General features: G+C 45.3%; 1 protein-coding gene, 2 long non-coding RNA genes and 1 pseudogene across 5 annotated transcripts; 1 reads left to right on the top strand and 3 right to left on the bottom strand.

The window, feature by feature from the left end:
• Positions 1-18,932: 18,932 nt before the first annotated feature.
• Positions 18,933-19,603, bottom strand: LOC143984475 (uncharacterized). The gene is made up of 2 exons (XR_013274876.1): positions 19,394-19,603; positions 18,933-19,293 (listed from the first exon to the last, which is right to left on the bottom strand). It is a non-coding gene; the product is annotated as an uncharacterized LOC143984475 (long non-coding RNA).
• Positions 19,604-20,114: 511 nt separating this feature from the next.
• On the top strand, positions 20,115-20,785 carry LOC143984474 (uncharacterized). The gene is made up of 2 exons (XR_013274875.1): positions 20,115-20,324; positions 20,425-20,785. It is a non-coding gene; the product is annotated as an uncharacterized LOC143984474 (long non-coding RNA).
• Positions 20,786-151,468: 130,683 nt separating this feature from the next.
• On the bottom strand, positions 151,469-1,033,274 carry RNF17 (ring finger protein 17). 3 transcript variants are annotated; one of them, XM_077483977.1, is made up of 38 exons: positions 1,033,167-1,033,274; positions 997,478-997,560; positions 964,837-964,910; positions 915,056-915,114; positions 882,399-882,442; positions 862,993-863,070; positions 856,624-856,724; positions 836,702-836,873; positions 805,661-805,734; positions 804,764-804,838; positions 794,658-794,962; positions 760,005-760,097; positions 750,806-750,964; positions 733,830-734,019; positions 696,892-697,060; positions 689,857-690,047; positions 665,483-665,621; positions 661,602-661,764; positions 657,226-657,341; positions 630,968-631,088; positions 623,346-623,457; positions 599,223-599,423; positions 558,246-558,396; positions 518,660-518,778; positions 500,642-500,732; positions 431,462-431,577; positions 411,313-411,575; positions 382,424-382,590; positions 361,307-361,426; positions 345,891-345,971; positions 336,474-336,599; positions 297,041-297,097; positions 254,581-254,697; positions 231,161-231,305; positions 206,151-206,286; positions 165,485-165,674; positions 155,256-155,355; positions 151,469-151,744 (listed from the first exon to the last, which is right to left on the bottom strand). In XM_077483977.1, the coding sequence occupies exons 1-37, from the start codon at positions 1,033,210-1,033,212 to the stop codon at positions 155,260-155,262; spliced, it is 4,740 nt and encodes a 1,579-aa protein (XP_077340103.1). In that variant the 5' UTR covers positions 1,033,213-1,033,274; the 3' UTR covers positions 151,469-151,744; positions 155,256-155,259. The 3 variants fall into 3 exon arrangements, with proteins under 3 accessions (XP_077340103.1, XP_077340104.1, XP_077340105.1); XM_077483978.1 differs by having other exon boundaries at positions 794,658-794,959; XM_077483979.1 differs by lacking the exon at positions 155,256-155,355.
• On the bottom strand, positions 936,259-936,377 carry LOC143986308 (5S ribosomal RNA; annotated as a pseudogene).
• Positions 1,033,275-1,122,606: the final 89,332 nt, after the last annotated feature.

Raw genomic sequence — 1,122,606 nt, 5'->3', positions numbered from 1 at the left:
ATCACTGCAGTGTGTGTGTGTGTGTGTGTGTGTGTGTGTGTGTATTGGACAGCGTAATATAGATTGCTATAGGATAGAAAAGGTTCTGGATTAATTTTCTTTCATAAATAGACATTCCTAATCTTGCATCAGACCTACAGGGACATTCCCCCCCTGCAAGAAATTATATATACACATTGAATTTTGCAAAGGTTGCTTTCATTTTATATATATATAAAAAAAAACTTACATTTTTTTTTTCATTGGCTGATGTAATCGCCAGAAACCTGTTTTTTTTTTTTACTCAATTGCATTTTTAAAAGTTTTCCCAAAGTGTAATATAACAAAAATCCTGGTTAACTAATGAACAACACACTACCTTAAGAGAGCAAAAAAATTTTTTTTAACAAAACAGATTTAGCAACTAAGGGTTTTGGCCTAGAAGAAAGATAAGAAAAAATTAGGGCTGTTACTGATTAAAAATTTTGTGTTCGATTAATCAATTTTTTTTAAAAATCGATAAATCGACTAATTTTGATTAATTGTAAAGCACATACAGAGCCAACTACTTTTAGCTGATCTCCTTGCATTGCAACTCTGCATAAGTCAGTGGTAAATGTGGTATACACTATATACAATCACCCGACACTAGTTAGTTTCCACAATCCATGACTTAACTTCACAGTTCACACAAACGTTTTAAATTCAAATTCAAACTAGCACTGACGTAAGTATTTATTTTTTCCACAGTAGCGTGACAATTCCTCCACCTCCGGTCTAACTAATCACTCTCACCTTATGGCATGGACCCCTGTGCAAACAGGTGGTCATGCATGCGGGTATCAAAAGGGTTAACACGGACCATAAACTTCTCTCACAATCTCATGTCATGGGTAGAAAGAAAAGATCTAAGTGCTCACTGCTTAAGTATAAGATTAAATTTTTGTGTTCAAACACAAACTACTCACATAAAGATTATAAAAACACAGCATGTAAAGCCGACAATCGTGTTGGTTCCATAGGGCAGCAGCAGGTGGCGTCTTGCGTAGCTCCTTCCCCTGTACACGTTATGTTCAATCGGAAACTTCAGCGTCACCGGACTCCTCTCCCCTTCCCTTCGTTAGCAGACCCAGGCACTTGGAGAAGGGGGGAGGAGTTGGTGACGTCACCGAATCTCCGGCGGAACTCCCTGAAGACCCGGGAAGTCAGCGGAGGTGAGTACCAGTCAAAAGAATTTTGATTGATCAAAAAAATTAACGATTAATCGAGGAATTAATCTTTAATTTTCACAGCCCTACTATATAGATATATCTTTTTTTTATTTGTATTCATGCACCATGTGTAGGCCCTTTTTTCTATTTTTCTCATATATGGTTTGATCCATTGATTGGATGTCGTTTTTTTAGACACGTTCCAGCTGAAGATTAATCCAAGGACCAGGCATGTCTGCATATCGGAGTTCCTGGTGTACAACATCCACCTTTCATAGTTTCTGATGTGGCTGCCGGTGTCTATCATCTTATCAAGAAAGTTTCCATTTTAGGACCTGTCTAAAATGCCTGTATGACTCAATGCTATACAGTGTGTGTCTCCACCTCCTGCAGTAAGCGTACCCAATCTCTCTGTTGTATATGCATACCCATGGAGTAGTCTGCTTACTTATGTGTGTCATCATTTGAAGAGTCATCACTCCAAGTTCTTTACAAATAGGACTTTACAGTACTCAATAGAGGAGTTTTTATTTGCGCCGTTGGTTCACCACAGATTTGCTATTGACTTTTCATGTCACAGGCATTTTTTAGTGTTATTGTGCATTATTCAGCTATTTTTCCTTTTCACTTTATATCTATACATATATTGTTATTTGTATGATTTTTTTTTTGTTTCATTACTGAGGAGTCCCCTATTTATCCCTGGGGATTAACCCAGGGATTCTGAAATAAGCACTGCATTTTATACTTTTCTTTTTGTTACACAATTCACTATTGTTAATGCTGGCTGCTGATTTTTTTTATTGTTTTTTTAGATTCACTAGTAGTGCAACTTTTTCCTACACATATATATCGCAATATATGTGAACAAAACACCCTGCTTTTTATGCAAAGTTTGTTAGAATAGGTGTATAGTAGTGTGCAGAGGGTTCATCGAGAATTATTAGAGTTAACATGTGGTCATGCCCATATATATATATATATATATATATATATATATATGTGTAGCACTGACCCCCGAAGGAGCCACTGGCTTTTGTTGGGCTTACCATTACCTCACCTGTCCACTGTATCCGACCCAGCAATACTGTGTGGTAGACAACCCAGGATGCATCCTTCAAATGAGTCTCCAGGCTTCTCCATGAGGCACCAGCCTTATTGCTCGGTCCGCTTAAGAAAAGTCCTTCCCTGGAGCCTCCAGTTGCGTGGATTCTCCCCTCAGGCAAGACAGCACAGGATCATCTCTGGATCAGTAGGACCTAGAACCTCTGAGCCCACTCTTCAGTTGCGAAGCCTCAGGCCAGCCGATCCCCGAGGCATTGATCAAAGCAGCGCACACCCCGGGCCAAGGGGGTCATGAGGTCGGGAAAACAAACCCCAGAAAATTATGTTGGTACCTTAAGTACCCTTACCCAGAATGCACAGCGGTTAGATCACTCCCACCAGGCCGTTTCTGAGTAAAAGGGGTATCCAATGCATTTAGCCTGTTGCATTTTCAACACTTACCGGTGACAGCGACACCCACCGTCAAGTGGAAATTAGCATAACCCAGCCAAACTGGTATAGAAGCCAGAACTTTAGCATAATTAGTCTGAGCCAAACTGCAGCTTCAGACAAACTTCAATTTACAAAAAATGGAATTACGTACCGGTAATGTCCTTTTCCAGGAGTCTTTCAGGACAGCCACCTTAGAGAGACACCGGCTCCTCCCCTCTGAGGAAACACCGCCTTCAATTTCATAATTTAAGCCTCCTCCTCCCTTCGTTCCTCAGTTCTTCCAGAGTACCTCCGGCCAAACTGGGGAGACACAAGAACACGTCAAACAAATAAACTTTTTAAGTCTTACCTGACGATCTCATGCAATGAGTTCCCGATGATCTGCAACAATTTGGGTGGGAACCGGTGCTGTCCTGAAAGACTCCTGGAAAAGGACATTACCGGTACGTAATTCCATTTTTCCCCAATCGTCTTTCAGGACAGCCACCTTAGAGAGGATAAGCGAGTATATTACCTTAGGGTGGGACTACTGCCTGTAGCACCTTTCGACCAAAGGCTTGGTCTTTGGCTGACAGAAGATCCAGTCTATAGTGTCTCACAAACGTAGAGAAACTGGACCACGTTGCAGCTCTACAGATCTGTTCCGGAGACGCACCAGCCCACTCTGCCTGAGAAGTTGCCACGGCCCTGGTTGAGTGTGCTCTAATGCCCGCTGGAGGATCTAATCCCCCTGCCACGTATGCCTGCCCAATGGCTAACCTTAACCATCTAGCTATGGTACGTCTAGAGGCTTTGGAACCCTTCCTGGCCCCTGAAAATAAAACAAAAAGTGAATCTGTCTTTCTGAACTGACTTGTGCAGTCTAAATAATAAAGAACACATCTTCTAACATCTAGTCTGTGAAACATGTGTTCCTGTTCTCTAACTGGATTTGAACAAAATGTAGGTAGCACGATCTCCTGCGTCCTGTGGAAACTAGAAGCTACCTTAGGCAAAAAGGCCGGATCTATCTTCAAAACCAGACGATCCGGAAAAGCCTGAAAAAAGGGAGCCCTGACAGAAAGGGCTTCGAGTTCACTTACTCTTCTTGCTGTAGTGATCGCTACCAAAAACACCGTTTTGAGAGTGATCAGCTTTAATGAGCAAGATTCTAACGGCTCAAAAGGTTCCCCTGTGAGAACCTGTAAAACTAAAGAAAGATCCCAAACCGGGAAGGGGGAGCTTGAAGCTGGTCTTTGCCTACCTAGGGCCCTGAAGAACCTTACGACCCAAGGATCTGACGCTAGATGTTTCTCTAAAAACACGCTCAAAGCGGAAACCTGAGCTTTTAGTGTTCCAAGCGCTAACCCCTTATCCGCCCCTGCCTGTAGGAACTCTAGAACGGCTATAGGGCTATGCACGTTGAAGGAACCCTCTGAACACCAGCTGTTAAACCGTTTCCATACCTTTAAGTAAATGGACTGGGTTTCCTTTTTCCTACAGTTTAGAAGAGTGGCTACCAACCGGTCTGAGAAGCCCTTGGCTTTTAGCAATTCTTCCTCAGAAGCCACGCTGCCAGGTTCCATCGTCCTACCTGAGGGCAGAACACCGGACCTTGAGACAGGAGATCCTCCTGCACTGGGAGAATCCAGGGGGGTTCTACAGACAGGCCCTTCAAGATCGAGAACCACGGCCTCCTGGGCCAGTGAGGTGCAATTAGAATGAGGGTAGTGTTCTCCACTTGAAATTTCCTTAATACTGCTGGAATGAGCACTGGAGGGGGGAAAGCATAGCACCTGGAGAAACCCCAACTCTGTGCTAGTGCGTCCACCGCCAATGCCCCGTCCCCCCTGTTTATGGAGAAGAACGTTGCTACCTTCGCATTTTCCCTTGCGGCAAAGAGATCTATTGCAGGAATCCCCCATCTCCGGGTGATCATTTCGAATATTTCCTGCTTGAGAACCCAATTGCCTTCTCTCAGAGTTCTCCTGCTGAGAAAATCTGCCACCTGATTTTGTTCTCCCTTCAAGTGGACTGCTGAAAGGGACAGGATATTTGCTTCGGCCCATCTGAGGATGGCTTCCGCTAGGGCCCATAAGGACTTGCTCCTGGTGCCCCCCTGTCTGTTGATGTAAGCTACCACCGAGGAGTTGTCCGACCTTACCCTTACGTGATTCCCCCGAAGCTCCTTCTGAAAGGTTCTGAGAGCTAGATCTACTGCCCTCAGCTCCCTCCAATTCGAGGATCTCCTCGAGTCCCTCTTTTCCCAAATACCCTGTATTAATTGGGAGTCTAGGTGTGCCCCCCAACCTGAGCTGCTTGCATCGGTCGTGACCACCCTGGAGGTTGGCATGACCCACTCTAGACCTTGGGACAAATTTGCTCCCTTCCTCCACCACCAGAGGGACCTCTTTACCTGATCTGGAATCGAAACCAGAGAATCCAAAGATTCCTGGCTGTGATCCCAAACCTTCAGCACAAATAATTGTAGAGGGCGGTAATGTAACCCTGCCCACTGAACCGCTGGAAGAGCGGATGTCAGCAACCCTAGCGCTGACATGATCTTCCTTATGGAGTTCTGGTGGTTGCCCTGAAGACACAACAGAGCCCTGTCTATCTTTTGAATTTTTTCCAAAGGAAGAAAGACCCTTTGTACTGTTGAGTCCAACTCGTACCCTAGGAAAGTGACCCTCTGGGAAGGGATTAAGTTGGATTTCTCCAGGTTCAGGAGCCAACCCAGGCTTACTAACAGGTTTCTTGTGACCTGTAAATCCTGAATTAATTGTGCTGGGGAAGGGGCAAACAGAAGGAGATCGTCGAGATATGCGATCACCGAGATTCCCCTGAGACGCAGAAATGCCAGAACTTCTGCCATCACCTTGGTGAAGATTCGGGGGGAAGAGGATAGTCCGAAAGGAAGCGCTCTGAACTGAAGGTGTAGTACTTCCATTGGAGTTCTCACTGCCAGTCTGAGAAAACGCTGGTGGGACTCTGCGATTGGAATATGCAGGTATGCATCTTTCAGATCTATTGATGCCATGAAGCAGTTCGGAGGTAGGAGTGCTTTTACTGAGTAAACCGAATCCATCCGAAACCTTCTGTAGGTAACTGAGACATTCAGGGGCTTCAGGTTCAGGATGAGCCTGAACTTTCCCGAAGGCTTGCGAATCACGAAGACGTGAGAGTAGAAGCCTCTGCTTGTCTCTCCTTCTGGAACCCGTACTACCACCTCCTGTTCTTCCAACTCCTGAAGAGAGGAAAGAAGGGCAGATGATTTTTCTGCGCATTTTGGCAGCTCGGTGACAAGGAACCTCAGAGGAGGGAGTTCCGAAAACTCCAAATGGTAACCTCCTCTGACGATCCCCAAGACAAACTGATTGGAGGAAATCATTTCCCACTGTGGGAGGAAGGCCCCCAATCTTCCTCCCACCGTGACCCTGTCACTGAGATTTTTTGGGCTGTTCAGGAGGGCGAAAAATTGCTCCCCCGGGTCCCTTGCTTTTGAGTCCCCAACTTTTCTTCTGCTGAACCGTACGGGGTGGTACAACCCTTTTCTGGGGACGAGTCTTTCTTTTGGCTTGTTCCCCAATTTTCCTTTTAACAGGAAAGGCCTTTCTTTTGTCTGCTGTGCGATCTAGCACCGCTTCAAGGCCTGGTCCAAACAGTAGATCTCCTGTAAAGGGGATTCCACAAAGTTTAAGTTTGGATGCATTGTCTCCAGGCCAGGTCTTCAACCATAAGGCTCTCCTGGCAGAGTTGGTCAGGGCCAAGGACCTTGCCGACATCCTCACGGATTCCGCCGAAGCGTCCGCTATGTAGGCTATCCCTTTAAGAAGCATGGGAAAGGAGGATAGAATAGTCTCCTTTGCTGTCCCTGCTTCAATGTGTGCGCTAATCTGGGTGAGCCAATACTCCATGTTACGGGCCACCACCGTGGATGCCATGGCTGGCTTAAGATTTCCCTGTGACGAATCCCAGGCCTTCTTAAGAAGGTAATCCATCCTTCGATCCATAGGGTTAGACAGTACCCCCATATCCTCAAAAGATAGATCAGTGTGTCTGGACACCTGGGAAAAAGCAGCGTCTAGTCTGGGAGATTTATTCCAGACGAGAGTCTCTTCCTCCGAAAAAGGAAACCTACGTCTTAATGCCCCAGAAAAGAAAGGTTTCCTTTCGGGATCCCGCCATTCCTTCTTGATGGTATCGATCAAGACGTCATGCACTGGGAACACCCGCTTCTTTTGTTCCCCCATGCCCTTGTACATCCGATCATGGAGTGACAATGTCTTAGTTTCTTCTTGAATACCTAAAGTGGTATGAATCGCTCCCAAGAGCTCATCCACATCCTCCAGGGAAAGCTTATACCGCGAGATTCTGCTGGATTCCCCATCCAGCATCTCTGCGTCAGACTCCCCCTGGGAGTCTGAAACGACACTGTCAATTTCCTCCTCAGCTTCCTCCCTGGGACCCTCTGAATTCTCTCCCCTTGCAGGAGGAACATCCACAGGGCTGGATGGTACACTCTGCTGCGCTGGTGTAGGAGTGCTCGGAGGCTGGGGCCACTGAAAACTGGAAAAAAAGTTTTGGAAGGACTGAAAGGTACCAGAGAGTTCCTTCATAGAAGCTACCAGATCTGCACCCTGCTCTACTGCCTGTTCCTTAAGTAAATCCTCAATACATTGTTTGCAAATAGCTTTAGACCAAGAGTCTCCCATAGACGTTCTACACGAAGGGCACTTCTTCTTAGAACCATGGGGGGACTTGCTCGTGGCTTTCTGAAAGACACAAAATACAGGAAGGGGCAGCATGAGCCTAAAAAACAGCAACACCAGCGCTACATAGAGGACCACCGGGAGTGCCCCCCCTAGGATCAACCATCACCAGGATCCCAGACACACTACCCTTCCCCCCGACCACCAAGGAGGAACACCAGTGGAGCTACTGGATACAAGTAAGGGAACACCTCCCCAGGTTTCCTCTTACCTTCGAGTGGCTGGTGCTATTATCTCCAGGAGTTTTTGAAGCCTCTGCCTCGGACATTCTCCCGTTGAGGAAGCGTGGTACGAATACGCCTCTAACAGCTACCTGTGCAACTGTGAAGAGAGGCCGCACCAGCCGAACGCTAGGTTCCCTTTCACGTGCCGCGTCCGGAACCGGAAGACGCGGATCGAACGAAGGGGTCCGCCCCCACCGGAACTGACGTCGCCCGCCTACCGGTCCGGCTTCCAGCTCCCAGCCGGCTGCGTACACAGGGGGGCCCTGGACGCCTTCGTTCAGCACCCCACTGGGCGAAACGCAAGGATGAACCTCTCCAAAGACTTCCTGCTTTCCCCAAGCGAAGATTGGAGTGCGTGTAAAGGTCAGTCGAGTATTCAGCTTCCCCAGCCGACTGGACTGTTTGTTCCGTTGAAACCCCCGCGGGTGAACGAACGGACGACCCCATAAACTTCCCGCTTTCCCCAAGCGGAGTTTAGGGTATATGGACAGTACGAACACTTCAGCTCCCCGCTGATAGGACTGTCCTGGACCGACCGATGAACGGTCGGATAGCCGAACGGGGCCAGGGCTCCGCTCGGGTGGCTTCAGTTTCACCAACCGAATTTAGCCTAAGGTTCCTTGGCGATGTCTCCCCGCCGGAGGAAACACCATAACTGAGGAACGAAGGGAGGAGGAGGCTTAAATTATGAAATTGAAGGCGGTGTTTCCTCAGAGGGGAGGAGCCGGTGTCTCTCTAAGGTGGCTGTCCTGAAAGACGATTGGGGAAAATACCAGCGCTATATATATATATTTATATATATATGTAAAAGATATTGAGATTTGAGCACAGCCATATCCTATTTCTATTGCAGTGAAGGTCAGTGAGCAGATCTGGACCTGCAGCTCTCCTACAACTAGTGTCTGTCCCATATTGGCATGATATCCACTGGAGCAGTTGCATTTTGCAGAGCAGAGTAGGGACTAGCCAGAGTGAGATTACTTTGACGCAGTTGGCCAGCTTATTCATATATTACAATGTATGTCAAGAGGGTTCATCCAGAATTTTTAGTGTTACATGTGATCACACACCTTTCGCACCTGGCGGGTTATAAACATGTATAAGTTATTGGCATTTTAGCACAGGTATATCCAGGGGCGGACTGGGCACTGCCCAAGGGCCCCGGGCCACTAGGGGGCCCCATTAGGGTTGCCAGCCTCAGTAAAACCAGGCACAGTATGTAAAAATCAGTTGTTTTTTTTTATTTTATTTTTTTACATCTGTTTCTGAAATGTCCCATACCAACATCCTTTTGGTCTAAAAATCCAGAGATTATAGTTGCCCCACCTCTCTGGTACCTTCTCAGCCAAAAGAAACATGTCTGTGTATACTGTATGATTGTATACTGTGTGGCCCCATAATCTCCTTTTGCCCGGGGGCCCCATGAGTTGTCAGTCCACCCCTGGGTTTATCTTACTTCTAGACTGTAAAAAAGTCTCACAGATTTGTTTTAGGATATAAATCTAGGTATGCTGTACATCTGAAATCTCTCATTACTTATTATGAATTTAGTAATTTCGAAAAATGTAATTCTTTAAAAGAGACTCCCCAATCTTTGTGGAACATATCCTGTACTGTTTGCTTTCCAAATGTGGTTATTTTGAGGGTGTTTCTGCTTTCCTGGTGCTCCTGAGCAAAAAGCAATAGGTAGTCAGGAAATTAGAGGTGTAATGTATGCCCCTAGAATGGACTTAGGGCTTCACTTTTTTTTATAGCTAGGCTGTAAAAAAAAAAAAGTCTCATAAATGTGATATCACCATACTCAGGAGGAGTAGTAGAAAGTGTTTGAGGTGCAGTTTTGAATATGCTTATGAGTCTTCTTGTGTGTCCAGGGTCTTATTATTAATGGACAAGAGGAAGAGTCTCCCTTTATGCCGACAATATAATTATTTATTTAGTGGACCCACAGTCATCCCTACATTAATTATAAGCTACTAAATCCAATAATTTGGCCACTTCTCAGGATTCTGAGTAAACTGGGAAAAAAAATCTATAATTTTCCCTCTGGACATGGGAATTTTCATACACATTCAAAGTTCTTGTTCACTACAAGTTTTCAATACTTGGATATTATTGTCTAACAATGCATCCCCCTTATTGCTAAACTTAAGACTAACCTCTGTACGTGTAAGACAAAGACAATTCCATATCTCAACTCACCAACCAGTCTGCTGACCAACCAAATTAACCTGTCTAACCCTCTGTTAAAAAAAAAAAAAAGGGGTTTAGTTAGCACACATTGGTGAGTTGAGCTATGGAATTGTATTTGTCTTACATGTATATGCTCCTCCATGTGCTCCTTACTGTGAAGGCCAGTTATGGGTGTGGGCAGTGGCCAGGTTTTTGTAACCTATGTACGTGGTCTAAATTACCTATAATGGAAACTATAAGTATTTTTAAATTGATTTTTTTGGCAGGCTATCTGTATATCTTTACACACTTTCCAGTCTATGGTTGCCTAGCCTTGATCTAGCCTGCCTAAGGGATATAAAGTGATACTAAAGCCTTGTTTTTTTTTTTTTTTTTTCAGTAAAAAAAAAAAAAAACAGGTCATACTTGCCTACTCTGTGAAGTGGTTTTGCGCAGAGCAGCCCAGATCCTCCTCTTCTTGGGTCCCTCTTCGGCCCTTCTGGCCCCTCTCCCCTGTCGAGTGCCCCCACAGCAAGCAGCTTGCTATGGAGGCACCAAGCCAAACTGCAGCTCTGTGTGTCCATTCAAACACAGAGCCGCGTCCCGCCCTCTTTGCATTGGCTCAGCGACACTGACAGCATTTGTATTTTTGTGTAATTTTTACAATTTGGACTCAGTTTGGAGTCATTAGGGCAGAGGAGAGTATCAGTAGTTTTTTGTTTTTATTATGGGTTTTTCACCATTTTAATTTAGTTTCTATATTTTTTTTTTTTGCACAGTGCTTCAAGGGAAGAGTGTCAGTAGGATAGTGGATGGTGTCAGTTTTTTTAATTAATTATTATTTTTTTTTACAAATTAATTTGTCTATATTTGTTTTTACAATTCATTTTTTTTTACATTTTTTTCACAATGCTTTTTGCAGGCAGAGGGGGTTGGGGCAAGTGATCATGTCGGTGGGACAAGTGATAGTGTCGGTAGGGCAGTAGATGGTGTCACGAGTTTTTTTTTTTTACATTTTATTTTGTTTTTACAATTTCTGCGTCATTCGCGCGGTCATCGACGCTGTACCCAAACTTTCTTTTGGTGGTATTTGATCACAAAAAGCTTCAATTTAAAAAAACGAAAAAAAAATGTTTACTTTTTGCTATAATAAAAAAAATGTAAAAAAAAAGTCTTCATCATTTTTGGCAAATATGTATTCTTCTATATATTTTTGGTAAAAAAAAAAAAAACTCGCAATAACTGTATATTGATTGTTTTGCGCAAAAGTTATAGTGTCTACAAAATAGACGTGTGTGTCTGCTCTTGCTCTTAAAGGAGCCAACGTACAGCTATGGCATTCCGCAGGAAAGAGGCAACCTGCCACAGTATAATGATTGCGGCTGGCTGGCAAGTGGTAAATGAACCTCCTCCTGCCCGCTGTTTAGGGAAATGATGGCGGGCAGGATCTCCTCTAGTTCTGCAAAATCATGACATTGCCCCAGTGTCACCGCTGACGTGACTCTTTACCCATGTGATCAGCCAATCATATGTAAATGCGGAAGTGCCATTTATCTGCTCACACTAACTGTATGAGGAGAGGAGAGCCAATCAGCAGCATTTCCTCGCTAAGGAGACTGTAAAGGTAACCAAGGCACTAATCATCAGTTCCCTGATTACAGTGCAGCCTCAACAGTGCCCAGCAAGTGATACCAATCAGTGCTCATTAGTGACACCAACCAATGCGGCATATTAGTTCCTCCTCATCAGTGCAGCCTTTCAGTGCTGCCTCATCAGCTCACATCAGCGAAGGAGAAAAATTACTTATTTACAACATTTTCTGACAGAAACTATGTTTTTGTCTTTTCTATGGTTCAAAATAGGGATACTTCACCTGCAATTCCAACACCTACCCTTCTGCATATCGAGAGCTCCTAGAAACTGTATGAAGGTGTTGGTGGCAATTTTGGCTCCTCTTCGGGAGAAAGGGATCCATGTTCTACATTATCTGGATGATATTGAATTCTGTCCCAAGACAAGAAAGTTCTGGAGACTCATCTACAGGAGGTCTAGGACACACTGATCAGATACGGATGGCTAATCAATTATGCCAAAAGCTCCCTTGTGGATAGTTGTAAATATGATTTTTTCACATTTGCGCCATTGGCCCTCCTCCATTTGCTGTAAATTGGAGGTTATGTATATGCCATAGGCCTCTACAGCATCGAGGGGGGATTTCAGGGCGTCATTAGCCTCCTTGATGAGGGCCAGTGTTGCCTCCTCTGTTTTAGTCCCCTTCCTGGGCCTTTTGTATGGAAGGACGAGGGGAGGCACCTGAGACTGGGTGTTACTGGGCGCTGACACCTTCTCCGCCTCCTCCTGTGTGCCACTTGCCAGAGCCTCGTCCTGGCTGAGGTCTTCCTGTGTATGAAAAAGGGACATAGTTTTAGTTTTTTGTTCATCAAACACACACAATTTTAAGCTCATGACTGTTGCAAATTTAATGTTACTAAATAGAAAACACTATGATTCTGAGCCCAGCATTTTTTATTCTTACCCCAAGCATTTTTGGCCACTACTGTCTATTGATATGTGAAACACTTTTTGAATGAATGAATGAATGAATGAAATACTTGTATAGCGCACAATGCGAACTGAATCGCCTCTAGGCACTTTTTGTTAAATCATTAATTTCTTATCAATAATAACATCTAGTTAACAATCATCATTTTCACATAAAAAATATGTATTATAATCCTATACCTGGCTCCAACTGGGCTCCTGAATCTCCTCCTGGATGGAAGGCCCAGGTCGGTCCACGGAAGCCTCAGCTGGGGTTGAGGGAAGGCTGGATGGAAGGCTGGAGGGAAGGGGTGCCAGAAGAGTTGAAAGCGATTCCCTGCCCTCAATCTGGTCATCAAGAAAGCGCATCCTGTTATAGTACCACAGACTGGGTACATACACCTGGTCTGCTGCTGCTCCTGACCTCAGGGATTGCTGGACCTTCTGATACTCCTTCCTATAGGTGCTTCTCAAGCTACCATTTTTTTGTTTCCAGAGACCTCCTGTCTGCATTAGGGGCCCGGATCTTTACAAATTCAAGCAGCTTCTCCAGCGTTGCCTTCATAGCTGCTTTGTTGTGATATAAAAGGTTTTTCACCTCCCATAGATTTCTCATATCTCAGTATTTATCCAGGAATTCTTGGTCTTTAAATTGATACATTTTCTCTGCAAGACCAAACAAAAGACAAAAACACTCATCTCAGGATAATCTTAAAAGCCAATATAGGCATCAATTTAGGTTCAGTATAGTCCGCTCATTTCACCAAAGTTAAAATCTTACCTTCATTCTAACGTTTGTCGCTTCCATTCCTCCTTCCTCTGCACACAGAACGTAGTTATGACACACACGTGTTTAAGCTTTATATACACTGCGCATGCGTGAAACTCCGCTCGCGTCGCCCGCCCCTGACGTTCTTTCTAGAATATTCCCCGCCCCGTCTCTTTCGTCACAGTGGGAGAGGAACATGGCAGAGACACACCAGGTGCATAATTCCAGTAATGAGGAGGAGAAAAAGCCCGGAACCAGGAACGTCCCGATCCCGGAGGAGATTTAAGGCCACAAATATGTCCTTTGCTAAGATGTTGGAGATGGTTGACATCTTGAGGAGGAACGACTATGACAGGAATTATGGTCCATACCCAAATCTGAGAAAGGCCAAGATCATGACTAAAGTTGTGAAGAGTCTGTACAGGAATTTTGGGGTACGACGATCCAAGGATCAATTGAGGAAACGCTGGTCAGACCTCAAATTAAGGGAGCACGATCAGTATAGAAAGATCAAGAAAGTTCTTCGAAAAAGTAAGTATTTGTCATGTGTTCCTATTATTATTAATATTGCATGCTGCGCCATGTGTTTTTCTTTATGGTGTTGTTCATATGCACAGTAAGCGGTCGTAGTAAACATTGTTCGTTTATTAATTAAATAAGATGTTTTCCCAGATACCTGATTAAAAACATTTGTTCATGTTATTTTTGAATTTAATAAAAGAGATTTAGGACATTGTTGTCTAGATGTGTTTGAATCTAGAAGAAACAGCAAACTAGATTCAGTGTAATGTATGGAGATGACAGTCAGAAGCTGTTTACACATCTGGACTCAAGAACAAACTTTTTAGGGTGTCAAACACAGGTACTCCATTGGATACTTGGGGGCCCAAAAAAGGTATGTATTCCAGCTTTAGTAAGGGCATAAATCATGTCTTCAGCTTGTAATTCTGCCCAGACAATTGTACCCCACTTCCAAGCAATGTTTATCATTCATATTTGTTGCCTCAAATATCTGTGTGCTAAGTATACCTTTTGTTTCATTCTTATAGGGGAGCAAAGAATCTGGAAATATGAGGTCACCAGGGACCCCTCACCTCCTGAACAAGGGGAACAGAGGTCACAACCAGAGGATGTAGAGGAAGGAGAGGTGCTCGAGACTGAGACCACAACAGGTGAGTGTCTGACACCCCAGCTTCAGGTAAGAAGAGATGTATGCTTGCATATTTCTAATACATGGTGTGTTTTTTTTTATTTTTAGGTGATGTACAGGTTGTGGAAGAACAATCAGATCATTTCACCAGTGACAGCGCCCAAAGGCTAATCCAGGACATCATGTGGTGCAGTCAGGATTTACACATTATCAAACAGAAAACTATGGATATTGAAGTAAAACTTAAGAACGTTGATTGATGAAATTGGCACTATTTAGTGTTTTTTTCCTAATTTTTTACATTTAAAAAAAAGCCTAATTTTGAAGATGCACACAGTATGTCAACATGTGCTATCTGCCATCAGGGGATATCAATGTACGTGTTTTGTGCCTGCAACCCCTTCCTCAAAACTCAAGTAAGTGAGAGGAAGGGGTTGCACCCCCAAAACATGTCCATTTGTCCCCCATAATGGGAGATAGCACATGTTGACATTAGGCATGGGATCAGAATGCAAATCCCCAGTTTGACTCCCAATTTGTCTGCATCTTCAAAATTAGGCTTTTACAGGGATGACTTCACCCCAGCTGTCGAAGATCCACATTATATTTTGGACAATATAATGTGTGATCTTGCCTTTTAAAAGTTTTTCAATGTTGAACTTTGCAAGTTCCAGAGTTGTGTATGTTCTGTTTTGAAACATGGCTGTTTATGTAACCTTAAAACAAAAAACATATGTAGCTAACTCAAAATTTTATATTTTTTTATAAAAAAATGTTTTACAATGCACATGTGAATGTGTACGGCGTAAAAGGATTTTTACTCAACAATGTGTGGCTTCTTCTTTCAATGATCAATACCATTTTTTTTGTGTTTTAATTGGTGTTTACAGTGTCAATGGCTTTAGATAATAATGTACAAACCACTTGGTACTACAAGTGCACTAGGAGACAGAAAAAAAAAAACACAAGCAGGAATTCAAAATCCAGATTTTTGCAGATTAAATGTAAAATTTATTCAACATGTGCTGGCAAAGTAATGGCCCCCCCTCCCCGAAAAATATTGCACATAATCTTGTGGCACTTCACGGGCACTTTGGGGGGGGGGGGGGGGGCAAGCCAGGACGGGTCGCTTCCAGGGACATCATTGTTTGTTGAAGTGCGGCATCAGGCCCAACTGTGACAACATAATTTGGGTTGTTTCTTTTCATAAAGTTATGCAGGATGCAACAAGATAAGATGATGGTGTTAAGTTTGTATTCTACCATATTAATGGCCGTTTGAAACAGGCGGAACTGGCTGGCCAGAATCCCAAATGCGTTCTCCACAACTCTTCTGGCTCTGGCCAGCCGGTAATTGAAAACCCTCTTCTCAGGGGTGAGGGTCCTCTGGGGGAATGGCCTCATGACATGGGTTCCCAGACCGAAAGCCTCATCTGCTACGAAGACAAATGGCATTCCTTTGACGTTCTCCTCCAGGGGTGGCAATCCCAAGTCACCACTCTCGAGACGTCGGTAAAACTCGGTGCTGGTAAATACTCCTCCATCCGACATCTGGCCATTCCTCCCCACGTCCACATATGAAACTCATATGTCGCCGACACCACCGCCATCAACATGATACTATGAAACCCCTTATAGTTAAAATAGTATGATCCCAAATGGGGTGCTGGGACAATGTGGATGTGCTTCCCAACGATTGCCCCTCTCCAGTAAGAAAATCCCATCGCTGGGCAAACTGGGAGGCCGCAGTCTGCCATTCCTGTGGCGTAGAAGAAAACTGTGGAGTCAAACAAAAAAATCTAATTAGTAATTTTGCACAGAAACATTACAAGTGGTTATACACAAACATTGTTGGCCAACATCAGTATAACATTTCTTGTAAAGAGTATTTAAAGGCTAAAATATAAGGTCCACTTATCAGATTCCTCACCCCCCTCTGATGGCCCCTTGTAAATATTTTAGGGAGGTATGTTTTGGACAGGTAACCACCCTCTCCACTATGTAATGGAGTAATAACAAAGTAATGTGTGTTACTTTGGTCAGCCCCTCCTTAATTACACTATTGGCAGCCCACTGGACAGGTAATAAGAAGTGGCATCAAAACAAATTAATAAATGGAAGCATGTATTTGTAGATTCTGCAATTACCTATCAAGATAATAATATGAGAATAAAAATGTAAACAGTAGCATTTGAAAGTATTGAAGCAGGCCCTTGCACTACATGCTTTGGAGAAATTCATCCATAAATCTGACCACAAAAGAGGTAGGTATAGTGTGTATTGTGGTTTGGCAAAGTCAGCAGATATAGGATTGCTATCAGCTGACTTAGCGGTTGGGGGGAGGGGGTTCCAAATGATTTTGGGCCCCCCAAAAAAGCCTCTGGCACTCTGTATGAATTTAAAGTGGTTGTAAACCCTTACAAACCACTTTGACCTACAGGTAAGCCTAGATTAAGGTTTACCTGTAGGTCCTAGAAATATCTCCCAAACCTATATGGTTTAGGAGATATTTGCCCGAAGACGGGCACCGCTGTCTACGGCACATGCGCCGTAGATAGTGGTGCGCAGGCGCACTGAGCGTGGCATCGTCGATGACGAAGATGCCGCACAATGCCGCACGTCTCAGCTCCCGTGCGCATGCGTGGGAGTGACCTCATCGCGGCCTCGCCGAATGACAGCAGCGGAGCTGCGAGACTCCACCAAGAAGATGGATGCGCCAGACTACAGGGGACAGCGGTGACTTCGCTGGCTCCTGTGTCAGGTAAGTGACACATAATGGGCTACTATGCAATGCATAGTAGTCTATTATGCTTTGCCTTTGCAGGGAATGAAAGAGGAAGTAAACTCATCAGGGTTTACTTCCTCTTTAAGGACAACAATAACATTTGTAAATATTTTAGGGGGTCTTTAGGGTAAAGCATTACAATGGAGCTGACAAAATACATTGTTAATTGACTAGACTATAGGAGTATATGGGCCTTGGATAGCATGCTGGGGGGGGTTAGTGAAGGCAAATATGCATGAAGGACAAAAAAGGAACATACCAAAATCCAACATTCATGAGGACAAAGAGGAAATCCCCAGCTTATTACAATTATGTTAATTATAGAATGATGAATGAAATACAATACATTAGCAAACATTAAATACATAGAATGTGATGTTAAAGGAGAATACTTACTGTAGGGAAATTCAGCTTCTAGGACCACCCAGATAGGTTCAGGTAATGCAGGAAGACTTGCGTAGACCCCCAGGCCCGGAGATATCAATAATGTGACACAGGAGACAGGTTTGCAATCCTTCAATTTAAAGATATCTGCTTACACAAAGGCGAAAGTTGCACATATATACAAGTCTAGGGATAACAAGGGAGGAGTTTCTGAAGTTTTACACGTATACAGAAGACATAGCTTCAGTCAATATTTTACTTATTAGCTGGTGCCATAAGACAAAATTCACATCATTTTTACTACAAAATATATGTATTCTTGAACAGATGTCGTTACCTTATCTAAAACAAATGTTAGCCTGAGCTAGGTCAAACTCCACAGTCTTAATATATATGTAAAAATAACCAAGAGAACATTTCTATAGATAACAGTTTAAACATGTGTGAGTTTCAACTTAAACTCATATTTGAATTTAAGAGTTTTCAAGTAAAACATAAAATCTTGAACAAAATGGAGTCTATCTTGCTATCGTTCTTTACAGTTCCCCTCTTTGAGACATTTATATGACTCATTACCTTTCACAGTTATGTAATCTTTCTTCTATCATAATACATACTAAGATAAACTCTATTCGCAGCAGCAGGATCAGGGGTTCGGGATGCCTTAACAATTATGCATATTATAAGCTTATAACAGGCATATAAGAACAACACAAAAAGAATAATCATAGTTATAGTTATGGCAGCACTTTTTAGCCATGTAAGTATTCCTATTCCAGAACCTAGGTTTGCAAAAGGATCCCATGTATTAGCAATGTTTCTAGCTTCATCTTGTAATTTGCTTACTTCTTTCTGGTGTTGTGCAATTATATCATAGTAATCTGGTACCTCAATACTTGTGTTATGAAACCAGGTACAACACTCATAATCTTCTGTGTTTTCACATATCCCTGTTAAAGCAGCACTCATGCTTTCTATGGCTAACTCGTGTAGTTTTAATTGTTTTCTAATTTCCCTAGTTTCTATATTTAATTTAGTAATTTCCTCAGAATTATTTTCCATTACTTCATCAATGATTCCAGTGTAATTATTCAACCTTTTCATTAAGTCTATTCCCCACCCAGTCCATGAGGGGAACCAAGCCCATGCCATATCTTTTTCAAGAAATAACTCCCTTTTATTGCGGTGTTTGAGGGGATACCTAGGATGCATGCTAGCTTCAAGGAGGTGTCTTCCCTTGCTATCTCCTACTACGCCCATGATGGGGACTAGGGCTGCAAGATAACACCATCCTTGGGGTTCAGTGGGGATCCAAGGGTGACAGATTTTTCCACAACAAATATAAATACTGTTTCTTAGAGCTAAGGATCGTTTGTTGAATATTGTCATCATTTCATCAGAAAGACTGGAAAAGGTTGAAGTGGGACTTTAAACGAAGCATGTCAATTGAAAATAACAATGTATGAATACATGTGAATAAAATGATTTAGATTTAATTTATAATCAATAGCCACTAGGGGTTGTCCAAGATCGGAATGCATACAATAGTAGTACAGTAATATAATATAAATATGGATATACACTCAATATATTTTCATAATAGTAATCAGAGAATCTTGAAGTATAGACAAATCAATGGACATACATGGATGCAGTTCATAACAGAAATGCATAAATCAAAAATCATAAAATCACATGAACGAGTGCAAACTCAATAAGACAAAAGTTGATATTATCAAGGATTAAAATAAGCTTAGGTAGGCATCCTTAGTTTGAGAACCCGACGCGTTTCTTGGCTTCTTGCCAGTCATCAGGGGTGGGATGCATGTTTTTACTAAAAAAGCAAATAAATATGACAAATGTTAATATAGGCGGAACCTCAGTTAAATAAAGAAAGTATCAAATTGGTCCACTTGATTGATAAAGTGACTTACAAAGTAGCCCAAAGATTGGGCAGAACTTCCAGCAATGGGAACTGTTAGAGCTGGGATAAAACCGTCTCATCCGGGGTTGAGGCAGGGTTCAGACCATCCCCCAACAATGTCAGGGGGCAGGCCAGGGGGAACCGAAACAGACATCCTCAACACAGGTCCACTAGGTACTAAATGTATATGTGTGTTACCCAAATCTGCGAAAGAGAAAAGTGTGACGAGTCACAAAAAAACAAACAAAAAAAAAAAAAAAAAAAAAAACCAAAAGCAGGACACTGAGTGTTGGATTGAACGTGTTGAATGAATATAGCTGATTGCTGAAAATGTGTGTGAATAAGATATACATGAATGATTGGGAAATAGGAGAAGACTAAATATGTGTTAAATAAGTGGAAATGGATGATGGGGAAATACAAAATCATCCAATTCAAATGTGTAAAGAAAAAAAAAAAAAATATGTGCAGTGCTCTGAATGAAACAATGTATGTGCAAAAAGGAGAGAAAAAAAAAAAAAAAAAAAAAAATCCATCCATCCATTTCCACTTATTTAACACATATTTAGTCTTCTCCTATTTCCCAATCATTCATGTATATCTTATTCACACACATTTTCAGCAATCAGCTATATTCATTCAACACGTTCAATCCAACACTCAGTGTCCTGCTTTTGGTTTTTTTTTTTTTTTTTTTTTTTTTTTTGTTTGTTTTTTTGTGACTCGTCACACTTTTCTCTTTCGCAGATTTGGGTAACACACATATACATTTAGTACCTAGTGGACCTGTGTTGAGGATGTCTGTTTCGGTTCCCCCTGGCCTGCCCCCTGACATTGTTGGGGGATGGTCTGAACCCTGCCTCAACCCCGGATGAGACGGTTTTATCCCAGCTCTAACAGTTCCCATTGCTGGAAGTTCTGCCCAATCTTTGGGCTACTTTGTAAGTCACTTTATCAATCAAGTGGACCAATTTGATACTTTCTTTATTTAACTGAGGTTCCGCCTATATTAACATTTGTCATATTTATTTGCTTTTTTAGTAAAAACATGCATCCCACCCCTGATGACTGGCAAGAAGCCAAGAAACGCGTCGGGTTCTCAAACTAAGGATGCCTACCTAAGCTTATTTTAATCCTTGATAATATCAACTTTTGTCTTATTGAGTTTGCACTCGTTCATGTGATTTTATGATTTTTGATTTATGCATTTCTGTTATGAACTGCATCCATGTATGTCCATTGATTTGTCTATACTTCGAGATTCTCTGATTACTATTATGAAAATATATTGAGTGTATATCCATATTTATATTATATTACTGTACTACTATTGTATGCATTCCGATCTTGGACAACCCCTAGTGGCTATTGATTATAAATTAAATCTAAATCATTTTATTCACATGTATTCATACATTGTTATTTTCAATTGACATGCTTCGTTTAAAGTCCCACTTGTTCCCCTTTTCTTTTTACATAATATACCCGGGATGGAAGCATGCCATTGCTATTTAGTACTGCAGCTAGGTCACTTATCTTTAAACTGGAAAAGGTTGAACTTGACAATAATTTTCCTACTGTGGAACTGGAGCTAAGAAAGTTTATCAGAGTGGAGTTTAGGGCAGGTTCTGAAGTGTGAAAGAAAGGACTTTCAATTGATGTAATTGAAAAGTTAATTTTAGCTTGTTGGCAAACTTCAGCTCCGTTTGTGGAGTTTCCCAACCTAAAACACCAGTCTGGGAAATGACTTCTACCAATAATTTGGAAAGTAAGGGTATTATTTGAAAGCGTTCTTGTGACATTTGTAAGGATGACAGGAGGAGTGCCATTAAGGAGGGGGGTGAAGTTTAGAGGTACTGCCATTAATGAGATCCTAGCAGTGCTAGGATGGAGATTACTACATATCCAACATTTTTCAAATCCAGATTTCTGGGCATAGCTATATTTAAACTTCAATAATAACATTTTATCAGTAAAACTTTCTGAGTATTCATTTCTCTTGTGTCTGTCATGTGTATTATTCATATTATTCTGTTGTAGAGTGTTAGAGGCTCCACAAATACTCTTTATGGGTCCCAAATCTTCAGGATGATAAATACAGTTAGTTATCAGCAAAGTTGGCAGGAACACGATCAGGGCAGCCCAGCATAAGAGGCGCAAGGCCTTCCCAGAAGTCAGTTGTGAAATAAGCGAAGTCATCTTGTTCAGAGTCTTGACTATCTGCTTCACTTGTCTGTGCTTTATCTTTGTCTTTGCCTTGCTTCTTAGGGTCCTGGTTGACCTTCTTTACACGACTTGCATGAATCCAGGCCTGTTGTCCCTCTACCAGAATAGCTGTGCGGGTAACTGCGATCACTGTGGTTGAGGGTCCAAAGGGATACTCCTGTTTCTTGGTGCATTTCAATTGCTGGACCACCACGGTGTCACCCACCTGAAAAGGGTGTGTAGGTTCCTGTGAAGAAGGAGAGGTGCAAGCAACGTTCCTTTCAACTTGATCCAAAGTTTCAATAAGTTTTTTTTTACATATTCTTCCTGAATAAGATCTAGGTCCCCTCTTTCTAACATAAGTGGCTGTTTGGCCCATGGGGTGGGGAATGGCCTACCCATTAAGACTTCAAAAGGAGGGTATCCTGTCTTTTTATAGGCTGTCATTCTTACCTCGGCTAGTACAGCTGGGAGGACCTTCTTCCAATTTGCATACGTACCTCCAGCGGCCTTCCTGATCTTATCTTTAATGGTTCTGTTCATCCTTTCCACTATACCTGAACTCTGGGGGTGGTAAGGAATATGAAACTTCCATTCTATTTTCAGTGTTTTTACCAGGTCTTGACAAACTTTGGCCACAAATGCAGGACCATTGTCAGAGTTGATCTGTAGTGGGCAACCCCACCTTGGAATAATTTCTTGTATCAGAATCCTCACTACTGTTTGTGCATCTTCCTTTGTAGTTACAAACATTTCTATCCATCTTGAGAACACGTCCACTATTACGAGCAAATATTCTTGTCTTTTACCTAGTTTGGGCATGTGTGTAAAATCTATCTGCAGATGAGTAAATGGTGTAGATGGATATATCAGATGTTCATATTTTACTTTGTGAGGGTTCCTTGGGTTATTCCGAATGCATGTGATGCATCTGGAAACATATGCCTTTACAAGAGAGGGAAGACCTGGAATGTAAAAATCCTTATCCAAATGTTCACATGTGACTTTCCACCCTCTGTAAACTATCCCATGGTATTGTGAAATAAAAATGGGTGCGCTGGCTACAGGGATACAGGGTCTCCTCTCTTGGCAGACAAGGTCAGTTTCTGGGCTTGTCTGTACACCTATTGAGTTCCATTGCTGGATGTCTTGGTCTGTGGCATATGCTTGGACATCACGCAATGTTTGATCCAAAAGAGGAATTTCTGGTGAGAGTAATGACATTTGTGTGTTTGCAGGCTGTGTGAATGCTGCTTCTCTTGCTGCTTTGTCAGCTAAGGCGTTGCCTTTGGCTATGTCATCCTGTTGCCCTGTATGTGCCCTACAGTGTAATATAGCTATGGACCTTGGCAATTGTATAGCTTCTAGCAGACTTGTGCCTAGCGTGGAATGTGAGATGAATTTACCATCTGCTGCTATGTAGCCCCGCCTTTTCCATATAACTCCAAAATCGTGTGCAACGCCGTAAGCGTACTTGGAGTCTGTGTAAATGTTTACATCCTGCCCTTCTAAAAGCTGACAAGCTCTAGTAAGAGCTATAAGTTCTGCAGCTTGTGCTGATTGGAATGGGACAGGGTTTGCTTCCAGTATTTTATCAGGCAGCTGAACAACAGCATACCCTGCATGGTATGTGTTATCATTTGGTCTTGAACAAGACCCATCCATAAAGACATTCTGTGCTCCAAGGAGAGCCGTTGAAGACATGTCTGGTCTCGGGGATGTGTCTTGGTGGATGAGGTCCATGCATTCATGTTGAGGCACTACCTCATCCTCTTCCCCTTTCAAGCCTAGCAAGGCATTCAGGATTGGAGCTGGGCCAGAAGTGGGAGAGGCATATTTTATCTCAAGTTTTGGGTTAGAAAGTAAAATGACTTCATAGCCGCTCAGCTTCTGGGCTGACATGTGCTGGGTATGGATATTTTTTAGTAGAATGGATACATTGTGAGTGGTATGCAGTGTGGTGGCATGTCCTAGAGTGAATAATGTAGCCATTTCCACCACCATTGCACAGGATGCAAGAGCTCTGAGACATTCCGGCATGCCCTGTACTGGCATAGGCACAACCTTTGAAAAAAACGCAATAGGGCGGAGTTTGCCCCCATGCTCCTGGGCCAGGACCCCCGCCAAAGTTTTACAATTGTCCCTTGCAAACAAGTGAAACATTTTCCCATATTCAGGTAGTCCAAGTCCAGGAGCTGTGACCATTGCAGTTTTAAGATACACAAAAGCATTGTACATTTCATCATTCCATTTCACACAATCTGGCATGTCAGTACCTGTGGCTTGCCTCAGGAGATTATCATAGTAGGAACAATCAGGTATCCATTGGCGGCAGTAACCAATCATACCAAGAAAGAATAGCATGTCCTTCTTAGTAAGTGGGCGGGGCAGACCCACAAGAGCCTCAGCTCTCTTGTGACTGAATTTCCTTCTCCTTTGGAGAGTACAAAACCAAGGTATTCAACAGTTTCCTGACACCATTGTAGCTTTTTCTTAGAAACCTTGTCTGATAACCAATGTAACAGATCTAAACCATCATTTTTACATGCTTTCTAGCTTGGACTACACAACAACAAATCATCAACATATTGAAGTAGGACGGAACCATGGCGGGGTGCCCAGGACCGCAGGGTTGCTTGGAGGGCCACTGTATATACTACAGGGGAGTCTACATATCCCTGGGGCATTCTACACCACGTCATTTGCCGATTTCTGAAATTGAATGAAAAGATAGGCTGTGTCTCTTCGTCAACAGAAACTGAAAAAAATACATTACAAAGGTCAATGACCGAAAAATACTCTGCATCGGATGGTATGGAGGTTAGGAGTGATGGCACGCCAGGCACTATGGGAGCAATCACTAGGTTGTTTATAGCTCTGAGGTCTTGTACAAACCTGTAAGAGCCATCCGGCTTCTTTACTGGGTTAATGGGGGTGTTGTAGGGTGAGAGTATCTCTTTAAGAATTCCTTGCTGCAGGAACCTTTCTACCATTGGAGCAACTCCTTCCTTTTTTTCTTTTGAAATGGGGTATTGTCTGTGATAAACCGGCTGTGCCCATGATTTTAAAGCTGCCTTGTATGGGGTACAAGAAATAAGACCTACATCCAAGGAGCTTTTAGACCATACCAGATCATCTGGTGGAGGGAGATCACTATCCTCAATGTAATATATTGGTATTACCTTGGAGTGTACGAAGACCCCTCCTCCAGTGGTCATTTTCAGTGTTATACCCAATCTTCCCATCAAATCTCTTCCCAAGAGGTTCACGGGACATTTTCGTATAATCCTGAAACAATTATGCAAGACTGTTGCACCTCCCCCTTCAACATCACTTACTGGTAAAGGTGGTGTTTTGTATGTTTTGGTAAGTATCCCATTAATTCCCATAGAAGGTTCAGCAATTTTGGCCTCACCTCTGTAGTAGTCCTCACTGAGGGTGCTCCGAGTCGCTCCTGAATCGGTTAAAAACTGAACTGGCCTATATTTAACATATAAGGTCACAATTGGTAAGAGTGTGAGATCAAGGGAAATGCTGGGATACTACCTTCTGGGCAGCTTCATTTCAGTTGTTGTTGATTCCACTGTATAGGGAATCGGGGACCCTGTTGTTTTGGGGCAACTTGATTCTGTTGGCTAGATTGGGGTCCCTGTGTATGCATTTGATCTTGAGAATTTGGGTTATTCCATTCATAAGGACATTGATTTCTCCAGTGCCCCTCCTGTCCACAGTTAAAACATGTGCGGGACTGCTGGGGGGGTCTGGAAAAACCATGCCCTTTCCCTCTTATTCTTCCTCTGCCTCTACCTCTATTTCCACTGTCCCATTGTCCACCATTAACTTGGGGAGGCTGGGCTTGCACTCCACCCTGATAATGGGTACTCACTGCTTTCTCTTTTATTACATCGAAAACACCCTGCTGCTTCTTTCTGTATTAAAGTTTCCTGAAATTGGTCAATCGTCTGTGTGGTCCATTCCGATATCATCTGTTTGACCACCAAGGTGAACTGGGGTTTTAGATTATTCATATAAGTTTGAATAAACAAAGCTCCCACATCAGTAGTTGTAGCTAATCCAGCTTCTGTTGTCCAATTTTCATGAAACCTTTTCCAGAACTCAACTACAGTCTCTCCTGACTTTTGTTTGCATGCTATGGCAGTAGGGAGGGAACTTTTATTTTTAAATACTCTCATCATTTCAGTCTCTAATTCCGTCCACATGGTGTTCCTACCTGGTACTGTGTTTAACCCATATGTTCCCGCATTTCTAGTGTCAATAGTGTTTATAGTTGCAACATTTGCCCAGTTCCAGGAACTGGTGTGTCCTATGATGCCATCAATGATGAGACGCATATCTTCCTGTGTGTAATTTCTACCTTTACAGGCCTTTTTTAACCACTTGAGATCCGCGCTATAGTCAAATGACGGCTACAGCGCGGATCTCAATTTCCGGGACGACGTCTATTGACGTCGTCCCCTTTAAGAGCTCCCCGCGCGCTCCCGGGAGCGTGCATCGGGGAAAATCTGTGTTGGCCGTGTCCCCTGGACACAGCCAATCACAGATCGCTGTAAACGGCCAATCACAGCGGCCGTTTACAGCGTGATCGCCGCCTCCAATGGGTGATGATCTCAAATGTAAACAAATGAGATCATCACCCATTGCCGAATGTGTCTCCTCACACAGCGATAGCGTGTGAGGAGACTGATAGAGTGAGTGATTGTTCTCTAATAACGTAAACTTGCCAGTGCGAATATAAACCCTGCCAGTGCCCAGATATACCCTGCCAGTGCCCAGATCTACCCCACCTGTGCCCAGATCTACCCCACCTGTGTCCAGATCTACCCCACCTGTGCCCACCTGTGGCCATCTGTGCCCACCTGTGCACCGCCAGTGCCCACCTGTGCACCGCCAGTGCTCCATCTGTGCACCACCAGTGCCCATCTGTGCACCGCCAGTGCCCATCGGTGCCCATCTGTACCAATCGGTGCCCATCTGTGCCTCAGCAGTGCCCATCTGTGCCACCTCAGCAGTGCCCATCTGTGCCCATCTGCTGCCAATCGGTGCCCATCTGTACCAATCGGTGCCCATCTGTGCCAACTCAGCAGTGCCCATCTGCCGCCTCAGCAGTGCCCATCTGCCGCCTCATCAGTGCACATCCGTGCAATAAATCAGTGCACATCTGTGCCGACCCATCAGTGCCCATCTGCCGCCTCAGCAGTGCCCATCTGTGCCGACTCAGCAGTGCCCATCTGTGCCGCCTCAGCAGTGCCCATCTGTGCCGCCTCAGCAGTGCCCATCTGCCGCCTCAGCAGTGCACATCCGTGCAATAAATCTGCACATCTGTGCAATAAATCAGTGCACATCTGTGCCGACCCATCAGTGCCCATTTGTGCCACCTCAAAAGCGCCCATCTGTGCCACCTCAAAAGTGCCCATCTGTGCCACCTCATCAGTGCTACCATGGCTAAACGTGTCTTTTCCGCTGAGGAGGCGTACCAAATTATTTCCACGGCCGACGAGAGCAACGGGGAGCTCTCTTCAGATTCCTTTTCGGATTCGGATTCTGAAGCCGACGTAAATTATGAGCCAGTCCTCAGCAGTGAAACACTGACTGAATCCGAGGAGGAAGATATCCGGCCCATCAAGCGAAGGCGTTCTAGTGAGGCAGTGCCGTCCACCAGCACCGCAGTGCCATCCACCAGCACCACAGTGCCGTCCACCAGCACCGCAATGCCGTCCACCAGCACCGCAGTGCCCCACCAAAAAAGGCCAAGTACCAGTGGGGTGTCATCTCAGCCCCAAAGGGTTAGGAGCCATGCTGGCCTTCCCTATGCCCTTCAGAACCCCTTGTGGCTTCCTCCTAATTCAGGAGAGGCCAATGTTCCCCCTTTCACCGCCCAGCCAGGAGTCCAGGTGGACACGGAGAATTTTAGCCCTATAGATTTTTTTTATTTAATTTTTACGGAGGACATGTTGGCGTCAATTGTGGCCCAGTGCAACCTGTATGCACAACAATCTATTTTTCAAAATCCGACCTCCTATTATGCCCGTCCCTACGAATGGAGAGACCTAACGGTGGAGGAGTTCAAGCTATTTTTAGGCCTCACATTTAATATGGGACTCAACAAAAAAAATCAATTACGTAACTACTGGTCAACCCACCCCCTCCACCGCTCACCGCTCTTCTCCGCGGTAATGCCCAGAACCAGATATCAGATCATCCTGAGGTTCTTACATTTCAGTGATAATTCCCAGTGCCTTCCACGAAATGATCCAAATTATGACCGGCTTTACAAAATTCGACCAATACTAAATTATTTTTCAGAAATATTCCCCAAATTGTTTACCCCGGACCAACACATATGTGTGGATGAGTCCCTTATTAAATTTAGTGGCAGGCTTAGAATGAAGCAATTTATGCCCAGCAAAAGGGCCCGCTATGGGGTGAAGGTCTACAAATTATGTGACCGAGCCACAGGGTACACATTCATTCAAGGTGTATGAAGGGAAGGACACCCAGCTACAGCCCCCTAATTGTCCAGACTACTTGGGATCCAGCGGAAAAATTGTTTGGGACCTCATTTACCCCCTACTGGATAAAGGCTACCACCTCTATGTAGATAACTTCTACACATCTCTGCCCCTGTTCCACAACCTTCATCGGAAGAAGACGCCAGCATGTGGCACTGTAAAAAAGAATCGGAAGGGCTTTCCTCAAAGTCTGGTGAACAAGAAGCTGTGGAAAGGAGAAACCGCAAGTCTGAGAAACAAGGAGGTTCTGGCAGTGAAGTGGAGGGACAGAAGGGATGTATACATGTTATCTTCTATCCACAACGATACCTTTGTGGAAATCCCCAGAAGGAATGGCCCCGTAAAGAAACCCAAATGCATTTCCGAATATAATTTGTTCATGGGAGGAGTCGACTTCAACGACCAAATGATGGAACCATATCTTGTCACAAGACGGACATACCATTGGTACAAAAAAGTAGCAATTTATTTTTTTCAATTGGCCATTTATAATTCCTATGTCATTTACCGCAACGCCACCCAAAACCCCAAACGTTTCTTTGGCTACCAGGAGGAAGTTTTCACTGCCCTTATTTTCCCAAACGGCCCACCAGAAAATATCAGATCAGACGTGGTTAGTCGACTCTCCTAGCGCCACTTTCCCGATAAAATCCCCCCCAAACCAACAGGCAAAAGACGCCAAAAAAGATGTAAGGTGTGTACCAGAGCAGGAGTCAGAAGAGACACATCTTATTATTGTGCACAATGTCCTTCCCAACCATGCCTCTGTATAGGCGACTGTTTTCGGCGTTACCATACTTCAATACATTTTTTGTGAAGTATGGTAAACATAATCCTCAGTTCCTGCCTTCATACACCTTCACACCCCTTATGCCACTGCCTGCTCTGTAACTGACCCTTGCTTGTTATTTGACCACTCTTATGCCTGCCGATTCTGTACATACCACTGCCTGATCTGGAACTGACCCTGGACTGTTATTCGACCATGCTACTGTCTAACGATTCTGTACATACCTCTGCCTGATCTGGAACTGACCTTGGACTGTTTGACCACGATATTTGCCTGCCTCTTGGACTGATCTTGTATTCTGCAACTGGACTAGTGGGATTCAACACGGGGTCTCACATATGTGAGGGGCTCCAGTATAGTTTTTCTGGAAGAAGAAAACAATTTTCTTTGTTTTCTTATTCCTAGATTAGGGTCTGGAGACTCGGAGGCTTCAAAGAGATTTGGGAGGGAGAAGCCTCTACCCCTATCCCCATTCTGTCCTGAACGAGGCTCTACTTCTGTCTGCTGCCTGTAGGACTTACTGCCATCATGCCGCACTGACCACACCACAAGGACCTGCCTACTACCAGGACCAATATTTTTGGCACTGCTGACATCTCTGCACTGACCCTGGACTGTAATATGGACAGTATCCCTGCCTGCTGCCTAAAAAACTGTGTTCGCTGTTGCTGACCAAGTCCCTGCCTGCTGCCTGGACCAGTGATATCCTCCTGTGGACAACTGCGCTTCTAAAACCACAAGTAATCTTTTCTTTACCCTTTGCTCAGCATAATGTATTTGGGGGTGTAATTCTTGGTATGTGCAGGCTATGTGTCCCTGGAACGCCGACGGTGTTTCTTGCATGTTGCGCCTCTGTATGTGGCCAGGCTGTGTAAACGTCTCACACATGTGGTATTGCCATACTCAGGAGGAGTAGTAGAATGTATTTTGGGGTGTTATTTTTGCTATGTAAATGCTATGCGTTGGAAATATCTTATAAACGGACAACTTTGTGCAAAAAAAAAAAGTGTTTTCATTTTTTTCCACATTTTCCAAAAACTTGTGGAAAAAAATGAACCATTGAAAAGACTCATTATGCCTCATAGATTATACGATGGGGTGTTAGCTTTCCAAAATGAGGTCATTTTCTGGACATTTCCATTGCCCTGGTGTTCCAGGGCCTTCAAAACTGTAATAGGTGGTTGAGAAATGAAATGTGTAATTTATGCTCCTAGAATGCCTGAAGGTGCTACTTCAAAATTAGGCCTCTGTATGTGGTCAGGCTGTGCGAAAGTCTCACACATGTGGTATCGTTATACTCAGGAGGAGTAGGAGAATGTATTTTGGGGTGTTATTTGTGGTATGCACATTCCGTGTGGGAGAAATAAGCTATTACAATGAAAATTTTGTGGGAAAAAAAAAAAATCTTAATTTTGCAAAGAATTGTGGGATAAAATGACAACTTAAAATAACTAACCATGCCTCTTACTAAATACATTGGAATGTCTACTTTCCAAAAAGGGGTAATTTGGGGGGCATTTGTACTTTCCTGGCTTGTTAGGGTCTCAAGAATGGAGATAGGCCTTAGTACATCAGATGTGATCTTTTTTTGCAAATCTTTATGATTTGCACCATAGCTTGTAGACTCTATAACTTTCACACAGATCATATAATATGCAAAAATTTGGGTTATTTTTACCAAAGATGTGTAGTAGTATAAATTGTGGCCAAAATTTATGAAGAAAAATTGCTAATTTGCTAAATTTTGTCACAGAAACGAAGAAAAATTCATTTTTTTTCAAAATTTTCGGTCTTTTTTCATTTATAGCGCAGAAAATAAAAAACCGAGAGGTGATCAAATACCACCAAAAGAAAGCTCTATTGGTATGAAGAAAATGACAAAAAAATCATTTGGTTACAGTGTTGCATGACTGAGTAATTGTCATTCAAAATGTGAGAGCACTGAAAGCTGAAAATTGGTCTGGGACTGAGGGGGGTTTAAGTGCCCAGTAAGCAAGTGGTTAAGTAAGTTAAAGTACCTCCTGCAGAGGCGGTGGGTTTGGGGCAATGTTTTACTATCCTGTCAATGTCCTCAATGTCTATTACCGTATATACTCGAGTATAGGCCGACCCGAATATAAGCCGAGGCCCCCAATTTACCCCCAAAAAAACTGGCAAACTTATTGACTCGTGTATAAGCCGAGGGTGAGACATGCCTGTCCATCCCTGTGTGTGTGTCCGTCCATCCCTGTGTGTCCGTCCATCCCTGTGTGTCCGTCCATCCCTGTGTGTCCGTCCATCCCTGTGTGTCCGTCCATCCATCCCTGTGTGTGTGTGTGTGTCCATCCATCCATCCATCCCTGTGTGTGTGTGTCTCCATCCATCCATCCATCCATCCCTGTGTGTGTGTGTCTCCATCCATCCATCCATCCATCCCTGTGTGTGTGTGTCTCCATCCATCCATCCATCCATCCCTGTGTGTGTCTCCATCCATCCGTGTGTGTGTGTGTGTGTGTGTGTGTGTGTGTGTGTGTGTGTGTGTGTGTGTGTGTGTCCAGCCTACCTTTGTCCCGAGCCTCCGTCCCGTGCCTTGCCTCCTTGCCTCCGTCCCGTGCCGTGCCTTGCCTTGCATCCGTCCCGTGCCGTGCCTTGCCTTGCATCCGTCCCGTGTCGTGCCTTGCCTTGCCCCCGTCCCGTCCCGTCCCGTGCCGTGCCGTGCCGTGCCTTGCCTTGCCTCCGTCCCGTGCCCTCTTCGTCGGCGGCCATTGTAAAATTCAAAAGCTGCGCCGCCGCCTTCGCCTGTGATAGGCGGAACACTGAATTTCCCAGCAGCCTGTGTTCCGCCTATCACAGACGTCGTATCATCCTCGTCCGTAGTACGAGGATGATACGATGTCCGTGATAGGCGGAACACAGGCTGCTGGGAAATTCAGTGTTCCGCCTATCACAGGCGAAGGCGGAGCCGGAGGCGCGGCTTTTGAATAGAATGGCCGCTGTCTGTCTGCTCGACACGCTGATCGAGCGGGCAGACAGCGATGACTCGAGTATAAGCCGAGGGGGGCACTTTCAGCCTCAAAAAAGAGGCTGAAAATCTCGGCTTATACTCGAGTATATACGGTACCTTTTTCAAAATTTCATTTCCAATGGTCATGAAAGGCGCTTGAAGATTAGGGTTACAATATACAGCTCCACTCTTTGTTTTAGGGGGACTGAATATTTCATCCCTATCAGCGTTTTCCTGTTCTTCCTCCTGCTCTTGGCCAGGTGGTGAAACTACCTCTCCTATAGCTCCCTGATCTTCTGGTTCAGCTACCTCGACTTGGGCTCTCGCTTCTCTCCTCTGTGGGTGCTGTCTATCTTGTTGTGGAGCAGGAAAGATCTGCTGTTGTGGTTGTGGAGTGGGAGGGACCTGCCGTTGTCTGGTTGTATAATGTCCAGCCAGAAGATCAATATCTTCCTTTGCTAAACTTGGATAGACATGTACATATGCGGGTGGAGGATGACTGACTATTGGCAGGGATGGGGCTGTTGGGTCAGGGAAAACTCTCTTTTTATCGGCTTCTTCTCTATCTTTCTGGTCATAATCTTCCTTACTTAGACATTTGGTAGGCTTTTTCTGTTTCTTATTTTCCCTCTGAAATCAATATGGGGCGTATTTTAACCAGTTCTCCCCTCCCTTTTCCATATAACCCATATCCCATTGAGGATCCCCAGGGAACCAAGGGAAAGTTCTCTTATCTCCTAAACACAATCCTTTAATCATATCCATATGAAAATTATCGTTGTTACCATTCCGGGAAAAGGGGTCTACACTGTGTATGGTTTCGGTCCATCCCGCTAAATTGGAAAACCCATGGGACTATAAATTCATAATTAGTACCACAAATTCTGGCTACAAAATCTTTACATGTTTCTCCTGGGTTGGGAAGAGGGGCAGGATCTTCTTTACCTTGTTTCTGACCCATATTGACAGTGGGAGCCGACTGTTTTACCACGCAGCCTTCTGATTCACACAACAGATTATCTTATAACTTCTAAGCGACAGAAAGAAAAAGCAAAAGATTTTGGGGTCACCGGAGTCTATTTCCTCATTAACCTCCTCATATTTCTTCCCAAAAGAAATGTATCTATATATGTGTATGCAGTACTGCTTATCTTTGTAAATTTCCCAAAAACCCTCCAATATTAACCCTTTCATGACTAAGCCCATTTTTGGAATTTGGTGTTTACAAGTTAAAATCCATATTTTTTGCTAGAAAATTACTTGGAACCCCCAAACATTATATATATTTTTTTAGCAGAGACTCTAGAGAATAAAACGGCGATTGTTGCAATATTTTATGTCACACGGTATTTGCGCAGCGGTGTTTTAAACGCAACTTTTTGGGAAAAGGGACACTTTCATGAATAATAAAAAAAACAAAACAGTAAAATTAGCCCAATTTTTGCGTAATGTGAAAGATAATGTTACGCTGAGTAAATAGATACCAAACATGTCACACTTTATAATTGCGCGCACTTGTGGATTGACGACAAAGTACGGTACCTCAAAATCTCAATAGGCAACGCTTTAAAAATTTTTTTACGGTTACCAGGTTAGCGTTACGGAGGAGGTCTAGTGCTAGAATCATTGCTCTCACTCTGACGATCGCGGCGATACCTCACATGTGTGATTTGAACACTGTTTACATACGCGGGCGTTTTCTTTGCTTCGCAAGCTCGCGGGGACGGCGGGCGCTTTAAAAATTATTTTTTTATTTATTTATTTTAAAATGACTAAATTGTTTTAAAAAAAATAAAAAAAAATAATTGATCACTTTTATTGCTGTCACAAGGAATCTAAACATCCCTTGTGACAGTAATAGGTGGTGACAGGTACTCTTTATGGAGGGATCGGGGGTCTAAAAGACCCCCCACCCCTCCTTTACACTTCAATGTATTCAGATCGCCAAAAACGGCGATTCTGAATACCGGATATTTTTTTTAAATCGGCGCCATTGGCAGCCGAGTAAACGTCGCTTCCGTGTTTACGATGAGGAGACTGGAACGAAGCCGATTACAGCTTCATTCCAGTCCCTGCCCAGCAGCCGAAGGCAGCAGAATTTGAATCGGTGCTCCCGATCGAGCGGGAGCACCGGTAACAGCGGCGGGAGGCGGCGGGAGGGGGGGACGGCCCCTCCCGCTCCTCCGGCATAACAGCCGAGCGGCTTTTAGCCGCATCGGTTGTTATGCCTGGATAGCCAATTGCCTGCTGAAAAAAACGGTACCGGGATGATGCCTGCAGGTGCGGGCATCATCCCAGTATACCCCCCGGAAGCCGAGTACGCACATCTGCGTACGCTTGGCGGGAAGGGGTTAACCTCTGGCGTGATCCTATCCCCTACTAATTTATGGGTCTAAAAAAGCTTTAAATCAGAGCTGGGGCAAGGAATATTTTGTCAATAAAGACAAATAAAACTTACCCTCAGGTGACTTTTTTTTTTGCTTATTTTTCTTTCCCGGACAGCCCCCAGTTGTAGGGAAATTCAGCTTCTAGGACCACCCAGATAGGTTCAGGTAATGCAGGAAGACTTCCGTAGACCCCAAGGCCCGGAGATATCAATAATGTGACACAGGAGACAGGTTTGCAATCCTTCACTTTAAAGATATCTGCTTACACAAGGTGAAAGTTGCACATATATACAAGTCTAGGGATAACAAGGGAGGAGTTTCTGAAGTTTTACACGTATACAGAAGAAATAGCTTCAGTCAATATTTTACTTATTAGCTGGTGCCATAAGACAAAATTCACATCATTTTTACTACAATATATATGTATTCTTGAACAGATGTCGTTATCTTATCTAAAACAAACGCAAGCCTGAGCTAGGTCAAACTCCACAGTCTTAATATATATGTAAAAATAACCAAGAGAACATTTCTATAGATAACAGTTTAAACATGTGTGAGTTTCAACTTAAACTCATATTTGAATTTAAGAGTTTTCAAGTAAAACATAAAATCTTGAACAAAATGGAGTCTATCTTGCTATCGTTCTTTACATTTACCCTCATATATTCCTTCTGCAGGACCTGGATGATGGCAGAAAAGGTCTCTGGGATAATGATTCCCAGAGCCTGGGGGGAGATGCCTGTCGAGAACTTGAGGTCCTGAAGGCTTCTCCCTGTCGCCAAGTACAGCAACGTGGCAACTAGCCTCTGCTCCAGAGTGATGGCTTGCCGCATGCAGGTATCCTGCCTGCTGATATAAGGGGACAGCAAAGCCAGCAGACGGTGAAAAATGGGGTCCGTCATCCGGAGATAATTCCTGAAATCATAAGGATTATTTTCACGGATCTCACGCACCAAAGGCATATGAGAGAACTGGTCACGCTGGAGCAACCAATTCTTGGTCCATGAACTCCTCCCCATCCTGTTCATGGACCGGGCTTGTGTCAAAGTAAGAACCCCAACACCAAGCCCCCGCACAACACGAACTCTACAACGAATATGTACACGTAACATGGCTTCGAAATGGTCGGCTGGTCAGAACGGACAACAGAAAGCACTGATAAACAGCAAGGCCTGAAAGAACGAAACGCAAATCAGCAACGAGCAGACAATAAGCACTGAAAATCAAAGCGTACTATATACCAAGATATAGTCTGCAATGACAAACAAATGCGAACTGACTACACGCACTGATAGGCAGATACGCACCGACAAGCACAAACTGTAGAGCAGGAACGATCTGAAGCACAAGTCTGAAAAGAGTGAATCGTCTCTAACCAAACTTCTACTAAACACGCGATCAGCAGAAGGAGCCCAAAGGGTGCCGTACGTGGTGCTGAACTTCCTTTTTCTAGTCCCCTAGTATGTGGTGGACGTCACCGCGTTCTAAACTATCAGAATTTGGTGTGACCGTGTGTAGGCAAGACAGCTTGAGCGGAATTCCGTCGGGAAAACCATCAGAGCTTCTTCCAACGAGAATTCCGATCGTGTGTACGTGGAATAAGTCTCCAAGTAGCCTTCTCCTCATGCATCATGATGCTAAAATGGGCCTAGTGGCATCTCCGTGTTTTTCCATAGGGCTCTCTTCCTCCACTGGGATAGAAATCCCTATTTCAGAGGATTCTGATCACCCTAACAATGAAGTCCTGGTGGTGGTGGTTATGGATGAGACCACCCAACCTTCTGAATCAGTTTCCATGGCCCAGTCTCGTGGATCACTCGTACTTCCGATGCAAGTCTGTTAGGTAGGGGCGCCCACTACAAGGACCAATTGATCCAAGGAAAATGGCAGTTCAACAGAGAGGGCATAATCTCCCATAAGAACCCATACATTATGTTCTTCACAAACAGGGAACCTATTCACCAGTTCGTCCCCAAAGCTCCATCTGTCTACCACCTTAATCAGGAATGGGTCATCCCGGCTCTCAAGGAAGACCCAGTAATTTCTAAATTACATGAACTGGATGTAGCAAGAACTCTGCAACAGTACATTGAGCTAATGCAACCTTTTTGCAAAGACCAAGGCCTGTTTGTTACCCCTAATGGTGTTAGAAGGGGTAAGGCAGCATCCAAAAGAACCTTAGTGAGCTGGATTGTACATCTGATACAGAAGGCATACTGGGTTAGTGGTCTTCAAGTGCTGAAGTCAATGGCTCACTCGACTCAGAAAATGGCCTCTTCTTGGACGGCTTTAGTGTGGGTCTCTCCAGAAACGATTTGTTGTGCAAGCAAGTTGGTCTTCCTTTAATACCTTCATGGCTCACAATAGCTTGGATCCAGGCACTCTTCCAAGGATTTTGGGAAAAAAAAAAACTTTACAGTTGTCAGTTTTGTAAATTAAATTATATATATTTTGCAGCAACCCTTGGGAGTTATTTACCATGTGTTCCATGGAGGCACCAGGAAAATGGAAGATTTAATATTTACCTTTCCATTATTTTCATTTGCTGGTGCATATCCAATGGCAGCAGGCTTATTATAATCCTCAGTCTTTGAAGACTAGTTACAAGAATGATGGGGGCGCCTCATCTCTTTCTTTTATAGAGTTAACGTGGTCCTGTGGGTTGGTTAGGGGGTGGAGCAACTAACCATTTGTATGCTGCCATGGATAGGCACCAGGAAAGGAAAATTACGGAATGGTAAATATTACATTTTCCATTATCAAAAAACCCTGGGCTTCCATAACACCTCAGCAGTTCCACAGGCTGATCGCCTCCATGCAAACAACAGAAAAAAATCGATGTGCATATCTATTTACCCCCCTAAAGTCAATACTTTTAAGAGCCACCTTTTGCGGCTATCACAGCTCCAAGTTGCTTTGGATAAGTCTCTATGAGCTTGCCACATCTTACCACTGGGATTTTTAGCCACTCCTCCTTGCAAAACTCCTCCAGCTCCTTCATATTGGATGCCACTGGTGACGGGCAATCTTTAAGTCTGATGACAGATTTTCTATTGGATTAAGTAAGGTCTGGTCTTTGACTAGGCCATTTCAACACTTTTACATATTTCCCCTTAAACCACTCAAGTGTTGCTTTAGCAGTGTGTTTGTCCTGCTGGAAGGTGAACCTTCCTCCTAGCCTCAAATCACACACAGAGTGGTACAGGTTTTGCTCAATAACATCCCTGTATTTAGCACCATCCATCTTTCCATCAACTCTGAGCAGTTTCCCAGTCCCAACTGCTGAAAAAAATCCCCACTGCATGATGCTGCCACTGCCATTTTTCTCTGTGGATGGTGTTCTTTGGGTGGTGCGATGTGTTGGGTTTGTGCCAGACATAGCATTTTCTTTGGGAAAATAAACCGCGCTTAAGTAAAAACAAAACACAAAGTAATCTAAAACAAAGGCCGCAGCTCTAAGTGGGATATACACACTCAAATACACTAGAAAAATTTCAAAATGCTAACTACACAAAATAAAAAATTATAAATAAATGTAAATAGATTATTATAAATCACATTCCATACAAAATAAATAGGTGAAATAACAAATTGTAATTCATCTGCTTAAGAGGAAGGAGCAAACAAAGTTCATAAAAAAGTCCTCTGTTGCAATTCTTTCCAGGACACCACAGTGATTCCACTCAAGAACAGCAAACAAGTGCCCGTCACCAAGAAGTGAGTACGCTTACCAGATGGAAGCTTAATCAAAGCCTTGTATGCAAATCATCTGTGTCCTCCTCCTTATAGCTTGCGCTCATAGATCAGCTAACCCCAATGAATGGCAGCGTTCACATAAACATATCCCTCGTTCAGCGATCCCAAATAGTGCTAACAATGGTTCCAAAGAGAAGAGTAAACTCACATAGTATAACACCGTTTGGATAATTTATTTTAAAACGTGAATATTGCACTTACATTAACATCCATTCGAATACACTTCCCAGACGCGTTTCATCACAAATGATGTTGTCAATGGGGAACGGGCAGCGATGCACCACCTTTTATAGCCAAACCTCATTCTGAGATGCGAGATCCGGCCAAACACCACCATTTTAATTAATGGCAAAAACCCTTAACATTACCCGATTGGATAAGAAACCAGTCAGAAGAAAACCTCCGTACCTCATATACACATGTAGATAATGGTATGCCCCCACAAGTGATGGGGGTCAGAGAGTCAAAGAAAATTTCATTAATTCTAATATATGATGACTACCTCCCTTTTAGTGAAAAAAAGGGGAAAAAAAACAAGAAATATATGTATAGATTTAAATTGAAAAATCCCTATATATGTGAATAAAATAAATTAAATAAATATTTAAATTAAATTAAAATTTTAAATGAATAAATACCTAACACTAAACAGATGCATAACTCATATCCTTACTGGTATTATTATATTATGCACCTAATCAAATATCTATGATTAATAAAGTGAATGTGTTTTTAAATCTAGTGTCGCGCAACAAATACTGAATGTCACCCCGCAATACCTAATACATATTTAATATTATTTAATACTAATTAAATCAATAAAAATCAATAAATAAATAGATTTCCAATGATTAGTGTAAATGTGAAAAAGGGGAGAAAGTCATAAAATTATGTTTTTATCATGTCAGTGCGTAATAATCAGTGGGTAATTTAATCAACAAAAATGACTATAATTGATATCATATAGATCTCCTCCCCAGCAGAAAATTATCTCCATAGTTATCTAATGACACAATTGTCTATGCCCAAAATATACCACAAATAGCCTTATGGGTTAGGTACATAGATGATGTCCTCCTCCTGTGGGATGGCCATGAATATGATCTGAAGGAATTTTTGGAATCCTTGAACAGAAACCAAAGGGGCATACAACTCAATTACGAGATGAGTCAATCAAAAAGAAATTTTTTAGACCTTGTAATCTCTGTGAAGGAAGATCAGTTTGTTAACTCCACGTTCTTTAACCAGTTGCCGACCGCCGCACGCCGATGTACGTCGGTACAATGGCACGGGCAGGCATAAGGACATACATGTACGTCCCTTGCCTCCCGCGGGTCGGGGGCCCGATCGGGCCCCCGCCCGGTGCCTGCGGCGGTCGGTATTCGTTCGGGAGCGATCCCGGACGAGGGGACGGCCATTCATTCATGGCCACCCCCTCGCGATCGCTCCCGACGAATAGAAATCCCCGGTGACATCACTTCCTCTCCTGTAATGTAAACACAGGAGAGGAAGTGATGTATTCTCTCCTCCGTGTCGGTATTTTTCGTTCCGACACGGAGGAGAGCGGATCAGTAAGTTGCACCAACACTCTACACACACAGTAGAACATGCCAGGCACACTCACACCCCCCCTTTACCCCCCGATCACCCCCCCAATTACCCCTGCCCCCCAGTCACAGTGACACCAATGTCATTTTTTTTTTTTTGCATTGGTGTCATTTGTGACTGTAATAACTGTTAGGGCAGTTAGAGTTAGCCCCCTTTAGTTCTAATGTACCCCCCTAACCCCCCCAATAAAGATTTAACCCCGTGATCACCCCCCATCGCCAGTGTCACTAAGGCTGGGTTCACATTGCAGCGGTTTATGAGAACGAATGTGATTCGCACCGCACTGCAGTGCAAATCACATCCGATCTCTGTGCGATTCGAGTTCAGCCATTCACCGCACCCGCCGCACCCGCCACACCCACCGCACCCGCCGCAAATTCGCACGGGACCCTTTTTTTGGCCCGCAGCAGAATCGGATCGCATGGGTGTTCACACCATGCGATCCGAGTTTGCAGATCGCACTGCGATATGCGAACTGATCTGGGGGTGTCAGTAACATTTCACTGACACTCCCAGCAGTTCGCATAGGGCAGTGTGAACTGCCGCCGGGAGGCATGCGATGCGGGAACCCGCCGCGGATTCGCGGCGTTTCCGCATTGCTCCAGTGTGAACCCAGCCTAATAAGCAATCATTTTTCTGATCGCCGTATTAGTGTCACAGGTGACGCTAGTTAGGCAGGTAGGTATTTAGGTTCGCCGCAGCTTTTTATAGCGCCAGGGACCCCCATATACTACCGCATAAAGCCCCCTGATTGCCCCCTAGTTAACCCTTTCACCAGTGATCACCATATAACTGTTACAGGTGACGCTGGTTGGTTAGTTATTTTTTTATAGTTTCAGGGCACCCGCCATTTATTACCTAATAAAGGTTTAACCCCCTGATCACCCGGCGGGTGTCATTTGTGACTAATAACTGTTAGGGCAGTTAGGGTTAGCCCCCTTTAGTTCTAAGGTACCCCCCTAACCCCCCCAATAAAGGTTTAACCCCGTGATCACCCCCCGTCGCCAGTGTCACTAAGGCTGGGTTCACATTGCAGCGGTTTATGAGAACGGATGTGATTCGCACCGCACTGCAGTGCAAATCACATCCGATCTCTGTGCGATTCGAGTTCAGCCATTCGCCGCACCCGCCGCACCCGCCGCAAATTCGCACGGGACCCTTTTTTTGGCCCGCAGCAGAATCGGATCGCATGGGTGTTCACACCATGCGATCCGAGTTTGCAGATCGCACTGCGATATGCGAACTGATCTGGGGGTGTCAGTAACATTTCACTGACACTCCCAGCAGTTCGCATAGGGCAGTGTGAACTGCCGCCGGGAGGCATGCGATGCGGGAACCCGCCGCGCATTCGTGGCGTTCCCGCATCGCTCCAGTGTGAACCCAGCCTAATAAGCGATCGTTTTTCTGATCGCTGTATTAGTGTCACAGGTGACGCTAGTTAGGCAGGTAGGTATTTAGGTTCGCTGCAGCTTTTTATAGCGCCAGGGACCCCCATATACTACCGCATAAAGCCCCCTAATTGCCCCCTAGTTAACCCTTTCACCAGTGATCACCATATAACTGTTACAGGTGACGCTGGTTGGTTAGTTATTTTTTTATAGTTTCAGGGAACCCGCCATTTATTACCTAGTCTCACTAGTGTACCCCTAAATTTAGGGGTGTCTACTTTCCAAAATGGGGTCATTTGGGGGGGGTTTGTGCCATCTTGGCATTTTATGGCCTTCAAAACTGTAACGCCCTTAGAAAGCCTGAAGGCGGTGCTTGGTTTTCGGGGCCCCGTACGCGGCTAGGCTCCCAAAAAGTCCCATATATGTGGTATCCCCATACTCAGGAGAAGCAGCAGAATTTATTTTGGGGTGTCATTTCACATATGCCCATGGCATGCGTGAGCAATATATCATTTAGTGACAACTTTGTGAAAAAAAAAAAAAAAAAAAAAAAGTTTGTAATTTTCCCGCAACTTGTGGCAAAATATAAAATATTCCATGGACTCAACATGCCTCTCAGCAAATAGCTTGGGGTGTCTACTTTCTAAAATGGGGTCATTTGTGGGGGTTTTGTGCCATCTTGGCATTTTATGGCCTTCAAAACTGTAATAGGTAGTGAGAAGTGAACTCAAAAATTTACGCCCTTAGAAAGCCTGAAGGCGGTGCTTGGTTTTCGGGGCCCCGTACGCGGCTAGGCTCCCAAAAAGTCCCACATATGTGGTATCCCCGTACTCAGGAGAAGCAGCAGAATTTATTTTGGGGTGTCATTTCACATATGCCCATGGCATGCATGAGCAATATATCATTTAGTGACAACTTTGTTAAAAAAAAAAAAAAAAAAGTTTGTAATTTTCCCGCAACTTGTGGCAAAATATAAAATATTCCATGGACTCAACATGCCTCTCAGCAAATAGCTTGGGGTGTCTACTTTCTAAAATGGGGTCATTTGTGGGGGTTTTGTGCCATCTTGGCATTTTATGGCCTTCAAAACTGTAATAGGTAGTGAGACGTGAACTCAAAAATTTACGCCCTTAGAAAGCCTGAAGGCGGTGCTTGGTTTTCGGGGCCCCGTACGCGGCTAGGCTCCCAAAAAGTCCCACATATGTGGTATCCCCATACTCAGGAGAAGCAGCAGAATTTATTTTGGGGTGTCATTTCACATACGCCCATAGCATGTGTGAGCAATATATCATTTAGTGACAACTTTGTGTAAAAAAAAAAAAAAAAATTTTTTTTTGTCATTATTCAATCGCTTGAGGCAAAAAAATAAAATATTCAATGGGCTCAACATGCCTCTTATCAATTTCCTTAGGGGGTCTACTTTCCAAAATGGGGTCATTTGGGGGGGTTTTGTACTGCCCTGCCATTTTAGCACCTCAAGAAATGAGATAGGCAGTCGTAAACTAAAAGCTGCGTAAATTCCAGAAAACGTACCTTAGTTTGTAGATGTGACAACTTTTGCGCAAACCAATAAATATACAATTATTGACTTTTTTTTTACCAAAGACATGTGGCTGAATACATTTTGGCCTAAATGTATGACTAAAATTGAGTTTATTGGATTTTTCTAATAACAAAAAGTAGAAAATATCATTTTTTTTCAAAATTTGCGGTCTTTTTACGTTTATATCGCAAAAAATAAAAATCGCAGAGGCAATCAAATACCATCAAAAGAAAGCTCTATTTGTGGGAAGAAAAGGACGCAAATTTTGTTTGGGTACAACATTGCATGACCGCGCAATTACCAGTTAAAGCAGCGCAGTGCCAAAGTGTAAAAAGACCTCTGGTCATTTACCAGCAAAATGGTCCGGTCTGAAAGTGGTTAAGGATACAGATAGGAATTCCTTCATTCCTACTGACAGTTGCCATCATACCCCTTGGCTTAGGTCGATCCCCAAAAGCCAATATATCAGGCTAAGACGCAATTGTTCAGAAGTGGGAGAATTTCTTACACAGGCCGAAGTCCTCACCTCAAGATTTCTCGAGAAAGGGTACCAACAAGATTTTTTGTCTGATACTATCAATGAGGTGACCGATATGGATCGACACGATCTGTTGGTTGAGAAAGGCCCACGGTAAAATGCCATTCAGGGAAGTGTCCCCTTTGTAACCACCTACTCATTCCAGCAGAGGAGTATAAAAAAGTTGATTAACAAACACTGGCACATTGTTAGTAGTGATGCTGCATTGAAGAATGTGGTATCTGAGAGTTTAGGGACGCTCCATCGTTAAGAAATCGATTGGCACCAAATGTTATTGACCCACCCGTGAGCAGCAAAGGTTTTTTTGATCAATTAACCGTTTTTTACAAATGTGGGAGAGGTAGGGTCTGTTCTTTAAATTTATGTTCTCAGAGACATACTACCATGTTTAGTAGCACAGCTACAGGGATGGATTATGCCATTAAGCCATGTCTTACGTGTTCTAAAACAGGGGTGGTCTACATGTTGCAGTGCCCGTGTGGGCTGCAATATGTGGGACTGACTAAACGCCCATTACAGGTACGACTTAATGAGCATATTACAAACATATTGATTGGTTTTCCTAATCATTCCGTGTCCAAACATTATTTGATGTCTCATAATAAGGACCCTTCTAAAACTCTATTTTTAGGAATAGATAAGTTCAAACCCCACTGGCGTGGGAGCTCATTGGTGAGGGAGATTTCAAAGCCTGAAATGGCTTGGATTCATCTTTTAAAATCATATGCTCCACATGGACTCAATATCGACACTGATGTTGCTTTTATAGATAATTCTTGATTTTGTCTTTTTGATATATTTTATTATGTATTTTTTAATTTATATATTTTTTGTATGTTTATTATTGAGGTCCAGGAGACCTGTTTTTTGTCATGCCTTTATTAACCCGTTCTGGAATGCTTGATAGGCCTCTAGTTTGACAATTGTGTCATTAGGTAACTATGGAGATGATTTTCTGCTGGGGAGGAGATCTATATGATATCAGTTATAGTAATTTTTGTTGATTAAATTACCCACTGATTATTACGCATTTTCTCCCCTTTTTCACATTTACACTAATCATGGTGAATCTATTTATTTATTGATTTTTATTGATTTAATTAGTATTAAATAATATTAAATATGTATTAGGTATTGCGGGGTGACATTCAGTATTTGTTGCGCGACACTAGATTTAAAAACACATTCACTTTATTAATCATAGATATTTGATTAGGTGCATAATATAATAATACCAGTAAGGATATGAGTTATGCATCTGTTTAGTGTTAGGTATTTATTCATTTAAAATATTAATTTAATTTAAATATTTATTTATTTAATTTATTTTATTCACATATATAGGGATTTTTCAATTTAAATCTATACATATATTTCTTGTTTTTCTTCCCCTTTTTTTTTTCCCTAAAAGGGAGGTAGTCATTATATATTAGAATTAATGAAATTTTCTTTGACCCTCTGACCCCCCATCACCTGTGGGGACATACCATTATCTACATGTGTATATGAGGTATGGAGGTTTTCTTCTGACTGGTTTCTTATCCAATCAGGTAATGTTAAGGGTTTTTGCCATTAATTAAATTGGCGGTGTTAGGCCGGATCTCACATCTCAGAGCGAGGTTTGGCTATAAAAGGTGGTGCGTCGGTGCGCTGCCCATTCCCCATTGACAACGTCATTTGTGACGAAACGCATCTGGGAAGGCACGTTGTACGAGGGGAGGACGGGCTCCCGAATGCTGGCCGGCTTTCTATTTTCTATGCTGTATTCGAATGGATGTTAATTTAAGTGCAATATTCACATTTTAAAATAAATTATCCAAACGGTGTTATACTATGTGGGTTTCCTCTTCTCTTTGGAGCCATTGTTAGTACTATTTTGGATCGCTGAACGAGGGATATGTTTATGTGAACGCTGCCATTCATTGGGGTTAGCTGATCTATGAGCGCAAGCTATAAGGAGGAGGACACCGATGATTTGTATACAAGACTTTGATTAAGCTTCCATCTGATAAGCGTACTCACTTCTTGGTGACGGGCACTTGTTTGATGTTCTTGAGTGGAATCACTGTGGTGTCCTGGAAAGAATTGCAACAGAGGACTTTTTTATAAACTTTGTTTGCTCCTTCCTCTTAAGCAGATGAATTACAATTTATGTTATTTCACCTATTTATTTTGTATGGAATGTGATTAATAATAATCTATTTACATTTATTTATAATTTCTTATTTTGTGTAGTTAGCATATATGGTCTTTTGGCACAGCTTTTGAAATGTTTCTATAGCATTTTCTTTGATGGTCAAAAAGTTAAATTTTATACTCTTCAGACCAGAGCACCTTCCTCCATACATTTTGGCAGTCTCCCACATACCTTTTCGCAAACTTAAAACAAACCCTTTTGTTTTTTGCTGAAAGTAATGGCTTTCTTCTGGCCACTCTGCCATAAAGCCCAACTCTATGGAGCTTACAATTTATTGTCGTCCTATACTCCAGTCTCTGCTGTGGAACTCTGCAGCTCCTCCGGGGTTACCTTAGGTCTCTGTGCTGCCTCTTTGATTAATGCCCTCCTTGCCCAGTCCGTGAGTTTTGGTGTGCGGCCATCTCTTGACAGGTTTGCTGTTGTGCCATGTTCTTTCCATTTGGTTATGATAGATTTGATGGTGCTCCTATGGATCATCAAAGATTTGGATTTTTTTATAACCTAACCCTGACAGTGTTTGGTTAGTGATGTCTCTTGCTTAGGTGTTTCAGCCTCTGGGACCTTTCAAAAAGGTGTGCATATGTAATGACAGATCGTGTGACACTTAGATTGCACACAGGTGGACATCATTTCACTAATTATGTGACTTCAGAAGGTAATTGGTAGCACCAGAGCTTTTAATGGGCTTCATAACAAAGGGGGTGAATACATACGCACATGCCAATTATCCGCTTTTTATTTCTAAAAATAGTTTTATGTATATATTTTTCTAATTTTACTTCACCAACTTAGACTATTGTGTTCTGATCCATCACATATAGTTCTGAAAAAAACACTGAACTAAAGGCTACAATGTAACAAAATAGGTAAAAAGCCAAGGGGGGGTGAATACTTTTGCAAGGCATTGTATGTAAAAAAAAAAAAAAAAAAAAAAAAAGGATTGTTTGTACTCACCGTAAAATCCTTTTCTCTGTAATTCACCGACACAGCTCCTCTCTGTAACAAAATGGGTTGTCAGCCCTATCACTGGAGATGACTAGGCAAAGTGTAATACAACACTTCAGAACTTTTAGTTCCGCCCTAGGTGGTCCCTAGACTACAACCCCCACAGCCTGCCCTAGCAGACTCAGTACGTCAACAAGCAGTATAAGGTAAAGAGAAAGAGGAGGGGCGGGTGCTGTGTCAGTCGGTGAATTACAGAGAAAAGGATTTTATGGTGAGTATAAAAAATCCTATTTTCTCTTATATTCACCGACCGACACAGCTCCTCTCTGTAACAAAATGGGACGTCCCTAAGCAGTGCCAAACGAGGGGTGGGAAAACAGCATAAAACTTCATCCACCATGGCAAGTGGGAACTAGTGAACTAAACCCACAAAAAAACAGCAGTGTGTAGAAAAAACACCACCATATAACCGGGTATCCTCAAGAGGAGTGACCCCCAATACCGCAACCAATTGCGGAAGTAATGCAACAGTGCATTAACATAACAGTACTGTGTTTTTACCGAAAAACCAGGAAAAAATAAAGGTTGCATATTTAATTGCAACTACACGGCTGCCTGTAAAACTTTGCGGCCAAAACAGGCATCCACCGATGCACTGACGTCTACTTTGTAGAACTTGGTAAGACGACCAGGTCGCCACCATACACACCTGAGCGACCGATGCTTGGTGTCGAAAGGCCCAAGACTTTCTCATTGCCCTTGTAGAGTGGACCGTGACCGGAAAGGGGGGCACCTGCCCCTTCAAGGCGTAGGTTTGTACTACAATCTGTCTGATCCACCTGGAAATGGTGGCCGACGAGACCGCCATGCCCTTCTTTGGACCAGCCACCGAAACAAACAGTGAGTCTGACTTCCGAAAAGGAACCATGGCAGCCAAATACACCTTCAGGGCCCTAACCACGTCCAGAGCGTGAAGGGCCACCTCCTTGGAGTGCTTCGGCTTAGAACACAGTGATGGTAATACAATGTCCTCATTGATATGAAAAGCAGAGACCACCTTCGGTAGAAAAGATGGTTGCGGACGCAACACCACCTTATCCCTGTGGATGACCAGATAGGGCTACTTGCAAGACAAGGCCGCCAATTCCGAAACCCTCCTGGCCGATGTGATGGCCACTAGAAAGACCACTTTCTGGGAAAGAATCAACAGGGGAATCTCCCTGATATTTTCAAATGGCGGTTTTTGAAGCGCCGACAACACCAGGTTCAAATCCCATGGGGGTAACGGTGGGCGCACCAGAGGGACTACATGTCGTACCCCGTGAATGAAGGTACCCACTAAGGAGTGTGAAGCCAGGGGTCATTGAAAAAAAGACAGCCAAGGATAAGATTTGCCCCTTGATGGTGCTCAATGCCAATCCCTGGTCTACTCCTTGCTGGAGAAACAGCAGGATCCTTGCTATGGAAAAGGAGCGCGGATGCCATCCTTTCTCCTCACACATGGAGATGTAGGCCTTCCAGGTACGATGGTATATCTTCAGAGAAGAAGATTTCCGTGCCCTCAACATAGTAGGAATCACCAAGTTCGACAGGCCCCGGTTCCTCAACACCTGGCTCTCAATAGCCATGTCGTTAAAGCCAGCGATGGTAAAGGCCAATCTGGGGCAACCAGAATTACTGGAATCCCCTCGGCTTCCACTCTGCAATGCAGACGTGGCAACAGTTTCAGTGGAGGAAAGGCGTAGATCAGCTGGTACTGATTCCACGGAGCCACCAGCGCGTCTGACGCGTCTGCCCACAGATCTCTTGTCCTGCACACGAATCTTGTCGCCTTCCGATTGAGACAGGAGGCCAGTAGATCCACATCTGGTGAGCCTCACTTCAGGCACAGCAGCCTGAATGTCTCTGGATGCAATGCCCATTCTCCTGGGTCCAGCATCTGTCGACTCAGATAGTCCGCCTGCCAGTTTTCCACTCCTGGGATGTAAATGGCCGACAGGGCCGGTACGTGTCGCTCTGCCCACCAAAGTATGTGAGCGACCTCCCAAGCAGCGGCTGAGCTTCTTGTTCCCCCTTGGTGATTTATGTATGCCAGAGCCGTGGCGTTGTCTGACTGTATCCTGATCAGACGCCCTTGAAGCCTCACCGACCATGTGTGGAGACACAGCCTGATCGCTCTCAATTCGAGCAGATTGATCGGCAACTCGGATTCTTTCGTCGACCAGAGGCCCTGAGCTGACTGAACCACCATCACTCCACCGCAGCGGGATAGACTGGCGTCCATAGTGATCACCGTCCATTTCAGAGGAAGGAACGTTTTTCCGGACTGAATCACCGGGGACCTGACTGGTTGTCTCACCTGGATCTGTCGATCTAGGGACATCTGAGACTTGTCCCATTTTAACAAGATCTCCTTCTGCAGTATTTGGGTGTGGAACTAGGCGTAGGGTACTGCCTCGAAAGGAGGCTACCATGATTCCCTGTACTCGCATGCAAAACCGGAGCGACAACCACTTGCGGTTCATCAGCAGTTTTACCGCGAATCTGAAAGTCTGCAATTTGTCTGAAGGGAGAAAAACTCTCGCTTCCCTGGAGTCCAACAGCAAACCTAGATACTCCAGACGCTGAGTCGGCACCATCACCAACTTCTTTAGGTTCAACAGCCACCCAAATTCTTGCAGGGTCTGCATGGTGATTGCCATATCCTCCTCTAATTCTGAGGCGGAAGATGCTCTCAGGAGGAGATCGTCCATGTAGCCCACGATCGCGATCCCACGTTGTCTCAGCAATGCCAATACTGGAGACAGTACCTTGGTAAAGACTCGGGGGGCTGATGCCAGACCAAAAGGAAGAGCCACAAATTGGTAATGGGCTTCCGACTGCCAAACACAGAAACTTTTGATGGTGAAGGCATATGGGCATGTACAGGTACGCATCCTGGATGTCTAAGGACGCCAGGGAGTCCCCTTGATGGAGTGCAGTGACAACTGAGCGAACTGATTCTATTCTGAACCTCTGCACTTTTACAAAGTGATTGAGGGCTTTCAGGTCCAAGATCAGACGTACCCCTTCCTTCTTGGGAACCACAAACAGATTTGAGTAGAATCCCTGGAAGCATTCCGATTCCGGAACTGGTACAATCACCCCGCGATTCAGCAAGTCCCTTACCGCCCCCAGAAGGGCCTACCGGCGAACCAGGGATATAGGTATGCTGGAGGGGAAGAATCTGGTGGCCAAGAGAGAAACTTTATTTTGTAGCCTGTGGAAATCAGATCGCAGACCCATTGGTCCGATAACCGGGAGGACCACAGGCCTGCAAATTCCCGAAGTCGACCCCCCCACCCGAGACATGGGTGGGGGCAAACCCTCATGCGATAGCACTTTTTTCGCAGGCTTGTTAGGCTTGCGGTTCCTGGGACGTTTTTGACTGTCCGTGGGCATCCTGTCGGGCTGGGGTCCTTTTGTCGAAGCACCTGGTGGACGAAAAAGCCATTTGTGAGCGGAAAAAGAGGGCCCTTCCCTGCAGCGTGGCTCCTTAGCTTTCTTGGCCTGTGGGAGTAGTGTACTCTTACCACCAGTGGCATTTCTAATAATGTCATCTAACAAAGGGTCCAAAGAGCCAGTCACCAAGGAAAGTAAGATCCATCAAGGGTTTTTGGATGCCTGGTCAGTAGACCAGCATTTTAGCCAAATCAAGCACCTCAGCACCACAGCTGACACTGAAGCCCTGGATAACAGAGGGAGAGTATCCAGGGCTGCGTCACAGATCTACTTAAGGCCTTGCACTAGTTGGTCTGCTAGTTCCATGCAGACAGGGGAGGCCTGTTGTTCTCCCAATTCGCAGTGCAAACGTTTTGCCCACTCAGTCAGTGTCTGCGACACAATTGCGGATGCCAGTACAGGTCGCACGGCTGACCCCACAACTGTAAACAAGGAACGAGCCACCGCCTCAGCCTTCCTGTCCATGGGATCCTTAAATGCAGGAGTCCCCTCAACCGGGATCGTGGTTACTTTATTTAACCTAGATACTGGGGGGGTCCACGGCCAGAGGAGCCAACCATTTTTTGAGAAGGCTTTCCTCAAAGGGGTTATGCACCGCCATGTATTTGGGGACCGTAAAGGTCCGTTGCGGGCAATCCCATTCCTTGTAAATGAACTTGTCAAAATAAGTCAGATATGGGAATACCTTACGTGAAAGTGCTGGCTTGCGGGACCCAAAAGGGACCGGTACATCAGCAGAGGGATCCACTGGCTCCTGAATCTTGAGGGTATCATGCACAGCTGTGATAAGTGCTCCAACTAGCGCTTTGTCGCGCACGGACCTGGACGCGGACTCATCCTCACTGTCCGAACGGTCCTGGTCAGCGTCATCTGACAAGACAGAGCAGGGGTCACAAGCCTCAGCAGGACCAGAGTCTGCGTCAGAGCTCTCCCCAGAGGACGGGGGGGGGGGCAGGGGCCACTTTTTAGCACCTTTCTTCCCACGTACTGCCTCTATCTTGGAAACGAACAAATTGAGGACTGCCGTAAGTGTGTCCATAGGGACCACGCAGTCCGCAGGTGACCCGGGTTGCAATTGCCTGGATTTCGAGGGAAGAAACACCAGTTTCTGAAGCTATGCTGACCCTACCCTGTCTGCCACCCGAAGGAGACTTAGGACAGTGACAGTCCCACCCTCCTGCTGCCACTGACTAAGGGGCTCTAACCTGCTGGCCTCACCGCCCTGAGCAGTTCCACGCTGTATTACCGCAGTGCCTGTAGATCCCCAGTGCTCCCAGATGCAGAGGTACCAAAGCTGTGTTGGTGGCAGGCTGTCCGCACGATCAGTGAACGACCAGTGAGTGATCTGAAGCATGTGTCCAGATTCACAGGAAAAGCCTCCCAGCGCTCTGTGATGACAAAACAGGAAGCTGAGGGCACAGGGGCTGCTGCTAGAGCACACAAACGCTGTCTGGCTACAAGAAAATGGCCGCCAGTGTTCTAATAGAGAATCACTAGGAAAATGGCCGCTGGAAGCCCAGAAGCATATCTGACCATTGCCCACACTTAAAATGGCAGTTGGCCAGCGCCATGAGGGGCATAGAGAAAACATGTGGCAGACAAAGTGCCACACCAACACAGGGGCAAACCTCACAGGCATCCATCGGGACTAAGCTGCAGGACCCAGGCACCCCAGTACAGCTAAACCCCAGGTGAGAGCCCAGGGCACACGCACACACCGCTCAGTATCACAGCCCCCCCTCTTGAGGGGGGAAGGAGGGGAGTTAGGGACAGGGGAGAGAAGAGAGGGGGCCCCCCCCCCCCGAATCAACTTCCCAGGGAATGCCCAGCTGTTCCACCCTGCCGAGACAGGGAGAGCTGTACTTACCAGTCCTAAAGAGCTGGGAGACATTACATGGTAGTCAACTCCTGATCAGTACAGGGAAGACTACTGGCCTGGCATACTGTGATGTAGACATCAGTAGGCCAGTCATATGTATGCCCTGGAGCATAAAAGCTCACGACCACCTCTGGAGCTGTGGTATGTCGTGGCCTGCCGAGCCGCAGCTACGACTTGCACATGCTCGATGGCCGGCCTGGGGAGACTACAAGGATAAGTGAACCCAGCCTGTCACCCAGCCGGCTGTTGATAGAAGATCACAGGATCATTCATCTTGCGCAAAAAGCAAAGCTTTCAAAAAACACAGACCTATGGGCCTGCAGGGTTCCTAGGTGCATCTCCTTCACTAGGCAAAATAAAACTGAGTCTGCTAGGGCAGGCTGTGGGGGTTGTAGCCTAGGGGCCGCCCCCTGGGCGGAACTAAAAGTTCTGAAGTGTTGTATTACACTTTGCCTAGTAATCTCCAGTGATAGGGCTGACAACCCATTTTGTTACAGAGAGGAGCTTTGTCGGTTGGTGAATATAAGAGAAATATACCTTACCTGGGAATCATCTTTAGGTAACAGAGTTCAAAGAACAAGTTGCATGCAGATAATTACCTACTGTGGCTTGTGCCTGTCCTCTCCAGGGCTCAAACACTGTTCTGAGGAGCAGTTTACAGACTGTAATCTTAACATTAGATTGCACAGACTCCAAAGCATCACATTGCACAAGCATCAATTCAAAAACGGTTACCTGTAAAACGTGCTGTGAAGCATACACAGACTGCTCTATCTGTGCAATAGTCAGCCAAAAACAGCAGGGCTGGAAAAGTCTGCAGGTGTGGAAGCATGAATGTCCACAATTCAGTGGCGTTCAGTCCATAGAGGGCGCACAGGTGCTGCCCCCTCATCCATGTGTCCGGCCCCCGATCTACATAGCAGGGTGCCGGACTATGGATTCCAATTGGGGGGGGGGGGGGGCATTTTTTTTTTTTTGAAGCATGTAATTAGAGCCAGCTCTAATAGGCTTTGAAAAAGGGTGGGCTCGGAGCGCAGTAATCCCACCCATTTGTGTGACGATAGCGAATTAATTTTCACTACTTTCACATTGAATTTCCTCCCCACTAACAAGGAGGCAGGTCGTTAGACCTGTTTCCTAATCGGCCACAGCATCAGGCGATCCTATTGGGCGTCTAGTGTTCTAAGGAAAAGAAAGTAGAGGCACTAGTGGAAGCTGCTGGATGAGCGGAAACCAGAGCCGTTGCCTGCACCTCGCCACCTGAGGAAGAGAAAGTAGACACACGTGCTGGAGGACACCACAGCCTGCCACCTCAATGGGGTAAGCCATCCCCACCGGGCAACTGTTTCCCCCCCAAAGAAAAACCCACCAGCCGCCACTGGTCCACATGCACGCAAAGCGCTCTACTGGTACCATTTTTACTGATGCTTGCGCACTGTGAAGTGTTGGCTCCTAGGGATGCCTATTTTCTGGGGCAGACCTCTCACAACAGGGACTGGAAACAGAGACAGATGGTAACCTTACTGCATGAGTAGAGTAGACCAGAGCATCACAGGTCTAAGGTGAGACATATAGTAATATTTTATTATTTCCAGGAATGCTAATACCCCTAAAGACCTAAAGAGCCATAACAACTAATTTTATGTTTGTTTGCACTCCAGTAAATTATATGAGATTTGGTTGACTTTTTTTTAAGGTGAGATGAATAGATGTTTACAGGGAATGTTTGAAAATGGTAAATAATTTAGGCAGAATAAAGCTGGCCATACATTATACAATTTTATAGTATAATCTCGTTTAGACTAAGGCCGCGTACACACGCGGGGACTGTTCGCCCAACTTTGTCCGTCAAACAGTTTCGGCAAACAGTCCGCTCAAAATTAGCATGGACGGACATGGCCACACACGATGGACGAACAGTTTGCTGAAACCGTGCGCGATGACGTGAATGGCACGTACGACGGGACGAAAAATACGACGTCCTATACACTGCATTATAACTTTTGGCGTGTAAATCCTTTCTGAGCATGCGCGGAACTTAGTTTGACGAACAAGCCTACACACGAGGGGACTGTTCGCTGAAACAAGGTTTCAGCGGACAGTTTTTCGGAATTTCCGAAAAACCTTGTTCAGCGGACTGTTCGCTGAAACTGTCCGCTGAAAGCCCACACACGAGTGGACTGTTTGCCGAAACACTGTTCAGCGGACAAAGTTGGGCGAACAGTCCCCGCGTGTGTACGCGGCCTTACAGTGCCTTGCGAAAGTATTCGGCCCCCTTGAACTTTTCAATCTTTTGCCACATTTCAGGCTTCAAACATAAAGATATAACATTTTAATTTTTTGTAAAGAATCACCAACAAGTGGGACACAATTGTGAAGTGGAACCAAATCTATTGGATAATTTAAACTTTTTTAACAAATAAAAAACTGAAAAGTAGTGCGTGCAAAATTATTCGGGCCCTTTACTTTCAGTGCAGCAAACTCACTCCAGAAGTTCAGCGAGGATCTCTGAGTGATCCAATGTTGTCCTAAATGACTGATGGTGATAAATAGAATCCACCTGTGTGTAATCAAGTCTCTGTATAAATGCACCTGGCTGGTCCGTAATACTGTTGTGGAGAAGTTTAAAGCCGGATTTGGATACAAAAAGATTTCCCAAGCTTTAAACATCCCAAGGAGCACTGTGCAAGCGATCATTTTGAAATGGAAGGAGTATCAGACCACTGCAAATCTACCAAGACCTGGCCGTCCCTCTAAACTTTCAGATCAGACAAGAAGAAGACTGATCAGAGATGCAGCCAAGAGGCCCATGATCACTCTGGATGAACTGCAGAGAACTACAGCTGAGGTGGGAGAGTCTGTCCATAGGACAACAATCAGTCGTACACTGCACAAATCTGGCCTTTATGGAAGAGTGGCAAGAAGAAAGCCATTTCTCAAAGATATCCATAAAAAGTCTCGTCTAAAGTTTGCCACAAGCCACCTGGGAGACACACCAAACATGTGGAAGAAGGTGCTCTGGTCAAATGAAACCAAAGTCGAACTTTTTGCCCACAATGCAAAACGATATGTTTGGCGTAAAAGCAACACAGCTCATCACCCTGAACACACCATCCCCACTGTCAAACATGGTGGTGGCAGCATCATGGTTTGGGCCTGCTTTTCTTCAGCAGGGACAGGGAAGATGGTTAAAATTGAGGGGAAGATGGATGCAGCCAAATACAGGACCATTCTGGATGAAAACCTGTTGGAGTCTGCAAAAGACCTGAAACTGGGACGGAGATTTATCTTCCAACAAGACAATGATCCCAAACATACAGCAAAATCTACAAAGGAATGGTTCACAAATAAACGTATCCAGGTGTTAGAATAGCCAAGTCAAATTCCAGACCTGAATCCAATCGAGAATCTGTGGAAAAAGCTGAAAACTCACTGAGCTCGAGCTGTTTTGCAAGGAAGAATGGGCAAGAATTTCAGTCTCTCGATGTGCAAAACTGATAGAGACATACCCCAAGCGACTTGCAGCTGTAATCGCAGCAAAAGGTGGCTCTACAAAGTATTAACGCAAGGGGGCCGAATAATTTTTCACGCCCCACTTTTCATTTTTTTATTAGTTAAAAAAGTTTACAAAAATCCAATAGATTTCGTTCCACTTCACAATTGTGTCCCACTTGTTTGTGATTCTTCACAAAAAATAAAAATGTTATATCTTTATGTTTGAAGCCTGAAATGTGGCAAAATGGTATTGCACAGGGTGGCCCCACACTTCCTCTTCTGGGGTCCCCCGCCAGCAGTCTTTGCTCCAAGCCTAAGAAATGTCTCCCAAAATTCCATAAATAATTAACATATAGCTGCACTATCACCTTCCCTAACACTACAGCAAGGAAGTAGGCATGTCTGGAACTTCATGCATATCTGAGTCTTAAGCCTCCCTCGTACACACGATCAGATTTTCCGAAGAAAAAGCCCTGGACTTTTGTCTGAAGGACGTTGGCCCAAAACTTGTCTTGCATGCAAACAGCATACAATTGTTGGCCAACAAACACGAACGTAGTGACATACTATGAGCCGATAAAGCAGAAGTTCAATTGTCATGCGCCACCCTGTGTGTTCCTTCTGCTATTTTCGTGTTAGTAGAACTCTGGTGAGTGTAGATTTGTGCTTTTCAATTCGTGCTTTGAAGTTTGTTTCTGAACAGCAGTTCATCAACCAGCCATGTTGCGGAATCGGAGGAGAATACGTGCCATCATTTGGCATTGAGTTATTGCTTTGACCCAAGTCCAGTCCAAGAACAGGAAGAGGAGGAGTTCTTGGACCAAAAATTGGTTGCTTAAATGTGAACAATTTTGTCATATGCCTTTGTCGTGGGAGCTCCAGGAAAATAATCCAGATGATTTTAGGAATTCTCTCTGGATGACAGACCCCTGCTTTCAACGTCTCTTGGCATTGTTGACCCCTATATTAAGAAGCAGGACACATGCATGCAGCTTGCCATCACTCGCCGAGCAAAGGGTCATAGCCACCTTGTGGTACTTGGCGATGGGGATAAGTCTCCAGGACCTCAAGTTTATGACTGGGATCTCCCCTCAGGCTCTGGGACTCATTATTCCAGAGACCTGTTCTGCCATTATTCAAGTCCTGTAAAAGGACTATATTTGGGTAAGTTTTATGCTCCTTTTTTTTTGTCCTTCATGCATATTTTCCTTCACTAACCTCCCCAGCATGCTATCCTGGGTAGAGATCGACCGATATGGGTTTTTCTCTGGCCGATGCCGATATTTAGAAATCATGGCGGCCGATGGCCGATATATGATGCCGATTTTTTTGGGCCGATATGTTAGGCCGATTTTTATTTTTATTTTTTATTTTTATCCCCCTTCATCTCATCAAACCTAATAGACACCTTTCCCACTGGGGCGTTTTTTAGGCGCTTTTGGGCTAAAAATAGCGCCTGTAAAGTGCCTGCAAAACGGCTCCCCTGCAGTCTGTGTGAAAGAAAGATTGCTTTCACACTGAGGCGATGCAAGCAGCACGTTTGGAGTGGTGTATACCGCTTCTCCACCACTCCTGCCCATTGATATTAATGAGCACCACTGCCCAAGCGCATGCAATGCGATTTGGCAGCGGTGCTTCACGGGTGCATTTAACCTCTTCTTCGGCCGCTAGCTAGGATTATATGTGCCCCACTAGCAGCCGAATAGCACCGCTAAAATGATGGTAAAGCACTGCTAAAACTAGCAACATTTTACCATCAACGTCTGCCCGCTCCAGTGTGCAAGCAGCCTATAAAATAAAAACAAGTACTCAAAACTTTTGGACGAAAAAAAAATAAAAAATGGACTAACTTTACTGTTTTAGTTTTTCTTTTTTAAATCATTTAGTGTATTTTTCCCCCTAAAAAAATGCATTTGAAAGACCTCTGCGCAAATGCCGTGTAACATAAAATGTTGCAACAACCGCTATTTTATTCCCTAGGATCTCTGCTAAAAAAATATATATATTTTTTGGGGGGTCTAAGTGATTTTCTGGCAGAAAATACAGGAGTTTTACTTGTAAGCAACAAGTGTCAGAAAAGATTTAGTCTTTAAATGGTTAAACTGAGAACGCTACACACTGAGATGACTTCATTCATTCAAGTGTAAACATTGTATCTTTCTGTTCTTTTCTTGGCAGGCTGCCCAGAGAGGAGGAAAGACATTTCTATGACGGCTCAGGCAACTTGCACTGACTTCTATTACAGAAGTCATTTCCAAGTCCCGCTGTTCTAAATCTGCCTTTTTATCAGCTCAATCGGCCGATGGCGATTAATTAAAAAACAGCAAATATCGGTCGACCTCTAATCCTGGGCCCATACACACTTAGCCAAGTAATGTATTTTGTCAGTTACATTTTTGTGCTTACCCTAAACACCTCCTAAAATGTGTCCAAATGTTATTGTTGTCCTCAAATTCAGGCAGAGTGCAAGAGGCCATTTTTTGGGGCACAAACTCATTTGGAACCCCCCCAAAATGCCAAGTCATCCGATACAAATACTCAATCTGCTGACTTTGCAAAACACATACACACTATACCTCTTTTGTGGTCATATTTCTGGATGAATTCACCAAAGCATGTGGTGCAAGGGCCTACCTGATTACCTTCAAATTGTAACGTAGAAAGTTTTTGTCTCCTATTATCTTGATAGGTAATTTATGAATGTCAAAATGTGCTTTGATTTGGACAGTGTGTATCCATATTTTTGTATTATGACACCTCCTACCTGTCCACTGGGCTGCCAATAGTGTAAGTAAGGAGGGGCTGGCCAAAGTATCACACACTATTTATGCATTCAGCTCTCATGGAAGTGGAGAGGGTTACCTGTCCAAAACACGTACCCATTACCTCCCCCGCCATAACATTTTTCAAACGGGCCACCAGAGGGGGTGAGAAATCTGATAAGTTGACTGTATAGTTTGGGGGTTGTTTAGCTCAACTGTAGCACCCGCTAGTGAGAACAGTCCACACAGATGATTCCTTTTCAGGGCTTTTTGGCCCACTTTTATTAAAGAAAAACAAAGTCCAAGAAATGAAAACAAAAGTGGTTTCCCTCGCAGAGGGATTTCACTATCAGCTTTAAATAAAAGGATATTCATGCTTCATTGCAAACACAAATACCAAGCCACCTGGCTCTCTTCAGCAGCAGACACACCACTGCTCATGCTGCTACATGGAGCTCTCCCGACTATTGTCAGCAACCTCAGACTCAGGTTTCTGGCTTTCACCATGCAGCCTGCACTCCCTGGCTACTTCAGTGCACACCTGCAATCTATAGGTTCTCCCTTGCAAGCCTGGACTCCTCGGGAGGGTGGAGCCCAGAACCATAGTCCTGATTCTACTATCAGGCCAATACACACCTGAACAATCAGTGTGCCAGTGAGTCTCAAAACCCGGACCCAGGACTAGAGATTTCATCCCACTCGGATCTCTAAGAAATCCCCGGGCTCCAGGTCCCAAAGTGGACCTTACTAAAGAATGAGAAAACTGAAAAGCCAGTTTCCTCTCAAACAAGTAAATACTCTGGAGCACCTCAACCTACCTGGTTGAGAATCCTGGACCAATACACTGGTGGGGTACCCCACTACCACATATCCCCCCCCTTGTTTCGACCCAGAGGGCGGAACACACCAGTACAACCTCCTCACTTTGGCATGACCATGCAAGCTACTAATCAACTGGGCCAGGTGTCTTTCGCCATGTCCCCCTGCTACATCTACTCGGGCTCTACAAAGACACTCTGATGCCTTTTTACGAGTGTGCTTCCAAAAGCGATGTCTTTTTATTTCCCTTGGACCTACACCAGCCACCTTGCCAGTAGGGAGTTTAGTAATCTCTGTACCTTTTTTTAACATGAGTCAGATATCTGAGCTTTAAGGGTCGGATATCATTAAAGTTATAAAGTACTTCCTCAATTTCCACTAGGCCACCCCTTTTCTCTTTACTTAATTTAGAAGGAACCACATTTTAAACACTAGTTTAGTGATAATTGGGGGCTCTGTTATTGGGGTGACACTGGTCCCTCTCTGCACTCTATGTTTGGGCACTCTCTTACTGTCCAAGCTTAGCATCACTTGTTTCCTGTACACTGCATGCTTCCTTTTGTCAGTTTCATCACCAGAATCCTCATATGACTGCAGCTTCATCCTAGTCTCCCTCTGAAGGACATCCTGACTATCTTGCCACTTTGAGGTTTTAAAGTAATGCGACACCTTGCTGAGCTTTGGTCCATTTCCCTTCGACCATTGTTTACCACGATCTTTCTCATACCTTAGAGATTTCTCAAACCTCAGGAAATCTTCCCCAGAACTACCCTTCTGAATCTGTTGGGGGCCTAATTCTTCTGTACCTTTTACCTCTTCTGTGTCAATCATACCATTCCCTATCTCATTACAATTTTCAGGATTTGTTACAACCATATCAACTTGACCAAGATCTTCAGGTCTACCATTATTTTTGTTGTCACCCATGGTAACCAAACCATCAAAAATTGCCAATGCGCTGCATTTTTCATCATGGTCAGAAACACCAATGCATTTGTCCTATTTCATTTCACCCATATTCGACAGGGCAGTGTCTGCAGAGGAACTGTACCCAGAGTAGTGGTTGTCTTTGGCAGCTTCACTATACACCAACTCCACTGGCATGTGATCTTCTGCCAACAACTGTCGTGACCCCTGACCATCATCGCATAAAATAAGATTTGGACCTGTGACTACAACCACTTCATGTATTGCTGTGCCATCTGGCACTTCCACGAACGCCAGCTCATTTGACATGGCATCATCTATTACCACACCATTAGGCCCTTTTTTGATCACAGACATGACCTCTTCTGTGCGCTTGCCCTTACTTGGTGTTTTCATCTCATGAGCAAAATCATCTGCAGTAGCAAATGCACCCTTGCATATAAGTTGCTCTGCAGGTCCTTCATCTGGCACCGCAGAAATCATGTCTGCTCCACTTTTACCAAGAGAGGCCTTTTCCAACAAAGCCAACAGGCTTTTTGCCCACCTGTCCCAGTCTGTTATCTCTGTGCTCCCAGAAGTTTGCACATATCACTTTGGCTAAATAAGATTGTGGCACTACATTTTTAACCATAGCAGACTGCAATACCACACCTTTACCACCTTGCTCTGGTGGCACTTCATTAAAACGCATGAAGGCTTTCATACCCATCATTGCCAGATGGCATTAACCCATAACCAGCATGAGTGCTTTCAAACTTTTCAGTTTTAACATTTAACATCCTGTTATCACCATGTTCAGGTACCCTCTTATCCCTCAAAGTGGCACCATGGCTGTCCCAAGCAACCTCCGGCTTCAAAACGCAGAGCTCCCTGGGGGTTTCTAGGGACACCTCTTTGGCCTTCTTCACAGTTGCTATGGGAGATAGCATATCTTTAACCACATTCACAGAAATGTTTTTATCTCTAGTGAGCTGCACTAGCCCATTAGCAACTGGACCATTCACTTTAGCCAACACAATATTAGCAGTTTTATTCATCACATTGTTACATTTAAGTTTACCACTTTCCTCCCCACTGGACAGGGCACTGTAGCAAGGCAAGTCCTTTTCCACACAGACAGTGTCTCTCCCATTTGGGGTCACTTCCACAGCTTCCATGCTGAGGGCCTCAATTTTGTTTTTGTGGCAGATGAGGCCTTTGCTCTGGGGGAACATCTTATGAAGCCTTTTCCTGTGAGGAACCTCACCCCAGAGCAGAGGATCTTTAATTATAGGCTCTCTCGTGCCAGAAGAGTGGTTGAAAACACATTTGGCATCCTCTCCAGTCGCTTCAGGCTGTTTTCAACAACTATTAACCACTTGCCGACCAGCCACCACAGTTTTACTGTGGCAGAATGGCACGGCTGGGTGAAACAACGTTATGTTACATCACTTCGCCCTGTGGCCACTAGGGGCACGCATGCCAGCTGTTCTCCCCTGGAGCTGGTGTGAGTGTCCGGCGATCACGATCACCACCAGGCTCCTGCAATCACTGCTGACACACAGAGAACCGGGATCTGTGTGTGTGTAAACACACAGTTTCCGGTTCTCTAGGGTAGAAGAAACAGATCGTTGAACAGTGAGTATGAACAGCAATCTGTCATCTCCCTTACACAGTCCTCTCCCCCTTCAGTTAGAACACACACTAGGGAACACAACTCCTTGATTGCCCCCTAGTTTTAACCTCTTCCCTGCCAGTGACATTTTTAAAGTAATCAGTGCAATTTTATAGCACTGATCAATGTATAAATGCCAATGGTCCCAAAAATGTGTCAAAAATGTCTGATTTGTCCACCATAAAGTCGCAGTCACGATAAAAATCGCAGATCACCGCCAATACTAGTAAAATAAATGAAAATGCCATAAAACTATCCCCTATTTTGAAGACGCTATAACTTTTGCACAAACCAATCAATATACACTTATTGCGATTTTATTTTACCAAAAATATGTAGAGGAATACATATTGGCCTAAACTAAGGAAACAATTTTTTTTTTTATATATTTTTGGGGGATATTTATTATAGTAAAAAATATTGAGTTTTTTTTTTCAAAATTGTCGCTCTTTTTGTGTTTATAGCGCAAAAAAAAAAAAAAACAGGAGGTTATCAAATATCACCAAAAGAAAGCTCTATATGTGGGAAAATAATTACGTCAATTTTGTTTGGGTACAACACCGCATGACCGCGCAATTGTCAGTTAAAATTATGCAGTGCCAAATCGCAAAAAACGCTCTGGTCGGGGTAAATTCTTCTGGGGCTGAAGCGGTTAAAAAACTAATTCAGACAAAGATTACAGAAAACATTAACTCAATTTTTCAAGGCCTACTTGGAAAAAGCACATACACAGACAGCTAATTTACACATATACATATTGGTTAGATACAAATATTCCTTACTTTTTTTGATTATGTGATGGATGGACTCCATATGTTCTTGCTCGCGGTGCTTTCGATCAGACCATCGCTTTCGGATTTGGTCCTTCGTTCATTGCACTGAAAATTCTTCCTCCAAAACGGTGATGACCTTCCCCAAAATTAGGTTCTTTTCGGTTGTTGAGCCTTTCGTAGTTGCACAGCTTACAGTCATAGTCGTGCTTCTCGCGCACCATCTCACCCTTGCTCATGGGGAGTGCTTTGTGCCTCCTATAAGCTCCCAAACTGCGGGCCTGCCTAGAATTTGCAGAATCTGCCATGTTGTCACTCCCGATTGTTCCACTGTGTGTGTCGCATGCAGAAGAGAGATGGAGTTTCACACATGCACGGTGTATATAAAGCCATAATGGGCAGTGGATGGAATGGCCGTAGGAAAGATCTGGGAGTGGAGGACAAATGATCATCATCACCAACACACGAAAAGGGGCCTAAAGCGAAGGTACAGGAAGGGAGTAAATTCTTTTGGGGCTGAAGCGGTTAAAAAACAAAATTCAGACATCGGTGGTTAGTGGCCAATACTACTTAGTTTGAGCTATATACACACACAGTAACACTGCGCAGTAGTAAAAGCTCTTACCATATACAGTCCAATACAATGAAAGAGCCATCCTTCTTGGGATCCATACAACCATAGAACGCTGAACCAGTGCCTCAGTATTTGGAATCATAAGCGATTTATGACCCCTTAGATATACGTCTAATCGGGTCATTTCCATCTGGTAAGCCTGCGCTTCTTATGGTGGTGGGATTCACACCGCGGGGAATTTTTATGATCACATCTGGTTTGGATTCCTTTTTTCATCACACTTTGTTGGGACTTATATTTATGCATCCATTATTACAAGATATGGACTCCATTTAATTACCATTTGTGTTTATATTTCACAAAATATTCATGGATATATGAATACACTGTATAGGGTTTCTTATACCCTTCTTAACATATATGTTGGTCACTTTTTTATATTTATGAATTTTCTGTTTTCATTTTTTATTTGATTATTGTGGCATCATATATTTAGCGCTTACACTTTCTACTTAGTTTGAGGCCTGTATTGGGACCAGATTATGAGTTAAGCCTGACATTATGGTTTCTCTTGTGTTCTGTCTTGCAGACATCATGGTGGATAAATTCACTGCATCCGACTTTTTGTCTCAATTTATAGACCAGTACTGGGCTGCCATGTCTCTGGAAGGTGAAGAGTAGGGATTTTTCTAATAAAATAAAGAGAAAGGCAGCGATGAAGAAACTTCTGGAATTGGTGAAGCCTCAGTACCCCAGGGCAGACATCAATTTTGTGAAGAGCAAAATTGGGAACCTTGAGGAGTACATTTAATAGGGAGCACAAGAAGGTCCAGAAATCACAGAGATCAGGAGCATCAACTGATGATATCTATGTCCCCTGGCTGTCCAACCAAACCCAACCCAGGCCATCAGCTCCTGAGGTCCACCCTGGTCCTTCGACACAGGATGAAGATGTGGAGGAGCCTAGCTTGACCCAGATATAGCATTGTTGAACATATTTGTATCCAAAAATATAATGATGATAACTAGACATTATTGTTCAAAAATGTCTGCCTTAACAATGTTGTTTCCATATCAATAGACAGTAGTGGCCAAAAATCATTGGGACTGAAGAATGAAAAATGCTGGGGTCAGAAAGATAGTCTTTTCTATTTCTCCACATTTAATTTGCAACAGTCATGAGCTCAAAATTGTGTGTGATTGACCAAAAAAAAAATACAAATTTTGTCCCATTTTCATACACAGGAAAGTGTCAGTTTGGAGGAGCCAGTGGCCAGCAGCCACACAGAGTCCCGGATCCCTCTCTTACGGCCTCCTGCTAAAAGGGTCAGGAAGAGCAGGAACCTAGATGAGGCCACAGCTGCCTTCCACAGCCGCGCAACAACTGCAATCAGTACGGCCCCAGATGCAGCTGAGGCATTTGGCTGTCTGACAGCTAATACGTTAGGAGATATGGATGTGGAGCAAAGGAGGATGTGTGAGGAACTAATCCTGCAGCTGCTGAACAAGGGGGAGGGGATAAATTTCCTCCAATACCCATATCTCTGATTTGGATGCCCCACCCACCACAGCAGCATGGCGCACATTGGCAATTCCAGCCCCAAGACCCCCAACAAGCCCACTGGGCTAGGGATTTTCAAGCATTAAATTACTAATTTGCTTTTTTTTTGTTTTAAATTATGAGTTTAGTTATACTTTATTTCTTTTTGTATACAAAGAATGTTCTTATTGGTTAACTTATTTAGCTTTGATTTGGATGGCAGATAACATGTCTAATTTATTTTATTTTATTTTTTAAATAATGCGCAAGAAAAAAAATGGCCTCAGCCGATGTGGAAGCGATCATTGACAGCGATTGCCTGGGTTCAGTCTGGTCTGTCAAAAACCGCAGGCTGTTGTAATACCTGTTGTATGCCTGGGGAAATACCAGTCATCTGTTGCTGCTCCTGATCTCTCAGAGTCCAGGACATTCTTGTGCTCCCTATTAAACGTACTCCTCAGGTTCCTAATTTTCACAGCTCTTCACATAATTAAGGTCTGCCCTGTGGTACAAAGGCTTCACCAATTCCAAAAGTTTCTCCATTGCTGCCTCTTGAATTTATAGGACCTTCTTGTGCTCCCGATTTAATAAAAAAAATAAAAAATGTGAAAAATGCTTGGCTGTGTTTTACTTAAAATTAAAGTTTGGGAGTAGGCAGGTCAATTTAAAAACACAATGTAAAATTAAGGGACACCAACATAGTTGCATCTTTGATCTTAAAAACGATGGGATAATGGGGTTGTGGTAGCTAAAAAATAAAACAAAATAAAAAAATATTCTTGATATCACTAGAACAAAAAAAAAAGCCTTTTTAAATATGTTTCGTAGAACTCCATCAGTATCAACAGCAAAGCAGCTTCATTATTATCCCATTATAAAGAAGAGAACATTCACTGCATTTCGAGATTTCATAATTTACCAAGTCACCAATGTGAATTCTCAATTACGAATGCTAGTTTTACAAGACCGGCTGCTTCCAGCTCGTACTTGCTCCTGAGCATGTGTGTTTGTACTTTGGGCCAACGGACTTGTGTACACACACTCAGAAAATCCAACAACAGACCGGTGTCGGCGGAAAGTTTTCAAGCCCACCATCCAACATTTGTCAGTGGAAAATCCGTCAATTGTCCGATGAAGCGTATAAACAGTCGGATTTTATGACAACCTGTCATCACACAATTTCTGTCGGAAAAACCAATAATGTGTACAAGGCTTTAGGCCTCTTGCACACTGCAGCTTGAAAAAGCTCAGCATAGCTTCTTTTTTTTACCAAGCTAAATTACAGCCCATTAATTGCAACGTGAGACAGAGAGATAGAGTAGTGCCGCATTAAGGGTAGTCTAATATATCCTTACTAAACACGGACGTGAAAGTCTATGCTAAACTTATAGCAAACCGGCTGATAACTATTCTTCCCTGTTTAATACACCCTGACCAAACTGGGTTTACGAAGGGGCGTCAGACCTCAGATGCCACGAGGAGATTGACAAATATCATCCATCTGGCTGGCGCTGGACGGGGGCCTTCTCTGCTCCTTGCATTGGACGCGGAGAAGGCCTTCGACAGGGTCCACTGGGGGTATACGAATGCAGTCCTAACCAAATTTGGATTCTCCGGTATGATCCTATCGGCTATAATGGCTTTATACTCAAACCCTTCAGCTAAGGTGTATACTTCGGGTATACTCTCTACTCCCTTCCCAATATCGAATGGGACACGCCAGGGGTGTCCACTCTCCCCACTAATTTTTAATCTAATATTAGAACCCCTGGCGGAATATATACGTTCCCACCCCAATATTGCTGGGTTTAAGACTCAGACATCGGAACACACGATCAGCCTGTTCGCAGATGACATTATTTTGATGCTTACAGATCCTTAAAATTCCTTGGCTTCGGTTCATGACACTCTGAGATTATTTGGTACGCTGTCTTATTATAAAGTTAATGAGAACAAATCTTATATCTTGGGATTGGGTGTGGACGGAGATATGCAGTCGAGAATTAGTGCACGGTTCCCCTATACATGGAGTGAGAAGGGCATAGAATACCTGGGAATCACCTTGACCCCCACCACTGGTGACCTATACACCAACAACTACATTCCCTTTCTTAAATCCCTACCTTCCAAGCTGCAAGCCCTGGACAAAACAGAACTTATCTGGTCCGGTAGGTTAGCAGCGATAAAGATGATAATTTTACCCCAACTACTCTACTTATTCAGGTCCCTTCCTATCCCCATCCCCACTAAATACTTTACTGAGGTACAAGCTGCGATAAACAAATTTTTGTGGAAAGGGAAAAAAGCTAGGTGGGCCTTTAAAAGCTCGCTGACAGCGAGAACGGCCGGGGGAGTGGGAAATGTACTGATCTATGACTATTACATTGCCTCTATACTAGCGCAGCTGAGGACGTGGTTCCCAGATTCGCCCCAAACGAGATGGCAGGAACTTGAAGAATGCCAAATCCCCAACACTAGCTTATACAATTATTTACTGACACACGTAGCCAACGCATCCCGCGTCACAGCCTTGGCCCCCTCTATCGTAGCATCATTACGAGCTTGGAGGATACTCCTTACACAAACTTTTACCACCCCTACTTCCACTTTAAAAATTCCTCTCAGCAGTCTCAGTGGACTCATCCCCAATCTGCAAATATCTCATTGGCAAGAAAAGGGTATCACATTTATTGAGGATCTTATGATAGGACCAGCAATGAAAACATTTCGCACATTACAAATTGAATATGGGCTGACAGACTCTGATAATTATAGATACATCCAAATTAGGCATCTTCTCCAATCACACCGTCTCTCCGACATACAACTCCCCTGGAAGATTGTTTTATATCTTACCAAACCCTCTACTAACCTGAAAGGAATATCTCTATTCTATAATGCCCTCAATGACAAACTGACATTCCGCAAGACATCTAATATTAGTGCTTGGGAGAAGGATTTAGGGGAGACATTCACAGAAGCCCAATGGCAAACAGTGCTGCGAACAGCTTACGCATCCACTAAATGTATCAACCTTTGGGAATTGACGCAAAAAATACTCCGACGCTGGTACATTACTCCATATAGAATCTCCAAATTTGCTCCCAATGCCTCTCCACTTTGTTGGAGGCAATGTAACCACCCCGGCACCCTGTACCATATCCTCTGGGAATGTCCTAAAATACAAACACTTTGGAATAAAGTATTCCACTTATGCTCACAAATAGCGCAGATTCCCATCCCCGCTGACCCGGCACTGGCCATCTTATTTCTAAACGTAGATCAAATACCCAAACCCGCCAGAATGATTGTTTCCCATATTATGTTGAGTACTAAACTGGCCCTAACGCGCCACTGGAAAGATCATAATGCACCAACGTTAGGAGAAGTCATCAGGATTACTGACACACATGCCATGTATGAAACCCTGTTTGCGTCAACCCAGGGCAGGCTTGTTGCGGCCAGGGAAGGTTGGAAAAGGTGGACTGACTGGTTTACTAATACTAAACTGATATGATTACTGCTTTATAATAACCTAGACCTGTGAAAGGACATATAGCAAAATGAGTTGAAACTCCGAATCTCTAGCTTTTCTTTTTCTTTATTTTTATTTTTATCACTTTATTATTTCTTTTGTTCTATTTATCCTTTATCAATTCTATCTTTGTTTTATTCTTTACTCTCTAAAACTCTCTTATGTTAATCATCCATCATTTTCTCTCAATTGCCTACATGACGTATTATTCATATGCTTAGACAGCGCAACTGGCTTCACCAGATTTGATTACCGAACCAGGGGAAGGTGGAGGTTTTCCCTCTCTAGGCACAGTGAGTACCCACTAGGGGTGCCAATGGGAGGGACTCCTCTTCATAATGGAGAACCTACTGGATACACAGGTAATCCATGTTACCCCCTGACTACTGTATTGGAGACTCAGGTGTGATGCGGTTTTGTTCTGTTTGTATCTTTCTTTACTTTTTATATCCCACGTTAGTCATCATATGCTTCTACTCTATACTGTAAACCGGAATGTTGTAATACTATGTATGTAGGTATATCTTTGTTAACTCACAAAAATTTTAATAAAAACCTATTGCAATGAAGGGTAGTCTAATGGAAATTTGTAGGTTCTGTATGTAATTGTATTCTATTTTATATGTATTGCATAATGTCCTCACTGTGCACACGGCACTAATAATGTTTTCAGTACACATTTTGCTTTCTTTCAAGTCCTGATTAGAATTAGCCTGCCTATGTAACGCCCCTTGTTACCATAAACGTACAATTGTAATATTAATGTGATACCTACGTAATCATGTGTATAAAAACCTTCAAATGTGTCATAATAAAGGAGAACGGTTATTGGAAAGATGCTGAGCGTATCTTTTGTGTCTGTTCCCTACTGCAGTAGTTATTATTAATTTGGAACCACTAATCAATATGAGGATAGGAGTTGCCTATCATCAAAATATCCATTTCAGTAATAAATCATTTAAAAACTCTGCTTTAATCATAAAAAAGTTTTTAAATGATTTACTACCCTTAGAGTGGCTCTGCTCTCTCTCTCTCTCTCCTATACTACAGAGTCCCTTCGGCTCTGAGGAGCTGGCAGCCGCTTGCAACATATAATAGAACTTATAGATTTGAACTGACAAAACTGTCTCTAATTTTCACAAAGAAATCCCTTTGTTCCCTATTACTCCAGCTTTATTATGGCCCCAGAACTTTTCACTAGCAGCTCCTACTAGCGCTCCATTCCCCCTTTTTTTTTTAAACTGCATTAATTGCAACGTGCCTATGCACACAGGTATGTAAACAATTGCTGTGCATTCTTCAGTAAAAAAGAAAATAGAAAAACAAATCTGCTTTTTTGGTCAGTAATTTACACCTCATGTGCACAAATTCCAGTATCCGAAGATACGTTTTTGCAGATTTGCGAAAATGCACATAAATACATACAAAAAAAGGTCTAAAGAAATAGATGCTCAAACAGGAGTATAATGTGCAAGAGGCCTTAAAGTGTTACTAAACCCTTGTTTTTTTTTTTTTAATAACAAACATTTCATACTTAAATAGAAAAAAAGGATATTCCTGCGCCAAAATGGGAAAAAATATTATTATTGGTGGAATGGGGTACTGCTGCACTCCCTATATGGTGCGTGGCCTATTTAAGAGTCACTTTGGGGTATTCGCCGTAGGTAGTCTCATGCCGAGTATATAGGATTAAAGCATAAAGGAAGGATGCCCCATAGTGTAGTATTTTAAAAAAGTGCAATATTTATTAAAGAAATAGACTTCAGGTACTCCCAAACATAGGATGTCAAAAAGGCAATGTAAAAACGAGCAGCCAGCTCGACCAGCGTCACTTCCGGTAGCGGTAATTCCCGACGCGTGTTCGTCACGGGTCACGTGACTTCATCAGGGGATAGCTTAAACGCATATGGAGTGACTATATATAGGCACTACCTATGGCGAATACCCCAAAGTGACTCTTAAAGAGGCCACGCACCATATAGGGAGTAGGAGAGGGACGCCAAACAGGAATTGCCATATTAGGATCCATAAAGGGAAAAGACCTCCAGGAACACCTAAAGATATACTCAATATATGCTGTAACCTTACAGCAGTAAGGCAAGGGGACATCCATAAATTGACCACTTAGGATCACACTGAACTCCGTTGGATCACCCTAACCATCACCCATTGTATTGAAGAACACTTAGCACTTTATTTACACCTGTAGTTTACTTTATGCGATTTTTTTGATTCTAAGTTCACTTATGCTTTATGCGACTTATGTTATAGTCGCTACACAACTCATTTGCACCTTATGCGATTTTGTATAGTTAGCACTTTATTTCACTATATGCACCTTTATATGGACATTTGATATAAATAATTTTCCGTCAACTTAGACGATTGTTCAAACTGTGCTTTTTTCACTTGAATTCAGCCCTCAGCACTACTGCACTTTGGCGTTTATTTTTCAACTAATTTTAATATTTTTTACGTATTTTTTATTAACTGTTGCACCTTCTATTATAATATCATCAATTGTTATGAATTATTCTTACCTCTGTGTATTGATGTGTATGCTAAATCACTAATCCAAGGTATTATATGATTATTACATTTTACTGGATATTTTCTCTTTTCTGGATAAAAGACAGGTAAATTTAGAAGAGATTTTCAATACATCTACACCTACTAATAAAAATAGCGATCTGGAGAGCCTAATGAGGAAATTAGGTCATAATATGGAAAAAAAGGTAAGCCTATGGTGGGATATTACCACTTTTGAGCAATACCTGAAAGATGGAATAGTCCCAAGACGACTCAGATGGGATGTAATACCCAATGATGGCCTTACCGATCAAGAATCAATCGATGATTGGTTCAAGTTTTTTAACGGAAAAGGCCTGGAACTCCTAATGTTCCTATTAGAGAGGAAAAGGAAAAGACAAAAGATGGTGGACAAAATTATAACAGGTGTAAAAAAAGAACTTGAAATATATAAAGATACAGCAGAATTTACTGCCCTAACCGTGCAATTGAACAAAGATCTCACAAAAAAGTTCAAGGAGGTACAACAACGGAAAAGTAAGAAGTACATTCGAGACATGAATGACTTCAAAACTGACTGAACATTCAAATGGCAGAGTCAATTGGGGCACGCAGACCCAATCTCAACATACTCCACTCCTGAGAAAACAGTGAGAGTACAGCCGGAATATATCAACACAGACATTAGACAAAACGCCCAAAATAGACCGCAAGATACATACCACGAAAATAGACAAGAGATAACCAGAGGTGAAGGAAGACGAGAATACTGTAATCAATACACACCACATGGGAACGATCGTAGATCAACCCCCTATCGGCACGATAGGAGACCCTATTATCAAAATAGAACACCCCAAAATGGGTGGAAAAAAACATTTTGGAAAAACAATAGGAGAAACAATGGCCACAACAATGGACCAAGACCATACCAAGACAATCGAACATACCAACACCAACAAAGTGAATACAGAGGCCCAAATAATGATAATAGAGGACGTCCCCATGAGTCCCATGTACCTAGGGGCAGAAGTCCTTATAGACAATATGAAAGAAGAGACGCTGAATATCAGACCCCTCCTATTCAAGAGCCCTACCATGCCTATCATAGGAGCCCTATCCCTACGCATAATTATTATGCACCCTTAGGACAAAGACAAGAGGATGATAGATCGGATAGACACAGACAATCAGACATGGACTATGAGGGATCTTTTTTAGAGAGGGGCATGGAAAACGACCCGTCGAGGAGAAACTAAAACCAAAGATATTACAGAAGAACACCAGAAAGAAGAGAGGATGTAGAGGGGGCAAGAGAAAACAAAAGAAAAAGAGAGTAAAAGGCCAAGGCATCTTTAACCTCAGTGGACAACACCTCTCCCACGAGGAAATAGGAGTTTTAGATAAAGGATTAAAATACGCACCTGTAAAAAATCTAGACAAATTCCAAACATACATAGGAATTCAGAAATTTGTCAGAAAACTGAACATCAAGAAATATTTGTTAAGTAACCCTTGCAGACCAAACATGTCTAGTCCTACTGAAGATATCACGCATAGCAATTTAAGGAACAAATCTGTGTTCAACCCTGCAACAAAGGATAATAAACATATCGAGGTGTTCAAAAGAATTGTACTCAATGAACTCAGTGAATTAAAAGTCAAGAAACAGGAAGAGCCTAAGCATATTAAGAGTGGAATTCGGAAACTTACCAAAAGAAAGGACTTAGTCATACGCCCAGCAGACAAAGGAGGAGGCATAGTTATCCTTTCTAAAGAACAATACAATAGAAGCATGAATACCCTCCTACAAGATGTACAAACATACACTTGTCTGTTGGGCAATCCGATGTTTAAGTGTAGAAAAGCACTCAATCAAATTGTCCATCTAGGCCTAAAAAAGGATATTTTGAACAAAAAAAGAGGCCAAATATCTTACTCCAGAATCATGTCGTACCCCAATCATATACACTACCGTTCAAAAGTTTGGGGTCACATTGAAATGTCCTTATTTTTTAAGGAAAAGCACTGTACTTTTCAATTAAGCTAACTTTAAACTAGTCCTAACTTTAAACAAATATACTCTATACATTGCTAATGTGGTAAATTACTATTCTAACTGCAAATGTCTAGTTTTTGGTGCAATATCTACATAGGTGTATAGAGGCCCATTTCCAGCAACTATCACTCCAGTGTTCTAATGGTACAATGTGTTTGCTCATTGGCTCAGAAGGCTAATTGATGATTAGCAAACCCTTGTGCAATCATGTTCACACATCTAAAAACAGTCTAGCTCCTTCCAGAAGCTACAAAACTGACCTTCCTGTGAGCAGATTGAGTTTCTGGAGCATCACATTTGTGGGGTCAATTAAACGCTCAAAATGGCCAGAAAAAGAGAACTTTCATCTGAAACTCGACAGTCTATTCTTGTTCTTAGAAATGAAGGCTATTCCATGCGAGAAATTGCAAAGAAATTGAAGATTTCCTACAACGGTGTGTACTACTCCCTTCAGAGGACAGCACAAACAGGCTCTAACCAGAGTAGAAAAAGAAGTGGGAGGCCGCGTTGCACAACTAAGCAAGAAGATAAGCACATTAGAGTCTCTAGTTTGAGAAACAGACGCCTCACAGGTCCCCAACTGGCATCTTCATTAAATAGTACCCGCAAAACACCAGTGTCAACATCTACAGTGAAGAGGCGGCTGCGGGATTTTGGGCTTCAGGGCAGAGTGGCAAAGAAAAAGCCATATCTGAGACTGGCCAATAAAAGAAAAAGATTAACCACTTGCTTACTGGGCACCTAAACCCCCCTCAGTCCCAGACCAATTTTCAGCTTTCAGCGCTGATGCACTTTGAATGACAATTGCGCGGGCATACAACACTGTACCCAAATGAAATTTCTATCATTTTTTTCCCACAAATAGAGCTTTCTTTTGGTGGTATTTAGTTACAGCTCGGAGTTTTATTTTTTGCTAAACAAACAAAAAAAGATGCAAAAAAAAATAAATAAAAAATCATGTTTTAATAGTTTGTTATAAAATTTTGCAAACGGGTCATTTTTCTCCTTCATTGAAGTGCGCTGATAAGGCGGCACTGATAGGCTGCATTGGTGGGCACTGATGGGCTGCATTGGTGGGCACTGATAGGCTGCATTGGTGGGCACTGATAGGCTGCACTTGTGGGCACTGATAGGCATAGTTAAGGCGGCACTAATAGGCACAGATAAGGCGGCACCGATGGGCACAGATAAGGCGGCACTGATGGGCAAAGATGGGCACAGATAAGATGGCATGGATGGGTGGCACGGATAAGTGGCACGGATGGGTGGCACGGATGGGCACTGATAGGTACCACAGATAGATGGGACTGATGGGCACTGATAGGTGGCACTGCTGGGCACTGATGGGCGGCACTGCTGGGCACTGATGGGCGGCACTGCTGGGCACTGATGGGCGGCACTGCTGGGCACTGATGGGCGGCACTGCTGGGCACTGATGGGCGGCACTGGGGTGCAGCACCTTTGAGGCAGATTGGGTGGCACTGTGGGTGGCACTGTGGGGTGGCACTGTGGGGTGGCACTGTGGGGTGGCACTGTGGGCATTATGGGCACAGACGGGGGGCACTTACTTTTACTTTGTTATATTTCAGGATGGCACTGCGGGAGGCAGGTGGGCACTGGCAGGTGGCATGTGGTGCCTTTCATTGCTGGCCGTGATCGGGACTGATGTCCCGATCACGGCCGCCGGTGATCGGCTTTTTTTTTTCTCCTCGCGCTGTCAGCGCGAGGAGGAATAATAGCCGATTACCGGCTCCGTTCTATCACATGATCAGCTGTCATTGGCTTACAGCTGATCACGTGATAAGGGGTCGGGATCGACCCCTTACACGGATCGGTGATCAGGCGAGTCTCACGGGCTCGCCGATCACAGAGCGCGCCGCGCGCGCCCCTCAGGGGGCGCGCAGGCCGCTCGTAACCAGGACGACGTCAATAGACGTAGTCCTGGAAATCTAGGTCCGCGCTAATGCCGTCATTCGGCAATAGCGCGGTACCCAAGTGGTTAAGATGGGCAAAAAAACACAGACATTGGACAGAGGAAGACTGAAAAAAAGTGTTGTGGACGGATGAATCCAAGTTTGAGGTGTTTGGATCACAAAGAAGAACGTTTGTGAGACGCAGAACAAATGAAAAGATGCTGGAAGAATGCCTAACGCCATCTGTTAAGCATGGTGGAGGTAATGTGATGGTCTGGGGTTGCTTTGGTGCTGGTAAGGTGGGAGCTTTGTACAGGGTAAAAGGGATTCTGAATAAGGAAGGCTATCACTCCATTTTGCAATGCCATACCCAGTGGACAGCGCTTGATTGGAGCCAATTTCATCCTACAACAGGACAATGACCCTAAACACACCTCCAAATTGTGCAAGAACTATTTACAGCAGAAGCAGGCAGCTGGTATTCTATCGGTAATGGAGTGGCCAGCACAGTCACCAGATCTGAACCCCATTGAGCTGTTGTGGGAGCAGCTTGACCGTATGGTACGCCAGAAGTGCCCATCCAACCAATCCAACTTGTGGGAGCTGCTTCTAGAAGCGTGGGGTGCAATTTCTCCAGCTTACCTCAATAAATTAACAGCTAGAATGCCAAAGGTGTGCAATGCTGTAATTGCTGTAAAAGGAGGATTCTTTGACGAAAGCAAAGTTTGATGTAAAAACAATGTTATTTCAAATACAAATCATTATTTCTAACCTTGTCAATGTCTTGACTCTATTTTCTATTCATTTCACAACGTATGGTGGTGAATAAGTGTGACTTTTCATGGAAAACACAAAATTGTTTGGGTGACCCCAAACTTTTGAACGGTAGTGTACATACTTCCGAAAATTCATAAATACAAAGACAACCCACCCCCAAGACCAATCGTAAATGGAATCGACTCATTAACAGCAAGAATGGGACAGTACATCGACTATTATCTCCAACCAGTAGTACAAAAAACAACGACATACTTACGAGATACGAAACATATACTGCAAATATTAGAAGACATCCCACCAAATGATGGACCTTGGTGGTTAGCCAGAGCGGATGTTGCCTCACTATATATGGTAATACCACACTACCTAGCCTGTGAAGCAACCAAATGGGGACTCAAAAAGTATACAAATCTACCTTGCATTCAGAGGAAATATCTAGTGAAATGCATGGACTTCGTTCTAAAAAAAATAGCTATTTCTGGTTCAATCGGCACTATTATTACCAAAAAACAGGAGTGGCCATGGGCGCAAAATTTGCTCCCAGTGTAGCAGGCCTGTTTATGGCACAGTGGGAGGAAGATGAAGTCTTCAGTAATCCACCAAGTGAACTAGCCATCTATAAAAGATATATCGATGATATTATAATAATATGGAAAGGCGAACAAACTAATCTCATACACTTCTTAGAAAAGTTGAATAAAAATAATCGTAACATCAAGTTGACATGGGAAATTAGTGACAAAACCATAACGTTCCTTGACCTCGACATAACACAAGAACAAGGGTCTTTCTCCTCCAAAACTCATTTTAAAAGCGTTGATCGCAATAGCTATCTACCACTGGGAAGCTGCCACCATAGAAACTGGCTGTACAACATTCCCAAAGGCCAATTAATGCACCTAAGACGCAACTGCACCCAAGATATACAGTTTCAAGATCAGGCAAACAGCATGAAAGCAAAATTCATCGAAAAAGGCTACACTGAAGAATTTATCACTAAAAAAATAGCAGAAGTAACCGCTATAAATCGTAAAGATTTACTCAAAGACAAACTCCACACTAAGCCACTACAAGATCTTGTGCCGATTATCCTAGATTACAATATACAACATAAGCAAATCGAACGAATAATTAAACGTAACTGGAATATATTACAAGCAGATACGTCCAAAATTTGTATACCAGAGAGCGCCTACCATTAGGGATAAAATTGTAAAAAATATCCCAGACCCCCCAGGCAGAGGGCTAACATTCTTTACAGGTAAAGGCAAAAGGTGCCACGCTTGCACCAAAACAAAACATCCAAACGAGAAGAAAAAAGAATTTAGGTCAACAAGTACTGGAAATATCTACGAAATTGATGAATTTATTTGTTGTAATACGGTTGGGGCCGTATACGCCCTGGAATGTAGCTGTGGGCTACAGTATATCAGTCGCACTAAGAGGCCAGTCAGAGTCCGAATAAAAGAACATGTACAAAATATAATAAAAGGTTTCGATAAACACAATGTATCTAAGCATTTTGCCCTTCATCACAAGAAAGACCCGTCGCAATTAAAATTTTGGGGGATTGAGCCCTATATAAAACACTGGAGGGGAGGGCATAAAGTAAGGACTATGAGTCAACTGGAGTCAAAATGGATATTCACCTTGGACACGCTTACGCCAAAAGGCCTGAACATTGAATTTGACCTCAACTGTTTTATTAGTGATTTTTAATCCTCCCCCTACCATCACTATATTCTGCACTAATTGATTTTTTGAACCATTCCTTCTTTTCTCATAATAGAGAATTGATGCTATGCCATATAGTTCCTTTATGTAATTTTAAAATAATTTATTTACAACTATTCTTTACATATATCCCGTAAATTTATATATTTTCTCCTTTATCTCTGCCCTATGAAGAGTATTTTAAAAAATCAGCCCCCTGAAACACACACATATAGGCCCCTTATACATTCATCCGAAATCTTGCCTACCTCTATATTCCCGATATTCTAGATACATATCTTTCACTATTTCTTATGATAAGATACATTTATGCTCTCATTTATTTTGTCTCTTCTTTTATTAAGGTTTTATGCAAATATACAGATATTTCCTGTGCTATTATCATGTATTACCTTTAACCCCGTCATTTCCGGACGCATACCTTTCTTTTATATATATATAATTTTTTATATCATTTTTAAATTCAAAAAAGTTTTTAATCTTTCTAAACCCCTTTTTTTATTTTAAATTAATTCCCCCCTTTTTTTATATTTTTTAATATTTTATAATTTTTTTAAATATATTTTTTAATTTTATTTATATATATTTCTAAAATTCATATAATTTTCCCCTTTTTCCGTCAATAATAAGTTCTCCTAATACATTATTTATGTGGACCTTTCGTCCTCCATCCTCCGTTTTTTTGCTGTCAATTCTAAATCATGCTTCTATGATAGAAGTATATGGGTTATGCTTGCTGTAGCCATCCGCATATGTTTTTAAGTTGGTCGCTTGCTCTATTATACAGCGATGCCCACCAACATGATGTCCACCGGCCGCTCTAGCGACACATTTCTACCAAGATGGCCGCCATAGTCTTCCGGCATACAGCAAACCGGATATTTACATCCATGAAACCAACAAAATGGCCGCCGGTCCACTTCCGGCGACCATGTCAAAATGAATATGGCCGCCGCGATACTTCCGGTGCCCGTTTAATAATAAAAATCAGCTGCGTTCGTGGATTTTATTTTCCTGCCTATATATAGTCACTCCATATGCGTTTAAGCTATCCCCTGATGAAGTCACGTGACCCGTGACGAACACGCGTCGGGAATTATCGCTACCGGAAATGACGCTGGTCGAGCTCGCTGCTCGTTTTTACATTGCCTTTTTGTCATCCTATGTTTGTGAGTACCTGAAGTCTATTTCTTTGATAAATATTGCACTTTTTTAAAATACTACACTATGGGGCATCCTTCCTTTATGCTTTAATCCTATATACTCGGCATGAGACTACCTACGGCGAATACCCCAAAGTGACTCTTAAAGAGGCCACACACCATATAAGGAGTAGGAGAGGGACGCCAAACAGGAATTGCCATATTAGGATCCATAAAGGGAAAAGACCTCCAGGAACACCTAAAGATATACTCAATATATGCTGTAACCTTACAGCAGTAAGGTAAGGGGACATCCATAAATTGACCACTTAGGATCACACTGAACTCCGTTGGATCACCCTAACCATCACCCATTGTATTGAAGAACACTTAGCACGTTATTTACACCTGTAGTTTACTTTATGCAATTTTTTTGATTCTAAGTTCACTTATGCTTTATGCGACTTATGTTATAGTCGCTACACAACTCATTTGCACCTTATGCGATTTCGTATAGTTAGCACTTTATTTCACTATATGCACCTTTATATGGACATTTGATATAAATAATTTTCCGTCAATTTAGACGATTGTTCAAACTGTGCTTTTTTCACTTGAATTCAGCCCTCAGCACTACTGCACTTTGGCGTTTATTTTTAATATTTTTTACGTATTTTTTATTAACTGTTGCACCTTCTATTATAATATCATCAATTGTTATGAATTATTCTTACCTCTGTGTATTGATGTGTATGCTAAATCACTGATCCAAGGTATTATATGATTATTACATTTTACTTCTGTCATATATCTGATGTATTACTAGCCGTCATCCACTTACCTGTATATACGCTTTTTATCATTTACTATACCCACCCTCGTTGGTTTTACTTGAATCTTATCTATACAAGTTTACACAATACACAACTATTGTAAATTTACATATCCTCTAGTACAGCGCACCACTATTCCTGTATCAAACATTTCATACTTACCTCCACTGTGAAGTTGGTTAAGCACAGGGGGGTCTCTCAGCAGTGCTAGTAGCTCCTCCTCTTTTCGAGTGCCATGTCGGGACATCCGTGCGCCTATTGACACAGAAAGCAGGACTCGACCCCGCCCCATTGGATTTGATTGACAGCAGTGCGCTTTTATCAATCAGGACATGAGACACCAGCTAGAGCTGGTATGCTCGTCCCTGGGGAGAAAGAGACTGGGCTCAGGTGAGTAAAATGGGGGGGTCTGCAGCATGACAAAAGGGAGGGTTTACAATCCCTTTAATCACTTCAGCCTCAGAAGTATTTGCCCCCTTAATGACCACACCTTTTTTTGTGATACGGCACTGAGTCGCTATAACTGACAATTACATGGTCATTAAAAAGTACCCAAACAAAATTGAGTCCTTTTTTCCCCACAAATAGAGCTTTCTTTTGGTGGTATTTGATCATTTCTGCGGTTTTTATTTTTTGCGCTATAATAGAGCGCCAATTTTGAATAAAAGCAATATTTTTTACTATAATAAATATCCCCCCCCAAAAATATAAAAAAAAACTAATTTCTTTCTCAGCTTAGACCAATATGTATTCTTCTACATATTTTTGGTAAAAAAAAAAATCTGAATTAGCGTATATTGATTTGTTTGTGCAAAAGTTATAGTGTCTACAAAATAGGGGGTAGGTTTTTATTATTTTTATTATTTTGTATTACTATTTTTAGTATTCATTTTTATTTATTTTTTTATATTATTTTATTATCATTTTTATTATTCTTTTTTTTTTCTAGTAATGGTGGCAATCAGCAATTTTTATTTGGACTGCGACATTGCGGACACTTTTTTGCGACCATTGACATTTATGCAGCAATCAGAGCTAAAAACAGCCACTGATTACTGTATAAATGTCACTGGCAGGGAAGAAGTTAACACTAGGGGGTGATAAAAGGGTTAAATGTCCTAGGGAGTGATTCTAACTGTGGGGGGATGGGACTGCCTGAAGGAGAAGACTGATCATTGTTCATACTTAGTATGAACAACAGATCGCTATCCTCACCCCTGACAGAACAGATATCTGTCTGTTTACACTGACAGACCTCCATTCTGTGTCTCTCAGGAGTGATCACTGATACCTGGCGAACATCGTGGCCGCCAGGAACAAGTATCGGTTCTGTTGTCACGGCGCTTGCCCCCTGCTGCAGTATAAGTAACTAGTGGTTAAAGTGGCAAGAGCCCTTTCACACTGACAGCGCGGCTGCATTAGCGGTACAATGCTGCTAGTTTTAGTGGCACTTTACCGTTGTTTTAGAGGCGCTTTTCGGCCAGTAGAAAAAACCAGGGGAGAGTCCCAAAATATATTCTTCAGAGAGGATAAACCGGCTTGAAAACTAGATTTCTTTATTGAATATCTGTCAGGAAAGGTTCCCTCCACTGGTAATATCGATCATTTGGCGTGCAGTACTGGGATCCACCAGCAGATGTCTCCTGGCAGTTTGGAGCTGTCAGAAGAGCTTTTCCCTGCTGGAATTATGTAATCTTTGGTCTGCAGTACTGGCGTCCACCAGCGGAGGGATCCTGGCAGTGTGGAGCAGGTATTGCCTTCTGCAGTCAGGTATCACATGACTGATAGCAGCCATTGTATAAATACCCAGCAAGTGCACACACACCTTGCCCTGGTATTGTCCTTGTGCCCTGACACCGATCCTTGTTTCCTGCATCCTGAACCTGTTACAAATCTGATCCCTTTCTCCTTGTTCCCCCCATCTGCTGACCTCCTATTTATGACCCTGGCCTGGCTTGACTACGATTCTGGTACTCCCTTTTGCTACATATGCTGGTTTGTTCGTTTATCTTCAGTGTTTGGTTTGTTCACTCAGTTTGTATTGGTGGTGTTTTCACCTTTATATGCATTTACTCTAATAAACTTTCTTTCACCTATTTACGTCTGGTTCACTCTGTTGCAGTCACACAGTTCTGGTCACTTCTAGTTCATGACAGAATACCAGGGCCATTCCTGACCAGAAGTGGCTGCACAGGGGAACCATTTTGCTTCAGTTTGGTTGCAAACATGAATGCTGACGAGGTTATTTATTTTTCTCTGCCGGCATCTGAGAGTAGTGATTATTGCCGCCAGGCTTTGAAAGGATGGTCTAGTGACCAGTTGTTTGCAGCTATCCGTTTGGCTCACTCCCTGGTCGATCGGGGTTATATATTGTTTGGGGAGGTGCAGCCTTTAATCAAGATCTGTACTGAGCTGGCCCTGCCCTGTATCCCAGATGGCCATGATGATTTCACTCCTCCTTTTAATATGAATCAGGTTGTATCTTTAGTATGGCTTTTTGAAGATGATCCTGCTGATTTTTGTGAACACTACTCACGCTGCTCCCCACAGGTGATTGCTGAGTGCATTGTGTCTGCTCAGTCTTTTGTTGAACAGGGAGACTTAAAACTACAGTTTATACAACCTATACTTTCAGCATGGTCTGACATGGTGCAATCAGCCCCAGCCAAACAATCCAGCTCTGCCATCAGATATGAGCCTACCCAAATGTATGTTTCCCCATCAGCCATGTCAACCTCAGTTGCAGTCCAGTACACGCTGCTCCCAACCAAATACTCATATCCAGTCTCTGCTCCCTGTACTTATCCTGCATTCAACTCACCTGCCTCTTCTCTGCTGCCTACAAACCCACAACATCTTCCCCCAGCTACTGGTACCTCTTCTCTGCCATATCACAATCCTCCTTTACAGTCTGCTGCACCCCTTACCTACAATCCTGCAGTCACCTACAGAGCTTCAGTGGCTAAGCCAAAGAAAAAACTACCAACTGCCTTCCAGTCTGATGTCCCGGCTTTCCAGCCTGCTGTCTTCCAGTCTGATGTCCCGGCTTTCCAGTCTGATGCCTTCCAGTCTGATGCCTTCCAGTCTGATGTCCCGACTTTCCAGTCTGATGCCTTCCAGTTTGATGTCCCGACTTTCCAGTCTGATGCCTTCCAGTTTGATGTCCCGACTTTCCAGTCTGATGCCTTCCAGTTTGATGTCCCGGCTTTCCAGCCTGCTGTCTTCCAGTCTGATGTCCCGGCTTTCCAGTCTGATGCCTTCCAGTCTGATGTCCCGGCTTTCCAGTCTGATGCCTTCCAGTCTGATGTCCCGGCTTTCCAGTCTGATGCCTTCCAGTCTGATGTCCCGGCTTTCCAGTCTGATGTCCCGGCTTTCCAGTCTGATGCCTTCCAGTCTGATGTCCCGGCCTTCCAGTCCGATGCCTTCCAGTCTGAATGTCCTGGCTTTCCAGTCCGATGCCTTCCAGTCTGAATGTCCCGGTTTTCCAGTCCGGTGCCTTCCAGTCTGATGTCCCGGCTTTCCAGTCCGATGCCTTCCAGTCTGATGTCCCGGCTTTCCAGTCCGATGCCTTCCAGTCTGATGTCCCGGCTTTCCAGTCCGATGCCTTCCAGTCTGATGTCCCGGCTTTCCAGTCCGATGCCTTCCAGTCTGATATCCCGGCCTTCCAGCCTGACGTGCCGCTGCCTGCCGTCCAGCCTGACGTGCCGCTGCCTGCCGTCCAGCCTGACGTGCCAGCTTCCCGGTCCGATGTGCTTCTGTCTGCTGTCCAGCCTGAGGTGTTCCTGTCCACTGCCCAGCTTGATGTGCCCATGCCTGCTGCCCAGCTTGAAGTGTCTGCTTTCCAACCTGATGTGCCCATGCCTGCTGCCCAGCTTGATGTGCCTGCTTTCCAACCTGATGTGCCCGCTGACCAGCTTGATGTGCCCTCTGCCCAGCTTGATATGCCCATGCCCGCTTCCCAGCTTGATGTGCCTGCTGCCCAGCATGATGTGCCTGTTGCCCAGTTCGATGTGCCTGCTACTCAACTTGAGGTTCCTGTGCCTGCTATCCAGCTTGACGCAATGGACTTTTCCCAGCAACCACTAGTTGGAGCGTCCGGAGGTCGCTCCTTCGAGGGGGGGTACTGTCAGGAAAGGTTCCCTCCGCTGGTAATATCGATCATTTGGCATGCAGTACTGGGATCCACCAGCAGGTGTCTCCTGGCAGTTTGGAGCTGTCAGAAGAGCTTTTCCCTGCTGGAATTATGCAATCTTTGGTCCGCAGTACTGGCGTCCACCAGCGGAGGGATCCTGGCAGTGTGGAGCAGGTATTAACTTCTGCAGTCAGGCGTCACATGACTGATAGCAGCCATTGTATAAATACCCGGCAAGTGCACACACACCTTGCCCTGGTATTGTCCTTGTGCCCTGACCTGATACCTGATCCGAATCCTTGTTTCCTGCATCCTGCCTCCTGAACCTGTTACAACCTGATCCCTTTCTCCTTGTCCCCCCATCTGCTGACCTCCTATTTATGACCCTGGCCTGGCTTGACTACGATTCTGGTACTCCCTTTTGCTACATATGCTGGTTTGTTCGTTTATCTTCACTGTTTGGTTGTTTGGTTTGTTCACTCAGTTTGTATTGGTGGTGTGTTCACATTTATATGCATTTACTCTAATAAACTTTCTTTCACCTATTTACGTCTGGTTCACTCTGTTGCAGTCACACAGTTCTGGTCACTTCTTGTTCATGACAATATCAACCATAATTTATACATTTTAGAAAATTATAGAAATTTATAGAAAATGATATACCACCACAATTAATTAAAATTAAGACAAAGAAGGTCTTAATGAGACACCGGTGGCCACCACAACCAGCCATACACAACTTACATCCATCCCATGCACATGAATCTACTCAAAATGTTCTTATATTGTAAACTTCATTTGATCAGAACAACACTGATTCAAAAAAAGGAATTAATATACTAAAAAAAAGTTTAAAACATATATATAATTCATATGTATTGAGAGTTTGTTGGTTCCGTTTAGAAAAAGTGCATGTGCATTACATAGTATTGCCGATTTCCACTTAAAGTTTGAAATAACCAGAGGATAAGAAAGTTCATGCCTTAAAAGCTTTGCAAGGATACATTGATTAGATGATTATCATGCAGGTAGATCTTTGATCGCAAACTAATATCAAAGAAACAAACTGGTTTTAATTCTGGATAAACATCCCCTTCATTTTAGGGGCAGATGCAGCTCACCGTTTGACGTCTTGTTCTGTGTCCTTTATTTCTTTTATTTCAAATCGATATATGTATGGCCCAATCGTCTTAATAATGAAATGTGGGAACAGATTGTTAGTGTGATTTCATCAAGCTTCCTGCTTCACAAAGCACATATTATATTCTCCGGATCGGTTACCTTGTAGCAATATTTCAAAGGTATCCACACACTTATGCAAGCAGTACAGCACTGTCCAATCCAAAATCTTCCCAAACTGGTACTAAGGCTATAGCATGACGGAAAATCGGGATGAGTTGAGTTCACTGTGTGGGTGGACATACCTGTGCTCACACGACAAGAGACATAATGATGTCTTGCTTCTTGCTTACATGTTTCGCTTGGAACCTTAAGTATTCAAGATCTTAATTAGATAATATGTAGCTATCACGGGCACCTCATTTACACTGCGACCTATTCAACATTTATTCTCATATAGTGCAGACATACCTTTCACCCAAGGCGATTCCTCATTGCCAACACTGTACCCCAATATAACATACTAGCTGGAACAGAACTATTTTTAATTTTTTTAATGGATCAGAACAATAAATATTATTCCACATGAAAGAACAGCCACCAATACCTATCCGAAAAACCTAATAGTAGGAAACCAGATACAGGAAACGGGCAACAGGACATCATGAAACCCCAAAAGCAAGAAACAAACACATATAGCTAGCTAGAGACTAAACAGCAGATGGCCAGCCAACCTCATCTTTTAAAGAGATAGTCAATATATCAGAATGCATTAGCAACAGTAACTAGCATTCCAATGAGCCCATCACTGTTCTAAAAATACTGATAGGTTACATTCATTGTTCAACCCATGGGATTGCATACGGTTTCAACTAAAAATCCACATCTTCTCTTTTTGGTACAGTATCTTTTCGAAATTCCCTCTTCTTGGGGGGAGATTAAGTCTGTAAATTCCTTTGCATTTGAGACCCGCCAGTTCACCTCCATGGACCTTCAAGAAGTGCAATGAGAGAGGAATTTCATCGTCCTTCTTAATTATGCTTTGGAAATGTTCACCAACTCGCATCTTCAGCTGTCTTTTAGTCTTGCCTGCGTAGGTCAATCCACATGGGCAAGTTAACATATAGATGACATGATCTGTAGAGCAATTAATAAAGTTATTGATCGTATAATGTTTACTGCCATCAGAGTTGATGTCCGTTTTATCCACATACCTGCAGATATTACATCTGCCACATGGATACATGCCTTTTAATGGTGGAAGGTCAGTGAGCCAATTATGTTTTTTTGGTCTTTGATATTCTGAATGAACCAGACTATCTTTCAAATTAGTGACTCTTCTAGCTGTCAACAGGGGTCTGTCACCAACAATATCACCAAGTATAGGAGCCTCAGCCAGAATATGCCAGTGGTGACTGAGAATGTCTTTAATCTGCTCCCACTGCACTCCCTACATAGTGATTATCCTAATTGGAGTTGGTTTAGCAGTTTCACATGCTCCCCCTTTGTTGTCGGCCAGAAGATCCCTCCTGTCTGTTTGAAAAGCCAGTAGCAGGGGAATGTTAACCCCCATCCCCACTAAAGGTTTAACAGTGCCTGCAAAGTGCTGCCGAGGTGCTTTAGCGGCGCTGCCCATTGATTCTAATGGGCAGGGACGCCCCAAAGATCCTGCTTGCAGGACTTTTTTTTAACGTCCTGTCAGCACAGCGCACCAATGTGAAAGCACTCAGGCTTTCACACTGGGACTGCAGATGAGGCATTTTTTAAGTGCTTTATAGGCGCTATTTTTAGAGCTAAAGTGCCTGAAAAATGCCTCCAATGTGAAAGGGGTCTTAAGATTACTTTTTTCTAAAATAACAAACATGTTACATTTGTAGTATTGCACAGAGTGGCCTTGGACCTCCTTCCTCTGGGTGCTCCCAAAGCCAGCTGCTTGCTATGGGGCACTTGTGCGGGCTTTCTCCCCAGGCTGAGCTGTGTGCATCCATAGACACACATGTGGTAGCGATTGGCCCCGCACTCCACCTCACAGGATTTGACTGACAGCGCCGAGAGCCAATGGCAGAGAATGCATGAAGGTTAAAAAAAGAAAAAAAAAAAACTTTCTGCCTTTAGAACCACTTTAGAAACTGAGGCTGAACTGGGATAGCTTATGGCCAGTGTCCATTCACCTGCAGGTGGCAGCGTAATCCAAGTAGTCATGAATATGAAGTAACCTTTGTCATACGATGTACAATTAAGAAAATAAATGGACTTTCAGGGTCAAGTAAAACCTTGGATTGCAAGCATAATTTGTTCTGCGAACATGCTTGTAATACAAAGCACTCGTATATCAAAGCAAATTTCCCCATAAGAGATAATACAAAAACTCAGATGATGTGTTCCACAACCATGTATTCATAGGTTCTTCAGTTTATAGTCTATATAAAAAGATTATAGAAATGTGATAGGTTGTGTAACCATAAAATGTCCATCCACATATGGCAGCCTCTACAAGGGGATTAGAAGCTAGAGAATATAAAATAAAAGAGAGGCACCTCTAAGTGTAGTTATATGGTTACATTTAATGAAGGTACAACATTTATCAAGTCACATGGTTGATTAGCCACTTAGCACAAATCATCATCATTGTACGTCAGTACTTTTTTTTTTTTTTTTCAGAAACAAATTTTAATGAGTTTTATGCAAAAGTATACAGGGTATTCAAGCATTGCAAGTCGTATCAAGAAGACATAACCCAATAAAAAAAAAAAAAAAAAACACATGTATACATAGAAAAAAAAAATAAACCCACAAAAAATACCAATACTGATGACAATTGTGTTCCATTTATAGTATAAACAAAATTGTGTATATAATTCACACATGCCACATAGGGCCAGGTGCATTCATCTAGAAATGCATAGTGCAGATTCAGGAGACACAGGTTGAAAAGGACTGGAGCCATCTGTCCCAGATTTTATTGTATTTGCCTGGACATCCTCTATTGATGTAGATTATCGTTTTGTATGTAAAGCCGTGTACACGCGTAGCCGTCTGTCTGACGGACTTAGTCTGGCGGACTTCCCGTCAGACTGTCCGTCGGACTTTCCGAACGGGCTACTTGCCCACACACGGCCCTTTTTCAGCGGACTAATACGACGTACTAAGTCCGCCGTACTATCCACCCTACTTTTGAAATGAACGGACACGCCCACACACGCGGAGGAAAGTCCGCTCATTTCGAGCGCGTCTCCAGGTAGGCGGGGCCTGCGAAGGAGACGTCGCTGGCCCCGCCACCTGGTATGGACTTAAAGGGGAACCCCAACGCCAAAAAAAAAATCGGCGTGGGGGTCCCCCCAAGTCCACATCAGACCCTTGTCAGAGCACGCTACCCGGCTGGCCAGGAAAGGGGGGGACGAGCGAGCACCCCTCCTCCTGAGCCGTACCAGGCCGCGTGCCCTCATCACGGGGGGTGCCTTGGGGAAGGGGGGGCGCGCAGCCCCCCCCCACCCCAAAGCACCTTGTCCCCATGTTGATGAGGACAAGGGCCTCTTCCAGACAACCCTGGCCGTTGGTTGTCGGGGTCTGCGGGCGAGGGGCTTATCGGAATCCGGGAGCCCCCTTTAATAAGGGGGCCCCCGGATACCGGCCCCCCACCCTGTGTGAATGAGTATGGGGTACAATGTACCCCTACCCATTCACCTGTAAAATAAAGTACAAAAAAACACAACACACAAGATAAAATAGTTTATTGCACAGCTCCGGGGGTCTTCCGTCTTCGGGGGTCTTCTCGCCGGACTCCACCCATTATGGTGTCACAGTCCCAGAGGATGCTGGGACTGTGACATCATAATAGGCGGGGACATCATCCGGTCGCCACGTGCCCGATCAGAGCCATTGTGAGCGGAGGACTCGACGAGGCAACATCTGAAGAAGAGAAGAACAGAACAGAAGGCGGCGGCGGCGACAGAAGACCGGGCGCGCGGCCCCCCTTCCCCAAGGGAATCCCCATGTTGAGGGCACACGGCCTGGTACGGCTCAGGAGGAGGGGGCGCTCGCTCGTCCCCCCTTTCCTGGCCGGCCGGGTAGCATGCTCGGACAAGGGTCTGATGTGGACTTGGGGGGACCCCCACACCGATTTTTTTCGGCGTTGGGGTTCCCCTTTAAGTCCATACCAGGTGGCGGGGCCAGCGACGTCTGCTTCGCCGGCCCCGCCTACCTGGAGACCCGCTCGAAATGAGTGGACTTTTCTCCGGGCGGGAAAAGTCCACTCATTTCAAAAGTACGGCGGACTGGCACACACACTGCCGGATTGTCCGCCGAAATGCGAGTCCGGCGGGAAGCTTGGAGTGCAAAACTACTTTCTAAGTCCGCCGTACTTTCGGGTAAAAAAAAGTATGCCGGAGGCTACACATGGGGGGATTGTCCGGCGGACTTGAGTTTCCCGGACTTTTCCACCCGCTTGTTTGATCGTGTGTACACGGCATAAGGATATTATTAATTTCAGCAATCCTGGCAGTCATTGTAGGAGCTGTAGCCGGGATCCAATTCCGGGTTATAATCTTTCTAGCTACAAACAAGGTTTCACATAGGAATCTGATGCCACGTACACACGATCGGAATTCTCATCAGAAGAAGCTCTGATGGTTTTCCCGACAGAATTCTGCTCAAGCTGTCTTGCCTACACACGGTCACACCAAATTCCGATTTTAGAACGCGGTGACGTACAACACATACGAAGGAACTAGAAAAAAGAAGTTCAATAGCCAGTAGCTTCTGTCTCGTAGTTGAATCTGAGTATGCGTGATTTTTTGGAGTGTCGGAATTGCATACACGCGATCGGAATTACCGATAGAAAGTTTTTCCGTCTGGAAAATTGAGAACCTGCTATAAATTTTTAGCTGGCGGAAATTCGGACAGCTAAATTTCGATGGAGCATACACACGGTCGCATTTTCCGATGAAAAGCTCTCATCGGTCTTTTTCTGGCCGAAATTCCGACTGTGTGTACGCGTCATGAGAGTGTGTTTGTCTATATCAATGTCAGAAAAAGATTTCCAACAGGCATTGCTTAGGATTGAGGGACACCAGTGAGTCCATCTGATCATGTAGGAACTGGACAATCTGCAACCAGCATCATCGAATACGAGGGCAGTGCCAGAGGAGATGGCCAAAGGTGCCAACTGATATCAAGCATCTGGGCCACATTGAGTAATGCGAGGGACATCATTTTGCTAAGCGGTGTGGAATTAAGTATGCCCTATGTGTTATGTAGACTTGTGTAAGCCTGTCCGACATTTTGGGGGAGACAACTGTACAGGTCTCTAGAGCATCGCCCCAATCCTCATCCAACTCCACAGCATGGTCAAACCCTTTTGGTCTTTGCATTGTAGGCAAGTTTAGTGGCAGCTGGAGTAATGAGCATGTTATTAAAAATGGATATGAGTTGATGTTACTCACTGTTACAGATTATAGCAAGTGCATTCAGGGATGATAGGTTGGGGTAGGCGCTTGTGAACTGGGTATATAGGGCATGGTGCACCTGGAGAAAATGAAAGAACATATGGTTGAGGAGGTTCAATTCTGCCTTTAATTGCTCAAATGTTTTGAGTGTTCCATTTGTGAGACAACAGAAATACTCTCCTGGATATCCATATAGTAGGATCGGGTATCTGAAGGCGTTCTGGGAGAAGTCTGTTGTACCACAAGGGAGTATTAATGTGAAACCCAGTTGTTCCCATCTTGGACATTGACAGAACCCATATCCGCTTGTGCTGGAATATAATGCCCGAGTGGTTTGAGAGCTCAAATGAGCCATGCAGACCACGCAGCAGGTCACAGAATGGATCTGGAGCCCGTGAGTCCACTGAGTGGCATGCCAAGGTAAGTTGTCTACATTTTTCTTATCAATATGATAAAATTTTGAGATCTGTGTCGCCAGGTAGTATGATCCAAAGTCTGAACCTGCCAGCCCCCCTAGAGAAGTTGGGATCTGAAGAACCTTCCAGGATAATTTGTGTCTATGGGGCCCCCATACGAAAGACTGTAGCAAAGTGTCCATAGTATTGATATATAAGTGGAATATAGACCGGAAAGTGCCATAGTACATAAAGAATTTTGGGCAATAGTATTTTGATTAGTCCTACACAGCCCATAACTTCCAGTGGCAATTTGGCCCACAACTGTGTTTTGGCTTTAATCAGCAGGAGAAGAGGTTCTACATTTAGTCAGCTACATCCCTAGAAACCTGAACCCCCACGTGTTTAAAAGTGCTAACTCTCAGCAAGGGCATATTGGCCTGGTCTTCAGGTGGGAGAAACACATCCAAGGGGAGGATCTGGGACTTATCCCAGTTTATTTAAATGCCTGAGAATCTACCAAAATTGTCTATGATCTGTAGTGCAGCTGAAAGGGAGGGGCCAGAGTCAGCCAGGTAAAGGATCATGTCATATGCATATAGTCCCACCCTTTCAACCACAGATCCAGATGTAAACTCTAATATCAGGGTGGTCCCCAAGTGCCACCGTTAAGGGTTCTACAGCCAGTGCATATAGAAGAGGTGAAATGGGGCACCCCTGCCGCATCCCCCGTGAAAGCATTAGATGTTAAGTCATTTGCTACCACCCTAGCCTGCGGTGTATCATAAAGTATGGTGAGCTATTTGACGAAGTTGGGGCCAAAACCATAGCAGTGAAGACACTGCCACGGGTACTGCCATTCAACCAAGTCAAATGCCTTGATCGCATCAAGGGAGAATACTACTGTAGAGGCAATTTGGTTGTGGGAGGCCTGTAGGTTCATGAAGAGGCATCTGGAATAAATTTGAATTTAAACAAACAATGAGAAATATTCCGATACAAAATATTTCTCCCTTGGCGCTTATGCTAAAAATTATAAGGTATTAAAGCTGCTACTATAAAGAGTGTAAAACTGTATCAAAAAATATGTTTAAAAAAACAGTCATTCAAACATTAGTACGCTTAAGAATTCCATATGTAGATATAAAGTTCCACTTGTGTTTTAATTATAAAAAGCAGGGTGTGGAATAGCGGCTGATCCACTCATAAAAAACACTGAACGCCAAATCTTTGCTAATCAAAATCCCAGATAAATCCTTCACCACATTGCTTCTATGCGAATCACCTATAAGTAATTCACTTACCAGAAGGTAATGGGTTAACAGTGTGACTTTCACTGGTTTAATATCAGCAGACTCTGTTTAATTCACTCAAATAGAACTGGATCCATGGATGGATGTTTGGATGGCTGTCAGGGCGCTCTGCATACTTCCATATTTGGCTTTTTGATTGCTTGAGGCAGCTTAACCGGTTCCCGACCAGCGCACGCCGATGTACGTCAGCAGAATGGCATGGGCAGGCATATTGGTGTACAGGTACGTCCAATCTTCAATGCCGCCCTGCCACCGGGAGCGCTCCGCCGGCGGCGTGCTCGCGTGCTGGTTGGGACCCCCGTGAGTCCGGTCACAGGTCCCGCGGACTCGATCGCCGCAGGCATACCCGCGATCGTCTCACGGGACGGCTGAATGGAGGAAATGCCGTGTAAACAGCATTTCTCCATTCTGCCTAGCAACTAGTGACACTGATCTCTGCTCCATGTGATTGGAGCAGAGATCAGTGTTCACTAAATGAAAGCCCAACCCCCCCCCACAGTTAGTAACACACCCCTAGGAACACTTAAACCCCTACACTGCCACCCACTGGTTAACCCCTTCACTGCCAGTGTCATTTACACAGGAATCACTGCATTTATATAGCAGTGATTACTGTAGAAATGACAATGGTCCCAAAAATGTGTCAAAAATGTCCGATGTGTCCGCCATAATGTCACAGTCACAATAAAAATCGCTGATCGCCATTACTAGTAAAAAAAATAATAATAACAAATTATTAATAAAAATGCCATAAAACTATCCCTATTTTTTTAAACGCTATAACTTTTGCGCAAACCGATCAATACTCGCTTATTGCGATTTTTTTTACCAAAAATATGTACAAGAATACGTATCAGCCTAAACTGAGGAAAAAAATGTTTTTTTTTTATATATTTTTGGGGGATATTTATTATAACAAAAAGTAAAAAATAATGCGTTTTTTTCAAAATTGTCGCTCTATTTTTGTTTATAGTGCAAAAAATAAAAACTGCAGAGGTGATCAAATACCACCAAAAGAAAGCTCTGTTTGTGGGAAAAAAAAGGACGTCAATTTTGTTTGGGAGCCACGTCGCACGACCACGCAATTGTCAGTTAAAACGATGCAGTGCCGAATCGCAAAAAGTGGTCTGGTCTTTGACCAGCAAAATGGTCCGGTCTGTAAGTGGTTAATGTATTAGGTGTAACTCAGCTTCTGTCCAACACTGAATCTGCCACCAGATTAAAGTCTCCGCCAATCAGCAGGTGAGGAGGGAGATATCTGTCCAGGACCTCTCCTCCATGTGTTCACCTTTAGACCAAAGAGACATGAAATACATTCGAGATTCACATATTAGAAGGAAGATTACAATGAGTAAGCCAGTGGTCATCAACCCTGTCCTCAGGGCCCACTAACAGGCCAGGTTTGCAAGATAACTGAAATACATCACCGGTGATATCATTTGCTGCTCAGTGATTGCAGTATTCTAGTCTGCATCTCCCCAAGGGAATACATAAAACCTGGCCTGTTAGTGGGCCCTGAGAGCAGGGTTGATGACCACTGGTGTAAGCCACGGAGTTAATACTGCAAAGAATACGGAAAGGCCCAATAAACCGACGTGCAAACTTTAGAGGAGGAACATGAAGTTGGAGGTTGCGAGATGACAGCCGGACCCTGTCCCCAACCTGGTAGGAAGTCACAGGCAGGTGTCTGCGGTCAGCATGGAGTCTGTACTTATCATTAGCATGTCGAAAAGCCTCCTAGACTTGTGGGAGTGGAAGGAAGACCACGGAGATGCTCCTCTAATGCTAGAATATGCTGCGGAACAAACGAGTCAGGCAACATGGAAGGTTGGAAACCATAGTTCGCTATAAATGGGGACAATCGGGAAGAAGAATTCAAGGCACTATTGTGAGCAAACTCGGTCCATGGTAAGAGGTCTGACCAGTTGTTATGGACAGAAATATAGCAACGTAGGAATTGCTCCAATGACTGATTGGTTTGTTCTGCGGCCCCATTAGGCTGCGGATGATACGCAGAGGAGAACGCCAGCTGAATTCCCAACTGTGCACAAAAGGCTTGTCAGAAACGAGACAGAAACTGACTACCCCTGTCCGAGACAATCACCTTGGGTAGCCCATGTAAGCGAAAGATCTCCCGAGCAAAAAATAGTCAGTACAGAGATTCTCTGGGAGAAGGCAGTGGTCACAAGGTTTCTCAGGAGGAGCATGGACCTGAGCAGCAAGAATTTTGTCACCCACAGGAGAAGTGAGACTGGTGTTAACTGTATCCAGAATATGATAAGGAGGAATCACAGGAACCGGAACCGACTCCATCTTGGAAGTGGATGAAAATTGTTGTGACTGTGTCAGCCCTTACATTCTTAGTACTGGGTAAGAATGAGACAATGTAGTTGAAACTAGACAAGAAAACAGCCCATCACACCCTTCTGGGAGAGAGGCGTTTAGCCTCAGACCAGAATGTGAGATTCTTATGGTCAGTAAGAATGTGAACTGGCACAGTGGTACCTTCCAGGAGATGTCTCCATCCTTTCAGGGCAAAAATGATCGCTAACAGCTCTCTGTCACAATCTTGTATTTGCACTCCGCAGATGACAATCTCTTGGAAAAGTATCCACAAGGATGCATAGCGATCTCAGGAGGTAGGACGTTGAGAAAGAATGGCACCAACTTCAGTCTCAGAAGCATCAACCTGAAGGATAAAAGTTAACGTAGGTTCAGGATGTGCCAACACAGGAGCAGAAACAAAGGCAGCCTTGAGACTTTCAAAGGCCTTAATGGACTCCGGAGACCAACTCTGTGGGTTACCGTCTTTTCTGGCCATATCAGTCAGGGGCTTGACCAGAGACAAGATGTTATGAATAAACTTCAGATAATAGTTGGCAAAGCAAAGAAAACACTGCAGAGGACACAAACCCATGGGTTGGGGCCACTGAAGGACTGCTGAAAATTTCTCTGTATCCATCGAAAAAAACAGCAGTGGAACTGACATAACCCAGGAATTTAACTTGTTCACAGTGGAATTTGCACTTCTCCAATTTACAATAGAGATTGCTCTCTCTTAGTTTCTGAAGCACACAACAGACATCTGTGTGGTGGCTCTCCAGGAACTTGGAAAATATGAGGATATCATTGAGATAAACCACCACACAACTGCAACAAATCTGAGGACATTGTTTAATAAATTCCTGGAAAAATGCTGGGGCGTTACAAAGGCCAAAAGGCATTACGAGGTACTCAAAATGGCCTGTTCTGGTACGCAGTTTTCCACTCGTCGCCCTCCTTAATCCTCACGAGATTGTATGCCCCTCTCAAATCAAGCTTTGTGAAAACAGTTGCTCCCTTGAGGCAGTGAAATAACTCCATAATCAATGGAATTGTATAGGCATTCTTAATCGTGAAATGAAGGTCTCAGTTCACCACTCTTCTTCTTCACAAAGAAGAAACCAGCACCAGCAGGAGACGAGGATTTGCGGATGAAATCTCGAGAAAGTGCGTCTGCAACATACTCCTTTATGGCCTTATCCTCCAAGACTGACAAAGGGTAAGCCCGGCCACAAGGGGGTATATCACCAGGTTGAAAGTCAATTGTGTAATTATATGACCAGTGTGGAGGCAAACTACCGGCTTGACCTTTGTCAAAGACATCGCTAAAATTGCAGTACTCCTCCGGCAGGGAGGAAAGTGAAGAGGTGCACAGGACTTTGGAGAGAACCTCAGCAAGGAGCCAATCAAAAGAGGGGTTGTGCCTCTGTAACCAAAGATAACCAATAACCAGAGGAAACTTAGGTGAGGAAATAACTTGGAATTGGATTATCTAATGGTGAAGAGCCCCTATGGCCACGGACAACGGAACAGTCTCATGAGTCACATAGGCAGGCTGTAGAGGTCTCCTGTCCAGAGCCTCAATGGCCAGTGGAGTGTCATGCAGCTGCAGCGGGATCAAGTGCATCGATACAAAGGCAACATCAATTAACAGGCCTGCAGCCCCAGAGTCGATCAGACCTGTATCCTGACAGATGACTCAGCCCAAGAAAGGGGAATCAAAACCAGGGGCTTATTCTTCTGGATAACTGGGAATGAAACAACCTGCCTAAGGTCTGTCAGTGGCATGACCTCAAGGTTCGGGTGTTCCCTGGACAGGTAGGACAAGACTTAAAAAAGTGACCTGCCTGGCCATAATAAAAGGCACAATCTCTCCCTCCTCCTAAGGGTTCTCTCATCCACAGAGATGTGTGAAGCGCATGGGTTCATCTTCACAGACCGACTCGGTACCAGGAGGCATTGGAGGTAAGGGAGGCAAGGGTGGGACTGCAAAATTCTGAAGCAAATGTACAGGAGGCTTCCGCAAGCGCTCCTTAAAAGGAAGTCTCTGAGTCTGGAGTCAATGAGGATGGCAAATGTGTTCAACTTGTCCAGCTCAGTGGGTATCTCTCGGGCGGCTATCTCATCCTTGATGCGATTCAAGAGACCATGAGAAAAAGCAGCCATGAGGCCTCATTGTTCCAAGCAACCTCTGCTGCCAGAGTACATAATTTAATGACGTAGTCCACAACAGTTTTTGTACTCGGTTTGATGGACATGAGGCACTTGGCAGCAGAAGTGAAGCATGCGGGAACATCAAATACCTTTTTAAAAGAAGCCACAATCTCAAGACGACAGGTTTTTGCGTCTCCCATAGAGGGTTTGCCCAGGCCAAGGCTTTCTCAGAAAGCAAAGATATTGCAAAACCTACTTTGCTTCTGTCCATGGGAAATGCCTGGGGCTGCATCTCAAACCTGGTTGAAAAACCCTCTGCATCGGAATGGATTTCCCCCAAATCACTGGGGAAGTGGAGCGGAACCAAACATACCTCTTATAGAGGTAATACTTGAGGCGGGTTCCTGCACAGAGACTGGAGCAGCAGCAGGGACGACCTGCAACACAGGTTGTACTGGAGCAGCCACAGTGGGAGATTCCAGGTGAGCCGTGCGACTCAGGAGCAAAGGAAAATTGATCCATGTGGCGATCCTGCTCATCCAATCTGGAAAAAAATATTACCAACAAGTGGATTGACTGCATCTTCAGAATTCACGGCCTTTGCCTACTGTCAGAAACCATGAATCAGACTGATACAGAAGTAGTCAAATCACACTTGTATAACCACTTGCCACCCAGGCCAATGCTGACATTTCTATCCTATATGTGAAAATCATATTTTTTTTGTTATTAGAAATTACATAGAACCCACAAACATTATATATATATTTTTTTTAGCAAAGACCCTAGAGAATACAATGGTGGATGTTGCAACTTTTATTTTGCACAGCAATTTTTCAAATGCCTTTTTTTGGGAAAAATTTTTTGTGCTTAAAAAAAAATACAAAATTAAGGTTAGCCAATATTTTTGCATAATGTGAAAGATTAAGTTACACTGAGTAAATATATACCTAACATATCATGCTTCAAAATTGCACACGCTTGTGGAAACTTTGGTACATAAAAATCCCCATAGGAGACAATTTAATTTTTTTTACTGGTTACATGTTTTGAGTTACAGAGGAGATCTAGGGCTAGAATTATTTCTCTCGTTCTAACGTTTGCATGTGTGGTTTGAACAACATTTTCATATGTGGGTAGGACTTACGTATGCATTCGCTTCTGTGTATAAGCACAAGGGGACTGGGGTGCTTAAATTTTTATTTTTTTTGTTAACTTTATTTTTTACATAAAAAAATAAAAATAAATCGATCACTTTTATTCCTATTACAAGGAATGTAAACATCCTTTGTAATAGGAATACGGCATGGTCGGTCATCTTTACAGTGAGATATGAGGTCAATAAGACCCCAAATCTCACCTCTAGGCTGGGAAGCCTGAAATAAAAAAAAATAAAAAATAACAATCTTGGCTTCCCAGCCCAGGCAGCACCGTTTGTTTGAATACAGAGGCAGGGCGTGACATCATAACATTGTGCCAGTCTCCAAACGATCATAGAAATCTCTATGGTAAACATTCGGGGCCGACGGATCTTGTCTCCAATTCACCGATGGAAGTGGCAAGTCAGTAGAAGCATTGATCATGTGATCAGGAACAGTTGCTATGATCGTTCTTATGGTGTAGGGAATCGCCGGCTGAAAAAGCCAATACCTGAATGATGCCTGTAGCTGCAGACATCATTCATATATACCCGCTCAAAGTCAAGGATGCCATATGATGGCCGGCGGGTGAGAAGAGGTTTTAATAATAATAGAAAAAAGGTAAACAGAGTAAACGTAGTCAAAACATAGCCAGAGTTCAAGAACTGGAACGGATAGTCAGACAAGCCAAAACATCAGGGAGCCAGAGATGAGCGTAGTGGAACAGCAAACAGGATCTGGAGCCAGAAGGAATGTCAGCCAAGCAAGTCTTTAACAGGAACTCAGGAGAGCGTCTCCTGTGTTTCCTTGAGGGTAGGGACCGATGTGAGTGTGCAATGGATAGGGACAATTGTAGACACTCACTCAAGTTGAACTGGATGGACTGGTGTCTTTATTCAACCTTACTATGTCTCTAGAGATGTGACCAAGGCAAAGGCAGAGATCATCTGCGCTGGATGGCTTAAGTAGGCAGGACTGACAATCAGGATATCATCAACAGGCCACTGTGGAGAGACAGGAGCTGGCAATTAGCAGCTGAGCGGCCAGCTTAGAGAAGGAAGGGCTGAGCCCAGCCCTGACAGAAACTTGGCAATAAAGACACGTGGAGGTGTTCCCGGAGGTGTTTTTTTTGCAGGCATTCAGTGAAATTATTCCACAATGAATGATTGTGAGAAGGCCTCCTTGCCATAGGTGTTGATGAGCAGGTCTTCCAAGAATGTGGCAGTGTTGTTACCCTCTTCTCCTTCTGGGAGGCCTATGAAGCGAAGATTGTTCCGCCTCGATGGATTCCCCAAATCATCCTGTTTCTGCTGGAGCTGGGCAATGTGCCTGATCCGACAATCCGTGCAGGGGTGGGAGGGCATCCTCCACGCGTCACTCCGACTCACCCACTCTCCTCCGCAGGCGTTGCATATCCTGGTGGAGTAGGGGGATGTCCACTTTCACCTCCTCAATCCTTGTAGTGAGGGAGGTCTGACAAGTTGCGATTTGGATTTCTGATTGATCAGCCACACAGGTGGAAGAGGGGGAGGGGAAGCCACCATCTTTGGCCTGCAGGTCTCTGTTCTGTCGGTGGAATCTATTGAGTTTAGCGACCGTGTTAGCCTGTTTGCGAGGTGGCGACATCTCTCCAGGGGTCACTGAGGCACTGCAGGTAAGATACTGGGTGGATGTCTCAAAGAGAAGGACAGGATGGTAGATTCAGGATCACATTGGCGGAGCTCAGGCACGTCTTACCACATGCAGCTTCAGGCCACGCCCCCGTACGTAGCTAGCTGCCATAACCCTGGTATTTTCAACAGTGGCGAGCAGCTGGCTTTCAGATAAAAGTGGTATTCGCTGCAAGATCACGTTTATCGGGGGCGGAAGAGGGCCCTCCTAACACCGCATTTCGGATATCTCTGCAGCTTACCGGACTCGTCCGTAGCGGCGGAGACGACCGCGTCCTTTCTCCTCTGATACTTGGAGCCGAGTGAGAGAAAGATGCCCCCCGCTTGGCTCCATAACAATGAATGATGGAAGCGACATCAAACGTCACTTCTGCCCAATGGTCTTAAAAGGGATTTTTTTTTTTGCAAAAAAAAAAAAAATTAAATTTTTTTTCTTTAATTGCTTTTTTGTAACCATTTACGAAATGCCCGCCGTCGTTTTATATTGCTACGTAAAGAGGAATATTGTCCTCTTCAGTGGGCGGTCCGCTTTCAGATAAAAGTAGTCTCTGTGGCAGATTCTCTGCAAGATCACTTTTATCGGCAGGGGGAAAGGGCCCCCCCTCTTGCCGCGCTTTGGCAGCCTCTGCCACTTACCGGAGCCATCAGTACCAACTGGGTCCTTCTTCCTGTTAGGCATGGAGACAAGCGAGGGGGAAGATGTCCCCCATGTTCGTGCACAGAAGCGAACGCATATGTGAGTAGTGTTGCATATGAAAACAGTATCAAACCACACGTGAAGTATCGCGGCGATTATTAGAACAAGAGCAATAATTCTAGTCTTGGATCTTGTAATGGAAATTTGTAAGTTCTGTATATAATTGTATTCTATTTTGTATGTATTGCACACTGCCCTCACTGTGCACATTACACTAAAAATGTGTTCAGAACAGGTTTTTATTCTTTTGAGTCCTGATTAGAATTAGTCTGCCTATGTAACGCCTCTTGTTGCCATAAACGTACAATTGTAATATTAATGTGATACCGACATGATCATGTGTATAAAAACCTTCAATTGCATTATAATAAAGCAGAACAGTTATTTGGAAAGATGCTGAGCATGTCTTGTGTCAATTGCCTACTGCAAAAATTATTAATTTGGAAGCACTAATCAAAATGAGGATAGGAGTTGCCCATCTATAAAATGTCCAAGTCAAGTGGTGAGCCAGCCAGGAGGAGGATTTTCAGGTGACCCTGAGAATCTGAAACGAGGAGAATGAGATGATCCGGAAATTTCTGATAATCAGCCGGCTGAGGTAAGCTTTTTGCTTACATTTTAGTTATCAGACTTCCTTGATCGGTAAGGCATTTTCGAGACAAGGGGTACCTATTTTACTCCCCTTAATCAAACTGTATTGATTGGTGGTTATATGTTATGTTGTCCATTGGAGTGTTATAGATAAGAAAGGGAAGAATAGGGCTGTTAACAGATATATGTAGTATAGAGGTAAGAGGGTATAGGCACATGTAGAGAAGACTGGCCAGTCATAATGGGCATTAAATTAAGTAAGGGAATGAAGGGTAAGAGACCCTCAAAAATGCCCAGCTCAAGAGAAGCGCTATAAAATATATAACCCAAAGGTGCGGTTCCGCCTAGATTAATGGTCAAAGTGGACAGTCCACAATGGGTAACTGGGTTACCACCAAAGTCCACAGGGACCAATAATCATGCAGAGTAAACAGCTAGAGAAACAGCTATTTATGTGAGCAGGATGGATCAAGGGTAAAAATTAACACTAGACAGAAAGGGACATTTTCATGTTAAGTTGTGGAAAGAATTTGGGGTCAGGCACTACAACTAGTTAAGTTAAAATAGAGAAATTAGAGTCAAAACTGAATATTTTATTAGTTGTCAGAGAGGGAAGATGGGATGAGCACTATGGCTGCCCGTCTGATCATAAAAGCTAGAGTATGTGAGTATGGGATTACAATACATGGGATGCAAAGGATATCAGAATAAATCAGAATTTAAGCAGGGAAATATTAGAGAGTTAAAAGAAAGTGAGAGAACGATATGCATGTGTTGTGTACACATGGGAAAAAATTTAAGTGATTTTAGAGAGATATTTGTGTATGTGTGTGAATGCTGGTACCTTTAGTTTTATCTCTTGTGTGTGTCATGCATGCAGATGTGATCCCCTCCTTTGCACTCTCATGAAAGAATTTAGCTGGGTTGATAGGTCAATGATAATCTGGAAGGACACCATGCCAATTTCTGTTTTTTAGACAAAACATGTATAACAAAACGTGTCGGGTTAATTAAACTAATGATAAACAATGTGATCACAATTATTTTTGAATCTGTTTTGCAAACATGGTAAAATGAAGGTTACATTTAACCGTGTATTACACAAATTTAATATTTAAGGAAATATATTAGAATTAGAGTGAGATATTGAGATTATCACGTGAGTATTAATTTCTGATATGAGTTTAACCATTTTTATTAACCACTTAAGTACTGGGCCTCTTTTTCAGACTCAGCATGAAAGTACTCAAACAGTAAATAATAAATGGTCAAATAAATAATCAAAATTACCAAAATTCATGTGGTAAATATCCGCAAAATAGCTAAAATCGTAAATCATCAGTGTATAAAAGATAAATACATAAAAACCTATTAAGCAGGTGATAGCTACAAGAAATATCACAGTGATCAAAAATATAAATAGTGAAAATCAATCAAATAAAGTGAAGTGAATGAATAGATAAAAATAATAAAAATTAAGATAATCAATCAAACTTAAAAATACATGAATTTGTGTATATCCCAATACACAGTGAATTATCTTAATTTGTATCTATTTTATTATTTTTATCTTTATTATTTACTATTTGAGTACTTTCACGCTGGGAGCGCAACACCATTCTATTTATTCTGTCCATTTACTCATGAGATTTGTTTGACTCGTACGGTGTGTGCAGCACTTTTGAGACCTTTGATTTATTTGCTTGCTTTCCTTAATAGCGCAGGAGCCATACATTTTTATATATTGCCGCCTGAACTGCCCTCCTTCCAAACTCAACAGTCGTGAAAGCTCCTGGGTCAATATGGTAGTGTCTGAGGAAAGTATTATGAGAAGACCAGGTGGTGACCCTGAACACCATCTCCGATGAAACATTAGCCCTTGCTGCCCAGGAAGTTGAGACTGCCCTTGTAGAATTCACTCAGGATTAGGGATGGCCGAACGATTCCCCCAGCGGTCGGTTTGCAGCGAATTTCGGCTGTTCGCGGTCCGCCTGATCGGCAGACTATTGCCGCTGTTCGCCCGGCGGACTTCCGTGTTTACTGTGTAAAAGAACTTTGACCTATGATGACACATCCATCATGGGGTACAGGACAGTCAATTGAGACATTACAGCATATGGACACTTGGACATTCCCCCTAACTTATAAATAGACCCTATCCGGCGGCCATTTTACATTCTTTCGTATGTGACTATAGGGAGAGGTTGCTGTGTGGAGCAGGGAGAGACTGCAGTGACACAAATCGCTAGCTATTAGGTCCACAAAAGTTCTTTTAAGGACTGGTATGGCATAGGTGTTAGGTGTAGTTCAGGATATAGGTTTGAGGCACTGCTATTCACGTCATTGTTGCAGCAGCCTGTCTTGTCAGTGTAGAGAGAGGGACAGGATGCTGTTTGCAGCAGGGACAGTCAGTTTACTCATTAGCTGTTACTATTAGGTCCACAAAAGTCCTTTTCAGGACTGGTATGGTAAAGTAGTACAGGATATAGTTTTGAGTGCTATTCAAGTTATTGTTGCAGCAGTCTCTGTTTTGTCAGTTTAAATAGGGACAGGCAGGAAGCTGTGTGTGAGGCAGTGAGGGACAGTCAGTTTAATCAGTAGCTGTTACTATTAGGTCCACAAAGGTTCTTTTCAGGACTGGTATGGTAATAGGCTTGTACACGTATAATATTCTTTCTTCCAAATATAGAAAGAATATTATACTTGACTGCTGCCCTTCTGCTGCAGTAGTCCTTTATGAGTATAGGGAGGTACAGTCTGCTAATCACAACCTACTAGTTGCACAAAGGTCCTTATAAGGACTGGTAAGGTATAGTGTACTACAGTACATAGGGTTGAGTGAGGTACAGTCTACTAATCCTTAAGGACTGGTATAGGTCCACAATATATAGGGTTGCGGTGCACTACTGCTGACTGCTGCCCAATTTTGCAGCAGTCCTTTATCAGTATAGGGACTGAGGTACAGTCTGCTAATCACAACCTACTAGTTCCACAAAGGTCCTTATAAGGACTGGTAAGGTATAGTGTACTACAGTACATAGGGTTGAGTGAGGTACAGTCTGCTAATCCTTAAGGACTGGTATAGGTCCACAATATATAGGGTTGAGGTGCACTACTGCTGACTGCTGCCCTATTCTGCAGCAGTCCTTTATCAGTATAGGGACTGAGAGTTTTGTCACAGGGTCATTTAAAAAATGACAGGCAGAGGAAGAGGCAGGCCCTTTCGCAGGGGTGGTAGGGGTAGGGCAGGAGCAACAGGCTTGAGCCAAAGTGGGAAATTGCAGAAGGTGCGTGCGATTACGTCAAAGAAAGCACCAGAATTGGTTGACTGGCTCACTCAGCCTTACTCTTCTGCAACCTCCTCATCCTCTCGATCTGGACCCTCTTCTTCACTCTCTGCTATGTGCACCCCCAAAGACACTACCACCAACACCACCACCACCACATACCTTCCGCTTGAGTCACAGGAATTATTTTTCGAACCATATCAAGACATTTCTGATGTGCAGCCACTCTTGGCATTGGATCAGGAAGAGGAGGTAGCAACAACCGCCACTCAGCAGTCTGACGACAGTACCCAGATCAGCCCAAGGAGGAGGTTGGTCCCCAGTGTTGCTGCATACTCCGAGATCTCTACTTATAGCGGTGGGGAAGGTGAAGTTGATGATGACGTGTCTAGTGATGTCACGTGGGTGCCCACAAGAGAGGAAGAGGAGGGGAGTTCAGAGGGAGATATAGACCAGCAGATAGGGAGGAGAAGCAGGAATAACTTACATTGCACAGGAGGGACAGAGCAGACTGCTAATGTATCAGGAGCGAGTCATCGACCATGTGCGGTCACATCTAGAGGCGATTCAGTTCGCATTGTGCGCTATACAAGTATTTCATTAATTCATTCATCTGGCCCTCCCAGGATGCCGGCACATGGCTCCGCAGTGTGAGCTTTTTCAGCGTGTCCGTTGCTGACAATAGTGTTGCCATCTGCAATCTTTGCAGTCAACGGATTAGTCGCGGTAAGCCCAACACTCACCTAGGGACGACCGCCTTAAGAAGGCACATGAGCTGCCATCACCGAGCCCAGTGGGAGCAACGGAACACACAAAGCCACACTCCAAGCTCTCACCGTCCAGCCTCGTCTTCTACTTCTCCTTCTCATCACAATTGTCCTCCACTCCACCTTCCATCACGCCAAGCTCACGTTTTTTCTGCAAAAAGGCAGGCTTCCGTGGGCCTAATGTTCGAGCGTAAAAAAATGATGACGCCGGATAACCCTCTTACCCAACGGTTGATGGCTGGCTTGTCAGAACTGATAGCTAGCCAACTACTGTCATATAAACTGGTGGACTCGGAGGCCTTTCGAAAATTTGTGGCTATTGGACCACCACAATGGAAGGTCCCAGGAAGGAAGTATTTCTCAGAGAAGGGCATCCCAGAGCTATATGGCCATGTTCAGCGGCAAGTGAATGTATCTCTGGCACACAGTGTGGTGCCAAGATACATCTGACCACAGACACGTGGTCTAGCAAACACGGGCAGGGAAGGTATATCACTTTTACTGCCCACTGGGTGAACCTTCTGACGGCTGTCAAGCATGTAACCCGTGGCACCCGTGTAGATTTGGTTTTACCGCCACGGATTGCATGCAAGCCTGGCTCTTCTCCTCCTCCTCCATCCTCCTCCCTCTCCTCTTCTGCTGACTCCTCCTTTTCCGCTGCTAGCGTCTCTTCCGCTGCGCCGCCCAAGCTCCCCAAAACCTATTCGACATGCCAGGTGAGACTTTGCCATGCCTTGCTGTGTCTGTTGTGCCTGGAAGCCAATAGCCACACTGGCCCGGCACTCCTTTCAGCTTTGCGTTCACAGGCAGATCAGTGGCTAACACCGCTCAATTTGACAGTTGGTAAAGTGGTGTGTGACAACGGTGCCAATTTGCTTAGCGCATTGAAACAGGGCAAAATTACGCACGTGCCATGCATGGAACACGTCTTAAACTTGGTCGTGCAGCGATTCGTTGTCAAATACCCTGGGGTCCAGGACATCTTGCGGCAGGCAAGGAAAATCTCGGCCCATTTCAGAAGATCTTACACGGCAATGGCTCGCCTTGCTGACATTCAGCTGCGACACAATCTGCCAGTCAGACGTCTTATTTGCGATTGCCCGACGCGATGGAACTCAACCTTCTATATGCTTGATAGGCTGCTCCAGCAGAAACGTGCAGTTAATGTCTACCTGTATGAACTCTGCGGCAGAACAGGTTTTGGGGAGCTGTTTTTTTTTCCCACCGCGCCAGTGGCTGCTCATGCGCGACGCATGCAGACTTCTGCGGCCATTTGAGGAGATCACCAAACTGGTCAGTCACAGCCATGGCACCATCAGTGACATGGTACCTTATGCCTTCTTTATGTAGCGTGCATTGTGTCGTGTCATTGATCAAGCTGTGGAGGAGCAGGAGCGGGAAGATGAGGAAGTCACAATGCTGGATGAATTCCCAGGGGGGCTACTCTATCTGAGACAGGTGAACAACAGTAGTCTGAAGAGGAGTCAGAGGAGGATGGTGCCGGGCGGATGAGGAGGACCAAGAAGAGCATGCTTTAAACCTTTCCGGGATCCCTGTTGTTGTGCATGGATGGGGAGAGGAGAATGAAGAGGACGACATTATCCTGGATGTGTCAAGAATCTGAATCTGTTTCAGTAAATACTGGTAGTGCCCAAGGTTCCAAAAGGTGGCTTGGAGTAGTGACCTTAGGTGTGAACCCCGGAAGGGAGCAAAGCTAAACTCTATCAGGGAAGAAAGAGATGTGGTCATCACCTATCTCTAAAGAGTGAAGTTCCGAAATTCTTTAGCAGGAAAGCCGTTTTCAGGGTCAGGTTCCATATTGCTACTTGTTCCGCTGGAGCAAATGGATGGTCAGATAGGACTTCAAGGACCAGGGACAGATCCCATTTAGGAAAGGACCGTCTGACAGGTGGGAGAATCTTCAATATTACCCTGAGGAAAGTGACTACTTTCTTTTATTTGTTGTGGCAGAGATTGCTGCTACCTGCACTTTGAGGGAGCTTAGACCAAGCCCCAGATCAAGTCCTGTCTGGAGAAAACCTAGAATATTTGATGTAGAAGGAAGGATTAGATCAAATTCATTTGTGGCAATTCATTTGTGGTAGCAAACGACAAGAACTTCCCATATTCTTGAATATATGGCATTGGTTGTCGGCTTTCTGGCTCTTAGGAGAGATGTTATGACCCCTGGGGAACATCCTAGGCACTCAAACCTTCACCTCTAAACCTCCAGATTCAACTTCTGGGGGTTTGTATGAACTCAACTGCCCTGCGCCAGAAGTTTAGGGAAAGCAGGACTCCTGATTGGAGAGCTCATGCTGCGGCACATGGCTAGAGGAATCCAGGGTCTCTTCGGCCAATATGGAAGTACTGTCAGTACCTGGACTGCCTCTCTGAGGAACTTGAATATTAATGGCCGGGGAGGAAAGGCCTATGCCGTGGTGAACCTCCAGGGGCATGACAGGGCATCCAATTCCTGGGCTTGCGTATGTGGCAGCCGAGAGAAAAATCTGGTCAGATTGCCCTTCTCCAGAGTGGCGAACAGGTCTACCTGAGGGGGATCCCAAAGACTGGCAATTTGATAGAAGACATGGGGATGAAGGGCCCATTTGCTGCTGTCCATGAAGTTCCTTGACAGCGTGTCTGCTTCCGTGTTCAACCTGCCCAGAAGATACATCGCTCTGAGATCTAGGAGGTTTTTCTCTGCCCTGAGCATAATCAGCTCTACCTCTCTGAGGAGTGATCTGCTGTGAGTGCACCCCTGCTTCTGCAGATATGCAACAGCTGCCCTGTTGTCCAGGTGTATAAGTATTTTTTGGCCTCTGATTTGAGATACCAACAAAGTCAATGCCAAGAATGCTGCCTTCATCTCCAGGATGTTGGATACCACTCCCTGGGTGGAACAGGACCATCTTTCCTGTATCCTGGTTCCCCCACAATGGGCTTCCCAGCTTGCCCACTTGCATCGGACGTAATTGTGATCCAGGGGAGGGATCCCAGATGACGAGGTTTGGAGAGGTTTTCTGGAAAGGTCCACCAGTGAAGACTCCCGTGCATGGCTCCTGTCAGCAGGATCGTCTGAGAGAGTCGTCGTTTCTTCCACTGCGCCAAGAAATCCATCTGGAAATATCTCAAGTGCCAATGGGCTCAAGGAATCATCGGTATGCAGGCAAACATTGTGCCAATGAGGCTCAGACATTGTGAAGCCATTAGTTACGGGCTCCGGATGATCTTGATCATTCTCTGGATGACGATCCTCATCTTCAGAGATGGTAATGATACTGTCCCCTCCTGGGTATTGAACATTGCCCCCAGATCATTCGCTATGCAAGTTGACTTTTTTCAGCGTTTATCAGCCACCCTAGCTCCCTTAGAGACTGGAGAAGAATGTCTCGGTGATATACCAACTGATCTGGATTGTTTGCTAGGAGGATGTCGTCTAAATAGAGGTATATTCTCAAGCCCCTCTCCCGCAGGGGAACCAGAGCGGATGAATACCCTGGGGGAGGTGCACAGACCGAAGGGAAGGGCTTGAAACTGTAGGTGGGTCCGTCCTACTGCAAATCTTAGGTACTTTTGAAAAACAGGTAGAATTGAAACTTGTAGGTACGCATCCTGCAGATCGACTGAAATCATCCAATCCGATGGCTGGACTGCCTGAATAATTGTTTGCAGAGATTCCATTTTGAAGCTTTCGGGGTGTATGTACCTGTTGAACCTTTTTAGATCTATGTCAGGCCTCCACGCACCTTTCCTCTTTGGGACCAGAAATAGGGTGGAGTAAAAGCCTGCAAAGCGCTCTGCCAAGGGAACTGGCACAGCCGACCCCTGAAGCTGGAGTGACGTTACAAAGTGTTTTAGGGCTTGAGCCTTCAGCGGAGAGGATGGAATCTCCGTTCTTTTGAAGGAATTCTGATGTGAAGGATAAGAGAAACTCCAAAAGTGCCCCCATTGAATTGTTGACAAGACCCCGGGATCCTGGCATCTGTCGGCCCAGAGTGAAAAAAAAAGAACTTTAGCCTGGCCATGTCCATGCTAACCTGGCGTCAAAAAGACTGCTTCTGCTCCTGTCTTTCTGTTCAAAAAGGATGCCCGAGTTCCTTTCCAGGGTCTTCTGTTGTCTCTGGGCTGCCTTGATTGTCTAAAACCCCTAGGATTTGACTGGCGGAACCTATAAGAAGCCCCTCTGGATCTTCACATCCGTCTGTCTTGGGGAAGCATACCGGACTTTCCTCCTGACAACCTGGAGATAGTTTTATCCATCTTGTCTCCGACTAATGTCTTATCATCGAATGGGATTTTGCACCAATTTTGTTTGGAAGTTAAGTCAGTAGTCCAAGGGTTTCGGTCACAAAGCCCTCTTTGCCATTACTGAGTGCAGCATGGACCATGCTGAGCACTCGTGTCTATGGCCGATACCCGACAAAGTGTGCCGATAAACTCTTCCAAGGCTTTAATTATATACTCCTTGAGGACATCCTGGCACAAAGCCATCTCAATATTATCGGTCCAAGCTCTGATGGCATTAGACACAGAGGTGAGGATGATCGCTGTCTTACCCGCTGCTCCTGCGGCTAAGTAGCTCCTCTTGAGGTCCATGTTGATTCGTCTGTCAAGACGATCCTTGAAGGAAGCGGAATCCTCCATTTGTAGAGTTATATTTTTCGTGAGTCGCACCACCGACGCATCTACCACTGGCATGGAGTTTAGCGACTGCATTCCCGACTCTGGTAAGGGATACAGTTTATAGAAACGGCCCAATGAAAGTTTTTTTTTATCAGTCTTTGACCACTCATTTTGAATGGACTAATTTTGCCCATCGGGAAGAAAATCTGCTTCATTTGAGGAACGGGAAGTAGCTCTTAGATTCCTGGGGAGGTTCTTCTGCGTCCTCCCATGCTATCACAGTTCTGACTGCCTGGATGAACAGTTTCACCAAGGAATGACTGAAGCCAGAAGGATCTGACTCTTCTGAAGAGTCCCCCGAAAGGTCTTCAGGTGGAGAATCTCTAGCCGGTCGGCCTGACGGAGGCAGAGGAGTAATGACTGAAGAAGGAGTGGGAAGATTAGGCTCTGTATCCTGAACCTGAGTCATCTGCGGGACTGACTCAGCAGGAACCAAAGCCACAAGCTCAGAGAAGGAGTCCTTCATTGTTCTTTTGAGCAGATCCACAACTTGTTGACTTTCTAGCTTGCGGCTGGAGGCATAGTCCGCAAAACAGTCCTTACAGACCACTTTGTTTGGCAGCGGAGTAGCCCCGCAGGTCCAGCATTTCTTCTTTGCATAGGTTCTAGGAGAGGGGGACCAATCTCGTCTTCTGGATCTTGATCTGTCGTGAAGAATGGGACCCATCACCTGATGAGCGGGACCGGTGGTGTGAAGAATAAGACCTGTGGCCTGGGCAGTCCTCGTCACAGTGCCTTGAGGATTTTTTGGACCTCATGGAGCAGACAGGGCTATGATTTAAGAGATCCACGTTAGGCCAGTGAGCACACTTTTATTTTTATACTCACGTATAGTTGGTCTCATACCGAATAGAAGTGTGAGGATCTTTGTTTACTCGATGAATTGCTCATTGCGGAGTTGGGCATAAGGATCAGCTGCGGAAATATAGTAAGAAAAGGGAAATGGAAAAGGATTTTTTTTAAAGAACACACACACATAAAAAAAAAATATATATATATATATTTTTTTTTTATGTAAAACTATACCTACCACAGAGCAGCGTCAGAGAAATCTAGCAGGGCACAGGTGAGGAGACTCTTACAGCTAACCCAGATGCTGAACTTAAAGTAATCCCATGAACCACCAGTGAAAGTTAATTTTGGAAGAAAGGGCAAAACTGGCCCTTTTTCCAGAAACAAAAATGGGCGTTGCATCGCCGAGTGACCACGCATGCGCAGTAGAGCTGAATAGCATAGGGAATCGTCAGACGGACCTCTACCTCACCCCGGATCACGCATGTGCAATATGGCGGTAAGGACGCTGGCCATCGCTGTCTTTTCTGCCAGGAAGACAAGGCACCCGCAGTCCCCCCCCCCCCACTGTACAAGGATCAAGGAATGCAATTTTAAGGACACAATAATGGGAGCATGATGGGATAAAGGCACCAAGCAGAGCAGAGAGGTAAAAAAAAAAAAAAAAATTTAAAAAGGAAAGAAAAGGGAGGGAAAATATGGGAAAAAATAACATATGCTTCTAAAAAAAAAAAAAAAAAAAAATGAAAACCACAAGCCTGGGAATAATGAGTGCTGATCCTTTTGCAACTCCTTTGCATTCATCATAGGATATGGTGGCAGACTGCGCTCCTGTGAGGAAACTGCGAGAAGACCTCAACAGATCCACAAGGGGTTCCCAGTCTTATCAGCACTGTGAGCGGCCCAAGAACAGGGACTGCGCACGGGAAAGGCTGAACCCGGCAGATGCTGCCAAAGGCAGAGGTATGGACATACTGCTACTCCTCACCAGCACAAGAGGAAAGAGGAAAAAAAAAAAAGGAGAATGTTGGGGGAGGGACTATGCCTTTAATTTATGTTATTCACTAGTCCTGAGGGAGGAGTCAAGGTGGAGCTCTATCACCAGTATGCTGCCATGGAGGCACCAGGAAAAAGTGTTATCTGAAGTAGTTTGTAAGTACAGAGTGCAGAATCTACAGAGAGTAACAGAGGAAATAATTTTTATAGGAGAGTCCTTACTAGAAGTTTCGAGGTTTTATTTTTACACTCCCTGTCTACAGTGTAGCGGAAAAAAGTAGAGTAAGATGCTAGAAAATTTTTGCCTGAACATTGTTTTCTTATATTTTATCAAGCCCCTAAGGGGGTGTTGGACTCAATCCCTATAGGATTTGGTTTGGGAATGGGTTGCTCACTTGCTTGTATTTTGTCTCAGCAGCTGAAAACCTCCATTCGAATATCAAAGAGAACTTTTAAGGGTTTTGACAAACTCATTTACGTGTTTTCTCCCCAATTCCAGATGCTAAAAGTTTGGAAGGATCTAAAACTAAAGCCATGTGACTTGTGGTTTGTTAAGAGAAATTTATATATAGGGAAATGTTTGGAGATTCAATACAGCATCATGTACAGTTATGCAAAACTTGACGGAAAAGTCACCTGAATGCACACCAGACACTGCAAAAATTACTAAATTAAAGAAATCTCTGTGTTTGATTTGTTTCCCTCTTGTGATCACAGTCTAGGGTATTTTTTGATTCAATTACTTTAATTGTGGGGCGTGGCCTAACAAGGCATGTGAACAAACCTGTTCCATGGAGCGCCCGCTGGTGATCCACATACCGATCCTTCCCTCGCCACCATAGACGCCCAAAACTGTCTGGAACTGGAGCCTGCTGACCCCACTGACACCCCAGGACCAAACAGCAGCTGAAAAAAATGACCCGCGGAAACCGAGAAGCCACGGCTGCGGCCTCACAGGACTTCCAAGATGGTGCCAGGTAGTCTCCGCCTCCAAAGACACCACGAGGCCCAGACAAGAAAATGGAGCAGGGGGGTAAGTTTAACAAAACCCCTAAGTCTAACGAACAGCCCAGGGACATGTTATATTATACACAGAAGCTGACAGCCCCTGTAGAAGCATCACAGGACAAAGCACAGCACTCTGCTCATCACACAGAACAGGCAGACAGGGATAATGCTGCCAGGATGGACCCTGAGCCCATGGAGTCTGTCCCTGATCATATGCCTGATTTGTTTGACATGCAAACGGAGGATAGCTCCCAACCCACGCTAAGTGAAATACTGCAAGCTGTCCACAGATACACAGCATCGGTGGATGATTTAAAGGAGAAATTTGGGGGGCTAAAGGAGACAGTGTCTCTTCTCTGCCAGGACATTCAGAAAATCCGAGAGAGAACTACTGCAGTGGAGGGCAGAGTGAGAGACATTGAAGACCAGTTGCCACACATGAAACGGGAGGTGAGGATAGCTGCCCAGCATGCACATAAAGCTTTTGATAAAACTGACGACATCGAGACCCACCTAAGACGCAATAATGTACGCATAGTGGGGCTCCCTGAGAAGGTTGAGGACAGAGACCCCATAGAATTTGTTGAAGGCTGGCTGCAGGAAATATTTGGGAAGGAGACCCTTTTTCCCTCTATACGCAGTGGAGAGGGCACACAGGGTGCTGCCACGTCCTCTTCCACCAGGCAATCCTCCAAGATCAATGCTAGCCAGGCTCCTGAACTACAAAGACCGGGAGGTTGTGCTGTGACTGTCCAGGGAAAAGGGCGCTATGCAGTACACGGCACCAAAATCTCATTTTACTCAGACTTTTCGGCAGAAGTGCAATGCAGAAGGTCCAAATTTGCAGATGTTAAAAAGAGGCTACAAAAGCTACAGCTAAAATATGCCATGCTGTTTCCAGCTAAATTGAGAATAACAGTCAGAGACCAGAACCCCTTTTTTGAAAATGCACAGGATGCCGCAGGATGGCTGAATCAGAATGAACAAGCTATCTGCCGCCGGGGTCAAGAAAACAGAGAAGGTTGATGCTGCTTTTACCATTCAGGCCGGGCGATGAGGGCACTACAATTTTAAATTTTGTTGTGGCTAAAGGAGGGCCTATACCTGTTATCGTGTATCAGCGAGTACAACTCTGCACACATTCCTTCCTGCATTTCAGTGTATGGGTACAGGTGGAAGCCGAATGGAGCACAATACTTGATGTTTATATGTTGCCATGGTTGAAGTGGCTCAAGTTTCTGTGCCCTGTTGGCACAATGAGAACATACAATGTCATGACCATGCACTTGGCGGAGGGCCCCTACTGTGCTCAGTTGGCAGAAAGCGGGTCTACGGCTGAATGCTACCCTTATACCTGCTACTCTACTGGTTCTGATGCGCAGTTGCACAAGATGCTCTACCTCGGTTATATGAGTCTTTAATGTGCATGTTACTCCATTGGTACCTTATACACGTTACACTACCGGATTTAACGTATTTAATGCATGTCTAGGTGAAGGTAAACTTCCAGACTCTATGGCCAGAGCATATGTGATCCTGTTACTAAAACTGGGGAAAAATCCAGTTGAACCTGGCTCCTACAGGCCTATTTCACTGCTACAAAGTGACATAAAAATCTTGGCCAAGGTCCTGGTGCTTCGGGTCAATGGGAGTGTCATCTATTATCCACCAGGATCAGGCTGGCTTCATGCCACAAAAATCCACAGCCACAAACTTAAGGAGGCTATTTATAAACATGCAGCTACAAGCGGATAACAGGGGACACAGGGCCCTCCTATCCCTAGATGCCAACAAGGTGTTTGACAGTATCAGCTGGAGGTATCTGTGGGCAGTACTAGGTAAATTTGGCTTCGGGGGAACGGTTTATTGCATGGGACAAACTGCTATACGCCTCCCTGCAGGCGACAATCAGTATGTCAGACAGTCGAAGTCACGTGTGTTGTGACGTAATGCGTAGGAGACCAGAGGCAAATCAGACACCGGAATAGACGCCCAGACACGAGCTCGGCGCTCGTTTTTACACCGCTCTGTTTACATAACAAAATGTGAGTTTTTATGATCTTATATAAATAAAACCTATACCCTTTTTCAAAATACTACACCATGGTGGGCCTTTTTCATCTTTTTTAATACATTGAGCACCTTAATGATTTGAGTGATCCAAAACATCTAAACGCCCAGTGGAAAGAGAGGAAAAAAGGAAAGGATCATCCCTCCCTCCCCCCCTGGCTTCACTCCATATAGTGTACAAACGCCTTGGAAAGGATCGATCTGAAGGGACCCCTTCTCCCTATAATATACTGCTACATGCTGTTTACCTTACAGCAGTAAGGTAATCATTCATTATAACCACGGGTGTCAGTGACACTGAAGATCAACCTTTTTTGCACTTAAAGGCACAATATCACCAAATGTCAAGATAGCAGCACACAGTGTTCCTGTGAAACACTTGCACACATGCACTACTGTTGCACATTGGACCAAGAAATAACGTCCAATATTGCACTAAAAACTTGTTACACTTAGTTTGTTAAAAGTATTTTATTTAATTATTCGTTTTTATTTACATTTACTTAATTTTCTCTTTGCCAAAATAAGTCACTTTATGAACCATTCACTCTTAGTGTATGTTGCACAGTTTTAGAATCACTTGTAGTTACACTTTATATTATATTTTATTTTTTATGCAGTATTGCACATGCTTGATATATATTTTATATTTGTTTTTTGCACAGTAGAAAAATATTATGTCTCTTAACATATATGCCATTTAATTCAGGATATTATTTCATCTGCACTTTTGCACTTTATTGATGACCCTGATAAATGTTTGCTAGTTTGAAGCATAGTTAAATATTTTATTAATTCATTATAAGAAAAATATATATATTATTTTGTGAGGAGCGCAACACCACTCCCCCTTTTTTACAGCTATACACAAATTTGGACACGAGTTTGGTCCTTGCGGTGGATGCAGCACCTATCGTTTGAATATACTATAAATTCCTTTTAGCGCAGGAGTACTTACCTTACATGTCAGACAGAATGTCACCGGCTTTTCCTCTGGACAGGGGAACAAGGCAGGGATGCCCGCTATCCCCCCTGCTCTTTGCAATTGTGATAGAACCACTGGTGGCCATGGTCAGGGACAGTCCACAGATCCGCAGGTTCCAATACGGAGTCATACATGAAAAAATTATGTTATATGCAGATGACATGCTGCTTTTCCTGGGGGACCCTGGCCATTCGCTGCCAGGAATAATGTCCATAATTACACAATTTGGCCACTACTCTGGTGTAACCATAAACTGGTCTAAGTCAGCCCTGCTGATGCTAGACGAGGGGCAGGAGGTGGTGCTTCCTGACTCTTGCCCCGTTCCCATGGTCACTAGTTTCAAATACCTGGGGGTACAGGTCTCGCCATAACTCAGGGACTACTGCTCCCTGAACATAAACCCTTTACTATCTTGGTCTCTAGATAAGATAAATACATGGAATAACCAAAATATTTCACTGGCGGGCCAGGCCAATTTAATTAAAATGATTCTAATGCCCCAGCTACTATACTTCCTACACAATTTACCAGTAGTAATTCATCAAAAAAATGTCAGCGTAGTAAACACCTTTTTTCTGCGATTGTTGTGGAACACTAAACGCCCTAGGATCAGGCTTGAACAACTGCAGCAACCTAAAGATGGTGGAAGGTTGGCAGTTCCCAACCCTTGGCTGTACTATATAGCAGCCCAGCTGCAACATCTGGTAGGATCTATGTTTGTGTAGATCATACATTTTTTAACTTGTAAACGCTAAATCTCAGAAAGAGACTTGAGCGGTCCTTAAGTGGTTAAAGGACAGTTTAAAAATGAAAAGTAAAATAAAGAAGAAGAAAAAAATAAAAATAATTGAATGTGCCCCGTCCCACTGAGCTCCGAGATGCGAACCCAAATGTAAGTCGCACCCGCATATGAAAACGGTGTTCAAACCACACGTGAGGTATTGCCGCGATCATTAGAGCAAGAGCAATAATTCTAGACCTCCTCTGTAACTCTAGACATGTAACCTGTAGAAATTTTTAAACGTCACCTATGGAGATTTTTTACGGTTAAAGTTTGTCACCATTCCATGATCGGGTACAATTTTGAAGCATGACGTATTCGGTATCAATTTACTCGTAACATTATCTTTCACAATATAAAGAAATATTGGGCTAACTTTACTGTTGTCTTATTTAAGTTAAAAAAAAAAAAAAAGGATTTTTTGTCATACTTACTTGTAAAATCCTTTTCTTTAAGTACATCATGGGACACAGAGTTAGGCTAATTTTCATTACCTGCTGGGTTATACTCCATCTCCACGTGAACGGACACTGGTAGACCAAAGGTCTTTAGACAGGAAGTCATCCCCTATATAACCCCTTCCATACAGGAAGTACTTCAGTTTCCCCCCCCCCCCAGTGTCTACAAGGTGGATGGCACGGTTGTTTGAGCTCTCTGAGCTCCAGGTCTCTAGTTCCACAAACGGTTTTTAAATGAATCAAGGGATTAACCGATCGGTTCCATTTGACACAGGCTTTATATGCTTAGATAAATGGTACCCGAGCCTCACAAAGATGGCTCAAGATCCTGTGAAGTTTGGCCTGTAATGCGGCCTCCGGGTGCTTGACCCTGCAAAGTGGAATCCTGGACACCCCAGCGCTAAGGCATTCCTGCAGGGTGCTGTACTCCTTTAGGGTGAGAGTTAGGTCTACCATGGGTGTAGGAACCCCCTGGGCTTTTCACCATCAGGTATCTGTGGCTTAGATTTGTAAGGCTGCTACCTGGTCCTCAGTGCATACATTCGCAAAATTTTATCAAGTGGATATTCGAGCAGCCATTCTGATGGCTATTGTTTGGCCGGGTGTCCCCCCTCCCCTCAAGGCTATTGCTCTGGGACATCCCAGCAGGTAATGAATATTAGCCTAACTCTGTGTCCCATGATATATGAAAAAGAAAATAGGATTTTCCTTTTCTTTAAGTACATCATGGGACACAGAATTAGGCTAATATTCATTACCTGCTGGGTTAAACTCCATCTCCAGGTGAATGGACACTGGTACACCAAAGGTCTTTAGACAGGAAGTGATCCCCTATATAACCCCTCCCATACAGGAAGTACTTCAGTTTTGTAGCAAGCACTGAATCCTCAAAAAGAGGGGCGGACCTCTGTGTCCCATGGTGTGCTCAAAGAAAAGGAAAATCCTATTTTATTTTTCATATATCATGGGACACAGAGTTAGGCTAATATTCATTACCTGCTGGGACATCCCAGAGCAATAGCCTTGAGTGGAGGGAGACACCCTGCCAAACATTAGCCATCAGACCTTATACGGGAGCCCACAGTACACTACGGCCAAAAGCCGAATCCTCGGTTGCTCGAATATACACTTGATAAAATGTTGTGAATGTATGCACCGAAGACCAGGTAGTAGCCTTACAAATCTGTGCCACAGATACCCGATGGTGAAAAGCCCAGGAGGAATTTGACCTATATGGTAGGCTGTCGAATTTAAAAATAAATTTCTCAAAGTCAGCGGCGATGGGAATCGCTGTAGCCCCTCAAGTCAGGCAGTCAATGCAAACTCATTTCGGCTTTAAGTGGACATATGTGGCTCTAAAATACCTAGGGACACTTATTCCAATAAACGCTAAGCGCGCATATGAACTGAACTTCCCTCCCATCCTGACCAAAGCCTGCTCCCTCCTAGAAAAATTGAATGGAAGGCTGCATTCCTGTTTTGGTAAATGTAACCTAATAAAAATTTGTATTTTACTCAAATTTCTCTACCTATTTCAAGCTCTTCCTATTCATATACCACACTCATTCTTTAAACAAATGCACGCCCTATTCAACCGATTTATATGGGCCAACAAAAAACTTAAGCTTAAATAGAACCCAAATTTTGCTCCCTAAACAGCAGGGAGGTTAAGCGGTTCTGGATGTTTGACAATACTTCCAGGCTACTCAGCTAGGTCGCGTATTGGACTGGAACATAACAACTAAACTCTGGGTACAGACAGAGCAAGCTCAGACTGACATCCTGATAAAGGGAGTGCTTTGGTGCTACAACTCTCTTCCCCTGAGACTGAAAACACATCCCCTTTTGGGCACTACATTACGCCACAGTAAACAGGCAACCGCTCAGTTGTCCCTTACCTCAAACAACTCTCCCCTATACCCAATTTTAGGACACCCCGACTTTTCACCAGGACTAAAACCACTGAATTTAACAGATTGAGAAGCTCAGGCGTTGATCATACTGCCAAGTTTGTGATGGCGGGACGATGGCCTACCTTATCAGAGCTGACTGCAGTGACAGACATATACCAACTCCCATTTTGGAAGGCGGTGCAGTTGCACCATTTCCTCCACTTGCTACCTAACCCTCAATACTTCTCGCCAGCTGACGACCTTCAAGGAACTGAACAACTAGCGAAAACCCTCTCCAAAATGTACACACTGCTTAACTCACCCTCTACACAACTCTATCTATTATGCTTAGATAGATGGGAGAGGGACGGGAACTGTACATTTTTGGAGACACAAAAGCAGAAAATTATCAGCTGTGCCATTAAAACATCAGTATTCACCAAGGTGCAAGAGACAAAATTACAAAATCTTATTGAGATGGTACCTCACCCCCTCCAGATAACATAAATGTTTCCCCACAACCTCAGACCACTGCTGACGATGTGGGGAGGAGGAGGGTTCGGTGCTTCATATCTTCTGCTCTGGTCCTGCTCTGAATTGCAGAACTTCTGGAGGGAAGTTAGACGCATCCCTCAGAAGTTTACAGAGTATGAGATACCGGATGATGCAGCCGCCTTCCTCCTACATATGTCCAGAATTCCGATTAAAAAATACAAAAAATCATTAATCCGACATCTACTGAATGTAGCGAAGGCATGTATACCGCTTTGCTGGGAGCAACAGTGTCCACCGACTGTTGCGGATTGGTTTGCGGAAAGTAGAGGAAATTAATAAACTAGAGGACCTGGTCCTCACTGCACAGCACAAACGTGAAAAATATGCCACGGTCCTTTAACACCCTGGCTTTAATAGCCATGCCGCCAAATTTAGAGACTGAAAATTGGGGTGGAATATAGGACCTTGAGACAGTAGATTGGGGTGTTGTGGAAGTGTACATGGCCCAGCTATTGTCAGTCTCACAATCTCCAGGAACCAAGCTGGTGGCATCAGAATGACTGGAATCCCCTCTCTCCGAATCCTGCTCAACAAATGTGGAAGGAGAGGGAAAGCATAAACCAGGGAGTACTGGCTCAATGGAACAACCAGAGCATCTGCCTCGATTTCCAGGAAGATCTCTTGTTCGGGACACAAACTGCTGTAGCAGGGGGATCTGTCACACTTATTGCCACCCTACGGGATGGTGGCAATCATGCCGTACGTGAGTAGCGCCCACATATGAAAACGGTAGTCAAACTACACATGTGAGTTATCGCCGCTATCGGTAGAATGAGAGCAATGATTCTAGCCATAGACCCCCTCTATAACGCAAAACATGCAACCTGTAGAATTTTTTAAATGTCGCTTATGGAGATTTTTGAGGGTGAAAGTTTGACCCAATTCCACGAGCGGGCGCAATTTTGAAGCGTGACATGTTGGGTATCAATTTACTCGGCATAACATTATCTTTTACAATATTAAAAAAGAATTAGGCTAATTTTATTGTTGTCTTATTTTTTCATTCAAAAAAGTGATTTCCAAAAAGAGTGCTCTTGTAAGACCGCTGTGCAAATACGGTGTGAAAAAAAAGTATTGAAATGGCCGCCATTTTATTCTCTAGGGTGTTAGAAAAAATATATATATAATGTTTGGGGGTATAGTAATTTTCTAGCAAAAAAAACTGTTTTAAATATGTAAACACAGAGTCTGAAAAAGAGGCCCGGTCCTTAAGTGGTTAAAGGTGCCATATTTTTTTTACATTAAAAATCTCACAAATGATTGCAAATGATGAAAACCATTTAAAAAATATTTTAAATATTTGTAATTATTTGAAATGATTCATAGACCATTTATATACCCTAATGAGCCCTTGATCCAATCCATTACACCACTAGCATTGCTGTTATCCAAAGTATAATTGGAATTTGAGCCATATGTTGTTAGATTTGAACAAGCAACTTGTGGCAGGTGACGTGGCAAGTGGACAATCCACAATTTGTGGCAGGTGACGTGGCAAGTGACAATCCACAACTTGTGGCAGGTGACCCTGCAAGTGGACAATCCACAACTTGTGGCAAGTGACGTGGCAAGTGGACAAACCACAGCTTGTGGCCGGTGACATGACAAGTGGACAATCCACAACTTGTGGCAAGTGATGTGGCAAATGACAATCCTCAACTTGTGGCAGGGGACGTGGCAAGTGGACGATCCCCAAATTGTGGCAGGTGACGTGGAAAGTGACATGCTAAATACATGTACATTGCTGCTCTCGAAGCTGCTGCAAATCACGCTGGTCTCAAAAAATGGCTGAAACAGGCGCATGCGTGGCAGCTCGCAAGATGGCCACTGGCTGTTAGAGCTTGGCTCCACCACAGCCCCAAAGACTGCCGGAGCTAGCAGAGCGTCCCGCGGAGATCGTTACCAGGACCAGCGGGTAGGGGAGACCACCAGGAACCCTCCGATGTAAGCGGTACAGTCGTGGCGGAACCTACTCGCCCAGATGTCCGCGGCAGCCATTCCTGTCAGCTATGCCAAGATGGCGGCAGCACCTCATAGCACACACAGCGTGGAAATCCCGGAGGAGTCCATTGCTGATCAGGACTTAGCCCCACCGTGCTCCCCAGGTACAGACTTTCCTCCTCTCCCCCAGGCAACATCTCTGGCCTCCACAGAGTCCTTGCTGGGCAGAATGCACAGGGATCTCCCCTCAACCCCCATGCTGGATCCTCACACCTGCTCCTCTCAGTATCTGAGACAGATGCAGCAGCTCCCATACCCACTGACTTCCCTTCCATGATGGAGGCTTTCTCACAACTTCTAGCCAAAAGTCTGGCAGTAAACGCTGCACAAATTACTGCATCTATCCATGCTGACCTGCAGCAAATAGGAATGCGAATGGACTCTATTGAAAAGAAAGCAGACTAGGCAGTAGTGAGGATTAATCAGAATTCGGCCAGAATACATGCTCTTCAGGATCTGCTTGAAACCGCCTGCGCAAAAATCAACAATCTCGAAAATAGATCGAGACGTTACAACTTTAGAATTGGGGGCTCCCCGAATCCGAGAAGGATGTCTCTGCTGCAGTGAAGTTGCTGATTAAGGAGCTCATCCCGGATATTGCGGCTCATCGCTTGGAGCTTGATAGGGCACACAGAGCCCTGCAACCCCCCCAATCAGATGGACTCCCTAGAGACATCATTGTTAAACCACACTATTATTCTGTGAAAGAGGAGGTAATAAAAAAAGCTAGGTTCTCGGAGAACCTCAAACTGTTGGGGCACAAAATGCAAATTTTTGCGGACCTGTCTCCATATACGGTACAGAAAAGACGCTCCCTTAAACCATTACTCCAACTCCTGACGGCAAAGCAAATCCCCTACAGATGGTCATTTCCTCTTCGCCTCAACTTCTCGTGTAGGAATAAGAGCCACGGCTTCTCCTCGTTTGTAGATGGTGAGCGCCTTAGGCTCCAGCTGGTACTAATCTCTCAGAAACCATCTTCCACGCAGACCATCAGAGGAACTCCATCTTCCAAGAGGCCGCCTCCAGCCAGTCCTTTTCAACCATCCTGGCTGCAACAGAATTCCAAACGCACCAAAGAAAACCTCCCGCCCTGATGTGGGGCTGTCTCCAAAGGATCGGGGCTCCGATCCGGACTTGTCCACTATTGCATTATTGGCCTACCTTAACCTCCGGGATCCCCCAGTGACCCCCTCTACGATTTTCTCCATTGGTTCCTGACCCATCATCTGAACAATCTTGTACTTAAGTATGGGACTTCTCTCCAAGGGAACTAGAGTTGTTTTTTTTCATATGAATGTTTGGCTTGGGTGGGGGGGATTGCACGGCCTTGGCCCCCTTGGGAGTTCTTTGGGAGGATGGGCTGTGCCAGTTTTGTACCTCTTCTGATACCCTGCAGTGACTTGGACAAACATTTTCACCCTCCCCTGGGGATCACTTCATAGTCCCCCAATTTACATATGTCGATGGTGGATTTCCCAGTACTCAGCTTTCACCCCCCGGTGCGGCTGGCATTATTTTTCGCTGTTGGCTACTCTTGGGGGTGACACTTTGCGGGTGGGGATCCTAGCAGTGTATTTCAGCTGATAATCCCTGACCTCTGCCCAGCTTGGGCTGGCCCGCTCCCCGGGTCTCTGAACTTGAGGGAATGGGGTCCTGGGGTGGTGGGGCTTCTGGGGAGGGTACCCCGGTAATACTATCAGCTATCAATTTAAGGTGTTTTTTTTTTGTTTTGTATTTTTATAGGTTTGTTTTTCTTATGTTGGACGCTCTGCATATGTGTTTTTAATGGCTTTGGTTAGAGCCTCCAAATGTTTTGTTCCTCTGGTAACTGGGGCTGTGGTGGACCCAGTGCACCTCCAACAGGCTTCGATAGTACTACCAGTGCCCTTTTGAGCCTATCCGGTTGCCCTATACTTAGGACAAAACGGACCTCTTAGACTGAGGGGGCGGAATGGCTAATTCATTCTGCCCCGGGGGTGGGAAGGGGTCAGGGGACCCCTGTATTAAAAAGGTATCGTGTTCGGTTGAGTACATATACTGTAGCTCAAGTTTTGTTAACGCCTCTTTTTCATCCCTTTCTCTTTTCACCTATTTCCGCTGGCTCTTCTCTTCCACTCAACCTAGCAGCTCATGGATCCGTAGAAGACAGTGGTCTTCCATCCCAGACCTCAGTGCATTGGCTTCCACTATGCTCATGTTCCCCCAATTGAAACTGACAGACCGCAAAGGTAAGAAAATCCTCCTTCAGACTAGCTTCACCGCACCTATTTTACGGCTAGTTCCCTTAATGCTGCCCCTACCCTCAAACTAATATCACACAACACCCAGGGACACAGCTCCCCCGTCAAACATGGAAAACTGTTCCAATGTTATCAGTCTATGCATGCGGACATTCTTTTGTTACAAGAGACCCACTTCCCATCGTCATACAACCCTACTTTTCTCCACCACTTTCCCCAATTTTTCCTGTCCTCAGCAGCCAACAAAACGAAAGGGGTGGCCATCTATCTGGCCAAGTATATTAATCTCTCTCAACCGGAGACAGTGGCTGACCCTCTAGGACGATACATTTTGGTTTCAGGGAAAGTTGATGGGGAATAGTACTTTTGTCTACTATTATGCCCCGAATAAGGGTCAGAGGGCCTTCTTTGAATCCTTACTATACAAAATAAAACCACACCTCAAGGGTACAGTATTTCTTGGTGGGGACTGGAACATTGCTTTTGATTCCTCACTTGACAAATCAGGCAATGGAATTCAGAAACCCAGACATCCTCCTTGACAAAGCGTTAAGATTGCTCAGATGCTTAATGATGCAGGACTGATAGATATCTGGAGGGAGACAAATCCCCGTACTAAAGATTACACTCACTTTTCAGCCCCTCATAACTCCTTGGCCAGGATAGACCACATCTTTACTCGCCCTGCTTCGATCCCTCTTGTCACCTGTTCCAAGATTGTTGATACCCCCTTATCGGATCACTCGATGGTCACTCTGTACACAAGAAGGTCCATGGGCGTGGGGTCACCTCCTCGCTGGCGTCTACAGGAATCCATTTTGAGGGATCCTGTTCAGTGTACTGTGCTTGAAGGTGTCATTCAAGCATACTTCTGTAACAACACGACGGGTGATGTATCTCCTATGACAACTTGGGTGACTCATAAAGTAGTTGTTAGGGGGGAAATTATCAGGTTAACAGCGAAACTTAGAGCAGAACGTAAAGCAGACACATTAAAGCTGACGGAGGAATTCCGATCACTAGCCAAGGCCCACAAGCGACGCCCTACTTCGGACTTCCTTGCCCAACTAGATAAGGCTCAGACCCTATTGAATTTGCACTTGACGATAGCAGCCAAAAGACACCTTAGGTGGACAGGTGGCAAATTTTACAGCCAACGGGACAAGATTGGCTCCAAACTAGTGGTTAAGCTTAGCCCCAAAAGCCACCTAGCCTTCCCTAAAATTAAACTACCCTCGGGAGAGTTGTTGCAGAATCCAGAGAAAATAATGGAGGCTTTTCTCCAGTTTTACTCTGAACTTTATAAACAGACACCCCGCCCATCGGGCCCCACGTGGACTTCCCCCTTGAAACCACTGGCCCACCTATTTCACAATGCGAACTTCCCTCCGGGTCTAAAGTGGTTGTAAACCCTTACAACCAACTTTGACCTACAGGTAAGCCTAGATTAAGGCTTACCTTTAGGTCCAAGAAATTTAGGTCCCAGATATTTGCCGAAAGACAGGCACTGCTGTCTACAGCGCATGCGCCGTAGACATCGGCGCGCAGGCGCACCGTGGTCAACGGCGATATGCCGCGAGTGGTGGCTCCCGTGCGCATGCGCGGGAGTGACGTCATTGCGGCTTCGCCGAATTACAGCGGTGGAGCAGCGAGACCCACTAAGATGGAGGCTCCGGACTACAGGGGACAGCGGTGACTTTGCTGGCTCCTGTGTCAGGTACGTGACACATAATGGACTACTATGCGATGCATAGTAGTCCATTATGCTTTACCTTTGCAGGGAATGAAAGAAGAAGTAAACCCATAAGGGTTTACTTCCTCTTTAAATATACAGACTTTTAAATGCTGGACTGACAAAGGTCTTTACCGCATAGGCCACTTCCTTTCTCCTACGGGTCCCCTGACCCTTTCCTACTGCAGAAAGAAGCTGGAAATGTCAGATACAGAATTATTTAGATTCTCACAAATCTCATTTTTTTTAAATCCATTTGGTCTGATCAGAAGGTTACACAGATTTATACAGCCCTCTTGACAAATGTGGAAAAGCCGACTTACGCTCGGGCCTGGGAGGAAGACACGGGCAGTACATGGACCACGTCCGAATGGTTTCAGACCTCTACACGTTCCTTCAAAGGTATATGTAATATTTCATTAATAGAAGCCAGTTTAAAAATTGTATTCCCTTGGTACTATGTCCCATCTAGATTGGCACGGATCTATCCAGGTACTTCCTCCCTATGCTTCAGGGGCTGTGAGCTAGAGGGTACAATGATGCATATTTGGTGGACCTGTCCCCACATCCGATCATATTGGCAGAAAATCTTCCGCACTATTAGCATTTTAACCAATACTACAGTCCTTCCCAACCCTAATGTGGCTCTCCTTAACCACTACATCCCCAAAATGACCAAACATCAACAGAAACTAGTTTTCTTTATCCTACTGGGGGCGAAAACCACGATAGCAAAAGCCTGGAACGAGGCCTACTGTCTCGTTCCAGTGCTGCAGGAGAAAGGTTTCCTGGATTATGTCTCAGGAACAATTAGTAGCTAAATTTAATGGCAAGGTAGAGAGTTTTTATGTCACCTGGGAACCCTGGGCAACATATTGCAACTTACCTCTCATACCTACAATGAGGAATTGATCCTGGATCTACACTTCCTACCCTCTCTGGCAATATCCTACTTTGAATCTCTTTCCTTTCACACGTTTCCTTCTTTCTTCTCTTGAGACGATCTCGTCCCTTCCTCCCTAATCTTTCAACAAAACCTGTAGCTGCCCTCACATGTATTATATTGATAGCCGTGGGTCGGAATGTCAGGGGGTTCCAGTTCTGCCTATTGTTTTTGAATTTGTTTTATATTTTTTTTACTTTGCTTTTGGTGCATGGGAACCCTGCTGTTATGACAGGATCTTTCAGCAGGGAGCAACCCCGTTTGGGGGTGGCCCGTGGGAGTTCTGAGCTTGTCCACAGACAGCTCCCAATGGGGTGGGGAGCTTGGGATCTCTCGGGTCACTCGTTGGCCACATATGGGATTACCTTTTTTTTTCTTCTTTTTTGTGCCAAGTTGCTCTACTCAAGAGGTGTTCCTCTTGACAGACCAGACCCCAATGTTGGTGTTTATTTAGGAATGTTTATCCACAGTGCCTCTCGATCACTGTGACCTTTGTGCATAACTACCATTATCTGCTCCTATATGGATGTACATTTGTACCGGTTGACTTTTTGTTATATGATGCATCATTTTATTTGATTCATTGTTATCCTGTATAAGTTCAAAAATACAATAAAATCCTTTAACTTAACCACTTCAATACAGGGCACTTAAACACCTTCCTGCCCAGACTAATTTTGAGCTTTCAGCGCTGTCGCACTTTGAATGACAATTGCGCAGTCATGCTACACTGTACCCAAATGACATTTTTAATCATTTTTTTCCCACAAATAGAGCTTTCTTTTAGTGGTATTTGATCACCTCTACGGTTTTTATTTTTTGCGCTACAAATGAAAAAATACCGAAAATTTTGAAAAAAATAATGTTTTTTTTGTTTCAGTTTCAAAACTTTGTAAATAAGTACGTTTTCTCCTTCACTGATGGGGCTACACTGATGGGCACTGATAAGGCGGCACTGATGGGCACCAATGAAGTGGCACTGATGAGGTGGCATTGATGGACACTGATAGGCGGCACGGATGGGCGACACGGATGGACACTGATAGGTGGCACAAATTGGCACTGATAGCTGGCACAAATTGGCATGGATGAGCGGCAGAGATGGGCATGGATAGGCGGCACAGATGGGCATGGATAGGCGGCACAGATGGGCACTGATAGGCGGCACAGGTGGGCACTGATAGGCGGCACAGGTGGGCACTCATAGGCGGCACAGGTGGGCACTCATAGGCGGCACAGGTGGGCACTCATAGGCGGCACAGGTGGGCACTCATAGGTGGCACAGGTGGGCACTCATAGGCGGCATTGGTGTTATATTGTACTAATGGATGCCAATCAGTGCCAAACAATAATGCATGCCAATCAGTGACGCCCATTGTGGGCACTGATTGGCATCCATTATGGGCACTGATTGGCATCCATTGTGCTGACCATTGGCATCCCTGGTGGTCTAGGGAGGATTACCTTTTCCCTGGTGGTCTTGTGGCGTCCCTGGTGGTCCAGTGTGGGCATCCTCGGGGGGGGGGGGGGGTGTGCTGATAATCGATCAGCACAGCCCCCCCTGTCAGAGGAGCAGCCGATCGGCTCTCCTCTACTCGCGTCTGACAGATCACCGGCTCTTCCCATTTACACTGTGATCAGCTGTGAGTCGGAGACTCTTTACCGAGATCGTAGTTGCCGGGTGTCAGACTGACACCCCGCAACAACGATCGCCGCGATGCGTGCCCCCGGGGGCGCGCAGCGGCTCATAATCCTGAGGATGTCATATGACGTCCAGTCAGGATTATGAAACCACTTTGTCGCCGTCAATTTGTAATAGGGCGGGCGGCAAGTGGTTAATAAACAATAATTTTTTTTTTAAAAAAAAAGGCCGATATAATTAAATAATACTGTTTTTTGAGCTTGGGCAGGGTCTTATTTGAGGTTATCTTATAAACCCTTCTAGACGCAAACACAGTAAAATGCTGCTAAACGTGGCAAAATGGGAGTTTCTAAATGCCGGTTTCAGCTTGCGTTCAGCAGCGTTTTCTACCAGTGTCTCATGTGCATGGGGCCTTAACCACTAGCCTACCACTCCGCCATCATATGACGGCGGGACGGTAAGGCTCTTGTTCTGGGCGGATGTCATATGACATGAGCCCATTTAAACAGGGCATGTGCGCAGCCCTGTACTGAGACACCTTGTCACCTACAGGGGTGAACAGCCACTGGGCGTGGCTGTTTACCATGTGACTTCATCAAGGCCGATCACAGGTGGCACTGCCCCACTTTGCACGGCGCATGATCGGGAGCACGCTGTGTGTGCACGTCAGTGGTGGCATGTTCCCAGGAACACTGCTCGGCACCGATGGTGGTAAACAGCCATTGGCTGGCAGCTGTTTACCACGTGATCAGCTGTGATCCTTTCACAGCCAATCACTAAATGTTAGCAAACCGCGGTAACGAGATTACATCTTCTTACCGCCTACAGTGTACACCAACACACACTGATTGTTCCCTCCCCCCCCAATAAAGAGGACCTGTCACCACCTTTCAAAGTACCTGTCACAGTCCATCAGAGTACCCGAGTACCTGTCACAGTCCATTAGAGTACTTGAGTACCTCTCACAGTCCATCAGAGTACCCGAGTACCTGTCACAGTCCATTAGAGTACCCGTCACAGTCCATCAGAATACCCGAGTACCTGTCACAGTTCATCTGAGTACCAGAGTATCTGTCAGTCCATCTGAGTACCCGAGTACCTGTCACAGTCCATCTGAGTACCCAAGTACCTGTCACAGTCCATCTGAGTACCCGAGTACCTGTCACAGTCCATCTGAGTACCCGAGTACCTGTCACAGTCCATCTGAGTACCCGAGTACCTGTCACAGTCCATCTGAGTACCCGAGTACCTATCACAGCCCATCAGAGTAACCGAGTACCTGTCACAGTCCATATGAGTACTGAGTACCTGTCATCGCCCTTCATAGTACCCGAATACCAGCCCATCAGAGTACCTAGCTGTATCCCATCAGAGTACCTGTCACCAGGCCATCAGAGTACCCGTCACCAGGCCATTAGAGTACCTATCACCAGGCCATTAGATTACCTGTCACCAGGCCATTAGATTACCTGTCACCAGCCCATCAGAGTACCTGTCACCAGCCCATCAGAGTACCTGTCACCAGCCCATCAGAGTAACCGAGTACCAGTCACCAGCCCATCAGAGTAACCGAGTACCTGTCACCAGCCCATCAGAGTACCCGAGTACCTGTCACCAGCCCATCAGAGTACCCGAGTACCTGTCTGCAGTTCATCAAGTTACCCGAGTACCTGTCTCCAGCCCATCAGAGTACCCGAGTATCTATCTGCAGCCCATAGTTACATAGTTAGTAAGGTTGAATAAAGACACCAGTCCATCCAGTTCAACCTGAGTGTCTACAATTGTCCCTATCCCCATACATTGCACACTCACATCGGTCCCTACCCTCAAGGAGCCCACAATCCAAGGTCGCCATTCATATACTAGGGTCAATTTTGGATAGAAGCCAATTAACCTACCTGCATGTCTTTGGAGTGTGGGAGGAAACCAGAGTACCTGGAGGAAACCCATGCAGGCACAGGGAGAACATGCAAACTCCAGGCAGGTAGTGTCGTGGTTGGGATTTTAACCAGCGATGCTTCTTACTGCTAGGCGAAAGTGCTAACCACTACACCACTGTGCTTCATAGAATATACGTTGAGGTGTTTGCTTTCCAAAATGGGGTCATTTTGTGGGTAATTCCACTGGGCTGGTGCTCAAGGATCTTTAAAAGTGTGATGGGTAGGAATAAAAAGAGATGTGTAATTTATGTTCCTAGAACGCCTGAAGGTAATACTTCAATGTTGGTCCTCTGTATGTGGCTAGGCTGTGTAAAAGTCTCACATATGTGGTATCGCCATACTCGGGAAGAGTAGCAGAATGTGTTTTTGTGTGTCATTTTTGCTATATACATGCTATGTGTTGTAATGCTATGTGTTATAAATTGACAACCTTGTGTAAAAAAAAAAAAAGAAATGTGTTTATTTTTTTTTCCGCTTTCCCTAATAACTTCTGGAAAGAAAGGAACCGTTCAAAACACTCATTCTGCCTCAGATTATACGTTGGGGTGTTTGCTTTCAAAAATGGGGTAATTTTGTGGGAAATCCCATTGTCCTGGTGCTCCAGGGCCTTCAAAAGTGTAATAGGTGGTTGAGAAATGAGATGTAATTTATGCTCCTAGAACGCCTGAAAGTGGCAGTTCAATGTTGGGCCTTTGTATGTGGCCAGGCTGTGTAAACGTCTCACACATGTGGTATTGCTATACTCGGGAAGAGTAGCAGAATGTATTTTGGGGTGTCATTTGTTGTATGCATATGTGATAATATGACAATTTAAAAAAAAAATCTTAATTTTGCAAAGGATTGTGGGAAAAAACTACAACTTAAAAAACTCACCATGCTACTTAACCACTGGGCACTTAAAACTCCTTTTATAACCAGATACATTTTCAGCTTTCGGTGCTCTCACATTTTGAATGACAATTACTCAGTCATGCAACACTGTACCTATTGTTTTTCACACAAATAGATCTTTCTTTTGGTGGTATTTAGTCACTGCATTTTTTTTTTTTATTTATTGTGCTATAAAAGAAAAAAAGACTGAAAATTCTGTATAAAAATAAATTTTCTTTGTTTCTGTTATAAAATTTAGCAAATTTTAGGAGTCCACAAGCTATGGTGCCAATATCTGAAAATTGGTCACACCTAGAGTACTGATGGCCTATCTCATTTCTTGAGACCCCAACAAGCCAGGAAAGTATAAATACCCCCCAAATGACCCCTTTGTGGAAAGAAGACATTCCAAGGTATTTAGTAAGAGGCATGATGATTTTTTTGAAGCTGTCATTTTTTCCCACAATTCTTTTCAAAATCAAGATTTTTTTTCCTTTTTTTCACAAAATTGTCATATTAGCAGGTTATTTATCACACACAGCATATGCATACCACAAATTACACCCCGAAACACATTCTGCTATTACCCCAGAGTATGGCAATACCACATGTGAGACTTTTAAACAGTGTGGCCACATACAGAGGCCCAACATGCAGGGAGCACCATCAGTCGTTCTGGAGCACCCAGGCCAATTCTGACATTTCTCTCCTACATGTAAAAACCATCATTTATCTGCTAGAAAATGACATAGAACCCCAAAACATTATATATATATATATATATATATATATATATATATATATATATATATATATATATATTGTTTTAGCAAAGACCCTAGAGAATACAATGGTGGTCGTTGCAACTTTATCTTGCACGGTATTTGTGCAGCAATATTTCTAAAGCGTTATTTTGGGAAAAAAGTTTTGTGCTTAAAAAACAAAACAAGCGACAAAAAAACAGTAAAGTTAGCCCAATGTTTTTGCATTATGTGAAAGATGAAGTTACACCTAGTAAATAGATTCCCAACATGTCACCCTTCAAAATTGCACATGCTCGTGGAATGGCGCCAAACATTGCTACGTAAAAATCCCCATAGGCGACGCTTTAATTTTTTTTTACTGGTTACATGTTTTGAGTTACGTTAGGAGGTCTAGGGCCAAAATGATTGCTCTCGCTCTAACATTTGCAGAAATACCTCATGTGTGTGGTTTGAACACCGTTTTCATATGTGGGCGGGACTAACGCATGCGTTTGCTTCTGCATGCGAGCACACGGGGACAGGGGCGCGTTACATTTTTTTTATTGTTCATTTTACTTTATTTTAGTTTGACACTTCCCCCCCCCCAAAAAATACATTTTTTGATCACTTTAATTCCTATTACAAGGAATGTAAACATCCCTTGTAATAGGAATATGGCATGAGAGGCCCTCTTTACAGTGAGATATAGGGTCCCACATCTCACCTCTAGAAAGCCTGAAATAAAAAAAATGATTCTGGCTTCGATCGTATTGACGAGTCGGAAGAAGCACCGGAGGGCGACGGGAAGGGGGGGATGTCCCCTCTCGCGTCCCGTAAGAATGATCAAGCAGCGGAACAGCCGCTATTGATCGTTCTTATGGTGTAGGGAAACACCGGCTGAAAAAGCTGATATCTGAATGATGCCTGTAGCTGCAGGTAATCATTCAGATATCCCCGCACAAAGTCAAGGATGTCATATGACGGCCGGCGGGTGGGAAGTGGTTAAAATGCTTCTTTTTTTTTTTAAACACAAAGTTGTCCATTTATACAATATTTCTAACACATAGCATGTACACACCAAAAATGACACCCCAAAATAGATTCTCCTACTCCTGAGTACGGCGATACCACACGTGTGAGACTTCCACAGCCTGGCCACATAAAGAGGCCGAGCAGGGCTGGGTATCACCGAGTATGGCTGGATATGGCAGGGTATCACGATCATGGCCGAGTATGGCTGGGTATTGCAGAGTATGGCTGGGTATTGTAGTGTATCACCGGGTATGGCTGGGTATTGCAGGGTATCACCAAGTATGGCTGAGTATTGGCAGGGTATTGCAGAGTATTTCTAGGATTTGCAGAGTATTGGCTGGGTATTGCAGAGCATTGCTGGGTATTGCAGAGTTAATTGTCAATGAGCAGCGCTGTGGGCACTACAGTCAACGATCTCTCCTCTCCACTGTACCGAGCGGTACAGAGAGGGGAGGGAGGAACCGGTGTCATGACGTGACACTGGTTTGTTTACAAGTGATCACTCAGTCATTTGACCGATCAATCACGTGGTAAACGGCCGAGATGAGCGGCCATTTACCCTGATGCTCCGGGTCCTGTGGACCCGGCGGTCACGGATACTCGAGTGTGTGCCCCAGGGGGCGCGCGAGAGCGGAATTCTGGGAGGACGCCATAGTACGTCCTCCCAGAGTAAAGCAACCGCCATGTAGCCGTCATTCGGCTATGGGCCGGTTGTTAAAGAGGAAGTAAACCCTGATGAGTTTACTTCCTCTTTCATTTCCTGCAAAGGTAACGCATAATAGACTACTATGCATCGCATAGTAGTCCATTATGTGTCACTTACCTGACACAGGAGCCAGCGATGTCACCGCTGTCCCCTGTAGTCCGGTACATCCATCTTCTCGGTGGGTCTCGCAATGACGTCACTCCCGCACATGCAAGCCGCCACGCGCGGCATATCACCGTTGACTGGTGCCGCGCTCAGTGCGCCATAGACAGTGGTGCCTGTCTTTCGGAAAATATCTCCTAAACCGTGTAGGTTTAGGAGATATTTCTTGGACCTACAGGCAAGCCTTAATCTAGGCTTACCTGTAGGTCAAAGTGTGTTGTAAGGGTTTACAACCACTTTAAGTGGTCAATGCTTTGGAATGGGGGTTTATTTGTACCTTGTTTCCTGACTTGTTAGTGTCTCAAGAAATGAACTACACCTGATGTACTGAAGGCCCGATAAGATGTGATAAATTTTCAGTGATTGGCACCATAGTTTGTAGACTCTATAACTTTCACAAAGACCAAATAATATACACCAATCTGGGTTATTTTACCAAAGATATGTATCAGTATAAATTTTGGCCAAAATGTATGAAGAAAAATTACAAATTCGCTAAATTTTATGACAGAAACAAAGAAAAAAAGCATTTTTTTTACAAAATTTACGGTCTTTTTTTATTTATAGCGCAAAAAATAAAATAAAAAACCCATTAGTGATTAAATCCCACCAAAAGAAATCTTTATGTAAAAAAAAGGACGCAAGTTTCATATGGGTACAGTGTTGCATGACTGAGTAATTGTCATTCAAACTGTAAGAGCGCTGAAATCTGAAAATTGGTCTAGGCAGAAAGGGGGTGCAAGTGCCCTGTATTGAGGTGGTTAATCAATCATGCGAGTTGCTAAATGTTGTTGATAAGAAATATGCAAAGAATTACAGGTGATATCGATGTTTGCCTTGTTCCTTATATGTACTTTGTGTAGCTAAAAAGGGCGCTGGCTTATTTATGCAAGGCCTGGGGCAATACTTGAGAAACTAGCAGATATTACCAAATATTACTAAAAGTTTGTAAAAGGCCCTCTGGCTTTGGCAATAAAGCTGATAATGCACCATGAGTCACCAGTGTGCCTTAGCCAATGGCAGGTTGCCAAATACTGCTATAAAATGACTGTGTACATATTTCCTGGTATGACTTTGCTGTGGACCTCCTGCTAGAAGGGTCCCTCATCCGTTTGTACTGGTACATCTGTAATAAATCTGTCTTCTAATCAACATGACCGGAGTTGACTGATCAGTAAGAGGAATGGAATTTTACTGACAGTTGTACCTTCATTTAGGCTGCATTCACACCTAAACGATTCAATATTGCGCAATTTTGTACAGGTCACCAATGTAAAAAGCAGAAAAATGCCTGTAATCTGCCCCAAAGAAGCTCATTTTCATTTTTTGAGTTTAAAGCGTTTTACTTCAGGCGACAAAATGCTCACGTGTGAACAGGTGCCATTGAAATAAATGAGCTTTTGCTTGTATGGCGTTTTTTCGGGTGTTTTAGGAGCTGAAAACGTTAAGGTGTGAATGCAGCCTAAGACCCCTTTCACACTTGTACGCCTTGTCTTACGATTTGGGACTGCAAAGTTACATGACAAGTCCTTCCCCATGATTTCCAATGACAACCATTCATATTAGTACGACTTCAAGTCGTGCAGATTTCAAAGTAGTTCCTGCACTACTTTGGTCTGACTGATGTGAATTACACAGGCATTCCCTGAAATTGCGGTAAAATCGCATGACTTTGAAGTTGCGGTAGTATGAAAGGGGCCTAAGTGTAATCATATTGCTACACTTACAGGCACGTCTGTTCTCTTTAATACACAGTTGCGACGTGATGCTACTTGTATATCAAGACATTCCCTCGTTTATCAAGTCAAAATGTATATAAAAAAAAAATTGCTTGTCTTGCAAAACACTCTCAGACCAAGTTACTCTCAATCCAAGGTTTTTCTATATACATTTTAACCACTTAACAACCAGCCCATAGCTGAATGACTGGCTACAGGGCGGTTTCTTAACTCTGGGAGGCCGTCATATGACATCCTCCCAGAATTCCCCGGGCGCGCACTCGAGAGCATCCGTGACCGCCTGGCCCACAGGACCCGGCGCATCACGGAAAACGGACGCTCATCCGGGCCGTTTACCACGTGATTGCTCCGTCAAATGACGGAGCGATCACTTGTAAACAAACCGGCGCTATGTTATGACGCCGGTTACTCCCTCCCCTATCTGTACCGATCGGTACAGTGAGAGGGGAGAGATCAGTGTCAGCAGCCCTGTGGGCTACATCTGCAGTGCCCACAGCACTGCTTACTAACAATTAACCCCGCAATGCCCTGCTAATACTCTGCAATACCCTGCCAATACACTGCAATATTATTATTCAGGATTTATATAGCGCCAACAGTTTGCGCATCGCTTTACAATATGAGGGCAAACAGTACACTTACAATACAAATCAATACAGGAGGGATCAGAGGGCCCTGCTCATTAGAGCTTACAATCTAGAAGGGAGGGTCAAGTTGAAACAAAAGGTAATAACTGTGAGGGGATGAGCTGATGGAGAAAATTAAAATACAGTTAGGTGTGGGTGGGGTAGGCTTCTCTGAAGAGAAGTGTTTTCAGGGATCGTCTAAAAGCTAATAAAGTAGGAGATAGGCGGACAGATTGGGGTAGGGCATTCCATAGGATTGGAGAGGCTTTGGAAAAGTCCTGGAGGCGAGTATGGGAGGAGGTGATGAGGGAGCTAGAGAGCAAGAGGTCTTGAGAGGAACGAAGAGAACGAGTAGGTTGGTATTTAGAGACTAAGCTAGTAATGTAGCTGGGGGCAGAGTTGTGGATGGCTTTGTATGTAGTTGTTAGTATTTTAAATTTAATTCTTTGGCTGAGCAGAAGCCAGTGGAGGGATTGACAGAGAGGAGTAGCAGACACAGAGAGATTAGTAAGGTGGATGAGTCTGGCAGCAGCATTCATGATGGATTGAAGAGGTGATAGACTATGTAGAGGTAAACCAATGGGAAGGGAGTTGCAGTAGTCGAGGCGGGAGATGACCAGCGAGTGAATTAAGAGCTTTGTTGTGTCATTGGTTAGAAAGGGGCGTATTTTGGAGATGTTGCGAAAGGAAGAGGGAGGAGAGGAAGTAGAGTTGTAAGAAACGCTAAAGGTGCGGTTGGATAAGTAGGAAGAGAACCATTGTAGAGTACAGTCACGGAGACCAAAGGTGTGGAGTTTTTTGAGGAGGAGGGGATGGTCAACCGTATCAAAGGCAGCAGAGAGGTCCAGGAGGAGGAGTAAAGAATAATGTAGATTGGTTTTGGCCGTTAGTAGATCGTTTGTTAGTTTTAGGAGAGCAGTTTCTGTGGAGTGTTGAGGACGAAATCCAGACTGAAGGGGATCAAGAAGGCTATTATCAGCGAGGTGGACACTCAGTCGATTGTAGACCAGACGTTTGAGTAGTTTGGATAAGAAGGGGAGCAAGGAGATGGGGCGTAGGTTGTTAGGATTGGATGGGTCCAGTGAGGGTTTTTTTTTTACAGTGCCTTGCGAAAGTATTCGCCCCCCCCCTTGAACTTTTCAACCTTTTGCCACATTTCAGGCTTCAAACATAAAGATATAACATTTTTATTTTTTGTGAAGAATCATCAACAAGTGGGACACAATTGTGAAGTGGAACGAAATCTATTGGATATTTTAAACTTTTTTAGCAAATAAAAAACTGAAAAGTGGTGCGTGCAAAATTATTCGGCCCCTTTACTTTCAGTGCAGCAAACTCACTCCAGAAGTTCAGCGAGGATCTCTGAATGATCCAATGTTGTCCTAAATGACTGATGGTGATAAATAGAATCCACCTGTGTGTAATCAAATCTCTGTATAAATGCACCTGTTCTGTGATAGTCTCAGGGTTCTGTTGAAAGCACAGAGAGCATCATGAAGACCAAGGAACACACCAGGCAGGTCCGTAATACTGTTGTGGAGAAGTTTAAAGCTGGATTTGGATACAAAAAGATTTCCCAAGCTTTAAACATCCCAAGGAGCACTGTGTAAGCGATCATTTTGAAATGGAAGGAGTATCAGACCACTGCAAATCTACCAAGACCTGGCCGTCCCTCTAAACTTTCAGCACGGACAAGGAGAAGACTGATCAGAGATGCAGCCAAGAGACCCATGATCACTCTGGATGAACTGCAGAGAACTACAGCTGAGGTGGGAGAGTCTGTCCATAGGACAACAATCAGTCGTACACTGGACAAATCTGGCCTTTATGGAAGAGTGACAAGAAGAAAGCCATTTCTCAAAGATATCCATAAAAAAGTCTTGTCTAAAGTTTGCCACAAGCCACCTGGGAGACACACCAAACATGTGGAAGAAGGTGCTCTGGTCAGATGAAACCAAAATCGAACTTTTTGCCCACAATGCAAAACGATATGTTTGGCGTAAAAGCAACACAGCTCATCACCCTCAACACACCATCCCCACTGTCAAACATGGTGGTGGCAGCATCATGGTTTGGGCCTGCTTTTCTTCAGCAAGGACAGGAAAGATGGTTAAAATCGAGGGGAAGATGGATGCAGCCAAATACAGGACCATTCTGGATGAAAACCTGTTGGAGTCTGCAAAAGACCTGAAACTGGGACGGAGATTTATCTTCCAACAAGACAATGATCCCAAACATACAGCAAAATCTACAAAGGAATGGTTCACAAACGTATCCAGGTGTTAGAATGGCCAAGTCAAAGTCCAGACCTGAATCCAATCGAGAATCTGTGGAAAGAGCTGAAAACTGCTGTTCACAAACGCTCTCCATCCAACCTCACTGAGCTTGAGCTGTTTTGCAAGGAAGAATGGGCAAGAATTTCAGTCTCTTGATGTGCAAAACTGATAGAGACATACCCCAAGCGACTTGCAGCTGTAATCGCAGCAAAAGGTGGCTCTACAAAGTATTAACGCAAGGGGGCCGAATAATTTTGCACGCCCCACTTTTCATTTTTTTTATTAGTTAAAAAAAGTTTCAAAAATCCAATAGATTTCGTTCCACTTCACAATTGTGTCCCACTTGTTGGTGATTCTTCACAAAAAATTCAAATTTTATATCTTTGTTTGAAGCCTGAAATGTGGCAAAAGGTTGAAAAGTTCAAGGGGGCCGAATACTTTCGCAAGGCACTGTAAGTATGGGTTTGACAAGTGCATGTTTTAGAGAGTTGGGGAAGATGCCAGAAGAGAGGGAGAGATTGAAGATGTGAGTTTAGCTGAGATGTGAGAGTGTAGCATAGAGCCAGAGGGTGAACGTAGCATTTGTGAGGGAATGGGATCCAGAGGGCAGGTGGTAAGGTGGACATTTCCAAGTAGTTTAGCAACTTTGTCTATAGTGGTGGGGTTGAAAGAGGGAAGTAATGATTGTGCCTGTGGGCATGATGTGTAAAGCGTGGAGGGTATCAGAACAGTAGAGATCTCCGCGCAAATTGTATCAATCTTCTCCTGGGCAGTGAGTGTATTGGCAATATCCTGCCAATACACTGCAATACCCTGCCGATGCTCTGCCAATACTCTGCAATACCCTGCCATAAATTGCCATACCCAGCAATACTCGTTGATACCGTGCAATACCCAACCATACTCTGCAATAACCAGCCATACTCGTGATACCCTGCAATACCCAGCCATAATTGGCCATGCTCAGCCATACTCGGTGATATGTGGCCATGCTCGGCTGTACTTGGCCTCTGTATGTGGCCAGGCTGTGGAAGTCTCACACACGTTATCGTCGTACTCAGGAGCAGGAGAATCTATTTTGGGGTGTAATTTTTGGTATGTACATGCTATGTGTTGGAAATATTGTATAAATGGACAACTTTGTGTTAAAAAAACAAAACAAAATGCATTTTAACCACTACCCGCCCGCCGGCCGTCATATGACGTCCTTGACTTTGTGCGAGGATATCTGAATGATGCGTGTAGCTACAGGCATCATTCAGATATCAGCTTTTTCAGCTGGTGATTCCCTACACCATAAGAATGATCATTGGGGCTGTTCTGCTGCTTGAGCGTTCTTACAGGAGGAGAGGGGATGCCCCCCCTCCCTCTGGTGCTTCTACCGACTCGCCAATACAAAGCCAGAATCATTTTTTTTTAATTTCAGGTTTCCCAGCCTAGGTGAGATGTGGGTCTTATTGACCCCATATCTCACTGTAGAGAGGACCTGTCATACCATATTCCTATTACAAGGGATGTTTACATACCTTGTAATAGGAATAAAAGTGATCAAAAAATTTATTTTTTGGGAAAAAAAGTGTCAAACTTTTTTTTTTTTTTTTTAAAGTGCCCCTGTCCCCATGTGCTCGCATGCAGAAGTGAACGCATAGGTAAGTCCCACACACATATGAAAACGGTGTTCAAACCACACATGTGAGGTATCGCTGTGAACGTTAGAGCGAGAGCAATAATTCTGGCCCTAGAAGACCTCTGTAACTCAAAACATGTAACCAGTAAAAAAATGTAAGCCATCGCCTATGGGGATTTTAAAGTAGTGACGTTTGGCGCCATTCCACGAGCGTGTGTAATTTTGAAGGGTGACATATTAGGTATCTATTTACTCTGCGTAACTTCATTTTTCACATCATGCAAAAACATTGGGCTAACTTTACTGTTTTTTTTTTTTTTTAAAGCACAAAACTTTTTTTTCCAAAAAAAAGTGTTTGAAAAATTGCTGTGCAAATACCGTGCGAGATAAATGACCACCATTGTATTCTCTAGGGTTTTTGCTAAAAAAAAAAAAAAAAAAAATATATATATATATATAATGTTTTGGGGTTCTATGTAATTTTCTAGCAAATAAATGATGATTTTAGCATGTAGGAGAGAAATGTCAGAATTGGCCTGGGTGCTTCAGAACGCCTGATGGCGCTCCCTGCATGTTGGGCCTTTGTATGTGGCCATGCTGTGTAAAAGTCTCACATGTGGTATCGCCATACTCGGGAGTAATAGCAGAATGTGTTTCGGGGTGTAATTTGTGGTATGCATATGCTGTATGTGAGAAATAACCTGATACAACAATTTTGTGTGTGTGTGGGGGGGGGGGGGGGGGGGTCTTTCCTAAAAAAAATTGTCATTCAAAATGTGAGAGCACCAAAAGCTGAAAATTGGTCTGGTTATTAAGGGTGTTTAAGTGCCTAGTGGTCAAGTGGTTAAAATAAACAGCTATATGAATTTGCAGGCACAGGGCACAGAAGGACATACAGAGTGGAAAGAATAGTCAATCTATGATCTAAAGAGCAGATAGGTAATGTTTAAGAACAGGCTACCCTGCAGTTAGAATATTGGCAGGTGATAACATTTTAGAACTGGGCGGGCAAGCTGCGGTCGTCCAACTTTTGCGGAACTACAAGTCCCATAATGCCTCTGGGAGTCATGCTTGAAACTATCAGTCTTGCAATGCCTCATGGAGACTGACCACTACAAACATGACTCCAAGAGGAATTACGGGACTTGTAGTTCCACAGCAGCTGGAGGGGCACAGTTTGCCCATCCCTATTTTAGAATATGAAAACTGGAGAACACTTTGCATGATTCCTATCATTCCATGAAACCAGACTGACAGCAGGCAGTTAATTATATAGACAGGAACATTCAGTTCTATAGACCATGTGCATAGACTGTGATACAGAGACAAAGGAAGAGATGCAGGCCCTGGGAGGCCAGAACTAAATGACCCAACTAGGAGAAAATATTGAAGTCATACAAGTTTTTAAAATAAATAAAACAAATTTCATACTTGCCTGCTCAGTGCAATGGTTTTTGCACAGGGCAGCCCAAATCCTTTTTCTGGGGTCTCCTGCCAGTGCTCCTCCTCTTTTACGAGTGCCCCCATAGGAAGTAGCTTCTGCCCCTTTCACAGCATTTGATCAAAAGCAGTGGGAGCCAATTGCCCCTGCTGCTATCAATCTGGCCAGTCAGGAGGGTCAGAGCTGGGGGAGCCTTGGCTCTCATGTACAGCTCTGCATCATGGATGGGCTCTGGTAAGTAAAGGGGGACAGGGGAGGGTGGCTGGGGATTCTATAACACAGAAAGGTTTTTATATTAACACAGAGAGCATATTAAGGTGAAAAAACCTTTAGATCCACTTTAAAAGTAAGAGTTTAAAATTGAGGTCCATACAATCAGCCAACATGCTGAATCAGTTGAAGTAGTAGGAAAGGACAGTAGTCACCTGTTACACTGCACATATCAGCGGGAAGTGTCACCAGATTCCATGTACATGGCATCACCAAGTACCAGTGAAGACGACCAGAGGAGTCAAGACAAGAATGAGGGCTTAACTCCACAGGTCTTATGGGAGACTCATGGCCACCAGCTTGTCAAAATGAATATTCATTTGCTTTGAGTAATTTAGCGGCCTCAGACAAGGTTTCAAAATGGTAGCTTCCCTCGTGCCAGAATATTCAGTTTGGAAAGGAACAGCCCAGTTTATGAGTTTGAATTTTGGAAGGCAGTTCTTTACCCCTGCAATACGTGTTGTACATTTGCCATATAGACAGAAAGATGCATCTTCACACAAACATCTTTTTTTCTCTTTAGCACAACCAGCCTAGGGTTCCTGCAGAGTTTGCTAAAACTGTGTCTGATTTTCCCCCAATTTAATGGTGTCTGCGTAGTTCCAGGATCAGCTAAACTTGGAGAGCTGCATGACACCAGTGATCTTTGTATTGGTCTGTAAGGATGGCAGTCAGACCATCTCTGTAAGGAGTGCATTCCTCCCACTGGCCACTAATGTAAGGGACATTTTCCCACTGACTCCCAAGTGAATTGGTTTTAGCAGTGTTCCCCAACTCCTGAAAATCATTTGAAGGGTTCCTCTGGGACAAACAGGTTGAGAAAGGATGCTGTAGCAAGTCATAGAAGGATCTCACTGTCTGCATTTGAGGGCTCTTGCCAACATTAGTCTAGGCGGACTGCCTGTTGGCAAGGGCCTCATGGGTTCTTTTAATAATATGCCAGTTCCATGTTAGAAATGTAAAAAAAAAACTTGAGATATTTGTATTAATGCAGATTAATTGGGCAAGACTTGCTATCTTCTCGGGTGGGGAGAAAAGCAGATTCAGGAGCACTGTCTTTTGTGTTTAATGTCAATTGTGCCAAAAAGGCATTGAGTTTGTCAGCAGCTCTAAGATTTAGTTTTACATTGTATACAATTGACACTTGTGCATTATCTGGAATTCATGTTGTCCTGTATAATCCCCCACACGTATCTGAGGCTTTGCACCGTGTTGTTGCATTTATACCCGGCTGTAAACACCGCACAGAGGACTGGCTGAAACTCATCCAGAGGAATGTAGCAAACAGGTGTCTTAAAAAGGAGCCACGTTGCATATTATTTTATATATACTGTAATTCTGTACTTGCCAAATATGCCGCAGGAATTTTTTTGCAAATTTGTGTTTATTAACAGTTTTCAACACATGTAATACAAAACATATGACCCACAACCCCCCCCCCCCCCCACCCAAGCCCCCCGTGCAGCCCTCCAATGACACCAAATCACATACCACGTACACCAGCTGTACCCCTCAGAAAGCATATTACCCATCAGTAATGAGTAAGGAGGCAATAAGAGTAAGGCTTATAGCAGTGCCCTGCCCCACAAACCAGCCGGTCAGTTGGGGATCGTCCCCCCACCTAGGAAATTAATTCAAAGTGTCCTTGTTATTCAACCAGCCCTGCCACACTTTCTCAAATTTATTGGGGCATCCCCTACTTAGATATGTAGCCTTGTAGAGCGGTAGCGCTTTATTAATCAAGCTTTTCCAATATGACACTGTAGGCGGTTTGGGCTTTTCCCAACATAACAGAATAGCTTTACGTGCATAAAACAGAGACAAAGATCATAGTTCTATGTGCCCTCCGAGGCACTAACTCCTCCACCAGCCCAAGCAGACATGCCGCGGCTGTAACAGGAATCGGCACCGAGAGTACTGTTTGTATGGTGTGCGTCACTCCCTTCCAGAAGTCCCAGATCTGCTGGCACTGCCAGAATATATGGTCCAAGTCAGCGTGATCAGCTGTACAACGCCAGCATCCCGCCGATCCCATACCATACATCCTAGCTAGTCTTACAGGGGTATAATACACCCTGTGTAGAATTTTAAATTGAATAAGTCTGTCTCTGACTGATACCAGGGTTTGAAATGGGTGATCCCACATGTCATCCCAGTCCTCCCCCCCGTAGGCCGTCACTAGGGCACTCCAAGTGTGTCTGCATTTTTGCACCGGTTTTGGCCTGTCTACAAACAGCTCTTTATAGACTGCGGACAGGGGCTTCAGCAAGTCCTCCGTCTGCAGCAACCTCTCCAGTGGAGACACTCCCAGCTCTAGCACATCAGAACCGAACGGCGAGAGAAAGGCATGCCGCAACTGGAGGTATCGAAATAAGTACCAATTTGGGAGGTTATATTTAACTTTCAGTTGGTCAAACGTAAATAGCTTTGTCCCCCCTACTACATGTTTTAGTTGTTTAATGCCAACTCTGGCCCATATCACTGGGTCGGGAATCTCACTAAAATGTGGCAGTCTAGGATTAAACCAAAGAGGGGTGTCTGGTGACCAACTCTCCACTGTGTGCTTCATCAGGACCTGTGCCTTTTCCCAAGCTCTTACCGTCACTCGCATTGAGGCCGTCAGAGACTGTGAAGCCCGTGGGCCCCAGTATACCAAGTAGGATAGACCCTCGTACGATCCCAGAAGGTCTCTAGGACCGTTGCCGAGTACCCGTCATCCCCTGTTAACCAGCACCTAGTGACCACCATCTGCCCAGCTATGAAGTACTTAAAAAGATCCGGCAATGCCAGGCCGCCTTGACCCCAGGGCTCCTGCAAAACACGGAGACTTATTCTGGGATGTGCAGCGGCCCATAAAAAGGAACTGAACATGCTGTTCACTCTCCGAAAAAAAAGAGCATGGAATCCACATTGGCGAATTTCGTAGAAAATACAGAAAAATCGGCAAGACTTTCATTTTTAGCAAGTTAACTCTGCCAATTAGGGATAGTAGTAAATGTTTCCATGCGTCCAGTTGCACCTTAACCCTGGCCAGCAAGGGAAGGAGATTAAGAGACAGATAATCCCCCACTCTTGGCGACACTCTCACACCCAGATACTTAAATTTCTGTACCCATGCAATGGGAACTCTGGTGGTCGCCAGAGCGCGGGCCTCAGTGTCAATATCCATCGCGTTAGAGACTTCTCCCAATTAAGCCTGGAGAACTCAGCAAATCTGTCAAGCACTCCGAGCACTGCTTCCAAGGATGGCCCTGCGTCTCTCAAGAAAAGAAGCATGTCATCCGCATACAACGCTATGCATTTCCTGAGACCCCCTATCTCCAGTGCTGCAACCTCAGGTGATCTCCGGAGGGCAATAGCCAAGGGTTCTATCGCTAGTGCAAATAAGGATGGAGACAGCGGGTGTCCCCGACGCGTGCCCCTGCCCACTTTAAATTGGGAAGAGATCGAGGTGCCTATTTTTATAACCGCCTGGGGGTTACTATAGAGCAGGGATATCCAGGTTACGAAAATGTCTCCGAAGCCCATGTGCCGCAGAACTGCGAGCATATACTGCCAGTCTACCGAATCAAATGCCTTGGTCATGTCCAGGGATACCACCACTCTAGTTCCCACCCTGTCATGTTTGATCTGTAGATGAGCAAACAACCTGCATAAATTGGTGTCCGTAGATTTTTGTGGGATAAAGCCCGTCAGATCTATGTCCACCAAGGTGGTAATGACTTGAGACAGTCTAGTAGTCAACACTTTTGTTAGGATTTTAAGATCTTGATTCAGCAATGCTATTGGCCTATACAATGAACACGACAGGGGGTCCTTGCCTGGCTTCGGCAGCAAGATCACCTGCGCCTCCAACAGTGAGTCGGGGAGACACTTGTGTTCTAGGCAGTAACTATACAGAGTCCTTAATCTAGGCACCAGATCCTCCAAATGTAGCCTATACCATTCAATGCATAAACTGTCAGGACCAGGAGATTTATGGGGGGGGGGGGGGAAGGACCGAATAGCTCTCTCTATTTCTTTGTCAGTCGCAGACAGCACAGGGACCTTCAAAGACGCCAGTAGCCTATCCAAATCTAGGTGATTATAAGTCGGGATGGGAGCATACAATGCCTTGTAATACTCCACAAAAGGTGTCCAAAATATCCATTGGGTCTGTAAGAATGTCCCCCTGATCATTTTTATTGCAGGGTATGTTGGTCTGTACTCTCTGCTCTGCCACCAGCATAGCCAGCAACTTACCATTCTTATCCCCTTGCTCAAAAAGGGATTCAGCCAGCTTTGTTCTGGATATGTGCGTTAAGTCAGTATAATGTAGTGCCAGTACACGTCTCGCCTCCAGCAATTCACTATAAGTGACATCACACTGATTGCTTGCATGTGCCAAAGCACACACCCTCTCTCTGTCCTGCAATTCGTGTTCTTTCTTATTATGGGACCCGTGGGCCTGTTTGATGGCCGAAATATAATGACCCCGCATGCAGGCCTTAAACGCATCCCATACTATGGTAGAGTCAGCGGACCCCACATTATCTTTCCAATAATTGCTAAAATGTGGCGCAACCTGAGAGGACACCTCTTCCACCTCCAACCACCCTGGGTTCAACCTCCACCCCCCTCCCCCCCAGAAACCGAGGTGTGACCAATATGCACCAACAAAGGCGTATGGTCTGAAATACCACCTGCCAAATACTTGGCTCCAGCCACTATCTACAGCAAACGCCAAGTCAATCCCCAAGGAGGACCTATGCGTTTTGGATAAATGAATAGCCTCTAGTGGTGGGGTTCTTCCAACGCCACAGTTCTGTCAGGGAAGCCGCAGCCGCCCAGGCAGAAAGTCCCCGGCTATAAGGAGAGGAAGGTGCATGTAAGGTGCCAATTTAGCCAACAGGTCATACAAGATCTGAATCTGGAAGGGAGGTGGAATATAAACATTAACTAAAACCATCTTGCATGTGCATATATAGGCAACTACAACCAACAACCAAAAACCTTTCTCCCGGGTCCGAGATCACATGGTGTATGGTGCAGGGCACCGTCTTACTAATTAGAATCGATACCCCCCCTGGAGTAGGTGGAGTATGTTACATGTATCGCCCTCTGAATCCAGGCTCTGCGTAAGGCCAGCACCCTGCTCCCATCCAGATGAGTCTCCTGCAGAAACACCACATGGGGACTAATCGGTTTTAAAAATTGGAACATTAAAGCTCTATGGAATTTGTCATTTAGGCCTCAGACATTCCAGGAGAGCACATTAAACATTGACCCCGCCATCATCTCCCATTAAACCTGTCAGATAGGAGGCAAAATATAACCATAACATAGAGAAATACAGTTGATCTTTCAGGACATACATGTAGCTATACACCTAAAAGATAATAAGACTATTCTGGAGGGCTGCACTTACTAAACACCCCACCCTTTGAACCCCATAAACTCCCTGCTGCCGTGTGGCAAACCAACAAAACAGGCACACGCAGCTTATCCCCAAACCTTGTCCAAAAAGAGTCCTGGAAGGCATGACCGTTGAGGCCAAAAAGGACCTTCAGACACAAAAATTTCCGAACCAAAAAAGTGTAAAAAACAAAACAAAACTAACTGTTGCTGCTAACGACATAGTGTCTGTGTGCCCGGAGCTCCAACTCCGCTTCCGACCCGTCTATCCATGCCGTAGGTAGCCAGTCTGTGCCCCTCCTCGGTCCCCAACTTCTGGTGTGCCCGGTTAAGTATAGGGACATAGGATGCAATAAAAGGAGGTACAGCCCACCACCAGGGTGCCCACAGACATGTAGGTAAGAAGAAGGGGCACCAACTGCCAAACCGTCTCCCCCACCCCCAACCAAAAAGGACCAGGCTCCATCAGCAGGTGAAACTCAGCAGCGGCATAACGGATAGAACTCAGCCCGCAGGAACTAAAACAGCCGAACTCTGGCAAGCAGCCGAAGAGGAGGGCAAAAAAGGAGAGAATAATGACTTCAAACCCGCCCTGGAGCAACCAAGTATGCCATGTCTTGCCTATCATAGCGAACGTAGCCAGGCATCTGCTTCCGCAGGAGAATCAAAGAACTTCACCGAACCCCCGTGTTGCACCCGCAGCCGACTAGGATAAAGCATGGAGTATTTCAGATCCCTTTCTCGGAGCAGTCTTCTGATGTCTGTAAAGGTCTTGCGTTGTCTCTGCAGGTCAGGCGAAAAATCAGGGTAAAGATGCACCACCATATTCTCAAAGGGCAGGGTCTGGTGTTTGCGAGCCTCATGCAGGATACGGTCCCGGTCCCTATAATTCAGGAACCATATGAGAAAAGGCCTGGGAGGACCCCGGCTAGTTGGGACCCGGTGAGCCCTTTCCACCGCGTAGGTTGGTGGGACTTCAGTCAGGCGAAGGAGCGTCTTAAAAAAGCCCTCCGCAAATTCAGCCGGTTGCTCCCCCTCCGGGAGGCCCAGGACCCTGACATTGTTCCTCAGGCGATTTTCTGCGTCATCCGATTTAGCCACCAGATTTTGAACGGTACGTTGCAGAGTGTGGATGGCTTCATCATGGCGGTGAGTATCGTTCTCTGCCGCTGAGATGCACGATTCGGTTTCAGAAAGTCTGCCCCTAAATTTGTCCAAGTCTGCTCTTACGAGATTGCATTCCTCCGCCAAATGATCTATGCGGACCAATAATGAGGTCCTACTTTGCTCAATTGCCACAAGGATAATAGTGGTATCATTTGTTTGGGATGGTCACTGTACTGGCGGTGCAGCCTCCTGTGGTGCCGCCTGTTACATGTCAGCCATCAGTGCCTTAAATTGATTCAAGAAGTCAGTAGGACACTGTACAGGCTGTGGTAATGCCTTCTTAGCTGCAGACTTGCCTTTGGAGGGCATTAGGGATTACAAGAGATATTCTGGCTGTGCGTAAGGTAGTATGCAGGCAGGTATGTGGAATAGTTTCTCTTTTAACAGTTCTCAATCACAGGATGACAGGGTTATCAGTGAGGGTGACTGCAGTCTCAGCTCTAATGTTTTAAAGGCTAGATGTTACCAAAAGGCTTGCAGGAGATAGTAACAGTCAGGCAGTATATAGGGTAAGGAGTAGTCCCCTTTAAGAGTATCCCACCAGGTACAGCGCAGGGAGGCACACAGGGACAGCAAAGTACAGCCTAATTCCTCCACACTCACTCCATCCACCCCCCGAGGTAACCATCCACCGTCCCCTGGGTCAGGACTCAACTCCCCTCACATCAGGGCTTTAGGCCTCCGCAAGCCACACTGTCCCCAGAAAATGGCAGTCCTCGCCGCCGTGCGGTCAGCCGCGGTGGCGCGTTTCCGGTGCGATGGTGGTGACAATAAGGATGGCAGTTGTATTTGGCCTCCGGTGTATCCTCCGCGGGTGTCTCCCGCCATCAGCCCGTTTGTGCAGCTGGTCCGTGGGCGCCGTACTCCACCGCGGCCGTCTCGGAGGCTTCACAGGCCTCAAAGATGGCGGCTAGGCTCAACAGGCCTACCAGGCCGCAAACCGAGCGGAGCCTCCGAAAACACCCCTAACTCCGCAATACCAAGCCCGGCCTGTCCCTTAGATGTCCTGGGGTGTGAGGGGAGGATTTTCAGCGGTTTCGGGTCTTTCATTTTTTCAACTTTTCGTCTTTTAAATCTTCTGCCCTTGTTTTAACTTTGGATAGTAAAACATTTTTTATTGCCAGTAAATACCTTACACAGCCCACTTCCTGTTTCTTGTTTAGTAAAAAGCCTAGGCTTATGACATGCACAGCTCTTTCTCTCACGTTCATGAGAGTTTGCCAGGAAGGAGGGAGGGCTGTGAGTCATACGAAGGCTAGCGTAGAGCTGGAGGTGTGCCTCTGTGTCTGTGCAAATCCAGGAAGTGAACAGTCAGCTTCAGCTGCCCACAGTTAAAATGGCTGCAGCATGGGGGGCGTGTCCGGATATGAGACGGAGAACGTGTGGTGCTGGAGCTCCTGAAATCCTACACAGAATCCTCTGCCATCGATTTAACATGATTGTAAAGGCTCGTTTAAAAAAATAAATAAATAATCCTACTTACCTCCACTGTGCAGCTCGTTTGCAGAGTGGCCCCGATCCTCTACTTCTGGGGTCCCTTGGTGGATCTCGCGCCACCCGCCTTACTTCAGCTAACCCCCTGGGAGAAGCGCTCTCCCTGGGGGGGGGGTCTACCTTGCGAGCACGCTCCCGAGTTTAGAATTAGGCGTCCATAGACAAGAATGCTGGACTCGGCCCTGCCCCCACGTCATTGGATTTAATTGACAGCAGCGGGAGCCAATGGCTGCGCTATCTATCCAATCAAGAGCCGGGACCCCATGCAGAGAGGGACAGTGTGTCTCCGGCAAGGAAATTATGGGGCTCAGGTAAGTAAAACGAGGGGGCTGGCGGCCGGTGACTGCCAGAAGTTTTAGGATGCATTAAGGTAAAACAATTATGAGAGTTTACAACCCCTTTAAGTCAACTTTGTGTTGCGTACTACTATTATGAGGGATTACCTTGCCTCAGTCTGCAAGATTAGAATCAGATCCAGCAGACTTAGAGGCTATGGTCATGTAGGAGACTGAATCTGAGAGGTCAGGCAGCTGACTCTTATGAAGTCTTTGGCCAGTTCCCTGGCAAATTTGAATGGATGAGTTTCCTGAACTGATGTCATCTTGCTTATCAACAGTTGCTGAATCCTCCATGTTTCTCTGAGTTGTTCCAGAAAAGAAGATTAAGAACATATTCAGCTGCAAAACAGGTTAATGGAAGCTGGAGAAATTGGTCGCTGAAAAATTACATGGGAAGCGTTGACACACACGCCTGTTCATATGGGTGGGGGCATCCTAGTGTTCCAGAGCCTCTTAATGATGCAACTTGTACATAATACAAACAGTAAGGCTGGTATGTATAGGCTTAAATGATTTTTCCTAAAGTTGCCTGTAGAAATGAACTGCATTCCCCTTCAAAAGGGCTACACATTTTTATAGCTTTTAAAACCTAAATTAAGTTTAAAGAAAAATTAGACCCAAACACCGAATAGTAAAAACTGAAACGTCCTACTGTATTGTAGGTGTTTAGTTGCTCCTCATGTGCAGCCCCAAATCCAAACAGAAGGCTAAAGAGAACCTCCTCTAGATCAGTACTACCAGTATTCGGAAAAATTTGATCCAGTGTTTGGTTGTCTTCACCATTTACCATCGGTCTGTTTATTTGGAGATGGGACTTTGGTGCAACATCCATGCTTTCTGTCGTTCATCTTCACGCCTTTACCTCACAGGACTATTATATGCCAGCTACCAGGGTGAACAATTTATTTATGTTTTTTCTCTTAAGTAGTTCAGTGCTGATATAGAGGACATTATCTACAACACAATAGCACTTAAGGTTCTACAATACAACCGTAGAGGTGGTCATAATCTGTTAGCAATGAATGTGTGTCATTGTGTGTGTTTTTGTATGTAGTTTTCCATAATTTTTTCATACCATTAAACTTTTTGCCGTGTTAAGATGTATGGTGGACTGAGTTTTTTGTTCGGTCAAGTGAGGAGGCGTTTGAGCTAAATTCAATTTTCATTCTTGAATTACACATATACGATTTTTGCTGAAAGCTCCCACTCCTATCCTTTTTTCCCCTCCTCATCCATTTGATGCGGGTATACAAACTTTTCAAGTTTCATTTCATTTATATTAGCATATATAGGCTTTACTTTGAGGGTTCTTTCTTTTTTGAGTGTTGCTCAAGAGATGTACCCACTGATCTCCCTAGTGATATCACACCTCTCTTGCCGTCTTGACACCAATACAGTCCTGTAATAAGCAACATCTGCTCTTCTAAACTAACAATATTGGTTGCAGATCTGTATTGGTAACAAAGTAAGGGGAGTGCTGGACAATTACAAAGAACAGTTAATTTTCTGTAGCCTGCTGTCTGTTTCATGGATTTTGGCCTGACACTGTGGAGAAGCAAAATTAAGATATTTAAATTTATGCTCTCTGCTGATTGGAAAATGTATTTTTTTTTTTTTTGACCACTTGCCGCCCGCCCTATAGGCCAATGACGGCTGAAAAGTGGTTTCAAAACCCTGACTGGGCGTCATATGACGTCCTCAGGATTTTGAGGCGATGCGCACCCCCCGGGGCACGCATCGTGGCAATCGTTGTTGCGGTGTGTCAGTCTGACCCCCCCACAACTAGGATCTCGGTAAAGAGTCTCCAACGGATGATGCATTCACACACTTTCATAGTAACCATGAGATAAAACAAAGTTCAGGAATATTCCTTTACCCCATTGTTTTTTAAATCTATGTACACTACAAACTATTATTGAATCGGTTCTGATATCGCTGTTTTACTAACCTCACAGCTTATTATTCAAAATTAGGAAACCTTCATTTTGTTTGCAAATATTAAAGATTTCAACTGCCAGCAAGAATAAGTCGTTACATTTAAAGAACACCTGTCATTTCAGATCCGTCCTGTCAGTGCCTGTTAGCGGTCATCCCCTGACCTGCTGCTGCCACGTCCCTCACTTTATTGTTTCACTGCCGCACCACCAACCATCCCATTAAGTTATAAAAATTAAACTTCTGATTTAATGTGGCTTTAAACCAAACCTTTTTACTAGTGATTTCAATTGTGATTTACTGTATTTATCGGCGTATAACATGCACCCCAAGTTTAGGAGGGAATTTAAAAGAAAAAAAACTTTTAGGAGGGAAGTTTAAGGAAAAAAAAATTACATTTAAATGCCCATCAATGCAGTCTTGTCAGTGTCAATTGCAGCCTTGTCAGTCATTTGCAGCCTTCCATTGCAATCTTGCCAGTCATTTGCAGCCTTGTCAGTCATTTGCAGTCTTGCTTGTGTGTTTGCCATTTAAAAATGCTGCCGCTGAGATACAGAGCAGATGTCCTGTGTATCTCGGAGGCGCTTGGTAGTTCTCGGTGGTCTTCAGGTATTTCCGCCCGTTGTCAGCTATTTTCGGCCACAATTGGCGGGTTTCGGAAAGCCGAAAGCTGCCGAGAACGGCCGAAGATAGCCGAAAATACACGGAAGCCGCAGAGAGCGGCAGAAAGGGATGGAAACAGCAGGGGATCGGCGTATAACACACACCCCCAATTTCCCCCTGATTTTTAGGGGGGAAAAAGTGCGTGGTATACGCCGATAAATCAAATCCACCCTGGTGTCAAAAGAGACCATTAATTGCATATGTGAGCTGCCATTGCAGAACAACTCCTGAGACACTGGCTGCATGTTTGTTCTGGGTCAGAGATTCAAAAGTTACTGAAACCAGAGACATCCACAAGTCCCAATATTTCTAAGAAGAGGTCAGCATGGCAGCTAATATACTTCTTTTTCAACAGGTTTTGCTAAAACTATTTCTAAATGACACTATTTGAGGAAAGCACTTCTGTTCATGAGGCAGATGTGGGTGGCGAAGACCTCTCTGTGTGCACAACACCAAATCATAACAAAATTATACAATTTAGAAATCTTAATTCATTAATAACATTTAACATCATTACAAAGTAATGCACAACTTTTTATGCAATATTTTCAGCACACATTTATTTATGTTTTGCACACAAACACTAGAAAATATGAAACAAGACTACATATCTAATGTATAACTGTCCGAACACATCCATAGGTGGATAAAGAAACAGAAGTTGCATAACAGGTAACACAACTGACTACATATCTAATGTATAACTGTTCAAACTGATCCATAGTTGGATAAATAAAATTCCACAGCAGGCAACACAATAAAAGAAGAACTCTTATCTTCAGAGTTATAAAACTTCAGTCAGATAGATCTGTAAAAGAACAGCACATCTTTAATCCATGTTGATCACAACAGCAAATTAAAAACATGTCATATGTCTATTATAACAAGTAAAATCAAGCATTGCATAGACAATTTTGGGCAAAGTGATACCCCCAAAACTCTCAATTTGGCCATGATTCCCCAGCTGCTCCTTCCACCATCCTAGAAGGTACCAGAATCAACAGTGCTTGGGCTCAGCGACTGTTTTCTAGACCCAAGAACTGTCACATAGGAGGTGGTCATATACTTCCCTATACCTAGAAGAATGCTGAGGTAGAGGAAGGGGCAATGGAGGAGTTATGGCAGGACACCCACTGTACACACACACACATTATCACTTTGCCCAGTATGGACAAAATGACTGTGCCTCTTTAACCACTTCCTGCCCAGACTATAGCCCAAAAATAGCAAAGGCATGGGCGTCTTCCTGCATGCCCCCAGGGGTACGCTTTGTGACTGCTGTGTCCTTTTGACACAGCTAAACCCAGATCGCAGGAAAGGGCCAATCACAGTGGCCATTTACCATGTGATTACCTGTGTCCAATTACAGACGATTACATGTAAACAGAATTTTCATTTATTGGCAGTCCTTTCCTCACACAAGGTGTCTGTGTGAGGAAAAGATTACCGATAACCGTCAAGGCTGTCAGTACATTGTTTACACAGATAATCAGGTCACTGTTTACACCGATAATCACTGGCATTACAGATTATCAGTGCCACAACCGCCTCATAAGTGCAGCATCACCAGTGAAGAAGGGAAATTACTTATTTGCAAAATTTTATAACAATCTAAGAAACTTTTTTTTGGCCTTTTGAGCTTGTTAAGCATAAAATAAAATAAAACTGTGTTGATTAAATACCACCAAAAGAGAGCTCTAGCTGTCTCAAAGCAATGATAACAATTTAATATGCGTAGTGTTGCATGAACACGCAATTGTCATTCAAAGTGCGACAGCCCTGAAAGCTGTAAATTGGCCTGGGCAGGAAGGGGGTAAAAGTGCCCAGTATTGAAGTGGTTAAATAATATTTTAATGCACATCCTCTCTCTCTTAGCTGATGCTTGTAATAGGTGGTTTCACTGATCAGTAGTAAGACATGATTCAGAGCAGCCTAAATCCCACAATTACAGGTGGTGGTGACTATATGAATAGTGTCGGGGCTGTTGAGGTTTCCTGGGGGCTCTAAAAGAAATTAGAGCTGGCATACAGCAACTAGCACCCAAGTGACTACATCCTTGCTTAAAGTGGAAGTAAACCCTCTTATAATTTTCAGCCAAGGAAGCTGGCATCTTCTATTTAATCTTCAACTGCCATGATGATGCACAAGTGATCAGTTAACCATTTCCCAACCATCAGAAAAATGGCACGGACAGGCAAATGGGTGTACCTGTACATCCCTTTAAATTTGCCACCGTGTGTCGGATCGGGGGTCCTGTGGACTCTATCGCTGCGGGATACCCGTGATCGTCTCACGGGGAGGAAGCACAGGGAGATGCTAATGTAAACAAGCATCTCCCCGTTCTGCCTAGTGACAGTGTCACTGATCTCTGCTCCCTGTCATTGGGAGCAGAAATCAGTGGCGTGTCACAAACAGCCACGCCCCCCCACACACACAGTTAGAAACATGCCCCAGGACACACTTAACCCCTACACTGCCCCCTAGTGGTTAACCCTTTCACTGCCAGTGTCATTTACACAGGAATCAGTGCATTTGTATAGAACGGATTGCTGTATACATGTCAATGGTCCCAAAAATGTGTCAAAAATGTCCGATGAGCCTGCCATAATGTCACAGTCACGATAAAAATCGCCGCCATTACTAGTTAAAAAAAAGATTAATAAAAATGGCATAAAATTATCCCCTTATTTGTAAACGCTATAACCGCAAACCAATCAATAAACGTTTTTTTTTTTTTTACCAAAAATATGTAGAAGAGTACGTATTGGCCTAAACTGAGGAATTAAATATATTTTTGGGGGATATTTATTATAGCAAAATGTAGAAAATAATGTGTTTTTTTCAAAATCGCTGCTCTTTTTTTGTTTATAGCACAAAAAATAAAAACCGCACGTGATCAAACACCACCAAAAGAAAGGTCTATTTGTGGGGAAAAAAGGACGTCAATTTTGATTGGGAGCCACGTCGCACGACTGCGCAATTGTCAGTTAAAGCGGCGCAGTGCAGAATCGCAAAGTCCTCTGGTCTTCGGCCAGCAAAATGGTCTGGGGCTTAAGTGGTTAAGTGACCAGCCATTGGATGGTTTGACAGTTTGGTTGAGTGCACATTCAATGTGATGGTTACATCCCCAGCATATGCCGGAAATGTAACTGTTTTTGGAACTTATAGCGAAGCTCCAACCAAAAGGGGAGATGCCACTTGTTTGCCTCCCCACCTCCAATGGGCTATCACATTTGGCACCTTTTGAGGGGGAGGGAGGAGCAAGTACCTGGTTTTGACAGGTACCCGCTTCTACTATTGGATGACTTTCCTGCTGCAAACTCAGCCTGAACTTTGGGTCCCCTCTTCTTTCCCCCACCACCGAGCTAATCACAAAGTGCCGTGCACATGAGTAGCGAACCGGCTGTGATCGAGCCAGGCTGCTGTTGCCACACTGATTACCACCATAGGTTCACACGGATGTGCAGAACCAGGCATCACCTCCTTTCTCCCCCTTAAGCCGCAAAGCTTTACTGCTGGTTTCCCTTAGCTAAAATGGCGGCAGCAGCACCCGAGAGCCGACTGAAAAAATGGCTCCAGTGAAGACACCACTGGATTCGTGGACAGGCAAGTGTGCTAAATATTAAAAGTCAGCAGATACAGTATTTTTTCTGGAGCAACCAGCTCAACTTTAAATCTCAGGGTTAATTTCTGCTTTGCGCCCTGGGGTTAACCTGACTCATAGCAGGCAAGGCAAAACAAATGACACATTACATAGCAAAACATGACAAAACTTAAGAAAAGGTGTCACAGTAACAAAGTTTAGAATAAATGAATGTGATCGCTATGTGAAAGTTCTGCTGTTTTTCTCCACTTGGATACAAGTGATAAAAATTGGCTGTTATAGAGTTGTTACAACTACTATTCAGCTAGAGATAGCTACAGTAATGTTACTAAAATGGTGAAACCTACTATTTACATTAGTTTATCAGATCAGATTTTATCTTACCCCTTTTAATTAAAATGCATGGTGCCTTATTTTTCCACCATCGCAAAACATAAAAAAAAAGTCATAACAGTTATATTTAAAGATAATAATAAAATAGTCAAACTTTGTTTGCAGGGTTATATAATAGTTTACCATCTGAGAACCCTCAACTGTGCAAGACCTGTCAATTTCCAGCTGTCTCCAGAGTTATTCAGAGATTCTGGAATATTACAAATCCCTGGATGTTGTGATGTCTAAGGACACAATGCGATACAAAAATATACAGTAGTGGCTTTGAATAAAATGTTGCATGTATGTCTTACAAAACATGCTGATTAAAAGATGTACATACATGATCACTCAGGATCAGCCAGGCCCATATTTAGCAATGGTTTGTGCACCGGTTGCAGCTTTTCATCAAACAAACAAACAGTGTTTTCTGCAGCGCTAGGCTAGAAAAAAGAAAAAAAACAAACATGTGTATAAACATAAAAAAAAAAAAAAGAATGCTTATGTTTTTACTCTCAGACTATCTTGTAAGGTAAACCTCCCATGTATATTTTATGAGTTAAATATCATTTAAACAATAATCCAAAAAAGTAAACCCTTCATGAGAAGGAAATGTAGGCTGTCAATGCTGATCTTTTCAGAAAATGTTAGTCCCTGGCTTGCCCCATCTTCCATCACAGCCTGGGAAAAATGTGATTTTCCCACTTCCTCCTGGCAGTGCTGTGCTTCTGGCCCTGCATCAGCAAGACAGACGCATCAGCATTGTGGGAGGGTAGGGGACTGTTGACATGTGCTGTGCCCAATACTGGAGAGAACCTACTATACAATGCAGGGGATACATATCTCCTATTTCAGCATTGTGTTTACAATCAAATGGATGAGACACAAAACCTCCTGCCAGTATGGAGGCTCGGGCAGAGCTGTTACAACTTTGTCCATCCTCTACCTGTAACAATAGATCACTGCAATAGTGATCTATTTCTGTCTGATTTTATCCAATAATAGATCACTATTAGAATTCATCTGTTGATGCACAGCTGCATGGGGGGGGTCTGGATCAGGTTGTCACTGACCAATCCCGACTACCCCATGAAAGTAGAAAAAAAAAAGTACATTATATACACACACACATATATACATACCTCAGAACAATTATTTCATATGACATATACTATACAAGCTCAAATGCTCACGTACGTAAATGCAATGTCATTCAAATACTTGCGAACTGTACTAATTTGTGCACTGACATTATCATATGAATCGTACACTAAATGTTACACCCCCGGGGTTCGTCACCATTTACAATGGAATGGGAATTAACATCTCCTGAAGTAAAATGCATATGTGTACTCTGAACTTCACCATTTTGCTACACTCTATGAAGATGTGATATCATTTTAACCACTTAAGCCCCGGACCAATTTGCAGCCAAAGGACCAAGCCCCTTTTTGCGATTCGGCACTGCATTGCTTTAACCGACAATTGCGCGACGTGGCTCTCAAACAAAATTGGTGTTTTTGATCACCTCTGTGGTTTTTATTTTTTGCACTATAAACAAAAATAGAGCAACAATTTTGAAAAAAAAACTATTTTTTTTACTTTTTGCTATAATAAATATTCCCCAAAAATATATAAAAAAAAACTTTTTTTTCCCCTCAGTTTAGGCCGATACGTATTCTACATATTTTTAGTAAAAAATAAAATAAAATAAATAAATCGTAATTAGCGATTATTGATTGATTTGTGCAAAAGTTATAGCGTTTACAAAATAGGGGATAGTTTTATAGCATTTTTATTTTTACTGGTAATGGCGGTGATCAGAGATTTTTATTGCGACTGTGACATTATGGCGGACACATCGGACATTTTTAGAACCAGTCATTTATACAGCAATCAGTGCTATTTAAATGCACTGATTCCTGTGTAAATGACACTGGCAGTGAAGGAGTTAACCACTAGGGGCAGTGTAGGTGTTATGTATGACGTTATGTGTTTTTTTGATTGTAGGGGGCATGGACTGGCATGTGATGTCACTGATCGTCCTTCCCTATAAAAGGCCACAGACAATCGGTGACGGTCACACAGGGAAGTACAGGGAGAGGTTTCTTTACACAGACCTCTCCTCGTTCTTCAGCTCTGTGACCTGATCGCGGGACACCAGCAGTGATCGGGTCCGCTGGTCCCACAGCCACGGAGCACAGGACCGGGTCGGGAGCGCGCCGCTGGTGGCGAACTCCCGACCCATGGCTGGGCACTTAAAAAACAATGCAAAGGTACGTGCTTGTGCCCAACTGTGCCACTCTGCCAACGTACATCGGCGTGAGGCGGTCCTTAAGTGGTTAAGCAGTAGACTAATCGTTTTTTTTTCGAATGAACACCAAAACATAAAAGGAGATAAAAAATATATATTAAAAATATAAAAACTGAATTAGGGCTATCCATAACCCCCCCATTATTCTGTTCTCCCCCTTCAAAAAAAAAAAAAAAAAAAAAAAAAAACAACAACAACACATCTTGGCATACAGTACAGGACACTTACTCATACACCCATACACCATGGGTTTTAGGCTCATATCTTCAGGTGACTGGACACTAGCAAGCTTTTACAAACACACCACCCTGGGACGCTTCCCCTATAATCCTACTCCGCTCCTCAAATCCTCAGTTTAGTAGCAAGCAATGCAGAGTAAACAAGGAGAGTTCGAGAGGGTGGTCTGTGTCCTGTACTAGGAATTTTACAGCAAGTCAAAATTACTTTTACCCTAAACATACAGTACAGGATGCAGGCAACTTATTTATACTGGGATGTCCCCAAGCATTGATGACAAATGATGGTCAACAACCAGGCAAACAAAACTGTGCCAACAGGCCCAAAAAAACAGTGGGGGTGAAGTTCAGAGTGCCACTACAAGAATACTGTGGCTTAAAGCTGCAGAAGATTGGATAGCCACCAAGAAAAGCTTTGAAAAATTATGAATACAAGACCAGGTGGCAGCCTTATACAGTTGGGCAACAGAGGCTTGGCGCTTAAAAGCCCAGGAGTCAGCACACAACAGTGCAAGAGGAGGATTTTGTTTTAAGAGTAGACACTTTTGCAATAAAGTTCATGATCTGGCATGCAATGGTGGATTCTGAAGCAGAGTGCTAATTGTGAGGTCCTGACAAAAAAACAATCATGGAATCTGATTGTCTAATAGACGCAATAGCTTTTAGGTACATGCTAATAGCAATGTAGAAAAAATCTCTTTGGATCCTTCAGAGCAGGGCACAAGAATGGCAAGAAAATGTCCTAAAAGGGGATTTTAAATAACAAACATATCATACTTAATTCCACTGTGCAGTTTGTTTTGCACAGTGTGGCCCTGAATTTCATCTTCTGGGGTCGCCCGGCGGTGCTCGCAGCTCCTCCTCGCATTGGTAAACCCCCTGGAAGAAGTGCTCTCCCTAGGGGTTACCTTGCGGGCGGGCTCCCGAGTCCAGCATTTGCGTCCATAGACACAGAATGTCAGACTCCCCCCCCCTCCCGCCATTGGATTTATATGACAGCAGCGTGAGCCAATGGCTGCGCTGCTATCAATCTATCCAATCAAGAGCGAGAACCCCGGGCAGAGAGGTAACAGTGTGTCTCCATTCACCGAGGGAACAAAGGGACTCAGGTGAGTAAAACGGGGGAGTGAAGAAACACGAGGGTTTACAACCCCTTCAATGAGCTGGAACATTAAAACCACCTTTGGTTGGTCTGATACAACACAAACCCACAGTGGATCACTCTAACAGAGGTACCCCTTCTTCGGCCAAGAGACCACCCCAGCGAGCCCGCTGCAACAGGTCTGGATGAAGCAAAGCTCCAAACGCTCCAAAGAAAATCTACCGCCATGAGACTTCGCCTGTTCTCCCTTATTGGGATGGACTTCCTCTTTTTTATCTCCCCTGCTTGTGCCTTAGGTTCCGGGATACAGGGGATTCTGGGGGCTCCCCTTGCTCCCTCTTCCCAATAAAGGGAGGCGAAGGGGAGGAATCCCCCCATCCTGAGCTGCCTACTTGAGCCCCCTCTGGGGGTTTTTCTTTTTTTGATATTGTTCCAGTGGAAGACTGATCGCATCCTGCCAGTTATGTTTGGCACATTGTTCTCCCGGAAGAGGGTTGTTTTTGTACTATTTTTATGCCCTTGCTTTTCCTTTTTGGTACATTTTTTTTACCTTGATCCTGGATTGTTTCACTTGTAATTTGACTGAGGTGTAATACCTTCCTAGCATGTGCACGATCTGTCCGCGATCTGTCTAAATCCGCGGCGGGGCTGACAAATACGTAACAATATTTTTCTATAATAGAATTGGGGAGGTTGCCAGTGGCTGATAGGGCTACTCCAGGGGACACCCTTTCCTCTTAGCGCTGGTTTTCTGGAGTGGCTTATAAGCAGACATGTCCATCCACTGCCTCCCCTATCTTTGGGGGGTGGTAAAGTTTGAGCGAGCCACTGGGGACTGCCCATTTGATACAAGCCTTTATTAGATGTTCCCCTGCTGTTTTAGTTATGGGCGCCTCGTTAGCAGATGGATATGGGCCCCTGTTGGCTCCTTAGTTTACATAGTTAAAAGGTGGCGGGGCTGCGGTGGATTCAGTGCACCCCCCCCTGGTTCAGAGGCTCTTGCAGCACTTCTGGACCACTTACGGGGTACCCTTCTCCAAGGTTGCCCCAATTTTCTAAGGATGAGGGCTGGTTGGCTGGGTTCCGACCGCTCCGGGGGGAGGGAGGGGTCAGGGGACCCCTGTATGTACTTGATTGGCCATATAGTGGTATTGCGTTATGTATTTGCTCATGTTGCTATCCTTTCTCTCTATGACTCTATATCCCTCTTTATGTTCATCTCTTTTCCTCTCATTTCTCCTCATGTATTTTGCAGAAATTTAGACTTCCGCCTCGGCATCCAGTCAGCACTCTCAGACTCATGTGAGGCATCTTGGTGGCTTTTGAATCGTCTACAGCGAGGACCTCTTTATAGGAGCGGTGAGTTTCGGATCAATTGTGTAGATCACCCCCCTCTGGTTCATGCCTGATACACCCGCTAAAGTGCCCACCCTTAAAATTATCTCACACAACACGCAAGGCCTTAACTCCCCACTCAAATGCAGGAAGCTTCTGGAACACTACCGTTCCGTGCATGCGGACGTCCTCCTACTGCAAGAAACGCACTTCCCTTCTGCTTTCAAACCCACCTACTTACACCAACACTATCCTCAGTTCTTTTTAGCGTCCGCAGAGAACAAGACTAGAGGGGTGGCAGTGTGTCTCTCCAAGCATATCAACTTGTCGCAACCCGAGATTGTTACAGACCCTCAGGGTCGCTACATTTTGGTATCAGGACACATAGATGGTGAATGCTACACTTTTGTCTCCTATTATGCGCCTAACAAAGGTCAAAGCTCCTTTTTTGCATCTATGCTGGGGAAGCTGCAGAACCGCCTTCAGGGCACGGTGCTCATGGGGAGAGACTCGAATGTAGCATTTGATTTCTCTCTTGATAAATCTGCAAATGGTGTATCCAAACCCAAGCGTCCGTCGAAGCAGAGTGTTAAAATAGCCCACGCGATCCACACGGTAGGTCTAATTGATACTTGACGGGAAATGAACCCACGTACGAAAGACTACACACATTTTTCGGCGCCACACCACACTTACGCCAGAATAGACCACATCTTTACGAATGCTAAGACGATCCCTTTGATTGTTAACGCTAGAATTTTAGATTCGTCCTTATCGAATTACTCCATGGTGGCTCTAGTGACTAGGAGACCTATGGGGTCTGGGAGTCGCCCATGTTGGCGCCTCTGGGAATCCCTGTTGAGCGACCCTGCACATCGCGCAGCTATGGAGGCATCCATATGAGAATACTTTGAGCTGAATGATACGGGGAAGTATCACCAGTCACTCTATGGGCAGCCCATAAATCTGCAGTAAGAGGGAAATTGATACAGTTGGCCTCAAACCTCAACATCAGGCCGACACGCTTAAACTCACGGAGGAGTGCCGTTCCCTGGCTAAAAAACATAAAAAGCACCCCGCGGCGGATTCACTCGCCAAACTAGATACGGCCAGGGCCAGATTGAACATGTCTGACTACAGCGGCAGCGCAGCATCTTAGTTGGACAGGGGCCAGATTCTTTGCCCAGAAAGACAGAATAGGCTAGCTTCACGGCTAGCGGTAAAACTGACCCCCAAGCCACGCTCACACTCATTCCCCAAAATTAAGGTATTCTCTGGAGATCTTTCTCAGAACCCTACTAATGTAATGGAAACTTTCTTGCGGTTTTATTCAGAATTGTATAAACAGGGGCCCATGCCCCCCGAAAATGTGCGCGAAACACTACTGAACGCCCTCCCATTGCCCACTCTGGCTAAGGAACACAGTGATCTTTTGGAGGACCCGTTCACCCAAGCAGAAGTCCTTGCCACTATTAAATCTCACTTTGGGTTCTGCACCAGGCCCGGACGGCTTCTCCAATGGGTACTATAAAAAGTTGGTCCTTGCCTTACTCCCTATCTGGTGAGACTGTTCAACTCTCTCAGGGATGGAGCCCCCATGCACACGGATATGAACTCGGCACATATTTCAGTTATTCCGAAACCCGGAAAAGACAGCAGTGAGGTAGGCAACTACCGGCCCATTTCGCTTATCAACAATGACATTAAGATCTTGACAAAAATACTGGCGAACAGACTTTTGAGCTTTATCGCTCGATATATTCACAAAGGTCCTGACCAGATCAGGCGAGCGGTTGACATTATCTCATTTCTCAAGACACAATGGGATGGGGGTTCACTACAAAAGGGGTTCCTGTTATCAATTGACCTGTATAAGGCCTTTGATTCCATTGATTGGACATACCTAACAGATATCCTGGGGAGATGGGGTTGTGGATAGAATTTTCTCATCTCTCAATCTCATCTCATAACTCTATTCTAACCCTACTGCTCAGGTACGTCTGATGGGCAGATATTCTAACTCCTTCCACATTGGTAGGGGGACTAGGCAGGGTTGCCCCCTATCACCGCTTCTTTTTGCCCTGGCCATAGAGACCTTAGCCATTGCCTTACGTTCCAACCTTGACATTAGGGGGGTCATGCGAACACAAATGCGCTCTATATGCGGATGACCTCCTCCTCTGTTACTTTGCCCTTAACCTCCATGCCCATAATTAACCGGACTCTGTTGGACTTTAGTAGGATCTCGGGACTTCGGGTTAATATGGATAAATCTTTAGCTCTGAATGTTACGATCCCCACGGACACGCGCTCACAACTTTCGAATAACTTTACTTTCTCGTGGGCACACTCTCAGCTTCCATATCTAGGAATCAAACTCACTTCAGACATACACACACTTTTCCATGCCAACTACCCCAAAATGGTGAACAAATGTAGAATGGATATGGATCGCTGGTCTGGTTGCGGCATTTCCTGGCTGGGTAGGATTAATGCGGTAAAAATGACACTCTTACCACGGTTGTTATATTTATTCCGTTCACTACCAATTCCGGTCCCCAAAAGTTTTCTGCACAAAATGCAATCAGACATTTTGCGGTTTGTGTGGGGGAAAAAAGGTTACAGATACTCCTCAGACACACTTTATCATCTGAGATCGCAAGGTGGGTTGGGCCTACCCAATCTATGGGGATATTATCAAGTGGCGCAACTGGCCCAAATCTCAGTGGCTTTCTCAGGGATGGTGAAACCGGATTGGTTATTAATGGAAAGGCAGTCGATTCCCCAGCATACAATAGATTTCCTGATGGGATGCGAACCCAAACGCAGACCTGCGATAATGGCTCCCACCCTTTCACACTCAATGGCGCTAAGCTCCACCCTTTTTAAACGGAGCTCGCTGATCTCCCCACTTAGGCCTCTAAAACATGTTTTCCATAATAAGGATTTCCCCCCCGGGGGAAAATATAGAAGCCTTTAAATGGTGGACGGACAAGGGGTTATATAGAATTGGACACTTCTTTTCCCACACCGGCTCCCTTTCTTTGACGCATTGCAGGAAGAAAATAGATATGGCCGACTCAGAGCTTTACAGATTTACACAAATTTCTCACTATTTAAATTCCATCTGGACCTCTAAACCACTTCCCCATTTTATAACACAATATGAACAGTGGTGTGTGAATGCAACGGACCAGAGGGGAGGCATCTCATTGATCTATACAGCTCTTATGAAGACCGATATCAAGCCCCCTTACGCCCGAGCTTGGGAAGCCTACTTGGACTGCACTTGGGACTCTACACAATGGTACAGAGCCTCGTTGAGAGCTCATAAAGGTATTCTTAATGTCTCTCTGATCGAGGCTGGCCTCAAGGTTTTATTTAGGTGGTATTATGTTCCTTCCAGGTTGGCTAGAATTTTCCTGGGCTCCTCACCATTATGTTTCAGAGGTTGTGGACTAGAGGGTGACATGTTCCATGTCTGGTGGTCATGTCTTCACATTCGATCTTTTTGGCAGAAAATATTTCGCACGGCTAGTTCCCTGACGGAGGTCATCACTGGGCCACACCCCAGTGCGGCCTTACTCAACCATACCATCCCGGCACTACCCAAATTTTCTCAGAAACTGGCGTTTTTTTATTTTTCTTGGGGCCAAAATTACAATAGCTAAGGCTTGGAAGAAACATACTGTTTCCTTTAAGATGTTTAAAACGAAGGTTTAATGGATTATGGTACAAGAACAAGTGGTGGCAAAATGGAATGACAAAACTAAGATTTCGGGCGGTTTGGGAACCTTGGGCCACGATGTGTAGGATTTCTCTTATACCTGGGGTGCAACCTGGTAGTCTGCCCTTCAGGGGCCATTAATACTGGCGTAACATATTCTTCTCTTCCTCTTCCCCCTTCACACGTTTTCCTTCTTCCCTCCCCTGGCACCTCCCTTGGTGCAATGTGACGATACCCTATTGGGTTATTTAGCGAGACAGCAGCCATGATATGGGCAATTTGATCACTCTAGTTATTTATCAACTTCTCAGGCTGTGTGACCCTAGTAGGATGGAGTGAAGGTTCCCTGGTTGGAGTGGGCGGGTCCAACCCTTGGACAGCAGCGTGATCCCATTTGGGGCGCCAGGGGTCTGGGGGTCCGCGTACTTCAGCCGGACATAACCCGATTATGAGGAATAGACCGGTTGATATGGGCTCATGGCAGTTCGTTTGGTTTACCGAACCTAGTTGTCGTTCATATTAATAATATGCTCTAAGTTGTAATTGTCTAGGTCTATGTTGGCCTTTTCTGCCTATATGTACGGAAAGGTGGATGATCTTTTTTTGTTTAATGGAATGTTTATATTATTTGTTATGACGAAAATCTTCTAATAAAAATGATTGAAATAAAACCACCTTTGGAAGAAAGGAATGTCTTGGGCATAATACAACTTTGTTGTTGTGAATTAATGGGAAAGGCTTTTTACAGAAAGAGGCTGCCAGCTCAGATACACAATTGACAAATGGGATGGCTACCAAAAAAGGCACTTTGCTGGTCTTGGATTGAATTAATATAATTCTGGTATTTCACTTCCTGATTGAGACAGCCACTTAGCCTCAGTTGAAATGAAACACATGAAAGCTTTGTAATCAGAACAATGGCTTGGCTCAGGCCCACCTGCTGTGGTGTGTGTGATTACAGGCTTCAAAGGGAATAAAAGCTAGCTAGACGTCTCAGGACTAATAGAGACGCTGCCCATAGTGGACAATACAGCATGCCTCCTGAAGAATGGGCAGACAGGTGAAGGATTACCTATTGGCAATATCTATTGGATGGAAGGCAAATGGGGGTGGCTACGAGTGGACGTGTATGTTTGAATGAAAGGATCACACACACAGATAACCGTTATTTTTTTATTTTAAGCGTTGCCTATGGAGATTTTTAGGTACCATAGTTTGTCGCCATTCCACGACTGTGTGGGTATCGATTTACTCAGCGTAACATCATATTTCACATTATACAAAGCAATTGGGCTAACTTTACTGTTTTTTTTTTTTTTTATTGTTTGAAAGGCCGCTACGCAAATACAGTGTGACATAAAATTTTGCATTAGTCCCCATTTTATTCTTAAGATTCTTTGATTAAAAAATAAACAACATTTAATATATATATATATATATATATATATATATATATATATATAAATAAATGTTTGGGGGTTCCAGGTAATTTTCTAGCAAAAAATATGGATTTTAACTTGTAAGCAACATATGTCAAAAATAGGCTTAGTCATGAAAGGGTTAAGCATTTAGTCCAATTCAAATTAGTTCTTTACTTTCTAAAAAAGCAGCATGGGGCCCCCCTATCTTCAGCAATGTCTCAAGAAAAGAGATGAATGTGAGCATTACTACTACAGGAAGATTTGGACTTCAAAAGGAGATGGAGCTAAATCCAGCTATAGAGGGGTGTTTTAGGGATAATGGGACCACCAACCAGAAAGTATGGGGAGTTGCATATAAAACACAAAAAATGAATGATGGTTCTAATTTAACATGTGAGCAATATTATGCTATTACCACCAAGCAATTAACTTCTTACCTGAAATTCAGCAAAGAGTGTTCTTCCTTGTACTAACTCCATCATTTCAAACATTGCTCTAAAGCTCCATTGCATTTCATAAGGAAGTCTATGTTGTTCAAAGTCTTCTTTAGGTGGTCTAAATCCAGCCAGTTTCACTTTTATTGCTCTTGCAGGGTACTGAATAAGGCATGGAGGAAGCTGAAACAAACTATAGCACATATTTAGTTACTACAGAAATCAAGGCCAAATTATTAGTCCCATTTAAAACCTAAACCTAACCTAAACGTGGCACATAAGCAATGCATAAAAATGACCTAAACATTTATTAAAGTGATATCCATGTTTTTTGTTACTTTAAAGAGCTTGTTTGGAGCAAGCTGGTCCAAATGAACGGTTTTCTTCAGTAACTGCTCCAATGCCTCTAAACACTGTATGAGCTTCAGCTACATAAAGCACACAGTGCTTGTTTCCAGCTGTAAGACGGGCACTTCCCATCTCACAACCTGAACAAAAAATTGTTGGTTTGGGGGCATACCCTAGCCACTAAGAGAGAAAGCCAATTGATCTCCAGGCACTGTTCTCCTCAGGGGTATAACAGCAACCAGAAGCAGCACAATCCACCAGTTTCCCCTTCTGCATTCAAGCTTTCTCTTGTAGCGTTCACTGGACAATCTCCAGAGAGAAGAATCAGGTTCAGGGGCCGAGTCAACGCTCAGACTTTTTCATGCAACTGTCACTCCGTACAGCCCAAGATGGCGCCAGCCGCAGGACTCGCTCACAAGTCCTGCAAGCAACACAGACCACATCTTCCACCTATTGCCTCTCTCAGACATGGAGGAATCCACCAAGGATGTCCCTTTCACCTCGCATACACTTCAGCAGAGAGGCAAGAGAGCACCACTGTCACCAACACACTCCGAAAATAAACCTACTACTGCCAAAAAGCCAAGCACACACTGAGGAAGATCTGATAGATCTCTGACTGCATTTCCAGCATCTGTCAGCTTCTGAACACACACTGATAGTCATGGCTACAGTCAAGCTTTCATCAGGAGCTGTGGGCATCTATCTTCCACATTCACACAAGACTAGAACATCTGGAGAAATGTACTGACCATTTAGAAAAACAAATGGGGGAGGTAGCGAAGGGAACACAATGAAGTAGTTGATGTCCAAGAAGATCAGGTAGAAGAGCTTCAAAAACTTTGGCTTAAAATCACTGATTTGGAAGATTGCTCTAGGAGGAATATAAAGTTTAGGGGCAACCCAGAGTCGGTTAAGCCCGAATCCTTACATACAACTCGTTGCTAAGCTCCTCCCTGACCTTTCCCTGCAGGAAGCAATCATCAATTGTGCACATAGGTTCCAGAAACCCAAGCACCTCCTACCTGATGCTTCTATTGATGTCCAAGCATAAATATATATTTTTTTAAAGTTAAAGATCAACTTGTAAATGCGGCCAGAGCTACACATATGCTCCCTGACCCGTATACCAATATCTGACTCTACAATGACATCTCAGCAACTGCGGCTTATACACAAAAGGAATTTGTGCCATACACTGTGGTTCTCAGGGAACACAATCTATCATACAAGTGGGTAGAGGTGCACATCTTCACTGGCCTCACGATTTGATTACAATTATCAGGTCAGCGATTAGATTCGATTCCGCGATGCATCACAATTACTGTGCGCGGTTTACTTAAAAAAAAAAAAAAAAAATTCAAGCAGTCAGGACAACTTAATTTTCTTATTTTGTTCTTAAAAAAAAGACAACACTCCGTGCATGCAGCAAAGTCTAATCACAGCAGACAACTTAGAGGAGTTCCAGGCTCCCCCCCCCCAAAAAAAAATATTTACTACAGGAGATGGTCGGAGACTGCAGACATAATACAGGAGATGATCAGAGACTGCAGACATAATACAAGAGATGATCAGAGACTGCAGACATAATACAGGAGATGATCAGAGACTGCAGACATAATACAGGAGGTCATCAGAGACTGCAGACATGATGCGCTGCTGCCATGGAGACAGAGACCAGTGCTATCAAATTTCGGTGCCAGGAAAGCAACCCTGGTTGTTTGCCCACTGGTCCACTGTCGGAGGATTCCCCCATCCACCTGGAATGTGTAGATGGGGGAATTGGATCATATTCTTTTTCCAGTGTAATGACAAAAAAAAAAGCGATCAATGTATGGACTGCATAAGTGGCTTAGGTGAAACTGGATCTTGGAAGAACAGAGTGGGGGAGGGAGACAGATAGAGGAGAGAAAGGGACAGATCAGTTATCAATGTGTAATGAAATTGCAGAGCTTACCGATTCAGGGAGGAGGCTGGAAGTTCTCACAGCTTGGAATGTGTAGCTGCTGCTGTTCATATCTCCCGCGCACACTCCCCTCATCACAGCTGTACATCGGGATAGGAGAGTGGGTGGGCCAGGCAGACACAGGAGAGAGAGGAGGAGGGGCAGCTGTATGCAGTACATTCATTGGTCCGTTGCTGGGAGGAGGGGGGGGAACTTCGCTGGGCTGTGTGAGACACGAGTGTCAGAGACACTCCACTCAGCTGCAGCCACCAGCCTCTAAATGTACACACTGACCATCCTGTCCTACGGACGGGAGAAATCAGTGTGCTTATTTTCTCTGTCACAGGGATAATGGGAGGCTGGAAACAGTGCATTGTCCCTCCAACAATGCAGGATCAGACAGACAGCTACACTGATCTGTCTCACAGCTCTGCGCCCGCCGATGGGGAGATGAGAAGAGTGTCCACAGCTCCAAATCCCGAGGCGGGGGAGAGCCTGGGTGGGGGCAGCATGCCGAGGCCACATCAATGACGGGGAAAGGCTCAGCCAGCCGAGCGGTGGCTTGTCATGACCGGCAAATACACTGTTGTGCGGGGAGGAGCCAAAATGACGTCACACATAATCGATTCTCCTGGCTAACCGCATCGATGCCAAATCGGGAAGGGCAAAATGGCGATGCATCGATAATTTTCAACACCCCTACAAGTGGGGCTTTCCAACAAAATTCCTTGTGACGTATTAAAGTGAATTTGTAACAATCCAAATCCCAAAGGAAGGGTTCAAGCAGCTTCACAACTGGGGTTTTATCTCTACCTCTCCACATCAAAAACTGTCACAAAGAATCTCTGAATATTGGAGTACCATGAGTAACACTCAAGATTTACACCTCAATTTCCTATGAGTGATATCTGACTACATAGGCAGAAATTTCTGTTTAGTCATCTGTCTTCCTCCCCCGAGGAGTGCAGTTACTCTCTTCTACCTCGTACCCTGTAGTTAATGTGTGCCACACAAACACTTCTTTGCTTGTTACTTTTGCGGTTTGTTTTTGCTATGTTCTCTATAAAAGTACTCATTTGCTGAGGAACTCTCCATCTGCAGCTAAATTTGATATTGATGCAATGTTTCGTATGGTCCTTTTTCCAAATTATGCAGACAGCTTTCTCTCCCTCCGAATATGGCTATTATATTACTACTATCAATGCTAAAGGCAGCGGCGGCTCAATTTTGACCCCTGCTTGGCCACTGTCTGACTGGCACTTACCCCATCTTGGTGGCAGGTCAGGCAGCGGTGAGCTGTGTGCTCGGTGTGTCTCTTCCTGCTAGGCGTCCAATAGCAGTGTCTGTTCTTTCAGCCAATCAGGTGAAGGGTATCAGACCCCTGCTACCTGATTGGCGGAGAGGAGGTTCAGTGTTAGAAAAGCAAATATTAATTTGCTTTTCTAACACATTTGGGTGGGCTCCGTGCGCAATGCTCTGTTCTCCGAGTCCACCTTTTTTGAAGCCTATGGCTTAAATTCAGGTGCTTAACCACTTCAATACAGTGCACTTAAACACCTTCCTGCCAAGACCAATTTTCATCTTTCAGCGCTGTCGTACTTTGAATGACAATTGCGCGGCCATGCTACACTGTACCCAAACTAAATTGTTATCATTTTGTTCCCACAAATAGAGCTTTCTTTTGGTGGTATTTGATCACCTCTACAGTTTTTAATTTTTTGCTAAACAAATAAAAAAAGACCGAACATTTTGAAAAAAAAAATGTTTTTCTTTTGCTTCAGTTTTAAAACTTTGTAAATAAGTATGTTTTCTCCTTCACTGATGGGGCTGCACTGACGGGCACCAATGAAGTGGCACTGAGGTGGCATTGATGGGCACAGACAGGTGGCACAGATGGGCACAGACAGGCGGCACGGGCGGGCACTGATAGGCGGCACGGGCGGGCACTGATAGGCGGCACGGTCTTTACCTCTTGGACAACTCTGCTGATAATTATTTCACTCATTTGTCAGAAATCTTACGAGGGGCACCTGGTCGTATTGGCTGGTTTAAGGTGAAATTATGTTCTTTCCACTTCCAGATTATGGCCCCAACCGTGCTCGCTGGAACATTAAGAAGTTTAGAAAGCCTTCTTTGTTGGTTGTGAAGGTTTGTAGAGAGCTCTTTGCTTTTACCCATCATGAGATGTTTCTTGCGTGACACCCTGATAGGCCATCAGTTAAAGAGGGATTCCACCTACAAAAAAAAATATTAAAAGCCAGCAGCTATAAATACTACAGCTGCTGACTTTTAATAAATGGACACTCACCTGTCCCGGGTTCCAGCGATGCCGGCAGCCGAGGCCGATCGATTGCTCGGCTCTCGGCTGCTGCCGCCACCATTCTAGGTGAGGGAATCAGGAAGTGAAGCGAATCGGCTTCACTTCCAGGTTCCCTACTGCGCATGCGCGAGTCGCGCAGCGCAATAGGAATTGTCCGCGCTGTCTCTGGGAACCGTGTATGTCCCAGCAGACAGCGCGGCAGGACAGGAAGAGGCATAGACTCCCACGGGAGTCTATGCCCAGAAGTGGGTGTAAATACCTGTCTTTGACAGGTATCTCCACCCCCCTCCCCCCTGAAAGGTGCCAATTGTGACACCGGAGGGGGGGAGGGTTCCGATCAGCGGAAGTTCCACTTTAGGGTGGAACCCCGCTTTAAGACTGAACCAGCTGATATTAATTTGCACTGACAAGGGGCAGGATTGCTTTCTAATTACTGATAGATTTCAGCTGGTGTCTTGGCTTTCCATGCCTTTTTGCACCTCCCTTTCTTTATGTGTCTAATACTTCCCTGTGTCATTAAATTATATTACTTAATACTTAACTTAATTTCTGAACTTGTTTGTTGTGATTTTTTTGTATGTATGGATTACATGGGTTGTTAACGACATGGTGAAAATTTAATGTCAATAGAACCTTTAGAAATATATGGTGACGTGTTCAATAATTATTTTACCTGCCGTATAAGAAGTATTCTCATTTAGCTCAGTGCCCACAAAAAAAAAAAAAAAAAATACATACATACTCATACTCAACCACATTCGTGTGCTGGAAAATAAGTCCACCCCTAATGATAGAGATATTGCAGAGCTATTTAAACCCAGACAGGAGACTACTGTATCTGCAAAAATAATTTGACTTCTATATTAAATATTTATACCTACCGTAAATCAGTACGCTCTCATTAATGTCACAATTGTTTTTAGCCAGGAAAATCAAATGAAAAATGTATCTTAAAGCGGAGGTCCACCCTAAAGTGGACCTTCCGCTCATCGGAACCCTCCCCCCCTCCGGCGCCACAATTGGCACCTTTCAGGGGGGTGCAGATACCTGTACAGTACAGGTATCTGCACCCACTTCCGGGATAGCTCTCTGCGGAAAGGGGCGTATATTACGCCCCTTTCCGCAAGTGCCCGCCCCTTTCCGCAAGTGCCCCGCTGCCTGCTGGGAAAACACACAGATCCCAGAGGCAGCGGGGACCGTCCTTATTGTGCAGTGCGGCTCGCGCATGCGCAGTAGGGAACTGGGAAATGAAGCCGAAAGGCTCCATTTCCTGATTCCCATACCCAAGATGGTGGCGGCAGCACCCGAGAAACGATCTACAGATCAGCTTTGGGTGCCGACATCGCGGGCGCGCTGGACAGGTAAGTGTCACTATTTTAAAAGTCTTTTTTTTTTTTTTAAAAGCCAGCAGCTACAAATACTGCAGCTGCTGGCTTTAAAAAAAAAAAAAAAAAAAAAAACGCGGAGTCCCGGCGGACTCCCGCTTTAACCACTTGTCGAACAACCGCCGCAGTTATACTGCGTCAACAAGGCTCGGCTGTGTGAATCGCCGTCATGTTACGTCGGTTCCCTTTTTGCCCACTAGGGGCACGTAATGCCCTGCTCGCCCGCAGAGCCGATGCAAGTGCCCAGCGGTCGCAAACGCTCGGGGCACACGGAGAACCGGGATCTGTGTGTGTAAACACAGTTTCCGGGTCTCTGAGGGGAGAATTGACAGATTGTCTGTTCATACAGAGTATGAACAGCAATCTATCTCTTCCCCTACACAGTCCAGTCTTCCCCTTCAGTTAGAACACACACTAGGGAACACATTAACCCCTTCATCGCCCCCAGTGTTAGCCCCTTCTCTGCCAGTGACATTTTTACAGTAATCAATGTAATTTTATAGCACTGATCATTGTATAAATGGCAATGGTCCAAAAAATGTTTCAAAATTGTCCCACATGTCCGCAATAATGTCACAGATCGCCAAAATTACTAGTACATTTTTTTTTATATAAAAATGCCATAAAACTATCCCCTATTTTGTAAACACTATAACATTTGTGCAAACCAATCAATATACGCTTATTGCTTATTTTACCAAAAATATGTAGAAGAATACATATCGGCCTAAACTGAGGAAAAAAATAGTTTTTTTTTTTAAATATATTTTTGGGGGATATTTATTATAGCATAAAGTAAAACAATGCTTTTTTTTTCCCCCCAAATTTTCACTTTTTTTTGTTTATAGTGCAAAAAATAAAAATCACAGAGATGATCAAATACCACCAAAAGAAATCTCTATTTGTGGGGGAAAAAGGACGCCAATTTTGTTTGGGTGCGACATCACATGACTGCGCAATTGTCAGTAAGGCTAGGTTCACATTGCAGCGATGCGGGAACCCGGCGAATCCGCGGCGGGTTCCCGCATCGCATACCTCCCGGCGGCAGTTCACACTGCCCTATGCGAACTGCTGGGAGTGTCAGTGAAACGTTAATGACACCCCCAGATCAGTTCGCATATCGCAGTGCGATCTGCAAACTCGGACAGGAATCGGATCGCATGGTGTGAACACCCAAAAAAAGGGTCCTGTGCGATGCGAATTCAGCCATACTATCTGTATGGCTGAACTCGCATCGCACAGAGATCGGATGTGATTTGCACTGCAGTGCGAATCACATCCGTTCTCATAAACCGCTGCAGTGTGAACCCAGCCTTAAAGCGGAACCGATGCTGAATCACAAAAAGTGCTCTGGTCATGAAGGAGGTAAAATCTTCTGGTTGCTGAAGCGGATAATAGAACACCATATTTCAATGATACTCAAGGTCAATGATTAACCAACCGAAGATATTGCCAATTGTTTTTTTTTACCAATTTCTACCCTAAATTGTATAAACTCAAACCAGTCTCATCAGAACTACTCGAGTCTCAAGTAATACAATTCAGCTCCCATCTCTGACACCTAACCAACTGGTGTAACTACTTCCGCTCATTCTGCAAAACTGAACTTAAAAGAGCAATATCCAACACTGCTCCACAAAGCACCAAAAATGGATGGCTTTTTTAATGAATACTATGAAAGGTTTTCAGACATTCTCACCCTACATTTATGAAATAACTTTAGAATAGTTGTAAAAATTACAGAGCTAAAGTCTAAGTCTAAAAATAGCAGCCAGCACTACAATCCAACAGAAACTGCATTTGTTGCTAGACGGTTTTATACTATGTGGAGGTCTCTTGTATTCTAAAAGTTGGAGTCTATGATTTATCAAGAAGGCTGGCTGGAAAAACTTTGGTGTCTTACCCTTGGATATCATCTTTTTTATCACAATTCTGATAATTATCACAACATGCTCGATTGATGTTGCTTTCTGGTAAGCGTGTTTAGTCTTTCTCCCGGGTGGTGGATGCACATGCCATGGTGACTCCTTAAGCTATTATGGATTGTCCCTTATAACCACTATAGGAATGAACTTTTGCTTTTCACTTATTATCTGGACCATTTTACTACACGGTGGTTATGTTATTTAAATCCTTTTATAATTTTTTTTTTTATATAGAAGGTCCCACTTCTGCATATATTACACAATTTTTGCACAATGCACTTTATTTTGTCTACATTTTAATATCACAATTTATTTGTGTTGATAATTAGCTACACATAGTGCTGCACTTTTCTATACTTTTTTTTGTATAAAATAACTTTAATTGGTTTGTAACCATTCCCAAAGAATTGCTAGAAGCCCTCATTGTTACCATACCAAAACCCAGCAAATCATTTGAAGACCCTGCAAATTATAGACCCATCTCTCTATTAAACACTGATCTAAAACCTCTATATGAAACTCTTAAGCCCTATACACACTATCAGTTTTTCTGCTGAGCTTTTCCTTCAGATTTAACAAAACCATATAATATGAGGTCAAACCTTAGGCATTTCAATTTGTATGCAATAAGGCAGGCCCTTGCACTACACGGTTTTGGTAAATCTGAAGGAAATAGTGTGTATATGGCTTTAGCTAATTGCTTAGCCAAATTTATTCCCAATCTGGTTCACCCAGTCCAGGTTGTGTTTGCACCCAATAGACAAGTCTCAGAGCACTTGGAGGTTTATAGACCTGACTCAGTGGGCAGATCATAGAACACCTTCTCTCCTCCTTTCCTTGTAGCCAGAGGTGGTGTCCGATGGAGGACACTGGAAATATCTTAACCACTTTAAGACTGGGCCTATTTTTCAAACTTGTAGTTTACAAGTTAAAATCTTTTTTTTTTTTTGCTAGAAAACTACTTAGAACTTCCAAACAATATATATATATATATATTATATAAACCACCTAGAGAATAAAATGGCGGTTGTTGCAATACTTCTGGTCAAACTGTATTTGTGCAGTGGCCTTACAACAATAAAGTTAGCCCAATTTTTTTTATATTGTGAAAGATGATGTTACGCTGAGTAAATGGATACCCAACATGTCATGCTTCAAAAGTTGCATCAGCTCGTGGAATGGTGACAAACTTTTATCCTTAAAAACCTCCATATGTGCCATTTAAAAAAAATTCTACAGGTTGCAGGTTTTGAGTTAAAGAGGAGGTCTCGGGCTAGAATTATTGCTCTCGCTCTAACTATTATGACGATATATGGCGATATCTCACATGTGTGGTTTGAACACAGTTTTCATACATGGGCGCTACTCACATACGCGCTTGCTATTGCACGCAAGCTTGTCGGGACGGGGCATGTTAAAAAAAAAATATATATAGGATTTTTGTACTCACCGTAGGGTTATCATGCCACCTTCAGGAGAGGACTAGGCAGAACATGTAAAAACAGCAAGACAGCACAGCTCTGCCCAGGGGGCGGTCCCTCTGGCTAACCACTCAGCCTGCTTCCTGCAGCTCAGTACGTCAACAAGCAGTACAACGTAAAATAGGAGGGGTGGTATCAGGGCTGGCTTAGCCCTTCCTTCTCTGGGCTGGCTGCTCAGCTGTCGGCTAATTGCCACTGATCTCTCTCCACAGTTACCCAGCTGTTCCTGATCCTGCTCGTCTGCCCTGCCTACTTAAAGCTGTCCAGCTCACTTCATCTCTGCCTTCGCCTTGGTCACATCACAAGAAACCATCTCCTGCTTTCCTGTTTAAGGACTGGCTTGCCGACATCCCTTCTGGCTCCTTATCCTGCTTGCTGTTCCTCTACTTGGATCCCTGACTTCTGGCCTGGCTTATTACCTGATTTGGTTACTGAACTCTGGCCTGGCTGACTACTCGATTTGGTTTCTGGACTCTGCTTATGCTTTGACTACACTTACTCTAATTTCCTTTTTATTTTTTTTTATTAACAACAAGTGTGATTTAATTGTACTGTCTCAGTCTGGTTCATGGTTTCTGACAGGTGGGTGCTGTGTCCGTCAATGAACTTCAGAGAAAAGGATTTTACGGTGAGTACACAAATCCCATTTTCTCTTTCTTTCATTGACGGACTCAACTCCTTTAAATCTTGACTGTAGGGAGATCCCCAAGCAGTGTCAAAACGAGGGGTTGAAACAGCAAAACATAACTTCACTCACAACCAGAGGCACGCCTCAAAGGATGAGTTTCCATTTGAAACGGCCACACCAGAACTTGCGGCCAACGTATGCATCAAAAATGCATTTACAACAAAATTGCTACTTTTTAAAAAAAAGAAAAAAAAGTGTAAATTGCAACTTTACATAGCCGCCTGAAAAACTTTGCGGCCAAAGCAAGCATCCGAAGATGCACTTACATCAACTTTGTAGAATTTTGTGAAAGTGTGAACGGATGACCAGGAAGGCAGACGCTTGATGTTGGAAAGCCCAGGAGGTCCCAATTGCCCTGGTGGAATGGGCCGAGAAAGGAAAGGGGGGCACCTGCCCCTTCAAGGCATAAGCCTGGACCACGATCTGTCTGATCCACTCGGAAAATGGTGGTCAACGAGACCGCCAGACCTTTTTTTGGAGCAGTCACCGAAACAAACAGACTCTGACTTGCAGAAGAGAGTCATAGCAGACAGATATACCCTCAGAGCCCGGACCACATCCAGGGAATGTAGGACAACTTCTTTTGGAAGTGTCGGCTTAGGACAAAGGGATGGCAATACAATGTCCTCATTGAGATGGAATGCCAAAACCCCCTTTGGAAGAAAAGAGGGTTGCGGACGTAGCGCCGCCTTATCCTTGTGGATAACCAGATAGGGGGAACTTGCAAGACAAGGCCGCCAACTCAGAAACCCTCCTGGCAGATGTAATAGCCACTAGAAAGACAACTTTCTGGGAAAGGGTCAACAAGGGAATCTCCCTGATGTTCTCAAACGGCGGTTTCTGAAGTGCCAATTGCACCAGGTTCAGATCCCATGGATGTAGGGGTGGTCGAACCGGAGGGACTACATGCTGAATCCCTTGTACATTGGTGCTTACCAATGAGTGAGACGCCAAGGGGCATTGGAAAAAGACAGCCAAGGCTGATATCTGTCCCTTGATGGTGATTAAGGCAAGTTTCTGATCCACTCCTCGCTGTAAAAACAGCAGGATCCTGGAAACTGAATAAGTGTGCGGAAGCCACCCCATCTCCTCACACATGGAGATGTAGGCCTTCCACGTACAATGGTAAATCTTCCGACAAGATGATTTCCGTGCCCTCAGCATAGTGGAAATTACAGAGTCCGACAGACCTTGGTCCTTTTGCACCTGGTTTTCAACAGCCACGCCGTTAAAACCAGCGGCGGTAAAGCAGGATGGGGCAGCAGACCTTGTGATAGGAGGTCAGCTCGCATCAGCAACCGTCAAAGAAATCCGTCACCAGGCATACTAGGTCGGCATACCAGGGACGCCAAGACCAATCCAGGGCAATCAGTATTACTGGAATCCCCTCTGCCTCCACTCTGTGTAGCAGACGTGGTAACAGTTTGAGTGGGGGAAAGGCATAAATCACCCAATACTGCCCCCATGGAGCCAACACGTCTGACACATCCGCCCAGGGGGTCTCGTCCTGGACACAAACCTCTGCACCTTTCAATTGAGCTGAGAGGCCAAGAGATCTACATCTGGGGTGCCCCACCACAGGCCAAGAAGCCTGAATAGCTCTGGATGCAATGACCATTCTCCTGGGTCCAGAATCTGGTGACTTAGGCAGTCCGCCTGCCAGTTGTCTACGCTCGGGATGTATATGGCCGACATGTGTCGTTCTGCCCACTGGAAGATGTGAGCGACCTCCCGTGCTGCAGCTGAGCTCTTTGTTGGTTGACACATGCCACCGCCGTGGCGTTGTCTGACTGGATCCTGATCGGACGCCCTTGTAGCCTCGTTGACCATGTGGAGAGGCATAGCCTGATCGTCCGAAGTTTGCGCACATTGATTGGCAGCTGGGATTCTCCCTGCAACCAAAGGCCCTGGGTCGAATGTACCCCCAGCACTCCACCTCAACTGTTCAGGTTGGCATCTGTTGTGATCACCATCCAATTGAGAGGAAGAAACGATCTCCCGGACCGAAGGGTCGGAGACCTCAGCCACCAGAGAAGGGAATCCCTTACTAACTGGCTCACCCAAATCTGACGATCCAGGGATAACGGAGATTTGACCCATTTGGACAGGATCGCCTTCTGCAGGACTAGACTCGGGTGTGAAATTGGTCATACGGTACCGCCTCAAAGGAGGCTACCATGAGACCCAGAACTCACATGCAGAAGCGCAATGACCACCTGTGGTTCATCAACATCTTCACTGCGGCTTGGAGTCTACAGTTTGTCTGAAGGGAGAAAAACTCTCACATCCTCGGAGTCCAGCATTAAGCCCAGGTACCCCAGTCATTAGGGTGGAGAGTTTATCCACCCTTCCCTTGTTCATCTTATCCATTATTTTAATTTGATTATTCATATATTATTTTCAGTTTCAAGTTTCATTTACAGACCTAGGGGGGCAATTGGTCCTGCAGGCTTTACTGTGTCAATAATTTTACCCAATTTTGCTTTTGGTGAACTCTGGAATTGTATTGTTATTTTATTATGAGCTGCCAATATAATTATTATGTTTAAATTTTTTTTTTACATCAATACTATATTTATGTACCAGAATTCTATGTATGTATTATTGTCATAGCCAATAAATTGTCCACATATTCAATAAATTCTATTGCTACCTTGCTCTTTGTACAAAGTCCCGTTCCCCTTGTTCTCCTCCTTTTCAAACTTCTGTAGAGTTTGCATGGTGGCCGCCACATTCTCCCTTAATTCTGAGGCGGAAGCTGCTCTCAGAAGAGTCTTCTAGGTAACCCACCATTGCGATCCCACGTTGCCTTAACAACGCCAGAATTGGAGCTAACACTTTGGTAAAGACTTGGGGTGCTGACACCAGGCCAAAAGGGAGAGCTATGAATTGGTAGTGCTCTTCCCCCAACTGCAAATCACAGAAACCTCTGATGATCGAGGCATTTGGGTACATGCAAGTACGTGTCCTGGATATCCAGAGACGCCAGGAAGTCCCCCTGATGGAGTGCAGCGACCATGGAGTGAACTGATTCCATCCTGAACCTTTGTACTTTCACAAAGCAGTTGAGGGCTTTTAGGTCCCAGATTGGACATACCCCTTTCCTTTTTAGGGACTACAAGCAGATTGGAGTAGAATCCCTGAAACATTTCCAGCTTCGGAACAGCACTATCACCCTGCGTAAGAGCAGGTCCTTTACTGCTTCCCGCCGCGCCATGAGTAAAGGTATGCTGGAGGGAAAAAAAATCGGGACAAGCTATCTTGTAGCCGATGAAACCAGTTTTCAGACCCATTGGTCGGGCAGCAGTGAGGTCCACTGAGCTGCAAACTCCCGAAGGCGACCCCCCCCCCCCCTCACCCGAGTGTCAGGCGGGGGCAAACCTTCATGCGGTAGAATTTTCTTTTTTTTTTAAAGAAAGTTTTATTAAAGTTTATGCAAGTACAGTAGAACAAACATGAGTACAGATTTATCTCTTCCAAATGTTTTCAATGGGACATAGTTAGAGAAGAACGAAGTAAAAACAAGACAATGTAACAACAGAAAGGAAAAAAAAAAAAACGTTTCCACATAGCCATATTCATCCCAAACTGTTGAGTTTTGCTTAGCCTGGGCCAAGAGCAAATGTAGTTATTAAGAGATAAAGCTCGGTCTAGGGAACTGTAGTGGGGAAAAATTTGGTAGATGGTGTTGACTTAGCAATGTATTGCTGAGTCAATGAGTTTGTATTCAGATATGCTCACAAACAAATGCGAGACACCCCTTGATCCGAACATGGCTTATTGTGAGGGATAAGTTATCTGTAGCTTTCGGAAAAGAATAAAGTGATTCCACCAAGGTTGGTGTGGGCCCGGACCAAGATTACTGTATGTCCTATTTGGAACTCCTGGTTCATATGTACGACAATGACTAGGGGGACTGGTGGACGTAGAGAAACCAGATGTCAAATGCTTGGAAGAGTGCAGTCGACAGAAAAACTACAGAAAAAATAGAAAGAAAAAAAAAAAAAAAAAAGAAAGGAAAAAATGAAAAAGAAAAGTAATGAGGGTGGGAGAGTATGGATAGGGGGGTTAGAGAAGGCGAGAGAGGGGGGAGGACATTTAGGGGAAAGAAAGGAAAGGGAGATAGGTTTGCGGTAGAATTTTTGCTTGCAGATTTGTTTGGCTTGCGAAACCAGGGATGCTTTTGTCCTTCAGCAGATGTCCTGTCAGACTGGGAGCACTTAACTGTCGACCCGGGTGGGTGAAAAAGCAGTTTCTGAGTGGAAAAGGAGGGCCCTTGCCTACGGCGTGGCTCCTTACCCTTCCTGGACTGCAGGAGTAACGTGCTCTTTCCACCTGTAACATTCTTAATGTCATCCAGTGAAGCTCCAAATAACCTCTTACCAAGGAAGGGCAAATCTGCCAGTGCTTTTTTAGATGCTTGGTCCGCAGACCAGCATTTCAGCCAAATCAGGCGTTGTAGCACCACTGCTGATACCGATGCTCTAGCGAGCAGGGGGACTGTATCCAGGGCCGCATCACAGACATACTTAAGGCCATGGACTAACTGATCTGACAATTCTACGCAGACTGGGGAGACAGTTGCTTCTCCAATTCACAGTGCAATAACTTTGCCCACTCAGTGTCTACCAAGGCCATGGCCAATACAGGTGGTAATGCTGACCCCACTACCGTAAACATGGATCGGGCCACTGCCTCGGCTCTGCTGTTGGTAGGGTCCTTGAATGCAGGAGTCCCTTCTACTGGAATCATGGTTACTTTATTTGACCTGGATACCAGGAGGTCAACAACCCAAAAGGGCCCGACACCTCAGCAGAAGATCTTGCTGCATCCTGTATCTTCAGGGTATCCAGCACAACAGTGATAAGTGCTCCTACTGACGCTTTTTTCCTGCGCTGACCCAGACACGGAATCGGCCTCACTGACGGAACGGTCCTGTTCTGCATCCTCTGACACTTTAGAACAGGGGACTTTGTTTTTACCACCCTTGCGCCCCCACCCTGGCAACAAACGTTTCCAGGACCGCCGACAAAGCGCCCATAGGCACTGCATTGTTTGCAGGTGAGCCGGTTGCAATTACAGGGGTGTCTGGGGAAGAAGCGCCATATTATAACGCCATGCTGACCCACCTCGCCTGCCACACTTGGGGACTTATGGCAAGGTACACAATCCTACCCTAGCTGCTCACAGAGTGACGGGCCCTACCACAGGACTCGCCACCCTGACCGAGTGCTGCCACTGACCGCTGTCCAGTCACAGGTGCCCAGAGTGGAAAAAAAAAATGCGCTGTTCTGAGGTAAAACTGTGCTGAGGCAGAAAGAAAATGGCCGGTAGACGTTTTTGTATAAAAACACCAAGAAAATGTCTGACAGCCATGCTCTGCATGAAAACGACAGGAAAATGGCCGTGGGAAAATGGCAGCAGTACATTCTGAGGTAAATTTTACACAGGCACCTCACACGCAGAGAAAAGGGGCAGACAGCAAATGGACCCAAACAGACAGCGCAGCCCCTGCCAAGGTTCAGAGCCCCCCCCCCCCACCTGGAGGACCCCCATCCTGGGATAGGGAGAGAGGAAAGGGAGAGCAAGAGACCCGCTAATCAACCTCCCAGGGAATGCCCAGCTTCTCTATCCTGTCTAGACAGGGAGAGCTGTACTTACCCATCCGGTCGGAATAGCTGGAAGCATTCCATCACAGACCGATCACTCGAGCAGTACGGAGTGGCTGCTGGCCACGGCACACTGACACAGACAGCAGTAGACCCATCATTTATAGCTCACCGGCCGCCCCTGGAGCACAAGGGGCATGTCGTGGCCTAGCTAGAGCCTGATCACGCTCGATGGCCAGGCTGGGGAGACTACAAGGATCTATATTATCCAGCCTCTCACCCAGCCGGCTGTTGATAGTAGATCACAGGATCAAAGTCTTGTGGTAAAAAAAAAAAAAAAAAAATTCCCAGGACTGGGGCGTGGCCGCCATGTGAGAGGAGAAGGACGTGGCCATCCGTTACACACATCCACTGAAATCTGGACTTTTACCACCTACCCTGAAGCACAGGTACCTCTTGGGGGTCTGGGAAGCTCCCCTGGTACCCCCATGCCTGGAAAAAGGCAAAACGCCTAAAAAAATCAGCTCCACAGAGGTCACGGAACGTCCTGCCGAGCACACGAGCAGCAGCCATCTTGCCTGTCAACCCCTGCATATCTGTCTCCTCAGACACAGACAGATCCTTCCATGGTGGCGCCTGTGATCCCGGCCACTGTGGGCTGCCAGTAATCAGGTGGCATACTGTGGGCTGCCAGTAATCCAGTGGATGCTGAGCTCCAGGGTGAGCACTCCACTGCTATGATACTGGCAGCAATAGCAGACAGCAAATCCTCTGTGGAAAACAAGATAGATACCCTGTCCATAGAATGTGACTTGATAAGGCAGGACATGGACAAATTTAGAGGCCGCCTTCATGAGGCTGAGCAATGCCTATCCGAGGTGGAGGACACCTCTGCCACCACTACGCTTATGCGTTAATTGTAGGAGCCTATGACTCTATAGCTGGACACTGATATGAACTTGTTAGCGTTTGAGACCACCCATGGAGTGGATGGACTCTTAGAACGATCCACTGTTTTTTTTGCTACGTTTCTGGGAATTAAGTTTCTCTGTTTTTTTTATGTTCACCTGGAGCAAACAGGGAGTTGGGTACTCATACTGTTGAATTCTTTTTTGAATTTTTGTTTTTTTTCTTTGTTTTATTTTATTTTTGTTAAGCTCTGCCATGAGGAACTCTATTTACAGACTTGTTCTTTGCCTAGTATGGTTTATGCTGCTATTCTGTTGTCCTGTGGTGTGTTGTGGCTCTCTGCATCCGGGTTCTACCCCCCTGACCCCCTCTCACTAGAGCATCCATCCTGTCCGTGTTTTATAAACCTTTACTTAATGATTAATCTCAAAATTCTCTCTTGGAATGTCCGAGGCCTCAACTCTAAAATTTAAGAGATCGTTGGTACTCCAATACCTCAAAGATCAGAATCTGCACATAGTCTTCTTGCAGGAGACACATTTAACTGGGAACAGGGTACTCTACCTAAACAGAATAATACACTCCCCTTATTCTTCATGTGCTAGAGGGGTGCTAGAGGGGTGGCCTATCCTTAGTCCAAAAAAAACGAACCTACTCAGTGGAACATGTGGTCACAGACCCCCAGGGGCGCCATGTCATGGTGGTGGTTCTGGAAGTCGAATCCCAAGTGATGGCGTTCGTCAATGTTTATGTCCCACCCCCTTTTAAAAGTGAGCACTGGTACACGATCCTTGAGAACGTTGCCGCTTTTGGCCCTTTATAATTATTTGTGGCTGGGGACTTCAACAACATTTTAGACTATACTTTGGACACCTCTAACCCAAATCGGCTGCAGAACCTGGAGCTCGGGCATTAGGCAGATTCAGAGACTTTAGAGGAGGTGCGGCTGTGGAAACACCCTGGAGAAAGAGGTTACTCCCATCTTTACCACGTCAGCACCTCTTCCTCTCGCATAGATCTGGCCTTTGCTGCCCTGTTCTGTTGCCCCAGGTCACTGAGGTCTCATACCTGGCTGGGGGAATTTCAGATCATACTCCCCTACAGGTCATATTAACTCTGGCCCCTGGGAGACGCAGTGGGGTGTGGAGGCTACATCCTGGTCGGGTGGCGGAACCCTGAGTCGAGGCTTCGGTCTCACCACAGCTAAAAGACTACTGGGATCATAATGAAGCAACAGTGGATAGGGCTGTGGTATGGGAAGCATTCAAGGCATCTGCCAGGGGGATGTATGTATCGGCCATCAAGGCTGCCAGGGCTGAGAAAAACTCCACCACTGAAAAGCTCCAAGTTCATCAAACACTCTGTGCAAAGACTCATGCTGAAACACTTCCCCCTTCCTCCCTGGCTAAGTTGTAGATGGCCAGAAGAGCACTATTGGTGCACTTCCAAAGTCTCACTCAATGTAACTTCAAATGTAACTTCAAAACTAGAGCCGAAACACTGTTTGAAAAAAGGGACAAAAACAGGAAGCTTTTAGCCTGACTGCTGACACCCGACACACACAGCGATCCCCTGTGTTCACACATCTGAGGGCACATTGGTGAGAGATGGGGAGGGCATCAAGCAGGCATTTGTCTCTTATTACTCTAAATTGTATGCCCCACTCTCATCATATGACCATCAGACCTTGACAGATCTGCTGGTTCCCGGTGTTGCCAGAGGCTGCGACTAGTTTAGATGCACCTTTTACCGAAAAAGAATTGTCAGCGGCTGTTGCCTCCTTTCCCAATATTAAGTCACCGGGCCTGGATGGGATTTCTGCAGAATGGTATAAACAATATATGGAACTCCTATCCCCCAGACTTTTGCAACTCTATAGCGAATGTTTTGAAACTGGTATGCTACCCACCTCCTTTTACGAGGCTCATGTGGTCTTACTGCCCAACCTGACAAAGACCCTTTTTATCCTGCTCACCATATAGGCCCATAGCACTGCTTAATATGGACCTCAAAATTCTTACTAAAATGCTTGCCAATCGGTTAATACAAATAGATCATTTAATATCACCTTATCAGACTGGGTTCATGCCTAAAAAGGCCACAGATATTAATATCCGGAGGGTGTATACCCATACTCAATTGGAGGCTGGAAGTTAGTCGGGGGGAGCACTTGTGTTTTTTGCTCTGGAAAAGGCATTTGACTCCATTGATTGTGGGTACATGAAGCAGGTGTTACACCGCATGGGGTTCGGCCCCACCTTCCTTCTGTGGATATCGCTGCTGTATGATCATCCAGTAGTAGCTCTTCGTCTTAATGGCGGGGTGTCAGATGCCTTTCCGGTGCCCAGGGGCACCAGAAAGGGGTGCCCGCGCTCACCGGGGCTTTTTGAATTGGTCATGGAGCCTCTTGCAATGGCACTGCGCTCTTCCCCACAGATTCAGGGTATTACCGAGGGTACTCTGACTGAAGTCACGGCCCTCTATGCAGACTACCTAGTGTTGTTCATTAAAGATCCTGGACCACCTCTACAGGAAGCACTGTCACTACTAGGCAAATTTTCTGTGGTCTCTGGCTTTAAAGTCAACTGGATCAAGTCCAAAATACTCCCCTTATGGTCCGCAAGCCGATCCCAATAACCCCTTACAATTGGTGAGGGAGATTAAATACCTTGGACTTTTAATTACAAACTCAGTGACAGATTTCATTGACCTTAATGTCTCCTCTCTACTTGGTGTTCTACCTAGAAAATTACACGCCTGGAAAAACCTCCCACTGTCCCTCATCGAGAAAATAAACCTGATTTAGATGAAAATGCTGCCCTTGCTTCTATATATTCTCAGAAATTTGCCAGTGTGGATTCCAAAGTCTCTCTTTAAATCCACACAGTATGCTCGCCTCCTTTTCGAGGCCTGAAGGAGCGTAGCTCCGTAAACGCGCCGCCTACATGTTCGTATTCCCGGAAGTGACTTCATCATCCTGGTTGTCGGCTCGCAGCTTGCGTTCCACTTGCAGGAAGTGCCCGTACACTTTGTATCCAGCCTGCTACACGGGCACCGCTGCCATCCAGTGCATGGAATTAACCACTTGGCGCCCACACTACGTCTATTGACATCATGGGCTGTCAGTGGTTATATCTGAATGATGCCTGAGGCCACAGACATCATTCAGATATTGCCGTTTTCAGCCGGCAATTCCCTGCACCATAAGAACGATCATAGCGGCTTAAGGGACGCCCCCCCTCTCTTCGGTGCTTCTACCGACTCACCGTTTCCATCGGTGAGTCGGTCACAGGATCTGCCGGTCCCAGCAAGTTATCATAGAGATTTCCAGCGGACTAGATCGTCCCTGGAGTCTCTATGATCGTTCGGAGGCCGGGCGCGATGTTATGACGTCACGCCCGGCCTCTGTATTCAAATTAACGGCGCCAATCTGGCTAGGAAGCCAGGATCCGTTTTATTTTATTTTTCCCAGCCTAGAGGTGAGATATGGGGTCTTATTGACCCCATATCTCACTGTAAATATGTCCGATCATGCCATATTCCTATTACAAGGGATGTTTACATTCCTTGTAATAGGAATAAAAGTCATACATTTTTTTAATTTTTTTTTTTTTAAGTGTAAAACTAAAAAAAATAAAAATAAAATTAACAATAAAAAAATAAAAAATGTAAAGCGCCCCTGTCCCCGTGAGCTCGCACACAGAAGCGAACGCATACGCAAGTCCCGCCCACATATGAAAACGGTATTCAAACCACACATGTGAGGTATCGCCGCGAACGTTAGAGCGAGAGCAATAATTCTAGCCCTAGACCTCCTCTGTAACCCAAAATATGTAACCAGTAAAAAAATTTAAAGCGTTGCCTATGGGGATTTTTAAATACCAAATTTTGGCGCCATTCCACGAGTGTGTGCAATTTTGAAGCGTGACATGTTGGGTATCTATTACTCGGTGTAACCTCCTCTTTCACATTATGCAAAAAAAATTGGGCTAACTTTACTGTTTTTTTTAAAGCACGAAACAGTTTTTTTTCTGAAAAAAACGTGTTCGAAAAATTGCAACGAGCGCCATTGTATTCTCTAGGGTCTTTGCTAAAAAAAACATATATAATGTTTGGGGGTTCTATGTAATTTTCTAGCAAAAAAATTAGGAATTTTACATGTAGGAGAGAAATGTCTGTGCAGGACTCCTCGCCTGAAATTGACTATCCTCCAGCAGCCATGGGGGGAGGGGGGCCTTGTGGTGCCTAATTTCCATAAATATTTCCTAGCTGGCCAACTGACGCAAGCCCACCACTGGTTGACTTCTCCCCCAGATGACACCTCGGTGTCACTGGAGGCGGCCTGTGTGGGCTCTTATGAGGCACTCTTGCATTTGGTCTACATAGGTTTAATGTCTCCATACTCCCTGACTCCCTCTATGCGCTCAGTAATTAGGGCATTAGTTAGCACGTTCTACCCTAATTTACCATTATGAGAAATCCCAATCTGGTACATTTTTATGACTACCCGGACCCTGTTGTCTGGACTAAATATGGGGTCAAAACCTTACAACATATTGTACTAAATGGCACCCCAATGTCATTTAATGAACTCAAGGAGCATCTCACCCTTCCCAGCTCACACTTCTTTAGATACATCCAACTGAGACATGCATTTTACTCGCAATTTGGAAGAGAACCACTGAACCTTGACCCTAGTGACTATTGACACGCAGCGACTCCTTGGTTAAACCAGTCTCTAGCATATATAAGGACCTTTTTCAAGAAACAGGCACGTTAATGGAACCTTGTAGACTGGTCTGGGAGGCGGTGGCCCCAGTTTTGGACAGACGATTGGGATGACATGTGGGGGACCATGTTTCAATACAAATGCCTACATAGAATATATCTAACCCCGGCTTGATTAGCGAAAATGTTTTGGAACCAGCAGTTGCTTTGCTGGAGATGCTCCATGCCTATGGCAAACTTCATGCATATATTCTGAGACTGTCCTCATATTAAAACTTACTGGCAAGCTATAGCTCACTGTATCAGATCGGTCACCTCTATTTCAATCCCCCACTCCATTTAAGTGTGCTTGTTGCATTTGGTTGAACCTTTGGCCACTACTAGGGCTATATGAACTCTTCTCCCCCATTTATTGTTTTATGCTAAAAACTAATTGTCCTATCGTGGAGGAGTTGGTCTACTCCAACCTTGAAGACCTGGAAATCTCTGGTCAACAAAGCAGTGCCATTTTATAAAGCCACCTACTTGAGCAGAGGAGCTCTTGCCAAGTTCGATAAGGTTTGGGGAGGGTGGGTGGCTTCTGTGGACATAGTTTCGAATTAACTACATGATCAGCTACACTGACTGATCCTGGGGTTTCTTGCAGAGCTCTGAAGGAATAGTTTTTGGAGTGCAGGGAGAGTGCGGGTTAGCTGGAGACCAATACAAAAATCTTTCCTATAGAGGGCCTTTTCATATACCTAGAGGGTACTTTTTCTTTTGGTGGGGGAATGGGGAGGGAAGGACCACATGAGTAGACAGTCTCCTCTTTGATTGAACGGAGAGTCACTACATGGAATCACTATAAATCATACCTCAGGCTGGTGGATAATGTAGTAGGCATATCTGTCTAGGCAAGACTGCACCAGGGCTGGGTTATCACCCTTCTGTATTTGTTGTGGGGATTATTCCCCCCCCCATTTTTGGAGGGGGGGTGGTCCCCTCTATTGCCTAAACTGGAATGTTTTTTTATGCTGTGACCAGTGTCTGTTTCCGCTTAGGAAGGTTACTGTCTGTATGTAAAAAAAAAAAAATAACGCAATAAAAAGCAAAAAAAAAAAAAAAAAAAAAAAAAACATTCCCAGGACCAATGGTCCCCTCAGGCAACCAGGTCCTTCTTCACTAGGCAGAAAAAAACTGAGCTGCAGGAGGCAGGTTGAGGGGTTATAGCCAGAAGGACCACCCCCTGGGTGGACCTATGCAGTCTTGCTGTTTTTACATGTGTTACATATTCTGCCTAGTCATTTCCTCAAGGTGGCGTGATAACCCTTACTGCCTATCTCACTGTTTGACTCTGTACGCTCCTACATACGAACCTCTACAGTGTTATGATAACTTTGATATGATACCTTCACTGGAAAAGTGTTTTATGTATGTCTATATTGCTTCAATAAAATTTTGTGGGGGAAAAAAAAAAAAAAAAGATAACCCTATGGTCAAGATTTAAAGGAGCTGTATCTGTGAATGAACAAAAGAGAAAATAAAAATTCTTATTTATTCTACCTTTTATCTGAAAGCAGACCGCCCACTAAACAATATCCCTCTTAGAGCAGCCACCGTATGATGACAGCAGGTGGTCCCGTAAGTGGTTAAAGCCATTCTTACAAAATTTGGCTTTACAGGTAACATTTTATCAGTAATCTTAGGATTAAACTTTTGTAACTGTTCAACATCACCAATGTCACCCTCTAGGCATGCCCTTTGTTCCCTCTAATTTTTGTCCTTAATATGGAAATTTTAGCACAAACTATTCAGTCCAACCCACAAATCTTGGGTACCTCAGTTGGCAAATGTGCCCATAAAATTGGCCTTTATGTGGACATTATTTCCTTACCTAGCCATTTGCAATCCCTCCCCATTCTCCAACACATGTTCAATCTATCTGGATCTGTATCTCTATATAAACACAGTCACATCAAATCTAGTATGATAGCCATCTGTTTTGACTGAGTTTAAAAGGCAGATATCAGAGTCAATGCTTTTCTCGTGGGCACCAGCCCCCACTTTCACCTATTTAGAAATCCAACTGTGAGGTGGCAAGACAGCAGTTTAAGGCAAAATGGCTTCATTATAAGTATATTAATCTGAGCTTGTTTCTTTACTGTACACATACACTAGCATATGGCAAAAATAATTCTGATGACTACGCAAAACTTATGATCTATGGAACCTGTGGCAAAGCAAGTTCCTGGAAACCCATCCAGACAGTTATATTTTTTGAATGACATCCAAAAGAAATAGACATCCTTCAATGGTGACTTCTTGATGACCCTTGATCACAAGGTGGTTAACTCAATGCTTGCTGTATTCCTATTAATCTTTGGCCAATTTTATACTGACACAACCTACATTACATACGTCAATCTGGGTATTTAGTCTGAAGCGCCAAAAAATTTGGTAGATCAACTGGCTCAAACTTCTTGACTCTGCCTGGTCTCTATGTAGCTATATATTTTAACCTTTTGAATTAGATATCACTAACAGGGGTCAGGTATCTGTACCTGAACTGAAAGATTTCACAACAAACCCTCTCAAGTTTTCCAAATGCATAACTAATTGGGAATCAGTCATGAAAATATTACACAACTGGTACTATACACCCAAACTTGCAAAAATGTACCCCTCCCTGTATCCCGCCTACAGTGGGGACGGAAAGTATTCAGACCCCCTTAAATTTTTCACTCTGTTATATTGCAGCCATTTGCTAAAATTATTTAAGTTCATTTTTTTCCTCATGAATGTACACACAGCACCCCATATTGAGAGAAAACACAGAATTGGTGACATTTTTGCAGATTTATTAAAAGAAAAAATAGGATTTTTGTACTCACCGTAAAATAGTTTTCTCTGAAGTTCACCGACTGACACAGCTCCTTATTCTCGACAATCGGGTTGTTATGCCGCCTTCAGGAGAGGACTAGGCAGAACAGGTTACGCATGTACAAAAAAAAACAGAACTTTCTAGTTCCGCCCAAGGGGCGGTCTCTTCAGTAACCCCCCCCCCCCCCCCCCCCCAGCCTGCTCCCTGCATCTTCAGTATGTCAACAAGCAGTATAACGTAAATAAATAGGGGAGGAGGGTGTGGGTCAGTCAGTGAACTTCAGATTTTACGGTGGGTACAAAAATCCTATTTTCTCTTTGGTTCACTGACACAGCTCCTTATTCTTGACCATCGGGAAGTCGCCAAGCAGTGTCATAACAAGGGGTGGGAAACAGCATAAAAAAAACTTCACCCACAACCATAAGTGCTCCCTAACAGGGGAGTCACCACCTTATCTAGCTGCATCAGAACTTGCAGCCAACAATGCAACAGTGCATTATACTCAACGGTAACTGTATTTTCTTAAAAAAATAAAAAAACAGACAAAAAATAAGTGCAATTGCAACATTACATGACCGCCTGCAAAACTTTGTGGCCAAAACAGGCATCAGCCTGTTACATCAACTTTGTAGAATTTGGTAAAAGTGTGAACAGACGACCAAGTCGCCACCTTGCACGCTTGAGCGACTGACGCTTGATGTCGGAAAGCCCAAGAGGTTCCAATTGCCCTGGTGGAATGGGCCGTGACAGGAAAGGGGGTCACCTGCCCCTTCAAGGCGTAGGCCTGGACCACAATCTGACTGATCCACCTAGAAATGGTGGCCGAAGAGACCGCCATAGCTTTTTACGGACCAGCTACCAAAACGAACAAAGTCTGACTTCCGAAAGGGAGCCGTGGCAGACAAATACACCCTTAGACACCAGACCACATCCAAGGAATGAAGGGCCACCTCCTTAGGTTGTGTTGGTTTAGGACACAGAGATGGTAACACAATGTCTTGATTGATGTGGAACGCCGAAACCACCTTCGGCAGAAAATAAGGTTGCGGACGCAACACCACCTTATTCTTATGGATAACCAGATAAGGTGACTTGGAAGACAAGGTCGCCAGTTCCAAAACCCTCCTGGCCGATGTAATGGCTACTAGAAAGAGTCAACAAGGGAATTTCCCCGATGTTCTCATACGGCGGTTTCTGAAGCGCCGATAACACCAGGTTCAGATCCCTCAGGGGTAACGGTGGATGCGCCAGAAGAAGTAAATTTCGGACCCCCTGAACAAAAGTGCTAACTAGAGAGTGAGATGCCAGGGGGTCGCTGAAAAAATACAGCTAAGGCTGATATTTGTGCTTTAATGGTGCTTAAGGCCAATTTCAGGTCTACTCCTCGCTGCAGAAACAGAAGGATTCTGGAAATGGAATAGGTGTGTGGACGCCATCCTTTCTCCTCACAGAGATGTATGCCTTCCAGGTACCATGATATATCTTCCGAGAAGACTTCCGTGCTCTCAACATAGTTGAAATCACTGAGTTCAATAAGCCACGTTTCTTTCTTAGCATCTGGCTCTCAACACCCATACCGTTAAAACCAGTGATGGTAAAGCAGGATGGAGAACAGTGGCGGCCCGCCCATAGGGGGCGCCGCCCCCCTTCTCCCTAGGTGTAAAAAAAAAAAAAAAGTTAAAAAAAAAAAAAAAAAAAAAACGGGCCCTTTAAGACATTTAAAAAAAAAAAAAAAAAAAAAAAAAAAAAAATGTCATTTAACAATTTAACATAGTGTACTGTGGCGCCGGTCACAGTGCACTATGAGAAGCGCCACATCCATGCAATCACAAGATTGCATCCATGGCGCTTCATTTGCGGGTTAAAAACCCGCCTTGCGGCGCACTGCAGAACGCCGACTAGCTTCCGCCCGTAAAATCACTGTGATTCTACGGGCGGGAGCATTGTCATTCTTAGACAGGCAGTCACTTCCGGCTGCTTCACGAAACCCGGAAGTGACGTAGGCAGCTCCGTTCCTTAGCCCGAGCGGAGCTGCCAGACAGTGAGAGGTGAGTCACCGCATAAAGGCTTTCTAGCCTCTACTTTGTGGAGAATGTTCGTGCATTTAGCTGAATGAATGCAAAAAGCTTTCACAGCCAGAAAGGTTTCCCCAGGCCAGGCGACTTTTGCCGTGGCCAATCAGAGAATGAGCTCTGAAGGGGGAACTCCACGCCAAATTTCTGAAAAAAAATTTGATGTGGGTTCCCCCTCCGAGAGCATACCAGGCCCTTAGGTCTGGTATGGATTCCAAGGGGAACCCCCTACGCCGAAAAAACGGCGTGGGGGTCCCCCCCAGATCCACACCAGACCCTTATCCGAGCACGCTACCCGGCCGGCCAGGAAAGGGGGTGGGGACGAGCGGGCGCCCCCCCCCCCTCCTGAGCCGTACCAGGCCGCGTGCCCTCAACATGGGGGGGTGCCTTGGGGGAGGGGGGGCGTGTGGCCCCCCCACCCCAAAGCACCTTGTCCCCATGTTGATGAGGACAAGGGCCTCTTCCCGACAACCCTGGCCGTTGGTTGTCGGGGTCTGCGGGCTTATCGGAATCCGGGAGCCCCCTTTAATAAGGGGGCCCCGGATACCGGCCCCCCACCCTATGTGAATGAGTATGGGGTACAATGTACCCCTACCCATTCACCTGTGAAAAAAAGTACAAAAAAAAAACACAACACAGGGTTAAAATATTTTATTGCACAGCTCCGGGGGTCTTCTCGCCGGACTCCTCCGCTATCTTCTTGTAGCTCTTTTGCTAGCGGAGGAGTCTGGCTTTCTTCCTCGCCGCCGGCCTCTTCTCCCGACTTCGGGGGTCTTGTCCCCCTCTTCGGTTCTTCTGCCGGGCCACCGCGCCTTCTTATAGCTCTTTTAGAGGCGGTGGCCCGGTCTTCTGCTGCCGCCGCCCGTTCTTCTTCTTCTCCAGGAGATGTTGCCTCGACGATCTCCCTGGCCGGAATGCCAGGGACGCGCTGCGCTGCCACTTTTATAGAACAATGGGGCGGTGTCACATGGGTTGATGTCACATGGGTTGGTCACATGGGTTGATGTCACATGGCGACTGTGACATCAACCCATGTGACCAACCCATGTGACACCGCCCCATTGTTCCTATATAAGTAGCAGCGCAGCGCGTCCCTGGCATTCCGGCCAGGGAGATCGTCGAGGCAACATCTCCTGGAGAAGAAGGAGAAGAAGAAGAAGAACGGGCGGCGGCAGCAGCAGAAGACCGGGCCACCGCCTCTAAAAGAGCTATAAGAAGGCGCGGTGGCCCGGCAGAAGAACCGAAGAGGGGGACAAGACCCCCGAAGTCGGGAGAAGAGGCCGGCGGCGAGGAAGAAAGCCGGACTCCTCCGTTAGCAAAAGAGCTACAAGAAGATAGCGGAGGAGTCCGGCGAGAAGACCCCTGAAGACGGAAGACCCCCGGAGCTGTGCAATAAAATATTTTAACCCTGTGTTGTGTTTTTTTGTTGTACTTTTTTTCACAGGTGAATGGGTAGGGGTACATTGTACCCCATACTCATTCACATAGGGTGGGGGGCCGGTATCCGGGGCCCCCTTATTAAAGGGGGCTCCCGGATTCCGATAAGCCCCCGCCCGCAGACCCCGACAACCAACGGCCAGGGTTGTCGGGAAGAGGCCCTTGTCCTCATCAACATGGGGACAAGGTGCTTTGGGGTGGGGGGGCCGCACGCCCTCCTCCCCCAAGGCACCCCCCCATGTTGAGGGCACGCGGCCTGGTACGGCTCAGGAGGGGGGGGGGGGCGCCCGCTCGTCCCCACCCCCTTTCCTGGCCGGCCAAGTAGCGTGCTCGGATAAGGGTCTGGTGTGGAACTGGGGGGGACCCCCACGCCGTTTTTTCGGCGTAGGGGGTTCCCCCTCCGAGAGCATACCAGAGAACCCACGTCAAATTTTTTTTCAGATTACATAAGGGGCGTGTTTTATGAGAAGTGGGAGGGGCCAAAATGGTGGGCGGGGTCATGATGGGCGGGGTCTGGCGCCCCCCCATCCAAAAACTTCACCAGCCGCCACTGATGGAGAATCGTACCTTGAGACAGGTCTTCTTGCATCGGTAGTCGCCAGGGAGTGTCTGCAACCAGGCGTACCAGGTCAGCGTACCAGGGGCGCCAAGGCCAATCTGGGGCAATCAGAATTACTGAAATCCCCTCGGCCTCCACTCTGCGGAGCAGACGTGGTAGTAGGTTCAACGCAGGAAAGGCGTAGATCAGTCGATACTGACCCCACCGAGGCACCAGCTCATCTGATGCGTCTGTCCAAGGATCTCTTGTCCTGGATACGAATCTCTGCACCTTTCAATTGAGGTGGGAGGCCAGGGGATCCCCATCTGGTGTGCCCCAACACAGGCACAGTAGCCTGAACACCTCCGGATGCAGCGCCCACTCTCCTGGGTCCAGTATCTGGTGACTTAGGTAGTCCACCTGCCAGTTTTCCACTCTCAGGATGTAAATGGCCGATAGTACTGGTCGCTTTGCCCACTGAAGTATGTGAGCGACCTCCCGTGCTGCAGCCAAGCTCCTTGTTCCTCCTTAGTGATTGACATATGCCTCAGCCGTGGCGTTGTCTGACTGGATCCTGATCGGACACCCTCGTAGTCTCATCGACCTTGTGGAGAGGAATGGCCTGATCGCTCGGAGCTCGAGCACACTGATTGGCAACTTGGATTCCTCCCCCGACCAGAGGCCCTGGGTCGACTGTACTGCGAGTACTCCACCCCAGCTGGTCAGTCTGGAATCTGTTGTGATCACTGTCCAATGTAGAGGTAGGAACAACGTCCCAGACCGAAGTGCCGGGGGACCTCAGCCACTAGAGCAGGGAGTCCCTGACTGACTGGCTCACCTGAATCAGCCGATCCAGGGATAACGGAGATTTGTCCCATTTCATCAAGATCCCCTTCTGCAAGACTCTGGTATGAAACTGGGAGTACGGTACTGCCTCGAAGGAGGCCACCATGAGTCCCAGAACTTGCATGCAGAAGTGTAGCGATGACCACCTGCGGTTCATCAATAGTTTTACCAAGGCTCTGAAAGTCTGCAGTTTGTCTGAAGGGAGAAACACTCCTGCTTCTATGGAGTCCAGCAGTAAGCCTAGGTACTCCAAACGCCGAGTCAGTATAACATTCAGACTTCGGAACAGGTACTATCACCCGCGACTCAGCAGGTCCCTTACCGCCCCCATTAGGGCATCCCGTTGAGCCGGGAGTACGGGTATGCTGGAGGGGAAGAATCTGTTTGGTGGCCAAGAGAGGAACTCTATTATCCATTGGTCGGACAGCCAAGAGGCCCACCGGGCTGCCAATTCCCGAAGGCGATCCCCCACCCAAGTTGCGGGCGGGGGCAAACCTTCATGCGGTAGCACTTCTGCTCGCAGGCTTGTGGTTCCAGGGATGCTTTTGTCCCCCAGAGGTCATCCTGTTGGGCTGGGGACATTTAGCTGAAGCCCCGGGCGGACGAAAAAGCCGTTTATGAGGGGTAAATGAGGGTTCTTGCCTATGGTGTGGCTCCTTAGTCTTCCTGGTCTGTGGGAATAAGGTACTCTTCCCACCTGTGGCATTCTTAATGATGTCAACCAACGAGGCTCCAAAGAGCCGCTCGCCAAGGAAGGGTAGATCAGTCAGGGTTCTTTTTTAGATGCCTGGTCCGCAGACCAGCATTTTAGCCAAATCAGGTGCCTCAGTACCACTGCTGACACTGAAACCCTGGATAACAGGGGAGGGTATGCAGGGCCGTGTCACAAACGTACTTAAGGCCTTGCACTAACTGGTCTGCTAGTTCCACACAGACAGGAGAAGCCTGTTGCTCCACCAATTGGTGGTACAAAAGTTTTGCCCATTCAGTAAGTGTCTGAGACACAAGTGCAGAGGCCAGTACTGGTCTCATTGCTGATCCCACAACCATAAACAAGGAACAGGCCACTGCCTTGGACTTCCTGTATGTGGGGTCCTTAAAGGCAGGAGTCCCCTCTACCTGGATCATGGTTACTTTATTTAACCTGGATACTGGGGGGTCCACGAGCAAAGGAGCCGACCATTTTTTAAGAAGGCTCTCCTCAAAGGGGTAACGCACCGCCATACTTTATGGGACCGAAAAGGTCAGTTGCGGTCTTCCCCATTCCTTGTATATGAACTTAGCGAAATAAGTCGGATATGAAGCACCTTAGGTGTACGGGCTGCCTTATGGGACCCAAAAAGGACCGCTACCTCAGCATCTGGGATCTGCTGTATCCTGAATCTTCAGAGTATCACGCACAGCTGTGATAAGTGCTCCAACTAGCGTTGTTGTGCGCGGACCCAGAAGGGGACTCATCCTCACTGTTCGAACGGTCCTGGTCAACATCATCTGAAAGAGAGCAGGGGCCACCAGTCTCAGCTGGGCCAGAGTCTGTGTCAGATCTCTCCCGAGGAGGGGGGGGGGGGGCAGGGGCTGCTTTTTACCCCCTTTGCGTCCACACGCCGCCTTCATCCTGGCAACGAACGTATAAAGGACCGCCGGCTTGTCTGCACTGTTTGCAGACGAGCCGATTGCAGCTGCCGGGAGTCGGGGGAAGACACACCAGTATCTGAAGCCATGATGACCCACCCTGTCTGCCACCTGTTGGGGACTTAGGACAGGTGTATAGTCCCACCCTCCTAGCTGCTGCAGGCTGAGGGGCCCCCACCACAGGACTCACCACCCTGGCCAAACTGAGCTATAGGGGGAGAAGAGCCTTGGCGAGATAGGTAAAGAAGAACCCAAAGATCACTGTGGCTGAGCTCCAGAGATGCAGTTGGGAGAAAGTTGTAGAAAGTAACCATCACTGCAGCACTCCACCAGTCGGGGCTTTATGGCAGAGTGGCCCTATGGAAGCCTCTCCTCAGTGCACGACACATGAAAGCCCACATGGAGTTTGCTAAAAAAAAAAAAAAAACCTCAAGTACTCCAAGATGGTGAGAAATAAGATTTTTTTGGCCTTAATTCTAAGCGGTATGTGTGGAGAAAACCAGGCACTGCTCATCACCTGTCCAATACAGTCCCAACAGTGAATCATGGTGGTGGAAGCATCATGCTGTGGGGGTGTTTTTCAGCTGCAGGGACAGGACGACTGGTTGCAATCAAGGGAAAGATGAATGCAGCCAAGTACAGGGCTATCCTGGACAAAAACCTTCTCCAGAGTGCTCAGGACCTCAGACTGGGCCGAAGGTTTACCTTCCAACAAGGCAATGACCCTAAGCACACAGCTAAAATAAATTCCGTGACTTTTCTTTAATTTCCCAGCCAGAAACCCAATTGAGCATCTCTGGAGAGACCTGAAAATGGCTGTCCACCAATGTTTACCATCCAACCTGACAGAACTGGAGAGGATCTGCAAGGAGGAATGGCAGAGGATCCCCAAATCCAGGTGTAAAAAACTTGTGTGCATCTTCCCCAAAAAGACTCATGGCTGTATTAGATCAAAAGGGTGCTTCTACTAAATACTGAGCAAAGGGTCTGAATACTTAGGACCATGTGATATTTCAGTTTTTCTTTTTTAATAAATCAGCAAAAACGTCAACAATTGTGTTTTTCTGTCAACATGGGGTGCTGTGTGTACATCAATGAGGAAAAAAATAACACTGATGACTAAATAAAATAGCCTTTAAAATGATTTTAGCAAATGGCTGCAATATGAGAGAGAAAAATGTAAGGGGGTCTGAAGACTTTCCGTCTCCACTGTAAATGTTAGAGAATTTGTGGTAAGGATGGAACGAACCCCACTACATATTTGGCTCGGTGGGACTGTCTGGTCTTTACTACAATTTGTAATGAGATTGTATTGTTCACTCTTGGTACTTACTGATATTGCTGTTACAAACAACCCTACTGGGAATAGGGATTTACCCTTGGCCTAAACCACTGCATACGCTGGTAATCCACATTTTCATAACTGTTAGTTTATGTACTGTTGGAATTTGGAAGTGGTCCATTACCCCTTCTTTGCAACAGACAATCAATATTCTCTTGCCAATATAGGTTTACTAAGGCCCACTTAACCACCACTAAATTATATATGCACTGGGACCCTTAAGTATTAACAGCCTTTGCCATCATACTCAAAATTAAGCTCAGGTGCATTCTGTTTCCACTGATCATCCTTGAGATGTTTCTACAGCTTGATTGGAGTCCACTTGTGGTAAATTCAGTTGATTGGACATAATTTGGAAAGGCTCACACCAGTCTATATAAGGCCCCATAGTTAGTGCATGTCAAAGCACAAACCAAGCCATGAAGTCCACGGAATTGTTTGTAGACCTCCGAGACAGGATTATATCAAGGCACAGATCTGGGGATGGGTACAGAAAAACGTCTGCAGCATTGAAGGTCCCAATGAGCACAGTGGCCACCATCATCCGTAAATGGAAGAAGTTTGGAACCACCAGGACTCTCTCTAGAACGACCGCCTGGCCAAACTGAACGGTTGGGGGAGAAGAGCCTTAGTCAGGGAAGGGTTGACCAAGAATCCAATGGTCACTCTGACAGAGCTCCAGCGTTTTTTTGTGGAGAAGAGAACCCTCCAGAAGAACAACCATCTTGGCAGCACTGCAACAATCAGGCCTGCAAGGTAGCCAAGTGGCCAGATGGAAGCCACTCCTTAGAAAAAGGCACATGACAGCCCATCTGGAGTTTGCTAAAAGGCACCTGAATGACTCTCAGACCTTGAGAAACAAAATTCTCTGGTCTGATGAAACAAAGATTAAACTCTTTGGCCTGAATGGCAAGTGTCTAGTCTGGAGGAAACCAGGCACCGCTCATCACCTGGCCAATACCATCCCTACAGTGAAGCACGGTGGTGGAAGCAGCATTCTGCGGGGATGTTTTTCAGTGGCAGGAACTGGGAGACTAGTCAGGAAAGATGAACGCAGCAATGTACAGAGACATCCTTGATGAAAACCAGCTCCACAGTGCTCTGGACCTCAGACTGGGGCAAAGGTTCATCTTCCAACAAAACAACGACCCTAAGCACACAGCCAAGCTAACAAAAGAGGTGGCAACAGGACAACTCAATGTCTTTGAGTGGTGCAGCCAGAGCCTAGACTTAAACTCAATTGAACATCTCCAGAGAGATCATAAAATGGCTGTGCACCGACGCTCCCCATCCAACCCGATGGCGCTTGAAAGGTTCTGCAAAGAATAATGGGAGAAACTGCCCAAAAATACGATTTTTTTGTACTGTAAAATCCTTTTCTCTGTAGTTCACTGACTGACACAGTTCCTTTCTTAGACCATCTGGTTGTTACGCCACCTTCAGGAGAGGACTAGGCAGAACATGTTATAACAAAACCAGAACTTTCTAGTTCCGCCCACGGGGCGGTCCCTTAGGTAAGCCTGCTTCCTGCAGCCTCAGTACGTCAACAAGCAGTATAACATAAAAAAAAAAAAGGGAGGGTGCTGTGTCAGTCGGTGAACTACAGAGAAAAGGATTTTATGGTGAGTACAAAAAATCCTATTTTCTCTCACGTTCACCGACTGACACAGTGCTCCTTTCTTAGACCATTGGAACGTCCCCAAGCAGTGCCAAAACGACGGGTGGGAAACAGCAGAAAAACTTTGCCCACAATGGCATGTGGGAAACCGTATAAAACTTCACCCACAAAACACAGAGTGTGGGAACAGCATAGAACTTTTACCCACAAAAAAAAAAAAGAGTGCTCCTCAAACTGGGAGTCCCTACCTTACAAACCGCCTCAGAAACTTGCGGTAACAAATGCAACAGTGCATTTAAGTGCAATTGCAAATTACATGGCTGCCTGCAAAACTTTGCGGGCAAAACAGGCATCAGCGGATGCACTGACATCTACCTTGTAGAATTTTTTTAAAGGTGTGAACAGGCGACCAAGTTGCCACTTTACACACTTGAGCGCCCTGGTGGAGTGGGTCATGACCGGAAAGGGGGGCACCTGCCCCTTCAAGGCGTAGGCTTGTATTTCAATCTGTCTGATCCACCTGGAAATGGTGCCCGACGAGACCGCCATGCCTTTTTTCAGACCAGCCAACGAAACAAACAAGGAGTCTGACTTCCGAAAGGGAGCCATAGCCGATAAATACACCCTCAGAGCCCGGACCTCCTCCTTAGGATGTGTCTGTTTAGAACACAGAGATGGTAACACAATGTCTTCGGCAGAAAAGAAGGTTGCGGACGCAACACCGCCTTATCCTTGTGGATAACCAGATGGAGGCACCCTCCTGGCTGGTGTAATAGCCACTAGAAAGTCCACTTTCTGGGAAAGGGTCAACAGAGGGATCTCTGATATTTTCAAATGGCAGTTTCTGAAGCGTTGATAACACCAGATTCAGATCCCACGGGGGTAAAGGTGGGTGGACGGGAGGAACTACATGTCGGACACCTTGAACAAAAGTGCTCACTAGAGAGTGAGATGCCAGGGGTCACTGAAAAAAAGACAGCCAAAGCTATTTGTCCTTTAATGCTTAAAGCCAATTTCAGGTCTACTCCTTGCTGTAAAAACAACAGTTTCCTGGATATAGAATAGGACGCCATCCTTTCTCCTCACACATGGAGATGTAGGCCTTCCATTTACGACGATATATCTTCCGAGAAGATTTCCGTGCACTCAACATAGATGGAATCCGAAAGGCCCTGATTCCTCAACACCTGCCTCTCAATAGCCATGCCATTAAAACCAGCGATGGTAAAGCAGGATGGAGAATTGGACCTTGAGACAGCAGGTCTCAACCTCTTACCTCTCGTAACGGCAGTCGTCAGGGGGTGTTCACCACCAGGCGCAATAGTCCTGCATACCAGGGACGCTGGGGCAATTAGAATTACTGGAATCCACTCTGCGGAGCAGATGTGGTAAGAGTTTTTGCGAAGGAAACGCATAGATCAGCTGGTACTGACCCCACGGAGCCACCAGCGCATCTGATGTGCTGCCCAAGGATCTCTTGTCCTAGACCGGAATCTCTGCACCTTCCGATTGAGACGGGAGGCCAGAAGATCCACGTATGGAGTGCCCCATCACAGGCACAGTAGCCTGAACACCTCTGGATGCAACGCCCATTCTCCTGGGTCCAGCATCTGGCGACTTAGTTAGTCCGTCTGCCAGTTCTCCACTCCCAGGATGTAATCGTGTTATCAAATAAAGGGTGGGGTAGGGAGAGGGATGGGTAGAGTGACACAACAAAGACTAGGGATGGGGGGTAAGTACCACGGGTTATTGAGAACCACAGGGTGAATCATATTGTGTATAAATCCTATGTAAGACGTGGTAAATGAGGATTTATAGTTGAGGTGGGAGGGTAGGGTTGTGGGGAGGCTGGGTCAGGAGGGGGGGGGGGGGGGGAGGGTGTGAGGGGGAATACATACCTTGGGTATATACATCACTAGAAGCACTGTGTCTATGAATTTATGTTAGTGTACGGATGGGGAGCTATAAGTCACTGCTTGATATCTGTGAGAGATGGGTAGAATGACACAATAAATCGATCAGGGAGAATGGGTAAGCACTATGGGTCATAGAGTATTAGGATGCCACAGGGCGAATTAAATTGTACATAAATTCTATATTAGCTGTGGTAAATAAGGTTCTATAGCTGAGGTGGGAGGGCCGAAGTTTGAGGGGGGGTGGGGTGAGGAGGGGGAGAGGGGAAATATATATCCCGAGTATATACATCACTACAACCACTGAGTCTACGAAGCCATAGCAGTGTTTTTTTCTTTTTCTGCTTGTTCTGCGTGTAATTGTTTAGAGGGTTTTTTTTTTTTTTGTATACCATGAGAATTTTTTTTGACTTTATTGACTTATGTTATATTTGGTTGGGTGTGACCTGTTGACAATAGGTATTTGGATGGAGGGGAAGATGGGTTTTTAATGATTTCCTTATGACTTTTTGGAATGTAATAAACTGGTGTTTTTGAGGGGTCTCCCCCCTCCCCCCCAACTTTTTTTTTCTCCTTCCCACCACCCCCCTCCCTCCTTTTTATAGAAGGGTATAATTGGTGCTATGAAACAATTATGATCCTTCTTAGAAATTTGTGTTAAATGGGTGCGGTAGGATTATTTGGGGGGGGGGGGGGGGCGCGAGCACGGGTACTCTTGAATGGGGTTTGACTATACTGGCTACAATCGAGATGCCTAGGGGATGCTCTGATGGGCAGGGTTGGGAGGGTGGGGGGAGGAGGGTGAGTCTTCGAACACGTGCTGTGAATATCAGGGCGGTGGTGGGGGCAGGTTGGGATGGGGGGTGGCGCTGGGGGGAGGATGCGGTTTCCATCCCCCTCGCCTTCTCCCTCCCCTGGGCTTACCAACTATTAGAGTCGATGGGTAGGTTGAATATAACCTCATGGAATGTGAGGGGCTTGGGAGACTCTAAGAAAAGGGTTTCTGTGATGTTGGAGACGGAGGGAAGGGGACCCGGGTTGCTTTTTTTACAGGAAACCCACCTAACCCCAACCACAGCCCTCCAGTTACATAATCGGAAATTCCAGGCATACTACCATTCTTTCCATTCATCGTACTCTCGTGGTGTGAGCGTGTTAGTATGGAGGGGTACAGATTTTCTATGCAAAGAGTCCTATATTGATGAGGAGGGGAGGTTTGTCTTTTTACATTGCCTGATTGATGGGCAAGAATATGTCTTAGCTAATATTTATATACCCCCCCCTTTAAGTTAGAGGTTATGTATAAATTCCTTATGTTTAGCTTGGGTAAACTGGGTGTCCCGTGGATAATAGCCGGAGACTTTAATGAAACTATAGATAAGTGCTTGGATAGATTTTCTTGTCCAGCTGGGAATAGAACAGGTCGATTATACGAATTATTATTAGAAGTCGGGATAAATTATATTTGGCGAACGCGACATCCTCAGGATAGGCAGTATTCTTGCTTCTCTAGTACTCATCAGACTCTATCAAGAATAGATATGGTCTTGGGGAACAAAGAGGCACCAGGGTTGGTATCAGACTTAGAATACGGGGTACTTCAGATCATTCCCCGCTAGTTATAACTTTGAACACGGGAGAGAGTGCCCCCCTGGGAGAGTGGAGAATAAACCCTGCCTGGCTGGAACTAATTGACAGCTCTAACCTCCTGGTGGACCGGATTGGGGAATTTCTCCAAATCAATAGAGGGACAGCTGCACCCGGAATAGTTTGGGACTCCTTAAAAGCCTTTATTAGAGGAATACTCATACAGAAAATTGCAATAACAAGAAGGGAAACTCGAGAGCAAGAGAAAGTAATTAGAAACTATGTTATCCAGGCTGAGAGAGCGTATGTGGAGGACCCATCGCCGGGGAAACAAAAGGTCTGGGTGGACAGTCAACAAATATATAAAATGGCACTCTTAAAAAAAGGTAGAGAATCAACGTATTTTCCAACGCCAACACTATTTTGGCGAAGGAGAGAGGGTGGGTCGAGTTCTTTCCCTTCTAGTCCAATCTAACGGTCCCTTTACAGCAATACAGGCAATTAAAACACAGAACGGTGATCTTGTCTCCAGGCCTCCCGAGATTATGAAGGTACTTAGTGACTATTATAGAAATCTATATAAATCAACTACACAGGACCACGAGCGCCTGGCCATTAATTTTTTACATCAAACAGCCATTCCTACGCTATCAAACCAGGATAAATTGAATCTCGACTTACCACTTACCTTGGAAGAATTAAAAAGTGCGATGACCAGCATGCCCAAATATAAATCTCCTGGCCCTGACGGGCTACCAGTAGAAATCTATAAACTATATAGTGAACAGCTGTTGCCGGCACTACTGGAAACGTTAAATCACGCATTAGAAGCGGGAGAGCTTCCCACTTCAATGCTGGAGGCCAATGTCACTTTAATCCTAAAAGAAGGGAAGGATCAACAAGAGGTTTCGTCATACCGGCCGATATCCCTGTTATGTTCAGACGAAAAAAATCCTAGCCAAGGTCCTAGCGACTCGCTTAAACAATTATATCCATAAATTAATACATCCAGACCAGTCCGGGTTTATCCCGGGCAGAACAACTAACACCAATATCAGGAGGGTTTTTTTAAATCTACAAATACCCAGAGATAATGAAGGTCTAGGTGCCATACTAGCTCTAGATGCTACTAAGGCCTTCGATAGCTTGGAATGGGGTTATTTATGGGGCGTATTGGAGCGCTTCGGTTTCGGCCCTTTATTTATTCAATGGGTAAAATTACTTTATAAGGGACCCAGGGCAAAGATTAAAATGGGGACCCTATTTTCCGATATATTTCACTTGGAAAGGGGGACGAGGCAGGGGTGTCCGCTGTCTCCCCTCCTGTTCGTGCTGGCTATGGAACCCCTGGCTGTCCTGGCGAGATCGCGCCCGGACATCCAGGGATTCCGGCGCGGACCGGAGGAGGAGAAAATTGCCCTATTTGCAGACGATGTCTTGTTTTTTATTGGGGACATGGGCTCTACCCTGAATAATGTAGTGCAGATGATGGGGGAATTTGGGCAACAATCAGGTTTGTCATTAACTGGAGTAAATCAGCCCTTATGCCATTGTCGGGGTCTGGACACTTAACATCGTCTATAGTTTCGGGATTAGAAGTGGTGCCCAAGCTAAAGTACTTGGGTGTCTGGATCTCAAGAGATATAAACCAGTATGTTGAGGAGAATCTGGTACCATTACTAGTGAAATTGAAGCAGAAGGTTAACAACTGGTGTCGTCTCCCCCTGTCTGTGGCGGGGCGCTACAATTTAATAAAAATGATTTGGTAGCCACAGATCTTATATATTCTCCATAACTCCCCAATCTGGATTAACCAGAAGTGGTTTAACAGGTTGGAGGTATTGATCCGTGAATTAATATGGAAGAAGAGACAACCTCGGATTCGGCTACAGACATTGCTGCTCCCTGCAGAGAAGGGAGGAGTAGCGATACCACATCCAAGAACATACTTCTTGTCAGCCCAGCTCCAGCCTCTAACTGGGGCTGGACTTGAAGGGGGTGGCTGTCCAAACCACAAATTGATGATTGATAAAGCGTATCATAAATCATTAGTTGAAGTTTTGGAGGCCAACTCATTTGCCTGTAAATGCCCTACTAATGCTTTGGCGAGGAAAGTATGGCAGATAGCCAAGCAACTCTTGGGCTATGAGGGGGTAACTGACCCTGATGGGTTTACTTCCTCTTTGATACCCTGCAAAGGTAAAGCATAATGGACTATTATGCATCGCATAGTAGTCCATTATGTGTCACTTACCTGACACAGGAGCCAGCAAAGTCACTGCTGTCCCCTGTAATTCCGAAGACACCTTCTTGGTGGGTCTCTGTGGGCACGGGAGCCGACACTCACGGCATATCGATGCGATCTGCGGCTTACCCAGTGCGCCTGCGGTGGATGTCTTCAGGTAAATATCTCCTAAACCGTATAGGTTTAGGAGATATTTCTTGGACCTACAAGAAATCTAGGCTTAATCTAGGCTTACCTGTAGGTCAAAGTGGTTTGTAAGGGTTTACAACCACTTTAAACCTAGAAGCTTCACCCTGGGGGTTTTGCTTGGATATCTTACACCACCTCTATTGCACATGATTAATCTATTTCCTAATTTAAATGTAACCATTACCTACTTTTAGCACCTTTTCTTTGTATGCATGTGTAAACACATATGTATTAGGTATTGCGATTTATGGTTAAAAAAATTGTGGCACTCAACCATCCATAGGCTGCTTTTGTATTCTGTGAATGAATACACAACTTTGATTGGTTGAAGCAGAGAGGCAGGCTACTGACATCACAATTCTGTGAACACAAAGATTCCTCTGACTCTGCCAATCAGAGGAAGCGCTGTATTCCTTCACAGAATACAAATCTAGCTATGAATGGCTGAGTGCCACTCTGACCAAACCTATTTTGTTCTGGGTGTGAGATAGGATATCTCTGTCCCACAGCTGGAACCCAGCACTGTATATAGCTGAAGCTACATACAGCTTTGATCCACTGCAGCAGTTAATGAAGGAAATAGTTATTTTGGACCAGCTTGGTCCGCACTATTTAAAGCCCTCCCTCAGTACAGACCCCCCCCCCCCCCATACAGATTCCCCTTCTGCAGTATAGATCCCCCAGTACACATCCCCTCCACTAACTACATAAACCCCCCCCCCCCCACATCCATCTTCATTACAGTAAACTGTACAGACCTCAGAACAGCACAGTGTGTGTTCTTTGGACTCCCTCCTCCTGTGTAGATGTAAACAGAGAGGGGGAGGGGGACACAGCCGGCCAGAAGCAGATCAGTGTGTAGGGATGTGAAATGTGCGGTGTAGCTGTCCACAGTTATCACCCCTCTGGCGGGTGTGGCCCGGACCCCCATATCGATGAAACAGGATATCAGCTTTAATAACTTTGCAATAACTCTTTGAAAATGCACTAAAAAATTCCTAATGTTGGTAAGACAAAAAGACATTTCAATATTTAAAATTTGAATTTCTTACCTGCAGGTTTCAAGCACTGCTGTTGATCCATAGTCAACAAATTCCACAACCAAGGCCACAGGATCATAACTTTTAACAGACACTAACTTTGCTCTGTGTAACATATTGTCAGTGTACATGGCAAGACATGGCATTTCTGTTGAGTAAAAAAAGCACAAACAATGGAAAAAATGAATTAAGTGTCTTCAGGTTATTGTCAGACTGCTACAGTTTTATAGTTTCTGGAAAATAGTTTCTGATTGGACACGGCTGATCATGTGGTAAAGTGTCTCCATCAGAGACTCATTACCTAGATTGGTGTAGCGGGGTGTCCGACTGATACACCGCAACGATCGTCACGATGCGCACCTGGGGGGGGGGGTATCATGAGGACATCATATGATGCCCGAGTCAGGATATTGAAACCACTTTGCTGACATCATTCTGCTATATGGCGGGCGGCAAGTGGTTAAGCAACATGCATCTATGGAAGCCTGCGTTTTTTTGTAAGTATGTGCTTATGCAATTATGCATTTAGTCAAAACATGACAGAAAAGACGCCCTACAGTAGGTGTGACTCTTCGAGCAGTTCAAAAGATATTTAAGAAAACGGAGGTGTCAAGGCATCCAAGTCCTATGATCCCAATTCTGGGCACAACAAGTTTTGAACCAGGTCTGTTAGATCAGGGATTTAGGAACTTAAGGCTAAGAGGAGTTAGTAGGCTTAGAGACTTTGTAAGAGAAAACCATGTGATGACGGGTGAGGAGGTTGAACAAGAATTTTCAGGGGAAATAGACCCTTTTAGGCGAATGAAGCTGAAGGCCTTTCTTCAATCAATAATACCACGAATGACAGTAATACATACATAAATTTGAGCAGATAAGTCTGAAGGAGGAACCTGTGAAACATGCACTCTCAGTTATGCACTCCCTGTTGGTTGAGTTGAAAGCACCACAGGAGCTAGCGTTTATACAAGCATGGGAAAGAGACATGGGGACAACTTTTTCAGAACTACAGAAAACTAAGATCTGCAGCCTTACACACAAGTCATCCATGGCAACTAAATACCAAGAAGGAGGATACAAAATATTGATTGATGGTACATTACACCATCAGTTCTGAATCGGATATATCCACAATTTTGGGTTGGAGAAATAAACAAGGGTAGAAGAAAGTGTTTTTTCTATTTTTCCAGTAGTATACTTAAAGAAATGAGCGAAAGGAAATATAATTATTTATTAATTTGCTGACATATGTGTTAAAGAGGGAAATTGTTAAATAGAAAGATAAGATATATGAATATGTTGCTGTATAATTATAAAACTATTCTTGATAAATGAAAAATAAAGAATTTATAAAAAACATGACAGCATGCATCTCTGTAAACACCCATTTATACAATACGTGCCGAATGGAAACATGCACACATGTATATTTATACAACCATGTATATTTGTGCAAACATGTATAAACATGATCCTTGTGCAACCATGCATCTTTATGCAAACATGTATAACCATCCATCTCCGTGAAGATAGGTATCTTTTTGCAAATCTTTATGCAGACATGTATCTTTAACAACCAGGTATCTTTATGGGAACATGCATAACGTATCTTTAGCAACTGTGAGTTCCAGCAACCATGTGTTTTAGCCAGTTTGCAAGCATGCATTTGCTTAACTGCAGTTGGGCCCCATACTAGTCCTGCAGTATTTAACCAAGCACATATGTATCCAATGCAGCCTATATGCTGTTCCAGAACAGCGAAAAAATAAAAAATAAAGCTTCTGCAGACCAACACATACTACACTGGAGACACAATTCCTTAAAGTGCTCCCATGCCTTTTAAAACATATGTATATTTAAACATGACTAACCACTTGCTGACCACCTCACGACGATATATGTGGCAGAATGGCACGGGCAGGCAAAGTAACGTATGGGTATGTTACATGCCTCCCGAGGCGGTTGGCATCCCGCCAGGAGCGATCCGTGCTGAGGGGGAGGCCACTGATTCATGGCAACCCCCTCGCGATCGCTCCTGGCGAATGAGAAATGTCCTCTACTTCTGTAATGTAAACAGAAGCAGAGGAAGTGATGTCACCGCTTCTCGTGAAGTATTTTAGTTCCGGCTTCCGGGGAGAGAATACATCAAGTATGCACCAACACTACACTAAGAGTAGAACACGCAGGCACACTTTTCACCCCCCAATCACCCCCTGTCACAGTAACACCAATGGCTTTTTATTTTTTTTACTGAATACTGCATTGGTGTCACTTGTGATTGTTATAAGTGATAGGGCAGTTAGTGTTCGGCCCCTTTAGGTCTAGGGTACTCTCCTAACCCCCCCCCCCATAAAGGTTTAACCCCTTGATCACCCCGTTGCCAGTGTCACTAAGTAATCGTTTTTCTGATCGCTGTATTAGTGTCACAGGTGACGCTAGTTAGGCAGATAAGAATTCAGGCTCGCTGTCAGCTTTTTATAGCGTCAGGTACCCCCATATACTACCTAATAAAGATTTTAACCCCCTGATTGCCCCCCTAGTTAACCCTTTCACCAGTAATCACTGTATAACTGTTACGGGTGACGCTGGTTAGTTGGTTTGTTTTTTTCATAGTGTCAGGGCACCCGCCGTTTATTACCTAATATAAAGGTTTAACCCCCTGAACGCCCGGCGGGTGATATAAGTTAGGTTTTAGGGTCAGATAGGGTCTGTGTTGCCCCAGGAAGCGTCAGGTTAGTGCCAGTACCGCTAACACCCACGCATGCAGCATACACCTCCCTTAGTGGTATAGTATCTTAACGGATTGATATCTGATCAGATCAATACTAGCATCCCCAGTAGTTTAGGGTTCCCAAAAACGCAGCGTTAGCAGGATCAGCCCAGATACCTGCTAGCCACCTGCATTTTGCCCCTCCGTCCAGCCCACCCAAGTGAAGTATCGATCAATCACTGTCGCTTACAAAACAGTCAGGCCTGATCTATGCGATCGCCAACAGTTTTTGGTATCGTTTTTATACAGTCGCTAACATTCAAGAGCTTTTTTACCCGTGAGTCTCACTAGTGTAACACTAAATTTAGAGCCCAAAATGGCAAATCGAAGGTACACTAGTGGGGAGGCCTACACGTTTCTGAGCATGACAGATAGTGAAGAGGAAGTCACTCATCTGTCAGATTCAGGCTCAGAATATGCTCCTGTAGACGACAGCGGCTCCATGACAGATAACTCTGATGACGGAGTTGTGGTCCCTGCCAAGGTCAGGCGTACCAGACACTGATCATCTTGTTCTGTCTTTGAGGTGCAAGAACCGCAGGTCCCTCGTATGGAGCAGAGAAGTACTAGTGCCGCTCATCCTTCTGGTAAACTGGCAAGCACAGCGGCCTAGTACACCCTGGTCATAGTCAAACCAGCATTGTAGTATCACGTGGTGACGTGGAGAATCCCATAAGTGCATTTCAAGCTGGTGAGATGGCAAGCACAAGTAGTGTCCCACTGCCACCAAGAAGACAAACACAGGCCCTTTGTGCCCATAGTGCCCTTCCTGCTGCATTTGCTAATCCTAATAGGGAACACACCACTTCTGCATCACCCGTACTTCTCCCATTCACTGGTCAACCCGCCATTCAGGTGGAAACAGTTGATTTTATGTCATTTGATTTTTATTCGCTGTTTTTCACCGAAGATCTCTATAGATCTATTGTGGGCCAAAGTAATTTGTACGCTGGTCAACACATCACCACTATTCCCCAGTCTTCCCTTGCCAGAGATTGGAAACCAATTACGGTTTCCGAATTTAAGCTCTTTCTGGGCCAATCCCTCCTCATAGGCATAACTAAAAAGAGTGAGTTGCGGTCATATTGGTCCACTGACCCAATTCACCATATGCCCGTGTTCTCTGCCTCCATGACCAGGGCACGATACGAGCAGATCTTGCGGTTCATGCATTTCAACAACAATGAACTCTGTCGTCCTCATGGAGACCCTGGATACGATCGGCTCTACAAAATTTGGCCCCGCGTAAACCACTTCAACCAACGTTTTGCAGACTTGTTTATTCCCCATCAAGTTGTCTGCGTTGATGAGTCTCTGATTACATTTCTGGCCGCTTGTCATTCAAACAGTACCTTCCCAGCAAGCGTGCCAGATACGGGGTCAAGATGTATAAGCTCTTTGACAGGGCCACAGGCTATACATGTAGTTTTATGGTTTACGAGGGCATAAATAGTCACGTGGAGCCATCAAACTGCCCTGACTACATAGGAAGCGCTGGCAAGATTGTGTGGGACTTGGTGTCACCCTTATTTGGAAAGGGGTACCACTTGTACGTGGACAATTGTTACACGAGCGTGCCACTTTTTAGTCACATGTTTGATCATCAGATTGGAGCATGTGGCACCGTGTGAACTAATCACCGGGGCTTTCCCCAACGCCTTGTAAATTCCCGTCTTAGGCTGGGGGAGAGAGCCTGCTTGAAGTGTAATAACTTGCTCGTTATGAAGTGGAGGGATAAGAATGTTTTCGTTCTTACCTCCCTTCATGCAGACACGACGGTCCAAATTCCTACGGCGACTGTTGTTGTGGAGAAACCCCTGTGTCCACGAATATAACCTTAACATGGGAGGGGTGGACCTCAACGACCAGTTGTTGGCGCCATACCTAGTTGCCCGTAAGGCCAGCGCTGGTCAAGAAAGTGTCTTTTTTTTCAATTGGCTTTGCTGAACGCTCATGTGCTATACAGAGGTTCAGGACGGACTGGATCCTTCCTTAAATTCCAGGAAGAGATTGTCAGAGCCCTTCTGTTTCCAGACTGTGCTCCACCTCACCATCCACAACCCAATGCAGTAAGCCGGCTGCATGACAGGCATTTTCCTTATGTCCTCTGGAGTACCCTTACCAAATGACCCCCCCCAAAGACGACGTGTCTGCAGCAAGCGTGGATACGTGTGACACCCACTATTATTGTCCCTCCTTCCTGACAATCCTGGGCTTTGCATTGGTGAATGTTTTGAATGCTACCATACACTAGTTGAGTATTAGTGTAGGGAACAGCACTGCACAGACTAGGCACACTTTCACAGGGTCTCCCAAGATGTCATCACATTTTGAGAGACCCGAACCTGGAACCGGTTACAGTTACAAAAAGAAAAAGAAAAAAAAAGTTGTCTTTTTATTGTACTTGGAGTCAATCTGTGGATAGAATGGAAAGGAACAAAGAACATAGACCTGAAGTGTGCCGGGGTCACGTGGTCAGTATGCCTAAAAGGGGGCAAAAATAGCCCAGTAGGATGAAAGCTTACCAACCAGATTACACAGTGAATTACTGTCCAACCTGGGGTGGTGGCAATGAAGTATGTACTTTACTGCAGAAAGGGGAGCACCCGGAAAGGCAGTAGAGAAACATCCCAGGGTTTGACAAATGTAACAACTAACCAAGCTGGCATAAAACAACCCTGAGCACCACACCTTGCCAGGCCCCCAGAACCTGTAAACAGTGCCACCCCCGAATGCTGCGTCTCGAGAACATGCAGATGTTACAGAGAAGGCTGGGGTGCCAACTAGGTGAATGGCTAAAGTAAGCGGGACCCTGGGCCCAAAGCACCACTCCCCTGGCCGAAAGAACCACAAAAGCCAGCTAGCACTGCCTTGAGCCCTAAGCTGGCAACCAATGCAAAAGGAGACCTGAGAGTATGTCAGATACGACACGTAACAAGACCTATAATGGGAAGTCAGCTGAGCACATCGGGGGTCTACTCTTCCGGCACCCTGAGGACGGCTTCAATCTAAAATGCAGAACATAAAAGAACCTGATGGGTCATCCAACATGAATGCTGAGACTCAACTCGATACGCCCTGAAAGAGCTTGTGGGCTGATACGAGCTGGAAGAGGCCCAAAAAACAAACAAAAAGAAAATAAGAACTGGATGTTACCATCAAGACCGAAAGCCTGGAAAATAAGCCAAGCAGTGTCACGAGCCTTCCTAGTATTCAAAACAAAACCTAAAGATGAAGGCTGCTGCGTCAGCCAAATGGAAAACCAATCCACCACGAAACTGGAACTGAAGTGAAAGTGCAACGCTGGTACCTGCTTCCGAGCCTACTGATACCGGCCCGGGCCCCAAGAGGGTCCCGGGATCCATTAAAGCCCCTGAGCCAGTAGAAGCTGCGGAGCTGCAATAAGCAGACTAACAATAGGTCCATACCATTGCGCAACTCCTGGCCGGACGTAGCTAGGAAATAAAAGGTAGTGTGGAATGACACCCAACTGGTCAGGAACCCAACTAACGAGAGAACTGTGAGCAGACAAAGAAACCAGTGACAAGAATGTAAACTGCGAGAAGGAAACGTGACTGAATGAGAAACATGAGAAGCGTGAGCTAACAGTGAGCAGCATAAGAACCGAGGCTGCAAGAAAACACGACCCGCATAAGAAACACAGGTTGCACGAGAACATGACATGATGAAACCATGAGAGAAAACCTGGGGGCAAAAGAGAAACCTGGGGACGCGAGAGAAAACCCCTGGGGACACGAGAGAAAACCCTGGGGACACGAGAGAAAACCCCTGGACACACGAGAGAAAACCCCTGGACACACGAGAGAAAACCCTGGAAAACAAGAGAAAACCTGGAAAACGAGAGAAACGCAACACTGCGTGAGAAAAGCAACACTGCGCGAGAAAAGCAACACTGCGCGAGAAAAGCAACACTGCGCGAGAAAAGCAACACTGCGCGAGAAAAGCAACACTGCGCGAGAAAAGCAACACTGCGCGAGAAAAGCAACATTGCCTTAGAAACGTAACATTGCCTGAGAAACGTAACATTGCCTGAGAAACGTAACATTGCCTGAGAAACGTAAACTGTTTGAGAAATGTAAATTGCATGAAAACTTACCTGCATAAGGACAAACCGTATGAGAAACTAACTGCATGAGAAACATGAGTAAGAAGAAAATGTGAGTGGTGTAATAACAGATGAGAAGACTTGCCACCGACCAAGCCAATTAAAAACTATCACCTCAATCTGTTAAACCCATAGGCGTAATGGGTAACCCACGGTGGAAGAACATGAAAACCCAACTGAAACAACCAGAAAACCTAAAAATAATCCGCTCGTGACAACAAACCCCCTGGTACCCGACAAGTATAAGGACATGGGTGCAAAAATGACAGGACCAACAGCACATGAAAATGAACCCGATGACAACACCACCCTAATGAATGCCGAAATGAGCCAGAGCAACCTGCAGCGCCAAGACAGGAAATTAAAAATGAACACTCAGGGCTAGGGATGAGCTTCGTGTTCGAGTCGAAGTACGTTCGACTCGAACATTGGCTGTTCGGCGAATTCCGAACGTTTGGGCCGTTCGCGTCAAAATTCGAGTGGCGCGCGCGGACCACAATGCACTGCGGTGGCACAGTGCATTGCTGGCTCATGATTGGCCAAGCATGCACTGTGACCCCGCATGCTTGGCCAATCGTAGCGCCAGCAGCGAGGAGAGCCATGATTGGCTGTGTAGTGCACGCCCCACACTATATAAGGCCGCCTTTGAGGCGGCCTCGTGTAGTGTGTTAGCATCTGAAGCAGTGGGTGTTCTGTGTACCTTCAACACAGTACACACCGATCGTTTTTGGCTGATTTGCTATCTTGCTGCTGTGTAGTGGTTGTTGTCTGTGCCCTGACCGCAGTATACACCACTATATTCACCTCACCTATATAGCTAGTGATCTAGCTTTAACCACTTAACAACTGCCCATTGCCGATTAACGGCTTCAGGGCGGTTGTTTAACTCTGAGAGGCCGTTAATTAACGGCCTCCCAGAATTCTGCTCTCGCGCGCCTCCTGGGGCGCGCACTCGAGAGCATCCGTGACCGCCGGGTCCACAGGACTCGGCGCATCACGGTAAATGGCCGCTCGTCGCGGCCGTTTACCACGTGATCGCTCCGTCAAATGACAGAGTGATCACTTGTAAACAAACCGGCGTCATGTTATGACGCCGGTTCCTCCCTCCCCTCTCTGTACCGATCGGTACAGCGGAGGGGAAAGAGATCGGTGTCAGCAGCGATGTGGGCTGCATCTGCAGTGCCCACATCGCTGCTCACCGAATTTAACCCCTCAATTCCCTGCCAATACTCTGCAATACCAGTGCATACTCTGCAGTACCCCGCCATTACTCTGCAGTACCCCGCCATTACTCTGCAGTACCCCGCCATTACTCTGCAGTGCAGTACCCTGCCATTACTCTGCAGTACCCTGCCATTACTCTGCAGTACCCCTCAATACTCTGCAGTACCCCTCAATACTCTGCAGTACCCCTCAATACTCTGCAGTACCCCTCAATAATCTGCAGTACCCCGCCATTACTCTGCAGTACCCCGCCATTACTCTGCAGTACCCCGCCATTACTCTGCAGTACCCCGCCATTACTCTGCAGTACCCCGCCATTACTCTGCAGTGCAGTACCCTGCCATTACTCTGCAGTACCCTGCCATTACTCTGCAGTAACCCCCATTACTCTGCAGTAACCCCCATTACTCTGCAGTACCCTGCCATTACTCTGGAGTACCCCCCAATACTCTGCAGTACCCTGCTATTACTCTGTAGTACCCCGCCAATACTCTGCAATACCCTGCCATAAATTGCCATACCCAGCCATACTCGGAGATACCCAGCCATACTCGGTGATACCCTGAAATACCCAGCCATAGACGCCCCCCACCCCTCACCGCCCTCCGATGCTTCTACCAACTCGCCAGTACGATCAAAGCCAGAATCTTTTTTTTATTTTTTATTTCAGGCTTCCCAGCCTAGAGGTGAGATGTGGGGTCATATTGACCCCCAGATTTCACTGTAAAGAGGACCTGTCACCCCATATTCCTATTACAAGGGATGTTTACATTCCTTGTAATAGGAATAAAAGTGATCAAAAATATATTTTTGGGGAAAAAAATGTCAAACTAAAATAAATAAAGTAAAATGAACAATAATAAAAAAATTTTTTTTTTTAAAGCGCCCATGTCCCCATGTGCTCGCATGCAGAAGCGAACGCATGCGTAAGCCCGCCCACATATGAAAACGGTGTTTAAACCACACATGTGAGGTATCGCCGAGAACGTTAGAGCGAGAGCAATAATTCTAGTCCTAGACCTCCTCTGCAACTCAAAACATGTAACCAGTAAAAAAAAATTTAAAGCGTCGCCTATGGGGATTTTTTAAGTAGCGACGTTTGGCGCCATTCCACGGGCATGTGCAATTTTGAAGAGTGACATGTTTGATATCTATTTACTCAGCATAACTTCATCTTTCACTTTATGCAAACATTGGGCTAACTTTACTGTTTTTTTTGTTTGTTTTTTAAGCACAAAACTGTTTTTTCCCCCAAAAAAACGCGTTTGAAAAATTGCTGTGCAAATACCGTGTGAGATAAAAATTTGCAACGACCACCATTGTATTCTCCAGGGTCTTTGCTAAAAAAAAAAATATATATAATGTTTTGGGGTTCTCTGTAATTTTCTAGCAAATAAATGATGATTTTTACATGTAGGAGAGAAATGTCAGAATTGGCCTGGGTGCTCCAGAACGCCTGATGGCGCTCCCTGCATGTTGGGCCTCTGTATGTGGCCACGCTGTGTAAAAGTCTCACACATGTGGTATCGCCGTACTCGGGAGTAATAGCAGAATGTGTTTTGGGGTGTAATTTGTGGTATGCATATGCTGTGTGTGTGTGAAATAACCTGATAATATGACAATTTTGTGGAGAAAAAAAAAAAAAAAAAAAAAGAAATAGGCCGTCAGTACTTCAGGTGTGATCAATTTTCAGATATTGGCACCATAGCTTGTGGACTCTCTAACTTTCACAAAGACCAAATAATATCCACCAATTTGTACTTATTTTTACCAAAGATATGTAGTAGTATGAATTTTGGCAAAAATTTATGAAGAAAAAATTACTAATCTGCTAAATTTTATAACAGAAACAAAGAAAAATTAATTTTTTTGCAGAATTTTCGGTCTTTTTTCTTTTATAGCACAAAAAATAAAAAACTGAGGTGATTAAATACCACCAAAAGAAAGCTCTATTTGTGTGAAAAAAAGGACAAACATTTCCTATAGGTCCAGTGTTGCATGACTGAGTAATTGTCATTCAAAATGTGAGGGCACCGAAAGCTGAAAATTGGTCTGGTTATTAAGGGTGTTTAAGTGCCCAGTGGTCAAGTGGTTAATAATAGAGCTTGCAGTCAGTAGTGTTAGGAGATAGTGCGTGCTGTCTGCGTGCTCTGTACCCAGTACATACCGCTATAATATAGGGCAGGCCCCTACTTTCAAACATCCAACTTACAAACATCTCCTACTTGCAAACGCAAGGAGACAGCAGCAAGTGAGATGAAAAAAGATGGACGACAAAACAAATTATACAGGGGTGATAACCCTTCCCTATGTTTTCCAAAAATCTTAAAAATAGTTTTTTTGACTGGAGCTACACTTTAAAAATGTACCGGTTGAAAATTACAAACAGATTCAACTTAACACAACAAACCTACACAGTCCCTGTCTTGTTTGCACCGCCTGTATACTGCTGTTCTGAGTATATAGGGCCTGGGGGCCACACGCATTTCCTTTTTTAATATGGGTACGGGGTTCCCCTTAATATGCGTACAAGACCCAAATAGGCTGGTAATGGGCAGGGAGGGCTACCCATGCCATTTTTCTGAATGATTTTCAACCATATTGCAGGAACCAGATATAACATTAAAACCGCAAGCAGTTTTAAATGGTGTTATTTCCGTTTAATGTCATTTTGTGCAGGGACTGTTCTAAACACGGGAAACACGTGGCACTTCACAGGCATACTACAGACACCCCCCAGGCACCATATTTAAAGGAATATTTCACCTTTTTTTTCACTTTAATCGTCATTAAAATCAGTGCTCCCGCCAAAACGGCAGTTTTTAAAACTTTTTTTTGCAGTGACCCATGTCCCCTGAGGCAGGAGGCAGGTCCCCAAACCCTTTTTAGGACACTATCTTGCATATTAGCCGTTAAAATTAGCACTTTCCATTTCGAACGTTCGAGTCCCATAGACTTCAATGGGGTTCTAACGTTCGTAACGAACGCGGGGGTCGTTCGCAAGTTCTGGTGCGAACCGAACCGGGGGGTGTTCGGCTCATCCCTACTCAGGGCTAAGGTACCCACATACTGTGGTGGGTAGTAGTAAACGTGTAATGGTGAACGTATACGTATGATGTGTGGACTACAGGCGGGAAGATTGTGGGACATCAATTAACAACGAAACCAATGTGATTTGTACAAGAATAACACCACATGAGAACGTAACCTTGTGAGAATGTACGCCACATGAGAACGTACATCACATGGGAACGTGAATTGCATAAGAACCATAATTTCCATCAGTGTGTACATTGCATGAGAAAGTACAGCCCATGAGAACGTGAAACACACATGAGGACATAGCAGCATGAGAAAACGTAAATTGCACGAGAAACCGTAAATTGCATGAGAAAATTGTAACTATATGAGAAACCGTAAAATTGCATGAGAACCGTAAAAATCGCATGAGAACCGTAAAAATCGCATGAGAACCATAAAATCGCATGAGAAAATGTAAATTGCACGCCAGTAAACACTTACCCTACCTGCGAGATCAAAACGATATCGGATCTGCGTGAAAGAGGAGCTGGCGGACGGCAGCCATTAACACCACCCACACCGAGAGGATCGGAAGGGTACCCCCCCCCCCGGATGCAGATCACCAAGGACCGGAGCCGTTGGGCGACCGAACCCCCCTCCCCCGGTGGACACCGGGAAAAGCGGGTGGGTAAGTTCTGCAGTTTAGGTTCCCCTGGGGCCAGCAGGTGGATGGACCCCCCCCTCCCCCGGCATAACTAGGTGACCGAATCCTCCCCCCTCCAGAACCACCAGGAGAAGGAGGCGGCTGGGAGAAGCGGCTCCCCGGAGCCCCCAGGCGAACACCCCCTCCCTCGGAAGAAGCAGGTGACCTAACCTGCCCCTGGCAGAAGGAGGCGGGTGGGAGAAGCATCTCCCCCCGCAGTCACCAAGCGGACTAACCCCCCTCCCCTCGACAGAGGCAGGAGATCGAATCCTCCCCCCTCCCCCGGCAGAAACACCAATAGGAGGGGGGCGGGAGAAAGGGCTCCCCTGGAGCCACCAGGCGGACGAACCTCCCCTTTCCACGGCAGAAGCTGGGGACCCAACCTCCCCCCTCCCCCGACAGAAACACCAGGACGAGGGGGGCGGGAGAATCGGCTCCCCAGAGCCACCAGGCGGACAAACCCACCCCTTCCTTCGGCAGAAGCAGGCGACCTAACCTCCCCCTGGCAGAAACACCGGGAGAAGGAGGCGGGCGGGAGAAGCAGACAAAACCCCCCTTCCCCCGGCAGCACGCCAGGAGAAGTGGGCAGGAGAAACAAGCAGGCGCCCTCTCGTGGAGCCGGACGAGCCGACACGAGAGCCAGCGTCCACGAGGGGAGGAGGCAGAGGAGGGCAGGCTTTATGCAGCCTGACTCCTCCTACAAGCACAGGTCAGCCTTACATTTTTTCTCTCTCTCTCTATTGTTGTGCTTTTTTTTTTTACTGTATTCTATTCTGGAATGTTTTATTGTTATTCTGGTTTATCATGTTTGCTTTTCAGGTATGCATTTTTTTTTTATACTTTACCATTTACTGTGTTTTATTGTTAATCATTTTTTTGTTTACAGGTACGCTATTCAGCTGCAGCATGGATTTATTTATTTTGACAGCAACAGCGTTTGCTCCCACGATACATAAAGCTGTGACTCCAGCACTGTCGGAGGTGATTTCACCACCAGTTAAAAAAAGAGCATATATGCCAAAGCATGGGGGCAGCAGGGGTGGACGAGCGATTTGCTCCTACCTTTTGGGGCGGATGCCCCCATGCTTCGGCATTATATATATATATATATATATATATATAAATATTTATATATATATTTTAGGCACAGATTGCATTAAACAATGTTTTCAATTTTACTATTTTTTTTTTTGTATTTGCTTTCCAGGTATGGCATGTCTTACTGTTATACTGTAACGTTACATTGTTTTATTGTTAACCATCATTTGCTTAGCAACTGAATGTAACATTCAGTTGCAGTATGGCTTTATTAATCTTGATAGCAACAGCGTTTGCTCCCACGATACATAAATCCGTGGCTCCAGCGCTGTAGGAGGTGATTTCACCACCAAAGTTTAAAAAAAAGAGAATATATGCCGAAGCATGGGGCAGCAGGGTGGAGGAGCGATTTGCTCTTAACTTTTGGGGCAGATAGGTGGATGAAGGGAGGTATTCTAATGGTGGGCATACCCACGATCAATCTTTTTTTTTTGTTGAGCCAACAGGCTGCATGAAAAAAAAATAAAAAAAAATAAAAGATTACAACATATGCCCAACAAGGACAAGCAACGTACTGGTGTTGCTGGACTTTGAGTGTTCATACGAGAATGATGCCTGTAGGTTTTGGTATCATCTTGGTATCATTCTTTTCAGCCAGCAATCGGCTTTCATGTAAAAGCAATTCTAGCAGCTAATTAGCCTCTAGACTGCTTTTACAAGCAGTGGGAGGGAATGCCCCCCCCCCCCCCACATTTTTCTCTGGCTCTCCTGTCCAAACAGGGAACCTGAGAATGCAGTCAGTGATTTGGCCAGCTGACCATAGAGCTGATCGGACACTGGAATGGCTCCAATCATCTCTATGGCCTAAGAAACCGGAAGCCACAAGCATTTCATGACTTAGATTTAGCCAGATTTAAACAGCGCCATTGGGAAATTTCATTTTATCACACCGATCTTGTTGTGGTCAGATGCTCTGAGGGCAGAGGAGAGATCTAGGGTCTAATAGACCCCATTTTTTTTCAAAACAAGAGTACCTGTCACTACCTATTGCTATCATAGGGGATTATTTACATTCCCTGAGATAATAAAAAAAAAAAAATGAAAGGAGCTTAAAGTTTAAAAATAAGATAAAAAAAAACGAGGGGAAAAAAAAAAGCAACCCTGTCCTCCCCTGCTCTCACGCAAGTGTCGGTCTGGCGTCAAATGTAAACAGCAATTGCACCATGCATGTTGTGAGGTATCACCGCAAAGGTCAGATCGAGGGCAATCATTTTGTAAATCCAAAGTGGTAACCTGTAAAGGCTTTTAAAAACGTACTTAGTTTGTCGCCACTACACGTTTGTCCTGCAAGCATGTCGTGTTTGGTATCCATGTACTCGGCCTAAAATCATCTTTTTTATTTCATCAAACATTTGGGCAATATAGTTTGTTTTAGTGCATTAAAAAAGTGTGTTTTCCCCTAAGAAAAATCGCTGCGCAAATACTGTGTGAAAAAACAAACAAACTCAAACACCCACCATTTTAATCTCTAGGGCCTTTGCTTGAAAAAAATTCTAAAATGTTTGGGGGTTCAAAGTAATTTTCTTAAAAAAAAAAAAAATATATATATTTTTTTTACGTAAACCAAGTATCAGAAAGGGCTTTGTCTTCAAGTGGTTAGAAGAGTGGGTGATATGTGACATAAGCTTCTAAATGTTGTGCATAAAATGCCAGGACAGTTCAAACCCCCCTCCCCCAAATTACCCCATTTTGGAAAGTAGACACCCCCAAGCTATTTGCTGAGAGGCACGTCGAGTCCATGGAATATCTTATATCGTGACACAAGTTGCGGGGAAAAAGCCATTTTTAAAAAAAAAAAAATCAGGCTTTCAAATGCCACGTACACACGATCGGACTATCCGGCGGTCAAACCGCCGGACTTCGTAGCGGAGGTCCGCCGGACTTTCCGAACGAGCGAACCTGCCCACACACGACCGGACTTTTCCGGCGGACAATCAGAGAAAAGTCTGTTCATTTTGAAAGCGGCTCCAGGTAGACAGGACTAGTGCAGGAAGTCAATGTCGCTGCCTCCATCGGCGAGATTGACACCTCTCTGGCCCGTCACCTGGTATGGACTTAAAGGTGAAGCCCTGCGGCCCCCCCACCCAAAAGCACCTTGTCCCGATGTTGACGAGGACAAGGGCCTTCCTGACAACCCTGGCTGTTGGTGTCTGCGGGTGGGGAGCTTATCGGAATCCGGGAGCAACCTTTAATAAGGGGGCCCCCAGATACCAGCCCCCTACCCTATGCGAATGAGTATTGGGGGTACCCATTCAGCCCTGAATGGTCTTTTCTCTGTGTGTGGGCAAGTCCATTCATTTCAAAAGTCCGGCGGACTAGCACACAGACGGCCGGATTGTCCGCTGGACTACCGAGTCAAAACTTCTAAGTCTGCCAGACTTTTGGAAAGAAAAAGTCCGCCGGAGCCCACACACGTGCAGATTGTCCGGCAGACTCTGGTCCGCCGGATAGTCTGATCGTGTGTATGCGGCATTAGGGTGTACATTTTTTATTTCACTCCTCACTGCCTATCACAGTTTTGGAGGCCATGGAATGCCCAGATGGCACAAATGACCCCATTTTGGAAAGTAGACACACCAAGCTATTTGCTAATAGGTATGGTGAGTATTTTGCAGACCTAGCTTTTTGTCAGAAATTGAAAAAAAAAAAAAAAAAGGAAACAAAAATACATTTTTCTTTTCTTTCTTCAAATGAGAGCTGCAAAATACTCACCATGCCTCTCAGAAAATAGCTTGGGGTATTTACTTTCCAAAATGGGGTCATTTGGGGGGGGGGGGGGGGGCTGGGTTATCTTGGCATTTAATGGCCTTAAAAACTGTGAGTAGTAGTGAGGAGTGAAATAAAAAATGTACGCCCTTAGAAATCCTGAAAGCGGTGCTTGGTTTTCGGGGCCCAGCACGCAGCTAGGCTCCCAAAAAGTCCCACACATGTGGTATCTCCGTACTCAGGAGAAGAAGCAAAATGTATTTTGGGTTGTAATTCCACATATGCCCATGGCATGTGTGAGCAATATATCATTTAGTCACAACTTTGTGTATTTTCTATTTTCTTTGCCATTATTCAATCACTTGGGGCAAAAAAAAGATTCTCAATGGGCTCAACATGCCTCTCTCCAATTTCCTTAGGGTGTCTACTTTCCAAAATGGGGTCATTTGGGGGGTGGGGGTAGGTTGTACTGCCCTGCCATTTTAGCACCTCAAGAAATGAAATAAGCAGTCAAACTTAAAAGCGGTTTTCGTTTGAACAGTCCCCCTGGATTAAGCAGTAAATATGTGGCATATAATCATGACTTGTTCACACAGTTCTCCCATAGTAAGCACTCACACTTTGTTAGTATCCATGGGTTGCAATTATCTCCAGAGGCCCAGCTGAATCTGTCGCCACATGGCCGCCCTTCTTATAAAAATAGGCCATACCGAGAGAGCCTGCACCCTCTAGTGGCTGGAGGAGAAACCACAGCCCACATAAAAAGTACACAGCATGATTACAAAGCACACTGGCCACCGGGAGAACAGTCAGATCTCTCTCTCTCATTTTTTTTAAAGAGAAACGGCAAATAAATGCACTTACCATTCCTGCTGCAGGACTCTGAACATAACAGGAGTCCAATTTTCACCCATCACGGTGAGCTTTGTCATAAAAGACCATCAGAGACTGGGTTCCCCTTAATGTTGGGTCCATTCCCCTGGACCTGTATAGCACAATGCAGGAAAGTACCTTAGTCAGAACAAACACTGCACAGGGCTCCATTATGAAGGGTCCAGCGCCATAAGGCTGCATTACAGGCAAACCTTGAGGAATATTCTCTTTCCAATGAGGCTCGGGTACCATCCATTTTGGCTGATAGCTTTCTCAAATGGATCCAAATGAAATCCATGATTCTTAATAGAACCATCCAGACCTCCAAGTATGCTCCAAGAGCACATGTATAATATCAGTGACCACCATTTTAAAGACACTGGCAAAAAACTGACGTGCTTCCTGTGTAGGAGGGTATATATAGGGGAGGATTTTCTGTTTGATTGATCTACCAGTGTTCATTCACCTATAGGTGGAGTATAACCCAAGTAGTTATTAATATAATAACCAGCTCTGTGCCCTGTGATGTACAATAATAATAATAAAAAAAAAAATATAAAATATTTACAAAAATATGAGGGGTGTACTCACTTTCCGGAGATACTGTGCACCATCCTGTCTATACAGTGTGCATATCCAGCCTGCCTGTATACATACTGTGCACATCCATTCTGTTTGTATACACAGTGCGTACTTCAGTCTGCTTGTATACATACTGTGCACATCCAGCCTGCCTGCATTCTCAGTATCAGAACAGCCTAAGTGAGCAGGGAGACTCCAGCTGACATCAGAGGAGAATGAAAGGGGGTGAATCCTGACCAGATTGCCAGGATACGAATCCCCTTCCCACAGATATTTACCTTAATTCTTTTTTTTTTTTTAATCAGAAAAATATTTTGTTATGCATAAAATTAGAAAATGTATAAACAGTTGTAAAAGGCAGAGCGTACCAAAAGTTTCATGTACAAGTTATACATTGAAATAGGATAAGCCAGCTGCACAATAAGTGCAACATCAAGCATAGTAACCTACTTTAACCGGTTCCCGACCAGCGCACGGCGATGTACATCGACAGAATGGCACGGGTAGGCATATTAGCGTACAGGTACGTCCAATATTCAATGCCGCCCTGCCATCGGGAGCGCGCCGCGGACTCGATCGCCGTGGGCATCCCGGGGGTGTTAACAGCATTTCTCCATTCTGCCTAGCAACTAGTGACGCTGATCTCTGCTCCATGTGATTGGAGCAGAGATCAGTGTTCACTAAATGAAAGCCCAACCCCCCCACAGTTAGTAACACACCCCTAGGAACACTTAACCCCTACACTGCTACCCACTGGTTAACCCCTTCACTGCCAGTGTCATTTACACAGGAATCACTGCATTTATATAGCAGTGATTACTGTATAAATGACAATGGTCCCAAAAATGTGTCAAAAATGTCCGATGGGTCCCCCACAATGTCGCAGTCACAATAAAAATCGCTGATCGCCGCCATTACTAATAAAAAAAAAAAAAAATATTAATAAAAATGCTATAAAACTATCTATTTTGTAAACGCTATAACTTTTGCGCAAACCAATCAATAATCGCTTATTGCGATTTTTTTTAACCAAAAATATGTAGAAGAATACGTATTGGCCTAAACTGAGGGAAAAAAAATGTTTTTTTTTATATATTTTTGGGGGATATTTATTATAACAAAAAGTAAAAAATAATGCGTTTTTTTTTCAAAATTGACGCTCTATTTTTGTTTATAGCGCAAAAAATAAAAACCGCAGGGGTGATCAAATACCACCAAAAGAAAGCTCTATTTGTGGGAAAAAAAGGACGTCAATTTTGTTTGGGAGCCACGTTGCACGACCGCGCAATTGTCAGTTAAAGCGACGCAGTGCCGAATCGCAAAAAGTGGTCTGGTCTTTGACCAGCAAAATGGTCCGGTCTGTAAGTGGTTAAACTAACTATAACACAGAAAACTGAAAGCATACATTCCCTGAAGTGTATGCCATTCATTAATAATACAAGAAAAAAAGAAGCATCCTGAACAAATAAAATGCATCCGAAAACAGTATCCAAGGTAATCCAATCAATTCAAGAATCCTAATTCCCCTGCCTGTCCATAAAGCTGAGACTAGTACACTCCCATTTTCAGTCTAGTAAGAACAAGTTGAGGAGGGTGCTACCTCAGGGTTCTCCTGCCATTCTGCCTGACTTTGGTAAATTCACCCGACACAGAGGAACGACATGTCGGACCCCTTGAACAAAAGTGCTCACTAGAGAGTGAGACTCCAGGCGTCGCGGGAAAAAAAAAAAAAAAAAGACAGCCAAATCTGGTATTTGTCCTTCAATGGTGCTTAACCACTTGAGACCTGCGCTATAGCCGAATGACGGCTACAGCGCGGATCTCCTTTTCCGGGACTACGTCTATTGACGTCGTCCCGTGCACGAGCGGCCTGCGCGCCCCCTGTGATCGGCGAGACTCGCCTGATCACCGATCCGTGCAAGGGGTCGATCCCGACCCCTTATCACGTGATCAGCTGTCAGCCAATGACAGCTGATCATGTGATATAACGGAGCCGGTAATCGGCTATTATTCCTCCTCACGCTGTCAGTGCGAGGAGAAAAAAAAAAAAAAGCCGATCACCGGCGGCCGTGATCGGGACATCAGTCCCAATCACGGCCAGCCCTGCTAGTCCCCACCTGCCCCCTGCCAGTGCCACATTAATAAAAAGTAAGTGCCCCCCGTCAGTGCCACTCAGCAGTGCCCACAGTGCCACCCAGCAGTGCCCACAGTGCCACCCAGCAGTGCCCACAATCTGCCTCAACAAAGGTGCTGCACCCCAGTGCCACATATCCGTGCCCATCAGTGTCATCTACCAGTGCCCAGCAGTGCCGCCCATCAGTGCCACCTATCAGTCCCATCTATCAGTGGTACCTATCAGTGCCCATCCGTACCACCCATCCGTGCCATCTTATCTGTGCCCATCTTTGCTCATCAGTGCTGCCTTATCTGTGCCCATCGGTGCCGCCTTATCTGTGCCCATCGGTGCCGCCTTATCTGTGCCTATTAGTGCCGCCTTAACTATGCCTATCAGTGCAGCCCATCAGTGCCCACCAATGCAGCCCATCAGTGCCCACCAATGCAACCCATCAGTGCCCACCAATGCAGCCCATCAGTGCCCACCAGTGCAGCCTATCAGTGCCGCCTCATCAGTGCACTTCAATGAAGGAGAAAAATGACCCGTTTGCAAAATTTTATAACAAACTATTAAACATGATTTTTATTTTTTTTTTGCATCTTTTTTTGTTTGTTTAGCCAAAAATAAAACTCCGAGCTGTAATTAAATACCACCAAAAGAAAGCTCTATTTGTGGGAAAAAAATGATAAAAATTTAATTTGGTTACAGTGTTGTATGACCGCGCAATTGTCATTCAAAGTGCATCAGCGCTGAAAGCTGAAAATTGGTCTGGGACTGAGGGGGGTTTAAGTGCCCAGTAAGCAAGTGGTTAAAGTCAATTTCTGGTCTACCCCTTGCTGCAGAAATAGCAGGATCCTGGATATAGTAAAGGAGTGTGGACGCCATCCTTCCTCCTCACACATGATGTAGGCCTTCCAGGTACGATGATATATTTTTCCGGGAAGAAGATTTCCATGCTCTCAGCATAGTTGGGATCATCGAGTCCGAAAGACCCCGATTCCTCAACACCTGGCTCTCAATAGCCATGCTTTTAAAACCAGCGATGGCAAAGCAGGATGGAGAATCCGATCTTGAGACAGAAGGTCTTCTCTTAATGGCAGTCACCAAAGGGCGTGTGCCACCAGGGACGCTGAGGCCAATCTGGGGCAATCAGTATTACTGGACTCCCCTCTGCCTCCACTCTACGGAGCAGACGTGGCAACAGTTTCAGCGGTGGAAAGGCATAGATCAGCTGGTACTGATCCCACTGAGCCACCAGCACGTCTGCCCAAGGATCTCTTGTCCTGGACATGAATCACGGCACCTTCCAATTGAGATGGGAGGCCAGAAGATCTACGTCTGGTGTGCCCCATCGCAGGCACAGAAGTGTGAACATTCGCCTGGGTCCAGCATCTGGCGACTTAAATAGTCCGCCTGCCAGTTCTCCACTCCCAGGATGTAAATGGCCGACAGGGCTGGTACATGTCGCTCTGCCCACTGAAGGATGTAAGCGACCTTCCGTGCGGCGGCCAAGCTCAGTTTCTCCTTGGAGATTGACGTATGCCACCGCCGTGGCGTTGTCTGACTGGATCCTGATCGGACGCCCTCGAAGTCTTAACGACCATGTGGAGAGACCTGATCACTCTCAGCTCGAGGAGATTGATCGGCAACTTGGATTCCTCCACCGACCAGAAGCCCTGGGTCGACTGAAATCCCATCAGGTGGTTAGGCTAGCATTAGGCTAGTGTTCAGGCTTCAAGAAAATGGCCGCCGAGCGCCCAGTATAAAGGACATAATCACAGGGAAAATGGCCACAGAGCAAGCTGCTCCTTGGTCATACCAAAAATGGCTGCCGAGCACTCTATACCACGAGGGACAGTGAAAAACAAGCACAGAAATGGCGGTGAAACAGCGCTGCAGCGATCAACAGACACAGCCTCCAGACACAACCAGGGAGAGACACATCTAGGGCACAGCCAGCCAGCACAACCCCCCCCCCCCCCCCAAGAGCCCCTGTCTATGGCACACACACCACTCAGCAGTCCATGCAGCATCCCCACAGGGAAGGGGGGGAGGGAAGATAGGGACATGGACAGAAGAGAGGGAGGTTAGAAACCCCCGAATCGACCTCCCAGGGAATGCCCAGCTACTCAGCCCCACCGAGGCAGGGAGAGCTGTACTTGCCAGTCCTGCAGAGCTGGGAGACATTCCATCAGACTCACTCTCCGATCAGTACGGGGTGGCTGCTGGCCCAGCACACTGAAGCAGACATCAGTAGCCCGGTCATATGTGTGCCCCGGAGCAATTACGCTCACCGACCACCTCTGGAACTTAGGCATGTCGTGGCTGGCCCAGTGCGGAGCACCGGTTTGCACACACTTGCTGTCCAGGCTGGGGAGACTACAAGGATAAGAGTATTCAGCTTGTCACCCAGCCGGCTGTTGATAGCAGATCACAGGATCTTTAGTCTTGCGCAAAAAGCAAAATTAATGCAGAAAAAAACACAGACCGATGGGCCCACAGGGTTCCTAGGTCCTTCTCCGTCACTAGGCAAAATAAAAGTGAGGCTGCATGGTAGGCTGGGGGGTTGTTACCTAAGGGACCGCCCCATTGGGGAGAACTAAAAGTTCTGTGTTTTTCATAACATGTTATGCGTAGTTTTCTCCTAAAGGTGGCATAACAACCCAATGGCAAAGAGAGGAGCAGTGTCAGTCGGTGAACGTAAGAGAAACTGTTTTCATTTCAGGCTGCAAAGCAGCAAAATTTGATTATTATAAAGGCGGCGATTCCTTTCTATACCCACTTTATTTCCTTTGGACTTGCTGCAAATTAATTTAAGATTAATAATGCCAGGTACTACACAATGGGGGATAAACACTATTAGCAAGGAAGTTAGGGCCCTGGCCTTACACATCAGTGCTACCCAAGCTGTGAATAACTAATGGTCAGCTTAGTCAGAATCCACCGAGCGAATAGTGACAGAATTCACGGAATTCTATGCTAAACTCTAAAGGGCCTCAGAAAAAGTAGAAACTAACAAAATGGAGGAATTCTTTAAACATATCCCTCTTCCAAAAATAGAGAAGGAACATATCAAACTCATGGATCAGGCATTCACCAAAACAGAAATAGTACAGGCAATCAAGTCTTAATTCTTCAAAGGCACCAGGACCAGATGGGTTTTCAGGCATATGCACTATAGAAAATTTCACGAAGTTCTGACTCCACATCTTTGTACCTTTTTTAATGTGATCAGAAAGGGCACGGGCCCTACCTGACCAAGAAAACAAAGCATTTATATATGTCCTTCCGAAACTGGGGAAAGATCATGGCAGTTGTGAGAATTATCGCCCCATTTCATTGATCAATACAGACTTAAAAATTATAACAAATATCCTGGCAGTCAGAATGAACTAATTTCTAGCAAAATATATCCACCCGAATCGCCAATCGACGGACCAAAACAAGAAGGGTAATAGACATCATATCAGCAATCCACTCGGGCTGGGTGGACGCGGGTGTGGGGGAATGCTGCTATCGTTAGACATACACAAAGCATTTGATTCCCTATCTTGGGACTACCTTCTATTTGTCCTGGAATGTAGATTTCTTAACACTTTATACAGCTCCCCCACAGCAGCATTAAGTATAAAGGGATATTTCTCAGACCCAATCAAAATACAAAGAGGAACACGCCAGGGTTGTCCACTGTCCCCGCTGCTCTTCGTGTTAGCATTAGAGCCGCTAGCGATAAGGATATGAGCCTCATTAGATGTCAAAGGCATAGATTGTGGGGGCATAGAAAATAAATGCATCCTCTTTGCAGATGATATGTTGTTAGCAATCTCATCTCCCATTACTACCCCCCCCCCCCCCAATCTATACGCCATACTTAAACCATTCTCTATAATTTCGGGCTTAAAGCGGGAGTCCACCGGGACTCTGCGTTTTTTTTTTTTTTTTTAAAAGCCAGCAGCTACAAATACTGCAGCTGCTGACTTTTAAAATAGTGACACTTACCTGTCCAGCGCGCCCGCGATGTCGGCACCCGAAGCCGATCTCTAGATCGACACTCGAGTGCTGCCGCCGCCATCTTGGGTATGGGAATCAGGAAATGGAGCCTTTCGGCTTAATTTCCCAGTTCCCTACTGCGCATGCGCGAGCCATGCTGCGCAATGAGGACGGTCCCCGCTGCCTCTGGGATCTGTGTGTTTCCCAGCAGGCAGCGGGGCACTTGCGGGAAGGGGCGGGCACTTGTGGAAAGGGGCGCAAGTTACGCCCCTTTCCGCAGAGAGCTATCCCGGAAGTGGGTGCAGTTACCTGGATTATCCAGGTAACTGCACCCCCCTCCCCCCTGAAAGGTGCCGATTGTGGCACCGGAGGGGGGGAGGGTTCCGATGAGCGGAAGGTCCACTTTAGGGTGGACCTCCGCTTTAAGGATAAATCATGACAAATCACAGGCCATGAACATTTCCCTGGAAGAAACCATGGTCTCCACTCTAAAAAGGTCTTATAAGTTCACCTGGAAAACACATGCCCTCCCATATCTTGGAATAAGTCTCACCCCATCATGCAACACACTGTACTCCCAGAATTACCCTGCATTGTTCAAAATTATAGGGGCGGATCTCACTAGATGGTCGCTCCACCCGCCGTCGTGGTTTGGCAGACTATACTCGGTCAAAATGAATGTGCTCCCTAGGTTGTTGTACCTTTTTAGAACACTACCAGTGGCTTTAGCCAAAATTGATCTAAAATCATTTCAAACTAGACTCTTAGCATTTATCTGGGGGAATAAGAGGCCTAGGGTGAACAGCCGCACACTATATGCTCCCAAGAACAAGGGTGAACTGGGATTCCCAGACCTGCTCAAATATTATCATGCTGCCCAGCTGGCACATCTCACTAGATTCCATAGCTCATGCCCTCATCCAATTTGGATGCAGATGGAAGCTAAAGCCTGCAGAACGCACTTAATCTCTTCCATTATTTGGTTACCTCCTAAAAAGAGGCCCCCAATTTTATGTCCAGCACTCTCAACTTCTCTGAGCATCTGGGATAGACTACGTAAATCTCACAACTTTCAATCTCTGAGAATTGCAGATATGTGTGATCATAGAGGTATTTTAACAAGAAAGGTGCTGGAGAATACATATCAACTTCCGACCTCAGAGTGTTTTAGATATGGACATATAGCACATTTTCTGAATAACCTATCAGCCGTTTGAAAAAATATGGAATCCATGGATTCAGTATCTAGCGGAGGGTTCACGGGTGGTGTTACTGTAGTTGGTTCAGGGGGTGGGGGGGTGGTAGGTAGAGGTCAGGGTACGAGAGTCTCCTTTCTCTCTTTCAGATCTGAAAGATCTCACTTTATACTCTATCCTTTCTACTATATCCTAATGGGTACAATCATACTCATTAAAACCTGAAATGGAGCTGACAGGTTAATAGGGGTCAATTTATAGGAATATAAATTTGACATGTTGGTATAGAAGCTGATCCCACTAGAGAATCACGAATGTGATAGCAACAATGCCAATAACATATAGATAGATGTCAATATGGCTCCATATCTTGGAAAGTTTACATTAGCGTTCAAATATGATGTTATGCATATGATTGCGAAAATGTTTTAACATGTTATACTTTTGTGAACTATGGAAATTGTGAAAAACAAATAAAAACTATTGAAACAAAAAATAAAATAAAAAAAGATTAATAATGCCAGGCAATTAGAGATCTCCTCAAGATCTGTTTATTGGATTAGGAATCTAAGCACTACCATAGTTCCAAAACAGACTATTTTTTATATATCCCACAGTACCTGTTTTAAAATCTGTCAAGCATGGTAAATTATTTGTTTTGTTGTTGATTTCTTTCAGTTTGATTTCAACTGTGTCACAGTCACTTTCTTGATTTTCATTGCTGATGTGTGACATCTCTCCTCTGTTCTTAATGCAAATAAACATCTATGCAGGAGAGAACATAAACGATGCATTACACACACAAAGCAGATTATATCCAACATACCATGGGCTAATACAGGGATGTCAAATATCAAACTTTTTCATCACAGGCCACATCAGCATTATGGTTGTTCTCAAAGGACTGGTTTTATCTGTAAGGCTAGATGTTCAGAGCATCCCACCCCCACCATTAAGGGCCCCCCACCCTCCCTTTACATCACAGGGCAACCCCGTAAACCTTGTGCTGCTGCAGAGAAGAAGCTGGGGGCAGGCGGATTAGGGAAGCAGAAAGTGTTGAGTCCGTGAGGAGGATTGGGGGGGGGGGGGGGGGGGGGCTGCGGGCAGCAGAGACAGTGCCTCTCCACAGCTAGACAGAAGCACTGGATCTAGCAGAGGCGTTCCGTCCTCCTCTGTGATGCCGACTGCTGAGACAAGGTGGGGGGCGGAGGCAAGGGGCATGCTGCAACTGCAAGAGAGGTGTGAGTGCCACTTGCAATGGCCTGGCGGGCCGCCTGGTGTTTGACACATGCTAGTATGACTGCAGAAGTTGAAGGGGTGGGGTGCCATACCATTGTAATTAAGCAAAAATGTTTTGGGTCTATATTATTTTTTTTTTTTTCTAAATTCAGAAGTTTTTTACCACTTAAGGACCGCCGCATGGCAATGTACGTCAGCAGAATGGCATGTGCAGGCACAAGCACATACATCGGACCCCCTCCCGCTGGATGCGGCGGTCCGTTTCGCTTTAGGAGCGATCCGGGATGAGGGGATGGCCGTTGGTTTCTGGCCATCCCCTCTCGATCGCTCCTGGCGAATGAGAAGCTCCCCCCGCTGTGTATTGTGTCTTTTTGAGCGGACTGCGAGTAGAACACAGAAAGTAAGTGCACAAAACAGTACACTGACATGTAGGTACACATAGGCACACAAATTCCCCCCCCGATCCCAGTCACAGATTGCAGTGATCATTTATTTACTGATCACTGCATTTAGTGTCAGTTGTGACAGTAAAAACTGCCAGGGCAGTTAGTGTTAGGTCCAAGGTAGCCCCCTACCCCTCAATAAAGGTTTAACCCCCTGATTGCCCTTAGAGTTAACCCTTTCACCCCCTTTTGCCAGTGTCACTAAGCGAACGTTTTTCAGGTCGCTGCATTAGTGTCACTAGTGCCGCTAGGTAGCTAGTTATTTTTTTAGGTTCGCCACCAGGTTTTTATAGCGCTAGGTACCCCCATATACTACCCAATAACGTTTTTAACCCCCTGATTGCCCCTAGTTAACCCTTTCACCCCCTTTTGCCAGTATCACTAAGCAATCGTTTTTCTGATCGCTGCATTAGTGTCACTGGTGCCGCTAGGTAGCTAGTTATTTTTTTAGGTTCACCGCCAGGTTTTTATAGCGCTAGGTACCCCCATATACTACCCAATAATGGTTTTAACCCCCTGATTGCCCCTAGTTAACCCTTTCACCAGTGATCACCGTATAAGTGTTACGGGTGACTCTGATTAGTTAGTTTGCTTTTTGTAGCATCAGGGCACCCACCATTTATTACCCAATAAAGGTCTAACCCCCTGATCACCCGGCAGGTGATATCAATTAGGTTTTAGGGTCAGGGTCTGCTTCACCCCCGGCAGCACTAGGTTAGTGCCAGTACCGCTAACACCCACGCGCAAAGCATAAACCTCCCGTAGTGGTATAGAATCTGAACAGATCAATATCTGATCAGATCTATACTAGCGTCCCCAGCAGTTTAGGGTTCCAAAAAAAACGCATTGTTAGCAGGATCAGCCCAGATACCTGCTAGCACCTGCGTTTTGCCCCTCCGCCCGGCCCACCCAAGTGCAGTATCAATCGATCACTGTCACTTACAAAACACTAAATGCATAACTGCAGAGTTTGCAGAGTCAGGCCTGATCCCTGCGATTGCTAACAGTTTTTTTGACATTTTTTTTTTTACTAAAGACATGTGGCTGAATACATTTTGGCCTAAATGTATGACTAAAATTTAGTTCATTCGATTTTTCTTATAACAAAAAGTAGAAAATATTTTTTTTTTTTTTTTTTATTTTGTTTTCCTTTTATATCGTAACAAATAAATATCTCAGAGGCAATCAAATACCATCAAAAGAAAGCTCTATTTGTGGGAAGAAAATTACGCAAATTTCGTTTGGGTACAACATTGCATGGCCGCACAATTACCAGTTAAAGCAGTGCAGTGCAAAATTGTAAAAAAGACCTCTGGTCCTTAGGCTGACAATTGGTCAGGGGCTGAAGTGGTTAAAATTACATATAGAAATCAGCCATTATTATGACCATTGACAGGTAAAGTGAATAACCTTGGTTATCGTGTTATGATGGAATCTGAAAACGGATGGTATATATTAGTTACCAAGTGAACAATGTCTCTGAAGTTGACATGTTGAAAGCATAAAAAAATAAAAAAATGGGCAAATGACAAGAGCGACTGACAAAACTGTAATGGTTAGACAACAGGGTCAGAGCATCTCCAGAAGTGCACCTCTTATAGAATGCTCTAGCTCTGCAGTGGTCAGAACCTTACAATAGTCCAAGAAAGGAAAACTGGTGACAGCGTCATAAGCGGCCAAGGTCCAGCAAAGGCTAATCTAATACAAGAGTTACTGTAGATTAACCACTTGCTTACTGGGCACTTAAACCCCCCTCAGTCCCAGACCAATTTTCAGCTTTCAGCGCTGATGCACTTTGAGTGACAATTACGCGGTCATACAACACTGTACCCAAATGAAATTTTTATCATTTTTTTCCCACAAATAGAGCTTTCTTTTGGTGGTATTTAGTTACAGCTCGGAGTTTTATTTTTTGCTAAACAAACAAAAAAAGATGCAAAAAAAAAAAAAATCATGTTTTAATAGTTTGTTATAAAATTTTGCAAACGGGTCATTTTTCTCCTTCATTGAAGTGCGCTGATTAGGCGGCACTGATAGGCTGCATTGGTGGGCACTGATGGGCTGCATTGGTGGGCACTGATGGGCTGCATTGGTGGGCACTGATAGGCTGCACTGGTGGGCACTGATAGGCATAGTTAAGGCGGCACTAATAGGCACAGATAAGGCGGCACCGATGGGCACAGATAAGGCGGCACTGATGGGCAAAGATGGGCACAGATAAGATGGCACGGATGGGTGGCACGGATGGGCACTGATAGGTACCACAGATAGATGGGACTGATAGGTGGCACTGATAGGTGGCTCTGATAGGTGGCACTGCTGGGCGGCACTGCTGGGCACTGATGGGCGGCACTGGGGTGCAGCACCTTTGAGGCAGATTTTGGGTGGCACTGTGGGTGGCACTGTGGGCACTGCTGGGTGGCACTGTGGGCACTATGGGCACTGCTGGGTGGCACTGACAGGGGGGCACTTACTTTATTTCAGGATGGCACTGCGGGTGGCAGGTGGGCACTGGCAGGGGGCAGGTGTCCGCTTGAATTGCTGGCCGTGATCGGGACTGATGTCCCGAACACGGCCGCCGGCGATCGGCTTTTTTTTTTCTCCTCGCGCTGTCAGCGCGAGGAGGAATACTAGCCGATTACCGGCTCCGTTTTATCACATGATCAGCTGTCATTGGCTGACAGCTGATCACGTGATAAGGGGTCGGGATCGACCCCTTACACGGATCGGTGATCAGGCGAGTCTCACGGACTCGCCGATCACAGAGCGTGCCGCGCGCGCCCCTCAGGGGGCGCGCAGGCCGCTCGTAACCGGGACGACGTCAATAGACGTAGTCCCGGCAATCTAGGTCCGCGCTAATGCCGTCATTCGGCAATAGCGCGGATCCCAAGTGGTTAAAGGAGTTGTAAAGGCAGAAGGTTTTTTTTATCTTAATGCATTGTATGCATTAAGATAAAAAGCCTTCTATGTGTAGCACCCTCCCCAGCACACCCCAACACTTACCTGAGCCCAAATCTCTATCCAGCGACGTCCATAAATCCCTCAGCCGCCTGAAATTCTCCCTCCCGATTGTCTAAGACACAGCAAGAGAGCCATTGGCTCCTGTAGCCGTCAAAGTCAGTTTATCCAATCAGGGGAGAGATGGGGTGGGACCAACCGGCAGCTCTGTGTCTGAATGGAAACACGGAGCTGCAGCTCAGCTGCCCTCGTAGGATGTGGCTTGCTGTGGGGATGTTTCATCACATATGGTGACCCATCACATCTGGCTACCAACTGAACTGCGCATGCGCAACACCGCCATATGCGTTCCAACATGGTGGCAATCTGCTCTTGCGTGGAATTTTGTGGCCACACCTGAGTTCAGATTCAAGTCCCACCATCCAAGTGGACATAGAGTCAAATTATAATTATGTCGAGCGAAGCCAAGCCCGAAGCAAGGCAAGCGAAGCAAGTCTGTGAGGGGCCCTGTGGTAAAGTGGTCTTACAACAGTGTTGGAACACATATGGAGGCAACTTGTATGCGGACTCCAGGGGGTAGCAAAATGTGATGGGTTACGGAATGTGACAAAAGAAGGGGCACTCGACAGGAGGAAGGGGCCAGGAACAGCAAAGAGGGATCCGAGAAGAGGAGGATCCTGGCTGTTCTGTGCAAATCCACTGCAATAGAGCAGGTAAGTATAACATGTTTTATTTTATTTTTTAAACAAGACTTTACAATTACTTTAAGTTGCTGAAAAAGTTAATGCTGGGTCCAACAGAAAGCTGTCAGAACACACGGTGCATTGTAGTTTGATGCAAATAGGACCGAGTAGCTGTAGACCAGTCAGGGTGCCCATGCCAACCTGTGATTACATACATTTAAAAGCTCCTACAGTGGAAATATGAGTATCAAAATTGGACCACAGAGCAATGTAAGAAGGTGGCCCAGTCTGATAAATCAAGTTTTCTTTTAGATCATGTAGATGGCTGGGTGCATGTGTGTCACTTACCTGGTGAAGAGATGGCACCAAGGTGTACTATGAGAAAGAGGAAAGCTGAAGGAGGCATTGTGATGCTTTGGGAAATGTTCTGCTGGGAAGCCTAGGATCCTGCAATTTATGTGGATGCTACCCGTCGAGACCATGCCTACACATACATATACACACATACAGTATTTCACAAAAGTGAGTACACCCCTTACATTTTTGTAAATATTTTATTATATTTCTTCACGTGACAATACTGAATAAGTGACTTTGCTACAATGTAAAGTAGTGAGTGTACAGTTTGTATAACAGTGTAAATTTGCTGTCCTCTCAATGTAACTCAACACAGCCATTAATGTCTAAACTGCTGGCAACAAAAGCGAGTACACCCCTAAGTGAAAATGTCCAAATTGGGCCCAATTAGCCATTTTCCCTCCCCAGTGTCATGTGACTCGTTAGTGTTACAAGGTCTCAGGTGTGAATGGGGAGCAGGTGTGTTAAATTTGGTGTTGTCGCTACTGTTTACTGGAAGTTCAACATGGCACCTCATGGCAAAGAACTCTCTGAGGATTTGAAAAAAAAAATGTTGCTCTACATAAAGATGGCCAATGCTATAAAGGAGATTGGCAAGACCCTAAAACTGAGCTGCAGCATGGTGGCCAAGACCATACAGCAGTTTAACAGGACAGGTTCCACTCAGAACAGGCCTCGCCATGAAAGAAGCCACCAAAGAAGTTGTGTGCACATGCTCAGCATCATATCCAGAGGTTGTCTTTGGGAACTAGACATATGAGTGCTGCCAGCATTTCTGCAGAAGTTGAAGGGGTGGGGTTAGCCTTTCAGTGCTCAGACCATACGTCACACACTGCATCAAATTGGTCTGCATGACTGTTGTTCCAGAAGGAAGTCTCTTCTAAAGATGCACAAGAATGCCCACAATTTGTGGAAGACAAGCAGACTAAGGACAAGGATTACTAAAACCATGTTCTGTGGTCTGATGAGACCAAGATAAACTTCTTTGGTTCAGATGGTGTCAAGCGTGTGTGGTGGCAAACAGGTGACGAGTACAAAGACCAAAGACGAGTGTGTCTTGCCTACATTCAAGCATGGTGGTGGGAATGTCATGGTCTGGGGCTGCTGGGCCCTGGGAAGCTACAGTTCATTGAGGGAACCATGAATGCCAACATGTACTGTGACATACTGAAGCAGAGCACTCCCTCCCTTCAGAGACTGGGCCACAGGGCAGTATTTCAACATGATAATGACCCCAAACACACCCCCAAAATGACCACTGCCTTGCTAAAGACATCAAGGGTAAACGTGATGGATTGGCCAAGCGTGTCTCGAGACCTAATCCCGAATGAGCATCTGTGGGGCATCCTCAAATGGAAGGTTGAGGAGCGCAAGATGGTAACCTGTGAAGCGCTGGTGAACTTCATATGCCAGAGGGTTATGGCAGTGCTGGAAAATAATGGTGGCCACACAAAATATTGACACTTGGACATTTTCACTTAGGGGTGTACTCACTTTTGTTGCCAGCGGTTTAGACATTAATGGTTGTGTGTTGAGTTATTTTGAGGGGACAGCAAATTTACACTGTTATGCAGGCTGTATACTCACTATTTACATTGTAGCCAAGTGTAATTTCTTCAGTGTTGTCACATAAAAAGATATAATAAAATATTTACAAAAATGTTGGGGGTGTACTCACTTTTGAGAGATACTGTATACACACACATTATATATATATATATATATATATATATATATATATATATATATATATATATATAATCTCCCTATTTATAGCTATATCTCACACACACACAGGTTAATATATATTTGGACACAGGCACAGTTTTCATACTTTTGGCTCGGTATGCCGCCAGAATAAAATTAAAACAAAACAATGCAAATTACTTTGAAGTGCAGACTTTCAGTTTTAATTTAAAGGGGTTGAGCATAAATATCAAGGACACATTTTAGTAACTGGAACCATTTTTATACACAGTCCCTCCCATTTTTAGGGGCTCAAATGTAATTGGACAAATGAATATAATCATAAATAAAATGTTAATTTTTTTATATTTTTTGTTGAGAATCCTTTAGTGGCAATGTGACTGCCTGAAGTCTGGAACCCATGGACATTAGCAAAGATTTTGTTTACTCCTTTCTGATGCTTTGCCAGGCTCTAACTGCAGCTGTCTTCAGTTGTTCTTTGTGGGTCTTTCTGCTTTTAGTTGTGCCTTCAGCAAGTGAAATGCATGCTCAATTGGGTTGAGATCAGGCTACTGACTCAGCCATTGCAGAACATTCCACTTTTCCTTCAAAAGCTCCTGGGTTGCTTTTGCAGGGTGTTCTGGATCATTGTCCAACTGTACTGTGACGCGAACATCCAATCAACTTTGCTGCATTTGGCTGAATCTTCGCTGATAGTATCTCTAAACACTGCAGAATTCATCTGACTGCTTCTATCACATTTAACACCAATGACCCAGTGCTCCTGGAAGCCATGTATGTCAATGCCATTACACTGCTTCTACCATGTTTTATAGAGGACTGTTTGCTTTGGATCATGAGCTGTTCTAAGCCCTTTCCACACCTTTTTCATCCCCTCAAACTGGTACAGATTAAGCTTAGTTTCATCCGTTCAAAGAAAGCTTTTCCAGAATGGGTCTGGCCTTTTTAGATGTTTTTTTGGCAAAATCTAATCTGGCTTTTCTATTGTTCAGGCATTTATGATAAATGATATTAAATGGACGAGGCGCTAGCGATGTTCAGTGAATCAAAAATGCAAAGACAAATAAATAGCAAGCTAAAAGTTAATATATGATAAATCCCAACACCAAAATTGTGATGCTCAAAATCGGATTCCTAGTTCTTCACAAAAAGTGCTCAAGAGATGGGTGGCCACTCACCAGAGAATTAGGACTCCTATTTACAAAAGGGTCATACAGCGCTTCTGGAATACCAATTGATTCCATTGACCGCACAGTTCCACTCCACTGGCCCCTCGAGATGAAGCTAGGATGGGGAAAATGACTCCACAAGAGACAGAGAGGGAGGTCTCATAGTGTAGTATTTTTAATAAACGCGAATAAATGGTGATTACACTCACACGTTACAGTGCTGATCTGGGCACCAGGTGTAATCCACATGTGCAAGTCGGGCTAGTCATAAAGGGATAGCATGAAGTCCGCATCTCTCCTAAGGCCAAGCCTAGATAGGATGTAGGATCAGAACCTGGAATGGCGGCTCCTCTGCTCCGACACATGTTTTGCCATATTAGCGTCTTCAGGCATTGTAACATGTGAGTGTAATCGCCATTTGCTTTTATCTATTAAAAATACTACACTATGAGACCTCCCTCTGTCTCTAGTGGAGTCATTTTTCAAATCCTAGTTTAATTTTCAATGGGCCAGTGGAGTGGAACTGTGCTGTCAGTGGAATCAATTGGTATTCCATAGCGCCGTTTAACCTTCCTGTAAAAAGGGGTCATAATTCCCTGGCGAGTGGCCATCCATATCTTGAGCACGTGTGGTGAAAAACTAGGAATCCGATTTTGAGCATCACAATTTGGTGTTGGGATTTATCATATATGGACTTTTAGCGTGCTATTTATTTGTATTTGCATTTTTGATTCACTGAAAATCACTAGTGCCTCAGCCTTTAATATAATTTTCCTGCAGCATTTGATGACCTGTTCACTTTTAAAGGAGCAGCTTCCATTATGCTTGTTCACCGATTTAACAGGGTGCCATTCATTGTTTTAAAAAAATTTCTGAATGGTTTGCACCTTGTGGTAAACCATCTGTATTTGCTTTCGTGAAGTTTTCTCTTGATTGTAGACTGACAATGATACGCCCACCTCATGAAGAATGTCCTTCACTTGTCTGGATGTTGTGAATGGGGTTTTCTTTACCATAGAGAGGATCCTGTGATCATCCACCACTGTTATCTTTTGTTGATGTCCAGGCCTTTTTATTTTGCTGAGCTCACCAGTGCGTTCTTTCCTCAGAATGTAACACACTGTTGATTTGGCCACTCCTAATGTTGCTGTTATCTCTCTGGTGGATTGGTTTTGTTTTTGAAGCCTTACAATGGTGAGTTTCACTTGCATGGACAGCTCCTTTGAACGCATGATGTAGGTTCACAGCAATAGATTCCAAATGCAAATACCATACTTAGAATCAACCCCAGACCTTTTATCTTCTTAATTGATGAAGTAATAACGTAGGAGTAGCCCACACCTGGCCATGAAACAGCTTTTGATTAAATTGTCCAATTACTCTTGGTCCCTTGGAAAAAAAAAAAAGGGGGGGGGGGGGGCTAATCTCAAGAGCTGTATTTCCTAAACCCTTCCTCCAATTTGGATGTACATACCCTCAAATTAAACCTTAGAGTGTGCACTTTTAGACCATATCCATTATACAACTATAGCTTGAATATGTTTTGGTAAATTTCTGAAAAAACTAACATTGTGCCTGTGTCCAAATATATATGAACCTAACTGTACATATACAGTGTCACCTCTCACATTTTTGTAACCATTATATCTTTTCATGTGACAACACTGAAAAAATGACACTGCTATAATGTAAATGAGTGTACAGCTTGTATAACAGTGTAAATTTGCTGTTCCCTCAAAATTAATCAATGCACAGCCATTAATGTCTAAACCGCTGGCAACAAAAGTGAGTACACCCTTAAGTCAAAATGTCCAAATTGGGACCAAAGTGACAATATTTTGTGTGGCCACCATTATTTTCCAGCATTGTCTTAACCCTCTTGGGCATGGACTTCACCAGAACTTCCGATCCACCATGACGACATCATGGAGCAGGGGGATGTTCGAGACCCTGCGCTCCCTCCACCTAATTTGAGGATGCCCAATAGGGTTTAGGTCTGCAGACATGCTTGGCCAGTCCATCACCTTTACCTTCAGCATCTTTAGTAAGGCAGTGGTCATCTTGGAGGTGTGAATGGGGTTATGTTGGAATACTGGTCGAAATGGGGGATTGAAATAAGCAACTCCCTGTACGAAGCAGAAACATGGTCCTTTAGAGTACCAAGAACCAGAAGCTGGGATAGAATGTTCCTGATGGTTGAGATGCCTGGTCTTCTGCCAGCAAAAGTATGTCTTCCAGGGGAATTGGTAGATCCCATGAGAGGTAGTCTTTCATATCTTGATGAATGTGGGAATGACCGTCAGAAATGCCCCATCTTTTTACGACCTGCCTTTAAACAGCCATGCTGTTATAGCTAGTGACTAAGCAGCATACTGGAACAGAGGGCCTTTGTGACAAGAGGTCTGGCCTGTGTGACAAGAGGTCAAGGCTTGTAGACCAGGATCCTGTGTAACAAGTCCTCCTGGGCCAATTTTGGGTGATGACAATCACTGAACTGCGCTGTTCCTCTATTTTGTGGAGTAGACGAAAACATGGACTAAGGAATCACTGGGGCATCCACCGCAAGAACCAAGGATTCCTATAACTAGCCACAAACCTGTGTAGTTTTAGAGCTGCACCGAAATTGCGGCGGCCAAAACATATTGTCCAAAAGTGGCGTTTTCTTAATTTATCAATAGAGAAAAAGATGCAGATAATGTTGCTGAAAAAGCACGCCATTTTACTGTGCTTATGGTGTGTTTTTCATAGGTCATGTGAAAACGTAACGGGTGCATTATTGATGCATTTTTGCTGGTTTTTTTTCAATGCATTTCAAGGGGGAGGTGCATTCTCGGTGCAGACCATTCATAAGCCTGAAGATTAGAAAAGCCAGATTAGCAGGGGATTTCAATTCCATCTTGGATCCATCCCTGGATTCGTCCAACCCAAATAGGGTATATTCACCAGAGCTACTGCAATGGGCTCAAACTTTTGATTATACTGAGATCTGGAGATGGAAGCATGCTGATGCTAAGGCCTACTCTTTCCACACATAAATCGGGCTCCAGGATAGACATGGCCTTCGGCAACTCTGGGGCCCTGACGTCGGTGAGGGGGGCACTGTATTTACCTGCAGGTCTCTCTGACCACGCACCTTTGGAGGTTACCTTACAGTTGTCGAACGCCAGGGGTAATGCTTGTTGGCGCCTGGCGCCCAAATGGTTGCAGGACTTGCGGGTGGGGGAGGAGGTCGTTCCTAAACTGCAACAATACTGGGAGTTGAACGAAGGTTCTACCTCGGCACGGATGGTTTGGGACACCTTTAAGGCCAACACCAGAGGAGAATATATTTCGGCTATTAAGGCGATCCGCTCTGAGCGGTCATCCCAGATGCAAACGCTCGAGGGGGGCGAGGCCAAGGCGGCTGAGGCGTTTTCCGACTCGCCGACCTTGGAGCGCTTTACTCGGCTGGCTGAGACACGAGGGCCTTGTCCCTTCACCTTGCTGAGGCTACTCATTTAGATTTGAAGTCCATGGCGGGGAAAATCTTTGAATCCCGGGACAAACACAGTAAGCTTCTAACAAATTTAGTGGCTGACTCTAAAATGCAGACAGTGGTTTCGGAGATTCGAGGGTCTGATGGTCAGTTAGTGTCCGCACCTGATCTGATACTTACTGAATTTAGAGCCTTTTAAGAAAAACTGTATGCTGAAGTCCCAGGGGGGGTCGGTGGAAGAGCAGAGGGAGTTTCTCTCCTCTCTGGATTTGCCCACTCTATCACAAGAGGATTGTGCATTTCTAGACAAGGATTTTACTTTGGAGGAAATAGAAGAGGCAATTTGCTAATTTCCTGGCGGGAAGACACCTGGACCCAATGGCCTACCTGGCGAGTGGTACAGGTTGTACGCCCCACTGGTCGCTCCCAAATTGTTGAAAGTATTCTCTGACAGTAAAACTCAGATGGCACTCCCTCCGTCCATGTATCAAGCACACATAGTGCTTATTCCCAAGCCTGGCAAGGACATCTCCCTCTGTGCTTCCTATAGACTGATTTCCCTGCTAAATTTTGACGAAAATTCTGGCCATCAGGTTACGAACGGTCCTGCCATCCCTGATTGATATAGACCAGACCGGATTTATGCCAGGGAAGTCCACAGATATAAATTTGCGAAGAGTATTTACTCATTTGCAGTTGCCAACCACTGAGTCTTCCACGAGGGTAATCGTGACATTGGATATCGAAAAAGCTTTCGATTCTGTGGCATGGCAGTTTATGTCCCTGGTACTGGAGGTTATGGGTTTTGGAGAGGAATTTCGTAAATGGATTCACGTTTTATATAAGGAGCCCTCGGCACAGATTAAGATAGGTGGCACCTTGTCAGCGCCTTTCGCTGTTCGGAGGGGAACAAGGCAGGGTTGCCCATTGTCACTGGCTCTTTTTGCCCTGGCGATGGAGCCACTTGCGTCGGCCCTCAGGAAGGCGGAGGGAGTTCGTGGGATACGGGTGGGTTCCATACAGGAAAAGGTAGCTTTATATGCAGACGATCTCATACTCTTTTTAAGTGACCCTGCCCAGTCTCTCCGGGAGACGCTACTCATTCTTTCCCATTTCACTGATTGTTCGGGGTTGAAGGTAAATTGGGACAAATCTCAAATCATGTCCATAGACAGGGGGGCTAAAGCGGCAGCGGATCCCGACCTACCATTAATGTGGATGGACACAATCAAATACTTGGGAATTTATATTTCCTCCTCTACCTCTGATTTTTGTGCCCTTAATCTGGATCCATTGGTGCAGAAGATGAGGACTAGACTGAAGGCATGGTCGCATCTCCCTCTCACCTTGATTGGGAGGATTAATTTAAGATGAAGCTTTTGCCTGCTTTCCTCTATGTTCTCAGACATGCTCCAATCTGGATTCCTAAAAAAATATTCTGCATGATCAACTCTCTCCTGGTGTCGTTTCTCTGGGGCGCTGGACAACCGAGGTTTAAGCTGACGGTGTTGCAGAGGCCTTGGGGAGAGGGTGGTTTAGCTTGCCCGGACCTACACTCCTATTATGTGGCGGCCCTTCTGTCCCATGCCCACAATTTGCTGGTTTCGGATGAGTCCAATGCGGCGGTGGTTCTGGAGGCGGCGTGGTTGGGGTCATATGAGGCACTGAGAAACTTAATGTATCGTGGTCTTTGGGCCCCGTTCCCTCTTACTGCCGCAATGCGGGCGGTTGTGAGGGCATGGAACATAGCTAACTCGATGCGCCCAGTACCTTCGGGGCACATCTCTCCGCATAGTCCTCTTTGGTTTAACCCGAATTTACCAGAATTTGGCTCTACTCCTGAACCTAGTGTATGGGCCAGCAGGGGTATCAAATATATCGAGCAACTTTGTTTTGAGGGCAAAATACAGACCTTTGACAGGCTGAAGCAACAGTATGCCTTGCCTAACTCACATTTATTCAGATTCCTACAACTTAACCATGCCTTTCAATCACAGTTTGGAAACGCCCCAGTGGCGTTCTACACCTCGAGGCTAGAGACTCTGCTCAGGGACGATGATCTGTCTAAACCTCTGTCGGCCATATATAAGGTTTTGCTCCCAAATGTTCATACCGGTCTCGAAATCCTGAGGGCAAAGTGGGAGGTGGATTCCTCCTCTTTGGACACAGAGGACTGGGAGGACGTCTGGTAGTATCCTTTCTTACAGTTAGTGTCAGCCAGAGATAGATTGGTGCAATTTAAAATAGAGCATAGGGTATATTACACTCCACAACGTCTCCACAGAATCTACCCATCTGTCCCTGCCTCCTGTTGGAGATGCAATTTACTCTCAGCGGATTTTATGCATATGTTCTGGGGCTGTCCTCAAAGCTAGTTTTTGGGTGGAGGTGACTAACTTTATTCTGTCTGTTCCCACCGTAACTGTATCGTTGTCTGTTGAGATATGCCTAGTGGGTTTGGTCGGATCGCAGGCTCCACGCCGAGCGCTCAGAACACTCCTGGGCTTATTGTTATACTATGCCCGTAAGTCTATTGTTCTTAAATGGAAGGCTCCGTTGGCCCCCTCTATTAATTTCTGGAAGAGTTTAGTGAACACGGCTCTTCCACTATACAAGGCCACCTATCTTTCGCGAGGCTGCGGAGCCAAGTTTCATAAAGTATGGGACATATGGACGGAGTCGCGAGACACCAATGCTGACTCGAATGCTGACTGACAGAGTTTCATTAGGAATTAGTGGAGGCATTCTAAGGTATTGACACTTCTGTAGCCCTGGGTCTTTCCTTACAGGGGCAGTAAGGGGTTGGTTGGGGGAGGGGAATGCTTGCATGTTTCATCCTGGGATTGCTTACAGCCTGCAGTAGAGCATGAGCGAACTTGAAAATTGTCCTGAGTGATGAGAAGTGGTGCTAGAGTGTACGGTGGGTTTTTGGTTCTATACGCCGGTGGCGGTATCTTGGGGGGGGGGGGGGGGGGGGGGGGTTTGTTGTTCCATGATTGTTGACTCAGGGGGGTGTAGTAGTAATCAGCCTGGGTATGCCCAATAGGCTGTAAGTTGTTTTACGTTTTATCTGCAAATCAATAAAAAAAAATTAAAAAATAAAAATAAAATCTGTACCAAAATGATGGGAAGAAAAAAGTGTGGAGAAGGCTTGGAACAGCTCATGATTCAAAGCACACAACATCATCTGTAAAACACGGTGGAAGGAGCGCGATGGCATGGGCATGCATGGCTTCCAGTGGCACTGTGTCATTGGTGTTTATTGATGATGTTTAGAGTTATGCGGTCAGCCCAGTTTCATCCAATTGGACGGCACTTCACAGTACAGATGGACAAACACACTTTTGAAGGAAAATAAGTGGAATATTCTGCAATGGTCGAGTTAATTACGTGATATCAAACCAAACGGAGAATGCGTTTCACTTGCTGAATGCAAAACTAAAGGCAGAAAGACCCACAAAGAACGAACTGAAGACAGCTGCAGTTAGAGCCTGGCAAAGCACCAGAAAGCCAGTCTTTGGTAATGTCCATGGGTTCCACACTTTAGGCAGTCGTTAGTAAAGGATTCTCAACAAAATATTAAACATTAACATCTTATCTATGATATTTGTCCAATTACACTTGAGGGGGGCTGTAGGAAAGGGAACTTTTGGCTTGGTATCAGCGCTCACTTAAAAAGCCTGCATCTCTGATGGCATGAGGATGCATTAGTGTTTATGGAATTGACAGCTTGTACATCTGGAAAGGCACGATCAGTGATGAAAGCTATTTTAAGGATTCAGAGCAGCATATGCTCTCATCCAGACAATGGGGAAAATTGCTAAAGCATATATATATATATATATATATATATATATATATATATATATATATATATATATTATGTTTGGGGGTTCTAAGTAATTTTCTAGCAAGTACACCTTCATTGCCCTAACCACATCGAGAGCATGAAGGACCACCTCTTTGGGTTGCTTCGGTGTAGGACACAACAATGGTAATACAATGTCCTCATTGATATGAAAAGCCGAAACCACCTTCAGTAGAAAGAATGGTTGCGGATGCAACAACACCTTATCCCTGTGGATGACCAGATAAGGTGACTTGCATGACAAGGCCGCCAATTCCGAAACCCTCCTGGCCGATGTGATGGCCACTAGAAAGACCACCTTCTGTGAAAGGGTCAACAGGGAAATTCTCAAACGGCGGCTTCTGAAGCGCCAACACCAGGTTCAAATCCCATGGGGGCAACGGTGGATGCACTGGAGGGACTACATGTCGAACCCCCTGAACAAAGGTACTCACTAATGAGTGAGACGCCAGGGGTCGCTGAAAAAAAAGACAGCCAGGGCTGAAATTTGCCCCTTAATGGTGCTCAATGTCAATTTCTGGTCTACTCCTTGCTGAAGAAACAGCAGAATCCTGGATATAGAAAAGGAGCACGGGTGCCACCCTTTCTCCTCACACATGGAGATGTAGGCCTACCAGGTACGATGGTATATCCTTCCGTGAAGAAGATTTCTGCGCCCTCAGCATAGTTGGAATCACCGAGACAGACCCTGGTTCCTCAGCACCTGGTTCTCAATAGCCATGCCATTAAAGCCAGCGATGGTAAAGCAGGGTGAAAGATTGGACCTTAAGATAGGAGGTCCTCTTACAGCAGCAGTCGCCAGGGAGCGTCTGCCACCAAACGCATCAGGTCTGCGTACCAGGGCCGCTGAGGCAGCCAGGATTACTGGGATCCCCTCAGCTTCCACTCTGCGAAGCAGACGTGGCAACAGTTTTCGTGAAGGAAAGGCGTAGATCAGCTGGTACTGATCCCACGGAGCCACCAGCGCGTCTGCCCATGGATCTCTTGTCCTGGACACGAATCTCAGCACCTTCCGATTGAGACAGGAGGCCAATAGATCCACATCTGGTGTGCCCCATTTCAGGCACAGCATCCTGAATATCTCTGGATGCAACGCCCATTCTCCTGGGTCCAGCATCTGTCGACTCAGATAGTCCGCCTGACAATTTTCCACACCTGGGATGTAAATGGCTGACAGAGCCGGAACGTGTCGCTCTGCCCACCGAAGTATGGAAGCGAACTCCCGAGCAGCGGCTGAGCTTCTTTTTCCCCCTTGGTGATTTATGTAGGCCACAGCCGTGGCACTGTCTGACTGTATCCTGGTTGGACATCCTTGAAGACATGTCGACAACGTGTGGAGGCACAGCCTGATCGCTCTCAATTCGAGCAGATTGATCGGCAACCTGGATTCGTCCGTCAACCAGAGGCCCTGAGCCGACTGAATCCCCATCACTACACCCCAGCCTGAGAGACTGGCGTCCATAGTGATCACCGTCCATTTCAAAGGAAGGAACGATTTTCCAGACTGAATCACCGGGGACCTCAACCACCAGATCAGAGAGTCCCTGACTGGCTGGCTCACCTGGACCTGTCGATCCAGGGACAACCGAGATTTGTCCCATTTTGGCAAAATCTCCTCCTGCAGGACTGGAGTGTGGAACTGGGCATAAAGGTACTGCCTACCATGAGCCCCAGTACTCGCATGCAAAAACGGAGCGACGACCACTTGCGGTCCATGAGTAGTTTGACCGCAGATCTGAGAGTCTGTAATTTGTCTGAGGGGAGAAAGACCCTCGCTTCCCTGGAGTCCAATAGTAAACCCAGGTACTCCAGACGCTGGGTCGGCACAACCACTGACTTCTTTAGGTTCAACAGCCATCCAAATTCTCGCAGCGTCTGCATGGTGATCACCACATCCTCCTCTAATTCTGAGGTGGAAGATGCTCTAAGGAGGAGATCGTCTAGGTAACCCACGATCGCAATCCCGCGTTGTCGCAGCAACGCCAAAGCTGGAGCCAGTACTTTGGTAAAGATTCGGGGGGCTGATGCCAGGCCAAAGGGAAGAGCCACAAACTGGTAATGGGCTTCCTCGACTGCCAAACGCAGACATTTTTGATGCCGAAGGCATATGGGTATGTGCAGGTATGCATCCTAGATGTCCAAAGACAACAGGGAGTCCCCTTGATGGAGTGCAGTGACTACTGAGCAAACTGATTCCATTCTGAACCTCTGCACTTTCACAAAGTGATTGAGGGCTTATACGTCCAAGATTGGATGTACCCCTTCCTTCTTGGGAACCACAAACAGATTGGAGTATAACCCCTGGAAGTGTTACGATTACGGAACTAGTACAATCACACCCTGATTCAGCAAGTCCCTTACTGCCCCTAGAAGGGCCTCTCGGAGAACCGGGGACGCGGGTATGCTGGAAGGAAAGAATCTGTTTGGCGGCCAAGAGAAAAACTATCTTGTAGCCTGTGGAAATCAGGTCGCAGACCCATTGGTTGGATAACCGGGAGGTCCACTGGGCTGAAAACTCCTGAAGGCAACCCCCACCCGATACGTGGGTGGGGGCAAACCTTCATGCAGTAGCACTTTTGTTCGCAGGCTTGAGGTTCCAGGGACGCTTTTGACCGTCCGTGGACGTCTTGTCGGGCTGGGAACGTTTTGTCGAAGCACCGGGTGGAAACTAAAAAGCTGCTTGTGAGCGGAAAGAGGGCCCTGGCCTGTGGTGTGGCTCCTTAGCCTTTCTGGCCTGTGGGAGTAATGTACTCTTACCACCCGTGGCATTTTTAATAATGTCATCCAACGAAGCTCCAAAGATCCGGTCACCAAGGAAGGGAAGATCTGTCAGGGCTTTTGGGATGCCTGGTCAGCAGACGCCTCAGCACTACAGCTGACACTGAAGCCCTGGATAACAGAGGGAGAGTATTCCAGGGCCGCGTCACAAACGTATTTAAGGCCTTGCACTATTTGGTCTGCTAGTTCCACGCAGACAGGGGAGGCGTTTTGCTCTTCCAATTCGTGGTGCAAAAGTTTTGCCCACTCAGTCAGTGTCTGTGACACCAGTGCAGTTGCCAGGTTGCACGGCTGACCTGACAACCGTAAACAAGGAACGAGCTACTGCCTCGGCCTTCCTGTCTGTTGGATCCTTGAATGCAGGAGTCCCCTCTACCGGGATCGTGATTACTTTATTTAACCTGGATACTGGGGGGTCCACGACCGGAGGAGCCGACCATTTTTTGAGAAGGCTTTCCTCAAAGGGGTAACGCACCACCATGTTTTTGGGGACTGAAAAGTCCTTTGCAGCCGATCCCATTCCCGGTAGATGAACTTGTCAAAATAAGCCAAATACGGGAACACCTTAGGTGAACATGCTGGCTTGCGGGGTCAAAAAGGGACGGATACATCAGCAGAGGGATCCACTGGCTCCTGTATCTTCAGGGTATCACGCACAGCTGTGATAAGTGCTCCAACAAGCGTTTTCTCGCGCCCAGACGGGAAATCCTCCTCACTGTCCGAATGGTCCTGGTCAGCCTCGCCTGATAGGTCAGAGCAGGGGTCACCAGCCGCAGCAGGGCCCGAGTCTGCATCAGAGCTCTCCCAAGAGGACGAGGGTGGGGTTTGGGGGGGGGGGGGGGTAGGGGCCTTTTACGTGCACCTTTCCTTCCATGCACCGCCTCTATTCTAGCAACTAAAGAATTAAGGACTGCCGTCAGGGTGTCCATGGGCACAGTGCTATCCGCAGGTGACCCGGTTGAAATAGCCTGGATTTCAGGGGAAGAAACACCAGTTTCTGAAGCCATGCTGACCCTACCCTGTCTGCCACCTGCAAGGGGACTTAGGACAGTGAAGGTCCCACCCTCCTGCTGCCGCCGCATGGGGGGGAGGGGTACCTAGCGCCAGACTCACCACCCTGGGGCGTTCTGTGAATGTTACTAGACGTGCCTGTAGTCCCTAGGAGGTTACCCAGTTGCAGAGTAAAGAAACTGTGTCGGCAGCAGCTGTATAGAATAGCGGTGAAACGATCTGCAGAGCTTACACCAGCGTTCAGGGAAGAGCCATCCAGCGTCATGTATACACAGTGGACACAGGAAACAGCATGTGAGAGCACATGCAAAGCTGTCACAAGCTGCGGTGAAAAGAGCGCTCGAGCTTCAAAAAAATGGCTGCCAATGCAACTAATAGGAAAATCCTATAGAAAATGGCTGCTGAGGCTCACAAGGAGAACCTGCTTTGTCCACAGTCAAAATGGCTGCCGGACAGTGCCATGAGGTGACAGGAAAAATCACAGAACAGTGCTGCCTGCATTCAGTCAGAACACCTCCACAGACACCATTTGGTGCCCCCCAGACCGGGACCAGGACCAACGCTAGCCGCACAGAGCCCCCTACAGGTGAGAGACCCAGCAAACCCCACAACACACCGCCCGCAGCACATGCAGCCACCCCCCGGAGGGGAGATAGGGACGTGGGAGAGAAGAGAAGGAGGTGAGGTGGCCCCCGAATCGACCTCCCAGGGAATGCCCAGCTGCTCACCCTACCGAAGCAGGGAGAGCCGTACTTACCAGTCCTGAAGAGCTGGGAGACATTCCACCACAGACCCACTCCTGCGCAGTTACAGGGTGGCTGCTGGCCTCGGTATACTGTGATCCAGACATCAGCAGCCCGGGCATATGTATACCCCGAAGCAATCAAGCTCACCGACCACCTCTGGAGCTGAGGTATGTCGTGGCCTGCCGAGCCTTAGCTGCGGCCTGCACACGCTCGATGGCCAGACTGGGGAGACTACAAGGATAACTTAACCAGCCTGTCACCCCAGCCGGTAGTTGATAGAAGATCCCAGGATCGTTCATCTTGCACAAAAAATATCAAACCTGCATCAGAAAAATGGACCAAAGGGCCCGTAGGGTTCCTAGGTCATTCTCCTTCACTAGGCAAAATAAAACGGAGTTCTGCCTGGGAGCAAGGAGGGTTGTTAGCACAGGGTCCGTCCCTCAAGGGGGGACTAAAGTTCTGTGTATTGTGTTACAATTTTTGCCTAGTTCTCCTAATGGCAGGCTAACAAACCCATTTATTTGCAGAGAGGAGCTGTGTCGGAAATCTTCATGGACCACTAAATAACAGATGAACCTTTTTATATTTGTTGTCTTGTAAGTGTAATCATATGTTGTGTCATTAAAACATACATTTTAATACTGTACTCAGATGGCGCTTCCCTTTTTACCCTTCTCCTAAATTCAGTAGTTTGAGGTTGACACGGACCCCAGGTTCAGTAACAATATCATGCTGAACTGCTAAAGTTGTGCCAGGTAACTGAAAGTTTCTTTCGTCAGGGCTGTGCTCAGCCCTTCCTTCTCAAAGCTGACCGCTCAGCTGTCGGCTAATTGCCAGCTCCTATCTTTCCAAAGTGACTCCCCTGTTGATGATATCCTGCTTGTCAGTTCTGCCTACTTAAGCCGTCCAGTCCAGATGATCTCTGCCTTCACCTCGGTCACATCTCTAGAGACGCTCCCCTGTGTTCCTAATAAAGACTTGCTTGGCTGACATTGCTGCTGGCTCTTGATCCTGCTTGCTGTTCTACTACGCTCATCTCTAGCTCCCTGGTGTTTTGGCTTGTCTGACTATCTGTTCTGGTTCCTGAAATCTGGCTATGTTTACCTTTTTTTTTTTTTTTTATTATTATTAACCACTTCGCATCCAGGCCAATTCTGACATTTCTCTCCTACATGTAAAATCCATCATTTTTTTTGTTAGAAAATTACATAGAACCCCCAAACATTATATATGTTTTTTTAGCAAAGACCCTAGAGAATACAATGGCGGTTGTTGCAACTTTTTATCTCGCATGGTATTTGCGCAGCAATTTTTAGAAAGCGTTTTTTTTTCAGAAAAAAACTTTCATGCTTAAAAAAAAAAAAAAAAATAAGTTAGCCCATTTTTTTTGCATAATGTGATAGATGAAGATACGCCGAGTAAATAGATACCCAACATGTCATGCTTCAAAATTGCACGCGCTCGTGGAATGGTGCCAAACTTTGGTATTTAAAAATCCCCATAGGCGACGCTTTAATTTTTTTTTACTGGTTACATGTTTTGCATTACAGAGGAGAGTCTAGTGCTAGAATTATTGCTCTTGCTCTAACGTTTGCGGTGATACCTCACATGCATGGTTTGCACACCGTTTTCATATGTGGGCGGGACTTGCGTATGCGTTTGCTTCTGTGTACAAGCTCACGGGGACAGGTGCACTTTTATTTTTTTAGTTTGACACTTAAAAAAAATTGATTACTTTTATTCCTATTAGAAGGAATGTAAACATCCCTTGTAATAGAAATATGGCACGATCGGACCCATTTACAGTGAGATATGGGGTCAATAAGACCCCATATCTCACCTCTAGGCTGGGAAGCCAAAAAAATTAACAAAAAAAATAAAATAAACGATCCTGGCTTCCTAGCCAAATCGGCACCATTATTTTGAATGCAGAGGCCGGGCGTGACGTCATAACATCGCGCCCGGCCTCCGAACGATCAGAGAGACTCCGGGGACGATCTGGTCTGCCGGAAATCTCTATGGTATTATCCGGGGGGGGGGGGGCGGTGGATCCTGTGATCGACTCACCGATGGAAGTGGTGAGTCGGTAGAAGCACCGGAGGGCGGCGGAAGCGGGGGTATGTCCCCTCCCGCCTGAACGATCAAGTGGCGGAACAGCCGCTATGATCGTTCTTATGGTGCAGGGAATTGCCAGCTGAAAACGCCGATATCTGAATGATGTCTGTGGCCTCAGTCATCATTCAGATATACCCCCGGAAATTCAAGGACGTCCATGGACATACCTTGGGCGGGAAGTGGTTAAACAAGTGTGATTTAACTGTACTTCTGTCTTAGTCTGATTAATGGTTTTTGACAGTAGGTGAAGGCCATGAATTCAGAAGATGAATCCACTTGTTGGTAATTTTTTTTACAGATTGGACAAGCAGGATTGCTGCATGCATAAGTTTGCATGGCGTTACAAACGCTCCAGAGTTGCACGGCTCAGCTGGAATCTCCCACTGTGGCTGCTCTGGTCTCTGTGCAGGCAAGCTCCTCAAGTATTATCTCTATAAGAGGTATGTCTGGTTCCACCCCGCTTCCCCCACTTTGAGATGCTGTTTTGTTATATCTTTGTTTTCTGAGAGAACCTTGGCCTGGGCAAACCCTCTATGGGAGACGCAAAAACCTGTTGTCTTGAGTTGAAGTCGGGTGGCATTAAAACCTCACCCGTTCAGCTGCAATTTTACTGCACCCCCCTATTTCTAGCGCTAAAACACCTGAAAACTGCCTCAGTGTGAAAGGGGTTTATACATCTCTATCAGCGATGTGCACGGGTGTCTTGGCTGCCCGGGACTCTCCCTCCTGATTGGCTGAGGCACAGCAGCGGTGCCATTGGCTCCTGCTGATGTCAAATTCAGTTAGCCAATGAGTAGAAAGAGGTGGGGCCAAACTGTGGCTCCGTGTCTGACTGGACACACTGAGCGGTGGCTCGGGTGCCCTATAGCAAGCTGCTTGCTGTGGGGGCACTCAGCGGGAGGGAGGGGCCAGGCTCCGGTGATTGACACAAGAAGAGGAGGATCAGGGCTGCTTGGTGCAAGACCCCTGCACAGAGCAGATAAGCATGACATGCGTGTTATTTTCCAATGAAAAAGACTTTAGTATCACTTTAATGCATTAAGATAAAAAAAAAAAAAAACTATGTGCAGCAGCCCCTGCTCCCCGTCCCCATACTTACCTGAGCGCCTTCTCCATTCAGCGATGAATACAAGTATCCTGGCCGTTTGGGACTCACCCTCCTGAGACACAGCAGCGGTGCCATTGGCTCCTGCTGCTGTCAAAGTCAGTTAGCCAATAAGGAGAGAGAGTGGGAGGGGCCAGACCACAGCTCTGCATCTGAATGGACACACAGAGCTGTGGCTCGGCTCAGGTGCCCCCATAGCAAGTTGCTTGCTGTGGGGGCACTCGACAGGAGGGAGGGGCCAGGAGTGCTGGCAAGAGATCCGATAAGAGGATGATCTAGTCTGCTCTGTGCAAAACCACTGCACAAAGCAGCTAAGTATAAAAAATTGTATTTATTTAATAACAAAGACTTTAGTATCAATTTAAACATGATAATATGCAACTTACCCGGTCTGGTGTTTCTATATGGGTCACTTTGACTTTGAAGACTGCTTTTGAAGGCGGCAATGGTAACAGCGAATATTGACATAGCACAGGGGTATCCAAGTCACTATAAAGCAGTTCCTAAAAACATATGCACAAAGAGGTATTACAAGGGTTGAAAAGAAGTTGATCATGTAAACTGTATTCTTCTGTCATACCAAGTTACTGGGAAAAAAGGTACAAGTCTCTCAATCACTGTTTCCTCATCCTTATAAGAAATGTAAAGCTACTTTTTTGGACTATATCGAGGGTCACAGGAGTACACATACTTCAGATTGCCTGTGACCCAGAGTCAACTAATAGTGGGCTATTGCCCGCAACAGCTGATGAAGGAGAGTAGCTCCAGGCTCTTGAAGGATCCCAGCCCGTTTGGCAGCTATTTGTGCTTCTCAGTGTGCAGCTGGGAGTCAGAGCTGGTTGCACCGGCCCCCTTTGCAGCCCAGCATTCCAGTGAGTGCTGGACAGTTACTGCTCTCCGCTCAGAATAGAGAACTGAGTAATCAGCGACCATGTGATTGCTCAATTCTTGGTCTTAAGGCTGGGTTCACACATGTGCAGCTGTGGGTTCCAACCTGGGGACTGGTGCGTGTCTGTTCACAGGTTCAGGTGCGAGTCAGGTCCGAAATTGCATCCGAACCAGACCCAAACTGGACCCTTTTTGAATCCAGACCACAGCCACCTCGGACCTGTGTGATCCAGCTCTATTAAGAGCCGGTCACATTTGCCTATCATGTGAATTGGATGCAGGAGAAACCTGCATATGTGTGAACCCAGTCTAAGAGCTGATGTGAAAAAGCTGCAGCATTACACCGATGATGCAACATAGAGGTATTTTTTTATTTTTTTTTAACCCCATACTTAAAGCTTATCAGACAACCCAAAACCCCGTGTCCATTGCTGGATTCTGCTACTCTCCGGAAGGAGAAAATAGGATTTTTTTGTACTCACCGTAAAATCCTTTTCTCTGCAATTCACCGACCGACACAGCTCCTCTCTTAGGCCGCGTACACACGCGGGGACTGTTCGCCCAACTTTGTCCGCTGAACAGTGTTTCAGCGGACAGTCTGCCCGTGTGTGGGCTATCAGCGGACAGTTTCAGCGAACAGTCTGCTGAACAGTTTTTCGGAAATTCCGAAAAACTGTCCGCTGAAACTTGGTTTCAGCGAACAGTCCCCTCGTGTGTAGGCTTGTTCGTCAAACTAAGTTCCGCGCATGCTCAGAAAGGATTTACACGCCGAAAGTTGTAATGCAGTGTATAGGACGTCGTATTTTCCGTCCCGTCATACGTGCCGTTCACGTCATCGCGCACGGTTTCAGCAAACTGTTCGTTCGTCGTGTGTGGGCAAGTCCGTCCATGCTAATTTTGAGCGGACTGTTCGCTGAAACTGTTTGACGGACAAAGTTGAGCGAACAGTCCCCGCGTGTGTACGCGGCCTTAGCCATTGGGTTGTATACCTCACCTCTAGGAGAATACTAGGCAAAAAGTTGTAATACAACACTCAGAACTCTCAGTTCCGCCCAGGGGGTGGTCCCTTAGGTTTCAACCCTTCTGTCTGCCAGCAGACCTCAGTATGTCAACAAGCAGTATAATGTAAATATAAAAGGAGGGGTAGATGCTGTGTCGGTGCAACAATGCATTAACTTAAAGGTACTCTGTTTTTATCAAAAAAACAGAAAAAAATATTGCATATTCAATTGCAAATATACAGCCGCCTGCAAAACTTTGTGGCCAAAACAAGCATCAGCTGATGCACTGACATCTACCTCGTAGAACTTGGTAAACGTGTGGACAGACGACCAGGTCGCCGCCTTACACACCTGAGCTACTGACGCTTGGTGTCGGAAAGGCCCAAGACGTTCCGATAGCCCTCATGGAGTGGGCCGTAACCGGAAAGAGGGGCACCTGCCCCTTTAAGGCATAGGCTTGTACTACAATCTGTCTGACCCACCTGGAAATGGTGGCTGATGAGACAGCTATGCGTTTCTTGGGACCAGCTACCGAAACAAACAGCGAGTCTGACCTCCGAAAGGGAGCAATGGTAGACAAATACACTTTCAGAGCCTGAACCACATCCAGAGTGTGAAGGGCCACCTCCTTAGGGTGTTTTGGCCTAGGACAGAGATATGGTAACACAATGTCCTCATTAATGTGAAAAGCCGAGACCACCTTTGGTAGAAAGGACGGTTGCGAACGCAACACCACCTTATCCTTATGGATAACCAGATAAGGACACTTGCAAGACAAGGCTGCCAGTTCCGAATCCCCCTGGCCGATGTGATGGCCGCTAGAAAGACTACTTTCTGGGAAAGAGTCAACAGGGGAAACTCCCTGATAGTTTCAAGCGGCATTTTGTTGAAGCACCGATAACACCAGGTCCAAACCCCATAGGGGTAACGGTAGACGCACCAGAGGGACTGAATGACGTAATGAGTGAGACTCCAGGGGTCACTGAAAAAAAAAAAAAAAAAGACAGTCAAAGCTGAAATTTGCCACTTAATAGTGCTTAATGCCAATTTCTGGTCTACTCCTTGCTGAAGAAACAGCAGGGTCCTGGATATGGAAAAAGAGCGCGGATGCCAACCTTCTCCTCACACATGGAGATGTAGGCCGTCCAGGTATGATGATATGTCTTCAGAGAAGATGATTTCCATGCTCTCATAATAGTTGGGAACACCAAGTCTGACAGACCCCGGTTCCTCAACCCCTGGCTCTCAATAGCCATGCCGTTAAAACCAGCGATGGTAAAGCCGGATGGAGAATTGGACCTTGAGACAGAAGGTCCTCTTGTATTGACAGTCGTCAGGGAGCGTCTACCACCAGACGCACCAGGTACGCTGAGGCCACCAGTATTACTGGAATACCCTTGGCTTCCACTCTGCGATCAGATGTGGTAGCAACTTCAGTGGAGGAAAGGCATGGATCAGCTGGTACTGATCCCACGGAGCCACCAGTGCGTCTGACGCGTCTGCCCACAGATCTCTTATCCTGGACACGAATCTTGGCACCCCCGATTGAGACGGGAGGCCAGAAGATCCACATCTGATGTGCCCCACCTCAGGCACAGTAACCTGAATATCTCCGGATGCAATGCCCATTCTCCTGGGTCCAGCATCTGGCGACTCAGATAGTCCACCTGCCAGTTCTCCACTCCGGGAATGTAAATGGCCGACAAAACCAGTACATGTCACTCTGCCCACCGAAGTATGTGAGCGACCTCCCTTGCCGTGGCTGAGCTTCTTGTCCCCCCTTGGTAATTGACATGCCACTGCAGTGGCGTTGTCTGACTGGATCCTGTTTGGACGTCCTTGCAGTCTCATTGACCATTTGGAGAGGCACAGCCTGATCCCTCTCAGTTCGAGCAGATCGATCGGCAACTTGGATTCTTTCGTTGACCAGAGGCCCTGCACCGACTGAACCCCCATCACTCCACCCCAGGGCGAAAAGGCTGGCATTCGGTGTGATCACTGTCCACTTTAGAAGTAGGAACGACTTTCCGGCCTGAATCACCAGGGACCTCGGCCACCCGATCAGTGATTCCCTGACTGACTGGCTCACCTGAATCTGACGATCCAGGGACAACTGAAATGTGTCCCATTTTGACAAGATCTCCTCCTGCAGGACTCTGGTGTAGAACTGGGCAAACGGTACTGCCTCCAGGGAGGCCACCATGAGCCCCAGGACTTGCATGCAAAAGCGAAGCGACGACAACCTTTGGTTCATCAGCAGTTTTACCTCGGATCTAAAAGCCTGCAGCTTGTCTGAAGGGAGAAAAACTCCCTCTTCCATGGAGTCTAGCAGCAGGCCTAGGTACTCCAAACGCAAAGCCGGTACAATCAGCGAGTTCTTTAGGATCAACAGCCACCCAAATTCTCGCAGAGTATGCATGGTGATTGCCACATCCTCTAATTCTGAGGCGGAAGATGCTCTCAGGAGGAGATTGTCTAGATATCCCATGATCGTGATCCCGCGTTGCTGTAGCAATGTCAAAACCGGAGCCAAAACCTTGGTAAAGACTTGGGGGGCTGATGCCAGACCAAAAGAGAGAGCCACAAATTGGTAGTGGGCATCCCTGACTGCAAATCGCAGAAACTTCTGCTGCCACAAGCATATGGGTATGTGCAGGTATGCATCCTGGAGATCCACGGATGCCAGGTAGTACCCTTGATGGAGTGCAGCAACTACCGGGCGAACTGAACCCATTCTGAACCTCTGCACTTTAACAAAGTGACAGAGGGCTTTTAGGTCCAAGATTGGACGTATCCCTTCCTTATTGGGAACTACAAACATATTTGAGTAGAAACCATGGAAATGTTCTGATTCAGGAACAATCACCCTGCTACTCAGCAGGTCCCTTACTGCCCCAAGAGGGCCTCCCGGCGAGCCGGGGATACGGGTATGCTGGAAGGGAAGAATCTGTTTGGCGACCAAGAGCGCAACTATCTTGTAGCCTGAGGAAATCAGATCGCAGGCCCATTGGACAAAAACCGAGGGGACCAACGTGCTGCAAACCCCCGAAGGCGACCCCCCACCCGAGACATGGGTGTAGGTAAACCTTCATGCGGTAGCACTTATACTCGCAAGCTTGTTAGGCTTGCGGTTCCTGGGACGTGTTTGTTCATTCGTGGTCATCCTGGGGACGTTATACCGAAGCTCCAGGTGGACGGAAAAGCTGTTAGTGAACGGAAAAAGAGGGCCCTTGCCTACGGCATGGTTCCTTAGCCTTACTGGCCTGTGGGAGTAATGCACTCTTACCACCGGTGGCATGTTTACTAATGCCAACCCAAGATGCCCCAAAGAGCCAGTCGCAAGGGGAAGGGAAGATCCGTCAGGGCTTTATTGGATGCCTGGTCAGCAGACCAGCATTTTATTCAAATCAGGTGCCTCAGCACCACAGCTGACACTGAAACCCTAGATACAGAGGGAGGGTATCCAGGGTCGCATCACAGACATACTTAAGGCCTTGCACTAGTTGGTCTGCTAGTTCTACGCAGACAGGAGAAGCCTGCTGCTCTCCCAATTCGTGGTGCAAAAGGTTTGCCCACTTGATCCGTGTCTGCGACACAAGTACGGATGCCAGTACTGGTCGCACAGTGGACCCCGCAACGGTAAACAAGGAACGAGCTACTGCATTGGCCTTCCTGTCCGTGGGATCCTTAAATGCAGGAGTCCCCACTACCGGGATCATGGTTCCCTATTTAACCTGGATACTGGGGGTCCACGACCGGAGGAACCGACCACTTTTTGAGAAGGCTTCCCTCAAAGGGATAATGCACCGCCACGTATTTGGGGACCCGAAAAGGTCAGTTGCGTGCGACACCATTCCCTGTAAGTGAACTTGTCAAAATAAGTCAGATAGGGGAACACCTTAGGTAAACGTGCTGGCTTGCGGGACCCAAAAGGGACCGTTACATCAGCAGGGAGACCTGCTGGCTCCTGAATTTTCAGGGTATCATGCACAGCTGTGATAAGTGCTCCAACAAGCTTTTTTTCGCGCCCGGACAGGGACTAATCCTGACTGTCCTGGTCAGCGTAATCTGACAACACAGAGCAGGAGGGGGTCACCAGCCTCAGCAGGGCCAGAGTCTGCATCAGGGCTCTTCCCAGAGGACGCAGGGTGGGGGCTGCCTTATTGCACCCGTTTTCCCACGCACCGCCTCCATCTTAGCAACAAACGAATTGAGGACAGCCATCGGGGTGTCCATGGGCACTGCGCAGTCTGCAGGTGACCCAGTTGCAATTGCCTGGATTATGGGGGAAGAAACACTAGTTTCTGAAGTCATGCTGACCCTACCCCGTCTGCCACCCGAAGGGGACTTAGGACAGTCCCACCCTCCCTGCTGCCGCTGACTGAGGGGCTCATTCCCTCCGGACTCACCACCCTGAGTTCTGCACTGTCCACAAGTGGTGCCTGTAGTCCCTGAGTGCTCCCAAGTGCAGAGGAAACCAAAACTGTGTCGGTGGCAGCCGCTGGAATGATCGGTAAATGATCTAGAAATATGCTCAGGCTTCAATAAAATGGCCACCCAGCCTCCAGTACACAGACAGGAAACACAGGGAAAACGGCTGTGAGAGCACATGAGCTATTCTGCTGCTAGAGAACACTGACAACGTGTTCAGGCTTCCAGAAAATGGCCGCTAGTGTCCTGAATAGGAAATCACTCTGAAAATGTCCGCTGAAGCCCAGCAAGCCATGCTGCCCTGCCCACACCCAAAATGGCCGCCATGAGGTGAAAAATACACAGTGCTGCCCCAGACCACAGCAGACCCTCACAGGCACCTCCAGATAACAGAACCACTGCTAGACCAAGGACCACCGCTATCCAGCCAGCCCCCCCATCCAGGTGAGAGCCCTCAGAGATCCCCTGTATGGTTACACACACACCGCTCAGCAGTCACATGCAGCATCCCCCCCGAGGGGGTAGGGAGGGAAGATAGGGACAGGGGAGAGACCCAGTCCTGAAGCGCTGGGAGACATTCCATGGCAGAACTACTCTCTGATCAGTACAGGGTAGACCTGGCCTGGCATACTGTGACGCAGACATCAGTAGCCTGGTCATTTGTATGCCCCGGAGCATAAAAGCTCACTGACGTTGTCGGGAGCTGAGGTTTTGTCATGGCCTGCCGAGCCGTAGCTGCGACCTGCACACGCTTGATGGCCGGACTGGGGAGACTACAATGATAAGTGAACCAGCCTGTCACCCAGCCGGCTGTTGATAGAAGATCACAGGATCACTCATCTTGCGCAAAAAGCAAAAGCTTCTGCAAAAAAAAAAAAAAAACACGGACCTAACCTATGGGCTTGCAGGGTTCATAGGTCTTTCTCCTTCACTAGGAGAAATAAAACTGAGGTCTGCTGGCAGACAGGGGGGTTGATACCTAAGGGACTGCCCCCTGGGCAGAACAGAGTTCTGAGTGTTGTATTTTTTTGCCTAGTATTCTCCTAGAGGTGAGGTATACAAAACAATGGCTAAGAGAGGAGCTGTGTTGGTAGGTGAAATTGAAGCCGAGCTCCAGTTAACAATTCATAAGCAGTTAGGCCTTGTTTGCACTTGCTCAAAATACAGATGCTTAACAAATGTACCTACGGCGTTGTTGAGTGGTTGAGTTTGATGTGCACCAAAAACGCTCCTCAAAAGCCTGACACATGTTTGATGAATGTTAATAGTATGCTAAAACAACACCCAAGATTCTTAGGTTTTATTTTCTGACGGTTGTGAACAAAGCCTAATGCACTGTAAAAGTACTGCAAACACATGCCGACACGTTTATGGTGCCTTAGATTTGAATGGAAGGAGTTAAAATGCTTCAACTCCTTCCAAACTCCACAGTTCATTTTTGAAGCGCAACAATGCAACACGACACAAACACTTAATGTTTTGATGTTTGTAATGACTGTATAGAAATATTGAAAAAAAGAGTGGGTGCAATGGAATAGTCTTTGCGACTGGAGCAGCTTTAAAAAGGATCCAGGGGGGTGTGGCCTGAGGCGAATGAGAACACACTAGCTGAGCTCCTGAACAACGGATCTCCCTATAGCAGCTAACAGCGACCCAAAGCATATCTGAGGGTAACAAAAGTAGCTGGAAGGTAGGGGGAACAATACCCCACAAGTGCAGAAGCATAAGCCGTGGGATAAACACCGCAAATTGGGCAAATTCTGTAGCCCGGCCGAGTCTCTCAGGCATGATAATGGCGCCTGTCCCACCCCACACACACACACACACACACACACACACACACACACACACACTAGCAGGCAAACAGCCCACTCTGAGGAGAAAGGGAGAAGATAGATGCATCCGCAGCAGATTCATCAGGATACAGACTCTTCTCAGTCTGATGTCTCCAGCCCTGTGAGACAGAAAAGAAGGCAGTCTGTGTCAGAGGCACAAGTGAATCTCCCATTGATTGTGACCCTGTACTTCCTAGTCACCCTTATGAGGAAAAACTAGCAGCCTTTCCAACCACAGGCACAGCGGTTTTAGACACAGACAAGAAAGAAATGTTACAGTCACTGAGGGGAGCACTGCAATATGACATGAGAACCTTTATGCAAACATCCAGAAAAGAAACAGACAGTTTAGGAGAAAGAGTGGATTATATGGAGAATAAAATGACAGTTTACTGAGGCACAAACTAGTGGATGATCAATTTGCACTAGAAGAGGAACTTAGTGCCAAAAATTACTAAATAATTACTATACCCCCTTAATATCAAAAATGTGATATATACAATATATATATATATAATATATATAATATATATATATATATATATATATATATATATATATATATATATATATATATATATAGAACGTCTCTATTAGCACCCAAAAAATATAGTTCTTCAAATGCAATGATTATTTCAACAACTCCAGCTATGTCATCTTAATCTTCATTCATCTTCTATCAAAAGATCCATAAGTGTCACCAAAAAAACCAAATCTGTGCCACCGTCACCCAGCAGAATGGCCACTCACCAGACGTCACCAATTGATAAACCTTCGGTTCATTAAACGGATAACCAATCCTCAATGCACTTCTCCAGTTAGCAATTCCTCAATGTCCGTAAATTCATATAAAATCAAATAGAACCAATATAGTGTAAAACCGTTTTCATCTTTAATAGAAAATCATGAGATGCATAATGGACATTAATTGGGACTTTTAACGAAGCTGTGGCCTGGTAAGGTCATGTGCTTCTATCCCACGGGACTTTAAATGAAACTATGGCCTGGTAAGGGAATGCGTTTCCATCCCTATTGTATTCAAAAAAAGGGGGGAACAAGGGGGGCATTGGGACTTTACATGAGGTATGTGGTAGCAAGAGAGTACAAGGTGAACTAATAGGAATTTTATTAATCGTTGCAATTGGATTTACAAGAAATAAATACAATGATAGACAAAGTAATAAACAATACATGATAATGGTAATAGTGATAATAATAGTACAGCATGATAATAACATGAATATTACAAAGTATCATAATAAAACTCCAAAGTTCACCGCAGCAGGATTGAATAAAAGCATATGTAGCATAATGCCTGCAGGACCAAGGTCTTTTTGCATCAATTAGGGTAATGTATAGTAACGTCAGAATCTGAATGTATTCAAAAGAAGCAAGATAATAAGGGGAGCTGAATATTAAGAAAGGGAAAATATAAAAGTGAAGGCTCACCCTTCACTTTTATATTTTCCTTTTCTTCTTAATATTCAGCTCCCCTTATCTTTCTTAATCCTTCACTCTCTTCACATCTTGCAAATCTCCTAATGGTTCTAATTTTTCACTCTCTATAGAAGTGCCTCGTGGTGACTCCATGCCTGCTTGTGCTGCGGCTTTTTGTGGCAACCTCCATTGAGTTACCCACCACGGCTCCCGGTTGGGGGTGTATATCGGACGGCTTGCGGCACCCACCTACTAGACCATCAGTGCACTCACCTAAGTGAGTAAGCATGTATTAGGTGTGGGTGACTTGTTTACCCCACCCTTTTTCATGCGTTTTTATTATTATTTTTAATTTACCTTACTTCTGAATATCATATTACTCTTTATTATAGATTGAACACGTGCTCTGCTCCTGATGAGTGGTATAAAGGCCACGAAACGTGCGTAGAGCTATCATATGCCGTGCTTCTTTTGAATACATTCAGATTCTGACGTTACTATACATTACCCTAATTGATGCAAAAAGACCTTGGTCCTGCAGGCATTATGCTACATATGCTTTTATTCAATCCTGCTGCGGTGAACTTTGGAGTTTTATTATGATACTTTGTGATATTCATGTTATTATCATGCTGTACTATTATTATCACTATTACCATTATCATGTATTGTTTATTACTTTGTCTATCATTGTATTTATTTCTTGTAAATCCAATTGCAACGATTAATAAAATTCCTATTAGTTCACCTTGTACTCTCTTGCTACCACATACCTCATGTAAAGCCCCAATGTCCCCCTTGTTCCCCCCTTTTTTTGAATTTAATAGAAAATTAATAACAACATATTGCACTCACATTCCAATGTGTCTATCAGCCGACACCAAGCTTTTCCAGCAATGAGAAAACCGCATAGGATAGGGCAAGCCAACGATATTCCACAGGTGGTGATCTACTCCTTCCACTAAACCCACCTGTTTCTGGCTGTTTCAAAGATAATATGTCTCCCACAGCTCCTATGCGTTTCGCAGTTAAGCGTCGTCAGGAAGCCAAGATAGCTCACCACCTGTGGAACATCGTTGGCTTTCCCTATCCTATGCAGTTTTCTCATTGCTGGAAAAGCTTGGTGTCGGCTGATAGACACATTGGAATGTGAGTGCAATATGTTTTTATTGATTTTCTATTAAAGATTAAAACTGTTTTATACGGTATCCTTTTATACATAGGAGATAATATGTATATCCTATCACAAGGGGGGACATCAGTGATGAAGGAAAGATTAGAAGATTTTTTTTCTATAAATGCGAATGAATGTGTCTCTACTACAAGTTTATGGTGTGCTCATAAAGCATATGCCAGAGGTTTACTATTCCAGATGGCCTCGAGGGATTATAAGAAAAAAAAAAAAAAAAAAAAACGCAGGCACTGAACAACCTATTAGCTGATATTTCTAAATATGAAAAAGAACACAAGGCTTCCCCTAATCATACTCCCCTTCTACAAAAACGTAATGATAAAAGAAATTAACTCAGAGCGATACTAATCTCTAACCATGCTGATACTTCTCTGAGTGAAGTCGCGTATACTTTAGAGGCCTTTGAAATAGCATCCCATTATAAAATAAATACTAGCAAATGTTACGCCTTGCCAATGCATAGTCCACCAGATCAAGTTAACAATTTGTGTCAGAACTGTATGTATATGTGGGATAAGTCACCTCATATTTAGGTATCCAGCTCACTTATCCCACTAAGAAGCTGTATGAGGTCAATTACACAATTTTGCTAAAACAAATCATTTAAAGACCTCCAATTCATCCAAAAATAATAATTGTCCTGGTTCGGTAGAATATATATCGGCATTCAAGATGCAAACACTACCAAAATTTTATAATACTTCCGATCCCTTCCAACTTCATTACCGGTAATGTTTTTTGGCCACGTCAACTCTAAACTAAATAACGTGATCTGGGAAGGAAAAAAAAAACCTAGGGTTGCATTCTCGATTATGACCTTGACGAAAGAGAAAGGTGGCATGAATCTTCCTGATGTTCGCTTAAACTACTATGCATCATTACTTGATCAGATGAAGCATTGGTTCACTTATTCAAATGATAAGTTAAACATTGAATGTGAATTAGTTAAAGGTAATCTTTGTTCTTTAGCTTTCGCTTATTATCCCTTTCATGACTAAGCCTATTTTTGGCATTTGGTGTTAAAATCCATATTTTTTGCTAGAAAATTACTTGGAACCCCCAAACATTATATATAATTTTTTTAGCAGAGACTCTAGAGAACAAAACGGTGATTGTTGCAATATTTTATGTCACACAGTATTTGCGCAGTGGTGTTTTAAACGCAACTTTTTGGGAAAAGGGACACTTTCATGAATTAAAAAAAAAAACAAACAGTAAAATTAGCGCATTTTTTTTCCATAATGTGAAAGATAAGGTTATGCAGTGTAAATGAATACCAAACATTATAATTGCACGCACTCGTGGAATGACGACAAAGTACGGTACCGAAAAAATCTCAATAGGCGATGCTTTAATTTTTTTTTACGGTTACCAGGTTAGAGTTACAGTGGAGCTCTAGTGCTAGAATTATTGCTCTCGTTCTGACGATCGCGGCGATACCTCACATGTGCGATTTGAACACCATTTACATATGCGGGCGCGACTTCCGTATTCGTTTTCTTTGCTTTGCGAGCTCTTTATGGAGGGATCGGGGGTCTAAAAGACCCCCGACCCCTCCTTTACACTTCAATGTATTCAGATCGCCAAAAACGGGGATTCTGAATACTGTATATTTTTTTAAAACCAGCGCCATTAGCAGCCGAGTAAACGGGAAGTGACGTCATGATGTCGCTTCCGTGTTTACTATTAGGAGACTGGAATGAAGCCGATTAAGGCTTTGTTCCAGTTCCTCCCCAGCAGCCAGAGGCATCGGACTGTGAATCGCTGCTCCCGATTGAACGAGAGCACCGGTAACAGTGGCGGGAGGTAGAGTCCCCTCCCGCATAACAGCCGAGCGGGTTTTAGCCGCTTCGGTTGTTATGGCTGGATAGCCATTCGCCCGCTGTAAAAAACTGTACCGGGATGATGCCTGCATGTGCGGGCATCATCCCGGTATACCCCCTGGAAGCAGAGTACGCACATCTGCGTACGCTCGGCGGGAAGGAGTTATCTACTCTCTTCAGTGAATATACCTAATTACCTAACACTTAAAGCTACATTAACAGCCTGGAAGTTTATTTTAACCACTTGCTTACTGGGCACTTAAACACCCTTCCTGCCCAGACCAATTTTCAGCTTTCAGTGCTCTCACACTTTGAATGACAATTACTCAGTCATGCAACACTGTACCCAAATGAATTTTTTGTCCCTTTTTTCCCACAAATAGAGCTTTCTTTTGGTGGTATTTGATCACCTCTGGGGGTTTTTTTTTTTGCGCTATAAATGAAAAAAAGACAGAAAATTTGGAAAAAAAAAACGCATATTTCTTTGTTTCTGTGACAGAATTATGCAAATTATAAATTTTTCTTCATAAATTTTGGCCACAATTTATACTGCTATATATCTTTGGTAAAAATAACCCAAATTAGTGGATATTATTTGGTCTTTGTGAAAGTTAGAGAGTCTAAAAGCTGTGGTGCGAATCGCACAAAATTGATCACATCTGATGTACTGGTGGCCTATCTCGCTTCTTGTGACCCGGACAAGTCAGGAAAGTACAAATACCCCCCAAATGACCCCTTATTGGAAAGTAGACATTCCAATGTATTTAAATAAGAGGCATAGTGAGCTTTTTGATGTTGTCATTTTTTTCCCACAATTCTTTGTAAAATTAAGATTTTTCATTTTTTTTTCTCCACAAAATTGTCATTGTAATAGGTTATTTCTCTCACGTGGCATGTGTATACCGCAAATGACACCCCCCAAAAAATTCTGCTACTCCTCCTGAGTATTACAATACCACATGTGTGGGACTTTTTCACAGCCTGGCCACATAGAGAGGCCCAACATGCAGGGAGCGCCATCGTGTGTTCTAGGAACATAAATTACACATCTAACTTGTTGACTATTTATTACACTTTCGAAGCACCAGGACAATGACACGTGACACTGATGACAGATGGCACTGATACGTGGCAATGATGACAGATGGCACTAATATGTGGCACTGATGACAGATGGCACTAATATGTGGCACTGATGACACGTGGCACTAATACGTGGCACTGAAGACACGTGGCACTAATACGTGCCACCGACAGATGGCACTAATACCTGGCACCGATGATGCGTGACACTGATGACAGATGGCACTGATAAGTGGCATTGATGACACGTGACACTGACAACAGATGGCACGTGACACTGACAGGTGGCACTGATGACAAATGGCACTGATATGTGGCACTGATGACAAATGGCACTTATACGTGGCACTGATGACAGATGGCACTTATACGTGGCACTGATGACAGATGGCACTGGGGCAGGTGGCACTGGGGTGGATGGCACTGGGGGCAGGTAGCACTGGGGTGGATGGCACTGGGGGCAGGTAGCACTGGGGTGGATGGCACTGGGGGCAGGTAGCACTGGGGTGGATGGCACTGGGGGCAGGTAGCACTGGGGTGGATGGCACTGGGGGCAGGTAACACTGGGGTGGATGGCACTGGAGCGGATGGCACTGCTGGGGGAGGATGGCACTGCTGGGGGAGGATGGTACTTTATTTTTTTTAAATCAACTCCAGGCAGAACGGCTGCCGCTGCAGCCGTTCATCTCTCTCCTCTCACACTGTCTGTGTGAGGAGGGAGAGCGGCGCTGAGAGATGATCTCATGTGTTTACATAGGAGATCATCTCCCATTGGACACGCCGATCACGCTGTAAACGGCCGCTGTGATTGGCCGTTTACAGCGACCTGTGTTTGCCTGTCCCCGGGGGACACGGCGAACAGAGAACTTCCGCGATGTGCGCCCGCGGCGGCGCACATTGCGGAAGTAAACATTAAGGCGTCCAGGGACGGCCTCCCGGACGAACGCGCCTGCTCTACGGCCGTCATTCGGCTATAGGGCGGGCGCGAAGTGGTTAACCAAATTGCAACCTATAAATTACCCAATCCAGATTCCATTACCAATATGAACTATTGAATATTGCAAAGCAAGGCTTAATGTGACCCCCTGGATTAAATAAGGAATACATTTTTTTCATCACCTGCCAGATACTCAAAAGACCCATTTATCAGGTAAATTTAATTCCAAACCACACCTTAAATTTTTAGTTCTAATAGGACCATGGAGATTCCAAAGGTGATCTGGAATTTATTCACGTCTAGTGAAATCAATAATAAAAGAGGCATATCACTATTTTATAAACTCATCTCTTCCTTTCCCCCAAATACCAAGACTTCCAATATGCTTAAATGGGAGATTGATCTTTCCCAATCATTTACATGGGAAACATGGTACAAAGCCATAAGAATTAATAACTCAGCATCCTCCTTGCATGGAACACTGGGAAAACTCCAAAAAATACTAAATTGTTGGTATTTAACACCATACAGAATGTTCCCATCTTTATCCTCCCTATGTTTGAGATGCAACACCCAAATAGGTAATTTATTACATAAATTATGGGGATGTAAAGCTTTGTCCAGTTTTTGGAAGTCAATTTCCTCATGTATAGCGTCGCTTACAGGAAATCTAATAGCACTCACATCAGCAATGGCCTTATTAGGTCTAAACTTAGATATTTACCCAATCAATTATAGGACTATAGTAGCCAATATTTTATTGGCCACGAGACTCACCATAACCAGATTATGGAAATCCACTTTAGCTCCTAGCCTATCAGTTGTCATAGTAAAAAACTCAATTCTATAGCCAATTTTGAACTAATGCTAGCGCATAAAAATGATGCTATAGCAAAATTTACAAAAGCTTTGATGCATGGACTTTACATCCTAGAGCAGAGATATGCAATTAGCGGACCTCCGGCTGTTGCAAAACTACAAGTCCCACCATGCCTCTGGGTGTCATGCTTGTGGCTGTCAGAGTCTTGCTATGCCTCATGGGAATTTTAGTTTTGCAACAGCTGGATGTCCATTAATTGCATATCCATGTCCTAGAGCTTCAAATTTCCTGAAAAATAACAAACTATTATTCTTCACAATTTATATAGTGCCAACAGTTTACGCAGCGCTTTACAATGTATAGGGGGACAACACAATCACAGTACAGTTCAATACAAAATGTACAGGAGGGCCCTGCTCGTAGAGCTTACATTCTAAAGGGAGGGGGGTGGTGATACAAAAGGTAATAGCTGCAGAGAATGATTTGATGGGGTTGATAGTTGGGCCCCCTGATTTCCAGTTTATTGCAGAGGTTTACATGGCAGTCATAAAATTAAATATAAAATTAAATATATCATATATATATATATATATATATATATATATACACACACACACACATATATATATATATACATACATACACACACACACATATATATATATAGAGAGAGAGCGAGAGCGAGAGAACTACTAAAATTGTGTTTCAGGTAGATCATATAACTAAGACATTGAAATGATATGGTAACTTCCTCTCCTTTTTCCTTCCTTTCCTAATGTTTAGCAACTGACCCTTGTTTACAGAATGTTCCCGTTTGGGGTAAACAAGGATACATTTATTATTCAAGAGTAATACACTATTAGTTGTATTGTATTGTACTGTGAACAAATAATAGATACTGGTAAGGTATTTTGGTCACTTATACAAGTCTTATATACGTGTAGGATGAAATTATTGAACCAAATGTTGATGTATTACTTTATTATATATCTGAAAAACTCAATAAAAATAGTTGAAATAAAAAAGGACCAAGGAATGGAAGGCAGCACTGATAAAAGCAACAGGCTTATTCTCTTGTGTCAAAGTGATGTGCACTACATCAAAAAAGGAAATTGTCTTTTTGAATCTGAAGGAGAAGGCACAGGAGCACATTTCTCCATCTGTAGTCAAATCCCACAAATAAATAGGTGATTTGACTGTACACTTTGGCACCATCAGTGGGTGCACTAGAAACATCCCCAATGCCATCTGGTAGAGTGAAAGCGAGGGCAGCCAGTACCCTGGGACTATCTCTGGCCCTTCCCCTGTGTCTAGAACAAGACATGTTACTTAACCACTTCCCGACCACCGCACGACGATGTACGTCGACAGAATGGCACGGGCAGGCATATTGGCGTACATGTACGTCCCTGCCTTCCCGCGGGTCGGGGGCCCGATCGGGCCCCCGACCGATGCCCGTGGCGGTCGGTATTCGTTCGGGAGCGATCCCGGACGAGGGGACGGCCATTCATTCATGGCCACCCCCTCGCGATTGCTCCCGACGAATGAAAATGCTCCGTGACATCACTTCCTCTCCTGTAATGTAAACACAGGAGAGGAAGTGATGTAATCTCTCCTCCGTGTCGGTATTTTTCGCTCCGACACCGAGGAGAGAGGATCGGTGAGTTGCACCAACACGACACTACACAGTAGAACATGCCAGGCACACTCACACCCCCCCGATCACCCCCCCAATTACCCCTGCCCCCCAGTCACAGTGACACCAATGTCATTTTTTTTTTTTTGCATTGGTGTCATTTGTGACTGTAATAACTGTTAGGGCAGTTAGGGTTAGCCCCCTTTAGTTCTAATGTACCCCCCTAACCCCCCCAATAAAGGTTTAACCCCGTGATCACCCCCCGTCGCCAGTGTCACTAAGGCTGGGTTCACATTGCAGCGGTTTATGAGAACGAATGTGATTCGCACCGCACTGCAGTGCAAATCACATCCGATCTCTGTGCGATTCAAGTTCAGCCATTCGCCGCACCCGCCGCAAATTCGCACGGGACCCTTTTTTTGGTCCGCAGCAGAATCGGATCGCATGGCTGTTCACACCATGCGATCCGAGTTTGCAGATTGCACTGCGATATGCGAACTGATCTGGGGGTGTCATTAACATTTCACTGACACTCCCAGCAGTTCGCATAGGGCAGTGTGAACTGCCGCCGGGAGGCATGCGATGCGGGAACCCGCCGCGGATTCGTGGCGTTCCCGCATCACTCCAGTGTGAACCCAGCCTAATAAGCGATCGTTTTTCTGATCGCTGTATTAGTGTCACAGGTGACGCTAGTTAGGCAGGTAGGTATTTAGGTTCGCCGCAGCTTTTTATAGCGCCAGGGACCCCCATATACTACCGCATAAAGCCCCCTGATTGCCCCCTAGTTAACCCTTTCACCAGTGATCACCATATAACTGTTACAGGTGACGCTGGTTGGTTAGTTATTTTTTTATAGTTTCAGGGCACCCGCCATTTATTACCTAATAAAGGTTTAACCCCCTGATCACCCAGCGGGTGTCATTTGTGACTGTAATAACTGTTAGGGCAGTTAGGGTTAGCCCCCTTTAGTTCTAAGGTACCCCCCCTAACCCCCCCAATAAAGGTTTAACCCCGTGATCACCCCCCGTCGCCAGTGTCACTAAGGCTGGGTTCACATTGCAGCGGTTTATGAGAACGGATGTGATTCGCACCGCACTGCAGTGCAAATCACATCCGATCTCTGTGCGATTCGAGTTCAGCCATACAGATAGTATGGCTGAATTCGTGTCGCACCCGCCGCAAACTCGCACGGGACCCTTTTTTTGGTCCGCAGCAGAATCGGATCGCATGGGTGTTCACACCATGCGATCCGAATTTGCAGATCGCACTGCGATATGCAAACTGATCTGGGGGTGTCATTAACATTTCACTGACACTCCCAGCAGTTCGCATAGGGCAGTGTGAACTGCCGCCGGGAGGCATGCGATGCGGGAACCCGCCGCGCATTCGTGGCGTTCCCACATCGCTCCAGTGTGAACCCAGCCTAATAAGCGATCATTTTTCTGATCGCTGTATTAGTGTCACAGGTGACGCTAGTTAGGCAGGTAGGTATTTAGGTTCGCCGCAGCTTTTTATAGCGCCAGGGACCCCCATATACTACCGCATAAAGCCCCCTGATTGCCCCCTAGTTAACCCTTTCACCAGTGATCACCATATAACTGTTACAGGTGACGCTGGTTGGTTAGTTATTTTTTTATAGTTTCAGGGCACCCGCCATTTATTACCTAGTCTCACTAGTGTACCCCTAAATTTAGGGGTGTCTACTTTCCAAAATGGGGTCATTTGGGGGGGGTTTGTGCCATCTTGGCATTTTATGGCCTTCAAAACTGTAACGCCCTTAGAAAGCCTGAAGGCGGTGCTTGGTTTTCGGGGCCCCGTACGCGGCTAGGCTCCCAAAAAGTCCCACATATGTGGTATCCCCGTACTCAGGAGAAGCAGCAGAATTTATTTTGGGGTGTCATTTCACATATGCCCATGGCATGCGTGAGCAATATATCATTTAGTGACAACTTTGTGAAAAAAAAAAAAAAAAAGTTTGTAATTTTCCCGCAACTTGTGGCAAAATATAAAATATTCCATGGACTCAACATGCCTCTCAGCACATAGCTTGGGGTGTCTACTTTCTAAAATGGAGTCATTTGTGGGGGTTTTGTGCCATCTTGGCATTTTATGGCCTTCAAAACTGTAATAGGTAGTGAGGAGTGAAGTCAAATATTTACGCCCTTAGAAAACCTGAAGGCGGTTCTTGGTATTTGGGGGGCCCCGTACGCGGCTAGGCTCCCAAAAAGTCCCACATATGTGGTATCCCCGTACTCAGGAGAAGCAGCAGAATTTATTTTGGGGTGTCATTTCACATATGCCCATAGCATGTGTGAGCAATATATCATTTAGTGACAACTTTGTGAAAAAAAAATTAAAAAAAATTAAAGTTTGTAATTTTCCCGCAACTTGTGGCAAAATATAAAATATTCCATGGACTCAAAATGCCTCTCAGCAAATAGCTTGGGGTGTCTACTTTCTAAAATGGGGTCATTTGTGGGGGTTTTGTGCCATCTTGGCATTTTATGGCCTTCAAAACTGTAATAGGTAGTGAGGAGTGAAGTCAAATATTTACGCCCTTAGAAAACCTGAAGGCGGTTCTTGGTATTTGGGGGGCCCCGTACGTGGCTAGGCTCCCAAAAAGTCCCACATATGTGGTATCCCCGTACTCAGGAGAAGCAGCCGAATTTATTTTGGGGTGTCATTTCACATATGCCCATAGCATGTGTGAGCAATATATCATTTAGTGACAACTTTGTGTAAAAAAAAAAAAAAAATTTTTTTTTTGTCATTATTCAATCGCTTGAGGCAAAAAAATAAAATATTCAATGGGCTCAACATGCCACTTATCAATTTCCTTAGGGGGTCTACTTTCCAAAATGGGGTCATTTGGGGGGGGGTTTGTACTACCCTGCCATTTTAGCACCTCAAGAAATGAGATAGGCAGTCGTAAACTAAAAGCTGCGTAAATTCCAGAAAACGTACCTTAGTTTGTAGATGTGACAACTTTTGTGCAAACCAATAAATATACAATTATTGACTTTTTTTTTACCAAAGACATGTGGCTGAATACATTTTGGCCTAAATGTATGACTAAAATTGAGTTTATTGGATTTTTCTAATAACAAAAAGTAGAAAATATCATTTTTTTTCAAAATTTGCGGTCTTTTTACGTTTATATCGCAAAAAATAAAAATCGCAGAGGCAATCAAATACCATCAAAAGAAAGCTCTATTTGTGGGAAGAAAAGGACGCAAATTTTGTTTGGGTACAACATTGCATGACCGCGCAATTACCAGTTAAAGCAGCGCAGTGCCAAATTGTAAAAAGACCTCTGGTCATTTACCAGCAAAATGGTCCGGTCTGAAAGTGGTTAAAAGGTAACATGGGATGGATTTACTAAAGGCAAACAATACCCTGTTTCCCCTAAAATAAGACCTAGCCTGATTGTCGGTGTTGGCTGCAATATAAGCCCTACCACCCAAATAAGCCCTACCCTGTTTCCTCAAAAATAAGCCCTACCCTGAAAAGAAGACCTACAAGGACTTTAACTAGGGCTTATTTGGGGGGTAGGGCTTTTATTGCAGCTATCACCGACAATCACACTAGGTCTTATTTTAGCGGAAACAGGGTATATACTTTGCAAGTGCAGTTACGCACATGTTCCCCAGAGCCCAATGAATGTGGTGAAGCTGCACTTTGTAATGAACACCCAATAGGGTGCAAGGAAAAAATAAATAAAAATCTTTACCACATTTACTAAGCTCTAGGGAAAATGAGTGCAACACTTGCAAAGTTCACAGTCTATTTGCCTTTAGCAAATATACCCCATACTGTTCAGTGTATGATGCAAGATTTAGGCATTCACAAAATCCAAACATCTGGTAGCAGATGTGGGTGGCCATATGTGAACAAGGTCTCAGTGTATTTCGGGCAGCAGGAACAGATTACAAATCAGTTTCCTGTGGCACTTGCAAGTGGGAGCATCAATAGTGAAATGCTCCCTCAGCACTTTTTGGTAGGAAACAAAGCATAGAGTGTACATAACACTTCACCTGGCAGAAGGCATCAGTGCTCAATGAGTTAACCCCTTCTGTGGCGAAAACCTACAATACCACTGGAAATTTTAAAGCCACCCAGCGACCTAAGCAAATGAGGTAACTCCTGGAGCTCGACGTGACAAGCCTAACCAAAAGGTGAATCTTCAGAGACTGGGCAAGCACTGACAAAAGCGTTTTGCAGCTATCTTTTACCAGAACAAAGTCTGGAAAAAAACATGCTTGGGACCCAATACCCTATTGTTTATGATTCTTACACAATGGCAACATTTTGTTGCTAGTGCCGCACCCAGATCACACTATATAACTTTGTCAAGCAAGCAAGGGAATGATCATAATGAAGAGAGGAGGGGCTTGTGTCCTGTATTCTAAGATAAAGGGATTTACAGGAAAGTCAGTTTTGCTATTATCGTAAAGTGAGAATAAACTCCCATGGTTGACATTTACCTATAGTTATGCTGTATTATAGGCTCACCTATAGGTACTGTAAACATCTCCTAAACATGCACCGTTTAGAAGATATTTACTTGTGAAGGGGTGAGTGATGTCACTGGTGCATGTGCTCTGAAGGAACAGCCACCTGCGCCGTTCCCTCAGAATCCTGTGCCGTAAATAGCAGCTTTGGCGCGCACGTGCGGGAGCAGTGGTGTGTTTTGGCCCAGACTGACAAGGCCCAAGCCTAAGGCAGCACTTTGGGGAGGGGGAGGGGGAGGAGGAGGAGGAGGAGGACAGTGAGAGCAGCACTTCTGCAGGCACAATTAGTTACTATTAGCAGTCCTTCACGAAGAAGCCAATATAAAGTGCTAAATATGGATTTAATTAATATACAGATCATATTGTAAGTAATCCATGCTGCAAACTCATTAAACCATCCACATTCAGTGAAAGTTCATGGACTGCAACATTGCAGTCCATGAACTTTCACTGAATGTGGAAGGTTTAATGTGTTTGTATTGATTTCAGCATGCATGGAACACTTTGCAGTAATGAACTTTCACTGAATGTGGACTGTGCATTTATTTCATTATGTGCAAAGTGCTCCATGCGTGCTAAAATGAATGTTCATTACTGCAAAGTGCTCCATGCATGCTGAAATGAAAGTTCATTATTGCAAAGTGCTCCATGCATACTGAAATTATTGCAAACTCCTTAAACAGTCCACATTCAGTGAAAATGAATGTACTGCAAAATGCTCTGTGCTATAATCCATACATAAATCACATACACCAATAAATTGTGATATGAAACTGATGAGGCTGCACTCTTAAATAGGAAGTAAACCCTTATGGGTTTACATCCTCTTTGATTCCCTGCAAAGGTAAAGCATAATGGACTACTATGCATCACATAGTAGTCCATTATGTGTCACTTACCCGACACAGGAGCCAGCGAAGTCACCGCTGTCCCCTTGTGTACCGAGCCTCCATCTTCTCGGTGGGTCTTGCTGCTCCAGCGCTGTCATTTGTTAAAGCCGCGATGACGTCACTCCCGTGTATGGGAGCCGCCACTCGCGGCATATCGCTGTGGACAGCGGTGTGCTCAGTGCGCCTATGCATCGCTGTCTACGGCACATGCGCCGTAGACAGCGGTGCCTGTGTTTTGGCAAATATCTCCTAAACCGTGTAGGTTTAGGAGATATTTCTTGGACCTACAGGTAAGCCTTAATCTAGGCTTACCTGTAGGTCAAAGTGGTTTGTAAGGGTTTACAACCACTTTAAACTGCACTGATAGGACACACTAAAGGGCACCGATAAGCTGCTCTGATGAGCACTGATGGGACTGCACTAATAGGGCACTTTAGAGGCCCCTGATGAGACCGCACTGATAGCCCCTGATGAGGCTGCATTGATAAGACGGCACTGATGAGCAGTGATAAGACAGCACTGATTAGGCGGCACTGATGAGCTGTACTGATGGGCACTAATAAGGCAGCACTGATGGGGCTGCACTGGTGGCCCCCGATAAGCTGCGCTGATGAGGCACTGATATGCATGGATAACGCTGCACTTTTCATTATTTTATTTTAGGATGACACTCTCTTAAACCACTTCAATACCCGGCCATAGTCATATGACGGCCACAGATGGGATCTCTCATCCTGGGTGGATGTCATATGACGGCCTTGGTATATTACCGCTCCTACGGGCCCTCGGGGGCCTGCAGCGCAGCGATCGTGGATGAGGTGTGTCCCTCGGACACAGCCCATCCCCGATCTGTGGGATTTTTATCCCCATCCACCCACCCCGATACATGTGACTGGCCGTGTCCAATCACAGCCGGTCACATGTACTGTGCTGTTACAGCCTAGGGCGCGTGCCGAGTGGTGATCGGGGATGCGGCTTGTCACCCTGACACAGCCCAACCCTGATCGCAGTAAAGAGCCAATGAAATTGTCTCTTTACCACGTTGACAGGCTGTGTCCAATCACAGCTGGTCACAGAAAGTAAACAAATTGCCGTAACGAGATGTTACCGGGTTCTCCGATTGCGGTAACATCTCAATACCGCCTAGTGTACACCAATCACACACTGATTACCCCCCCCCAATAAAGAGGACCTGTCACTACCCATCACAGCCCATCTGAGTACACGAGTACCTGTCAGTCCATCTAAATACCCGAGTACCTGTCTCAGCCCATCTGAGTACCCAAGTACCTGTCCCAGCCCATCTGAGTACCCGAGTACCTGTCACCAGCCCGTCGGAGTACCCGAGTACCTGTCACCAGCCCGTCGGAGTACCCGAGTACCTGTCACCAGCCCGTCGGAGTAACGGAGTACCTGTCACCAGCCCGTCGGAGTAACGGAGTACCTGTCACCAGCCCGTCGGAGTAACGGAGTACCTGTCACCAGCCCGTCGGAAGTAACGGAGTACCTGTCACCAGCCCGTCAGAGTAACGGAGTACCTGTCACCAGCCCGTCGGAGTACCCGAGTACCTATTTGCAGCCCATGCCTCATAGAATACACATTGGGGTGTTTGCTTTCCAAAATGGGGTCATTTTGTGGGTAATTCCATTGTCCTGGTGCTCCAGGACCTTCAAAAGTGTGATAGGTAGGAACGAAATGAGATGTGTCATTTATGCTCCTAGAACGCCTGAAGGTACCACTTCCATGTTGGACCTCTGTACATGGCCAGGCTGTGTAAAAGTCTCACACATGTGGTATCGCAATACTCAGGAGGAGTAGTAGAATGTGTTTCGGGTGTAATTTTTGCTATATACATGCTATGTGTTAGAAAAAAAAAAAAAAAAAAAAAAAATATATATATATAAAAAAAAAAAGATTTTCATTTTCTTATTTTCATTCCACGTTTTGTGAAGACTTGTGTAAAAAAATTAACTGTTTAAAAGACTCATAATGCTTCATAGAATATACTTTGGGGTGTTTTTTTTCCAAGATGTAATAGGTCGTTAGGAAATTAGGTGTCATTTATGCTCCTAGAACACCTGACGGCGCTCCCTGCATGTTGGGCCTCTGTATGTGGACAAGCCGTGTAAAAGTCACACACATGTGGTATCGCCATACTCAGGATGAGTAGCAGAATGTATTTTGGGGTGTAATTTTTGCTATGTACATGCTTTGAGTTAGAAATATCTTATAAACTGACCACTTTGTGTAAAAAAAAAAAAAAAAAATGTTTTAATTTTCTTTCCACGTTTTCCGAAGACTTGTGGGAAAAAATTAACTGTTCAAAAAGACTCATTGTGCCTCATAGAATATATGTTGGGGTGTCCGCTTTCCAAAATGGGATCATTTTGTGGGTAATTCTACTGCCCTGGTGCTCCAGGGCCTTCACAAATGTAATAGGTCATTAGGAAATTAGGTGTGTCATTTATGCTCCTAGAACCCCTTACGGTGCTCCCTGCTTGTTGGACCTCTCTGTGTGGCCAGCCTGCGTAAAAGTCCCACACATGTGGTATCGCCATACTCGGGAAGAGTTGCAGAATGTATTTTGGGGTGTAATTGGAAGTATGCATATGCTGTGTATGAGAAATAACTTGCTATTATGACAATTTTGTAAACCAACAAAAAAACAAACAGAAAAAAAATATATATATTTTTTCCCAAGAATTGTGAGAAAAAATTACAACTTCAAAAAACTTACCATGCTTCTTACTAAATACCTTGGACTGTCTATTTTCAAAAAGGGGTCATTTAGGGGGTATTTGTACTTTCCTGACATTTCAGAGCCTCAAGAAATGAGATAGGCTGTCAGTACACCAGGTGTGATCAGATGTGATCAATTGTCAATGATTTGCACCATAGCTTGTAGACTCTATAACTTTCAAAGAGACTAAATAATATCCACTAATTTGGTTTATTTTTACCAAAGAGATGTAGCCGTATAAATTTTTGCCCACATTTATGGACAAAAATTACTTATTTGCAAAATTTTATCATAGAAACTAAAAAACATTTTTTTTTTTTTTTATTTTCGCTCTTTTTTCACTTATAAAAAACACAGTGGTGATTAAATACCACCAAAAGAAAGCTCTATTTGTATGAAAAAAACTGATAACAATTTTGTTTAGGTACAGTGTTGCTTGACTGAGTAACTGGCATTCAAAGTGTGAGAGCTGAAAGCTAAAAATTGGTCTGGCAAGGAAGGTGTATAAATGCCCTGTATTGAAGTGGTTAAAATAATAGATACAACATTTAAAATAGTATACAAAACATACAAGTAGGCACTTGGAATCCATTTTTATTGTATAGACAAGAAGAAGTGGAGCTCTAACAGGAAAGGGTGGAGACTAAATGGGAAGGGGTGTGGTTCACAGATGACAGGGTGGGTCTTAAAAAGGAAGGGGTGTGGCATTGACATAAAGAGGCGGGTCATTTATATTAGAGGGTGAAGCTTTAATCAGGCCTAGGGCAGCACAAAACCCAAATAAACCACTGTGAGGGAGTGATGTCATTGTGGCGTAGCCAGGCGGCCCAGAGGACGCAAACCCAGAAGCAAAATGGGTGAAGATGGAAGCCCTGTCGGTGATGACAGTTCGAGGCTGGAGGGGCTTTGTTCTAAGGAAAGTTTCACATAATGTGCTAGTATGCGATGCATACTAACATGCTATAACTTTACCTTGCAGGTTTAAAAGGAAGAAAAAAAAAAAAAAAGCATGGCAGTTTACTACCATTTTAATCAGGACTTGATCTTAATGCAGGACTTGTATCCTAAAGCAGGGCATACATGGACCGAAAATCAGCTGGTTTAGCGGAAACCAAATCAACTTTTGGCCCATGTGCACTGCTGTCTGTTCAACAGACTAAACCAGTATTTGATCAGTGCTTGCAGCCTATGGCTGATGTAAGGATCTGACAGTTTTTATTTCCCATTCATCCCGCTGGTTAAACAAAAAACAAACTGAATGTGTATACCCAGCTTTAGACCAGCAATAATGTGAAGGGTGGGCAACAACATCGCAAACAAAACAAACTGACTGTTTAAAGCACTTGGTGGCTGAAACTTGCACAAGCCGTGGCCTTAACTTGAGGCCCAAAATCTTGAACTTCTTTGAAAATGTGAGAGCGGAGGACCAGATGGCAGCTTTGCAAACGTGGGAAACAGATGCTTGATGCTGAAAAACCCAAAAGACACCAACAGACCTGATGGAATGAGCTCTTATAAGGAAAGGAGGAACTCTGTCCCTAAGAGCCAACAGTGGCGAAAATCCCATTTTTACTCACTGAACTGCAACTCCATTTTATTTTGTGTTTTTTTCCCGGGATTTTTGGTTGATATTCTGTCTCCATCATTTAAATTACACCTATGATAGAAATTCTAGACCCATTATTTCATTGTAAGTGGGAAAAATTACAAAATCTTCAGGGGATCAAGTAATATTTTATATCGCCTCTATTAGGAGTAGAACTAGGCAGAACAAAAAAGCAAATGAGCACCTGGCTATGCCCATGGGCCGTCCCTAGTCAGTATATAACCCCCTCTCTGCTCTAGGTATTCGGTTTAGTAGCAAACAGTAACAGAAGTATCAAAAGAACTCCATAGAGGGGTGGGTGCTGTGTCTGTCAATTAACTTCAGAGAAATGGATTTTACGGTAAGTAGAAAATCCTATTTTCTCATTTGTTCATTGACAGACACAGCCTTCCTAATGATAGGGACATCCCAAAGCAGTGCCAAACATGAGGGGTGGGAGAACAAAAAAATCCTTAGGCTAATACAAGAGCCAACCAGGTAACAGGAACTTCACCTAGAGGTGATTCAGTTCGCATTGTGCGCTATACAAGAATTTAATTCATTCATTCATTCAGGACACGCTGGAACCCTAGCTGAAATAGGGAATAGACCCTTTAATCAGCGGCCTGCAAAAAAACTTTGGTCAAAAGAGGCATCCACAGATGCCAACCCGTTCACTTCGGAGTGAAGTACACCGACGACCAGTGGTCGCCTTGCAAACTTGCACAACAGAAGCATGATGACCGAAGGCCCCAGAAGCACTAAGCGCCCGAGAAGAAAGCGCCATAACAGGAAAGGAGGCACCTGATCCTTGATCGAATAGCCCTCCCTCTGGAGAAGGGTCGCAGAAAAAAACAACAAAAAAAACAGAATGCCCCTTTCTTGGCCCCTCCGCCAATACCCCTTCAGGGCGGATAAGGCAAATTCCTTGGAAAGTGCCTTAACCTGGGTAAGGTGAATGACAAGATAAAGCCCCCCTTTTTGACATCCTGTGAGCGGAGCTGATAACCCCCAAGAGACCACCTCCCGAGCAAGAGTAAGTATTGGAATCTCCTGAATATCTTGAAAGAGAGATAGGCGGGGCTCCTTGAGAACTGAAACTACCAAGTTCAGATCCCACGGCTGTAGAACTGCACTGGGGACAACAAACACCTAACCCCTGGAATAAAAAGGTATGCACCAGGAAGTGCGAGACCAGGAGTCGCTGAAGAAGACCACCAAGGCCCCCTATCGGCAGTGTTGGAGACCGCAGGACCTGGCTCATCTCAGCCATGAGACAGTAGGCCCCTCCTGAGAGGCAGTGGCCAAGGAAAATGTCGGTGACCGGGCGCACCCGGTCGGCATACCTAAACCACCAGGACCCAACCAAATCCAACAGAATGAGCAGAATCACCGTAGTCATGATCCTGCCAAAAAGACACAGCAGAGGCTGGAGAAGGAAAGGCATAGAGCAAACGTGGGTCACTAGAGCCGTCAAAAGCTCCCATGACCTTGCCAGAAACCCTGGTACCGTCCCTGTTGAGCCAGGATGCAAAAAAGATCTAACTCAGGCATGCCCCAGTGGAGACCAATACAATGCAACACGGCCCAGTGAATGGGCCCTCCTCAACCGACTGAGGTATCCGTTCTACAGTATTTATACTCCTGGAAAGCGTACACCAGAAAGGGACAGAATGAGACGCCCTCCCCACCAGAGGATGCCGGCAACAGTCAGGGCCGCCATCAACCTATCTTGGCTCACCCTTGTGAAGGGCATAAGCCACCGCCGTTGCTTTGCCCAACTGGGACTGTACCAGGAGCCCCCAAAGTCGATTCTTCCATGATCCAGAACTAGTCTGTTTGCATGAAGTTCCAAGATATTACTTGGTAGTCCGGATTTTACCAAGGTCAAACAACTCTGAGCAGCGCTCAGTCCTAGGACCTCTCCCATCTGGACAGACTGGCATTGGTGGCCACCCTGTTCAATACAAGGGGAAAAAGGATTTACCTCATCGAAGAACTGGAGAGTGAAGGCACCAGACTAGAAAAAACTCTAGACTTCTAAATCAGCCAAACCCAATTGTCAAGAGACCCTAGGTACTTGTCCCATTATGCCAGAATCTCCCCTAAGGGAGCTTGTATGGAACTATGCTACTAGAAACGTCTCAAAAAAATTAAATGGATAGCATTGGATCAAACCCCACATGCAGATCCGTAGAGGAGCCCGCCTGCCAGACAGTGAATGAAAGAAACGCAGCATGCAACTTCCGGAGTATTGTCCAGGAGAATAAACACGCTGGACAGAACTGAAGCCTGGGTCAGGCTCAGGTAATCCAACAATCTGGCGGAGCCAAGCAGACACCCGATAGTATAACCTCCAACTGAAATCAGTCAAGGTTTGTATAAAAACTACGGTGCCCACGGTAGGCAGCAAAAAACACAGGCTAAATTCTGAGGAGACGGGCACATAGAATGCACAAGTTGCATTTGTGGTGTCGATAGAAATCAGAAGGTCCCCCTGACGAACAAGTGCTACCGCTGTGTGGACAGACTCCATCCTGAATTACTGCACCCCCATAAGGCATGTACTATGCAAAAAACTCTTTGCAGGATCATAGTCTGAAAATGATCTTGTAACTGGACAAGATCAAAGCGCGACATGCTGCCATTCAGGGTCGCCCTCCAAAATACATGTTCCCCCCCCCCCCAGGAAACAGAGAGCTCAGCAACCAAGGTAACTGTGACCCAGCGGACAACTGGAACACCTGGACCAACAGGCCCTCCAATGCAGCAAATACAGGGACACTCTGCTCCCCTTCCAGGCATGTCAGCTGGACCTTTTAGAAGCCAGAGATTCCTCTATTGGCACCATGGTTGCCTTGAGCAGCCTAGAGACAGTGGGGGTCCACTACTGGTGGAACAGCCCACTACTGAAGGAGGGACTCCCAAGGGAGTACCTTACCAGAAGTATTCTTGGAAACACCAAAGACACTTTGGACAATCCCAGTCCTCATGGACAAATTTGTCAGAATAAGAGGGAGAAGGGAACGTGCTCGCTCACAAAACCGTTTATCCAAAAGGGACATCGGGCCCTCCACTGCACCTTCTTGAAAAGTTTCCAGGACAGATGCAAAAAGTGTGAAAACCAGCGCCACTCCTCGACCGAGGCCCCACATCGGGAGCACAGACCAAAGCCCCCCCCCCCCACAGAAGTGGGGCCCCTCACAGGGATGGCAGACCTGGGTCCCCACACAGGGCACAGATTAGAGGGCTCCCCACAAGGGGCACAGGCCCATCACAGGGGGCACAAACTGTGGCCCTTACAGGGACACAAACCCTCACAGGGTCACCTACCGTGGCCTCTCACAGGGGCAAAACCCGTGGCCCCCCACAGGAGACACAAGCCGTGGCCCCCCACAGGAGACACAAGCTGTGGCCCCCCACAGGAGACACAAGCCGTGGCCCCCCACAGGAGACACGAGCCGTGGCCCCCCACAGGAGACACGAGCCGTGGCCCCCCACAGGAGACACGAGCCATGGCCCCCCACAGGAGACACGAGCCGTGGCCCCCCACAGGAGACATGAGCCGTGGCCCTCCACAGGGTGCATACACCTTGTTCCCCCACAGGGATCACAAACCGTGGCCCCTCACAGAAAGCACACACCGTAACTCCCCACAGGGGCACAAACCGTGGTCCCTCACTTAGGGGGCACAGACCGGAGCCCCTCACAGAGGGCGCAGACCCCAGCAGCACCACCCCTCAGGAATGGCGGGCCGCCACGAGGCCTAGTAAGCCGTGGCCTGAATTTCAGGCCGCCCGCTGCATACCACAAAAGCTGTGACCTTCATTTCTGGCCACCCGCCATGAGCCCCGCGGTAGGCCACAAAAGCCCCAGCCTCAATTTCAGGCTGTGGGCAAAATTTTTGGTCGTCCGCCGCCAGCCTGCGACCCTCAGGGGGACCAGACCTGAGCCCTGGATGGACCTGCCGGCTCTGCAGTCACTGCGAACGAGGGTCGGTAGGCGGCAGCGCCCTAAACTAGCCCCCGGACACCTGATCGTCCAAATACAAAAACTGAGGCTGGAAAAAAGGGGCATGTGTCTCAAAAAAGTCCCTAGGCCAGAAGCCTGGAACTCACCCAGGAAAGGGGGGAATGGAGGATAGCATGGCTCCCCAAACCAACCCACCCCCAGGGGGTGCTCAGCTGCTCCACCGTGCCTGGACCGGTGGTCTGAACGGGGTCACCCTGTTCGGATTGGCACACCACGAGATCTGTGGAGCACTCCGCTGATTGCATGGCTTAGGAAAGGTTGCTGCTTCGGCCTAGCTCCGGAGCGGCGGCCATCTGGGTACACCCGGCGGCTGTTGTCTCGCCAGGAAGTGATGTTTCATCGCAGCCATCTTGCTACAACCCACACTCTTGCTCAGTAATGATGGTGAGAATGGGGCAAGCGGACATCTTGTTACACCCACCGGAGTTTTAGATTTCAGTAATTTTCAGCATACAACGGAGCTTATAAGCTTAAATACAGTATTTGTAAATCTGACGGACTGTTTAGATGTTAAATTTTAAAAGCAGCAGCAAACCTGCTGACCTTACATGGTTGCTAATAGTTAAATTTGAAAATCAGAGGTGCTCTGTCACATTAGCAACCATGTAAGGTCAGCAGATTTGCTGCTGCTTTTAAAATTTAACATCTAAACAGTCAGTCGGATTTACAAATACTGTAAGCATATAAGCTCTGTTTTGTTGAATAACTGTGAAAACTAAAATTCCGGTGGGGGCAACAAGGTTGGTCTTTTTGTTTTTGCTGATCCGAAAAATGATACGATCTGTGACTCTGATCTGAGGAACGATCCAATCCGTGAGTTTTTGATCCGTTGCACCCCTAGTTCCAAGTAACTTTCTAGCAAAAAAAACCTGTGTAATATCTGTAAAGAAGAGGGGACCAAAATCCCTCTTAAGATGTGTGCAAACCTGTATCCAACTACAAGAAACAGCTTACTTCTGTGCTTGTTAAGAAGGGCTTCTACACTCAGTACTAAGTAATGTTTTTCTTGGGGATCAAATACTTATTTTGCTCACTGAACTGCAGCTGGATTTTTGGTTATTCTTAACAACATGAACTCAGGTTTGCCAGCAAAAAAACAACCAAAAAAAAATAAACCACAGCAGTGTTAACATCTGCAGGTGCCAGAAGTGACATCACTTTCAGCCTCCAAGGGGCATATCCGGGGACCATCTGTTCTACAGTCAGCGCTATGGGTGTAATTCTCCGGCTCCCCAATCACATGGGAGAGACCGGAGAAGCCCCGCAGGGTGGCAAGAGTAGTAGCAGCAATAGCTGTTGCAGGGCTGGTCCTGTCAGGTTAAAGAGTGCTTTTAAAGTGGAGCTTAAGCCAAAAGGGGAAGTTCCACCTCCAGTTTGTAAAATTGCACTTTGTCATCAGAATCTTTAGGACATCTTCAATAGGTACAGTGAGATGATTGTTTAGGGCAGAGATGACAAGGTTGGTCACAAGAATGGTGCATTTTTATGCAAACTCTTTTTCCACTGGATACAGTTCAGCAAATTTTTTTGGGGGGAGTGAAAATACTTTCAGGAGTAACCCAGTCAATGTAGATTGCACATTCTATCTGTTCATGAACAAGGAATGTTTTGCAAGTCTTTGTAACTAAAGGGGCACGGTGGGACAGAAGCCAGTCTATTTGGACAATGCCAAGGCCTTTGCAGATGGAGGGATGTTGCGTGAAGCTCCCATTTTTAATACCATGGCCATACGGGGAAGAGAACTCTTCTTCAGCTTCCTCAACAGTGCTTTGATAGCTTCTTCATTCCATTCAGATTCATCATCCTCTAGGACCATACCAGGGTCCGACTGTTTCAGAAGCAGGAGAAGAAGGAGGCAGGGCATTTCAGGGCTACGGACAAAGATGGCTGCATCAAAGTTGCAATCTGCCCAAGGAACAGATGCAGATTCTTTGACAGATGCAAAGAAAATTGTATTTTTGTTACTCACAGTAAAATCCCTTTCCGGGACTTCAATGACAGACACCTCTTTGCTTTTCTCCAAAGTTATAACTGATGGGTTTTATAGTGCCACCTACCAGGAGAAAGACACTAGGCAGAAAAAAAAAAAGCTCAGCACCTCTTATGGGCAGTCTTCTGTGCATAGAACCCCATATAAACTGCCCAGGCCACCAGTTGGAATAAAGCAGTGTCAGAAGCAAACTCCAACAGAGGGAAGAGAATGTGTAGTCAGAGTCTTCACTTGGAAATGTGATAACCCTAACTACCAAGACCTGAGGTATGCATTGGCCTAGCTGGTAAGTATGCCTGAAAGAGGGCAAAAAGAGACACAAAGTAGGTAGGTGTGATGTGAAATCTTTAATGAAGGGCTGGCAACAACCATCAGTCCAGAAAATAGCGAATGCCTGGATGACCGCCCCCTTATAATGAAAAAGGGTTACAAATTTAACAGTTAAAACATGAGGATCACCAGCGCCCCATGTACTTGATGCTAGGAGAAAGGGCCCCTGTTTGGGACCTATGAAGTTGCCCCGAATCCTGACGAATATCCAGAAATGGAGTTTTGGATTTGAGCCTAATTTGGCAAATAAACCTGGATGTGAGAACAAACTGCTTGGGGAAAGGGAGAAAAGAGCTGCCAGAGGAATAATTGCAGAGGAGGACAAGTGTTTTGATCCGACACTGTCACTGTGGTACAGAAATATTACCACGAACCCCTGGCTTGTCCATCTCTGCTGATTATTTTGAAGTTGTAAGTGTAGTGAAAGGGAACTGCCTAGAGCCCTAACAGATCTACGCCAAGGGTAGGAGACAGGAAGTCTAAACACCACCGAAACCTGGGCAGTAATTGGTAGCCATGCCAAACAAAAATCATCCCTGACTTCTCTGAATACCCCTCAACATGGCTTAGAGAGGGTGAGCTGCAAACATGGACAAATAGTCAGGAGTTTGTAGGGGCCTGAACTGCTGTCACCAGACAGATACTTGATAGTATTGCCAGATTAGGCCAAATTGCAGAGCAATATGCAGCGAAAGCCAGACACGAACCTATGAAACCTTCCCACCCCTCGGGGGCACTGAAGGTAACCCGCTGAAGGTGAAAGAGCTGCCACTGTAAAGAAATTCCATCACCACCTGCAGGCACTATGATCCCCTCCACCCTGTCTAGCAATTGTAGTATGGACATTAAGAGCGCATTAAGTTTTTCATGATTCTGAGTAAAAGAATCATGCATGGAAATTGAATTTGCTGCTTCCGAAACTCGCGACATGCCCTAAACAAAGGAAACACAAACTAGAGAAAAATGAAAACAGACAACCAGCCCACAAAACAACACCCCTTAGTACCTGACAAGTATGAAGATGTATTTGCAGAAATGACAAGATCAACAGCACGTGAATGTGAACCTAATGACAACCACACTCAAGGGTATGCAGTAAACGAGCCCGAGCAACCTGTAGCGCCGAGACAGGTAATTAAAAATGAACGCTCAGGGCTGAGGTACCCACAGACCGTGGTGGGTAGTAGTAAAGGTGTAATGGTGAACGTGCACGTATGACATATGGTATACGGGCGAGAAGATTGTGGGACAACAATCAATTAAAAATGAAACCTCAGCCCGTATGGATCTATAGATATGTATGTGAGCAATACACTAAAAGAACTGAACAGATCTAGTATTAACACCTGTCATACAGTAGTGTACATGGAGCACTGCTTAAACTAGAAATGACATTCTCATGCTTCAGTTACAAGAATCAACTTCCAGCATGCGTGGCCCCTCCCCTGGAAAGCATTTAGTTACTAATCATACATGTATAACGTTTCCTGGTGTTTGGGAAGAAGGCCAAGTGAGGTTACTAGACATCCCAAATGCTGGATAAAAGCTCAAAAAATGGGAGCCAAGGAAATCACAAATGACAACCGCTAGCTGGTCATTTCTTGATTGGAGTGGGGACAGTGGACAAAAAAAATAAAATAAATAAAAAAAGGCTCAACTAAGTGTGGTAATAAAGTGAGGATAGAGAATGCACCGATTTAACCACTTGCCGCCCGCCCTATAGGCAATTGACGGTGGCAAAGTGGTTGCATAATCCTGATCGGACGTCATATGACGTGATTATGTCAGTCTGACACCCGGCAACTACGATCTCGGTAAAGAGTCTCCGACGGAGACTCTTTACCACGTGATTAGCCGTGCCCAATCACGGCTGATCACAGTGTAAATAGGAAGAGCCGGTGATCGGCTTTTCCTCACTCGCATCTGTCAGACGCGAGTAGAGGAGAGCCGATCGGCTGCTCCTCTGACGGGGGGGTCTGTGCTGATCGATTATCAGCACAGCCCCCCCGATGATGCCCACACTGGACCACCAGGGATGCCACCAGACCACCAGGGATGCCCAGCAAAAGGTAATCCTCCCTAGACCCCCAGGGATGCCAGTCAGTGCCACAATGGATGCCAATCAGTGCCCATAATGGATGCCAATCAGTGCCCACAATGGGCATCACTGATTGGCATGCATTATTGTTTGTCACTGATTGGCATCCATTAGTACAGTATAACATAATACAATGTCGCCTATGAGTGCCTACCTGTGCCGCCTATGAGTGCCCACCTGTGCCGCCTATGAGTGCCCACCTGTGCCGCCTATGAGTGCCCACCTGTGCCGCCTATCAGTGCCCACCCATGCCCATCTGTGCCGCCTATCCATGCCCATCTGTGTCGCCTATCCATGCCCATCTGTGCCGCCCACCCATGCCAATCCGTGCCAGCTATAAGTGCCAATTTGTGCCACCTATCAGTGCCAATTTGTGTCACCTATCAGTGCCCATCAGTGCCACCCATCAGTGCCACCTCATCAGTGCCCATCAGTGCCACCTCATCAGTGCCACTTCATTGGTACCCATCAGTGTCGCCTTATCAGTGCCCATCAGTGTAGCCCCATCAGTGCCCATCAGTCAAGGAGAAAACGTACTTATTTACAAAGTTTTGAAACTGAAACAAAAAAATACATTTTTTTTTCAAAATTTTCCGTATTTTTTTATTTGTAGCGCAAAAAATAAACGTAGAGGTGATCACATACCACCAAAATAAAGCTCTATTTGTGGGAAAAAAAATGATAAAAATTTCATTTGGGTACAGTGTAGCATGACCGCGCAATTGTCATTCAAAGTGCGACAGCGTTGAAAGCTCAAAATTGGTCTGGGCAGGAAGGTGTTTAAGTGCCCGGTATTGAAGTGGTTAAAGAAACATGAAAAACAGCCAAAGAGGCTGCACTCACCTAATCTTCTCTTAGCATGTTTCCTTATTTCCTCTACCCCTTTTATGTAATGACAAGCCTATAGGGCAATGATGGCAAACCTTGGCATTCCTGATGTTTTGAAACTACATTTCCCATGATGCTCCACTACACTGTAGAGTGCATGAGCATCATGGGAAATGTAGTTCCAAAACATCTGGGGTGCCAAGGTTCGCCATCACTGCTATAGGGGGATCTGCATTGAAAACAAAAGAACAGTAAAAGCAGCTATATAAGCCACAAAGAATCACGCACGTCCCCCAATGAAAGGATCCCATTATACGGAAAGCAGCCTACTTTCATTGCGTTCCATAACAAATAAGAGGAAAGTACTGGAACGCCGTAGCCAACATATGGCTACATATCCCACATGGTACATTCCAGAGACGCATGGAACGCCAAAGCCGCCATTTCATCTGTTACTAGAAGAACTTCTGTCGCTGAACTTCCAGAATAGTTTCCAAAGAGAATGCGATTTGCAGCATAAGGGGGAGAGATTGGGGGCAGTAAAAAGCATGAAGAAACATCCAGGAGCCCCAACACCCCCGGAGCCTGGCTGCATCTACCAGAACCACGACCACTGGGAAAAAGAACCGATGAGATTCCTGCAGCCAACTGAGCTGCTTCTCAGCTAACCGAAAAACCGTAAGTGACGCAAAATGCCCTGAACATGGAAATTTTGTGTCGGCTAACCCGGAAATTAGCCGACAAAGGATTCGTAGATGGAGGAGGGATATATAGCCCTAAGACTCCTCCTTCAAATCCAGGTTGGCCTCCAGCCAGCCTTCTAACTTAACTTCTGCAAAAATATTTAAAATACCTGAACATATTAAAAAAAAAAAATGGGGATTTGGTCACACCATATGGCTATATGGTGCTTAACCACTTAAATACCTAGAAAAAAAGGGGGGTTTGGGACTTTAAATGAAGCCCGTGCAAGTATGGGCCTCCATCCCTATTCAGATACATTTAGACAAACAGTTTGGGACTTTAAATTAGGCATAATGATCAATACTGAGATACAAAGTAGATTTAATCAAATACAGAATCAATTTATTCAAGCTGTAAACATTCACATTACACGAAATATAAATATATTAGTAAAAAGAAATTTCAAATATGAACACCGGTCTCGAGTGATTAACATATGCATACATACATAAACATTGAAACAATGCAATTCATTGACTCATCCTAGTTGGGCAGTTATAATGCCAATCAGTAAGTGTGTGTCCTGCCCAACATTGGTGGCATGTAATGATGTGTATGTTGGCATCCTATATAGCTTGACGGGTTTTGTGATTTAAATCACTCATCAGGAGCAGGTGCCTATTTTATGTCTAAAAAGAACATAATAGCAAGTCAGGTATATGGCACAAAAGCAACATAGTAGAAAATAGTTTTGTTGGAGCAGGGGAAAAAAGGTAACCCATCCCAGTCACTTACATGACATGCAGTTGGGAAGGGATATGCAGTATGATGGAATGGGAACTGCTATATGAGCCTGATAGGGGAACTGAGGTGGCTAATCCTACATGCAAAAATTGTGCAGGCACAGTCAACCCCTATGGGTGAGTCCCATAAGTGCAGTTCAAGCTGGTGAGGTGACAAGCACAAGTAGTGCCCCACTGCCACCGAGAAGACAAAGACAGGCCCGTCAAGCCCATAGTGTCCTTCCTGCTGCATTCGCCAATCTTAGTAGGGAACCCACCACTTCTGCAGCACCCGTACTGCCCCCATTCACTGGCCAACCCGGCATTCAGATGGAAACAGTTGATTTTACGTCACTTGATTTTTATTTGCCGTTTTTCACCAAAGAGCTCTATAGATCTATCGTGGACCAAAGCAATTGGTATGCGGGTCAATACCTCGCCACTATTCGCCAGTCCTCCCTTGCCAGGGATTGGAAACCAATAACGGTTTCCAAATTTAAGCTTTCTGGGCCAATCCCTCCTCATGGGCATAACTAAAAAGAGTGAGCTGCGGTCAAATTAGTCCACTGACCCAATTTACCATATGCCCGTGTTCTCTGCCTCCATGACCAGGGCACGATACAAGCAGATCTTGTGGTTCATGGATTTCAACAATGAACTCTGTCGTCCTCGTGGAGACCTTGGATATGATTGGCTCTACAAAATTTGACCCCTCGTAAACCACTTCAACCAAGGTTTTGCAGATTTATTTACTCCCCATCAAGTTGTCTACATTGAGGAGTCCCTGATTGTTTTCTGGCCACTTGTCATTCAAACAGCATCTTCCCAGCAAGCGTGCCAGATATGGGGTCAAGATGTATAAGCTCTGTGACAGGGCCACCTACAACTACATGTTGTGTTATGGTTTACAAGGGAAAAGATAGCCACGTAGAGCCGCCAAACTGCCCAGATTACATAGGGAGCACTGGCAAGATTGTGTGGGACTTGGTCTCACCCTTATTCGGAAAGGGGTACCACTTGTACGTGGACAATTATTACACGAGTGTGCCACTTTTTAGTCACTTGTTTGATCAATAGATTGGAGCATGTAGCAGCGTGCAAGCTAATCGCTGTGGCTTTTCCCAGCGGCTTCTAGATTCCCGTCTTAGGCGGGGGGAGAGAACCTGCTTCCAGTGTAATAATTTGCTCGCTGTGAAGTGGAGGGACAATAAGAATGTTTTCGTTCTTACCTCCCTTCATGCAGACATTCCTATGGCGACTGGTGTTGTGGAGAAACCCCTCTGTGTCCACGAATATAACCAAAATATGGGAGGGGTGGACCTCAATGATCAGTTGTTGGTGTCGTACCTAGATGCTCGTAAAGCCAGATGCTGGTACAAGAAAGTGTCTGCATACTTATTTCAATTGGCTTTGCTGAACACTCATGTGCTATACAGAGCTTCAGGACGGGCTGGATCCTTCCTTAAATTCCATGAAGAGATTGTCAGAGCCCTTCTGTTTCTAGACGGTGTTCAACCTCACCTTCCCAATCCAAATGCAGTAAGCCGGCTGCATGAGAGGCATTTTCCTTAGGTCTTCCCGAGTACTCCTACCCAACGAGCCCCCCCCAAAAAAGATGTTGTGTCTGCAGCAAGCGCGGACATAGACGTGGCACCCGTTCTTGTCCCTCCTGTCCTGACAATCCTGGTCTTTGCATTGGTGAATGTTTTGAACGCTACCATACACTAGTTGAGTATTAGCGTAGGGTACAACACTGCACAGACTAGGCACACTTTCACAGTGTCTTCCAAGATGCCATTGCATTTTGAGAGACCAGAACCTGGAACCGGTTACAGTTACAAAAAAAAAAAAGTGAAAAAAAAAATATATAGTTGTTTTATTGTTCTCTCTCTCTATTGTTCTGCTCTTTTTTACTGTATTCTATTCTGCAACGTTTTATTGTTATGTTTTATCATGTTTGCTTTTCAGGGATGTAATTTTTTTTTATACTTTACTGTTTTTACTGTGTTTTATTGTTTACCATTTCTTTTGGTTTTCAGGTATGCCATTCAGCTGCAGCGCAGACTTGCTTATCTCGACAGCAACAGCGTTTGCTCCCACGATATATTAAGCCGCGACTCCAGCGCTGTAGACAGTGTTAATTTAGTTTATTAAAACATTTTAGTCGACTAAATGAATATTACTTTAGTCGACTAAAATGAAAACAATTCAGATGACTAAAACTAAAAGCCATTTTAGTCAAAAGACAAAAATGAGACTAAAACTAAAATGCCATTTTAGTCAAAAGACTGACTAAAACTAAAAATTGCAATTACTGAAATGTACTGGAGATTTTTAGTCGACTAAAACATAGGACATTTTAGTTGACTAAAATGTACTGGAGATTTAGTTGACTAAATGCGACAAAAACAATTGCAGAACACTAAAATGGGACTAAAACTAAAAGGCCATTTTAGTCCTAAGACTAAAATTAACACTGGCCGTAGGAGGTGATTTCACCACCAGTTAAAAAAAAAAAAAAAAGCATATATGCCGAAGCATGGGGGCAGCAGGGGTGGGGGAGCAATTTGCTCCTAACTTTTGCGAGCGGATGCCCCTATACTTCGGCATATATACATTTTAGGCAGATTGCGTTAAAAAATGTTTTATTATTTACTATTTTTTTTGTATTTGCTTTGCAGGTAAGGTATGTCTTACTGTTATACTCTAATGTTACTTTGTTTTATTGTTAACCATCATCTTCTTAACAGGTACGCCATTTAGTTGCAGCGTGGATTTATTTATCTTGACAGCAACAGCGTTTGCTCCCACGATACATAAAGCCGTAACTCTGCGATGTCGGAGGTGATTTCATCACCACAGTTAAAAACAAAATGTTGCATGTATGCCCATCATTAGAAGTGGGTGAATGAAGTGAGGTATTCTAATGGTGGGCATACCCGATCAATCTTTTTTTCATTAAGCATTAAAGCGGAGGTCCACCCTAAAGTGGACCTCCGCTCATCGGAACCCCCCCCCCCTCCGGCGCCACAATTGGCACCTTTCAGGGGGGTGCAGATACCTGTACAGTACAGGTATTCTGCACCCACTTCCGGGATAGCTCTCTGCGGAAAGGGGCGTAGATTACGCCCCTTTCCGCAAGTGCCCGCCCCTTTCTGCAAGTGCCCCGCTGCCTGCTGGGAAACACACAGATCCCAGAGGCAGCGGGGACCGTCCTTATTGCGCAGCACGATTCGCGCATGCGCAGTAGGGAACCGGGAAATGAAGCCGAAAGGCTCCATTTCCTGATTCCCATACCCAAGATGGCGGCGGCAGCACCCGACAGACGATCTAGAGATCGGCTTCGGGTGCCGACATCGCGGGCGCGCTGGACAGGTAAGCGTCACTATTTTAAAAGTCAGCAGCTGCAGTATTTGTAGCTGCTGGCTTTAAAAACAAAACAAAAAAAAACGCGGAGTCCCGGCGGACTCCCGCTTTAAGTAACCTTAAAAAAAAAAGGTTACAATACATGCCCAACAAGGACCAGCAAGGTACTGACATGTTGTTGGACTTTGAGTGGTTATACCAGAATGATGACTGCGGGTTTAAGTATCATCTTGGTATCATTCTTTTCAGGCAGTGGTCGGCTTTCATGTAAAAACAATCCTAGCAGCTAATTAGCCTCTAGATTGCTTTTAAAAGCAGTGGGAGGGAATGTCTCACCCCTCCCACCGTCTTCCATGGTTTTCTCTGGCTCTCCTGTCCCAACAGGGAACCTGAGAATGCAGTCGGTGGTTCCCGCCAGCTGATCATAGAGCTGATCAGAGACCAGAATGGGTCCAATCATCCCTATGGCCCAAGAAACCGGAAGCTATGAGCATTTCACAATTTAGATTTCGCCAGATGTCAACAGCGCCATTGGGAAATTAGGAAAGCATTTTATCAGACCAATCTTGGTGTGGTCAGATGCTTTGAGGGCTACTTTTTAATTTACACACAAATCTATTGGTGCTGGCAACACTATAGAAGTTTAGCTGCTTTCCACTTTTTAACAAGCACTCTATACGACAATACTATTTTTCACAATTTTTTTAACATTTTTAGTTTATTGATTGTCAAGCACTTTCTAGATAGCACATTAACACTCTACTTTTTTTTAATTATCTATTACACATGTGGTATCCCCATACTCAGTAGACTCAGCAGTATTTTGTGGTGTAATTCCACATATGCCCATGGCATGTGTGAGCAATATATCATTTAGTGACAACTTTGTGCAAAAAAATAAAAAAAATAAAAAAGTTGTCATTTTCCTGCAACTGGTGTCAAAATATAAAATATTCCATGGACTCAACATGCCTCTCAGCAAATAGCTCGGGGTGTCTACTTTCCAAAATGGAAATCAAAAAAATTCCGCCCTTAGAAATCCTGAAGGCGGTGTTTGGTTTTCTGGGCCCCGTACGCGGCTAGGCTCCCAAATATTCCCACACAGGGTATCCCCATACTAAGAAGAAGCAACAGAATGCATTTTGGGGTGTAATTCCACATACAACCATAGCATTTTGAGCAATATATCATTTAGTGACAACTGTGCAAAAAAAAAAAAAAAAAAAGTAGTTTGTCATTTTCCCGCAATGGGGTATAATTCCACATATAACCATGGCATGTGTGAGCAATATATCATTTGCACTGCTCTGCCATTTTAGCACCTCAAGAAATGAGATAGGCAGTCATAAACTAAAAGCTGTGTAAATTCCAAAAATTGTACCCTAGTTTGTAGACGCTATAACTTTTGCGCAAACCAATAATTTTTTTAACCAACCACATAACTTAAGCTGCATAGAACAGATGGTCAAGTGTGTCCTGATCAAGATCATGCTGGTAGTTGGAGGGGTTGTCCTGTTATGGCCAAAAGTCTTTCTTTGTCCAATTCTCTAGAGGTGGCAGCATAACTCAAAAGTGAATGACTATGTCCCTCAATGAAAGACATTTCTTTTAAAATAATATCAGCAGTCAAACATGATACAACAGCGACGTAAAAACTGCCTGGTTCTCAAAAGGGTTAAAGAAAACCTAATTACTATGTATGGCTAACCACTCCTGAAAATGATAATTGCCTGTCTGTAACTGAGATTCAGACCGTCAGTACTTTGCACTAGTGACCTGAAACAAGTATGCATATCAGATGTTCAGTTTGACTTTTGTGATCTGTGTTTTTGTCCCAGATAAGTGCTGAAGCCAAAGAGAAAGAAAATGATCAGGTTCATCAATATAGGTTTCTTGTAAAGAAAGATTACAAATGACACAACGTACCTGAAAATCAATGCTCCAAATTTTTTTGTGGGAAATTTTGGAGAAACGCTGAGTTTCCTATAAAGAATCAAAATATATAACTTTAAGACCACAGAAAAATAAACATTACATTATTTTTGCAAGAATTATCAACACTATAACCATGGAAGAGCACGACTTGTGAAATAGATGGAATAGTTTAGTGATGGAAATCCAGAGAAACTGCTATACTAAACTACTACACCGGTCATCTTGAGGGGCTACATGAATCAGATTATTTTGTATGATGTCATACAGACATGTCTACTTTACTACCAGCTTTAGTGACTGCTACACCAGCACACTGTCATGATAGGGCATAGCTGCTTAAAGAGGAAGTAAACCCTGATGAGTTAACTTCCTCTTTCATTCCCTGCAAAGGCAAAGCATAATGGACTACTATGCATCGAATAGTAGTCCATTATGTGTCACTTACCTGACATAGGAGCCAGCGAAGTAACCGCTGTCCCCTGTAGTCCGGCGCATCCATCTTCTCGGTGGGGTCTCGCAGCTCTGCCGCTGTCATTCGGCAAAGCTGCGATGACACTCCGGCGCATGCGCATGGGAGCCGACACGCACGACAGCTCCGTCGTTGAAAATGCCGCGCTCAGTGCGCCGCTATCTATGGCGCATGCACCGTAGACAGCGGTGCCTGTCTTCGGGCAAATATCTCCTAAACCGTATAGGTTCAGGAGAGATTTCTTGGACCTACAGGTAAGCCTTAATCTAGGCTTACCTGTAGGTCAAAGTGTGTTTTAAGGGTTTACAACCACTTTAAAGTAGAAGTTTAGATGGGATGACAGCAGCAGCTTTGCTACGCATACTAGCAAATTATGGCATACTTGTCTTTGGTTTGGGCCTCCTTCAGCACTTCTTGTAGCTACATCATCTTCTGTACTGTCTTTAGTTCAGGCTGCTTCCTTCTTTATCCATCAGGCAGCCAATGATGATATAAACTCTTGAGTATGCATGTTGAGTGTTACATTACTCTTTTTTGACCATGCTAGATGATGTCCAAGATTGTAAGCTGCACTGCACAACACCACAGTCAGTAGTAGGATGTACCCTATAAAATATATAGGGTACATCCTATTCTGGACTATGTGAATTATGCTGCTACTCTTAGGCATACTGTCATTGGCCTAAAAAGGCAGGAATTCTCTGCCCAGGAATAACTCCTAGCAGCCCGCTAAGCTTAAGGTGATAGATGCTCCTACAGATGTCTTTCTAGATCTCCTTTCATGGGCTTTAGTTTTCTATTTATGACCTACTCTCAACACTTGAACCGATCAGTTGCATATGGCTAGGAGACCAAAAAGGAAGGTACCGGGACCCCAAGTACAAAAGCAGGGGCAGCCTGTTGCTGGTTCACATTGGATTCTGCAGGCAGCAATCTCCAGGGTAATATGTATCCAGTAATCTAGCCGGCAGGGTGCTTTACGGGTGCAGGGAAGTGATCCCCTTGGGGAGGAATCAAGTCTCTGAAGACCTGGCAGGAGCACCTGTTGTGGGGAGGGACATTTGGGAATTCTGGATGGACTGTACTCAGGATGACTTCCAAAATAGTATTTCTTTATTAAGTACATTTCCTTACCCATTATACAAAAGTTTTACAATCCCCTCTGTGACTAGCACACACACACACACACCGCTGTGCTCATAAGTTTACATACCCTGGCAGGATTTATGATTTCTTGAACATTTTTGAGAGCATATGGATTATAACACAAAAAAACATTTTGTGCACTCATGGCTAGTGTTTGGCTGAAGCCATTTATTATCAATCAACTGTGTTTACTCTTTTTAAATCATAATCACAACAGAAACAACCTAAATGACCCGGATCAAAAGTTTACATACCCTGGTGATTTTGGCCTGATAACATGCACACAATTTGACACAAAGGAGTTTGAATTGCTATTAAAGGTAACCTGTGATCTGTTTGCTTGTAATTAGTGTGTGTGTGTAAAAGGTCAATGAGTTTCTGGACTAGGACCGCAGTGCTGCATTGACGTTTCTGGATTCTGAGTCATTGAGAAAGCAAAAGAATTGTCAAAAGGATCTGCGGGGAAGGGTAGTTGAACTGTATAAAACAGAAAAGGGATATAAAAAGATATCCAAGGAATTGAGAATGCCAATCAGCAGTGTTCAAACTCTAATCAAGAAGTGGAAAATAAGGGGTTCTGTTGAAACCAATTAAAAAATGTAAACCACAACTGCCTGGGAATTTTTTTTTTTTTTTTTGGGATGCAAACAAAAACTCACAAATAAATTTATGGGCAGCACAGTGGTGTAGTGGATAGCACTTTAGCCTAGCAGTAAGAAAGGTTGCTGGTTCAGATCCCAACCGCAACACTACCTGCCCTGGAGTCTGCATGTGTCTCCTCCGGGTACTCCGGTTTCCTCACACATGCCAAACTCCAAAGACATGCCGGTAGGTTAATTGGATCCTGTCTAAAGTGTCCCCAGTATGTATGAATGTGAGTTAGGGACCTTAGAGTGTAAGCTCCTTGAGGGTAGGGACTGATGTGAATGTACAATGTATATGTAAAGCGCAGTGTAAATGGACGGCGCTATAAGTACTTGAAATAAATAAAAAACTTCAGGTGAAATACAGGACTCTCTGAAAACCTGGGGTGTGGCCTCAAGCACAGAGATGAGCCTCAAATCTTCTGGCACAAAGTTATTTGGAGTGATGAGACCAAAATTTAGCTTTTTTGGATACAACCATAAACGCTACATTTGGAGAGGCGTCAACAAGGCCTATGATGAAAGGTACACCATTCCTAGGCTGAAAGACTGAGGTGGATTGCTGATGTTTTGGGGATATGTGAGCTACAAAGGCACATGAAATGTGGTCAAAATTCATGGCAAGATGAATGCAGCATGTTAACAAAAAATACTGGAAGAACGTTTGTATTCAGTCAGGAAGCTGCGCATGGGATGTACTTGGACATGCCAACATGACAATGATCCAAAACATAAGGCCAAGTCAACCTGTCATTGGCTACAGCAGAAAAAAACTGAAGGTTCTGGAGTGGCCATCTCATTCTCTTGACCTCAATATCATTGAGCCACTCTGGGGAGATCTCAAATGTGCAGTTCATGTAAGACAGCCCAAGAATTTACAGGAACTGGAGGCTTTTTGCCAAGTGGAATGGGCAGCTTTACCATCTAAGAAGATAAAGAGCCTCATCCACAAATACCACAAAACAAAAGCTGTCATTGATGTTAAAGAGGGCAATACATGGTATTAGGAAGTGTGGCATGTAAACTTTTGATCACAGTCATTTGGGTAGTTTCTGTTGCCATTATGATATAAAAAGAGTAAACACCAGTTGATTGAGAGTAAATGCCTTCAGCCAAACACTAACCATGAGTGAAAGAAAAGTCTGTTATTCATATTCTCTGAAAAATAACCAAGATATCATAAATTCTGCCAAGATATGTAAACTTATGAGCACAACTATAAGTAGAGCTGCACGATTCTGGCTAAAATGAGAATCACAATTTTTTTGCTTAGAACGTAGATCACGATTCTCTCACGATTCTCGTGGCGTAACATCATCTTTCACATTAAAACAAAACAAAAAAAAAAAAAAAAATGTGCTAACTTTATGGTTTCATTTTTTTTATTTTATTTATTGAAGTTTATTTTTCCCAAACAATTGCATTTGAAAGATTGCTGGGCAAACACAGTGCGACTTAAAATATTGCAGTAATTGCCATTTTATTCCCTAGGGTCTCTGCTTACAGTGCCTTGCGAAAGTATTCGGCCCCCTTGAACTTTTCAACCTTTTGCCACATTTCAGGCTTCAAACAAAGATATAACATTTTTATTTTTTGTGAAGAATCACCAACAAGTGGGACACAATTGTGAAGTGGAACGAAATCTATTGGATTTTTGAAACTTTTTAAACTAATTAAAAAATTAAAAGTGGGGCGTGCAAAATTATTCCGCCCCCTTGCGTTAATACTTTGTAGAGCCACCTTTTGCTGCGATTGCAAGTCGCTTGGGGTATGTCTCCATCAGTTTTGCACATCGAGAGACTGAAATTCTTGCCCATTCTTCCTTGCAAAACAGCTCGAGCTCAGTGAGGTTGGATGGAGAGCGTTTCTGAACAGCAGTTTTCAGCTCTTTCCACAGATTCTCGATTGGATTCAGGTCTGGACTTTGACTTGGCCATTCTAACAACTGGATATGTTTATTTGTGAACCATTCCTTTGTAGATTTTGCTGTATGTTTGGGATCATTGTCTTGTTGGAAGATAAATCTCCGTCCCAGTTTCAGGTCTTTTGCAGACTCCAACAGGTTTTCATCCAGAATGGTCCTGTATTTGGCTGCATCCATCTTCCCCTCAATTTTAACCATTTTCCCTGTCCCTGCTGAAGAAAAGCAGGCCCAAACCATGATGCTGCCACCACCATGTTTGACAGTGGGGATGGTGTGTTGAGGGTGATGAGCTGTGTTGCTTTTACGCCAAACATATCGTTTTGCATTGTGGGCAAAAAGTTTGGTGTCTCCCAGGTGGCTTGTGGCAAACTTTAGACAAGACTTTTTATGGATATCTTTGAGAAATGGCTTTCTTTTTGCCACTCTTCCATAAAGGCCAGATTTGTGCAGTGTACGACCGATTGTTGTCCTATGGACAGACTCTCCCACCTCAGCTGTAGTTCTCTGCAGTTCATCCAGAGTGATCATGGGCCTCTTGGCTGCATCTCTGATCAGTCTTCTCCTTGTCTGAGCTGAAAATTTAGAGGGACGGCCAGGTCTTGGTCGATTTGCAGGGGTCTGATACTCCTTCCATTTCAAAATGATCGCTTGCACAGTGCTCCTTGGGATGTTTAAAGCTTTGGGAAATCTTTTTGTATCCAAATCCAGCTTTAAACATCTCCACAACAGTATTACGGACCTGCCTGGTGTGTTCCTTGGTCTTCATGATGCTCTCTGCGCTTTCAACAGAACCCTGAGACTATCACAGAGCAGGTGCATTTATACAGAGACTTGATTACACACAGGTGGATTCTATTTATCACCATCAGTCATTTAGGACAACATTGGATCATTCAGAGATCCTCGCTGAACTTCTGGAGTGAGTTTGCTGCACTGAAAGTAAAGGGGCCGAATAATTTTGCACACACCACTTTTCAGTTTTTTATTTGCTAAAAAAGTTTAAAATATCCAATAGATTTTGTTCCACTTCACAATTGTGTCCCACTTGTAAGTGATTCTTCACAAAAAATAAAAATGTTATATCTTTATGTTTGAAGCCTGAAATGTGGCAAAAGGTTGAAAAGTTCAAGGGGGCCGAATACTTTCACAAGGCACTGTAGTAAGAAGTGTCAGAAAAAGATTTAGACTTTAAGTGGTTACAATGTTTCAAGTTCTAAACTTGGCAGATTGCCCGGGATGCTTTCTTTTGACAGCTGATTGAGCAGATAATCTCTCCACTTGTTTATATGAAAGAATTCCCTACTCTCAGCAGGACAGATCGTCAGGGGAGTGAATTGAGATCGCATTGTTTTTGATTAATCTTTATTTATAAGCATATGAAAAGCACGGCATATATATTGTCTCAAAAAAGATCATTTAGTTCAGTGGATGCTTCATGAAGAGGACACTACTTTATCTAGACATTAATATAATAAGACTCATGTAGAAACAAAAAACCCAAACAAATGTTCTTTTTTTTACTTATCAAAAGTGAACGAGAGTAGCATGTGTGGTTCATAATTCCAACGTGCAATAAAACAGATCACAGAAAATATAGACATATGAAAAGCCAGGCATATAAAAAGCAGCCCAAAATAACATGCATGGCTTATATGGTTTCCAAACAGGACATTTCACAACAGGACAGTTTCATTGGTGGGGTTTCATAAAAATGATACTGCCTGGACACTAGATTATTAAAAATCATTTAAGAAGACCATCTGTGGTTCAGTCCCTGTGGGGTGCAGTAAACTCCACGGTCTAAAAGTATGTGATGTCTATACCCCCCATGGCCGGCTGCAGGTAAAATCCTCTCTACACTACAAAATCAAAAAGGGGACATATCTCTGATGTGTCGAAACATTTTAGAGATGTACACAGGGGAGATATTTCTGGCATTGGGATTCAAATGGTCACAGAAATGTTCCAAGATGCGTGTGCATAAGGACTGTATGGTACAGCCCACATATTGCACTTTACATTGATCACATTGGATTAGATATACCACATGAGCTGAACCTCAATTAATGTACTGTACACCTTTATCTTTCTCCTGTGGCAAAATATGTAATATTCTTACTATGAACCCTACAATATTTACATGTACTGACCCCACTGCAAAATTATCCTGGATAAGAGAGCCAGCTTTTGTTCTTAATATGGGAGTGGACATGACGAGGTACCTAAATTGAGCACAAAGTGGGGGCACTATGGCTAATGAAGCAAATACCTTTGGATAATATGTTATGTAATGCCTTATCGGTGTACAAAATGGGTATGTTTTTTCCCCCATTAAACTCACATTTTATAATATTCTACAATATAGGTTGTAACAAAATTAAACCTCTGGATTTGGCCCTGGACCTAGATTTAAAGCGGAGGTCCACCCTAAAGTGGAGCTTCCACTCATTGGAACCCTTCCCCCCTCCGGCGCCACAATTGGCACCTTTCAGGGGGGAGGGGGGTGCAGATACCTGTACAGTACAGGTATCTGCACCCACTTCCGGCATAGATATCTGCAGAAGGTACGCCCCTTTCCGAAAGTCCCCCGCTGTCTGCTGGGAAACACACGGATCCCAGAGACAGTGGGGACCATCCTTATTGCGCAGCGCGACTCGCGCATGCACAGTAGGGAACCGGGAAATGAAGCCGCAAGGCTCCACTTCCCATACCCAAGATGGCGGCGGGAGCACCCGAGAGATGATCGAGACAAAAAAGGGGTCCCCTGGGGGTGGACTTTTAAAGCATGCACAAATTATATTATACAAATTATTTTATTACATAAAACCAACAAAAGGTAATTGAATATACAGTATACATTAAAAAGTACACGAACAGGTATATATACAACCAGTCTTGATGCTATGTCGTATCTTTCATTTGAACAGAAACACCAGAGAGATCGGCTTCGGGTGCCGAAATCGTGGGCGCGCTGGGCGGGTAAGTGTCGTCATTTTAAAAGTCAGCAGCTGCAGTATTTATAGCTGCTGGCTTTTAAAAAAAAACGGCGGACTCCCGCTTTAACAGAATGAATACTAGACAGTAGATTCACCTGTTTATGACAATCTATACTCCATTGAGGGTAACCCAGAATAACCTCACATTCCCTGGAAAAAGAAAGGTCAGTAGACCAGTTTCTCTTTGCACAGATAAACTCCCCTACAAGAATAGCATTTATCGTATATGTATGGGGTGGCAACAAGTGCCATTGTAAGAGCAATATAGGCCCACGGGCAATACAGTGCACTGGGGCCCCACGTCTACACAATCAAGCATGATTGCCCATCAAATGTAGCCTCACTGCACCCATCAAATGCAGCCTCACTGTGCCCACCATTACAGCCTCACTGTGCCAGTGAATGCAGCCTCACTGTGCCCACCATTGCAACCTCACTGTGCCCGTGAATGCAGCCTCATTGTACCCGCCATTGCAGCTTTACTGTGCCATGGATGCAGCCTTGCTGTGCCCACCATTGCATCCTCACTGTGCCCGTGAATGCAGCATCACTGTGCTAATACCATCGCTTGGCAACACACACAGCAGGCATCTCCTCCTGTGTTCACGGAGCTAGGTGGGTCTGTGTTCAGGGGCCGCGCTGTAACAAGCTCCTGCCCCCCTAGACCGGCTTGTGTGATAGGCAGAACACTGATTTAATCTACTATTACACAAGCCGGTCTGGGGGGGCCTTGTTAGAAACGCGGCCGCCAAACACAGACCCAGCCAGCTCCACTATACACAGGAGAAGGAGACAGGGAAAGATCGGAACACTGCAGCCGTAACTAAAAGTGGCCCCAGGGCAGGCAGCCTACCGGGAAATTTCCCAGTATCCCAGTCTGGCCCTGGCTGAGGTCGGTGGGCAGGTGGGGCCCCCGGGGTAACTGCCCAGCGTGCCCATGCGAAAAGACGGCCCTGGTGGAAACTACTGGCTATATGGGTGGCATTACCTGCACAGGACTTGCTAAAAGTAGTAGTTGGGACTTTAGAAGTTTCAAAAGCACAAAGAAAATATTAAGACCCCTTTCACACTGGGGTGGTTTTCAGGCAGTTTAGCTCTGGAAAAAGCCTCTGGCAAGCACCTGAAAACCGTCTCCCATTCATTTCAGGGTGTCTTTTCACACTTGGGCAATGCGCTTGTGGGACTTTCAAAAAAGTCCTGCAAGCAGCATCTTTGGAGTGCTGTATTTAGTGCTGCTAAAACGAGCGTTGCTTTAGCGCTAATGGCCGGTGCTTTCAGTGTTAAAGCAGTCGAAGATAAAAAGTGCATTGTCTAATGTGCACACGATTATACCTTTGGCTTCGGATTCCAGCCATATGCAACTCAAGGCTTTCACAATAAGTCAAGCCCCTACTAACACTTATTGGATATTATATCATTTTAATTGGGGGACCCCACTAGTGCTCTTCTGCATCCCATTATCTCAGCTCTCACGGGGGACTCCTCTATTGGTCCCTGTCCTCAGGCCGCACAGTTCTGACCAACCACTTGAAGATCTTAAAAAGCAAATTTCAGATTTGGAAAGGCAACTTCTATCAGAAATAGAACAGCAGAGTGAAGGGCTGCCGTGGTGTTCCTTTTGGATAGCTGTCTTTCCAGTTTGTTTGAGATCTATGAGGTCGTTTGAAGATATCACCGGAGATTCTGGATTTCTACATCCATCCGAGAGAGCCACCGATTTGGATGTCTAGGCTTTTATGATTTGATGTCGGTGACATCCGGGTCCATCTGCTCCGGTAAGAGTATCCAATCTTATTCACCTTACAGATTCACCATTGTTGACGTTGTACTTTGCACCTTGCACGTTGGAAGATCACCACTGCGTTGTGGACTTCTACATATTTATTTTTTTGGATTTATGTTACGAGACTCATAGCTTTTTTTTCACTTTCATGTATATCCATTCATTTCATTATGTTGGACTTGGAACATTTATTGTACCTATCACTTGTGCACATTCTGTTAGCGCTACATTTTTTGCACCTTGTATTTGAATTTTTGTCACGTTCTTGTGTAGCTGCTGGTACATTTTAGTTATATTTTTTCATTTTGTCACATATTTGCCCAGCATTATTTTACTTTCCAATTAAGATAAAAAGTGATTCCCTGGGTGTCCCAAATGATCATCAATGAAGCAACCATACAAAAAAAAAAAAAAAACTTAGGTTATTATGTGAAGATAAAACACTCCTCCCACCACCCCATGAATACATTTGCTAATGAGGGTGAAAATTTGGCTCCCATGGGAGCGCCACATAACTATACATAAAAATAATCAATTGTACAAGGAAGGCCGCGCTTATGGAGTAGGTCACAGTCAAACAGCGATATATGTGAATGCTTGTGCCTCCCCCAGGCTCTATTAATAATGTATTATTAATTTCAGTTTTTATGAAATATAACAATATACAAAATGCATATGTGAAAGTTGGACCTATTTAAATTAATCGCTATGAGGTTGCTGCCTCCCTAAGAACACAATCTGCTAACCAGGTTATGTTTAAGAATTGAATAGTAGTTGTGGGCTACTGGCGCTACCTCAAACCCTATATTACCTTTTATCTTCCCTACAGACTCTGTGCAAACCAAATATGTGTTTGCTATAATGTCCCAATTTTTGTGTTTGTGTCCAACAAATTTTTTCTTGTTATCCTAAATTCAACCACGTGCCACTATAAACCATTTATATTGATTACCCTACAGTGGATAACCCCAAAAGAGGTGGACACGTTCAGTTATTCACCAACGTAGTCAATCAATCAAAATCCCAAAGGGATAATTAATTAATTAAACCCTGAAGCACCCAAAACCACATATGAAAACCACCAAAAATTCAAGAGTACCAAGCAATATTCAAAATACTTTTGTGATACTACATTTTTTGTGATACTAAAAATATTTGTGATACTAGACAGAGACAAACACACTCTGTGTACAAAAAGCCCCTTATAGGGGAAAAAATTATAACACCTATAATTCCACTGCGCTTGCGCAGTTCCTGTGCTGATAATTACTTTCACTGTGTGCAGTTTATATTTCCACTATAGTGCCCCAATAAATGAAAAAAGGGGTATTGCAGTATAAAAATCAAGAAAAGCAACCCAAAACATGAAAATTAAAAATAAAAAATAAATAAAAAAATAAACAGAATGTGCGGGGTAATTCTAACCCCCTTACGGATATAAAAAAAATACAAAAAAAACTAGAAAAAATGTGAATAAGGTCAGAATATTAATAAATGTGTGTATATAGTCCACAAAATAGTCTCTTATCAGGTATTTTCAACTGTGCGATTATCCTTTTTCAAATAACAGGAAGGTGACTTTTGTGATTAAGCCTGCTTATTGGTGACTTCCGTGCTCGTTCCCCCTCAAGGGTCCCCACTCACCGAATCCACGCACCCCCTAGGGGGTATATTGCCTGTAATCTGTGTTCCACTAGTTGAGGATTCTTCAGATTGGCTCTGTCTTCAACTGGTCCTCCCCAGGGTTTTTTGGAAGCGATGAGAGAAGGAGGCTTTGTTGTCCACCAATGGGTCCTCAAAATAGAAAAATGTGAAGCCATATTCTGAGCAGCATGTTTTCCACCCCCAAAAACATGGAAAACATGCTGCTCAGAATATGGCTTCACACTGATGACTCCTAAGTTTTCCCAAATACTTTTCAACTGCTTTGACAAAATCTAATATACTGTACAACAAAGTGTGGAGTGCAGATTTTTTCTATTTTGAGGTGAGTGGCACGTGGTTGAATTTAGGATAACAAGAAAAAATTTGTTGGACACAAACACAAAAATTGGGACATTATAGCAAACACATATTTGGTTTGCACAGAGTCTGTAGGGAAGATAAAAGGTAATATAGGGTTTGACTACTATTCAATAAAAATAATCAAAAAGAAAAAAAAAAATATGTGTCAACTGGAATTCAATATATCAACAGGTAGCTCTAAAGCGCTGAATAACTACTGTACTTATTCAGGTGATGTATCGCTGCAAGATAGATGCGGAGCAGAAATAAAGGGCCACAACATCTAAAGTCACCCAAACATATTGACTTGCATATTAGATATTTTCCATTGGAGATAAAACATAACCCATCTCCTGAATGTAACCCGGAAGCTTCTGTACAAGTGGTTGCAAATGTAAATCCCCCATTTTACGAAGGGGGTCTAAAAGGGAACCTATACCTGCTACAATGGGGCGTCCCTATATAGGTACAGAGGGTTTGTGGGTTCTTAGTTGATGAAACACTGGAGAAAATGGGTCCATGACTACCAAAAATTATGCAGGTTTATCACTCAAAACACCTACTGACCTACCCTTCGCAATAAGATCCATTAGGGTTGATTGATTAAAACAAACGTGTAGGGTTTTGTTTTAGTGGGCAATATACATCAGTGTTGGCCAGTTATCTCAATGCTTCCTGACGATACTATGTGGTATTAAGTATGACTACCGCACCCCCTTTATCAGCTTCCCGTATAACTCAATTTAAATATTTTTTTTGATTCATAATTGCAATTCGTTCTTGTTTAAATTCTCTTTATAATATTTATCACAAGAATTCTTTAAAATAATCAGTTCCTTTTCTATAATGTCTTGGAATACCTCCACAGCAGTGCATCTGATATAAATGGGGTAAAAATAATAGGATTTTTATAATGGCTTACCTGCAAAACCTTTTTTTTTTAAGTACATCACGGGACACAGTGCCATAGTAGTTACTATGTGGGTTATAGGCCACCTTCAGGTGATGGACATTGGCACGCCCTAAATAAAAAAGTGCACTCCCTATATAACCCCTCCCACTGGTGGGAGTACCTCAGTTTTGTAGCAAAGCAATACACATGTATACCAAGAAGGGAGGGGCCTTCATGTCCAGTTATGTACTTCAAAGAAAAGGATTTTACAGGTAAGCCGTTAAAAAAATCCTATTTTATTATCGTACATCATGGGACACAGCAATAGTAGTGGGATGTCCCACTGAAGGGAGGGAGACACAACAAAGTAGGGCACCAAGAGACTAGAGGACTCATACTGCAACCTGCAGTACACTGCGCCCAAAGGCAATGTCCTCATGCCTTTTACATCTACAGTGGGGCAAAAGCCAATTGTGCAAGTTCTCCCACTTAAAAAGATGAGAAAGACATGCAATTGTCATCATAGGTATAACTCAACTATGAGAGACAAAATGTGGAAACAAATCCAGGCAAACACACTGCCTGATTTTTGAAAGAATGTATTTTTAAATTATGGTGGAAAATAAGTACAATACAATAAGTACTACAAACAAGCGAGATTTCTGTCTCTCACAGACCTGTATCTTCTTCTTTAACCACTTGGCGCCCAAGCAACGTCATACGATGTTGTGGGATTTGTGGTGTAAAATCTGAATGATGCCTAAGGCCACAAACATCATTCAGATAACGGCATTTTCAGCTGGCGATTCCCTGCATCATAAGAACGATCATAGCGGCTGTTACACCGCTTGATCGTTCTTACGGGCGGGGGGAGGGGACGCTTCCATCGGTGAGTCGTCACAGAATCCGCCGGCCCCCGGATGATACCATAGAGATATCCGGTGGACCAGATGGTCCCTGGAGTCTCTATAATCGTTCAGAGGCCGGGCACGATGTTATGACGTCACGCCCGGCCTCTGCATTCAAATTAATGGCGCTGTTTTGGCTGGGAAGCCAGGATTGTTTTTTTGTTTTTTTTAGGCCCCATATCTTACTGTAAATAGGTCCGACCGTGCCATATTCCTATTACAAGGGATGTTTACATTCCTTGTAATAGGAATAAAAGTAATCTATTTTTTTTTTTTTTAAGTGTCAAACTAAAAAAAAAAAAAAAAATTAAACAATAAAATTTTTTTTTAAAGCACCCCTGTCCTGTGAGCTCGTACACAGAAGCGAACGCATACGTAAGTCCCGCCCACATATGAAAACTGTGTTCAAACCACACATGTGAGGTATCGCCTCGAACGGAGCGAGAACAATAATTCTAGCCCTAGACCTCCTCTGTAACCCAAAACATGTAATCAGTAAAAAAAATTAAAGCGTCGCCCATGGGGATTTTTAAATACCAACGTTTGGCGCCATTCCACGAGTGCGTGCAATTTTGAAGCATGATATGTTGGGTATCTATTTACTCGGCGTATCTTCCTCTTTCATATTATGCAAAAAAATTGGGCTAACTTTACTGGGTTTTTTTTAAAGCATGAAACAGTTTTTTTCTGAAAAAAAGTGTTCGAAAAATTGCTGCGCAAATACCGTGCGAGATAAAAAGTTGCAATGACCGCCATTGTATTCTCTAAGGTCTTTGCTAAAAAAAAACATATATAATGTTTGGGGGTTCTATGTAATTTTCTAGCAAAAAATTATGAATTTTTCATGTAGGAGAGAAATGTCAGAATTGGCCTGGATGCGAAGTGGTTAAGAGGCTCATCTGTTCTCCAGTAATTACCTGCATCAATGGCACCTGTTCGAACTAGTTATAAGTATAAAAGACCCCTGTCCACAACCTCAAACAGTCACATTCCAAACGCTACTATGGTGAAACCAAAGACCAAAGAGCCATCGAAGGACACCAGAAACAAAATTGTAGACCAGCACCAAGCTGGGAAAACTAAATCTGCAATAGGCAAGCAGCTTGGTGTGAAAAAATCGACTGTGGGAACAATAATTAGAAAATGGCTGACATACCAGGCCCGCTGATAATATCCCTCGATCTGGGGTTACATGCAACATCTCACCCTGTGGGGTCAAAATGATCACAAGAACGGTGAGCAAAAATCCCAGAACCATACGGGGGTGGGGGGGGAGACGACACACACACCTAGTGAATGACCTGCAGAGCTGGGACCAATGTAACAAAGGCTACCATCAGTAACACACTACGCCGCCAGGGACTCAGATCCTGCAGTGCCATACGTGTCCCCCTGCTTAAGCCAGTACATTCCTGGGCCTTGGATGATCCAGAAGAGGACTGGGAAAATTTCATATGGTCAGATGAAACCAAAGTAGAACTGTTGGGTAGAAACACAACTTGTGTTAGAAGGAGAGAGAATCCTGAGTTACAACCAAAGAACACCATACCTACTGTGAAGCATGGGGGTGGCAACATCATGCTTTGGCTGTTTCTCTGCAAAGGGAACAGGACAACTGATCTGTGTACATGAAAGAATGAATGGGTCCATGTACCGTGAGATTTTGAGTGTAAACCTCCTTCCATCAGTAAGGGCATTGAAGATGAACCGTGAGTAGGTCTTTCAGCATAATGATCCCAAACACACTGTCTGGGAAACGAAGGAGTGGCTTTGTAAGAAGCATTTCAAGGTCCTGGAGTGGCCTAGCCAGTCTCCAGATCTCAACCCCATAGAAAACCTTTGGAGGGAGTTGAAAGTTGTGTTGCCCAGCAACGACCCCAAAACATCACTGCTCTAGAGGAGATCTGCATGGAGGAATGGGCCAACAACCCAGCAACAGTGTGTGACAACTTTGTGAAGACTTACAGAAAACATTTGACCTCTGTCACTGCCAACAAAGGATATATAACAAAGTAGGGGGCATGGCCAGCAGCCGAGGTGAATGGCAGCTTGAGGAGAGAGTTCCATCTTAATCCAGAGCAATCCAGCAACACCAGACATAGTGTTCTAGTGTGAGAGAAGATATCCCCTGCCTAATATCTTAGCTACCATCCGCCTTTGAGATGTACAAGAAAAAGCAGGAGAGGCCCAAAAAAGCTGACTGATTTCTAGACTGTGGAATCTTGTGGGCCCCAAGATGGCACGAGGCCTTCAACATGCGGCGAGGCCATGGAGGTGGATTATCATCCAAGATGAATGGCCAGTATCAAGCATCATCCCCAGGATAAAGCAACAGGCCCTCCCCGGGAGCATTCCCTGTACAGAGCCTGCAGAAAACTACACAGAAGCGATCGGAGGAGCACAAATATCCAGGTGAGCTGGGGGGACATGACAATTCACAGGGCAGTACCAGGGAGTTCATAGAACAAATGCAGGATTTCCTCACCCTGGATCAGCCGCTTACTGATAGCTTAATGAAGGAAATGCTAGTGACCCTAAGGGGCTCATTACACAGGGACCTGATGGAGTGCACAACTCAACTGAAAGCTGAGGTAACTGCCATAGGGGACAGAGTCTTTCATGCAGAGGACAAGGTGGGGGAGTTTGCTGCTGCTCATAATGAGGCAGAGGATGAGATAAAGGCATTAAAAAGCAAAATCGCAGATTTGGAAGATCGTTCCAGAAGGAATAACGTGAAATTGAGAGGGGTGACTGAATCTGTTATGCCTGCGGATCTTAGGAAGTATGTCCAACTATTTCTATCTACACTGCTACCTGAAACACCAGAGGGGGTGGTGATTGTAGATCATGCTCACCGTTTGCCTAAACCCAAGCACTTACTAGATAAGGCGCCTAGAGACGTTATAGCACATATTTTTTTTCCATGTAAGGCCGGGTTCACACCGCTGCGATGCGGGAACGCCGCGAATCCGCGGCGTTTTCCCGCATCGCATTACTCCCGCCGGCAGTTCACACTGCCCTATGCGGACGGCTGGGAGTGTCAATGATATGTTAATGACACCCCCAGATCCGTCCGCATATCGCAGTGCGATCTGCCGACTCGCACAGGAATCGGATCGCATGGTGTGAACCCCCATGCGATCCGATTCTGTTGCGGACCAAAAAAAGGGTCCCGTGCGAGTTTGCTGCGGGACCGATGCGAATTCAGCCATACTATCTGTATGGCTGAACTCGCATCGCTACGGAGATCGGATGTGATTTGCGGTGCGAATCACATCCAGGTCTCCCCCCCGCAGCAGTGTGAACCCAGCCTAAAGGAGATCTAAGATATACCAGGAAAAATTCCCCATTGCCTGACCCCTATGCTGACATTCCAGTATATTCGGATATATCGCAGCATACTACGCAAGCCCGCAGGAACCTAGCTACATTGACAAAACTACTTCAGAACCACAAAATTCCTTACACATGGGGATTTCCGACAAATATTATTGTCACAAGAGATAAAAAAAAACTAGGCCATCACTAACCTGGAAAATGGATTGAAGCTGGCCAGACAATGGGAGCTTCTCCCAGATGAAGAGGAAGTCCCCACTTCATCTCCCTCTAATAAAATCAACCCAGAGTGGCAAAAAGTTTGATCAGGATGGTAAAGAATGACTAACCTATCTTCAATTACAACTTCTCATACTATATCAGCACAACCTGGATTGGGTACTGGATCTCAGGGAGCATAGACTCCCTAACTGCAGAAGCAAAAGTTTTATTTTTCACACGACATGTTGAATTTTATTTGTTCTTTATGTTACCTCGTTCTTTTTTCCATTAAATGTCTTTGTTTAACATGTAAAACTTATGATTCATACTAGCTTTGGAAAATGTCTGTGACTGCAACCACAAAGGATATATACAGAGCTCCCAATTTCAAGAAATCCACTTCCTATCCTTTGCTGCCACCTTCAGGTAAAAAATAACACATCACATTGCAATTTAAGCTACATTGATGTCTTTCTAGCAAAATTCCTACAGATTCACCATGACCATTAAATTGATCTCTCTTAATATGAACGGTCTTAATACCGTGTTTCCCCGAAAGTAAGACAGTGTCTTACTTTCTTTTTATCCCCAAAAGCCCCACTATGTCTTACTTTCGGGGTATGTCTTATATTGGAATAAAAATTGTCGAATTGGACCTGATGGACCACGGAAAACATTACTGCTGCTCCCGCGGCCTCCACATCCCTCCGCTCATCCCGCTCTAACCGTCCGCATCCCACAGTTAAAGGGGCACTGACAGCTAAAAAAAACTGTGTAAAATGTGTTTTTTAGTGTATATGCATTTTATGCACTACAGAAGAGGACTACAAGTCCCAGCAAGCAAGGCTGCACTGCATTACAGAGGAGGCCTACAAGTCCCAGCATGCAAGGCTGCACTATGGAGGACTACAAGTCCAAGCATACAAAGCTGCTATGCTCAGCAGAGGAGAACTGTAAGCACACACAGCCCGGTATGTTGGGACTTGTAGTCCTCCTCAGCTGCATCTTGCGGTTACAAGAGCTGCAGAGAATCTCTTCACACCCCCCCTCCCCCTCCCCCTCCTTGGTCTCTCTCTGTATGCACTGACCTTTTTCCGGGAGGGCACAGAGCCAGTGACACCTGTCAGCAGTGATCCGGGACTTGGCACAATAATCCGCTTCTCTGTGGTTGCGTCGCGCCGTTCTGATCAGTCTCGGGCAGCGGCTGTCACTCACAGCCGAGCAGAGTGAAGCCGCCTCCCCCTCCTCTTGTATGGCTACACAGTGCTGTCCATGAAGGAGAAGGAGGGGGAGGCGGCTTCACTGAAGCCGCCTCCCCCTCCTCCTCCTCCATACACAGCACTGTGTAGCCATACAAGAGGAGGGGGAGGCGGCTTCACTCTGCTCGGCCGAGACTGATCAAAACGGCGCTGTCTCTTCAGTCGGAGGGGGAGGGCGCTGGCCTGGCACCCCCCCCAGGGTGCGGCCCGCACCCCCCGCCCCACTCTTAGTACCGTACGTCACTGGAGGCGGCAATACCCCCGTGTTTCCCCGAAAGTAAGACGTACGTCTTACTTTCGGGGTACGGCTTATATTAGCCGACCCCTCTGAAACTCCCGATACGTCTTACAATCGGGGGTGTCTTACTATCGGGGAAACACGGTAGTCTGTTTAAATGGAAGGTATTGTGGCAGGTAGGAAGCAAGGAAGCTTAAAGGGGACATCCTATGTGTTCAAGAGACACATTTTTCCCATGACAAACAACCCAAGTGTTCTGACTATTCCTTCCCCATTTTCCATGCGTGTGGCTCATCTAAAAAAAATGTGGAACTATGATCGCTGTGAAAAAATCTGTTGCATTTACCCAACATGAAGTTATTACAGACCCAAAAGGAAGGTATATCATCTTAATATGTGAACTGAATAACTTGTTGTACACCATAGTGAACTTATATGCACCCAATACAGGCAAAGCTTTTTTGAAATCCCTCTACCAAAGGATAAAAAAAAAAAAAAAAAAAAACACAGCCAAGGCTCTTTGCTTATGTGTGGAGATTTTAATTGTGTTATATATAAAAATATGGACTGTTCTTCCTCCCGGAGTTTCCATAGACATGAGATGAAACCTTTTCGCATAGAAACCAACCTATATGACTCGTGGAGATGCACCAATGCATCAGAACATGACTACACGTTTTTCTCAGCCCCTAATAATTCTTTCTCAAAGATTGACCTAATCCTATCTGACCTCACCCTACTACAAAGGACCCTGGAAGTAAAGATACATTTTAGAACTTGGTCAGACCATGCTCCAGTGACTATTACAACAAAGAAAACCCATGCAACCCTACCTATCTCTGGAGGAACAATGTATCTCTGCTTTCAAACACACACCACAAAAAGAAAATATCTAAAATGCTGGATGAATATTTTAAACTTAATGATAATAGTAGTGAAGCTAATAGTGAAAGTGAGATAGTGAAACTAATGTTAAGCATCTATGGTGTGTCCATAAGGCGTATAGCAGGGGCTTGTTAATACAGGCAGCAGATAGGGAAAAGAGGCAGAAGGCCAAAAATCTTGATACTAGAGTCACAAAATAAACAGAACCCTTCCCTATTGTTCAAAAGGAACTCTTAGATTGCAGACAACAGCTTTGTCAAACCTTATTACTAGAACACAAATTCTCTGAAACACTTTAAAGCAAATTATTATGCCCACAGGAATAGAGCAGGTAAACTTTTGGCCAACTACATCCGCAAAAAAAAATAATAATTCTAGATTAACCTTCATAATTGAGCCCCACCCAACCGAGATAGCTAATGCTTTCCAAAAATATTATAGTGATTTATACAATATAGCATCAGATCCCAATACTCCACAGCCCAATGATCTAAACATTAATTCCTTTTTAGACTCAATAAAACTACCCAAACTTAAAAAGGAAGCCCTAGAATCTTTGAATTCATCAATCCTAGAAAAAAGAAATTATAGATACGATTAAATCACTACCAAAACATAAATCTCCCGGTAGCTATGGCTTTTCGGCAGAATACTACCAGGCCTTTGCAAATATTCTTTCGCCATCCAAAAAATGTTCATGTATGCCGCCTCCACTGCTGTGTCACTGGTGGGCGATTCCTACGGTGTCTTTTCAGCCACGATCTGCGTCTTTTTAACCCCCGGCGTGACGATTTCATTGCTAAGGAAAACTTTTTAAAAAACAGTCCGGCAGTTTCCATTTTCACTGTGGGCGTTTGAAGCCCACAGGCATTTACTTCCTGGATGCGATGACGCTGAGCTCCCAGAATCCACTGCTCCATCTCGCACATGCTCATTGAGTGTCCTCTTTGTTTTCCTTCCTTTTGTCTCGTGTGCTATAGTGGTAATGGCTGATAGAGCTGCCTGCCCACTTTCAAAATGGCAATTTCGGCTTGACTGTGTCCCCCACGGATTCCTGGGAAATAGCTAAAAAAAGTTACCAGGGACCATTGCGAAGCCGATAAACACGCCTACTCCCACGGGAGGAGAGCCCGGAAGTCGGCATAAACGTTAAAAATAAAAGGTAAATACTGCATATTATTTTATTTCAATGGTCATAACTGCATCTATGTTCCAAAGCCATTTGAATAAGATGAACTTGCAATTTTCTGTACAAAACCGCTTTAAGGCCAATTTTGCTGCTAAATACCGACTTAAAAATATATGCACAAATTATTGCAAACCGCCTAGCTATCATTACCCCTCAGCTGATTAGAGAAGACCAGGTGGGTTTTGTAAAGGGCCGACCAGCACTTGATGGTACCAGAAGACTCTATAATCTACTACTTGTAGCTGAGTCTAGAGGGGCTCCCTCTGTAGACCTGGCGCTTGATGCCGAAAAGGCTTTTGACAGGGTGCGCTGGGGGTTCCCGAGAGGGACTCTACAGAAATTTGGGGTAAGTTTTATATTGTCGGCAATAATGGCTCTATACACAAAGCCATCAGCAAGATTATTTACATCTAATGTCCTTTCTGACACATTTAGCATTACCAATGGTACCCGCCAGGGCTGCCCTCTATCTCCATTGATTTTTACATTAATCATGGAGCCACTGGCAGAGGCCATTAGATCATGCTACTCCATCTCAGGTATAGAAATAGGGAGTTGCTCCCACAAAATAGGGTTTGCCGAAGATGTGGTATTGACTCTAATTAATCCGGCCTCTTCATTGTAAAAGGTGCAATTTTAAATATCTTTGGGTTGGCCTCATATTATAAGCTGAACTCTTAACAAATCCTCTATTTTATTGATTGGAATGATAAAGAAAATGAAGGAATACATTAAGGAAACATTCCCATTCCAATGGGTTTCTCATAATTTAGCATACCTGGGAGTTACTCTATCATCCCCAACAAACTCTACATATGAGGCAAACTTTCCTAAGCTGCTAGGGATAATTAAAACAGGACCTACAGCATATATCAAGCTTTGAAATGTCCTGGATAGATAGGATTGCAGCCTTCAAGATGACAACTCTATCTAAAATCATCATTTTAGGACCATACCAATAATCATTCCGGATTTTTTAGGGAGGCAGATAAATTTAAACAATTAATTTCGGGCAAGAAAATGACCAAGATATCTTACCCTGTACTATTGAAACATAAATTGAATGGTGGAGTAAACTTCAATAACCTTAAAAACTATTATTTTGCAGGCCGCCTGGATCAGACCGAGGCGTGGTTTTACCCTAAGTCTAACAAACTATGGGTCCAGGTTGAGAAATACATGGTGGGCAATAGACACTTGCCCACCCTGTTATTGTCAAGTCTGACTCATACAAAACTGAATTATAACTCCTTCCCCTCGATTGACGCCACATTACAAGCATGGAACAATCTACACGCCATAGTCCCATGAGTCACTACGGATAATTGCACAGATTTCCAACTGCACATATATGAACACATTATACTTAATTTACATATACATCCGTGGATCAAGGAAGGGATACAGACCTATAGAGAGTTAATTTCTAAAACCCCTAGTCCCGCTTCATTCCCTTATATCCAACTTACACACTTTCACAGAAATAACCTGGGCATACATTATAGAGTCCACAGAGAAACCTGGTTTCGCTTGAAGTCTGACCACGAGGGCACTAAAGGGCTGCCGTGGTTTTACAACAAGCTACAATATAACAAAGGATTCCATAAAACATCAAGTATGCAAAATTGAGAAAAGGCGATGGGAACCCTCTTTACACAAAAAGAATGGCAATCAGCCATTCATTCTCATTATCGCTTTTCTAACTGTGTGAATCACTGGGAACTGATGTTAAAATTACTTCATAGGACCTACCTAACACCAGCACCTACCTAACACCAGCGAAGGCGAACGCAAATTTATGCGGCGCCTCTCCCGACTGTTGGAGGGGGTGTGGGAGAAGAGGAGGCATCCTGCATATACTTTGGTACTGTAAGGAAGTGAAGCTTTTTGACAGAAGTGTACTTCCTAATAAAGAAGCTTACAGGCCTTAAAGAATAAGTAAACCCCGCTGACTTTACTTCTTCTTTCATTCCCTGCAAAGGCAAAGCATAATGGACTACTATGCATCGCATAGTAGCCCATTATGTGTCACTTACCTGACACAGGAGCCAGCGATGTCACCGCTGTCCCCTGTAGTTCGGCGCATCCATCTTCTCGGTGGGGTCTCGCAGCTCCGCCGCTGTCATTTGGCGAAGCCGCGATGACGTCACTCCCGCGCATGCGCACGGGAGCCGAGACGCACGGCATCTTCGTCATCGACAATGCCACGCTCAGTACACCTGCGCGCCACTGTCTACGGCGCATGCCCGTCTTCGGGCAAGATATTTCTTGGACCTACAGGTAAGCCTTAATCTAGGCTTACCTGCAGGTCAAAGTGGTTTGTAAGGGTTTACAACCACTTTAACATTTCCCCTACACCACAGTTGGCTATTCTTAATTTAGGGGTGAACTTGTTCCCGACCAAATATAGACCCCCAATTACACATATTCTAATAGCAGCAAAACAAACTATAACTTCTAAATGGAAGTCAACAACAGCACCTATCCTACCTGAAGTCATATCTCAGGTTCAGACACAATACACATATGAAAAATTCTTTGCCACTAGAAATCAAAATTCCCTCAAATGTAATTCCTGCTGGGAGATATGGGTTGCACTATATTCTACTGATTAATTGCCTATTTGCAATTATGAGTGGTACATGTGAATTTGTTTCTGTTTTTATTATGTTATTTAAGTTATGGTTACGCTTTTCTTTTTCCTCTTTTTCTCTCAAGAAAGTTATGGCTAAGTATATTCTTGGAAATAAGGGAACACAAGTAAAATATTATGAAGTTTAATCAGTTGGCGGCGTATATAGCATTGCAAAATGTGGCACCGTTTGATCCCATTGGGGGTGACTGGAGCACAGAGTTGTTACTGTACCTAGCATAAATTCAAAACCAACATAACCAAATCATTTTACACAAAGGAAGAACTCCTTTTCTTCAAACTTACTTGATGTACCATTGATATCCCCATGGAGGGGTCTTGTGTATTTGACAACAATATGTAACTCAGTATTATTGTGTACCTGTTATGTTAAAATTTCAATAGAAACTAATTGAAAAGATATATAAAAGTATTGAGGTGAACTTTTGATATTAAAAAAAAATACTTATTTTCCACCATAATTTGCAAATAAATTCTTTCAAAAATCAGACAATCTGATTGTCTGGATTTGTTTCCACATTTTGTCTCTCATAGTTGAGGTATAACTATGATGACAATTACAGGCCTCTCTCATCTTGTTAAGTGGGAGAACTGGCACAATTGGTGGCTGACAATACTTTTTTGCCCCACTGTACTTGATAAAATCTGGTAAATGTATGGACTGAAGACCAAGTTGCGGCCTTGCAGAACTTCTGGTATATCAACAGAAACATGTCGGGGGAAAAAGGACCAGTCTCCCAGGAACAATTGTTGGCGACTCAAGTAGTCCGCCTGTCAATTCCTATTCCTGGAATGAAAATTGTTAATAGGCAAGGAATGTTGTTTCCTGCCAAGATAGAATATGATTCACCTCTTCCTGGGCCGCAAAACTTCTCACGCCCCCCTAGGTGAATGATAAAAGCCACAGCTGTGGCACTGTTGGATTGGATCTTGATAGGACAATTCCCTTGTTTGAGTGTCCAGGCGTACTGCCCGAATGTCAAGAATATTGATGGACAAGGTCATCACTGATTTGGACCATTTCCTTAGGACAGATGCTTCTGTCAGGACTGCTCCTCAGCCCTGAAGGCTGGCATCCGTTACCACCTTCCAGGTAACTGGTAGAAAGTATTCCTCTTTTTGAAGATTCTTGGGTATTAACCACCAATTGGGGCTCTGATGCACACTGGGGGATAAATGCATTAAGCAGCCCAGAGCTTGGGCCTTCTTGTTCCCAGTTGACAGGATACTGTTTTGCAGCAGTCTTAAACGAAACCACGCATAAGGAACGGCCTCAAAGAAGCCACCATCTTTCCCAACAAATTCATGCAAAGCAGAATAGAAGGATTCTTCTTTGACTTGAGCAACTTAATCAGTTCCCTTATGGAACTAATAGTTTCCTGGGGAAAACATCTTCTTTTGAGCTGTATCAATGATCAGCCCTAAGTACGGCATTCTTCTGGATTTAAGGAGGATTTTTCTAGGTTGAGAATCCAACCTAGATATTCCAGGTTGGATTCTCTGTGGTGCGTTTGGATTAAGCGGCTACCGAATTGATCTATGAAGAGAAGATCTAAATAGGCTAGTATTGTTATACCTTGAGCCATTACCCTGGCTAAAGGAGGAGCCAGGACCTTTGTAAACACTCGAGGTGGAGTAGCTAGACAAAAGGCAGAGATACAACAGAAAATTAAGATTTTCTACCTTGAACGCAAATTTCTGGTGAGCGGGAAAAAAATGGCACATAGAAAAAAACATCCTCGACATCGATTGATGCCAAAAGTTCTCCCCCTTTTAGGACAGAGAATACTGATCGGATTGACTCCATGCGAAAAAATGGATATTCAAACCCGGTTTAGATCTAAAATGGGTCCGATATCCCCGTACGGTTTTGGAACCGCAAAAAAAGGTTTGAAAAACTCGAATCCTTACTCTACCAACAGGACCACCGATATCACTCTTTGAGACAAGAGATGATCCAAAGCTAGAAAGCGAGAGACTTCTTTTCACTGGATCTCTGGGAACATTTTGATCTGAGAAAACGAGATGGGAACTCTGACATTGTTCCTGCCAGACCCTTGAAAGCTGTAGAAGCCTTTCCCCCCCACTCCAGCAAGTGGGGGCACCCGTTCATAAGGATTTTGTTTTATGGGTTACCTCCCCCAGGTCCTCTTTTGACCCTGGGACTGACCCTGAGGTTTACCTCTTGAATCCTGATTGTGGAGGCAGACGCCCCTGGCACTGAAGAAGCACATTTAAAAGAAAAATACTTAAACTTCTTAACCAGAAAAAAAGGGAACGTTTCTCATTAGAAATTTTTTGGATATACTTGTGACTGATCTCGGATATCCCTGAAGAGCATCTCCGCCAGACCTCCTGTCCTCCAAACGCACCCGCAGCCTCGCCATAACCAGTCCCTCAATCACGAGACAAGCCACACAGGTGTTGAGAGTTAAACATCCAGAGCATAAACTGTTTAAAGGTGTCCTCCAGACCTTTGTCTATGTGCCCTGACCCAACACAATTAAAGTGGTTGTAACCCCTTACAGACCACTTTGACCTACAGGTAAGCCTAGATTAAGGCTTACTTGTAGGTCCATGAAATATCTCATAAACTTACATGGTTTAGGAGATATTTGCAAAAAGACAGGCACCGCTGTCTACGGCGCTTGTGCTGTAGACAGCGGTGTGCAGGTGCACTGAGCATGCAGCTAACGGCGATATGCCGTTAGTGGCGGCTCCCTGGCGCAAGCGACATCATCGATCCAGCGCTGTGAGTGGCCGGAGCAGCGATACCCGGAAGAAAACGGGCGCTTTGTGCTACAGGGGACAGCAGTGAAATCACTGACTCCTGTGTCAGGTAAGTGACACATAATGGGCTACTATGTGATGCATGGTAGCCCATAATGCTTTACCTTTGCAGGAAGACAAAGAGGAAGTAAACCCATTAGGGTTTAATTCCTCTAACAGCAACAGGGGAGAGGGGGAAGGGATGTAGCATTACATTACATTATCTCAATGCCGTTATGTCCCCAAGTCTTGTAGAGCCATGCTTCGGGAATACCGCCATCTTGTATATGCCTTCATCAGCTAAAAGTACATTGTGGAACAACAGCATATATCTAGCGCAGCCGGGCCAATAGGTTTAGGTAGCCAGAAACGACTCCAGGAGCCCTGCCAAAGATACTACGTTCACCCAGGTTCGGATGAACAGGCGAGCGTGGGCACATATGTCTGGAGGTGGCATCTTCTCCAGGTGGTGGGAGACTGCAAATAGCCCTCCAAATCTTACATTCTCTGCTGGGCCATAGTCTGTGGGTAGGAGGCGAGCCCACAGCCCCTTCCAAAACACACAGTGACAGTGGGTGTTGTCACAATACTTATCCAGATTGTCTCCAAATAAAGTAAAGAAACTGGCCAAGAACTTTTTGTATGGCGCTTCAGCTGACCATTTTTTAACCATAGGATGCAAATACTAACCAGGCCTGACCCTGCTTGGCCTCCAAGATCCGACGAGATAGGGCACTTCCAGGGCGATGTGGCCGTAGGCCTCTGAACGCCAACACAGGTTTGAATGAATGAACCTGCGAGCAAAATATATATATTTATTTTATTTTTTTTAAGAAGGAAATCAAACTTATCTGTTGGACCTTTAGCATATGAGGATTGTCTACTGGACAAGTCAGATTTTTGTTTACAGAGGATATAGCAGCTTTAATTGCCGTGTCTCCCCGTAAAACCCTTCCTCCATAGTAGTATTGAGAACTTTTTCAGAGGAAAAAAAAAAAAACAGTTTATCTGGGTGCTCTCACTCAGAATACATAAGCTTTCTTAGCCACAAATGGATAGAAAAAGCATGAACAGATTGGGGGGGTGGGGCTTTTAGTGAACCCAAAGCAGAAGTGGGCTCATCAACTGCATTACTGCCAGTGAAAATGTGGAGCGGACCAATTCAGTGAGCGACTGAAAACAACCTTTCCTGCAAGCTTGATACTTCGCACCAGGTTCTTCGAAGACGAGACATCAGCCTTTCCCTGGTCCTTGAGAGAAATTTGCCATCTCTTGCTCCTTGTTCCTCAGTATGAGGGTCCTGAGCAATGGACGGGGACCTGTTACGCTTAGTCCCACTCTGGGATGCGATTAAGCATCAATCTTTTACTTTAAGCTTAAAATGGTTGAAGAAAAAAAACCTTAGCAATATACACAGGACCTGCAGTATTTAAGAGCAGCTGCAACACTTGCCTCTCCTGACGGCTCACCGTAACCAGCCATATTACTCTCAGGGGAGGATGCCATCTTTCTGGGATGGATCTAGGCTTCCGTGCGACTAAGTCTTTCTAGAGCCCTTTATAGAGGTGTTTTTACCCCCCTTCTACCATAGCCCGATGCACAAAGCAGAGGTACTTCAAGAAGGAATGCATATACTGCTTGAGCTATAGTTCAGTACAGTTGCTGCTATTAATGCCCAGCCTGATGCAGCAGCAGTAAAAAAAAAATGTGTCAAAGGAGATGTCCGTGTCACCAAACCTGTTAATGCCACCGCTTTTCTCATGTCCCTCCACAGCCTGCAGTAACACACAATGTGCTTTTAAAAAACTTGCCTACCAGCACAGGGGGTGATAAGCGGGGAGAAAAAAAAAAAAAAAAAACTTCTCAAGCTTACCGGAGGTCCTGATGTCCTCGGCTAGAGGAGGAGGAAGCATTTCAGCTCTCTGACAGCGCCGTTTCCAGCATGAGGCGATGAGTACTCAATACAGCCCTCAGTGGTGACACATAGGCGTGACAACATTTTACTCATTTTAAAGGAGACATTCATAAGAAAATGTAAAAAAAAGTCTTAGGAAACTCCTTTCCCGGCGCAGGGTTTTCTGTGGTAAACCAACAGACCCAATCTTCTATCTTCACGGTGGGTTCTGTTAAACCTTCAGTAGCTGGGGATCCTTGAGGAAACTCACAATTCTGGACCTGCAACAGCACCCCCCCACCCCCAGTAAAACTTTATGGCCTTACTAACAAATCCCGGGGTTCAGCTCTCTAAAAAGAGAAGCATTCACAGGCAAAAACCTTGTTTCTTCAGATAGGAGGACCATTCAATTTGACCAGAAGAGAAACTTTGAATGGATCTGGTCAGCATGGCTAGCCCCAGCAAGGATTACTCCAGAGTAGCTCAGCACAGCTCTTTACTTTAAAACTGAGGTAGTCCCACCAGTGGGAGGGGTTATATAGGGAGATCACATTTTTAATTTAGGGCGTGCCAGTGTCCATCACCTGAAAGTGGACTATAACCCACATAGTAACTTCTGTGTCCTGTGATGTACGAGAATAAATTTATCCCCTCTCGCTAGAACACTGCACAGGATTCAGACCCGTTCCACACAGATGGAATGTATATCTTTTTCTTAAATTATTTTTATTAGTGTCCAGGCAGTATCATCTTTATGAAGCCTCCACCAATGTAACCATGTCCTGTTTTGAAACCTCATAAACCATGCATGTTATTGTGGGTTGCTTTTTATATGCCTGGCTTTTAATGTCTACATTTTCTGTGGTATGTTTTATTGCACATCATATTGGGATTATAAACCATGCATACTACTCTGGGTCGCTTTTCATACAAAGTGGAAGTGGTATACCGTGCTAAACTCAAATATGATACAAATAGCAGTGACACAAAACAAGAGATATAATCATGAAAATAATAAAAACAGGATTTTTAAAAAAGACTTACCTGTAAAATCCTTGTCTTTGATGTACATTAGGGGACACAGAGCCATAGTAATTACTATGTGGGTTATAGGGCCACTGATTAGTGATGGATACTAGCATGCCCTAAGGCAAGAAGTGTACTCCCTATATAACCCCTCCCACTACTGGGAGTCCTCAGTTTTGTAGCCAAGCAATATAAGTGCATACCAAGAAGGGAGGGACCCCAGTGTCCCCTGATGTAAATCAAAGAAAAGGATTTTACAGGTAAGCCGTTTTAAAAATCCCGTTTTCTTTTCTTACATCAGGGGACACAGAGCCATAGTAATTACTATGTAGGATGTCCCATAGCAATCGCAACTGAAGGGAGGGATACAACAAAAAGGGAGGCCAGAGGACTCATACTGCAGCCTGCAGTACACTGCGCCCGAAGGCAATATCCTCATTAACATCATTTGATTAAATCTGGTAAATGTATAAACTGAAGACCAAGTTGCAGACTTACAGATCTGAGCCATAGAGGCCTGATGATGCACCACCTAAGAGGCACTAATCGCCCTGGATGAGTGTGCTCTAACATAAGGAAGCATTTTTTTTCTTTAAGTCGAAGCTTGAACAATCACTTGACAAATCCATTTGGAAAATAGAAGATTTTGACGCTGCCTGTCCACATTTTGGACCTTCTGGCAGCACAAACAAAATGTGTTTTGTGAACCTGAGCGGTTGCCTTTAAATAGACTCTGATCACTCTTACTACATCAAGGGAAGGTAGTGCCTTCTCTTCCCTAGATTGAGGCTCTGGGGAGAAAGAAGTAGGAATAATATCTTGGTTTAAATGAAAAACATGTTACCACTTTTGGTAGGAATTCAGGATGAGGACATAAAACCACCTCATCCTTGTGCATGATCAAATATGTCTCTTTACAATACAGAGCCGCTAGTTCCGATACTCTTCTAGCAGAAGAAATGGCAACCAGAAAGATTATCTTTCTTGTCAAAAGAACCAAGGGAATCGCTTGTAAAGGCTCAAATGGCTGATTCAGCAAGGCCGATGAGTCAAAATTTAAATCCCAAGAGATTTAGAGGTGCCTTGATAGGGGTAATAATCTGTGTTACCCCTTGAATAAGCTACGCACCAAGATTGGGAAGCAAGAGGCCAATGAAAAAAACTGAGGCTGCAGGAAGCAGGCTGGGGTGTTGTAACTGAAGGGACTGCCCCTTGGGCGGAACTAGAAAGTTCTATTTTTTTACATGTTAACATGTTCTGCCTAGTCCTCTCCTGAAGGTGGCGTAACAATCCTATAGTCAAGAATAAAGGAGCTGTGTCAGTCAGTGAACGAAAGAGAAATGTTACTTTTGGAAGGTGTGCGTCCCATTACATCTGGCATAAAACTAATACAGCATTTCATAATATGAACATCATACCAACAGTCAGGCATGGTGGTGGTATCGTGATGGTCTGGGGCTGCTTTGCAGCTTCAAGACCTGGACGACTTACAATAATTGATGGAACTATAAATTCTGAGCTTTACCAGAAAATTCTAAAGGAGAAAGAAGAATGCCCATCAGTTTGTGACCTCAAGCTGAAGTGCAGCAGGACAATGATCTGAAACACAACAGCAAGTCCACCAAATGGTTCAAACAAAACAAAATGTAGGTTTTGGAGTGGCCTGGTCAAAGCACAGACTTAAATCCAATTGAGATGCTGTATAATGATCTTACACAAGCCGTTCATGCTGGAAAACCCTCCAATGTGGCTGAATTAAAACAATTATGCATAGAGTGGGCCAAAATTTCTCCACAGCAATGTGAAAGTCTCATTCCCAGTTATCGCAAACACTTGATTGCAGTTGTTCTGGCCAGGGGTGGCAAAACCAGTTATTAGGTTTAGGGGCAATTACTTTTTCACATAAAGCCAGGCAGGTTTGGACAGCTTTTTTGCCTTAATAAATGTAATCATTTAAAAAATGCATTTTGTATTTACTTGGGTTATCTTTGTGTAATAATAATATTTGTTTGATGATGTTTAAATGAGTAATTTAAGTGTGAAAAATATGCAAATATATAAAAATCAGAAAGGGGGCAAATACTTTTTCACAACATCGCATATTCTTTGTTATATTTATGTATGGTTGCTCTATATAGTACTTGTAGTCCCATGTTTACCCACAAGGGGTCGCCAAGCTATCAGCAGCCATCCTGTGTCCCCACCCATCACACTCAGGCCGTTTCCCATTTCTTTCCCCTTCTGAGGGGCGGCCTTCTTTTGGTTGGTCTGGTGTGGGAAATGCTGCTAACAGGGTGATGTTTCTGCCAGTCGTTCCACCTGGGCATTGAGTGTGTCCGCAGCTGCATAGCATGCCATGGCACTCCGCCGCATTTCAGCAGGGGGTTGCGGCTAGCTGCCCGTCACTTCACCTGGTTGATTGTGCCTGCAGAAGCACAGCGTGTGCCTTCACGCTGCCACTTTTGGGTGGGGCGTTGTGGTGATGCAAGGGGTGAGTGTGTTTGCGTCAATAGAGGTGATATGGGGAGAAAAAGGAATTCAATGGGGGGTAAAATCAACTTCTTCCCTCCTGAGCCTTAAATAGACAGCATTGATGGCTCGGCTGTCTATTTGCCTTCAACCATCACAGGACTCACCATGCATGAGCCCGCCTGTCATTTTCTGCCATTAGAGGTAAGCTGGTCAAAGTGGTTCATGCTCACACTATGAAAAGGCACCTTTTTACTACTTAACTTTATGGTCTTATACTTACTGATTTCTTATATCTTTGACCCATTTAGACCACTGAGGGATTCCCCTTCGGGTATATCCATCTAACACATGGTCAGCTAAAACAACATCTTACCTACTGGCAGCCTTAAAGTATTTCAGAGTGCTTATGTTCCCTTATATGACCATTTGTAGGTTAACTTTTATTACTATAATACTTCAATTTACTTCAGCAATAGTGCCTCACTGCTGGCTTTTCTCCTTGACAGTCTACACAACTGCTGCTTTCTGTGCTATTTTAGCAACCCCAGTGACTCATAGGTCGTTGGCTGCCCCCTGGTGGTCACTTGACAATATTTTGGGGTTTTATATGGTTTTGACTATGGCTATTCTTTCATCATGCTAAATTACACTGAAACAGGTAATGCTCACTCTATATAGAATCGGAAAAAATAAAATTGATGTTAATCCCTTACCTGCGCAAATTTTTATAGTATTTGTTTTTATTTTTGGGGCTGCTCGTTATGAGGCTAGCAGCCTTTGCTATATGAAGAATTGTGAGGAACCGTGCACCCTACTGTTTTAAAAGTATTATCAACTTAAAATGCAAAAAAGTGCAAAATCACAAAATGAGCACTAGGTTCACTAGTGGGTTAACATCGATAAATAAATGTGCAATATTTAGTGCAATACAAATGAAATAATGTGTATTGCACTAAATATTTCACGTTTATTTATCGACTTTAACCCGCCAATGAATGGCCATTTCATGATATGGTACTTTTTTTGCATTTTATGTTGATAATGCTTTTAAAACTGTAGGGTGTGCGGTCCATTGCAATTTTTACTTTATGTATAGATACAATAATATAACTTATGAACATTAACCTGTACTATTTTGGAATGTGTCTAATGATATGCTCCTTACAGATTGTAGCTTCCCACTTGGTTTATGTACTCCCCTGAAGAAGAACAAAACTAATTTTGAAAATGCATTTGACGTTCATCATCTTGAATCTATTTAACTGGTGACCTATATCTGTGGGAACCCTGTAATTTATTATGTTACATAGCATGCACAATATATGACTATCCATCACAATCTTGTGTACAATGTTTTTATTTTCCATAAACTTTCTGCTATTATTTCAGGTACTTGTATAGCGACGTCAATTTACGTAGCACTTTTACATATATATTATACATATTCATCAGTCCCTACCCTCAAGGAGCTTACAATCTAAGGTCCTCAACATTCATACATACTAGGAGCCACTTTAAACAGGATCCAATTAACTTACCAACCTGTCTTTGGCGTGTGGGAGGGAACCCATGCAGGCACAGGGAGAACATGTGTGGGTTTCCTCCGGTGGTGTTGTGGCTGGGATTTGAACCAGCATACCTTTTTATTACTAGGCAAAAGTGCTAACCATTACAACACTGTTGCCACTTAAAGTCCCATTCATGAGGGTTCTACCTTCCATATATATGTACTTAAGGGATTATTGGCAAGTGTAAGCTACTACCTAAAAAAGAGAGGGCGATTCTCTCTTGGGATGCTGTTTGAGTGGTTCAAATTTAGCTGAAATCTTAGAGCAGCGATTCTCAACCAGGGTTCCGTAGAACCCTAGGGGTTCCTTCAGCATTGGGCCATTTCTGCCTCTCGGATAAGTTCCCACCAACACCATTGATCTTTTTAGCCATCTATAAGGAGGCAATACTTCCCAATGACCACAAGTGTAAGGACCATTCTTCCTATTGACCATCACACTAATGTATCATGAGTTGTACATTTCTAATTTTTAGCAGGGGTTCCCCGAGACTGGAGAACCATTTCAAGGGTTCCTCTGTGTTGAAAAGGTTGAGAAAGGCTGTCTTAAAGCTTTGTTCCAACAGTCTTTGTTTGCTCTACCCGATTGTCCTCCAGTGGTCAAGCCGCTTCTCGACCCACCATTTATAGGTAAAATTTTTCAGGACTATGATGTTCCCTATTCCTTGGCAAGGCCCATTTCACCAGGAGTGTCAGTGTTTCAGTTAAGTCTGTAAGGCTGACTTCTGGTCTTCTTTTCACATGTTTACAATGTTCTATGAAGTAGATGCTTATGCCTTTGCAGACATCAGTTTTTTTATTTATTTTTTATTTGCCAAATGTACAAAGAGTGAGTCATTATGTACAAAAGTACATTCTCAATTATAATCATCAAAATACAGATACTATTTAGGTTTTTTTTTCAGATTGAACTGCTAGTAATCAAGGGCATGTTAGTACAGATAGCATTTTTTGTTTAAACTACAAATTACCAATTGCCTGCAATAATTGTGATACAAATTTCCCATGAGCTAATGACATGGTAAAACAAAGTACAAAATAAAAAAATAAAGATTAGAAAACAAAACCGTGAGGGTGGATACCTCCATGACCAGTTGTGCTGTGCACTGCTGTCTCCCCAACCCCTGATACATGCCCAGTAACATCTTACAGTATATGTTACTTAAGTGGAATATAGAGATTCCAATGTAGATATCACATGGTGTAGTTTCCTTTGAGTTTATCCATTTTCCCCAATTTTATTACATTTTTCTTGCTACCTCTTGCTTCATAAGTCATTCTGTACAATGTAATATTTGCATTAACCAGTCCTTTCCAAGCAGACAAAATAAAATCTCTCTTTATCCAGTTAAGGACAATCAGCTTTCTGACACAGAAATACAATAATCTCAAGAACTGTCTTGTATTGTTATTCATTTCCTCGTCTTCTATTACACCCAGGAGGCCCAAAAGTGGGCTACATATGTTCGGAAGGTCAAATGTATCTGCGATAATGTGGGACACTTGTGACCACATGGATCTTATTACACTCCCACACCATGTGCATAAAAGGTACCATCTGCCACCTGGCACTTGTGACAAATAGGGTCATCTCTTCTGCCCATCTTATATAATCTGTGTGGGGTATAATACATTTGGTGAAGGTATCTTAACTGAATAAGTTTGTCCCTAGCAGAGATGATCGTGGGGACGTAGGAGGTTAAAACTTCCTCCCATTGAGCCTTAGTCAGCTCCGGAACCATTTCAGTCCATCCGACTCCTTTTTTCCTCTCTCGGCTGTTTTGTTTACCCATGAGTACCGCATAGTAGGTAGATATTGTGTGGTCTGACTCTGCGAGCATTGTTTCTATTTTTGCGTTTACTAAAAGCACTGGCCCAGTTCCAAATTGAGCATGATCTGCATATTTCAGTCTGATATACTGAAATGCCCATGAATCGGGGAAATCCAATTCTCTCTTCAGTTGTGCAAATGTTTTTAGATCACCATTGTCAAAAAGTTGATGCAGATGGGTAAGGCCAAATTTGACTCATCTATGCCTATCTTCCAGATGAAAAAAATCTTTTAAACAAAGATTAAACCACAGTGGGGCGTTTGGCGATAGATGGGAGGGTGTGTCTTGTATGCGCTTTATACAAGTCTCAAGTACCCATTTAGCTGATTTAAGCATAGTCATGCCACTCTGTTGGTACTTCCCTTCTAAAAAAGAAATTTAAAAGTGTCTCATAGGAAATAGCCGCAGCCGCCCCCACCACAGTAGCAGCGTTGTTCAGCTGTGGGAACATACGCCAGTGGGCCTGAACTAGCTGTGATGCCAAGTAGTACATGTGAAGATCAGGAATGGCTAGGCCCCCCTCCCCATCGGTAGTTGCAAAATGGTCAGCGACACTCAAGCTGCCTTGTCACCCCAAAAAAGGAGGTTAACAAGTAGTCGATATATCTGAATGTCTTTTTAGGGATGTACAATGGGGCATTAGAGAGTATGTATAAAAACTTTGGGAAAAAAAATATTTTAAACAGATTAGCTCTGCCTAACAGTGTGAGCGGGAGATCTTTCCATTTTTGTAGTCTCTGAAAGCTCTAATTACCGACCACAGATTCACCTCAGTGAATGATTCAACAGGTAACTCGATATATATTCCAAAATACTTTAATTGGGTAGTAACCATCAAAGGGCATTGAGAGGGAGGTACTAAATTTGGCTGCGGATCTAGGGGAAAACGCTGTTTTGGACCAATTCGGAATCCAGAAAAGTCTCTGAATTCCTGGATCAGTTTGAATGCATTGGACAATGATAGGTCTGAGTCCCCCAAATATAGCAGCATATAGTCCACATTCAATGAAACGCATTCCTCCAGATACCCAACCAAGAATGTCTTGATATCATCTTGACTGCTAAGTTTAGCTGCAAGTGGCTCTATGGCCAGAGCAAATAAAATCGGAGACAGGGGGCATATGCCTGTCTCGTCCATCTACCGCTCTTAAAAGGTGTCTGATATATGCCCATTTACGCCAATACATGCTTGGGGGTCATTGTACAGTAGTTTAACCCAGTTTACAAATCTTGGACCGAAGCCTAATTTATCGAGTAGGGAGAACAAGTGGTTCCATTCAACAGACTCCAATGCTTTTTTTGTATCGAGTGATGCCACTACTCGGTTACCTGTATTTATATGGGAGATTTGCATATTCACATAGAGCCTTCTAAGGTTAATTTGGGTACAACGGCCTGGGATAAAACCCGTTTGATCGGAATTGATCAATTTAAGGATCACCGAATGCAATCTACTGGCCGAAATTTTGGCCAACATTTTGCCACTGGTATTGATCAGGGAGATTGGTCTGTATGATTCACATTCTTGTGGGTCCTTATCGGGTTTTGGGATCACAACAATCAGGGCTTCACGCATGGATCCTGGTAATATACCCTCAATGCAGCCACAAAAACATTTTGAAGGCGTGGGACTAAGCTCTCTTTATGTATCTGATACCATTCCGCCGGAAAACCGCCCAGTCCAGGTGACTTACCTGGTCTAAAGGAGGAAACGCATCAGCTATTTCTTCTGATGTAATAAATTGTTCCAATGTGGCACTATCGTCCAGAGTCAGACCCTCCAAGTAGGAGGAAAGTTCTTGGTCAGTACAACTGGATTAGGATTGATAGAGGTTATGATAAAAGTCTAAAAATGTGTTCAGAATGTCTTGCGTGTCACTCACCAAGTCACCGCCTGGGAGTCTAAGGTGCATTACAGATGTTGGAGCATACATAGGTCTGGCTAAAAAAAAGCTAGTAAGCGGCGCTTTTGTCCCCGAATTCAAAAATAGATATGGTTTGCCGTAAATGTTTCCTCGTAGTCTGATCCATCAGAAGCAATCTAAGCTGCCTCGTCAGGTCCTGCCAAAACTTATAAGTGTCAGGGGACGGGTCCTGTATGTATTTCTGTTCAACAACCGCTACATCACGTTCCACCTTTTTCATATCAGTGCTCGGGGCATTCGATAGGTCTCTCGTCTCTTTGGTAAATACTCCTCTCATGGTGGCATTAAAAGCTTCCCATTGTGTGGGTATTGTGGTCTCAGCGCCATTCTCCCTCCAGTAATCACTAATAGTCGAACTTATATTTCAGGGTCACGCATTACTCCTGTAGCCACTGTGTTTTCAGACGCCATTGTCGTCTCCCAGTGTGCACGTTTAAGTCCAACATGACTTCCCTAGGAGAATGGTCTGACATAGCTCTAGGAAGATACCTGACCCCCGATATAATTGGGAGACCATCTATTCAGGACAAAAGAATATCAATCCTAGTTAGCTTCTTATGAGTCTGAGTGGCACGAGTATGCTCTGACTCCTGGATTATTGAGGGCATAACTGTCCAACCAGGACAAGATAGTATGGCGTGTGCCAGACACACAGCTGTGCCTGTCGAGATTCCAATCTGACACCACGTTAAATCCCCAAGCAACATCAGTGGGCCCTGTACCATCAGCACAGCTTCATTTAGAATGCTTTCTAATATTTGGAAGGAGAATGGCGGTGGAACATACACACATACCAAAGTAAAACACACGTTAAACATTTGACATACTAAGATAGCATATCTACCATTAGGGTCTGATTTGACCTGTAGAATATGTGCCGCTGCTTTTTTAGTAACCAATATGGGCAACCCCCGAGAATACGTTGAGTATTCGGCATGTATGACCCTCAATGTTAGCCTTTTTTTGTGCCATAACCTTAGAGACTTGGAGATATGTCTCCTGAAGCAAGATTATATGCGGTTTTTAAACGCTGTATAAAGTCAAAAACAAGGGATCTTTTTACCTTTGAGTTCATTCCACGATAGTATACTTATCTTACTCGCCATGCTCCCACCCTGCACACAGCTCCAACTTGCTGTGTGCCCATATCCCATAACTATAGCGACCTCAGGGGTTTATCGGTCATGGTCAACTAAAGAAAAAAAAAAAAAAAAAAAGTAGTTATCTTCTCCCTTTTTCCCCTTCTGCCACCCTTCCGTACAAGACAAATTTCCCGAAAGGATATAGTCTAGGTGATGTACAGTTCAGGGAACAGTCTGGAGAATGCATCTCCCCCCCAGAGAAAAAAGTTAATCTTACAGGAACGTAGGAAAAAAGCTGGTTCAATCAACAAATAGAACCATACAGGACTAGTCTCTTTATAACTGTAGTGTCAAAACAGAAATGGGTACTCTTCGGCCTCCATGCTAACCAGCAGGAGTAGATTTGAGGGCCTGTAGATGATTGGGTCAGATGGTATGTGTCATTCTGTCAGCCTCCAGCTTCAGGGCTACGGCACTCTCTAGCATCCAGCCAGCGTGAAGCTTCAATAGGGGAATTAAAGAAGGAGAGTTTACCCTTGTCCACCACTCTCAGTTTTGCAGCAACATACTATAAGCCAGTTGCAGATCTCTAAGCCTCTTCTTAACATGCAGAAAGCTGGCTCTTTGCTTTTGCGAAGCTGCTGTGAAGTCAGGGTATATAGAAATTTGATTTCCATCATAGCGCAAGTCTCCTATTTTGTGGGCCCCACGTAGGATGCGTTCACGGTCTCTAAAGTGCACAATACGGTCTATCATTGGGCGTGGGTGAGAGCCAGGAGGGGGAGGTTTTGTTGGTACCCTGTGAGCCCTATGTTGAACAAGCGTGAAAAAGTAGTTTCTGCCATATTGTCTTTAAGCCACAGTTCAAGGAAATCTTCAGGTTGTTTGCCCTCGGCTTTCTCAGGGAAACCTACAAGGAGATATGGTTCCTTCATGTCTCCAAGCTTATCTGTGTGAGCATTTACTTCATAGTGAATATTCTGCTCCAGAGGGCAGACTACATCTTCCAGGTCATGGATTTTCTATTCAGCTTCAGTAGCCCTTTCTCTAATGTTCTGCACATCACTCTTTTAAAAAAGACATTTCAGTCTTTATTCCGCCAATGTGGCCTGACAAGTGTATATGGCCTCCATAATCTGTTTCAGTGAGGGCTCCCCCTCCCCCGCTGCTGGCGCCATGTCCCCCATGTCTTTCCTCGGTAGCCTGTCTAGGGAAAGTCCCCTTCTCAGTTCCTTAGTTCTAGGGGGCAGTGGGCTTACCTTGCCAGAGTGAGAGGACGACTGACCAGCTCCGCTGTGTATTGCTGGGGCCTTGTTCATCTGCCTCATGGCCGCCGCCATCTTGAGATCCCCAGACATATTGAAAGATCCGCTCCGCATGAGATTCCAGGGGCGTTCGCCCGTATTTGACAATACCACTATAATCTGCCTGGTCCTGGCAGTGTAATGGAGGCTTTGGTGTGGAGGAGTGGTGTCTGATACCCAGGATGGCCAAAGGATTAGTCTTCCTGAACGAAGCTTCGGTTTAGCGATGTTCACATGCCGGCTGCTAGCTCCGCCCCCCCCCCCACATCATTTTTTAACGTAAGGTCTTGCAGGTAGCTTTGTAGTGAGGTTTTTCCCTTATTCTGTGTTGGGCTTGTTGCTGTTGCCCAGCCCTCATATTCAGTGCTGTGGAATGTCTCAAGTGTTCATAAATATAAAGTACAGTTTCTTGTGATGTATGATTAAGAAATTTGGATTTATGGCTTACCTATAAAATGCTTTGATTGGGGACATCACAAAACACAGAGATTTCACCTGTTTGTCTGTTTTTCAATGCTCTCTACAAAACTAAGGCTCAGTGCTGAGCTGGGAGGAGTTATGGCTTGGAAGGGATATCCTGCTTTTTTGGCCAGTGCTCATTAACCTGAAGATGGCAGCATAACTCAAGTAGTCATGAATATGATGTACACTATTCTTGTGATGCACTACAAGAAAATATAAACCAAAAATCTTTGGTAGAAGACAGACAGACATGCATCTTTATTTTTCGTCTAACAAAATAAAACAAAAACATTCTGGAAGTTTAAGGTGAAGGCGCTTCCCTCTTGGGATGGTGTTTGAGCGGCTCAAATTTAGCTGAAATCTACAGTCTTGTTTCAACAATCCTTATTTGTTCTGAGGGTCCTCCAAAGGCCAGCCTGCTTCTCGACCCACTAGATATGAGAAAGCATGCAAATTCCCCAGCGAGAAGAACTAGTAGGATACAGAAGCCTTACTTTATTCATTACATGATGTAACAAGCTACCCTTAACACTTACTATGAGCAACTTAGAGTCTTATACGTACAATTGTGGTTCCTCTCACACAGCCTTTTGGAATACAGTAGGCATACTGCTCCAAGATAGCGGACACTGAAGCTTTTCCACAATACAAGTAGATAGAAGCACTGCTTCTAGGAAATTCCGGTGGTTCCTAAGGTAAATATAACATCCGTTATGGCAAGAATTATTACAGTTCTAAATTTCTAAACATTTTAGTGAACCTCTTTCTATGTGTCGGTCTCTCTCTCCAATTTACACACACACACACACACACACATATATATTATATTATCACAAGTATTGGGACGCCTGCCTCTACATGCACATTAACTTGAATGGTGTCTTAGTCCATAAGGTTCAATATTGAGTTGGCCCACCCTTTGCAGCTGTAACAGCTTCAACTCTTCTGGGAAGGCTGTCCACAAGGTTTAGGAGTGTGTGTATGGGAAAGTTTGACCATTCTTAACCACTTAAGGACCGCCTCACGCTGATATATGTCGGCAGAATGGCACAGCTGGGCAAAATCACGGCGGCACGCTCTCGACACTGTCCTGTGCTTCGTGACCGTGGGACCAGCGAACCTGATGGCTGCTGGTGTCCTGCGATCGGGTCACAGAGCTGAACAAACCTCTCCCCGTGCTTCCCTGTGTGGCTGTCACTGATCTTCTCTTCCCTTTCATCGGGAAGGACGATCAGTGACGTCACAAACCAGGCCACGCCCCCTACAATAAAAAATACACATCACGTCATAGATAACTCCTACACTGCCCCCTAGTGGTCAACTCCTTCACTGCCAGTGCCATTTACAGAGGAATCAGTGCATTTAAATAGCAGTGATTGCTGTATAAATGACAATGGTCCCAAAAATGTGTAAAAAATGTCCGATGTGTCCTCCATAATGTCAGTCACAATAAAAATCGCTGATCGCCGCCATTACTAGTAAAAACTATAACTTTTGCGCAAACCAATCAATCGCAATTTTTTTCCCCACAAATATGTAGAAGAATACATATCGGCCTTAACTGAAACTAAATTTTTTTTTAATATATATATTTTTGGGGATATTATAGCAAAAAGTAAAAAATATGGATTTTTTTTTCAAAATTGTTGCTCTATTTTTGTTTATAGCACAAAAAATAAAAACCGGAGAGGTGATCAAATACCACCAAAAGAAATCTCTATTTGTGGGAAAAAAAGGACGCCAATTTTGTTTGGAAGCCATGTCGCATGACCGCGCAATTGTCAGTTAAAGCGACGCAGTGCCGAATCGCAAAAAGGGGCCTGATCCTTTGGCTGCAAATTGGTCCGGGGATTAAGTGGTTAAAGAAAAGCATTTGTGAGGTCAGGCAGGGATGTGGACAATAGGGCCTGGCTCGCAGTCTCTGATCTTATTCATCACCAAGGTGTTCTATCAGGTTGAGGTCAGGACTCTGTGCAGGCCAGTCAAGTTCCTCAACCCAAACTCGCCTATCCATGTCTTTATGGATCTTTTTGTGCACTGGTGTGCAGTCAAGTAGGAACAGGAAGGGTCATCCCCAAACTATTCCCATAAAGTTGAAAGCATGAAATTGTCCAAAATGTCTTGGTATGCTGACACCTTAAGGGTTCCCTTCCCTGGAACTAAGGGACCAAGCACAACTCCTGAAAAACACCACCACACCATAATCCCCCCTTTATCAAATGATTTAGACCAGTGCACAAAGTAAGGTCCATAAAGACATGGATGAGCGAGCTTGTGGTAGAGGAAATTGAATGGCCTGAACAAAATCCTGACCTCAACCCAACAAAACACCTTTGGGATGAATTAGAGCAGAGACTGCAAGCCAAGCCGCCTCATCAAACATCAGAGAGCATTGGGAACATGGCCTCCGAAGCCCGGGAAGGCATGCTGCCCTTGCCCAAACCTAAAATGGCCGCCAGCAGCTCCATGAGGTACAGAAACAAAGCGATGGCAGAGAACACAGTGCCGCACCAAACAGCAGCAGAACCTCACAGGCACCTTCCAGGGGCATAACACACAGGACCCAGGAAACCACTAGAGCCAGCCCCCCCCCCCCCATCCCAGGTGAGAGCCCACCAGATAACCCCTGAATATGCACACATACACCGCTCAGCAGCCACATGCAGCACCCCCCAGTGGAGGGGGGGGGGATAGGGACAGGGAGAGAAGAGAGGGAGGTGAGGGAAAACCCCTGAATTGACCTCCCAGGGAATGCCCAGCTGCTCAGCCCCACCGAGGCAGGGAGAGCTGTACTTACCAGTCCTGAAGAGCTGAGAGACATTCCATTGCAGAACCACTCACTGATCAGTACAGGATGGCTGCTGGCCTCGCCAATATGTGGGCCCCGGAGCATAAAAGCTCACGACCACCTCTGGAGCTGAGGTTCCATCGTGGCTTGTCAAGCACGTAGCTGCAGCCTGCACACACTCGATGGCCGGACTAGGGAGACTACAAGGATAAGGGTATCCAGCCTGTCGCCCAGCCGGCTATTGATAGCAGATCACAGGACCATCATCTTGCGCAAAAAGACAAGCTTCTGCATAAAAAAAGCACGGACTGATGGGCCTGCATGGTTCCTAGGTCCTTCTCCTTCACTAAGCAAAATAAAACTGATGACTGCATGGCAGGGTGGAGGGTTGTAGCCCAAGGGACCGCCCACCTGGGCGGAACCAATTTCTGTGTGTTGTGTTACAACTAATGCCTAGTATTCTCCTAGTGATAAGGCTAACAACCCAATGGCTAAGAGAGGAGCTGTGCCAGTCGGTGAATATAAGAGAAACAAGTTTTTAGTCCAAGCAAAACATGATTTAGTACTTGGTGGGGAAATCCTTGTTGGCAAGTACAGATATAAGAAGTTTCTTGTAGTTGGTTACCAGGTTTGCACACATCTCAGGAGGAATTTTGGTACACTCTTTACAGATCTTCTCGAAATTCTTAAAGTGAAGTTCTAGCCATTTCTGCGTTTAAATAAGTGTATCTGCTGACTTTTAATAAACCCACACTCACCTTTCCTAGGATCCAGTGAAAGGGCCACCGAAGCATCGATTCTCTCCCCCACCCTGGCATCTATAGTGTGGGCACCTGGCTGTGACAGCTTGCGGCTTCACACCGTACGTCCTGAATGGCCGAGCAATCTTCTTGGGACCAGAACATTGCAGGGAGGGAGGGGGAGAGGAGATCTTCCACTTTAGTCACATAGGCGGCGCAAGAGGAAGATGAGTACCTGTCAAAACTAGCCCCCCCCCCCCCAATAAAATGACATGCCAAATGTGGCATGTCAGGAGGTCAAAAGTCCTTAAGTTCCACTTTTGGGTGGAACTGCGCTTTAAGGTTTCTTGGCTGTCGGTTGGCAACTCGAAGTTTCAGCTAACTCCATACATTTTTTATAGGATTGAGGCCTGGAGACTGGCTAGGCCACTCCATGACCTTAATGTGTGTAACGGATGACATTTTGGACAAAGTGTCATTCATGTGTAAATTAATTTTTTGCCTCAGAATGGTAATGGATTCTGAGGGTTAATTATGTAGGTTAACTTTGACATCAGTTTGGCTGGGCTGTGTGAGTTCTGCCTGGTCATGTGTACAGTGAGGTGCACCTGACAGGCCAGAACCAGGCCTGGTTGGACGTTTTGGGTATCAGCTTCCTCTGAGCCAATCAATCAATGGGTGTGCCGGGCCCCGCTGAGGAGTGGTACTTAAGATGTTTAGGTCACGTGTTACGGGTGGTTCGTTTGTGAGGCCCTAGAGATCTGTTCCTGTTTTCTGGACCGGGATAGCCCCGCGAGGGGTCACGGTTGTCGCTCCGCAACATGCTTCGGATGACTTCCGAGTTGCGGAACAGGCTGGTCCGAGGCGCAGTAACTGAGGGAGGATTCAAGGCGTCCGGGTGTGCTCTCTGCTTGGAGGGGCACCGTAACTTGTGCAGGTGACCGGGGGAGGACTCTTAGGAGGAGGGCCAACAAGTGGCATCCTGAGAAGTGCCTGGTTGCTGAGTTGTGAAGTACACTGACAAATTCACGCTTTTTCCAGTACTACCAAGACAGAGAATGTTCCAGGTACTGAGGAAAATTTTTCCTGTTCACTTTCAGTTACAACTTATTCAAGGTCAGAGATTTCACAAGTTCTGAGTCAAAGCGCTGATTGCCATAATCTCTGGCTAGAGATTTGTTCAGCCTTAAAGTGCCCAGCTGCGAGTGGCTACTCTCTGGGTGGTACTAGAGACTTTGTTATATCTGCAGTTCAAGGTGCCCGAGTTCTTCACCCTTTCCCTCTGTTCCCATACGAGACTATGTTGTTGGATGTTACCCCTGCAAATAAAAAACCTTTCAAAGGGACTTTATTGGTTTCAGCGTCCAAAGTTGTTGGGTATCAACCCTGGGAACCCTTAGACATGGAAGAACAAGCCAAGCGGAGGTAACCGGTAAGCCCAAAAAGTTAAGGCCGCCCTGCAAAGGGGTATGGCCGCTACATGTGCTTCTCCTTGAGCCACTCTTGTTGCCTTGGATGTATGTTTGGGGTCTTTTGTCATGCTGGAAGACCCATCTTCAGTGTTCTAGGTAAGGGAAGAAGGTGCTCATCCAAGATTTTACAATACATGGCCCCGTCTATTGGCCCCTCAATGTGGCAAAGTCAGGCTATACCTTTAGAAGAGAAACAGCTCCAAAAGCATAATGCTTCCACCTCTATGCTTAACTGTAGGGATGGTGTTCTTAGGGTCACAGTCAGCATTTTTCTTAACAAAAACACGAGGAGTCGAGTTAATGCTAAGGAGCTCAATTCTGGTCTCTCATCTGACCACAGCATTTTCTCCCAATCCTTCTCTGAATCATTTAGATGTTCATGGGCAAACGTCAGACAGGCCTGTACATGTCCTTTCCTGAAGAGTGGGACCTTGCGGGTGCTGCAGGATTTCAATCCATGGTGGCGTATTATGTTACCAATAGTTTGTGGTCCCAACTTCTTTGAAATCATTCACAAGCTACTCCCGTGTAATTGAGGGGCTAATCCCTCACTTTTCTCATGATCATTCTTTCCCCATGAGGTGAAATCTCGCATGGAGCGCCAGACCGAGGGCGATTAATTGTTATTTTGTATTTCTTCCATTTGCGACTAATCACACCAAGCTTCTTGCTTAAGCTCTTGTAGTTCATCCCAGCCTTGTGCAGGTCTACAATCTTGTCCCTGACATCCCTTGACAGCTCTTTTGGTCTTGTCCATGATGGTGAGGTTTGAATGGAGAAAGTTTCTGTGAACAGATGTCTTTTTTACACATAACCAGTTGCCGTTAGGAGCACATTCTTAAATTGACAGGATTAATCTGTGTACTGCATGAGCACATACTGTTAGCCAGTCTGCGGGAACCAGAATTAATGCTGGATGGTAGGGGATCAAATGCTTATTTTAATCGCTGAACTGCAACTCAATTTATAGCATTTGTATCATGTTTTTTTCTTTTCCTGGATTTTTTGTTGATATTCTGTCTCTAGCATTTAAAATACACCTATGATAAGAATATGAGAGCAAGAGATGCGCGCGCACACACAGACATATATATGTACATATATACACACACTGCTCATCCACAATATTATGACCACTAAGGCCGCGTACACACGCGCGGACTGTTTGCCCAACCTTGTTCGTCAAACAGTTTCGGCAAACAGTCCGCTCAAAATTTGCATGAGCGGACTTGCCCACACACGAGCGGACTGTTTCAGCGAACTGTTTGCCAAACAGTTCGCTCAACTTTTGAAATGAACGGACTCGCCCACGTAAGGAGGAGGCAAATCCGCCCATTTCGAGCGCGTGTACAGGTAGGCGGGGCCCGCGAAGGAGACGTCGCGGGCTCCGCCGCCTGGAATGGGCTTAAAGGGGAACCCCAACGCCGAAAAAAATCGGCGTGGGGGTCCCCCCAAAGTCCACACCAGACACTTGTCCGAGCACGCTACCCGGCCGGCCAGGAAAGGGGGGCGAGCGAGCGCGCCCCCCCTCCTGAGCCGTACCAGGCCGCGTGCCCTCAACATGGGGGGTGCCTTAGGGAAGGGGGGGCCGCGCGGCCCCCCCACCCCAAAGCACCTTGTCCCCATGTTGATGAGGACAAGGGCCTCTTCCCGACAACCCTGGCCGTTGGTTGTCGGGGTCTGCGGGCGGGGGGCTTATCGGAATCCGGGAGCCCCCTTTAATAAGGGGGCCCCCGGATACCGGCCCCCCACCCTATGTGAATGAGTATGGGGTACAATGTACCCCTACCCATTCACCTGTGAAATAAAGTACAAAAAAAAACACAACACAGGGAAAAAATATTTTATTGCACAGCTCCGGGGGTCTTCCGTCTTCGGGGGTCTTCTCGCCGGACTCCTCCGCTATCTGTGTGTAGCTCTTTTGCTAGCGGAGGAGTCCGGCTTTCTTCCTCCCCGCCGCCGGCCTCTTCTCCCGACTTCGGGGGTCTTGTCCCCCTCTTCGGTTCTTCTGCCGGGCCACCGCGCCTTCTTGTAGCTCTTTTGCAGGCGGTGGCCCGGTCTTCTGTCGCCGCTGCCTTCCGTTCTTCTGTCGCCGCCTTCGGTTCTTCTGCCGGGCCACCGCGCCTTCTTGTAGCTCTTTTACAGGCGGTGGCCCGGTCTTCTGTCGCCGCTGTCGTCGCCGCCGCCGCCTTCCGTTCTTCTTCTTCTTCTCCTGGAGATGTTGACTCGACGAGCTCTCCGGCCGGAATGCCAGGGACACGCTCCGCTGCCACTTATATAGTGACAATGGGGCGGTGTCACATGGTATATGTCACATGGGTTGGTCACATGGGTTGATGTCACATGGGGACTATGACATCGTAAGGGGGCGGGGTCACCATGTGACCAACCCATGTGACATATACCATGTGACACCGCCCCATTGTCACTATATAAGTGGCAGCGGAGCGTGTCCCTGGCATTCTGGCCGGAGAGCTCGTCGAGTCAACATCTCCAGGAGAAGAAGAAGAACAAGAAGAAGAACGGAAGGCGGCGGCGGCGACAACAGCGGCGACAGAAGACCGGGCCACTGCCTGTAAAAGAGCTACAAGAAGGCGCGGTGGCCCGGCAGAAGAACCGAAGAGGGGGACAAGACCCCCGAAGTCGGGAGAAGAGGCCGGCGGCGGGGAGGAAGAAAGCCGGACTCCTCCGCTAGCAAAAGAGCTACACACAGATAGCGGAGGAGTCCGGCGAGAAGACCCCCGAAGACGGAAGACCCCCGGAGCTGTGCAATAAAATATTTTTTCCCTGTGTTGTGTTTTTTTTTGTACTTTATTTCACAGGTGAATGGGTAGGGGTACATTGTACCCCATACTCATTCACATAGGGTGGGGGGCCGGTATCCGGGGGCCCCCTTCTTAAAGGGGGCTCCCGGATTCCGATAAGCCCCCCGCCCGCAGACCCCGACAACCAACGGCCAGGGTTGTCGGGAAGAGGCCCTTGTCCTCATCAACATGGGGACAAGGTGCTTTGGGATGGGGGGGGCCGCGCTGCCCCCCCTTCCCCGAAGCACCCCCCATGTTGAGGGCACGCGGCCTGGTACGGCTCAGGAGGGGGGGCGCGCTCGCTCGCCCCCCTTTCCTGGCCGGCCGGGTAGCGTGCTCGGACAAGTGTCTGGTGTGGACTTTGGGGGGACCCCCACGCCGATTTTTTTCGGCGTTGGGGTTCCCCTTTAAGCCCATTCCAGGCGGCGGAGCCCGCAACGTCTCCTTCGCGGGCCCCGCCTACCTGTACACGCGCTCGAAATGGGCGGACTTTCCGAGCGGGAACAGTTTGCTCATTTCGAAAGTAGCCTACACACGGGCGGACTGTTCGCTCAAACACAGTTTCAGCGGACAGTTTTTCGGAATTTCCGAAAGACTTTGTCCGTCCAACTGTCCGCTGAAACTGTCCGCTGAAAGCCCACACACGGGCGGACTGTCCGCCCAAACACTGTTCAGCGGACAAGGTTGGGCGAACAGTCCGCCCGTGTGTACGCGGCCTGATAGGTAAAATTAATAACATTGATTACCTCGCCTTACAATTGCATCTGTAAGGAGGTGTGATAAATTGGGCAACATGTGAACATGGTGTCCCTGAAGTTGATGAATTGAAACCAGAAAATATTTCCAAGCTTAAGGTTTGAGTGAATTTGACAAGGGCTAAATTGTATTGGCTAATAGGCACCTTTCACACTGAGGCGCTTCTAAACGGCCAGTAAAACACTGGTGCTTTTTAAGAGCTTTTTCAGGCGCTTTTGAAGAGCTTTCCAATAATTTCAATGAAGGGGTTTTTTTTCACTGCCCTGCCAGCGCACTGCCTCACTGTGAAAACATTAATTGATTTTAATGGAATGGTTTTCGTGAGCTTTTCAGGTGTTTTTTTTTGGCGTGAAAGCGCCTCATTGTGAAAAGGGTCTAAAGGATTGGGTCAGAGCAACTCCAAAACTGCAGTTCTTGTGGGACTTTCCGCAGTCTGCAGTAATGAAAACCTACCAAAAGTGATCTAAGAAAGGTGACCCGTCAACAGGGTCATAGATGGCCGATGCATAGTTCTATCAAACAGAAAAGCTATTGTAGCTCAAATTTGCTGAAAATTTAAAAGAGGTTGTAAAGTCACAACACAATTACTTGCATCATCTCTGTTTTTGTTAGAAATAAACTGTAGTGTGTTTCTTTTAAATTATAATCCTAAATACCTTTTTTTTCACAGCTCCTCTGTGCAGTCACATGATCTCCCGCTGCTCTGCTTCCTCCATCTAAGAACAGCCGTGAGAGGGGCTGAGATTCCCCAGTGATGTCAGTCACAGAGGAGCTGTGCAAAAAGGTATTTAAGATGATCATTTAAAACAAACTGCCATGCTGCATTGAAATAGAGGTAGGATAGGGGAGCGGCTCAGAGGAGATTGGCTCAGCAGCCATGATTACCGTGGTAAGAATACAGAGGGGGACACAGTAACTGGCAGGATCAACCAGTATTTTAGATAAAAAGAAAGGGAAAAATTACAACGCAACAGCACTATGCTATTCATCATGCTTTGAAGGAACAGGAACTTTTTTTGTATTTAGCGTAACAACCACTTTAAGGCTGGTTCCTAAACAAATTGTCTAAACCCACACTGCATAGTTGGCTGCGTAGCCACAGATCGGTTAGGTTGCCCATGCTGACCCATGTCCACAGGCAAACATGGATGGCCAAGTGTGTCATTTTCCTGGGGAAGAGATTGTAGCAGGATGCACTTCAGAAGTAACGAAAGTCGGCAGAGGCAGTGTTCTGCTGGGCAACCTTGGGTCCTGCCACAAATATGGATGTTACTTTGGAAACCATGCTTCAATGGGTCAGGGCAGATTGGCAGCAAAATTGGGACCTACTCAAAATTAGGTGGATGATGATAAGGTTATAGATGATTGGTGTGTGTGTGTGTGTGTATTATATATAAGTTATTGTAAATGTTAACACTAACCACAAGATGGATGACGACAAGTCTTTCCAAGACAAGTTCTTTAAGAAACTGGATGGCATCTGGTTGCCAGTGGTCACCAATCTAAAAAATTTGAGCGAAAGATAAATTGGTTACCTGAAAATAGATCTACTCATGGGAAAATTTGAATTCCTTTTTGTTAAATGGCTAAACAATAAAACAAGTTCCAAATAGGTGGCAAACATTTCCAACCACTGACTAAAATCTCTTTTTCTGATATTTATTAAAGTACAGTGTGCTGCCACTGTTCATTTTTTGAATACTACCCTGTTGTCCCCTTTTTACTACTTGTTTCAACAGGGTAAGATCAGTAAGGAATGCAATAGAGCCTTTTGGATCTATTGCCTTTGGTTTTGTTGCCTAGTATGCCATCCTCCTGCAAGCAGCAGAGTAAATCTTAGGGTATTAAATCTAAAAGTGCTATGTCCCTTAAAGAATAGAGAAAAAGTTGTGTACCAAAGTGATTACATTTATGTTTAATCTGGGACAATAGGGGATGATACAAACAACAGGAATGAGCTCCTGTGCTACTAGCTGCAGATTTCGTAAAATTTCCTCTCCTCCGATCATCCCATACCCCCAACATCATAACCTTTTGGTACTGCAGGGGCTAACAAGGAACCTATCTCACACACTGATCAAGAGTGCCGCTATGCCTACCCTTTCCACCCTCTTCCTCGATTCATAGAAGCTTTACTATTAGAGATAGTCTCTAAATAGAGAAGATGGGTTTTTTATTCATCTGCCCATCCCCCATTTATAGATTACATTGAATGCATGTAAGTTCTAAGACAGATTCTATGAATAAAGGAAGGGGCTGGAAAGTGTGAGCTCCAGTGGGTGCATAGGTCCCTCTGCTTTATTAACCCCTGAAGCACTGGAAGATTATGGCAACAGAGGTAATTACTGATTGTGAGCAATGTCCCTTGTGCTGAATATTTTAACAACTTTTTTGACAAAACGTAGGCATAACTGTTACATAGACAAGTTCAGTGGTTAGCCCCTTATAGGTATTCTTAAACCAAAAAATAATAATTACAGGGGGAAAGAAAAATTCTAGTATGGTCATCTTAACCTTCAATCCTTTGCATTTTTGCTTCATGTGTTTTTCATGAAATAAATAGCATATTTTCTGAATGTTCTGGGTTTGTGAGCTGTGTGCCCCAGGGCTCTTGTCCTGGGACCAATTCTGTTTAACTGTCAACCACTTGACCACTGGGCACTTAAACCCCCTTCCTAACCAGACCAATTGTCAGCTTTCGGTGCTCTCACAATTTGAATGACAATTATTCAGTCATGCAACACTGTACCCATATGACATTACTGTCCTTTTTTCCACACAGATAGAGCTTTCTTGGTGGTATTTAATCACCACTTTTTTTTTTTTTTTTTGCTTGTTTGTTTCTGTTATAAAGTTTTGCAAATTAATCATTTTTCTTCATAAATTTGGCCAAGAGTTATACTGCTACATATCTTTGGTAAACAATTACCCAAATTGATGTATATTATTTGGTCTTTGTGAAAGTTAGAGTCCACAAGCTATGGAGCCAATCTCTGAAAATTGATCACACTTGAAATACTGACGACCAATCTCATTTCTTGAGACCCCAACAAGCCAGGAAAGTACAAATACCCCCCAAATTACCCCATTTTTGGAAAGTAGACAGTCTAATGTATTTAGTAAGAGGCATGGTGAGTTTTTTTGAAGTTGTAGTGTTTCCCCACAATTCTTTGGAAAATAAATATTTTTCTTTCTTTTCCCCACAAAATTGTCATATTAACAGGTTATTTCTCACATACAGCACATGCATACCACAAATTACACCCCAAAACACATTCTACTACTCCTCCTGAGTATGGCGATACCACATGTGAGACTTACACAGCATGGCCACATAGAGAGGTCCAACATGCAGGGAGCATCTTTAGGCATTCTAGAAGCATAAAATTACACATTCATTTCCTGACTACCTTTGACCATATTTTGGAAAAGAAAAAAACCCAACATATAATCTATGAGGCATAATGAGTCTTTGGAACATGTCATTTTTCTCTACAAGTTTTTGGAAAATGTGCAAAGAAAATTAAAAACACTTTATTTTCCTACTCCTCCTGAGTATGGCGATACCACATGTGGAGGACTTTCAGCTTCTTGTTCCCTCTTGGTGATTTCTGTACGCCACAGCCGTGACGTTGTTCGACTGCATCCTTGTCGGACACCCCTGAAGACACATCGATCGTGTGTGGAGACACAGCCTGATCGCTCTCAATTCGAGCAGATTAATCGGCAACTTGGATTCTTCCGTCGACCAGAGGCCCTGAGCCGACTGAATCCCCATCACTCCACCCCAGCCGGATAGACTGGCGTCCGTAGTGACCACCGTCCATTTCAGAGGAAGGAACGATTTTCCAGACTGAATCACCGGGGACCTCAACCACCAGATCAGGGAGTCCCTGACTGGCTGGCTGGCTGACCTGGATCTGCTGATCCAGGGACAATGGAGATTTGTCCCATTTTGTCAAGATCTCCTTCTGCAGGACTCTGGTGTGGAACTGGGCATAAGGTACTGCCTCGAAAGAGGCTACCATGAGCCCCAGCACTCGCATGCAAAAGCAGAGTGATGACCACTTGCGGTTCATTAGTAGTTTGACCGCACTTCTGAGAGTCTGCAATTTGACTGAGGGGAGAAAGACCCTTGCTTCCCTGGAATCCAATAGTAAACCCAGGTATGCCAGATGCTGGGTCGGCACAACCATCGACTTCTTTAGGTTCAACAGCCACCCAAATTCTTGCAGAGTCTGCATGGTGATCACCACATCATCCTCTAATTCTGAGGTGGAAGAAGCTCTCAGGAGATCGTCTAGGTAACCCACAATCGCGATCCTGCGTTGTCGCAGCAACGCCAATACTGGAGCCAGTACTTTGGTAAAGACTCGGGGGGGGGGGGGGGGGTCTGATGCCAGGCCAAAGGGAAGAGCCACAAACTAATAATGGAGTGAAAGGGGGGGGGGTAAATATACAAACTATACTAAAAATAAAAAACAATTTGCGAACAAACTGTGTATTATGGTGAAAGGGGCTGCCACTACCTTATATACTCACCTAAAAGGTGAAAGACATAAGTAAATACTAAGGTGGTAGTTACGGCGCTCACCTGTTAATTATATCTGCAGGAAACCCACCTGCTATTGCTTGTGCCTAATTCTTTACAGGGGTATGTGTCAAAATAAAAAGTATAACGCAAATACAATTCTTTTGTGTATTAAGTGCTGTAGTGACAATATCTCTCCCAAAGAAAATCATTTTTTTATGAGAAACAAAAATAAAAAATGAATGTGTATATCTCTACCAATATGGAATATGCAAAAAAATGCTCAAACAAACCCTGACTTACATTTTCTTTAAAACCTCAAACCTCTTATTGCAATATTAAAGTGGTTGTAAACCCTTACAAACCACTTTGACCTACAGGTAAGCCTAGATTAAGGCTTTCCTGTAGGTCCAAGAAATATCTCCCAAACCTATACGGTTTAGGAGATATTTGCCCGAAGACGGGCACCGCTATCTGCGGCGCACTGAGTGGCGCATTGTCGATGACGGCAATGCCGCGAGTCTCGGCTCCCGTGCGCATGCGCGGGAGTGACGTCATCGCTGCTCCGGGGGAATCACAGCGCCGGAGCAGCGAGACCCACCAAGAAGATGGACGCTCGGAACTACAGGGGACAGCGGTGACTTCGCTGGCTCCTGTGTCAGGTAAGTGACACATAATGGACTACTATGCGATGCATAGTAGTCCATTATGCTTTGCCTTTACAGGGAATGAAATGGGAAGTAAACTCATCAGGGTTTACTTCTGCTTTAAAGTGCTTATATAAGTTTGTGCAAACCATACAAGAAAAAGTGCTACGTGCTTAACAAAGTGCCATAATAACGATGTCAGCTGTGAAAAAAGTGTCACGTGCTCCTAAAGATGCCAACGGTACATAAATCCAGTCTTTTTTGCTTATAAAATCGCTAGATGGAAGTATGCGATTTTTTTCAAAATCGCTAAATGGAAGTATGCGGTTTTTTGCACATTTGAAGTTGGTATAAAAAATCCCACGGCAGAAGAACAATAATGATCACTGAGGAATTCACTAATACTGAAGCACACTGTCACTTTCTTTTAGCAGAACTTTCCAATTTGATCATTATTGTTCTTCTGCCGTGGGATTTTTTATACCAACTACAAACGTGCAAAAAACTGCATACTTTCATTTAGCGATTTAAAAAAAAATCACATACTTCCATCTAGCGATTTTATAAGCAAAAAAGACTGGATTTATGTACCGTGGCATCTTTAGGAGCACGTGACACTTTTTGCACAGCTGACATCGTTATTATGGCACTTTGTTAAGCACATAGCACTTTTTCTTGTATGGTTTGCACAAACTTATACAAGCACTTTAATATTGCAATAAGAGGTTTGAGGTTTTAAAAAAATGTAAGTCAGGGTTTGTTTGAGCATTTTTTTGCATATTCCATATTGGTAGAGATATACACATTCATTTTTTAGTTTTGTTTCTCATAAAAAAAAATATTTTCTTTGGGAGAGATATTGTCACTACAGCACTTAATACACAAAAGAATTGTATTTGCGTTATACTTTTTATTTTGACACATACCCCTGTAAAGAATTAGGCACAAGCAATAGCAGGTGGGTTTCCTGCAGATATAATTAACAACAGGTGAGCGCCGTAACTACCACCTTAGTATTTACAAACTGGTAATGGGCTTCCCCGACTGCCAAACGCAGACATTTTTGATGGTGAAGGCATATGGGTATGTGCAGGTACGCATCCTGGATGTCCAAAGACGCCAGGGAGTCCCCTTGATGGAGTGCAGCGACTGAGCGAACTGATTCCATTCTGAACCTATTGACTTTTACAAAGTGATTGAGGGCTTACAAGTCCAAGATTGGTTGTACCCCTTCCTTCTTGGGAACCACAGATTTGAGTAGAACCCCTGAAACTGTTCAGAGTCCGGAACTGGTACAATCACCCTCTGATTCAGCAAGTCCCTTACTGCCCCTAGCAGGGCCTCCCGGCGAACTGGGGACGTGGGTATGCTGGAGGGGAAGAATCCGTTTGGCAGCCAAGAGAGAAACTCCAGCTTGTAACCTGCGGAAATCAGATCGCAGACCCATTGGCCTGATAACCGGGAGGTCCAACGGGCTGCAAACTCCCGAAGACGACCCCCCACTCGAAGCACGGGTGGGGGCAAACCTTCATGTGGTAGCACTAGATCAAGGGACGCTTCTGACCGTCCGTGGACGTCCTGTCGGGCTGGGGTCATTTTGAAGAAGCACCGGGCGGACGAAAAAGCCGCTTGTGAGTGGAAAAGGAGGGCCCTTGCCTGTGGCGTGGCTCCTTAGCCTTCCTGGCCTGTGGGAGTAGTGTACTCTTACCACCCATGGCGTTTTTAATAATGTCATCCAACGAGGCTCCAAAGAGCCGGTCGCCAAGGAAGGGAAGATCCGTCAGGGCTTTCTTGGATGCCTGGTCAGCAGACCAGAATTTTAGCCAAATAAGGCGAATCAGCACCACGGCTGACACTGAGGCCCTGGATAGCAGAGGGAGAGTATCCAGGGCCGCTGCACAAACATACTTAAGGCCATGCACTAGTTGGTCTGCTAGCTCCACGCAGACAGGGGAGGCATGCTGCTCTCCAAATTCGCAGTGCAAACGTTTTGCCCACTCAGTCAGTGTCTGCGACACCAGTGCGGATGCCAGTACAGGTCGCATGGCTGACCCCACAACCGTAAACAAGGAATGAGCCACTGCTTCGTCCTTCCTGTCCGTGGGATCCTTGAATGCAGGAGTCCCCTCAACCGGAATCGTGGTTGCTTTATTTAAACTAGATACTGGGGGGCCCACGACCGGAGGAGCCGACCACTTTTTGAGAAGGCTTTCCTCAAAGGGGTAACGCACTGTCAAGTTTTTGGGGACCGAAAAGGTCCATTGAGAGCGACCCAATTCCCTGTAGATGAATTTGTCAAAATAAGTCAAATACGGGAACATCTTAGGTGAACGTGTTGGCTTGTGGGACCCAAAAGGGACCGGTACATCAGCAGAGGAATCCGCGGGCTCCTGAATCTTCAGGGTATCACACACAGCTGTGATAAGTGCTCCAACAAGCGCCTTGTCGCGACCGGACGGGGAATCATCCTCACTGTCCTGGTCAGCCATGTCTGATAAGTCAGAGCAGGGTTCTCAAGCCGCAGCAGGGCCCGAGTCTGCATCAGAGCTCTCCCCAGAGGACGGGGAGGGGGGCGTCAGGGGCCTCTTACGTGCACTTTTCCTGCCATATGCCGCCTTTATCTTAGCAACATAGGAGTCAAGGAACGCTGGGTGGGGGGTACTTAGCGCTAGACTCACCACCCTGGGGCATTCTGTGAAAGCCAACAATAGTGCCTGTAGTCCCTAAGAGGTTCCCAGATGCAGAGAGGAGAAAAAACTTTGTCAGCAGCAGCAGCTCTAACAGCGGTGCAACGATCTGCAGAACATCTATAGCGTTCAGCACAGAGCCATCCAGTATCCCACACACACGGGGGATACAGGAAGTAAAAAGAGAAAGCACATGTCATGCTGTCACAAGAGGCCAGCGGTGAAGAAAGCATTCAGACTTTCACAAAATGGCCGCCAATGTAATCAATGGGAATCCTAAGGAAAATGGCTGCTGAAGCTCCCCAGGGGAATTTAGAGCTTTCCCTAATCCAAGATGGCCGCCGGAACGGCCCCATGCGGTGAAGAGAGCAGAAATAAAAACGAGCTGCCTGCTGACAGATAGACAACCTCCACAAAAACTGCTTTTTGGGACCCCCAGACCTGGACCAGGACTGAACAGCAACCGCACAGACCCCCAACAGGTGATAAACAGCGACCCCCACACACACACCACCAGCAGCGCATGCAGACATCCCCCTCAGAGGGGGAACGGAGGGGTGATAGGGACTTGGGAGAGAAGATAAGGTGGTGAGGAGGCCCCCGAATAGACCCCCCAGGGAATGCCCAGCTGCTCCCCCCACCGAAGCAGGTAGAGCCGCACTTACAAGCCCTGAAGAGCTGGGAGACATTCCATCACAGACCTACACCTGCGCAGTTACAGGGTAGCTGTTGGCCTCGGTATACTGTGATCCAGACATCAGTAGCCCGGTCATATGTATACCCCGGAGCAATGAAGCTCACGACCACCTCTGGAGCATGAGGTATGTCGTGGCCTGCCGAGCCGTATTTGCGGCCTGCTCACGCTCGATAACCGGACTGGGGAGACTACAAGGATATCATTAACCAGCCTGTCACCCAGACGGCAGTTGATAGAAGATCTCAGGATTTCTCATCTTGCGCAAAAAGCAGAAAACCTGCAGTAAAAATATGGACAGAGGCCTGCAGGATTTCCTAGGTCATTCTCCTTGCTGGGCAAAATAAAAACTGAAGCTGCTAGCAGCAGGAGGAGGGTTGATGGCACGGGGCCTGCCTGCCTGCCCCCCCCCCCCCCCAGGTGGAATTAAAGTTCTGTGTATTGTGTAACAATTTTGCCTAGTTTCTCCTAATGGCAGGCTATGCAACCCATGTAGTTACAGAGAGGAGCTGTGTCGGTCAGTGAATAAGAGAAATTAAACATTCATTTCCTGACTACCTCTGACCCCCATTTTGGAAAGAAAAAAACCCCAACATATAATCTATGAGGCATAATGAGTCTTTGGAACATGTCATTTTTCTTTACACGTTTTTGAAAAATGTACAAAGAAAATTAAAACACTTTTTTCCTACTCCTCCTGAGTATAGTGATACCACATGTGGGAGACTTTTCTACAGCCTGGCCACATAGAGGCCCGACATGCAGGGAGCAGTATCAGGTGTTCTAGGGGTATACATTTCTAAAATCTAAATTGAATGGGGATGGATGAGCATGGGTGAGCCATAAATGTAGATGGGGCGGCTGAGTATGGCTGGGTATTGCGGAGTATGGCTGAGCATGGATGGATGAGCATTGCTGAGTATGGATGGCTGGATGAGTATTGCAGAGTACGGATGGCTGAGCATGGGTGGATGATTGCCGAGTGTGGATGGCTGAGCAGGATGGATAGACAAGTATAATAGAGGGATGGCTGAAAATGGATGGATAAGTATTGCTGAGTATAGATGGCTGAGGATGGATGGATGAGTATTGCTGAGTGTGGATGGCGGAGCATTGATGGATGAGTATGGCAGAGGGATGGCTGAGCATGGATAGATGGATGAGGCTGCAATGGGCACAGAGCAGTGCTGTGGGCACTACAGATCCAGCCCACAGCACAGCTGCAACCAATGTCTCCCCTCTCCGCTCACAGTGTACTAATCGGCACAGAGAGGGGAGAGAGGAACTAGACATGACGCCAGTTTGTTTACAAGTGATCGCTCCGCCATGTGACAGAACGATCATGTGGTAAACGCCTGATGTCAGCGGCCATTTACCGGAATGTGCCGGGTCCTCTGAACCAGACAGTCACAGATACTCCCATAAGCGAGATTCTGGGACGACATCAATGTACACCCTCCCAGAGTTATGGAGCTGCGCTGTAGCTGTCATTCGGCTATGGCCCGGTTGTTAAGTGGTTAACCACTTAAGCCCCAGAAGAATTGACCCCCTTCCTGACCAGAGCACTTTTTGTGATTCGGCACTGTGTTGCTTTAACTGACAATTGTGCGGTTGTGCGACGTGGATCCCAAACAGAATTGATATAATTTTTTTTCCCACATATAGAGCTTTCGTTTGGTGATATTTGATCACTCCTGCGTTTTTTATTTTTTTGCGCTATAAACAAAAAAAACACATTTTTTTTTTTTACATTTTGCTATAATAAATATCCCCCAAAAATGTATTAAAAAAAAACATTTTTCCCCCTCAGTTTAGGCCGATACATATTATTCTACATATCTTTGGTTAAAAAAAAAAAAAAAATTGCAATAAGTAGTGCCTGTGTCTCTTGTCAGCACCCAGGTGCATAAATCACACTGCACTGTCCAGAGCTGCTGCCTGTGGCACTGAACTGATCCACAACATGTTCAGGCTCCAAGAAAATGGCCGCTGAGCATCTAGTATAAAGGAGAAACACAGGGAAAATGGCCGCCGAGCTACAGGAAACATGCTGCTCCTTGCCCTACCTAAGATATCCGCCAAACACTGTATACCATGAGGGACAGTGGCAGAGAAATGGCGGTGAACAGCACTTCAGCGATCGACAAGCACAACCACCAGACACGCCCCAGGGAGAGAACCTCACACATCAGGGCACAGCCAGCCAGCGCAGTCCCCCCCAGGTGAGAGCCCCCCTCCCCCCTGTGCATCTGACACACACTGCTCAGCAGCCTCATGCAGCATCCCCCACAGGGAGGGGAGAGGGAAGATAGGGACAGGGAGAGAAGAGCGGGGGGGGGGGGGGGGGACCCACGAATTGACCTCCCAGGGAATGCCCAGCTGCTCAGCCCCACTGAGGCAGGGAGAGCTGTACTTACCAGTCCTGAAGAGCTGGGAGACATTCCATCACAAATCCACTCTCCGATCAGTACGGGATGGCTGCAGGCCCGGCACACTGACGCAAACATCAGTAGCCTGGTCATATTTGTGCCTCAGAGCATTAAAGCTCACTGACCACCTCTGGAAATGAGGCACGTTGTGGCCGACCAAGCACGTAGCTCAGGCCTGCACACGCTCGCTGGCCAGGCTGGGGAGACTACAAGGATAATGGTACCCAGCCTGTCACCCAGCCGGCTGCTGATAGCAGATCACAGGATCTGTAGTCTTGCACAAAAAGCAAAGCTTCTGCAGAAAAAAACATGGACCGATGGGCCAGCAGGGTTCCTAGGTCCTCCTCCTTCACTAGGCAAAATAAAACTGAAGCTGCGTGGCAGGCTGAGGGGTTGTTACTTAACCACTACAATACAGGGCACTTTCAACCCCTTCCTTTCCAGCCCAATTTTCAGCTTTCAGCGCTCTAGCGCTTTCAGTGACAATTGCGCGGTCATGCTACACTGTACCCAAATGAAATTGTTATCATTTTGTTCGCACAAATAGAGCTTTATTTTGGTGTTATTTATTCACGACTCCGTTTTTTTTTTTTTGCAATATAAGCGCAAAAAAAGCGGAAATTTGGAAAAACAACAATATTTTCTTTTTTCTATTTGAAAAGAAATCCAATAAAATCAAATTTTGTCATAAATTTAAGCCAAAATGTATTCTGCTACATGTTTTTGGTAAAAAAAATTCCGTTAAGTGTATAATAATTGGTTTGTGTGATCACGGACATATGTACGCAAATGATCATGTACATATGTGTGCAGGTGATCACGTACATATGTGTGCAGATAATCATTGGGACATGTGATTTTAGTGGGACATATGTGGGGGACATGTTTTTATTATTAGGGACATGTGTTTTTATTATTTGGGGACATGTATGTTTTGGGGACATGTGTGTTTTGGGGACATATGTGGGGACTGTGTTTGTACTGTGTGGTGTGTTGTGTGTTTACACTACACTGATGATCAGTGAGTAAAAAGCTGTAAAAAGCAGCCCATACTCACTGATCATCAGCCGGCTGCAGCGTTCTGCTCTCCTCTCCTCATCGGTGACTTCCGTGTGAGGAGAGGAGAGCCGATTGCCTAGCAACCGGCTGTTTGTTTACATCACATGACGGCCGTGATTGGACACGGCCGTCATGTGATCAGGAGGGCCAATCACAGAGCCCTCCTGCCGATCTGAGATGTGCCGTGTCCGGGTGACACGAGCACATCGGGATCGCGCCGCTGTGCGGGCACGCGCGCGATCCCGCTACTCCTGAATGACGTTCCTGAACGTCCTATCAGGAGTAGACGGTTCCCACCCGGCCGTATATATGCATTGGCCGGGTGGGAAGTGGTTAAGGGACCTCCCCTTGGGCGGAAATAGAAGTTCTGAGTTTTTTCATTACACGTTAACATGTTATGCCTAGTCCTCTACTAAAAGGTGGCATAACAACCCAATGGCTAAAGAGAGGAGCTGTGTCAGTCGGTGAATATAAGAGAAACTTTGTTTTCTCCTTCACTGTCGCTGCACTGATACGGTGGCACTGATGAGGAGGTACTAATATGTAGAATTGATGAGCACTGATATGCGACACTGATGAGCATGGCTATGTGTCACCGATTAGCAGCACAGACGATAAGGGTACTGACAGTCATTACTGATGGGCATCTGTGAAGGGCACCAACAGGTGTTACTGATGGGCACTGACTGGCAGCTGATGGGCAGTGATGAACAGATGTGGTAGGCACTTCTGATTATCGGCTCAGCCCCCATCAATGTGCCAATTATTAGTGCAGACCTCCCCCCCCCCCCCGACAGGAGAGCCACCAATCGGCTCTCATGTCAGTGCGAACTTCATGGTTACACGCTGTGATCAGCTCTGGTTGGTCTCAGCTGATCACATGTTAAAGAGCCTAGGTCATAAGATCTTTACCACGATCGGAGTTGTGGTGTGTCCTGCTTAACGTCATATGACGTTCAGTCAGGATAACCTAACCACTTTGTGCATGTCATTCTGTTATATGGCGGGCGGGAAGCAGTAAAGAGATAAAACTAGAATTATATATATTATATATAATATATATTTACAAAACCTTTGGTTTGGCGACATCTTGAGAATGCTGTCCAGTTTTGGTCACCAATCCTCAGGAAGGATCTGCTTGAACTGGAGGGAAGGACAACAAAGCTAACAGAGGGACAACTACAAAAGTTAAACTTTTTTTCCCCTGGAGAAAGAGGCACTTGATAGGGAACGAGGACAATATACAAATCTTTAAAAAGGGACTATACTACTGGGAGAAAACTATTTAACCCAGGTCTAAAGACAGGTGGAAACACAATACATTTGGATAAGAAGTGGTTCATTCTTAAACTGGTTAACCACTTAAGGACCGCCGCATGGCAATGTACGTCGGTGCAATGGCACCGACAGGCACAAGCACGTACATGTACGTGCTCGGCTTCCAGCGGGTGCGGGAGTCCAATCGGACCCCCTCCCGCTGGATGCGGCGGTCCGTTTCGCTGCAGGAGCGATCCGGGATGAGGGGATGGCCGTTGGTTTCTGGCCATCCCCTCTCGATCGCTCCTGGCGAATGAGAAGCTTCCCCTGCCTGTGTATAGTAAACACAGGCACGGAGGAAGTGATGTCATTCTCTTCGGGGCGGTCTTTTTGACCGGACTACGAGGAGAACAGTGAAAGTAAGTGCCCCAACACTACACTGACATGTAGGCACACAAACCCCCCCGCCCCCCAGTCACTGATTGCAGTGATCATTTATTTACTGATCACTGCATTCAGTGTCAGTTGTGACAAAAACTGTCAGGGCAGTTAGTGTTAGGTCCAGGTTAGCCCCCTACCCCCCCATAAAGGTTTAACCCCCTGATTGCCCCTAGAGTTAACCCTTCCACCCCCTTTTGCCAGTATCACTAAGCGATCGTTTTTCTGATCGCTGCATTAGTGTCACTGGTGTCGCTAAGTAGCTAGTTATTTTTTTAGGTTCACCGCCAGGTTTTTATAGCGCTAGGTACCCCCATATACTACCCAATAATGGTTTTAACCCCCTGATTGCCCCTAGTTAACGCTTTCACCAGCGATCAACGTATAAGTGTCACTGGTGAAGCTGGTTAGCCAGTTAGTTATTTAGGTTCCCCGTCAGGTTTATATATAGTGCCAGGGACCCCCATATACTACCTAATAAAGATTTTAACCCCGATTGCCCCTAGTTAACCCTTTCACCAGTGATCACCGTATAAGTGTTACGGGTGACTCTGGTTAGTTCGTTTGCTTTTTATAGCATCAGGGCACCCACCATTACCCAATAAAGGTTTAACCCCCTGATCACCCGGCTGGTGATATCAATTAGGTTTTAGGGTCAGGGTCTGCGTCGCCCCAGGCAGCGCTAGGTTAGTGCCAGTACCGCTAACACCCACGCGCAAAGCATAAACCTCCCGTAGTGGTATATAATCTGAACAGATCAATTTCTGATCTGATCAGATCTATACTAGCGTCCCCAGCAGTTTAGGGTTCCAAAAAAATGCATTGTTAGCGGGATCAGCCCAGATACCTGCTAGCACCTGCGTTTTGCCCCTCCGCCCAGCCCATCCAAGTGCAGTATCGATCGATAACTGTCACTTACAAAACACTAAACGCATAACTGCAGCGTTCGCAGAGTCAGGCCTGATCCCTGCGATCACTAACAGTTTTTTTGGTAGTGTTTTATATTTAAATCCGGAAGGTAGTGCTTGATTTTCGGGGTCCCGTACGTGGCTAGGCTCTCAAAAAGTCTCCCACATGTGGTATCCCCGTACTCGGGAGAAGCAGCAGAATTTATTTTGGGGTGTAATTTCACTTATGCCCTTAGCATGTATGAGCAATATATCATTTAGTGACAACTTTGTGCAAAAAAAAAAAAAAAATTGTAATATTCCTGCAACTTGTGGCAAAACAAACTATTTCATGAACTCAACATTCCTCTCAGTAAATAGCTTGGGGTGTCTACTTTCCAAAATGGGGTCATTTGGGGGGGGGGGGGGGGGGGGGGGGGGGGGGGGGGGGGGTTTGTGCTATTTTGGCATTTTATGGCCTTCGAAACTGTGATAGGTAGTGAGGCGTGAAATCAAAAATTTGCACCCTTAGAAATCCTGAAGGCAGTGATTGGTTTTCGAGGTGCCATACATGGCTAGACTGCCAAAAAGTCCCACATATGTGGTATCCCCGTACTCAGAAGCAGCAGAATATATTTTGGGGTGCAATTCCACATATAACTATGGCATGTGTGAGCAATATATCATTTGGTGACAACTTTTTGTAAACTTTTTTTTTTGTGTCATTATTTAATCACTTGGGACAAAAAAAAAAAAAATATTCAATGGGCTCAACATGCCCCTCAGCAATTTCCTTGGGGTGTCTACTTTCCAAAATGGGGTCATTGGGGGGGGGTTTGTACTGCCCTGCCATTTTAGCACCTCAAGAAATGAGATAGGCAGTCATAAATTAAAAGCTGTGTAAATTCCAGAAAATGTACTCTAGTTTATAGACGCTATAACTTTTGTGCAAACCAATAAATATACGCTTATTGACATTTCTTTTACTAAAGACATGTGGCTGAATAAATTTTGCCCTAAATGTCTGACTAAAATTGAGTTTATTCGATTTTTCTTATAACAAAAAGAATAAAATATTTTTTTTCTCGAAATTTTCGGTCTTTTTCCAGTTATATCGCAAAAAATAAAAATCGCAGAGGCAAATACCATCAAAAGAAAGCTCTATTTGTGGGAAGAAAAGGACGCAAATTTTGTTTGGGTACATCATTGCATGGCCGCGCAATTACCAGTTAAAGCAGTGCAGTGTGAAATTGTAAAAAGACCTCTGGTCCTTAGGCTGACAATTGGTCCAGGGCTGAAGTGGTTAAAGGATTTTTTTTCTGTTAGAGCAGCAAAGATGTGCAACTCCCTTTCACAGTTGGTGGTGTCAGAGGGGCGTTTGGATAAATATAAAAAAAAGTTGTTTAGTTGTGTTTTTTTTTAGCAAACACAATGTACAGGGGTATAGCAAATGGTAGTGACACACACACACACAGGTTACATAGTAGGTTGAAAAAAGACACAAGTCCAACCTATGTGTGATAATATGTCAGTCATACATTGTATATCCCTTTATGTTGTGTTCGATTATCGATGCTCCCCGCTGAGACCACCACTTGTGGAAGGGAACTCCACATCCTTGCCACTATTTTTAAGTTGAAATTATATCCCTCACAAGCGTATCTTCTCCAGATAGAGTAAGTTCAATGCTCGCAACCTTTGTTGGCTTTGTTGCCATTCTTTGTACTCACTCCATTTCCAGTAATCCTTCCTGAGGACTGGTGCCCAGAACTGGACAACATACTCTAGGTGCGGCCAGACCAGAGTCTTATAGAGTGGGAGAATAATTGTTTTATCTCTGGAGTTAATCCCCTTTTTAACGCAAGCCAATATTCTGTTTGCTTTGTTAGCAGCAGTTTGGCATTGCATGCCATTGCTGAGCCTATCATCTACTAGGACCCCCGGGAGTTTTTCTATCCTAGATTCCTCCAGGTTGAACTGAATTATTCAACCAAACCAACTACATAGCTAATTAACAAAAATGCAGGATTCCAATTTCAAGATACTTTACCAACAAGTTAAAACCATAACAGTTACATATATTCAAAAACTCAAAAGGAAGCTCTGTGTTAAAATAGTAGTCAGATGTGATTTTTAAATTTGCTAATGTATGCAGGTAAAAAAAAAAAAAAAAATACAGAAACAGTCTATAAAATTTCCATTACTTACTGGAAGTACATCAATCAGTTGGCAAGGTATGCAAAAGCGTGGAACACATTGATTGAATACAGATGGGTAAAGGTGACATTTTGGAATTTTTTCAGTAAACCCCAAATCTTCATACTGAACCTATTAAAGCAAACACAATGATTACAACTGATACTGTTCAGTAAACACTGAAGATGTGCTAAACTAAGGATCCCTGCTCAGTTTACTTTCAACATTGTGACTGCCAAGGACATTTCCTACATGTCATAGCAGTCACAATTAAAACAAATGCACCACCACAAGCTTGTTTTAATATGTACAGCAGGCTTCTGGCTTCACTATAGGCATTATTTGGGTGCTTGGAAAACCACTTTACCACTTCTACAGGATAGTGATGTGCTCTTTCTACTTCCTAGCTTTCTCTGGAGCCCAGAACAGCAAAAATGCCCTGGTGATGCAACAGAGGAGGACCACAGAACATCCACTGTCCAATCCTCTCTGCAGTCACTAAACATAGTTACATAGTTAGTAAGGTTGAATAAAGACACCAGTCTACCCAGTTTGAGTGAGGGTTCATGACTACAATTTTCCCTATTTATTTAAGGTACCCATATATCGACGTCAATTTACGCAGTGAAAACCTGGTCACAGTCCACTGTTTCTTCAACAGCTTGCTGACGGCTCACGCCGAAATACATTGCAAGAATGTCACGGCTGGCAAAAACAACGTATGGGTAGGTTTTTCCCTTCAAGTGCCGCTGTCAAATCCCTGTTCTGTCAGGGGAGAGGAGACGCATGGTTTATTCCTACCAAGTAGGAACAACGATATGTCCCCTCCCCCAGTCAGTCCCCAACCCCATACAATTAGAACACATCCAGGGAACACATATTTAACCCCTCGATTGCACCCTAGTGTTAACCCCTTCCCTACCAGTGACATTTACACAGAAATCAGTGCATTTTTATAGTACTGATCACTATATAAATGTGAATGGTCCCAAAAATGTGTCAAAAGTGTTCGATCTGTCCGCCGCAATGTCACAGTACCGCTAAAAATTGCAGATCACCGCCAAAACTAGTAAAAATAAATAAATGAAAGCCATAAATATTCCTCATAGCTTGTAGACGCAATAACTTTTGCGCAAACCAATATACGCTTATTGCGATTTTTGTTTACCAAAAATATGTAGAAGAATATATAGTGGCCTAGACTGATGAAGAATTAAAAAAAAAAAAAAAAAAAAAAAAAAAACATTTTTGGGGATATTTATTATAGCAAAAAGTAAAAAATATATAGATTTTTTCCCCCCAAAATTGTCGCTCTTTACTTGTTTATAGGGCAAAAAATAAAAAAAACAGCACAGGTGACCAAATACCACCAAAAGAAAGCTCCATTTCTGTGGGGAAAAGGACGCTCATTTTTGTTTGGGTACAGCATTGCATGACTGTGCAATTGTCAGTTAAAGCACAAAGCATGTAAATGAGAATTGTTTAACACTAATGAAGTCCATCATGTATGGTTAAAGCGTGACTCCAGGAAATCAGACACTTCCTAAAATGTGTGGGATTACGATGGGTTAAGTCCAACAAGGTGCATGCCACCTCGTGGGCTTACCTCTAATTTACTGAGCAACGGGAGTAGGGCTATCACTATATTTTTGGTGCTCCAACACCGGGCACTTCAGGTCTTGGCTCCAGCAGCTGCACTGCCACCCCTGCCGCTTGCAAAATCACAGAGTGCTAATATGTGAAACCATTCACAAAATTCAAAGCCTTCTGTGAATAGATAGAGGGGAAGAGCAGGCTAAACTGTTGCTGTATAAGAAAGCAGAATATCCCCTGTCAGAGTTGGGAGTATAATGAGAACTGTAATAATGGTGCTCAGGAAAACTGTCAGTTGTAACCAAGAAAGAAAAGCCTATGCAATGGCATGCATCTCTTTGGAGTAAAATCAACAGAAGCTGGCACATTTTGGAAAACGGATGATCTGTTTTAATGTGGACAATTTTGGTTAATGTAGTAAGCTCCAGTTTTGTTGATGTTTGACATATTTGCTGCAGGAAGAAGTGTGATTATTTGCCTTCCTGCACTTGCTCAGATGTGAGCCTAGCTTTAAAGTGGAACTTTAGTCAGAAAAATAAGTCCTGATAGTTCATGTAAAGTTGTCCCTTTTGCAGGTATAGCATGTAAAAACATTAAAAAAATTGGATTTTTAAAACAGCTTACCTGTAAAATCTTTTTCTTGGAGTACATCATAGGACACAAAGTTTCAAGTAATAACTTGGTGGGTTATAGACCTACCTTTAGTTGCTGACACTGGTATAACCAATACAGGAAGTTGACTCCCCTATATAACCCCTCCTCCTTCCAGGAGCACTCAGTTTTTGTAGCCAAGCAATATAAGTAATATACTCTCACCCCATAAAACAGAGGGGCGGGAGCTCTGTGTCCTATGATGTACTCCAAGAAAAGGATTTTACAGGTAAGCTGTTTTACAAATCCTATTTTCTTTATCGTGCATCATAGGACACAGAGTCAAGTAATTACTTGGTGGGATGACCCATAGCAATGCTACTTGAGGGGAGGGAGACAAAACCCGTAGGGTAACCCCCAGACCTGAGGACTTATACTGCTGCCTGCAGCACACTGTACCCGAAGGCGATATCCTCAATCCATCTTACATGCACTTGATAACATTTTGCAAATGTATGTACTGAAGGCCAAGTCGCGGCCTTGCAGATTTGAGACCTGGTGACGCACTGCTCAAGAAGCACCAACCGCTCTGGTAGAGTGCGCCTTAACTCTTTCCCTTTAAATTATAACTTGCCAAATGCACTTAGCGACAGTGGATTTTGACGCTGCCTGTCCCTTCTTAGGACCCTCTGGCATAAAAAATAAGACATTAGTCTTATGAATCAGAGCAGTTTTCTTAACTACATTTTCACTGCTCTCACTACATCAAGACACTGTAGTGACCTTTCTTCCCTGGAACAAGGTGTTGGGAAAAAACCCTGGCAGGACAATATCTTCATTCAAATGAAAGCCTGAAACCACTTTTGGCAAAAAAACCTGGACGAGGGCGTAACACCACTCTGTCCTCATGAATAATCAAATATGACTCCTTACAAGAAAGAGCAGCCAATTCTGAAATCCTCCTGGCTGAGGATATAGCAAACTAAAATATCAGCTTCCTAGTCAGAAGGACTAAGGGAACATGCTGCAACGGTTCGAATGGCTGTTTTTTTAACACTGACAAAACTAAATTTAAGTCCCAAGGGCTTAAGAGTGATTTAACTGGCGGATTAATCCGCAGCACTCTTTGCATGAAACCCTGGACTAAAGAATGTATAGCAAGCAGTCTTTGAAATAAAAATTGATAAGGCTGAGACTTGGCCCTTAATAGTACTCAGGGCCCACTTCATCTCTACGCTTAATTGTAGAAAGGTAAGAATTCTGCCTATGATATATCTTCAAGGGTACCAACCCTTGGACTCACACCGGGAAACATACGTTTTCCAGGCTCTATAATATATAGCTCTAGAAGCTGGCTTCCTAGCATTAATCAAAGTAGAGATAACTGGCCTGGAAAGCCCACGTTTATTCAGAATGTGGGTCTCAATAGCCAAGCCATTAAATTTAGCATTTGTAAAGTAGGATGGATTATCGGCCCCTGAGATAGCAGGTCTGGCCTTAGTGGGAAGAGCCCTGGACCCTCCACTGCCATCCTTACGATCTCTGTGTACCATGACCTTATGGGCCATGCTGGTGCTACCAGTATTACCGATTTTCTTTTCAGCTTAATCCTGCAAAGAACTTGAGGCAGCAACTGAATCGGGAAAAGTGCATAGATCAGTAAAAACTGATCCCATGGGGTTGCCAACGCATCTGTTCCGTATACGAGTGGGTCCCCTGTCCTGGATGCAAAGTTGATTAGCTTAGTGTTGAATCTGGACGCTAGAAGGTCTACATCCTGAGTCCCCCATCTTTGGCAAACAGCCAGAAACACCTTGGGGTGAAGAGACCATTCTCCTGGGAATAACTGCCAGCGACTTAGATAGTCCACCTGCCAATTCTCTACTCCCGAAATGAAAACTGCCGATAGGCATGGCAAATTCTCTTCTATCCAAGTTAGAATCTGGTTCACCTCTCTCTGAGCTGAGACACTCTTGGTGACCCCTTGTGATTGATAAATGTCACAGCCGTGGCATTTTTGGACTGGATCCTGGCAGGACAATTCTTTAACCTAGAGGTCCAGATTTCTAGAGCCAGATACACTGCCGGAATCTCTAAGATGTCGATGGGCAAGGCTCCTACTCCCCAGCCTAAAAAGGCTGGCATCTGTCGTTACTACCTTCCAGATAATTGATCTGAAGGACTTTCCCTTCAGCAGGTTCCAAGATAGTAACCAACAGAGGCTTTGGGACACTCATGGAGACAGCCACATTGACAAGTCCAAAGCTTGAATCGTTTTGTTCCAAGCAGACAGAATACTGCTTTCAGTTTCAAATGGAATTGAGCATAGGGAACTGCTTCGAATTAAGCTACAATCTTCCCTAACAACCTCATGCAAAGGCGAAGTGAAGGATTTCTCTTCGACCTGATCATCCTCACCAGCTCCTGTATGGAGCTGATCCTTGCGGGAGGCAAGAACACCCCTTTTCTAGGCTGTGTCTATGATCAGGCCCAGATACTCCTGCCTTCTTAGCGGCTTTAAGGAGGATTTCTTTAGGTTAAGAATCCAACCCAAACCTTCCAGGTAACCGCTTGTGATGGCTACACCTTGCTTCAAGCAAGCCACTGACTGGTCTATTAACAATAGATTGTCTAAGTAAGCCAAGACAGTTATGCCCTGTGCCCTTAACCTGACTAGAGGTGGGGCTAATACCTTAGTGAATATCCGAGGTGCTGTAGCAAGGCCAAAGGGCAAGGCTATTAACTGAAAATGCTTCTGTTCTACTTTGAACCGCTGAAACCTCTGGTGAGGAGGAAATGTATGGACAGGCAGCTATGCATCTTTGATGTTGATGGACGGCAGAAGTTTTTTTCCTTGCAGGATGGAAACGAATGACTTGATTGACTCCATGCAAATGGAGCTGATTTTCAGGAACTGATTTAGATTACGTAGATCTGGACTTGGTCTGATATCCCCATTTGGCTTTGGCACCCTAATTAGGTTTGAGTAAAACCTCATATCTTGCTCTTGTTTGGGAATCTGTCTGATCACCCCTTGAGCCAATAATCGGTCTAATGCTTGCAACAGGGGTTGCCTTTTCCCTGGATCCTTGGGAACGTTTTGATCTCAGAAAACGAGATGGTGGAAACTCTCAAAGCACTAGCTTGTATCCTAGAGACACTGTGGAGAGAGTCCATTTGTCCTGAATCTCCCTTTGCCAGACTTCTGAGTACATCAGAAGTCTTCCCCCACCTTGGTGAGGGGAGACGCTTCTTCATAAGGAGGTCTTGTATTCTGCTTTGCAGACTTGTAGCCCCAGGTCTTCTTTTATGCCTGGTCTGATGGCAGAGGCCGAACAGTTTAAATGAAAGACGCTTATATTTCGTTTGACTGGCAATAGAGTACCATTTCCACTGGAAATTGTTTGAATGTATTTATCCAAACTATCGTCAAATAATCGTTCTCCCTTAAAGGGGAAACTAGTTAGAAGGTTCTTACAAGGCGTCTCACCTGACCAACCCTTTAACCAAAGGGTCCTTCGCATATATACAAGTACAAACGCAAGGCGTGATGCCTGGTGAATAGAATCCCTCATAGCGTCTACAGCAAAGCATAATGCTTTAGGTAGCTCGGCCAGTTCCTGTGCTTGTTGTGCAGGGAGCTCATCTGAGAGCATCTGTGAACTGGTCCTTTAAGGACTGACAAATGCCTATAGCTGCAATTGCAGGCTGAGCAACAGTACCTGCTAAGAATTTTTTTTTTTTTTTAACAGACCTTCCAACTTCTTATCTGTTGGATCTTTAAGCATAAGCGCATTGTCCACTGGGTAAAAAAAAAAAATATATATTTTTTTCACAATGGAAATCGCAGCGCCAACTGCTGGAACTTTCCATCTTTTAGTGAATCTTTCTTCTATAGGATAGAACTTTGCGAGTCTCTTTGGAAGGGAAAAAAATGCTTATCCGGATGATCCCATTCGGTATAAATAAGCTTTTTTAGTAAAGCGTGGACGGGAAACACATGCAAAGGCTGTAAAGGCTTCAAAGAACCCAAGGAAGAGACCGGCCCTTCAGATAACTCTGTTAGGGGTAGCATGCAAGTAGAGCGAGCCATTTTTGCAAGCCTCTGTACTTCAGATTGTGAAGTAGGGATCCTTGGGAACTTCAAGTATTGTTTCCTCTGCAGGGAAATAATCGCATGTCTTTCCTCCCGATCATCTGAGGGCAATACCCCATTCTGTCCCCATAATTCTCTTGGGCCCTCCACTGACTGTAAAGAGTCTAAGGTGGGGGAGGGGGATATAGGACGCTTCCTATACACTGGATGGAGGATGCGATTAAAGCCGCTAATCTTCCTTCTAAGCCTGGCAAGGCAGAGGAAAATGCATCGTCAGTCATCTCTACAGGGGCTGAAGTGTGAAGCAGTTGCACCACTGCTAGCTTCCAATGACTCACCCTGGCTTGCCATGTCTGATCTCTCGGAAGAGGAAGACAGTATGGAGGCATAACTGGGATTGCCTGCGCCTGGGGGGTGACACCTTAGGTACCTTTAGGGTAGGTCTGGAAGACATAGTGCAAAGCACAAGCAGAGGTACACACAAAATAACAGTTCTTTTGCTACTAACAATCTGTCTGGAAATGCCTGTTTACACCCTTACGTGCCCAGCACTCTGGTGTCTCTTATTGTGACAGACTGCCTCTCTTCAGTTAAAATGAATGAGTGTCTGTGATATAAAGCCTCAGGTGGAACCTGATTGGCATCCTCAGTGCTTCCCCTCAGCTATGTGGCGAGTGCTGTGTGTGTGGACGTTACATCCATAAACAGTGCCACGTGATCTTGCAGACATGCCCCTCTGCATTCTCAGGCCCTGCTAGGGACCCGGATGGCCAACACAAAGTAAGGTGAACGTACTATACACCTCTACAAGGGGGGAGGGGAAGAAGAGGGGGGTTCCGTAGCAGATTTATATATATATGTTTTTTAAACCACAGAAGCATAGGGCGTTTCCCAATGTTACTAGGTGGAAGTGCTGGGTTGTAATTAAACCATGCAGCTGCGTCAACCAATCAGCCACCACCCATATAGAAGTTTACACACATCTCTGTATTAGCAACTGCTGTATTTTTTACCAAATCCCAAAAGATCTATAGTAAGAACCCACTCTGCCGCTGGGACCACACATGTTCTGAGACAGAGCTGCACTAAGACACATCATAGGTAGTGTAAGTTACTCCTTATAGAGGAGACATTTATAAGGCATATAAGGTATATTGAAGGAACAAGCCATGCTTCTTCCCTTACCTTGTTCTTGCTGCAGAATACTGCTGATTTAACAGACAGATCCAACTTTCACCCATCACGGCGGGCTGCGTTTCAACACGCTCAAAGACTGGGGCCCTTTTAAAAGGGGTTCCGTTCCTTTGGGCCTTGTATAGCACCCCTCAGGACAACTTTAGGAAATGTAGCAAGACCAAAAAGCATCCTGGTTCCTAGGATCCAGCTCTCAAAGAGAAGCATTACAGGCAAAACCTCGTTCTTGCATCGAGGTCCAGGTACCATCCTATGGCCTCAGTGGCGAGGATGGATCTGATTGTGGCGGTTTCTTTAAATCCAGCATGGATCCCTCCTGGAGCTCCGCAGAGCACATCTTCACTCGTGACCAACACCTTAGACACTGGCAAAAAAACCGAGTGCTCCTGGAAGGAGGAGGGGTTATATAGGGGAGTTAACTTCCTGTATTGGTTATACCAGTGTCAACACCTGAAGGTAGGCCTATAACCCACCAAGTAATTACTTGAAACTCTGTGTCCTATGATGTACAATAAAGAAATAACTGCCTATACTGTTTAAAATTCAGCAATGTATTGACCAACTATGCTCCTCACGTGTGATTTTTATTTGTAAGTGGACATTGAGCAATGACATCCTGTAGACTTATTACAATTAGAATAATATACATATATTGTTGAGTCTTGAGTATATGTTCATAAATTCTTTATACACACTGGCTATAAGTACTATCTTGCCTAATGTAGAGGGATTTGTTTATCAGGAAATGAGATTCCACCGACAAACAAGTTTCTATATCAACAAAATTCAAGGACACATCGACAGAGCAACAGGCTAGTATCATATGTTATCCATAATACTTTGTGTCAAGTCAAAATAGTTGTTCAGACTTGTCTCACAATGACAACAATGGCACACTGCAGGGTCCTGGACTAGAACTGGATAAATGTGACTTCCTACATTATTTTCATGCATACATTATTTTCATGCAAAATGGTAGAGTAGGGTAGCCCTTTGTCAGAAACGCACAATCTAGAAACTGAAGGTTCTGATGTTTTTTTCTTCTGGGGAAGAGGGGTCCAATGGGTGTTCAGGAACTAGTTCCAGATGCTTCAAGTGAAGACAGAACCAGCAACAATGTTTACAGAGTTGGGATCTAGCTGAACCATTGCAGCAAGACAAGTCAAACAGCCTTAAAGCCATTGTACTCTAGAGCCCTTGATGCCTGTTCCCTCAGAAGGAGGTCATCAAGGTAGCCTACAAGCAGTATTTTAAGAGAGAGCAGAAAATTAAGCCCAGCGAGATCACCTTGGTAAAGACCAAGGTGAAAAGAAAGGATGATCAAACTGCAAGTGGAAGGGTCCTACTGAAAATCGCAGAAAGCTGGGTAAGTGCAAATACACATCTTTGATATCCACTGAGGTCAAAAAGTACCCTTAATGGAGAAATGCAACCGATGTTGTGGACTCCATCTTGAGATTGTTGACTGGAAATAATACATTTAAGATTTTGAGGTCTAAGATGGAATGGATGCCCCCACTGGACTTGGGAACAAGACAAAAAAAAAAAGCATTCTGCAGCAGGGAGAGACAATGTAGCTTGGGACCAGAAAACCAGAGAAGACTTGTGATGGTCCACAAGGCGATGAAAGGACAGATAATGGAGAGGGCATGGAATAAAACTCAAGCTTGTACCCCTCCTGAGACACATCTTACACCCAGGTATAGGGGATGCAAGACTTCCATTGTATGCGAATGCCAACAAGCATTTCCCCACCCTGGAAAGTGGGGGTGCCCCTTTATGCAGAGGAGATTTTGGTTGAGTAAAGGAGTGCTGGACCTTTACCGATGGATAAAGAGCCAGTCTTGATGAGTGCAGCAAAAAGTATGCTTTTGAGATGCCATTGATGAAGAGGAGCTGCAAGGCTGTTCCCCATCCTTAAACAGGGGAAGACGGGTAATCTTTCCCCTAGGTATCAAGTTTGAGAGACCGTGTCCCGTTGGAGCTGCTTTGGATGGGATCAAAGGCCATGCAGACCAACATTTTATTGCAGATTTCATCTAGAGAGTCCTGTCCACGTGCAGCAGACTGATGTAAGGCAGGATATGCAAAATCTCGGGATCCAACACAAGTTCAGATCCAGGGGTTCATCTAGTGCAAACACACAATGATCTGTTGTTCAATGTCAAGTTCAGCCAGATCACATTTAAGGGACATGGACTAGTCAGCTAAGGTTTGGCAGAGTAATACCACGGCCAGAACTGGATGTAAAGTGGTACCATATAAGAAAACAAGATACTGGAAAGAGCCTCTTCCCTTAATGCAGAAGGATACTTAACCACTTCAACCCGGGAAGGTTTTACCCCCTTAACCACTTCAATACCAGGCATATTCTGGCACTTCTCTCCTACATGTAAAAATCATATTTTTTTTGCTTGAAAATTATTCAGAACCCCCAACCATTATATATATATATATATATATATATATATATTTTTTAACAGACACCATAGGGAATAAAATGGCGGTCATTGCAAATTTTTATCTTGCACAGTATTTGCACAATAATTTTCAAAGGCCTTTTTTTTGGGGGGGGGGGGGGGGGGGACAGTTTCATGAATTAAAAAACAAAAAAAAAACAGTAATGTTAACCCAATTTTTTTGTATGTGAAAGATGATGTTACACTGAGTAAAGAGATACCCAATGCGTCGTGCTTTAAAATAGCACACACTCATAGAATGGCACCAAACTTCGGTACCAGTTTAGAGTTACAGGGGAGGTCTAGTGCTAGAATTGATGCACCCGCTTTAACGCACACAGTGATATCTCACATGTGTGGTTTGAACGGCGTTTACATATGTATAGGCATCATTCAAACGCATGTACAGGCATTATTCAAATAACAGATTTTTCAGCCGCAAATTCAATACACCATAGGAACAATCATAGCGGATGTTCTGCTGCTTGATCTTTCTTACAGGCGGCAAGAGGAGACGCCCCCCTCACTCCGGTACTTCTACAGACTCACCGCTTCCATCGGCAAGTCAGATACAGGATACGCTGGCCCGGGATGTTTATCATAGAGAATTACGGCAGATCAGATGGTCGCCGGAGTCTCTATGATCGCTCGGAGACCCCACGCGATGCTATGACGTCACGCCCAGCCTCTGCATTCAAACAAATGGAGCCGCCTCAGCCAGGAAGCCGAGATTTTTTAAAAAAAAATTTTTAGAGGAGAGATGTGAGGTCTTATTGATCCCATATCTCACTGTAAAGAGGACCAATAATGCCATATTCCTATTACAAGGGATGTTTTGTAATAGGAATAAAAGAGATTTTTTTTTATTTGATTTTAAACGTGTCAAACAAAAGAAATAAAACAAAACAAAAAAAATTAAGTGCCCCTGTCCCAGTTTGCTCGCACGCGGAAGGGAATGTATACGCAAGTCCTGCCCACATATGAAAACGGTGTTCAATCCACACACGTGAGGTATCGCCGCAAACGTTAAAGCGAGAGCAATAATTATAGCCCTAGCCCTCCTCTAACTCAAAACATGTAACCAGTAAAAAAAATTTAAAGGTGTCGCCTATGTGGATTTTTAAGTAATGAAGTTTGGCGCCATTCCACGAGCGTGTGCAATTTTGAAGAGTGACATGTTAGGTATCTATTTATTTGGTGTAACTTCATCTTTCACATTATGCAAAAATATTGGGCTAACTTTACTGTTTATTTTTTTTTTTAAAGCACAACACTTTTCCCCCCCAAAAATCACATTTGAAAAACTCCTAAGCAAATCTTGTGCGAGATAAAAAGTTGCAAAGACCACCATTGTATTCTCTAGGGTCTTTGCTAAAAAAAAAAAAAACATATGTTTGGGGATTCTATGTAATTTTCTAGCAAAAAAAGCATGATGTTTACATGTAAGAGAGAAATGTCAGAATTGGCCTGGGTGGCAAGTGGTTAAAATAAAATCCAAAAATATTATTTTTGGCTTAGGCTAAAATCCATTTCTCCGAGTTGATTGGCAGACACAGTGCACCCTTATTCAGAACCATAGGGTTATACCTCCCCCTACAGGAGTAGGGCACTAGACAGAAAAAAAGACTTGGCTAAACTTATGGGCAGTCCTAAGTGGTATACACCCCCCCTCTCTGCTATAGGGCTTCGGTATTGTAACAAGCTGTGTCATAAGTATTAAAACTCCATAGAGGGATGGGTGCTGTGTCAATTAACTTAGTGAAATGGATTTTATGGTAAATCAAAAATCCAATTTTCTCTTTCGTTCATTGACAAACAGTGCCTCTTTATTCAGAAACCATAGAAATGTCCCAAAGCAGTGCCAGAAACGAGGGGTGGGACAGCCAACAAAATAACAGGCCAACCAGGTAACTGGAGCTCAACGAGAACTGGAGCCCAAACGGAACAGAAAGAAACTCCCTCCAGAGGGATAGAAATCCTAGACCGCAGCCTGCAGAACCTTGCGGCCAAACAAGGCATCCTGTTATGGTTATGCAATAGCGTTTGTCAGCTTACTGGTCTCCATGTGTTCATCTCTAGAGACCAGCCGACTCTCATCTGACTGCTTTTATAATCCCTCCTCTAGCATGGCTCCACCCTAGCTCCTATCAGAGAACTCTATATTAACCTGTGCACTGCAGGCCAACCCTGCTGATCAACCTTTGTGTGTTTGGCTTCCTGTTTCCTGCTTGCCGTGTGCTCTATGTTCGTTTATGTTACCGACCTTGGCGTGTTCTCAACTATTCTTGTCTGCTTGTGACCCTGACCTTTGGTGTGTCCCCGACTATTCCCGTTTGCCTCTGACCCTGAACCTTTGGGGCAAACTCCGTTGTGCTCGTCTGCTTGTGGCCCCGACCTTGGCTTATCCCCTTACTATCCTCCTGTTGCCTACAGTGGGTGTGAGCTGGGGGACCCTGGGGGGTCGCGAACTGGAGCCAGTTGCAGCACAGTCCATCCTCACCACTAGAGGCTCTGGTGAACACCTGCTGGCTCTTAGACTCTGCGCCCTTGGGAATCTTATGCTCTAACCCCGTTGGGATTCGTTTTGGTTTCCCAGCGGCACTGCCTTACTTACCACCTTGGCTCCCATCCGCAGCAGTCAGCCGTAGGGTCCACTACCTTGCAGTGCACTCCTGATCCCAACGGTGTGCATCTGTCACCTAGCTTAAGGTAACCTGACACATGCACAGATGCCAGCACATCCACTTTGTAAACTTTTGTGAAAGTGTGATCCGACAACTAGGTGGCCGTCACTGAAGCCTGATGATGGAAGGCCCAGGAGGCACTCAGTGTCCGAGTAGAGCGCACCTTAACCGGAATGGGAGGAACCTGACCCGTCTGAACTACAAATGGTCGCAAAGGAAGCAGACAGCCCCTTCTTTGGGCCGTCCCTGAGCATGAAAAGGGAGTCTGACCTCTGAAAGGACTCAGTGGCAGCCAAATACAGCCTGATCCCCCCGAACCACATCCAGGGCGTGCAAGGAAAATTCCCCTGGATGTTGCGGCCTGGGACACAGGGAAGGCAACACAATGTCCTCATTCAAATGGAAATCAGAAACAACCTATGGAAAAAACGAAGGGCAAGGATGAAGAACCACCTTGTCATTGTGAATCACTAGGTATGGGGTACGACAGGATAACTCCATCAATCCCAACACCCTGCGAGCAGAAGTGATAGCCACCAAGAAGGCCACCTTCTGGGACAAAGTGAGCAGCAGAATTTTCTCAAAAAGAGGCTTCTGTAGAACTGAAAGCACCAGATTCAAGTCCCACGGTGGTAAAGGGGAGCACACCGGTGGAGTCAAATGCCAAACCCACTGACTGAAGGTATGTCAGAATCTGAGCTACAGAAAAGGCACGTGGGCGAACACCCTCTGACTCACACTATGAAACGTACGCTTTCCGCGTCCGATATTAGATCTTCCTAGAAGTAGACTTCCTAGCTTTGAGAAGTGTCTGAATCACCGACGCAGGAAAGCCTCTATCCTTGAGCACATGGCTTTCAACAGCCAGGCCGTCAAAGTCAGATACGGTAAAGCAGGGTGGAAGACTGGCCCTTGGGATAGAAGATCCTCTCTGAGAGGCATCCGCCGGAATTCCTTCAGCCTCGATCCTGTGTAACATCTGTGGCAGAAGCTTGAGAGGAGGAAAGGCGTATAATCAGACGATGCTGGCCCCACGGGGCAACCAGAGCATCCGTCAGAGGATCCCGAGACCTGGCTACAAACCACTACACCTTTCTGTTGATCTGTGATGTCAACAGATCTACCTCTGGAGTACCCCAGCGCAGTCATATCTGTTGAAACACATAATGATGAAGGGACCACTCCCCTTGGTCCAACAACTGTTGACAGAAGTAATCTGCCTGCCAGTTGTCCACCTCTGGAATGTGGACGACAGATGGCCAGGATGGAGCCCATAGGAGAATGTCGTCTGCTTCTAGGGCCGCAAACACACTCCTTGTTCCTTCCTGGTAGTTGACATAGGCCACCGCTATGGCATTGTCAGGGAGCCCCTGAAGTCGATCTGTCCAATGAAACAGTCTGATCGCCCAGAGTTCCAAGATGTTGATTGGTAGCCTGGATTGCTCCAGTGTCCAGCAACGCTGAGCAGCGTTCAGGCCCAGGACTCCTCCCCACCCGGACAGACTGGCACTGGTGGTGACCACCGTCCAAGTACAAGGGGAGCCACCCAACCTGATATCAAGATAATGTGGATATGAGAGGGTTAGGGATTGTGTTTGCGCCTGCAGAAAAAAGGACCTTCTGCAGTTATTCGGATTAGGTGAAAGAGCTGCCTACCCAGGGGTGCACTTCTGGGGTCGGCAATCCATTTTTCTCATAACTCGGTGAAGCAGGTTGTGGAGTAATTGGCTTTTGCAAACGAATATTCCACCAGTAAATACGGTTTAAGTATTTGGATTGCGTCCTTTAGAACAGGGGGATGAATTGACTTCAATTTTCTTGCAATTGTTAGGTGGGCTGCAATTAAGATGTATGTTACCATTGTTTGCAAGTGCCTGGGCCAGGCAGGGATGGACAAACCTAGATGTAAGTCTAGTGGGGACATTAAGAAGGTTGTGTCGCATAGAGAGTGTATTTGTTTCTTTATTTCCCCAGAACTTATTGAAGGGAGGGCAATCCCATCAGGTGTGAACTAGGGATCCAATTTTGTTGCATCCTCTTCAACATTTAGGGGAAGAGGAAGGGTAAATTCTTGCCAGTTTTTTCAGGGGTGAGATCACATCTATGGAAGAGTTTCTGTAAGGATCCCCAGTGTGTAATACAATGAGATAGACATAGGGGAGATGTGAGAGCCTTCAGTCAAAGGACTTTCGGAGATGGCTGGTCTTCGTAGGATGTCCAGTATTGGATGGCTGGGGATAGAAGATCCGAGGTTGGTATAGTGATCAGCATGTAAGAAAGGGAAATTCCTTTCACTTTAGAGTCATTATTGTTGTAAAATTTTAGCAGAGCCTGTGGGAGGGAGTCTGTTTTCGACCACCAAAGTTTGGAAAGAAGGGATCTTATCCAGAGGTAGAGAAAATTTTTTTTAGGGGATAGACCAAAGTGATGTAGGTGGGAGAAAGGATACAGGCCTGAAGGGGACATAAGAATACCTTTGTCCATTCTGTGAGGGGTAAGTCCGGTGCCAGAAGGACTAATGCTTCAATGGGAAGTGCTATCCAGTGAAATGCCTGCATCTGTTTGCGAGTGCAGACCATACCCTAAGTGAGGCGGTGATGGTGTCCAGAAAGTGGTGCTTTGGTTTAAGATTAACTCAGGTTGCGGCCAAGACAAGTTTAGGATCTGCATGGAGTACTGTAGCTTCTATTTGTTTCCATCTTTGACATTGATCCGACCACCACGCTTTTAGTTGATCAAGGATTGTTGTGTGGTAGTATGCATGAATGTCTGGAGCACCTAGTCCTTGTTGGACAGGGGTGATGAGTATGGCTTTAACTCTAGGGCGTTTTTGCTGCCATATAAAGCTGTTGATAATTACTTGAAGTTTTCTTATTTGGTTTTGTACCAGTGGGAGGGGAATTGTACGGAATATGTATAATATATGCGGTAGTAGGTACATTTTGGCCTGAGCAATCCTTCCAGCCCATGAGGCAGGAACATGGCCCATTTCCTTTGTTAGCCGTGCGAACCCGCCCACGAGGTCTTCAAAATTGGTTCTAAGTAAGATTTGGCTGGGAAACGTTAATTGGATTCCCAAATAAGGTAAGGAGTTGGGGGCCCAAGCAAAGGGAAAGTTGGTGGAAATGAGTTGCGTAGTTGGATGGTCTGATCAAAAAATTGAGCATTAGGGATTTACTGTGGTTTAGTTTGTAGAGGGATATTGAACTAAATGAAACTTGGACTGCAGGGAGGGAAACCATAGGATTTGTTAGGGCAACAATGACATCAGCGTAGAGGCCAATTTTGTGATCAGTATTTCCAATTGTTATGCCTGATATTAGTGGTTCAGCTCTAATGGCTTGCGCTAACAGTTCCATTACCATGGAAAATATTAGGGGGGATAGGGCACAGCCCTGCCTGGTACCATTGGTAATTTTAAATGGGGTGGATACAACACCGGAAGTCCATACACGTGCGGATGGTTGAGTATACAGGCCTAGTATGGCTGATGGCAAGGTGCCTGATATACCAAACTTACGAAGAACTGCCTCCATATTGGGCCAATAGACTCTTTTGAACGCCTTCTCTGCGTTCAAAGAAAGGAAGAGAGAAGGTGTCCGGTTGTGTGCTACCCATTGTATTAGGTTGATAATTCGCCTAGTGCCATTTGTCTACTCGTCACAAAGCCAACTTGGTCTGGTATGATTAAAGGGATAACTGTCGGGATGCGTTGTGCAAGAAGTTAAGCATAAAGTTTAGTGTCTGTATTTAGGAGAGATATTGGTCTGTAGTTAGCAGTGTTATCTGTAGCTTTTGCTGGTTTCGCTATGGTGAATACTAATGCATCTAGGGACTCCTTGGGAATGTTACCAGTGCTCGCAAACTGGGTTATATGTGTTGCAGAGATGGAGGACTAGGAGTTCGGGAAATATTTTATAGTATTCGTTAGGGAGTCCATCAAGACATGGGGCTTTATGTAGAGGATGTTTTTTAATGAGCGTTTACATTTCTGTGGGTGAAAAAGGTTCCGCAAGAAGGTTTAGTTGTTCTGGGGAAATAGATGGCAGGGAGATAGAAGATAGGAATTGTGAGATGGCTGTTTGGTTGGGGGGAGGGGAGTTTCTCAGTGAGGTTATAGAGTTTGGCACAGAAGCTGCTAAATTCATTTGCAATATCTAACGGGTTAGTTATGCGTTTGCCTTGAGTGTTTGTAAGAAATGATTTTTTTTTATTAGAGAGTTGTCTTTTAAATTGGTTGGCCATGAAGGCACCAGGTTTATTGGCGGAGATATAGGCTCATACTTTAAGCATGTATGTCTCTGATTTTATTTAAGTCTCAAGTGTTGGATTGTTAAGAAGAAAAGTATTTAGTCTCCAGATTGTGTGTCTGGGAGTTTGGGAAAGAGAGGCTAATTTGATTGTGACTGGTGCATGGTCGGAGCAGGAAATTAGCTAAGAAACAATGAGGATATTTTTTTATGACTACATGAGGGCAGTTTGAGTTTTGAAAAATGAGTCTCTGGCACGCAGAGAACATCTGCTTGCTGAGCTAGGGCTTCTTTCAAGAGCAAGTTTAGTTTAAAAGGTAAGTTTAGGCCTTTTAACGTTTAAAGAAGTGAGGGTAAGGGTCATATTGGGAGAAGGACCAAGGTGGAGTGCGCAAAGAGAAAGACTACCTCCTTTGTCGGTGACTAACAGGTATCAAAAATGTAGTGGTTGCAAAGGATAGCCGTTCGTAACACAGAGTATACTTTCCAAAATACGCAAAATGAAGAAAAAAGGATAAATTAAGCAAATGCAACAAGTGATTACAGTGCTTGAATAAACTGTAGTAGTAACAAAGAACACAAACCAGTGTGCTTAGCACTCTTTAACCTGTGGGGTGATGAAGGGTGAGGAATATAGCCATTATCCAGGCTGGATTCAAATAGCTGGGGGAACTAAAGCGGGCACAGTTCAATGTTTTTCGACTGTTTTGGATGCCGCATTTTTGGAGTTAGGTGACGTGCGAGGGGAATTATTTTGCTCTGTATCACCAGAGGCAATGGCAAGGAGACCCCAATTTGTCAGCTTTTTGTATACATCTTTCGGGCGTGAGGATTGGGACCATTTGGTGCAGGTGCGAGACCAACAGTTTAGTGGGGAAGCCCCATCTGTAGATAATTTTTTTCTGCTGGATGATAGATGCAATGGGACTGAAAGCTCTACGCATTTCCATTGTGGCTGGAGATAAATCAGCGAAGAGCTTGAGGTTGGTGTAAGGGGCTGGAAGAAGTTTGGTGGTTCTGGCAACGGCGAGGATTTGCTCCTTGACATGAAAGAAATGAATCCGAGCCAGAACATTTCTGGGGACATCATCTAAGAGGTGTGACGGTTTTGCGATTCTATGTGCCCTGTCTATTAGTGCTTCACGGGCATTAATGCGGGGGAGCAAAGAAGTAATGGAGTTGCTGCAGGTAGGAAGTTATTTCATTTGGTTTGATTCCGGGATACCCCTGAATTTAATATTGTTTCGCCTGGAGGGATCGTCTAAATCTGCGAGCTTCATTTTAATGTTGTGGATATCTTCTGTATGATGATCATGTGCGTCTAGTAGCTCGTTATGTGCTTTCGAATACTCCTGTAGGTTCTCTAAAGCATCTGTTCTCTCCTCCAGGCAATCTATTCTGTCATGTATTTGGGACATAGAAAATTGCAATTCTCTGCGCAAATCCTGTTGCAAGGTGAGAATCATTGATTTCAGCATTGCTTCAGTGACAGTGTTGTCAGTGACAGGGAAAGCTGCCAGGGAGGGGCCCTGTTGGCTGCTTTGTGTGCCTGCCACCACCGAGGACCACAGCTCCTTTTTAGCCTGGGGTACCTTATTAGAAGAGTTAACAGGGGAGGTAGCCAGTGTCAATACGTTCTCTCCTGTTCATCGCTGTGAGGTCTCTTGGTTGATGCAGTGGCGAAGTGGAGGTATCAGGTGAGCCGGCTGTGCTAGTGTGCCTCATGTTGCTGTGACTGGTGCCATCTTGTGGAGTCTCCATGGTCGCGGATAAAAATCTGTTAAGCGGCGCGGAGCTGGCGGGTTGCATCAGCGCCTAGTCATGCCCAGGGATGTCCCCGAGTCCTCCCTGCTCTGTGAAGGCGAGAGGCAGGGAGGATTAGTCGAAAGGTTGCTGGAATCCAGCCATAGATCAGTTCGGGCTTCCATCCCGGGTCCGCAGCAGGCTACACCCCCAAGGACATTTGTCCCATTTTAACAGGATCTTTTTCTACAGGGGTCGTATGGAACTGGGCAAATAGGACCACCTTGAAAGTCGATACCATCAGGCCCAGCACCCGCATGCAAGTCCGCAGGAAGACCCACCTACTAAACAGCAGTAAGCAAGTCGCAGCCTGTAGCTTTTGGAGTTTGTCCAGCGGAAGGAACATTCTGGCCAGAGCGGAACCCAGACTTAGACCCAGATAATCCAGTTTCTGAGCTGGAATCAGCGCACACTTCTGGTAATTTAGCAGTCACTCAAAACCTGCTAGAGGCTGAAAAACGATCTCCATGTCGCCCTTCAGGATAGCAGGGGACTCCGCTCACTCAAGGTAGGCCACCACCGAGCAAATGGACTCCATTCTTAACTTCCGAACTGCACAAAGCACTGTGCCCCGGAGGGCTAATAAGCGGTCCGCGGACTGACGTATATTGGAAGGAAAAAAAAAAACCTTCTTGGGGGGCAAGTCTGGAACTTGTACTTTTAACCAGACAGAATCACTTTGTGGACCCACATGTCCTTTATCAGAGAGGTCCACTGGCCCGAAAACTAGCAGACGTGCCCCCCCCCCCCCCCCCCCCCCGGATTCAGATGAGGGCACTCCTTATCTGGGGGTCTGGAGAAACCACGCTCTCGGTTTGCCCGAGGAGGGTCGCTTGGTGCCCCCCCCCCAAAGGGGGGCTTAAAAGACTAAGCCCTTGTCAGTGATGTAGCCTACCTTAATAATTAGCTACAGTGAGAAATGAGGCATTCATTTTCATTTTTTTCATGCCTGGAGATAAATTGGTCTGATGTAACATTTTCATGAAAACAGATGCTGGTAATGCAGGCTGACTTGCCCAACAATTTTCATGACTGGCTGGCCTCAATTCTGGCCTGTTTTCTCCGAGTTCTGGGCTGACTGGCTAGGTTGAAAAGCTATGGTCAGTGATGTATGTAGCGCAGTGTCCTAGGATGCACTGCAGTGTTCATATTTCAATAGTATGTGGGGCAGTGTACAGAAGTCCATAAAATCCAAGGCAGTGTACAGGGGTCATTAGCATGTAGAGCAGTGTACAGGGGTCGGTACTTTGTAGGGCAGATTATAGAGGTCAGCACAGTGGAGAACTGTGGTAAGCAGGGCACTATATAGAGGTGAACAGTGCTGAGATTTTCCCCACATGCAGAGGAGCAAATTGGGGGTTAACTTTTTTTCTACCTCTTCTGGTGTGCTGATCTCAGCTGGCCATCCTCTCTTGTCCATCTCATATGTCATCACACACAAGCGTCTGGGATGGACAGGGCAATGGAGTACACTTAGGGATATCGCTTCCCTGCATGACTCTGCAGGTGGGGAGCACTTCAGATAGAGGATCAAGGCAGGGACACAATTGTCCCATAACTTGCCTGCAATCTATGGGTTGCTGGCCCCCTCTCTAAAAAAAAAAAGCAAAGATAGAGACTGAGCTAGTAGTGGTGTCAGCCAGGTACTTACGTTTCCGAATAAAGTACACTGTATGTCATGAAGAACCAATGGATGTCTCTTTGCTTACGGATAATGGAAGCAGATTGCAACTCTTTAGATGTCCGTGTTAGACTGACCAGAAGCAGCCAAGGTTACAGGCAGGTGAGTTTCAGACTCTGGGGGAGGCATGCTAGCATATTTGGGCCTCTATGGTTAGTGAACGTGACCAGCTGGCTAAACGGACATAAAATTCTTCATTACTGAGGGAAAAAGAAAAACCTGCAGAAAGAGGTGAAGAGGCAGCTATGCCCCACAGAGTAGGCGAGGGCTCCAATGACAGCTCCGGCACAGACACCAGGACAACCAACATCTCTATGTTCAAGCCTGCTGGGTTCTGCAAGCTAAAATTAAGCAGCCCTTACTGCAGTTGGGCAACAAAAACAGGGACGGTATGTGTTTAGCATAGCTCTGTAGTAGGAGCATCACAAAGGAGGCTTCTTTTATGCTCTTTAGGCAGGAACACAGCATAGAGTGTGCACATGCAACACCCTACTGAGTGGAACATCAGCGCTCTGTTACAGCATATCAACCCCTTCTGTGGTCTGCCAGCGCAAGCAGAGTTTGGCGGCCAAGAGACTAACTGGAGGGAGCTCCTCAAGTGCCCTGCACGAATGGACTACTGGAGTGGAATTTTTAAATCTTATTGGATTTGTTGGCTGAAAAGAACACTTTTATTTATTTTTTAATATCCTGTTGTGTTGAATATATGAGGTGAACCCTTTGTGCCACAAAATCCAGTACCTTCACTTTAAATAAACTTTGATACTTTTTTTTTTACCTTGATCATATCTCCTCCTAGAATTTCTAGAACACGCCCTCTGTAAGACATTGTGTCTGATCCTTTAATAATACATCCTTCTCCTTTTTTCCAGTTGTATGGTGCCATTAATCCAAGACATTTAAATGAATTTTGCATGTCAAGCATAAGGATGCCAAGCTCTTTATCTAAAAAAAAAAAAAAAAAAAAAAAGTTTTACATAAATACATATTAATCTTGCCCAAATACACTATATACAACGATAAAGCATTACTAACATTTGAAAAAGAGTAACTCATGTCCTATTGACAATTAGTTGCCATCATCCCATCCCTATGAACGAGAAGTGAAAAAAAACTCTAAAAGTGGGATTTTTAAGGCAACAATAGTCAGTATGTTAAAAAATGCATTTATTTGTACAAAACGTGTGTATAGAAACAATCCAAAGAGATTCATAGAAATATCCAATATACAAATCCTAAATGTTAAAAGCTTTTGTAAGAGTGATACTGATAATGATATCTGCTACAAGATCCTAGGACCCCCAGAGCATAGTAAATATTGGGTATTTCTATGAATTTCTATGGATTGTTTATATACACACGTTTTGTACAAATAAATTAATTTTTAACATATGGACTATTGTTGCCTTAAAAATCCCACCTTTAGAGGGTTTTTTCACTTCTCATTTGTACAAGGGATGATGGCAACTACATGTCCAGTGACAAGTTACTCTTTTTAAAATACTACAAGGGTGGATAACACCAAAAACCTTGTTCTAAACTCATGCCATTGGATATGGACCCTATTTTTGTTTAATATTTTTGATAAGCACATACTTATTTTTTCTCTCAGAATATTCTTTCATGGGAGAAGTGTATGTTTACTAGGGGTTATTTATTGTTTAACTTATTCTCTAAGCATTTTTTGTGTTTTCTTTTTCATTCTTTTGTTGGGTTCCATGGGGGACTTCCAGGGGGAGGGATGGAAGGAACTGATGACCCATATTCAGGAAAGCTAACAAGGGAAAGAACAGATTGCCTCAAACCTGTCTTCCCTCTTTTTTCGTTTGACCAAAACTCTTGAGAGGAAGTCATCTCTACCTTGGCACATCCAATCTGTAGAAAGATATATCAGGGAAAATATTAATCCAATTGGCCTGAGGATACAGATTTTTCCAATTTTGGAAAATATCACTAAGGACCTTAAGACAAATTGGGAAACAAAACTCAATGATTGTTCCTGGAATCTGATGATGATATTACAAAATGAATATTAGCAACAACTAGATCATGGACATTGAAATTGATTCATTGTACGCTTGAGTGCTTCTATTGAAAGCTCATGAAGATTATGCCATCTTAGAAAAGAAACTCAAGGAATATCTTGAAGTCATTGGGAAACTAACTCTAATTAAAAAAGAGAAAAAAAAATATTGGATAGATAAGAATGCGTTCAGTGAAGGCCGAGCATACAAATGGATTGACAAAAAGGATAGAAAATTTAAAACTAAAAAGAAGAGCAATGTGGAAAATGTAAATAAAATGAATGTTTATTCATTCCTCTGATACTCCCGCAAACTCCTCCTCTTCAGTTTCCTCCAATACAGGTAGGCTTTTTGGGAAAAGAAAGGGCCCGTCCCCTAAACATCATGAAAGAGCAGGTGAAATCCAACAAAAAAAAAGTAAAAAATCTTCATTGGATCCCCCAATTGAACCTATATGGGGTGGAAGAGGTGCATTCATTTCAAATACTAGAGGCTCTTCCTCTAATAGAGGTAAAGGAAACTTGAACACCAGAAAAGAACTTGGAACTACTCCAAAAGTTCAACGTACTCAATAAGATGATTTATTAGACAAGAAAAATGCACCACCCGTCTCAGCCACCTCTGACACAATTGGAAATGGAATCCTCTATAATCACGGCGACTCGGGGGAGACTAAATGTGGTTGACTTATTCTTGTATATTCTAACTCCGGTTGAAAATGATGTACTGTCCTTGGGCTTATCTTTCTGTCCCAATGACAGTACTGATAATTTTGAGACAATAAAGGACATTCATCTTTTTTGCGAGAAAACTATTCTTTAAAAGTTTATACACTAAACAATCCTGCAAGGAGCCAGAATTTGCACCCAATTTAAAGGCAGCAGATTTTAGAGCCCTTCAGGACCTAAATCTACTCCTGCAGGAAAACGCATCTCTAGATGGGATGTGGGATGAGTACCTAGAAATTTAGGAAAGTTGTGAGGAGATAGAGAGATCCAATCAAAAAGTTCAAAAGAAAATCTGTTTTCCACCACTCACTTTAGCTTTATTTGTTAGACAAACAAAAAGGTCAAGTCTGAGCATGTAAGCCCTTTACAAAATAATATAGAGTGGGTGACTGGGGACAAAGAGAAGGCTAATTTATTAAATACTTTCTTCAGCTCTGTGTATACAAAGGAGCATGGGGGAGCTCATGTCCATAATGGGGGTGGTAGTGACACAATGGCTCAAAAGTGATATGGTCCAGAAATATTTGGACAGAATAAAGGCGGATAAAAACACCTGGACCTGATGGCACCCACCCACGGATCCTAAAAGAACTGAGCTCTGTAATTTCAAAGCCATTGTATCTAATTTTTAGGGACTCAATGACAGGAATAGTACCACTGGATTGGCGCAGGGCCAATGTGGTGCCTATATTTAATAATTGAACAAAGTCTTTATCAAGTAACTATAGACCTGTAATGCCGTGTACACACGAACAGACAATCCGCCGGACTTAGTGAGATTGACACCTTGCTAGCTCCGTCGCCTGGTATGGATTTTAAGGGAAACCCCTACGCCGAAAAACGGCGTGGGGGTCCCCCCAAAGTCCATACCAGACCCTTATCCGACCACACAGCCTAGCCGGTCAGGAAAGAGGGCGGGGACGAGCGAGTGACCCTCCTGAACCGTACCAGGCCACGTACCTTCAACAGGGGGGGGGGGGGGGTGCTTTGGGGAAGGGGGGTCTTGTTGAGAGCAAAGGCCTCTTCCCGACAACCTTGGCCGTTGGGGTCTGCAGGCGGTGGGCTTATCAGAATCCGTGTGCCCCCTTTAATAAGGGGGCCCCCGGATACCGCCCCTCCACCCTATGTGAATGAGTATGGGGTACATCGTACCCCGACCCATTCACCTGGGGGGGAAAAAGTGTAAATAAAAAAAACACACAACACAGGTTTTTAAAGTAGTTTATTAGGAAGTTCTGGGGGTCTTCTTCAGACTTCGGGGGTCTTCTCTCTGGGCTCCTCTGCTATCTTCTGCTCTTTTGCTAGAGGAGGAGCCCGGCTTTCTCCGTCGTCGACCGGGGGTCTTCTTCTGACTTATCTGCGCATTCCGGCCTCTTCTGCTATCTTCTTCCAGCTCTTTTACTAGGGTTGGCTCGGTGTTCTCGTTCGTTGCCACCTTCTTCTCTTATTCCGATGTTGACACGACGCTCTCTCCGGCTGTCATGCCGGGGGCACGTTGCGTGGCGACTTATATAGGCATAAGGGATGGGGTTATCATGTGATGTCACATGTTGACCCCGCTCTTATGTCACAGTCCCAGGGGATGCTGGGACTGTGACATCATAAGGGACGGGGTCACCATGTGACATCACTCGGTGACCCAGCCCCTTATGCCTATATAAGTCGCCGCGCAACGTGTCCCCAGCATTACAGCCGGAGAGGGTGTCGTGTCAACATTGGAAGAAGAGAAGGAGGAAGAAGAAGAAGGCGGCGATGAACAAGAAGACCGGGCCAACGCTAGTAAAAGAGCTGGAAGAAGATAGCAGAGGAGCCTGGTAGAATAACTGAAGAGTGGGAGAAGAGGCCAGAAAGCACAGAGAAGTTGGAAGAAGACCCCCGGAGAAAGCTGGGCTCCTCTGTTAGCAAAAGAGCAGAAGATAGCGGAAGAGCCCGGCAAGAAGACCCCCGAAGTCGGAAGATCCCCGGAGTTGCCTAATAAACTACTTTAAAAACCTCTGTTGTGTGTTCTTTTATTTACACTTTCCTCCCCCCCCAGGTTAATGAGTAGGGGCACGATGTACCCCCTACTCGCTCGCATAGGGTGGAGGGCCAGGATCTGGGGGCCCCCTTATTAAAGGGGGCTCCCGGATTCCGATAAGCCCCCCATCCGCAGACCCCGACAACCAACGGCCAGGGTTGACGGGAAGAATCCCTTCTCCTGATCCACATGGGGACAAGGTGCTTTGGGGTGGGGGTCCGCAGGGTCCCCCATTCCCCAAAGCACCTACCCCCATCTTGAGGGCACGGGCCCTGGTACGGTTAAGGAGGGGGAGGGGCGCTCGCTCATCCTCACCTCCATTCCTGACCGGCCGGGCTGCGTGCTTGGATAAGGGTCTGGTATGGACTTTGGGGGGAGCCACCACACCGTTTTTTCAGCGTAGGGGTTCCCCTTAAAATCTGACGAGTAATAGTCATTCAAAGTGTGAGAGCACCGAAAGCTGAAAATTGGTCTGGGCAGGAAGGGTGTTTAAGTGCCCAGTAAGCAAGTGGTTAAACACCCTTCCTGCCCAGACCAATTTTCAGCTTTCGGTGCTCTCACAATTTGAATGACAATTACTCAGTCATGCAACACTGTACCCAAATGATTTTTTTGTCCTTTTTTTCCCACAAATAGAGCTTTCTTTTGGTGGTATTTGATCACCTCTGGGGTTTTTATTTTTTGCGCTATAAATGAAAAAAAGACAGAATTTTTTTTTTAAAAAAATGCATATTTCTTTGTTTCTGTGACAGAATTATGCAAATTATTAATTTTTCTTCATAAATTTTGGCCACAATTTATACTGCTACATGTCTTTGGTAAAAAATAACCCAAATTAGTGGATATTATTTGGTCTTTGTGAAAGTTAGAGAGTCTACAAGCTGTGGTGCGAATCGCACAAAATTGATCACATCTGATGTACTGGTGGCCTATCTCGCTTCTTGTGACCCGAACAAGTCAGGAAAGTACAAATACCCCCCAAATGACCCCTTTTTGGAAAGTAGACATTCCAAAGTATTTAGTAAGAGGCATAGTGAGCTTTTTGATGTTGTCATTTTTCCCCCACAATTCTTTGCAAAATTAAGATTTTTCATTTTTTTTTCTCCACAAAATTGTCATTGTAATAGGTTATTTCTGTCAAGTGGCATGTGTATACCACAAATGACACCCCCAGAAAAATTCTGCTACTCCTCCTGAGTATTACAATACCACGTGTGGGACTTTTTCACAGCCTGGCCACATAGAGAGGCCCAACATGCAGGTAGCGCCATCATGTGTTCTAGGAACATAAATTACACATCTAACTTGTTGACTATTTATTAGACTTTTGAAGCACCAGGACAATGACACGTGACACTGATGACAGATGGCACTGATACGTGGCACTGATGACAGATGGCACTAATATGTGGCACTGAAGACACGTGGCACTGAAGACACGTGGCACCGATGACAGATGGCACTAATATGTGGCACTAATACGTGCCACCGATGACAGATGGCACTAATACATGGCACCGATGACGCGTGACACTGATGACAGATGGCACTGATAAGTGGCATTGATGGCACGTGACACTGACAAATGGCACTGATGAAAGATGGCACTAATATGTGGCACTGACAGGTGGCACTAATACGTGGCACTGATGACAGATGGCACTAATATGTGGCACTGACAGGTGGCACTAATACGTGGCACTGATGACAGATGGCACTAATATGTGGCACTGACAGATGGCACTAATACGTGGCACTGATGACAGATGGCACTGGGGGCAGGTGGCACTGGGGGCAGGTAGCACTGGGGTGGATGGCACTGCTGGGGGAGGATGGCACTTTTTTTTTTTAACTCGAGGCAGAACGGCTGCCGCTGCAGCCGTTCATCTCTCCCCTCTCAGACTGTCTGTGTGAGGAGGGAGAGCGGCGCTGAGAGATGATCTCATATGTTTACATATGAGATCATCTCCCATTGGACATGCCAATCACGCTGTAAACGGCCGCTGTGATTGGCCGTTTACAGCGATCTGTGTTTGCCTGTCCACGGGGGACACGACGAACACAGAACTTCCGCGATGCGCGCCCGCGGCGGCGCGCATTGCGGAAGTAAACATTAGGACGTCCAGGGACGGCCACCCGGACGAACGCGTCTGCTCTACGGCCGTCATTCGGCTATAGGGCGGGCGCGAGGTGGTTAAAATCCCCTAAAAAAACAAACAAACAAAAAAAAAAAAACACTGGCATTACTATCAAAGCATCAGATAAGGGAAGGAACATTGTCCTTATGGATTATGAAAACATATGCTTAAAGATATTGAAGAATACCTAAGGTTATCGTCCAATCTCATCTTTAGTGGGAAGATTCTATCATGAATTCTACTCACTTGTAGAGGAAACCTTCCAAGGAGCCATTATCAAAGATATATGGGATTGTAATCGAACCAGACATCCCCGCCTTCCCTCTATATACGCCTTTACCGAAAGTGCAGAAAAACTATATAAGCCTGCCGGTAGGCACATTATCTCCAGAAAGGATGTATTACAGAAGGCATTAGTCAAATTATTGATCAGTACCTTAGAGCTCATGGTTAAGGTTTTGCCCTCTTACACAAAGGACACAATTAATTTCATGCAAATTATAGAGGAATTGGTTATCCGCCAATCAACCATTTTGGTGACCGTTGATGTAGAATCACTATACAATAGTATTACTCACGATCTAGGCATTGCATCCATTGATCGAGTTTTGAAATAACGGTCTACCACAGATTTAAAGTTTAATCTTTTTGTTCTATGAATGTTGGATTTCATTTTAAGACACAATGTTTTTCTTTTCAAAGGCTCCCACAACCTTCAGGTACAGGGAGTGGCTATGGGGACGTGCTGTGCACCCTCATATGCCAATCTGTACCTGGGGGAATGGTAGGATTTTTTTTTTTTATCAGGAGAACATTTGTCTATGTATACGCTCCACATTTTAATGTGGCAGCGATACATAGACAATATCCTCATTATTTGGTATGGTCCAGAGGACTCACTAAAAGAATGCCCGAGGTTCATGAATCAGAACAAATTTAACCTCTTTTTTACAATGACATATGAATCAAAAGAAGCACATTTTTTGGACATTACTATCCAAAAGGATTCCAATAGAGGACAGAGTAGTAAATTATACAGGAAAGAGACCGCAGGCAACACTTTGTTGCACACAGATAGCTTTCATCTTGATTCACTGAGAAATCTATTTCGTTCAGTCAGTTCCTTCGTATCAGAAGGAACGGTACTTCTAATGATGACTTCCAAAGGGAATCTGATGAACTTACCATCAGATTACTGGCTAGGGGATATATGAAAACAACCCTAAAAAAGGCTTTCAATCACGTAAAAAGGAACCAAGAGGAAAACTTTAATCTTTAACCAGTTGCTGACCGCCGGCCGTCAAATGACGGCCAGGCGGCGCAGCTATTGTGGCGGGAGGCCGTCATATGACGGCCTCCCGTTTAAACAGGGATGTGCGCGATCGTGCGCGCGCATCCCTGTTTCTTCGGTGGCGGCGTGTCACGGAGACACCGCTCGCCACCGAAGGGGGTGAACAGCCATTCGTTATGGCTGTTTACCACGTGATCGGCCGTGATGAAGTCACGGCCGATCACAGATGGTCACACCCCCTACGTGCACGGCGCATGCGCGCGATCGCGAGCGCGCTGCGCGTGCACGTCGGTGGCGGCGTGTTCCCCGGGAACACTGCTCGTCACCGACACTGGTAAACAGCCATTGGCTGGCTGTTTACCCACGTGATCGGCTGTGATCCTTTCACAGCCGATCACTAAAATGTAAACAAACCGCGGTAACGGGATGTTACCGGGTTCTCCTCCTCACACACCGATCGTGTGTGAGGAGGAGATTGCGGTAACATCTCGTTACCGCATACATTGTACACCAAACATACTGATTGCCCCCCCCCCCCCCAAATAAAGAGGACCTGTCACCACCCCTCATAGTACCTGTCAATCACAGTCCATCAGAGTACCTGTCACAGTCCATCAGAGTATTTGAGTGCCTGTCCCAGCCCATCAGAGTACCCGAGTACCTGTCCCAGCCCATCAGAGTACCCGAGTACCTGTCCCAGCCCATCAGAGTACCCGAGTACCTGTCCCAGCCCATCAGAGTACCCGAGTACCTGTCCCGGCCCATCAGAGTACCCGAGTACCTGTCCCGGCCCATCAGAGTACCCGAGTACCTGTCCCGGCCCATCAGAGTACCCGAGTACCTGTCCCGGCCCATCAGAGTACCCGAGTACCTGTCCCGGCCCATCAGAGTACCCGAGTACCTGTCCCGGCCCATCAGAGTACCCGAGTACCTGTCCCGGCACATCAGAGTACCCGAGTACCTGTCACGGCACATCAGAGTACCCGAGTACCTGTCACGGCACATCAGAGTACCCGAGTACCTGTCACGGCACATCAGAGTACCCGAGTACTTGTCACGGCACATCAGAGTACCCGAGTACCTGTCACGGCCCATCAGGGTACCCGAGTACCTGTCACGGCCCATCAGGGTACCCGAGTACCTGTCACGGCCCATCAGGGTACCTGAGTACCTGTCACGGCCCATCAGGGTACCCGAGTACCTGTCACGGCCCATTAGAGTACCGAGTACCTGTCACGGCCCATTAGAGTACCGAGTACCTGTCACAGTCCATTAGAGTACCGAGTACCTGTCACAGTCCATTAGAGTACCGAGTACCTGTCACAGTCCATTAGAGTACCAAGTACCTGTCACAGCCCATCTGAGTACCCGAGTACCTGTCACAGTTCATCTGAGTACCTGTCACCGCCCTTCAGAGTACCCAAATACCAGTCACCAAACCATCAGAGTACCTGTCACCAGGCCATCAGAGTACCCGAGTACCTGTCACCAGGCCATCAGAGTACCCGAGTACCTGTCACCAGGCCATCAGAGTACCAGAGTACCTGTCACCAGGCCATCAGAGTACCCGAGTACCTGTCACCAGGCCATCAGAGTACCGGAGTACCTGTCACCAGGCCATCAGAGTACCCGAGTACCTGTCACCAGGCCATCAGAGTACCCGAGTACCTGTCACCAGGCCATCAGAGTACCCGAGTACCTGTCACCAGGCAATCAGAGTACCCGAGTACCTGTCACCAGGCAATCAGAGTACCCGAGTACCTGTTCCAGTCCACCCGAGTACCCGAGTACCTGTCACAGTCCACCTGAGTACCCGAGTACCTATCTCCAGCCCATCAGAGTACCCGAGTACCTATTTGCAGCCCATGTCTCATAGAATATACGTTGGGGTGTTTACTTTCCAAAATGGGGTCATTTTGTGGGTAATTTCACTGTCCTGGTGGTCCAGGACCTTCAAAAGTGTGATGGGTAGGAATGAAATAAGATGTGTCATTTATGCTCCTAGAACGCCTGAACGTACTACTTCAATGTTTGGCCCATCTATGTGGCCAGGCTGTGTAAAAGTCCTACACATGTGGTATCGCCATACTCGGGAGGAGTAGCAGAATGTATTTTGGGGTGTAATTTTTGCTATATACATGTTGTGTGTTAGAAATATCTTATAAATTGACAATTTTGTGTAAAAAAAAAAAAAAGCGTTTTAATTTTTTTCCACATATTCCAAAAACTTCTGGAAAAAAATGAACCGTTCAAAAGACTCATTATGCCTCACAGATTATACGTGGGGGTGTTTGCTTTCCAAAATGGGGTCATTTTATGGGAAATTCCATTGTCCTGGTACTCCAGGGCCTTCAAAAGTGTAATAGGTGGTTGAGAAATGAGATGCGTCATTTTTGCTCGTAGAACGTCTGAAGGTACTACATCAATGTTAGTGCTCTGTATGTGGCCAGGCTGTGTAAAAGTCTCACACACGTGGTATCGCCGTACTCGGGAAGAGTAGCAGAATGTATTTTGGGGGGTAATTTGTTGTATACATATGCTGTGTGTGAGAAATAACCTGATAATATGACAATTTAGTAAAAAAAAAAAAAAAACTCTTCATTTTGCAAAGAATTGTGGGAAAAAATGACAACTTAAAAAAACTCACCATGCTACTTACTTAATACCTTGGGATGTCTACTTTGTAAAAAGGGGTCATTTGGGGGGTATTTGTACTTTCCTGACTAGTTAGAGTCTCAAGAAATGAGATACACCTGATGTACTGAAGGCCTGATCAGAAGTGATGAATTTTCAGTGATTGGCACCATAGATTGTAGACTCTATAACTTTCACAAAGACCAAATAATATATACTAATGTGGGTTATTTTTACCAAAGATATGTAGCAGTATACATTTTGGCCAAAATTTATGAAGAAAAATTACTAATTAGCAAAAATTTATGACAGAAACGAAGAAAAAGGCATTTTTTTCACAAAATTTACGTTTTATTTTATTTATAGCACAAAAAATAAAAAACCCACTAGTGATTAAATACCACTAAAAGAAAGCTCTATTTGTGTGGAAAAAAGGACGCAAGTTTCATATGGATACTGTGTTGGATGACTGAGTAATTGTCATTCAAAGTGTGAGAGCGCTGAAAGCTGAAAATTGGTCTGGTCAGGAAGGGGGTGTAACTGCACTGTACTGAGGTGGTTAAACACAAAATAAGGAATAAAGAGGATAATACCACTAGGATCATTATGAGATTCTCTAATGAACATTGCCAAATTAGACAGATTGTTACTAAATATTGGTTTATCCTTGAAGAGGATCCAATTAAAAAAAAAAAATCTTATGACATCAAAACCTCAGATCACGTTCAAAAAGGCAAGCTCAATTGGCAATATGCTAACTCAGAGTGAATACAAAGGGAACACCAGATAAGAACCGTGTAAAACCTGGGGTACATATCCATGTGGAGCATGTTCACAATGTACATTAATAGGTAGGAGGACCACACTGACACTGCCTAATGGGGAAACCTTCTGCCCGAGGCATTATGCCTCCTGTAAGACTCAGGGTGTTGTCTACCTCATGCAGTGCCAGTGTGGGGCCTTCTATGTAGGGAAGACCAAACAAGAACTAGGGAAAAGCATTGAAAAACATATGCATAGTATGCGTATAGGCAATTTATATCTGCCTTTAGGCAGACATGTTGCCAGAAGGCATAACTATAAACTTCCTCAGTCATTAAGAGAGAAAATTTTTGAGAGAGAGGGAGTCCTAGCCAATTAAGGATACCACGTCCCCATATTAGTGAATACAACAGAGAAAGAGGGGCCAAAAGAGGGCTGGGGAATCACCAACCCCCGGGACTTTAACGGTATCCAATCAAAAAATATTTACCAAGGAAAAAATCTTGATATATAAAATATTACAATTTTATTCAAACTATACACAATTTTAATTTAAACATTCATAAAAACGATGCTTTGACATCAATTTACAAGGGAAAACATATTCATATTTAATACCATTTTTCACCGAACAAGAGAAGTGAAGAAAAGGCAAGCTGCAATCATTCTCAACATGTTTCGCCCAGGGATGGGCTTCTTCAGGAAAAACTGATTGAGCGGCCAACGAAACTAGGGTAATGAATGATAAAAGAATGTTATTGTCAATTAGTGCATAGAGTAACGATGGTCAATAGGGTAAATAACAAACAATTAATATGAATAATCTTTGCGTAGGTTGGGTTATTAAAACAGATACATAGGATACAACATATATTATACACAATATATTTTAAAGAGATAAATACAAGTGATGAGGATCTCACCGATATTGCCAATGCTCCAAATTCAAAATATTAGACGAAAGTCATTCTAAGACAGTATTAAGAAAATCTCTGTATTTGTTATAGCGAAAAACGCACGAATGAGAATGGAGTTTGTCGCCTAATGGGAATCTGCAGAGAGAAATAAAACATTCAGAAAAATATGTAAAAACATTTTTCTGAATGTTTTATTTCTCTCTGCAGATTCCCATTAGGCGACAAACTCCATTCTGATTCGTGCGTTTTTCGCTATAACAAATACAGAGATTTTCTTAATACTGTCTTAGAATGACTTTCGTCTAATATTTTGAATTCTTTGGAGCATTGGCAATATCGGTGAGATCCTCATCACTTGTATTTATCTCTTTAAAATATATTGTGTATAATATATGTTGTATCCTATGTATCTGTTTTAATAACCCAACCTACGCAAAGATTATTCATATTAATTGTTTGTTATTTACCCTATTGACCATCGTTACTCTATGCACTAATTGACAATAACATTCTTTTATCATTCATTACCCTAGTTTCGTTGGCCGCTCAATCAGTTTTTCCTGAAGAAGCCCATCCCTGGGCGAAACATGTTGAGAATGATTGCAGCTTGCCTTTTCTTCACTTCTCTTGTTCGGTGAAAAATGGGATTAAATATGAATATGTTTTCCCTTGTAAATTGATGTCAAAGCATCGTTTTTATGAATGTTTAAATTAAAATTGTGTATAGTTTGAATAAAATTGTAATATTTTATATATCAAGATTTTTTCCTTGGTAAATATTTTTTGATTGGATACCGTTAAAGTCCTGGGGGTTGGTGATTCCCCAGCCCTCTTTTGGCCCCTCTTTCTCTGTTGTATAAACTTCCTCAGGTCAACTTTACGGTGCTGGATAGGTTACACATACCTATTAGAGGGGGGAATTGGAACAAGATTCTGCTCCAGCGCGAAATGCGCTGGATAAGACATCTTAGAGCCACGAAACCCCCTGGTCTCAATGAGGTAGAATGTTTTAGACAGTTTCTTGAAGGCTTTAGTTTTGGAAAAACTAAATTTATAGATACATACATTCTCTGATAAAAGGTTTATCGCCGAGTTTATTCTAATTTATCTCTTTACCTCTGTTTTTGACTTCCATAACCTGTATGGCTATTGGAATTGATAATATCTTTGGGGTTTACATCGTGTCGCTTGAGTGCTTTTCCATCTTCTATCACTGTAGGATCTCTATGTTATAGAGCTAGGTGAGAGAATGTTTTTTGATCACAATATGCAAACAAATATAGGGTTTATTATATAATTTATGTCCCCTTTCCATTTTTAAGCAATCACAGATCATATTGACCTTTAAGAAGGGAGGAATATACTTTATTATTTAAGATCTGGTACGTATGGCAATTTGACATTTTCCATTGGGTGCTCAATTAGGTAGAGCTTTTTTCCTCATGTTGCTCCGCCCTTTAAGGGGACCAATAAGTACATGTAGTAGCCCTCTGTATCCATACCCGGCACAAAAAATGCACCACCTCCTGGAGAACAAAAGAAACAGGCCCCAGCACATTTGAAAGGCACTGGGGCCTGTTTCGTTTGTTCTCAAGGAGGTGGTGCATTTTTTCCCCTCCGGAGACATTCTGTGTTTTTTTTTGTCCTTGTATTTAACCATCGTCCATTATAGACTTTGGTTATATATTGCAATGAGTGATTAATTTTGGTACATCTTTCGACGCCCTGCCTGTATGTTCAGTCTTTTCTATTCTGTTTGGCCATACCGTGGTGATACTCTATAAAATTTGGGGATAGACCACATATATGACATGGGTTATGTCATGGGTTTCATTTGCCCCCCCCCCCCGCTTTTTTGTGAACTTAGTCGTTCACCATTACTTCCAAACATCAGGGAGAATAGGTTTTTGTATGACCGGCAGGGGCACCACACTGGGGTTGACATGGGTTTCCAGAGTTACCTATAGTAGTGACTAATTTCCACTGGCATTTAACTTTTAGTTTCATCTGCATTTTTTGACCCAATGGGACTAATTCCCCTGTCTTCATGGATATGGTTATCCTGGGGACATTGTTTTTGCGTCACTTCCGGAGCGGTTCTTCTGCAACTGGACATGCTGTGAGGTAGTCCCGCAATGTTCTAATGATGACGCGGTACGCGATCGCGCCATCATGTCAGGTTTTTGTGACCAGACATGCTGCTTAGCATGCCCACTATTCGCTGATGACGTGTGTTGTGACGTGCCTCGTCATCATGCGGGGCGTTGTAAAGACGCTCGGAACACCTGTTTAGAAGGATACCAAGGATGGTAAACCTCGCCATTCCTCCTCCTCAGCTGGAGAGATGAGGCAGCACTTAGCGGGATCTATATAGGGTTACCATCCTGCAGATTGGAGTTTTCCTTTTCTCTCTAACACAGGGTAAGTTTTTGTTGCTTATGTTAACCCTTTCATGACTAAGCCTATTTTTGACATTTGTTGTTTACAAGTTAAAATCTGTATTCTTTTTCTAGAAAATTACTTAGGACTCCCAAACATATATATATATAATTTTTTAGCAGAGAATCTAGAGAAGAAAATGGCAATTGTTGCAATATTTTATGTCACACGGTATTTGTGCAGTGATGTTTTAAAAGCAACTTTTTGTGAAAAGGGACACTTTCATGAAAAAAAAAAAAAAAAGTAAAGTTAGTCCAATTTTTTTTTTCCATAATGGGAAAGATGATGTTACGCCGAGCAAATAGATACCAAACATGTCACGCTTTATAATTGTGTGGCATGATGACAAACTGCGGTACCAAAAAATCTCCATAGGCAACACTTTTTTTTTATGGTTACCAGGTTAGAGAGGAGTTCTAGTGCTAGAATTATTGCTCTCGCTCTGACGATCGTGGCGATACCTCACGTGTGTGGTTTGAACACGGTTTACATATGCCGGCGCGACTTCCGTATGCCTTTTATTTGCTGTGCAAGCTTGTGGCGACGGGGACATTTTACGTTATTTGTTTTTTTTTATTTTAAATTAAGTTTTTTTTATATAAAAAAAAAAAAAAAAAAACGTGATCACTTTTATTGCTGTCACAAAGAATGTAAACATCCCTTGTGACAGTAATAGGTGGTAACAGGTACTCTTTATGGAGGGATTGGCGATCTAAAAGACCTCAAATCCCTCCTTTGCACTTCAAAATATTCAGATCCCCATTTCCGGCGATTCTGAATACTGTATTTTTTTTCAAACTGTCGCCATTGGCAGTCGAATAAACGGGAAGCAACGTCATGACATCGCTTCAGTGTTTTCAATCAGGAGACTGGAATGAAGGCGCTTACGGCTTCAAGCAAGTCTGTCCCTAGCAGCCAGAAGTGGCGGATTGTTGATTGGGGCTCCCGGTGGAACGCTTCACTGGTATAATATCCGAGCGGCTTTTAGCCGCATCGGTTGTTATCGCTGGAAAGCCAATCGCGGCTCTAAAAAAAGTTGGATTTTTTCTACTAGCCATGAAATCCTTTTCTCTGTAATTCACCGACCGACACAGCTCCTCTCTGAAACAAATGGTTTGTTAGCCTTATCACTAGGAGAATACTAGACATAGTTGTAATAAAACACTCAGAACTCTTAGTTCTGCCCAGGGGGGCGGTCCCTTGGTTAACAACCCTCCCATCTGCAGCCAGACCTCACTATGTCAACAAGCAGCATAATGTAAAGATAAAAGGAGGGGCGGGTGCTGTGTTGGTGAGTGAATTACAGAGAAAAGGATTTTACGGTGAGTACAAAAAATCCTATTTTCTCTTATATTCACCGACAGACACAGCTCCTCTCTGAAACAAATGGGACGTCCCCAAGCAGTGCCAAACGAGTGGTGGGAAAACAGCACAAAACTTCATCCACCATGGCAAGTGGGAACTAGTGAAACTTTACCCACAAAAAACAGTGCGTGGAAAAACCACCACAAAACACAGGGTATCCTCACTCTCGCTTCCCTGGAGTTCAGCAGCAAGCCTAGGTACTCCAGGTGCTGGCTCGGCACAAGCCCCGACTTTTTTAGGTTCAACAGCCACCTATATTCTTGCAGGGTCTGCATTGTGATCGCCACATCCTTCTCTAATGCTCCTCTGAGGCGGAAGATGCCCTCAGGAGGAGATCGTCTAGGTATCCCACGGTCGCAATCCCACATTGCCGTAGCAACGCCAAAACTGGAGCCAATATCTTGGTAAAGACTCAGAGATTTGAGTAGAATCACCGCCGGACTCACCACCCTGAGGAGTTCTGTGCTGTTCACAAGTAGGGCATGCAGTCCCTGAGTGCTCCCAAGTGCAGAGGAAACAAAAGCTGTGTCGGTGGCAGCTGCCAGAATGAGTGCTAAAACGTTCTAGAAAAGTGCTCAGGCTTCAATAAAATGGCCGCCCAGCGTCCAGTACACAGACAGGAAACACAGGGAAAATGGCAGGGAGAGCACATGAGCCATGCTGCTGCTAGAGAACACTGAAAACGTGTTCATGCTTCCAGAAAATGGCCACCAGTGTCCTGAATAGGAGATCACTTGGAAAATGGCCGCTGAAGCCCAGAAAGGCATGCTGGCCTCCCCCACACCTAAAATGGCCGCCATCAGCTCCATGAGGTGCAGAAAGAAAGAATGATAACAGAGACAGCACCTTCCGGGAGCTTAACACACAGGACACCAGCAAGCCCCCCCCTCTCAGGTGAGAGCCCACAGAGATCCCCTGTATATGCACACATACACCGCTCAGCAGCCACATGCAGCATCCCCCAGGGGAGAGAAGAGAGATGTGAGGGACCCACGAATCGACCTCCCAGGGAATGCCCAGCCGCTCAGCCCTGCCGAGGAAGGGAGAGCTGTACTTACCAGTCCTGAAGAGCTGGGAGACATTCCACTGCAGAACTACTTACTAATCAGTACACGGTAGCTGCTGGCCTCGGCATACTGTGACGCAGGCATCAGTAGCCCGGTCATATTTATGCCCCGGAGCATAAAAGCTCACGACCACCTCTGGAGCTGAGGTTTTGTCGTGGCCTGCCGAGCTGTAGCTGCTACCTGCACACGCTCGATGGCCAGACTGGGGAGACTACAAGGATAAGGGTATCCAGCCTGTCACCCAGCCGGCTGTTGATAGCTGATCACAGGATCATTCATCATACGCAAAAAGCCAAGCTTCTGCATAAAAAAAAAAAAAAAATATATATATAAACACGGACCGATGGGCCTGCAGGGTTTCTAGGTCCTTCTCCTTTACAAGGCAAAATAAAACTGAGGTCTGTCTGCAGATGGGAGGGTTGTTAATCAAGGGAGCACCCTCCTGGGCGGAATTAAGAGTTCTGACTGTTGTATTACAACTAGTAATAAGGTTAGTCTCTTGTTTCAGAGAGGAGCTGTGTCGGTCGGTGAATATAAGAGAAACAGTAGTCCCGGTATAACCCCCGAAAGCCGTGTATACACACATCTGCTTATGCTCGGCGGTAAGGGTTTAATATATATGAGAGCAGACTCTGTTTTTTACATATATCAGCGGAGTCTCCTTATTATAACAATCATTTTTCATATAGTACCCGGAAACCTGGCTTTTAAGCGCCTTTTGTTGGATTCATTCTATCCGCCCCCGTCCTGTATAGGATACGCTATGGGCATATTGTACACTGTGCATGCCAAAACAGTTTTGAGCACCATGGGGAATGTATTTGCCATTTGATGTTTATTGAATTGATTTCTGTACACTATTGAGAGTTGTATTGATGTATACTTAATATGACCTGCTTTGAAAATTGTCCAATGAATATATACACTAAATGAAATCTTTTTATTAGCCTTTTTCCCGTCAGCACTAGATGCTCTGGGGGTCCCAGGATCTTGTAGTATCACTCTTACAAATGCTTTTAACATTTAGATGTGTATATTGGATATTTCTATGGATTGTTTATATACTCACGTTTTGTACAAATAAATGCATTTTTTAACATATTGACTATTGTTGCCTTAAAAATTCCACCTTTAGAGGTTTTTTTCACTTCAAGCATTACTAACATAAGCAAGGAAAACAAATATTTTTAGGCTAACCAGTTACTAAGAGTACAACGCAACAATCCAGGAAGCAGGGAGTGCATATACATTTAGATGCCATCTCTGGAGTTTTGCATGGCACAAATCCAAGGGGCAAATTAACCACTTCAATACAGGGCACTTAAACACCTTCCTGCCCAGACCAATTTTGAGCTTTCAGCGCTGTCGCATTTTGAATGACAATTGCGCGGTCATGCTACACTGTACCCAAATGAAATTTTTATCATTTTTTTCCCACAAATAGAGCTTTCTTTTGGTGGTATTTGATCACCTCTACATTTTTTATTTTTTGCGCTACAAATAAAAAAATACCGAAAATTTTGAAAAAAAAAAATGTTTTTTTTGTTTCAGTTTCAAAACTTTGTAAATAAGTATGTTTTCTCCTTCACTGATGGGCACTGATGGGGCTACACTGATGGGCACTGATAAGGCGGCACTGATGGGCACCAATGAAGTGGCACTGATGAGGTGGCATTGATGGACACGGATAGACGGCACAAATTGGCACAGATAGGCGGCACAGATGGGCATGGATAGGCGGCACAGATGGGCATGGATAGGCGGCACAGATGGGCATGGGTGGGCACTGATAGGCGGCACGGGTGGGCACTGATAGGCGGCACAGGTGGGCACTGATAGGCGGCACAGGTGGGCACTCATAGGCGGCACAGGTGGGCACTCATAGGCGGCACAGGTGGGCACTCATAGGCGGCACAGGTGGGCACTCATAGGCGGCACAGGTGGGCACTCATAGGCGGCACAGGTGGGCACTCATAGGCGGCACAGGTGGGCACTCATAGGCGGCACAGGTGGGCACTCATAGGCGGCACAGGTGGGCACTCATAGGCGGCACAGGTGGGCACTCATAGGCGGCACAGGTGGGCACTCATAGGCGGCATTGGTTTTATACTGTACTAATGGATGCCAATCAGTGCCAAACAATAATGCATGCCAATCAGTGATGCCCATTGTGGGCACTGATTGGCATACATTATGGGCACTGATTGGCATCCATTGTGCTGACCATGGGCATCCCTGGTGGTCTAGGGAGGATTACCTTTTCCCTGGTGGTGTCCCTGGTGGTCCAGTGTGGGCATCCTCGGGGGGGCTGTGCTGATAATCGATCAGCACAGACCCCCCCCCTGTCAGAGGAGCAGCCGATCGGCTCTCCTCTACTCGCGTCTGACAGACACGAGTGAGGAAAAGCCGATCACCGGCTCTTCCCATTTACACTGTGATCAGCCGTGATTGGACACGGCTGATCACGTGGTAAAGAGTCTCCGTCTGAGACTCTTTACCGAGATCGTAGTTGGCGGGTGTCAGACTGACACCCCGCAAACAACGATCGCCACGATGCGCGCCCCCGGGGGCGCGCAGCGGCTCATAATCCTGAGGACGTCATATGACGTCCGGTCAGGATTATCAAACCACTTTGCCGCCGTCTATTTGTAATAGGGCGGGCGGCAAGTGGTTAACATGCAAATGGCAAGAAATCATGTTAGTGCCAGTCTCTCATACTGCCTCCTATACATTCCTAAAGGCCAATAATAAATAGGAAGGAACTGGGAGAAGTCATCTACACTACTGGATGTGTCAACTTTGGCATGCTGCATCCCTTTATAATCCAGAAATTCTAAGGTATGTGCAAGCATCATTTGTGCACAGGGATGAATAACTGCAAAACAAGAAGAAGTCTTAAAGACATATTTGAAGTCTATGACCATCTCATGTTGCATGTTTTCAGTCTCTGGAAACTTTCTGTAGCATTACACTCACTGTATTTTATGTGCGACCTTGGTGATGTTAGGGGCTGCATGTGAGGACCCCTATGTCAAGTAAGTTGAACACCAATGCTTTACACGCTCTCTCTAGAGAATGTATTGTGGTCTGGTACATATTTAATTAATAAGGTAGACTATAAATATCACATTTGTTTTCCCATTTATAAGACAAGTAAATATGAAAAATTTGAAATTATTATTATCCAGCCAGCTAAGAGAGGTCAAGTCTACTTATTACATAGTGGGCTATAAGTGTGCTGAAAGAAACCTGCTTACAGAACTGAAATTATTTATTATAACAGGGACACATCACTTTCTAGACAACTCAGCAGAATGCTTTAAAATACACGTTGCTTGTTGCGCAAAATTATTTGAAATCCGAAAAAAAAAAAAAAATTACTTACCCTTTGCTTTTTTAGATGCAAAATAGCTGATTTCAGGATCCATTTTGTATAACCAAACATCCTAACCTAGCCATAACAAAGTGTACATTTTGCTAAATGGCAAACAAAGTGCTGAAGAACGCATTTATAAAGCCCAATTTTTTTTTTAAATCACTAGAGAAAAACAAACTTGTGCAGAATAAATAAATATATATATGTATATATATATATATATATATAACATCGGGGGTTGTTTTAGCTTAAGGGTAGAGCTTACCAGTGAGCCGAGTCCATGCCAGATATGCAGTTTTAAGGGCTTGTAGGCCCACTTTTATAAAGAAAGAAAAGTCCAATAATAGAAGAGTTGCCCACACAGGGGTTTCAGATTTCCACAGCAACAATGTAAGTAAAACCAAAAATACCAAGCCACCTGGCTCTCTTTAGCAGCACTGCTGCTCAGACTTATGCTTCAGCCCTCTCGGCTCTATAATACAGTTCCGGTACATCCAGTTTCTCAGCACTCTTTTCCAGCTTCCTTTTTCAGCCCACAAGCTTGGACCCTCTGTCTGCTCTGACAGACCGATCTGTGCAGACAAGCATACTTCTTCCTTGCTTGCCTGGACTCCTCGGGAAGGTGGAGCCCAGAGCCATGGTCAGGTGTCTACAAATAGCCCAGCACACACCTGATCAGTAAGTATGCTGGTGGATCTCAAAACCTTGACCCAGGACTTTTTATCCCACCTGGATCGTTACGAAATCCCCAGGCTCCAGATCCCAAAATGGATTTTAGTAAACAATGAGGAAACTGAAAAGCCAGTTTCCTCCCAAATAAGCAAATAAACTGGAGCCCCTCAACCTGATTGGTTGAGAATCCTCTGTCCAAACACTGCTGGGGTACCTCATTGCCACAATATTATATATATATATATATATATATATATATATATACGCATTATCTCACAAAAGTGAGTACATCCATCACATTTTTGTAAATATTTTATTATACCTTTTCATGTGACAACGCTGAAGGAATGACACTTTGCGACAAAGTAGTGAGTGTACAGCTTGTATAACAGTGTAAAGTTGCTGCCTCCCTCAAAATAACTCAACACAGCCATTAATGTCTAAACCTCTGGCAACAAAAGTGAGTACACCCCTAAGTGAAAATATCCAAATTGGGCCCAAAATGTCAATATTTTGTGTGGCCACTATTAATTTCCAGCACTGCCTTAACCCTCTTGGGCATGGAGTTTACCAGAGCTTCACAGGTTGCTACTGAGCTCCTCTTCCACTCCTTCATGACGACATCAACAAGCTTTTGGATGTTAGAAACCTTGCGTTCCTCCACCTGCCCTTTGCGGAAGCCCTACAGATGCTCAATAGGGTTAAGGTCTGGAGACATTCTTAACCAATCCATCACCTTTACCCTCAGCTTGTTTAGCAAGGCAGCGGTCATCTTGGTGGTGTGTTTGGGGTCGTTAACATGTTGGAATACGGCACTGCGGCCCAGTCTCCAAAGGGCAGGGGATCATGCTCTTCTTCAGTATGTCATAGTACATGTTGGCATTCATGGTTCCCTCAATAAACTGTAGCTCCCCAGTGCCGGAAGCACTCATGCAGCCCCAGACCATGACACACCCACCACCATGCTTGATTGTAGGCAAGACACACTTGTCTTTATACTCCTCACCTGGTTGCCGACACACACGCTTGACACCATCTGAACCAAATAAGTTTATTTGTCTCATTAGACCACAGGACATGGATCCAGGTATCCATGTCATTAGTCTGTTTTCAGCAAACTGTTTGCAGGTTTCTTATGCATCACCTTTAGAAGAGGCTTCCTTCTGTGACGACAGCCCTGCAGACCAATTTGATGCAGTGTGTGGCGTATGGTCTGAACGTTGACAGTCTTACACCCCACCCCTTCAACCTCTGCAGCAATGCTGGTAGCACTGATACATCTACTTCCCAAAGACAACCTCTGGATATGATGCCGAGTACGTGTTCTCAACTTCTTTGGTCGACCGTGGCAAGGCCTGTGCCATATTTATGTAGAGCAACAATTCTTTTTTTTCAGATCCTCAGAGAGTTCTTTGCCATGAGGTGGCATGTTGAACTTCCAGTGACCAGTATGAGAGAGCGATTACACAAAATTTAACACACCTGTTCCCCATTCACACCTGAGACATTGTAACACTAACAAGTCCCATGACACCGGGGAGGGAAAATTGCTAATTGAGCCCTAATTGGACATTTTCATTTAGGGGTGTACTCACTTTTGTTGCCAGCAGTTTAGACTTTATTGGCTGTGTGTTGAGTTATTTTGAGGGGGCAGCAACTTTACAGTTATACAAGCTGTACACTCACTACTTAACATTGTAGCAAAGTGTCATTTTCAGTGTTACATAGTAGGAGAGGTTGAAAAAAAAAAAAAGACAAGTCCAACCTATGTTCTGTGTGACTATATGTCAGCATTACATTGTATATGCCTGTATGTTGTGGTTGTTCAGGTGCTTATCTAATCGTTTTTGAAAATACTGATGCTCCACACTGAGACCACCACCTGTGGAAGGGAATTCCACACCCTTGCTGCCCTTACAGCAAAAAAACCTCTACGTAGTTTAAGTTTAAATGTCTTTTCTTCTAATTTTAATGGTGGCCATGTGTCTTGTTAAACTCCCTTCTGTGAAAAAGTTTTATCCCTATTGTGGGATCACAGTATTTATAAATTGAAATCATATCCCCTCTCAATCGCCTCTTCTCCAGAGAGAATAAGTTCAGTACTCGCAAACCTTTAATATATTCCAGGCCCTTTATTATCTTAGTTGCCCTTCTTTGTACTCTCTCCATTTCCAGTACATCCTTCCTGAAGACTGGTGCCCAAACCTGGACAACATACTCCAGGTGCGGCCGGACCAGTCTCTTGTAGAGCAGGACGTTTTCTGTCTGGAGTTGATCCCCTTTTTAATGCATGCTAATATTTTGTTTGCTTTGTTAGCAGCAGCTTGGCATTGCATGCCATTGTGAGCCTATCATTTACTAGTACCCCCAGTTCTATTTCCATCCTAGATTCCCCCAGAGGTCTCCCACTCCAGTGTATATATTGCATTCATATTTTTGCCACTCAAATCAATTTTACATTTTTCTAAATGAAACCGCATTTGCCATGCAGTTGCCCACTCCATTAATTTGTTCAGATCTTTTTGCAAGGTTTCCACATGTTGTGGAGAAATGTATTTTATTGGGAATCTATGTTATAGACCAACACAAAGTGGTACATACTTGTTAAGTGGAAGGAAAATGATAAATGGATTTCAATTTTTTTACAAATAAATATGTGAAAAGTGTGGCGTGCATTTGTATTCAGCTCCCGAGTCAATACTTTGTAGAACCACCTTTCGCTGCAATTACAGCTGCAGGTCTTTTTGGGGATGTTTCTAGCACTTTTGTACTGCTAAAATTTTTGCCCATTCTTCTTTACAAAATAGTTCAAGCTCTGTCAGTTTGGACAAACAACATCTGTGAACAGCAATTTTCAAGTCTTGCCACGGATTCTCAAATGGATTTAGGTCTGGACTTTGACTGGTCCATTCTAACACATGAATTAGCTTTGAACCAAACCATTCCATTGTAGCTTTGGCTGTATGTTTAGGGTACTTGTCCTGCTGGAAGGCGAACCTCAGCCCTAGCCTCAAGTCTTTTGCAGACCAACCAGTTTTCTTCTAAGATTAGAAAAGGGGGGGGGGGTAGGTGCGCTATGGACCCTAAATGTGAAATAAAATTAAATTACTATATGTGAACAACCTAATAAACAGAATTAGAACCCTAAAATGAAGAAAAAGGGGCTGCCACTACCATATAAATTCACCCAGAAGGTGAAAAGACGTGAATATGTGCCAGAGGTGGTAGTAACGGCGCTCACCTACTATTAGTTGCACCTACTGCAGGCTCACCTGCTATTATAATATAATAAATATATAATATAATGCGCCTCCACAGTGTAAGCCCCTGTGTCGCTGTGCAGAGCTGGTCCAATTAATATCCAGTGGTAATCCAAAGATTTCCTCATTAAAAGCAAGATGAGGCAAACAGTGTAATCCAGTTTTTTAATAACTGGATTACAGTTTTAGGCGTGGCCTAAGGTGAATACACTCTCGCATAGCGGCGGCGGCAGTGAATTCAAAACACGTTGTAACCCACATCCATTGAAACTTATTTTTAACCTCTAATGTGTGAGTAGCTTTCTATTTTACTTACCGTATATACTCGAGTATAAGCCGAGATTTTCAGCCTCTTTTTTGAGGCTGAAAGTGCCCCCCTCGGCTTATACTCGAGTCATCGCTGTCTGCCCGCTCGATCAGCGTGTCGAGCAGACAGACAGCGGCCATTCTATAATTCAAAAGCCGCGCCTCCGGCTCCGCCTTCGCCTGTGATAGGCGGAACACTGAATTTCCCAGCAGCCTGTGTTCCGCCTATCACGGACATCGTATCATCCTCGTACTACGGACGAGGATGATACGATGTACGTGATAGGCGGAACACAGGCTGCTGGGAAATTCAGTGTTCCGCCTATCACAGGCGAAGGCGGCGGCGCAGCTTTTGAATTTTACAATGGCCGCCGAGGCGCCGACGAAGAGGGCACGGGACGGAGGCAAGGCAAGGCACGGCACGGGACGGGACGGGACGGGACGGAGGCAAGGCACGGCGGCGAGGCACGGAGGCAAGGAGGCAAGGCACGGGACGGAGGCTCGGGACACAGGTAGGCTGGACACACACACACACACACACACACACATGGATACACACACACACAGGGATGGATGGATGGATGGAGACACACACACACAGGGATGGATGGATGGATGGAGACACACACACACAGGGATGGATGGATGGATGGAGACACACACACACAGGGATGGATGGATGGATGGACACACACACACACAGGGATGGATGGACGGACACACAGGGATGGACGGACACACAGGGATGGACGGACACACACACATGGATGGACAGGCATGTCTTACCCTCGGCTTATACACGAGTCAATAAGTTTGCCAGTTTTTTTGGGGGTAAATTGGGGGCCTCGGCTTATATTCGGGTCGGCCTATACTCGAGTATATACGGTAATAAAGTGTTTTAAAAAACTGGATTACACTATGTTTGCCTCATCTTGCTTTTAATGAGGAAATCTTTGGATTACCACTGGATATTAATTGGACCAGCTCTGCACAGCGACACAGGGGCTTACACTGTGGAGGCGCATTAACCCCTTAAGGGGAGAGGGAGCTGGTGAGTGCAGATTATTGTCTTTTTACACGAAAAATCGCACCGGTTGCAATCCAGGAATCCACTGAAAATTAAAGCACACAGTCACCTTTGCTATAGAAGAACTTTTATTGGAGCTGTATTGTCTTTTTTGCCGTTGGACTTTCATATCAACAAAAAAACGCATGCTACAATTTAGCGACTTTATAATCGCACAAGGACAGAAAATTTATATACTATGGCACTTTAAGGAGCACGCAGCACTTTTTTGCAGTAGGTATTGTCATCATTGTTAATAAGGCACTTTTTTGCATGTTTAGCACCTTAGCATTTTTGATAAATCGCAATAAGTGAATTTAACGTTTATATGTGAAGTAGGTCTTTTTCACAAATTTTTTTCTATGCATATGGCTAGGGAATTATATATGTAGCATATCCACTTGATTTTTCTCATACTATATTGGTTTCTTTTCATTTTTGTATATCATTTTATGCGAGACATTTTTTGAGGGATATTGTCACGCAGGCACTTTTCAGTTACACCTTTTATATATATTTTTCACATAAAAACAAAATGTAAATTTCTTCTAAGATTGTCCTGTATTTGGCCCCATCCATCTCCCCATCAACTCTGACCACCTTCCCTGTCCCTGCTGAAGAAAATCTCCAACAAGATGCTGCCGCCACACCATGTTTCATCAGGGTGATGTGCAGTGCTAGTTTTCCGTGACACAGAGCGTTGTGCTTTTAGGCCAAAAAGTGCAATTTTAGTCTCATCTTTCTAAAGTATCTTCTTTCACGTTTGCCGTGTCCCCGACATGGCTTTTTGCAAACTGCAAAAGGGACTTCTTATGGCTTGCTTCTTGCCACTCTTGCATAAAGGCCAGATTTGTCTACACCTCTCTCCCTGGGTCAGTTGATTGTCTCCCATGGCTTTGAACATCATCACTATGCTGATGACACCCAAAACTATCTTTCCACCGCCCCCCCCAGCTCACTCTGTCTCCTCGCACCTCACCAACTTGTTGCCAGACATATCAGGATGTCACATAAGTTCCTCAAATTCAACCTATCCAAAAAACGGAGCCCATGATATTTCCTCCCCCACATGTCTCTTCCCTGGATTTCTCTGTCAAAATCAAGGGCTCAACTATCAACCCGTCACCCCACGTCAAGGCCCTAGGTGAAATTCGGGACTCTGAACTATCCTTTAGGCCCCACATCCAATCGCTATCCAAAGCTTGCCGCCACAACCTTTTCAAGGTAAGCCCTTTCCTAACCACCTCACCACAAAGCTTCTAATCTGCCTCTTTGGTTATTTCTTCCTCGACTACTGAAACTCCCTCCTCTTGCCTTAAAATAGGCACTCGGATAGCCCTTTAATCCATCATTAATGCTGCTGCCAGGCTCATCCACCTTACAACCCGCTCGGCACCCTCTACCAATCCCTTCATTGGTTGCCACTCAACCAATGAATTAAATTCAAGATACTAGCAACACCATCCATAACCTGGCCTCCAACCAAATCGATCTATTCGCTCCTCCCAAGACCTCCTATTTTTTTTTAGCTCCCTTGTCACCACCTCATCCCATGCTTATCTCCAGGACTTCTCCTGAGCCTCTCCCATCATCTGGAACGCTCTACCCCAATCTTTTCAACTATTTCCTACTGTACTTTCAAAGTATCCCTAAAAATGTATCTCTTCAGAGAACCTACCTGGCCCCTACCCCGCAACTGTACATTTTCTCCATCGGCACACTCCTCACAGTTATAAACTCTTGTATCTTTTGACCCTCCCTCTTATATTGCAAGCCCTAACAAGCAGGGCCATCTGATTCCTACTGTATTAAAGTGTATTGTATTTATACTGTCTATCCTCAAGTTGTAATGTGCCGTGTAAACTGCTGGCGCTATATAAATCCTGTATAATTGGAGTACAAACTAATAGTTGTCCTATGGACAGACTCTCCCACCTGAGCTGTGGCTCTCTGCAGCTTCTCCAGAGTTACCATGAGCCTCTTGGCTGCTTCTCGGATTAATACTTTCTGTTTAGGTGTACGGCCATGTCTTGGTAGGTGGGCAGCTGTGTCATACTCTTTACATTTTCGGATGATGGCATAAACGGTGTTCTGTGAGATGTTCAAAGCTTGGGATTTTTTCTTTTTTTAATAACCTAACCCTGATTTAAACTTCTCCACAACTCTATCCCTTACCCATCTCGTGTGTTCCTTGGCCTTCATGTTGCATATTTTTTGCAATAGGTTTCGCTAACAAATCTCTGAGGGCTTCACAGAACAGCTGTCTTTATACTGAGATTAAATTGCACAGGGATGGACTCTATTTACAAAATAGGTGATTTCTGAAGGCATTTGGATCCCCTATATTTTAGTTAGGCGCATCAGAGTAAAGGGGGCTGAATGCCACACTATTCAGATATTTGTAAAAAAAAAAACGGCTATCATTTTCCTTCCACCTCACATTTATGTGCTACTTTGTGCTGGTCTACCACATAAAATCACAGTAAAACACATTCATGTTTTTGGTTGCAACATGACAAAAATGTGGAAAATGTCAAGGGGTATGAATACTTTTTCAAGGCACTGTATAAATCTCGGGGAGTTAGCAGTGGATGTTAATATATGCTTACTCATAGCCAGCAGAGACATTCTCAAAAAATGGACCATCAAGAAAGACCTGTAACTTCTGTTATTCAAAGAAAAAAAAATCTGAAGTTAAATTATGCCTTAGCTACTAAATAATAGATTTTTCTACACAAACTCAGAGTATTTCTAAATAGACCATCAATGTAATAATCGGCTGATCACAAAGCAATTTTGTTGGTTTTACTAGTAATATACTCTACCACTGAACTCAATTATACATTGTTATATTTTAATAACTCCTGTACAAATGTTAGTATTATTGTACAATTGTTATATCTAAGATCCAATAAAAGCGTGTTTAAAAATTATGCCTTAGGTAAACGCTAATAGGTGGAGTGTATTCATTAAAGCAACCTTTGCAGCTTTGGAAAAATGATCTCTACGGTCCTCTTCTACTTACGCGGAAGGATATTCCAACACTAAACAAATCATCTTTCAAAAGGTCTACTTTCATAAGGATAGTTTTGGCTTTGCCACACCTAGCTACCTGAGTGTGACCCTGTTGTCATCTCAGTCATTAGGCCTCCTCTCGGCTACTTCTCATGATGCAGCTAAACAATAGAAGATGAGCATAATTAAATGCTTTAACCTGTTTACTTGATGGCAGTAACTATCCTTATTATCTTTGATACCCCTGAGTATTTAGCTCACCCTTCATAGTTGATCCTTTTCACTTTAGTTTTGATTCAACACACTAGGACACCTCTCTCATTGTAGAGTCTTGGTGTAGTATTTCAAGGGCTCCTCCATCCATGCTTCCTTTTAATGCATCAACTGTAGCTGCACTTGTTTTGTGATGTTTTAGGACATTATTTTCTATGCTGAGCTACTTAGAACTACACCACTGATTTGTGAGAGAAAATGTCTAATCTGATTGCATGTACCTGTACTAGAGTGCAATTGATCCTATTTGCAGGCTTTTTATTTGTAGGCTCATTGAAAAATGTAATATTAAAAAAATAAAATAAAATCAAAATTACCCAAACACTCCTGGATCACGTAAACGGTGCCATCTTCAGCAACATGGCTGACTTTAGCTATAAACGTTGTCTCATTAGGTATGAGTGGGGGTAAGTATGTCGCCTCAACGTTGACAGCAACTGCAGACTCATCAATTAGTGTAATGTTTTCTTCATCTGACTTGTCATTTCTAGATTCCGCATTAGCTCCTTTCACATATTCATGTGCCTTGGTTGATGTGCTTGCAGCTTTATCAACTTCCATTAAGGAAACAGGTTTCAACCTATAAAAGTGCAACACGCTCATAAAATCACAAAATCTTGCTCATGTAACACAGCACATTTTAATTAATTTTATACAATATAAATCGGTGTTTCATTATTGCCAATCAAGACCTTAACTAAGATATGCAATCCTGCCCTGAAAAAACTAAAAATAAAAAATATATCTATATATCTATATATATATATATATCTATATATCGATATATATATATATATATATATATATATATATATATATATCTATATATATCTATATACCGTATATACTCGAGTATAAGCCGAGATTTTCAGCCTCTTTTTTGAGGCTGAAAGTGCCCCCCTCGGCTTATACTCGAGTCATCGCTGTCTGCCCGCTCGATCAGCGTGTCGAGCAGACAGACAGCGGCCATTCTATTCAAAAGCCGCGCCTCCGGCTCCGCCTTCGCCTGTGATAGGCGGAACACTGAATTTCCCAGCAGCCTGTGTTCCGCCTATCACGGACATCGTATCATCCTCGTACTACGGACGAGGATGATACGACGTCTGTGATAGGCGGAACACAGGCTGCTGGGAAATTCAGTGTTCCGCCTATCACAGGCGAAGGCGGCGGCGCAGCTTTTGAACTTTACAATGGCCGCCGACGAAGAGGGCACGGGACGGAGGCAAGGCAAGGCACGGCACGGCACGGGACGGGACGGGACGGGGGCAAGGCAAGGCACGACACGGGACGGATGCAAGGAGGCAAGGCACGGCACGGGACGGAGGCAAGGCACGGGACGGAGGCTCGGGACAAAGGTAGGCTGGACACACACACACACACACACACACACACACACATGGATGGAGACACACACAGGGATGGATGGATGGATGGATGGAGACACACACACACAGGGATGGATGGATGGATGGATGGAGACACACACACACAGGGATGGATGGATGGATGGATGGAGACACACACACACAGGGATGGATGGATGGATGGACACACACACACACAGGGATGGATGGACGGACACACAGGGATGGACGGACACACAGGGATGGACGGACACACAGGGATGGACGGACACACAGGGATGGACGGACACACACACAGGGATGGACAGGCATGTCTCACCCTCGGCTTATACACGAGTCAATAAGTTTGCCAGTTTTTTTGGGGGTAAATTGGGGGCCTCGGCTTATATTCGGGTCGGCCTATACTCGAGTATATACGGTATATACACACACACACCGTATTTATCGGTGTATAACAAATTTTTCCTCTTAAAATCAGGGGGAAATTGTGGGTGCGTGTTATACGCCGATCCCCCGCAGTTTCAAAGCTTCAAAAGCTTCTCTGCCGCTCTCGGCGGCTTTCGCCTATTTTCGGCGGCTTCTAGAAATCAGCTTAAAATAGCAGAGAACGCCCGAAACCCGCCGAGACCTATCGAGTGCCGCCGAGATACACAGAACATCCGCTCTGTATCTTGGCAGCGCCATTTTTAAGTGGCAAAGACACGGACAAGGCTGCAAATGACTGACAAGGCTGCAATGCAAGGCTGCAAATGAATGACAAGGCTGCATTAATGGGCATTTAAATGTACCTTTTTTTTCCCTTAAACTTCCCTCCTAAAAGTTTTTTTCTTTTAAATTCCCTCCTAAACTTGGGGTGCGTGTTATACGCTGATAAATACGGTATACATACACACACACACACACACATATATATATATATATATATATTTTTACAACCCTTTAAAATTCCTGCAAAAATATAACTTTTTTTCACTGACTGTGAAAGCCTATTACCCAATAACTCTTTTAAAGAATCCCCCAAGAAACACAAGTCTAAATGTGTGAAAAAAAGGGCCAGTTAGCCTCAGTAACCCACAAGAGCACTATAAAAACACCAAGAGAATGTAAAACATACAAAAGTTTATGGAGGGGACTCATCCTGGAGGAATATTGTAAATTAAGTTACTTGGTAAAAACTCTGGTTTTCCCAGAATCATTCACTAGGATTGTTCACATGAGAAAATAAGAAAAATGTGATTTAGGGTGGCTTTACACTGCCCAGTTGTGCTTTTGCTAACCTGCTGTTTCTGTGTTAACAAGCTGTGCTTTATCTTAGACTTCTATTAGACTTCTATGAGGTCCTGCAGTTTTGGTGTCGTTTCCAAAAACGCACCAAAATTGCGGCATGCTGCATTTTTTGTGCGCTTTCTGAAACTGCACCAAAGCTGTGGGACATCATAAAAGTTTATGTAAAAGCACAGAAAACAAACAGGTTAACTGAACTTTGCCCAAAGCGCAGTGGGATCGTACCAGGGTGTTCTGAAGCCACCCTTAGGAAAGGAACATTGCTGTTGTTAAGACCTATAGGGAAAAAGTCATTGGTATACTTTAAGTGCAGCACTACGCACTCCAATAACAAAAGTACCTCTTGTATTGGAAGAATACTTGCTAAAGGATGGTGAGATTGCTTGATTCTTATGGAAGACTGAAATCACTTTTGGAAGAAAAGAGAAAAAGGCTTCCCAAAAAAAGCAGTTTCCGAGAGGAAAACTCACACAGCCCAAACCTCATCCAAACAATGAATGAGGTAAAATGGAACTGGACAGAAGGATGGAAAAAGGAAATAATGGTTGAGTGGAAGGGTTGAGGCTGCCTATGGCAAGAAAGTCCTGGGCCTTCACATCACTTTGTGTCTGTGCAAAACAAGAAAGATTTCACTGTAGGACAAAGACACCAGTTCAGAGAATCAAATACAAAGCAACAACTGATCGACACAACACAACACATTTGAAACATGTAACCTCAACAGAAATTTTGTTGTACCAATGTAAATTTTATGGTCAGCTTAAGTGAAGTATGCCTGCCATGCCTGATAGACCTTGTGAAAAGGTAGACTTCCTAGCTTTGAGCTCCTTAGGAATTACAGGCCTCGCGATGCCCATCTCTCATAAAAAGGGATTTCAAAAGCCATGCCATGAAAGCCAGTGACTGTGAAGCAGGGTGCCAAAACAGTCCTTGGTAGTTATAATCGGTTCGTCTGCCACATTTAATCTAAAGCAATGGGATTCCCTAAATCAGACTTACAAGAAAAGTTTCCGGGGAGGAAAGGCGCAGATTTAAATGAGGGTTATCCACAAAGCCAACTCAATGATGCATTCACTGCTTTCTATACTTGGGAACATACTTGTGCAGTTTGTTGTTGGACTTGCAGGCCCTGAGGTTCACATCTAGAAACACAAGTTCTAAGACACCTCCCTGTGTAGTGACTCCACCTCCTGGGTCAAGATGTTGCCAGCTGAGGACTCTGCCTGCAAGCCGTCCACCTTTGGAAAATAATCAGTAATTATAAAGGTGCACCCATGTCAGGATCCAAACTAACCTTTTCCCACAGTGAAACGAGTTCTTCCTTTATGATTGATGTACGCCACTCCATTCAAGTCCAACAGGCTTGTTTATGTCAAGGGAATTCTTGGAAAAAAAAAAAAAAGAAGAGGAACTTGATCCGAGTCTAGACATGGTTTCCCGAGCCACCAGACTAGGAACAACCTGGTCCTCAAAGATAAATTGAATGGTCTCATGACAACAGAATACAGAGTTGTCGAGATCTGAGGTTAAATGGGGCAAATTGGACTTCACATCAAAGCAGAGGACAAGATGGGCTTGGACTGAAAAGTTTTTTTTGAGTGCCTGATGTCCCTGCTGCGGAAGGAATACTCTGGTCTGAACTGTGCCTAGGACTGGACTTTTGTACTTCAAAGGAGGAGCCTGCTCCAACAATGAATTAAAATGATGAGTGTGTTCCAACAATGATTCCTAGAGATAGTAAAAGACAGTGCAATCACTATGCTGTGAGTGTAGTGACATGGAGTATGAATGTGGAACTGCCTCAAACAAAATGTATATTGGATTATACACCCAGATATTGCTGCATGTGTTCTGTGTGTTGCCACATGTGACAAGCAAATCATTAAATAGTGCCATGTATTATTAGATACAATAATGAACTTTTAAATGCCACAAATAATGTATCCAAAAAAAAAAAATCAACTGTGCAAGTCCACAATAATTATGAAATAGTCCTTCAATTATCAATGATTGTGTCCATTATCATTTTTTTTCCCACTTATGTCAAATACTGTACACTTTTTGCAATGTTTTTATGAATAACTCCAATTTGCATTGTGCAAAACCTATCACCGTCATTTCAGTACTCTCACCTTGTGGTTTTTACCCAATAAAAATCAGGCCTCATTCGCTTTTCCTTTAAACAGTATGATATACCAGAAGTGTTGTTTCCCTCCGCTGTATACAGATGTAATTCAATCCACCTCTATTCACAGGAATCCTTCAGTGGCTGTATACAGGAAGCTCAAAAAAGAATAATTTACACTCATTGGCCAGGTACACCTGTTCAATTGCCTGCAACTCAATGCATTTAGGCATCTAGATGTGGTGAAAACTTGCTGAAGTTCAAACACAACCATCTCTAGGGTTTACAGAGAATGGTTAGAAAAAAAGAGAAGCTATTCATTGAGTGGCAGCTGTGTGGATGAAAATGTCTTGATGTCAGAGGAGAATGGGCAGACTGGTTTAAGATGATAGAAAGGCAACAGTAACTCAAATAACCACTCCTTACAACCAAGTGGCGCTGCACGATTCTTGCTAAAATGAGAATCACAATTTTTTTGCTTAGAAAAAAGATCACGATACTCACTGTGTAACATCATCTTTCACATTAAAACAAAAATAATCACTTCCGGTTCCGGCGCCGCATGTGCTAGCTGCGCACCAAGTGGCGCTGCACGATTCTTGCTAAAATGAGAATCACAATTTTTTTGCTTAGAAAAAAGATCACGATACTCACTGCGTAACATCATCTTTCACATTAAAGCAAAAATAATCACTTCCGGTTCCGGCGCCGCATGTGCTAGCTGCGCCTTCTCACAGCTCCCGCTCCGGGCACCCTAAATCGGCCTAAAAATTCGGCCTGAGTGGCTCCTCAGCCCAGGCATCACCACTGGTGGTTCCTCATCGTCCGGGCACAGATGGATCGATTCGTGGAGAAAACCGGCACCCGATCGTACGCGGCCGCCTCGTCGGACAGGCCGCAAATCGAGCCCCCGGCCTCGGCCTACACCAATGCTGGAACGAACGCACAGGTGTCTGACATGGAGGTGAGTGGCGCTGCTGCTCAAGCTCTCCCTTCCTCACACTCCGCTCCACCCCAGGGACAGAATCCTTCACTGGCTCAACACCAGGCCCCACCAGTGGTCACTCTTCCCCACAGCCCCACCTGGGATGAAGGCCCCACGCATCGCATTGCACAGGCCGTGGCAGCTCTATTCCCCCCCCATGATAGCAGCCTCTGTGGAGAAGGCGGTCAGCGCTGATAACTGCTGAAAACACAACTTACTGAACACACTACCAGACTTAACGAACTGGAACACATGTGTATCGGAGGTAGAAGATGAACTCTACCAAGCTCAGGCCACAGAACAATCCCAAGATAAAACCAACCAGTTCATCCTCCAAATATTAGAAGACCTGGAAAATAGGTCCAGACGGAGCAACCTGCGTTTTGTCGGCGTCCCTGAGTCGCTCCCTGCAACTGCCCTATCGGAGTTTTTCTCCAAACGCATTCCAGAAGCCATGGGCCTACCAGGCCCTTTTACGGTTGAACGTGCTCACCGTATGGGTTCCTTCAATGCCGAACGAAAGTCCCCTCGTCCCATCATTGCGAAATACCTCAACTATGCTGACAAGTCGCTCATTCTCCAGAAATTCAGGCAGTCCCCTGACCTCTACATTGTTGGGGTTAAAATACTCCTTTTTGCCGACTATTCTATCGATGTCTCCAAGAGGAGGAAGGCCTTCCAGCCGATCTGCTCCGAATTATTCAAGCAGCAAATAAAGTTTACTCTGGCCTTCCCGGCTACCTTACGGATAAAGTCGCCTAAAGGAGACCAACTTTCTTTCCAGGACCCATCGGAAGCGGAATCCTACCTTCACTCGCTTAGACCGGATTTGCACCCCCATACACCTTCCAAATCTGGAACCAACCTCCGCTCTCTGGATCAACGCAGCCTGCGCAAAGATTCTCCTAAACGTTTCAGGCATTCAGCTCCTGATCATCGGAACCACAACACCCTGCGCTGATCTCCATTGGCTCGCCCATTGGACTTCTACCTCTCTACCTCAGGTCGTATGACTTGGTTCTTTTTTCTCATGTGTTTTCCCTTTATTTGCTTCTTCCAGAGCAACTGGTTTGTCTCAACCTGAATTTGCGGCCCTCCTGCTGCAGCCGAGAACTGACCTTTAGCTTCCGGCTCCCTGCTAGACTAAAGGGGTCTGTCTTGCCCCGGACTTAGCCCCCCCCCCCCCGGGGATAGTAGCTAACCACACTTGGTAGCCAACCCAGTCGGTATCTCTAGTCTATGTTATATGGCCCCTTGGCCACCATATCATATTATATTTTATTTCATTTGTACTTGTTGTTAGATCCTTTTTGATTCAAAGTTATCTCTCTTAAGTTATGCCATACAGGTATTGCTATGATCTACGTTAGACGTGTGCCTTGTCTTTTCCCCAGGAGTCCACTGTGCACCGTTTCCGGCCATCTCCTATCACGAGGACCCGGTCCAAACTGCTCTTATGTCCTCCCAGTAGCTCTCGGGTACTCGGGCTATGCTGACATCCCTTTTTGCATAGGGTCCCGTGTGGGGAGCCGCCTTGCACAGTGTTCTCATGCGGAAAAAAGTGAAGCTTGCACTAACAGATGTTGTAATTTGTATGTTCCTTCCTACCCTGACCTCTTTGTTTTTCCTCCCCCTGTCCCCCTCCCTACCCTGCCCCTCCCCAGGTGCCCTTTGCCTGTGGGCTGGTTGCCTCTGTATTAAATTAGCCCCAAATCTAATTACATCGTATGCCTTCCCCTTGATGAAACAATGCTCACATGGCCTTTCTGATTATTCCCTTTTCACTGTGATCTCTTAGGGTAGTTTCCTGGAATGTGAAGGGTCTCCGTTCTCCTCATAAGAGAATGAAGATCCTTCGTCACTATAAACGATTAAAGACTGACATAGCCTTGCTACAAGAAACCCACCTCCCAGCTTCTGATTTCCATCGTATGCAGAAACTGTGGGTGGGCTCAGTATTGGGCTCAGAGTCGGTTGGACGCAAAGCGGGTGTTCTCCCCTGTGCCGTCATCTCTACTCACACAGACGACCAAGGGCGGTTTCTTTCGACGCGAGTAAAAATAGGGTCAAAGGAACTCATGATATCCAATATATATGCCCCCAACAGTCCCTCTAAAGCCTTCTATTGTCAGTTATCCACTTGGCTCCTTGATGCCTTACATGTTCCTCATTTAATCGGTGGGGATTTTAATGACATCATGGATCCGGGGGTCGACAGATCCTCCCCGAAGACCCCCTCCTGTAATCGCTTTTTTAAGCCACCCTCTCCCCTTTGGCCTCTACTATAGAGTCACTACACCTCACAGACATCTGGCGTCTATCCCATCTGATAGATAGGGAATTTACTTTCTACTCTAACCCCCACAAAGTCCTGACCAGGATAAACTATTTTTTGGCTCCGATAATCTTCTTCCCCTGATCTCTGACTCGGAGGTGGGGGACATAGCTATTTCCGATCACGCCCCCCATAGCTCTCACTTTGGATCGTCTAGATCTCCCGCCTAATCCCAACATTTGGCGCTTCCCCTCATTCCTGCATGGCAACACTGACTTTAAGGCCTATATGGAGCGCTCCTGGGAGGAGTTCTCCCTGGCCAACTCCCCCCATCTGGGTGACCCTAACCTCCTTTGGGATGCTGGCAAAGCATTCCTGAGGGGTCGTATCATTTCCTATGCCTCTACTTTTAAACGCCATTCCATGGTCAAGTTTAAATCAGCTAGTACTCGATTGCACAAAGCTCAAATCTCCCTTAACACCTCTACCTCCTCTGCGGACAGAGATGAATGGGTCGCTGACAAATCCTCCTTTGACGCTTGGGCCTCTACCCTTGAGCTCACTAAAAAAATCACATTTTGACGCCACTCTACACAAGTTTGGCAACAAGTCCGGAAAGCTCCTCTCCAGACTATGCAAAGGCCCGACCCGGCCGACTCACATTACTTCCCTTCGGGATAAGTCGGGGACCATCCACTCCACCCCCCCTGCCATTAATAAGACCATGTTGGAATTCTACTCAACCCTCTATGGCCCAGATCCGAAAGATGAGCCTACCGCCCGCTCTTTCCTTGACAAAGTTCACTTACCTCACATGTCCCTCGCCCAGCTAGAAACCTTGAACTCCCCCATCACCTTAGCCGAAATAGAACGCACCATCAAAAACTTTCGCCCTTCCAAAGCCCCTGGCCCTGACGGGTTTAACGGCGAGTTCTACAAAACTCTCCTTAATATTACTGTACCCATACTGCATTCAGTTTTCTCTGGCATCTGGTCGGGAGGTCCATACTTGCCCACGGGTAACCAAGCTATTATCAAACTTCTTGCCAAGAAAGGAAAGGACCCCTTGGAACCAGGTTCCTACATGCCCATCTCATTGCTTAACCTGGATGTTAAAATCCTATCAAAAATTGTGGCCTCTAGGCTGGCGGATATCCTCCCTGACCTCATACACCCTGCTCAATCCGGTTTTGTTAAAGGGCGCACGCCCACTCTGAATATACGTAAGGTGCTCTTGGCCCTTGAACAAGCTAAACGGGATCCAAAGGGAGATTATGCCATCATTACCCTGGATGCAGAAAAAAGCATTTGATAATATCAGTTTTGATTGGCTCTCACTGTCCCTCACCAAAAAGGGTTTCTCGGGTCCCTTCTGTCATCTCAATAATTCCATGTATTCGACCCCCTCAGCCAGGGTGGTGGCAGCGGGACTCCTCTCCGAGGAATTTCATCTCCACAAGGGTACTAGGCAAGGCTGCCCTCTGTCCCCCTTACTATTTAATATCGCCCTAGAACCCCTCTCCAGATATCTCTCCCAGGTCGCTCCCTTGCGAGGCATCTGTTGGATCTTTTGAGCTCCGTTCATCTCTCTTCGCAGACGACATCCTCATTTTCACTTTGAATCCTGCTGTTGATATTTCACACATTAGAAATATCTTTGACACCTTCAGGGTATGCTCAGGGCTCCGCATCAACTATGCCAAGAGCGAAATCCTTCCTATTGGTAACCACCCCCCTGGACGCACCAATCCCTATTCCAGGTGGCTCCGACACATATCACTTACTTGGGAATAAAGATAGGGAAACTGCCCTCCTCCCTATACCACCTCAATTTCCCCCCTCTTTTCACTAAACTTACTCAGGAGTTGTCTAACTGGATGGATCTCCCCCTGTCGCTCCTGGGAAGGTGCCACCAGGTCAAAATGATTAGCTTCACCAGACTGTTATACCCTCTGCAAACTATTCCTTTATTGCTTAAACAAAGATGTTTCGGCCCTTAATTTGAAAATCTCCAAATTCTTATGGCATGGCAAAAAGCCCCGTATAGCATTCAAGAAACTGCACCTTCCTAGGAGTGAAGGGGGTATTAGTTTACCTCTTATAAGAATGTATAACCTTGCTTGTTTACTTAGGACTAGTCTTGATTGGATTGCCCAACAAACACGTCACTCCAAACTTTACTCTGGAATCCGCTATGGCTCACCCCTATTCTTTAGTAGCCCTCCTCCATTGCAGGTGGAAAACTGTCCCTCCCCCACTTCAACACAACCTTCTGCTGCGGGACACAGCACTGGCCTGGAGAGAGGTCAGAAAATTCCTCAAGCTTCCGGCTCTTATCTCGTGTCACTTGCCGATCCAAGGGAACCCAGCCTTTCTCCCTGGTCTCCACTACAAATCCTACGAATTATGGGAGCAACATGGACTCTCCAAATTTTCCACACTATGCAATCCCTCATCTGGGAAACCGATGCCCTTCTCATCCGTGGCACCTCTGTTCTCCTTACATGCCTCACACGCTTTCTATTACAAACAATGCATCAGCTTCATCTCCAGCACATGTAAAGCGGAATCTCTGAGATTCAAACCTAGCTTCCTGGACCGTCTGCTTCAATCTGGACAGTACTCCATCTTGGATATATACAAACCTCTCTTATGGAACTTCTCTCCACCGCTCTTGTCTTCGTCTGTTGCCAATTGGCGCAAAGACTTCTCGGATCCGGGCTTAGTCGAGAAACTCCTGCATGGCCTCCGGGAGGTCCTCCGCCTCACACCTAATGAAACCTGGAGAGAAACCCAGCTAAAAATAGTTCACCGGGCGTATGTCCTGTTCCTCTCCTCGAAATCCAACGTGGATGGAACCCTCTGCCCACTATGCTCGGCTTCTAGACCCTCTCTATCCCACCGATTTTGGTCATGTTCCTTCATCTCCTCTTTTTGGGATCAGGTTATAGCCTTTATTTTGGAGATCACCCTATTGAAACTGCCCAAGGACCCCCTCCGACTGATCTTTGGCTACTGGGACCCTATTTTGCTGCCCTGGTCTCTATCCTCAAAGGCCTCTACCCATACAAGAACGGCCGTCCATCCTTCCTCCAGATATTGGATCCTGATTTGCCTACTCATCGCTAGACGCCTTATCCTCAGGAATTGGATCTCTCCTCAAAGCCCAACTATCTCCCAGCTCAAGCATGAATCTCTTGCCCTCCTGTATAGAGAACGTCTCCTTACGGACTTTAAAGATACCAAATCCAGATCCCGTTTTTTTCTCCGATGGCAAACTTATTTCTTCAGCCCTCTCTTCAGACGACTAACAAGCTTTTCCTACTCTATCCTTCTCCTTTGATGAGCCGATCTCTGAAAAATAGCAGCCACCCATATTTCCCTCTGCCCATTGCTGTCTCTGGCGGTCGCTTCAACACTCATTGCATATCTTCGGGACTACTCCATCAGGACTTTTTTCCATTTGGCAACCCCCCCCGCCTTCCCTGTTCTCCCCAGTTGTAACCTTTTCCATCATGTCAATCATTTCCCGCTTCTCAGTGGTTAGTACACAGATCCATCCAGTTTTCTATGCATCATTTATTTGCCTAGATACGGTATTCTAGTATTGATTATGTTTTCGCAAGAAGACTACTTTGGTCTCACTAAATGAGCCTTCTTGTGCTACTCAGGCTATTTATATGGTTAACTTCTCTGGCTTGTACACCAGTCCCGATAATTGTCCTTATGTGCTCTGCTCAGATGATAACCCTTTGTGCTTTTCTCTGTTTCATTTACTTCACTGCTGTACTACCCGGAACAAGACTGATGGTAACTTGTATAAATGTCTTTTGTTAATTTTCTCAATAAAAACATGTAAAAAAAAATAATAATAATAATAATTGGGCTAACTTTACTGGTTTTCGTTTTTATATATAACGTTTGGGGGTTCCAAGTAATTTTCTATAAAAAATATTGATTTTAACGTAAGAAAGGTGTGTCAGAAAAAGATTTAGACTTTAAGCGGTTAAACTTCCTGCATTTACACGTTGCTGAAAACAGTCTGCCCCGATTATTTATTTACACATAAGTTCTATCCCTTTGCTCTAAGAAGGAAGCTTAGTTACAATGTTGCATATCCCTTTGCACTAAGAAGGAAGCTTAGTTACAATGTTGCAAGTTAAAAAAACTTGGCAGACTGCACAGATGTTTCTTTTGACAGCTGAGTGAGCAGATAGTTTTTTCCACTCGTTTATATGAAAGAATTGGCAACCTCTGCAGGAGAGATGTCAGAGGGAGTGAATCGATATCACAATTTTTTTTAACGATTAATCATGCAGCTCTACAACCAAGGTATGCAAAATACCATCTGTGAATGCACACATGAAACCTTGAAACAGATGGTCTGCAGTAGCAGAAGACCAACCCTTCTCAGCTAAAAACAGAAAACTGAGGCTACAATTCGCACAGGCTCAGCAAAATTGGACAAGAGAAGATTGGTAAAACATTGCCTGGTCGGATGAGTTTTAATTTCAGGTGCAACATTTAGACGGTAGGGTCAGAATTTCAGTTCAGGCTGGTGGTGGTGGTGGTGGTGTAATGGTGTGGGGGCCATTTTCTTGAAACACTTTGGGCTGCTTAGTACCAATTGAGCATCGTTTAAATGCCACGGGCCTACCCGAGTATTGTTGCTGACCATTGTCCATCCATGTAGGACTACAATGTACCCATCTTCCGATGGCTAATTCCAGCAGGATAATGCAGGTTGTCACAAAGCTCAAATCATCTCAAAATAATTTCTTGAACATGATAATGAGGTCACTGTACCCCAATGTCCTCCACAGTCATCAGTCACCTTTGGAATGTGGTGGAACAGGAGATTTGCATAATGGAAGAGCAGCCGATAAATCTGCAGCAACTGCATTATGCTTTCATGTCAATATGGACCAAAATCTGAGCAATGTTTCCAAAACCTTGTTGAATCTGTGCCACAAAGAATTAAAGCAGATCTGAAGGCAAAAGGGGTTCCAACTTGGTACTAGTGCGGTGTACCTAATAAAGTGACCAATGAGTGTATGTATACAATACATTGCATTTTTATTTTTATGCCTCCAAGTGCAGCTGTTAATGGATTATCACTGCTATTTATGCATGGTTCAATCTTGAGAAATATTATTTCATTTAGCATGGAACGCAGTTTTTTTCTTTTCACAAACAGATTTTCTACCATATTATATCCAATCGGTTAGGATATCTACAGAAGGGGAAATTCATTATGATATTCAATATCACAGGTATATCCTTTACAGTAACAAATCATTTTCAAACTTCATTGCAAATTATAGTGTCTGTGTCAACCAATTTGTCAAAAAGTTAGTGGTGTTTGTAAGTGACATTGTAAATAAATATTAATCTAATTTTAAGGCCTTGTGCACACTGGACGTTTTTACAGCAGCTGTTTTTGGCTTCAGAGGTTTTTCTACAGTCATTAAACTCCCCATCATGTTATCCTATGTGTGCATGCAAACATAGGCTGTTATCAGCAGTTTCTGTCTGGGACTTTTTTTTTACTTTAAAAAAACAAAAAATTTGTGGGTTCTGAGGGGAGTTTTTCTGCTTTAAAAACACTAACTTCAAAAAATGCTGATCAATGCAGATAAACGTTGATCCATGGAAAAAAAAATATATGTTAAAAACGCTAATGCGGGAAAACACTAATAAATGCTATAGCAAAAATGTTAAACTCACTGCAAACCTACTGCCATTTTTATAATGTTATTTTAATGTCCAGTGTGTATGAGGCCTGATAGCCTGTAGTCTATACCTGCACCAATCTTATTGTGGTATTTATAGATTACTGCTTGGCAAAATAACTCAGGTATCAATGAAGTTACATTTTTTTATTATTTTTTGATTTAAAAAAGTTCATCGATCAATTAAACAATTGATTTAGCTGACTAAATGAATCATTCAGGCATTCCCTGACAGCAGGCTGAAAAACTATGTGCAAGTTCGCTCAGATGAGGTCAAAATGTCTACCAGGAAGAACTTGTGAACGCAACACCAGGCACAACCTTGTAATCTGAGAAACAGTTGTTTGAGAATGCAAACCTCAAAAGGCATTTGCAAATCTATTACAATATGCCATGGCAGAAAAAGTGAGAACCCAATCCTTGAGTTCAAAAGCTTAAAAGGAATGGTAGGTAAGTGCAAGGTGAATAATCTAAGGAATCGGTTTCAGGAAAAGCAGAGGAACTGGTTATATCCAGGTTGTCATTGGTGGGATTGAGGTAGAGAGGGTACATGGATTCAATTTTTTAGGAACAGTTCCTACGGAAGAACTGTCACACATAGCGCACATATTTACTTTGTGGGTGGAACTCATATCTGTATTTCATTTTATGGTTTAAAATAGTAGAACACTACAATTGTTTAACCTCCCCTGCATGATGTTTAAACATTGAAGAGAAACCCACATTACTCAAAGCTCCATGATGTTGATAGGGAGACATCAGACTTTTGAAGACAAAGTCCCCTGTACTGACAGGGTGTCCCAAATTCATCTATTGCATGACAAGCTGGCATCTGTCACAAATATCAATCAAGAGACAGAGGGAAGGACTTCTCTTCCTTTCAAAGCCAAATTCCCGAGCCACCAAGCCAGGGACAACCTGGTACTCTGTACCAAACAAATCGATCTGTCCAGGAACTGGAATGAGATGTCCTACAATGACAGAATGCGGTTTTACATAGGTGTGTAGCAAAACTTGGCAAACAGGACTCCAAGGATATCATTACACACAAGTGGAGAGTCAAATGATTGTAAAGTTCAAGATCAGACAGTCTGTTTCACCTGTTGCATAAACACTCTGACCTGTGCTGTGGACAGGACTGGTGTAAGGAACGCCAAAGAATAAGTCAGTTCCAGTGATGATTTCTGAAGGCTTCATCTGAGCCACTATAATGTCCAGGCAGTCAAAGACATCTTGTCCAACAAAGCCTTCACAGACTGTTAAATCAAAAGGAGATCTAAGTATACTACAATAAGAATACTTAAATTATCTCTTTTTAAAGATGCTGAGAAAATTAAGCAGGGCTAACACTGGGCCTAGCAGCTAGGTGCACACCCAAGGCGCAGACGAGAGACCGAAGATCAAAGCCACAAAATGGTAGTGTAAAGGCCCCAAATGCAAAGATGTAGGATGTGCTGGAAAGATGGGCAAATGTAGGTAGATGTCCTTAATGTTCAACCAAATCTAGGCAATGGCAGGCCTGGTGGATTCTATGTGGAATTCCGGAGCTTGAATGAAGACAGTATCTTGAGGTCCAAGATGGGGAGGATGTCTGCTTCAGGTTTGGGAAATGTGAAAAGACTGGCGTAAAACGAACTAAATTATTCTCACACAGAAACTGGAATAATGACACTTTGATAAAGAAGACTCAAGAGGGCTAGATGGATATTTGTTGATCTGTGAGGTGGGACAGAAAGGTTAAGAAACAGAGGGGTGAAGGGAGAAAGCTTCAGTTTGTATCCTTTGAATAGGGATGAGCCGAACACCCCCCGGTTCGGTTCGCACCAGAACTTGCGAACGACCCCCGCGTTCGAAACGAACGTTAGAACCCCATTGAAGTCTATGGGACTCGAACGTTCGAAATGGAAAGTGCTAATTTTAACGGCTAATATGTAAGATACTGTCCTAAAAAGGGTTTGGGGACCTGCCTCCTGCCTCAGGGGACATGGGTCACTGCAAAAAAAAGTTTTAAAAACTGCAGTTTTGGCGGGAGCACTGATTTTAATGACGATTAAAGTGAAAAAAAAAGTGAAATATTCCTTTAAATATGGTGCCTGGGGGGTGTCTGTAGTATGCATGTGAAGTGCCACGTGTTTCCCGTGTTTGGAACAGTCCCTGCACAAAATGACATTAAACGGAAATAACACCATTTAAAACTGCTTGCGGTTTTAATGTTATATCTGGTTCCTGCAATATGGTTGAAAATCATTCAGAAAAATGGCATGGGTAGCCCTCCCTGCCCATTACCAGCCTATTTGGGTCTTGTACGCATATTAAGGGGAACCCCGTACCCATATTAAAAAAAGGAAATGCGTGTGGCCCCCAGGCCCTATATACTCAGAACAGCAGTATACAGGCGTTGCAAACAAGACAGGGACTGTGTAGGTTTGTTGTGTTAAGTTGAATCTGTTTGTAATTTTCAACCGGTACATTTTTAAAGTGTAGCTCCAGTCAAACAGGAATTGAGGGGTTAAATTCGGTGAGCAGCGATGTGGGCACTGCAGATGCAGCCCACATAGCTGCTGACACCGATCTCTTTCCCCTCCGCTGTACCGATCGGTACAGAGAGGGGGAGGGAGAATTGTTTACAAGTGATCACTCCGTCATTTGACGGAGCGATCACGTGGTAAACGGCCGCGACGAGCGGCCGTTTACCGCGATCCGTGATGCGCCGGGTCCTGTGGACCCGGCGGTCACGGATGCTCTCGAGTGCGCGCCCCAGGGGGCGCGCGAGAGCAGAATTTTGGGAGGCCGTTAATTAACGGCCTCTCAGAGTTAAACAACCGCCCTGAAGCCGTTAATCGGCAATGGGCAGTTGTTAAGTGGTTAAAGCTAGATCACTAGTTATATAGGTGAGGTGAATATAGTGGTGTATACTGCGGTCAGGGCACAGACAACAACCACTACACAGCAGCAAGATAGGAAATCAGCCAAAAACGATCGGTGTGTACTGTGTTGAAGGTACACAGAACACCCACTGCTTCAGATGCTAACACACTACACGAGGCCGCCTCAAAGGCGGCCTTATATAGTGTGGGGCGTGCACTACACAGCCTGAGCTATGATTGGCCACAGGCAGGATGCCTGTGGCCAATCATGGCTCTCCTCGCTGCTGGCGCTACGATTGGCCAAGCATGTGGGGTCACAGTGCATGCTTGGCCAATCATGAGCCAGCAATGCACTGCGCCACCGCAGTGCATTGTGGTCCGCGCGCGCCACTCGAATTTTGACGCGAACGGCCCAAACGTTCGGAATTCGAACGGCCGAACAGCCAATGTTCGAGTCGAACGTACGTTCGACTCGAACACGAAGCTCATCCCTACCTTTGAAGATCAACTTCCACACTCAAATCTGGGATGCAAAAAAGTACAAGTGTTTGCACAAACATTCTCTGACTCAGGAAAGTGGAAGGTGCACCTTCATGATAAGACATTTTTGTCTGATAATTATGTAAACTTTAAGCCTTAGGTCTTGCAGGTGGAGTAGGAGCCAGGCTTGAGGGGTCTGGATATTGATGGTGCAGGAGTGGACAAAATAAATGTTTCTTAATAAATAAGCAAAATATGATTGGAAAAACTGGTTAGGCACCCTATACACCCATTGAGGCACACCCCATGAAAGGCATGAACATATTCCAAGGCTTCAAATGTATACCGCTATAGTTCAAATTCATTTGATTCACAGTGGTCATGAGTAGGCTACGGATTTGTCGAATTTGAAGCAATCTATGGACATTTGAGTTTGATACATGTAGCTGTTGACATAAGACTCTAGGATCAGAGGACAACAGGATCTCAAGCTGCAGATGTTGACTGAATAGGGGGCAGGCTGCAAGCAGTCCCAGAGTCATTAGTAGAATGTGAGCAGGGAGCACTCAGTATGTTGGGACTGACCCCCCCCCCCCCCCCCCTTATAGACTGCTACATATTGAGACTTATGATGGTAAGGTAAAGCTCAGGGAATGCAGGAAGGTCTCAGGTACTCAAGAGGTTCAGATGGCTGGAGGAGACCAAAGTCACAACAGGAAAGTAGCAGAATAACTCAAAGTAATTAACGTGTGGCACTTTGCAAAGCAGGAGCAGAAGTAGCACAATATTTATTTGATGCTGTAATGGCAGAGAATAGCTTGGAGCGCTCAAGGTACCACTCAAAGCATGATATCATCGCTCAATTCCACAGCGCTCTTTCTTGGTGGAAACCAGCAGAAAAAGTGGGAGTTTTAAAGGCACCCATAGACCTATGCATTTGAAATAGCTCACGGTGCTCAGCTCGACCAGCTCACTCAGTCTTCAGACACGACAAGCACCGGTGGAAAACCAGCACCTCTGGACCTGGAGAGCTTCCCTTCGGCCAGAAAAAGTGTGAAAAACACCTAATGCAGAACTAAGTGCTGAAGATCACTTCCAGGCTATCCCCACAATGCCCAGTACAACAAGGTCTGAATGTTCCACTTTAAAACCCAGGAAAAGGATGGCCACACCATATTAGCTACAGGTAGAAAGACCAGTTCCAGTAGCAGTGCAAAGAGGAGACACCACTGAAGACAAAATTGTTGAGAGAGAAAAAACAGGATTTTTGTACTCGCTGTAAAATCCTTTTCTGTGTTCAATGAAGGACACAGTCATTTATAACAGCTGAGTTTGATGTTGCAACCTACAGGAGCAGGACGCTAGGTGCAACTGAACTAAAAGCATATCTAGGGGCCAGGCTTTCCAGAGGTACATCCCCCCCATTTGCAGCAAAGAGATCAGTTATTAGCCAGCAGTAAAGCAAATACACACTAAGACAGTGAAAAGAAGACTGGATAGTTGCTGTGCCCCTCAATGAAGAGAGAAGTATTCTTCAGCAAATACAAAAATGTTGTTTTCTAATTCGTTCACTGGAGACAACTGTTGTTCATAATGGATGGGATTTCCGAAAGCAGTGACAGAAAAGAGGGAATCACACTCCGGCAGAACTTAAACTGCTGCCCGCAAAACATTCTGACCAAATCTGGCATCTGAAAAGGCAGCTATGTTAACCTTCCACACAGAGAGGTGGGTAGCCGCACAATATTAGCAAAAAATTGAATATTATAGCAATAGTTCCAAATAAAAACATTTCAGCAAAATGGCCAGGAAGATATGCATGTTGACAAATTTCATGCTCTAAAGGGCCAACTAAAACATTGCTCTGATGCTTTGCTACAGTGTGCGGCTACACACCTCTCTGTTTTGAAGTTGCTGTATAGGATCTTCTATGCAAGCTTTTGACAGGGTTTATTGGGCAGATCAACCTGGAGTGGCGCATCCACTTTGTCATCTGGAAGCTAAGTTAACCTTGTAGAACTTGGTGAAAGTATGAACAGATGACCAAGTAGTCGCTATGCAAAGTTGAACAGCGAAGAATGATGAAAGGCCCAGGACGCAATAAGCACCCTGATATAATGTGCAGTGATTGCAAACTGCGGTTCGCAGCCCGAAAGGGTATAAACCCAGATAACAGACTGATTAATCCACATGGAAACAGTGGAAGATGTAAAGACTCGGATATTCAAATAGGGGCCATAACAGAAAGGTAAACCTTAAAGTGGTTGTAAACCCATTAAAACCACTTTAACCTACAGGTAAGTCTAGATTAAGGCTTGCCTGTAGGTGCAAGAAATATATCCCAAACCTAAAAGGTTTAGGAGATATTTGAAGGAATAGCAGCACCGTTGTCTACGGCGCATGCGCTGTAGCATATCGGACGCAGGCGCACTGAGCGTGCGGTTTCTAACGGCGATCATGGCATTAGTGGCGGCACCAGCGTGCATGTGCAGGAGTGACATCATTGCGGCTTCAGCCAGTCACAGCGCCGTGATACCCGGAAGTCACTCCAGGATAGATGGTGGCGTTGGAGGAGGCGAACTAGTGCCGATGCCGGGGCTTCGATCTCAGGTAAGTAATTCATAATGAGCTAATATGCTATGCATACTAGCTCATTATGCCTTTTTTTTAAAGAGGCTTTACTTCCTCTTTAATGGCCCTAACAAAATCAAGGCAATGAGGCAAAATCAAGGCAATAACCTCTCTAAGATAAGGATGAGGACAGAGACATGACAGAGCCATGTCCTAGTTCAAGTGGAAAGCTTACGCCACCTTAGGTAAGAAGGAGAGATGAGGGTGAACAGCTTTATCCTTGTATAGCACCAAAGAATGGCCATTTATAAGAGAATGTCATACTCCTGAAAGGACGGAACAAGAGAAAAAAAAAAGATCTCCTTGCTGCAGATGGGCTGCCATCTGGTTGTGCTTTTACTTTAGTTGCACCTAGCGCTCTGCTCCAGTAGGTGGAGACATCAAACTCATTTGTCATAAAAGAATGGATGTATCCTTCAATGAATAGAAGAGACATTGAAGTTAGTAAAAAACATAAGCATGCTGGTAGGAGTTATTCTGGACTGGACTACATTTTTTTTTTTTTTACCAGTGTCCAATTCCCTTGTAGATGGCAGTATAACCAAAAGGTGAATGGCTGTGTCCTGCAGATGAGAATGAAAATAAAGGAATGCAGAAACCACTTCTAAGAACTGGTAAGCTGCAGATTACTAATTTTTTGGGGGTTTTAGTTATACCTTAGCACTATAAGAATAGTGGTTAAAGAGATAAAAAGTAGTTACAGTATAAATGGTAAATATATACCTTCTATCTCTCAAGGCCAATCCCTTATTCACCAAGAAATCAGACACATCAATAAGCTGTCCTGCTTCATTCTTGCATAAGATCCTAACAGGCAAAGGCCACATTGATGCATTTTCCTACAGAAGAAATGTAATATAATTTATTACAGGAGGTTCAAAAGGACATGAAAAATAAATGTGCCATTTACAAATAATTTGTTCGTGCCATGACTACTCAAACATTTTAAACTGCTACTAGGTCACTTTTACAAAAAAACATATCAACCTCCTCATCACTCTACCCCTCCAGTGCCAACTGTACAAATCTCCCAGGGAGGGGTACTGGTGGTCAGCATCCACAAAGCCAATGCAACGGTCTGGGAATTTGAAATTCACTGACCAGAGTAGTTTACTTAACAAGAAAAATATCCCCCTTAGGGACCAGGACTTTGAAAGTGACAAACAGCAGAAGATTAAAAAAAAAAAAAAAAAAAAAAAAAAAAAAAGATACATTAAATTACAAAGAACGTATCAATAAAAAACATTTCTGTACAAAGACAAAATACAGACATCAATATGAATTTATATATGACATGTACAGATACTTGGTAAGTCTCTGATGTACCCAATGATTTCTAGCTTTAAACAACTTTCATCAGGGGTAAAAACAAGAACTACATTCATACAGTAATTCACATATTTCGTATGTTCATGTACTTGAAATTTAAAAGGCCTGCAGAGGGTTGGTTGCCACAGGGTAGGCCAAGCAGTCAGACTGGACAATAGCCCTGAATAAGAGATACCTCTATGGAGGTCCACAAAAATGTGACATCAAAGATGGTCTGACCTGGAACATTGTGTTTGATCCAAGGCTTGATTAGCTGTATCCCTTATCTAAATGGGGCAACTTCCAGCCTCTGAGAACGTTCCCTATTATAAGGGCCTTTCTCTGCTATCCACAAATCTGTATTTTGTCTTTGCACAGACATGTTTTTACTATGTTCCAATGTTCTTTGTAATAAAATGTATACTTTTTAAATCTTCTGGTGTTTATGTCATCTTCAAAGTCCTGGTCCCTAAGGGGGATTTTTTGCTGTTCATATTTCATTGGGATGTTGGCGACAGAATACCTGGTTTTGTCAATGGTAAATACAATTTCAGAGTAATTTACTGTGACAACAGTGATCAGAATTGCTCTGGGATGCCCCGGAAGCAGTGCACGGGGGGGGGGGGGGGGGGGGTGGAATTTCAGACCCCTGGACTGCTGGACCAGCTGCTGGGGCACTTATAAGCTCTGCATGCCTGAAGGTAAATACCATGGGAACCTTGGGGTAAAGAAGCAGACTACGATGTTAATTCACCTTTACATTTTTTCTGTAAAGATGAACTCTGTAAGCTCAAACTTTTAGAAGAATAAAGAAACACGTTAAAACTTTTGAATAGAGAGGGAGGCATTAAACATTTTTTTGCAGCATCTGGGACTCTGATATCATCTCCCTTCCTGTCAAGGTAACATGAGTGGAGGAATACTGGGAAATAAATGTAGATTGAATGTAAATTCATAATATAGGTTGTATTCTTTACGCTGTTCACGTAGAAAAAAAAAAAGTTTGTGCCTGTCCTTGTGATATGCTGTCATCTGGACAAGAAATCTCTCAAGTAGGGACAGAAACAGCAATAAAAACTTGACAGGAGCTTATTCCTTCCCAACTCAAGGAACATTTTTTGTGGGAAAAACTAGCTAGCGTTAGATTTAATGGCTTAATACAGGAAAATAGACATTCTGACAATTTGAAATAAGTTATAAACTGGGACAATCAGATTTGACATCAGACACCTAAGTACATATATTGATTTATTTTGATCATATCATTTCTGAAGTTAAAGAAGTCAATCCAAGCCAACCTACTAATATAAAAAGCCTAATATACAAATACCCCTACCTCAAATTGCCAGACAAAAGGTGTTGTAAAGGCAGAAGGTTTTTATCTTAATGCAGGGCTCGACAAACCCCGGTCGCCAGGTCGCATTTGCGCCTAGATTTCTTGTCCTGGCGACTGGGGCAACGCTGCTGGGGTATCCTGTCTCCATTTGGACCCCGAACTCCGCCGCGCAATTCCATCGGGCCGCGCCGGCCAGTAATTGAGGCCGCGGCTTTGCGTCCTTCTAAAATCTTTCGGTAGTCTGGCGCCATCTTGTGGTGGATGTAGAAATTACACCCTATTCCAATAATGCTAATTCCTAATGGAGTGAAGCTCCCCTGCCTGTTTTTTGCCCAACAGTGAGTGTGGTGGCTGGTAAATGGCTTCTCATTATATTATATATATATTATTAAATTTATTAATTTATTTATTAATTTAAATATATATATATATATATATATATATATATATATATATATATTTTTTTTTTTTTTGTCATTTTTTTTTTTTTTTTGTAAAAAAGTAAAAAAAAAAATTATTTTAATTAAGGAAAAAAAAAATATTATTTGTAATCCTCCCTGGTTGACCCCTTTCACAAGGGCTGTCTGATCAGGTTCACCTGTCAGTTTTTCAGGCGGACCTGATCGAACCCTTAGCAGGGAAATGGCAGTAAATGAGCGGGAATATGTCGGAAATAATAGTCACATTCTTTTGTTAACCACTTCGTGCCCGCGCTATAGACGAAAGATGTCTACAGCGCGGACACCAATTGCCGGGAGGGCGTCCCTAGACATCCTCCTGTTTACTTCCCCTCTGCACGCCGCCATGGGCGAGCATCGGGGAAGTTCTGTGTTGGCCGTGTCCCTTGGATACAGCCAATCACAGATCATGCTAAATGACCAATCACAGCGGCCATTTAGCACTCGAGCGGTGTGTCCAATGAGAGGTGATCTCATATGTGGGGTGCTGGGGGCTATCTTCCCCTCACTCGTCTCCATGTCAGGCCAGGGACAGGTCCAGATCGCCGTCACGAACCTGGCTCCTAACTTTTTTAGCTGGCTCCTAGATTCCAAGCAAATTTGTCAACCCCTGTCTTAATGCATTGCTATGCATTAAGAGAAAATGCCTTCTCTGTGCAGCAGCCCCTATCGGCCCCCTTAACACTTACCTGAGGTCCCTCTCTGTCCACGAGTGTCTCAGCGATCCGAGATGCTCCCTCAAGATTGGCGGAGACACAGCAGCAGCCATTGGCTGCCAAAGTCAGTTAGCCAATCAGGGGAGAGAGGGGGTGGGGCCGAGTTGAGACTCTGCGTTTGAATGAACACAGAGAGCTGTGATTCGGCTCCAGTGCCCCCATAGCAAGCTGCTTTCTGTGGGGGCACTGAACAGGAGAGAGAGGCCAGGATCACAGAAGAGGGACCTGAAGAGGATCTGAGCTGCTCTGTGAAAATCCACTGCAACAGAGGAGGCAAGTATAACATGTTTGTTATTTTTATAGGGGAAAGAAAAAGACAATCACGTTAAAGCAGATAAAGAAAAAAGCACCTCTGGAAAAAGAGAGAAAAAAATAGGACTTAACATAATAAACAGGATTTTTGTTACTCACTGTAAAATCTCTTTCCCAGAGTTAACTGATGGACACCGCCTACGGGCAGTCTTAGCTAAACCATCTCTCTGCTATAGGCAGCTCAGTCACAAAGCAGCACAAGGGGGGAAAAGAAAGAAAAAACACAAGAGGGGTGGAAACCACTCTTTAAATCCTGACTCTAGGGATGTCCCAAAGCAGTGCTTCAATGAGTGGTGGGAAAGGAACAGAAGGAAAACAAGCAAACCATGCAACCACCTGAAAAACACCCCCCAAAAAAAGGAGAAAATAAGGGAACCTCTAAAAACTAGCCTACAAATCCTTTTGGCCAAAACAAGCATCCAAGAATGCAAACACATCAACCTTGTAAAACTTGGTAAAGGTATGCACAGGTGACCAGATAGCTGCCTTGCAAACTTGACACAGACTTTGGTGTAATGGGGAAGGGAGGAGCCTGACAATTCATAGCATAAGCCTAAATGTCTGGCCAATCCAAGGAGGTGGCAGAGGCGGCTGCCAGGCATTTTTGTGATCTCTGATTTCTGAAGGAAGCTGTAGAAGACAGGTACACACGAACCACCAGATCCCATTCAAGGAGTATAGAGCAAACTCCTTAGGTTGTGAAAGGCAGGGACATGTCCTTGTTCATGTAAAATGCTAGAAGATGTGGAAGTGTCTGGGCAGTTGCTGATGTTGACCCCTAAACATCCACATCTATAAGGCTTTGGGTTTGAATGGACTATCTCGGTACTTGGTAGTGAACAACAAGTGAAAGAAAAGGAAAATGAAGACAGGAAGTGTATAAATACAAACAATAAATCTTTAAAATCATATATACCACAATTAACCACTTGACCACTGGGCACTTAAAGTGGTTGTAAACCCTTACAAACCACTTTGACCTACAGGTAAGCCTAGATTAAGGCTTACCTGTAGGTCCAAGAAATATCTCCTAAACCTATACGGTTTAGGAGATATTTACAAAAAAACAGGCACCGATGTCTACGGCGCATGCGCCGTAGACAGCGGCGTGCAGGTGCACTGAGCTGGCCTCAGATCACAGCGATATGCCGCTCGTGTCGGTTCCCGTGCACATGCACGGGGCTGACGTCATCGTGGCTCTGGCGAATCACAGCGCAGTTGCAGCGAGGCCCAGAAGTCACTCCGGGATACAGGGCAGCGGCGAAGATGAAGACGGAGGACCGCTTCGGGGGCTTCGTTCTCAGGTAAGTTATTCATAATGAGCTAGTATGCTATGCATACTAGCTCATTATGCCTTTGCCTTGCAGGTTGCCTTTTTTTTTTTTTTTTTTTTTTAATAGCCTTTACTTCCTCTTTAAACCCCCTTAATAACCAGACCAATTTTCAGCTTTCGTTGCTCTCACAATTTGAATGACAATTACTCAGTCATGCAACACTGTACCCATATGAAATGTTTGTCCTTTTTTTTTTACACAAATAGAGCTTTCTTTTGGTGGTATTTAAAGCGGGAGTCCGCCGGGAGTTCCGCCGTTTTTTTTTTTAAAGCCAGCAGCTACAAATACTGCAGCTGCTGACTTTTAAAATAAGGACACTTACCCGCCCAGCGCGCCCGCGATGTCGGCACCCGAAGCCGATCTCTCGATCGTCTCTCGGGTGCTGCCGCCGCCATCTTGGGTATGGGAATCAGGAAGTGGAGCCTTTCGGCTTAATTTCCCGGTTCCCTACTGCGCATGCGCGAGTCGCGCTGCGCAATAAGGATGGACCAGCTGCCTCTGGGATCTGTGTGCTTCCCAGCAGGCAGCGGGGGACTTTCGGAAAGGAGCGTAATCTACGCCCCTTTCCGCAGAGAGCTATCCCGGAAGTGGGTGCAGATACCTGTACTGTACAGGTACCTGCACTCCCCTCCCCCCTGAAAGGTGCCAATTGTGGCGCCGGGGGGGGGGGGGATTCCAATGAGCGGAAGGTCCACTTTAGGGTGGACCTGCGCTTTAATCACTGCTGAGTTTTTATTTTTTGTGTTATAAAAGAAAAAAAGACCGAAAATTCTTCGTTTCTATTATAAAATTTAGCAGATTAATAATTTTTCTTCATAAATTTTGGCCAAAATTTATACTACTACATATCTTTGGTAAAAAATAAGTACAAATTGGTGGATATTATTTGGTCTTTGTGAAAGTTAGACTCCACAAACTATGGTGCCAATATCTGAAAATTGATCACACCTGAAGTACTGACGGCCTATCTCGTTTCTTGAGACCCTAACATGCCAGGAAAGTATAAATATCCCCCCCCCCCCAAATGACCCCTTTTTGGAAAAGAGACATTCCAAGGTACTTAGTAGTAAGAGGCATGATGAGTTTTTTGAAGTTGCCATTTTTTCCCACAATTCTTTGCAAAATCAAGATTTTTTTTTTCCCCACAAAATTGTCATATTATCAGGTTATTTCTCACACACAGCATATGCATACCACAAATTACAACACATTCTGATATTACTCCCGAGTATGGCGACACCACATGAGACTTTTACACAGCGTGGCCACATACAGCGGCCAAACATGCAGGGAGCACCATCAGGCGTTCTGGAGCACCCAGGCCAATTCTGACATTTCTCTCCTACATGTAAAAACCATCACTTGCTAGAAAATTAGATAGAACCCCAAAACATTATATATGTTTTTTTTTTAGCAAAGATCCTAGAGAATACAATGGCGGTCGTTGCAACTTTTTATCTCACACGGTATATGCGCAGCAATTTTTCAAACGCTTTTTTTGGGGGGGAAAAAAACGGTTTTGTGCTTTAAAAAAAAAAAAACACAGTAGGGTTAGCCAATGTTTTTGCATAATGTGAAAGATGAATTTACACCGAGTAAACAGATACCTAACATGTTACCCTTCAAAATTACACATGCTGGTGGAATGGCACCAAACGTCGCTACTTAAAAATCCCCATAGGGGCGCATGCGCGGAGCTCACCATGGCGGACGCAAGTCGTTAGAGCTCCGCACTCACCGCTGCTGAACCGGGACATATAAAGCTTTATTCCGCCGCAATCGATTCCCGAACTTGCTCCGATCGTCGGACACCCCGCTGCGCCTCACCCGGGATGGTTCTCACGGGTCAAAGAGGGAAACAGAAGCAGAAACCCATCAAAGAGGCCTTGGCGCGTGCTTCCACTAAAATGGCGGCGAAGGCCCTCGCTGCCGCGCAGCAACAAAGCCTCCCCCGAGACGATAGCAGTAGCGAGGAAGAAGGTGAGAGACCTGAACCACCGGCCTCCCCAACGCTACCAGTCTCCGGCATGTCTCAGGCCGATTTTCTGGCACACATGGACCTAATGCTCAAGAAAGCGTTGAAAACAACGTCGGATCAGATAACCGACAGACTTTCCCGAGAAATCCGTGAGCTGGGCCAACGCACGGCGGACTTGGAAACCAGGGCTGATGACACCGAGCTCAATTTACATGAACTGGCACAAGAACAAGAGGCTCTCCGAGAGGAAAACGCCGCTCTGCTATCCCGACTGGAAGATGCTGAGAATCGTTTGCGAAGGTCGAACCTTCGTTTGAGAGGTATACCCGAATCAGTGGATGATCTCCAGTCCTTTACGACGGCTTTGTTTCAAGAGCTATCCCCCTCTATTCCGATCGAACGATTGGAATTCGATCGTATTCATAGAGCACTTACTAGACGTCAAGCGGACGGCCCACCTCGGGATATCATCGTTAAATTGCATTACTTCCGAACGAAGGAGCAACTTATGTCTATAGCTCGTGAAAAGAATAACCTTCAATTCCAGGGCCATCCCTACCAGTTATTCACGGATTTAGCCCCGCTGACAATTGCGAAGAGACGTGCTATGAAGTCACAGTTGCTAATCCTCCAACAACATCAAATTGAATATGCCTGGAGGTTCCCATTTGCTCTCTACTTCTCATATCAGGGGCAACAACATACCTGTTCCACGCCAGCGATTCTTCAAACCCTCTTGGAGAGCCTCCAACTGGCTCCGTCAGCCCCACCTCTTCCAGCGGGAGATGTGGTGCCTCGAACCCCGGCACGAGCTGCACCCCATCCTTACATGGCTACCCCGAGGAGGAGTCAGCAGGATCTCTCTGGCTTATCTGTGCCTCGGCGAGGCACTCCCAAGCGCACATCTGGATTGGGCTTTCCTAGCCCAAAGGTATTCGTACCTCGCTGATCCCTTTTATTTAGTTACTTGTTTTTTTTTTCTCCCCCTATTTTTAATGCCGTAGCCTGAATTTATCGCAAGATCCACGTTGACTGAACACAGGCTTGCACGCATTTAATGGTCCCTGCTGGAGGCCGAGGTTATCCCTTCCAAGACGCTTCCACTTTCTTCAAAGTACTTTAACCATATTTTTACCTCTCAAACCGTTTTTTTCTCTTCTCTTCCCTACCAGGACTCATTTGTTAACGCTGTTGGCTAAGATGTACTTTACCTGGCTTTCTTGTTTTGATGCCCATAACCTTTCCTTTCATATTGTTCTGCCACAATATACGCTAAATTTGTAATGCTTCATACTTGTTCTATGTGACAGATAGCAGCCTAGCTAGACCGGAGGTAGATATACCCACTGACCATCCTAGTTACTTTCTCGCGTGCCGATGATCTGGCCAGGATTGGCGAGTCATTGACTCATAGGCCTGGTCGTCTCCTCGCGAGTTAATTATTTTTAACTACTTTCAGAATGGAAGTGTCACACGATGCTTCTATTGTCTATGCTTACACATATCCTCCTGGATTCCACCCTTAATCTCATTCCGTCTCCCTTTTCCTCCTTTTTCTCCGCTCATTTCTCTGTTTCTGTTCCCCATCCCCTCCTTCCCTCATTATTTGAGCCATTACTACACCTCAAAACTCAACATATCAATAATAAGGTTAAAATGTACAATACTACTTGATAACCTTCATATTTCACTGTTCGTTTCCCTGGATATATCCGCCTACTTTATGTTTGAATCGTATTCTGTTATTGACAATGTTTTCTAAATGCAAATGTATGTGTTTATTTTACTGGTTCGCAGCGGTGAATTGTCACTGCTCCCCCTCTTGATGGTGCGACCCCCTGTTGACTGGTGAGTCGGCGGGTTGATTGTCGTTCCCCCTAGTTGTTTGGTTCGGTCGGTACCGTTCCATGCAACACTCTTTTTCTCTTTTCACTCTTTCTATTCTCTATTTTCTATTCTATCCCTTGTTCTCTCATATCTTTTTCTATCGTTTCCTTTTCACTCCTATGGTCGATCGGTCCGTGCAGCCCTGGGTAGGCTAACGTTCGCCTCTTTCTACCAAATATCATGGCCCCCTTGAATATTTTATCACTTAATGTGAAGGGACTCAATTCCCCCAATAAACGAGTTAAGGCCTTCAGAAACTTTATCTCCTTGAAAGCCCAAGTAGTCGCTCTTCAAGAAACGCATTTTGCGGCCCATACCACACCTAAGTTTTTCAACGCCAAATTTCCCCAAGTTTACACAGCTTCCTCCTCCACGAAGCACAGAGGAGTTCTTTTAGCCTTTCATCATTCCCTTCTATTCTCTTTCTCATCTGAAGTAAGAGATCCAGAAGGCCGCTACCTATTAGTCTTGGGACATATACAAGACACGGAAGTTACCTTTGTGTCGTATTACGCCCCCAACACTAACCCTAACCCTTTTTTCTCACATCTATTGCAGATAATTCAGACACATGCTAGAGGAGCGCTGTATGTATGCAGCGATTCTAACTTAGTCCTACATCCGCACCTAGATAAGTCCCCATACACGTCGGAAAATTTTTCTCTCTCTAAAAGACTTAGCAAGCAACTCGCTCATGCGACACGCATTGATACGTGGCGTGAATGCAACCCCCTTAAGAACAACTATACTTTTTACTCAAACCCACATAAATCCTTCGAGGATTGATCACATCTTTATCCCGCTAGCTGCTACACCCACTCTTTTGCACTCCCGCATTCACCCGATATCCTGGTCTGACCATAGCGCGGTGATCACGACAGTTTCGTCAATAATTCCGCAGAACTCAGATAGAACATGGTCTTTGAATGAAATTCAGCTTTCCAACCCATCTTATTGCCTAGACATTCAAACGGCTTTAAATGACTATATTTCTCTCAACGACACCCCAGGAATATATCCTACCCTTCTCTGGGAAGCCCATAAACCAGTTATCCGGGGTACATGCATTTCGGTATCTTCTCACCTTAAGAGAATTAGACAAGCCCATCTACAACAGCTAGAAGATGACCATCAGCGTTCCTTTCTTCTCTTTCAGTCTGACCCCACTGAGACTAATAGGCTTGCCCTAGATAAAGCCAAGTTGGCCCTGGATCTTGTGCTTGCTGAGGAAGCGGATAAGTCGATTCACAAATCGGCGCATACACTTTATACAAAGGCGAACAAGCCAAGTACCTTCTTAGCACTGCGCCTACGGCAACCTGATAGGTCCTTTAAACCTATTAAGCTTCGGCTGGCACAAGGTGGCATGACCAATAACCCTGTTAAAATCTTAACAGAATTTAGTACTCGACTGTCTAAACTGTATGAACCCGTTACTCCCTTCTCTAGCGCTCAGGCGAATTCCCTTCTCCATACGATATCTCTCCCAAACCTTTCAGATACTGACCGCACCACAATAGAAGCACCTATATCCAACGTAGAAATCCTTGCGGCTATTAAGTCCCTCAAACCCAATAAGAGGCCAGGCCCTGACGGTTTACCGGCATCTTATTACAAAAAATTTGCCCACTCCCTCTCCCCCCTTCTAACTAGATCTTTTAACTCTCTTCTCCGGCAACAATCCTTCGGCAGAGATGCGTTAACGGCTATTATTTCAATGATTCCTAAACCGAACACTGATTCTACTTTATGGTCCAACTTTAGGCCGATATCATTACTTAATGTTGACATCAAAATCCTGGCCAAAGTCTTAGCTCTACGACTTAATCCAGTTATAGGGAAGCTGATACATAAGGACCAGGTTGGGTTCATCCCCAAGAGACAAGCCAGTGATAATGTCCGAAGGGTCATTTTACTGCAGCATATTGCTAAAACTCGTAAGATTCCCATGCACTTGCTCTCACTGGATATACGCAAGGCATTTGATACAGTGTCTTGGCCGTATCTACAATATATACTCCAATATTGGGGATTTGGTCCCCACTTTCTCAAGTGGATAGGAGCCCTATATACCCAACCTTGTGCTTATGTGCGCTACGCTGGCTTTAAGTCGGAATACTTCCCTATACAGCGAGGAACGAGACAAGGTTGTCCCCTCTCCCCCTTGTTGTTCGCGTTAGCTATCGAACCCTTGGCTGCACTCATTAGGGCAGACCCGAACATCCGGGGATTGGAGATAGCAAACACAACGCATAAGTTATGTCTGTTTGCAGATGATGCATTGCTGTTTGTCACAACTCCTCATACGACTTTGCCTAATTTATGTAAGTTACTAGAGAAATTCACTGTTATTTCTGGCCTAGAGGTCAATCAGGCCAAGTCTAGAGCTCTAGACGTATCTCTGCCGAGTGATGAGATTAATCTTCTTCGCAGCAATTTCCCTTTCCAATGGTCCTCATCCTCTATCCCATATCTTGGTGTCCATATTATGAAAGACCCGTTACATTTGTTCCAATACAATTATCTCCCGTTATTTAGGAAACTAACTGGTCTCCTTTCTTCCTGGCAGCCGCTGTGTGTATCGTGGCTGGGTCGAATAGTGACAGTCAAAATGTCACTGTTACCTAAATTACTTTACCTATACCGAGTTCTCCCGATTCGAGTCCCACTATATTATAATCGCCTAGTTCAAGGTAAAGTATTCAAATACATTTGGGGAGCTATTAGACCTAGAGTCACTAAATCCACCATGTACCGCCACAAGTCACTAGGAGGACTAGGACTACCAAATTTTAGATATTATTATTGTGCAGCCCAGATTGCACAACTCACCTTATACCACGCTAAAACGGAGGTACCGATCTGGGTCAGCCTCGAGGCTATAGACACCTTCCCGATAAATGTATCTAATCTCCTGTGGCTCTCCCCCACGCAGAGAAACAGACTTAGCAACCCGGTCACTGTTCATTCCCTCAGAATCTGGGATGAGACTCATAAGTCTTTCCGGCTTAAATCTCGTCATCTGCCTTTACTCTCCATCATCGGCCACCCATCGTTTGTCCCTGCCTTTTCTGAGCCTGGCTTATTTGCGGCTTGGTCTAGGGCAGGGCTTGATCGAATCTGCACCCTAATACACAATGGACGCATCAGGCCTTTCCCTGCACTCCAGGCCCAATTCCACATACCTAACGGCGAGTGTTTTCGTTACCTACAAATTGCCCATTTCCTCAATACGATGCCTAAACCTATTAGTCCACATGATTGTAACTCTTTTTATGAACAAATATGCGAAACAGACCCTCATGCTCCAGGCATTATCTCCCAACTGTACACCCATTTCTCCTCTCCCCCCACATCTCTCCCATCCTATACTAGTGGCTGGTCTACAGACCTCAATGTAGATACATGGAACACAATCTGGACTAACACCAGTAAAGCAACGCAGAATGTTATCGCCTCTGAAGCTAATTATAAAGTTCTCATGCGCTGGTACTTGGTCCCAGCCAGGATAGCCAAGTTTGTTCCGGGATATCCCGCCACATGCTTCAGGGGCTGTAGCACTGCAGGCACTCATATCCACATATGGTGGTCTTGTCCAATAGCGCAGCGTTTTTGGATAACTGCCTTTCAGATAGCATCGACCCTTACGGGAAACTATTACACCGGACCCTTCGTTGGCCCTACTCAACTTTACCCCCCATAACTACACTCGTAGTCAATTGGCCCTGTTTCTGCAACTAACCACAGCAGCTAAGCAAACTATAGCCAAGGCTTGGAAAACCCCCACGCTCCCGGTGGCAGAAATGAAGAATAGGGTTACAAGGGCCATGATTCACTCCAAATTAGAGGCGAAACGCCTGGACCGTATGCCCCAATTCTACAAAGTTTGGGAACCCTGGATACAACATTGTTTACCCCCGGATTTTGACCCCTATTTACTTGAGCCCTAAACTACTCACTAAATTGGGGTGGTCTCCAGCTAATGAAGGCCTGGGTCTGTGCGGGCCGGTTGACCGATTCTTCTTCTTTCTTTTCCTCTTATTCTCCATCCTTCCTCTCCCTTCTTTCTAACTCTACTGCTATTATTTCTGTTATGTTCTAGCTGTTGTTTCTTTCTTCTCTCTTTCCTCTTTTTGAAAATTTTGTCCATGCAGTACCATTATTCTTTTACTCGCTACTTATTTAGAGTTTGAGAGTAGCTTAATTCCTTGACCCCGATATTACCGGAGTGTCTCATTTTTTGACTATATGCTTAAGCAAATACTCTCCTAGCAGTCCTATGCGGCATACCCTTTTGCGTGTTTGTAACCGCATTATTGTGTATGATGTCGCAAGTTGTTTGTTCCAATGTTTTATATATTCTGCTATACCCAAACCCTGTTAGCAATGTACTGTGTACTCTGTCTGTAAACTAAAAAAAATTTTTGAAAGAAAAATCCCCATAGGTGACGCTTTAATTTTTTTAAATGGTTTTTTTTGTTTTGAGTCACAGAGGAGGTCCAGGGCCAAAATGATTGCTCTTGCTCTAACGTTCACAGCGATAACTCACGTGTGGTTTGAACACCGTTTTCATATGTGGGCGGGACTTACGTATGCGTACAATTCTGCATGTGAGCACACAGGGTCAGGGGCGCTTTAAAATTATTATTTTCTTTTATTGTTCATTTACGTTATTTTAGTTTGACATTTTTTTCCCCAAAAATAAATTTTTTGATCACTTTTATTCCTATTAGAAGGAATGTAAACATCCCTTGTAATAGGAATATGGCATGACAGGTCCTCTTTACAGTGAGATATGGGGTCAATAAGACCCCACATCTCACCTCTAGGCTGGGGAGCCTGCATTAAAAAAATCGATTCTGGCTTTGATCGTATTGGCGAGTCAGTAGAAGCACCGGAGGGCAGCGGGACGTCCCCTCTCGCCTCCTGTAAGAACGATCAAGCAGCGGAACAGCTGCTATGATCGTTCTTATGCTGTAGGGAATCGCTGGCTGAAAAAGTGGATATCTGAATGATGCTTATAGCTACAGGCATCATTCAGATATTCTCGCACAAATTCAAGGATGTCATATGACGGCCGGCGGGAAGTGGTTAAAATGCATTTTTTTTTTTTAAACACAGAGTTGTCCATTTATACAATATTTCTAACACATAGCATGTACATACAAAAAATTACACCCCAAAATAGATTCTCCTACTCCTCCTGAGTAACACGTGTGTGAAAATTCCACAGCCTGGCAACATACAGAGGCCGAGTACAGCCGAGTATGGCTGAGTATCACCAAGTACGGCAGGGTATCACAGAGTATGGCCGAGCATTGCAGAGTATCACCGGGTATGGCTGGGCATCACCGACTATGACTGGGTATGGCAGGGTATCTCCGAGTATGGCTGGGTATCACCGAGTATGGCAGAGTATTGGCAGGGCATTGCTGGGCACTGCAGAGTACTGGCAGGGCGCTGCAGAGTACTGGCAGGGCGCTGCAGAGTACTGGCAGGGCGCTGCAGAGTACTGGCAGGGCACTGCAGAGTACTGGCAGGGAACTGCAGAGTTCTGGCAGGGAACTGCAGAGTTCTGGCAGGGAACTGCAGAGTTCTGGCAGGGAATTGCAGAGTACTGGCAGGGCATTGCTGGGTATTGCACAGTATTGGCAAGGTTAATTGTCGGTGAGCAGTGCTGTGGGCACTGCAGATCCAGCCCACAGTGCTCCCACACCGATCTCTCCCTAATCGGTACAGAGAGGGGAGGTTTGTTTACAAGTGATCGCTCCGTCATTTGACGGAGTGATCACGTGGTAAACAGCCACGATGGACGGCCGTTTATCATGATCTGTGATGTCACGGATGCTCTCGAGTGCGCGCCCCAGAGGGGACGTGAGAGCGAAATTCTGGGAGGACATTATAGTACGTCCTCCCAGAGTTAAGCAACCGTCCTGTAGCCGTCATTCGGCTATGGGCCGGTTGTTAAGTGGTTAAACAATGCTACTATCGGGTTCCCCCTTAGAGTTTTCTGTTGAAGAGGGGTATAAAAAATTCCTACAGCAGGGGAATCTAGACACATACATACTAAATCTCACACAACCCCCACTCAACACTCCCAGCACAGCACCACCTCAACATCATAAACCTCACCCCTTACCAATTGACCGAGGATGAATCCTCCGTACTCCAATTAGGTTTAGGCTTTTGTCCCCTAGATGCTCTCAAAGATAATGAGACCATCAAAGATTTGTACTTATTCGCATGCAACCTCACTTTTAAATTCATATTCGACAAAGATCGCGCCAATTCAAATCTTGAGCGCAAATTAGTTGAACACACCAAACACTTTAGCATGGAGGAATTCCAGGCACTCCGGGACCTCATGCTGCTATATGATGAAGGAGCCGTTGAAGACCATCATTCTTCTCAAACGGTTTCCTGCACTGCACCCCAGTACACCCCTTCGAGAAACTGTGACGTACTACCGAAACCTTTTTGATTATGGTCACGTAAAGTCCAAGATTTAATGACCTGTTCCACAATTTTGGCTTTTTTACAAGCCACAATCAGAGACTTGAAACAACAACGTTGGCATGATGTTCATTCCAACCTTGATCCCAGACAAACCAAAGCACTCAAATCTTTACAAAGGTGCTCTATCTCGTCATAAAACAATGGGACAAAGGTGGTAACATTGTATTGATGACACACAATCAATATCAATCTATGTGTTTGACTATTCTCAACAATCGGAACTGGTATTGTCCCATTTCCCAATCCCTTGAAACTTCTTTTCCAGGAACTCCAGGTCCTTTGCACTGAGACCCTTTGTTCGGGCCTCGTTGACAAGGATACCCTCGAGTTCCTGGTCCACACATTCCCTTATGTCCCCACTTTCTATTCCCTTCCAAAAACTCACAAGAATGCCCAGACACCCCCAGGTAGACCAACAGTGTCTGGGATAGGTTCCCTAATGGATAACACAAGCAAGTTTGTCGATGCTTTCTTGATGCCCCATGTGCACAGTCTCCCTTTGTACATTAAGGGCACTGCAGACTTGTTGCAGCACCTTGTGGGTATCCAGAACCCTCCTTGTGGCGGCTGATAGAGGCATGATACTCGAGTACCCCCCACAAGCAGGGCGTCCTAATGGCCGGATCCTTCTTGTACGAACAAGATACGACCACATGGCCTCTTAATAAATTCATTCTGGGGGCGTGGCCGGAAGTCGGTGAGGACGGACGCGTTCAGCCAGAGCTCCGCTGAGGCCTACTTGCATCCACCGCAATCCGGATTCCCAACACCGCGGATCGGTCTTTCTTCGGGCTGCACGCCCTGCTAACATCCCCCGCTATCATCCGGAGGTCGTTTGGCGCTTCCCCGGGCCTTCTGCGAGCTCCGGGCCGTCCCGGGCCTACCGCCCACACGTGAGGCGCTCCGCCGCCATCTTGCGGCCTATCTGGCTCCCGGAGCTACTGGTCGTCCCTCGGCTCCGGAGGGGCTCCTACCCCTAGGCATCCACCTGGCGGTGCATCCCGGCCCGGATCCGGTGCCCAACCGAAGCACTTTACAGGCGCATAGTGGTCTGAGGCCTAGCGATCCACTACAACAAACGGCGGCCATCTTGGTACACCCGGAGCAGGCCGCAGCCCTCCGCCCGCACTTCTGAGGCTGTAAACCGCTCACAGCGCTACACCCCTTTTGAATTCTGCTCTCCCAGGCTTAATGGAGCAACCTTGGAGCCAGAAGAGGCCTCCCCAGCCCCCGCAGCAAGTATTAACCCTCGGACGGAGCGGTGTTGGAGCTACCTGGGCCTACTGTGTCTTCCCTGCCTCCGCTTTGCTTCACTTCTTCATCTGTACCATATGCGGTTCGCAGGGTTCCTTGCTACAAGTATTGCACCAGTGACCCCTGGACTAGCGGTGAGTGCTGCACAGCCCCCCCCCCCCTCCTGGATGTAGACTGTTTCCTGGCACCCTATCCCCCCCCGTTGATTGTTCATTCTGTGGGGTCCCCCCGCCTACCGGCCGCTTTGGAGCCGGCTGCTACCAGGCAGTTTTATCATTCAGGAGCACAGCAGCCCTCAGCTTTTCAAAGGACTACCTAATGACATTGTGCTAATTGCTGCTGCTTCGCTGCACCGCCACCCTACACAGTAGCAGCGCACGCACCTAGTTTTCAAATGCTTTTCTAAGACCCCAGATTAGCTCCGCTCGGGACTTCAGTCTATCTCAGAGGTATTCCTGCACCACGTTTCTCTTCTTCCACGATTTTTCCTTTCCTCCGTACCTCATCTTTTAACCCGCTGAGCCTTAGTGTATGCCGTCTAAAAAAAAGAAGGCACGGAGCACCGCCCAAAAGACTCTCACACAATACCTTCTCCGCTCTCAAGAACATTCCAGCATGGAGCGTGAGGGGTCGGTTGCTGGGCGCCTCTCTCCGGACCCGGCCTCTCCGCCTCGCATATTGGGCCCTACCTCTCCTGCTCCTCTGTCGGATAAAAGAACTTCCAGTGCCCTCTCAAAAGCTGACCTAGAGGACAGTCTGGACTCCATGTACAATAGATTGGCATCCAAGTTTCAATCAGAACTTCAGAAAACTTCTCATGCACTCTCACAGGAAATCTCGGCCCTTGGAGCAAGGACTGAAAGGCTAGAGACTAAACATGACGAGTTGGCAATAGCTCATAATGACCTCAGCCGGGAACACGAAGCCCTTTCCTCCACGGTCCAACTTCTACAGTCTCAAATAGAAGACCTCGACAACAGAAATAGACGTAATAATCTGCGTATCCTTGGCATCCCGGAGTCCGAATCTGAGCTTATTCCGGTAGTTATCAGGTTGTTTAAGTCTTTGCTCCCTGAACATGAAGCCACTATGTTCAAATGTGATCGGATACATAGAGCTCTGCGCCCCAAACCCCCGGAGGACAAACCTCCCAGAGACGACATTCTCTGCATGAAAGACTTTCTGGTCAAGGAGGAGATTTTGAGAGCAGCTCGTAACAAACAGAGGATCACTCTCGATGACAAAGTTATCCAAATTTTCCCAGACATCGCACCTGCGACCTTGGAGCGTAGAAGGAACCTAAAGGAGATAACCACTGTCCTACAGTCGGCCCGCATCAGGTACCGCTGGGGGTTCCCGTTTCGTCTTGTGATTCCACATAATGGCTCGACATACTCTGCTACCTCGGTCCTGGAGGGTCAAGAGATCCTGGTGAAGCTGGGACTTTTGGACGCTTCGGCGGTTCGCAGACTGCCCTCCACCCCCAGAGCTACACCTATTTGGCAAACCCCTCCGACCAGAAGAGATAGACGTAGAATCAGATACGGTGCAGATGATCGGGTGGAAAATAGTCCTCGATGAGGTTGTTTTGCTCTCCTTTATCGGAAGGCTCAGACTGTGGTTTGCTATTAGTTCTCAATGGCTGTTTATATGCTGCTCGTGTTTATATGGTACAGGGTAGTGTATATTTAAGTTTCTGGTTTTATACTGTTTCCCCCCCTTAGCTCCCGCTTGCTCCACACCTCAGTCCTATCGGGCGATGGTGGAGCTTGTCGGAGTGAGGGGCCTTATGTGTCCTAGGTTTTTTCTACCCAATCCTCCAGCCATTTACAAGTCCCTAGGAGCTGTTGTATGGCTCCCCTTTCCAGTGGTCGGTTGCTTCTTTGGTGGGCACCCCCTACCATTGCGCAACCCTACTGGACACGAGACCTTGTGGTCTCGATGTTTGATCGTTATTTTGGTGTGGCTATGTTTCTCCACACGCTATTACACTTAGCTTTAATGTCTTGCCCCTGGCCCTTCTTGGGCTTTGGGCCCTTTCCTTTTGACGCATATTCCCCTCTTTTATGTTTTTTGATTTTCTCCCGTTTAGGTCGATCATATTCCTTGTTCTATGCTCTTATATTCACTCAGATACCTTTTATACTTAAGATTGGTATTTTCCCTATACACTTGTTTTTATTGCACTGTGTCTTATTTTTCTATTGTCCTGCAGATGATATGAGGGTCCCCCTGTGTCTCTGGCACCTGTTGGACGAGTATTCCCCGAGAGTTTCCCTTTCTCCCCCTGCCACCATTCCTGACCTCTCCACTATAGTTGTCCTTTTTTATGTGCTATGGCAATAACTTGTGTTTCACATAATGTCAAGGGGTTTAATTCACCATCCAAAAGGCGTAAAGCCTTCTCCTTTTATAAAAGCCTTGGAGCCAAAATCCTTCTGCTCCAAGAAACGCATTTTTCCCGCTCCTCTCACCCTAAATTTTTCCATAAGGACTTCCCTCAAGCCTTTTACTCGCTCCACTCGTCCAAGACCAGGGGTGCCGCCATTCTCCTTCACTCCTCCCTCCCGATGGAGGTCAAGCATATATTTAAAGACCCTGAGAGCCGATATGTTATTATTCAGGGTGTGGTCCACAACAGAGAACTTACTATTGCTAGTATCTACGCACCCAATGAGGGATCGGCCACGTTCTTTGGGTCACTTTTTGAGAAAATTGCTCAATACCACTCCCCTCACTTAATCGTAGGTGGTGATTTTAATTCAGTTGCCAACGCCACTCTCGACCGTTCATCAACACCAATCGCTTCTAGAGCTTTCCCGAAATCGCTCTCCAGGGGCCTACGTGAACTGCAACTCACTGACACCTGGAGAGCTCACAACTCAGGCTGCAGGGAGTACACTTTTTTCTCCCACCCACATAACAGTTATGCGAGGTTAGACTACATTTTCTCCACTCCAATTATTCTTGCTAACTCGGTGGAGGCCTCCATCCACCCTTGTGTTTGGTCCGATCATCAGGCAATTTCTTTTACTACAGGGTTCATTAGGCTCGCCCCCACGCCTCACTCCTGGAGATTGAATGTATCCCTTCTCTCGGACTCAGGTGTGGAAGCCCAGGTAGCTCAGTCTCTGGAGGAGTATTTCTCCTTGAATGCTCGCCCAGACATGCCACCCGCGACCCTCTGGATGGCGCATAAAGCCGTCATCAGGGGACGACTTATTAGTCTCTCCGCGGCCCGGAATAGAGCTAATAGACTTAGGATAGTGGAACTGACCAGAGAATTGGATCACCTATACAAAGACGCATCTTCGTTGCACTTGGACTCGTCCAGGCGCACCATAGATCAGAAGCGCCTGGAACTCGACTCCTTGTTGTCCTCCAAGGTTGAGAAGACGCTACGCTGGGCCAAGGCTCGCAGTTTGCTATTCAACAACTCTGCCTCGACCTCGTTTGCTAGGAAGTTGTCTAGCACACTTCGGCCGCCTCACGTCTACCGTCTTTCTAATAATGAGGGTTTTGTATCGTCACATCCCAAGGAGGTCCTCAAGATCTTTGAGCAATTCTACTCTAAACTCCTAGAGGCCCCCCGCACCCTTCCTTCTCTTGACGACCTGTCCTGGTTGCAAGACATCCCTCTCCCAACGCTCTCCTCCTCACAAGCGGAGGCGTTGAATGCCCCTTTTACTGTTCCGGAAATCTTGGGGGTACTCAAGTCACTGAAGTTGGGTTCGGCCCCGGACGGCTTTTCAACCCTCTATTACAAGAAATTCTCCATGATTTTAGCCCCCAGAATGATGCAACTTTTCAACTCGATTCTATTAGGGGGTAGCTTCCCAGAGGAAATGCTGTTAGCTAACATGTCACTGATCCCTAAACCCAATAAGAATCATAATTTACCTCAAAACTTTAGGCCAATTTCCGTAATAAATAATGATATCAAAGTTTTTAGCAGAATCTTAGCTGACAGACTAGCAAAATTTATCCCTTCTCTAATTTCCCCCTTCCAGTCTGGGTTTATTCCACATCGTTTTATCACTGACAATATACGCCTTGCCTCCAATGTTATCCAGGATGCCAACTTGTTCTCCCGTAAGCTCCTCCTGTTGAGTTTAGACATACAGAAGGCATTTGACAGTGTTACATGGAACTATTTAGACGCACTTTTGCCTCTCATGGGCTTTCAGGGCAGCTTTCTAGCAGGATTCCATGCCCTCTATAATAATCCTATGACTCGCATTAAGTTGCCCGGCTGTAACTCAGAATTTTTCCCCATAGGTAAAGGCACTAGACAGGGGTGTCCCCTTTCCCCTTTAATCTTTGCCTTAGCCCTGGAGCCCCTCGCAATTGCTCTCCTTAGACATCCTGATATTACTGGTTATACTAAGGGGTCTGAAACGTATAAATTTTGCATGTATGCAGATGATGTTTTGATGTTTATTACTAACCCTCATGTCTCTCTCCCTAATCTTTTCTTGACTCTGTCTCATTTTGAGAAAATCTCTGGCCTGTCCATTAATGTGTCTAAATCTGTAGCCCTCCCTATAGGCTTTACACCCAATGATTTGGCCCTTATTAAACAAAACTACTCATTTACTTGGGCCTCCACCCACATTTCTTATCTGGGGGTTGGTCTTCCCGGGAATTTCAGGGACCTCTTTGGGGTCAATTATCCCCCACTGATTAGCAAACTTAAAAACACCCTAAGAAGTTGGCTTTCTTTACGTATCCCCTTTATAGGTCGTATCACTGCCCTCAAAATGGTCATCCTACCCAGGTTGCTATATCTATTTCGTTCTTTACCGGTTAAGCTCCCTAAGAGCTTTCTCCTTGACCTTCAGTCTCATTTCAATAGGTTTATTTGGAACAGTAGACCTCCCAGGTTTGCGAGAGGGGTACTCTATAGATCTACGAAAAATGGTGGTCTGGGGGTGCCTCAGATTTGGTTGTACTACCTTGCCTGTAGATTTACTCAGCAGGCACAGTGGTCGATCCCTAATTCTAAAGTCCCCTGGGTGCGGTTTGAGGGTGACTCGATCACTCCATTCTATCTCCCCGGCCTTATGTGGTCTACTAATCATCCCCTCCTGACTCTAACCACGCGCAATACTATAGTGGCGGATTGCCTCCAATTGTGGCACCGCTTCAAGCAGAGATACGACATCACACTTGGGCGCTCTTTAGGGGCCTCCTTCCTGGGCGACCCTAGGTTCCCCCCGGCTTATCTCCATCCTGAATCTTTTGATATTTGGGTCCGTTGTGGACTTACCCAGCTGAAAGACTTTATGACGGGCTCCGACTTTGTTCAATTTTGGACTCTGCAGGCCCGGCACCAACTCCCGGACTCTGAATGCTAAAGATACTTGCAGATCCGCCACTTCTTCCTCTCCCGGTACGGACTCCATCCTCGGGCACAGCTCACTGTCTTTGAGGACGTGTGTTTCAATTTCCCACACCAGAGGGGTTTGATCTCTCTGATGTATAGGGCCCTTGAGGGGCAGTCGGAGTGCCAGTCCCTTCGATATAGAGCTCGCTGGGAGGAGGAATTGGCTTTGGAGACGGGAGTGGTGGATTGGGAGGAAGGTTGGAACAACATGCGTAAATGCACCAGATCCCTGACTGTTAGGGAGACGGCCATCAAGGTTCTCACAAGGTCAGGCATGTCCAAAGTCCGGCCCGCGGGCCAATTGCGGCCCGCGGCCCGGTTTTGAACGGCCCGCCTGGTTATTTGGACATACATATCTTTTGTGGCCCCCGACGATCTCCCAGCGCCGGGGCCACAAAAGATATATATCAGCCGTCACTAAAATGGCGGTCCGAGTCCGGACCGAGCAGCGCTTCTGCCCGGACCGCCATGCCGCCAGTGTAACAAGCGACAGCAATCACTGGTTTGCTGGGACCGCGGGTTTCCCCAGCAACCAGTGACGCTGCGCGCATGCGCCCGCCCCCTGCTCCTGGCCGCGTCTCTCGGAGCTGAAGAGACACGGGCAGTAGGGGTGTGACGTCACGTGCGCGCCCCGCCCCCCTGCTGCCCGCGGTTCCCGGGTCCTGGATCTCATCACGAGGCAGCTTCAGTTGTGCCCACACTCCTGCAGTTAAGGTATGTGGGCACATTAGTTCACTATTAGTGATCAGTGTTGTGCACACTGTTGGGCATATTTTAAGGGGCTTTTTTTTGTAAAGGGCACGCTGATGGGAAAATTTTATGTTAAAGGACACTCTGATGGGCACATTTTATTTTAAGGGGCACGCTGATGGATATATTTTTTATGTGCACACTGATGGGCATGTTTTGTTAAGGTGCCCCTTAACAAAATATGCCCATTGATGTGCACATTAAAAATATACCCATCAGCGTGTCCCTTAAAATAAAATGTGCCCATCAGAGTTCCCTTTAACATAAAATTTTCCCATCAACGTGCCCCTTAACATAAAATAAGGGTCACGCTGATGGGCACCTTTTATGTTAAGGGGTAATCCGATGGACAAATTTTATTTTACGGGGCACGCTGATGGGTATATTTTTAATGTGCACATCGATGGGCATATTTTGTTAAGGGGCACGCTGATGGGTACAACAAAATGTGCCCTACAAAATATGCCCATCGATGTGCACATTAAAAATATACTCATCAGCATGCCCCTTAAAATAAAAATTGTCCATCAGAATGCCTCCTAACATAATAGGTGCCCATCAGTGTGACCCTTATTTCATGTTAAGGGGCACGCTGATGGGCAGATTTTATTTTAAGAGCAACACTGATAGGTACATTTTATATTAAAAGGGGCACTTTGATGGGCAAATTTTAAGTTAAGGGGCATGTTTTGTTGTGTCCATCAGAGTGCCCCTTAATATAAAATGTGCCTATCAGCATGACACTTATTTTATGTTAAGGGAAATCCTGATGTGCACATTTTATGTTAAGGGGCACTGTGATGGGGACACCTGATGTAAAGGGGCACTGTGATGGGGACACCTGATGTAAAGGGGCACTGTGATGGGGACACCTGATGTAAAGGGGCACTGTGATGGGGACACCTGATGTAAAGGGGCACTGTGATGGGGACACCTGATGTAAAGGGGCACTGTGATGGGGACACCTGATGTAAAGGGGCACTGTGATGGGGACACCTGATGTAAAGGGGCAATGTGATGGGGACACCTGATGTAAAGGGGCACTGTGATGGGGACACCTGATGTAAAGGGGCACTGTGATGGGGACACCTGATGTAAAGGGGCACTGTGATGGGGACACCTGATGTAAAGGGGCACTGTGATGGGGACACCTGATGTAAAGGGGCACTGTGATGGGGACACCTGATGTAAAGGGGCACTGTGATGGGGACACCTGATGTAAAGGGGCACTGTGATGGGGACACCTGATGTAAAGGGGCACTGTGATGGGGACACCTGATGTAAAGGGGCACTGTGATGGGGACACCTGATGTAAAGGGGCACTGTGATGGGGACACCTGATGTAAAGGGGCACTGTGATGGGGACACCTGATGTAAAGGGGCACTGTGATGGGGACACCTGATGTAAAGGGGCACTGTGATGGGGACACCTGATGTAAAGGGGCGCTGTGATGGGGACACCAGATTTAACTTGACAATAAATATTGTTGAAATGCTAAGGAAATTGTACATTTCTCATGTTTTTGATAGATATACAGTTACTACAATATTTCTGAGTCGTAGCACAGACTTGAGATTCGGACCTCGGCCCAAAGAAAATTTTGGCGACCGGACCTCCTTTAATTTGAATTCATTACCCCTGATATATATGCTTCGGAAGGTACAGGGAGGACAGGACCGAGCGCCGTACACAGGAGAATTTCCTGTTTACGGGCGGCCTCTGTAATAGGAAGTCCTTCTCCTGCACTGCCATTGGACGACTTTTCTGTCCATCAAAGGAGGCGGGACTTTCTATTAAAGAAGCCGCCGTGTAAACAGGAGATTCTCCTTTGGCGCTCGTCAGTGCATTCCTGGCAATGGTGCTGTGTTCCTGGCAATGGTGCTGCGTTCCTGGCAATGGTGCTGCGTTCCTGGCAATGGTGCTGCGTTCCTGGCAATGGTGCTGCGTTCCTGGCAATGGTGAGGCATTTGGGGAGGCATTCCTGGCAATGGTGAGGCATTTGGGGAGGCATTCCTGGCAATGGTGAGGCATTTGGGGAGGCATTCCTGGCAATGGTGCTGCGTCCCAGGCAATGGTGCTGCGTCCCTGGCAATGGTGCTGCGTTCCTGGCAATGGTGAGGCATTTGGGGAGGCATTCCTGGCAATGGTGAGGCATTTGGGGAGGCATTCCTGGCAATGGTGAGGCATTTGGGGAGGCATTCCTGGCAATGGTGCTGCGTCCCAGGCAATGGTGCTGCGTCCCTGGCAATGGTGCTGCGTCCCTGGCAATGGTGAGTCATTCCTGGCAATGGTGAGGTATTTGGGGAGGCATTCCTGGCAATGGTGCTGCGTCCCTGGCAATGGTGCTGCGTCCCTGGCAATGGTGGGGGAATTCCTGGCTATGGGGGGGCATTCCTGGCTATGGTGGGGGGCATTCCTGGCTATGGTGGGGGGCATTCCTGGCTATGGTGGGGGGCATTCCTGGCTGTGGTGGGTCTGCAGATGTGCACTGATTAGGCTGCATTGGTGGGCACTGACCATTATTTTGCTTCACAGTTCTTTATTTAAACATTTTTTTTTCCTGAAACTTCCCTCTTAAAGTGAAGGTGTGTGTTATACGCCAATTAATACAGTATGTACAAATACGCCCAAGCTCAATTCTTCCCACACACAGCCACAAAGGCAAGAGAATTCTTGTTGGGCAATGTATTAGTGCTCGAACGAACACACTTAGACCGAATTTTAACGATTCAAAGAATGTCAGGCAAAATGGTCGGCCCTCGCGCATGTTCACTTCATCAAATCCGGCCCTCTTTGAAAAAAGTTTGGACACCCCTGCACTAGGTGGTACTACACCCCGGTACGCTTGCACCAGATTTACCCCCCTACATCCCCTAACTGTTTTAGAGGGTGCAATCGTCCCGGCACCTTCGTACACATTTTTTGGGACTGTGACTTAATTCGCCCTGTCTGGCAGGAGGTCTTAAGGCTGATGGATGGGTTCGCGGGCCGAACACTGTCCCTCTCCTTTCACCACTGCCTTCTATTCCAGACCCCCCCCCCCCCCCCCCGACACCCCTAAACATTTTATAAGACTAGTGCACTCTATCTGTGTTGCTGTACTGTGGACTATCGCTCTTCACTGGAAATCCCCGTCTATACCTTTAGCACAGGTTCTCACTCGTATTGATCAGGTAATGCTGTCTGAAAAGATCTTTCACACTCTACATGACACTGAACACATCTATGACCTTAAATGGAACCCATGGTTCCTGTTCCGTTTACAGAGATGATCGCACCTTAGGTTTTTCCTTTTTGCTTCTCTTTTCTGTCTGCTTTTTCTCCTCTTTTCCTTTGTTTCTCTCTGCTCTCCCTCCCCCTTCTCCCTGTCATGATCTTTCTTTTATAATTGGGTTATGATGGTCAGCTCGTTTAACTTGTCATTCTCATTACTATTATGATTGATGGTTGGAATTCAAGACCTATACAGTGTATCTTTTATCTATGGTTGGCCTTGCAGGGTTCTGTCATGTGTTTATTACCTGTGATCACCTGGTCTTCCAACATTTTATGTCAATGTTGAAATATGATGCTTTCTGCTGACTTTGTATTTCTGTTAATAACTTTAATAAAACCTCTTTTGAAAACAAAAAAAATAAATTCATTCTAGCACTTTTACAGTTTATCCTGACTAAAAACTATTTAATGTTCAATGACCAACTGTACTTACAAACCCAAGGTGTTGCCATAGGGACGTCCTGCGCCCCAGCCTATGCAAACCTCTATTTAGGGGGCTGGGAGAGGTATGTCCATTCTGATGAAAGATATGCAGTTTTTTTTGGACAATGTTCTTCTATGGCATTGTTTCATCGATTTGTTCCTGGTATGGACCGGAACAAAAGACAGACTTCTGGAATTCCTTCATAAACTGGATAATAACTTCAATCTAAAATTTACGTTCACATTTGATACTGGCCAGATCCCATTCTTCTCAAACAACCAGACGGTACTCTAAGCACTGACCTCTACCCAAAGCCGACTGCTGGCAATACTTTTTTATATGCTACCAGTGCTCACCCTACATCACTAGTGCACAGTATACCGTGCAATATTTGCGCCTGCGCAGAAACTGCACATTTAACAGTGATTTCAGGATTCAGGCCAATGGCTTACGTGAGACTTATCACGTGCGTACTCTTCTACTAGCCTGAGAAAAGCTTTCAATAAAGCTTTTGCATGGTCCAGGAGTCCTGTATTGTACAATTGCCAAAAACACCCTCCTAATAATTTGGTAAGATTCATCGCCACATATTCAGCTCATCATAAAATACTTTTGTAATACATTTACCTCTTGGCATGTAGATGTAAGGCTTTTTATGTTGGAAAGACGATGTGTGAGGTTAGGCAAAGGATTGGTGATCACATCTACTACTCAGAGTGGAAAACTCACTACCATAGGTAGACATATAGGACTCTACCATCAATATGATACCTCTGCCATCCAATTCCGAGTTCTGGAGGTGGAACACCTGAACCCGAGGGGGGTGACTGGGACCGAACAATCCTACAGAGGGAGACCCTGTCAATGCCACCCTTTCCCCAGGCCTTAATAAAACTATTTCGTACAAACCCTTTTTGTAGAATTATGAGATAAAATGGCTAATTGTGAGTTGTTCACTTGCCCATTTTTTTTTCAGCTGTTTTGTGATCTTTGCCCTTTCTTTCCCCTAAAATGCTGTAACTAAAATTGTCACTTTGTTCAGGTCAAAAGTTCAGTTCAACTTTTTGTGTTTAGGTCAGTATAAACTGGGGGAATATTTCCCCCACGTGCCATAATGCTTACACATGATTTGCTTTTGTTTTATTATGTTCTATTGTATTATTCATCTTTATCTTGTTGTAAGGGAGACATGCTCGCCCTCTTTTTCTCCATTTCCTCCCCCCTCCCCCTCCTTGCCTGTCCCTCCCTCCCTCAGTAGTGAATCAGGTTCCCCGGGACCCCTTCTGTGGTTTCCCCATCGGCGGATATGTGCTCTCCCTGGCTAGACTTCCGCCAGTGTTGTCTATGCTTGCGGCGGATGAGCCTTGACTGCTTTAGTCTATTGGCTCTTTCCACGTGCACATGCGCAGTAGCGCGCACAATCGTGCACACAAGCACAGTGGAACGGGATCGTGCACCTCTGCTGTGTGCGGGAGAGCTGACCCTGTGACGTCAGACGGCGCCTCACTTTTTTCTGTTTCTTCCCTACTTTCATTTGTTATCCTCCCCCCCCTTCCCATAACCTTCCTCATGTACCCCGCCCTCCCATTTCCCCTCCCTCTTCAATCCCCTCACCCCCCCCTTTTCTCATTCCTTCTGTTTGCCCCATCTCCCCCCTTCTTTTCCCCTCATCTTTCTTGTCCTATTCTACTCTATTCTATGAATGACCTCATAACTGTGCAGAATGAGGTAGGGGGACTTGCAGGTTAAGGTGGTTAACTTTGACAGGGCATGCAATGGTGACAGCAACCAAGGAGAAGATCTTCTGCGAAAGTCTGGGCAAAGGAATATCGCTAAAATTCTCAGACTTCTAAAGGACCCAAAGAACCAAGTTCAGCTGCCAAGGTGGAAATGCAGCAATATGTGGAACCCCTTGAAAAAAGTTATCAATCAAGGAGTGAGTAGACGGTCATCAAAAGAATACTGTGAGGGCAGAAACCTTACTCATAAATGGTACCTAAGGCAAGTTTTTGGTCAATACCCCATTGAAGAAAGGACAAAGTTCTTGTGCTATGAAATATAACCCTACTAGGTCCAATAAAGCATCGAAGAGATAGACTTACAGGCCTTCAGCATGGTAGGGTGCCCGATACCCTCTCTCTCAGAACCTTTCTTTCAATAGCCACACCTTCAAAGCCAGAGATGGTAAAGCAAGGTGGAAGATCAGCCCTTGGGACAAAAGATCTTTTCGTAGAGAAAGCCTCCAAGGCATGTCTGCAACCAGTCACACTACCTCGGTGTACTAGAGATGACAAGAATGACTAGTAACCCCTTCTGCCTCTAACCTGTGCAGCAAAGGAGGGAGAAGCCTGAGAGGAGGAAAAGCATAGATTAAGAGATATTGTCTCTGCAGGACCACTAGTTGCATCCGCATGGAGATCTATCACTCCTGGTACAAACCTCAATACTTTTCCGTTGAGACAAGACACCAGGAGATCCATGTTTAGCATGTTATACTAAAGATAGAGTTGTCTAAATACTTATGGGTGTAGAGATCACTCTCCCTAATCCAAGCATCTGATGATGAAAGTAACCCATCTGTCAGTTTTCCATGCCTGAAATTTACACAGCAGAGAGAGTAGGCATTTGAAGCTTAGCTAACCAAAGAATTCTGGAAGTCTCGCAATAGTAAACACACCATGGGTGCAGGATTCAATTCCTGCCTATAACACTTCCCATAGCTGCAGATCCCGTGCTTATTTGTGAAAACAACATGAACCAACTGTACCCCCAGCACCAGCGGACTCACTCACGGCAAAACTAGGGGGCCAAAGATCTATCAGGGGACCCAGGCAGTACAGTAGTGACACATTGCAGGCATGAGAGACTTAAGTCTACAAGTCAGGCCAGGAAGAGACCAAGCAGAGCTGACCACCCAAGGGAGTACCCACGCTCCACACCGTGGGAGGGAGAGGGGAAGCACCAACTTACTGATCCACAAAGTTTGCAGGCAACACTCCCAAGAGATCCACCACCAGCTGAGCCCCTCAAAGGCTATGAAACCACAGATCCCAGCAGGGAACTAGGTCTTTACGCCTGAACTACTAGGCACAAATAACTGAACTGAATATAGCAGAGAGGCAGTTTCTACCAGCAAGGACTGCTGATAGGCGTACAGTGTTTTTTTTCGGTCTAGTGTCCATCTCCTTTAGGTGGCGCTATAAAACAGTCAGGATTAAGAAGAGCAGTGTCAGTCAATGAACAATACAGAAGACCTATTCTTGGAGTACATTACAGGACACAGGAAGGGTATTCAGAAACACTTGCTTATGCTGCGGTCTTTAGGAACTTGAGAATTTGCAAAATAAAAGCTGAAAGCATAACACAGTATAACCACTCCCACTACCAACATGCCTTAACCACTTCAGCCCCAGAAGGATTTACCCCCTTCATGACCAGGTAATTTTTTGCGATATGGCACTACACTATTTTAACTGACAATTCCAAGGTTGGGTTTTGATGCTGTGCCCAAATAAAATAGATGTCCCCCCCCCCCCCCACAAATAGAGCTTTCCTTTGGTGGTATTTGATCACCTCTGTGGGAGTTTTTTTGTGCTAAAAAAAAAAAAAAAGATATAATATATATATATATATATATATATATATATATAAATATATATATATATATATATATATTTTTTTTTTTTTGAATGATATAAAACACAATCAATAATAAAAAATGAAATCGAATTTCTTCATCAATTTAGGTCAATATGTATTCTGCTATATATTTTTGTAAAAAAAGAATATCACAATAAGCGTACATTGATTGCTTTGTGCATATACAAACTATGGGATATTTTTATGACATTTTTTTTTCTTTCTTACTAGTAATGGTAGCGATCAGTGATTTTTAGTGGCACTGCGACATTGCGATGAACAAATCGGACACCTGACATTTTTGACACTTTTTTGGGAACCAGCGACATTATTACAGTGATCAGTGGTAAAAATATGCACTGTTACTGTACCAATGAAACTGGCAAGGAAGGGGTTAAACCCAGGGGCGATCAAAGGGTAAAGTGTGTCCCTAGGGGATATTTTCTCACTGTGTGGGGGATGGACTGACTGGGAGAACATAGGGATCTGTGTTCCTGCTTAGAAGGAACACAAGATCAGTGTGTTCTTCCCTGTCAGAACGACGATCTGGCTCGTTTACATGCCTCTCTGGGGAACGATCGGTGGGCGTCGCCAGACACCATGTCCACTGAGCTGCTGATTGGCTCCCGCTCTGGCCAATTAGAATGTGCACCTATTCTACTGCACAAAATGACATACAGGTATCTCCGGTCTTTAAATAGTTACGTTTTTTTTTTGAAGAAAGGAATAATTCAGTATCATACAGGAACGGGGGAGGGGTGGGGAGAGACATATTTGGTGTCACCATGATGTTTAATGCGGCATTTTCAAACTAAATGCTGGTTGGATGACTATTCAGGTGAGAGGTCCAATGTGGGAAGAACAGCCAACAAGCCGAGTTCTAAAATATTGATAAAGAGCCAAATTTAAAATACATATGTTGGGAGGAAGGATTCCCCTGACTCCAGCAGACTTGGTCCTGTGGAACAGGTGTACAGGATGGGAAAATTAGAAGAGAAACTGCACTACGGTATAAAATCGCTACATAAATTGCGCGGTAGAGGGGGGAGTGTCCGGACGGCAAAGGAGAGGGACGCGTAGTGGCCGAGCTCCGCCAAACGCCACCAAATCCGCGGCCATCCTCAGCTGCGGATCCGTGTTCTCGGCCACAAATTGAACATCCATCCTGCTGGACCTTCGCTACACAGCCCGCACCTGTTTGGGGGGTTTTTGCCCTGTTCTAGAGTCGCCCAGCCCGGCCTGCAGCCGACTCCATTCGCTACATAGCAGCCGCCATCTTGGGGCCTGCGGGACCTCCGGAACCATCCCCCCTCGCCTGCCGAGCGTCCCGACATTGCTGGGGTCCATTTTGGCGGCTGGAAACGGGCCTCCAATCTACTGCTCCGCAGGCCGGGGGACCGGACGCTGCCTCCCGGCCTTCCATTTGGACCTGCAACACCAGCGGTGAGTTCCTGGGGGGATAGTGGTCTTTGCCTTCTCTGTCTGCCGTCCTCACTTAGTGTGTGACTGTCCACGTGCTGCGGGGGGTCAGGCAGCCGGGTGGACCCCAAAATACTTCCGCAGCATACCCTGGGAGCAACCAGCTACAGTCTCATAGGAGAGGCCCTGGCTACGGCCTACTCCGGAGGCCATCTTGGTCCACCCAAGATTCCCCATTCATCACCACCATAGACTGCCTGTATTAAGGGGGAGTAAAATAAGTACTTGATATTGCAATGATGCAATAAGCACCACTGTCAACACCCAGCATGACTCTTAAATGACCTCAGGGTACCATCTGCTCCCCGAGACCCCTGCAACGCTACGCTAACCTATACAAGCACCGGGGGGAAGCTTCTTTTCTTCATTACATTACTACATCACCCCATGGGCAAAACTGGACAGCAACAGGAATACTATAAACCCCTACCTGAACAGCAAAAAGGGCCTATTATGGACGGCTTTGTCACTAGATCTCAGCCCACACTCTCACATTCCCCTATGGACCCCCTCTCTGCTACTGATCTGCCTTTGGGAATGGAGATCTCCGACAACCCACCACATACCGCTTTTCAAATCCCCGCCATGGGATCACCCCCCCACCCCGGATATTCTGGATGCTAAATTAGATGCCAAGTTAAATCTCCTGCTCCAACAGATCACAACCAATGTTTCGGCTGAAGTCAACAAATTAGCCGTGGAACTGAGAAAATAAATTACCCACCTTGGCGAGCGCAGAGATACACTTGAAAATAAATTTGATGAAATGGTCAGCTATGTCCAGTCCGTTGAGGAGGAAAATCACAATCTGCGCCTTTCAGTTTCCCATCTACAGATCCAACAGGAGGACTTGGAAAATAGAGAAAGGCGCTAGAACCTATGCTTCAGAGGTATCCCCGAGGCTGTGGGGGATTCCGATTTATGTGCCTATCTGCTGGGCCTCTTCAACACCTTAGCTCCCACGGTGGTGGAAATTGACTGGCGCCTCGACAGGGCCTACAGGACATTGGCCCCCAAGCCTCCTGCTGGAGCCAGACCCAGAGATGTCATTGTTCGGGTTCACTTATTTGAAAGCAAAGAGGCACTGATCCAGGCCACGCGCAATAAGCTCCAAATTCTTTATAAAGGAGTGAAGTTGCAGATCTTTAGTGACCTCTCCCCTATCACCCTGGCTAAACGCAGGAACCTACATCCAATCACCTCCTACCTACAACACAATAAGGTTCCATACTACTGGGCGTTCCCCTTTTATCTTCTGGTGTCTAAGAACGGTACACAGCACACTCTACGCGATCTTCCGGAGAGCGAATCTTTTCTGAAGAACCTTGGACTGCCTCCCCTTCCTGAGGACGACATTCATCCTGCTGATGCCCAGACCCGCCCGCTTCCCAATACCCCAAGCCGCATTTGGACATCCATGAGAAGCCTACCCAGGAGACATCTCTCCACACCTCAAGGTCCATGGTTCTCCAAGCAAAAGCCCCCCCCCCATTTTTTTTTTCAGCGGCCTCCATGTGGTCCAGTCTTGAATGCTGCCTGTATTCCCCCACTTTTTTTCTTTTCTTTTTCCTCTTAAGAACTAAAAGAAAAGATCCTGTTGCTCTGATTTTACTAAGTATGGAACTACACTCCCCCACCCCATGGGATTTTTCTTTTTTCCCAATGACTATATGTTGTTAATGTTTTTTGCATACTTCAACGTTCTTAAGGTGAGCAGATGGTCCTGCCGGTCTTTCCACACGTTCTCCTCTGGTGATCGTCCGGCCACAACCCTCTTGACCTTGGCTCACACCCTGTGCTTCCAGAGGTACATGTACTCCTTTCAAGATGTTCAGTTTTTTTCTTTTTTTTTCTACTATATCTTTTATTGTTTATTTGCAATGTTTTATGCTCACCTGTGTCCATCCCTATAGATCAGTTTTATTATTTGAAGAAGTACTGCATATGCCGATACGGTCTCAGACCAACGCCCCCCAGACTTTACCCAGTTCTCCTCCACTATCAAACAGTGACTAACACTAAGGACCCTTGCTACCCGTCAGCTTCCCGGTTTATTGACATATATGTCCCGTTGACCTGTCATTTTAGAACTTTTACCCAAGCTTCTCCGCCTGATACGCCCATATGGCTCTAAAGCTCTTGTCATACAACATAAAGGGCTTAGGCTCCATACAAAAATGCTGGTTGGTCCTGAAGGAATTTAGGTCTTCAGGTACAGACATGGTTATAATACAAGAAACTCATTTTAAAGCAGACGGCTCTCTCAAATTTGCCTCTAAACACTTCCCCACTTCCTTCTTGGCCTCCGATCCCACGGGAAGGGCGGGAGTGGCGATCTTGATCAAAAAGTCATGTCCCCTTAGGGTTAAAGATTCACACTTAGACCCCCATGGTAGGTACCTGATCCTAAAGTGTCAATATTTCAGTGCCTCTCTGATCCTCAACTTATACGCCCCTAATACTGGTCAGATGGACTTCCTTAATGGCCTGTTTGACTCTTCCCCCTACCCAACACAGCCCTTCATGATAGTTGGCAGAGATTTTAACCCGGTCATGTCTCCCACCAGAGATAGGCAAACATTACTTTCTTCTCCACCTTCAAAGAAGCTTGCATCTCAAGCTACCTCCTTCTGCCAGATTATAAGATCCCACTGACTTTGACTCTTGGAGGATTAAACATCCGACAGCTAAGCAATTTACGTTTTACTCCCCAGCTCATAAAATGTACTCCAGGCCTGACCACTTCTTCATCTCTGCCCCACTCATTACGTACGTGGTCGAATCTGCAGTGCTGCCTATCACATGGTCTGACCACGCCCCTATCACTCTGGATCTTTTGCTCACTCAGGCTTACCACAGATCATGCCATTGGCACCTTAATCCACCTTTTACAATCAAATCTCCCGTTCTGCCTTAGCCAAGGGCCTTATGGAATTTTTCCAACAAAATAGTGGGTCGGTTTCTGATATCTCTACTCTGTGGGAGGTTCACAAGGCCGTTTTTAGAGGTGCTTGTATTGCCGAGAGCTCTAGACTGAAAAGAGACAGGACTGAACTTCTTCAGTCTCTAACTGCTGCCCTCATCTCAGAAGAAAGGAGGCTCTTGGGCGCCGCCCACGGTGGGGAGGTTGCGGAAAGTCACCCTACTCAGGGAGCAGATTAAAACAACACAACTTGACCAGGCTGCTAAGTCGCTGCTATGGACAAAGCAAAAATTTTACGAATTCTCTAACCAGCCCCACAAAATTTTAGTTAACAAGCTACACCTGCGCACTTTTAATTCCTTGCCCAAGTTTCTCATGCGACCCGACGGAACCAAGACCCTCTCAAACGTCTTTGGCAAATTCTGCCGCCTAACCCCAGAGAACCATTTCACGCAAGAGAAAATTGAGTCCTCCTTCTCCAGCCTAAAACTACCCAAACTCTCATCAAATAACCTGGAGGTCCTAAATAAAAGTGTCACAGTGGAAGAGCTTTCGGCGATAATACGGGACCTCCCTTTACATAAATCACCTGGTCCTGATGGCCTCCCCTATTTTTATTATAAAACCTATTTGGATATTCTAGGACCACACATGCTGACTTTGTTTGATTCTTTACTCAAAGGTACCTCTCCTCACCTGCAATTCTCACATTCTACATTTCAGTAATACCCAAGCCAAGCAAGGACCCTTCCATCCCAGACAACTACTGGCCCATAGCCCTTTTAAATTCGGACTACAAGATATTTACTAAAATTCTTGCATCTAGACTGTCCGTTCTTGTCCCTAAACTTATTCACAGAGACCAGGTGGGGTTTGTCCCTGGCAGACACGCCGGAGACAACACCAGACGTACAATCAACCTGATAGACCTTCTGGATAGAACCAACCGATTAGCTCTGATCCTTAGTTTAGATGCACAAAAGGCCTTTGATAGGCTTAGCTGGCCCTACATGTTTGCTACGCTAAAAGTGTTTGGCTTCTGTGGCCCTTTTTTGAAAGCCTTAGAGGCTCTGTACTCAGAGGTCACGGCCCAGGTACAGATGCCGCCCTTTATGCCGCCTTACTTCCCCATGACAAATGGAACTTGGCAGGGGTGCCCCATATCACCGCTTCTATTTATTTTATGCCTCAAACCTCTAGCCGAGTCCATAAGATCTCACCCAGATATACGTGTGGTGGTGATGCGACAGGGGGAGTAGAAACTATCGCTTTTTTCAGATGACATCCTGCTAACTATTACCAACCCATTAACTTCCCTCCCCTCCCTACATAAAGTGCTGTTGTCATTTGGTGATATCTCTGGCTACAAAGTAAATACCTCAAAAACCGAAGCACTACCCATACATATATCCGCAACACAACTTCCCAGACTTAGGGAAATGTATCCTTATAAATGGTGCAATGTCTCTCTCAAATACCTAGGTGTACTTTGGACCCCTTCATATTCCCACCTTTACCCCGTTAATTTTCCTCCTCTATTCCAAGACAAACAGATCCTTATCATCCTGGTCAAATTATCCCCTGTCCCTCCTGGAAAGGATCAATGTCCTCAAAATGTCAATCTTGCCTAGACTGCTCTATCATTTTGAGACTTCCAGTTGCCATTCCTTCCCCACAACTAAAACTCCTCCACAGACATTTCTCGAACTTTATATGGGCCAATAGGTCTCATTACTTAGGCAGCACGGTAGTATTCGTGCTCAGATCCCGGGGTGGCCTGGGGGGGGGCTCCGGATATTGTGAAATATCATGCCACACATTTGAGGACCATCGCCACATGGTCCTCCCTAAATGCCACAAGTCAATGGGCTGCCATTGAGAAGGGGGTGCTGTATCCAACCCACCCATGCTCCTTGATCTGGGGTGCCCCGCCCCCCCTGCATCCCAACTTTAAACGTCAGTGTACAGCCCCAATGTCCTTTACCCTGGACATATCGTAAAAAGTATTCCGTTGCCTCATCCTGCCCCACCCCCCCCCTTACGAACGTGCTGTTTAACCCAACTATACCTGATGTACTGTCCCTGGGTAGGATCTTTACATGGCTTAATCCCCCCTTTCAACTTCGAAATTTGGTTCACCCTATTACACTGAGGTTCTATGCCTTTGAGACCTTACGTGAAGTTTGATATTCTCAATCAATTGTTCTGCATCCATCTACAAGTTAGAAATTTATTTAGCTCCAAATCACCAACTCTAACTCTGAACAAGCCCACAGCCTTCGAACACCTATGCGCTCAGGGACCCCACCCATTACATCTGATCTCCTCCATCCATAAAACCCTCCATGAGTCGACCCCCTTAAGGAATTATCACATTTGTACATGGGTAAATGGGCCAATTTGCTGGGTGAACCTATCAATCAACAAACGTGGGACAAGATTTGGGCCTCCACCTTTAAAGTCTCTAAATGTGTCACACAGAGAAACGGCCATAAAAATCCTTCTGTTCTGGTACAGAACTCCTGACGTCATACACAAATTCGACCCCTCAGTCTCGCCGCGCTGTTGGCGATGTGGGACTGACACTGGCTCCTTATTTTACATTTTTTGGGAATGCTCCCTGATACGCCCTTTTTGGAGGGAGGTGGGGTCGTTGGTGCTAGGTGTAACAGGGGTGTCCCTTCCAAATGAGCCCTTGAACTGCTTGTTGGGCCTCCCTGTTCCAGGATTATCTAAAAATACAAACCGGCTGATCTCCTATATCTTAATAGCTGCTAAGAGGCTCATTCCACTATGCTGGTTGTCATTTGCTCCCCCTCCTTGGCCTAGGTTCCTCCAACTGTTGTCCGAGATACGGAGAATGGAGTTTGACGGCCTCTGTACACAATCTAGTCCCCCAGTTTGCCAAGATCTGGGAGCCCTGTGATCGGTCGGAATTTGGGACATCCCCGCCCAGTGACCCTCATTAACCAAAACTGGCCAATATAAAGCAGCCCACCTGGAGATTACACCCTCTCTCCCTTGGTACTAGTTTAGGCTGCCCCCCCCCCCCCCGGTGTCTCACCTTGCTACTCATAAGTCTGTTATTACTGTGTTTTACTATGGCCTCCTGGCCCCACATCATAAGGTTTTTTCATGTTTTTTTTAAACTAAGTTGTTTACTCTGTTACAGCTATGCAGAACACCCATGTGTCCTGCATATATGGCCGTTACTCTCTAGCTTTTATAGTCCAAAGTTTTGTTATTCTCTTTAATCATTCATGCTCAATGATTGTTATAATGCTTCATTTTATTGTATTTATTCTGAAAATTTAATAAAAATACAATAAAAAAAATAAAAATAAATTGTGTGGTAGGTGGTCACTATGAGGACCTGTTAAAGCTGCAGCTTGACTGCATCACATAATTACAGAAAAAATAAAATAGAAAAAATAAATAAGCTGCGCTACAACTGTGACAAAAAAACGTGAAAAATTGCCTGCGTGTTTGTGTTACAGAGGCTAACATCAAGTAGCCAAAATAATGTAAATATCACATACGCTCTCTAAACTAACCCCTTACACATGTGCAATATTAAATACAAACTTAAAGTGGGTCTATATAAACAGCACAATTGCACATCACTTATTACAGTACAATCCAATTACTAATAAAACAGCAACATGATTAACACCCATGTGTACTAATACAGGCAAAAATAAATAATTAGATATAAAATAAAATAAGTCTTTTCAATAGATTAGTAGACCGAAGAGTAGATTCTTCCACTTGTAAACAGTGCGCAATCCACCAAAGTGTAGAGATTTACTTCTTACCAGAAGTCTGTGACCCCCCCCCCCCCCCCCCCAACTACAGAGGGTCGCAGAAAGCGTGTAAAAAATTTAAATGTTTCCCCAGATCTGGAACCGATCCTGCTGATGTCCTTAAACTACCTTCTCCTCCAAGCAGAGACCAAACCTCTTCAGTTTATCCCTCATGTATTTAGGACTCATGAGTACGCATAGATATCATAAAAGATATAATGGCTCCAATAGTGTAAAATCTTTTTAATTCATTCCAATAAAAAATATAAAATACACTTACAATGTGCAGAAAAACAAGAGCCTTAAGTCCGGTGTGCCGGCTGGACACACACGGACAAACCCGTCCTTCCTGGATCCACACTACTCCACACGAGGTGACGTCAACACGTCGCTCCGCCCGATGCGTTTCATAATAGAATTATGTCATCCAGGGGCACGGGTGGTGCGCTGCGTCACCTCCCTTTATACGGTCGTCGTCCTACCGAGCCTCGCTCTGAGCCGCCAGCGGGTTCCACTCTAACCAAGCCTCACTCTCGATTGTAAACAAGCTCACTCTCCGCCCAGCACGATGTAATGATCGCGAGACTTACTGATACTTGTCGGTAAAGGACTATCAATGCTGATCAGCCACATATAGTGGAAACATTCATATATCTGCACTAATGTATGTTAAAACCATTTATAAGAGACCATTTGAAAAAAACATTAAGCTTTCCAAATGGAAATCTTTCATGTGACTAAACAAAAGTTGTCAGCACATGACAAGATTCTTATAAACACCAACTGAAAACGATATCAATACACCAATGGCGGAAGTGGGATACAATAGGAATTGGGGGACATCACCCTTAGATCCCTATATCCCTCATCAAACCATGTATAGGGCAAAGGGAATAGGTAAAGTAAAAACATTAAAAATTGATAAAACAATAACAAGTAAAAATGTGGGCCATTGATTCTAAAGATTATATAAACAAAATATAAACAAAAAATGAGGAGAAATGTGACATGGGGTGCATTCATCAAAAATCACAGGGCATATGTCCCCAGTCCCACGGTCAGTGCAAACACAAATCTCATGGTTGCCTAAATATAACCACCATCCATGGCCATCCAGCTGCCATAAACGGTACTCCCCAGATGCCATCATATGTACAGACCCGGTGAGCCCAATACCGGAAAGACAATCCATTAAAGGGATCACAATCTCTGACATACACAATCCATAATCAAATGGTCAATTGGTGGTAATACATACGGATGATTACCTTAGCATTCCCAAATGGCAGCTATAATGACTAATCATCAGTTAAGAGCCAAGTTGAACTAAAAAACAAAAACTGATGGAATCAGGGGGATCCTCAGATATCTTAAAGTGGCCCCCCCCTTGATCTAAAAAAGCAATCAAACGCCAGTAACTCAGAGCGAAACAGGCGGGCCCCCCTTATTCTGATGACAGATGTATCGTGTCTACAAAACAGTCACATATAACATCCCATATATTACATTAATACGGTACCAAATGATTTTGTGTCCATTACATCACAGAAAATGCATAAATCCACATCTCCCAAGTACTCAGAGCCCCCCAACCTACAAATCAACAGATGAACAAGTGACATGTGAACGCCCTCATGAATTATTAATGAAAGTGTTCACATCCGTATCGACATTTAAGTCGTACGGAACATAGGTTCTAAGTCTATGTATCCAGGTCATTTCCTGCCTTGAGATTTCTCTAACCAGTGACCCCCCCTCTCCAATGGGGCCTATATTTGTCTATACCCATATATAGAGAGTTGGAGGGATCCCTATTATGCATCTGATCATGGTGTCGAGATACTGGTTGCTTGTCAAATCCTCTTCTGATATTCCCAATGTGTTCATTGAGTCTTACCCGTAGTGCACTTTTGGTCCTCCCCACATACTGTAAGCCGCAAGGGCACTGTATGAGGTAGACCACCCCTTCAGAGGAGCAAGTGATAAAGGGCTCCACTTCATAGGATCTTGAAGTGCTCATGGACGTGAAGTTACACGTTTTACTACCTTTGCATCTATTCAAGGTGCAAACTTGATTATTTGTTAAATTAAAGAATCTAACCACATCAGAAGTACATGCCCAATTGGTCATGTACTTCTGATATGGTTAGATTCTTTAATTTAACAAATAATCCACTTACATCAGATTCCAGGGCTATAGGAGTAGAACTAAAGACACCAGTGGTGTCCACTACTCTTTTAGGCCGGAACTCAAAAATATCCATGATATCTGGAATTACTCAACACCGAAGCAGCAATAAATGTAAAATGCAAAATGGGAAAATTAGAATAGAAACTGCACGGTATAAAATTTATACATAAATTGCGTGGTAGGTCGAGACGGGACTCTTCCGGTTATGCCCGGGTAAATTCCATCTATTACAACGAGGATAATAGGAGCCAGGATTTCGATATCCAGACTCAGAATCCCTTTTTTCCATTGTCTGATTTAGAAGCACCTGACAATTATAGGCGAGACATGAGTATGCAATTTTGGTGATCCTAGGGGAAATCCGAGAACACATTACTACAATGACCAGGGACATGGCAACCCAAGGCCGACCCAACATTTGGGATCTTTGTTGGTAGGACAAACCAGAGCTGGGATTTTCACAGGGACAACAGAGGTGTAAAAAGGCTCATGGAACTAAGAGAGGAGGCAGAGTGGTGAGGAAAATCCAGTCAGCTAAAAAGGCTGGAAAAATGCCTAGGGTTGGGCATTTTTAATTTGAGTAAACAGGAATTGACGGACCCCGATTAAAGGTTATTGGATAAAGGGTTGAAGTTCGCCCCACCAAGGAATATGAGTAAATTCCAAACATATATGGACGTACACAAGTACGTCCGTAGATTGAATATTAAGAGATATATGCTTAGCAATCCAATTAGAGAGTGAAACAAGAAGGCCGAAATTTCAACATTCTAATCCATCTAATGCATCCCTTTTTAACCCTCCAGGGCCTATATCATCAAACATCAGGGTTTTTAGAGATGTAGTTTTGCATGACTTGGACTTGATGAAAGTAAAAAAGGTCAAGATGCAGAAGGATTTGGAAATTGGTTTTAATGCCCTTTGTAACAATAAGTCATTGGTGATTAGACCAGCAGATAAGGGTGGGGGGATTGCGGTGTTGGATCGATGTAATTATTTAAAAGAAATGCACCGCATTGTAGATGACAGTGATATTTATACTGTTTTGAACAGGGATACTGTCATCAAATACAAGAGGGATCTTGAAAAAAATTGTGCATCGGGGTTTCCAAAAGGGCACTCTAAATGATGAGAAGCTTTTTTTGGTATCTTGTGCTCCTCGCACACCAGTAACTTACCATCTGCCTAAATTGCACAAAAATGCGCTTTGCCCCCCGGGACATCCAAAAGTGAATGGAATAGACTCGTTCCCGTGTGGGCAAATACATATACAATTATTTGCAACCTTTTGTTCAGACTATGCCGTCCTATGTCAAGGACACAAAACAGGTTAATATTTTGTCTAGCATCACTCCCAAGAGGAGTCTGGTTCGTGACTGCGGACATTACTTCATCGTATACTATTATTCCCCACCATCTGGGCCTGGAAGCGGTAAGACTATATCTAGAAAGAGGATCAGGTTTAGCGCCAACACAAATTGAATTATGGAACTTTTGGAGTATGCGGCAGGTCACAACTACTTCTGGTTCGACCACCAATTCTATCGCCAGGACAGGGGCGTGACTATGGGGGCTAAATATGCCACCAGCCTGGCCAACCTGCTCATGGCTAAATGGGAGGAGGATGTCATCAATGCCCCCAGGAGGCTGGAAGTGGCCCTGTGGGCTCGGTAAATCGATGACGTCCCCCTCCTATGGGATGGTGTTGAATCAGCTGTATATATTTATGGCCACCCTGAATGAAAACGACAGGGGCATTAAATTGAAGCTAGTCAAGAAGAAATCAATTTCCTTGACTTGAACATTAAAATAGTGAATGGCAACTTTGACGTCAAAATTTTTAAGTCAACTGATCGTAAATCGTACATCTCCTTAGATAGTTGTCATTAAGAACCTTGGCTAAGGGCTGTGCCTCAGGGGCAGTTCACACGCCTCAGGCGGAATTGTACTGAGGTTGAGACCTTTGACAACCAGGCAACCCTGCTCTCCAATAGATTTTTGGAGAAGGGGTACGAAAGTGAGTTTCTGTCGAGAGCGGTTAAGGTGGCTCGTGAGAAGGATAGGTCAGTATTGTTGGCAGACAGAAACCACGGTAGAGTGGATACCAAGAATGGCATGCCATTTATCACTACCTTTTCGGTTCAACATCGTACCATCAAGCGCCTGATGCATAAACACTGGCATCTGTTGACTAGTGCTATTCTACCGGGGAGACCACAGGTTATATTTAAGGGTGCATCTTCTTTGGTCAGTCGGATTGCACAAGATCCCCCAAAGACTAATGCATGCTTTTTTTTCAAAACCTTAAGGGATACTATAGGTGTAAAAATTGTAAAGTTTGCACCTTGAATAGAAGCAAAGGTAGTAAAACTTTTAACTTCACGTCCACAAGCACTTCAAGATCCTATGAAGTGGAGCCCTTTATCACTTTCTGCTCTGAAGGGGTGGTCTACCTCATACATTGCCCTTGCGGCTTACAGTATGTGGGGAGGACCAAAAGTGCACTATGGGTAAGACTCAATGAACACATTGGGAATATCAGAAGAGGATTTTACAAGCATCCAGTATCTCGACACTATGATCAGATGCATAATAGGGATCCCTCCAACACTCTATATATAGGTATAGACAAATATAGGCCCCATTGGAGGGGGGGGGGGGGGGGGTCACTGGTTAGAGAAATCTCAAGGCAGGAAATGGCCTGGATACGTAGACTTAGGCCGCGTACACACGCGGGGACTGTTCGCTCAACTTTTCGCTCGACAGTTTCAGCGGACAGTCTGATGAACAAAGTTTTTCGGAAATTCCGAAAAACTGTCCGCTGAAACTTGGTTTGAGCGGACAGTCCGCCCGTGTGTAGGCTTGTTCGTCAAACTAAGTCTCGCGTATGCTCAGAAAGAATTTACACGCCGAAGGTTGCATTGCAGTGTATAGGACGTTGTTTTCTAGTCCCGTCGTACGTGCCGTTCACGTCATCGCGCACGGTTTCAGCGGACTGTTCGTTCGTCGTGTGTGGGCAAGTCCGTCCATGCTAATTTTGAGCGGACTGTCCGCTGAAACTGTTTGACGAACAAAGTTGAGCGAACAGTCCCCGCGTGTGTACGCGGCCTTAGAACATATGTTCCGTACGGCTAAAATGTCGATACGGATGTGAACGCTTTCATTAATAATTCATGAGGGCGTTCACATGTTCCATCTGTTGATTTGTAGGTTGGGAGGCTCTGAGTACTTGAGAGATGCGGATTTATGCATTTTCTGTGATGTAATGGGCACAAAATCATTTGGTACCGTATTAATGTAATATATGGGATGTTATATGTGACTGTTTTGTAGACACGATACATCTGTCATCAGAATAAGGGGGGTCCGCCTAACTATTTCGCTCTGAGTTACTGGCGTTTGGTTGCTTTTTTAGATCAAGGGGGGGCCACTTCAAGATGTCGGAGGATCCCCCTGATTCCATCAGTTTTTGGTTTTTAGTTCAACTTGGCTCTATTTTGGGTTTAGTCCTTTGGAGTCATATCTCATACCCTGTACCTCAATTGTTACATTGTCCCTGTGGAATGGTGTGACCAGTGGCTGGTTGTTATACCTGCTATCTGCTGATATAGAGGTGATCAGCATTGACAGTGTGACTGATGATTAGTCATTATAGCCGCCATTTGGGAATGCTAAGATAATCATCAGTATGTATTACCGCCAATTGACCATTTGATTATGGATTGTGTATGTCAGAGATTGTGATCCCTTTAACCACTTGGTTCCCACACTACGTCTATTGACGTCATGGGCTTTCAGTGGTTATATCTAAATGATGCCTGAGGCCACAGACATTATTCAGATATTGCCGTTTTCAGCCGGCGATTCCCTGCACCATAAGAACGATCATAGCGGCAGTTCCGCCGTTTGATCGTTCTTACGGGCGGCAGGAGGGGACGCCCCCCTCCCGCGCTTCTACCGACTCACCGTTTCCATCGGTGAGTCGGTCACAGGATCCGCTGGCCCCAGCAAGTAACCATAGAGATTTCCGGCATACTAGATTGTCCCCGGAGTCTCTATGATCGTTCGGAGGCCGGGCGCGATGTTATGATGTCAAGCCCGGCCTCGGTATTCAAATTAAGCCAGGATCGTTTTTTTTTTTTTTTTTTTATTCTTACCAGCCTAGAGGTGAGATATGGGGTCTTATTGACCCCCATATCTCACTGTAAATATGTCTTATCATGCCATATTCCTATTACAAAGGATGTTTACATTCCTTGTAATAGGAATAAAAGTCAAATTTTTTTTTTTAAGTGTAAAACAAAAAAAATAAAACTAAAAATTTATTTAAAAAAATATATTTTTTTTAAAGCGCCCCTGTCCCCGTGAGCTCGCACATAGAAGCAAACGCATACGTAAGTCCCGCCCAAATATGAAAACGGTGTTCAAACCACACATTTGAGGTATTGCCGTGAACGTTAGAGCGAGAGCAATAATTCTAGCCCTAGACCTCCTCTGTAACCCAAAATATGTAACCAGTAAAAAAATTTAAAGTGTCGCCTATGGGGATTTTTAAATACCAAAGTTTGGCGCCATTCCACAAGCGCGTGCAATTTTGAAGCGTGACATGTTGGGTATCTATTTACTCGGCGTATTCTCCTCTTTCACATTATGCAAAAAAATTGGGCTAACTTTACTGTTTTCTTTTTTTTAAGCATGAAAGCATGAAAAAAACGTCTTCAAAAACTTGCTGCGCAAATACCGTGCGAGATAAAAAGTTGCAACGAGCGCCATTGTATTCTCTAGGGTCTTTGCTAAAAAAAAACATATATAATGTTTGGGGGTTCTATGTAATTTTCTAGCAAAGAAATTAGGAATTTTACATATAGGAGAGAAATGTCAGAATTGGCCTGGGTGTGAAGTGGTTAATGGATTGTCTTTCCGGTATTGGGGTTAACCGGGTCTGTACATATGATGGCATCTGGGGAGTACCGTTTATAGCAGCTGGATGGCCATGGATTGTGGTTATATTTAGGCCACCATGAGATTTGTGTTTGCACTGACCGTGGGACTGGGGACATAATATACCCTGTGATTTTTGATGAATGCCCCCCATGTCACATTTTTCCTCCTTTTTTGTTTATATTTTGTTTATATAATCTTTAGAATCAATGGCCCACATTTTTAATTGTTATTATTTTATCTATTTTTTAGGTTTTTACTTTACCTATTCTCTTTGCCCTATACATGGTTTGATGAGGGATATAGGGATCTAAGGGTGATGTCCCCCAATCCCTATTGTATCCCACTTCCGCCATTGGTGTATTGATATGGTTTTCAGTTGGTGTTTATAAGAATCTTGTCATGTGCCGACAACTTTTGTTTAGTCACATGAAAGATTTCCATTTGGAAAGCTTAATGGTTTTTGCAAATGGCCTCTTATAAATGGTTTTAACATACTTTAGTGCTGATATATGCATATGTTTAGACTACATGTGGCTGATCAGCATTGATAGCGATTTATCGACAAGTATCAATAAGTCTCGTGATCATTATAACGCGCTGGGCGGAGAGTGAGCTTGTTTACAATCGAGAGTGAGGCTTGGTTAGAGCGGAACCCGCTGGCGGCTCAGAGCGAGGCTCGGTCAGGCGACGACTGTATAAAGGGAGGTGACGCAGCACGCCGCCCGTGCCCCTGGATGACTTAATTTGATTGCGAAACGTGTAGGGGGGAGCGACATGCTGACGTCACCTCGTGTGGAGTAGTGTGTGGATCCAGGAAGGACGGGTTTGTCCGTGTGTCCGGCCAGCACACCGGACTTAAGGCTCTTGTTTTTCTGCACTTTGTAAGTGTATTTTTATATTTTATTGGAATGAATAAAAAAGCTTTTACACTATTGATGCCATTATATCTCTTTCATGATATCTATGTGTACTCATGAGTCCTAAGTACATGAGGGATAAACTGAAGAGGTTCGGTCTCATAATCTGCTTGGTGGAGAAGGTGGTTTAAGGAGATCGGCAGGATCGGTTCCAGATCTGGGGAAACACTTAAATTTGCACGCTTTCTTCGACCCTCTGTAATGGGGGGTCACGGATTTCTGGCAAGAAATAATTCTCTACACTTTGGTGGTGGATTGCGCACTGTTTACAAGTGGAAGAATCTGCTCTTCAGTCTACTAATCTATTGAAAAGACTTTTATTTTATTTCAATATTATATTTACTTTTTTTTTGCGGTACAAAGCACAGAGGCTCATATTGTATTAATACCAAAACCTGAAAAAGAACAACCATTATGTAAGAATTACAGACCTTATATCTTTGACAAATATAGATATAAGAATATACTCAAAGATCATATCTAAACGAACAGCGATTATATCAGATCACATAAATCTGGAACAAACGGGATTCATGAAATGGAGAGAAACAAGGTACAATATTATTAAGACGTGTACGCTGATGGAATACGCACAGAGAACTGCCATTACAGCCTGCCTATTGGCTATAGATGCCGAGAAGGCATTTGATAGGGTGGGATGGCAGATCTTAGAGGAAGTATTGAAGCAAATAGGAATTGGGCCCAAAATGTTAGGAAGGATTATTGCATTATATAAAAACTCAAGAGCTAAAGTGAGAACAAATGGGATATTATCAGAGTATATAAAAAAATCAAATGGAACTCGACAAGGGTGCCCTTTATCACCACTTGTATATGTTATGATAATGGAACATCTTATGGAAGTTATAAGGGGGAATAAAGATAGTAAGGGGATAAAGGTTAAGGGTAAAGAATATGATATGGCTGCTTATGCAGATGATCTTTTATTGTATATAACCAACCCTATAATAACAATAACAAACTTAATAAAAGAGTTGGATAGATTTGGGGAACTGGGTAATTTTAAAGTAAATTATGATAAATCCGAACTGATGAACATCACACTGGAGGAAAATATGCAATCTTTTTTACGAAAGGATTTCCCATTTAAATGGAAACAAGATGCGATTAAATACTTAGCAATATATATTCCAAGTGATTTAACGCTCTTACAAGATACGAATTATAATGTGGCAGTTCATAAGGTAAAATAACTTTTATGAAAATTTGATAAAATAACTTATTCATGGCTTGGAAAAATAAGTATTGTAAAGATGGAGATATTATCAATTATGTTGTATATTTTTCAAACAGTACCCATTATACAATCACAAAAGATTATGAAAGATCTAAGAAAAATGGTAGAAAGTTTTGTATGGTCGCACAAGACCCCTAGAGTAGGTAGAGAAGTACTAATTAGAACAAAAAAAATGGAGGATTAGCACTGCCTGACTTTATTAAATACCTTCAAGCAGCCTCAATGAGAACAATAGATTGGCAACATAATGCAAAAAATAAACAATGGGTAAAATTAGAAGAAGAAATATTAGGGGTGAAAAAAAAAATATCAACCATGGATAAAACCTAATTTAAGACCAGAAGAGAAGGAGTTACCTATTTTTGTAAGAACATTAATAATTTGGGATGGTATAATAAAAAAAGGAAATTTGTCTTCTTTAATTGGCCTGATGACTCCACTATTTGCCAATCCTGAATTTGAGCCAGCTTTAAAAGTTATAAAATCTAAATGGAATATAGATGTGTATGAGCGGGTAATACAAATCTTGATTGATAGAAAATTGCCAATGCTCCAGGAATCGGGACATGAATATAAAAATAAATTGTTACAATATTGTCAGTTGAGAGCATTTACTGACCCAATTGTGACAATGATTAATAGATAATAAAGGGAATTCTGAAATCTGTTGGAGATGTAAGGTAGAAAAGGGTACTTTAGAACATATATGGTACAGTTTCTGTTAGATAAAGAGTATTCTGGGATAAGATAATAGAAATATATCGGAAGGTGACAGGTATAGGGTTAAAACTAGATATAAATATAGTATTATTCTCCCTCACACCGAAAACATTAAAACAGAAGGACATAAGAGTTTTGCATTATATGACCACAGTAGCAAAGGCATTAATAGTACGAAAATGGAAAAAAGGAATTGGTCCAAACAATAACAGAGTGGATATGTGAGATGAGTGAAGTATATTATATGGAGAAACAAATAAGAGAAGAAGGATATGTGGAAAATCAGATCTCAAAGTACTGGAAAAAATGGGAGGAGTTCTGCACCTCAGGGAAATTGAAAAAATATATGTAATAGAATGGATTAAGGGGTGGTTGGGGCGGATTTTACTTTTTTTTTTTGGGGGGGGGGGGGGGGGGATGAATGTTAGTATGATTGAAGATATAAGAATGGATAAAGGATTTGTATGTTTTAAAATATAAATAAAAATAAATTTGAAACCAATTTTATATCTCTTTTTTTTTGCCAGTATTAGCACACATGGGTGTTAATCACATTGCTGTTTTATTAGTAATTGGATTGTACTATAATAAGTGATGTGCAATTGTGCTGTTTATATAGACCCCCTTTAAGTTTGTAATTAATATTACACATGTGTAAGGGATTAGTTTAGAGAGCGTATGTGATATTTACATTTTGGCTATTTGGTGTTAGCATCTGTAACACAAACAAGCAGGTGATTTTTCACGTTTTTTTGTCACAGGTGTACAGGATGATCTAGAGATTGCACCCCCTCTCCCCACCCAGCCAAAATGTTGAGATGCAAAGTTCTGGAGAGAAAAAGGGCACATGTACAGAGTGCCTTGCGAAAGTATTCGGCCCCCTTGAACTTTTCAACCTTTTGCCACATTTCAGGCTTCAAACATAAAGATATAACATTTTTATTTTTTGTGAAGAATCACCAACAAGTGGGACACAATTGTGAAGTGGAACGAAATCTATTGGATTTTTGAAACTTTTTTAACTAGTAAAAAAATGAAAAGTGGGGAGTGCAAAATTATTTGGCCCCCTTGCGTTAATACTTTGTAGAGCCACCTTTTGCTGCGATTACAGCTGCAAGTTGCTTGGGGTATGTCTCTATCAGTTTTGCACATCGAGAGACTGAAATTCTTGCCCATTCTTCCTTGCAAAACAGCTCAAGCTCAGTAAGGTTGGATGGAGAGCGTTTGTGAACAGCAGTTTTCAGCTCTTTCCACAGATTCTCGATTGGATTCAGGTCTGGACTTTGACTTGGCCATTCTAACACCTGGATATGTTTATTTGTGAACCATTCCTTTTTAGATTTTGCTGTATGTTTGGGATCATTGTCTTGTTGGAAGATAAATCTCCCCCCCAGTTTCAGGTCTTTTGCAGACTCCAACAGGTTTTCATCCAGAATGGTCCTGTATTTGGCTGCATCCATCTTCCCCTCAATTTTAACCATCTTCCCTGTCCCTGCTGAAGAAAAGCAGGCCCAAACCATGAAGCTGCCACCACCATGTTTGACAGTGGGGATGGTGTGTTGAGGGTGATGAGCTGTGTTGCTTTTACGCCAAACATATCGTTTTGCATTGTGGGCAAAACGTTCGATTTTGGTTTCATCTGACCAGAGCACCTTCTTACACATGTTTGGTGTGTCTCCCAGGTGGCTTGTGGCAAACTTTAGACGAGACTTTTTATGGATATCTTTGAGAAATGGCTTTCTTCTTGCCACTCTTCCATAAACGCCAGATTTGTGCAGTGTACGACTGATTGTTGTCCTATGGACAGACTCTCCCACCTCAGCTGTAGTTCTCTTGGCTGCATCTCTGATCAGTCTTCTCCTTGTCTGAGCTGAAAGTTTAGAGGGACGGCCAGGTCTTGGTAGATTTACAGTGGTCTGATACTCCTTCCATTTCAAAATGATTGCTTGTACAGTGCTCCTTGGGATGTTTAAAGCTTGGGAAATCTTTTTGTATCCAAATCCGGCTTTAAACTTCTCCACAACAGTATTACGGACCTGCCTGGTGTGTTCCTTGGTCTTCATGATGCTCTCTGCGCTTTCAACAGAACCCTGAGACTATCGCAGAGCAGGTGCATTTATACAGAGACTTGATTACACACAGGTGGATTCTATTTATCACCATCGGTCATTTAGGACAACATTGGATCATTCAGAGATCCTCGCTGAACTTCTCGAGTGAGTTTGCTGCACTGAAAGTAAAGGGGCCGAATAATTTTGCACGCACCACTTTTCAGTTTTTTTATTTGCTAAAAAAGTTTAAAATATCCAATAGATTTCGTTCCACTTCACAATTGTGTCCCACTTGTTGGTGATTCTTCACAAAAAATTAAAATGTTATATCTTTATGTTTGAAGCCTGAAATGTGGCAAAAGGTTGAAAAGTTCAAGGGTGCCGAATACTTTCGCAAGGCACTGTAACTGCCCTGAAGGAAGATACTATCAGGCCCAAGAACCTCATGCAAAAGCTTTGGTTTGGGTTTTCTCAGACTACAGAGTTTAAATGTGGAAGTGGAGAGATTGGCATTTGTCCAAGGGGGGAAATCCTAGGCCTAGCCAAGATTAGCCTAAATGCACCAACAAATCTGGTTCTATCGCATGTTATGGAGATGTAATATTCAACGAAATCCCTGCAGAGTCTGCACGGTTCAAAGCAAACTGCATAACACGGTGTTTGAGTTGACTGTTCTCTCAGAATTAGGTTGCCCAGTTGTCACATGATGTGTAGGCCTTGAGGATGAAGCAGGGAAGAATGGGTTAGGACCTTGGTGAAAACTCAATGTGCAGAGGACAGGCCAAAGGGAAGGGCAACAAATTGGCAATATTGCAGCCCTGGGAAGTTGGCCTTTATGTCCACAGCATGAAGGGGAAAAATGACTAATTGAGCAGATTAAAAGCAGCATTTAACTCAATATCTGTTGAGAACTTTTAAATCCAAGAACGAATGCATTTTGCTTTTTAGGGATGGTAAACAGATTTGAATAAAAACACAGACCTCTATTCCTCTGGGACATTGGCTGCGACTCCCTGGGAAGAGGGCAGCTCTAGAGCAGAATGAATATCTCCTAATCCTGTAGACACAACACTCTTGACTTAAAAGTTCTGAAACTTAGAGGGACAAGATGTCTGAAGACCAACAGATGCCCACCCTCCCAACTTTGACAAGCAGGGGCTCTCATTCGATGTGAGGAGGGATTGCATCTACACTTGGCAGATTAGTGGGTTTAGGTATTACGACAGAACGGAGTTCATCTAGACCTCACAGAACTGAGTACCAGGCTTGGACTCTTAGATAAAGACCCAGGGATTTGAATGAAAAAAGAAAAACTATATCTCAGAAGGGGACATTTAAACATTGGAGCAATAGGGTATTCATTCCCCCTATGCACAGACCAGCATTTAAGCCAAATCATCTTCATTGTATGCACAGAAAAGAAATCCATTTTGGGTACTTAAAAAATGTTATCCATTAGCCTGTCCACACATAGTTGAGTTATTGCCAGTTACTGGATGAAAGATGGTTCCTATAGTAGAGTCAGGCAAGGAGAAGTTCATTTGGGCCTGTGCATTTGTACCAATATGGTAAGCATATGTGTAGTTTGCCCTCCCACAAGGAGGCTACATAGGCTCCATGTGGATACTAAGGCCAAAAAATAGGGTTGCACAGATACCAATTCAAGACCAAGTACTCGCCAATACCGATAGATACTTTTTTAAAAAAATGTTAAGTGACATTAATATGCGGCACTGATTGGGGGGGGGGGGGGGGTGGTTGGTCACGGAGTGGTTGGTGGCAGTGTTTTTTTTCTCTTTTTTCACAATTTTACATTTTATTATTAATTATAATTTCCTCTTTTTTAATTTATCAAGGCAGGGGGTTGTGGAGATACTCCTGACAATTCCCGTTTGAGACAAGGAAAGGGACAGAGGACACAGCCTACCCAGTCCCTTTAGCTGAAGCTGAATGGACAGGAGACAGCAGTTCTTGTTTATTCATAAACAGAAGCATCGGAAACACAGTTTACTATGCTCAGTTATGAATGGACAGTCAGTGATCACTCTGTTCATTCAGAACAGGAAAGAGCCAGTAAATTACATATTTACTAGCTCCTTCCTCCACTCTCCAGCCTGACAAATCTGGGTCGGGGGGTGGAGGAGCACAGAGGGGGACTGAAGGAGGACACATGGGGACAGTCAGGCACAACCAGCGTGGCTGTGAGGACATTTCCAACACCAATCTCCCAGTATAGATTTAAAAAAATAGCAGCTGAAAGCCACGGGGAGAGGCGAAGAAGCAGCCATCAGCTGTTTTATTGAAATTTATACAGGGAGATTGGTGCTTGTAACTTCCCCTGCCGCTGCACCGATCATCCTCGACTGCTCAGGTATCGGATTAGGCATGGAAGCATTTGCACGAGCACAAGTACTCGTGCAAATGCTCGGTATCGGCACCAATACTAGTATCAATATAAGTGCAACCCTAACAAAAACCCATCATTACAAAAAGTCCTACTCAGTTATCACCCTCCCAGTGGGAAGACTCCTTAAGATGCCTTCTGGAACAGGGTTCTATTAGTTGGGGGTATCTTGGATCTGGACCTCAAGTGAACCTTGAAGCTAGCTTAATGCTTTGCACCATGTGCCAAGGTTAGCACCTGACGTAGAGTCCAGTGACAAAAATCTTGAAAAAAATTAAATAAAATCCTGAAGCTACCTGGGGGTGGGAAGAGTAATACTGGGTTGTCCTTACAGCTCGTTTGACACTGCTAAATGTCCCGTAGTGTACAATTAGGAAAAACATCAGCTTTAGCTGCCCCCAGCAGACATTATGACTCCAAGGAAAGAAAGTGAGCGATATGACAGCATATAGACAAAAGTCCTTGCTGTAGTTGAATGAACGTAACCACTAGGCGTCCGCACTATAGCAGAAAGATGGCTACAGTGCGGCACCCTATTGCCGGGAGGGCGTCCCTGGATGTCCTTTTGTTTACTTCACCTCTGCGCACTGCTGTGGGCACGCATCGGGGAAATTCTGTGTTGGCTGTGACCCTTGGACATAGGCAATCACAGATCGTGCTAAATGGCCAATCACAGCGGCTATTTAGCATTCGGAAAATCCAATGAGAGATGATCTCAAATGTAAACATATGAAATTATCTCTCTTCGCCAGCACGCTCTCCTCACACAGAGACAGCATTTGAGGAGAGAGAAGATGCCCTACAGCGTGAGCGCCAAACATCTTGTGAAAATACATTTTCTAATGAAAAACATCAGTGCCATAGTGCTCATCACTGTTAGTGTCACAGTGCCATTTGTCATCAGTACCACGTGTCAGCGCTATCTGCCAGTGCCATCTGACACCAGTGTTAAATGGTAAATGGTGTTGCACTCCTAAAATCCTTCTCTGAAAATCATAATTGTCATATCTGAGTGACAAATATATATAAAAAAATATATAAAAATATAATGTTCAGTTATGTATTTTTGCAATAAAGTGCTATTGTGCAAAATCTGTACAGATCTAATCCATAATGTGCAAGATAAACAGACGTAATTAGCAATCCAACTGAGTGCCAGTAAATATATGTGCAAATAAACAAAATATAAATACAAATCAACAATGTGCAAAAAAAATAAAAAGGAACAAATGTAATCAGCAATCCAAATGGGTGCAGATAAATATATGTGCAAATAAACAGAGTATATAAATACTAATCTGTGCAAAAACGTGCAAATGGAGAAAATGTGCAAATATGCAGAAAAGATGCCAACAGGTGGGCATAGATGAGATAAAGTCCAATGTGAAATATGGAGCTCTTCGGGGTCCACTGTGCAAACTAGTGCAAGTGTAGCAGTGTTTTAAAAGGAACACTGAGTGATAATACAATGATATCCAGTGTCAGTGTGACTTTTAAGTGCGGTACGTGTCTTCAGTGTCACTGACACTCGCGGCTGTGCTAAATGATTACCTTACTGCTGTAAGGCAAACAGCATGTAGAAGAGGTAGGGGGAGTTTTAATCCTTACAGATTGTGGTGTTCCTGCACGTCCCTAATATGTCTGAAGCAGAGTCAGAGGGGATCCTTCCTTTTCCTTCCGCTGAATGGGTATCTATGATCACTCACATATTAAATGTATCAGGATATAAAAAAAGGGGATAGAGCCCAACATGGTGTAGTATATTTACAACAAAGATGAAGTTTTATTAATATTATAATCGAGAACTCATTATTTTGTGTGTAGATCACGCAATGTAAAAACGAGCGCCAAACTCGTACCTGAATGTCTCATCCGGTGTCTGTCTGCCTCAAGCTAGCCTACGCGTTATGTCACAACACACGTGACATCGACTGGGATGAGGCTTGAGAGCAATAGAGTATTTATATAGGTCCGATGGTATTATTATTGGTAGGCCATTTTCTTGAAGCCTCTGGTCAAACCAATGGAGCTGCCATTTTCCTAGGGCTCGTCGCCTGGGCTCCAATCACAGCCATTTTGTTGTGGATTTTTTCTTCTTTAAAAGAACATTGGTAATAGTATGGTCCAGCTGTGGCCATATTATAGTGGTCTAAGGTTGATATAAGGTATATACGCTTTAGTCATATTGGAAATGTCAGCACAATATGTATTAATGGTCTAAAAAAACTAAAAAAAGGAAACCGACATTGTTGACAGCATTTGATGGTATAGCAACCAGCATAAAACAAATACAGTGCCTTGCAAAAGTATTCGGCCCCCTTGAACTTTTCAACCTTTTGCCACATTTCAGGCTTCAAACATAAAGATATAACATTTTAATTTTTTGTGAAGAATCACCAACAAGTGGGACACAATTGTGAAGTGGAACGAAATCTATTGGATATTTTAAACTTTTTTAGCAAATAAAAAACTGAAAAGTGGTGCGTGCAAAATTATTCGGCCCTTTACTTTCAGTGCAGCAAACTCACTCGAGAAGTTCAGCGAGGATCTCTGAATGATCCAATGTTGTCCTAAATGACCGATGGTGATAAATAGAATCCACCTGTGTGTAATCAAGTCTCTATATAAATGCACCTGCTCTGTGATAGTCTCAGGGTTCTGTTGAAAGCGCAGAGAGCATCATGAAGACCAAGGACCAAACCAAGCAGGTCCGTAATACTGTTGTGGAGAAGTTTAAAGCCGGATTTGGATACAAAAAGATTTCCCAAGCTTTAAACATCCCAAGGAGCACTGTGCAAGCGATCATTTTGAAATGGAAGGAGTATCAGACCACTGCAAATCGACCAAGACCTGGCCGTCCCTCTAAACGTTCAGCTCAGACAAGGAGAAGACTGATCAGAGATGCAGCCAAGAGGCCCATGATCACTCTGGATGAACTGCAGAGAACTAAAGCTGAGGTGGGAAGAGTCTGTCCATAGAACAACAATCAGTCGTACACTGCACAAATCTGGCGTTTATGGAAGAGTGGCAAGAAGAAAGCCATTTCTCAAAGATATCCATAAAAAGTCTTGTCTAAAGTTTGCCACAAGCCACCTGGGAGACACACCAAACATGTGTAAGAAGGTGCTCTGGTCAGATGAAACCAAAATCGAACGTTTTGCCCACAATGCAAAACGATATGTTTGGCGTAAAAGCAACACAGCTCATCACCCTCAACACACCATCCCGACTGTCAAACATGGTGGTGGCAGCATCATGGTTTGGGCCTGCTTTTCTTCAGCAGGGACAGGGAAGATGGTTAAAATTGAGGGGAAGATGGATGCAGCCAAATACAGGACCATTCTGGATGAAAACCTGTTGGAGTCTGCAAAAGACCTGAAACTGGGATGGAGATTTATCTTCCAACAAGACAATGATCCCAAACATACAGCAAAATCTACAAAGGAATGGTTCACAAATAAATGTATCCAGGTGTTAGAATGGCCAAGTCAAAGTCCAGACCTGAATCCAATCGAGAATCTGTGGAAAGAGCTGACAACTGCTGTTCACAAACGCTTTCCCATCCAACCTCACTGAGCTTGAGCTGTTTTGCAAGGAAGAATGGGCAAGAATTTCAGTCTCTTGATGTGCAAAACTGATAGAGACATACCCCAAGCGACTTGCAGCTGTAATCGCAGCAAAAGGTGGCTCTACAAAGTATTAACCCAAGGGGGCCTTATAATTTTGCACACCCCACTTTTCATTTTTTTATTAGTTAAAAAAGTTTCAAAAATCCAATAGATTTCGTTCCACTTCACAATTGTGTCCCACTTGTTGGTGATTCTTCACAAAAAATAAAAATGTTATATCTTTATGTTTGAAGCCTGAAATGTGGCAAAAGGTTGAAAAGTTCAAGGGGGCCGAATACTTTCGCAAGGCACTGTAGTGGTGTATTGTTCATAATAGACCACCGTGATATATAAATGAAAATTGAAATGTAACAGAGAAGATGGTTAGGAATATCTATATAAAATGTTAGAAAAAATAAAATTATAACACAAATTTATTAGATAAAAAAAATAATAAAAAACCAATAAAAATATCATTAAAAATTAAAATAAAGGGACAGACTCCGGAAATGATGCTCAGGTATGCAGAACATGTATGGACAACATATAAAATAAATTTTAGACAATATATATATATACATACATATATATATATATATATATACATATACATATATATATATATATATATATATATATATATATATATACACATACATAAACATACATATAATATAGGAAGAAGGCTAGTTTTTGATTGTAAATTCATAGCTGACGTGAATGGATGGAGAAGGTAAAAAAATAAGGAAAAAATCTCTTAATTTTAAAATGTTAAAAATATATGGGAATTTTTAGTTTAAAAATCACTGATGAAGCAGTTAAGGTCAAACTCTATGTTGAGGCCCCGAGGGGTAAATGTATCAAGAATAAAAATCAATTTTGATTCAATTTGGCTGAGGGTCCTGACCTTATGTCCCCCTCGTCAATGTTTTTTGTATGGCTCAATCCCCCAAAATTTTAGATGTGAGGGGGTCCTTCCTATGATGTGTGGCAAAATGCTTGGAGACGCTATGCTTATCAAAGCCTTTTATGTTGTTTTGTACCTATTCTTTAACCACTTTAGGACCGGCGCATGTAATAATACGTCGGCACAATGGCACGGACAGGCACAAGCACGTACCCATACGTGCCTGCCTTCCAGCGGGTGGGGGGGTCAGATCGGACCCCCTCCCGCAGGCTGTGGCGGTCCGTTTCGCTTCAGGAGTAATCCGGGATGAGGGGATGGCCATTGGTTTCTGGCCATCCCCTCGCGATCGCTCCTGGCGAATGAGAAGCTTCCCCTGCCTGTGTAAGTGTAAACACAGGCAGGAGGAAGTGATGTCACTCTCCTCGTGGCGGTCTTTTTGACCGGACGGCGAGAAGACATCCAAGTAAGTGCACCAACAGTACACTGACACGTAGGTACACAGACACACAAATCACACCAGTCACCCCCCGCCCCCCCAGTCACAGTGTCACTGATTGCAGTGATCATTTATTTACTGATCACTGCATTTAGTGTCAGTTGTGACTGTAAAAAGTGTCAGGGCAGTTAGTGTTAGGCCCCTTTAGGTCCAGGGTAGCCCCCTACCCCCCCAATAAAGGTTTAAATCCTTGATTGTCCCCCAGCTAACCCTTCCCCCCCTTTTGCCAGTGTCACTATGCGATCGCTTTTCGATCGCTGCATTAGTGTCACTGGTGCCACTAGGTAGCAACTGCAAGTTATTTTTTAGGTTCACCGCCAGGTTTTTATAGTGTTAGGTACCCTCATATATAACCTAATAAAGGTTTTAACCCCCGATTGCCCCTAAAGTTAACCCTTTCACCAGTGATCACCATATAAGTGTCACTGGTGACTCTGGCTAGCCAGTTATTTAGTTTCCCTGTCAGTTTTTTTATATAGCGTCAGGTACCCCCATATACTACCTAATAAAGGTTTTAACCCCCTGATTGCCCCTAGTTAACCCTTTCACCAGTCATCACCGTACAAGTGTTACGGGTGAGGCTGGTTAGTTAGTTCACTTTAAACAGCATCAGGTCACCTGCCATTTATTACCCAATAAAAGTTTAACCCCCTGATCACCCAGCGGGTGATATCAATTAGGTTTTAGGGTCAGATAGGGTCTGCATCGCCCCAGGCAGCGCTAGGTTAGTGCCAGTACCGCTAACACCCACGTGCAAAGCATACACCTCCCTTAGTGGTATGGAATCCTAACAGATCAATATCTGATCAGATCTATACTAGCGTCCCCAGCAGTTTAGGGTTCCAAAAAAACGCATTGTTAGTCAGATCAGTCCAGATACCTGCTAGCACCTGCGTTTTGCCCCTCCGCCCAGCCCAGCCCACCCAAGTGCAGTATCGATCGATCACTGTCACTTACAAAACACAACACACATAACTACAGCGATTGCAGAGTCAGGCTTGATCCCTGCAATCGCCAACAGCTTTTTTTGGTAGCGTTGTATACAGTCGCTGACAGCCTAGGTGCTTTTTTACCTGTGAGTCTCACTAGTTGTACCACTAAATTTAGAGCCCAAAATAGCAAAGCGAAGGTACACTAGTGAAGAGGCCTACACGTTTCTGAGCATGACAGATAGTGAAGTGGAAGTCACTTATCTGTCAGATTCAGGCTCAGAATACGATCCCGTAGAGGACAGCGGCTCCATGACAGATAGCTCTGATGACGAAGGTGAGGTCCCTGCTAAGGTCAGATGTACCGGACCCCAATCTTCTGATGTTGTTGAGGTGCAAGAACCGCAGGTCCCTCGTATGGAGAAGAGAAGTACTAGAGCCGCTCATCCTTCTGGTGAACTGGCAAGCACCAGCAGCCTAGTACACCCTGGACGTACATCCAGCACTGCAGTAACACGTGGTGACGTGGCGAGACCCATAAGTGCAGTTCAAGCTGGCGAGGTGGCAAGCACAAGTAGTGTCCCGCTGCCACCAAGAAGAAGACAAAGCAGGCCCGTCGTTCCCATAGTGCCCTTCCTGCAGAATTCGCCAATCCTGATTGGGTGCCCACCACTTCTGCAGCACCCCCATTCACTGGCCAACCAGTATTCAGGTGGAAACATATTTCACTCCTCACTGCCAATCACAGTTTTGGAGGCCACGAAATGCCCACATGGCACAAACCCCCTCCCAAGTGACCCCATTTTGGAAAGTAGACACCCCAAGCTATTTGCTGAGAGGTATCTGAGTATTTTGCAGATCTCGCTTTTTGTCACAAAGTTTTGAATTTTGAAAAAATAAAAATGTTTTTTTCTTTCCTTTTTTTTTTTCTTTTTTTGAAAATGAAGAAAGGAGCTGAAAAATGCTCATCATGACTCAGCAAATAGCTTGGGGTGTCTACTTTCCAAAATGGAGTAATTTGCAGGAGTTTTATACTATTTTGGCATTTTATGGCCTTCGAAACTGTGATAGGTAGTGAGGAGTGAAATCAAAAATTTTCACCCTTAGAAATCCTGAAGGCAGTGATTGGTTTTCGGGGCCCCGCATGCAGCTAGGCTCCCAAAAAGTCCCACACATGTGGTATCCCTGCACTCAGGAGAAGCAGCAAAATGTATTTTGAGGTGCAATTCCAAATATAACCATGGCATGTGTGAGCAATATATAATTTAGTGACAACTTTTTGTAAAAATATTTTTTTTTGTCATTATTCAATCCCTTGGAACAAAAATAAAAAAAAATATTCAATGGGCTCAAAATGTCCCTCAGCAAATAGCTTGGGGTGTCTACTTTCCAAAATGGGGTCATTGGGGGGGGGGGGGGGGAATTGTGCCATCTTGGCATTTTATGGCCTTCAAAACTGTGATAGGTAGTGAGGAGTGAAATAAAAAATTAATGCCCTTAGAAATTATGAAGGCGATGCTTGCATTATGGGTTCCCGTACGTGGCTAGGCTCCCAAAAAGTCCCACACATGTGGTATCCCCGTACTCAGAAGCAGAAGAATGTATTTTGTGGTGTAATTTTACATATGCCCATAGCATGTGTGAGCAATATATCATTTAGGGACACATTTTTGTAAATATTTAATTTTTTTGTCATTATCCAATCCCTTGGGACAAAAAAAAAAAAAATATTCAATGGGCTCAACATGCCTCTCAGCAATTTTCTTGGGGTGTCTACTTTCCAAAATGGGATCATTTGGGGGGGGGGGGGGGGGGGGGGGGGTTGTACTGCCCAGCCATTTTAGCACCTCAAGAAATGATATAGACAGTCATAAATTAAAAGCTGTGTAAATTCCAGAAATTGAACTTGACGCTATAACTTTTGCGCAAACCAATAAATATACGCTTATTGACATTTATTTTTACTAAAGACATGTGGCTGAATAAATTTTGGCCTAAATGTAGGACTAAAATTGAGTTTATTCGATTTTTCTTATAACAAAAAGTAGAAAATATATATTTTTCTCGAAATTTTCGGTCTTTTTCCATTTATATCACAAAAAATAAAAATCGCAGTGGCAATCAAATACCATCAAAAGAAAGCACTATTTGTGGGAAGAAAGGGGCGCAAATTTCGTATGGGTACAACATTGCATGACCGTGCAATTGCCAGGTAAAGCAGTGCAGTGCGAAATTGTAAAAAGACCTCTGGTCCTTAGGCTGACAATTGGTCCTGGGGTTAAATGGTTAATCCTCACCCTAAGGGTTTAGTGCGCCCAATATACTGTAAGCCGCAACTGCATTCCAATGCATACACTGTACCCTTCTCTGTTTCAGCAAATAAAATCACTGATTTCGTATGTATTCCCAGTGCTGGTGGATGTAAATTCAAACACTTTTTGTACTGGCTTTTTTGTTTACATCCACCAGCACTGGGAATACATACGAAATCAGTGATTTTATTTGCTGCAACACAGAAGGTGCAGTGTATGCATGGATGGATTAAAGAACATGTACAAAACATCATAAAAGGCTTTGATAAGCATAACGTCTCCAAGCATTTTACCACACATCATAGGAAGGACCCCCTCACATCTAAAATTTTGGGGAATTGAGCCATACAAAAAACATTGGCGAGGGGGACATAAGGTCAGGACCCTCAGCCAAACTGAATCAAAATGGATTTTTATTCTTGATACATTTACCCCCCCAGGGGCCTAAACAGAGTTTGACCTTAACTGCTTCATCAGTGATTTTTAAACTAAAAATTTCCATATATTTTAAAATTAAGAGATTTTTTCCTTATTTTTTTACCTTCTCCATCCATTCACGTCAGCTATGAATGTACAATCAAAAACTAGCCTTCTTCCCATTTATCTCTCTAAATATATCTATATATATTTATTCTGAAATTAATTTTATATGTTGTCCAAACTTCATCTTTGTTGTACATATACTACACCATGGTGGGCTCTTTATCCCCCCTTTTTATATCCTGATACATTTAATATGTGAGTGATCATAGATACCCATTCAGCGGAAGGAAAACGAAGGATCCCCTCTGACTCTGCTTCAGACATATTAGGGACGTGCAGAAACACCACAATCTGAAGGGATTAAAACTCCTCCTACCTCTTCTATATGCTGTTTGCCTTACAGCAGTAAGGTAATCATTTAGCACAGCCACGAGTGTCAGTGACACTGAAGACACGTACAGCACTTAAAAGTCACACTGACACTGGATATCATTGTATTATCACTCAGTGTTCCTTTAACCACTTCGCGCCCATGCTATAGCCAAAAGATGGCTACAGCGCAGACGCTAATTGCCGGGAGGCCGTCCCTGGACGTCCTCCTGTTTACTTCACAAATGCGCGCATCGGGGAAGTTCTGTGCTGGCCGTGTCCCCCGGACACAGCCAGTCTCAGATCACTGTAAATGGCCAATCACAGCGGCCGTTTACATAGCGTGCCCAATGAGAGATGATCTCATATGTAAACATATGAGATCATCTCTCATCGCCGGCACTCTCTCCTCACACAGACAGCGTGTGAGGAGGGAGAGATGAACCGCAGGCAGTGTAAAAAAAAATAAAAAATACAGTGCCCATCTGTCCCCACTGCCACCTGTCAGTGCCATCTGCCCCCACTGCCACCTGTTATCAGTGCCAACTGTCATCAGTGCCATCTGTCATCAGTGCTATATCAGTGTCACGTGTCATCAGTGCCACATATTAGTGCCAGTCATCAGTGCCACGTACCAGTGTTATCTGTCAGTGTCACGTGCCATCTGTTACCAGTGTCATGTGTCAATGCCAGGTATCAGTGCCATGTGTCATCAGTGGCACGTATTAGTTCCATCTGTCATCAATGCCTTGTATTCGTGCCACGTGTCATCAGTGCCACATATTGGTGACATCTGTCAGTGTCACAAGTGCCACGTATTAGTGGCATCTGTCATCAGTGCCACGCCAGTGTCACGTGTCATTGTCCTGGTGCTCCAGGGCCTTCAAAAGTGTAATAGGTAGGCAAAAAGTTAGATGTGTAATTTATGCTCCTAGAACATGTGATGGAGCTCCCTGCATGTTGGGCCTCTCTATGTGGCCAGGCTGAGGAAAAGTCCCACACTTGTGGTATCGTAATACTCAGGAGTAGCAAAATGTATTTTGGGGCATTATTTGTGGTATACACATGCCACGTGAGAGAAATAACCTATTACAATGATAATTTTGTGGAAAAAATTAAAATAAAATAAAAAATCTTCATTTTGCAAAGAATTGTGGGAAAAAATGACATCAAAAAGCTCACCATTCCTCCTACTAAATACCTTGGAATGTCTACTTTCAAAAAAGGGGTAATTTGGGGGGTATTTGTACTTTCCTGGCTTGTTCGGGTCACAAGAAATGAGATAGGCCACCAGTACATCAGATGTGATCAATTTTGTGTGATTCGCACCACAGCTTGTAGACTCTCTAACTTGCACAAAGACCAAATAATATCCACTAATTTGGGTTATTTTTTACCAAAGATATGTAGCAGTGTGGCCAAAATTTATGAAGAAAAAAAATTAGCAAAATTGTATCACAGAAAAAGAAAAATGCATTTTTTTTCAAAATTTTTGTTATTTTTTCATTTATAGCGCAAAAAATAAAAAACCCAGAGGTGATCAAATAACACCAAACGAAAGCTCCATTTGTGGGAAAAAAAAGGACAAAAAATTAATTTGGGTACAGTGTTGCATGACTGAGTAATTGTCATTCAAAGTGTGAGAGCACTGAAATCTGAAAATTGGTCTGGGCAGGAGGGCTGTTTAAGTGCCCAGTAGGCAAGTGGTTAAAACACTACACTGCTACACTTGCACTAGTTTGCACAGTGGACCTCGAAGAGCTCCATATTTCACTTTGGACTTCTCATCTATGCCCACCTGTTGGCATCTTTTCTGCATATTTGCACATTTTCTCTATTTATTTGCACGTTTTTGCACAGATTAGTATTCATATACTCTGCTTATTTACACATACCGTATATACTCGAGTATAAGCCAAGATTTTCAGCCTCTTTTTTGAGGCTGAAAGTGCCCCCCTCGGCTTATACTCGAGTCATCGCTGTCTGCCCGCTCGATCAGCGTGTCGAGCAGACAGACAGCGGCCATTCTATAATTCAAAAGCCGTGCCTCCGGCTCCGCCTTCGCCTGTGATAGGCGGAACACTGAATTTCCCAGCAGCCTGTGTTCCGCCTATCACGGACATCGTATCATCCTCGTACTACGGACGAGGATGATACGATGTCCGTGATAGGCGGAACACAGGCTGCTGGGAAATTCAGTGTTCCGCCTATCACAGGCGAAGGAGGAGGCGCGGCTTTTGAATTTTACAATGGCCGCCGAGGCGCCGACGAAGAGGGCACGGGACGGAGGCAAGGCACGGCACGGGACGGGACGGAGGCAAGGCAAGGCAAGGCACGACACGGGACGGCGGCAAGGCACGGCACGGGACGGAGGCAAGGAACGGGACGGAGGCTCGGGACAAAGGCTCGACACACACACACACACACACACACACACACACACACACACACACACACACACGGATGGATACACACACACACAGGGATGGGTGGATGGATGGAGACACACACATGGATGGATGGAGACACACACACACAGGGATGGATGGATGGATGGATGGAGACACACACACACAGGGATGGATGGATGGATGGACACACACACACACAGGGATGGATGGACGGACACACAGGGATGGACGGACACACAGGGATGGACGGACACACACACAGGGATGGACAGGCATGTCTCACCCTCGGCTTATACACGAGTCAATAAGTTTGCCAGTTTTTTTGGGGGTAAATTGGGGGCCTCGGCTTATATTCGGGTCGGCCTATACTCGAGTATATACGGTATATTTATCTGCACCCATTTGGATTGATTACGTTTGTTCCTTATTTTTTTTTTGCACATTGTTAATTAGTATTTATATTTTTTTTTTTGAACATATATTTACTGGAACTCAGTTGGATTGCTGATTACGTCTGTTTATTTTGCACATTATGGATGTGGACAATAGCACTTTATTGCAAAATACATAACTGAACATTATATATTTATATATATTTTTTTATATATATTTATTGTCACTCAGATATACGACAAGTATGTTATTATTTTCAGAGAAGAATTTTAGGAGCGCAACACCACTTACCATTTAACATTTTTATTTATTTGGGTAATAGTTTGACCCCTACGGTGTTTGCAGCACCTTAAACACTGATATTCCCTTTTAGCGCAGGAGTACTTACTTCATAACACCACATAAGTGTCACATATCAGTGCCATTTGTCACCACCAAGAATGTCTAAAAGATTTTCAGCCAAGGAGGCATACATTATTCTTGTGACCAACGAGAGCAACGGGGAGCTCTTCGCTTCGGATTCCTCCTCATATTCAGATTCTGACGTAGAATACGAGCCTGTCCTAACCAGTGGAACACTGACCACCTCAGGAGGATGATGAGAGTCTGTCCGCCAGGCATTCTGGTGAGGAGGCAGTGCAATCAACCAGCTCCGCAGTGCCTCTGCAAAGACCACGTACCAGTGGGGTGTTACCTCAGTCCCAAAGTATTAGCTCCCATGCCAGTCTTCCCTATTCCCTTCAGAACCCCTTGTGGCTTCCTCCTAATTCAGGAGAAGCTATCATTCCCCCCCCATAAATTGTGCGACCGCGCCACAGGGTATAACTATGCCTTCATGGTATACGAAGGGAAGGACACCCAGCTACATCCCCCTAATTGCGCAGACTACATTGGATCAAGTGGGAAAGTCAATTGGGAACTCATAAACCCACTCCTGGAGAAAGGCTACCATTTGTATGTGGACAACTTTTATACTAGTTTGACCCTGTCCTGCAACCATCACAGAAAGAACACTCCAGCATGTGGCACCGTAAGGACAAACCAGAAGGGCTTTCCGCAAAGCCTTGTCAACAAGGAGGGGAGATGGCAAGTTTACGGAATGATGAAATTCTGACTGTGAAGTGGAGGGACAGAAGGCATGTCTACGTGCTTTCATCGATCCACAACAATACATTAGTTGAGATCACAAGGAAGACTGGCCTAATCCAAAAACCAACATGTATCCACGAATACAATATGTTCATGGGGGGTGTTGACTTCAACAACCAAATGCTCGAAACCCTAACTTGGCACAAGACGAACATACCAGTGGTATAAAAAAAAGTTTCAATTTGTTTAATTTTGCCATATACAACAGCTACGTTAACATAAATCCACTGAAAGCCCAAAAACCTTCCTTGGCTACCAGGAGGAAATCACCACTGCCCTTGTATTCCCGAAGGCCAACTAGAAACCATTTGATCAGATTAGCAGACTCTCCGAACGCCACTTTCCCGAAATAATTCCTCCCAGACCAACAGGTCAAAAACGGCAGAAAAAATGCCGGGTGTGCACCAGAGGAATGAGAAGGGACACCACTTTTTATTGTCCCCAATGTCCTTCCCAACCAGGCCTCTGCATAGTTGACTGTTTACCCCATTACCACATTTGACTAAATTATTAGTGAAGTATGGTAAACATAACCCTCACTTTCTGCCATTTACCTTCACACCCCTTATGCCTCTACTTGCTCTGTAACTGACCCTGGCTTGTTATTCGACCCTGCTTCTGGCTACTGATTTTGTACAAACCTCTGCCGGATTGGGAACTGACCCTGGACCGTTTGACCATGCTTTTTGCCTGCCTCTTGGATTGATTTTGTACTCTGCCACTGGACTAGTGGGATTCATAACACAGGGGTCTCACAGATGAAGAAATTGTTTGTTTTTGTTTTCTCATTCCTAGATTAGGGTCTGGAGACTCGGAGGCTTCAAAGAAATTTGGGTGGGAGAAGCCTCTACCTCTGTCCCCATTCTGTCCTAAATGAGGCCCTACTTCTGCCTGTAGGACCTTCAACAGGGGTCTTCAAACTATGGCCCTCCAGTTGTTCAGGAACTACAATTCCCATCATGCCTAGTCATGTCTGTGAATGTCAGAGATTTACAATACCTCATGGGATGTGTAGTTCCATAACAGCTGGAGGGCCGAAGGTTGAGGATCCATGATCTACAGCATGCCATCATGCCTCTGCCTGTCGCATGAACTGACCACACCACATGGATGGACCATGTTTCTGCCTACTACCAGGACCAATATTTTGGCACTGCTGACAATCTCTGCCTGCACTGACCGTGGACTATATATGGTTAGTATCCCTGCCTGCAACAACTATGGACAGTGATCCTGCCTGTTGCCTGGGCAATTGCAATCGCTTTTGCTGACCAAGTGCCTGCCTGCTGCCTGGACCAGTGCTACCCTCCTGTGGACAACTGTGCTACTAAAACAACAGGTAATCTTTTGTTTACCCTTTGCTCGGCAGAATTTAATTTGGCGTGTAATTCTTGGTATGTGCATGCTATGTGTCCTTAGAACACCTGACGGTGTTCCTTGTATGTGGCCAGGCTGTGTAAAAGTCTCACACGTGGTATCGCCATACTCAGGAGGAGTAGCAGAATGTATTTTGGGGTGTCATTTTTGCTATGTACATGCTATGTGTTGGAACTATCTTATAAATGGACAACTTTGTGTAAATAACGTGCTTATTTTGTTTGCACATTTTCCAAAAACTTCTGGAAAAAAATGAACCCCTTCAAAAGACTCATTATGCCTCAGATTATACAGTGGGGTGTTAGCTTTCCAAAATGGGGTCATTTGTGGGCGTTTCCATTGTCTTGGTGCTCCAGGGCTTTCAAAAGTGTAATAGGTAGTCACCAAGTTAAATGTGTCATTTATGCTTCTAGAACACCTGATGGTGCTCCCTGCATGTTGGGCCCCTGTATGTGGCTAGGCTGTAAAAAACGTCCCACATGTGGTATCGACATACTTAGGAGGAGTAGTAGAATGTATTTTGGGGCATCATTTGTGGTATACACATTCTATGTGAGAGAAATAACCTATTATAATGACAATTTTTTTTTTGGGGGGGGGGGGGGGGGGAATTTAAAAAAAAATCTTCATTTTGCAAACAATTGTGGGAAAAAAATTACATCAAAAACCTCACCATGCATATTACTAAATACCTTGCAATGTCTACTTTAACCACTTCCAGACCGGACCATTTTGCTGGCTTAAGACTAGACCACTTTTTGCGATTCGGCACTGCGTCGCTTTAACTGACAATTGCGCGGTCGTGCGATGTGGCTCCCAAACAAAATTGACGTCCTTTTCCCCCACAAATAGAACTGTTTTTTGGTAATTTGATCACCCCTGCGTTTATTTTTTGCGCTATAAACAAAAATAGAGCGACAATTTTGAAAAAACGCATTTTATTTGTTATAATAATTATCCCCCAAAAATATATATAAAAAAAATGTTTCCCTCAGTTTAGGCTGATACGTATTCTTCTACATATTTTTGGTAAATAATCGAATACTGATTGGTTTGTGCAAAAGTTATAGCGTTTACAAAATAGGGGACAGTTTTATGGCATTTTTATTAACATATTTTTTTTTTACTAGTAATGGCGGCGATCAGCGATTTTTATTGTGACTGCAACATTATGGCGGACATATCGGACATTTTTGGGACCATTGTCATTTATACAGCAATCACTGCTATACAAATGCAGTGATTCCTGTGTAAATGACACTGGCAGTGAAGGGGTTAACCAGTGGGTGGCAGTGTAAGGGTTAAGTGTTCCTAGGGGTGTGTTACTAACTGTGGGGGGCTGGGCTTTGTTTTAGTGAACACTGATCTCTGCTCCAATCACATGGAGCAGAGATCAGCGTCAGTTGTTGCTAGGCAGAACGGGGATATGCTGTTTACAACGGCATCTCCTCGTTCAGCTGGCCCGTGAGACGATCACGGGTATGCCCGCGGCGATAGAGCCTGCGGGACCCGCGAGCGGACTCACGGGGGTCCCGACCAGCACGCGAGCGCGCCCGCGGTGGCAGGGCGGCATTTAAAACTGGACGTACCTGTACGCCAGTCCGTGCCATTCTGCGGACGTACATCGGCGTGCGCCGGTCGGGAAGTGGTTAAAAAAGGGGGGTCATTTGGGGGGTATTTGTACTTTTTTGGCTTGTTTGGGTCGCAAAAAATGAGATAGGCCACCAGTACATCATCATGTGCGATTTTTTTTTATGATTTGCACCAAAACTTGTAGACTCTATAACTTTCACACAGACCAAATAATTTCCAATTTTGCCCGCAGACCCCCACAAATTTGGGTTATTTTTTTACCAAAGATATGTAGCAGAATGAATTGTGGCCTAAATGTATGAAGAAAAATTTATAATTTGCAAAATGTTATCACAGAAACTAAGAAAAACGTTTTTTTTTTTTCAAAACTTTCGGTCTTTTTGCATTCATAGCGCAAAAAATAAAAAACCCAGAGGTGTTCAAATACCACCAAAAGAAAGCTATTTGTATGAAAAAGGGACAAAAAATTCATTTGGGGTAGAGTATTACATGACGAATTGTCAAAGTGTGAGAGCACTGAAAGCTGAAAATTGGTCTGGTCACAAGGGGGGTTTAATTGCCCATGTAGCACGTGGTTAATACTGCATAAATAATTTTTTCATAATACAAACTTCAATTATCATTTTTGCCGTGGCCCCGTTAAGATAGAGGGAAAGAAAGTCACAAGCAGTTGCTGTCCAGGTTTTACATCCACCAGCTGGCCTACAAAACAAGAAAAAAAAAAAAAATCTAAAATGAATGTATTATAAATAACTTTAAAACATTAGCAGGTTTATAATTATATGCAGTATATATTCATATCTATAAAAAAACACTCAAAAGACTCTGAAAATGGTGCCGCATTCCTAAATATAGCAATATATTGAAGATAAAGTAGCCTAAAATGGGACTTTGGAGGCATGACATTTACAAAAAAACTCCTTACATATGCGAATCTGTGTCATCTGACATATATTAACCACTTGGTGCCCACACTACGTCATATGACGTTGTGGGCTTTGTGGCGGTATATATGAATGATGCCTGAGGCCACAGACATCATTCAGATATCTGTGTTTTCAGCCGGCGATTCCCTGCACCATAAGAACGATCATAGCGGCTGTTCCGCCGCTTGATCGTTCTTTACGGGTGGCGGGAGGGGACCCCCCCCTCCCTCTGGTGCTTGTACCGACTTTTCCACTTCCATCGGTGAGTCGGTCACAGGATCCGCCGCCCCCGGATAATACCAGAGATTTCCGCCGGACCAGATCATCCCCCGGAGTCTCTATGATCGTTCGGAGGCCGGGCGTGATGTTATGACGTCACGCCTGGCCTCTGCATTCAAAATAATGGCGTCGATTTGGCTGGGAAGCCATGATCGGTTTTTATTTATTTTTATTTTAGGCTTCCCAGCCTAGAGGTGAGATGTAGGGTCTTATTGACCCCATATTTCACTGTAAATAGGTTCGATCGTGCCATATTCCTATTACAAGGGATGTTTACATTACTTGTAATAGGAATAAAAGTAATGAATTTTTTATATTATTTTTTAAAGTGTCAAAGTAAAAAAAAAAAAAAAAATTTAAGCGCCCCTGTCCCCGTGAGCTCGTACGCAGAAGCGAACGCATACGTAAGTCCCGCCCACATATGAAAATGGTGTTCAAACCACACATGTGACATATCGCCGCGAACGTTAGAGCGAGAGCAATAATTCTAGCCCTAAAGCTCCTCTGTAACCCAAAACATGTAACCAGTAGAAAAAATTAAAGCGTCGCCTATCGGAATTTTTAAATACCAACATTTGGCGCCATTCCACGAGCGCGTGCAATTTTGAAGTGTGACATGTTGGGTATCCATTTACTCTGCGTATCTTCCCCTTTCACATTATGTAAAAAAAATTGGGCTAACTTTACTGTTTTTTTTTTTTAAGCATGAAACTTTTTTTTCCTGAAAAAAAAAAAAGTGTTCGAAAAATTGCTGCGCAAATACCGTGTGAGATAAAAAGTTGCAACGACCGCCATTGTATTCTCTAGGGTCTTTGCTAAAAAAAACATATATAATATTTGGGGGTTCTATGTAATTTCCTAGCAAAAAAATATGAATTTTACATGTAGGAGAGAAATGTCAGAAGTGGCCTGGATGCAAAGTGGTTAACTGCAATCTTGATGATTGACTTTTTTTTTAATGGTAATTGCAAGGATTTTGATTTGTATACTGTGTAGAAGTGTGAGGTAACCAGGTAATTGAGGACCTGGTTGATATCGATCAGACTATTCATGCCGGGTAGGGATGACCTTCGACTCGAACATTGCCTGTTCAGCGAACAGTGAACAATTTGGAGTGTTCTCAGCAAATTCGAAAAGCCGTGTTACACCCTATACAAGTCTATGGGAGAAATCTAAAAAGCTCATTTTAAAGGCTAATATGCAAGTTACTGTCCTAAAAAGTGTTTGGGGACCTGGCTCCTGCCCCAGGGGACATGGATCCATGCAAAAAAAAGTTTTAAAAACTGCAGTTTTTTCGGGAGCAGTGTTTAATAATGATTAAAGTGAAACAATAAAAGTGTAATATTCCTTTAAATTTCGTACCTGGGGGTTGTCTATTGTATGCCTGCGAAGGGGCGCTTGTTTCCCGTGCTTAGAACTGTCCCTGCACAAAGTGTCATTTCTACAGAAAAAAAATTCATTAAAAATCACTCGCGCCTATAATGAATTGTCGGCTCCCGTAATTCAGAAAACACTCCTTGAAAGTCAAAAATCCATACCAGACCCTTTATCCGAGCACGCAACCTGGCAGGCCGCAGGAAAAGAGGGGGGGCGAGAGAGTGCCCCCCCTGAACCATACCAGGCCACATGCCCTCAACATTGGGAGGATGCTTTGGGGGTCTGTGACCCCTCAAAGCACCATGTCCCCATGTTAATGGGGACAAAGGCCTCATCCCCACAACCCTGGCCGTTGGTTGTGGGGGTCTGCGGGCAGGGGGCTTATCACAATCTGGAAGCCCCCTTTGACCAGGGGACCCCCAGGATGAGACATTGCAGGGATTCCGGCGGCCTTACGTTTGTTATATGCGGAGGGTGGGGCCACCCTTCACCTGACCCCCAGAGGGGGCGGGGTCAGGTGATTGGTGGCCCTGCCCTCCACATATAACAAACGTCAGGCTGCCGGGATCCCCGCAGTGTCTCCTCCGTGGAGACCGAAGATGGATGGATGCGCTGCGCTAGATCAGCCCCGGAGAGATGATCATCCGTCGCTGGATAGCAAGAGTGGATTAGCACCGCTGAAATCTTTTTTTTTTTTTTTTTAATAAACAAATTTTTCAAAAGTGTGTTTGTCTTATTAAACTATTTTTTACACTTTCTTTGTGAAATGGTAGGGGTCCTTTTGTACCCCCTTACCATTTCAAACCAGGGGGGGGGGGGGGATCTGGGGGTCCCTTGGTTAAAGGGTGCTTCCAGATTCTGGTAAGCCCCGCGCCCGCAGACCCCCGCAACCACCGGCCAGGGTTGTGGGGATGAGGCCTTTGCCCCCATCAACATGGGGACATGGTGCTTTGAGGGGTCACAGATCCCCAAAGAATCCTCCCAATGTTGAGGTCATGTGGCCTGGTACGGTTAAGGGGGGGGGTCTCTTTCGTCCCCCCTTTTCCTGTGGCTTGCCAGGTTGCGTGCTCGGATAAAGGGTTTGGTATGGATTTTTAGGGGGACCCCCCACGTCAATTTTTTTTTTTTTATTTGACACAGGGTTCCCCTTAATATCCATACCAGACCTGAAGGGCCTGGTAATTGAATTTGGAGGAGCCCCACGCTTTTTTTTTTATCAATGACTTTCAATGAAGTGTTCTCTGTATTACGGAAGCCGACAATTCATTAAAGCCGCGAGTGATTTTAAATTATTTTTTTTTCTGCAGAAATGACATGGGAAACGTGCCCCTTCACAGGCATACTATAGACACCCCCCAGGTACGAAATGTAAAGTAATATTACACTTTTATTGTTTCACTTTAATCATTATTAAAATCAGAGCTCCTGAAAAAACTGTGGTTTCTAAAACTTTTTTTTGCATTGATACATGTCCCCTGCGGCAGGACCCAGGTGCTCAAACACTTTTTAGGACAGTAACTTGCATATTAGCCTTTAAAATTAGCACTTTAGATTTTGAATGTTCGAGTCCCATAGACTTTAATAGAGTTCTAAAGTTCAAACAAAGTTTAGGTCTGTTCGCAGGTTATGGTGCGAACCGAACCGGGGGGTGATCAGCTCATCCTTAATGCCGGGTAAGGGAACTGACAAATATTCAGCATCTCCACTTAAACCTATCTATCCCTCATAATAACCAGGGCTCTAGAGTCATTGCCTCCTTAGATGCCAAAAAAGCTTTTGATTCTGTGGAGTGGTCGTATCTTTTGGAACTCCGTATCAATCATTTGGAACTCGCTACCTCCACTGGTCCGGCTATCCCCTACTCTTGCTACCTTCAGGCGATCCCTGAAAACTTATCTATTCTGGGAAACCTATAACGTCTCAAACTAATCTCCTACCACTTCCATCAGTTCATTCCCGACAGTTATAACCTTTCGTACCACCTGCCTCACCCTATTAGATTGTAAGCTCTTCCGAGCAGGGCCCTCTTTATCCTCTTGTATTTTATTGTATTGTAACTGTATTGTCTCCTTTTTATATTGTAAAGAGCTGCATAAATTACTGGCGCTATATAAATCCTGAATAATAATCTCTGAGAGGTCCTTCATTGTTTTGGGGTTGGGCCTCAAATTTATCCATGGGATCCAATTTCTTCACAATGTCCCTAGGGTGAGGGTCCACACAAAAAACGGGCTCTCTAATTTTGTAGATTCTCGGGCATTAAAATGAACTGGTCTGATTCAGTTTCATTCCCTATGGATCTAGATGCTGCCAAGATGGCCGCCCTTTCCCCTCTGCTCTGGGTGGATGAATATTGCTACCTTAGGGTTATTATTGTTCTCTCCCTTTTCTTCCTGTAAAATTTATTTTTGGGTACCCCCATGAAGAAATGTAGAAAATTGATAAAGCTCCTGAGGAAGCGTTGACCAAAAACGCGAAACATGTAGAGCGCCAGAATATATTTAAGATCGGTTCTGTAATTAATACCCTGTCTAGTGTGATCTTTGCTTATATTGAATACTAATGTACAATTTTTCACCCTTTGGATATATAAAATTGATAGATATGGATATGTATTAACATAGACAGGATACAAAGCAGTACTTGATGTTTTTATATTTTATTTATTTTTTTATAAATAAATAATTATTTTTTATATACATTTTTTTTTTGTTTTTTCCCTATTGTACACTCAAACATAATATTTTGCCTAAAGTCCAATACAACCAACACTTTTTTCTGAGTTTTTTCTGTGTGTGGGTTTTTCTTCCCCCTCTTTCCGATTCTGTTCCCTGTTGTGTTGTTTCAAATTTGAGCTATCCAAAGGACGTGGCAATTAGAATTTTTACTTTTGAGTGCATCCACAGAAACCACCCTGTGATAGATACACACTTCCCTTACTACCTTAGGGTTGTAGTGACCAAACATTCAGCTAACTTAGAGAGGAATCTTCTCCCTTTGATAACAAGCTTGAGGGCAAAGTGATCCTCCTGGACTAGCCTCTCCCTTAATCTACATGGCTGAATATACCTACTTAAAATTGTAATGTTCCCTAGGTTCAACATTTTTTTCTTTTAAGGAATTGTCTGACATGGGTCCCCGTCTCCCTCTTTGAGAAGTGTGTGGGGTCTTTTCTCTGGCATGGAATGGTCCCTCGTTTGGGGGGGGTTAAATCTGATAAAGTTTCAAATCTACTACTGGCCTGCAATGCTGGTGACAGTCCAGTGGTAGTTTATGGGTTCCAAATCAAATGAAGCTACCTGTCTGGACGCAGTTTGAGTTCCCTTGCTGATTTATGCATTTTTTGTTTATAGAGGGCCAAGGGCATATGCAAAAGTTTCTGATTCACTGCAGGCTGTATGGAGGGTGTGGGTGGCTGCTAGATGGCAGTTTGTTCATCTTAACCAATGGTCCCCAGCTCATCCATCATGAGGGAACCCCAGTTTACCATGGCTTTCATACACTGCTGGACCCTCAAATCTGACCCAGATATGGCATCACAACTCTGGGAGAGGTGATTGCGGGGGGGGGGGGGGGGGGGGGGGGGTTTGCCTCTCTCAACCTTATATGTGGCACTTTTGGGCACTGATTCACCCAAGATGGATAAGCTGTGGGAGGTGTGGCACGGGGACTTCCCATCACTGGACAGTAAGATTTTCTGGAACATGGTCACAAACTGGTCATCTCCTCCAGGAATATAATAATAAGCTCATTCAGGTAAAATTCCTACATAAAATGTATTACACTCCTCAAACTACACCACATATTCACGGCTTGAGACCCCAACTGGTACAGATGTAAAACATTGGTGGGGACGTTTTACCATATGTTTTTTTGGGTTTGCCCGATTAGATCTTCATATTGGTCAGCAGTGTTTGGTGAAATTAATCTTAGACTGCAGTTGTTCCTCCCGGTATTACTGGAGCTGGCACTGTTGGGGATCGATAAGGATGCATAGCGCTCATCATTCCAAACTGTTAAATGTCCCATCTCCTATTCTATGCCAAAAAGGAGATTCCCATGACATAGATTTTGCCATTCCCACTGTCCCTCGCCTCCTGGGAACCATTGATGCAGCCCTGACTATGCATAAAAATCACAATATAGAGTTTGTCAGTGGAAATACGACAAAAGTATGGGGCCCTTGGACCTCTACCTGAGCTTCCATCAGGATGATTGTTTCCCAACTGTAATTTTCTCCTTTTTTTCTGTCTTATGATTTTGGTTGCGTGTAACCTATACCAATATAGGTATATATCAATAAAGCTTCAAATGTTCTACTTACCCGTTTTCTTGCTTATGATCGAAGCAATTTGTTTTATGTCAATCTGTATGCTGAGTTTACCCTGCATAACAAAGCACCTTTGATTGTTAAATGAAGAATGAGTACATGTCAACATAATAAATATTATTGCCCATGATGTGATTTTCTAAGACTATTTTAATCACATTTTTTTTTTTTGCAGTTGTGTGTAAATGTTTTGTATTTCGTCTATTTTGGATTATTAAACGTAAAGTTTTATTATAAATGTCATGCCTCAAAAGGTCCCATCTAATGCTATTTTATCTTCAATATATCTATCTACATAGTCTATCTGAAAGGCAACAAGCAGTTAACCTTTCTCAATCACAAAGCTAAAACAGAATAAAGGAAAATTAGTAAATTCTTTTAAAACTGAAAAAAAAAAAAGATCTAGTGAAGCGCTCCCCAAATATCAGTTCACAGCAAATAGCACAATGTGTACTGTTTATATATAGAGCACACAAAGTACATATATGCTACTGTGCAAAAGTTTTAGGAAGGTGTGAAAAGGCTGTAAATTAAGAATGCTTTCAGAAACAGAAGTGTTCATTGATATGCATTAAAATTGTTGTGAATTCATTAAGAAAAAAAAAAAAATAATAATAATAATAATAATACATTTAATATTTACTGTCAGAGAGGTGAGATTTGTTTAGGCCTCAAGAACAGATGAACCACGATTTTGCCATCATTTAACTATTACCCTCTTGGAGAACACAAAATACATGATCTCAGGTTTACTACATCAACTATTGAAAACTTATACAAGCATGCATTAGGACAGAAATTCGCTTAAACAATGGTATTTTCTGTCACCAAACAAAAAGCTGTTTACTTATTTTGTTGGTTAGAGTGAGAAAACCAAACTTGCATAAGAATTTATCGCATGCAAATAACCCTTAACTAGAAAACCCCATTGTGCGTAAGTAAAAAGAATGTTTAATCTTGGTTAATCTCTAGTCCATTTAGAAAGGACCCAGGTTAGAAATATATCAAACAATATCGCATACAATTATTATCTATATGGATACATGTATAATTCGGGTATCCAATCAATATTTATCTAAACATAGGTTAAATTCTTATACAATTATAATCATGATTATATGTTTTTCATAATACTAATTTGTTGCTAAAACACTTCTACTTATGATCACACTTTCATATATATAATCTCTCCATGACAAAGTTCCCCAGATCACTAGATACCAAACCACAAAATCTCCTTGTTGACCCACAAATATCACATACAGTTTTAATCACTTGAAGTATTTTTGAAATATGTCTGATTTGTATCTTCCTCTCACATCTCTCTAACACCATGTGTAGCGATGGACTTTGAACATTCAGGATACAATCCCATTGTTTACTTTTCTAATGGAGGGGTCTTTTTTGCCCTGTTGGGGTAGATCTCCACTTCGTATCTTAGACATTGTCTCATTGACATCTGAGTCCATATTGAGGTTGACTTTAGGATATCTGTTCACTCTCTGATCCAATAGGTTTATTTATTTAAACTTTCCTTGACTTAAAAGTTATTGTGGCTCCAGTCTGAGTCAGCTTGAGACTTTTGTTTGTCGCAGCCCAGCTTTTCAAGGGGTCATATAAATTGGTCACCTAATTCTGATGGGAGGGAAAAGTGGTCCTTTGGTCTGCTGATTTAAATGTTACCAGGCTCTCTGACAGTAAATATTAAATGTATTATTAATATTTTTTTCTTAATGAATTCACAACAAAATGGAACGAAAACTACCAAAAGAGAAATCCAAATGAAATCAATATTTGCCTTCAAAACTGCATTAAAGTGGAGTTCCTTCGCTTTTTTTTTTTCAAGTCAGCAGCTACAAATACGGTAACTGCTGACTTTTAAAATATGACACTTACCTGTCTAGCCGCCGACACCCTCGGTAAGAGAATCAGAAAGTGGAGCTTTCCACACTTGCGGGTGGCTCGGGAATCCTTGGAAGTGGGAGCAAAATACCTGTATTAGACAGGTATCTGCTCCCCCCTGAAAGGTGCCAAACGTGAGACCGGTGGGGTCGAGGAACCGGAAAAGTGGAAGTTCCATTTTTGTGTGGAACTCCGCTTTTATTTTACTAACTACATTTACACAGGGTTATTGAAGAAATTCAGCAGATGGGTTGTTCCAAACAACGTGGAGAACTAGCCACAGATCTTGTATAGATGTAGGGTGCCTTAACTCCTTTTTCTACATGTGAACCCAGACAGACTCAATGTTGTTGATATCTGGGCTCTGTGGGGGCCAAACCATCACTTTTAGGCCCCGTTCTTTATGCTGAAGATGGTTTTTAATGACATTGGCTGTATGTTTGGGGTCGGTGTCCTGCTGTAGAATAAATTTGGGCCCAATCACACGCCTCTATGATGGTATGGCATGATGGATAAGTGTGTGCCTGTATCTTTCAGCAATTAAGACACCTTTGAGCCTGACCAAATCTCCAGCTCCATTTCCAGAAATGCAACCCTAAACTTGCAAGGACCCTCTACTAGCTTCACTGTTGGCTGCAGACACTCATTGTTGCTCTTTACATCCCTTTGGTGAATAAACTGCCTCCTGCTATAGCCCAATATTTCACATTTTGACTCATCAGTCCAGAGAACCTGCTTCCATTTTTCTGCATAGTTTAGTCGCCAATCTTTGTTTCCACATCAAAAGGTAAGGGGTTTGGCTGCAATTCTTCCATGGAGACCACTTATTGACATGCTTCTCCAGACAGTAGATAGGGGTACCTGGGTCCCACTGTTTTCCAGCAGTTCTGTGCTGATGGCACTGTTAGACTTCTTGCAATGTCAAAGGGAAATATGCATGACATGTCTGTTTTCTGTTGCTGTGCTCATTTGTTTTTTGTTTCTGTCTTCCAACTATCTTCAACAGCCTCACCTTAGTACCAGATTGGATGTTCCTCATCAAGTATTAAGCATCCCACACAACAGTTTCTGTATCAGTTACTGTGTTTCAACCTACATATGATGAGCTCATCAGCAATCAGCTCCAATTACATGTAAAAAGGAATCCAAAATGGCGCTCAAGCTTGACACAGTGTGATGTTGTCAGGTAGCTCATGGGAAACATCTTAAAGAGCAACAAAAACTTCACCAGGTATCGATGCATAACTTGAAAGACAATAGTGTGTGTATATATATATATATATATAAAAACACACACACACACACACACGCACTACTAAATGCGTAGTTAAGCAGAAACACAAAGCGTATATATATTTTACACACATATATACACACACACACACTATCTTATCAAAAGTATTGGAATGCTTACCTTTACACACATGAACTTTAATGGCATCCCAGTCTTCGTTCTAGGGTTAAATATTGAGTTGGTCCACCCTTCGCAGTTATAACATATTCAACTCTTCTGGGAAAGCTGTCCACAAGGTTTAGGAGTAGGTCTATGGGAACGTTTGACCATTCTACCAAAAGCGCATTTGTGAGGTCAGGCAAAGATGTTGCACGAGAAGGCCTGGCTCGCAGTCTTCACTCTAATTCATCCCAAAGGTGGTCTATCTGGTTGAGGTCAGGTCAGTCAAGTTTCTCCACCCCAAACTCACTCATCCATGCCTTTATAGACCTTACTTTGGGCACCGGTCCAAATCATTGGGTGGAGGGGGGGTTATGGTATGGGGCTGTTTCAGGGGTTGGGTTTGGCCCCTTAGTTCCAGTGAAGGGAACTCTTAAGGTGTCAGCATACCAAGAGAGAAGGGGGGAAAAAACTACGCTGAAGCCAAAAGCTAAGGGTCAGCCGCTATCACCCGAAGTTTAGTGAAAATGAGAAATGGCAGCAGACAAGCTATGATCCAGCCATTCATATCAGGAGTACCAGTGAATCGTGAAATCCGGAGACAATACAGTGATTAACGGGGACCTGCCAACAACGCATAATACCTGATTGATACCACCTAGGATTTCAAGAGCTTTTGACCCACTGTCATATGACAGATGTGTCCAATTCTTTCGGTAAGAGTATTCAATTCTCTTTAATTTACTCCAGACAAGCCGTTGTTCCGGGTTGAGTTGAATTGTGTGGTCGTTTGATACTATTGCTGGAAAGACCAACATTGATACTTTTCACCACCTAACATATGTGGACTGTTTGCTGGGATTTATATTTAAGTTGCTGATACCCATTAAGATTTGTGTGCATTTATATATTGCATCCATATACTTAGTGAATTATTAATTTCACCTATTTTCGTTTTATATTTTTTATTTACCTTTGCACATTTCACACGTGTGTTTTACAGTATTGGTTTTATTACCACCCCTTCAAATATAGCTTTAGAGTTAATTGATTTGTCAGCATACCAAGACATTTTGCACAATTTCCTGGTCCCAACTTTGTGGGAACAGTTTTGGGATAGCTCCTTCTGGTTCCAAAATTACTGTGCACCACTGTACAAAGGTCCATAAAGACATGCATGAGTGAGTTTGGGGTGGATGAACTTGACTGGCCTGCACACAGTCCTGACCTCAACCCAATAGAACACCTTTGGGATAAATTAGTAGTGGAGACTGTGAGCCAGGCCTCCTTGTCCATATCAGTGCCTGACCTCAAAAATGCACTTCTGGAAGAATGGTCAAACTCTCCACTCCCATAGACACACTCCTGAACCGTGAAGACAGCCTTTCCAGAAGAGTTGAAGCTGCAAAGGGCGGGCCAACTCAATATTTAACCATACCGAACAAGACTGTGATGCCATTAAAGCCCATGTGCGTGTAAAAGATAGGTGTGCCAATACCTTTGACATTATATACGCACAATCTCACAAAAGTTAGTACACCCTCCTCACACTTTTGTGAACATTTTATTATATCTTTTCATTTAACAACACTGAAGAAACAACATTTTTCTAGAATGTAAAAGTAGTGAGTGCACAGCTTGTATAACGGTGTACATTTGTTGTCCCCTCAAAATAACTCAACACACAGCCATTAATGTCTAAACCACTGGCAACAAAAGTGAGTAAACCCCTAAGTGAAAATGTCCAAACTGGACCCAATAAGCCATTTTCCATTCCCGATGTCATGTGACTCGTTAGTGTTACAAGGTTTCAGGTGTGAATGGGGAGCAGGTGTGTTAAATTTGTCATTGTTCTCACTCTCTCTCTCTCATACTGGTCACTGGGAGTTCAACATGACACCTCATGGAAAAGAACTCCCCGAGGAGCTGAAAAAAATAAAGATGGTCTAAACTATGAGAAGATTGCCAAGATCCTGAAACTGAGCTGCAGGATGGTGGCCAAGACCATACAGCGGTTTAACGGGACTGGTTCCACTCAGAACAGGCCTCGCCATGGTCAACCAAAGAAGTTGAGTGTTGAGTGTCATATCCAGAGGTTGTCTTTGGGAAATAGATGTTGCATAGCTGCAGAGGTTGAAAGGGTGGGGTATAGCCTGTCAGTGCTTTGACCATACACCGCACACTGCATCAAACTGGTCTGCATGGCTGTTGTCCCAGAAGGAAGCCTCTTCTAAAAGGTGATGCACAAGAAAGCCTGCAGTTTGCTGAAGACAAGCAGACTAAGGACATGGATTACTGGAACCATGTCCTGTGGTCTGATGAGACCAAGATAAACTTATTTGGTTTAGATCGTGTCAAGTGTATGTCGCGACAACCAGGTGAGGAGTACAAAGACAAGTGTGTCTTCCCTACAGTCAAACATGGTGGTGGGAGTGTCATGGTCTGGGGCTGCATGAGTGCAACTGGCACTGGGGAGCTACAGTTCATTGAGGAAACAATGAATGCCAACATGTTCTGTACTGTGACATACTGAAGAAGAGCATGATCGCCTCCCTTCAGAGACTAGGCCGCAGGGCAGTATTCCAACATAACGACGTCAAACACGCCTCGAAGATGACCACTGCCTTGCTAAAGAAACAGAGTAAAGGTGATGGACTGACCAAGCATGTCTCCAGACCTAAACCCTATTGAGTATCTGTGGGACATCCTCAAACGAAAGGTGGCGAAGCGCAAGGTCTTTAACATCCAACAGCTCTGTGATGTCGTCATTGAGGAGTGGAAGAGGACTCCAGTGTTCACCAGAGCTTCTCAGGCTGATTTGATGCCCAAGAGGCTTGTTAGGCTTGCGGTTCCAGGGACGCTTTTGTCCTTCAGAAGTCATCCTGTCGCGCTGGGGATGCTTAGCCGAAGCCCAGGGCAGATGAAAAAGCAGTTTGTGAGAGGAAAAGGAGGGCCCTTGCCTAGAGCGTGGCTCTTAAGCTTTCCTGGCCTGTGGAAGAAGTGTACTCTTACCACCTGTGGCATTTTTAATGATGTCATCTAATGAGGCCCCAAAGAGCCCTTAGCCGAGGAAGGGTAAATCCGTCTGGGCTTTCTTAGATGCCTGGACAGCCGACCAGCCAAATCAAGCACCTCAGTACCACTGCTGACACTGAATCTCTGATAACAGAGGAAGGGTATCCATGGCTGCGTCACAAACGTACTTAAGGCCTTGCACTAACTAGCCTGCTAGTTCCACGCAGACAGGAGAAGCCTGAGCTCCCCTAATTCGCGGTGCAAAAGTTTTGACCACTCAGTAAGTCTGTGACACAAGTGCATTGCTGACCCCACAACCGTAAACAAGGAACGAGCCACTGCCTCGGCCTTCCTGTCCGTGGGGTCCTTAAAAGCAGGAGTCCCCTCTACCGGGATCATGGTTACTTTGTTTAACCCGGATAATGGGGGGGTCCACGACTGGAGGAGCCGACCACTTTTTGAGAAGGCTTTACTCAAAGGGCTAACACACCGCCATGTACTTGGGGGACTGAAAGGGTCTGTTGCGGTCAACCCCATTCCTTGTATATGAACTTATCGAAATAAGTCCGATAAGGGAACACCTTAGGTGTTGGGGCTGGCTTACGGGACACAAAAGGGACCACTACATCAGCAGTGGTATCTGCTGGATCCTGAACTGTAAGTGGTTAAAATGTAAAAAGTACACCCCAAAACAAAGAAAAACAAAAGAAAAAAATAAGAGATTTCAAATGATAAATCAGGTCATGGAGGGTGAATGTATCTGGTGGACCCTGGCAGGAACATTACACTAGGAATCTTTGAAGCATGGACTGATGCTAAATTATTTTAAAGTAGAACTACGGCAAATTTGTTTTCTTAATTTTGGATAAAACAAGGGAGGGTTACAACTCCTGTCAGATTTCTTTTCACCATCTGTGTCCCTTTGCAGAGCTTTCCCTTCACTTCCTGGCCCATAGCCAAACAAGAGGTGAGGAAATCCCTGCAAATGAAGGTAATTCCTTGGGGGCCCCCAGCTTATTAGAATTAGTGGCTCTAGGGGCGTGGCTTGGCGCACGGAAGGAATGGCTGTCTGAGAAAGGAGCTCCCGGAGACCCGCAGCCCTTTTGCCGTTTCCCTGGCCATACACACGCTGCAATATGAACAGATCAGCTCGCCTACACTCCGGACCTCGTTCCCGTCGCCAGTACGCTTCGTCGAGGAACACCGCGCAAGATGGCGCAGGCACGAGGAGGAATTGAGCGACGGCTCTCAGTGTGCGACGGAGGACCTGGTAAGTGGGACAGGGAATCCTGACAACCCTCTTACGCTGGGGGACATGACTTCTATTGCCTCAGACAAAGAATACCCACTTTACAGCGATCACTGATCTGAAGGCTGACTTCTTATCCTTAACTGAAAGATGTCCACCCTGGAAAGAGCTAAGCATAGGAGAGAGAAGGCGGTTCATAGACTGGAAGCCACGACAGCCTCCCATACTGCTCACTTGATTAGTATCAACCGACACTTAGAGGACCTTGATAACAGGGGCAGACGGTGCAACATTAGGGTGAGAGGTGTCCCTGAGTCGGTGGGCCCTGACCAACTTCCCTCTGCCCTGCGCTCCATATTTAACAATCTGCTAGAAAATCCGGCTAACACTCCTATTGATTTTGTTAGAGCGCACAGAGCCCTGAGAGCGAAACCCTCGGGGACATAATTTGCTGCCTTCAGAGTTTCACCCTGAAAGAAGAAATCCTAAATCAAGCAAGAAAGAACGATCAAATTTTGTTCAACGACAGTGAGCTCACACTTTACCAGGACTTGTCTCCAATTACTTTACAAAATAGAAGGGCCCTGCGCCCACTGCTGGAGGTGCTACGAGAGAGGGGGGTGGTCTACAAATGGCACTTCCCCTTCGCTTTACAGGCGACTCTACATGGGAAGCAACTACCGCTGCGGCTACCAGAAGAACTCCCCGATTTTTGTGCGAGTTTGAACATCCCCTGCATGGACTTACCTGACTGGTATGCGGAGTTCAAAAGCTCACCATCGGATGACAGTCCCGCCTGCTCCCCCCACTCCCCACCAGCTAAACCCCCGCAGAAGAGCAGGAGTGGGAAACATGGCCCGGCTACAAGGGGCCACCTATCGCATTTCGCACGGCAGCCCAGGAATTGTGACGATGCCTGAGAGAAGAAGAGACTCCTCCTTGATCGGAGCGCAATTTCATCATCCCGCAGTGAGGCACTTACAGTTTTGTTCCTATTTTTGACTTTGGGGCCCGCGGGGATTGGCATCATCCCGTAGAACTGCTGTCTACACTACTATGGAAGTTGGTGTTGCCCCCCGGGGATATGTACTGCCTCCCACCCTTTTTTTTAAATTGCCGCATACGCAGATCATTTTTTTTTTTTTTACACACCCACACACCTCAATTCCAAATTTACTGCAGGCTTTCTCCACATTTGGCTTTGTCTCCCACCTTAAGATTAATTATAATAAATCTGAGGCGATGAATTTGACACTTACACCGGAGGCAATGACGCGAGTTCAAATGAAAAATTATTTTAAATGGGTTTCAGGCTCTTTAGAATACTTGAGCATCAGGCTCAACCCCCAGCTGAACCTCATATTCACACACAATTTCAGGCCTATGTTGAGACAGATAGACCTAGATCTGAGTAAATGGTCTCTTGGCTTTTTCTCATGGTACGGAAGGGCAGCAATAATCAAGATGATCACGCTACCACGTTTACTTTACCTCTTCCATACTTTACCCATTGAAATTCCGGTTTCCTTTTTTAAACAGTTGCAAACCACCTTGTGGAAATTTCTGTGGGCCCACAAACGTCCACGTATCAGCCTACGTTTACTGATGAAACCCAAAGTGGAGGGCGGGCTGGGATTTCCGAATTTCAAGTTCTATTATTATGCAACTCACCTAGCCAGAATTCTTGATTGGAACTGTCATGCAGCTCATAAGGACTGGGTATCGGTGGAAGAGAGTATGTCTAGGACCCCTTTACGATTCTCCCCTTGGATACCGTGGGACAAATGTCCAGCAGAACTGACACAACACCCTCCCATTAGAGCAACATTAAGGGTTTTTCATATGTTAGCCACCGGACACAAGGTCGCATCCTCCCCAGGTCCTCTCACACCTCTCCTGCATAACCCGGATTTTCCACCTGGGATGGTCACGAACATATTTGCGCAAGACACAAACACTCCACTTCTGGCTACGCACTTGACTCGACAGGGGCGTATTCTCTCATTTGAAGAACTTCGAAGTGCTCTGCATTCAGGAATAATGTCTTTTTGGAGCTACAGGCAGGCGTGCCATTATTTATTGGCGACCAAAAGAAGGCAGGCCGTCCTGAGAGAACTCTCACCTTTGGAGTCGATTTGCCTCCAGGGGGCTCCTGTTGAGAAAATGACCTAATTTTTGTATGCATGTCTCCAGCGGCTTGACTGCACTGACTCGTCCAGGTTCAGGGAAAAATGGGAGAGGGCACTCCAAACTTTTTTTACTGATACACAATGGCACAACATATGCATTCTAGCCCACAAATGTACGGTCAGTACTAGGCTACAAGAAAAGTCATACAAATTACTCTCTCAGTGGTATTCCACACCGGTTAAGGTGAAGCGATGGTATCCGGCCTCGTCTGATCTGTGCTGGAGGTGCGAGGAGGCTAAGGGAGACATGCTGCATATTTGGTGGAGTTGCCCCCGAACAGCCTGTTACTGGAGCCAGATTAGTAGTTTAATACTATACATCACGGACACCAAAATAAAACTCACACTGGTTTGTTCTCTCCTGCACATATCTGACCTTCCTTTGGGCAGATATAATAGATCCCTGACAAAATACTTGTTGATAGCTGCTAAATCCCTGGTTCCTAAATATTGGAAACTTTCCACTACACCTACAATTCGAGAATGAGTGCATTCAGTCAACCATATTTTTGCCATGGAAGAAATGCTTGCTACCGAAAAAGATTCAGCTGACAAATTCCACGAAACCTGGTCCCCTTGGGTTCAATTCAAATACTCTGAAGCTTTTGAGAGCTTGACCAATGGATGAGCTCTCTTTTCACATAGATACAGTGACAATTGGAGATGAGGGATTTCGGACCGGGCTGGCCCGGCTAGGATATGTTGTACGATATCTTAGGAGCTGTGAACTCTTTCTGTATTCCCTACTATACTTACAGGTTCTTCTGCCTCTCTTGTACTTACCTTTTTATATCATATCTATACTAACTCTTTCCTTCACCCCTCCCTTCCCCCTGATAAGAGGATGTGATGTCCGTTTTATTCATTAACGGGTTTAGTATGGCCCTACTAAGGGTTGTTGTTTAACATTTTGTAGCCTTCAGTTTTAACTATTTGTTCTAACAGTTAGGTAGCCTTTGTACTGTAGCCCGAGATTGATATCCTAGTTTGATTTCCACTTTGTACAGGCTACTGAAGCATCTATTTCGACTCTAACTGTGATATAGCATTTGTTCAATAAAAATCAATTGTAAAAAAATAAAAAAAAATTTGTGGCTCTATTGTAGGATTTCCCCTTTATTACTTTTTTGAAGATAACCCAAAATTTGGGTTTTTCTCTTACTTTCAATAATAGTGGTAAACAGGACAAATAGAGGGGATAAATCTCCTTAACGGGGTCACACACAGCTATAAAAACTGACAGTGTCCTTATCCCTCTCCACTCTTTTGTTAGAAAAGGAAAAAAAAAAGTATTGCCCTTAGTCATACCACTTCAATACCAGGTACTTACTGCCCAAGACAATTTTCAGCGCAGTCGCTTTTTAAATCATTTTCATTCATTTTTTTCCCACAAATAGAGTTTTGTTGTATGCTATTTGATCACCTCTGGGGTTTTTATTTTTTGCTAAACAAATAAAAAAAAAAAGATCAACATTTTGGATAAAAAAAATGTTTTTCTTTGTTTCGACACTGACAGGTGGCAATGATGGACACTGATAGATGGCGCTGTTGAGCAGGCACTAGTGATTGGCATTTGTGGGCACAGATTGGTATCCCTAGTGGCATACCTGGGGGTCCTGGGTGAGCATTGCTGATAAGCAGCGCAGACCCGCCGTCAGGAGAGCAGCCATTCGGCTCTCCTTTACTTGCGTCTGTCAGACGCAAGTGAGGAAAAGCCAATACAGGGCTCTTCCTGTTTACACTGTGATTGGACACAGCTGATCATGTGGTAAAGAAGCCTCCGTCAGACCTTTAAAAAGATCGGGGTTGTGGTGTGTCAGACGGACACAGTTATCCTGGAAGACATCATGTGACGTCCAGTCAGAAAACATTACAAAATGACAGCCGGGCGGGAAGTGCTAATATTTTTTGTAAAGCAATACAAACATAAGTAGTTCATCAATATAAACACAAAGTTATGGAAACATACTGTATATCCATTAAGGTACACTCCAGGCACAGAGAACCATAAATCTTCAGATTCTCGTCTAATATTCTCAAATTGGTCACATTAGTCTGCTGATCCATTCCAAAATCATAGCAAAACACCTAAAAATGAAAACAATATTACATTTCATTAATATCAAACACTGCTGGTAAACATTAACTAGTACTTCATTGTACATTTTACACCAGTGGCAAAAACGATATTAAGCTCATATGCAATGACCAACCTTTGAGTCTCTCCCACTTAAAATGGTTGAAAACTCTTACACACCACTTTTACCTACAGGTAAACCTATAATAAGGCTTACCTGTAAGTACTGAAAGGATCTTCTAAACCAGGACAGTTTAGAAGATATTTACCATATATGCTTGCACCAACGTCACTGAAGAAAGGGCAGGATCGTGCTGTTAATAAAGTGCCCGTGCCGTGACCGTCAGCTCTCACGCTCATTCGCAGGAGTGAAGTCACGCGACCCCAGGCAGTAACGGAGCCGAAGTCCACGGCGCAGGACAGAAGAGCGGTGAAGATGGATGCTTCCTGCAGCGGGGACAGAGCGGGCCTTCCTTTGCAGGTAAATGCCACATAATGGGCTAGTATGCGATGCATTCCAGCCCATTATGCTTTTACTTTGCAGAGTTTGCAGGAAACGAAAGAGGAAGTAAAAAACATTGGGGTTTACTTACTCTAACACTTATTTCTATTTCATGTTTACGCACTTAAATGAGTTGTAAAGGCAGAGTTTATTTTTATTTTTATCCTAATGCATTCTGTGTGTGTAGAATCCCCCCCCCCCCCAATTATTTAGTGTTTAACCCTTTCATGACTAAGCCTATTTTTGGAATTTGGTGTTTACAAGTTAAAATCCATATTTTTTGCTAGAAAATTACTTGGAACCCCCAAACATTATATATATTTTTTTAGCAGAGGCTCTAGAGAATAAAACGGCGATTGTTGCAATATTTTATGTCACACGGTATTTGCGCAGTGGTGTTTTAAACGCAACTTTTTGGGAAAAGGGACACTTTCATGAATAAAAACAAAACAAAACAGTAAAATTAGCCCAATTTTTTTGCGTAATGTGAAAGATAATGTTACGCCGAGTAAATAGAAACCAAACATGTCACACTTTATAATTGCGCGCACTTGTAGATTGACGACAAAGTACGGTACCTAAAAATCTCAATAGGCGACGCTTTAAAAATTTTTTGCGGTTACCAGGTTAGCGTTACAGAGGAGGTCTACTGCTAGAATTATTGCTCTCGCTCTGACGATCGCGGCGATACCTCACATGTGTGATTTGAACACCGTTTACATACGCGGGCGCGACATCCGTATGCGTTTTCTTTGCTTCGCGAGCTCGCGGGGACGGCGGGCGCTTTGAAAATTTTTTTTTTTAATTTATTTTATTTATTTTAAAATGACTAAATTGTTTTAAAAGAAAAAAAAAAATCGATCACTTTTATTGCTGTCACAAGGAATGTAAACATCCCTTGTGACAGTAATAGGTGGTGACAGGTACTCTTTATGGAGGGATCGGGGGTCTAAAAGACCCCCCACCCCTCCTTTACACTTCAATGTATTCAGATCGCCGAAAACGGCGATTCTGAATACCGGATATTTTTTAAAAACCGGCGCCATTGGCAGCCGAGTAAACGGGAAGTGACGTCATGACGTCGCTTCCGTGTTTACGATGAGGAGACTGGAACGAAGCCGATTACGGCTTAGTTCCAGTTCCTCCCCAGCAGCCAGAGCCGACGGATCGCTAATCGGTGCTCCCGATCGAGCGGGAGCACCGGTAACAGCGGCGAGAGGGGGGGACGTCCCCTCCCGCTCCTCCGGCATAACAGCCGAGCGGCTTTTAGCCGCATCGGTTGTTATGGCTGGAAAGCCAATCGCCCGCTGTAAAAAACGGTACCGGGATGATGCCTGCAGGTGCGGGCATCATCCCGGTATACCCCCCGGAAGCCGAGTATGCAGATCTGCGTACGCTCGGCGGGAAGGGGTTAAGCCATCCGGGGCACTCTTCCTGATTGGCTAAGACACAGCAGCAGTGTAATTGGCTCCTAAGGCTGTCAAAGTGATACTTTAATTTTTAGCAAGTATTGCAGCAAACACAGGAACAGAGGGTAGTTTAGCCTATGCCTTGTACTGTACTCCAATAAATGTAATTCACAGGAAAGTCATGCTGTGAAGTGGGCAACAAGGCAAATAGAACAGTGCCAACAAGCCTAACAAAAGAAACAAGGGTAAAGACTCAACTCAGTGTGCCGCTGAAAGAACCATTTACTGTACATTTACTGTATAAAGTAAGGTGCATTGGCATGGACCATGGGGTGAGTACATGGATTGAACACTGTCTACAGGGGCGAGTTCAGAGGGTAGTGATAAATAGGGAGCACACAGAATAGTCCTGGGTGGAAAGTGAGGTCCCCTAGGGTTCTATCCTGGGACCAATCCTATTTCATTTACTCAAACGACCTGGAGGATGGGACAGACAGCTCAATCTCTGTATTTGCGGACAAACTAAGCAGGGCAATCTCCACAGGATGTGGAAACCTTGCAAAAAAAATCTGCACAAATTAATGGGGTGAGCAACTACATGGCAAATGAGATTTAATGTAGAAAAAATGTAAAATAATGCATTTGGGTGTCAAAAATATTAATGCAATTACTCAGTAGGGGGAGAAACCCTGGGGGAATCTAGTATGGAAAGGGACCTGGGGGTCCTAGTAGATGACAGGCTCAGCAATGGCATGCAAGCTGCTGCAAGCAAGGCAAACAAAATATTGGCATACATTAAAAGGGGGGATTAACTCCAGAGATAAAACAATAATTCTCCCACTCTACAAGACTCTGATACAGCCGCATCTGGAATATGCTGTCTTCAGGAAGGATGTGATACAACTGGAGGGAGTACAGAAAAGGGCAACAAAACTATTAAAGGGACTTGCAGGACCTTATTTACGAGGAAAGGTTATGAGCACTGAACTTGTTCTCTCTGGAGAGGAGACACTTGAGAGGGGATATGATTTCAATGTGCAATTACCATACTGGTGACCCCACAATAGGGATAAAACTTTTCCTGCAAAAGGGAATTTAATAAGACATGCGGCCATTTACTAAAAATTTGAAAAAAGAGAGGTTTAACCTCAAACTGCTTAGAGGGTTCCTTACTGTAGGAGCGGCTAGAAAAGGGAATTTTCTCTTCCACAGGCAGTGGTTTCAGCGGAGAGCATCGATAATTAAAAAAAAAAAAACTATTAGATAAGCACCTGAACCACCACACTATACAGAGATATACAAACTAATACTAACATAAAATCACACATATAGGTTGGACTTGATGGAATTGTGTCTTGTTTTCCAACCTCACCTACTATGTAACCAAAGACTGCACATGCCTGGATATCCACCTGTTAAAACCTGGAGAAAGTATGAACAGAAGACCGGGGGAGACAGTAGCCTGGTATAGGAAAGCCCAGAAAACTCCAACCAATCTGGGGATACCCTATCCTTGAGAGCATAGGCTCTTATGCTGGGTTGCCTTATCCATCTAAGAAAGGTGGACTTCGTTTTTGACAGGTACCTGTTCCTACTTCTGCACAGGTGTAAGCATTAATCTGAGCAGAAGTTCTGACAGGAAGTATTTTTTTTTGGGGAGATCAAAACTATGTTCACATCAAGTAATATAAATAGCATACTTATTGTGAAATGGCTTTTCAGATTCCAAGTAAAGTGGTAATTATAGTGTCAGATAAACCCAGGTCTTGAAAGAAACGGCTAACAGCTATGCCCATAAGGCCAGTGACTGGAAGCAAGATGGGGGAGGGGGGTCATGAGACAGCAGGTCTATACCAGTTTAGTGCAATGAAAGTTAGCAATTTGTTTTTTTTCCTCTAATTTGTGAAGCACGGGAGGAAGGCATGCTGTGCCAGTGCTAGAGGACACATGGTTCTTGCCACAAATGAGAAACATGTTGTTGAAGATGGAGTTCAGGATGTCCACTTCAGAAGCACAACATTCTTCCCTGAATATGGAAAGTGATATAGGCTGGGGAAGAGTGTTCCATTCTCTGTGTTCAAGGTACTTGGTCCCCTAGGGAAGCAAAGCTCCCCATCCAGATCCCAAAACACTAAAACGTATTTGTGTCATTACTTCTTCAGGGCACCACATTTCTGATATGAAAACATGAAGATGTCAGGATGACAATCCCTGGTCTAGATGGTGATGGCTGAGGAAATCTACCTGACAATTGTAGACTCCTGTAATGTGAATATCAAAGATTGCTGCACAGTGGTTTTCTGCACAGGAGAGAATACAACTTTGCTTCCTTCAAGGTTGCTTCAACCTCCTGAGTTGATAAAGGCCACTGCTGAAGCATTTTCCAATTGCAACTTGATTGGGTACTCTGAAGAAGTAATGACACAAATAAGTTTTAGTGTTTTGGGATCTGGATGGGGAGCTTTGCTTCCCTAGGGGACAAAGTACCCTGAACACAGAGAATGGAACACTCTTCCCCAGCCTATATCACTTTCCATATTCAGGGAAGAAATTACTTTCCCATTTCCAAAGTTGGGTTGGAAATCCGTCAAGTTAGGGAGTTCTCTGCTTACCTGTAGAGAAGCATAGTAAGGTGGAGACAGTTTTTGATCTGGGTCAAAATCATATTGTGTTGGAAGAGGACTTGAGTGGAACGGTGTGAAAGAAATCACTTCAAATTAAGCTATTAGAAGGCCCAGGACCCTCATGGAAATGCTCACAAAGAGTCCAAGCATAGGATCTTATAAAAGCAAGTCTACAATGTGGCCTAAATATTCTACAGGGGAAGTATGGAAAGCAGACTTTTAAAGGTTGATTACCAAGCTAGAAGCCTGCAACATCTGTATAATTGTTTGCAAAGAGGTTTGAACGACAGGAATCCTTCAGAACGTCGAATAGGTACACCATAACCTTAATGCTTCGAATTCTTAAACGAGTGGGCTGGGCTAAAACTAAGAATTCTCTAAGGGCAAATGATAGGTCGGAATGGCAGTGCACCAAATTGAAAAGGTTTGTCTCCTACTGTGAAGCACAGAAAGTGATGTTGAAGTGGCTAAATGGAAATGTCCAGGTAAGAATCTTGAATGCCTACTTATGTTAGACACTAGCTTGAAACTGCTCATTAATCCCATAGGCCTGGAAAACTATGGGGCATGAAAACTGAAACTGACATCCCCCCACTCTTAAGAGCAAAAGCATCCCTTCATGGAGGAGTAGGTTTTGTGGCAGATTTGGTGAACTTTGTGTCCCAAGTCTTGCACTGATAGGCAGGGCAAGATTTTGGATTTGAAGATGTGGAGTCCTTTCTTTAGAGGAGGGGGTTTTGGAGCCATTCATTGTGGAAAAAGTGCTTTCCCTTCTGTGACAACCTTAATGAAATGGCAAGTGCATCACCAAAAAGATGTCCTCATCAAAATGCATGAGTGAGGCATCTTTCAAAAAAAGGAGCATCAGCTGTCCAGACATTCAGCTATAACATTCAGAGCATATGGACAGAAATAGGAGTCATTTTAGAAATGTGTGTCATGAGGGGTTCTAGGGCATCAACACAAAAAAACGAAGTGGAAGGAAAAGTATTTAAGAGTTTATTTAGCCAGAACTTGGTCAAAGAAAACAGGATCCTACTGATTCTCCATTTCCCCAGTCAAATTAGCTGCAGTTTGAAAACCAGAGATTGCAGCAATAGCTGTTTACAGAGCTGGGTGGGCAGGAACAAAGAAAAATCCTTTAAGAAGGTCTCAAATTTTCTGTCTACAGAATACTTAAGTGTAGGAAAATGTTCTACAGGCACATTAAGGTGTTAATTTGAAACTGAGACAGGGACCAACAATGGAACAGTCCACTTTTTAGTGAATTATTCTTCCACTGGATAAAGCTCTGCAAAAGCGAAAATCTTTTCATAAATATTTAAATCATTCGAAATTTTCCATTCTATTTGCTCACAAATGAGGAATATCTATTTAGACTAGGGCTGCAGAAATTAACAATTAATTCCTCGATTAATTGTTTATTTTTTTGATTGATCAAAATTCTTTTGATTGGTACTCACCTCTCCACCGGCTTCTGGGTCTTAAGGGAGTTCCGTCGGAGATCCTGTGATGTCGAAGTTCTAATTGAATGCAATGTGAACGGGGGAGGAGCTACGCATGACATCACTCCCTGCTGCCCTACGGTTGTTTGTAATTTAACAGAAATTAAATCTTATACTTAAGCAGTGAGCACTTTGATCTTTTCTTTCTACCCATGAGATCTAAAGAGACCTGAGAGAAGTTTATGGTCCATGTTAACCCTTTTGATACCCGCTTGCATGACCACCTGTTTGCACAGAGGTCCATTCCATAAGGTGAGAGTGATTAGTTAGACCGGAGGTGGAGGGATTGTCACGCTACTGTGGAAAAACAGGATTTTTTGTACTCACCGTAAAATCCTTTTCTCTAATTCACCGACTGACACAGCTCCTCTCTGTAACAAAATGGTTGTTAGCCCTATCACTGGAGATTACTAAGCAAAGTTGTAATACAACACTTTAGAACTTTAGTTCCGCCCAGGGGGGCGGTCCCTTAGGCTACAACCCCTACACTCCGCCCTAGTAGCCTCAGTACGTCAACAAGCAGTTTAACGTAAAGAGAAAAAAGGAGGGGCGGGTGTTGTGTCGGTGAATAACAGAGAAAATGCTTCTACGGTGAGTACAAAAAATCCTATTGTCTCTTGTATTCACCGACACAGCACCTCCCTAACAAAATGGGAAGTCCCCAAGCAGTGCCAAACGAGGGGTGGGAAAAACAGCATAAAAACTTCATCCACCATGGCAAATGGGAACTAGTGAAACTAAACACACAAAAAAACAGCAGTGCGTGGAAAACCACCACAAAATAGGGTATCCTCAACAGGAGTGATCCCTAAGATCGCAGCCAACTGCGGAAGTAATGCAACAGTGCATTAACATAACAGTACTGCGTTTTTAAAAAAATCAAGGAAGAAATATCGGTTGCATTTTCAATTGCAACTACACGGCTGCCTGCAAAACTTTACGGCCAAAACAGGCATCAGCCGATGCACTGACGTCTACCTTGTAAAACTTGGTAAACCTGTGGACAGACGACTAGGTCGCCGCCTTACACACCTGAGCGACCGACGCTTGGTGTCGGAAAGGCCCAAGACGTTCAGATTGTCCTTGTGGAGTGGGCCGTGACCGGAAAGGGGGGCACCTGGCCCTTCAAGGCGTAGGCTTGTACCATAATCTGTCTGGTCCACCTGTAAATGGTGGCTGACAAGACCGCCATGCCTTTCTTGGGACCAGCTACTGAAACAAACCGTGAGTCTGACTTCCGAAAGGGAGCCCTGGCAGACAAATACATCTTTCAGAGCCCTAACCACGTCCAAAGCGTGAAGGGCCACCTCTTTAGGGTGCTTCGGCTTAGGACACAGAGATGGTAATACAATGTCCTCATTGATAGGAAAAGCCGAGACCACCTTCGGTAGAAAAGACTGTTGCGGACGCAACACCACCTCATCCCTGTGGCTAACCAGATAGGGCGACTTGCAGGACAACTTCGAAACCCTCGTGGCCGAGGAGATTTTCCCAGAAAGTGGTCTTTCTAGTGGCCGAGTCAAAAAGGGAATCTCCCCGATATTCTCAAACGGTGGTTTTTGAAGCGCCAACACCACCAGGTTCAAATCCTATGGGGACATAGGTGGACACACACACCGGAGGGACTACTTGTCGTATTCCCTGAACGAAGGAACTAGTAGTGCGATGCCAGGGATCGTTAAAAAAAAAAGACAGCTAAGGCTGAGATTTGCCATTTGATGGTGCATAATGCCAATCTCTGGTCTACTCCTTGCCGGGGAAACAGCAGGATCTTTTATATGGAAAAGGAGCGCGGATGCCATCCTTTCTCCTCACACATGGAAACGTAGGCCTTCCAGGTACAATGGTATATCTTCCGAGAAGATGATTTCCGCACCCGCAACATAGTTGGAATCACTGAGTCCGACAGACCCTGGTTCCTCAACACCTGGCTCTCAATAGCCATGCCGTTAAAGCCAGTAATGGAAAAGCAGGATGGAGAATTGGACATTGTGATAGGAGGTCCTCTCGCAACAGCAGTCGCCAGGAAGCATCTGCCACCAGACGCACCATGTCTGCGTACCAAGGATTCTGAGGCCAATCCGGGGCAACCAGTATCACTGGGATCCCCTCGGCTTCCACTCTGCCAAGCAGACGTGGCAACACTTTCAGTGGAGGAAAGGCGTAGATCAGCTGGTACTGATCCCACGGGGCCACCAGCGCACCCAACGTGTCTGCCCACGGATCTCTTGTCCTGGACACGAATCTTGGCACCTTCCGATAGAGACGGGAGGACAGTAGATCCATATCTGGTGTTCCCCACTTCAGGCACAGCAGCCTGAAGGTCTCCAGATGCAATGCCCATTCTCCTGGGTCAAGCATCTGGCGGCTTAGATAGTCCGCCTGCCAGTTCTCCACTCCTGGGATGTAAATGGCAGACCTAGGTTGAGGACCTAGAAAATAAAAGTGAATTTTGAATTGCTTTTATGTTACATGGTACTTGTGCACGCACATGTTATTTGTGCAGCGTTTTTTCTAATGTAACTTTTTTGGGGGAAAAAATACACTTTTTAGAGTTAATGAAAAAAATAATAATAATAATAATAATAATAATCATAATATATATATATATATATATATATATATATATATATATATATATATATACATACACACACACACAATCCAAATGTTTGGCAAAATACAAAATATTTTACGCTGTGTAAAAATACCAAATATGTCACCCTTTAAAATTGTACACGCCTATGCAACGGCTACAGACTTAAATGTTACTATCAATTGGCAACGTTTTAAAAGCCTTGTGGTTACCGCTTTAGATTTACACAGGTCTGGTGCTAGAGTTACTGCCCATGCTCTGACGTTCACTGTGATATCTCACATGCATGCAAGACTGACATTTAATTTTTACACAGTCACTTTATTTTTTTGGATTACTTATTGCTGTCACAGGGAATGCAAACATCCCTAATGACAGGTACTCTATGACTAAGTTCTAGTACTAATGGTTCTAAGACCCCAAATCCTTCCTCTGCACTTAAAAGCCTTTGATCACACCAAAATCAGTGTGTTCGAAAGCTTTTGATTTTTTAAAGTTGCCACTGCTGACATCCGGGTAAACTGAAGTGATGTCAGGCCATCAATAAATTTTCCATGTCAGGCCATCACTTCAAGGAAACCATAGCCATGAGCTGAAGGAAGCTGATCGGCGCTCTTTCAAGAAGACTGGGTGTCAACTTAGTAAAGCTCTAGCCTAGCATGATGCTCATGCACTCTGCAGTGTAGTTGAGCATTATGGGAAATGTAGTTCCAAAACATCTGGGGTGCCAAGGTTCACCATCACTGCTCTAGCCTGTTGGGTTCCAAGCGTTGTTTTTCCAAGGCAGAGAAAATATCAAGTTGATGTCTCAAAACAGCACAGAAGGCAAGGCATTATATAATCTCTGAGAATTAAGTGCCTGTATTCACACCAGGCAAAGATTTCAAGGTACGATAATAAATTTTTGGGGAAATGTTTTTTCTTGTTTTTAGAAAGGTAGGATTAACAGATTTGAGACACCACTGTCTCTTAAAACATTGGCCTCAGACATACTGTTAAAGCTAGTGACTGAGAAGCAGGATGCAATAGAGGGCCTAGAGACAGCAGGTCTAGCCTGTTGTAAAGAGGCCAGGGGTTGTTTTTCCAGTAGTCATAGTAAGTCTGTGTACCAGATTCTTCTGGGACAGCTTGTTGCTATGAGAATCATCAGCTTCTTTTCTTTCTATTTTGTGAGGCAGACAAAGTAGAATTTGAACTAGAGGGAAAGCATAGATTAGCTTCCATCTGATGCCAGTGCTAGAAGGGCCTTGATCCTAGTCACAGACAGAGGTAACTTGTTGAATCCTGGAGGCCACAATATCCATATTCAGGGTCCCCTATCTCTGACACATCAGGTTGAAGATGTCTGGGTGAAAGGCTCATACACCTTAATCCAATCAGAGGTTGCTGAATTAATCCAAGTTCCAGTTGTCCCCTCCTGGAATGTGGACTGCAGAGAATACTGGTTGTTTTGTTTCCATGAGATGATCTGGTTTGCTTCCTTCAAAGCTACAAAGCTCTTGATGCCCCCTTGGTGTTTGATGTAGGCCACAGCCATATTGTCTGATTGTACAGCAACGGGGTGTCCTTGTAGATGGGGGTTCAATGTTGCAGAGATATCCATATTATTCTGAGCTGAAGGATGTTGGAGACTGGCTTCTGCTGACTGTTCTCTGTACTGTGAGGGACTGAAACACACTTCATTAGCCTGAAAGACTGACATATGTTGCTATTACTTTATTAAGCTGGGCTGGAATCCATGAAGTTAGGGAATTTCTTATGTTGCCAAGCAGGAGCATGCTGAGGGATGGCACATACTTTTTTACAGGTTAACAAGATGTGCTGGAAAGGTCTCAAATTAAAATTTGGAAAATGGCACAGCCTTGAAGGAAGCAAACATAAGGCCTTGAAAAATCACAGAGAATGGGATGTCACTTTGATCACAGTTCCTGAACGGAAAAAATAGAAGTTTTTTACTCACCAAAATCTTTTCTCTGTAATTCAGAAACCGACACAGCTCCTCTCTGTAACTAAATGGGTTTGTTAGCCTACCATTAGGAGAACTAGGCAAAAATTCTAGCAATACACAGAACTTTAGTCCCGCCACGGCGGGGGGGGGGGCACTAGAACAGTGAAACAAGTGCTACTATAACGTAGAAAAAAGGAGGGGTGGGTGCTGTGTCAGTCTGTGAATTACAGAGAAAAGGATTTTATGGTGGGTACAAAAATCCTATTTTCTCTTATATTCACCGACCGACACAACTCCTCTCTGTAACTAAATGGGACGTCCCCAAGCAGTGCCAAACAAGGGGTGGGAAAAAACGGCATTAAAACTGCATCCACCATGGCAAGTGGGAACTAGTGAAACTAAACCCCCAAAAAAACAGCAGTGTACGGAAAAACACACCGAGATAACTGGGCATTCTCAACAGGAGAGATCTGCAACACCGCAAACTTTTTGCGGAAGTAATGCAACAGAGCATTAACAAACAGTACTGCGTTTTTATCGCAAAAACCAGGGAAAAAAATAAAAATCACAATTGCAACTACACGGCCGCCTGCAAAACTTTGCGGCCAAAACAGGCATCAGCCGATGCACGGACGTCTACCATGTAGAACTTGGTAAACCTATGGACAGATGACCAGGTCACCGCCTTACACACCTGAGCGGCAGACGGTTGGTGTTGGAAGGCCCAAGACGTTACGATTGCTCTCAGAGTGGGCCGTGATTGGAAAGGGGCACCTGCACCTTCAAGGCGTAGGACTACAATCTGTCTGATCCACATGGAAATGGTGCCTGACGATACCGCCATACCCTTCTTTGGACCAGCCACCGAAAAACAAACAGTGAGTCTGACTTCTGAAAGGGAGCCGTGGCAGACAAGTACACCTTCAGAGCCCTAACCACATTGATAGCGTGAAGGGATACCTCTTTGGGGTGCTTCGGCTTATGACACAACGATGGTAATACAATGTCCTCATTGATATGAAAAGCCGAAACCAAATTCGGTAGAAAGGACGGTTGCGAACGCAACACCACCTTATCCCTGTGGATGACCAGATAAGGCGACTTGCATGACAAGGCTGTCAATTCCGAAACCCCCTGGCCGATGTGATGGCCACTAGAAAGACCACCTTCTGTAAAAAGGTCAACAGGGGAATCTCCCTGATATTCTCAAACGGTGGCTTTCTTTAGCGCCGGCAACACCAGGTTCAAATCCCATGGGGGTAACAGTGGACACACCGGAGGGACTACAAGTCGTACCCCCTGAACAAAGGTACTCACTAATGAGTGAGACACCAGAGGTCGCTGAAAAAAAAGAAAAAAGAAAAAAAGAAGGACAGCCAGGGCTGAAATTTGCCCCTTAGTAGTGCTCAATGCCAATTTCTGGTCTACTCCTCGCTAAAGAAACAGCAGGATCCTGGATATAGAAAAGGAGCACGGATGCCACCCTTTCTCCTCACGCATGGAGATGTAGGCCTTCCAGGTACGATGGTATATCTTCCGTGAAGAAGATTTTCGCGCCCTCAGGATAGTTGGAATCAGCGAGTCCAACAGACCCCGGTTCCTCAGCACCTGGCTCTCAATAGCCTTGCCATTAAAACCAGCGATGGTAAAGCAGGGTGAAAGATTGGACCATGATATAGGAGGTCCTCTCGCAGCGAAAGTCGCCAGGGAGCGTCTGCCACCAGACGTACCAAGGCCGCTGAGGCCAATCGGGGGCAACCAGGATTACTGGGATCCCCTTGGCTTCCACTCTGCGAAGTAGACATGGCATCAGTTTTAGTAGAGGAAAGGTGTAGATCAGCTGGTACTGATCCCACGGCGCCACCAGCGCGTCTGCCCACAGATCTCTTGTCCTGGACACGAATCTCGGCACCTTTTGATTGAGACGGGAGGCCAATAGATACACATCTGGTGTGCTCCATTTTAGGCACAGCAGCCTGAATATCTCCGGATGCAACACCCATTCTCCTGGGTCCAGCATCTGATGACTCAGATAGTCCGCCTGCCAATTTTCCACCCCCGGGATGTAAATGGCCGACAGGGCCAGAACGTGACGCTCTGCCCACGAAGTATGTGAGCGACCTCCCGAGCAGTGGCTGAGCTTCTTGTTTTCCCTTGGTGATTTATGAACGCCACAGCCGTGGCGTTGTCTGACTGTATCCTGGTTGGATGTCCTTTAAGACAGGTCGACCACGTGTGGAGGCACAGCCTGATCGCTCTCAATTCGAGCAGATTGATCAGCAACCTGGATTCGTCCGTCGACCAGAGGCCCTGAGCCGACTGAATACCCATCACTGAGAGAGACTGGCGTTCGTAGTGATCACCATCCATTTCAGAGGAAGGAGCGATTTTCCAGACTGAATCACCAGGGACCTCAACCACCAGATGAGAGGATCCCTGACTGGCTGGCTGACCTGTCAATCCAGGGACAACTGAGATTTGTCCCATTTCGTCAAAATTTCCTTCTGCAAGACTCTGGTGTACAACTGGGCATAAGGTACTGCCTCGAAGGAGGCTACCATGAGCCCCAGTACTCGCATGCAAAAGTGGAGCAATAATCACTTGCGGTTCATCAGTAGTTTGACCGCAGATCTGAGAGTCTGCAATTTGTCTGAGGGGAGAAAGACCCTCGCTTCCCTGGACTCCAATAGTAAACCCAGGTACTCCAGATGCTGGGTCGGCACAACCACCGACTTCGTTAGGTTCAACAGCCACCCAAATTATCGCAGAGTCTGCATGGTGATCGCCACATCCTCATCTAATTCTGAGGCGGAAGATGCTCTCAAGAGGAGATCGTCTAGGTAACCCACGATCGCGATCCCACCTTGTCGCAGCAATGCAAATACTGGAGCCAGTACGTTGGTAAAGACTCGGGGGGCTGATGCCAAGCCAAAGGGAAGAGCCACAAACTGGTAATGGGCTTCCCCGACTGCCAAACGCAGAAATTTTTGATGATGAAGGCATATGGGTATGTGCAGGTACGCATCCTGGATGTCCAAAGATGCCAGGGAGTCCCCTTGATGGAGTGCAGCGACTACTGAGCAAACGGATTCCATTCTGAACCTCTGCACTATTACAAAGTGATTGAGGGCTTTTAAGTCCAATATTAGACGTACCCCGTCCTTCTTGGGAACCACAAACAGATTTCAGTAGAACCCCTGGAAGCCTTCCGATTCCGGAACTGGTACAATCACCCCTTGATTCAGCAAGTCCCTTACTGCCCCCAAGAGGGCCTCCTGGTGAACTGGGGACGTGGGTATGCTGGAGGGGAAGAATCTGTTTGGTGGCCAAGAGAGAAACTATCTTGTAGCTTGTGGAAATCAGGTCGCAGACCCATTGGTCGGATAACCGGGAGATCCACCGGGCTGCAGACTCCCGAAGGCGACCCACCTTCTCCAATACGCGGGTGGGGGCAAACCTTCATGCAGTAGCACTTTTGTTCTCAGGCTTGTAGTTCCAGGGATGCTTTTGAACGTCCATGGACTTCCTGTCGGGCTGGGAACGTTTCGCTGAAGCACCGGGCGGACGAAAAAGCCGATTGTGAGCGGGAAAAAGAGGGCCCTTGCCTGCGGCATGGCTCCTTAGCCTTCCTGGCCTGTGGGAGTAGTGTTCTCTTACCACCTGTGGCGTTTTTAATAATGTCATCCAACGAAGCTCCAAAGAGTCGGTCGCCAATGAAGGGAAGATAAGTCAAGGCTTTTTTGGATGCCTGGTCAGCAGACCAGCATTTTAGCCAAATCCAGCGCTTCAGCACCACAGCTGACACTGAAGCCCTGGATAACAGAGGGAGAGTATCCAGGGCCACGTCTCAAACGTACGTAAGGCCTTGCACTAGTTGGTCTGCTAGTTCCACGCAAACAGGGGAGGCGTTTTGCTCTCCCAATTTGTGGTGCAAAAGTTTTGCCCACTCAGCCAATGTCTGACACCAGTGCGGATGCCAGTACTGGTCCCACGGCTGACGCCACAACCATAAACAAGGAACGAGCCGCTGCCTCGGCCTTCCTGTCCGTGGGATCCTTCAATGCAGGAGTCCCCTCTACCGGGATCGTGGTTACTTTATTTAACCTGGATACTGGGGGGTCCACGACCAGAGGAGCCGAACATTTCTTGAGAAGGCTTTACTCAAAGGGGTAACGAACCGCCATGTTTTTGGGGACCGAAAAGGTCCTTTGCGGTGACCCCATTCCCTTTAGATGAACTTGTCAAAATAAGCCAAATACAGGAACACCTTAGGTGAACGTGCTGGCTTGGGGGACCCAAAAGGGAACGATACATCAGCAGATGGATCCGCTGGCTTCTGTATCTTCAGGGTATCATGCACAGCTGTGATAAGTGCTCCAACAAGCGCTTTTTCGTGCCCGGACCCGGAATCATCCTCACTGTCCGAATGGTCCTGGTCAGCCTCGTCTGATAGGTCAGAGCAGGGGTCACCACCCACAGCAGGGCCCGAGTCTGCATCAGAGCTCTCCCCAGAGGACGGGGGAAGGGGCCTTTTACGATCACATTTCCTTCCACACACCGCCTCTATTTTAGCAACAAAAGAGTTAAGGACCCCGGTCAGGGTGTCCATGGGCACAGCGCTATCTGCAGGTGACCCGGTTGCAAAAGCCTGGATTTCGGGGGAAGAAACACCAGTTTCTGAAGCCATGCTGATCCTACCCTGTCTGCCACCTGCAAGGGGACTTAGGACAGTGAAGATCCCACCCTCCTGCTGCCGCCGCATGGGGGGAGGGTACCTAGCGCCAGACTCACCACCCTGGGGCGTTCTGTGAATGTTACTAGCCCTGCCTGTAGTCCCAAGGAGGTTACCCAGTTGCAGAGTGAAGAAACTGTGTTGGCAGCAGCTGTAGAGAATAGCGGTGAAACGATCTGCAGAGCTTGCACCAGTGTTCAGGGAACAGCCGTCCTGTATACAGTGTGAGAGCACATGTAAAGCTGTCACAAGAGAACTGCGGTGAAAAGAGCGCTCAGGCTTAAAAAAATGGCCGCCAATGCAACTAATAGAAAAATCCTATAGAAGATGGCTGCTGAGGCTCACAAGGGGAACCTGCTTTGCCCACAGTCAAAATGGCCGCCGGACAGCGCCAGGAGGGGACAGGAAAAAAAATCACAGAACAGTGCTGCCTGCATTCAGCAGGAACACCTCCACAGACACCTTTTGGGACCCCCCCCCAGACCGGGACCAGTCCCCTACAGACGAGAGACCAAGCGAAGCCCACACACACCGCCCGCAGCACATGTAGCCACCCCCCCCCCCGGAGGTGGGAAGGAGGAGAGATAGGGCCCTTCCTCGGGCCATCCACAATTACAAACCGCGAATCCGATTTCTGAAAAGGAGCCGTAACCGACAGATACACACAGAGAGCCTGAACCACATCCAAAGAGAACAAGGCGACCTCCTTTGGGAAAGGAAGGAAGGACAGTGTCCTCGTTTAGATGAAAGGCAGATACCAACTCAGAGAGAAACAAGGGATGCAGACGTAGCACCACCTTATCCTTGTGGAGAACCAAATAGGGAAACTTACACGACAGGCCTCCAGCTCAGAAACTCGCAGACATAGCCACTAGAAAGACAACCTTCTGAGAGAGAGTGTATGGGGATCTCCCTAATGTTCTTGAATGGTGGCTCTGAATTACTGAGAACACCAGGTTTGGAATCCACTGAGAAAGTGGTGTGTTTACCGGGGGGAGCTACATGCCGAACCCCTTGAACAACAGAACGCACCCAGTGAGCAGCCAATGGCTGCTGGGGAAAAAAAACAAATAGCCAGATCCAATATTTGCCCCTTGATAGTGCTCAAAGCCAGCTTCTGATCAACCCCATGCTGCAGGAAGACAAGGATCTTAGATACCGAATAGGAGAGTGGATGCCACCCCACAGCCTCACACAAAGAAATGCAAGTCTTCCGGGTGTGATCATAAATCCTCCGTGAAGAGGACTTGCGTGCCTTCAACATAGTGGGAATCACAGAAACTGGCAACCCTCGGTCTCTCAAGAACCTTGCTTTCAATAGCCAGGCCATCAAAGCCGCAGATGGTAAAGCAGGGTGCAATATCAGTCCCTGGAACAGGAGGTCCTCCCGCACCTGCAGTCGCCAGGGGGCATCCGCCACCATCCATCCATACCACGTAAGCGTACCATAGATGCCGGGGCCAATCTGGAGCGATTTGAATAACCAGTATCCCCTTGACCTCTACCCTGCACAACAAATGAGTGAGGAGCTTGAGAGAAGGGAAGGCATAAATTAGTTGATAATGTCCCTACAGCACCACCAGCACGCCAAGGGATCCCTTGCCACGAATCTCAGCACCTTCCGATTAAGAGGGGAGGCCAGCAGATCCACATCTGGCATACCCCACCACAGGCAAATGAGATGAAACACCTCAGAATTCAGCAACCACTCCCCCTGATTCAGCAACTGACAGGTGAGGTAGTCTGCTTGACCGTTTTAAACGCCCGGAATGTAGAAGGTGGAGAGAGCCGTCATGTGAAGCTCTGCCCAATGCAGAATGTGAGAGACCTCCAGTGCCACTGCTGAGCTCCTTGTCCACCCCTGGTGGTTGACGCAAGCCACCACCGTGGAATTGTCCGACTGGACCCTGACCGGACAAATATTGTTAAAATTGCTCACCGATGACTCCACTTATAAGAAACTTAAAAGTTCAAGTAGTAAGGTATTGAGCATCAAACCAGACTGTATATGTCAGTAATGCATACGAGTTAACAGGCAGGAGTAGTTCATTTGTATATAATTCTATTTTGCTCACGTTTTTGTCCAAATTGGAACAAATTTGGTTTTTCCTTCAAGGCAGGGGTGTTATGTGGAAGATCAACTATAATACGCCATGTTTGGAGTAATTGCATGCCATCTTCAATGGTAGATATAGCAAAATGTTTCTCGTTGTAAGTGGTCAAGATAGTGGCTGGATGTCTCCATTTGTATGTGATCTTATGATTAGATAATGCCTTCGTTACAGTTTTGAGCTGTCTTATTTGTACTGTAAATTGCGAGAGATCAGCGAATAATTGTATATCTGAGTATGGTGGTGGCAGAGTAGTTAGCTCCCTCGCTTTGGAGAGAATTCGCTCTTTAGTTTGATAAAAATGAATTTACAGAATAACATCTCTGGGAATTGATTCTTCTAGATGTTATGGTTTGGTAATTCTATGAATACGATCCATTGTAAGTTCAATCGGCGATAATTTTGGCAATAATGTAGAAAATAGTGTATTTACATAGTTACGTAAGTCCATAGGTAGAACTAACTCTGGTATTCCTCTCATTTTAATGTTGTTTCGACGTGAGTGGTCCTCGAGATCTGCCAATTTCATCTGGACCCACACAGAATCATCTTTTTGTTCTGTACATGCATCCACTAGCTCATTTCAGTGCATTCCTCCATTTTGTTTTCAACGTATTGCAGTCTACCATTCATATGTTTCAGATCAAGAGAGAATTTATGAATCATGGAGGATAGATTAGATATAATAGATGATTGTAATGACACAAACATTTCTTTCATTGTGGTATCTAGTACTGGCTGACCTGATGTTGGGAAAGCAGCTATAGATGTCTGTAATGAGGACATAGCATTATCACTATGCAGAGTAGTGTTCACAGGATCAGCTGCCTGACAAGAATCCAGCTTCATTCGCAATTTTGCGGGTCCCTGAGATGTTGGGGATAGCTGAGAGGAGCCATTAGAATATGAGGATGATAATTCCTCATCCATTTCAGGTGGATGGCTATCAGAAAGGTTTGTGTGAGTTTCACTATTTTTCCTCACAGCTCCGGCGGCACCATCTTGGATTTTAGTCAGCTCACTGCTCTGTTTAAATGTAAAATGATGACAGCTTTTTTGGTCCCCTTTCTTGTCCTCTTTTGCGAGACATTATTGGCACTACTGTCCCAGGAGTACTGCAGAGTATTTAGGTATGTTTTAGAGGAAAATACCTGCTTGTTTTTTGCTGTTAAATGGCCGGCTGAGCAGAGCTCTAGGCTTAAGCAGCCATCATCTTCAGCGCGCAAGCCAAGCCCCCTCTACGCTTATATTTTCTTTTGACTGGCAAAAGTGTACTCTTTCCGCTGGAAATAGTTTGAATGTATTTATCCAAACTATCGCAAAATAATTGTTCTTCCTTAAAGTGGAAACTAGTTAAAAGGTTCTTACAAGGCGTTTCAGCTGACCGACCCTTTAAACAAAAGGGTCCATTGCATATGTATAAGTACAAGCACAAGGCGTGATGCCTGGTGAATAGAATCCTTCATAGCATCTATAGCAAAGCATAATGCTTTAGGTATCTCGGCCAGTTCCTATGCTTGTTGTGTGGGGGAGCTTATTTCAGAGCATCTGTGAACTGGTCCTTTAAGGACTGGCAGGTGCCTATAGCTGCAATTGCAGGCTGAGCAACAGTACCTGCTAAGGAATAGAGAAGTTTAAAAGACTTTCCTGTCGCATCATGGCAGCATACACTCTGGGGGGTGACTCCGCCCCCACAACCTGATAGGACCACATAGCTATAAGATGAAGGTACGCCCCCCGCCCCGGTATTCTCTTATTTTTCCTCACCTGTTGGGACCGCACGGATCACCCCCCTCTTACCGCTTCGCCCCAGCCAGGTTCTAGCCTCTCCTGGGTGGAAGTCCTTACCGGTACAGCCTCTAAAGGAAGCTAAATGGAAGGAACCCCACTCTGGTGATCTCAGGGGTATGAATACTTTTTCTCTGCAAACAGAGCATTGCCTCTATAGCCGTTGGAAGTAAGCCTTAAATAGGCTGAAGGCATATAATAAAAAGATTGGTCTTTAAGCCTTAAACAGGCTTAGTACCTGCGGTGGTCTCCGGTTTCCTCTTCCTCCCTGGTGTCACTCTGTCTGCAACCTGACAGCATACTCTCTGCCTTCAGTATCTCTTGTCACCTTAGGTTGTCTGGTGCCTTTACCCCAGTGTTGCCTTTCTGCCATATTTTACTTCCTTTTCCTTAGCTCTCTTCCTGGTCACTCTGCCGCTTTGCACATGCTCACTGTGCACTTTGGGCAGCCTGTGTATGTCTATCTATGTCTTTTCCCTTTTCCAAGATGGCGCCGGCGGCCGCATGGGACTACTGAGCATGTGCGGGCGGGACATGACCCCGGCGCCAATTTTAAAAGGGGAAGATGCCTTTTTTAACGCAGATGTCTTTTTTTGCCTGTTTTTTGTGCCCAGCTGAATTTCATGACTGCTGCATTTCTGTTTTTTTCTACCCCAGTGTTGCCTCTCTGTTTGGTAAGTATCTTCCCTGTATTTTTCTTCTCTCTATTCCCCTCTTGGTTCTGTTATGGCTTTATCTTCCTTACCTTTTTGTGTTACCTGTGTCTTCAGGCTTCCTCTGTTTCCCTATCCATGGAGACCACTGCTACAGCAGATCACCACCAGCATAATAGGTAAGAGGGGAGGAGTTTGGTAAGTAGAGAAGATCGAAAAAGAGAGCAGGACGCACTAGCGCTACCTAAATGGTTAGCCCCATCAGGTCCGCAAGATCATCTCGCAGAGATTCCTCGCATAGAAGAAGCCGCTCTGGCCATAGGCGGAGCCATTCGGGTGGAGGAAGTCGCTCAGGGAAAGGGAGTCGCAGAAGGAGTCGCTCCAGGTCTTGTTCAAGGCGCAGCCATTCCCGCCGAAGAAGATCCCCTGACCGGAGGCGCCATTCACCAGCACGTCACTCCCATCCTTATGAAAATACCTGCTGGGTATGCGGGGCCATAGCCCTTCCAGATATGTTGGCATGCCGCCGGTGCTTTGAAGAAGCCACCAGAGAGAAAGGGCAAGAACACAGAGAGCTCACAGAGTCTTCTGCCCCACGTGTCGCTCCCGACACGGAGTTATCTCCACGGGGTGCTTCGCTGGCTCCCCCAAGTACTTCCAGAGAGAATGATTCTCCTTCAGATGAGGAAGAACTAGAGGCTTCAGCGGGCTTTGACTTCTCCCTAATAGAGCCTTTTGTGAGGTCAGTGAAGGGGGCCATTAGCAGGGAGGAACCACAGGAGGCCCAACCCAAAAGGAGAAAATATTTCCCGAACCTGATGAGAGAACCCGAAGCCTTCCCCTTCATTGATGAGTTGGAGGAACTTATCAGAGACGAGTGGCAGAGACCCGAGAAGAAAGCAAGTCTTAACAATCGGCTTGCCAAACTATATCCTCTAAAGGAGGCTAAAATTAAATCTCTCCTGTCCCCGCCAGTGGTGGATGCATCCCTCATGCGTGTGGCCAGACACGTTACGCTCCCTATCAAGGACGCTGTGTCATTCAAGGATGTCCTGGATAGGAAGATCGATACTGATCTCAAAAGAGCTTACTTAGCAGCAGGAGGCGTATGCAGGCCAGCAATGGTTCTTGCAGCTGTGGGTAAGGCTATTGCCAGTTGGTCAGCAAGCACAGAAAAGCTTGTATCCAAGGCGCTGATCAGGACCAGATAGTAAGGGCCCTGCAAGAACTAAGCCTTGCAGGGGATTTTGTGGCAGAGGCATCTGTGGATGCTATTAAGTCCGCATCCAGGGCTATATTGTCCTCGGTAATGGCCAGACGGGCTCTCTGGCTCAAACCCTGGGCAGCAGATCCTGCTTCCAAGTCCAATTGGTGCTGCATCCCGTATGATGGTGAGAACCTTTTCGGCGCAAAATTGGACTCTGCTATTTCTAAGGTCACTACCGGAAAATCAGGGCTTATCCCCTCGGATAGAAAGCCAAAGCTTCAGAGGCCTCCTCCCTTTAAGCGTAACCTCCCGGACAGGTACAGGGATGGCAAGTCCTACAGGCCTGGTAGGGAGTACAGAAGGAACTGGAAGGCCCCTCAAACGTCCTTCCTGACGTCCCAGAAGCCCAGGACCCCAGCATCTACTGACCAGAAGTCCTGTTGAAGGTGCGTCCGCCCAGCCAGCAGTGCTGGGGGCCAGACTCTCAAAGTTCACGCTGGTCTGGGGGAAAACAATAAGCGTTAACCACCGTTCGCGTCGGGCACAGATGGTCATTCAGGTGACTTCCCCCGGGGGACCATTTTTGCCCAACAAACCTCCCGTCATCCCGGCAAAAGAGGTTAGCCTTTACCCGATACGTTCAGGATCTGCTCCAAAATGAAGCAATTACCGAGGTGCCCCTATCCCAAAGAGGTTGGGGGTTCTATTCCCCTCTATTTCTAGTAAAAAAGAAATCAGGGGACCTACGTCCGGTCCTGGATCTAAACGTAAACCGCTCTATCCAGGTAGAAGCATTCAAAATGGAGAGCCTACAGTCTATCCTCCAGGCCATAAATCTGGGGGACTGGATGCTCTCCATAGATCTACAGGGCGCCTACCTCCATATCCCTATCCATTCAGAACTCCAAAAGTTCCTCAGTTTTTCACTAAACCACAGACACTTTCAGTTCTGAAGTATTCCGTTTGGAATTTCTGCGGCTCCCAGGACCTTTACAAAGGTCCTTCTTCCCGTTATCGCGCATCTGAGGGAGAGGGGGCTGCGAGTCCACCATTATCTGGACGATATTCTCCTCCTCTCAGACAGCCGGGAGTCGCTGTTACAGCATCAAAAGATCCTCGTCTCCACTCTGCAGATTGTCAAGAATTGGGAATTCTAAGGATATTGGGGCAGTTGCTGAGGCTGCTCCCTTGATATCCACACCCAAAAATGTTTGTTGAGGGGACTATTGCGGTACTAAATAAATCATAAAAGACTTTGTTATAAAAAAATTACAAGTAATTTAATAAGGACAAAAAAGAAAAAAAATGAAATCCATCAAAACTTTCATATTGCTAAAATCATATACACCACAATTTAATAAACTACCGACGGGTAAGCCCGTAAGGTTTCTATTGAAGAGGGGTACAGAAACGTTTCCTCTACCGGTTTCGCGGCAAACCGCTTCTTCAGGAGGATAGTCTACAGAGTAAATAAAAATATTTGCAAATAATCAAATAGCAGCGAATCATATGACATAACAGAAGAGTTACAGTAATTTAAATAGCGAGGGGATCAGCTCACCCACAAAGGAGGAAGCAGTAGATCACAGGACCCATCGGTTTCCTCCCACGGCAGATGCGGGGGGTTGTAAAGGACTCTTCAAATTTAAACAGATATATATGATATGAGAGTTAAAGTGAGATGAGACATTAACCTATACACACCTAAAGAGCGATATATAGGTGAAAAGGGATGGAAAATAGACTGTGTATAGGGGCTGTAAAAAGAGCCTATAAAAAGGAAGTGCTTAATTGTGCATCCTAAGGTGTCCACTCTGCAGAATCTGGGATGGCTCATAAACTGGGGGAAGAGCCAGACTCGGCCCACCCAGAGAATGATCTTCTTAGGAGCCCAGTTGAATACAGTGCAGCTGCCTCTGGAGAAGTCTTCCCTGTTGGTCCGGAAGGTGAAGAAGGCCATTCTAGCAAGATCCCTGTCGGCCAGAGTATGCCTCAGCCTTCTAGGCTTCTATCAGCGACAATTCCTATGGTCCGTTGGGCTCAGTGGCACACCAGACCTCTGCAGAACTCCTTCCTACATCAGTGGGATGGTTCATCCATGACCCAGACGATCCGGATCTCGGAGACAGTCAGGCGCTCATTGCGTTGTGGTCCCCACAACTTAAACAATTGCAAACACATAGTCATCCCTCCTCAGGAGGTAGTGACCACGGATTCCAGTCTAGAAGGTTTGGGAGCCCACTACCAGTCCCATGCAGCGCAGGGCCGTTGGCCTTTCGAAGTACGGGACTCGGTATCGAATGTGCTGGAGATGAGGGCGGCTCTACAGGCTTTCAGCTCCCTTTTAAGGGGGAAGCAGGTCCTCTTAAGGATGGACAACAAGGTTGCTGTTGCCTACATAAACAGACAGGGGGGGACCAGGAGTCCCTCCATGATGCAGGAAGTTCTCCCTGTGATTGAATGGGCACAGTTGAACCTGTCAGACCTGAGGGCGACTTACATCCACGGGTTCGAGAACATCTTAGCTGACACGCTCAGCAGGGAGTTCGCCTTCAACAAAGAGTGGGCCCTGAGCCCTCAGGCCTTCTCCCTCATCTGCCAGACCTGGGGTCAACCAGACATAGACCTTGCTGCGACTCCGGCAAACTCCAAATGCCGAAGGTTCCTGTCGAGGTTTCCCTTTCACTTAACGGAGGGGACAGACTGCCTCCAGCATCCCTGGAACTTCCATCTCGGGTATATCTGCCCTCTGACTCCCCTGATGCGAGATTTCTCTTAAGGCTCAAGAGATCAACGGCATTGGTGATAGCGGTGATTCCTTTTTGGCCCAGGAGGCCATGGTTCACCACCCTCCTACAACTGAGCACGGCAGACCCTCTTGCTCTTCCCTGTCAGCCGACTTGCTCTCCCAGGGCCAGCTACTACATCCAGATTCGGGGAAGCTGTACTTGATGGCTTGGGGGCTGAGAGGGCTAGGTATCTATGTCAGGGCTGCTCCCAGAAGGTAGCTGATACCCTGCTCCAGGCCAGAAAACCTACCACCAACTGCACCTACCGCAGGGTCTGGGAGAAGTTTGTTGTCTTCTCTCAGGACCTTGGCCGGGATCTGTCCTCCCTTTCGGCTCCTCTGATCCTAGAGTTCCTGCAATCAGGCTTAGACAAAGGTCTTAGCTCTGGTACTCTGAAAGTTCAGGTGTCAGCTCTATCCGCCCTGACAGGGGTTAAATGGGCTCACGATTCCCTTGTTATGCAATTTCAGAAGGCCTGTCTTAAACTAAGACCACCTAGGAAGCCTTCCTTTCCAACATGGGACCCATCAGTCATCTTAGAGGTACTATCCAAAGAACCCTGTTTTCCGCTGGAAAACATCTCCCTCTGGCACCTGACACTAAAAGTCACCTTTCCTGGTCGCAATCACATCAGCGAAGAGAGTTTCAGAGATGCAAGCATTACTGATTAAGGAGCCGTATCTGATCATTCATCCGGACAGGGTAGTTCTAAGGCCCTTGGATCACTTTATCCCAAAGGTGGCATCCTCTTTTCACTTCAACCAGGAAATCAACTTGCCAGCTCTTAACACAGACCAGGGTGACCCTCATCCTCTGGATGTAAGGTGCAAAATCATAAAATATCTTTCCCTGTCCAAATCCTTTAAAAGATCGGAGAACCTCTTCATCATTCCCTATGGCCTTAGGAGAGGTCAAGCAGCTTCGGCCTGAACCATTGCCTCCTGGTTGGTGAAGGCCTACTTGCTGAGTGAGTCGCAAATTCCTGAAGACCTTAGGGCTCATTCCACCAGAGCAGTGGCCACCTCCTGGGCAGCGTATTGTAGGGTCTCAGTGGAAACCATCTGCAGAGCGGCCACTTGGTCCTCCAGGAACACCTTTATCTCTCACTACAAGGTGGACTCAGCTCAGCTATCAACAGTAGAATTGGGAAAGTCCATTATTCAAGCCAACTCTTCTATTCTTTGCTAATAAACGTTTACCTTTGCATCTCCCACCCAGTCTGCGAGTTAATCCCCAGAGTGTATGCTGCCATGATGAGACAGGAAAATGGAAAATTGTATACTTACCTTTCCGTAATTTTCCTTTCCTGTCGCATCTTCATGGCAGCATACAATATCCCACCCACAAAGGTGATTCATATATACAGAGAATACCGGGGCGGGGGGCGTATCTTCATCTTATAGCTATGTGGTCCTATCAGGTTGTGGGGGCGGAGTCACCCCCCAGAGTGTATGCTGCCATGAAGATGCGACAGGAAAGGAAAATTACGGAAAGGTAAGTATACAATTTTCCATTTTCCAACTTCTTATCTGTTGGATCTTTACGCATAAGCACTTTGTCCCCTGGGCAAGTTAAACTGCTGGAACTTTCCATCTTTTAGTGAATTTTTCTTCCATAGGATAGAGAATGGAGAGTATCTTTGGAGGGGCAAAATGCTTATCCGTATGATCCCATTCGGTATAAATAAGTTTTTTAGTAATGCGTGGACGGCAAATGCATGCAATGGCTGTAAAGGCTTCAAGGAACACAAGGAGGAGACTGGACCTTCAGTTAACTCTGTTAGGGGTAGCATGAAAACCATCTTTGTAAAGCTCTGTACTTCAGATTGTGAAGTAGGAACTTCAAGTTTTGTTTCCTCTGCAGAGGAATAACCGCCATGTCTTTCCTCCAGATCATCTGAGGGCAATACCACATCCTGTCCAAAAAATTATTTTGGACCCTCCACTGACTGTAAAGAGTCTAAGGTGGGGGAGGAGGATCTAGGACGCTTCCTATATACTTGGATGGAGGATGCGATTAAAGCCGCTAATCTTCCTTCTAAGCCTTGCAAGGCAGAGGAAAATTCGTCTTCAGTATACAGGGGCTGAAGTGTGTGAAGCAGTTGCACCACCACTAGCTTACCTTGACTCACCCTGGCTTGCCATGTCTGATCTCTCCGAAGAGGAAGACAGTATGGAGGCATAACTGGGATTCCCAGCGCCTGGGGGTGACACCTTAGGTACCTTTACGGTAGGACAGGAAGACATAGCGCAGGGCACAAAGCAGAGGTACACACAAAATATTTGGTTGACAACAATTCTAGCAAAGACAATGTTGCCAAAATAAGAGTTCTTTTGCTGCTAAGTAACAATAGTTTTTCCTGTCTGGAAATGCCAGTTTACACCCTTACGTTCCCAGCGCTCTGGTGTCTTTTAGTGACAGACTGCCTCTCTTCAGTTTAAAAAAATCTTTCTGAAATGAGTGTCCGTGATATAAAGCTTCAGGTGGAACCCGATTGGCATCCTCAGTGCTTCCCCCTCAGCTATGCGGTGAGTGTTATGTGTGTGGACATTACATCCATACACAGCGCCACGTGACCTTGCGGGCATGCCCCTCTGCATCCTCAGGCCCTGCTAGGGACCCAAATGGACATCACAAAGTAAGGCGAGTATCTAACTTGTGGACGTACTATACACCTGGGGAAGAGGGGAGGGGTTCTGTCAGCAGATTTAGAGTCTTTAAAACCACAGAGGCACAGGGAATTTCCCGAATGTTACAAGGTGGAAGTTCTGGGTTGCAATTAAACCATGCAGCTAAAGCATCTGCGTCAAACATTCAGCCATCAACCATATAGAAGTTTCTACACATCTTTGTATTAGCAACTGCTGTATTTTTACCAAATCCCACAAGATTAAAAGCGGGAGTCTGCCGTTTTTTTTTTTGTTTTTTTTTAAAGCCAGCAGCTACAAATACTGCAGCTGCTGATTTTTTTAAATAATGACACTTACCCACCCAGCGCGCCCGCGATGTCTGCACCCAAAGCCGATCTCTCGATTGTCTCTCGGGTGCTGCCGCCGCCATCTTGGGTATGGGAATCAGAAAGTGGAGCCCTGCGGCTTCATTTCCCGGTTCCCTACTGGGCATGCGCGAGTCGCGCTGCGCAATAAGGATGGTCCCCGCTGTCTCTGGAATCTGTGTGTTTCCCAGCAGGCAGCGGGGGACCTTCGGAAATTTGCCAATTGTGGCGCCGGAGGGGGGGGGGGGGGGGGGGGGGGAATCCAATGAGCGGAAGCTTAAAGTAAGAACCCCCTCTACCATTGGGACCACACATATTTTGAGACAGAATGAATATAAATACTGTGCTTTCTAAATTGTAGCAGCCAGCACAGAAGGTGTAATGGATATAGGATGTGTGTAAAAATAAGTGCAGTGCTAAGATATCAAATTTAGAAATTAAAAAGTCGCTGAAGGGGGGCGTGACCGGAAGTCGACCCGGATGGCAGCCTAAGTCTCCTGCTCTCCCACCAGCCTCAGCTACACCGCACCAACGGGGAGAATCCAGCCCCATCCGATGGGGAAATCTAGGGCTACACGGTCCTCCAGCTCCAGGGGACCTCCCGCAGCGTCGTTGGGCACTGCCACGGACCTCCGCTCCTTCTTCTCCACGACGGAGCTCCCGACCGACGGACCTCCCAAAATGGCGCCGGCGGCCGCAGCCGCGCGGGCTCCTTCTCCGGCCCGCAGGGCCCATCCGCACATCCAGCACGGACCGAGGGATCGAGGACCACCGCGGATGACATCCCCGGGCCCGGAGGCCTCCGGTGCGGTGAGTCGAACCCCGGTCCCGCCCGCCTCCGAGGCCGCCCAGCTAGGCCTGCGGCCTACCACGCCGCCGCCAGGGCACAAGACCAGGCCCTCCCTGGGACCCTCTCTATCCCCATGCTGCACGGCACCGCAGTCCCCCCATCGCACGCCCGCGGCTTTAGACGCCGGCGAGGAGTTCCTGTGCGGGACTGGACAGATCAGGGAGGGGGGTGGACTAGGCCTGGGGCCCTCTGGCAGTAGGTCCCCCCCACCTCCGGACACTCAGTGCTCATTGGCTTTGCCCAGGCTGCTCCGGACGCCCCAGGACTCCAGTGCTGGGTCCGAGGGGTCCCCCCTCTCTTTTGCAGCTGAGGACTTTCCTGCCCTCCCCCCCCCCTGAGGAGCCCCTGCTCTGGGCGTACCGGGGGCCCGGGGGAATGGACGGACCCCTGCTGAACCCTGACTCTGGGTCGCCCCCACCTAAGTCTCAGAGGCTGGGCACCTCGGGGCACCCCTCCCCCCCACGCGGTTGCGGGGAACGACCAGGGATGACGGCATATCCGGGGGGACCCGCAGCCCTTCCACCCCAGGATACCAGGGGACGACACCAGCCACCTCCCTTGGCCCGTGCTTCAGAGTGGCCGGGGGTCTGGGATTCTCTCCCTGAGCATGCCCCCTCCTCACGTACTGCGGGCCCCGTGGACCCTAGGCCACTGTCGCCACGTCATCACACAGACCGGGACGACCCGGGAGACATGACCACAACACCACCGTACCCTCAGTGGCAATTATACTTACAAGCGATCCCTACCAAAGAGGATTTTAAACAATTGATTGAAGATGTCAAATCCACGTGTCGGGCGGAAATACAAACGCTCCATTCGGGCCTTAAGCACCTTGCGGACAGGGTGGAGATGGCTGAAGAGGAGATACAAGAAACCAAAATTGCAGTCCACAAAACCCAAACGCAAGGGGCTGAACACCATCTGCTCCTGAGAGATATGCAGCGCCATGTGGAGGACTTAGACAACAGGGGGCGCCGGCACAACATCAGAGTGCGTGGGGTTCCGGAGTCGGAGGGCCCAGAGGACGCTCAGATTATCTTGCAGGAACTATTCAACACTCTCCTCGGAGAACCCCCCACTAAATTTATTGAGATGGATAGAGCTCATAGGGCCCTACGCCCCAAAAATGCTACTTCTGGCCCCAGGGACTTTATTTGCAGAGTCAACTCGTTCCACCTCAAGGAGGATATCCTGCGACAAGCCCGTTTAGCCCGTGAGGTGTCTTTCCGGAACCACCCAGTGCAACTCTTTCCGGACCTCTCCTGGATTACGCTGCAAAAACGTAGACTTCTCCAACCCTTGCTCCGTACCCTGCAAGACGCCCAGATCCAGTACCGCTGGGGTTTCCCATTTAGCCTCACTGCCAAACATCAGGGTAAATCGGCATCTCTGAGGTACCCTGAAGATCTGCCGACTTTTTGTGAGGATCTGGGCATCCGCCCACCCCGGCTTCCCGATTGGGACCTCATCGCTACTCAACCCACCCCTCCGACGCTGTGGCAAAAAGTTCCCCCACGCCAACGACCCAGAAACCGGGAAACGCAAAACAAACCTAAGAGACAAGGCCCTGGCTGAGGATCCCGGCCCTTCATCCCCCTTTTTTTTTCTTTTCCAAGTGACTCTTAACTTTTCTCATCACTGCCTGGTTGGCCCTCCGCGACCTGTTGCTGGTGGAGATGAGGATTTGCAGCGTCCCTGACCGCTTAGCGGCACAGTGCTCAGACGTTGTTTTGCCCTGGTTCTAGTTGCACTCATTACCCTTTCCCCTTTGGTGCCTTTTCAACAATCTACCGCACTTAGGCTGCTGGTTGGGAGATTCGGGAGAGTGGGTTCCCCCTTGCTCTCACGACCCTCCCTCTAACCCTTTTTTTTTGGGTTATTTTTCCTTTTTCGTTACTTTATTCATCTTATTTATACTTTGGTGATTTTGCTCCTGCTCAAGTTTTTACACATATTACGCTCCTCTATTCCTCCTTAGGACCTGAATGAGGAGACCTGGACTCCTATGCGGCCGCCAGGCCCAGGCCTCGTGCGCTGGGTCTGGTGGCCCCCTGGGAATCCGTGTAGTCCCGGATGACTTTTTTACCCGGGGCCGTATATTGCCCTATGTTTGGTCCGGTTATGGGCCCATGTTTTCATTGCAATGCCTTTTTTGTTGTGCTAATGTTTTTCTCCCTTCTCTCACTTTATACCTCCCCCTCTCTTCTCTCCTCTGTCTTCCTTCCGCTGCCTGCAGGGATCGGACACGTAGTGGCGGGGCCCTACGACCGGACAGCGTCTGCTCCTGGCTCCTGGCGGTCCATCTTGGACGTGGTGGTCGGGTAAGATTTATTAAACACAGACCGCTCCCCTACCCCCCCCCACCCCCCCCGGACTTGACTGATGGCTAAGATTCTATCTATGAATGTTCACGGCTTAAATTCAAACAGGAAACGGCATCTGGCACTAAGGGAGTTTAAACAGTCGGGAGCGGATATTATCCTGGTTCAGGAAACGCACTTTGACAGGGGGGGATCTTTTGCCTTCGCCTCCAGGAGCTATCCGCTTGTGTATCTATCCTCGGGGTCCCACAAGAGAGCGGGGGTGGCTGTCCTGATCCGACAAGGAGCACCCTTTACCTATGTTGATCACTACAGCGATCCCCGGGGGGGCTTCCTGATACTTAAGGGTACGTGGCAGTCACGGCCGATCACCCTGTGTACGCTATACGCCCCTAATGTCCATCAGCATAGCTTCCTCTCCAGGGTTTTTGCACGGCTATTTAAGGAAGACCACGGTTATTTAGTGGTGGGAGGAGACTTTAATCTGGCTCACTCGGCCACGGCTGATCGTCAGACAGCGCCCACCCGCGTGCCCTCGCCTAGAGCCCTCCGAGATTCGAGGCTTTTTCGGCAACTCACTCGCCGCTATGCACTGTTTGACGCTTGGCGAGCTCTCCGGCCCGGGGATTGGCAGTACACATACTACTCAGCCCCTCACCACATGCACTCTCGGATTGACTATTTTTTCACTAATAATGCTACACTGAGAGCGACGCGTGCCGCATCTATCCTGCCGATCTCCTGGTCGGACCATGCCCCGATCTTACTCACCCTAGATTTAGGCCCCCCGATAACTCGGCCATATAATTGGAAGCTGAACACTTTCCTTCTTCAGCACCTTCCCTCCCAATCGGAATTAGCCTTGACCCTGCGTCACTATTTTGCTGAGAATTTGACCCCAGACGTCCCCCTCTCCACCGTGTGGGAAGCCCACAAGGCGGTGATGCGGGGTAGATGCATTGCGCTTTCCTCGGCCTTGAAGCGAGACGTCGCGGCCACCAAGCTTAACACCGAGAAGGAACTTAGACAGTTAGAGCAGAAACTGCAGGCCTCACCGACGGTACCACTCCTTAGGAAAATTGTTAATTTGCGAATGGCGCTGGCGGACCTGGCGCTTCGCCGTGTTGAGAAAGCCCTTCTGAGGATCAAACAGACATACTATGACAGGGGCAATAAAGCACACTCCCTCCTAGCGCGGAAGCTCAAAGACAAAACCCTTCTCTCTGCCCCACACCAGATAAAAACTAGATCTAATGCGGTTGTCTCCCACCCCAAAGACATAGTTGATACGTTTGCGGGCTTTTACGCGGAGCTCTATAATAGTCCTGACATCCCTAGCAACCCTGTGTCGCTGGAGGTCTCACAGCGTATACAGCAGTACTTGTCCGACAGCGCCATTCCCAAAATTAGAGATTCGGACTTGCTCATTTTGAACATGCCCGTCACGGAAGACGAAGTGGGAGAGACCATTAAATCCCTCCCCGCACATAAGTCCCCAGGCCCAGACGGGCTGCCCTACGAATATTACAAAGCATTTTCCCCCCTCTTAACTCCGCATATGAGCAGACTCTTTAATGCTTTTCTACAGAAAACACCCGTCCCCTCAGATATGCAACGTTCCTTCCTTACCTTAATCCCCAAGCCAGATAAGGACCCCATCCACTGTGCGAATTATAGACCCATTGCGCTGCTGAACGCGGACCTAAAAATTTTTACTAAATTGCTATCCCTGCGCCTTAACAAGGTCCTACCCTCTTTGATCCATAAGGACCAGGTGGGCTTTGTCCCCCTCCGACAAGCGGGGGATAACACCCGGAAGGTGATAGACCTGGTCGAGGTGGCGAACAGGGAGGGAGTGCCGTCCCTGCTCCTGAGCTTGGATGCAGAAAAAGCATTTGATAGACTGGGTTGGCCCTTCCTCTTCGCCACCCTGACCCACATAGGGATGGAGGGACCTTTTCTGCGAGCCATACAACATCTTTACTCCGACCCGTCTTCTCAAGTGAAGACTCCCTTTGCCACCTCTTCCCCCTTTTCCATCTCCAACGGCACGCGTCAGGGATGCCCGCTGTCACCCCTACTATTTGCCCTCTGTATTGAACCCCTGGCGGCGTCTATCAGGCGGAACCAGGCTATAAGAGGGGTTCCGGTGCGAGGCCAGGAGTTTAAGATCTCGCTATTTGCGGACGACGTAATTCTCACTCTTACCCAACCCAGGATATCCCTGCCCAACCTGCATATGGAGTTGGATCGTTACAGTGCGCTATCGGGTTACAAACTTAATGCGTCGAAATCCGAAGCCCTTCCGATTAACATTCCACCGTTGGAGGTGGAACACCTACGATCCAACTTTCCCTACCATTGGAGGTCCACCTCCCTTCGATACCTGGGGGTAAACATCACCCCAACCTATACCTCCCTTTATCAGGCAAACTACCCATCCCTCTATGGAGATATTAGGCGTCTCTTGCTACAGTGGCGGAAACACCAGATATCTCTGCTTGGTAGAATAGCCTCTGTGAAGATGGCTATCCTCCCGAAACTCCTCTATCTTTTTCAGACCCTCCCCATTCCAGTCCCCTCCTCGCACCTGAAAAAATTGCAAAGGGACCTACTTCGATTTGTATGGAATCATAAAAGGCACAGGATACCTCGTTCGGTCATGACCGCCTCCAAATCGGATGGGGGGTTAGCGTTCCCGGACCTAGTCAGATATTATCAGGCTGCCCAACTCCGCGCGGTCGCTTCTTGGACTACCCAGAGGCCTCACAATCGCTGGTCGGAAATTGAATCCCGGTGGTTGGCCCCTACACACCCTAATAGTATGCTCTGGAGTGCGGCGGCAGTGATTCCTCAGTCCCAATTGTTGGGCCCTATGTCCCACCTGCAGAACCTATGGCGTAGGTCTTCCAAGGCATTTGCCCTGACCTCAGCTAAATCGCTCCTGACCTCTTTTATATCCAACCCTCGAGTGCCAGATAGCCTATCTCGCCAGATGCAACACCCCTGGTCCTCCCGGAACCTTTTCCAGCTGAGATCTCTGGTGGATCCCAGATCTCGGAGACTACTGACTTACACTGAACTCCAATCCCGGTTTGACCTCCCCCGGCAGAGCTTCTATAGTTACTTACAAATCCGTCACTTTGCCCAGACCATCTCCTCAGACCTCCGTTTCTCCCCGCCTACCATGTTTGAAATAGTAGTCTCATCAGGTACGGCACAGAAGGGGATGATATCGGATATTTATAAAATAATTAACGCCTTTCCTATGGGTCTTAACGGCAAACATGCATATATGCTTAAATGGGAGGAGGCTCTGGGTGAAGTGTTCACGGAGGAGCAATGGCGGGTGATTTGGTCACAGGCATCCAAGAGCTCCATGTGTACGCTCTACCGGGAGAATGCATACAAAATACTGTTCTTCTGGTACATGACCCCGGATGTCCTGCACGCTATTTACCCTTCTACAACAGACCGGTGCTGGCGCTGTGTGGGGCATAAGGGCACCCTCTTGCATATATACTGGCAATGCCCTCGTATAGTCCCTTTCTGGACGGAAGTCCGTACGCTCTTGGCCGGTATCCTGGACCAACCCCTGGACTTACACCCAAAGCACTTTCTACTGGGAGTCCCTTTCCCCAAATTGTCCAAATCCCTACAGAAATTATCCCGCCATATCTTGACCGCAGCGAGGTGTCTGGTTGCTCTCCACTGGAAAAAAACACACCCCCCTACCCCGGACGCATTATACGCCCGCATTAGAGATGTGGAGCTTATGGAGAGGATGACCGCCAGGATACAGGACCGGCTGGAAGCGCATGACGTAGTCTGGAACCCCTGGGATCTTAAGGACGATCGACCCTGACAGGCAAGCGGAAGTTTTCGGATGACTACCCACCCCTACCCCCTCCCTTTCCTCTCTACCTTTCTTTCTATCCTTAGGTATCCCTTTCCTCTCTCTTTTTTTTCTATCTTTTCTCTTTTTCCCTTCTTCCTTTCTCTTACGCCTATCATTCTTCCAGACCCCCCCCCCCCCTGAGGGGGGGTGTTTGTTTGGGTTAAAGTGTATTATAAGTGTCTTACATTATTCGTTGCCACACGTATCCTCGGATTGCAACTCTGGATTGGTGGTTAAGTCTTGAGGATAGGTCTATTACTGGTTGGACTGTATCCCTGTTCTACATGTGTTGCAGAACATGCTGTCTGTGAATAGCTCTACCTGGCCTGGCTTGTACCTGCTCCAGGTGGCTGTATTACGTAGGCCAATATGCTTTTATGGTATGTTCTCCCCTGTAATTTTTCTGATCCCTTTCTTTCGCTCCCCCAATGCTGAACTGAAGTGTTTGACGTGTAATGTTTCACTTTAAACTAATAAAAAAGTTATTTGAAAAAAAAAAGTCGCTGAAGACGTCCTATGAAGAAACGTGTACGACGTAGCCACGCACACCACGTCACTTCCGGTCTGGCAAGCTGAGTGGAATGCAGCTTGGAACGCACGCCATCTCCTAGCCCGTTCCTTCGCTCATTCCCCGGCTTGTTCCTTGCAAATAGACCCTGAAAGAAAAGTACTAACCCCCGGAGCGCCAACGGTGGGTGACCCTCCCCAGGATGTCACTTTTGGGATCTTTCACTGTGACCCCTGCGGATGGGTAAGCCATACTGATGACCCCCGTTGTATGCATTTGTTTATCCTGAGGGGTTTGTGCAGTTTCTATTTTTACTTTATTTTTATTTGTGCATTATTTCTTAATTAATCTCTGTGATGTAATCTCAGCCCGGGACTGAAAGTGAGATATACATCTGCATATGTATCACCCTTCTTGTGGGTTTATGTTTCTGTAAAATGTGAAAGTTTTTTTTTTAAATTTCTATAATTTTTTTTTCCGGATTCTGGTCTGCAAATTAATAAAGCCTATTTTTGAACTCAAGTTTCTGTGACCTTGAGTTACTACACTATGAGACCTTTTTATTTCCCTGAGGATATACTGACCTATAACCATCAGCCTATTGGAACCTTTTGCGCATCAGAAGAAGACGACAAAGGGTGGAAGTTTCTTTCTGGACGTGTCTCTCTGGGCTGACCAACTCCTTCACCATGAGATCGACACGCTTGTTTGCCCCTTGTGGGCATAGGGATCAGTGAGTGGGGACCTGAGGGGGTGAGCACGGAAGTCAACTGAATTATCTGTTTGAGCACCAGTCACTTTAAAGTTTCCCCCGTTTGAAGACTTAGAGTATATATTACTACCTCTTGTTAACTACTTCAAGTGGACTTGATTTTCTTAAGGACGTTTATGATAACTACAGCATATGTAGTGGTATTTTTGTATTTTTTGAGATTGTTGTGTACTTTGAGATTATTGTTGCTTTGCACTTTTTTTGCACATTTATTGTATTTTTGCACTTCTTGCATCTTTTGCACCTGTGACCTTCTACGTATTTATTATTCTTTTATTCAGTAATTTTTTATTTATATATATTTTTTTGGCCTTGCATATGTATATTTGTTTATATTGTGCATATGCTAACACTGGTGAGATATTTTTTGGTATAGCACATACCCTAACCGTAACCTTTTTTTTTTTGGTTCCATCTGAGGGACATATACATATATAATATAATAATATATAATATTGGGGTAATACTGATAAGTGTTATTCTCTGGCAGATACTTATTTTCAGTCTATATTTATAAGTTTTCCCGCATTTTTCCTGCCTATTTCCTTTCGTTCACTTCTACTATTAGTGGTGATTAGGGTTATTTCTGATCCCCTTACTATAATTATGAGATAATATTAATTTAGAGCCTTTCCAGTCTTCTAGGATAGACTTACTTAGAATAGTATTTATTACAGGTAGCGCCTGGGTCCCTCAATATATAACTTTATAGCAAGATATCAAATTTAACTACTTCTTGACCGCCGGCAGTCACATGACGGCCAGGCGGCACACCTATTGTGGTGGGAGGGCGTCATATGACGGCCTCCCGTTTAAACAGGGAATGCGCGCGATCGTGCGCACGCATCCCTGTTTCTTCGGTGGCAGCATGTCACGGAGACACTGTTTGCCACCGAAGGGGGGTGAACAGCCATTGGTTATGGCCGTTTACCACGTGACTTCATCACGGCCGATCACAGATGGTCACACCCCCCACTGTGCATGCGCACGATCGCGAGCGCACTGCGTGTGCATGTCGGTAGTGGGGTGTTCCCCGGGAACACGGCTCATCACCAACGCTGGTAAACAGCCATTGGCCGGCTGCTAACCCACGTGATCGGCTGTGATCTGTCACAGCCGATCACTAAAATGTAAACAAACCGCGGTAACGAGATGTTACCGGGATCTCCTCCTCACACACCGATCGTGTGTGAGGAGGAGATTGCGGTAACATCTCGTTACCGCCCACAGTGTACACCAATCACACCGATCCCCCCCCCCCATAAAGAGGACCCGTCACCACCCCTCATAGTACCTGTTAGTCACAGTCCATCAGAGTACCCGAGTACCAGTCACGGCACATCAGAGTACCCGAGTACCTGTCACGGCACATTAGAGTATCCGAGTACCTGTCACGGCACATCAGAGTACCCGAGTACCTGTCACGGCACATTAGAGTATCCGAGTACCTGTCACGGCACATCAGAGTATCCGAGTACCTGTCACGGCACATCAGAGCACCCGAGTACCTGTCACGGTCCATCAGAGTAACCGAGTACCTGTCACGGTCCAGAGTACCCGAGTACCTGTCACGGTCCAGAGTACCCGAGTACCTGTCACGGTCCATCAGGGTACCCAAGTTCCTGTCACGGTCCATCAGGGTACCCGAGTACCTGTCACGGTCCATCAGGGTACCCGAGTACCTGTCACGGTCCATCAGGGTACCCGAGTACCTGTCACAGTCCATCAGGGTACCCGAGTACCTGTCACGGTCCATCAGGGTACCCGAGTACCTGCCACGGTCCATCAGGGTACCCGAGTACCTGCTATGGTCCATCAGGGTACCCAAGTACCTGTCACAGCCCATCAAAGTACCCGAGTACCTGTCACAGCCCATCAAAGTACCCGAGTACCTGTCACAGTCCATCAAAGTAACCGAGTACCTGTCACAGCCCATCAAAGTAACCGAGTACCTGTCACAGTTCATCCGAGTACCCGGGTACCTGTCACAGTCCATCTGAGTACCCGAGTACCTGTCCCAGTTCATCTGAGTACCTGTCACAGTTCATCTTAATACCCAAGTAGCTGTCACAATCCAAATGAGTACCTGAGTACCTGTCACCAGGCCATCAGAGTACCCGAGTACCTGTCACCAAGCTCTCAGAGTAACAGAGTACCTGTCACCAGGCCATCAGAGTACCTGTCATCAGAGTACCTATCTCCAGCCCATCAGAGTACCCGAGTACCTATTTGCAGCCCATGTCTCATAGAATATACGTTGGGGTGTTTGAAATTACCCACAATGACCCCATTTTGGAAAGCACTGTCCTAGTGGTCCAGGACCTTCAAAAGTGTGAGGGGTAGGAATGAAATGAGATGTGTCATTTATGCTCCTAGAACGCCTGAACGTACTACTTTAATGTTCGGCCTGTCTATGTGACCAGGCTGTGTAAAAGTTCTACACATTTGCCCCATATTGGCTACATGCAATGCTCTTGTGATTGTCTGGAGTCTCCATCGCTGCTGTGAATCTGGATCCTTAAGACTGACCTAATGAAGCCTGTTTGACTCACCAGGTGTATACTTGTGTGTGTCCACGCTTTCTGGTAAGTGGCCATTGCTTATGGTGGTGGATTCCTCTGGTCACTTCATTGCTTGGACACTTATTCACATATCTATTTTTACTTTTAAATAACCACTCATCACCCTTGGATGTCACTACCTGGATTTTTGTTTCACTGAGAAATCACTTCAACATTTTTGCTTTATTGTGGACTTTTTTTGAACTAATATGTTATATGACACAGTATACGATTTTTAGTTACATGCCACAGTATATGACTTTCAGGTATTATATATGCTATTGTTTTACTTTATCACGTTATGGATGGAGGAGTGCACCTCACCAGGAAGAAGGAAGGAAAGAAAGGGGCCACATAGCATAATTCCGTTTGGAATGTTTAATAAAAGTGGAACATAAGAATTGCACTTACATGCTCCCAATGTAAAAACAAGCACTGTATGGAACAATGTTAGTGCTACTGAGAGGATCAGCATGTGTTCCCAAATACGATTTGGGAATTATACGATTTATAGGTAAATGCCAGAGTATATGATTTTCAATTATATATGCTATTGGTTTACTTCATCGCGTTTTATTTACATTTGATATCTTAGCGCCGCACTTATTTTTTACACATATCATATTTTGAGACAGAGCTGCACTAAGACATCGTACATAGGTAGTGTAAGTTACTCTCTATAGAGGAGACATTTTTAAGGCATATAAGGTATATTGAAGGAAAAAGCATAGCTTCTTCCCTTACCTTGTCCTAGCTGCAGGATACTGCTGATTTAACAGACAGATCCAACTTTTACCCATCACGGCAGGCAGCATAGTTTAAACCTTCATAGACTGGGGCCCTTTTAATAGGGGTTCCACTCCTTTGGGCCTTGTACAGCACCCCTCAGGACAACTTTAGGTAATGTAGCATGACCAAAAAGAGTCCTGGTTCCTAGGATCCAGCTATCAGAGAGAAGCTTACAGGCAAAACCTCGTTCTTGAATCAAGATCCAGGTACCATCCTATGGCCTCAGTGGCGAGGATGGATCCGGTTGTGGAGGTTCATTTAAATCCAGCATGGATCCCTCCCTGGACCTCCTCAGAGCACATCTTCACTCATGACCAACACCTTAGACACGGGTGAAAACACTGCGTGCGCCTGGAAGGAGGGGTTATATAGGGGAGTCAACTTCCTGTATTGGTTATACCAGTGTCAACACCTAAAGGTAGGCCCATAACCCACTAAGTAAATACTTGAGGCTCTGTGTCCTATGATGTACGCTAAAGAAAAAACAATGGAACCACAGGCCCAAGAAGGGAACATAATCCTTACTCCTGAAACACTAGGCAGAAATAAATGACTTTAATATAGCTGACAGTTTATACCAGCTAGGATTGCCCATATGCAATGTTGTGTGCTTTTTTTTTTCCTAGCGTCCTTCTACTGTAGGTAGCACTATAAACCCTATGGTCAAGAATAAAAAGAGCTGTGTCTGTCAAACATTGAGAAAATCAGAAATTTGAAAACTTCTACTGATCTGAAAAAAAAAACAAGCACTCAAACCTGTGCTCAAGTTTCTATTGTTTAATGGGGAATTTTGTTTTTTTATTAATCAATACGTCACAAATTGGGAGATTCAAAATTGCATCCACCTGAAAAATATATAAGTTTGCATATTCTGAAGTCAATTCTGATCTACTAATATTTAAACAAACAAAACTTACCTCTACAAGTTGTTCAGATATTATGCTTTTAATCTTTCCACGTCTCCATTTTTTCTCACTTGACATCTGTACAGCAACATACATGTCAACCTGCCAGTTAGTGCTTTCTGGTTTTGAGTTCTCATACATCCTAAACATGGATGATTCCAAGCTACAATTGAACAGTAAAAGATTATTAGAATGGCCCTAAGAACATGTAATATAGGATAACCAGTAACTGGATAGACTTTACACGTCTCAGCTTTTCTGTAACTCAAAAAAAAAAGTTGGGATGCTGTGTAAATAAATAAATACAGAATGTAAAAATATCTCAAAACACAAAATGTATTCACAAGCGAAAACAGAAAACGTATCAAATGTTTAAACTGAGAAAATGTACAACTTCCAAGAAAAAAAAAAAAAGTGATTGAGATCTCAAAAGAAAGTTGGGCAGTGGAAAAATAAAAATTTAAAAAAGGAAAAGTGGTACTAAACAAGGAAGAGCTAGAAGAACATCTTACAACTAATTTGATTAATTAGTAACCTGTCATTAACATGAGTATTAGAAAGAGCCATCTTGGGCTGCAATCACACCTAGACGTTTTGTATCTCGGGCAGAATCGCCTAGATTCTGCCCATGAGTGCAAAACCTTCTGGAAAAATAAACTGCACAATGCAAATTCCAGATGCCATTCGTGTTTTCCTTTTATTATGCCATTCAGTTTAACCACCTAAATACTGGGCACTTTCACCCTCTTCCTGCACTGGCCATGTTTTTAGCTTTTAGCCCTGTCGCACTTTGAATGACAATTGCAGTCATGCAACACTACCCAAATTAACTGTCATCTTTTTCTTCACACAAATAGAGCTTTCTTATGGTGGTATTTAACTGCTTGCCGCCCGGCAGCCGTCATATGACAGCCAGGCAGCGTGGCTCTCGTTCTGGAAGGGCGTCATATAACGGCTTGCCATTTAAACAGAGAATGCGCGCGCATCCCTGTTCCTTTGGTGGCATTGTGTCACGGAAACATTGCTCGCCACCGAGGGGGGTGAACAGCCATTGAGCATGGCTGTTTACCATGTGAACAGCCGTGATGAAGTTCTCCTCCTCACACACAGATCGTGTGTGAGGAGGAAATTGCGGTAAATTCTCGTTACCACCTACAGTGTACACCAACACACGCTGATTGCTGCCCCCACGATATAAAGAGGACCCGTCGCCATACATCAAACTATCTGTCACAGTTCAGAGTACCCGAGTACCTGTCACAACAATCCATCAGAGTACCCGAGCATCTGTTACAGTCCATATGAGTACCGAGTACCTGTTACCGCCCTTCATAGTACCAAATACCTGTTGCCAGCCCATTAGAGTACCTGTGTACCTAACTGTAGCGTATTAGAGTGCCCGAGTACCTGTCACCAGGCCATCAGAGTACCCGAGTACCCGTCACCAGGCCATCAGAATACCCAAGTACTTGTCAACAGCCCATCAGAGTACCTATCACCAGCCCATCAGAGTACCTGAGTAACTGTTACCAGCCCATCAGAGTAACCAAGTACCCATTCACCAGCCTATCAGAGTACCCGAGTACCTGTCTACAGCACATCAAGTTACCCCAGTACCTATCTGCAGCAAATGCCTCAAAGAATATATGTTGGGGTGTTTGCTTTCCAAAATGGGGTCATTTTTTATGTAATTCCACTGGGCTGGTATTCAAGGAACTTCAAAAGTGTGATACGTAGGAATGAAATGATGTGTAATTTATGCTCCTAGAATGCTTGAAGGTACTACTTCAATGTGTGTCCTCTGTATGTGGCCAGGCTGTGTAAAAGACTCACATGTAGTATCGCCATACTCGGGAAGAGTAGCAGAATGTGTTTTGGGGTGTCCTTTTTGCTATATACATGCTGTGTTGGAAATATCTCATAAATTGAAAATTTAGTGTTAAAAAAAAAATGGGTTTTCATTTTTTTCCACGTTTTCCAAAAACTTCTGGAAAAAAAAAAAACCGAACATTTCAAAAGACTCATTCTGCCTCATAGATTATACGTTGGGGTGTTTGCTTTCCAAAATGGGGTCATTTTGTGGGCAATTCCATTCTCCTGGTGCTCCAGGGTCTTCAAAAGTATAATAGGTGGTTGAGAAATGAGATGCGTCATTTACAGTGCCTTGCGAAAGTATTGGGCCCCCTTGAACTTTTCAACCTTTTGCCACATTTCAGGCTTCAAACAAAGATATAACATTTTTATTTTTTGTGAAGAATCACCAACAAGTGGGACACAATTGTGAAGTGGAACGAAATCTATTGGATTTTTGAAACTTTTTTAACGAATAAAAAAATGAAAAGTGGGGCGTGCAAAATTATTCGGCCCCCTTGCGTTAATACTTTGTAGAGCCACCTTTTGCTGCGATTACAGCTGCAAGTCGCTTGGGGTATGTCTCTATCAGTTTTGCACATCGAGAGACTGAAATTCTTGCCCATTCTTCCTTGCAAAACAGCTCGAGCTCAGTGAGGTTGGATGGAGAGTGTTTGTGAACAGCAGTTTTCAGCTCTTTCCACAGATTCTTGATTGGATTCAGGTCTGGACTTTGACTTGGAAATTAAGTGGGGTACAGGTTGCGCTATGGAGCCTTAGGAATGAATATAAATAAATCAAAATAAATACGAAATAAATTACGAAATAAATTAGTGAATACGGAATGAATTAGGGTAAGAGCAGCCTCTATTAATTTCCACCCGAATGGATGGAAAGATGCTAGAACAAGGAGAGGAAATAGATGTGGCGCTATACCGATAATTTCAACTATTATTGTGAACCTCTATGTGTGGGCTCTATTGTATGTATTTCTCAGTGTGCTGGTAAATTGAGTATGGACATATATGTGCTATCATACATCCTATGCTATTTGTTAGTGAACATTACATGAGTGGGAGCACATATAATTCTCAGCGTGCTGGTTAATTTAGCACAAAAACACGTATTACATATATTTCTCAGCGTGCTGGTCAAAAAACCAAAAACACAAAAAATTTAACAGTCAGGAAATCAAAAAATCCAAAAAACACAAGACCTTGTGACCATAATATGGGATACTTGTCTCTATACCATAACAGTGTATGGTTATTACTAAAGTGCAAGTGCAAAAAGTACCTGAAAGTAAGGATATATTATACGGTGATAACTAATAAAATAACCATGAGCGTGATATTAGTGCTCTAAAATAAAAGTGAATATCACAGTGGTGGCATAATCTGATAGCTGGTTCAATTATGATAAATAGTACTGTGTAAGATGAAAAGTTTTTTGTAATAAATATGAGAATACCATAAAAACTTAAATGCAATAAAATACCATAAAAATTGAATAAAGATTGGAAAAAATAAAAAATGTGCAAAAAATTGCAAGTGAACTGTGAACAGTTAACGTAGTGAAGCAAGTCTCTGATAAGTGACGGAATCTTCCGTGAGTGAAGGAGGGAGGTGATGGTTTCCAATAATGTTCTTCACGTTCAGTGACTACCTATATATTATATATTTATGCTCTCACCGGAAAGAAGACCCCATCCGGGGTGGATCAGCCTTCACAATATCAGCTATTGTGTTGCTCTCTGGCTTCCTTTAGATGTACAATTAGAGATCCCTCGTTCCTCCGTGAGTGCGGTGTGCCACGTTATGTGAGGTAAAGAAGAGGCACATCCATAGTGTAATACCATTTAAACATTGATTTTATTCCAAAAAAGATTAAAACTACTTACAAACAAAACATTTAAAATTGCGGTAGTGCATGTAGCTTTAAAAGTCCCGCTCTATTATCTCTGCCTGAGCTCGAGGTGTACGTTGCCTGGCCACGCCCTACGCGTTTCGTCACACGGACGTCATCTGGAGCGTCCGTGTGACGAAACGCGTAGGGCGTGGCCAGGCAATGTACACCTCGAGCTCAGGCGGAGATAATAGAGCGGGACTTTTAAAGCTACATGCACTACCGCCATTTTAAATGTTTTGTTTGTAAGTAGTTTTAATCTTTTTTGGAATAAAAGCAATGTTTAAATGGTATTACACTATGGATGTGCCTCTTCTTTACCTCATATAACGTGGCACACCGCACTCACGGAGGAACGAGGGATCTCTAATTGTACATCTAAAGGAAGCCAGAGAGCAACACAATAGCTGATATTGTGAAGGCTGATCCACCCCGGATGGGGTCTTCTTTCCGGTGAGAGCATAAATATATAATATATAGGTAGCCACTGAACGTGAAGAACATTATTGGAAACCATCACCTCCCTCCTTCACTCACGGAAGATTCCGTCACTTATCAGAGACTTGCTTCACTACGTTAACTGTTCACAGTTCACTTGCAATTTTTTGCACATTTTTTATTTTTTCCAATCTTTATTCAATTTTTATGGTATTTTATTGCATTTAAGTTTTTATGGTATTCTCATATTCATTACAAAAAAACTTTTCATCTTACACAGTACTATTTATCATAATTGAATCAGCTATCAGAATTTGCCACCACTGTGATATTCACTTTTATTTTAGAGCACTAATATCATGCTCACGGTTATTTTATTAGTTATCACCGTATAATATATCCTTACTTTCAGGTACTTTTTGCACTTGCACTTTAGTAATAACCATACACTGTTATGGTATAGAGACAAGTATCCCATATTATGGTCACAAGGTCTTGTGTTTTTTGGATTTTTTGATTTCCTGACTGTTTGAGTTTTTTGTGTTTGTGTTTTTGGTTTTTTGACCAGCACGCTGAGAAATATATGTAATACATGTTTTTGTGCTAAATTAACCAGCACGCTGAGAATTATATGTGCTCCCACTCATGTGATGTTCACTAACAAATAGCATAGGATGTATGATAGCACATATATGTCCATACTCAATTTACCAGCACACTGAGAAATACATACAATAGAGCCCACACATAGAGGTTCACAATAATATTTGATATTATCGGTATAGCGCCACATCTATTTCCTCTCCTTGTTCTGGACTTTGACTTGGCCATTCTAACACCTGGATACGTTTATTTGTGAACCATTCCTTTGTAGATTTTGCTGTAGGTTTGGAATCATTGTCTTGTTGGAAGATAAATCTCCGTCCCAGTTTCAGGTCTTTTGCAGACTCCAGCAGGTTTTCATCCAGAATGGTCCTGTATTTGGCTGCATAAATCTTCCCTGTCCCTGCTGAAGAGAAGCAGGCCCAAACCATGATGCTGCCACCACCATGTTTGACAGTGGGGATGGTGTGTTGAGGGTGATGAGCTGTGTTGCTTTTACGCCAAACATATCGTTTTGCATTGTGGGCAAAAAGTTCGATTTTGGTTTCATCTGACCAGAGCACCTTCTTCCACATGTTTGGTGTGTCTCCCAGGTGGCTTGTGGCAAACTTTAGACAAGACTTTTTATGGATATCTTTGAGAAATGGCTCTCTTTTTGCCACTCTTCCATAAAGGCCAGATTTGTGCCGTGTACGACTGATTGCTGACTGAGCTGAAAGTTTAGAGGGACGGCCAGCTCTTGGTAGATTTGCAGTGGTCTGATACACCTTCCATTTCAAAATGATCGCTTGCACAGTGCTCCTTGGGATGTTTAAAGCTTGGGAAATCTTTTTGTATCCAAATCCGGCTTTAAACTTCTCCACAACAGTATTACGGACCTGCCTGGTGTGGTCCTTCGTCTTCATGATGCTCTCTGCGCTTTCAACAGAACCCTGAGACTATCACAGAGCAGGTGCATTTATACAGAGACTTGATTACACACAGGTGGATTCTATTTATCACCATCAGTCATTTAGGAAAACATTGGATCATTCAGAGATCCTAGCTGAACTTCTGTAGTGAGTTTGCTGCACTGAAAGTAAAGGGGCCGAATAATTTTGCACGCACCACTTTTCCGTTTTTTATTTGCTAAAAAAGTTTAAAATATCCAATAGATTTCGTTCTACTTCACAATTGTGTCCCACTTGTTGGCAATTCTTCACAAAAAATTTAAATTTTATATCTTTATGTTTGAAGCCTAAAATGTGGCAGAAGGTTGAAAAGTTCAAGGGGACCGAATACTTTCACAAGGCACTGTATGTTCCTAGAACACGTGAAAGTGCCACTTCAATGTTGGGCCTTTGTATGTGGCCAGGCTGTGTAAAAGGCTCACACATGTGGTATCGCCATACACGGGAAGAGTAGAAGCATCCTCTGGGACTGTGACATCATAATGGGCGGGGACATCATCCGGGATGTCCCTATACAAGTCGCCGCACGCCGTGTCCCTGTCATTGTGAGCAGAGACAGGGAGGAGGCAACAGCTCCTGAAGAGAAGAACAGAAGACAGCGACAGAAGACCGGTCCACCGATTGTAAAAGAGCTAGTGGCCCGGCAAGAAGAAACGAAGAGGGGGGACAAGACCCCCGAAGTCGGAAGAAGAGGGCAGCGGCGAAGAAGAAAGCTGGGCTCCTCCGCTAGTAAAAGAGCTAGCAGAAGTTAGCGGAGGAGTCCGGCGAGAAGACCCCCGAAGCTGTGCAATAAACAATTTTAACCCTTGTGTGTTTTTTTACAATTTTTCCACAGGTGAATGGGTAGGGGTACATTGTACCCCATATTCATTCACATAGGGTGGGGGGCCTGGATCTGGGGGCCCGCTTATTAAAGGGGGCTCCCGGATTTCAATAAGCCCACCGCCCTCAGACCCCGAAAACCAACAGCCAGGGTTGTTGGGAAGAGGCCCTTGTCCTCATCAATTTCCTCATGAAGTAGTACAGGAACCATTTCTGAAGTCGGAGCGACTTCAGTAATGTGCATAGTGACGGCTCTCATTCACTTACATTGATTTTTACATGTAGCGCGACTTAAGGCGACTAGGGGCGACCTGAAGTCGGATGTGAGTCGCCCCTGTGTGAACCGAGCCTTAGTGTCTCAAGAAATGAGAAACACCTGATGTACTGAAGGCCTGATCAGATGTGATCAATTTTCAGTGACTGTCACCATAGTTTGTAGACTCTATAACTTGCACAAAGACCAAAAAAATATACACTAATCTGGGTTATTTTTTACCAAAGATATGTAGCAGTATACATTTTGGCCAAAATTTAAGAAAAATTACTAATTAGCAAAATTTTATGACAAACAGAAAAAAAACATATTTTTTTCACAAAATCTAAGTTTTTTTTTTTATTTACAGCACAAAAAAATAAAAAACCCACTAGTGATTAAATACCACCAAAAGAAAGCTCTATTTGTGTGAAAAAAAGACGCAAGTTTCATATGGGTACAGTGTTGCATGACTGAGTAATTGTCATTCAAACTGTAAGAGCGCTGAAAGCTGAAAATTTGTCTGGGCAGGAAGGGGGTGTAAGTGCACTGTATTGAGGTGGTTAATCACTGCTGGGATTTTAAGTTTCTTACTTTCAGTCAGAACATTTTTGGAAGTTATTTTTTCTCCCTCACTGATGTGCGTCAATGCAGCGGTACTTATGGGTACTGATGAGGTGGCACTTTTAGGGAGGCATGACTAAGCCGCACTGATAGGTAGCAGTGGTTGGCACCGAGTGGCTTCACTTATGGGCACTGATTGATCAGTGCATTGATTACCTACGCAGAACTCCTCTGAGAGGAGATGCCGCTGATCGTCACTTCTCACCACACCGTCAGTGTGAGGCGAGGAGAGCCGATTCACGGCACTTCCATATTTACATGCGACCGCTGTGATGGGAAACAGCTGATCACAAGTCCGACTAAGCGCAGTTCACCCCCTGGAGGTGATACAGGGAGCAAATGGCACAAAGAGGCACAGGCAACCCAGGTGGCAGGGAAAGCCTTGCGTGAAGGTCTGGTAGAGATGGACACCTTGTGTAGCAACTGGCTTGTAGCTGTAGAGGGCGGAACGCCCGGCTGGGGGTCAAACACTGACAGTCCTAGATACAGGCACAGGCTCAGGTAAGGTGTCTTAGGGAGACACAAGCAAGTCTGGGTCACAGGCCGTGGGTCAGGGCAGGAGACAAGTCCGGGTCACAGGCAGAGGGTCAAACACTGGAGAGAAGCGGCGTCCATATAACAAAGCCGAGGGTCAAGTCCAGAAGATAAGCAGCAGCGTCAAAGAACAATCCGGGTCACAACAGGTAATCAGATGCACAAACAGGTTTTCAGGTAACAGGAGCTGAAGACAAACCAGCAATTGATGTGTGCGCCAGAGCAGATTTTATAGGCCGCCAGGGGGACGCTAAACGTGCGCATGTGCGTGCGCCAGACCGCGAATGTGCATGCGCCAGAGCGCCGCTCCACCGTGCATGTATGCTGCAGGGACACGGCTGAGGCGCATGGATGGCCTGAACCCGACACCCACTCTGTGTGCCCCTGCGGGTAGTTTCCGCTCTGGAGCCCTGTCATATGACGTAATCGCAGAACGAGAGCCGCACCGCCCCTCAGTCATTTAAAGGTGGGCGGCAAGTGGATAATGGCACTTAAACTCCATGCGTTTCTACCGTGATTGCCACAAGATAAATCGCTTTGAAATTGCAAAAAAGCACACGGCGTGAAAATTGTCAACCAAAAGTAGCTCTTGAACTATGATTACAACACAATTTCTCTTGCGACAATCACGCTGCTATTGTGATTTCTCTTGTGACAATCACGGCAGAATCGCACCACGTTTTTCGGTACCATTAAAATGAATGGCATCTGAAATTTGCATTGTGTGATTTGTCATTTTACCAGACTGTATTGAAATCAAAGGCAGAATTGAAGTGATTCTGCTAGCGATTCAAAACACCCAGGTGTGAATGCAGCCTTAAGACCAGCTGAGGTACACAAATATCTGAAAAGCTGCATCTAAAAATTGTCAAACAATTTCAACATAAATGTTTCTCAACATAAAATTGCAACGAGTTTAACCCCTTCCTGACCAGCCGCCGCAGTTGCACTTGAACAAAAAAAAAAAAAAAAAAAAAAGGTGATCAGCTCAAACTATATACCATATATTACTACAAAGATGAAATATCCTTCTTTGATATTTATATGTATTCTACCTCATAAAGTGCAATAACTCAATTATACCAATACTAATGGTGAGTGCTAGTTCATCCAAGGCAAATGAAAGCGGGGAATAAGGAGGAAGATCCCATAGCGTAATATATCTCAAATGTCCTGACGAAGCCACGACCTGTGACGTAATGCACAGGGAAGTTACCGGATTAAGGAGCAACCAGAAGTGACGCACAGAGACGTTTGTAACACTGCACATTGTTTGATCTGCTTGCTGTTTTCAGCATTGTTGTAAGTAGCCATTTTTAAACATAAATAAACCTATTTGAGACTTATTACGCTATGGGATCTTCATGCTTATTTCCCGCTTTCATTTGTCGTGGATGAACAATTGAACTAACCAACTGGGAGCCATAATTGCAATACAGCACTCTTAAAGACATCACCCCCGGTTACCACACTCAGGAGGGCTCATCATTAGAAATATCTGAGTGACATTTCTTACCCATTTAGAGGTATGCGCATAGAGAGCACTGAGTGGAGCACAGGGAGAGTACACAGTGGATGTTACCTGAAGAGTTTGCCTGTCACATTGCTGCACACCAGCACTTTTTGCACTAATTTGCCTGTTTACTGTTTATGGATGAACTTGTATGGGTATCACTACTCAATATAAATAGGACTGTATTGACAATGGAAAAAGGAAACATTGTGTCAAAGGATAATATGGCGGCAATAGATATTTACCATTGTTGTTGCCACGCCAAAGCGTGTTGACGCCGCTATAAATTATTTCATGTCAAAATGGCCAACTAGATAGCTTGAATAGCTATCAGAAGTAAACACCTACAACATGATCTCTATAACAAATAAAGAGACATTAGTCCACCATAGCTAAAACGTTGGTACACCACAAGGCGCCGACACACGCTAGCGTCAAAAGTGATCCATATTTAGAGTTACTTTTGAAGTGCCGATATATAACCCTTGTAGGGGTAAGTATTACCATTGGGAGTGACACTGAGCACGAAGCTTCACATTGGATATAGCGGTGTGGTGAACTCTGTGGAAAGGACTTTTCTACCCATTTGAGAACGGTGTGGAGCACTCTATTCACACTCTAAAGACTCTGCATATTGATTGATATCTATGAACGTTCTAGCTTTCATCTTCTGATTTCCTTACGTAGTTTAATTATAGTATTGTTTAGCGCTGTCAATATAGTAACTTCACTTTCCAGTATCTTTCGAATAAGTGGTACTATATGCTGTTTGGATATTTAGATTTATTATGACAGCAGCTTTTTATTATTATTTTTTATTTTATTTTATTTCTAATTTACATATCCCATTGAGCGCTGGGATCAGTGATATTTATCGGTGGATTTCTATCAGTGGTATTTGTATTTGATAAATAGGACTGTATTGGTATACCTACACACTTAAGTGTACACAAAGGATCATTTGATACTCGGCACTTTATGATAATCTTGCACTATTTAGTGTTTGTTCAATTTTTTAAAATTTAGCACCTGATGATGATTTTCACGATTTTGCACTATATTGTTTGTTTTAATAATCTGCACAGCAGCAGCTATTTTATTTATTAATTTATGGTAACGTGTTGCACATTTTTTGAAAATAATTTGCGTTGTTTGCACAGTAGCAGTTTGCACAACATCTAAATAATTGCATGCACAGCAAATAATCTGCGTAGTTTGCAAAGTAGCAGTTTACATAGCAGCTAAATAATTGCACGCACAGCAGCAAATTGCACTAGGACTCACCATTAGTATTGGTATAATTATTGATGTATTGCACTTTATCTAGTGGTAGAGGTAGAATACATATAAATATCAAACAAGGATATTCAATTTTTGTAGTAATATATGGTATATATTTTGTGCTGTTGTGATTTCATGAAGAAAAACAGTTAATATTCACTGGCAGAGATGAGAGAGTTCAGTAGGCCTAAAATAAAAGTAGATGAACTATCATTTTGATATTATTGAACTGTTACCCTCTTGGAGACCTTTAAAGCAAAATACATGAACTCACATGTTTTTCAAAATGTTCAGGGGATAAGTTATCTATAACTGTTACAAACCCTGTATTGAAACAAGAGACTGGAACAATGGTAGCTTTTGTCACCAACCAAAAAGATGTGTACTTATCTTTGTTGGTTAGATTGAGAAGACCAAATCTGCAAAGGGAATGACTAAGTATTTATTACATGGAAATAATCCTCAACTAGAAAAAAACATTGTGCTCAAGTAAATACTGTTTGGACAATATAAAACCATGAAGACAAAATTAAATAGCTGACACCTTGTCCAACAAAAACTATTGTGTGAATTTTTAGGGACTTGTGGACACAGCTAAGCTCCCTAAACATTTATTGGACTGCTCAAAGTCCATCTCAAAACATGGTGTTAGAGAGAGGCGAAGTGATATGCAAGTCAGACATATTTTAAAAGTACCTATGATTATGATTAGAAGTCATTCAAATTATATGTGGTATTTGTAGCTCACAAAAGATATTATAATTTTTGTATCCAATGATCTAAAGAACTTTGTTATAAATTAAATATATATATGAAACTGATTATAAGTAGAATTGTTTTAGCAACAAATTAGTATTATGAAAAACAAACATGATTATAACGGTATAAGAATTTAACATACGTTTAGATAAACAAATATTAACTGGATATATCAGAATTATCCAGCTATCCATATAAATAATTGTATGCGATATTGATTGATATCTATAACCTGTGTCCTTTTTAAACGGACTACATTTTTATAGATATACGTTGATATACATATATAACCATTTTATATAATAATGTTAAGCATATTTTCTATTATGTCAGTTACTAGCATCACTAACGATATATTCGTTAGAACATATATAAAAAACAAATGCATATTATAAAAATAAAATATATTAACTTAAAGAGATAAACATCAAATACATCTGAGACACCTGGTGGTTGAAGGTGCTATTACCTTAATCATTAGGCTCTAGGGTAAGGTTAATTATTAAGTTTTGCATGCCAATGAGGAGGGAACACATACCTTTAGGGCAGAACGTTGTATAATATTATGATCTTTAAGAGGATATTTAAGAAACAAGAAAGATGCCATGGGGGTGGGAACCTCAGGGACCCACCCTAAGAAGCAACACTGGGAGATACACACACTCCCAGACAGACACTAATACATCATGCATGAATACATATTTTAACATTCATGAAGATTCCTGAACCCGGCAGCCATCTTAAAAATCCTGGTAAGCAACAATTCAGACTAGAAACCATTTGGAATGGGTAAATATGCCATGTTGATTATATCTTGTATATTCTTTCAAATACTGATGTATTGAATATTCTACTACTGATCATTATTCTCCTGAATCAATAACCGCCTTTTATATATATTTTTTTTCTAAAATTCAATTTTTCATTATATATTTCTTTTTGCATAGTTTATTGACAAACATTTAATTTATTTCACATTATTAACCACTTACTTACCTGCAGTATAGTAACGGCTGAATGTGTGAAATACAGACGCTCTGTTTAACCACTTTCAGACCGGACCATTTTGCTGGTAAATGACCAGAGGTTTTTTTACACTTTGGCACTGCGCTGCTTTAACTGGTAATTGCGCGGTCATGCAATGTTGTACCCAAACAAAATTTGCGTCCTTTTCTTCCCACAAATAGAGCTTTCTTTTGATGGTATTTGATTGCCTCTGCGATTTTCTTTTTTGCGATATAAACGTAAAAAGACCGCAAATTTTGAAAAAAAATGATATTTTCTATTTTTGTTATTAGAAAAATCCAATAAACTCAATTTTAGTCATACATTTAGGCCAAAATGTATTCAGCCACGTCTTTGGTAAAAAAAAAGTCAATAATTGTATATTTATTGGTTTGCGCAAAAGTTGTCACATCTACAAACTAAGGTACGTTTTCTGCAATTTACGCAGCTTTTAGTTTACGACTGCCTATCTCATTTCTTGAGGTGCTAAAATGGCAGGGCAGTACAAAACCCCCCCAAATGACCCCATTTTGGAAAGTAGACCCCCTAAGGAAATTGATAAGAGGCATGTTGAGCCCATTGAATATTTTATTTTTTTGCCTCAAGCGATTGAATAATGACAAAAAGTTGTCACTAAATGATATATTGCTCACACATGCTATGGGCGTATGTGAAATAACACCCCAAAATAAATTCTGCTGCTTCTCCTGAGTACGGGGATACCACATATGTGGGACTTTTTGGGAGCCTAGCCGCGTACGGGGCCCCGAAAACCAAGCACCGCCTTCAGGCTTTCTAAGGGCGTAAATTTTTGAGTTCACTTCTCACTACCTATTACAGTTTTGAAGGCCATAAAATGCCAAGATGGCACAAAACCCCCACAAATGACCCCATTTTAGAAAGTAGACACCCCAAGCTATTTGCTGAGAGGCATGTTGAGTTCATGGAATATTTTATATTTTGCCACAAGTTGCGGGAAAATTACAAACTTTTTTTTTTTTTTTTTTTTCACAAAGTTGTCACTAAATGATATATTGCTCATGCATGCCATGGGCATATGTGAAATGACACCCCAAAATAAATTCTGCTGCTTCTCCTGAGTACGGGGATACCACATATGTGGGACTTTTTGGGAGCCTAGCCGCGTACGGGGCCCCGAAAACCAAGCACCGCCTTCAGGCTTTCTAAGGGCGTAAATTTTTGAGTTCACTTCTCACTACCTATTACAGTTTTGAAGGCCATAAAATGCCAAGATGGCACAAAACCCCCACAAATGACCCCATTTTAGAAAGTAGACACCCCAAGCTATTTGCTGAGAGGCATGTTGAGTCCATGGAATATTTTATATTTTGCCACAAGTTGCGGGAAAATTACAAACTTTTTTTTTTTTTTCACAAAGTTGTCACTAAATGATATATTGCTCACGCATGCCATGGGCATATGTGAAATGACACCCCAAAATAAATTCTGCTGCTTCTCCTGAGTACGGGGATACCACATATGTGGGACTTTTTGGGAGCCTAGCCGCGTACGGGGCCCCGAAAACCAAGCACCGCCTTCAGGCTTTCTAAGGGCGTTACAGTTTTGAAGGCCATAAAATGCCAAGATGGCACAAACCCCCCCAAATGACCCCATTTTGGAAAGTAGACACCCCTAAATTTAGGGGTACACTAGTGAGACTAGGTAATAAATGGCGGGTGCCCTGAAACTATAAAAAAATAACTAACCAACCAGCGTCACCTGTAACAGTTATATGGTGATCACTGGTGAAAGGGTTAACTAGGGGGCAATCAGGGGGCTTTATGCGGTAGTATATGGGGGTCCCTGGCGCTATAAAAAGCTGCGGCGAACCTAAATACCTACCTGCCTAACTAGCGTCACCTGTGACACTAATACAGCGATCAGAAAAACGATCGCTTATTAGGCTGGGTTCACACTGGAGCGATGCGGGAACGCCACGAATGCGCGGCGGGTTCCCGCATCGCATGCCTCCCGGCGGCAGTTCACACTGCCCTATGCGAACTGCTGGGAGTGTCAGTGAAATGTTACTGACACCCCCAGATCAGTTCGCATATCGCAGTGCGATCTGCAAACTCGGATCGCATGGTGTGAACACCCATGCGATCCGATTCTGCTGCGGGCCAAAAAAAGGGTCCCGTGCGAATTTGCGGTGGGTGCGGCGAATGGCTGAACTCAAATCGCACAGAGATCGGATGTGATTTGCACTGCAGTGCGGTGCGAATCACATTCGTTCTCATAAACCGCTGCAATGTGAACCCAGCCTTAGTGACACTGGCGACGGGGGGTGATCACGGGGTTAAACCTTTATTGGGGGGGTTAGGGGGGTACATTAGAACTAAAGGGGGCTAACTCTAACTGCCCTAACAGTTATTACAGTCACAAATGACACCAATGCAAAAAAAAAAAATGACATTGGTGTCACTGTGACTGGGGGGCAGGGGTAATTGGGGGGGTGATCGGGGGGTAAAGGGGGGGTGTGAGTGTGCCTGGCATGTTCTACTGTGTGTTTAGAGTGTTGGTGCAACTCACCGATCCGCTCTCCTCCGTGTCGGAACGAAAAATACCGACACGGAGGAGAGAATACATCACTTCCTCTCCTGTGTTTACATTACAGGAGAGGAAGTGATGTCACGGGGGATTCCTATTCGTCGGGAGCGATCGCGAGGGGGTGGCCATGAATGAATGGCCGCCCCCTCGTCCCGGATCGCTCCCGGACGAAAACCGACTGCCGCAGGCACCGGGCGGGGGCCCGATCGGGCCCCCGACCCGCGGGAGGCAAGGGACGTACATGTACGCCAATATAATACCACAATTTTCCTACACTTCGCGCCGCCTAGCTAGATGTAAAAAAATTAACAAGCGCTCACATCTAAAACTGTATGTGTGCGTATTCTGGAGGATGTGGAATTATGTTCCTATTTCGCAGCTGTTTTAATTAGGTTCTATACACTGATACAACCTTATCACTATTGTATAAAGAAAACTCTGAAAAAATGGTTCAACTCCTACAGAAGGTGAGTTAATCCATCAAGAAAGAGTTAAAAACAGCGCGTATTATTTCTAAATACAGACAGTAACAATAATAAGCATTCACATAGTTTAAAAATCTCCTCAAAATATTCAAACCAAAAAAATGCTAAATGATTTCCAAGCTCAATGTTTTATATTGTGTCCATTTAAACCAATGTCCAGCTCAAAATTAGTGCTTGGTAACGGAGATATCGATCTCACAATTATTCAACATAGTTCATTGGAAATTATATATTGCACTATTGCCCGACATGCACCTCCACACGTGCATACATGTAAAACACTGCCCGAGATTGTTGCCAGTAAAGAGATAGTCCCCCTTAGGTATTACTCTTACCAGACGTTGGCTGGTTTCTCGCAGTTAATCAAGAAATCCTCATAGGCGAAAGATGCAGGCGTCTTCCTTTCTTCCTTCATATACTCCTCCACTCAATCTCCGTCGAAGGTATAATTAGAAAGAAAAGTGCATATAGCGTAATTCCGTAAAACCAATGAATGCTTTATTAGATTTAAAAACCCACAAATATTACACTCACAAACGTAAAGAGATTTCAAGCATAAATTCAATATGCAGATTGACAGCTAGGGTCAGGTAGAGATAGCTAGGCTAAACGATGGTCCTACCGCCCTCAGCGACAGATCACTCAGCTGATATTCCTCGGCTTAGCGCTTCTCCCCTTCTTACTCCTGTCACTCCTGCTGTGTTCAACCTCATATGGTTCCACCCTGACGCGTTTCGTCTTACTGACATCATCTGAGGGTGGGGCCATACGTTCCCATTCCCTTTTTATATCTATTCGGGTAAATTAACTCATTAACCCTTCGTAAACCATTTTCGTATCTATTCTAATAGACCTCTATGTTATATGTACCCTGCTTGTTGCTGAGAAGTCTTGCAAAAATCATTATAGATAGTTCTACCAAATCACCTTATCTTATATTATTCCTCTTCAAATAACATTTCTAACCGAGTCATGGCTAACATGAAAAAAATATATATAATCTAAAAAAAAATATATAAATACCTTCATGCTGCTAAGCATATACAATAAGTAAAAAACGACGGCAAGTATATGGAAAATAGACCAACAGAGAATAAACAAACAGAGAATAAAGAAGAGGCAATGAATCTGTTGTCTATCAAAGCATTCCACATGTGCGGAACACCATCACATTCAGCAGCGCGCTTCAGCGCTCATCAGAAGGATGTAATGTTGAACATCCTCCTCGGGGAATGAGTAAATGGTCACCCTTAGTGGGGGACTCACCCGAGTGTTTTAACCTTTCAGGATATCTGCTCAGGGTGCTAACTTTTAGAAGCAGCGGTGGATACAACAGCGCGCGTCAGCGCTGATGGAAAGCAATATAGCATGGAGAGCGTATGATGATAGCCACTTTCCTTAAGAGGTTGCTGAATGGTCCTCCTTACTGGGCAATGTACATTACCCACATCAAATAATGTATTTAGGGTGACCGGCGGACTCCACAGCGCGCATCGGCGTTCATCTAAATGATAATACACATTCTCCTCCAAAGCCAATTTCATATTCCTCCCGAGATGAGAGGGCATCTATTTGTATCTTCAGTTTCCCGCTGCAAATACTACCATTATATTACTAATCTAGTACATGTCATCTGCTAATTCACCTTCCATAGATTCAGCTCCGTCCCACACTGCACAATGGGCGGATCGGCATTCCTCATCTACTATCCCATTAGTAGCTTTATACAAATACCGCCCTTTTTGGCAGCAGGGATCTGGTGTGTATTTCGTCTAATCATACACTCCCCAATCTGAATCGATGGGGGGGATTGGTCCAACTAAAAAAACCTGGTTCTTATTTCGTTTTATCCCCTTATATAGTTTAATCTATTTTTATCCATACTTAAACCATTGATCACTACAACTTTTATTCGAGCGTTGGTTTTGTATATAAAAAAAAAAAAAGTTAAAACTACACATACCCGCATATTACTCCCTTCCCCCAAAGTTAAACCGATCTCATCCTAATTCTACTATTATTATTATTATTATTAATTGTTTCGGATTAAATAAATAGTAGAATTAGGATGAGATCGGTTTAACTTTGGGGGAAGGGAGTAATATGCGGGTATGTGTAGTTTTAACTTTTTTTTTTTTTTTTTTTATATACAAAACCAACGCTCGAATAAAAGTTGTAGTGATCAATGGTTTAAGTATGGATAAAAATAGATTAAACTATATAAGGGGATAAAACGAAATAAGAACCAGGTTTTTTTAGTTGGACCAATCCCCCCCATCGATTCAGATTGGGGAGTGTATGATTAGACGAAATACACACCAGATCCCTGCTGCCAAAAAGGGCGGTATTTGTATAAAGCTACTAATGGGATAGTAGATGAGGAATGCCGATCCGCCCATTGTGCAGTGTGGGACGGAGCTGAATCTATGGAAGGTGAATTAGCAGATGACATGTACTAGATTAGTAATATAATGGTAGTATTTGCAGCGGGAAACTGAAGATACAAATAGATGCCCTCTCATCTCGGGAGGAATATGAAATTGGCTTTGGAGGAGAATGTGTATTATCATTTAGATGAGCGCCGATGCGCGCTGTGGAGTCCGCCGGTCACCCTAAATACATTATTTGATGTGGGTAATGTACATTGCCCAGTAAGGAGGACCATTCAGCAACCTCTTAAGGAAAGTGGCTATCATCATACGCTCTCCATGCTATATTGCTTTCCATCAGCGCTGACGCGCGCTGTTGTATCCACCGCTGCTTCTAAAAGTTAGCACCCTGAGCAGATATCCTGAAAGGTTAAAACACTCGGGTGAGTCCCCCACTAAGGGTGACCATTTACTCATTCCCCGAGGAGGATGTTCAACATTACATCCTTCTGATGAGCGCTGAAGCGCGCTGCTGAATGTGATGGTGTTCCGCACATGTGGAATGCTTTGATAGACAACAGATTCATTGCCTCTTCTTTATTCTCTGTTTGTTTATTCTCTGTTGGTCTATTTTCCATATACTTGCCGTCGTTTTTTACTTATTGTATATGCTTAGCAGCATGAAGGTATTTATATATTTTTTTTTAGATTATATATATTTTTTTCATGTTAGCCATGACTCGGTTAGAAATGTTATTTGAAGAGGAATAATATAAGATAAGGTGATTTGGTAGAACTATCTATAATGATTTTTGCAAGACTTCTCAGCAACAAGCAGGGTACATATAACATAGAGGTCTATTAGAATAGATACGAAAATGGTTTACGAAGGGTTAATGAGTTAATTTACCCGAATAGATATAAAAAGGGAATGGGAACGTATGGCCCCACCCTCAGATGATGTCAGTAAGACGAAACGCGTCAGGGTGGAACCATATGAGGTTGAACACAGCAGGAGTGACAGGAGTAAGAAGGGGAGAAGCGCTAAGCCGAGGAATATCAGCTGAGTGATCTGTCGCTGAGGGCGGTAGGACCATCGTTTAGCCTAGCTATCTCTACCTGACCCTAGCTGTCAATCTGCATATTGAATTTATGCTTGAAATCTCTTTACGTTTGTGAGTGTAATATTTGTGGGTTTTTAAATCTAATAAAGCATTCATTGGTTTTACGGAATTACGCTATATGCACTTTTCTTTCTAATTATACCTTCGACGGAGATTGAGTGGAGGAGTATATGAAGGAAGAAAGGAAGACGCCTGCATCTTTCGCCTATGAGGATTTCTTGATTAACTGCGAGAAACCAGCCAACGTCTGGTAAGAGTAATACCTAAGGGGGACTATCTCTTTACTGGCAACAATCTCGGGCAGTGTTTTACATGTATGCACGTGTGGAGGTGCATGTCGGGCAATAGTGCAATATATAATTTCCAATGAACTATGTTGAATAATTGTGAGATCGATATCTCCGTTACCAAGCACTAATTTTGAGCTGGACATTGGTTTAAATGGACACAATATAAAACATTGAGCTTGGAAATCATTTAGCATTTTTTTGGTTTGAATATTTTGAGGAGATTTTTAAACTATGTGAATGCTTATTATTGTTACTGTCTGTATTTAGAAATAATACGCGCTGTTTTTAACTCTTTCTTGATGGATTAACTCACCTTCTGTAGGAGTTGAACCATTTTTTCAGAGTTTTCTTTATACAAATGTACGCCAATATGCCTGCCCGTGCCATGCTGTCGACGTACATCGTCGTGCGGCGGTCGGCAACTGGTTAATTGTCAGTTATCTTAAGGTTATTGATTCTACTGAGACGTTATCATGGTGATAAAATGGTAGTACACTCCCATTTTGTGGGCGCTTCCATTAATTGTCAAGGCATTCATGTGATGCAATTGATATTTTAATTTCATGTTGATCTTTGTTTTTTTTTCAACCAATAAATGTTACTATTTTGTATGATCACTTGTCTCCGTGAATAAGTTTCACATCTATAGACTGTCATAGATTGATTTTGTATCTTAAATATTTCTTTGTTAAAAATTACTTAATAAATACTGTGCACAACAGAACTGATCACCATTTGTATTTATTTTTATTTGTGATTGGATACAGCCCATCACATGGTTAAAGAGCCGTGCCATGGGCTCTTTACCCAGATCGGAGAGAGTGGTGACACTGGGATGACGTCATATTGCATAGCTCCTGAACGAGAGGATACCGCCCGCCTTCATTTTACTATACAAAAGGCGGGAAGTGGTTAAACCCTTCTGACGGCCCTATAGCCAAAAGACAGCTACAGCACAGACCTTAATTGCCAAGAAGGCGATCATGTACGTCCTGCTGATCGTGAGCTGCCCGGGCTCCGCGCAATGGGCGCTCGCAGCGTGCTTTGTTACCTTGTCCAGGAGACTCAGCTGATCGCAGATCAGAGTAAGGGTCCAATCCTGACACCCTTACCACGTGATTAGCTGCCAGCCAATGACAGCTGATCACGTGATGTAAACAGAAGATCTGTAATCATCCTTCCCCCCCCTCACACTGACAGCGTCTGTCAGAAGGACATCGGCCAAAAAACACAGAGAGCTTCCGCTGCATCATCTGTGCCCACCAGTGCCACCTGACAGTGCAGCCTATCAATGTCCATCAGTGCCCGCCAATGCAGCACATCAGTGAATATCAATGATGGAGATAATTACCTGTTTGCAAAATTTTACAACAAACGATAAAAATAGCATTTTTGTACTCACCGTAAAATCCTTTTCTCTGTAGTTCACTGACTGACACAGCTCCTTTATTATAGACTATCGCATTGTTACACCACCTTCAGGAGAGGACTAGGCAGAACATGTTAACATGTACAAAAAACAGAACTTTCTAGTTCCGCCTAAGGGGGGGTCTCTTCAGTGACAACCCTCCAGCCTGCTTCCTGCAGCCTCAGCACGTCAACAAGCAGTATAACGTAATCAATAGGAGGGGAGGGTGCTGTGTCAGGGAACTACAGAGAAAAGGATTTTACGGTGAGTAAAAAAAAAATCTATTTTCTCTTATGTTCACTGACTGGCACAGCTACTTTATTATAGGCCATCGGAAAGGCCCCAAGCAGTGTCATAATGAGGGGTGGGAAACAGCATAAAAAACTTCACCCACAAACATAAGTGCTCCCCAACAGGGGAGTCACCACCTTATCTAACCGCATCCAAACTTGCGGTAACAATGCAACAGTGCATTATACTCTAAACTGTTTCTTATCAAAAAAACAGAAAAATTAATTGCAATTGCAAAATTACACGGCTGCCTGCAAAACGTTGCAGCCAAAAAAGGCATCAGCCGATGTGCTGACATCTACCTTGTAGGATTTTGTAAAGGTGTGAACAGACGACCAAGTCGCCTCCTTACACACTTGAGCGACAGACGCTTGATGTTGGAAGGCCCAAGAGGTTCCAATTGCCCTGGTGGAATGGGCTGTGACAGGAAAGGGTGGAAACTGCCCCTTCAAGGTGTAGGCCTGTACCACAATCTGTCTGATACACCTGGAAATGGTGGCCGACGAGACCGCCATACCATTCTTTGGACCAGCTAACGAAAGAAAGTCTGACTTTCGAAAAGAGCCATGGCAGACAATACACCCTTAGAGCCCAGACCACATCCAGGGAATGAAGGGCCACCTCCTTAGGAGGTGTCGGTTTAGGACACAAAGATGGTAACACAATGTCTTCATTGATGTGGAATGCCAAAACCACCCTCGGCAGCAAAGAAGGCTGTGGATGCAACACCACCTTATCCTTATGGATAAAAAGATAGGGGGACTTGAAAGACAATGCCGCCAGTTTCCCAAAACCCTCCTGACTGATGGAATGGCCACTAGAAAGACCACTTTCTGGGAAAGAGTCAACAAGGGAATTTCTCTGATATTCTCAAAAGGTGTTTTTTGAAGCACCGATAACACTAGGTTCAGATCCCAGGGGGGTAGCGGGGGACGCACCGGAGAAACTACATATCAAACCCCCCGAGCAAAGGTGCTCACTAGAGAGTAAGACACCGGGGGGTCGCTGAAAAAAAAAAAAAAAAAAAAAAAAAAAAACAGCCAAGGCTGATATTTGTCGGTTAAGGGTGCTTAAAGCCAATTTCTGTTCTATTCCACGCTGTAGAAACAGCAGGATCCTGGATATGGAATAGGAGCGTGAACACCATCCATTTTCCCCACACATGGAGATGTATGCCTTTCAGGTACGATGATATATCTTCCGAGAGGAAGCATTTTTCCTAGCTGTCATCATAGTTGAAATTACCGAGTCCGAGTTCCTTAGCACCTGGATCTCAACAGCCATGCCGTTAAAACCAGCAATGGTAAAACAGGATGGAGAATTGGACCTTGAGACAGAAAGTCCTCTCGTAACGGAAGTCGCCAGGGAGCGTCCGCAACCAGGCGTTCTAGGTCAGCATACAAGGGGCGCTGAGGCCAATCTGGAGCAATCAGAATTACTGGAATCCCCTCGGTCTCCACTCTGCGAAGCAGACGTGGTTGAAACTTTAGCGGAGGAAAGGCATGGATCAGCTGGTACTCACTAAACGGAGCCACCAGCGCATCTGACACGCCTGACCAAGGATCTCTTGTCCTGGACACAAATCTCTGCACCTTCCGATTGAGACGGGAAGCCACGAGAACCACGTCTGATTACCCCATCGCAGGCAAAGAAAGCCTGAACACCTCTGGATGCAGTGCCCATTCTTCTGGGTCCAGCATCTGGTGACTTAAGTAGTCCGCCTGCCAGTTCCCCACTCCCAGGATGTAAATGGCCGATAGGGCTGGTGCAGGTCGCTCTGCGAATGAATGAATGAAATACTTGTATAGCGCACAATGCGAACTGAATCGCCTCTAGGCGCTGTGGCGAGCTTTGATCATCTGCTAAAAGAGGAAGGTCTTGAGTTTTTTCCTAAAAGCCAGGTGATTTTCTTCCAGGCGGATGTTGATTGGTAGAGCATTCCATAGCCGAGGCCCTTGGACAGCGAATCTCCGATCACCCTTGGATTTATACCGGGCTTTGGGCACGAGGAGGAGGTTTTTGTTGGCTAATCGAAGACTGCGGTTTGGTGTGTAATGATTTATTTTCTCCATTAGGTATTGCGGAGCTTCTCTATGCACGCATTTGTGGGTGAGGCAAAGGGTCTTGAACGTGATCCGATTTTTTACGGTTAGCCAATGTAAGCTCCTCAGTGAAGGAGAAATGGATTCCCAGGGTTTTTTTCCTGTTATCAGCCTTGCCGCCGCGTTTTGGATCAGTTGTAATCGCGCAAGTTGATATTGTGGTAATCCTATGTAAAGCGAGTTTGCGTAGTCCAGTCGTGAATTAATGATTGTTCCAACTACCACTGCTTTGTCATTCTTTGGGATAAAAGGGATGAGTCTGCGAAGCATGCGCAGCAGATGGTGAGATCGACTGACTACAGATCCTATTTGCGCATCCATTGACATTTGTGCATCTAAAATAACCCCGAGACTCTTCGCTTTGGTCTTTGGGGAGATAGTCTGCCCAAAGACGGTTGGAGGAGACCAGGAGGTTTTGGTTGCGGGCTTATGATTTGGGTGTAAGATAAGAAGCTCTGTCTTTGATTGGTTCAGCTGGAGGGAGTTGGTGGTCATCCAGTCCTCTATTGATTTGAGGCAGTTTTCAAGTTGTTGTTGGTGATCTTTTTTTCCATTGATCCGGAAATAAAGTTGCGTGTCGTCAGCGTAAGAGTGGAAGCAGAGATCTGAGCATCTGATGATTTGAAGGAGTGGGCGAATGTAAATGTTGAAGAGAACGGGTGACAACGGAGAGCCTTGAGGGACTCCGCAGGTGACTGCCCGAGTTTCCGAGAGGAATTTTCCTAGTTTCACTGTCTGTGACCGATTTCCTAGGAAGGACGCGAACCATTGGAGATCTATGTCTTGGACTCCGGCTACTTCTGTGAGGCGGACGAGTAGAGTATTGTGATCTACTGTATCAAACGCTGCACTTAGGTCTAGCAGTACGAGGAGACACGGCTCTCCGTCATCTGCTGCTTCCAGGGCGTCATCCCAAATCTTGAGGAGAGCTGTTTCTGTTCCATGACCCGGGCGGAAGCCTGATTGCAGCGGGTCCAGGAGTTTGTGAGTATCCAGGTGAAGTTGTAGCTGATGTACTACAGCTTTCTCTATGATCTTAGAAATGGTGTTGAGGCTTGTAATCGGCCTACGGTTGTTTGGATCCTGAGGGTCCAGGTTTGGTTTCTTGAGTAGAGGTTTGACGATGCCTTGTTTGAGGATGCTGGGAACAATCCCTTCGTGGAATGATCGGTTTATGAGGTGGGTTATGGTTGGAGCCACGATGTCGGAGCATTCTTTCAGTAGTTTTGTGGGGATGATGTCAATAGGTGAGGTACTGTCACGCAGTTTATTAATGATGTTTTTTGCGGTGTCTACGGTAATTGGGGATAGTGAAAATTTTGGCGGTTGTGGTATGTTGGTGCAGACATCCTCTTTATGTATTTGCTGGCTGAGGTTGGATGTTTTCTTCTGACAAATTGTTTCCTTGATGGTTTTGACTTTATCGATGAAAAAATCCGACAGTTTGTCACAGTAATCCTGGGATTCGCTTTCTGGGGGTTCTAGGCACACCGGATTCATTGATTGATTAACCAGTTTAAACAGTTCCCGTGGTTGGTTTGCGGCCGTTGAGATTGTATATGAGAAGTGGTCCTTTTTGGCTTTGAAGATTGCTTTCCGATAATTCTCTGTCAGACCTTTGTAGTTAAATAGGTTTTCCTCAGTGGGATTTCTTCTCCATGTTCTTTCTGCTCTTCTGCGTTCTTGCTTTAGTACGGAGAGGGAGCTATTAAACCATCCATCATTTTTCTTCCTGGTGAGTGCCCTGCATTTTGGTGCTACCGAGTCTGCTGATTGCAGTAATGCCTTGTTCAGGGAGTTGAGTGTTTCCTCCGTAGAGTGGTTTAAGGTTATTGAAGATAACTTTTTGGACAGAGTGGTTTTGAAGGCTTCGGAGTACAGTTTTTTATGCGATCTGGTCCAGTGTGTTGTTACAGGTTTCCGTTTTGCGTTGGTGATGTTGGTAGTGATTTTGAATTTGATGGCGTGGTGATCCGTCCATGGCAGAGTTATGTTGTCGAGTATGTTGACGTCGATGTTCTGTATGAAAATGAGGTCCAGGGTGTGTCCTGACCCATGCGTGGGATTCTTTATCAGTTGCTGTAGACCCAGTTCTTCTAGTTGATTGATGCAGGTAGTCACGATGGGGTCTTTAGGCTCGTTTGCCCAAAGGTTGAAATCTCCGAGTGCAAGGAAATTTTTGAATTTTAGGGTGTGCATTGCAAAGGATTCCCTGAGGGGTGAAAGAAGGTTGGACTTTGGTCCCGGTGGTCTGTAGCACAGTAGAATATGAGTGGTGTCATGGGGTGTTGGTTGAAGATGTAGCGTCAGGGTTTCCATAAAAGGAACTGGGTTCTGAGATGATGGTTTAGTGAGATCCAGGTGACCTTTAAAGATCACTGCTAGGCCTCCTCCTTTTTTCCCTATCCGGTGTTCGGTTAGGATCCTGTAGTTTTCCGGCACCAATTCGGTGAGGATGGTGTTGCAGTCAGAGGTTAACCAGCTTTCGGTGATGAAGAGGCAGTCTACATTGTTCTCGATGATGAAGTCGTGTACTTCCAGTCTATGTTTGACTGCAGACCTGGCGTTAATCAAGGCGCAATCTAATTGTAGTGGTCGAGTAGATGTCTTCCTGTGGTTGGGAGCTGGTTGTCGTCCTGTTTTTAATAGTTGTTCTCTTTGAAGTATTTTTTGTATGGAAGATGGCAATGTGGTGTTGATGTTCCTTAGTCTGTGCAGAACTTCAGCTGAGTATTTGAAGTAGCACATGGTTTGTGGATGCTGTTGATGGTACTATGGGCCTAAGATGATGATCCTGATCAGGGTATTGATCCTGAGGTGGGGCTAGGTATCAGACTTGCCGCCGTGCTTGAGGCTATTAGCGCGCAAGTTGATCAGAGGATGCCTATATGGATGCGGAAGGAGTTGTTGTATTCGGTTGCTGGCTGTTCCAGCTACCTTTACTTAAGGTGGAGGTCTTCGCTCAGAAAAGAAGTCTGGCTGTGATCTGGAATAGTCGTCCTAGGATAGCGTAAAAAATGGAAAGGAGGCCGGAGGTAGGGGTATGCTAACCTACGGTTGTTCCAGAGGAAGGCGAAAAAACCCCTGACAGTAGCAGCCAAACGCACCAGTGGGGCAAAAATTCCTTCCTGACCCCCGTAGGCGGTCGGACGGAGTCCCTGGAACAATCACTGGGAGGGGGGGGGGGAGTGGAGGTGCAAGCTTACCTGGCTGCAGTTGTCCCCTTTAAACACTCTGGTTCCGGTGAATCTGGCTTGCTGTCAGCCTGACGTTTCTGGAAAGCTGTCTGGTTGCCCCTTGCAGTGGGATCTTTAAAATGGATGGGAGGATGGATGTAGGATAGAGGTTAGAGACTCCTGTCTTAACTCCTGGATAACTCTCCACTTTAGTTCAAAAAATCCACTTGTGTTCACAAAATCCACATGCAAGCCACAATCAGGGAGCAAGCTCCTGGGGGAGTTTGTATAACTACCTTTATACACCTGTGAACAATTAACCCCTCCCCTAATTTGGCAGGAAGAAAGAGGGGGAAAAAAATGCTGTTTAAAAAGTGTCCACTGAAGGATGTGAGCAACCTCCCGTACTGCAGCCGAGCTTCTTGTTCCTCCTTGTTGACTGACGTATGCCACCGCCGTGGCGTTGTCTGACTAGATCCTGATCACACGCCCTTGATGTCTCATCGACCATGTGGAGAGGCATAGCCTGATCGCTTATATCTCGAGTACGTTGATCGGCAATTTGGATTCCTCTTTTGACCAAAGGCCCTGGGTCGACTGTACTCCCAGTACTCCAATCCAGCCGGTCAGGCTGGCTTCCCTTGTGATCACTGTTTAATGTAGAGGTAGGAACGACTTCCCGGACTGAAGTGCTGGGGACCAGAGCAGGGAGTCCCTGACTGGCTCACCTGAATCTGCCGATCCAGGGATGACGGTGATTTGTCCCATTTCGTCAAGATCACTGTAAGGGAACTGTTCGCCCAGCTCCCGCACGGGACTAAAGGAACCAGTAGAGACCGTCATGCGCGCACAGGGGGCCACAGATGCCTGTGCGCGCGCCTACGCGCCTTAGCGCCAGTTAGCCTATTTAAAGGGGGCTCCAGCAACAGATCAGTGCTGACTGGTCTTTCAGCTGTGTCCCCGTTACTCTGAAACCCGCACTGTCTGTCTGAATACCCGTTGCTGACCTTGGCTCCCATTGACCCTGCTCTTAACTCAGCTATACCTAATCTTTGGTTCCTGATCCTGGCTTCCCATCTGACCCATCTCTTCCGGATGTTGAGGTACCCGGCTGCCCGCCTGTTGATAAACCCGGCTATTCCTGTGACCCTGCTCAGGTGCCCTGCTCGGCCCAGCATTACTACCCGAGTGTTTGCAACCACAGTCCTGTGACCAATGCGACTTGCTGCTCTGCAACCACAGTCCTGCAACCACCTGTGACTTCCTGCTCTGCAACCACAGTCCTGCAACCAGTTGCGACTTCCTGCTCTACAACCACAGTCCTGTAACCAGCTGCGACTTCCTGCTCTGCAACCACAGTCCTACCGCTGGTGTGAAACTGGGCACATGGTACTGCCTCGAAGGAGGCCACCATGAGTCCCAGGACTCGCATGCAAAAGGGTAGCGATGAACACCTGCGGCCCATCAACAGTTTTACTGCGGCTCAGAGTCTGCTGTTTGTCTGAAGGGAGAAACTCTCGCTTCCATGGAGTCCAGCAGCAAGCCTAGGTATTCCAAGCGCTGGTAATCGCGAAATCCTCCTCCAACTCTGAGGCGGGCTTCCCCGACTGCAAAACGCAGAAACTTCTGATCCCGAAGGCATATGGGTATGTGCAGGTACGCATCCTGGATGTCCAAGGATGCCTTGGAGTACCCTTGATTTAGTGCAGCGACTACTGAGCGAACTGATTCTATTCTGAACCTTTGTACTTTCACAAAGTAATTGAGGGCTTTAAGGTCCAAGATTGGACATACCCCTTCCTTCTTGGGGACTACAAACAGGTTTGCGTAGAACCCCTGGAAACATTCCATGTCTGCAAAAGGTACTATCACCCTGCGACTCAGCAGGTCCCTTACTGGCCCCAAAAAGGGCCTCCCGGCAATTCGGGATTACGGGTATGCTGGAGGGGAAGAATCTGTTTTGCTGCCAAGAGAGGAACTATCTTGTAGCATGAGGAAATCAGATCGCAGACCCATTGGTCAGACAGCCGAGAGGCCCACTGGGCTGCAAACTCCCGAAGGGGAACTCCCACCCCTGTTGTGGGCAGGGGCAAACCTTCACGCGGTAGAAATTTTGCTAGCAGGCTTCCGGTTCCAGGGATGCTTAGGTCCTTCAGAGGACATCCTGTCGGGCTGGGGACACTTGGTCGAAGCCCGGGCGGACGAAAAGCAGATAGCGGAAAGAGAGGGCCCTTGCCTACAGCGTGGCTCCTTAGCCTTCCTGGCCTGTGGGAATAGTGTACTCTTACCACCTGTGGCATTCTTAATAATATCATCCAATGAGGCTCCACAGAGTCGGTCGCCAAGGAAGGGAAAATCCGTCAGGGCTTTCTTGGATGTCTGGTCAGCAGACCAGCATATTAGCCAAATCAGGCGCCTCAGCACCCCTGCTGACACTGAAGCCCTGAATAACTGAGGAAGGGTATCCAGGGATGCGTCACAAATGTACTTCTGGCCCTGCACTAGTTGGTCTGCTAGTTCCACGCAGACAGGAGAAGCTTGTTGCTCACCCAATTCACGGTGCAAAAGTTTTGCCCACTCGGTTAGTGTCTGAGACACAAGTGTGGATGCCAGTACTGGTCGTATGGTTGACCCCACAACTGTAAACAAGGAACGAGCCACTGCCTTGGCCTTCCTGTCCGTGGTGTCCTTAAAGGCAGGAGTCCCCTCTATCAGAATCGTGGTTACTGTGTTTAACCTGGATACTGGGGGGTCCCCGAGCATAGGAGCCAACCACTTTTGAGTAGGCTCTCCTCAAAGGGGTAACGCACCGCCATGTGTTTGGAGACCAAAAAGGTCCATTGTGGCCGACTCCATTCCTAAATTAACTTATCAAAATAATTCAGATACGGGAACACCTTAGGTGAATGGGCTGGGTTATGGGACCCAAAAGGGACCGCTACATCAGCAGAGGGATCTGCTGGCTCCTGAATCTTCAGGGTATCACGCACAGCTGTGATAAGTGCTCCAACAAGCGCTTTGTCGCGCACGGACCCTGAAGGGGACTCATCATCGCTGTCTGAACGGTCCTGGTGAGCGTAATCTGAAACGACAGAGCAGGGGTCAACAGCCTCAGCAGGGCCCTAGTCTGTGTCAGAGCTCTCTCCCCAGAGAACGGGGGGGGGGGGGCCTGCAGGGGCCACTTTTTAACACCTTTACGCCCACGCACCCCCTCCATCTTGGCAACGAAGGAATTAAGGACGCCGACAAAGCGTCCAAAGGCACTGCACAGTCTGCAGGCAAACCGGTTGCAATTGCCTGGATTTCGGGGGAAGAAACACCAGTTTCTGAAGCCATGCTGACCCTACCCTGTCTGCCACCTGATAGGGACTTAGGACAGTGATGGACCCACCCTCCTAACTGCTGCTGGCCGAGAGGCTTTCCCGCAGGAATGACCACCCCGACTGGTTCTGCACCATCCAGCTAGTAGTGCCTGTGTCCCTTGTCAGCTCCCGGGTGCATAGGAGATCACACTGTGCTGTTCAGAGCTGCTGTAAATGGCGCTGAACCTGACCAACGTGTTCAGGCTTGAAGAAAATGGCAGCAGAGCATCCAGTATAAAGGACAAACACAGGGAAAATGGTCACCGAGCTACGGGAAAACATGCTGCTCCTTGCCCCACCAAAGATGGCCGCGAACACTGTATACCATGAGGAACAGTGAAACAAACAGGCAAGAATGGCGGTGAACAGTGCTACAGCGATCGACAGGTTCAGCCTCCAGACACCCCCAGGGAGGGATCCACACACATCCAGGGCACAGCCAGCCAGCGCAATCCCCCCAGGTGAGAGCCCCCCGAGAGTCCCTGTATGACACACACACACCGCTCAGCAGCCTCATGCAGCATGCACCACAGGGAGAGGGGGAGGATAGGGATGGGGAGAGAAGAGAGGTAGGTGAGGGACCCCCGAACCAACCGTACAGGGAATGCTCAGCTGCTCAGCCACACCGAAGCAGGGAGAGCTGTACTTACCAGTCCTGCAGAGCTGGGAGACATTCCATCACAGACCCACTCTCCGATCAGTATGGGGTGGCTGCTGGCCCGGCACATTGGCAGACATCAGTAGCCCGGTCATTTGTGTGCCCTGGAGCATTAACGCTCAACTCTGGAGCCGAGGCCTGTCATGGCCGACCCAGCGCGTAGCTCTGGTCTGCACACGCTCACTGGCCAGGCTGGAGAGACTACAAGGATAAGGGTATCCAGCCTGTCACCCAGCAGGCTGTTGATTACAGATCCTGTGATCTGCTGTCTTGCGCAAAAAGCTTATGCAGAAAAAACATGGACCCATGGGCCTGTCAGGCTTCCTAGGTCCTTCTTCACTAGGCAAAATAAAACTGAAGCTGCATGGCAGGCTGAGGGGTTTTTACCCAAGGGACCGCCCCTTAGGCAGAACTAGAAGTTCTGAGTTTTTTCTTTACATGTTAGCATATTATGCCTAGTCTTCTCCTAAAGGTGGCATAACAACCCAATGGCTTAAGAGAGGAGCTGTGTCAGTCGGTGACTATAAAAGAAAAGGATTTTATGGGGAGTACAAAAATCTGATTCTCTTTTGTTCATTGACGGACACAGATCTATTAAATCTTGACGGTAGGGACGTCCCCAAGCAGTGTCAGAACGAGGGGTAGAAACAGCAAACATCACTTCAACCACAACCAGAGGTGCTCCTCAACGGAGGAGTCACCATCTGAACTGACTGCATCAGAACTTGCAGCCAACATATGCATCAGAATGCATTGACAACCAAAACGTAACTTCTCTAACAAGAAGAAAGAGTGTAAATCGCAACGATTACACGGCCGGCTACAAAACTTTGTAGCCAGAGCAAGCATCTGAGGATGCGCTTACATCAACTTTGGGAAAGTGTGAACGGACGACCAAGTCAACGCCTTACACACTTGGGAGACAGACACTTGATGCCGGAAAGCCCAAAGAGTCCCAATTGACCTGGTGGAATGGGCCGTGCATGGAAAGGGGGACACCTGCCCCTTCAAGGCATAAGCCTGGACCACGGTCTGTCTGATCCACCGTGAAATGGAGGTCGACGAGACTGCCAGCCCTTTTTTCAGACCAGCTACCAAAACAAACAGAGAATCTGATTTCCGGAAGGGAGCCGTGGCAGCCAGAGATACCCTTAGGGCCCGGACCATGTCCAGGGAATGGAGGGTCATCTCCTCAGGGTGTGGTGGCTTAGGACACAGAGATGGTAAGACAATGTCCTCATTGAGATGGAAGGCGGAAACCACCTTCGGAAGAAAAGAAGGTTGCGGACGCAAAACCACCTTATCCTTGTGTAAAACGACATAGGGCGACTTGCAAGAATAGGCCGCCAACTCAGAAACCCACCTGGCAGATGTAATAGCCACTAGAAAGACTAATTTCTGAGAAAGTCAACAAGGGAATTTCCCTGATGTTCTCAAACAGCGGTTTCTGAAGCACCAAGTTCAGATCCCACGGAGGTAGGGGTGGTCGCACCGGAGGGACTAAATGCCGAACTCCTTTCACTAAAGTGCTGATCAATGAGTGAGACGCCAGGGGTCATTGGAAAAAGACAGCCAAGCCTGAAATCTGTCCGTTGATGGTGCTTAAAGCCAGTTTCTGGTCCACTCCTAGCTGTAAGAACAGGACCCTGGCAACGGAATAGGTGTGTGGACGCCACCCCATCTCCTCACACATGGAGATATAAGCCTTTCACGTACAATGGTATATCTTCTGAGAAGAAGACTTCCTTGCCATCAGCATAGCGGAGATAACCGAGTCCGACGGATCTTGGATCCTTAGTACCTGGTTTTGAACAGCCATGTTGTTAAAACCAGTGACAGTAAAACAGGATGGATTATCGGACCTTGCAATAGGAGGTCTTCTCGCAGTGGCAACCTGCAAGGAGCATCGGCCACCAGGCGTACTAGGTCGGCGTACCAGAGACGCCAGGGCCAATCTGAAGCGTTCAGTATCCCTGGAACCCCCCCCCCCCCCCCCCCCCGGCCTCCACTCTGCAAAGCAAATGTGGTAACAGTTTGAGCGGAGGGAAGGCGAAAACCAACCGGTACTGCCCCCATGGAGCCACCAAAGCATCGGACGCGTCCGCCCAAGGATCTCTTGTCGTGGACATGAACCGACACACCTTTCTATTAAGCCGAGATGCCAGAAGATCCACATCTGGTGTGCCCCATGACAGGCAAAGAAGCCGGAACACCTCCAGATGCAATGACCATTCGCCTGGGTCCAGCACCAGGCGACTTAGATCGTTTTCTACTCCATGCCAGTTTTCTACTCCCGGAATGTTTATGGCCGACAGGGCAGGTATGTGTCGCTCTGCCCACAGAAGGATATGAGCGACCTCTCGTGCTGCAGACAAGCTCCTTGTTCCTCCTTGATGGTTGAAATATGCCACTACCGTGGTGTTGTCTGACTGGATCCTGATCGGACGCCCTCATAACCTCACTGAACATGTGGAGAGACATCGCTCGAAGCTCGAACACATTGATCGGTAACCGATTCCTCCCATGACCAGGGGCCCTGGGTCGACTGTACTCCCAGTACTCCACCCCATTCGGTCAGGCTGGCAACCATTGTGATGACTGTCCAATGAAGAGGCAGGAACGGCTTCCCAGGCCAAAGGGCTGGAGACCTTGGCCACCAGAGAAGAGAGTCCCTGACTAACTGGCTCACCTGAATCTGTAGATCCAGGGATAACGGAGATTTGTCCCATTTGGACATTATCTCCCTCTACAAGACTCTGGTGTGAAAATGGGTGTATGGTACCGCCTAGAAGGAGGCTACCATGAGGCCAAGAACTTGCATGCAGAAATGCAGCAATGACCACCTGTGATTCATCAACTGCTTCACCGCGGCTCTGAGAGTCTGCAGTATGTCTGAAGGGAGAAACACTCTTGCTTCCAAGGAGTCCAGCAGTAAGCCTAGGTACTCCAGGCACGAATAACATTTTGAGGTTCAACACCCACCCAAACTCCTGTAGAGTTTGCATGGTGATCGTCACATCCTCCCTCAATTCTGAGGCGGAAGCTGCTCTCAGGAGATCATCTAGGTAACCCACGTTTGCGATCCCACGTTGCCACAACCATGCCAAAATTGGGGCCAATACTTTAGTAAAGACTCGGGGAACTGAAGTCAGGTCATAGGGGAGAGCCATAAACTGGTAGTGCTCTTCCCCCACAGCAAATTGCAGAAACCTCCGATGCCCGAAGCATATGGGTATATGAATTTATGCATCCTGGATGTAGAAAGTACGCATTATGGATGTCCTAGAAAGCCAGAGTCTCCCTGCTGGAGTGCAGCGACTACAGAGCGAACTGATTCCATTCTGAATCTTTGTACTTTCACAAATCAATTGAGGGCTCTTAGGTCCAGGGTTTGACTTACCCTTTTCCTATTTAGGGACTACAGATTGGAGTAGAACCCCTGAAACCTTTCCAATTTTAGAACAGGCACTATCACCCCGTGACTGAGCAGGTCCCTTACTGCCCCAAACAGGGCCTCTCGGTGAGCCGGGAGTAAAGGTATGCTGGAGGGAAAAAATCTGTTTGGTGGCCAAGAGAGGAACTCTATTTTGTAGCCCGATGAAATCAGTTTGCAGACCCATTGGTCAGACAGCCGAGAGGCCCACTGAGCTGCAAACGCCCGAAGACGACCCCCCCCCCCATCGGTGTGTCCGGCGGGGGCAAACCTTCATGCGGTAGTAATTTTGCTTGCAGGCTTACCAGACCAGGGACACTTTTGTCATTCAGCAGTCGCCCTCTCGGCCTGGGATCACTTACCTGAAGCCCGAGACGGACGAAAAAGCCTCTTGAGCGAAAATGTAGGGTCCTTGCCTGCGGCATGGCTCCTTACCCTTCTTGGACAGGGGAGAAACATGCTCTTCCCACCTGTGGCATTCTTAATATCATCCAGCGAAGCTCCAAATAGCCGCTCACCAAGGAAAGGCAAATCGGTCAAGGCTTTTTTAGATGCCTGGTCTGCAGACCAGTATTTCAGCCAGATTAGGCGCGTAGCACCACTGGCTATATCGATGCTCTGGAGAGCAGGGGAAGAGTATCCAGAGCCACATCACAGACATACTTAAGGCTGTGCACCAACAGGTCTGCTAGTTCTACGCAGACTGGAGGGGGGACTGCTGCTTCTCAGTAAGGGTCTGCGACACTAATGTCATGGCTAGTACTGGTCATAGCACTGACCCCACCTTTGTAAATGTGGACTGGGAATTGCCTCGGCCCTCCTGTCGGTAGGGTCCTTAAATGCTGGAGCCCCCTCTTGGGTTACTTTATTTAACCTGGATACTGGAGAGCCGACCATTTAAGGAGGCTCTCTTCAAAGGGGTACCGCACTGCCATTCTTTTTGGGACTAAAAAAGGTCTGTTGCAGGCTTCCCCATTCCTCGTAAATGAACTTATTAAAATAAGTCAGATACGGAAAAAAACGTAGGTGTATGGGCTGGCTTACGGGACCCAAAAGGGACCGCCACCTCAGCAGAGGATCCTGCTGCATCCTGTATTTTCAGGGTATCGCGCACAGCGGGGATAAGTACTCCAGTTAGCGCTTTTTCCTGCGCGGACCTGGAACCTGTAATCATCCTCACTGTCCGAATGGACCTGGTCAATGTCCTCTGACACATCAGAACAGGGTTTGCCAGTCACTGCAGGGCCCGAGTCTGAATCAGAGTTCTCCCCGGAGGAGGGGGGACAGGGACCGATTCTTACCCTTGTGTCTGCACGTCACCTCCACCCTGGCAAAAAACGTTTCAAAGACCGCTGCCAAAGCGTCCAAAGGCACTTCACTGTTTGCAGGTGAGGCGGTTACAATTGCAGGGAGATCTGGGGAAGAACCCCCAGCATCCAAAGCCATGCTGAGCCACCCTGTCTGTCTCTCTTGGGGACTTAGGACAAGGTGCTCAATCCCACCCTCCTAGCTGCTACAGACCCCCAATGCACGACACACCACCCTAAACGAGTGCTGCAACGTGCTGTCACCGATTGCTGTGTACTGTGTCAGCTCAAAAGTGTCCAGGAACAAAAATCGCGCTGTTCTGTGGCACAGGAACCAGCGCTGGGGCGGAAAAAAAATCGTTGGGGCTACAAGAAAATGGCCGCCGGCTGTCCTTGTATCAAAAAAAAAAAAAAAAAAAAAAACACGGAAAATTGCCGACGACCACACTTCTCAGAGGCTAACAGAAAATGGCCGACAATCATGCTATACATAGAGAATGCAGGTAGACGAGTTTAATTTCTGCTTCCTTGCACCACCTTGGTACAGCGTTGGAACAGATGAGTAGGATGGTACAGCATGGGGGGATTTAGTGGTGAAACAGAAGAGCAGGAGGGTACGATGGTGGGGCAGATGTGCAGGGGGGTACAGTGGTGGAAGAGATGAGAAAGGAGTTCAGTAGCGGGACAGAAGAGCAATGGGAGTTACAGTGATGGGGCAGATGAAGGGGGGGGGGGGGTTCAGTGCCAAATAAGAAGGGGTTAACAGTGATGGGCCAGATAAGAAGGGGGTTATAGTAGTGGTACAGATGAGCAAGGGGTTATAGTAGTGGTACAGATGAGCAAGGGGTTATAGTAGTGGTACAGATGAGCAAGGGGTTATAGTAGTGGTACAGATGAGCAAGGGGTTATAGTAGTGGTACAGATGAGCAAGGGGTTATAGTAGTGGTACAGATGAGCAAGGGGTTAAACTGCTGGGACAGTTGTGCAGGGGGGTACAGTGGCAAGGCAGAGGAGAAAGGAGGCATATTGGTGTGACAGATGAGCAGGGGGTTACAGTGGTGGATAAGAAGAGCAGGGGGTTACAGTGGTGGATAAGAAGAGCAGGGGGTTACAGTGGTGGATAAGAAGAGCAGGGGGTTACAGTGGTGGATAAGAAGAGCAGGGGGTTACAGTGGTGGATAAGATGAGCAGGGGGTTACAGTGGTGGATAAGAAGAGCAGGGAGTTACAGAGGGAGGGCAGAGGAGAAAGGAGACACATTGGTGGGACAGATGAGCAGGGGGGGGGGGGGGCACAGTGGTTTGGCAGAAGTGTAGGAGGTAGGGAGAGATGAGAAGGGGGTTCAGCGGTGAGACAAAAAAGTACAGTAGTGATAGAGCAGATGAGCAGGGATGTTGTGTTGTGCCAGATGAGAAGGGGGTTAACAGTGGTAGAAAAAGGTAAGCAGGAGAACAGGGGGGTACAGAGGTGGGGCAGAAGAGCAGGGGGGGGACAGAGGTGGGGCAGAAGAGCAAGGGGGGGACAGAGGTGGGGCAGAAGAGCAGGGGGGGGACAGAGGTGGGGCAGAAGAGCAGGGGGGGGACAGAGGTGGGGCAGAAGAGCAGGGGGGGGGACAGAGGTGGGGCAGAAGAGCAGGGGGGGTACAGAGGTGGGGCAGAAGAGCAGGGGGGTACAGAGGTGGGGCAGAAGAGCAGGGGGGTACAGAGGTGGGGCAGAAGAGCAGGGGGGTACAGAGGTGGGGCAGAATAGCAGGGGGGTACAGGGGTGGGGCAGAATAGCAGGGGGGTACAGGGGTGGGGCAGAATAGCAGGGGGGTACAGGGGTGGGGCAGAATAGCAGGGGGGTACAGGGGTGGGGCAGAATAGCAGGGGGGTACAGGGGTGGGGCAGAAGAGCGGGGGGGGTACAGGGGTGGGGCAGAAGAGCGGGGCGGGTACAGGGGTGGGGTAGAAGAGCGGGGGGTACAGAAGAGCGGGGGGTACATGGGTGGGGCAGAAGAGCAGGGGGGTACAGGGGTGGGGCAGAAGAGCAGGGGGGTACAGGGGTGGGGCAGAAGAGCAGGGGGGTACAGGGGTGGGGCAGAAGAGCAGGGGGGTACAGGGGTGGGGCAGAAGAGCAGGGGGGTACAGGGGTGGGGCAGAAGAGCAGGGGGGTACAGGGGTGGGGCAGAAGAGCAGGGGGGTACAGGGGTGGGGCAGAAGAGCAGGGGGCACAAGATTGGGGCAGATGTGCAGGGGGGCACAGGGGTTGGGCAGATGTGCAGGGGGGGGCACAGGGGTTGGGCAGATGTGCAGGGGGGGGCACAGGGGTTGGGCAGATGTGCAGGGGGGGGCACAGGGGTTGGGCAGATGTGCAGGGGGGGGCACAGGGGTTGGGCAGATGTGCAGGGGGGGCACAGGGGTTGGGCAGATGTGCAGGGGGGGCACAGGGGTTGGGCAGATGTGCAGGGGGGCACAGGGGTTGGGCAGATGTGCAGGGGAAGAGGAGAAATATTGGTGGAGCAGAAGAGGAATAGTGGAAATAGTGGTGGGGCAAATGAGAAAGAGGGTTACAGTGGTGGGGCAGATGAGCAATTGGGTTCAGTGTTAAGACAGGTGAGAAGGAGGTTCAGCAGTGAGACACGAGAGCACGGGGGTACAGTGGTGGGGCAGATTAGAAAGGGGGTAATTGTTGGGACAGATGAGCGGGGGGGAGAGTTACAGTGGTGGGACAGAAGAGCAAGGTGGTATAGTGGTGGGGCAGATGCGCAGGGGGTAGAGGTGGGACAGATGCGCAGGGGGTAGAGAGGTGGGACAGATGCGCAGGGGGTAGAGAGAGGTGGGGCAGATGCGCAGGGGGTAGAGAGAGGTGGGGCAGATGCGCAGGGGGTAGAGAGGTGGGACAGATGCGCAGGGGGTAGAGAGGTGGGACAGATGCGCAGGGGGTAGAGAGAGGTGGGGCAGATGCGCAGGGGGTAGAGAGAGGTGGGGCAGATGCGCAGGGGGTAGAGAGAGGTGGGGCAGATGCGCAGGGGGTAGAGAGGTGGGGCAGATGCGCAGGGGGTAGAGAGGTGGGGCAGATGCGCAGGGGGTAGAGAGGTGGGGCAGTTGCGCAGGGGGTAGAGAGGTGGGGCAGATGCGCAGGGGGTAGAGAGGTGGGGCAGATGCGCAGGGGGTAGAGAGGTGGGGCAGATGCACAGGGGGTAGAGAGGTGGGGCAGATGCGCAGGGGGTAGAGAGGTGGGGCAGATGCGCAGGGGGTAGAGAGGTGGGGCAGATGCTCAGGGGGTAGTGTAAGAAAAGGTGTGAAGATGCAGGAATTGGTGCTGATCCGAGGACCGGGGCTGATCTAAGTGCAGGATGTTAGTCACCATTACTCAAGTAGGTTACACTAGCATTTACTTTATAAAAAAATCATTTTCATGATTGAGTGTGTGAAGTGTTTTTTGTTATAAAATCGGCACGCTCAATTTCTTTGAAACACACTGTGCTCAAAAGGTTGCCTACCACTGGTTTAGAATGTTAACCACTATGCTGTGTCTTAAAGGGCAATGTACAGGTACGTTAATATGCTTGTATGTGCCATTCTGCCGACGTATATCGGAGTGAGCTGGTCGGCAAGGGGTTAAAGAGGAACTGCAGTCTGCTCACATAATTTGTAATAAAGACATCTTTGCCATTCTGAAGCTTCCCTCCAACCATCTTGCTTATTTTATATATACTGTGATTCTGTACTTGCCAAGTATACAAAGAAATCTCCATCCAGCGAGTCTGGCTGCAACCATTTTAAATGTGGACGGCTAAAGATGCTGCCTGTTCACTGGATTTAAACACAAAGAGGCACACCTCCAGTTCTGCCACTTTGATTGGCCCTCTTATAACTCACCCCCCGCCCTCCCTTCCTGGTAAACTCTCAGGAGAAAGAGAGCTGTGTGTGATGTCATAAAGCCTAGGCTTTTCACCAGACAAGAAACAGAAAACAGGCATTTACTGGCAGAAAAAAAATGTTTTAATATAAGTTAACCACTACAATACAGGGCACGTCTACATCTTCCCGCCCATCCAATTTTCAGCTTTCAGTGCTGTCTCATTTTGAATGACAATAGCGTGGTCATGTTACACTGTACCCAAACTACATTTTTATAATTTTGTTACCACAGAGCTTTCTTTTGGTGGTATTTAATCACCTCTGGGATTTTTATTTTCTGCTTAACAAATTAAAAAATAAGACCAAAAATATTGAAAAAATGTTTTTATTCGGTTAGAAAACTTTGTAAGTTTCCTCCTTCACTTATGGGCACCTATGAGGTGGCACGGATGGGCACCTAGGTGGCACGGATGGGCACCTATGAGGTGGCACGGATGGGCACCTATGAGGTGGCACGGATGGGCACCTATGAGGTGGCACGGATGGGCACCACTGATTGGCTGGCATTGTGGGCACTGATTGGCATCCCTGGTGGTGACTAGCGGTGGACATCCTTGAGGTGGCTGTGCTGATAATCAACAAACCCCTCCCCCCCACCCCGTCAGAGGAGCAGCCAATAGTCTGTCAGACGCAAGTGAGGAAAAGCCAATCCATCAGAGACTCTCATCTAGATTGGAGTTGGGGTGTGTCAGACGGACCGTGGTGCTTGTTATACCGAAAGACATCATAAGACGTCCAGTCAGGATAACACAACCCCTTTGCAGGCGTCATTTTGCTATATTGCGGGCAGCAAGAGGTTAAAACAAGGGCAGAAGATGGAAAGTTGGAAAAATAGACGAAAGTCCGCTTTCAGTGAATTATTTTTCCACTGGACTTTGGTCCACTTATTAAAAAAAGGGGGAGATCATGACCTCCCATCCCCGCCTCTTTGCCTCAACCAGAGAACTCTTTGCATTTACTGAAAAAAATGCAAAACATTCCCTGACCAGTGCCCGTATGATCAATCCACATGGTACCTGGAAGCTAGTGGAGATCACTGTATTAACGTTGCCTGCTAGAGTGATTTCAAGCTTCCAAAAGGATCAAACAGGTAAAATACATACATAGACTGGTCAGAGCTCTATCAATGTATCTATGGAAAAAAAGACACACTTAAACTGCAGCTTTAAACTCGGTTTTTGGAATTTGTTTCTTTAGTATAAGTTTAGCCAGAGAGCAGAGAAAAAAATGTTTGCTGACCTTGATTCGCTCTTAGACCCCTTTCACACAGAGTTGGCCCGGGCAGCAGAGGTAAATCGACGCTATTTTTAGCACTGCTTTAACTTTGTTTTAGTGGCGCTATTCGTCTGCTAGCGGGAGGTTTTAACCCCCTCGGCGCTAGCAGCCGAAAAGTGGTTAAATTCACCCGCAAAACGTCGCTGCAGTAACGCTTTACCAGTGGAACAGCTGCGCTGCCCCATTGTTTTCAATGTGGAGGAGTGGTGAATTCACCGCTCCTAGAACGCTGCAAAGAAGTTGCTGCCTGGACTTTTTGCAATGCCCTGCCAGCGCAGCGCCACATTGTGAAAGCACCCTGCTAGCAGCCGAAAAGTGGTTAAATCCACCTGCAAAACTCTGCTGCAGCAGCGCTTTGCCGGCGGAATAGCTGCGCTGCCCCATTGTTTTCAATAGGCAGGAGTGATGGAGGAGTGGTGTATTCACTGCTCATACTCAGTTGCAAAAAAGCTGCTGCCTGGACTTTTTGCGATGCCCTGCCAGCACAGCGACCCATTGTGAAAGCACTATATAACCGAAATGCGAAAGACTCTTTCTTTTCCTCAATGGACAAGAAAAACAGTTCTACCAACATTCCCTGTTGTGTATAGATAGGTGTGCAGTTATTAATTGGTATTCAATGCATTCATTGTGATAAACAAAAAAGAAATCCTGCCCTTAAAATACTGCCAGTAAGCAAATATAGTGTACACGCAGTTACCTTTTAAGAATGTTCTCTGAAGACAGCCATTGTACAAACATCTTACTGGGAGACAGCACATGACTTATGTACACATCAAGCTCACTGCGTTCAGAAAGGGAAATGGTGCCCATACATTGTTCAATGGAGTCAAGCGGTCGGTCTAAAACTGAATCCCATACTTCTTTCAGAGGCAGATGTGGATCAGCAGATCCAGGTGCACTAAAAGAGAATATCAGACAGAACAAGAAGATCAAATTAGAGTATTCAATAACCTCCACAGAAAGATAATGAAAGCCAAAATAACTTAAAGGAGCAATTAGACTATCATCTCCATGTACTGGAAATTTGTCAACCTGCATCAAATTTTTCAGTTCAACCACCAGAAGACTGAGCAGTAATTGGATGATTTGTGTACTTGTGCATTTTTAATCTGTGTGCATTTGTGTCCATTTAACACCCATCTCTAGAATAAAACTATTCTAGAGCTAAGCAAATTCATCTTCAGCAGTAAAAAAAAAAAAAAAAAAAAAAAAAGGAAATGTATTTATTATTTACCGAAATCTGCAAACACATGGTTTTTGATTTCCTAGTCTCCTTTCTTCCTTTTACACAGTTGGTAAGTTTGAATAAAGACAATTCTCCATCCAGTTCAACCTGTGTAGGTGTACTTCTGTCCGTGTCTATAATTATTTCCCATATCCCTGTATGTTGTGTTCATTATCATAATTTTACATCAGCAAAGGGGTGTCTTTGGTTGTCTATGTCACTGTCATTTTTGGGGCCTTAAAGAAGTTCAAAAGACAAAGCACAAGCTTGGCTACAGATCTTTTAGATGTATTGTAAATTGGCCGCCTGTATTTATCTGTATATATTTTTAAGTTCATCAATCAGCAGACCAATGTTTGTATAAATCACTGGTCATCATATTTTAACATTTTTAAGCCAGTTCCATTCCATGAATATGGGGAGAATATGATGTGTGGCGCTAGATAGATTATACACAGCTAACCAGGTATTCTATTTCTATGCTGATTATTATCTGTGGATTAAGTGTTGCACATACTTTTCATTTGAAGAGGATATAAGCAAAATAGCATTGATGGTTAAGCAACCACAATATCAATTGAGATATGTAGGTGGTACTTATCTGCATTTGATCTTTGTTTTGTGATTTGTGGAGGCTAGCATTAATAGAGATCTTACATGATTTTAAGGTTACGAAGAAACAGAGCATCACTGCCTACTTTCATGAAAACAATGGTTGAATGTGCCCCCCATGTGCTGTAAATCCCACTCCATTTCCACCTCTTCCCCCCCCCCCCCCCACCCCCAAATAATCCCATATTGTTTCTCATCTTTTCCACTCTTTTTTTCCCCCAAAACATTCTGCTACTCCTCCCGAGTATGGCGATACCACATGTGCAGGACTTTTACACAGCCTGGCCACATAGAGAGCCTGAACATTGAAGTAGTACGTTCAGGCGTTCTAGGAGCATAAATGACGCATCTCATTTCATTCCTACCCATCACACTTTAGAAGGTCCTGGACCACCAGGACAGTGAAATTACCCACAAAATGACCCCATTTTGGAAAGCAAACACCCCAACGTATATTCTATTCGACATGGGCTGCAAATAGGTACTCGGGTACTCTGATGGCCCGCGACGGGTACTCGGGTGGGCCCGCGACAGGTACTCGGGTGGGCCCGCGACAGGTACTCGGGTGGGCCCGCGACAGGTACTCGGGTGGGCCCGCGACAGGTACTCGGGTGGGCCCGCGACAGGTACTCGGGTGGGCCCGCGACAGGTACTCGGGTGGGCCCGCGACAGGTACTCAGATGGACTGGGACAGGTAGTCTGATGGACTGTGATTGACAGGTACTATGAGGGGTGGTTGCAGGTCCTCTTTATAGGGAGGGGGTGGGGGGGGCGGCAATCAGTGTGCTTGGTGTACACTGTGGGCGGTAACGAGATGTTACGGCAAACTCGGTGTGAGGAGGAGATCCCGGTAACATCTCGTTACCGCGGTTTGTTTACATTTTAGTGATTGGCTGTGAAAGGATCACAGCCAATCACGTGGGTAAACAGCCGGCCAATGGCTGTTTACCAGCGTCTGTGACGAGCAGTGTTCCCGGGGAACACGCCGCCACCGACGTGCACTCGCAGCGCGATCGCGCGCATGCGCCGTGCACAGTGGGGTTGTGACCATCTGTGATCGGCCGTGACTTCATTGTGGCTGATCACGTGGTAAACAGCCATAACCAATGGCTGTTCACCCCCTCCGGTGGCAAGCGGTGTCTCCGTGACACGCCGCCACCGAAGAAACAGGGATGCGCGCGCACGATATGACGGCCTCCCGCCACAATAGATGCGCCGCCTGGCTGTCATTTGACTGTCGGCGGTCAGGAAGTAGATAATTCCTATTCACTGTCTGATGAGGAGACAGGTATTAAAGCTCATGCTAACTTTCTTTTCTGATTCACAAATTGCTAAATTTCACTTTATAACGGCCCGAAGATAGATGTATAAGGTACTATATGACAAACCCAATACAGATTCACCATTTCAATATGATCCTTCAAATTTAAAAAAAAAACATGGATGAGAGTCAGGCACTGGAGGATTTGATGTATCTTTGGGAAGAGGGACACACTGGAGGACGATGGACTGGGGTGTCCGCGGCCGACGTGTCTCCCTCCTATATCCTGCAAACCTAAATCAAGAATGTTTCCTCTATTGAATACGAACATCTAGGCCTTTGTTCAGCAAATGACTAAAGACATTGAAGATGTAAACTTAAAATCCCAAAGACTCTTTAATCTCTCACAGATACAAAAACAGGCTATTGAATCACTACAGACTAACTCAGAAATAGTCGTTAAACCCACTGATGAAGGGGGAAATTTGGTGATTATGAATATCCAACAATATGAAACTAGGTGTAGGAATATTTTAACCAAAAATGCTATTGACCTATCTCTAAAACAGTATTAGAAAACATCTGCACTGAATACAGTACCATCATCCTTAGAGCATATCAACAAGGGATTATAGAGAACACCTGTTTTTTTTTTTTAATTAAAGATCCCAAAATGCCAACGTTTTATGCTTTACCAAAAATACACAAGTCAAAAACTCAACCACTTGGCCGCTCCATAATATCTGGCTGTGCCAGCTTAACAGAAAACACTAGCTCCTTAGTTGACAATTACTTATATAAAAGATACAATAGGGGTGGGAAAGGGATCTTTTTTGTCGCGATGACCTCATCGGTCTTCTGGATCACATTATATCATGGTATCGCTGAGAGCTCACCCCTTGAGTAATTACTTAAAGGAAGAAGGCTTCAAAAAAGCTTCCAGAGATCTGTATAATAGACTTAGAAATCGGGGATACAGTCAAGTTTGCCTAAAAAAAAAAAGCCTACAATAGTGCAATACAAAAGGATAGAAATTCTGAAATCTTTGCCTCTCAATTCCCACCAAAAAATCTGAAACTGTACTACTCCAACACAACATTTACTGATTAGACAAATTTTTGGAAAATTCTGGTCCCTTCTTTCTGCTGATCCTATAATTAGTAAATACTTAACAAAATAAATAAAAAAAAAATAGAATTTTTGTACTCACCGTAAAATCCTTTTCTCTGAAGTTCACTGACTGACACAGCTCCATTAATTCTTGACCATAGGGTTGTTACTTTAGGAGAGGACTAGGCAGAACATTTTTTTTTTTAACATGTATAAAAAGTACTTTTCAGTTCCGCCCAGGGGGCGGTCCCTCCAGTAACATCCCCTCAGCCTGCCTACTGCAGCTCAATACGTCAAGAAGCAGTATAACGTAAACCAATAGGAGGGGAGGGTGCTATTTCAGTCAGTGAACTTCAGAGAAAAGGATTTTACGGCGAGTACAAAAAGTCTATTTTCTCTTTCGTTCACTGACTGACACAGCTCCATTAATCTCGACTGTATGGACATCCCCAAGCAGTGTCAAAATGAGGGGTGGGAACAGCATGAAAAATAAACTTCGCCCACAACCAGAAGTGCTCCCTAACAAGGGAGCCACCACCTTATCTAGCCGCATCAGAAACTGTGGTCAACAATGCAACAGTGCATTATACTCAAAAGTAACTGTAGTTTCTTTAAAAAAAAAAAAAAAAAAAAAAAAGAGTGCAGAATTGCAACATTACACGGCCGCCTACAAAACTTTGCGGCCAAAGCAGGCATCAGACAATGCGCTTACATCCACTTTGTAGAATTTGGTAAAAGTATGAACGGACGACCAAGTCGCCACCTTACACACTTGAGCGACTGACAACAGATGTTGGAAGCCCAAGAAGTTTTAATTGTCCTGGAGGAATGGGCCGAGACAGGAAAGAGGGACGCCTTCAAGGCGTAGGCCTGTACCACAATCAGTCTGATCCACCTAGAAATGGTGGCCGACAGGACCGCAATACCTTCTTCGGACCAGCTACTGAAATTAACAGTCTGACTTCCGAAAGGGAGCCGTGGCACACATATACACCCTTATTGCCCTGACCATGTCCAGGGAATAAAGGTCCACCTCTTTAAATGTGTCGGTTTAGGACACAGAGGTGGTAACACAATGTCTACATTGATGTGAAACACCGTAAACCACCTTCAGCAGAAAAGAAAGTTGCGAACACAACACTAACTTATCCTTATGGATAACCAGGTAGGGCGACTTGCAAGACAAGGTCGCAAGCTCAGAAACCCTCCTGGCCGAAGTAATGGCCACTAGGACGACCACTTTCTGAGAGAGTCAACAAAGGAATTTTCCGGATGTTCTCCAACAGCGGTTTCTGAAGCGCCAATAGCACCAGGTTCAGATCCCAAGGGGGTAAAGGTGAAGGCACCCTTGGGACTACATGTCGGACCCTTTGAATAAAAGTGCTCACTAGAGAGTGAGACACCTGGGGTCGATGGAAAAAAATAAAAACTGCTAAGACTGATAATTATCCCTCAATGGTGCATTTCTGGTCTACTCCTTGCTATAGAAGCAGAAGGATCCTGGAAACGGAATAGGTGCGTGGACGCCACCCCATCTCCTTACACATTGAGATATAGGCCTTCCTTGTACAATGGTAAATCTTCCAAGAAGATGATGTACGTGCCCTCGGCATAGTGGAAATTAACGAGTCCGACAGACCTCGGTCCTTTAGCACCTGGTTTTCAACAGCCATGCCTTTAAAACCAGCGATGGTAAAGCAGGATGTAGTATCGGACTTTGTGATAGGAGTTCTTCTCGCATTGGCAACCGCCAAGGAGAATCCGACACCAGGCACAGTAGGTTGGCGTACCAAAGACGCCGAGGCCAATCTGGGACAATCAGTATCACTGGAAGACGTGGTAACAGTTTGAGTGGAGGAAAGGCATAAATCAGCCGGTACTGCTCCGATGGAGCCACCAACACATCTGACACATCTGCCCAGGGGTCTCTTGTCCTGGACACAAACCTCCGTACCTTTCGATTAAGTGGACAGGCCAAGAGATCCACATCTGGTGTGCCCCACAGCAGGCAAAGAAGCCTGAATACCTGCGGATGCAATGACCATTCTCCTGGGTCCAGCATCTGGCGACTTAGGTAGTCCACCTGCACATTTTCTACGCCTGTGATGTATATGGCAGACAAGGCCGGCACATGTCGTTCTGCTCACAGGAGGATGTGAGCGACCTTTCGCGCTGCGACTGAGCTCCTTGTTTCTCGATGGTAGACATATGCCACTGCCGTGGCATTGTCTGACTGGATCCTGATAGGACTCCCCTGTAGACTCATTAACCATGTGGAGAGACACAGTCTGATCGTCCGAAGTTCCAGCACATTGATCGGCAACGGATTCCTCCAGCGACCAGAGGACCCAAGTCGACTGTACACCCAGCCCTCCACCCCAGCCGATCAGGCTGGCATCCATTGTGATCACTGTCCACAATGAGAGGAAGAAACAATCTCCCGGACCAAAGGGCCGGAGACCTCAGCCACCAGAGAAGGGAATCCCTGACTAATTGGCTCACCCGAATCTGACGATCCAGGGATAACAGAGAATTGTCCCATTTGGACAGGATCTCCTGCAATACTCAGGTGTGAAATTGGACATACGGTACCGCCTCAAAAGGAGGCTACAAGGAGGCCCAGAACTCGCATGCAGAAACGCAACGACAACCTGCGGTTAATCAACAACTTCACCGCGGAAAGGAGAGTCTGCAGTTTGTCTGAAGGGAGAAAACTACCACTTCCATGGAGTCTAGCAGTAAGCCCAGTTACTCCAGGCGCTGAGTTGGCACCAACATCGACTTCTATAGGTTCAGCACCCAATCAAACTCCTGTAGTTTGCATGGTGATCGCTACATCCTTCCTTAATTCTGAGGTGGAAGCTGCTCTCAGAAGGAGGTCATTTAGGTAACCCACGATTGCGATCCCACATTGCCTAAACAGTGCCAGAACTGGAGCCAACACTTTGGTTAAGACTTGGGGTGCTGACACCAGGCCAAACGGAAGAGCTACAAACTGGCAGTGCTATTCCCCAATGGCAAATCGCAGAAACCTCTGATGCCTGAGGCATATGAGTATATGCAAGTATGCGTCCTGGATATCCAGAGACGCCAGGAAGCCCCCCTGATGGAGCGCAGCCACTACGGAGCAAACTGATTCCATCCTGAACTTTTGCACTTTTACAAATTGGTTGAGGGCTTATAAGTCCAGGTTTGGACGTACCCCTTTCTTTTTGGGGACTACAAACAAATTGGAGTATAATCCCTGAAACATTTACAGCTTTGGAACAGGCACCATCATCCTGTGTAGGAGCAGGTCCTTCACTGACCCCAACAGGGCTTCTCGGCAAGCCGGGAGTAAAGGTATGCTGGAGGGAAAAAATAGGATTTTTTGTACTCACGGTAAAATCCTTTTCTCTGTAATTCACCGACCGACACAGCTCCTCTCTTAGCCATTAGGTTGTTATGCCCCATTACTAGGAGATAATAGGCATTAGTTGTAATACAACAATCAGAACTCTTAGTTCTGCCCAGGAGGTGGTTCCTTGGGCAACAACCCTCCATCCTGCCATGTAGTTATCAGTACGTCAACAAGCAGTATAACGTAAAGATAAAAAGGAGGTGCGGGTGCTGTGACGGTGGGTGAATTACAGAGAAAAAGATTTTACAGTGAGTAAATAAAATCCTATTTTCTCTTATATTCACCGACCAACACAGTTCCTCTCTTAGCCATTGGGACGTCCCCAAGCAGTGCCAAACGAAGGGTCAGAAAAACAGCATAAAACCTTTCTCCACAGTGGCAAGTAGGAACTAGTGAAACTTTACCCACAAAAAACAACAGTGAGTGGAGAAATCCACCACCAAATCAGGGTACCCTCAACAGGAGTGACTACCCACAACCGCACAAAAAAACTGCGGAATGTAATGCAACAGCACATCAACTTAACAGTACTGTGTTTTTAACGAAAAACCAGGAAAAATGTAATATATTGCACATGCAATTGCAACTATACGGCCGCCTGCAAAACTTTGCAGCCAAAACAGGTATCAGCCGATGAGCTGTCTACCACCTTGTAGAACTTTGAAAATGTGTGGACAGACGACCAGGTCACCGCCTTACACACCTGAGCGGCAGACTCTCGGAAGGCCCAAAATGTTCCGATTGCCCTTGTGGAGTGGGCCGTGACCAGAAAGGGGGGCACCTGCCCCTTCAAGGTGTAGACTTGTACTACAATCTGTCTGATCCACCTGGAAATGGTGGCCAAAGAGACCGCCATGCCGTTCTTGGGACCAGCCACCGAAACAAACAGCGAGTCTGACTTCCAAAAGGGAGCCGTGGTAGACAAATACACCTTCAGAGCCCGAACCACTTCCAGAGCGTGAAGGGCCATCTCCTTAGGGTGTTTCGGCTAAGAACAGAGAGATGATAATACAATGTCCTCATTAATATGAAAAGCAGAGACCACTTTTGGTAGAAAAGATGCTGGCAGCCCCAACACCACCTTATCCTTGTGGATAACCAGATAGGGCGACTTGCAAGACAAGCCCGCCAGTTCTGAAACCCTCCTGGCCGAGGTGATGGCCACTAGAAAGACCACCTTCTAGAAAAGCTTCAATAGGGGAATCCCCCTGATATTTTCAAACAACATTTTTTGAAGTGCCGATACCACCAGGTTAAAATCCCATGTGGGTAACGGTGGATGCACCGGAGGGACTACATGTCATACACCCTGAATGAAGGTACTCACTAATGAGTGAGACGCCAGGGGTTGCGGAAAAGACAGCCAAGGCTGAAATTTGCCTCTTAATGGTGCTTAATGCCAATTTCTGGTCTATTCCTTGCTGAAGAAACAGCAGGATCCTGGATATATAAAAGTGCGGATGCCATCCTTTCTCCTCACACATGGAGATGTAGGCCTTCCAGGTACGATTGTATATCTTCCGGGAAGAATATTTCTGTGCTCTGAACATAGTTGGGATCACAGAGTCCAACAGACCCCGGTTCCTCAACACCTGGCTCTCAATAGCCATGACGTTAAAGCCAGCGATGGTAAAGCAGGATGGAGAATCGGACCTGCCACCAGATGCATCAGTTCTGCGTACCAAGGGCACTGAGGCCAATCTGGAGCAACCAGTATTTACTGGGATCCCCTCGGCTTCCACCCTGCGCAGCAGGCATGGTAACAGTCTCAGTGGAGGAAAGCCATAGATCAGCTGGTACTGATCCCACGGAGCCACCATCATGTCTGACGCGCCTGCCCGCGGATCTCTTGCCTAGGACACGAATCTTGGCACCTTCCGATTGAGACGGGAGGCCAGAAAATCCACCAACAGGGCCGGTACGTGTCGCTCTGCCCACCGAAGTATGTGAGTGACCTCCCATGCAGCGGCTGAGCTTCTTGTTCCCCCTTGGTGATTGACATATGCCACAGCCCTGGCGTTGTCTGACTGGATCCTGATCGGACACCCCTGAATTCTCATCGACCATGTGGAGAAGCATAGCCTGATGGCTCTAAATTCAAGCAGATTGATCGGCAACTTGGATTCTTCCTTCGACCAGAGGCCCTGAGCGAACTAAACTCCCATCACTCCACCCCAGACGCATAGGCTGGTGTCCGTTGTGATCACTGTCCACTTCAGAGGTAGGAACGATTTCTCAGAGTGAATCACTGGGGACATCAGCCACCAGATCAGCGAGTCTGACTGACTGGCTCATCTGGATCTGTCGATCCAGGGACAACGGAGATTCGTCCCATTTTGTCAAAATCTACTTCTGCAGGACTCTGGTGTGGAACTTGGCATAAGGTATTGCCTAGAAGGAGGCTACCATGAGACCCAGGACTTGCATGCAAAAGTGGAGCGCTTGTGGATAATAAGCAGTTTTACCGCGGATCTGAGTGTCTGCAGTTTGTCTGAAGGGAGAAAAACTCTCGCTTCCATGGAGTGCAGCAGCAAGCCTATTTACTCCAGACACTGGGTCGGTACAATCATCGACTTCTTTAGGTTCAACAGCCATCCAAATTATTGCAGGGTCTGCATGGTGATCGACACATCCTCATCTAACTGAGGCGGAAGATGCCCTCAGGAGGAGATAGTCTAGATATCCCACGATCACGATCCCACGTTGCCGCAGCAATGCCAAAACTGGAGCCAATAATTTGGTAAAGACTCGGGGGGCTGATGCCAGGCAAACGGAAGAGCCACAAACTGGTCGTGTGCTTTCCCGACTGCAAACCGCAGAAACTTTTGATGCCGAAGGCATATGGGTATGTGCAGGTACACATCCCGGATGTCCTAGAAAGCCAGGGAGTCCCCTTGATGGAGTGCAGTGACTACTGAGCGAACGGATTCCTTTCTGAACCTCTGCACTTTTACAAAGTGATTGAGGGCTTTTAAGACCAACATTGGACGTACCCTTTCCTTCTTGGGAACTGCAAACAGATTTGAGTAGAATCCCTGGAAACGTTCAGTTTCCAGTACAACCACTCCGTGACTCAGCAGGTCCCTTCCTCCCCCCAAGAGGGCCTCCCGGCAAGCCAGGGATACAGGTATGCTGGAGGGGGAGAATCTGTTTGGCGGTCAAGAGAGAAACTATGTTGTAGCCTGAGGAAATCAGATCGCAGATCCATTGGTCAGATAACCGAGAGGACCATCGGGCTGCAAACTACTGAAGGTGTCCCTCACCCGAGACATGGGTGGGTGCAAACCATGTGGTAGCACTTTTATTCGCAGGCTTGCGGTTCCAGGGACGTTTTTTTTTCCCCGTCTGTGGTCCTCCTGACAGACTGGGGACATTTTGCAGAAGTGCTGGGCAGACAGAAAAAAAAAAGCTGTTTACGGGCTGAAAATAGAGGCTCCAAAGAGCCAGTCGCCAAGGAAGGTAAGATCTGTCAGGGCTTTTTTGGATGCCTGGTCAGCAGACCAGCCTTTTAGCCAAAACAGGCGCCTCAGCACCACAGCTGACACTGAAGCCCTGAACAACAGAGGGAGAGTATCCAGGGCCGCGTCACAAACGTACTTAAAGTGGTTGTAAACCCTTACAAACCACTTTGACCTACAGGTAAGCCTAGATTAAGGCTTACCTGTAGGTCCAAGAAATATCTCCTAAACCTATACGGTTTAGGAGATATTTGCCCGAAGACTGTCACCGCTGTCTACGCCGCATGCGCCATAGACAGCGGCGCGCAGGCGCACTGAGTGTGGCATCCTCGATAACGAAGATGCCGCGCGTCTCGGCTTCCGTGAGCATGCGCGGGAGTGACGTCATCGCGGCTTCACCGAATGACAGCGGCGGAGCTGCGAGACCCACCGAGAAGATGGATGCGGCGGACTACAGGGGACAGCGGTGACATCGCTAGCTCCTGTGTCAGGTAAGTGACACATAATGGGCTACTATGCGATGCATAGTGCTTTGCCTTTGCAAGGAATGAGAGAGGAAGTAAACTCATCAGGATTGCACTCCCAATTCACGGTGCAAACGTTTTGACCACTCAGTGTCTGCCAAACAAGTGCGGATGCTAGTACTGGTCGCACGGCTGACCCCACAACCAAAAACAAGGGACGAGCCACTGCCTCGACCTTCCTGTCTGTGGGATCATTGAATGCAGGAGTCTCCTCAACCGGGATCATGGTTACTTTATTTAACCTGGATACTGGGGGGTCCACGACCAGAGGAGCCGACTATTTTTTGAGGAGGCTCTCCTCAAAAGGGAAACCCACTGCCATGTATTTGCGGACCGAAAAAGTACATTGCGGGCGACCCCATTTCTTGTAAATGAACTTGTCAAATTAAGTCAGATACGGGAACTCCTTAGATAAACATGCTGGCTTACGGGGTCCAAAAGGGGACGGTACATCAGCAGAGGGATCTGCTGGCTTCGGAATCTTCAGGGTATCACGCACAGCTGTGATAAGTGCTCCAACAAGTGCTTTGTCGCGCATGGACCCGGATGGGGTCTCATCCTATCTGAACGGTCGTGGTGAGCGTCGTCTGACAAGACAGAGCAGGGGTCACCAGCCTCAGCAGGACTCGAGACTGCGTCAGAGCTCTCCCCAGAAGATGGGGGGGGGGGGGGGGGCTTTACTGCACCTTTCTACTACCTCCATCTTGGAAATGAACGAATTGAAGACCGCCATCAGGGTGTCCATGGGCACTGCACAGTCTGCAGCTGACCTGGTTGCAATTGCCTGGATTTTGGGGGAAGGAACACCAGTTTCTGAAGACATGCTGACCCTACCCTGTCTGCCACCTGAAGAGGACATAGGACAGTGACAGTCCCACCCTCATTACTGCCGCTGATTGAGGAGCTCTTCCCCGCCGCACTCACCACCCTGAGGAGTTCTGCTCTATCCAGCAAGTAGTGCCTGTAGTCCCTGGGGGCTCCCAGGTGCAGAGAAAACAATGCTGTGTCGGTGGCAGCAGCTGCAAATAGCGCCAAAACCGCTCTGAAGTGTGCTGAGGCTACAATTAAATGGGCGCCCAGCGTCCACTACAAAGACGTAATACACAGGGAAAATGGCTGTGAGAGCACAGGAGCACATGCTGCCACTAAAGAACACTGAAAAACTTGTTCAGGCTTCAAGAGAATGGCTGCCAGTGTCCTGAATAGGAAATCACTAGGAAAACGGCAGCTAAAGCCAAGGAGAGCATGCTGCTCTTGCCCACACCTAAAATGGCTGCTGAAGCAGCTCCATGAGGTACAGGGAGAAAACAATGGCAGTGAACAGCACTGTACAGTACATCAGCAAAACCTCACAGACACCTTCCAGGGGCATGAAGAATAGGACCCAGGCACCGGTAGCCAGCGCAGCCCCCCCCCCCCCCCAGGTGAGAGCCCCTGCATAGACACACACACCACTCAGCAGCCACATGCATCCCCCCAGAGATGGTAGAGATTGACAGAGGAGAGAAAAGAGGGAGGTGAGGGACCCCCGAATCGACCTCCCAGGGAATGCCCAGCTGCTCAGCCCCGCTGAGGCAGGGAGAGCTGTACTTACCAGTCCTATAGAGCTGGGAGACATTCCATCACAGACCCATTCACTGATCAGTACAGGATGGCTGCTGGCCAGTCATACTGTTACGTAGACATCAGTAGCCCAGTCATATATATGCCCCGGAGTATAAAAGCTCACCGACTACCTCTGGAGCTGAGGTTTCATCGTGGCCTGCCGAACGCGTAGCTGCGGTCTGCACACGCTCGATGGCCGCACTGGGGAGCCTATAAGGATAAGGGTATCCAGCCCGTCACTCAGCCAACTGTTGATAGTAGATCTGAAACCATTAATTAGACCGAAAGAGAAGTACAATTAAATCACACTTGTTTATTAAATAAAAATAAAAAGGTAAATAAAGTAAGCATAGTCAAAGCATAGCCAGAATCCAGTAACCGGATTGGGTAGTCAGCCAGGCCAGAGTTCAATCACCAGATCGGGTAATCACCCAGGCCAGAAGTCAGGGATCCAAGTGGAGAAACAGCAAGCAGGATAAGGAGCCATAAGGGATGTCAGCAAGCCAGTCTTTAACCAGGTACGCAGGAGATGGTTTCTTGTGATGTGACCAAGGCGATGACAGAGATGAAGTGAGCAGGATAGCTTTAAGTAGGCAGGTCAGACAAGCAGGATCAGGGACAGCTGGGTAACTGTGGAGAGAGATGAGAGCAGGCAATTAGCTGACAGCTGAGCAGCCAGCCCAGAGAAGGAAGGGCTAAGCCAGCTATGACAAAATTACAGGATCATTCATCTTGCGCAAAATGTCACGCTTCTGCATAAAAAAAGCACGGACCGATGGGCCTGCAGGGTTCCTAGGTACTTCTCCTTCACTATGCAAAATAAAACTGATGACTGCATGGCTGGGTGGAGGGATGTTGCCCAAGGGACCGCCCCCTGGGAAGAACTAAGAGTTCTGAGTGTTGTATTACAACCAATGCCTAGTATCTCCTAGTAATAGGGCATAACAACCCAATGGCTAAGAGAGGAGCTGTGTCGGTCGGTGAATATAAGAGAAAATCTGTCTGGTAGACAAGAAAGACTATCTTGTTGCCTGATGAAACCAGTTCGCAGAACCATTGGTCAGACAGCAGTGAGGTCCACAAAGCTGAAAACTCCCGAAGGCGACCCCCCCACCCGAGTGTCTGTTGAGGGCAAACCTTCATGCGGTAACATTTTTGCTCGCAGGCTTGTGAAACCAGGAAAGCTTTTGTCCTTCAGCAGACTCCCTGTCGGACTGTGAGCTCTTGCCTGTTGTCCCGGGCGTGTGAAAAAGCTGTTTCTGTGCAGAAAAGAAGGGCCCATGCCTACAGTGTGGCTTCTTACCCTTCCTGGAATCTAACATTCTTACTAATGTCGTCCAGCAAAGCTCCAAATAGAATCTCACCAAGAAAGGGTAAATCCACCAGAGGTTTTTTAGATGCTTGGTCTGCAGACCAGCATTTCAGCCAAATCAGGCGCTGTAGCACCACTGTTGATAGTAATGCTGTAGAGAGCAGGGGGACTGTATCCAGGGCCGCATCACAGACATACTTAAGGCCGTGCACCAACTGGTCTGCTAGTTCGATGCAGACTGGGGGAGAACCTCACTCTAACGGTCCTGGTCCGCATCCTCTGACCCTTTAGAACAGGGGCCGTCAGTCACCGCGGTGCCGGAGTCTGAATCAGAGCTTCAAAGGACGGGGGGTTCGGGGACATTTTTTACCCCCCTGGCGCTCACACACAGCCTCCAGCCTGACAACAAATGTTTCCAGGATCGCCGACAAAGCGTCCAAAGGCACTTTGTTGTTTGTAGGTGAGCCGGTTGCAATTACTGGGATCTCTGAGGAAGATGCGCCAGCTTCTGATGCCATGCTGACCCACCTCATCTATCACACTTGGGGACTTAGGACAAGGTACACAATCCAACCCTCCTAGCTGCTCACAGACTGAGGGGCCCCAGAGCCCCCAGGACCATGGTCCCTTCAGGGAGCCTAGGTCCTAGAGGAGGCAGAAAAAAAAAACTGAGTGCAGGAAGCTGGCTGAGGGGTTATAGCCAGAGGGACTGCCCCCTGGGCAGAGCTATGCAGTCTTGCTGTTTTTACATGTATTACATGTTCTGCCTAGTCCTCTCCTGAAGGTGGCGTAATAACCCTACGGTCAAGATTTATGGGAGCTGTTTTCGTCAATGAACAAAAGAGAAAATAAAAACCGTAGAGGTGATAAAATACCCCCAAAAGAGAGCTTTATTTGTGGGGAAAAAAAGGATGTCAATTTAGTTTGAGTACAGCATTGCACGACTGCAATTGTCAAAGTGAGGCAGTGTTGTATCGCAAAAAATGGCCTGGTCATTGAGGGGGAAATCCTTCCAGGGCTGAATTGGTTAAAGTAATGCCGTGCCATATAAAAAAAAAAATGGCCTGTCATGAAGGGGGGTAAGCATTCCGAAGGTCAAATGGTTAATGTGCTATCCATGCAATGAAATTAAGATTTGCAGTTATACTGAATGCTGCACAGTTCATTCCAAGGCAAAAGTTAGAGATGCCGGGGGTGAGAAAAAGATCTAGGTCGTTTCAGGTGAACTTTTGGAAATCGCATTGGCCACACTACATCTAGTCTCATTGTCCCCTACACAAAGGTTAACATAATAAGTCATATTACATAGAAAATATCAAACGCCTGGCCAAGTCAGAGGGGAGTGGTCTGAGCATGGCTGAGTGAGGGCGTGCAGAGTCCGTGCTCCGAGCTCCGAGCGGAACCGCCATTCATAGGTGATCTGCACCTGAAGATCCAGGGATGAGCGCATCTAGACAGAGGGAAGCGAAAACCTCTCGCAGAGCTGCAGGGTACAGTGGCCCCCAGCCTGCCATACAGCAGTATTTCTCCCCGAGGCGGATGTCGGCAGCCGGGCACATCGCTGAGACTACGGACATAGCCAAGCCCCGTGAGGGGGTGAGTGTGCAGCCAAATAGGGGAGAGATGAAAAGCTCAATCGAGGCTGGGAAGGGCAGAGTGGAAAACGAGGAAGCTACCCCCCGTTGTATACGATCGGAAGCAGAGGATCTGAAGAGTCTAATCCAGGCTTTACCAACGAAAGCCGATATAGAGGCTCTCATTAAGAGAGTGGAGGAGACACACCGTGCAGAGATCCAGCAAGTACACACTGAGATGCAGCTCATTTCTGACCGCTTGATAGCGGGTGAGGTAAGAGTATCCTCATTTGGAGGAAAAATAGAGAGAGTGGAGAGGGAGAGCAAAGAGCAGGGTGAGACGTTGGCGGAGATGCAACTTCAGATCGAGGAGCTTGAAGATCGCAGCCGTCGCTGCAACTTGAGGCTCCGAGGCGTTCCAGAAGTCGTTGAGCAGGAGGACTTGCAGGAGAAGGTAATGAGCATTTTTCACTCGATTTTAGAGGGTAATGTCCCGCCCAACATGGACTTGGACAGAGTACACAGGGCGCTAGGACCTAAATCGATACACCCCCAAAGACCCAGGGATATAATTTGCCGCCTCCACAGATATGCGCATAAGGAGACTCTGCTGAGGAAGGCTGGCAATATTGAGATAGAGGGGTCAGTAGTGAAGCTCTTACCTGACCTATCGGGGGCCACATTACAGCACAGAGCACAGTTGCGAACTGTCTTGGACTGTGTACGACGGGAGGGACATACATACAGATGGAAATACCCGCTTGCTGTGATAATAAGAAAAGGAACATCTACATGCACACTGAGACTCTACAGCGATCTTTCAAAGTTATTTGCCTTTATAGGTGTTGAGCCGTTTATGGTGCCAAATTGGAGACTCCCACTCTCTCAGCTACAGAGAAAAAAGCCAGAAAGTACAGGAGGGAAGGAGAGGGAGTGGGAAGGATGAGAAAGACATGTTACAGTACACTGAGACTCACGTTGGAAATTAAGCCAAATTAAGCCATATCTCAGAATCTGCTTTTTTTGTGTCTGCTGGGGTTTTTTTTTTTTTTTCCCCTTCCTTTTTCACTCCGTATCCTCATCCCATAGGTTTCCAACTTGTTTAATCACTCCCCCCCATGATGATTTAAGAAGTATGAGTGGAGAGAGATATGTTCTCAATTTTTTTTTTCTTTTTTTTGTTTGGATTGGTATGAATGGAGATAATGAGGGATGAGGTGGGGGTAGCAGGTGGGTGGGGGAGGTTCGGAGGAGGGAGGGGGGGGGATACAGATGGAGAGTTTAAGATAAATACACAAACAGGATCATATAATTATATATATATATATATATATATATATATATATATAATAAAGGGAGAGAGAGGGGGAGGGGGGGGCTCAGGTCCCTTGGGGGGACTTACATGACCTAGGTTCCTAGAAGAGGTGGCCACTTAGGAGAATATTATATTTTACTAGGAATAAAGATGGGGAAAACGTGACGATAGGGGTTGCTGTGGTTTTTTCTTTTTTTTGAATTTTTTTTTTCTTTTCCTTTAGAGGTGTTGGGGGGGGGGGGGGGGGTATATAATATATTACTTTTTTTTTGAGGGAGGGAGGGAGGGAGAAATGGATGTGGAGGGTCAGTGAATGCATATGTATAGGATGGTGGCACATGGGCGGGTTTAGATTTGGGAGGGATGAGGGGGAGGGACAATGAGGGACAACGAGTAGGAGAGCATATTTAATAATAACACAAGAAAATGTTGGTTCTTTTTTTTTCTTGGGCTGTCAATTAATAAATATTGTTAATCACTAATCACTAATATCACTAATTATTAATATCACCACTAATAAAATAAAAGCACATAGTCAGGGACTTGGGGGAAATGGAAGGCCCATGGATTGGGACTAGACCCCCCATCTGAACCTAAAGATGAATAAAATACTTTCATGAGATGTAGCCTCCGGTTCTACCCCCCCCCTCCCCTTCTCTTCCCCCCCCCCTTTTTTTTGGGGGATGAGGAATGTAGGTTATTGTATTGTTGTATTATTGTATTAATGTATTGTATTTTTTGGAATAAGGTCAATACACAATATGGTTCTTGGAGGAGGGGAGAGAGAAACAGAGGAGACATGGAAAATGGGAAAGGGGGGGGGGGGGGGGGATTAATATAAATATATAGGGGAGGCTTAAGTTTTGGACAAATATGGGTACATGTATGCATTTGCTTACACAGGCCCAGCTGTGGGTGTGTGTGTCCATACATGTGTATGCAAGTGTATAGGTGTATATATATAGATTTATATATGTAGATGGAAATGGACGGACATATTTAATTTTGTCTCTTTTTTTTTTTTTTTTTTTTTTTTGATATACCCCTTCTTTCGCAAGAGCCATGTTGGAGTAGACACAATGTGTAGAGAAGTAACAGGTGACATTAGAAAAGGTGTTATTATAAAAGACTGGCGGAGGGCACGGGGAAAGCTCGCCCGGGAGCAGCCATGCACAACCACAAAACCTCATTAGGTAAACACCCATAATCCGGAGGGTCCGGAAATTGAGTGGTTAAAAGCAGTAGAGCTTTGAGATTCGTGGGGGGACCGTTGGTAAACGGCCAACCCAGGGATTGGTAGTGAGGGAGGGAGGGAGGGAGTAGTAAATTGGATCGGAGGGAGGGGGGCGGGAGGGGGTAGATTTAAAGGGGGTTTTCCCCCCTTTTTTTTTTTTTTTGGTTGCTGTTTGCTTCTGCCACTCTTTCCGAGGAGATATGGAAACTTTAAAAATAATGTCCTTGAATGTAAAGGGATTGAATGTTCCGGAAAAAAGACGAATGTTATTCCATGATTTAAAGAGACTGAAGATAGATGTAGCGTTTATCCAAGAAACACATTTCAGAGAAAACAATCTCCCTTTGTTGAGGACTACGGGTTATCCAACGGTTTACCATGCATTTAATCCGATTTCCAAAACCAAGGGAGTTACCATCATGATATCAAAAACAGTAGCATGGAATCATAGAGAGTCCTTGATAGATGCAAAGGGAAGGTATCTGTTTGTAAAGGGGACTATAGGAGGGGTAGGAGTTACACTAGCAACATATTATGCCCCCAATATACAACAAGACTTTTTTGTTAAAGAGACACTTGATAAACTTATGGAATTCGTAGAAGGACAGTTGATTATGGGGGGAGACCTTAATATCCCATTAATCCCTAGTGAAGACACCTCATCGGGGACATCGTCAGCGACACCTAAAATAAGAAAGAGGATAGCCCAGGCAATAATAGAAACAAAACTGGTAGATATATGGTGATTATTACACCCCAAGGAAAGAGACTACTCTTTTTTCTCTAATCTGCATAGAGTGTACTCACGGATAGATATATTCTTTATTCCGCATAAACAATTATCCTCAGTTAAGGAAGCCACTATTGGTCTAATTACCTGGTCAGATCATGCCCCAATTTTTTAAAAATATAATTTAACGGGAAAAAAACATTTAAGCCCTAGGATGTGGAAACTCAATGAGAGCCTCCTTCAGGACCCTTTAGTCCTGGAGGATGTTCGAAAGGAGATAAAATTCTTTTTTCAGGAGAATGAAGGCCCAGAAAGTTCCTCGGGAACAATCTGGGAAACGCACAAGGCAGTAATCAGAGGAGTACTGATTAAGCATGGAGCAAGGATTAAGAAGGAAACTAATTTAACAGAACTCTTAGTAAAAATGCAACACCTAGAAGCCCAACATAAACATGCCCAGAATTTAGAAGTTGAACAAGAATTAATAAGTACACGTAGGCAAGTAACAGATCTGCTACAGTACAGAGCTAAAATGGCAATTCAGATAGGACGTAATTGTAGCTATGAATCCGGCAATAAATGCGGAAAACAACTGGCGAGAGCATTACGGGAAATACAATCAAAGACATACATACCTATAATTAGAAAAAAAGATGGGGAGGAAGAATGGGTGCCAGAACAGATTGCTGGTGTGTTTGGCGATTTCTACTCCTCACTGTATAATCTGAACTTGAGGGCATCAGATCAAGCTAAGATAAACGAATATATAAGCTCAAGTGAATTGCCGACTCTGACAAGTACTGCACGGGAGGAGATGGAATCCCCAATCACACTAGATGAGGTACAAAACACGATAAAACAGATAAAAAGTGGGAAAGCACCTGGTCCAGATGGACTCTCAGCCCAATATTACAAGACGCTTATGCCGGAATTATGCCCATATATGGTTAAATTGTTCAATGAAATAGGAGACATATCGACTTTCCACTCAGATACAGTTAAAGCTACAATTACAGTGATACAGAAAGAAGGTAAAGACCCGAAACAATGTGGAAGCTATAGGCCAATATCTTTGTTGAACGCGGATCTGAAAATATTCAGTAAATTACTAGCATTGAGGATACAACAGTATTTGCCCTCTCTGATTCATCAAGACCAAGTGGGATTTGTCCCAACAAGAGAATCAAGAGACAATACTATCAAGGCCTTAAACTTAATGCATATAGCCAACTCCACCGAGACCCCCTTTGTATTTCTGGGAACAGATGCAGAAAAGGCTTTTGATCGGGTAGGGTGGGGGTTCATGTTCTCGGTACTCCGACATATAAAGCTAGGGGGGAAAATGATAGGCTGGATAACAAGTTTGTATGAAAAACCTACAGCTCAAGTAAGAGTAAATAGAGTGGTATCTTCATCTTTCCCAATAACAAATGGGACCAGACAGGGATGTCCACTGTCCCCTTTGTTATTTGCGTTGACCCTTGAACCTCTGCTATGCAGAGTAAGGCCGCGTACAATGCGTAAAATTAGCATGGACGGACATGGCCACACACGACGAACGAACAGTTTGCTGAAACCGTGCGCGATGACGTGAACGGCACGTACGACGGGACGAAAAATACGACGTCCTATACACTGCATTATAGCTTTCGGCGTGAAAATCCTTTCTGAGCATGCGCGCAACTTTGTTTGACGAACAAGCCTACACACGGGCGGACTGTTCGCTCAAACAAGGTTTCAGCGGACAGTTTTTCGGAATTTCCGAAAAACCTTGTCCGTCCAACTGTCCGCTGAAACTGTCCGCTGAAAGCCCACACACGAGCGGACTGTCCGCCCAAACACTGTTCAGCGGACAAAGTTGGGCGAACAGTCCGCCCGTGTGTACGCGGCCTAAGGCTTAACAGGGATATCCAAGGAATAACCATAGGAGGAACTCATAATAAAGTGGCAGCATATGCAGATGATATGCTTTTTACAGTGACGAATCCGACAATTTCGCTCCCAAATTTATTTAAGGAAATTGAGACATATAGTACACTATCCCACTTTAAAATAAACTGCTCCAAGTCAGAAGCCTTAATGATAGCAGTTCCAGAGAAAATGACGAGACTAATAAAATTAAATTACAAATTTAATTGGACGGACCATGGCCTGAAATACTTGGGAATAATGATTGCAACAGACTTCAATAAGATATATGAATTACATTTTGCACCAGTATTGAAGATGGTACGTGGATGCCTGGAGAGATGGCACAGGGGAATACATTCCTGGTTTGGAAGAAATAATATAATCAAGATGAATATTTTGCCAAAACTCCTGTACCTCCTCCAGGCAATTCCAATTCTAATACCAAGGAAAATTTTTAGAACTATACAAACATTATTTATGAAATTTATCTGGGCAGATAAACAACCAAGGATACGGAGGACATTATTAACACTACCGAAGCAATACGGGGGATTGGCAACACCGGATATATATATAAATATTACCAGGCAATACATCTAGGTAGATTGCTGGACTGGTGTCGACATGGAGACCAGAAAATATGGGTAAAATTAGAGCAAGCACAATGTAGGGAGCTACTACATAGAGCACCTTGGTGCTATAGAAATCTGACTTCAGATACGAAGCTACACCCTACAATAGGACCCACATTACAGATATGTTACAATCTCTTAGTTAAGAATAAGATATCGACACAGAACTCCCCTCTAGTCCCTATATTGGGTAATCCCTGATTTATACCAGGCATACAGAAAGGACCTTTTGACAAGCTGATTAATAAAGGAATATATCAAGCCTCGCATTTCATGAAAATAGGTAAATGGCCAACAATGCAGGAGATGATGGATAGAAAAGGCCCCTTTCAATTAGATTTCTGGCAGGCGGCACAACTAGGACATTTTTTAAGAACAAAGATAGCGCCAGAGTTATTAGACCGAGGCTATATGCCATTTGAGAAACTCTGTACGAAAAAGGAACCAATCACGCATGTAATTTCGAAAATGTATGCGTTATTGATTAAACCTGTAGAAAATTTTCAGTTACCCTTCTTTCGTAAGTGGGAAATAGATCTAGGAAGGACTTTCTCCGAGGAGCAGAAGAAAAATATGATACAATCTATTTTTAAAACAGCAACATGTACAAAATTACAAGAAACTAATTATAAAATTATCTCACAGTGGTACAGAACACCAGAAAAACTTCAAAAATATTTTCCTCATTTATCAAATAAGTGTTGGAGGTGCCAGAAAGAAGTGGGAAATTTTCTACATATATTTTGGTCATGCCCAAAAATTGAGAAATACTGGAAGGACGTACGAGAGATTACTCAAAAATTTAGTGAAGTAGAAATACGGGAGGACCCAGCAGTATTCCTCCTGAACTTGTCAGGGACCTCAGGAAATATATGTGGGAATTCCAGACATGTATAACACTTAGGTGGAAACACAACCCCCTAGTGTGAGCATGTGGCTGAAGAAAGTTGAGGAGGTGAACAGGATGGAAGACCTAATATGGACAGCTAGGAAAAGAAGGAAAACTTACTTGGAAATATGGACACCATGGAATCTTTATGTCTCCTCGGAGGAGGGAAAGAGACAGATTGATGCGATCTAGGGGGGAGGAGGGGGAGATATAAGGGAAGGAGATGAGAACTTCCCCTCTCCCCCTCCTCCCCCCCTTTTTGGCTTGGGGGGGGATTTGTTTTTTTTTGTTTTTTTCTTCTGGGGGGAGAAAAATAAGGGTGGAAATAAAGGGGGGGGGGGGGGGAAGACGAGAAATAAGAGGATAACAATAAAACTCTGGCCTGACAGGGAATAGTACCAACCCAGGACCAGATATAGGACATGTGGGACCGAGAGAGGAGTTTCTACGACGCCGTCCCCATATATTACCATTAACTTAGCTTTCTTTTTCTTTGAATTTATATATTATACTATAAAGGGAGTAAGAGGCTAAGGGAATAGAACGAATTGTTATGCTCTTCTTGTTTATTATGTATGAATATGGAAATTCGATGTATGATACTCAGACTGTTTATGTAAAATTCCATTCTTGCTTATATGAGGGGAAAAAAAAAAGGAAAAGATAAATAAATTGAAAAAAAAGAAAATATCAAACGCCTGAATTATTTTTTAACTGGATCCGCAAGAAAATCCAAATTTCCATGGTTAGTTTGTTGATCCAAATCTGCAAACTATGTGACCAAAATTGGTTATTTCTCCACCCTCCAACATTAGACGAATGGAGAAATCAACTCAACAGCACATTGGCTAAGGAGAAATTATTCTTTCAGCATAGGAACCATCCTATGAAATTTGGGAAAATATAGGACCAGTGGTTAATGACTCCAGGCCTGGCAACCCATTTGTTTGTCCTACACTGTTCTCAAACAGAAGTGCAGGAAAGGACAGGTACACTACTCCATATCGGGTGAATATAGTTATTTTCTGAATTGCTGGATTTAGAATAATGAATTTATTTTTTTTAATAAAAAGATCAAACACACTACACTGGAAGGGCATGCTACAAGAAACAGCTTTATCATATTTTGTGTCAAACGTTCTGTTACACTGAAGTGTTTTTTTGGAACATGCAGGTTCGGCAAGCACTATATTCATATCACTGGATTTATTTGTATAAAATATAAATGTCAATAACGTACTCTGAAATATTGGAAATGTATTTATGGAACCTAACTTTATTGTGTTTGTTTTGGCTTTCATGTAAAATTGTAACTTTACAATAAAAATGATCAGCAAAAAAAAAAAAAGTGAATTTTATGTGTGAGCGAATTAGAACTACCATAATTCAGTGTCAATACTTAGTAAGTGCTTGTGTAGAGTAAATGTTAAACACAAAATATGTGCTTATAAATCATATACCTTATGATCATAGTATTTATATATTTTAATGACATATGTATATCCTCATGTTTTCAATGACTTTGGATTTATTTTATAATATACATTTTATTTACATTTATGTTATATTCTACACATTATCTATATAATCAGCCAATATTCAAACCCTTTACGGCCAGCTTTAATCTCCTCTAAAATGTGAGTGCATTTAGTTTAAGGTTTTATTATTATGCTGTCATAGAACTACCATTAAAGATAACCGCTAACTGCCTCCTGCCACAAATTTAGTTGGCAAGACCTCAAACGGCTACGTACTCTCACTGTTTGACACATGCAGAATTATCCCATTTATTCCTGTGAAGAGTTATCTACCGCTGAGATGCTTAACAGAAACCCTTTCCATAGGAATAGATGTAATTTATCTGTGCATCTGCATTCGAGTATGCACTGATGGTTGTGTCACTCCCCATGGATCTGGAAGAAGCATGGAAAGGTTAGAAAAAAAACTGGGGGCAAGGGGATAATGGTTTTATTATTTACATAAACAACTGGGATTCACTAAAGGAAAGGGGAAAAAAGTGAAACTTACCAAGGTATGAATGCAGCAACATTACTGTTAACCAGAATACTGTTAATGCTTATCACAATTGCTGGATTGACATCAAACAGCTCAACTGATAGCTTATTTTCTACAACCATACCTAAAAAAAAAAAGAAAAAAAAAAAAGCAGTTGTCAGATTATGAAATGAGATTCTATACTCTAGTCTTTCCGATATAGATAGGGAAGCAATCTCATTGGAAACAAGACTGTGCGGTGGCGGCTATAAGAAATCCAATATCAGACAGGCCCGCTGTACCCCTACCCTTGATGATGTTGCAGATAACGAAAACAATCAGAGGTGCTTTCTGAATTAATGACTGATTGAAGGATAGTACTGGTTATAGTGGAGAGATTTACAGCCAGCAGCATCTTTGTTATATAGGTAAGTGCACTGATTTTTAAAACAAAACCGTTGAGACCATACTACACCATGGGGAGTCTCTCTGTTTTTTACCCAATTTAACTCTGAGGATCCATCCCATCTGAGACACTGAGCTGGATCATCTTCTCACCATAAGGGGAACACAGGCTGGTGGGGAAACGTTTCTGTATTTCCACCGGAGGATCAGAGATCCCAATAAGCGCTGAATGATCATTCTGAGTAAGGAAGATCGCTGGTGGTCTGGTAAGCCCCCCCATCTGATTTATGGTGATGGTGTCACAAAGGTAAATGTCTGAGCACTGGGCTGTCAGGATTGAACTATTCATTGTGGGACACTGGCATGCATGAACTGTTTGCGCAGGAGCACTTTAGTGATCAATTTATGAACTTTGCACTTTATGAATATATTATATTTTGCATTTTTGCATAAGGACATTTTTGGATTGAATAATATTTTGATTGGATTTTCTGTTCACTTCAAAGGTTTTTGCACTGTCATATATATGTTTTTTTTTTTGCACTCGGTCATTTTAATTAATGCTGCACTTTTAGGACTTGCATATTTGATTAACCTGGTATTTAGGTTTTAGTGCACAGCTGCTGTATTTACTTTTGATAACACACTAGTGTGGATTTTATAGTGTGGATTTTATTTGATTATATAGGCCCGTCAATTTGCCAAGAGATTATATAGGACCAATATAATCACACAATGCTATTCTAAACCAACTGGATCCCCCAGGCCACTTGTAATCTTCACGTTATAGCCTACAACTTCGAGATATGAAATGTATCATATCTAAAAACCTGCTTATCTAACAACAACAGCTACCACAAGATATTAGGTCAAGGCCTTAGGTTTAAAGCCAGGAGGGCAAGCATCATAAGAAACATATCTCCCATCTTTTTCTAATCCTCCATCACGAACTTGGTTAATCACTTGGCGACCACGCTATAGATGTACAGCTACAGACAATGAGCAGATAGTTCTGGTAAGGTGTACATTGACGTCCTTTGAGACTCGTAATTCCCGGGCGCCCTGGAGGTGTCCGTGATCGCCGGGTCCTCGGGACCCAGCACATCACAGATCGATGTAAAGGGCCAATGACAGTGGCCCTTCACAATGTGATCGTTCCATCCAATGATGGAGTGTTCACTTGTCAACAGAGCGGCACCATGTTTGGTTTAGCTCTCTCTTATCAACAGAGCATATGAGGCGGGGAGGAAGCCAGTGCAGCAGCGCATGTGGGCTGGATAAGGAGTTCCCACAGTGCTGATCCATGCCACATAAGCACAAATCTGTGCCACATCCATGCTCATCAGTGCCATCAGAGCCTTACAGAAGTGTAATAGGTAGTCAAAATATTAGATAGGCATTTTATGTCCCTAGACACCCGACGGTGCCCCCTGAATGTTGGGACTCTGTATGTGGCCAGGCTGTGTAAAAGTCTTACACGTGGTATTGCCATACTCAGGAGTAGCAGAATGTATTCTGGGGTGTATATTTTGCAATGTGCATGCTATGTGTTAGAAATATCTTATAAACTACAACTTGCCAGTACAGTAGCGTGAGTGGGTTGGATCCGGAGTGCCCACAGTGCATCCGCCAGTTGAAGTCTTTGTAGACGAAACACATCAGGTTTGACAAATCCTTTCCATGCCATTGCGCCTTTTTGAATTTTATGCTTTTGTGATCAGAGAAGATTTTTTACTTGATGCAATGCATCTTGGAATCTATCTAAAGCGTTTGTATTCCAAATAAACCCATAATCATACGGGTTTTGACTCGATGGAGGCTTTTTTTTAATGGATGCCGTTAATCATAATCCTACAAAATGGTTCTGTGGTGGAAGATTTTTTACCATCTGGGACATTGCCATCCTGATCCATATTCTCACATGCTGGGTCGAGGTTACCGGAAGTAACTCAGTGGAGCACTACTCGCAATCCAAAGCTTTGATCTCACATGCCTGACTGATGTTACCTTCTATTAAGCGTATTTAATCTTTTCCCCTGGGGTGGAGGATGCATACATGGAGGTGACTCCTTTAGTCCTACACTCCTGGATTCCTTCCCATTAATATATACTAATGGATTGTTTTAATCATCAATGGGACTATACTACCGATGTCGATTTACAATTTGCACAGTGCACTTTAGAGACGCTATCAAATGATGGTGTTTTTTGTATATGCTAATCGTGATTTATTTAGAATGTCACAGTATGTTGATATGTCAATACGCAACATTTGATTCTTAGCGCTGCACTGTTTTCACTTTATTCATTCACACAAATTTTGTTAAGATTGTAGTGCTGGCTGCTATTGTTTATGTGTATAGCACAGTATTTTTATTATAATTCCATGCCCATCCATGCCTCATCAGTGTTAATCTGTGCCACAATTGCGCACATCCGCGCCACATACGTGCACATTCGCGCCACATCATTGCCTTACAAGCGTAATAGGTAGTCAGGAAATTAAATGTGTATTTTATGTCCACAAAATACCTAATGGTGCTACCTGCATGTTGGGCCTCTGTATGTGGCCAGGCTTTGTAAAAGTCCCCCACATGTGGTATTGCCATACTAAGGAGTAGCAAAATGTATTTTGGAGTGTAATTTTTGCTATGTACATGCTATGTGTTGGAAATAACTTGTGGGAAAAAAATGACATGTTCAAAAGACTCATTATGCCTCATAGAATATACACTGGGATGTTTGCTTTCCAAAATGTGGTCATTTTGTGGACGTTTTAATTATCCCGATGCTTCGGGGCCTTAAAAAGTGTAAATCTAGAAATTTGATGTACAATTTATGTCCCTAGAACACCTGATGGTTCTCCCTGCAATTTGGGCCTCTCTATGTGGCCAGGCTGTGAAAAAGTCTCACACATATGGTATTGCCATACTCAAGAGTAACATAATGTGTTGGGATGTAGTTGCAAGTATGCATATTATGTGTAGGAGAAAACCCCTAATACAATTTTGTGGAGAAAAAAAAAAAACTTAATCTTGCAAAGAATCGTGGGAAAGAATGACAACTTCAAAAAACTCCCTGTGCCTCTTACTAAAAAACTTGTAATGTCTACAGGGGTCATTTGGGGGGCATCTCTACTATCCTGGTTTGTTAGTGTCAAGAAATGAGGTCGTCAGTACATCAGGTGTGATCAATTTTCAGGGACTTGTAGACGCACAAACTTTCACAAAGACCAAATAATATATACTCATTTGGATTATTTTTACCAAAGAAATGTAGCAGTACAACTTTTGGCCAAAATTTATGAAGAAAAATTACTAATTTGCAAAATGTTCTAACACAGATACATGCATTTTCTTTTACAAAATTGTATGTCTTTAATTGTAGCACACAAATAAAAAAAACAGTGGTGATTAAATACCATGAAAACAGAAAGCTCCATTTGTGTGAAAAAAAGGACACACACGTTATATGGGTACAGTGTTGTGTAACTCATTCAGTGTGAGAGCAAGGAAAGATGAAAATTGGCCTGGTTAGGATGTGGGTAAAAGTACCCAGTGGGCAAGTGGTTAAAGTGGTAGTATCAGATCACATTACTCACTAACAGGCAGGGGGTATATTTAAGGCAGAAGCTGCTCTCAGGGGGAGATCGTCTAGGTATCCCGCGGTCACACGTTTCCGCAGCAATGCCAAAACTGGAGCCAATACCTTGGTAAAGACTCGGGGGGCTGATGCCAGACCAAAAGGGAGAGCCACAAACGGATAGTGGGCTTCCCCAACTGCAAATCGCAGAAAATTTTGATGCTGGAGACATATGGGTATGTGCAGGTACGCATTATGGATGTCCTAGAAAGCCAGGGAGTCCCCTTGATGGAGTGCAACCGATTCTATTCTAAACCTTTGCACTTTCACAAACTGATTGAGGGCTTTTGGGTCCAAGATTGGACGTACCCATTCCTTCTTAGGAACTACAGATTCGAGTAGAATCCCTGGAAAGGTTCCGATTTCTAAACCGGTACAACCACCCAGCGATTAAGCAGGTCCCTTACTGCCCCCTAGAGGGCATCCCAGCGAGCCTGGGATACGGTATGCTGGAGGGTAAGAATCTGTTTGGTGGCCGAGAGAGACTCAATTTTGTAGCCTGAGGAAATCAGATGGCAGACCCATTGGTCGGATAGTCGAGAGGACCACCGAGCTGCAAACTCCCAGGTCTCGGGTGGGGGCAAACCTTCATGCAGTAGCAATTTTGTTCACAGGCTTGTTAGGCTTGAGGTTCCAGGGACGTTTTGTCCTTCCGTGGTCGTCCTGTCGGGCTGGGGGCGTTTGGCCGAATCTCCGGGCGGACGAAAAGCAGTTTGTGAGTGGAAAAAGAGGGCCCTTGCCTAAGGCATGGCTTCCTTAGCCTTCTTGGCCTGTGGGAGTAGCGTACTCTTACCACCTGTGGCATTTTTAATAATGTCATCCAAAGAGGCTCCAAAGAGCCGGTCGCCAAGGAAGGGAAGATCCGCCAGGGCTTTTTTAGATGCCTGGTCAGCAGACCAGCATTTCAACCAAATCAGGCGCCTCAGCACCACTGCTGACACTGAAGCCCTGGATAACAGAGGAAGAGTATCCAGGGCCGCGTCACAAAGTACTTAAGGCCTTGCACTAGTTGGTCTGCTAGTTCCACGCGGACAGGAGAAGCCCGTTCTCTCAATTTGTCGTTCAACAGTGTTGCAAACTCCATTAGTGCCTGTGACACAAGTGCAGATGCCAGTTCTGGTCGCAAGGCTGACCCCACAACCATAACCAGGGAACGAGCCACTGCCTCGGTCTTCCTTTCTGTGGGATCCTTAATTGCAGGTGTCCCCTCTACCAGGATCGTGGTTACTTTGTTTAACCTGGATACTGGGGGGTCCATGACTGGAGGAGCCGACATTTTGAGAATGCTCTCCTCGAAGTGGTAACGCACCGCTATGTATTTGGGAACTGAAAAGGTCCGTTGCGGTCGACCCCATTCCTTGTAAATAAACTTGTCTAAATAAGTCAGATATGGGAACACCTTAGGTGAACGGGCTGGCTTACGGGACCCAAAAGGGACAGCTACCGCAGCAGAGGAATCTGCTGGCTCCTGAATCTTCAGGGTATCACACACAGCTGTGATATGTGCTCCAAGAAGCGCTTTGTCGCGCACGGACCCAGACAGGGAATCATCCTCACTGTCCAAACGGTCCTGGTCAGCGTCATCTGACACGACAGAGCAGGGGTCACAAGCCTTAGCGGGACCCGAGTCTGCGTCAGAGCACTCCCGAGAGGATGGAGGGGGGGGGGGGGGGGCTTTTTAGCACCTCTGCACCCATGCACCACCTCCATCTTGGCAACGAACAAATTGAGGGGCGCTGACAAGGTGTCCACGGCACCCCGCAGGCGCCCCGGTTGCAACTGCCTGGAATTCGGGGGAAGAAACACCATCTATGCTGACTCTATCCTGACTGCCACCCGAAGGGGACTTAGGACAGTGACAGTCCCACCCGCCTTACTACTACTGGCTGAGGGGCTCTTTCCCGCAGGACTTACCTGAGGGGTTCTGCACTATCCAGCAGGTAGTGCCTGTAGTCTGTTGGCTTCCAGGTGCAGAGGAAAAAGCTCTGTGTCGGTGGAAGCAGCTGCTAATGGCACTGAAACCGCTCTGAAGTGTGCTCAGGCTCAAAGAAAATGGCCACCCAGCGTCCAGCACGAGGACATAAAACACAAGGCAAATGGCAGCCAGAGCACAGGAGTACATGCTGCCCCTAGAGAACACTGAAAAAACATGTTCAGGCTTCTAGAAAATAGCCGCCAAAGACCAGTAGAGCATGCTTTCCCATACCCACACCTAAGATGGCTGCCAAATTCAAGAAATGGGAGTAAAATAGCAGTGAACACAGCGCCGTACAGGACACAAGCACAGCCTCACAGGCACCTCCAGGGACATGAAAAAACAGTACCCAGGACACAGCCAGCAAGCGCCAGCCCCCACCCCCGGAGAGCTCCTGCACAGACACACACGCTGCTCTGCAGCATCCCTCCAGGAGGGGGGGGGGAGAAAGGGACAGGGAGACAAGAGAGAGAGGGGAGGGACCCCCGAGTCGACCTCGCAGGCAATGCCCAGCTGCTAAGCCACACCGAGGCAGGGAGAGCTGTACTTACCAGTCCTGAAGAGCTGGGAGACAATCCATTACAGACCCTCTCACTGATCAGTACAGGGTGGCTCCTGGCCTGGCACACTGACGAAGACATCAGTAGCCCGGTCATATTTGTGCCCCGGAGCATAAAAAGCTCACCGACCACCTCTGGAGCTGAAGTTTTATCGTTGGCATCCTAGCACAAAACAGCGACCTGCACACTCTCGATGGCCAGGCTGGGGAGACTACAAGGATAAGGATATCCAGCCTGTCACCCAGCCAGCTGTTAATGGCAGATCACAGGATCTATCATCTTGCGCAAAAAGCCAAGCTTCTGCAGAAAAAAAAACACGCACCGATGGGCCTGTCAGGGTCCCTAGGTCCATCTCCTTCACTAGGCAAAATAAGACCGACGACTACATGGCAGGCTGAAGGTTGTTACCTAAGAGACCGCCGCCTGGGTGGAACTGGAAAAGTTCTGTGTGTTACATAAGTAATGCCTAGTATTCTCCTAAAGGTGGGCGTAACAACCCAATGGCTAAGAAGAGCTGTGTCGGTCGGTGAATATAAGAGAAACAAATTTTATAATAAATTCCTGCAACTGCTGTTTCCAGGCTTCATGAATATGGAAACCACAGGCAATGTCACCAATACAGAAGAAATATCCCAAAGATTACACGAATAGGAAGGAATAATCCTTCAATTATATGAATGAAAGAGTAACTTCTAGTACAACACAGGAAGAGAGGGACTATCCATTCTAGTAAGCAAAGAGCTATGGATAGCGGCAAAGTGATCTAAAAAGCTAGTGTCAAATGGAAAATTAAAAGCCTGTATAAGCCATCCAGAACGGTGTTGGGTGGTCTGATCTTTAGCCATACTGCAGGGGTGTCCAAACTACGGCCCTCCAGTTGTTCAGGAACTACAATCCCCATCATGCCTAGTCATGTCTTTGAATGTCAGAGTTTTACAATGCCTCATGGGATGTGTAGTTCTGCAACAGCTGGAGGGCCGTAGTTTGGACACCCCTGCCATACTGTGACAAAAGAAATCAAATCCGTTTTCTTAAATTCAAGAATGGTGTTTAGAAATTGAATTTGTACATACCTATGAAATTACATCTCAGGCGCTTAAAGGAAGTCAGCTCCTCAAATAATTTGCACGCATCTGAACTCCAGTGGGCAGCATCATGGGAAGGTTGAATATATGCCAGCCTGCAGCAGATTGCCTGAGAACCAAAAAAGCATTAAGAAAAAAAAAAAAAGAACATTCTCAATTTCTATAGTGCTAGCTCCAGTAGAGAAGTATAACTATCACGAGTAGCAGTATTTACAATCAAGAGGATAAACTCTTGGGGGAAAAAATAAATAAAAAAAATGAAACCACATACTGCCTTTAAAGAGGAAGTAAACCCTGATGGGTTTTACTACCTCTTTTGCATGCTGCAAATGGGAAAAGCATAATGGGCTAGTGTGCATCGCACACTAGTCCATTATGTGCCACTTACCTGCAAAAGAATCCAGCGATTTCCCCTGTGTAGGCAGCGTCCATCTTCTGGTCCCTCTTCTTTACGGGCCGCGGACTCCGGCTCTGATTCGGAGCCACGTGACGTCACTCTCACGCATGTGAGCCACGATTAATGACACAGGCTAGGGAAGAAACCCCACTTAGTTTAGTTTAGTTTCTTCCCCGCGCATGCGGCGTTGCAATTTTCAGAGGACTACAAGTGAAATATCTCCTTAACAGCACACATTTAGGAGACATTTCCACTACCTATAGGTAAGCCTTATTCTAGGCTTACCTATTGCAAGAAGTGCAAAAAGTGGGTTTTTAAAATTCTATTTATTAATTTCATCAGGCAATTTCACAAAAGAAACCGTAAAAAACATTATCAATGACACAAGATGAGATTATCGGATGAAAAATTGTCTTATTGCGTGCTTGTCTCATATCGAAAACAAAGAGGTTACTCAAAAAAAGTAAAAAAATTCTCATGCAACAGAATAAAATTTCAGAAGTGATGTCATGTTGTATTATATTTGTATTGTATTTTCAAGGGACAACTGTACAGATTAAATGAAAATCGTACAATCTGATATTGTATGCGAAAAAACATCATGCTTGTCAAATCGGATAATTTTGTGATTGGCTCTCTCAAAAGCGATGTACCAACGATCAGATTCTCATATGATCGCTTAGAATTGTTGATTGTTTTACAATTTAATGCATATTTAATACAACAGACAAGAGATTCCCAAAGCTGGAAAGTGATACAAGTGCTGGTAAACATCACTAAATTGAACTAAAACAAGGCCGATAGAATACTTTTATTTTAAAATAATGAAAGCAGTATTAAACCCAAAACTTACAATGTAATATAATGCAGCTTACCAGTCATTAGATGAAGTGGCTGCACCAGATCTCTATGCTTTTTTTCCTGGTGATCTGGCCAGAATTGCACCTACTGTATTAAAGTGCCCATGCTCTGGGTGAATGAGCAGAAGACAAGCTAATATTGAATAAGTAGTTACAGTGAAGGGTGTTTTTTTTTACCTTTTAGTAATAAGGGTGGGTTCACACCTATGTGAATTGGATTGGTTTCCCCACATCCCCCACATCCATGCATCTTTGGCTGTATCAGGCATAGGTTCGGCCTTGATTTGTCCTTGGAATGGGGAACAGGGACGCACAGCGCTCCTGTGCGAATCGCAGACGGTTCCAGTGTGAACCGAGCCTAAATGTTTTACATAAATAAAAGCTGATCATTGTAAGCACCCCTGCAAGTGTTAAATGGTTTGCCTCATCTTTAATTCTGGTGGACAGCTTGTTTTTTTGTTTTTTTTTACAAAAGAAGAAAATGGAAGAAAGCAAGCCTAAAAAAGAAAACTAAAGACATCACATCTAAGAAAAAGTAAGCTGCAATACAATATTTCATTTTGGTTAAAGGGAGATGTGGTAAAGCTAAACTGAATAGTACATATTACCCTCATACTTCAATTACTTTTCTTACTTTCCTCAGTCCTTTAAATTAGGCAGTAGGGACCCTTGAACTGTCAGGTAGAAGCAGGCAATGGTCCATTCTCAGTTTGAAAGATAGATGGGGTGGAAGCAACTGCAATAATCCACTCCGTCTTTTAGTCTCTACTTCCCTTGTACACATGGCCATGCTTCATGAATGGGTTCACACCTGAGCAGCCAGCTAGTATGCACTCTTTTCACGTACCTCAATTTCAATGGCAACATGTCATCACACTGGATGAACACAGGTATGCTCTACACATAGCACGGTGTTCATTGAGAAGGGAAGACATAGTAAACATCAGCCAACTGTTTGCCATGGCTCTCCGTTTTGAGAATCAACACCGTGTGATATGTATAGCATACCTGTGTCCATTACATTGTACTACTGCAAGGAAGAGGGAAACAGAACTGTTTAGACTCCAGATATTTCCCTAAATTCCCCTTTATTGTTAAAAAAAAAACAAAAAAAACTGATTTATACAGTGGGGATCGAAAGTTTGGGCACCCCAGGTAAAAATGTGTATTAATGTGCATAACGAAGCCAAGGAAAGATGGAAAAATCTCCAAATGGCATCAAATTACAGATTAGACATTCTTATATGTCAAAAAAAGTTAGATTTTATTTCTATCATTTACACTTTCAAAATTACAGAAAACAAAAAAAATGGCGGATGCAAAAGTTTGGGCACCCTGCAGCGTTAATATCTTGTACTGCCCCCTTTGGCAAGTATCACAGCTTGTAAACGCTTTTTGTAGCCAGCCAAGAGTCTTTCAATTCTTGTTTGAGGTATCTTTGCCCATTCTTCCTTACAAAAGTGTTCCAGTTCTTTGAGATTTCTGGGCTGTGTCACACACTGCTCTTTTAAGGTCTATCCATAGATTTTCAATAATGTTGAGTTCAGGAGATTGTGAAGGCCATGGCAAAACCTTCAGTTTACACCTCTTTATACAATCCCCCATGGATTTTGAGGTGTGTTTAGGATCATTATCCATTTGTAGAAGCCATCCTCTCTTTAACGTCAGCTTTTTCACAGATGGCATGCAGTTAACATCCAAAATTTGCTGAAATTTTATTGAATCCATTTTTCCTTCTACTCGTGAAATGTTCCCTGTGCCACTGGCTGCAATACAACCCCAAAGCATGATTAATCCATCCCCATGCTTAACAGTTCTGTGCCCTTTCTTTTCCAAACGTAACCTTTGCTCATTCGAGCCAAAAAGTTCTATTTTAACCTGATCGGTACACAGAACTTGTTTCCAAAATGCCTCAGGCTTGTCTATTTGTTCCTTTGCAAAGTTCAAACACTGATTTTTGTGGCCAGGACGTAGAAGAGGTTTTCTTCTAATGACTCTTCCATGAAGACCATATTTGTACAAGTATCTTTATAGTGGAATAGTGTACCACAACTCCAGTGTCTAACAGATCTTTCTGGAGGGATCGTGCTGTCAAACGTGGGTTTTGAATTGCTTTTCTCACAATCCCGCGAGCTGTTCGGTCTGATATTTTTCTTGGTCTTCCAGATCTTGCTTTAAATTCCACTGTTCCTGGTGACTGACATTTCTTAATTACATTCCGAATAGAGGATATTGACATCTAAAAACTGTTTGCTATCTTCTTATAGCCTTCTACAGCTTTGTGAGCGTCAACTATTTTCAGTATCAGTTTTCTAGACAACTGCTTAGAAGAACCCATGGTGCTGATTGTTGGGGCAAGGTCAGATGAGTCTGGCCATTTAAAACCTTTGAGATTGACATTACCTGGTCTTTCCAGACTGATTGAGAACAATCCATGACACTGGCAGGTCTCAGCTTTGCCAAGGGGGCGGTGCATGCTATAAATTCTGCAGGGTGCCCAAACTTTTGCAGACACCATTTTTTTGTTTTCTGCAATTTTGAAAGTGTAAATGATGGAAATAAAATCTAACTTTTTTTGACATATTATAAGAATGTCTAATATGTAATTTGATGCCATTTGGAGATTTTTTCATCTTTCCTTGGCTTCGTTATGCACATTAATACACATTTTTACCTGGGGTGCCCAAACTTTTGAACCCCACTGTAAAAATGTAAATATACACATACACACATACATATATTTATTGTATCTCGATTATCTCTCTGCCAAAAATAATTCTGATATACTACCTTTATCTATCCACACTATGCGATTAAGACATAAAATAGGATTTTCGTACTCACCGTAAAATCCTTTTCTCTCTAATTCACTGACTGACACAGCTGCTCTCTTAGCCATTGGGTTGTTACGCCACCTTTAGGAGAATACTAGGAATTACTTGTTATGTAAAACACAGAACTTTTCCGTTCCGCCCAAGGGGTGGTCCCTTATGTAACGACCCCCCCCCCCCCCCCCCAGCCTGCCATACAACCATCAAGTGGTCACCAAACAGTATAACTTAAAGAAAAATAGGCGGGCCGGGTGCTGTGTCAGTCGTTGAATTACAGAGAAAAGGATTTTACGTGAGTACAAAAAATCCTATTTTTTTTTATATTCACCGACTGCCACAGCTCCTCTCTCATCCATTGGGACATCCCCAAGCAGTGCCAAAAAGAGGGGTGGGAAAACAGCATAAAAACTTCATCCAACAAGGCAAATTGGAATTAGTATACCTTTACCCACAAAAACGACAGTGCGTGGAGAAAACCACCACAAAAACGAGGGTGCTCCTCAACAAAGAGGCACTACCCTCAACCCGCACGAAAAACTGCGGTAACTAAAGAAAACAGTGCATTAAATTAAAGTTACTGCGTTTTTACCCCCAAAAAAAAAATAAAAAAAAAGGAGAAAAGGAAAAAATTGCATATGCAATTGTAACTATACGGCCGCCTGCAAAACTTTGCAGCCAAAACAGGCATCAGCCAATGCACTGACATCTACCTTGTAGAACTTTGTGAACGTGTGTACAGACGACCAGGTCGGCACTTTACACACTTGAGCGACAGACGCTTGATGTCAGAAGGACCAAGACATTCCGACTGCTCTCGTGTCGTGGGCAGTGACCAGAAAGGGGGGCACCTGCCCCTTCAAAGGAGTAGGCTTGTACTACAATCTGACTGGTCCACCTGAAAATGGTGGCCAACGAGACCGCCATGCCTTTCTTTGGACCAGCCACCGAAACAGTGAGTATGACTTACGGAAGGGAGCCGTGGCAGACAAATACACCTTCAGAGCCCGAAGCACGTCCAGGGAAAAAAGGGCCACTTCCTTAGGATGTGTTGGACACAGAGATGGCAACATAATGTCCTCATTCAAGTGAAACGCTGTTACCACCTTCGGCAGAAAAGACAGTAGAGAACGCAACACCACTCTTATTGTGGATAACCAGATATGGTGACTTGCAGGACAAGACCACCGAATCCCTCCTGGCCGATGTGTCCCTGAAAAAAAAAAAAAAGACAGCCAAAGCTGATATTAGTCCTTTAATGGTGCTTAACGACAATTTCTGGTCCACCCCTTACTGAAGAAACAGCAAGATCCTGGATATAGAAAAGGAGCACGGATGCCATCCTTTCTCCTCACACATGGAGATGTAGGCCTTCCAGGTACGAGGATATATCTTCCGGGAAGATTTCCGTGCTCTCAACATAGTTGGGATCACCGAGTCCGACAGACCCCGGTTCAACACCTGGCTCTCAATAGCCATGCCATTAAAAAAAATGTAAGTGCAATTGCAAATTACATGGCCACCTGCAAAACTTTGCAGCCAAAACAGGCATCAGCCGATGCACTGACATCTACCTTGCAGAATTTTGTAAAGGCGTGAACAGACTACCAAGCCACCGCTTTACGCACTTGAGCGAAGGGCGCTTGATGTCAGAAGGCCCAAGAGGTTCCAACTGCCCTGGTGGAATGGGCCTTGACCGGAAAGGGGAGCACCTGCCCCATCAAGGCATAGGCCTGAACCACAATCTGTCTGATCCACCTGGAAATGGTTGCCGAAGAGAACGCCATGCCTTTTTTGGACCAGCTAAGGAAACAAAGTCTGACTTTGGAAAGGGAGCCGTGGCAGACAGATATACCCTTAGAGACCAGACCACGTATAGGGAATGGAGGGCAACCTCCTTAGGATGTGTCGGCTTAGGACACAAAGATGGTAACACAATGTCTTCATTGATGTGGAACGTCAAAACCACCTTCGGAAGAAAAGACGCACTACCACCTTATCCTTATGGATAACCAGATAAGACGACTTGCAGGACAAGGCCGCCTGTTCCGAAACCCCCCTGACCAATGAAATGGCCACTAGAAAGACCAATTTCTGAGAGAGAATCAACAGGGGAATCTCTCTGATATTCTCAAATGGCGGTTTCTGAAGCGTCGATAACACCAGGTTCAGATCCCAGGGGGGTAGCGGTGGACGCTCCGGAGGAACTACATTTTCAACCCCCTGAACAAATGTGCTCACCAGAGAGTGAGACGCCAGGGGTCGCAGAAAAAAAAAAAAAAAAATACAGCCAGGGCTGATATTTGCTTAAAGCCAATTTCTGGTATACTCCACGCTGTAGAAACAGCAGGATCCTGTAAATGGAATAGGAGTGCGGACGCCATCCTTTCTCCTCACACAGCGATGTACGCCTTGTAGTTATGATGATATATCTTCTGAGAAGATATCCGAGCTCTCAACATCTTTGAAATCACTGAGTCAGATAAGCCGCGGTTGCTTAGCACCTGGTTCTCAACAGCCATGCCGTTAAAACCAGCGATGATAGAACAGGAAGGAGAATCGGACCTTGAGACAGGTGTTCTCTCATTGGTAGTCACCAGGGAGAGTCTGCAACCAGGCGTACTAGCTCGGCGTACCAGGGACGCTGAGGCCAATCTGGGGCAATCGGAATTACTGGAATCCCCTCGTTCTCCACTCTACAGAGCAGACGTGTAAGTAGCATTAGCAGGGGAAAGGGATAGATCAGTTAGTAGGGACCCCATGGAGCCACCAGCGCGTCTGACGCATCTGCCCAAGGATCTCTTGTCCTGGACACAAATCTTGGCACCTTCTGATTGAGACGGAAAGCGAGTAGATCCACGTCTGTGTGCCCCATCGCAGGCATAGGAGCCTAAACCCCTCCGGATGCAACGAGAACTCCCCTGGGTCTAGCATTTGGCGACTTAGGTAGTCTGCCTGCCAGTTTTCCACTCCCAGGATGTAAATGGCCGATAGGGCCGGTACATGTTGCTCTGCCCATTGAAGGATATGAGTGACCTCCCATGCTGCAGTCAAGCTTCTTGTTCCTCCTTGATGATTGACGTATGCCACTGCCGTGGCGTTGTCTGACTGGATTCTGATCGGACGCCCTTGAAGTCTCATTGACCATGTGGAGAGGCATAGCCCGATCGTTAGTAGCTCGAGCACATTGATCAGCAACTTAGATTCCTCCTCCGACCAGAGGTCCTGTGTTGACTGTGCCCCCAGTAATCAGCCCCAGCCGGCCAGGCTAGCATCCGTTGTGATCACTGTCCAATGCAGAGGTAGGAACGACTTCACGGACTGAAGTGCCAGGGATCTCAGCCACCAGAGTAAGGAGTCCCTGACTGGCTGGCTCTCTTGAATCTGGCGATCCAGGGATAACGTAGATTTGTCCCATTTCATCAAGATTTCCTTCTGCAAGACTCTGGTGTGAAACTGGACATGCGGCAGTGCCTTGAAGGAGGCCACCATGAGCCCCAGGACTCGCTTGCATAAGCGTAGCGACAACCACCTGCAGTTCATCAACAGTTTTACTGTGGCTCGGAGTCTGCAGCTTGTCTGAAGGGAGAAACTCTTGCTTCCACGGAGTCCAGCAGTAAGCCCAAGTACTCCAAACGCTGAGCTGGTATGAGCATCAACTTTTAGGTTCAACAGCCACTCTACATCCTTCAGGGTCTGCATGGTGATCGCCACATCCTACAATTCTGAGGCAGAAGATGCTCTCAGGAGGAGATCGTCTAGGTAGCCTACGTTCACGATCCCACTATACAATACCTTGGTAAAGACTCGGGGGGCTGATGCCAAGCCAAAGGGGAGAGCCACAAACTGGTAGTGGGGGTCCCCAACTGCAAATCGCAGAAACTTCTGATGCCGTAGGCATATGGGTATGTGCAGGTACGCATCTTGAATGTCCAAGTATCTCAGGAAATCCCCTTAATGGAGTGCAGCGACTACTGAGCGAACTGATCCCCTTCTGAACCTCTGTACTTTGACGAAGCAGTTGAGGGCTTTTAGGTCCAATATTGGAAGTGCCCCTTCCTTTTTGGGGACTACAGATTGGAGTAGAACCCCTGGAATCTTTCTGGCTCTGGGAGGTATCACCCCGTGACACAGCAGGTCCCTTACCGCTCCCATTAGGGCCTCCCGGCAAGCCAGGACTAAAGATATGCTGGAAGGGAAGAATCCATTTGGTGGCCAAGAGAGGAACTATCTTGTAGCCAGAGGAAATCAGTTTGTAGATCCATTGGTCAGATAGCCGAGAGGCCCACCAGGCTGCAATCTACCGAAGGCGACCCCCCACCCGTCCTTCATGCGGTAGCACTCTTGCTCGCAGGCTTGGTAGGCTCGTGGTTCCAGCAACATTTTTGTCCTTTAGAGGCTTTCATGTCGGGCCGGATGGTCGAAAAAGCAGTTTGTGAGCAGCAAAAGAGGGACATTGCCTACGCGTGGCCCCTTAGCCTTCCTGGCCCATGGGAGTAAGGTACTCTTCCCACCTGTAGCATTCTTAATGTTATCCAACGAGGCTCCAAAGAGCCGCCCACCAAGGAAGGGTAGATCCGTCGAGGCAATTTTAGATGCCCGGTCAGCCGACCAGCATTTTAACCAAATCAGGCGCCTCAGCACCACTGCTGACACTGAAGCCCTGGATAACAGAGGAAGGGTATCCAGGGCCGCGTCACAAATTTTACTTAAGGCCATGCTAACCGTAAACAAGGGATGGCCACTGCCTCGGCCTTCCTGTCCGTGGGGTCCTTAAAGGCAGAAGTCCCCTCTACCGGGATTGTGATTACTTGTTTAACCTGGATACTGGGGGGGTCCACGACCGGAGGAGCTGACCACTTTTTGAGAAGGCTCTCCTCAAAGGGGTAAGAAACTGCCATATATTTTGGGACCGAAAAGGTCTACCCCATTCCATCACCTTAGATGCACAGGCTGGCTTACGGGACCCAAAAGGGGCCGCTACCTCAGCAGAGGAATCTGCTGTGTACTGAATTTTCAGAGTATCACACACAGCTGTGATAAGTGCTCCAACAAGAGCTTTGTGGCGCTCGGACTCGGAAGGGGACTCATCCTCACTGTCTGATCGGTCCTGGCCAGCGTCATCTGAAACAGAGCACGGGTCACCAGCCTCAGCAGGGCCCGAGTCTGCATCAGAGCTCTCCCCGGAGGACGGGGGGCTTTTTACCACCTTTGCACGCACGCACCTCCTCCATCTTGGCAAGGAATGTGTTGAGGACCGCCGACAAAACTTTCCAGAAACACTGCCTGCAGGCAAACCGGTTGCCATTGCCTGGATTTCGTGGGAAGAAACACCAGTTTCTGAAGCCATGCTGACCCTACCCTGTCTGACACCTGTTGGGGACTTAGGACAGTGATGGTTCCACCCTCCTAACTGCTGCTGGCTGAGGGGCTCCCAACGCAGGACTCACCACCCTGATCGAGTTCTGCGCTGTCCAGCTAGGTGTGCCTGTGTCAGCTCCCAGGTGCTTATGAGAGAAAACCGTGCTGTACTGCGACTTAGGGATCAGCTCTGGGCATGAAAACCATGTTAGGCTACAACAAAATGGCCGCTGAGCATCCAGTATAAAGGACATAATCACAGGGAAAATGGCAGCCGAACTACAAAAAATGGCTTCTGAACAGGCTTTTTCCTGGACACAACAAAAATGGTCGAACACTGTACAGAGAGGAACAATGAAACACAGGCAGAGAAATGGCGGTAAACAGCGCTACAGCGATCAACAGACACAGACCTCCAGACACCCAGGGGAGAGACAAGAGACATCCAGGGCACAGCCACTCAACGCAGCCCCCCACCCAAGGTGAGAACCCCCCGGGAGGCCCGTCTCTGTGGCTCAGCCGCCTATGTAGCATCCCCTCCGGGGAGGGGGGGTAGATAGGGACAGAGAAAAGAGTGGGAGGAGAGGGACCCCCAAATCGACCTCCCAGGGAATGCCAAGCTAGCCCCACTGAGGCAGGGAGAGCTATACTTACCAGTCCTGCAGAGCTGGGAAACAGTCCATTACAGACCCACTCTCCAATCAGTACGGGGTGGCTGCTGGCCCTGCACACTGACGCAGACATCAGTAGCCCGGTCATATGTGTGCCCCGGAGAATTGCACTCACCGGCCACCCCTGGAGCCGGAGGGGGAGGTCGTGGGTGACCCAGCGCGGAGCTCTGGATTGCACACTCTCAATGGCCAGGCTGGGGAGACAACAAAGATAAGGGTATCCAGCCGGCTGTTGATAGATCACAGGATCTTAATCTTGCGCAAAAGGCAAATTTCTGCAGAAAAAAAATCCACGGACCGATGGGCATGCAGGGTTCCTAGGTCCTTCTTTACTAGGCAGAAAAAAACTGAGGCTGCAGGCTGGGGGGTTGTTACTGAAGAGACCACCCATTGGGCGGAACTAGAAAGTTCTGTTTTTTTGTACATGTTAACATGTTCTGCCTAGTCCTTTCCTGAAGGTGGCGTAACAACCCGATGGTCTAAGTAAGGAGCTGTGTCATTGAGTGAATGTAAGAGAAATAGGCTTCTTTCAAACGGATCACATACCTAACAATTTAAGTCAGGAAGAACTAGACATTCTCACCTCCTTGTCTGCGTGACCTGATATCACCATCAAGCAGGCAGACAAGGGTGGATTGATAGTGATAATGGACACAGCAACATATAAGAGAAATAGAGACAGTTGGCAGATTCTGAAACTTATGTCCAATTAAATAGTAACCCTATCTTATGTATTCAAGATGGGATTAAAAACGTTATCACATATGTATGCTGTAAAAGAAAAAAATCAATGATATTCCATTATTACTCCACTAAGGTTTATAATGTAATAAAAAACACTGGTCTATCTTGTATTATACACAATTTATATATCATTATACACAATTTATATAGAGCCTAAAGATTATGCAGCACTTCACAACGTAGAGGGGGTCAGCACAAATACTGTACATTTCAATACAGAAGGGACAGGAGGGACCTGCTGGTAAAGTTTACAATCTAAAGGGTGGTGGTACAAAAGGTAATAGATGCGTGGTATGATCTGATGGGGGAGGCTCGGGGACAGTTAGGTGGGTGAGGGATAGGCCTCCCTGAATAGCTGAATTTTCCGGGATCTACTAAAGGTGGACGGGTTAGGGGTTTATTGGACTTACTGTGGCAGGGAGTTCCAGAGGATGGGAGAGGCTCTGGAGAAGTCCTGAAGGTGAGTGCGGGAGGAGGCAATGAGAGAGCCATAAAGCAGGAGGTCCTGGGAGGAGTGGAAGGGACAATTTGGGTGATATCTGAAGATGAGGTTGGTGATGTAGCTGAAGGTGATGTTGTGGTTAGCATTTTGAATTTTATACGGGGGGGTAGGGGAAGCCAGTGAAGGGATTGGCAAAGAGGAGAAGCAGTCACAGATAGGTAGGCCATTAAGAGAGTGGCAGTAGTCCAGGTGTGAATAAGTTGCTTTGTAGTGTCAGTCAGGAAAGATCAAATTCTGGAGCGGTTGTGGAGGTTAAGGTGGCAAAATTTAGTTCGTGATTGAATGCGAGGGCTGAAGGAGAGGTCAGAGTCGAGGATTACACCCAGAAACTTGGCATGTGTGGAGGGACCAATGGTTGTGCTGCGAATCTTAATGGTAAAGTCATGGAGGGGGGGAGACAGGAAGGAGGAAATATAACAAGCTCAGCTTTAGAAAGATTAAGTTTGAGAAAGTGGTGTGACATCTATACCGATATGTCATTTAGTAAGTTTGAGATCTGTGAGATCGAGGGGGTAAGTTGGAGTAGAGAGATAGATCTGGGTGTCCGCGTAAAGGTGGTATTGGAAGCCATTGGAGGTTATCAACTGGCTAAGGGAAGAGGTATAGGAGTGAAAATGGGAGGGGCCAAGCATGGAGCCTACCCCAACAGAAAGAGGAAGAGGAGCAGAGGATATGGAGTGACACTGAAAGTGGGCTGAGATGGGCAGGAGGAGAACCGGGATAAAGCAGAATCACGGAGGCCAAGGGAGTGTAATTTGCTGAGGAGCAGGTGGTCAACTGGACGGAAGCCAGATAGTAGAAGGTCAAGAAGGTTGTTGTCCATGAGGTTGCGACTCATTCGGTCATAGACAGGGCATTTAATGAGCTTGGAGGCAAATGGGAGCAGAGAGATGGGTCTTAAGTTATTCAAAAAGCTGGGTCTGGTAGTTTTTCTTTATGTATGGAGGTAACCAGTGCAGGTTTGAGGAAAGGTGGCGAGAGAGAGAGAGAGCGAGAGAGCGAGAGAGCGAGAGCGTGGGTTAGGGAGTTTAGGATAGAGCAGGAAGGTGGTTGCAGTAATTGTGAGGGGAGAGCTGGGTCATGGAGAGGAGTTAAAGATAAATTGGAATATCCCTGCGCTATAGTAAACAAAACTACTACTAAAAAAAAGGTTGCAGCAAACCACCGACAGAGGTGCAAACCCCACCAATGAAAAAGTAAAGAAAAAATGGTGTTGCGCTACCAAAATAATTAAAACTAAACTAAATGATGGAGAGGAGTTCATCAATTTCGTCGATGGTAACTGGGCAGAAAGGAGAGTATTGAGTGTGGTGTTGGACCTGATGTGTTGGGTAGGGGAGGAAGTTGAATGCCTATTCTCTCCTAGCGAATCGTGTCGATTTTGCTTTTGAAATGGTTTGCAATCTCTTGAGCGGTTTGTTGGGTGAAGGTAGTGGGGGGGGGAGTGGCGTTATAAGGGTGACTCATGAAGTAAGGCATCAGGGGGAGAAAAGAGTCGATCAGGTTTGAATGAGAGGGTTTTCATGAAAGTGTTGTAGGTAGTTTGTTTAGCAGTGTGAAGGCAGGAGCTGTACTTGAGAAGGGCAGATTTGAAGAGGGTAAAGTCTTGCAGGGATTTACATTTACGTCATGCTCGCTCAAGAGCAGGGCTACATCTCTTGAGACTTCTGGTGTTGTCCGTTTGCCAGAGTTGTGGCACATGGGGCCTGGTCCTGCATGTAGAACAAGGACCAAGCACGACTAGAGAGGATGACAGTGTGTTGTAGATGCAAGTGGTTAGGTCTGGGCAGGAAAGGGGTGCGATTCAGTCCTAAAAGCCATCCAGTAGCAGAATGAAGGGGAGAATGGTTGAGTTTGCAAAGGTGTCTGCGGCTAGTGGCTTTTGGGTTGGCAGCATGGGGGGTATGAGACAAGAAGAGTGTGAAACTGATAAGGTTTTGATCAGAGAGTGGGTGTTAGAGGTTGCAGAGAGTGAATCGATGGGAGAATACAAGGTCGAGAGTATTGTATGAGTTAGTTAGCCATCAGTACAGGAATTCCAGCTTCCGCCCTTCCCTTCCTATTATCGAGTTCGGACTATATATGATAGATTGGTTAAATCCGATCAATATCGTCCTCCCTTACCTTTTCCTGCCTTGTTGGGATTGCACAATTTTGGCTCTTTTCCCTGTCTCTGTTGCATTCAGTGTAACAATATGATTAAAGGGAAATTTTTTCCCATGCACATAAAAGGTTATAACATTAATATTAAAAATTATACTTGTCAATACTCTTATGTAATATAGATAATAAAATGTACTTGTGGGTTTGTATGTGGGAGAAACTATTCAAAAAGTCAAAGACAGGCTTGCCAGGCACAAGTACTCTATTAGAAACAAATTAGATACACTTTCCTTAGCCAGGCATTTTCTGGAAAAGTGACATACTGTTCCCCAATTAAAGTTAATGGTTAAAGATAGTATATGAACAGACGTAGAGGGAATAGAGAATTAACCCTTGAAAAACGGGAGGTTCAATGGATACATCAATGAATACATCGTTTGAATACATTATTGCCAAAGGGGTTGAACGCTGATTTTGACTTCTAAATATTTTTGATTTACTTGTATTCCTTTTGTTTTTTTCCATTATCCTTTTTTTCTTCTCCTTTATTCCTCGAAATAATGAATAATAATAATAATAGTGAAATAATCATATGTAATATTGTTCTTTTGGATATAGCTGGTTATATACATGCAGATTCACGAAATGCGTTTGTTCTTCTTTAGCGCACATCGAATGTAATGAGAAAAACGGTAGAACCTGAGCCATGATTCTACATGCATTTTCTCATTTGTTAATTGGCCTCATTGGTATTGAATTATTAACTGATCCCATATAAAAAAATGTGTATATACAGTATATACTTGTAAAGATCACCATTGTTGTAGGTGTCTTGTTCTGAAGAAGGGGGGCTTTATCTATATAGCCCGAAACTGTCATGCATTTGTATATATATACATGTACACACACACACACACACAGATCTCACACGGTACAAAAATTTTAGGCAGGTTTGAAAAAATGCTGTAAATAAAAATGATTTCAGAAACAGAAGTGCTAATACTTTATTTGTATTGAAAAAAGAAAACGTTAAATGAACAGAAGAGAAATCCAAATTAAATCAATATTTGGTGTGATCACCTTTTAGGCCCCTTTCACACTGTCGGACCGTTTAGGTCCGCCTGTCAGATTTGACAGCTGACCTGAACGGGCGCTCCATGCTGGTCTATGGAGTGACGGATGTCAGCGTTGACATGTCCGCTGACATCCGACCCGGTCCAATCCGCCTAAAGCAGACGGATGGCCCTACATCCAGATCTGTCGTTGGCGGATCTAATGAGATCTGATGAAAATGGACATGCTGTACATTTTCGTCCGATCTCTCCATAGAAACCAGGAGCGCTCTACAAGCCCCTCCCCGCTCAGTGAGCAGAGAAGGACCTGTCATCCTCCGGCTCAACGGAGAGATCTCGCGCTGAGCTGGACTCTGAGGCAGCAGATCAGCTTCATGGGAATGAAGCCTTACCTTCATAACAGTGTCAATTCTTCAAACCCTATATATATATATATATATATATATATATATATATATATATATATATATATATATATATATATATATATATATATATATATATATATATATATATATATATATATATATACACACTTGCAAGTTTTTGAAGAAACCCAAGAAGGTAGGTTGTTCCAAACATCTTGGAGGACAAATCACTGATCTTATGTGGATGCAGGCTGCCTACTGTCTCCATTTAATCCCAGAAAGACTTTATGTTGAGATCAGGGCGTTGAGGGCCAAACCATCACTTCGAGGACTCCTTGCTCTTCATTATACTGAAAATAGTTCTTAAAGCAGAACTCTGGGATTTTCTAAAAAATCCCCCTATGATTTTGAGCATAGGACGTAAAAACAAGGCTAAGACTTAACTATACATGAAAACACAGAACTGGGAGCAGAATTCTTTTCTTACACATACCAACTTTCCATTCTACAGCAATAGCACCAAGTGAACAGCTCAGTTATTCAGGGGGGGCGATCCGGAATAATGACCAAGGTCCTGAGGAGTTTGAAGTTCTTCCTCTAGAGTAGAAATCTGGTTTGTGTTGTGTCATCATGAGTAACAATGAGTTTAGTTGGGTGTCCCCAGTGTTTTGGTGGTTCCACAGGGCTTTAGTGATAATAAGTAGTAGGGCTGAAACTAATCGATTATGAAATGAATAAATTACTATTTTCATTATCGATTAATTGGCCAGTAACATAATGGGGTTAAAAAACTAAAATGAGCCCTTTATAGTACAAAAAGAACAAACTATCACTACTGTAAATATTACTTTAACAGTTCTACAGTAAAAATGAACCCTTTACTGCAGTGGTTATCTGCTTTTTTTGGCACTATAAAGGGCTAACTTCAGTTTTTTTTTTGTTACTAAATGTCTTAGACCTAGTTCACACCTATTTATTTTTGATGCTTTGTGCATAATTATACTACAGTTCATTTACATAGTTTCCTATGGGACACCGTCACATCTATACATTTTTTTGGGGCTGCGTATTTGGAAAGAGTCAGGGACTTTAACGGAAAATGGTGCTTTTTTGGTTCAATATACTTCAATTGAGAAGCTGCAAAAACGCATTTAATGCGTTTTTGCAGCAATTTGGGTTGTTTAATCTTCCCAACAATTTGGCACAAAAAAATGCAATTCGCAACAAAATCACAAGCGCAAAAAGGCACAGCAAAAAGCGATACAGAAGCAGATCAAAAGCAAACTGCATAGGAGCGTTATGCCGGCCACATGGATCAATTTTCAGATGAGAATATTCAGACGAAAAATCTTTGTACATTCGCTGAATGAAAGAATGTTTGAAATTTTCACTTGTTTTTAACACTCTGTTTTTAAAATTAATGTCATTTCTGAGCAAAAACCACATACTGTCTGAAAATTCCTTTGACCAAGAAGTCTATTTCCAAATTTTCCTATCACTGTGGTTGAAAACAAACGTCGATTTGACCCCACTAAAAATTCGAAAATCGAACATTCTAAAAATCTTTTTTTTAAGGAAAACATTGTTTTTTAAATTAAAAAGTGATCTCCAAGTCTGATATTTACCAGATTAACCTATTAATAGTATAACTATATACAGTATATCTCCTCTAATAGTATATACAGTGTGTTATTCTCAGATTGGATTAAATATTTTGCTCCCTAATCATAGAGTTGTTTATATATATATATATACCACTGCATATAAATATTTTAGAAAAAAAGTGCCTCTCTCAAAAACATTACATATTAACTGAATGATATGCCACACTAAACAATAATTGGCCAACTAATCAATTATGAAAATAATCATTAGTTGCAGCCCTATTAAGTAGTTTGCTGCAGCGCTGCAAGCTGTGGCGTGACAAATAAGAGAAAATTTGCAGATTACAGTAGCGCTAAGGGATAGTTTCAGACTTGCAGAAAAGCACCAAGACTTGATCTTTCACATGAAAGATATGGATGTGGTGTATGGCATCTCATGGGACGTCTCGACAGGTGAGCAGGCTTAGAGAGACTATGGACCCTATCCACTACCAATTCAGTGCATGAGATGGAAGGAAGTATAGCTTGTAGAAAGTCACTAATATATGCTGGTAGACGCTCATAGGTGAATTAAGGAATACCTCTGATTGGTAACTTATTGAGTTATTATGGTGAGATCTGTCCTTCAGATCAGCAATTTTGGCATTTAGGCCCCTTTCACACTGGGGCGGTGCGGCCGTCGGCGGTAAAGTGCCGCTAATTTTAGTTGCGCTTTACCGTCGTTTTAGCGGTGGTTTAAATCCCCGCTAGCGGCCGAAAAAGCTTTAAAACCGCCCGCAAAGTGCTGCTGCAGCCGTGCTTTGCCGGTGGTATTGCCGCGCTGTCCCATTGATTTCAATGGGTAGGAGCGGTTTAGGAGCGGTGAATACACCGCTCCAAAGATGCGGCTAGCAGGACTTTTTTCACCGTCCTGCCAGCGCACCGCTCCAGTGTGAAAGCCCGCCAGCTTTCACACTGGAGCGAAAGGGGCCGGTTTTTTCAGGTGCTACACAGGCGCTATTTTTAGCGCTGTAACGCCTGAAAACCGCCCCAGTGTGAAAGGGGCCTTAGCCAAGTTCTCGGTTATGGTAATAGTCAATATGAGCATTGAACGAGAAATAGAATTTCTGTAATCACCGTAAAATTCCTCTCTCTGTAATTCACCGACCGACACAGCTCCTCTCTGTAACTAAATGGGTTTGTTGGCCTGCCATTAGGAGAACTAGGCAAAAAATGTAACACAATACACAGAACTTTAGCCCCGCCCCGGGGGTCGGACCCTGTGCTAACAATCCTCCCTGCTGCCCAGGCAGAACTCAGTACGTCAAAAAGCAGTATAACGTAGACAAAAGGAGGGGTGGGTGCTGTGTCGGTCGGTGAATTACAGAAAAAAGGATTTGACGATGAGTACAAAAATCATATTTTCGCTTATATTCACCGACCGACACAGCTCCTCTCTGTAACTAAATGGGAAGTTCCCAAGCAGGGCCAAACAAGGGGTGGGAAAACACAGCATTAAAACTTCATCCACCATGGCAAGTGGGAACTAGTGAAATTAAACCCACAAAAAAACAGTAGTGTACAGAAAAACACAACGCCATATAACCGGGAATTCTCAACAGGAGAAATCCCTAACAACGCAAACAATTTGCGGAAGTAAAGCAACAGTGCATTAACAAACAGTACTGTGTTAATGAAAAACCAGGAAAAAACTCAAATGGAACTACACGGCCGCCTGCAAAACTTTGCGGCCAAAACAGTCATCAGCCGATGCACTGACTTCTACCTTGTAGAACTTGGTAAACGTATGGACAGACGACCAGGTCGCGCCTTACACACCTGAGCGACAGACGTTCCGATTGCTCTCGTAGACTGGGCCGTAACTGGAAAGGGGGGCACCTGCTCCTTCAAGGCATAGGCTTGGACATCAATGTGTCTGATCCACCTGAAAACGGTGGCCGACGAGACCGCCATACCCTTCTTTGGACCAGCCACCAAAACAAACAGTGAGTCTGCCTTCTGAAAGGGAGCCGTGGCAGACAAATACACTTTCAGAGCCCTAACCACGTCGAGAGCGTGAAGGGCCATCTCCTTGGGTTGCTTCGGATTAGGACACAACGCTGGTAATACCAAGTCCTCATTGATATGAAAAGCCGAGACCACCTTTGGTAGAAAAGACGGTTGCGGACGCAACACCACCTTATCCCGGTGCATGACCAGATAAGGCGACTTGCATGACGAGGCCGCCAATTCCGAAACCCTCCTGGCCGATGTGATGGCCACTAGAAAGACCACGTTCTGTGAAAGGTTCAACAAGGGAATTTCCCTGATATTCACAAACGGCGGCTTTTGAAGCGCCAACACCAGGTTCAAATCCCACGGAGGTAACGGTTGACGCACCGGAGGGACTACATGTCGCACCCACTGAACGAAGGTACTCACTAATAAATGAGATGCCAGGGGTCGCTGGAAAAAAGACATCCAGAGCTGAAATTTGCCCCTTAATGGTGCTCAACGCCAACTTCTGGTCTACACCTTGCTGAAGAAATAGCAGGATCCTGGATATAGAAAAGGAGCGTGGATGCCACCCTTTCTCCTCACACATGGGAATAAATATAGGCCTTCCGGATACGATGGTAAATCTTCCTTTTAGAAGATTTCCACACCCTCAACATAATCGGAATCACTGAGTCCGACAGACCCCGATACCTCAGCACCTGGCTTTCAACAGCCATCGACGGTAAAGCAGGGTGAAAGATTGGACCTTGAGATAAAAGGTCCTCCTGCAGCGACAGTCGCCAGGGTGCGTCTGCCACCAGACGCACCAGGTCTGGGTACCAGGGCTGCTGAGGCCAATCTGGGGCCACCAGGATCACCAGGATTCCCTCGGCTTCCACTCTACGAAGCAGGCGTGACAACAGCTTTAGAGGAGGAAAGGCGTAGATCAGCTGGCACTGATCCCATGGAGCCACCGGTGCGTCTGCCTACGATCTCTTGTCCTGGACACGAATCTCTGCACCTTCCAGTTGAGGTGGGAGGCAAATAGATCCACATCTGGTGTGCCTCATTTCAGGCACAACCGCCTGAATATCTCTGGAAGCAATTCCCATTCTCCTGGGTCCAGCATCTGTCGACTCAGATAGTCCGCCAGCATGTTTTCCACTCCCGGGATGTAAATGGCCGACAGGGCCGGAACATGTCGCTCTGCCCACCGAAGTATGTGAGCGACCTCCCGAGCAGCGGCTGAGCTTCTTGTCCCCCCTTGGTGATTTATGTACGCCACTGCCATGGCGTTGTCTGACTGTATCATGGTCAGACGGCCTTGAAGACACGTCTACCATGTGTGGAGGCACAGGCTGATCGCTCTCAATTCAAGCAGATTGATTGGCAACCTGGATTCGTTCGTCGACCAGAGGCCCTGAGCTGACTAAATCCCCATCACTCAACCCCAGCCTGAGAGACTGGTGTCCGTAGTGATCATCGTCCATTTCAGAGGAAGGAACTATTTTCCGGACTGAATCACCGGGGACCTCAACCACCAGGTCAGAGTGTCTGACTGGCTGGCTCACCTGGACCTGTCGATCCAGGGACAACGGAGATTTGTCCCATTTCGTCAAAATCTCCTTCTGCAGGACTCTGGTGTGGAACTGGGCATAAGGTACTGCCTCGAAGGAGGCTACCATGAGCCCCAGTACTCGCATGCAAAAGCGGAGCGACGACCACTTGCGGTTCATCAGTAGTTTGACCGCAGATCTGAGAGTCTGCAATTTGAGGGGAGAAAGACTCTCGCTTCCCTGGAGTCCAATAGTAAACCCTGGTACTCCAGACGCTGGGTCGGCACAACCAGACTAGTTAAGGTTCAACAGCCACCCAAATTTTTGCAGGGTCTGCATGGTGATCGCCACATCCTCCTCTAATTCTGAGGTGGAAGATGCTCTCAGGAGATCGTCTAGATAACCCACGATCGCGATCCCGCGTTGCCGCAGCAACACCTATACTGGAACCAGTACTTTAGTAAAGACTTGGGGGCTGATGCCTGGCCAAAGGGAAGAGTCACAAACTGGTAATGGGCTTCCCTGACTGCCAAAACGCAGATGACATTTTTGATGCTGAAGGCACATGGGTATGTGCAGGTACGCATCCTAGATGTCCAAAGGCCACTTCAACAAAGTGATTGAGGGCTTTTAAGTCCAAGATTGGACATACCCCTTCCCTTCTTGGGAACCACAAACAGATTTTAGTAGAACCCATGGAAGCGTTCCGATTCCAGAACTGGTACAATCACCCCATGAGTCAGCAAGTCCCTTACTGCCCCTAAGAGGGCCTCCCGACAAACTGGGGACGTGGGTATGCTGGAGGGGAAGAATCTGTTTGGCGGTCAAGAGAGAAAATATCTTGTAGCCTTTGGAAATCAGGTCGCAGACCCATTGGTCAGATAACCGGGAGGTCCAACGGGCTGCAAACTCCCAAAGGCGACCCCCTACCCAATACGCAGGTGGGGGCAAACCTTCATGCAGTAGCACTTTTGGTGCGCAGGCTTGCGGTTCCAGGGACGCTTTTGACCGTCCGCGAATGTCCTTTCGGGCTGGGAACGTTTCGTCAATGCACCGGGTGGACGAAAAAGCCAAATGTGAGCGGAAAAAGATGGCCCTTGCCTGCGGCATGGCTCCTTAGCCTTCCTGGCCTGTGGGAGTAGTGTAATCTTACCACCCGTGGCATTTTTAATGTCATCCAATGAAGCTCAAAAGAGCCAGTCGCCAAGGATGGGAAGATCCGTCAGGGCTTTTTTGGATGCCTGGTCAGCAGACCAGCATTTAAGCCAAATCAGGCGCCTCAGCACCACAGCTGACATTGAAGCCCTGGATAACAGAGGGAGAATAAACCAGGAACAAGCCTCGGCCTTCCTATCCGTGGGGTCCTTGAATGCAGGAGTCCCCTCAACCGGGATTGTGGTTACTTTATTTAACCTAGATACTGGGGGGTCAACGACCGGAGGAGCCAACCATTTTTTGAGAAGGCTTTCCTCAAAGGGGTAACAGACCGCCATGCTTTTGGGGACCGAAAAGGTCCTTTGCTGCCCCATTCCCTATAGATGAACTTGTCAAAAATAAGCCAAATATGTAAACACCTTAGGTGAACGTGCTGGCTTGTAGGACCCAAAAGGGACCGATACATCAGCAGAGGAATCCGCTGGCTCCTGGATATTCAGGGTATCACACACAGCTGTGATAAGTGCTCCAACAATCGCTTTGTCGCGCCCAGACCCGGACGGGGAATCATCCTCACTGTCCAAATGGTCCTGGTCAGCCTCGTCTGATAGGTCAGAGCAGGGATCACCAGCCCCAGCAGGGCCAGAGTCTGCATCAGAGCTCTCCCCAGCGGACGGGGGGGGGGATAGGGGACTATTACGCACACCTTTCCATCCACGCACCGCCTCAATTTTAGCAACAAAAGAGTTAAGGACCACCGTCGGGGTGTCCATGGGCACAGCGCTATCCGCAGGTGACCCGGTTGCAATAGCCTGACTTCGGAGGAAGAAACACCAGTTTCTGAAGCCATGCTGACCCTACCCTGTCTGCCACTTGCAAGGGGACTTAAGACAGTGGAGGTCCCGCCCTCCTGCTGCCGCGTGGGGGGGTACCTAGCACCAGACTCACCACCATGGGGCATACTGTGAATGTTACTAGCTGTGACTGTAGTCCCCAGGAGGCTACCCAGTTACAGAGTGAAGAAACTGTCAACAGCAGCTGTACAGAGGGGAATGTATAGCGGGGAAACTATCTGCAGAGCTTGCACCAGCGTTCAGGGAAGAGTCATCCAGCGTCCTCTATACACAGTGGACACAGGAAACAGCATGTGAGAGCACATGTAATGCTGTCACAGGAGAACTGCAGTGAAAAGAGCGGTTGGGCTTCAAAAAAATGGCCGCCAATGCAACGAATGGGAAAATCCTATAGAAAATGGCTGCTGAGGCTCACAAGGGGAACCTGCTTTGCTCACAGTTAAAATAGCCACCAGACAGCACCATGAGGAGACATGAAAAATTGCAGAACAGTGCTGCCTGCATTCAGCAAGATCACTTCCACAGACACCTATTGGGACCCCCCAGACCGGGACCAGCACCAACGCTAGCCGCACAGAGCCCCCTACAGGTGAGAGACCCAGCGAAACACACACACACACGCACACACACACCCCCTGAGGGGGGAAGAAGGGGAGATAGGGACGTGGGAGAGAAGAGAAGGAGGTGAGGTGGCCCCCAAATCGACTTTCCAGGGAATGCCCAGCTGCTCCCCCCACCGAAGCAGGGAGAGCCTTACTTACTAGTCCTGAAGAGCTGGAGACATTCCATCACAGACCTAATCCTGCGCAGTTACAGGGTAGCTGTTGGCCCGGTATACTGTGATCTAGACATCAGTAGACCGGTCATATGTATACCCCAGAGCATTGAAGCTCACCGACCACCTCTGGAGCTGAGGTATGTCATGGCCTGCCGAGCCTTAGCTACAGCCTGCACATGCTAGATGGCTGGACTGGGGAGACTACAAGGATAACTTAACCAGCCTGTCACCCAGCTGGCAGTTGATTGAAGATCCTGGGATCTTCTATCTTGCGCAAAAAACATCAAACCTGCATCAAAAAAATGGACCAAAGGGCCTGCAGGGTTCCTAGGTCATTCTCCTTCACTAGGCAAAATAAAACCTTTGCCTGGGCAGCAGGGAGGGTTGTTAGCACAGGGTCCGCCGCCCGGGGCGGGACTAAAGTTCTGTGTATTGTGTTACAATTTTTGCCTAGTTCTCCTAATGGCAAGCTAACAAACCCATTTAGTTACAGAGAGGAGCTGTGTCGGTCGGTGAATATAAGAGAAAATAAAATTCTTCTATCTTTTCCACACTGTCCCCTATTTTGCAAATTTCCCCATGGAATTGATGAAGGCATGTAGAAATATTTTGTTAAATAGTAGGCGAGATTGAAAAAAGTCTACCAAGTCTAATCAATATGTGTGATTATCTGTAAGATTATGGAGTAGATGCTGGGTGGGGATGCACTGTGGAGAAAGGGATGGGTGACACTGGGCGTGGGGTGGAGGGGGATACATTGCGGAGAGAGGGTTGAAGATGATTGAGTTGCATTGTGAAAATGGAGGACTCTGGGTGGGGATGAGTTACATTGTGAAGAGGCAACTCAATGGCAGCTTGTCAGCGTCAGCCAGGTGTCCCATTAAAGGAGATTAAATAATGTCTGCAGGCAGTACAGCAGCACACATTACATTTTTGTGACTTACCCTCAATCCATGCTGCTTTCTGGCATCTATCTGCATATACCTGATAGGGCTAGGTGCATGCAGATAGACGCTGATGAGCTGACCGGCCAATCACACTGCAAGCAAAATAGCAGCAGACAGCAGGCTCTGCCTCAGCAGGGAAGGAAGAGGAGCTAGCTAGTGCTGGCCACGATCACCTGATGGGGGGGGTTTACTAGTCAGACAGGCGGCGGTGGCTTGGGCTTGTGAGTGGCACACTAATAATGATGTTTCTTCCTCTGCTACAGGCAATCGGGGGGGGGGGGGGTTAAACTTTCTCCTTCTCTTCTCTTGGGGCCAGCTTCCATGCGGGTTATCGGCGGCAAAGGTGAAGGATTAAATTCATATGCTTTAGGGGGACCGGGCCCTGGTCAGTGGGGGCCAGGTATAGGTAGCAGCTGAGAATCGGCGAGGCCGATTATGGCGAACACATACGGTTTTCCATCCACTTCACTGCAAGCAGTTCATTAGTTCTCAAACAGATTGTCTCCCCTTTTCTAAGTCGGGTATTTACAAGCTGTTGGGGGAAGCCCAAACAGCTAGGTCCCTTTCACTCATGTGGCTGTTGTTCTGCTGCTGTTAAAATTGTTATTTTTGCAATTTTCCACGACTCCAGGCACAGCAATAACTTGCATTTGTACATTGCGATTAGCTGTGTTTATATGCGGCTGCAGTGGACCAAGCTTGCCATTTCTGATGTGCTCTCTGTTTTTCTTTCCTTACTGCTGCTTCTATCTGCAGGTGAAATAGTACTCTGATTACCTGTAGCTATGTGTAGATAGCTGCAATAAATCTGTCATGGACGCAGTCAAATTTATTTTTTCTAACCACACCAAACCCCATGTAACAAAACCGTTGCTAAATGCAGTTTGTGAATAGGGCAATCGGAAAGCATCATCTGAGTTTAGCTGTGGTAGATAACTTGAGCTATCCGCAGCTAAAAGCTGAATTCTATCCACATGTGTGAAAGGGGCCTTAGGTGGCCTGTGATTCATCAAAGTCGATCAGCAGGTCCAGTCCAAAAATCATTGGTTTGAGCCTGAAGACTGATCGGTGCTGGCTCAAATCACAGAACCGGTGGGAACGCGGGTCACATACTAGGTACGTGATCCGACGCAGAAGAACAGCCTTGCTTCCGTATATGTAAGTTAGCAAGTGGTTACATTTGCCCCTTAAACACAGGGTGCCTCTACTTATGGAGGTGATGAGCTTTTTAAGAATGTGTTAAAGGTTCAATTTGAAAATTAAAGTTTGCAAATGTAAAAAAATAAAAAAATAAAATAAATTATGCTATAACAAAAAGCTGCAGTGAAAGAGAAAATGAAGACGCGCTAGGCAATGTGCTTTTGACTTTGCATCACTTCCTACCATCTTTCCCCGAAAGTAAGACATCCTCCGAAAGCAAGATCTACCTCCAGTTTTCCCTCTTGCAGAAATATAAGGCATCCCCCGATAATAAGGCCTCCCCGATAAGTCCTCTATTGAACACAAGGCCTCCCCAATAATAAGTCCTCTACTGAACATAAGGCGCCCTGATAATAAGGCCACCCGAAGCTAGGGTACCGTAAGGCATCTGGCTCCTCTGGACCATAGCGGTGGCGAGTGACGTCGCCCGTCATCAGAGAGTCCGTGCCGCCACCAGGACAAGCTGATGCCTTCTGCCGCTCGCTCAGCTCTGACGGAGTCTGGCTGAGTCACAAGAGAGTGAGTCGTTCGAGGCAGAATTCAGGGCACATTGGAGGGGAGAGGGTAAATAATCCACTGTCCACTGACACAGGGGTGGGGGGCTCAAGTAAAATAACACAGGGTGGATTTTAGGGGGGGTTCAAAATGGCACAGGTGGATCAGAAGGGGGGGAATCAAAATGGCATAGGTGGATTAGAAGGGGGGTGCAGTGCTATTGCTAAGCATGAGAGATTTGGTCCACTGAATCTGAAAGAAATGGAGTCACAAGAAATTCACCAGGAAATTCAGGGTTTGGATTGTTATGATGATGTTCCAGAAGATGATGACATGACTGTCATTGAACAAATCTTACTTTGTGTTCATACCGGTAAATATCAGTATGGGTAAATGTACCATAGATTGTTGTACATGGAAATAATGGTAGAAACAAGAAATTCTTGATACCATTGGATTCAAAGTTTGTCTGGTTATGCTGGTTTGTGATGACAACTACTGGTACTACCGTACTGTATACAGGTAATAAATTTCCTTTTTTTTATTCAATAAATGTGTACCCTATTTTCTTCATGGAAAAATAAGACATCCCCTGAAAATAAGACTTAGCACATCTTTGGGAGCAAAAATTAATATAAAACACTGTCTTATTTTCGGGGAAGTAGTGTAAACTGTGATCATTTGAAACAGATATGTGAATGCGGCAAACTAAACCACTTAAAACCAAGACGCTGCAAACTCACGTATATTAAAATAGTAGTGGGACAACTTACCTTACGTGGTAATACCAAGAATTCATCTTTCAACTTTCTTAATTTTGTCACACTGACTCTGCAAACATTGCCAAAATCTACATAACTAATGTCAACATCTTCAGCACTGTGTAATCCTAAAGATTTAAAAAACAAAACAAAAAAAAAACTGCTTATTCTGCAATATTTATACTCAGGAGTAAAATTAACCTCTTGCCGACCAGCCACTGTCATACTGTGGCAGGTTGGCTCTCCTGAGCAAACCGCCATAGTGTCCCTCAGACCTGATGTCTGCCGGCGACACACAATCGCGCTGTACAGAGGCAGAACGGGGAACTGCCTACGTAAACAAGGCAATTCCCAATTTTGCCTAGTGACATGTCAGATCTGCTGTTCCCAGTCATCTGGAACAGCAATCTCCATCATGTCCTAGGTAGCCCACCCCCCCTGCAGTTAGAACACACCCAGGGAACACATTTAACGCTTGATCGCCCCTTAGTGTTAACCCCTTTCCTGCCAGTGACATTTATACAGTAATCAGTGTCTATTTTTAGCTCTTATCGCTGTATAAATGTAACTTGTCCCAAAAATGTGTCAAAAGCGTGTGATCTGTCCACTGCAATGCTGCAGTAACGCTGAAAAATGCAGATCGCCACTATTAAAAAAAAAAGAAGAGAAAAAATTAATAATTCCTCATAAAAATGCCATAAACCTATTCACAATTTTGCAGACACTAAATTTTGCACAAAAAAAAAAAAAAAAAATCAATATACACTTATCCCGATATTTTTTACCAAAAATATGTAGAATAATACATATTGGCCTAAACTGGTGAAGACATTTTTATTTGCTTGTTTTAAATTTTGGGATAAATACAAATCGCAGAGGTGAGCAAATGCCACCAAAAGAAAGCTTAATTTGAAGGGGGAAAAAAGGGACAGACTGTTTGGGTATAGCGTCGCACGACCACAAAATTGTCAGTAAAAGACGTAGTTCTGTATCGTAAAAAAGGGCCAGGTCATAAAGCTATGAATAAAAAAAATTAAATAAATTACATTATGCTGTAAGCCCAGGTTCACATTGAAACTGTGCGAGTTCAGCTGCACTCTCGCGATTTGACTCACACATTTCAGTCCAGATTTCAGAGACATCTGTGCAGGTTTCTGCACAGTTGTCAATGTAAATCGCAAAAAGTAGTACAGAAATTACTTTTTGATATCGGTGTGGCACCGCAAACTAGAGGATATTTTTATGGAATTTTTATTAATTTATTTTTTACTAGTAATGGAGGCAATCATCGATTTTTAGTGTTACTGCGACGGACAAATCAGACACCTGACACTTTCTGTGGACCAGTGACACCAATACAGTGATCAGTGCTAAATAATAACTGTACTAATGACACTGACACGAAAGGGGTTAACATCTGGGACGATCCAAGGGGTACGTGTGTACAAACTAATATGCGTAGAACTAGATAAATCTTTCAATAGCAGAGTGCTTTTCAAATTAGGTAAAGCGGTAGTAAACTGCAGGGGGTTAAAAAAATTATTCCCAGCAAGGTCATAATGTGCTTGTATGCATCGCATAATAGCACATTATGATAGACTTATCTTCGACTGAAGCCCTCCAGTGCCGCAATGTCAGCGCTGGGATGCCGACATCTTCCCCCAGTCTTCCGTCTGAGTTTGTGGGCACTAGTTACATAGGTGGCCGGGGACGTGTTTAGGGCACGGGCTCTGTAGGTCCGGCACTGTAAGCCGGACCTTCAGAAGTGCATGCGCCGGTGAGATCCTTGGCTGCATTCACTCTTAATACCTCCTAAAATAAGCCATTAGGAGACATTCACAGTACCTACAGGTAAGCATTATGGGCTTACCTGTAGGTAGAGAGTTTACAACAACTTTAACCACTTAAGGACTGGAAAGATTTGCCCCCTTAATGACCATGCCATTTTTTTGCGATACGGAACTGACAATTGCGCGGTCATGTGACGGTGTGCCCAAACAAAATTGAAGTCGTTTTTCTCACACAAATAGAGCTTTCTTTTGTTGGTATTTGATCAACTCAAATGTTTTTTGTGCTATAAACAAAAGAAGGCCGACAATTAAAAAAAATATATATTTTTTACTTTTTGCTATAATAAATATCCCAATTCTTTTAAAATAAATTACATTTCTTCCTCAGTTTAGGTCAATATCTATTCTAAATATTTATAAATTATAAATATTTATATAAAAAAAACCTGCAATAATTGTATATTGATTAGTTTGCGAAAAAGTTATAACGTCTACAAAATGAATACATTTTTAGTGGGACTGCGACATTGTGGTACACAAATCGTACACTTCCTTTAGACCATTGACATTTATACAGCAATCAGAGCTAAAAATAGCCACGGAATACTGTATAAATGTCAGCGAAGGGGTTAACAATAGGGGTGATTAAGGGGATAAATGTGTGTCCTAGGGAGTCTAACTGTGGAAGGATGGGACTGCCTGGAGGAGAAGACCTATTCATAATCAGTATGAACAGCAGATCTGTCTCCGCTCTCCTGACAAAATGGAGATGTCTGTTTACTTTGACAGATCTCCGATCTCTCAGGAGCGATCGTGGGTGCCGGCGGACATCGCCCCCCCTCACCACAAGCATTGGAGCCGTCGTTGCGTGCCCCTAGTGGTTGTAACGCAGTCGACGTACAGCTACGATGATTTGCCTAGGGGAGTCAACTTGGCACAGTATAACTGTGGTGCCTGGTCCTTAACTGGTTAAAGGGGGTTCTATTATGCATGTGTACTCACAGGTGGGAGTTTTCTCGTGAAAATACTGTACAGCTGCTAGGATACCAGGGTGAAGATCTACACAAGTAGCAGATACAGGTTATATATATATATTAGCTTTTTTGAATCTAGAGAATAAAATGGCAAATGTTGCAATAGTTTATGTCACACGGTATTTGTGCAGGGTTTTAAACGCAACTTTTTGGGAAAAAGGAGAGTAAAGTTATCCCAATTTTTTTGTATAATGTAAAAGATGATGTTACGCCGAATAAATAGATACCAAACACGTCACGCTTTATAATTGCACGCACTCGTGGAATAGCGACAAACTTTGGTACCTAAAAATCTCCATAGGTGATTCTTTAAAAAATGTTTACGGTTACCAGGTTAGTTACAGAGGTGGTCTAGTGCTAGAACAGTTGCTCTCGCTCTGACGATCACGGCAATACCTCACGTGATTTGAACATCGTTGACATATGCGGGCGTGACTTACATATGCGTTTTCTTTGCTGTGCGAGCTTGCGGTGCTTTGATTTTTTTTTTTCTTAGTTATTTTTTATAATAAATTGTGTTTAAAAAAAATATATATAATTTTTATTGCTGTCACAAGGAACGTAAACAGCTGGACTGAGAATTCAGTAACAATAGCAGCAACACCACGTGGGATATACACCATTAACCATAAAAATCCAAAAGGGTTGCGCTTATATGAAATAAATATAATTCAAATTAACCTAAATAAATCTTAAATCCTGTGAAAAAAAAAACTATGAATAACAGTACATAAAAGATATAAATAATAAGTGAATATCCTGAAAAATGAATTTACGTGAATAATCGTGAACTTCATATAGATACGTTTGTAAACATCTCAAAACTCCAAAAGCAAAAAATTATTGTAAAAAACACAAATCCAGATACGGAAAATAAAACATATATGGAAATTGTCCGCAGTCCATAAAATGTTTTGAATGACGACTGGGATATTTTCCTCAATAAAGTGACTTGTGCTGAAGACATTTTCACAATAAGGTGATTTGTGTTGAAAAAATCCCACCACCAGATGCAATGCACGCTTACCATCTGTGAGAAGTTGAAGCGTATGTGGCCATAACCCGGCTGGGGCCTTTCTCCTTGAAGGGGTCTCCACACACAGTCCAATCGTCTGGAAGATTATATATCTTTATGCACAGTTATTTAGAATTATTATTTTTTTCACAGGATTTAGGATTTATTTATTTAGGTTAATTTGAATTATTTTTATTTTGTATAAGAGCAACCTCTGTTTTTTTTTTTTACTCTATGTCATTCTGTCGCTAGTATCGGCGGATGTTTGATCGGGCCTTCCGGTGAAACGGGAGGCCCGGGAAGAGCGGAGGAACGTCCCCTCCCGCTCCTCCGGTATAACAGCCGAGCGGCTTTTAGCTGCATTGGTCATTATACCTGGAAAGCCGATCGTCTGCTCTAAACAACGGTACCGGGATGATGGCTGCAGCTGTGAGCATCATCCCAGTATAACCCCTGAAAGCCGATTACGGACATCTGCGTACGCTTGGTGGGAATGGGTTAATGCACCTGCAGAAAATTGAACTGATCAGTTGAGTATGAAAACCTTACCAATGATTTCAGCTCGGTACCACTGGTCATCGTCATCCCCATCAAACTTGGCAACACATGCTTGACCAATTACTGGGTACTCAATTATCCAGTCTTCTGTATCTTCATTGTTATACACATCTTGGATCTTGCGGACTACCTTAATATATTCTGATCCACCAATCTGAAAAAGTTTATTAAAAAAGCATTTGATCCTGTAGTTCATTTCACTTCCATAAATCCAAAGCTCTCTGAGGCTGGTAAAAGTGGCTCCTGAAAGCAAATCACCAGAGAAAGTGATTGTAAATGCAGAAGGTTTATTATCTTAATGCATTCTTTGCATTAAGATAAAAAGCCATCTGTGTGCAGCAGTGCCCCTCAGCCCACCTTATTTACCTGAATCCCGTCTGTATCCAGTAGGGGTGCAACGGATCAAAAAACTCACGGATCGGATTGTTCCTCGGATCAGAGTCACGGATCGGATCATTTTTCGGATCAGCAAATAATTTAATTTGCAAAAACCTGTGAAAATTCCACCACCATATAGTCCCCACTGTAATATCCACAATCTCACCCACTGTAATATTGGCTGAGTATGGCTGAGTATGGCTTGGCATGGCTGGGTATTGCAGAGTATTGGCAGGCAGGGTATTGCAGAGTATTGGCAGGCAGGGTATCGCAGAGTATTGGCAGGCAGGGTATCGCAGAGTATTGGCAGGCAGGGTATCGCAGAGTATTGGCAGGCAGGGTATCGCAGAGTATTGGCAGGCAGGGTATCGCAGAGTATTGGCAGGCAGGGTATCGCAGAGTATTGGCAGGCAGGGTATCGCAGAGTATTGGCAGGCAGGGTATCGCAGAGTATTGGCAGGCAGGGTATCGCAGAGTATTGGCAGGCAGGGTATCGCAGAGTATTGGCAGGCAGGGTATCGCAGAGTATTGGCAGGCAGGGTATCGCAGAGTATTGGCAGGCAGGGTATCGCAGAGTATTGGCAGGCAGGGTATCGCAGAGTATTGGCAGGCAGGGTATCGCAGGTTATTGGCAGGCAGGGTATCGCAGGTTATTGGCAGGCAGGGTATCGCAGGTTATTGGCAGGCAGGGTATCGCAGGTTATTGGCAGGCAGGGTATCGCAGGTTATTGGCAGGCAGGGTATCGCAGGTTATTGGCAGGCAGGGTATCGCAGGTTATTGGCAGGCAGGGTATCGCAGGTTATTGGCAGGCAGGGTATCGCAGGTTATTGGCAGGCAGGGTATCGCAGGTTATTGGCAGGCAGGGTATCGCAGGTTATTGGCAGGCAGGGTATCGGCAGGCAGGGTATCGGCAGGCAGGGTATCGGCAGGCAGGGTATCGGCAGGCAGGGTATCGGCAGGCAGGGTATCGGCAGGCAGGGTATCGGCAGGCAGGGTATCGGCAGGCAGGGTATCGGCAGGCAGGGTATCGGCAGGCAGGGTATCGGCAGGCAGGGTATCGCAGAGTATTGCTAGAGTATTGGGGTACTGCAGGGTATTGCTGGGTACTGCAGGGTATGGAGGGACGGCTGCTTCCATCTCAGGCTCTCTCCCCTCCACTGTACAGGTTAGTACAGAGAGGGGAGAGAGGAACCGGCGTCTTTACATGACGCAGGTTTGTTTACAAGTGATCGCCCCGTCTGCGCGATCAGTGTAAACAGCCTGGGTGTAGAAAGATGGCCACCGCTTCGGAGCTAGGCCGAAGCCGCAGCCTTTCCTAAGGCCGAGACAGCAGAGCGCTCCGCGGATCGCGGCATGTGCCGATCCGAGCGGGTTGACCCGTTCGGATCACGGATCGTGACGATCCGTTACGCCCCTAGTATCCAGTGATGTTGTAGCAGTGTCTCAGCTACCCGGGACTTTCCTCCTCACTGGCTGAGACAGGAGTGTGACGCCATTGGCTCCCGCTACTGTCAAAGTCATCCAGCCAATGAGGAGAGAAAGGGTATGGGGGACGGGCCGGGCCACAGCTCTGTGTCTGAATGGACACATGGAGATGCATCTTGGCTTGGAAGCACCCATAGCAAGCTGCTTGCTGTGGGGGCACTCAACAGGAGGAAGGGGACAGGATCATGAAGCGGGTCCCGGGAAGAGGAGGATCTGGGCTGCTCTGTGCAATACCATTTCATAGAGCAAGTATAACTTTTTTTTTTTTGTTAAAAATAACAGACTTTAGTACCACTTTAATATAGCTGTGTGACTACATATGTCTATAGTTGTATGGTTTTAGCATTGTATATTAATTTGCATGTGTATAAGCATTAACATGATAAACATAATGTGTTAAAAAAAAAAATCTGATTTTGTGCCAGAATCTTGAGGTTTAAGCGAATAGATGCGAGGTATTCATTTATATGCATAATCAGGCTTTCTCAAACCTTTCACACACAATTGTACACGTTGAGTTTCAACAAGGGCCCATTCAAACTAGAATGCCGTACGGTAAAGCCGCATTCCTATGTGGCCTCCCACACTACATTCTATCTGCACTGTTCTTTGTGATCTGCTTTGGTGGGTCAGTGTGAATATAATGACACACGAAACACAGGTCACAAACAGTGCGAATTGCCTGAAATGGTTTGCATGGTACAAAAGCTGTGCAAATAAGGATGAAATCGCACTGCACAAAACTGCATGTGAACCGCACAGCATTTCTGTATGATTGGCATGCAGCTCCTAGTGTGAATAAGCCCTAGCAGAAAAGAGGGCGATGTTAAATCCAGCAGCCAGATTAAAGTCATTTTGTTTCTACTTCAAAAATCAAAAAATTCAATCCGATTCATATGCAGGAACGGCAGCCTCAGTTTCCCTTCGCTCCTGTTTCTACAACGGAATCTCAGTGTCTGCAATTTACACTATTAGGCTAAGTTCACAGGGTCGTTTAATCACACTGTGAAACCAAATTACAATTATTCACTGGCTGTGCGAATGGTCACAAATAGCAGTGGCCACCAACAGCCTGTAAATGTACAGGATTGTCAGCTCTAAACATAGAGCTGTCAATCTCAGCCACAAGAATCAGCAATATTTACTGCTAGGATTCTCAGTATGGCTAAACGAACATGCAAAAGCATCCTTAAACTATGCACTGAGACTATTACATTACATTATAACTTGAGATTCACAAAGAAATTAATCAGCAAGAGGAAATACGTGCTAACAGAGTATGCGACAAAGAAGCCTCAGTGCACCAACCCGCACAGAACACTTGATGGAAAAGGGCAAGAAAATACACAGGACACGCACAGGAAGTGACCTCAACCCGATGGAAAAAGGCGGGAAAATAACCAGGAGACACACAGGTAGTTATATCAACCTGATGGAAAAAGGCGAGAAAATGCCCAGGAGGCGCACAGGAAGGGACCTCAAACTTCACTATATAAGCCCATACACTGTCAAATTGCTGAATGATCTTCAGTCCCCTCCCCCCCACCACTTCCTCGTTTCTGTGCTGGTGTGTGATCTCTGAACCTGTTGTGACCTGGAAACCTGACTACTCTTCCTTGCTGCTTGCCATTGACCTCGGATTTGTACCTTAACCATTCTACATCTTTGCCCCTTTTGTACGCAGCTGCCAGATTGGAACCGACTCCAGCTTTGATCTCGACCATTCTTCTTCTGCTTCCTTCCTCCTTCCTTTTATGCTTCATTGCCCAACTGGAATTGACCTCGGACTAAGGCTTGCACTGTGCTCCGTACTCCTGTCACTCCTGTCTCCATCTCCAGAGGCTTCAAGGACTCGAGGTGGAAGGGAGGCCTCCCCACTACTTTGGTCTCACATCAGGTATGTGACCCTTGTGACAGTACCCAACACTACATTTTACTTTTACAAAAGAAATACAAAAATGTGTATATGACGTAAACGGTACTATAATTTAGGAAACCATAAACATACCACATGAATGTAGAAATCAGAGGGATCGTTCACATGACAGGCAAGGACAACAACTTCTGTCATGTTCTTGGGAAACTCTGGATCTTTATAATGAGCAACAGCTGCATATTCAAGTGAACCTGGAGCTTTAGAAGGAAACCTGGAAACATAATTAGGAAAAGGGCATTACAGTTTTGTGAGAAAAAAAAGCAACTGTCAGCTAGATGGAAAACCTACAGTATCTCACAAAAGTGAGTACACCCTTCACGTTTGTAAATATATCTTTTCATGTGACAACACCGAAAAAATGGCATTTGCTACAATGTAAAGTAGTGAGTTTACAGCTTGTATAACTGTGTAAATTTGCTGTCCCATCAAAATAACTCAACACACAGCCATTAATGTCTAAACCACTGGCAACAAACAAATTCTGAGAACACCATGATGGCGTCACTGCGTGCCTTCCCAGACGCGTTTCGGCATAAATGACGTTGTCAATGGGGAATTATGAGAACACCCCTAAGTGATGATGTCCAAATTGGGCCCAATTAGACATTTACCCCTCCCTGGTGTGATGTGACTAGTAAGTGTTATAAGGTCTCAGGTGTGAATGGGTAACAGGTGTTAAATTTAGTGTCATCACTCTCACATTCAGGTCACTGGAAGTTTAAGATGACACCTCATGGCAAAGAATGATCTGAGGATCTGAAAAAAAAATATATATATATTGTTGCTCTACATAAACATGGCCTAGGCTAACAGAAAATTCCAATGACCCTAAAACAGAGCTGCAGCACGGTGTCCAAGACCATACAGCGGTAGAACAAGCCTTGACATGGTCAACCAAAGAAGTTGAGTGTACATGCTCAGCGCCATATCCAGAGGTTGTCTTTGGGATAAAGACGTATGAGCGCTGCCAGCATTTCTGCAGGGGTTGAAAGGGGGGGGGTCAGCCTGTCAGTGCTCAGACAATACTCCGCACACTGCATCCAAATGGTCTGCAGGGCTGTCGACGCAGAAGGAAGCCTCTTCTGAAGATGATGCACGAGAAAGTCTGCAAACAGTTTGCTGAAGACAAGCAGACTAAGGACATGGATTACTGGAACCATGTCCTGTGCTCTGATGAGACCAAGATAAACTTTTTGGTTCAGATCGTGTCAAGTGTATGTGGCAGCAACCAGGTGAGGCATACAAAGACAAGTTTGTCTTGCCTACAGTCAAGCATGGTGGTGGGAGTGTCAGTCTGGGGCTGCATGAGTGCTGCCGGCATTGGGGAGCTACACTTCATTGAGGGAATCATGAATGCCCTTCATAGACAGCCACAGGGCATTATTCCAACATAACGACCTCAAACATACCTACAAGACGACCATTGCCTTGCTAAAGAAGCTGAGGGTAGGTGATGGACTGGCCAAGGATGTTTTCAGACCTAAACACTATTCAGCATCTGTGGGGCATCCTCAAACGTAGAGCACAAGATCTCCAATATCCATCAGCTCTGTGATGTCATGATGGAAGAGTGGAAGAGTGGACTAGGACTCCAGTGGCAACCTGTGAACCTCTGGTGAACTCCATGCCCAAGAGTGTTAACCACTTGCCAACTGGCTGCTGCACATATATGTCAGCATTTTGAAGAGGGATATCCCAGTAACGGCAGCAGCTGCTGCCACACCTGAAATAGTCATCTTTTCAGGGGCCAGTCGTGTTTACAATATTGGTAATCTATGCAGCGGGGCCACCCCTCCCGCCGCTCAGCTGTGCCCTCCGGGCGCTTACCGGAGCAGTCGCTAGCGGCGGAGCAGATCGGTCCTCTCAATATATGGTTATGGAGACGAGTGAGGCTAAGTAGGCCCCCACCCGTCTCCATACCATAGTAGGGTGGAAACAACGTCAACACGTCACTTCCGCCTATAGCTCTTTAAAAAATTACTTTGAAAAAATGTGCCTTTAAGTGTCATTTATTTTTTATTTTTTTATTGCATTTTAGTCCAAATAGGAGATCTGAGGACTTTGACCCCAGATCTCATATTTAAAGAGGACCTGTCATGCTTTTTTTCTATTACAAGGGATGTTTGCATTCCTTGTAATAGGAAAAAAAAAGTGATCCAGATTTTTATTTTTTAAAGTGAAAACAAAATTATAAAATTAAGTAAAATAATAAAAAATACATTTTTGTTAAAGCGATCTGTCCCGACGAGCTAGCATGCAGAAGCAAAGGCATTCGTGAGTAGCTCCTGCATATGAAAACGGTGTTCAAACCATACATGTGAGGTATTGCCGCGATTGTTAAAGAGCAATAATTCTAGCCCTAGACCTCCTCTAATGCAAAACATGCAATGTGCAGAATTTTTGAAACATTGCCTATTGAGATTTGTGAGGGTAAAAGTTTGACGTCATTGCACTAGCAATTGAAGCGTGACATGTTGGTTCTCTCTTTACTCGGAGTAACATTATCTTATACAAAATAAAAAATTGGACTAACTTTACTGTTGTCTTATTTTTTATTCAAAAAAGTGTTTTCTTCCAAAAAAAAGTGCCCTTGTAAGACCGCTGTGCAAATACGGTGTGAAAAAAAAGTACTGCAATGACCGCCATTTTATTCTCTCTAGTGTGTTAGAACCCCCAAACGTATATATTTTTTAAGTTAATTTCTAGCAAAAAAAAAAAAAAAACGGTTTTAAACATGTAAACACCTACATTCCAAAAGGAGGCTAATTCTTAAGTGGTTTAAGGCAGCGCTGGAAAATTATGGTGGCCACACAAAATATTGACACGTTGGGCCCAAATTGGAAGTGTTCACTTAGGGGTGTACTCACTTTTGTTGCCAGCGGTTTAGATATTAATGGCTGTGTTGAGTTATTTTGAGGGGACAGCAACTTTACACTGTTATACAAGCTGTACACTCACTAGTTTAAATTGTAGCAAAGTGTTGTTTTGTTAGTGTTGTCACATGAAGAGATATAAAATATTTTAAAAAATGTGAGGAATGAATTCACTTCTGTGAGATACGGTAATATGCACAAACATAAAGGGGATTGATTTACTAAAGGCAAATAGACAGTGCACTTTGCAGTTGCATTCATGATGTATTCCTTTTCACCAGAGTTTAGTGTGCTGATTTCCATTATGCAATCATGGTTAAGCAAAAATGCTTTTGTTTTCCCCTTGCACCCGATTAGGTATTCTTTACAAAGTGAAACTTTATCACATTCACTAAACCCTAATACGTTTGTCTTAGTGCTGACAATAAGGGAAGAAAAATAACATTTCTGTAGTCACTGTAAATATTGATTTAAAAAAATATTGTAGCGCTCCTAATATCTAACCACCTTTTACATACAATTTAAAAATATAAAAAAGTCCAAACGTCAAAGTGCAATAAACCAGAAAAAAAAATTAAGCATATGATGTGTTTAAGAACCTTTCACGCACCTCTTCAAAATATTATACCTGAAAAACCAAAGTATTAGTGCAAATTCAATAGCTGTGCCAAAACACACAGATACATTTGTCAATATAGTCTAAAAAAAAGTGTCATGCTTCACATTTCTTAAATGTGCTCTCATGCAAAATCTTGCTGCCAGTGAATATTTTATTTTTTACAATTTTTTTTTTGGGGGGGGGGGGGGGGGCGGAGAGATTTGCAGGTATGGTAAGTCTTACTGTTACACTGTAATGTTACTTTGTTTTATTGGTAACCACCATTTGCTTAGCAGGTACGCCATTCAGCTGCAGCGCAGATTTATTTAGTTTGACAGCAAGATATATATCCCACGATACATAAAGCCGTGACTCCAGCGCTGTCGGAGGTGATTTCACCACCACAGTTAAAAAAAAAAGAAAAAAAGTAAAAAGGGGAGAAAAAAAAAAGGAGCATATATGCCGAAGCATGGGTGCATCAGGGGTGGAGAAGCGATTTGCCTCAATGGCCCCAATGCTTTGTCATATATAAATGATACATGTATGCCCATTATTAGAAATGGGTGGATGAAGGGAGGTTTTCAAATGGTGGGCAAACCGACCAATCTTTTTTCTTTCAGCCCACAGGCTGCATGAAAAAAAAAAAAAAATTAAAATATATTCCCAACAAGGACCAGCAACATAGTTGCTGGACTGAGTGGTTGTACCAGAATGATGCCTGCGGGTTTAGGCATCATTCTTTTCAGCCAGCAGTCGGCTTTCATGTAAAAGCAATCCTAGCGACTAATTAGCCTCTAGATTGCTTTTACAAGCAGTGGGAGGGAATGTCGTCGCCGCGTTCCATGGTTTTCTCTGGCTCTCCTGTCCCAACAGGGAACCTGAGAATGTAGCCGGTGGTTCTACCAGCTGACCATAGAGCTGATCAGAGACCACAATGGCTCCAATCATCTCTGTGGCCTAAGAAACCTGAAGTTGCGAGCATTTCACGACTTACATTTCGCCAGCTGTAAACAGCGTCATTGGGAATTTGGGAAAGCACTTTATCACACCGATCTTGGTGTGGTCAGATGCTTTGAGGAAAGAGAAGAGATCTAGGGTCTAATAGACTCCATTTTTTTCAAAAAATAGTATCTGTCACTACCTGACAGCTACAGCGCGGACCTCCTTTGCCGGGACTACGTCTATTGACGTCGCCCCGTGCACGAGCGGCCTGCGCGCCCCCTGAGGGGCGCACGCGGCGCGCTCTGTGATTGGCGAGTCTATGAGACTCGCCTGATCACCGATCCGAGCAAGGGGTCGTTACCGACCCCTTACCACGTGATCAGCTGTCAGCCAATGACAGCTGATCATGTGATACAATGGAGGCGGTAATCGGCTATTATTCCTCCTCGTGCTGACAGCGAGAGGAGAAAAAAAAGAGGCGATCACGGGCGGCCGTGATCGGGACATAAGTCCCGATCACGGCCAGCTTACCAGTGCCCACCTGCCCACCCTCGGGAATAAATAAGTGCCCCCCGTAAGTGCCACCCAGCAGTGCCACCCATCAGTGCCCACAGTGCCACCCATCAGTGCCCACAGTGCCACCCACAATCTGCCTCAACGGTGCTACACCCCAGTGCCACATATCCGTGCCCATCAGTGTCATCTACCAGTGCCCATCAGTGCCGCCTATCAGTGCCCAGCAGTGCCACCTATCAGTGCCACCTATCAGAGCCCATCAGTCCCATCTATCAGTGGTACCCATCAGTGACCCTTAGTGCCACCCATCAGTGCCATCTTATCTGTGCCCATCTTTGCCCATCAGTGCCGCCTTATCTGTGCCTATCAGTGCCGCCTTATCTGTGCCTATCAGTGCCGCCTTATCTGTGCCTATCAGTGCCGCCTTATCTGTGCCTATCAGTGCCCACCAGTGCAGCCCACCAGTGCAGCCCACCAGTGCAGCCCACCAGTGCAGCCCACCAGTGCAGCCCACCAGTGCCCACCAGTGCGCCTCATCAGCGCACTTCAATGAAGGAGAAAAATGACCTGTTTGCAAAATTTTATAACAAACTATTAAACATGATTTTTTTTTTTTTTTTGCATCTTTTTTTGTTTGTTTAGCAAAAAATAAAACTCCGAGCTGTAATTAAATACCACCAAAAGAAAGCTCTACTTGTGGGGAAAAAAAAATGATAAAAATTTCATTTGGGTACAGTGTTGTATGACCGCGCAATTGTCATTCAAAGTGCATCAGCGCTGAAAGCTGAAAATTGGTCTGGGCAGGAGGGGGGTTTAAGTGCCCAGTAAGCAAGTGGTTAAAAATAAATGAAAGTAACAGTTTAAAAATAAAATAAAGCAAAATAAATAATTAAAAAAAACACCCCTATCCCCCCCACCCCCACCCCCGCTCTCGTGCAAAGGCGAATGCAAGAGTTGGTCTGACGTCATATGTAAACAATTGCATCATGCATGTGAGGTATCACCACGAAGGTCAGATCGAGGGCAGTCATTTTACCAGTAGACTTCCTCCGTAAATCTAAAGTGGTAACCTGTAAAGGCGTTTAAAGGCTTTTAAAAATATATGTAGTTTGTCACCGCTGCACGTTTCTGTGCAATTTTAAAGCACATCGTGTTTGGTATCCATGTACGCGGCCTAAGATCATCTTTTTTATTTCATAAAACATTTGGGCAATATAGTGTGTTTTAGTGCATTAACATTTTTTAAAAAAAGTGTGTTTTTTCCAAGAAAAAATGCATTTGAAAAATTGTTGCGCAAATACCGTGTGAAAAAAAAATAAAATGAAACACCCACCATTTTAATCTGTAAGGCCTTTGCTTTAAAAAAATTTTTTTATCTATATATATATATATAATGTTTAGGGGTTCAAAGTAATTTTCTTGGGAAAAAAAAATAAAAAATCATGGATTTTTGTGCTCTCCATAAAATCCTTTTCTCTGAAGTTCATTGACGGACACAGCTCCATAAATCTTGACCGTAGGGTTATTACGACACCTTCAGGAGAGGACTAGACAGAACATGTAATACTGTGAAAACAGAACTTTACAATTCCGCCCGGGGGGGGCGGTCCCTCAGACTGCTTCCTGCAGCTCAGTACGTCAACAAGCAGTATAACGTATACTAATAGGAGGGGAGGGTGCTGTGTAAATCAATGAACTTCAGAGAAAAATCGTATTTTCTCATTTGTTCATTGACGGACACACCTCCAATAAACTTGACCGTAGAGACGTCCCCAAGCAGTTTTCATAACGAGGGGTGGGAATAGCAACATAACTTCACCCAAAATCAGCAGTGCTCCCTAACAGGGGAGTCACCATCTTAATAACAGCATCAGAACTTGCGGTCAACAAATGCAACAGTGCATTAATACTCAAAAATAACTGTTTAACAGAAGAAAGTGTAGAATTGCAACAGTAAACAGCCGCCTGCAAAACTTTGCGGCCAAAGCAGGCATCAGACGACGCGCTTGCATCCACCTTGTATAACTTTGTGCAGGTGTGAAAGGACGAGCAAATCGCCGCCTTGCACAATTAAGCAACTGACGCTTGATGTCGGAAAGCCCAAGGAGGTCCCAATTGCCCTGGTGGAATGGGTCGTGACAGGAAAGGGGGGACCTGCCCCTTCAAGTCGTAGGCCTGGACCACAATCTGTCTGATCCACGTGGAAATGGTGGCCGACGAATGAAGGGCCACCTCTTTAGGATGTGTCGGTTTATGACACAGATATAGTAACTCAATGTCTTCACCTTCGGCAGAAAAGAAGGTTGTGGATGCAACACCACCTTATCCTTGTGGATAACCAGATAGGGCGACTTGCAAGACAAGGCCACCAGTTCCGAAACACTCCTGGCCGATGTAATGGCCACTAGGAAGACCACTTGGGTGGGGGATTGGGCGGGGACAAACCTTCATGCGGTAGCACTTTTGTTCGGAGGCTTGTTAGGATTGCGGATCCAGGAACGATTTTTTCCCCACAGAGGTCGTACTGTCAGACTGGAAGCGTTTAGACGAAGTCCCAAATGGATGGAAAAGCCTCTTGAATGGAAAATGAGGGCCCTTGCCTGTGGTGTGGCTCCTAAGTCTTCCTGGCCTATGGGAGCAAGGTACTCTTCCCACCTGTGACATTCTTAATGTCATTCAATGAGGCTCCAAAAAGCCGCTCACCAAGGAAGGGTAGATCCACCAAGGCTTTCTTAGATGCCTGGTCCACAGACCCGCATTTTAGCCAAATCAGGCGCCGCAGTACCACTGCTGACACTGAAGCCCTGGAGAGCAAGGGAAGCGTATCCAGGGCCGTGTCCCAAACGTACTTAAGGCCGTGCACTAACTGGTCTGCTAGTTCCACACAGACAGGAGTAGCCTGCTGCTTCTCCAATTTGCGGTGCTAACGTTTTGCCCATTCAGTAAGCGTCTGAGACACTAGTACTGTGGCCAGTACTGGTGGAATTGCTGACCCCACAACCGTAAACAAGGAACGGGCCACTGCCTCAGCCTTCCTGTCAGTAGGGTCCTTAAAATGCAGGAGTCCCCTCTACCGGGATCATGGTTACTTTGTTTAACCTGGAAACTGGGGGGTCTACGACCGGGGGAGCCAACCATTTCTCTCCTCAAAGGGGTAGTGCACCGCCATTCTTTTAGGGACCGAGAAGGTCGGTTGCGAGCTTCCCTATTTCTTGTATATAAACTGATCTAAAGTCAGATACGGAAACCTTAGTGTACGAGCTGGCTTATGGGACCCAAAAGGGACCGCTACTTCAGCAGAGGAACCTGTGGTATCTTGAATTTTCAGGGTATCACGCAGAGCAGAGGCCGCCAGTCTCAGCGGGGCCCGAGTCTGCGTCAGAGCTCTCCTACGGAGGACGGGGGGCAGTGGTAGCATTTACCACCTTTGCGCTCGCACACAACGCCTGCACCCTGGCAACGAACGTTTAAAGGACTGCCGACCAAGCGTCCAAAGTCACTGCACTGTTTGCAGTTGAGCCGGTTGCAATTGCAGGGAGTTCTGGGGAAGAAACACCAGTTTCTGAAGCCCCGCTGACCCACCCTGTATGCCACCCTTGGAGAGTGTGGGATTTTGCACGGACAGGTGCAAAATCCCACACTCCTAGCTGCTGGAGACTGAGGGGACCCACCGCAGGACTCACCACTCCGCCCGAGTGCTGCGCTGTTCAGTTACAGGTGTCTCCGTCCAGTATCAGCTCCCAGGTGTCCTGAGCAAAAAAAGTGCACCATTCTAAGCAACAGGGACCAGCGTTAAGGATAAAAACCATGCTGAGCTACAACAAAATGGCCACTGGCTGCCCTGTATAAGGGACAAATCACAAGATAAATACATGTGATATTAGAAGAATACGATATGGTGATATAGGATCAATGAAAAAATGTGTTTAGATAACCATCATGGTGGTAAAGACATAGAAGCCGTGAAAGCATCTATATGAAAATACCCATTTTACATGTGTTGTCTTAAAGAGGAAGTAAACCCTGATGAGTTTACTTCCTCTTTTTTTCCCTGCAAAGGTAAAGCATAATGGACTACTATGCATCGCATAGTAGCCCATTATGTGTCACTTACCTGACACAGGAGCCAGCAAAGTCGCGCTGTCCCCTGTAGTCCGCCGCATCCATCTTGCTGGTGGCGTCTCGCAGCTCCGCCGCTGTCATTCAGCGAGGCTGCAATGACGTCACTCCCGCGCATGCGCACGGGAGTCGACAAATGCGGCAGCTCCATTCTTGGAACTGCCGCGTTCAGTGCGCCTGCGCGCCGCTGTCTACGGCGCATGCGCCGTAGACAGCGGTGCCCGTTTTCGGGCAAATATCTCCTAAACCATATAGATTTAGGAGATATTGCTTGGATCTACAGGTAAGCCTTAATCTAGGCTTACCTGTAGGTCAAAGTGGTTTGTAAGGGTTTACAACCACTTTAAGACAAACAGATTTACATAGGAGATACAGGAGTCATTGTTCATATAAATATCCATTTTGTGTGATTCGAATTAATCACATCTATACGCAATGATTATATTATATACCAATTACTAGGATTCCCTAAACAGTTTAACCCTTTCATGACTAAGCCTATTTTTGGCATTTGGTGTTTACAAGTTAAAATCCATATTTTTTGCTAGAAAATTACTTGGAACACCCAAATAGTATATATATTTTTTTAGGAGAGACTCTAGAGAATAAAAGGGCGCTTGTTGCAATATTTTATGTCACACAGTATTTGTGCAGTGATGTTTAAACGCAACTGTTTGAGAAAAGGGACACTTTCATGAAATCAAAAAACGAAACAGTAAAATTAGCCCAATTTTTTTGCATAATGTGAAAGAATGTTACGCCGAGAAAATAGATACCAAACATGTCACACTTTATAATTGCACGCACTCGTGGAATGATGACAAAGTACGGTACCTAAAAATCTCAATAGGTGACGCTTTATTTTTATTTTTTACGGTTACCAGGTTAGCGTTACAGAGGAGGTCTAATGCTAGAATTATTGTTCTCGCTCTGACGATGGTGAGGATACCTCACATGTGTGATTTGAACACCGTTTACATATGCGGGTGCAACTTCCGTATGCGTTTTCTTTGCTTTGCGAGCTCGCGGGGACAGTGGGCGCTTTAAAAAAAAAAATTGTAATTTATTTTAAAATTAATAAATTGTTTTAAAAAAAAAAAAAATTGATCACTTTTATTGCTGTCACAGGCAATGTAAACATACCTTGCGACAGTAATAGGTGGTGACAGGTACTCTTTATGGAGGGACCTGCTTTACACTTCAAACTCCGAAACGCTGAAAACGGCGATTCTGAATAGTGTATATTTTTTTTAAGACCGGCGCCATTGGCAGCCAAGTAAACAAGAAATGACGTCATGACGTTGCTTCCGTGTTTACTATTAGGAGACTGGAATGAAGCCGCTTAATGCTTCATTCCAGTCCCTGCCCAGCAGCGGCGGATGTGAGATCGGGATCAATCGGGAGGCAACGGTAACAGCAGCGGGAGGCGTCCCCTCCCGCTCCTCCGGCATAACAGCCGAGCGGCTTTTAGCCGCATCGGTTGTTATGGCTGGATAGCCAATCACCAACTGTAAAAAACGGTACCGGGATGATGCCTGCAGGTGTATTCATATCCCTAAAAAATACTCATAATAAAAAAACACATTCCTTTTTAACAAAATACGTTTAGAAAACACTTTTTGTCATTAGACAAAACCCACTGGCTGAAGATATTACCTATGATACCTGGCAAATCATTAAAAGTCCCCAACTAATGGAGAGTGAGCCAAACCTTCTGGGCTGAGCTCATGATAATTGAATGAGGTTATTGTCCCAAAATTGTATAAAAGTTGTGAGGGCCCTAAGGAAAGGATCACAGACCCATATACCAGATGCACTCCTAGATATCAAGAAGTCTGCTGATATTTGACCACTCCCCATCTAGCTGGACCTTGTGACTGGAACCACTCGATGTGCTTAGGTAATGGCGAATGTCTCCCCCTTTAAGCCGATTGGTAAGATACAGATCATACAAATTCTATTTCATCATCTCTCTCATAATTGTAGGAATTATATATTATAGGTTATGTATTGACTGTCTAGGGGTGCATTATTATAACCGTATTTTAGGGAATTTAGGCAAATATATTTACATCAATGTATAATTCTGTGATCACAGGGAGTGTTTTATTGCTCCATATAATAATTTCTGGAGCTCTGTTGGTTTAATAATTATTTCAAATTAGCAATATTATTCTGTTGACTTTGTAAGACATACTTTGGATTCCATCCAGCCGGAGAAATTCTAAGGACTATTTCCCTGAGCGACAAGGGATATTGCGTTCTTGAATACAAAACGTAAATTACTACAACATATTTTTACAACAGACCAATTTGGACTCTGAGTAATTATATTCATTTTTGTTTGACTGCTATTTTGATGTTTTAATAGTGTACGTGTGAAGTATCAATCACCAGAATATCTAGTTCTGTATGAAATCATATGAATATACTCATTAATAAAGTCAAATTATTGACTTATTAATTTTATTGGAAGATATTTTATACTTTGGTAAGAAAACCCCATAAATTAAACTAAGGAAAGGATTGTGGTATGCACTGACATTCTGAACTAAGTTCATAAAATTACCGTAAGGTTGGAGGCACTGAAAAATAAGCACGGAGATCTTAATTAAGATTCCATTACCACACTCTTTACGTGCCAAGCCATGGGCCGGGAGTACGCTGGCGGCGGCACGCTCCCAACTCGGCCCTGAGCTCCGTGACTGTGGCCGTGGGACCAGCAGACCCGATCGCCGCTGGTGTCCGGCGATCGGGTCACAGAGCTGAAGAACGAGGAGAGGTCTGTGTAAACAAACCTCTCCCCGTGCTTCCTACTGTGGCTGTCACTGATCGTCTGTTCCCTGATATAGGGAAAGACGATCAGTGACATCACATGCAAGGCCACGCCCACCCTACAATAAAAAAAAAACCATGTCATACATAACCCCTACACCGCCCCCTAGTGGTTAACTCCTTCACTGCCAGTGTCATTTACACAGGAATCCATGCATTTAAATAGCAATGTTTGCTGTATAAATGACAATGGTCCCAAAAATGTGTCAAAAAGTGTCCGATGTGTCTGTCATAATGTCACATTCACAATAAAAAAATAAATCGCTGATCGCCGCCATTACTAGTTAAAAACAATATTAATAAAAATGCTATAAAACTATCCCCTACTTTGTAAACGCTATAACTTTTGCGCAAACCAATCAATAGTCGCTAATTGCGATTTTTTTTTTACCAAAAATATGTAGAAGAATACGTATTGGCCTAAACTGAGGAAAAAAAAATTTTTTATTTTTTGGGGATATTTCTTATAGCAAAAAGTAAAAAATATTGAATTTTTTTTTTTTTTAATTGTCTCTCTATTTTTGTTTATAGCACAAAAAATAAATGCAGAGGTGATCAAATACCACCAAAAGAAATCTCTATTTGTGGGGAGAAAAAGGACGTCAATTGTGTTTGGGAGCCACGTCGCAGGACCGCGCAATTGTCAGTTAAAGCGACGCAGTGCCGAATCGCAAAAAGGTGCTTGGTCCTTTGGCTGCACATTGGTCCGGGGCTTAAGTGGTTAACATGGCTAGTAGTGATAATGAATGATGTTCATCTAAAAACAGCCAGGATGATGATACCGCCCCAGCGGTAGCCACCTCAAGCCAGAAAAAGGCCACTGGGTCTCGGAAAAACTCAAGTAGGGTCCTTCACTATGGTGTGACCGATTATATTCGCAAAAGATTAGCAATAGGAGACAATTTAGAGAAATTTGTTAAAGAGGAGAGAGAACAGGCCCAGAGGTTAAGTGATGATTTTTTTTTTTCTGAAAGTGGTTGGATTTTCCAAATGATTATGGCTTTTGCTAACGCAAAAGACACAAAAAGGCGAGACTGAATCATTATAGAGTCTTGGCGTTTGTGACAACCAAAATTTAACAGGCTGAGCATAGACTCAGACAATCAAGGAAGTCAGGAAGTTAATGGGCCAGATCCAAAATGCTCAGACCTTATATGAAGGACTCCTGTCACCTAGTCAGAAAACTGCAAGGGAAATATCATAAATATAAAGAAATAGAAAGTTAATCAAGAAAGAAAAAGCCCCATTGAAGCAGACACTGACATAAACAGGCAGAAATGGAAAAACTTAGATCTGAGCAGAGAGCAATGGAGGGACGGATAGAAAGATTAAAGGAACAATTCGACTATGAAGCCATGAGCTAAAGTTGTCTAGAGGAACAGGAAATGGAAAAAAACGGAAACCTTCATATTTCCGGGGGACACAGGTAATTTGCAGAGACAGGGTCAGAGGACTTGTCACCCCCTAAGCTGCAAAGATACTCCCCAGAATGTACAGAGGAAGAAGTTGAAAAAAGAGCTTCATATGGGCAGAAAAGGAAGACTAGGACCCCAATAAAAAAAAAAAAAAAATGACACCCCCAAAGTGATAAAATTCATAAAAGAAACTGTTCCCCTTTTCTCCAAGAAGGGTTCCCAAACCATCACTGACCATATAAGAACTTACGAAAGTACCCTGAAAATCTTAAACATTCAGGACGATCGTACCAAAATTGAATAATTGCCATGGATATTTGAAGAAAAGTACAATTATTTGATTCATTGCAGGCTCTATATGGTCAGTCATGGAGGGAAATCAAATATCTGCAGGGATCCCAGAACCACCATCAAATTGGAATCAAGATCCTACTGATACTAGGTACCCCTAATATATAACAGGAACCCTAACTTTGGTAGGAACCCTAATTTTCAAGGGTACCCATGCTTTAACAGGAATCCAAACTATCATGGCCACTCTGGTTACTACAGAGACCCCAACTTTACAAGAGATCTAAATTCTAATGAGAATCCTGATAATCGCAGGACACCTCCCAATCAGGAAAAGGTCAATCACCCCAGGGTTGGGGGTAGATCCTCAAATTCCCCAAAAGCAAAACGGAACCACAGGAACCCCTGAGAGAAGGGCTACAGCACCAAGACACAAGGAGTGGTGATGAATATGATGCATCACTACAGTCCTGTCCTGAACACAACTGGTTAAGGTGAAATCGGGCAAATCGCCAAAATACTATTGGCCGGCAAATCGAGCAGGTAGAGGCACAAATTAATCATTTGTGTGAACAAATTCCACATCTGATAAATTACCAATCTACCAACCCATCTTTTTTAGGGGTGCTGCTGTGACCACCACAGAGTCACAGAATGCTTAGAACCCCAGACAATCCTCCTGCACCAACTGTACCAACCCTGGGTGCGATGACAGGAGACACATAACACACCCCTGACATGCCCCTAAAAAGGGGGAATCAGGGTGGGATGAATTCTTCTCCTGTTTTTAAGTATCCTTCCAACTCCTCTAATGTAGCGGAGCCACTGAGAGCCGTTGTAAGTGACAAAACGGGTGATATGCCTCCCACTCCATGTGCTTTCGTCTCAAGTAGGCCCCGCAGACCATCCCTCAGGAATCAGAAGCAAAAAGAATCTGACCTGCGGCAAGATAAATGCCAAATGTACATTTTTGGAAAACCCACAGATCTTTAACCACGCTAATTTCAATTGAGTTGACTGAATCTGGTGGAAGATATTTCACAACTGTAAAAAGGTACATGAGGCCGGTGATCACCCTATTTCAGGTTTAATAGACATGGGATCCCCAACCACCATCCTGTCAAAGGAACAATTTAATAAAGCAATAAAATAAATGCCCAGCAGGCCAAGACTTAGGAGCTTTGATTGCTCACTAATCTTGGTGGGGGAGAGCCACTGCAAGTCATGGTTAAAGCCTGGTTTAAACTTAAATTGGGTAATAAGGAAATCAGGCAACCCGTTAACATTGCAGATTTCCCACACCATCACATGATCATTGGAATGGATCTCCTTAAGAGGCTAAACGCAATTGTTTATTGCGTGAATCAAGTGATTTGGTCACAACTGCCCGATAAAATATGAAAGACTTCAAACTCCCCATTCCCAGCGACACTGCCATCTGGTGGCAAAAAGGCCTGGTTCCCTAGAAATATCACTTCAGGAATAGTCAGTTCCCCAATGTCATGGTCATACAACCTGACCATCATGGCCTGAAATTAGGAAACAAGGAACACATTTTTAAAATTCCCAGAGATAAAAGATCTCCCTCCAGGATAACGTACTGACCATATCCTTTCACCAAGAAGATAAACGGAGTAAAAAATGCAGGGTGGACCGCACTTTGATAATTTACTTCAGGACGCCGGCTGGACATCTCCCATAACTCCATATGGTGAAGTAAGTTATCAAAGTGCGGCCCATCCTGCGTTTTTTACTCCTATGCAATATTGATCACAGCAGGTATAGTTTTTCCCTGTTCTATACTTCTAAGGTGAATTCTGCTTGTGCTATTCAGTGTATATTTGTTTATTTATACAGATGATATCTGATATCCCAATACTCTTCACTCCATTACATAATAAGCAGATTTGTCTGATACACATATTTTATAGGGAGGCCCCTTTTACAGCACTGTCAGTGCCGAACCCTTTGTTACTACATTGCTGGCTGTCATTTTTTAATTTACTCAGATGCAACCTATACTTTAATTATTTTTTTTATTTGTACTTTTTAAATGACGCGCTAGTTTCTGCCCTGCATTGTAATTGTCAGCCCCAGTTTTTTCCCACTGGCACCGCTCACCCAGTGGGGTCAAACCTTTTACTTTTTATTTTCTATTTATTACTTTTTTTATTATTTCATTTTTTTTTTTTGCATTGTTCAATGTTTAACTTTCAGTCTTTATATATATTTATTCTTACCCCATTCAAATTACTATCATTACTATTTATTTCAAATTTTTTCTATCCAGGTGTTATTCTGGGTAAAACAACTATAAAAGTCCCAGTTCATATGAAAAAAATCTTCTCCCCCAATAGGGGACTGCAGACCTGTTTTCACACCACTCCTGTAGGATCTCTACAACACTTTATTGAATAGAGATAGACTGGGGCATATACCTCGAGCATTGGCGGAGTCAAATATACCCATATGGTCCTGTACAATTGCTTGTTCTTTTATCAAATGGTGCCCAGCGGCTATTGTCATATATGTTAACAGTATTGTAAGTATTTTGAAATTGTGTCTGTTTAACTAGTTTTTGTACCCGTGTGTCACCACCTGTTTAGATACTATACAACTGTGCTACCCTGTTCCTTGCCATTTATTAGATTCTACAGAAACATTGTATCCACACACCTCTGAAGGACACGCTTTTCCAAGCTCCGAAACGCGTAGGGTGTTTTCTGTTCAAATGAATGATACGACATAGCATCTATACTGGTTGTATATATACCTGTTGGTGTACTTTTTAATATATACTGTATATTCAATTACCTTTTGTTTGGTTTTATGTAAAAAAATAATTTGTATACTATTATAATATGTACGTGCCTTAAAAGTCCTCCCCCAGGGGACCCCCTTTTCTTTGTTGTGATGTTTTAGGATGTGGCACAACAAATTTACGTGACCCTGTCATACCCTCTCTTTTGTTTTCCTTATAAAAGTCTAGGAGAAACATCAAAAACTGCAAATAGAGTTAGACCAAGCAAACATTTAAAAATATTTCAGAATGAAGCAAAACTCTACATCATTTGTAAGTCATCAAAAGCCATTGTTAACTGTTCCAGTAGCAATTTTTGCAGGGGGGACTGGGGCTATGCCCTCTTGGTCCAGAAGTCCATTTTCCCTACAGAGATCAAACAGTTAATGAGTAGATGGATGAGGGGTTGAGATAAGAAACTGAAGGAAGGGGTGCAGGGCAAGATCAAGTTTGCAACCCTGAAACACCATCTCTTCTACCCAAGCACTGGATATGCAAGATGTTTCACTACCACTCATGAGGCACAATGTCACGCGAGTGGTCATGGGAAGATATGGTAGCTATAGAGTTCAAGACCTTGCAAGCTGGAAGGAGAAAGTCTAAGTCTCATTGTAGAAGACGGAGTGCATAAACTTTTAACCTTTTCAGTAACAGATGGTGAGGATTTAGATGTCTGCTCCAGAGGTTTTGTCTGCTGGAAAGGATGAGTGGTCTGGACGTTTCCAAATTTTCTCATAAAAAGAACAGGAAAAGTGGGCGCAAAGAAAAAAGGTCTGTGCAGTTTAAGAAGCCCTATAGAAATGGTACAGAAACCTTGTAGAAGCAACAGGCTGATCTTGTTTTGGAGAGTCAAACTGTCTAATTTATAAGAAATAGCAGTGGAACTGCAACTAGTCAAGGGGAAGCTCATAATTAAGAAACATTGCACAAAGATACACCTAACAGAACCAAAGTAAACCCAAATGGGGGAAGAGATTTAAAATCAGAGGGCAGCAAGATTTAAAGTGTTACTAAACCCACAACAGAAAAATCAATCTGTATATGCAGCCTAGCATACTCACTGTGGAATTTACGGGGTTAATCCTCTGCATTGTGTAAAAAGGCTGTTTACAGGCACGGCAGGTTAGCCGATCTGCACATGTTCAGTTAGGTCTTTGGTACTGGAGAGAACATTTACTTGTTCTCAGCCCTAGCCAGGTCACATGTGGGCGTGTATACAGGCTGTGGTGGAAATCTTCTCCTACCTGAGCTCTCAGCAATTGAAAAATTGGATTTTTGTACTCACCGTAAAATACTTTTCTCTGTAATTCACCGACTGACACAGCTCCTCTCTGTAACTAAATGGGTTTGTTAGCCTGCTATTAGGAGAACTAGGCAAAATTGTTACACAATACACAGAACTTTTAATCCCACCTCAGGGGGGCGGACCCTGTGCCATCAACCCTCCTCACTGCTCCCAGCAGCTTCAGTAAGTCAACAAGCAGTATAACGTAGAAAAAAGGAGGGGTGGGTGCTGTGTCGGTCTGTGAATTACAGAGAAAGGGATTTTACGGTGAGTACAAAAATCCTATTTTCTCTTAAATTCACCAACCAACACAGCTCCTCTCTGTAACTAAATGGGACATCCCCAAGTAGTGCCAAAGGAGGGGTGGGAAAAAACAGCATAAAAAAAAACTTCATCCACCATGGCAAGTGGGAACTAGTGAAACCAAACCCACAAAAAAAAAAAAAACAGCAGTGTGTGGAAAACCTCCACCATATAAACGGGCATCCTCAACAGGAGTGATCCCCAAAAACCACAACAATGCAGAAGTAATACAACAGTGCATTTAACAAAAAACAGTACTGCGTTTTTATGGAAAAACCTAAAAAAAAAAAAAAAAAAAAAAACTCAATTGTAACTACATGGCCGCCTGCAAAACTTGGCGGCCAAAACAAGCATCAGTTGATGCACTGACATCTACCATGTAGAACTTGGTAAACTTATGGACAGACGACCAGGTCACTGCCTTACACACCTGAGCGGCAGACACTTGGTGTCGGAAGGCCCAAGACGTTACGATTGCTCTTGTAGAGTGGGCCGTGACTAAAAAGGGGGGCACCTGCCCCTTCAAAGCGTAGGCTTGGACTACAATCTGTCTGATCCACCTGGAAATGGTGGCCGACGAGTCTGCCATGCCTTTCTTAGGACCAACCACCGAAACAAACAGTGAGTCTGACATCCGAAAGGGAGCTGTGGCAGACAAGTACACAGAAGCCCTAACCACATCGAGAGCGTGAAGGGCCACCTCCTTGGGGTGCTTCGGCTTAGGACACAACGATGGTAATACAATTTCCTCATTGATATGAAAAGCCAAAACCACCTTTTGTAGAAAGGACGGATGCAGGCGCAACACCACCTTATCCCTGTGGATGACCAGATAAAGCGACTTACAGGACAAGGCCACCAATTCCGAAACCCTCCTGACCGATGTGATGGCCACTAGAAAGACCATCTTCTGTGAAAGGGTGAACAGGGGAATCTCCCTGATATTCTCAAACGGCGTCATCTGAAGCGCCAACACCAGGTTCAAATCCCATGGGGGTAACGGAGGACGCACTGGAAGGACTACTTGTCGTACCCCTTGAACAAACGTACTCACTAATGAGTGAGATGCCAGGGGTCGCTGAAAAAAAAAAAAAAAAAAAGACAGCCAGGGCTGAAATTAGACCCTTAATGGTGCTCAACGCCAATTTCTGGTCCACTCCATGCTAAAGAAACAGCAGGATCCTCGATATAGAAAAGGAGCGCGGATGCCACCCTTTTTCCTCACACATGGAGATGTATGTCTTTCAGGTACGATGGTATATCTTCCGTGAAGATTTCCGCGCCCTCAGCATAGTTGGAATCACAGAGTCTGACAGACCCCGTTTCCTCAGCACCTGGCTCTCAATAGCCATGCCGTTAAAGCCAGCAATGGCAAAGCAAGGTGAAAGATTGGACCTTGAGATAGGAGGTCCTACCCGCAGTGGCAGTCGCCAGGGAGTGTCTGCCACCAGACGCACCAGGTCTGCGTACCAGGGCCGCTGAGGCCAATCTGGGGCAACCAGGATTACTGGAATATCCTCGGCTTCCACTCTGTGAAGTAGACGTGGCAACAGTTTTAGTGGAGGAAAGGCATATATCAGTTGGTTCTGATCCCAAGGAGCCACCAGCAAGTCCGACGCGTCTGCCCACGGATCCCTTGTCCTGGACGATCTACCTCTGGCGTGCCCCATTTCAGGCACAGCAGCTGGAATATCTCCAGATGCAACGCCCATTCTCCTGGGTCCAGCATTTGACGACTCAGGTAGTCCACCTGCCAATTTTCCACCCCCGGGATGTAAATGGCTGACAGGGCTGGAACGTGTCGCTCTGCCCACCAAAGGGTGTGAGCGACCTGCCGAGCAGAGGCTGAGCTTTTTTTTACCCCTTGGTGATTTATGTACGCCACTGCCATGGTGTTGTCTGACTGAATCCTGGTTGGACACCCATGAAGACACGTCGACCATGTGTGGAGGCACAGCCTGATCGCTCTCAATTCCAGGAGACTGATCCGCAACTTGGATTCCTCCATCGACCAGAGGCCCTGAGCCCACTGAATCCCCATCACTCCACCCCAGCCGGACAGATTGGCATCTGTAGTGACCACCGTCCAGTTCAGAGGAAGAAACGATTTTCCTGACTGAATCACTGGGGACTTCAACCATCAGATCAGGGAATCCCTGACTGGTTGGCTCACCTGGATCTGCCGATCCACAGACAACATAGATTTGTCCCATTTTGTCAATATCTTCTTCTGCAGGACTCTGGTGTGGAACTGGGCATAAGGTACTGCCTCGAAGGAGGTCACCATTAGCCCCAGCACTCGCATGCAAAAGCGGAGCGATGACCACTTGCGGGTCATCAACAGATTGACCGCAGACCTGAGAGTCAGCAATTTGTCCGAGGGGAGAAAAACCCTCGCTTCCCTGGAGTCCAACAGCAACCCCAGGTACTCCAGACGCTGAGTTGGTACAACCGACATCTTTAGGTCCAACAGCCACCGAAATTCTTGCAGGGTCTGCATAGTGATCGCCACAGCCTCCTCTAATTCTGAGGCGGAAGATGCTCTCTGGAGGAGATCGCCTAGGTAACCCACAATCGCGATCCCGCGCTGTCTCAGCAACGCCAATACTGAAGCCTGTACTTTGGTAAAGACTCGGGGGGCTGATGCCAGGCCAAAAGGAAGAGCCACAAACTGGTAGTGGGCTTACCCTACTGCCAAACGCAGACATTTTTGATGCCAAAGGCAAATGGGTATGTGCAAGGTAAGCATCCTGGATGTCTTAGGACGCCAGGGAGTCCCCTTGATGGAGTGCAGCGACAACTGAGTGAACTGATTCCATTCTGAACCTCTGCACCTTTACAAAGTGATTGAGGGCTTTTAAGTCCAAGATTTGAAGCGTTCCGATTCCGGAACTGGTACAATCACCCCGATTCAGCAGGTCCCTTACCGCCCCTAATAGCGCCTCCCAGCGAACCGGGGACATGGGTATGCTGGAGGGGAAGAATCTGTTTGGAGGCCGAGAGAAACTATCTTATTGCCTGTGGAAATCGGATCGCAGACCCATTGGTCTGATAATCGGAAAGGTCCACTGGGCTGCAAATTTCCAAAGACGACCCCCCACTTTTGGTCGCAGGCTTGCAGTTCCAGGAACACTTCTGACCATGTGTGGGCGTCCTGTCGGGCTGGGGTCGTTTTGCCGAAGCACCGGGCGGAAGAAAAAGCTGATTGTGAGCAGAAAAAGAGGGCCATTGCCTGCGGCTAGACTCCTTGGCCTTGCCTTCCTGGCCTGTGGGAGTAGTGTACTCTTACCACCAGTGGCATTCTTAATAAGGTCATCCAAGACTCCAGAGAGTGGCTCGCCAAGGAAGGGTAGATCCCTCAGGGCTTTTTTGGATGCTTGGTCAGCCTACCAGCATTTCAGCCAAATTAGGCGCCTTAGCGCCACAGCTGACACTGAAGCCTTGGATAACAGAGGGAGAGTATCCAGAGCCACATCACAAACGTACTTATGGCCTTGCACTAGCTGGTCTGCTAGCTCCACGCAGACAGGGGAAGCGTTCTGCTCTCCCAATTCGTGGTGCAGAAGTTTTGCCCACTCAGTGTCTGCGACACCAGTGCGAATGCCAGTACAGGTTGCATGGCTGACCCCACAACCGTAAATAAGGAAGGAGCCACCGCCTCGGCCTTCCTATCCATGGGATCCTTGAATGCAGGAGTCCCCTCAACCGGGAACGTGGTTACTTTATTTAACCTAGATACTGGGGGATCCACCACCGGAGGAGCCGACAACTTTTTGAGAAGGCTGTCCTGAAAGGGGTAACGCTCCGCCAAATTTTTGGGGACCGAAAAGGTCCGTTGGGGGCGACCCCATTCCCTGTAGATGAATTTGTCAAAATAAGTCAATAACGGGAAAACCTTAGGTGAACAAGCTGGCTTGTGGGACCCAAAAGGGACCAGCACATCAGCAGAGGGATCCGCTGGCCCCTGAATCTTCAGGGTATCACGCACAGCTGTGATGAGTGCTCCATCAAGCGCTTTGTCGCAACCGGACGGTGAAGCATCCTGTTTGAATGATCCTGGTCAGCCACGTCTGATAGGTCAGAGCAGGGGTCACTAGCCGCAGCAGGGCCCGAGTCTCCCCAGAGGACAGGGGGGGCAGGGGCCTCCAACGTGCACCTTTCCTTCCACGTGCCGCCTCTACCTTAGCAACATAGGGTCAAGGACCGCCGGTCAGGGTGTCCATGCACACCGCTCTATCCGCAGGTGACCCGGTTGCTATAGCCTGGATTTCGGGGGAAGAAACACCAGTTTCTGAAGCCATGCTGACCCTAGCCTGTCTGCCACCTGCAATGGGACTTAGGACAGTGAAGGTCCCACCCGCCTGCTGCCGCCACGTGGGGGGTACTTAGCGCTAGACTCACCACCCAGGGGCGTTCTGTGAATGGCACTAGCAGCGCCCGTAGTCCCTAGTAGGTTCCCAGTTGCACAGAGGAGAAAACTGTCAGCAGCAGCTGCTTATAACAGCATTGAAACATTCTGCAGAGCTAGCTTCAGCGTTCAGCAAGGAGCCATACAGCGTCCTGTACACACAGTGGACACAGAAAACAGCAAGTGAGAGCGCTTGTAATGCTGCCACAAGATAACTGTGGCGAAAAGAGCGCTCAGGCTTCAAGAAAATGGCCGCCAATGTAACTAAATAGGAGATCCTAAAGAAGATGGCTGCTGAAGCTCACCAGGGGAATACAGGCTTTCCCACATCCAAGATGCCCGCCAGAAAGCGCCATGCGGTGACAGAACAAAACTAGAAATGTGCTGCTTGCCTACAGCCAGAACAACCTCCAAAAACACATTTGGGACCTCCCAGACCGGGACCAAACGCCAGCCATACAGAGACCCCACAGGTGATAAACCAGTGAATCCCCACACACACTGCCCGCAGCGCATGCAGCCACCCCCCTCAGAGGGGGGAGGAGGGGAGATAGGGACTTGGGAGAGAAGATAGGGAGGTGAGGTGGCCCCCGAATCGACCCCCCAGGGAATGCCCAGCTGCTCACCCCACCGAGACAGGGAGAGCCGCACCTGCCAGTCCTGAAGAGCTGGGAGGCATTCCATCACAGACCTACTCCTGCGCAGTTACAGGGTAGCTGTTGGCCTGGTATACTGTGACAGCAGTAGCCCGGTCATATGTATATCACGGAGCATTGAAGCTCACCGACCACCTCTGGAGCTGAGGCCTGTCGTGGCCTGCCGAGCCTTAGCTGCAGCCTGCTCACGCTCGATGGCCGGACTGGGCAGAGTACAAGGATATCGTTAACCAGCCTGTCACCCAGCAGTTGAAAGAAGATCCCAGGATCTTTCATCTTGCGAATAAGCGGTAGGAAAAACCAACAAGTCAGTCCTTAACCACTACCTGCCCAATTTCCAGCTTTCCGCGCTCTTGCACTTTCATTGACAATTGTGCGGTCAATGCTGCACTGTACCCAAATTAAATTTGTTTGCACAAATAGAGCTTTATTTTGGTGGTATTTATTCACGACTCCATTTTTTTTTTGCAATATAAGCCAAAAAAAAAAAAAAAAAAAAGGAGCAGAAATTAAAAAAAAAAAAAAAAAAAACATATGTTCTTCTTTCTACTTTAAAATGAATCCAATAAAATTGAATTATGTCATAAATTTAAGCCAAAATGTATTCTGCTACGTTTTTGGCAAAAACAAAAAAAAAATATTCCGTTAAGTGTATAATTGGTTTGTGTAATCACAGACATATGTACGCAAAAGATCATGTACAGATGTGTGCAGGTGATCACGGACATCATTGGGACATGTGATTTTAGTGGGACATATGTAGGGGACATGTGTTTTTATTATTTGGGGACATGTGTGGAGACGTGTGTTTTGGGGACATGTGTGGAGGCATGTGTGTTTTACACTAGACAGTGTAAAAAACAGCTCATACTCACTAATCACAAGCCGGCCGCAGCGATCTACTCTCCTCTCAAGGACGACTTCCGTGTGAGGAGAGCCGATTGCCTAGCAACCAGCTGTTTGTTTACATCACATGATGGCTGTGATTGGACACGGCCATCGTGTGATCAGGAGGGCCAATCACAGAGCCCCCCCTGCCAATTCGAGTTGTGCCATGTCCGGGTGACACAAGTGCATCGGGATCGTGCCGATGCGCAGGCGCTCGATCCCCCTCCTTCTGAAGGGCGTTCGTGAACATCCAGTCAGAAGGAAAGAGCTCCCACCCGGCTGTATGTATACATTGACCGGGTGGGAAGTAGTTAAAACAAGCTGAAGAAAAGGAGTCCTTTTTCTTAGGACACTAGCAAACACTGGAACTTCAGGAGGGGGTAATACCTTGTGTCCAAATTTCCTGTAAAAGTATTAAAACCAAAGTGTTACTGACTCTGTTCTCCTCAATGGACAAGAAAACATTTGTACAACATCACTATACATTCCCATGTAAGAGCAACAAGACGACACTTACTTTGCAAAATTAGCGAAGACTAGAGATTCCCGAAGGGAGACTGGCATGTCACTGATCATTTTACTTGTGACAGGCTTCATCAAGTCAACAATTAGAGTATTGTTCTCTTCCCTGAAGACTCTCATTTGCACACTTCTGTTATTTATCATCTTGAGGATTGCTTTTCTAATTTCTTTGGTCCATCTTCCATCCTGAGAAAATAAAATATGAAACATTTAACAAAATGTGAACTGAATCTCATTTTGTTTTCCAGAGAGCTGTGTATCGTAATAACTACTAAGCTTTGAATTTTGTTTCTAAATAAAAATAGGATTTTTGTACTTTATATATATCTTATTCTTTGCGTTTATTAAGGGACCCAGAATTCAGACACTCAAAAGAAGGATCTTTACATCGGCAAAAAAACAAAAACAAAACCAAAAAAAAAAAAAGGAATGTCTCAAAATAACCCTTCAAACTCCTAACAGTCAGATTTCTAGACAAGCAGTACTAGGAATGCAAATCTCAAAAAGAGAGGTAGGATCTGTGTGGAAAAAGTCTGAAAAATAGATTTTACAGTAAATCCAAATATTGTATTTGATTTCACCAAGGGACACGGGCATGCAAAAAAAAAAAAAAAAAAACCAACAAGCCAAAAAAAAAACTAAAATAAGGAAACCGGAGGCTTAAGCACTCTAGAAGAGTGAGTTTAAAAAGGAAAAAAAAATTGAACCCTTATATGCTTATAATCAAAGGTTTGAAAAAAATAGGATTTTTTGTACTGTAAAATAATTTTCTCTGTAATTTGCCGACCAACAGCTCCTTTCTGTAACAAATGGGTTGTTGGCCTTATCACTAGGAGAATACTAGGCAAAGTTGTAATAAAATACTCAGAATTCTTAGTTCTGACCAGGGGGGCGGTCCCTCAGGCTACAACCCTTCACCCTGCAAAGCAGCATCAGTACGTCAACAAGCAGTATAAGGTAAAGATAAAAGGAGGGGCGGGTGATATTTCGGTGGGTGAATTACAGAGAAATGGATTTTACGGTGAGTACAAAAAATCCTATTTTCTCTTATATTCACCGACAGACACAGCTCCTCTCTGGGAAGTCCCCAAGCAGTGCCAAAACAAGGGGTGGGAAAAACAGCATAAAAACTCAATCCACCATGGCAAGTGGGAACTAGTGAAACTATACCCACAAAAAAACAGCAGCGCGTGGAAAACCACAACAAAACAAACAAGGCATCCTCAACAGGAGTGATCCCCAGACCGCACTAAACTGGAAGTAATGCAACAGTGCATTAACATAACAGTACTGCGTTTTTATCCAAAAAAAAACAGGAAGAAAATATCTATTGCATATTCAATTGCAACTACATGGCTGCCTGCAAAACAGGCATCAGCCGATGCACTGACGTCTACCTTGTAGAACTTGGTAAACATATAGACAGACGACCAGGTCGCCACCTTACACACCTGAGCGACCAACGCTTGGTGTTCGGAAAGCCCAAGACATTCCGACTGCCCTTGTGGAGTGGGCCGTGACCGGAAAAGGGGGGCACCTGCCCCTTCAAGGCATAGGCTTTTACTACAATCTGTCTGACCTACCTGGAAATGGTGGCCGACGAGACCGCCATGCCTTTCTTTGGACCAGCCACTGAAACAAACAGTGAGTCTGACTTCCGAAAGGGAGCAGTGGCAGAAAAATACACCTTCAGAGCCATAACCATGTCCAGAGTGTGAAGGGCCACCTCCTTAGTGTGCTTTGGCTTAGGACACAGAGATGGTAATACAATGTCCTCATTGATATGAAAAGCCAAGACCTCTTTCGGTAGAAAAGACGGTTGCAGGACAAGGCGTCAGTTCAGAAACTCTTGAGCCGATGTTATGGCCACTAGAAAGACCACATTCTGGGAAAGAGTCAACAGGGGAATCTCCCTAATATTTTCAAACGGTCGTTTTTGAATTGACGACAACACCAGGTTAAAATCCCAAGGGGGTAGCGGTGAACACACAGGAGAGACTACATGTCGTACCCCCTGGACGAAGGTAACACAGCCAAGGCTGAAATTTTCCCTTTGATGGTGCTTCATGCCAATCTCTGGTCTACTCCTTGCTGGAGAAACAGCAGGATCCTGGATATAGAAAAGTAGCGCAGATGCCATCCATTCTCGTCACACATGGAGACGTAGGCCTTCCAGGTACGATATTATATCTTCAGAGAAGTAGATTTCCGTGCTCTCAATATAGTTGGAATCACCGAGTATGACCAACCCTGGTTCCTAAACACCTGGCTCTCAATAGCCATGCCGTCATAGCCAGCGATGGTAAAGCAGGATGGAAAATCGGACCTTGAGACAGAAGGTCCTCTGGCAACGGCAGTCGCCAGGGAGCCACCAGACGCACCAGGTCTGCGTACCAAAGAAGCTGGGGCCAATTTGGGGCAACCAGTATTACTGGAGTCCCATGGGCTTCCACTCTGCGAAGTGGCAACAGTTTCAGTGGAGGAAAGGCGTAGATCAGTTGGTATTGATCCCACGGAGCCACCAGCGCGTCGGCCCACGGATCTCTTGTCCTGGACACGAATCTTGACACCTTCCGATTGAGACGGGAGGCCAGCAAATCTGCGTCTGGTGTGCCCCATTTCAGGCACAGCAACCTGAATATCTACGGATGCAATGTCCATTCTCCTGGGTCCAGCATCTATCGACTCAAATAGTCCACCTGCCAGTTCTCCACTCCCAGGATGTAAATGGCCGACATGGACAGTACGTGTCGCTCTGTCCACGGAAGTATGTGAGTGACCTCCCGTGCAGCGGCTGAGCTTCTTGTTCCCCCTTGGTGATTGACTTATGCCACAGCCATGGCGTTGTCTGACTGTATCCTGGTCGGACGCCATTGCAGTCTTATGGACCATGTGTAGAAGCACAGCCTGATCGCTCTCAATTCCAGCAGATTGATCAGCAACTCGGATTCTTCTCTCGACCAGAGGCCCGGAGACGACTGAACCCCCATCACTCCACCCCAGCCGGATAGACTGGCGTCCATTGTGATCACCGACCATTTCAGGGGAATGAACGATTTTCCGGACTGAATCATGGGGGACCTCAACCACCAGAACAGTGCGTCTCTGGCTCCCCTGGATATGTCGATCCAGGGACAATTGAGATTTGTCCCAATTTGTCAAAATCTCCTCCTGTGGGATTCTGATGTGGAACTGGGCATAAGGTACTGCCTCGAAGGAGACTACCATGAGCCCCAGTACTCGCATGCAAAAGCTGAGCGACGACCACTTGCGTTTCATCAGCAGTTTTACCGCAGAGCGGAGAGTCTGCAATTTGTCTGCAGGGAGAAAAAAATTCTCGCTTCCCTGGAGTCCACCAGCAAGCCTAGGTCCTCCAGAAGCTGGATCGGCACAATCACCGACTTTTTGAGGTTCAACAGCCACCCAAATTCTTGCAGGATCTGCTTGGTGAGCGACACATCCTCCTCTAACTCTGAGGCAGAAAATGCCCTCAGGAGAAGATGGTCTAGGTAGCACTTTTATTTGCAGGCTTGGTAGGCTTGCAGTTCCAGGGATGTTTTTGTCAGTCCGTGGTCGTCCTGTCAAGCTGGGGACATTTTGTCGAAGCTCTGGGCGGAAGGATGCTTGGTCAGTAGACCAGCATTTTAGCCAAATCAGGCGCCTCAGCACCACAGCTGACACTGAATCCCTGGATAACAGAGGGGGAGTACCCAGGGCCGCGTCACAGACGTACTTAAGGCCTTGCAATAGTTTGTCTGCTAGTTCCACGCAGACAGGAGAAGCCGTGTCTGCGACATAAGTGTGAATGCCAGTACTGGTCGCACGGCTGACCCCACAACAGTAAAACAAATAAGGAGCCACTGCCTCAGCCTTCCTGTCTGTGGGATCCTTGAATGGAGGAGTCCCCTCAACCGGGATCGTGGTTACTTTATTTAATCTGGATACTGGGGGATCCACAACCGCAGGAGCCGACCTAATTTTGAGAATACTCTCCTCAAAAGGTTAACACACCGCCATGTATTTGGAGATCGAAAAGTTCCGTTGCGGTCAACCCCATTCCGTGTACATGAACTTGTCAAAATAAGTCAGATACAGGAACACCTTAGGTGAACGTGCTGGCTTGCGGGACTTAAAAGGGACTGGTACATCAGCAGAGGGATCTGCTGGCTCCTGAATTTTCAGGGCATCATGCACAGCTGTGATAAGTGCTCCAACAAGCGCTTTGTCGCACATGGACCCTTTCTTCCGACGCACCGCCCCCATCCTGGCAACGAACGAATTGAGGACCGCTGTCAGGGTTTTCATGGGCACTGCGCAGGCTGCAGGTGACCCGGTTGCAATTAACTGGATTTCTTGGGAAGAAATACCAGTTTCTGAAGCCATGCTGACCCTACCGGGACTTAGGACCGTGACAGTCCCACCCTCCTTACTGCCGCTGGCTGAGGAGCTCTTTCCCACTGGGCTCACCACCCTGAGTTCTGCGCTATCCAGCAAGTAGTGCCTGAGGTCCCTGTGGGCTCCTAGGTGCAGAGGAAACAATACTGTGTTGATGGCAGCAGCTGCAAATAGCACCAAAACCGCTCAGGCTTCAATAAAATGGCCACCCAGCGCCGACTACAAAGACATAAAAACACAGGGAAAATGTATGTGAGCACATGCTGCCGTTAGAAAACACTGAAAAACGTGTTCAGGCTTCAAGAAAATGGCCGCTTAAGTCCAGGAGAGCATGCTGCCCTTGCCCACACCTAAAATGGCCGCAGAAGCAGCTCCATGAAGTACAGGGAGAAAACTATGGCAGTGAACACAGTGCTGTACTGGACATCAGCAAAACCTCACAGACTCCTTCCAGTGCCACGAAGAACAGGACCCAGGACACCGGTAGCCAGCGCACCCCCCCCCCCCCCAGGTGAGAGCCCCACCAGAGAGCCCCTGCATAGAGAGGCACACACCGCTCAGCAGCCACATGCAGCATCCCCTCGGGGGGGGGACAAGGGAGAGAAAAGAAGGAGGTGAGGGACCCCTGAATCAACCGCCAAGGGAATGCCCAGCTGCTCAGCCCGACCAAAGCAGGGAGAGCTGTACTTACCAGTCCTAAAGAGCTGGGAGAATTTCCATCACAGACCCACTCACTGATCAGTAGAGGGTGGCTGCTGGCCCGGCATACTGTGACGCAGACATCAGTAGCCCAGTCATATGTATACCCCAGAGCATAAAAACCGAACACCTCTGGAGTTGAAGTTTCGTCGTGGCCTGCCGAGCGCGTAGCTGTGGCCTGCAAACGCTCAATGGCCAGACTGGGAAGACTACAAGGATAAGGGTATCCAGCCTGTCACCCAGCCAGCTGTTGATAGTAGATCACAGGATAATTCATCTTGCGCAAAAGTCACGCTTCTGCATAAAAAAAGCACGGACCGATGGGCCCGCAGGGGTTCTAGGTCCTTCTTCACTAGGCAAAATAAAACTGATGACTGCATGGCAGAGTGGAGGGTTATTGCCAAAGGGACTGCCCCCTGGGAGGAACTAAGAGTTCTGAGTGTTGTATTACAACTAATTATTAGTATCTCCTAGTAATAGGGCAAAACAACCCAATGGATAAGAGAGGAGCCGTGTCAGTCGGTAAATATAAGAGAAAAAATGATGCCAATTTTGTTTGGGAGCAGTCGCACGACTGTGCAATTGTTAAAGTGACGCAGTGCCAAATCGCAAAAAGGGGCCTGGTCCTTTAGCTGCAAAATGGTCCGGGGCTTAAGTGGTTAAATGAAGGACTTTTATACTTTCTTTTGACTGGCAAGAAAGTATTTTTCCACTGGAAATTGTCTGGATGTATTTATCCAAATCATCGCTCCCCGGGAAACTAGACAGTAGGTTTGTGCATGGTGTTTCGGCAGACAAACCCTTTAGACAAAGGGTCCTATGCATGTCATCTGGTTTACGGCTCAGAAGGGGGGGGAGGGTGCGCTCGCTCGTCCCCACCCACTTTTCTGACCGGCCAGGCAGGTGCTCGGAAAAGGGTCTGGTATGGATTTTGGGGGGCCCCACGCCTTTTTTTGGCGTTGGGGGTTCCCCATAAAAGCTATACCATGCTCATGAAGGGAGAACCCATGCCGTTTTTTTTTTCTTTAAAAATAATAATAAATTGGCGTGGAGTTCCACCTATTTGGTAATAAAAGTTGCATCCCTGCTCATTGAAGTCGTACTTCAAGTCGTGGTGCAAAGTCGCATGACTGTCTTGTCAAAATTGCAGCCGCCAAATCGTGGCAAAATCAAGCGACTTTGGAGTAGCACAAGGGGCGAGGGGGAAGGGAAGAGGAGACCACCCCCCCCCTCCAGCTTCTGAGACACACGCTGTATTAGCACAGATTTAAACAGGGTCTGTACACTATTACTCCCTCTAGAGGAGTTTTTAAGGCATTTTACAATATAATTGAAAGAAAAGTCATATGTGGACTTAGGCATTCCGATGCCTTCCTCCAAACTACACCCATCAGGGCAGGCAGCGTGATTAAACCTTTAAAAAGACTGGAGCCCTTTTAATAGGGGTTCCACTCCTTTGGACCATGTATAGCACCCCTCAGGACAGCTTTAGGTTATGTAGCAAGACCAAAAAGATTCCCGATTCCTGGGGGCCAGCCCTCAGAGGAGCGTTACAGGCAAAACCTCGTTCTTCTATGCAAGGCCCGGGTGCCATCCTGGAGCCCCAGTGGCAGGATGGATCCGGTTGTGGAGGCTTTTTTAAATCCAGCATGGATCCCTCATGGAACTCCGCAGAGTACATCTTCAATCATGCCAAAACCTTTAGACACTGGCGAAAAAACTGATGTACTCCTGGAAGGAGGAGGGGTTATATCAGGGAGTCAACTTCCTGTATTAGGTGTGCCAGTGAACTGAAGGTAGCTATAGCCCACTAAGTAAATACTTAAGACTCCGTGTCCTATGATGTACATTAAAGAAATTATATTGTTTTGCCCATCCATAACATATGAAGCAAAACCTCTAAAATTGCTGCAACATTAGGAACAATGTAACTTACTGGTGTTTGAGGAATAATATCCAGTGAACAATGGACTGCAAAAGGAGGCATTGTCCTCAACCACTCCAATTGAGATGAGTTAAATTTTGTCAAAATACGGCATAAATCATTTACTTCACTTAGACAACTGGAAACCTGATCACCTTTCTTCGAACAGGCTCCTGCAAATCTAAAGAAATATGACATTATTATGGGAGAACTACATTTTGAAGATATAAATAACATGTCAAATACACTTTCTCCCACCAGAAAACATGGGGTATTTAATTTCACTCTGTCAGCCAAAGAGGAAGCCAAGTATGTAAGCAGTGAGAAGTGAAGGCATTGATTCTATACCCTACAAGGTCAAAGCCCAGGTTACAACAATTGTGTTTGAAAATGCAGATGCATAAAGTGGTGAAATTATTTGCTCTCCTGCAAATTGTGCAAGTTGTAGAATTACACAGAAATAAAAGGCTTTATCATTTTTATCATAGGTGTATGATAGATGTTCAAGAGAATATCAACCAAAAATCCAGCAAAAAACACAATACAAATGTTATACATTGAGATGCAGTTCAGCAAGTAAAATAAGTATTTGATCCTCTACCAACCAGGGTGGAAAAAAAAAAAAAGTAAAAAAAAAATAAATCAGATATATATTTTAATGAAATGCTTTTGGAGTAAAAATCTAAAGAGTTTTCTATTTAACCATTTAAGCACAAGTTGGTACTTTGACGCTAAATACTGTTATGGCAGCAGCTAGCCACCATAACCCCAGTATTTTTCAGATTAAAGTGGTCTCAGCGGCGGATTCGCCACAAGATCACTTTTATCGAGGTAGGAGATGGCCGCCGCTTGCTGGAGCCATCGGTATCGGCTGAGACAATTGCATCTGCTCACCTCACAGCCTGGATGCCGAGTGAGGAAAAGATGGCCCCCACTCTGCTCCATAGCATTGGAGTGAGTAAGCGACGTCAAACATCACATCCGCCGAATGCTCTTAAAAGGGGAGTTTATTTTTTTACTAAAAAAAAAGACTTTTTATTGCTTTTTGTGTAAATATGAAATCTGAGGTCTTTTTGACCCCATATCTCACATTTAAGAGGTCCTGTCATGCTTTTTTTCTATTACAAGGGCAGTGTAAAAAGAAAAAAATATTTTCATCGCCCCGTTCTGCCGTACTCGCACGCAGAAGTGGATGCATATGCAAGTTGGCCCTGCATATGAAGATGGTGTTTAAACCACGCATTTGAGGTATTGCTGCGATTGTTTGAGCGAGAACTATAATTTTAGCACTAGACCTCCTCTAACAACCTGTAGAAATATTTAAATGTCACAAATGGAGATTAAGTGCCAAAGTTTGTCGCCATTCCACGAGCGGGGGCACTTTTGAAGCATGAACTGATAGCTTTCAATTTACTCGGCCTAACATTATCTTTTACAACATAGAAAAAAAAATTAGGTTAAATTTCTGTTTATTTGTTCAATTAAAAAACAAAAAGGAAAAAAAATTGGATTTTTTTTTACTCACCGTTAAATCTATTTCTCTGAAGTTCATTACCAATACAGCTCCTTTAAGTCTTGACTGTAGGGTTATCACGCCACCTTCAGGAAAGGACTAGGCAGAACATGTAACATGTAAAAACAGCAAGACTGCAGACCGCCGCCCAGGCGGCGGTCCCTATGGCTATAACCACTCAGCTTCCTGAAGCTCAGTACATCAACACGCAGTAAAACAAAATAGGAGGGGTGGGTGCGGTGTGCATCAATGAACTTCAGAGAAAAGGATTTTTTTACGGTGAGTACAAAAATCCTATTTTCTCATTCGTTCATTGACTGACACAGTTCCTTTAAATCTTGGCCGTAGGGACGTCCCCAAGCAGTGTCAAAAAGAGGGGTGGAAACAGCAAACAAATAACTTCACCCACAGCCTCAACGGAGGAGTTGCCATCTGAAGCGGTCACACCAGAACTTGCGACCAACGTATGCATCAAAAATGCGTTTACAACAAAAAAGAAAAAAAGCTTAAATTGAAACTTTAAACAGCCGCCCGCAAAACTTTGCAGCCAAAGCAAGCCTTCAAAGATGTGCTTCCATGAACTTTGTAGAATTTTGTGAAAGTGTGAACGGACGACCAAGTCACCACCCTACACACCTGGGAAACATACGCGTTATGTCGCCCAGGAGGTCCCAATAGCCCTGGTGGAATGGGCCGTGAAGGGAAAGGGGGGCACATGCCCCTTCAAGGCGTAAGCCTGGACCACAATCTGTCCAATCCACCAGGAAATGGTGGTCGACGAGACCGCCAGACCTGTTTTTTTGGACCAGTCACCGACACAGAGACTCACTTCCGGAAGGGAGCCATAGCAGACAGATATACCATCAGAGCCCGGACCACGTCCAGGGTATGTGGGGCAACTTCTTTTGGATGTGTCGGCTTAGGGATGATAATACAATGTCCTCATTGAGGTGAAATGCCGAAAAATTCTTTGGACGAAAAGAGGGTTGCGGAAGTAGCACCGCCTTATCCCTGTGGATAACCAGATAGGGCGACTTGCAAGCCAAGGCCGCCAACTCAGAAAGCCTCCTGGCAGATGTAATAGCCACTAAAAAGACAACATTCTTGGAAAGAGTCAACAAGGGAATCTCCCTGATGATCTCAAACAGTGGTTTCTGAAGTGCCAATAGAACCAAGTTCAGCTCCCACGGAGGTAGGGGTGGTCGAACCAGAGGGACTACATGCCGAACCACTTGTATAAAGGTGCTTATCAATGAGTGAGACGAGGGGCGTTGGAAAAAGACAGCCAAGGCTGATATCTGACCCTTGATGGTGCTTAAGGCAAGTTTTTGATCAACTCCTCGCTGTAAAAACAGCTGAATTCTGGAAATTGAATCAGTGCACGGATGCCACCCCATCGCCTCACAAATGGAGATGTAGGCCTTCCACGTACAACGGTAAATCTTCAGAGAAGATCTCCGTGCCCTTAGCATAGTGGAAATTACCAAGTCCGGCAGACCTCTGTTTTTTAGTACCCGTTTTTCAACAGCCAAGCCGTTAAAACGAGCAACGGTAAAGCAGGATGGCATATCGGTCCTTGCGATAGGTCTTCTTGCATCGGTAACCGCCAAGGAGCAACCGCCACCAGAGGTACTAGGTAGGCATACCAGTGATGCCATGGAAAATCTGGGGCAATCCGTATTACTGCATAGCAGACGTGGTAGCAGGTTAAGCAGGGGGAAAAGCATAAATTAGCCGATACTACCCCCATGGAGCTACCAACACTTCTGACGCGTCCGCCCAGGGGTCTCATGTCCTGGACACAAACCTTTGCACCTTTCGATTGAGCCAAGAGGCCAAGAGATCCACGTCTGGTGTGCCCCACTGCAGACAAAAAAATCTTGAATACCTCCGGATGCCATGACCATTCTCCTGGGTCCAGCATCTAGTGACTTAGATAGTCCGCTTGCCAGTATTCTACACCAAGGATGTAATCGGTTGACAGGGCTGGCACATGTCGCTCTGACCACTGTAGGAGATGAGTGACCTCCCCTGCAGCACCTGAGCTCCTTGTTCCTCCTTGATAGGAGTTGTCCAACTGGATCCAGATCAGAAGCCCCCGTAGCCTCGTTGACCATGTGGAGAGGCATTGCATGATCGCCCGATGTTCAAACACATTGATCGGCAGCTGGGTTTCTTCCCACGCCCAAAGGCCCTGGGTCGACTAACCCCAGCCGGTTAGGCTGGCGTCCGTTGTGATCACCGTCCAATGCAGAGGAAGGAACGATCTCTCGGACCGAAGGGCCGGAGACTTCAGTCACCGGAGAAGCCCTAACTGGCACACCCAAATCTGACGATCCAGGGATAATGGAGATTTGTCCCATTTGGACAGGATCTCCTTCTGCAAGACTCGGGTGTGAAATTGGGCGTACGGTACCGCCTCGAAGGAGGCTATCATGAGGCCCAGAAATCGCATTTAGAAGTGCAGCGAAGACCATCTGCGGTTCATCAACAACTTCACTTCGGCTCGGAGACTCTGCAGCTTGTCTGAAGGGAGAAAAACTCTTGCTTCCACGGAGTCCAGCAAAAAGCCCAGGTACTGCAAGCGTTGAGTCAGCACGAGCACCTACTTTTTTTAGGTTCAGCAGCCACCCAAACTCCTGTAGTTTGCATGGTGATCACCAAATCCTTCCTTAATTCTGAGGTGGCGGATGCTCTCAGGTGGTCGTCATCTAGGTAACCCATGATTGCGATCCCACGTTGCCTTAACAGCACCAAAATTGGAGCTAACACTTTGGTAAAGATTCGGGGTGCTGACGCCAGGCCAGAAAGGAGAGCTACAAATTGGTAGTGCTCTTCCCCAACTGCAAATCGCAGACACCTCTGATGCCTGAGGCATATTTGCAAATACGTGTCCTGGATGTCCAGAGACACCAGTAAGTCCCCTGATGGAGCGCCCCGACCATGGAGCGAACCGATTCCATTAATGCGTATAAGCAGGTCCTTTACTGCCCCTAAAAGGGATTCCCGGTGAGCCGGGAGTAAAGGTATACTGGAGGGAAAATATCTTGTGGATAAGAAACCATCTTGTTGCCCAATGAAACTAGTTCGCAGACCCATTGGTCGGACAGCAGTGAGCTCCATCGAGCTGCAAACTCCGAGTGTCAGGCAGGGGCAAACCTTAATGCGGTAGCATTTTTGCTTGCATGTTTGCGAAATCAGGGACGCTTTTCTCGTTCAGTAGATGCCCTGTTGGACTGGGAGCACTTACCTGTCGTCCCGGGCAGGCAAAAAAGCCGCTTCTGAGCAGAAAAGGAGGGCCCTTGCCTACAGTGTGGCTCCTTGCCTTCCTGAACTGTGGGAGTAACATGCTCTTCCCACCTGTAACATTCTTAATAATGTCATCCAGCGAAGTTCCAAATACCCTCTCACCAAGGAAGGGCAAATCCACGAGTGTTTTTTTTTTTTCCAGATGCCTGGTCTGCAGACCAGCACTTTAGCCAAATCAAGCGACGTAGCACCACTGCTGATACCGATGCTCTCAAGAGCAGGGGGACTGTATCCAGGGCCACATCACAGACATACTTAAGGCCAGGCACTAACTGGTCTGCTAATTCTACGCAGACCGGGGGAGACCTTTGCTTCTCAAATTCACGGTGCAATAACTTTGCCCACTCAGTAAGCTTCTGCGACAAGGCCGTGGCCAGTACAGGTCATAACGCTTACCCCACTACCATAAATATGGAGCGGGGCCACCGTCTCGGCTATTCTGACAGAAAGGTCCTTGAATGCAGGAGTCCCTTCTAACAGAATCGTGGTTATTTTCTTTAACCTGAATACGGAGGGGTCAACGGCCAGAGGAGCAGTTCATTGTTTACGGAGGCTCTCCTCAAAGGGGTAATGCACCACCATTCTCCTCAGGACTAAAAATGATGTCTTTACCCCCCTTCTGCACACATGCCACCTCCACCCTGGTACCAACAGTTTCCAGGAACGCCGACAAAGCGTCCATATGCACTGCATTGTTTGAGAGACGGTTGCAATTACAAGGTTATGTGGGGAAGAAGCGCCAGGTTCTGCGTAATGCTGACCCACCTTGCCTGCCACACTTGGGGAACTAGCGCAAGGTACACAATCCCACCCTTCTAGCTGCTCACAGACTGAGGGGCCCAACCGCAAGACTCACCACCCTGACCGAGTGCTGCTGCTGACCGCTGTGTTCTCTGTCCAGTCACAGGTGCCCAGAGTGAAAAAACGTGCTGTTCTGAGGTAAAACGAGCAAGCACTGGAGGTAAAACCGTGCTGAAACTACAAGAAAAAGTCAGCCGGAGCGCTAGAAAATGGCTGACAGTCATGCTCTGCATAGAAACTACAGGAAAATGGCGGCGGCCGCCGGAAAATGGCCCCAGCACATTCTGAGGAAAATTTTTACACAGGCACCACACACACACACACACACACACACACACACACACACACACACACACACGAGAAAAAGGGGCAGAAAGACAACAAACTGATCCAAACAGCCAGCGCAGCCCCTGCCAAGGTACAGAGCCCCCCCCCGGAGGACCCCCGGCCAAAGTACATACACCGCACCTCATGTCCAGTCAAGCAGCAGCCCCCGCAGGGGGAGGAGGGAAAAAGGGATAGGGAGGGAGAGAGAGAGACCCTCTAGTCGACCTCCCAGAGAATGCCCAGCTGCTCTATCCTGCCAAGGCAGGGAGAGCTGTACTTACCCATCTGGTCGGAATAGCTGGACGCATTCTATCACAGACCCATCACCCGAATAGTACGGGGTGGCTGCTGGCAACAGCACACTGTGACAAAGACAGCAGTAGCCCAGTCATATGTGTGCCCCGGAGTATATAGCTCACCAGTCGCCCCTGGAGCAGAAGGGGCATGTCGTGGCCGACCCAGCGCGAAGCTAGTGTCTGCTCACCCTCGATGGCAAGGCTGGGGAGACTAGAAGGATCTACATTATGCAGTCAGTCACCCAGCCGGCTGTTGATAGAAGATCAAAGGAACAAAATCTTGTGGAGAGAAAAAAATAAAATCAAAAATCCCCAGGACCAATGGTCCCTTCAGGGAGCCTAGGTCCTTTCCTTCACAGAAAGAAGAAGGAAAAAAAAAACTGAGTTGCAGAAATCAGGATGAGGGGTTATAGCCAGAGGGAACACCTCCTGGGCAGAGCTATGCAGTCTTGCTGTTTTTACATGTGTTACCTGTTATGCCTAGTCCTCTCCTGAAGGTGCCGTGATATGGTCAAGATTTAAAGGAGCTGTGTCCGTCAATGAACGAAAGAAAATAGGATTTTTTGTACTCACCGTAAAATCCTTTTCTCTGTAATTCACCGACCGACACAGCTCCTCTCTTAGCCATTGGGTTGTATACCTTACCTCTAGGACATTGATGGTGAACCTTGGCACCCCAGATGTTTTGGAACTACATTTCCCATGATGCTCAACCACACTGAAGAGTGCATGAGCATCATGGGAAATGTAGTTCCAAAACATCTGGAGTGCCAAGGTTCGCCATCACTGCTCTAGGAGAATACAACACTCAGAACTCAGTTACGCCCATGGGGGTAGTCCCTTAGGTATCAACCCTCTTGCCTGGTGGAAGAACTCAGTACATCAACAAGCAGTATAATGTAAAGAAAAAAAATCCTATTTTCTCTTATATTCACCGACACAGCTCCTCTCTTAGCCATTGGGACGTCCAAGCAGTGCCAAAACGAGAGGTGGGAAAAACAGCATAAACACTTCATCCACCGTGGCAAGTGGGAATAAGTAAAACTTTACCCACAAAAAAGAACAATGCGTGGAGAAATCCACCACAAAATTAGGGTACCCTCAACAGGACTGACTACCCACAACCGCACAAAAAAAACTGTGGAATGTAATGAAACAGTGCATTAACTTAAAGGTACTGTGTTTTTAATCGAAAAAAAAAAGTTAAATATTGCATATTCAATTGCAACTATACAGCCGTCTGCAAACTTTGAGGCCAAAAACAGGCATCAGCCGATGCACTGATGTCTACCTTGTAGAACTTGGTAAACGTGTAGACAGACAACCAGGTCGCCACCCTACACACCTGAGCGATAGACGCTTGGTGTCAGAAAGCCCAAGACAATCCGATTGGCCTTGTGGAGTGGGCTGTAACCGTAAAGGGGGGCACCTGCCCCTTTAAGGCGTAGGATTGTACTGCAATCTGTGTGATCGCCTGGAAATGGTGGCTGACGAGATCGCCATGCCTTTCTTGGAACCAGTTACCAAAACAAAAAGCGACTGACTTCTGAAAGGGAGCAGTGGTAGAACAATACAATTTTAGAGCCCGAACCACGCCCAAAGTGTGAAGGGCCACCTCCTTAGGGTGTTTTTTTCCTAGGACCGAGAGATGGTAATGCCATGTCCTCAATGTGAAAAGCCGCAGCCACCTTCAGTAGAAAGGACGATGGCGAACGCAACACCACTTTATCCTTATGGATTACCAGATAAGGCGACTTCTGAGACCCTCGTGGCCGAGGGCATGGACAGTAGAAAGGCCACTTTCTGAAAAAGCGTCAACAGGGGAACACCTTGATATTTTTAAGCGCCGGATTTTGAAGCGCCGAAAAACCAGGTTCAAATCCCATGGGCGCAACAGTGAACGCACCAGAGGGACTACATGACAGACCCCCTGAACAAAGGTACTCACTATGAGTGAGACGCCAGGGGTCGCTGAAAAAGACAGTCAAACCTGAAACTTGCCCTCTAATAGTGCTTAACGTCAATTTTTGGTCTACTCCTTGCTGAAGAAACAGCAGGATCCTGGATAGGGAAAAAGAGCGTGGATACCATCCCTTCTTCTCACATATGGAGACGTAGGCCATCCAGGTACGATGATTTATCTTCCTAGAAGATCATTTCCATGCTCTCAACATAGTTGGGATCACCAAGTCCGACAGACCCCGGTTCCTCAACACCTGGCTCTCAATAGCCATGCCGTTAAAGCCCACAATAGTAAAGCAGGATGGAGAATCGGACCCCGAGACAGAAGGCCCTCTCATAATGGCAGGTGCCAGAGAGCGTATGCCACCAAACGCACCAGGTCTGCGTACCATGGGCGCTAAGGCCAATCTGGGAACACCACTATGGCTGGGATCCCCTCGGCTTCCACTCTGCGAATCAGACGTGGTAACAGCCTCAGTGGAAGAAAGGCATAGGTCAGCTGGTGCTGATCCCACGGAGCCACCAGCGCATCTGCCGCGTCCGTCCACGGATCCTTTGTCCTGGACCCAAATCTTGGCCCCCTCTGATTGAGAAGGGAGGCCAGCAGATCAATGTCTGGTGTGCCCCACGTCAGGCACAGTATCCTGAATTCCTCCAGATGCAACGCCCATTCTCCTGGGTAGAGCATCTGGTGACTCAGATAGTCCGCCAGTTCTCCACTCCGGGAATGTAAATGGCCGACAAAACCGGTACATGTTGCTCTACCCACCGAAGTATGTGAGCAACCTCCCATGCCGTGGCTGAGCTTCTTGTCCCCCCTTGGTGCTGGACGTATGCCACTGCAGTGGCGTTGTCTGGCTGGACCCTGAACGGACGTGCTTGCAGTCTCATTGACTATGTGGAGAGGCAAGGCCTGATCGCTCTCAGTTCGAGCAGATTGATCGACAACTCAGATTCTTTCGTCGACCAGAGGCCCTGAGCAGACTTAACCCCCATTATTCCACCCCAGCCGAAAGGGCTGGTGTCCGTTGTGATCACTGTCCACTTTAAAGGTAGGAACGACTTTCCGGCCTGAATCACCGGGGACACCAGCCACCAGATCAGTAATTCTCTGACTGTTTAAACCTGAATCTGACGATCCAGGGACAACTTAGATTTGTCCCATTTAGACAAGATATCCTACTGCAGGACTCTGGTGTAGAACTGGGCAAACGCTGCAGCCTCAAAGGAGGCCACCATGAGAACCAGGATTCGCATGCAAAAGCAAAGCGACGAACACCTGTGGTACATCAGCAGTCTTAACGCAGATCTAAAAGTGCATCTTGGCTGAAGGGAGAAAACTCTTGCTTCCATGGAGTCTAGCAGCAAGCCTAGGTACTCCAAACGCTGAGTCGGTACACTCACGAGATCTTTAGGATCAACAGCCACTCAAATTCTTGCAGAGTCTGCATAGTGATCGCTACATCTGCCTCCAACTCTGAGGCGGAAGATGCTCTCAGGAGGAGATCGTCTAGATATCCCACGATCGCGATCCCACGTTTTCATAGCAACGTCAAAACCGGAGCCAAAACCTGGGTAAAGACTGAGGGGGCGGAAGTCAGACCAAATGGAGAACCACAAACTGGTAGTGGGCTTCCCCAACTGCAAATCGCAGAAACTTCTGCTGCCACAGACATATGGGTATGTGCAGGTACGAATCCTGGATGTCTAAAGGTGCCAGGGAGTACCCTTGATGGAGTGCAGCAACTACTGGGTGAACCTCTACATCTTAAAGTGATAGAGGGCTTTTGGGTCCAAGATTGGATGTACCCCTTCCTTCTTGGAAACTACAAAACATATTTGAGTAGAATCCTTGGAAACGTCCCGATTCCGGAACCTGTACAACCACCCTGCTACTCAGCAGGTCCCTTACTGCTCTCAAGAGGGCCTCCCGGCGAGCCGGGGATACGGGTATTCTGGAAGGGAAGATTCTGTTTGGCGACCAAGAGAGCAACTCTATCTTGTAGCCTGAGGAAATCAGGTCGCAGGTCCATTGGTCGAAAACCGAGGGGGGACTACCGGGCTGCAAACTACCGAAAGAGAACCCCCCACCCCAGACATGGGTGGGCAGAAACCTTCATGCGGTAGCCTTATACTCGCAGGCTTGTTAGGCTTGCAGTTCCAGGGACGCTTTTGTCCGTCCTTGGTCGTCCTGTCAGGTTGGGGGCGTTATACCGAAGCTCAAGGTGGACGGAAAAGCCGTTGGTGACCGGAAACTAGAGGGCCCTTGCCTACAGCGTGGCTCCTAAGCCTTCCTGGCCTGTGGGAGTAATACACCCTTACCACCGGTGGCATGTTTATTAATGCCATCCAAAAGAGGCTCCCAAGAGCCGTTCGCCAAGGAAGGGAAAATCCGTCAGGGCTTTTTTAGATGCCTGGTCAACAGACCAGCATTTCAGCCAATCAGGCGCCTCAGCACTACAGCTGACACTGTTGCCCTAGAACCAGAGGGAAGTATCCAGGACCGCGTCACATACTATAAGGCCTTGCACTAGTTGGTCTGCCAGTTTCACGCAGACAGGAAAAGCCTGATGCTCTCCCAATTCATGGTGCAAAAGTATTGCACGCTCAGACCGTGTCTGTGACACAAGTGCGGATGCCAGTACTGGTCGCACAGTGGACCCCACAACCGTAAACAAGGAACGAGCCACTGCCTCGGCCTTCCTGTCCGTGTGGTCCTTAGACGCAGGAGTTCCCACTACTGGGATCCTGGTTACTTATTTAACCTAGATACTGGAGGGTCCACAACCGGAGGAGCCAACCACTTTATGAGAAGGCATTCCTCAAAGGGGTAATGCACCGTCCTGTGTCTGGGGACCAAAAAGGTCTGTTGTGTGTGACCCCATTCCCTGTACGTGAATTTGTCAAATAAGTCAGATAAGGGAACACCATAGGTGAACATGCTGGCTTGCGAGACCCAAAGGGGACTGGTACCACAGAAGGGGGACCTGCTGGCTCCTAAATCTTCAGGGTATCACGAACAGCTGTGATAAGTGCTCCAACAAGCGCTTTTTTGTGCCCGTGCCCGGACGGGGACTCATGCTTACTGTCTGAACGGTCCTGGTCATCGTCATCTGACAAGACAGAGCAGGGGTCACCAGCCTAATCGGGGCCCGAGTCTGTGCCAGAGCTCTCTCTAGAGGACAGGGGGGGAACAGAGGCCACCTTATTGCACCCACCTTCCCCCACACCGCCTCCATCTAGCAATGAACGAGTTGAGGACTGCCATCAGAGGGTCCATGGGCACTGCGCAGTCTGCAGGTGACCCGGTTGCCACTGCCTTGACTTTGGGGGAAGAAACACTAGTTTCTGAGCCATGCTGACCCTATCCTGTCCGCCACCCGAAGGGGACTTAGGACAGTGACAGTCCAACCCTCCCTGCTGGCGCTGACTGAGGGGCTCATTCCCGCCGGACTCACCACCCTGGGGAGTTCTGCGCTGTCCACAAGTGGTGCCTGTAGTCCCTGAGTGCACCCAGGTGCAGAGGAAACCAAAAACTGAGTTGGTGATAACCGCTGGAACGATCGCTAAAACGATCAGAAAAAATGCTCAGGCTTCCATAAATTGGCCACTCAGCGTCCAGTACACAGACGGGAAACATGGAAGAAAGGTTGTGAGCACATGAGCCACGCTGCTGTCAGGGAACACTGAAATATTTCAAGGCTTCCAGAAAATGGATGCCAGTGCCTTGAATAGGAATTGCATAGAAAATGGGCGCTGAAGCCCAGTCAGCCTGCTCTGCCCACACCTAAAATGGCCAAACATCGCCATGAGGTAGATATAAAAAAAAAAAAACCTGCTAAGCCACACCACTGCATCATTCCCAGCAGAATGCCACAGGAACCTTCCAGGGGCATACCATACAGGTCCTCCCAGGGAATGCCCAGCTGCTCAGTCCCGTCAGAACAGGGAGAGCTGTACTTACCAGTCCTGAAGAGCTGGGAGACATTCCATTGTGGATCTACTCCTGATCAGTACAGGGTAGCTACTGGCCTTGGCATACTGTTACGCAGACATCAGTAGCCCGGTCATATGTATACCCCGGAGCATAAAAGCTCACCGACCACCTCTGGAGCTAAGGTATGTCATGGCCTGCCAAGCCGTAGCTGTGACCTGCACACGCTCGATGGCCAGACTGGGGAGACTACAAGGATAAGTGAACCAGCCTGTCACCCAGCCGGCTGTTGATAGAAGATCACAGGATCATTCATCTTGCGAAAAAAGCCAAGCTTCTGCCTAAAAAGAACACAGATCTATGGGCCCGCAGGGTTCCTAGGTCTTTCTCCTTCACTAGGCAAAATAAAACTGAGTTCTGCTAGCAGGCAGGAGGGTTGATACCTAAGGGACTGCCCCCATGGACGGGACAGAGTTCTGAGTGTTGTATTACAACTTTGCCTAGTATTCTCCTAGAGGTAAGGTATACAACCCAATGGCTAAGAGGAGCTGTGTCGGTCGGTGAATACAAGAGGAAAAAGTGTTTATTTCAAAATAATTGTACTTGTAAGACCGCTGTGCCAATACGGTGTGACAAAGTATTACAACAATACCGCCATGTTATTCTCTAGGGTGTTACACCAAAATATATATATTATATATATACACAGTACAGAACAAAAGTTTGGACACACCTTCTCATTCAAAGAGTTTTCTTTATTTTTAGGACTATGAAAATTGTAGATTCACACTGAAGGCATCAAAACTATGAATTAACACATGTGGAATTATATACTGAACAAAAAAGTGTGAAACACCTGAAAATATGTCTTATATTCTCGGTTCTTCAAAGTAGCCACCTTTTGCTTTGATTACTGCTCCGCACACTCTTGGCATTCTGTTGATGAGCTTCAAGAGGTAGTCGCCTGAAATGGTTTTCACTTCATAGGTGTGCCCTTGTCAGGTATAATAAGTGGGATTTCAAGCCTTATAAATGGGGTTGGGACCATCAGTTGCGTTGTGCAGGAGGTGGATACAGTACACAGCTGATAGTCCTACTGAATAGCCTGTTAGAATTTGTATTATGGCAAGAAAAAAGCAGCTAAGTAAAGAAAAACGAGTGGCCATCATTACTTTAAGAAATGAAGGTCAGTCAGTCCGAACAATTGGGAAAACTTTGAAAGTTTCCCCAAGTGCAGTGGCAAAAACCATCAAGCACTACAAAGAAACTGGCTCACATGAGGACCGCCCTAGGAAAAGAAGACCAAGAGTCACCTCTGCTGTGGACAATAAGTTCATCCGAGTCACCAGCCTCAGAAATCGCAGGTTAACAGCAGCTCAGATTAGTGAACAGGTCAATGCCACACAGAGTTCTAGCAGCAGACACATCTCTAGAACAACTGTTAAGAGGAGACTGTGTGAATCAGGCCTTCATGGTAAAATAGCTGCTAGGAAACCACCACTGAGGACAGGCAACAAGCAGAAGAGACTTGTTTGGGCTACAGAACACAAGGAATGGACATTAGACCAGTGGAAATCTGTGCTTTGGTCTGACGAGTCCAAGTTTGAGATCTTTGGTTCCAACCACTGTGTCTTTGTGCGACGCAGAAGAGGTGAACGGATGGACTCTGCATGCCTGATTCCTACAGTGAAGCATGGAGGAGGAGGTGTGATGGTGTGGGGGTGCTTTGCTGGTGACACTGTTGGGGATTTATTCAAAATTGAAGGCATACTGAACCAGCATGGCTACCACAGTATCTTGCAGTGGCATGCTATTCCATCCGGTTTGTGTTTAGTTGGACCATCATTTATTTTTCAACAGAACAATGACCCCAAACACACCTCCAGGCTGTGTAAGGGCTATTTAACCAAGAAGCAGAGTGATGACCTGGCCTCCACAGTCACCAGACCTGAACCCAATCGAGATGGTTTGGGGTGAGCTGGACCGCAGAGTGAAGGTAAAAGGGCCAACAGGTGCCAAGCATCTCTGGGAACTCCTTCAAGACTGTTGGAAAGCCATTTCAGGCGACTACCTCTTGAAGATCATCAACAGAATGCCAAGAGTATGCGGAGCAGTAATCAAAGCAAAAAGGTAGCTACTTTGAAGAACCTAAAATATAAGACATATTTTCAGTTGTTTCACACTTTTTTGTTCAGTATATAATTCCACGTGTGTTAATTCATAGTTTTGATGCCTTCAGTGTGAATCTACAATTTTCATAGTCATGAAAATAAAGAAAACTCTTTGAATGAGAAGGTGTGTCCAAACTTTGTTCTGTACTGTATATATATTAGTTTGGGGTTTTTATCTTGTAAACAAATCTCACAAAAAGAAGAGGTTTGGTCCTAGGTGGTTAAGATAAATTAATAATTTAGTTTATTCAGCATGAAATGGAGCTTAGTTATTTAGCATGAGGCTGTATATTATGGAATATTTACATTTTTGGAAAACTCATTCAATGAATCCAAACTCTGAAAGCTGGGATAACGTGAACTGCATTGATGAATTCACACAATTTCACAGCCAGTAACTATGAAATAAAACAAAGTTCAGGAATATTTCTTTAATAGTTTTGTAAATATGTACACTTCAAACTGTATGATTGAATCGGTTCTGATATCACTGTTTTACTAACCTGACAGCTTATTATTTCTAAATAGGAAACCTGTTTCTTTGCAAATAAAGACCATCAGCAAGAGTAAGTCCTTGCATTTAAAGCGCATCTGTCCTTTCAGATCCATCATGGTGGTGCCCGTTAGCGGGCATCCACTCCCCTGCTGCCACGTCCCTCACCTTGTTGTGCGACTGCTGCATCACCAGCCGTCCCAATAAAGTGAATGGAAATGTCGGTAAATATACAGTGGATAAGAGGAGGAGCCGCTGCGGGACGGAGATGAAAGCTGCTCTTTAAAAATGATTCAAATCAAATCCATCCTGCTACCAACAATAATTCTGGCTCCTACACTGGCTACCATCCCTACAGTCAAGCACAAAGATGGAAACCTTATGCTTTGGGGGGGTTTTTCCGCTGGAGGTACAGGCCAACTTTACCACATTGAGTTGTCAATGGACAGGGCTATGTATTGTGAAATCTTGGATGAGAACCTTCTTCCCTCAGCCAGAACACTGAAGATGGGTCTTCCAGCATGACAATGATCCAAAACATACAGCCAAGGCAATAAGAAAGTGGCTCAAGAAAAAACACATTAAAGTGGTTGCAAAGGCAGGTGTTTTTAAAAAAATTTTTTATATATATTAATGATGCATTCAAATTAAAAGATTTCTGCGTGTGGCAGTCCCCCCCCCCCCCCCCCAGCTCCCATCTCTTTCCAGCGATGTACACGAATGCCTCGGCTGTCCAGCTCTTCCTCCTGATTGGCATAGACATAGCAGTCGCGCCACTGTCTCCGGTTGCTCAGTTAGCTAAGGAGGAGGGGGGGGGGGGGGGCAACTGCGACTCCATGTCTGAATGGATACACCGAGCAGTGGCTTGGCTGCCCCCATAGCAAAACTGTGGGAGTACTGACAGGCGGGAGGGACCAGAAGCACCGAAGAGGGACACAAAAGGAGGATCGGGGATGCTCTGTGCAAAATCATTTAACAGAGAAGTTAAGTATAACATGTTTGTTATTTTTAAAGAAAATATTTTAAAAAAAAATATAGACTTTACAATCACTTTAACTACTTAAAGAGGGATTCCACCTAAAAAAATAATATTAAAAGCCATCAGCTATAAATACTACAGCTGCTGACTTTTAATATATGGACACTCAACTGTCCCGGGTTCCAGTGATGCCGGCAGCCGAGGCCGATCGATCGCTCGGCTCTCGGCTGCTGCCGTCACCATTCTAGGTGAGGGAATCAGGAAGTGAAGCGAATCGGCTTCACTTCCCGGGTTCCCTACTGCGCATGCGCGAGGCGCGCAGCGCAATAGGAATTGTCCGCGCTGTCACTGGGACCCGTGCGTGAGCCAGCAGACAGTGTGTCAGGACAGGAAATGGGAGTCTATGCCCGGAAGTGGGTGTAAATACCCGTTTTTGACAGGTATCTCCACCCCCCTCCCACCTGTAAGGTGCTAATTGTGACACCGGAGGGGGGGGGGGGGGGGGGGGGGAGGGTTCCGATCAGCGGAAGTTCCACTTTAGGGTGGAACCCCACTTTAAGGACTGATCCTCTTTTTGAGATGTTTACAAGATAAAAATCAGGGTTATGTTGCTAGAAAATAACTAAAAACACCCAAACATATTTTTTTAAGACATCTTAGAGAATAAAATGGCGGCCGGTGCAATACATTGCCACACCATATTTGCGCAGAGGTCTTAAACGCTTATTTTTTGGGAAAAAATACACTTTTTTAAAATTAAAAAATAAAACTGAAAAGTTAGCCCAGTTTTTTTTCACTCTGAAAGATAATGCATCACAGAGTAAATTGATAACCAACGTGTCATGAGGGATACCATATTGAGGTTGAGGCGTTTATGCAGCACCCCAGAAAATTTTCAGCTGGAAGCCAATGAGATGGCTAATAGATTTAAGGAAAGAGGATACACACCTGTCAATATACAAAAAGCCTTGGTTTCAGCTAGTACCATCCCAAGAGATACTTTGTTACAAAATAAACGTTCCTCCAGTAGAAATAGCAATAAAAGTAAATTTTCTTCTCTAGAGACAAACATCCCTGTGTTCTCCACATCTTATAGTTCAGAATTCAATGACGTGAGGAAAATAGTGACTAAATATCTCCCTATTTTAACGATTTTGCATACAATCAAATCCTTTCCAGAGGCATAAAAACGTTTCTCATAGAGCATCTACTTTAGGACATACCTTATCCCCCAGTTTATTTACAAGTAGTAAATCTGACCAACATTGGTTAAGATTTACAGGCAACTTCAAATGCGGTGGACCAGGTTGTGCTTACTGTTGCCATATCATGAGAGGTACACAGATTACTTCTTGTGTTAATAATAAAATTGCTGACATTAAATCTTTCATAAATTGCAACACTAAGTATTTAATTTATGTCATCACATGCAATCTTTGCCATATACAATATGTAGGACGCACTATACGCAGACTTAAAGATCGCTTATATGATCATTTATATGACATTGAAAAGAACAAATCCACTAATGTGGCTAGACACTGGAACACTGTACATCAGAAGGATGTTTCAAATCTATTTATACAGGGGATTGAGAAGGTGGTGACCCCCAAGCGAGGAGGTGACAGATTTCTCATACTCTGTAAAAGTGAGGTTTTCTGGATATTCTTTTTAGAAACCAGAATTCCGACAGGGTTAAATTTTGATTGGGATGTTTCATATTATGATTGAGAAATCTTTTGAAACACTGTAATTCCCCTTCAGGATTAAGATTACCCCAATTTAATGTTATCTTTTATGATGTACTAGTGTTTGTTTCGTTTCTTATTTTTCATCATCTTTTCCATCCATCCCGAAATTTAACGTTATAATAGTCATAGGTTCATTCACAATAACACCCTCTATAAGCTTGTCACATGGGATCAAAATGATAACATCCATGTGAAAGACTAAAATTATATATGTGTGCGCTAGTCAGACACACCAAGTGGGTGGTAATTGACATTTCTTCCCCATATTTACTAATACCATAGAGGGGGGTTTTTGTCTAGCTTGTGAATGTTACCCATATATAGATATTTTCAGATACAGTATATATTATATGGGTATAGTCTCACAGATATGGGACACACTTACTGTTTTACATGCATGTGGTTTACTGATATAACCCAGACATTGGGGAATTTGTATATACCGCATTACACACTTTGCGGTTTATGCAATTTATTGATGCGGTTTATATACAGCACATTTCGCATTCAACCATTGTACAGATCTGGAAATATTCTCTTTCGTGACTATAGTCTTTCAACAAGTACATTTTTATATATTTTTTCACTTTATACAACCTAGAGAGGTGTCATTTACATTAGGTAAATAAATAAATAATAATAATAAAAATAAAAAATTGAAATCAAGAGATCTCACAGCATTGTAGCGTGATCCCTTCTGCATATATATAATACACAACCTGTGTTCACATGAGTTTATACATATTGTGGTTATATATATCACCATTTTATCTCATGCAGAATTGATCATGTTCAATCACCCGTTATAGCCATTGCATCTTTGCTTCTATTCCATCATAGACTCTCTCATAATATTCACTCAGGTCATTGTTCTTCAAAGAAAAGGAGATATTTCACAGCATTATAGTGAGATATTTCCTTTTCATACTATACAACTTATAAAAAATGTCTAAGTGACTTTATATACACTGCGATCACACACTATATATCACTATTCTATGTAGAACAGATGGTGTCTGTACACTAGTTGCATTTATTGTATTACAGACATTTCTGCACGCTGCTGTATTGGTTTTTATATGGGCGACCCGTGTGAACACCACAAGTTAATCATAGTTTAGCAGGGAAGGGGTTATCCCCCCCCCCCCCCCCCTTATTAATGTTTCTTCCTTTACTCGCCCATTAATCGTAATATTTATGGAACATTCAAGTAGATGGTTGATTGCCTAAAGTATACGCCTACTGTTTTAGGCACTTGATTGAGGCGTCTAAGCTTATTCTAGTGTCCGTGAGGGTTCTAAAAGGTTTTTTCTTCTTCTTTTTTGTTTCTGTTTTTGTTTAACTATTTTATATGTTATATTTGTATATTTGTGTGTTTTTATAGTGGTAGTTGCAGGTACATACTTTATTTTATGCATTGATTGGTGTATTTACATTTATTTACACATCAATAAAAACACGAGATTGGTTGGTGTATGTACAACTTTAGAAATATTTGGCAATTGTGATCTGCTTCTGAATCTTGGACTTTCCATGCATGCATACTACTTGTCATCGAAATAAGTCCATCAATTGTATGGTTTCATATTGGCTCTTTTATTATTATCCTTTTCTTTTTTCACCGACAGTTCACATAAATATGGCCATCAATCTGATGTGATTTTGTTTAGTGCATGTTCATCCCTGTCACTTTTTTATTTTACAGTTTATTCTCTAAATATTTGAGTTTATTTACATACATATAAACATTCAATACTGTTTCACTTTGAATTGTATGACATTTATTCATGTTCTTTATCTATGCATTAAAAGGTTACTCTGCACTTGTGCACAATTATAAGTATTATTATCACATTTACACCAATATATCTATATACACACACATTTATACACGCCTATATACATATGTACATTTTTCTTTTTCTTTTTACACTTTGTTATTTTCACTTCTATATGTATATATATATATTTTTTTTTTTTTACATATTTATACTTTTCATCAAATCACGTTTCAACACGCAGATATGTTCACCCTTTTCCCCTTTTTTCCTTTCCCAGTTATTTTCACCAACCAACAACTGGGTGTGGAATGCATGTGTGGAGAATCTATGATGATAGCTTTATCAGCTGTCATGGTTTTACCTCTGATTTCACTGTGGTGTGCTTATACATGAACAGTATATATTTGTTTGTTATTCAGAACATAAACTAGCTATGAGTAAGCGCTGTTTGTAGCGTGAAACGCGTTAGAAATTTTATTAAAAAATCATTTTTTGTTCCCTTTTTGCTGTGACGTTTTGTTCAATGGAGTTTTGCACTTGCATTTTGAAGAAATAAAGGCATCTAATTTTTACACAATCCGGAGTGCGGCTATCCAGAGTTTCGTTCTGTTTCTACACAACGTGTCATGTGGCCGCTTGTGGAATGGCGACAAACTTTGATCCTTAAAAATCTCCATATGTAACATTTAAAATTTTCTACATGTTACCAGTTTTAAATTACAGAGGAGAACTTTTGTTAGAATTATTGCTCTCACTCCACCCATCATGTCGATACCTCATAAGTGTGGTTTGAACACAGTTTTCATATGCGTTCGCTTCTGCGTGCGAGCTCAGTTTCTTAATTTCTCAATTTCTTAGTCAAAGGAATTTTCAGACAATGTATGTGGTTTTCGTTCAGAAATTACATTTTAACCGGTTCCCGACCAGCGCAAGACGATGTACGTCGACAGAATGGCACGGGCAGGAATATTGGCGTACAGGTACGTCCAATCTTCAATGCCGCCCTGCCATCGGGTGCGCGCCACCGGCGGCGCGCTACCGCGCTGGTCGGGAACCCTGCGAGTCCGATCGCGGGACCCGCGGACTCGATCGCCGTGGGCATACCAGCGATCGTCTCACGGGACGGCTGAATGGAGGAAATGCCGTGTAAACAGCATTTCTCCATTCTGCCTAGCAACTAGTGACGCTGATCTCTGCTCCATGTGATTGGAGCAGAGATCAGTGTTCACGAAATGAAAGCCCAACCCCCCCACACAATTAGTAACACACCCCTAGGAACACTTAACCCCTACACTGCCACCCACTGGTTAACCCCTTCACTGCCAGTGTCATTTACACAGGAATCACTGCATTTATATAGCAGTGATTACGGTATAAATGACAATGGTCCCAAAAATGTGTCAAAAATGTCCGATGGGTCCCCCACAATGTCGCAGTCACAATAAAAATCGCTGATCGCCGCCATTACTAGTAAAAAAAATAATAAAAAATTATTAATAAAAATGCTATAAAGCTATCCCTATTTGTAAACGCTATAACTTTTGCGCAAACCAATCAATCGCTTATTGCGTTTTTTTTTTACCAAAAATAAGTAGAAGAATACGTATCGGCCTAAACTGAGGGAAATTTTTTTTTTATATATATTTTTGGGGGATATTTATTATAACAAAAAGTAAAAAAAAAATGAGTTTTTTTCTAAATTGTCGCTCTATTTTTGTTTATAGCGCAAAAAATAAAAACCGCAGGGGTGATCAAATACCACTAAAAGAAAGCTCTATTTGTGGGAAAACAAGGACGTCAATTTTGTTTGGGAGCCACGTTGCACGACCGCGCAATTGTCAGTTAAAGCGACGCAGTGCCAAATCGCAAAAAGTGGTCTGGTCTTTGACCAGCAAAATGGTCCGGTCTGTAAGTGGTTAAAAACAATGTTAAAAACAAGTGAAAATTTCAAACAAAATTCATTCCACGAATGTACAACAATTTTTCGTCTGAATATTCTTTTCTGAAAATTGACCTGTGTAGCCAGCACAAGGCTCGGTACACACCTATGCAGTTTACTTTTCATCTGTTTCTGCAGTGCTTTTTGCGCACATGATTTCACTGCAATTTTCATTTTTCCATTTTTTTGGGGCAAATTAAAAAACTCAAATTGCTGCAAAAATGCATTACATGCTTTTCTGCAGCTTCTCCATTGAAGTATATTGAACCAATAAAGCACCATTTTGCGTTTAAAGTCCCTGACCCTTTCAGATGTGAACGTGTCCCATAGGAAACCATGTAAAAGAACTGTAGTGCATTTCTGCAAAAAGCACCAAAAAACAGACGTTTAGTAACATAATGGGGTTAAAAAAACTAACATTAGCCCTTTATAGTAGGAAAAAAAGCATATAATCACTACTGTAAGGGGTTTATTTTTTTTACTGTAGAACGGTGAAAGTAATATTTACAGTAGCGATTTGCTCTTTTGTACTATAAAGGGCTCGTTTTAGTTTTTTAACCCCAATATGTTACTGGCGATTAATCGATTATGAAAATAGTAATCAATTTCATAATTGATTAATCGATTAGTTGTTTCAGCCCTAGGCACCGGCATTTTAACTGTGGACACCCGGCTGTGGCTTCACAGCTGGGCGCGCATCGGGCAATTTTCTGGGACCTGTGACGTTTCTCAGAAGATTGCAGGGAGGGAGGGGGGGAGAGGTGATCTTCCTTCCAGCGCCAGGAGAGGAAGTGGGAGCTGGGTGCTTGTAAAAACAGGGTACTCGCTCCTCCCCCAAAGAAGAAACATGCCAAATGAGGCATGTCAGGGAGTCCCCTGCACTTAAAGCAGATGTTCCATTTTTGGGTGGAACTCCGGTTTAAGTTCCACAGTGAGTATAACAAGCATGCTATGCTGCATATAAAAAAACAGATTTTACTGTTGTGGGTTTAGTAAACTTTTAAAAAAACAAAAAAATTTAAATCACTTTCAAGAGCATTGGGCGGAAGTGACATTTGACGTTGCTTCCATATTAAACAGCTGTCGTATGACGGCAGTCTGCAAGTAGTTAACCAATTCAGCACCAGAAGGATTAACCCCCCTAATGACCAGGCAATATTTGTGATATGGCACTGTGTTACTTTAACTGTACAATTGCGTGGTCGTGTGACATGGTACCCAACAAAATTTATATGCCCTTTATTCTCTCCACCCCCCCAATAGAGCTTTCTTTTGGTGATATTTGATCACCTCTGTGGTTTCTATATTTTTGCTATAAACAAAAAAAAAAAAAAAAAGACCAACACTGTAATTCTAGGGACAAGTGTCCAATGGTTTTCATGGTCTTGTAAAGCAGGACATGGGAATCACTAAATGAGAATTTTTCAACCAGGTCTTCGGGAGGCCCAAGTGGCCTACAGGTATGACAGCAAAAATAATGTACAATTTACAAAGCTGCAAAGTTTAATATCTATTGTGGTATCCTGCCTGCAATTTTTCAGAATTGAAGATGTAGATGCCACATGCTGTCCCTTCAAAAAAATAAAATAAAAAATTGCACTTACAATCCTTGCTACTGTGAGAATAATTTGCTATTCATTATAAACTATATTTCAGTCCGCACTACCTGTCCTACGCTACATTGCAGCACATGTATACAGTTTGCCTCGTGGGACAGATGAGGAAGTCATGGTCGAGACAAAAGCATCAAGACATACAATTTTGACCACTGAAATCACAGGTGGAAACAGCACACATGTGTATTGTTTTCCCCCAGGCATCATTACGCGTCAACTGAGTGTGTTCTTTCAATGAGAAACATCTAGGGTCTTTCGATTTTTCGAAAATTTAGATAAATTCTGGAACTCATTTTAGAGAGAGAGGATGTGACAAACCTCAAAATTAATTGCCTAGATCCTGTAAGGATCTTGTACTTACATTGCCTTTTATGTTGAAAACTACTATCAATATTAGCTTTTACATATCAGTCATAAGATACCTTACTTGGAGTACATTTAAGAGACAGGATAAAGTCATCAGGTACATTGGGTTATTGTGATAAAAATTGAGCAACAGGCCCTATAGATTCCCAACTATAGCCCCATGCACCCCCGAATTACCTAAAGGTGCATAAAATGTACTGCAATGGAAACTACTTAAAGAGCCACACAAAAGTCAAAAAGCAATTCAATAAATATTTCCATAAAAAATGTGTCTAGAAATGACAAGTTATCCAAAAACAAATCATATGCTGCCCAAAAGTATATAGTCCCAAGTGAAGAGCAACAAATCCCATTAATGCAAATATCATGCTTCAATGATTGTGTGCTCCAGGAATAAAATAAAAAAATTACAATCCACCTTCTAGAGATAGAATACTCACCTCCAGAAACTGACAATCGCCACAAAGGTAAATTTAGAATGTTGGCAGGCACCAAGACTCAGAGAAATTCTTCATTCAAATACAGCTACTGTATATGCAGAGGAAGCATATGATCCAGCTTCACAAACAGATTAGTTGATGAATTTGATCACATAGAATATTCATAAACTGCAGTGCTGGCCACTAAAAACAGCATTAAAATATGGACCACCACGCAAGAAAAAGCAGACAGGCACTAAAACACATGCATAATACATATAACTAGGGCTGCAACTAACAATTATTTTCATAATCGATTAGTTGGCCGATTATTGTTTTGATTAATCGATTAGTAACCTTAAAAAGTGTGGTGTATAATTTAGTTACTATGTCAAGTTTAAAAAAAAAAGGCAATTTATTCTTAAATGTCTCTATGCAGTGGTAAATATAAATAACCTACTATATGGTTAAGGAGCAAAATATCGAATCCACTCTGAGAATAATAGACAGAAGAGGTATACTGTGTATATACTATGAGAGGAGATATACTGTGTATATACTATGAGAGGAGATATACTGTGTATATACTATGAGAGGAGATATACTGTGTATATACTATGAGAGGAGATATACTGTGTATATACTAGGAGAGGAGATATACTGTGTATATACTAGGAGAGGAGATATACTGTGTATATACTAGGAGAGGAGATATACTGTGTATATACTAGGAGAGGAGATATACTGTGTATATACTAGGAGAGGAGATATACTGTGTATATACTAGGAGAGGAGATATACTGTGTATATACTAGGAGAGGAGATATACTGTGTATATACTAGGAGAGGAGATATACTGTGTATATACTAGGAGAGGAGATATACTGTGTATATACTAGGAGAGGAGATATACTGTGTATATACTAGGAGAGGAGATATACTGTGTATATACTAGGAGAGGAGATATACTGTGTATATACTAGGAGAGGAGATATACTGTGTATATACTATGAGAGGAGATATACTGTGTATATACTATGAGAGGAGATATACTGTGTATATACTATGAGAGGAGATATACTCTATATAAGGGGTCTCAAACTGGTGGCCCTCCAGCTGTTGCAAAACTACAAGTCCCATGAGGCATTGCAAGGCTGACAGTTAATAGCATGACTCCCAAAGGCAGAGGCATGATGGGACTTGTAGTTTTGCAGCAGCTGGAGGGCCGCCTGTTTGAGACCCCTGCTCTATATACTAGGAGAGGAGATATACCCTATATACTAGGAGAGGAGATATACCCTATATACTAGGAGAGGAGATATACCCTACATACTAGGAGAGGCGATATACCCTATATACTATGAGAGGCGATATACCCTATATACTATGAGAGGGGATATACCCTATATACTATGAGAGGGGATATACCCTATATACTATGAGAGGCGATATACCCTATATACTAGGAGAGGCGATATACCCTATATACTAGGAGAAGCAATATACCCTATATACTAGGAGAGGCGATATACCCTATATACTAGGAGAGGCGATATACCCTATATACTAGGAGAGGCGATATACTCTATATATTATTAGAGGGTGAATCTGGAAAGTATCAGGCTCATATACATTAAAAAAGTCTTCCTTCAAAAAAAATAAAATAAAAAAAAAAAGCCATTTTAAGAACGTTCGTTCTATTTTCTAATCGTTAGTGGGGTCAAATCGACGTTCATTTTCAACCACAGTGACAGAAAAAATTTGGAATGGAAAACTGCTTGGTCAAATAAATTTTCAGACAGTGTATGTGGTTTTCATTCAGAAATCACATTCATTTTAAAAACAGAATGTTAAAAACAAGTGAGAATTTCAACCATTCTTTCATTCAGCGAATGTGCAAAGCTTTTTCATCTGAATATTCGTCTGAAAATGTATGTGGCCAGCATAAGGCTCGGTACACACCTATGCAGTTTGCATTTTATCTGTTTCTGCAGTGCTTTTTGCTGATCGTTTTGATTTTTGCACACGATATTGCTGCAATTTTCGTTTTTGCATTTTTTTTGGCCAATGTGTTGGGCAGAATAAAAAACACAAATTGTTGTAAAAATGCATTACATGCTTCTGTGCAGCTTCTCTATTGAAGTATATTGAGCCAAAAAGCACAGTTTTGCGTGAACATGTCCTATAGGAAATCACGTAAATGAACTTTAGTGCATTAATTAAGAAAAAAAAGATGTCAACCAGGTCTAAGACGTCTAGTAACATAATGGGGTTTAAAAAAATAGAATTAGCCCTTTATAATACAAAAAAAAAAAGCAGATGATCATTACTATAAGGTGTTTATTCTTTTTTACTTTAGAACAGTGAAAATAATATTTACAGTAACAATTTGCTCTCTGTACTATAAAGGGCTAATTTTTTTTTAACCCCATTGTTACTGGCCAATTAATCGATTATGAAAATAGTAATTGATTAATTTCATAATCGATTAGTTGTCGATTAGTTGTTTCAGCTCTACATATACATTCCAGACAACAACCGGGGGGGAATCCGGCTGTCCTGGAAGACTCCCAGAAAAGGAGATACCAGTAAGTCTAAGGCTCGGTTCACACAGGGGCGACACGACTTCAGGACGACTTTGTGAGGCAACTTGGAGACGACTTGAACACGACTTTTAGACACGACCGGGGGCGACTTACAAGTCGCCCCAGGCAGGCGACTTTTGCCATGGCCAATCAGAGAATGAGCTCTGAAGGGGGAACTCCACTCCAAATTTCTGAAAAAAATTTGGCGTGTCCCCCCCAGATCCACACCAGACCCTTATCCGAGCACGCTACCCGGCCGGCCAGGAAAGGGGGTGGGGACGAGCGGGCGACCAGGCCTCGGGTAGTGTATAAGGACGCCCCTTCACTTAGAGACAGGTTGGCACCAAATGTACTAAATCCCCCCATTTTGAAAAAGTTTTTTTATTTTTTTATTTTTTTTTTTATACTTGACCGGTTACCATCAGTGTGTCGCAGATGCCGAGTCTGCTCTCTTAGTGGTTGCCCTCAAAGATTGACTCGTACTTTTGCTTCTTCTAGCACATTGCGTGTTTATACCATCAAACCCTTTATCACATGTACAACTGAAGGGGTCGTTTATTTACTCCAATGTCCGTGTGGGCTACAATACGTGGGGAGAACTAAGCGACCTCTTTATTCGGTTAAACGAACATATTACTAATATTAAAAGTGGTTTCCCAAAACACTCTGTATCAAGGCACTACCTTGAACATCATAATAAAAACCCAGCTAAAACTATTTTTTTCGGCGTTGACAAATTTAGCTTACCTTGGAGGGGCGGCTACCTTGTTAGGGGCATATCGAGATTGGAAATGTCCTGGATCCATCGATTAAAGTGTTATGCCCCCTTTGGACTTAATGTAGATGTGGATGTCAATGCATTTATTGACAACTCTTAAAGATTTTGGATTACTACGGTTGCTCATCTTATAGGTTACGCATAACTTGTGTTTTTTTTGTGTATATTTATGACTTAACCACAAGACACAATGATTTGTGTAAAGGTTTACGTTATGTATTTACTTAGATGGAATAAGACTGAACTCGTGAGCTGGTCGGGTCCTGTTTTTGTAAAATTATTTTTATAATTTAATTAGTAATATTTATCAACTTTTTTTCATTTTTTATATTTCTATTTTTAATTTTTATTTCCATTTTCATTTATTTTTACATTTAGATATAGTTATCTCATTTCTATTTATTTTTCTTGTTTTTATTTATTGTTGCGAATCAAGGAATTTTTTGACATACTCTGACAAAGTATGCGAACATTTATATCTCCTTTTATGATGACACATATGTTCGTTTTATGATTTGTCCCAACCAGAATGAGTTGTGATTTACCCTAAGCAGTCATTGCTACTCATTCCTATTGCCATTTTGTTATTTAATAATTAATTTTACAATTTTACACTTTGGGTAGACTATTTTGACCGCCATCGCATAATTTGGATATTTGCCATAAGTTGTGCCCTTTAACAACATGGCATTTGCCATTAGTCGCGTCCACCATGGTTTCTTTCAGGTTTTCTCATGGTTACTTCCTGCGTTCCCCACAGCTCAGAACGAGGCTTGGTTTTATTTGTTGTGTACTTAAACGTGATGTGTCAGCGCATCGCCCACACCCCAGGCGACGTCACCATATGACAAAACGTGCGTCGGGTGGCTTTGGCGTGCTGACGCAGTCACGTAACCTCTGAGCGAATGGGCGCTTGCTTGCCGGCCGGCATACATGCTGTAAATTGATCTCTGTGAGTATAATGTTTACTTAAATAATGTTGTCCGCCTGTTTTACGCTATGGGAGGCCTCTCTATGTTTTACGAGTTACCATCTGAATTGCTACCTGCCTACATGAGAATTCCCTGCGATATTCCTACGGTAAGTTCTGTGATAAGTTCTAGTCAGAATCGGTGGGGTTTGTGTGATCCATCTATATGCTTAACGAGCTTCCTTTTGGTAAGCGTGCATTTTTACCGGTGATCAGCACTTTTGGTTTTGGTGAAGGAGGACTGCACGTTTGACTACTATCATTTTAAAGGGATATTCCTCTCACTGCAAGGACTCTGTTTGGACTGTCTCACTTTGGGCTGTGGGTTACTGTTGCACACATCCTTTATGTAAAGTTGTTTTTCATTTACTTTAATTTTTAGATTATTTAATTTCTCACTGGCACTCAATTTGTATAATATTAATATTTACCTTATTTATTCATCATATATTTTTTGTGTAATAATTATTTTATTCACAGTCATTAACGATTGCTTATGAATTTAATATTTATTCATTTATTAAGCTTTATGAATTTGTCTAATACTTATTTATTTATTAAGCTTTACTTATGTTAACTAATTGCGAAAGTATTCAATTATTTTTAATTTAATTTACATAACGAGATGGTCTGTAGGTGGTGACAACATCTGTTGGTCATACTGAGTGGGGTGGGAGTGTTTAGGTAGCGCAGCCACATATTTTTACGCGTATTGATTTTTTGGATGTGTATCTCATCCTGGTAGCTGCTGCTTTAATTGTGTGGTGACATTTTTTTTTCTTCTTTTTTTTTTAAATTAGGAGTGCGGTAATTTTTTACTTTTTTTGTTGCATATTAAGTTTGAGAAGTACTGTGAGGAGATTGAGCCTCTCTCCCATATTATCTCTAAGATATATGCTCTGTTAACACCACTTTTGGAGAATATTAGTATATCGAGCTTAGATAAGTGGGAGAGGGACCTTGAACAAACTTTTACACCAGCCCAATGGCAAAAAATAATACACTTAACTTTTAAGTCATCTAGATGTACCAAGATACAGAAATTAAATTACAAAGTATTAATGCGCTATTACACCCCGTCACGAATGAATAAACTCTCTTCAGAAATGTCAGATAGGTGCTGGAGGGGTTGTAAGGAGAGAGGCACTATAGCTCATATTTTCTGGTTTTGTCTAGCAATTAGACAGTTTTGGCAAGAAGTTCAGAGAATCAAATTATTTACTGAATACCAGATCCCAGAAAACCCGGCCTTTTTTTTATTACAATGCTCACAAAATCCATTCCAGAGATATAAGAACTCAATGCTATGCCATTTGGTGAATGCAGCTAAATGCTGCATCACCATATGCTGGAAAGAGACATGGGCACCCAGAATCGCTAATTGATTAAAGTAAGAAGAATCGGGATCATGGAAAAATTGATCCCCATGTTTTTGGAGGAAAGGGAATGTATATTGCAAATCTGGGCTCCTTGGGAGTCATTATTACAATCAGATGAAGGGAAAAGGTTGATTGGAGAGGAACTAGAGGAATAGACTAGTTAGTAAGTGATGTGGCACATGTTCCCCTGTCGGCTGGGGCGACATTTATATTTATTTAGGGTTTTTTATTTTCTCTTTTTCTTTCTCTCAGTTCTACAAGTCCCCTATGGGGCTTTGGGGCGGAGGGTTGCTGTGCGGAATTGGTATTGTAATATTATTTATCAAAAATTGTCAGCAATACATCAGGTTTCATTTGTTAAAAGAATAAGTTGTGCTTTGAAAATGGACTTAAGTTGACTTATGTAATTACTTTTAATGATCTATGTTATGTATTCCTGCAAAGAAATAAAGTATTAAAAAAAAGGAAATCATGGGAGGACGACAGGGTCATGTACGTCAGAGGTTGAGACCCAGGAGCGTTCCTCCGGATCGCCCCCCTTCCAATGCACCAGGTACTGTATGCGCCCATGGAACCTATATGAGTCAATTGATTGTACTTAATACCCCTCATGGTTCTCAACCTGTATAGGGTGAGGACGTGGCATCGAGGTGGTAAAGTGGTTGCAGACCAAAGGTTTAAATAAGGAGACATGAAACACATTAGAGATGCGCATACTAGGAGGAAGCTCCAACGTGTAAGCCACTGGGTTAATCCTGTAAAGGATACGGAAAGGCCCAATAAACCGAGGTGCGAACTTCAAAGAACAAACACGGAGTCAGAGGTTGCAAGAGAACATCTAAACTGTCCCCAACCTGGTAGGCAGGAGCAGGCAGGCGTCTGCGGTCAGCATGGAATCTGTGCCTATCATTAGCATGTCGCAAAGCCTCCTGGACTTGTGCTCAAATGGAACGAAGACCACGAAGATGCTCCTCTAATGCAGGAATACTCTGTGGAAGAAACAAGGTAGGCAACACTGAAGGTTGGAAACCATAGTTCACCATAAAACGGGAAGCTGAATTCAAGGCACTATTGTGAGCAAACGACGCCCAAGGCAAGAGGTCTGACCAGTTATGATGGTCAGAAATATAGCAACGTAGGAATTGCTCCAAGGACTGACTGGCTCATCCTGTGGCCCCATTAGACTGCAGGTGATACTCAAAGGAGAAAGCCAGCTCAATACCCAACTGTGCACAAAAGGCTTGCCAGAACCGGGACACAAACTGAATACCCCTGTCTGAGACAATCATCTTGTGTAGCCCATGTAAGCGGAAGATCTCCTGAGCAAAAATAGAAGCCAATTCCTTAGAAGTAGGCAACTTCTTGAGTAGAAGACAATGCAAGAACCGGTCAACCACCATAAGGATAACGGAGTTGCCTTGGGAGTTGGGTAATTCCACAATGAAATCCAGACAGGTGGGTCAAGAGACTATCTCCATTGGGTAAGGGTTGTAGGAGGCCTAATGGAAGGTGTTATGGAGTCTTACTCTGAGCACACACGGAACAGGCAGCTACGAAGGCAGTTACATCAGCACATAGACTAGGCCACCAGAATTGTTGGGAAATGGCCCAAAAGTGTAGATTCTTCCCAGGGTGGCCAACTGCCTTGGGAGAATGTTAATTCTGGAGCACAGCAGAACGGAGACTCTCTGGGACAAAGCAGCAGTCAGAAGGTTTCTTGGGAGGAGCATTGATCTGAGCAGGAAGAATTCTGACACCCAAGGGAGAAGACTAGTACGAACCGTAGCCAGAATACGATCAGAAGGAATCACAGAAGCTTTCGGCCACGCTCGGACCTTCTCCGCGGCTTTCGGCCGCCTCGGCCCTTCTCAACGGCGTTGGGCCAAAAGCCGTCGAGGTCCGAGAGCAGCTGAAAGCCGCCGATAAGCGGACAATGCACTAAGGCTGCAATGACCGACAGGCTGCAACTGACGACAGGCTGCAACTGACGACAGGCTGCAACTGACGACAGGCTGCAACTGACGACAGGCTGCAACTGACGACAGGCTGCAACTGACGACAGGCTGCAACTGACGACAGGCTGCAACTGACGACAGGCTGCAACTGACGCTGACAAGGCTTCAGATGGACACTGATAAGGCTGCATTGATGGGCATTTAAATGTAAGTTTTTGTTTCCTTAAATTTCCCTCCTAAAAGTTTTTTTCCACATAATTTCCTCCTAAACATGGGGTGCGTGTTGTACGCCGATAAATACGGTAACAGCTTAATTCTGAACTAAAATCAAGCAATAAATAGTGACTCCCCCAGTCTTAAAGTATTTCAGACAAAACAGAGTAAGAGAACCCCCCAAGAAGAGCGGCAAGAGACCTGCACGTCTATTACAACATTTTTAATAGATATCAAAAATAACCACATCAATAACTCTGCACAGCAAAGCAGAGACTACATATATAAACCACAGACAGTTAAAAAGAAAGACAATGTTGTCAATTTGAAAAGGGGAAGTGCAGTTGCACACACGCACATACATCTTCCCCATCATATAGCCACAAATACACCTAAAAATTCAGCCAGTTTTACCTATTAACCTCCCTGGCGGTATGATTAGTTCTGGTTTTAGGTGCTGAAAGCGGTACAATTATTTTGCATGGAAATTTGGCTTTTTATATTGTAGTCCTGTAATTCTTAGGAATAACTCTCTTCAAACCAGAGTCTAGCAGACATCCCGGGTATGATAAAGTTTATAATAAATAATAATAAAAATTATTCAATAATGTAATCAAAAACAAAAACACTGAAATTTGCTCATTTGCAGAATTGTCGCTGTCATTAGATTTAGTGTTTGATCATGAATTTCCCCACAAATCGCTATCGCTCAATTCTGCAAGTGATTATAATTTATTATCGCTGTTTTCTAGTTGGTCTAAAATCACTTTTGACATAAAGGGACACTTTTTGGTTGCTATGGACAATCTCCAAATTCCTGGCAGAAAAAACTGTATTTATAATATAAAAGCGCATGCAGGGCTCTGGACAGACCACTAGGGACAAAGGGGGGTGTGTTTTTTTTATACAGTACTGTAATCTGTAAGATTACAGTAGTGTGTTTTGTGTGTTTTTACTTTTTTGAATTTGGTGCCGATCTCCGCTCCTATGCGCCGTAACGTCGCAGGGAACGGAGCTCGGCGGCATTCGGGCACTGTGTGAATCGAGCGGAGGACAGCTCGATCACACAGCACATCCAGTGATGTAATCCAGAGTCTGGCTCGGGGTTACCACTTATGATAGTAAAATCCCAACCCTAGCCAGACTCGGGATTACCGATAGGGAGGTTAATGGGGCATGCGATTCTTATAAGCATGTGGGTGATGTACTAGTGAGGTCAAACAAAGCAAAGCAAAAAACTGTAGTCAAGCAGCACTAGAAATAAACTGATGTACCATTTTAAGCTTATTTAGACAATTCCTTATATGGGCGTTCAAAACGTAGCTTTGCTAGATGAACAGAAACAGAGCAATCAGGCACGATTAAGCATATTTGCACATCCTCAGCTAGGCAGAGCAGAATGGATGGGGTAGAGCAGAAGAGCATGAGCAAAGCATCAGATGGCTTATAGCTGTGTCCACAGCGTTCTCACTATATATCAGTCATTCAAAGCTGCTTACCACTACTTGCTTTCAAAGCCGTACATCCCTTCAAGAAACTCAGTCCTTTGCCGAGGTGAATAGCATAGCACCAGGTGTACTGTATATTTAACAGCTGCATTCCATCTTTCAGGCAGCCGCTCATTTTAAGCTTCCCGTCGTTTGTATATTCAGCAGCGGTATTGCATGCTTCAGGCAGCCGCTCGTTTGCACTTCCCGACGTTCGTTTGTTTGCTGGCTGCCGCCGCTCAGGCCTCACACGTGTAGCTAGCAAGCAAGTCCCCTGTATGACGCACTGACGTCACACTCGCTAATTCGTTTTTTCTAGCCTAAGGGACGCTAGCTTCCTCAGAGTCTCAACTCAGCTGTTTAAATAGTGATGTAATTTCATTATATGCCCATATTAGGTGTAGTACCATCATCTATCCACAAGATGTCAGCCATTTGCCCCTCCACCCATACTTATATATGACAATCAGCAAGAAGATTACTGAGTGCGCCAAATTGCTAGCGTCCCATAGGCTAGTGAAACGCGTCAGTGCGTGTGACGTCAGCGCGTCATACAGGGCACTTGCAGAAGGGGGACTGAAGCTGCAATGCAGGCTGTGGGGTTATTACCTTAGGGACCACCCCTTGGCCGGAACTAGAAAGGTCTAATTTTATTAATTGTTAACATGTTATGCCTAGTCCTCTCCTGAAGGTGGCGTAACAACCCAATGGTCTAAGAGGAGCTGTGTCGGTGAACGTAAGAGAAAATGAATTTTGGGGTGTAATTCCACATATGCCCATGGTATGTTTGAGCAATATATCATTTAGTGATTACGTTGTAAAAAAAAAAAAAAAAAAAAAAAGTAATTTTCCCACAACTTGTGTCAAAATATATAAAATATTCCATGGACTCAACATGCCTCAACACATAGCTTGGGGTTTCTTTTTTCCATAATGGGGTCATTGGGGGAGGGGGGGGGGGTTGTACTGCCCTGCCTTTTTAGCACCCCAAGAAATGACTAGAGGTCGACCGATATGGGTTTTTCTCTGGCCGATGGCGATATTTCGAAATCACAGCGGCCGATACGATATATGATGCTGATTTTTTTGGGCCTATACATTAGGCCGATTTCCCCCCCCCCCCCCCCCCGCCCCCCCTTTCATCTCATAAAATCTAACAGACACCTTTCCCACTGGGGCGTTTTTCAGGCGCTTTTGGGCTAAAAATAACACATGTAAAGTGCCTGCAAAATGGCTCCCCTGCAGTCTTTTTGAAAGCCCGAGTGCTGAGTCCAGAGGCGATATGCTGGCAGAATGTTAAAAAAAAAAAAAAGTCCTACAAGCAGCACCTTTGGAGTGGTGTATACCGCTCTTTCACCACTCCTGCCCATTGATATGCATGGGCACCACTGCCGAAGCGCATGAAATGCGATTTGGGAGAAGCGCTTCACGGGCGCATTTTACCTCTTTCTCGGCCGCTAGCTGGGTTATATGCACCCCACTAGCAGCGTTTTACCGTCAACGCCTGCCCGCTCCAGTGTCAAAGCAGCCTTAAGGCCCCTTTCACACATGCTGATGGTATGTCCGTATTTCATCCATTCGTTTGCGGATGAAATACGGACATCCATTCATCCCTATGGGATAGCGGGTGTCTGCGGATGAGCATCCGCAGACACCCGATTTCGTCCGCCTCCGCAACAGTCCGATTCTGCAGACGGAGGAAAATCCTATTTTTCTATCCGTCTGCAGAGCGGATCGGACGAACACGGACACACGGTCCGTGCTCGTCCGATCCCCATAGAGGAGAGCGGAGAGCTGACAGGGCGGCCCCTGCACAGTGTGCGGAGACCGCCCTGTCCGCAGCCAGCTCAGCAGGGACAACGGAGCGATCCCCGCTGAGCGAGCGGATCTTCACGGGGCGGATCATTACTGATCCGCCCCGTGTGAAAGGGGCCCAAGTGATACAGAAAGTTTCTTACATTTAAACATTTATTAAACAAAACAAACTTCCAATCAGTTTACTTGTATGTATAATTTAAATAAAAACAGGTAACCAAAACTTTTGGACCCAAAAAAATGAGCTAACTTTACTGTTTTAGCTTATTTTTTTTAAATCAGTGTATTTTTTTTCCAAAAAATTTGCGTTTGAAAGACATCTGCGCAAATGCCTTGTGACATAAAATATTGCAACAACCGCTATTTTATTCCCTAGGATCTCTGCTAAAATATATATATATATATATATATATCAAATTTTTGGGGGTTCCAAGTGATTTTCTGGCAGAAAATACAGGACTTAGTTGTAAGCAACAAGTGTCATAAAGATTTAGTCTTTAAATGGTTAAACTGAGAACTCAACACACAGAGCTCAGTTCATTCAGAAGTGTAAACATTGTATCTCTTTACTCTTTCCTGGCAGACTGCCCAGAGAGGAGGAAAGTCTTCACTGAACACTGGAGCAACTTGCATTGACTTCTATTACTGTAGTCATTTGCAAGTCGCACTGTAGTTCTAATTAGCCTTTTTATCAGCACAATCAGCTGATGCCGATTAAAAAACGGCAACTATCGGCCGGCCGATATATATCGGTCGACCTCTAGAAAGGACATAGGCAGTCAAACTAAAAGCTGTGTAAAAATTTACGCCCTTAGAAATCCTGAATGCGGCAATTGGTTTTCGGAGTCCTGTACAAGGCTAGGCTCCCAAAAAGTCTTACACACGTGTTATCCCCATACTCAGGAGAAGCAGCAGAAAGTATTTTGGGGTGTAATTCCACATAACCATGGTATTTGTGAGCAATATATCATTTAGTGACAACTTTTTGTAAGTTTTCTTTTTTGTCATTTTTCATTTACTTGTGACAAATATTCAATGGGCTCAACATGCCTCAGCAATTTCCTTGGGGTGTCTACTTCCAAAATGGGGTAATTTGGAAATGAGACATTAGATAGGCAGTCAAACTAAAAGCTACGTAAATTCAAGAAAACGTACACTAGTTTGTAGACACTATCACGTTTGCACAAACCAATATACGCCTGTTAACTTTTTACCAAAGACATGTGGATGAATACATTTTGGCCTAAATGTATTACTAAAATTGAGTTTATTAGATTTTTTTTTATATAACAAAAAGTAGAAATTTTTTTTTTCAAAAGTTTATATCGCAAAAAAAATAAAAATTTGCAGAGGCAATCAAAACACCATCAAAAGAAAGCTCTATTTGTGGGGGGAGGACACAAATTTTGTTTGGTTACAGCATTGCACGACCGGCACAATTACCAGTTAAAGTAGCGCAGTAACAAATTGTAAAAAGTGCTCTGGTCATTGAGCAGCCAAATCTTACAGGGCTTAAGTGTTTAATGCACTCATTGGCTGATGTCAGAGACTGCCACAAATAAAAAATAAAAAATGACCAGCAGCTGGAAGATTAAAGAACTTTCAAAGTCCAGATTCAGCACAGCAGTGAAAAGATGTCCTTCCACCTTGGAAGAATGAGCTAAGCTAAAAAAAAACGTGCAAGGTAAAGCTCTTTCTTTTAACAAGTGTCAAATCCTCATTTAGGCAACAAGTTACAAATTAGTCAACCTATTTATAGTCTGTCTACGATGGGCGCATTGATAAGCCAAAAATTGGTAGAAAAATATATTCCTAATATTGTGCTTTTTTTTTCTTTTTTGAAAGTGTACGATTTAGGGATGGCATCTTTATACTTGCCTTATTACTTGGTGTGTCACTGGTCCAGAATGAGCATGTGTAATATCAGATAGCCTCACATTTAACAACCATACATGTCCAGCTTATTGACTCACTAAGCAGTGAATCAACAATGTACATTGTTAGCCATCCCTGCATGTTGCAAGGTCACAAACACGCCAGTATCTGTTTACTCACAGAATCCCTTTAAATAGTGTAAAAAAAAAAATGTATGTTAAATACATAAAACCTACCTTGTTACAATGAATATCTCAGAGCTTCCGTGGTCAAGCAGGAAAAGTGTTATACGTGCAATATCTTCAACCCGATATCTGGCTGGGCCACAAGGTTTCTGGATGTATTTAGTTTCTAATGGAATCAGCTCCGTAATCCTTCCACGGTACCAGGATTGGCGGTTTGAACTTCTAAAAGCTATAATTTCTCCTATACACACAACAAAACAGAATTAAAGTTATTTTTAAAGTAGTTGAATGCATAGAATGCATTAAGATAAAAAAAAAAAAAAAACTTCTGACTTTACATCTTTAAGTAAAATTAGAGCTAGTGACCTAGGTGGAAGAGAATCTAGGTTACAAAGAATCTGCCACTTGTCCCAAAGACATATAATGTGTCAACAAACACCTTAGTAGTCCATGCTTTGTTATAAATTATATACTTTTTTTGGGGGGGGGGGGTTAGGAGAGGAATGAAAATAGACTACAAATAGGGGTTGTAGGTGGAATACTAGAAGGTAGTAGTTGCATCGTGGCCGGGTCTTGGGATAGTGTTGCCCCAGGATCGGGCACAGAATAACAGTACTATGTGTCAGGCAGATACTGCCAGTAACTGGTGTCCTGGGCTTGCCGCTGAGCATTCGCACGTGCCTGGGTGTGAGCGAGGGCGTGTGTGCCAATGCACGTGGGCACGCCTGTTGATACCAGGCGGGCTATTTAAACCTGTCACTCTGGGATTTTGCTGTCTGATCTACAGAGTGTGTGCTCTAATCCATTATTTCTTCACCGTTGTTCCCTCATTATTGGTATGCCATGGTTGCAGGCCCACAACCCTTCTATAAATTGGGCAACCGGGGAAATCACGTTCCCCTCTCCATATTGTTAGCAGTCCTGTATCTTGAAAGGTTCCTGGGAACCCCCTACTCTTATGTTTGAACTCTGATTCTGAATTACGCCAGTCGGTCCCCAAGTCCTAACATGACTTCTTAGATGTACTTCGTAAAAAGGGGGCAGAGGTCCTTCCACTGTATCAGGCTTATGACTGCCCCATCGAGCTCCTTCCCGAGGCCCAAGTTCCCTTTGGCACGATTTTCCCTTTGATGGAGTATATATACACATACACACACACACACACACACACACACACACACACACATATTTATTTGCCAAAAACCTAAAGAAGGATTTAATTCGACCTTCCACATCACCAGCAGGTGCGCAAATCTTTTTCATGGAAAAGAAAGATCATTTCCTTCGCCGCTGCATAGACCGTCGGGAACTGAATAAAATTACAATTAAAAATCGGTAACTGCTTCCCTTGGTATTAGCGTTATTCCAGAGACTGCTACTATTTTGACTAAATTAGTTCTCCCAGGGGCCTACAACCTGGTCTGCATCAGAGAAGGGGATGAGTGCAAGACAGCTTTTGGCACCCGCTTTGGGCACTTTGAGTAATTGTTAATGCTTTTTGGGTTGTGCAATGCCCCCTCCACCTTTCAGTACTTCATAAACTATGTTTTCTGGGACTACTTGGATTTGTTTCTCATAGTTTACCTAGGCGACATCCTCATCTTCTCTGGACTCCCACCGAAAACGTTACATGGGTCTTAGCCAGACTCCGACAACATGGTCTGTACGCTAAGGCAGAAAAATGTGCATTCGAACAAGAAAGCATTCCATTCTTGGAACTAATCATTTCCGCAGAGGGAATTAAAATGGATCCTCAGAAGAAGAATGCCGCAACCCTTGACTGGCCAGCCCCCACAGACAAAAAAAGGGGTCCAATGTTTTGTTGGCTTTGCCAGCATCTATAGAAAATTCATCAAGGGGTTCTCAGCTATCTGCCCTATCACACAATTAACCAAACAAGGGGTTCGCTTTCATTGGTCCCCAGAATCTGAAGCCAACTTCGAGTCCCTTAAAAGACAGTTCACTTCCCATGCTGTCTTGAAGCACCCCGATTCCTCCCTACCATTTTTCCTGGAGGTAGACTCCTCCGAAATTGCTGTTGGAGTGGTTCCCTCCCAACGCCAAGGGACCAAAGCCTTGCTATTTCCGGTAGCCTTCTCTCGTAAACTGTCAACTGCAGAAAGAAATGATGTAGGAGATTGGGAACTATTGGCCGTAAAAATCCGGTCTTGAATGGCGATAACTTTTCGAGGGAGCTACGCATCCTATTCTGATCTACACGCATCACAAAAACCTGGAATATCTGAAGTTCCCAAAGCGGTCGAGACCACGACAAGCCAGGTGGGCCCAGTTCTTTTATAGGTTTTCTCTCTCTCTAGGATGTTCCATATTTCTTAAGAAAATTTCACCTCCTGACACTATTCTGGCTCCAGGGAACTTTCTCCTGTTACAAGACCTGCTTTCGCAGATCAAGCAAGCCTCACTGGGGTCAGCACCTACCGTAGGAACAGAACTACAAGCCAAGGATGGACCGTTTTGGAAAGGAAGAAAAATCTTTGTACCAGAATGCCTACGGGTCTCAATCTTAAAACTTTGCCATGATCATGCCCTGGCAAGGCATTTTGGTGTCACTAAAACTGCTGCTCTTGGCCAGCGCACCTTCTGGTGCCCTCAAGTGCTTAAAGACTGCAAAAGTTACGTGGAGTGCTGAACTACCTGGGCTTGGAATAAGACCAGTAGCACCAAGGCTTGGGGATTATTGAAACCCCTGTCCGTTACGGACAGGCCATGTAAGATTTTGTCCATAGACTTTATCGTCCAGTTGCCTCCAGCGGAAGTGCATACTGCCATCTTTGTGGCGGTAGATTGGCTGTCTAAAATGGCTCACTTCATTCCGATGAAAGGTCCCCCCCCCCCCCCCCCCCCCGCTCCTGAAACAGCACAAATGTTCAAGGTAATTAAACTCGATGGAATCCCGGTCAATGTAGTTTCTGATCACGGAGTACAAATTAATTCTCGATTCTAGAGAGCTCTGTGAAAAGCCCTGGGAATTGAACTATCATTTTCCACCGCCTACCATCCCCAGATGAATGGTCAGACTGAGAGGACCAATCAGACCCTCGAGCAATACCTGTGCTGTTTTTCATCCTTACCTCAAGACTGGTTCACTCTACTTCCTTTGGCTGAATTTGCCTACAATAATTGCGTGCACATCCTTCCTTTCTGTCCAACCCCATTCCTGAATGTTCTGTACCTGCGATCCACGAAATAAAAAAATTTCTCCTCCATCAACCAATTACTACGGGAAACTGTGGCGAAATCCCAAGAACACAACAAAGAAGCCTTCGGCAGGCAGACACTGGGTGAATTGGTGTTTGAACTAGCAAACCTTTTATGGCTGTCCACTGTAAATCTGAAGTTGACTTGTCCCTCCAGGAAGTTGGGTCCCAAATTCTTGGGTCCTCTTTCAATCTGAGGTTCTGCTCCGGGGTCCCAGTTCTGGTACCCACCTGCTGCCCAGTTCCTGTTTGCCACACCTACCTGTTCCTTCTAGGCTCCTACCCATCTTCTGATCCAGTCCAAGGTCCTGCTATACAGTACTTCCTGGATTCCTGATACATCTTCTGCTGTTGATCCTGCCAGGCACTCGTGCCACTCCTGATTCTTGTGCTTCCTGTTCATCTTACTAGGGCACTCATGTTTGAGCTGCAAGAGGTCACTCCCTACAGGTCAGGCTCGTCCACTAGGTACGCGACACTGGGGGTGGCAGAGGGGAAATCTCCCCTGCCTTATCTTTATTTCTAATTTTAGTTGTTTTCCTAGCCCCATTGGATATAATTCCAGGAAAGATTAGATATAGAGGGAATCAAATGTATTGATTTATCTTGTGTTGTATATACATAGGAGTTAAAATGTTAAGTAATAGCAAGACTGTCCAATTAAGATTTTGTCCTTGTTTAAAAAAGGGAAACAAAGAAAAAATTATGTACTGTACTTTTAAAATAGAAGGATATGGCTTAAATAATTCCCTTTCAGCTACTGCTTCCCCACTGCTTTTAGACCAATTCCATACAGTTATGAAACCTCTGTATTAATACCCCCTTTAATTCTTATTTTCGAGCAATCACAACTTCTGGCTATTTTATATAGCTTGGTGAGCCTGAATTACAGAAATGCGTGACCTCACCCACTAGCTTTAACTGCTGCAGTCATTATCAATGGTAGAGAGTCATCTCCAACAAGGCGCAGAAACAATTCATTGAAAAACAGAAGAGCTAGAGTTTGCGGTTATGTGACTGGAAAGACCTAGATCAAGATGAACTGACAAACGGCATCACAGGAGCGTCCACAGCGAGTACCCAAGAGTTCCTGGATCTGAAGACACAACATTTCAGTTTGGTATTGCATCTAGATTTTAGTATAGCAATGATCAACCATTTGTGACATGGGGCATTGAAAAATCTCCTCCAGATTCAGAAGACTGAGAAAATCTGCCCATCAGTTCCCCCACCCAGGATGTGAACAGGGAACAGGAACTTAAAGTTAAGCCCAAGAAAGATTTGAGTCCAATTTCTTTAGAACTGGACAAATTATAGAGCAGCCTCCTTGATGAATGATGTAGGAAAGAGACATAGAATCATCCAAATGTATTCTTGTCAGGTGTCCTCACAGCAGAAGAGCCCAGTGACAAAAGAATTGGCTTGAGATACAGGATCTTATTGGGAAGGCATGCTTTTTTCCAACCACCAATTCCACTGCACTGAGAAGCCATCCAAGAACACTACCCAGAGTCTGACAACTTGGTAAATGTCATGAGGATCCTTCACGACTGTGTAGGAAAGGACTTTAACTCCATCGCTGCTTTGGAGATGTATTTCATTAAGCCAGGTATACGGGACGTAAAGCGGTCAGAAAATGGTCGATTGGCAGAAACCACGCGACTTTTTGCCAGCTTGTACAGCTCCACACCCAACAAAAACAGGCTCATAATCGGCTTCTATCAAACGAGCATGCTGGAAAACCAGCACTGATCACTGTGTGCTGGTGGGAGGGGGGTGCGCAGTCCCCTGTCAGAACACAATAGCTCAGTGGGAGAGAACACCGCACAAACATCGCACGTGTTTGTACATTTTTATTTTTTTATTTTTTTGCTCAGTTCAGTGGGTTGAACTAAAGAAAAAAAAAAAGAAAAAATTTTACTGTGTGTACCCAGCATTAGAGAAGGTCTGGCCTTGGGGAGTCAGATGCCCAGCCCAACAACCGAAATTGCTTATTCCACACGGTCAAAATGTTGAGTTGCAATCGAGTGAAAATGTTGCATGGAACCACTTCAAAGGAGGAGATTACTGTAAGAGACCTGAGAACCAAGGCTCCGGCATGAGAATGAAAGAATGTAAGCTTGTTTTGAGGTAAGAAGATCCTGGACAGTGCAGTATTTGTCTTCACGAGCATGGTACAGCTATGACTTCCTCAGATTTATAATCCATACGAAGATCTGCAGAGTCTGTACCAGCTGTTGGATAACAGGCACAGGAAGAACAGGTCCATTAACAGATCATTACGGTACCCTGCAATATGAATCCCAGAGCATGGAGCAGAGTCCTAACTGGGGCAAGAACCTTGGTTTACACTTGGGTGGCCATGAACAGGCCAAAAGAAAGAAAAGAACAAAGAAACAAAAATTGGTAAGGTTGATCACCTACTGCAGAATGCAGATAGTGAGATGGAAAGATAAAAAGGTGCAAATGGACATCCCAGATGTCCATTAAGGAAAGGAGATTTCTCAGAAGGAAGAAGGCGATAACTGAACTGGCATTTTTCATGCAAAAACTTTTCAATCTTGTAAGAACAAGTTGAGTCTCAGATACAGAAAGCTACAGTCCCCCCGATTGCTTTAGAAACGCAAGAGGGTTCTATTAAAAACCTTGAAATTGTGCACCCGCTGAACAAGATAATTACCCCTTGAGAAAATCTCTACAGCAGCAAGAGGCTGCACCCGTCAATAAAGGGACTGTGACCAGTAAGAATGCATAAAGGAGGCAGAATAAAATTTCCAGGGGCTGCGGGCTGGTGTTTTGCACTCTAAGACCCAGGTGGCCCACTTTGAGAGGTGGGGCAGCACTGAACACTGTGAAAAGGCCTTTGCACCACTCTTGGCTGATTTGTAGGGCCATGACTACTTGTATAGTATGTTTGTGCCTCAGATGTGCCATTGGAATCCAAACAGGGATGAAAGGAACCCAACCTCAGGAGTAGAAAACCTACTTGTAGAGGCCAAAGCTTTTTTTCCCTTGCAGAAAAGTGCACTTTCCCCATGTGATTTCCATTAAGGGAAGCTAAACTGGTATTCACCTTCAAAACAGTTTAGCTAAAGAGCAAATAAGCTATAGGAATCCTACACATGCAGTTAGATGAATTTTGGAGATTTGCCAAAGTGTATCTACAAAGTCCTTCAAACAGTACTGCAAGGCTACGGGTAAAAGATCTCTTGGATTGTGGACCAAAGCTTTGGTAAGGATAATACTAGGATGGTTCTAGGATTTTAGGCCAGGCACCTAGTCGAGACAACAATGGCTTGAAAGAGTGCCACAGACCTAGACAGAGGTTGCATGGAAGAGGCCGCCAAAGATGAGAGCATTTTAAAGAGGGTATACAACCTCTTGCCTACTGAATCCTAAAGTAGAAAAAAGCCTAACTATAAATGTCCCCTCTTCCTGCCTAACCTGTATAAAAAAAGATCTGTATACTTGCCTATTCTTAATCAACTTTGGCCCAGTCACACGATCCCATTTCTTCATCTCCCGTATAAGTGAGCAGCAACTGTAGGGGATAGGAGGGAACGCTTAAAATGGCTGGGCCATGAGCGGAGTCAATATCCTTTACCTTAGGACACAAACAGAAAAACGTCCAAATGAACTTCATCCTCACCTAGGTGAGAAATGAAGTAGGAGCAGGTACCCGTCAAAGAAAAAAAAAAAAGTTATCTGTTCAATAAGAAAAAAAAAGCGCAAATGTATTGGGGGGATGAGAAACATGACTTTCATTTTGAGTGAAGGTCTGATTCAACTGCATGGAACTTGTAAGTACAGTAAGTGACTGAACTGGGGCAGCAAGGGATTAAATGTGAATCCCGTTAGCCCTCCTTTAGGGTCAATTCACACCATGTTCGGTCACCTGTGTTTTTAATCTCAGATAAATGTGATGTTTGTCTGTGTGCTTCACGTTGGCAATTGTGAACAGAACATTAAAGTATTTTTTTTTATTTTTTTTTAGCTATCACCAAAATAAACAATTCTGATCAAAGTACAATACTTTAACCAGTGAAACAAACCATGTAACCCAAGCACAAACTTTTTTTGAACAGTATGTACCTTTTAACCTTTTTTTCTGCATGCGAGAGATGTGTGGAATATACTCAAAGTTAAAAGAAGCATGAGAACTAAAAAATAATGCGCCCCCACCCCCCCCAAAATGGGGAAAAAATTTGAGTTACGCTTACCGGTAACGTCTTTTCCAGTAGTCTTTCAGGACAGCCACTATGAGAGAGACTCCTCCTCTTCCTCTGGAAACACTGCGCCAGCCCATAAATTCTTACTTTCCCTGCCGGACCTCAGTTTATATCGAGATTACCTCCGGCCAGCTGGGGAGACACAAGAACACATTAATAACATATTTATCAAATACCATTATCTTGCTGCGCTCTGGTCTTTTGTAAGACTCCCCCCAATTTTCGGGTGGGAACTAGGGCTGTCCTGAAAGACTACTGGAAAAGACGTTACCGGTAAGCGTAACTCTAATTTTCCCTAATCGTCTTTCAGGACAGCCACTATGAGAGGATAAACGAGCACTTACCAGTTAGGGTGGGACTACAGCTTGCAAAACCTTTCGCCCAAAGGTCTGCTCACCTGCCGACACCAGATCCACTCTGTAGTGTTTTACGAAAGTGGAGTAGCTGGGCCATGTTGCTGCTCTGCAGATATGCTCTGGCATTGCTCCCGCTCTTTCTGCCTGGGAGGCTGCCATAGCTCTAGTAGAGTGTGCTTTAATACCCACTGGGATTTCTTTCCCTGCAACTGAATAAGCCTGCTCGATGGCTACTCTGAGCCATCTAGCAATAGTACGTCGGGACGCTTTACAACTTTTTCTGTCCCCGGAAAACAAAACAAATAAGGAGTCTGACCTTCTGAATGTCTTGGTCAGTTCTAAATAGTGTAGGATAAATCTCCTAACATCCAAATAATGAAATTTTAGTTCCTTCTCGTCGGAGGGATTGGGACAAAAAGAGGGCAAAACAATTTCCTGGCTTCTATGAAAGCCGGATGCTACTTTTGGCAAAAAGGCCGGATTGGTCTTTAAAACTATCCGGTCCGGAAAAATAACGCAAAAGGGAGCCCTGACTGATAAGGCCTCCATCTCACTGACCCTCCTGGCAGTTGTTACTGCTACCAGAAACACTGTCTTCAGAGTAAGTTCTCTCAGAAAACACCCTTTTAAAGGCTCCAAGGGGGGTCCAATTAAACTTTGTAAAACTAAGGATAAATCCCATCTGGGAAAGGACAGACCTTGGACCGGTCTCTGTCTGGACAGGGCCCTAAAGAACCTGACTACCCACTGGTTGGCAGCCAAATGATCTTCCAAATAAACGCTGAGGGCTGACACTTGACCCCTAAGGGTACTAATGGATAAGCCTTTATCTGCCCCACATTGTAAAAACTCCAAAACTGCGGAGGAGCTCCGTACTGGAAAAGAGCTCTCTGCGCACCACTTGTTGAAACGTAATCAGACCTTTTCATAGATCTGGCGAGTTTCCTTTTTCCTACTGTCCAGGAGGGTAGAAACTAGTCTCTCTGAAAAACCCTTAGATTTTAATAAACCCTCCTCAGTAGCCAGGCCGCTAACTTCCACTGGCGTACTCGTGGGCAGAGGACTGGCCCCTGAGAGAGGAGATCGTCCCGAGGGGGCAAGAGTAAGGGAGGTTCTACCGCCAACTGCTTTAGCATTGAGAACCATGCTCTCTTGGGCCAATGCGGTGCCACCAGAATCAGAGATGTGTTTTCCATTTGAAACTTTCTCAGAACTGCTGGCAACAACGCTGGAGGTGGGAAGGCATAGCAAGTTCTGAAGTGCCAATTCTGGTTCAAGGCGTCCACACCCAAGGCTCCCTCTCCCCTTCTTAGGGAGAAAAAACGGGGTTTTTGCGTCGTTTCTGGACGCGAAAAGGTCCACCTCTGGAGACCCCCATCTCTTTATTATGAGATTGAAAACCTCTTGGTTGAGAACCCAATCGCCCTCCCTCAACCTCTTTCGGCTGAGAAAGTCTGCTATCACGTTTTTCTCTCCCCTCAGGAAAACTGCTTAAAGTGAAAGGGTGTAGGTCTCGGCCCAGCTCAGGATCTCTGTCGCTAAAGACAACAGGGCTCCGCTTCTCGTGCCACCCTGCTTGTTTAAATAGGCCACTACGGAGGAGTTGTCCGACCGCACCTGAATGTGGTGACCCCGGAGCTCTTCTTTGAAGAATCTGAGGGCTAGTCCCACTGCCCTTAATTCTTTCCAGTTGGACGATCGAGTCAACTCGCCGTCCTCCCAAGTGCCCTGGGCTAGAAGGGAACCCAAATGTGCCCCCCAGCCTTTTCCACTTGCATCTGTGGTCACTACCTGAGAAACCGGGATGAGCCACAGACGCCCTTGCGACAGATTCGTCACTTTCCTCCACCACCAGAGGGATCTCTTTACTTGGTGTGGAATATGTACTAGGGTGTCTAGAGCCTCATGACTGTGGTCCCACACCCCTAGGATGAAGGTCTGTAGGGGACCAAAATGTAGCCCTGCCCACTGCACTGCTGGGAGGGTAGATGTAAGGAGATCCAATACTGACATCAGAACCCTTATGGAAACCAGCTGGTTGCTCTGAAGAGAGGCCACCGCTCTGTCCAGCTTTTGTACCTTCTCTCTTGTTAGAAAAACTCTCAACAGTGTTGAGTCCAACAGGAAACCTAGATAGGAGATCTGTTCTGAGGGGATCAGGCTGGACTTTTCCAAGTTCAGAAGCCACCCCAGGTCTGTAAGGACCTCTTTGGTTAGATCGAGATCCTTGACCAACTGTGTTGGGGACGCTGCAAATAAAAGCAGGTCGTCCAGGTAGGCTATTATACATATCCCTTGGAGCCGAAGAAAGGCCATGGCTTCTGCCAGGACCTTGGTAAAAATGCGGGGTGCAGAGGATAGCCCGAATGGCAGGGCCTGAAACTGAAAATGTACTGTTTCTCCCCCTAAATCTATGGCAAGGCGTAGAAACTTCTGCGAGGCCTCCGCTATAGGGATGTGTAAATACGCGTCCCTTAGGTCCAGAGATACCATGAAACAGTTGCGGGGCAGAAGAGCCCTTACTGAAAAAATCGACTCCATGCGGAATCTTTTGTATGTCACTGAAGCGTTCAGGGGCTTTAAGTTCAGAATCAATCTGAACTTTCCTGAGGGTTTACTTACTACGAAGAAAAAACCCCCTTCCCTCTTCTGCTTTTGGGACCCTGAGAAAAACATCCTGATTCTCCAATTCCCTCAGAGCTTCTAGCAAGGCCTCGGCCTTTACCATGCACCTGGGTAGATGTGTGACAAGGAGCCTTTGAGGGGGTGGTCTTAAGAATTCCAAAAGGTAGCCCCTTCTTATTACCCCTAAAATAAATTGATTGGGGGATATTGTCTCCCACTGTGGTAGAATCGCCCCCAGTCTTCCTCACACTGTAGCTGGAATGTCACTGGGTTTTACGGGGCTGGACAGGAGGGCGAAAAATCGCCCCTCCTCTGCCCCTGCCTTTTTGGGGCCAGGTTTTCTTTTTCCCCTCTGGTTTAGGGGTTTCCCTACGCCCTTGCGGACGAAACCCCTTTTTTGTTTGTACGGGGGTTTTCCGTTTAAGAGGAAAGGATTTTTTCCTGTCCGCTGTCCGGTCTAGAACAGTCTCTAGCCCTGGGCCAAAAAGGAGGTCCCCCGTCAGGGGTATCCCACATAGTTTTATCTTGGAGGCATTATCCCCTGGCCACGTTTTTAGCCAGAGGGCCCTTCTGGCGGAATTGGCTAGAGCCGCCGTTCTGCCCGACATGCGGACGGACTCAGCAGAGGCATCTGCTATGTAAGCGATCCCTCGCAGCATAGAAGGGAAGGACGACAGAATGGTTTCCTTATCTGTGCCTGCCTCAATATGTTGTTGGATCTGTGAGCGCCAGTGCTCTAAATTGCGAGCCACAACTAACTGCCATTTCAGGCTTTAGATTGCCGATAGTCGAGTCCCACGTTTTCTTAAGCAGAGAGTCAATCCTTTTGTCCATGACATCTGCCAAGGCCCCCATGTCTTCAAACGCCAAATCTGTGTCTGGAGACCTGGGAGAAAGCGGCATCTAATTTGGGATTTTTATTCCAAAGGCATGCCGGGTCCTCTGAAAATGGGAAGCTTCTTTTGAGGGATCTAGATAAAAAGGGCTCTCTCTCCGGATCCTGCCACTCCTTTTTAACTGTTTCCATTAAAACTTTGTGCACTGGAAACACCCTTCTTTTTGGTTCCCCTAAACCTGAATACATTTGGTCATGAAGGGTTAGGGGCTTCTTATCCGTCTGGGTACCGAGGGTTGTATAAATTGCTTTTAAGAGGTCCTCTACCTCATCAAGGGATAATTTATATCTGGAGGCTTTCCTGGACTCCCCGTCCTGGTCCTCCACCCTGTGAACTCTCCTGGGAATCGGAAGAGGAACTATCTGGAAGTTCCCTTCCTGTCCCTGAAGGGCCTGCAACCTCTGTCCCCCCTGTATTAGCAGGTTGGACCGGAGCAGAACTCTGTGCTAGAGGTGGGGTTGTATCCTGGGAAGATGGACCCGTGGGAAGCTGAAATCTTTCAAAAAAGGGATCTAAAAGAAGAGAAGGTGGACGAGAGTTCTTTGACTAAAGCTGCTAGTCCTGACTCCTGTTCAGATTCCCTTTCCCTAACAAGGGAGTCAATACAGCCTTTGCACAACACTTTGGTCCAAGATTCCCCTAAAATGTCCCTACAGGAGGCACACTTCTTTTTAGAGCTATGCGTAGACCTAGTTTTTTCCGTAGCTTTCTGAAATAAGTAAAAAGGGAAAAAATACAAAGCTCGGGATACAACCCTGGGAGTGCACTAGACCCTTTTTTTAAAAGAAGGGATCTGAGCCTCCCCTCCCCCCTGGTCACCCAGGGGGTCTGCCCCCCCCATGATAGAACCATACATTGGGGTGGGGAGGATCCTAGATAGAGAGTACCCCTCCCCAGGGTGCTCTTACCTTAGGAATGCTGGAGATAGTGTGTTGGTGGAGCCTCAGCTTCCGACATGACTGCTGCTTACTACAGAGTTCCACTCTGCCTGTGCGCGTTCCAAACTCATCTCCAGCTTGTGCCCGGCCCTCCTATCAGCTCCATGACCCGGAACCCGAAGTCGATCGTATTCGAGGTCAAGCCTTCGCTTCCGCCGGATACGACGTCGCCCGTCGTTCGGCCCGCTCGGTTCAAAGAAAAAAGGGGCGGACTTTACCCTTGTACAGGGAAATCTTTCGAACGGTTTGCCAGCTGCGTCCCTGTAGACGCGATAGGAGTCCCCCACGACCTGAAGCCGCGCTCGACTAGGAAGGGGTGGCAGTACCTGGTGAGGTAAGTAAACCGAACATCCGAACGGTTTGAACCCAGCTTTCTCCAAACGAAGCCCCTGCTTCTTTCAATCGGGTTCTTTAATGAAAAAATGGCCACAGCCTCCCCGACTGATCGGCCTGGTTCCTTGCACAGTGTCTCCCCGCCGGAGGAAACACTAATAACTGAGGTCCGGCAGGGGAAGTAAGAATTTATGGGCTGGCGCAGTGTTTCCAGAGGAAGAGGAGGAGTCTATCTCTCATAGTGGCTGTCCTGAAAGACAATTAGGGAAATGGGCCTGCATCTTGTGGAGCGAATATGGAACACCCCCCTGCAACGTGGTCTGGTCCAGTCTCACTTCCTGCTCCTTCCATTACCAGCTGCTGCTGCAAACTATGTCCCCAATTGTCCTTCCTAGCTGCTGCCCAGGTGCATCTGAGGCAGAGAGCCAGCCAGAGGGGGTTGTGCATTGTAATGGCAGTGTTCTCCACTGCCTGAGGTGAGCTGGTGATGAGGGATTGGGAGGTGTGGGCTGGCAGGGTATTCACTGCCCAGTCACCTGAGCTGTTGTGATACAATAGGTTGAAGGGGTGTTTGTGTCTGGCATATGCCACCCTGAGCTGAACTGGGGGGGTGCTCTGCGTCCACCACCCAGGCATAGTGTAGCTGAGCCGATTTGATAGGGGTGGGGGGGGGGGGGGGGTATTGCTGTGTCTCCACCATCCACCTATAGTAGTAGTAGTAGTAGTAGAAGTATAATATTAAATATTTTAGTGCACCATTTGGTTAAGAATATTTTTTTCTTGTTTCCCTCAACTTAGATGCATCTTATGGACAGGAGGGAAAAAAATACTGTAATACCCTCTCTAGTGGCTTCCAATATATACTTAGACTGCTATAATATTAATTTTAAAAAAATTGGAGCAGGATAATAATTTAAATTTTTACATTTCGATTGCACAATTCTTGCATGCATGACATTTTGTTTTAAATTTTTATGCAAGTTCAATGATTTGTGCTTTTTAAATTGCTGATTTTCAGGTGGTGCTAATTTAAATGAAACATGCTTAGCTATTATAGCGTCAACATGCAACAATTAGGGAGTATTTGGTTTCGTATTTTGTGCATCCGCTCCATTCCTTGACAAATTCTATATAACAAAACCTATTAAGAAGAGAAGAGCTTTTGGTACAAGATAACATCATATTTGCCCTGCTGAATAATCTCAGGAGACAGAGGCAACTGCTCCATTCACAATATTGTCACTCTAAAGTCGATTTCCAGTGCGACTGATGCGAATTTCAGTGCGACTTTTTGGTGGCAACATTTCAAAATCTCTGCAACTTTAAGTCACACGGATATCAACGGGTGACACTGCAAACAATGCGATGTGATTTGTAGCTTCAAAACTCAAAACTGTAAATGGGCCCATAGGCAGATGCGAAACAAAGAACAGTTCAACAACAGTCAGGGGCAGAGGCAGCGGGATATAGTATGTGACACAACATATTTCAAATACTGCAGTTAGAAGCACTAGGAAAGCTGAGTTTAGCGGCCATAACTTTGAGATGTTTTAAGGTTAGTCTTGAAAAGGTTTAAAAGCTACCTGGGGCCTTTATTTTTTTTTATTCAATATAAAGAGGAACTAAACCATATCGTTATCATCCAAGGAAACTGCTATCTTAGGAGCCATTTGACCTTCAACTGCCATGGGCAACACAGTGGCTAGCACTTCCGCCCGACAGCACTGGGGTCATCGATTTGAATCCCCGCCTAGAGTTTGCATGTTATCCCTCTGCCCCTGCAAGTTTCCTCCCACATTCCAAACACGTTAGTAAGTTAATTGCCTCCTGTATGAATTGGCCCTAGTACATTTATTGATGCGAGTTAGGCATCTTTCACATGAATGAGCTGTTCAGGTCCGCCTGTCAGTTTTTTAGGCAGACCTAAACAGATGGACCTCTATGGAGAGTGGGATGTCAGCAGTGACATGTCCTCTGACATCCGACACGCTCTGATCTGAAAAAGTGGGACAGAGGAAAAACCTATCTTTCCATCCGTCATGGAATCGGATGATGAAGGACCCTGCGGTCCGTCCTCATCCGATCTCCCATAGGGGAGAAAGGCGCTCTGACAGGTCCATTCCTGCACAGTGTGCAGAGACGGACCTGTCATCTTCCTGCTCAGCGGGGGATCAACAGAGCGATCCCCATTGAGCAACCGCATGTCCACGGGGTGGATCAGCACGGATCCGCCCCGTGTGAAAGAGCCCTAAGGGACTTTAGTTGTATGCTCATTGAGGGCAGGGAATGATCTAAATGTGCAATTTATGTATAAGTGCTGCATAAAATGATGCCATATAAGCGCCTGCAATAAGATAAATGAATGATGCTGCACATGTGATCAGTTATGATATCAGTCATTTGATGGTTTGACAGTTTGGATGAGAGAACAATATGACAGTTGCTTTCCCAAAACACACAGAGAATGTAACTTATTTTAAACTTAAAATTGATGGGTTTATTTGTGCTGTACACTCCTTTCACACTGGAGGCATTAAAAAAAATGGCCGCCAATGCAACTAATAGGAATATCACATAGAAAATGGCTGGTGAGGCTCACAAGGGGAACCTGCTTTGCCCAGTCAAAATGGCCGCCGGACAGCGCCATGAGGTGACAGGAAGAAAAAAAATAAAAATCACAGAACAGTGCTGCCTGCATCCAGCAAGAACATCTCCACAGACACCTTTTGGGACCCACCAGACTGGAACCAGGACAAACGCTAGCCGCACAGAGCCCCCTACAGGCGAGAAACCCAGCGAACCCCACACACCCACCAACACACCCACGGGGGGGGGAAATGGACGTGGGAGAGAAGAGAAGGAGGCGAGGTGGCAAGTAGCGTCTTTGAGGCAATGGAGGAGCGGTGTATACAGTGCTCCTCCACCGCCCCTGCCCATTGAAATGAATATGTACTGCTACCAGAGCACCTGCAAAACGCTTTGGTAGCAGCGCTTTTCAGGCTCATTTAACCCTTTTTCGTCGGCTGCTAGCGAAGGTTAAAAGGCACCCCCCCAGCGGCCAAACAGCACGGCTAAAACTAGTGGCGCTTTACCGATGACGTAGCCCAATGTGAAAGAGCTCTTATTGCATTGTAAGAGGAGAAGCTTAAGTTCACCTTTTTTTTTAACCAGCAGATGGAATGAGAAAAACTGATTGCTTTGGAGAGATTTTTTTTTTTAAATTAGACTTATTGCAACTCTATAGGTTCTTGGTTAAGCCCCCCTTCACATCAGCACAATTTGAAATGCGATTTGACAGGTCAAATCGGAGCCTATTGCTTGCAATAGGAGCGTCCCAATCGGTGCAGTGAAAAAACGAAACGCATAGGGCGTGGCCATACGACGCACACTCTCTGCAATCAGCTGTAACAGCTGGCAGACGTGTTATACTGGCGTTGTCATTTTTACCTAAATGCGAGTAGGATTTTTTTAATATAATGAAAGTCTTTTTAAAAACAGGTCACACTATGGACATTCCTCTTTTCCATTGAGAGCCTAGTGACATTTCCCCAGCGGATGACAAACAAACCCCCCCAGGAAGTCTACAGACAGCGACACAGGCTCACACTGTGGAGGCTATCTCACCCCAGCAGGGGTAAGAAATCTGCTGAGGGCAATATCAATACTTGTCACACGCACCGAGAAGTTGCTGTATTAGTGAACACATACCTCCTGCACAGCCTGCTTCTACATTCTTTGGAACTTTTTTCTATTTAGCGTCTTTTTACAATATTATTATCGCATGTCTTTTGGTGATTTATGGACTGACTTTAACTTTCTTTTTAAAATCTGGTTTTTATTAGCACTTAAGTTTAAGACTTTCATAGTATGGTTGTAAAAATAATATACATACACTAATATTATATTTGTTTTTTTTTTTGTTTTTTTTCCCCAAATTAGGAGATCTGTTTTTACTGGGGTCACACTCTTTATTTCAATATTCACTCTATATTTTTTACCATTTACTAATAATATATTCTGTTCACTGTTTATTGTTGAAATATTTTGTGTTTTTACCCTCATAAGCAACACTATAATATTTGGTTATATCACTATATTTAAAAAGGTATAGCGCCGGTCTACCCTTTTCTTTTTTTCACTAGTTTATTTTCACTCACTTGGTGGTAATATTAGGTACAGGCAGCTCATACCATTAATACACCTGTTACACCATAGCACAATCTCTTCTTTTTATTTCCAATCGGTGCAGTGCCTCATAGATTTCCAAAAGTAGTTCCTGCACTACTTTTATTGACTTCATGGGTGATTTCAATAGATATCTGTGCATGAACCTATACTTAAAACACCATATGCATGGGCTGCTGTCTTTATAACCATTTTTTACCCATTACTGCAACAATGACAAACCATTCCAGTAAAAAGAAACATTCACCTAGCTCCAAGATGTCACAAGGAGAACAATGGCTGCATGTGCGTCCCAGCATAGATAAACTCCGCTCGAGCATGATGAGCTGCTTGTTTTGAGACAAACGGTGAATGTAAAAGTTGCAAGGATTAACAATATGGCTGAGGCATACAAGTTCCACATTGCCTGTAAAAAAGAAACACACTTGTTAAGAAACTAAGCTTTTCATATTGGAAAACTCCATTCAGAATGCAATCATCAACATTAACTGAGGTCAATGTAACGTGTAAACATTTACCTTTGTCTACACATTCTGAAAGCACTCAAATCACATCTTGAATGATTCTTTTATCCATTTCTTTCCTTAAAAACCCCTTCTCGCCGAGCGTACACAGATATGCAGCTGCAGGCCTCATCCTGCTACCGTTTTTAAGAGCGGGTGACCGGCTTTCCAAGGATAACAACTCATACGGCTAAAAGCCACTCGATTGTTATCCCGGAGGCGCGGGTGGGGCCTCCCGTCCCACCAGGAGACCCGATCAGCGATTTGCCACTTCTGGCAGCAAGAGACAAACTAGCTGAATGAAGACACGGAAGCGATGTCACTACGTCACGTCCGGTTTACTCGGCTGTCAATGGAGCGGGATTTAAAAAAAATATATACAGTGTTCAGAATTGCAGTTTTCGCCGATCTGAATACCTGGAAGTGCAAAGGAGGCATTAGATGTCTTTTAGGCCCCGATCCCTCCATAAAGAGTACTTGTCACCACCTATTACTGTCACAAGGAATGTTTATACCCCTTGTGACAGCATAAAAGTGATCACATTTTTTTAAACACAATTTAATATAAAAATAAGGGGAAAAAATAACTAACCTGATAACTGTAGAGAAAAAAAAATTAAATTAAAGCGTCGCCTATAGAGATTTTTGTGTATCAGTTTTTTGACATTCTTCACATTATACAAAACAATTGGGCTAACTTTACTGTTTCGTTTTTTTTTTTAATTCATGAAAGTGTCCTTTCCCCAAAAAGTTGCGTTTAAAACACCGCTGCACAAATGCCGTGCAACATAAAATATTGCAATGGCCATTTTATTCTCTGCTAAAAATATATATAATGTTTTGGAGTTCTAAGTAATTTTCTAGCAAAAAAATACAGATTTTATCCTGTAAACAACAAATGTCAGAAATAGGCTTAGTCATGAAAGTGTTAACTGTGCCCAGACTATAGAAATTTGTATTTTAAATATTCTCAACATCTGTGAAAAAGGTTCAAAACAAGCCACCCCTGACCTATCTAGATGCTTGTACTGTGAAATAATTCTCAAAGATCATAACAGACTACAAAGTAATGCAAAGTTTTCTCTGTTGAATATTATTTCTGCACAATACCTATAACTACTTTGTATATTAATGATGACTTGTTTTAAAGCGCTTCTATTGATTGTTCATAATATTTAAACGCTCTGGCATTCATAGTATGGGCAGAGGTTCATTATATGGCAAAACCTAGCCAGCGAAGGGGAAGGTCTATGGCACACACTTGAAAAACTAACCTTTAAAATTCATATAATCAGTGGAACAAAACACTGGGTTGGGTAATACACTCACTATACTCAACCGAGAAAATCAGTTTCCATTAGGACATGCTCCCACCACCAAAAATCAATTCTAGTAAATAGATTTCTTCAAAAAGAATTCTCTCACGAAATAGTCATTAAAGTGACGGCATATTTTCTCATGCAAAAAATGAGAAACTAGGCAAAATTGTAACACAATACACAGAATTGTCAGTACCGCCCAGGGGGCGGACCCTGTCCTAACAACCCTCCCTGCTGCCCCAGCAGCTTCAGTAAATCAACAAGCAGTACAACGTAGAGAAAAGGAGGGGTGGGTGCTGTCTCGGTTGGGGAATTACAGAGAAAAAGATTTTACGGTGAGTACAAAAATACTATTTTCTCTTATATTCACCGAACGACACAGCTCCTCTCTGTAACTAAATGGGAAGTCCCCAAGCAGTGCCAAATGAGGGGTGAGAAAAACAGCATAAAACAGTGTGGAAAAACACCACCATATAACCAGGTATCCTAAACCAGAGTGATCCCCAAGACGCAACCGTGCATTAAAAAAAACAGTAATGCGTTTTTATCGCAAAACAAGGCAAAAATCTTAATTGCATACATAGAATTGCAACTACACAGCCACCTGCAAAACTTTGCGGGCAAATCAGGCATCAGCCGATGCACTGACGTCTACCTTGTAGAACTTGGTGACCTGGTCGTCTGTCCATACGTTTACCATCTTACACACCTGAGCGACAGACGCTTGGTGTCGGAAAGCCAAAGACGTTCCTATTGCCCTTGTAGAGTGGGCCGTGACCGGAAAGGGGGGCACCTGCCCCTTCAAGGCGTAGGCTTGTACTACAATCTGTCTGATCCACCTGGAAATGGTGGCCGACGAGACCGCCATGCCTTTCTTTGGACCAGCCACCGAAACAAACAGTGAGTCTGACTTCCGAAAGGGAGCCGTGGCAGACAATTACACCTTCAGAGCCATAACCACATCAAGAGTGTGAAGGGCCACCTCCTTGGTGTGCTTCGGCTTAGGGCACAACGATGGTAACACAATGTCCTCATTGATATGAAAAGTGGAAACCGCCTTCGGTAGAAAAGACGGTTGCAGTCGCAACACCACCTTATCCCTGTGGATGACCAGATAAGGCGACTTGCATGACAAGGCCACCAATTCCGAAACCCTCCTGGCCGATGTGATGGCCACTAGGAAAGACCACTTTCTGGGAAAGAGTCAACAGGGGAATCTCCATGTTTTCAAGCAGCGGCTTTTGAAGTGCCGACAACACAAGGTTCAAATCCCATGGGGGTAACAGCGGGCGCACAGGAGGGACTACATGTTATACCCCCTGAACGAAGGTACTCCCTAATGAGCGAGACGGCAGGGGTCGTTGAAAAAAAAAGACAGCCAAGGCTGAAATTTAACCCTTAATGGTGCTTAACGCCAACTTCTGGTCAACTCCGTGCTGAAGAAACAGCAGGATCCTGGACATAGAAAAGGAGCGCGGATGCCATCCTTTCTCCTCACACATGGAGGTGTAGGCCTTCCAAGTACAATGGTATATCTTCCGTGAAGAAGATTTTCGCGCCCTCAACATTGTTGGAATCACCGAGTCCGACAGACCCCGGTTCCTCAGTACCTGGCTCTCAATAGCCATGCCGTTAAAGCCAGCGTTGGTAAAGCAGGGTTAAAGATTGTACCTTGAGATAGGAAGTCCTCTGGCAGTGGCAGTCACCAGGGAGCGACTGCCACAAGGGAGCATTTGCCACCAGACGCACAGGTCTGCGTACCAGGGCCGCTGAGGCCAATCTGGGGCAACCAGGATCACTGGAATCCCCTCGGCTTCCAATCTGCAAAGTAGACGTGGCAACAGTTTTAGAGGAGGAAAGGCGTAGATCAGCTGGTACTGATCCCACGGAGCCACTAGTACGTCTGCCCATGGATCTCTTGCCTTGGATACGAATCTTGGCACCTTCCGATTAAGACAGGAGGCCAACAGATCCACATCTGGCATGTCCCACTTCAGGCACAGCAGCCTGAATATCTTTGGATGCAATGGCCATTATCCTGGGTCCAGCCTCTGTCGACTCAGATAGTCCGCCTGACAATTTTCCACCCCCCGGATGTAAACGGCTGACAGGACCAGTACGTGTCGCGTTGCCCAGCGAAGTATGTGAGCGACCTCCATGTGTGGAGGCACAGCCTGATCGCTCTCCGCTCGAGCAGATTGATCGGCAACTTGGATTCTGCCGTCGACCAGAGGCCCTGAGCCGACTGAATCCCCATCACTCCATCCCAGCCAGATAGGCTGGCGTCCGTTGTGATCACAGTCCATTGGAGAGGTAGGAACGACTTTCCTGACCGAATCACCGGGGATCTAGTCCGTCGGACTGGCTCACCTGGATCGAGCGATCAAGGGATCACCGAGATTTGTCCCATTTCAACAAAATCTCCTTCTGCAAGACCCTGGTGTGGAACTGGGCATACAGTACGGCCTCCAAGGCGGCCACCATGAGTCCCAGGACTCGCATTGAAAAGCGAAGTGACGACCGCTCGTGATTCCAGTTGTTTTATCGCGGCTCTCAGGGTCTGCACCTTGTCTGAAGGGAGAAAGACTCTTGCTTCCTTGGAGACCAGCAACAAGCCTAGGTACTCCAGATGCTGGGTCGGTACAACAACCGACTTCTTTAGGTTTAACAGCCACTCAAATTCTTGCAAAGTCTGCATGGAGATCGAAACATCCCCCTCCAATTCTGAGGTGGAAGATGCTCTCAGGAGGACATCGTCTAGCTATCCCACGATTGCAATCCTGCGTTGTCGCAGCAATGCCAAAACTGGAGCCAATACCTTGGTAAAGACTCGGGGGGGGGGGGGGGGGTGGCTGATGCCAGGCCAAATGGTAGAGCCACAAACTGATAGTGGGCTTCCCCAACTGCAGAGCGCAGAAACTTTTGATGTCGCAGACATATGGGTATGTGCAGGTACGCATCCTGTATGTCCAAGGACGCCAGGGAGTCCCCTTGATGGAGTGCAGCGACTACTGAGCAAACTGATTCCATCTTGAACCAGTGACAAAGTTACAAAGTGATTGAGGGCTTTTAAGTCCAAGATTGGACGTACTCCTTCCTTCTTGAGAACCACTAACAGATTTGAGTAGAATCTCTGGAAGCGTTCCGATTCCGGAAATGGTACAACCACCCCTCGACTCAGCAAATCCCTTACCGCCCCCAACAGGGCCTCCCGGCGAACTGGGGACACGGGTATGCTGGAGGGTAAGAATCTGTTTGGTGGCCAAGAGAGAAACTATCTTGTAGCCTGTAGAAATCAGATCTCAGACCCATTGGTCGGATAAGCGGGAGGACCACCGAGCTGCAAACTCCCAAAGGCAAACCTTCATGTGGTAGCACTTTTTGTCGATGGCGTGCTAGGATTGCGATGCCAGGGATGCTTTTATCCGTCCGTGGCCGTCCTGTCAGGCTGGGGACGCTTCGCCAAAGTCCCGGTCAGACGAAAAAGCTGTTTGTGAGTGGAAAAAGAGGGCCCTTACCTACGGCGTGGCTCCTTAGACTTCCTGGCTTGCGGGAGTAGGGTACTCTTACCACCGGTGGCATTTTTTATAATGTCATCCAATGAGGCTCCAAAGAGCCAGTCACCAAGGAAGGGAAGATCCGTCAGGGCTTTTTTGGATGCCTGGTCAGTAGACCAGCATTTTAGCCAAATCAGGCGCCTCAGCACCACGGCTGACACTGAAGCCCTGGATAACATAGGGAGAGTATCCAGGGTCGCGTCACAGACGTACTTAAGGCCTTGCACTAGTTGGTCTGCCAGTTCCACGCAGACAGGGGAGGCCTGTTGCTCTCCCAATTAGCAGTGCAAAAGTTTTGCCCACTCAGTCAGTGTCTGCGACACCAGTGCGGATGCCAGTACAGGTCCCACGGCTGGCACCACAACCGTAAAAAAGGAACGAGCCACAGCCTCGGCCTTCCTGTCTGTGGGATCCTTGAATGCAGGAGTCTCCTCAACCGGGATCGTGGTTCATTTAACCTGGATACTGGGGGGTCCACGACCAGAGGAGCCGACCACTTTTTGAGAAGGCTTTCCTCAAAGGGGTAACGCACCGCCATGTCTTTGGGGACCGAAAAGGTCCTTTGCAGCCGATCCCATTCCCTGTAGATGAACTTGTCAAAATAAGTCAAATACAGGGAACACCTTAGGTGAACGTGCTGGCTTCAGGGTATCACACACAGCTGTGATAAGAGCTCCAACCAGCGCTTTGTCGCGCCCGGACCCGGACGGGGCATGATCCTCACTGTCCGACCGGTCCTTGTCAGCCTCGTCTGCCGCAGCAGGGCCTGAGTCTGCATCAGAGCTCTCCCCAGAGGAGGGGGGCAGAGGCCTTTTTAGCGCAACTTTCCTTCATCGCACCGCCTCTATTTTAGCAACAAATGCGTTGAGGATAGCCGTCCGTGTGTCCATGGGCACAGCGCCATCAGCAGGTGACCCGGTTGCAATAGCCTGGTTTTCGAGGGAAGAAATACCAGTTTCTAAAGCCATGCTGACCCTACCCTGTCTGCAACCTGAAAGAGGACTTAGGACAGTGAAGGTCCCACCCTCCTGCTGCTGCTGGCCCGGGGGGGGGGGGGGCTCCTAGAACCAGACTCCCCACCCTGAGGTGTTCTGTGTCGGTTACTAGACTTGCCTGTAGTCCCCAGGAGGCTACCCATGTGCAGAGTGAAGAAGCTGTGTCGGCAGCAGCAGCAGAGAAGAGTGGTGAAACGGTCTGCAGAGCTTGCATCAGCATTCAGGGAATGGCTGCCCAGCATCCTGTATACACAGGAAGCAGCATGTAATAGCACATGGCATGCTGCCACTAGAGAGCTGTGGTGAAAAAAACGCTCAGGCTTCAGGAAAATGGCCACCAATTATCTAAATAGGGAAAACCTACAGAAAAATGGCAGCTGGAGCTCACAAGGGGAACCTGCTCTGCCCCTACCTAAAAAGCACCAATGCGGTGAAAGGAACAGTGTTGCCTCAAACTCAGTGAAATATCTCCACCTTTTGGGACCCCCCCACACCGGAACCAGGACCATAGCTAACCGCACAGACCCCATACAGGTGAGAGACCCAGCGATCCCCTATACACATACCGCACAGCAGACACATGCAGCAGCATGGGTGGAAAGAAGGGATGATAGGGACGTGAGAGAGAAGAGAAGGAAGTGAGGTGGCCCCCGAATCGACCACCCAGGGAATGCCCAGCTGCTCACCCCACCGAAGCAGGGAGAGCCATACTTACCAGTTCTGAAGAGCTGGGAGACATTCCACCACAGACCCACTCCCGCGCAGTTACAGGGTGGCTGCTGGCCTCGGTATACTGTGATCCAGACATCAGCAGCCAGGTCATATGTATACCCCGGAGCATTGAAGCTCACCGACCACCTCTGGAGCTGAGGTATGTCGTGGCCTGCCGACCCGTAGCTGAGACGTGCACACGCTCGATGACCGGACGGGGGGACTACAAGGATAACTTAACCAGCCTGTCACCCAGCCGGCAGTTGATAGAAGATCCCAGGATCATTCATCTTGCGCAAAAGCATAAGACCTGCATCAAAAAAATGGACCGAAGGGCCTGCAGAGTTCCTAGGTCATTATTCACTAGGCAAAATAAAACTGAAGCTGCTGGGGCAGCAGGGAGGGTTATCAGCACAGGGTCCGCCCCCTGGGTGGTACTGACAATTCTGTGTATTGTGTTACAGTTTTACCTAGTTTCTCCTAGTGGCAGGCTAACAAACCCATTTAGTTACAGAGAGGAGCTGTGTCATTCGGTGAATATAAAAATATACTTAAGTATGGGTTTCTTTTCATTTCAAAATCATACTTGCCTTGGTAGATTCTGCATCTATCCGCCTGCGCCTCTAACACCCTTGATCGTTCAGTGAGTGGGAAGGGGCAGAACCGAGAGCTGTGAGAACTGGAGAGCTTGGCTGTGGAGGGGGGAGTGTGCATGCGTGTCAGGCTCTCAGCGGCTCACCTCTGAGCCGGGTGCCGGTCCAGGCATGAGGGTAGATAATGACTATATGGTCACGAACCTTCCCGAGCCTGGACCAGCTAGATGATGTCAGCTGACAGAAATCTTCAGCACGTTGTCTGCTTAAAATGGGTCACAGGTGTGCAGAATGAACTGCACTCCTGTGGTCCATAGGAGAATTACAGCCAAAAGTAGCTTTGGCTGTATGTCTCCATTAAAGTAGAATTTTACTGGAAAAAAAAAAAATCTAGACATTTCGCTCTTCCTCTGCAAATAATGAACTTTTTTTTGGATGGGGAAGCGGGTACCTAGTTTTAACAGGTACCCACCTCCCACTTCCGCTGAAATTGCCGCAGCTACAAAATTTGTGACTGCTGACTTAATGTTTTACAAAGTGAATCAAGACCTTTTTTAAGTCAAACTTACAAAAAGGGTACAGAGGGTGCTGAAATACCTGATTAATTCCAGAAAAGCTGTAATTTGAGGCATTGGCCACCCGGTCTCCAATCTACCTCAGCATTAGTCCTTTCCCTTACAGATAAGGTGGCCAAAGACAGAGCACTGATTTCAGACAATATAGATTCATTTTAAAACTGTCCATACATGGATCGAAATGTGATCCATGTATGGGTAACGTAGTTGTACAGAAGTTGTTGATCTACCAATGGGCTTCCGTACAACTGCCCTATAGTTTTTTGCCACTCGATCAGAGCCATCAGCTCTAGCCAGCAGTGCTGATTAGGGCTGCAACTAACGATTATTTTCATAATCGATTAGTTGGCTGATTGTTTCCATTAATCGGTTAATAACCTTAAAATAAAAAAAAGGTAATTTTGCTGCGATTTGCATTTTTACATATTTCTTTGGCCAATTTGTTGTTGGGCAGATTAAAAACACAAATTGCTGCAAAAACGCTTTATTACATGCTTTTCTGCAGCTTCTCCATTGAAGTATATTGAACCAAAAAAACCAAATAGCATCGTTTCGCGGTAAAATACGCAAGCAGCTGAAAAAATCATGGATGTGAACGTGTCCCATAGGAAACCATGTAAATGAACTGTAGCGTGTTTCTGCAAAAAGCACCAAAAAAAACAGGTGTGACCCAGGCCTGAGATGTTTATTAATATAATGGGGTTAAAAAACTAAAATTAGTACAAAAAGAGCAAATAATTGATACTGTAAGGGGTTAATTTTTTTACTATAGGACAGTGAAATTAATATTTACAGCAGCGGTTTGCTCTTTTTGTACTATAAAGGGCTCATTTTAGTTTTTTTTAACCCCATTAGGTTACTGGCCGATTAATCGATTATGAAAATAGTAATCGATTAATTTCTCAATCGATTAGTTGTCGATTAATCGATTAGTTGTTTCGGCCCTAGTGCTGATCAGTGTATTCTAATGGCAAGAAAGTCTCCCTGTTCGGTTACAAAAGGCACAGCGTAAGGATTCCCCCATCCACCTAGAGCGCGTGGATGGGAAAATCAAGTATCCCCCCCCCCCCCGTTCAAGCTGCTGGTTGAATGGAAAAACAAATCATCTATGGGTCGATTATAATAAGAGGAAGAATAAGCGCAAGGGTGAATATGCATTATTAAAAAGGAAACAAAATACTTGCCGTAATCACCTTTCTTCTGAGAAAAAGGAGGACTGTAAACCATCTTCCTCTCACTCTTTTTCAATTTCTTTGTTTTACAGCTGTACAGCTCTGCATTTGGAACTTCAAAATTAAGTATACAAGTTAAAGCAATATGCAATTATTTTTCTTTTAATTCAATGTTGAGCAAACAATTAAACACAACTATACACAGAATACATAGTAAACAGAATTCAAAGTGAATCTCCCCACAATGACTATGTAGAATAACATGGCTTTAAAGTGGTTGTAAACCCTTACAATCCACTTTTTGCTACAGGTAAGCATATAATAAGGGTTTCCTATAGCTTTCACGGATAGCTCCTAAACCTGCACAGATTAGGAGAGATCTTGTATCTGCATGTGCCAACGCCATCGGCACATGTGACTAAGGCAGTATGCAAAATATCGCCGACCGATGCGGTGTACGGGCAAGACAAAGTGGGTTTACAACCACGATAAAGATTCACAGCTACTTAAAACAGAAGAGAGACAGAAAATCAATTTCAAACAAGCATATTTCTAACAGTTATAAACTTGCTTTTAGCTTCTGACTGCCTGGCAGTGATCATTATGTGTCAAACAGCTATAATTTTTACTGATGTTTTCACAAGCGTTTTCTTTTTTGCTCCAGAGAAGGCTTACTGCCATGGTTGATGTTATCTCCTATATACTGCAGTATTCTATATACTGTAGCTCTTCAACGTTGTACTTACTGGTGAACAAACTGAGCATTTGTGTGGCATAAATGCATGATTTATTTTTAACTTGTAAAGGGCATCAACCAGTTAACAAATAGACATGGGCTCAGGCATGTTCAGGATCCTAGTCCCCCAACCCAGCTACCTGATCCTGCCAGGAAGCCAACATTAAACACCACTAATCACAGGTACTGAGGCATTTTCCTGATCAATGCTTGTAAGTAGCGGTGTGCAGTGTTGGCTTCCTGGCCGGATCGGGAAGGTGGGCTGGGACTAGGATCCCGACACGCCTGGGCCCATCTCTACTAATACATACATTGTCATATTCCCTTTACAACACAACAGCTGCTTTTGATGAATATCATACAAATGATTTAAAAAATAAGACAACGCAGTACAGAGAGATCAATCATAAAAAGGTGTAGGATTTGTGTATCTCAATGGACTCAAAGAAAATGATTTTATGGAGAGTACAAACAATCCCATTTTCTCTCATCCATTCAAGGACACACAAAGTCATTCACTTTCTGGACATCTGAGAGCAGCAAAACTGAACAATAAGCTAAAAAGATTTTAAAGTGAGAAAGAAAAAACTAACTGGAGACTGCCTGCAGCTCAAAAGCTGTCTAAAGGACTACATGCCTGAAGCTGTGGCCACAAGCTCCCAGTAGAAGGGGGAACGATTGATAACACAGCATAGGGTTCCAATGTCTGATACAGGCGAATCAAGAAAAACGCATGCCTAGAGGTATGTCTTCACATGGAAAGCAAAGAAATGACACATATGACCCTAACCTTGGAGATCAGGCAACTGTGTTCCCAGGTGAGGTAGGGGGGCCAGTGTGGTCAATGATTCAGCGCATAACAGGGCCCCCTCTTTTTTTGCACAAAAGATCAGTTCAGGATAGAAGGCAGATATGAGTCTCAGGACTACCTTATCTCTGTTAGAGTAGAAAGGATTCTTTACAAGAAAAGGCTGCCAACTCAAACACACCTGACAGGTAATGGCCATCTTGTCGGTGATCTCCTCTAAAGGGGATATTCCATATTTATGGAAAGAGGGTTTTGAAGAACTAAATTGTGCCAGATTGAAGTCTCAGGGGCAAACCGGGGGTCAAAATGGGGGAATCAACATGGCCCGCAACTTGTACAAAAGGTCTTAACAAAAGTGTGAATGGATAAGGCAGACATCTGTTCCTTTATAGTACTAAAAGCCAGATGTTGGTCTAGACCAGACTGGAAGGCAGCCAGGATACAGGGAACAGTTTTCCAGAGTCGGGATGTTTTTGCACCAGCCAAAGCAGGCCTTATAAGTGCAATGGCAGATCTTATGACAAGTGCATTGTCGCTTTCAGCATGGTGGGAATTCCAAAATCAGTATTGCTCATATCTTTCAATGGGTTATACCAGCCACGCTAGTAAAGCAAGCAAAAGAGGAGTTGAATAGAAAACATTATGACCAGAGGTCTTGCCAGTTTGTAGGAGCTCAACGATTGCCTGCCAGGACTCAGAGTATGTACAGTATGTGTGGCAATTTTCAGGATCATCAGAATCCATTCCTCTATCTTGCAATGCAGCACCTTACTGTATAAACTACTAGACTAAACAAGGTCCAATGAATTCACCGCAAAGGCTGGGGATCCCGAGATCATGTCACAGACCTGACAAGTATCTTATTGAATCTGGAGGCCATGATGTTCACATCTGGTGTTCCCCATTCCCGATAGACCATCAGGCTGATATTGGGTCGAAGCAATCACTCCCTATAGTCCAGGGCTGAAGAGCAGATCGATTGTGTTCATGACATTGATCATGCATCCAAGTTTAAATAAGCTGAACAGTACTTAGAATATTGAAAGACGCGACTATGGCTGAGGTGTTTTTCAAAAGCAGGTTGTCTAGGTATCTCGTGGACTCAACAGCAAAAGCATAAATAAAAAAAAAAAGCATTGGTGTGGGAGAAAGGTGGGAATGTGAAGATAGGCATCTTGCATGTCCACTGATGCTAGAAAATCCCCTTTATTAAAAGTAGTGATGACATCTTGAGGAAGCCACAAGAAATTTGAGGACAAGTAAGATGTCCAAGTAGATTATTTATATACAAGGTTGCAGGGTTTAGATATTAATTTTAAAAATAATCTTATGGTACTTTCATTTTGCACTTCATTTGTGAGAACAATGTGCTAATACTCACGAATCACATTTCATAAGATTGTGCAACCTTATAAACACATTCACTAAGATGTTATACATAGTGTGTGCTTATAGGAGAAACCTCATAAGACAGTGCTTCTACTGATTGTGTAACATACATAAAAGTACAAAAATAAGTATCCAACAAATTCAAAGCCCATTTAGTCTTTTCAGGTGGTTTAGTAAAAAAAAAAGAAAATTTAGTTAAAAAATGTGTTATATCCTCCAATCACAGAAGTGATATGCACTAAAGTGCACATTCTCTGTGCAGCTGGTCACAGATCCCTAGGATGGGGACTATACTTCCATGTTGCCATTTGCACTGTTTGGAGTGCACGTCCATATTGAACCAGAAGTTAGGGCATAGGTGCAAGTGAGGCAATTTATTCAAAGCCAGTAAAAGGAACATTTTAATGTTTAATGAGCACATTATCTTGCATGTTTCAAACATTATTATAAAAGGATATTACACTATTGCTGGATCCCTGTTTCTCAGTGATGGAGAATGCCTGGATATAGCAGACAAGGGGATGTACAACCAGTGGATGTGGGTTTGGAGGAAAGGAGAGGATTGACCCGGACTGAAAGCATAAAAGACTATTGCAGACATGCCTAATAATTTTAGGGGTCAGCAAAATATGGCGAGCACATTGCACTGTGAGGGTATTTTGACAGCAACAGAGGGGAAGGCGGTATACTGTACTCCATGTCACTTCTATAAAAATTGAAGATATAACATTTATTGAACTGAATTATTTTGTTTGTTAAACCAAACTGATTAAGACAGTGGGGCTTTGAATTTTTTGGACATTTCACTTTGCACTTTAAAGTTTCTTTAGATTACGCAATCACTATATGCACAGTGTCTTATGAGATTTTTACTATATGTTCACAATATTCACAACATCTTAGGCCTTTTTCACACTTGTGCGACTTGTCCTACGACTTGGGACTGCAAAGTCGCATCGCAAGACGTTCCCATGATTTCCAATGATAACCATTCGTATATGTGCTGACTTCAAAGTAGTCCCTGTACTACTTTGGTCCGACTTTCATGCGTGTTGAGGTCCATAGACCAAGTTTTCACAGGCATTCCCTGAAATCATGGCAAAATCATGTCAAAATCAGGGCCCCAAAAATCGTGTGACTTAAGTTGCGGCAGTGTGAAAGGGGACTTACGAAATGTGATTTGAGGTTGCACAAGGTCTTATGAAATTAGATTTTTTTTATGAGGTTTAGCACACTGTTTTCACAAGTTATAGTATTGATTTTTGGTTAGCACAAGATTAGCTTTAATATTTAAGTTATATAAAAGTGCTGCACCCAAATCACCATATTCATGGCCACAATGGTCGTCTTTTGGTAACCAATACCGACGTAGCCTCATAATTCAAATGATACTATACGGGCTTAAAAATTGTGTCTTCTCTGACACAGTCAGGAGGCCTTAAACGCTAGATCTATGCAAATTAAGGACTTTCTGCAGCAATACAATCCAACAACCATGGAGAAGAATCTAGAACGTCCCATTTTCCAGAAGAGGGGCTAAAGCAGACAGTTTAACAACTGGGAATGGGGGGAAAAGCCCTACGCCTGACAGCTTCACTGCTGCTTACTACAAGACCTTTTTAGACATCTTAACCCATTTGTTCTTGTTGGCCTGCAACGCTATCAACCCCCCCGCTCCTCCCCCTCGCCACCTTTTTGAGGCCAACATTACAGTTATTCCAAAAGACCAAAAAAATCCCTCACCTGTGGCCAATTATCGGCCCATTTTCCTTAAACACTAAGGGCTAAGCTAAAACTTGCCGAACTGCCTTCCCCCTCTTATCTCATCTTTAGAACTTTAGTGGCCAAATGTGGATTGTATCTGGCAGGGATAACACCATCAAGGCACTGAACCCTCACAATTCGCTATCCCAAACAAGAGAGGCTTTTGTCTATCTCTGGATGCAGAGAAATCATTCAACAGAGTAGCCTGGGACTATATGACAGGTCCTGCAAACCAATGGCCTTCAGAATAGCATGTTCACTATAATAAAATTTCTCTATTCATACCCCAATGTCAAAGTCAAAGGCCACCTGCTGAATGTCTTCCCCACCCTGTCCTCTTTTCCTTTCTCCTAATCATTCTGACTCTTGAACTATTACTCCGCTGACTGCAGGCAAATATCGATAAAGGGTTTTTACTCTCCAGCTATATATTTACGTTAGATGCCAAACCTGGACCCTCAGGATCCAAACAACCGTAGGCCAATTATAAGCCTCAAAACCATTTTTAAGATCATGGAGAAAGCTGTAGTACATCAGCTACAACTTCACCTGGATACTCACAAACTCCTGGACCCGCTGCAATCAGGCTTCCACCCGGGTCATGGAGTAGAAACAGCTCTCGTCAAGATTTGGGATGACACCCTCGAAGCAGCAGATGACGGAGAGCCGTGTCTCCTCATACTGCTAGACCTAAGTGCAGCGTTTGATACAGTAGCAGCGATCATAACATGATTTCCTTTGATGTTAGCGCTAAACAAGAAATACATAAGGGTAAGATAAAAACACTAAACTTCAAGAGAGCAAATTTTCCAAGGATGAGGGCTGCTCTCCAGGACTTAGACTGGGAGAGAATATTTGCTTCAATGGGCACAGAACAGAAATGGGAATTCTTCAAAAAGACTGTTTGGGACCTCACTGCAAAGTATATTCCCATGGGCAATAAGTTTAAAAGGCTAAAAACAAAACCTATGTGGCTCACAGTCAAAGTTAAAAAAGCTATAAACTATAAGAGAAGAGCTTTTAAAAAATATAAAAATGAAGGATCACTAGTGTCATTTAAATATTACAAAGAATTTAACAGAATATGTAAAAAGGAAATCAAGGATGCAAAAATTCAAAACGAACGACAGATTGCAAAAGATAGTAGGACAAACCCCAAAAAATTCTTCAAATATATTAATAGTAAAAAGGTCAAGTCTGAGCATGTAGGCCCTTTACAAAATAATCTAGAGTGGGTGACTGGGGACAAAGAGAAGGCTAATTTATTAAATACTTTCTTCAGCTCTGTGTACACAAAAGAGCATGGGGGAGCGCATGTCCATAATGGGGGTGATAGTGACACAGCCCCAAATGATCCACAATGGCTCAAAAGTGATATGGTCCAGAAATATTTGGACAGAATAAAGGTGGATAAAGCACCTGGCCCTGATGGCATCCACCCACGGATCCTAAAAGAATTGAGCTCTGTAATTTCAGAGCCATTGTATCTAATTTTTAGGGACTCATTAATGACGGGAATAGTCCCACTGGATTGGCGCAGGGCGAACGTGGTGCCTATATTTAAAAAGGGATCAAAGTCTTTACCAAGTAACTATAGACCTGTTAGCTTAACTTCTATAGCTGGGAAGATACTGGAGTGTTTAATAAAAGGCCACATCGACGAGTTCTTGCTGAACAAAAACACTTTAAGCAACAGACAACATGGATTCATGAAAGACAGAAGTTGTCAGACAAATCTGATTTCTTTCTATGAGGAGGTAAGTAAAACCTTGGACAGAGGAGTGGCGGTGGACGTGGTATACTTGGATTCTGCAAACGCGTTCGATACAGTTCCCCACACACGGCTCATGTGTAAGGTAAAGTCTACAGGTTTGGACATATCAGTTTGTAAATGGATAGAAAATTGGCTAAAAGACAGAATTCAGAGAGTCGTGGTTAATGATTCTTACTCTGAATGGTCTAAGATTATCAGTGGTGTACCCCAAGGTTCAGTGCTGGGACCCTTACTTTTTAACATCTTTATAAATGATATTGGGTCTGGGATCAAAAGTATAATTTCTGTCTTTGCAGATGACACCAATATATGCAGTGGAATAACATCCTTACAGGATGTCTCCAATTTACAAGCCGACCTCAATACACTGTCTAATTGGGCGACTATGTGGCAGATGAGGTTTAATGTTGATAAATGTAAAAAGTTATGCACTTGGGGGCTAAGAATATGCATGCATCATACATGCTAGGGGGAGTACAACTGGGGTGATCCATAGTGGAGAAGGATCTGGGGGTTTTGGTAGATCATAAGCTCAATAATAGCATGCAATGCCAAGCTGCTGTTTCCAAAGCGAGCAAAGTCCTGTCTTGTATTAAGAGAGGTATGGACTCCAGATAGAGAGATATCATTTTGCCCCTGTTCAAATCATTAGTAAGACCTCACCTGGAATATGCAGTTCAGTTTTGGGCACCAGTTCTCAAAAAAGATATCGGGGAACTGGAGAAAGTGCAGAGAAGGGCAACCAAACTGATAAGAGGCATGAAGGAACTCAGCTATGAGGAAAGAGAGGAACTGAATTTATTCACTCTTGAGAAGAGGAGAATAAGGGGGGATATGATCAACATGTTCAAATATATTAGGGGTCCATATAGTGAACTTGTTGTTAAGTTGTTCTCTGTACGGTCAACCCAGAGGACAAGGGGGCACTCTTTACGTCTAGAGGAAAAGAGATTTCATCTTCAAGTACGGAAAGGTTTCTTCACAGAGCTGTGAAAATGTGGAATAGACTCCCGCCAGAGGTGGTTCTGGCCAGCTCAGTAGATTGCTTTAAAAAAGGCCTGGATACTTTCCTGAATGTACATAATATAACTGGGTACTAACATAGGTAAAGTTGATCCAGGGAAAATCCGATTGCCTCTTGGGGGATCAGGAAGGAATTGTTTTCCCCTGCTGTAGCAAATTGGAGCATGCTCTTCTGGGGTTTTTTTTCGCCTTCCTCTGGATCAATTGTGGGCATAAAATTGGGTATTTGGATTGTACGATTATTTTTTATTTTATTTGGTTTTAAGGTTGAAATGGATGGACTTGTGTCTTTTTTCAACCTAACTATGTAACTATGTAACAATACTCTACTCGTCCGACTCACAGAAGTAGCCGGAGTCCAAGACATAGATCTCCAATGGTTCGCATCCTTCCTAGGAAATCGGTCACAGACAGTGAAACTAGGAAAATTCCTCTCCGAAACTCGGGCAGTCACCTGCGGAGTCCCTCGAGGCTCTCTTTATCACCCGTTCTCCAACATTTACATTCGCCCACTTCTCCAAATCATCAGATGCTCAGATCTCTGCTTCCACTCTTACGCTGACGACACACAACTTTATTTCTGGATCAATGGAAAAAAAGATCACCAACAACTTGAAAACTGCCTCAAATCAATAGAGGACTGGATGACCACTAACTCCCTCCAGTTGAACTAATCAAAGACAGAGCTTCTTATCTTACACCCAAATCATAAGCCCGCAACCAAAACCTCCTGGTCTCCACCAACCGTCTTTGGGCAGACTATCTCCCCAAAGACCAAAGCGAAAAGTCTTGGGGTTATTTTAGAAGCACAAATGTCAATGGATGCGCAAATAGGATCTGTAGTCAGTGGTTCTCACCATCTGCTACGCATGCTTCGCAGACTCATCCCTTTTATCCCAAAGAATGACAAAGCAGTGGTAGTTGGAACAATCATTAATTCACGACTGGACTACGCAAACTCGCTTTACATAGGATTACCACAATATCAACTTGCACGATTACAACTGATCCAAAACACAGCGGCAAGGCTGATAACAGGAAAAAAACCCTGGGAATCCATCTCTCCTTCGCTGAGGAGCTTACATTGGCCAACCGCAAAAAAATCGGATCACGTTCAAGACCCTTTGCCTCACCCACAAATGCGTGCATAGAGAAGCTCCGCAATACCTAATGGAGAAAATAAATCATTACACACCAAACCGCAGTCTTCGATCAGCCAACAAAAACCTCCTCCTCGTGCCAAAAGCCCGGTATAAATCCAAGGGGTATCGGAAATTCGCTGTCCAAGGGCCTCGGCTATGGAATGCTCTACCAATCAACATCCGCCTGGAAGAAAATCACCTGGCTTTTAGGAAAAAACTCAAGACCTTCCTCTTTTAGCAGATGATCAAAGCTCGCCACAGCGCCTAGGGGCGATTCAGTTCGCATTGTGCGCTATACAAGTATTTCATTCATTCATGCCTTTGCAGATATGTTTTTCCTCATGAATCCTCAAACCATTCAGCCCAACTTATTCTACAATTTCACCCTCTTTCAAGCCATATCCAATCAAGTTTAATTATATAAAATCCTATGCCCTAAACATCTTCCTGTCAGCAGAAATTGTTACTCTGTCAAAATATTTTCCTGTTCATATGGAAGTCACCATCGCATACCTGGGCATTTAACATCCAGCTAAACTCCAGGAACTATACTCTAGAAACACTGCACCCACACTACAAACCATACAAGATCATCTGAAGCAGTGGACACTGTTGTATATTACCGTATTTTTTGGGACTACAAGATGCACTTTTATCCCCCAGAAATATGGGGGAAAATGTGCCTGTGTCTGATGGTGCGAATATACGATTGGCCCCGCCCCGTCGCAATCTGGAGAGCTCCATGGCCTCTGCCTTAGGAAAGGCCAAACTTCGGCCTAGCTCCAGAGCTGTGGCCATCTTGGTGCATCCGTCGGCCATTTACAATGTGATCGCTCCGTCAAATGATGCTGAACGGTTCCTCTCTCCCCTCTATGTACAGATCTGTACAGTGGAGGGGAGAGATCGGATGACAGCAGCGCTGTGGGCTGCATCTGTAGTGCCCACAGCGCTGCTCTGTGACAAGTGCAGTCACAGCCATCCCTCCATACCCAGCCAAAACCCAGCCATACCCAACCACCTAGTGCATAGTGGCCTGATGGGGGAGGGAGAAGTGCCAGCTGTCCCTCGGGGAGCCTGGCACCATAGAGGCAGAGAAACACAGGGCCTGTGACTGACAGGAGCGGCCGGAGGAAGAGGCGAAGGCAGGAGTCGGCTTTCAGGAACAATGGCCAGGGGGGAGGAGGAGGAGGAGGACGACGGACCGAGGACAAGAGGAATAGGCAGGCCGCTGGAACAACATAAGGAACGGCAAAGGTCGCACTGCATTTTCTATGGTAATGGTCACGCTGCATTTCATGGGCACTGGAAAATATTTTAGAACACCATTAGTTCAGAATTTTATTTTCTTGTTTTCAACCTCTAAAACCTAGGTGCGTCTTATGGAGCGAAAAATACGGTATGTAAGCTGTCCCTATTCACCTTCTGCCTGCATTCTTCTCACTAAATCCAAATGTGGCATAGGGCTCCCAGACCTTAAAAACTACTATTGGGCCTGCCACTTCACCAGGCTAGTCGCATTGAATGTACACGCAACAATGTAAAACTGTTTCGATCTGCATAAATTCGACCAGACTAATTTAGCGTCAGTGCCAGGGAATTCCCCCTAGCATGCCCCCCTACCCTTTCTGAACACCCACTCATAGGCCCCACTATAAACGTGCATCCATGAGATCTATTAAAAAATAAAAAAAATAAAATAAAAAGATCTCCTTGTCTCCAGGTACTCTGACCCCACTTTACTTCAACCCCTACTTTCCTCCACGGGACGTGGCCAAACACTTCCTTCTTAAGTGAAAACCATTGAGCCTTCAATCAGTGCCTTCCTTGATGCTAGAGCAATCTAAATTTGTGCTCAAAAGTTTGCATAACCTGGCAGAAATTGTGAACTTTTGGCATTAATATTGAAAATATGACTGATCATGCCAAAAAAATTGGATTTTTTTACTCTCCGTGAAATCAATTTTTCTGTAATTCACCGACTGACACGGCTCTTCTCTTTAGACCACTGGGTTGTTACGCCACCTTTAGGGGAGGACTAGGAATGACATGTTAAAATGTAATATAAAAACTAGAACTTTCTAGTTCCTTCCAAGGGGCGATCCCTTAGGTAACAACCCCACAGCCTGCCTTGCAGCTTCAATACGTCAACAAGCAGTATAACAGAGAAAAATAGGAGGGGTGGGTGCTGTGTCAGTCGGTGAATTACAGATTAAAAGGATTTTATGGCGAGTACAAAAAATCCTAGTTTCTCTTATATTCACCGACTGCTAAAGCTCCTCTCTTTAGACCATTGGGACGTCCCCAAGCAGTGCCTAAACAGTTACCCACAACAACAAAAAACAGGGTGCTCCTCAACGGAGAGGCACTACCTTCAAACCGCACTAGAACTGCGGAAACAAATGCCACAGTGCATTTAATTAAAAGAACCAAAAAAAGGGAAAAAACGTATGTGTAATTGCAATTATACCGGCGCCTGCAACACTTTGCGGCCAAAAACGGGCATCAGCCGATGCACTGACATCTACCTGGTAGAATTTTGTAAAAGTGCAAACAGACGACCAAGTTGCCGCTTTACACACTTGAGCGACAGATGCGTGATGTCGGAAGGCCCAAGACATTCCGATTGCCCTTGTGGAGTGGGCCGTGACCGGAAAAGGGGGCACCTGCCCCTTCAAGGCGAAGGCCTGTACTACAATCTGTCTGATCCACCTGGAAATGGTGGCCGATGAGAACGCCATACCTTTTTCGGACCAGCCACCGAAAACAACAAGGAGTCTGACTTCAGAAAGGGAGCAGTGGCAGACAAATAAACCCTCAGAGCCCCAACCATGTCCAGGGAGTGAAGGGTCACCTCCTTAGGATGTGTCGGCTTCGGCCACACAGAGATGTTAACACAATGTCTTCATTGATGTGTAACGCCAAAATCACCATCGGCAGAAAAGAAGGTTGCGGACGCAACCTCGCCTTATCCTTGTGGATATCCACATTGTGAGACTTGCAAGACAAGGCCGCCAGTTCCGAAACCCTCCTGGCCAAAGTAATGGCCACTAGAAAGAGCACTTTCTAGGAAAGAGTCACAGGGATCTCTGATATTTTCAAATGGCGGATTTTGAAGCGCCAATAACACCAGGTTCAGATCCCACGGGGGTAGCAGTGGACGCACCGGAGGAACTACATGTCGGACCCCGTGAACAAAAGTGCTCACTAGAGCGGGAGACGCCAGGGGTCGCTTTAAAAAAAAAAAAAAAAAAGAGCCAGCCAAAGCTGATATTTGTCCCTTAATGGTGCTTAACCACCTGAGATCCGCACTATAGTCAAATGACGGCCACAGCGTGGATCTCGATTGCCGGGACGTCTATTGAAGTCGTCCCCTTTAATGGCTCCCCGCGCACTCCCGGGAGTGCACTTCGGGGAAAATCTGTGTTTGGCCATTTCCCCTGGACACAGCCAATCACAGATCGCTGTAAACGGCCAATCACAGCGGCCGTTTACAGCGCGATCACCACCTCCAATGGGTGATGATCTCAAATGTAAACAAATGAGATCATCTCCCATTACCGAATCTGTCTCCTCACACATACAGCGTGTGAGGAGAGAGATTCTGTGAGTTACTTTTACAAGTGCCAAATAGTGATATTAGTGCCATCTGTACCCCGCCAGTGCCCACCTGTACCCCGCCAGTGCACCATCTGTGCCACCTCATCAGTGCACATCTGTGCCATCAATCAGTGCACATCAGTGCCACCTCATCAGTGCCCATCAGTGCAGGCTTAGCACACACCTGTGCAGTCTCAACACCCACCAGCAACCATGTCTAAAAAAAGAGTCTTTTCCGCCGAGGAGGCGTACAAAATTCTTTCCACGGCCGACGAGAGCAACGGGGAGCTCTCCTCTTCAGATTCTCTTTTAGATTCGGATTCTGAAGCCGACATAAATTATGAGCCAGTCCTCAGTAGTGAAACATTGACTGAATCCGAGGAGGAAGATATCCGGCCCATCAAACGAAGGAGTTCTAGTGAGGCAGTGCCATCCACCAGCACCGCAGTGCCGTCCACCAGCACCGCAGTGCCCCGGCAAGAAAGGCCAAGTACCAGTGGGGTGTCATCTCAGCCCCAAAGGGTTAGGAGCCATGCCGGCCTTCCCTATGCCCTTCAGAACCCCTTGTGGCTTCCTCCTAATTAAGGAGAGGCCAATGTTCCCTCTTTCACTGCCCAGCCAGGAGTCCAGGTGGACACTGAGAATTTTACCCCAATAGATTTTTTAATTTAATTTTTACGGAGGATATGTTGGCGTCAATTGTGGCCCAGTGCAACCTGTATGCACAATTTATTTTGCAAAATCCGACATCTTATTATACCCGTCCCTACGAATGGAGAGACCTAACGGTGGAGGAGTTCAAGGTTTTTTTAGGCCTCACATTTAACATGGGACTCAACAAAAAAAAAATCAATTGCGTACCTATTGGTCAACCCACCCCCTCCACCACACACCGCTCTTCTCCGCGGTAATGCCCAGAACCAGGTATCAGATGATCATGAGGTTCTTACATTTCAGCGACAATACCCAGTGCCTTTTCTACGAAATGACCCAAATTACGACAGGCTTTACAAAATTCGTCCAATACTTCATTATTTTTCACAAAAATTGTTTACCCCGGACCAACACATATTTGTGGATGAGTCCCTTATTAAATTTAGCGGTAGGCTTAAAATGAAGCAATTTATGCCCAGCAAAAGGGCCCACTATGGGGTGAAGGTCTACAAATTATGCGACCGAGCCACAGGGTACACATATTCCTTCATAGTGTACGAAGGGAAGGACACCCAGCTGCAGCCCCCTAATTGTCTGGACTACTTGGGATCCAGCGGGAAAGTTGTTTGGGACCTCATATACCCCCTATTGGATAAAGGCTACCACCAGTATGTAGACAACTTCTACACATCTCTGCCCCTGTTCCACAACCTTCACCGGAAGAAGACACCAGCATGTGGCACCGTAAAAAGGAATCGGAAGGGCTTTCCTCAAAGTCTTGTGAATAAGAAGCTGTGAAAAGGAGAAACCGCAAGTTTGCGAAACAAGGAGATTCTGGCAGTGAAGTGGAGGGACAGAAGGGATGTATATATGTTGTCTTCTATCCACAATGATACATTTGTGGAAATCCCCAGAAGGAATGGCCCCGTAAAAAAAACAAAATGCATTTATGAATACAATTTGTTCATTGGGGGAGTCGACTTCAACGACCAAATGATGGAACCATACCTTGCCACAAGACGGACATACCATCGGTACAAAAAAGTAGCAATTTATTTTTTTCACTTGGCCATTTACAATTCCTATGTCATTTACCGCAACTCTACCCAAAACCCCAAACGCTTCTTTGGCTACCAGGAGGAAGTTTTCACTGCCCTTATTTTCCCCAAACGGCCCACCAGAAAATATCCGATCAGATGTTAGTCGACTCTCCGAGCGCCACTTTCCCGATAAAACCCCTCCCAAACCAACAGGCCAAAGACGTCAAAAAAGATGTAAGGTGTGTACCAGAGCAGGAGTCAGAAGAGACACATCTTATTATTGTGCACAACGTCCTTCCCAACCAGGCCTCTGCATAGGTGACTGTTTTCGCCGTTACCATACTTCAATAAATTTTTAGTGAAGTATGGTAAACATAATCCTCAGTTCCCGCCTTCATACACCTTCACACCCCTTATGCCACTGCCTGCTCTGTAACTGACCCTGGCTTGTTATTCGACCACTCTTATGCCTTCCGATTCTGTATATACCGCTGCCTGATCTGGAACTGGCCCTGGACTGTTATTCGACCATGCTTCTGCCTAACGATTGGAACTGACCCTGGACTGTTTGACCACGATATTTGCCTGCCTCTTGGACTGATCTTGTATTCTGCAACTGGACTAGTGGGATTCAACACGGGGTCTCACATATGTGAGGGGCTCCAGTATAGTTTTTCTGGATGAAGAAAACAATTTTCTTTGTTTTCTTATTCCTAGATTAGGGTCTGGAGACTCTGAGGCTTCAAAGGAGATTTGGGAGGGAGAAGCCTCTACCCCTATCCCCATTCTGTCCTGAACGAGGCTCTACTTCTGTCTGCTGCCTGTAGGACTTACTGCCGTCATGCCGCACTGCCCACACCACATGGACCTGCCTACTACCAGGACCAATATTTTTGGCACTGCTGACAATATCTCTGCACTGACCCTGAACTGTATATGGACAGTATCCCTGCCTGCTGCCTGAAAAATTGTGTTCGCTGTTGCTGACCAAGTCCCTGCCTGCTGCCTGTACCAGTGATATCCTCCTGTGGACAACTGCACTTCTAAAACCACAGGTAATCTTTTCTTTACCCTTTGCTCAGCATAATGTATTTGGGGGTGTAATTCTTGGTATGTGCAGGATATGTGTCCCTGGAACGCCGGGTGTTCTTTGCATGTTACGCCTCTGTATGTGGCCAGGCTGTGTAAACGTCTCACCCATGTGGTATTGCCATACTCAGGAGTAGTAGAATGTATTTTGGGGTGTTATTTTTGTAAATGCTATGCGTTGGAAATATCTTATAAACTGACAACTTTGTGTAAAAAAAAAAAAAATGCGTTTTCATTTTTTCCACATTTTCCAAAAACTTCTGGAAAAAAATGAACCATTTAAAAGACTCATTATGCCTCATAGATTACACGTTGGGGTGTTAGCTTTCCAAAATGGGGTCATTTTCTGGACGTTTCCATTGTCCAGGTGTTCCAGGGCCTTCAAAACTAATAGGTGGTTGAGAAATTAAATGTGCAATTTATGCTCCTAGAATGCTTGAAGGTGCTACTTCAAAATTAGGCCTCTGTATGTGGTCAGGCTGTGCGAAAGTCTCACACATGTGGTATCGTTATACTCAGAAGGAGTAGGAGTATGTAATTTGGGGTGTTATTTGTGGTATGCACATTCCGTGTGTGAGAAATAAGCTATTACAATGACAATTTTGTGAAAAAAATAAAATAAAAATAAAAATCTTAATTTTGCAAAGAATTGTGGGAAAAAATTACAACTTCAAATAACTCACCATGCCTCTTACTAAATACATTGGAATGTCTACTTTCCAAAAAGGGGTAATTTGGGGGGCATTTGTACTTTTCTGGCTTGTTAGGGTCTCAAGAATGGAGATAGGCCTAAGTACATCAGATGTGATCTTTTTTTGCAAATCTTTATGATTTGCACCATAGCTTGTAGACTCTATAAATTTCACACAGGTCATATAATATGCAATAATTTGGGTTATTTTTACCAAAGATGTGTAGTAGTATAAATCGTGGGCAAAATTTATGAAGAAAAATTGCTAATTTGCAAAATTATCACAGAAACAAAAATTCATTTTTTTTTCTAAATTTTCGGTCTTTTTTCATTTATAGCGCAGAGAATAAAAAACTCATTTGGTTACAGTGTTGCATGACTGAGTAATTGTCATTCAAAGTGTGAGAGCACTGAAAGCTGAAAATTGGTCTGGGCATGAGGGGGGTTTAAGTGCCCAGTAAGCAAGTGGTTAAAGACAATTTCTGGTCTACTCTTTGCTGTAGAAACAGCAGGATCCTGGATATAGAAAAGGAGTACGGGCGCCATCTGGGGCAATCAGTATTACTGGAATCCCCTCGGCCTCCACTCTGCGGAGCAGACGTGGTAAGTTTCAGCGGAGGAAAGGCATAGATCAGTTGGTACTGATCCCACGGAGCCACCAGCGTGTCTGACGTGTCTGCCCAAGGATCTCGTCCTGGACACGAATCTAGGCACCTTCCGATTGAGCCCGGAGGCCAGAAGATCCACGTCTGGTGTGCCCCATCGCAGGCACAGTAGCCTGAACACCTCCGGATGCAATGCCCATTTCACTGTAATGTATTTTAATACAGTTGGGCTTAGGAGAAATACAGCAAAACAGGATAAGTTATGTTCACCATTTTTGTATGTTTTCTATTTTTTGTAAATATATGAAATTTGTATTGTAATTGGTATTATTCTAATTAATTATTTTATATACTTTTGTATGGCTACCTGCCCATGATAAAGTCCTTTCCCCAGAGGATAAAATCTGTTTTTCATATCGTCTTGTTATTTAGGATGGGGTTCAGGTTTTGGCCATGTTGCACTTGTGATTTATAGCACCTTGTTCAATTTATTTCAGAGGTAGGAACGGATTCCCGGACCGAATTTCCGGGGACCTCAGCCACCAGAGCAGGGAATCCCTAACTGGCTCAACTGAATCTGCTGATCCAGGGACAATGGAGATTTGTCCCATTTTGTCAAAATCTCCATGAACAATACAGAGCTGCACAAATGATGGATCACTGAAGGAGGAGAATATTCCGTAACGCGTAGGACACATCAGATGCAAAGTATTGTTTCAGTTATTCGTGCATATGTGACTACAAATAGGTTTTACTCTTGAACACAAAAATAACCTTCTACTTTTGGAATAAGTTTAGAGGCAAATACATTTGTTTGTACTTTTTATTATGGTTATATATATTTTTTGGATGATATTGTTATAACAAAGTGAATTTTTTATACATGTATGTTGTAAGTTTTACAATCTATGCCTGAGAAGTCCTGCCATTTTCAGGGGATTTGCTTCTTGGTACAGTTCCTATATTTGTGCTTAGTAAAGTCGCTTAGCCATGTTTCCTAGTCAGAAGTGGCCTTTCAAATGCAATTCTTCCATGAAGATCCCTTCTGGCCAGATTTCTCTGAACAGTAGATTGGTGTACCTGGGGCACACTGGTTTCACAGTTCTGTGCTGATGGCACTACTGGACATCTTCCATTGTCAAAGTAAAGCAAGCATGATGTTTCTTTCATCTGCTCTGTTAGCTTTCCTTGACCAATCAATGCATCCACCCACAGTCCTAACCGTTGTCCATTCATTTGTGATTCTTCAAAGCTTGAATGGCACATCCGGAAACCCCAGTCTGCTCTGAAATTATTACCTTGGAAAGACCCTGATGATGAATTATAACATTATTGTGTCTTGTTGCTGTTCTCAACTGTATTTACCAGAGAGTGGTAGCTTAAACCCAAGTAGCCATTAGTATGAGGTGTCCTTTGTCCTTTAAAGTAAGACAATTCCTGTTGACATCACAGAAATACAACATAGCTACCATTCTGTTTTCCGTCACACTGTGTATTTTTGGCATTTTATTATAAAGCAGGTCAGTTTGGTCTACTTTTTTACCCATACTTCTCATGCGAGTAAGAGGAGCGCACTTGTGCTCTCCTACGACACAGAATTAAGTGACAGCGGAATGAATCGTTCTGTAGGCTGATGTCACAGAAGTGTTCCAGACTCCGGAAGTATCCCTACAATATTATCGGGATCCACCCTGATGCCTCCGAGTTTGAACCCGCTAGCTGGAGCCCCAGAGAGCTTGAGTGTCAAACTTCGGTACTTTAAAATCTCTATAGGCTGTAAATATGGGGTCTGCAAGTCCCCACATCTCTCCTCTAGGATGGAAAGAATGAGCTAAAAAACATGTTTACATCTGTCGTGGCCGGAAATGACGTCATAACATCATGCCCAGCCTCAAAGGTCAGAGATGGCCATCTGATCCTTGGTCACCGCCAGCCAATTTGTGTGTAGGCAAGCCGGTAGAAGCACCGGAGGACTCCTGCAAAAATAATCAAGCGGCTGAACAGCCACTGATTATTTGTTTTACATTGCAGAAAATTGCCAGCAGAAAAAAAAAAAAAGATATCTGAAGGATGCCTGCAGCTGCAGGCATCATCCAGTTATTGAATACACAAGTTAACAGAGCTATCAGAATACAGACCATCGTTATGTGCTTGTAAAATCTTGACCGTGACACTGTTAACAAGAGACATATATATAACGAAGTACTATGTGCTCCAAATGCAAATTCAATTGATTTGTGGTTCAGGATAAGTTTTTCAAGTGTCACTCTCCCCTCATAACCCCACTCACCAGAGTTAATGGACCCTCAGCTTTGCAGTCTAGGGATCAACAAGGCTGTGATCTAAAAGATCTCATGTATATAAACTGGACTCTCAGAGAAACTTCCATTCAGGTATTTACGTGGATGAACCGAGGTATACCATTGATAATAGGAAACAGATAAAAAAAAAACGACGATAATGAAGTACTGCTAATGCCAAATCAAATGAGCAAACAAACGCCACTCACGAAACTGCTCTGTAAAACAGGCATCAGTAAGTTCCGGATTCGCCGCTGTGCTGCGTGTGCGTACCACAGATATAGGAAGCTGCATCACTGGTTAGTGAAACTGGAAATACGTTGACACGTTTCACCATCCTCCAGGGCGAAAGCAGAAGTTGCGTCATTGGTTAGTGAAAGCGGAAATACGTTGACGCGTTTTGCCCCTCCAGAGCATCATTGATAACCCTGGAGGATGGGCAAAATGCATCAATGATGCTCTGGAGGGGGGAAACGCGTCAACATATTTGAGGTTTCACTAACCAGTGATGCAACTTCTGCTATCCGTGGAACACAAACCGCACAACGGCGAACCCGGAACTTACTGATGCCAGTTTTACAGAGCCGTCTCGCGCGTGCCATTTGTTTGATTGCTTTAGCATCAGCAGAACTTCATTAATCTGCTTTTTATCTCAGTTTCCCATTATGAATGATCTACATCGGTCCATCCACATGAATACCCACATGGACGTTTCTCCGAGAGTCCAGTTTGCACACAAGATCTTTCAGAGCACAGCCTTATTGACCCCTAGACTGCAAAGCTGAGGGTCCATTAACTCCGGTGAGTGGGGTCACAAGAGGTGAGAGTGGAACTTAAAAAACCTAATCCTGAACCACAAAGAACTTGAAATTGCATTTGGAGCACTTAATATTGTCAATATTTTACAAGCACATCATCAAGTTGATGTTCTATATTCTGCTAGCGCTGTTAATTTATGTATTCATTTTCTGTAAAAGCTTTATTTTTTGTCATTCACAACTCCATTTAGCACAAGTTCTATTTGGTAATACATAATCCAGATATCACCACTTCAAGTCCAGGACATCATACGACGTCCAGCAGTACCGACGTGGTTAAGCAATTTGTGTGTCACAAATGTGAACTATGGTGCCTTGAAAAAGTATTCATACTTCAAAAAGAATGATTTTTCTGATTTTCTGTATTTGCTAAAAATGTTCTTAGCCTAAGAAATGAAAACGTATTCACCATCACATATACGAACCGGTAAGCTGCAATATATTCAGTTTTTTTCTTGCAGTAAATATCTTAATGAAAAAGGTGTGGCACCAATGCTCATCTCTTTTATATGAAATATTTTCAGTAACAAAGAAAAAGCAGTTTGTGAGAAAATTAGTGTGTACGAGTGCCTTGAAAAAATTACTCATAACCCTTGAAATTTTCCACATTTTGTCATGTTCAAATAATATTTTTTTTTTTATTGGAATTTTATGTGTGATAAAACAAAAAGTAAGGAAAAATAGGAATTTTGTACTCGCCGTAAAATCCTTTTCGCTGAAGTTCATTGACGGACACAGCTCCAGTAATCTTGATCGTAGTTTATTACGCCACCTTCAGGAAAGGACTAGCATAAAATGTAAAAAACATGTGAAAAAACAGAACTTTACAGTTCCGGCCAGGGGGCGGTCCCTCTGGTAATAACCCCTCAGCCTGCTTCCTGCAGCTCAGTACGTCAGCAAGCAGTATAACGTAAATAGGAGGGGAGGGTGCTGTGTCAGTCAATGAACTTCAGAGAAAACAATTTTACGCTGAGTACAAAAATCCTATTTTCACTTTTGTTCATTGACGGACACAGCTCCGGTAATCTTGAACGTAGGGACGTCCCCAAGCAGTATCAAACAGGGGTGGGAACAGCAATAAAACTTCACCCACAACCAACGGTGCTCCCTAACTGGGGAGTCACCATCTTAACTAACCGCATCAGAACTTGCGGTCAACAAATGCAACAGTGAATACTCAAAAGTAACTTTCTTTAAAACAGAGGAAAGAGTGCAGAATTGCAACATTACACGGCCGACTGCAAAACTTTGCGGCTAAAGCATGCATCCGAAGATGCACTTACATCCACTTTGTAGAATTTATTAAAGGTGTGAACGGATGACCAAGTCGCCACCTTCACACTTGAGCAACTGACGCTTGATGTCGGAAAGCCCAAGAGGTTTAATTGCCCTGGTGGAATGGGCCTGAAAGGGGGGGGCCTGCCCCTTCAAGGCGTAGGCCTGGACCACAATCGATCTGATCCACCTGGAAATGGTGGCCGACAAGACCGCCATACCTTTTTTCGGACCAGCTACTGAAACTAACAAAGTCTGACTTCTGAAAGGGAGCCGTGGCAGACAAATATACCCTTAGAACCCGGACCACGTCCAGGGAATGAAGGGCCAGCTCCGTAGGATGTGTCGGTTTAGGACACAGAGATGGTAACACAAAGTCTTTATTGATGTGAAACGCCAAAACCACCTTTGGAAGAAAATAAGGTTGCGGACGCAACACCACCTTAGATAGGGTGACTTGCAACACAAGGCCGCCAGTTCCGAAACCCTCCTGGCCGATGTAATGGCCACTAGGAAGACCACTGTCTGGGAAAGTCAAAGGAATTTCCCTGATGTTCTCAATCAGCGATTTCTGAAGCGCCGATAGAACCAGGTTAAGATCCCATAGGGGCAAAGTTGGACCCACTAGAGAGTGAGACGACAGGGGTCGTTGGAAAAAAATAGCCAAAGCTGATGTGTCCCTTAATGGTGCTTAAAGCCAATTTCTGGTCTACTCCCCGCTGTAGGAACAGCAGGATCCTGGAAAAGGAGTAGGTGCGTGAAAGCCACCCCTTCTCCTTACACATGGAGATGTAGGTCTTCCAGGTACGATGGTATATCTTCCTGGAAGAAGATTTTCATGCCCTCAACATAGTTGAAATCACGAGTCCGACAGGCCCCGATTCCTTAGCACCTGGCTCTCAGCCATTCCATTAAAACCAGCGATGGTAAAGCAGGATGGAGAATCGGACCTTGACACAGAAGGTCTTCTCTCAATGGTAGTCACCAGGGAGCGTCTGCAACCAGCTGTACTAGGTCGGCGTACCAGGGAAGCCGAGACCAATCTGGGGCAATCCATTTCACTGTAATCCCCTCGGCCTCCACTCTGCGGAGCAGATGTGGTAACAGTTTTAGCAGAGGAAAGGCGTAGATCAGTCAGTACTGACCCCATGGAGCCAACAGAGTGTCTGACGCGTCTACTCAAGGATCTCTTGTCCTTGATACGAATCTTGGCGCCTTCCGATTGAGATGGGAGGCCAGGAGATCCATGTCTGGTGTGCCCCACTGCAAGCACAGCAGCCTGAACACCACCGGATGCAACGCCCATTCTCCTGGGTCCAGCATCTGGCGACTTAGTTAGTCCGGCCTGCCAGTTTTCTACTCCCAGGGTGAAAATGGCTGACAAGGCCAGTACACGTTGCTCTGCCCACTGAAGCATATGAGTGACCTACCGTGCTGCAGCCAAGCTTCTTGTTCCTCCTTGATGGTTGACATATGCCACCGCCGTGGCTTTGTCTGACCGGATCCTGATCGGACGCCCTCGAAGTCTTATAGACCATGTGTAGAGGCATAGCCTAATAGCTTGGAGCTCAAGCACATTGATCTGCAACTTGGATTCCTCCCTTGACCAGAGGCCCTGAGTCGACTACTCCCAGTACTCCATCCTAAAACCAGTCAGACTGGCGTCCGTTGTGATCACTGTACAATGCAAAAGGTTGAACTAATTAAGTGCCAGGGACCTCAGCCACCAGAGCAGGAAGTCCCAGACTGACTGGCTCACCCGAAACTACCGATCCAAGGATAACGGTGGTTTGTCCCATTTTATCAATATCTCCTCCTCCAAGACTTGTGTGAAACTGGGCATACAGTACTGCCTCGAAGTAGGCCACCATGTGGCCCAGGACTCTCATGCAGAAGCGCAGCGACGACCACCTGCGGTTCATTAATAGTTTTACCGTAGCTCTGAGTCTGCAGTTTGTCTGATAGGACAAAAACTCACTTCCACGGAGTCCAGCAGCAAGCCTAGGTACTCCAAGCGCTGAGTCAGTATAAGCCTGACTTTGAGGTTCAACAGCCACTCAAATCCCTGCAGGGTTTACATGTTGATTGCCACATCCTCCTTTAAATCTGAGGAGGAAGCTGCTCTCAGGAGATCGTCTAGGTAACCTACGATTGCGATACCGCGTTGTCGCAACAATGCCAAAATTGGAGCCAATACCTTGGTAAACACTCGGGGTGCTGATGTCTAGCCAAAAGGGAAAGGACACAAACTGGTAGTGGGCTTCCCCTACTGCAAATCGCAGAAACCTCAGATGCCTGAGGCATATGGGTATGTGCAGGTACGCATCCTGGATGTCCAAAGATGTGAGGGAGTCCACTTGGAGTGCAGAGACTACTAAGCGAACTGATTCCATTCTGAACCTCTGTAGTTTCACAAAGCAATTGAGGGCTTTCAGGTCCAAGATTGGAGGTACCCCTTACTTTTTGGGGACTATAAACACATTGTAGTACAACCACTGGAACCTTTCCGATTCTGGAACAGGTACTATCACCCCGTGGCTTAGCAGGTCCCTTACTGCCCCTAATAGTGCCTCGCAGCGAGCCAGGAGTAAGGTTATGCTGGAAGGGAAGAATCGGTTTGGTGGCCAAGAGAGAAACTATCTTGTAGCCAGAGGAAATCAGTTTGCAGACCCATTGGTCAGACAGCCAAGAGGCCCACCAGGCTGCAAACTCACAAAGGCGCCCCCCCCCCCACACCCGATAGATGGGTGGGGGTAAACCGTCATGCGGTAGCACTTTTGCTCGCAGGTCCCGGGATGCTTTTGTCCCTCAGAGGTCGACCTGTTGGTCTGGCAGTGTTTAGCCGAATTCCCGGAGGGACGAAAATCCTTTTCTCTTTAATTCACCAACCGACACAGCTCCTCTCTGTAACAAATTGTTCTCTTAGTTCCGCCCAGGGGGATGGGCCCTTGGGCTACAACCCTCCCGTCTGCAGATAGACCTCAGTACGTGACCAAGCAGTATAACGTAAAGATAAGTGGGGAGGGTGCTGTGTCGGTCTGTGAATTACAGAGAAAATGATTTTACGGTGAGTACAAAAAATCCTATTTTCTCTTATATTCACCGACCAACAGCTCCTCTCTAACAAATGGGACGTCCCCAAGCACTGCCAAATTGAGGGGTGGGAAAACAGCACAGAAACTTCATCCACCATGGCAAGTGGGAACTAGTGAAACTATACCCACAAAATAACAGTGCGTGGAAAACCCCCACTAAAAAAATAGGGTATCCTCAACAGGAGTGATCCCCAAGACTGCACCAAACTGCGGAAGAAATGCAACAGTGCATTAACATAACAGTACTGAGTTCTCATCGAAAAAAACAGGAAAAATATATATTGCATATTTAATTGACACTACACGGCCGCCTGCAAAACTTTGCGGCCAAAGCAGGCATCCGCCGATATACTAACGTCTACCCTGTAGAACTTGGTAAACGTGTGGACAGACGACCAGGTCGCCGCTTTACACACCTGAGCGACCGACGCTTGCTGTCGGAAGGCCCAAGACGTTCCGATTGCCCTCGTGGAGTGGGCCGTGACCGGAAAGGGGGGCACCTGCCCCTTCAAGGCATCGGCTTGTACTACAATCTGTTTGATCCACCTGGAAATGGTGGTCGACGAGACCGCCATGTCTTTCTGTGGATCAGCCACCGAAACAAACAGTGAGTCTGACTTCCGGAAGGGAACCGTGGCAAACAAATACACCTGCAGAGCCCAAACCACGTCCAGAGCATGAAGGGCCACCTCCTTAGGATGTGTCGGCTTAGACAACAGACTACCTTCAACTGCGGAAGTAATGCAACAGTGCATTAACATAACAGTACTGCATTTTTTCGAAAAACAAGGAATAAATATCAGTTGCATATTCAATTGCAACTACACGGCGGCCTGCAAAAAACTTTACGGCCAAAACAGGCATCAGCCGGTGCACTGATGTCTACCTTTTAAAACTTGGTAAACCTGTGGACAGACGACCAGGTCGCCGCCTTACACACCTGAGCGACCGATGCTTGGTGTCAGAAGGCCCAAGACGTTCAGATTGCCCTTGTGGAGTGGGCCGTGACCGGAAAGGGGGCACCTGGCCCTTCAAGGCGTAGGCTTGTACCATAATCTGTCTGGTCCACCTGGAAATGGTGGCCGACGAGACCGCCGTGCCTTTCTTTGGACCAGCCACCAAAACAAACAGTGAGTCTGATTTCTGAAAAGGAGCCGTGGCAGACAAATACACTTTCAGAGCCCTAACCACATCAAGAGCGTGAAGGGCCACCTCCTTAGGGTGCTTGGGCTTAGGACATAGAGATGGTAATACAATGTCCTCATTGATATGAAAAGCCAAGACCACTTTCGGTAGAAAAGATGGTTGCGGACGCAACAGCACCTCATCCTTGTGGATAACCAGATAAGGTGACTTGCAGGACAAGGCTGCCAGTTCTGAAACCCTCCTGGCCAATGTGATGGCCACTAGGAAGACCACTTTCTGGGAAAGGGTCAACAGGGGAATCTCCCTGATATCTTCAAACGGCGGTTTTTGAAGCACTGACACCAGGTTTAAGTCCCATGGAGGTAACTGTGGACGTACCGGAGGGACTACATGTCTTACCCCCCCCCCCCCCCCCGAACGAAGGTACTCACTAAGGAGTGTGATGCCAGGGGTCATTGGAGGAAAAAAAAAAAAAAAAAAAGACAGCCAAGGTTGACCTTTGATGGTGCTTAATGCCAATCTCTGGTCTACTCCTTGCTGGAGAAACAGCAGGATCCTGGATGGAAAAGGAGCGGATGCCACCCTTTCTCCTCACACATGGAGATTGAGATGTAGGCCTTCCATGTATGATAGTATATCTTTCGAGAAGAAAATTTCCGTGCTCTCAACATAGTTGGAATCACCGAGTCCGACAGACCCCGGTTCCTCAACACCTGGCTCTCAAAAGCCATGCCGTTAAAAGCCAGCGATGGTAAAGCAGGATGGAGAATCGGACCTTGAGACAAAAGGTTCTCTCGCAACGGCAGTCGCCAGGGAGCGTCTGCCACCAGGCGCCAGGGAGCGTCTGCCACCAGGCCTGAGTAACCAGGCCAATCTAGGGCAACCAGTATTACTGGGATCCCCTCAGCTTCCACTCTGCAAAGCAGATGTGGTAACAGTTTCAGTGGAGGAAAAACATAGATCAGCTGGTACTGTTCCACGGAGCCACCATCGCGTCTGATGCGTCGACCCACGGATCTGGTCCTGGACACGAATGTTGGCACCTTCCGATTGATACGGGAGGCCAGCAGATCCACGTCTGGTGTGCCCCACCTCACGCACAGTAACCTGAATGTCTCCGGGTGCAATGCCCATTCTCGTGGGTCCAGCATCTGTCGACTCAAATAGTCCGCCAGTAAGTTCTCCACTCCCGAGATGTAAATGGGCGACAGGGCCGGTACATGTCGCTCTGCCCACTGAAGTATGTGAGCGACCTCCCGTGCTGCGGCTGAGCTTCTTGTTCCCTCTTGGTGATTGACGTATGCCACAGTCGTGGCGTTGTCTGACTGGATCCTGATCGGACGCCCTTGCAGTTTCATCGACCATGTGGAGAGGCACAGCCTAATCGCTCTCAATTCGAGCAGATTGATCGGCAACTTGGATTCTTCCGTCAACCAGAGGCCCTGGGCCGACTGAACCCCCATCACTCCACCCCAGCCACATAGACAGGCGTCCGTTGTGATCACCGTCCATTTCAGAGGAAGGAACAATTTTCCGGACTGAATCGTCGGGGACCTCAACCACCAGATCAGAGAGTCTGACTGATTGGCTCAACTGGATCTGACGATCCAGCGACAACTGAGATTTGTCCCATTTTGTCAAAATCTCATGCTGCAGGACTCTGCTGTGGAACTGGGCATAAGGTACTGCCTTGAAGGAGGCTACCATGAGTCCCAGTATTCGCATGCAAAAGCGGATTGATGACCACTTACGGTTCATCAGCAGTTTTACCGCGGATCTCAGAGTGCAGCTTGTCTGAAGGGAGAAACTCTCACTTCCTTGGAGTCCAGCAGCAAACCTAGGTACTCCAGACGCTGGGTCAAAACGATTACCGACTTTTTTAGGTTCAACAACCATCCAAATTCTTGCAGGGTCTGCATGGTAATCCTCCTCTAAATCTGAGGCGGAAGATGCCCTCAGAAGGAGATAGTTTAGGTATCCCAAGATCGTGATCCCACGTTGCAGTAGCAACGCCACAACTGGGGCCAATACCGTGGTAAAGAATCGGGGGGCTGAAGCCAGACCAAAAGGAAGAGCCACAAACTGGTAGTGGGCTTCCCCGACTGCAAACCACAGGAACTTTTGATGCCGGAGGCATATGGGAATGTGCAGGTATGCATCCTGTATGTCTAAGGACGCCAGGGAGTCCTCCTTGATGGAGTGCAGCAACTACTGGGTGAACTGATTCCATTCTGAACCTCTGCAATTTTACAAAGTGATTGAGGGCTTTTAGGTCCAAGATTGGATGTACCCCTTCCTTCTTGGGAACCACAAACCGATTTGAGTAGAATCCCTGGAAGCATTCAGATTCCGGAACCGGTACAATTACCCCGCGATTCAGCTTATGCCTTATTGCCCCCAAGAGGGCCTCCCGGCGAGCCGGGCATATGGGTATGCTGGAGGGGAAGAATCTGTTTGGTGGCCAAGAGAGAAACTATCTTGTAGCCTGTGGAAATCAGATCGCAGACCCATTGGTCGGATAACCTGGAGGACCACAGGGCTGCAAACTCCCGAAGGCGACCCCCCACCCAAGATATGGGTGGGGGCAAACCTTCATGCGGTAGCACTTATTCACAGGCTTGTTAGGCTTGCGGTTCCAGGGACATTGACCATCCGTGGGCATCCTTTCGGGCTGGGGACACTTTGCCGAAGCTCCAGTTGGACGAAAAAAAGAGTGCCATTGCCTACAGCGTGGCTCCTTAGACTTCCTGACCTGTGGGAGTAAAGTACTCTTACCACCGGTGGCATTCTTAATGTCATCCAAAGAGGCTCCAAAGAGCCGGTTGCCAAGGAAGGGAAGATCCGTCAGGGCTTTTTTTGGATGCCTGGTCAGCAGATCAGCATTTTAGCCAAATTAGGCGCCTCAGCACCACAGCTTACACTAAAGCCCTGGATAACAGGGGGTGTAACCGGGGCCGCTTCACAGACGTACTTAAGGCCTTGCACTAGTTGGTCTGCGAGTGCCACACAGACAGGGGAAGCCTGTTCTCCCAATTCGTGGTGCAAAGTTTTGCCCACTCAGTGTCTGCGATACAAGTGTGGATGCCAGTACAGGTCGCACGGCTGACCCCACAACCACAAACAAGGAACAATCCACTGCTTTGGCCTTCCGGTCCGTGGGATCCTTGAATGCAGGAGTCCCCTCAACCGGGATCGTGGTTACTTAATTTAACCTGGATACTGGGGAGTCCAAGACCGGAGGAGCCGACCATTTCTTGAGAAGGCTTTCCTCAAAGGGGTAACGCACCATGTATTTGGGAACCGAAAAGGTCTGTTGTGGGCGACCCCATTCCTTGAAAATGAACTTGTCAAAATAAGTAAGATAATACGAGAACACCTTAGGTGAACGTGCTGGCTTGCAGGACCAAAAAGGGACCGGTACAGGATCCGCTGGCTCCTGAATCTTCAGGGTATCATGTTTAGCTGTGATAAGTGATCCAACAAGCGATTTGTCGCGCCCGGACCCGGACAATTGCCTGGATTTTGGGGGAAGAAACACCAGTTTCTGAAGGTCCATTGCGGGCAACCATATTCCATGGATATGAACTTCTCAAAATAAGTTAGATACAGAAACATTTTAGGTGTATGGGGTGGCTTACGGGACCCAAAAGGAACTGCTACTTCAGCAGAGAAACCTGCTGTATCCTGAATTTTCAGGGTATCACGCACAGCTGTGATAAGTACTCAACTAGCACTTTGTCTTGCATGGAGCCGGACAGGGACTCATCCTCACTGTCCGATTGTCCTGGTCAGCGTTATCTCCACTCTGGCAACGAACGTTTCAAGGACCACCGACAAAGCGCTCAAAAGGCACTGCACTGTTTGCAGACGAGCCGGTTGCAATTACAGGGAATTCTGGGTAAGAAACACCAGTTTCTAAAGCCATGCTGACCCACCCTCTCTGCCACCCTTAGGGACTTAAGACAGGTGCACAATCCCACCCTCCTAGCTGCTGCAGACTGAGGGGCCCCCACCGCAGGACTTACCACCCCGACCGAGTGCTGGGCTGTTTAGTTACAGGTGTCTGCGTCCAGTATCAGCTCCCAGGTGTCCTGAGCAAAAGAACGTGCCGTTTTGAGCAGAAGGGACCAGCGCCGAGGATAAAAACCGCGCTGGGCTACAACAAAATGGTCACCGGCTGCCCTGCATAAGGGACACAATCACAAAGAAAAGGGCCACCAAGCTACAGAAAAATGGCCCCTGACCATGCTTTGCATTGAGGCACACAAAAAAATGGCAGACAAACTGTACACAGTAAAAGAACAGATGATGGCAGCAGAACAGCGCTATGGTGGTCAGCACATGCAGGCCTCCAGACACCCAGCGTGGAGACCACAGACACCCAGCGCAGCCTCCATTCCAAGGTCAGAGCCCCCCGGAGGACCCCTGGCTCAGGTACACACACCGCTCAGCAGCCCGTCATGCAGCATGCCCCAGCTAGGGTCTGCACACGCTCAATGGCCAGGTTGGAGAGACTACAAGGCTCTTATCCAGCCTGTCACCCAGCTGGCTGTTGATAGTAGATCACAGGATCCTAAATTCTTGCGCAAAAGTCAAAAATCCAGCAACAAAATCCCAGGCCTGATGGTCTCACAGGGAGTCTAGGTCCTTCTTCACAAGGCAGAAAAAAAACGGAGCTGCAGGAAGATGGCTGAGGGATTACCAGAGGGATCGCCCCTTGGGCGGAATTGTAAAGTTCTGTTTTTTCACATGTATTCACATGTATTACATGTTCTGCCTAGTCCTCTCCTGAAGGTGGCGTAGTAACCTATGGTCAAGATTACTGGAGCTGTGTCCGTCAATGAACGAAAGAGAAATGATAAAGAATGAATTTTATAACATTTTTACAAATGAAAATAGTGTTTGACCATATTCATTGGAGGATCGCAGTGGATTTAATCTCATGCACGATCGACTCACCACCAAGGTGTATGGGTCCACACCTTAGGGTAAGAGTACCCATTATCTTCCTTTATTGTGTGCACCTGATATCTACTTATAAGAAGTTTGCTGTTGGATGTTAAATGACAAGTATCTACATCTTTATACCAATGTATACATCTGAAGTTCCCTCTACAAGAGTTGATAGTCTTCCACGAAGGATTGATTAATCAGTGTTGAAGGGACTTGATCGCCCGTGTGGTTTTTGATTCTGGGTCCAGGATATATACATACCATTCTATTTATGTGATTTAATATGGACTGCACAGAATTCAATATTCTCATTGATTTAAGGTTATGAATATCTTATATTTTTCACTATTATCACATTCATTTTTGGTACACCGTCACTAGTGAGTTGATACTGCAGATTTTTTATCACTTATGAGTTTATTTTATGAATATTTTATATATTTATTATTTTATTGTGTTCACTGTCACTAGTGGGTTCATTTAATATAGCGCTGCATTTTTTTGTTTTCCAATTTTGTTTCCACAATTCATCATTATTGATGCTGGCTGCTACATATTTCATTTTTGACATACAGGTAGCGCAACTATATTTATAATTTTTGGATGATGGCATGAATAGTGCTCCATGAGATGTCCAAAGCTTGGGATATTTTATTACCCAACAACTTTTCCACAACTTTATCCCTGACCTGTCTGGTACTGTGTTCATTGCCCTTCATAAAGCCGTTTGTTCACCAAAGTTCTCTAACAAACCTGAGGGCTTCACAGAACAGTTGTATTCATACTAAGATTAAATTACACACAGGTGGACTCTATTTACTAATTGACTTCTGAAGGCAATTGGTTCCAGTAGATTTTAGTTAGGGGTATAAGTAAAGGGAGATGAATACAAAAGCACGCCACACTTTTCAGACATTTTTTAAACAATTTTGAAAACCATTTAACCACTTTCAGACCGGACCATTTTGCTGGTAAATGACCAGAGGTCTTTTTACACTTTGGCACTGCGCTGCTTTAACTGGTAATTGCGCGGTCATGCAATGTTGTACCCAAACAAAATTTGCGTCCTTTTCTTCCCACAAATAGAGCTTTCTTTTAAAGGTATCTGACTGACTCTGCGATTTTTATTTTTTGCAATATAAACGTAAAAAGACCGCAAATTTTGAAAAAAAATGATATTTTCTACTTTTTGTTATTAGAAAAATCCAATAAACTCAATTTTAGTCATACATTTAGGCCAAAATGTATTCAGCCACATGTCTTTGGTAAAAAAAAAGTCAATAACTGTATATTTATTGGTTTGCGCAAAAGTTGTCACATCTACAAACTAAGGTACGTTTTCTGGAATTTACGCAGCTTTTAGTTTACGACTGCCTATCTCATTTCTTGAGGTGCTAAAATGGCAGGGCAGTACAAAACCCCCCCAAATGACCCCATTTTGGAAAGTAGACCCCCTAAGGAAATTGATAAGTGGCATGTTGAGCCCATTGAATATTTTATTTTTTTGCCTCAAGCGATTGAATAATGACCAAAAAAAAATAAAAAATTTTTTTTTTTCACAAAGTTGTCACTAAATGATATATTGCTCACGCATGCCATGGGCATATGTGAAATGACACCCCAAAATAAATTCTGCTGCTTCTCCTGAGTACGGGGATACCACATGTGTGGGATTTTTTGGGAGCCTAGCCGCGTACGGGGCCCCAAAAGCCAAGAACCGCCTTCAGGTTTTCTAAGGGCGTAAATATTTGACTTCACTCCTCACTACCTATTACAGTTTTGAAGGCCATAAAATGCCAAGATGGCACAAAACCCCCACAAATGACCCCCATTTTAGAAAGTAGACACCCCAAGCTATTTGCTGAGAGGCATGTTGAGTCCATGGAATATTTTATATTTTGCCACAAGTTGCGGGAAAATTACAAACTTTTTTTTTTTTTTTTTTCACAAAGTTGTCACTAAATGATATATTGCTCACGCATGCCATGGGCATATGTGAAATGACACCCCAAAATAAATTCTGCTGCTTCTCCTGAGTACGGGGATACCACATATGTGGGACTTTTTGGGAGCCTAGCCGCGTACGGGGCCCCGAAAACCAAGCACCGCCTTCAGGCTTTCTAAGGGCGTTACAGTTTTGAAGGCCATAAAATGCCAAGATGGCACAAACCCCCCCCCCCCCCAAATGACCCCATTTTGGAAAGTAGACACCCCTAAATTTAGGGGTACACTAGTGAGACTAGGTAATAAATGGCGGGTGCCCTGAAACTATAAAAAAATAACTAACCAACCAGCGTCACCTGTAACAGTTATATGGTGATCACTGGTGAAAGGGTTAACTAGGGGGCAATCAGGGGGCTTTATGCGGTAGTATATGGGGGTCCCTGGCGCTATAAAAAGCTGCCTAAATACCTACCTGCCTAACTAGCGTCACCTGTGACACTAATACAGCGATCAGAAAAACGATCGCTTATTAGGCTGGGTTCACACTGGAGCGATGCGGGAACGCCACGAATCCGCAGCGGGTTCCCGCATCGCATGCCTCCCGGCGGCAGTTCACACTGCCCTATGCGAACTGCTGGGAGTGTCAGTGAAATGTTAATGACACCCCCAGATCAGTTCGCATATCGCAGTGCGATCTGCAAACTCGGATCGCATGGTGTGAACACCCATGCGATCCGAATCTGCTGCGGACCAAAAAAAGGGTCCCGTGCGAGTTTGCGGCGGGTGCAACGCGAATTCAGCCATACTATCTGTATGGCTGAACTAGAATCGCACAGAGATCGGATGTGATTTGCACTGCAGTGCGGTGCGAATCACATCAGTTCTCAAACCGCTGCAATGTGAACCCAGCCTTAGTGACACTGGCGCCGGGGGGTGATCACGGGGTTAAACCTTTATTGGGGGGGGGTTAGGGGGGTACATTAGAACTAAAGGGGGGCTAACCCTAACTGCCCTAACAGTTATTACAGTCACAAATGACACCAATGCAAAAAAAAAAAAATGCATTGGTGTCACTGTGACTGGGGGGGCAGGGGTAATTGGGGGGGTGATCGGGGGGTAAAGGGGGGGTGTGAGTGTGCCTGGCATGTTCTACTGTGAAGTGCCGTGTTGGTGCAACTCACCGATCCTCTCTCCTTGGTGTCGGAACGAAAAATACCGACACGGAGGAGAGATTACATCACTTCCTCTCCTGTGTTTACATTACAGGAGAGGAAGTGATGTCACGAAGGATTTCCATTCGTCGGGAGCGATCGCGAGGGGGTGGCCATGAATGAATGGCCGCCCCCTCATCCCGGATCGCTCCCGAACGAATACCGACCGCCGCAGGCACTGGGGGGGGGCCCGATCGGGCCCCCCACCCGCGGGAAGGCAGGGACGTACGCCCATATGCCTGCCCGTGCCATTCTGTCGACGTACATCGTCGTGCGGCGGTCGGCAAGTGGTTAATCATTTTCCTTCCACTTCACAATTATGTGCCACTTTGTGTTGGTTGATCACAAAAAAAATCAAAATAAAATACATTCAAATTTTTGGTTGTAACATGACCAAATGTGGAAAATTTCAAGGGGCCAAGAGGTGTGCAGAGAGCAGACCGTGAAAGTGCATTTTTCGGCTAGGATTCCCATTGAGAGGTCACCGTCTATCGTGAGGCTTGACTGGATGGCTGCTGGAAATTCTTCCACATTAGATTATGTAATGCAGTTTATTAATGTAATTCTGGTGCGTGCATACTGGTGAAGGAAGAGCACTGGAATAACTTTCTATGTGTGTGCCACTACACTGCGAAGTATCGTTAATGAAAGATCTTGATTTACTACAGTACATTGTGCACTTTATGGACTCTTTGGACATTTGGAACTTTAAAGCGGTAGTAAACCCGCTATTTTTTTTTTTTTTTTTTTTTTTTAACACCTGCAAAGCAAAAGGCATAATGAGCTAGTATGCACCGCATACTAGCTCATTATGAAATACTTACCTTAGAACGAGGCCCCGACATCTGGCACGATCCACGCCGAGGGAATTGACATGCTCCCTCAGCGTTTCTTCCAGGTATCGCGGCTCCGGCGCTGTGAGTGGCCGGAGCCGCGATATTGTCACTCCCGCGCATGCGCGCGGGAGATTTCTTTCCGCCCGCCGGCCACTGCCAGATTTTCAGGCCAAGAATCCCCTCATGCGCATGCACCGCTGCAGTCAGCGGCGCATACCGAGGGGAATATCTCCTAAACCGTATAGGTTTAGGAGATATTTTTTTTACCTACAGGTAAGCCTTATTATAGGCTTTCCTGTAGGTAAAAGTTACAAAAAAGGGTATACAACCACTTTAAGAGTCTTTTTGATTTTTTTTTTTTCCATTATTATTTATGTATGATCAGGTGTATTATGATTTATAATTGTTTAACGTTTAATTGTGACACTTCACCTGATTAATATTTATAGCACTGTACTCTCTATAAATTATATTATTGAATGGTTACTTTTTGTGCTAGCAGCTCTACCTCCCAAAGCTCACTGATACTATATTACATACCAATATTTACACTTATAGAACAAAAAAAATAAAAATCTACTTAACAGATCAAAATGTAACAAATAAGGGAAGTATACGATTAAGATTTATAAGCATTATGTTCTTAAATTGGGCAGTCATAGGTTGCAAAATGTATGTGATCACAAAATCTGTTTTTTAAAAATACACTCTAATGTTTCTAGACACAAGTATTTTGACATAATTAAAACAACAAAGTAAAAAAATAAAATAAAAAAACACTCACAGTCTTCATCAATAATTTGTTCTATGATCACATCAGGTACAGAATCCAAGAGAAGAGATTTATTCTTAAATGAAAGAATGCTTGTTGTCTGATTGCCAGAATCAACTGTTTGCAAGCAGGGCTGGTACTCTAGTTCTAGGTCGTATTCATTTTTCACCGTCTGTACAAGGTTGCATTGAAAATTCATGGAACAGGTTGTCTCTGTTACATCTGTTGCACCATTTTCATGCATCGGCTCAACAGACAAAGGGTAAGATTCACTTCCAGTAGGCAAAAAAGTGCTGTCGTCAGGCATTACTTGACTACTGCGAGGGGAATAAAAAAAAAAAAAAAAAGGGAGAAAAAACACATGTTGACGTTAATTTTATATCTTGGAGTACAGTACAGGACATGTGCTTGATATTGAAAGACTCTGGCTTATAGGCTGGTACCTTCAGATGAAAGGACACTGGCAAAGCTTTTGAGAACACACCCTCTGGGTGTCCCCTATAACTTTAGCCCACAAGTCCTCAGGTTTGTAGCAAACAATGCAGAGCACCAGAACAGAGAGGCAGGTGTCCTGTATTGTACTGCAGAATATGGATTTTCCAGCCAAATCCCCTTTATTTTCATTGTACAGTACATATTTGATATTCAAAGACCCTGGGAAATCTGGAAGCAACAAAAAGGGTGGGCAACAAAGACAAACAGAACTGTGCCAACATGTTCAACTCCGATTGCTACAGAAAGAACTTGACTTCTACCTGGTAGAACTTTAACCACTTGCCTACAGGGGACTTTCACCCATTTCCTGCCCAGGCCAAATAGAGCTCTCTTTTGGTGCCATTTAATCACTGCTGGGTTTATTTTTATGGGGGGGGGGGGGTTGAATCATCAAGACCAAAAATTTTGGGAACATAATAAAAAACACATTTTAGTTTGTCAGTAAATTTTGTAAATAAGTATTTTTTTTTCCTTCACTGATAAGACTGCACTTATGGGCACGGATTAGATGGCACTGAAAGACAACCGTGACTAGACTCGCTGATGGGCACTGATTGGTGGCACTGGGGGGGCTATACTGTAATCTGAGCAATACATGTCGGGGTATTTACTGCGAGGAGATGCCGCTGATCAGCTCTCCTTGACACAAACTGTCAATGAGAGCCGATCACCGGCAATTTCCGTGTTTACATGTAACCAGCTGTGATTGGACACAGCCGATCACATGGTTAAAAAGCAGCGTGATCGACCACGTGTGCAAGGTCAGATACATTGCTGCTCACCCGCACGTGGACGAGCTGTTCACCTCCCTGGAGGAGACGGTGTCGGCCGCGGGAGCTATATGGGTCAAACTGACCCTACCCTCTAGGCTTCCCTAGCGGTGAGACCTTAACGAAGGGCGTTATGCCTACATGGGTATAGAAATGTTGCTGTTTGTTTATTTTGCAGTTGTATTGTCTTCTATACTTTTGGTTGTACTGATTCATGTACCCTGGTCTTCCTTGTATTAAATAAAAAATTTGAAAAAAAAAAAAAAAAAAGCAGCGTGATCTGCCCTTTACAGAGATCGGGGTCCTAGCAACACAAGAGCGGCAATTCTGGGGCAACGTCATATGCTCCTTCACCATTTGATATTAAAAAGGTATGAAGAGAAGACCAGGCAGTGGCTTTAAAGAGCTGGTAAGCTGAGGCTTAAAGTGTTAAGGGAACCCAGGACCCTGCATACACTATATCTGGTCTCACACAGTACACAAAACTTGGAAATGCAAGTATTTTATTACATATAAACAGCTAAATACCTTTTCTTAGCAGTCTTGTGATTTCTAGCAATTCCTGGTGAAGCTTGTAAGAGGAGTTTTCATACTGCACTGAGCTGTCCTATGAGGCTGCAGGGCTCCTGACCCGCTGTCTGGACAGTGTTGATTGCATGTGATCAGCACAGGGCCAATCTCCCAAGAAAAAAATCACTCTAGCAAAACAAACCAAACGGAGCATGTGCAGCCTGGCACCAAAGTCTCGGTCTTATCCAGACTTGTCCAGAGGGACAGTGCAGAGAGAGGAGGATCTGTGCATACAGGATCAAGCAGGCGTTTTATGCAATACAGGGGATTAAACTCTTAGGTTCCATTGTGAGTATAATAAGCATGCTTTACTGCATATACAGACTGATTTTACTGTTGTGGAATTAGTAATACTAAGATTGGAATTCCCAGGAAACTCCTGACAATTTGATGGAGTGAGCACATATAACTGTAGGAAGTGCTTTGAAGCTGGATGTCCCTCCCAAGATCCTGATTGCAGGATAAATAGAGAATCTGTCTTCCTGATAGAACCTTTTTTTTTTTTAACCTGCTCCAGTGCAATCATGTGATCCAGCAGCTTCAGTTTGGCTGCCAAGTCTGGGTAGAGCGCTGACCTACTCGGCATTTGAGGAAGCCCCTGACGTGGGTATTGGAACCTTCAACTAGGGTTGAAGGACCATTACTCCCGAGACCCCACCAAAGAGAAATTTCCTTCAAAGAGCATACGTATGAAGGAGATGTCATCTCTATTGATGAAGTACCTCAAAGAGACATCCTCCTTCAAAGAGCATACTTACGAGGCATCTTTTCTAGGCTCTGAGCTAAAAGATTCAATTACTGTATCTGAGGTTTGACAAATTTAAGCCCTTGTACACACGGTCGGAGAATCCGTCGGAATGTGTCCTATCGGACCGTGTCGTCGGATAATCCGACTGTGTGTGGTATACATCGGACTGATTCCGTCGGAATATCCGTCAGACCCAATTTTCCAACATGTTGGAAATATTTCCCGACCAACTGGGCCGATGGGACATACTCCGATCATGTGTAGAGAATTTTGATCGGACCAAGTGCCAGGCATGCTCAGATCAAATTCCTAGAGCAAAGCTATTGGCTACTAGCCTGAATGTAGTCCCATCATAACGAAATTACGTCATCACGTTCTGAAAGATTGGATTTTTCGCCAACTTTGTTCGACCGTGTGTATGCAACAGTTTCGGACAAGATCCGACGGACAAAATCCGAAGGGCAAAATCCGACGGATTTGGTTGTGGAAATCTCTGACCGTGTGTACAGGGGCTTAGAGACAGATCTAAGGATACATTAAAGGATTCTCACAAACTGAAAAGCAGAAAAAGTACTATTAAATTACTTCATAGGCTTATTAGCATTAATTCATTAACCAATACCAGACAGTATATGAGTAGTACCAGCTGATAGAAGAGGACATAGAAACATAATGTGACCTTTGAGGCAGACATAATTTTCAACAAAAGGTCTGTTACGAATTACTATTACTTATAAGAAAAATATTTATAGTGGTGCTCATAAACACCACATGTTCTGCCATAGGGGGTGTACACTAAAAATAGGATTTTTAAAACAGCTAACCTGTAAAATCCTTTTCTTCGATGTACATCAGGGGACACAGAGCCATAGTAATAACTATGTGGGTTATATTGGCATATCAGGTTCCGGACACTGGCACGCCCCTTAAGGCGTGAACTTCCCCCATATAACCCCTTTCATTACTGGGAGTCCTCAGTTTTGTAGCCAAGCAATCAAAGTGTATAAGAAGAAGAAGGGAGGGACCTCTGTGTCCCCTGATGTACATCAAAGAAAAGTATTTTACAGGTAAGCCGTTTAAAAAAAATCCCATTTTTTTTTTTCTTACATCAGGGGAAACAGAGCCATAGTAATAACTATGTGGGATGTCCCATAGCAACGGAAACTAAAGTGGGGGGGGGGGGACAGAATCAAGGAAATAGGAGGCCAGAGGACTCATAATGCAGCCTGCCGTGTATGCTGTGCCCAAAGGCAATCTCCTCGTGACCTTTAATATCGATTTAAAAAAAAAAATTGGATAAACATCTGAACCAAAGACCAATGTTGTGGTCTTACAGATCTGAGCCATAGAGGCCTGATACACACCCAAGAGGCACTAATCGCCCTGGATGATTGTGCTCTTAATATGAGGAGGAAGAATTTTCTTCTTTAAGCTGAAGCTTGATCAATCACTTGACAAATCCATTTGTAAAATAGTGGATCTCGACACGGCCTGTCCATATCTTGGACCCTCTGGCAGTACAAACAAAACCTGTGTTCTGCGAACCTGAGTCGTCGCCCTTAACCACTTAACAACCGGCCCATAGCCGAATGACTGCTACAGGGCGGTTGTTTAACTCTGAGAGGCCGTCATATGATGTCCTCCCAGAATGGCGTGCTCTCGAGAGCATCCGTGACCTCCGGGTCCTGCTCATCGCGGCTGTTTACCATGTGATCGATCCCTCAAATGAGGACGTCAAACCGATCGGTGCAGCGGAGTGGGAAGAGATCGGCGTCAGCAGCGCTGTGGGCTGGATCTGCAGTGCCCACAGTGCTGCTCACCGAAAATGAACCCCTCAATTCCCTGCCAATACTCTGCAATACCCAATACCCAGCCAATACCCTGCCTTTTTTATATCTATTTCAGGCTTCCCAGCCTAGAGGTGAGATGCGGGGTCTTAATGACCCCATATCTCACTGTAAAGAGGACCTTTCATGCCATATTCCTATTACAAGGGATGTTTACATTCCTTGTTATAGGAGTAAAAGTGATCAAAAAATGTATTTTTGGGGGGAAAAATGTCAAACTAAAATAAATTAAAATGAACAATTAAAAATAAAATAAAAATTAAAGTGCCCCTGTCCCCATGTGCTCGCATGCAGAAGCGAACACATACGCAAGTCCCGCCCACATATGAAAACTGTGTTTAAACCACACATGTGAGGTATCGCTGCGAACGTTAGAGTGAGAGCAATAATTTTGGCCCCTAACTCGAAACATGTAACCAGTAAAAAAAAAATTTAAAGCTTCGCCTATGAAGATTTTTAAGTAGCGACGTTTGGCGCCATTCCAAGAGCGTGTGCAATTTTTGAATTTTGAAGAGTGACATGTTCAGTATCTATTTACTCAGCGTAACATCAGCTTTCACATTATGCAAAAACATTGGGCTAACTTTACTGTTTTTTTTGTTTTGTTTTTTACAACAACCACCATTGTATTCTCTAGGGTCTTTGCGGGAAAAAAAAAAAAACATATATAATGTTTTGGGTTTCTATGTAATTTTCTAGCATATAAATGATGATTTTTACATGTAGGAGAGAAATGTCAGAATTGGCCTGGGTGCTCCAGAACGCCTGATGGTGCTCCCTGGATGTTGGGCCTCTGTATGTGGCCACGCTGTGTAAAAGTCTCACACACATGTGGTATCGTCATACTCTGGAGTAATAGCAGAATGTGTTTTGGGGTGTAATTTGTGGTATGCATATGCTGTGTGTGAGAAATAACCTGATATGACAATTTTGTGAAAAAAAAAATATAAAAATCTTGATTTTGCAAAGAATTGTAGGAAAAAATGACAACTTCAAAAAACTCATCATGCCTCTTACTAAATATTTTGGAATGTCTTCTTTCCAAAAAGTGGTAATTTGGGGGGTATTTGTACTTTTATAGCATCTTAGGGTCTCAAGAAATGAGATAGGCCTTCCGTCCTTCAGGTATGATCAATTTTCAGATATTGTCACCATAGCTTGTGGACTCTAACCTTCACAAAGACCAAATAATATCCACCAATTTGCACTTATTTTTACCAAAGATATGTAGTAGTACCGTTTCCCCTAAAATAAGACCTAGTGTGATTGTCGGTGATAGCTGCAATAAAAGCCCTACCCCCCAAATAAGCCCTAGTTAAAGTCCTTGTAGGTCTTCTTTTCAGGGTAGGGCTTACTTTTGAGGAAACAGAGTAGGGCTTATATTGCAGCCAACACCGACAATCACGCTAGGTCTCATTTTAGGGGAAACAGGGTATAAATTTTGGCCTAAATTTATGAAGGAAAAAAAAAACAAAGACATTTTTTTTTTTTTTTTTTTTTACAGAATTACACAAAATGTGAGCACCGAAAGCTGAAAATTGGTCTGGTTATTAAGGGGGTTTAAGTGCCCAGTGGTCAAGTGGTTAAATAGATTCTGATCGCTCTTACCACATTCAAGAGACTGTAGTGCATTCTCTTCCCAAGATTAAGGCTTCTGGGGAGTAAGAAGGAAGAACAACATCTTGGTTTAAATGAAAACATGTTACCACTTTTGGTAAGAGCTCAGAACGAGGACATGAAATCACCTCGTCCTTATACATGATGAAATAAGGATCTTACAAGACAGAGCCGTTAGATCTGATACTCTTCTAGCAGAAGAAATGGCAAGCAAAAAGCTCATCTCTTTCTTGTCAAAGAACCAAGAGAATTCCTCGTAAGGTTCAAATGGCTGCTTTAACAAAGCCGACAAGACCAATCTTAAATTCTAAGGCTTTAGAGGTGCCTTGATAGGGGGAATAAACCTGGTTAGCCCCTGAATAAGCTACGCATCAAGAGTGGGAAGCAAGAAGCCATAGGAAAAGACATTGACATCGGCCTGGATCTGGCTCTTGATAAAAGTCAAGGTCAGCTTAATTTCAGATCCCATATGCAGGAATCCTGCCTATTGACATACCTCCTGGGGTGCCAACCCCTGGATCTATACCAAGAAGCCTAAGCCTTCCAGATTCTATAGTAAGTGATTCTGGAAGCCGTCTTCCTGGCATTAGTCAAAAGAGACACTACTGAAGGAGATCACCCACGATTATAGAGTGGGATTCAACAGTCAAATCTGTTAAAATCCTTGTCCGTACAGTAAGATGAAAAAACCAGACCTTGTCCAAGAAGGTCTGGCTATAATGGCAGAGTACAAAGGACTTCAACTGCCCTCCTTATGATCTCGATAAATTCAGATCTTCTGGGACCCGCTGGGGCCACCAGAATCGCCTCCTTCTGTTCCTGCTTAATCCTGCAGAGAAGGCATGGAAGTAGCTGGAGGAAATGCATAACTCAGAGACAACTGATCCCCTAAGACTAATGTGTCTGTTTCGCCTGCTAGCGGACCCCTTGTTTGACATAAAATTGTTGACCTTACTAAAGAATGTGGACACAAATAGGTCCATGTCCTGGAGTACCCCATCTGACATATTGCTAGGAAGATGTCGGGGTGAAGAGTTCATTCTCCCGAAAATAATCGTTGGCGTCTCAAGTAGGACTCCTGAAATATTAAAATTGCCGATAGGCAAGGAGTGCTGTGTTCTGCCAAAGAACATTATTCACCTCCTTTTTTTTTTCTTTTTTTATTTATTGGTTTCTTTTTTTTTTTTTTTTTTTTTTTTTTATGAAAGCCACCGCCGTGGCTCTGTCAGACTGAATCCTGTCAGGACAGTCCCATAATCTGACCGCCAAGATTCTATGGCCAGAAGTACTGCCTGAAACTTCCAACAAAGTTGATAGGCAAGGTCCACTAACCTGGACCACCTCCCCTGCCCTGGACAGAATCTTCTTCCAGGGCTGCTCCCCAGCCTAGAAGGCTGGCATCTGTTGTTAACAACTTGCAGGATAAAGATTTTCCCTCCTGCTGGATAGCAACCAACAATTTAGGCTCTGATCTATGTCGGGAGCCAAGCGTATTGGAAACAAACAAGGCCTGAATCTTCGTTATTCCAGACCAACAGGATGGTGTCTTGAAGAAGTCTTTGAATAAAACTGCGCGTAAGGGACGGCCTTGAAGGAGGCCACCATTTCCCTTAAAAAACTCCTGCAGCCAAAATGAAGGCATTTTCCTTTCCTGATAAGTTGAATTAGTCGTACAAAGGAATGGATTCACGTCTGGGGTAAAAATACCTTCTTTTGTATGGTATCTACCAGCCCCCAAGTAACCTCCTTGATGGTTTTAAGGAGAACTGAATGATCTATTCAAAGTAGATCTTCTAATAGGCTAGGACCGCTATGCCCTGAGCCTTTAACCTGGCTAAAGGAAGTGCAAGAATCTTTCAAAACATTCCGAGGTGGGGGAGGTTCAAATGAACCTTATTAGAGGTTGATACCTCAAGAGCCTGTGGTGGGCAACAAAAAGTTTAATTAAGGGAGTAGACTAACACCTGACTTGTGCGGCTACTCCCTCCCTGTTAGGTTCATCTGAAGAGGAAAAATAAGTATCTTCCAATATTTGGGAAGATCTACCTGATCCCCAGCCTCCTGCTATGTTTAGTCCTACTATGGAGAGACCTCATAGCAATAATCTTAAATGGTAGAAGAAAAAAATCTGTTTGTATGAAATACAGGGACAGAAGTGTTCTACCCTTGACTGCTTCATCTGACTGGCCGTCTTTTTTTACCTCTCAGGTGAGGAAGACATTCTTTTGGAAGGGTTTTTAGTTTGTTGTATACCATTAACCATTTAGAACCCTTAGAGGGGTTCCTGGCCCCTTTGTCACTCATAGCTTACAGTACAAAGCAGAGGTAGTACCAGAAAAATAATGTTTCACTTTCTAGGCTATAGTACAGTACAATAACTGCTATTAATACTAGCAATACTATGTTGTCAAACAAAAGGGAGATGCCTGTGTCACCAAACCAGCCAGCAACCACTCTGCTCTGTCCCTCCACCGCCAGACTGCAGCTCTGCTTGTGTAGCTTAAAATACTTCCTCCACGTGTGGCCGGTGTTCTGCCTAATAGAGTCCGCCCATCAAATGGTGTCCGCTCCGTACTGCGCATGCGCAGTACGGAGCAGACGAAGCTTCGGAAAATCTCCGAATATGAACGGCGCCTGCGCCGTGAGTGGAGGTGGTAGCCCCACCATCCAAGCGGACATAGGGTTGTGAATTTTAGAGGGCCCCTCGCGGGCGAGCTTCGCTCGCCACGCTTCGGGCTCGGCCTCGCTCCACTCGGCTCTTTTTTATTCCAACTCTATGTCCACTTGGATAGTGGGGCTAGAACCTGGACTCACGGCGCAGGCGCCGTTCATCCTCGGCAATTTTCGGAATCTGTGTTCCTGTGTACTGCACATGCGCAGTACGCAGGGGACACTATCTGATGGAGGACGCTATTTGACAAGACACCGGCATCTGACACCGTTCAGCCACGCCCCCCCCCCCCCACGTGAAAATGTGCCCCCCTTCAGTCTAGGGAAGTATATGAGTGCTGGCAACATGGCGGCCGGGGTAAAACGGCTGCGAATTGCCCCAAAAACAAAACTTTTTTTAAATTTTTATTATTTTTTTTTAAGGGGGAAAAAAAAAAAAAAAAGGAGGCAGCAGGCTGGCATCCAAAGGAACAAAAACCGCCACACTGGGGGCCCAGGAAGTGATAACACCCCCATTCAACCTGGGGGCCTGAACAGAGAAGAGAGTGAAAGCTTCTGCTGTTTCCAGCATCAGAATGGTGAGTGCTCAATACAGTCTCCAGTGGTTACACATAGACAAGACATGACAACATAAATACATGGAAGGAGAGATTCTTTGCAGAAAATCTTCACTAACTTTTCGCTGCAGGGCTTTATCAGAGATAAAAAGCCCAATCTTCGCCCTTCATGGTAGGCTCCGAGACCTTGAAAGGAAACCTTCAGAAACAGGGGTACACTCAGGTAATCCCACAATCCTGGAACTGCGAGAAGACCCTGCCAGTAAACTTTTATTGGCCTTACTACCAAAATGTACTGGATCCCAGGGTCCAGCTTAAAAGCATTCGCAAGCAAAACCTTGTGTCTTCGGATGACGAGGCCCGGGTACCGTTCATTTAGTCCATTACGGAGACATCAAAACGGATCTGTTTAGGGTGGCTGGCTCTCAAAGGATTACTGCCTGTGGAGCTCAGTACACACATTCTTACACGTGCCCAACACCTTAGACACTGGCAAAAAAACGGACTCCCAGTAATGGGAGGGGTTATATGGGGGAAGTTCACGCCTTAAGGGGCGTGCCAGTGTCCAGCACCTGATATGCAGATATAACCCACATAGTTATTACTATGGCTCTGTGTACCCTGATGTAAGAAAAGAAATACTAATTTACCTAAACCCATGCAGCATTTAAAGACCAATATTGCTCCGTTTTACCACCTTATGCCTTCTTAGAATACAAAATGAGCAAAAAGGCTAGCTTCCATAACTGTGTGTACAACAGTAAAGCGGATGTTCAACATCAGGAAGACAAATCCAAAGAAATACAAACATACCAAAATTGTAATATGTATATTTAATACTTACTTGGCTGTATCGTCATACGAAATTCTTCCAATTTTTTCTAGTATATTAATGATCCCTTCAACATTTATACTGAACCTGTGGAACACAAGGAAACCATATGAATGATAGCTACAGGCTATCATTTTTAAATCATTTAAAAAAAAAAAAAAAAAAAAAAAATCAACACACCCATGTTAACATGTCAGGTTTCTGTGATATAAAACAATGAAACAATGACAAATCATTTCAGAACTTTTTCCAACTTTAATGTGACATATAAACTGTACAACTCAGTTGAACATCAAAGTGAAATCTTTTGGGTGGAGAGACGTAAAAAAAAAAAAAATAATAATAATATGGTTGTATAAGTGTGCACACTACTGCGAACCGAATGTGGGTTTGCACCCTTATGCAACCACATTATTTTTATTTTTACTGAGCTGCCCAATCAGAACTCAGACATTGGCAGAGAGCTGATTGGGGGCTGATCGGCTACTGGCTTTTCATATTGTTGAAACTACAGAAAGGAATGCTCAAACTCAGAAAAGTTGACATGTGGATTGCTTACACTTCGGACATAAAACTGGAGCTATAGTTTGAGTGCCTATTCTCAGAGAGCGTTGACATGCTTTCTTTGTACTGAAAAAATATCACTGACTGCTAGGACACATAGAAAACAATTTTTTTCTATAGGTCATGTTCACATGGCAACACAACCAGGTGGTGTGGTACAGTCAGCTGCAATAAACAAACATGCAGCTGTGAAATGAAACGAAGTGTCACTTTGAGCACTTAAAATAAAGATGGCATAAAAGGGAAAAAAAGGAAACTGATGTCTAAAATTCTAACTAAAAATATTAAAAGTATTGGTTTCTCATATAGAAAGGGTGTTCACGATTAAGATGAAGTGGCACTTACCTTATATTAGGATGGGTTTTCAGAGATTCAATCATGTGATCATTTTTAAAATCCGCCATCAAATCTGCAATAAGCTAAACAAAAAAAAAAGTCTGTTAGAAATGTAAAATAAACTTAAAAAAGCTTATTTCCTCGTGCATTAAAGTAGAACTCCAGCCAAATAATTTTCTGAATAGAATAGGAGCTGGATTATGTCTAACAGTGGTGTCCAAACTTTTGATCTCGGGTGCAATCAGGACGGCTAAGATAGAACATGTTTATAATTAAAAAAAACCCCAAAAGAAATTCTTTAAGTATATAAATAGTAAGAGGCAGGTCAGATCATATTGGTCCCATAAAAAATGATGAAGGGAATCTGGTTACAAAGGATGGAGAGGACGTCAGTAACTCAAACTGCAAGGTTTATGCTCATGAAAAGGCACAGGAAGCACCCTCGTGGGGGGGGGATTATATACAAGATTTTAGTAATGAAAACGGCATCGTCTGTATGGATTCATGAAGAATTGTTATTGACAAACAAATCTATTAACATCCTATGAGGAGGCAAATCGCCATCTACATAAAGGAAGTACCGACGTGTATCTGGATTTTGCAAAAGCATTTGACACAGTTCCCCATAAACCTTTAATGTAGAAAATGAGGTTTGTTGGCATGGACCATAGTGTGAGTACATGGATTGAAAACTGGCTACAAGGGAGGGTTCAGAGGGTGGTGATAAATGGGGAGTACTTGGAATGGTCCGATGTGGCAAGTGGGGTCCCCCAGGGTTCTATCCTGGCACCAATCCTAAATAATGTATTCATAAACAATCTGGAGGATGGCATAAACAGCTCAATCCCAGTATTTATGGAAGATACTAGGCTAAGTAGACCTTGCAAGAAGATCTGAATTAATGTGGTGGGCAACTACGTGGCAATTCTGGTTTAAATGTAGAAATGCGTAAAATAATGCATTTCTGTGCCAAAAAATTTGATTTTTTTGTACTCACCGTAAAATTATTTTTTCAAATTCACCGACCGACACAGCTCCTCTGAAACTAAATGGGTTGTATAGCCTGCCATTAGGAGAAATTGGGCAAAATTGTTACACAATACACAGAACTTTAGTCCCGCCCCATGGGGGCAGGCCCCGTGAAAAGAGCAAAAAATAAAAATGAACTGCCTGCCGACACACAGACATCCTTTACAAAAACTGCCTTTTTTGGACCCCCAGACCTGGACCAGGACTGAACAGCAGCCGCACAAAGTCCTACAGGTGAGAAACAGCGAGACACACACACACACACACACACACACACACACACACACACACACACACACACACACACACACACACTGCCCGCAGCGCATGCAGACACCCCCCTCAGAGGGGGGGGAAGGAGGGGTGATAGGGACTTGGGAGAGAAGATAAGGAGGTGGGGTGGCCACTGAATCGACCCCCCGGGGAATGCCCAGCTGCTCCCCCCACCGAAAAAGGCAGAGACGTATTTACCAGCCCTGAAGAGCTGGGAAACTCTGAAAACATGTGGTGTGGTCGTTTCAACATGCACTACAAAGGAGGCACTTGAAGAAAGATCGGCTGCATCATCAACCGACTGACGTCCCCAAACAGTGCCAAAACGAGGGGTAGGGAAAAAGCATAAAAAAAAAAATAAAAAAAAACAACAACTTAACCCACCATGGCATGTGGGAACTAGTATAAACTTTACCCAGTGTGTGGGAATAACTTTTTCCCCACAAAAAAAACAAGGGTGCTCCTCGACAGAGACCAATGCAACAGTGCATTCTCTTAAAAGTACTGCATTTTTACAAAAAAAAAAAAAAAAGGAAAAATTTATGTGCAAATTACATCTACCTTGTAGAATTTTGTAAAAGTGTGAACAGACGACCAAGTCGCCACTTTACACACTTGAGCGACAAACGCTTGATGTTGGAAGGCCAAAGACCTTCCGATTGCCCATGTGGAGTGGGCCGTGACCGGAAAGGGGGGCACCTGCCCCTTCAAGGTGCAGGCCTATACTACAATCTGTCCGATCCACCTGGAAATGGTGGCCGATGAGATCGCCATGCCTTTTTTCGGACCAGCCACTGAAACAAACAAGGAGTCTGACTTCCGAAAGGGAGCAGTGGCAGACAGACAAATACACCTCCAGAGCCCGAACCACGTCCAGGGAGTGAAGGGCCACCTCCTTAGGATGTGTTGGCTTCGGACACAGAGATGGTAACACAATGTCTTCATTGATGTGGAACGCTGAAACCACCATCAGCAGAAAAGAAGATTGCGGACACAACACCGCCTTATCCTTGTGGATAACCAGATAGGGCGACTCGCAAGACAAGGCCACCAGTTCCGAAACCCTCATGGCCAAAGTAATGGCCACTAGAAAGACTACTTTCTGGGAAAGAGTCAGAGGGATCTCTCTGCCATTTTCAAATGGCGGTTTTTGAATCGCCAATAACACCAGGTTCAGATCCCACAGGGGTAACGGTGGACCCACCGGAAGAACTACATGTCGGACCCCTTGAACAAAAGTGCTCACTAGAGAGTGAGACGCCAGGGGTCGCTGAAAAAAAGACAGCCAAAGCTGATATTTGTCCTTTAATGGTGCTTAAAGACAATTTCTGGTCTATTCCTTGCTGTAGAACAGCAGGATCCTCACACATGGCGATGTAGGCCTTCCGGGTACGATTATTTATCTTCCAGGAAGACGATTCAGAGGTCGTCCTGTCAGGCTGTGGCATTTTTAATAATGTCATCCAATGAGGCTCCAAAGGGCTGGGGATGCTTGGTCGAATCCCCGGGCGGACGAAAAAGCAGTTTGTGAGTGGAGAATGAGGGCCCTTGCCTACGGCATGAGGGAGTAGTGTACTCTTACCACCTGTGGCATTTTTAATAATGTCATCCAATGAGGCTCCAAAGAGCCGGTCGCGAAGGAAGGGATGATCTGTCAGGTCTTTTTAGCCAAATCAAGGGACCACTACATCAGCAGAGGGATTTGCTGGCTCCTGAATCTTTAGGGTATCGCGCACAGCTATGATAAGTGCTCCAACAAGCGCTTTTTCACGCATGGACCCGGATGGAGACTCATCCTCACTGTCCGATCGGCCCTGGACAGCGTTATCTGAAACGAAAGAGCAGGGGTCACCAGCCTCAGCAGGGCCTGAGTCTGTGTCAGAGCTCTCCGGGGGGGGGGGCACAGGGACCGTTTTTTGCCAACTTTGCACCCACATACCGCCTCCATCTTGGCAATGAATGGAGGACAAAGTGTCCAGAGGCACTGCACTGTCTGCAGGTGAACCGCTAGCAATTGCCTGGATTTCGGGGGAAGAAACACCAGTTTCTGAAGGCAAGCTGACCCTACCCTGTCTGCCACCTGATGGGGACTTAGGACAGTGATGGTCCCACCCTCCTAACTGCTGCTGGCTGAGAGGCTCTTTCATGCAGGACTACCACCCCGACTGGTTCTGCGCTGTCCAGCTAGTAGTGCCTGTGTCAGCTCTCAGATGCATAGGAGACCAGACTGCACTGTGCAGAGCTGCTGCAAATGGCGCTGAAACTGATCAAAAACAAGTTCAGGGTTCAAGAAAATGGCCGCCAAGCGTCCAGCATAAAGAACATAATCACAGGAAAAATGGCCAGACAGCAAGCTGCTCCTTGCCCCACCTAAGATGGTCACCGAGCACTATATACAGTATGAGGGACAGTGAACAAAACCGGCAGATAAATGTCGAACAGTACTACACCGATCAACAGACACTACCTCCAGAGAGAGACCTACACACATCCAGGGCACAGCCAGCACGCAGTCCCCCCCCCCCCCCCCAGGTGAGAGCCACTGTGTGTATGGCACACACCACTCAGCAGCCCATGCAGCATCCCCCACAGGAAAGGGGGGATGGAGGGACAGGGAGAGAAGAGAGGGAGATGAGGGACCCCCGAATCTGACTACGAGGGAATGCTCAGCTGCTCAGCCCCACGAGGCATGGAGAGCTGTACTTACCAGTCCTGAAGAGCTGGGAGACATTCCATTACAGACCCACTCTCCGATCAGTATGGGGTGGCTGCTGGCTCGGCACACTGTGAAGAAGACATCAGTAGCCCAGTCATGTGTGTGCCCCGGAGCATTTATGCTCACGTCCACCTCTGGAGCTGAGGCATGTCGATGGCTGACCCAGCACGGAGCTATGGTCTGTGCAGGCTCGCTGGCGAGGCTGGGGAGAACAATGGATAAGAGTATCCAGCCTGTCACCCAGCCGGCTGTTGATAGCAGATCAAAGGATCTTTAATCTTGCGCAAAAAGCAAAGCTTTTTTACTCCCCTCCCACGAGCGGGGGGGCACGATTGCTTGATCTCCCCCCAGTTAACTCTTTTACTCCACGTCGCCTATGTCATTAAGCGATAATTTCTCTGATTTCTGATCGGTGACGCTAGTTAACCTATTAGTTATTTAGGTTCACTGTCAGCTTTTTATAGCGTCAGGATCCCCCATATACTACCTATTAAAGGTTGTAACGGGGGACGTGGCCTGGCCGTACACAGCGATGCACGTGTGAGTGAATCGCTCCCGCTGTTGACTCTCATTTTTCCACTAAACCGGAGAGATCCAGCAGATCTTTGCCACTGTACGATAGGGAAAGCTTCCCGCAACACTTCTGCCTTGAGAAACTACGGGAGGCAACAACCAGAATATCCCCGACATGTTCAGAGCGCAGAGAGGTAACATGGCAGCTTCCCGCCACAACCCCTCACAGACTACAGTCCCGCCAGGGCCGGACATGACAGGCCCCTCTCGGTTCACCACAGGTGCTCACAGATAATAGAGGGAATTCTCTGCAAACTCCTGTCAGCCTGTATGATCTATGCGCCATAGCAGCGGATATTAAAGACACACTGTCAGCTGCCATAGCAAGGCTGAGGGTGGACATACACGCGCTGAGTGACAGAGTCATGGAGGTTGAAAAAAATCACTGCGCAGCACGATAATGTCCTCCATAGAGACACTAGAAAGATCGACAGTCACACAATACAGCTGAGAGAAACACAGCGTCATATCGAAGACCTTGGTAATCATGGCCGCCGCCACAACCTCAGGATCCAAGGACTGCCAGAAAGCATTGATTCCGACATTTTATCTTCAGAGGTGACGACTTTGTTCAACAACCTGCTGAATAGGCCACGTGAGACTCAGATTGAAATGGAGAGGATTCATAGGGCTTTACGCCCTAAAGGCAAGGAGACTGATCCCCCGAGGGACATAATTTGCTGTATAGTTGACTAAAGATTTAAGGAGGAGATATTGAGACACGCGAGGGCCAAACAACAACTGTAACATGGAGGTACACCCATTCAAGTCTTTCAAGATCTATCTTCCATAACGTTGCAACACCGCCGGGATTTAAAACCGCTGCTGGATGTTCTACGCGCGCAGGGAATACAATATAGATGAAGTTTCCCTTGGGTCTGTCTGCTACCCACAGAGGCAGAACGGCTTTGCTGAAAACACCAGAAGATCTGCGTCAATTTTGTCACACACTCGACTTACCGCCAGTGGATGTTCCCAACTGGTATGCAGACTACCGCATATACTCAGCCAAACGATCGACACCACCAGAAGAGCTGATGGAAGTCCAGGATTCCCAACACCGCAGGAGACCATAGCAGATCACGGATACAGCCCTGCGGAATCTCCACGTTCCCGGAGAGCCCGGAGAGATTAACGAGTAGAAGCCACTGTCTCCCCCCGGTCAGGTAAGGAGAAGTCCTGTGGTGGCATACTTGTACAAGTTTTCTAGATTTTTACTTTGCCTCCCCTCAAAGTTAGCAGGACGAACTATCTGCTTGAGTTGCATAGGACTGCCACCACTTTTCAGTTTGCCCACTTATACAATGTTTGGATAGATATTGTTGTCCTGTAGGCATATGCATCGCTAAATACTCCAAGTACGGGCGCTAACTGTCAAAATGCTAATAAAGACCATCTGCTCCTTTCTTTATGAGTGGTGCCCCAAACGACTTGGCATGAACTTCAATGCCCCACTTGGATCATCACAGCACCACCTACATGCCTGGTCCATTACAAACTTAAAACTATTCAAGTATGTTTTTTTTTTTTTAGGTACATTAGCATGACCGTATAATTCCAGCCCGGTCTTCTGCTATTAGGCTGAACTGATGCCTTGGCTTGGCTGAGAAATCCTCTGATAAACCTCTACATGCTATGCCTATTTTTTCCCGTCATCAGTATATGACACACGTTGGACATTGGGTAATGAGTACAATATTTGCATGATAGCATTTGTTTTCAATGTGGTAGGTGTTTATATTGGATAGAAATAATTAAGCCGTGACCTTTTGTGTCCAAGAGGCAGGCAACAGGGGCACTATCCGGGATGTAAGATGGAATATAGTAGAAAAAGAAAGGATAAGAGACTCTGGTTATATCACTTGCATTTTTTTTTTTTTTTTTTTTAAATGTTTGCCTGTTCACCATATAGGAGGCTGTTGCACGCTAGGGAAAGGGCTTCACTTAGTTCATAATGTTCCTGCCGGTGATCATACACGATTAACCTGTATTGGATGCCCCAATACCTCTACTAACTGGGGATGGATGAAAGAATGCAGGTATCGCGGGGGCCCTGACACACCATATGGAGGGCTTGGTAGAACTCTGAAACCCCCTTGCAGCGCAGTCTGAGCAGGGGATTGAATAGATTTTTGGGGACAAACAGGGACCCGTAACTAAGTGAACCCCCTTTAATCATAAGCTACGGGCACACTCTGGGGACATTCCCTATAAGCGGACTATCCGGTATATGACTATAGCTCATTGATAATTGCTAGAAAATTCCAGCAAATGTAGGCTACTGTACTTTGGTGCGGATTGCAAAATTTCCATGTTTAGTTCTGTTTAATAATACAAGTTTTGTTAAAGCTTTTTTGATGGTTAAGCGTGAAAGGTGTAAAATACAGGTTGGTAAGCACCCTATCTCAGCAATACTCTCATTTTACACCCTTGCTAGCATATCGCAGGGTAGGTTACGTTTAGTTTTTGGTTAACTGGGAATAATCCCTTGTCAAGCTGAATGGGTTACACCTCCACGACAGCATATATCTTCCAGGCTTCTGTAAACTCTAATTACTTCCCTTACCACACACTTACAGACCTATGATTCCCTAAGACAGACAAATTACATTTTTCTGAGCTTTATTGAACACTCTCCCCATGTGCCAGCGTTTGTGAGCGTCAACGGTGGCTTCATAGTTTCCATTGAAGGTAGACTCGTGTTAGATCTTGGTCAACCCCAAATCAGTGCTGCGGTTTGGCTCGTATATAGCTATACAAGCTCAGACCACTGATTCAGCACTGTACCCATCTGAACTATTCCTAAACAGTTTAGGTTAGTTTAATAACACCCCCAGACGCACTCACCGACACATATCTGTGGGAGAATTTTTATAAAACCTCTACTAGCGTACCTCATAACTTTACCCTTGCCCCTGTACACTATCTACCCCTGACCGGGAAAAAAAAAATTTCATCAGAATCATGTCAGATTTAGCCCCCGCCCATAATGGACAAGCAGCTACACCTTTACCATGACCGGACTCACAGGTTAAATTCACTTCTCACAATGTTAAAGGTCTAAACATTCCCCAGAAGAGATCACAGTTGCTTTACATGTTACAAAAAAAAAAAAAAAAAAACACATAGTGTTTTTACAAGAAACCCATTTTCGCACGAACAATATACCTAAACTCCACAACCATCATTTTCCTACGGTATACCATGCTACCACGGACAGCTCAAAATCTAAAGGAGTTGCTATACTAATTTTGAAACATTACCCATTTAAAGTGTCTGAAATTAAACAGGATACACAGGGTCGATATCTTTTTATCAAAGGAACCCTATATAACAGACAAATTACTTTAGCAAACCTCTATGCTCCTAATAAGCGACAAGTTCCCTTCTTCCGTGAAACATTACAATTGCTCACCGAGTTCTATGAGGGTATGGTTATAGTAAGTGGGGATTTCAACGTCACTTTAAATCCAACCCAATATTCCTCCAATGGATCCTCATTCAGAGCTCTTCCGTTCAGAGCTTTACGAGACATTAAAAAACAACTGCAAGAATTGACATTACATGGCACCTGGCGCACATTGCATCCAAACGACAGAGACTTCACATTTTATTTGACTCCCCATCATAAATACTTCAGATTGGACCACTTTATTTCCAAAAATGATTTGACGTTAATCACTAAAGCAACAATAGAACCGCTGGTAATTTCGGATCATAATCCTATTTCTATGACATTAAATATACCACATACTCCTACCCCAAATCAGATCTGGTGTTTGGACAATTCCCTGTTGACATAGAAATTACACAAAAGATTAGCTCTAGATTGATGCAATATTTTCAAGAGAACAATTCTGAGGGAACCAAGTCATCAAGCATATGGGCGGCACATAAATGGGCCTTAAGAGGTGAATTTATCTCAATAGCCGCGCATAGAAACAAATTAAGAAGATTAATACATTAGAGCGGGAGCATAAAGCATCGCTCGCTCAACGCACATCATCAGATCTGCTACAGGCAAAGGAGGAACTTCGACATGAGTTGAAAAAAAGATTGCAGCGTAAATATGTTTTAACATAGAAGCTGTTCTATGAGTTCGGTAATAAATCCGGAAAGCTTCTGGCAAAAGCAATACAACACAAAAAAGCAACAGCAACCATACACAAAATAATAGATCCCAATGGCAAGGCCCACGTTGCACCAGAAAGTATAGCTACACAATTTGTAGATTATTTTTCAAAACTTTACAATTTATCCCCTACCAATTCGATAGATCAGGAAACTGTCAGGCAAAAAGCAATCACCGATTTCCTTAAGCAATATGGGGTATCCCCGATTTCAACAGAGGATTTTCAGACTTTAGACGGTAGGATTAGTCTTGAAGAATTATCAACGGCCTTGAAACAGCTAAAACCAGGTAAAAGTCCGGGACCGGATGGCTTGCCTGTCGGTTACTACAAAACCTTCCAAGAGTTACTCTCCCCCCATCTTATCAAAACTTTAAATTTCCTCTCACCTTTGGACCCAGTAAATAAAGATCTGCCCTGCGTAGCCAATGCAACGTGTCCTTCATTCCGACCATTACCTCCCCTTCGGGAGCCAAACTTCACGATTCGCGAGAGATAGCGGAGTGCTTCCGATCCTTCTATGAAGCCCTCTATAACTTGCACCCCCAGGACTCGGGAGATGCCCTCCAGGCTGGCTAAGTGGCCATCGACGCGTATCTAGCTTCGGCAAACCTCCCTTCGCTGACATCGGAGATTGAGCTGCTCTCGCAGCCAATCTCCCCGGAGGAATTGTCGGCGGCGTTAGTGGACTCACCCAAAGGCAAAACACCTGGCCCAGATGGGTTTACGGTCCCTTACTATAAGGCCTTCCTCTCCCTGTTGTCCACGTCGTTTGTGTCAGCCTTCAACGCCCTATTGGAGGGTCAGACTTTTCCACCAGAGCTCTTACAGGCCAGCATTTCAGTCATACCCAAGCCGGAGAAGGACCCGCTTCTCTGTGCTAGCTACAGGCCCATCTCCTTATTGAATTGCAACCTTAAACTCTTTACCAAAATACTGGTGGAACGGATGGCGCCCATTCTTCAACGCCTGATACCCTTGGATCAGGTGGGATTTATTCGTAACAGGGAAGCCCGAGACAACATTAGCAGGACAATCAATGTCATAGAACGCGCTAGGCGCCTTAAATTACCGATTATGTTGCTATCTGTAGACGCAGAAAAAGCGTTCGACAGGGTGAGCTGGCCTTTTTTACTAGCCACCCTGCCACGTCTGGGAATACCCCCCCCCCCCCTATGCTTTCATGGACAGCTCTTTATTCATCACCGACGGCGATGGTCAGGGTCAGGGGGGTTTGCCTCGTCGCGTTTCACTATTGGCAATGGAACGAGGCAGGGATGCCCATTGTTCCCCCTTCGGTTTGTGCTACCGCTCGAACCCTTGCTACACCACATCAGACAGAACATAGACATTAAGGGGCTGGACACCCCCTCGCACCACCACAAAGTCGCTGCCTTCGCAGATGACCTCTTGTTTTATGTCTCGGAGCCACACATTACATTGCCGAATCTCTTAGCGGAAATAAGACGTTATGGAATTTTATCAGATTTTAAAATTAACTTGCAGAAATCGGAGGCACTTAACCTCTCCCTGTCTACCAATGCTCAGAGGAGTCTAAGCACCAATTTTCTCTTTCGCTGGGCAACTAATGCTATACAATATCCGGGAACCAATGTTCCCCCAGACCCACATCTTGTTTTCCAATTGAATTTCCAGCCTCTCCTGAAAAGCTTTACCGTGGATCTAGAAAGATGGTCAAAGTTGGCAACCTCTTGGTTTGGGAGATGCAATGTGCTCAAAATGAGTGTAATGCCAAGGCTCTTATACCTTTTACAAGCCTTACCAGTAAAAATCCCCCAATCGTTTTTTAAAGCCCTGCGCTCCGTCTTTATTCGATACGTATGGCAGGGCAAGCCTTCAAGACTCAGCCGAGCCTTACTACTCAGACCAAAGGACAAGGGAGGGATTGGCCTCCCGGACCCGGCATGGTACTATACAGCGGTACACATGAACAGAGTAGTGGACTGGTGCAGGCACCTGAAGGATAAGCTGTTGGCGTGTCTGGAACGTGAATCCATACCATTCCCACTTGAAGGTTTGCCCTGGAGTGGACCGGGCTGGTCAGGAGTAACACGGGCGCACCCACTCATTGAACCAACATTGCAAGAACTACAGATATTTCACGCTGACGGGCGTGCCCAGTTGACTCCCAGCTCCCTCTGCACAGCAAGTTCCCATTAGGGAGGTAGAGGTTGAGAAGGGAGCAACTGGTTACTCAAGAATATTCAGGCAACCCCTTTTTAACCTAGTCCTTCTTTACTTTTCTCTTGATGATGGAATAATGATGTTGCCTGTACTTTGAAAAACTGAATGGTCGGAGCTGGATATGTGTTCACTCTTCTGAATTCACGCTTGATGTTTGTGTAAGGTGATAAGATGGCTACATCCAGAAGGCTGCAATAATATATTCATTGATTGTACAAACTATACTGTCACATAGAGCTTGTTGCAATTGTTTTATTACACTTAATAAAAATGATATTGAAAAAAAATAAAATAATGGTTATAACCCCCGATTGGCCCCTAGATGAACCTTTCACCAGTGATCACCGTATAACTGTTACGGGTGACGCTGGTTTGTATTTCATACCCATTACCCAATAAAGATTCAACACTGATTGTCCAGCGGGTGATATCACTTGGGAATTAGGGTCAGCTAGGGTTTGCGTAGCCCCAGGAAGCGTCAGATTAGTGACAGTATCGCTAACATCAATGCACGCAGCATACACCCCACTTAGCATCGGCATCGATCGGGACCCTGTGCGTGTGCCCGGCGGCCGCGATGTCCGCTGAGCTCCCGCGATTGCCCGGGAAAACAGCAGGATCGTGGATGTATGTAAACACACAGATCCACGTCCTGTCAGCGGAGAGGAGACCGATGGTGTGTTATCAGTACAGAGGAACACCAATCGGTCTCCTCTCCTTGCGAGTCCCCTCCCCCCACAGTTAGAATCACTCCCATAGGGAACATATTAACCCCTGCAGCGACCCACGGTGTTAACCCCTTCCCTGCCAGTCACATTTACACAGTAATCAGTGCAATTTTATAGCAAGATCGCTGTATAAATGTGAATGGTCCCAAAAATTTGTCAAAAGTGTCCGCCATAATGTCGCAAACACGGAAAAAAAAACGCAGATCGCCATTACTAGTTTAAAAAAAAAAGCCATAACTCGATCCCCTATTTTGTAGATGCTATAAGTTTTGCGCAAACCAATCAATCGCTAATTGCGTTTTTTTTTTTTTACCAAAAATATGTATACGAATAAGTATCGGCCTACACTGCCGAAAAAAATCGTTTTGTTTTTTTAAAAATTGGATATTATAGCAAAAAGTAAAAAAATTTTTTTTTTTAAATTGTCGCTCTTTTTTGTTTATAGCGCAAAAAATAAAAACCGCAGAGGCGATCAAATACCACCAAAATAAAGCTGTTTGTGGGAAAAAAGGACGTCAATTTTGTTCGGGTTCAACATCGCATGACCGTGTAATTGTCCGTTAAAGCGACGCCGTGCCAAATCACAAAAAGTGCTCTGGTAAGGAAGCGGGTAAAATGCTCCGGGGCTGAAGTGGTTAATCAGATGAAATAGATAGGATAAATGAATTAATGGTGCAAACGCCACACAGCCAGTGTGCCAAATAATTAATGTAACTAAATTAAAACAATTGCAATAGGTACTAATCCAGAAAAAAGGTCCGCATTAATAAAAAGTTATGTGTATGAATAAATTATTGTATAAAGTGTACTTATCCAGAGAGCTCCACACTAAAAGGGGGCCCGTCCTGGGCACATCAAAGGAATCAAATTAATGAAAATACCACAGTAAAAGGTCGCCACACTTTTTCTCCATCACTAAAGTTGAACCAAACATGGGGGGGGGATATTCCTGCTTCTTCCACTCCAGATAAGTTATTTCATATATAAAAGGAAGAAAGAAAACATTGCGCAATATTGCTTGTAACACAGCAGGATCAGCGTAAAAAGAGCCACTCACATATAGAGTAAACTAAAAGCGAATTGAATGGTCAGATCACCGCATGAGTCTGCAGCTGCTGCGCTGCAAACCTCACTCGTGCGCTGTCAGTCTCCTCTCCCTCAGTACTCCTATTACACGAGCATGCCACTTTTTAGTCCATTGTTTGATCATCAGTTTGGCGCATGTGGCATTGTGCGATCTAATCGCCAGGGCTTTCCCCAGCGGCTTGTAGATTCCCGTCTTAGGCTGGGTAAGGGTCTGCTTGAAGTGTAAAAACTTGCTCGCTGTGAAGTGGAGGGATAATGAGAAAGTTTTCGTTCTTTCCTCCCTTCATGCAGACAACGGTCCAAATTCCAATGGCAACTGGCTTTGTGGAAAAAACCCTGTGTCCACAAAGCAACTGAGGGCTTTCAGGTCCAAGATTGGAGGTATCCCTTCCTTTTTAGGGACTACAGATTACAGTAGAATCCCTGGAACCTTTCCGACTCCGGAACAAGCACCATGACCCCGCGGCTTAGCAGGTCCGTTAACGCCCCCATTAGGGCCTCCCGGCGAATCAGGAGTAAGGGTATGCTGGGAAGGGAAGAATCAGTTTGGTGGCCAAGAGAAAAACTTGTAGCAAGAGGAAATCAGTTTGCAGACCCATTGGTCGGATGGCCGAACGCCCGAAGGAGAAGGGCGGGGCCAACCTTCACACGGTAGCACTTTTGCTTGCAAGCTTGCGTTTCCAGGGATGCTTTGGTCCCTTAGAGATCGTCCTGTTGGACTGGGAGCATTTAGCTGAAGTCCCGGACGGACGAAAAAGCCTTGAGCGTAAAATGAGGGTCCTTGCCGGCGGCGTGGCTCCATGTCTTCCTGGACTGTGGGAGCAAGGTACTCTTCCCACCTGTGACATTCTTAATGTCATCCAACGAGGCTCCAAAGAGCCAATCACCAAGGAAGATCTGTCAAGGCTTTTTAACTTATTTATTTTGATGCCTGGTCCGCAGACCAGCATTTTAGCCAAATCAGGCGCCTCAGCACCACTGCTGACACTGAAGCTCTGGATAATAGAAGGGTATCCAGAGCCGCGTCACAAACGTACTTAAGACCTTGCACTAACTGGTCTGCTAGTTTCACGCACACAGGAAAAGCCTGTTGCTCCCCCAAATCGCAGTGCAAATGCAGAGGCCAGTACTGGTCGCATTGCTGACCCCACAACCATATACAAGGAACGGGGCCACTGCCTCTGCCTTCCTGTCCGTGGAGTCCATAAAGGCAGGAGTCCCCCTCTACCGGGATTGTGGTTACTTTGTTTAATCTGGATACTGGGAGGTCCACGACCGGAGGAGCTGACCCTTTTTTTGAGAAGGCTCTCCTCAAAGGGGTAGGCGCACAGTCATATTTTGGGACTGAAAAGGTCCGTTGCGGTCTTACCCCATTCCTTGTATATGAACTTATCTAAGTCAAATAAGGAAACACCTTATGTGTACAGGCTGGCTTACAGGAGCCAAAAGGGACCGCTACTTCAGCAAAGGGACCTGCTGTATCCTGAATTTTCAGGGTATCACGCACAGCTGTGATAAGTGCTCCAACTAGTGCTTTGTCTTACGTGGACCCGGACGGGGACTCATCCTCACTGTCTGACCGGTCCTGGTTAGCGTCATCTGAAGCAACAGAGCAGGGACCGCCAGTCTCCGCTGGTCCCGAGTCTGCATTAGGACAGGGGCCGCTTTTTACCACCTTTGCGCCCGCATACCGCCTCCCCTCTGGCAACAAACATTTCAAGGACTGCCGACAAAGTGTTCAAAGGCTCTGAACTGTTTGCAGGTGAGCCGGATGCAATTACAAGTTCTGGGGAAGAAACAACAGTTTCTGAAGCCATGTTGACCCATCCTGTCTGCCACTCTTGGGGATTTAGGGCAGGTGCACAGTCCAGCCCTCCCAGCTGCTGCAGACTGAGGGGACCCCACCGCAATGCTCATCCCCCTGAGAGTTCTGCGCCATTCAGCTACACGTGCCTATGTCAGCTCCCAGGTGTCCCGAGTGAGAAACAGCGCTGTTCTCCGCAGTAGGGACAAGCGATGAGCATAAAAACCGCGCTGGGCTACAACAATATGGCCACCCTGTATAACGGACATAATCACAGAGAAAATGGCCGCCCGCCGAGCTACAGAAAAATGGCCCGACCATGCTTCCCACTGAGGCACACCAAAAATGGCCGACAAACTACTGTACAGTGAAAATGGCGGCAGCACATGCAGACCTCCACACAGCCAGCAGGGAGAACACAGACACCCAGGGATACAGCCACCCAGCACAGCCCCACCCCCACCCAAGGTGAAAGCCCCCCAGGGGACCCCTGGCTACAGGTACAGACAATGCTCAGCAGCCCATCATGCAGCAACCCCCACAGGGGGGAATTGGGACCGGGGAGAGAAGAGATGGTGGAGAGGGACCCCCGAATCGACCTCCCAGGGAATGCCCAGCTGCTCAGTCCCGCAGAGGCAGGGAGAGCTGTACTTACCATCCGGACTAGCTGGGGAAATCCTATCACAGACCCACTTACGGATCAGTACGGGGTGGCTGCTGGCCACCTCACACTGTGACAAAGACATCGGTAGTCCGGTCATTTGTGTGCCCCGGAGCGCTCCTGCAGGGTTCCTAGGTCCATCTCCTTCACTAGGCAGAAAAAAATCAGTTACTTACCGGGCCTGTTCCTGGGCAGACAATAAGTCCAGTCTGTGGACTTAACGCAAGTCTTAAAACTTGACCACATTGCTGCACTGCAGATCTGCTCGGGTGTAGCACCAGCCCACTCGGCTTGTGACGTTGCCATAGCCCTAATGGAATGGGTCCTAATACCTTCCGGGACCTCCACCCCCTTTGCCATGTATGGCTGACTGATTGCCAACCTTATCCACCTGGCTATAGTATTTCTAGAGGCTTTGGACCCCTTCCTAGCCCCTGAAAAAGAAACAAAAAATGCATCGGACTTCCTAAATTTCTCCGTAATCTCCAGGTATTTTAACACACACCTCCTCACATCTAACTTGTGGAAGACATGTTCCTGTTCCCTCACAGGATACGAACAAAAAGTAGGCAAACAAATTTCCTGACTTCTATGGAATTTTGAAGCTACCTTTGGCAAAAAGGCCAGATCGGTTTTAAAAATAATCCGATCCAGAAAAACCTGAAGGAAAGACGTCCTCCTTGAAAGGGCTTCTAGCTCACTAACCCTCATCGCAGTAGTGATTGCTACCAAAAAAAAAAAAGTCGTCTTGAGGGTTAAAAATGTTAACGTACAAGAACTGATAGGCGCAAAAGGATCCTCTGTAAGAGCCTGCAATACTAAAGATAGATCCCAATGGAAACTGACTGGTCTCTGTCTACTTAAACCTTTAAAGAACCTGGAAACCCAAGGATTCGCTGACAGTTGCTGTTCAAGAAAAACACTAGAACTGAGAAGAGTCGCTATCAGCCTTTCGGAGAACCCCTTCTTTTTCAGCATCTCCTCTTCAGTAGCCAGGCTCCCCCTCTCCACTTGAGGGCAGCAGTTTGGGCCTTGAAAGAGTAGATCTTCCCTGACCGGAAGTATCCAAGGCGGTTCCACCGACAGCTTCTTTAGAACAGAAAACCAAGGCCTCCTGGGCCAGTGTGGAGCTATCAAGATTAGGGTTGTATTCTAACTGAAATTTCCTCAGGACTGCCGGCAACAGCACCGGAGGGGGAGAGGCATAGCACTTGGCAAAAAGGCCATCTCTGAGAAAGAGCATCCACTCCTATTGCTACATCCCCCCGATTCAGAGAGAAGAATAGGAGTTTTTGAGTTCTCTTGACGCAAAAAGATCCACAGACTCTCCCGTGTCTGGACCTCCAGAGAAGTCAGAAAGGCTGCAGCCTTCTCCGCACACCTTGTTAGATCTGTGATTAACAACCTGGGGGGGGGGGGGGGCATGAGAACTGCAGTCTGTACCCCCATCTTACAATGCCTAGTATAAATTGATTGGAGGAAACCAACTCCCATTGTGGGAGAAAAGCCCCCAGTCTTCCTCCCACCGGGATTAGCCTGTCATTGGGACTTTTGGGACTGCTCAGGAGGGCGAAAAAACGCTCCCCCAGGACCTCTGCCCTTGTTGGTCCAGACTTTTTAGGACTCTGTCCTCGGAAAGTTAAACTTACTTTGTGGGCGAGTCTTTTTAGATTTTTTTCCCCCCCACTTTTATTCTTTAACTGGTTGCTGACCGCCGGCAGTCAAATGACGGCCAAGCGGCGCACCTATTGTGGTGGGAGGGCGTCATATGACGGCCTTCCCTTTAAACAGGGAATGCGCGCGATCGTGCACACGCATCCCTTTTCTTTTGTGGCGGCGTGTCATGGAGACCGTGGTTATGGCTGTTTACCACGTGATCGGCCGTGATGAAGTCACGGCCCATCACAGATGGTCACACCCCGACTGTGCACGGCGCATGTGCACGATTGCGCTGCGCGTGCACGTCGGTGCTCGTCAACGACGCTGGTAAACAGCCATTGGCCGGCTGTTTACCCATGTGATCGGCTGTGATCCTTTAACAGCCGATCACTAAAATGTAAACAAACCGCGGTAACTAGATGTTACCGGGTTCTCCTCCTCACACACCGATCGTGTGTGAGGAGAAGAACCTGGTAACATCTCGTTACCGCGGTTTGTTTACATTTTAGTGATCGGCTGTGAAAGGATCACACCGATTGCCCGCTCCCCCCCCCCAATAAAGAGGACCTGTCAATCCCAGCCCATCAGAGTACCTGTCCCGGCCCATCAAGAGTGACCCCGAGTACCCGTCCCGGCCCATCAAGAGTGACCCCGAGTACCCGTCCCGGCCCATCGGGGTAGCCGAGTACCCGGCCCATCGGGGTACCCGAGTACCCGTCACGGCCCATCGGGGTACCCGAGTACCCGTCACGGCCCATCGGGGTACCCGGCCCATCGGGGTACCCGAGTACCCGTCACGGCCCATCAGGGTACCCGAGTACCCGTCACGGCCCATCAGGGTACCCGAGTACCCGTCACGGTCCATCAGAGTACCCGTCACGGTCCATCAGAGTACCCGAGTACCTGTCACGGTCCATCAGGGTACCCGAGTCCATCAGAGTACCCGAGTATCTGTCACGGTCCATCAGAGTACCTGTCACAGCCCATCAAAGTACCCGGGTAGCTGTCTCAGTCCATCTGAGTACCCATCACAGTCCATCTGAGTACCTGTCACAGTCCATATGAGTACCTGTCACTGCCCTTCAGAGTACCCAAATACTAGTCCCCAGGCCATCAGAGTACCCGAGTACCTGTCACCAGGCCATCAGAGTACCCGAGTACCTGTCACCAGGCCATCAGAGTACCCGAGTACCTGTCACCAGGCCATCAGAGTACCCGAGGACCTGTCACAAGGCCATCAGAGTACCCGAGTACCTGTCACCAGGCCATCAGAGTACCCGAGTACCTGTCACCAGGCCATCAGAGTACCCGAGTACCTGTCACCAGGCCATCAGAGTACCCGAGTACCTGTCACCAGGCCATCAGAGAACCCGAGTACCTGTCACCAGGCCATCAGAGAACCCGAGTACCTGTCACCAGGCCATCAGAGTACCCGAGTACCCGAGTACCTGTCACCAGGCCATCGGAGTACCAGAGTACCTATCTCCAGCCCATCAGAGTACCCGAGTACCTATCTCCAGCCCATGTCTCATAGAATATACGTTGGGTGTTTGCTTTCCAAAATGGGGTCATTTTGTGGGTAATTTCACTGTCCTGGTGGTCCAGGACCTTCAAAAGTGTGATAGGTAGGAATGAAATGAGATGCATCGTTTATGCTCCTAGAATGCCTGAATGTACTACTTCAATGTTCGGCCTCTCTATGTGGCCAGGCTGTGTAAAAGTCCTACACATGTGGTATCGCCATACTTGGGAGGAGTAGCAAAATGTGTTTTGTAATTTTTGCTATATACATGCTATGTGTTAGAAATATCTTATAAATTGACAATTTTGTGTAAAAAAAAAAAAAAAAAAAAAAAAAAGAAAAAATGCGTTTTAATTTTCCACATATTCCAAAAACTTCAGGGAAAAAAATGAACCGTTCAAAAGACTCATTATGCCTCACAGATTATACGTTGGGGGTGCTTGCTTTCCAAAATGGGGTCGTTTTATGGGAAATTCCATTGTCCTGGTACTCCAGGGCCTTCAAAATTGTAATAGGTGGTTGAGAAATGAGATGCGTAATTTTTGCTCGTAGAACGTCTGAAGGTACTACATCAATGTTGGTGCTCTGTATGTGGCCAGGCTGTGTAAAAGTCTCACACATGTGGTATCGCCGTACTCGGGAAGAGTAGCAGAATGTATTTTGGGGTGTAATTTGTTGTATGCATATGCTGTGTGTGAGAAATAACCTGATATGACAATTTCGTAAAAAAATAAATAAAAAAAATAAAAATAAAAAAAAACTTAATTTTGCAAAGAATTGTGGGAAAAAATGACAACTTAAAAAAACTCACCATGCTACTTAATACCTTGGAATGTCTACTTTGTAAAAAGGGGTCATTTGGGGGTTATTTGTACTTTCCTGACTTGTTAGTGTCTCAAGAAATGAGATACACCTGATGTACTGAAGGCCTGATCAAATGTGATCAATTTTCAGCGATTGTGAATGTTATAGAGTCTACAAACTATGGTGCCAAAGACCAAATAATAAATACTAATGTGGGTTATTTTTGCCAAAGATATGTAGCAGTATAAATTTTGGCCAAAATGTATTAAGAAAAATTACTAATTAGCAAAAATTTGGCAAAGAAAAAGGCATTTTTGTAACAAAATTTACGTTTTATTTTATTTATAGCACAAAAAAAAAAAAACCACTAGTGATTAAATACCACTAAAAGAAAGCTCTATTTGTGTGGAAAAAAGGATGCAAGTTTCATATGGGTACAGTGTTGTATGACTGAGTAATTGTCATTCAAACTGTGAGAGCGCTGAAAGCTGAAAATTGGTCTGGTCAGGAAAGGGGTGTAAGTGCACTGTATTGAGGTGGTTAAAAGAAAAGCCTCCTTTTTATCCGCTGTTCAATCAAAGACAGCCTCCAAGTCTGGAGGGAACAGTAAATCTCCCGTGATGGGAATTCCACAAAGCTTGATCTTTGAAGCATTGTCCCCTTGCCATGTTTTTAACCAAAACGCCCTTCTGGCTGAATTAGCCAAAGCAGAGGATCTAGCAGACATGCGGAACGACTCTGCTGACGCATCTGCTATGTATGCGACTCCTTTTAAAAGCATTGGGAAGGAGGAAAAAGTTAGACTTACCGGAAACTTGTTTTCCAGTAGACTTTCAGGACAGCCACCCGAGAGATCATGGCTCCACCTCCCACAGGAAATACCTCCTCCATCAGAGCTTATTAAGGGAAGTCTCCCCGCAGCCTCCTCAGTTGTTTGTAGAGACTCTCCATCCCCTGCTGCAACACATAAGTGACAGTTATATCATAGTATCACAGCAAATCACTTACAAAACAGGGCGGGTTACTGCTGTCCTGAAAGTCTACTGGAAAACAAGTTACTGGTAAGTCTAACTTGAATTTTCCAAAACGACTTTAAGGACAGCCACCAGAGAGGATTACCGAGACTTACTCCATTCAGGGCGGGACAACAGCCTGTAAGACTTTCCTTTCAAAAGCCTGATCCCCAGCCGACAAAAGATTTAAACTGTAATGGCGGGCAAATGTCGTCAGACTTGACCAGGTAGCAGCCTTACATATCTGTTTGGGGGTGGCGCCAGCCTTCTCTGCCCAACTCACCACTGTAGCCCTTGTGGAATGAGCCCGGACACTCACTGGACTCTTCTGACCAGCACAGGCATATACTTCCGAAATTGCCATCCTTAGCCATCTGGCTACGGTCCCTTTGGAAGCCTGCTTTCCCTTTTTAGTACCGGAAAACGAAACAAAAAGTGCATCCGACTGTCTAAAGTCTTTAGTGGCTTCTAAATAACTTAGAACTGCCCACTTAACATCCAAGGTATGTAAATCCTCTTCTTTCCTATCCGATGGATTAGAGCAAAATGTAGGGAGAATTATCTCCTGGGATCGATTCTGAAATGATGCCACTTTGGGCAAAAAATTAGGTTCTGTTTTAAGGACTATCCTGTCCGGAAAAACAAAAAAAGAACGGCTCCCTGATTGATAATGCCTGCAACTCACTAACTGCGAGCTGAAGTAATGGCTACAAAAAAAACGGTTTTCAATGTAATCCATCTGAGGGAGGCTGAAACAATCGGTTCGACTGGACCCTTGGTCAGGGCCTGTAGGAGGGTAGACAGGTCCCAGCCTGGGCAGTTTTTAGATACGATAGGCCTAGAACGAGAAAGAACCTGACTACTAGAGGGTCTGATGCCAAAGATTTCTCCAAAAAGACCCCTAGAGCGGCTACCTGCACTTTCAGGGTGCCGATTGCTAATGTATTATCTGCTCCTTCCTGTAGGAATTCCAAAACCGAAGCAATCTGTGTTGTTGACCTAGCTGAAGTCCTGCACCAGGAGTTAAACACTTTCCAGTATTTGAAGTATATTGCCCTGGTGACTTTCTTCCTACTGGACAATAGGGTAGCAACCAACTTATCTGAGAACCCTTTCTTCAAGAGCTGCTCTTCAGAAACCAAGCCGTAAGCCTTAGTTTTGCTAGATCTTGATGGACGAGAGGGCCCTGCCAGAGGAGATCTTGTCTAAAGGAGATATGCCAGAACGGTCTTTGTTGCATCTGCAGAAGGGCCGAGAACCACAGTCGTTTGAGCCAAAAGAGGGTGATCAGAGTTACCCCTGCTTCCTCTCTGAGTTTTCCTAACACCCGGGGAATCAACTCAAACAAACAGAGGAAAGGCATAGGCGAAAATTCCAGCTGTGTGATAAGGCATCCACTCCCAACGACCTCTTCTGCTTGTTCAGGGAGAAAAAGAGGGACCTGGGCATTTTCCTGAGTGGCAAAGAGATCTACCTCTGGCTGACTCCCTGATCAGTCTGAAGACCTCCGGATTCAACTGCCAGTCTGCCTCTAGGACCTGGTTCCTGCTGAGGAAGTCTGCTTTTTCATTTAGGGACCCTTTTAGGTGGATTGCTGACAAGGATCGAGTAAAACTGCTCTGCCCAGCCCAGGATACTTCTTGCTAGATCCTGAAGTTCCCCGCTTCTGGTTCCTCCTCATCTGTTCAAGTATGCCACCACCATGGCATTTTTCGATAGGATCTGGACGTGTTGCTTCTGAACAACGTCTGAGAAAGCCAATATTGCCCTCTCTACTGCCTTCAGCTCCCTTCAATTTGAGGATCTCTCCACCTCTTCTGGAGACCATGAGCCCTGGACCGGTTGTCAGCCGCACCTGGACCGGGAAGGACCACAACAGGCCTTGTGAAAGCACCTCTTTGTTTCTCCACCACCACAGGCTTCTCCTTACCGAGGTGAGAACCCTTACCAGATCGTCAGGCGAACTCTATTGAGAATCCCAGACCTTTAGGAAGAAGGCTTGAAGTGATGCCTTGCCCATTGGACCGCCGGAATGGAGGAAGTCAAAGTCCCCAGAACCGACAACCTTCCTGATGGACCGGGACTGATTGCATTGTAGATGGGCTATCCCCTGAACCAGATACTCCTTTTCTTCCGGCAGGAATATCTTTTGGTCTAGAGAGCTGATCCGAAACCCCAGGAATGTCACTTCCTGAGCGGGCACCAAATTTGACTTCTGAAGGTTTATGATCCATCACAACTCTTAGGTGGATGCAGGCTCTGTCGAGATCCCTCTGCAACCCCTCCTTGATCTGGGCAAAAAACAACAAATCGTCCAGATAGGGAATCACTGAGATTCCCTCCAGGCAGAGGGAAGCTAAAGCTTCTGCCATAATTGTGGTGAATACCCTTGGGGATGAAGACCGATCAAAAGGGAAGGCCCTGAATTGAAGGTGAATGACCTTGCTCCCTTCTTTTAGTGCCAACCTCAAGTATCTGAGATCCGCTCCAAATCGGGACATGGAGATACACATCCTGTAAATCTATGGATGCCTTATAGCATTCTGGGTTCAGGAGGTTTCTTACAGAAAAAAAAAAATAGAGTCCACCCGAAACCTCTCGTACCGCACCGACGTGTTTAGACCCTTGAGGTTCAAAAGGAGACTGAACCGTCCATAAGGCATTCGGACCAGGAACACATGGGAGCAAAATCCCTGACATAGTTCCTCTGTTAGGACCGGCCAAATGACCCCCTAAAACATCATCAGGTCCTGAATTAAGGACTTCATAGCAAGGGCATTGACCGGGTCCCTGGGAACATTCGTGATCGGAACCTTTGAGGGGGAAAATCTGTAAATTCGATTTTGTAACCCTGGGAGACCATCCTCAAAATAAACCGATTCTGAGTAATAGCCTCCCACTGGAGGGAGAAACCCCTGAAGTCTCCCTCCCACCTTGACTAGGGAGTTATTGGGGCTTGGTGGCGGACGCAGGAGGATTGAGGAGAACTCCCCTTTTGCCCTTGGGGTTCTGCGCTCAAGGCTTCCTCCCGTTTTGCTTCCTATCCTCGGCCTGTCCCCTGGGGCCCCAAAAAAAAAAAAAACGCTTGTGTTTGCGCCGGCTTTTTCTTTACCGGAAAGGACTTTTTCCTATCCACCGTTTGGTCCAGAATAGAATCTAATTCTGAGCCAAACAACAAATCCGCCGCAAAAGGGATGCTACATAACCTATTTTTCGAGGCCACATCCCCTGGCCCGGTCTTAAGCCACAAAGCCATTCTAACCGAGTTAGTCAGGGCAGCTGACCTGGCTGTCATGTGGATAGACTCCACCGAGGCATCAGCGGTGTAAGCAATTGCCGCAGAGTAGCAAAGGAATCCACAATCTCCTGCTTAGGGGAATCAGCCAAAATGTGAGATTTTAACTGGTTAACCCAATGATCCAGATTTGATCCACACAGGTTGTTGCCATGGCCGGCTTCAAACTCATCACCGACTGCCAGGACCTTTTTAGAAGTAGATCAATCTTCTTATCCATAGGTTGCTTCAACGTGCCCATATCTTCAAAGGCTAGATCTGTTGACTTTGAAACCTGAGAAAAGGCAGAGTCTAGCTTAGGGACCTTGTTCCAAACAAGGTCCGGGTTCTCTTCAAAAGGAAACCTCTTCCTGTGTGCTCTGGAAAAAAAAGTTTTTTTCCCAGGCTCCAACCACTCTTAATCATGTCGGATACCAGGGAATGCACAGGGAAGGTGCGATATTTGGAATCTCCTAGCCCCGCATACATTCGATCATGCAGGGAGAGCTCCTTTTCCTCTTCAATACCTAAAGTGGCGTATATCACTTTAAGGAGGCCTCCCACTTCTTCCAATGACCATTTGTATTTGGAAGCTGCGTCCGAGTCCTCCTCTTCCTCAGAGTCCGACTCCTCTAGGGCCAGTGAAACGGAAGCCTGTGAGGTGTCCTGGGACAAACCTCCCCCCCCCCCCCCGTCAGCAACTGAGAACCCGCCGGCTCAAAGGAAGGCTGCTGGGCTCCAGACTCCGATGTTCCAGGCTCCTCTGACAACTCAGACCTGAATGCCTGAAAGGTAGCATTGAAACTAAGTCACCACACAATGACGGGGACACCTCCCTGACTAGGCTTGCAATACAAGACGCTTGGCCCAGGATTCGCCAAGTTTTTCCTTGTAGACAGGACATCTTCTCTTAACTGGGCAGAACTCTTCGCCTAAACAAACAGAAAGAGACAAGGAAAAACAACCCAAGCTGGATATTTTTTTGCAAACAAAAAAAAAATGCAACTATCACCCAGGTGCAGCTAAGGGAGAAACACACCATTCCCAAGTGCCCTAGCAAGCCATCACCCCAAAAACACTTCCACCATTGCAACACATAGCAAGGGATGGAAAGGGTGGGTGCGGGGAATTGAGGGGGGGAAAAGGGTGATCACCCCCCCCCCCCCCACAGGAGCATAGGATTCAGACCGTCAGAGAACTGCTCCTACCTTCACCTTGCTGGCACCTTGGCTTGCCCCCTTGTCTGTATCGCTCTGCATCGCACACATAACCACCGCCGCCGGTCCCGGATTCAAAAACGCTGCTGCGACTGACCGGAACCGAAAATAAGGCACCAGTTGGTCCTCCTCTCTCCTCCTGCATTCCAGAACCAGGAAATGATGCGGGACGCCGCCGGAAGTCCTGCCCCCATTCTCAAAGGACGCGGCCAGGGCTCGCTCGGCTGCCCGAGAACAGACGACCGCTCTAACGCAATGTAGTGCACGCGGGAGATCCAAACATGGTGGGGCAGCCTCTCTGATGGATCCAGGGAACGGGACCTCCGACGTACTGGCTCTCCCCGAGCATGGAAGGGGGAGAGAGCCCATGGGACCATCCACACTTGGAGGTAAATGGGAGGACCAGCTCCTATAAAAAAGGAAAACCCAGGTGAAAGACCTCCAGGACCACCCCAGAGATCATGGCTCCCACCAGAGGTGTTCCTCCAGGTTGGAGGAAACAAAAAAACTGAGGAGGCTGCGGGGAGACTTCCCTTAAAAAGCTCTGATGGAGGAGGCGTTTCCTGAGGGAGGTGGAGCCATGATCTCTCGGGTGGCTGTCCTGAAAGTCGTTTTGGAAAGAATAGTTTCTTTTGCAGTCCCCACCTCAATATATGACCTCAACCAATGCTCCATGTTACGTGCCACCACTGTGACATCCATGGCAGGCTTAAGATTGCTTAAAGAAGAATCCCAAGATTTCTTGAGGAGAGAATCCATCCTCTTGTCAATAGGGTCTGCTAGCATACCCATATCTTCAAAGGCCAAATCTGTCTTTCTGGATACCTGAGAAAAGCCTGCATCCAGTCTAGGAAATTTGTTCCACACAGCAGATTTGTCCTCTAAAAAAGGGAATCTGCGTTTCAATGCTCTAGAAAAGAAATGGTTCCTCTCTGGGTCTCGCCATTTCTTCCTAATGGTGTCTAACAGAACCTCATAGACCAGGAAGACCCTTTTCTTCGGTTCTCTGAGACCTTCATACATCTGGTCATGGAGAGAACGGGATTTTTTTCTCCTCTTGGATACCTAGTGTATTGAAAATAGCTCCCAGGAGCTCTTCTACTTCCTCCCAGGAGAGCTTGTAACGGGAGGATCTGGAGGGCTCGCCATCCACCTTCTCCCAATCAGACTGTGAAGAGTCTGAGGATTCACTGTCAGGGTCATCCTCTAGTGCCATTCTGTTACCCCCAGGTAACCCTTCATTAGCAGAGGGACCTGCTAAGGGGCCAGGTGTGACATCTTGCTGTGCTGGCAGAGGACCAGCTGGGGGTTGTATAGGCTGAAAATGATCAAACACAGCCTTAAAAGAACGGAAAGTGCTGGAGAGCTCTTTAACAGAAGCCGCCAGACCAGAACTTTGTTCCTCAGCATGATCCCCAACGAAGCCCTCAATGCAATTCCTACATGGCACTTTCCCCCAGGAATACCCTAACACACTTCTACATAAGGGGCAGCACTTCGTGGACCCGTGTGAGGCTTAGATTTTTTCCGTGGACTTGTCCTGCAACAACAAAAAAACCCCACCTGCATCAGCCCCTGCCAGCAAAAAAATCAACACCAAATCGACCACAGGAGTGCATCCTCCCAGGACCGACCACCACCAGGGTCCCAGATGTGCAACTCCTCCACCAAGGAGGGGAGTTAACCCGTGGAGCCAAGCGGGAAAATAGTAAGGGAACACAACCCCAGGGTTCCACTTACCTTAATGGCTGGTGCTGGCATCACCCGGAACCGAACGGGAACCATCAGTCTCGGACATCTCTTCGGCCCGAAAGGTTGGTTTTCCACAAACTGCTCCTCTTAGCCGTCGCTACAGCGTGATTGGGGCAAACACCAGCCTTTGCCCCATACGTTGTGGCGGTCCACGACCGGAACCAGAAGTCACGAGTGAACCGGACGTGACCTCTCCCATCAGAAAAGACGTCGCCCGTCATCCGATGCAGCCTTGCACGCCATGCAGGCCGTACTAACGAAGGGGAGACTCGGACACTCCAGTAAACACCTTCCCCAGGCAGCGCCAAAACGAACGTCCCAGGCCTCGCTTTCCCCAAGGAAGGATGGGACGCGCCAAACACTGCAGGTAACGGACTCCCCCGCCCTGCTGCCATGTATGAGAGACCTCAACCTCTCCAGACATCCATTCGGCCAGAGCTATCGATTCGCCTTCGGGATGACACTGGACTCTCCAGCTGAATTAAACCCAGGTTCCTAGCGATGTCTCCTCGCCAGAGGAAACACCAAAACTGAAGGGCTGGAGGGAAGGAATGGTTTTAAAGATCTGGTGGAGGTGGTGTTTCCTGAGAAGGGAGGAGCCGAGGTCTCTCAAGTGTGCTATCCTGAAAGACGAAAGAGGGAAAAACTGAGCTGCAGGAAGCAGGCTGAGGGGTTATTACTGGATGGACTCTGCCCCCTGGGCGAAACTGTAAATTTCTGTTTTTTTCACATGTATAACATGTTCGGTCTAGTCCTTTGCTGAAGGTGTCGTAACAACCCTATGGTCAAGAATAATGGAGCTGTGTCAGTCAGTGAATGAAAGAGAAAACGGTTTAACCTTAAACTGCGTAGAGGGTTCGTTACTGTAAGAGCAATAAGGATATGGACTTCTCTTCCACAAGCAGTGGTTTCAGCAGGAAGCATCGATAATTTAAAAAAATGAGATGGGCACCTAAACAACCACAACATACAGGGATACACAATGTAATATTAACATAAAAGCAAACGCACAGGTTGGACATGATGAACTTGTCTTTTTCAGCCTTGCCAACTATGTGACATGTCCCTACACATGAACAGCGAGATATTGATGGTACATTACTAAATTGAAACTAAATGGATTTAGCGTTTACAGACTACACATCTGCCAGGACTCCAGGAATCTATTTTAAAAGTGGTTGTTAACCCACTATCTCATCTTTATAGCAACCCATCTGTCAGATAAAAAGCTGCATCCTAGTGCCTGTGCTTTTTTTTTTTTTTTTTAACCACTTCAATACCAGGCACTTAAACACCTTCCTGCCCAGACCAATTTTGAGCTTTCAGCGCTGTCGCACTTTGAATGACAATTGCGCGGTCATGCTACACTGTACCCAAATGAAATTTTTATCATTTTTTTCCCACAAATAGAGCTTTCTTTTGGTGGTATTTGATCACCTCTGCAGTTTTTATTTTTTGCTAAACAAATAAAAAAATACCGAAAATTTTGAAAAAAAATATTTTTTTTGTTTCAGTTTCAAAACTTTGCAAATAAGTAAGTTTTCTCCTTCACTGACGGGCACTGATGGGGTTACACTGATGGGCAATGATAAGGCAGCACTGATGGGCACCGATGAGGTGGCACCAATGAAGTGGCACTGATAAGGTGGCATTGATGGACACCGATATGTGGCACTGATAGGCGGCACTGATGGGTGGCACTGATGGGCGACACGGATGGGCACTGATATCTGGCACGGATGGGCATGGATAGGTGGCATGGGTTAGTCGGCACAGGTGGGCATGGGTAGGCAGCACAGGTGGGCATGGATGGGCACTGATAGGTGGCATGGATGGGCACTGATAGGCGGCAGTTTATTCTAATATATTGTACTAATGGATGCCAATCAGTGCCAATCAATAATGCATGCCAATCAGTGATGCCCATTGTGGGCACTGATTGGCATCCATTATGGGCACTGATTGGCATCCATTGTGGCACTGACTGGAATCCCTGGTGGTCTAGGGTGGCATACCTTGTCCTGGGAATCCCTGCTGGTCTGGTGGCGTCCCTGGTGGTCCAGTGTGGGCATCCTCGGGGGGGCTGTGCTGATAATAGATCAGCACAGACCCCCCCCTGTCAGAGGAGCAGCCGATCGGCTCTCCTCTACTCGCGTCTGACAGACGCGAGTGAGGAAAAGCCGATCACCGGCTTTTCCTATTTACTCCGTCTGAGACTCTTTACCGAGATCGTAGTTGCCGAGTGTCAGACTGACACCCCGCAACAAGGATCGCCGCGATGCGCGCCCCTGGGGGCGCACAGCGGCTCATAATCCTGATCACGTCATATGACGTCCGGTCAGGATTATGCAACCACTTTGCCACCGTCTATTTGTTATAGGGTGGGCGGCAAGTGGTTAAACACGATTTCTACCCATTTTTACAGTGTTTTTCAGGGATCACATGACTCCAGGCTCTCAGCTACCCTCCTCCTTGGCTGACGTCAGCAGGGGAATCTCGGCCCACCCCCTGGAGAGATCACACAGGGAGAGCCAATAGCCTGGAGTCATATGATCGCTGAAAGACATGGTTAAAACAGGTAGAAAAGTGTTTTCTGTTTTTTTTGTTGTTTTTAAACATGATTTCTACCTGTTTTAACCGTGTCCTTCAGCTATTACATGACTCCAGGCTCTTGGCATTCCCCATGTGATATCTCCAGCGGGCGGGCCAAGATTCCCCTGTTGACATCAGCCAGGGAGGGGGGGTGGTTAGTTTTGAAGCAGTGGGGAAAGGAGCATATCAGTGATAGTGAGAGATGACAGGGAGGGGGGCAGAGGAGGATGACAGAGGAGACACAGGGAGAGCTGCAGAAAGCAGCATATGACAGAGGCATGTACTGACTCCAGTGTCAGAGCCCTGTATCGCTTTCAGGCAATACAGGGGGCCAAAATACACAGCATAAGCACTGTGCTGTATAACATGCTTTAAGGGAACAGGATCTTTATTTAATTTTTGGGGGGATTAAAGACTTTAAACCCTTCCTATAAAATTCCACCCAGCCATTAGATTTCATTAAAGTGGGCTGGAATATATCACATACAACGTATTCTCTTAAGTGTATTGGGTGATAATTTTAGCCGTAGAATAGTGATACATCATTTTGGTCTTGAGATTTTCTCATCTTGGATAGAATATGTAATGTTATTTTGTCTACTGGTGTATTCTCTGTAATATGTAAATTTGTGAGCAATCTGTGCAAATTTGTGTGAATTATGTATAATCTTGTCATTTTAGACATCACTATCCATATGTTTTCCGTGAAATTTGCTCGGAGTGGGCAGGAGTATTTTTTATTTTTTTTAAGGGTCTCCCTTTGGGCATAGTGGTGCAGGAGGGTTGTGGAGCCCCTGGGTACCCATTTCCCTCACCACTCTTCCCCCCCCCCCCCCCCCACGCTTGAGTGACATCACGCGCTCCGGCAGGGCGGATATCAGGCGGTCATTTTGCCGGAACCCCCGGAGCCGCTTCACAAGGAGATAGCAGCGTTGTTTACCTAACAGGTGAGTGGTCGGAGCCCACACATGGCAATTGACTCATAGACCAGCGGGGATGGAGGCATTGTATGTAGGGGATTCGGCATCCACCGCGTGGTTACTTTTTCTCTAAACTTTTTTACATATCAAATGCCTTTGAAATATACGCAGGGTAAAATATGAGTCCTGTAAATAAAACACTTTGCTCACTATTGAATATTTTAGGATATACCTGTGAAGCTTTGTCCATAGCTCTTCCACTTCTTTCGGTCTTGTTTTTCTTATGTGATTTATAGATCCAATTTGGACCCTCATATTAGGAGATGATTCTGACTGCACCTGTAATGGGGTATTTCTCCTTCCCGAGTATGCGTGTTAATCAATTGGATTTTAGTGAGCATACAAATATACTGCTTATTATGTGATGCTGAATGTGATATGCTATATAAATCGATGTATGAATTTGTACAAATTACGATCAATCTATTTAGTTATTTGCACTTTAATACTTCCTGAAGAAGCCATTATGGTGAAATAGGTTGGTGCACTTGGATTACTAAACACAACATAAGCTATGATTTAAATCCTTGTCATATATATCTAATGTCACTTGTCTATGGATTTTAATTTTGTGCAAATAAAATACCATTGTTTTTATATTATTTTGGTCTGGGAACTCGAATAGCACCATCAAAATCCCATGCAACATATTTTTTTTTCTACCCATTACTATTTTAGGATGCGGTGCATAACCGAAAAATCCTTAGCCATACAATCACCCTCATAAGTCTTAGGTTGTGTAATGCTTTAGTGCAGGGATAGGCAATTAGTGGACTTCCAGCTGTTGCAGAACTACAATTCCAATGAGGCATAGCAAGACTGACAGCCACAATCATGACATCCAGAGGCAGAGGCATGATAGGACTTGTAGTTTTGCAACAGCTGGAGGTCCGCTAATTGCATAACCCTGCTTTAGTGTTTGGGCTGGGTTAAGGATCAGGGAAAGGTTAGAGTTTAAAGAGATTTTAATCTTTTTCTGAATTAATAGTCACAAGTGGCTGGCGTGGAAGCTAATGTACCATAATAACTTACCTGATTAAGATTACAATATATTGTAAATTCTGGCGATGCTTTTAGTTTTTCTGCACATAAGACTCGGGATTTCATATCCTTTTTCTGTTCTTCTAGTTTTTTTACAGCTTTTTCCAAGTTAACGTTAAAGGCATCAGAGGCTTCTCTTAACTCGGCAAATAAATTGGACTTTCTGGGTGTGAGGGAAAAACATTTCAAATATAAAATTAGGGAAAAATAACGTGGAACAGCATCATTTAAAAAATCTAAAATCGGTATCAAAACCGATTTGGCATACATGACATGGTATACAAGAAATCACACCCAACTAAGAATAAAATTTTGGTATGAAATAGATGGGTAGAATTCATCCCTCCAACTAAAATCCTGCCAACTGACATAGTTGTGTTGTAGCTGGTTCAAGCACTTGAAGTCTATGATTACTCTAGGGATGATTGACAGTTCACATATGCTAAGAACAGGTTATTTTGTGAGGATAGCCATTAGTCTGCCATTTAAACATAATCAATAATGAAACTATAACCCCCTATTCGCACAATGAAATGCTAATCATTAATATGGCAACTGAAAAATTTAGAATATTTATACATTCTGTTTTCTTGCACATTTTTCAGAGAATATGAACAAAAACTTCTTTCACTCATGGTTAGCGTTTGGCTGAAGCTATTTACTATCATCTAACTGTTTACTCTTTAAATCATAAACTACCCAAAGGACCTTGATCAAAAGTTTACATACCCTGGTGAATTTGGCCTGATAACATGCACACAAGTTGACACAAAGGGGTTTGAATGGCTATTAAACGTTTCACCCCTGGAAGATTTTATCCCCTTCCTGATTGCATTAACTGACAATTGCGCAGTCATTCAACGCTGTACACAAACAAAATTTGCTTCCTTTTCTCCCACAAAGAGCTTTCTTTTGGTGATATTTGATCACCTCTGGATTTGAATTTTTTGCGCTATAATCAAAAGGGGGTCGTCCCTCCAGTAACATCCCCTCAGCCTGCTTCCTGCAGCTCAGTACGTCAACAAGCAGTATAACGTAAACCAATAAGAGGGGTAGGTGCTGTGTCAGTCAGTGAACTTCACGGAAAAGGATTTTACGGCGAGTACAAAAATCCTATTTTCTCTTTCGTTCACTGAATGACACAGTTCCATTAAAGTGGAAGTAAACCCATCGATTTAAACAGTTAAAAAAAAAAAAGGCATGCCGGGAATGCTAACTGCACATTGGCTGTGCTCTCAGCCAAACTATCAAACCATCCAATGGCTGGTGTCATAACGAATCACATGTGCAGCACCATAGCAGTTGAAGATTAAACACAGGCAAAGATGGCAGCTTCCTTGGCTGAAAACGATAGGGGAGTTTACTACCACTTTAATCTTAACCATAGCAGTGTCATAACGAGGGGTGGGAACAGCATTAAAAAAAAAAAAAAATAAAAAAAAAAAAAAAACTTCACCCACAACCAATCTAGTCACATCAGAACTTGCGGTCAACAATGCAACAGTGCGTTATACTCAAAAGTAACTATTTTCTTTAAACAGAAGGAGTGTAGAATTGCAACATTACATGGCCGCCTGCAAAACTTTGCGGCCAAAGCAGGCATAAGACGATGCGCTTACATCCACTATGTAGAATTTGGTAAAAGTGTGAACGGACGACCAAGTGGCCGCCTTACACACTTGAGCGACTGACACTTGATGTTGGAAAGCCCAAGAGGTCCCAATAGCCCTGGTGAAATGGGTCATGACAGGAAAGGGGGGTACCTACCGCTTCAAGGCATAAGCCTGGACCACAATCTGTCTGATCCACTTAGAAATGGTGGCCGACGAGACTGCCATCCTTTTTTCGGACCAGCAACCGAAACGAACAAAGAGTCCGACTGCCAAAAGGGAGCCATGCCAGACAAACAACCTCAGAGCCCAGACCATGTCCAGGGAATGAAGGGCCACCTCCTTAGGATGTGTCGGCTTAGGACACAAATATGGTAACACAAGGTCTTCATTGATGTGGAACGCTGAAACCACCTTCGGCAGAAAAGAAAGTTGCAGAAGCAACACCACCTTATCCTTATGGATAACCAGATAGGGCGACTTGCAGGACAGGACCACCAGTTCCGAAACCCTCCTTGCCGAAGTAATGGCCACTAGGAAAACCACTTTCTGAGAAAGTCAAAGGAATTTTCCTGATGTGCTCAAACAGCGGATTCTGAAGCGCCAATAGCACCAGGTTCAAATCCCACGGGGTACCGGTGGATGCACCGGAGAACTACATGCTAGATACCTTGAATAAAAGTGCTCGCTAGAGAATGAGACGCCAGGGGTTGTTGGAAAGAGACAGCCAAGGCTGATATTTGTCCCTCAAATGGTACTTTGAGCCAATTTCTGGTCTACTCCTCGATGTAAAAACAGCCGGATCCTGGAAACGGAATAGGTGCACGGACGCCACCCTTTCTCCTCACATGGAGATGTAGGCCTTCCAGGTATATCTTTCGAGAAGATTACTGTGCTCTCAACATAGTTGAAATCACAGGGTCCGACGGGCCCCAATCCCTTAGCACCTGGCTCTCAGCCATGCCGTTACAACCAGCGCTGGCAAAGCCGAGTGGAGAATCGGACCTCGACACAGAAGGTCCTCTCATAACAGTAGTCGCCAGGGAGCATCAGCAACCAGGCACACTAAGTTGGCGTACCAGGGGCGCCAAGGCCAATCTCAGGCAATCGGTATTACTGGAATCCCCTCGGTCTCCACACTGCGGAGGAGACGTTGGTAGTAGCTTAAGCGGAGGAAAGGCATAGATAAGTCCATACTGACCCCACTGAGCCACCAGCGCGTCTGCCCAATGATCTTTTCTCCAGGACACTAATCTCAGCACCTTCCGAGTGAGACGGGAAGTCAGGAGATCGCAGGCACAGAAGCCTGAATACCTCCGGATGCAACGCACATTCTCCTGGGTCCAGCATCTGGCGATGTAGGTAGTCTGCCTGCCAGTTTTCCACTCCCGGGATGTAAACGATGTGGCGTTGCCTGACTGGATCCTGATCGGACGCCCTCGAAGTCACATCGACCATGTGGAGGGACATAGCTTGATCGCTCAAAGCTCGAGCACATTGATCGGCAACTTGGATTCCTCCCCCGATCAGAGGCCCTAGGTCAACTGTACTCCCAGTACTCCACCCCAGCCGGTCAGGCTGGCGTCCGTTGTGATCACTGTCCAATGTATAGGTAGGAACGACATCCCAGACCGAATTGCCAGGGACCTCAGCCACCAAAGCAGGGAGTCCCTGACCGACTGGCTCACCCGAATCTGCTGATCCAGGGATAACGGAGATTTGTCCAATTTTGTCAAGATTTCCTTCTGCAAGACACTGGTGTGAAACTAGGCGTACGGTACCGCCTCAAAAAGGAGGCCACCATGAGACCCAGGACTCTCATGCAAAAGTGCAGCGACGACCACCTGCGGTTCATCAATAGTTTTACCGTGGCTCTGAAAGTCTGCAGCTTGTCTAAAGGGAGAAACACTCTCGTTTCCATGGAGTCCAGCAGCAAGCCTAGGTATGCGCACCGAATTCTTTAAGTTCAACAACCACCCAAATTCCTGCAGGGTTTGCATGGTGATCGCCACATCCTCCTTTAATTCTGAGGCAGAAGATGCTCTCAGGAGGACATAGTCTAGGTAACCTACGATCGCGATCCCGAGTTGTCGCAACACCACCAAAATTGGAGCCAATACCTTGGTAAGGACTCGGGTGCTGATGCCAAGCCAAAGGGGGAGAGCCACAAATTAGAAGTGGGCTTTCCCAACTGCAAATCGCAGAAACCTCTGATGCCGGAGGCATATGGTTATGTGCAGGTACGCATCCTGGATGTCTAAAGACGCAAGGGAGTCCCCTTGATAGAGTGCAGCGACCACTGAGAACTAATTTCATTCTGAGCCTCTATACTCACAAAACCCCACAAAACTACTGAAAGAATGCTCCGACATCGTGGCTCCAACCATAACCCACCTCATAAACCGATCATTCCACGAAGGGATTGTTCCCAGCATCCTCAAACAAGGCATCGTCAAACCTCTACTCAAGAAACCAAACCTGGACCCTCAGGATCCAAACAACCGTAGGCCGATTACAAGCCTCAACACCATTTCTAAGATCATAGAGAAAGCTGTAGTACATCAGCTACAACTTCACCTGGATACTCACAAACTCCTGGACCCGCTGCAATCAGGCTTCCGCCCGGGTCATGGAACAGAAACAGCTCTCCTCAAGATTTGGGATGACGCCCTGGAAGCAGCAGATGACGGAGAGCCGTGTCTCCTCGTACTGCTAGACCTAAGTGCAGCGTTTGATACAGTAGATCACAATACTCTACAGAAGTAGCCGGAGTCCAAGACATAGATCTTCAATGGTTCGCGTCCTTCCTAGGAAATCGGTCACAGACAGTGAAACTAGGAAAATTCCTCTCCGAAACTCGGGCAGTCACCTGCGGAGTCCCTCAAGACTCTCCGTTGTCACCCGTTCTCTTCAACATTTACATTCGCCCACTCCTTCAAATCATCAGATGCTCAGATCTCTGCTTCCACTCTTACGCTGACGACACGCAACTTTATTTCCGGATCAATGGAAAAAAAGATCAACAACAACTTGAAAACTGCCTCAAATCAATAGAGGACTGGATGACCACCAACTCCCTCCAGCTGAACCAATCAAAGACAGAGCTTCTTATCTTACACCCAAATCATAAGCCCGCAACCAAAACCTCCTGGTCTCCACCAACCGTCTTTGGGCAGACTATCTCCCCAAAGACCAAAGCGAAGAGTCTCGGGGTTATTTTAGAAGCACAAATAGGATCTGTAGTCAGTCGATCTCACCATCTGCTGCGCATGCTTCGCAGACTCATCCCTTTTATCCCAAAGAATGACAAAGCAGTGGTAGTTGGAACAATCATTAATTCACGACTGGACTACGCAAACTCGCTTTACATAGGATTACCACAATATCAACTTGCGCGATTACAACTGATCCAAAACACGGCGGCAAGACTGATAACAGGAAAAAAACCCTGGGAATCCATTTCTCCTTCACTGAGGAGCTTACATTGGCTAACCGTAAAAAATCGGATCACGTTCAAGACCCTTTGCCTCACCCACAAATGCGTGCATAGAGAAGCTCCGCAATACCTAATGGAGAAAATAAATCATTACACACCAAACCGCAGTCTTCGATCAGCCAACAAAAACCTCCTCCTCGTGCCCAAAGCCCGGTATAAATCCAAGGGTGATCAGAGATTCGCTGTCCAAGGGCCTCGGCTATGGAATGCTCTACCAATCAACATCCGCCTGGAAGAAAATCACCTGGCTTTTAGGAAAAAACTCAAGACCTTCCTCTTTTAGCAGATGATCAAAGCTCGCCACAGCGCCTAGAGGCGATTCAGTTCGCATTGTGCGCTATACAAGTATTTCATTCATTCATTCTTTTACAAAGCAAATGAAGGCTTTTAGGTCCAAGATTGAACGTACCCCTTCCTTTTTGGGAACTACAGATTGGAGTAGAACCCCTGGAACCTTTCAGACTCCGGAACAGGCACCATCACGCAGCAGCTTAACAGATCCCTTAGTGCCCACAAGAGGGACTCTCAGCGAGCGGGGAGTAAGGGTATGCTGGAAGGGAGAATCTGTTTGGTGGCCAAGAGAGGAACTATCTTGTAGCCAGAAGAAATCAGTTCGCAGACCCATAGGTCGGACAGCCGAGAGGCCACTGTGCTGCAAATGCCCGAAGGCGATCCCCCATCTGTGTGACGAGCGGGGGCAATCCATCATGCAGGAAGCACTTTTGCTCGCAGGCTTGCGGTTCCAGGGATGCTTTGGTCCCTCAGTGGTTGTCCTGTCAGGCTGGGAGCATTTAGTCGAGGTCCCGGATGGGCGAAAAGTCTTTTGAGCAAAAAACGAGGGCCCTTGCCTGTTGTGCGGCTCCTTAGTCTTCCTGGCCTGTGGGATCAAGATACTCTTCCCACCTGTGACATTCTTAATGTCACCCGACGAGGCTTTAAGAGCCGCTCACCAAGGAAGGGTAGATCCGTCAAGGCTTTTTTTTTTTATATATAGATGCCTGGTCCACAGACCATCATTTTAGCCAAATCAGGTGCCTCAGCACCACTGCTGACACGGAAGCCTTGGATAGCAGGGGAAGCGTATCCAGGGCCATGTCACAAAGGTACTTAAGGCCGTCCACTTACTGGTCTGCTAGTTCCACGCAGGCAGGATTAGCCTGCTGCTTCCCCAATTAATGGTGCAAAAGTGTTGCCCATTCAGTAAGTGTCTACGACACAAGTGCTGTGGCCAGTACTGGTCGTATTGCGGACCCCACAACCGTACACAAGGAATGGGTCACTGCCTTGGCCTTCCTGTCAGCAGTGTCCTTAACTGCAGGAGTCCCCTCTACCGGGATTGTGGTTACTATATTTAACCTGGATATAATGGAGGGTCCACAACCAAAGGAGGCAACCATTTTTTAAGGTAGCTCTCCTCAAAGGGGTACTTTTTGGACCGAAAAAGGTCCGTTGCGGTCTTCCACATTCTTTGTATCTGAACTTATCTAAATAAGTCAGATACGGAAACACCTTAGGTGTACGGGCTGGCTTACGGGACCCAAAAGGGACCACTACTTCAGCCGAGGGACCTGCTGTATCCTGAATTTTCAGGGCATCACGCACAGCTGTGATAAGTGCTCAAACTAGCGCTTTGTCTTGCATGGACCCGGACAGGGACTCATCCTCACTGTCCGGTCGGTCCTGGGCAGCGTCATCTGAAGCAACAGAGCAGGGGCCGCCAGCCTCAGGGGGGCTCGAGTCTGTGTCAGAGCTCACCCAGGAGGATGGGGGCAGGGGCCGCTTTTTACCACCTTTGCGCCCGCACACCGCCTCCACCCTGGAAAAGAAACTTTCATGGACCGCCGACAAATCGTCCAATGGCACTGCACTGTTCGCAGAGGAGCTGGTTGAAATTGCAGGGAGTTCTGAGGAAGAAAAAACAGTTTCTGAAGCAATGCTGACCCACCCCGTCTACCAACCTTGGGCACTTGGGACAAGTGAACAGTCCCACCCTCCTAGATGCTGCAGACTGAGGGGCCCCCAGCGCAGGACTCACCAACCTGACAGAGTTCTGTGCCGTTCAGCTACAACCATGCTGTTCTGAGCAGCGCTGAGCATAAAAAAACGTGACAAACAAAATAGCCGTCCTGTATAAAGGTTATAAACACCAAAAAAATGGTCCGACAATGCTTTCCACTGAGGCACACCAAATATGGCCGACAAACAACTGTACAGTGTGAAGAGACCGTGAAAATGGCGGCAGAGCAGCGATATGGTGATCAGCTCCAGACACCCAGTGGGGAGACCACGGACACCAAGGGACACAGCCACCAAGTGCAGCCCCCCCCCCATCCAAGGTGAGAACCCGCCAGGCTACAGGTACACACACCTCTCAGCAGCCCATCATGCAGCATCCCCCACAGGGGGATAGGGAGAGAAGAGAGGGAGGAGGGTACCCCCGAATCGATCTCCCAGGGAATGCCCAGCAGCTCCATCCCGTCAAGGCAGGGAGAGCTATACTTACCATCCGGACGAGCTGGGGACATCCCATTACAGACCCAGTACTGGGGTGGCTGCAGGCCATGGCACACACAGTGACAAAGACATTAGTAGTCCGGTCAAATGTGTGCCCCCCGGAGCGTTGCGCTCACCGGCAGCCCCTGGAGCATGTCGTGGCTGACCCAGTGCGTAGCTATGGTCTGCAAACGCTCAATGGCATGGCTGGGGAGACTGCAAGGATAAGGATATCCAGCCCGTCACCCAGCCGGCTGTTGATAGTAGATCATAGGATCCAAAAATCTGGCACAAAAGGCAAACTTCTGCAAAAAAAATCCCACGACCGATGTTCCCGCAGGGGTCCTAGGTCGATCTCCTTCACTAGGCAGAAAAAAACTGAGGTACTGAGCTGCAGGAAGCAGGTTGAGGGGATGTTACTGAAGGGACTGGGCGGAACTGTAAAGTTCTGCTTTTTCACATGTATAACATGTTCTGCCTAGTCCTCTCCTGAAGGTGGTGTAACAACCCTATGGTCAAGATTAATGGAGCTGTGTCAGTCAGTGAACAAAAAATACATTCTGCTGCTCCTGAGTATTACAATACCACATGTGTGACTTTTTCACAGCCTAGCCACATAGAGGCCCCAACATGCACGGAGTGCAATCACGTGTTTTAGGATCATTACATATCTAACTTGTTGACTACCTATTACACTTTTGAAGGTCCTGGAGAATCAGGACAATGACACGCGATACTGATGTGGCACTGATGACAGATGGCACCAATATGTGGTCTTAATGACACTGATAACAGGTTGCACTGTGGGCATGCGTTTGTGTGTGGGCACTGTGTATTCACACTCACGCTGCAGCCGGAGGTCGCTCTCCCTCCTCACGTGCGGTCTCTGTGTGAGGAAAGAGAGCCAGCGATGAGAGATGATCGCATATGTTTACATATGAGATCATCTTTCATTGGACACTCAAAATCGGGTGCTAAATGGCCACTGTGCTTGGCCATTTAGCACGATCTGTAATTGGCTGTGTCCAAGGGGCACGGGCAACACAGATTTCCCCCGATACATGCCTGCGGCCGCAGGCATTGAGGATGTTAACAGGAGGACGCCCTCCCATCAACTGAGCGACGCACTGTAGACATCTTTCATCTATAGCGCAGGCGCGAGGTGGTTTAAAAATACATATTTTGTACTTTCTGCTGTAATAGCCCCATTTTTTTTTATTTAAGATAATGTTTTCCTCAGTTTAGGCCGATATGTATTCTACATAGGTTTGGTAAAAAAAAAGAAAAAAAAAGGAAAAAAAAAAAAATCGCTAAAAGCTTATATTGATTGCTTTGCGTGAAAAAATAATCCCAATAATCGCTGAAAATATTGTTCTCAGTCACCACATCACAAATAGATTGTACAGAAAGAAGGCGAGAAACCCCCAATAAAAACGGGACTTTATAAGTGACTGAAAACACAAGTAACGGATATTACAATATTTTATTAAATACAAAAATGAAATATACATATAAAGCATTTAGAAAAATGCATCATCACAAACAGCACAATGATACATAAAATGGCTCAAGCACATGTCCACCCCGACGATCGTTTCAGGCAGATCCTGCCCTTCAGGTGATTTCTAGACCTTATCCAGAGCCCACTAATAAAAAAAACCAAATAATAATGTATTCATTTGCTTACTACTTATATTATTCAAATGTACATTAAACAGAATATATCATAGTCAGAAGCATGGAGAGACGTATACAAGGTTTTTTTACATTACCAATAAAATTTGAAACCCAGACAAGCTGGTATTCCTATGGCCCTGAACGCCAATGAACCCCAATAGGGGTCACACAAATGGTCCACCCCAACCTTCAGGAAAAGGCCAAAGGGATGTTCTTTAAAAAAAAAAAAAAAAAAAAAAACACAATTAATCTTATCCATCCATGTATATATACACATACACATGTACTCCCATATCCCTACCTCCATTTCCTCTTAAACACATCTACCCTTAAATGACCAAACAAATCCATATCAACCTATATCAACACATATAAACATACCAAAAACACACACAAGCATATCCACAAAAAACCCTACCTATACTCACTCTGACACACTCAAAACAACTCGCATACATATACACCCGTATTGCCCAAAAAAATAATTATAAATCTTTATATATACCTCAATTAGATATATGTCTCAAAATATCCCACAGATCAATCAATGTAGTCTGTAACTGTTCCCCCAATGGACAAAGCAGCTGCAGTGGTAGAAATGTATTCAACCGACTTAAAACAGCTAAAAAAGAAAATATAGATTCAGTGAAAATCCAAGGTGCTGTGTTGATCTATCAACACCCACATACCTACAAATTAAACTGCAAGCATATACCCGTGTGTATCCATACATGGAGAGCAGCTTAGTGAAAGATTGTAGGATTTCCCCAGCGTGGCATGCTGACAGCTGATCCGCTTAAATAGGGTGGAGAAGACATAACACCGCACCAGATATCCACAAGGGGGCGCGCGCACGCACACACACACACACCACAAAAAAAACGAGCGCATCACATCGCCACCAAAAACACCCTACAGCTGCGGTAAGTAGGAATGCACATACATATACATAAACATAAACATTCTCTGCTCAACATTTGATACCGTGCGCCGGGTATACAAAAAGCCCTCAGACGTGCTCACCAAACCACCATATAGCCAGCAACGTGTACAGATATACGCTAAATGCCAATAAATCTCACCTTTGCTTAAAAAGCCCCACATGTATAGAAATCAAAGTCTGGACATGAATCCAGACCACCAACACGTACCTTTTACATAGATTGAAGGAAAGGGAAAGAGTTAAATAGCAGTGAGAGGAATGGACACTTCAGGAACCCCCCGCACAGAGAGGCGCGGCAACCCAGCCCCCAAAGAAAAGCAAGGGAGCACGTCGACACATCACGTGCACAGACGCCATCTATGGCCCAATATGGATCAACACAGGGGCCGCCAATACCCAAAACACAGTGTGTATGGTACAAGGCCCCCTTCAGAACAGTCCAGGAATAACCCCTTAGTAACCATCTATCTCTTAGGTCATCAGCTTCCTTTTTAAAGGTCTCATCATGCGTACAATTCCAATGTAGCCGTAAATATTGGCTAAATGGAATTAATCTGATGAGCGGTGCCGGATGGGAGCTTTCGACATGCCGAATACTATTACATGCCGTCTCTTTACGATATAAAGCACTGGTTAAACTGCCATCGTCCTCCTTTGATATAGTTACATCAAGAAAGCTGATGTAGGAATAATCGTAAGTCATGGTGAACTTGAGATTCAAGTTCTAAAGAGCCAGCCCATACAATTAGAATATTGTCAATACAACGACTCCAACTCACAATTGTCTCTGTCAGAGGCTTCAACTCTTTGTCAGAAAGAAAGCATTGTTCCCACTTCCCCAGGTACAGATTGGTGTAGGATGGGGCACAACATGTCCCCATCGCTATGCCCTGCACCTGGAGGTAGTGGGAACCATCAAAAGGAAAACACATTCCGAGTAAGGATATACTCAAGAGCTGACAACAAAAACCCATCAAAAGGGACGAATCGTTCCATACAGCTGGGAGATTGTGCGTCTAATTACACTGATGCCCTGCTGGTGGGAGTAGATGTTGAAACTTTATATAGCTCCTTCCCCCACCAGCAGGGCATCGGTGTAATTAGACGCACAATCTCCCAGCTGTATGTAACGGGAGGGGATTGGAACAGAGTGTTGCTCCAACGCGAAACCAGATGGATAGTAAATTTAAAGGAGACATCGGCTCCTGGCCTTAATCATGTTTTCGCCCTTTCCTTGATGGTTTTACTTCAGGAGGGTGGGAGGAATGAGGCCTTCGACATGATTGGTGGATAGCGATTACTGGTGATAATTTTCAAAAATATATATATATTTTTTCTTCTTATGGTCTGTACTGGGTCTGTCTGATTCCATATGACTAATGTTTCTCCACACGGTGCATCCAGGAGCCGTGTACCATACACACTGTTTTGGCGGCCCCAGTGTTGGTCCATATAGGGCCACAGATGGCATTCCCTGAAGTGCCCATACCTCTCACCGCTGTTTAACTCTATACCTTTCCTTCAACCTATGTAAAAGGTATGTGTTAGTGGTCTGGATTCATGTCCAGACCTTGATTTCTATACATGTGGGACTTTTTAAGCAAAGGTGAGATTTTGTGGCATTTGGCATATATGTGTACGCGTTGCTGGCTATGGTGGTTTGGCGCGCACGTCTGAGGGCATTTTGTATACCCGGCGCACGGTATGGAATGTTGAACAAAGGATGTATATGTATGTGCGTTCCTACTTATCGCAGCTGTAGGGTGTTTTTGGTGGCGCTGTGATGCGCTAGTGTGTGTGCGTGCGTGCGTGTGTACTTGTGGATATCTGGTGCGGTTTTATGTCGCCGATTTAAGCCGGTCAGCTGAGATGTGGATCAGCTGTCAGCTTGCCACGCTGGGGAAATCCTACAATCTTTCACTAGGCTGCTCTCCACATGTATGGACACACACAGCTATATGCTTGCAGTTTAATTTGTAGGTATGTGGGTGTCTGGCTATTTGTTGATAGATCAACACAGCACCTTGGATTTTCACTGAATGTATATTTTCTTTTTTAGACGTTTTAAGTCGACTGAATACATTTCTACCACTGCAGCTGCTTTGTCCTTTGGGAACATTTACAGACTACATTGATTGGTGGGATATTTTGAAACATATCTAGTTGAGGTATATAGAAAGATTTAGAATTATTTAACTATTTTTTTTTTGGCCGTACGGGTGTTTCTATATGTATGCGAGTTGTTTTGAATGTGTAAGAGTGAGTATAGGTACAGGTAGGGTTTTTTGTGGATATGCTCATGTGTGTGTTTTTGGTGCGTTTATATGTGTTGATATGGATTTGTTTGGTCATGTAAGGGTAGATGTGTTTGTAAGAGGAGATAGAGATGGGGATATGGGAGTACATGTGTATGTATATATATGGATGGATAAGATTGTGTTTTTTTTTTTGTTTGTTTTTTTAGAACATCCATTTGGCCTTTTCCGGCAGGTTGGGTGGACCATTTGTGTGACCCCTGTTGGGGCTCATTGGCATTCAGGGCCATAGGAATACCAACTTGTCTGGGTCTCAAATCATCACGTTATCTGGAAAATCAAACTTTATTGGTAATGTAAAAAAACTTGTACAAGTCTCTCCATGCTTCTAACTATGCTATATTCTGTTAAATGTACATTTGAATAATGTAAGTAGTAAGCAAATTAACACATTAATATTTATATGTTTTATTAGTGGGCTCTGTACAAGGTCTAGAAATCCCCTAAAGGGCAGGATCTGCCTGAAATGATCGTCGGGTTGGACGTGTGCTTGAGCCATTTTATGTATCATATTGTGCTGTTTGTGATGCATTTTTCTAAATGTTTTATATGTATATTTAAAGACAATTTTTGTAATTAATAAAATATTGTAATAATATTCATTACTTGTGTTTTCAGTCACTTATAAAGTCCAGTTTTATTGGGGGTTTCTCTCCTTTCTGTACTAGCATAGAATAGAGGACAGATTTATGGCATTTTTATTATTTTCTTTATTTTTGACTAGTAATGGCGGCAATCTGCGATTTTTATTGAGACTGCGACATTAACCACTTCCCGATTGGCGCACGCCAATGTACGTCGGCAGAATGGCATAGGCAGGCATATTGGCGTACAGGTACGTCCAATTTTAAATGCCACCCTGCCATCGCGATTGCGCTAGTGCGCTCGCGTGCCGGTCGGGACCCCCGTGTGTCCGGTCGCGGGTCCAGCGGACTCGATCACCGCAGGCATGCCCGCAATTGCCTCACAGAGCGGCTGAACTGGGAGATGCCGTTGTAAACAGCATCTCCCCGTTCTGCCTAGCAACAAGTGACGCTGATCTCTGCTCCATGTGATTGGAACAGAGATGAGTGTTCACTAAAAGAAAGCCCAGACCCCACAGTTAGTAACACACCCCTAGAAACACTTAACCCCTACACTGCCACCCACTGGTTAACCCCTTCACTGCCAGTGTCATTCACACAGGAATCACTGCATTTGTATATCAGTGATTGCTGTATAAATGGCAATGGTCCCAAAAATGTATCAAAAATGGCCGATGTGTCCGCCATAATGTCGCAAGTCACAATAAAAATGGCTGATCGCCGCCATTACTAGGGAAAAAAAAATATTAATAAAAATGTCATAAAACTATCCCCTATTTTGTAAACGCTATAACGTTTGCGGAAACCAGACGCTTATTGCGATTTTCTTTACCAAAAATATGTAGAAGAATACATATCGGCCTAAATTGTGAAAGAACTTTGACCCATGATGACATCCATCATGGGGTACAGGACAGCAAATTGAGACATTTCAGCACATGGACAATTGGACATTACCCCACCTTATAAATAGACCTGATCTGGCGGCCATTTTACATTGTCTTTTGTGAGTGTAGGGAGAGGTTGCTGTGTGGCGCAGGGAAAGACTGTAGTGACACAAAATCGCTAGCTGTTAGGTCCACAAAAGTCATATTAAGGACTGGTATAGGTGTACAGTATATATGGTTCTGGTGTTCTGCTGCTGATTGCACTGCTGACTGATTCTGCAGCTGTCTTGTCAGTGTAGGGACAGGACGCTGTGTGGAGCGAGGACAGTCAGTTTAATCACTAGCTATTACTATTACTATTAGGTCCACAGAGGTAATTTTAAGGACTGGTATAGGTGTACAGTATATAGGGTTGTACACATAATATACTTTCTTTCAACTATAGAAAGCCTATTGTAGTTGACTGCTCAGCTGAGTGCTGACCGATTCTGCAGATGTCTTATCAGTGTAGTATAATATAATTTCTTTCAAATATAGAAAGCATATATAGTGCACTGCACTGCTGTGCTGCTGACCGATTCTGCAGCTGTCGTTTCTCACTGTAGGGAGGGACAGTTTGGTTTTTGGAGCAGGGACAGTCTACAATTCACTAGCTACTAGCTAGCTTCTATTAGGTCCACAAAGGTCCTTTTAAGGACTGGTATAGGTGTACTATTTGGTGTGCAGTATATAGGGGAAATACACATATAAAATACTTGCACATATAGAAAGCATAGTGCATTTCCACTGTGCAGCATTGTGACTGCTGAGTGGTTCTGCAGTGATACTACAAAGTGTGACAAATGCAATTTAAAAAAAAATTATTATAACTGGTGTGATAGACCAGTGGCCCCCAAAAATGACAGATTGAAGCGGGGTGTTATATACCTTCTTCCACATACATACTGCACTTCTCTAGAGACTTTTGTAACAGGGTCATTAAAAAAATGACAGGCAGGGGAAGAGGCAGGCCCTTCCGCAGGGGTGGTAGGGGTAGGGCAGGAGCAACAGGCTTGAGTCAAAGTGGCAAATTGCAGAAGGTGCGTGCGATTACGTCAAAGGACGCACCAGACTTGGTTAAGTGGCTCACTCAGCCTTACTCTACTGCACCCTCCTCATCCTCTTGATCTGCACCCTCTTCACTCTGCTGTGTGCACCCCCAAAGACACTACCACCACCACCATATAACTTCCGCTCGAGTCACAGGAATTATTTTCCGATCCATCACAAGACATTTCCAATGCGCAGCCATTCTTGGCATTGGATCAGGAAGAGGAGGTAGCAACAACCGCCACTCAGCAGTCTGACGACAGTACCCAGAACAGCCCAAGGAGGAGGTTGGTCCCTGCTGTTGCTGCCTGCTCCGAGATCTCCTCTTATAGCTGTGGGGAAGGTGACAGCGATGACGTGTCTAATGATGTCACGTGGGTGCCCACAAGAAAGGAGGAGTTCAGAGGGAGATATGGACCAGCAGATAGAGAGGAGAAGCAGGCGGAACTTAGACTGCACAGGAGGGACAAAGCAGACTGCTAATGTATCAGGAGTGAGGCATCAACCATGTACGGTCACATCTGGCACTCCCAGGACGCCGACACATGGCTCCGCAGTGTGGGCTTTTTTTTTTTTTTTTTAACGTGTCCGCTGCTGACAATAGTGTTGCCATCTGCAATCTTTGCAGTCAACGCATAAGTCGCAGTAAGCCCAACACTCACCTAGGGATGGCCGCCTTAAGAAGGCACATGAGCTGCCATCACCGAGCTCAGTGGGAGCAACGGAACACACAAAGCCACACTCCAGGCTGCCACCGTCCAGACTCATCTTATACTTCTCCTCACAATTGTCCTCCATTCCACCTTCCATCATGCCGTCCTCACGTTTTTCTGCAAAAAGGCAAGCTTCCGTGGGCCATATGTTCGAGCGTAAAAAAATTATGATACCGGATAACCCTCTTGCCCAACAGTTGACAGCTGGCTTGTCAAAACTGATAGCCCGCCAACTACTGCCATATAAACTGGTGGACTCGGGGGCCTTTCGAAAATTTGTGGCCATTGGAACACCACAATGGAAGGTCCCAGGAAGGAAGTATTTCTCACAGAAGGGCATCCCAGAGCTATATGGCCATGTTCAGCGACAAGTGAATGTATCTCTGGCACACAGTGTCAGTGCCAAGATACATCTGACCACAGACACCTGGTCTAGCAAACACAGGCAGGGAAGATATACAAAACTTTCACTGCCCACTGGGTGAACCTTCTGACAGCCGTCAATCATGTAACCCGTGGCACCCATGTAGATTTGGTTTTAACGCCAAGGATTGCATGCAGGCCTGCCTCCTTCTCCTACTCCATTCTCCTCCCTCCTCCTCCTCGGCTGACTCCTCCTTTTCCGCTGCTAGCGTCTCTTCTGCTGCGCCGCCCAAGATTGCCAGAACCTATTCAACATGCCAGGTGAGACATTGCCATGCTGTGCTGCATCTGTTGTGCCTGGAAGCCAAGAGCCACACTGGCCCTGCACTCCTTTCAGCTTTGCGTTCACAGGCAGATCAATGGCCAACACCGCTCAATTTGACAGTTGGTAAAGTGGTGTGTGACAACGGTGCCAATCTGCTTAGCGCACTGAAACAGGACAAAATTACGCACGTGCCATGCATGGCACACGTCTTAAACTTGGTCGTGCAGTGATTCATTGTCAAATACCCTGGGGTCCAGGACATCTAGCTGCAGGCAAGGAAAATCTCGGCCCATTTCAGAAGATCTTACAAGGCCACGGCTCGCCTTGCTGACATTCAGCGGCGACACAATCTGCCAGTCAAACGTCTTATTTGCGATTGCCCGATGCGATGGAACTCAACCTTCTATATGCTTGATAGGCTACTCCAGCAGAAACGTGCAGTTAACGACTACCTGTACGAACTCTGCGGCAGAATAGGTTCTGGGAGCTTGGTTTTTTTCACCGCGCCAGTGGCTGCTCATGCGTGACGCATGCAGACTTCTGCGGCCATTTGATGAGATCACCAAACTGGTCAGTCGCAGCCATGGCACCAGTGACATGGTACCTTATGCCTTCTTTATGGAGCGTGCATTGCGGCATGTCATTGATCAAGCCGTGGAGGAGCAGGAAGATGAGGAAGTCGCAATACTGGATGAATTCCCAGGGGGGCTACTCTATCTGAGACAAGTCAACAACAGGAGTCTGAAGAGGAGTCAGAGGAGGATGGTGCCAGGGCGGATGAGGAGGATCCCTGTTGTGCATGGATGGGGAGAGGAGAACGAGGAGGATGACATTATCCTGGATGATGAGCAGGAGCTAGGCCACCACACCGCTTCCAGTTTAGTGCGAATGGGGGCCTTCATGCTCCAGTGTTTTAACAGGGACCCCCCTATAAAAAGCATAAAAGGTCAATAACTAGTACTGGGTGGCAACGTACTTAGACCCCCGGTACAAACACAAAATGGCAGAAATGTTACCGTCACAGAGGGCTGTCAGAATGGAGAACTTCCAGGCCTTGCTTCGAGAAATGCTGCATTCTGCTTTTGCGTGCGCTGGCAGAGGAATTCCCACTCCCAGAGAAAGTTGCGGGTACCAATCCAACAGCGCCTGCAAGAAGAAGGCGGTTTGAAGATGTGTTGGTGACTTCTGATATGAGGTCATTCTTTGAGCCGACCCATCGGGTTAACGGCCGATGTGGACGCTCTGATGAGTGATGAACCCCTGGACTACTGGGTGGGCAGGCTTGACCTCTGGCCAGAGCTTGCCCAATTTGCAATGGAACTGTTGGCTTGCCCCCTCGTCCAGTGTTCTGTCCGAAAGGACGTTCATCGCAGCAGGGGGGATTGTGACCGATAAGCGCACTCGCCTAGCTCACAACAGTGTTGACTACCTCACATTTATAAAAATGAATGAGGCATGGATCTCGGAGGAATTCAACACATGTGACCAGTAGACCATGTATATGCATAACTATAAACGATTTAATCGAGCACACAGACCTTTTTTCTACCTTTGGCTCACTTTCTTGTACAAAAAAAGCAAACGTACTATATGCCCGTACCCTTCTGTTTGAAGAGGTTGAGCGGTATCATATTTTTGGGTCCTGCAGCGAGTTGCTGGTATCAGTGCTGGCCTGGTGGCAGTGCTCGCCCTCCATCACGGTGCTGGCCTGGTGGCAGTGCTCTCCCTCCATCACGGTGCTGGCCTGGTGGCAGTGCTCTCCCTCCATCACGGTGCTGGCCTGGTGGCAGTGCTCTCCCTCCATCATGGTGCTGGTGGCAGTGCTCTCCCTCCATCACGGTGCTGGTGGCAGTGCTCTCCATCACGGTGCGGGTGGTAGTGCTCTCCATCACGGTGCGGGTGGTAGTGCTCTCTATGAATGAATGAAATACTTGTATAGCTCTCGAACTGAATCGCCTCTAGGTGCTGGTGACGGTGCTCAGTCTCCATCGCGGTGCTGGTTTCAGACAGTGAGGGAGATAGCAGCAGAGAAGCCAATCAGCAGGCAGTGTCAGCACCATGGTTGACGATCAGCACTGGACTGGCACCTCCGGACCACCGCAGTGGAGCCCTGCATAGGTGGGGGTAAGGGCCGGGCAGAGGGAGGGGGTCAGGGGCTCAAGCACAGGATGGAACACAGACACAGGACTGCGCTGCCCTGACTGTGGCACTGATCATCTTCTGCATCCCCTTCATAGCCTGCCCTGACCTTGCCTCTCCTCCATGGCCTTCATGCGCTCCTGAGTTGTCAAAATTTCACAGATAAAAAAAAAAAAAAAAAGCTTGTTGTTGTCGATCCCAGATTCACTTAAAGAGGAGAGCCGGTTTTAAAAAAATAATATAAAAATTTAAAAAAGTCAGCAGCTGCAAACACTGTAGCTGCTGACTTTTAATAAGCACACTTACCTGTCCAGGGCGCCCACGATGTCGGCCGCCCGAGGCTGACCGGTCCCCTCGGCTCTCGGGTCCTGGCGCCGCCATTTTGGCTAAGGGGAACAGGCAATGGAGCCTTCACTGATGCTTCACTGTCCGTTTCCTACTGCGCATGTGAATGGGGCACGCTGTGTTCTGGGACACACAGTTCCCAGAACACAGCGCGACCCATTACCCTGAAGATGCCGCACGGAGGAGAGAAGACAGAAGATCACTGCGGAGGAGGAAGAGGCAGATTAGGACGATTAGGACGATGTGCCTAGCAACAGGCATTTCTGGTCAGTTAAAAAAAAAAATCTCTTCATTTTTTTTTTTTTTTCAGATTTTTTTCTAAATTTTAATGTATTTTTTTTTTCAGGGTGGCCCTCCACTTTAATACTTTTGTTATGTCAGTGTCCATGTTGTGGGACTGTGTGTGCACAGCTAGTAAGTATTTTGTGGCTGAAAATATGACCTGGAGGTTTTTAAGGTTCGCCTGCCATTAAAGTTAATGGGGTCCGCCGCGAACTTTGCGGTTCGCAAACTTCTGCCCGCGTTCGCGTTACGTCCCGTCGGAAGTTCGTCCATCACTAGTCATTGCAACCGTCGGCCATGAGAATTGGGCACCCCGCTGTGCTGCATGCGCGTGTCTTCTATCCCGCTTAAAGGGACCAACATATAGCTACGACGGTTTGCAGGATCATGCCGACCTGCCTCAGTATGGCGGCAGCTGGACTGCAAGTGGTTAAAAAGCTGAGGGTTTACAACCACTTTAATGTAACCACTTGTCAACCATGCCTGTTTATAAACATATCTTAGCAGACAAGAGCTTATATCTGCTGGGACTCAAGTGGTTAATAAGCGGATATGTGAATGAAACCGTATTTGATGCACCAAATCAACAAATCCGAATATGCTTAATAAGATTAAATTGACAAGGCATTTAACACAAAAAAAAAACCCTCACCTTGCTTCTAGAGCAGTATAAAGTTTCTGAAACTCTTCATCGATCTGTCTTGACACACATTCCTCAAAAACCTTATTTCTAGCTTTAATATTTCCCACCATCTAATCAGTAAAAGGAAAAAAAAAATTAGCTATCAACTTAATTGCAAAGACTAGAAAAAAAACAGCAAAATGTTACCTTAGCCAGTGTTATACCCCCTTGATGGCAGAGGCCATTTACCGCAAACAATCTTACAGTCTATGCAGTGGCGTAACTAGAACCCTCAGGGCTACGATGCAAGAAACCATGTTGGTTGGTTGGTTGGTTGGTTGGTTGGTTGGTTGGGCCCCCCCCCCCCCACCTCTGGACCAAAGCTCCTTTCTCCTAGCCCGATGGTGGAACACCAGAGCCTGGTCCCAAGTGGGTGGCTGTATATAAAAAGGAACCGATTTCTCCATTTCCCCCTGCTTCTCCTCCTCTCCCTCCCACAGGCATTCAGCAGCTGCAGGAGGAAAATGGAGGGATTGGTTACTCTATGTCGGTGTTTCACAATCTTTTTCTAGTCAGGACACCCTTGAAGTATTCCCCTAGATTAATGGGGCTACACTGCAACCCCCCTGAAACTATGTGCATTGCATGCAGTTGCAGCATAGTGATGATGCATTTAAGGGGTTAAAACAGGTGGTCAGTAGGCAACATTGCCTCTCTACCTGCTGTCAAATGCCTCTGAAAAAGCAATCTGAGCATGGATTGCTTTTCGGAGGAACAGCATTTTACATAAGATGTGCATACATACATGTAAACACACATATATAAACAAACACATATACTATATACAGTGTGACAGTACAGTTCCCTGTCCTAGTAATTGTTGAACAGGGTTCTCAAATAGGTAGGTTGAGGGGCTCCAGGGGTATTTAATGTGGAGGAAACTGTTTTATCAGTTTCCTCCAAAGTTTGTAAAATCCACTTGGGGACCTGGAGCCCAGAGATTCCATAGCGTTATGGGTGGGATGGAATCTCCAATCCTGAGACCGGGTTTTTGGAACAGCCAGGAGTCTGGCTGGTTGATTGAGCAGGTGGGTCCTGGGCTTATAGCAGAGTTAGGGCCGGTTCACACAGGGGGCGATGCGAGGCGACACCGACTTGCCTCGCCGCGACCTGCCGCGACCTCAGCGGCGACTTGCAAATGACTTCTGTATAGAAGTCAATGCAAGTCGCCCCGAGGTCGCCCAAAAGTAGTACAGGAACCTTTTTTCTGAGTCGGAGCGACTCGAGTCGCTCCTCTCAGAACGGTTCCATTGTACAGAACGGGGGCGACTTGTCAGATCGCGGCACGGCAAGTCGTGTCGCCTCGTGTCGCCCCCTGTGTGAACCGGCCCTTAGGGTTCTGGGCTCCACCCAGAGACACAAGAGCTCTCCAGGAGTCCAGCGAGTGCAGGTGTGCACTAGTGAAAGCCAGAGACCCAAGTCTGAGGATCAGGGCAGTGAGGGGCTGCTTTCTAGATAGATGCTGTGTGCATATAAGGAGACAGATGAGAGCCTGAAGTGGAAGGCCTGAGCAGCAAGAAAGCTGAAAATAGGTGCAGTAGTTGGCCATATAACAGGGTTCCCGTACAAGAGGGCTGAAGTGTAAAGCCTAGGTGGCAGTACTGCTGAAGAGAGCCAGGTGGCTTGGCAATTTTCATGTATTGTTTTTGGAAACCCCTATGTGGGCAACCAAGTGCATGTATGAACTTTATTTTGTTCCTTTTAATAAAGTGGGCTACCATGGCCTTAAACTAAAGTTCCTGTTCGCTGTGAACTGAAAAGGCATCTACCACCGAGTTAAACATCCCCCAATGTCACTATACACACATACATTATAATATACAGTACAGACCAAAAGTTTGGACACACCTTCTCATTCAAAGAGTTTTCTTTATTTTCATGACTATGAAAATTGTAGATTCACACTGAAGGCATCAAAACTATGAATTAACACATGTGGAATTATTTACTGAACAAAAAAGTGTGAAACAACTGAAAATATGTCTTATATTCTAGGGTCTTCAAAGTAGCCACCTTTAGCTTTGATTACGGCTCCGCACACTCTTGGCATTCTGTTGATGACCTTCAAGAGGTAGTCACCTGAAATGGCTTTCCAACAGTCTTGAAGGAGTTCCCAGAGATGCTTAGCACTTGTTGGCCCTTTTGCCTTCACTCTGTAGTCCAGCTCACCCCAAACCATCTCGATTGGATTCAGGTCCGGTGACAGGAGGCCAGGTCATCTGGCGCAGCACCCCATCACTCTCCTTCTTGGTTAAATAGCCCTTACACAGCCTGGAGGTGTGTTTGGGGTCATTGTCCTGTTGAAAAATAAATGATGGTCCAACTAAACACAAACTGGATGGAATAGCATGCTGCTGCAAGATGCTGTGGTAGCCATGCTGGCTCAGTATGCCTTCAATTTTGAATAAATCCCCAACAGTGTCACCAGCAAAGCACCCCCACACCATCACACCTCCTCCATGCTTCACGGTGGGAACCAGGCATGTAGAGTCCATCCGTTCACCTCTTCTGCGTCGCACAAAGACACGCTGGTTGGAACCAAAGATCTCAAACTTGGACTCATCAGACCAAAGCACAGATTTCCACTGGTATAATGTCCATTCCTTGTGTTCTTTAGCCCAAACAAGTCTCTTTTGCTTGTTGCCTGTCCTCAGCAGTGGTTTCCTAGCAGCTATTTTACCATGAAGGCCTGATTCACACAGTCTCCTCTTAACAGTTGTTCTAGAGATGTGTCTGCTGCTAGAACTCTGTGTGGCATTGAACTATTCTCTAATCTGAGCTGCTGTTAACCTGCGATTTCTGAGGCAGGTGACTCGGATGAACTTATCGTCTGCAGCAGAGGTGACTCTTGGTCTTCCTTTCCTGGGTCGGTCCTCATGTGAGCCAGTTTCTTTGTAGTGCTTAATGGTTTTTGCCACTGCACTTGGGTACACTTTCAAAGTTTTCCCAATTGTTCGGACTGACTGACCTTCATTTCTTAAAGTAATGATGGCCACTCGTTTTTCTTTACTTAGCTGCTTTTTTCTTGCCATAATACAAATTCTAACAGTCTATTCAGTAGGACTATCAGCTGTGTACTGTATCCACCTCCTGCACAACACAACTGATGGTCCCAACCCCATTTATAAGGCTTGAAATCCCACTTATAAAACCTGACAGGGCACACCTGTGAAGTGAAAACCATTTCAGATGACTACCTCTTGAAGCTCATCAACAGAATGCCAAGAGTGTGCGGAGCCGTAATCAAAGCAAAAGGTGGCTACTTTGAAGAACCGAGAATATAAGACATATTTTCAGTTTCACACTTTTTTGTAATATAATTCCACATGTGTTAATTCATAGTTTTGATGCCTTCAGTGTGAATCTACAATTTTCATAATCATGAAAATAAAGAAAACTCTTTGAATGAGAAGGTGTGTCCAAACTTTTGGTCTGTACTGTATGTATATGTATATATATATATATATATATATATATATATATATATATATATATATATATATATATATATAGTGTGTGTATATATATATATATATATATATATATATTATAATGTGTGTGTGTGTGTATATATATATATATTATAATGTGTGTATGTATATATTTTTTATAGTGTGTTTGTGTATATATAATGGTGTGTGTGTATATATATATATATATATATATATATATATATATATATATATATATATATATATATATATATATATATATATATATATATATTATAGTGTGTGTGTGTGTGTGTGTATATACATATATACACACGTGTGTGTGTGTGTGTGTGTGTGTGTGTGTATATATATATATACACACACACACACACACACACACATACCAAAAATAGATGTAGTGTTATTCTTTCTATTCTGCTTTTTTTACTGTATTCTATTCTGCGATGTTTTATCAGATTTGCTTTTCAGTTATGTGATTTTTTTGTACTTTACTGTGTTTATTGTTAGCCATTTTTTGTTTTCAGGTACACTATTCAGTTGCAGCGCGGATTTATCTTGACAGCAACAGCATTTGCTCTCACGATACATAAAGCCATGACTCTAGCACTGTAGGAGGCGATTTCACCATCACAGTTAAAAAATGGTGCCCATCATTAGAAGTGGGTGGATGAAGGGAGGTATTCTAATGGTGGATATAAACAGCACCATTGGGAAATTGGGAAAGCATTTTATCACACCGATCTTGGTGTGGCCAGATGCTTTGAGGGCAGAGGAGAGCTCTAGGGTCTAATAGACCCCGTTTGTTTTTTTCAAAAAGAGTACCTGTCACTATTGATGATATGGGGGAAATTTACATTCCCTGAGATAAAATAAAATGAAAGGAACAGTTTAAAAAATAAATAACGCAAAAGAAAAATTTTTTTTTTTTTACAAAAATAAAAAAAAAATTTAAAAAAAAAAAAAGCACCCCTGCCCCCCCCCCCCTTTTAATCTCACGCAAAGGCGAACACAAGCGTCGGCCTAGCGTCATATGTAAACAGCAATTGCACCATGCATGTGAGGTATCACGCGAAGGTCAAATCGAGGGCAGTAACTCTGTAAATCTAAAGTGGTAGCCTGTAAAGGCTTTTAAATAGGTATGTAGTTTGTGGACGCAGTGCGTTTGTGCGCAATTTTAAGGCATGCTGTGTTTGGTATCCACGTACTCGGCTTAAGATCTTTTATTTCAAACATTTGGGCAAAATAGTGTGTTTTAGTTCATTAAAATTTAAAAAAAAAGTGTGTTTTCCCCAAAAAAAGTTTTAAAAAAAAAAAATCGCTGTGCAAATACTGTATGAAAAAAAAAATGCAACACCCACCATTTTAATATGTAGGGTCTTTGCTTTAAAAAATATATAATGTTTGGGGTATCAAAGGAATTTTCTTGCAAAATAAAAAAAAAATTGTCAGAAAGGGCTGTCTTCAAGTGGTTAGAAGAGTGGGTGATACGTCACATAAGCTTCTAAATGTTGTGCATAAAATGCCAGGACAGTACAAACCCACCCCAAAAGACCCCATTTTGGAAAGTAGAAACCCCAAGCTAATTTACTTCAAGTCCATGTAATATTTTATACACAAGACTTTTTTTTTTTTTTTTTTTTTTGCACAGACTTGTCACTAAATGATATATTGCTCAAACATGCCATGGGCACATGTGGAATTACACCTCAAAATACATTCTGCTGCTTCTCCTGAGTACAGGGCTATCACATATGTGTGAGACTTTTTGGGAGCCTAGCCGTGTACAGGATTTCTCAGCAATTAGTTTGGAGTGTCTACTTTCCAAAATTGGGCCATATGGGGATGTTTTGTGCCATCTGGGCATTTTATGGCCTTCAAAACTGTGAAAGGTTGTGAGGCGTGAAATCAAACATTTACGGCCTTAGAAAGCCTGAAGGCAGAGCTTGGTTTTCTGGGTCCCGTACGCGCCTGGGCTCCCAAAAAGTCCCACACATGTGGTATCGCCATACTCAGGAGAAATAGCGGAATGCATTTTGAGGTGGAATTCCACATATAACTATGGCATGTGTGAGCAATATCATTTAGTGACAACTTTTTGTAAAAAACTTTTCTTTTTGTAATTTTTCAATCACTTTGGGGGGGGGGGGGGGGGGGGGGACATGCTTCTCAGCAATTTCCTTAGGGTGTCCAATTTCCAAAATGGGGTCATTTAGGGACGGTTTGTACTGCCCTGCCATTTAAGCACCTCAAGAAATGAAATCGTAGTCAAACTAAAAGCTGTGTAATTTCCAGAAAATGTACCCTAGTTTGTAGACGCATTAACTTTAGCACAAACTTTTTTTTTACCAAAGACATGTGGCTGAATACATTTTGGCCTAAATGTATTACTAAAATTGAGTTTATTAGATTTTTCTTATAAGAAAAAGTAGAAAATATATATATTTTTTTTCAAAATTTTCAGTCTTTTCCCGTTTATATCACAAAAAAATAAAAATCGCAGAGGCAATCAAATACCATAAAAAGAAAGGACGCCAATTTTGTTTGGGTACAACATTGTATGACCACGCAATTACCAGTTAAAGCAGCGCCAAATTGTAAAACGTCCTCTGGTCTTTGGGCAGCCAAATGGTCCGGGGCTGAAGTGGTTAAAATGACATCTGAGTTACTGTTCTGCAAGGCTTTGTTTTGCTTTTTGGGAAGTAATATAGATACCCACAACATGCATGCCAACACATACAGATTCTGTATGTGGAGGAATATTTCATATCTGGCTAGATCGGGGGTTTGACGAATGACCTAGTATACCTAAAAGGACATAGGCATGTTATCCTGCCACAAAAGATACAAAGACTTGTATCACAACATCTTTAAAAAGGCTGTGTACCTGCATGGCACGGTTTAGCTGAGAATAACTTTTATTTGCCATCGCCAATGCATCATCAATCCTAATGGTCAGATCATCCTGTAAAATAGAAGAATTAATAGGACAATTAAAATAGTTACTTTAAATAAGCAGAAAAAATGGAATTACGTACCGGTAATGTCCTTTTCCAGGAGTCTTTCAGGACAGCCACCTTAGAGAGACACCGGCTCCTCCCCTCTGAGGAAACACCGCCTTCAATTTCATAATTTAAGCCTCCTCCTCCCTTCGTTCCTCAGTTCTTCCAGAGTACCTCCGGCCAAACTGGGGAGACACAAGAACACGTCAAACAAATAAACTTTTTAAGTCTTACCTGACGATCTCATGTAATGAGTTCCCGATGATCTGCAACAATTTGGGTGGGAACCGGTGCTGTCCTGAAAGACTCCTGGAAAAGGACATTACCGGTACGTAATTCCATTTTTCCCCAATCGTCTTTCAGGACAGCCACCTTAGAGAGGATAAGCGAGTATATTACCTTAGGGTGGGACTACTGCCTGTAGCACCTTCCGACCAAAGGCTTGGTCTTTGGCTGACAGAAGATCCAGTCTATAGTGTCTCACAAACGTAGAAAAACTGGACCACGTTGCAGCTCTACAGATCTGTTCCGGAGACGCACCAGCCCACTCTGCCTGAGAAGTTGCCACGGCCCTGGTTGAGTGTGCTCTAATGCCAGCTGGAGGATCTAATCCCCCTGCCACGTATGCCTGCCCAATGGCTAACCTTAACCATCTAGCTATGGTACGTCTAGAGGCTTTGGAACCCTTCCTGGCCCCTGAAAATAAAACAAAAAGTGAATCTGTCTTTCTGAACTGACTTGTGCAGTCTAAATAATAAAGAACACATCTTCTAACATCTAGTCTGTGAAACATGTGTTCCTGTTCTCTAACTGGATTTGAACAAAATGTAGGTAGCACAATCTCCTGCATCCTGTGGAAACTAGAAGCTACCTTAGGCAAAAAGGCCGGATCTATCTTCAACACCAGACGATCTGGAAAAGCCTGAAAAAAGGGAGCCCTGACAGAAAGGGCTTCGAGTTCACTTACTCTTCTTGCTGTAGTGATCGCCACCAAAAACACCGTTTTGAGAGTGATCAGCTTTAATGAGCAAGATTCTAACGGCTCAAAAGGTTCCCCTGTGAGAACCTGTAAAACTAAAGAAAGATCCCAAACCGGGAAGGGGGAGCTTGAAGCTGGTCTTTGCCTACCTAGGGCCCTGAAGAACCTTACGACCCAAGGATCTGACGCTAGATGTTTCTCTAAAAACACGCTCAAAGCGGAAACCTGAGCTTTTAGTGTTCCAAGCGCTAACCCCTTATCCGCCCCTGCCTGTAGGAACTCTAGAACGGCTATAGGGCTATGCACGTTGAAGGAACCCTCTGAACACCAGCTGTTAAACCGTTTCCATACCTTTAAGTAAATGGACTGGGTTTCCTTTTTCCTACAGTTTAGAAGAGTGGCTACCAACCGGTCTGAGAAGCCCTTGGCTTTTAGCAATTCTTCCTCAGAAGCCACGCTGCCAGGTTCCATCGTCCTACCTGAGGGCAGAACACCGGACCTTGAGACAGGAGATCCTCCTGCACTGGGAGAATCCAGGGGGGTTCTACAGACAGGCCCTTCAAGATCGAGAACCACGGCCTCCTGGGCCAGTGAGGTGCAATTAGAATGAGGGTAGTATTCTCCACTTGAAATTTCCTTAATACTGCTGGAATGAGCACTGGAGGGGGGAAAGCATAGCACCTGGAGAAACCCCAACTCTGTGCTAGTGCGTCCACCGCCAATGCCCCGTCCCCCCTGTTTATGGAGAAGAACGTTGCTACCTTCGCATTTTCCCTTGCGGCAAAGAGATCTATTGCAGGAATCCCCCATCTCCGGGTGATCATTTCGAATATTTCCTGCTTGAGAACCCAATTGCCTTCTCTCAGAGTTCTCCTGCTGAGAAAATCTGCCACCTGATTTTGTTCTCCCTTCAAGTGGATTGCTGAAAGGGACAGGATATTTGCTTCGGCCCATCTGAGGATGGCTTCCGCTAGGGCCCATAAGGACTTGCTCCTGGTGCCCCCCTGTCTGTTGATGTAAGCTACCACCGAGGAGTTGTCCGACCTTACCCTTACTTGATTCCCCCGGAGCTCCTTCTGAAAGGTTCTGAGAGCTAGATCTACTGCCCTCAGCTCCCTCCAATTCGAGGATCTCCTCGAGTCCTTCTTTTCCCAAATACCCTGTATTAATTGGGAGTCTAGGTGCGCCCCCCAACCTGAGCTGCTTGCATCGGTCGTGACCACCCTGGAGGTTGGCATGACCCACTCTAGACCTTGGGACAAATTTGCTCCCTTCCTCCACCACCAGAGGGACCTCTTTACCTGATCTGGAATCGAAACCAGAGAATCCAAAGATTCCTGGCTGTGATCCCAAACCTTCAGCACAAATAATTGTAGAGGGCGGTAATGTAACCCTGCCCACTGAACCGCTGGAAGAGCGGATGTCAGCAACCCTAGCGCTGACATGATCTTCCTTATGGAGATCTGGTGGTTGCCCTGAAGACACAACAGAGCCCTGTCTATCTTTTGAATTTTTTCCAAAGGAAGAAAGACCCTTTGTACTGTTGAGTCCAACTCGTACCCTAGAAAAGTGACCCTCTGGGAAGGGATTAAGTTGGATTTCTCCAGGTTCAGGAGCCAACCCAGGCTTACTAACAGGTTTCTTGTGACCTGTAAATCCTGAATTAATTGTGCTGGGGAAGGGGCAAACAAAAGGAGATCGTCGAGATATGCGATCACCGAGATTCCCCTGAGACGCAGAAATGCCAGAACTTCTGCCATTACTTTGGTGAAGATTCGGGGGGAAGAGGATAGTCCAAAAGGAAGCGCTCTGAACTGAAGGTGTAGTACTTCCATTGGAGTTCTCACTGCCAGTCTGAGAAAACGCTGGTGGGACTCTGCGATTGGAATATGCAGGTATGCATCTTTCAGATCTATTGATGCCATGAAGCAGTTCGGAGGTAGGAGTGCTTTTACTGAGTAAACCGAATCCATCCGAAACCTTCTGTAGGTAACTGAGACATTCAGGGGCTTCAGGTTCAGGATGAGCCTGAACTTTCCCGAAGGCTTGCGAATCACGAAGACGTGAGAGTAGAAGCCTTTGCTTGTCTCTCCTACTGGAACCCGTACTACCACCTCCTGTTCTTCCAACTCCTGAAGAGAGGAAAGAAGGGCAGATGATTTTTCTGCGCATTTTGGCAGCTCGGTGACAAGGAACCTCAGAGGAGGGAGTTCCGAAAACTCCAAATGGTAACCTCCTCTGACGATCCCCAAGACAAACTGATTGGAGGAAATCATTTCCCACTGTGGGAGGAAGGCCCCCAATCTTCCTCCCACCGTGACCCTGTCACTGAGATTTTTTGGGCTGTTCAGGAGGGCGAAAAATTGCTCCCCCGGGGCCCTTGCTTTTGGGTCCCCAACTTTTCTTCTGCTGAACCGTACGGGGTGGTACAACCCTTTTCTGGGGACGAGTCTTTCTTTTGGCTTGTTCCCCAATTTTCCTTTTAACAGGAAAGGCCTTTCTTTTGTCTGCTGTGCGATCTAGCACCGCTTCAAGGCCTGGTCCAAACAGTAGATCTCCTGTAAAGGGGATTCCACAAAGTTTAAGTTTGGATGCATTGTCTCCAGGCCAGGTCTTCAACCATAAGGCTCTCCTGGCAGAGTTGGTCAGGGCCAAGGACCTTGCCGACATCCTCACGGATTCCGCCGAAGCGTCCGCTATGTAGGCTATCCCTTTAAGAAGCATGGGAAAGGAGGATAGAATAGTCTCCTTTGCTGTCCCTGCTTCAATGTGTGCGCTAATCTGGGTGAGCCAATACTCCATGTTGCGGGCCACCACCGTGGTTGCCATGGCTGGCTTAAGATTTCCCTGTGACGAATCCCAGGCCTTCTTAAGCAGGTAATCCATCCTTCGATCCATAGGGTTAGACAGTACCCCCATATCCTCAAAGGATAGATCAGTGTGTCTGGACACCTGGGAAAAAGCAGCGTCTAGTCTGGGAGATTTATTCCAGACGAGAGTCTCTTCCTCCGAAAAAGGAAACCTACGTCTTAATGCCCCAGAAAAGAAAGGTTTCCTTTCGGGATCCCGCCATTCCTTCTTGATGGTATCGATCAAGACGTCATGCACTGGGAACACCCGCTTCTTTTGTTCCCCCATGCCCTTGTACATCCGATCATGGAGTGACAATGTCTTAGTTTCTTCTTGAATACCTAAAGTGGTATGAATCGCTCCCAAGAGCTCATCCACATCCTCCAGGGAAAGCTTATACCGCGAGATTCTGCTGGATTCCCCATCCAGCATCTCTGCGTCAGACTCCCCCTGGGAGTCTGAAACGACACTGTCAATTTCCTCCTCAGCTTCCTCCCTGGGACCCTCTGAATTCTCTCCCCTTGCAGGAGGAACATCCACAGGACTGGATGGTACACTCTGCTGCGCTGGTGTAGGAGTGCTCGGAGGCTGGGGCCACTGAAAACTGGAAAAAAAGTTTTGGAAGGACTGAAAGGTACCAGAGAGTTCCTTCATAGAAGCTACCAGATCTGCACCCTGCTCTACTGCCTGTTCCTTAAGTAAATCCTCAATACATTGTTTGCAAATAGCTTTAGACCAAGAGTCTCCCATAGACGTTCTACACGAAGGGCACTTCTTCTTAGAACCATGGGGGGACTTGCTCGTGGCTTTCTGAAAGACACAAAATACAGGAAGGGGCAGCATGAGCCTAAAAAACAGCAACACCAGCGCTACATAGAGGACCACCGGGAGTGCCCCCCCTAGGATCAACCATCACCAGGATCCCAGACACACTACCCTTCCCCCCGACCACCAAGGAGGAACACCAGTGGAGCTACTGGATACAAGTAAGGGAACACCTCCCCAGGTTTCCTCTTACCTTCGAGTGGCTGGTGCTATTATCTCCAGGAGTTTTTGAAGCCTCTGCCTCGGACATTCTCCCGTTGAGGAAGCGTGGTACGAATGCGCCTCTAACAGCTACCTGTGCAACTGTGAAAAGAGAGGCTGCACCAGCCGAACGCTAGGTTCCCTTTCACGTGCCGCGTCCGGAACCGGAAGACGCGGATCGAACGAAGGGGTCCGCCCCCACCGGAACTGACGTCGCCCGCCTACCGGTCCAGCTTCCAGCTCCCAGCCGGCTGCGTACACAGGGGGGCCCTGGACGCCTTCGTTCAGCACCCCACTGGGCGAAACGCAAGGATGAACCTCTCCAAAGACTTCCTGCTTTCCCCAAGCGAAGATTGGAGTGCGTGTAAAGGTCAGTCGAGTATTCAGCTTCCCCAGCCGACTGGACTGTTTGTTCCGTTGAAACCCCCGCGGGTGAACGAACGGACGTCCCCATAAACTTCCCGCTTTCCCCAAGCGGAGTTTAGGGTATATGGACAGTACGAACACTTCAGCTCCCCGCTGATAGGACTGTCCTGGTCCGACCGATGAACGGTCGGATAGCCGAGCGGGGCCAGGGCTCCGCTCGGATGGCTTCAGTTTCACCAACCGAATCTAGCCTTAAGGTTCCTTGGCGATGTCTCCCCGCCGGAGGAAACACCATAACTGAGGAACGAAGGGAGGAGGAGGCTTAAATTATGAAATTGAAGGCGGTGTTTCCTCAGAGGGGAGGAGCCGGTGTCTCTCTAAGGTGGCTGTCCTGAAAGACGATTGGGGAAATTAGGTTTATTATAAAATCATTTTGTAGGGTAAAATAGTACAAAAGGGATCTTTAGGTTAATAAAAATACCTCCTGCTAACCTATTAAATGACCAGCAACATATAAAAAAAAAAAAAAAAAAAAAAAAAAAAACGGTAACCACCACCCCTTGACTGCATAATAAACTATAATGTTGCCACATTTATATGTGAAATCACTATATTCAAAATTTTGCAATTGTGCATTTTTTTTAACCGTTTTATTATAATATTCAGCAAAACAAATACAATAGGAACAGGTTACAGGTAATATTAGTCCATAGAAATTGTTCCCAATTGTCACCAATTCAATATATTGCAATTGTGCATTTAAAGTGATTGTAAACCTTTGATTATTTTTAATACTTCAGACTTACCTCCACTGTGCAGTTAGTTTTGCCCCGATCATCCTCTTCTGGTGTCCCCTGGCAGCGCCCGCGGCACCTCCTCGCATCGGTAAACCCCCTAGGAGAAGCTCCCTTCCTGGGGGTTACCTTGCGGGCGCACTCTTGAGTCTAGCATTTGCGTGCATAGACACAGAATGCCGGACTCGGCTCCGCGGGTCATTGGATTTGAGCCACAGCTAAGGGAGCCAATGGCTGCGATCGGGAACAATCGGGTTCAGGTAAGTAAAAGGGGGGCTCTGGGGGGCTGCTGCACTAGGGAAGGTTTACAACCCCTTTAAGTGCGGCAAAAGTTAGTGCACAAGGGGGGAAAAAAGATTTTTTGTACTCACCGTAAAATTATTTTCTCTGTAATTCACCGACCGACACAGCTCCTCTCTTAGCCATTGGGTTGTTACACCCACCTTTAGAATACCAGGCATTACTTGTTATGCAACACACAGAACTTTGCAGTTCCGCCCAAGGGGCAGTCCCCCGGGTAACAACCCTTCAGCCTGCCATTTAATCATCCGTATGTCAACAAGCAGTATAACGTAAAAAGAGAAAAAGGAGGGGCGGGTGCAGCGTCGGTCAGTGAATTACAGAGAAAAGGATTTTACGGCGAGTACAAACAATCCTATTTTCTCTTATATTCACCGACCAACACAGCTCCTCTTAGCCATTGGGACATCCCCAAGCAGTGCCAAACGAGGGGTGCGAAAACAGCATTGAATAAAAAAAAAAAAAAAAAAAAAAAAAAAAAAAAAAAACTTCATCCACCATGACAAGTGGGAACTAGTGAAACTTTACCCACAAAAAAAAACAGTGCATGGAAGAAACCACCACAAAACCAGGATACCCTCAACAGGAGTGACTACCCACAACCGCACCAAAAACTGCAGAATGTAATGCAACAGTGCATTAACTTTTTTTTTTAATTTTTTTTTAGAGGGGGCACCCGGTGCATTAACTTTAACATCAACGGTACTGCGTTATCAAAAAAACAGGGAAAAAAATATTGCACACTCATTTACAACTATACGGCCGCCTGCAAAACTTTGCGGCCAAAAAAGGCATCAGCGAATGCACTGACGTCTACCTTGTAGAACTTGGTAAACGTGTGCACAGACGACCAGGTTGCCGCTGTAAGCACCTGAGCGACAGACGCTTGGTGTCAGAAGGCCCAAGACATTACGATTGCCCTTGTGGATTGGGCAGTGACCGGAAAGGGGGGCACCTGCCCCTTCAAGGCGTAGGCTTCTACTACAATCTGTCTGATCCACCTGGAAATGGTGGAGACTAGACCGCCATGCCTTTCTTTGGACTAGCCACAAAAACAGTCTGACTTCCGGAAGGGACACGTGGCAGACAAATAAACCTTCAGAGCCCGAACCATGTCTAGAGTGTGAAGGGCCACCTCCTTAGGATGTGTCGGCTTAGGACACAGATGGTAACACAATGTCCTCATTCATGTGAAGCGCCGAAAACCACCTTTGGCAGAAAAACCGGTTGTGGACGCAACACCACCTTATCCTTGTGGATAACCAGGTAGGGCGACTTGCAGGACAAGCCCGCCAGTTCCGAAACCCTCCTGGCCGATGTAATGGCCACAAGAAAGACCTCTTTCTGGGAAAGAGTCAAGAGAGGTGGCGGTCTTTGAAGCACTAACAACACCAGGTTCGGATCCCATGGGGGTAACGGTGGATGCACCAGAGGGACTAGATGTCGCACCCCTTGAACAACGGTACTCCCCAGTGAGCGAGACGCAAGGGGTCGATGGAAAAAAAAATAAAAAATAAGACAGCCAAGGCTGATATTTGTCCTTTAATGGTGCTTAACGAAAACTTCTGGCTTACTCCTTGCTGAAGAAATGCCACCCTTTCTCCTCACAAATGAAGATGTAGGCCTTCCAGGTACGATGATAAATCTTCCTGGATAGCGGGGACCACTGAGTCCAACAGACCCCTGTTCCTCAACACCTGGCTTTCAATAGCCATGCCGTTAAAGCTAGCGATGGTAAAGCAGGATGGAAAATCAAACCTTGAGACAGAAGGTCCTCTCGTAACGGCTAACACCAGGGTGCGTCTGCCACCAGCCATACTAGGTCTGCGTATCACGGACGTTGAGGCCAATCTGGGGCGACCAGAATTACTGGAATCCCCTCGACTTCCACTCTGCGGAGCAGACGGGGTAGTAGCTTAAACAGAGGAAAGGCATAGATAAGCTGATAATGACAAGGAGCTATCAGCGCGCCTGACGCATCTGCGAAAAGATCTCTTGTCCTAGACCCGAACCTCGGCACCGTCTGAGACGGGAGGCCAGGAGGTCCACGTCTGGTGTGCACCATAGCAGGCACAGCATAGCCTGAACACCTCTGGATGAGACGCCCATTCTCCTGGGTCCAGCATCTGGTGACTCAGTCCGTCTGCCAGTTCTCCACTCCAGGGATGTAAATGGCTGACGGGGTCGGTACATGTCGCTCTGCCCACCGAAGTATGTGAGCAACCTCCCATGCGGTGGCTGAGCTTCTTGTTCCTCCTTGGTGGATTGACATACGCCACGGCAGTGGCATTTTCTGACTGGATCCTGATCGGACGCCCTTGTAGTCTCATCGACCATGTGGAGAGGCATAGCCTAATCGCTCTCGGCTCTCGAGCAGATTGATCGGAAGTTTGGATTCCTCCATCGACCAGAGGCCCTGAGCCGACTGAACCCACATAACTCAACCCCAGCCAGATAGGCTGGCATCCGTTGTGATCACTGTCCATTTTAGAGGAAGGAGCGAATTCCAGGATTGAAGCACCGGGGACCTCAGCCACCAGATCAGTGAATCCCTGGCTAGCTGGCTTCACCTGGATCTGCTGATCCAGGGTCAACAGAGAGTTGTCCCATTTCAAAAAAATCTCCTGCAGAACTCTGGTGTGGAGCTGGGCATATGGTACTGCCTCAAAAGAGGCCACCAGGAGCCCAAGGACTCATATGCAGAAGCGAAGCGACGACCACTTGCGGTTCATCAGCAGCTTTACCGCGGCTCCAAGAGTCTGCAGTTTGTCTGAAGGGAGAAAATCTTTTGCATCCCTGGAGTCCAGCAGCAAACCTAGGTACTTCAAACGCTGGGGCGGTACTACCACTGACTTCTTTAGGTTTAACAGCCACTCAAACTCTTGCAGGGTCTGCATGGCGATCACCACATCCTCCTAACTGAGGCAGAAGATGCTCTCAGGAGGTGATCGCCTAGGTATCCCACCATTTCGATCCCACGTTGCCACAGCAATGACAACACTGGAGCCAATACCTTGGTAAAGACTCGGGGGGGGCTGATGCCAAAGCAAAGGGGAGAGCCACAAACTGGTAGTGGGCTTCCCCGACTGCGCACTGAAGAAACTTTGGATGCCGGAGGCGCATGGGTATGTGCAGATACGCATCCTGGATGTCTAAGGAAGTCCCCTTGATTGAGTGCAGCGACTACTGAGCAAACGGATTCCATTCTGATCCTCTGTACTTTCACAAAGTGATTGAGGGCTTTTAGATCCAAAATAGGCCAAACCCCTTCCTTCTTGGGAACTACAAAAAGGATTGAGTAGACCCCCGGGAACGTTCCGATTCTGGAACAGGTACAGTCACCCTACGATTCAGCAGGTCCCTTACTGCCCCCAAGAGGGCCTCCCGGAGAGCCGGCGAAACGGGTATGCTGGAGGGGAAGAATCTATTTGGTGGCCAAGAAAGAAACTATCTTGTAGCCTGTGGAAATCAGATCGCAGACCCATTGGTCGGACAGTCAAGGGGAACACCGGGCTGCAAACTCCTGAAGGCGACCCCCCCACCCGAGACATGGGTGGGGGCAAACCTTCATGCGGTAGCACTTTTATTTGCAGGCATGGTAGGCTTGCAGTTCCAGGGACATTTGTCCTTCCATAGTCGCCATGTCGGGTTGGGGACATTTAGCCGAAGCTCTGGGCGGACAAAAAAGCCATTTGCGAGCGGAAAAAGAGGGCCCTTGCCTATGGCGTGGCTCCTTAGCCTTCCTGGCCTGTGGGAGTAGAGTACTCTTACCACCTGTGGCATTCTTAATAATGTAATCCAAAGAGGCTCTAAAGAGCCGGTCGCAATGGAAGCGAAGATCAATCAGGGCTTTTTTAGATGCCTGGTCAGCAAACTAGCATTTTAACAAAATCATGTGCCTCAGCACCACTGCTGACACTGAAGCCCTGGATAACAGGGCCGTGTCACAAATGTACTTAAGGCCTTGCACTAGTTGGTCTGCTAGTTCCACGCAGACAGGAGAAGCCTGTTCCCCCAAATCGCGATGAAACCGTTTTGCCCACTGCCCACTTTTGTCTGCGGCACAAGTTCGGATGCCAGTACTGGTCGCACGGCTGACCCCACAACCGTAAACAAGGAACGAGCTACTGCCTCTGCCTTCCTGTCCGTGGGATCCTTAAATGCAAGAGTCCCCTCAACCGGAATCGTGGTTAGTGTTTAACCTGGATAATGGGGGGTGCACGACCGGAGGAGCCGACCACTTTTTGAGAAGGCTCTCCTCATAGGGGTAATGCACCGCCATGTATTTGGGAACTGAAAGGTCCGTTGCGGTCGACCCCATTCCTTGTAAAAAAAACTTGTCAAAATAAGTTAGATACGGGACCACCTTAGGTTAACAGGCTGGCTTACGGGACCCAAAAGGGACCACTACCTCAGCAAGGGAATCTGCTGGCTCCTGAATCTTCAGGGTATCACACACAGCTGTGATAAGTAGGGATGCACCGAAATTTCGGCCGCCGAAACATATCGGCCGAAAATTGTGTTTTCGGCAAAACGCCGAAAGGAAAATCTTGCCGATAATGGGGCCGAAAAATGGGGGTGGGGCCTTGCGGGGCTCCGCCCACTGGTGCCGCCCATTGCACGGGTGTTTTCCTGACTCGTCCCCAGTCCTCTGTACTCCGTCCTCCCTCCTCCTTTCCTCCCGCCCGACAGTGCGGTGATCTCCGTGTGTCACGGAGCGGTGCATTGAATTGCCCGGGCGGCTGCAGTAACAATGTCCTGCCTCCTGTGACAGACGGTACACTGATCCAATGGCGGGACATTGAATCAGCGTGACGTGATTACAGGAGGCGGGACAATGTTACTGCAGCCGCCCAGGAAATTCAATGCACAGCTCCGTGACACACGGAGATCACCGCACAGATCCGGGCATGGGTGAGGCTGCATTTAGACACTGCATAAGGGGGAAAGAGTGTGCCCAGGGCAAGCATTGCAGAGTTTTGTCCGCAGCTAAATCAAGTTTTTTGTGCCCACAGTGCTGCTGCATCCAAAAGTCATTTGTTTGCCTCTGAGACTATCTACCTCTGGCCACTAGTGTGAATGGAGCCATGCTATATAAACCAGGTCACAGGACAAAGGCTGTACTCACTTTATTGACCATATAAAAAAATAATAATAATCTTGATTTTGACTAGGGATGCACCGAAATTTCGGCCGCTGAAACATATCGGCCGAAAATGGCCCTTTCGGCAATTTGCCGAAAGGAAAAAACGGCCGATAATTGAGCCGAAAATGGGGCGGGGCGGAGTTCCGCCCCCGCCCCTGGTGCCGCCCATCACGGGAGGTGTACAGCGCAGGAAAGCCGCCCCCGCCGTCTGGATCAATAGAGCGCCGGGAACATCACAGCTTTAATTTTAATAGCTGTGTGTTCCCCGTCGTGCGCCGTCACATACAGCCCCTCCCCCTCGTTCGGGGGAACTGTGATAGACAGATCACCCGTCCAGATTGGACAGGAATCTGTCTATCACAGTTCCCCGGACTAGGGGGAGGGGCTGTATGCGGCGGCGCGCGACGGAGGAACACACAGCTATTGAAATTAAAGCTGTGATGTTCCCGGCGCTCTATTGATCCAGACGGCAGAGGCGGCTCTCCTCTCTTTCTGCATCACTGACTGCACGAGGGGACAGAAACACTGGCTACACGAGGGGACACCACACTTATCTCTTTTATCATGTCGCCAGTCTCTGGCCACCTCCTGAACCATGTCGCCAGTCTCTGGCCACCTCCTGAACCATGTCGCCAGTCTCTGGCCACCTCCTGAACCATGTCGCCAGTCTCTGGCCACCTCCTGAACCATGTCGCCAGTCTCTGGCCACCTCCTGAACCATGTCGCCAGTCTCTGGCCACCTCCTGAACCATGTCGCCAGTCTCTGGCCACCTCCTGAACCATGTCGCCAGTCTCTGGCCACCTCCTGAACCATGTCGCCAGTCTCTGGCCACCTCCTGAACCATGTCGCCAGTCTCTGGCCACCTCCTGAACCATGTCGCCAGTCTCTGGCCACCTCCTGAACCATGTCGCCAGTCTCTGGCCACCTCCTGAACCATGTCGCCAGTCTCTGGCCACCTCCTGAACCATGTCGCCAGTCTCTGGCCACCTCCTGAACCATGTCGCCAGTCTCTGGCCACCTCCTGAACCATGTCGCCAGTCTCTGGCCACCTCCTGAACCATATCGCCAGTCTCTGGCCACCTCCTGAACCATATCGCCAGTCTCTGGCCACCTCCTGTATAAAAATATTTTTTTAAAACAGTCATTTTCGGTATCGGTGCTGTTTCGGTATCGGTTTTCGGCCTAGTGTATTTTTCATTTTCGGTATCGGTTTCGGCACCAAAAAACCCATTCGGTGCATCCCTAATTTTGACCCAGCTAGTTTTTTATCGCCATGTGATAGAATAGGGAAGGGTTAAGTTATTGCTAGTAGAGGTAAAGATATGAGCATTCCCAATAGAAGTCTGTTGGAACGGAACCAGGTAGCTTGCTTGGGGCCAGTTCACACCAGATGCAGTTCCGTGTGCTTTTTTTTTTTGCACAAAATGCATGCACAGCGTTTTCCATGTATTCCAATGGCTCTAGTCCACACCGGAAACTGACTGCATGGTGTGAACTAAAGCCATTGGAATACATGGAAAACACTGTGCATGTATTTTTATCAGGCAGGCTGCATCTGAGGGGGAACTGGTGAGGCTGCTTTGATCTCCTGTACCATGCCTGCAGTCTCTGACCAGCTCCTGTACCATATCCCCAGTCTCTGACCATCTCCTGTACCATGCCTGCAGTCTCTGACCAGCTCCTGTACCATGCCTGCAGTCTCTGACCAGCTCCTGTACCATGCCTGCAGTCTCTGACCAGCTCCTGTACCATGCCTGCAGTCTCTGACCAGCTCCTGTACCATGCCTGCAGTCTCTGACCAGCTCCTGTACCATGCCTGCAGTCTCTGACCAGCTCCTGTACCATGCCTGCAGTCTCTGACCAGCTCCTGTAATATGTCCCCAGTCTCTGACCATCTGCTGTATGAAAATATTTTTTAAAAACAGTCATTTTCGGTATCGGTGCTGTTTCGGTATCGGTTTTCGGCCTAGTGCATTTTTCATTTTCGGTATCGGTTTCGGCACCAAAAACCCATTCGGTGCACCCCTAGTGATAAGTGCTCCAACCAGCGGTTTGTCGCTCACGGACCCAGACGGGGACTCATCCTCACTATCTCATCGGTCCTGGTCAGCATCATCTGACAAGACAAAGCAGGGGTCACCAGTCTCAGAAGGACCCAAGTCTGCGTCAGAGCTCTACCCAGAGGACGGGGGGGGGTACGCTTTTTAGCACCGTTGTGCCCACGCACCGCATCCATCTTGGCAACAAACAAATTGAGGACTGTCGATAAGGTGTCCATGGGCACTGCGCCGCAGTCCGCAGGCGACTCGGTTGCAAATGCCTGGATTTCAGGGGAAGAAACACCAGTTTCTGAAGCCATGCTGACCCTACCCTGTCTGCCACCCGAAGGGGACTTGGGACGGTCCCACACTCCTTACTGCAGGACTCACCACCCTGAGGGGTTCTGCGCTATCCAGCACATAGTGCCTGTAGTCTGGTGGCTCTCAGGTGCAGAGGAAACAGCCCTGTGTCTGTGGAAGCAGCTGCTAATGGCGCTGAAACCGCTCTGTAGTGTGCTCAGGCTCAAAGAAAATGGCCGCCCAGCGTCCAGTATAAGGACATTAAACACAAGGAAAATGGCCACCAGAGCACAGGAGCACATACTGCCGCTAGAGAACACTGAAAAACGTGTTCAGGCGGCCATAGAAAATGGCCACCAACTTCCAGTATAGGACAATCACAGGGAAAATGGCCACCGAAATACAGGATAGCATGCTTTCACTTGCCCACACCTAAAATGGCCGCCTAATGCAGAACCATGAGGGACAGAGGAATAATGGCGGTGGATACAGCGCTGCACAGGACACAAGCACAGCCTCACAGACACCTTTCAGGGGCTTGGAAAACAGGACACAGGCAGCCAGCGCCTCCACCCTCCCCCCCCCCCCCCCCAGGTGACAGCCCCCCCGGAGAGCCCCAGCACAGACACACACGACTCAGCAGCATCCCCCCAGGGAGAGGGAAAGGGACAGGGAGAGGAGAGAGGGGACCCCCGAATCGACCTCCTAGGGACTGCCCAGCTGCTCAGCCCCACCGAGGCAGGGAGAGCTGTACTTACCAGTCCTGAAGAGCTGGGAGGCATTCCATCACAGACCCACACACTGATCAGTACAGGGTGGCTGTTGGCCCGGCACACTGATGCAGACATCAGTAGCCCGGTCATATGTGTGCCCGGAGCATAAAAGCCACCTCTGGAGCTGAGGTTTCGTTGTGGCCGGCCTAGCGCGGAGCTGCGACCTGCACACACTCAATGGTCGGACTGGGGAGACTAGAAGGATAAGGGTATCCAGCCTGTCACCCAGCCGGCTGTTGATAGACAATAGATCCTGTGATCTGCTTTCGCAAAAAGCCAAGCTTCTGCAGACCAAAAAAAAAAGAAAAATAAAATAAAAAGACGGACCGATGGGCCAGTCAGGGTTTCTAGGTTCTTCTCCTTCACTAGGCTAAATATAAACTGATGACTGCATGGCAGGCTGGAGGGCTGTTACCCGGGGGAGCGCCCCTTGGTCGGAACTGTAAAGGTTCTGTGTGTTACATAGTAATGCCTACTATTCTCCTGAAGGTGGGCGCAACAACCCAGTGGTTAACTAGATGCTGACCGCCGGCCTTCAAATGACAGTCAGGCGGCGCACCTATTGTGGCGGGAGGCCGTCATATACGTCCTCTCGTTTAAAACAGGGAATGTGTGCATCCGTTCCTTCGGTGGCGGCGTGTCACGGAGACACTGCTCGCCACCGAGGGGGGTGAACAGCCATTGGGCACGACTGTTTACCACGTGATCAGCCGTGATGAAGTCACGGCCGATAACAGATGGCCCCACCCCCACCGTGCACGGCACGTGCACGCCGGTGGCGGCGTTACCGGGAACACTGCTCGTCACGACGCTGGTAAACAGCCATTGGCGTGATCCTTTCACAGCCGATCACTAAATGTAAAAAAAAAACGCGGTAACGAGATGTTACCACGTTCTCCTCCTCACACACTGATCGTGTGTGAGGAGGAGAGTGCGGTAACATCTCGTTACCGCTTACAGTACACATCAAGCACACAGATTGCTCGCCCCCCCCCCCATAGAGAGGACCTGTCACCACCCATTATAGTACCTGCCACTCACAGCCCGTCAGAGTGCCCGTCCCAGCCCATCCGAGTAGCCATTCCAGCCCATCAGAGTAGCCATCCCAGCCCAACCGACTGCCCGAGTACCCATCCCATCAGAGTACCCAAATAACAGTCACCAGGCCATCAGAGTACCCAAATACCAGTCACTAGGCCAGAGTACCCGAGTACATATCACCGCCCTTCAGAGTACCTAAATACCAGTCACCAGGCCATCAGAGTACCCGAGTACCTGTCACCAGGCCATCAGAGTACCCGAGTACCTGTCACCAGGCCATCAGAGTACCCGAGTACCTGTCACCAGGCCATCAGAGTACCCGAGTACCTGTCACCAGGCCATCAGAGTACCCGAGTACCTGTCACCAGGCCATCAGAGTACCCAAGTACCTAACACCGCCCTTCAGAGTACCCAATTACCTGTTATCAGGCCATCAGAGTACCCAAATACCAGTCACTAGGCCATCAGAGTACCCGAGTACCTATCACCGCCCTTCAGAGTACCCAAATACCAGTCACCAGGCCATCAGAGTACCTATTTGCAGCCCATGCCTCACAGAATATACGTTGGGGTGTTTGCTTTCCAAAATGGGGTCATTTTGTGGGTAATTTCACTGTCCTGGTGCTCCAGGACCTTCAAAATTGTGATGGGTAGGAATCAAATGAGATGCGTCATTTATGCTCCTATAATGCCTTAAGGTACAACTTCAATGTTCGACCTCTCTATGTGGTCAGGCTGTGTAAATGTCCTACACATGTGGTATTGCCATACTCGGGAGGAGTAGCAGAATGTGTTTTGGGGTGTAATTTTTGCTATATATATATGCTACGTGTTAAAAATATCTTATAAATTGACAACTTTGTTTAAAAAAAAAAAATGGCCGTTTTCCAAAAACTTCTGGAAAAAAAAAATGAACCTTTCAAAAGACTCATCATGCCTCACAGATTATACGTTGGGGTGTTAGCGTTCCAATGTGAGGTCATTTTATGGGCAATTCCATTGTCCTGGTACTCCAGGGCCTTCAAAAGTGTAATAGGTGGCAGTGAAATGAGATGTGTAATTTTTGCTCGTAGAACGTCTGAAAATGCCACGTCAATGTTCGTGCACTGTATGCGGCCATGCTGTGTAAAAGTCTCACACATGTGGTATCGCCATACTCGGGAAGAGTAGCAGAATGTATTTTGGGGTGTAATTTGTTGTCTGCATATGCTGTGTGTGAGAAATAACCTGATATGACAATTTTGTAAAAAATATATAAAAAAAGGGAAAAAATTACAACTTAAAAAAACTCACCATGCTACTTAATACCTTGGAATGTCTACTTTCTAAAAAGGGGTCATTTGGGGGGTATTTGTACTTTCCTGACTTGTTAGTGTCTCAAGAAGAGATACACCTGATGTACTGAAGGCCTGATCAGATGTGATCAATTTTCAGTGATTGGCACCATAGTTTGTAGACTAACTTTCACAAAGACCAAATATACACTAATGTGAGTTATTTTTTCCAAAGATGTGTAGCAGTATAAATTTTGGCCAAAATTTATGAAGAAAAGTTACTAATTAGCAACATTTTATGACAAAGAAGGGCATTTTTTTTCCACAAAATTATATATTTTTTTTATTATTTATAACACAAAAAATATAAAACCCACTAGTGATTAAATACCACTAAAAGAAAGCTCTATTTGTGTGAAAAAAAAGGACGCACGTTTCATATGGGTACAGTGTTGCATGACTGAGTAATTGTCATTCAAAATGTGAGCGCTGAAAGCTGAAAATTGGTCTGGTCAGGAAGAGGGTGTAAGTGCACTATATTGAGGTGGTTAAGAGAGAAACTGTGTCGGTCGGTGAATACAAGAAAAAAAGTGTATGAATCTTAAAAGCGGAGTTCCACCCAAAAGTGCTCCTCGCCCCCTGACGTGACACAATTGGCCTGGTTTTGAAGAGGACCTTTTGTCCCACTTCCTCCTTGTGTCTTCTGGCTGCCTAGGCGACTCCTCCTCTCCCCCTAGGCGACCCCTCCCTCCCTCCCTGCAATCTTTTGGGACACGTCACAGGTCCCAGAATATTGCCTGGCCACAGAGCGCTGTGAAGTCACAAACTGAATCATGGGACAGGTGAGAGTGTGTTTATTAAAAGTCAGCAGCTACATTTTTTGTAGCTGCAGACTTTATACTTAACCAGTGGAACTCCTCTTTAACGTGTCACCAAAGGCAATTTTTTGGAGAGTGGAGAGGAATAAGAACCCTTGTCAGTTTTTATTGTTGTCTGCTCCCTATTAGGCAGATTCACCCTCTTTATTTGTCTGGCATTGAAAAAAAAATTGAGGGGAAATATTACAATGGGGATGTTAGTTTTGGCTATACACTGGGGTCCTCTAACTTCCTATTATGGGACAGGAAATTAAATCAAAACACTATATACAGTAAAAAAAGATAAAAAAGCATTATCCATTGTCGACCCAACAACAGAACGGATACCAGCTCACACCTTAAAATGACTACGTTAATGAGGCCTATAGTTTTGTTAAAGGGATTATAAAGCTTTGGTTTTTATTTATTTTTTAACAAACATGTCTTCCTTACCTCCACCGTGCAGTTCGTTTTGCACAGTGTGGCTGTGAACAACATCTTCTGGGGTCCCTCAGCGGCGCTCCTGGCACCTCCCCGTATCGAGTAACCACGTTGAAGAAGCTCTCTTACCGTGGACACCAATGTGGGCATGCGCCCAAGTCCTTCCTCTGTGTCCATTCACAGAATGCATGACTCAGCTCCACTCCCATCATTGAATTTGATTGACAGCAGCGGAAGCCAATGGCTGCGGTGCTATCAATTATCCAATCAGGACACAAGCTTGTTCCAGGCCGGCGAAGAATCGGGTTCAGGTAAGTAAAAAAGGGGCTGGGGAGGGGCTGCAGCGCCACAGGAGGGTTTTTCACCTTACAGTGGTTGTAAAGCCATTACAAGCACTTTAACCTACAGGTAAGCCTAGATTAAGGCTTACCTGTAGGTGCAAGAAATATCTCCCCAATCTAAAAGGTTTAGGAGATATTTGCAGAAATACTGGCACCGATGTCTACGGCGCATGCGCCGTAGACATCAGGCGCACTGAACGTGTGGTTTCTAACTGCAATCATGAGGTTAGTGGCGGCGCCAGCGCGCATGCACGGGAGCGACATTGTTGTGACTGGCCGGAGCCGCAATACCCGGAAGTCACTCCTGTATAGATGGCGGGGAAGGAGGGGAATGAGGACCGATTCAGGGGCTTCGATCTCAGGTAAGTAATTCATAATGAGCTAGTATGCTATGCATACTAGCTCATTATGCATTTGTCTTGCAGAGGTTTTTTATTGCGGAGGCTTGACATCCGCTTTAAAAGAGTACATTATGGTGTTAACTGTAGTTTGCCATTTTGTGGGTGCAGGCAGTTTTGAGGCCTGACCTTTATTTTTTAACAAAAAAATGCGGAGATCACATTGTGTTTCTTTACACCTAAATTACTTTAATGTGTCAGATGTTTTAAATCTAGTACAAAAAAAAATGATTGCAATTTTTTCGATTTCATTGTATAGGCCCTTTTCTGAAAGCAAAAACTGATTCGGGAGGTTTACGCACATTTTCAAGTTAATCATGCACATTTGTCAGTGAGTTGGAGTTAAACCACTACAGACATATTACCTGCAAATCATCAACATTCATCATGTGCTGTGTATTCACAGATTCTAGAAAGAAATATAAAAAGTATTACACATAAAAGAATTACAAGAAAAAAGCACAAAGGGAAAAAGAAAGAAATATTTCAAAATCTTGTGCAAAGAAAAAGAAATGTAATTTAAGATAAAACTAGCCAAAAAACCCAAGGAAAACCCAGTTTGGTGACTGCAACTGCAGCCAATGGACCCTTGGTTGCATAAAGGACGCTTGTACTGACAGAAACAGAGGCTACAATCCCTGTTCTCCCTTTCTGAAATGGTTTGTCTGGTTATCGTGCAGACCCTCTTGTTTTAACACTTCGGCACCATGCACACAGGACATTTGCCTAGCCAGTAGGGTTGCAACAATACCACTTTAAGATCGAGTACCAGAAAAAAATTTTTTTTTTGCTTTTTTAATTTGCGGGGGGTAGACAGTGTCGTAATTTATTTTGTTTTCATTACAAATTTACCTTTTTTTTATTATTATTTCATCATCTGGGGGGGCCTGACATCTCCACTTTGAGACACAAAAGGGACTGAGGGCACAGAGTCCCTTTCTCTGTGGCCTCAACTGCATTGATCTCCTCCAGTTCATTCACAAAAGGAAGGAACCATAAATGGCAGATTTACCGACTCCTTCCTCCGCTCACTATCCTGACAGATCCGGGACATGGGGGGACCAGGGGAGGACCTGACGGGACCGGAGGAGCACGGTGGACATGCTTGGGGATCGGAGGATATGGCAGGGGACCAGAAGAGCATGGAGGACAGTTGATGGTGATCGTGGGGGGGGGTTACAATCACTGATCTCCCTGTATAGATTTCAATAAAGCAACTGAAAAGGGGGATGAAGCGGCTGGTCAGCTGCTATATAATAAATCTATACAGGGAGATCAATGATTGCAACTACCCCCACTGATGCACCAATCACCCCTTACTGCCCAGGTATTGGGTTGGAGCATCCGAGCACATCTGGCACTTTTTTGCAGCCAAATGTTCCTGTTCTGAACTTGCTGGCCCTGGTATTTTTTTGCTATCCCCAAACACTTTTGTGTTCATGAATACAGACTAACAGAAAAATGTTTAGAGATGGCAAAAAAAAAAAAAAAAAGTCAAATCCCCTGAAAAGCAGAGTTGATTGATGCCTAGCATGCATGAGGCCTTAGGTCCCTTTCAAACAAAGGTACAGATCAGGTTCGCCTGTCAGTTTTTCCAGCCAGAAAACCCCTCTATTTACCCTAATGAACCGCCAGGCATAAACAGACATTTGTAATCAGAATCTTCACTCGCGACATACAGTAACCCTATCTACCAAGACCTGTGGTGTGCCTAGGTATTGCTGGTCGGCATGCCTAAAAGAGGACATACCCTGAATAAGCGTAAGATAACGTGTTGTGAATGAAATGAAATGGAAAAATGGGGAACGGGAGGGTGGGGAAACCAGAACCAAGCCGACAAGGGACCTGTAGGAGGAGGAGGGATATATACCCCCTCCGGCCAGCCTTCGAACTTGTAGTCAGTCTTGCGACATATGGTAACCCTAACTATCAAGACTTGTGGCGTGCCTCGGTCTCGCTGGTCGGCATGCCTAAAAGAGGTCAAAAGACACAAGATAGGTGAAGTATGAAGCTTTAATGAAATACATAACAATTAATCCAATAAAGTAACAAACGCCCTACTAACCTCCGTGTGAGGTTCGGGAATCTACCTGCTATAGCAGGATGACTACCAGCACCCCATGTGCATAATAATGTAAGACGGGACCTCCTGTTTAGAAGCCGCAGATGATGCCCCGATTCTGAATGACCAGAGAATCGCCTTGGGTTTACAGCTAACCTGGCAAGTAAAATCCTTACATACGAAATGAACTGTTTTGAAGTAATAGGATGCGTGGGAAACGGGAGCAGAGGGCTATTGACAGGAGTTGTAACAAATAGATTGCAAAGAGTCGAGAACTTCAATTGGGCACCAAGCGCTATTCGTACGGTAGTATTTCACCACAAACCCCTGACCAGTTTGTCTATTCTTACTGTTGGGCAGCTGTAACTGTGACTACCTCTGAGCAGAACCGGAGTATGACAGCTGGTCTGAGACACCTCCCCGGGTCAGAGGAACCCGAAGAAACTAAGATAAATGGCAGCCTTGAGCACTAAGCGAGGACCTGCACTGAAAGGAGAAGACCATCGCAGGTCCGATAAAACCCTGGAAATTCTGACCAGTGATAGGTTGCTGAGACAACTGAACCCTCCCCTGGGTCCTCTGAATACCCCTGAGCATGGCTTTCAGAGGGTGAGCAGCAAAAATGGAAGCACTGTTTGGCGCCTGCAGGGATCTTAAATGTTGAATTCCCAATAAATATATCCTAATAGTATTAGCAGCTAACGTCAGCTCACTGTGGCAATACGCAGAGAAAGACATGACATGGTAGATGTCCTCAGGGCAATCAGAAGGGTATAAATCCATAAACCTGAGGAAAGTCTTCCAACCCGTCGTGTATGCTTTTAGCGTATTCCTGGACAATGACCTATTGGACAGGTAGATCACCTGAGCCCGGAATGTGCTTAGTCCAGGGGTTGACAAATTTGCTTGGAATCTAGGAGCCAGCTAAAAAAGTTAGGAGCCAAGTCCGTGACGGCGATCTGGACCTGTCCCTGGCCTGACATGGAGACGAGTGAGGGGAAGATAGCCCCCAGCCCCCCACCTGTCTCCAAGTCATTGCCCATAGCTATTAGAGGGACATTTTATTTGTTTTATTTTTTTCAAATGACGATTTTTTTTTTAAATTGCATTTTAGTGTAAATATGAGATGTGAGGTCTCTCTGACCCCAGATCTCATATATAAGAGGACCTGTCATGCTTTTTTCTATTACAAAGGATTTTTACATTCCTTGTAATAGGAATAAAAGTGACACACATTTTTTTTTAAAAGAACAGTGAAAAAAAATAAAAATAAAAGTTAAAATAAGAAAAAATAAATAAAAAATGTTAAATGCGCCCTGTCCCGCCAAGCTTGCGTGCAGAAGCGAACGCATATATGAAAGCAATGTTCAAACCACACATGTGAGGTATCGCTGCGATCGGTAGAGTAAGAGCAATAATTCTAGCCCTTCTCTGTAACTCAAAACGTGCAACCTATAGAATTTTTTAAACGTCGCCTATGGAGATTTTAAAGGGTAAAAGTTTGTCGCCATTCCATGAGCGGGCGCAATTTTGAAGCATGACATGTTGGGTATCAATTTACTTGGCGTAACATTATCTTTCACAATATAAAAAAAAATTGGGCTAACTTTACTGTTGTCTTATTTTTTTTTTATTAAATAAATTATTTTTTCCCCAAAAAAAGTGCGCTTGTAAGTACGCTGTGCAAATATGGTGTGACAGACATTATTGCAACAACCACCATTTTACTCTCTAGGGTGTTAGAATAAAAAAGAAAAAAAAAAGTGTATATTATATATATATATATATATATATATATATATATATATATACACACACATACACATATACATATATATGTATATGTATGTATATATGTATGTAATGTTTAGGTGTTCTAAGTAAATGGAAGGAGATCTATTAGCATTAATGGTTGTAATTCCAACGGCCACCACACGAGGGCGCCAGATTCCAGAAGGAATAGGATCACAGAAGGGAATAGCTAGCATCACAGAAGGCCTCAAAGCCGGGGGCTCAATTACCGGCCGCCGGCGGCGCGGCCCGACGCAATCACGCTGGGGGGGTCCACGGAGACAGGATACCCCCAGCTGTGCTGCCCCAGGCACCAGTCGCTAATTCTAGTCGCCAATGCGACCTGGCGCCCGGGTTTTGTCGAGCCCTGGCTTAGTCCATGACCAACAGCGAGTACGGGGGGGGACAGGCTGGCCCGTTTATTCTGCCTCCGGCTGCTGCAAGAAAAATCGAGGCATATAAAGACGGGATAAAGCATCAGCCGCACCGTTGAGATTCCCACTGATAAATTCACCCCGAGAATTAAACTTGTACATCAAGCCCAGCCAAGTCAACCTACGCACGAATGACATGATCAGAAGGGACCCCGATCTGCCTTTATTGATAATTTTGGCTGTGGCCAAATTATCCGTAAAGATGATGACTGAATAACCAGACCAAACCGAATCCCAAGTGACTGCTGCTGCCAGAATGGGATAGATTTCAAACAAAGCTGAGGTCAGAGCAAACTTTGGCAGGTGGGAAACCTCAGGGGGACAACCATTGATGAACAAAAATGGCCGAAAAACCGACTGACGTGGCAGCGGCGTCCGAAAAAACTCTGAGGGGAATTAACCGTTGACTGGGGAATGAACATGGAAATACCATTCCAGTCACACAGGAACCGATCGCACATAAGATCCGCTGGGGTATCAGCTGAAACTTGTCAGAATCATGATATTGCAGAAGAATAGCCAGCAACCTGGACACAAACTCCCTACCCTGCGGGATGATTCTCATTGCGTGATTTAACACCCCCAACAGAGACTGCATTTCTTAGAACATATTGGTGACCGGACCAACCGATGAATGGTCTGCCGTATCCTAACCAACTTCTCCCAGGGCAGGCTAGCCACCATGAGATTGGCTTCGAGCGTAATCCCCCCAAAAAAGTGATGATTTTCAATGGGCCCTCCAATCTTGTGTGCAGCTAGAGGGACATTTAAATCTGAGAACAGTCCTGCCAGCGCATGCAGATCCCCGGGTGGCTCATCTGGTTTTCCAAAAGTAAAGTCATCAAGATAGTGGATTACCTTCTGACAACCTTTGCAATTCTCCAACATCCAGTGAAGGGCCTGAGCAAATGTATCAAACAACTTTTAGACCCAAACGTTAATCTAGTAGCAAAATAATACTGACCGCACCACTTGATGCCATGCCATTGCCAGAGAGCAGGACTGATGGGAAGAAGTTTAAACGCATCAGTAATATCAGCCTTGGACAGCCAAACACCCCTGCCTAACTGCACCATATGCTGGATTGCCAAATCCACTGAGGAATACTTCAGTGAGAACTCTTCCGAGGGGTTGAGTGAATTAACCACTTAACCGGCCCCTAGCCGAACGACAGCTACAGGGCGGTTGTTTAACTCTGGGAGGCCGTCATACGACGTCCTCCCAGAATTCCGCTCTTGCACGACCCCTGGGGGCGTGCACTCGAGAGCATCCGTGACCGTGGGTCCACAGGACCCGGCGCATCACGGATTGCGGCAGTTTACCACGTGATCGCTCAAATGACGGAGTGATCACTTGTAAACAAACCGGCGTCATGTTATGATCGGTACAGCGGAGGGGGAAAGAGATCGGTGTCAGCAGCGATGTGGGCTGCATCTGCAGTGCCCACATCGCTGCTCACCGAAATTTAACCCAATTCCCCACCAATACCCTGCAGTACCCGCCAATACCCTGCAGTAAAATTCCAGCCAATACTCTGCAATACCCTGTCAATACTCTGCAATACCCTGCCATAAATTGCCATACTAGGAGATACCCAGTCATACTCAGAGATACCCTGCAATACCCAGCCATAGTCGGTGATACCCTGCAATACCCAGCCATAGACATCCCCCCCCCCCCCCTCCCGCCGCCCTATGGTGCTTCTACGGACTCGCCAATACGATCAAAGCCAGAATCTTTTTTTTTATTTCAGGGTTTCCAGCCTAGAGGTGAGATGTGGGGTCTTATTGACCCCACATCTCACTGTAAAGAGGACCTGTCATGCCATATTCCTATTACAAGGGATGTTTACATTCCTTGTAATAGGAATAAAAGTGATCAAAAAAATTAATTTTGGGGGGGAAAAAATGTCAAACTAAAATAAAGTAAAATGAACAATAATTTTTTTTTTTTATTAAAGCGCCCCTGTCCCCATGTGCTCGCATGCAGAAGCGAACGCATACGCAAGTCCCGCCCACATATGAAAACTGTGTTCAAACCACACATGTGAAGTATCGCTGCGAACGTTAGAGCGAGAGCAATAATTCTAGCCCTAGACCTCCTCTAACTCAAAACATGTAACCAGTAAAAACAATTTAAAGCGTCGCCTATGGGGATTTTTAAGTAGCGACGTTTGGCGCCATTCCACAAGCATGTGCAATTTTGAAGAGTGACATGTTAGGTATCTATTTACTCAGCGTAACTTCGTCTTTCACATTATGCAAAAATTGGGCTAACTTTACTGTTTTTTTTTTTAAGCACAAAACTTTTTTTTCCCAAAAAAAAAGCATTCGAACAATTGCTGCGCAAATACCATACGAGATAAAAAGTTGCAACCACCATTGTATTCTCCAGGATGTTTGCTAAAAAAACATATATAATGTTTTGGGATTCCATGTAATTTTCTAGCAAATAAATGATGATTTTTACATGTAGGAGAGAAATGTCAGAATTGTCCTGGGTGCTCCAGAACGCCTGATGGCGCTCCCTGCATGTTAGGCCTCTGTATGTGGCCACGCTGTGTAAAAGTCTCACACATGTGGTATCGCCGTACTCGGGAGTAATAGCAGAATGTGTTTTGGGGTGTAATTTGTGGTATGCATATGCTGTGTGTGAGAAATAAACTGATATAACAATTTTGTGAAAAAGAAAAAAAATAAAATCTTGATTTTGAAAAGAATTGTGGGGGGGAAAAAAATGACAACTTCAAAAAACTCATCATGCCTCTTACTAAATACATTGGAATGTCTTCTTTCCAAAAAGGGGTCATTTGGGAGGTATTTGTACTTTTCTGGCATGTTAGGGTCTCAAGAATTGAAATAGGCCGTCAGTACTTCAGGTGTGATCAATTTTCAGATATTGGCACTAGGGATGCACCAAATGGGTTTTTTGGTGCCAAAACCGATACCGAAAATGAAAAATACACTAGGCCGAAAACCGAAACCGATACCGAAACAGCACCGATACCAAAAATGACTGTTTTTAAAAAATATTTTTATACAGGAGGTGGTCAGAGACTGGCGACATGGTACAGGAGGTGGTCAGAGACTGGCGACAAGGTACAGGAGGTGGTCAGAGACTGGCGACAAGGTACAGGAGGTGGTCAGAGACTGGCGACAAGGTACAGGAGGTGGTCAGAGACTGGCGACAAGGTACAGGAGGTGGTCAGAGACTGGCGACATGGTACAGGAGGTGGTCAGAGACTGGCGACATGGTACAGGAGGTGGTCAGAGACTGGCGACATGGTACAGGAGGTGGTCAGAGACTGGCGACATGGTACAGGAGGTGGTCAGAGACTGGCGACATGGTACAGGAGGTGGTCAGAGACTGGCGACATGGTACAGGAGGTGGTCAGAGACTGGCGACATGGTACAGGAGGTGGTCAGAGACTGGCGACATGGTACAGGAGGTGGTCAGAGACTGGCGACATGGTACAGGAGGTGGTCAGAGACTGGCGACATGGTACAGGAGGTGGTCAGAGACTGGCGACATGGTACAGGAGGTGGTCAGAGACTGGCGACATGGTACAGGAGGTGGTCAGAGACTGGCGACATGGTACAGGAGGTGGTCAGAGACTGGCGACATGGTACAGGAGGTGGTCAGAGACTGGCGACATGGTACAGGAGGTGGTCAGAGACTGGCGACATGGTACAGGAGGTGGTCAGAGACTGGCGACATGGTACAGGAGGTGGTCAGAGACTGGCGACATGGTACAGGAGGTGGTCAGAGACTGGCGACATGGTACAGGAGGTGGTCAGAGACTGGCGACATGGTACAGGAGGTGGTCAGAGACTGGCGACATGGTACAGGAGGTGGTCAGAGACTGGCGACATGGTACAGGAGGTGGTCAGAGACTGGCGACATGGTACAGGAGGTGGTCAGAGACTGGCGACATGGTACAGGAGGTGGTCAGAGACTGGCGACATGGTACAGGAGGTGGTCAGAGACTGGCGACATGGTACAGGAGGTGGTCAGAGACTGGCGACATGGTACAGGAGGTGGTCAGAGACTGGCGACATGGTACAGGAGGTGGTCAGAGACTGGCGACATGGTACAGGAGGTGGTCAGAGACTGGCGACATGGTACAGGAGGTGGTCAGAGACTGGCGACATGGTACAGGAGGTGGTCAGAGACTGGCGACATGGTACAGGAGGTGGTCAGAGACTGGCGACATGGTACAGGAGGTGGTCAGAGACTGGCGACATGGTACAGGAGGTGGTCAGAGACTGGCGACATGGTACAGGAGGTGGTCAGAGACTGGCGACATGGTACAGGAGGTGGTCAGAGACTGGCGACATGGTACAGGAGGTGGTCAGAGACTGGCGACATGGTACAGGAGGTGGTCAGAGACTGGCGACATGGTACAGGAGGTGGTCAGAGACTGGCGACATGGTACAGGAGGTGGTCAGAGACTGGCGACATGGTACAGGAGGTGGTCAGAGACTGGCGACATGGTACAGGAGGTGGTCAGAGACTGGCGACATGGTACAGGAGGTGGTCAGAGACTGGCGACATGGTACAGGAGGTGGTCAGAGACTGGCGACATGGTACAGGAGGTGGTCAGAGACTGGGGACATGGTACAGGAGGTGGTCAGAGACAGAGAACATGGTACAGGAGGTGGTCAGAGACTGGTGACATGGTACAGGAGGTGGTCAGAGACTGGCGACATGATAAAAGAGATAAGTGCAGCCAGTGTTGCCCCCAGTGATGCAGCCAGTGTTGCCCCCAGTGATGCAGCCAGTGTTGCCCCCAGTGATGCAGCCAGCGATGCCCCCCCCCCCCAGTGATTCAGCCAGCGATGCCCCCCCCCCACAGTGATTCAGCCAGCGATGCCCCCCCCCACAGTGATTCAGCCAGCGATGCCCCCCCCCCACAGTGATTCAGCCAGCGATGCCCACACAGTGATTCAGCCAGCGATGCCCACACAGTGATTCAGCCAGCGATGCCCACACAGTGATTCAGCCAGCGATGCCCACACAGTGATTCAGCCAGCGATGCCCACACAGTGATTCAGCCAGCGATGCCCACACAGTGATTCAGCCAGCGATGCCCCTCTGCAGTGAAGAGAGCCATCTGGTTGAATAGAGCGCCGGGAACATCACAGCTTTAATTTCAATAGCTGTGTGTTCCCCGTTGCGCGCCGTCACACACAGCCCCTCCCCCTTGTCCAGGCACTTTGATAGACAGATGACCCGTCCAATCTGGACAGGTGATCTGTCTATCAAAGTTCCCCGGACAAGGGGGAGGGGCTGTGTGTGACGGCGCGCGACGAGGAACTGAAATTGAAATTAAAGCTGTGATGTTCCCGGCGCTCTATTCAACCAGACGGCTCTCTTCACTGCAGAGGGGCATCGCTGGCTGAATCGGTCCTGCGTTATTCACCCCCATCATGGGCGGCACCAGGGACAGGGGGCGGAGTTCTGCCCCAGGCCCCGCCCCATTTTCGGCTCAATTATCGGCCGTTTTTTCCTTTCGGCAAATTGCCGAAAAGGGCATTTTCGGCCGATATGTTTCGGCGGCCGAAATTTCGGTGCATCCCTAATTGGGACCATAGCTTGTGGACTCTATAACTTTCACAAAGACCAAATAATATCCACCAATTTGTACTTATTTTTACCAAAGATATGTAGTAGTATAAATTTTGGCCAAAATTTATGAAGAAAAAAATTACTAATCTGCTAAATTTTATAACAGAAACAAAGAAAAATTCATTTTTTTTTTTTTACAAAGTTTTCTGTATTTTTTCTTATAGCACAAAAAATAAAAAACAGAGCGGTGATTAAATACTACCAAAAGAAAGCTCTATTTGTGTGAAAAAAAGCACAAAAATTTCATATGGGTCCAGTGTTGCATGACTGAGTAATTGTCATTCAAAATGCGAGAGCACCGAAAGCTGAAAATTGGTCTGGTTATTAAGGGTGTTTAAGTGCCCAGTGGTTAAGACTAGGGACATGAGATGAATGAGGCGCAGACAAGTCATAAATCAAACAATATTTGAAAATTTACCCCAGTCCACCCCGATGGGGCTGACCCTCCACATACAAAATGGTGAAGATAGAAAAGGACCCATCAGGAACCCCTTGGACACTTCCGCTTGCAGCAATTCATCGACAATGGCAGGATGATTCTCCGCTGACCTCAAATTATTGCACTCGAAGGACTCGGTTGGAAGAGTGATGAGGCCAGTGTGAAAGCCTGTAGAAAAACCTTCCAGCAAAAAATTGTCTGCATGCTGGGGATGGGTGGTTTTCTAGGTAACCCCCTAGCAAGGAGATATTGACTTGGCATAGACATGAAGTACTGAAAGGTTTAACAAGGCAGGCGGATTTAGGGTGGGCTCTGAAAAATTAGAACAAATGTGCAACAACCTGCATTGGTTGTAGTTGCACCCAGTGTAATTGTAATTATTGCATAGCTGCGCTTTGCCCAGATAACGAATAAGTCTACCAATTTTGTCCACCTGGCCAGAGCTACCAGAGGAAGCACCAGTCACCTGCTTGGAGGTCCCCATTTGACTGGAGGACTCACAATTTGGACACCAAGCTGTGGTATGAGCTGATGACTGACAGTTGGCACATACAGGAGATTTCTGGTTAGCAAAATGCCTACAAAACAGTTCCATATCGATATTGCCCCAACACGTCACCACCAGAAACTGGGCCCAAGTAGCCACTACTTTTGCGGCAAAGGAACGTTGATTATAAAAAAGCGAAACCACCGTACTTGTGTGCCAAGTCCTTGTGGAGTTATAGGTCAAACTCCTCCCTCCCACCCGAACTGACAGAACAAACAATGTCTCTGAAGAAGCCAAATGCCAGTACAAACTCCAGGACACTGAGTTTGGGACTCAGCCTGGGATCCTTGGTCTTGAGTACCACCGACACCTCTCCACAAGCAAATTATTATTATTATACAGGATTTATATAGCGCCGACAGTTTACGCAGCGCTTTAAAACATTGGGGTAGACATTACAATACAATTCAAGACAAGGGGAATCAGAGGGCCCTGCTCGTTAGAGCTTACAATCTAGGAGGGAGGGTCAAGTTATACAAAAGGTTAATAGCTGTGGGGGATGAGCTAATGGAGACAATAGTGAAGTTGTTAGATGGAGGCAGGATAGGCTTCTCTGAAGAGGAACGTTTTCAGGGATCGACTAAAAGTGGATAAATTTGGAGACAGTCTGACAGATTGGGGTAGTGAGTTCCAGAGAAGTCCTGGAGGCGGATATGGGAGGAGGTGATGAGGGAGCTAGAGAGCAGGAGGCCTTGGGAGGAACTAAGTGGGCGATTAGGTTGGTATTTTGAGAATAAGCTAGTGATGTAGCTGGGGGCAGAGTTGTGGATGGCTTTGTAAGTGTTAGTATTTTGAATTTAATTTGTTGGGCAAGTGGCAGCCAATGGAGGGATTGGAAGAGAGGGGTAGCAGACACTGTGCGGTTTGTAAGGTGGATGAGTCTGGCAGCAGCATTCATGATGGACTGAAGGGGGGATAGTCTATTTAACCACTTGGTGCCCATACTACGTCTATTGACGTCATGGGCTTTCGGTGGTTATATCTGAGTGATGCCTGAGGCCACAGACATCATTCAGATATCGGCGTTTTCAGCCGGCGATTCCCTGCACCATAAGAATGATCATAGCGGCTGTTCCGCCGCTTAATCGTTCTTACGGGCGGTGGGAGGGGACGCCCCCCTCCCGCCGCCCTCCGGTGCTTGTACCAACTCACCGCTTCCATCAGTGAGTCGGTGACAGGATTCGCCGGCCCTCGCCAGTTACCATAGAGATTTCCGGCGGACCAGATCGTCCCCGGAGTCTCTATGATCATTCGGAGGCCAGGCGCGATGTTAGGACATCACGCCCGGCCTCGGTATTCAAAATAACGGCGCCGATTTGGCAGGGAAGCCAGGATCTTTTTTTTTATTCTTTCCAGCCTAGAGGTGAGATATGGGGTCTTATTGACCCCATATCTCACTGTCAATATGTCCGATCATGCCATATTCCTATTACAAGGGATGTTTACATTCCTTGTAATAGGAATAAAAGTCATCAATTTTTTTTTTTAAAGCGGTAGTAAACCCGCACATTTTTTTTTTTTTTTTTTAAACCTGCAAAGCAAAAGGCATAATGAGCTAGTATGCACCGCATACTAGCTCATTATAAAATACTTACCTTAGAACGAGGCCCCGACATCTGGCTCGATCCACGCCGAGGGAGCTGACATGCTCCCTCGGCGTTTCTTCCGGGTATCGCGGCTCCGGCGCTGTGAGTGGCCGGAGCCGCGATATCGTCACTCCCCCGCATGCGCGCGGGAGATTTCAGTCCGGCCGCTCGGCTGCTGCCGGATTTTGATGGCGAGAAACCCCTTGTGCGCATGCGCCGCTGCAGTCAGCGGCGCATACCGAGGGGGAATATTTTTTTTACCTACAGGTAAGCCGTATTATAGGCTTTCCTGTAGGGAAAAGTTAAAAATGTGGGTATACAACCACTTTAAGTGTCAAAAAAAAAAAAAAAAAAAAGTAAAGCGCCCCTGTCCCCGTGAGCTCACACACAGAAGCGAACGCATACGCAAGTCCCACCCACATATGAAAACTGTGTTCAAACCACACGTGAAGTATCGCCGCGAACGTTCGAGCGAGAGCAATAATTCTAGCTCTAGACCTCCTCTGTACCCCAAAACATGTAACCAGTAAAAAAAAATTAAAACGTCGCCTATGGGGATTTTTAAACACCAAAGTTTAGCGCCATTCCACAAGCGCGTGCAATTTTGAAGCATGACATGTTGGGTATCCATTTACTCGGCGTATCCTCCTCTTTCACATTATGCAAATAAATTGGGCTAACTTTACTGTTTTTTTTTTTTTTTTTAAGCATGAAACTTTTTTCTGAAAAAAACCTGTTCGAAAAATTGCTGCCCAAATACCGTGCAACGACCGCCATTGTATTCTCTAGGGTCTTTGCTAAAAAAAAAACATATGTTTGGGGGTTCTATGTAATTTTCTAGCAAAAAAATTAGGAATTTTACATGTAGGAGAGAAAATGTCAGAAATGGTGTGGGCACGAAGTGGTTAAAGGTGAACCAATGAGGAGGGAATTGCAGTAGTCAAGGCGAGAGATAACCAGGGAGTGAATCAGGAGCTTTGTGGTTTTATTGGTTAGAAAGGGACGTAGTTTAGAGATGTTGCGGAGGTTGAGGCGGCAAGCTTTGGAAAGTGATTGGCTGTGGGGCTGAAAGGAGAGTTCAGAGTTCAGGATAACACCTAGCACCCTGACATGTGGGGATGGGTGGATGGTTGTGCCATTACTCTTGACAGAGAAGTCAGGGGAAGAGGCGCGTGGGGGAGTAAATATTATAAGTTCGGTTTTGGACAAGTTGAGATTAAGGAAGTGTTGTGACATCCATACAGATATGTCTGTTTGTAAGTTAGTGATGCGTGAGGAGACTGATAGATTTGTGTGTCGTCAACGTAGAAATGATATTGAAAGCCGTGAGAGGCTATCAGCTGACCCAGGGAAGAGGTGTAGATTGAAAATAAAAGAGTTCCAAGAACAGAACCTTGAGGGACTCCGACAGAGAAGGGAAGAGGAGTGGAGGAAGTAGAATTGTAAGCGACAATGAAGGTGCGTTGGGATAGATAGGATGAGAGCCACTGAAGAGCACAAGTAGGAGTACAGAATAGTGCTCGTTGGTTTTTGCAGTTAGTAGGTCATTTGTGAGTTTTAAAAGAGCAGTTTCTGTTGAGTGTTGAGGGCAAAATCTGGATTGAAGGGGATCAAGAAGGTTGTTTTTAATGAAGTAGTCACTCGGTTGTAAACCAGGCGCTCACGGAGATTAGAGGAAAATGAGAGCAAGGAGATAGGGCGTAGGTTGTTAGGATTGGTAGGGTCCAAGGATGGCTTTTTAAGTATGGGGGTGACCAGTGCATGTTTTAGAGCATTGGGGAAAATGCCAGAGGTGAGGGAGAGATTGAAGATGTGGGTTAGAGAGTGTAGTATAGAGTCAGATGGCGACCGTAGTGTTTGAGAGGGAATAGTCTAGATCCAAGCAAATAATTTGTTCTCCGTAACATCTTGAACTGCTATCAACAGTGAAGCGAAATTCACATCCTTCTCTTCTAAAATATCCTTTTTGATATTGGCAGGAATGAAATGGGTCGGCACACAGAAGGCAACATTGCCAACGGTGAAGGAGCTGCCGAAGGTAAAGATAGGACATTACCTGTAGCCAGGCTTGAAAGAACAGGGAGCTGGGGGAGCAGTAGACACCCCCGTGCTGGCTGACACTGCCGCACTGACTGAGCGGGCTTCAAATCACCTCCATTCTATCCTGCAGCATGGAGGTAGAGAGTATTTAATACCGCATGAATTTGCGTTAAGGAGTTGTGCACCTAAGCATGTTCTGCGCTGGTAGATGACAGGGGTTGAGAAGGAAATGGAAAAGATCTGAAGAGTTCCGCTTTCCTAGCTGTAGCAGGGAAAGGAACACCCTTCCGACGAAGCTCCGCAACGAGCCTAGGTACAGTCCAACTCCTTAAAGATGGTGAGCTGCCATGCTCGGAAACCCTGCGAGGGGTAGGTGGGACAAACGCAAACTCGACGCTCTCCAACATCTGTGACATATCGTTAACTACGAAAAAAAACAGAAATAAGAACGAAACAGTTACACCAAGAATACCCCCTACATACTTCGCTAAATACACACTTGTGTGAAATAGTGACAGACCAACAGCGCATGAACTGAGATAAGTGACCAACCATCCTAAGGTGTATGGAATGAGTAAGCCTGAGAAACCTGCAGCGAAAATACAGGTAATTAACAATGAACACTCAGGGCTACGCTACCCACAGACCGTGGTGGGTGGATATGAATGAAATAAGTGATGGTGCGACGTATGAAGCGTGATGTACAGGCGAGAAGATTGTGGTCCAAACAATCACTTAAATGTAACCTCAGCCTGTACAGATCTGTAGACGTGACAGACCCCGAAAACATACCTAAATCTTCCTAACACCCGTGAAAGAAAAGCATTTCCACGCACCTTGTTGTGGATGTTTGAAAAACGCTGAAAACCTGACCCTAAATAATATCAAAGTACCTGCCGTAAATCCACCAGACGTCACTGAAAACATATGAACAATGCCGTACACAATGATGAGCCCACCAGTATGACTGCAGCCAACCTGATAGTGAGGCAGAGAACCCAGATGGTGATTGGACACCCCCCCACCCAAAAGCCCGTGGCCTTACAAGCCAGAACCGAAATTAACCCTGAGCCCCCGATTGAGGCTAACACAGGCTCCCCCGCAGCAGCCTGCATTTAAAGTGATGCACCCCCACCCTGCCACGATACCTGAGCCACAAGGCGAACAGTCGGGCGAGTGTAGCTTGGCTTCCCTGCCTCCGGCCAGCCTTCTGACGTGTCTGTTAACACCAGTCTACCTCCAAACCTGTCTGCTAAAAATAAAATAAAAAAAATAAAATAAAATGGAAGGAAATCTGTCCCTTTGTCTACGTGGATCAGAGAGTAGTCAAATATAAACAGACCCCTATCCTAGGGGTGACTCAATTCCAGATAAAGGAGGTTAGCAGACTATTTAAATTTTGAAAGAAAACTTGCAGGATGTGCACTGGGGTTTGTCTGAAAAGGTAGGTAAATTTGGGAAGTAGAGACTTTTTATCAAGTTAACCCTGCCGACATGCATGAGCGGGAGGGCCCTCCAGGCCGAGCATTTCTGTGTCACAGAGGACATAACCGGATCTAGGTTGAGGGGAATAAATTGACTTAAGTCCTTGTGGATAACAATTCCTAGATATTTAAACTGGGAGACAGTCTGCAGTGGGATATCTGTTGGCAATCCGGTGTCAGAGGGGTGCAGGGCAAATAGGACAGACTTCCCCCAGTTTACCCGGATATCTGCCAAATCTGTTTATAAAGGGAGAGGGCCCATCTCAGGGAAGTGGACATGTCTCTAAAGGTAGAGGGTGTCGTCTCCTCCACAGGACCCAGGGAGATGCCACGGACCGCTGCTGTAGTGCGTATCAGGATCGCCATTGGTTCTACGGCCAGCGCAAAAAGCGCCGGAGAGAGTGGGCATCCTTGTCTTGTTCCCCTGTGGAGGAGAAATTGGGGGGGGGGAGATAGTTGACGCGATGCGGACCCAGGCCTTTGACCCATGAGATAAACCTGGGGCCGAAGCCAAAACAGAGCAGGACCTCCCATAGACAATCCCATTCAACTGAATCGAATGCTTTTTCAGCATCCAGGGAGGCCACTGCGTCCGAGGGGGCCAGGTGATTATCGGATCCCAGGATTGTGTGCTACCTCCGCAGGTTTATATCCATACTCTTACCCGGCATAAAACCGGTCTGATCCTCATGGACCAGTGTAAGGATCACCTCGTTCAATCTCCACGCCAAGAACTTGGTGAGGACCTTGGCGTCAACATTGAGCAGGGAGATGGGTCGATAGGAGGAACACAGCTCATGGTCCTTGCCCGGCTTGGCTATAACCACTATAACTCCCTGTGCCATAGATGTTGGGAGAGTCCCCTGCCTCAGAGCCCTATCATATTGTGGATTTTGGGTATCAGTTGGTCTCCATATCACCTGTAAAACTACAGGGGGATCCAATTACACACCCGGAGTCTTCCCTGCCTAGAGTTCACCCAGAGCCTGTTAGACCTCCTCCACAGTTATGAAACCATCAAGGCGTTCACCAGCTGTGTCAGAGTGGGGAATTTGATCTGATCTAGAAATAGATGAGGTTCCTCATTAGTGTAGTCCACCCTGGAGGCGAAGAGATTACTGTAGTAGGAAGCAAAGTGGGCATTTATGACCAGGGGGTCCACCAGCACTGCCCTGTCCAAGTCACGGATACGGGCAATGGATGTAGTTGGCTGTTGCTCTCCAGCCAACCAGGCCAGAAGTCGTCCGGTTTTACCCCCCTGCTCAAAAATGCGTCGTTTGCGCTAACTGTTGCTTTTTGGCTTTGGAGACCCTGAGTGGCATTACTTCCCTGTATGCCACCTGCATGTCAAGATATAGTAAATTTTTTGAAAAATCTAGTCCCCAACCAGAAATGTCAACAGGGGGAAGAGAGCAGAGGGACTATTGCGGTGCACATTACAGATAAGGACATTAAGAAAACAATTGTTTTTTTTATTTGATTGTACCTTATTTTGTTGTATATTCAATTGTGATATCTCTATCTCTATCTATCTCTATTTTAGATGTTGGTATTTCCTGAAGAAGCTGAAAAGCAAAACTAGTCGAAATACTTCACCTTCTATACCAGCCCTTGATTATTTGTATTGATTTTATGTTTAAATAAATTGATATAATATTTTTACAAAATTGTTTTCTTAATGTCTTTATCTGTAATGTGCACCGCAATAGTCTCTCTGCTCTCTTCCCCCTGTTGACATTTCTGGTTGGGGACCAGATTTTTCCAAAAATTTACTCTATATTAATTTGGGATGATGGTGCATCATGTAATGTCTTATTTTCATATTCTTTATATTGTGAGGCCATTTATAATTTCCATGCATGTCAAGATAGGTAACAGGGTTGTGGGTAGAAGCGTAACGGGATTCTAGGTTTTGTGCTGCGACCTCTGCTTCTGCAAGGGTGATTGCAGAATTGTGTCTGGCCTTAGATATAGTGGATTGATACGAGCCCCTAACGTAGGCCTTGAATGCATCCCATATGGTGTGTGTACTGCAGCAGAGCCCACGTTTGTTAGTCAGAAGGTCCGTATATACGTAGAGATTTCAGATTACACCAAGGGATCGGAGATCCAGTAGCGAGATGGTCACCAAAGTTTCTCAGAGGGAGGAGTCAGTCTGGAAAGTACACAGCATAGGGACGTGATCCGATATTCTCTGTGGTAGCATATCCACCACCCGCACACGTGAGAGCATTCCTCCGCTAACTAAAATCAGGTCAATTCGAGATATGGCTCTATGTGAAGTAGAGTGGCACATGTAGGCCCGGTCCCCTGGGTGTCTCCGTCAGACATCTGTCAGGCCATAGAGGGAGGCCTGCTTTGACAGAGGAGAGTCCACACCCGCCCCATGTGGCAGCCTGTCTAATGCAGGGTTCGGAGCCATATTAAAGTCGCTCGCAATAATTATGTTGTCGGTGGGATATCTAGACAGGAGGGGGGATCAAGTATTTTAAGAGGGCCATAGTGGCCTGGCGAAGGAATATAGAGGCCCAAGATCACCATTTTAATAGTGTCTATAACTACATGTAGTATCACGCACCTTCCCCCCGGGTCCACCTTGACATCCAATAATTCATATTAGGGATTTGTGGATCAGAACACTGACACCGACACCTGGAGTACGTAGCGTGGCAACAGTGGCAATCCAAGGTTTCTTGAGGCCCAGCACTTTGCTCCCCGTCAGGTGTCTCCCCTGTAGGAGACACACGTGAGGGTTATATTTTTTAAGGTATGTTAAAACCAAGAAGCGTTTCAGTTTATCATTCAATCCCCGGACGTTCCAGGACAGCTGTGTCATTTGTGCCATCGGGAGATCTGCAGTGTGGGAATGCCAGGGGAGCACATTACACTCGGACCCGGTGAGAGACAAGTAGAGCTACACAATTCTGGGAAAAATGAGAATCACGATTCTTTTGCTTAGAATGAAGATGACGATTCTCTCACGATTCTCAAAAATCTGTTTTATTTGAAAAATTTACAGGCAGGGTATCGCAAGAGTATTGGCAGGGAAGGTATCGCAAGAGTATTGGCAGGGAAGGTATCGCAAGAGTATTGGCAGGGAAGGTATCGCAAGAGTATTGGCAGGGAAGGTATCGCAAGAGTATTGGCAGGGAAGGTATCGCTAGAGTATTGGCAGGAAAAGTATCGCTAGAGTATTGGCAGGAAATGTATCGCTAGAGTATTGGCAAGAAATGTATTGCAAGAGTATTGGCAGGAAAAGTATTGCAAGAGTATTGGCAGGAAAAGTATTGCTAGAGTATTGGCAGGAAATGTATTGCTAGAGAATTGGCAGGAAAAGTATTGCTAGAGTATTGGCAGGAAGGGTATTGCTAGAGTATTGGCAGGGTATTGCTAGAGTATTGGCAGGGTATTGCTGGGTACTGCAAGGTATGGAGGGAGGGCTGCTTCCATCTCTGGATCTCTCCACTGTACAGATTAGTACAGAGGGGGAGAGAGGAACCGGCATCATGACATGGTTGTGGGCGGATGCCTCGAATCGCACCAGGCAGCGGCACGCCACATCGCACGTTCCAATGACTGACGTCAGTTCCGGTGGCTGACGTCAGTTCGATATCCGCCATTTGCGTTCCACGCTGGTTATGTGGAACCAGCGGCACTAAAAGAAAATCGCGGGTCACCCTGAACTTAGATCGCGAGGGGGGGTGAATCGAGATTGCGATAGTTTCGCGATTAATAGCACACCTCTAGAGACAAGCAACACACATCACCATATCTAGTCACAGGTAAGGACCTTCAGTAGTAGCCTGGGCTGTTGACGGGCAACCTGCCAGAGAAAAGTACCACAGTAAAAGCGTTCCAACATGTACATAACATTATTAAAAAAAAAAAAAACGGTCCCATAAAACCCCCTCCCCCACAGCCGTTGGGGAACTCAGTGCCCATTCCCTAAACCAAAACTCAGCTCAACTGGAGCAAATTAGGTCTATCTCTTGCGGGGGGTACAGAGAAAAACAGAAAGCTGCTTGGGGCGGTGTTACAGGCAAGGTTCTTACACTGTTCGGGTCTTGAGCTACCGGCCCCAACCTGGAAGTTATAAAATCAGAAAACCAGCACATAGTGCAATAGTGAGCAAGTTCGCTTAGCAGACGCTAAGGGGCACATACTTGTAAAACGTTACCGTGTAAACCTGAGTTGTTCCATCTCTTGTTGGGGAACAGTTGAACCGAGTTGCCACCCTCCCACCTCACCACCGTGCACCCCACCACCGCATCCAATTCCCCCAGCTCCTCAACGGATTTAATTCAAGGCAGTATCCCAGAGAGGGAGGGAGGGGGACAGAGGCCACAGTCAGACAGGGGAGGTCTTACCATGTGGTGTGGTGTGACAGAGTGGGTAGTGTTGTCAGCTCTCGGTATCCGCCACATGCGATACTGTGGAAGCGGGGAAGCTCCATTAACACCGCAAGGGGAAGAGTGTTCACAACACAGTATGCAGTGGCAAGTTGTGGGGCAGGCAGAGCACAGGAGTAATCTGAAAAGTCAGCCACCAAAGATTGTCCGCAGCCACTCGAGGGAGGGGGGGGGGGGGTAGACAATATGGAGTAGCATTAGAAACACAGATAAAGAAAAGAGCAATACAGTTACCAGGGTCTAGGCAGAGTGTCCAGCTACTGAGAGGCCTCCTCCGGTAACGTGAAGTAACAACTGGATTTTCCATGCACCACCCAGAGGTGGGCTGGAAACAACATACTATATTTGATGTTCTTTGCTCGCAGCTGGGCTTTAACTTGATCGAAGGTCCTTCTCTGCCTTTGGATTTCTACCAAGAAATGCGGAATAGCTTGAGATGTGTGTTGGCAAACCGGAGTTCGGCCACCTTTCTTGCCTCTCGAAGCACCAGGTCCCGGAAATTTAACATGCGGAAGATAAAGGTGCGAGGGAGTGCGCCGGGAGGGGCATCCTGTGGGCTCTATCCACCGCATAGTGGGGAGAGAATACAGCCTCAGGCAGGAGGGTCCAGAGAAGGTGTTCTGTGAATGCCACCAGGTCTTGCCCCTCAGCTCCTTCAGGCAAGCCCACTACTCTGAGGTCGTTTCTCGTGCTCTTATTCTCGCTGTCTTCTGCTCGGGATTCCAGCGATTTCACCCGTACCTACAGCGTGTGAACGGAGGTGCGGTGTTCCCTAATGAAGTGCTCAGTCACCCATGTGGCGTTCGTCCTCCTCTAGCGGAATTTGTCCATGTCTGCGCATTAACCCGAAGTCAGTTTGCAGGTCAATCTTGGCTGTAAGGGCCATTTTGCAACCAGAGATAGCCTGCATCAGGGACTGGAAGCGGTCTTCCTCCACCGTAGCCGGGTCTGGTCTCCATGTACGTGGCAGTGGACGGAGGCCGCTTTTGCTTCTGATCTGGCAGAGAGGGTGTAGGGATAGAGGAATTCTTCCGTCTGGAGCTGGCTTTGTTTCTTTGCATACCCGGGGGTTATCAGCAAGGTAGCAGGGGAAAATATTCAGCAGATTGCCGATATTAAAATCGGGTGAATTAGCCATCTAGCTCCTGTAGCACACGTCCGCTCGGGCCGCCAGCTTGACCACGCCCCCATTTGCGTATTTATTTTACATTTATTCATAGATTACCATTTTATTTTTAAAATTGGTTTAATTGGGGCAGAAAAGCATGCAAAAAACGCACAAGAACACACAAATGCCATGTTTGCATTTATGCACTAAAAAAGTTGAAATCTGGCCGATTCAAGCTACAAAAAATCTCCAGACCTTTGAGCTTCAGGTGACATGAGTGGAGATGTAAACCATCTCCATAGAGAATATTATATCCCCCTCCAGCGTTTTGGAGCTTCAATCAGGTGTGAATGCAGCCTAAAAGCTTGGTTGACTGTCTTTCAGAACCACCTTGATATAGTGGAAAAATAGGCTTTTTTGTACTCACCATAAAATCCTTTTCTCTGTAATTCACCGACCGACACAGCTCCTCTCTAACTAAATGGGTTGTATAGCCTGCCATTAGGAGAAACTAGGCAAAATTGTTACACAATACACAGAACTTTAATCCCGCCCCAGGGGGGGCGCACCCCGTGCTATCAACCATCCTCCTGCTCCCAGCAGCTTCAGTACTTCAACAAGCAGTACAACGTAGAAAAAAGGAGGAGTGGGTGCTGTGTCGGTCGGTGAATTACAGAGAAAAGGATTTTACGGTAAGTACTTATATTCACTGACCGACACAGTTCCTCTGTAACGGAATGGGACGTCCACAAGCGGTGCCAAACAAGGGGTGGGAAAAAAACAGCATAAAAATTTCAACCACCATGGTAAGTGGGAACTAGTGAAACTAAACCCACACAAAAACAGCAGTATGGGGAAAAACTCCACCATACAACCGGGTATACTCAATAGGAGCAAACCCCCAGACCGCAACAGTGCAGAGGTAATGAAACAAAAGCATTAACAAAACCGTACTGCGTTTTTCTCGAAAACCAGGAAAAAACGCAATTGCAACTACACGGCCCCCTGCAAAACCTTGCGGCTGAAACCAGCATCAGCCGATGCACTGACGTCTACCTTGTAGAACTTGGTAAACGTACGGACAGATTGCCAGGTCGCCGCCTTACACAACTGAGCGACAGACACTTGGTGTCGGAAGGCCCAAGACGTTCCGATCGCTTTTGTAGAGTGGGCCGTGACTGGAAAGGGAGGCACCTGTCCCTACAAGGCTTAGGCTTAGACTACAATCTGTATGATCCACCTGGAAATGGTGGTCGACGAGACAGCCATGCCCTTCTTAGGACCAGCCACCGAAACAAACAGTGAGTCTGACTTCCGAAAGGAAGATGTGGCAGACAAGTACACCTTCAGAGCACTAACCACATCTAGAGCGTGAAGGGCCACCCCCTTGGTGTGCTTAGGACACAATGATGGTAATACAATGTCCTCATTGATATGAAAGGCCGAAACCACCTTCGGTAGAAAGGACGGTTGTGGACGCAACATCACCTTATCCCTGTGGATGACCAGATAAGGCAACTTGCAGGACAAGGCTGCCAGTTCCGAAACCCTCCTGGCCAATGTGATGGCCACCAGAAAGACCACCTTCTGTGAAAGGGTCAGCAGAGGAATCTCCTTTATATTCTCAAATGGCGGCTTCTGAAGCGCTGACAACACCAGGTTCAAATCCCACGGAGGTAACGGAGGACCACCGGAGGGACTACATGTCACACCCCCTGCACAAAGGTACTCACTAATGAGTGAGATGCCAGGGGTCATTGAAAAAAAAAGACAGCCAGAGCTGAAATCTGCCCCTTGATGGTGCTCAACACCAACTTCTGGTCTACACCTTGCTGAAGAAACAGCAGGATCCTGGATATAGAGAAGGAGCACGGATGCCACCCTTTCTCCTCACACATGGAGATGTAGGCCTTCCAAGTACGATGGTATATCTTCCTGGAAGAAGATTGCCACGCCCTCAGCATAGTTGGAATCACGAAGTCTGACAGACTCCGGTTCCTCAATACCTGGCATTCAACAGCCAGGCCCTTAAAGCCAGCGATGGTAAAGCAGGGTGAAGGATTGGACCTTGAGATAGGAGGTCCTCTCTCAACGGCAGTCGCCAGGGAGTGTCTGCCACCAGGTGCACCAGGTCTGCGTAGCAGGCCCACTGAGGCCAATCTGGGGCATTCAGGATTACTGGAATCCCCTCAGTTTCCACTCTGAAGCAGACATGGCAACAGTTTCAGTGGAGGAAAGGCGTAGATCAGCTGGTACTGATCCCACGGAGCCACCAGCGCATCTACCCACGGATCTCTTGTCCTGGACCCGAATCCCGGCACCTTCCGGTTGAGACAGGAGGCCAATAGATCCACATCTGGTGTGCCCCATTTCAGGCACAGCAGCCTGAATATCTCCGGATGCAATGCCCATTCTCCTGGGTCCAGCATCTGTCGACTCAGATAGTCTGCCTGCCAATTTTCCACCCCCAGGACGTAAATGGCAGACAGGGCCGAAACGTGTCGCTCTGCCCACCGAAGTATGTGAGCGACCTCCCGGGCAGCGGCTGAACGTCTTGTTCCCCCTTGGCGATTTATGTACGCCACAGCCATGGCATTGTCTGACTGTATCCTGGTCGGAAGGCCTTGAATACACGTCGGCCACGTGTGGAGGCACAGCCTGTTCGCTCTCAATTCGAGCAGATTGATTCGGCAACTTGGATTCTTCCGTCGACCAGAGGCCCTGAGCTGACTGAATCCCCATCACTCCACCCCAGCTGGACAGACTGGCGTCCGTAGTGATCACCGTCCATTTCAGAGAAAGGAACGATTTTCCGGACTGAATCACCAGGAACCTCAACCACCAGATCAGGGAGTCCCTGACTGGCTGGCTCACCTGGATCTGCCGATCCAGGGACAACAGAGATTTGTCCCATTTTGTAAAGATCTCCTTCTGCAGGACTCTGGTGTGGAACTGGGCATAAGGTACTGCCTCGAAGGAGGCTACCATGAGCCCCAGCACCCGTATGCAAAAGCGGAATGATGACCACTTGTGGTTCATCAGAAGTTTGACCGCAGATCTGAGAGTCAGAAAAACCCTCACTTTCCCCGGAGTCCAACAGCAACCCCAGGTACTCCAGACGCTGAGTTGGTACAACCACCGACTTCCTTAGGTTCAACAGCCACCCAAATTCTTGCAGGGACTGCAAGGTGTTCCCCACATCCTCTAATTCTGAGGCGGAAGAAGCTCTCAGGAGGAGATCGTCTAGGTAACCCACAACCGCGATCCCGCGTTGTCTCAACGTCAATACTGGAGCCAGTACTTTGGTAAAGACTCGGGGGGCTGATGCCAGGCCAAAAGGAAGAGCCACAAACTGGTAGTGGGCTTCCCCGACTGCCAAACGCAGAAACTTTTGATGCCGAAGGCATATGGGTATGTGCAGGTAGGCATCCTGAATGTCCAAGAACGCCAGGAAGTCCGCTTGATGGAGTGCAGCGACTACTGAGGGAACGGATTACACTCTGAACCTCTGCACTTTTACAAAGTGATTTAGGGCTTTTAGGTCCAATATTGGATGTACCCCTTCCTTCTTGGGAACCACAAACAGATTTGAGTAGAACCCCTGGAAGCGTTCCGATTCCGGAAGCGGTACAATCACCCCCTGATCCAGCAAGTCCCTCACCGACCCGAACAGGGCCTCCCAGCGAACCTGGGAAACACGGGTATGCTGGAGAGAAAGAATCTGACGGCCAAGAGAGAAACTATCTTGTAGCCTGTAGAAATCAAATCACAGACGCATTGGTCTGATAACCATGAGGTCCAACGGGCTGCAAACTCTCGAAGACGACCCCCCACCCGAGACCTGGGTGGGGGAAAACCTTCATGTGGTAGCACTTTTGTACGCAGGCTTGCGGTTCCAGGGACGCTTCTGACAATCCGTGGGCGTCCTGTCGGGCTGGGGACGTTTTGCCGAAGCACTGGGTGGACGAAAAAGCAGTTTGTGAGCGGAAAAAGAGGGCCCTTGCCTGTGGTGTGGCTCCTTAGCCTTCCTGGCCTGTGGGAGTAGTGACCCTTACCACCTGGCCTGTGGGAGTAGTGTACTCTTACCACCCGTGGCATATTTAATAATGTCATCCAATGAATCTCCAAAGAGCCGCTCGCCAAGGAAGGGAAGACCCATCAGGGCTTTCTTGGATGCCTGGTCAGCAGACCAGTATTTCAACCAAATGAGGCGCCTCAGCACCATGGCTGATACAGAGGCCCTGGATAGCAGGGGTAGAGTATCCAGGGCCACGTCACAAACATACTTAAGGCCATGCACTAGCTGGTCTGCTAGTTCCATGCAGACAGGGGAGGCATTCTGCTCTCCAAATTCGCGGTGCAAAAGTTTTGCCCACTCAGTCAATGTCTGAGACACCAGTGCAGATGCCAGTAGAGGTTGCACGGCTGACCCAACAACCCTAAACAAGGAACGAGCCACAGCTTCGGCTTTCCTATCCGTGGGATCCTTGAATGCAGGAGTCCCCTCAACCAGGATCGTGGTTACTTTATTTAATCTAGATACTGGGGGGTCCGCGACCGGAGGAGCCGACCACTCTTTGAGAAGGCTTTCCTCAAAGGGGTAACGCACCGCCAAATTTTTGGGAACCGAAAAAGGTGCGTTGCGGGCGACCCCATTCCCTGTAGATGAATTTGTCAAAATAAGTCAAATACGGGAACAACTTAGGTGAACGTGTTGGCTTGTGGGACCCAAAAGGGACCGGTATATCGGCAGAGGAATCCGCAAGCTCCTGAATCTTCAGGGTATCAAGCACAGCTGTGATAAGTGCTCCAACAAGCGCCTTGTCGCGCCCGGACCTGGACGGTGACTCACCCTCACTGTCCGAATGGTCCTGGTCAGCCATGTCTGCTAGGTCAGAGCAGGGGTCTCTAGTGGCAACAACAGGGCCCGAGTCTGCATCAGAGCTCTCCCCAGAGGAGGAGGGGGGGGAGCAGGGGCCTCTTACGTGCACCTTTCCTGCCACCTGCTGCCTCTATCTTAGCAACATAGGAGTCAAGGACGGCCGTCAGGATGTCCATGTGCACCACGCTAACTGCAGGTGACCCGGTTGCTATAGCCTGGATTGCGGTGAAGAAACACCAGTTTCTGAAGCCATGCTGACCCTAGCCTGTCTGCCACCTGCAAGGGGACTTAGAGTGAGGGCCCCACCCTCCTGCTGCCGCCGCGTGGTGGGGGGGGGGGGGTTTTACTTAGCGCTAGACTCACCACCCTGGGGAGTTCTGCGATAGCCACAGCAGTGCCTGTAGTCCCTAGGAGGTTCCCAGTTGCAGAGAGGAGAAAACTCAGTAGCAGCAGCTCCCACCAGCGGTGCAACGATCTGAAGAGCCGTTCAGCAAAGAGCCATCCAGCGTTCTGCACACAGTGGATACAGGAAGCAGAAAGAGAAAGCACATGCAATGCTGCCACAAGAGGCAAGCGGTGAAAAAAGCGTTCATGCTTTAAGAAAATGGCTGCCATGTGTCTGCTTGGGTTAGTGGATGCTTTGGTTCCCTCGCGGGCAGTCCGCACATTACTGGGGCTGCTGTTCTTCTATGCAAGGAAACTTGTTGCGCTCCAGGTGAGGGCCCCCACGGCAGCCCTCACCCTGAGTGCATGGAAGTCATTGGTTAACCTGGCAGTACCATTGTACAAGGAAGCATATTTCATCCGGGGATGCTCTCAGAAGTTCCAGAAGGTTTGGAATATCTGGTCAGAGTCTGAGACAACGGTTGTGGAGCAAGACAACCCTGTTGGATTGTCAACCCAATCTATTTAGTAGACAACTCCTCTGGCAAGCTTTGTCCGGGTTAGAGTTTGTGCTGCCCAAGTGTCCAGTTGACACCCACTTATAGACCTTTGTTTGTAGACTGCCTGTAGTGCATAACTGAACTTAAGTTGATTACTGGGACTTACATTACTCCTGTCGCTTTTAGCAGCAAGCTACGGGGTTTGGTTGTTGTATGTTCTTTAGGTTAGGCTGATAGTTTTTAGGTGTTATGCCTTACCTCTTGTGTTGTATTGTTCGAGATGGGGAATGCCCCAAGGCTCTGTTCTGTAACCTTCTCTTTTAAAACAAATAAAAAGAATTTATAAAAAAAGAAAATGGCCGCCAATGTAATCAATAGGAATCCTAAAGAAAATAGCTGCTGAAGCTCACCAGGGGAATTTATAACTTTCCCAAAACCAAGATGGCCGCCAGAACGGCGCCATGCGGTGAAGAGAGCAAACAATAAAAAAACGTGGTGCCAACAGTCAGAACAACCTCCATAAACATGTTTTGGGACCCCCAGACCTGGACCAGGACTAACGCCAGCCACACAGACCCCCACAGGTGAGAAACAGCGACACACACACACACACCTCCCGCAGCACATGCAGACACCCCCTTCAGGGGGGGGGGGTGATAGGGACTTGGGATAGAAGATGGGGAGGTGAGGTGGCCCTCGAATGGACCCCCCAGGGAATGCCCAGCTGCTCACCCCACCGAAGCAGGGAGAGCCGTACTTACCAGTCCAGAAGAGCTGGGAGACATTTCATCACAGACCCACTCCTGCGCAGTTATATGGTGGCTGTTGGCCTCGGTATACTGTGATCCAGACAGCAGTAGCCCGGTCATATGTATACCCCGGAGCATTGAATTTCACTGACCACCTCTGGAGCTGAGGTATGTCATGGCCTGCCGAGCCTTAGCTACGACCTGCTCACACTCGATGGCCGGAGTGAGGAGACTACAAGGATATCATTAACCAGCCTGTCACCCAGCCGGCAGTTGATAGAAGATCTTAGGATCTTGCATCTTGCGCAAAAAGCAGCAAACCTGCAGCAGAAATATGGACCGAGAGGCCCGCAGGGTTTCCGAGGTCATTCTCCTTGCTAGGCAAAATAAAAACTGAAGCTGCTGGGAGCAGGAGGAGGTTTGATAGCATGGGGCCCACCCCCCTGGGGTGGGATTAAAGTTCTGTGTATTGTGTAACAATTTTGTTTAGTTTCTCCTAATGGCAGGCTATACAACCCATTTAGTTACAGGGAGGAGTTGTGTCGGTCGGTGAATATAAGAGAAAAGAAGCTGTTGCACCTTGTGGAATTCATTGAATGGAAACATCCTTTCGATGAACTGGGGCCAGACAATAAGGCAAAAAAATAAAAATAAAACACATGGTCCTGGTGGAGGAGAAAGACAGAAACTAATTTGGGAAAGAAAGAATTCCTAGGCTTTAATACCACCTAATCCCTATTAAACTTAAATGGGCTTGCTGCAGGATAATGACACCAGTTGAGACGCTCACCTCAGAGGTAAATGCTACAAGAAACACTACTTTATGGATGAGAACGGAGAATGGAATATGTCTAATAGGTTCAAACAGCAGTTTCTGAAGCACAGGGAGCACCATATTTAGGTTCGACGTAGGCACCTGGGGAAAGGCTCGGGGAAGCCCAAATGGAAACTTCTTGTACAAAGATCTAAATTGATGAGTGAGGCCAGTGGTCTTTGAAAACAAAGTGCAGAAACCTTGTTAGCGATGACAGACACGTTCCGATGCAGACCCAGCTGCAGGAAAAGGGGATTTGTCAAACAGAAAAAACTACCGGTTATGAAGACCTGGAAATCATAACAAGTGAAATATGCTTTCCATATTAGATGACAGACCTTGAGAGAAGCAGACTTCCTAGCCTTAAACATCATAGGAGTCACAGATTCAGAGATGCCACTGTCCCACAGAACCTGGACTTTAGCAGTCATGCTGTTAAAAGTCAGGTGCTTGTGCAATAATAGGCAAGCTGCTCCCTGGGACAAACCATCTTCACAATCTGGCAACGACCAGAGTTTTACAGGACTTAGCAAGTTGCTGTACCTGTCGCTCTTGCAAAGCAGACCAGGAAAAAAAAGTTACAGGGGGGAACAGAACCAAAGATCGGGCTGTACTGATCCCATGAATATAGGAGCTACTGGATTCATGGAAAAATCTGACTGGCAACTGGATACTTAAATGACCCAAAATGTAGAGGACAACCAGACTGGGGAATTAAATTCCGCTATTATCAATAAAAAAAATAAAAATAATTTTGGGTGCAGAGATGATATACTCCAACCAGAAATACCAGGGTTAGGAACAATCCATAAATGTCTCTGATCCATGGTAGAGGAGATGCAGTTAAGGGAGGCACTGGCACACCTGCGTCTGCTATCCTAAAGAGTTGTGACCGGCTCTACTATTAATCTGCCTCTTTTGCTATTGCAAGACTTCTGGTTCCTGCCACACTGATTTTAGCGACTTTCATTGTATTGTAAAATTGAATCCAGATCAGGATCTAAAGCTGCAGAGATGTTGATTGGTGATGAGACTGGCGATGACAACCAACTTCCCTGAACTCCTCCCCACCCAACATGCTGGCAGCAGTTAGGAGGTTCCCTTTAAAAAACAAAAAACAAAAAAATAAATAAAAAAAAAAAAGACAGTAAGGACTCAGACTCCAGAGCCAGATTACTGAACCGCCAGGGATAGTCTGGTACTCGGGGACAACAGAATCAGACTGTCCTGAGAATAGAACTTGTCTTGTGTCAACAAAATGTTACGTTGTAGAAGTCTGGTGTAAAACTGGGCAAATGGAACTGTCTCAAAAGGAGGCTATCAGAGCCAGGACTCATTAAAAAGTCGTGTTTTGGACGAGACCCAAATGTTCCAAATGAGAAGTTTGAATGTTCACAACCCACCCAAGCTGCTGCAATGTCTAGATGTTCAAAGTTATGATGCCCAAAAAAAATAGTTTCCCTTACCAGTAGGTGATCCAAATACAGCGCAATGGGGATACCAGGAGACTGCAGTACAGCTAGTCTCAGGAATGTGATTTATGCCCATGAGCAATCAAAAGATGTTTCTTTTAGGGGAAGAAATGCCTAGGTTGTTTACAAAAACACCTTTCCAATGGGGTACTGTTGAGCAAAGTGAGCAGGAAGATTTTCACCTGATTGAGGCCTATCACCATACAAGACAGGCTTCAAAAGCAAGGTGTACAGGGAACATTTCTGATGGCTGAGACATCAATACACTCATCTGCTATAGCAGCCAGTCGTGCATTTACAACTGTAATGCCCTGTACACACGGTCGGACTTGGACGGAAAATGTGCGATCGGAGCATGTTAGAAATTCCAACCGTCTGTAGGCTCCATCTGACTTTTTCCATCGGAATTTCTGACACAAAAGTTTGAGATCTGGATATATAATTTTCCGATCGTGTAAATTCCGACACACAAAGGGCCGTGCATGCTCAGAATAAGTTACCAGACGGAAGCTATTGGCTACTGGTTATTGAACTTCTTTATAGTCCGATCGTACGTGTTGTACGTCACCGTGTCCTTGACAATCAGAATTTCCAACAACTTTGTAAACGCCGGTATCACCAACTTAGGAGCACTATTTTCATAAACAACCCGCCTGTCTTTTTCACAACTACAGAAAAAATTCCACATACCCTCAAAAACGTTTTTCCTCCATCTCCGGATAAGGTCTATCCTATAGAAAATCTCCTCATCACCTACAAAATTCTCTTGCAGATCCCCTGCTAAAATTTTATGGAGCGAGAGGTGCCAAGTCAAAAGGGAGCTCCCTCATCTATAAAAATACTGACCTCCCCAGATCCGGGAGGGCTCTCATTGCCCATCGGTTACTGGTCTATATACACGAACCAGCCCCCACAACTTGAAACCTGGCAAAAGGCCCTAAGATCCCCCTCACGTCTCTCCCATTGCACCTCACACTTGGAATCACTCATGAAGCTTTTTCAAGGCTGGTACTACACGCCAGTCAGACTGGCAAGAATCTTCCTAGCTACATCACCAAATTGCTGGCGAGGGTGCGGCAGCAAAGGCTCCCTACACCACATTTGTTGGGGCTGCCTTAAAGTCAAGTCTTACTGGAGGAAAATTAAGATCTTTATATACAAAGTGTGTGATATCTCCTTCCCAATGTCCGCCCTGGACCTACTATTAGGGTTATCCATTCCCTCCTGGCCGCACCACCTACAAACTAACAACGCATATCCTTATAGCGGCCCGTCTAGCTCTGGCCAAAAATTGAAAATCAGCACAGCGACCGGCCCTGAAAGATGCCATCATACTGCTAAGCTAATTATCAGCTGGAATTTTCATTTGCCAAAGCAAACTTAACCAGTGTCTTTTTACAGCACCTGGGATAAGTGGATGGCCGACCCGAGAAGTGCTCCCCTGTCTTGAGCTCTCTTACCTCTTTCCAAACTAGTAGACTCCCCTGAGATATACCAACCAGACTTTACTTACTCAGCAGCCTTTCTACCCCTAAACATCAGTAACTCATAGTCTGAAGCACCAATGCAAGTTACGATTTGGGAAAATTCCCACTTTTTCATATGTAACTTTTTCTCTTGTTCCGATGTTAGTCAATATCTTCCGCAACATCCACCTGGTTGCCTACCTATAGGCTAATGTATACCATGTTTGATGTCTGTTCTATGCCAGGGTATACCCAATTGGCAATGTTTTGTTACTAACAACCTCTTGATAATAAAAGTCGAAAGTTAAAAAAAAAAAAAAAGATATACAACTTAAAGCGTAAGTAAACCCATCCACACAACAGTTACATTCCTGGCACATGCCGGAAATGTGATACTCCCATTGGTTGTGCTTTCAACCAAACTGTTAAATCATCCAAAGGCTGGTGTCTTAACTGATCACATGTGCTGCATCATGGCAGTTATAGATTAAACCGAGGCCAAGATGGCAGCTTCCTTGGCTGAAAACGATAGAGACAGAGACAGAGAAAGGACACCAACATCAAATGTGTGCTTCTGATGCTCAACAAGGTGAGGTCATATCTATCAGAAAGGACACTATCAAATGCAAATGTGGTGTTTTTCTGAGCAACCAATATGAAAAACAGAGAAGACACAGACACCTTTTGTGTTCTTCTAATGTACCGCAAAAGAAGGTAATAGATGCCAGACAGAAGACCAAGAAGCAGTACGTTGTTGTGTATTCCTGATACTGAACTCCATATGGCCATATAGCCAACAAATTATACTAACACCTGGAGTACATGTCTGATGATCAAGAAAATGCAGTTGCATAGCCAGCCCAGTATGATAACAGACAAGACACCTGCGACCTATAGTTGTGTACTCCTGGTGCTGGACCATGTGCAGTCATAACCAGAGTAACACTAAGACTTCTGATTAAAAGGGTATAGTCAAAGAACCAACAGAAATGCCACCAACAATAATTCAATGTTGTGTACTTCTAACACTGCACAGTACTATAACAGAAAATATCACTAGCAACAAACTCAATACTGTGCGTTTCTGAATAGCAACTTGTACAGTCGTATAACCAACAGAAAAGTCACTATGTTAGCATTTATTAAAATTTTTGTCTCTTTACACAGCATCTAAAACCACAGATACACAGCTCATAATCTATACTTGCATAATGTTTTTAAACATACCGTTCGAGGGAGGTTGATTGTTTGGTTCAGGATTATTCAGTGACATGCCTGTTGTACAGCTGTAAAGGAAATTAATTAATTATATTGTATGCAAAACAAAACGTTATTACCTGGATTCACAATTAATTTTGTAGCCACAGAAAGGTGCAGAACCTAGGAGGTAATAATGCAACCAGTTATTGAAACAAAACTGATGGTAGGCAACAGACTTGGGTTACAACCAAATCCATCTTCAGCATATTATTTCAAACACATTTCTAACCCTCCTCTGCCAAAAAATAGGTTTTTTGTACTCACCGTAAAATCCATTGACGGACACAGCTCCAGTAGTCTTGACCGTGGGGTTATTACGCCACCTTCAGAAGAGGACTAGGCAGAACATGTAATACATGTGAAACAACAGAACGGTACAGTTCTGCCCAGGGGGAAACAAGCAGTATAACATAAACCAATAGGAGGGGAAGGTGCTGTGTCAGTCAATGAACTTCAGAGAAAAGGATTTTACAGTGAGTACAAAAACCCCATTTTCTTTCGTTCACTGACACAGCTCCAGTAATCTTGACCGTACGGACGTCCCCAAGCAGTGTCATAACGAGCGCTGGGAACAGCAAAATAACTTCACCCACAACCAGAGGTGCTCCCTAATGGGAGAGCCACCATCTGAACCAACCGCATCAGAACTCGCAGTCAACATATGCAACAGAGGGCATTGACATTCAAACAAAAAGGTAACTTTCTCTTAAGAAGAAAGTGTAAAATTGCAACATTACACAGCCTAAACATCCTATATTTCTAATAGGAAAATTATAAGCTAATAATAAAGCACATTTAAACATCAAACATAATATGATAACTGTGATAATGTGAAAAAAACAAAGCAACAAAAAAAACAGTGCATTGATAATATGATGACAATGGAATCACGTAGCATGAATCGTATCTGGATAAGCTTATTCCCAGTTCATCAGTATATCAATAGATCTCCTTATATACAAATAGCCAGTCCTCTCATATGAACCTAGGCAGGCACAGACACCAACGGCAACACTCTTTCTGTAGCAATCTCTGCAATATGCAAGTAAGCCCCTGTTGATGACCGCTTGTGTCGAAACGCGTTAGCCAGCATTACTTGCACCCCACATTGCTTTTCTCTTATCCAATTCGTTTTTTGTGATCACTTTTTATTTGTAAAATATGTCCGTTTTTAATAAAACCAATTTGTTTTTTTGACCTAAACCATCCGGAGCCCTTTTTCTTTTTCTCTTCTCTGATATATGCCTTCTGTACTGGCCTAGTTGCTGAAATTTAAATACACTTGGCCTCGGTGATATCACTACCACTGAATGGGAGAAAACAGAGCTGGTATTCGGTGACCCCACTTACCTCGATCCAGGACCAAGGACGCCACATCGCGACCCATCTCCATTTTGAAGTCTGAGTTTACTCCTTCGTGATTACAAGCCCTTTAGACCCACTGCCATAGGGCATGTAGGTCCAACATTTCCGGTAAGAGTACCTACCTTATACCAATAAAGTATTGCAGATTGCTACAGAGTGTTGCCATTGGTGTCCGTGCCTGCCTAGGTTCATATGAGAGGACTGGCCATTTGTATATAAGGAGATCTATTGATATACTGATGAACTGGGAATAAGCTTATCCAGATACGATTCATGCTACGTGATTCCATTGTCATCATATTATCAATGCACTGTTTTTTTTTTTTTGTTTCTTTGTTTTTTCACATCACAGTTCTCATATTAGGTTTAAATGTGCTTTATTATAAGCTTATAATTTTCCCATTAGAAATATAGGATGTTTATACTTTTAGAATTTGTCCTCTGGTTCCAGAGCACACTCACTTTTTAGCGCTACATTTTTGGTTTTCACATGTGCTTTGAACTTTGAGTGTTAGCTGCTAGGTTTACTTAAGTAGCGCAGTGTTTTCCCCCTTTTTTTCAACATTACACGGCCGCCTGCAACACTTTGCGGCCAAAGCAGGCATCAGAGGATGAGCTTACATCAACTTTATAGAACTTTGTAAAAGTGAACGGACGACCAAATAGCCGCCTTGCACACCTGAGCGACTGACGCTTGATGTCAAAAGGCCCAAGAGGTCCCAATTGCCCTGGTGGAATGGGCCGTGACAGGAAAGGGGGGCACCTGCCACCTACCAGGTGGACCACAATCTGTCTGATCCACCTGGAAATGGTGGGAGACGAGATCGCCAGTCATTTTATCGGGCCAGCTACCAAAATGAACAGAGAATCTGACTTCCGGAAGACAGCAGTGGAAAACAGATATACCCTTAGAGCTCGGACCAACTCCAGGGAATGGTGGGCCACCTCCTTAGGATGTGTGTTTTGGACACAGAGATGGTAACACAATGTCTTCATTGAGGTGAAAAGCCGAAACCAGCTTTGGCAGAAATGAAGGTTGCGGACGCAACACCACCTTATCCTTGTGGCTAACTAACTAGTGCGACTTGCAAGACAAGGCCACAAGCTCCGAAACCCTCCTGGCCGATGTGATGGCCACTAGTAAGACCACTTTCTGAGTGAGTGTTAAAGGAATTTCCCTGATGTTCTCAAACTGCGGTTTCTGAAGCGCCGAGAACACCAGGTTCAGATCCCACGGATGTAAGGGTGGACACATCGGGCGGACTATCTGCCAGACCTCTTGTACAAAGGACGCCATGGATCCTTGGAAAAAGACAGCCAAAGCTGATATCTGTCCCTTGATGGTGCTTAAGGCCAGTTTCTGATCCACTCCTCGCTGTAACAGCAGGATCCTGGAAACTGAATAGGTGCGCGGGCGCCACCCCATCTCTTCACACATGGAGCTATAAGCCTTCCACGTATGATGGAATATCTTCAGAGAAGAAGATTTTCGTGTTCTCAATATAGTGGAAATCACAGAGTCACCTGCCGTTAAGTGTTTAGTCGGTCATGCCGTTAAAACAAGCAACGGTAAAGCAGGACGGAGAATCGGACCTTGTGACAGAAGGTCTTCTCGCATCGGTAACCGCCAAGGAGCGTCCGCCAACAGGCGTACTGGGTCGGTGAACCAAGGACGCCGAGGCCAATCTGGGGCAATCAGTATCACCAGAATCCCCACGGTCTCCACTCTGCGAAGCAAACATGGTAACAGTTTTAGCGGAGGAAAGGCGTAAATCAGCCGGTACTGCTCCCATGGAGCCAGCAACGCATCTCACGTGTCCGTCCAGGGATCTCTCGTCCTGGACACGAACCTCTGCGCCTTTCGATTGAGCCAAGAGGCCAGGAGATCCACATCTCATGTGTCCTACCACAGGCAAAGAAGCCTGAACACCTCCTGATGCAGTGACCACTCTCCTGGTTCCAGCTTCTGGCGACTTAGATAGTCCACCTGAGAGTTTTCTACTCCCAGGATGTATATGGCCGACAGGGCCTGTACATGCTGCTCTTCCCACCAAAGGATGTGAGCAATCTCCCGTGCTGCAGCCGAGCTTCTTGTTCCTCAATGGTTGACATATGCCACCACCGTGGCGTTGTCTGACTGTATCCCGATTGGACGTACACGTCTCATCGACCATGTGGAGAGGCACATTCTGAGCGCTTTAAAGAGGAGGGCCGGTTATACAAAAAAAAAAAAAAAAAGTCAGCAGCTGCAAACACTGCAGCTGCTGACTTAATCAACACACTCACCTGTCCAGGGTGCCCGCGATGTCGGCCGCCCGAGGCCGACCCGTCCCTCGGCTCTCGGGTCCCGGTGCTGCCATTCCTTGTAAGGGAAACAGGCAGTGGAGTCTTACGGCTTCACTGCCCGTTTCCTACTGCGCATGCGCGAGTCCCGCAGCTACTGCGCATGCGCGAGTCCCGCAGCGCTTTCTGAATGGGACGCGCTGTGTTCTGGAACACACAGTTCCCAGAACACAGCGCGACTCATTACCCAGAAGACGCCGCGACGAAGACAGAAGATCTCCGCGGAGGAGGAAGAGGAAGATTAGGAGAAAGTGCCTAGCAACAGGCATTTCTGGTAAGTAAAAAAAAAAAAAAATTTTTCATTTTTTTTTTTTATATTTTTTTGTAATTTTTATTATTTTTTTGTTTTCAGGGTGGCCCTCCACTTTAAGTTCGAGCACACCTATCGGCAACTTGGATTCCTCCCTCGACCAGAGGTCCTGGGTTGACTGTACTCCCAGTACTCCACCCCAGCCAGTCAGACTTGCGTCCATTGTGATCACTGTCCAATGAAGAGGTAGGAACAATTTCCCAGACCTAAGGGCTGGAGATCTCAGCCAGAGAAGAGAGTGCCCGACTAAGTGGCTCACCTGAATCTGCTGATCCAGGGATAACACAGATTTGCCTCATTTTGACAATATCTCCTTCTGCAAGACTCTGGTGTGAAATCGGGCGTATTGTACCGCCTCAAAGGAAGCTATCATAAGGCCCAGAAGCTCAGCGAAGACCACCTGCGATTCATCAACAGCTTCACCACAGCACTGGGAGTCTGCAGTTTGTCTGGAGGGAGAAACACTCTCGCTTCCACAGAGTCCAGCAGTAAGCCTAGGTACTCCAGATGTTGAGTCAGCAGAAGAACCGACTTTTTAAGGTTCAACAGCCACCCAAATTCCTGCAGGGTTTTCATGGTGATCGCCACATCCTCCTTTAATTCTGAGGCGGAAGCTGCTCTCATTAGGAGATTGTCTAGGTAACCCACGATTGCGTTACCACGTTGCCAATACTTTGGTAAAGAATTGTGGTGCTGAAGCCAAAAGGGGAGAGCCACAAACTGGTAGTGGTCTTCCCCTACCGCAAAATCGCAGAAACCTCCGATGGCTGAGGCATATGGGTATATGCAAGTACGGGTCCTGGATGTCCAAAGATGCCAGTGAGTCCCCTTGGAGTGCAGCGACTACTGCGTGAACGGATTCCATTCTGAACCTCTATATTTTCACAAAGCAAATAAGGGCTTTTGGGTCCAAGATTGGACGCAACCCTTCCTTTCTGGGGACTACAGATTGGAATAGAATCCAAGAAACCTTTCCGTTTCTGGAACAGGCACTATAACCCCACAGATGAGCAGGTCTCTTACTGGCCCAAACAGGTCCACCCGGCAAGCCGGGAGTAAGGGTATGCTGGAGGGTAAAATCTGTTTGGTGGCCAAGAGGGGAACTCATCTTGTAGCCCAATGAAATCAGTTCGCAGACCCATTGGTTGGACAGCTGAGAGGCCCACCGGGCTGCGAACTCCCTACGGCAACCCTCCACCCGAGTGACGGGTAGGGGCAAACCTTCATGCGGTAGCGCTTTTGCTTGTTGGCTTGCTAGTCCAGGGATTCTTCTATCCCTCAGTAGTCACCCTGTGGGACTGGGAGAGTTTTGCTAGAAGTCCCAGGTGGACAAAAAAGCCTTGAGCGGAAAACGAGGGCCCTTGCCTGCGGCGTGGCTCCTTACTCTTCCTGGACTGTGGGAGCAAAGTGCTTTTCCCACCTGTGACATTCTTAATATAATACAGCGAGGCTCCAAATAGCCGCTCCCCAAGCAAGGGTAAATCCGTCAATGCTGTTTTAGATGCCTGGTCCGCAGACCAGCATTTCAGCCAAATCAGGCGCTGCAGCACCACTTCTGAAACTGATGCTCTAGAGAGTAAGGGAAGCGTATCCAGGGCCGCGTCACAGACCTACTTAAGGTCATGCATTAACCCGGTCTGCTAGTTCCACGCAGACAGGAGAGGCCTGCTACTTCTCCAATTCACAGTGCAATCGTTTTGTCCACTCAGTGTCTCTGACACCAATGCTGTGGTCAGTACTGTTCGTATCGCTGACCACACTACCGTAAACATGGACCGGGCCACTGCCTCGGCCTTCCTGTCGGTAGGGTCCTTAAATGGTTCTCTTCTACCGGGATCGCGATTACTTTATTTAACCTGGATGGTGGGGGTGGGAGGTTCCATGACCGGGGGAGCCAACCATTTAAAAAGGCTCTCCTCAAAGGGGTAATGCACCTCCATTCTTTTTGGGACCGAAAAAAGGTCCGTTGCCACCTTCCTCATTCCTTGTATATGAACTTATCAAAATAAGTCAGATAAGTTAACACCTTAGGTGTACGAGCTGGTTTACGGGACCCAAAAGGGACAGCTACCTCAGGAGATGATCCTGCTGTATCCTATATTTTCAGGGCATCGCGCACAGCTGCTCATAGTGCTCCAACTAGCACTTTGTCTTGCGGGTACCCGCACATGGAATCATCCTCGGCGTCCTCCGACACATCAGAGCAGGGCCCGAGTCCGAGTCAGAACTCTCCCCGGAGGACAGGGGGCAGGGGCAGTTTACTGCCTTTGCACCCACACACCACCTCTACCCTGGCAACGTACGTTTCAAGCGTTCAAAGGCACTGTTTGCAAACGAGCCGGTTGCAATTACAGGGAGGTCTGGGGAAGAAACGCCAGTTTCTCACACCATGCTGACCCACCCTGTTTGCCACCCTTGGGGACTTAAGACAAGGTGCTCAATCCCACCCTCCTAGCTGCTGCAAACTGAGGGGCCCCATCCGCAGGACCCGCCACCCTGACCAAGCGCTGCGCCGTGCTGTTACAGGTGCCTGTGTCCAGAGCAAAACAATGAACAGTGAATGTACACAGATAATGGCGGCAGCACATGCAGAGATCACAGACAGCCCAGGGACACAGACAGGCAAGTGCAGCCCCCAATCAAGGACCATAGCCCCCCGGAGGACCCCTGGCTCAGGGACACACCACTTAACAGCCCAGGCATGCAGCATCCCTGGGGGGGGGGGGGGGGATAGGGACAGGGAGAGAAGAAAGGGTGGAGAGGTACACCCTAATCAAGCTCTCAGGGTAAGCCCAGCTGTTCAATCCCACTGAAGCAGGAAGAGCTGTACTTACCATCCGGACGAGCTGGAGGCATCCCACCACAGACCCACACCCGAGCAGTACAGGGTGGCTTTTGAGCCAACTCCCTCCCTTACCCTGTCCAAAATGGGGAGAAAAATTGCCTTACTTTACAGTGGAATTCAAGCTCAACATCAACTAGTCTTAGAAAATATTGCATCCCCCATCCTGCTACCTATACTGCCTAAATTGTGTAAAATATGGAATGCAAAGAACAGAAGTCCACTAACTACACGAGTTGATTTACTTGCAGTTAGAAATACAACCTACTTTTGGAGACAAATCAGTCAAGTAATTAATTCCAAACAGAAAATTACAATTAACACAAATACTTTCCTGGAAATTAAATAGGATTTTTGTACTCACTATAATTTTTTTTTTTTTAAGGAGCCAATTGGGGAACAGAGCACTTAATTCATCCTTGGATAATACTGCCAGCTAAAGAAGGTTGAAACAATGGCAAACAGAAAAAAAAAAAAAACCTGGGCCAGAACCCATCATACTACAAAAGCACGCCTCAGTTTTCTAGTAAGCTGTAACAAAGATGATCATCGATAGAGAATGCTGGCACACCAAGAAAAAGGAAAGCTCGATCCTTTGGGACATTTTTTACTCTTTAAAGTGATTGCAAAGGTTTGTTTTTACACAGGATCAGCACAGTCCTCCTTTTCTGGGGTCCCCCTGCAGCGCTCATCCTCTTCACCTAGTGCCCCCTCGGAGAGCCACTTTCCATTGCAGCACCAATACAGGCACGCTCCTGAGTCCTGCTGCTGGGTCAAGTGACAGACAGCAGGACTCCTGCTGCTATCAATCTATCCAATGAGGACCAGAGAGAGCAGCTGGAGCTGCTAGGTTCGTAGTCAATGGAACAATCAGGTAAGAAAAAGGGGGCTCTAGGGGGGCATCTTCAGCACAAAAGGTTTTAAACCTTAATGCATAGAATGCTTTAGGGTAAAAAACCATGAGACTTTACAACTCATTTAACCACTTGCTTACTGGGCATTTAAACCCCCCTCCTGTCCAGACCTATTTTTAGCTTTCAGCACTGTCGTATGCCTGCAATTGTCATTCAAAGTGCAGTCCTACAACAACACTGTACTCAAATAAGATTTTTATTTTATCCCACATATAGAGCTTTCTTTTGGTGGTATTTGATCACCACCGGTTTCTATTTGTTAAAATTTTAAAAGAACGTATTAAAAAAAAAAAAAAAAATACATATTTTGCAAACAGGTAATTTTTCTCCTTCATTGATGTACGCTGATGAGGCGGCAATGATGGGCAACTAATGGGTGGCAATGATGGGCAACAATGGGTGGCAATGATGGGCAACAATGGGTGGCAATGATGGGCAACAATGGGTGGCAATGATGGGCAACAATGGGTGGCAATGATGGGCAACAATGGGTGGCAATGATGGGCAACAATGGGTGGCAATGATGGGCAACAATGGGTGGCAATGATGGGCAACAATGGGTGGCAATGATGGGCAATGGGTGGCAATGATGGGCACTGGTAGGTTACGTTGATAGGCAGCACTTCTAGGTGGCACTGATTGGCACCACTGGTGGGCACAGATGAGGCAAAATTGCCTCTTCCTCTTCGAGACCGATGTCCTGTGCACATAAGCTGGTGATTGGCATTTTGGAGGGGGGGGGTTTGTACTCACCGTAAAATCATTTTCCTTGTAATTCACCGACCAACACAGCTCCTCTCTGTAACAAAATGGGTTGTTAGCCTTATCACTAGGAGATACTAGGCAAGTTGTAATACAACACTTCAGAACTCTTAGTTCTGCCCAGGGGGGAGGTCCCTCAGGCTACAATCCCCCACACTCTACACTAGCAGCCTCAGTACGTCAACAAGCAGTATAACGTAAAGAGAAAAAAGGAGGGACGGTGCTGTGTCGGTTGAATGACAGAGAAAAGGATTTTACGGTGAGTACAAAAAATCCTATTTTCTCTTATATTCACTGATCGACAGCTCCTCTCTGTAACAAAATGGGACATCCCCAAGCAGTGCCAAACGAGGGGTGGGAAAAAAAACAGCATACAACTTCATCCACCATGACAAGTGGGAACTAGTGAAACTATACCCACACGAAAAAACAGCATTGCGTGAAAAAAAAAAAAAAAACACCACGCACAACAGGGTACCCTCAACAGGAGTGATCCCCAAGACCTCAGCGAATGCGGAAGTAATGCAAACAGTGCATTAACGTAACAGTACTGCGTTTTTATCGAAAACAGCAAAAAACATGAAATGTATAGTTAATTGCAACTACACGGCTGCCTGCAAAACTTTGCGGCAAAAACAGGCATTAGCCGATGCACTGACATCTACCTTGTAGAACTTGGTAAACATATGGAGACGACCAGGTCGCCGCTTTACACACCTGAGCAACAGACGCTAGGTGTCGGAAACCCCAAAACATTCCTATTGCCCTTGTAGAGAAGGCCGTGACCGGAAAGGGGGGCACCTGCCCCTTCAAGGTGTAGGCTAGTACTACAGTGTCTGATCCACCTGGAAATGGTGGCCGACGAGACCGACCTGCCTTTCTTTGGACCAGCCACCGAAAAACAAAGTCTGACTTCCGGAAGGGAGCTGTGGCAGACAAATGCACCTTCAGAGCCCTAACTACGTCAACAGCGTGAAGGGCCACCTTCACAGAGAAGGTAATACAATGTGCTCATTGATATGGAAAGCCGAGACCACTTTCGGTAGAAAGGACGGTTGCGGACGCAACACCACCTTATCCGCCAGTTCCGAAACCCATGTGATGGCCACTAGGAAGACCACTTTCTGGGAGAGGTAAAACGGAATCTCCCTGATATTTTCAAACGGCGGTCTTTGAAGCGCCGACAACACCAGGTTAAAATCCGGGGGGGGGGGGGGGGGTGTTAACAGTGGAAGCACCGGAGTGACTACGTGTTGTACCCCCCGGACAAAGGTACTCACTAAGAAGTGTGATGCCAGGGGTCGTTGTAAAAAAAAAAAAAAAAAAAAAAAAAAAAAAAGACAGCTAAGGCTGAAATTTGTCCTTTGATGGTGCTTAATGCCATCTCTGGTCAACTCCTTGCTGGAGAAACAGCAGGAGCCTGGCTATGGCAAAGGAGCCCGGATGCCATCCTTTCTCCTCACACATGGAGATGTGAGCCTTCCAGGTACGATGGTATATCTTCCAAGAAGATTTCTGTGCCCTCAACATAGTTGGAATCACCGAGTCAGACAGACCCCAGTTCCTCAACACCTGGCTCTCAATAGCCAGCGATGGTAAAGCAGGATGGAGAATTGGACCTTGAGATTAGAGACCCTCTCGCAACGGCAGTCGCCAGGGAGCGTCTGCCACCAGACGCACAAGGTCTGCGTACCAAGGACGCTGAGGCCAATCTGGGGCAACCAGTATTACCGGGATTACCCTCGGCTTCCACTCTGCAAAGCAGACGTGGTAACAGTCTCAGTGGAGGAAAGGCGTAGATCAGCTGGTACTGGTCCCACGGAGCCACCAGCATGTCTGACGCCTCTGCTCACGGATCTCTTGTCCTGGACACGAATCTTGGCACCTTCCGATTGAGACGGGAGGCCAGTAGATCCACATCTGGTGTGCCCCCCTTCAGGCACAGCATCCTGAACATCTCCAGATGCTACGCCCATTCTACTGGGTCCAGCATCTGTCGACTCAGATATAGTCTGCCTGACAGTTCTCCACTGCCAGGATGCAAATGGCCGTCAGGGCCGGTACGTGTTGCTCTGCTCACCAAAGTATGTGAGCGACCTCCCATGCAGCGACTGAGCTTCTTGTTCCCCTTTGGTGATTTACGTATGCCACAGCCATGGCGTTGTCTGACTGTATCCTGATCGGATACCCTTGAATTCTCATCGACCATGTGTGGAGACACAGCCTGATTGCTCTCAGTTCGAGCAGATTGATCGGCAACTCCGATTCTTCTGTCGGCCAGAGGCCCTGAGCCAACTGAACCCCCATCCCTCCACCCCAGCTGGATAGACTGGCGTCCGTTGTGATCACTGTCCATTTCAGAGGAAGGAACAATTTTCCGGACTGAATCACCGGGGACCGCAACCACCAGATCAGCGAGTCCCTGACTGACTCGCTCACCTGGATCCGTCGATCTAGGGACAACTGAGATTTGTCCCATTTTGACAAGATCTCCTTCTGCAGAACTCTGGTGTGGAACTGGGCATAAGGAACTGCCTAGAAGGAGGCTACCATGAGTCCCAGTACTCGCATGCAAAATGTACCCCTTCCTTGTTGGGAACCACAAACAGATTTGAGTAGAACTCCTGGAAGCGTTCCGAGTCCGGAACCGGTACAATCACCCTGCAATTCAGCAAATCCCTTACCGCCCCCAACAGGTTCTCCCGGAAAACCGGGGATACGGGTATGCTGGAGGGGAAGAATCTGTTTGGCGGCCAAGAGAGAAACTATCTTGTAGCCTGTGGAAATCAGATCGCAGACCCATTGGTCGGATAACAGGGAGGACCACCGGGCTGCAAACTCCCAATGGCGACCCCACACCCGAGACATGGGTGGGGGCAAACCTTCATGTGGTAACACTTTTGTTCGCAGCCATATTAGGCCTGTGGCTCCAGGGTTGTTTTTGACCGTCTGAGGGCACCCGGTCGGGCTGGGGACGTTTAGGCGAAGCTCCTGTCGGACGAAAAAGCAGTTTTTGAGCGGTAAAAGAGGGTCCTTGCCTACGGCGTGGCTCCTTAGCTTTCCTGGCATGTGGGAGCAGTGTACTTTTACCACCTGTGGCATTTTTAATGTCATCTAGCGAGGCTCCAAAGAGCCAGTCGCCAAGAAAATGAAGATCAGTCAGGGCTTTTTTGGATGCCTGGTCAGCCAACCAGCATTTTAGCCAAATTAGGCGCCTCAGCACCACAGCGGACACTGAAGCCCTGGATAAAAGGGGGAGAGTATCCAGGGCTGCGTCACAGACATACTTAAGGCATTGCACTAGTTGGTCTGCTAGTTCCACGCAGACAGGGGAAGCCTGTTGCTCTCCCAATTCGTGGTGCAAACGTTTTGCTCACTCAGTATCTGCGACACAAGTGCGGATGCCAGTACAGGTAGCATGGCTGACCCCACAACCGTAAACAAGGAGCGAGCCACCGCCTCGGCCTTCCTGTCCATGGGATCCTTGAATGCAGGAGTCCCCTCAACCAGGATCGTGGTTACTTTATTTAACCTGGATACTGGGGGGTCCACGACCGGAGGAGCCGACCATTTCTTGAGAAGGCTTTCCTCAAAAGGGGTAACGCACCACCATGTATTTGGAGACCAAAAAAGATCAGTTGCGGGCGACCCCTATTCCTTGTAAATTAACTTGTCAAAATAAGAATAGGCTTGCGGCACCCAAAAGGGGGCGGTACATCAGCAGAGGGATCCGCTGGCTCCTGAATCTTCAGGGTATCACGCACAGCTGTGATAAGTGCTCCAACAAGTGCTTTGTGGCGCATCATCCCAGACAAGGACTCATCCTCTCAGTCCAAACGTTCCTGGTCAGCGTCATCTGACAAGACAGAACAGGGATCACCGGCCTCAGCAGGACCCGAGTCTGCGTCAGAGCTCTCCCCAGAGGAGGGGGGCTTTTTAGCACCTTTCTTCCCACGCACCCCTTCCATCTTGGCAATGTACGAATTGAGGACCGTCAGGGTGTCCATGGGGACTGCGCCATCCGCAGGTGACCCGGTTGCATTTGCTTGGATTTCGGGGGAAGAAACATCAGTTTCTGAAGCCATGTTGGCCCTACCCTGCCTGCCACCCGAAGGGGACTTAGGACAGTGACAGTCCCAACCTCCTTGCTGCCGCTGAGGGGCTCTAACTCGCCGGAACTCACCGCCCTAAGGAGTTCTGCGCTGTTTACAGCAGTGCCTGTAGACCCCTAGCGCTCCCAGATGCGGAGCAACCAAAGCTGTGTCGGTGGCAGTCCGTCAGAACGATCGCTGAGCGATCTGAAAAACGTGCACAGACTACATAGAAGGCTGTCCAGCGCTCTGTAATAACAAACAGGAAGCTGAAGGCACATGAAGCTGCTACTAGAGCACAAAAAACCTGATCCGGCTTCAAGAAAATGGCCGCAAGTGTCCCGAATAGGGAATCACTGGGAAAATGGCCACTTAAAGCCCAGAAGCATGCTGCCCTTTGCCCACACTGAAAATGGCCACCAGCCAGCACCATGAGAGACAAAAACAAAACATGTGGCAGAGACACAGTGCTGAACCGACATGGGCAAACCTCACAGGCCTCTCCCGGGAGTTTAGGCACTCAGGATCCAGGCACCCCCAGTCAGTCAGAACCCAGGGGCGCGCGCGCACGCACACACACACCGTTCAGTACCCATGCAAAGCCTCCCCCCCCGGATCAAAGTTTCGTGTGAGGTGAAAGGGCTGCCTTAAGCTGAAGATACAGATTTTCAAATACACAGTACCAACTTCAAGTCTATCACACTAGCTCCTCAGGCAGTCTACTGGACAAAACATGTTGAGGGTGGCAACGTCAGAAGCATTGAAACGCTGATAGTGGCGACAAGTACCTGTTTACAACAGTGGCATTATACAAGGGAATTTAAATAGGATTTGCTCTATTGAAGTTTATTTTTAAATAATGTACTTTTCAATTATATACCATGATAATTTTCAGTATTTAATATAATATGTAAGCCCAACATTTCATATCCCCGTGTACTTGCTGTATCATGTACTTGTATGAAAAAGTATCCTGTATTATTTCCTTTGAATGAAAACCCTGGTGCTTTCCAATAAAAACTGACCACACTAAGCAGGAGACCTCAGTGTGGTTAGTTCTTTAAGTTCCATGTACTGCTGTATTTCCTCCCCCAGCTCATATTATGTAGCCGAGAACAGAGATTAAGTGGTCACATAAAAAGGGGGGGGGGGGGAGAAGAGGGGTCTCCATCTCTAACCACTTCAGCTCTCACACCCGTTTACCCCCCCCGGACCAGACCATGTTTCACATTTCTGCCATGTGTCAGTTCACGAGTTTATACCTTTGTAATTATTTATGATAAAGAATCAATACATATATATTGTTTTTTTGGGGACAAACTGGGCTCTCTTGACCCTAAAGTCCTCTGGGGTTTTTTTTTTTTATTTATTTGCATTTTAACCACTTGCCGACTAGCTCACGTACATTTACTGCAGCAACCCGCGATCGCTGTGTACAGAGGCAGAACGGGGAACTGCCTATGTAAACAAGGCAATTACCCGTTCTGCCTAATGACATGTCTGTTCTGATCACTGGGAACAGAACATCTCAGTGATCTGTCATGTCCCAATGAGCCCATCCCCCCTACAGTTAGAACACACCCAGGGAACACACTTAACCCCTTGATCACCCCTAGTGGTAACCCCTTCCTTGCCAGTGTCATTTTTACATTGATCACTGCTATAAAAATGCACTTTTTTTGTAATAATGTCACTGGTCCCCAAAAAGTGTAATTTGTGATCAGATTTGTTTGCCGCAATGACGCAGTACCGCAGATCTCCACCATCTCTAGTAAAAGTAAATAGTCCCTAAAGCTAGCCCGTCGTTTTTAGACACGATAACTTTTGCACAAACTAATCAATATACACCTTTTGCGAATTTTTTAAATCAAAAATATGTAGAAAACACATCGGCCTAAACTGATGAATACTTTTTTTTTGGGTGGGTGGGGGGGATATATATTATAGCAGAAAGAAATAAAATATAGTGGGGAAAGAAAAAACGTAAATTGTTTGGGTAAAGCGTTGCACAACCACGCAATTATCCATTAAAAATGGCATGGTCATTAAGGGCGCAAATCCTTCCAGGGCTGAAGTGATTAAGGGGTAAAAGAGTAAAAATACATTTTCTTATCGTACATCATAGGACACAGGGCTGTTTTGTTTTTGGCAGTGTCTGCAAGGTGATGGTCACTGATGTGATAATGTGCTCTGGGAGCATACTTGGAGGTCTGAACAGTTCTATTTAGAATCATAGACTTCATTCGGATCCATTTGAAAGAGCGGGCAGGCAAAATGGTTGGTACCCGAGCCTCATTGGACAGGAGAGAAGATTCCTCAAGGTTTTCCTGTAATGTAGCCTTGCAGCTCTGGAACCTGCCTGTCTGGTCTTTTCTCTGTAGCCCCTAGGGGCAGTGAGCTGTTTAAAAAATGCTCTGTGTACTTATCAATAGTATGGGCTGCCATTTCTCCTCCAGCCACTAGAGGGTGCAGATGCCCATTTCTATATAAGCAGGAAGTAGAGGGGCAGCCATGTTGACGGCAGGTTCAACAGGGCCTCTTCAGATAACAGCAATTTTAAGTCGATACACCCCTGTATAGGTAACAGTGCACTTTAAAGTGTTGCGTCTCCAGAATAATGTGCATTTGGCACAAAACTTGTATGGGGCCTGGTGCAGTTGAACAGGTGCATATATGCAAACTTCAGAATAATGTGCATGTGGTCTGCAGAAGGTTACTTTTAGGCTGATCTGAATCAGAAAAGGGCTGCATGGGATGCATATGTGCTAAAATAGCTAAAACTAGTATGGGGCCAAGTGTAGCTGGGCAGGTGCAGCATAGTATACATGCTTGCAAGCTTGTTGCCTAAACGCATGTTTGAATAAACACATGTTTTGCATAGATGTGGCATAAGCATGTGTTTGGAACAACATGGGCATTGGTGCACTTGAAGTTGTGTCTGCAGAATACCATGCATTGGGTCTGCAGGAGCTTAGTTTTGCGCTCCTTTTCACACTTGTGCAGCTTTCAAGTCACGCGACTTGAAGCAATGCCTGTGTAATCTTGAGGTCTATGGACCTCAAGTCGCATCAAAGTCGGACCAAGGTAGAACAGGGACTACTTTGAAGATGCAGATATGAATGGTACTCATTGGAAATCATGGGGGTATGACTTGTCATGCGACCTTGCAGTCCCAAATGACTGGACAGGTCGCACAGGTGTGAATGGGGCCTGAGGCTGCATTGAATGCCTATGTACTTGGCTAATCCTGACTAAAACTAGTATGGGCCCAGGTGCAGTTGAGCAGGTGCAGCATAGTATACGTTTCATAGACGCGTGTTTGCTTGCTTGAACAAACAAAAGCTTGCATAGGCACGTTTGCAGAGGGATCCCAGCTGGCCCGCGGCACCTTCGCCCAACAAGTAGGTGTTGCCCATCCGCCCAACGCTGGCCACAACGACGCATTACGTATACACAGGTTTTTATAGGCACGTATTTGTATAGACATGTGTGCATAAGTGTGTATGCATGTTGCACAAACACATTTGCATAGATAAGCGTTGCACAAGATATGTTGCATAAACGCATGCTTGCTTATTGCGTAAATGCATGTTTCCATAGGAATGTATTGCATAAGTCCGCGTTTGCATGGACACGCGCTTTAGTGTTTTTCCTAAACGCCAATTTGCATAAGCCCATACTTACATGCTTGCATAAACGCATGCCTCCATAAATGCATGTTGCCTAAACACAGGTTGCCATGTTTTCATCTGAACTGCATACCATGCCTTGCAAAAGTATTCACTCCCCTTGGCTTTTTACCTATTTTGTTACATTACAGCCTTTAGTTCAATGGGGTTTTTTTTTATCTGAATTCTATGCAATGGATCAGAACACAATGGTCTAAGTTGGTGAAGTAAAATTATTTTTCAGAAATGAAAAAAAATTGATAAATTGGCATGTATGTATTTACCCCCTTTGTTATGAAGCCCATAAAAAGCTCTGGTGCAATTACCTTCAGAAATCACATAATTAGTGAAATAATGTCAACCTGTGTGCCAAGTGTCACATGATCACTTACATACACACACCTTTTTGAAAGGCCTCAGAGGCTGCAACACCTAAGCAAGAGGCACCACCAACCAAACACTGCCATGAAGACCAAGGAACTCTCCAAACAAGTAAGGGACAATGTTGTTGAGAAGTACAAGTCAGGGTTAGGTTATAAAAAAAAATCCAAATCTTTGATTATCCCTAGGAGCGCCATCAAATCTATCATAACCAAAAAGAACAAACATGGCACAAAAGCAAACCTGCTAAGAGACTGCCGCACACCAAAACACATGGACCGGGCAAAGAGGACATCAATCAGAGAGGCAGCACATAGACCTAAGGTAACCCTGTGAACTTGCATGCAGAAACGCGACGACGACCACCTGCGGTTCAACAACAACTTCACCACGGCTCTGAGCATCTGCAGTTTGAAGGGAGAAACAGTCTCGCTTTCATGGAGTCCAGTAGTAAGCCTAGGTACTCCAGGCGCTGAGTCGGCACTAGCACAGATTTCTTGAGATTCAACACCCACCCAAACTCCTGTAGAATTTGGATGGTGATCGCCACATCCTCCCTTAATTCTGAGGTGGAAGCTGCTCTCAGAAGGTTGTCGTCTAAGGTCACCCACTATTGTGATCCCAACGTTGTCACAACAGCGCCACAATTGGAGCCAATACTTTGGTAAAGACTTGAGCCACAAACTGGCAGTGCCACTGCAAATTGCAGAAACCTCTGATGCCTGAGGCAAATGGGTACATGCAAGTACGCGTCCTGGATCTCCAGAGACGCCAGGGAGTCCCCCTCATGGAGTGCAGCAACTACGGAGCAAACTGATTCCATTCTGAACATTTGTACTTTCACAAAGCAATTGAGGGCTTTTAGTTCCAGAATTGGACGTACCCCTTCCTTTTTGGGGACCACAGATTGGAGTAGAATCCCCGAAACCTTTCCAGCTTTGGAACAGGCACTATCACCCCACATCTGAGCAGGTCCCTTCCTGCCCCAAACAGGGCCACCCGTCGAGCCGGGAGTAAAGGAATGCTGGAGGGAAAAAAAATCTGTTTGTGGCCGAGAGAGGAACTGTCTTGTAGCCCAATGAAATCAGTTCGCAGACCCATTGGTCGGACAGCCGACACGCCCACAAGCTGCAAACTCCCGAAGGCGACCCCCCCCCACCCGTGTGTCGGGCAGGGGCAAACCTTCATGCGGTAGCACTTTTGCTCGCAGGGTTGCGAGACCACGGACGCTGATGTCCTAAGCGAACGAAAAAGCCTCTTGAGCGGAAAAGGAGGGCCCTTGCCTGCAGCGTGGCTCCTTACCCTTCTTGGACTGTGGGAGCAATGTGCTCTTCCCATCTGTGACATTCTTAATGTCATCCAGTGAAGCTCCAAATAGCTGCTCACCAAGGAAGGGCAAATCTGTGAGTTTTCTTTTATTTTTTATTTTTTGATTTTTTTGACCAGCATTTCAGCCAGATCAGGCGCCGTAGCACCACTGCTGATACCGATGCTCTGGAGGGCAGGGGAAGTGTATTCAGGGCCCCATCACAGACAGACATACTTAAAGGTCATGCACCAGCTTGTCTGCTAGTTCTACACAGACTGGGGAAGACTGTTGCTTCTCCAATTCATGGTACAATAGTTTTGCCCACTCATTAAGGATCTGTGACATACTGTCCCCCCTCCCCCCTCAACGACCGGGGGAGCCATCCATTTTTTTCTTTTAAAAGGAGGCTCTCTTCAAAAGGGATAACGCACCGCCATCCTTTTTGGGACTGAAAGGGTCCATTGCGGGCTTCCCCATTCCCTGTATATGAACTTATCGAAATAAGTCAGATAAAAACACCTTAGGTGTACGGGCCAGTTTATGGGACCCAAAAGGGACCAACACCAGGGTATCCCATACAGAGGTGATAAGTGCTCCAATTAGTTTTGTCCTGCGTGGACACGGAATCATTCTCACTGTCCGAACGATCCTGGTCAGCATCTTCTGTGAGACATCTGTAGTCCGGTCATATGTGTGCCCTGGAGCAGGTAGCTCACAGGCCACCCCTGGAGCCGAGGGGCATGTCGTGGCTGATCCAGCACGTAGCTAGGGCCTGCACACGCTCGATGTCCAGGCTGGAGAGACAAGGATCTATATTTTCCAGCCTGTCACCCAGCCAGCTGTTGATGGATAACAGGATCAATATCTTGCGCAAAAGACAAAAATCCCCAGCAGGGAGCCTAGGTTCTTCACTAGGCAGAAAAAAAATTGAGTTGCAGGCTGAGGGGTTATAGCCAGAAAGACCGCCCCCTCGGCAGAACTGTACAGTTCTGTTTTCACATGCATTACATGTTCTGCCTAGTCCTCTCCTGAAGGTGGCGTGATAAGCCTACGGTCAAGATTTAATGGAGCTGTGTCCGTCAATGAACGAAGGAGAAAAGACCATTTTAGCAATGCCGACAGAACAAAATTCAAGTCCCAAGGGTTCGGGGGGTGACTTAATCTGAGCGTTACACACACCACCCCCCCCCCCCCCCCAGAATAAAGCTACAAACCAAAGAATGCGAATAAGGCCAAGACCTGGCCTTTGATAGTACGCAAGGCCAGCTTCATTTCTAACCCCATCTACATAAAGTAAAGGATGCTACCCACGACATACTTCCTGGGGTGCCAACACCTGGATTCACAGCAGGAGACAAATGCTTTCCAGACTCTATAATGTAGGATTCTGGAAGCCAGCTTCCCTGCATTAATCAAAGGTAAATACCACTGGACCTGACAGCCCACGCTTCTTCAGAATGTGGAACTCAATAGCCAAACCATTAAATTTACCGTTTGTAAGGTAGGGTGGTATACCGGAGCTTGCGAGAGTAGTTCTGGACATGGTAGTAGGGTCCATGGGTCCCCTACCGCCATACTTATGATCTCTGCATACCAAGATCCTCTGGGCCACAAGAATCACAAATCTCCCTTCCTGATTATTCCTGCTTGATCCTGCAAAGTAGTCATGGAAACAGTAGAATAGGAGGAAATGGATAAATCAGTGAGAACTGATTCCACGGGAACACTAAGTCATCTGTTCTGCCTGCTAGCGGATCCCTTGTTCTTGACACAAAGTTGTCGATTTTCTTGTTGAACCTGGATGCAAACAGATCTACGTCTAGGATCCCCCCCCCCCCCCCCAATCTTCGGCATATTGCCAGGAAGATAGCAGGGGTGAAGGGAACATTCTCCCGGGAACAAAATGCTGGCGACTCAAGTAGTCCGCCTGCCAATTTTCTATTCCCGGAATGAAGATTGCCGATAGGCAAGGTACATTGATTTCTGCCCAAGATAGGATTCGCCCCTCTCTGGACCGCACCAATTCTCGTGCCCCCTTAGTGATTGATATAGGCCACTGCTTTGACATTATCGGATTGGATCCTGACAGGACAATTTCATAACCTGAACTTCCAGGCCCTCAGGGACAAGCACGCTGCCCAGATCTCTGGAATGTTGATGGGGAAGGTCATTTTTGATCTGGACTATTTCCCTTGGACAGTTGCCCATTCCAGGACTACTCCCCAACTCAAAAGGCTGGCATCTGTTACAATCTTCCAGGTAGCTGGTACGAAAGATTTTCCCTTCTGCAGATTCTTGGTTTTCAACCAACTGAGGCTCCGGCGCACTCTGGAGACAGACATATTGGGAAATCTAGAGCTTTGACCTTCTTGTTCCAAGCCGATATGATACTGTTTTGCAGCAGCCTCAAATGAAGCTGAGCATAAGGAACCGCAAAGTCGAATAGAAGGATTCTTCTTTGCCTTAACCACCTGAATCAGTTCCTTTCTGTCACTGAACTTCACCTGGGTCAAGAATACCCTCTTTTCTGGGCTGTATATGATCAGACCCAAGTATTCCAATCTCCTTGATGGTGTTGAGGAGGGTTTCTCTGGGTTCAGAATACAATCTAGGTATTCCAGCTAGTTGACACTTTGGTCTAAGGGGGCTACCGACTGGTCTAGCAAGAACAGATTGTCTACGTAAGCTATAATCATTACACCTTGGAGCCTCAATCCGGCTACAGGAGGGGTAAAATACTCAAGGTGCAGTAGCTAGACTAAAAGGCAGCGCTACAAAATGAAAAATACGATTTTCTACCTCGCAAAAGGTAGATATTTCTGGTGAGCGGGAAATAAAGACGCATGGAGGTAGGCATCCCTGATGTCCATTGATGCCAGAAGTTCTCCACCTTGTAGGATGGAGACCACTGATCGGATTGACAATGCAAAAAGAGAGCGGATATTCAGAAACTGGTTTAGATCTAGAATAGGTCTGATATAAACACTTGGTTTTGGTACCATGAAAAGTTTTACATAAAACCCCAATTCCTGCTCTTGCATGGGAACCACTAAGATAATTTTTTTGAGACAAAAAGATGGTCCAACACTTGAAAGAATTCTTTCACTCTGGAATCTGAAAAGACAAGTAGACGAGGACTTTTGGAAGTTTGTACCCTAGAGTTATTGAGGAAGTCACCCATCTGAAGCCTACGGCACCTGGGATTCCCAGGTGGTCTCCAATCCAGGTACTGACCAGGCCCAACCCTGCTTAGCCTTTGAGATCAGACGAGATTGGGCGCTTTCAATGTGATCTGGCCGTAGGCTCCGACACTCTTCCTGCCACACCCTTGAGAACTGCAGAAGTCTTCCCCCCACTTGAGCAAGCGGACATGCCCCCTCCTCATAAGTAGGCTTCAGTTTCCCTCTTGGACTTGATGGTGGAAGGCGTTGACTGCCTGGAGGCAGATGCTCCTGGCACTGGAGAAGGAGCTTGCTTAAAATGAAATAAGTTTACTCCCTTTTCCAACTAGCAAAAGGGTAGTTTCCACTATAATTAAAAAAATTATCCCCAAAAAGCAGTTTACCATAAAAAGGAAAACTAGCCAGGAGCTTTACATGACACTTCAACTGACCAATTTTTCAACCATAAGATTCTATGCCTACACACCAGCCCAAGCGCAAGGAGCGAGCCGCTGGTAACTCAGCTAAATTCTGGGCCCGCTGATCAGGAATAACCTTGAGCACTGGTTTAAACTGGTCTCTCAAAGATTGACATACACCTATTGCTGCTAGCGCAGGTTGGAGTCTTTTTTTTTTTTTTTTAAATAATAGGAACTTTATCCGTTGGATCCCTAAGCATTTGTGCATTGTCAATTGGACAAGTCAAACACCTTCACAGAGGATATAGCAGTGACAATTCTGGTATGTGCCACTTTAGTGAATTTTTCCTCCATAGGATAAAGTATTAACACTTTTTAGGAGGAAAAAAAAATACTTATCTGGGTTATCCCACTGAGAATACATAAGCCTTCCAACAATGGACAGGAAAGACATGCGCAGCTTGAGGAGGCTTTAGTGAACCCAAACAAAAAGTGGGCATATCAACCAACTTAATGAAGAGTAGAAAAAATGTGGAGTGGACAAATTCATTAACCACTTTCAGACCGGACCATTTTGCTGGTCAATGACCAGAGGTCTTTTTACAATTTGGCACTGCGCTGCTTTAACTGGTAATTGCGCGGTCATGCAATGTTGTACCCAAACAAAACTTGCGTCCTTTTTTTCCCACAAATAGAGCTTTCTTTTAAAGGTATTTGACTGACTCTGCGATTTTAATTTTTTGCGATATAAACGTAAAAAGACCGCAAATTTTGAAAAAAAATGATATTTTCTACTTTTTGTTATTAGAAAAATCCAATAAACTCAATTTTAGTCATACATTTAGGCCAAAATGTATTCAGCCACATGTCTTTGGTAAAAAAAAAGTCAATAACTGTATATTTATTGGTTTGCGCAAAAGTTGTCACATCTACAAACTAAGGTACGTTTTCTGGAATTTACGCAGCTTTTAGTTTATGACTGCCTATCTCATTTCTTGAGGTGCTAAAATGGCAGGGCAGTACAAAAACCCCCCAAATGACCCCATTTTGGAAAGTAGATGCCCTAAGGAAATTGATAAGAGGCCTGTTGAGCCCATTGAATATTTTATTTTTTTGCCTCAAGCGATTGAATAATGACAAAAAAAATAATTTTTTTTTTTTTTTTTTTTTTTTACACAAAGTTGTCACTAAATGATATATTGCTCACACATGCCATGGTTATATGTGGAATTGTACCCCAAAATACATTCTGCTGCTTCTCCTGAGTACGGGGATACCACATGTGGTCGACTTTTTGGAAGCCTAGCCGCGTGCGGGGCCCCGAAAGCCAAGCACCGCCTTCAGGATTTCTAAGGGCATACATTTGTAATTTCACTCCTCACTACCTATCACAGTTTTGAAGGCCATAAAATGCCAAGATGGCACAAACCCCCCCCCCCCCCAAATGACCCCATTTTAGAAAGTAGACACCCCAAGCTATTTGCTGAGAGGCATGTTGAGTCCATGGAATATTTTATATTTTGCCAACAAGTTGCGGGAAAATTACAAACTTTTATTTATTTTTTCACAAAGTTGTCACTAAATGATATATTGCTCACACATGCCATGGGCATATGTGAAATGACACCCCAAAATAAGTTCTGCTGCTTCTCCTGAGTACGGGGATACCACATATGTGGGACTTTTTGGGAGCCTAGCCGCGTACGGGGCCCCGAAAACCAAGCACCGCCTTCAGGCTTTCTAAGGGCGTAAATTTTTGACTTCACTTCTCACTACCTATTACAGTTTTGAAGGCCATAAAATGCCAAGATGGCACAAACCCCCCCCCCCCAAAATGACCCCATTTTGGAAAGTAGACACCCCTAAATTTAGGGGTACACTAGTGAGACTCACAGGTAAAAAAGCACCTAGGCTGTCAGCGACTGTATCAAAACGCTACAAGAAAAACTGTTAGCGATCGCAGGGATCAGGCCTGACTCTGCAAACGCTGCAGTTGTGTGTTGTGTTTTGTAAGTGACAGTGATCGATCGATACTGCACTTGGGTGGGCTGGTCTGGGCTTGGCGGAGGGGCTAAACGCAGGTGCTAGCAGGTATCTGGGCTGATCCCGCTAACAATGCGTTTTGGGAAACCTAAACTGCTGGCGACGCTAATATAGATCTGATCAGATACTATATTACTAAGGGAGGTGTATGCGTGGGTGTTAGCGGTACTGGCACTAACCTGACGCTGCCTGGGGCGACGCAGACCTTATCTGACCCTCAAACTTACATCACCCGCCGGGTGATCAGGGGGTTAAACCTTTATTAGGTAATAAATGGCGGGTGCCCTGAAACTATAAAAAAATAACTAACCAACCAGCGTCACCTGTAAGTTATATGGTGATCACTGGTGAAAGGGTTAACTAGGGGGCAATCAGGGGGCTTTATGCGGTAGTATATGGGGGTCCCTGGCGCTATAAAAAGCTGCGGCGAACCTAAATACCTACCTACCTAACTAGCGTCACCTGTGACACTAATACAGCGATCAGAAAAACGATCGCTTATTAGGCTGGGTTCACACTGGAGCGATGCGGGAACGCCACGAATCCGTGGCGGGTTCCCGCATCGCATGCCTCCCGGCGGCAGTTCACACTGCCCTATGTGAACTTCTGGGAGTGTCAGTGAAATGTTAATGACACCCCCAGATCAGTTTGCATATCGCAGTGCGATCTGCAAACTCGGATCGCATGGTATGAACAACCATGCGATCCGATTCTGCTGCGGACCAAAAAAAGGGTCCCGTGCGAGTTTGCGGCAGGTGCGGCGGGTGCGACGCGAATTCAGCCATACTATCTGTATGGCTGAACTCGAATCGCACAGAGATCGGATGTGATTTGCACTGCAGTGCGGTGCGAATCACATCCGTTCTCATAAACCGCTGCAATGTGAACCCAGCCTTAGTGACACTGGCGACGGGGGGTGATCACGGGGTTAAACCTTTATTGTGGGGGTTAGGGGGGTACCTTAGAACTAAAGGGGGCTAACCGTAACTGCCCTAATAGTTATTACAGTCACAAATGACACCCGCCGGGTGATCAGGGGGGTTAAACCTTTATTAGGTAATAAATGGCGGGTGCCCTGAAACTATAAAAAAAATAACTAACCAACTAGCGTCACCTGTAAAAGTTATATGGTGATCACTGGTGAAAGGGTTAACTAGGGGGCAATCAGGGGGCTTTATGCGGTAGTATATGGGGGTCCCTGGCACTATAAAAAGCTGCGGCGAACCTAAATACCTACCTGCCTAACTAGCGTCACCTGTGACACTAATACAGCGATCAGAAAAATGATCGCTTATTAGGCTGGGTTCACACTGGAGCGATGCAGGAACACCACGAATCCGCGGCGGGTTCCCGCATCGCATGCCTCCCGGCGGCAGTTCACACTGCCCTATGCGAACTGCTGGGAGTGTCAGTGAAATGTTAATGACACCCCCAGATCAGTTCGCATATCGCAGTGCGATCTGCAAACTCGGATCGCATGGTGTGAACACCCATGCGATCCGATTCTGCTGCGGACCAAAAAAAAGGGTCCCATGCGAATTTGCGGCGGGTGCGGCGGGTGCGACGCAAATTCAGCCATACTATCTGTATGGCTGCACTCAAATCGCACAGAGATCGGATGTGATTTGCACTGCAGTGCGGTGCAAATCACATCCGTTCTCATAAACCGCTGCAATGTGAACCCAGCCTTAGTGACACTGGCGACGGGAGGTGATCACAGGGTTAAACCTTTATTGGGGGGGTTAGGGGGGTACCTTAGAACTAAAGGGGGCTAACCCTAACAGTTATTACAGTCACAAATGACACCAATGCAAAAAATAAATAAATAAAAAATGCAATTGGTATCACTGTGACTGGGGGGGCAGGGGTGATTGGGGGGGTGATCGGGGGGGGTGAGAGTGTGCCTGGCATGTTCTACTGTGTAGTGTCGTGTTGGTGCAACTCACCGATCCTCTCTCCTCGGTGCCGGAACGAAAAATACCGACACGGAGGAGAGATTACATCACTTCCTCTGCCTGTGTTTACATTACAGGAGAGGAAGTGATGTCACGCCTCACTTCCATTCGTCAGGAGCGATCGCGAGGGGGTGGCCATGAACGAATGGCCGCCCCCTCATCCCGGATCGCTCCTGAACGGATACCGACCGCCGCAGGCACGGGGGGGGGGGGGGGGCCCGATCGGGCCCCCCACCCGCGGGAAGGCAGGGACGTATATATACGCCCATATGCCTGCCCGTGCCATTCTGTCGACGTATATCGTCGTGCGGCGGTCGGCAAGTGGTTAAGAATTGCACCATCAATCTTTCAGATCGTGAAGATGATCCCCCACCCCCCCCCCCCCCCCCCCCGAATTTGAGTCCTCAGAACAGGAGTCAGCAGCCTGTTCACGGTCCCCTGAGGGAAATTTATTTTCTCCTGCCGGCCCCAAATCCTCAGTTTGAAAGTCCTGGGTAATGGAAAGGGACCGGTCACATTTTATTCCATTCTGGGATGCAATTAAAGCAGCTAGCCAATCCTATCACGGCTTGAGGAAAAACCCTCTTCAGTAATATAGACGGGGCTGCAGTGTTGAAAACAATTGCAACATTTGATAGCGCCGATTGCTTAATCTGGCGGGCCATCCCAGAACTCTCAGGGGAGGATACCATTGTGGAGGAGTTTAGGCTGTATAGAGCTTAAAAGAGTCTCTTTTAACCACTTGCCGACCGCCGCACGACGATGTACGTCGACAGAATGGCACGGGCAGGCATATGGGCGTACCTGTACGTCCCTGCCTTCCCGCGGGTGGGGGGCCCGATCGGGGCCCCCCCCGGTGCCTGCGGCGGTCGGTATTCGTTCGGGAGCGATCCGGGATGAGGGGGCGGCCATTCATTCATGGCCACCCCCTCGCGATCGCTCCCGACGAATGAAAATGCTCCATGACATCACTTCCTCTCCTGTAATGTAAACACAGGAGAGGAAGTGATGTAATCTCTCCTCCGTGTCGGTATTTTTCGTTCCGACACCGAGGAGAGAGGATTGGTGAGTTGCACCAACACGACACTACACAGTAGAACATGCCAGGCACACTCACACCCCCCCGATCACCCCCCCAATTACCCCTGCCCCCCAGTCACAGTGACACCAATTTTTTTTTTTTTTGCATTGGTGTCTATTGTGACTGTAATAACTGTTAGAGCAGTTAGGGTTATCCCCCTTTAGTTCTAATGTACCCCCCTAACCCCCACAATAAAGGTTTAACCCCGTGATCACCCCCCGTCGCCAGTGTCACTAAGGCTGGGTTCACATTGCAGCGGTTTATGAGAACGAATGTGATTCGCACCGCACTGCAGTGCAAATCACATCCGATCTCTGTGCGATTCGAGTTCAGCCATACAGATAGTATGGCTGAATTTGCGTCGCACCTGCCGCACCCGCCGCAAACTCGCACGGGACCCTTTTTTTGGTCCGCAGCAGAATCGGATCGCATGGTTGTTCATACCATGCGATCCGAGTTTGCAGATCGCACTGCGATATGCAAACTGATCTGGGGGTGTCATTAACATTTCACTGACACTCCCAGCAGTTCGCATAGGGCAGTGTGAACTGCCGCCGGGAGGCATGCGATGCGGGAACCCGCCGCGGATTCGTGGCGTTCCCGCATCGCTCCAGTGTGAACCCAGCCTAATAAGCGATCGTTTTTCTGATCGCTGTATTAGTGTCACAGGTGACGCTAGTTAGGCAGGTAGGTATTTAGGTTCGCCGTTTCAGGGCACCCGCCATTTATTACCTAGTCTCACTAGTGTACCCCTAAATTTAGGGGTGTCTACTTTCCAAAATGGGGTCATTTGGGGGGGGGGGGGTTTGAGCCATCTTGGCATTTTACGGCCTTCAAAACTGTAATAGGTAGTGAGGAGTGAAGTCAAATATTTACGCCCTTAGAAAACCTGAAGGCGGTTCTTGGCTTTCGGGGCCCCGTACGCGGCTAGGCTCCCAAAAAATCCCACACATGTGGTATCCCCATACTCAGGAGAAGCAGCAGAATTTATTTTGGGGTGTCATTTCACATATGCCCATGGCATGTGTGAGCAATATATCATTTAGTGACAACTTTGTGAAAAAAAAAAAAAAAAAAAATTCAAGTTTGTAATTTTCCCGCAACTTGTGGCAAAATATAAAATATTCCATGGACTCAACATGCCTCTCAGCAAATAGCTTGGGGTGTCTACTTTCTAAAATGGGGTCATTTGTGGGGGTTTTGTGCCATCTTGGCATTTTATGGCCTTCAAAACTGTAATAGGTAGTGAGAAGTGAAATCAAAAATTTACGTCCTTAGAAAGCCTGAAGGCGGTGCTTGGTTTTCGGGGCCCCGTACGCGGCTAGGCTCCCAAAAAGTCCCACATATGTGGTATCCCCGTACTCAGGAGAAGCAGCAGAATTTATTTTGGGGTGTCATTTCACATATGCCCATAGCATGTGTGAGCAATATATCATTTAGTGACAACTTTGTGTAAAAAAAAATAATAATTTTTTTTTGTCATTATTCAATCGCTTGAGGCAAAAAAATAAAATATTCAATGGGCTCAACATGCCACTTATCAATTTCCTTAGGGGGGTCTACTTTCCAAAATGGGGTCATTTGGGGGGGGGTTTTGTACTGCCCTGCCATTTTAGCACCTCAAGAAATGATAGGCAGTCGTAAACTAAAAGCTGCGTAAATTCCAGAAAACATACCTTAGTTTGTAGATGTGACAACTTTTGCGCAAACCAATAAATATACAGTTATTGACTTTTTTTTTACCAAAGACATGTGGCTGAATACATTTTGGCCTAAATGTATGACTAAAATTGAGTTTATTGGATTTTTTTAATAACAAAAATTAGAAAATATCATTTTTTTTCAAAATTTGCGGTCTTTTTACGTTTATATCGCAAAAAATTAAAATCGCAGAGGCAATCAAATACCATCAAAAGAAAGCTCTATTTGTGGGAAGAAAAGGACGCAAATTTTGTTTGGGTACAACATTGCATGACCGCGCAATTACCAGTTAAAGCAGCGCAGTGCCAAATTGTAAAAAGACCTCTGGTCATTGACCAGCAAAATGGTCCGGTCTGAAAGTGGTTAAGCCCCTTTTGGGGTGTTTCTACCTCCCCTTCTGACCATAGCCCGAAGTACACATGCAGGAGGTACTACCAGAAGAAATCATAATCACTGCTTGAGCAAATAGTCCAGCAACTGTCGCTGCTACCAACGCTCAGCCTGATGCTTCCGTAAATGTGCCAAGGAAATGCCTGTGTCACCACTTACATGCTGCTTTTTTGCCTGTGTGCCTCTGACGGCTGCAGTCAGCAAAAATTGAGACTTTTAAAAGTACTCCCGCACTGGACGTTGCTGCATGCCAACATCACGCCAAGCCATACCCACTCCGTATTCCCACCATGCCCCCCCTCCTCTTTTCAAAAAATGTGCATTTTTCCACGCAAGCCTCCGATCTGGCAGGATCGGCGCCATGTGTGCACTTTTTAAAGGGGACCATTCATAAGAAAATAGGATTTTTTGTACTCACCGTATAATCCTTTTCTCTGCAATTCACCAACTGACACAGCTTCTTCTCTTTAGACCATTGGGTTGTTATGCCACCTTCTGGAGAGGACTAGGCATTACATGTTAACATGTGATAATAAAACTAGAACTTTCCAGTTCCGCCCAATGGCGGACCCTTAAGCAACAACCCCTCAACATGCTACTGCAGCCTCAGTACGTCAACAAGCAGTATAACGTAAAGAAAAATATGAGGGGTGGGTGCTGTGTCAGTCGGTAAATTACAGAGAAAAGGATTTTATGGCGAGTACATCCCCAAGCAGTGCCAAAACAATGGGTGGGAAGACAGCATAAAACTTCATGCACCATGCCATGTGGGAGTTAGTACAAACTTTACCAACGAAAAACCTAGTGTGGAAAAATCACCACAAAAAAATAAAAAATAAAATAAATAAATAAAATAAAAACGGTGCTCCTCAGAGAAGCACTACCCTCAAACCAAACACTGCAGTAACGCATGCAATAGTGCATTAACTTAAAGGTACTGCGTTTTTACCACAAAAAAAAAAAAATTGCATATGCAATTGCAACTATACAGCCACCAGCAAAATTGTGCCCAAAACAGACGACCGGGTCGCCGCTTTACACACTTGAGTGATGAACGCTTGATGTTGGAAGGTCCAAGACATTCCAATTGCCCTCGTGGAGTGGGCCATGACCGGAAAGGGGGGCACCTGACCGATCAAGGCATAGGCTTGTACTACAATCTGTCTGATCCACCTGGAAATGGTGGTCGACAAGACCGCCATGTCTTTCTGTGGACCAGCCACCGAAACAAACAGTGAGTCTGACTTCCGGAAGGGAACCGTGGCAAACAAATACACCTGCAGAGCCCAAACCACGTCTAGAGCATGAAGGGCCACCTCCTTAGGATGTGTCGGCTTAGACAACAGACTACCTTTGGCAGGAAAGACTGTTGCGGATGCAACACCACCTTATCCTTGTGGATAACTAGATAAGGCGACTTGCAGGACAAGGCCGCCAGTTCTGAAACTCCCCTGGCCGTTGTAATGGCCACTAGAAAGACCCCTTTCTGGGAAAGAGTCAACAAGGGAAACTGATATTTTCAAATGGCGGTTTCTGAAGCACCAATAATACCAGGTTCAGGTCCCACAGGGGTAACGGTGGACGCATCGGAGGGACTACATGCCGCACCCCTTGAGCAAAAGTACTCACTATAGAGTGAGACACCAGGTGTCGCTGAAACAGCCAGCCAAAGCTGATATTTGTCCTTTAAATGGTGCTTAACACCAATTTCTGGTCAACCCCTTGCTGAAAGTAACAGCAGGATCCTGGATACAGAAAAGGAGCGCGGATGCCATCCTTTCTCCTCCAACATGGAGATGTAGGCCTTCCAGGTATGAAGATATATCTTCGAGAAGATTTCCTTGCTCTCAACATAGTTGGGATCAACGATTCCGACAGACCCCGGTTCCTCGACACCTGGCTCTCAATAGCCATGCCGTTAAAGCCAGCGATGGTTAAGCAGAATCTGACCTCGAGACAGAAGGTCCTCTCGCAACGGCAGTCGCCAGGGAGAGTCTGCCACCAGGCGCACCAGGTCTGCATACCAAGGACGCTGAGACCAATCTGGGGCAACCAGTATTACTGGGATCCCCTCGGCTTCCACTCTGCGAAGCAGATGTGGTAACAGTTTCAGTGGAGGAAAGGCGTAGATCAGCTGGTACTGATCCCACAGAGCCACCAGCACGTCTGAAGTCTTCCCACGGATCTCTTGTCCTGGACACGAATCTCAGCACCTTCCGACTGAGAAGGGAGGCCAGATAATCCACGTCTGATGTGCCCCACCACAGGCACAGTAGCCTGAACACCTCCGGATGCTGCTCCCATTCTCCTGGGTCCAGCATTCGACTTAAATAGTCTGCCTGCCATTTCTCCACACCCGGGACGTAAATGACCGACAAGGCTGGTACATGTCGCTCTGCCCACCGAAGTATGTAAGCGGCCTCCCATGCGGCGGCCGAGCTTCTTGTTGTCCCTTGGTGAGACGTATGCCACAGCCATGGCGTTGTATGACTATCCTGACCGGATACCCTTGCAGTCTCATTGACCATGTGGAAAGGCATAGCCTGATCGCTCAGTTCGAGCAGATCGGCAGCTTGGATTCCTTCGTCGACTAGAGGCCCCCCCAAGTCGACTGAACTCCCATCACTCCACCCCAGCCGAATAGGCTGACATCCGTTGCGATCACCGTCCATTTCAGAAGTCAGAACGATTTTCCGGACTGAAGCACCGGGGACCTCAGCCACCAGATCAGGGAACCCCTGACTAACTAACTGGCTCACCTGGATCTATCGATCCAGGGACAACGGAGATCTGTCCCACTTTGTCAAGATCTCCTTCTGCAGGACTCTGGTGTGGAACTGGGCGTATGGTACTGCCTCGAAGGAGGCCACCATCAGTCCCAGGACTCGCGTGCAGAAGCGCAGCAGCGACCACGTGCGGTTCATAAGCAGCATTACCGTGGCTCTGAGAGTCTGCAGCTTGTCTGAAGGCAGAAAGTCTTGCTTCCCTGGAGTCTAGCAGCAAACCTAGGTACTCCAAACGCTGAGTCGGTACTATCACCAATTTTTTTAGGTTCAACAGCCATCCAAATTCTTTCAGGGTCTGCATGATGATCGCCACATCCTCTTCTAACTAAGGCAGAAGAAGCTCTCAGGAGGAGATAGTCTAGGAAACCCACAATCGCGACCCCACATTGCTTAGCAATGCCAACACAGGAGCCAATACCCTGGTAAAGACTCGGGGGGGCGCGATACCAAACCAAAAGGGAGAGACACAAACTGGTAGTGGGCTTCCCCGACTGCAATAGCAGAAAATTTTGATGCCGGAGGCATATGGGTATGTGCAGGTATGCATCCTGGATGTCCAATGACACCAGGGAGTCCCCTTGATGGAGTGCAGTGACTACTGAGCAAACTGATTCCATTCTGAACCTCTGCACTTTCACAAAGCGATTGAGGGCTTTTAGATCCAAGATTTAACGTACCCCTTTCCTTCTTGGGAACTACAAACAGGTTTGAGTAGAACCCCTGGAAACGTTAGATTCCGGAACAGGTACAATCACCCCACGATTCAGCAGGTCCCCTACTGCCCCCAAGAAGGACTCCTGACGAGCCGGGAGAATGGGTATGCTGGAGGGGAAGAATCTGTTTTGCGGCCAAGAGGAAATTATCTTGTAGCCGTAGGAAATCAGAGCGCAGACCCATTGGTCAAACAGTCGAGAGGGCCACTGGGCTGCAAACTCCCAAAGGTGACCCCCTACCCGAGTCATGGGTGGGGGCAAACCTTCATGCAGTAGTACTTTTGTTCACAGGCTTGTTAGGCTTGAGGTTCCAGGGACGTTTCTGCCCTTCCGTGGTTATCCTGTCGGGCTGGGAATATTTAGCCGAAGCTCCGGTTGGACGAAAGAGCCGCTTGTGAGCTGAAAAAGAGGGCCATTGCCTACAGTGTGGCTCCTTAGCCTTCCTGGCCTGCGGGAGTAAAGTACTCTTACCACCTGTGGCATTCTTAATAATGTCATCCAAAGAGCCGGTTGCCAAGGAAGGGAAGATCCGTCAGGGCTTTTTTGGATGCCTGGTCAGCAGACCAGCATTTCAACCAAATCAGGCGCCTCAGCACCACTGCTGACACCGAAGCCCTGGATAAAAGGGGGAGGGTATCCAGGGCCACGTCAAAAAATGTAATTAAGGCCTTGCACTAGTTGGTCTGCTAAATCCACGCAGACAGAAGCCTGCTGTTCTTCCAATTCGTGGTGCAACAGTTTTGCCCACTCCGTGTCTGCGACACAAGTGCGGATTGCCAGTACTGGTCGCATTGTTGAACTCACAACCGTGAACTCACAACCGTGAACTCACAACCGTGAACTCACAACCGTGAACTCACAACCGTGAACTCACAACCGTGAACTCACAACCGTGAACTCACAACCGTGAACTCACAACCGTGAACTCACAACCGTGAACTCACAACCGTGAACTCACAACCGTGAACTCACAACCGTGAACTCACAACCGTGAACTCACAACCGTGAACTCACAACCGTAAACAAGGAACGAGCCACTGCCTCGGCCTTCCTATCCATGGGATCCTTAAATGCAGGAGTCCCCTCTACCGGAATAGTGGTTACTTTGTTTGACCTGGATACTGGAGGGGGTCCACGACTGGCGGAGCCGACCACTTTGAGAAGGCTCTCCTCAATGGGGTAACGCACCGCCATGTATTTGGGGGCCCAAATGGTTTGTTGCGGTCCACCCCATTCCTTGTAAATTAACTTGTCAAAATAAGTCAGATACAGGAACATCTTAGTTGAATGGCTGGCTTAAGGGACCCAAAAAAGGGACCGCTACATCAACAGAGGGATCTGCTGACTCCTGAATCTTCAGGGTATCACGCACAGCTGTGATAAGTGCTCCAACGAGCACTTTGTCGCGTACGGACCCGGATGGGGACTCCTCCTTCACTGTCCGAACAGTTCTGGCCAGCGTCATCTAAAAATGACAGAGCAGGGGTCACCAGCCTCAGCAGGGCCAGTGTCTGTGTCAGAGCTCAGAGGACGGGGAGGGTGTAGAGGCTGCTTTTTAGCACCTTGCTTCCACACACCGCCTCCATCTTGGCAACAAACGAATTGAGGACCGCAGACAAGGTGTCCAAGGGCACTGCGCATTCCACAGGCGAACCATTTGCAATTGCCTGGACTTCGGAGGAAGAAACACCAGTTTCTGAAGCCATGCTGACCCTACCCCATGTGCCGCCCGATGGGGACTTAGGACAGTGACAGTCCCACCCTCCTTACTGCTGCTGGCTGAGGGGCTTTTTCCTGCAGGACTCACCATCCTGAAGGGTTCTGTGCTATCCAGCAAGTAGTGCCTGTGGTCTCTGTTGGCTCCCAGGTGCAGAGGGATCCGCTCTGTCAGTGGAAGTTGCTGCTAATGGCACTGAAACCGCTCTGCAATGTGCTCAGGCTCAAAGGAAATGGCCGCCCAGTATAAGGATATAAAACACTGGGAAAATTGCCGCCAGAGCACAGGGACACATGCTGCCGCTAGAGAAAGCTGAAAAACGTGTTCAGGCTTCTAGAAAATTGCCGCTGGCATCCAGTATAAGGACAAATCACAGGGGAAACAGCCACCGAAGCACAGGAGAGCATGCTCCCCCTAGCCCACACCCAAGATGGCCGCTGATGCTGAAACCAATGGCGGTGATCAGCGCTGCAAGGGACACAGGTACAGCCTCACAGGCACTTCCCCGCCCCAGTACAGACAGACACACACACCGCTCAGCTGCCACATGCAGCATCCCCCACAGGAATGGGGGGGGGGGGGGAGGTTAGGGACAGGGAGAGAAGAGTGGAGTGGATAAGAGCGCATCTTTACTTGTGACCAACACCTAAGACACTAGCAAAAAAAACAGATACTCCCAGTAGTGGGAGGTGTTATAGGGAGCGGCCTTCCCATCTTAGGGTGTGCCAGTGTCCACCTTAAGGTGGCCTATAACCCACATATTAATAACTATGGCTCTTGTGTCCTGTGATGTACGATAAAGAAATAGCCGCTTTTGCTGTTTGTGTTTAGATATGTGGTACAGCAGAAAAGCTAGCAAAAGGTTTTGGCCTCTGACATTCAGAAATTTGACTTCTAGTTAGTACAATCTTGGCCAATGCAGGTTGGATGATGCAATTCAAATACAAAACTAGCCGCATTCAGGTGCTTAAAGAGGAGGGCCGGTTAAAAAAAAAAAAAAAGTCAGCAGCTGCAAACACTGTAGCTGCTGACTTAATAAAACACACTTACCTGTCCAGGGCGCCCGCGATGTCGGCCGCCCGAGGCCGACCCGTCCCTCGGCTCTAGGGTCCCGGCGCCGCCATTCCCTCTAAGGGAAACAGGCAGTGGAGCCTTATGGCTTCACTGCCCGTTTCCTACTGCGCATGCACGAGTCCCGCAGCTACTGCGCATGCACAAGTCCCGCAGCGCTTTCTGAATGGGACGCGCTGTGTTCTGGAACACAGTTCCCAGAACACAGCGCGACCCATTACCCAGAAGACGCCGCGACGAAGAGAGAAGACAGAAGATCTCCGCAGGAGGAAGAAGATTAGGATTATGTGCCTAGCAACAGGCATTTCTGGTAAGTAAAAAAAAAAAAAAAAAAATTTTTCATTTTTTTTTTTTTTTTTTTTTTTAGATTTTTTTTAAATTTTTAACATTTTTTGGTTTTCAGGGTGGCCCTCCACTTTAACTCTGGTTATTGTAACCTTGAAAACCTGAGGAGGTACATTTTTACATTTATTTTTTGTAGTGACCAGAGACTAAACATTTAGTTTGATTATCTGATCATCGTTTTGATTTATCAAACAACAACCTTAACCACTTCAGACCCGGAGGATTTGGCTGGCCAAAGAACAGAGCACTTTTTGCAATTTGGCACTGCGTCGCTTTAACAGACAATTGCGTGGTCGTACGACATGGCTCCTAAACAAAATTTACATCTTTTTCCCACAAATAGAGCTTTTTTTTTTCACAATAAGTTTGATTGGTATGCACATAAGTTATAGAGTCTACAAAATAGGGGATAGTTTTATGGCATTTTTATTATTATTATTATTATTTTTTTTTTTAATAGTAATGGTGGCGATCAGTGATTTTTACCCTAACTGCGACATTATGGCAGACACATCGGACACTTTTGGTGCTATTTTGTGACTATTCACATTTATACAGTGATCAGTGCGATTAAAAATGCATTGATTACTGTGTAAATGTGACTGGGTTAACACTAGGTGGCGCTAAAGGGCGTTAAGTGTGCCCTAGGGAGTGATTCTAACGGGGGGGGGGGGGCTGTGTGTGACGCGTCACTGATCATCGCTCCCAATTACAGGGAGCTATGATCAGTGACAGTGTCTCTAGGCAGAATGGGGAGATGCTCGTTACATTAGCATCTCCCCGTTCTTACTCTCCGTGATGCGAACTTCGGACTCCCGAAGCTCGCCAAGCCTCACGGGATCTCGTACAATAACGTGATTTTGCGCAGCGGAGCCAACCTGCCACAGTAAAAAACGGCAGCGGCTGGTCCGCAAGCGGTTAAAAAAATAAAAGTGTAGTATATAATTTAGTTAGTATGTAATGTAAAAAGTATAAAGGCAACTTATTCTTCAATATCTATATGCAGTGGTGAATATAAACAATTAAATGGTTAGAAAATCTCTAATCCACTCTGAGAACAGCAGACAGAAGAGATATACCGTATATACTATTTGACTTTGAAATTGGTAAATATCAGACTCGGATCAATTTTTTTTTTTTTTCTTTTCTAAATAAAAAAATAAAAAAGGAGAAAAGTCAAGTTTTAGGCAGGGCTTCTAAGGGTCACAGGAGTGCAATTAGTTTTGCACTCCTGTGACCCGTTTTCAGCGGAGAGCGGTCTGAAGTCCACTCTCCACTGACGTCAATGCAATCAGTCGGGGCAGCGTGTCATCCCGACTTCCGAAGTCTGGATCCACCAGCTGACTTGACCAATGGCAGTCTTAGCGAGCCACTGAGATGGCTGCTCCCCACCCCTCCAAAGCTCAGCGAGAGAATGGAGGAGCAGAGCAGAAGAGATGATGACTGAAAATCGGCAGCTCTCCTCTGGGACGCGAGAGAACTGAGCTATCAGTGGTGTCCGTGGCTCGGCTCACAGTGCAGAGATGTCATGCATCTACCAAAGTATGATTATCCAAAAAATAAAAAACCACCATACTTCTCTCTTTTAAAGACTGTTTTGCTGATTTTCAGACAGAACTGTAATGCCACATACACACAACCGGTTTTCCCGTCAGAATAAACTCTGCAACAGTGCATTTGTATTTTAAGAAAAAAAAAATAAAAAATGAAAAAAAAATAAAAAAAAAGTGCAATTGCAACATCACATGGCCGCCTGCAAAACTTTGCGGCCAAAGCAAGCATCCGAAGATGCGCTGACATCCACTTTGTAGAATTTGGTAAATGTGTGAACGACCAAGTCACCGCCTTACACACTTCAGCGACTCACACTTGATGTCGGCAGGCCCAAGAGGTTCCAATTGCCCTGGAGGAATATGCCATGACAGGAAAGGGGGGCACCTGCCCCTTCAAAGCCTAGGCCTGTACCACGATCTGTCTGATCCACCTGGAAATGATGGCCGACAAGACCACCATACCTTTTTTCGAACCAGCTACCAAAATGAACAGAGAGTCTGACTTCCGAAAGGGAGCAGTGGCAGACAAATACACCCTTAGAGCCCAGACTACGTCCAGGGAATGAAGGGCCACCTCCTTAGGATGCATCGGTTTAGGACACAGGATATGGTAATACAATGTCTTCATTGATGTGAAACGCCGAAACCACCTTCGGCAGAAAAGGTTGCGGACGCAACACCACCTTATCCTTATGTATAACCAGATAGGGCGACTTGCAAGACAAGGCCGCCACTTACGAAACACTCCTGGCTGATGTAATGGCCACTAGGAAGACTACCTTCTGGGAAAGTCAACAAGGGAATTTCTCTGATGTTCTCAAACGGCGGTTTCTGAAGCACCGATAACACCAGGTTCAGATCCCATGGAGGTAAAGGTGGACACATGAGGAACTACATGCCAGACCTCGTGAAGTGCTCACTAGAGAATGAGCCGCCAGGGGTCGCTGAAAAAAAAAAAAAAAAAAAAAGAAAGCCAAGGCTGATATTTGTCCTTTAATGGTGCTTATTTCTGCAATTTCTAGTCTACTCCTCGCTATAGAAATAGCAGGATCCTGGAAACACAATAGGTGCGCGGACGCCATCCTCTCTTCGCACGGAGATGTAGGCATTCCAGATAAAATGGTATATCTGCCGAGAAGATTTCAGTGCTCTCAGCATGGTTGAGATCACAGTGTCCCAGAGGCCTCAATTCCATAGCACCTGCCTCTCAACAGCCATGCCGTTAAAACCAGCGATGGGAAAGGATGGAGAACCGAACCTTCTCGTCTCGCGTCGGTAGTCGCCAGGGAGCATCCGCAACCAGGCGTACTAGGTCAGCGTACCAAGGGTAACGTGGGGCAATCAGAATTACTGGAATCCCCTCGGTCTCCACTCTGCAGAGCAGACGTGGTAACAGTTTTAGCGGAGGAAAGGCATAGATCAGTCTGTATTAATCACACTGAGCCACCAGCGCATCTGTCCAAGGATCTCTTGTCCTGGATACGAATCTTGGTACCTTCCGATTGAGACGGGAAGCCAGAAGATCCACGTCTGGTGTGCCCCATCGCAGGCACAGTAGCCTGAACACCTCCGGGTGAAATGTCCAATCTCTTGCGTCCAGCATCTGTCAACTTAGGTAGTCCCCCTGCCAGTTTTCCACTCCCAGGATATAAATGGCCGATAGGGCCGGTACATGTCGCTCTGCCTACTGAAGAATGTGAACAACCTCCTGTGCATGCAGCTCAGCTTCTTGTTCCTCCTTGATGGTTGAAATATGCCACCGTCATGGCGTTGTCTAACTGGATCCTGATCAGACGCTCCCTCGAAGTCACATCGACCATGTGGAGAGGCATAGCCTGATCGTTCAAAGTTCAAGCACATGGATTGGCAACTTGGTTTCCTTCCTTAACCAGAGGTCCTGGGGTCGACTGTACTCCCAGTACTCCACCCCAGCCTGTCAGGCTGGCGTACATTGTGATCACTGTCCAATGTAGGGGTAGGAACGACTTCCCGAACCGAAGTCCCTGACTGACTGGCTCACCCAAATCTGCTAATCCAGGTATAAAGGAATTTGTCCCATTTTGTCAAGATCTCCTTCTGCAAGACTCTGGTATGAAACTGGGCATACGGCACTGCCTCAAAGGAAGCCACTATGAACCCCAGGACTCGCATGCAAGAGCGTAGCGATGACAACCTGCGGTTCACAAATAGTTTTACCGTGACTCAGAGTCTGCAGTTTGTCTGAAGAGAGAAACACTCACTTCCATGGAGTCCAGCAATAGGCCTAGGTATAAAAGCACCGACTTCCTTAGGTTCAACAGCCACCCAAAACCTGCAGGGTCTGCATGGTGATCGCCACATCCTCCTCCAATTGTGAGGTGGAAGATTCTCTCAGGAGGAGATCATCTAGGTAGCCCACGATCGCGATCCTGCGTTGTCACAACAATGCCAAAATTGGAGCCAATACTTTGGTAGAGATTCGGGAAGCTGATGCCAAGCCAATGGGGAGAGCCAAACAGGTAGTGGGCTTCCCAAACTGCAAATCACAGAAACCTCTGATGCCGGAGGCATATGGGTATGTGCAGGTACACATCCTGGATGTCCAAAGACACCAGGGAGTCCCCTTGATGGAGATCAGCGACCACTAACCGAACCGATTCCATTAGGTAGAAGATTGGATGTACCCCTTCCTGTTTGGGGGACTACAGATTGGAATAGAACCCCTGGAACCTTTCCGACTCCAGAACAGGCACCATCACCCCACGATTTAGCAGGTCCCTTACCGCCCCCATTAGGGCCTCCTGGCGAGCCTCGAGTACGGGTATGCTGGAAGGGAAGAATCTGTTTGGTGGCCAAGAGATGGAACTATCTTGTAACTAGAGGAAATCAGTTTGCAGACCCATTGGACGGACAGCCGAAAAGCCCACCGGGCTGCAAACTTCCAAAGGCGACCCCCCCACTCGAGAGATGGGCAGGGGCAAATCTTCATGCGGTAGCACTTTTGCTCGCAGGCTTACGGTTCCAGGGATGCTTTTGTCCCTCAGAGGTCGTCCTTTCGAGCTGGGTGCGTTTAGCCGAAGCCCCGGGCGGACTAAAAAGCCTCTTGAGCTGAAAATGAGGGCCCTTGCCTGCAGCATGGCTCCTTAGTCTTCCTGGTCTGCAGGAGTAAGGTATTCTTTCCCACGAGGCATTCTTAATGATGCCATCCAAGGAGGCTCCAAAGAACCTGAGGGAGGGCAGATAAGGACAGGGAGAGAAGAGAGGGAGGAGAGGAACCCCCAAATCAACCTTCCAGAGAATGCCCAGCTGCTCAATCCCGCCGAGGCAGGGAGAGCTGTACTTGCCATCCAGACGAGCTAGGGACATCCCATCACAGACCCACTCCTGAAGAGTACAGGGTGGCTGCTGAGTACAGGGTGGCTGCTGGCCAGGACACACTGTGACAGACATCAGTAGCCCGGTCATGTGTGTGCCCTGGAGCGTTGCGCTTACCGGCCGCCCCTGGAGCCTGAGGGGCATGTTGTGGCCAACCCAGCATACGCTCGATGGCCAGGCTGGGGAGACTACAAGGATAAGGGTATCCAGCCTGTCACTCAGCTGGCTGTTGATAGATCACAGGATCCAAAAATCTTGTGCAAAAGGCAAAACTTCTGCAAAAAAAAAATCCCAGGACCGACGGTCCCGCAGGGTTCCTAGGTCCATCTCCTTCACTAGGCAGAAAAAAAAAACTGAAGCTGCAGGAAGCAGGCTGAGGGGTTGTTACAGGAGGGACTGCCCCCTGGGCGGAACTATAAAGTTCTGTTTTTATTTCACATGTATAACATGTTCTGCCTAGTCCTCTCCTGAAGCTGGCGTAACAACCCTATGGTCAAGAATAATGGAGCTGTGTCAGTCTGTGAACGAAAGAGAAACAATTTCATTATTCCATTTTAAAAGAAATCCAATAAAATCAAATTTTGTCATAAATTTAAGCCAAAATGTATTCCGCTACATGTTTTTGGTAAAAAAAAAATGCCGTTAAGTGTATAATTGGTTTGTGTGATCACAGACACATGTACGCAAATGATCATGTACAGATGTGCGCAAATGATCACGGACATGTGTGCAAATGATCATTGGGAAATGCGATCTTACTGTTATATATGTGGGGGACGTGTGTTGGGGATCATTACTATGTGGGGACATGCATTTTAGGGACATGGGTCTTTACTTTGTGTGTTTTACATGTGTGGTTACACTAGACCAGTGATGATCAGTGAGGGGGGAAAAAAAAAAAAAAGCTCATACTCACTGATCACCAACCGGCTGCAGAGATCCGCTCTCCTCAGCTACAACTTCTGTGTGAGGAGAGGAGGGCCGATCGCCTAGCAACCGGCTGTTTATGTGTCCAATCACGGTCACCATGTGATCAGGAGGGCCAATCACAGAGCTCTCCTGCCGATCTAAGATGTGATGTGTCCGGGTGACACGAGTGCATCGGGATTGCACCGCTGCGCGGGAACGTGTGCACGCGATCCCACTTCTGAGGGACGTTCCTGAACGTCCACTCAGGAAAGCGCCCACCTAGCCGTACTTATGCAGTGGCCGGGTGGGAAGCGGTTAAGAACATTCATTTGATTTTCTAATCGTTATTTGAAATCAAAAACATCAAATCAACGTTCTTTTTGACCACCAGAAGAGGAAACCTCATGGTCATGAGAATTTTCAGACAGTGTATGTGGTTTTCGTTCAGAAATTACATTAGTTACATAGTTAGGTTGAAAAAAGACACAAGTCCATCCAGTTCAACCTTAAAAACAAATAAATAAAATAAAAAATAATCGTACAATCCAAATACCCAATTTTATGCCCACAATTGATCCAGAGGAAGGCGAAAAAAAAAGCCCAGAGCATGCTCCAATTTGCTACAGCAGGGGAAAAAAATTCCTTCCTGATCCCCCAAGAGGCAATCGGATTTTCCCTGGATCAACTTTACCTATGTTAGTACCCAGTTATATTATGTACATTCAAGAAAGTATCCAGGCCTTTCTTAAAGCAATCTACTGAGCTGGCCAAAAAGTTTTAGTTTTAAAACTGAATGTTAAAAGCAAGTGAAATATTCAAATTACATTTTTATTCAGCGAATGTAAGAATGAATAGTCTCGTCCGACACATGTATGACCAGCATAAGGCTCGGTTAACATCTATGCAGTTTGCTTTTCATCCATTTATGCAGTGTTTTTTGCTGTGCGTTTTGCATTTCTTTACACAAGATTTTGCTGTGATTTGCATTTTGCATTCTTTTTGGCCAATTTGTTTGGCAGATAAAAAAAAAAAAATACGCAAATTGCTGCAAAAAATGCACTACATGCTTTTTGCAGCTTCTCCATTGAAGTCTATTGAACCACAAAAAACGGTTTTGCATTTGAAAAAAAGTCCTTGACCTTTTCCAAATAGGCAGTGGCTGAAATGGAAATGTCTCCCCTAGGAAACCATGTTAAATGAACTGTAGTGAGTTTATGCAAAAAAAAAAAACGTATAGGTGTGAACCAGGCCTTAGACGTTTAGTTAGTAGCAGCAGCATACTTCTGTACCACCTGTCCTCAAAGAATAAAAAAAAAGTAAATTAGCCCTTTATAGTACAAAAAGAGCAGAATTGCTATTTAAGAGGTTCTTTTATACTGTGAAACAGTGAAAGTAATAGTACATACACTCAGAAGTAGGGTATATGGACATTATAACTAGGAGTCAGACATGAAGCTATATGAAGGGTAGAAGGGAGATAATAGGATTTTTTTCTACTCACCGTGAAAGCCTTTTCTCTGTAATTCACCGACCGACACAGCGCCTCTCTGTAACAAATGGGATGTTAGCCTTACAACTATGCCTAGAATTCTCCTAGCAAGAACACAACACTCAGAACTCTTAGATCCACCCAGGGGGGTGGTCCCTTAGGCTACAATCCCCCACCCTGCAAAGCAGCCTCAGTTTTTCTTTGCCTAGTAACGGAGAAGGACCTAGGAACCCGGCGGGCCCATCGGTCCGTGTTTTTTTTTTTTTACGCAGAAGCTTGGATTGTTGCGCAAGATGAATGATCCTGTGATCTATGAACAGCCGGCTGGGTGAAAGGCTGGATACCCTTATCCTTGTAGTCTCCCCAGTCTGGCAATCGAGCATGTGCAGGTCACAGCTATGGCTCGGCAGGCCATGACATACCTCAGCTCCATTGGTGGTCGGTGACCTTTTATGCTCCAGGGCATACATATGACTGGGCCACGGATGTCTGTCACAGTATGCCGAAGGCCAGTAGCTACCCTGTACCGATCAGGTGCAGATCTACAATGGAATGTCTCCCAGCTTCATGACTGGTAAGTACAGCTCTCCCTGCCCCGGTGGGGTTGGCAAGCTGGGCATTCCCTGGGAGGTCGATTCGGGGGTCACTCACCTCCTTCTCTTCTCTCCCCTGTCTCCATCTTCCCTCTTTCTTCCCGGGGGGGGGGGGGGGGGGGGGTGCTGCTGCATGTGGTACTGAGCGGTGTGTAAGATCCCTGAGGGCTCTCACCTGGGATACTGGCTGGTTGGTGGTGCCTGGATCCTGTGTATTTGCTCCTGGGAGGTGCCCGTGAGGGTCTGGCTGTGTCTTTGGAGCAGCGCTGTGTCTCTGCCATGTCTCTGTCCCTCATGGAAGCTGGCTGGCGGCCATTTTAGGTGTGGGCAAGGGCAGCACATCTTCTGGGCTTCAAGCGGCCATTTTCTCAGTGCTTCCCTATTCAGGACACTGGTGGTCACTTTCTAGAAGCCTGAGCCCGTTTTAGTGTTCAGTGTTCTCCTGCAAGCAGCTATATGTGCTTTCAGCTTCCTGTCTGTTTTACTGGACGCTGGGCGGCAGTGTTAGGTGGTCTGAGCACATTTCTTCAGATCGTTTTAACGATCGTTGTGATAGACTGCCACCGACACAGTTTGGATTCCTCTGCACCAGGGAGCACTAGGGGTCTACAGGAACTGCTGTGAACAGCACAGAACTCCTCAGGGTGGCGAGTCCGGCAGGTTAGAGCCTCTCAGTCGGCGGCAGCAAGGAGGGTGGGACTGTCACTGTCCTAAGTCCCAGTCGGGTGGCAGACAGGGCAAGGTCAGCATGGCTTCAGAAACTGGCGTTTCTTCCCCCGAAATCCAGACAATAGCCACCAGGTCACCTGCGGACTGCACAGTCCCGATAGATACCCTGACGGCGGTCCTCAATTTGTTGCTAAGATGGGAGGCGGTGCATGGTAAGAAAGGTGCCAAAAAGCGGCCCCTGCCCCCCAGACGCAGACTCGGGTCCTGCTGAGGCTGGTGACCCCTGCTCTGTCTTGTCAGACGACGCTGTCCAGGACCGTTCGGATAGTGAGGATGAGGCCCCGTCCGGGGGCGACAAAGCGCTTGTTGGAGCACTTATCACAGCTGTGCATAATACCCTGAAGATTCCGCAGCCAGTGTATCCCTCTGCTGATGTACCGGTCCCTTTTGGGTCCCGCAAGCCAGCACATTCCCCCAAGGTGTTCCCATATCAGACTTATTTTGACAAGTTTATTTACAAGGAATGGGGTCGCCTGCAACAGACCTTTTCGTTCCCCAAATACATGGCAGCGAGTTACCCCTTTGAGGAAAGCCTTCTCAAAATCTAGTCGGCTCCTCTGGTTGTGGACTCCCCAATATCAAGGTTAAATAAAGTAACCACGATCCCGGTTGAGGGGACTCTAGCATTCAAGGATCCCACGGACAGGAAGGCCGAGGCAGTGGCTCGTTCCTTGTTTACGGTTGTGGGGTCTGCAGTGCGACCTGTACTGGCATCCGCACTTGTGTCACTGACCCCGAGTGGGCAAAACTTTTGCACCGCAAACTGGGAGAGCAACGGGCTTCCCTTGTCTGCGTGGAACTAGCTGACCAACTAGTGCAAGGCCTTAAAGAGGGATTCCACCTAAAAAAAAAAAAAAAATAATAATATTAAAAGCCAGCAGCTATAAATACTACAGCTGCTGACTTTTAATAAATGGACACTCACCTGTCCCGGGTTCCAGCGATGCCGGCAGCCGAGGCCGATCGATCGGCTCTCGGCTGCTGCTGCCGCCACCATTCTAGCTGAGGGAATCAGGAAGTGAAGCGCATCGACTTCACTTCCCGGTTCCCTACTGCGCATGCGCGAGTCGCACGGCGCAATAGGAATTGTCCGCGCTGTCACTGGGACCCGTGTGTGTCCCAGTAGACAGCGCGGCAGGACAGGAAATGACAGACTCCCATGGGAGTCTATGCCCGGAAGTGGGTGTAAATACCTGTCTGACAGGTATCTCCACCCCCCTCCCCCCTGTAAGGTGCCAATTGTGACACCGGGGGGGGGGGGGGGGGTTACGATCAGCGGAAGTTCCACTTTAGGGTGGAACCCCGCTTTAAGTACGTCTGACGTGGCCCTGGATACTCTCCCTCTTTTATCCAGGGCTTCAGTGTCAGCTGTGGTGCTGAGGCGCTTAATTTGGATAAAATGCTGGTCTGCTGACCAGGCATCCAAAAAAGCCCCGACAGCTCTTCCCTTCCTTGGCGACCAGCTCTTTGGAGCCTCATTAGATGACATTATTAAAAATGCCACCGGTGGTAAAAGTACCCTACTCCCACAAGCCAGGAAGGCTAAAGGAGCCACGCCGTAGGCAAGAGCCCTCTTTTTACGCTCACAAACTGCTTTTTCGTCCGCCCGGAGCTTCGACAAAACGTCCCCAGCCCGACAGGACACCCACGGACGGTCAAAAACGTCCCGGGAACCGCAAGCCTAACAAGCCTGCGAATAAAAGTGCTACCGAATGAAGGTTTGCCCCCACCCATGTCTCTTCCGCCTTCGGGAGTTTGCAGCCCAGTGGTCCTCGCGGTTATCCAACCAATGGGTCTGCGATCTGATTTCCACAGGCTACAAGATAGAATTTCTCTCTTGGCCAAACAGATTCTTCCCCTCCAGCATACCCATATCCCCGGTTCGCCGAGAGGCCCTGTTGGGGGCAGTAAGGGATTTGCTGAATCGCGGGGTGATTGTACCTGTTCCGGACTCGGAACGCTTCCAGGTATTCTACTCAAATCTGTTTGTGGTTCCCAAGAAGGAAGGGGTACATCCAATCTTGGACCTAAAAGCCCTCACTTTCTGAAACTGCAGAGGTTCAGAATGGAATCAGTTCGCTCAGTCGTTGCACTCCATCAAGGGGACTCCCTGGCGTCCTTAGACATCCAGGATGCGTACCTTCACATACCCATATGCCTTTGGCATCAAGTTTCTGTGATTTGCAGTCGGGGAAGCCCACTACCAGTTTGTGGCTCTTCCTTTTGGTCTGGCATCAGCCACCCCGAGTCTGTACCAAGGTACTGTCTCACGTTTTGGCGTTGCTGCAACAACGTGCGATCATGGGATACCTAGACGATCTCTTCCTAAGGGCATCTTCCGCCTCAGAATTAGAGGATGTGGCGATCACCATGCAGACCCTGCAAGAATTTGGGTGGTTGTTGAACCTCAAAAAGTTGGCGATTGTGCCGAACCAGCGTCTGGAGTACCTAGGCTTGCTGCTGGACTCCAGGGAAGCAAGAGTTTTTCTCCATTCAGACAAATTTTAGACTCTCAGATACACAGTAAAACTGCAGATGAACCGCAGGTGGTCGTCGCTCCGCTTTTGCATGCGAGTACTGGGGCTCATGGTAGCCTCCTTCGAGGCAGTACGTTATGCCCAGTTCCACACCAGAGTCCTGCAGAGGGAGATTGACAAAATGGGACAAATCTCAGTTGTCCCTGGATCGACAGATCCAGGTGAGCCAGTCAGACAGAGACTGAAATGGACGGCGATCACAACGGACGCCAGTCTATCCGGCTGGGGTGGAGTGATGGGGGTTCAGTCGGCTCAGGGCTTCTGGTCGACGGAAGAATCCAAGTTGCCGATCAATCTGCTCGAATTGAGAGCGATCAGGCTGTGCCTCTACACATGGTCGATGACACTTCAAGGGCATCCGATCAGGATACAGTCAGACAACGCCATGGCTGTGGCATACGTAAATCATCAAGGGGGAACAAGAAGCTCAGCCACTGCACGGAAGGTCGCTCACATAATTCGGTGGGCAGAGCGACAGGTACCAGCCCTGTCGGCTGTTTACATCCCGTGAGTGGAGAACTGGCAGGCGGACTGAGTCGACAGATGCTGGACCCAGGAGAAAGGTCATTGCATCCGGAGATATTCAGGTTGCTGTGCCTGAAGTGGGGCCCACCAGATGTAGATCTACTGGCCTCCTGTATCAATCAGAAGGTGGCAAGATTCATGTCCAGGACAAGAGATCCGTGGGCCGACGCGTCAGACATGCTGGTGGCTCCGTGGGATCAGTACCAGCTGATCTATGCCTTTCCTCCACTGAAACTGTTGCCACATCTGCTTCGCAGAGTGGAAGCCGAGGGGATCCCAGTGATACCGGTTGCTCCAGATTGGCCTCAGCATCCTTGGTACGCAGACCTGGTGCATCTGGTAGCAGACACTCCCTGGTGACTGCCGTTGCAAGAGCACCTTCTGTCTCAAGGTCCGATTCTCCATCCTGCTTTGCCATCGCTGACTTTAACAGCATGGCCATTGAGAGCCAGGTGTTGAGGAATCGGGGCCTGTCGGACTCAGTGATTCCAACTATGCTGAGAGCACCAAAATCTTCTCGGAAGATATACCATTGTACCTGGAAGCCTACATCTCCATGTGCGAGGAGAAAGGCTGGCATCTGCGCTCTTTCCATATCTAGGATCCTGCTGTTTCTCCAGCAAGGAGTAGACCAGAGATTGGCATTGAGCGCACCATCAAAGGGCAAATTTCAGCCTTAGCTGTCTTTTTTCAAAATGACCCCTGGCAGCGTACTCCTTAGTGATTACCTTCGTTCAGTCCCTCCGGTGCATCCACCATTACCCCCATGGGATTTGAACCTGGTGTTGTCGGCGCTTCAAAAAACACAGTTTGAAAACATCAGGGAGATTCCCCTATTGACCTTTTCCCAGAAAGTGGTCTTTCTAGTGGCCATCACATTGGTTAGGAGGGTTTCGGAACTGGCGGTCTTGTCCTGCAATTCACCCTATCTGGTTAGCCACAGGAATAAAGTGGTGTTACGTCCACAACCGTCTTTTCTACCGAAAGTGGTCTCGGCTTTTCATATAAATGAGGACATTGTATAACCATCTGTGTCCTAAGCAGGAACACCCTAAAGAGGTGGCCCTTCACGCTCTTGACATGGTAAGGGCTCTGAAGGTGTATTTGTCTGCCACGGCTCCTTTTCGGAAGTCAGAATTACTGTTTTTGGACCAGCCACCGAAACAAAGGCATGTCAGTCTCCTCAGCCATCATTTCCAGGTGGATCAGATTGTAGTACAAGCCGACGCCTTGAAGGGGCAGGTGCCCCCCTTTCCGGTCACGGCCCACTCCACAAGGGCAATCGGAATGTCTTGGGCCTTTCCGGCACCAAGCGTCGGTCGCTCAGGTGTGTAAAGTGGCGACCTGGTCATCTGTCCACACGTTTACCAAGTTCTCCAAGGTAGACGTCAGTGCATCGGCTGATGCCTGTTTTGGCCACAAAGTTTTGCAGGCGGTCGTGTAGTTGCAATTGAATATGCAATGGATTTTTTTTTCCTGTTTTTTCGATAAAAACGCAGTACTGTTATGTTAATGCACTGTTGCATTACTTCCACAGTTGGCTGCGGTCTTTGGGATCACTCCTGTTGAGGATACCCTTTTTTGTGGTGGTTTTCCACGCGTTTTTTTGTGGGTATAGTTTCAATAGTTTGCACTTGCCATGGTGGATGAAGGTTTTATGCTGTTTTTCCCACCCCTCACTTTGGCGCTGCTTGGGGACGTCCCATTTGTTACAGAGAGGAGCTGTGTGGGTCGGTGAATATAAGAGAATAGGATTTTTTTTTGTACTCAACTTAAAATCCTTTTCTCTGTAATTCACCGACTGACACAGCACCCACCCCTCCTTTTAGCTTTACTGCTAGTTGACGTACTGAGGCTTCTTTGCAGGGTGGGGCTTTGTAGCCTGATGGACCACCCCCCTGGACGGAACTAAGAGTTCTGAGTGTTGTGTTACAACTATGCCTAGTATTCTCCTAGTGATAAGGCTAACAACCCATTTGTGACAGAGAGGAGCAGTGTCGGTCGGTGAATATAAGAGAAATAAATCTTTTATATTCAAGTAGTACTAAAATCTGGAGACTTTTTCATTAATATATTTTAATTATAATGCACAATACTGGTAAAAGTTTACTTTAAATGTTATTATAATGCCTTATATTACCTCCAGTCTATCAGCCTCTACCTTCTCTGGGTTCAGATGCCGATCTTCCCTGCACAGTCTTTAAAGTATTTTATAATTTATTTATTTATTTTTAAAACAAACAAGTTATACTTACCTGCTGTGTGTAATGGTTTTGCACAGAGCGCCCCTGATTCTCCTCTTCTGGGGTTCCCCACTGACGATTCTGGCTCCTCCTGCCCTCAGAATGCCCCCTATAGCAAGCTGCAAAGTATAGTATAGAGTGCCCCTATAGCAAGGTAAAAAAAAAAAAAAAAAAAAAAAAAAACCACTCCTGCCTTTAGAACCACTCACTTCCTACCCAAGACTACATGTCCCCCGAGGCATTGCTCCTCACACATTCACAAGTTCAGGCACTTACTGACAGGTATGGATGGTGCACTGTATTTTCTGATAATGTAAAACAAATAATGCATTATGTAGGCAGGCCAACTAATCGGCTGGCCAATTAAGCAATTATGATATTAGTTGACACCTATTTTGATAAATTAGTTGATAGATTAATTTGTAATGCCAAAAGAACGAAACACTTACTTTACAGGAATGTCTCTTTCAACAGAAAGATCTTCAAGGCCGCTTAAAATTTCAGTGTCTTCATTTCCACAATACTGATTTTTTAAAAGAAAAAGATTTTAAGATTGAGATCGTTTACGTTTTGTCAGGAAGTTCCCTTAAGTTCCCTTAATAGATATACACTGCACATAGTATTTTACTGTAAGGTATTGACATTGCAAATATCTGACAAGTGTAAACCAAAGAATATTTAACAAAGAAAAAAAAATAAAAAATAAAATACACCACATACGTTATAACATTTTGCAAATAATCTATCTTCATAAATTTAGGACAAAATGTATTCTGCTAGATGTCTTTAGTTAAATATAACCTAAATTGTAGCATATTAGTCTAAAAATGATAGGTACAAATACCCCCCAAATGACTTTTTTGGAAATTAGATAATCCAAGGTATTTAGTAAAAGGCATAGCGAGTTTACTGAATGTCTTGTCACAATTTGAGAAAATTTAAGAATTTATTTTTTCACAAAGTTGCCATTTTATCAAGTACTCATACACACAGTACAGACATACTTTAGGAGGCATAGCAGAATCTGTTTTGGGGTGCAATTCTAAGTATGGGGGTACCACGTGTGAGACTCACAGCCTAGTTGCATAAGGGGGGCCCAAAATCCAAGAAAGACCGTTAGATTTTCAAGGAGCATTAAATACAAATCTAAATTTCCTGAATGAAATACCATTTTTTTTTGAGCACCAGGACAGTGGAAATACCCACATAATGGATTTTAGTAGGGCTGCAACGATTATTTTCATAATCGATTCGTTAACTGATCAAAACAAATCGGCCAACAACCTTAAAAAATAAATAAATAAAAAAGGTCGGTCAAATTGACGTTCATTTTCAACCACAGTGACGGGAAAATTTGGAAATAGAATTCTTTCATTCAGTGAATGTACAAAGATTTTTTTATCTTGATATTCTCACCAGAAAATTGATCCGTGAGGCCAGCATAAGGCTCGGTGCACATCTATGCAGTTTTTGCTTTTGATCTGTTCCGCAGTGCTTTTTGCTGTGCATTTTGATTTTTGCGCACGCGATTTTACTGCAATATGCTTTTTTTGCATTTTTTTGGGCTGATTAAAAAACACAAATTGCTGCAAAAACACATTACATTCTTTTCTGCAGCTTCTCCATTGAAGTATATTGAACCAAAAAAGCAGTTTTGCATTAAAAGTCCCCGACCCTTTCCAAATATGCAGCAGCTGATAAAAGCACTTATATGAACATGTCCCATAGGAAACCATGTAAATGAACTGTAGTGCGTTTCTACAAAAAGCACCAACACATAGATGTGAACCAGATCTGAAGACGTTTAGTAACATAATGGGGTTAAAAAGACTACAATTAGCCCTTTTTTTTGTATTATAAAAGGAGATAATCGCTACTGGAAGGGGTTCATTTTTTTATTGTAGAACAGTGAAAGTAATATTTACAGTAGTGATATTTTTGTACTATAAAAGGGCTCATTTTAGTTTTTTTAACCCAATTATGTTACTGGCTGATTAATTTCATAATCAATTAATCGATTAGTTGTTTCAGCTCTAGATTTTAGAAAGCAAGCACACCAAGGTATTTTCTAAGAGGCATAGTGAGCCTTTTCAAAACGTATTTTTTCGCAGAACGAAGATAATTATATTAACCACTTAAGCCCCGGACCATTTTGCTAGCCAAAGACCAGAACACTTTTTGCGATTCGGCACTGCGTCGCTTTAACTGACAATTGCGCCATCGTATGGCGTGGCTCCCAAACAAAGCGATGTCCTTTTTTTCCCCCACAACTAGAGCTTTTTTATTTTTTGCGCTATAAATAAAAAAAAAAAACGACAATTTTGGGGGGAAAAAAGCATTTTTTTACTTTTTGCTATAATAAATATCCCCCAAAAAATAAATAAATAAAACACCCTTTCTTCCTCAGTTTAGGCCGATTTTTACAAAAAATATCGCAATAAGCATTTGATTGGTTTGCGCTAAAGTTATATCATCTACAAAATGGTTAACATAATATATTTTGGGTGGCGATCTTGTTCTCAGGTGGTTTCAAAGCTCCAGATCTAAAACGCGGCTACACTTGTCTGGAGGCAGAGTTTCTTGGGATCCTTAATGGATCTCCTTAACTTCATTTATAGAGGACTGCAATCATACTCCTTTATGCCGGGACCAACGCACACCACTTGGAGAGAGTGGACATTCCAAATGTGGCAAGGGAGGAGTACTTAAAGCAGGACTTCATCTCTTGGGTGAAACTGTCAGAAACCATGAATCAGCTCGAGACAGAAGTACAGTTGGAAATTGAAAAATGAAATTGGAGTTCATCCCAACCAGAAATTTATTTATTTGGTTCCTCCCACTTTCTCAAGGCAGAGGAGGTGGCTATGGGGACCAAGTGTGCCACCCCCTATGCCAACCTGGGGACTTTTTGCTAATGACTATCAGAATGACTTCAGCATGTCATCGCATCGCTGGTACAGGTAGGCAATCGGGATGAACTCACAGCTGATGGACCTACTGGTCATCAAATGCTTATAACTTTAATTTTACGATGGAATGTAGTCAGTCCAAGATACATTTTTTGGATTTTCAAATCAATGTCGACAATGATGGAATCTTACATTCATCCTTGTATCGTAAGCCCTATGCTGGCAATACCATACTCCACGCTACCAGTGCACACCCCCAGCCTCTACCATACAGCATCCCCTATAGTCTGTTTTTACGATTTAGTAGAAACTGCACAGATTTTCATTTTGCAGCCAAAGACCTTTATGACAGACTTCATTGCAGACATGGTCAGACTGCGGACATGATACAAGAGATCAATGCAGCCTCACCAGTGTTTGTCAGATGCAGCCAGTGTCCCTGTTGCAGCCTGTGAAGGGAGGAGAGCCGCCGCTGCCTGATTGATTACAGCACAGGGAACATCACAGTTTTAATTTCAATAACTGTATGTGCCCTGTAGGGCTGAAATGATTAATCGACATCATCGATAATAATCGATAATGAAAATCGTTGTCAACGATTTTCATTATCGATTAGTTGGTCCGCACCATGCGATCCGCGGAGCGGTCCGTGGTTGCGGCCTTAGGAAAGGCCGTGGCTTCGGCCTAGCTCCGGAGCTGGCGGCCATCTTGGCACAACCGGCGGCGGTGTTGTAAATTGTAACCCCGTCACTTCCGGTGCGGCTCCGTTGTGTCATATTTTGCTGCCTATCACAGAATGCTACGGAAGTGAGGTTGCCGCCAGAAATTGCGTACTGCGCATGCGCATAGCGTTCCAACATAGTTTCGGCAATACTGTTCAGCGAAACCATCACATAATGTTACGGAAGCGACGTTACAGACAACACAAACACTGGGCCGTGCGTTACAACACTAATACTTCCCTTGTTACCTAGTATCATTATTTACCAACCATGCTGAGCTACGTGCTGTGTTAGGTTCTGCATTGCTGGGACTTGTAGTGCCTATCCTGAGCTACATGCTTCAATGTTCAGTGTCCTCATCCTTATCACTGTGCTTCAATGTTCAGTGTCCTCATCCCTAATCCCCCTGCTTCAATGTTCAGTGTCCTCATCCCTAATCCCCGGGCTTCAATGTTCAGTGTCCTCATCCCTATCCCCGGGCTTCAATGTTCAGTGTCCTCATCCCTATCCCCGGGCTTCAATGTTCAGTGTCCTCATCCCTATCCCCGGGCTTCAATGTTCAGTGTCCTCAATCCTATCCCCGGGCTTCAATGTTCAGTGTCCTCATCGAAGCAGGGGGATAAGGATGAGGACACTGAACATTGAAGCCCGGGGATAGGGATGAGGACACTGAACATTGAAGCAGGGGGATAAGGATGAGGGCACTGAACATTGAAGCCCAGGGATAAGGATGAGGACCCTGAACAATGAAGCCAGGGGATAGAGATAAGGACACTGAACATTGAAGCACAGGGATAAGGATCAGGACACTGAACATTGAAGCCCGGGGATAGGGATGAGGACACTGAACATTGAAGCACAGGGATAAGGATGAGGACACTGAACATTGAAGCAGGTAGCTCAGGATAGGCACTACAAGTCCCAACAATGCAGAACCTAACACGGCACGTAGCTCAGCATGGTTGGTAAATAATGATACTAGGTAACAAGGGAAGTATTTGTTTTGTAACGCACGGCTCAGTGTTTGTGTTGTCTGTAACGTCACTTCCGTAACATTATGTGATGGTTTCGCTGAAACGTATTGCCGAAACTATGTTGGAACGCACGGCGCGAGTGTTTGGAACGCTATGCGCAGTACGCAATTTCTGGCGGCAACGTCACGTCCGTAGCATTCTGTGATAGGCAGCAAAATATGACACTACACCATCACTGAAACAGCTGACGGCGGCCCTTTACCGCGCATGCGCCACTTCAATGCTATTAACAGCGCATGCGCAGGATATTTCTTTAGCGGCAGAGAAAAAGTATGGACTGAAGTGGGCGGAGACGGACAGATAATAACAGAAAAAAAAGGGGGTTTGCGCTATGGATAAGCTGCAAAAAGAACGGTGGATATAAGAGGGCTGCCACTACCCCAGGCTCGCAACAAAAAGTTGGAACAGTATACCAATGTTATAAATACAGGTAGTAAAAGCGCTCTACTCTGATGTTTTATAACCCCAGGAAATGTAAAATATACAAAAATTAAAATGAAATTAGTGGGTGTGTTTTTGTAAAATCTGTGCAAAGTGCAAATCTTGTTAATTAGAGGACTAATATTTGCATTATTGTATCTGCACAATTTAAATTCAATTGTGACAAGCGTTCTTTCATATATATATTTTTTTTAATAGTATTGGCTTTTTTATTTAGTCATTGTGCACTCAGATATATATTCATCACGTGGTATTATTTATAGATCAACATTTGATAATTGATTCATTTTTACATTGTGCGTTTATTTTTCATATTGTGCGGGTTTTTTTTAATACGATTTATCCGATTAATCGAAAAAATAATCGGCCGATTAATCGATTATGGAAATAATCGTTAGTTGCAGCCCTAGTTCCCTGCTGTGCGCCATCACATACAGCCCCTCCTCCTTGTCCAGGCACTTTGATAGACAGATCACAAGTCCAATCCTGGGACAAGTGATCTGTCTATCAAAGTGCACGGACAAGGGGGAGGGGCTGTATGGGACAGCGCGCAGCAGGGAACACAGCTATTGAAATTAAAGCTGAAATGAAACAGGTGGCGGCTCTCATCTTTTCTACGATATAGGAAGCCCCCCTCAGTGGCACCAGGGGAGGGGGCGGGGCCACGCCCAGTCCCCGCCCCATTTTCGGCACCAGTATCGGCAGGAATTCTATCGGCTTTTTGCCGAAAAGGCCATTTTCGGCCGATATGTTTCGGTGGCTGAAATTTCGGTGCATCCCTAGTACATTCATAAAAGTTATCCTACTTGCCAATGCCTCGAAGAAAAGAAAAAAAAAAAAAAGAAGGGGGGGTGGCTCTGTTTATCTAGACGGCTTTCATTCACAGAAACTAAAGTCATTAACCACTTAAGCCCCGGACCAATATGCAGCCAAAGGACTAGCCCCCTTTTTGCGAGTCAGCACTGCGTCGCTTTAACTGGCAATTGCGCAGTCGTGCGACATGGCTCCCAAACAAAATTGGTGTCCTTTTTTCCCCACAAATAGAGCTTTTTTTTAGTTGTATTTGATCACTTCTGCGGTTTTTATTTTTTGCACTATACACAAAAATAGAGCGAAAAAATGCTATATTTTTGCTATAATATCCTCAAAAAAAAAATTTAAAAAAACTTTTTCCTTAGGTTTAGGCTGATACACATTCTTTTACATATTTTTGTTAAAAAAAAAAAACGCAATTAGTGATTATAGATTGCTTTGCGCAAAAGTTATAGCGTTTACAAAATTAGGGGATAGTTTTATAGCATTTTTTTTTTTTACTAGTAATGGTGGCAATCAGCGATTTTTATTGTGACTGAGACATTATGAGGGGCACATCGGACATTTTTGACACACATTTTTGGGACCATTGTCATTTATACAGCAGTCAGTGCTATTTAAATGCACTGATTCCTGTGTAAATGACACGGGCAGTGAAGGAATTAACCACTAGGGGGCGGGGAGGGGTTAAGTGTGACGTGTTTTTTTTACTGTTGGTGCCTTGTCATGTGAAGTCACTGATAGTCTTTCCCTATAACAGGGAACAGACGATCAGTGGCAGCCACACTAGGAAGCACGGGGAGAGGTTTGTTTACACTCATCTCTCCCCGTTCTTCAGCTCTGTGACCCGATCGCGAGACACCAGCGGCGATCGGGTCCCGCGGCCACAGAGCTTGGGACTGGGTCGCGAGCGTGCCAGCGTGCATGCGACCCACGGCACGTTGATGTGCCCAGGTGTGCCATTCTGCCGATGTAAATGTGCAGGAGGCGGTCCTTAAGCAGTTAAAAGACCAGGAATGGCCATACCTCTTGCATCAATATAAATATGTGCAAAATAAGCAAACTATACAAAAAGAAATAAGAGCAAGATATTAGAACAGGGGTTGACAAATTTGCTTGGAATCTAGGAGCCAGGTCTGTGACGGCGATCCGGACCTGTCCCTGGCCTGACATGGAGACGAGTGAGGGGAAGATAGCAGCGCCGTCGCCGCCCCCCCCCGTCTCCAAGTCATTGCCCATAGCTCTTAGAGGGACATTTTATTTATTTTTTTCAAATGACAATTTTTTTTTCCAATTGCATTTTAGTGTAAATATGAGATCCGAGGTCTCTCTGACCCCAGATCACATATTTAAGAGGACCTGTCATGCTTTTTCTATTACAAGGGATTTTTACATTCCTTGTAATAAGAATAAAAGTGACACAACATTTTTTTTAAAAGAACAGTGGAAAAAAAAAAAAAAAAAAAGTTAAAATAAGCAGAAAAAATAATAATTTTTAAACGCGCCCTGTCCTGCCCGCATATAAAATCGGTGTTCGAACCACACATAGGAGGTAGCGCCGTGATCGGTAGAGCGAGAGCAATAATTCTAGCCCCAGACCTCCTCTAACTCAAAACGTGCAACCTGTAGAATTTTTTTAAACGTCGTAAAATGGAGATTTTAAAGGGTAAAAGTTTGTCGCCATTCCATGAGCGGGTGCAATTTTGAAGCGTGACATGTTGGGTATCAATTTACTCGGCGTAACATTATCTTTCACAATATAAAAAATAATTGGGCTAACTTTACTGTTTTGTTTTTTTATTAACTAAATTATTTTTCCCAACAAAAGTGGGCTTGTAAGTCCGCTGCACAAATACGGTGTGACAGACAGTATTGCAACAACCATTTTATTCTCTAGGGTGTTAAGAATAAAAAATATATATAATGTTTAGGGGGTTCTAAATAAAGGGAAGAAGAGGCAGGTAATATAAAACAGGCAGAGGAAACTTCATTAACATTGCTGGTTTGTCATACCAACGGCGACCACAAGAGGGCGCCAGATTCCATAAGGAATCATAGGACCGCAGAAGGCCTCAAAGCCGCGGCCTAAATTTTCGGCCGTCGGCGGAACGGCCCGACGCGATCACGCTGGGGGGGTCCACAGAGACAGGATACCCCCAGCTGTGCTGCCCCAGGCGCGAGGTCGCTATTTCTAGTCGCCAATGCGACCTGGCGCCCGGGTTTTGTCGAGCCCTGTATTAGAAAACTAAAAGTCCTACTCCCTCAGCGCTCACGGTAAAACAAATTGTAGCTGCTGCTATATTAATCAAAAAGAACTCAAAAATGGAACCCAAGACAGTCACCAAATGGTGAACCGCACTAAGGCCCTAGCAGCGCTTTATTGTTTTTAAAACTTAAACATCCAACTATAAGTTTAAATTTGAAATGTGATACAAAATATCAAACTGCACCCAGTAAGAAACCTTATAATATATATATATAATCAATTTCAAACTGAAAACGTAAATGGTATCTCATATGCCAGAAACACAAAATATAGTCCATTAGTATATTGAATAATAGTTCATATAGTTCATATTCAGCACAAATCCTGCCAGTATAGAGTGCTGCAAGTCAAAAAGTGGCAAAAGTTGCTAGCAGATCGTTCAGATTCACAGTAGTCCACCACCACACCTCCTGTGCAAATCCCTATAGGTTATGCACTTACCAGGTTTAAAAGCACATCTCATATCACTGATTGTATCATTAGCTCTCACGTATAGCAAGGCATCGGATATATCTCATCGGCTGTATAATAGTCACTTTCCCAGAAGGTATTTTGCACATATAAAGGAATGGAGAAACTTCTTGAGGTCAGGTGGCCGTTGTACCCTTAGACAAACTGAATGTGAGGATCCACCTTCTCCAACACCTTACAGTAACTGTGTGAACAATTATTAAAGTGCAAATCTCATAAAGTGCAATAGACAACTCATAAGATAAAGCTGTGCAATAATCATATCCGTGTAATCCTCAAAATAAAGTCCATAAACAAAAAAGCTGAAAAGTCCATATAACACAGCAAAATATATGATCTTGATGAACAAACGTGCAATTCAAAAAGTGTAAACTAAAGCCGTGCAAGTCCAAACAAACAATCTCCATTCAGTGAGATCCAGTGTAGGAAAAAAACAAACACCAAAGCTGTGACACTCCACCACTAAGGGACACTTCAGTGCTCTGTGCACCCCTTTATTTCCCCCAGCCTCTCACCTCAAAACAAGACCACTCAGGGCCACATAGTGCTGCAAGTATACTGGTGACAGTCCCAATCCTCCTTCGTTCCTCGTATGGCCCGTTCGTTAATGTAAACAATATCATCAGCAGTAAATGAGATTAATATGAGGAAATTGCCTGTCACATTAACATGTGAAACCACATCAGCATGCCAGACTTCCGGTGGAGAGGAGTGTGTGAGTGAATGAACGACTGACGCCATCTCCCCAGCTCTCGCTAGGAAGCAGTCTCAGCATGATGCCTGATCTACTTTTCCTATCCCCCAGATGATTGAGCGACTGGCTAGCGGCAAGCCTGTGGGTACCCTTGGCGAAGCTGGAACGGTCCTACCTTCCTTCTTCCCCCCCCGGCTCCTTCCTCCCCTCCCGTCAGCGTGGAGTACCGGCTGTCTTGACTGGCGGAGACTGCGGAGACAGGGCGGTGCACAGAAAGCATCAGAGCGCCAAAGCAGCGCGTTGAACGGGAGGAGGCGAGGATCTCGCGAGATTTAGGGAGGCGTCCTAGTATGGAGCTACGAGTGTGAGAGCAGACTGTTCTGCTAACGGGGATGAGCTGGACTCTCGATACGGATTCTGCCTTTGACGGAGGAGCGGGCCCCTGTGCTCCCTGCCTATCCGGACTGACGAGGAGGAAGCAACCCCTTGAGAGCAGCCCGAAGAGCATCAGAAGAGAGGGTGAGAGTGAGTCTACTACTATTATTTCTATGGGACAGTAACTCTGCTGACTGACCTGATCTACCCTAGATGTTTTAAAAAGTGGGGCTGCATAAGTATATATATGTATATATATATATATATATATATATATATATATATATATATATATATGGGTGCAAGGACTTTAATGGTGTGACTCACAGGGATCGTGTTGCATGTGAGCCCAGGTACATACCCCCATATACACCTATGTGTCAGAATTTTCTTTTGGCTGCTGAGATAGCCTGGTTATGAAAATAAGCTGGTGAGCAGATCGGATGTGAGCAGAAGCGAGCCGGGGAGTTCCCTCTACACACCGGGTTTCCTATGATCCGATAGAAGTACGGATGTGTAGTTTGGTGTAGTAGAAAGACTGAACCTTAATATAAAAATAAATAAAAATATAAAAGAGAGCGGTGGAGAGTGAGTAGCAGGGATGACAACACGCAGGCGCGCAGCGTTACAACCTGCTGCAGGTGGAAGCAGGAACTCGGCCAGTGTATTACAAGCTTATCTGACGCTGCAAAAGGGAGAACGATCGGCAACCCGGAACCAAGAGGGGAGACGTGGGAGCCTGGAGATGGTAGGCGGGAATACGAAGGTGGGAAGAGGTTCACTAGCACTGAATCACAGTGAGCATATACAACACGGGAGTCCTATAGGGTATGGTCGCGGCTTACAAACCTCAGGTGGGGAAGAGCAGAGAGTAAGTGGAAATCACCTGGAGGTAAGGCAGAGAGAAGGAATACAAACCCCGGGAAGCACGAAAGAGGATTGGGAGGGACGGTGGTATGGGGGGGGGGGGGAAGAAGACTATCAACATTGGGAGGCACCCCAACAGATCAGGACCAGGACCCACATAGACCTCCGGCTAAGGAAATAGCAATGGCCAGGGAAGACGAGGAAACCCGATATACAGCCGATAAGGGGGGTAAATTACCTGAGGAAGAGCAAGCAGAAAAGAGGGGGAAAGGCCAGGACCCCATAGGATCCCAGGGAGACACGCCAAGGAAAGAAACGGTAAAAGAGAGATTGCCGGATAACCTCACTATGACAGAACAAAATAAAAAGGTCTCTGGGGGAGCAGAGCCAGAAAGTATAAATCTAGAATGGGACCTTAGAGAGCATATAAAAACCCTCCCCACGAAGGCAGACATTCAACAATTAAAAGCCACAGTAGAGAAATCGTGCAAGCAAGCAAGCAGTGGAAGAATTGAGGAGGTGGTGGCAGTAGGTAACAGAGTGGAAGGAATTGAAAATACCCACGAAGAGATCGCACAGGCGGTAGCAGATGCTCAGGATACTATTAAATACCATGAGGAAGTAATGAATAACTATACAGACCAAATGGACGAATTTGAGAACAGGGACCGGCGCCAGAATATACGTATACGAGGACTACCTGAAAAATACCATAGTAGTGACTTGCCAACAGTAGTTCAAAAGTTATTTTGTCAAATTATGGGAACAGCTGCGCCAAAATTTATTGAAATGGATAGAGTTCATCTTGTCACCTCTTATGGTATTCAGAACAAAGATAAGCCTAGGGATGTGATATGCAAACTGCATAAGTATACTATAAAAGAAACAATAATTAGGATTGCACGAGACACCCCTACAATTGAATACGAAGGAGCTCAAATCCTCTTGTTTCCTGATATATCCTGCCGCACATTAATGCAGCGTAGAATGGTCCGACCATTATTGGAAGCTTTGCAGGCAGCCGATATTAGGTACCGATGGGGGTACCCCTTTCGCTTAATAGCATCAAGGAATGGGAAAACAGCAGTACTCCGCACCAGAGACGACTTAAAAGAGTTCTTGGAAATATTAGAACTTCCACTTATTGATTTTCAGGACTGGAGAATAGCTAATGTTAAATCAACAATGCAACGACCTGAGCCTTGGTTTCAAGCGACAGGAAAAGGCTAACGAAAGATCTTAGTATAAGAGGGGGAGGGGGGGGCTTGTTATATATTAGTGCCGGGCTCCTTCTCTTCACTCCATCGGGATCACTTTTTTTCCCCTCCTCGTCTCCCCCCCCCCTTTTTTGGGGGGGGGAAATATAGAAGGTAATAGGGAGATGGAAAGAGGGAACTTAGCAAAGAGCCGGGGAAAGAGGGGGGGAGGAATGAAGGTAGGGAAAAGAGGAGACTCAACAAGAAATAGAAATAAGTGAAGTCAGGAGGGAGTGGGGGGAGGTATGGGTCAGTTCTCAAACTCACTACTTAAGTTCGTTGTGTGTTTTCTTTTCTTTTTTTTCTTTTTTTCTTTGTTTCCAATTAGGCGGGTCCCTGTGAAAGGGACTGACTAATCTGCGATATGCAGGGAGGGGGGAGGGCTCGGGAGGAGCAAGGAGCAACCAAGCGGGCTCACCCTACTGATAGTTGGTACATTTTACTAAGTAAAGTGTTAGGTTGTGGTTGGTACAGAATTTTTCTGATGTTTTTTTGTAGGTGCACATGGAGGTGGGGAAGACGAGACACGCAGCAACAGGTTAAGAATGGTATATATTCATCTAGATTAAAAAAATGGCTAAGTATTAAAAATAATGACTTATAATGTAAGGGGATTGTGCTCACCTCAAAAAAGGGGCCGTTTATGGCAGGAATTAAGCCATCAAGCTGTAGATATATTTTTTTTTACAAGAAATACATTTTATGTCAGGATCTGTACCAAGGCTACCGTTATTCCCATATAACCAGTGGTTCCATGCAGTATCGCCCATTGGGAGAGCTAGAGGAGTATCGACAGCCTTTGGGAACACGTGCTCCCTGACATCTATAGTGGTGAATATAGATCCAGAAGGGAGGTTCCTCTTTATTAAGGGAATACTGCAAGGACAAGGGTACACATTTGCTTCGATATATGCTCCAAATACTCACAGTTGATTTTTTGGAAAAAACACTGAAAGCATTAGAAAAATATAGGGAAGGGTTCTTGATTCTCGGAGGGGATTTTAACATTATTGTTGATACTAAACTAGATACAACAGGGAAAACACCTTTATCATTTAGAGCACTTAAACATGTAAAAAAATTATTTCGAGCTTTACATCTGGTAGATAGTTGGAGGGCATTAAATGGAGAAAGAAAAAACTACAGTTACTACTCAAAGTAGCCATAATGCCTATTCTAGGCTGGACTGGATCTTGGTAGACCAATATTATCTAGAATATGTAAGAACAGTAATTATTGAGCCAATAACTAGCTCAGATCATGCCCCGGTAGCGGCGGTGATTTCACCTGCATACGTGGGTCATAGGGAACGAACGTGGAGATTAAATGAATCATTATTGGACAATAAAAAAATATCAGAGGACCTTCAACACAAATTGGTGGAGTATTTAGATTTAAATACATCAGAGGAAGTATCAGAGCAAACTGTGGGAAGCTCACAAGGCAGTAGTTAGAGGAGAATAGCACATGGAACACGAGTTAAAAGGGAAAAAATAAATGAGTTGGAGATCAAACATAAGATCACTTGCGAACCAGGAGATACCAGGCGGCTGGGGATTCTGAGGGAGGAGCTTTCCAGGTGCCTGGACAGAAGGGCCAGGGATAAATATAGATTCTTAGCACACAGGTTCTAGGAGCATGGGAACAAACGTGGCCAATTACTGGCCAGACAATAAAAAAAAAAAAAAGAAAGAACTTTCCCACGTTCACGAGATTAGAGTGAATAAGAAACAAGTAAAGGATACGAAACTAATAGCTACGGAATTTCAACAATTTTACAAGGGGTTATACGATATTCAACCCATTTTGAGCCAGGCGGAAGAGATGAGAGAATATATTAGCAGTTCTACAATACCAACGTTCCCCCCTAGGATAATAGAAAATTAGAAGAACCAATAACTAAAGAGGAAATAAGAAAAGCAATAGAGAATCTGCCGATGGGGAAAAGCCCAGGACGCGATGGGTTAACAAATGCATATTACAAGAAGTTTGCCCACATTTTAGAAACACCCTTATGTAGATATTTCAATAAAATTACAGCATCTAATCCAATGTCTTCAGAAGCACTGCTAGCATATATAACAGTTTTACCAAAACCTGGGAAGGACCCACAGGAATGTGCCAATTATAGACCCATATCATTGCTTAATTCAGATACTAAACTAATGGCAAAAATCATAGCTACTAGAATACAAGAAGAGGTAACACAATTGGTCCATCGTGACCAAACGGGTTTTATCAAAGGCAGAGAAACCAAAGATAATACCATACGAGCCTTACACATACTCTATTGGATGCAAAATGGTCCAGATAAGCTACCTAGAACAATGCTATCAATGGATGCTGAAAAGGCATTCGAGTGGATTGGGATTTTATGAAGGAAGTGCTGAAAGTAATAGGTATGGGAGATCGAATGATGGGATGGATAGCAGCCTTATATGCAAAACCCAGAGCAAGAGTCAAGGTAAACGGTACTCTATCAGGCTGCTTTGACATACGAAATGGCACAAGACAAGGGTGTCCTCTATCCCCAATACTGTTTGTCTTGACTCTGGAACCATTCCTGTGCAGGGTGAGAGAAAATAAGGGAATAAAAGGGATCAGAATAGGATCTGAAGAGCACAAGGTATCAGCATATGCTGATGACCTACTATTTTATCTTTCAGAACCACAGGGATCAATAATGGCACTAATGGAGGAGGTCCAGAGATATGGAAAACTGTCCAACTTTAAAATAAACATGGAAAAATCCAGAATATTACCTTGTCATGTACCACCATTAAAGCGGAGGTCCACCCTAAAGTCGACCTTCCGCTCATTGGAATCCTCCCCCCCTCCGGCGCCATAATTGGCACCTTTCAGGGGGGAGGGGGGTGCAGGTACCTGTACAGTACAGGTATCTGCACCCACTTCCGGCGTAGATTCTGCAGAAGGTACACCCCTTTCCGAAAGTCCCCCGCTGCCTGCTGGGAAACACACAGATCCCACAGACAGCGGGGACCATCCTTATTGCGCAGCACGACTCACGCATGTGCAGGAGGGAACCGGGAAATGAAGCCGAAAGGCTCCACATCCTGATTCCCATACCCAAGATGGTGGCGGCAGCACCCGAGAGACGATCGAGAGATCGGCTTCGGGTGCCGACATCGCGGGCGCGCTGGGCGGGTAAGTGTCACTATTTTAAAAGTCAGCAGCTAGGGGCCAGTTTTGAACCCCCCTGGCAGTACTGAAGACGAACGGTTGTTTAGATTATACGATGTATTTATTTTACTCTTTCTGTATGTATGTGTTTATGTGTGTATGTATGTAGGTGTATATGGGTATATATATATATATATATATATGGGTATATATATATATATATATATATATATATATATATATATATATATATATATATATATATATGGGTATATATATATATATATATATATATATATATATATATATATATATATATATATATATATATATATATATATATATATATATATATATATATATATATATATATATATATATATATATATATATATATATATATATATATATATATATATATATATATGGGTATATATATATATATATATATATATATATATGGGTATATATATATATATATATATATATATGGGTATATATATATATATATATATATATATATATATATATATATGGGTATATATATATATATATATATATATATATATATATATATATATATATATATATATATATATATATATATATATATATTTTTTTTTTTTTTTCCTTCTCTATTTTCCTTTTCCCCTTCCCCCGCAAACATGGATTGGTCTCATTGATGGTTTCCTGGAAGGCCTCATTTACGTGCTGTCAATCCATTTATATGTAACATAGACATGTTTTTGTTCAGGCATATACGAAGCATACTGTTGGTGTATCTTGTTACTGCTTGTGTTTACCTTCTCTCTCACCCTTTTCTCTGAATAAAATAAGATTGAATTAAAAGTCAGCAGCTGCAGTATTTGTAGCTGCTGGCTTTTAAAAAAAAAAAAAAAAAAAAAAAAAAAACGGCGGAACTCCCGGCGGACTCCCGCTTTAATGTCAATGTTAATGAAGAATAACTTTCCATTTATGTGGGAAAAGAAATCATTATATCATTTAGGAGTATACATCACGGCAGAGGCCAAGTCTTTATATGAACTTAATTATGGATCTCTAATAACAGAAATAACTAAAGATTTTTAAATAGGTGGAAGGGTCAGCCATTGACATGGTTCGGAAGGATAAATACCTTGAAAATGAATATAATACCTAGAATAATATACATCTTATATACTGTACCTATATCAGTGCCCCAGGTCTTTTTTAAGAGAATACGTAAAATGTTTATATCTTTTATATGGAATGATAAAAACCCTAGGATAGCATATGATACCCTGCGCATGAAATAAGAAGGAAGGTGGAATAGGGCTCCCAGACGTCTTTATGTATTACAAAGCAATGTCTATGGTACGAATACTAAACTGGTGCCATGACTCCTTAAATAAGGCATGGGTTTCGGTAGAAGAAAGTATGGCGGGCAGAAATCTAGCAGGGGCCCCATGGATACAGGCCACGAATAGAGCGCTATCAAAGTGGACATCACCATTAACACGGAACACGTTAGCAGTATGGGATAGAATGAACAAAGATGGAAAATATGCCCCACGCACATCATCGCTAGCCCCATTAGGTGGATACCTATGGTTTCCACCAGGGGAAGAAAAGGGAGCATTAGGTTCCTGGGGCTCAGGGGGGGAATACAAGGTGTATAAGATATGCCCCATTAGGAAGCTTACTCTTCTTAACAGAGCTAGTATCATCACAAGGAGATATACATATGTCAAGATGGAGATATTATCAAATGAGAGATTTTTTTAACAAACTAGAACCTCAAGTAAGACCTCTGAGCTCCCTCACAATATATGAGATGTGCATGAAAATGGAAAAACCAAGTAATTTACTATCTCAGATGTATAAACTAGTTCTTAGCGGACAAAGTAACACAACCCCTTACTTTATAAGAGAGTGGGAACAGGGATTAATATGTACATTCAGACCAACACAAATAAAAAAATAAAATAAAATAAAAACTTATGGAACTGACGCACTCAACATCAATAAGTGCAGCAACACCAGAAATGTCATAAGTTTATAGCTAGATGGTACCGAACCCCAGCCAGAATAGCAGAGATGTACCCAACAGAGGATGGGCATTGCTGGAGAGGATGTAAAGATAAGGGGACATACCTCCATATATGGTGGAACTGCCCAAAAATTAGGATATTTTGGGAGTCAGTAGCATTTTGGATAGGGAGGATAACAGCAAAACCCATAGAAATGACACCTCTACAATATCTGTTTCACGGGACAGAGGGATCCATCAAATCATACAAAAAAGGAGTCATACCACATCTGCTGAATGCAGCAAAAGTATTAATACCTAGGTACTGGAGGCAGATAGCATGTCCCACCTTATTGGAATGGAAGAGAGAGGTAGATAAAATAATGGAGGCTGAAAAATGGATATACGATATAAAAAATCAACAAGAAAAATATAAAAAACATATGGGCAGGCTGGAAGCACTATTCCCGAGAGATAGAGAAAGATTAAGATCTACCAGATGAAGAATTCTGATAATCCCTCCTGAACCCCCCAGAGGTCCCTAAAGGGAGAGGGAGGAAGGAAGGGAAAGAAAAACTCAGAAGCTGCTGCGCGAGCTCGTGTCCTCCAAACGTGCATCATAGAAAGGGGAGAAGGAAAGAAGAAAGAGAAAGAAATGAGAATTGAACCACAACCTTTTATTTTTTTTATTTGTGTTTTAAGGTATATGGGAAGTGAATAAGTGATGGAAATGTTATCAGAGGAGGGGCTTGGGGGAAGGGGGAGGAGGAGAGGGTAGTAAAGGAATCACAAGGGTATAATAAAAGCACATAAAGAAGGGAAATAACACAGGGGGTAAATTTAACTCCCCCCCCCCCCCTTTTTTTTTTTCTCTCACAAGATGTCTCTACTCCTCCAGTAACCCACCCAGGCCACCTTCCAGTACTATTATAGAAATGTTATGGATATATATGTTAATGTGGAGACATTGAAGGATTTGTCTAAGCCTCAATGCCTCAGGATTGAATGTAATTGTTGAATTTTGTATAAGGAAAATAATAAAAATGAATTAAAGCAACAAAAAAAAAAAAAAGATTAAGAGGGGGGCTCCAATAGTGTAGTATTTTAAAAACAACTTTAATAAAAATATATCCACACTTATATCAAAATAATTACAATCGTGGGTAAACAGATAAACCTCTGGTCTCGGCCCCGACCGGAAGTGACTATTGTGATGCCTGGCCACTGTTCCTTAGCCCTTTGAAGTCCATATTTTTCAATGAGTTAGCGTGACCCAAAATGTGCTCCACCAAAATGGTGGAGCAGACATTAAAGGGTTAATGGACCGAGATACACCAATTGCAGCAAGAACCGGCTGCGCTACTGAACTGCAAAAGACATGTGGTCTTTAAAAGGAAGTTCCAACTTTAAATTTGCTGGATCCTTTAACACAGGGCTTGACAAATTTACTTGGAATCTAGGAGCCAGCTAAAAAAGTTAGGAGCCAGGTCCTTAACGGCGATCTGGACCTGTCCCGACATCGAGAGGAGCGAGGGGAAGATTTTTTAAACGTCACCTATGGAGATTTTAAAAGGGTAAAATTTGTCGCCATTCCATGAGCGGGCGTAATTTTGAAGCATGACATGTTGGGTATCAATTTACTTGGCGTAACATTATCTTTCACAATATTAAAAAAATTGAGCCAACTTTACTGTTGTCTTTTTTATTAAATAATTTTTTCCCCAAAAAACTGCGCTTGTAAGTCCGCTGCGCAAATACGGTGCGACAGACAGTATTGCAACAACCACCATTTTATTCTCTAGGGCAGGGGTTGACAAATTTGCTTGGAATCTAGGAGCCAGCTAAAAAAGTTAGGAGCCAGGTCCGTGACGGCGATCTGGACCTGTCCCTGGCCTGACATGGAGACGAGTGAGGGGAAGATAGCCCCCAGCCCCCCACCTGTCTCCAAGTCATTGCCCATAGCTCTTAGAGGGACATTTTTAAATTGCATTTTAGTGTAAATATGAGATGTGAGGTCTCTCTGACCCCAGATCTCATATAAAAGAGGACCTGTCATGCTTTTTTCTATTACAAGGGATTTTTACATTCCTTGTAATAGGAATAAAAGTGACACACATTTTTTTTAAAAGAACAGTGAAAAAAATAAAAATAAAAGTTAAAATAAGAAAAAAAAATGTTTTAAATGCGCCCTGTCTCGCCAAGCTTGCGTGCAGAAGCGAACGCATATATGAAAGCGGTGTTCAAACCACACATGTGAGGTATCGCTGCGATCGGTAGAGTAAGAGCAATAATTCTAGCCCCAGACCTCCTCTGTAACTCAAAACGTGCAACCTATAGAATTTTTTAAACGTCGCCTATGGAGATTTTAAAGGGTAAAAGTTTGTCGCCATTCCATGAGCGGGCGCAATTTTGAAGCGTGACATGTTGGGTATCGATTTACTCGGCGTAACATTATCTTTCACAATATAAAAAAAAAAAAATTGAGCTAACTTTACTGTTGTCTTTTTTTTTTTTTTTATTAAATAAAAAATTTTTCCACAAAAAAAGTGCGCTTGTAAGTCCGCTGTGCAAATACGGTGTGACAGACAGTATTGCAACGACCACCATTTTACTCTCTAGGGTGTTATAAAAAATTATTATTTATGATTTATATATATATATATATATATATTTTTTTTTTTTTGTTTAGGGGTTCTAAGTAAAGGGATGGAGAAAGAGACTGGCAGGCAATCCCATTAGCATTGTTGGTTGTAATTCCAACGGCCACCACAAGAGGGCGCCAGATTCCAGAAGGAACCATAGGATCACAGAAGGCCTCAAAGCCGGGGGCTCAATTACCGGCCGCCTGCGGCGCGGCCCGACGCGATCGCGCGGGGGGGGGGGGGGTCCACGGAGACGGGATACCCCCAGCTATGCTGCCCCAGGCGCAAGGTCGCTGATTCTAGTCGCCAATGCGACCTGGCGACCGGGTTTTGTCGAGCACTGCTCTAGGGTGTTAGAATAAAAAATATATATAATGTTTAGGGGTTCTAAATAAAGGGTAGGGAGATAGGCAGGCAATGAAAAGATTCAGGGGAAGCTCCATTAGCATTGCTGGTTGTCATACCAACGGCCACAAGAGGGCGCCAGATTCCAGAAGGAATCATAGGACAGCAGAAGGCCTCAAAGCCGCGGCCTCAATTACCGGCCGCCGGCAGAACGGCCTGACGCGATCACGCCGGGGGGGGGGGGGGGGGGGGGGGGTCCACGGAGACAGGATACCCCCAGCTGTGCTGCCCCAGGTCATTAATTCTAGTCACAAATGTGACCTGGCGCCCGGGTTTTGACGAGCCCTGCTTTAACATCAGTGCATTATCCACCAGACATGCGAGACTGCTCACTGAGGTGATTGCAGCATCAATTGCTGGAACCCCCCCCCCCCCATTTTCTTCATAGAAATGTTCCCAGAGTACATAAGCTATGCATGAATAAGAAAAAACATCCCCAGGTGGAGGAGGTTCAAATTAACCTAATTAGAGGTAGATACCTCAAGAGCCTGTGCTGCAGGCAACAAAATGGTTAAAGTGGTAGTAAACCCGCAAATTATTTTTTTAAATTATTTTTTTAAACCTGCAAAGCAAAAGGCATAATGAGCTAGTATGCACCGCATACTAGCTCATTATGAAATACTTACCTTAGAACGAGGCCCAATCCACAGTTTCTTCCGGGTATCGCGGCTTCGGCGCTGAGTGGCCGGAGCCGCGATATCGTCACTCCCACGCATGCGCGCGGGAGATTTCATTTCGGCCAGTCGGCCACTGCCGGATTTTCAGGCAGAGAACCCCCTTGTGCGCATGCGCCGCTGCAGTCAGCGGCGCATACCGAGGGGAATATCTCCTAAACCGTACAGGTTTTAATTTTTTTTTACCTACAGGTAAGCCTTATTATAGGCTTTCCTGTAGGTAAAAGTTAAAAAATTGAGTATACAACCACTTTAAGTAAGGGAGTAGACAAGCACCTGACTTGTGAGGCTACTCCCTCCACGTTAGGATCCTCCAAAGAGGAAAAATAAGAATCTTCCAATATTTGGGAAGATCTACCTGATCTCCAGCCTCCTGCACCTCAACAATGGGGCCCTGAGGACTAGATGGGAATCTGCCATGTTTAGTCCTACTATGGAGAGACATCATAGCATTAACCTTCTTTCAAATCTTTAAGCGGCAGAAGAAAAAAAAGAAAAAAAAAAAAAAAAAAAAAAAAACTTTATATGATATATACACAAGGACTGAAGTGTTCCACCCCTGACAGCTCAATCTGACTAGCCATATCCATCTCAGAGGAAGATGACATTCTTTTGGAAATGGATTTAATTTACAGTGAAAAACTAAAGACCCTTTAGAGAAGTTCCTGGTCCCATTACCATTCATAGCCTAAAGCAGAGGCACTATGCAAAAGAATGTACATTGCTAGGCTATAGTTCAGCGCCATTAGCTGCTATTAACCCTAGCTTCAGTAAAGTATAATGTGCCAAAAGAATAAGCCCGTGTTTACTAACCTGACCAAGCCATCCACCTGCTCCATCCCTCCAGAGCCAGCAGCAGCTTTCACATACACAGCTCTAAAACCATATTCCTCCATGTGTGGCCGTCTGACGCCGTTAGTCACGCCCCCGCCCCCCCCCCCCCCCCCGTGAATTACAGCCCCCTCCTTTCAAAGGAAAGCGCTTTCCCGCGCAAGCCGAGTCCTGTGGATGGCAGAGGTAAATCTTTCGCTGATGCGGCCATGGTCTGTAGTGTCTTTTTTTTGTTTTTTTAAGGCAACTGCTTTACATCCTTTACATCCCAGGGAAAAAAAAATATTTGGGGCACAGGAGCAGACCAAACCCCCCCCCTCCCTTTTTACCGGAGGATCGGAGAGTGAAGGCTTCCTTGCGGTTTCCAGCGTCAAGACGGTGAGTGCTCAATACAGCCCTCAGTGTTGACACATCGGCATAACATTATAAATAGAAGGAGAAATTCCTGAGAAAATCTCCCTTGCCTTATCCTAGCAGCAGGGTTTTATCAGAGATAAAGACCCAATCTTCACCCTTCACGGTGGGCTCCGAGACCTTTAGGAAACCTTCAGGAACCTCGGGTTACCCACAAATCCTGGACCTGCGACAGCACCCTGCCAGTAAAAACGTTATGGGCCCACTACCAAAAAGTACTGGATCCCAGGGCCCAGCTCTCAAAGAGAAGCGTTCGCAAGCAAAACCTTGTTTCTTCGGACACGAGGCCCGGGTACCATTCATTTAGCCCATGAAAAGACATCAGAACGGATCCGGTCAACATGGCTAGCCCCTGCAAGGATTACTACCAGTGGAGCTCAGCACATCTTTACTCGTGAGCAACATCTTAGACACATTGGCGGAAAAACTGAGGACTGCTAATAAATGGGAGGGGTTATAGTACACACCTTAGGGGTGTGCCAGTGTCCATCACCTGTCAGTCTGATAGAACCCACATAGTAACTACTATGGCTCTGTGTCCCCTGATGCAAGAAAAGAAAATTACTCCAATAAAAAAAAGTAAGTTTACGTCGCGAGAAACGAGAGAATCGAGATCTTTTTACTCCAAGAAAAAAAAAAAAGTGATTCTCATTTTCACCAGAATCGTGCAGCTCTACTTTCCGGCTTCTCCCTGAACCCTCACAAAACAGCTCTTAATGTCTCACTTCCCCACTCAATGGTACAGACTCTTTGGGATAGCTAAAATTTTCAATGGGCATCCCATTCCCTTTCATATTTAGAGATTCAATTAACGCATTCTATTGAGACTCTTTATAAAGCAAATTAACCCCAGTTGTTTAAAAACTTAGAGGACCTTCGCAGTTAGGCGGACTATTCACTATCATGGCTTGACAGAAACAACTGTCAAAATGACTCTTCTACACAGGATACTTTTAGAACTTATTTTATTTTAGTACCAGTGACAGTCCCGAGAGGAGATCTGCAGAGTCTACAAGCTGAGGTTCTTCATTTCATCTGGGGTAATAGACTCACCTGAACAAACAGATCCTATATGCCCCAAAATTAAAGGGTGGGCTTGGTCTCCCTAACTTACTAAACTACTTTAAAGCTATTCAGATTTCCCAACTTGCCCATACTACAGCTAGAGGTCCTGCACCTCTTTGGGTCTCCCTTGAGGCCCTCTTCTGTCACCCCTTGGCCATAGGATCACTGATGTGGCTTCCCAACCGGTTACTCCCTCCTATATTATGCCCTTCCTTATAACATTCATTGGCAGTTTGGGACAGAGTGCGTCACCGGGCATCCCCATCATCCCCACACACCTTTAGCTCCCATCTTCTACAATCCAGAGTTTCCACCAAGGTTAGTGCCACAATCATTTCATTGGTGGCTCAAAGGATTGCTGAGAATTGGCGACTACCTTAATGGTTACCGGGCATACTCTTTACAACACTTTAAAGACAAGATGCATACCTACAAGTGAAATATTCCAATATAACCAAATTGCATCCTTTGTCAGACGCAAACTTGATCTAATAATTGAACCGCCAGACAAGGGGTCCTTTGAGAGAATGACTATCTGCAGTTTAGGCTTCCTTCACTGAACCAAACTCAAAATTCTCCTATATGAATCAATGGGAAAAAGACCTGAATCGTACTTTTGTTCTGTCTGAATGGCAGGATATGGCTTATAAATTTATCCAAAAATCTCTATCAATGCTGTGCTAATTGAGGCCAATTATAAAACACTGTTATGTTGGTAACTGGTACCAACTCTGGTAGCTAAAATGCATCAACCCACATCCCCCGTTTGACCCTTTGGTCTAGAGTTGCCACCTCATCCCTTTAAACCCGAACACATTAATTACACAGGTTCTGTGGGTGATTAAAGGTGGTAATTAATCTCACTTGGTGCCTTACCTGCATTAAATTAGCCTCAGAACCTGTATAATTTATAGGTGTTCGGGTTTAAAGGGATGAGGTGGCAACCCTACTTTGGTCAATTGGGGACAATGCACCATATTTGGTGGCAGTGCCTACTGGTGATTGAGTTTTGCATAAGGGTGTTTAATTAAATTCAGTGACAGGGTTGAAAATTCGTAGATCCCCAGAGGTAGCCTTATTCCATAGACTACCCAAAGAGGTGCCCAGGAAATCAACTAAATGAATTGCATATATACCGTTATCAAGGATTACAGTGGGCCAGAATTGGAAACAACTGGTTATTCCTCTCAATTATGTTAAAAATAAAGTCAACTGGATTATCGTTAATGACAAAATCACTAACACACCCCATAACTCAAAAAAAAAAAAAAAAAAATTAGAAAAATCTCCCTAAATGAGATCTGGGCTGACCCTCTTGCATTTCTCTCCTTCCCATTGCTTTTTCCTCAATTCTGCTTTCCTTCTTTCCCGCCACCTCTCTTTCTATATGTAGTTTGAACCCAATACTTATTGGGAGTTTTTTTAGAACTTCATAATGTTTTGACATCGATATTCTCAGGAAATGGTACAAAAGTCCCCTACTATGTCTTATCCACTATTCCCCCTTGACTCTTTCCTCCCCTTCACCTACCTCTCTGTACCATACTCCGGTTCTTGAATGTTACTACACATGGTTACGATTTTGAGAGATGTTGATGGTTAACTATACGTTTAATACCTTTTGATATTATCTGCTGGGTTTTCTTTGCTCAACAGGTTTATCTGAGAACATCCCATGAGTATTGTTTGTTCCTTTATATTCATGGACCATGTAATACTTTGTTTGACTATATCTTATGTACTTGTAAATTTGTCATGGCGATAATCTGAACATTGACCTATGTTTATCTCCTACTCTTATTTATAAAATCTTTCAATAAAAACATTGAAACATAAAAAAAAAAAAAATAAAAAAAAAAAAAAAGTGTCAGATTGCCCACCATACTAATCACAGTCCTGCTACAAGTTGCCATTCACCACCATTACTAGTTGGAAAAAACAAACACAAATATTATATATATATATATATATATATATATATATATATATATATATATATATATATATATATATATATATATATATATATACACACACACACACATACAGTGCCTTGCGAAAGTATTCGTCCCCCTTGAACTTTTCAACCTTTTGCCACATTTCAGGCTTCAAACATAAAAAGATATAACATTTTTATTTTTTGTGAAGAATCACCAACAAGTGGGACACAATTGTGAAGTGGAACGAAATCTATTGGATTTTTGAAACTTTTTTAACTAATAAAAAAATGAAGTGGGGCGTGCAAAATTATTCAGCCCCCTTGCGTTAATACTTTGTAGAGCCACCTTTTGCTGCGATTACAGCTGCAAGTCGCTTGGGGTATGTCTATCAGTTTTGCACATCGAGAGACTGAAATTCTTGCCCATTCTTCCTTGCAAAACAGCTCGAGCTCAGTGAGGTTGGATGGAGAGCGTTTGTGAACAGCAGTTGTCAGCTCTTTCCACAGATTCTCGATTGGATTCAGGTCTGGACTTTGACTTGGCCATTCTAACACCTGGATACGTTTATTTATTTGTGAACCATTCCTTTGTAGATTTTGCTGTATGTTTAGGATCATTGTCTTGTTGGAAGATAAATCTCCGTCCCAGTTTCAGGTCTTTTGCAGACTCCAACAGGTTTTCATCCAGAATGGTCCTGTATTTGGCTGCATCCATTTTCCCCTCAATTTTAACCATCTTCCCGGTCCCTGCTGAAGAAACGCAGGCTCAAACCATAATGCTGCCACCACCATGTTTGACAGTGGGGATGGTGTGTTGAGGGTGATGAGCTGTGTTGCTTTTACGCCAAACATATCGTTTTGCATTGTGGGCAAAACGTTTGATTTTGGTTTCATTTGACCAGAGCACCTTCTTCCACAGGTTTGGTGTGTCTCCCAGGTGGCTCGTGGCAAACTTTAGACTAAACTTTTTATGGATATCTTTGAGGAATGGCTTTCTTCTTGCCACTCTTCCATAAAGGCCGGATTTGTGCAGTGTACGACTGATTGTTGTCCTATGGACAGACTCTCCCAGCTCAGCTGTAGTTCTCTGCAGTTCATCCAGAGTGATCATGGGCCTCTTGGCTGCATCTCTGATCAGTCTTATTGTCTGAGCTGAAAGTTTAGGAGGGACGGCCAGGTCTTAGTAGATTTGCAGTGGTCTGATACTCCTTCCATTTCAAAATGATCACTTGCACAGTGCTCCTTGGGATGTTTAAAGCTTGGGAAATCTTTTTGTATCCAAATCCGGCTTTAAACTTCCCCACAACAGTATTACGGACCTGCCTGGTGTGTTCCTTGGTCTTCATGATGCTCTCTGCACTTTCAACAGAACCCTGAGACTATCACAGAGCAGGTGCATTTATACAGAGACTTGATTACACACAGGTGGATTCCATTTATCACCATCAGTCATTTAGGACAACATTGGATCATTCAGAGATCCTCGCTGAACTTCTGGAGTGAGTATGCTGCATTGAAAGTAAAGGGGCCGAATAATTTTGCACGCACCACTTTTCAGTTTTTTATTTGCTAAAAAAGTTTAAAATATCCAATAGATTTTGTTCCACTTCACAATTGTGTCCCACTTGTTGGTGATTCTTCACAAAAAATGTAAAATTTTATATCTTTATGTTTGAAGTCTGAAAAGTTCAAGGGGGCCGAATACTTTCGCAAGGCAGTATAATTATTATATATATATATATACACACATATATATATATATATACACACACACACACACACACACACACACACACACACACACACACATATACACACACACACACACACACACACATATATACACACACACACACACACATATATACACACACACACACATATACACACACACACACACACATATACACACACACACACACACGTGTAAAAATAAAAACAATTGGGTCACTTTTATTCCTATTACAAGGAATGTAAACATCCCTTGTAATAGAAAAAAAAAAAAAACATGACGGGTCCTCTTAAATATGAGATCTGGAGCCAAAAATTCCTCAGATCTCATATTTGGACTTAAATGCAAAAAAAATAAAAATTGTCATTTGAAAATGAAGGACATTGAAAAAATATGTGCCTTTAAGCGGTGTGGGCGGGAGTGACGTTTTGAAGTATGGAGACAGGTGGGGGCCATCTTGCACTCACTCGTATCCATACCACGGAAGGAGAAGGACCTGATCGCCTCTGCCGCTACCAACGGCTCCAGTAAGCGGCAGAGGGAGTGGGAGGGCAGCAGGATGGGGGGTGGCACCTCTACCCCCCACTAATAAAAGCTCCTCTCTGTAACTAAATTGGTTGTATAGCCTGCCATTAGGAGAAACTAAACAAAATTGTTACACAATACACAGAACTTTCATCCCGCCCCAGGGGGGTGGGCCCCATGCTATCAACCCTCCTCCTGCTCCAAGCAGCTTCTGTTTTTATTTTGCCTAGCAAGGAGAATGACCTAGGAAACCCTACGGGCCTCTCGGTCCATATTTTTGCTGCAGGTTTGCCGCTTTTTGCACAAGATGCAAGATCCTGAGATCTTTCATCAACTGCCGGCTGGGTGACAGGCTGGTTAATATCCTTGTAGTCTTCCCAGTCCGGCCATCGAGCATGAGCAGGCCGCAGCTAAGGCTCAGCAGGCCACGACATGCCTCAGCTTCAGACATGGTCGCTGAGCTTCAATGCTCCGGGGTATACATATGACCGGGCTACTGCTGTCTGGATCACAGTATACCGGGACAGCAGCTACCCTGTAACTGCGCAGGAGTAGGTCTGTGATGGAATGTCTCCCAGCTGTTCAAGACTGGCAAGTACAGCTCTTCCTGCTTCAGTGGGGTGAGCAGCTGGGCATTCCCTGGGGGGGGGGGGGAGGGTCGATTCGGGGGCCACCACACCTCCCTAACTTCTCTCCCAAGTCCCTATCTCCCCTCCTTACCCCCTCTGATGGGAGTGGCTGCATGCGCTGCGGGCGGTGTGTGTGGGTTCGCTGGATTCTCACGTGTGGGGGCTCTGTGCAGCTGGCGTTGGTCCTGGTGCTGGTCTGGGGGTCCCAAAAGGGTCTGTGGAGGTTGTTCTGGCTGTAGGCAGGCAGCACTGTTCTGGGTTTGTTCTGTCACCGCATGGCGCTGTCCGGCAGCCATCTTTGATGTGGGAAAGCCTGTATTCCCCTTGTGAGCTTCAGCAGCCATCTTCTTTAGGATCTCCTATTAGTTACATTGGCGGCCATTTTCTTGAAGCCTGAGCGCTCTTTTCGCCGCAGTTCTCATGCGGCAGCATTACATGTGCTTTGACTTGCCGTTTCCTGTGTCCACTGTGTGTACAGGACGCTGGATGGCTCCTTGCTGAAGCTAGCTCTGCAGAACGTTTCACCGCTGTTATAAGCAGCTGCTGCTAACACAGTTTCCTTGTCTCTGCAAATGGAAACCTCCTAGAGACTACAGACACTGCTAGTGGTATTCACAGAGGCCCCAGGGTGGTGAGTCTAGCACTAAGTACCCCCCCCCCCCACGTGGCAGCAGCAGAAGTGTGGGACCCTCACTGTCCTAAGTCCCCTTGCAGGTGGCAGACAGGATAGGGTCAGCATGGCTTCAGAAACTGGTGTTTCTTCCCCTGAAATCCAGGCTATTGCAACGGGGTCACCTGTGGATGGCGCAGTGCACGTGGGCACCCTGACGGCAGCCCTTGATGCTTTTGTTGCAAAGATAAGGGCAGTGCGTGGTAGGAAGGGTGCACTTAAGAGGCTCCTGCCCCCCCCCCCCCCTTTGGGGAGAGCTCTGATGCAGACTCGGGCCCTACTGTGGCTGGTGACCCCTGCTCTGACCTATCAGACGTGGCTGACCAGGACAGTGAGGATGATTCCCCATCCGGGTCCATGCGCGATAAAGCGCTAGTTGGAGCACTTATCACAGCTGTGCGTGATACCCTGAAGATACAGGAGCCAGCGGATCCCTCTGCTGATGTATCAGTCCCTTTTGGGTCCAGCAAGCCAGCACGTTCACCTAAGGTGTTCCCGTATTTGACAAATTCATCTGCAGGGAATGGGGTCACCGCAACGGACCTTTGCGTTCCCCAAAAATATGGCGGTGTGTTACCCCTTTGAGGAAAGCCTTCTCAAAAAGTGGTCGGCTTCTCCGGTCGTGGACCCCCCCTGTGTCTAGGTTAAATAAAGTAACCACAATCCCGGTTGAGGGGACTCCTGCATTCAAGGATCCCGTAGACAGGAAGGCCGAGGCGGTTGCTCATTCCGCGTTTATGGTTGTGGGGTCAGCCGTGTGACCTGTACTGGCATCCGCACTGGTGTCGCAGACACTGAGTGGGCAAAACTTTTGCACCGAGAATTGCGAGAGCAGAACGCCTCCCCCGTCTGCGTGGAGCTAGCAGACCAACTAGTGCAAGGCCTTAAGTATGTTTGTGAAGCGGCCCTGGATACTCTCGCTCTATTATTCAAGGCTTCAGTGTCAGCTGTGGTGCTGAATTTGGCTAAAATGCTGGTCTAAATGCTGGTCTGCTGACCAGGCATCCAAGAAAGCCCCAACGGATCTTCCCCTTCCTTGGTGAGCGGCTCTTTGGAGCCTTGTTGGATGACATTATTAAGAATGCCACTGGTGGCAAGAGTACCCTACTCCCACAGGCCAGGAAGGCCAAGGTGCCTTGCCGTAGGCAAGGGCCCTCTTTTTCCGCTCACAGGCGGCTTTTTCGTCCGCCCGGTGCTTCAGCAAAACGCCCCCAGCCCGACAGGACGCCCACAGACGGTCAGAAGCATCCCTGGAACTGCAAGCCTAACAAGCCTGCAACCAAAAGTGCTACCGCATGAAGGTTTGCCCCCACCCACTTATCGGGTGGGGGGTCGCCTTCGGGAGTTTGCAGCCCGGTGGACCTCCCGGTTATCCGACCAATGGGTCTGCGATCTGATTTCCACAGGCTACAAGATAGTGTTTCTCTTGGCCGCCAAACAGATTCTTCCCCTCCAGCACACCCGTGACCCCGGTGGCTGTTGAACCAACTCAGCATCTGGAGTACCTGGAGTTGCTGTTGGACTCCAGGGAAGTGAGGGTTTTTCTCTCCTCTGACAAATTGCTGACTCTCAGGTTTGCGGTCAATCTACTGATGAACCGCAAGTGGGTGTCGCTCTGCTTTTGCATGCGAGTGCTGGGACTCATGGTGGCCTCCTTCGAGGCAGTACCTTATGCCCAGTTCCACACCAGAGTCCTGCAGAAGGAGATTTTGACAAAAAAAAATAAAAAAATGGGACAAGTCTCCGCTGTCCCTGGATCGGCTGATCCAGATGAGCCAACCAGTCAGGGATTCCCTGATCTGGTGGTTTAGGTCCCCGGTGATTCAGTCCAGAAAATATAGTTTCTTCCTCTGAAATGGACAGTGATCACTACGGACGCCAGTCTGTCTGGCTGGGGTGGTGTGATGGGGATTCAGTCGGCTCAGGGCCTTTGGTCGACGGAAGAATCCAAGTTGCCAATCTGCTCGAATTGAGATCGATCAGGTTGTGCCTCCACACGTGGTCGACGCATCTTCAAGGACGTCCGACCAGGATACAGTCAGACAACGCCACGGCTGTGGCGTACATAAATCACCAAGGGGGGAACAAGAAGCTCAGCCGCTGCTAGGGAGGTCGCTCACATACTTCGGTGGGCAGAGCGGCACGTTCTGGCCCTTTCAGCCATTTACATCCTGGGGGTGGAAAATTGGCAGGTGGACTGAGTCGTCAGATGCTGGACCCAGGAGAATGGGCGTTTGCATCCGGAGATATTCCAGGTGCTGTGCCTAAAATGGGGCATACCAGATGTGGATCTCTTGGCCTCCCATCTCAAACGGTAGGTCCTGAGATTTTTGTCCAGGACAAGAGATCCGTGAGCAGACACGTCAGACGCGCTGGGGGCTCTGTGGGATCAGTACCAGCTGATCTACGCCTTTCCTCCACTAAAACTGTTGCCACGTCTACTTTGCAGAGTGGAAGCCGAGGGGATTCCAGTAATCCTGGTTGCTCCAGATTGGCCTCAGCAGCCCTGGTACGTAGACTTGGTGCGTCTGGTGGCAGATGCTCCCTGGCAACTGCCACTGCGGGTGGACCTCCTATCTCAAGGTACAATCTTTCACCCTGCTTTACCATCGCTGGCTTTAACGGTATGGCTATTGAGAGCCAGGTGCTAAGGAACTGGAGTCTGTCGGACTCGGTGATTCCAACTATGTTGAGGGAGCGGAAATCATCTTCACTGAAGATATACCATTGTACCATTATACCTTTCTATATCGAGGATCCTGCTGTTTCTTCAGCATGGAGTGGACCAGAAATTGGTGTTGAGCACCAATAAGGGGCAAATTTCAGCCCTGGCTGTCTTTTCAGCGACCCCTGGTGTCTCACTCAGTGAGTACCTTTGTTCAGGGGGTACGACATGTAGTTCCTCCGGTGCGTCCTCCATTACCCCCATGGAATTTGAACCTGGTGTTGTCGGCGCTTCAGAAGCCGCCGTTTGAGAATATCAGGGAGATTCCCCTGTTGACCCTTTCACAGAAGGTGGTCTTTCTAGTGGCCATCACATCGGCCAGGAGTTTCGGAATTGGCAGCCTTGTCCTGCAAGTCGCCTTATCTGGTCATCCACAAGGATAAGGTGGTATTGCGTCCACACCAGTCCCTTCTACCATAGGTGGTCTCTGCTTTTCATATCAATGAGGACATTGTATTACCATTGTTGTGTCCTAAGCCGAAGAACCCTAAAGAGGCGGCCCTTCACACTCTCGACGTGGTTAGGGCTCTAAAAAAAGTGTACTTGTCTGCCACAGCTCCCTTTCAGAAGTCAGACTCGCTGTTTGTTTCGGTGGCTGGTCCAAAGAAGGTATGGCGGTCTCGTCTGCCACCATTTCTAGGTGGATCAGACAGATTGTAGTCCAAGCCTATGTCTTGACAGGGCAGGTGCCCCCCTTTCCAGTCACGGCCCACTCTACAAGAGCAATCAGAACGTCTTGGGCTTTCGGACACCAAGCATCTGTCGCTCAGGTGTGTAAGGCAGCGACCTAGTCGTCTGTCCATAAGTTTATCAGGTTCTACAAGGTAGACGTCAGTGCATCGACTGATGCTCGTTTTGGCCGCAAAGTTTTGCAGGCGGCTGTGTAGTTGCAATTTAGTTTTTTCCTGTTTTTTCAATAAAAATGCAGTACTGTTTAGTTAATGCACTGTTGCATTACTTCCACAATGTTGTGGTCTTGGGGATCACTCCTGTTGAGGATACCCGGCCATATGGGGGAGTTTTTCCCAACACACTGTTTTTTTGTGGGTTTAGTTTCACTAGTTCCCACTTGCCATGGTGGATGAAATTTTTATGCCGTTTTTCCCATCCCTCGTTTGGCACTGCTTGTGGACATCCCAGTTAGTTACAGAGAGGAGCTGTGTCAGTCGGTGAATATAAGAGAAAATAGAATTTTTGTACTCACCATAAAATCCTTTTCTCTGTAATTCACCGACCGACACAGCACCCACTCCTCCTTTTCTCTACGTTTATACTGCTTGTTAACGTACTGAGTTCTGACTGGGAGCAGGGAGGGTTGATAGCACAGGGTCCGCCCCCTTGGGGCAGGACTAAAAGTTCTGTGTATTGTGTAACAATTTTTCCTAGTTTTAATAATGGCAGACTATACAACCCATTTAGTTACAGAGAGGAGCTGTGTCAGTCGGTGAATTACAGAGAAAAGGATTTTAAAGGCGAGTACATACATACTATATATATATATATATATATATATATATATATATATATATATATATATATATATATATATATATATATATATATATATATATATATATATATATATATATATATATATAGCACAGTTTTACTAACATATGTCAAAGTAGCAAAACTGTTCAGGCATTTTACCTTTGTAAAAAAAAAAAAAAAAAAAAAAAAAAAGAAGGGGTTAAGGCCATTCCTCAGTTAATTATATATTTTGCAACTTGCAATATATAATCAGTACTATAAAAACACCAAAACTTGTAATACTCCATTTTTATCCCACATTGAATACCAATTATATTATGGAAAAAAAAAATGCATGGTTATTTTTGTTACCTGACATAGGACATTTGATTCCTGCATCTTAATTGTGCATTCATGGCAGAAGTAATGTCCGCAATGATTTTCCACACATATTCCTATAAGCAGAGAGAAGAATGAAAAAAAATAAAAATAAATAAATAAATAAAAAAAAACAAACACCACAGTCTCCCCTGGAATCCCAGTGTGAAAGCCAGAGTTCTTTCACACTGGGGCGATGCGCTGACAAGATGTAAAAAAAATAAAAAATAAATAAAAAAATAAAAAAGAGAAGAAGGTCCTGCAGGCAGCATCTTTGGGGCAGTGAAGGAATGGTGTATACAGCAAAGCTCTTCGGCAGCAGTGCTACAGGGGAGCATTCAACCCTTTATACGGCCGCTAGCAGAGGTTAAAAGCACCTCGCTAGCGGCCAAATAACACCATTAAAACAACGGTAAAGCTCAGTTTTAATGTCAACGCCCGCCCCCAGTGTGAAAGCAGCCTAAAAGGTTAGAAGCCAGTTTTTTTTTTAAACTAACAAATCTTAGAGGAGGAACATGTAAAGCTGAACATAACCTTTAACCCAGGGGTCTCAAACTGGCGGCCCTCCAGCTTCTACAAATTAGGGATGCACCGAAACCGATACCGAAAATAAATCTTCCTTGATCCTGAAAACCGAAACAGCACCGATACCGAAATTGACTGTTTTTAAAAAATATTTTTATACAGGAGCTGGTCAGAGACTGCGGACATGCTACAGGAGATCAATGCAGCCTGCGTCTCACCAGTGCATATAAACACATGCTCACACACATATACACTATATATATATATATATATATATATATATATATATATATATATATATATATATATATATATATATATATATATATATATATATATATATATATATATATATATATATATATATATATATAAAAATTTCTTTAAAAATTGGCAGCTGCAGCTCTGTACCTTAAAGTGGAGGGCCACCCTGAAAACAAAAAAAATATTAAAAATTACAAAAAAATATAAAAAAAAAAAAATGAAAAAAAATTTTTTTTTTACTTACCAGAAATGCCTGTTGCTAGGCACTTTCTCCTAATCTTCCTCTTCCTCCTCCACGGAGATCTTCTGTCTTCGTCGCGGCGTCTTCTGGGTAATGAGTCGCGCTGTGTTCTGGGAACACAGCGCGTCCCATTCAGAAAGCGCTGCGGGACTCGCGCATGCGCAGTAGCTGCGGGACTCGCGCATGCGCAGTAGGAAACGGGCAGTGAAGCCGTAAGACTCCACTGCCTGTTTCCCTTACAAGGAATGGCAGCACCGGGACCCGAGAGCCGAGGGACGGGTCGGCCTCGGGCGGCCGACATCGCGGGCACCCTGGACAGGTGAGTGTGTTGATTAAGTCAGCAGCTGCAGTGTTTGCAGCTGCTGACTTTTTTTTTTTTTTGTATAACCGGCCCTCCTGTTTAATCTCCATGCTGGGTACTGCACTCTAGGGGGAGGCAGAGAGCACAACACACACTGCTAGATGCCTCTCCTTTGCTTTCACTTTCACAGTAAACAGTGTGACCTAGCTCCTGAACAGCTGATTTACACATCGGCTGAGGAGCCATATGCAGCCACCGCTGTGGAGAGGGGGAATTTACAGCAAGACCCCACAGGCTGACTGCAGCATGGGGGAGGAGAGAGTAAAGACGGAATGGCACCCCCATAATGGGCAGCATCGGGGCCAAGCCCAGCAGCCACATTTTTGGCACCAGTATCGGCGAAAATTCTTTCAGCTTTTTGCCGAAAGGGCCATTTTCGGCCGATATGTTTCGGCGGCCAAAATTTCGGTGCATCCCTACTACAAATCCCATGAGGCATTGCAAGGCTGACAGTTACAAGCATGACCCCACAGACCTGGCATTTGTAGTTTCGTAACAGCTGGCGGGGCCCCTTTAGTTTGAGACCCCTGCTTTAACCTTTTCACAGCCAGAGCCGTTTTTGCACGTTTAAAAAATAATTTTAGACCTGAAGATTACTGTAAATAAAAACCCCAAACATTATATATTTTCTGAAAGACAACCTAGAGAATAAAAATATATTAACAGTTACAATTTTTATGTCATATTACCGCAAAACTATAAAAAAAAAAAAAAAAAAAAAAAACACAACACCAGCACCACATTAAAAGTTAATCTTAGGAGGGCAAAAAAAATGCACTAAATTACCAAATTTCTGGGTAAAATATAAAAGCCAAGGTTGCACCAAGTAAAGAGATAACCAACGCATCAACGCTTAAATATGTCAGTTCCCTACATTTTCCACAGGCGATGCTTTAAAGGCCCCCTATATGTCATCGGTTTAGCGTACGAGGAGATATGCAACATGTAAATCACAATCGTTTTCAGGCGTTTGTACCTGCGTATACGTGGGAGTGTTTGGGCTCAATTTTTTTTTGGGGGGGGGGGGTCCTTGTGGGTGTGTGCGTTTGTCTTTAATTTTTTTTACAAAAGAAAGTTTACTTGACCAGCGGTACCGGTCTCGGCCGCAGATGATACATTATACACACACACACACACACACACACACACACACACACACACCATACAAGTAGTTAATAGGTTAAGGCTGCATTTACACCTGGCAGAAACGTGCATTCCAAACGCCGTATTTTTGAAAAGCGTCAGAAACTCAGCAATTATCCAATAATCATCACCCGTTTTTGACACAGCGAGTAACGTCAGCATTCTGGCCCCTTCCTCTTCCTTCCCCTGCTGCTGGGCCACGCGCATGTGCAGTAGGGACCCGGCGGTGAAGCCAGTTTCCCTTAGCGGCAATGGCGGCGGCGGCAGCAGCACCCGACAGATGAATCGGCTGGGGGCCCCGACATTGTGGGAACCCTGGACAGGCAAGTGTTATGAAATTTTTAAAAAAGTCAGCAGCTACAGTATGTGTAGCTGAATTTTTTTTTTTTTTTGGGGGGGGAGACCGCTTTATGGGTAATCACTGCACTCTTCAAATGTGTGTCGTTTTTTTTGCGCCCTTCTTATGGTGAATTAAAGCACTTACATGCAAGTCTTTCTTGGGTAAACCTTCCTGGCTAGCCCTAAAGTAGCTGTACAACCCCTTAAAGATTTCTGGTTTGGACTTGGCACATCTGCAGACTTCTAATTATTTCATCCTGGTTAAAAGTCAGCTTGGATTTTTGATTCCACACGCACTCCCATCTGCAGCTTACCTCGACTTTGTGTCTACAGGCATTCTTTTCCTGAAAATTTATTTTCCATTCCCGTATAAATTCATGGGGATGGTAAAACCCACTTGAAACAGGTTAAAAGGTTAAAGCACACCATTTTCCCCAACCCGACATAAATAATAATCACAAGTGCATGCATATCTGCATGCTGAACTGTAAACACAATCCATTCATATCAAATATGCATTTGTGTGTACTCGTTAGGGCTGCACTGATACTAGTATCGGTGCCGATACTAAGCATTTGCACAAGTACTTGGTACTCGTGCAAATGCTCCGATGCTTGCTTCGATAGTAAGGGACGATCAGTGCGGCAGTGGGAGAGTTACAAGCACCAATCTCCCTGTGTGGCTTTCAATAAAGCATCTGAAAGCCGCTTCTCCTCCTCTCCCTCCCACATGGCTTTCAGCCACTTTATTGAAAGCCACATAGGGAGATCGGTGCTTGCAACTCCCCCACCGATCACCCCCGACTTCCCCCATGTCCTCCTCTAGTCCCCCTGTGTGCTCCAAACCAGATCTGTCAGGATGGAGAGTGGAGAAAGGAGTCTGTAAATTTACAGACTCCTTTATTTTAGAAATTAACTTATTAACTTTATTTTAGTAGTCACTGACTCTTTCCATTTATGACTGAGCATTTTCAACTGTTTATGATGCTTCAGTTTACGAATTGAGAGGAGCCCCTCTCTCTTGTCCATTCATCTTCAGCGCAGTCTCAGCATAAAAAAAAAAATTAAAAAAATTTCGGGGATGTTTAGACCACTGATCTCACCAAAGCCCCCAACAGGGTTGGGAAAAAAAAAAAAAAAAAAAGTATTGGTACTTGTACTCTTAAAGTGGTATCGGTGCAACCCTAGTACTCACTTAAAGCTATACTTGCCTTCACTCCAGCACTGTGCTGTCCTGAAGCCAACCCCACCCTGGCCGTTGACATCTTCAGCCTGGCGGCTTCCGATCTCCAATCATTTTAATTGACTGGACAAAAAAAGGTGACAATCGGTTTGATGGCGCCAAAATTGAGCACTGAGCTGTGCATGCAGGTAAGAAAATTTAATGCAGTGGAGACGTAGAAAAAAAAGTAAAGATCCATGGGAGAAGCACTCAAGTGGGAGGACTAACAGGGAAGCGATGCTCCCCCATCAATAATCCCTGTTAGATCCACCCTGCTATGACTAGGAACACATCGCCATGAAGGGGTCTGGCACTGATCATATGCCCAAATATGACAGTCATGCAGGCAAACTAAACTGGGACAAAGGTGGAAGCGAATGACCTGCCTGTTCAGTAAAACAGGAACATGCCCAGTAGAGGTGGCAAAGGGAAATCCTTACAATCTGATGCTGCAGCGGGGACATAGGCACCAGCAAATGGTAGCATCAACCAGGTTTTTATTACTGTATTTAAAAGGAATACAATAATGGATTAAGGGATAATGTTTACTATGCAAAATTACATTTAAAGACATTTAATAGTGTTAAGGTTCAACACTCCTAAGGGGGAAAAAAAAAATCCTAACCTAGCTTCTCTAAATGCTTACCCGACTCCTGCTTCTGAGTCAAACTCCTGTGATGAGGGAGCGAGCATGTGGGTTACCGATGCTGTGTGTGTCGCTATGAACACATACAGCCTGACTCAAGAGTGTAAAAAAAAAATAATAATAATCCCTACCCACCTGTCCTACCCTACCTTCCTTAAATTCTTACCTGGCTCCTGCTTCTGGTCAGTCAAGCTCCTGTGATAAGGAAGCGAGCGCGTGGGTTACCGGTGCTGTGCGTGTCTAAGAACACATACAGCCTGACTCAAGAGCGTGCGCGCACAGTTGCCGCCTTTGGATCCAGTTTGCTGCAGAAGGCACTCGGAGGGAGAAGCGGACAGCACTGGTGGGGGATTACCAGAGGAGGAGGTGAGAAGCGTCTGTGCAATATCATTGTACAGAGCAGGTGTGCTTAACCTGTTATTTAAAAGCTTTTCAGTGGGATTTTAACCCCTAAAACATGCACCATAACTATATTCATTGCACATGGCTGTGGGGCAGCCCCATTCAGTACCCCGTGCCGAATGCGTTGGGGGGAATTTTTGCATGTGCAAATCCATGTTCTGTCTTTGGAGCTTAAAACCATATTAAATCCAAAACCAGCGTTGCAATATATTGCAGCTTACCAATCATTCCTTGTGGTGGCTGCGTTATTTTGTGTTTTTTAGGCTTTTTTTGCCTAGTGATGTATTGGCATATCTGAATACAATAACAAATTGAAGCCAAACTCCAGCTCACACTTTTAATCAGTTACAGCAAACCGTTTTGTCCCACCCCCCTCCCCATTTTTCAGAAAAAGGTTTCACATAAAGAAAAAGCCGATTTAATCACTCCTGCCAAAGGTAAAAGGATTGTCTCATCCATGTAAACTGATACATTCTGCTGGAGAGCTTGAGCTTCTGAAAAACAGACTTGCTGGCTGGATAACCAGATGAAAATAGAAGAAACTAAAAAGGAAAATACAGCAAGCACATCTAAGAATTGGTAAGCTGCAATATAATAAATGTTTGCTTTCGGGTTTAATATTTTTCTTTAACTACTTGCCTCCCAGGCCAATTCTGACATTTCTCTCCTACATGTAAAAATCATAATTTGTAGCTAGAAAATTACATAGAATCCCCAAACATTTTATATGTTTTTAGCAAAGACCCAAGAGAATACAATGGCGGTCTTTATCTCGCAACGGTAATTCAGCAGAAATTTTTCAAATGCTTTTTGAGAAAAAAAAAAAAAAAAAAAAAAAGTTTCATGCATAAATGTGAAAGATGAAGTTATGCCGAGTAGATAACCCAACACAGGGGTTGACAAAATTTGCTTGGAATCTAGAGCCAGCTAAAAAAGTTAGGAGCCAGGTCCGTGACGGCGATCTGGACCTGTCCCTGGCCTGACATGGAGACGAGTGAGGGGAAGATAGCCAGCCCGCCCGCCCCCCCCTCCCCCCCCACCTGTCTCCAAGTCATTGCCCATAGCTCTTAGAGGGACATTTTATTTGTTTTATTTTTTTCAAATGACGTAGTTAAGAGGACCTGTCATGCTTTTTTCTATTACAAGGGATTTTTACATTCCTTGTAATAGGAATAAAAGCGACCCACATTTTTTTTTTATTTTTTTTAAAGAACAGTGAAAAAACTAAAAATAAAAGTTAAAATAAGAAAAAAAATCATTTTAAATGCGCCCTGTCCCGCCAAGCTTGCGTGCAGAAGCGAACGCATATATGAAAGCGATGTTCAAACCACACATGTGAGGTATCTCTGCGATCGGTAGAGTAAGAGCAATCATTCTAGCCCTAGACCTCCTCTGTAACTCAAAACGTGCAACCTGTAGAATTTTTTTAAACGTCGCCTATGGAGATTTTAAAAGGGTAAAAGTATATGTATAGGCCAAAAAGGGAGAGCCACAAATTGGTAGTGGGCTTCTCCGACTGCCAAAATGCAGAAATTTTTGATGCCGAAGGCATATGGGTATGTGCAGGTACACATCCTGGATGTCTAAGGACGCCTGGGAGTGCCTTTGATGGAGTGCAGCGACTACTGAGCGAACTGATTCCATTCGAAACCTCTGCACTTTTACAAAGCGATTGAGGGCTTTTAAGTCCAAGATCGAACGTACCCCTTCCTTGTTGGGAACCACAGATTTGAGTAGAACCCCTGGAAGCGTTCCGATTCCGGAACTGGTACAATCACCCGATTCAGCAAGTCCCTCACCGCCCCTAGCAGGGCCTCCCGGTGAACCAGGCATGCTGGAGGGGAAGAATCCGTTTGGCGGCCAAGAGAGAAACTATCTTGTAGCCTGTGGAAATTAGGTCGCTACCCATTTGTCGGATAACCGGGAGGTCCACTGGGCTGCAAACTCCCGAAGGCGACCCCCTACCCGAGATGTGGGTGGGGGCAAACCTTCATGCGGTAACACTTTTGTTCACAGGCTTGTGGTTCCAGGGATGCTTCTGACCGTCCGCGGACGTTCTGTCAGGCTGGGAACGTTTTGTTGAAGCACCGGGTGGACGAAAAAGCCACTTGTGAGCAGAAAAAGGGGGCCCTAACCTGCGGCGTGGCTCCTTAGCCTTCCTGGCCTGTGGGAGTAGTGTATTCTTACCACCCGTGGCATATTTAATAATGTCATCCAGCGAAGCTCCAAAGAGCCGGTCGCCAAGGAAGGGAAGATCCGTCAGGGCTTTCTTGGATGCTTGGTCAGCAGACCAGCATTTCAACCAAATCAGGCGCCTCAGCACCACAGCGGACACTGAAGCCCTGGATAACAGAGGGAGAGTATCCAGGGCCGCGTCACAAATGTACTTAAGGCCATGCACTAGTTGGTCCACTAGTTCCACGCAGACAGGGGAGGCCTGTTGCTCTCCCAATTCGCGGTGCAAAAGTTTTGCCCAGTCAGTGTCTGCGACACAAGTGCGGATGCCAGTACAGGTCGCACGGCTGACCCCACAACCTTAAACAAGCCACTGCCTCGGCCTTCCTGTCCGTGGGAACCTTAAATGCAGGAGTCCCCTCAACCGGGATCATGGTTACTTTATTTAACCTAGATTCTGGGGGGTCCACGACTGGAGGAGCCGACCACTTCTTGAGAAGGCTTTCCTCAAAAGGGGTAATGCACCGCTATGTTTTTGGCGACCAAAAAAGGTCCTTTGCGGCCGACCCCATTCCCTGTAGATCAACTTGTCAAAATAGGTCAAATACGGGAACACCTTAGGTGAACGTGCTGGCTTGCGGGACCCAAAAGGGACCGATACATCAGCAGAGGGATCCGCTGGCTCCTGGATCTTCAGGGTATCACGCACAGCTATGATAAGTACTCCAAAAAGCGCTTTGTTGTGCCCGGAAGGGGAATCATCCTCGCTGTCTGTATGGTCCTGGTCAGCCTCGTCTGATAGGTCAGAGCAGGGGTTACCAGCCGCAGCAGGGCCCGAGTCTGCATCAGAGCTCTCCCCAGAGGACGGGGGGGGGCAGGGGCCTTTACGTACACCTTTCCTTCCACGCACCGCCTTTATTTTTGCAACAAAAGATTTAAGGACCACCGACAGGGTGTACATGGGCACAGCGCTATCCGCAGGTGACTCGGTTGCAATAGCCTGGATTTCGGGGGAAGAAACACCAGTTTCTGAAGCCATGCTGACCCTATCCTGTCTGCCACCTGAAAGGGGACTTAGGACAGTGAAGGTCCCATCCTCCTGCTGCCGCTGCCTGGGGGAGAGGGGGTGGGAGGGGTTCCTAGCGCCGGACTCACAACCCTGGGGCATTCTGTGATGGTTACTAGCCATGCCTGTAGTCCCCAGGAGGTTACACAGTTGCAGAGTGAAGAAACTGTCGGCAGCAGCTGTAGAAAAGAGCGGTGAAACGATCTGCAGAGCTTGCACCAGCATTCAGGGAATGGCCATCCAGCGTCCTGTACACACAGTGGACACAGGAAACAGCATGTGATAGCACATGGCATGCTGCCACAAGAGAACTGCAGTGAAAAGAGCGCTCGGGCTTCAAAAAAATGGGCGCCAATGCAACCAATAGGAAAATCCCATAGAAAATGGCCGCTGAGGCTCACAAAGGGAACCTGCTCTTCCCTTAGCCAGACAGCGCCATGCAGGGACAAGAAAAAGCCCAGAACAGCGCTGCCTTCAACCAGCAAAAATACCTCCACAGACAGCTTTTGGGACCCCCCACACCGGGACCATTGCTAGCCGTACAGACCCCCCTACAGTTGAGAGACCCAGCGATCCCCATACACACACACCGCCCGCAGCACATGCAGGGGGGGGGGGGGGGGGAAGATAGGGACATGGGAGAGAAGAGAAGGAGGTGAGGTGGCCCCCGAATCGACCTCCCAGGGAATGCCCAGCTGCTCAACCCCCCCCCCCCCCCCCGAGTGAGGGAGAGCCGTACTTACCAGTCCTGAAAAGCTGGGAGACATTGCATCAGAAACACTCCTGCGCAGTTACAGGGTGGCTACTGGCCCGGTATACTGTGATCCAGACATCAGTAGCCCGGTCATATGTATACCCCGGAGCATTGAAGCTCAATGACCACCTCTGGAGCCGAGGTATGTTGTGGCCTGCCGAGCCTTAGCTGCGACCTGCACACGCTCGATGACCGGATTGCAGGGACTACAAGGATAACAGCCTGTCACCCAGCCGGCAGTTGATGAAAGATCCTGGGATCTTCTATCTTGCGCAAAAGTATAAATCCTGCATCAAAAAAATGGACCTAAGGAGTCTGCTGGGGCAGCAGGGAGTGTTAGCACAGGGTCCGCCTCCCCGGGGCGGTACTGAAAGTTCTGTGTATTGTGTTACAATTTTGCCTAGTTCTCCTAGTGGCAGGCTAACAAACCCATTTAGTTACAGAGAGGAGCTGTGTCAGTTGGTGAATATAAGAGAAACCTACGTTAGACTTACCAGTATTTCTACAAACCTTCCAGGATGCACACCTGAGAGATGAGGGCTCCTCCCTACAGGAAACACAATCACCTGACAGCTTTGTTATAAGTCCCCACCCTTCCCTTTGATCCTCAGTATGTAATAAAGTAATCCTGAACTAGTTCACAAGCTGTACATGGGTACTTACCACCTAGCGTTTAGCTTATCTTTCCCTCCCCTTAGGGTGGGAAGTAGGCCTGCCATCCTGGAAGGTTCTTAGAAATTCCGTTACCGGTAAGTCTAACGTAGGTTTTCTCCTATCACCTTCCAGGACAGCACACCTGAGAGGAGAATCAAGTAACCCCAGGCCTACCTTCAGGGTGGGACCACAGTTTGTAGTAGGGATGCACCGAATGGGTTTTTTGGTGCCGAAACCGATACCGAAAATAAAAAATACACTAGGCCGAAAACCGAAACCGATACCGAAACAGCACCGATACCGAAAATGACTGTTTTTAAAAAATATTTTTATACAGGAGGTGGTCAGAGACTGGCGACATGGTACAGGAGGTGGTCAGAGACTGGCGACATGGTACAGGAGGTGGTCAGAGACTGGCGACATGATAAAAGAGATAAGTGCAGCCAGCGATGCCCCCCACAGTGATTCAGCCAGCGATGCCCCCCACAGTGATTCAGCCAGCGATGCCCCCCACAGTGATTCAGCCAGCGATGCCCCTCTGCAGTGAAGAGAGCCGTCTGGTTGAATAGATCGCCGGGAACATCACAGCTTTAATTTCAATAGCTGTGTGTTCCCCGTCGCGCGCTGTCACACACAGCCCCTCCCCCTTGTCCAGGCACTTTGATAGACAGATCACCCGTCCAATCTGTGTGACGGCGCGCGACGGGGAACACACAGCTATTGAAATTAAAGCTGTGATGTTCCCGGCGATCTATTCAACCAGACGGCTCTCTTCACTGCAGAGGGGCATCGCTGGCTGAATCAGTCCTGCGCTATTCACCCACATCATGGGCGGCACCAGGGGCGGGGGCGGAGTTCCGCCCCAGGCCCCGCCCCATTTTCGGCTCAATTATCGGCTGTTTTTTCCTTTCGGCAAATTGCCGAAAAGGGCATTTTCGGCCGATATGTTTCGGCGGCCAAAATTTCGGTGCATCCCTAGTTTGTAGGACCTTCTGACTGAAAGCCAAGTCTTGCTGTGACAACACTCCCACACAGTAGTGTGTTAGGAATGTATCTTGACTGGACCAGGTGGCCACACTGCGGACTTGTTGCCAGGAGGCCCCTGCTTTCTCAGCCCAGGACATTGCTAGTGACCTGGTTGAATGAGCTTTAACTTTTGCTGGTTCTGGAACTCCAGAACTCGTATATGTTACAGAGATAGCGTCTATGATTTATCTAGAAACTGAGGCTTTAGAAGTCTGAAGACTCTTCCTAGACCCAGCGTATAGAACTAGCAGGTGACTGGACCTCTTAAAACTCTTTGTTCTTTCTAGATAGGCAAGGAGACATCTTCTTACATCTAGACAATGAAATTTCTTTTCTCTCTCATTTTTTTGGTTTATCACAGAAGAACGGCAATATTATGTCTTGCGTCCTATGAAATAAAGATGCTACCTTTGGTAGATATAAGGAATCTGCCCTAAGGGTGACCCTATCTGGCTGTACCAATAGGAAACATTCCTTAATGGACATACCTTGCAGGTCACCGACCCTCCTGGCCATGTTACTAGATAACAAAAATTATAATTTTAAGGTTAGAAACTTAAAGGGAACCTCTTCTATAGGTTCAAAAGGGGGTTTAGATAACGGCTCTAATACCCTTGTTGGGTCCCATGGAGGGAAACTACTTTTGGCGACAGGAAGAATACTTTCCCTGGCCAACAGAAAACATTTGATGAGGTTTTCTTTTGCCAACCTTCGATCGAAGTAGACAGAGAGGGCCGCTATCTGAACCCAAAGGGTGCTGACTGCTAGGCCCAAGTCTACTCCATCCGGGAGAAACTCCAGGATAACTGGAACAGTGGTGGAGGTCATCTGCCTTTCTTTACCCAAAGAACAGAAGGTCTTCCACACTTTAGAATAAACTTTTTAAGTCACTGGTTTTCTACCCATGAAGAGGGTATTTATTACTCTCTGAGCAGTCCTTGTTCTTTAGGTTCTGGCGCTCACTAAGGCTGCTTTCACACTGGGGCGGTGCGGGCGTCGGCCGTAAAGCGCCGCTATTTTTAGCGGCGCTTTACCGTCGTTTTAGCGGCGGTCTGCGGGCGCTAGCGGAGTGGTTTTAACCCCCGCTAGCGGCCGAAAAAGGGTTAAAACCGCCTGCAAAGCGCCGCTGCAGCGGTGCTTTGCCGGCGGTATTGCCGCGCTGTCCCATTGATTTCAATGGGTAGGAGCGGTTTAGGAGCGGTGAATACACCACTCCTTCACCGCTCCAAAGATACGGCTAGCAGGACTTTTTTCACTGTCCTGCCAGCGCACCGCTCCAGTGTGCAAGCCCTCCGGCTTTCACACTGGAGTGAAAGGGGCCGGTTTTTTTCAGGCGCTACACAGGCGCTATTTTTAGCGCTGTAACGCCTGAATACCGCCCCAGTGTGAAAGCAGCCTAACCAGGCAGTCAGAACATTTGCTCCTTCCATGTGCCTGGAAAATGAGGTCTGGAATTAAAGTGAATTATATAATACACAGATATATAGGCCATAAACCTTGTATTTCTGAAGGGTAGCCAGCTCAAGCTTTATATGGAATACGAACAGGAAGACACACCTAGCCTTCACTGTTGCATTATCTGATGTACAGTCACCTGAAGAACAGAGAAGACACAAAACGTAAAATGTTGTGTACCAAGATACCATCATATATCACTTAAAGCGTAAGTAAACCCAGCCACACAAGTTACATTTCTGGCACATGCCGGAAATGTGATACTCCCATTAGTTGTGCTTTCAACCAAACTGTCAACTCATCCAATGGCTGGTGTCTTAACTGATCACATGTGCTGCATCCTTGCAGTCAGATTAAACATGCCAAGATGGCAGCTTCCTTGGCTGAGGTGGGTTTACTTCCACTAAGCACAGAGAAAGGACAAACTTCAAATGTGTGCTTCTGATGCTCAAAAACGTAAGGTCATATATCTAACAGAAAGGACACTACTAAATGCAAATGTGGTGTTTTTATGAGCAATCAATATGAAAAACAGAGAAGACAGACCTTTCACTGTTGTGTTTTTCTGGTGCAACTAAAAAGGTAAGAGATGCCAGACAGAAGGCCAAGAACCAGTACGGTGTTGTGTATTCCTGATACTGAACTCCATATGGCCATATAACCAACAGAAATGATACCAACATCTCTGATGATCAAGAAAATGCAGTTGCATAGCCAGCCCAGTATGATAACAGACAAGACACCTGCGACCTACAGTTGTGTACTGCTGACGCTGGACCATGTGCAGTCATAACCAGCAGAGTAACACTAAGCCACTTCTGATTAACAGGGTATAGTCAAAGATCCAACAGAAATGCTACCAACAATAATTCAATGTTGTGCACTTCTGATTAGCAACAGTGCACAGTCCCATAACAGAAATGTCACTAAAAAACTCAATGCTGTGCGTTTCTGAATAGCAACTTGTCATAACCAACAGAAATGTCACTGACAATTCTATGTTTAAAAGCTGAAACCGGCTTTTAGAAACGCACGTTTTGCCACGATTTTTAACCGGGATTTAGCCGCGTTTTACCGTGTTTGCGTCTAGTTAAGCTAACATCATAGACCCTCCCCAGCTGAAAAAACAGTATTGTTAACTATTTCAACAATTTTGTGAGACCAGAGTGAGTAGCAGCAGCTGTGAGAGGAGCAGTGTACTTTTATTTAGCGTGTTACTTGCCACGCACCTGCCACGCGACTTGCCACATCACCTGCCACAAGTTGTGGATTGTCCACCTGCCACGCCACAAGTTGTGGATTGTCCACCTGCCACAAGTTGTGGATTGTCCACTCGCCACATCACCAGCCACGTCACCTGCCACAAGTTGTGGATTGTCCACTTGCCACATCACCTGCCACGCCACAAGTTGTGGATTGTCCACTTGCCACGTCACCTGCCACATCACCATCCACAAGTTGTGGATTGTCCACTTGCCACGTCACTTGCCACGTCACCTGCCACAAGTTGTGGATTGTCCACTTGCAATTGTTTAAAATATTTTTTTAATGTTTTTTCATCATTTTTGAGATTTTTAATGTAAAAAAAAAATAGGTCACCTTTAAAAACACGGCAAAATGCGGTAGCAGCGTTTTACCACGTTTTGCGTCTCAACCCATTTTTTTTGCTTCTGGAAAAACGAGGTTAAACACAACTGCATAAAAAAAAAAAAAGTCAAAAACTAGACTGTGTGCATGGACACAGGATAACATTGAATGAGTTCAGGGGCAGTTGAAAAGTGTCCAACTGCCTCTGAACACGCGTTTAACAGCGTCTCGTGTGCATGAAGCGTGACAATTCAAGTGACAATTCTGTATTTTCTGCCAGAAAATCACTTGGAAACCCCCCCCCCCAAAAAAAAAATGAGAGAGAGAGAGAGAGAGAGAGAGAGAGAGAGAGAGAGAGAGAGAGAGAGAGAGAGAGAGAGAGAGAGAGAGAGAGAGAGAGAGAGAGAGAGAGAGAGAGAGAGAGAGAGAGAGAGAGAGAGAGAGAGAGAGAGAGAGAGAGAGAGAGAGAGAGAGAGAGAGAGAGAGAGAGAGAGAGAGAGAGAGAGAGAGGAGAGAGAGAGAGAGAGAGAGAGAGAGAGAGAGAGAGAGAGAGAGAGAGAGGAGAGAGAGAGAGGAGAGAGAGAGAGAGAGAGAGAGAGAGAGAGAGGAGAGAGAGAGAGAGATTATATATATATATATATAGAGAATAAAATAGCGGTTGTTGCAATATTTTGTCACACGGCATTTGCGCAGGGTCTTTCAAACGCAATTTTGGAAAAAATATATAATGATAAAATAAAAAAAAAAAAAAAAAAAAAGCGCATCAAAAAAAAAAAAAAAAAAAAACAGTAAAGTTAGCCCATACGTTTTGATTACCTGTTTTTCATATATAGTTTTTTCTTTTTAATCTAAATTATACATACCGATTTGGAGGTTTGTTTTGTTTAACCCCTTGCCGCTGAGCGTACGCAGATGTGCATACTCGGCTTACGGGGGTTATACTGCTGGTGCGGGCATCATCTCGGCACCGGTTTTTAGAGCGGGCGATTGGCTTTCCAGCCATAACAACCAATGCAGCTAAAAGCCACTCGGCTGTTATGCCGGAGGAGCAGGAGGGGATGTCCCCGCCTCCCACCCCTCTTACCGGGGCTCCCGTTCAATCGGGAGCACCGATGCATGATCCGATGCCTCTGGCGGCTAGGGAGGGACTGGAATGAAGCCGTAAGCAGCTTCATTCCAGTCTCCTTGACGTAAAACACGTCACTTCCAGTTTACTCGGCTGCCAATGGCGCCGGATTTAAAAATATCTACAGTATTCAGAATCACCAAAAACGGCGATTTGGAATACTTTGAAGTGTAAAGGAGGGATCGACCCCCGATCCCTCCATAAAGAGTACCTGTCACCACCTATTACTGTGACAAGGGATGTTTACATTCCTTGTGACAGCAATAAAAGTGATTGTTTAAATAAAAAAAATAATTAAGCACCCCCTGTCCCCGCGAGCTCGCGCAGCAAAGAAAACACATACCGAAATAGCGCCCGCATATGTAAACTGTGTTTAAATCACATGTGAGGTATCGCCGCGATCGTCAGAGCGAGAGCAATAATTCTAGTACTAGACCTCCTCTATAACTCCAACCTGGTAACCGGAATTTTTTTATTTTTTTAAAGAGTCGCCTATTGAGATTTTTAATTAACGTAGTTTGTCGTCATTCCACGAGTGCGTGCAATTATAAAGTGTGATATATTTGGTATCCATTTACTCGGCGTAACATTATCTTTCACATTATGCAAAAAAATTGGGCTAATTTTACCGTTTCGTTTTTTAAATTCATGAAAGTGTCCTTTTCCCCAAAAAGTTGCATTTAAAACACCGCTGCGCAAATACCGTGTGACATAAAATATTGCAACAATCGCCGTTTAAATTCTCTAGAGTCTCTGCTAAATAACAAAAAAGTATAAGTATAAATATATATATAAAAAATTTTTTTTGGGGGGGGGGGGTTTCAACTAATTTTCTAGCAAAAAAATATGGATTTTAACTTGTAAACACCAAATGTCAAAAATAGGCTTAGTCATGAAAGGGTTAATAAATGTTTTAAATGTAAGAAATTTTCTGTATAACTTATTAAGGTTGCTTTCACACTGTAGCGGGCAGGTGTTGACTGTAAAACACTGCTAGTTTTAGGGTGCTTTACCATCATTTTAGCGGTGCTATTCGGCTGCTAGTGGGGCACATATAATCCAGCTAGCAGCCGAGGAAGTGGTTAAATGTGCCCATGAAGCGCCGCTGCCAAATCGCATTGCATGTGCTTCGGGAGTGGCACCTATTCATATCAATGGGCAGGAGCGGTATACACCACTCTAAAAAGGTACTGCTTGCAGGACTTTTTTTTTTTTAACATCCTGTCAGCGCATCGCCTCAGTGTGAAAGCACTCTGTCTTGCAGGGGAGCAGTTTTTGCAGGCACTTTACGGGTGCTATTTTTAGCCCAAAAGCACCTGAAAAATACCCAGTGGCAAAGGTGCCTGTTAGATTTCATGAGATGAAGGGAAAAAAAAAAAAAAATCGGCATCATATATCGGCCGCCGTGATTTCTAAATATCAGCCAGAGAAAAACCCCATATCGGTCGACCTCTAGTACAGTCACATAATCAATATTATGCATTTCTATTGAGCCATAAGATAGTTATATAACAGAAAACACACAAAAGAACTTCCCATGGTGTGCATTTCTGATGTGCGGTCAGACAATCTATCCTAGGCATAGCCTGAACTTCCAATACTAATCCTTCACCAGTGAAGGTGCATAAGTCTGGGTAGGTGTAGCTAACCCACCCACAGGTGGGATTAAGTCCAAGCCTCCCAAGCATCTAAGGTCTTAACGAGCACAGGCCCAGAGATCAATTAAAGCAGGGTTCCACCCTAAAGTGGAACTTCTGCTCATCGGAACCCTCCCCCCCCTCCGGTGCCACATTTGGCACCTTTCAGGGGAGTGCAGATACCCGTCTAAATCAGGTGTTTGCACCCACTTCCGGGCATAGACTTTCACGGGAGTCTATGCCATTTCCTGTCCTGTCGCGCTGTCTGCTGGGACACACAGGGGTCCCAGAGACAGCGCAGACCATTCCTAGTGCGCTGCGCAACTCGTGCATGCGCAGTAGGGAACCGGGAAGTGAAGCCGCAATGCTTCACTTCCTGATTCCTTCACCTAGAATGGCGGTGGCGGCAGCAGCCGAGACCCGATCGATCTCTGCTGCCGACATCTCTGGACCCAGGGACAGGTGAGTGTTTATTAAGTCAGCAGCTGTAGCATTTATAGCTGCTGGCTTTTAATATATATATATATATATATATATATATATATATATATATATATATATATATATATATATATATATATATATATATATATATATATATATATATATACATATACACACACACATACATTTTTTTTTTTTTTTTTTTTTTAAGGTGGAATCCCTCTTTAAAGCGGGGTTCCACCCTAAAGTGGAACTTCCGCTGATCAGAACCCTCCCCCCCTCCGGTGTCACAATTGGCACCTTTCAGGGGGGAGGGGGGTGCAGATACCTGTCAAAGACAGGTATTTACACCCACTTTCGGGCATAGACTCCCGTGGGAGTCTATGCCATTTCCTGTCCTGCCGCGCTGTCTGCTGGGACACACACAGGTCCCAGAGACAGCGCGGACAATTCCTATTGCGCTGCGCAACTCGTGCATGCGCAGTAGGGAACCGGGAAGTGAATCCGATGCGCTTCGCTTCCTGATTCCCTCACCTAGAATGGTGGCGGCAGCAACCAAGAGCCGAGCGATCGATCGGCCTCGCTGGACCCCGGGACAGGTGAGTGTCCATTTATTAAAAGTCAGCAGCTGTAGTATTTGTAGCTGCTGGCTTTTAATATTTTTTTCTGCAGTACAGTCCCGCTTTAAGTCAGTCATTCTCAGGAAGAGATGATGATCACAATCTTAGCCTGGAGGTAATCAGACACCTGTAGGACTTCACACTAGATACAGGCTAGTTTATGTAGCTTTAGCATAGAGGTTTGCACCAGGAATCCATCAATTAAGGGTTGCAAGATAGCATTTTATGCTTCTCGTACAGCTGTAGCCCAAACACCAAGAGGGCTTAATTAACTCTTGCACACTGAGCAAGAGCAAAACAATAGTAACAGTGTTATTAAGTGATAATAGATAATGGTAGATGGTGTTGCACTACCTGAAAACGTTAGGCTAAACTATACTAAATTAAAATTAAAGTGCCTTGTGCTTATGTGAAAGATAGCAGTGTTAATGAGTGACCCACTCCCGAGAGCAGTGTCTCCTTCTATTGAGTGATATTTGTTCCTTTTTGGGTAAATATATGTAATAGAAAAAATATAAGAACTCCAATGTTGTACAATTAAATATTATGCACAATAAAAAATATGAAAATAATCCAAAACTGTGAAGTATCTCCAACAGATTAATCCTTGAATAATCAATGAAATAGAATATCCAATCTGTTACAAATCATAAACCAAAAGTGTCATGTGCTTTGAATATTCAAATGAATATCTCCAAAATAAAAACTCATAAAATATTTTTCCTTATATTAAAACGTGCAACACACGATGCATGCTTAAACAAGAAAGCTATGTAATAAAGTCTTTGGTGAAATTAAATAAAATACGGTGACCAGTGGCTATTTTTCAGTGATCTTCTTAATAAGAAGAATAAAATAATAGTCTTTATGTGAGCTGAAATGGGTAAAGTGACCAGTGGCTTATTCAGTGCTTCTCAAAAACAGGTGCCGGCAACCGTGTTTTGTGATTCCTGCATCTCCAGTGTTCACGGCACACCAGGTAGAGTGGCCCCTTACCTTACTGCTGTAAGGTAAACAGCAAACCAAGCAAACGACAGGGTCCAGGGGTTATGCCCTAATTCCTGGTAGATGGGTACTGGCCCCCTCGGCTGGAATTTTTCACCTCAGATAATTTCCATATGGATCTTAAGCCTCAATATCATCCACAAAGGTCTTTCTTAGGTCTGGAAAAGATTGGTGTTTGATTGTCTCAAACACCAAGCTTTTCCAGACCTAAGAAAGACCTTTGTGGATGATATTGAGGCTTAAGATCCATATGGAAATTATCTTATACAAATAAAAAAATACCGAAAATTTTGGAAAAAAAAATGTTTTTTTTTGTTTCAGTTTCAAAACTTTGTAAATAAGTACGTTTTCTCCTTCACTGATGGGCACTGATAAGGCGGCACTGATGGGCACCAATGAAGTGGCACCGATGAGGTGGCATTGATGGACACGGATAGGCGGCACAGGTGGGCGGCACAGGTGTTATACTGTACTAATGGATGCCAATCAGTGCCAAACAATAATGCATGCCAATCAGTGATGCCCATTGTGGGCACTGATTGACATCCATTATGGGCACTGATTGGCATCCATTGTGCTGACTGGCATCCCTGGTGGTCTAGGGATTACCTTTTCCCTGGTGGCGTCCCTGGTGGTCCAGTGTGGGCATCCTCGGGGGGGCTGTGCTGATAATCGATCAGCACAGACCCCCCCCCCCCCCCCGTCAGAGGAGCAGCCGATCGGCTCTCCTCTACTCGCGTCTGACAGACGCGAGTGAGGAAAAGCCGATCACCGGCTCTTCCCATTTACACTGTGATCAGCCGTGATTGGACACGGCTGATCACGTGGTAAAGAGTCTCCGTCGGAGACTCTTTACCGAGATCGTAGTTGCCGGGTGTCAGACTGACACCCCGCAACAACGATCGCCGCGATGCGCGCCCCCGGGGGCGCGCAGCGGCTCATAATCCTGAGGACGTCATATGACGTCCGGTCAGGATTATGAAACCACTTTGCCACCGTCAATTTGTAATAGGGCGGGCGGCAAGTGGTTAATCATCCCTTTTTAGGACAAAGTAATAGAACTAATCAAATTGATTACAGAGACCACATTGATACTTGATGCAACATGCTGCTTACTGCATATATCAAACTGGCCCAAAAAAATAAAAATAAAGTACAAGTCTGAAACTATCTACCTCTGGCCACTTGTGTGAATGTAGCCATGCTATATAAACTAGGTCACAGGACAAAGGATGTACTTTATTGGCCATATAAAAAAAATAATAATAATAATCTTGGTTTTGACCCAGCTAGGTTTTTATCGCCATGTGATAGAATGGGGAAGGGTTAAGTTATTGCTAGTAAAGGTAACGATATGAGTATTCCCAATAGAAGTCTGTTGGAACGGAACCAGGTAGCTTGCTTGGGGCCAGTTCACACCAGATGCAGTTCCGTGTGCTTTTTTTTTTGCACAAAATGCATGCACAGTGTTTTCCATGTATTCCAATGGCTCTAGTTCACACCATGCAGTCAAACACTGTGCATGTATTTTTATCAGGCAGGCTGCATCTGAGGGGGAACTGGTGAGGCTGCTTTGATCTCTCCTGTACCATGTCCGCAGTCTCTGACCAGCTCCTGTACCATGCCTGCAGTCTCTGACCAGCTCCTGTACCATGCCTGCAGTCTCTGACCAGCTCCTGTAATATGTCCCCAGTCTCTGACCAGCTCCTGTATGAAAATATTTTTTAAAGTCATTTTCGGTATCGGTGCTGTTTCGGTATCGGTTTCGGCACCAAAAAACCCATTCGTGCAGCCCTAATATGCATTCTGCTACATATTTTTGGTAACAATAAGCGTATATTGATTGGTTTGCACAAAAGTTATCGCACCTACAAACTATGGAACATGTGTACTCCTTTTAGGACAGAACAGAGGCCTGCTTTGTTTACATGTCAACGATCAGCGGGTCCCAGCAGACATCAAGTCCACTGGACCTGCTGTGTCCAATCACAGTGGAAACAGGTCGTTGGTGGTGCATGCGTACACCCCAGACCTGGAAGAGACAACAATATACAGGTACGTTTTTTCGGGCAGCCGGGCCTCAGTAAATGTGTTGTGGGTGGTCCGGAAGCTGTTAAAAAGTACTTTTACCAAAAAAATTGCGTTGGAAAAACTGCTGTGCAAATAACGCGTGACAAAAAAAAAAATTGCAACACCATTTAATTGCTTAGAAAAAAGTAAATATATAGAATATGTTTGGAGGTTCTAACAAATTTTCTAGAAATTATTATTTTATTTTTTTTAAATGCAAACAGAATTGGACTGGTCTTATACAGGTATTTGCTCCCACTTCAGGCGAAAGATCACAGCAGTATCCGTAATGATCTACCCATGTCCCAGAAGACAGCAGGAACTGTTCAGAACTAGGGATGCACCGAAACCGATACCGAAAAACGAAACAGATACTGAAAGTGACTGTTTTTAAAAATATTTTTATACAGGAGATGGCCAGAGACTGGGGACATGGTACAGGAGATGGCCAGAGACTGGGGACATGGTGCAGAAGATCAATGCAGCCTACCAGCCACTTGTAGCAGCCTGCCTGTGTCCATATGTAGCAGTCTGCCAGTGCTCATGCTATGCAGCCTCACCAATGCCTGTGCCCATGTTATGCAGCCCGCCAGGGCCCATGTTATGCATGTCACGCTGTGTGTCAGAGCTGGATCTCACTTGCCATGCAGCCAGTTTCATCCGGGTACGCCCCTCAGAGTCTCCCCTCCTGCCTCCTCTTCGCACTTCTGTCCTACACAGCCTACCAGTGCCTTGTAATGCAGGGGTTGACAAATTTGCTTGGAATCTAGGAGCCAGCTAAAAAAGTTAGGAGCCAGGTCCGTGACGGCGATCCGGACCTGTCCCTGGCCTGACATGGAGACGAGTGAGGGGAAGATAGCCCCCAGCCCCCCACCTGTCTCCAAGTCATTGCCCATAGCTCTTAGAGGGACATTTGTTTTATTTTTTTCAAATGATGAATTTTTTTTTAAATTGCGTTTTAGTGTAAATATGAGATGCGAGGCCTCTCTGACCCCAGATCTCATAGTTAACCACTTTCAGACCGGACCAATTTGCTGGTCAAAGACCAGACCACTTTTTGCGATTCGGCACTGCGTCGCTTTAACTGACAATTGCGCGATCGTGCGACTTGGCTCCCAAACAAAATTGACGTCCTTTTTTTCCCACAAATAGAGCTTTCTTTTGGTGGTATTTGATCACCCCTGCGGTTTTTATTTTTTGCGCTATAAACAAAAATAGAGCGACAATTTTGAAAAAAAACGCATTATTTTTTACTTTTTGTTATAATAAATATCCCCCAAAAATATATAAAAAAACTTTTTTTTCCCTCAATTTAGGCCGATACGTATTCTACATATTTTTGGTAAAAAAAAAAAAAACAAAAAAAAAAAAAAACAAAAAAAAAAAAAAAACAAAAAAAAAAAAAAAAAAAAAAAAAAAAAAAAAAAATCGCAATAAGCGATTATTGATTGGTTTTCGCAAAAGTTATAGCGTTTACAAAATAGGGATAGTTTTATAGCATTTTTATTAATTTTTTATTATTTTTTTTTTTACTAGTAATGGTGGCAATCTGCGATTTTTATTGTGACTGCGACATTGTCGGGGACCCATCGGACATTTTTGACACATTTTTGGGACCATTGTCATTTATACAGTAATCACTGCTATATAAATGCAGTGATTCCTGTGTAAATGACACTGGCAGTGAAAGGGTTAACCAGTGGGTGGCAGTGTAGGGGTTAAGTGTTCCTAGGGGTGTGTTACTAACTGTGGGGGGTTGGGCTTTCATTTAGTGTACACTGATCTCTGCTCCAATCACATGGAGCAGAGATCAGCGTCACTAGTTGCTAGGCAGAATGGGAAAATGTTGTTTATACAGCATTTCCTCCATTCGGCCGCTCCGTGAGACGATCGCGGGGATGCCCGCGGCGATCGAGTCCGCGGGTCCCGCGACCGGACTCACAGGGGTCCCGACCAGCGCGGGAGCGTGCCGCCGGCGGCACGCTCCCGATGGCATGGCGGCAACGAATATTGGACGTATATGTACGCCAATATGCCTGCCCGTGCCATGCTGTCGACGTACATCGTCGTGCGCTGGTCGGGAAGTGGTTAAGAGGACCTGTCATGCTTTTTTCTATTACAAGGGATTTTTACATTCCTTGTAATAGGAATAAAAGCGACACACTTTTTTTTTTTTTTTTTTAAAGAACAGTGAAAAAACTAAAAATAAAAGTTAAAATAAGAAAAAAAATCATTTTAAATGCGCCCTGTCCCGCCAAGCTTGCGTGCAGAAGCGAACGCATATATGAAAGCGATGTTCAAACCACACATGTGAGGTATCGCTGCGATCGGTAGAGTAAAAGCAATCATTCTAGCCCTAGACCTCCTCTGTAACTCAAAACGTGCAACCTGTAGAATTTTTTTAAACGTCGCCTATGGAGATTTTAAAGGGTAAAAGTTTGTCGCCATTCCATGAGCGGGCGCAATTGTGAAGTGTGACATGTTGGGTATCGATTTACTCTGTGTAACATTATCTTTCACAATATAAAAAAAAAAATTGGGCTAACTTTACTGTTGTCTTTTTTTTTTATTAAATAAATTATTTTTCCTCAAAAAAAGTGCGCTTGCAAGTCCGCTGTGCAAATACGGTGTGACAGACATTATTGCAACAACCACCATTTTACTCTCTAGGGTGTTAGAATAAAAAAAAAAAAATAAATAAATAAAAAAAGTATAAAAATAAATATACACACACACACACACACACACACACACACACACACACACTATATATATATATATTTTTTTATTATTATTTTTTCTTTAGGGGTTCTAAGTAAAGGGAAGGCAGGCAGGGCAAGCTGTTGGTTGTAATTCCAACGGCCACCACAAGAGGGCGCCAGATTCCAGAAGGAACCATAGGATCACAGAAGGCCTCAAAGCCGGGGGCTCAATTACCGGCCGCCGGCGACGCGGCCCGACGCAATCACACCAGGGGGGTCCACGGAGACAGGATACCCCCAGCTGTGCTGCGCCAGGTCACTAATTCTAGTCGCAAATGTGGCCTGGCGCACGGGTTTTGTCGAGCCCTGTTTTAATGTATGTCACGCTGTGTGTCAAAGCTGTATCTGAATCGCCATGCAACCGATGTAAGGATGTCCCGCCTCCTATGACACACAGCACGATTCCTAGTAGGGCTGCAACTAATGATTATTTCCATAATTGATTAGTTGGCCGATTATTGTTTCGATTAATAACCTTAAAAAAATAAAAGTGGGTCAAATTGACGTTCATTTTCAACCACAGTGACGGGAAAATAAATAGGAAATTGGAAATAATAGAAAACTTCTTAGTCAAAGAATTAGAATTTTCAGACAATGTATGTGGTTTTCGTTCAGAAATTACATTCATTTTAAAAACAGAATGTTAAAAACAAGTGAAAATTTCAAACAAAATTCTTTCAGCGAATGTACAACGATTTTTCGTCTGAATATTCTCATCTGAAAATTGATCAGTGTGGCCAGCAAAAGGTCCGGTACACACCCATGCAGTTTGCTTTTGATCTGTTTCTGCAGTGCTTTTTCTGTACATTTTGATTTTTGCGCACGTGATTTTACTGCAATTTGCATTTTTTTTGGGCAGATTAAAAAACACAAATTGCTGCATTATATGCTTTTCTGCAGCTTCTCCATTGAAGTATATTGAACCAATAAAGCACCATTTTGCGTTAAAAGTCCCTGACCCTTTCAGATGTGATCGTGTCCCTTAGGAAACCATGTAAATGAACTGTAGTGCATTTCTGCAAAAAGCACCAATAAACACAGAGATGTGAACCAGGTCTAAGACGTTTAGAAACATAATGGGGTTAAAAAACAAAAATTAGCCCTTTATAGTCGAAAAAGTAGATAATCACTACTGTAAGGAGTTCATTTTTTTACTGTAGAAAAGTAATATTTCCAGTAGCGATTATTTGCTCTTTTTGTACTATAAAGGGCTCATTTTAGTTTTTTTTTGACCCCAGTATGTTACTGGCGATTAATCGATTATGAAAATAGTAATCGATTAATTTCATAATCGATTAGTTGTTTCAGCCCTAATTCCTAGCATTGGATCAGAGTGCCGTCTATCACAAAAGGTGGTCTAGGAGGCGGGACATCAGTTGCATGGCGATTAAGATCCAGCTCTGACACACACATTGCATTACCAGGCACTGGTAGGCTGTATAGGACAGGAGTGAGAAGAGGAGGAGGGAGGGGAGACACTGAGGGGCGTGTCGGTGTTCTGCCGTATAGTGTCCGGACCGTACTGCGCATGAGCAGACGAAGATTCGGAAAATCTCCGAAGCTGAACGGCGCCTGCGCCGTGAATGGAGGTGGTAGCCCCACCATCCAAGCGGACATAGGGTTGTGAATATTAGAGGGCCCCTCGCGGGCGAGCTTTGCTCGCCACGCTTCGGGTTCCGCCTCGCTGCGCTCGGCTCTTTTTTATTCCTACTCTATGTCCACTTGGATAGTGGGGATAGAACCTGGACTCACAGCGCAGGCGCCGTTCATCCTTGGCAATTTTCGGAATCTGTGTTGCTGTGTACTGTGCGGACACTATCCGATGGAGGACGTTATTTGACAAGACATCGGGATGAAACTGGCTGCACAGCAAAACATATCCAGCTCTGAAACAGTGTGACATACATTACCAGGCACTGGGGAGGCTGTGTATGACAGTAGTGAGAAGGGGAGGGAGGGGAGACTGAGGGGGCGTTGGGATGAAACATGTGCTGCACCCGGAGGGATGGCCCGCCACTTTTTTCGGTGCCATTATCGGCAACAATTCTCAGCAAATTGCCGAAAATGCAATTTTCAGCCGATACGTTACGTCGGCCGAAAATTTTGGTGCATCACTACTCACGCAGAGCGACATGCACAGTAGGAAACCAGGCTGCGAAGCCGCACGGCTTCACTTCCTGATACCATTACTGAAGGTGACGGTGCCTTTACCCAGAGCCGAGGGACGTGTCGGATTCGGGTGAGGACATCGCGGGCTCCCTAGACAGGGAAGTGTCCTTATTTTTAACCACTTCGGGACCGCCGTATTGCCAATGTACGTCAACACAATGGCACAGGCAGGCAGAATCACGTAAATGTACGTGATTGCCTTCTAGCGGGTGGGGGGTCCGATCGGACCCCCTCCCGCTAGATACGGCGGTCCCTTTCGGTGCCGGAGCGATCGGCGATGAGGGGATGGCCGTTGGTTTCCGCCCATCCCCTCTCGATCGCTCCTGGCCAGTGACGAACTTCCTCCCCTGTGAAAATGTAAACACAGGAGGAGGAAGTGATGTCACACTCCTCGTGGCGGTCTTTTTGAACCGGACAGCGAGGAGTGAAGACGCAAGTAAGTGCACCAACAGTCCACTGACACATAGGTACACACAGGCACACATTTCACCCCAGTCACCCCCCGATCACCCCCCCGATCGGCCCCCCGCCCCCCCCCCAGTCACAGTGTCACTAATGCAGTGTTCATTTATTTATTGATCACTACATTTAGTGTCAGTTGTGACTGTAAAAAGTGTCAGGGCAGCTAGTGTTAGGCCCCTTTAGGTCCAGGGTAGCCCCCTACCCCCCCCTAATAAAGGTTTAACCCTTTGATTGCCCTCCCAGTTAACCCTTTCACCCTCTTTTACCAGTGTCACTAAGCGATCGTTTTTCTGATCGCTGCAATAGTGTCACTGGTCCCGCTAGGAAGCTAGTTTTTTTTTAGGTTCAACGCCAGGTTTTTATACCGTTAGGTACCCCGATATATAACCTAATAAAGGTTTTAACCCTTTGATTGCCCCTAGAGTTAACCCTTTCACCAGCGATCGCTGCATAAGTGTCACTGGTGACGCTGGTTAGCCAGTTAGTTATTTAGTTATTTAGGTTCCCCGTCAGCTTTTTATAAAGCTTCAGGTACCCCCATATAAATACCCAATAAAGGTTTTAACCCCTGATTGCCCTTAGTTAACCCTTTCACCAGTGATCACCGTATAAGTGTTACGGGTGACGCTGGTTTGGTAGTTCGCTTTTTATAGCATCAGGGCACCCGCCATTTATTACCTAATAAAGGTTTAACCCCCTGATCACCCGGCGGGTGATATAAATTTGGTTTTAGGGTCAGAAAGGGTCTGCGTCGCCCCAGGCAGTGCTAGGTTAGTGCCAGCACCGCTAACACCCACGCGCAAAGCATACACCTCCCTTAGTGGTATAGTATCCGAACAGATCAATATCTGATCTGATCAGATCTATACTAGCGTGCCCAGCAATTTAGGGTTCTAAAAAAACGCATTGTTAGCAGGATCAGCCCAGATACCTGCTAGCACCTGCGTTTTGCCCCTCTGCCCAGCCCAGCCCAGCCCAGCCCACCCAAGTGCAGTATCGATCGATCACTGTCACTTACAAAACACAACACACATAACTGCAGCGTTCGCAGAGTCAGGCCTGATCCCTGCGATCGCTAACAGTTTTTTTTGGTAGCGTTTTATACAGTCGCTGACAGGCTAGGTGCTTTTTTACCTGTGAGTCTCACTACTGTACCCCTAAATTTAGAGCCCAAAATGGCAAAGCGAAGGTACACTAGTGAAGAGGCCTACACGTTTCTGAGCATGACAGATAGTGAAGAGGAAGACACTGATCTGTCAGAATCAGGCTCAGAATACGAACCTGTAGAGGACAGCGCCTCCATGTCAGATAGCTCTGACGACGAAGAAGAGGTCCCTGCTATTGTCAGGCGTACCCGGCCCCGATTTTCTGATGTTGTTGAGGTGCAGGAACCGGAAGTCCCTCGTATGGAGTATAGAGCCAGTACTAGCGCCGCTCATCCTTTTGGTGAACTGGCAAGCACCAGCGGCCTAGTACACCCTGGGCGTACATCCAGCACTGCAGTATCACGTGGTGACGTGGCGAGTCCCATAAGTGCAGTTCAAGCTGGCGAGGTGGCAAGCACAAGTAGTGTCCCGCTGCCACCAAGAAGAAGAAGACAAAGACAGGCCCGTCGTACCCATAGTGCCCTTCCTGCAGAATTCGCCTATCCCAATTGGGTGCCCACCACTTCTGCAGAACCCGTACTTCCCCCATTCACTGCCCAACCCGGTATTCAGGTGGATACAGATGATTTTACGCCACTCGATTTTTATTCTCTGTATCTCACGGAAGATCTCTATAGATCTATTGTGGACCAAACCAATTTATATGCTGGTCAACGCATCGCCGCTAATCCCCAGTTGCCGTCTCTTGCCAGAGATTGGAAACCAGTTACGGTTTCCGAATTTAAGTCGTTTCTGGGCCTTTCCCTCAACATGGGCACACACAAATTTATGCGGATGCGGGCTTATTGGTCCACGCATCCGGCTGACCACATGCCCCTGTTCTCTAACTCCATGCCCAGGGCACGATACGAGCAGATCTTGCGGTTCTTGCACTTCAGTGACAATGAACTTTGTCGTCCACGTGGAGACCCTGAATACGATCGGCTCTACAAAATTCGGCCCCTCATAAACCACTTCAACCAACGTTTTGCAGACTTGTTTATTCCCCAAAAAGTTGTCTGCGTTGATGAGTCCCTGGTTAAGTTTACTGGTCGCTTGTCATTCAAACAGTACATTCCCAACAAGCGTACCAGGTACGGGGTCAAGCTCTATAAGTGCTGTGACAGGGCCACAGGCTATGCATGGAGCTTTATGGTTTATGAGGGTAAAGATAGTTACGTAGAGCCGGAGAACTGCCCTGATTACATAGGAAGCGCTGGCAAGATAGTGTGGAAATTGGTGTCACCCTTATTCGGAAAGGGGTACCACTTGTACGTGGACAACTATTACACCAGCGTGCCACTGTTTAGTCATTTATTTGATAATCAGATTGGAGCATGTGGCACCGTGCGACCTAATCGCCGGGGCTTTCCCCAGCGGCTTGTAGATTCCCGTCTTAGGCTGGGGGAGAGAGCCTGCTATCGGTGTAATAATTTGCTCGCTATGAAGTGGAGGCATAATAAGAATGTTTTCGTTCTTACCTCCCTTCATGCAGACACGACGGTCCAAATTTCTACGGCGACTGGTATTGTGGAGAAACCCCTCTGTGTCCACGAATATAACAAAAATATGGGAGGGGTGGACCTCAATGACCAGATGTTAGCGCCGTATCTAACTTCCCGTAAGACCAGACGCTGGTACAAAAAAGTGTCTGCTTACTTATTTCAATTGGCTTTGCTGAATGCTTTTGTGCTATACAAAGCTTCAGGCGGAACATTAACCTTTCTTTTCTTCCAAAGAGAGGTTGTCACAGAGCTTCTGTTTCCAGACGGTTCTGTACCTCACCATTCCCAACCAAATGCAGTAAGCCGGCTGTATGAGAGGCATTATTCTTATGTCCTCCCGAGTACCCCTACCCAACGAGCCCCCCAAAAAAGATGTCGTGTCTGTAGCAAGCGCGGATATAGGCGTGACACCCGTTCTTATTGTCCACGCTGTCCTGGCCAGCCTGGTCTTTGTCAGGGTGAGTGTTTTGAACGCTACCACACACTAGTGAAGTATTAGCGTAGGGTACAGCATTTCACAGGCTAGGCACACTAACACAGGGTCTCCCAAGATGCCATCGCATTTTGAGAGACCCGAACCGTTACAGTTACAGTTTACAGTTCAAAAAAAAGTGTATAAAAAAAAAAAAAAAAAAAAAAAAAGTAAAATAAAAAAACCAAAAAAAATAAAAAATATAAAAACCAAAAATAGTTGTCGTTTTATTGTTCTCTCTCTCTCTCTCTCTCTCTCTCTCTCTCTCTCTCTCTCTCTCTCTCTCTCTCTCTCTCTCTTCTCTCAAATTTTTTATACTTTACTGTTTACTGTGTTATTGTTAACCATTTTTCATGTTTTCAGGTACGCCATTCAGCTGCAGCGTGGATTTATTTATCTTGACAGCAACAGCGTTTGCTCCCACGATACATAAAGCCGCGACTCCAGTGCTGTAGGAGGTGATTTCACCACCACAGTTAAAAAAGAGCATATATGCCGAAGCATGGGGGCATAAGGGGTGGAGGAGCGATTTTGCTCCTAATGCCGCGTACATACGGTCAAAATTCCGACGGAGGGCTTGCCCGTGGAAAAGTTTGAACGTATGTACGCAGCATAACTTTTTTGCGGGAGGATGCCCCCATGCTTCGGCATATATATATTTTAGGCACAGGTTGTGTTAAAAAATGTTTTATTTTTTACTGTTTTTTTTGGCAATTGCTTTGCAGGTATGGTATGGTAAGGTTTTACTGGGATGTTACTTTGTTTTAACGTTAACCATAATTTGCTTAGCAGGTACGCCATTCAGCTGCAGCGCGGATTTATTTATCTTGACAGCAACAGCGTTTGCTCCCACGATACATAAAGCCGTGACTCCAGTGCTGTAGGCGGTGATTTCACCACCACAGTTAAAAAAGAGCATATATGCCGAAGCATGGGGGCATAAGGGGTGGAGGAGTGATTTTGCTCCTAATGCCGCGTACATACGGTCAAAATTCCGACAGGGGGCTTGCCCATGGAAAAGTTTGAACGTATGTACGCGGCATAACTTTTTTGCGGGAGGATGCCCCCATGCTTCGGCATATATATATTTTAGGCACAGGTTGTGTTAAAAAATGTTTTATTTTTTACTGTTTTTTTTGGCAATTGCTTTGCAGGTATGGTATGGTAAGGTTTTACTGGGATGTTACTTTGTTTTAACGTTAACCATAATTTGCTTAGCAGGTACGCCATTCAGCTGCAGCGCGGATTTATTTATCTTGACAGCAACAGCGTTTGCTCCCACGATACATAAAGCCGTGACTCCAGTGCTGTAGGCGGTGATTTCACCACCACAGTTAAAAAAGAGCATATATGCCGAAGCATGGGGGCATAAGGGGTGGAGGAGTGATTTTGCTCCTAATGCCGCGTACATACGGTCAAAATTCCGACAGGGGGCTTGCCCATGGAAAAGTTTGAACGTATGTACGCGGCATAACTTTTTTGCGGGAGGATGCCCCCATGCTTCGGCATATATAAATGGTGCATGTATGTCCATCATTAGAAGTGGGTGGATGAAGGGAGGTATCTAATGGTGGGCATACCCACCGATCAATCTCTTTTTTTTCGTTCAGACAACATGACTCTCAGTAAATAGCTTGGGGTGTCTACTTTCCAAAATGGGGTAATTTGGGGGGATTTTGTGCTATTTTGGCATTTTATGGCCTTTGCACCCTTAGAAATCCTGAAGGTGGTGATTGGTTTTCGGGGTGCCGTACGCGACTAGACTCCCAAAAAGTCCCACACATGTGGTATCCCCATACTCGGGAGAAGTAGCCGAATATATTTTGGGGTGCAATTCCACATATAACCATAGCATGTGTGAGCAATATATCATTTAGTGACTACTTTGTGCAAAAAAAAAAAAGTTTGTAATATTCCCGCAACTTGTGGCAAAATATAAAATATTCCATGGACTCAACATGCCTCTCAGTAAATAGCTTGGGGTGTCTACTTTCCAAAATGGGGTCATTTTGGGGGGTTTTGTGCTATTTTGGCTTTTTATGGCCTTCGAAACTGTGATAGGTAGTGAGGGGTAAAATCAAAAATTTGCACCCTTAGAAATCCTGAAGGTGGTGATTGGTTTTCGGGATGCCGTGCGCGACTATACTCCCAAAAAGTCCCACACATGTGGTATCCCCGTACTCGGGAGAAGTAGCGGAATATATTTTGGGGTGCAATTCCACATATAACCATGGCATGTGTGAGCAATATATCATTTAGTGACAACTTTTTGTACATTTTTTTTTTTTTTTTTTTTTTAGTCATTATTCAATCCCTTAGGACAAAAAAAATAAATATTCAATGGGCTCAACATACCCATCAGCAGTTTCCTTGGGGTGTCTACTTTCCAAAATGGGGTCATTTGGGGGGGTTTTGTGCCATCTTGGCATTTTATGGCCGTCAAAACTGTGATAGGTAGTGAGGAGTAAAATAAAAAAATTATGCCCTTAGAAATCCTGAAGGCGGTGCTTGGATTTCGGGGTCCCGTACGCGGCTAGGCTCCCAAAAAGTCCCACACATGTGGTATCCCTGTACTCAGGAGAAGCAGCAGAATGTATTTTGGGGTGTCATTTCACATATGCCCATAGCATGTGTGAGCAATATATCATTTAGTGACAACTTTGTGCAAAAAAAAAAAAGTTTGTAATATTCCCGCAACTTGTGGCAAAATATAAAATATTCCATGGACTCAACATGCCTCTCAGTAAATAGCTTGGGGTGTCTACTTTCCAAAATGGGGTCATTTTGGGGGGTTTTGTGCTATTTTGGCTTTTTATGGCCTTCGAAACTGTGATAGGTAGTGAGGGGTAAAATCAAAAATTTGCACCCTTAGAAATCCTGAAGGTGGTGATTGGTTTTCGGGATGCCGTGCGCGACTATACTCCCAAAAAGTCCCACACATGTGGTATCCCCGTACTCGGGAGAAGTAGCGGAATATATTTTGGGGTGCAATTCCACATATAACCATGGCATGTGTGAGCAATATATCATTTAGTGACAACTTTTTGTACATTTTTTTTTTTTTTTTTTTTTTAGTCATTATTCAATCCCTTAGGACAAAAAAAATAAATATTCAATGGGCTCAACATACCCATCAGCAGTTTCCTTGGGGTGTCTACTTTCCAAAATGGGGTCATTTGGGGGGGTTTTGTGCCATCTTGGCATTTTATGGCCGTCAAAACTGTGATAGGTAGTGATAGGTAGTGAGGAGTAAAATAAAAAAATTATGCCCTTAGAAATCCTGAAGGCGGTGCTTGGATTTCGGGGTCCCGTACGCGGCTAGGCTCCCAAAAAGTCCCACACATGTGGTATCCCTGTACTCAGGAGAAGCAGCAGAATGTATTTTGGGGTGTCATTTCACATATGCCCATAGCATGTGTGAGCAATATATCATTTAGTGACAACTTTGTGCAAAAAAAAAAAAGTTTGTAATATTCCCGCAACTTGTGGCAAAATATAAAATATTCCATGGACTCAACATGCCTCTCAGTAAATAGCTTGGGGTGTCTACTTTCCAAAATGGGGTCATTTTGGGGGGTTTTGTGCTATTTTGGCTTTTTATGGCCTTCGAAACTGTGATAGGTAGTGAGGGGTAAAATCAAAAATTTGCACCCTTAGAAATCCTGAAGGTGGTGATTGGTTTTCGGGATGCCGTGCGCGACTATACTCCCAAAAAGTCCCACACATGTGGTATCCCCGTACTCGGGAGAAGTAGCGGAATATATTTTGGGGTGCAATTCCACATATAACCATGGCATGTGTGAGCAATATATCATTTAGTGACAACTTTTTGTACTTTTTTTTTTTTTTTTTTTTTTGTCATTATTCAATCCCTTAGGACAAAAAAAATAAATATTCAATGGGCTCAACATACCCATCAGCAGTTTCCTTGGGGTGTCTACTTTCCAAAATGGGGTCATTTGGGGGGGTTTTGTGCCATCTTGGCATTTTATGGCCGTCAAAACTGTGATAGGTAGTGATAGGTAGTGAGGAGTAAAATAAAAAAATTATGCCCTTAGAAATCCTGAAGGCGGTGCTTGGATTTCGGGGTCCCGTACGCGGCTAGGCTCCCAAAAAGTCCCACACATGTGGTATCCCTGTACTCAGGAGAAGCAGCAGAATGTATTTTGGGGTGTCATTTCACATATGCCCATAGCATGTGTGAGCAATATATCATTTAGTGACAACTTTGTGCAAAAAAAAAAAAGTTTGTAATATTCCCGCAACTTGTGGCAAAATATAAAATATTCCATGGACTCAACATGCCTCTCAGTAAATAGCTTGGGGTGTCTACTTTCCAAAATGGGGTCATTTTGGGGGGTTTTGTGCTATTTTGGCTTTTTATGGCCTTCGAAACTGTGATAGGTAGTGAGGGGTAAAATCAAAAATTTGCACCCTTAGAAATCCTGAAGGTGGTGATTGGTTTTCGGGATGCCGTGCGCGACTATACTCCCAAAAAGTCCCACACATGTGGTATCCCCGTACTCGGGAGAAGTAGCGGAATATATTTTGGGGTGCAATTCCACATATAACCATGGCATGTGTGAGCAATATATCATTTAGTGACAACTTTTTGTACTTTTTTTTTTTTTTTTTTGTCATTATTCAATCCCTTAGGACAAAAAAAATAAATATTCAATGGGCTCAACATACCCATCAGCAGTTTCCTTGGGGTGTCTACTTTCCAAAATGGGGTCATTTGGGGGGGGTTTGTACTGCCCTGCCATTTTAGCACCTCAAGAAATGAGATAGGCAGTCATAAATTAAAAGCTGTGTAAATTCCAGAAAATGTACTCTAGTTTGTAGACGCTATAACTTTTGCGCAAACCAAAAAATATACGCTTATTGACATTTTTTTTACTAAAGACATGTGGCTGAATAAATTTTGCCCTCAATGTATGACTAAAATTTAGTTTATTCGATTTTTCTTATAACAAAAAGAAGAAAATATCATTTTTTTTCAAAATTTTCGCTCTTTTTCCATTTATATCGCAAAAAATAAAAATCGCAGAGGCAATCAAATACCATCAAAAGAAAGCTCTATTTGTGGGAAGAAAAGGACGCAAATTTCGTTTGGGTGCAATATTGCATGACCGCGCAATTACCAGTTAAAGCAGCGCAGTGCGAAATTGCAAAAACACCTCTGGTCCTTAAGGTATTTATTGGTCCGAGGCTGAAGTGGTTAAAAAGTCAGCTGCTGAAGACATTTAAGGCTGAACTCCACTTTAACCCTTTGACCACTCTAGATGTTAAACCTCTTCCCACCCAGTGTCTGCCGACATGTTGCTAATTGTCGCCATATGAGAGTTTTATACTTTACCATAGTTTTTGGATCTGTAATTTGTGTACAAATATACGCTTATTGGTTTTTTTTTTTTTTTTTACCAACGATATGTAGCAGAATACATATCAGCCCAAATTTATGAAAAATATATATTTTTTTCTAACATTTTTCTAAAATTGTCAGTCTTTTGTTTATAGCACAAAAAGATAAAATGCAGTGGTGATCAAATACCACCAAAAGAAAGCTCTTATTTGTGGGGGATAATATAGAATTATTTGCATACAGCGGTGCATCAGCGCACAATGGACAGTTATAGAGGAAGTAAACCCTGATGGGTTTTACTTCCTCTTTGTTTCCCTGCAAAGGTAAAACGCATAATGTACTATGCATCGCATAGTAGCCCATTGTGTGTCACTTACCTGACACAGAATCCAGCGATGTCACCGATGTCCCCTCTTCCACGAAGAGCCCATCTTCCTTCCGGGTATCAAGGCTCAAGCGCTGTGATGACGTCATGCGCGAGGGAGCTGCTGCTAACAGCATGATCGGTGCGCCTGCTCACTGTTGTCTATGGCATATGCGCCATAGACAACAGTGCCTGTCTTTTGCAAATATCTCCTAAACAGTGTAGGTTTAGGAGATATTTCTTGCACCTACAGCTAAGCCTTAATCTAGGCTTACCTGTAGGAAAAAGTGGTCTGTAAGGGTTTACAACCACTTTAAAGTAAAGCAGTGCCATATCTCACACAAAAAAATGGCCTAGTCAGGAAAGGGGGGGGGGGCTAAATCTTCCGAAGGTGAATTGGTTAATAGGTGCATTTATTTGGACAAAGTCATAAAGAAAAAAAAAAAAAGGCAGAGAGAGAAAGGGCCCCATAATAGTTGCAGCTACACCGATTGTAGTGTGTACTGAGCTGTGAGCCACACCCAAGCAGTCTAGCCGCTCCTCTTCCTCTGCAGGGGATGACAAGTCCCAGGCAGACCTACCTACACTTCTGAAATGCTCCAGGCACCCTCACACGCAATACACAGAAAACCACGAATATATTCTATCCTGTGCTTCAGGTAAAACAAGCCAACTTACCAACTACAAGTTCACAACCTGCGCAACTCAGCTCCGTGTCCGCCATTCTCCTTACCTCGCTCCGCACCTCCCCACGTGGTCAAAGGCGCCCAGAAGAGCGGTACAGCCAATCACAGTAGACTTCCTTTGCGTCATGTGACAAGATTATCCAATACAGAACAGCGCGCAGCTTTCTTGCCCTACGTTGTTCTGTGCTGGAACTTGTGAGGAGATTGATTGCAGGGAGTTTAGTAGTTAGAGCAAGCGCACTGCTTAGTGTTTGAAGCCCAGGTCCAACTATCCTTGTATATACATTACTGACTTATTGTTGCTGTTATGAGCTGCTAGTCAGAGAGTTTGCTGTTTTTTTTACATTAAACCTTAGGTCCCTTTCACACTGGGGTGGTGGGTGTATCAGCGGTAAAACGCCGCTATTTTTAGTGGCGCTTTACCATCATTTTTTTGGCGCTATTCAGCTGCCAGCGAGGACGCTTTTACCCCCCCCCCCCCCCACTGGTGGCCAAGAAAGGGTTAAAACCACCGCAAAGCACTGTTGCAGCTATGCCGGTGTTCTGATATATAGCATCAGGCCATCTAGAAGTGTCCGCCCTGTACTGTGCAGGTACAGCGCTTGCGCGGTACGGAGCAGGAGATTTGGAAAATCTCTGAAGATGACTGGCGCCTGCACTGTGAGTCGAGGTGCAAGCCCCACCATCCAAGTGGACATAGGGCTGCACATTTTAGAGGGCCCCTCGTGAGTTTGCTTTGCTTGCCACGCTTCAGGCATAGCCTCACTGCGCTAGGCTCGTTTTATTTTAACTCTATGTCCACTTGGATGGTGGAGCTAGAACCTGGACTCATGGCGCAGGCACCGTTTATCTTTGGCTATTTTCGGAATGTGGGTGTCCTGTGTACTGCGCAGTACAATCTCTGAAGCTAAACGGCGCCTGCGCCGTGAGTGGAAGTGGTAGCCCCACCATCCAAGCAGACATAGGGTTATAAAATAAGACGGCCCCTCGCGGGCGAGCTTCGCTCGGCACGCTTCGGGCTTGGCCTTGCTGCGCTCGGCTCTTTTTTATTCATACTCTATGTCCACTTGTATGGTGGAGCTAGAACCTGGACTCATGGCGCAGGCACCGTTTATCTTTGGCTATTTTCGGAATGTGGGTGTCCTGTGTACTGCGCAGTACACAGCGGACACTATCCGATAGGGGACATTATGTGATAGGACACCGGCAGTATAGCCATGCTGCTCCATTGATTTTAATGGGCAGGAGCGGTGTATTCACCGCTCCAAAGATGCTGCTAGCGGGACTTTTTTTTTAGCGTCCTGCCAGCGCACAGCCCCAGTGTGAAAGCCCTCAGGATTTTCACATTGGAGAGGCAGCAATGGCTTTTGAAGGCACTATTTATAGTGTTATAGCGCCTGCAAAGCGCCCCAGTGTGAAAAGGGTCTTAACAATGTCAGATTTGAGGTAACACAAGTATAGCTCCTAACTGTCCCTGATTTTGAGGGACTGTCCCTGATTTGGAGCAATGTCCCTCTTTCCCTCTCACTTGTCCCTCATTTTGGTCTAATCTATATAGAATTCACTTTTTATCTTTGAAAAAGTGCTTCTCAGTGCTAAACCTTTCATCCAATTTCTAAATTGATGCATTTGTAAATTTTAAAAGCCAATATAAATGAATAGTGGTATAAAAAAGCCCTTGGATTTAATTAACCTTTTTTGCTTTATTCTCCTTTAAGGGTGTGTGGCAGGGGTCGTGTCCTATGCCTACATACATTTGCTAGTAGGTGTCCCTCATTCCCATCTCAAAATGTTGGAAGGTATGCACATGCACAAGCCCTGCAAGTGTTCATGTGAAATACTACAATTGTCCATTCAAATGCATGCAGCTGCATTCAAGGGGATTCACAGCTTTTGACAAAAAGGTTTCATGCATGCTAGACGTTTGGCGCCAATGCATGAGATCCTTGCGTTTTGGTACAGACGCACCATCCAGGCCTGCTGCCGGCAGTCTGTAAAACTCTATGAGAGGCTGAAAACTCCTGTGGCTCGTAAACGTGCAACTGGTACTAACATTTAGAGGGTATTTGCCCATGGACAAAAGTTTAGATTCCGGTCGTTCGTCGCTGTGCTTATACTGCCTAAGGTTGGGTTCCTGCTTCCGGTGGACGCGGCTCACAGCAGGGGTCCGATGCGTCCCTGTTTGTCATTTTAGGAATGCATTTTTGCCTGAATTCGTCCCTGAAATGGAGCAAAAGACGCACAGCGTTCCTGTGCAAGCCTCTCCAAAGCCGCAACGGAGATATGTGAACCGGCTCCATAGAGAGCCAATTACAATCTCCTGTCATGGAAACCCACATTTAATTAGAATAGGTGTGAATTCAGCCTAATTCTAAGTACTACTTGGTGCACCCTCCAGTTGCAGTAGCTTTCAGCCTCTCATAGAGCCTTTATCTTCCTCCTACACCAATACTCCGGGGTCTCATGGGGCTAAACGTGCAGTGTGCATAAGGCCAAAGGGCTCCTTTTAGGTCCCATTCACACTACAACACACATAAATTGTGCATCTGTGCTTTTCTATGCGTTTGCATGCATTTTTTTCTGCAAAAGCGTGTTTACTCTGACCTAGTTGGTGTGGGTTGTGAGTTTCATTGTGTTGGTGTACATTAATGCCCTTTAAGGCCCATACACACGATCAGACTTTTTGACAACAAACATGCAAATTAGCTGTTTTGGAGCAACATCCAACCGTGTGTACGCTCCATCGGACAAACTTTTTTGGTTTTCATCTGACTTTTATTGGCTGTGCGAACGGACAAACTTTCTGGCAACAAAAGTCCGATGGAGCAAAGTCTGATCGTGTGCACAGAAAACCATAGGACTTTTGTATAAAGTACAAACAGGCATGCTCAGAACCAATGCAAAAGATCAGACAACAATACAGAAGTTGACCAAAGGTGGCGGTAAAGAGCAACAAAAAAAACATGTGATTTGGTGAAAGTTGGCTGAAAAAGTCCTGCTGTGTGTATGCAATACAAGTTTACGGCCGACGGCCTTTGTACAAAAATCCAAGGGAAAGTTTGTACAAAGTCCTATCGTGTGTATGAGGCTTTACACTCAATAGGATTTTTCAACAACAAAACCGTGGATTTTTTTCCGAAGGATGCTGGCTCAAACTTGTCTTGCATACACACGATCACACAAATGTTGTCGGAAATTCCAAACATCAAGAACGCGGTGACGTACAACACGTACGACGAGCCAAGAAAATTTGAGAGCCTGCTCTCAAACATTTGTTGGCGGAAATTCCGATAACAAATGTTCTATGGAGCATACACACGGTCGGACTTTCCGACAACAAGCTCACATCCAACATTTGTTGTCAGAAAATCCTATCGTGTGTACAGGGCATAAGGCTCCATTCACGCTTGTATGACTCCAAAGTTTCACCGACTTTGGAGGTTTGCAAATTGGACTAAAGCCTCATACACACGATCAGACTTTGTACAAACTTTCCTGTGGATTTTTGTACAAAGGGCGTCGGCCATGAACTTGTATTGCGTACACACGGCAGGACTTTTTCAGCCAACTTTCACCAAATCACATGGTTTTTCTGCTCTTGACTGCCACCTTTGGTCAACTTCTGTATTGTTGTCTGATCTTTTGAATCAGTTCTGAGCATGCGTGTTTGTACTTTGTACAAAAGTCCTAGGGTTTTCTGTACACACAATTGGACTTTGCTCCATCGGACTTTTGTTGTCGGAAAGTTTTTCCATTTGCACAGCCAACAAAAGTGCGATGAAAACCGAAAAAGTTTGTCCGATGGAGCGTGCACACGGTCGGATGTTGCCTTAAAACAGCTAATTTGCATGTTTGATGTCAAAAAGTCCAATCTTGTGTATGGGACCTTTACATGCAGCTTTTGTGCGTTAACATTGAAGTCTTTGGCCCTCAAGTTGCATGAAATTTGGACCAAAGTAGTGCATAAACTACTTTGAAGTTGCTGCAACTTTAAAGCGGAGTTTCACTCAAAAGTGGAATTTCCACTTATGTGATTCCTCCCTCCCTCCGGTGCCACATTTTGCACCTTTTCAAGGGGGGAGCGGGTACCTGGTTTTTACAGGTACCCTGTTCCCACTTCCAAGAGACCGGGTTACTGCGAATTACAACAGCAGCTCTGCCCCCTCCTCCTCCCTCATCTTCTGCTGGGCCAGTGAGAAAGCATAGCGCGCTTCGAGCAGGCGCTGTAGGGACCTGGCCATGAAACTGAAAGGCTACACTGCCGGGTTCCCTTACCCGCAATGGTGGCAGCAGCACCCGACCAGACGATGTGAACATCGACTGCGGGGCCAACATCCGTGGACTCCAGGACAAGTAAGTGTCTTAATGTTAAATGTCAGTAGCTACAGTATGCTGATTTTTAATTTTTAACCACTTGTCGACCAGCCGCCGCAGTTTTACTGTGGCAGATGGGCAGGGCTGGGCGACGTTATGTTATGTCGCTTTGCCCTGTGGCCACTAGGGAAGCTCACTGCACGACCCCTGAGCTGATGCGAGTGCCCGTCGGTCATGGTCACCGCCAGGCTCCTGCGATCACTGCTGAGACACAGAGAACCAGGATCTGTGTGTGTAAACACACAGTTTCCGGTTCTCTGAGGGGAGAAGTGACAAATCAACTGTTCATACAGAGTATGAACAGCGATCTATCTCTTCCCCTACACAGTCCCATGCCCCCTTCAGTTAGAAACACAAACAGGGAACACAATTAACCCCTTGATCGCCCCCTAGTGTTAACTACTTCACTGCCCGTGACATTTTTACAGTAATCAATGCATTTTTATAGCACTGATCGCTCGATTAATGCCAATGGTCGCAAAAATGTGTCAAAATTGGCTGATGTGTCTGCCATAATGTCGCAGTCTCCAAAAAAATCACATATTGCCGCCATTACTAGTAAAAAAAAAAATTATAATCAAAATGCCATAAAACTATCCCCTATTTTGTAGACGTTATAACTTTTGCGGAAACGAATCAATATACACTTATTGCGTTTTTTGTTTTTTTACAAAAAATATGTAAAGGAATACATATCGGCCTAAATTGAGGAAAAAAAATGTTTTTTTATATATTTTTGGGGGATATTTATTATAGCAAAACGTATAAAGCCCCATACACACTATCAGTTTTTCTGCTGAGTTTTTCCTTCAGATTTACCAAAACCATATAATATGAGGTCAAACCTTAGGAGTTTCAATTTGTATGCAATCAGGTAGGCCCTTGCACTACATGGTTTTGGTAAACCTGAAGGAAAAAATCAGCAGAAAATCTGATAGTGTATATGGGGCATTATTGTTTTCTATTTGTCATTGCACTTACCTCTTGGAAAATGTAGGTAACTGCACATAGTATGAACGGGCCCTTTGCTTTGCCTGCAGTTCAAACACACCCCAATTAGCCTTTGTACACACGGTCGGAGAATCTGTCGGAATGAGTCTTATCGGACCGTGTCGTCAGATAATCCGACTGTGTGTGGTATGCATCGGACTGATTCCGTCTGAATCTCCGTCCGACCCAATTTTTCAACATGTTGGAAATATTTCCCGACCAACTGGGCCGGACGGACCTAATCCGATCATGTGTAGAGCATTTTGATCGGACCAAGTGCCACGCATGCTCAGATCAAATTCCTACATCAAAGCTATTGGCTACTAGCCTGAATGTAGTCCCATCATAACGAAATTACGTCATCACGTTCTGAAAGATCGGATTTTTCGACAACTTGGCCCGACCGTGTGTATGCAACAGTTTTGGACTAAATCCGACGGGCAAAATCCGACGGATTTGGTTGGCAAAATCTCCGACCGTGTGTACGTGGGCTAAGACATGCTCTGTCTAATGAAATGCAACACAAAGCAGGTCAAAGGTGCCTTCTGAACCACCTTGTCTACTCCTCCTTTTAGGTTAATGGGCTTTTGCTGACATATTTGAAGAGCATGCCACACGCAGGGAAACCATGCCATCAATGACAGACCCCAGTTTACCATCCATAGCTATCCATGGAGCAGTGGATGTAAACAGATCCGTTTCTGCTGACACCCGCCGGGATCCAATCCAATCTGGGATGCCAAAAACGGACAGATAGGGCTGTTCCTCATATGCCTATCAGATCGTATGACAGTCGGATATAATCAAACAGGCAATTTGTTTCCATCCAACCACCTCATAGAGAAGAGCGGGCAGTGTCTGTGTCCACTCTGCAAAGTGGAGTGGACATGGACCTGTCTTCTGCCTGCACAGCAGGGATCAGCAGAAACATTCCCCTGCTGTGCAAGCGGATCTGCTCGACGGAGTCCGCTCCATCTGGAAGGGGCCTTACTGTCCCCATTCATGGACAGCTGCCAAGAAGAGCAATGTCAGTACAATCATTGAGGTGAGCTGTAATTTGGTTGCAGAGGTGCAGTTAGGGCCGGTTCACACAGCGAGGCGTGGCGAGGCGTCTCCGACTTACCTCGCCGCGACCTGCGGGGAGCTCAGCGGCGACTTGCAGAGGACTTCTGTATAGAAGTCAATGCAAGTCGCCCCCGAAGTCGCCCCGAAGTAGTACAGGAACCTTTTTTCTGAGTCGGAGCGACTCGAGTCGCTCCTCTCAGAACGGTTCCATTGTACAGAACGGGGGCGACTTGCGGGAGCGAGGCGAGGCGAGCCGTGTCGCCTCGCCTCGCCTCGCTGTGTGAACCGGCCCTTAAACAAAAGAGCCCTCACTGAAGGGTGAATGAAGCTGTAGGACATAGGCTTATGCATGCGACAATGTCAACCTGGCAGAAGATTTTGCAAGGTGATTGGCACATAATGCTGCAAAAACTGGATGTGGCTACGTTTTTCAGGAGGCAAGGCTTAACACACACCATAAAAATATGTTCATCAGGCATAGAATGAATGTTAAACAACAAACTTCTCAAATAGGAACATATACCAAGAATTACTTCCGTAGCACAAGAGAAATACTGTAGATACAGCCATAATAACAGACCAAGAATGGACACATACCAGCATTCTGCAAATGGGATTTGAAAAGTACTACTTTGCAGCATCCATACTTAAAAAAAAGAAGGTTATGGCTGGACTGAAATTGCTGGTGCAGTTTGTGTAATACTTAGTGAAAATTGGATGCAATATATATGTAGCGCCGGTGTTCTGACAGATAGTGTCCTGCCATCATATAGCGTCCTCCCCGTACTGCGCATGTGCAGTACGGGGCAGAAGAAGCTTCGGAAAATCTCTGAAGCTAAACGGCGCCTGCGCCGTGAGTGGAAGTGGTAGCCCCACCATCCAAGCAGACATAGGGTTATGAAATTAGACGGCCCCTCGCGGGCGAGCTTCGCTCGGCACGCTTCGGGCTTGGCCTTGCTGCGCTCGGCTCTTTTTTATTCATACTCTATGTCCACTTGGATGGTGGGGCTAGAACCTGGACTCAAGGCGCAGGCGCCGTTCATCCTCAGCTATTTTCGGAATCTGTGTTGCTGTGTACTGCGCGTGCGCAGTACACAGCGGACACTATCTGATGGGGGACCTTATATGATGGGACACCGGCTCCTGATGAGCATGCGCTATGTGTTTTTTTTTTCCATTTAAAGTTCCTAAAATCACAGTTTGGTTTTAGGGTTAATTATGTCAAATTGTGATTTCAGTGCCAATCTAGCTGGATTGCGCTAGGTTCTCCTTGGCCAGAGGTGTTGCTGTCACCACTGGCAAGTGTGAGAAAGCAGTCTAGTTAGGCGTATTGAGTGTCTTTCTTTTTCGGAACCAACCCAGTGGGTGTGTCATCCGGCTGTGTATTCTGGGAAAGGGTATTTAAGGTACTGACATCACGTGCTTTTGGGTTTCCGGTCCAGAAGATCTTTCTGTCTGTTTGGTCCTGGTCCCCCTGACCAGCCCCCATGGCCCTCATGGCCTGGGGTGCGGATCCATCCAAATCTGAGTCTCAGGGCTGGCTAGCCCGAGGCAAAGTAACTGAGAGGAGGATTCAAAGGTGGTCCGGTGCCGTCTCATCTTAGGAGAGGCCCAGCAACTGGAGAAGCAACCAGGGGAGGACTCTTCGGGAGAAGGCCACGCATAAGGCTGGCTTCTCAGAAGGAGCCTGGAGGCTCAGTTGAAGGACACTAAGTGAATCTACACTCATACGGTATCACCAGACCAGCTGCGAGATACTGGTACCATATGATAGCTCTCTAAATTTATCTACGTCCCTCAGTTACATTCAAGTCTGTGGCAGAGACTTTGTTCAAGTGTTCTACATTCAAGTCTGTGGCAGAGACTTTGGTCTACTTAAACACTCTATCAGCTGCTAGGCCTAGTGAGAGGAGGTCTATCCGGTAGCTGTGAGAATCCAGTTGTAAACGGAAAGTCTCTGGATTTCTGTAGTGAGAGACTTCCTATCTTTTGCAGTTCCAAAAGTACCTGAACTTCCTACCTAACCTTTTACCCTTCATTGAGAGACTGTTTTCTCTACTTTTTTCTCAAATAAATATCCCAAAAGTGAATCCAGTGTCCTTTTCTGCAATTCTTTGGGCCATCTACCTCGGGAAACCCCTAGATGCACACGAGGTCAATAAGGTAACGGTAAGCCCAACAAAACCAGCAGCTCCTTCGGGGTCGGTGCTACATATACAAGCTATAACGTACACTAAGCCATGGTGGTAGCACTCCTGACAAACAATCCGCCAAATCACCCTGCTGCCAGACCCCCATATATCACCTGTGAGACAACGAGCGGTCATTTGCCTAGTTTTGTTGCATTTATTGTGGAATACAACTTGGTTGGGGTAAAGGAAGATATGGGATGCCCATAGCACTTATTGAATTGTCATTGCATTTGTAAAACATTGATTAGCAGCTTTAGCCCTGAAAATGATGCACATCTAATATTCAGTCTGTTCTCTTGCCTATCTCCACTGCAGACTATTGCTCCTCTTCCTCCTCTGCACTGACTCCTGCTGAGTATCACTACCTCGATCTCCTCTTGTACAAATCCTTTACTGCAAAACTGTTAGATTCCTGTCTCATCACCTCCAGCAAGACAAAAGGGATTACTCTGAATAACCCCAGTTTGATAGCTGTACTATGTTACCGTAATAAAGTCTCTTGAATGGTGTTGCTTCAGCAAATCAATAAGCCAGAGGCATACAATACCTCTTCCGGTGGCTCAATGAATTTGATAGCTATACAGTCTTTTGGATGGTATTACCAGAGTGCTTTACGAGGCCAGAGATACTCGGTACCTCTCCCCGACAGCCTAGCACACGTCAATAAGCAGACTACTGCTCCCAGACAGTCCATAAACTGCAAACGCTGTGTTCCCGGGCCACAGCATTCTGCACTACTCTCTACAATTCTGCTTTTGCCTCTTCCTCAGTGACCTTCTCCAAAGGGCAAGTTCTGTGTTCCCCAGTCACAGGACTCTGTTCTACTCTCAACAGTCCTCCTTTTGCTTCTTTCTCACTAACCTTTTCTAAAGTGCAATTCCTGTGTTCCCCGGTCACAGCAGCTTGACACCAACTACCATGGTGAAGATCTTTATCCAGGAATACTTCCTAGCAGCTCCTTCAGGCCTCCGCCGCACTCAGCATACCCCTCCACGTGGGGACGCCCTGTGGCAGCTTCCTAAAGCTCCATTCTTCTTTTTCCTGCACCATCAGAATCTCCTGGGCAGCATGTGACCCCAGATTATATGAGAGGCCTGCCCCCTCCCAATACCAAATAGGGATTGGCAGAGCTCCTCATATGAGCTACCTGCTACTGAAACTTCAGGTCCTACCCCTGTTCCAGAACAATCTTCCTAAAAGCAGGTGAGGCTCCTCTGAGTCAGAGCACAGGTGATCACACCCACCACCACACTAAACACTCCCAGCTTCAAAACAAACAGGCTGTCACGGTCCCTACCTTGTCATGCAGATGGCCAGGCGTGGTCACACCCAAGTGGCTCAAAGAGGTATTGAACCTATGACTGCTTGTTTAGTGCTCCTTTTACTTTTCTTCTTAACCATACCTCAGTTCCTTTTAGTCTGCTTTCCAGCTTTACCTAGTTCTGCATGAAATACTAGGGCCATACTCTGGATCTTGTTGGTACCTGTCACTACTGGTTCAGCTGAAGCAGTTTATCCAATCAGCTGGGTATAAAACACTGCCTCACTCTGAGGGCTTTGTCAGTTCATTGTCTCCTGTTTTGCCTAAGGTGCCTGTGTTCCAGTATTCCTGTGTTCCAGTTACAGCTTTGCAAGACTGACTCCGGCTTCTGACCCTGGCTCTGCTTATCGTTTATTCTGACTCCTGGAATCCCTGACTGCGGCTTTACCTCGACTATCCCTTGGCTATTCCTGTCAAGCCCTCCGTGCACAGATTCACAGCCCAAGTAGCTTATCTCTTTTTTACCGTTGGCTGTGTGTATTTTCAAGGGTGAGTGTACATCTCTGCGCCATGGACTCCAACCTAAGCCCTTACACAGGCCCAACCTAAAGCGGTTCTGCACACACTTATTTTTTATTTATTTTTTCTTCTCATTTTACAAGTATTATCAGTCTAACGTTAAACTCACTTGTGTCTGTGTAGTATCCATGTAGATTTTTTGATAATATCTGCACTTTTAAAAGGAAAACAACTGAATTGTCATTTTGCTTGTGGGCATTTGAAGCCCACAAGCAATCACTTACGTGTTCCCTTACGTTATAATTACCAGTATGCCTCGCTGGTTCCCGTGCATGCGCACTGACAACAGCGCCGAGCAGTGTAAACAACTCACGTCCGTCAAATCACTCGAGATTTCGCGCCGGCTGTCCGCACTGACTCCTGGGATGAATGACACCAGATCCCAGGAGACAGTGCGGCACTCAAAGGAAATGATGCGGATACCCGCAGAGACCCCGCCCACAGCCGCAGACACAGAGGCATGTGTGGATAGACCGAGCCAGCAATTATAAGGTACCATAGAAAAAAAAAAAGGGCATTTAGCACTCTTTGACATATAAGGAAAACAATGACATAAAGTAAAATAAGTGCGTGCAGGACTGCTTAAAGTACAGGCCTGTCTAAATTTGCCTACACTGATATCTTTAATATTTGTATAGATAGTTAATGTGAGCTATTGGCGCTACCTCAAATAATTGTAATTGAGAGGTTAAAAGTTATACCTTGCATTCAGTTAATGACCCTCACCACTTGACAAACCTACACTTAATCTGTAATATTAGTACAACACCTTCCCTATTGCGTACATATATGTGCTGATGACATCAATAGTGTACACCAGCCCATATATGCAATATCCCGTACAGGTGAAAGAATATATATATGTGAAGAGAGCCTTAAATCAGGGGTTGTAAAAGATAGAACCCAGTGTAGAGTGCTTTGTAGATAAATATGATTAGTTCCAAAACAATATAAAAGATAAAAGTGAACCCCCTTAAAGGTGCTAAATATTGCAAGGTTCCAGAAGGCAGCATTAACCACTTGACCACTGGGCACTTAAACACCCTTAATAACCAGACCAATTTTCAGCTTTCGGTGCTCTCGCATTTTGAATGACAATTACTCAGTCATGCAACACTGGACCTATATGAAATTTTTGTCCTTTTTTTCACACAAATAGAGCTTTCTTTTGGTGGTATTTAATCACCGCTGGGTTTTTTTTTTTTTGTGCTATAAAAGAAAAAATACCGAAAATTCTGTAAAAAAACGAATTTTTCTTTGTTTCTGTTAGAAAATTTAGCAGATTAGTAATTTTTTCTTCATAAATTTTGGCCAAAATTGATACTACTACATATCTTTGGTAAAAATAAGTACAAATTGGTGGATATTATTTGGTCTTTGTGAAAGTTATAGAGTCCACAAGCTATGGTGCCAATATCTGAAAATTGATCACACCTGAAGGACTGACGGCCTATTTCAATTCTTGAGACCCTAACATGCCAGAAAAGTACAAATACCCCCCAAATGACCCCTTTTTGGAAAGAAGACATTCCAAGGTATTTAGTAAGAGGCATGATGAGTTTTTTGAAGTTGTCATTTTTTCCCACAATTCTTTGCAAAATCAAGATTCTTTTTACTTTTTTTTTTTTTTTTCACAAAATTGTCATATTATCAGGTTATTTCTCACACACAGCATATGCATACCACAAATTACACCCCAAAACACATTCTGCTATTACTCCCGAGTATGGTGATACCACATGTGTGAGACTTTTACACAGCGTGGCCACATACAGAGGCCCAACATGCATGGAGCGCCATCAGGTGTTCTGGAGCACTCAGGACAATTCTGACATTTCTCTCCTACATGTAAAAATCATCATTTATTTGCTAGAAAATTACATAGAACTCCAAAACATTATATATGTTTTTTTAGCAAACACCCTGGAGAATACAATGGTGGTCTTTGCAACTTTTTATCTCGCACGGTATTTGCGCAGTAATTTTTCGAATGCTTTTTTTTGGAAAAAAAACTGTTTTGTGCTTAAAAAAAAAAAAAACACAGTAAAGTTAGCCCAATTTTTGCATAATGTGAAAGATGAAGTTACGCTGAGTAAATAGATACCTAATATGTCACTCTTCAAAATTGCACACGCTCGTGGAATGGCGGCAAACGTCGCTACTTAAAAATCCCCATAGGCGACGATTTACATTTTTTTTACTGGTTATATGTTTTGAGTTACAGAGGAGGTCTAGGGCTAGAATTATTTCTCTCGCTCTAACGTTCGCAGCGATACCTCACATGTGTGGTTTGAACACCGTTTTCATATGTGGGCGGGACTTACGCATGCGTTCGCTTCTGCATGCGAGCACATGGGGACAGGGGCGCTTTAAAAAAAACATTTTTTTTTATTGTTCATTTTACTTTATTTATTTTAGTTTGACATTTTTTTCCCCAAAAATAATTTTTTTGATCACTTTTATTCCTATTACAAGGAATGTAAACATCCCTTGTAATAGGAATATGGCATGACAGGTCCTCTTTACAGTGAGATGTGGGGTCAATAAGACCCACATCTCACCTCTAAGCTGGGAAGCCTGAAAAAAAAAAAAGATTCTGGCTTTGATCGTATTAGCGATTCAGTAGAAGCACCGGAGGGCGGAGGGCGGCGGGAGATGTCTATGGCTGGGTATTGCAGGGTATCACCGACTATGGCTGGGTATCTCAGAGCATGGTGTTGCAGAGTACTGCGTTGCAGAGCATTGCAGGGTATTGGCGGGTGTTGCAGAGCATTGCAGAGTGTTGCAGGGTATTGGCGGGTGTTGCAGAGCATTGCAGAGTGTTGCAGGGTATCGGCGGGTGTTGCAGAGCATTGCAGAGTGTTGCAGGGTATCGGCGGGGGTTGCAGAGCATTGCAGAGTGTTGCAGGGTATCGGCGGGGGTTGCAGAGCATTGCAGAGTGTTGCAGGGTATCGGCGGGGGTTGCAGAGCATTGCAGAGTGTTGCAGGGTATCGGCGGGGGTTGCAGAGCATTGCAGAGTGTTGCAGGGTATTGGCGGGTGTTTCAGAGTGTTGCAGGGTATTGCAGAGCGTTGCAGGGTATTGCAGAGCGTTGCGGAGTGTTGCAGGGCATTGCGGAGTGTTGCAGGGCATTGCGGAGTGTTGCAGGGCATTGCGGAGTGTTGCAGGGCATTGCGGAGAGTGTTGCAGGGCATTGCGGAGAGTGTTGCAGGGCAATGCAGAGTGTTGCAGGGCATTGCAGAGTATTTGCAGGGAATTGCAGAGTATTTGCAGGGAATTGCAGAGTAATGCAGAGTATTTGCAGGGAATTGCAGAGTAATGCAGAGTATTTGCAGGGAATTGCAGAGTAATGCAGAGTATTTGCAGGGATTTGAGGGGTTAATTTTCGGTGAGCAGCGATGTGGGCACTGCAGATGCAGCCCACATCGCTGCTGACACCGATCTCTTCCCCCTCCGCTGTACCGATCGGTACAGAGAGGGGAGGGAGGAACCGGCGTCATAACATGACGCCGGCTTGTTTACAAGTGATCACTCCGTCATTTGACGGAGCGATCACGTGGTAAACAGCCGCGATGAGCGGCCGTTTACCGTGATTCGTGATGCGCCGGGTCCACTGGACCCAGCGGTCACGGATGCTCTCGTGTGCGCGCCCCAGGGGGCGCGCGAGAGCAGAATTCTGGGAGGCCGTTAATTAACGGCCTCTCAGAGTTAAACAACCGCCCTGAAGCCGTTAATCGGCAATGGGCGGTTGTTAAGTGGTTAATTACCCATATTAATAATACGTATATGTAATCCCCCTATGGCTCTCAATAAATGATAATACAGTGCAGAAACCTATGTGAACATATCACAACAGTTGCCAACAAGTATAAATAAGTGCATAAATCATCAACCACCAAATCCGTGGTTCCTATACAGGCATTAGCAGAAAAATATATATATATAAGAAAAAAAGGGTTTTTTTACCCCTTTTTTGTTTTTGTAAAGACGTGAAAAAAATTTGAAAAATTATATATATATATATGTGCAAATTATATGTAAACTATATACAAATAGTGGAAATTATACTAAGAGTTATATATAATAACTCCCTATCCACATAAGAGGTGTGAAAAAGAAAAAACAATAAAAGAAACCCAGAACAAAAGAAAAAATATTAAAATAGAACTAAATAAAGTATCAAAATAGTCCACAATTGTTCTTCTGATAAATGTCCAACAGTGTACAAAATTCCAGCTCAGGAGAGGCAAAGAAGGTGACTTTCGTGATCATATATATTTTTGGTGACTTACGTGCTCGTTCCCCCTTTTGAGTCCCCACTCACCAGATCCACGTACCCCTTAGGGGGTTACAAGCATGTAAGATCTGCTCCACTGTGCGCCTTGCTGTTGAGGGTTCCACCGGCCGGCTGTATCCTCCACAATCTGCTACAGGTTTTGGTTCGTCGTACAAAGAATCGATCTATGCCCGGTGCGGTAGTTCCTCCTCTGCTGCCAGTTTCAGTAATGTCTCCTCTAATTCCTTGAACGGTTGAGCTATGAGTGGATAGGGAGTTATTATATATAACTCTTAGTATAATTTCCACTATTTGTATATGGTTTACATATAATTTGCACATATATATAATTTTTCTAATTTTTTTCACGTCTTTACAAAAACAAAAAAGGGGTAAAAAAAAACCTTTTTTTCTTATATATATACAGTGGTGTTTGCCCCTTTCCTCATTTCCTGTTCCTTTGCATGTTTGTCACACTTAAGTGTTTTTCGGAACATCAAACCGATTTAAACAATAGTCAAGGACAACACAAGTAAACACAAAATGCAATTTGTAAATGAAGGCGTTTATTATTAAAGGTGAAAAAAAATCCAAACCATCATAGCCCTGTGTGAAAAAGTGATTGCCCCCTAAACCTAATAACTGGTTGGGCCACCCTTAGCAGCAACAACTGCAACCAAGCGTTTGCGATAACGTGCAATGAGGCTTTTACAGCGTCCTGGAGGAATTTTGGCCCACTCATAGTTACATAGTTACATAGTTAGTCAGGTTGAAAAAAAGACACAAGTCCATCCAGTTCAACCAAAAAAATAAATAAATAAATAAATAAAATAAAATATACTATACATACATATACACATATACACATATACATACATACATATATACATATATATACATATATATATATATACACACATACACACATACATATACCAGCCCATATACCCAATTCTATACCCACAGTTGATCCAGAGGAAGGAAAAAAACCCCAGCAGAGCATGATCCAATTTGCTAAAGCAGGGGAAAAAATTCCTTCCTGATCCCCCGAGAGGCAATCGGATTTTCCCCGGATCAACTTTACCTATAAATTTTAGTACCCAGTTATATTACGTACACTTAGGAAATAATCCAGGCCTTTCTTAAAGCAATCCACTGAGCTGGCCATAACCACCTCTGCAGGGAGTCTATTCCACATTTTCACAGCTCTTACTGTGAAGAAACCTTTCCGTATTTGGAGATGAAATCTCTTCTCCTCTAGACGTAAAGAGTGCCCCCTTGTCCTCTTTGTTGACTTTAAAGTGAATAACTCGACACCAAGTTCCCTATATGGACCCCTTATATATTTGTACATGTTGATCAAATCCCCCCTTAATCTCCTCTTATCAAGAGTGAATAAATTCAGTTCCTCTAATCTTTCCTCATAGCTGAGTTGCTCCATGCCTCTTATCAGTTTGGTTGCCCTTCTCTGCACTTTCTCCAGTTCCCCGATATCCTTTTTGAGAACTGGTGCCCAAAACTGAACGGCATATTCCAGATGAGGTCTTACTAATGATTTGAACAGGGGCAAAATGATATATCTCTCTCTCTGGAGTACATACCTCTCTTAATACAGGAAAGGACTTTGCTCGCTTTGGAAACCGCAGCTTGGCATTGCATGCTATTTATTGAGCTTATGATCTACCAAAACCCCCAGATCCTTCTCCACTATGGATTCCCCCAGTTGTACTCCCCCTAGCGTGTATGATGCATGCATATTCTTAGCCCCCAAGTGCATAACCTTACATTTCTCAACATTAAACCTCATCTGCCACATAGTCGCCCAATTAGACAGAGCATTGAGGTCTGCTTGTAAATTGGTGACATCCTGTAAGGACGTTATTGCACCACATAGCTTGGTGTCATCTGCAAAGACGGAAATGTTACTCTTGATCCCAGACCCAATATCATTTATAAAGATATTAAAAAGTAAGGGTCCCAGCACTGAACCTTGGGGTACAACACTCATAACCTTAGACCATTCAGAGTAAGAATCATTAACCACTACTCTCTGAATTCTGTCTTTTAGCCAGTTTTCTATCCATCTACACATGAGCCGTGTGTGCGGAACAGTATCGAATGCTTTTGCAAAATCCAAATATATCACGTCCACCGCCACCCCTCTGTCCAAGGTTTTACTTACCACCTCATAAAAAGAAATCAGGTTTGTCTGACAACTTCTGTCTTTCATGAATCCATGCTGTCTGTTGCTCAAAATATTTTTTTCCTGCAAGAACTCATCTATGTGGTCTTTTATTAATCCCTCCAGTATCTTCCCAACTATAGAAGTTAAACTAACGGGTCTATAATTACTTGGTAAAGACTTTGTTCCCTTTTTAAATATAGGCACCACATTGGCCCTGCGCCAATCCAGTGGTACTATTCCTGTCATTAATGAGTCCCTAAAAATTAGATACAATGTGTCAGGAATCCGCCCGTTCTGCACGATCGGGTGTCCGTTCGCACACGCGCGTTCGTCCCGCGGGTCGTCGTGGGCACGCGCGTCCCCAAGCACGAGCGGGTGCACGTCGTTCGGATGTGCGCGCGGCATACGCACGCACGAGTGCGCGTTAGCGCTATTGGCGCCAGTGGCCCTTTTTAAAGGAGCAGCTGTAGTCATTCTGTGCTGTTCATCTGCAGCTTGTGCCTGAAGAAACCTGTTGATTCATCTGCTACCTACCTGATACCTGACCTGGCTCCGTCTGACTCTGCTGACCTCTCCTGCTCTGACCCCGGCTTGTTTGACCTCTCTTGGACTGTCTACCTGTTGCCGAACCCCTGCTTGTACCTGACACCTCTGCCAGTTCCTGCTTGTTCCTGCATCTGTACCTTGCATCCTGAAGAGCCCGCCATCCTGCCTGCAGTCTTCTCCCAGCGGCCTGCCTGCCACTGCGAGCTCCTGCTCCTGAGGATTCTCCCCTATCTGGTACCTGCTGCTGCACCTGGCTGGACTCTCCTACCCCGCTGTGCTCCGGTCTCCCTGTTCCCATTCCAGAGAGACCAGAACCAGAGCCGTAAGAGCGGTCCCCTTCCACTAAGTCAGACTCACCACCTGAGGATCTTAACACAATGGCTTTGAAATTACAGAGCTCAATTCTTTTAGGATCCGTGGGTGGATGCCATCAGGTCCAGGTGCTTTCTCCACCTTTATTCTGTCCAAATATTTCTGGACCATATCACTTATGAGCCATTGTGGATTAGGGGCTGCGTCAGTACCACCCCCATTGTGGACATGAGCTCCCCCATGCTCCTTTGTATACACAGAGCTGAAGAAAGTATTTAATAAGTTAGCCTTCTCTCTGTCCCCAGTCACCCACTCCAGATTATTTTGCAAAGGGCCTACATGCTCAGACTTAACCTTTTTACTATTAATATATTTGAAGAATTTTTTGGGGTTTGTCCTACTGTCTTTTGCAATTTGTCTTTCATTTTGAATTTTTGCATCCTTGATTTCCTTTTTACATATTCTGTTAAATTCCTTGTAACATTTAAATGACACTAGTGTTCCTTCGTTTTTATATTTTTTGAAAGCTCTTTTTTTTATAGTTTATAGCTTTTTTAACTTTGGCCGTGAGCCACATCGGCTTTATTTTTAACCTTTTAAACTTATTGCCCATGGGAATATACTTTGCCGTGAGATCACAAACAAGCTTTTTGAAGAATTCCCATTTCTGTTCTGTGCCCATTGGTGCCAATATTCTCTCCCAGTCTAAGTCCTGGAGAGCATTCCTCATCCTTGGAAAATTTGCTCTCTTGAAATTAAGTGTTTTTATCTTTCCCGTATGTGATTTTTGCTTACAGCTAACATCAAATGAAATCATGTTATGGTCACTGCTACCCAGATGTTCCTTTATCTGAACATTAGTAATACGTTCTGCATGGTTTGAGATTACCAGGTCCAACAGAGCATCATTCCTAGTTGGGGCCTCAATAAACTGTACCATAAAATTGTCCTGTAATAGGTTAACAAATTTTTGCCCTTTAACTGTCCCAGCAGTGCCATTACCCCAGTCAATTTCTGGGTAGTTAAAATCCCCCATTATTATCACTGTCCCAGCCCTTGCAGCCCTTTCTATCTGTGCAAGGAGCTGAGTCTCCACCTCCTCATTAACATTGGGTGGTCTATAACAAACTCCAATGATTAACTTTGAACTACGCGCATCTGTATGCAGTTCTACCCATAATGCCTCAGACTCATCACACTCTCCGCCCACCAGGTCCTCTTTCTCACTTGCTTTGAGATTATTTCTCACATACAGACAGACCCCTCCACCTTTCCTTTTTACTCTGTCTTTCCGAAAGAGTGCATAGCCAGGAATATTAATAGCCCAGTCATGTGAGGAATGAAGCCAAGTTTCAGCAATACCGATTACATCATAGCTCTCCTGATGCACCAGAGCTTCCAACTCGCCTATTTTGCTTGGCAGACTTCTGGCATTGGCAAACAAACATTTTAATGTATTAATATATTTTGACCGGTCACACACTATCCTCTTGGGTGTTCCAAGATTACAACTAGGACTTGCTACTATATTTACCTTGGGTTTATGTGCTTCGGTTACCCCACCACTAATGCCCCTAATATTACCCTCTGGAATATGCTCCACGCTGACTATCTCTGTCTCTGAACCCACCCCCCCATCACCTAGTTTAAAAAACCCTCTAACTTTTTGGCCATCCTCAATCCCAGCTGATCTGCACCCTCCTCATTTAGGTGCAGTCCATCCCTTCTATAGTACCGGTTGTCGACTGAGAAGTCGTCCCAGTCCTCCAGGAACCCAAACCCCTTCTTACTACACCAGCTTTTGAGCCACTTGTTTACTTCCCTAATCTCCCTCTTCCTTTCTGGTGTGGCTCGATGTACTGGTAGTATTCCTGAGAATACTACCTTGGAGGTCCTTTTCCTCAACTTAGCTCCCAAGTCCCTAAAATCATTCTTTAGGACACTCCATCTGCCTCTGACTTTGTCATTGGTGCCAACGTGCACCCTGACAGCTGGGTCTTCCCCAGCCCCTCTCAGTAATCTGTCCACCAGATCCGTGATGTGCCGAACCCGAGCGCCCGGCAGACAACATACAGTTCGGCACTTCAGGTTGTTGTTACAGATTGGCCTCTCTGTCCTCCTAAGAATTGAGTCCCCTACCACCAGAATCTGTCTTTCCTTTCCCTTCTCTCCCCCCCCCACTCTCACTGGAGGAGTTCTTCTCCTGGCAGCTAGGAGCATCCCTCAGCTCCAGCAGTGCTGGTCCCTGACTGGGATCACCAATGTCACTCAATGGAGCGTACTTATTGGGATGCTCCAGCCCTGGATCGGCCTCCCTGGCACTTGCCCCTCTACCCTTCCTGACTGTCACCCATCTACTCTCTGCTACTGCCTGCACCTCCTCGTCTCCACCCACCTCTGTGCTGGCCCCTGCCGGCACCTGCTGTATACTATCCTGGTTCTCATTTAGGGTGGAGGGGCCTCTCAGTGCTGACAGTTGCTTCCCCAGATTCAGAACCTGGGCTTCCAGGGAAACAATGTGCTTACATTTTGCACAGCAGTATTCACCCTCGATCAGATGATCAAGGAACGCATACATGCCGCAAGATGTACACCGAGTCGCCTCTCCACACCCGCCAGTCATCGTACCTATTAATTTAATGAGGATTAGAGATTATACCCAGTCCAAATTACATAACAACTAGCTTCCTGACACTAATACTCAACAAGACAGTACACAGGTACTCACAGACCACTGTGCACCCACAATACACAATTACTAATGATACACACACACTACTCAGACAACACTCAGGTACTCACACTACACAGGTACTATGACCCCTGTTATAACCTCCTGTTTTCAACTCTGGGTTTTAACTCACCACTTTGACCAGTTCCACTTAGAGTTCTCACAAACTCAAGATGAGCAGGCTCAACCCAAGCTTATATAGACCTCAAGCACCTGTGCCCAATTAAACCCTCCCCTTAATTAGTAGGCTGAAGGAACGAAAGGAAGAAAAAAAAACAAAAAAACACTATTTAAAAAGTGACAGAAAAGGGTATAAAAGCTACAAGAAAAAGCCCCAAAAGAACCTAAAAATGCAACCCAGCAGTCACCAGCAGGCAAAAAGCAAAACGTATTCACACTCCACTCAAGGCTCCACTGTTCAGCTTGCAACCAGCAGTTTGGCAATTTCACATGAGTTCAACCCAAACTTATATAGACCTCAAACACCTGTGCCCAATTAAACCCTCCCCTTAATTAGTAGGCTGAAGGAAGGAAAGGAAGAAAAAAAACCAAAAAAACACTATTTAAAAAGTGACAGAAAAGGGTATAAAAGCTACAAGAAAAAGCCCCAAAAGAACCTAAAAATGCAACCCAGCAGTCACCAGCAGGCAAAAAGCAAAACTTATTCACACTCCACTCAAGGCTCCACTGTTCAGCTTGCAACCAGCAGTTTGGCAATTTCACATGAGTTCAACCCAAACTTATATAGACCTCAAGCACCTGTGCCCAATTAAACCCTTTGCAGAATTGTCCTAATTCAGTTACATTAGAGGGTTTTCGAGCATGAACGGCCTTTTTAAGGTCATACCACAACATCTCAATAGGATTCAGGTCAGGACTTTGGCTAGGTCACTCCAAAGTCTTCATTTTGTTTTTCTTCAGCCATTCGGTGGTGGACTTGCTGGTGTGTTTAGGATCATTGTCCTGCTGCAGAACCCAAGTTCGTTTCAGCTTGAGTACACGAACAGATGGTCGGACATTCTCCTTCAGGATCTCTTGGTAGACAGCAGAATTCATAGTTCCTTTTATCACGGCAAGTCTTCCAGGTCCTGAAGCAGCAAAACAGCCCCAGACCATCACAATACCACCACCATATTTTACTGTTGGTATAATGTTCTTTTTATGAAATGCAGTGTTCCTTCTACGCCAGATATACTTGGACACACACCTTCCAAAGAGTTCCACTTTTGTCTCATCGGTCCACAGAATGTTGTCCCAAAAGTCTTGGGGATCATCAAGATGTGTTGTGGAGAAATTGAGACGAGCTTTGATGCTCTTTTTGCTCAGCAGTGGTTTTCTCCTTGGAACTCTGCCATGCAGGCCTTTTTGCCCAGTCTTTTCCTGATGGTGGAGGCATGAACGCTGACCTTAACTGAGGCAAGTGAGGCCTGCAGTTCCTTGGACGTTGTTGTGGGGTCTTTTGTGACCTCTTGGATGAGTCGTCGCTGCGCTCTTGGGGTAATTTTGGGCGGCCGGCCACTCCTGGGAAGGTTCACCACTGTTCCATGTCTTCGCCATTTGTGGATAATGGCTCTCACTGTGGTTCGCTGGATTCCCAAAGCTTTGGAAATGGCTTTATAACCCTTTCCAGACTGATAGATCTCAATTACTTTCTTTCTCAATTGTTCCTGAATTTCTTTGGGTCTCGGCATGATGTGTAGCTTTTAAGGATCTTTTGGTGGACCTTACTGTGTCAAGCAGCTCCTATTTAAGTGATGCCTTGATTGTTAACAGGTGTGGCAATAATCAGGCCTGGGTGTGGCTAGAGAAATTGAACTCAGGTGTGGACAACCACAGTTATAGTATGTTTTAACAAGGGGGGCAATCACTTTTTCACACAGGGCCATGATGGTTTGGATTTTTTTTCACCTTTAATAATAAACACCTTCATTTACAAATTGCATTTTGTGTTTACTTGTGTTGTCCTTGACTATTGTTTAAATTGGTTTGATGTTCCGAAACACTTAAGTGTGACAAACATGCAAAGGAACAGGAAATGAGGAAGGGGGCAAACACTTTTTCACACCACTGTGTGTATATATATATATATATATATATATATATATATATATATATATATATTATTTTTTTTTTTTTTTGCTAATGCCTGTATAGGAACCACGGATTTGATGGTTGATGATTTATGCACTTATTTATACTAGTTGGCAACTGTTGTGATATGTTCACATAGGTTTCTGCACTGTATTATCATTTATTGAGAGCCATAGGGGGATTACGTATAAGTATTATTAATATGGGTAATTAATGCTGCCTTCTGGAACCTTGCAATATTTAGCACCTTTAAGGGGGTTCACTTTTATCTTTTATATTGTATTGGAACTAATCATATTTATCTACAAAGCACTCTACACTGGGTTCTATCTTTTACAACCCCTGATTTAAGGCTCTCTTCACATATATATATATATATATATATATATATATATATATATATATATATATATATATTCTTTCACCTGTACGGGATATTGCATATATGGGCTGGTGTACACTATTGATGTCATCAGCACATATATGTACGCAATAGGGAAGGTGTTGTACTAATATTACAGATTAAGTGTAGGTTTGTCAAGTGGTGAGGGTCATTAACTGAATGCAAGGTATAACTTTTAACGGCCCAATTACAATTATTTGAGGTAGCGCCAATAGCCCACATTAACTATCTATACAAATCTCAAGGCACAGACTTTAATTAAAGCCCGTGTATCAAAGGGTGGCTGCAACCTTTTTGTGCTTTTCTTCTGTGCGATAGCACTTTTTTGCTTCAACATAAGTTTTCCTATTTATCCTGTTTCCTTCCACAAGCGCGGCTATTTCTATTTAACTGGACTGATATCTTTAAACCCAGAAAAATCCTATTCTAGCACCTACCTAAAGGTAGAGGGTGCTACATTCACCACCCCCCCCCCTCCCCCACTAAAGTCACAGCTGTCCTCAGCTGTGGAGAAATACATTTGCAAAATACCTCCTGAACCCAGGAGGAAAGGCATCCCATATCAATTAGTTGGTTGGGGAAGGGGGAAAAAAACAAACTTGAATGGTGAAACGTATAAAAGTACCAAATGGAGCATGCACAGTGTGACCATATACATACATTTGCACACTTTGTACATCCTAACTATAGGTCCCTGCAGCTAATGTTACATACAAGTGGAACCAGAACACTGCTCCCTTGGGAAGAATATTCTGCCTACCACAAGTCTTCACCTGTTCCAATGGTGGGAATGAACAGCCGTCACATCCCAAGGTTACCTAAAAGAAGACACAAACAAACACACAAAGTAGCTGTACACACTAACTATACATAACACGTCACTAGATAAAGGGGATTACACTTCTCCTTCTGGTAACAGAACAAAACACATTTTTCTGATTTTCTCTTGTTTACTCCAGCCGGAGAGATTTAAAGGTGCCTCTTGGTAGACACAACCAGACACATATGCCTGTAGGCAGGTAAACTTTCTGTTTGGCTCCTGAACAAAGGAGTCCTTCTTGAAAAGTAAATAGCAAAAGGTTTTGGCAGAGACAGCACACCCTAGTGTCCATGATATTGTCCTTCTTATCAGGCACCCTGGGTGGCAGGCATTGGCTGCACCCTGCAATAGTTGTTGTCATTGGGGAAACCCATCTTAACCCTCCTGCAATCCGGTAGTCCTGGTGGGTGCTCCTACCTCAGGCTACACAGCACAGTAGTCCAACTACAGGTAATAGCATGGGTCCGGCAATCTCCTCCAGCTATCCCCCTCCCCTCTGAATGACACAGAGTAGCTCCTAGTGTGCTGACCTGCTTTAACCACTAGGACCTTGTCTCTATGTATAGCATGCCCAAGCTTCCACTCCCAATGAATATCCTTGAAACGGGCCTGTGACGGAACCGATCCCAAACTCCATCTATATACCGCTTCCTAAGTCCTGGAACACAAGTCCAATGGATCTGACTATAGGAACCCCCAAGCACTAGACGACACCAGGCTTGGAAGACATCAGGAATGACCTCTATTTGAGATCTCACACAAAATATATATACAGCGGGGTGAGTAAAACCTAACCTAATTAGCATGAGCTAATTATCTAATCAACACTCAGACTAGTTTGACTGAAGGAATAAGACATTTCGGCTCCTAGCTCACAATTCAATAAACATTACTATAAACCAGGGGCGTCGGTAGGGGGTGGCTAGCAGTGGCTGAAGCCCCGAATGTGTTCCTGAAAAGCCCAGAGTCTGGTACATTTATTTTATAATTACTAGCCCCGAGTCCCCACGGCGCTGCACTGCAAATGAGCGAGGAGCGTCGGCGGCACTGCACTGCGCATTACCGAGAAGGAGCGTCGGCGGCGCCGCACTGCGCAGGAGCGTCGGCGGCGCCGCACTGCGCATGAGGGAGAAGGAGCGAGCGTCGGCCGGCGGGACATGTGACATCGATACCGCATGTGACTGTATCGACCTCACACGTCCCGCCGGCCACCGATGCTCCTTCTCGCTCATGCGCAGTGCGGCACCGCCGACGCTCCTTCTCGGTCATGCGCAGTTCGGTGACGCCGACGCTCCTCGCGCATACGCAGTGCGGCGCCGTGGGGACTCGGGGGGCGCCGACGTTCCTTCTCGCTCATGCGCAGTGCGGCGCCGTGGGGACTGGTGGGAGTTATTAATTATAAAATTGTGAGAGAAGAAGCACGAGCGGCGGCAGGAGGGCTTGGTAAACATAATTAATAACTTAGCTGGAGCCTGGAGGATTAGCTCTGATCCAACGTTAATCAAGGATCAGTAAAAGCCCAAAAATAGTGCAAATCAGTATTTTATCTCTTGTGCCCATAAAGTGCAGAGTGCAAAAAAAAAATCCCCAAAATATGTAAAAATAGTGCAAAAAAAATAAAATAAAAATTGTATATGCAAAAAACTGAGCAAAGCAAAGCTGTTTTATATATGCCACATAAGGCTACCAGCTATATAAGTAATGCGCTCAGTCAATATGTATCAGTTCACAGGAACCATAAGGTAGTTTTTTGCATATACACATTTTTTTTTTTTTTGCACTATTTGCACATATTTTTTGGATTTTTTTTTTTTTTGCACTCTGCACTTTATGGACACAAGAGATATACAGTTTTACACTATTTTTGGACTTTTATTGATCCTTCATTAACGTTGGATGTTATATACAATATACGATATTTAAAGCGGTAGTAAACCCGCTATTTTTTAAAAAAAAATTTTAACACCTGCAAAGCAAAAGGCATAATGAGCTAGTATGCACCGCATACTAGCTCATTATGAAATACTTACCTTAGAACGAGGCCCCGACATCTGCCACGATCCACGCCGAGGGAGCTGTGAGTGGCCGGAGCCGCGATATCGTCACCCCCGCGCATGCGCGCGGGAGATTTCTTTCCGGCCGCCGGCCACTGCCGGATTTTCAGGCCGAGAATCCCCTTGTGCGCATGCGCCGCTGCAGTCAGCGGCGCATACCGAGGGGAATATCTCCTAAACCGTACAGGTTTAGGAGATATTTTTTTTACCTACAGGTAAGCCTTATTATAGGCTTTCCTGTAGGTAAAAGTTACAAAAGAGGGTATACAACCACTTTAAGACACTTATATTCTAGTCCACATTAACCACTTGCCACCCGCCCATTGTCAAATGACGGCGGAAAACTGGTTTCAAAATCCTGACTGGACGTCATAGACCGTCCTCAGGATTTTGAGCCGCTGCACGCCCCCAGGGGTGCGCATCACGGCGATCATATTTGCGGGGTGTCAGTCTGACACCCCTCAACTACGATCTCAGTAAACAGTCTCCGACGGAGACTCTTTACCACGTGATTAGCCGTGTCCAATCACGGCTGATCACAGTGTAAATAGGAAGAGCCGGTGATCGGCTGTTCCTCACTTGCATCTGTCAGACGCGAGTAGAGGAGAGCCGATCGGCTGCTCCTCTGAGAGGGGGGTCTGTGCTGCACACTGGACCACCAGGGACGCCACCAGACCACCAGGGATGCCCAGCAGCAGGTATGCCACCCTAGACCACCAGGGATGCCAGTCAGTGCCCACGATGTATGCCAATCAGTGCCCACAATGGGCATCGCTGATTGGCATGCATTATTGTTTGGCACTGATTGGCATCCATCAGTACAATACAATGCCGTCTATCAGTGCCCATCCGTGCCGCCTATCCATGTCATTCCGTGCCAGCTATCCATGCCAATCCGTGCCAATTTGTGCCACGTATCAGTGTCCCTCCGTGTCACCTATCAGTGCCACATATCAGTGCCACTTCATTGGTGCCACCTCATCAGTGCCGCCTTATAAGTGCCCATCAGTGCCGCCCCACCAGTGCCCATCAGCGAAGGAGAAAACGTACTTATTTACAAAGTTTTGAAACTGAAACAAAAATTTTTTTTTTCAAAATTTTCTTTTTTCATTTGTTTAGCAAAAAATAAAAACCGTAGAGGTGATCAAATACCACCAAAAGAAAGCTCTATTTCTGGGGAAAAAATGAAAAAAAATTCATTTGGGTACAGTGTAGCATGACCGCGCAATTGTCATTGAAATTGCGACAGCGCAGAAAGCTCAAAATTGGTCTGGGCAGGAAGGTGTTTAAGTGCCTGGTATTGATGTGGTTAATTTCTTATATTTTATGTATTATTATTTCTATTATTATTTGTTGTTGTCCTTTACTTACCTTTGTGGATTTTGTAATGGCCTGATATAGTACGATCTAGCAGTGTGAGCACACAAGAGGCAGGGCCGCCTTTAAGGCAGGGCAAAAGGGGCAGCTGCCCTGGGCCCTGTCATTGTTGTGGGGCCCAAAACAGCTGCCTCATACTTGCCAACTATCCAGGTTTAAATTCCGTTGTCCCTTGAAGTTTTATTCCTCGCGGCATTGATATGTAAATAAATGCGGCGTTCCTATGTATATCATTGCTCCCCTGCTGTGAGGAGGTGATGTGCTGTAACCTCTAGCAACTAATCAGTGAGCCGTAATGTGTGCTGTAACCTCTAGAAACTAGTCAGTAAGCAGTATTGATATGCTGTAACTGCTGGCAACCAATTGCAATTGCTGCCTGATCTGATACAGAAAACGGATTTTAAGTCAAGCTGCTATTTATTGTATGTCTCAGAGTAGGTGGAGAGGGAAATTGCATGGGGGGGGGCAAGAAATTTTTTGCCCAGGGTCCAATCTATATTAAAGATGGCCCTGACAAGAGGGGATTCACTCTCAGACTTTTTAGAGTATATGGTGGGCATCAATACGGGGTAAACTTTCATGCATAGTGTTGGATATTATAATTTAATTCTGTGGAGGGGATACTCTACTGTATAAAACTAAAGAGATGTTGGTATTGCGCTGCCCCTATATTAACCACTTGCCGACCAGCGCACGACGATGTACGTCGACAGAATGGCACGGGCAGGCAAATGGGCGTACATGTACGTCCCTTTAAATTTGCCGCCCTGCCATCGGGAGCGCGCCCCGCCGCCGGCGCGCTCCCGCCAGCGGCGCGCTCCCGCGCTGGTCGGGACCCCCGTGAGTCCGGTCGCGGGACCCGCGGACTCGATCGCCGCGGGCATCCCCGCGATCGTCTCACGGAGCGGCCAAATGAAGAAATGCCGTTGTAAACAGCATTTCTTCATTCTGCCTAGCAACTAGTAAAGCTGATCTCTGCTCCATGTGATTGGAGCAGAGATCAGTGTTCACTAAATGAAAGCCCAACCCCCCCACAGTTAGTAACACACCCCTAGGAACACTTAACCCCTACACTGCCACCCACTGGTTAACCCCTTCACTGCCAGTGTCATTTACACAGGAATCACTGCATTTGTATAGCAGTGATTACTGTATAAATGACAATGGTCCCAAAAATGTGTCAAAAATGTCCGATGGGTCCCCCACAATGTCGCAGTCACAATAAAAATCGCTGATCGCCGCCATTACTAGTAAAAAAAAAAATAATAAAAAATTATTAATAAAAATGCTATAAAACTATCCCTATTTTGTAAACGCTATAACTTTTGCGCAAACCAATCAATAATCGCTTATTGCGATTTTTTTAACCAAAAATATGTAGAAGAATACGTATCGGCCTAAACTGAGGGAAAAAAAATGTTTTTTTATATATTTTTGGGGGATATTTATTATAACAAAAAGTAAAAAATAATGCGTTTTTTTCAAAATTTTTGTTTATAGCGCAAAAAATAAAAACCGCAGGGGTGATCAAATACCACCAAAAGAAAGCTCTATTTGTGGGAAAAAAAGGACGTCAATTTTGTTTGGGAGCCACGTCGCACGACCGCACAATTGTCAGTTAAAGCGACGCAGTGCCGAATCGCAAAAAGTGGTCTGGTCTTTGACCAGCAAATTGGTCCGGTCTGAAAGTGGTTAAATAACCCTCCGAGGGTGATAAGTATAATGCCTAGTTACATAAATCAATAGTTTAATATAAAAATATATATATATAAATGTCTATTGAATAATATCAAAAAGTGCAAAGTGCTACATTAAATAAAAAAATAAAAATAAACACACCACAGAGGTGATAGAATCCAAATAAATAGAACTAGTTCCCCCACAAACGGGGTTTTTAGGCAGCAAGAGACAGTAATAGAAGCCAATAGAAGTAGTATAAAAGGTATTTTAATAATAATTGGTAAAAACAAACATGAGCTTCACCTGAACACTTGGATAACAGACAAAATCATGTATATAAAGTACATATAATGTCACATGGAAGTAAAATAACAGACACAACTATGTTACACTGTATGAGTAGATAACAGTGAGAGCATAAAGCTAACGCGTTTCGACCCCAAAGGGGGTCTTCTTCAGAGATGGTGGTCTGTTAAAAGAAAAACAAGATTACACTGAATAAATAAATCCGGTGTTATACATATTAGGGATACCCAATATTAATTTAAAAATGGTTTACCCAATAATGTACTTCCAGGTAGGTAAGGTGGATTATAGTGCTTCAGAAAAAAGGTTCTCCCATAAGGCAATGTCTCAATTTCCTTTACGCATCTTGAGTGGTACCTGGTCCGTATATATTGCCAAGATGCCAGATGGAAGAGGAGGCACGTCCGCTCGTTTGGGCGAACGTGCGTGACATATACTTCGCGCACGTCCGTTCGATCGAGCGAACGTGCGCGACGTTGTGACGCCATGTTTTTGCGACGGAAGTGACGAAATTTCGGGGCCGGTTTCCGGCCTTCCAGGACGCCGGGGCGGCCACACGAGGCTGATCCTATTCAGGCAGCCAACACGTTTGGATACACCGACTGATTGGTGGGCGTTTGCACCTGTAGCCAATCTCCAGGCTTTATATACGAACCTTCCTTCATAGGAGGTGTATATTCATCCAGGAGGAAAGAAACCTGTACCCGTTGTTAGGTGAGCATTTATTTCCCCTTTGTATTTGACCTATATTCGGTGATACACTGCACCAAAACAAGCCTCTTTTCTGGCTGTTTAATATGAGGACTGATCTAAACTAATTTACAGATCGGACTTCAGGAAATACGTTGTAGGGACTGCGCCAGTTACCACTTGTGGACTAACACCTAAGTCGCCGTCCCTCATCTTTACCTTCTGGAACAGTTTCCCATTAGGTCTTACAATTCAGGTAATAATCTCACCACTTGCCTGGCTATTCCAATGACGCTAATACACCTGTTTGGTATTTTCTCACACACCACACATACACACTTTTCTTGTATGTATATATCATCATGCACTTGACACTTTTATTGATTATGTCCCCTACCACTGTCACCTAGTTTAGCGCATCTTGTTTTTGCACACCTTCACATGTGGTGTTTTTTTTGTTTGTTTGATGTATGACCCGCATATATCCTTATTTATTCATTTCTTCACTTTTTCACCATTCCCTTGCGCACTTTTTCTTTCTCTGCTTAAGTATATACTTACACCGTCTTCACACAGCCCACCTCCCATCACCTTTTCATTTCCCCTTTTTCCCTTTTTTCTCTTTTTTCTCATCCCTTTTCTCCTGCGTGTCATGGCTCACACACCAATACACATTTACACACCTACTCATTCCAGGCCATTTCTTCCTTGTTCCCCTCTTTCTTAGGCTCCTTGGACTCCCAGGCATGGTCCCCTTTTCCCCTTTTTTTTTTTTTTTTCTTTTCTTTCTTTCTTTGTCCGGGTTTTAGAAAGCATGCTATATGGACATTTGGACAATTGGGGGTGCAAGTGTGTATATATATGTATATACATGTGTACAACCTTTGGCATACATAATGGGGATATGATATCATTATCCCCATATCATGTATGCACTCCATGTTTCCAATATTAAATAATCCTCGCTTTCAATTATTTAATTAATTAATTTTTTGCCATTGTTGGGATCTCGCTGCAGGTGTGACCCGCCATATCTTCGGTGTACCCTTACTCGCACCTACCCCCCCGGAGTTTCCTCTTCTGGGGGGCAAGGCAATAGTGTGACCTCCCGCGAGTCACGCCAGTGGGTTTATGACGCTGCCTCCTCTTCCATCTGGCATCTTGGCAATATATACGGACCAGGTACCACTCAAGATGCGTAAAGGAAATTGAGACATTGCCTTATGGGAGAACCTTTTTTCTGAAGCACTATAATCCACCTTACCTACCTGGAAGTACATTATTGGGTAAACCATTTTTAAATTAATATTGGGTATCCCTAATATGTATAACACCGGATTTATTTATTCAGTGTAATCTTGTTTTTCTTTTAACAGACCACCATCTCTGAAGAAGACCCCCTTTGGGGTCGAAACGCGTTAGCGTTATGCTCTCACTGTTATCTACTCATACAGTGTAACATAGTTGTGTCTGTTATTTTACTTCCATGTGACATTATATGTACTTTATATACATGATTTTGTCTGTTATCCAAGTGTTCAGGTGAAGCTCATGTTTGTTTTTACCAATTATTATTAAAATACCTTTTATACTACTTCTATTGGCTTCTATTACTGTCTCTTGCTGCCTAAAAACCCCGTTTGTGGGGGAACTAGTTCTATTTGTATCTACTTGGGGTGAGCAGCACCCTCCTAGCTTTTTACAGCACTGTGTTCTTATTTGATTGCCATAGAATCCAAATAAATGAAAATGAAGTGAACAAAGGTAAGTAACTAAAAACAGTCTCTTAAAAAATTACTATTTTGATAAAGTGCAGAGAAAATGCAAAAAAAAAAAAAAAGTAAACACACTACAGAGTCAATTGAAAACCTCCACGGAAACACAACTGCTTCAATTGAGTGCAAAGCCAAAAAACTGTGAATTGATCATAAAGTGCCAAGTGCGTCTTATAAATGTGCAAATAAGTAAACACTCTTCAGAGGTGATATAAGTGAACCACCCTGATAATAAACAAATGATATACAAGAAAATAAGAGAGTATACCTAGACCAAAAAGAGGGTACCCTCTCCTGATCACATGGAAATAAACTTTAGAATAAACAAAAAATATATATAGAATAAACAAAAAATATATATAATAGTAAACGCACTACAGAGCCGGCTGTAACATACGTTATATCAGAATGAATCCGGCCTCTATAGATTACATATACATATTGAAATCCATCAAAAAGAAAAAGATATAAATATTCAAGTCCATAAATAAACAACAGTCTCCTTTAAGTGCAAGTGCTTTGTGCAAACTTGTGCAAATTCAACTGAGGTGCGGATCTCCCAGTGCTTAATCCCGCTGTGATCACACTTTAGTGGGCAGTGGCCCCTTACCTATAGCAATTAGGGATTCGCATAGAGGTATATAGATTTCTTTATATGTATTCTCTCCTGGTAAATTCGGTCACCTTCTCCTTTAAATGTTATTCTTATTGCTCCAGAGGACCCAATAGATTAATAGAGAGGGAATACCATAGTGTAGTATTTCACAAATAGCATTTATTAAAAATTTTCATACACAGGGTACTCACACATTAATAGATAGAAAAAAGCCTTTTTCTAGTAATCAGCAGAAAGTGCATCCACAGTCAGCTTCCTTCCCGTCCCTACGCGTGACATCACATCACGTGACTCCCCCTGATGAAGTTCCCGCCAGACTGTCTGTCGGACTTTCCGAACGGGCTACTTGCCCACACACGGCACTTTTTCAGCGGACTAATATGGCGTACTAAGTCCGCCGTACTATCCGCCCTACTTTTGAAATGAACGGACTCGCCCACACACGCGGAGGAAAGTCCGCTCATTTCGAGCGCGTCTCCAGGTAGGCGGGGGCCGCGAAGGAGACGTCGCTGGCCCCGCCACCTGGTATGGAGTTAAGGGGGAACCCCAATGCCGAAAAAAATCGGCGTGGGGGTCCCCCCCAGGTCCACATCAGACCCTTGTCCGAGCACGCTACCCGGCCGGCCAGGAAAGGGGGGGACGAGCGAGCGCCCCCCCCCCCCCGAGCCGTACCAGGCCGCGTGCCCTCAACATGGGGGGTGCCTTGGGGAAGGGGGGCCGCGCGGCCCCCCCACCCCAAAGCACCTTGTCCCCATGTTCGACTTTTCCACCCGATTGTTTGATCGTGTGTACGCGGCATAAGTTTACTCTTCTGCCAATGTGTTTTGGTGTGTGCATTGCAAGGGAATATGTGTGCGCAATGCCCATGCATATATTCTATTTTTGCTCCCTGCATACGATTAATACTGACTTAAACATAGGTATATATAATACTCATCGTAGGTGAGCTCAGTGTATGTCAGTTAGCCAGGTCAGTGTAGTGTATGTATGTCAGGTAGCGGGTAAGTTGAGGTCAGTGTATGTATGTCTGCAGTGTCTGTCAGTGTATGTATTTCAGGTAGGTGAGGTCAGTGTGTGTCAGGGAGGGGAGTCATACATTGATGCATCATTGATGGGCAGCACTAGTAAGCCAGGCAGCAACCAGCAAGTTAGCTTACCCCCCGCCACACAACCCCATCTCTCTGCCAAACACACCCGCGACACGACCACCCCGGGTCCCCCCGCGGTGCCACTATCGGCCTTTGGGCTGAAGCCCCTGGTCTTTTTGACACCTAGCAACGCCCCTGCTATAAACATAAACAAAGGGTTAATTAGCACAAACAACAATGTTTGGAATGTCCTTACAAGCCAGACTAGAGTTATTTACACAAGAAACAGGTGTCTGGAGATAATGACATTAGCATCTGACAGTGTGTATCCCAACAGCATGAGACAACACACATCATATATACATATATACAGCATTGAATCTGACTAGCACAGATTACAGTGGGGTTCTCATTCACCCTGTGCCCCTTAAAATCCAGGGCCCATAATCGATCGGCAAGAGGCTCACACTCAGTCATCTCAAAAAGCCTGTGTCCCGGCTAGGTCCGTCACAGGGCCCAAACTTCACTTTCAGGCACCCGTTTTGGCTTGGGTACATGCAGATAGTCCCAGACCAGGTCATTCTCCCACTGCTCCTGGGAGTCCCCATCAATGTCCATGATCTGGGATGAGACATATGGTTAGCCCAGGCCCCACTCCAAAGCAACCCTCCTTTGCACCTCTCGCTGGAACCGGGAAAACCTGGGCAGCTTCTTATGCCGCGTACACACATAGCCGACTATCCGACGGACTTAGTCTGGCGGACTTCCCGCCGGACTGTCCGTCCGACTTTCCGAACGGGCTACTTGCCCACACACGGCACTTTTTCAGCGGACTAATAGGGCGTAGTAAGTCCGTCGTACTATCCGCCCTACTTTTGAAATGAACGGACTCGCCCACACACGCAGAGGAAAGTCTGCTCATTTTGAGCACGTCTCCAGGTAGGCGGGGCCCGCAAAGGAGACTTTGCTGGCCCTGCTACCTGGTATGGACTTAAAGGGGAGCCCCAACGCCGAAAAAAATCGGCATGGGGGTCCCCCCCAGGTCCACATTAGACCCTTGTCTGAGCATGCTACCCGGCCGGCCAGGAAAGGGGGGGACAAGCGAGCGCCCCCCCCCTCCTGAGCCATACAGGACGCGTGTCCTCAACATGGGGGTTGCCTTGGGGAAGGGGGGGCCGCGCGGCCCCCCCACCCCAAAGCACCTTGTCCCCATGTTGATGAGGACAAGGGCCTCTTCCCGACAACCCTGGCCGTTGGTTGTCGGGGTCTGCGGGCGGGGGGCTTATCTGAATCCGGGAGCCCCCTTTAATAAGGGGGCCCCCGGATACCGGCCCCCCACCCTATGTGAATGAGTATGGGGTACAATGTACCCCTACCCATTCACCTGTGAAAAAAAGTACAAAAGACAACAACACCCAAGGGTAAAAATAGTTTATTGCACAGCTCCGGGGGTCTTCCGTCTTCGGGGGTCTTCTCACCGGACTCCTCCGCTATCTTCTGCTAGCTCTTTTACTAGTGGAGGAGCCCGGCTTTCTTCCTCGCCGCCGCCCTCTTCTTCCGACTTCGGGGGTCTTGTCCCCCTCTTCGGTTCTTCTGTCGCAGCTGTCGCCGCCTTCTGTTTTTCTGTTCTTCTGTTCTTCTCTTCAGATGTTGGCTCGTCGCTCCCTCCGCTCACAATGACGGGGACCGGGCGCGCGGCGACTTATATAGGGACATCACCGGATGATGTCCCCGCCTATTATGATGTCACAGTCTCAGCATCCTCTCATCGCGTCAGAGCCATTGTGAGCGGAGGATGCGACGAGTCAACATCTGAAGAGAAGAAGAGAAAAACAGAAGGCGGCGGCAACGACGACAGCAGCGACAGAAGACCGGGCGACCGCCTGTAAAAGAGCTAGAAGAAGGCGCGGTGGCCCGGCAGAAGAACCGAAGAGGGGGACAAGACCCCCGAAGTCAGAAGAAGAGGGCGGCGGCGAGGAAGAAAGCCGGGCTCCTCCGCTAGCAAAAGAGCTAGCAGAAGATAGCGGAGAAGTCCGGCGAGAAGACCCCCGAAGACAGAAGACCCCCGGAGCTGTGCAATAAACTATTTTTAACCTTCTGTGTTGTTTTTTTTTTTTGTACTTTTTTTCATAGGTGAATGGGTAGGGGTACATTGTACCCCATACTCATTCACATAGGGTGGGGGGGCTGGTATCCGGGGGCCCCCTTATTAAAGGGGGCTCCCGGATTCCGATAAGACCCCCGCCCGCAGACCCCGACAACCAACGGCCAGGGTTGTCGGAAAGAGGCCCTTGTCCTCATCAACATGGGGACAAGGTGCTTTGGGGTGTGGGGGCCGCGAGGCCCCCCTTCCCCAAGGCACCCCCCATGTTGAGGGCACGCGGCCTGGTACGGCTCAGGAGGGGGGGCGCTCGCTCGTCCCCCCCTTTCCTGGCCGGCCGGGTAGCATGCTCGGATGAGGGTCTGATGTGGGGTTCCCCTTTAAGTCCATACCAGGTGGCGGGGTCAGCGACGTCTCCTTCGCAGGCCCCGCCTACCTGGAGACCCACTCAAAATGAGCGGACTTTTCTCCGGGCGGGAAAAGTCCTTTAATTTCGAAAGTACGGCGGACTGGCATACGCACGGCCGGATTGTCCGCCGAAATGCAAGTCCAGCGGGACGATTGGAGTGCAAAACTACTTTCTAAATCCGCCGTACTTTCGGGTCAGAAAAGTATGCCGGAGGCTACACACGGTGGGATTGTTCGGCGGACTTGAGTTTGCCAGACTTTTTCACCCGATTGTTTGATCGTAGACATGTGCAAAAGGAAAAATTTGTTTAGTTTCGTTTTAATTCGTTAATTCATTAATTTAGTTTAGTTATATTCGTTAACTTCCTTAAATGCGGATTTCGTTTAGTTTTCTACAGAAATTCAAAAAATCGGCCACATTCGAAAATATTTCAATCAAATTCGAAAATATTTCAATATTTCATTCAAAATGATTTCAACATGATTCGAAATTATTTCAACTGCATTTGAAATGATTTCAACATGATTCGAAATTATTTCAATGGCGCTGCCTAACGTGCTTCGAATGGATTCGTAAATTCATAACTTTTTTTTTTTTTGTTGATTTGTAATTTTACGTGTCTCTCACACAATGGCGCTGTCTAACGTGCTTCGAATGGATTCATACATTCGTATCCTTTTCTGTTCGTTGACGTTGATTCGTAAATTTACATGTCTGACAGTAGTGCTGCGTGCTTCGAATGGATTCGTACTTTTCTAATACATTGCAGTTATTCGAAATCTTGATTTTTTTTTTCTTACTTTCGTTTTTGACATGTGGCTATAGTCTCCGCCCCTGTATGCCATTTTGAGAGGTTGTATAGTGGTGTGGTGAGGGAGGAGCGGAGAGCAGAGCAGAGAGTTTTCTTGTTAGATTTGTGTTTGTTTTTGTGTGGTTTGGTGCTTTTGGTGAAATTAGAATGTCTGGGAGTGAGAATGGACGTGTGAGACTTGTGAGTGAGAATGTTGGTGTTGGTATGAGAGTTGTTGGTGTGAGTGAGAGTGGAGGGGAGCGGAGGAGTGGAGGAGGGGACTCAGGGGAGAGGAGGAGTGTAGTGGAGGAGAGGCATGGAGGGGAGAGGAGGAGTGTAGGGGAGAGGGGGCGTGGAGGGGAGTGGAGGAGTGGAGGGGACTCAGGCGAGAGGAGGAGTGGAGGGGAGGGGGGGCATGGAGGGGAGTGGAGGAGTAGAGGGGACTCAGGGGAGAGGAGGAGTGTAATGGAGGAGAGGCATGGAGGGGAGAGGAGGAGTGTAGGGGAGGAGGGGCGTGGAGGGGAGAGGAGTGGAGGTGAGAGGAGGATCAGTGGGGGGTTGAGGAGAGAAGAGGAGGCGTGGAGGGAAGAGGAGAGGAGAGGAGGTGTGGAGGGGAGAGTAGAGAAAAGGAAGCGTAGAGGGGAGAGGAGGCAGGGAGGGGAGAGGAGGATTGGAGGAGAGGAGAGGCGTGAAGGGGAGAGGAAGAGTGGAGGTGAACGGAGGCGTGGAGTGGAGCCAAGGCATAGAAGAGAGCATGCCCATGGAGGTGGAGTGGAGCGGGTGCATGTCCAAAAAAAGAGGCAAGTGTCCACCCCTACATCAGAAGAGATTTCTGACGCCGACCTGCAGCATCACCAGCGAACCAAGAGACAGAGAAGATCAAGGGGGCCCATATTTACCCTAGAGGAGAATTCTGCATTGGTTGCTGCAGTGAACAGAGACAAACTGAGACTCTTCAGCCTAAATGTCTCAACGTCGGCGAAGAGAGCAACCTGGGAACGGGTCCGGGACTCAGTGAATGCAGTCTCCAAGGTTCGCAGGGCCACCTCTTGTGTCAGGCACAGGTAATTATTCAAATATTATATCACTCTTAGAACACACCACATATATGTGAAAAATACACAATATAGTCAATATATAGTCAATAAACTGATTTGAACGTAACACAAATATTTATTTGGCACAGACACAGAAAAGTAACATGTAAAATAAAAATAATATTGTTGTAACGTGTATTAACTATACTATATCTTATTTTTTTCATTTGCAGGTTTTATGATTCATCAGTTAATAAAAAGATAGAGAAGCATCTTCTGGCCCAGTCTACTGGAGGAAAGGCTGTGGTCTTCAGACAGTGGGAGGCAGAGCTGAGAGATGGCCTGCTTGCAGATGAGGATGTCCCTGGGGTCAGCAGAAAGGGTCCAGCCGAGCATCAGAGAGCTGGTGAGTAAAATAAAATATATCATTATATATTGCAGTTATATGTTGTTTCCAGCTCACTATATTTTGTTTTTATGACTATGCATGTAAAGCCGCGTACACATGTAGCCGTCTGTCCGACGTAATTAGTCTGGCGGACGTCCGCCAAACTGTCCGTCGGAATTTTCGAACGGGCTACTTGCCCACACACGGCACTTTTTCAGCGGACTAATACGGCGTACTAAGGCCGCCGTACTAAGTCCGCCGTACTTTAGAAATGAACGGACTCGCCCACACACGCGGAGGAAAGTCCGCTCATTTCGAGTGCGTCTCCAGGTAGGCGGGGCCCGCGAAGGAGACGTCGCTGGCCCCGCCGCCTGGTATGGACTTAAAGGGGAACCCCCAACGGCGAAAAAAATCGGCGTGGGGGTCCCCCCAAGTCCACAACAGACCCTTGACCGAGCACGCTACCCGGCCGGCCAGGAAAGGGGGGCGAGCGAGCACCCCCCCTCCTGAGCCGTACCAGGCCGCGTGCCCTCAACATGGGGGGTGCCTTGGGGAAGGGGGGGCCGCGCGGCCCCCCCCACCCCAAAGCACCTTGTCCCCATGTTGATGAGGACAAGGGCCTCTTCCCGACAACCCTGGCCGTTGGTTGTCGGGGTCTGCGGGCGGGGGGCTTATCGGAATCCGGGAGCCCCCTTTAATAAGGGGGCCCCCGGATACCGGCCCCCCACCCTATGTGAATGAGTATGGGGTACAATGTACCCCTACCCATTCACCTGTAAAATAAAAGTACAAAAAACACACAACACACGAGATAAAATACTTTATTGCACAGCTCCGGGGGTCTTCCGTCTTCGGGGGTCTTCTCGCCGGACTCCTCCGCTATCTTCTTGTAGCTCTTTTGCTAGCGGAGGAGTCCGGCTTTCTTCCTCGCCGCCGGCCTCTTCTCCCGACTTCGGGGGTCTTGTCCCCCTCTTCGGTTCTTCTGCCGGGCCACCGCGCCTTCTTATAGCTCTTTTACAGGCGGTGGCCCGGTCTTCTGTCGCCGCTGCCGCCTTCCGTTCTTGAAGGGGCCCAGAGATGCAGGGTGCTGTGTAATGTGAAAGGGCCCAGAGATGCAGGGTGCTGTGTAATGTGAAAGGGCCCAGAGATGCAGGGTGCTGTGTAATGTGAAGGGGCCTAGAGATGCAGGGTGCTGTGTAATGAGAAGGGGCCCAGAGATGCAGGGGGCTGTGTAATGTGAAGGGAGCCAGAGTTGCAGGGGGCTGTGATGTGAAGGAGGGCAATGGACAAAGCTGTGGGGAGGTGCTATGAAGGTGGCGGAGAAGATTAAGATACCATTGTGAACGGAGGTTCAGAACACTACTGTAAACTGTGATGTGAAGGGGGATTGTGATATGCCAGGGGACTGAGGAAACTGATGTAAGAATGGGATTGAGAAATAAAAGAGGAGGGGCTGTCAAAGCACAATTTAGCAATGATTTGTCCTCTTATCTGGGACTTGCTAGGATCCTTTTTTGTTATGAAGTCAGATTTATGACATCTGGCTTCTGCTGTGCTGCCGAAGCCGGGTGACAATCCTCTGCCGTCCATTCTCTGGCTGAGAGATTAGCTGATTGTTCTCAGCCAATAAATGGCACACTGTGCAAGGAAATAAAAAATAAAATAAAGCCCAAATAAGTCCTGTAGCATACCACTTCCCGCAAAATAATGTATCTGTACAGCGCTTTGAGGAAGTGGTTGTACCGGGGTGATAAGCAACTGCAGCCATCACTCCGGTACCTCTTTTTAGATCTGGTGGTTGGCTTTGCTATGATAACAACCGATGCGGCTCCGAAGCTGCTCAGCTGTCATCATAAGGAGTGGGAGAGGATACGACAAGCCCCCGCCTGCCTCTTTCCACCACTTCGCCCAGGTCTCCAGTCCGGAGCGGCCAGCCGGCACGTCCACCGGTATGCCAGAGTCGCAAACAAAGCCAGAATCGGCTTCAATCGAGTCTCCAATGTAGTAACTCAGAAGTTACGTACTCGTTTACATAGCTGCCAATGGCACCGATATGAAAAAATCCACAGTATTCAAATATGCAGATTTTGGCTTTTTGAATACTTGTACATGCAAAGGAGGGATTTGGGGATTGGGATTTTAAAGTAAAACTGGAAAAACAAAACAAATAAGAACAAAATAAATTATGTGAAAGTGCCCATAATGGTGTTCAAATCACACTTGTGAGGTATCGCCGCGATCCTCACATTGAGAGAAATAATTATAGCAAAAGATCTCTTCTGTAACTCTAAACTGGTAATCGTAAAACAAAAATCCCATGCTCAGCTATAGTGATTTTCTAAGTACCGTGCTTTTGAAAGGCCGCTGTGCAAATATATATATATATATATATATATATATATATATATATATATATATATATATATATATATATATAATATATGATGTTTGTGGTTCTCAGTAAATTTCTATCAAAAAATAATGATTTTAAATTGTAAACAATAACTGACAGAAATAGGCTTGGTCCAGAAGTGGTTACCTTAACTCTTTTATTCTATCTTTAACAGAAAACCTGAGCCATATCCCGGACCCTCCAGCGTCAGCTTCTGTCAGGAAGCAGCGGCACATTACTCCTCAATGTAAGTAGAATACGCAAGCTGCCAATATAAAGAAACAGGACAGGAGGCACCATCATCATCCACACTTTACAAACAAGCATTATAAAACACATAAAAAGCTATTTAACAACCATCCATTTTTAAGTTCATACACACACACACCTCAAACTAGGGGTCGACTGATTATTGGTGGCCACTTTTTGTAATAATCGTTATCGTTGACAAACTTACCAATATAGTGCTTCAAGGTGTTGTACTGAGGTGATGCCTGCAGTGGCAGACATCACCCGGTACCGTTTTTTAACAACCGATATGGCTAAGCAGCCGCTTGTCTGTCATTACAAACAGCCGGAGGGGATGTCCTCCCCATAAGTGCAGTCGCTGTAAATCTGAGGAGAAACTCTGAAATGAGGTGGAGCTCTGCTGATTTTATCATCCAATCGTGTACAAGCAAACATTCAGTTTTTTTATTTTCCTTGCATGTCCCCCTCAGATCTACAGTGCACTTGTAGTGGAAAGTGTATTTTCCTTTAGTAAATAGACCCCACTGTTTGTATTGTAACCTATAATTGTTTATTCTATTACTACAATATTTGGAAATGCATCTGATCTTAGTATCCGACCGCCACTACAATCGGCCACCAGTAACTAGGGTGGAACTTAAAAAAGAGTAGCAAAATAAAATATTTGCTATATAATGAAAAGAAAAACAAACATATGTTTCTTTAAAGCATTTGTTAACCTAAAAAAACCAAACCTGTTCCCTTAACAACTTAAGGAAGGACTACACGCCGCAGTTATACGTCGGCTGTTTGAAGAGGACCACCATTGTTATGGCTGGTATCTTCTTCAGCGGGCAGTCCTCTTTCAGATAAAAGTGGTCACTGCGGCGGACTTCCCGCAAGTTCACTTTTATCAGGGGCATGAGAGGCCCACCACGCTCCAGTCGCCTCTGCCGCTTACCAGTAGCAGTGGAGACGATCAGGTCCACTTCTGCCCTCCAGTCTTAATGGGGCTTTTTTTTGGGGGTGGGGGGGATATGACAATTCTATTTATATACATTTTTTATTGCATTTTAGTGTAAATATGAGATCTGAGTTCTTTTTGACCCCAGATTTCACAGTTAGGAGGACCTGTCATTCTTTTTTTTCTATTACATGGGATGTTTACATTCCTTGTAATAGGAATATATGTGACACAAAATGTATTTATTTTTTAAAGGACAGGGTAAAAAAAAAAATGTAAAATAAATATTTTTATTCTAATGTCTAGAAATCTATTTCTTTGAATGCTATCATCAACATTGGCGATCTCGTCTATTTCAGATCAACAAGACCAGTCAGAGGGGAGAGCGCAATGCAGCCTGCCTTGCTCACCTGTCCTTATTTGCGAGGGCATTGAGCTCCAGAATGAGCCAGAGCTGACCCCTGTGATTCCCCAGACTCCTGTCTTCTCCCCATGGCCAGAGGAGGCCACGGGCCATGTTTCCTGCATCTTGCCACCATCTGATGCTGCCCCTGGTGTGCCTCTACAGGAGCAGCCACAGCTGTTGCCCCCTCGTACCCAGATGGCACTGCCATCTACTGCTGTACCGCCTGGATCAGCAACTGTCCCCAATGCAGTGCATCAGAGGCTCCTCAGAGAACTTCAGAGTCTGGCAAGTGACAATAGAAGGATGTCACGAGACATCAGGAGGTTAACCCGGAGCATTCAACTTGCAGCCAGGCAACAGACTGACCATATGGAGATTATGTTGGCCCGAGTAAACCAACAGCAGAACCAGGCAATGGAGCATTTGAGACTCTCTTTGATGGAAGCAATTTCCAGGCACAATGCTCCATTGCCTGGGAGCTCGTCTGCTAGTACTCAGAGCAGCAGAGAACCCTCTGTTCCAGGACCCAAGGCAGCTCAGCTCACCTTTTTGTTAATAGTTGTATATATGTATACGTGTTAATATACATGTTTTTTTTTCTACGTTTGTTTGTGCAAATTATTTTTGCCTAATAAAAGCATACTTTAGTGCTTATATATTGATTATTATGTGACATTGTACACTTTATTACATAGCTGGTTGCTTAATAAAAACTCACATGCTATCACACATGGTAATCAACGTAAACAGTTAAAAGAACATCTTTGCCAGTTGTCACCAACAACTTCATTTAGGTTTAGCTAGGTATTATACTGCCTCTCTGACCTTAGTATTCTCTTTCTTTTTCCGCATCATTATATGTTGTAGTTCAAAGTTGCAGTAACAGAAATGGAAATTGTATTAGTTGTGATGACTAATACTATTTCCATTTCTGTTACTGAAACTTTGAACTACAACATATAATGACCTGGAAAAGTGTTCTATACAGCTGTCAAACTACCCTGTGAAGTGATAAACGTGAAAAAGTCCAGCGCAAATATGCCAAAAATAGTCCTGGAACTGCTAAGTGCAAAAAACGTGCATAAATCAATATATATATAAATTAAAAGTCCATAAAATCACAAGCACCAATGATGAAAATAAGTTGATGAAAAGCGGTGGTGTAAAATCCCAGAAATAAGGGCTCTCAGAACTCTCACCTCAAAAAGGAGAAAACCAAGCACATGACAAAAGGGGGTATCCCACTCCACTCCTCGTATCCAGCCCCCAGAGGGATCCTTTACTGTGCCAGATTAAAGATGATGGTTTCCATATTAGGCCACTAGAGGGCTATTAGTAGCACATGTACTTAATGCAATACCTGGAGGATATTTTCCGTAATGAACGGCTCAAATAAAAGAGGGGGGGGGAGGAGAGAGAAGGGAAGCTCCAATGGTGTAGTATTTAGGGTAAAATAATCTTTTTAATAATATAAAAGCAAATCGGACTCTCACATTTAGAAAAGTAAATAACAGCACAAGAAGTAAAAAAATGGTGGTGTGGCGTCTTCCGCCAGTCCTACTTCTCTTCCGGTACGTCCTACGGCCACTCCCTACGCGTTACGTCAGACCACGTGACTTCTTCATGGGGATCGTCACATAACACGTGACTTTCTCAAAGGGCCCTTTGAGAAAGTCACGTGTTATGTGACGCAACGCGTCAGGGAGGAGTTGAGGTGTCGTTCGTTACTTCTGGTCGCGGCCGAGACCGGAAGCACCGCTGTTTGTATTTGTGAATCTCTACATTTGAATGTAAGTGTGTATATTTTTATTAATAAATTGGATTAAACTGTACTACTCATTGGAAGCCCCCTTTCTCTTATATATACTAACCGATGTGTGGATATTGGAGAAGTTACTGATGGCCCGGAGGTTTTATTTATAAGATGTGGAAGATTGTTTACCAAACCACCCCTCAAGCGTGATCCGGTCCATAGAGACCTTTATTAGAGGTAAGAGGCTGGGGGAAACAGTGGGTGCACCTAAAGCACTGAAGGTTGAAGGAACGGTGTATATTGCACTTATTGCTCACATTTGCATGTTTACCATCATCTGTTGGATGGATTGCACATGTTTTTGAGTGGACTGTTTACATTTTTGCACCTTGCACTGGATTGTCTTAACCTACTGGAGTTTTTTTGTTTTTGGTATAAATACGTTTATATGATTTGCACTTTTTGCACCATTGCATGGACTCATTGATCGATTCTACTTTGTCATATTGTTATTTTTGATGCACCATACTATTGGTATTATGTCATATTGATATCTTATGCACTTTATTGCTTTGCACTATTTTTGCTACCTTTTTGCAAATTTTTTTGCACTGTATAAATTTAATATTTTTTTATTTATTTATATATTTATTGTTTTGGTTAGTATATATATATATATATATATATATATATATATATATATATATACAAGAGTTGTGCTGGAGCTGGAGAAAGTCCAAAGGGCAACGAAACTAATAAAGGGAGTGGAGTACCTCAACTACAGTGCAAACACTACATTTATTCTCGTTGGAGAAGCGACGATTGAGAGGGGCCATGATAATCTACAAATACCTCAATGGGGATCCCAGCATAGGAAAAAACAAAAAAGTCTCATAGACTGTAATAGGACACGGGGTCATACAATGAGGCATGAGAAGTGGTTTAACCTTAAACTTTGCAGGGGGTTTTCCACTATCAGGGCAATAAGGAATGGATGTGGAACACTTCCACAACCAGTGGTGGCTGCAGGGAGAATGGATACTTTAAAAGACTCTTGGGTATATATCTTAACCACTTTCAGACCGGACCATTTTGCTGGTAAATGACCAGAGGTCTTTTTACAATTTGGCACTGCGCTGCTTTAACTGGTAATTGTGCGGTCATGCAATGTTGTACCCAAACGAAATTTGCGTCCTTTTCTTCCCACAAATAGAGCTTTCTTTTAAAGGTATTTGACTGACTCTGCGATTTTTATTTTTTGCGATATAAACGTAAAAAGACCGCAAATTTTGAAAAAAAATGATATTTTCTACTTTTTGTTATTAGAAAAATCCAATAAACTCAATTTTAGTCATACATTTAGGCCAAAATGTATTCAGCCACATGTCTTTGGTAAAAAAAAAGTCAATAACTGTATATTTATTGGTTTGCGCAAAAGTTGTCACATCTACAAACTAAGGTACGTTTTCTGGAATTTACGCAGCTTTTAGTTTACGACTGCCTATCTCATTTCTTGAGGTGCTAAAATGGCAGGGCAGTACAAAACCCCCCCAAATGACCCCATTTTGGAAAGTAGACACCCTAAGGAAATTGATAAGAGGCATGTTGAGCCCATTGAATATTTTATTTTTTTGCCGCAAGCGATTGAATAATGACAAAAAAAAATGTATTTATTTTTTTACACAAAGTTGTCACTAAATGATATATTGCTCACACATGCCATGGTTATATGTGGAATTGTACCCCAAAATACATTCTGCTGCTTCTCCTGAGTACGGGGATACCACATATGTGGGACTTTTTGGGAGCCTAGCGGCGTACGGGGCCCCGAAAACCAAGCACCGCCTTCAGGCTTTCTAAGGGCGTACATTTTTGATTTCACTCCTCACTACCTATTACAGTTTTGAAGGCCATAAAATGCCAAGATGGCACAAAACCCCCACAAATGACCCCATTTTAGAAAGTAGACACCCCAAGATATTTGCTGAGAGGCATGTTGAGTCCATGGAATATTTTATATTTTGCCACAAGTTGCGGGAAAATTACAAACTTTAATTTTTTTTTTTTCACAAAGTTGTCACTATGACATTGCTCACGCATGCCATGGGCATATGTAAAATGACACCCCAAAATAAATTCTGCTGCTTCTCCTGAGTACGGGGATACCACATATGTGGGACTTTTTGGGAGCCTAGCCGCGTACGGGGCCCCGAAAACCAAGCACCGCCTTCAGGCTTTCTAAGGGCGTTACAGTTTTGAAGGCCATAAAATGCCAAGATGGCACAAACCCCCCCCCAAATGACCCCATTTTGGAAAGTAGACACCCCTAAATTTAGGGGTACACTAGTGAGACTAGGTAATAAATGGCGGGTGCCCTGAAACTATAAAAAAATAACTAACGAACCAGCGTCACCTGTAACAGTTATATGGTGATCACTGGTGAAAGGGTTAACTAGGGGGCAATCAGGGGGCTTTATGCGGTAGTATATGGGGGTCCCTGGCGCTATAAAAAGCTGCGGCGAACCTAAATACCTACCTGCCTAACTAGCGTCACCTGTGACACTAATACAGCGATCAGAAAAATGATCGCTTATTAGGCTGGGTTCACACTGGAGCGATGCGGGAACCCCACGAATCCGCGGCGGGTTCCCGCATCGCATGCCTCCCGGCGGCAGTTCACACTGCCCTATGCGAACTGCTGGGAGTGTCAGTGAAATGTTAATGACACCCCCAGATCAGTTCGCATATCGCAGTGCGATCTGCAAACTCGGATCGCATGGTGTGAACACCCAATGCGATCCGATTCTGCTGCGGACCAAAAAAAGGGTCCCGTGCGAATTTGCGGCGGGTGCGGCGCGAATTCAGCCATACTATCTGTATGGCTGAACTCGAATCGCACAGAGATCGGATGTGATTTGCACTGCAGTGCGGTGCGAATCACATTCGTTCTCATAAACCGCTGCAATGTGAACCCAGCCTTAGTGACACTGGCGACGGGGGGTGATCACGGGGTTAAACCTTTATTGGGGGGGTTAGGTGGGTACATTAGAACTAAAGGGGGCTAACCCTAACTGCCCTAACAGTTATTACAGTCACAAATGACACCAATGCAAAAAAAAATAAAAAATGACACAGGTGTCACTGTGACTGGGGGGCAGGGGTAATTGGGGGGGTGATCGGGGGGGTGTGAGTGTGCCTGGCATGTTCTACTGTGTAGTGTCGTGTTGGTGCAACTCACCGATCCTCTCTCCTCGGTGTCGGAACGAAAAATACCGACACGGAGGAGAGATTACATCACTTCCTCTCCTGTGTTTACATTACAGGAGAGGAAGTGATGTCACGGAGCATTTTCATTCGTCGGGAGCAATCGCGAGGGGGTGGCCTTGAATGAATGGCCGCCCCCTCATCCCGGATCGCTCCCGAACGAATACCGACCGCCGCAGGCACCGGGGGGGGGCCCGATCGGGCCCCCCACCCGCGGGAAGGCAGGGACATACAGGTACGCCCATATGCCTGCCCGTGCCATTCTGTCGACGTACATCGTCGTGCGGCGGTCGGCAAGTGGTTAAAGAACACAATACATCTTACTGTAACTAAAACTAAACTGTAACTGTAACTAAAACTTTTTTTTGTTTTCTTTTTTTTACTTTTTATTGTTTTTTTGTGTAACAACACTCCATTGTTTAGACTGTAAATGTGTTATATAACGCTTTATGTTAATCATTCAAAAGCATGTAAGGAAACCTAATAGGAAAATTATAACGTAAATGAACAAAAATAAATTTCATTCAATATCATAGCTGAGAACTGGGTATTCCAGCTTTGGCAAATTGACTTTTAGGAATGCAAGTTTTTCCATTAGATGGGGGGCCAGTTGTGAACGTTGGGGGCACAATATGTTACCAGTAACAGAAAAAACACGTTCACTTTGAACAGTGGTAGGTGGGCATGAGAGGAGTTCCTGGGCTACTTGAGAGAGAGCTGGCCAAATATCTCTCTTGTCATCCCAGAATTCTAAAGGATTTACAGTGGGGGGCAAAATGGGCTCTGGAAGGTATGTAGTTAACATGTCCTGCACACCAATTTTTTTTAGGGAGGGAAGTCTGATGGGTCCCACTACGCTGTCTATTGCCCAAAACAAAACAGAGGCTGCTATGGTGGACTGAGTAGTGGTTGCACTATTGCTATGGCTACTGGACAGAGACACAGAGTCATCTTCCTCCAGCTCTGCTTCTTCATCCTCTTCCTCACGTTGAAGCCTTGAGTTTTTTTGATGTTTCTCTCTGACCCTCTCTACCAATTTGTTGTGGGAAGTGTGTTGCTCATCCATGACCTCAGCATGGAGAAGGAAGGAACAGTATCCTTGCTTGGCTAAGGTGGATGAGCCTCTTGCCCCGGAACATAACATGTCTTGCGGCACCTTAGGTTGCCACCAATGTGCTGTCAGGGACAAAAAGGCATGCTGGCCACTTGGAGCACTCCATAAATCTGTGGTGAAGTGCACCGACTGCCCAGGAGTCTTTGCCAGCTTCTCCTTCAACACTCCAACACATGAGCTGTAAAGGGATGGCACTATAGTACGGCTAAATGTTGTACGAGAAGGTACTTTGTAGCCGGGGGCCAGAGTTTCCAAAAGTTGTTTAAAGGGCTCCCCTTCAACCATATTAAAAGGAGCTCCTCCAACTGCTATGAGCCGTGCTATTAATCTTGTAACTTTACGCGACTGCTGGCGGGACATGACTTTTGCATGAAAGGCACCAACTTGTTCAAGGGTCGCCTGTGTGTATGTGGAATGGCGGGTATGTGACATTTGACTTGATGATGCTGTGACAGAAGTGGCATGATAAATATGTGACTTAGCCTGTGTACTGCTAATAGCAATAGTCAAACCTGAATTTACCCTAGTTGTGCATGGAGGAGAAGCCACACCATGTTCCTCCCTTAGTAGCACAGCTTGGTGGTGAGAGCGCATGTGTTGATTCATGCCTGCATTTGTAAGATGTCCTATCTTTTGCCCACGGCTCACCTCCCGACATCATAGTTTACATTTGGCTATGCGTCCATCACCATTTGCTGTAAAGTAGTTCCATATCTGGGAACGGCGACTGGAAGAGCCACTGGATGCTGGTGCTGAAGATGGCTCTGCTGAGGTTTCAGCAGCCTGCTGTGCTGGAACAACTGGTTGCTTGGCTGTGGTCTGTGACTTGACCACAGGGGGCATAAAGATAGCGGGAATGGTGGCAATGTCTGGCTTTGGAGGCCTAGTCTGAATGGTGGCACTGGTGGCAGAACTTTTAGATACAAGGGCAGGAGACTCTAATATTGAAATTGGAGAAGATGGAGAGTTCATTAGAGGTGACATTTGTGGTGAAGGTGATGAATATAGAAGGGGTGATTTACTGGTGTCATCTGCAAATGGACGTCTACTACACTCACGTCCGTAGTCAGGCTGCTGAATGTCTATTTCCCCTGATATTAAGGGCACATGCAGAGTTCCCTCATTATCAAATCTACCCTCAGCAAATGTGTTGGTGGCAATAGAAGTAGTACTGTTGCTTGCTGTGGCAATGTCAGCATAATTCTCCAAATCTAGCACCTCCTTTTTTGGCTGTTTGTGTGGATTTAAAGCCCATAAACCCTGTGCAGTAATTGCACGGCCTTTGCTGTAGAACTTAGATGTTGTTACAGCAGTAATGTTTGAAGTAGTTGGAACAATGGTGGTTGTGTTAGTGGGTATGGGGTTGCTAAACAGCCGGCGCTTAGTAGGTGGCTTAATCTTCTTAGTCTGCACACTTGCAGTATTAGCAGCTCCTCCAATTACACTGTTTGTTCTTTTTAGTTTAATAGGTGGGCTGCTCAGCTGACTACTTGCACTACTTTCTCTCTGTCTCCTCATGCTAACAGCTCTGTTGGACATCTGACCATGGTCAGAAGAAATAAGTACTGATGCACTGGTGGTGGTGGTGGGGGTGCTGCTGCTGCTTGTGCTGCTTGTGCTGGTACCATGAGCACTTTTGCTGAATGTGTGAGCAGTCTGAATCTGAGAAGGCTCCATCATAAAAACACAGTCAGAGCCTGTCCTCAATCAAACAACTATGACACTGCCTGCCCTGAAACAGTTACTCCACTGACTTCACACACAGCTATCTGATTACCTGACTACATAGCCCCACCCTGATACCTTTATGACTGCAATAAGTGTAAAAAATTAATTAATCGTCCTAATATCTCTATTTCACTATCTCCCTCTAAAACATCAATGACAATAATAATTGTTGACAACTACTAGAGTAGATTTTAAGACAGTCTATTCAAGGCAATTAGCAAGGCACACCTCTTCAAAGTCCAAACCACAAGAAGACACTCACACTCTCTCTCTATCTGTGCTGTGGTAAACCCTGCCAGTAGGATTAGTTTTATATAGATTCATAGCCCCACCCACAATAAGAAATTAAAGTAGCTGATTGGACAATTCTGATTGGACATTTTTCTAATATTTTTCGTTTCAAATTCGATTCGATTCGAAGAAGCTCTTTATATATATATATATATATATATATATATATATATATATATATATATATATATATATATATATATATATATATATATATATATATATATATAAAATGTTTTTTTGACATTCGAATTTCGCATAGAATGAATTCGAATTTGAATAGAAAAGATTTCAATAGAATATAAAAGAATAGACTAGAAAAAAAATAGAACAGAATAGAATAAAATATAATATATTCTATTCTGTTCTATTGTTTTTTTAGTCTATTCTCTATTTCCATTCTAATCTTTTCTATTCAAATTCGAATTCATTATAGACGAAATTCGAATGTCGGAAAGAAATATATATATGTATTATAAAACCACCATCTTCTGAAATTCAAATTTAGTATATAATGATTCCACCAAATCACCAAATTTGGGGTTTCTAGACCCCGAGATACATGGCCCAAAAGTCGGGTCACAAAATATTTTCGAATGCGGTTGAAATATTTTCGAATCATGTTGAAACCATTTCGAATGCGGTTGAAATAATGTCGAATCATGTTGAAATCATTTCGAATGCGGTTGAAATAATTTCGAATCATGTTCAAATCATTTCGAATCCGGTATTGAGTCGAATTTCGGCCGAATTCAGTTGAATTCGTTAGCATTGTAATTTGGTAATTCGGATGCATCCGAATGTCCGAATAATGAAAATTCGTCCGAATTTCGATTTGTAACTAAACAAGATGCACGTGTCTATTTGATCGTGTGTACGCGGCATTAGGCTTCCCCTGGCTAGGCAGGACACAGGAATCACAGGCCTTAATGACCCATTGAAGATAAGTGGGCACTCTGGTTTGAGTAGTAGAGGGCGGACTTGTGAAGAGCCTGTGGGATTGTGCAAAAAAGTGTAGCTCTAATAATGTATCTAATTCACCAACGCATCACAGAATGTAAATCTGGATGTAAAATGTGCTTTAGATAATAATATAACACTCTAATTTATGAGTTGAATGTAGCATGTGTCAATTAATGATAATATACCCAAATCAAAAATTACACATGCAAAAAGAAAATTTAGGTGCATAAACCTAAAAACTGAACAGTAATGAAATGCGACTCTGGAGTCGCAGAAATTGCACGAAAGCAACAATCCCAGTGAAAGATATACAACAAAAGACGTATGTGATATTAAAAATAAAAGAAATCGCATAAACTCGGAAGTATGAAAACAGAGAAGGGACTGTAAGTATAGTACTGGACACCCGTCTTTAATCACTTTCAGACCGGATCAGTTTGCTGGCTTAAGACCAGACCACTTTTTTGCAATTCGGCACTGCGTCGCTTTAACTGACAATTGCGCGGTCGTGCAACGTGGCTCCCAAACAAAATTTACCTCCCTTTTTGGGGCGTGGCCTGGACATGGCGGAGTAGAGAGGTGTTTGAGTGAAGCTCCCGTCCATCTCCTACCTTCTCCGGATCACTTAGCTCCTTTGACAGCATAATGCTCTCCTCTCGTAAGCGCACATCCAAGAAGAACAGGAGACCTGATCTTCGGCTTCCCTCGACTTCTCCCCGGGGCGAAATCCAGCGTTTGTTTGGGGCAGCCCTGCCGAGCTCCGCGGACACCAATATGGCGGAGGCGCAGGCCCCCCACGTGCGGGACTCAGAGTGCACGACTCCACTGGCTACCCCCTCGGGATCCCGGAGCCCGGAGCCGGCCCCGGACTTCCCACTTGCCTTCTCCTCACCCCCGGGGGATTCACCGCGGCGACGGCCGCCATGTAGTGCTGATGAGGAGCTGCGTGACATCCTGCGGGCACTGCCAACGAAGGCGGATATTGAGGACTTGGTCGGCCGGGTGGAGGCGGCCCATCGTAAGGAGCTTAATGCGGTTAAGCAGGAGGTGCACTCCCTGGCGGATAGGCTGACGGTGGGGGAGACATCCCTCTCAGTACTGGACCGCAGGGTGTCGGACCTGGAGGCACACCATCGTGCGCACTCGGAGCGATCGTTGGGTCTGCAGCTCCATATGGAAGAAATGGAGGACAGGAGCCGCAGGAACAACCTGCGGCTCCGTGGCCTCCCTGAAGCTACTGGCCCGCAAGATCTGGAGGCGACCGTGGCAGATATTTTCCGCAGGGTAGCGGGGGATCAATTGCAGGGCAGACTGGAGTTCGATCGTGTCCATCGAGCGCTGGGTCCGAGATCTGAGGATCCTACTAGACCTCGTGACGTAATATGTCGCCTGCACCACTATGCTCATAAGGATCTTATAGCCCGCAAGGCTTGGGAGACTCAGGACCTGGAACTGGACGGGGCGGCCCTCAAGATCCTCCCAGACATTTCCAGAGCTACGTTACAGCGCAGGGCGCTGTTGAAACCTTTGCTGGATCTAGCCAGGAGGAGAGGTGTGACTTACCGTTGGGGTTTTCCCCTTTCAGTTACCTTCCGGAGGGACCAGCGGTCCTTTACACTTCGTTCCCCCGATTCTTTGCCGGCGCTTTTCTCCTTCCTGGAGGCTGAGCCAATCAGGCTGCCCAACTGGCTGGATTACCTCCCGGACTATCCAGGGCACAGGAGTCGTGTCGCTGCGGGCGGTGGCTTGCCTCCCAGAACACAGAGAAGTAGACGACGATCCCGAGTGCCATCCCCGGAAGACGGCAGAGAGGTGTGAGATCTCCCCCTTTATCTTTTTCTTTTTTGGTGACTGTTTTGTTACTTCCCCACACCCCCCCTCTCATTTCTGTTGCCTGGTGCTGTTTTGGGACCCCCCCCTGCCCTTCTACATCAGATGATTCCTTCTGGCTTCCCCCCCTCCCGCCGCCCGGAGTTGTTCTGGGGCCCCCCCCCTCGCTCCTCCTGATGAAAGGTTTATCTGGCTCCTTTGGGGTCCCCGCCCCCCCCCCGTCCCGCCGCCCGGAGGTATCTAGGGACCCTTCCCCCCTGTCTCCTGTCTCCTTTTTTCTGGGGTTTGGGGTGGTGGGGGGGTCGATCTGCCTGCCGAGTGGAGCGAGGCGGCTGCCACCTGCGACCTCTTGCTTGCCGCCCACAGTTTTGATGGATGCCTCGGGGTGGTGGATGGGGGTTGCTCCGTGGACTGTCTTCCTTTCTTGAGCCGTTGATGCGGTGGACACCCCCTCATCCCCTACCTGCCGGCCCGGTGGGTAAGACCTTGCTCTGGCCTTGGAACCTGTGGTCCAGATTGTACCGTTGGGTACTCGTTAATTAGTACCTGGACTCCTCCGCACGAACGTTGTGCCTACACTGAACAGGTCGTGGACGCTGTATTTTGGACTGCAGCCTATATGGGACGCCGGGATGTTGGTTGGGGTGTCCTTCTGGAGGGTGCTTTGTTTTGCTGGGAGTGGGGGGGCTGTAGTGGAGCGGGTGGGGGGCCCCCCCCCCGGGTGGACCTTGGGTGCTGGGTGGGGGGGCGGTGGTGGCAGGGTGGGGTTCTTACGCGGGGGGGGGGGTGCTGGGGAGGTGTGCTATGTTGGGATGTTATGGTTGATACAATGTTATTGTATAATATTGCAGACTCTTATTTCTAGGGTTGTTTTCACGGACGTGTGACCTTGCCGCGGATTCCCCCCCATGTCTCGGGGGGACACGCCTCGGGTCTTCATGAGAAGATGGTGGAGTGCTCTGCATTGGGATCCTCTGCCCCATATCACCGCACTATGTTTGGAAGTGCTCTGTTTTAATTATCTCGTTCTGTTATTTTTTTTTTTTTTTTTTGTCTCCATTTTTGTTTAGTGTTTCCCCCCTCGCGGGGTTGTGACTAAGTTGTTTATTGTTGCCGCTTACACTGGTACAGTGTGGTCTTGGGGAGGGTGGGTGGACGGGAGCTCCTTTTTCCTGCCTGAGTCCAACCCATCCCCCACGTAGGCCGGCACGCACCCCCGGATTTCTGGAGGTGACGTGCCTTCTCAAGGTTAGACTTGATTAGTTATTTGTGGGTCCCCCTTTTTCCGGGACTCACCCCTTACAACTTTCTTCCCTGAGTGGGAGGGAGGTCTCTGATATTATATCGGCCTGCCCTTCCTCCCCCCCCCCCACCCTCTTTCTGTTGTCTTTCCTCTTTCCCTTGCCTGTCTCTCGCCCCCCCCTGTCCTTGCTTCTCCCTCCCCCCCCCCTTTTCTGTCACACCCCTCCCTCCCCACTCCTCAGCCAGGGGAGATGGACTCCATCAAGGTGGTTTCATTGAATGTACGGGGACTAAACACCCCCGAAAAAAGGCGCATGCTGTTAACTGATTTAAGGAAATCCCGTGTGGACATAGCGTTTATCCAAGAAACTCACTTTCAAAACACTAAAGTCCCAATCCTTCAAAACAGATTTTTCCCCACGACATATCATGCTACCAACCCTTCTGCCAAAACCAAGGGTGTCTCAATAGTGATCTCCAGTGGCATTCCCTGGAAGTGTCAAACCGCCCTTCGGGATACGGAGGGTCGTTACTTGTTCCTTAAGGGGTTGGTTGGAGACGTGACAGTCACCCTTGCGACAGTGTATGCGCCTAACGAACACCAGCACACCTTTATTGCTAAGGTGCTGGATAGTTTGGACGACTTTAGGGAGGGCCAGTTGATTTTAGGGGGGGACTTTAACATCCCTCTAATTCCATCTTCAGATACCTCGTCGGGTTCCTCATCGGTCCCTGTAGCCCATAGGAAACGCGTGGCTCAGTCCCTTCACAAGGTCCAACTAGTTGACGTTTGGCGGTTACAGCATTCGAGCGAACGGGACTATACCTATTTCTCAAACACCCATAAACTTTACTCCAGAATTGACTTTTTCTTGATCCCTCACAATCAACTGCACGCAGTGGTAGACTCGGCTATCGGACACATTACATGGTCAGACCATGCCCCTATCTACCTTACATACACTCTCACGGGTCGAACGGCGTTGCATTCGCGGTTCTGGCGGCTGAATGAGAGCCTCCTCCAGTCACCTGAGATACTAGCTGAAGTGAACAAATCGCTGGACTTATATTTCCAGGAGAACGACATCCCTGACTGTGATCCGGGTTCGCTGTGGGAGGCGCATAAGGTGGTCATTCGGGGGCTCTTGATCAGCCACGGGGCACGTATAAAAAAAGAGAGATCCGCAACTTTGCGTACACTCCTCGATACTCTAGCCTCTCTAGAGGCGCGACACAAACACGCCCCTTCCCAGACCTTAGAAGCAGACTTGACCATGACACGCAAACAGATTACGGACTTGCTTCACTACAGGGCTAAGGCAGCGGTGCAACGTAGCCGGCAAATTGCATATGAATCCGGAGACAAATGCGGGAAGTCGTTAGCTAGAACGATTCGGGTACAGAAACAGGCAGCCTACATTCCCTATATCGTGGGTCCGGACGGCCGGAGAGTTGCCCTGCCGCAACATATCTCGACGGCCTTTCGTGACTATTACAGCGATTTATACAATCTCCCACGAGAAGGCCCCTCCCAGTCTGTGCTTGATGCTTACGTAGCATCTTCCCAGATGCCCTCTCTCCCCGCGGAAGTTCGGGAGGAACTTGAAGCACCGATAAGTTTAGTGGACCTTCAGACTGCCATTAGTGCTATGAAGCCGGGGAAAGCCCCGGGTCCGGACGGATACACCATTCAATATTACAAGACGTTGTTCCCTGTCCTGGGTCCACGCATGGTGCGATTCTTTAACGCCGTGGGGGCAGACACAGCCCTACCTAGGGACCTGCTAACCGCACATATTTCTTTAATCCCCAAGGAGGGTAAGGACCCCTCCAGCTGCGGTAGTTATAGACCCATCTCCCTGTTAAACACAGACTTAAAACTATTTACTAAAATTCTAGCGACACGCCTTGCCCGCCACCTGCAGACGCTGGTCGACTTAGATCAGGTCGGCTTTATACCTGGCAGGGAAGCGCGTGATAACACTATCAAAGTTCTAAACCTACTTCATGTGGCCAGTACTAAAAAGTCCCCATGTGTGTTTCTTAGCACAGACGCTGAAAAAGCGTTCGATAGGGTGAGCTGGGCATTCCTGTTTTCAGTACTCCGACATATTGGCCTCGGAGATAGAATGACCACCTGGATTACCAAATTGTATTCCTCCCCCACGGCACAGGTGAAGGCTAATGGTATCCTATCTACGCCCTTCCCTATCACAAACGGAACGAGGCAGGGGTGTCCCCTATCACCCTTACTCTTCGCACTCTCCCTAGAACCCTTCCTATGTAACATCAGACGAAACCCTGATATTCAGGGTATTCAGGTGGGCGCCTTGCACTGTAAAATATCGGCGTACGCGGACGACTTATTGTTCACTTTGACCAACCCCACAATCTCACTGCCCAACCTCCTTAAAGAATTCGGGACGTATGGGGAGTTATCGAATTTAAAAATCAATTATTCCAAATCGGCAGCCATGGGTGTGGCTGTTCCCCCATCGATTATGCAATCTATGCACACCCACTTCGCCTTTAGATGGACGAATGTGGCTCTGAAATATTTGGGGACTCAAATCCCCATGGACATCACACGAACGTTCGAGTTGAATTTCCCGCCACTCTTGGTTACAATCCGCTCACTCCTGGATGGCTGGTCCAGGGGTCTCCATTCGTGGTTTGGCAGGTGTAACCTCATTAAAATGTGTATACTGCCTAAGATCCTCTTTCTGCTCCAGGCCCTTCCAATACATATCCCATTAGCATTCTTCAAGCAAACGCACAACCTTTTCATAAGCTTTATCTGGGCCGGTAAAAAGCCGAGGATTAATAGACACCAGATGTCCCTCCCCAAACACCAGGGCGGTCTAGCAGTGCCTGATATTAAGCGGTACTTCCAGGCGACACACTTGGGTCGTTTTCTGGATTGGAGACGGAACGGTGGAGTCAAATTATGGGTACAGTTGGAGCAGGCTCAGTCCATTGTCCCACTGAAAGGCGCGCTGTGGTGCTACGACTCCCTCCCCTCAGACACGAAACATCATCCCCTCCTGGGGATCACGCTGCGACACGGTAGACGGGTAGCGGTACAACACTCACTAACCTCGCTTACGTCCCCTCTTTACCCAATCTTGGGTCACCCTGACTTTGCGCCGGGCCTTCACCCCAGGGAATTTGTTGCCCTGCGTGACAAAGATTTCGATCATGCGGCGAAATTTGTGATACAGAACCGTTGGCCTACTCTCGCGGAATTGTCCGACGGCACGGGTGAGTTCCGCCTCAATTTCTGGAAGGCGGTGCAGATACACCACTTCCTGCACTCGATCCCTGAGCCCCAGGACTTCTGTCGTCCACGGACAGTATTTGAAGAACTTTGCGTGGGCACGGAACCCTTGTCTGGTACGCTATCCAGTATGTATGTACTACTTAATTCACCCGCCGCTCAGCCACGCCTGCTTGGCCTGGAAAAGTGGGAGAAAGACCTAAACCGAACGTTTTCAGACACACAAAAACAGAGGGTGATTAGCTGCGCGGTTACAACGTCCATTTGTACCAGAATACAGGAGACAAACTATAAAGTGCTTTATAGGTGGTATCTCACTCCTTCAAGACTTCAAAAATGTTTCCCTGACGTCTCGGACCGATGCTGGCGATGTGGTGAGGAAGAGGGAACCATGCTCCACATTTTTTGGACTTGTTCCAAACTTGGAGATTATTGGGGAGCTATAAGGCGCATTGTTCAGAAGTTTGCGGAATACACAATTCCAGATGACGCCGCCTTCTTCCTCCTACACCTGTCAACTATCCCCCTTAAAAAATATAAAAAGTCGTTAGTACGCCATCTTCTGAATGCAGCGAAGTCATGCATTCCGCTTAGATGGAAGCAGCAGTCCCCGCCCACTGTTGCGGATTGGTTACGCAAAGTGGAGGAAATCAGGAAGTTAGAGGACTTGGCCCTTACGGCACAGCATAAGAGTGAGCAATTTACGGCGACGTGGGCCATATGGATTACCTTTATTTATTCGGAGGAGGGGACTACCCTCCTGGGCTCGTAATGGACTGGCGGCGGTGAGGACCCGAGGATGTAGATGTCCATCTCCCTGGCTGATACCCCCCCCCTTCTTTTCACTCCCTCTTTTCTCCCCCCCCCCCCTTTCCCTGAAGAGTATATGGAAAATGGAAGGGAGGTTCCCGTCTTGGACATGAGTGCATACGGTGGGATGATGCATGGTTTAGCGCATTATCCCGGTTTGCTGGCAGTTCACTGTGAGACGCTTGGTCCTGTGACCTTGCTAGTAATGTTTTTGAAGTCATGCAAGCGCTTCACATGTTTGTATCTCTGTATTGATTGTACTGTCGGGATGTCTCCCTTTATGTGGTGTTTAATAAAAATTTATAATTGAAAAAAAAAAAAATTTACCTCCTTTTTTCCCACAGTTTTTATTTTTTGCGCTATAGAGAGACGATTTTGAAAAAAACACATTCTTTTTTACTTTTTCTATAATAAATATCCCCCAAAATATATAAAAAAACATTTTTTTCTTCAGTTTAGGCCAATACGTATTCTTTTTGGTAAAAAAAATCGCAATAAACGATTATTGATTGCTTTGCACAAATTTTATAGCGTTTACAAAATAGGGGATAGTTTTATGGAATTTTTATTAATAATTTTTTTTTTTACTAGTAATGGCGGCGATCAGCGATTTTTTTTTTTTTAATTGTGACTGCGACATTATGGCAGACACAGTGGACATTTTTGACACATTTTTGGGACCATTGTAATTTATACAGCAATCAGTGCTATACAAAGGCACTGATTCGTGTGTAAATGACACTGGTAGTGAAGGGGTTAACCAGGTGGTGGCAGTGTAGGGCTTAAGTGTGTTCTAGGGGCGTGTTACTAACTGTGGGGGGGCGTGGCTGTGTGTTAGTGAACACTGATCTCTGCTCCAATCACAGGGAGCAGAGATCAGTGTCACTTGTTGCTATGCAGAACGGGGAGATGCTGTTTACTTACGCATCTCCCCATTCAGCCTCCCAGTGAGACGATCGCGGGTATCCCCACGGCGTTCGAGTCTGCAGGACCCGCAACCGGACTCACGGGGGTCCCAACCGGCACATACGCGATGGCACGGCGGCATTCTTAAAGGGCTGTACCTGTATGCCCATATGCCTGTCCGTGCCATTCTGCCGACGTACATCGTCGTACACCGGTCGGGAAGTGGTTAAAGGGACATATAAAAAAACACTGACACTGATGATGTCAATGCAAAAAATGCCATAAATTGCCTGTAATGCTTGAAAGCAGTAGCGCAAACAACGAAAATGTATCAATGGAATATAGAGTCCATAACAAATAAAGTTCTTAGAAGTAAGTGTAACGGTGTTGTTATTCTATCCAAATCTCTGTATAGCTTCTTAACCACTACAATACAGGGCACTTTCGCCCCCTTCCTTCCCAGCCCAATTTTCAGCTTTCAGCGCTGTCGCACTTTCAATGACAATTGCGCGGTCATGCTACACTGCACCCAAATTAATTTTTGTATCATTTTGTTCGCACAAATAGAGCTTTATTTTGGTGGTATTTATTCACAACTCCGTTTTTTATTTTTTGTGGTATAAGCGCAAAAAAAGCGGAAATTTGGAAAAAAAAACAATATTTTCTTTTTTCTATTTTAAAAGAAATCCAATAAAATCAAATTTTGTCATAAATTTAAGCCAAAATGTATTCTGCTACATGTTTTTGGTAAAAAAATTCTGTTAAGTGTATAATAATTGGTTTGTGTGATCACGGACATATGTGTGCAGGTGATCACATACATATGTGTGCAGATAATCATTGGAACATGTGATTTTAGTGGGACATATGTGGGGGACATGTTTTTTTTATTTGGGGACGTGTCTTTTTATTATTTGGGGACATGTGTGTTTTGGGGACATGTGTGGTGATATGTGTATTGTGGTGACGTGTGTTTACACTGTGTGGTGATGTGTGTTTACACTAGACTAGTGATCAGTTAGTAAAAAGCTGTAAAAAAAAACAGCTCATACTCACTGATCACCAGCCGGCTGCAGCGATCTGCTCTCCTCTGCCCAGCGATGACTTCTGTGTGAGGAGAGGAGGAGTCGATTGCCTAGCAACTGGCTGTTTGTTTACATCACATGACGGCCGTGATTGGACATGGCCGTCATGTGATCAGGAGGGCCAATCACAGAGCCCTCCTGCCGATCCGAGATGCGCCGTGTCCGGGTGACACGAGCACATCGGGATCGCGCCGCTGAACGTCCTCTCAGAAGTAGAGAGCTCCCACCCGGCCGTATATGTACATTGGCCGTGTGGGAAGTGGTTAATTAATTCTAAAATGGAACCGGCATTCTGGAGGATACCTTCATGCAGTAAAACAAGGATAGGGTACTCTTACCAACAATGGTGGACTCACAAACCATTGGCCGTGAGTCAAGCAGACTTATAACACCTAAAAGGTGTAATGCCCTGTACACACGATTGGACTCTCTGACGGAAAATGTGCGATTGGATCGTGTTGTTGGAAAATCCGATCGTGTGTGGGCTCCATCAGATTTTTTCCGTCGGAATTTCCGACACACAAAATTTGAGAACTGGATCTAAAATTTTCCGGCAACAAAATCCAATCATTTAAATTAAGATCGTTTGTAGACAATTCCGACGGACGAGTGCCACGCATGCTCAGAATAAATTACGAGACGAAAGCTATTGGCTACTGGCCTCTTTATAGTCCCATTGTACGTCTTGTATGTCACCTCGTACAACTTTGTGTGACCATGTGTATGCAAGACAAGTTTGTGCCAAAATCCTTTGGAAAAATCCAACAGATTTTGTGGTCGGAATGTCTGACCGTGTGTACAGGGCAAAAGTGGTTAAATCCAGATCAATGGAGTGTCCCCCCTGGAGACAGGACTCAAGCAGCTCCCTTTGGTAGATGCTAGTCTCTCATCACCTCGACCGGGATCGCTAGTTACTACCCAACACGTTTCGTTTTCATAGACTTCTGTTGGGGTATAAAAATGTTGGGTAGATATGCTAGTCATGCCATTGGTTTAAACTGAACTTTTTTTATTTACCTATTTTCTTTTTTTTTTCAATTGAACGCAATTTTAACTGCTCCTTGGGATGTTGGAAGATACATTCTGTCAATAAATTCTCATTCATGGGTTGGATTTACACTATGTGGAGGCCCTTTGTTCTTCCTTTCCATATTCCGAAAAATTGACATTGGTACTGAAAGGTCTGTTGAGGTACCTAGCGGTCCCGGTCGAGGAGATGATATGAGAGTCTAGCATCTACGAAAGAGAGCTGCTTGAGTCCTGTCTCCAGAGGGAACACTCCATTGATCTGGATTTATCACACCTTTTAGCCCTTGTACACATGGTCGGACATTCCGACAACCAAATCCGTCAGATAAATTCAGACGGATTTAGTCCGGAAGTGGTCCGGAAGTGGTGTTGCATACACATGGTCGGACTAAGTTGTCTGAATATCCGACCACCAAGAAAGCGGTGACGTAAGCTGCGTATGACGGGACTAGAAAAGGGAAGTTCAGCACCACATCCGGCACCCTTTGGACTCCTTCTGCTGATCTCGTGTTTATCGCGTGTTAGTAGAAGTTTGGTGAGAGACGATTCGCGCTTTTCAAATTTGTGCTTCAGATCGTTACTGCTCTTCAGTTTGTGCTTGTCGGTGCGTTTCTGCTTATCAGTGCGTGTAGTCAGTTAGCATTAGTTGGTCATTGTGGACTATATTTTGGTATATAGTATGCTTTGATTGTTGGTGCTTATTGTCCGCTCGTTTCTGGTTTTCAGTTTGTTCTTTCTTGCCTTGCCGTTTATCGGTGCCTTCTGTTGTCCATCCTGACCAGCCGACCATTTTCAAGCCATGTTTTGTGTACGTACTCGTCGTAGAGTTCGTACTGTGCAGGGGCTTGGTGTTGGGCTTTTAGCTTTGACACAAGCCTGGTCCATGAACAGGGCGAGGAGGAGTTCGTGGACCAAGAATTGGTTGCTCCAGCGTGACCAGTTCTCGCACATGCCTTTGCTTTGTGAGATCCGGGAGAATAATCCTGATGATTTCAGGAATTACCTCCGGATGACGGACCCCGTTTTTCACCGTCTGCTGGATTTGCTGTCCCCTTATATCAGCAGGCAGGATACCTGCATGCAGCAAGCCATCACTCCGGAGCAGAGGCTCATCGCCACGTTGCGCTATTTGGCGACAGGGAGAAGTCTTCAGGACCTCAAGTTCTCGACAGTCATCTCCCCCCAGGCTCTGGGAATCATTATTCCAGAGACCTGTTCTGCCATCACACAGATCCTGCAGAAGGACTATCTATATTAAGGTAAGTTTTCTCCTTTAACATCACATTCTATGTATTTAATGTTTGCTAATGTATTGGATTTCTTTCCTCATTCCCTAATTACCATGATTGCAATATGCTGTAATTGATATGCTGTGCCCCTTTGTCCTCATGCATGCTGGAAGCTTTTCAAGTTCCTTTTTTTTCCTTCATGCATATTTGCCTTCACTAACTTCCCTAGCATGCTCTTCTGGGCCATAAACCTATAGCCTAGTCACTTAGCAATGTATTTTGTAAGCTCCATAGTATTGCTTTCCCCTAAACACCCCCTAAAATTAGTACAAATGCTATGTGTGTGCTTAAATTCAAACAGAGTGCCAGATTTTTTTTTTTTTTTGGGCCAAGCTCATTAGAAGCCCCCCTCCCCCCAACTGCTAGGTCAGCTGATAGCAATCCTCTATCTGCTGACTTTGCCAAACCCAATACACACTATAACTACCTCTTTACTGGTCAGATTTATGGATGAATTCACCAAAGCATGTAGTACAAGGGCCTGCCTCGATACTTTCAATTGCTACAGTTTAAAGTTTTTTTTCTCCTATTATTAACTTGATAGGTAATAGCAGAATGTCAAAATGTGCTTCTATTTGTTCCTTTTTTTGTATTATGACACTTCTTACCTGTCTGGTGGTCTGCCAATAGTGTAAGTAAGGAGGGACTGGCCAAAGTATCACACATTATTTATGCATTCAGCTCTCAATGAAGTGGAGAGGGTTACCTGTCCAAAACATCCCCCCCCTAATTTTTTTCAATGGGCCATCAGATGTGGGGTGGGGGGGGGAATCTTATACTTTAGGCTTTAAATACTCATTTCCAAAACTATTATACTGATCTTGGCCAAAAATGTTTGTGTCTAATCTGCTTGCAATGTTGATGTGCAAAACTGTTTCCTTCAACTCCATAGGAATGGCAGACTGTGGCCACTCCCACTTTGCCAGCCATTGGGACTTTCCCAATAGCGGAGGTGCAATTGATGGGAAACACGTCCTCATCATCCCACCCCCCAACTCAGGGTCCTACTATTATAATTACAAGGGGTATAATAGTATTGTGATGTTGGCGGTGGTGTCAACGACGTATGACTTCCTGTATGTGGACGTGGGGAAAAATTGCCATATATCGGATGGTGGAGTGTTCGCATGGACGTAATTCTACTGGCATCTCCAGAGTGGCAGTCTGGGCTTGCCACCTCCAGAGGAGAATGTAGAAGGACTCCCATTCGTTTTCGACGCGGATGAGGCGTTTGCTCTGGCAAACCAGCTGATGCGGCCTTTCCCGATGAGGACCCTCACTCCGGGTCAGAGGATCTTTAATGTGCGGTTGGCCAGAGCCAGAAGAGTAATGGAGAACACTTTCGGGATAATGCCCAGCCAGATCCACCTATTTTTGACTCTAATACACATGGCGGAATATAAACTAAATCTCATATTGTGCTTGCCTGTTGCGTTCTGCACAATTTGTTGAAAAAACATTCCATAAACTATGTGGCCTCAGTTGGTCCTGATGCAGACTTGATGGAAAATGTGAACCTCACAGCCCATGAAGCTGCTCGTCCTGGCTTGCCCCCCCAAAGTGCCCGTGAGGTCCGATCCAGATATGTGGAATACTTTGTGGGTAGGGGGGCAATTGATATGCCAGACAATGTCTGAGAGGAATTTTTGTATTAAATTTTTCTTTGAAACTCCAATAATCTTTTTTTTCATTTACTGCTTGGCTTTGTTTTAGGTGTCTCCTAGGTTTTTTTTGTGTTTTTTTGGGCCTTTTTCTACAACAGTGCAAACCCAAGTTCTGAGCAAGATGAGGTGACAGTCTCTTCTTCAGATATTCTGATTATGTTGTGGGTCTGCTACACACACACCTTGTTTTTGTTGATAATGTATGTAGTGCATTACTGAGAAAAATATTGCTCATTTTCAGCACCATGGCAGAAATATGTGGGGTCATGAAATGGCGTGATTGGGAAAATTTAAACATCACTCTGGGTGTTATTTACTAAAGGCAAATCCATTATGCACTACAAGTGCACTGCAAAAGTGCACCTGAAACTGCACTTGGAGTGCCAAGTGGATTTGCCTTTAGTAAATAACACCCATTGCCACAGAAAACAACAACTTTACTACAAATACTGCTTTTGCATATTGAAAAAGGAAGCCACACATATAGTACATATAAAGATAATTTAACTTTTTACTCAAAGCACATTCACATGTGCATTTAGAAAAGTGTTTTAGAACAAACCAACATATTTGGTGTATATAAAACATTATTTTGGGTAACATTTTTCAAACTTGCCATTTTTGTGTAAACAGGCATGTATCAAAGCATAACATACAGAACACCGGAACTTACAAAGTTCAACTTGGAAAAGTGAAGACAATATCAGACATGAGTATGTAAAAACTGTGCTGATATTGCCTTCATCAGATGGGGTGTCACCCCTGGAAAAGCCAAATTTGGAAGATGCACACAAATTGAGAATCATAAAGTGGCCAGTTTCCTCCTGATCCCATGCCTAATGTCAACATGTGCTATCTCCCATCATGGGGTATCAATGTACGTGTTTTGGGGGTGCAACCCCTTCATCTCAGCCACTTTAGTAGCAAGGAAGGGGTTGCACCCACAAAACACGTACATTGATCCCCCATGATGGGAGATAGTACATGTTGACACACTGTGTGCATCTTCAAATTTGGCTTTTCTAAAAATATTAAAGTGTTTTTTTAAATTTAAAATGGATGCTAGCTAGTTTTGGGTGTTTCAGACGCTCCCTAAAACATCAATGATGTTCTTCATTTTTTGTTGAACATCATTGTTGTTTGTCTGTATATTCTCAAAATCAAGATTGCACCCCATTATCTCCCCAATGAGGATCTGGACACTTTCACTGGTAAAATGCGATTCTTCTTCCACAACATCGACATCACCTAAAAAAAAACACACCATGTATTATAAATATGCAGACATACATTGATTAGCTTACCTGAAGCTGTGGTCTCTGACACTCACCTGTTGTGGTGCCAATTTCGCCAATATCGACAATCTCTCCTTCCTCCTCCTCTTCTGCTTCTGCTTTTGGTATTTCCCCTTCTTTGGGAGGTGTGGGGTCCCTGGTGTCCTCAGACATCCCGAGTCTTCTCTCCCCTATGAGAATGTAAAAAAGGAATGCTTAGCACACAGAGGGCAGAAATAGGAATATGAAACATTGCTTGGAAGTGTCGTACAATTGTGTTTTTTGGCAGAGTTCAAAGGTGAAAACATAATTTTTGACACTTTCGAAAGCTGGAATACTTACCTGTTGTGTGAACAAATGTAGTCAAGTGCAAGTTGTCAAAACATCGCTTGGGAGTGGGCTAACGAACAATGTTTATTACGAACGATTGAACCCATGAACATGAAAGTGGCCATTTTAAACTGTACAACATTAAATCAAAGCACATGGAGCAGTATGCAAGCAATAATAATAATATGAACACACGACATCTACTTACTTTTTTGAAGAACTCACTTGATCCTTCTGTACTGATCGTGCTCCCTCAGTTTCAGGTCTGACCAGCATTTTCTCAGTTGATCCTTGGATTGTCATACCCCAAAATTCTTCTGAAGACTCTTCACAACTTTAGTCATGATCTTGGCCTTTCTGATATTTGGGTTTGGGTAAGGTTCATACTTCCCATCATAGTTGTTCCTCTTCAATATGTCCACCATCTCCAACATCTCAAAAAAGACATATTTGAGGCCTTAAATCTTCTCCTCCGGGATTGGGACGTTTCAGGCTCCGGGCTTTCCTCGTCCTCCTCCTCATTAGTGGAATTATCATGCCCCTGCTGTGTCTCAGCCATGTGTTCTCCCCACTGTGCCAAAAGAGAAGGGGCGGGGAATAGTCTAGAAAGAATGTCAGGGGCGGGAGGAGTTTCACGCATGCGCACTGTATATAAAACGCAATGCGCGTGTGTCGTACATACGATCTGTGAGCAGAGGAAGAAGCTGACACACCGTTCGTGCAAATGAAGGTACAATTGTTAACTTGGTACATCACTAGCCTATACTGCTTCTAGATTGAGGCCTGTATTGGGACAAGATTTAGTAGAGTTTAGCCTGACATTAGGGTTTGTCTTGTGTTGTGTCTTGCAGAGAATATGGATGGGTTTAACGACCATAGTTTCCTCCCTCTGTTCATCAATAAGTACAGGGAGCTGCCCTGTCTGTGGCAAACTACACATCCACACTACAGCAACAAATTAAAGAGGCAGGCAGCTATGGAGAAACTGCTGGAGTTTGTGAAGCCGGCGGTCCCTAGGGCAGACACCACCTATCTGAGGGAGCGAAAGAAGGTGCTGAAGTCCATGCAAACTGGAGCTGCAGCAGATGAAGTTTATGTCCCCAGGCTTTGGTATTATGAGAGGATGCATTTTCTGTCAGACCAGGCTGAGGTCAGGGAATCCCTGTCTACCCTTCCTTCCACGCGTCCTTCTACGCTACATTCCACCCCTGCTGAGTCTTCCATCGCCCAACCTGGGCCTTCCAGGAAGAACTGGAGGAGCCCAGCTTGAGCCAGGTATAGTATTGTTCTACATATATTGGGAGTAAAAATGAATGATGTTAACTTGATTTTTGCTCACTAATTGCTGATTTTAGAAAGTGTTTCACATATCAATAGACAGTAGTGGCCAAAACATTTGGGCCAAGAATGAAAAATGCTGAGCTCAGAATGATAGTCTTTTCTATTTGTTAACAATTTGCAACAGTCAAGAGCTGAAAATTGTGTGTGTGTTTGATGAACCAAAAACTAAAACTATGTTCCTTTTTCATACACAGGAAGACCTCAGCCAGGAGGAGGGTGTAGAATGCAGCAGCCAGGAGGTGGCTGTGGAAAGTGGCAGTTAGGAGGAGGCAAGGGTAAGCGGCAGCCAAGAGGTGGGCAGACGTAGGAGCGTGACTAAATTCCAAGTCCCTCCCCTCCACCTTCCACCTCCGCTTTCCACCCAAAAGGGCCAGAAAGGGGGGGAATGTGAAGGAGTCGGCTCTGAAGCTCATCGGGGAGGCTTCAGCAGCCCTCAAAGCCACCCCCACATATCAAGAGGCCTTTGCCGCCTTGGCTGCCTGCAAACTCCAGCAAATGTAGGAGGGGCAACAGCTCTTGTGTGAGGAGCTCATCATCCACACCCTCAACAAGGGGTTGTTGGGCCAAATCACACAAACAACACACTTGTGTGATTTGGACCATGCTCCTCCTCCTCCTTCTGCCACACCTCCAGCACCACAGCTACAGCCTGGAAAGAAGCGTGGAAGGAAGACCAGAGAGTGATGAACTGGGTTCAGTCTGGTCTGATAGAAGATGCAGCCTCTTGTAGGACAACAGCCTGGGAACATAGATGTCATCTGCTGCTATTCCGGGTTTCTTGGATTTCAGGACCAGGCTGCTCTCCCTCAGATATGTACTCCTCTGCCCACCAATTTTTGCTTTTAAATAGTTGATATGTGCTCCGGGGGCCAAAGGCTTCGCAAATCTCCCCAGTTTCTCCAGAGCCGCCTCCCTCTTTATTTGTTACTGACACCTAAATAAAGTTTTTTTTTGGTTCAAGAAAAAAGTTAATAATGGTGTTGTGGTAAGTTGACACACAAAACACACCAAAAAAATTGCGAAGATGAGCAAACTGTCAAAAAAGGATGTGTTGATTAAAAGAACCAACCACCAAATAAAAAAAATAAAAAATGATTGGGGAGATGCGACAAATTAAAATATTGTATTCATGAAATGAGGAAAAAGAATAAAGAAATAAGTTTGGGAGAAGTGTGTGTGAATATGAGCAGCAAAACAACTTCATTCTTGTAGCATTGTAAAGAAAAAGAGAATGCTCTGCATTAAAGTATTTTTAACATTGCAGCGTGACAATTGTGCTATATCAATTACGAGCAGTAGTTTTACCTGACCGAGCACTTACGTCTCAGAATTTATTCTGAGCATGCGTGGCACCTTGTCCGTCGGACTAGGCTACACACGATTGGAACTGACGCGCATCGGATCCTGTTGTCGGAAAATTTTATAGCCAAGCTCCCAAACTTTGTCAGTCGGATATTCCGACGGAAGCAGTCCGATGGAGCCCACACACTGTCGAATTATCTGACAACACGGTCCGATCAGACATTTTCCGTCGGAATATCCGACCGTGTGTACAAGGGCTTAGGTATTATAAGTCTTCTTGACTCATGGCCAACAGTTTGTGGTGTCAACCATTGTTTGTAAGAGTACCCTATCCTTGTTTTACTGCATGAAGGTATCCTCCAGAATGCCGGTGTTCTGGCAGATAGTGTCCTGCCATCATATAGTGTCCGCCCCGAAGCTTCGGAAAATCTCTGAAGATGAATGGCGCCTGCGCCGTGAGTGGAGGTGGTAGCCCCACCATCCAAGCGGACATAGGGTTGTGAAAATTAGAGGGCCCCTCGCGGGGGGGCTTCACTCGCCACGCTTCGGGCTCGGCCTCGCTGTGCTTGGCTCTTTTATTTTCCAACTCTATGTCCACTTGGATGGTGGGGATAGAACCTGGACTCACGGCGCAGGCGCCGTTCATCCTCGGCTATTTTCGGAATCTGTGTGTGCTGTGTACTGCTCATGCACAGTACACAGCGGACACTATCCGATGGGGGACCTTATATGATAGGACACCGGTTCCATTTTAGAATTAATTAAGAAGCTATACAGAGATTTGGATAGAATAACAACACCGTTACACTTACTTTATTTGTTATGGACTCTATATGCCATTGATACATTTTTGTTGTTTGCGCTACTGCTTTCAAGAATTATAGGCAATTCATGGAATTTTTTGCATTGACATTATCAGTCTCAGTGTTTTTTTTATATGTCCCTTTAAAGACGGGTGTTCTATCTGTAAGAATTTATATTCCAGTACTATACTTACGGTCCCTTCTCTGTTTTCATACTTCAGAGTTTATGCGATTTCTTTTATTTTTAATATCACAGTTTATTTTATTATGTTTATTCATAGTTTTTGTTGTATCTCTTTCACTGGGATTGTTGCTTACGTGCAATTTCTGTGACTCCAAAGTCGAATTTCATTACTGTTCAGTTTTTAGGTTTACGCACCTATATAGACATTTTTTTCCGTTTGCTTATGTCATTTTTGATTTGGGTATATTATCATTAATTGACACATGCTACATTGACACATGCTAAATTAGAGTGTTATATTATTATCTAAAGCACATTTTGCATCCAGACTTACGTTCTGTGATGCGTTGGTGAATTAGATACATTTTTAGCGCTACACTTTAATGCACATTTCGTTACACCGTTAGTCTGATTGTTGTGTTGGCTGCTCACTTTTGGGGTTGGTGCGGTATTACCACCATATTTTTGAGTCTGTGGGATTGATCCAGTGTTTGCGCTGTGAGTTGTGGTTCCTCCACTACTTCAGCTGGGGTTCCGGTGGATGGAGAGTCTTCTGTAACCCATGGCTCCTCATCACTGGAAGAAGCGTCCTCTGGGGAGGACCAAGCAAGCAACTCCTCCATAGAACCAAATTCATCCAGCAATCTAGGCGAACCCCAGTCTACAACCTGGCTCTCGCTCACCTCATCCGGCTCTCCTGAGGGATCCCCCTCCTGTAGCATGGGCTCCTTCCGGATGGGCACAGCAAGGGTCTTACTTGGAGCTGGCTCTTCAGGGAGATCAACCAGAGGCTGCACATTAGCACATGTAACCTCCGGGCTCCTGGCCAGGCCACAGGTCTTTCCGACATCCTCTTCCATTTTTATGTCCCGGAACTCAGGGATTGACGAGCCTGGTGAAAGTTCCTTCACTGCTGGGGTAGGTGACATATGGCCCTCTCCAGCCTTCCAAGTCACCTGCAGTTGCGGCATGCACAGTCCTGCAAGCAGGCTTATAGAATAATACTTAGTCTCTTGCTACACTGGCCCTAAGCAGGTTAGTGGATCTCCACAGTGTCTGCACCGGGCCCAGGCGCTGACTCCAGCCGTAGGTATGTGCCACCTGGGACATAACATGCACAACCGTTCCACTCCTCCGACCACCCCCAGGGCAAGTCCTCCAGTAAGTTCCAGCCGAATGCCAGTGTCGACCAGCACCCAATCCTGCAAATCAGCTTTAGCATTCTGCACTACTCTCTATAATTCTCCCTTTGCTAGTTCCTCACTGACCTTCTCCAAAGGGCAAATCCTGTGTTCCCCAGTCACAGGACTCTGTTCTACTCTCAACGGTCCTCCTTTTTTCTTCTTCCTCACTGACTCCATGGTGAAGATCTTTATCTAGAAATACATCCTAGCAACTCCTCCAGCCCTCCCACTCGCTCGGCGCGCTTCCCACATGCGGACGCCCTGTGGCAGCTACCTAAAACTCCTTTTTCCTGCACCGTCAGTATCTCCCAGGCAGCATGTGACCCCAGACCTGCCCCCTGCCTATACAGAATGGGGATTCGCAAAATTTAGGTCCAACCACTGTTCCGGGACAATCTTCCTGAAAGCAGAAGAGGATCCTCTGAGTCAGAGCACAGGTGATCACACCCACCACTACACTAAGGCCCTATTCACACCTGAGCGTTTTGTAGCTTGAAGCCTGAAGCTACAAAACGCTGGAGGGAAAAAAATCTATTATTCTCAATGGAGATAGTTCACATCTCCACTCCATGTCACCTGAAGCTCAAACAAGTTATGGACCCTTTTTTGTCACTCGAATCAGGCAGATTTGGCAGTTTTTCTTCTTTTTACATTGGTGACCTTCTGCCCTGCACAAAATCGTGGCAAAACGCATAAAAAATGCCCAAAATTGCAGTAAAAAAAACGCTGTAAAATTGCACGATTTTCTGCTTGAAAGCGCTATTCTCAGGTGTGAATGGGGCCTAAACACTCCCTGCTTCAAACCAAAACAAGCAGGCCCAACCTAAAGTACAGACCTGTCTAAATTTCCCACCACTGATATCTTAAACAAAGAAAAATCCTATTCTAGCACCTACCTAAAGGTAGAGGGTGCTGCAACTTTTTGTATACAGGTAGTTTTTTTTTTGTGATCCGTTCTTCAAATGTAGGCCTCATGCACATTAGGCTCCTGCAAGGAGAAAGGCAGCATTAAAAATGTGCCTAAGGTCGGGTTCCCACTAGTACGACATGACAGTCATAGCATTTTGGATCCAACTTTGCCCTGCGACTTGAAGTCCAACATATGTCCGACTTCAATGAACAGGGATCCGACTTTGACCCCTGACAATACCAGGCTCTGTGTCTGGTATGACTCTTTAGGGATAACTCCACGCAAAATGTAAAAGAAAAAAAGGCATGGGTTCCCCCTCAGGGAGCATACCAGGCCCTTCGATCTGTTTTGGATTTTAAGGGGAGCCCCATGCCGAAAAAAGGGCATGGGAGTCCCCCAAAATCCATACCAGACCCTTATCTGGGCACACACCCTGGCAGGTCAGGAAAGGGGGTGGGGACGAGCGAGCTGAACCATACCAGGCCACATACCCTCAACATGGGGGGGGGGGGGTGCTTTAAAACATAATATATATCGCAATTTTTTAAATATAAACTGAAAGATGATGTTACGCAAAGTAAATATATACCTAATATGTCATGATTTAAAATTGCATGCGCTCTTGGAATGGCACCGAACTATGGTATTTAAAAATCTCCACAGGCGACACTTTAACAATTTCTACAGGTTACCAGTTGAGAATTACAGAGGAGCTCTTGCTCTGACGATCGTGTCAATACCTCACATGTGTGATTTGAGGGGCATGTTGCAGGGATTATTTTTATCTGAAAGTTCGGTCCCTGCCGGAAAAGAAAATACCGGGGTTATGGCATCTAGCTGCAGCCATAACCCCAATTTTAACATCAAATTATGTATTTTTCCAGTTAGGCAGTCAGCAAGTGGTTGTAAACCTCAGACATGAAATACAAACAAAGCATATCCCTCTATAGCAGTGTGGTTCTCAACTCCTGTCCTCAGGACCCACTAACAGCCAGGTTTTATTTTTTACCTTGGGAGATGCAGACTAGGATCACTGAGCAGCAAGTGATATCACCTGTGATGTATTTCAGCTATCGTGCAAACCTGGCCTGTAAGTGGGTCCTGAGGACAGGAGTTGAGAACCACTGCTCTATAGTGTGTACTTCTTTTGGACGACACGCATCACGACTTCCAAGATCTTGTTTGTGTGCTTCTTCCCCGATTTGGTATGCGACAATCGCAGCAAAATTACACCGCGATTGGGGTGTCATTAAGAGGTAATGGCATCACAAACACGTTCTGTGATTTGGAATTGGTTTCGCCCACGATTCCAAACGCCTAGGTGTGAATAGAGCCTGTGTTTTTTTGAAACTGTTAAATCGATGGGTTCACTTTTGCTTTAAATCCACATCCATTCTATGCATGGGATCTGATGATGAACTGTCTGTGCCCAGAAAGACATTGTCAGAGTTCCTCTGTGGCAAGAGGCCTACTGGCCATCACTGAAAGACTTATTGGCTGTTGTTCGTTGTTTATTTCTGAGAGGAATTCTACCAATAGTGGATTGTGTTTCTTTACTCTGTGGATTACTAGAGCGAGTATTACACCGAGAAAGGAAAAGGGCCCCAACATCAGCGGGACTGTGACAGACCTAGCTGGGACAGAGGCTTTTGGAGAGGACTGAATGCTAGCCTCTTGCATTGCGATTATGGGCCCTAGCATTTGGAGGAACGCTGCTCTTTGTGAGCTGTATGCCTGGGGATCCCTGAGGTGGTGTTTACTTTGGATTCAGGTCCATGTCCCCCCAAGACACACAGACTCTGGGAACCTTTATATGCCATATTAGCAATAGTGACTGAATTATACTGTTGGGACACATACTGTTAAGCCCCATACACACTATCAGTTTTTCTGCTGAGTTTTTCCTTCAGATTTACCAAAACCATATAATATGAGGTCAAACCTTAAGAGTTTCAATTTGTATGCAATCAGGCAAGCCCTTGCACTACATGGTTTTGGTAAATCTGAAGGAAAAACTCAGCAGAAAAACTGATAGTGTGTATGGGACATTAGATGTTAATGTCATCAACTCCAGCCACCTGTCTGTTGTCTTCTATAATGTAAATGAGTCTAGTATGGCTTCTAAGAGTCTTTCACCCATTGTTGAATATGCAAAAAAAATTTTGGGGAAACGAACCAAAAGGAAGGGGGCTTGGACTTTATAGGCACAAAATAACAAAGTAAAAAATTTTTTTATTTAGTACAAAAAGACATAATAAAAAAGCAACCATGTCTCAAATGATATAACATCAGTATACAAGATCTATATAACAATACTTTGTACACTTCTCATAATTTATACCCAGTGGCAATCACACCACATATGTTCAATACCGTAGTGTTACAACATCTTAATAAGATTGCTACTGAAAATTATAACCATTCTAGCTGTACATGTTACGTGTCTTGCGCTTCTTCAGGAGCTTCAAAGAGACCGGTTTGCTGAAAAGATATAATAATGTCGGAGGAAATATATATTATTATAATATAGAAAAGATACATTATGATCACATTAGCAAACTCTGAAACAAGTGAGATTGAAGCCACACTGAAAAACTAGCCTAACAGGGGTTACCACCACCACAACAACCCATCTGATCCTCACAAACTATGGGGGCGTGTAAAACAATAAAACAATTGTGAATGTGAGAAAAAAAGCCAATTAATAGAAAAAAATGATTGTAGTATAACTCACCGAGTAAAAAAATGGAGATGACATTTTTTTTTTCCCATCTGCAAATTACGCATATGCCATCGTTATGTATGGACATGGAGTTTGTGGGCCCGGGCTGGATGGGCTATGTGTCTGAAATTCAGACTAATTGTAATACTGACACTGAACGAGAGATAGGCATCAATCAGTATATGACTAAAATAAAACGTCTGTTAAAGAAAATATCTAACCTTCATTGGCACATAGAATTTCTACAAAAATATGTGAATGAACAAATTAGTCCTTAGGGTCTAAGGGTACAGATGTTTCCATCTTTTCAAACCATATCTCCAGCATTTAAATTATCCTGGGAGATGATTCTTACGCAATGCAGCGTGGAATTAATGAAACTATTGGTCGCTCACCATCAAGGTGAATTAAAGATCCTAGATCAAGAAATTATTTTGTTACAATTGAATAATGAAAACATCAAAAGTCATGCACAATTTACCAAAAGGCTACAAGAAACAAAGGACTATGTGACCAAAATTACCAAAGATATTATTTACAAAAAACAAAATAAATTATCAAAAGATGATTTAGCTTTTTCTGAGAATTTTGCATATCATTGGCAAAATCTTCCTGAGGGGAGAGGACCAAGAAACAATTCTCGGTTCTCAAAAAATAAACCTAAATATACTACCACTGATGATGACACCTAATCCGATTCTTCTTTAATCTCTTCACAGCTATCTTACAGAAAGGGCAACGGTGGTTATAATGGTGTTCACCCTCACGGCAATTCAGGCGCATGTAAGACTTATTCATTTAATGCAACCCAACCAAATACATGGTAATGTACACAATATGAGTGGTGGAGCTCAGTCACAACCTAATTTCAGCTATTCAGATGTTAAATTCATCTTTACCGAATCAAAATACACGTTCTAATTCCACTAATTCTACTTTGGCTTCTGACCAAACTAGGTCTGATACTGCTTCACTGATCACCTGCACTGACTTATCACAAACGTTAACCCCAAATCCCTCACTTTTTGTTATCCTACCTGCAGCCCAATTGTAAACGTATACAAAACAAAGCACGTTGGAATCACATGTCCAACCTAGTGCTTCTCAGTCAAATTTTCAGTTGTCCAGGACAATGTCACTTCCAACTTAATACAACGTCTCAGTGTCATTAACCTTATATCATATCCTTTTGACGACCAGATACTAGAGGTCCTCAAATTAGGACCCGTCAATGGACATTGACATATATGAAACTATTAAAGATATTTATCTTTTTCACATAATTTAACTTACAAATTTATTTTTGATAAAGATCATCTCCAAGCCAACCAAGATAAATTTATCTCGGAATAGGTTAAACATTACACTATGAAGGACTTCCGAGCCCTTCGAGACTTAATGCTCTTATTAGACTAGAATGATCAGACTAATAAGCCCTGTGAACAAACATCTCTTTTGGATGCCCCTAGTCTTGTTCCACATAAACCCTCAAACAAACTCAATCAATGTTCTCTTGACATATTGGCGCACGTCGGACCCATTAGGGATCTATTTTCCCCTGGGTTCCGTTTTTCATGTTCGCACGGCCCCTATCTCCTCTCCTTCTTTTCATCTTGTTTGCCGGGGTCCGGTGCGCAGGCCTGGGACTGGTGAATTTGTGCGAGCGCTGGTGTCTTACACTGCGCAAGTGATTTTTCCCTTTGTTATATTGTCCTGTGCTGCGCGTGCAATTCCCCCCTTTGCTATATTGGAATCGCTAGTTTTTTTCATATAAAGGTGCATGCACTTGCGCTGGTGCTATGCGGGCGCACGCACATTCCTTCTGAATGTTGATGTTTTGTACAGTTCTAGCGATGGGGATTGTACGGGTGCGTGAGCGGAATTCATGCATGCGTATGCGTGGAACTCGCGCACGCGCGTGCGCAGCTGCATTGTGCCCGCGTTTGTCTAGACGCTCATTGCGTTGGTATGGAGACGGGCGAATGCGCGATTATGATGAGCAGCCGGTCTGGAGGACGTTGCATTGGTAATCTGATTGGTGACTACAGACTGGGGTGTGCTATAAATAGGAAGCAGCTGGGATGTGTTTCAGTCTGCTCTTTACCAAGGGAATCTGAAGGTCTGGATGATCATACTGCAATATCAGATATCAAATATTTTTTAATGGATTGTCTTTTTCTAAAGCTTTTGTAAATGGTCTTAATGAGATTACTTACAGGCATACTATCTGTTTTGTCTCCACTCATTAGATGAAGGTTAGCTTTGGACAATGGATATTGACATATATGAAACTATTAAAGATATAATTTTATTTTTGATAAAGATCATCTCCAAACAAGATAAATGTATCTCGGAACAGGTTAAACATTACACTATGAAGGTCTTCCGAGCCCTTCGAGAGATGCTCTTATTAGACAAGAATGACCAGACTAATGAGCCCTGTGAACAAACATCTCTTTTGATTGCCCCTAGTCTTGTTCCACATAAACCCTCAATCAACAAATTCAAGTGTAAGTCTCAACGCTTCCCAGACTTGATGGCTAATGCCCATATTTGGGCCTTCTTGTTGGACACAGTCAACGACATCAAACAGATGTCAATTAAGCCAAAACTCAAAAATCTTACACCCTTTCAGCTATGAGCTATTAAATATCTCCAGGATCATCCTGACCTGGAAATAAAAGCATCTGATCAAGGTGGTAATATCGTCTCGATGACGAAGGACAATTATGAAAAAATGGTTATGGAAATGGTTACACAATGTTACATTACTATCTCAAATGCTATGATCACTAAATTTGATTAATGAGTATTTGATGATCGTTGGCTCTGCTCATTAAGAAGGCCTCATCGATTTAGAGCTATACAATTACCTCAATGTACGTAACGTAGAGTGGCTATGGGCACGTGCTGTGCACCAGCCTATGACAACCTGTACCTGGGGGGTGGGAACAGTTTGTATTTTCCAATGAGTCACAATCACCTTTTGTCAACCATGCCCTGGTTTGGTTACGTTACATCGATGACATTTTTATTGTTTTGGTCCGGTTCAGATTCCTTACTTACTAAATTTGTTCCCTGCGTCAACAACACTGGATTCAACTTTAACAGTTCACAGTTTCAAGTAATTCAAAAGCCATTACTTTTTTAGACCTGACTATCTTTAAAGATCAAGAAAATTGGCTGGCAACCACATTATTTAGAAAAGAGACGGCAGGGAATACCCTGCTCCATCCCAATGCACTCATTAAGAGCATTCCCTACGTGCAATACCTGCAATTGCACCGCAATTTTACCCACTTGGAAGAGTTTAAGCTTCAGGCGAATATGCTGCGGGAGCGGCTAAGGGCAAGGGCATATAGTAAACCCCTACTTCGTAGGGCCTTCAATAAAGCCCTACATCAGTCTTCTAATACTTTACTTTATAAGAAAAAAGAGAATAAAACTAATGACAATGTCAAATTTGTTAATAGATATTTTCAACAACATCAAGAGATACACACCATTCTTACAAATCACTGGCATATCCTCCAAGAGGATCCTATCCTTACGAAATATATTGGCCCGGCTCCACAGATTGTATATAGACATGCGATATCCCTACAGGACAGGCTAACATCTAGCCACTATTCTGGAAATCCACAAGGGAAAAGTCCCGATTGTGGTATGACCCGCTGTGGCAGATGTGATTTTTGCACTTTCATTAATATAGGCAACAAATTCAAACTTCCAAATGGGGAACTCTTCATCCCCAATTTCCATGCCAGCTGTGACACACAAGGGGTAGTATACCTCATGACATGCCGTTGTGGTGCCTTTTATGTAGGCAAAATGGGCAGACAACTGTGATCAAGAATAAAAGATCACGTGTACTATTCAGCAGGTGGAAAAATGGTCACTGCCGTGAGTAGGCACTTGGATTTTTATCATAAATTTGATGTCTCCTTAAAGTGGTTGTATAGTCCTTTTTGGGACTTTTACCTACAGGAAAGCCTATAATAAGGCTTACCTGTAGGTAAAAAAATATCTCCTAAACCTGTACGGTTTAGGAGATATTCCCCTTACAATGCGCCGCTGACTGCAGCAGCGCATGCGCACAGGGGATTCTCGGCTGAAAGCCCGGCAGAGGCCGGACCCTGCCGGGAAGAAATCTCCCACACGCATGCGCAGGAGTGACGATATTGTGGCTCCGGCCACTCACAGTGCTGGAGCCGCGATACCTGGAAGAAACGCCGAGGGAACATGTCAGCTCCCTCGGATCGGACCAGATGTCGGGGCCTCGTTCTAAGGTAAGTATTTCATAATGAGCTAGTATGCGGGGCATACTAGCTCATTATGCCCTTTCCTTTGCAGGTAGGAAAAAAAACAAAAACACATCAGCGGGTTTACAACCGCTTTAATTTCGTTCATGGTACTAACAGTGGTCCCTAAAAATCCCAGAGGCAGGGAATGGGATAAACATATCTTGCGAATAGAGACCCTATGGATAGAACGGCTCAATACCATTCACGCACCTGTAATTAATGAAGCTAAAACATATAAACCTTTTTTGTAGATCAAAGGGACACACTGTTAAATGAAATAATCTCTATTTCGGTCTGCACTTCACATTCCAGCCCACTCCACACTTTCAAAGTCCTTTATTTATCTGCTTTACTAGGTGTATGATATTTGATCAATTGTAGCTGGTTTAAATACTAGCGGTTTGAACATGGTACTTTTATGATAGAAGAATATTGGGTTAATAAACATTTGGTTGTTTTATACAATGTATATAATGTATAACAAATATTAAAATGGTATTATAATGCTGCCATGTTCTTTTGGGATTGATTGCCATACTGAAGTTTAATGCTATGCCTTTTTCCATCATAGGGGGAGTCTAGCCATCACACAGCTACCCGTTGTCTTTCACTAATATGCGGCCGCTCAGTGCCAATGTTATCTTGACATATTGGTGCATGTCGGACCCATTGGGGATCTATTTTCCCCTGGGTTCCGTCTTTCATGTTCGCGCGGCACCTATCTCCTCCCCTTCTTTTCATCTCTTTTGCCGGGGTTCGGTGCACAGGTCTGGGACTGGTGAATTTGTGCGAGCGCTGGTGTCTTACGCTGCGCAAGTGCTTTTCCCCTTTGTTATATTGTCCTGTGATGCGCGTGCAATTAACCCCTTTGCTATATTGGAATCGCTAGGTTTTTTCATATAAAGGTGCATGCGCTTGCGCTATGCAGGCGCACGCACATTCCTACTGAATGTTGATGTTTTTTATAGTTCTAGCGATGGGGATTGTACGGGTGCGTGAGCGCAGTTCATGCGTGCGCATGCGCATGCGCAGCTGCATTGTGCCCGGCGTTTGGCTAGATGCTCATTGCGTTGGTATGGAGACGGGCAAATGTGCGATTATGATGAGCGGCCGGTCTGGAGGATCTCGCATCGGTAATCCGATTGGTGACTACATACTGGGGTGTGCTATAAATAGGAAGCAGCTGGGATGTGTTTCAGCCTGCTCTTTACCAAAGGAATCTGAAGGTCTAGATGATCATACTGCAATATCAGTCTGGGGAAATCAATGGGTGTTTTTTTTTAAATGGATTGTCTTTTTCTAAAGCTTTTCTAAATGGTCTTAATGAGATTACTTACGGGCATACTATCTGTTTTGTCTCCACTCATTAGATGACTGCTTTATTTGTACCCCATTTTATCGCTATGATAGACGTCACTGTCACCTCACTGCATTATAGAGTGAAGCCTTGTATAAGAAACACATCTGATACTTCCTTGGTTTAACTACCCTTTTGAACCATAACAAAACCATGGCAGATGCGTAATTTGCACACAGAAAAAAAAAAATTTAATGTCCATTTTTTTACTTGGTGAGTTATACTATAATAATTTTTTTCTATTAATTGCCTTTTTTTTCTCACATTCACAATTGTTTTACACGCCGCCATAGTTTGTGAGGATCAGATGGGTTGTTGTGGTGGTGGTAACCCCTAGGCTAGTTTTTCAGTGTGGCTTCAATCTCACTTGTTTCAGAGTTTGCTAATGTGATCATAATGTATCTTTTCTATATTATAATAATATATATTTCATCTGACATTATTATATATTTTCCGCAATCCAGTCTTTTTGAAGCTCCTGAAGAAGCGCAAGCCATGTAACATGTAGAGCTAGAATGGTTATAATTTTCAGTAGCAAGTAGCAATCTTATTAAGATGTTGTAACACTATGGTTATCAAACATATGTGGTGTGATTGCCACTGGGTATAAATTATGTGAAGTGTACAATGTATTGTTATATAGATCTTGTATACTGATGTTATATCATTTGACTCTTAGACATGGTTGCTTTTTTAATGTCTTTTTGTACTAAATAAATAAAAACATTTTTTACTTTATTGTTTTGTGCCTATAAAGTCTGAGCCCCCTGCCTTTTGGGTCATTTCCCCCCAATTTTTTTTGCATATTCATATATTATGGACACAGCACTTGGTATTATAGCAGTATCCACAGTGCCACTCTGTGGTGATACACCTTCTTTTATTCAATTTTCACCCATTGTTGTTGTACTAATTAACCCTGCTATTGTAGGAAGGAGTTCTGTGTTGATATGTATGATAATGTGTAGTGTAGTTAGGGAGTCACTTAAAGCCACTGCTTTAAAGTGGTTGTAAGCCCTTACAACCAACTTTGACCTACAGGTAAGCCTAGATTAAGGCTTACCTGTAGGTCCAAGAAATATCTCCTAAACCTACACGGTTTAGGAGATATTTGCCGAAAGACAGGCACTGCTGTCTACGGCGCATGCACCGTAGACAGCGGCGCGCAGGCGCACTGAGTGCGCCACGGTCAACGGCGATGTGGCGCGCTCCCGTGCGCATGCGTGGGAGTGACGTAATCGCGGCTTCGCCGAATGACAGCGGCGGAGCAGCGAGACCCACCGAGAAGATGGATGCGCCAGACTACAAGGGACAGCGGTGACTTCGCTGGCTCCTGTCTCAGGTAAGTGACACATAATGGACTACTATGCGATGCATAGTAGTCCATTATGCTTTACCTTTGCAGGGAATGAAAGAGGAAGTAAACTCATCAGGGTTTACTTCCTCTTTAAGAGATTGGTTAATTAGGTCATGTTAATTAGGATTCTCGTTACATGCCTGCTGTATATATGTGTGTGTGTCAGGGAATTAGTAGACCAGACTGTGTGGACTGCACAGAGTAAACCAGAAACACATGTAAGTGAATAATGGTGTTTATTTACATAGGTGACAAGTAAGTGAATATAACCGTGCACAACCAACCCAATCCCACAAACAACAATGGTATATACAAATAATGGGAAATACTGGAATCTAACAAAAGCCAGGCCAAGGTCATACACAGGGGGGCAGCAGATGAGTAAGGATGGGGAACCAACAGGACAGGGTGAGGACGGATGGATGGGCTGCAGAGCAGGGATCCAAGGCAAATAGGAGGGACAGGTCCAGGATGGGATCAGAATAGATCAGGTCAGGTCAGATGCAGGCTCAGGGTCAGATGCAAGCTCAAGGTCAGGGCCCAGGGAGTGAGATACCAAGGCAAGTGTGTGGGCTTGCCGGGTATTTATAAGACTGCAGTAATTGTCCTCAAGTAACACCTAAGCGCAGGAGGTGTTGCCTGCTCCATACTGCCAGGATCCATCCGCTGGTGGACACCAGTACTGCGGCCCAATTATGACATAACATCAGGGAAAGTCTCTCCTGACAGTTACAAACTGCCAGGAGACATCTGCTGGTGGACCTCAGCACTGCACGCCAAATGATGGATCTTACCAGCGGACGGACCCTTTCCTGACAGTGTTGTCAGCAGCTAAACAAGTCTTGTTTTTTGCTTGTGAGGTGTTGGAATATCTGATATCTATATTCAGACTGGGAGGAAACGGTATATGACGAAAGCCAGGGCCGTCTTTAATATTGATTGGACCCTGGGCAAAAAAAATCTTGCCCCCCCCATGCAATTTCACTCTCCACCTGCTCTGAGACATACAATAAATAGCAGCTAGACTTAAAATCAGTTTACTGTATCAGATCAGGCAGCTATTACGATTGTTTGTCAGAGGTTAAAGTATATCATTACCGTTACTGACTGGTTGCTAATTAATTGCTGATTAATTGCTAAAGGTTACAGCACATGATTTCTGCTTGTTGATTGGTTGCTAGAGATTACTGTACAGTAATACTGCTCACTGATTGGTTGCTATAGGTCAGTGATGGCGAACCTTTTTGAGTCTGAGTGCCCAAACTGAAATAAATAAGTTGGTTTTGTGTTGTAAAGTGCCAACACGGCAATTCGCGTGAGAGGGGTGCTGAGAAAAAGAGATGGGGGTGTGTGTAAGAGAGAGATGGGGGTGTGTGTAAGAGAGAGGCGGGGTTGTGTGTAAGAGAGAGGGGGGGGTTGTGTGTAAGAGAGAGGGGGGGTTGTGTGTAAGAGAGAGGGGGGGTTGTGAGATAGGGGTTTGTGAGATAGAGAGAAAGGGGGCTGTGAGAGAGAGAGAGAGAGAGAGGACACATAGAGAGAGAGAGAGAGAGAGAGAGTGAAGGGGGGCAGATAGATAGAGATAGGGGACACACACAGAGAGGGGGGACACACGGGGGCAGAGAGAGAGAGGGGACAGAGAGATGGGGGCACAGAGAAGGGGAGGGGGGACAGAGGGGGAGGGGTGTGAGAGATGGGGCAGAGAGGGGCAGAGAGAGAGAGATGGGGGGAGAGAGAGAGAGACATGGGACAGAGAGAGAGATATGGGACAGAGATAAAGGGGAGGGCACAGTGAAAAGAGAGAGAGAGAGAGGGGACAGAGGGAGAGAGAGAGAGAGGACACATAGAGAGAGAAAGGTGACAGAGAGTGAGGGGGGCAAATAGATAGAGATAGGGGACACACACACAGAGGGGGGACACACGGGGGGCAGAGAGAGATGGGGGACAGAGAGATAGGGGCACACAGAGGGGGGGAGTGTGAGAGATGCTGAAAGAGAGGGGGGGCAGACAAAGAGAGATGGGACAGAGAGAGCGATATGTGACAGAGATAAAGGGGAGGGCACAGAGAAAGAGAGAGAGGGGACAGAGAGAGAGACACACAGGGAGAGAGAGGGGGGCAGAGAGAGAGAGAGGGGACAGAGAGAGAGAGGGGGGGCAGAGAGAGAGAGGGGGGGCAGAGAGAGAGAGGGGGGACAGAGAGAGAGAAGAGGGACAGAGAGAGAGAAGAGGGACAGAGAGAGAGAGGGGGGGGGACAGAGAGAGAGAGGGGGGGCAGAGAGAGAGAGAGGGGGGACACAGAGAGAGAGAGAGAGAGAGAGAGAGAGAGGGGGGACACAGAGAGAGAGAGGGGGGACACAGAGAGAGAGAGAGGGGGGACACAGAGAGAGAGAGAGAGGGGGGACACAGAGAGAGAGAGGGGGGGGACAGAGAGAGAGAGACACACACAGAGAGAGAGGGGGGGGACAGAGAGAGAGAGGGGGGACAGAGAGAGAGAGAGGGGGGACAGAGAGAGAGAGAGGGGGGACAGAGAGAGAGAGAGGGGGGGGCAGAGAGAGAGAGAGAGAGGGGACAGAGAGAGAGAGAGAGAGGGGGGACAGAGAGAGAGAGAGGGGGGACAGAGAGAGAGAGAGAGAGACGGGGGACAGAGAGAGAGGGGGGGCACAGAGAGAGAGAGAGAGAGGGTGGACAGAGAGAGGGGACACAGAGAGAGGGGGGCACAGAGAGGGGGAGCAGAAAGAGGGGAACACGGTCAGTCTGTTCTCTGGGCCTCACAGGAGGTTTGAGGAGTCCAAGCTCCGGAAGGCGCCAGGGATGCTGCGCCCCTCTTCAGCCATAGAATGAAGCAGTTAAGCTCTTCTCTCCCTCCCGTGCGTGCTGTCAGGCCTGTAGCCTACCAGCGGAGAATGTGGGGCCGCCCACTCACTCATGCAGACAGTTTCCCGCACCTCGCCGCTGCTTGCTTCTCTCCCTCGCGTGCTCTCAGGTCTGTAGCCTTCCACGCAGAGGCTGCGGAGCCACCCACTCACTCGTGCAGTTAATTTCCTGCACCTCGCCACTGTTTGCTGCCATGTTCTCCCCACCGTGAACCAGGACCCTCTCGCGTGCCCACAATGATGGCTCTGCGTGCCAGCTGTGGCACGCGTGCCATAGGTTCGCCATCACTGCTATAGGTTATAGCACATCTTCTCCTCACTGCAGGGGGGCAAGATATACATATGAATACCGCCTTTATTTACAGATCAACGCTGCCAGCCTCAGATATTTAATGTGAATGCAACTGCTATTTACATATGAATGCTGCCGTTACTTACATATGATTGACAGTTATTTACATGTAAACAGATGACAGAGTCATCTGTACACAACAATAGGGCAGAGCTGGGCAGCATTAATAGCAGCACTTCACACTGAGATATCAGGACAAAGCACAGGGCTAAAACTTCAAGGGACAAGGGAATTTAAACTGGGATATTTGGCAAGTATGAGGCAGCTTCTTTGGGCCCCACAACAATGACAGGGCCCAGGGCAGTTTCCCCTTTTGCCCTGCCTTAAAGACGGCCCTGCGAAAGCACTCAAGCGGAGTGCAGGGACATTCCGTTACAGGGACTGTAGTAAATTATCCAATGGCCAGTAGCTACTCAGAGACTGAAACTCAATTTATGTCACCTGCATGAAGGTCCTTGTTGTTTTGCGTTGTCACTCTGTCACATACACTACTCATTCCAGACTATGAGGGACTTTGCCACCATATATTGTGCAAGCATGAATGGTCCACTGGTGTCACTATGAGGAAGACAGTTCAATCAATGATCCATAGCAAACACTTATGCATGTAGACTGCAAGGGTCTGAAAAAAGTTAAAGGCAATGCAATGCAAAAAAGAAAATCGTATTTAGGAAAACAAAACAAACTTGTGAATTGTTTATTATACAAAGTACTTTGGTACATCAAAGTTATTGTAAAGGCTAATTAAATATGGGAACGTTCTAGTCTGGCTACTGGGGGGTAAGGCCTGAACACTTTATCTTAGGATAATCAGTAGGAAGTCACATGATTTCTCATGTCTTCAAACTATGGCCCTCCAGTTGTTCAGGAACTACAATTCCCATCATGCCTAGTCATGTCTGCGAATGTCAGAGTTTTACAATGCCTCATGGGATGTGTAGTTCCACAACAGCTGGAGGGCCGTAGTTTGAGGATCCCTGCCCTAAACCTACCAGCCATTTTCTGAAGACTTGGTTTGAGCAGCAGTAAAGTGTGCTGAAAATGAATATCGTTGAATGGAGGCAGTGGCGGCCCATCTATAGGGGGTGCACAGGTGCCCCCCCTTATCCATGCTTCCGGCCCCTAATCTGCATGCAGGGCACCAGACACATCAATTTCAATGGGTTTTTTTTTTGTTTGTTTTTTTAGAAGTACATGATTGGCTTCAAAAAAAGGGTGGACTCGGGGTGCAGAGCACTGCACCGGAAGCCCACCCACTTGTGTGACATTACAAAATTAATATTTTCTAATGTCTTCCTGTTTCTCCTCCTGGCCAATCAGGTAGGGGCTCCTGAGACCCCATTAGCTGGGAGTTCTAAGCCCCAATTGGCCAGGGGGAGAAGACAGAGGCTGGGACACAGATGTTTTGAGGCTTATGGGGGCCTAGGTTGGGCCTCTCCCTCTAGCTGCCACCCCGAGTTTGCAGTCATTCCATAGGTCTATTCCACTCTGATCTATACAATGCACACTTCATTGCATTGCATGGCCTGGAGTTGCCACTGGGGGGAGCTCCCAGTCCTATGTCTCCCACTGAGAAGCTTGCCCCGCTCGGTCTCGCTCGCTGATCGCTGCTGTGCAATGGTGCGCGTACACCTTGCTACGGCCCAGTCAGGTGATGCGTAAGCCCTGTACTGCACACCTGATTGGGGCATATATATAAGGCACTAGTCACAGCCTTATATCATGGCAACCACTTCCAATTTTGGGATTCCTCTCCGGACCAACTCTTATCCTATATCCCTACCCTGGCTAGGTATGTACCTTTTTGCTTATGCCACGTACACACGGTCGAACTGTTTGACGTACTTAGTCCGTTGAAACACAATCCGCTCGTGTGTGGGCTTCAGCGAACTTTTTCAGCGTGCAGTACGGAGTACTAAGAATTTCGGATTTTCCAAAAATCTGTCCGTCGTACTTTGGTTTCAGCGGACAATACGGTCGTCAGTATGCTAGTTCGACGGACTAAGAATGGCGCATGCCCAGAAAGGATTTACACGGCGGAAGGGTGCTTTGCTGTGTCTTGGACTTCCTATTTCTAGTCCCGTCGTACGTGCTGTACACGTCATCGCGCAAGCTTTCGACGGACTGTTTGTGCATCCGTGTGTGGTCAAATCCGTTCAGTGGAAAGTACGACGGATTGTCCGTCGGATTGTATGACGGACTAAGTACGTCAAACAGTTCGACCGGGTGTACGCGGCATTACTTAGCGTTTGATAGCACTATCAGGACTTCCAAATTATTTACTGGAGACATTCCTATTTCTACAGATGGTGTGGATCTGACCCTCTTTGTGCTTTTTCTACTTCAAACATTAGCGGTTTACTCTAAAATACTCCATTATTATGCAAATCACCTTGAGTTTAATACTGGTCCAGTTATATTGATACTGGCATTACCTTTATATACTGGGTATAATTATCAGGTGAGACCCTATTTTTTATTGGCCATACGTTGTGAACTGTTCTCTCCTAGAGCCATGCTTAATTTGCTTTTATATTTCATAGATGGCATGTTTTTGCCGCTAAGCACAGATATAGCTATAATTGGAGATCCCAGCTAGATATCACAGATTAAATCTACAATTACCTATTGCTCATACCAAGGTAGGAGTAGATAGGATCCTGTGCACCTTAAGAGTCCATTCACACAGGGTCAACTTTGGATCTGACTTCAAGTCGTCACTAGTCGCCTCAAGTCGCACTACATGAAAAAATCAATGTAAGCTAATGGATCCGTCTTAATGCACACTACTGCAGTCGCTCCGACTTCAGAAAAGGTTCCTATACTACTTCAATCCCACTTCTAGGTGACTTGTACCCATAGAATTCAATGGAAGTCGCCTCCAAGTCGGATCTTTCATCTAAATTGAAGCGACTTTACAGGTAAAGTCGCCTCTCTAATAATAAAAACCGGCATGGGTTCCTTACAGGCCCTTAGGTTCGGTATGGATCTTAAGGGGAACCCCCTACGTCCCCCCAAAATCCATACCAGACTCCTATCCGAGCACGCAGCATGGTTGGTCAGGAAAGGGGGTGGGGACGAGCGAGCGCCCCCCCCCGAATTGTACCAGGCCGCATGCCCTCAACATGGGGGGGTGGGTGCTTGTCCCCATGTTGATGAGGACAAGGGCCTCTTTCCGACAAACTTGTCCATTGGTTGTCGGGGTCTGCGGGTGGGGCCTATCGGAATCCAGGAGCCCCCGCTAGAATGTCGTGTGATCGGTGCGCATCGCCTTATATAGGGATGGTGACCGGGTGATGTCACTTGGTGACCCCGTCCCTTATGACATCACAGTACCGGGGCATGGTGGGACTGTGACGTCATAGGTTGCACACCGCTCACATGGCATTACAGCAAGAGAGATCGTCGTGTCAACATCGGAGGAAGAGAAGAGGAGAGAAGACGACGCAGAAGAGCGGGCCAACACTAGCAAAAGAGCTGGAAGAAGATAGCGCAGGAGCCAGCAGAAGAACCGGAGAGTGGGAGAAGAGGCCAAAGAGCGGGAGAAGAACTGGACACTGGGAGCAGAGACCAAAGAGAGTGGAGAAGTTGGAAGAGACCCCCAAAGTCCCCCGGAGCTGCCTAATAAATTACTTTAAAAACCTGTGTAGTGTGTTTTTCTATTGACACTTTTTTCCCCTCAGGTGACTGGGTAGGGGTACGATGTACCCTATATTCATTCACATAGGGTGGGGGGCCGGGATCTGGGGGCCTCATTATTAATGGGGGCACACGGATTCCGATAAGCACCCCCCATGTTGAGGGAATGCAGCCTGGTACGGTTCAGGAGGGGGGGGTCGCTCGCTTGTCCCCACCCCTTTCCTGACTGGCCAGGCTGCGTGCTCAGATAGGGGTCTGGTATGGCTTTTGGGGGGCCCCCACACCGTTTTTTCAGAGTAGGAGTTCCCCTTAAAATCCATACCAGGCCCTAGGTCTGGTATGCTGTTAGAGGGGAACCCAGGCCGGTTTTTTATTTAAAATTTGGCGTGGAGTTCCCCCTCGAGAGCTCATTATCCTGTGATTGGCCACAGCCAAAGTCGAAGTGGTGTTCTAAGTCGCCCCAAGTAGCGTTGAAGTCGCCCCAAGTTGTGCTGTGATTCATACTTAAGTCGTGTCCATGTTGCCTCCCAAAGTTGCGCTGCAAGTGGTGTTGACCCTGTGTGAATGGACTCTTACACATAATAACATCTGGGATTGTGGCGTAGTTGCCTAATCACTCCATGTAGTTTAACCCCTTGCCGCCGAGCATACGCTGATGTCCGTACTTGGCTTTCGGGGGTTATACCGGGATGATGCCCACAGCTGCAGGCATCATCCCGGTACTGTTTTTTAGAGCCGGCGATCGGCTTTCCAGCGATAACAACCAATGTGGCTAAAAGTCGCTCGGCTGTTATACCGGAGGAGTGAGATGGGACTCCCCCTCCCGCCGCTCTTACCGGGGCTCCCGTTCCACCGGAACCCCTGATCAACAAATTGCTGCTTCTGGCTAGTGACAGACTGGAATGAAGCTGTAAGTGGCTTCATTCCAGTCTCCTAATTGTAAACACGGAAGCGACATCATGACATCACTTCCTGTTTACTCGGCTGCCAAAGGTAGCGGTTTAAAAAAAAATATATATTATTCAGAATCACCGAAAACGGCGATCTGAATACTTTGAAGTGCAAAGGAGGGATTTGGGGTCTTTTAGACCCCCGATCCCTCCATAAAGAGTACCAGTCACCACCTATTAC

This window comes from Lithobates pipiens, unplaced genomic scaffold (genome assembly GCF_037356315.1).
Source record: "Lithobates pipiens isolate NorthernLeopardFrog02 unplaced genomic scaffold, aLitPip1_a1.2 Scaffold_16, whole genome shotgun sequence".
Lineage (NCBI taxonomy): Eukaryota > Metazoa > Chordata > Amphibia > Anura > Ranidae > Lithobates > Lithobates pipiens.
The sequence above is the reverse complement of the archived record's forward strand: the minus strand, read 5'-3'. Positions and strand labels throughout refer to the sequence as shown.

Excerpts from the sequence above, each read along its gene's own strand:
- RNF17 (XM_077483977.1), bottom strand. The coding sequence starts at position 1,033,212 with ATGGCGGACACGGAGCTGAGTTGCGCAGGTTGTGAACTTGTAGTTG. Across the intron at positions 558,397-599,222 it reads TCAGAGAACATTCTTAAAAG|CTTGGAATCATCCATGTTTA; the intron begins GTAACTGCGTGT and ends GTTCAATTGTAG. Across the intron at positions 297,098-336,473 it reads GTGTGAGAGGAACCACAATT|GAAACTCAGCGTTTCTCCAA; the intron begins GTACGTATAAGA and ends GATTCTTTATAG.